At 45.6% G+C, this 1,153,433-nt stretch overlaps 3 protein-coding genes across 4 annotated transcripts; 1 reads left to right on the forward strand and 2 right to left on the reverse strand.

Moving 5' to 3' along the window:
* The first annotated feature begins 444,400 nt into the window (after nt 1-444,400).
* Nucleotides 444,401-920,197, forward strand: LOC147709567 (fucolectin-6-like). Its single transcript, XM_086928089.1, has 2 exons — nt 444,401-444,696; nt 920,023-920,197. Exons 1-2 carry the CDS (start codon nt 444,407-444,409, stop codon nt 920,195-920,197), a joined length of 465 nt encoding a protein of 154 aa, XP_086784215.1. The 5' UTR covers nt 444,401-444,406.
* LOC147709568 (uncharacterized) lies at nt 728,823-751,144 on the reverse strand. The gene is made up of 2 exons (XM_086925205.1): nt 750,188-751,144; nt 728,823-728,837 (listed from the first exon to the last, which is right to left on the reverse strand). The coding sequence occupies exons 1-2, from the start codon at nt 751,142-751,144 to the stop codon at nt 728,823-728,825; spliced, it is 972 nt and encodes a 323-aa protein (XP_086781331.1).
* Nucleotides 920,198-978,181: 57,984 nt separating the features above from the next.
* Nucleotides 978,182-1,059,857, reverse strand: LOC147709569 (interferon-induced very large GTPase 1-like). Of its 2 annotated transcripts, none has more exons than XM_086928087.1 (3): nt 1,059,513-1,059,857; nt 1,021,056-1,021,099; nt 978,182-998,067 (listed from the first exon to the last, which is right to left on the reverse strand). In XM_086928087.1, the coding sequence occupies exons 2-3, from the start codon at nt 1,021,096-1,021,098 to the stop codon at nt 990,755-990,757; spliced, it is 7,356 nt and encodes a 2,451-aa protein (XP_086784213.1). In that variant the 5' UTR covers nt 1,021,099; nt 1,059,513-1,059,857; the 3' UTR covers nt 978,182-990,754. The 2 variants fall into 2 exon arrangements, with proteins under 2 accessions (XP_086784213.1, XP_086784214.1); XM_086928088.1 differs by having other exon boundaries at nt 1,059,496-1,059,815.
* Between the last annotated feature and the right edge of the window lie 93,576 nt (nt 1,059,858-1,153,433).

The raw sequence follows: 1,153,433 nt of genomic DNA on the forward strand, positions 1-1,153,433 counted from the left end.
CGGCTGGTGGCCCAGGAGGAGGAGGAATCTCAGTCGACATCGACAACGGCTGCATCCTCCTCTGCTGTCCCTGGGTAATTAAGTCAGCGCAATCCCCCAGGGGTACATAGCCGCGGTCTGGCAGCCATCCGCTAACGCCAAGCAGCAAAAACAACAGCTGCCCCTCACAGTACTCAATGCAAGTGCAAGGCTTGTGTGCACCGCTTGACCCTCAGAGTGTCCAACCTTGAGCCGGAGGTGGCGAGGATGAAAACCCTGCTCAAAGACCTCCGGAGAGAGCGACGTGACCACCTGGCCAAAGGACACTGCCGGCACAAGTAGAGACACTGTACCTTGCCCCATTTCTAAAGACTCTGGGGGGTAGGAATTGGGGATCGTTGGGGAATTTGAGGGACTTTAAGACATTCTTCTTTGGACATTGTTTGGGGTTAGGGAGAGGGGGTGGGTTGGGTCTTTTCAATTGTTTATTTTTGTTAGGGGAAATATATAATTATTTATTTTACATACTTAAACATAGTAAACGGGTTCTTATTATTTTGTGGGCGGGGGTTACTGTACATTTGGTTTCCTCACAGTTACAAGCATGAATTATCGAAAGGTGAAAAAATGTACAAAAGTGACACTAACAGAGTTGGCAAATTCAATTGTAATGTAATGTAATGTAATTGGTCTTTTATATCGCGCAACTATCGCTCCAAGGAGCATCTAGGTGCCATTTACTGATCCAGAGATATAGGAGATAGGTTGGTTGCTGGTGATAGCTTATCCAACTATTACTCTAGTGCTCTAGCGCAGGTGTCCTGTAACTTAAAGACCCAGGTTTTCAATCCCTTTCTGAAATCCTTTTGCTTTTCTAATGCCCTTAGAAAAGGGGGGAGAGTATTCCAGGCTTTTGCTCCAAGTACTGGAAGTGATTTACCGCCCCTTTTGCTAAGCCTGAAAGTTGGAACCGACAGCAGGTTAGCATTAGAAGAGCGGAGGGTGCGTGTTGGGTGGTATCTGGCAATTCTCCGCTGTAGGTATTTTGGGCCTAAGGCGTGGACGGCTCTTAAGGTAATAATCAATATTTTGAAGAGAACCCTCTTGATTATTGGTAACCAATGTAGTGTGTTTAGTGTCGTGGTTGCTGATGATTTCTTCTGCCATTTAAGGACTAGCCTGGCTGCTGCATTTTGCTGCATCTGGAGTTTATGGGTAACAGCTTTGTTGGTGCCTGCATAAAGCTGTTACAAAAGTCTAACCTTGACGTCACCAGGCAACTGTTACCATTTTTCTGGGCTCCAACTGAAGTAAATCAAAAAACTTCCTGAGTCCTTTGATAATGCCAAAGCACGTTCCTGCTTCTTTCAGAGCCTGCTGCTTAAAAGTCAGATTGCTGTCAAACGTGATCCCCAGATTCCGTGCCGACTCAGTTGTGTGGGGCGGGATTTCTGCCATTTCTGCCTTCTCCGGCCACCATATTTTGGGGACAAAGTTATTGTATGGGCCCATTGGCATGATCTCAGTCTTGCCCGTGTTACATTTTAGGTGATTTGTCCTCATCCAATTGAATGTAGCTGTAAGGCAACATTTGAGATTTTTTTCCCCTTCCTGGGTATCTTTGTCCAGGACTAGGATCAATTGGTTGTCGTCGGCGTATGCCACCACATCAATTCCAAATGATGATATCAGCTTGACCAAAGGAGCTGTGTAAACATTAAACAATGTCGGGCTCAGGCTCAACCCTTGTGGCACTCCCGTCTTTATTTGTTTCTCCTTAGAGCAGAATTCGCCCAGGGTAACCACTTGTCTCCTGCCACTCAGTTCTTAATCCAGTCTAGGACTGTACCGGAGATGCCAGATGTTTTCAGCCTGTCAATCAGGATGGCATGCGAGACCGTGTCAAAGGCCGCCGACAGGTCTAATAAAATCAGGACGGCCTTCTTACCCTGGTCCAGTACCATACGAATGGTATCAGTAGTTAACAGGAGGGCAGATTCGGAAGAGTGCTGTGCCCTAAAGCCTGATTGATTGGGATGCCATGCTTCGCTATCCTCCAAAAACTTGGTGATCTGTTTATTTACACAACCCTCTGTGGTCTTACACAGCACTGGGAGTAATGATATTGGCCGAAGATTCAATAGCGTGGTGGGGTCGGGCAGTTGTTTTTTTTTGCAATGGTTTGACTGCAGCTAATTTCCATTCTGATGGAATGTTAGCTGTGGCTAGGAAGGTGTTTATAATTTCATTAATCACCGGGTTAGCTACCTCAACAATCATGTGTAGGAGCGCAGGGGGAAAGGGTCAAAAGGAGAGCCTGAATTGGCAGCTAATTGCCTGAGATGTCTCCTCCAGACTAATTGAGCGAAAAGTCGCCAGCTGGTTCTTCTAGCTATTTTGTATTTCTTGCGTTCTTCATTGCAATAGTTTTTCCACCATCTACGCTCAGCTCTCCGTACCTCTCCTTCTTTAGTTTTTAACATGTGGTCGAACCATGGAGCTGATTGTTTCTTTTCAGCTGGCCTAATTTTACATCTCCCAGGGTCCGCTTTATCTTTAAGTTCTAGCATCCATTTCCTAAAGATGTCATTATCCACCTCCGGTTGTCCTGACAGCACTGGCTTATATTCCTTAGCCATTTAATCAGTTCAGGGTGTTTCATTACAGCTTTCCAATCTCCCTGACTGCAATAGGTGCTTTTCCCTGGCTGTTTATGCATGGTCTGTCCATATTTGGGCCATGGGTTTTTGGTTTTGAGTTCTTGTAAGTTGGTCGAAATGCAGACAATCGTTTGTCTTGCCTCATGAGTGGGCTGTGTAGTGCATATATTTAGACGTAACACGTCCATTGTGTCCCTAAAGGAGATTTGCTGCCGCATCTATGTGGGACTCAAGATGTATATTGCTGTCACCAAGTAAAGTGAAATTGGAGAATCGAAGTGCCAAGGAGCTCAGCGCCTACCCGATACTTTCAAGGAAGCCTTTGCATGGGCCTGGAGGGCGATAAATCAAAGCCCCTGCAAACGTGAAAGATTCATTAATCTTAATGAGAAAGCCCATCCCTTCCACGTCCTTAAGCTCCTGTAGTTTCATTACAGTGCAGTTGAGTGACTCTCTGTATATAATTGCTACTCCCCCCCCCCGATGTTCCTCCCTATCCGCCCTCTGAATACGATACCCCAGGGGTAAGGCATGCACTCTGTCCGGGGTGGACCATGATTTAAGCCACGTTTCCGTGACAAAAAGACAGTCTAAATTTCCTTCTATTATTACATCATAGATGTGTAATGCGTGTTTCGGTAGTGACCTGGCATTAATCAGAGCCCCTTTTAGTTATTTCTCCTTTGTAGTGTACGCAGCGGTTTGAGTCCAGGGGAAGAATCGATGGCATCCTCTACAACTCACCGGGCCCTTCCATCTTGTGACATCTGTTTGTGACTACAAGTGTGAGAGCTTGCCTGAAATGCCAGGAGCTCCTGTCTATTAAAAGTTATGGGTTGCGCAGAAACGGCATCTCCTGCCCTATGCCCGGCTCGTGAGCGGACGGGCGCAGACGGGCTTACCTTTGGCGCACCTTCGGCGTGCCGTCGGCTCGCCCGCTGCACCCGTCCGCTGCGCTCCCTGGTAGAGGGATCCTACAAGGGCGGGAGGGGCCGAGCACTAGACCGCTCGCCTCCTCACCTCACCTAAGATGGCGGCACCTAAATGCTGTACCCCAGGTAGCACCAAATTGGCTACAATGGGCAGCGCTCGGTCAGAGAGGCTGATAGAGGGGGTAAACGATCTCTTATCTGCCAGGAGCACTGTGCCACAATTTAAAAGCAGTGAATGTAATAAAAATACGGACGCAGTGAATTTTTTTTAAAACGAGTAGGCAAATACTCGGGTTGTACAAGTCAAGTAATCTGCATTTACACACACTCTCACGTCCCGGCTTTCCGCCTCAGGACAACACGAGCACTCAATCAGTCTGGGTTCGCGGGAGAAAATGCAGCTTTTTGTACCTACGAGGGCGGGAGGTTCCGAGCACTAGACCGCTCGCCTACTCCTCACCTCACCTAAGATGCCGGCACCTAAATGCTGTACCCCAGGTAGCACCAAATCAGCTACAATGGGCAGTGCTCGGTCAGAGAGGCTGATAGAGGGGGTAAACGATCCCATATCTGCCAGGAGCACTGTGCCACAATTTAAAAGCAGTGAATGTAATAAAAATACGGACGCAGTGAATTTTTTTTAAAACGAGTAGGCAAATACTCGGGAAGTACAAGTCAAGTAATCTGCATGTACACACACTCTCACGTCCCGGCTTTCCGCCTCAGGACACCACAAGCACTCAATCAGTGTCCTACTAGTACTTTACTAGTACTACTGTCAGTCTCTCCTCTCCTCCGAGTCCTAGCCCATTATTCTACCTCCCCAAAATGCTTATCTTACCAGGGATTCCTGTTTGAGAATAGAGCTAGGTACAGCGCTGGCTGCATGGCAAATGGCGATTACGGTTGACCATGAAATCCATCCCGGACAGAAATTCCATTGTTGTGGTGGTAGTAGGAGTGGTACCACACTAGCAGTAGCAGCATATGAAAAAAAAGGAAATGGACATTGAGTAGCCTGAGAGGAGTATTAGAAGGAACAGTATATTTGTAGCCTAAGCAATGCTGAAGATAAGTATGGGAAAAATAGTTGCATGGATAATTATGGGTATAACAAGAACAGTGACACAGCAGCGTAACCTTTCTTCACGTGTAAGAGGATGCTTTTGACGATGGATCCAATCGATGGTGGGCATGACATTCACAATTGATTTTACTCATTTGTGTTTTTTTAAGCAGAATTACAATATCCTAGGATTCATCTAGTGAAAACCCAATCTTTGCAGACAAACAATCCATAAATCTTTGAAGGGACATAAATGAAATGCATGCATGAAGTGGTTTTCTAACTGGATGGGTTAGGTTAAGGAACTAGTACACTACTTACTAAGAATAATAAGTAGTGCTAAACAATTAGACAGTACAGGGCAGACATAATAATTACGCAATGTAACTTGCCTATCTGCCCTTAGAGAGAAATGAAATGAAATGAAATGAAAAAAGGAATTTCTAAAGCGCACTGCGGCCAAGCGGCTTCCTGGCGCTGAGGAGCACATCAGAATCTACAAAGGAAACCCAAGAAGATTAGCCGGGGAATGCCTGAAGGAAAAGAAAAGTTTTAAGAGCTTTACGAAAATGAGAAAAAATAGAGATAGAGCGAATGGAGAGAGGGAGATTGTTCCAAATCTGGGGGGCCAGCACAGAGGATCGGGTGCCCCCGGTGCGGGATTTGCAGAAGCGGGGGACGTGAAGGAGAGAAAGTGAAGAAGAGTGGATGGTACGGCTGGGGGCGTGAGAAGAGATAAGTGAGTTGATGAAAAGCGGGGCAGAGCGAGCGTGCGCCCGAAAGGCCAAGCAAGCTAGTTTGAAATGAGACCTGAAATGAACCGGGAGCCAATGGAGGGTTTTGAGGGCAGGGGTGATGTGGGAAAATTTGGGGAGACGAAGGATAAGGCGGGCCGCCTGGTTTTGGATGGCCTGGAGACGGCGAGTTTCGTAGGCAGGAATACCTACGTACAAGCCGTTTCCATAATCCAGGCGGGATGTAATGAGGGCCGTGATAATGGTTTTGAGAGCATCCACAGAAAAGAACCGGGAGATCTTACGGATTAAACGGAGGGAAGAAAAACAAGAAGACACGATGGAACGGATTTGGGCATGCATGGACAGATCATTGCTGATCTTGATGCCCAATGTCCGGACAGAGGAGACAGGGGAGGGGGGAGGGTCAAAAGAAAGGGGCCAGTGAGCTGAGGACCAGGGATTAGACGAACCACCGGTGAGGACGAGCTCTGTCTTATCGGGATTGAGCTTCAAGTGATTGAAGCTCGTCCACTGGGAGATGTAAACAAGAGTGGAACAAAACTTAGGGAGAGAGTCAGCTGGGGATGAAAGATCAAAGACGAGCTGGAGGTCGTCTGCGTAGTTGTACACAGAGACCCCCAGCTCGAGAAGAGAGGAGATGAGGGGGCGGATGTAAAGGTTGAAGAGAAGTGGGGAAAGGGAAGAGCCTTGAGGGACCCCACAGGTGACCGGAAGAGGGGAAGCAGAGAAATCAGAGAGGTGAACTGCCTTTGATCTGCCTTGAAGGAAGGACGCGATCCAGGAGAAGGCAGTGCCTTGGATGCCCGCTGCGCTGACACGCTCGAGAAGGATGGCATGATCGACCGTGTCAAATGCAGCGGACAGATCCAAAAGGACCAAGGCCTGGGGGAGATTGCTGTCGGCCTTCCCCTTAAGTTCATCCAGGACCGCGAGGACCACGCCCTCAGTGGAGTGGCCGGGACGAAAGTCTGCCTGGTGGGAGGCCAAGAGATGGTTCTCCTCAATGTAGGTGGAGAGGCAAGATGTCACATGGCATGGAATACAAACATAGTACATTATTTTTTCAAATAGCAAATATACTTATCAAACAGCTGCAGGGATGAATTGGAACTGAAGCAAAGAGCAAACACACACAGTTGGGGTCATTGAATTTAAAAAACAATAACAGTATTTAAGAGATAATGAGATGTGGATACTGTAACTGTCTGTTGTTGTAGTTGTCCTGGTTAAATTGGGAATTTGCATGCCTCCATTCCTCTTATTCTCGGTACTCCTCCATTTAATCGGGTGCTCCGTTGATTGATCTTGGGTGACCGTTGGCACTGTCCAGTCCACTGCCTGGCGGGCGGTTGCGGAATTGCGGATTGCTATGGCAAGTGTGAGTTAATGTTTTCAGAGCACACAGGATAAGTGACGGCCTGTAATTGACAATGGAAAATAAAGGGATCATACCTAGGGTGACCAGAATTTTAAATAAAAAACGAGGACATTTCACGAAAATAGAAGAAGGACTACAGTGTTACTTCAAGCGAGTGCACAGAATGACAGCGCTCCTCAGCAGAGAATTACAGAACAGGCAGCTAGAACATACATCCAATGCAATGTTTAAACCCAGAAGATTGTCTGTTAATTAGATTGCTTTCTTGAAACAACTGCTAACTATCCTTGCTCTGCAAAACATAAAAAACACCTCCTCCAGTTTTCAGTCGACTCTCTCTTAAAACCGGGACAGGAGCCAAATTTCCTGAAATTTGTCTCAACAACAGGTGAAAAACAGGGACCGTCCGGGCAAATCCGGGACGCCTGGTCACCCTAATCATACCCTGGATGAAAAAAATAAGGTACAGTGTGTAGTGCAAAACAAACACTTTCTTGAGAAAACAGTATTACACACATACAAATACATGCATCATGTTGTCACTCAGTCACAGCCTACTCTGAGTCTCTGTTTCCAGGGTACTTAGCACAGAGCAGGCCAAGAAGACCACACAGTTGTGGCAGGCAGCATAGAGTGAACCAAGCTCAATGTAGCTTACCTTCTCTTTCTATAAGACAGACTAAGCAAGCAGATGTCTTATTATTACTATTCGACAGCATAGATAGCACCCCACCAACTTCCCAAATGAAGTGACAAGGTTAATGCAGTGCTGTCACTCATACCACTGCACTAGGTCGACCACTCCATCTCACCACTGCACAGACATGACAACTCTTTGGTCTGCAGTGCACTATGCTGTGGTTGTTGTTGACTTCTTTGTTTACCTGTTTGCCAGCCACTCATGAAACGGGCATTGCCATAGTTGGTTGGCTCTTTCTTCATTCACCCACGTCCATCCAAGTGATTGACTGCGAACATATTCAGTAACAGGGTAAGGTCTGGCCTGTAATTGTAAATGGGAAAACTGAAAGGGATAATTTGATAGACAGTGACACACCAAGGAGGAAACATAAAATATACAGTAGGGTGTGCAGTGCTACAAGAACACTTTCAGAGGTGACACAACCACATACATCCATCATCATTTCTAAAGTGCCTGCCTACTAGGAGTATCTGTTTCCAGGATAATACTTGGCACAGAGCAGGCCAGGGCCATGCAGACGGTCATGGCAGGCACCAGTGGTTGAAGTGAATCAACCTCCATGTGTGTAGCATACCTCTTTTACAGAGACAAACAAAGCAGTTGTATTATACAGCAAGCAACAGAGCAGAATTTTGGGAAATTCGGTGACAAAATGAACTGATGTCTGGCATAACCTTACACTGGCTCGACCACTCCTCCACACCAACACTAGACACTGACAGACAGACATCTCTGTCTGCTGTGGTTGTTGTTGACTTTTTTACCTGTTTGACACTCAGGAAATGGCCAGAGTTCTTACGTTAGTCATCGATGGTGATCCATCACAGTGAAATGCAATGTAGTAGTCCCAGTGGACCCTGCAGTAGAAGTAGAATTTGCATAAAACAAGGTAAACAGAGTAGACTTGAGTAACATTTAGTGTGTAGAAGATTAAATAATAATAGAACACATAAAATTCATTCCAGGCACAACAAACAAACAGCATTTTCTCGGAGCCAGACTGCCAGTGTCCAATGCCTGGCATCTCATCATTCTTTACCTGTTCTACTTCTGTGTCAGCATCGTATTCTTAAGTGAAGGGCCACTGTGCAGCCTCTCATTGTCAATTTCAGCAGTTGTCCTCAGCATAGTCATCATCATCAACCATCCTTTCACACTTCTTTTGTGGGGACTGGAAGAAGCGAACAGTTGAGTTTCTTGATTCTTTGTAATCCTGCCAGCAGCCTGGAAGTAAATTGATCAGGGAGGATGATGGAGGAGCTGGAACATGACTGAGTTGTGAACTTGTGAAGGTCAGGATGCAGACAGCTGAACCTTCAATATGGATGTAAATAACAATAGGTCAAAGACAATGCTGAAGATTGATTTGTTGGGATTAAGGTTTTGGTGTGATTAAAGAGGCAAAACAAAGACACACAGAAATAAAAGTGAATAAGGAAGGGAAAAAAAGTAAGTAAATTAAGAGACTATGTGTCTGGGAAGTTGAGCTCGTCCTCAAACTCTGTGAATCCACCCTGGAGTAGGTCATCTAACACAGAAGAACTTCCGTCACCTAAGTCGGTGTCCTCATCTTATTGCGTTGATTCTGGTATTTTGTAACCTGGTGGTATGAAGTGCTGATTCATCTTGATCATTGTTAACTTCTCCACATTTTTGGGCGAGAGGCGGGTCCTTTTTGAAGTTACAATGGCACGAGCAGCCCTGAAAACACGTTCTGAAGACACACTTGTGACTGGGCAAGCCAAATAATGTATAGCCAGCTTGGTGACCAGTGGCCATTGACACCTTTTCCCATGCCAATACGCCAATGGGTTCTGATCAAAGAAGACCTCTGTTGGGTCATCCAGATAGGCCTGCACCATCCACTCGAGGTCCTCCGTGTTTGCTCCACTTTGCGTAGCATCTGTTGGCTTTGCATCAACAGTGCAATGAGCAAAGCCTTTATGAGATAGCCAGTCCACTTCCGACGATATTAAGGCTGGGCCTGGTGCAGGTGATGATGATGCGGTTGCTGGTGTCGGTAACGGCTCTAAGGGGAAAGTGACTGCCTTCGGCCACAGGAGTGGAACTTGACGCCAGATGGCCTGCTACTTCAGAAGTACTTGTGGTGGTTCCTTCAATTTCCTGCCACTCTTTTTCGAACCGAGTGGCTGACAGAGCTAGCCAATGTTTGTACTTTGAAACATCTGCTTCAGAAAAAGGAATGAAAGTATTGGTGGGCGGTGACTTTTTGTACCGTGGTTCCAGAATAGTGGCACAAATGTAATGTTGTTCTGAATGTATCGCTTTAAGCCTTGCATTGTCAACTAGGCGGCTTAATAAGCTCTCCTCCAACTGATAAGCATCTTGTTTTTCAACATCACCTCTGAACATTGAAGACACACCCTTCACTTGGTGCTCTAGCATGATCAACAATGGGATAGCTCTGCCCAAAGTACAGTTCTCCTTGCTGACTTCACGGGTGAAGAGCTCGAAAGGACGAAGCATGTCTGTCAGGCTTTTAACTAGGTCCCATTCCTCCACCTCCAGCCTCATGTCTTTCATATAAGCACCTCGTGTGTGAAAGACATACTCATTGATTACCAAGTACTGCTCAAACAGACGCTCAAGCATGTGGAAGGTTGAGTTCCAACGTGTTGCCACCTCCTGGATGAGTCCTTTGACTGGCACTCTACAGTCACGTTGAATGATCCGCAGCTGCTTCCGGGCCTTAAAAGAATGGCTGAAATGTGTGCAGATTCTTCGGCAGGTGGTCAGTAACTTGCTGGCTGTGTTTTCTTTTTTCAAGAAATCTTGAACAATAAGGTTAATGCTGTGCGCCAAACACAGCACTCTGAAATAGCCACAATCAGACATGGCCTTAACTATATTACTTCCATTGTCCGTGGAAACATAACCAATCATGCGCCTTCTTGGCTGCAGCCAATTTAACACCTTACTGTTAAACTCATCCAAAATGTTTACTGCAGTATGAGATTTCTCCATAGCAAACATGGCTACTGTTGCATGTTTGCGACTAGCGTCAAAAATTGTGACGTTGTCAACACCTTGAGCTATCTTGTCTTTAACCCCCGCAAAGGGGACCCAGTGTGCAGTGATGCACATGTAATCAACGACTTGTCAACTGGTCCACATGTCTGTTGTCAGGTGGATAGTGTGAACAGCACTCTTCTGCAAAGCTGCCCCAATAACGTCCAGCGCATCTTGATGTAGTGCTGGAACTGCAACTCTGGCAAAATAAGACCGGCTAGGGACCTTCCATTTAGGGCAGACTGTTGCCACAAATTCTCGAAAACCCACCCCATCCACGAAAGAAAAAGGGAGAAGGTCCAGTGCTAGCATTTTAGCCAGCAATGCATTATACGGACGTGCCGTTGGGTGGTTGCATTCCAATGGCTCCTCCGACCAAAACATGCTTCTAAATGTTTTTTTCCCAAATAAAGTGGCGGTCGGCATACCAGTCTCCTTGGTAAATGGCGCCAGTTGCTTCTTCTGGTCCTTCTTACTGGCAGTGGCAACTTTCTTGCTGGAGGAGCTACGGCTACCTTTCTTTCGGCCTATCTTCTTTAGATGTCTGAACAGCAGGACACAGTTGCACAAGTTGCAGACTTGTCTGTGGCCACACGTGACGCCACGTGACATTGTGCACACACCGCAGCAGGACTTCTTCCTGACACTAGAAGTGATGAAGATGAGGATGATCCCTGGTTCTTTATGAATCTAAAAGCAAAGAAGAAAGAGGAATATCAGTTAAATAAATGTTGCATATGTTGTGCTTCAATTAATACTATTGCAAGCAACTAGGCATTTATATAAATTGAGTTAAAACAACACACCCAAAAACGGAAAGACACAAAATAAAAATTGCAATTCGAAGAAAAATGGATGTTTAAATTAATAGAAGAGACACCTCACATAGAGAGTTGGTTCATGCACCCATTCATTACCCTAAGCCTACTGGCCCGCAAGCTTGCCGCCGGCCTATGGTAAACACTGACTGGCCTCAATATATGCCCCCCCACCCACATGGCCACCTAAACCAGGCCACAAAATGGCTGCCCCCACCCACATGCCCAGGCCCCAACAACACCCCAATAGTCGAAATACACACAAAAATCACCTCAAACCAATGCCATCCATGCATTAAATGATGTTTAAATTCAAGAGAACACACAGAAAGACTTGATACATGCATCACTGGGATGTATGACGTTAAAACGCATACTTTTAGCACGCATACCATTACAACGCAATATTTACAACGCAGGATCTTTTACAACGAATACGTTTACAACGCATGACATTAAATCACAGATACTATTACAACGCATGCCATTACAACGTAAGTATAGGTAAGTATATTATTTTTTAATATTATTATATTAATTTTTTTTTTAATGTAATTAATAATTTTATTTATTAAATACATTTTTTATTATTGTCATTGTAATTTTAAAATTATATATATATACTTTTTTTAATAAATATTAAAATACCTAAAATAAATGTATTTAATTTAATTTAAGTATTTTTTATAAAACTGAACCCTAAAAATACCCCTGTACCCCAAAACACAAACCCAGCCCTGTACCCTAAAAATACCCCTGTACCCCAAAACCACAAACCCAGCCCTGAACCCTAAAAATACCCCTGTACCCCAAAACCCAAACCCAGCCCTGAACCCTAAAATACCCCTGTACCCCAAAACCCCAAACCCAGCCCTGAACCCTAAAAATACCCCTGTACCCCAAAACCCAAACCCAACCCTGAACCCTAAAAATACCCCTGTACCCCAAAACCCAAACCCTTCCCTGAACCCTAAAAATACCCATGTACCCCAAAACCCAAACCCAACCCTGAACCCTAAAAATACCCCTGTACCCCAAAACCTAAACCCAGCCCTGAACCCTAAAAATACCCATGTACCCCAAAACACAAACCCAGCCCTGAACCCTAAAAATACCCCTGTACCCCAAAACCCAAACTCAGCCCTGAACCCTAAAAATACCCCTGTACCCCAAAACCCAAACCCAGCCCTGAACCCTAAAAATACCCCTGTACCCCAAACCCCAAACCCAGCCCTGAACCCTAAAAATACCCCTGTACCCCAAACCCCAAACCAGCCCTTAACCCTAAAAATACCCCTGTACCCCTGTACCCCAAAACCCAAACCCTGCCCTGAACCCTGAAAATAACACTGTACCCCAAACCCCAAACCCAACCCTGAACCCTAAAAATACCCCTGTACCCTAAAACCCAAACCCAGCCCTGAACCCTAAAAATACTCCTGTACTCCAAACCCAAAACCAGCCCTGAACCCTAAAAATACCCCTGTACCCCAAAACCCAAACCCAGCCCTGAACCCTAAAAATACCCCTGTACCTCAAAACCCAAACCCTGCCCTGAACCCTAAAAATACCCCTGTACCCCAAAACCCAAACCGAGCCCTGAACCCTAAAATACCCCTGTACCCCAAAACCCAAACCTAGCCCTGAACCTTAAAAATACCCCTGTACCCCAAAACCCAAACTATATATAAAATTACTTTAATTAATTTATTTAATTTATTTTTAATATTTTGGTAATTTAAAAAAGGGTAAATAAAATGATATACTTACCTATACTTACGTTGTAATGGCATGCGTTGTAATAGTATCTGCGATGTAATGTCATGCGTTGTAAAGGTATGCGTTGTAAAGGATCCTGCGTTGTAATGGTGTGCATTGTAATAGTATGCATGGTAAAAGTTGCGTGGTAACGGTTGCATACCGCACCACTGACTACCCCTTGGCATAATGGAAGCAAGCAAGGCCGACTGGGTGCAGGCCTATGGCACAAAGCACACTGCATGGCTTCAAAAAGGCTGCCCCCACCCACATGGCCAGGCCCTGGAGCAGGCCTCAAATGGCTGCCCCCACCCACATGGCCAGGCCTGCCTGGACCAGGCCTCAAGATGGCTGCCCCCACCCACAGGCCCAGACCCCAACAACACCCCCAAAAGTCGAAATATACACAAAATCACCTCAATCCAATGCCATCCATGCACTAAATGATGTTTAAATTCAAGAGACCACACAGAAAGACTTGGTCCATGCACCAATGACTACCCCTGGGCATAATGGATGCAGACAAGGCAGACTGGGTGCAGGCCTATGGCGCAAAGCACACTGCAAGGCTTCAAAGTGGCTGCCACCACCCACATGGCCAGGCCCTGGACCAGGCTCCAACAACACCACAAAAAGTCAAAATGCACACAAAAATCACCTCAATCCAATGCCATCCATGCACTAAATGATGTCTCTTTAAATTCAAGAGACCCCACAAAAAATTGGGCCATGCACCAATGACTACCCCTGGGCCTACTGGATACCCCCACAATATATATTTTTTTAATTTGTGAAAAAGGTTATAAATTAAATTGTAGTTGCAGGCAGCAACTGCAATGCCCCAACAAACAACACCAACTTACTTGTAAAATCTCAAATCCAAAAGTGATCCTAAGAAAAAGTCCTCAAATAGAAATATCCAGCAGCAGCCACAAAGAGTGATCCTTCCAGCTCTAGATCCAAATGAAAAGTGAGCAGTACATGGGGGAAAGCACTGTTAGGAGCCTGCTGGACCGGAACAGGAAGTTGGAGACTCTGGGGCACATTCTTCCTCCCACCCCCCAAAAATTGACTCCTTGCACAAAAAAGTGCAGCCAAATGTCAATCTGTGGAGTTATTCTGATCCAAATCATCAGAAGGTTTATGCTGCCTGCGATAGATTTCTTGTGCAGAAATTCGGAAGCGCGAGCGGGTCAAATCTCCCGCCGGATGTCAGCTGCGCGTCGCATCAACGTAATCACGATCGTTTACTCTCGCAATATGTGATTGTGGGCCCTTATGACGTGTTCGCGATCTCAAAGTCTCGCAATGCAAGATAGCGGGACTCCTGTGACATACTCGCGGCCGAAAAGTCTCGCGAGATCACGCAGCCAGATCCAACATGTCGCCACGCATGCAAACCGGGAGGGAAACAACTTGGCAAACTCAGAATCACAGTAAGTCAACGCCGCGCGTGCAAGATTGTATTTTTGAAGCGCGAACAAGTAAAAATAATTTGCGAACCTGCGAATTGCAAATCTTTTGACAAATTTGCGAGATTCGCGGATCGCGAACTTGCCAAAAATTCACAAATTCCTGCAAGCGGAACAGATTTTTAGCCCATGTGCCCCTGATCCCTTCATGGGATTGTTATTAATCCAAAAGGAATGCCTCAATCTAAATTGTGCATTGAATGGTGTTTTGCAGGGCTACAATAATCTGTCTTTCACAATCACCACTGGTGCATTAATCCAAGTTTACCAATGTCACTCGTGGGTGGGAAAGCACACCTTGTAGAGCTACAAAAAAGTCATAGCTTACTCAACAGTAGACCATTATGAGTCAAATGCTGCTGAAGAGTTTTAAGGGCTCCTATGGTCACCCAGGCCCTTGTCAGAAGCAGGTTGGATTACGGAAATGCACACTCAGCAGGAGCCTCGGCAAAACTCCTAAAAAGGCTCCAATGCATCCAGAATGCCTCTGTATGCCTGATACTTGATATCACTTGTCGCAGCCACATCACACCCCATCTGACAGACCTGCACTGGCTCCCCGTCAGCAAGAGGATAACCTCACCCTCGCCACAGTCCCCAGCATCCGAAGAGCTACCTCCGGCGGCAGATCGTTCTCCCACCTCGTTGCAAAGACCTGAAACACCCTCCCCATAATCCTAAGGCATACCCAAGACCTGCTGACCTTCAGAAGACTCCTCAAGACCTGGCTTTTCGAGCAGTAGCAGCATTCCCCTCCCCCCAACGCCTTGAGACCCTCACGGGTAAGTAGTGCGCTTTACAAATGCAATGATTGATTGATTGATTGATTGATTAAAATGGAAATGGAGAATGAAGTAACCAGTTGTCCCGCTGTGGAAATGTGCACCATCCCTGGAGGTGTGAAAGAACAACCACAGTAGCCATCCTCTTTAAAAAACAATAAAGGTTAAAATCTCTCCTGATCTCTTTCTTGATGGAGAACGTGAGAATGAAGCTGAAGAAAAAGCTGTTACAGGAATGTTTCCAGAAATTTTACCCATAAAATAAAAAGAACCCACCCAAAATAGAACAATAATTGGCCACATCCGTGCTCCCATATAAACACACAAGAAAAAGGGGATTCATGGGCTGAAACCGAATGTATGTTACTGCACACTGGGCAGGGTTCCACTCACTAAGCATGAGCGGAAAGTTTGTTCCGCTCACGGAATTTGCGAATTTTTGGCAAATTTGCGTTCTGCAAATCGCGCAAATTTGCCCAAAAATTTGCAATTTGCAAGTTTGCGATTTATTTTGCGTGTTCGCGTTAAATAAAATGCAATCTCTTGCGTGCGGCAATGACTTACTGTGATTCTGCGTTTACTGATGAGTTTTCCTCCCTGTTTGCGTGCGCTCCAAGACTTTTTTAGCTGCCAGCGGGTCGCCGCGATCGCGAACACGTCAGACGCGCGACGGCGCGATCGCAAACATGTCATTGCGACCTGGCATAGGAAAAAGGTACGAGCATGCTGATTAAGTGGAAGCAACTTTCTCATGACAGTTGTGACCGCATGCGCAAGTTCGCGTTCCCGAACGGGTAAAAAACCAAAGCGAACTGGTAAAAACCGACCCGGACTGGCAAAAAAAAATTTGCAAGCTCGCAGATTTTTGCCGAATTTGGCGAATCGCGATTACGATTTTGTGCGATTTCGCGGACCGCGAATTCGCCAAATTCGCCCATACTTACCACTCATGGTGCAACACTGGGAAATGCAGTTTCACGGGTTACTGCGTATTGCTTCCTAACCTTTACCACAGCTGTCTTACTAATGCCAGCCAACAGGTATTGACGACATCAGCATGGTCAAAATCCGACATTTCTTAACACCTCCTAAAACGGACACTAGAAATGCCAACCACAGGGATCAGCACACTCCATCCTGCTAAGAAATTGCTTTCATATTGCACACAAAACCTCTCAGCGTCCAGCACAAAAAGACGAGTATTAAGATGGGAATTCAAGTCAAGGAGGGATCCCCGGGTCCTCTCAGCCAAAGACAGAAGAGAAATAGCAGGAAGAATGCTGTGTAAGCTGGCCATCTATAGTGTCCAAGTGGTGGGAAGGGTCAGGTAGCAGCCTGCTATGAAGTTCCTTTTTTTCTCCTGTCTTCCAGTTCAGAATATTTCATTAGTAATCATTGGGAAAAATGATTGATGGATGAAGGGATACTTCTTCCTTAGACTTGGGGTATGGACCCTACCACTGAAGGAGAGACAGGCAGGATTTCTTCTGCTCGGCTTTGCCTTCCTCCACACAGGTGATTAGAGCTCCAAGAGCAAATAAAAAAAATGAAAACCATATTATTTGCAGGAATTTGCTTTTGTCTACTTCCAGGAAGAACAAACATAAACTCTGAATCTGATTGATCAGTTCGATGACTACAAAGACATAGGGGCAACCACGAAACTCAATAAACATTTTCCTTTCAGTGCTCAACATCTCTATGGCAACCAGTTTTTGGACAAGATTTTCTCCTGCTTTTACTCAGTTCTTTTCACAGAACACAGGAAAGGGAGGTAGGGCAGGAAGCCGCTCTTCACTGCCAGTAATGTGTATGGTGCCCTTGCTTTTTGATAATTTCTTTGGGCCAGTGTTATTCAAGACAGGTCACACAGTTGTCTGCTAGAACTGGTCTGTCCTTCTCTTTCTTTCAAGGTAGTTATTGGTGCCAGGCTGTGAAATTGGATTAGAAAATCATTCCATAGGGAGGTGAGAACTGACAGAAGCAGTTCGGGGGAGCATGCGTGAATTGGGGAGACAGCACTCTCTCACTGCCAAATCCTGTATTTGTGAAGCACAAACAACTCACTCCTAAGGGTCTAAAGGCCCTGGGGGCAGTTGGGAAGATTAAGTGAGTTATTGCCCAGAGTCACAGGGTGCTGAGCTGAGCTACTGCCGGTGCCAGGGATTGAACCAGGAGCCCAGCGCTCTGGAGTCAGCCGCCCTCGCCGCCTCACCACACCTCTCCCCCTACCACTAACCTTATGGAGCAATCTATAACCCTAGGGGTTCCCTATATAGAGAAAGTTACCCCATTGCACATCCCAACCATCACAGGTTCTCAGGCACTTTTATACATGCTATACATATTTGCTACACAGTTTACCAAAGAGGGCCGGAAAGCTCAGGAAAAAAGGCGTGAACCATATTAGAATCAGTTCTCATCATTCATTATTAGTGCCAATGTCAGGTTATGTGAACCTAGTCACCCACTTTAAAAGCAGTGTCTCTTTGGATAGGCCCTACTCAAGCAACATGGCATAAAGAGGGAGAGCAAATGCCAGGAGACTTGATATAGAGGCCTCCTGAGCAATGCACAAATCTGGACTGCCAGAAAATTGAAAATAAGCATGTGGTTTTATGGACACTGAGCTAATGAATTTCAACCCTGCTTTAGCCATCAAAAACCAGATTTGGCAGTCATGTAGAGTTTGACTCCATTCCGGTATAAAAGCCACACCAGGTCTGGATCTCTATGCTTGATTTTGAGACTTATGAACAGGATGCTGCAACATCTCTCCAGGCTGTAGCTCTTCAGACTCCAGCTCTTCATTCTCCAGATCACCAGAGCCCAGCATTTCACCTGCATTCCTGTAGCACTTCATGATTTTCAGTGTAGAGGTGTTAGGACCCATCAGCTCCAAAGCCTATGATGTCATATTCCTCAAGAAAACCTGGCTCAACCAAACTGAGGCACTTTCAAGACATCCCCTAACCAATACCAACTGCTCCTGACAAAAAACAAAAAAGAACACCCATGCCGACCACATCAAAGCCAGCTCCAACCACAGCAAAGAACTCTTCAACATCTCTAGAGAGTTCTCCAACCCCTCAGCCTCCAAAATTATCATCACCCCCTCCTAGGAACTACACGACACCCTTGTAGATTTCTTCCATGACAAAATTGCCACCATCTACAAAACCGTCGCACCCTAACCCACTGTCGGCAACACTCTCAACCTCCTGGATCCCACAAGCGCAAACCATGACCACCGGCTCACCACCTGGGACAAGCTCACCACACAAAACACCTCTGTCATCATGAAACCCATTCATTCTGGAGCACCCTCAAACCCCTGCCCCCAACATATCTTGAACCTCAGGAGCAAGATAATCAGCAACAAACTCACTGCCATCCTTAACATAGACATCACCATGGCCATATTCCCCAAAGAATGGAAATAGACTGACATCAAGTCCCTTCTCAAGAAACAAACTGCTGACCCAGGCAACCTCAAGAAGTACTGTTTTATTTCTCTACTCCCCTTCCCATCCTTGAAAAGGCTAATAACCGTCAACTCATGGAGAACCTGGAGAACAACAGTCTTCCGGACACCTCTCAATCTGGATTCTGCACCAACCACAGCACTGATACCGCCCTAATCACTGCCATCGATGACATCAAAACCTTCCTTGACCGGGGAGAAACAGCAGGCCTGCTCCTCCTCAGCTGTATCCCACAGCACCGTCATCAAGAGACTCCACTCCATTAGAATCCAAGGAAACGCCCTCAAGTGGATTACTTCCTTCCTCACCAGAAGAACACAGAGCGTTTGCCTCCATCCTTTCACCGCCGAACCCATGAGCATCATCTACGGTGTCCCTCTTGGCTAGTCCTTCAGTTCCACTCTGTTTAACACCTACATGACTCCCTTGGCCAACATCGTCAGAACACACAGACTTAACATCATATCACATGCAAACGACACCCAGCTCATCCTATTTCTGTCATAAGACCCTCCACCACCATTGCCAACTTCCACAGACGCATGACTAATATCCCAAACTGGATGAAAGACAACTGCCTAAAACTCAACACAGACAAAACAGAATTGCTAAATCTTCTGGAATAACTCCACATTGTAGAACAACTTCTGGTGGCCTTCCAAACTAGGACCATCATCAACTCGAACGGGCCACGCCCGCACCTTGGCATCATTCTTGACAGCAAGCCCACCATTAAAAACAATATCTATTCAGTTTCCTTCGACTGCTTCCTCACCCTTCGCATGCTCTGTAAAATCTTCAAATGGCTCCCCATCAAAATAAGAAGAACCGTTACTCATGCCCTAGTCACCAGCTGGCTGGACTACGGCGACGCTCTCCAGGTAGGAATCACAGTGCACTCAACTTTCCCAGACAAAATCACATAATCCCCCACCTAAGGAAGCTATACCAGCTGCCCATTCAGAATAAAAGTAAATTCAAGATGCTGATCCACACCTACAAAGCCCTACAAAACCAAGTACTACCATACATCAACTACTGCCTGAGCTTCCGCCAACCCACCAGACTCCTGTGCTCCACCTCCCTCTCCCTCGCTCACAACCCCCACATCTACAGAAGCAACAGTGGAGGATGCTCCATCTCCTATCAAGCAGTAAATTCCTGTAATGACCTCCACCCTTCACCTCTGAACCACACCCTGGCTGCAGGAATTCAGGAAAGGAGTCAAGACCTAGCTGCTCAACTGAATTCCCCCTCACCTACCCCTCAGCCACATGGTTCACAGCGCCAGGACACCCTCACAGGTGATTAGCTGCACTTTACAAGTCATGTTTCATTGATTGATTGTTATGTTTGTGAGCATCACAATGTGAGAATACCTTTGAAATATTTCCAGGTAAAAGCATTGTTTCCTCCTTTTGTGATCATGAACATTAAAATGTTCACAAATCAGAGCTACAATCAAATGTGCACTATCCATGCAGTCCTCTAACCACCTCCACACTACTGATTCAGTCCTCCAATTACCAAGGTAGTACCCGTGCAGTCCCGTTATCACACTGTCCCTTCCGGTGCACTCCTGCAATCACCCAGCCGGTAGCAGGTACTTATCCAATCACTCCATCAATACACAAGCACTTGCAAATTCATCATGCACTCTTTGCAGCACTCTAATAATCAAGTTAAATAGGCACTACTCATGCAGTCATACAATCACCCATGCACTACCCATGCACTGTTCGAATCAATCAACATCTACAGATATACTCATGCAATCACCCATGCATTAGCATGCAGTTATTTCTCTTCTTTTAACCAGATAAGATAGTTCTGAAAAGAACTCTTTTTTCTTCTTTTTTTTGGTTAAATAATTTTTTTTTATTTTTTAAACTATTTTGTACATATTTTTGGTATTTTTTTCAAAAACCGGAAAAACAAAAGAACTAAGTTTGAACTTTGGTAATTAAACAGTCATTGCAACAACAAAAAAAAGAACAGTGGTGATTTCTTGCTGCAGAAACCACTGCATCTACGGATTGCTCCCCATAGCAAACCACAATGTTGCATTTTATGCAAAGTTGTTAAAGATTGGCAAATTCTGGACGAATGTGCGGGCCTCGAGATGAGGAGCTTGAGGCTCCTGAAGTACTAGGATCAGCTCCCTGGTCATGCTGCTGCATTTGTTCTTGCACATGTCCCAGGTATTCCTTAACCAATGGTTGAGGGTGAATTGTCTGCAGATGTTTGAACATGCTAGATGTTACGCAGGAGTATTTCTTATCACTTCCCCTCGAGAGTACTTTTGGACAAAGAGTACAGCTGACCTTTCACGCACTCACTTTTTTTTCACCAGGTAGAATAGTGTAAATGAAAAATTCCCACACTATGCTTTCCTTCTTCTTCTTCAATGGAATGTCGGACTCTTCTTCTTCCGAAGGAATATCCAGCACAGGATTAGAAGAAGCCATTTCAATGTGAAATGGAAAACACCAGAGAAATATACACGATGATGTATGAAGAATGAGACAAATGGGTGTGGTCCACCAACTTCTAGAATGGAAAACCTTATGAACCAATGAAATGCTTTCTTTTAAAGTCACACGGGAGTCGCGCACCCAGCAGGCACCCAGCAAGCACCCGACGTGTCTTCGCGAAAGTATTTTTGACAGTAATATATCTTTATTGCAATTAGAAATAAATCATTGTCATAATTATTTCACATAATCTCTTGGCCTAGTATTCATATTTAACTAGTATACATATAGTTTTCAATATAATTTCTTTTTTCGCAGGAGTCGGGGACCCAGCGCGACCACACATGTTCTCATTACGTTATGCAGGATATGGAAGTGAGCTTCCGTCACATATGAAATGCGCACACGACGCGATCTCATATGTATAAGATGTTACACGGAGGCCAGGCACTGCGCACCCGTCACTACACAAACGCGGCTCCTTCTTGACTTTTCTAATATGGCGGCTTGAATTTGCGCACCCACTGTGGTAGGTATATGATGGGTACGCGACTCCAATATTTTTTTTTTAAACCATATATTTTAAAAGACATAGGACAGTACATAATTAAATTAAACTAAAAAAAAGAAAACAATTATAGAATATTACAGTTACAAAATATCTACTGAAAACAAAACTTGTAATTTTCTGAAAAAGATAAAAGGTTGTATAAATATTAAATTTAAAAATTAACATTTAAAAAACCCTAGAAATTCCCTGAAAAAACTATATGTTTCAGGTCCTTTATAGATAGAAATTAGCATTTGAAATACCTTAGAAATTCAATGAAAAAACCATAGGTTTCAGGGACGTTATAGTTAGAAATTAGCATTTAAAAAAACCTTAGAAATTCACTGAAAAAACCTTAGGTTTCAGGGACGTTATAGTTAGAAATTAGCATTTAAAAAACCTTTGAAATTCAATGAAAAAAACATAGGTTTCAGGGACGTTATAGTTAGTTGCACATTTCACTCCTACAAAACCAAAGAAATTTCGCTGTTATAGTTAGTTCACCTAACTATAACTCGCGCCCCCGCAATGAACTGCTGATGACGTCACATATTACATCATTCATGACATGGTCAGTGACATCACTGATGACATCCCAAATGACATCACTGATGACATCACTGATGACATCATCCATGTGATTATCTGATGCACCTCCTCACACCCTAATATAACCTTTGATACACCTACTCCAAAATACAGAATACTATTTTTGAAACCATAGACATAACAATACCACTTACTACATATCTACTCACTGGTTGATTTAATTTGATTTGATTTATGCATTTGTAGAGCGCGCGAATGGCCAAACGCGTCTTGGCGCTGTGATTCAGCTCTGACTCTTGAAGATGTTGATTTAGGGATATACTGAGAAAAGCCACGTTTTAACTTCCTTTCTGAATGATTTCAGTGACGGACTGTTTTTTATATCTAGCGGTAGTTTGTTCCAGATTCTTGCCGTGTGTACCAGGAAGCTTCTTCCGCCCCAGTTTGCTCTCTTGAATCTTGGTACCGTGATTGTTTTCTTTTGGCTGGATCTGAGAGGTCTATTTGGCTCATATAGTTTAGTTTTAAATGGGTTTTTAGGAATTGTGATCCAATTCCATTGATTGCTTTATATGCTAGGCATATTGTTTTGAATTGTATCCTCTTTTCGATTGGTAGCCAGTGTAGGTCTCTAAGTTTATGGCTGATTCTTTCAAATTTTGGTATCCCTAGTATCAGCCTGGCTGCTGCATTCTGCAGACGTTGGAGTTTGATTAGGATTTTCTTCCTGGCTCCAGCCTATAGGCCGTTCCCGTAGTCCAAGGCTAATGCTGTCACCACTGTCTTACGTGAGTCATGGGGTAGGTAGGGTAGGATTTTCTTAATCATTTTTAGAATGTACCACAGTGATGATGCCAGTTTATTCGCTTGGGCATCAAAGGAGAGATTAGTATCTAGAGTGATTCCCAGATTTTTTTACCTTTTCTGTTGGTTCAGGACATCCTCCTAGTTCTTTTGGCCACCATGAGTGGGACCATATTTTTTTGTCCCCTCCTAGTATCATGACCTCACTTTTGTCCCCATTTAGTTTTAGACAATTTGTTCTCATCCATTGGCTGATTTGTACCATGCAGATTTGAAATTTTTCTGCTGTGTTCTCTACGTCTTTATTTATTGAAACCACAATTTGGGTATCGTCAGCGTAGGATATTGGGGTGAAGCCACAGTTCCTTATTAGTTGTGCAAGGGGAGTTACATACAAATTAAAAAGAGTGGGGCTCATCGAGGAGCCCTGCGGGACTCCACATGGTAGGTTGAATTGATTAGATTTTGCCTCTCCTGATTCTATTGAGAAAGTTCTATTCTCTAGATAGGAGGCGATGAGTGCACAAGCTGATTCATGTAGTTGTGCTGTTTTCAGGCGTGTTATGAGGATCTCATGGCTAACTGTATCGAAGGCCGCCGATAGGTCAAGTAATATCAGGGCGGCCTTCCTAGGACTACACACACATCTACTCATTCACCCATACAATCACTCAAACATGCAGTCACACATTAATACAACACTATCAGATACACTCATGCACCTACACAGACACTCACACACCAGCACTCATCCAGAATTACTCACACACATAGTCAGTCAAGCAAAGAATCAATCACACTTCCATTTACTGACCTATATAGTTATACACACAGCAGATCACTTATTCAAACAGAAACAAACGTATACTGACTCTCTTATACAATTACTGATACAAGCACATACTCATCTATCCAGCCACTCTCTCAATCACTGACTCTCGCATATAGTCGTTTATATGCTTCAAACTCACATACACTGCCTTTTACATATGTGGTCACTTGGACATGTACATCAACATCTCCTTTGAGACTGCAACCTTCCCTGAGAGTTGGAACTGAGATCAACGGCTTACTAAAAAATACAAGCCGATCCGAGGGACCTCAAGAAATTATGGCCCATCTCCCTGCTCCCGTTCCCCGTGAAGGTCATCGAGAAGACCGTCAACAGACAGCTGACCTGCTACCTCGAGGAGAACAAAATCCTGGACCATCCCAGTCCGGGTTTCGCAGCAACCACTGCACCGAGACTGCCCTACTGGACAACAGCGAAACCGCTGCCCTTGTGTGTATCTGTAAAGTTTAAATATGTATTATATATATGCCAAGGTTTATTGAAGAATGAGGTGGTGTATAAGTGTCTGGATGGAGGATTTAGTAGGTGCATGACTGTCACTGTCAAAGCAATGTTTATTTAGACCTTAGTCTTTAAACAGATATAAAACCAATTTACAAAGAATAAAACCTTCACAGTTTGTACATTCTCAATGTCAAGAAAGTTAATACGTATTCTATGAGTGCTGCAAAATTCGATGCTCATACTCGGGATAACAACACATTACAAAATTATGTAGTAAAATATTCTTTAAAACATCCAGTAGAAAGTTACAATTATTTAAAATCACTACACATTTCAGCTCATTTTCCCACTGCAATCGCTATGTCAAGATTTGGCATTTCTGCTAGTAGTTCTACTGCTTTAATCCCTTTCCGTATACCATATTTTAAAAATATCGGGCGGAGAAACCTTTACGCAGCTCTAATAGTATTACACAATCTAGCAGAATGTGCAATATATCTCCATTAGTACACAAACTACATTTACAATAGCCATCACAGTGTAACATTTTTCTTTTACTAGCCAGGGGATTATTCCTATTCTCAGTCTTAAAATATCTAGTCTATACCAATAGTTAGGTAAGACATCCAGGTAAGGGAACCAATTTTCTTTTCGCCATGACTCCCTCATTTGTTGCACCGATTTTCTTTTCTGTAGGTATACCATACCAGCCCTTCTTGTGGCTTCTTGGCCGTATTTTGTGAGCTCACTCTTAGAGAATTTTATCTGAAGGGAAAAATGGGATATTCTCCCCTTTATATTTTCACAGACCTGTGATGTTTTTTCCTTGCATCTTTAGCCCATTTAAGGCTACTTAGTAGGATCTCTTTCTTACACCATTGTGACACTTTCTGGCATATATCTGTATCCAACCGCTTCCAAAATATAATTAGAAGAATTTGTGCCTGTATGCTCCAAGCGGTTGTACCTATCTCTGTTCTTATCGCTTGTATCATCAATGAGGGTGGTAATGTCAGCAGGGTTTTCAGACACTTTCTTTCCTCTGAGTCCCAACCTTGTTTCCCACTAAGGTAAAGGACCTCTGCTCCATATAGTATTTGCGGGGGGATCATTGCACTAAAGGCCTTCAACACCGGTGTCTGTGACATATCTCCATAATCTCGATTGAATTTCTTCAAACCACAGATCGATGTGAGGGTCTCAGCTTTCTAGGCTTCTAGGTGGGTCTGCCATTTAAACGTCCTGTCAAACCACACCCCCAGGTAACGATATTCCTTCACCATTTCCAATTTGAGATCTCCTAACGCCCAGCTGAAGCTTGTCTCTTTTTTTCCGAAACATAAAATCTTAGTTTTTTCCAAATTTACAGTTAAAAATGTTGCATTATAATAATCTCTAAAAACATTTAATTTCCTTTGTAGGCCAATTTCGGTCTGATCTAAAATCACCAAATCATCTGCATAAAGCAGACATGGAATTTTCTTACCATCCATTCTCGCACTTGTACTTCTTTCAACCTCAAGAGTTGCCGGTAGATCAGCCAAAAATATAGCAAAGAGCAGGAGTCTAGCACACAGCCCTGCCTGAGGCCATTCTCAATTGCTATTTTTGTAGTTAGTGACCCCTCTGTATCCCTAATTACTTGGGCCCAATTACCGCTGTGTAACTTTTTTATTATCCTCAGCAAACCCGCAGGGATCTTTTTATTTTCTAGGGTTTCCCAGAGGCAGTTCCGATCAAATGAGTCGGACGTGTCTCAAACGTCAACAAAACAGCAGCACAGCTTACAATTTTGTTTCATTGACTTGCGTGCCGCGGCCCACAGGGCAAAGCAATGGTCGGCCGTGGAATGGCCTTCCTTGAAGCCCCCCTGTTCAGTTGGTACTATTGCGAACTCCTCTACCCAGTTTTTTAATGTATTCAAAATTGTTTTTGAAAAAAACTTTATCCCCTATATCTAGCAGGTTAACCGCATCGCTGCTGCGGTTATTTTTGCGCTGTGCGGCTGTTTTCAAATAACCGCGATACATGACGAGCTCAGCTCGTCATCCGCACACGTCACCCATGGCTGATGACGAGCTGAGCTCGTCAACAGCATCGAAGGGGTTAATTAACCTATAGTTTTGTGGTACATTAACATCCCCTTTTTGTGTACTGGCCTTAGTACTGCTCCCTTCCAATTCTTAGGTATTTTCCCTCCTTCTAGGATTACCAGAAACATCTGAGATAAGAATTTCGCCCACCACTTCATCTCTGATTTTATTATTATTGCTGGGAGATTGTCTGGGCCTGCGGCTCGTGTTAGTTTTAAATTAGCTATTGTATTTTTTACATTCAATTCTGTAAAGTCTTGCTTTAGATCTTCTACTGACCCTTGCCATGGTTCTGGCCCTCCTACTAAATCTCTCCATTTGCCGTATATTTCCTTCAAATACTTCTCCCAGACTGCATCATCTATCACACAATTCATTGCCCCGACTGGGTGGTCTGCTGCTGTTTTTACTAGTTTCCAAAGTTGTCTTAAATTCTTCGATTCGATAGTTTACAACAGATTTTACTAGCATTTTTGTTCTTTTAGCATTTGCGAGTATCTTTTTATATTCTCTTTTCAATTTTTCCAGGTGCCTTTGTCTCTTCTGATCATATTTCTTTCTAATCATTCTAGTTTCTTTCCTGATTTCTCTTTTTTTCTTCTGACAATCTGCAGAGAACCATTTCGGTCGTCTTGCTGGAATTGACTGTTAATTTATTGCATCTTTTTTTAATACGGTTCGAAGACATTGCACCACTTGTTCTATTTTTCCCTCAAACCATACCAGATTTCGGGCCTCTATTTTCCCTAAAGGTATCTTCTGTTGGAGTCTTTCTAGTTTTTCTATGTACTCTTCTGATAGTCTAGTGGTCACTCTTTTTGGGTACTCGATTTGTTGTGCGATAACTTTAGCACACGGTTTCGGCCTTCCCCCCTGAATCGTCAACTGCAAGGGGTTACGATCACTCTCTTCTACCTGGAGTATCTTAAATTTACTTATAAGAGGGAAATTCCAGGCAAACATAAATATATAATCTATTGGGCAGTTTTGTGTGCCTTTTTTGAATGTTTTCTCTGCTGGGCAATCTGATTTTAATCTACCATTCAAGCAGAACGGACCCTTCATCCCTCTGTAGTTTCCCAGCATTTCATCCTGTCTTTGGGGTTCACAGTCTGGAAAGGTTGCCTCTTTTATCTCGTATGCGTCCAGTATATCCCTATACCAGAGGTCTACCTTCTTTGGGCTCAGTTTATGGTTGAAAACCCCCATTATGAAAAACATATCCGTCTCATACTTCACGCATAGAGAATCTATATCGTCTTTAAAATGCTCCAGCTCACTTTCATACTCATTATTCTCCCATTGCATGTACACAATTATAATAATTACACTTTCATACTTTTTATCTAAAACCTGCAAGGACAATCTACTTACCAAAAGCCATTTACATTTCACATTGAACAGAATCACGTTCTTTGCGATTTTTGTTGACACTATGGGCCAGATGTAGGTAATCCTAATTTACCGATTCTAAAATACCGAATTTTACAGAATCGGTATTTTAGAATCGGTAAATGGGATGTAGATAAAAAAATCGGTACAAAATACCGAATCAGTAAAATTCGGAATCGGACAAACGGTATTTTTCGAATACCGTAGGTATTTACCGATTCAGTATTCCCCATTCATTTAAATGGGCCTTTTGGCCCATAGGAATGAATGGGAAATACCGAATCGGTAAATACCGAATCGGAAAATACCGATTCGGTAAATACCGAAACGGAAAAAAAACAAAAGTGAAACTTAAGTAGGCATCCAATCAGGTGCTACCACTCTCCCCCTCCCTACCAGGAAGTGGCTACACAGGCAGCTGCTACTAATTAGAAGCTTCTGGAGAGGCATTTGGAGCCGAGCTGAGTCCCTGAGCAGCAGAAAGAGTTGTGTGCACTTTTAAAACTGCAAAATGGCAAGCAGCAAAGAGAAAGAGCAGCCAGAGAGGAGGAGGAAAATGAAATTCAGCAGCATGGAGCTGCAGGTCCTTGTTGAGGAGGTGGTGAAGGAGCACCAAAAACTGTTTGGCAGGCAGTCCCTCACTGTGGCAGAATCTGCCACAAGGAAACTCTGGCTGGACATACTTGATAAAGTCAATGCAGTTGGAGTGACAACCAGAGACGCAGAGGACCTGAAAAAGAGATTCTACGACCTCAGGAGCCAAACCAAAAAAAAATGGCTGAAATCCACAAGCAGGCAACCAAAACTGGTGGAGCCAAGAACCCAGCACCCCCCTAACTGACCTTGAGGAGATGATGGCTTCAACCATTGAACCTGACAGCATCTGCGGACTGGGAGATGTAGACAGCTCAGCCAGAGCTGCAAGCAGAAAAGGTAAGACACATGCACAGCATTCCCCCCTTTCATCACCCTTACCTTTAACCTTTGTGGCCAAGTGACCCCCAGTCCAGTACTGCTAGCACTATACAGGAGCAATGCATCATGGTACCTGTAGTTAGGGAATGTAAGAGCATGTCAAACAGCACAGCAACCAGCAAGTCAGGGAAATGATTGCACAGAGAATAAAGCTAAAGTCAGAAATATTTATTGTAGTGACTGTGAGACAGTAGCGCTCAGCTAATGTACGCTCATATGTCCACAGATGACACATCTCGCAGGCGTTCCCAGGAGAGTAAAGGCACGGCACCAGAGAGGGAGGAGAGTCATGAGCCAGGTCCAAGTACACAGGACGTCTCACAGGACACAGGGGCACCAAGTAGCCAGCCTCCTGCACAAGACGCAGAAAGGCTCCAGAGTCCCCTGACAGATCACAATCCCCTCTGCTGCTGTCATCCCCAGAAATGCCAGTATCACAGCATGAGACAACACCTGCATCACAACCAAGCAGGAGGCATGTCGTGGCACCACTTTTAGAAATGGAGTCATCAGCAAGTAACATGGAGGGGTTAGAAACACACACCATGCCTGTGGATGGTAGCTCTGCCACACAGCAGACCAGTGCAGAGGTGGCCCTATACTGGAGCAAGACGCCGCAGAGTCCAAGAGAGCAGTGCATCTGCACGTGTGGAGGGTCCAAGTGTGTTCCGTGGCTTGGAGGGGAGCATGGTAAGAATCCAGAGGATGCAGGGAAAAGCCATCATGTCTTGCCAATGCCAGATGAGGTCCCTGAACAACAACAAGGGAGACATAGGAAAGGGCATGAGGGAACTAGTAGAGGTAAACAAAAACATGGCTGCGGGGATTCACGAAATGACACAAACGGTGCAGCTGCTATGCACCAAACTGGACAACGAAGTAGCATCAAGGCGCAAGGAAAGGCAGCGTGTGCAACAACAAAGCAAAGCAATAAACTGCCTGGCCACAGCCACATCCCTGCTATGCAGGAGAAGCATTAACATGCAGGAGGCTATAACCCAAAACAGCAATTAGGTCACTAGGGGCATGGGCAGGATGAGGAGTGCTCTTGAGGTGCTGTTAAATGCCCAAACTGCACATACTGCTGCCCTGGATGTGCCAGAGAGTGAAGAGAACACAAGCAGGAGCAGCATGGGAAGCACCCTTGTCTAAGAGACCAGGAGGAGCAGCAGGCGCCACGCTGAGGCTATAGGCCAAACAGAAAGTGAGCACAGTGAGCACCATACAACTGGCACTGGGAAGCCAGGACGCAAATGACTATTTACAGTTCATGTTGAAGTTACCCAGGACTCACATAATCCAAGTTAAATAATTTGTGTTGCACATTTGTGCATTGGGAACCCACTTAATCACACAATTAAACTTTGTTGGTTGCATAATCCACCTGTCTGTATGTTTTTACTTACTTAAAAAAAGTTTTGTGTGATATCATCCCGTCTGAGTCTGCCATCAGTTGGTGTTGGTACTCCAGATGTGTGTGGTTCAGGCACTGCTTGCTCATCATCATGGTCCTCATAGTCAGAGATATCCACTCCGGTGCCCCTCTGAACCGCAACGTTTTGCAACATTGCACAGGCTGCAATCATCTTGCAGCAGGTGATTGGTGTGTACTCGCGGGCCTCTCCACTCTTATGTAGGCAGCGAAACCTGGTCTTCCACAGACCAAAGGTGCGCTCCACAATGTTTCGGGTAGATTTGTGTGCCCTATTGTATCTCCTCTGGCTGGGTGTTGAAGGGTTGAGGTAGGGAGTGAGGATGAAGGACCGGAGGGCATATGCACTGTCCCCTATTAGTAACAAGAAAAAACTTTACTTACATGCACACATACACATCCATCTGCAATATGTATCAAGGTAGCTTCACACAGTGTCCTAGCAAGTATCCTTCGCCAAATTCCCCCGCTGTCAGGTGTGCGTAGATCCCACTGTTTTGGAAGATGTAAGAGTCGTGGGTACTCCCAGGAAATGTGGCTACTAGGTCCGTGATTATGTATTTGGCATCAAAGATCACCTGTACATTTATGGTGTGGGTGGACTTCCGGTTCCTATAAATGTACTCAGTGGCAGCAGGTGGACAAATAGGTATGTGGGTACCATCAATACAGCCAATGATGTTGGGGAAATGCGCCATCTGATAAAAGTCAGTCTTTGTCCTGAGCAGTTCTGCACGCGTTGCAGGGAAGCTGATGTAGTGATGCATTCCCTGCAACATAGCGTCTAACAATTTCATGAAGAAACGTGACAGGCAGCTCTGGGACACCCCACGTACCACAGCAACCACACTCAGGTAACTCCCAGATGCAAGCAGGTGTAGGCTGCACAGCACCTGCCCATGGGGTGGGATGGCATGCGCCCTTGGTGTTGGGTGGTCCAACAGTGGGTGGAGGTCCCCGATAAGGTCCAGGATGGTTTGGGGGTCTAACCTGTACCGTTGTAGGATTTCTGGTTCAGTTAGCTGGAATAGGGTGATACTCTGCCTGTACACCTGCTCCTCCCTTCTCCAGACCCTCTCTCCTTCTGCCTGTAGCCGTAACCGCCTCGCAATCACATAGAATGCCGCCATTCTGGTGAAACTGTTGCATTTTGGGCCTTTTTTATAGCCTCCACCTGGTTACCACCTGATTTCAATCCATGGTAAATACAGACTCTTAAATACCGAATTTCAAGCAAATTCGGTATTTAAGAGGTTACCTACATCTCAAAAGTCATTTTTACCAATTCTTAATTTCTGAATCGGTAAATTTACTGATTCTGTAAATTTACCGATTCAGTAAATTTACCGATTCGGTAAATTTACCGATTCAGATGTTTTTGTGTCCCCTACATCTCACAAGCCAAATACAGGACGGTAAAGGCCGAAATTCAGTATTTTGGGCCTTTACCGACCGGTATTTGCTTACCTACATCTGGCTCTAAGGTCATAATTCCCCCCGCCGAGCGTCCGAACATCTGTTTCCTAGCCGGACAGTGGAGCTGGAGGGAGCCATCAAATGTTGGGGTTTTGTCACATTGCCAATACACACATAATTCCCATATTGTTTCCTAGTTCCTGTTTTGCTCTATCACCGAGGCCGTCTTTCCAGGATAAGAAGTTAAGGCTATGCGGCTCCCCCTCTTCCTATTTTACCTCACTTAAACCTCCATCTTCCTACATGCCTTCTTTATACCACTGGGAGGGACCTGCAGGGCTGCTTCTTTGACTCCAATTGTCCTGTGAATTATCAGTTACTGAATTATTCACTACTATATTTAGCATACATCCCCTCTCTTCATTGTTCTCCATAAGCCTCACCTGTCTCTTCCCAAGGCCTGCATGACATTTTCGGAAATCTCTACCTGATTGCACTTATTTTTCCAGATCTTTCTCTGCAATTAGCTGTATCCCTTCCTGTTCTATCTCAGCTTCCGCTTTCCAAATTGCCAATTTTACCAAGTCTGAGTAGACATGGACTCTTGTGATTTCCTCCCCATACGTATTTTCTACGACGTCCACTTGTCTCAGATCTTTTGTACCTATTCCTCTCAGACTTCGGCATTATGAGAATGAGAATAGAATTTGGGACCTATTTAAGGGTTGAATCGTCCATGATTTCTTCCCCTTTTTTCCTGGTTGAACTGGCTCAAAATACATCCATTTAATTCTTCCTATCTCAGTGCCAGCCATCTGGGCTACTACCCCTAGCTGTCTGTTATCTTTCCATCTAACATTCCCCTGGTGGCTTTTTACTGCTGTTTTACCAGGTTGAGGGGCTACTTTTTCTATAGTGCTATTCTTCTGAGTAAATATAGAATGTCCCGCATTTATTAATTTTATTAAGGAATTTATTTCTGATTGCTTTTTGCTTAATCTCTTGCTAAACTTTTTCTTTACTTGGTTCTTTGAAGCCTCCCTCGTGCCCTCCGGTCTTGCTGGCTTATCAGGTACATGTGTAAATGCAGGGCTTGGCTTAATCTCTGCCTCTTTTTCCCACTGCTTTTCTCTTATTTCTGCCTTAGATTCCCCATTTCTGCCTATCCCTCTTCTGTGTTGCCTACTGGTATACCTAGAACTATATCTCAAGTTTTCTCCTCTTCTTCTTATCAGCATCAGGCGTTTTGAAATATATACTGTATGAGGTGTTTCTACTATTGCTACACTCCCTTTCTGTGCTATACTCCCTTTCTGTTCTATAGGCCTTGGGTCTTCTATTGGTCTCATCATATGTGGCATTTGTCCTCTAATTCCTTGCAGCTCCTCCTCAATCTTTTTTAAGTATGTTTTTTGCGTTTTCAAGACCCCATTGTTTAACATTGTAACTTCTAGAATCCCCTGGAGAGTTTTCTGAAGCATCGGCAATAGGTCCATCATTGAAAAGGAGGGAGTAGCAGAGATATCTAAGTCATGTTTGGTGTTCCTCTCTGGATCGTTGTAGTTCAATTGACCATTGGGCTGATGTATTTAATTCCTCAACCCAATCATTTCTCGACCTTTCCGTAATATTTCCCATTTGACCTGAGGTCTCTAGTGCCTGTGTGTGTTGCGAGAATAATTTGGGGGATGAAGACAAACGAGCGCTACCAGCAGTTCATTTTGATCGGCAATCGACTGATTTAACAGGAATGATGCCTCCAATAATTCTTGAACAATTTCTACTGAGCCATTCCAATTCTCACTAGGTACTTCTGTTTCCAAGGGTCTCCTCGGTGAGTCTATTCTTTTGTAGTATTTACCTACAAAGTCTTTTACAGATTTAGAGGCTGCCAGACATTCTTTACTTTCTAGTGCTGTCACTTTTATTTTTCTCTTTTGAGCTGCCACTTTCACATTTGCCATGGGGCTAGCCTGGCTCTCCTGGCATTCTTCTAGGGTTCTTGATTCTCTAGAGACTTCTCTTCTCCCGGGGCTGAGCTCCATATGTGCTTTACGACTTCTTTGCTTGCTTTTTGGCGCCATAGCTCTCTATCCGGAAATATAGTGAGTGTATTCTTATTTTACAAGCTTTAGTATTCCAAATTACCCCGCTTTAACTAGCCCCCTGAGCAATTTAGTTTAACAACTCTTATTTACTTTAAGGGGGCATTAAGGTACTGCGGTCCCGCATACACTTACCTCTGTTGTGCCTTTAACCTGCCTTGACCACCTGTTTGCATTGATCTCAGTACTTTATGTCTTGAGCATCGCCCCCTTACTTCCTTTCTTCTGTGCGTGGGTTCCCTGGGTCAGGCACCAACCTTTTTCACAGTCTTTAGGTGCTCTGACCTCCCCAGGCTATGATTGCACCTTTCTCCTTTCCCCTTTCTCCTTTCTCCAGCTCCTATTTTTTCTGGGGCTTTGGCTGGGCTTATTGGCGGCTTCTGCAGCTACCGCGGTCTTCCACTGTCTTTTTCGCGGTGCCGCAGTTCACCCACTCTTGGCCCAGCCTATAATTGCTCTCTTGGTTCTATTAATCCTGAAACTTTTAGGGGCACGGATTCACGCGAGGCAGCACGACAAGCTGCTCGCGTTCAGTGTGCCACCTCGACTCGGAGTGGGCGGGGCTCTTCTGATGTTGTGCGCTCACGGCAGGCAGGCAGAGCAAAAGGCAGGCAGAACAGCAGGTGGCAGGCGGATCGGTAACAACAGAGCTTCCCCACAGTCAGTAGGGGCCACTTAGTAGCTGTGTGCATGACTGACTGTGTAAGTGAGTGATTAAATCTGTCTTACTGAATGTATGGATTAGTGACTAAACTGTGTGAATGTCTGTATCAGTCTGTCTGTTGTTGTGTAAGCTGCTGCAAGGGTTGGTCAGTAGCTACATGAATTTCAATATGGGTTTTTGATTGGTTGCCTGAATGTTTATATGGGAGATTGAGTGTGTGTGTGGGAGGTTTGTGACTCTGTGCAAAGATGTGTGAGTGGTTGATTTACTGGGTGTATGGGTTCAAGAGTGCATGTGGAAACAGCTGTATGGGTGGGTGAGAGTGTGTATGGGTGTGTTGGTGAGTGAATGGATGTCTCAGTGGTAAATGTCTAAGTAACTACAAATATAAAAGGCAGAGTATGTGAGAGTTGGAGTATATAAATTACTATATGTTAGAGTCTGTGATTGTAGGAGTGGCTGTACAGATGAGTGTGTACTTTTATCAGTGAATGTATAAGAGAGTAAGTATGTGTTATATTTGGGGGTCTCTAGTTGTCACAGGTAGGTTCTTGTGACAAATAGGGATCCCTTCCTCTAGTCAGTGTAAGGGGGTACACTGCTAAAATAACCCCTGCTCACCCCCTTGGTAACGCGGCACGGGCAGACAGGATTATCTCAGAGGCAGTGTGTAAAGCATTTGTGGCCACATACAGTAAGTAATAAAGTGACAACACTACTGATGGACACCACACAAGGTTTTATATAAAAAATAAGTATACTTTATATAGAGTTACCACAAGACCATAAATGACAAAAATACACAATACTATTACTTTAAGATGGTAGTTTTACCTCAATTCAGTTGAGTTCTTAAGATGCGACACTTTGCGTCAATGTACCTTAGGTTGCGTTGCGCTTCCACGACAAGCAATGTCGCAGTGAGGGAAATGCAGCAAAGTTCCGGTGCAAAGAAATAAAGACGTGAAGATCTTCCAGATGCGGCACGCTTCTCCGGGGATGCGAGAAGTTCTCGGTTCGATGCGTGGACTGCAGCAGCGACACCCTTATTCCACGATGCGACAGCAGCAGCTCCAGCAGTGACACTCTTCTCCCTCGATGCATGAAGCTTCCGCTCGATGCGACAACTACAGCGGTGACATCTTCGATGCGACAGCAGCAGCTCCGATAGCAGGCGCTTCTCGGGGATGCGAGGTGCTCTTCTTCGATGCGGTGCAGTGCGACAGTTCCAGTGGCGACACCCTCCTTCGGAGTTGCGACGGCAGGCACAGAGACGGCAACATGCTCCAACCTCTTTGCGGGATTCTTCTCTCGATGAGGTGCAGTGCGACAGTTCCAGCAGCGACATCCTCCTTCAGAGTTGCCACGGCAGGCACAGCGACGGCAACATGCTTTGTTCTCTTTGAGTCGCGCTTCCAGCTCCTTGCGACACGCAGTTCCTCAGAAGGCCCAAAACAGCAGCAGGCACTTCCACAAAAACTCTGGAGAGCTGGGGGTTGAAGTCTGGTGTCCCTGAGACTTCAGCAGGAGGCAAGCTCTTTTCCAAGCCCTTGGTGATCCTTCACAAGTTGAAAGCAAATTACACAAAGTTCCTTTCTACTTTCTTTGGCAGTAAGGCAACCACTGCAGGCCAATCCCCCAAGCAGCACTTCAGGTTGGAAATAGTCTCTCCTCAGTTTCTTCAGGTTCCTCTCCTCAGTAAAGGTTTCTTCTTGTAGTCCAAAAGTGATCTAAATTCTTGGGATCAGGGTCCCACTACTTATACCCTAAAATCATTTGTTCTCTGAGGGGAGAGGGGCCTTTGCCCAGTCCAAACCAGTTCCTGAGCACTCTGTTTACCAGACTTCTCCTTTCCTTTCACAGTGCAGGGCAGAAACATCAGACGGCCCACAGGAGGTGGAGCCAGCATTGTGGAAGGCAAGTACAGTCCTGGAGCACTTTGTTGATAGGACTCCTTCTCTTCTTTCAGTGTGCATGGCAGAGACATCAGCTGCTCCCCGGGAGGTGGAGCCAGCATTGTGGAAGGCAGGCAGGCACAGCTCTATTCAAGGTGCAGGTAAACTCCTCCCTCCCATTTAGATGTAGATCTCTCTATTCACCACTGGGCTGACTCATCATGTCTCTTGGAATCCCCCATCCCTGTCACTCACAGAAACCAGACAAAGGAATACACAACCTAGCAGAGGCAGGCTTGAAAGGTTAGGCAATAAAATAGCTACTTTCTAAAAGTGGTATTTTCAAACACAGAATGTTAAAAACAACTAAAAGATGTATTTTATCATTCTGAGTTCAGGCACACTAAACTCAAATTTCAACCATGTTCTCTGAGTCAGTTAGGATTATAAGATGTAATAATTCTAACAGCCCATTCTGGCCTATGGAGAACAGGTAGCCTTGCAATAGTGAAAAATGAAAATGGCTGTAATTCACTAGTAGAACATGCCAAACATATCAGGGCTTGTCCTACCGTATACTTACAATGCACCCTGCCCTTGGGCAGTACCAGAATGCACGCAGGCCCTGCATTGTCAGACCTTAGACACATTTTACAAGGCTGCTTCTGTGGGTGGCACAACCAGTGCTGCAAGCCCACCAGCAGCATTTGGTTTACAAGCCCTGGTCACTCTCAGTGCACTACACTAGGTTCTGACAAGTAAACTGTTAGACCTGGCACCATTGGAGTGGGTCTCCCTTCCATTTTTTATTGTTGCCTCATGTGTTTTGCTGGTGTTAGCTGCTCAGAGCACTGTGGCACTGCCAATCAGTGCCACAGTGCAAGTGCCCCCTACCTGAAAATGTATGCATGGATTAGATTCCATGTTTGGCCTATTTGGTTTACTGTCAGACCCTAGTACAGTGCACCAGGAGTGCCAGGGATTGTAAATACAAATGCTGCTGGTGGGCTTGCAGCACTGGTTGTGCCACCCACAGACGCAGCCTGGCAAAATGTGTCTAATGTCTTCCATTGCAGAACCTGCATGCAGTCTGGTACTGTCATGCTGGCTTTGCAAGTGCACCTACTTGCCAGTCCCTAAAACCTTCCCTTAACTTCATATTGGTCACCCCTATGGTAGGCCCAAGTGCAGGGTGCATTGTAAGTAAGCATGAGCGGATTTTGCGGATTGGCAATCCGCGAATTTTGCGGATTTGCGGATTCGCAATCCGCAAAATCCGCGAATTCCCGCGAATTTGCGGATTTTTTTTTTTTTTGTGTTCGCCCGTGTTTCTGCCAGTTCGCGAGGGTTTTTACAATTTCGCAATTTGCGAACTTACCTGTCGGGTCGCAAGTTTTGCGAACTTGTTGTTTCTACGTGTCCAGCCTGTTTGGGACACTCTTCTTCATCACTGCCACTCTCTGTCACCACTGCCACTCTCTGACTACTCATGCCACCCTCTGGCCCACCCATGCCACCCTCTGTTTCATCACTACACCCTCTGGTTGTCCAGTGTACATTATTTTCGGCAAAGCAAAGCACACCTTCCCTGCCTCAAGTGACCTGAATTAATTTGGGGCTGATTAATGTGTCACAGAATATTTTTTTAGCTGGCACCTGCTTCCTTAGTGCGCCCTGATTAGTGATCTTTTGCACTTGCTAAGTGCTTTCATTGTTGCAAAATTAGTTACAACACCTGCCCTGCCCCAACTGACAATAATGAATTAGGGGCTGATTAATGGATTTTAACTTCCAGCCTGGCTCCTGCTTGTCTCCCTTAGCTGTAATTCAGGACCTTTGTGGCATATGTGTAACTATTCTGAGGTTCAGAGCAGGGTCACATAATAGTTTCAACTGGCAACTGACCTCTGGAGGGGCCCCTCAGGAAGCCCTACAGGAAATGGCTACTAATGATGTGCCTGAACTTTTGAACCTGGTAAGTAGTTACTTTCAGTTTTGCCAAGATCGTATTTCTGCAATTTCGCACTTATTCGCGGGGCGCGAACTCACGCTAACAGTGCGAGCAGTGCGAGCAAAATCCGCTGCTCGCGGATTTGCGGATTTTGCGGGAAATTCGCAAATCTCGCGGATTGCGGATTTCCCGAAAATCCGCAAAATCCGCGAGCAGAACGGATTTTCCGCCCACGCCTAATTGTAAGTAAGTATGGGTGGAAAATCCGTTCCGCTCGCGGATTTTGCGGATTTTCGGTAAATTCGCAATCCGCGAGATTCGCGAATTTCCCGCAAAATCCGCAAATCCGCGAGCAGCGGATTTTATGGCTTGCTCGCACTGTTCGCGTGAGTTCGCGGCTTCCGAGTACAACTTCGCGCCCGCAAATAAGCGCTAAATTGCAGAAATATGATCTTAGCAAACCTGAAACTACTTACCAGGTTCAAAAGTTCAAGCTCATCATTAGTAGCCATTTCCTGTAGTGCTTCCTGAGGGGCCCCTCCAGAGTTCAGTTGCCTACTTGCAACTATTATGTGACCCTGCTCTGACCCTCAAAATAGTTACACATATGCCACAAAGGTCCTGAATTACAGCTAAGGGAGACAAGCAGGAGCCAGCCTGGAAGTTAAAATCCAGTGACACATTAATCAGCCCCTAATTCATTATTGTCAGTTGGGGCAGGGCAGGTGTTGTAACTAATTTTGCAACAATGAAAGCACTTAGCAAGTGCAAAAGATCACTAATCAGGAAGCACTAAGGAAGCAGGTGCCAGCTAAAAAAATATTCTGTGACACATTAATCAGCCCCAAATTAATTCAGGTCACTTGAGGCAGGGTTGGTGTGCTTTGCTTTGCCACAATAATGTACACTGGACAACTAGAGGGTGCTGTGATGAAACAGAGGGTGGCATGGGTGGGCCAGAGGGTGGCATGAGTAGTCAGAGAGTGGCAGTGGTGACAGAGGGTGGCAGTGATGAAGAAGAGTGTCGCAAACAGGCTGGACATGTAGAAACAACAAGTTCGCAAAACTTGTGACCCGACAGGTAAGTTCGCGTTTGCGAAATTGTACAAAACCCTTGTGAACTGGCAGAAACCCGCGCGAACACACAAAAAAAATCCGCAAATTCGCGAGAATTCGCAGATTTTGCGGATTGCGAGTTCGCAAATCCGCAAAATTCGCGAACGCGAGATTCGCAAAATTCGCCCATGGGCCCTGATGTGTGTGGCATGTCCTAATAGTGAATTGCAGCCAATTTCGTTGTTCACTATTGTAAGGCTACCTGTTCTAATAGGCCAGAAAGGGCTTCTGGAATCATTACACTCTATAATCCTAGCAGACTCAGGGAACATGGTAGAAAGTCAAGTTTAGTATGACTGAACTCAGAATAATAAAATACATCTTTTAGTGAAGGTTATTTTAATATCCTGTGTTTGCAAACACTACTTTTAGAAAGTTTGTATTTGCTTGCCTAACCATTTCAGCCCGCCTCTGCTAGGATGTGTATCTTTTGTCTGGTTTCTGTAAGTGACAGGGCTGGGGAATTCCAGGAGACAGGCTGGGCTGCCAGGTGGTGAATAGAGAGATTACACCAGGATGGGTGGGAGGAGTGCACCTTGACTCTGAATAGGGCTGTGCTCTGCCACCACAATGTTGGCTCCACCCCCCGTGGAGCGTCTGATGTCTCTGCCCTGCACACTGAAAGAAGAGAGCAGCCTCATGTCAACAAAGTACTCCAGAACCGGACTGAGCTAGGCAAAAGCCCCCTGGCCTCAGAGAACAAAAGAAATGCCATATGAATATATGAGCCCTGCTCCTAAGAAATTAGATCCTGCTTGAATCAAGAATAGACCTCTGCCTGAGGGGAATGAACCGGAAAAGCTGAAGGAGGAAGACTGTCCCTATCCTGGGGGACTGGCCTGCAGTTGTTGCCTTGCTGCCAAAGGAGAGGAAGAAACTACAAAGACTTTTATTTGCTTCCAAAAATTCTTCTTCAAAGATCACCAAGGGCTTGCGTGTGAGCCTGCCCCCTAAACTGAGCCCCAGGAGATTCTAAACCCCTTGAAGAAGAATCTGCTGAGTGCGCTGCCTTTCCCCACGGCGCTGACTGAGGAAAGCTGAGTGCGCCGCTAAAATTCATCACGCACTTTGAGAGCCGTGCACCCTTGTCCCGCCAAGCAACGCAACTTCTGCCCGCTGAGCTGCAGCTCGCAAAGTAAGGCCCAGCCCCGCTTCCCCGAGCACCGTGACTGCTGGCGACCCAAGCCGTAGCTCGCATCGCAAGAAAGGACCCGTCCGGTCTAAGCCCCGCGGCTATCTGGCCCGAGCTGTAGCTCGCACTGCAAAGACGGATTTCGCCTGGTGTCCGCTTTCCCCTGAGCCACGTCCTGTTGAGAAGCGCCCCGCTGCTGTTAGTGAACAGCTGCGGCGTGTACTGTGGCTGGGTACGTCTCGTACCTTTGGATTCGTACCGCCGCTCGCATCACACTCAAACGCTTCCCCTCTCCAGGGTCGACACGAACGCTGTGAAGAAGAGCCTGTCCACACAACACATCGCCCCCCTCCACGTACGGGACTACTGAGCCTCGAGGCGTAGCTCGCACCATCAGAGAGAGCACCGCAACGTGGGACGTCTGGATCAGCACCGCACCGTCCGCCTCGAACTCTTGAAGAACAAAGGTACTGTGTATGCTCCGAACTGTGCGCCGCGCCCTGGACTAAAGTGTACGCGAGGCGCGTGAGACTCTAACAAGCATAACTTTTTCAACCGCACGAGTCGCACAAGAGCCCTACGCCTCACACAGCCTTTAAACAAGCTTTTCTAAAGAACCAAGTGTTGCTGAATAGTATGGTGGGACCGTCTTAAACGTTATTGAAACTTGTGATTAAGCTTACATAAAGAACCCTATATTTTTACATAAATCTAGACTGGTGTCCATTTGTAGTATGTCATTTAATCACTGTATGTTGTCACAAATGCTTAGCCATAAAACGCTCTGAGGATTAGCCTTGACTGCTCGCGCCACGCAACCTAGAGGGTGAGCAGGGGTTATTTTGCGGAGTAAGTCCCTTGCCCTGTCTGGAAGAGTGGGTCCCTGCTTGTCACAAGTAATTACCTGTGCCAACCAGGGTCCCCCATTTCTAACATTGGAGGCAGCTGTGAGGATTTCGAATTTGTATTTGTGATATATGTACAGTGTGCCAGGAAATAGCGCTTGTGATATGAACTGAATTGCGCCTACTCAATCGAACTACATGTCCCATGAGGCGCTGGGGCGGAAGTACTGTTATCTAGACACCCGTCGCGCACTCGGTGTGCGTAATTCTGTTTCCTGCATCGACATTGCGGCTTGGCGTTCCCCGAAACGAAGACGCGGATGTACCTTATCTGCTCCTGTTGAACATAACCACGGCTGTGGTGAGTACATTTTGACTAGCCATACGGATTTAGGAAACCGTATGGCCGTCCAAAGGAAGTGGAGGCTTGCAGAGCCGTCTTCCTGGTAACTTTGGCGTATAGACTGAAAAGTCACTTATAAAAAGGAAAACACGGTGACGTAACCGTTTCTCCTGGGGAAGAACCGAGCAAAAGGGCAAGAGCCATAGTAATACCCCCACATATTAGGCAACGGTTGTACCAATACCGTGGAAGCCTGTGTAAGTGGGGAATTACAGGGGTCTACTTTAATTACACATTGGTATCGGTGACGTAACCGAGACCAATATTGAAAGCGTTGTTTGTGTTATATTCTTTTCTGGCAATCAACAAGGAAGGGCGGCGGTATGCTACACCGTGGAAGCCCAGTAGCGTGACATTGTTGGTTTTCTACAAACTAAACATTCTTATTCATAATTTTCTGGGGCCAAAAGTCTGTCTTGTTTTGGGGTACATGCAATCACTTATTATTTGAACCGGTGAGCTCTGTTCTAGATTCCATCATACTATTGCAACTAGCCAATAGAGTTGTGTGTAATAACTTCTGCCTTATTGTGTGTATTAGATTCTAGCGATGGGAGTGCTCTGATTGAGGTGGATATCCCTTTAGAGTACGCTGATCCTGTTGTTAGAAAAGGTACGCCTCATACCATTAGCGAGAATTGAATGAGAGTAGGGCGTGTTGTTTCATGTTCCTTGAACACTCTGTTTTTCTCCCCACAGGTTCACCGTTCGACCCCCGGCCCCGGCTTTCCACCTTTTTTCCCTCACCTGATAACCCTTCAACTCTGTGCTATAATTCAGAGTTTGGGGATGCCTGGAGATGGACCCCTTATTGCATCATCCAGATCCTGAGGAGTGGAGGTTCTGACACAGTGATTGTTGAGCACTGCATAGTGAGTTCAGTCCAATAACGCAGCCACATACTATTGTTGTTTTGCTGAGGGAATCACCATTTTTTTGAGTAATCATGCCTGGTTCAGTCATTGTTGAGAAAGCAGCATCTATAGACTGTGAATTGGAAGAAGAGAGGCTAGAGAGCTACACCAAAAAACAGCTTAAAGGCTTTTGTAAAAGATTCAAAGTTCCCCATGTAGGATGCAAGGTCAAGCCAGACCTACTCAAGGCGATAAGGGTCTCGATTGAGTCAAGGAGAGGTCCTGAGGATGTGGAGGAAATTGAACCAGCAAGAAGCGTAATTGATTTTGGTAGAGGCCTGTCGCCAGAGGAGTTGGCAGAGAGGAAAGAAATCAGTCTGCATGAAATGGAGATGGCAAAACTTAAATTGAATTTGTAACTGGAGCTGGAGAGTAAGAAGCTGGCTCTAGAAGAAAGAAGAATCCAAATGGAACATGATATGGCTTTGTGGGAGCTGGAGCTGAAAGCTAAAAGTTTGGAGCTTACTCCCTCTGGTGGCAGCACACTGCCAGTGCAGACAGAATCAAGGGTGCACATTCTAAGGGATATAGTATAGGATTTTTTTTTTAAAAGGATGACATAGGACAGTGGTTCAGGGCCTACGAAGTAGCCATGTCCTCCCACCGGGTCCCTGAGAGAGATTGGGGAGCGGGGTTATGGGGACGGTTCCTGAGTGAAGGGCGGGACACACTGTTAGATTTGCCTTCAGAAGTTCTCAACTCTTATCCCCATATGAAGGAAGCTTTAATGACTAGGTATGGGTTAACTCCTGAATTATATAGGCAAAGGTTCCCACGGTCCAGGACGAAGCAGACTTTGAGGGGGATGCCCTGGAGCATACAGGGGAACAGATAGCTAAACTGGGGGACCCGCCTAAGCTGACCCATTGGCAGCAAGAAGGAGGCCCCTCCATGGAAGACTTTTGCAAGGCACAGAAAGAATGCCCTTCTCTCGTGGGTGTGCGGCAACAGGCTGCAGACCAGGCCTCAGGTGATCAGTCTGGGACACATTTCATTTACTGGGAGAACGACCTCCTGTATTCAGAGCCTAAGATTGCTGAGCCTGGGTCAGCCCGTGTGCTGGTGGTACCCCAGAGCTTCAGAGCCTTCCTACTGGGGCATTGCTCACGATGTGCCATTGGCTGGGCATTTGGGGCAGGACAAGACCTTTGAAAGGCTTGTCACCCACTTTTATTGGCCTCAAATGCGCAGGAGTTCAGACACTCACTGCAGGACCTGTCAGACTTGCTAGGCAAGTGGAAAGAGTGGGAGGAAGCAGAAGGCTCCTCTCCAGCCATTCCCTGTGGTCAGTACCCCCTTTGAGCGTGTGGGGATTGACATTGTGGGGCCACTGGACCCAAGGCCAGCCATGGGCAACAGGTTTATCCTGGACCTGGTGGACCATGCCACCCGGTACCCGGAAGCCATCCCTCTGAGGACAATGACGGCCCCCGTGGTGGGACGTGCACTGATGGGAATGTTCTCCAGAGTGGCATTCCCTCTAGAGGTGGTGTCTGACCAGGGTACCAACTTCATATCCAAGTATATGAAGTGCTTTTGGCAAGAATGTGGTGTAACCTACAAGTTCACCACTCCTTACCACCCCCAAGAAAATGGGTTGGTTGAGAGATTCAACCGAACCCTGAAGGGAATGATAATGGGTCTTAAGGAACCCATGAGGCATAAGTGGGACATCCTCTTACCATGCCTACTGTTTGCTTACCGTGAGGTGCCACAGAAGTCTCTAGCTTTCAGCCCCTTTGAGTATGGCCACCCAGTAAGAGGACCACTAAGTCTGGTCAAGGAAGGCTGGGAGCAATCTCCCAGGAAACCTCCCCAGAATGTATTTAGCTACATGCTGGCCTTCGGGAACCAGAATAGGCATTACAGAGAACTCGCAGAGGCAAATCTGGAAGCCAGCCAGGAGGTGATGAAGAGGTGGTACGACCAGAATGCCACTCTGGTTGAGCTTCAGCCTGGACAAAAGGTATGGGTCTTGGCCCCAGTGGAGCCTTGTGCGCTCCAGGATAAGTGGACTGGTCCCTTTGATGTTGTGGCGCACAAGAGTCCTGTTACCTATTTGGTGGACTTGCGGTCTCCCAGCAACCCCTTGAGGGTCCTGCATGTCAACCGCATGAAGCCCCACTTGAAGAGGTTCCAAGTGGGCATGCTCTTGGCAGCAGATGCTGGGAGGAGGTGGAGACCGACCCTCTTCCTGACCTCCTGTCAGCCAAGGAGCAAGATGGGTCAGTGGATGGTGTCATCCTCTCTTCCACCCTGACCCCTGAGCAACAGAATGACTGCCGCCAGTCACTGATTGGTGCGTTCAAGAGGTGGACCTTGGGGATAGTACACCTGTGAGGCACAGGGCCTACAGGGTGACTGACAGGAAAAGAGCTTGCATCAAGGAGGAGGTCTCCAAGATGTTCGCCTTCGTGGTAATTGAGTCCTCAAGCAGTCCTTGGGCCAGCCCAGTGGTCTTGGTCCCAAAGGCTGCAGCGCCGGTTGCCATACCCGAACTCCGGTTCTGTGTGGACTACAGGAGACTCAATGCGGTCACCAGGACTGACGCCCACCCCATCCCCGGAGCTGATTAGCTCATAGACCGGCTAGGGGCTGCCAAGTACCTCAGCACGTTTGATTTAACATATGGGTACTGGCAGATCGCCTTGACCGATGGGGCCAAAGAGAGGCCAGCATTTTCCACCCCAGATGGGCACTACCAGTTCTGGATTATGCCCCTTGGGATGAAGAATGCCCCTGCCACTTTCCAGAGGTTGGTCAACCAGGTGTTGGCTGGACTTGATTACTTCAGTGGCGCCTACCTGGATGACATCGGCGTGTTCAGCTCCACGTGGGAGGAACACTTGCGCCACCTCTGGGAAGTGTTGATGCCGCTGTGGAGGGCAAGCCTCACGATCAAGGTGAGTAAGTGCCAGATAGGGCAGGGTTCCGTGGTGTACTTGGGGCACCAGGTTAGGAGCGGCCAGGTGGCGCCCCTTGAACCCAAGATAGAAACCATCCTGAATTGGGAGTCGGCCAAAACCCAAAAAAAGAGGTGAGAGCATTCCTAGGTCTCACTGGGTACTACAGGAGGTTTGTCAAGGGATATGGTAACATTGTTGCCCCCTTGACAGCGCTGACTTCTAAGAAGCAGCCCCAGAAAGTGATCTGGACTGACACCTGTCAGACAGCCTTTGAGGCCCTGAAAGCTGCTATGTGCACGACGCCCGTGCTCCTGGCTCCTAACTTCTCCAAAGAGTTTATCATTCAGACAGACGCTTCAGAGCATGGTGTGGGGCCGTTCTTTCACAGATTATTGAGGAGGGCCTAGATCAACCTGTAGCCTTCATAAGCAGGAGGTTGCTTCCACAGGTACAGAGATGTAGTGCTATTGAGCGTGAGGCATTTGCTGTGGTCTGGGCACTGAAAAAGCTAAGACCCTACCTGTTTGGGTCTCACTTCCGGGTTCAGACAGACCACAGGCCCCTCAGATGGTTAATGCATATGAGGGGTGAAAATCCTAAGCTGTTGAGGTGGTCTATTTCCCTACAGGGGATGGATTTCACGGCGGAACGTCGCCCAGGTACAGATCACGCCAATGCTGATGGTCTGTCCATATTTTTCCGCCTTAGTGATGAGAACTCCCTGGGGAAGGGTAGTTCTCCCCACATTTCAGCTGGAGGGGACACGTGTTAGACCTGGCACCATTGGCGTGGGTCTCCCTTCCATATTTTATTGTTGTCTCTTGTGTTTTTGCTGGTTCTAGCTGCTCAGAGCACTGTGCCACTGCCAATCAGTGCCACAGTGTGAGTGCTCCCTACCTGAAAATGTATGCATTGATTAGATTTCATGATTGGCTTATTTGGTTTACTGTCAGACACTAGTACAGTGCACCAGGAGTGCCAGGGCTTCTAGATGCAAATGCTGCTGGTGGGCTTGCAGCACTGGTTGTGCCACCCACAGACGCAGCCTGGTAAAATGTGTCTAAGGTCTGCCATTGCAGAACCTGCGTGCAGTCTGGTACTGTCATGCTGGCTGCGCAGGTGCACCTACATACCAGTCACTAAAACCTTCCCTTAACTTCATATTAGTCACCCCTATGGTATGCCAAGGGCAGGGTGCATTGTAAGCGTAAGGTAGAAGAAGCCCTGATGTGTGTGGCATGTCCTAATAGTGAATTACAGCCAAATTCGTTTTTCACTATTGTAAGGCTACCTGTTCTCATAGGCCGGAATGGGCTGATGGAATTATTACACTCTATAATCCTAGCAGACTCAGGGAACATGGTAGAAAGTCAAGTTTAGTATGCCTGAACTCAGAATAATAAAATACATCTTTTAGTGAAGTTTATTTTAATATCCTGTGTTTGCAAATACTACTTTTAGAAAGTTAGTATTTGCTAGCCCAACCATTTCAGCTGTCTCTACTAGAATGTGTATCTGTTGTCTGGTTTCTGTGAGTGACAGGGCTGGGGAATTCCAGGAGACAGGCTGGGCTGCCAGGCGGTGAATAGAGAGATTACACCAGGATGGGTGGGAGGAGTGCACCTTGACTCTGAATAGGGCTGTGCTCTGCCACCACAATGCTGGCTCCTCCCCCTGTGGAGCGTCTGATGTCTCTGCCCTGCAAACTGAAGAAGAGAGCAGCCTCATGTCAACAAAGTACTCCAGAACCGAACTGAACTAGGCAAAGGCCCTATGGCCTCAGAGAACAAAAGACATGGCATATAAATATAGGAGCCCTGCTCCTAAGAAACTAGATCCTGCTTGAACTAAGAAGAGACCTCTGCCTGAGGGGAAGGAACCGGGAAAGCTGAAGGAGGAAGACTGTCCCTATCCTGGGGACTGGCCTGTAGTGGTTGCCTTGCTGCCAAAGGAGAGGAAGAAACTACAAAGACCTTTTGTTTGCTACCAAAGCTTGTACTTCAAAGATCTCCAAGGGCTTGCATGTGAGCCTGCCCCCTGAACTGAGCCCCAGGACCATTGGGCTCTAAACCCCCTGAAGAAGAAGCTGCCGAGTGCGCTGCCTTTCCCAGCGGTGCTGACTGAGGAAAGCTGAGTGCGGCATGAAAATTCATCACGCACTCTGAGGAGCCGTGCATCCCTGTCCCGCCGAGCAACGCGACTTCTGCCCACCGAGCCGCAGCTCGCAAAGTAAGGGCCCGAGCACCATGACTGCTGGTGACCCGAGCCGTAGTTCGCAACACAAGAAAGGACCCACCCGGTCCAAGCCCCATGGCTATCTGGCCCGAGCTGTAGCACGCACTGCAAAGACGGACTTCGCCGTGTGTCCGATTTCCTTTGAGCCACATTCTATAGAGAAGCGCCCCTCTGCTGTTAGTGAACAGCTGCAGCGCATACTGCAGCTGGATACGTCCCTTACCTTTGGATTCGTACCGCCGCTCGCATCGCACTCAAAAGCTTCCCATCTCCAGGGTCAGCACGTACGCTGTGAAGAAGAGCCTGTCCACACAACGCATCGCCCCCTCCACGTACGGATCTACTGAGCCTCGAGCCATAGCTCGCACCATCAGAGAGAGCACCATGACGTGGGACGTCTGTATCAGCACCGCACCGTCCGTCACGAACTCTTGAAGAACAAAGGTACTGTGGATTGGCCTTGACTGCTCGCGCCACGCAGCCTAGAGGGTTAGCAGGGGTTATTTTGCGGAGTAAGTCCCTTGCCCTGACTGGAAGAGAGGGTCCCTGCTTGTCACAAGTAATTACCTGTGCCAACCAGGGTCCCCCAATTCTACCATAAACCAAATCAGTCAATCATGTAATCACTAATCAATAAATTCATTTACAGTAGGGAGCACTTGCACTGTGGCACTGGACAGCAGTGGCACAGTGCCCAAATCATCTTACACCAGCAAAAACACATGAGGCAACGGCAAAAATGGAAGGGAGACCCACGCCAATGGTGCCAGGTCTAACAGTATGCATTTGCTTTTGTTTGAATAAGTGACGTGGTGTGTGTTTAACTCTATAGCTCAGTAAATGGAAGTGTGATTGATTTTTTGCATGACTGACTAGGTGTGTGAGTAACTCTGGATGAGAGGTAGTGTGTGAGTGCTTGTATAGGTGTATGAGTGCTTATGATAGTGTTGTATTGATGAGTGACTGTATGTATGAGTGATTGTATGGGCGAATGAGTGGATGTGTGTAGACCTAGGAATCAATGAGTGCATGTGTAGTAACTAGTATTGGTGTGTCAATGGTTTCGAAAATGGTAGTCTGTATTTTACTGGGTATATCAAAGGTTACATAAGTGTGAGGAGGTGCATCAGATTTTCACGTGGAAGTGATATCATCAGTGATGTCATCGGAGTTGTCACTGACCATGTCATAAATGATGTAATATGTGACGTCATCAGAAGTGCACTGCGGTAGCGCGAGTATGGTTAATTGAACTAACTATAACGGGGGAATTGCTATGGTTTTGTACAAGTGAGTAAAATATCCAACTAACTATAACTTCCCTGAAACCTATGGTTTTTTCAGTGAATTTTAAAGTTTTTTTAAATGCTAATTTCTAACTATAACGTGCCTGAAACCTATGTTTTTTTCAGTGAATTTCAATGGTTTTTTAAAAGCTAATTTCTAACTATTACGTCCCTATTAACTCCCCTTGAATCCTGAAGGTCCCTGGTGGCCAAGTAGCCCACCAGGAACCTCCAGTAAGCGCCACAGAGCTGTGTTGCAGAGAGGTGTTCCTAGGCCACGCCCCTTTACACCACACTGCAAACGCAGCTTCCGGCACACTGCTGCTTGGACGATGAAGTCCACTTGTGTTCTGAGGTCCTCCGGACACAAGAGTACCTCATCGCCCCACCAGCAGTGCATCAAAATTTGCGTTTGGGGAGTGGTATAAAAAGGGGCGTGGGCTTGGACAACCTCTGTGCAACGCAGCTCTGTGGCACTTACTGGAGGTACCTGGTGGGCTAGTTAGCCCCCAGGGAACCTCAGGATTCTAGGGAACTTAATCACCCAATTTACAACAAGCCAAGCGATGTGTTTGCACACTTGTCATATCAGGCTCTGCCCCCTCTTTGCACCAATGTGCAAACGTAACCCCTGGCACGTTGTAAGTTGGGGGATTAAGTCCACTTGAATCCCGAGGGTCCCTGGGGGCCAACTAGCCCACCAGTTACATCTTGTAAGCGACACAGAGCTGCATTGCAGAGAGGTGTAACAAGGGGCGTGGCTTCAGACCACCTCACTGCAACGCAGCTCTGTGGTGCATATTGGAGGTACCTGGTCGGTTAGTTGGCCCCCAGGGACCCTCAGAATTCAAGGGGAATTAATTCCCCAACAAACAACAAGCCAGGAGGCGCTTTTGCAGAGTGGTGGAGAAAAGGGAGTGGCCTCCGGCGAGATGCCAGCTTTTTTTTTAATTTATTTTTTTACAAGGGGGCCTTTTTAAAAACAAATTTGGGGTCCTGGGGACCCCATTACCCAGGGCCTGACCCCTTTTTCTAAAAAAGTTCATGAGTGAAGGTACTCAAGCCACATATTGAAAATGCAGATTGTGATTTGCTAAGGACATAAAATGGTATAACCTCTCCTGGCCACTCTATAAAAGATACTTAGAATGAACTAAGCCAGAGGTGCTCATAATATCGCTCTTGCGAAGATGAAAGGGTGAGTGGACCTGCCTGTTTCAGACCTGTGCCAAGCAGTGAAACACAGATACAAGCAGGAGTCCACTGAGTGATCTCACCAGGCTATAGTGAGCTCGTGATGCGGGAGAGCCAAGCCCATCAGCGGCCTATTACTTGCTGAGTTTACATGAAATCTGCCCTGATGCGCTGCCTGACAGCCAGGCCAAGTGACCCAACCCAAGGAAAGGCAGTTTGACAGACAGGCCTGGGTGGGAATGGCCCCATCTGGTGCCAGACCTCCTGCACTGCCTGATAAGGAAAGCAGGGTGGACTACAACCCCACCCAGGCTGGCCCCTCCTGCACTGCATGGACATGTGCAGCTATTGGCATGGAGACATGGACACCGGCTCAGCGCTCAGCCATGGCACCTGCTATTGCTTGCCATCCTGCAAAGGTCATCTACCGAGAGATAGCGCAGGATTGATAGGTCACAGCCCAGGGACAGGGCTGGGTGGCAGCCGCATAGCTAGGGGGGCGGTCCACCCCAGGCGGCACCTTTTTTGAGGCGGCTGAGGCGGCCGCCGCACGGGCGGGTGGCACTCTCACTGTCACTGACTGACTGGAGGAGGCCTGGCCGAGGCCAGTTGGGGCCGCGGGGGGCTATGAACTGTGAGTGACTAGGGCGGCCCGTGGTGAGCCGGCCGTGCGGTGGTGACACCCGTCGGACGGAACGGACAGTCAGTCTTATTTAAGAACAGTAGCAGTAACACATCAATCATGCATTTAATTATAAATGTACACCTGTTGGTTTCCGATTAGCATGAATCACGAGTCACAACGTCCTCAACTCAGGGCCCCCACCTCCCAGCCTCGCTCACTCACAGGGCCGTCAATCAGGTGGGGTGCGCTGTGCGCACAGCCGTAACCAATGACGGCGGCCCTGTAACATTTTGGACCAGCCCTCTTGCAGCCGCGCCAGTGTGACCTGTGATGCGTTACACGCAGCGGCTGCGCGCTCACTGCCCCAGCCCCTCCCGTCGTGTCAAGGAGTGGACTGGAGACCACCACCACCACCATTCTCTTCTTGCCTTGCCTGGCCGGGGCCTGCTGCCCTCAGCCGTGCCCCGTTCAGCTCTTTACAGTACTCACTGTACTGTCTCTCTGTGCTGTCACTGTGGCTGCGGGCGGGCGGCACTCTCTGCGCAACACACACCAAAATAATTAAAGTGAGAGAGAGAGTCGGTCGCAGCGGTGCCCCGGGGGATGGGGGGGGGGAGCTTGGAGTCGAGTCGTGTCCAGAGATGGGGCAGACATACCAGTGTGGTGGGGCATGATTATAGCTGAGTTTGAAATCGCTATGTGTGAGTGTGACTGTGACATCTTCATTAATTTCAGTGTAATTATGAGTGACATTTGAACTACTATGAGTGACACTGTCTTGCAAGCATAGCTGCCAAGGTTTCAGATTGCGATGTGTGACACTGTCATAATTTTGGAGCAATTATGAGTGACATTACGAGGACTATGAGTGACACATTATTGCGAGCAAAATCAAGCAATGAAGACAAGGAAAACATTTAAATATCAGAAATTATCCCCATTTGAACAACAAGAAACTCTATGATCATCTTAAAACTTCTGTAAAACACCAGAAATGGAAGGGCACTAAACAGACACAGACTGTGTGACTACCGTATCAGAGGTCAGGCAGGCCTTAGGCACAGCAGCTGTTAATAAGATGATATCATTGGTCTGCTCATTCATGCCTTGGCTAGCCTAAAAAAGAGAAATTAATAGCATAGAAAGTACAACTAGGTTGGTTATACCATCACTCATTCTCAGGCATTATTGGTTGCTAGTGCAATAAGATCAAAAAGAATGCTGGGAAGTGTCAGTGCATATCCCAGTGGTGTTTTACTCTTAACATGCGATGGTGCCAATAAATAAATGAATAAATACAAATTGCACTATCACAAAGGTGTAAAGTGAAGTCCTAAAAAAGTTATACATTATATTATACTGGTTTTGCACATATTCAAAGAAAGAATGTTTCGATGTATGACACGTTGTGCTCACCTAAGTACTGAGCCCTTTCAAAAGAGAAAATAATTTTTGGGGGGAAAATAAAGATTTGATTAAGATCGGTTATGTAAATCTGTCTGTGTAAACGGACCAGCTGCTACCTACATTATTTAAACAATATATAGATGCAGAGTAGAATGCATGCAAGGCTCGTGGATGGTGAAAGAGTAACTATGCTTTTGTGGTGAAGAACTTCATTCCAGTGTTGCCAGGAGAAAGCTACAATTCTGGAGCTGGACACAGGCTGAGGCAGGAAAAACACCTGTGTTACCGGGCAAACGGAATAAAAACAATTAAGAAATCATCCTGCCTCAGCCAGCCTGCTGTCGACCACCCCCCACGCCCCCACCTGCTCTGGCAATCAATTGGCATGCTGCCTGCAGAGCATTAGTTTGGACTCCAGTGTGCTCTCTGTCCTTGTGGGCACCAGGCCCGGCCAACTCGAGCCTCCCAAAACAGCATGTGATAGGCGGCCCCAACATGGATCTCTTCTGAACTCCACATAAATTAAATAGAGTCAACACATCGCTATGATGCCTCAGCTGACTCAACCCGCCGCAACTACAGCACCGGGCATTCATTTTCAAGGCACTCTGGCGCAGGAGTCTGCGGCACACATATTTTGCAGCCAAGCCTGCCTTTATTATTTAAAAAACACCAGGCTAGTGCAAACTTTACTTTTAACTTTTTGAGTAACTAACCTAAAATGAATTCGTTTTTAAGGCGCTGGCTGAGCCCTTACCGCAGATCACACCGGTCGGACGGTGCAGCCAGCCTGTCACAGAGCTAGGCGGGCTGGCTCTGCTAAAGTCAGGCCTGTACCATAAATTAATCAGTCAGCTGACTCACCGACTCCAGCCGCTGCAATCCGCACATGACATGTGTTACAGCAATGATTGCTGGGCAGGGTTCAGGAGAGGCTGTGAGACACCCAGCTGGCTGTAGTATTTCCAAATGCCACACCAGTATGGTGAGAGGTCCCGGGTCCGGCGCACCACCCCCTACACAGTTAACTTATTTGGACGAGTTAATAAACTATGAGAACTGTATGCACTCTGGAGACATTTTAGATTCAATGTATGCTGCGGGTCGCATAGTGCGCTCAGTAGCTCCAGAAGTTAGTTACAAAGATGGACAGCCCTACAAATGTTTTACTGTTGTTTCTAGATCATTATATTGCACAAAAGACTGCCACAATTAAAAACGGACATCTAGTTTCCATGATGTAAATGCTTGTTCTACTCTCAATCAAGAGTCACTCAAAGTGCGGCTAATTGTACATTAGAAGGCCACACATAAGACACGCATGGACAAGTCACTCACAGATGATACACAGCAGGAAGCGTTCTACTGTGTACATTGTTGTTTTGAGTAGTTGGCAAAGAGCAGCCTCAAAGTGCATAGCTGCCAAGCTTTCAGATTGCTAGGTGTGATATTTTCATAATTTTATTGTAATCATGAGTCTGCCGCCACAGACATTTGCACCAGTTTTTGTCCTTTTTGAGTGTCTCATTGCTGACTGCTGAAATTGTTGTAATTACACACACATTGTTTTTATTAGGTATATCATGAGTGCATGTAAGCCCATTATGAGATTTAACAAACTGGATTTTGCTTTGGGGTTGTGCTAAAAAAGTGGCACAATCCCAATGCAACATCTGGGCCTCAACTAATTTTACATTTTTTTTAAAACCCTGCCAGAAAGAAGTTGGCAACAAGGAGAAGCATGTTAGTAGATCTTTTATGCTTAATTGGTTACAAAGTCTGCATTTCCTAATATTTTTATAGTGTTAAGGCATTAGGCATCTGCTTCAGAGGTGCCCAGTAACTATCAGGGAATAACAATTGGTGAGATAACCCTGGAGGTTAAAGTATTTCTTGGAGAAATATCTGTTTTGTGTAGTCTCAAATCTGACTCGAAGTATCATAGAAGGTTAATGTGCCTGCAAAGCACATCATGTAATATGCAGGTGACATATTTTGTTTTAATCTACCTGGGTAAGGTTACTGTTTTTAACACAGTCAGATCCTTTTGTTACTTGCAGTTTATAAATAGTAAATCTTTTAATATAGCACAGTGAGCTATGTAGGATATGTGACTGCTACTACTTTTAACCCTCACTGACTCATGCAACAACACATCTTGTTCACTGATTTACACGCTTGCATGATGTATTTTCAATGTGTATGTGTTATTAAAATCGCTCTGACACTCTGCATTGGAATGTGTAGCGTTATAAAAGAAAGTAAAATAGTACTATTTAAATTGTGTGTAAATACTGGGACAGATCAACACATCTGAGATATTTTCAGTACATGCACTTACATAAAGGGGCCTAACAAAGTCAAAAGCATGCCTCTTAAGTATCTGTGAAGAGATAACCAGCTGTATGCTTTTGTCTCCGTTGTATTTACATTTAAGTGTGATGTTCCAGGCCACTCGATCAAAAGGAGGCCTAATGGCCCCTTAACTGAGTCGCACTCTGACAGCTGGGACGTGATGCGACGCCCCCCTCTGTATGGTACTCAACGTACAGGCTGTGTCAGATAACAAGACAGTGAGGGTTACAAGGTGTAGAAGTCGCATGCCCTTCTTGTCTCACTTTATTTTATTGCAATTGAAATGGAGCAGACAACAACCTAACATTTTGAAATTGGATGTATTTATCCGTTATTTTTTTTATTATGAATATCTTTTCTTATTCTTTCAAGCTTAAAGATGAAGCGAATAAAAGAAAGCGTTGCAGCCTTTAGAAAAAAGAAAAAGGCTAGAGAGGAAGAATTAAAAAAGTATGAAGGTTCACTACTGAAATACCTCAGTCACGAAACAGAAAGTACTAGTACTACTACTACTACTGTTACTGAAGCAGAAACTACTAGTACTACTACTGTTACAGAAACAGTTTCTGATTTTGAAGTCAATCCATCATCAAAGTCAAGTGATCCTTAAACTTCAACAAGTGATAAGGGGTCTGATGGACAACAAATTCCAGCTTTTGACTTAAAAGATGTTGGTCTTCGGCCAAGTAAGATGATTAAAGATGACACACGTATCTTGCTGGTACAACAAGGGTCGTCTGTGGTTTAACATCTAGATTCTGATTTTGGTGAAACAGAAAGTACTAGTACTACTACTGTTACTAAAGCAGTTTCTGATTTTGAAGTCAATCCATCATCAAAGTCATGCGATCCTTTAACAAGTGATAAGGGGTATGATGGACAACAAATTCCAGCTGTTGACTTAAAAGATGTTGGTCTTTGGCCAAGTAAGATTAAAGATGACACACATATCTTGCTGTTACAACAAGGGGCGTCTGTGGTTAAACATCTAGATTTTGATTTTGGTGAAGTCATTCGTGAGGGTGCTTTGATCAAAGGACAAACCAGAAAACTTACACGCGAGTGTTTTTTACAAACTCTGCCAAATAATGAAAAAATTTTGAGGTCATGGTTGGTGTACTCTCCTTCAAAGAAAGCTCTTTACTCCTTTTGTTGTAGACTATTTGCTGACAGAAGTCATTCAAATTTTGATTCTGCAGATGGATTCAACACGTGGTGGAAACTGAATCCCAGAATTTTCGATCATGAGTCTAGTGTTGCCCATGTTCGATGTTTCACACAATGGAAGGAGTTGGAGATTAGAATCCGATGTGGAGCTACAATTGATAAAAAGGCACAAGAACAAGTTGAAAACGAAGTAAAGAAGTGGAGGGAGATACTTTCAAGATTGTTGGATATCATTAGATTTCTAGCTAAACAAAATTTGGCTTTACGGGGTCACCGAGAAGGAATTCATTGCAAGACTGATGATGAACCTGAATCAACAGGAAATAGAGGAAATTTTCTAGAATTAGTTCATTTGTTGGCAAAATATGATCCAGTGCTACGTGAGCATACTGTAAGAGTTAAGCTTGGTAAAAAAGTATGCTAAGTCATATATGTCGCCTATTATTCAGAATGAGTTTATAGATATTTTGGGAGAAAAAGTAATAAGCAAAGATATCGAGCAAGTGAAAGAAGCAAAGTATTTTTCAATTATGTTCGACAGCACCCCTGATATTTCTCATAAGGATCAGACGAGCCAAGTTTTACGCTACGTTATGATCAATGGAAATAAAGTGATGGTTGTGGAATCATTTGTCGATTTCATTGAAACTAAAGGAAAAAACGCTGAGAATATTTCAAATAAGATTTTGCAGAATTTAGAAAGCAACGGAATTGATATTCAAAATTGTAGAGGACAGGCATATGATAATGCTTCTGTGAAGGCTGGTCAACATACTGGCGTTCAAAGACGCATCAGCGAAATTAATGGAAAAGCAGAATTTGTTGCATGTACAAATCACTTGCTGAATTTGGCTGGTTTACATACAGCTTCTGTTGCTGTGAATTATGTTACCTTTTTTGGAACTGTGGAGGGTTTGTTCACGTTTTTTTCTTCCTCGACCCATCGCTGGGATATTCTGAATTCAGTCACTGGTCAAAGTGTCAAGCGTCTAATAGAAACTCAGTGGAGTGCACGTGGAGATGCTGTGAGTGTTGTAAAAAAGAATTACTCAAAAATCTTAAGTGCTGTAGAACGTTTAACTGGTGAAGAAGAAAATAGAGTTACCAGGTCAGATGCTGGTGTGCTGCTTGTTGCTTTACAATCTTTTTCCTTCCTGTGCTTTCTTGGACTGTGGGAATCTGTCCTTGTAGAAATTAACGACACTCAGGTCTACCTCCAAACCAAAGGAATGAATCAACAATGTGACATAAAGCTCAATGCTTTAAAATCATTTCTAACTGAAAATAGGTGTGAATTAGTTAACAAATCAGTAGCTTACGCCAAAGAAATTTGTGATGATCTTGGGATAGTCAGGGATCGTCGGTGTCGAAAGAAGAAACTAATGGCAGGTGAAGAATCACAAGGTGCTGAATTGTCACACGAAACTGAGTTGAGGAGGGAAATGTTTTCTTCACTGGACAGAGTGTTCCAAGAAATCACCACAAGATTTCAACAACTTCATGTTCTTGCTGAACTGAAAAATATGCTTTCCTTACTCCATCAAATCTTTTGGATGATAAATACGAATGTCAACTAAATCAATGTCATGATGACATTAACGAGGAAGAGTTCCTGGTTGAGAGAAAACGACTTCAGAGTTTTATTTCAGTTGCTGCTACGCAACACGAAACACAGACATGGAAGGACAGTCCCCTTGAACTTTTGCAGTTTATACTAACATACAGTCTTGAGAACTTCGTTCCAAATATTGTAATACTACAGCGAATTTTCCTTACAATTGCTTTAAGTGTTGCTAGTTGTGAAAGGAGTTTTTCTAAATTGAAATTGATTAAGAATTACCTAAGATCTACAATGAGTGCCTTGCGTTTAAGAAATCTTGCCATACTGTCTATAGAACAGCAACCGAGTGATGAACTAGACTTTGATGATGTCATCGATGATTTTGCTAATAGAAAAGCAGGAAAAATAACAGTTTAGAAATTTTGGATTTAAGTTTTACTTGAAAATTCAACTAGGTGTTTTCATTTACTTTCCTATACATCATTTAGAATTTTTGGTTGTAATTTTGATGTGTATTAAGAGGGGCTGCAAACTAAAACAATATTTTTTATATTATTACAAGACCGAAGAATAAAGTCATATTAACCTTATGTGTTCTTTGTGCTGATGCTGCTTGGAAGGAGAGATGCACTATTACAAGCTGGTTTTGTGTCCCAAGAGCACACGTCTTTTTATTCCCAGGGAGATGGTTGCTGCTGCTTAGAAGTAATGACAGGGCGCGACCCCTGGTTGTTGCCTTTGGGCCACCAGAGTGGGCTGTTTATCCAGTCTGTGTTGGCAAGGTGGAGCTGACTGACTCCTTTGTGCTGTGTTTAGTTCTAAGGGCGCACACAGTGAGTCAGTCCCTGTGATAATAATTAATTTGCTGTTTTTGAAAGGTAAAGAAACACAGGCTTCGACACTGTTAAGTTCGTTTTGGGTCTCCAGAGCACATCACGTTTGTGCAGGTCCCAACTGCTTTAATGGGGGGACTATGATGTATGGTCATTTAATGGTCAGCTGTAAATGATGGATCCCTGAACAGTTTCATGTATGTGCATGTTTGCTTTGTGCTGAAGGGTAATTGTTCACACAGCTCTCTGATGGATGTCACATGTGGTTTTTCTGAGTCCCCAGATAGATCATGCAGTCTGTGTGTTCTCTTTTGTGTTGCCAGTCACCGGTGTATTCAACTGTCTAGCCTTTGACCGTGTCATGTATGTGCATTTTTGCACACTTTGAACTATTTTTCCATCATCTCAAGAGTATCCCTAGTTTACAGTATTGTGGCTTTTTATCGTTATTGGTCTTGTGTTAAGTCTATGCATAAAGATACATATTTTTTATAACTACTTGTGTGGTGTCCCTTTGTAGTGTTCTTCACTGTGTTACTGTGTATGATCATAAATGCTTTACACACTGCCTCTGAGATAAGCCTAGCTGCTCGTGCTAGGTTACCACAGGGTTGAGCAGGGATTATCAAAGGGTGTATCCCCCTTACTCTGACTTAGGAAGAAGGTTCCCCACTTGGACAGTGGCCAGCCATTGCCAACTAGAGACCCCATTTCTAACAAACATCCATTGCAATTTTGAGAGGAGTAAACATCTCAATGCCCATTAGATGCCCCATGTTAGACTAATTTTCTGATGTGTTACCTTTGCCTCAAATTGTAAAGCGCTCTGATGTCCTTCGGGTTCAAGTTCGCGATATATAAAACTTTATAAATAACTAAATGTAACTTTCATGATCAAGGTAACTGTTAGCAGCAATACTACGTGTCTCTCCTCGGAGACTCGGACATCTTTGAAGTGCTCACCGTCCTTTTTCCCCAGCCTGCCCCCCACCCCCCAGGGGCGGAAATCTGAGGGGTAGCCCCGGGCGCCACAAGCTCTAGCTACGCCCCTGCTGGGTGGAGAGGAAGAGAGCGAGGAAGGCAGAGGGAGGGTGTAAAAGGAAGGGGAGTTGGTGGGAGGAATGGATGGAAGACTTTGGGAGACAAGAGGGAGGGAGTGGAAGAACCTAAGAGACGAGGAATGGAGCGTGAATAGAAGAAAGGAGGTTTTAATGGAGAGAGGCTGGCAGCGTGATGGGTGAGCGGAGGGATGGAGAAGAGAGAGAGGTAGAGAAGTGGAACAGAAGTGGCAATGACAGGGGATTTTTAAAATAGGGGAGGGTTTACTTCAGGATTTGTGAGTGGCAAAATTAGAAGAGAAGGAGCAAAGCAAATCAGAGAGGGTCTGGGAGAATGGAAGAGCGGAAGGGGAGGGGTAGAGTAAGACATAAAGGGGCCACACAAGAAAAAGGAGGGAGGGATGGTTAAATGGGAGTGGAAGGCAGCAAAATGGAGAAAGACAGAGCAGGAAGGACAATAATGTCGGGAAATGGTAAGATACACAAAAGGATAAGAATTTGTTAACAAAGAGAGAAAAAGCAGAGAAGCGAGGGAGGAAGGGTGAATAACAAATGTATAGTGATGTAATTTAGAATGAATGAATAATTTATTGTTTCAGTTAATAAAAACCATACAATATCTAAAGAACTGGCATTCTCCTTTTCTAAAAATTTTACAAAAGTTTTCCAGAGATTATATAAAATAATTTCATACATAAATTTACAGTGTTAATACCTTTTCAACTAAAACAAAACAACCCTATTAAAAAAACTAATCAATAAAACCGATGTACGATTGCTACTTGTTTTAGTCCCACTATTATAGTCAATGGTACAGTCCCTACTAACAGTTCATATTAATGTTTGCCAAACACTACCCCATCAATGGCATGGTGATTTTGTTATCCTTATTCATCATTATCTGTTCGTATTGTAACAAAAATGTCATAATCTTACAATTTAGAGGAGAATCCATTGCGTCCAAAACCTTCATTATTGCAGTTCTACATGTCCTAATGCCTTTCTCAATAAATATCTTTTTCAAAAGCCAAAACTGGATCTGCCTTAAGCCAGGGCATATACAAATAAGATGAATAAGGTCTTGCTTCTTGGTGCCACATAGTGTGTATGATGTAGACCCGTTATATCTCCATTTGGGCTGATCCGCTAAACTTGGTAATAACCCAAACTGGGTGGCCATGAATTTCCTTTTTAGATAGTATGAGTACGTTGCACTCAAATATTCTGCCGGATGTCATTTTGTATAAGACTGTATTACCATCCAAGCAGGCGACCTCTTTGCAAATTTATTTTTATCCTCTAATAATGCGTGCATTTTCACTGTTTTATTTACCACTTTACAAAAAACGGGAAAGGAAGGTGACTGTGCCGATTTCAAAAACTTGCCATAAATGGAGTGCTGATCTTCTTCCTGGGCTCGCCACAAAGCATTGTGTAAAATGTTTGCTTGACTCAACCAGATTTTATACCAACTCTTGACATATGCATAATTTATTCCAATCCCTTGATGGATAAGCCCAAATTCCAACCTCACCTGGGCTGGTGTCGCATTCTGCGGTAACTTAAGGACCCTTTTGTATGCTTTTACTTGAATCTTATCCAACAGTTCAGCATCTGTTCCTTGTAGAACGATGCTAGCGTACTCTACTGTCGGCATCAATTTGGCGACTATTACATCTAGTAAGGGCTTTAAAGATGGACCCTTTAACTTTTTTGAAAGGGTACAAAATTCGTAAATTAGGCCATTCGCTTTTGCTTCCAAATATTGTTTATGTTTTTTGAAATTTAAACGATCATCAATGTACAGACCTAAATATTTGTAGTTATTAACTACCCCTAATGTTATTTCTCCCAGCCTGACAGGGAATTTGTGTCCTGCCCGTTTTGCGATAGTCATCGACTTAGTTTTCTTTATATTGATTTCCAAGGCGTTGCCCTTCGCGAATGACGCTCGTTTAGTGTTCTTTGTAGGGGTGGGCGGCCAGCTACGCTCCGTGCACGGAGTGTGCGTAGTGCCGCCTACTCCGCATTTTGCGGAGCTGGCGGAGCCAGGCGGCGCTACGCACGCTCCGCAGACGGAGCGTAGCTGGCCGCCACCCGCCTCCCTCCCGCCCTCCCTAAATACTTTAAAATAAAGGAATGCAATAATTTTAATAGCACTTACTTTGCCGCCGCTGGCCGCCGCGTTTCCCGGGGCTCGTTATCTTCCGTCTTCCGTCTTTTTCAGTAATGCGCATGCGCGGGCGGCCGCGCATGCGCATTTTCACGAGAAAATGCACATGCGCGGCCGCCCGCGCATGCGCATTACTGAAGAAGACGGAAGATAGCGAGCCCCGGGGACGCGGCGGGCAGCGGCGGCAAGGTAAGTGCTTTTTAAATTATTGCATTCCTTTATTTTAAAGTATTTAGGGAGGGCGGGAGGGAGGCGGGTGGCGGGGCTGGCGGCCAGTGGTTTTGCGGAGTGGGGCTACGCGGAGTGCGGAGGTGGGCGTAGTTTCTCGCCCACTTCGCCTAGCTCCGCGAAGCCCCACTCCGCCAACTCCGCCCAGGGCTAGTTCTTTGTAAACCAACTTGTGTCTGGCTGAGTAGGACTATGTCATCAGCGTAACAAAGATGTGTTATCGGCAGTGGACCTAGACGAGGGGGATGAGCATTTATCTCATTTAATTTTATTGAAAGGTCTGCCATGAAAAGATTAAATAAATGGGGGGCTACTATGCAGCCTTGCTTTAGCCCTATTGCAGTTAGCTTTTCCTTGACATTCTTGTACCATTTGCAATTTAATTTAGCAGTTTCAGATGTAATTGCTGGTTTTATTTTTATACGAGGATGTCACGAAGGTCCTCGTCAGATTGATTCATTCCTATACTGAGCAGCGACAGGCACATTATCCCTCTCTTGCATACATATGGCACAGATTAGCATGGCATTGCAGCAGTGGTTTGAGGCTAGGGCAGCAGTTCTATCAAGCTGCCACAAGGTGTTGCTTGACCTACCGTCTTGCATTTTCGAAGTCATTCCACGTTATTCCCTGGTCTCCTACCACAGTTGCAGGATCTGAGGTACAAGAGTGCATGGGTAGGTGACAAGAACAATGACCGAACTCCACCTGCCCGTCCTCTCCTGCCCCAGTCAGCTGGTACGGCCACCGCCTGCCCCCGAGCACAAGTGTGAAAGGCTCTGCAGCAGGCAAGCAACAGTGAATGACACTTGAGCAGACTCGAGGACTCACCGGAACCCCTGTAACTGTGTATGTATTTCTCAGAAACACGCAGCTGGCAAACTGCTAAAGCCATCTCTAGCCTAGAATTAAAAACAACAGACCTCTTTGACTGACTCTAGACCATAAGAATCGTAGATGCCAGAAGCGCTTCTGGGAGTAGAAAGGGTACCTCAATCCACTTATACAAATGCACTTTACATATTATAACGTGCAGCTGTTAAGATACCCCATACAGGTAAAGCCCCCAGAAACACCGTCAATCACGACACCCAAGCTTAATGACCTATTATTATTTGCACAATACCCCTGGGACCGGGCCCACCCGGGGGCCTCATTTAAAGGTAGCGTGGGAGACCGCACTTCATTTTTTAAAATAATTAGAATGGGATTTGCGACCCCAGTGCGAATTCTGCCGAAATTATTTTTAATAAGTGCTTTTTTTTGGCCATGCGGGTGCTTGTGGGACGCCCCTGGGCAGGCTTAGGGGGTCAGGGTGTTTCTACCCTGACCCCTTTTCTTGTTTTTCATATTTATTTCACCTTTTTTCATGTGACTCGGTTACTGAGTCACAAGATGGCTGCCAATACTTCTTGGTTTGGAGTGTTGGCAGCCAATCACAGTGAAGCTTGTGCTCGGGAAGGTTCGCGAACCCACCACGCCCATAGATATCGAAACTTTCATTTTTTTAAATTTCTCAGCAACTACTGAACGCATTTACACCATTTAAAAAAAAGGTCACTTTCCGAACCAAGCGCTACCTTTTTGCAAAATTTAGTGTAATTCCGTTCAGCAATTCTGGCTGTAGTCTTGGCTAAAGTTTCCTATGGAAATTAACATAGAGAAAACACTTTTTGGGACCTGCCTTTTTTCTCAGCCCCCGCTTGACGACTCACCCCCAAATTTTCAGGATAGGAGCTAACCTGAATGGACCATTTTTGGGAGAATTTCGCAAACATTTGTCAAACGACGCCAAAGTTATTAGCAAATCAAAAATGGCATTTCCTATGGAAACTAGGTTCTAACTATAATTACCTACTGGTGACCGCCAGTAGGTAATATATATATATATATATATATATATATATGTATATTATAATCATTAAAAGAAAAAAACACAGGTTTCAGGGACGTTATAGTTAGTTGGACATTTTACTCGCACAAAACCAGAGAAATTCAGCCGTTATAGTTAGTTGAGCTAACTATAACTTGAGCCCTGCAATGCACTGATGAGGAGGTCGCATATTACATCATTCATGACATGGTAAGTGACATCACTGATGACATCTCAAATGACATCACTGATGACATCATCCATATGATAATCTGATGCACATCCTCGTACCCAATATAACTTTTGGATCTGAGGTACAAGAGTGCACAAGTAGGTGAATAAGAACAATGCGCGAGCTCCGCCCGCCCTCTCCCGCCCCGGCCAGCTGGCATGGCCACCGCCTGCCCCCGAGCACAAGCGTCCATGAACCACCTGAACCCTCTGCAGCCGGCAAGCAAACAGTAAATGACACCTGAGCAGACTCAAGGACTCAAGGACTCACCGGAACCCCAGTAACTGTGTCTGTATTTCTCAGAAACACGCAGCTGGCAAACTGCTAAAGCTGTCTATAGCCCAGAATTTAGAACAACAGACCTCTTTGACTGACTCCAGTCAATAAGAATCGTAAATGCCAGAAGCGCTTCTGGGAGTAGAAAAGGTACCCGATCCACTTATACAAATGCACTTTACATATTATAACGTGCAGCTGTTAAGATACCTGTAATGGCAGGGTTTTTGGCTCTATTTAGCAGTGATATAGACTTTAATCTTGCTCACATCTAGGATAGGTATTCTTAGCTTGTGTTGGCCCTTTTAAGCCCTTTCTTCCAGACCTAGAAGAGGATAGCTGCTTAATATGATGATAGATCCCTTATTCTTGACTCTAATCTGTCTATTGCCTCTTGGCTTTGACATACTTGCTTATAGTAGACACATTAGTATGGTTTATGTAGGTATTCTGACAGAGCTAAGGGGTATTTCATCCTTCTCAGGCCTACAGGCCTAGAACTAGAGGGACTCCATGTTGATGAAGCTGAGAGGCTTTTTAGAGTAAAGGTAAAGTTTATAGTTAAAGCTGTTGTTCACTTGGAGAGAACCGGTCTGGGCCAGCCCTTATCGGTAGGCTGTATTATTCTCTGTGTGGAAGACACAACAAAAGGCCGGCCGGCTGGGTGTGTGTCCTTGGCGCGGAGTGGTGCAGGGATCTGATGGGCGGCAGGCTGATGGCTGGAACTTTCCATGAGGAAACAGCATTCTATATCAGTGAAGTGCAGAGGCGGAGTCAGGCAGTCGAGTGGAGTTGGCGGAGCGAAGAGGAGTCGAGCTGGAGTGGTAGAAGAGTGAGGAGCTGTTGGAGTAGGAGAGAGAGAGTTCAAGCTAGAGAGAGCTGAGTTGAAATTGGATAAGCAGAGAGTGTTGGTAGAGTTGGAGGAGTGGAATTGCAAGAGGAGAAGAGACAGGACATGCTTGGAACAGAGAGAAGACAAAAAGACAGTCAGTGAGCTGGAACTGAAGGAAGCAGTCAGAAGCAGTTACTTATCAGGAGGAGGTGTGAATAGCTGGAGTCTGAAGTAATGCCTTTTAGAAGAGACGGAGGAGAGATCGTGGATTAACCTGTGGGAGCAGCTGGAGTTAATTGGACATTGGCACAGAAACCTTGAAACAGAGTGAACAAGCTAGTGAAATGAACAGTATCAGAACGGCCAAAACTATTAGACTGAAGTTGGAATGTGGAGAGAGAGTCCGTGGGGGAGAGAAGTCCAGTGCAAAGTGATCAGCGCAGAGGTGTATCCAAGAGTGCAGGAGAGAGAGAGAGCCTGAGATGAGCCAAGACACAGACGCGAGAGGAGCCCAGATGACAGCTAGAACAAGACTTCACACTAATCAGGTGAAAGCGCTCCTGTCATATTAGTTTACTTCACACTTACATCTTAATCTTATCTTTATTCCCTAGGCTTTTGTATTGCTAATCCTTTTCCTTGCAGCGGTGTGTTCTATCTATAGTCTTTGTCAGTTACATGTGGATGTGTCAATTATAATATGTATCTATATTGTTCTAATAAAGAAACCCCCAGTTTTTAGTAAACTGAAATGTGCCTTGTATTCTTGTTTAATCCAGGTAAATGTATCTCCTAGGTGGTTATTGTTTATATGAATTGATGAGTAACCCCAATCAGGTAAGTGGTGATCACATAAATAGGGAGCGAGTGAACCTTTGATGCCAAGAATAAGAGGTACATTATATTAATTGGCTAACTCCTAATATTGTAGTAGCAAGCCCTTAGTGAATAGAGAGAGAGAGACTTCCCAACATATAACTGAAGGTGTTCATAGGAATGTGGTCGTCGTTGAGGAGGGATGTGGTTACGTTCTGGCTGGGTTGGAGGGGCCCCTAGGGGCTGATCCCATCTAATCAGAAAACCCGGCCATAACATCTGGCGTCACGAACTGCTTACTTATCCTGTGTGCCTGGCCATGTGCTTAGAGAGTTTCCCATGTGTTGTGAAGTAGTGCCCTGAGCGCCAGTTCCATCTGGCGTAGTTTGGCAGTTTATGTAGCCTGTGTGACCTATGGGCTTGAACAGTTGCAGCGTGAGGAGATTGCATTACATCATGGCATTTGGCTTATTCAGGGTGGAAGGAATGGTTTTCATCTTGGTGTTTAAACTGTCAGGGTTGAAGGATGGCATTACATGAGGGAGCCAGTTACATCTTTGTGATCGTCCAATTGTATAAATGTGTGTAAAAAATGCTTTTAAATTGCCCATTAACTTGATTGCTGCATCTGCTTATGCTGTGCAATGTGAAATGTGTTCATTGTTATATAATTTGTGGAGTTCTTTGCATATAGCTCCTTGTAAATATGGCTTGTGAATAGCGCCATGTTAATGTGGCTTGTGAGGTTGCATGTTCTCATTTTGACTTGCTGTGTTGCTTGTGAATTGTGCCTTGCATATATTCCTTGTGAGGAGCGTGTCATTTTTTGAATTTGTTGACTTGTCTTGTAAATATGGCTTGTGAATAGCGCCATGTGGTCATGGCTTGGATAGAGCATGTTATTGTTGCATTAGGTAGGAGAGAGCTGGTTCTCTTTCAAATGCTTGGAGAAATTGTTTGTAGATGTCTGTACTTGTTATCTGTAAACGTGGAGAGATGAGTTCATGATTTTCCCATGTATCTGCAGTCATTGGGAAATGATTGTGCTTCAGCTGCCAAAGGGTTAATATCGTGAATTGTGATGGCAGTATTTATTCTAAACATGCTGTTTAACTTGCATGGTTATCTGAACTGACTATAAAAGTCAGTGAATATTTTGATGATTGGTGGTTTGATTTTGACTTTTATTGGTTTCTGGGTCTGCCTACGTGCTTTGTCAGCTTCTTGAAGGAAAGGTAACATCTTGTGCTGAGCGTAGGGCTCTGTTCATTTAACATTCTTTTTGAAATGCGTCTACGAATTTGTGTGGGTTTGCCTTGGAACGGATGACTTCATGTGTCTAACTCTTAGAGGTCGGTAAGTTATAAATCAACCAGTCGGATTGAGATAAGGGTTTGCACGGAGAGAGCTGTGTTCTTTTAAATGTGCTTCTTAATATGTATCCACAGACGTGTGGAGAATTATTTTTGAATGCATGATTTAAAATGAGTGAAATATTAGAAGATGGCCCAGTTGGTGTGCGCGCGCTACGGGGCTGTTTTCATTAATTATTTCCTTGAGGGTTTTCCATCTAGAAAGGAATGTGCTGGCCGGTGTTTTGCGATGATCACAGGTTGAGAATAATCAATCTTGCCCAATAGTGCATGGTAACATGTGCTTTTAATTAGTGAAAGGCAACCGTGTGCTTTTAAAATAAATGTGTTCTCATTATTATTTTCCCAAATGCGAGCTGAACATTTTTTTTTTCTCAATTGTGAATGTTTTGATATGCAGTAAAACCGGCATATATGACTTAACTCACTCAGTTAGAAAATAAATAGCTGTTTTATAATATATGAATGTGGCCCTTTTATTAGGTTTAATTGAAAGGTTTGCGCTCTGCAATGCAAATTTACATGTTGCCCCTGGTTGAACAAAATACAATGGTGAAATGTGTCTGCATTTTATGTTGTTTTAAATTTATTTCTCTTTCAACAGCTGACAGTATATATTTTTATTTTTTGGATGCTAGTGTGTATAGTTAGGGTGGAGCAGAATATATTGGTAAAAATGATAACTATAACACACTACCATCTGTGTGTCCCTTACATTAGTTTAATTTGCATTTAGTTATAAGGCTCGCCTATGTACTTTGACAAGCTGTTGATGGAAAGGTAATACCTTGCACGGTAAACATGCTGCCTGATAGATATATGTGCAGAGAAATATTAAACCCAACAGTCCATGATAATTCGTTTTTTCAAATAATAAATGCATAGTATTGTGTGCAGAAGCAAATTGCCCCTTTCTGTGTGTTGATCTGCATGTTAAATCAATGCCCATGTTTCAAATGTCCCTTGCCCTCTAGTTGACTTAATTAAACAAAAGTTTTTTTTTTTAAAAAAGTGGAGCTTTTAAGTAGCAGTACACTGTACCAGAATTATTTTAAATTGCTTGCATCCACATATGAATTTGTTTTCGTTAGGTAAAGAATCAGGCCTGGGAAAGGCTTACAAAGAATTTGTTTGTCGACCTTGGCAGACCAGCTGGTTTGTGAAGACGGGTTTTTTTTTCCCTTCCCTCTGCAGGCTCCGAACACTACCTGTCTTGTTATGATTGGCTAACAGCCACTTTTGCTCCGAGGACGGTTTGTTTATGTGAAGGGGGGCTAACTCGCTCCTCCTGGCTGTCGGCGCAGACAGCCTCATTGCCCGCTGATAAGGGATGCTTGTCCATGCAGAGTAGTTGGCAGACTCTTGGCCCTTGGAGTTAGTTAGATACAGTAGGCCTGGGTAGGCTTCCCTGATTAGACACTAGAGATGCTTGCATCGAGTGCTTGGCAGTGCCTTCCCCTCGCAGTGAGATCAACCTTTGGCAGTGATTCAAATTACTTCACACTGTAGCCTGGCTCCTGCGTATTCTGAAGGGAGGGGCTGTCCCACAGAGGATTAGGGTACGATTGGGCCCTTCTGGCTGTGTATGTAAAATATAGATTTTGCCCAAACAGATTTAAAAATATATGATTTTAATTATGTCTTGACTTTAGAAGAATGTATTTAATTAATTAAGTTTTTTTTTTTTTCCCGACAATGAAAAGCACTTGGGGTGCTTTTTAATTGGTAAATTTTATCCTGCAAGATTAATGATACTTGTTTTCTTGTCCTAGGGTTGCTGGGTTGTGGTGTTGGTGTGTGGGTCGCCCCCCCACTTCCTTTCTTATTTTAGTTTTTTACTTTTATGTTTTTATGTTAGTTTATTATTTTTGGAAGATGGAACCAGACCAGACCAGACCGGATTGGTGGTGGATCAACGGCGGAGGACGTGCTTCCTTTCTACCGGATGCTGACGCAGGGTGGTGACCTACACTGATATTCCGAAAAATAAAAACATTGACTGCCCAAATTTCCCCTGTGCTGAACACTGACTGAGCTCGTCATGAGCCTGGAAGGGGTTAATTATATTACAAAGCCAATAATATTCTCTTCTCGGATTTTGATTATGTTTCCCGCAAAAGGATTTTGTTATGCAAGCTCTTAGCCTGCATTATTCCCATGTTTTTCTTTGCAATCACTACGAACAGGCCCCACTTTTAAGCAAAAAGAAATGTTTTCTGTTATGCATTTACTTGGCCTGCATTATTGCCATGTTTTTCTTTGCAATCACTACGAACAGGCCTCACTTTTAAACAAAAAGAAATATTTTCATGATTTTGTTGAATTTTTAAATGGTGGTACACACATGTGTTCCACAGTGTGATGATAACTAAGTGCTAACTGTTTTATGATATTGTGCTTTTACATATAGTCCACATTTATATAGATATATGTCACTACTTAGTGCTACACCAGCTATCTTGTAGGAATGGGGTTGTCTTTATTTTTCTGTTATTACACTTTCACTTTGTTTGATCCAAGGGTGGTTACCCTAGACTTTAGGTTGTCCTGGGAGGTGTGTCCTTTAGTTTCATTATTATTAATGTTTGCTCAGACCTTGAGAACAATTTGTCATGTTTATTTCTCAGATTTCACCAAATGTTTCCTTAAGTTGACCAATGTCCGTAGGCCTCATTTAGGCCCATTGTTATTGTTATTCCACAAACAAGGCCCTACACCAATAGATTTCATGAGTTATCATTAGCTTAAGTTGACCATAGTAGGTAGGCCTCATTTAGGCCCTTTTGTTGTTTTATCATTATAAGTTGAAACACATTTAGTTCTTAAGTTGTCCGAAGTAGGTAGGCCCCATTTAGGCCCCTTGCTGTTTTTATTAAACACATAAGTCCCTACATCACTAGACTTCACCAGTTATCACTAGAAGTTGAGGCACATTTAGTTTGAGAATGCGTTGGTTAGTTTCAGATCAAATCTTAGATATGTTTCAGCATTCAAGTCAAGGGTGCTTTGATTTGTTCTCAGTTGGTTGTTAGATTTGTATTCCCTACAATTGAGTTTCAGGTGGAATTTCCTTAAGTTGTCATTCTTTTTAGAGAGTTTTTTAGTTTTTGATTTGTTGATAGATTGTGTTGATGTTTGTTTATATGGATGTTATTGTTTATAGATGCTCACAAGATAAAGTCTAAGGGTGGAATGTAATGGCAGGGTTTTTGGCTCTATTTACCAGTGATATAGACTTTAATCTTGCTCACATCTAGGATAGGTATTCTTAGCTTGTGTTGGCCCTTTTAAGCCCTTTCTTCCAGACCTAGAAGAGGATAGCTGCTTAATATGATGATAGATCCCTTATTCTTGACTCTAATCTGTCTATTGCCTATTGGCTTTGACATACTTGCTTATAGTAGACACATTAGTATGGTTTATGTAGGTATTCTGACAGAGCTAAGGGGTATTTCATCCTTCTCAGGCCTACAGGCCTAGAACTAGAGGGACTCCATGTTGATGAAGCTGAGAGGCTTTTTAGAGTAAAGGTAAAGTTTATAGTTAAAGCTGTTGTTCACTTGGAGAGAACCGGTCTGGGCCAGCCCTTATCGGTAGGCTGTATTATTCTCTGTGTGGAAGACACAACAAAAGGCCGGCCGGCTGGGTGTGTGTCCTTGGCGCGGAGTGGTGCAGGGATCTGATGGGCGGCAGGCTGATGGCTGGAACTTTCCATGAGGAAACAGCATTCTATATCAGTGAAGTGCAGAGGCGGAGTCAGGCAGTCGAGTGGAGTTGGCGGAGCGAAGAGGAGTCGAGCTGGAGTGGTAGAAGAGTGAGGAGCTGTTGGAGTAGGAGAGAGAGAGTTCAAGCTAGAGAGAGCTGAGTTGAAATTGGATAAGCAGAGAGTGTTGGTAGAGTTGGAGGAGTGGAATTGCAAGAGGAGAAGAGACAGGACATGCTTGGAACAGAGAGAAGACAAACAGACAGTCAGTGAGCTGGAACTGAAGGAAGCAGTCAGAAGCAGTTACTTATCAGGAGGAGGTGTGAATAGCTGGAGTCTGAAGTAATGCCTTTTAGAAGAGACGGAGGAGAGATCGTGGATTAACCTGTGGGAGCAGCTGGAGTTAATTGGACATTGGCACAGAAACCTTGAAACAGAGTGAACAAGCTAGTGAAATGAACAGTATCAGAACGGCCGAAACTATTAGACTGAAGTTGGAATGTGGAGAGAGAGTCCGTGGGGGAGAGAAGTCCAGTGCAAAGTGATCAGCGCAGAGGTGTATCCAAGAGTGCAGGAGAGAGAGAGAGCCTGAGATGAGCCAAGACACAGACGCGAGAGGAGCCCAGATGACAGCTAGAACAAGACTTCACACTAATCAGGTGAAAGCGCTCCTGTCATATTAGTTTACTTCACACTTACATCTTAATCTTATCTTTATTCCCTAGGCTTTTGTATTGCTAATCCTTTTCCTTGCAGCGGTGTGTTCTATCTATAGTCTTTGTCAGTTACATGTGGATGTGTCAATTATAATATGTATCTATATTGTTCTAATAAAGAAACCCCCAGTTTTTAGTAAACTGAAATGTGCCTTGTATTCTTGTTTAATCCAGGTAAATGTATCTCCTAGGTGGTTATAGTTTATATGAATGGATGAGTAACCCCAATCAGGTAAGTGGTGATCACATAAATAGGGAGCGAGTGAACCTTTGATGCCAAGAATAAGAGGTACATTATATTAATTGGCTAACTCCTAATATTGTAGTAGCAAGCCCTTAGTGAATAGAGAGAGAGAGACTTCCCAACATATAACTGAAGGTGTTCATAGGAATGTGGTCGTCGTTGATATACGGCGTTAGTGAGAGCGTTGGGGTGGATTACCATCGCGTATACCCACAGGATTGTGGCTTGTGTAAGTGAGAGCGCTGGGGAGGATTACCAGCGTGGAGGTTTGCCGGATTGTAAACCGTTTGGAAAAAGGGAGAGCACTGGGGCTGCAGACCCACGTGTGTAGACACGCCAGATTGTGTGTCATATCTGCCCCAGGGTAGATTAGTCTGAGTGGCCGCGAGACTATAAGGTATGAGTGTGGTGTAGGGCATGGATATCCTTAGTAATCAGTGAGTATTCTTAGTATCCCTATAGATTTAGTGGTGTTTCTGATAATATGAGCTTGTATATTGCGAGTTCCCCATCCTCAGGTAGGTACCCAGGTGCCTGGATAGATGGTCCTGAGGAGGGATGTGGTTACGTTCTGGCTGGGTTGGAGGGGCCCCTAGGGGCTGATCCCATCTAATCAGAAAACCCGGCCATAACAATACCCCAAACAGTTAAAGCCCCCAGAAACACTGTCAATCACGACACACAAGCTTAATAGCCTATTATTATATGCTTCTGTGAAGTCATCAGTGATGTCACTGACCATGTCATGAATGATGTAATTTGTGACGTCATCAGCAGTGCATTGCGGGGGCGCGAGTTATAGTTAACTCAACTAATTTTAATGGCCAAATTTCTCTGGTTTTGTACAAGTGAAATGTCCAACTATAACGTCCCTGAAACCTATGGTTTTTTCAGTGAATTTCAAAGGTTTTTTAAATGATAATTTCTAACTATAATGTCCCTGAAACCTATGGTTTTTTCAGTGAATTTCTAGGGTTTTTTAAATGATAATTTCTAACTATGCCTACAGAGGTAGGACATGTGAAGAAAGAGGAAGAAAGGCACAGAAAGAAACAAGAGAAATACAGAAAAAGGCAATAGAAGTCCTGAAATATGAAGAAAAGTGAAGGAAGAAACAAGAGATATGCAGAAAGAACCAATAGATGTGCAGAAAAAGGCCTTGTTGCAAAGTCATCCTGTGCCCCCAACTTTTTACTGACTGCTACTGATGGTAGCTGACTGACTAAGGAGGCCTGGAGCCAGTGCTATGCTGAAAGACCCTTTGAATACAGTGAAAGCACCTCAATCCACGAGGGCTAACTATGGGTTGGGGTAGCCCTGTGATTGGCATGACCTCCCCTGTAAGGCCCTGGTACATAATTGGGCTGGGGAATTTAAAGTACCTCTAACTCAGAGGTGCAGAAAGAGGCAAGAGAAGTGCATAAACAGGCAGTAAAGGTACAGAAACAGGGAACAGGGGTGCAGAAAGAGGCAAGTGAGGTGCAGAAAGAAGTAAGGTCAGTGCTGAAAGAACAAACAGAGATGCAAAATGAGGTAAGAGGGGTGCAGAAAAAGGTTGGAGGGGTACACAAAGAGGCAAGAGAGGTACAGAAAGAGGCAGAAGGAGTACAGAAAGAAGGAAGAAAAGTGCAGAAAGAGGCAAGAGAATTGCTGAAAGAAGCAACAGAGGTTTAAAAAGAAGCAAGATAAGTGCAGAAAGAGACAAGTGAGGTGCAGAAATGAGCAAGAACTGTGCAGAAAGAACCAACAGAGATGCAAAAAGAGGCAAGAGGGGTAAAGAAAGGTATCCAAAGAGGCAAGAGAGGTACAGTAAGAGGTAGTAGGGGTGCAAAATGAAAGAAAAGAACTGCAGAAGAGGCAAGAGAATTGCTGAAAGAAGAACCAACAGAGGTGCTGAAAGAGGCAACAGAGGTGCAGAAGGAGTCACGAAGGGTGCAGAAAGAAAGAACAGGAGTACAGAAAGAAGCAACAGAGGTGCTGAAATAGTCATGAGGGGTTCAGAAAGAAGGAAGAGAAGTGCAGAAAGTAGCAACTAAGGTACACAAGGAGGCAATAGTGTTGCTGAAAGAGGTAAGAGCAGTGCAGAAAGAACCAACAGAGGTGCTAAAAGAGGCAACAGAGGTGCGGAAGGAGTCCCAAGGGGTGCAGAAAGAAGGAAGAGGAGTGCAGAAAGAAGCAACAGAGTTGCTAAAAGAGGCACAAAGGGTGTAGAAAGAGGCAAGAGAAGTGCAGAACGAAGCAACAGAGGTACAAAAAGAGGCAAGAATGGTGCAGAAAGAGGGAAGAGAGATATAGAAAAGGCTAGACAGTTGTACAAAGAGGGAAGATGGATGCAGAAAGAGGGAAGAGGGGTGCAGAAACAGGTGAGAGAACTTCAGAATGAGGCAAGAGAATTGATGAAAGGAGCAACAGGGGTGTAGAAAAAAGCAAGAAAAGTGCAGAAATAGCCAACTGAGATGCAAAAACAGGCAAGAAAGGTACAGAAGGAGACAACAGGGGTGCAGAAAAAAGCAATACAGGTAGAGAAAGACGCATAGGAAGTGCATAAAGAAGCAACAGGTGTGCAGAAAGAGGCAAGAGACGTATAGAAAGAAGCAACAGAGGTGCAGAAGGAGGCAAGAGAACTCCAGAAAGGGGCAAGAGAGTTGGAGAAACAGGCAAAGAGGTACAGAAAGAGGGAACAGAGGTGCAGACAGAGGCAAGAGAGGTGAAGAAACAGGTAAAAGGGGTACAGAAATACAAGAGGGGAGCAGGAATTTGCAGAATAGGTGCATAAAAAAATCAAGAACAGTGCAGAAAGAACTAAAAGAGGTGCAAAAAGAGGCAAGAGAGGTCCAGAAATAGGTGAGAGAGGTGCACAAAGAGGCAAGACAAGTACAGAAAGAGGCAGGAGGGGAGCAGAAAGAAGGAAGAGGAGTGCAGAAAGAACAGAGGTGCTGAAAGAGGCATGAAGGGTGCACAAAATGCAAGAGAAGTACAAAAAGAAGCAACAGAGGTACAGAAAGAGGCAAGAGAGGTGCAGAAAAGGCAGGAAAGGTGCAGAAAGGAACACAGGTGCAAAAAGAGGCTAGCAAGGTGCAGAAGGAGGCAAGAGAACTGTAGAAAGAGGCAAGAGAGTTGCAGAAACAGGCAAAAGGGGTGCAGAAAGAGGGAATTGGTGTGCAGAGAGGGACAAGAGAGGTGCAGAAAGAGGGATACAGAAAAAAGAGAGTGAGGTTCAGAAAGAGGCAATAGAACTGCAGAAAGAGGCAAGTGAGGTACAGAAGGAGGCAAGAAAACTACAAGCAGAGGCAAGAGAGTTGCAGAAACAGGCAAAAGGGGTGCATAAAGAACCAACAGAGGTGCAAGAAGAAGCAAGAGGGGTGCAGAAAGGGGCAAGAGAAATGCAGAAAGAGGCAAGTGAAGTGCAGAAAGAAGACAGTGAGGTGCAGGAAGAGGAAGAAAGGTGCAGAAAGATGGAAGAGAACTGCATAAAGAGGCAATACAGGTACAGAAAGATGAGACGTTTGTGCACTATTATTACAATTTTAACACCCATATTTAGCAATAAGTAACATGTGACCATTCCAGCTTTGCAAAGGGCCTTCCACCATGCTGTAACACGTGAAGCTGCATTTTTGGGAACATTTGAGCCGTTTGAGATGGAAACAAGGCTTTTTTTTGTTCAAATATGCAGAATATGCAGCAGATGATGGAATATTTGGCAAATATTTAATTATGTGGCAATTGGCGTAGCCGACAAAATGCCTGAATCAATAATGCGTTCATAGGTAGTAGAGTTGTAATGTTACGTAACCAATTAGTGTGCGAAAAGAGCTGTTTAGGGCAAAACATTATGCATGGTGTCAAAATCCACTCTGGTGTTGAAGTAAAGAGATGAATGCAGGAGGGAAGGAGAAATTTAACAGACACGACACGTCCAGTTGACAATAAAGCATTGTCAACCAGCAACAAGGCCCTTTCCGTGCTTGAGCAGCCTAAACCTGAAATACCATTAACAAGATGCATTGGAACAGTAACTATAGTGTGTGTATGCTTCAGAGCAGCGTGACAAAAAGCAAGCATTCTCTCTCGGAATATGTGCATTTTATTTCTATTTCCCTTTGCAGCAATTGGATATTAGCATGACTAGGGTATGTCAGCATTTTGTGACATTAAAGAAAACGGGCCCACACCCTCCGGCTGTGAAGCAAAACACAACTAATTGGAAAGCAGTGAGCTTCTTACACACCGTACCTGCTGCAGTATTTATGGAAAGGGGCGACCAATCGGTCCCCCCGAACGTATGGCAGAGTACCACGATCCCCCCGGGAAGCCATCTTGGGCGGGAGGCGAGTCTCGGCTGGTATGCCCGAAGCGGCGTAGCCGGGGCGCGCCTTTTTCCCGCCCTCGAGTGGGTTGGCCTAGACACTAACGCGGCTGGCCACGCCCTTGGGGCAGGCAGGGGCGGGTTTACGCCCGCCCTGAAGACGGATAAAAGGAGAAACAAGACCAGAAGGCATCCTCTTGTTCCTGTGCTCTGAAGCTGCACCTCCTCGCTGCACGTGAGCTCGAGACGGAACGAAGAGCCAATTTTGAGCGTTGTAATCCTCTTGTTTGTTTTCTAGATACTCTGCTGGAGAATGCCGAAGAAGGCGGGAAAGCGGATGACTACCGACCAGATGCTGCGTGTTCTCATGAAAGAGGTGACCGAACTAAAGAGGCGAATGGATAAAGACGAGGAAGGGGGGCCGAAACGTCCTTTGGAGGGAACAGCCCCGGGAGGAAAAGGCAAGAGGCCCAGGAGGGGAGCAGCTGGGGGAGATATCCCGGGTCCCAGTGTCCCGCTCGAAGCACCCACTCCTGTGCCGGAGGAAGGGAATCCGATTCCCGTTGTGGTCACCCCCGTGTCCGGGGAAGATATGCCGCCCGAGCTGGCGGCACAATTAGCAGCGTGGTTGGGTAAAGGTAGCGAGGGCGCCACGGCTGTCGACGCGCAGGTGTTGATGAAGCAACTGCGTGCAACTCGGGAAGCAGCGAAGGTATCCACGCCGGCTGCGGCCGTAGAGAAGCCACAGGGGACGGTTGTAGTCGCTGAGACGGCGTCCGGTTCAGGTAAGCGGCCATTGCCGATTGCGAGGGAAGAATCGGCACCCTCTAGAAGGGAGAAGTTGGGTCAGGATGTCCCTTTAGCGATTAAAGAAAAGATATGGGCAGGGGAATATGTAAACATCTTCTCGTTGCTTACTGATCATTATGAGATGGAGCATGTTAAAAGTCAGAAGGACCTCATGCACCCGAGTGTTTGGCGCGCAAAGATGGCCGCCTTTAAGGTAAATGAAAACATTGGCAATTGGGGCAAGGCGTAGGGGGTTTTCACATCGATCTTGGGAGAACGAAGGCCCGAATTGCTACCCGAATTGCCGATTTATCAGTCACGGATCATGGGGTACTCGGTATCACACGAGGGTAATCATTGGTTCTGCTATGATAACCTTTTCAGGAAAGCAAAAGAGCATGATAAAAACTTAACTTGGGATTGTTATGATTCTGTGTCCTGGTCCAAAATGAAGGATACTGGTATGTTGAAATTGCCATTAGTAGGGAGTAACGTGGGCGAATCCTCCCGTCAGTATGCGGGGACGCCCTTTCGATCAGGTACGGGTACCGACAATCACTCGAGGCCTACCGGTAATGCAGGTAAAAAGGGGGTTTGTTGGAACTTTAACAGGGGTAAATGTACTAGGCCCCAGGGGTCGTGCAAATTTAGACACGAATGTAGTGGGTGTGGGCAATCATCCCATCCTGAGTCCACGTGCAGAGCCAAAACGGGTGATAACGGGGGTAGAGGAGGTGCCAAACAGGTCTAACATAGTCCGAGGGGCGCCTTTACCTACCCCGATTGATACCTTGGCAATGATTCCCTGGCTCAGTGTATACCCGGATCGTGCTTCCGCTGGGGTGGTGCGGAACGGGTTTTCATATGGTTTCCGCATCCCAGTGGGGGACTTTCAGGGTGTGGAAAAATGCAAAAATCAGATATCGGTCTTGCAGCATACGACCGTGGTACAGGAAAAGATCCGGAAGGAGGTTACTCGAGGTCGAGTCGCCGGTCCGTTTAGTGTGCCCCCGGTTGCTAACTTTGTTTGTTCGCCTTTAGGAGTGGTCCCCAAGAAGGACCCTGGTGAGTTTCGGCTGATACATAATTTGTCAGCCCCACGTGGTCTTTCCGTAAACGAAGCGATAGACCCGGAAATGTGTTCGGTGCGGTACGCATCCTTCGATGAGGCCGTAGCCATTTTGAATCGCCTGGGGCCCGGTGCGCTGATGGCAAAATCTGATATCGAGTCAGCGTTCCGGTTGCTCCCGGTACATCCAGACGATCAGCGTCTCCTGGGTTTCATGTTTCAGGGTCAGTACTACATGGATAAGTGTATGCCGATGGGATGCTCTATTTCTTGTGCCTATTTCGAGAAATTCAGTAGTTTCCTACAATGGGTCTTCACTAAGAAGACGGGTTTCCAACATGTGATGCATTATCTCGATGATTTTTTGTTCCTGGGGGCAGCCGGGGATCCGGAATGTGGGCAAGCTTTGGCTGCATTTTGTGTTTTAATGAATCAGTTTGGCGTGCCATTGGCACCAGGTAAGACGGTGGGTCCTTCGACTTGCCTCGAGTTTCTGGGGATCGAGTTAGACTCCGGAGAAGGTTGTTTCCGTTTACCAAGTGATAAAGTGTTAAAGTTTAGGGCGTCCCTGCAAATGTGTATGAGTGAATCTAAGGTTAAGCTGCATCAATTACAGCAGTTAGTGGGACAGTTGAATTTTGCTCTAAGAGTTATACCAATGGCCCGCCCTTTTTCCCGTTCGATCGCTCAAGCCATGGTCGGACTGAAGGAAGGCCATCATCGCACAAGGCTCTCGGCAGAGGTCCGCCAGGACATGCGCATTTGGTTGGCATTTCTGGCGGATTTCAATGGTCGAGTCGTCTGGAACAAACCGGCCGTGTCCTCTGAGGAGCTGGGGCTGTGGACAGATTCGGCAGGGAGTATAGGTTTTGGTGCCATTTTCGGTACTCGATGGTCTGCACAAAGATGGCCGGCATGGTGGCGCGACAGGGGACTGACAAGTAACATTGCTTTCTTGGAACTCTTCCCCATTTTGGTGGCCCTGAGAACGTGGCCTGAAGGGTTCAGAGATCACTCTGTGGTATTCTGGTCTGATAATATGACCGTGGTTGAGTGTATCAATAGCCAGGCGGCACGATGCAAATGGATTTTGAGACTGCTCAAAGAAATCGTATTACTGTGTATGCAATTGAATGTGCTATTCAAAGCAAGACATGTCCCGGGGATAATGAACCAGGCGGCTGATGCCCTTTCTCGTTTCCGTATGCAGGCCTTCTGGGGTTTTCTTCCCACAGCGGACCCGGAGCCGGCACCCTTTCCCGAAGCTCTCTGGTCTCTCGGTGCTCCGAACTTCGTAACCTCGTGGGAGAGAGTTTAGCACCCAGGACGAGGAAGGCATATGAAGGGGCGTTCCGGTCCTATTTAGCCTTTTTGGGGACTGCTAGTGAGGAGCTTTGGGGCCAGGAGGAATGGGTAGTGAACTTTCTGATGTCTTTACATCTGGCGGGGAAATCGGTGGCCACGGCCCACAGGCATCGGGCGGCCATTTCCTTTGTTGCTAGGGCTCATGGGATCCAGGACCCGACAGCGTCTTTCGTTGTGCAAAAAGCGCTACGTGGGTGGCAACGCCTTGAGGGTCGCAGAGTAGATGACAGGCGCCCGATAGGTTTGGATAGGTTGGCCCAGTTATTATCCAGACTCCCTACAACATGTTCATCTCAGTTTGAGACAGTGCTGTTCCGAGCCGCTTTTACGCTGGCATTTCACGGGGCTATGCGGGTAAGCGAATTAGTGGCGAGGAACAAGCAGGATGTGACGGGAGGGCTGTGCGCAGAGCACGTTCAGATCAGAGGGGAGACAATGACTGTCTCGTTTGTGAGGTCCAAGACCGATCAATGTGGGATGGGTGACTGCATAATTATACGCAGGATTCCCGGGTCATCCATGTGCCCAGTGAAGTGTTTAGAGGATTATTTAACACGAAGGATGGCATCATGGGGGGGGACCTTGTTGAGACACGCGGACGCCACCCCACTGACAAGGTTTCAGTTTCAGCGGGTGCTTGCGATGTCAATTACGGCTGCGGGCTTGAACCCGGGCGAGTTCGGGACCCATTCCTTTCGGATAGGGGCTGCTACAGAGGCTACAGCCAGGGGTCTGAATGTAGAACAGGTTAAACGTGTGGGGCGTTGGTCCTCCAATTGTTATAAAAGGTATGTGCGTTTGCACATGTTGTGAAGCTGTAATGATGTACTCACGCTTCTTGTTTTGTTTGGTTTTCAGTTACGCAAGCCTACGAGGCGGGGCGGACTATGCAGTCGATCCAACACCGGGACAGCGGTCAGACATCACCGGCTGTGAAAAAGGAGGTGTGGGTCGTGGGCCACTCATACGTGAGGCGTGCCACGGACGTATTCAAGGCAGGTGACATGGTGCACGTGGCTGGGGAATACGGGTACAGTGTGTCCTTCTACGGAATGGGCGGTCTCTGTATTGACCAGTTTCAATCATTTTTCGAGGGTTTGCTAGGGAGGGCGAGGTCACCGCCTTCTGTAGTCATAGTACATCTTGGGGGCAATGATTTGGTCACCACTGGTAGACGACTTCTCCTGGAGGCGATGCTTTCCACTGTAAGTTGGTTAGCGAGGAGAGTTCCAGGGTGCACAATTGCGTGGTCCCATATGATCCCACGAAAAGTGTGGCGGGGGCTATTTCTGTTTCTGCTTTAAATCACTCGGTGAGAAAAATTAATAACAAAGTGAGTAGGTTGTTCCGGTCCAATGCACTGCATTCTATTTCGCATGGGTGTATTAATGATGACAGTATGTATTTGGGGGACGGTGTTCATTTGTCTCGGGTGGGGAATGAGTTACTCATAGGAGACTTCATAGCTTGGCTAAAGATGTTAAAACATGACCTTTAGATAGGAGTTTGGTGGGGGGTCCGGATAGCCGGTCAACTATCCGGACCTGTGGCGGTAAGGTCATGATCGGTGAGCACTAATTGGAAGATCCCTATGAGTGGGCGTTACCCATTACGGATGGGGGCGCTCGGGGGAGGTGGCCATTGGCCCCTCAACGGGGAGGCGGTCCCTTCTAAGGATGGGTCGCCGAAAGGAAAGGGAAGGCGGTCAAGGCCCCTTCATGGGTAGGAGGGGTTACAGCCCCCTCCTGGTGAATTTCCCGGGGCCAGGACGTCTGCGACGGCAGATGTGGTAAGTTGTGTGGGGTGTGGGGGGGGGTCTACGCTACCTTCTAGATACCTCACACGAGCCTCGTACGACCTTTAAGTGGCGTCGAGTTTTACTGGGGCCCCCGTCAAGTCAAGGGAAATTGGTAGTTGCACTTGAGGTATGCCTCCGTGCCGCCCCTCACAAGGGAGGGGGATATGTCTGGGTTAGGGATCTTGACACCGGTTACGACCTTGCCGTTGGCCCTTAAACGTTAGGATGTACAATTTCAAAATTTCAAGTAAATGTTTTGTAGGATGTTAGTTCGGCTAGGAGAACCTTTGTATTAGAGGATATGTTAAGGTTAGCCAAACATCGCAATGTGGTAATGAAATTGTACATAATATGAAACTGTTATTTTTAATGTTTTAATTTTGTTTCATATTTTAATAAATACGGCCGGGAAGGGTAACTCCCTTCCCGACTTCCAAAAGTTCAAGAACGGTTTCCGGTTTCCCATCCTTGGGGAGTGTGTTGAGAGGGGGTGGCGGGTATCTCAGCCATATGGAAAGGGGCGACCAATCGGTCCCCCCGAACGTATGGCAGAGTACCACGATCCCCCCGGGAAGCCATCTTGGGCGGGAGGCGAGTCTCGGCTGGTATGCCCGAAGCGGCGTAGCCGGGGCGCGCCTTTTTCCCGCCCTCGAGTGGGTTGGCCTAGACACTAACGCGGCTGGCCATGCCCTTGGGGCAGGCAGGGGCGGGTTTACGCCCACCCTGAAGACGGATAAAAGGAGAAACAAGACCAGAAGGCATCCTCTTGTTCCTGTGCTCTGAAGCTGCACCTCCTCGCTGCACGTGAGCTCGAGACGGAACGAAGAGCCAATTTTGACCCACCCACCAGCCCCTGAAGACAGCGAGTGGTTTTAATAAAGTTTGATGGATAACTGTGATTTTCGTTTACAGGTTGTGGTATTATCGTGAAGATTTTGAGTATGCAATAAAGAATGGTCGATTTGTGTTATGTTTTGCAAATAAAATAAATCTGCTTTAGTGTTCATCAGTACGCATGCGTTTGAATAAAGTTGTTGTTGCTACTGTTGGTTAGATGTAGTCATTTAGTATTTAGTTAGCATTGTCGTATTTATTTTGGTCGGGCGGTAAGGTCATGATCGGTGAGCACTAATTGGAAGATCCCTATGAGTGGGCGTTACCCATTACGGATGGGGGCGCTCGGGGGAGGTGGCCATTGGCCCCTCAACGGGGAGGCGGTCCCTTCTAAGGATGGGTCGCCGAAAGGAAAGGGAAGGCGGTCAAGGCCCCTTCATGGGTAGGAGGGGTTACAGCCCCCTCCTGGTGAATTTCCCGGGGCCAGGACGTCTGCGACGGCAGATGTGGTAAGTTGTGTGGGGTGTGGGGGGGGGTCTACGCTACCTTCTAGATACCTCACACGAGCCTCGTACGACCTTTAAGTGGCGTCGAGTTTTACTGGGGCCCCCGTCAAGTCAAGGCATTATCTGCCCTGATACCTGCTGCCTGCCGCCCTTTCACAGCGCATAGCTGACTGAACAACTATTGGTATCGTTTTGCGTGCGCACTGCTCGTATTAATTACCGCTTTAAGGCTGAGCGCCTGCCATCGTCTATCCTCGCATTGTTTAATCATATTTCACTGCTCATAGCGGCTGATGTAACTGTGGCAGAAGCGTCTTTTTGGGAACTCAGTATTTGTTTTGAGTGAGTGTAATTCCGGCTGTGCCCCAGTTTCGTTTTATCCCCGGGCGTCCATTTGAGATTGTTTGTATTTTCCCCGTGTCTCCTCCCAGACCCCGCCTCCCAGCTGACCCTCCCACACACTGTTCCTCTACACTCGCCCGTCCTCTCTTTCCCTGTGACCGTCTGGATTCCCTCCATTACGGTCGCTCCCACAGCGTTCCTCTCGCAAAATCGAAAGCCTCCTCCTCGCTGCCTGCATTATCTGCCCTGATACCTGCTGCCTGCCGCCCTTTCACAGCGCATAGCTGACTGAACAACTATTGGTATCGTTTTGCGTGCGCACTGCTCGTATTAATTACCGCTTTAAGGCTGAGCGCCTGCCATCGTCTATCCTCGCATTGTTTAATCATATTTCACTGCTCATAGCGGCTGATGTAACTGTGGCAGAAGCGTCTTTTTGGGAACTCAGTATTTGTTTTGAGTGAGTGTAATTCCGGCTGTGCCCCAGTTTCGTTTTATCCCCGGGCGTCCATTTGAGATTGTTTGTATTTTCCCCGTGTCTCCTTCCAGACCCCGCCTCCCAGCTGACCCTCCCACACACTGTTCCTCTACACTCGCCCGTCCTCTCTTTCCCTGTGACCGTCTGGATTCCCTCCATTACGGTCGCTCCCACAGCGTTCCTCTCGCAAAATCGAAAGCCTCCTCCTCGCTGCCTGCATTATCTGCCCTGATACCTGCTGCCTGCCGCCCTTTCACAGCGCATAGCTGACTGAACAACTATTGGTATCGTTTTGCGTGCGCACTGCTCGTATTAATTACCGCTTTAAGGCTGAGCGCCTGCCATCGTCTATCCTCGCATTGTTTAATCATATTTCACTGCTCATAGCGGCTGATGTAACTGTGGCAGAAGCGTCTTTTTGGGAACTCAGTATTTGTTTTGAGTGAGTGTAATTCCGGCTGTGCCCCAGTTTCGTTTTATCCCCGGGCGTCCATTTGAGATTGTTTGTATTTTCCCCGTGTCTCCTCCCAGACCCCGCCTCCCAGCTGACCCTCCCACACACTGTTCCTCTACACTCGCCCGTCCTCTCTTTCCCTGTGACCGTCTGGATTCCCTCCATTACGGTCACTCCCACAGCGTTCCTCTCGCAAAATCGAAAGCCTCCTCCTCGCTGCCTGCATTATCTGCCCTGATACCTGCTGCCTGCCGCCCTTTCACAGCGCATAGCTGACTGAACAACTATTGGTATCGTTTTGCGTGCGCACTGCTCGTATTAATTACCGCTTTAAGGCTGAGCGCCTGCCATCGTCTATCCTCGCATTGTTTAATCATATTTCACTGCTCATAGCGGCTGATGTAACTGTGGCAGAAGCGTCTTTTTGGGAACTCAGTATTTGTTTTGAGTGAGTGTAATTCCGGCTGTGCCCCAGTTTCGTTTTATCCCCGGGCGTCCATTTGAGATTGTTTGTATTTTCCCCGTGTCTCCTCCCAGACCCCGCCTCCCAGCTGACCCTCCCACGCTCCGCCCCCTCCACCATCCACTTATGGCCAATGGCACCACGCGCAGCGTCCACGCGCTTCGTACACGCCGAAGGTGCGCCAAAGGTAAGCCCGTCTACGCCCGTCCGCGCCTGGACCGCGCCCAGCGCCAAACTCCCTGCCCCTCGCGCTGCCCAGCCCCCCCGCGTTACCTATGACGCCGCCACCCTCCTAGCCCTTAACCCCGGCCGCGCCCCCAACTGCGTCCAAGCCGCTCCTGGACGCACCCATGGACCTTTCTCCTGCTACTCCTGCAAATTCAGCGGCACCGACAACATCTCCGCTAAGACCACACCACAGATTCACGACCCCAACCACCTACAATGCATCCTTCTCAACACACGATCAGTCCACAGACACGCCATCGACCTATGGAATCTACTAGACACCATCTCTCCGGACATCGCCTTCCTTACGGAAACATGGATGAATGCTTCCTCAGCACCAGACATCACCATTGCCATCCCTGATGAATATAAGATCACACGCAAGGACCGCACCAGCCACACAGGAGGAGGAATAGCTATAGTCCATAAGAAATCTATCCGCATATCAACCAGCTCTGACGCCAACCTCGCCAATTCCGAACACCTTCACTTCCAGGTCCACATCGACCCCAAGACCACACTCAGAGGCACCCTCCTTTACAGGCCACCAGGACCCCGCGCAAAATTCGATGAAGACATCACGGACTTCATCACTCCACACGCGCTCCCCTCCAAAGAATACATCCTTCTGGGAGACCTCAACTTTCACTTCGATAAGATCAACGACCGCAACACCGCCACCCTCGTGGACAACCTCACCAACCTCGGACTTAAACAACTGGTCACTTCCCCCACCCACATCGCAGGTCACACACTCGACCCCATCTTCACCTCCAGCAACCATGTCTCCTTCAGCCACACTACGGACCTCATCTGGACTGACCACAGATGCGTTCACTTCACCTACAACAAACCTAAACCCAGCATCCACCTCCAACATACCTTGAAAAGGAACTGGAACAAAATCACCACGGACCAAATTTCCGCATCGCTCTTTCAACACACCCCAGCCCCCTCCTCCAACGCTAACGAAGCCGCCGCTAATCTCACCCTATGGTTATCCAACACCGCTGACACCTTAGCACCTCTGAAAAAACATCTAAACAAACCTGGCAGCAAGAAGGCCTCATGGTTCAACGATGATCTCAAGAAGTCCAAGAAACTCTGCCGCTCCCTTGAAAAGGCCTGGAAAAAAGACCCAACCACCAGCACCAAGGACGCCTTCAAAAACGCCACCCGCACTCACCACCAACTAATCCGAAAAGCCAAGAAAGCAGCATTCAAGGATCGACTCGACAACAACGCTCACAACAGCAAGGAACTTTTCAACATCGTCAAGGAATTCTCCAATCCCTCGGCCAACTCCAACGACATCACCCCCTCTCAAACCCTCTGCGACTCCCTAGCCACTTTTTTCCACAACAAGATTGCAGACATCCACAACAGCTTTGACAACCAACCCGGAAACCAACCCACCCTACCGTCTGGTGTCCATCCTCCCCCCGTGAACACCCTTAACGACTGGAAGCCAATCTCCACTGAGGACACCATCCGCCTGATGAACTCCATCCACTCAGGATCCCCCACAGACCCATGCCCTCACCACATCTTCAACAAAGCAGACTCCGTCATAGCACCGCACCTCCGAGACATCATCAACTGCTCCTTCAACTCCGCTACCTTCCCTGAAGACTGGAAACACGCTGAACTCACCGCCCTTCTGAAAAAACCAACAGCGGACCCCACCGAACTCAAAAATTACCGCCCCATTTCGCTTCTTCCATTCCCGGCCAAAGTCATCGAGAAAGCCGTCAACAACCAGCTCGCCGCCTTCCTCGAAGCCAACAAATCCCTCGACCCCTCACAATCTGGCTTCCGAGCAAAACATAGTACCGAGACCGCCCTCATCGCAGCAACAGATGACATTCGAACTCTACTGGACAATGGAGACACAGTCGCCCTCATCCTCCTCGACCTCTCTGCAGCATTCGACACAGTCTGCCACAGCACCCTTCTACAACGCCTCAATAACATCGGAATCCAAGGAAAAGCACTGGAATGGATCACCTCGTTCCTCACCGGTAGAACCCAGAGAGTCCGCCTTCCTCCATTCAAGTCCGAGGCCTCTGAAGTCATCTGCGGCGTACCTCAAGGATCCTCACTCAGTCCCACCCTCTTCAACGTATACATGAGCCCCCTCGCGGCCATCGCACGCCAACACAACCTCAACATCATCTCTTATGCGGACGACACTCAACTGATCCTTTCACTCACCAATGACCCCGGCGCCGCCAAAGCTAACCTGCACGAAGGAATGAAAGAAGTCGCCGAATGGATGAAACAAAGCCGTCTGAAACTGAACTCAGACAAAACAGAAGTCCTCATCCTAGGCACATCCCCCTCTGCTTGGGACGACTCCTGGTGGCCGGAAGCCCTCGGAAAAGCACCCATCCCGACAGACCACGCACGGAACCTTGGCGTCATTCTGGACTCTTCACTCTCAATGAACAAACAAGTCAACGCCGTATCCTCTTCCTGCTTCAACATTCTTCGCATGCTCAGAAAAACATTTCGCTGGATCCCCTCCGAAACTAGGAAAACAGTCACCCACGCCCTGGTCACGAGCCGACTGGACTACGGAAACACCCTCTACGCAGGTACCACCGCCAAACTCCAGAAGAAACTCCAACGAATCCAAAACTCCTCAGCCAGGCTCATACTAGACATCCCACGCAACGAACACATCTCTGGCCACCTTAAAGACCTCCACTGGCTACCCGTCAATAAGAGGATCACTTTCCGACTGCTCACCCACGCACACAAATCACTTTACGACATCGGACCAGACTGCCTCAACTCTCGACTGTCCTTCTACACCCCCTCCCGCCAACTACGCTCTTCCGACCAAGCCCTCGCCACTATACCTCGCATCAACAAGACCACCATGGGAGGCAGATCCTTTTCTTACCTGGCTGCTAAAACATGGAACTCACTCCCCGCTTACCTCCGCCTCACCCAGAACCACCTAGCGTTCAGAAAGCAGCTTAAAACGTGGATATTTGACAAATAATCCTCCTCCTCCTCCTAAGCGCCTTGAAACCCTCTGGGTATGTAGTGCGCTATACAAATTTTATGACTTGACTTGACTTGAAGGGAAATTGGTAGTTGCACTTGAGGTATGCCTCCGTGCCGCCCCTCACAAGGGAGGGGGATATGTCTGGGTTAGGGATCTTGACACCGGTTACGACCTTGCCGTTGGCCCTTAAACGTTAGGATGTACAATTTCAAAATTTCAAGTAAATGTTTTGTAGGATGTTAGTTCGGCTAGGAGAACCTTTGTATTAGAGGATATGTTAAGGTTAGCCAAACATCGCAATGTGGTAATGAAATTGTACATAATATGAAACTGTTATTTTTAATGTTTTAATTTTGTTTCATATTTTAATAAATACGGCCGGGAAGGGTAACTCCCTTCCCGACTTCCAAAAGTTCAAGAACGGTTTCCGGTTTCCCATCCTTGGGGAGTGTGTTGAGAGGGGGTGGCGGGTATCTCAGCCATATGGAAAGGGGCGACCAATCGGTCCCCCCGAACGTATGGCAGAGTACCACGATCCCCCCGGGAAGCCATCTTGGGCGGGAGGCGAGTCTCGGCTGGTATGCCCGAAGCGGCGTAGCCGGGGCGCGCCTTTTTCCCGCCCTCGAGTGGGTTGGCCTAGACACTAACGCGGCTGGCCACGCCCTTGGGGCAGGCAGGGGCGGGTTTACGCCCACCCTGAAGACGGATAAAAGGAGAAACAAGACCAGAAGGCATCCTCTTGTTCCTGTGCTCTGAAGCTGCACCTCCTCGCTGCACGTGAGCTCGAGACGGAACGAAGAGCCAATTTTGACCCACCCACCAGCCCCTGAAGACAGCGAGTGGTTTTAATAAAGTTTGATGGATAACTGTGATTTTCGTTTACAGGTTGTGGTATTATCGTGAAGATTTTGAGTATGCAATAAAGAATGGTCGATTTGTGTTATGTTTTGCAAATAAAATAAATCTGCTTTAGTGTTCATCAGTACGCATGCGTTTGAATAAAGTTGTTGTTGCTACTGTTGGTTAGATGTAGTCATTTAGTATTTAGTTAGCATTGTCGTATTTATTTTGGTCGGGCGGTAAGGTCATGATCGGTGAGCACTAATTGGAAGATCCCTATGAGTGGGCGTTACCCATTACGGATGGGGGCGCTCGGGGGAGGTGGCCATTGGCCCCTCAACGGGGAGGCGGTCCCTTCTAAGGATGGGTCGCCGAAAGGAAAGGGAAGGCGGTCAAGGCCCCTTCATGGGTAGGAGGGGTTACAGCCCCCTCCTGGTGAATTTCCCGGGGCCAGGACGTCTGCGACGGCAGATGTGGTAAGTTGTGTGGGGTGTGGGGGGGGGTCTACGCTACCTTCTAGATACCTCACACGAGCCTCGTACGACCTTTAAGTGGCGTCGAGTTTTACTGGGGCCCCCGTCAAGTCAAGGGAAATTGGTAGTTGCACTTGAGGTATGCCTCCGTGCCGCCCCTCACAAGGGAGGGGGATATGTCTGGGTTAGGGATCTTGACACCGGTTACGACCTTGCCGTTGGCCCTTAAACGTTAGGATGTACAATTTCAAAATTTCAAGTAAATGTTTTGTAGGATGTTAGTTCGGCTAAGAGAACCTTTGTATTAGAGGATATGTTAAGGTTAGCCAAACATCGCAATGTGGTAATGAAATTGTACATAATATGAAACTGTTATTTTTAATGTTTTAATTTTGTTTCATATTTTAATAAATACGGCCGGGAAGGGTAACTCCCTTCCCGACTTCCAAAAGTTCAAGAACGGTTTCCGGTTTCCCATCCTTGGGGAGTGTGTTGAGAGGGGGTGGCGGGTATCTCAGCCATATAGCTACTTTCCTGGCTTCTTCCTCTGACTTTCAATAGACTTTGTAACCAAATCAAATGGAATTTGAAATTTGCTTAAAGTTCTATGTTAAAATAAATAGCTTTAAAAAAATGCTAAAGGCAAGATTAGGGCACATTTCAGGATACCTAACTGTATACTAAATAGTACATGTGAACATTTTTTTCTGTGTGGAATTCTCACCTGTGGATTAGCTGTGACTGGGGAGGTGAGGCAGGAAGGTTACAGCAGAGAACCCCTTCAGCAGGCAGGTTCCTCCTGGCTGCTCTCCTGTAAAAGGAAGGGCTCAATGAAGAGAGACCAGGCACAGCCGGAAGTAAATCAAAACCCCTCATAGTGATTGTGTGTGTGTGCATGTGGGATTTGGTGTTTGGGAAATAGTTTATGTATTTAAGGGGGTGCGAACAGGTTTGTGGGGGTGTGTGCGTGAATGTGTGCTTAGGTGTTTACAGAAAGGTGGTGTGCGTGTAGTTTTCTTAGGTGTCTCTGTGGGGAGTTATGTGTGTTTGGATGTGTATAGGGAGTTTGCATGTGTGTGTTTGAATGCATGTGTATAGATAGGAAGATTGTGTTTGTGTGTTTATATAGGGAGCTTGTGTATGTGTGCCTGAGTTTGTATATAACGAGGTAATATGTGTAAGCGTGCTTTATGTGTCGAAGGCTCTTTGTGTGCATATGTGTGTGCACGTGGGCAAGGGTTGTGTACGGGATATTTGTGTGAGAAGGTTTGTGTGAATGTGTTGGAGACAGTATGTTTGATCTTAATATAGCCCATTCTGAGGGTTCTCAAGGGTTTTTCGTTTTTCTCACCAACTAGTAACATGGTGCCAGGCCTGAGCATGATGCAAATTAATGAATACTGCAAAGTAGCAAGGAGAGTGTGGGCGCTTTTGCCACTCTGGCTTATAGTAAAAGAAAGCGACAATTGGGGTGCAATGGGCTGCTGACACCTCTAGTCTTCGGTTCTACTACTCCTGCTGCAATGTTGTATTGATAGAATTCACTTTTCGATGCCCCATCCATCCCTATATACATATGTGAGTTAGCATCATGTGTCTAACTGATGAAGTATACATACACGTTTATGCATTATTCTTATTCCTTACATAATTATTCATTTATATGTGTGATGATATTAGTTTTCTTAGCTTAGCTTGCGTGCCTCCATTTTGTATATCACTCTGTGCCTGCGAGTCGCACTCGCTCATCCACCCCTCCCGTAGGAATAGGAAAATTCACTAATGCAGCAGTTTTCGTTTCTCGGCTAACTGTGGCCGAAACTAACAAGTCTCTTATCAGTAATGTTCTCATGCACCAGAGACGCTGAGGCTCAGCTTCGCGGCCTTGGGCAAAGATAGCAGATGTATCCCTTGCAGGTGCAGATGCCTCTTGTATGATGCCATTGTTCCTCTGCCTGGGTTTCAGTAATTTCAGTAATTTTCCAGAAGGGGCGTACCCCAATGTACTGTACCACATTATAATGTATTGCTGGGATGATATGAGTTAGTCCTCTCAGCGCACTCTTAGGGGTGAGGTCGGACAGGGCCCTCTCATATGGGAGTTTGTGGCCTAATAAAATTACTCTGTTTATTCTTCTCCATTGTCCGGCTGACTTTTTACTGAGTTACTATAGGTGAGTGTGGTAAGTCACTCGGGTGGATTTGAGCTACGCTTATCAGATGGCGCCCGAATAGGGACCCCGCGATAAAGATCTTTCTGACCCGTAGGGGGGTAGCAAAAGACCGGGGACCCGCTGGTCGGCACGGTGGGTCCGGGTACCCATCTGATACCGAGCTTGGTTCTCGCAGCGCTGCCCCACCCTGCTGATCAGGAGAGGTCCCGGTTCGGATCTTATGCCTGGGGTCCAGAAGGCGGAACCTGGAGCTGACCGTGTTGGTCCTGACAGGCGGAGGTGGAGAACGGTAGAGGTCGGTAACGCGTACGGAAGGTGAGTGGTCCACCTGTGATTGTTTGAGGAGCTGGAGTGCTCTGGGAGACTAGGGTGTCTCCAATGGTTTGAGGAGCCGGTGTGCTCCTGGGGCTAGTGTGCTCCGGGGAACTCAGAGTGCGAGTAGGCGCTCTGACAGACTTAACGAGGTTGGGAGAATATTTGTGTATATTGTTTGTAGTAATCCGACCGGGTGGTACTGTGGTGAAGGCGTGGCTCATTACGGGTAGACTCCGGAACTTACCCTGAACTCCTAGAGTGGTGTTTCAGTGGAGGTGAGTCCTGGGTCTCCTGTGGTAAAGTGCGCAGTGATCCGTAGTGCCGCTCGGGTGGCGGATGCGTTCTCCATCCTCAGAACAGTTAGTGTACTGTTCGGTCTGCGGTAGGGTCCAGGTTCCCCAGGACTTGGTCGACGGGCCTTGTCCCATTTGGTAACACGTGTTTGGAAGGATTTATATGTGTAGGATGTGTATGTGTGTGTATGGTTCCCCGTTGTATATTGTATGTGTGTGAACGAGCTCGGACTAGTGATTAAAGTTGACGAATTTTATGAGTAAGTGTTTTATTTTACACCGGAGTAGAGATGCCGTGTTTCAGTAAGTTACGATGTTTTGGGTGTTGTTGTCGTGTATCAGACTCTAGATTGGCTGAGAGCCAACCTGCACCTCTAGAGGGCACCCCAAACTTTGACATGTATGCCAAACACGGGTTGCCCCCGATCCTGTTTGGCACTTTATGGCACCGATATACCGCTGATAATGTGGATTTGCAATGGCCCTTGACCGGTTCATTCGAGGTAGCTAAATTGGATTATTTGCAAGATAAATTATTTGCTAAGCGAAGTCGTCAAAGTAGGTTCGATTCTTTAAGAGTGTGGCAGAAGGAAGTTAGGGAACGTAAGTTGAGAGAAGAGAAGGCGGCTCTAAAAAAGTCAGCACAGACAATGGCGCAGAAAGCGAGAGAACACACAAAGAATGAGAATGAGCAACGTTTGGAGCGCGCAGATAGGCTTTGCAGGTTGAAAGAAAATAAAAGTTATGTAGTACGTGAGGATGAACAGGATGAGATGGAAGACATTTTGAATACTCGACCCCCTCCTCCCTATGCCCCGCAGTCGCTGTATCCTGCTCTACCAACTCCTGCCTCTACTGGTGGGGTTTCGGGTTCACAAGCGAGTGCCCCGCACCAGCCTGGCGCAGCGATTTCTGCCTCCCCATCATCATTGACACCCCTCGTTTGTTTACTCCCGGCCAGTTCGCCCGCTCCCTCCCAATTCTCTCTGGCACTCCCTACTGTCTCTCCGGACATCAACAGAGCGACTGTAAACAGGTTCTTCAGTCGTTCAGACATATGTTTTCTCTAACACCCAGCCAGACCGATTGGTGCACCCATGAGGTTGACACTGGTGACAGCCTGCCCGTGAAGAGTAAAATCTACAGGCAGCCTGATCACGTTAGAGACTGCATCAAGAGTGAAGTGCAGAAAATGTTGGAGCTGGGAGTCATTGAACCCTCGGATAGCCCTTGGGCTAGTCCCGTAGTTCTAGTGCCGAAACCTCACACCCAGGGTGGTAAGAGAGAGATGAGGTTTTGCGTAGACTACAGGGGTCTCAATGCAGTCACTAAGACTGACGCCCACCCAATACCAAGGGCAGACGAGCTTATCGATAGATTGGCTTCGGCCAACTACCTAAGTACGTTTGACCTGACAGCTGGGTATTGGCAAATCAGGTTAGCTGAGGACGCCAAGACTAAAACCGCATTTTCAACCCCTGGTGGGCATTATCAGTTCGTGGTGATGCCCTTCGGTCTGAAAAATGCACCTGCCACCTTCCAACGGTTGGTGAATCAAGTCCTTACTGGGCTGGATGACTTCTGCGCGGCGTATCTTGACGATATCGCTGTATTTAGCTCCACCTGGGAGGATCACCTGGTCCACCTGCGGAAGACGTTAGAGGCACTGCAAGCGGCAGGTCTCACTATCAAGGCCACCAAGTGCCAGATAGGGCAGACACAGGTTGTATACCTGGGCCACCTTGTAGGTGGAGGTCAGGTTCAGCCACTGGAGAGCAAGATACAGTCAATCAGGGACTGGGCTCCTCCAACCACCCAGACTCAGGTTCGAGCTTTCTTGGGCCTGACTGGTTACTATAGGAAGTTTGTCAGGAACTATGGTTCCATTGTGACACCATTAAACGAACTGACAAGTAAGAAAATGCCAAAAAAGGTTCAGTGGACAGCGAGCTGTCAAAAAGCATTCGATGACCTAAAGCAGGCCATGTGCACGGCGCCTATCCTCAAGAGTCCGGACTACTCCAAACCATTCATTGTCCAAACAGATGCTTCTGAGTTGGGTGTGGGAGCTGTTCTTTCTCAACTGAATTTTGATGGTCAAGACCAGCCCATTGCTTTTATAAGCAGAAGGCTGACCCCTAGAGAGAAGAATTGGTCAGCTATTGAGAGGGAGGCCTTTGCTGTGGTTTGGGCCCTGAAGAAGCTGAGGCCATACTTGTTTGGCACTCACTTCAAGATTCAGACCGACCATAAGCCCCTCTTGTGGCTAAATCAGATGAAGGGTGAAAACCCCAAACTGCTTAGGTGGTCCATTTCCCTACAGGGGATGGACTTTACAGTGGAACATAGACCTGGTACTGATCATGGCAATGCCGATGGGCTCTCCAGATATTTCCACTTAGAACAAGAAGACTCACCTGGTCAAGGTTAGCTTATTGTTCCGACGTTTGGGGGGGGGTCATGTAGGAGAGTAGGGTCTGCAATCCTATGATCACCCAGATTTTTTGCTTTTGTTTCACTGGTTTACGACTTTCTCTGGCTGTGGGCCCGCTAATCAGACCCACAGCCTGGCTGTTCTCTCTCTAAATTACGATATGTACCCTAGGTGCATTTACCAATTGGTACTGGGCCACCTTATCAGACCCCGTAACGCGGGGCATAGGTGTACCCAGGGCCGCCAGGGGCTGAAGCATGTATTATGCCACCCCTGGCTGGCCTCCTAAATTTGACACAACTGGCTGCACGACAGCTGGGGCGAAGACGTGTAACCACCCTTCGCTTTAGGTATAGTAGCTCTATATCTAACCATACAATGGACACCCGAGTCCCTATCAGTCACTCCTATGGCAGGCCTTAACAATCCTGAAGGCAGAGTGCGTGGGCTCGTGTGAGCTAGGTTCAGGCCCGAGCCGAGCCCGGTTGCAGCTTGCGGAATCAAGACCCAATAGCTGTTCCATGATAACGCGTACCATATCGGTAACTCCGGTGTCGCGTTATCAAGGCATGTCGAGTAAGGTGTCATACGAATCGGGGTGCTGCCCTCTCACCAATTCTGGCGATGAGGTTGGCATCCCACCCTTCTAGAGGGACACGACATGTACGTAACTGTGAACCCCGGTTAAAGTTAACTGAAGCCTCAGCTCCACAAAATGGATGCTGCCACCACAGACACGAGTCTGACCTCCTGCTGCTGGGAGTCCTTCCAGCGAGGAGCACTTGGACAAAGGGTTTCCTGTCGAGGGCGCAGTTCGCACCGTCCCAGACAGGGTTTGTGTATTCTGGGTAGGTAGGGCTTTGGCGAGAAGGTGACTGCGGAGTGGCACCCCGGTGCTCACTACGCATCTGCCGGTTAGAACCAGTTCCAGGGGCGACAGCCCTGGCCTGGGGAAAGTCCGGCAGGGGAGAGGGGCGTAACTACCCCCCTTCCTGGTCCCACCCTTAGGGCAGGACCTAGTCATGTACCCACCCCTTTCTTTAGGATAAAGACCGGAGCGGGGACCCTTCCAAATTAGATCATCTTTGAATCAAGAATACTTTCTACGAAAGGACTTCTAGACTCTTCTCAAGATTTCTCCCTTGTGACTAAGGAGTAGTCACCCTGCATCAGCGGGCACCATCTAAGAACTTTGCGGTTTGCTGCAAGTCCTTCCTCAAGGATCCGACGGCCCAGCTCGACGAGAACCGACTTCCCTGGCACCTCTGACCTCTACCCACGTCATCAGCTCAGCTGTGATCTGTGGGTGCGACGAGACCTCGAGGGACCGGCCATCATCAGAACCTGCACGCTCTTAAAAACCAGCACGACCATCGAGGTAACTCTCTGGTGAGTGCTCTGGGGTCCGAGAAGCCCCGACCCTGAGCCGCTCCAGCACCGAAGTGCAGTCTCCCAGCATCTCCACGATCTGCGTGGGGCCCTTCGGCTCGCTGCTCAGCACGTTGTCTGGTCACTCGCCGCTGGCTTGTGCCCTTCTGTGACGACATCCGAGAATCATCACTGCTGGTCTGGTTGCTCCAGACTGGCCCTTGCTTCCCTCTTTGCGAGAAGCACCCCGGACCCTCCTGGTCCACTCAAGACGCCATCTTAGGCCCACCACGTGGCCCTGAGATCTGCCAAGGCTTGTTGCCCCATCCTGGGCCCAGCGACGCCGACAGCATCATCCTTCGTGGGACAGCTCGCACCTCCACCGTGGTCGCCGACAACGCCTCCTGGTCCGAGAGACTGCAGCGCCTAGCGTCGCCCACTCACCTGGTCGAGGTGACGGCCAACCGGTGCCTTCCTGGTACCCTCTGACTACTGGCTAGTAGTACGAACTTGGTCCCCTCTGCTTTCAGGTTTCATCAATCTCCGATCCAGGCTTGGATCTCTACGAACTATTCAGCACTGGTCGCCGGCCAGCAACTCCTTTTCCTTCCGGCTCCTGGCTCGTCAGCGAAGACCCCGACGCCTGTAAGACTTGTGCAGCCGCAGCCCTCGTGGCTAGGTAACTCGGCATTTCGGTGCCTGCATAGCCTCCTTACTCTAGGGTCCTGAGTCCCTCGCTTCCGACTTGCCTTATCGGGTCCGCCCGAGACCTTAACCTTTCCGTGTCCCCGGACACTTGTTTTAATTGTGCACTTGAAGTATTTGCTAAAGAGATTTGGTTTGTGCTTAGTACCCTGTCCTCATAAAGAGTACAGGGCTGTTGTGATTCTTAATAAATATCCTGTTTATTTTCATAACACTTGTGTGGTGTCCTTTCACTGGGTGTTCAAGGGGTACATGTGTGGTAAACAGCTGGCTTAACGCGCCCTCTCGAGTCTTTAGCCTTAGACTGCTCGTATCCACGCTACTAGGATAGCTGGTCTATAGGTTGACTTACAACCAAACACCATAAGGGTCGTTGGAACGATACATAGCGGTCGCTAGAATAGCGAACGTTGCATATCGGGCCAACTTCTCACATTGGTGAGCAGCGGTTGGGATTTGAGCTTGCTGTTGTTTTACCACACGTATCCTAAGAATATCTTGTTGAAAGATCGCACAAGTACTGTTAGTACATATAACTAAAGCTTAGAATACTCTGAGTTCTACTGAACCAGCTGTTGTAGCTCCTCAAGGCTTAGCACACCTTGGCTACAACTCTTAGCAAGGGTACAGTAGGTAAACACGTAGTGTAGGTAGGTGCATCACTTACACCACACTAGAAACAGTATGTCGGACAAAGGAGGAAACTCTGGGTCTCCCCTTGTGTCAGTTGACCCTCCACAGGTCATCCCTTCAGGATATACTGTGCTGAGCTTCAAGGAGTTAAGACGACTGTGTCACTCCAGGAAGATTCAGCAGGGGTCTAACCCCACAACGTCCTTTCTGATTGGTCTCTTGGAGACTTATGATGCCAGAAGAGCTGAGACACTTCGTAGCTCTTCTAATCCAGAAGGAGACATGCCTCCCCTTGAGGGAACCCGGGACGATCCTGACCTCATCCACCTCGCAACTGAGAACGAAGATGTGGAGGAAGATGAGGATGAGGATCTCTCTGGGGATGAGGCAGATAAGGGACAGGTAGAAGTCGTCAGACTAAGCAGGTCCAACTTAAGCAAACATGATAGCGGTACTGGGGGACCCCTGGGGCCACTATCAGGTCAGCTTAACATTGGGAATGGACGAGCCAGATCTCTGTCAAGAGGCTCTGGCAGATCCCTTCAAACCAATGGCTCTCACAACTCGTCTCAGAGAGGGATGACGTCCCCTCAGAGGAGAGTGTACGAAGCTAAGGAAAGGGCAGCCAATCTAAGGATTGAAAGGGAAGAACTTGCCCTGGCCAAAGAGAGGCTTGCCTTTGCTAGAGAGCAACAGTTAAGTGGGGCAGTCCCCACTGGTGGCAGCAATGTACCTAGTAATAGGGAAAAGAGTTTCGATACGAAACACCTTGGTAAGATAGTGCCCCCCTTTAAACAAGGGGACGACATCCACAAATGGATTACTGCTTTGGAGAGGGCCTGCACTGTGCAGGGTGTTCCCCAGAGTCAGTGGGCAGCTATCTTGTGGCTCTCCTTTGAAGGAAAAGGAAGAGACAAGCTCCTCACCACAAGGGTGGAGGATGCTAACAATTACCAAATCTTGAAAAATAGACTCGTTGAAGGGTTCGGCCTAACCACTGAGCAGTACAGGGTGCTGTTCAGGGATACCCAGAAAACGCAGTCTCAAGATTGGTCTGATTTTGTCGATTGTGCCACTAAGGCTTTTGAGGGCTGGTTGCTGGGCAGTAAGGTTGCTGATTATCAAGGATTGTATAATTTGATGATGAGAGAACAAATTTTAAACAATTGTCAGAACCAGTTGTTGCACCAGCATCTTGTCGACTCGGATCTGACCTCTCCCCAAGAATTGGGAAAGAAGGCAGACAGATGGGTTCGTACAAGAGTTAAACAGAACCAGGGCCAGAATCAAGGTGGTCAGAAGAAAGCAGACCAGAAGGGTAAAGATTCTAAAGGGGAACAAAGTGACCAGAAGTCTTCGACAGGTCCCCAACAACCCAAAGAGGGTGGGGGTCAGGCTCCCCAAAAGAAGAAAGAAGGCCAATCCAAAAGATGGTGCCAGTACTGTAAAAGTAAATCTCACTGGTTTAGTGAGTGCACCAAGAAAGGAGGAGGGCAGACTCCTGCCACTGCAGCCCCTAAGGCACCTGTGCCCCCTAGTACAGTCAGCAGTGGTAGTGCGCCTCCCAAGGGTTTAGTAGGGTTAACCCTGGGTTCTGAGGGGCGTGACAACTTAGTTGGCACACTCACTCAGGCTGTCCTTGTCAGTACAGGGGACGCGGACGTATCCCCTGACGTAAGCCCCAATACTTTGGGCAAATACCGACAGACGCCTTTCATAAATGGAAAGATGGCTCAGGCCTATAGGGACACTTGTGCCAGCGTCACCATGGTGACGCCTAACTTTGTGGACCCTGGACAGATCATGCCAGGTACAGAATTCCTGGTGACCAATGCAAGCAATGTCACTACCAATCACAGTATGGCAATTGTAGCTTTCTCCTGGGGAGGGGTAACTGGCCAAAAGAAGGTTGTAGTTAGTCCAGACCTCCCAGTGGATTGTTTGTTGGGCAATGATTTGGAGTCGTCACAATGGTCAGAAGTGGAGCACCGGACTCACATGGAAATGTTAGGATTGCCAGCACATGTGTTCGCTGTGACTAGGTCACAGGTCAGGAAATGCCCCACTGAGCAGGTGCTGGATCCTGGAACAACGGACCAGACACCTCCCAAGAAAAAGAGCAGTAGGGTTAAGGCTGCGCCTTCCCCCTTGCCCCAGGTCGAGGATCAAGTCTCAGAGGAGGCTGACCTACAGGAATTGCGGGAAACTGAGCCTAGGGAATTCGAACTTGATCAAGTTGAATTCTTGGGTTCAGGGGGACCCTCAAGGGAAGACCTGGGGAAGGACCAGTTAGACTGCCCTTCTCTTGAACCCCTCAGACAGCAGGCTGCTGCTGAGGCTGCTGGGAACGCCACAGGTACCCACAAGGTATACTGGGAAGATGGACTCCTGTACACTGAGTCAAGAGACCCCAAGCCTGGCATGACCAGGAGGCTGGTCGTACCCTTGTCTCAGCGTGGTTTCCTACTTACCTTGGCCCACGAGATTCCCTTAGCAGGTCACTTAGGCCAGACGAAAACGTGGGACAGGCTTGTCTCACACTTTCACTGGCCTCACATGAACGAAGATACCAAGGAGTTTTGCCGCTCCTGTGTCACTTGCCAAGCCAGTGGTAAGTCAGGTGGCACGACAAAGGCCCCCCTTATACCAATGCCTGTGGTGGGGGTACCCTTTGAACGGGTGGGGATTGACATCGTCGGTCCCATGGAACCACCTACGGCGTCAGGGCACAAGTTTATACTGGTGGTAGTGGATCATGCCACCAGGTATCCTGAAGCTATTCCCCTTAGGACCACTACAGCACCTGTTGTGGCAAGAGCCCTAGTTGGAGTGTTCTCCAGAGTGGGCTTCCCTAAGGAGGTCATCTCCGACAGAGGTGCAAACTTTATGTCGAGCTACTTAACTGCTATGTGGAAGGAATGTGGTGTTAACTACAAGTTCACTACACCCTATCACCCACAATGCAATGGGCTTGTTGAGAGATTCAACAGGACCCTAAAAGGGATGATTCATGGACTACCGGAAAAGCTTCGGCGTAGATGGGACGTCCTGATCCCCTGCCTCTTGTTCGCCTACAGAGAAGTCCCACAGAAGGGGGTTGGCTACAGCCCTTTTGAACTTTTGTACGGGCATCCTGTAAGGGGACCCCTGTGTTTGGTGAAGGAAGGATGGGAGAGACCTCTCAAAAAGCCTGCCGCCAACATAGTGGACTATGTGCTTGGCCTCCGCTCGCGGATGGCTGAATACATAGAAAAGGCATCTGAAAACCTTAAGGCCAGCCAAGAACTCCAAAAAGCTTGGCATGACCAAAAGGCTGTCTTGACTGTTTACCAGCCCGGACAGAAGGTGTGGGTGTTGGAGCCAGAGGCCCCAGCAGCACTCAAGGACAAATGGTCCGGGCCCTACACCATCCTGGAGAAAAAGGGAGAGGTCACCTACCTGGTCGACCTGGGAACTCCCCGGAGCCCCCACAGGGTGCTTCATGTCAACAGGCTAAAAGCATATGTCGACAGGAAGGACATGAGTTTGCTCATGGCCCTAGATGAGGGACAGGAAGAGGAGAGTGACCCTCTCCCCGACTTGCTCACTCAGAATCCTGACGATGGCTCGGTAGATGGTGTTGTCTTTTGTGGCAGCCTCTCCGGACATCAACAGAGCGACTGTAAACAGGTTCTTCAGTCGTTCAGACATATGTTTTCTCTAACACCCAGCCAGACCGATTGGTGCACCCATGAGGTTGACACTGGTGACAGCCTGCCCGTGAAGAGTAAAATCTACAGGCAGCCTGATCACGTTAGAGACTGCATCAAGAGTGAAGTGCAGAAAATGTTGGAGCTGGGAGTCATTGAACCCTCGGATAGCCCTTGGGCTAGTCCCGTAGTTCTAGTGCCGAAACCTCACACCCAGGGTGGTAAGAGAGAGATGAGGTTTTGCGTAGACTACAGGGGTCTCAATGCAGTCACTAAGACTGACGCCCACCCAATACCAATGGCAGACGAGCTTATCGATAGATTGGCTTCGGCCAACTACCTAAGTACGTTTGACCTGACAGCTGGGTATTGGCAAATCAGGTTAGCTGAGGACGCCAAGCCTAAAACCGCATTTTCAACCCCTGGTGGGCATTATCAGTTCGTGGTGATGCCCTTCGGTCTGAAAAATGCACCTGCCACCTTCCAACGGTTGGTGAATCAAGTCCTTACTGGGCTGGATGACTTCTGCGCGGCGTATCTTGACGATATCGCTGTCTTTAGCTCCACCTGGGAGGATCACCTGGTCCACCTGCCAAAGACGTTAGAGGCACTGCAAGCGGCAGGTCTCACTATCAAGGCCACCAAGTGCCAGATAGGGCAGACACAGGTTGTATACCTGGGCCACCTTGTAGGTGGAGGTCAGGTTCAGCCACTGGAGAGCAAGATACAGTCAATCAGGGACTGGGCTCCTCCAACCACCCAGACTCAGGTTCGAGCTTTCTTGGGCCTGACTGGTTACTATAGGAAGTTTGTCAGGAACTATGGTTCCATTGTGACACCATTAAATGAACTGACAAGTAAGAAAATGCCAAAAAAGGTTCAGTGGACAGCGAGCTGTCAAAAAGCATTCGATGACCTAAAGCAGGCCATGTGCACGGCGCCTATCCTCAAGAGTCCGGACTACTCCAAACCATTCATTGTCCAAACAGATGCTTCTGAGTTGGGTGTGGGAGCTGTTCTTTCTCAACTGAATTTTGATGGTCAAGACCAGCCCATTGCTTTTATAAGCAGAAGGCTGACCCCTAGAGAGAAGAATTGGTCAGCTATTGAGAGGGAGGCCTTTGCTGTGGTTTGGGCCCTGAAGAAGCTGAGGCCATACTTGTTTGGCACTCACTTCAAGATTCAGACCGACCATAAGCCCCTCTTGTGGCTAAATCAGATGAAGGGTGAAAACCCCAAACTGCTTAGGTGGTCCATTTCCCTACAGGGGATGGACTTTACAGTGGAACATAGACCTGGTACTGATCATGGCAATGCCGATGGGCTCTCCAGATATTTCCACTTAGAACAAGAAGACTCACCTGGTCAAGGTTAGCTTATTGTTCCGACGTTTGGGGGGGGGGTCATGTAGGAGAGTAGGGTCTGCAATCCTATGATCACCCAGATTTTTTGCTTTTGTTTCACTGGTTTACGACTTTCTCTGGCTGTGGGCCCGCTAATCAGACCCACAGCCTGGCTGTTCTCTCTCTAAATTACGATATGTACCCTAGGTGCATTTACCAATTGGTACTGGGCCACCTTATCAGACCCCATAACGCGGGGCATAGGTGTACCCAGGGCCGCCAGGGGCTGAAGCATGTATTATGCCACCCCTGGCTGGCCTCCTAAATTTGACACAACTGGCTGCACGACAGCTGGGGCGAAGACGTGTAACCACCCTTCGCTTTAGGTATAGTAGCTCTATATCTAACCATACAATGGACACCCGAGTCCCTATCAGTCACTCCTATGGCAGGCCTTAACAATCCTGAAGGCAGAGTGCGTGGGCTCGTGTGAGCTAGGTTCAGGCCCGAGCCGAGCCCGGTTGCAGCTTGCGGAATCAAGACCCAATAGCTGTTCCATGATAACGCGTACCATATCGGTAACTCCGGTGTCGCGTTATCAAGGCATGTCGAGTAAGGTGTCATACGAATCGGGGTGCTGCCCTCTCACCAATTCTGGCGATGAGGTTGGCATCCCGCCCTTCTAGAGGGACACGACATGTACGTAACTGTGAACCCCGGTTAAAGTTAACTGAAGCCTCAGCTCCACAAAATGGATGCTGCCACCACAGACACGAGTCTGACCTCCTGCTGCTGGGAGTCCTTCCAGCGAGGAGCACTTGGACAAAGGGTTTCCTGTCGAGGGCGCTGTTCGCACCGTCCCAGACAGGGTTTGTGTATTCTGGGTAGGTAGGGCTTTGGCGAGAAGGTGACTGCGGAGTGGCACCCCGGTGCTCACTACGCATCTGCCGGTTAGAACCAGTTCCAGGGGCGACAGCCCTGGCCTGGGGAAAGTCCGGCAGGGGAGAGGGGCGTAACTACCCCCCTTCCTGGTCCCACCCTTAGGGCAGGACCTAGTCATGTACCCACCCCTTTCTTTAGGATAAAGACCGGAGCGGGGACCCTTCCAAATTAGATCATCTTTGAATCAAGAATACTTTCTACGAAAGGACTTCGAGACTCTTCTCAAGATTTCTCCCTTGTGACTAAGGAGTAGTCACCCTGCATCAGCGGGCACCATCTAAGAACTCTGCGGTTTGCTGCAAGTCCTTCCTCAAGGATCCGACGGCCCAGCTCGACGAGAACCGACTTCCCTGGCACCTCTGACCTCTACCCACGTCATCAGCTCAGCTGTGATCTGTGGGTGCGACGAGACCTCGAGGGACCGGCCATCATCAGAACCTGCACGCTCTTAAAAACCAGCACGACCATCGAGGTAACTCTCTGGTGAGTGCTCTGGGGTCCGAGAAGCCCCGACCCTGAGCCGCTCCAGCACCGAAGTGCAGTCTCCCAGCATCTCCACGATCTGCGTGGGGCCCTTCGGCTCGCTGCTCAGCACGTTGTCTGGTCACTCGCCGCTGGCTTGTGCCCTTCTGTGACGACATCCGAGAATCATCACTGCTGGTCTGGTTGCTCCAGACTGGCCCTTGCTTCCCTCTTTGCGAGAAGCACCCCGGACCCTCCTGGTCCACTCAAGACGCCATCTTAGGCCCACCACGTGGCCCTGAGATCTGCCAAGGCTTGTTGCCCCATCCTGGGCCCAGCGACGCCGACAGCATCATCCTTCGTGGGACAGCTCGCACCTCCACCGTGGTCGCCGACAACGCCTCCTGGTCCGAGAGACTGCAGCGCCTAGCGTCGCCCACTCACCTGGTCGAGGTGACGGCCAACCGGTGCCTTCCTGGTACCCTCTGACTACTGGCTAGTAGTACGAACTTGGTCCCCTCTGCTTTCAGGTTTCATCAATCTCCGATCCAGGCTTGGATCTCTACGAACTATTCAGCACTGGTCGCCGGCCAGCAACTCCTTTTCCTTCCGGCTCCTGGCTCGTCAGCGAAGACCCCGACGCCTGTAAGACTTGTGCAGCCGCAGCCCTCGTGGCTAGGTAACTCGGCATTTCGGTTCCTGCATAGCCTCCTTACTCTAGGGTCCTGAGTCCCTCGCTTCCGACTTGCCTTATCGGGTCCGCCCGAGACCTTAACCTTTCCGTGTCCCCGGACACTTGTTTTAATTGTGCACTTGAAGTATTTGCTAAAGAGATTTGGTTTGTGCTTAGTACCCTGTCCTCATAAAGAGTACAGGGCTGTTGTGATTCTTAATAAATATCCTGTTTATTTTCATAACACTTGTGTGGTGTCCTTTCACTGGGTGTTCAAGGGGTACATGTGTGGTAAACAGCTGGCTTAACGCGCCCTCTCGAGTCTTTAGCCTTAGACTGCTCGTATCCACGCTACTAGGATAGCTGGTCTATAGGTTGACTTACAACCAAACACCATAAGGGTCGTTGGAACGATACATAGCGGTCGCTAGAATAGCGAACGTTGCATATCGGGCCAACTTCTCACATTGGTGAGCAGCGGTTGGGATTTGAGCTTGCTGTTGTTTTACCACACGTATCCTAAGAATATCTTGTTGAAAGATCGCACAAGTACTGTTAGTACATATAACTAAAGCTTAGAATACTCTGAGTTCTACTGAACCAGCTGTTGTAGCTCCTCAAGGCTTAGCACACCTTGGCTACAACTCTTAGCAAGGGTACAGTAGGTAAACACGTAGTGTAGGTAGGTGCATCACTTACACCACACTAGAAACAGTATGTCGGACAAAGGAGGAAACTCTGGGTCTCCCCTTGTGTCAGTTGACCCTCCACAGGTCATCCCTTCAGGATATACTGTGCTGAGCTTCAAGGAGTTAAGACGACTGTGTCACTCCAGGAAGATTCAGCAGGGGTCTAACCCCACAACGTCCTTTCTGATTGGTCTCTTGGAGACTTATGATGCCAGAAGAGCTGAGAAACTTCGTAGCTCTTCTAATCCAGAAGGAGACATGCCTCCCCTTGAGGGAACCCGGGACGATCCTGACCTCATCCACCTCGCAACTGAGAACGAAGATGTGGAGGAAGATGAGGATGAGGATCTCTCTGGGGATGAGGCAGATAAGGGACAGGTAGAAGTCGTCAGACTAAGCAGGTCCAACTTAAGCAAACATGATAGCGGTACTGGGGGACCCCTGGGGCCACTATCAGGTCAGCTTAACATTGGGAATGGACGAGCCAGATCTCTGTCAAGAGGCTCTGGCAGATCCCTTCAAACCAATGGCTCTTACAACTCGTCTCAGAGAGGGATGACGTCCCCTCAGAGGAGAGTGTACGAAGCTAAGGAAAGGGCAGCCAATCTAAGGATTGAAAGGGAAGAACTTGCCCTGGCCAAAGAGAGGCTTGCCTTTGCTAGAGAGCAACAGTTAAGTGGGGCAGTCCCCACTGGTGGCAGCAATGTACCTAGTAATAGGGAAAATAGTTTCGATACGAAACACCTTGGTAAGATAGTGCCCCCCTTTAAACAAGGGGACGACATCCACGAATGGATTACTGCTTTGGAGAGGGCCTGCACTGTGCAGGGTGTTCCCCAGAGTCAGTGGGCAGCTATCTTGTGGCTCTCCTTTGAAGGAAAAGGAAGAGACAAGCTCCTCACCACAAGGGTGGAGGATGCTAACAATTACCAAATCTTGAAAAATACACTCGTTGAAGGGTTCGGCCTAACCACTGAGCAGTACAGGGTGCTGTTCAGGGATACCCAGAAAACGCAGTCTCAAGATTGGTCTGATTTTGTCGATTGTGCCACTAAGGCTTTTGAGGGCTGGTTGCTGGGCAGTAAGGTTGCTGATTATCAAGGATTGTATAATTTGATGATGAGAGAACAAATTTTAAACAATTGTCAGAACCAGTTGTTGCACCAGCATCTTGTCGACTCGGATCTGACCTCTCCCCAAGAATTGGGAAAGAAGGCAGACAGATGGGTTCGTACAAGAGTTAAACAGAACCAGGGCCAGAATCAAGGTGGTCAGAAGAAAGCAGACCAGAAGGGTAAAGATTCTAAAGGGGAACAAAGTGACCAGAAGTCTTCGACAGGTCCCCAACAACCCAAAGAGGGTGGGGGTCAGGCTCCCCAAAAGAAGAAAGAAGGCCAATCCAAAAGATGGTGCCAGTACTGTAAAAGTAAATCTCACTGGTTTAGTGAGTGCACCAAGAAAGGAGGAGGGCAGACTCCTGCCACTGCAGCCCCTAAGGCACCTGTGCCCCCTAGTACAGTCAGCAGTGGTAGTGCGCCTCCCAAGGGTTTAGTAGGGTTAACCCTGGGTTCTGAGGGGCGTGACAACTTAGTTGGCACACTCACTCAGGCTGTCCTTGTCAGTACAGGGGACGCGGACGTATCCCCTGACGTAAGCCCCAATACTTTGGGCAAATACCGACAGACGCCTTTCATAAATGGAAAGATGGCTCAGGCCTATAGGGACACTTGTGCCAGCGTCACCATGGTGACGCCTAACTTTGTGGACCCTGGACAGATCATGCCAGGTACAGAATTCCTGGTGACCAATGCAAGCAATGTCACTACCAATCACAGTATGGCAATTGTAGCTTTCTCCTGGGGAGGGGTAACTGGCCAAAAGAAGGTTGTAGTTAGTCCAGACCTCCCAGTGGATTGTTTGTTGGGCAATGATTTGGAGTCGTCACAATGGTCAGAAGTGGAGCACCGGACTCACATGGAAATGTTAGGATTGCCAGCACATGTGTTCGCTGTGACTAGGTCACAGGTCAGGAAATGCCCCACTGAGCAGGTGCTGGATCCTGGAACAACGGACCAGACACCTCCCAAGAAAAAGAGCAGTAGGGTTAAGGCTGCGCCTTCCCCCTTGCCCCAGGTCGAGGATCAAGTCTCAGAGGAGGCTGACCTACAGGAATTGCGGGAAACTGAGCCTAGGGAATTCGAACTTGATCAAGTTGAATTCTTGGGTTCAGGGGGACCCTCAAGGGAAGACCTGGGGAAGGACCAGTTAGACTGCCCTTCTCTTGAACCCCTCAGACAGCAGGCTGCTGCTGAGGCTGCTGGGAACGCCACAGGTACCCACAAGGTATACTGGGAAGATGGACTCCTGTACACTGAGTCAAGAGACCCCAAGCCTGGCATGACCAGGAGGCTGGTCGTACCCTTGTCTCAGCGTGGTTTCCTACTTACCTTGGCCCACGAGATTCCCTTAGCAGGTCACTTAGGCCAGACGAAAACGTGGGACAGGCTTGTCTCACACTTTCACTGGCCTCACATGAACGAAGATACCAAGGAGTTTTGCCGCTCCTGTGTCACTTGCCAAGCCAGTGGTAAGTCAGGTGGCACGACAAAGGCCCCCCTTATACCAATGCCTGTGGTGGGGGTACCCTTTGAACGGGTGGGGATTGACATCGTCGGTCCCATGGAACCACCTACGGCGTCAGGGCACAAGTTTATACTGGTGGTAGTGGATCATGCCACCAGGTATCCTGAAGCTATTCCCCTTAGGACCACTACAGCACCTGTTGTGGCAAGAGCCCTAGTTGGAGTGTTCTCCAGAGTGGGCTTCCCTAAGGAGGTCGTCTCCGACAGAGGTGCAAACTTTATGTCGAGCTACTTAACTGCTATGTGGAAGGAATGTGGTGTTAACTACAAGTTCACTACACCCTATCACCCACAATGCAATGGGCTTGTTGAGAGATTCAACAGGACCCTAAAAGGGATGATTCATGGACTACCGGAAAAGCTTCGGCGTAGATGGGACGTCCTGATCCCCTGCCTCTTGTTCGCCTACAGAGAAGTCCCACAGAAGGGGGTTGGCTACAGCCCTTTTGAACTTTTGTACGGGCATCCTGTAAGGGGACCCCTGTGTTTGGTGAAGGAAGGATGGGAGAGACCTCTCAAAAAGCCTGCCGCCAACATAGTGGACTATGTGCTTGGCCTCCGCTCGCGGATGGCTGAATACATGGAAAAGGCATCTGAAAACCTTAAGGCCAGCCAAGAACTCCAAAAAGCTTGGCATGACCAAAAGGCTGTCTTGACTGTTTACCAGCCCGGACAGAAGGTGTGGGTGTTGGAGCCAGTGGCCCCAGCAGCACTCAAGGACAAATGGTCCGGGCCCTACACCATCCTGGAGAAAAAGGGAGAGGTCACCTACCTGGTCGACCTGGGAACTCCCCGGAGCCCCCACAGGGTGCTTCATGTCAACAGGCTAAAAGCATATGTCGACAGGAAGGACATGAGTTTGCTCATGGCCCTAGATGAGGGACAGGAAGAGGAGAGTGACCCTCTCCCCGACCTGCTCACTCAGAATCCTGACGATGGCTCGGTAGATGGTGTTGTCTTTTGTGGCAGCCTCTCCGGACATCAACAGAGCGACTGTAAACAGGTTCTTCAGTCGTTCAGACATATGTTTTCTCTAACACCCAGCCAGACCGATTGGTGCACCCATGAGGTTGACACTGGTGACAGCCTGCCCGTGAAGAGTAAAATCTACAGGCAGCCTGATCACGTTAGAGACTGCATCAAGAGTGAAGTGCAGAAAATGTTGGAGCTGGGAGTCATTGAACCCTCGGATAGCCCTTGGGCTAGTCCCGTAGTACTAGTGCCGAAACCTCACACCCAGGGTGGTAAGAGAGAGATGAGGTTTTGCGTAGACTACAGGGGTCTCAATGCAGTCACTAAGACTGACGCCCACCCAATACCAAGGGCAGACGAGCTTATCGATAGATTGGCTTCGGCCAACTACCTAAGTACGTTTGACCTGACAGCTGGGTATTGGCAAATCAGGTTAGCTGAGGACGCCAAGCCTAAAACCGCATTTTCAACCCCTGGTGGGCATTATCAGTTCGTGGTGATGCCCTTCGGTCTGAAAAATGCACCTGCCACCTTCCAACGGTTGGTGAATCAAGTCCTTACTGGGCTGGATGACTTCTGCGCGGCGTATCTTGACGATATCGCTGTATTTAGCTCCACCTGGGAGGATCACCTGGTCCACCTGCGGAAGACGTTAGAGGCACTGCAAGCGGCAGGTCTCACTATCAAGGCCACCAAGTGCCAGATAGGGCAGACACAGGTTGTATACCTGGGCCACCTTGTAGGTGGAGGTCAGGTTCAGCCACTGGAGAGCAAGATACAGTCAATCAGGGACTGGGCTCCTCCAACCACCCAGACTCAGGTTCGAGCTTTCTTGGGCCTGACTGGTTACTATAGGAAGTTTGTCAGGAACTATGGTTCCATTGTGACACCATTAAACGAACTGACAAGTAAGAAAATGCCAAAAAAGGTTCAGTGGACAGCGAGCTGTCAAAAAGCATTCGATGACCTAAAGCAGGCCATGTGCACGGCGCCTATCCTCAAGAGTCCGGACTACTCCAAACCATTCATTGTCCAAACAGATGCTTCTGAGTTGGGTGTGGGAGCTGTTCTTTCTCAACTGAATTTTGATGGTCAAGACCAGCCCATTGCTTTTATAAGCAGAAGGCTGACCCCTAGAGAGAAGAATTGGTCAGCTATTGAGAGGGAGGCCTTTGCTGTGGTTTGGGCCCTGAAGAAGCTGAGGCCATACTTGTTTGGCACTCACTTCAAGATTCAGACCGACCATAAGCCCCTCTTGTGGCTAAATCAGATGAAGGGTGAAAACCCCAAACTGCTTAGGTGGTCCATTTCCCTACAGGGGATGGACTTTACAGTGGAACATAGACCTGGTACTGATCATGGCAATGGCGATGGGCTCTCCAGATATTTCCACTTAGAACAAGAAGACTCACCTGGTCAAGGTTAGCTTATTGTTCCGACGTTTGGGGGGGGGTCATGTAGGAGAGTAGGGTCTGCAATCCTATGATCACCCAGATTTTTTGCTTTTGTTTCACTGGTTTACGACTTTCTCTGGCTGTGGGCCCGCTAATCAGACCCACAGCCTGGCTGTTCTCTCTCTAAATTACGATATGTACCCTAGGTGCATTTACCAATTGGTACTGGGCCACCTTATCAGACCCCGTAACGCGGGGCATAGGTGTACCCAGGGCCGCCAGGGGCTGAAGCATGTATTATGCCACCCCTGGCTGGCCTCCTAAATTTGACACAACTGGCTGCACGACAGCTGGGGCGAAGACGTGTAACCACCCTTCGCTTTAGGTATAGTAGCTCTATATCTAACCATACAATGGACACCCGAGTCCCTATCAGTCACTCCTATGGCAGGCCTTAACAATCCTGAAGGCAGAGTGCGTGGGCTCGTGTGAGCTAGGTTCAGGCCCGAGCCGAGCCCGGTTGCAGCTTGCGGAATCAAGACCCAATAGCTGTTCCATGATAACGCGTACCATATCGGTAACTCCGGTGTCGCGTTATCAAGGCATGTCGAGTAAGGTGTCATACGAATCGGGGTGCTGCCCTCTCACCAATTCTGGCGATGAGGTTGGCATCCCACCCTTCTAGAGGGACACGACATGTACGTAACTGTGAACCCCGGTTAAAGTTAACTGAAGCCTCAGCTCCACAAAATGGATGCTGCCACCACAGACACGAGTCTGACCTCCTGCTGCTGGGAGTCCTTCCAGCGAGGAGCACTTGGACAAAGGGTTTCCTGTTGAGGGCGCTGTTCGCACCGTCCCAGACAGGGTTTGTGTATTCTGGGTAGGTAGGGCTTTGGCGAGAAGGTGACTGCGGAGTGGCACCCCGGTGCTCACTACGCATCTGCCGGTTAGAACCAGTTCCAGGGGCGACAGCCCTGGCCTGGGGAAAGTCCGGCAGGGGAGAGGGGCGTAACTACCCCCCTTCCTGGTCCCACCCTTAGGGCAGGACCTAGTCATGTACCCACCCCTTTCTTTAGGATAAAGACCGGAGCGGGACCCTTCCAAATTAGATCATCTTTGAATCAAGAATACTTTCTACGAAAGGACTTCGAGACTCTTCTCAAGATTTCTCCCTTGTGACTAAGGAGTAGTCACCCTGCATCAGCGGGCACCATCTAAGAACTCTGCGGTTTGCTGCAAGTCCTTCCTCAAGGATCCGACGGCCCAGCTCGACGAGAACCGACTTCCCTGGCACCTCTGACCTCTACCCACGTCATCAGCTCAGCTGTGATCTGTGGGTGCGACGAGACCTCGAGGGACCGGCCATCATCAGAACCTGCACGCTCTTAAAAACCAGCACGACCATCGAGGTAACTCTCTGGTGAGTGCTCTGGGGTCCGAGAAGCCCCGACCCTGAGCCGCTCCAGCACCGAAGTGCAGTCTCCCAGCATCTCCACGATCTGCGTGGGGCCCTTCGGCTCGCTGCTCAGCACGTTGTCTGGTCACTCGCCGCTGGCTTGTGCCCTTCTGTGACGACATCCGAGAATCATCACTGCTGGTCTGGTTGCTCCAGACTGGCCCTTGCTTCCCTCTTTGCGAGAAGCACCCCGGACCCTCCTGGTCCACTCAAGACGCCATCTTAGGCCCACCACGTGGCCCTGAGATCTGCCAAGGCTTGTTGCCCCATCCTGGGCCCAGCGACGCCGACAGCATCATCCTTCGTGGGACAGCTCGCACCTCCACCGTGGTCGCCGACAACGCCTCCTGGTCCGAGAGACTGCAGCGCCTAGCGTCGCCCACTCACCTGGTCGAGGTGACGGCCAACCGGTGCCTTCCTGGTACCCTCTGACTACTGGCTAGTAGTACGAACTTGGTCCCCTCTGCTTTCAGGTTTCATCAATCTCCGATCCAGGCTTGGATCTCTACGAACTATTCAGCACTGGTCGCCGGCCAGCAACTCCTTTTCCTTCCGGCTCCTGGCTCGTCAGCGAAGACCCCGACGCCTGTAAGACTTGTGCAGCCGCAGCCCTCGTGGCTAGGTAACTCGGCATTTCGGTGCCTGCATAGCCTCCTTACTCTAGGGTCCTGAGTCCCTCGCTTCCGACTTGCCTTATCGGGTCCGCCCGAAACCTTAACCTTTCCGTGTCCCCGGACACTTGTTTTAATTGTGCACTTGAAGTATTTGCTAAAGAGATTTGGTTTGTGCTTAGTACCCTGTCCTCATAAAGAGTACAGGGCTGTTGTGATTCTTAATAAATATCCTGTTTATTTTCATAACACTTGTGTGGTGTCCTTTCACTGGGTGTTCAAGGGGTACATGTGTGGTAAACAGCTGGCTTAACGCGCCCTCTCGAGTCTTTAGCCTTAGACTGCTCGTATCCACGCTACTAGGATAGCTGGTCTATAGGTTGACTTACAACCAAGCACCATAAGGGTCGTTGGAACGATACATAGCGGTCGCTAGAATAGCGAACGTTGCATATCGGGCCAACTTCTCACAACCTTGCCGTTGGCCCTTAAACGTTAGGATGTACAATTTCAAAATTTCAAGTAAATGTTTTGTAGGATGTTAGTTCGGCTAGGAGAACCTTTGTATTAGAGGATATGTTAAGGTTAGCCAAACATCGCAATGTGGTAATGAAATTGTACATAATATGAAACTGTTATTTTTAATGTTTTAATTTTGTTTCATATTTTAATAAATACGGCCGGGAAGGGTAACTCCCTTCCCGACTTCCAAAAGTTCAAGAACGGTTTCCGGTTTCCCATCCTTGGGGAGTGTGTTGAGAGGGGGTGGCGGGTATCTCAGCCATATAGCTACTTTCCTGGCTTCTTCCTCTGACTTTCAATAGACTTTGTAACCAAATCAAATGGAATTTGAAATTTGCTTAAAGTTCTATGTTAAAATAAATAGCTTTAAAAAAATGCTAAAGGCAAGATTAGGGCACATTTCAGGATACCTAACTGTATACTAAATAGTACATGTGAACATTTTTTTCTGTGTGGAATTCTCACCTGTGGATTAGCTGTGACTGGGGAGGTGAGGCAGGAATGTTACAGCAGAGAACCCCTTCAGCAGGCAGGTTCCTCCTGGCTGCTCTCCTGTAAAAGGAAGGGCTCAATGAAGAGAGACCAGGCACAGCCGGAAGTAAATCAAAACCCCTCATAGTGATTGTGTGTGTGTGCATGTGGGATTTGGTGTTTGGGAAATAGTTTATGTATTTAAGGGGGTGCGAACAGGTTTGTGGGGGTGTGTGCGTGAATGTGTGCTTAGGTGTTTACAGAAAGGTGGTGTGCGTGTAGTTTTCTTAGGTGTCTCTGTGGGGAGTTATGTGTGTTTGGATGTGTATAGGGAGTTTGCATGTGTGTGTTTGAATGCATGTGTATAGATAGGAAGATTGTGTTTGTGTGTTTATATAGGGAGCTTGTGTATGTGTGCCTGAGTTTGTATATAACGAGGTAATATGTGTAAGCGTGCTTGTATGTGTCGAAGGCTCTTTGTGTGCATATGTGTGTGCACTTGGGCAAGGGTTGTGTACGGGATATTTGTGTGAGAAGGTTTGTGTGAATGTGTTGGAGACAGTATGTTTGATCTTAATATAGCCCATTCTGAGGGTTCTCAAGGGTTTTTCGTTTTTCTCACCAACTAGTAACATGGTGCCAGGCCTGAGCATGATGCAAATTAATGAATACTGCAAAGTAGCAAGGAGAGTGTGGGCGCTTTTGCCACTCTGGCTTATAGTAAAAGAAAGCGACAATTGGGGTGCAATGGGCTGCTGACACCTCTAGTCTTCGGTTCTACTACTCCTGCTGCAATGTTGTATTGATAGAATTCACTTTTCGATGCCCCATCCATCCCTATATACATATGTGAGTTAGCATCATGTGTCTAACTGATGAAGTATACATACACGTTTATGCATTATTCTTATTCCTTACATAATTATTCATTTATATGTGTGATGATATTAGTTTTCTTAGCTTAGCTTGTGTGCCTCCATTTTGTATATCACTCTGTGCCTGCGAGTCGCACTCGCTCATCCACCCCTCCCGTAGGAATAGGAAAATTCACTAATGCAGCAGTTTTCGTTTCTCGGCTAACTGTGGCCGAAACTAACAAGTCTCTTATCAGTAATGTTCTCATGCACCAGAGACGCTGAGGCTCAGCTTCGCGGCCTTGGGCAAAGATAGCAGATGTATCCCTTGCAGGTGCAGATGCCTCTTGTATGATGCCATTGTTCCTCTGCCTGGGTTTCAGTAATTTCAGTAATTTTCCAGAAGGGGCGTACCCCAATGTACTGTACCACATTATAATGTATTGCTGGGATGATATGAGTTAGTCCTCTCAGCGCACTCTTAGGGGTGAGGTCGGACAGGGCCCTCTCATATGGGAGTTTGTGGCCTAATAAAATTACTCTGTTTATTCTTCTCCATTGTCCGGCTGACTTTTTACTGAGTTACTATAGGTGAGTGTGGTAAGTCACTCGGGTGGATTTGAGCTACGCTTATCAGATGGCGCCCGAATAGGGACCCCGCGATAAAGATCTTTCTGACCCGTAGGGGGGTAGCAAAAGACCGGGGACCCGCTGGTCGGCACGGTGGGTCCGGGTACCCATCTGATACCGAGCTTGGTTCTCGCAGCGCTGCCCCACCCTGCTGATCAGGAGAGGTCCCGGTTCGGATCTTATGCCTGGGGTCCAGAAGGCGGAACCTGGAGCTGACCGTGTTGGTCCTGACAGGCGGAGGTGGAGAACGGTAGAGGTCGGTAACGCGTACGGAAGGTGAGTGGTCCACCTGTGATTGTTTGAGGAGCTGGAGTGCTCTGGGAGACTAGGGTGTCTCCAATGGTTTGAGGAGCCGGTGTGCTCCTGGGGCTAGTGTGCTCCGGGGAACTCAGAGTGCGAGTAGGCGCTCTGACAGACTTAACGAGGTTGGGAGAATATTTGTGTATATTGTTTGTAGTAATCCGACCGGGTGGTACTGTGGTGAAGGCGTGGCTCATTACGGGTAGACTCCGGAACTTACCCTGAACTCCTAGAGTGGTGTTTCAGTGGAGGTGAGTCCTGGGTCTCCTGTGGTAAAGTGCGCAGTGATCCGTAGTGCCGCTCGGGTGGCGGATGCGTTCTCCATCCTCAGAACAGTTAGTGTACTGTTCGGTCTGCGGTAGGGTCCAGGTTCCCCAGGACTTGGTCGACGGGCCTTGTCCCATTTGGTAACACGTGTTTGGAAGGATTTATATGTGTAGGATGTGTATGTGTGTGTATGGTTCCCCGTTGTATATTGTATGTGTGTAAACGAGCTCGGACTAGTGATTAAAGTTGACGAATTTTATGAGTAAGTGTTTTATTTTACACCGGAGTAGAGATGCCGTGTTTCAGTAAGTTACGATGTTTTGGGTGTTGTTGTCGTGTATCAGACTCTAGATTGGCTGAGAGCCAACCTGCACCTCTAGAGGGCACCCCAAACTTTGACATGTATGCCAAACACGGGTTGCCCCCGATCCTGTTTGGCACTTTATGGCACCGATATACCGCTGATAATGTGGATTTGCAATGGCCCTTGACCGGTTCATTCGAGGTAGCTAAATTGGATTATTTGCAAGATAAATTATTTGCTAAGCGAAGTCGTCAAAGTAGGTTCGATTCTTTAAGAGTGTGGCAGAAGGAAGTTAGGGAACGTAAGTTGAGAGAAGAGAAGGCGGCTCTAAAAAAGTCAGCACAGACAATGGCGCAGAAAGCGAGAGAACACACAAAGAATGAGAATGAGCAACGTTTGGAGCGCGCAGATAGGCTTTGCAGGTTGAAAGAAAATAAAAGTTATGTAGTACGTGAGGATGAACAGGATGAGATGGAAGACATTTTGAATACTCGACCCCCTCCTCCCTATGCCCCGCAGTCGCTGTATCCTGCTCTACCAACTCCTGCCTCTACTGGTGGGGTTTCGGGTTCACAAGCGAGTGCCCCGCACCAGCCTGGCGCAGCGATTTCTGCCTCCCCATCATCATTGACACCCCTCGTTTGTTTACTTCCGGCCAGTTCGCCCGCTCCCTCCCAATTCTCTCTGGCACTCCCTACTGTCTCCGCTAGTACTACCCCTAGTCAGGAGATGTTAACACCGAGTAGAGGCGCGGGTAGCAGACTGTTTTCGCAGGTACGAAAATTGCTTACGCGTTCTACGGTTGGTTTGGATGAGAAGACAGTGGTGGCCAACCAGGCCTGTCAGTGGGCTAGGAATAACATTTATTCATTTGAAGACATTTGGTCCACAATGAAAGATTTTGAGCCTTTGATGCAGCAGCACGCTTTGTGGCACATGTCAAATGTATTAATAACGTTATGGGAGCAGGGGTATGGAGGTGTGGCTCCAGCGACTTTACGAGATATACAAAGTGGAGCCTACAGAACTAACACTGGGGTAAAGGAAGTGATGCGCAGTCTGCGAGCCATATTGCAGTACAGAAATTAATTGCCCTCTGCAGGTACACCCCATTTTCCAGGTATACATCCCATGCGTGAAGTGCACCCTATCTTTCACCCCGAGATCCCCGAGATGGTAGATCCGGTCACGAATGCTGTTACCAGGGACCGAGTAGACACACATTTCCAGGAGCAGTGGGTATATACACCATGGAAGAGAAGTGAGGTACTGGCCTTGAAGGCCCAGTTGCCAGACTCTAGAAAGAACCCGACCGCATATTATAAAGAGCTGACGGAGGCCGCGTCTTCCACAGTGATGACTTTGGCTGATATTGAACTGTTTTTCGGACTTCTGGTCCCAGGCGATGTGTGGCGGCAGGTGAAGGGTACAGATCATACAGAGGAATTGGGTGGTACGTGGTCGGAGTTGCAGGACTTGGACAAAGAACGTAAGCCAGGGGAGAAGCCAAAAGCTGAGATTTTGGCGTTACCGGGGCGAATCATTAAGTATATGCACACCCTTATTCCCCCGAAAAAGGTGGACTGGGACAAGTTGACTGCCTGTAAGCAGAAAAAGGATGAGGCAGTCTCTGATTTATTTACGAGGTTTGAGGAGACGTTTATGGATTTCAGCGGACAGGATGTGTCACAGGACGGAGGGTTGCGACTCTTTGTTAATAGGTTTGTAATGAACTTATTACCAGAGATTTCTGCAAGTTTGCAAGCGTCGGAGAGTACGTGGACGACATCCACTCCCTCCGGCATTCTCAGTATGGCTCAGTATTGTGAACACAGGGAAAATGAAAGTAAGGACAAGCAGGAAAATAAGGCCAAGGATTTGAAGACGAGGGTCCTGTTGCAGCAAGTATCTAGGGGTCGAGGGAGAGGTGCTTCGCCTGGGGCCTCTGGACGAGGAGGTGGCGGCTATGGGAGAGGTGACAATAGAGAGATACTGGGACCGAATCAGTGTGCGAAATGTAAACAAGAGGGGCATTGGTGGAGAGATTGTCCTCTGTTTCAGTCGAACGCTGGTCATGGCCGGGGACGAGGAAGAGGTGATCCCGGGAGACAGACTGTACGGTCATATGGGGGCGGGAGGCCAGGAGGAAACTATTTCGACAATAGTGCAGACAGACAACACTTACAAAGGGGTGGTGGTCAGTATTACAATGATGACTATTCTATGGATGATTTGACAGGATTCTCCCATAACTAGGACAGCGTAGGACAGAGCGAGGGGCCAGTGTCTGTGGAAGTTGATCAAAGGGGACCCTATGTCAAGGCAGACTTATTGGAGTCTCAACAGAAATTTCTAGTAGATACGGGTGCAATGAAAAGTTCAGTGGCTCATTCTCGGGTCCCAGGGGCGGCTCTGTCTAGCAAGAACAATATCTCTGTGGGTTTTTCAGGTACCCCGGTGATTAGCCCCATTTCCAAACCACTTACCCTTACGATTGGCCCTTTCACTGTTGATTCACCCTTTTTGCTGACTTCGAATTGCGGAGAAAATTTACTGGGTTTAGACTTGTAGAAGAGGTTGCATGCTACCATTTATTGTTCTCCAGACGGCGTGTATCTCACGCTGGGCCCTACTGTCGCTCACCCACAGCAATGTTTCTCTAAAGATGACCCACTACCACCCGAATTCAGAGGAATACCCGACAATTTATGGGCTACCAGTGATACAGATGTGGGTAAGATGGACATTGCCCCAGTGACGATAAAGGTTAAGGTGGGAGCGAAATTACCCAGGATACCACAGTATAGAATACCTAGGGGGGGAGAGAAAGCCCTGTTACAAATTATACAAGATTTGATCCAGTCAGGAGTGGTGGAGGAGACAGACTCGAACATATGTAACAGTCCCATACTGCCGATCCTTAAAAGGCGGTTGCCTGATGCTGCAGATAATACTCCTGACGTCTATAGGTTTGTGATTGATTTGCGACATGTAAACAAAGTAGTGGAACCTCAATATCCGGTGGTGTCTGACATCACTACAATATTGACAATGATCCCCCCATCTGCCAGGTATTTTTCAGTTCTGGACTTGAAGAACGCTTTCTTCAGTATTCCAGTACATGAAGACAGCCGTTACCTTTTCGGATTCTCATTGACTGGCCGAAGTTTTAGGTTTAAAAGAATTCCCCAAAGTTATATAGAGAGCCCGAGCATATATAGTCAAGCACTGAAGGCACAATTGGATGAATTGGAACTTCCACCTGGCAATGTTATGTTGCAGTACGTGGATGATATCCTGATAGCATCGGACGATGAGGAAGGTTGTCGGGATGCTACGATCAAATTGTTGCATCATTTGGCCAAGAAGGGGCATAAGGTGTCCCTTCCCAAACTTCAATATTGTCGAACGGAGGTCACCTACTTAGGTCACCTCCTTTCGAAAGTGGGGAGGAGATTGACGCTGGAGCGCATAAAAGCGATAACTAACATGAATGTACCTAACACGCAGCGAGAGGTGCGCGCATTCTTGGGCATAACATCGTATTGTCGCCAGTGGATACCTAAATACGCATTACTAACAAAACCCCTATTGTATTTGACTACTAAAGAAGTGCGCGAACCCCTACCCTGGACCCCTGCATGTCAGGAAGCGTTCGAGTCACTAAAAACTGCTTTATGTTCTGCACCCGTTCTGGGAACACCTGATTACCAGAAGCCTTTTGTGCTTTATGTACACGAGGCGGATGGTTGCGCGTTGTCTGTCCTAACACAGTGTTTCGGAGGGAAGCAGAGACCCTGTGCCTACTTCTCCGCGATGCTCGACAATGTGGCATGAGCGCTGCCGAGCTGTCTGAGGGCCACGGCGGCTGCTGCGGTCTCCTTAAGACAATCGGCGGGGCTCATATTGGGTTCAGATCTCACAGTGATGGTACCGCATGCTGTGGACATTTTGCTAAATAGAACACAGACGCAGCATTTAACAAGTGCTCGTCTCACTGGTTATGAGATGACCCTCTTCGCACCCCATGTAACGATAAAGAGGTGTGCCACTCTGAACCCTGCCACGTTGTTACCTATCCCAACAGACACAAAAGACAATGGCATACATGACTGTTTGTTTCGGACAGAGGAGGAGACGAAAGGGAGAATAGATCTGATGGACAAGCCCTTAGATGATCCGGATGGGGAGTTGTATGTAGATGGGTCTTGTTTTAAGCTTGCAGATGGTACATCGACGGCAGCATATGCAATTACAACATTACAGACAGTAGTGGAGACTTCTAGAATACCTTATCATTCAGCCCAGGCTGCAGAAATTATAGCCTTACTGAGAGCATGTGAACTGAGTGAAGGACTGGACGTGAACATTTATACCGACAGTCAATACGCCTTTGGCGTGGCTCATAATTATGGGCGACTGTGGGCAGAACGGGGATTTTTGACTTCACATGGACAACGTATACAGCATGGTCCATTGATATTACGATTGCTGACAGCATTGACGTTACCCACACGACTGGCTGTGATAAAGTGCAGTGCACATAAGACAATAGTGGACGATGTGGGACGGGGCAATGCCTTCGCAGACCAAACAGCAAAAGAGACTGCGCGGACAAAATTACCACGAATGTTTGTGGCAGGACCAGCTAGATGGGTACCAGATGTTAAAATGTTTGCAGATACGGTACAGAGTGTGAAGAATATATAGGAAAAGGCAACTGAGGAAGAATTGAGGGCTTGGAAAGATGGTGAGGGGAGGCTGGATTCTGATGAATGTTGGACAGATGTGACTGACAAAAGGCAATGGTTACTTCCAAATGCATACATTCTCCCGGTAGTGACGATGGCACATGGTCCGGCACATATCAGTGCCAAGGGTATATGCAAACTGCTGGACCCGGTCTGGAGTAATAAGAATATCTCTAAGATGGCGACACATCTGGTCCAGCAGTGCATGGTTTGTTTGAGACACAATCCAGGGAAGGGAACACCTGTACCAGCAGGGAACTTTGCACCTCCTTCTTTTCCTTTTGAGGATATACAGATGGATTATATAGAAATGGAACGCGTTAACAATCTGAAATATGTCCTGGTGGTCGTATGCTGTTTTAGTAGGTGGGTGGAAGCATATGCCACTAAGGACTGCATAGCCATTTCTACAGCTAAAATGTTGATTAAGGAGTACTTTTCGCACTTCGGATTGCCTAGGGTGATCTGGAGTGATAACGGTACATCATTTAATGCTGAGCTCATCAAAAACATCTGCAAGGGTCTGAAAATAACGCAAAAGTTCCACGCGGCCCTACATCCTCAGGCTGCAGGCTTAGTGGAACGATTCAATGGCATGCTCAAATTGAAAAAATGGCCAAAATACAGGAGAGTACAGGACTCCGTTGGCCAGACGCCCTTCCCTTAGCTTTGCTTTCTACCAGAGTTACTGTTAATTCCAGAATGGGTGTCTCCCCTTATGAAGTTATTTTTGGCCGCCCGGCCAATGTGTGGGGGGTACCCAGGCCAAAATGTTTTTCAAATATCGAGTATCCACTGTTGATAGACTACTTGTATGCTTTGACTAAAGATCTTCGTTCTATTCATCAACAGGTAGCAGACACCCTGAAGCAGTTGCCGGAGGGGCCTAGGCATTCCATCCAACCTGGCGACTACGTTGTAGTCAAGAAGTTTCAACAGAAATCCTGCCTGGAGCCCCGCTGGTCTGAGCCTCGCCTAGTACTGCTGACGACACGTACCGCACTTTGAGTTGAGGGCAGGAAGGCGTGGACGCACGCGTCACATGTTAAGAAGGTCCCCCTGCCGTTACCCTATGATCAATGGGTAAAAGAAGGTGTTGCTGACGAAGAACACGAGCAATTGCCCAGCTACATTCCTTTTTCTGATGCCTCACTGAGGGGAGGGGAGCAAAGTGAAAAGTCAAATGAAAAGTCGCATGCAGAACAAAGTGCACCAAGACGAAGAAGAGAAAAAATTGCAGGCTCCGATACTGCCGTTGATACTAGTGACCAGGCATTAACGGGTCCAGCTCTTGCTACAGATACACCCGTTTTGTTTACCGACCCTGAAGTGCGAGGGAGCACTCGCTATAATCTGCGGCCCCAAAAAGATAAAGGTGTAAAGGACTAAACACTGGAAGAAGGGCTTAGTGGACATTCTGTTGAAAAAGAAGATTTAGTGATAGGGATGGACTTGTAAGAGCCCTGGTGTTTAGCCGAAGATTCTGTTCTATGAGACTATAGAGTGGTGTGGGGGCCCAGATTAAGTGCTTCTCTGTTACAACTGCTGTGTCAAGCGACGTGGGATTAAGGTATGGACGGTACAAGCCTGCCTGTGAGGCTTTAACGGACACAGGGAGAAGATCCCTTTTTAGGGTTGAAGAACCCCTCTGGCCGGTTTTAGGACTGTCTGGGACTATTTTTTTAGTTTATCTTTTCTCCCCCCTTTTCCATTTTTTTATATTTTTGCATTTTTGGTACTATGCATCCTTTTGGTCGTCCCATTCCCGACGAGTAGCAGCCTTTTGCGGCTCCTCGTAGACCTTAGCCCGCTTCCCCCTGGTTGGCCCTTTCCCGAAATGGGAAAATAGTGTTTATCATAATAGTGCTTATTGCCTTCCTTGTGACTCTGGGTATATTGTTTTTTCTGGATAAGGCTTATCCTGTACATGTGTTTGCACCCACACCTTCTGCTATTCCTGAACACAATATGATCACTGTGGATTACGGTGAACGAATTCTTAGAAGAGGTTACAAAGAAAATGTTTTTATTAAGACTCTGCATCACGCCCATGCTACTTATAACATCACTGATTGTTGGGTTTGTGGGCTTTTACCTTCTGCTGCTTACAAGAAGGATAGATTTTTAGCACTTCCTTTGACACCAGTGAATAGTTGCGTGGGGTGGTATACTCTGATAGGTCTTGTCAAATATGTTCAACAGCCAGATTTTCTGACTCCTCGACTGCAAGACAGAGGATCAACAATGACAATGCGAGTTCGCCCTATGCCCCCCTCTTCCCTTGGACGGTTATATACTGATGGACACTTTGATCAGACATTTATAGAGACATGTGAGAAAAAAGTGGGACGGTTTTTGACTCCAAATGACACTGACAAAGTTAGAGAACGTTTTTTACAGTTGAATTCCTCCCTGTCCTACAGACACCCACCAAAAGGAAATGGTACTGTTAAGTCTTTAATACCCTTACCTGTAGTGGGTCCGTCACCATTTTTTTGTATAGAAGGTAGGGGCCCCATTAAGGGCGGTAATAGTTCTTGTAACGTAACAGCATCAATACGTTTACCCCTTAGTCCATCTTTGGTTACTCCCCCCAGCATTTACTTTGTGTGCGGGGATAATGGGTACTTATGGTTGCCTGAAGATGGGGTGGGATATGCTACCTAGCATATATGATTCCACCTGTGTATGTGGCACCTTCTGACTATCACAAGACTCATCGTAGGTTTCCCAGTTCACTAGAACACCGTAAAAGGAGGGAACTCCAGGTTGATGACGTAGACCAGACAGCCACTTCCCTACAACAATGGACTGATTTTTCTAAGGGTCTCTTGCCCTTTTGGGGTCCGATATTTAATAGCAGGGCCATTCGATGACTGTCCAGAGTGAGGGAGAAGGTAGTGATTACTGAAGCAGACATTGCGACAAATATGTCTGTTGAGATTCAGGCTATGAGATTATTCACGATTCAGAACAGGATGGTGCTTGACGTCATCCTTGCAGATAGGGGTGGGGCCTGTCGCGTCATCGGTACATCTTGCTGTGTATATATACCTGACTCCGCCCCGACAGTTAACTTGGCAGTGCAGAAACTCCATAGATTAGCGACTGAACTTCATCAGGATAACGGGACATGGTCACTACAAGGGTGGCTATGGGGTGTTTTCTCCTCTTGGGGTTGGAAAATATTAATGGGTTTAGTTGGTGTGGTGAGTGTACTACTGACTTGTTGCCTATGTGTCTACTGCCTTCCCCCATGTTGCTCAATGTGTGCTACGAGCTTGCGACCTTCTAATAAGGCGTCTGGTCAATATCCTGCCTCCACTGCTATTGAACTCCCTGATGTTCGTTGGATGATGCTCATTGAAGATGATATTTTTGAATAGAACGAGGCCCTGCCCCTAGACTGGATGTAAAGGCGCTACCTTTTGGCAAATAAATGCTACGCTCCAGTTAGCCAATGATGCTAAAAGGAGGGTCTGATAGAATTCACTTTTCGATGCCCCATCCATCCCTATTTACATATGTGAGTTAGCATCATGTGTCTAACTGATGAAGTATACATACACGTTAATGCATTATTCTTATTCCTTACATGATTATTCATTTATATGTGTGATGATATTAGTTTTCTTAGCTTAGCTTGTGTGCCTCCATTTTGTATATCACTCTGTGCCTGTGAGTCGCACTCGCTCATCCACCCCTCCCGTAGGAATAGGAAAATTCACTAATGCAGCAGTTTTTGTTTCTCGGCTAACTGTGGCCGAAACTAACAAGTCTCTTATCAGTAATGTTCTCATGCACCAGAGACGCTGAGGCTCAGCTCCGCGGCCTTGGGCAAAGATAGCAGATGTATCCCTTGCAGGTGCAGATGCCTCTTGTATGATGCCATTGTTCCTCTGCCTGGGTTTCAGTAATTTCAGTAATTTTCCAGAAGGGGCGTACCCCAATGTACTGTACCACATTATAATGTATTGCTGGGATGATATGAGTTAGTCCTCTCGGCGCACTCTTAGGGGTGAGGTCGGACAGGGCCCTCTCATATGGGAGTTTGTGGCCTAATAAAATTACTCTGTTTATTCTTCTCCACTGTCCGGCTGACTTTTTACTGAGTTACTATAGGTGAGTGTGGTAAGTCACTCGGGTGGATTTGAGCCACGCTTATCAGTATGCTAAACCCCTGAACTGATATCATCACATAAGTAAAAATGAAACAGTCCTACCCTAGCATCACTGTGTCCATTGAACACTATGTGTGTGTAGTGACCTTTCCCTAGTGAAATGGTGAAATCAACCGAGCTGCTTAATCGAGAACGGACAAAAATTAAATAAAACAAAATTAGCAGGTTGTGTATTCGTAAAGAATGTTTTTCTTTCACCTCGATAGAATGTGACGGTGATGAATGAGAATGTGTGACATTGTCACTGTTTTTTTTTGTTTGCAGTTTCATATAGCGCAAACTCGACCCGAAGGTAGTGCAGCACTTTGCATGAGCACCAGTTACGTCAATGACACATTTATTTTTTTGGTATGCACAGGGAGGTTAAGTGATTTGCCCAGAATCACAGTTCATCTTCAGCAGGGCTGCTCAGCCCCCTCCCACCTGCCCAGCCCTTTCAGAAGATATATATCGGCCGCCCAGGGTGGCTTACAAGTTGCAGTATAATTGCAGTACGCAGTGTGCTAGCGGGAGTGTACCATGTAAACATGTTGCCTGGAAGCCTGTTTTGTTAAATGGATCAAAGTGTTTCTTGTGAAGAATCTACTGAGAGCTTGGGAGAGGAGGAGCAGCTGGAACATCTGTGTATTAGACACTCCCCCTGAACACAGCGTGATGTGCCCTGGCGGGTGATTTATAATATGTCAAACTGTAAATTTTAAAGCCAGTTCTCGAGTACTTGCTCACACCTCCATTGGTTTCCAGAGCAATATATATTCTAGTGAAACAATTCGCAGTAACTAAAACGTCTCTCAGACTGCTCACAGGCAGCTGCAAGTGTCTCGAGCACAACTTCAATTGATTAATTGCATTTGAACCGCCGTGGAGAAAAATTCTCCTGCTTCTGACCTCTGAGCCCGCTCTGCTGAGCAGCCTCCGTTGTTGCTCCCGGCGTCTTCAGTAAAAGTCGCCTTGGTCCCACGAACCTTAATGCCAGCCCATTGAAGGAGAAGAGGCCACCACAAACACCAGCCGCAGAACGCCAGCCGTGAAGCGGAGAGAAAGACTGCCAGCAGGACCTTCATTTTCGGTGACGCCCCCACTCAGGTATGCCGAAACTCCATAACCGGGGGAGGGGCAGCGTCACCTGTGGCTTCACGAGGCGTGATTCTCTGCAGCCATCCTGGAAAAGTTCCAACCTTCGAATTTAAATTAATATTTTTATTGTTTTTATATTTGGTTGTCAATTAAATAAAATATTTCCTAATTTATGTAATAGCTTGTTGAATGGTTGTTTCTGTATTTTGGTGTTTTGCAGTTCAAATCATTAAAATTGCTTAGGCCAGGGTCTCCGGATTCCAATTCCAATATTCACTCAGTAAGGGTCCCCAGATTTCAATAATTATTTATTAGGGGTCCCCAGAATGCAGTAATGATTAAGTCAGTCTCCTCAGAAGTTAAAAGCTAAAGAACAACTGCCTTAGATAATAACATATTATGTGTCAAAAATATCTCACACACATAGTGTGTCTTACTGTGTACTTGTTCCATTTCAAGATTTTTAAGCTATTTGCTAAATTGAAGCAGAGGCACTAGATGAGATGACAGTGGAGGCAGGTTTCCAAAATTTCATTGTATGAACCAGAAGAGGCTATAAATGATATACGGGCCCATGACACCAGATATAGATAGGAGGCCATTTGACACTTGACCTTCAACCAGAGACAAGCCAGAGCCTAAGACTGAGCCCTGCTCTCAGGTGCTCATATTTCAGCAGGAAGAAAAACCATCCCCAAGTCTGTCCTAAAGATCCCGTCCTCAAAAGGTGTCAGTTGACATTTCAGAAGATTGAGTAGTATTGTTATAAAGCCCCTAAGGTCCGATTCCATTTTATGTAGGCCTGACTCCATCATGGATAATGGAAGTTGCCAACGTCTCAATCTTAGACAATAGAATCCCCCATCATTCCAGATTTATGCAGAATCATTGTCATGTCTGCCATTTAATGCAAATGCAGATGTCATTTGACCCTATCTTTCTAAGAACCTGAAAACATAAAGCCACCTGATTGATGACATAGACAACACTTGATGCAACATTTGTGTGGGCCAAATATCTACTTTCCACTCTGTCAAGGTTAAATAAGAGCATATACAGACATATAACAAAAATAACGTAGTGTGATTTGACATCATTTTACCTTCAATGTTCATAAGGAAACGTCTGTGACACACACCTTGATGCACATAATCTATATCACGCATTGCGTAACTTACATATGAAATGCCAATCTCTGATAAGATTTAATATATAACGACTACCTCTTGTCAGGAGAGGTTCTTAGCCCAGATTTTTGCCCAAGATTCTGCCAGAGAAGGTACTGCCAGCACACTTTGCAGATGCTAAATCTCAGGGTTGCCCTGATACTTCTCGATTTATCAGCGGCATTCGATACCGTGTCCCATAAACTGTTAATTCACATACTTGCCGCAAAAGGAATTCAAGGTAAAGCCCTAAACTGGCTGGAGTCCTTTCTATCAAACAGATCCCAGTCTATTTGTTTAGGCAACTTTACCTCCACCCCCCGTAAGATTAAATATGGAGTCCCCCAAGGAGCCACATTGAGCCCAACATTGTTCAATGTATATGTCTCCTCTTTGGCGTCGATTGGCAAGAAATGGGGAATTAATATCTGCTCCTACGCTGATGATACTCAGCTGATGGTTACCCTAAATGGAGATAACGATGCCAAAAGCAGACTACACAACTGCCTGTCAGAGCTATCCAACTGGATGCAGGGCCATTATTTAAAACTGAACGCTGACAAATCAGAAATTCTACTCTTTGGTGGGGCCAAAAAGCTCTGGGATAACACCTGGTGGCCAACTACTTTAGGTTCTCCACCAATCCCTACATCATCTGCTAGAAATCTAGGAATTCAGATGGACACCACCCTATCAATGAAAAGCCATGTCTCCCTAATATGTGGCAAAGGATTTGCCATACTAAAAAGGTTGAAAAGGGTCTTCCCCTGGATCCCACTTGAATGTAGACAGATCCTAGTCCAGTCGTTACTAGTGAGCAGGCTGGATTATGGCAACTCACTATTTGTAGGTATGTCGGACTACTTATTTAGAAGACTACAGCTGGTCCAGAATGCCGCAGCAAAAGCTGTCTGCAATAAGAAAAAGTACGATTCAGCCACAAGTTGTCTGAGAGCCTTACACTGGCTGCCCATGAGACAAAGAGCCACGTTCAAAATGCTATGTATTGCCTATAAATCAATTCACAATACTGGCCCCTACATTTTACGAAATAGAATTAAGTTCTATGCCCCAGCGCGGAACTTACGTTCACAATCCTCAGCCAAAGCAGCCACCACTCGGATTAAGCTATCCAGAATGGGCGGAAGTGCTTTCTCTAACATTGCTGCGAAATGTTGGAATGAATTACCCATCAACCTCAGACTCACGGATTCCTACCCCACCTTCAAGAAAAAACTAAAAGCCGCACTATTCCCCACATCAGATTAAACAATAGGCTTCCTGTCTACTGCCTGGGTTTTACTGTTATTCTCTCCAGCGCCGTGATATCCTTGCAGGATGAATGTTGCGCTCTACAAATACACCTAACAATAACAATAACAATAACAATAACTTGAAGACAGAAGCCGAGCCTCGAAGGAAGGATGCACAAGTGTTTGTGCCTTCACAGGGAACACTGGCTACACACCTCCACTGATAAAGATAGCCTTTGCTGATAACAAGGCATGCCGTGCATCTCTTCTCCCTTAGGAGCTCTAGACCGCAAGTAGCTCTGCCTTCCATGCGCTCGTAGTGTAGGCCATAGCCCATAGAAGTAGGCATTACAGTGTTAGGCTTAAGATGACATTTTAAAACATGCTAGAAATTTTTGTTTTAATCTCATTAATTATAACATGCCTTCTTGGTGTTTTTATAATATTCTGAGTAGTTGTTTTAGATGTACTGAGAAACAGATTGTTCCTTTAGTGATAAATACGTTTACTTAAATTGTTTATTAATCTTAGTACAGTGTGTGTGTGATACTGTGAATAATGAAAATAAGGTTTGTTGCTGTTTTCACTGTGTCCCTGATCCCTTTATGGGACTGTTATTAATCCAAAAACAATGCCTCTATCTAAATTGCACATTGAATAGTGTTTTGCAGGGCTACAATAATCTGTCTTTTACATTCACCACTGGTGCCTTAATCCAAGTTCACCAATGTCACTCGTGGGTGGGAAAGCACACCTTGTAGAGCTACGCCAAAGTCATAGGTTACACAACAGTAGACCATTATGCCTCAAATGCTCCTGAAGAGTTTTAAGGCCTCCTATGGAAATGGAGCATGAAGTAACCAGTTCTCCTGCTGTGGAAATATGCGCCATGCCTGGAGATGTGAAAGAACAACCACATGAACCTCTTAAAAAAAAAGGCTAAAATCTCTCCTGATCTCTTTCTTGGTGGAGAATGTGAGCATGAAGCTGAAGAAAAAGCTGCAACAGGAATGTTTCCAGAAATGTTACCCATAAAATAAAAAGGACTCTGAAAATAGAACAATCATTGGCCACATCCGTGCTCCCATATATACCCACAAGAAAATAGGGATTAATGGTCTGAAACCGAAAATATGCCCACTTTGCAGTTCTCCACTCAGAGTGCAACACTGGGAGATGCAGTTTCACGGGTTACTGCGTATCAAGTCCTAACTTTTATCACAGCTGTCTTACTAATGCCAGCCAACAGGTAATGAAGCCATCAGCATGGTCAATAACTGACATTTCTTACCATCTCCTAAAACAGACAGTAGAAATGCCAACCACAGGGATCTGCACACCCCATCCTGCTAAGAAATTGCTTTTTAAGTTGCACACAAAAACTATCTGTGTCTAGCACAAAAAGACGAGTATTAAGATGGGAATTTAAGTCAAGGAGGGATCCCCAATTCCTCTCAGCCAAAGACAGAAGAGAAAAAGCAGGAAGAATGCTGGGTAATCTGGCCATCTATAGTGTGCATGTGGTGGAAAGGTGGTACAAAAGGGGGCTGTGATGGACGGAGCATTTGAAACAATCAAACACTCACACCCAGTCAACAGATCTGGGTTTAATCAATCACCGTTTTTTAGCCCACAAATTTACCCAAATGCACATCCCAACCATCACAGGTTCTCAAGCACTTTTATACATGCTATACATATTTGCTACACAGTTTACCAAGAGGGCCAGAAAACTCAGGTAAATAGGCCTGAACCATAGTATAATCAGTTCTTATCAGTCATTATTAGTGCCAAGGTCAGGTCATGTGAACATAGTCACCCACTTTAAAAGGAGTGTCTCTTAGGATGGGCCCCACTTATGCAACATGGCTTAAAGAGGAAGAGCACATGCCAGGAGACTTGATATAGGGGCCTCCTGAGCAATGCACTAATCTGGACTGCCAGAATATTGAAAATAGCAGGTTGTTTTATGGACACTGAGGTAAAGAATTTCAACCCTGCTTTAGCCATGAAAACCCAGATTTGGCAGTCATGTAGAGTTTGACTCCATTCCGGTATAAAGGCAACACCCGGTCTGGATCTCTTTGCTTGCTTTTGAGACTTATGAACAGGATGCTGCAGCATCTCTCTAGGCTGTAGCTCTTCAGACTCCAGCTCTTCGTTCTCCCGATCACCTGAGCCCAGCATTTCACCTGCATTCCTGTAGCACTTCATGATCTTCAATGTTGAGGTGCTAGGACCCATCAGCTCCAAAGCCTCTGATGTCATCTTCCTCACCAAAACCTGGCTCAACCAATCTGAGGCACTTTCAAGACATCCCTCAACAAATACCAAATGCTCCTGAAAAAAACAAAAAAGAACGCCTTCGCCGATCACATTGAAGCCAGATCTAACCACAGCAAAGAACTCTTCAACAACTCTAGAGAGTTCTCCAACCCCTCAGCCTCCTAAAACATCATCACCCCTCCTAGGAACACTGCAACACCTTTGTAGATTTCTTCCATGACAAAATTGCCACCATCTACAAAACCTTCGTACCCTAACCCACTGCCAGCAACACTCTCAACCTCCTGGCTCACACAAACCACGACTACCTGCTCACCACCTGGGACCGGCTCACCACGCAAAACACCACCGCCATCATGAAATCCATACATTCTGGAGCACCCTCAGACCAATGACCCCAACATATCTTCAACCTCAGCAGCAAGATATTCAGCAACAAACTCACAGCCATCCTCAATACTTCCATCACCATGGCCATATTCCCTGAAGAATGGAAACAACTGAGATCAAGCCCCTTCTCAAGAAACAAACTGCCGAACCAGGCAACCTCAAGAAGTACCGTCTCATTTCTCTGCTTCCCTTCCCATCCTTTAAAAGCCATTAACCATCAACTCACGGAGCACCTAGAGAACAACAGTCTTTGGGACACCTCTCAATCAGGATTCTGCACCAACCACAGCACCAAAACCACCCTAATCACTGCCACCTATGACATCAGAACCCTCCTTGACTGGGGTGAAACAGCAGCCCTGATCCTTCTCAGCTGTATCCCACGACACCGTCATCAAGAGACTCCACTAGATTGGAATCCAAGGAAACTCCTTCAAGTGGATTGCCTCCTTCCTCACCAGAAGAACCCAGAGGGTTCACCACCATCCTTTCACCGCCAAACCCAAGAACAGCATCTGCGGTGTCCCTCAAGGCTAGTCCTTCAGCCACACTCTATTTAACAACTACATGACTCTCTTGGCCAACATCATCAAAACACACAGACTTAACATCATATCCCATTCAAACGACACCCAGCTAATCCTCTCGCTGTCGGAAGAACCTTCACCATGATGGCCAACTTCCACAGATGCATGACTAGCATCTCAAACTGGATGAAAGATAACTGCCTAAAACTCAACACAGACAAAACAGAATTGTTAATCTTCTGGAATAACTCCTCATCATGGAACGACTTCTGGTGACCCTCCCAACTAGGACCCTCATCAACTGCGACGGGCCATGCCCGCACCTTGGCATCATTCTGGACAGCAAGCCCACCATTAAAAACCATATCAATGCAGTTTCCTATGACTGCTTCCTTACCCTTCGCATGCTCTGTAAAATCTTCAAATGGCTCTCCATCAAAACAAGAAGAACCGTTACTCAAGCACTATTCACCAGCTAGCTGGACTACGGTGACGCTCTCTATTTAGTAATCAAAGTGCACTCAACCTCGGCAAACGAACCCACATCATCCCCTACCTCAGGAAGCTAGACCAGCTGCACATTCAGAAGAAAAGTAAATTCAAGATGCTGATCCACACCTACAAAGCCCTACACAGCCAAGTACCACCATACATCAACCACTGCCTGAACGTCCGCCAACCCACCAGACTTCTGTACTCTGACTCCCTCTCTCACATCCGCCACATCTGCAGAAGCAACAGTGGAGGATGCACCTTCTCCTATCACGCAGCAAAGTCCTAGAATGACCTCCACCCTTCACCTCTGAACCACACCCTGGCTGCTGGAATTCAGCAAAGGACTAAGGGTAAGCGTAAAATCCGTTTCGCGGGCGAATTTGCGGATTTTCCGCGATTTCGCGATCCGCGAATCTCGCAAAATCGCGGTAAAATCCACGAATCAGCGGGGACGAATTTTCAGGTAAGCAAGGGTTACAGCAGCAGGTGCAAAAATTGAACCTAATTTCTTTGTAACCTTTTACAAAAGGGTTACAAACAAATTAACTTCAACTTGGACTTCTGCTGCTAATTGCTTCCTGGTGCTTCGTTGCCTACTTGCAACTATTCTCTGACCCTGCTCTGACCCTTGAAGCAGGGTCAGAGAATAGTTACAAGTAGGCAACGAGGCACCTGTCCAAGGAATTAAACTTCATCAGGAAGCACTTACAGATATAAAAAACAGGAAGAAGGGAGAGGATGGCAAATACACCCATTTTGAGTTGTCAGGAGGGGTTAAACTAAAAGAGACCTTTACAGCACAATTTTCATATGCATTTTGCTAAAAATAATAAGCTGTATGTTCTGTAGGAGCAACTCAGGAATCTGGCCGTTCAGAGATCCGCCCTCTCTTTCTTTCTCTCATTCTCTCTCTCCCTCTCTCTTTCCCTCTCTTTCTCTCTCTTTCTATCTATCTATTTATCTATCTATCTATCTCTCTCTCCCTCTCCCATAAACGACTGCATGGGTAACTTCGCTCTGCTAGCGGCTCGCAAAGACGCAACAAACCCCACGAACACGCAAAAAACCCTGCGAACACGCAAGAAACCCCGCGAACATGCAAAAAAACAAAAATCCGCAAATTCTCACAAATTCGCGAATTTTGCGGATTGCTAATTTGCAAATCCGCAAATTCGCGGATCGCAAATTCGCAAAATTCGCCCATGCTTACAAAGGACTCAAGACCTGGCTGTTCAACTGAATTTCCCCCCCCCCCCCACCTAGCCCATGGTCACATGGTTCACAGCACCGGGACACCCTCATGAGTGATTAGCAGCGCTTTACAAGCCCTGTTTGATTGATTGATTGAATGTCATGTTTGTGAGCATCACAATGTGACAGAACCTTTGAAACATTTCCAGGTAAAAGCATTGTTTCCTCCTTTTGTGATCATGAACATTCAAATGTTCACAAATCAGAGCTGGATAAACAGGTCATATAAGTTGAAAAGTTGTTTAACCCCTTCCATGCGGCCGCGATTCTGCGCCTGTGCGGCAGAATCGAGAGTGGGTGGGTTTATGACGGCCCCCAGCCTTCATCAGCACACAAGCACAGTAGTGCATGACGGCAGGGGGCCGTCATCAGCATGCGAGGGGTTAAGTCTTCAAAACATACCACTCTGCATTATGCATGAGTGGATGGGCCATAGGTCTACCTACTTTTGCAGATCTTGGAGAGATGACATAAGAAAGAGGCCCTTATCCAAACCCTCCTGTCCTAGCCGTGACGGGGGGATACAAATGCACCAAGGGCTTTCCACAGGTTGAGGTGTAAAGAATAGACTGCCTGGGCCTTGCTAAGTCGTTGGTGAAATGTCCCACAAAATGATATAGGAAAATTAACATTAAGGCAGCTGATGTGGTCCATCATTACCCTAATTCATTTGAGGTTTTATAAAAACAGTGCAACAGCCCGGATGTCTATTTTCCATATTGGCACCTAACGTTAAAAAAAAAGAAATTAGGTGGAATGTTCTAATTATAGCTCTACTGCCTCTGGCTATCCTAGTTGTTAAAGGTCCTCTCCATCGGTATATGATCTTGCCTGAGGCAAGGTCCTATAACTAGGGTGTAGGGCCTTTAACACTATTATAGCTCACAGCAGTACACTGTTATGCCCTATTACATCATGGAGCCATTTAGGCTCATTAATATACTCCTTACAGGTGCTGCCCATTAATGTCTTGTATTGTCAAGGGCGATTCAGGCCCTCAGTGACTGGGCTTATTTTTAATCAGGGTGCGGCGCCATTAATGCCTGAGGTCATTAATGCTTTTTAAAGCATGGGGTCACTAAGGCTCATTCCTAGCTGGCAGACATTGATTCTCATAGAGTCCAGGCTCCATTGGCACTACAGGATGGGAATTGGAGAGACAAAAAGACAATACTATTAATTTAAATAAAAGCTCTAGATAAAGTTTGGTTTAGATTGACATTAAAAGAATATCACATATAGTGAAAATTGCAAAAGACCAGAAATATAACATCTGTGCGCTCGTTGATCCTTTAACCATACCCTGCTGTCAGTTCCCCAGGCCAAATCTTGGAGCACTGCTAGGAGGGGCTTTATTGGCAGGGCCTCACCAAATGAACTTTAGTAATGTCACACATCTCGGAAACAATCTTTTTTTTAATTGGTGGCCTTCCAGCTTTACCACATCATAGCCCCAGCCCCACCATACGTTAACCTGTTTGGGGTATGCTAAATAAATGTAATTTGTGGACATTCATAGAGGGCGTTGACTTTCTGCCTGTCAATGAGAAGCTACGTTGGTGAAACCAGGGGTGGTAGTACCAAAAATGTCCCATTTACAGAACAAGCGTGTCCTCTTTTATGCACCTGAGGCATTTTGCTATTACAGAAGGGACTGCAGATGCTTATATTGTATTGTATTGTAATTGCATTTATATTGTACTTAGTACCCCTGACAACGCTTCAAAGTGCTTTTTCGGCGAGTATCACGCTACTCCAGAACCCATGAAGGATTAGTGGTGAATTAGTATAGTGAAATATGAAAGTAATTTGACGGGCGTGGCTTGACGCATGGCAAGATGGGTGCATCGTAACGCGGTTCCACCGGCCACCGACACAATCCTGTGATTAATCTGCTCTCCCTGCTTCATCCAGCCTGCCCAGCCAGGGCACCTTCTGCGCGGACACAGTGCGATCAGACTGTGGTTTCCAGGTGTGGCGGGGGGCTTGGGTGAAGAGAAAACACCAAGAGATTCTGCACTGTGCCTGGGGCATTGGCTTCCCCCTAAGCCGCAGCGAGGCCCGACGGCGGCTGGGAGTTGAGACGTAGCAGTGGCATCTGGGCCTCTCCTGCAAGAGGGATCTTGTGGATCGCTTTAGCTGTGTCAGCGACGACAGCTGCTTCCCTGTGCCTGTGACCAGATTCGCCAGGTTCTGAACGCCTAACGGACGCTGCATGTACTATTGTGAAGGGTGGAGGACCGTGCTACTGTGGCTGTCCAGGCTCTGGATGCTCTACAAGATCTGCAAGAGGGCCAGAGGTGGTGAGTGTCGCTTCCCTAGAGACGCACATAGCGACGAAGTGAGGAGCGGTGCACAGCGCTTAGATGCGGGCGCGTGGTGCCTGATTCCGTGCTGCTGGGGGTCGCTGCAGAAGTCACCGTCCACCCGCCCATTAAGCTGCCCTAATGGAGCAGTGTGGGACCGTTGCAAAGCTCCTGAGCCGCCTGCGCTTTCACAGACTGGGACCTGGGTGCAGTGAACAGACAGCACGGGTGAGTGACTATCGCTTAGGCCCAGTGGCTGTGATCCCCCCACCCAGCAGCATTGCGAGCTCTAATTGCGTGGCATGTGACCTAGCCCAGTGGTGGCGAGAGACACAATTCATCAGAGACAGGGCAGGGAACTGGTGCCAGGACAATTCTCACATTGAGGTGGCGCACGTGGCAGGGTGCCAGTCCAGTTAGACAGGAAGAAGGGGCTGCTGACTTCCTGCAGTGCCAATGCCAACTTCCATCCTGCTGGAACAGAGTTGAGCCTGTAAACCCCCAATATCGTCCGACTCTGTCTCCCCTCTATTGTGGTTATGCCTTACTCCACGTGGCTCTTGCAGTTCCGTCCAGACACAGATTTCCCACGACTTCTGACAGGGATCATTGACGGAGGAGAACATTTGGGTCACCCCATGCTGTATATTTGCCTTGAATGGAGCTCTGCTGAGTTGAGTGCTAGAGGACAATTGCTACTGCCGCACCCGTGAGTGCTCCTCAGCCTGCTTTCGCTCCTTCTTGACGTAGGGAGGATTGGTCGTGGTGTGACAGCCCTTGGCACTCTCGCTCACCAAAATTCGACCTGACTCTTGAGGTTCCGTGAATTCTGAACCCGTTTTATAAATGTCATGGTTTCGTTACGAATTTGATAGTAGCGAACCGTAACTAGTGAGTTTGGCAAGTACGAGTGATTCGTCATGTTAGACCGATGGATTCACTGTGTATTTAGGGATTTCGTTCCAAACCTGGGTTCCATTTTGTGCATGGCAGCCATTTTGTGGTTGCCCTCACATAGGCTGATAACTGCAGCTGAACGAGTCTTTAGTACACGTACACGTTAGCACGAGTTCGTGCTGACTTCTGGATGAACCGAGTGAACTGAACTTGTTGCCTAAAGCTGACCTTGCTAAGCCAGTTCCTTGCCCGGTAGCTAATCAAGATTGAAGATCAGAGCAAAGGACATTGTAAAGTTTGGTATGCACACACACCCCTTATCCTGCTTCTTATCTGTTTCTGTTTCTTGCTTTATGGCCTCTTTTATGATATGGGTTGTGGTCTTTTATTATGGGTTTGTCCGCTTGTGCAAGAAGGAATGTTGGGCTTTCCTGAGTAATTAATGGTGGACTGGACAACTGAAAAGTGGGTTTGTCGTCATGCGATACCTTTTGGAATAATACCTATGATTGGACAAATTGTAAATAGTGGGTGTTTGTCCGGAATGTGATTTTTGGCATAAAAGAGGATGTCTCGCCTTACAAATTTGAGCAGTCTCCGACGAATATACTGTGTTGTACTTCGTAGACTTCTGTTCCTGGTTGCAGCCAATAGATTCGATCTTTGATGCCACCGAGAAGTATCCTGTGTCTCTGTATTCTAAGACAGGTGAACACGAAGACTTTGGGCGTGCCCCTGGCGCCGCTGGGTTCTAAAACCCGGTTCTTCAGTTGGCGTCCAAAGTGGGGCGACTTCAGCGGTACCGGTCCAAGCCTGAAGATCGTAAGGAGCTTCGTGAGGATATTCTGGAAGAGGGCCCCCACTCCATCAACTCCGGCATGTCGAACGTGGACTGAAGGTTTTTGCCTGAAGCTGACCTTGCTAAGCCAGTTCCTTGCCCGGTAGCTGATCAAGATTGAAGATCATAGCACAGGACATTGTAAAGTTTGGTATGCACACACACCCCTTATCCTGCTTCTTATCTGTTTCTGTCTCTTCCTTTATGGCCTCTTTTATGACATGGGTTGTGGTCTTTTATTATGGGTTTGTCCGGCTTGTGCAAGAAGGAATGTTGGGCTTTCCTGTGTAATTAATGGTGGACTGGACAACTGAAAAGTGGGTTTGTCACCATGCGATACCTTTTGCAATAATACCTATGATTGGACAAATTGTAAATAGTGGGTGTTTGTCCGGAATGTGATTTTTGGCATAAAAGAGGATGTCTCGCCTTACAAATTTGAGCAGTCTCCGACAAATATACTGTGTTGTACTTCGTGGACTTCTGTTCCTGGTTGCAGCCAATAGATTCGATCTTTGATGCCACCGAGAAGTATCCTGTGTCTCTGTATTCTAAGACAGGTGAACCCGAAGACTTTGGGCGTGCCCCTGGCGCCGCTGGGTTCTAAAACCTGGTTCTTCAGTTGGCGCCCAAAGTTGCTGCGAGGCTTCCCGCTTTCCTGATGGCTGCGAAGGACTGCTGCCCTGACTGTAGCCCTGTATTGGACCCCCCCTTTGTGATGACTTGTATGGCGAGATGATAGACGGGTCTTCTGGTGGCGTGATTGATACCTCAGTTAAGTATAAGTGGGTCGCTCCCAGTCCTTTGTTTTGCTTTCCTTCGGATCTTTGATTTGGTTCTTGCAAGCACCAAAGCCGAGGGACTCGTACATTTACGAGACTATAGTTTTTGGTAATCCCTTGAAGTTTGAAGCTAGATTAGTGAGCGAAGATGCCTGGTCTTAGCAAAATTAGGAAGATATTTTGTTGTGGTTGTAATAGGGATTCCCGATTGAAGGACTCGTGTCCGATACCTTCGGTTGGAACTCCGACTTATGAGCTCTATTCTAAACATGGCGTGGGCCCCATTACGTTTAATGAAGTATGGGTCCGCTATACTAGGAAAGATGGTGTCTTACGATGGCCCCATGATACTGAGATTTTAAATAATTTGGAAGCTGTATTATTTAGGAAGAAAGCCCGGCCGGCGATGTTTGACTCTTTCCGCCTTTGGCGTAAGGAAGTCAAACAATGAGAAATTAAACAAGCTAAAAGAGATAGGAGAGAAAAGGATGTATCGATAATGCAAGCTGCTAGGCAGTTTAAAGAGAATGAAGAAGATCAGGCGATTGAGGAGTTGCATAGGCAGCATAATATGGCTATCGATAAGGGGTATCCAGCTTTGCCACCTCTTCTATAAAGTTCAACGAAGGACCCTGAAAAGGATCTTTTGATGTCACATTTGTTGAGATTACCACCCCCTTACGTGCAGAGTGCTACAGCACCTCCGTAACCTCCAGCTGTTCAGCCTCTTGTTGTTGCTCAGCCGCCAGCTCTTCCTCAGCTGGTTCCTTCTCCTACGGCGCAGCCTCCTCTGGGGCCACTGACTTTGCTATCAGTTCTGCCTCAAGCTTCTTTGTCTTCTTCTCCTGTACTTGCGACTTCTCCTGCTACTACTTCTCTGTTTGTTTCATCTCAAAATACTTTGTCTCCTGTCCTTATGACAGCTTCTCCTTCTGTTCGACAAAGAATGACTGATACTGTTACTGGGCTTTTGTCTCCTTTCTTTGGGTCATTGAGCGTGACCCCTGTTTCTGCGCGTAAACAATTACGTAGCCAGCTTCCTAGTCCCGAAGAACGGACAGTGTTAGATCTTTTGGCTCGTAGATGGGGTTTCGAATGCCTTGAGATATAATTTAGAGTCAGTTATGGATGTCTTCCAACAGTGGGAAGCACCAAAGCAAGGGTATGTTTTTGATGTCATGTGTACTTTCCTCCGTGAGGAATGGGAAGACAATGAGTTGGGTCAGATCCCATTGGAGTTACTTACTGTACAGTCCGAGTTTGCGAAAGGGACGATAGTGGGTCCCGGTGTTGAGAAAGCAGTTGCGACGATACTTGCGTTTAGGACCGAGGTTCCTTCTCAGCCATTGTTTGAGTCTGATCCCTCTGTTAGGAGAAAAGTGAGACAGTTTGCAATGAGAGAAGTTCCTCCAGTATGGCGCGAAGCGGTACCTGCGGGTGCAAATAATAATCCCCCAGCTGTAGAAGCACATTTTCAGCGTGTTTGGGTACATGTTCCTTGGAAGAGAGCTTAAGTTTTGGCTCTTAAGCAGACTCTACCTGATCCTCGTAAAAATCCAGCTGGATACTACAAGGAGTTGTCCCAGACAGCTGACGCATGCATCATGAATTTAGCTGTCATAGACATGTTGTTTGGTAACGTGGTTCCTCAACCTCTATGGGCGAAGATTCGTCATGAGGATCATGCAATTGAGTTAGGTGATACATGGGCGAATATTGGTGCTGCAGATGGTAGACAGGTTGGTGGAGCTAAGCCTGAGCCTTTAGTTACAGATTTACCTGGCAGGATTATCAATCTTATAAAGACGATGATGCCTGCTATGCGAGTGAATTGGGATAAGTTAGCAGCATGCAAGCAGAAGAAAGATGAAAGTGTGTCTGATTTCTTCACTAGGTTTGAAGAGACTTTCATAGATCATAGTGGTCAGGATATGAGTACGGAAGGTGGCCAAAGGTTGTTTGTGGATAAGTTTGTCCATAATTTGCTCCCCGAGTTGTTTAATAAGTTGAAGGATTCTGAGAGTTTATGGGCTGTTTCTTCGTCAGCCCAGATATTGGCTACTGCACAGTACTACGAGAAAAGAGATAGAGATGAGAAAGAGAAAGCAGAGAAAAAGACTAAAGATTTAAAGACGAAGGTTCTTTTGCGACAGGTGTATCCGCCTCGTTATAGTCAGCGTGAGTTTCAGCAACCTCAACAGTTTCAGAGGGTGTTGCAGAAGCCCAAGTCTTTTCAGCAGCGAATTCCGGTTGGCCCTAATCAGTGTGCATATTGTAAGGAAGAAGGCCACTTCAAGCATAGTTGTCTGGTTCTGTTACAGCGTGCGAATGGTGCGTCTGGTGTGAGAGGTCGAGGGGTTCAGCAGGTACCTAGGGGTAGAGGAAGTGGTGTGTTCCCCCAGAATGGACGTTCTTTTCCCCCACAGAATTCTATGAATTGTTTTGATCAACAGAATGTTGTGTCTGGTCAGTCGACTCAGTACTATGCTGATATATATTCTGTTGAGAGTGATAATGCTGACTGTAATGATTGTTAGGACAGCCATAGACAAAGAGAGGGAGTAGTGTCAGTTCCAGTAGACCAGAGTTGACCTTATGTTGCAGTAGTTACATTGGGTGTGGTAGAGCCTTTTCTTTTGGATACTGGTGCAGCGAAGAGTTCTATCATGTACTCTAAACTCCCTGGGGCACCTTTGTCTGGCTTAACAAATGTTTCGGTAGGATTCTCTGGCGCCCCAGTTCGTAATCCAGTTTCTAGTCCCTTGTCTCCTTCTATAGGGCCTTGTGAATTGGAAGCACCCCTCATTTTAACGACAGGTTGTGGTGCGAATTTGTTGGCTTTGGATTTGTTGAAGAGGTTACATGCGACATTGCATTGTTCTCCTTCGGGAGTACAGCTTACATTGGGTAAGAAAGTGATCTCTCCAATGTATTTGTCTAAAGATCGGCTTCCACCGGAATTGCGTTCTCTCCCTGATACTCTTTGGGCTACTCGTCCTAATGATGTGGGTCTTTTGGAGATTCCACCTTATGTTGTGACGCTTAAAGCGAATGTTAAATAGCCACGTATTCCCCAATATCGGATTTCTAGCGATGGTGAAAGAGCGCTTTTAGCGATCATCTATGATTTGATTGAGAAAGGTGTGATTGAAGAAACGAGAGGTAATGTGTGTAACAGTCCTGTTTAGCCTGTCCTGAAGCGTACTGACTCTTCTAAGCCACCTGTTTATAGGTTTGTGATCGACCTTCGAGAGGTTAATAAGATTGTTGTGCCACAGTTTCCTGTTGTTCTGGACATTACTGCTTTGCTGACTATGATTCCTGCTTCGGCTGCCTGGTTTTCTGTTATAGATCTGAAGAATTCTTTCTTCAGTATCCCGATTGCCGAGGAGAGCAGGGATATTTTTGGCTTCTCTTTAGGAGGTCGAAGCTTCCGGTTTAAGCGCGCTCCCCGCGGTTATTGTGAAAGTCCCTCCGTTTATAGTCAGGCTTTGAAAACACAGCTTGATGCAATTGTCTTGCCTGCTGGTGCTGCTCTTATTCAGTATGTGGACGGCTTGTTAGTTGCTGCTGATGATGAGGAAACTTGTAAAGAAGCTACTCTTTCTTTGTTGCGACATGTGTCTGAGCTTCATCATAAAGTGTCACCTTGGAAGCTGCAGTATTGTCACCAAGAAGTGACCTACTTAGGTCATCTCTTGTTGAAGGAGGGAAGAAGGTTGACCCCAGAACGTATTCAAGCGATTGCGCAAATGACTGTGCCAACTACACCGAGAGAAGTGCGTGCTTTCTTGGGTATTACCTCGTATTGTAGACAGTGGATTCTGAACTTTTCGTTACTTGCAAAACCTCTGTTAGTACTTACCCTTAAGGATACTCCGAATCCTCTTCCTTGGTCTGACGAATGCCAGAAAAGTTTTTCTGAATTACGTAATGCATTGTGTTCTGCTCCTGTGTTGGGTACTCCCGACTACAGTAAGCCTTTTACACTCTATGTTCACAAGAGAGAGGGTTGTGCATTGTCAGTTTTGACTCAACAGTTCGGTGACAAGCAGCGTCCATGTGCGTATTTCTCGTCGACTTTGGATCCGGTAGCTAGAGCATTGCTGAGTTGCTGGAGAGCTACAGCGGCAGCGGCTGTTTCTATTCGACAGTCTGCTGGTTTGGTCATGGATAATACGTTTGTTGTGATGGTTCCACATGCAGTGGATACTTTATTGAATAGAACAAAGACTCAACACTTGACTAGTGCGCGGTTGTCAGGTTATGAGTTGAAACTTTTGGCGAGTCATCTGCATATAAAGCGATGCAACACGTTGAATCCAGCTACGTTGTTGCCGATTTCTGTAGAGACAGATGTTTAGGAACAGCATGATTGCTTTCTCAGGACAGAGGAAGAAACGAAGGGTAGAATTGATGTGAAAGATACTCCTCTTTTGAAATCTGATGGTACCTTATGGGTAGATGGTTCATGCTTTAAGCTTCCGAATGGCGATACGACTGCAGCGTATGAGGTTACGACTTTACATACGATTGTTGAAGCTTCACGTATTCCACAGAACTCAGCTCAAGCAGCAGAGTTGATTGCACTGACGAGAGCGTGTGTGTTGTTGAAAGGAAAGAGAGTGACTGTGTATACCGATAGTCAGTATGCGTTTGGTGTTGCCCATAGCTTTGGGCGTTTGTGAAAGGAACGTGGATTCCTTACTTCTCATGGTATGAAGATTCAGCATGGACAGTTGGTGAATGAACTTCTTGAGTCACTTACGTTGCCGACGCAAGTTGCGATTGTTAAATGCAGTGCACATAAGAAGGTTACCAATAACGTTGGTCGTGGTAATGCGTTTGCGGATGAAGTTGCGAAAGAAACGGTGAAAGATGTGATAAGTCGAATGTATGTTGCTGGTCCAGCGAGATGGGTTCTGGATAGAGGAATGTGTGAAGATACAATAGAGAGTGTGAAATCAATTCAGGCTGAAGCTACTGAGAAAGAATTGAGTGTATGGATAGAGAGTACGGGAATGTTGGATTCGACTGGTTGTTGGAATGAGTTGTCAGAACATCAGCGATGGTTGTTGCCTGATGCGCATATGTGCTTGCAGTGGTTACGATGGCACATGGAATGGCTCACATTAGTGCGAAAGGGATTTGTAAGTTCTTGGCTCCAGTGTGGGAGAATGCTGGAATTCCTAAGTGTGCGGAGAATTTGGTCAAGAATTGTATGGTTTGTCTGATGTATAATCCTGGCAAGGGAACCCCCAACTCCAGCTGGTCACTTTGCGCCTCCGACGTATCCGTTCGAGGTGTTACAATTGGATTTTATCCACATGGAGAGATGTAACAATTTAAAATACGTCCTTGTGGTTGTCTGTGCCTTTTTGAGATGGGTAGAGGCTTACCCCCTAAAAGATAATACTGCCTTATCCACAGCTAAAGTCTTGCTCAAGGAATTTTTCCCTAGGTTCGGTTTGCCAAGGATGGTGTGGAGTGATAACGGAAGTGAGTTTGTGGGCCAGATTATGAAGAGAGTGTGTGAGGGTTTGGGCATAAGGCAGAAATTTCCTGCTGCGAATCACCACCAATCAGCTGGTTTAGTCGAGTGCTATAATGGAACTCTGAAGCTTAAGTTAGCCAAGATTTAGGCGGGTTCTGGTCTCCAATGGCCCGATGCGTTGCCGTTGGCAATTTTGTCAACTAGAACTACAGTGCATTCCCGAATAGACCTTAGTCCCCATGAGATTGTGTTTGGACGCCCAGCAAACGTGTGGGGAGTGCCGAGGCCAACAAAGTTTAGTGATATTGAATATCCTGTGTTGATTGATTACTTGTATGACCTGACGGCTAAATTGAGTGTCTTACATCAACAGGTTCATGATAACTTCCCACAAGCATCTGAAGATCCAGGTCATACCATTGATCCTGGAGATTGGGTCTAATAACGTAATTTTCAGTGGACCAAGAACGATCAGCCCCGTTGGACAGGACCACATCAAGTGCTTTTATCAACACGAACATCAGTGAGAGTTCACGGCAAGAAGAACTGGATCCACGGCGTACATTGTAAGAGGGTGCCTTCACCTCTGCCGTACGACCAGTGGGTCCGGGAAGGTGTTGGTGAATTAGAGACGGATAAAGTGCCGAAATTTGTGCCGTTTAGTGATGCACGTTTGGTTGGGACAAGGTCTGAGCTAGAGGACGACAATATCTTGCAAGCAGCTGTGCCTCTGTCTTTGAGATTGGACACTACTGAGCCTGAGTTGTTGTTTCGAGATCAGACAGTGCCTGGTAAAGGCCGCTATAATTTGCGACCAAGAAACAATGGACTAATAAAGAAATAATTCCTTTTTGTTTTTGAAAATTGCACTCTCTCACCCAAGAAGCTGTTTTGTTCTATTTTTCTTTTTCGTGCCGCCATCTGGGTTCAGCTGTAGGGTTGCGGTATCAAGACTTGGAGTGTCAAGCCGTGTAGACGCAAGGTCGACGGTTCTGGTTTATTCTAGGGCGTTCCCTGGACTTACAGAAGTACAGCTGAGCAAAGAAAACCAACTGCAGTGAACAGCATGGTTAGAGGATGGAGTTTTTTGAGATTGAGAGAGCTGTTGTAGAAATGAACTTTAAGAAAAAATTGTGTCAATTAATTTGTAGCAAATGTTTTCTAATAACGTGTCTTCTAGTGTTTCTTAGCATGTCTTTGGTGGGTTGGATTGTTTTCTCTACCCAATTGACGTTTGCACCCACCTCACAACCTATGTCTTTTCCTACTACTGTTTCTTTGCATTCTTTTCATACTTTACCTGAACATGAATTAATTAGAAGATCAGAGTTTGTTAATAATTCCTTTGTACAACTTCTGCATCAACACCAGTTAGTAGTGAACACCACTAATTATTGGGTGTGTGGTCTAATGCCACATGCTACGGATAGATGTATTCCCTATTTGGATCTGCCATTCAGTTACAATGGGTCAGTATGGGCATATCGGACGATGTTTATTTATGCCAACGAAGTCTATCCCCTGCGCTCCATGAAAGATAGCCCGAGTAGTAGTGCCCTAGTGAAGGGAATAATGGGTATGATCAGAGATATCGATACATATGAGACTATTCCTGAACCCGAAGACTTTGGCCGTGACACTGGCGCCGCTGGGTTCTAAAACCCGGTTCTTCACTCTTTGAGCACCCATCCCACAGCTGACATGGGAAAGCCCGAAAAACACCAGCAGCGCCTAACTTTCGAACTGCACAATGCAGGTAAATACCAACAGACTGCGGCCTCTGACTCCGAATTAGATAATGCTATCATGGCCCTAACCCCACTGGAGAAAACTCTTGCTGAGATCCAAACGAGCCTGTAATCAATCAATAACAAAATGGCGGACCTGGATAGCATATCGAATAAGCTAGATAGACAGGGGGTGCAAATTGGAGAGGCAGAACAGCGTAACTCGAACGCGGACGGCGGCCTACAGAGAGTGGAGACAAAATCATCGGACATGGAGAAGCTTTTGGCAGTTATTCAAGCCAATAATGAAGATCTCGAAGCGCGCTTACGGAGCAATACCATACGTGCTTTAGGCTTTCCAGAGTCAACCAATGTAGGGAACCTGGAAACATATTTAGAAAACCTGCTTCAGGAACTATGCGGGGATGACAATCTCTCTGGTATGTTCATTGTGGAGCTGGCCCATCGCTTCCTTAGTGCATGCCCACCACAACTGGGAGCAAAGCCCGCCCGATCATTGCCCGGCTGCTCAATTACAAGGATAGAGACACAGTGATCTGAGACTCCAGACAAAAGGGCACTTTGACTTACCAAGGCAACACCCTTTCATTTTACCCTGACTTCACGGCAGCAGTTCAGGCAGCTTGGAAGGAGTTTCAGCCGATTAAAAAGATTCTACTTGCAGAAAACATTCCATACGCCATGCTTTATCCAGCGCGCCTTCAGGATAGGTACCGACGCTACTTCTAAGATCTTTGCCAGCCCCAAACACGCCATGGACTTCACCAAATCCTTCCGCTGCAAAAAGAAGACTACTCCTACCACATTGGACATTGATGACTGATAGTTGCCACAATTCACATACAGGAAAGTACTTTTTGACTACATTATCTGGGTCCTCTCTCTCAGTGTGCCATCGCATCTTCATGCTTCAGGACCCTTGCACTGTCAGACCCTTCGTCTGCGCCTATAGACTGAGGAGCTGAACTAAAGCAAACCACTATCCCTGTATCCTTCTTGAATATTAATATTGCTACTCAAAAGCCGAATTTTATGTGCATTGCAGTGAGATGGTGACATCTCTTATTATATTTATTACAGATATGATGACGCTTGGAGCACACCTCTATATTCGGACACCAGGGAGCTATATGTGTCGTGACGACCCCCCAAATGGGTATACCCCCCGTTTCCATATTTCAGTTTCGTTTTCTGTTGGAGTACTTTCTGTGTACTGGGTATGGCTTTGGCATGAGTGGGTTGCTTAAGTGGGAGAGGGAGGGGGGTTATGTTTGGATGGTTTATAGTTTGTTCACTGTGATTGTATCGGTACACATAATGAGACTGCATCTAATATGACATGTGCAACCATAGTCAGCGATTCCACTTAAAGTAGCTACGCATACCTCAAGTCCACATGGGTGAATGCTACAGATGTTTCACATGGAATGTCCATGGGTTAAATACCCGTAAAACAATTTGTCAAGTCTTTGTGTACTTTGACCGCCACTTTATACAAGTGGCCCTTTTACAAGTGTCAAATGTCACCAAAGATTCCGAAGCTAGAGTTGCACACAAGTGGGCGGGTTTCAAATTAGCAACCTCCTATGCTAGATGAGTTATTATTCTGATCAAGAGGGCGTCCCCATTACACCAATCAAATCTATACAGATGATGGGGGCCGGTGCACCATGGTTCATGGTAAGCGTGGAAATACACTGTTCACGTTTATCAATATGTATGGGCCTATTGCAGATGAACCAGAGGTATTTCAGCGCATGTATGGAGTACTGAGGGACTGGCCTGACGTAGCTACACTGTGGGGAGGGGATCTCGACACGCATCTTGACCCCAAACTGGATAAATCTGCAAGCCTAAAGTGGCCCAGAGAGTTCATGACGCATTATTAGAATTTGGGCTAGTGGATGTCTGGAGATTACATAATAGGACAGTGAGAGAGAGCACAAATGCTACACCAGCATATAGAAAGTTGGTCCAGATTGGACTATTGGCTCATTAGTGAAGGGGTGACTGGGTGGATCACAGATGTCACTACCCTGCCCGCACTCTCTCCGACCACAATCCGGTACAATTGACCTTTACTTTCCCAGACACGTTATGTCACCCATTCACATGGCGCTTTCGTTTCCGAGGCTTTAATTGACACTATTCATGCTGATACCATTCGGAAGGCTGTAGTGCAATATTTTGACATCAATACAGGTACAGTTGATAGTGTCGCCACCATGTGGTAGGCCTTTAAGTTCACGATACGATGGGTATGTATAAGTACAACCGCTGACATATTAAAAGATATCAGAAATCAACTACCAAAAATAGAGTCCACACTATCCGGACTGAAAGCCGAATACTCGGTCCGCCCAGACCAAGACACACTCTTCCGTATCCATAAAACTGGTTCTCGAATATGACACATTGGCAGAATCTGAAATCCGCTACCTATCCCGCAGATATGTAGACAAGGCATACGCAGAGGGCGGCAGACCAAGTAGGAACCTCGCTACAAAACTCAAAACCTGTACCGAACAACATCATATAGACAAAATAATTGACTCACAAGGAGTGGAACATTACACACCGCTGGAACAAGTAGAGCAATTCCGTGACTTCTATACCGTAATCTACAAGTCGCACGGGCCTACGCCCGAAGTAAAAATAGCAAAATATCTGTCCGATATCGCCTGTGTGTGGCTGGCGGATGGTCATCAAGACTATCTGTCCCAACCTATTGGGGAGTCAGAAATCAAAGCAGTTATACGTGATCTACCTAATGGAAAGGCGCCAGGGCCGGACGGCCTTATAGCTAAATTCTATGTGGAATTTGCAGACATAATTACACCGCACTTACTAGAGGTATATGCGGAGGCACATGAATCGGATATTCTGCCGCCATCACTTCGGCAGGCATTAATCATCATTTTACTCAAAAAGGACAAACCATCTGACAGATGTGAAGCATATAGGCCATTATCCCTGATCAACTTAGATGCTAAAATACTTTTTAAAAAATCCAAGCCACAGGGCTTTAACCCCTGATGCCCCTATTGGTCCTCCCAGAACAATCTGGCTTTATCCCAGAAAGATCCAACTCACACAATATCAGAACCATTTTTGCGATGATCCATGTTCTTGATCTGAGCCTACACGCAGCAGCGGTAATGTTGGACGCGGCTAAAGCATTCGACTCTATGGAATGGAGCTATATGTTTTCCATCCTACAGAGAATTGGATTCCCATTGCTTTATTTGGGCTGGGTGCGGCTGCTCTATCATGACCTGTCGGCACGAGTGAGAGTGGAGGGCTTAACATCAGAACCTTTCCCGACTGGGCGAGGAACCAGGCAAGGTTGCCCTTTATCACCCCCACTATTTGCTCTGGCACTTGAGCCTCTGGCTTGTGTGATACGGCAAACACATCAGGAAACAGCACTTAATTTTATTCATCGCCCAGTGGGCATATTCCTCTATGCAGACGACATGGTCTTATTCATTAGGGAGCCCAATCGTAATCCAGCACAAGTAACGAGAGAATACATCAGATTTGGGTTATTCTGTGGTCTTACTATTAATTGGAACAAGTCAGTAATTATTCCTTTGACAGTTATCACTTCCCCGCCACCAAGGGACTACCCTTTGGTATGAACCTCGGATCCCGTAAAATATTTGGGGGTCTGGGTTCAATCTGACCCAACGGTTGTCTTACAAGAAAACTATGGACGAGCATGTGCCGCCCTTGATCAGCAGATCGAAAGGTGGATCACCTTGCCGTTATCTCTAGCTGATCGCATTGCTATTATAAAAATGGTCGTCCTCCCGAGATTTTTATACCTCTTCTCCAATATCCCAATAACATTACTGCTATATTTTTTTTAAAACCATGCGCAGCTTTACTTAAGCTGATCTGGGGAGGCAAGCAGGTGCGCTTGGGATGGGCGACCATCACATTTGACTACGCTAAGGGCAGGTTCGGCGCTCCGGACCTGTACACGTACTATTTAAGCTCTCAAGCACAGTATGCATTTTACTGGTTCAAATCACATGCCTACACTCCACACGCTGCAGTGGAAGATGGAGACGCCCAACTGACCCCCCCTGTCCGGCATCATTACCCACATTCAGAGAAACAACCCGAAAACTGAAATAAACCCAATAGATTCAACAATTGCGGCTTGGCAATCTATAGGCAGGCTCACCTCTAAACTTCCCATATATGCCCCCGCATTGCCCATAGCACACGAAGCCGCTGTCTCGGTGACACAAGAGAGCGCCCTGATGAAAACACTGAGAGAAGTTCGGCTTAGTCACCATGCAAGACATATACCCAAATGGTAAATTTCTCACTGAAGAAGATCTTCAATATATTACCAACCCCACGCCACTATTTCACTTCACTATTCACAGACTTAGGCACGCTATTAAATCCCATTACACTGTGTAACTGCACGAACCACCTACTCTGCAATCGCTACAGATGTTACTAAATGCAACCACACAAATAAGGTTGTTCACTAAACTATATAGGGCAATAAAAGCCAAAATGCCTAGTGCTCTGGACAAGAGTATGGCCCGTTCGAATGACAAACTTCCTAACCCCCTAACACTTCTGGAGTGGGAACGTATATCCTATCTGTCCCAACCTATTGGGGAGTCAGAAATCAAAGCAGTTATACGTGATCTACCTAATGGAAAGGCGCCAGGGCCGGCCGGCCTTATAGCTAAATTCTATATGGAATTTGCAGACATAATTACACCGCACTTACTAGAGGTATATGCGGAGGCACATGAATCGGATATTCTGCCGCCATCACTTCGGCAGGCATTAATCATCATTTTACTCAAAAAGGACAAACCATCTGACAGATGTGAATCATATAGGCCATTATCCCTGATCAACTTAGATGCTAAAATACTTTTAAAAAAATCCAAGCCACAGGGCTTTAACCCCTGATGCCCCTATTGGTCCTCCCAGAACAATCTGGCTTTATCCCAGAGAGATCCAACTCACACAATATCAGAACCATTTTTGCGATGATGCATGTTCTGGAGTGGGAACGTATATGTACTCTTACCAGTCAACTCACACCTAATGGCAACCTTTGTATCATACACTTTAAGTGTTTCCATCAACTATATCATACACCTTCCAGACTATACAAATATGGCCTTCGGGAGTCTGGTAGTTGCACATGCCTTCACCAATTAGATGCAGATTTCTGGCACCTGTCGTGGGAGTGTGAAAGTGTGGCGAGATTCTAGGAGCAAGCGGTGCAACACCTACACAAAATGACCAAGATAGAGTTGCATTGCACACCAGTGATATGCATACTAGGTTTAGTACCACACGTGAAGGGGACACTTGGTAAGTTTATACGAATTTCACTATTAATGGCCAAACAGCGGGTTGCCATAACTTGGGGAGGAACGCAGGTGCCGAGAGTTGCACACTGGCTCAAAGACTTGGGGGCAGATTTATGTTAACTGGCGCATCCCCAGGGATGCGCCAGTTAACATGCGCCACAGTGCGCTACAGCTCCGCCAGCCATGGTGCGCCGCATTTATAATGCGGCGCACCATGGTGCAAAAACGGCACAGATGCGTGACGCATCTGTGCCGGAAATGTGTCGCATTGCTGGAGTTGCGTCGCAAGCGTGACGCAGCTCCAGCAAGGCTCGGGGGTGCCCCATTTTAACAATGCAGCGTCAAGACCTACGCCTGCTTCAAGCAGGCGCAGGCTTTTGACGCAGCATTGGCTTAAAAGTGACTGAGTGAAATCTCATAGATTTCACTCAGCCACTTTTGCGAGGCGCACCTGCCCCGGATCGCCCACCCTGCGCCGGAACGCCCACAAGCGGCGCAGGGCTTTACAACGTGACGTATCTGCCTAGATGCGTCACGTTGTAAATCGTTCGTAGGGATGCGCCACGTTTACGCCGCTTTGCGTGACGCAACAGCGGCGTAAACGTGGCGCAAGGGCCTCATAAATCTGCCCCTTGGTATATTGTAAAGAAAAGCTGGAGTTATATGCAGAGGAATTACCATCGCCGCCCACACCCAAGGACATGTGGGAACAACAGCAAGACATACCTAGATTACCAGATATAGGTACTCAATATACTGTATAAGTTGTAGAGTTTATAGTGGAACTTATTGTATTCACTGACTGATTATATGTAATGGATCGACTATTGTACTGATTAATCACATGTTGTTTAAGTTGGTTGTATTATTGCACTGTCTTGAATGATTAACGTGCTACTTATTATTGTCCCTGAAATGCAATAAACAGAGTTAAAAAAACATATATGATAGTATTTTGAGAGGTGTCCCTTTCTGTAATACGCTGGTGCTAAATGTACACTGCCACGATCTCAAGAGGGTGTTCCCTTCTTTGCATGGGGGGCTCCCCCCCCCATGCGATAATAGAATCGTTTTGCCTTTGTGTCTCTACCTTGTTACAGACAGGCAAAGAGGCCACCAGGTGACGCACAGTGAGTGCGTCTCCTGGGCGTCGGTACAGTCACTCCATGGACCTGCCTGCAGAGGGGTCTCCACCTCCATTTCACACAGGCCGGGTCAGGGTTTGCACAGTGAAAGGTGGATCAGCTGCTTCAAACTTCGCTTTATCTTTTACTAAAATGCGCCTTCCATAGCAGGCATACGTACGCGCCTGTCCTGGGAACAGTACATGTGATTTGATACAGTGCACTGACCCGGTCTGCCCCTGGCTAACAGACTTAAGTGGCTAACGCAGGACAGTGTGGGGCAGTGCACCAAATCTGTAATGTAGCGGGGGCTTACAATAGATGGCCAGTGCCCTGTGACTGTCAACGCGCACGTAACCCTTCATGCGCCACTGACCAAATTTAAAAGGGTACAATCGGTCAGACTAGCGAACTGTCATATTGCTTCATTAACCATTACTAACTGCACTGTGAAGCTAATATTTTTTGCAGTGAATGGTACATCATGCAGTGAATGTGCACCTCTATATGTATAACTCCTGGAGCACATTATTAATACTTGTAAAACTCCCTTAAGACAAACTGAGCTCAGGTCTGTATACCTGTTACCCACTCTGCCTGTATTAACAGCTCTCTTCAGTTTGTGGGCTCCTGGCACTACCTTCTCGCTAGCATACTTGTCCTGACCTGGTCATGGTAATTCATGTAGGGAAGGCTGGTTCTGAATTTTGAGTGCATGAGATGGGTAATTAATCATTGCCTACATGACATCATGTGCCCACTTGCATTCAGTGACAGCTTTTAGACTCACGAGTAGGTGATTGTGTGCCTCGTCATTCATAAGAGGTCTGGCAGTGCAGAGAGGAACAGAGGTGTCAGTGCTGTATGTGTGGCATAGGGGCATGTTGTAAGTGGATGGCACATTGCATGCCTGTGGACTCAGCCTCACTTGTAAATGCTCTATTATTTTACTGTGTCCCTAAATATTCAACATTTACTAGTGTAGATTTCAATCAAAAGTGTGCTTCCCCTTAAAGTTGGTATGTTTTATGATTAATATAAGGCTGAGACAAGTTCAGGTTTCCAAACAGTGCGTTTTCCTTTCTCAGATATGTCAGTTTTATAGATTTTTTTTCATATTTGGCCAATTAATTTAAATTATAATGTGAAATTATGACCGCTCGCTCTTTGTCCTCCGTCTGTTGTGCACTGGTAGGTGAATACAGATTGTCATTTCAGGTATAATTAAGGAAGCTAAGCGTCAGTTGTAACTGGAGATTTGAGACTAGAGATATACGATGTAATGCACTTAAAAAAATATATGTACTTGCTGGAGAAATACAGCAAAGCAGCAGCATCAATATAGCTAACACTAATAAAATGACTTTTTACTGTGGCAGTGCTACCAACAGTTATAGTATGCGCACAACGTGAGATTCACCCTTCTCCATTTCAAACATTTGCTAACCTGCTATTCCCAATAACTCCCTGAGTCAGAGCATGTTCTTCAGGGCGTAGCCTTTTATTCACATCAACCCAGGTAATTCATCCCAGACCAATAGGAGAAAAACATCATGTTTGGATATATACAATTATTCACAGCATCACACTTTAGCCGCATCAACCTGTCAAAGGCATTTAGTAAATCAGGCATGACATTACACTTGAACTTCAGTTTTGGCAGTACACTTTAGGGGCAACAACATGTCAAAGGCAGTAAGAAAAATTAGGCACAATATTACACCTGCACTTGAGCTTGGGCCTTACAATTGAACTTGACCGACTCAGCCCGCCAAGCGCTCCACTCTCTGCAAACTTTGTGCCAACAGGCCCCAGCGCGCTACAGGAAACAGTTGCATTACTTGCAACCCAGGGCACTGCATAACGCACCGGCCCACAGGGGTGCCTGAACACAGGCAGCCTCCCCAAGTTTCTACTCAGTCTAAACGTTACGGGTTAGGGCAGTAGTGTCCTGGACCACCGGCAGGTCAGTCCTCCTTTTCCACCTACCCTCTGCACATCTGGGACCTACCTCTTTCTGGGGTCCATCCAGTCACTGAACCTCCCTTGTTGTTCGTACCCTTATGTTGTTAACTGTCAGTGCTCTGCCACAGGGGGAGAAGCTACCCTGCGCACTCTCCCCCCCCCCCCCCCGCGTTGACAGTGCTCCGTAGTAGCCCTATTACCTAACTGGAGCAAGTTGTGCCAACCAGTGCCTTACGTGGAACCTGCACAATGTATTTAATGAGATTGTTCAGCTACCCAGATGTAATTGTTACCTAAACTGGGGGATCTCCCGCTGCAGCGGCTCGCGGTCTTACTTCCGACCAAATTATAGATGATGCAAGTAGGAATTGTGAACTCCGAAAGAGGCGGCGGTAAACCAGACCTCCCAAAACTGTTACCTCCTTAAATAGCATAATATTATATATTATTCCCACCGGCATCAATGACTAAAATGACCAGATGGGAAACAGCATTTGATTGTATAGCCTGTTCCAGCTAACTACACAGAACTTGCCAGTTATATAGCCCATCCTTACGGCAACCAGGAAATTACGCAAAACACTTCACTTGACTTTTCCGTCACCGTACCCAAGAACTTGAGCATTACCCCTCGACGTCCTACCGACCAGATCTGCTGTGTACCATGTACCAATGGCCCCAACGTAATTGCCACAAACATTTGCCCCACTTAACCTGCAATGGTACACTCCCAATTATAAAGTCAGAAAGGACTTTAGGCAAGCCAATGCTCACAAACTTTGACTTGGCCATACACTAGAACTCGTGTGTTGTCCCTAGGCATCCTTAGGACCTGCTCTGTTGCATACATTGTACCAACAGGCCCCCACGTACTACAACAAACTGTTGTCCTATATAAAACCTGGCCCCCTCGTAGCCCTCTGGGCCCCCGGGGTCACGAACACATGGTGGAATACCCACTGCCTACTGCATGACAATTGTGCCGCACACCGACAGTCCTCACTTACTGTAGATAGTTACAAGAACAAGAGAACTCCATATGTAGGTATTTTGGGCTATTGCATAGAGCCACCAAACTTGTTGATGAAATGTTCGCGAATGCCCTTGCATATGGATAATGGCAGAACTAAATCGCAACCTGATATTGGGATTTGCTTTAAAAATGCAGTCTTTTCCCAAAGCCCAGTCCACGTTAAATGATATTTCGATTTATGTGGATAAGGATCACTTACAGACTACACTTTTCAGGAAACCCACCAAACGAAATTCCTTGTTGCAATATGGGAGTCACCACCCCAGAGGTCTTAAGGATAGTTGGCCGGTGGGGCAGTTTCTCAGGATTAGGAGAAATTGCTCCACTCGAGCAAATTATATCAAGGAATCTGAGACCCTAAATGAGCGCCTCGTTGCCCGTGGATATCCAGCACGAATGGTTAGACGTGCCAGAAAACGGGCCTGGTATAATCCACGCGATAGTCTGCTGAACCCGGAAACCACCAACCAAACTGAGTTTGATCGTATCCTCTGTGTTACTACCTTCTCAACACGAAGCAATGAGATCAAACAAATCATTAATAAGAATTGGTCTCTGGTAGCAGATGAGATTAAGCAATCGGATCTCCCACTACACTCTTTCAAAAGGGCTAAAAATATAAGGGATATGGTGGTCCATTCCTACCTGGAACCGGTGAGTCAACCAACCCTTACAACTTTATGGAACTTACCTCCTCTGGTTGGACATTATAGATATGGTACATGCACTGCATGTGACACCACCATTCAAACAAAGACATTTGCTCATGGTGGACGTGTTTACACCTTAAAACATTATACAAATTGCAATACGACTGGTGTGATTTACATTGTACAATGTCCATGCAATCATGTATATGTTGGACAAACCCAACAAAAGATTAAATCTCGTATCTCCTCCCATTGCAGCAGACTACGATGCAAAGTATTAGGAGCACCTTTGGTAGAACACTGGCAAAAGGCAGGACATATGGTGTCTGATTAAGGATGGTTGGTCATTGAAAAGGTATCCCTAGGGAGAAGAGGGGGTAACCTACTGACAATTCTCAATACACGTGAATCCAAATGGATTTCCCTTCTGGACTCCATAGAAAATGGACTAAATGAACAGGACAGTAGTTTGGCACAATTGGCAGCGCTTGGTTAATATGTCTCATACACTTCTGTCACCCATGAGCTTAGTTTTACCACACCTTAGGTGTCTGAATACATATATCCACATTCCTGTAACAACATCTATGAAATGATAAACTAATGCCAATATTAAACCCTTGTGTATGTACTCGTTTACACTCTCGTGTTGGAGAAGTGCACGAGTTGTTCCAGATTGTCACATGATGTGTGCTTAAGGTCGCTCATTTACACTCTCATGTTGGAGTAGTGCACGAGTGTTGCTAAGGTTTTTAATCGTAGGTTGGACAAGTGCATGGACTTAATTTTATATGGTCACATCATTTAATTTCTTTTTCCATCAATGTAATACTAAGATACCATGCCAACCACTACTTGAACTTGGACTTAATAATATTTTGCGTCTTAATATGACTCGTGTACAACCTCCTGTGTGAGAGTTGCCTGAGCTGAATGTAATTGCTAGATTGTAACGTAATTAACTGGCAAAATTACTGCTTCTATTTACACCTAATCAGATGTACCGAATTTGCCACCTATTTTCCGTGCTCTTGTCGAGCACTGGTTTACTCGGTCTACCTAGTAACTCTTCTTTGTCCTTCCAGTTGGTGAAGTACTAGCCCCGCTCCCAACTTCGCGTAGTAGCTTCGCGGAGTTTGCAGAGACGAGTGTCTGTTTACAATGGCCTCCCCGAGTACGTGTAAGTGGCATCAGACCCCTTCCCCGTATGTTCGTATAAATCAGCAAAATCCATCTGAGACTTCGCGTCTCTAATGTTTTGATTGGCTCACTTCTAAATAGCGGCTTTCTCCCGTTAGGATTCGGTCACCGCGGAAGTCCTTTAACTTTTGGAACAATGGCTCCAGCGCTTGACTCGAGTGCATGTAAGTAGTAGTGCTGTTTCTATCACCTGATTACCTGTGTTAACTGCCATAATCCAACTAAGACCTTGTCTTTTCCATTCTGACTGGTGCCCCCTTTTTCCTTTAGGATTTGATCACCGCGGAAGTTTTTATGATACACGGAATGGTTACTTCGCTCGTATTTCTATAGTATGACTCCACCCAAATAATGGAAGATTGGGCGCTTGATTTTTAATCACCCCAGAGGTATGCCATTTAACCTTGGTGCCTTGGATTAGTTTGGTATATTTTGTAGTATGTTACCTACACGTTCTTAATTTTAATCTTACAGTGATCCATAACGTTGCCATCTATACCAGTAACAACGTCTCAAGTGCCAAGTTGAACAGCGCTTTTCACCCGTGTGTCCAATGTAAGTGATAAGATGATAAGCTAAGATGACCCACCGGCCACATTGTTGGCTTTTGTTGTAAATATCATCTGACCTAATTAGTCTTATACACTTTCTCAATCTATAGACAGCATCCAGCCCCTTTGAGATTTGACAATTGGGATCACAACCCACAACATTTTCCCCGTGGCTGTTTGGTAGAAGCCAATGTGAGTTGAATCCCTAATTATGTATGACAGAATAGCCCCTTGGAGCACCCTTCAAATTGGTTGTTTTCAGCCCATACTGGGTAATCCTCCTCTGTACTATTCAATGCCGTTGAGTTTGACCATGACCACTGGTTTGGTCTTACTCACATTCCACGTTCTGAGGCTTGTATTCGGCCCAGACCCCATGGTAATTTGTAATCATTGGTTGATATTGTCGTATTGTCTAATAGGATGACGACACTACATATATTAGTCTGACTCTTGGTTTTTAATTTTCACAGACAGAATTGCCCCTCCCAATTCCTGTCCCCCCTCCTGCACACGTCCAGATGAAGACCCCGTTTAAGGATTTAACGCAGCCTACGGCTAGGGGTCGAAACGTCGATGGCTCTTTCTCTTCTCCTTGGACCTCCGGCACATGCCCCTGATTACTCTGACCTGTGTATGTGATCGTTGAATGTCCGTAATTTAACAGTTTCTTAATGGATGCCTTAAAAGTTTAGGCCTTTTGTATCAGATTTGTTTTGATTTTCATTTGCAGACTGTTACAATTAGCATTTTTTCATGACTGTGTTTATTTTTCTTGACTTTACATCGCCCTGAGCACATTCTTCCCCCCCCTCCTTTCCTCCCTTCCCCAACTGGGGCTACTTATTAGAGGTGAATGTTTTCTCCATAATGATTGTAATCCGGTATTGTAAAATAAAGGACAATACCTGTAACTAGTCTTTTTGATTAATGTCCCCTGATTAATGGTTGTGTTATTCAGTGTTAGTGTGTGTTGTACATAACACGTTCTCCTTGCGGGGACCCCTCTTTTACACATACCACGTTAAATGAGTTGCACACCACCAAGCCTCACTAAGGCCCGCTAACCCCGACAAAGGAAGGGGAAACTTTGCAATATATAGTGGGATATGTACCATTGTTGGCACGAGTTTTCAAATTTTATTTCCTCCGAAGAGCCCCTCCATGTAGGTTGCATCGCACTGTAATTAGACCACCCACAGACGGCTGACACATAATTGAGAAGGAAAAACCGCACTCTGCCTATAAATACTTGGCAATTTAGAAAAAGTCAACCTACATATGATTGACTTTGGAAATATCGTTGTATGTGGATTATGCGACCAATAAATCGCCACCCGTTAGTCAAAGTCAGTAAGGAATTAAAATTGTCATTACAGTTAAGCATAGCATCAAGTTGTCTATAGTCTTGAACCTTCTGCTGCGCACATTGTGCCGACAGGCCACAACGCGCTACAGCAAACAGTTCCCTTACTTGAAATCCAGGGCACTGCATAGCGCACCGGCCCTCCGAGGTACCTGAACACAGGCAGCCTTCCCAACATTCATCTCAGTCCATAAGTGGCGGGTTAGGGCAGTCAGTCGAGGACCACCAGCAGGCCGGTCCCCCTCCCCGCCAACCCACTGCACACTTCAATCCTACCCCCTCGTGGGGTCCATTGTGCATGGGTCCTTACAAAGGACTGCCGACACCTGTTCCACCATTGCCTGTGTATGATGTTATAAATAAATCGCTACATGTTATCGGGATAAGCCTTAAAATGCATTTCTTGCCCAATGACCACTCCTTGTTAATTGTAGAGTACGCCAACGGCCTCACACAAGGCTGCTGACACCTAAAAGGGAAGAGAACTGTGCATTGAAACATTTGGCAATGAGAAATTGTGATGAGTGTATAAACTGCAGTCCCAAAATGAAATTGAGCAGCACGCCCCATAGAGCAACGCCAGGACAGTGCTTTAGTGTCTAAAACATGTGTGTCCCTTAAATGGCAAGGACAATAGAGAGCTACACACCCCACTCCCTATAGCCACATTCTAAACTAGGTATTCCCCTATGCCCTCACTCCTTGGGTGACTCCACACCATCGGTGACTATAATTAAAGCTATGCATGAATACTATCTCTGTATTCGACAATGCAAACCAACTGCTCCCTTAAGCTGTTAGATACCCTCTGAGGATCACCCCACAACGTCAGACTGTCACTAATCTGAAGGCACAACACATAATAAAGCTATGGGGCACAGTAGCGAATTATGTAGGTCCCTGCATTATACCCCCATAGTAGCCTAAAACGGAATTGCCTACCAGTACTAAAGCAGCAGGATGAAACTACCTCATTGTATGTTATGTTATGTTATGTTATGTTATGTTATGTTATGTTATGTTATGTTATGTTATCAGGCTTATATAGCGCGCAGCTTCCCCAGCAAAGGGCCGTCCCGGCGCTTCCAGCGTCAGAAAACGGACCTAAAAACCATAAAAGATCAATGCTATAGAGGGGAAAAGAGGCCAAGAAAACTAAATTGAAGGAAAAAGAAAGGTTTTGATGGCTTTTCTGAAGTCCAACAGGCACTCCATGCTACGTATCTGAACAGGGAGGGAGTTCCCTAACTTGGCTGCCAAGCAGGGAAAGGACTGACAGCATTTCACTTGGGGAACAGTAACCAGGTGCTACCCCAAGGAGCGCAGCTGGCAGGGGGGCGTAAGGGATGAGCAGGTTACTGAGCAGGCTCGGCGTGGCGAGCTTCAGAATCTTGAAAGAAAGACATAGCGTCTTAAATTGGATGCGTTCTACCATGGAAAACCAGCGAAGTTTCCAAATGGTGCCAGCAACAGGGCATGACCGTGGGAGCCCCAACAAGGCTCTGGCTGCAGCGTTTTGAACACGCTGCATCCGAGTTATTTCTGCCTGATTGGCCCCCAACAGGAGAGACCTAGCATAGTCCAGTCGAGATAAAATGGCCGACTGAATAATCAGCTGGCACGTGGGTGGTTAAAAAAACTTCAACCAAAAGGGGCTTAAGACCCCGCAAGAGGCCAAAGCATGTGCCGACAACTTTTTTGGTATGGTCTTGAAAGATGACAGAGGAATCCAACCATACCCCCTGGTTCTTAACCACTTCCTTCAGGTTAGGAGTGCTACCCAGGGCACTCGGCCACCAGCGCTCACTCCACAGACTTGCGTTCTTCCCTACTAACAAAACCTCGGTTTTGCTAGCATTCAGCTGCAAACAGTTAGTGGTCATCCATTCTGCCACGGCAGCCAGGCCACCTCTAAACCTGGAGGCATTCGGCGTGGAACCCTCAGAGAGGGCCACCACTAGCCGCGCATCATCCGCATAAGAGACCATGGTAAGGTTCCACAGCCTGGCGACCACTGCCAGGGGCTGGACCTACAGCTTGAATAGTGAGGGACTCAGCGCCGAGCCCTGTGGCACTCCCTGGTCAATGGAATGGGGCTGAGAAAGAAACGGGGGGCAGACACTCGGAAGGATCCTTGGGTCAGAAAAGATCTGAACCATTCCAGAGCCAAGCCAGTCACACCTGCCTCTTCCAGCTGCTGTAGCAGAATGCCATGTGAGACCGTGTGAAAGGCGGCACTGAGATCCAGCAGGATCAGTGCCGCCGTCTGACCGGAGTCGAGGATGGTCAGCAGGTGTTCAGTCATAGCCAGAAGAGCTGTCTCAGTGCTGTGGCCTGAGCGGAAACCATTTTGCGATGGATCCAAGATGTTATTGGAGTTCAAAACATTTATTAGTGTGTGTTAACATGCGCCTCTGCTATCTTAGCCACCCAAGGGAGGAGAGACACAGGTCTGAAGTTCTCAAGTTTAGCCGGATCAAGCGATGGTTTCTTGTGAATGAGGGATACCCATGCCTGTTTCCACAGCACCTGAAGAATTTCTGTGAGAAAGGAAGAGTTAACTATCTGGCAAAGCGGGGCCAGAAGAAGAAAGAATGACTCCCTGAACTGAACCAGCTTTAAAGGGTCAGTTGGAGAACCAGATTTAATGTTCCTGCTCAGCCGAATGAACTCATCCTGTGAAATACTAGGGATAGCTGCAAAAGAAGACCGTGGCAGAGGTCTAAGAGGGATGGCAATAGAAGGACTGGTCGCTTGTGAAAAGGACCGATAAATAGTATGAACTTTCTCCACGAAAAAGCTGGCCAGATCAACTTTCAATAAGTGAATCACACCATGCGTCAACCCATGGACGAGAATCCCTGAACCAGTTAACAAAGAATGCTGCACCTCGGGTTTGCAACCAATCAAACCAGCTTCCCAAACAGCAAAGGTGTCATTTCCTGGTCATAGCAGCTTATCCACATGCCTGACACATAAGGGAACTTGTAGTTGCCCCGTGCACTTCCTCCCCCAAAGGGGCATCTTGGCGCAGCATAACAGATGATTATTTACCTGATTGATAGATGCTTATGTTTCTCCCTCAATCACCAGATCCTAGTAGCCCATCCATGTTTCTGATATCTAGCATGACTTGTATTTGCACTGTGCCCCAGATCCCCCCCCCAAAGGGACATCTTGGCATGAATAACAGATGCGTAATTTACTCCACCGAATGGTGCTTTATTTGTCCACTTGCGCCATGAGGAGCGGCCTGTGTACCTGCTGGGACTGAACTTGTGACCAAGAGGTGTAAAACAGGGCCCAGCAATGTATGCGCTAATCCATTAATTCACCCGGCCTGGCTTGGAGACGGAACCACCCCCTAATAAAATAATTGAATAACATGAGGCAACTAATCCGGATCATGTAACATTCCCAATGCATTCAATTGTATCCAAAAGAAATTATATTTTAGCCAATGTGGAGAAGTGTGGCTCAATGGTTAGAGCGGCAGACCCTGATGCAGAGGTCTAGCCCGGGACCAGGGTTGAATTCCCGCCTCGGCGGGTCTTGGGCTCAATTTCCACAGAAATGATAATTCTCGCCAGTTCTTAGTGACATCTTTATTGACGTCATGTCCAAACCTTACATCAAACTCGGCACCTTTCAAGTATAAATATACCAACGTTGCCTTAAGCAAACACACGGTGGTGGTTTTGGAGCAGAGCAGCTATCTACTTCCCCGAGAGCCCAGCTGATGCGAGAGCCCACGGACGCTGCCCCTCCTCTTTGACGCGCTGAGAAAGACGCTGTCTTTTCTCCTGCCGAGAAAATCCAGCTCCGGCATTTCCAGCCTACCCTAGCGGGTTGCTGAAATATCTAATCCTGAGGAAAGAGATACCAGACCTCATACATTCTATTACCAAGGTACAGTGCTGACTAAACCCTTAAAGAGAATTCTTGAATCAGATTCTTGGCAAAACCAACTTAACTTAAACTGCTACTTACGTACTCCTTCCCACGTATTAGGCTTAGGTCAGGTACACCGGGGTAGGCATATTTTAGAAGCACCAGTTGAGTACGTTAGTCAATGTATATATGTATGTATATATTTTATCCATTTTATAGTATCTTATGGCTAAGAAACCATATCAATGCTTTTACAGTATTATTTCATAATACTCCTTTTACTCTACGCACTTTACTTTACATTAAGTATTGCAATTGTGGCAATCCATTTATCTTGCATGAGAAGGAAGACTGCTCAATAAATTATACCTTTTATTGAAAACGCCCGTCTCTCTCTTCTCTGCACTCTGGTGAAACTAAGAACGCACAATTGACTGAGTGAAATAGCTGTCTATTGTTTTCACACGACTCTAGAGATATACTCTTATTCTGAGGGAGCAAAGTTGTCATGTTATATGGTTGTCGGAAGCTAATCCATTCTTGTCTATCCAGGGAGGTTAAACTCCTCCTCGTTTATTCGAGAAAGTTTCTAGTGACCTCTGAGCTAGCTGGCAAACCTTAAGTCTAATATAGTCAGTAGAGACCTAGTCGACCTCAGTCCTACGTCTACACTGCTGAATATATTATTCCAATGCGCAGAGCCTATTGGGAATATAGGAACTACACTACATGGCGCCCAACGTTTGGTAAGGCGATAAAACTAACGCAAGACGTTAGAGTAACTCAGTTGTGCTTTTTCACACAGACTATTTTTTCCCGTAAATACTCCAAAAGACGTCTGGAGTGGGTAAAAGGTTAAAATCCGCCGGAACTTAGTAGGAAGAGATTCCTATGTAGAGTTTTTGGTTTAGTCAATGTTGAAGGATACAGTGTTCCAAAATATTGTGCACCTAATCTTTGTCTCCTTGAAACTAATTCTGCAACTGAAAACTTTTAGTCAGTAAAATTACAGAAAGTGATGATGAAAGGGAGCGAGTAAAACTAGCAGCTCAACTCTTAGAGGAGGACACGAGTCTCCTACAGACAGAACCGAATGCAATACTCATTCCGGTCAATCTAAGAAGAACTATAACTCTAAATCTTATAGAAAATGGCCTGACACCGCGAGGTGGTACAGTCATATTCGTGATAGAGGCACACGTATATCGGCAGACAGAGGTATTCTATTCATGGATACAATTTCCAGCAGCACACGCTACAACAAAAGATTTCCACTATTACAAAATAGAGGAACCTCCGGATGAATACACTCCTTTCGAGGAGATTGAGATCCCATTAAAATACCAAGAGCATCTGCTCTGGTTTAAAGGTGCCCTAAATCATAACAATCACATCACCAGGCTCGGTCCACTAGGTAGACCAGGAGCAACGTGGCCGGTTCTAGCCAGCTACACACCACATCCAGACATTGATAAAATGTCAAGCGAAGAACTCTTAGTTAAAATAAAAGAATTAACAAAGGCATATAGAGAGTTAGTTCAATTGGCAATGGAGGATATAACTTACCTCCAAAAATTGAAAGAAACAGATATAACAGACCAACCAATTGAACTTGCCAGAATCATAGAAAAATCCTATGAAGAACTAGGTAGAGATAGTTTGGGTGTGAAACTGGTAAAACCCCAACTAACTGAAAATCCTGAAAAGATATTTATTAAAAATAATCTAAACACTCCAAAGAAGAGCTGGGATGGAAATAAGCAATCCACTCCCAAATTAAAAAGATTCCAGTCCAGAGGAAGGTCTCCTCGGCGGAGAGAAAGATCTCCGGACCAAAGACACAAGTCTCCCCAAAGTGAGCCCTCTGAAAAAAGATACAACCTTAGAAATAGGGATAATTTGACAAAGCCTGATAGATATCAGGATATTGATACACGTCCCTCTCGATCTTTTCAGACTTCTTCGCAGAAACCGGAAAGAAGAGGACGGTCAGAACACAGGGAAGAGCACGTCAAGTCCAGAGACAAGGAACCTGCTCAAAGTAAAAAATTACAATTTCCAAGAAAGAAGGTAGCAAGTATTAAAATAATCAAACATGCCGAGGATACTGAGGACACAGCTGAAAAACGGAGAGTGGGCCCAGACAATGCTAGACAGCGCAGCAGAAATTACAATAGCTCGCAAGATCCTGATGAATCATCTGGAGACGGTGGACATGAATGAATGCATTCAGGTGGAAACTGCAGATACCAGAGTTAGAAAACCTCATAAAATATACGAAATAACATTGCGTATAGAGGGAGATAAGACTAGGAAGGTAAGGGGTCTGTTTTGGGATAACCTCTCAAAAGGCTATGACATCCTATTAGCTGAGAAAGACTGGCCATCAGAGTTTGTCAGGGAGTGCCCTCATGGCGAAGAAATGATTATGCCTGCCTTCTCAAATCATATTCCAATTCATAGAAAATACACATATGCAAGAAAATGGGCAGTAGCCCAATCTCCTGCATTATATAAGAATCATGTAGGATGGGATGAGGACTCCCCTCCTCACAAAATCCAGTTAAAATGTCAACCAACTGCACAAAGACAGTACCCAACTAAGCAAGAAGCTAAAAAACAAGTCAGGGAGATCCTAGATCAACTTGAATACCAATGGGTGATCGAAACATGCACCTCTCAAATGAACAATCCTTTGTTTCCTGTCTCCAAATCAGACGACTCATATCGTCTAGTCTTGGACTACAGACACCTTAACTCATGTTGCAAAACGTTTGCAGTACAAAACTCACACAGTGCAGCACTAATGAATAACATAATTCGCAAAAAATACAAAACAACATTAAACATCTCTAATGGATTCTTTTGTCAAAATATTGCACCGGAAAGCAGGTATTTAACCGCTTTCTCAATAATGGGGTCACAGAAAAATTTCTGTCGACTCCCACAGGGATTCAAGAATAGCCCAGGATTATTCTCAGCAAGGGTAACAGAGTTACTACAAATATATGATGATGAGGCATTATCTTATGTTGATGACATCTATCTCACAGATGATGACCTGGATACTCACTAGAAAAGAGTGAACACCATATTACTTGGGTTTGCAGCTGAGGGTTACAAATTCAACTTTAAAAAAATCACGAATTGCCCATTTAACAGTCCTATTTTTAGGATATGAAATATCAAGTGAAGGCAAAAGCCTAGCAGACAACTTCTTAGAGAAGTTTGCTGTACTCCAAACACCAAAAACGCTGAAGAACTTGGAATCAATACTAGGTTTCCTGAATTTCGGAAGAACTTACATTCTAAATTATGCAGAGAGGGTTAAACCTCTCTACGAATTAATAAAACCTGATTTTAAACCAATCAATTGGACTCAGAAGCACACAGAAATTTTGAGATCATTGCAAATAGACATGTTAGCTAAAACAAAATTACAAACTCGCGACAACACACGCAACCTTGTAATCCGAGTCATCCCAGGAAGATGCGGATTCACATACCTGACCTCTAATGAGGGAGAAACAGTACCAATAGCTTACAAATCAAATTTGTACACAGAAGCTGAAAAAACATTCAGTCACACAGAAAATATTATAAATGCGGTTCAAACTGCTATAGCAAAAGAAAGAGCCCAAGCCCAAGGCAAAAGAATAACTGTTTTTACAGCAGAATCAGCCCTTGAGGCGTTATTAAGCCCAGTTAATCTAAAAACGGTGGCATTAGATCCAAAATGGATACAGTGGGAAAATTCTCTTGCGGCAGAAGACGTGAAATACTATTTTGACCCGAACATGAAAAAACTGAAAGATTTGAAATATGATGAAGAATATCCTCTGCCAATTGAAATTCTGCCTCTTCAACAGTACTCTTGTATAACCTATACGGACAGATTTACACAACATTATGATGTGGATAATAAATCCAACAATGCAGCATGCGCGATTGTTAAAGGTCGCTGGCGCTGTGGTAAATTCAGACCAAAAATAACAAAAACTGAATCACTGAGAAACTGTTCGGCTCAGCGAGCTGAAATCAGATATTTAAAGATGGCGCTTGAAAATGCCGATCGTGAATTCCCGACACTAATAGTGTGCAATTTGCATTTCTGCGTCAAATCTTACAATAATGACTTGCAGAACTGGGTTCAAAACGATTACAAAAATGACACAGGTGCCACAATAAAGCATAAGAAGCTTTGGGAACAGGTAGTTCTTTTACAGAAAGAACTACAGAAGACTCACATGATGCATACATTGAGTCATCAACGTGATGGCGTTTACGTTGCAGGGAATTCATTGGCTACTACAGCCACAGCGGAAGCAACTCAACCGGCTTCCGTAGCCACAAAAAAGCATTCAGAAAAATACATAGACGGGGAAACCATGCTGGCGGTAAAAACGTCTTCAAAAGGCGACTGTGCAGCACTACCCATGAACTATCCACTCAATTATACATACATAAATGATGCGAACTTATTCCTTTTGCTCGAATCCCTGGAGTGGGGGATAGAGTAATTCCAAACACGAACAGGAGAGTCTTCTTAATAGCAGACGCACACATGGGTGAAGGTCCGAGGCACAAACAGATCAAGGAATCTCTGAAAGAATTACAATCAGAATACTGGTGGTCGGGGATGAGCCTGCAACATTCAAATTTGCAAAGAGCTGTCCAAACTGCAACAGAGATCGCAGTAGCGAACCGACCGGAGTATTGCCATGGCCATTTATGTAATTAGCATAAGTCTATCTATACGTAAATTCCAGCATCGCATTAATTTCCTTTTAAGACTAGATTCACTTAAAAATACAGACACCAGCGCTCGGCTGACGCCAGAACTGTTATAAAAGATTTACGAGTCTTTATCGCACATACACAATTGGCATGCTACATTCTGACCAGGGTCCTGCTTTCAGCTCTCGAGCTTATAAGGAGGCCATGGCCAGCATGGGCATTGCATTGCGGTACTCTTGTCCCTTCCATCCTGAGGGAAATGGGATTGTGGAAAGAAAAAACCGAGACATAAAGCAGTCTATAACGGCAAAGGTATTAGGTTCGGGTGATGGGTGGGTCCAACATTTAACAAGTGTCCAACGTAGTCTTAATAATCTGCCAAGAAATTCTCTGAAAGGTTTCAGCCCGTACGAACTATTGTTCGGAACTAGAATGTATATTCAGGATTTAGATAGTCAGACTTCAGTGGTAGAAGATAAGAAAAAATGCTTTGACATCAAAGATCGTTTGGCTGTTTTACAGGACTTAAATGAAACAAGAAAAGCCCTGAGCAACATAAAGTTAAAACAGCAGCCAACAGCCACTGAAGATAAACCACCTGTCCCAGCAAGGCCTGTCTGGATTCCAAAGATTGGGGATCTGGTCAGAGAGAAGATCGCGGTGAAGAAGGAATTTGGGCCTTCTTACAGAAAAGCAGTACCTGTCTTAGCTGTCAGCGGAACAAGATCAGTTGTACTACCGTCCCTTGCTGGTAAAAAGGAGAACCGAGTTGTATCCATCGACTTGGTAAAACCACAATCATGTGGCCAATAATAAGTAGTAGGCCCAGTGGACTCCCAAGAAATAGCAGAATACCAAAACTTGCTACAATCCAAGAGGTTCAAACTGAGAGACTAATCACATTTGATAAACCTGCAGTGAATAAAAAAGGACTATGCAACAATGCGATGGAACTTGTGCCTCTTGGAACCCAAATTGAAACAGTTCGTCAAGAAACACCAGTCTACAACGATGTAGCCTCAGAATATGCTAATGAAAAAAATTTTTTAAAGCAAAAGAAAATTCGGAAGCAATTCCAACAATTGACAGAACTGCATGTGGCTACTTCATCAATTTTGATAACTTTTCTGAAGATCCAAACAAACCTGAAGAAACGCCAGCAACAAAAACTTTTAAAGACAAAGTAACTAAACTCGTTCATCAACTCAAAGAAACCTATCTGATTTCTCCATGGATTGAATTTTGGATTGTGTTAGGTGTATTTTTCCTCCTGCTTTGGCTCATCATGGTACTTTGTTTGGGAAAAGTCATTGAGGGAAAATACAGTACAATGGACACAGCAAGTCAGAACATCAACTTGGTCCTAAAGCCACACAAGTCATCTCACATTGAGAAAAGAGAACTATCATCAGTGAATGTCACAGCCATTCCAATACTCGGTGGGGTAGCTTGGGACAAAACGGATTACGAAATCTATGGTCCGGTTGAACTCTTGAAATATCCACATCAATTCAAGGTTTCATTAAGTGACTTTGTAAAACCAAGTACATTCTCTAACGATTGGGACTTTGAAAGCATAAATAATATGATGTCAGATTTAGTAATGTCAGCAAAATTTACAGAACATGATTATCTACAGGGTTCATCGAACTATGAACACATATACTGCTATAACCACTTTGCACATCACTATTTGCATAAATCTGCTCAACCTAGAAATGTTTTTAAGTATAATCAATGGGAACATTGTGCAACTCCACCTAAAAGCTGTTCAAAAACATTTTATGAGAAATTCCCATACTTTTCAGGGCTTAACACAAGTGATGCAGAAACATTTTATTATAAACTGTTAGATTAAACAGGGATAAAAACTATGTTGACAAATACTAAATTGATTTATTCTGAAACATTTTATGAAAAAATGATTACATTTGGTTTTGATTTCTGGAAAAACAACATTGAAATAAAAAAAATCTGGGGTACAAAAGAATGGCAGGTCCAAGGTTTAGAAGCATTATTTCGAGCCTGCATGATCCCAGAACAAATAATGTTCTTGAATGACACCATTCAACAGACTACTTGTCTTGGCCTAGCTAAGATTAAAGACTTAAACAAACCGTCTGTTCCAAAGCCAATATCTGATAGTAATACCACTACAGATATTGAGATAGACGTATTCCATATTTTACACCAAAACAGAACACATCCTGATTGGAAAAAGTGGTTGATCTGGCCAACAGACACAAATAACTGTCAAGATAGATTCCTGAACAAAATACAGGGGTTCAAAATGACCAAACCAGACCCTAGATACTCCCAAAAACAACATCCAGGGATAGTAACAACATACAGTGTAGGGAAACTATGTCTTGAATGGCTACAGACATCCACACTGGCTGAAATTAAGCAACACTTTACTTTACTTAAAGACGGTGCTGACTTGCGTGATTTCTTATTTAACACCTTAGCTGCGTGTAAACATCCCTCCCCAGTGCTGCGCTGTCCATTGGAACCAGTGCTGAATGGACGTCCAATGGTCATGCGCAGCACTGGGGAGGTAGCGCTGCTGACGACCGTTGGCCGTCAGCAGCACTTAAGGGGTTAAACCACGCAAACAGCGTCAAAAACATTTCATAGCAGCCGGTATATACGCTGCGTACAACGAAGCTTGGAAAGTAACTCAAATTGAGACAGCAGAGAAAATACGAGAAATTGATTGTATTAATTTGGAAAAATCACTTTCTGTTGTGGACAATGGGTTAATGACTCGGTCCTCCAGAATATATTCACTGGACAGTATTGTATCATCTGCTATCGATATAATAGATCAGGACTTACTAATGTTACAACACGGTCAGTTCCAATTACGTTCTATTGTACAGCTAGGCTGGACGTTGCAAAATCTGCGTTCAGGCTACGTGCCATGGCGTTTAATGAACACAACGTCATTATTCTCTATCTTTAACCTTACTGATAAACAAATCAGTTTGGCACAAAAAGGGCGGACTAAATGATTCTGAGCATTGAAAAACTTGAGAGATTACCACTGACAATGTCAGAAAGACCTGTCATTCAATGGATAATACACAGAATAATCACAATTCCGATAACAACTTTCCAATTTAAAAACTGCCAAGAGTATATACCAGCGGGCCAGTATGAAAGGTTGGGTAAAGGGTACATTAAGTCATCATGGAAATTACCTTACACACACACATGTTATAGTGACAAGAAACAGAATGTATTTCTTAGTGGTAACAATTGTGAACGATCACTAAGCGGTACACTTCTGTGCCAAGGTATTATTTGCATGGGGCCTGTGAGGGGACTTCAAATAACCTTTCATGCCACCAGCACGGCACACATGCAACACAGATAGAGCCATTCTTAAGACAACTTTCTAACGGGAGTCACGTTCTAATAACGGACCACAGCTTTTGTGGCATGGTGCCAGGGAAAGCATATCTCGTAAGCGTTAGTTCCATGGTCACTTGCTCTTTGCAAGTATTGTATCCAAACTGCCCTCCTGATACAGAGGCGACGATTTGGCCTTCTTTGAATATCTCTTCTATACGAATTGATACTTTAAGCAGAATAAAGTCTGTTCTTTTACAGACAACCGTGCCTTTAACGTCATCAAAAGAAACATATGATCTTCAAGTTGCAAGGACAACAGCAGAGATACATACACTTTTATCAACTAATTGCCCCGTGCATTTCGTAGAAATGCTAAGCCAAATTTTAAATATGTCAGATATCAATCAATCAATCAAAATCATTTATATAGCGCACTACTCACCCGGAGGGTCTCAAGGCGCTTGGGGAGGGGGTCCGCTACTGCTCGAACAGCCAGGTCTTGAGCTGCTTCCTGAAGGCGAGGTGGTCTTGGGTCAGGTGGAAGTGGGTCGGGAGGGAGTTACAGGTCTTGGCTGCCAGGTAGGAGAAGGACCTTCCTCCTGTGGCGGCTCTTCGGATGCGGGGGATGGCAGCGAGGGCGTGGCTGGTCGATCGAAGCTGGCGAGTGGGAGTGTAGAAATTGAGGCGGCTGTTGAGGTCTCTTGGGCCTTGGTTGTGTAGGGCTTTGTGTGCGTGGGTGAGGAGACGGAAGGTGATTCTCTTGTTGACCGGGAGCCAGTGCAGGTCTCTCAGGTGTCCGGAGATGTGGCTGTGTCGGGGGATGTCGAGGATGAGTCTTGCTGAGGCGTTCTGGATCCGCTGGAGTCTCTTCTGGAGCTTGGCGGTTGTTCTGGCTTAGAGGGTGTTGCCGTAGTCCAGTCGGCTGGTGAGGAGGGCCTGGGTGACCGTCTTCCTGGTCTCGGTGGGAATCCCCCAGAAGATCTTACGTAGCATGCGTAGGATGTTGAAGCACGACGAGGAGACGGCCTTGACTTGTCTGGTCATGGAGAGGGAGGAGTCCAGGATGAAGCCCAGGTTGCGTGCGTGGTCTGTTGGTTTGGGTGCGCTGCCCAGGGCCACCAGGAGTCGTCCCAGGCGGAGGGGGAGGAGCCCAGGAACTTTCGTCTTGTCTGAGTTCAGTTTCAGGCGGCTGGTCATCATCCACTCGGCTACGTCTTTCATTCCTTCGTGTAGGTTGGCTCTGGCGGTGGCGGGGTTGTTGGTGAGGGAGAGGATCAGCTGGGTGTCGTCGGCGTATGAGATGATCTTGAGGCTGTGTTGGCGTGCGATGGCCGCAAGGGGGCTCATGTAGACATTGAAGAGGGTGGGGCTGAGCGAGGAGCCTTGAGGAACGCCGCAGATGACTTCGTTTGCTTCTGATCTGAACGGGGGTAGGCGGACTTTTTGTGTCCTTCTGGCGAGGAAGGAGATGATCCATTCTAGTGCCTTCCCCTGGATTCCGACGTTGCTGAGGCGCTGCACTAGGGTGCGGTGGAAGACAGTGTCGAACGCTGCGGAGAGGTCCAGGAGGATGAGGGCCGCTGTTTCTCCATTGTCGAGCAGGGCTTGGATGTCATCAGTGGCTGCGATGAGGGCGGTCTCGGTGCTGTGGTTGGCCTGGAAGCCAGACTGCAAGAGGTTGAGGGATCCGTTCGTCTCGAGAAAGGTGGCCAGCTGCTTGTTGACGGTCTTCTCGATGACTTTGGCAGGAAACGGGAGGAGCGAGATGGGGCGGTCGATTTTGAGTTCGGTGGGGTCCGCTGATGGTTTCTTCAGTAGAGCGCTGAGTTCGGCGTGCTTCCAGCTCTCCAGGAAGGTGGCGGTGTCAAAGGAGGTGTTGACGATGTCCCGCAGATGGGGTGCAATGACAGCGTCAGCCTTGTTGAAGACGTGGTGAGGGCAGGGGTCGGTTGGAGATCCGGAGTGGATGGAGTTCATCGTATGGATGGTGTCTTCGGTGGTGATCGGGGTCCATGCGTGGACGGTGGTGGTGGGGGGCGTTGGTGTGGTCGTGGGGAGCGTCAGTTGTGTGCTGAAGTTGTTGTGAATGTCTGCGATCTTGTTGTGGAAGTAGGAGGCGAGCGAGGTGCAGAGGTCTTGAGACGGGGTGATGTCGTTGTTTCCGGCGTTGGGGTTGGAGAGCTCTTTGACGATGTTGAAGAGTTCCTTGCTGTTGTGTGCGTTGTTGTCCAGTCGTGCCTTGAATGCAGTTTTCTTGGTGGCGTGGATCAGTTGGTGGTGTTTTCGAGTGGCAAGCTTGAGGGTGGTCATGTTGTCTGGTTTCGGGTCTCTGCGCCATGCTTTCTCGAGGGCTCGGCAGTTCTTCTTGGAGCTCTTGAGTTCGTTGGTGAACCAGGATGCTTTCTTGCTGCCGGGTCTGCTAGGCGGGGTTCTCAGTGGGGCAAGGTCGTCTACGCAGTCGCTGATCCACTTCGTGAGGTTGTTGGCGGCCTGGCTGGGGTTCGCTGAGCTGGTGGGTGGGTGCTGGCTCAGGGATGCGGCGGGCTGGTCGGCTGTGATCTTGTTCCAGCTTCCGCGTGCAGCCTCTTGCTGGTGGTGGTGGATCGTGGTTCTTTTGAAGCTGAAGTGGACGCAGCTGTGGTCCGTCCAGTGGAGTCCAGTGGCGTGGCTGAAGACGATGTCCTTGCTGGATGAGAAGACGGGGTCGAGTGTGTGTCCGGCGTAGTGGGTGGGGGTGGTCACCAGCTGCTTGAGACCGAGGTTGGCGAGGTTGTCCAGCAGGGTGGTGGTGTTGCGGTCGTTGTTGTTCTCCAGGTGGAAGTTGAGGTCCCCGAGGAGGATTTAGTCAGCGGAGGGGAGGACGTGCGGGCTGATGAAGTAGGCGATGTCTTCGCTGAATTGTGTGCGTGGTCCTGGGGGTCTGTAGATGAGAGTGCCTCTGAGGGTGGTGTTGGGGTCGGTATGGATCTGGAAGTGCAGGTGTTCGGCGGTTGTGAGGGTGTCATCGGTGTTGGTCGTGATGCGGATGGTGTTCCTGTGGATGATGGCAATGCCTCCTCCGGTCTGATTGCCGCGGTCCCTCCGGGTGATCTTGTATCTGTCCGGGATGGCGATGGCGATGACGGGCGCTGAGGAGGCGTTCATCCAGGTTTCCGTGAGGAAGGCGACGTCTGGAGAAGTGGTGTCGAGCAGGTTCCAGAGTTCGATGGCGTGTCTGTGGACGGAGCGGGTGTTGAGCAGGATGCACTTGAGGTGGTTAATGCTGGTGCTCGGCTTGGTGGGTGCTGGTGTAGTGCAGGTCCGGATGCCGGTGAACTTGCAGGAGTGGCAGCTGAAGGGTCCGTGGGAGCATCTCGGGGTGGCTCGGTGGCATCCCGGGGTTCGGCCGGTGTTGAGTACGTTGAGTGCGGTGGAGTCGTAGGTCCGGCGGGTGGGCTGGTGTCTGCGGGGGCCAGGGGTGCGGGCGCTGGGCGCGGTCCAGGCGCGGACGGGCGCAGACGGGCTTACCTTTGGCGCGCCTTCGGCACACAATCGGCGTTTGCCCCTCTGCCATATGTGGAGAGTGGGGGGGGAGCGAGGGAAGAGCAGCTGGGAGGCGGGAGCGGGGAGGCAAATGGGAAGGGAGTGAAAGGGAAGGGGCGGGCCCGCAGGGGGGCAGCAGCGGGCAGGAAACGCGACCGGGGCTGGGCAGGAAAAGGTACAGAGCAAAGATACTACGAGCAGGGGGCAATGCAGAGGGAAAAACGAAGGCAAAACAACGGGGGAACAAAGACGGAAAATACAACGGGGAACAATGAAAGAAAATACAACGCGGAACAATGCAGGCACAAGTGCTAAGAGTTACAACAGCGCAGCAGAGGAACTACCGCTACAGCAGTCCAGGAGCACGGCTGCGGGCAGCGGCGGCACTAGGCAGGAACGGGGGCTCACTCGCAGAGAGTGTGCGCGGTGCATGGGGTGACCGGCCCAGAGGCATTGCACATGTATTTAAGACAATTTTTTCGGGACTGGTAACACCCTTCGAAGCAGTTCTGGGCATCTTTCCCAATTTTGTCCATTCTGTCTTTGGCGGCCTACCACTACTTTTGGGACTCGTAGCAGGAATTTTATTTTTGATCCTTCTGCTCCTATATGGCAAGCCAAATCACAGACAAGACTCCAACAATGATGGAAGAAACGATCCTAGCTATACGCTATCGGGACCGCAAAACTAAAGTCCTTGGATTAGCCCGGCTAAGAGATCTGAATATGACCTGGTTTCTTTCATTCAGACCTATATGGCAAAACTGCATCTTACCTGTGATTCGATGTATGCTATGTGGAGCAGAATGCGCGTTGGACACCTGTCTTACACAACAGTCAGCAGTACCAATGGATATCGATACTTTGCTAAGTCCTGTAACGGCTCATGCATCGTGTTGTCCCCAGCGGTTACCAATCCTGATGACTGCATTTGTTGAGACTTCACCACTACGATTAGGTGGCAGTGAAGTACGGGATGAGAGCAACATCACCCAGGTACGACCTTCTGTGAGCATTGCTGATTTTGACATCGATGATAGCAATCATTCTCATGACTGCACGTTGCGGCATTTTCAAACTTGGTCGAACTTTCATCTGAAGCTGTAGACTGCTTTTTTGCACATCTGTCTGAAATTATGTTCTCCCCTGAACAGAAAGAATAACTTTTTAAGAAACGAGCACACAGCGTTCCCCTGAACTCTGAATTCAGCCTTCAGCTTTGATAAACAAAAGCTACTGAAACCATTTGGATCTACTTTCTCCCCTGAAAACGAATTTTTTTTTTTTAACTTCCAAAATATTTACATTTTTTCTGGCACATGTACTCTGCTTCAAGTAGTACTATTCTTAAAGAACAGAGCTTCTATTTTTAGTAATTCTAGAGACAAAATATTACCTCAGCCTCTAGCACATTTACAAGCAACTGTATTTATATGTGATGGAATAGTCTCGGCCTTCTTTTCTGTATTAAGAGACATTTCATGTGTAATTTTCGCAAATCGTTCAGCTAAATATATATGCATCCTTTTTTACTGAATGAATGAATGATTACACTGCTTAATAAGCGTACAGTACCAATAATCTTTTGTGTATTTCGCATACAACATTTCAAATGCAAAAATTTATTTTGGGGTGGGTTGGAATACACATGCACCTTTAAATGTTTACTATTGCTTAGTTTTAGTAATGATGGACATTAGATAGTGGAGTGGGTATTGTGTTTTTATCTAGGAACCTGAATCAATATTGCTATTTTATGCCCTTGTACGGCTATAATCAATAATATCCCTATAATGGCATAAGAATCAAATCATATTTAAGTAAATAGCTCTTGCAGTCCAAGGCACGGCAGAAGCTACTTCCTTGGATTCCTAGAAAGCACAACGAGTTCTTTCGACACACCAAACCTCCAGCAACCTAGGAAATCCCCATTTGCTTTGTTTCGATTTGTAATAGAACTCCTGCGAGCACTGTAAGTTCTTAGTGACATCTTTATTGACGTCTTATGTCCAAACCTTACGTCAAACTCGGCACCTTTCAGGTATAAATATACCAACATTGCCTTAAGCAAACACACGGTGGTGGTTTTGGAGCAGAGCAGCTATCTACTTGCCCGAGAGCCCAGCTGATGCAAGAGCCCACTGACGCTGCCCCTCCTCTTTGACGCGCTGAGAAAGACGCTGTCTTTTCTCCTGCCGAGAAAATCCAGCTCCGGCGTTTCCAGCCTACCCTTGCGGGTTGCTGGAATATCTAGTCCTGAGGAAAGAGATACCAGACCTCCTACATTCTATTCCCAAGGTACGGTGCTGACTAAACCCTTAAAGAGAATTCTTGAATCAGATTCTTGGCAAAACCAACTTAACTTAAACTGCTACTTACTTACTTCTTCCCACGTATTAGGCTTAGGTCAGGTACACCGGGGTAGGCGTATTTTAGAAGCACCAGTTGAGTACGTTAGTCAATGTATATATTTATGTATATATTTTATCCATTTTAAAGTATCTTATGGCTAAGAAACCATATCAATGCTTTTACAGTATTAGTTCATAATACTCCTTTTACTCTATGCACTTTATTTTACATTAAGTATTGCAATTGTGGCAATTCATTTCTCTTGCATGAGAAGGAAGACTGCTCAATAAATTATACCTTTTATTGAAAACTCCCGTCTCTCTCTTCTCTGCACTCTGGTGAAACTAAGAACGCACAATTGACTGAGTAAAATAGCTGTCTAGTGTTTTCACACGACTCTAGAGATATACTCTTATTCTGAGGGAGCAAAGTTGGCATGTTATATGGTTGTCGGAAGCTAATCCCTTCTTGTCTATCCAGGGAGGTTAAACTCCTCCTTGTTTATTCAAGAAAGTTTCTAGTGACCTCTGAGCTAGCTGGCAAACCTTAAGTCTAATACAGTCAGTAGAGACCTAGTCGACCTCAGTCCTATGTCTACACTGCTGAATATATTATTCCAATGCGCAGAGCCTATTGGGAATATAGGAACTACACTACAAGTTGACAGCATGAAAGCTTGCCTCACGGAGCGAAAATGAGTAGAGTTGGGAGCAGGCTGTTGCAGTAGCCATTTTGCACCGGCTATGACATTAACAGGGAAATCCCAAATCAAACCATCACCAAAGAGGCCCATCTCCGGTACTCCGCATGCATCCCGTTCTTGCTTGCTACATACTGGTTAACTGCCTAACACCCTTCAATTTATACATGGGAATGCTATTGCCTTCGCTATCCTGAACTTTTACCTTACACATGAGTCAGGGCTGTGGGGAGAACAGTATTTGGTGCCTTCCGACGGCCATTTGTCATGGTGATGGCCGCAGTAGAGCACATTTGCCAGGCACACCCACATGGCACGAGGGAAAGGTGATCCGTTTGCCTAACGTGGGCCAGCACCCAAGGAATGGAGAGAATAATCTCTCATTTAAGTACCCATTTCATCCCTGCCATGCTGACAGTAGCCATAACTCTAACCTGCCAGCCTTGCCTTTGAATGTAAGTACTCAAGTGCGGCGCCAAAGTATCATTTATGCGTCCACAGCACATTGGTATTAGCCCCTAGAAATCTCACCAGCCATTTTGCCTTGATTCTAATTGCAGAAATGTGGCACCAAAGCAGCATTTGTGAACCCAATACACATTGGTATAAGCCCGCACAACGCTCCTTTATCTCCTGTGGAATGCTTCTTCAAATGAAATGACGGCCTGCAAAACAGAAAGAGAGACAAGAACAAGCTGTAACCCTGGGCAACCACTTTTGTCAGCATGAATTCTTGCCCATACAAATAATATTGGCAACCCAAACCTATGCGTTGTACAACAAGGGATTGGCGCAATGAGTGCTCATACAACAATTGCCAAGGCCGAACCTCAGCCCCTGCAATGGATGTGTTAATCCACTAATCTACATGTCCCGGCCTGACAATGTAACCAGCCATTTTAAATATTTGATAACATGTGTATCGTTTGACTCGGACATCTGTAAATAATTCCCTTAACATGATACATAATTCACACATATTATAACTAAGAGCCTGCTTTCCATATTATTTAGAAATTCCTGTCTAACGGAAATTGTAGTCTAAAGGACTACATGTTCGGTGCATTTATTGGAAGACATGATAGAATTCAGAAAGGCCAAAACACATTAGAATAACCTGTGATGTCATTTGAGATGTCATCAGTGTCATCAGCGATGTCACTGACCATGTCATGAATGATGTAATATGTGACATCATCAGCAGTGGATTGCGGCAGCGCGAGTTATAGTTAGTAGAACTAACTATAACGGAGGAATTTCAGTGGTTTTGTACGAGTGAAATGTCCTGCTAACTATAACATCCCTGAAACCTATTTTTTTTCAGTGAATTTCTAAGGATTATTTTAAATGCTAATTCCTAACTATAATATGTCTGAAACCTAGGGTTTTTTCAGTGAATTTTAAAGGTTTTGTAAATGACAATTTTTAAATGTAGTAATTGTTATATATTTTTTTTTTATACTGATTTACTTCATTTTTTAAAACTACTTATTTTTAGATATTTAATTTTTTAAATTACATTATAATTACATTATACATCACATTACAAAATATACTTTATCAGAATGAATTACTTTTAAATACTTTGCAAATAGGCAATAGACGTTTAAGTACAGTAGTTACAGTTGCTGAGCTCAATGTGAATTTCTAGTTAAATGCAATTAGTTACTGTTTGGATTACTTTTCAAACCACAGGACTGGATCCTAGATTCAGCCCTGCGACATCTCCTGTAAACAGTTGAGTAAAAGCGTTTTGGTTACAGTAGTGATTTTTAAGGAATATTATTGTATTTTAAAAGTTGACACTTTGAAACTTTTTCACATAGAATCACCAATGTTATCCTATGGTAGGAAATTCACTTATCAGGTAAGTAGTGTTAACGTTACTTTTTCTTACACAGTGGTAGATCCTGGATCCAGCAAGGGTGCATCTCCTGTAAACAGTCGAAAGAATGCGTCTAAGTCATACAGGCAATTTTTAAGGAATATGTTTAGTTTGCGATAATAGACACTTAGAAACTTTTCTGCTAAAAACCAGACAATGGATTCCTATGGAAGGAAATACAAGTTACTGGTAAGTACAGTTAGAATGACTTTTCAGGGTCAGTGCTGGGCTAAAATATGCAGCACTGGGTACTCTTGTGCCAACAGGTGAGTAAATCGCAATTTGAAGTTCGGCTGATTTTAGAGGAATATTTGTACGTTTCAAAAATCGTCACTAAAGGACAGTAGGATCTGCCTCTGATGTTGCCCCACTTTTTTCTGATGCTTACACTGGTTTATGGCTATATTCTGGCTGGGTCCCTGCTAATCAGGGCCCCAGCCTCTCTGTTCTCTCTCTAAATGATTGGTGTGCACTCTAGGTGCACTAGTGATTGGATACTGTGGTGCCTTATGAGTCCCTAGTATATGGTACCTTAGGTACCAACGGCATAGGTACTTCACAGGCCTAACAGGGACTGAAGCATGTATTAGGCCACCCGTGAGAAGAAGACTAAATCTGGCACCACAGGCCTACTACCGCAGCCTGGGTAAGTTGGTGCTAACACCCCTTACTGTGATATTGGTTAACTATATCCCACCGCCCACACATATAAAAACCTATAAGTCACTCCTATGGCAGGCCTTAACAATCCTGTAGGCAGAGTGCATGACTTTTATGTGAGAGGGTGCTCTTGCATGAGCAGAGCTCCGCTGCAGCGTTCGGAGTACCTCCTCTGATGCTGTTTGTGGTGCAGCCAGACCATATACTCTTAAGTGCATTTTAACCTTGCGATTAATGCCAACTTTGGTTTGGCTGCACGGAAACATGTTGTGTTTAGTGTCAAACACTTTGGAATACTACACCCTGCCAATCCGGGTGGCAGGCGTAGCATTCCACCCTTCTAGAGGGAGAAGACATGTTAGACCTGACTTAGACGCAAAAGACTTTCTCGAGCCCTGGCATTACAAAAGGGATGCCTCTACCACAGACACGGGTCTGGCCTCCTGCTGCTGACCAAAACTCCGGCAGGGGAGGCCTGGACAAAGGGTTTTCTGTCACAGGCAGGTGTAAAAAACTTCCCAGAGAGGATTTAGTGTATTGGGGCTGGGTGGGCGCATCCTAGGATGCTTTGAGGTCCTGCACTGGGCGCACACTTGGTGCCCCTGTGCATAGTCCAGTTCAAACCGGTACAGGGGCTACCTGCCCCTGCTCTGGGACGAAACTGGACAAAGGGAATGGGTGTAACCACCCCTCTTCCCGACCCCTCCCATAGGAGGGTCCCTAGAGTTAGTCCAACCCCCTATCCTCCAATAAGATAGGGAACCCAGTCCTCAGGACTTTAAATTACCCCTGGACAAACCTCTGAACCATATATCCCAGAACTTCCACTTTCTGCGCAAACCAGAAGACAGAAGAATCTCCCTTGGAGTCAAGGAGTGACTCCCCTGCTTGGCAGGCACCAAAGAAGCAACTGACCGGTCTGCATTTTCCAAGCTCATGAAGGACGCTGAAGAGACTCCAATGCAAGGCCCAGATTTCCTGACTTCCCAGAGGCTACCTTGAGTCCCCAGCAGAGCTGAGGCCTGTGGCTATCGTGGGAGACGAGGAACTGTGACACCTGGCAACCGTGTTATTTTGCAGGTACACCAACTTCTCGATGACTCTTGAAATTCTACTTTGGGCTCCGAGTAGCCCTGGCCTTGAGCACCCTCTGCACTGAAGATTCCTGGCCTGCACATCCCGAGTGGCCTGTGGGCTGCGATCAAGTGCGACCGCTCTTGGCCCCTTCGCGACTTCCTTGCCCGTTGGCTAGTGGGTCCTTCCGAAGGCGACTCCTTTTCTGCATGGGCTTCCCTGGTTGATCCAGACGTGCCCTGACTTCCCCTCACTGGGTTAGTTCCTCAGACCTTCCTGGTCTGCGTCACAGTCTTCCTGCACTTTCACAGTCACTTGCTGTTGCCAAGGTTTGTTGGGTCCAATCTGGTCGCCGATACCGCAGCATCCATCAGGCTACGTGAGACAGCTCTATTCCAACTCCTGGTCATCATCGATGCCTCCTGGTCATTGTGTCTGAAGCATCAAGACACACAGATCCTCACCCTAAGCACCCGACTTCCGTGGGCCTCAATTCCTGAGCCCCCTGCTCACTGGCTAGTGATCCAGACTCTTTTTACCCTCTGCTTTCAGGTTCTTCTCATCTTCGATCCAGGCTTGGATCTCTTCGGACACTTTCCACTTCCACGGCAGCTGCATTTCTTCTTCCAGCTCCATTGAAAACAATGCTGCGACCCAACACCAAAAGACACCTATGCACCAGGCTTCCCTGGGTGAGGTAACACGAGTGCTCCGGTACTCACTTGGGTGCTGGCCCTAAAGGTCACTAAGTCCAAAGGGGTTAGTTGCTAGTCATTCCTTAAGTGTCCTTAACTTGTAATTTTCTAACCTCGACATTACCCATTGAAGTGAACGGCGATTTGCGCCTGTGTTTCCACACTGCACGCGTCCCCCTTGGGTCCCCTACTTACCTGCCTTGGGTGGTTTTGTGGAGTCCAAGCACTTCTAAAGGGCATAGGCCTAGTCCCTATCACTGTTGTGGGTCTTATACCACTTCTTTAGTACATGGTCTGGTACACCTCTAGGGCAAAGACCTGTATTGTGCTATTTACGACTGACTATTGCAAAGTAACTTAAGTACTTTGAACTCTAGTCTCACAAAGAGACTGGGGGGTGTTTAGTAATAAATACATATATTTTATATATATACCTGGTGTGGATCTATTTCATTTGGGCATTCAAGAGATTATAGACTGGTAAAACAAGCTGCTTTACATTCCTTCAAGACTTAGCCTGAAGGCTGTTCTCCATAGCTACCACTAGGATAGCTTTCAATAAAGGTTGTCTTTAACCTATTCACCATAAGGGTTGTTTGGACTGGTACAAGGTGCCCACTATAACTAGTGGACAGCATATACCTGGCCAACTTCTCACATTGGTGGCAATGGTGGAATTCCAGCTTGCCATTGTTTTACCAGATAATCTCAATTGAATTGATCAAATGAAATTTCACTAAAGGTACCTAGGTACATATATTATCAAGCTTAGTCATAGTAAGTTCTACTGAACTTAGAGTTGTGGGGTAAGGGCCTAGCACACCCTATCCACAGACTCAAGAGAGGTCAGTAGGCAAACAACTAGTGTAGGTAGTGCAATACACCACACCACACTAGCCATGTCTCAGTCGGCAGATCCCAGTGGATCTATGCCAGGAGCCCCTGAGCTCCTCCCTTGTAGGGACCTTAACTTTCAAGGGTTATGGAGCCTCTGCAAAGAGATGAAGCTGAAGACAGGACAGAACCCCACCATAGTTCACCTCTTAGAGGTCACCTGTAAGGATGACACATTAAGATCCCAGGGATCACAAGTGTTATGAAAGAAGGGTGGGTCAACAGTGGGAAAAGGTTCCAGGGGTCCAACACCCCAGGCCCCTGGCTCCACTGTTGACCAGGAGTCTGCTGGAGAGCAGAACCGGCTGAACCCAGCTCCCCCAGTGAGGATGAAGACGAAGAGGATAGGAATTCCCACTTTGTCCCTCATGGGAGAGTTGGTAGTAGGGTTAGTAGGCACTGATCCCCCTCAGGTGGATCTGAGTCCTCTGTAGGCCCCTCAGCTTCCATGTGTGGGAGGGAAACCTCTCAAGACAAGAAGGAGAGGCTGTTGAGATATGAGGAAGCACAGCTTAACCTCAAAAAGCAACAGTTAGCCTTTGACAGGGAATCCCTTGAGCTCTACAGAGCTAAGAAAAAGATGGGACTAGAGTCCCATGGTGGCAGCAACTACCCTAGAGATAGGGAAAGGTCCTATGACCATAGGAACCTGCACAAGGTTGTCCCTCCCTACCAGAGTGGGGATGATATCCGAAAATGGATAAATGCTATGGAGAGGGCCTGTAAAGTACAACAGGTCCCGCAGAGGCAGTGGGCAGCAATCTTTAGGCTCTCCTTTTCAGATAAAGGCGGAGACAAGCTCCTCACTGTCAGAGAAGAGGATGCTGATGAGTATGATGTTCTGAAAAGAGTGCACTGATAGATGGGTTTGGCCTAACCACTGAACAGTACAGGTTGAAGTTCAGAGATACCCAGAAGGCACAGACTCTGGACTGGACAGACTTTGTTGATTGTGCAACCAAGGCTCTAGAAGGTTGGCTGGTTAGCAGTAAGGTCACTGATATCAAAGGGTTATACAATTTACTTATGAGAGAACAGATGCTTAATAATTGCCAGAACCAGTTATTGCATCAGTACATGGTCGACTCAGATCTGACCTCTCCCCAAGAATTGGGAAAGAGGCAGACAAATGGGTTAGGACCAGGGTGAGGCAGAAAACCCAGAACCAAGGTGGTGACACTAAGAAGCAGGATCAGAAGGGCTCTGAGAAAAGTGGGGATAAGTCTTCACAAGGGCCCCAGAATCTGCATCTGGTGGGAAGTCACAGTCCAACAAGGGGAAAGGCCAAAGGAAGCCCTGTCGCAAAATCTGTAAGCAGAATATGCACTGGACTTCCGACTTACCAAGTTCAAAGACCAAACCACCACCACTCCAGCCCCTACGGCAACTGTTCCCCCTAGCTCATCCAATGGTGGAGGTGGTAATCAGAACAATCAGAATAAGGGTGTAGTAGGGTTGACCCTGTGTTCTGAAGTGAACTCTGGCCTAGTCAGAGTACCCACTCAGGCATTGCTGATTTGTGATGGAGACATTGATATGTCTTTCCTAGTGAGTCCCAGTAATCTGAGCAAATACAGAGAGCAGTCTGTGATAAATGGCAAAGAGGCTTTGGCATTTAGGGACACAGATGCTAGTGTCACCATGGTGACAGAGGACCTTGTGGACCCTGGACAGATCATCCCAGGTGAAATGTACTAGGTTACTAACACAAGCAATTTCAGGACCAACCATAGCCTGGCAGTTGTGAACTTCTCCTAGGGAGGGGAAACTGGCCTCAAGAAAGTAGTAGTCAGTGCAGACCTCCCTGTAGAATATCTTTTGGGCAATGATCTAGAGACTTCAGCCTGGTCTAAAGTGGAGTTGTGGACTCATGCTGAGATGTTGGTCATCCCTACTGAGGTAATTGCAGTGACCAGGTCACAAACAAAAATGCACACAACTGAACCAGCTCTGGATCCTGGAACAATGGACTAGATGCTAAACCAGGAAGAGGAGCAGTAGGGAAAAAGGCAGTGCCTTCCCTTCTGTCTCACTTCATAGAGTCACCGCTTGAGGGAGGTGAAGCAGATCCTAAAGAAGGAACTCCCCCTGAAGGACTTGAACCTGATAAGGTTGAGTCCCTGGGGGCAGGGTGCCCTTCTAAGGAAGACCTGAGCAAGGAGCAGCAGTGCTGCCCTTCCCTGGAACCCCTCAGACAGCAAGCTGCTGCTGAGGCTACTGGGAGTGTTAGTGGGTCCCATAAAGTTTATTGGGATGAGGGACTCCTATACTCTGAGGGAAGAGACCCAGCCCCTGGAGCCACCAGGAGGTTGGTGATCCCACAGAAGGTTAGGGGGTTCCTCTTGACCCTAGCACATGACATCCCATTGGCAGGACACTTGGGCCAAAACAAGACATGGGACAGGCTTGTTCCACATTTTCATTGGCCCCATATGTCAGAACATACTAAGGTGTTTTGTCGCTCCGGTGTCACCTGCCAGGCCAGTGGCAAAGCAGGTGGCACAGCAAAGGGCCCCCTGATACCACTACCTGTGGTGGGGGTGCCCTTTGAAAGGGTAGGGATTGACATTGTTGGTCCCCTTGATCCTCAAACTGCATATAGGCACAGATTTATCCTGGTGGTAGTGGATCATACCACCAGGTACCCAGAAACAATTCCCCTGAGGACCACCACAGCACCTGTGGTGGCAAGAGCCCTCATTGGAGTTTTCTCCACAGTGTGTTTTCCAAAGGAGGTCATCCCTGACAGAGGTACTAACTTCATGTCAGGATATCTAAAAGCAATGTGGAAGGAGTGTGGTGTGACTTACAAGTTCACCACCCCCTACCATCCACAATGCAATGGGTTGGTTGAACGTTTTAACAATACCCTAAAGGGTATGATTAAAGGACTCCCAGAGAAGCTTAGGCGAAAATGGGACCTTCTTCTACCCTGCCTTCTGTTTGCATACAAGGAGGTTCCACAGAAGGGGGTTGGCTACAGCCCATTTGAACTTTTGTTTATGCACCCTGTCAGAGGACCATTGTGTTTAGTTAAGGAAGGCTGGGAGTTACCTCTCAGACCCCCTAAACAAGATGTGATGGATTATGTACTAGGCCTCCGCTCCAGGAAGGCTGAGTATATGAAGAAGGCAAACAAAAATTTGGAGGGCAGCCAAGAATTACAAAGAGCTTGGCATGACCAAAAGGCTGCCTCGACTGTGTACGAGCCAGGACAGAAGGTGTGGGTTTTGGAGCCAGTGGCCCCAGCAGCTCTCCAAGATAAGGGAAGTGGCCCTCACACTATTGTTGAGCAAAAGGGAGAAGTCACCTATTTGGTTGATTTTGGAACTCCCAGGAGCCCCCATAGGGTGCACCTTGTCAACAGACATAAGCCATATGTTGACAGGGTGGACATGGGCTTGCTCATGGCCACTGATGAGGACCAGCAGGAGGAGAGTGACCCTCTCTCTGACCTCCTCTCACAGACCCTGATGATGGGTCAGTGGATGGTATTGTATACCTCTGAGGAGGAAGCCGGAGGCTTGTTCACTCGTTTTTAAAATCTGTATTATTTTACGTTTGAAACATTTTAAAATTACCTGCACCTTATACAGAGCTTTACTCTGTCTTGAGCACCTTCCCAGGCTTCCCACTGTCAGCGGATCGAGCGCTGCTCCGTGGGCAAGTTCACAGGGCCGCCATCGCAGCGAACGCGAGTCCACGCCCACACGTCAGGCCACGCCCACCTCCTAAACCTATAAAAAGCGCTGACGGATAGCGCTTACATCAGGATTGTATACCTCTGAGGCGGAAGCCAGAGGCTTGTTCACTCGTTTTTAAAATCTGTAATATTTTACGTTTTAAACATTTTAAAATTACCAGCACCTTATACAGAGCTTTCCTCTGTCTTGAGCACCTTCCCAGGCTTCCCACTGTCAGCGGATCGAGCGCTGCTCTGTGGGCAAGTTCCCAGGGCCGCCATCGCAGCTAACGCGAGGCCATGCCCACACGTCAGGCCACGCCCACCTCCTAAACCTATAAAAAGCGCTGACGGATAGCGCTTACATTAGGATTGTATACCTCTGAGGCGGAAGCCGGAGGGTTGTTCACTCGTTTTTAAAATCTGTATTATTTTACGTTTGAAACATTTTAAAATTACCTGCACCTTATACAGAGCTTTCCTGTATGTAATGTATTGGCATTTATATAGCGCACTACTTACCCATAGGGTCCCAAGGCGCTTCGACCGCTGCGAAACCCTTCCTGGCTTCCCTGAGAGATGGTCCCTTAATGGGTATCTCCAGGGTGAGACCAGGCATCCCCGGCGGTCTGGTGGGGCCGTTAGTGAAGATGAGGCAAGCTAATGCCCAGAGTTGCCGAGTGTGATCGCTGATCAGAGTGGGCACCGAGGCGAGAGAATTATCGAGTCCGCTGACCCTGGTCCAGAAACCTGCCGCGCCGGGAATCGAACCCTGGTCCCGGGCCGTCCTCTGCTCTCGGGTCTGCCGCCTCTAACCAGTGAGCCACACTACTTCACTGTCTTGAGCACCTTCCCAGGCTTCTCACTGTCAGCGGATTGAGCGCTGCTCCGTGGGCAAGTTCCCAGGGCCGCCATCGAAGCGAACGCGAGGCCACGCCCACCTCCTCTCTGCCTAAGTGTGCCTTCCACGCAAGCGCAGCGGACGAGCGCAGCGGGCGCGCCGTCTGCGCGCCAAAGGCGCACCTAAGGCAAGCCCGTCTGCGCCAGTCCGCGACGGGCCGGGACCAGGGGCCACAACCCCTTCATTTCCCGTGACGCAAACTCGGCATTACACCTCCGAGGAACTCCGGACCTTCAACTCCCAGGTAACTCTGACCTGTGCTCATAAATACAGCCCACTCGACCTACCCCCTCAATGCAATGATTGCAAGACCCACCTCAAGCCTAAACCCCACACGTCAAATCAACAAATGCTCAGACTGTTTCTGTTGAATTGCAGGTCTCTTTCAAGACACTGCACAGAGCTTTCTCTGTTAATTGACGAACAAAAACCAGACGCTCTCTTTTTAACTGAGACATGGCTAACCCCTCACTCCGATCCTGAGTTGGTTCAAATCCTGGGGCAGGAATACCAAATCATAAGACAGGACCGGGAAGGTGAAAGAGGGGGTGGTTTAGCCATCATCTTCAGAAACTGTTTTACCTGTCGCTGCACCCCCAACCCTTTTCCGGAATGCGAAAGCATGTCGTTCACCCTGGAATTTTCCCCCAATATAAGTTTCTCCGGAGCACTTATATACCGCCCACCAGGCACCCCCAAACAGTTCTACGAATCTCTTCCCCCATTAGTTGCCGATTTGGCCCTATCGCCCTCCAACTTCACGTTATTGGGTGATCTCAATATACATTTTGATGACCCCAACAACTCCATTGCCAACAAACTAAGCGGGGACCTATCCGCTCTGCAGCTGCTCCAGCTGGTCTCATCTCCTACGCACGCGAAAGGCCACTTGCTGGAACCTGTTTTCAGCAACTGCCCACACTTAAAGGCCTGTCCCCCTATAACGCTTCCTTGGACAGACCACGCTCTAGTCCCGTTGCTTTGGACAACTGAAAAATCTACACCCCCTACACCTATTGTCCAAGAAACCCGAAACTGGTCTAAAATACCGCTGGCCCAGTGGACCCTGGAACTGCAAAGAACGATTCCCCTAATCGGTCAGACCCCCTCACAGGCCAATGAATCCTTCAATGAATGGATACAGAACTCTCTCAACACCACGTTCCCCCTGAAGAAAACAGTTTTCAAAAGATCCAGAATCTCAGCTCCCTGGTACACCACTGGACTACGGGAGAAAAAGCGCTTTTGCAAGAGACTGGAACGCAAATGGCGACTGGAATATGCGGAAGCAGACAAAACTATCTATAGAGACGCCATCAGGTCATACAAAAAAGACATAAAAAGTGCGCAATCTTTATACTATTCAAACCAGATCGCAGAGGCCAGCTCCAGCTCGAAAGAGATCTACAAAATAGTAAAAAGCCTCACCACCCTCCCCACACCCCCTCCTATAACTGAGAATCCTCAGCTACGTTGCGAAGATCTGGCCAACTTCTTTTCCCAGAAAATTAATCTTATTTACTCTTCCTTTCCATCCACAGAACAGACCGCTCTGACTAAAGCAGCGCCATGTCCCCCTCTAGAACATACATCCAACCACCCTTCGGTGCTGGCGGAATTCCCCCAGTTACAGGTGGATCTCCTCACCTCCCTCATGCACCAAGTGAAGTCGGGTTCCCCCAGAGACCCAGCACCCCCACATGTCCTAGTCTCTGCCATTCAAACCATTCTTCCCACACTGCTTAGAGTACTTAATACCTCGATCTCTACCAGCACAGTACCAGTAATGTGGAAGCAGGCCATGGTTAGGGCTCTGGTCAAAAAACCTAACCTTGACACCAAGAACCTCAACAACTTCCGCCCGATCTCCTTGTTGCCTTGGGCAGCCAAAATCTTGGAGAAACACATAAACAGCATATTAACAACCTTTCTCGAGCAACACCATCTGCTCGATCCCTCCCAGACTGGCTTTCGCCCCAAGCATGGGACCGAGACGGCACTGCTGATGTCACAGAGGAGTCCAGGAGAATCTGAGATCGGGGAGGATCGGTGGCAATCATCCTCCTTGATCTGAGCGCAGCGTTTGATACCGTGAACCACGGCATCCTCCTGCAGCGCCTCCTGGACACCGGAATATCTGACAAAGCTCTGGAGTGGTTCAGGTCCTACCTGAGTGACAGATCTTTCCAGGTGTATGAAGGTAATGTCACCTCCTCCAGCAAGCCTCTGAGGTGTGGAGTCCCGCAGGGATCATCGTTAAGCCCGACGTTATTTAACGTCTACATGAGGCCACTGGCTGAAATCGTCCGCCCATTTGGTATTAAGATCGTTACCTACGCGGACGATACCCAGCTGGTGGTCTCCCTGGCACAGGCAGGCGGACCCTCAGCTAATGTAGATCTCGCTGGCTGCATGGAGATGGTCAAGAGCTGGATGACCAAGTCTTGTCTCAAACTTAATGGAGACAAGACTGAGCTCATGCTCCTGGGTCATACCGTACCATCTACCATAGACACTCTTTGTCCTCCCAGCTTAGGTCCTGCCCCTGTTCCCAAAGACGCCATCAAGAGCTTGGGTGTCTGGCTTGACAGGTCCCTGTCGTTCGATCAACAGGCAACAAAACTTTCTGCCACTTGCTTCGGCATCCTGAGAGTTATCAGGAAGATCTTGCCTCTTCTCCCCTTTGAAGCAAGAAAAACCGTGGTTCTGGGCCTGATTCAATCGCGGCTGGACTATGGAAATGCTTTGTATCTTGGAGCCCCTGACTTCACCCTGCGCAAACTGCAATTAACACAGAACTGCGCAGCCAGAACACTCTTACAAATCCCCCACAGATCATCAGCAAAACCCGGACTGAGGACACTGCACTGGCTCCCTATAAAGGAAAGAGTAAACTTTAAATCACTCTGCATTGCCCACCAGACCTTCTGGTCTTTAGGCCCGGCAATCAATCTCCCTCTCATTACACCCTATCTCCCCACAAGACAGTTGCGCTCCACCTCTGCAAATCTAGCCATTGTGCCGCCAATAAAGAAATCAAGGTCAGGAGGCCGCTCCTTCTCTTACAATGTAGCTAAGAGGTGGAACGCTCTGCCCCAGCATCTTAGATCTAATCCTGATATTCTCTCCTTCCGCAAACAGCTGAAAACGCTCCTATTCACTACATAACGGTGGAGCTGAATCTGCCTCTTCCTAACCCAAACCTCAGTTGGTATGCTTAGCGCCTGGACGCCTCAGGGCAGCTACGTGCGCTCTATAAATCGGAGTTCATTCATTCATTCATGGTGTTGCTTTGGAAAGCACCCTCACTGACCATCAACAAACTGAGTGCAGACAAGTACTGCACCAGTTTCGACATATGTTTAGTCTGACTACCTGGTGCACCCATGAGGTTGACACTGGGGACAGTCTGCCTGAAAAGAGTAAAATCTATAGGCAACCTTACCATGTCAAGGACTGCATTAGGACTGAAGTCCAAAAGATGCTGGAATTAGGGGTAATTGAGGCCTCTGATAGCCCTTGGGTGAAAAGAAAGAAATGAGATTTTGTGTTGACTACAGAGGACTCAATGCAGTCACAAGGACTGATGCATACCCAATTCCAAGAGCAGATGAGTTGGATGACACTTTGGCCTCAGCCAAGTACCTCAGTACCTTTGACTTAACTTCTGGCTACTGGCAGACCAGGTTAGCTGATTATGCCTAGGCCAGAACAGCATTTTCAACCGCTGATGGGCACTACAACTTTGTGGTGATGCCCTTTGGTTTGAAGAATGCAACTGCCACTTTTCAGAGGTTGGTGAATAAAGTTCTGACAGGTATGGAAACTTATTGCTCAGCTTATCTAGATGATACAGCTGTCTTTAGTTCCTCCTGGCAGGATCACCTGGTCCACCTCAGAAATGTTTTAGAGGCTTTGCAGAAAGCAAGCCTCACTATCAAGGCCACTAAGTGCCAGATAGGGCAGAGTCAGGTTGTGTACCTGGGCCACTTGTAGGTGGAGGCCAAGTTCAGCCTTTACAGAGCAAGATCCAGGCCATAATGAGATGGGTTGCTCCAACCACCCAGACACAGGTGAGAGCCTTCTTGGGCCTTACTGGGTATTACAGAAGGTTTGTTAAGCGCTATGGATCAATAGTGACACCCTTAAATGATCTAACCCCAAAGAAAAAGCCAAAAAAGTTCAGTGGACAGCTAACTGTCAAAAGACATTTGAAGACCTAAAGCAGGCCATGTGCACTGCTCCCATCTTGCAGACTACACCAAAAGTTCATTCTCTAAACAGATGCTTCTGAGCTGGGTGTGGGAGCTGTACTGTCACAAATTAATGATGAAGGTCAAGACCATCCAGTAGCTTTTATTAGCAGAAGGCTGGCCCCTAGAGAGAAACGTTGGTCTGCTATAGAGAGGGAGGCCTTTGCTGTGGTTTGGGCCCTGAAGAAGCTGAGGCCATACTTGTTTGGCACTCACTTCATAGTTCAGACTGACCACAAGCCCCTCCGATGGCTCAAGCAAATAAAAGGTGAGAACCCTAAACCTTTAAGGTGAACCATTTCCATACAGGGCATGGACTATACAGTGGAACACAGACCTGGGACCCAACATGCCAATGCAGATGGACTCTCTAGGTATTTCCACTTAGAACACAAGGCCTCAACTGGTCGAGCTTAGATTAGTGTTCTGACGTTTTTTTTGGGGGGGGGGTTGTGCAGGAGAGTAGGATCTGCCCCTTATAATGCCCCCACTTTTTTCTGATGCTTACACTGCTTTATGGCTATAGTCTGGCTGGGTCCCTGCTAAACAGGGCCCCAGCCTCTCTGTTCCCTCGCTAAATGATTGGTGTGCACTCTAGGTGCACTAGTGATTGGATACTGTGGTGCCTTATGAGTCCCTAGTATATGGTACCTTAGGTACCAAGGTCATAGATACTTCACAGGTCTACCAGGGGCTGAAGCATGTATTATGCCACCCCTGGGAAGCAGAGTAAAACTGACACCACAGGCCTGCAACTTCAGCCTGGGAAAGGTGGTGCTAACACCCCTTACTGTGATATAGGTTAACTATATCACCACTGCACACACACATAAAAACCTATAAGTCACTCCTATGGCAGGCCTTAACAATCCTGATGGCAGAGTGCATGGCTTTTATGTGAGAGGGTGCTCTTGCATGAGCAGAGCCCCTCTGCAGCGTTCGGAGTACCTCCTCTGATGCTGTTTGTGGTGCAGCCGGACCATATACTCTTAAGATATACTCTGATAGAGCTGTTATTTCTTGCCTGACTTTACCTCCAGCAGCCGATTGGACGCTGCCTGGAGGGTCGCCATCTTGCGTGAGGAGCTGGGACAGGGACACCAGTTGAGCGCTAGGCCCCTCCCACCCTCCCGCCCCCGGCCACTACAAAAAGACTTCTCTCCCTCACCTCAATTGATTGGAATTGTTGTGTAGGTGTGTGTAAAACTCGTCCTGAGGCGGAAAGCCGGGACTTTGTTATAATTGCTGTGCTGTTTTAACCTTCGCCGTATTTTAAAATTGCTTGCACACTCAGTTCGAGTCACTGACTCTTTTGCCCCTGACTTGCTTTCACATCGCCGCAGTTTCAGCGGGTTACTAGCTCCCTAAAAACGGAACTTCTCTAGGTATTCCAGGACTGATAGAGCTGTTATTTCTCGCCTGACTTTACCTCCAGCAGCCGATTGGACGCTGCCTGGAGGGTCGCCATCTTGCGTGAGGAGCTGGGACAGGGACACCAGTTGAGTGCTAGGCCCCTCCCGCCCTCCCGCCCCCGGCCACTACAAAATGGAGCCTACATCCCGGAGGCGCAGCGGACAGTGATTTTGCAGGGCCTCATGCTATGGAGCTTTTTGAAACCCTGACCAGTTTGAACCTTACTCAACACCCTCACCTACCCACTTCAAAGGCCATATTCTTGATCACGTCTGGACCGATAACCTTGCCCTGTCCTGCCCCAACATTTCCCCCTGTCTCTGGTCAGATCATCATCTGATAGAGGTTACCATCACCATTAAAGGGAGCATTAAGGCCCCTACCCTTCCTGGTGGACACTGTCGCAAATGGAACTCCTATGACGCCCAGGGATTTCTCGACTTTGCAGCCAATACCTGCCCTACCATCAATCCAGCATCCGGTACCGACTCTATGGAAGGTGCAATTACCACCTGGCTGCAAGCGGCCAGCGACAAATTCGCCCCTCTCACCAGTTTCGCTCACATGAGGTGTGGCAACTCCCACCGCTGATTCTCTGAGGAACTCAAAGCTCACAAATTGAAGTTACGCCTCCTCGAACGCAAATGGAGACAGGGTTACTCTACGGAGAACCGCGCGGAGTATGTGAAAGCCCGCAATGAATACAAAAGTGCTATCATAAAAGCTAAGGCTTCACATATCTCCGAAAGAATCAACTCAGCATCTAACAAATCCAAAGAAATCTTTAAAATCATGAATGATTTCTCTTCTGACCAAAGAATTCTTCCCTCCCAGGCTCCAACCCAAGACACTTGTAACGCGCTCAATACTTATTTTGTCCAGAAAATCACTGATATCAAGAATGCCATTTTTCCGTCTATTCCCTCTAGTTCCTCAGACTCCTCCCCTCTCAACCCTTTCACCTTCACTCAGTTCCCTGCTATTACTCCCAGTACCCTCACCGAGCTTACAACTGGTATTAAATCAGGTTCTCCCAAGGACTGTTGTCCCCCCCCGGTCCTCAGGGCAGTTTTCTCAGCTTTACCTGACAGTATTCTCCCTCTCCTGAACACCTCCCTGAGTACTGGTACGGTCCCCTCTGTGTTAAAACAGGCCATACTGGTTCCCCTCCTAAAAAAAGCCGGAGCTGACCCTGCCAACCCCGCCAATTACAGGCCCATCTCCCTCTTACCTTATTCTTCTAAACTGCTGGAGGCCCATGTGACAACCTGTCTGTCAGCGTTCATAGAGAGCTCTGGCTTTCTAGTACCTAACCAGGCAGGTTTCAGGCCAGCCCACTCTACCGAGGCAGTTATTCTAAAAGTTTTTGATACTCTTCGGGAGAATGCCGATAGAGGGTCCCCCCAGGCACTAATCCTTCTGGATCTCTCGGCCGCGTTCGACACGGTGGACCATGACATCCTCCTCCACCGTGTCGGACAAGCAGGCATCCAGGGCCCTGCACAGGATTGGATTAAGTCCTTCCTTTCTGGCAGAGTGCAAACAGTCCACCTAGGCCCCTTCACTGCTACCCAGGTACCCACCACCTGTGGGGTCCCCCAGGGATCCTCCCTCTCACCTCTACTTTTAATTTATACCTTCGCCCGCTAATTCACTCACTCAGCAACTGGAACTGCACTGTCCTCAACTATGCAGATGATATGCAGATAATTTTTCCTTTAGACACCCCGGGTGCAGCATCTAATTTCCAGGCAGTAATGCTGCACATCCAACAATGGATGATATCTAATCAGCTCAAACTAAATCCGGAAAAAACGGAACTCATCCTGCCTTGCTCTAGCTCTGCACATTGGGGACCCCAATTCTGGCCAGCCGAACTGGGCCCTGCCCCTACTCCGTCGAGTGCAGTAAAAAGTCTGGGTGTCACCATTGACAAAGACCTCTCCCTGAAAACCCACGTCGGAGCCATCATCTCTGCTAGCATGTTCTAGCTTCGCAAAATTCGGAACATTTTTCACCTGCTTTCCCACGAGGCCTTGGTGCAAATTGTCATTTCCCTCGTTCTCTCCCGCCTCGACTTCTCCAACTCCCTTTACTGGGGCCTACCCAGGTCCCTGCTCCACCGCCTCCAGATGGTGCAGAACCAGGCAGCAAGACTCATTTGTAAAGTCCCCAAATGGCAATCTGCTAGACCCCTCCTGGCCAAGCTGCACTGGCTGCCCATTGAACAAAGGGCTGCCTTCAAAATTGGATGCCTAATCTACAAAGCACGGCATACCAAATGCCCGGCCTTCCTGAAATCCCTCATTAACCCACACTGCCCGACCCGCAACCTCCGCTCTGCCCATCTTCACCTTCTTACCTCCCCAGTGATTAAGTTAAGAAAATTGGGTGGCCGGTAAGCATGGGCGGAAAATCCGTTACGCTCACGGATTTTGTGGATTTTCGGGAAATTCGCAATCCGCGAGATTTGCGAATTTCCCGCAAAATCCGCAAATTCGCACGCAGCGGAATTTTTTTGCGGCGCGCGGCATTGATGATACAATTTTTGCGGCGCGCGGCGTTTATCATCGTTTGCCGAGTTGTTTTTCTCGATAGTTTGCGAGTGCTGCGCCATTTTGGATCTTGCTGTGTGATCCCGCGGGAATTGGCGAGCGCGATTACGTCATCGCGGCTTGCCAGCGATAGTTTTTCAACGCGAGTACGGCGAGATCACGTCTCGCGGTACTTCGCAATTGCGAGATTTGAGATGCGGCGAGCAGCAAGAATCTCGCACAAGCAAAAATATAAAATTTGCAATTCTGCACAAGAAATCCACCAGCAAGCAGCATAAACCTTCTTGAAATGATGATTTTTATCTGAATAACACCTTAGGTTGACATTTGCCTGCACTTTTTTAGCGAGGAGTCCATTTTGGGGAGGGGGGAGGGGGGTGGGAGGAAGGAAGTGCCCCACAGTCTTCAACTTCCTGTTCCTGTTCAGCAGGCTCCTCCCAGTGCTTTGTCCATCTCATGGTCACTTTTCATTTGGATCTGGAGCTGGAAGGATTACTTTTTGTGGATGCTGCTGGATCTTTGGATTTGAGGCCTTTTTGACTTTCTTTGGATCACTGTTGGATTAGAAATTTTACAAGTAAGTTTGTTTGGGGCATTACAGTTGCTGCAACTAAAATTTTGGAATTTGAGATTTTTGGGCTGTTTTGGGGCTTTTTGCCCAGGGGTACTCAGTGGTGGGTGGACTGAGTCTTTCTGTGGGTTGTCTTGAACTTAAACATCATGGAGGGCATGGATGGATTGGGATTGTGCTGATTTTTCAATGATTTTCGTTTTTTTGGGCTGTACTTGTGGCCTTTTCACCAGGGGTATTTGAGTCTAGCATGGGCCTAGTCTTTATGTGGGCTGTCTTGAACTTAAACATCATGGAGGCCATGGATGGAATGGGATTGTGCTGATTTTGCAGTGTTTTTCGATTTTTGGGGGTGTTCATGGGGAGGGACAGGCCATGTGGCTGGTGGCCATTTTGACTGCTGCTACAGGCACTGGCCATGTGCTGGGAGAGGCAAGTGGCCATTTTGAATGCAGGCTTTGTTGTTAGGCCTGCAACCATTTTGCCTACTTTTCAACCTTTATGCCCAGGGGTAGTGAGTCTTGCATGGGCCTAGTCTTTCTGTGGGTTGTCTTGAATTTAAACATCATGGAGGGCATGGATGGATTGGGATTGTGCTGATTTTTCAGTGATTTTCGTTTTTTGGGGCTGTACTTGTGGCCTTTTCACCAGGGGTATTTGAGTCTAGCATGGGCCTAGTCTTTCTGTGGGCTGTCTTGAACTTAAACATCATGGAGGGCATGGATGGATTGGGATTGTGCTGATTTTTCAGTGATTTTCGATTTTTGGGGCTGTACTTGTGGCCTTTTCACCAGGGGTATTTGAGTCTAGCATGGGCCTAGTCTTTATGTGGGCTGTCTTGAACTTAAACATCAAGGGGGGAAAGGATGGATTGGGATTGTGCTGATTTTTCAGTGATTTTCATTTTTTGGGGCTGTACTTGTGGCCTTTTCACCAGGGGTATTTGAGTCTAGCATGGGCCTAGTCTTTCTATGGGCTGTCTTGAACTTAAACATCATGGAGGGCATGGATGGAATGGGATTGTGCTGATTTTTCTGTTTTTTTCCGACTTTTTTTTGTGGTGTATAACTGAACTGATGTTCCTCTGTCTTCCATTGTTTTTAGGTGCACAAGACTCAAGAGAACCACCAGTGCCAGGAAGAAGTCCTGCAGCGGTGTGTGTGTGCAGCATAACGTCACGCGACGTCACGTTTGGCCTCGGACAACTCTACAATTCGTGCAACTGCGGCCTGCTGTCTGACCTGCTCTGAAGAAGATGGCCCCAAAAAAAGTTCTCCGTAGCTCCTCTAGCAAGAAAGTTGCTAGTAAGGAGCAGAAGAAGCAAGTTACCAAGGAGGCTGGTGTGCCAACCGCCACGTTTTTTGGGAGAAAAAAAAAAGTACGCCTGCAGCAGCAGCAGGATCTGCTGGGGACCAAGCTGGGAACAGCACCCCTGCTCCATTGGGTTCAGTGCCTCCACCACCACGCCAACTTAAGTCAAAGCCCTTGAGTGCTTCAGAGGCAGTCAGTGTACTTCTCCAATCACCATCGACCAGTGATGTTGGCTCATCGCAAGAAAGTAGCAGCAATGTCCCTGAATCAACACAGGTTGTTGTAACTCATCTGACAAGTGTTGAACAACCACAGCCGCAACAACAACACCATGTCCAAGTACACGCCCAAGTACATGTGGAAGGAGAGGCAGCAAAAGGAGATGCGCAAGCAGAGGTGCATGGAGGGTCACAAGTCCCCACAATAGTTGTTCCTCCCGAAGTAGGGGCACATCAGGAAATCGACAATGAAGCCGAGGTATCATTGGAAGCCACTCCTCCTGATGATCATTCATTGTCTTTCACATCCCTAGCAAGAAAAAGATCAAGGGGGGTGTCTACATCTTCTTCAAGCCCACCTCCTTCTGATGCAAGTGATCCATCTTGGAAACCAACACTGCGGTCTGACAGTGAGGCACACCATGATCTGACAAAGGTACCTAAGCGTAAAAGGAAGGTCGTCAAAAAACTCATAGCTATGGATTGTGATGAGGCTCAACAAGAAGTGAAAGATACTGCTGGTGATGAAGCCTCTCACGATGACGACGAGCCAGTCATCACAAAGGTCACTGCAGCCCCACCGGGCATGCAGCAAAGAGACATTTTGACCCTATCCCGAGAAGCTGCTGAGCGTGATGATGATGTCGACGAGGAGGCAATGGAAATGGAAACACAACAATCATTAGATTTGGAGTTAAGTAGTACACCAAGACCTACCGCTTCCATATTTCTTCCTCGCAAGAAGGTACCCACCTCAACCTCAATTCGTGGTGGTGAAAGTGCAAAACGTACTGAAGTTCGGCAATCCACATCCTCCACTTCATCTGGCATTAGCAGCAGGACCACCACCACCAGTATCGCCGCCTCCTCCGGTCCCCAAAGACATTTCAAGTCTCCAGTTTGGGACTTCTTTAGTGTTTGCCCAAAAATGGAAAACGTAGCCATTTGTAGCATTTGTAAGCTTCGAGTTAGTCATGGTAAGCTTGGTTCTAACTATGGTACCGGAGGCCAGAGAGGTCATCTTGAGAGAGCGCACCCTGTCCAATGGTTTCCGCACCTAGAGGCGGTCAAGAAAGCTGGAATTGCACGTAATGAAAACGTTGATTTTTCATCTGATGATGACGAGGAGGAAGAAGACGATTCAAACACTTCACTTACACCCAGTACCCCTGTCAGCAGCACACCCCATGTGAGGCACACTAAGAGTGTGGGAGAGAGTGAGACATCAATGCGGAAAAGTTCATCAGCGAGCGTAACTGGGTCGAAGATATCATCATCATCCCGTAAATCCTTGGTCCAGGGCAACATTAAAAAGATGTTGTTTACAGAAGCGCAATATGAACGCAACCACCCACTGACGCGTCTGTATAACACTAAGCTGGCTAAAATGCTAGCTCTGGACCTTCTCCCTTTTTCTTTTGTAGAAGGGGTTGGTTTTCTAGAATTAGTGGCAGCGCTCTGCCCTAAATGGAAGGTTCCTAGCCGGTTCTATTTTGCCCGATTTGCGGTTCCAGCACTACATGAAGATGTTCTGAAGGTGATTGGGGCAGCTTTGCAGAAGAGTGCTGTTCACACTATACATCTGACAACAGACATGTGGACCAGTGGCGCAGGCGCTGATTACATGTGCATCAATGCACACTGGGTCTCTTTTTCAGGGGCTAAAGCAAAGCTAAACGCAGGTGTTGACGCAGACATTGTTTTTAAAGCTGCTCGGAAACATGCAACACTAGCCATGTTTGGTTTGGAGAAACGTCACACAGCAGAAAACATTTTGGATGTCTTTAACACAAAGGTCCTTAACTGGCTGTCCCCACTAAAACGCCAGGTTGGTTATGTTTCCACGGACAATGGCTCCAATATAGTTAAGGCCATGAGGGACGGTCACTATTTCAGAGTGCCGTGTTTGGCGCACTGTATAAACCTGGTTGTCCAAAAATTCTTGGGTAATAAAGGCAGTGCAGCGTACAGTGTATTGGACACCTGCCGAAAAATGTGCAAGCATTTCAGCCATTCTTTTAAGGCCCGGAAGCAGCTGAGGAGCCTGCTATATCAACGTCAAATGCCAGTGAAAGCACTCATCCAGGAGGTGGTAACACGTTGGAACTCAACCTTCTACATGCTTGAGCGTCTGTATGAGCAGTATACGGAACTCGATCAATATTTCCTTACAGAGGGTACAGAGGAGCTGAGGATGGGTGCGGCGCAATGGAACATAGTTCAAAGCCTGACACGCATGCTTCGTCCTTTTGAGTTCTTCACGCGTGCAGTCAGCAAGGAGGACTCTAATTTGGGAAAAGCTATCCCATTGTTGTACATGCTGGAGGACCAACTGAAGGAGGTGTGTTCTGTGTTTGAAAAAGATGAAAAAAACCAAGACTCTTTGCTTCTGGCTGAGAAATTATTAGAGCTCCTACAAGGTGATGAACGTCTTTAAAAGATCCACTCAGAAGAGCATTACATTTGTGCTACTATTCTGGATCCACGCTACAAAAAGGCGCTGGCAGGCCAAGCATTCTTTCCTTTTGATGATGAACATGTTCCAAAGTACAAACATTGGCTAGCCTTGTCAGCCAAGAGGTTTGAAAGAGAACGGCTGAAAATTGAAGGAAATGGCAGTACATCAGCAGGCCATCCCCAGTCAAAACAATCCACTTCTGCAGCTGTGGCTGTGGCACAAGTGACCTCTCAGCCGTTAAAGACACCGGCAACCGGATCATCTGCACGAGACACAACAGAAACATTGGAGGCTGAAGAGGATTGGCTAGCTCTGCGTGGGTTTGGTTCTCAAAAGGTCAGAGGCACAGCAAGAGCTAAGCAAAGTGGAGGAACCTTGGATGAGGACCTTGAGTCGATGGTGAAGGACTATCTGAATGACTCAACAGAGGTCTATGTTAATTCTGACCCATTGGCGTATTGGCATGGGAAAAAAAAATTGTGGCCACAGCTCACCAACCTGGCTTTAACCCCTTTACTGCTAAGGCATTATTTTTAGTTCCATTCACTTTCCATTGAAATCAATGGAAAGTCCATGACGAGTTACCCTTGTCATTAGCGGCGAAGAGGTTAAACTACTTGTCTTGCCCACTCGCAAGCGTGTCTTCTGAACGGGTTTTCAGTGCTGCTGGTGGCATTGTAACTCCCAAACGGACCCGCCTCTCGCCCAAAAATGTGGAGAGGTTAACAATGATCAAGATGAATCAGCACCTCATACCACCAGATTTCAGAGTACGAGAAAGCGTGCCGGATAAAGAGGAGGTGGCCAGCAACATAGATGAGGGAATTTCTACTCTGTCAGGTGACACTGAGCTCACCCTGCCTGAATTCGCAGAGTATGATGACGAAGCCTTATTCTTATTCCTGGACCGTGATACCGAGCCCTGAAAATGAGACAACGAATCAATAACTTTCTTTTTCGTCCTTATTCACTTTTATTCCTGTGTGTCTGTCTTTCTTTGTTGTGCACAGGTAATATATTTCAAACTTTAATCAGATAATCACAAAATCAAGCCCATCAGCAGAACTGTCTTCACTGGTTTGCTAATTGATTTGAAGTTGCCGCAGTCTGCATTCCTCAGGTTCACAAGTTCAGAAGAACATGCTCCTCTATCCTCCTCCTCCAGACTCCTATTTCCATCAAACCAGAGGGCTGGTTTACGCCCAATGAAGAAAGACTCAGCACTTGTGGGGGTGTTGTTGTACCTCTTTGCAGGTGAGTTGACGGCTCTGGGACCATTGTTGGGAAGCTCTAATACCGGATAAAAGTGGTTTGGACCAAATCCCAGGCGGAATTTTTTTTGTGTTTTTGATGACTTGCTTGCCTTTTAGGTGCTCTTAGGGAAGGTTCCGTCTGTTTGTGGGTGAGTTTCGTGGTCTGGGAGCACTGCTGGGACACTCTAATCTTGATTGCATTTGCTTTTCAGGAAATCCGTGGTGGCAACCCCGACTTATGGCCTAGCCACGCAGCGAGTTTGGACCGAAGGCCGAGAAATATTGCAAGTATGAGATTTTGCTTTTGGCCTGTTTAGGGGTGTTATGCTTCTTGGCGGGTGGGTTGGCGGGTCTTGGGGCATTCCTGGGAAGGTCTTATACCGGGTAGAAGTGGTTGGGACAAAATCCAGGCCGATTTTTTTTTGCTATTTCTGACATTTTGCTCAATGTAGCGTTTTCGGGGGCCTGTTTGTGGGGCTTCCTGGTGTTTGTGGGTGGGTTTCGGGGTCTGGGAGCACTGCTGGCTATGGATACTTTACTTTGCAAGAGGTTAGAAGCAAATCCATGGTGGCAGAGGGGAGTTAGGGCCTAGCTGCAGAGCGCGCGCGGAGTGTTTTGGGAAATTGGAAAGACTAAGGGCCTGATGTAGGAGCCCTAATACCGGTCGGAAACGGCCGATTTCGGCCGTTTCCGACCGGTATTAGGGTTTTCTAATGTAGGAGCATGCTTTATAGAATCGGTATTTTACCGAACCTGTATTTACAGATTCGGTAAAATTACCGAATCGGTAAATACAGACTCGGTAAAAATACTTATTCTGTAAAAGCAGATGTAGGTAGCACATCTTTGAGTGCCGCAGGCCTTTCAGATTCGGTATTTTACCACCCAATCCAATTGGGTGGTAAAATACCGAATCCAGGTGTGCATGCACATCTGTGCATGCACACCTGTGCAATGTGACACACAGACATGCCCTTAGGGCATGTCTGTGTTCCACATGGCACACAAGTCGGGAATTGGGGTGCCAGAGGGTGTCAAAGTGACACCCCCTGCACCCTTGCAAAAATCGGAATTTACCGAATCGGTAAATACCGATTCGGTATTCACCATTGATTCCTATGGGCTTCAAGGCCCATAGGAATCAATGGGGGATACCGATTCAGTATTTACCGAATCGGTAAATACCGAATCTTACAGATTCGGTATTTACCGATTCTGAAATACCTACATGGGCCCCCTTCTATTTTACCACTTCTTAAATACCGAATCGGTAAAATTCGGTATTTTAGAAGTGGTAAAATAGAATTACCTACATCTAGCCCTAAGTCCCCATTTTTGTACTTTTGCTTTTTGGCTGTTTGGGGGTCTTTTACTAGTTTTCTCCTGGGTTGACGGCTCTGGGGCCATTCCTGGGAAGGTCAAATACCGGGTAGAAGTGGTTGGGACAAAATCCAGGACGATTTTTTTTTGTTGCTATTTCTGACATTTTGCTCAATGTAGCGTTTTCAGGGGCCTGTTTGGGGGGCTTCCTGGTGTTTGTGGGTGGGTTTCGGGGTCTGGGTGCACTGCTGGCTATATATACTTTATTTTGCAAAAGGTTTGAAGCAAATCCATGGTGGCAGAGGGGAGTTAGGGCCTAGCTGCAGAGCGCGCGCGGAGTGATTTGGGAAATTTGTGAAAAACTGACAAAGTCCCCATTTTTGTACTTTTGCTCTTTGGCTGTTTGGGGGTCTTCTACTCGTTTTCTCCTGGGTTGACGGCTCTGGGGCCATTGCTGGGAAGCTCTAATACCGGATAAAAGTGGTTTGGGCCAAATCCCAGGCGGAATTTTTTTTGTGTTTTTGATGACTTGCTTGCCTTTGAGGTGCTCTTAGGGGTGGTTCCGTCTGTTTGTGGGTGAGTTTCGTGGTCTGGGAGCACTGCTGGGACACTCTAATCTTGATTGCATTTGCTTTTCAGGAAATCCGTCGTGGCAACCCCGACTAATGGCCTAGCTACGCAGCGCGTTTGGACCGAAGGCCGAGAAATATTGCAAGTATGAGATTTTGCTTTTGGCCTGTTTGGGGGTGTTATGCTTCTTGGCGGGTGGGTTGGCGGGTCTTGGGGCATCCCTGGGAAGGTCTAATACCGGGTAGAAGTGGTTGGGACAAAATCCAGGCCGATTTTTTTTTGGCTATTTCTGACATTTTGCTCAATGTAGCGTTTTCGGGGGCCTGTTTGGGGGGCTTCCTGGTATTTGTGGGTGGGTTTCGGGGTCTGGGCGCACTGCTGGGACACTCTAATCTTGATTGCATTTGCTTTTCAGGAAATCCGTCGTGGCAACCCCGACTTATGGCCTAGCTACGCAGCGCGTTTGGACCGAAGGCCGAGAAATATTGCAAGTATGAGATTTTGCTTTTGGCCTGTTTGGGGGTGTTATGCTTCTTGGCGGGTGGGTTGGCGGGTCTTGGGGCATTCCTGGGAAGGTCTAATACCGGGTAGAAGTGGTTGGGACAAAATCCTCGCGGAAAAGCCTTTTGGCACTTTTTGTAACTTAGGGTTCGTTAGGGTTAGCCCTAGCAGCAGGATTGCATGTGTTTCGGGGTGTTCTAGATTTTTGCAACTGAGTTCTGGGGTCTTAGAGCACTCGTGAGAATGTGTAATTTTGGTTGCAAGTCATTTGAAGAAAATCCATGGTGGGAAAGGGGGTATTTGGCATAGTTAAAGAAAGCCTTTGCCACTATTCTTAACTTAGGGTTCGTTAGGGTTAGCAGTATTTCTATTGCATGTGTTTGAGTGGGGGGGATTTCGAGTCTTGGAGCGATGCTGGCTATGGATACTTTTGCTTGGTTGCTTGCAAGTGGTTTGAATGCAATCCACGGTGGGTAAGGGGTAATTAGGAAGGGGGTACTTTGGCCTACTTTTACTTTCAAAGTAAGTTTTGTCACCAGTTTTCTGCTAGGCCTCGTTTTTTGAGATTTGATTGGGGGTCTTCTACATTTTTGCGACTGGCTTTAGTAAGGGTCTGGGTGGGAGCACTGCTGGAAGATCTAATTTTGTTCTAAAACACAGTTTACAGTACACCTAGCTTGAGGGGAAAGATCCGCTACATTAATTTGCCCCTACTTATTTATCCTTCAAAAGGTGACTCAGACAGAGTACGCACTTTCAAAAATATTGTACTGTCTACTAGGAAAATCAAATTGTGACTTTTTGCACTCCACAGCCTACATACCTTATATTTATTTATCAGTGGTGTTGTAATATTATATCACTTCCTGTTTTTCGTTGAATAATTACAGGCCGGGTTTCAGTCTCTGCAATGGGGAAAAAAGGATGGAGTCAGGCTTCACATTAGCGAGCCACAATTCAGCATCAGGCAGGCAGTGGACAGGGTGCCTTCTGGTGACCAACATCGATGGACGAAGCGTCGGCTGCAATGGAGGAGTGCCGCTAATAAGAGGATTTTTTTTCTGCAGGCAACTTACTTACCACTTCCAACAGGACAACTACAACAACATAGATACAGTATCCCTTGCCTTTTTCTCTGACTGTGACTGCATTTCTTGGATCTCTCTCTGCTTCTAAATTGATCCCTTAACACATCACTTAGTCCACTCCACTATCACATCTGCACCACACATAGTCATTTGTAAGTGCTCCTACGTAATTCGCAAGTCGCAGCACGCCCCAGCCCGTAGAGTACTGGGATGGCCACAATGATGAAGCATGTCACCAAGGGGCAACCCAGGTGAGTGAGGGGACACCTAGAAAAAAAGCAATTTCTCCTTTTCTATCTACTATACCTTCCAGACCAACCCCATTGAGTGTTGTTGTGAATGGATTTATAGTGACCAGCAAGGCTCTCTGGTATCTGGCTACAGAGACCTTATGTTGAATATCGTTATGAATAATTCCACACAGGCCCTGTACTGTCGCATTCTTTCTTCCACAGTTGTCGAAAGTACTACTTACTTTTCACTGACATGCATTGCAGTAGTGCATGCACTTTCAAAGATTGATGGATAGGTTTGTACCCAAATAATTGTTTATGTTCAATTGTTTGTCTATGCTGTGCTTTTTTTACAGGGTGTCTTCTGGTGACCAACATCGATGGACGAAGCGTCGGCTGCAATAGAGGAGTGCCGCTAATAAGAGGATTTTTTTTCTGCAGGCAACTTACTTACCACTTCCAACAGGACAACTACAACAACATAGATACAGTATCCCTTGCCTTTTTCTCTGACTGTGACTGCATTTCTTGGATCTCTCTCTGCTTCAAAATTGATCCCTTAACACATCACTTAGTCCACTCCACTATCACATCTGCACCACACATAGTCATTTGTAAGTGCTCCTACGTAATTCGCAAGTCGCAGCACGCCCCAGCCCATAGAGGACTGGGATGGCCCCAATGATGAAGCATGTCACCAAGGGGCAACCCTGGTGAGTGAAGGGACACCTAGAAAAAAAGCAATTTCTCCTTTTCTATCTACTATACCTTCCAGACCAACCCCATTGAGTGTTGTTGTGAATGGATTTATAGTGACCAGCAAGGCTCTCTGGTATCTGGCTACAGAGACCTTATGTTGAATATCGTTATGAATAATTCCACACAGGCCCTGTACTGTCGCATTCTTTCTTCCACAGTTGTCGAAAGTACTACTTACTTTTCACTGACATGCATGCAGTAGTGTATGCACTTTCAAAGATTGATGGATAGGTTTGTACCCAAAGATTTGTTTATGTTCACAATTGTTTGTCCATGCTGTGCTATTTTTTCTTGTCTCCCAAAACCTTTCCCAAAAACCCCCGTACCCATCCATTTTTCGAACCCTAACCCTCTTCCCCCGGGCTGTGTGGTTTTGATTGATGTGTGACTAAATTACAGCAATAAATCCACACACTTGCTGGGGAGGATAAGGTGATAGCAACAGGCTGGTGAAGAAATCCGAGGATATATTCTTACTCTGCTTGACAAAGACCCATGGCTAATGTCAAAGAACTTCAACCGAATTAGTAGTTATACTTTACCATTTGTTAGGCTACAATGTGGCACTGTTCTAGTGTACTTCTGTCACCTGCTATATTCTCTATTGTACCGTTGAATTGCTCAGGAGGACAAACCAGATTTAATTTTCTTTTTTTTCATAGGCATGCAACTGCCACTGTGTCACACCACTAGTACCACCGCTATGAGGAAATTTTATCCGACCAAGATTGCCAACCTTATTCGCTGTTTCCCGTGGAGCCAGCCCTGGGTCTAGCCCTACTTTCAAACACAAATTACAGGTAAGATAAGCGTTTGGTGGTTTGGGGGTATAATGGAGTATTAGTAGGAGAGACGAGAGACTGACGGTAGTACTACTAAAGTCCTAGGACTCTTGGATTCACTTCACTTACTCTGTGAGAGGCACTTAGTGTTGAAAACATTTGGGCATTTTCACTTAAAGGAAGAAAATGGAACTAAACTTTCAGGAAAACAAAGTCACTGTTAAACCCGCACCCACCAGGCAAGCAGTAAGAAACGGGTATGCTCAGATAAAGTTTGAAAAAGTATATTTATATCCCTAACAAAATAATCTCCCGCAAGACCCTCCCTAACCCCAACGATTGTCCTTCAAAAGTCCCCAAAAACCTAACTCCCAATTCCCACCCCCCAAAAGTCTCTAAAAAAGGGGCAAGGGACACTATGGGTGGGTGCTGTCTACTTTTTGGGCCAGGGCATCATGCTCCTGGCGGAGCAAGGCGTGCTCTATGCGGAGCCCCTCCAACTCGTTTGAAAAGTGGTGGAGCTCCTGCTGGAGGCGGGACACCATCAGGGTACTGCGGCGCAGGCGTGCCTTCAATGCCTTGCAGGTGCAACGGCTGTGAGAGGAAGCTGTTGTCCTTGCTACTCGGCGGTGGCGTTTGGCTTTGGCAGCCCGGCTCAGTCTGGGTGGACCACTGTGCTGGGTGGCAGCCCGTGGGGGCACGGAGGCCGATGCAGACGACGTAGTTGTTGTGGTCGATTGCACACTTTCTTCGTCCTCCAGGGCCACCAGCCGCCGATATTCGGCCACAGTGGCATCGATCCTCCGTTGCCGGGCCGCTCTAGCCAGCTCCTTCCTCCTTGTTCGTTTGGAAGGAGAACCTATATGAAGAAAGAAAGACATAGTCTGTAACCAATGCTCTTTAAGATTAACTCAATCATTCAGCAGAAATTTGTGTTGCACTACAACTAGCAACTTGCAAGCGCATTACATAACTATTGAGGCCAGTATCTATCTAACCTCACACTTCTTCATCCTTGCTCTAACATTAGTGGGAGTTTAAGGAACAAATTCTACGAGCACTATGGACTTCCATTGGAGTCGACTATGAAAGTACACCAGTCTTATTCTTCTTCTTGTCTCTTGTTTAGGAAAATTGGTACGTTATCTTCTGCAATCCGGCATAATGCCAGCGCAGTAAACTTGCACCCGAGAAAAAGAGACGCACGCCATGAGGAGTGACCTAGACTTGCGTTGCGTTACTGTACCCGTCCAGTACATGCAGGTGGTGAAGCTCTTACTTTTCTATTACTGGTGGCACTGAGAATACTCTGTTACAACTCAAGGGCTACTGCTTAATTAATTTAACTTTCACCCTACAGTGGAAATGAGTACTAGAAATGGAAAATTGAAGAAGATAAATAATCGGATTATCTATCACTTCACATGGGATGTTTTTGCTTATATATGGGATGACTTTAGGTGCTTTGCTTTTTATTGAGTGACCAGTGATACATCCACACATGAATGACTGAGTACTACTAAACTTATTAAGCGAGGTAGGGAGTGGCCACCCTAATAACCGGATCTATGCTGTGCTTGCAATACAAACTACTGCTACTATTGATGGTAGTATTTGGACAAAATTAAAACTTCTTTTCCTTGCCTTTCCTACACTGGAACGGACGTGCGGGTGCAGTGTTACATGCTCTTCAAAGTTACACTTAGTTCATCCACTGACCGTCTACTCTCTCTAGATCATGGGTACTCACAAACTTTCTCTCAGGGGCTAAATTTACAGTGTAGTTTGTGGCCGAGGGCTGCACTGGTGGGGGCGGAGTCAGAGGGGGTGGGGCTAAAGCAAAACGAAAACTTGTGACCATGAGGTTGCACACAGGTCCCTGCAGCAGATGCCTTCATCCACTGAGCCACCAGACCCAGCATTTACATACATCTCTCTCACTCATGCTCTCCCTCCTGCCCTCCCTCTCCATCTCTCTCTCCCTCCTGCCCTCCCTCTCCCTCCCCCTCTGTCATCTCACTGTGTGTGTGTCTGTCTGTGTCAGCCTTCAGCCCGGGCTGAGACAGCTTCCTCAACGCGCACACACAGACAGCCACACCAAAGTACTTAACAGGTCTTTAAAAGACCATTAACATATTATTGAGGCTTTGTTTGTTGTAGCGCCCCTGCATCTCCACCCTGACAATCACTGCTTGCCCGGCCCCACAGAGCAGAGGCTTTGTTCTATTTCACCTCTTTGTGGCCCTGCATCTCCACTCTGCTCTGTGGGGGCCGGGGGAGCAGTGATTGTCTGCAAGGTCTGCTCACCGCCAAGGAAGGCTTGCCAGGCCGCCACCGGCCCGCGGGCCGTACTATGAGTACCCCTGCTCTAGATACACATATGCTATCTAAGAGTCAGATAGTAGCATGATCCAGGTATATGGACACATACAGTTTCTGTGTCACCCACCCAGGCTGTTGTCCTTCCACCAATCATTGCTTCATCATTCACCCAGCCATGCATCTCATGTTCTTTCCTTCCCAGCCACGTCTTCAATCTCAATAAGTAAGGAATATATAAGAGCTTACCTCTGCCCGCCACCACCACGTCTGAACTCTCACAGCCGGCACTGGAACCGCCGCATCCTCCCCTGAGGAATTGCCCTCCGCCTCCGTGTCGAGCACCACCACCACCTCCGCATTGGCCCCGCCACCAGATGTTCCACCTACAAAGTACATTTAAGAATGTTAGAATAAACCACTCACTAGTATTTGGTCAAGGAATGAAGACATGTGAAAACAATGTAATGCAGCACTTTTTGGCACAGCTGATGAAGGCTGGCTTTTTAACACGCACCATTTTTTTTCCACACAGACAGAAGATGGACTTCTAACAACAAGATCAAGTTGAAACAAGGTGAGAGCTCGGCTCGACCACAAGAAATGTCTTCAATTAATCGTCAGCACTAACCACTTTTACATTCTCAGTTAAACGTTTCGTTTTTTTATTATGACTTCATTTTAATAAATGTGTTTACTTTAATAAAGCTTTTAAACTTAGAGAGACTCTGTGTTTTTTGGTCCAGAGTGACTAGAGTGACTGAGCGAAAGGTTTTGCAATTTTTGCAAGCATGAGTCCGTGCCTCTGACACTTCTTGACTCTGACTCCGTACTCTTCAGCTACGTTGGATAATAATCATCATTGGGGATCAATGATCGATGAATTCGGGAGGTAAATGACTGTGCCACACTATGTAGTAGTCAGTCAGTAAGGACATTGGGGGTTCAAAGTCTGTTATAACAGAGGTATGTGGAAACTCTAACAGCGCCTATTATAATTCATAAGCAATGCACTATTTATTGTCCATAGTTCTGTTTCTGCAGAAGAATTGTCCGCGCCACTGTAGTGGTATGGATTGTTCTCCTATCCAAACCAAAAGGTAGTATCTTATTATTTCTTGGTGGTCATTCACATTTTATAGTTGGGAATTTTCAAAGCAGATAGAACACTTCAAAAGACATTATGGACAATCCCAGAGGACTGCACTAAGTTGATAGAGCTAGTGCTGACTAGAATGGGAGTTTCGCCAACCGTGCAATCTTAGTTAGCTACAAAGACAGACTAATAAGAATAATCTAGTAATACCACAGGGAGTCATAGTAGAGGCAGGATAAGAATTTAGATACAGTCTACAAGAAGATCAAAGACGATTTTGAAAAAATCAAATGAGGAACGCTAGGAAAAATAGGTACTAGTCTAAAATGAAAACTTACTGGGGCCAGCAAAGGAGCCCTCGCCTGCCCGATCCTGGCCCTGTTGAACAGCATCCGCCGCCTGCTGCTCCTGTGTCCTCCCCTCGCCCCTGGGGGGAGCTGACGTACAACATGAAAGAAAGAACAGAAAACATGGATGATTGTTGCTTGTCAATGTCAACCAAATCAAACATTTCAAAAGAACAATAACAAAATATTTCCGCGAAATTATATTGATTAGGGTTAGTTTTCATTTATTTGCGGACCTGTGACTTCAAAAGTCACGTAACTCACTAAACAAAGTACTGAAAGGTTCACCTAGGACTGGCAGGCAGCAGTCCGCAGGCAAGACGCAAAGTGACAGACAAACTCCATTGTGATTTCAGTCAGATCAGTGACAACACTAACAGTTGCCTGCTACATTACCAGTGATTTAAATAGTCAAACTATCAATCCACCGCCACTATTTTTCTTATTGTCAGGGGTACAAAGGAAGGGGCAGATTTAAGCCCCTTGCGGCTCTTTTGCTCCGTTCTTGCGTGACTTTTGTGACGCAGCAGCTAAACAAAAAAGGGCCCCATGGTGCGGCGTATAATATTATAACAACGTGACGCATTTGGGAGATGCATCCCGTTATAAAGCCCTGCGCCATCAGGGGGCGTTCCGGCGCAAGGGAGGGCATTCCTGCGCTGGAACACATCCTAAAAGTGGCTGAGGGAAATCTACAAAATTTCAATCAGTCACCTTTAGGACAATGATGCGTCACACAAACCCTGCACCTGCTTGAAGCAGACGTACGGCTTGACCCAGCATTGGGGAGATAGGGTACCCCAGAGCATTGCTGGAGCTGCGCCATCGTTACGACGCAACTCCAGCAGTAAAGCTTCGGTGACGTTTTGGGCCCATGGTGCACCGCATTGCAAATACGGCGCACCATGTTTGGTGGTGGTAGCGGGCCGCACAATTAATGGCGCATCCCTGCTACTTTGCAGGGATGCGACGGTAATTGCAATTCTGCCCCTTAGGGGCATACTTACTTACGCGTTCTGGCGCATCTCCAGAGATGCGCCAGATCAAATGCGTCACGCAAAACTACCCTTGCGACACGGCAGATGCGCCTCATTTACAATGCGGCGCGCCCTGGCGCAAGGGTAGGCACTTGCGTGACGCATCTCGTCACGTAAGAGCGGCGCATCGCTGGAGTCACGTCGCCAACGCAATGCAACTCCAGTAATGCTCAGGGCCACCCAATACTTAACATGCTGTGTCAGTCCTTTCGCCTGCTTCAAGCAGGCATAAGGAATTGAATTGACGTAGCAGCGTCGCAGAAGTGCCTACGTTAAATCTTGTAGATTTCACGCAGGCAATTTTGCGAGGCGCACAGCCGCCGGACCGCCCACCCTGCGTACTAGGAACGCACCCATTGTGGTGCAGGCCCATGGCTTTATAACGTGACGCATCTCCCTAGATGCGTCATGCTGTAAATGACTCGCAGGGATGCGGCACGTTTACGCCGCTGTTGCGTCACGCAAGGCAACGTAAACGTGGCGCAAGGGGCTTGTAAATGTAATCTGCCCCCTAGTGTCTAGCATTACGCAGTTCTGTAAAGTACACTCATACATAATAGTTACTCAGGCCAATGAGACCACAAAATAGAAAACAAATAAGCATAGTAGCAACACCACTGAGAAGGAGAGCAGTGCATCTGAAATGCACAGAAGATTTTGAAATATAATTTAACTACAATGTAATCGTCATCAGCGGCATTATTGGCTTGCTCCATGTAAAAAACAAATATTTGCAATACAACAACACAGAGCAGGAGAAAACATCATAGTAGTGAGTGATGAAATGGCTACTACTACTCACCAAGCCCGGGGATCTCCAAGCCGAGCTGGTCCAGCAGGTCGCGCTCCCGGTCCAGGAGGTCCGTCCAGCGATGGGTGACCTGGCTGTAGGTGCGCTGGACCCCGTAGAGGTGGGATATGGCCCAGCACACCTTCTCCCACCGCTTCCGGTGCTCCCGCATGTTGTAGCCGCCGGCCGCGATCCTGCCGCCTCCCGCGATGGTCCTGGGCAGGCGGCACTGGACGAAGTAGACCAGCGCGCCCACTTCCTCCGGGCTGAAGATCTCCCGTCGCATCACCTGCTCCCCCCTCAATCGACCGCATGGTGTCCTGGCACGGGGTCCAGGACTCCTCCTCCCCGCCGCCGCTGCCGCCCTCAAGTACCTGGGCAGCTTCACGGCGCCTGGCTTCACCATGGTCTGGGCAGGTAAGGTAGGAAGTAGAAAATTAGGAAGGAATAGGATAGGGAAGAAGAAAAGAAAAGAGTTTAAAAAAGTAGTTTAAAAGTAAAGAAAAATAGCAGAAAAGACAAAAATATACAGCTAGGAAAAGAGAGGGATAGATAAGTAGCAAAATCGTAAAAAAAAACTGAAAACAAGCAAAGGATGGCAAAGATAGCAAGAGGATTAAACACCATGCCCAGACACAGGAAATGAATGAAAAACAAGATGGCCGGCGCCCGTTCACGAGCGCGAAAGTAAGTTCGCGCGAGATTTTCCTCGCGATCTCGTGCGAACCTCTACTCGCAATGCGCTTACTGCGCGAGATTATACATAGCGGGCGGAAACGGAAATACGTCACGCAAACAAAATGGCCGCGCCCGTACTCGACCTTGGGGTAAATTCGCGTGTTGCGCTGCAAGCGGCTCGCGAATACTGCAAAAAAACTCGCGAAACAACAAGCCGCAAAAAAATAAAAAGCTCATTCGCACGAATTGGCGGCTTCCGCGGTCGGTTTCGCACGACGCCGCGCCCCGCGAATAGTGCGAAAAAACCGAAAAACGATTTTTGCAAAAGCAAAAACAATGAGCAGGTGCAAAAGGTCAACCTCATGATTTGTAACGATTCCCTGTAGTGCTTCCTGAGGGGGCCCTCCAGAATTCGGTTGCCTGCTTGCAACTATTGTGTGACCCTGCTCTGACCTTAACTGTATGCCACAAAGGTCCTGATTTACAGCTAAAGGAGCAGACAAGCAGGTGCCAGGCTGGAACTTCAAATTCTTTCAGTGACACATTAATTAGCCCCTAATTCATTATTGTCAGTTGGGGCAGGGCAGGTGTTGTTAATAAACTAACCCCAAATTAATTCATGTCAGTTCAAGCAGGGCAGGTGGGCTTGCTTTTCCCCCCCATCTTCTACAGTGATGATAAACCAGAGGGTGGCATTGATGTAACAGAGGGTGGCATGGGTCAAAGAGAGGGTGCCAGTGGTGAAACAGAGGGTGCTGGGAGGCTGTGATGATGAACCAGACGTAGAAACAACATAGTCGCGACCGTTGCGAGCCGACAAGTAAGTTCGCAATTGCGAACTAGTACCAAATCCTCGCGAACTGGCAGAAACACTTGCGAACACAAAAAAAAAAATCCGCAAATTCGCGAGAATTCGCGGATTTTGCGGATTGCGAATTCGCAAATCCGCAAAATTCGCGAACGCGAGATTCGCAAAATTCGCCCATGCTTAGTGGCCGGAGATTCCACTTCCTGGCACCCAAGCTGTGGAACTCCATCCCCCTACACATCAAAACCTCTGACACCCTGCTGAGTTTCAGAAAAAGCCTAAAGACCTGGCTCTTCTCAAACTCCCATTAGCTCTTTCTCCTACCCCAATTTCAATCTTAGCGCCAGGAAACCTCTGGTGTCAGTGCGCTTTATAAATGCAGCCTAACATTAACATTAACATTAAGTGAATCATTACCTTGCGGTTAATGCCAACTTTGGACTGGCTTCAGGGAAACATGTCGTGTTCGGTGTGAAACACTTTGGAATACTACTCCCCCCCCACCAATCCTGGCGGCGGGGGTAGCATTCCACCCTTCCAGAGGGAGAAGACATGTTAGACCTGACTTAGACGCGAAAGACTTTCTCGAGCCCTGGCATCACAAAATGGATGCCTCTGCCACAGGCACGAGTCTGGCCTCCTGCTGCTGACCAAAACTTCGGCAGGGGAGGCCTGGACAAAGGGTTTCCTGTCACAGGGAGGTGTAACCACCTTCCCAGAGAGAATTTAGTGTATTGGGGCTGGGCGGGAGCATCCTTGGATGCTTTGAAGTCCTGCACTGGGGGCACTCTTGGTTTCCCTGTGCATAGTCCAGTTCAAACCGGTACAGGGGCTACCTGCCCCTGCTCTGGTGTGAAACTGGACAAAAGGAATGGGTGTAACCACCCCTCTTCCCGACCCCTCCCATAGGAGGGTCCCTAGAGTTAGTCCAACCCCCTATCTTCCTATAAGATAGGGAACCCAGTCCTTAGAACTTTAGATTACCCCTGGACGAACCTCTGAACCATATATCCTGGAACTTTAACTTTCTGCACCAACCAGAAGACGGAAGGATCTCCCTTGGAGTCAAGGAGTGACTCCCCTGCTTGGCAGGCACCAAAGAAGCAACTGACCGGTCTGGATTTGCAAAGCTCCTGAAGGACGCCAGAGAGACTGCAATGCAAGGCCTGTATTTTCTGACTTCCTAGAGGCTACCTTGAGTCCCTAGCAGAGCTGAGGCCCATGGCTATCGTGGGAGATGAGGAACCGCGACACCCGGCAACTGTGTTCTTTTGCAGGTACACCTACTTCTCGACAACTCTTGACTTTCTGCTTTGGGCTCTGAGTAGGGCTGGCCTTGAGCACCCTCTGCACCGAAGATCCCTGGCCTGCACGCCCCGAATGGCCCATGGGCTGCGATCAAGTGCGACCGCTCTTGGCCCCTTTGCAACTTACTTGCCCATTGGCTAGTGGGTCCTTCCAAAAGCTGCTGCTTTTCTGCGTGGGCTACCCTGGTTGATCCAGATGTGCCCTGACTTCCCTTCACTGGGGGAGTTCCTCAGACCTTCCTGGTCTGCGTCACAGTCTTCCTGCACTTTCCCCGTGACTTGCTGTTGCCAAGGTTTGTTGGGTCCAATCTGGTCACCGACACCGCAGCTTCCATCAGACTTTGTGGGACAGCTCGATTCATCGTCGACGCCTCCTGGTCCTCGTGGCTGAAGCATCAAGACACATACATCCTGACCTGAAGCACCTGACTTCCGTGGGCCTCAAATGCTGAGCCCCCTGGTCACTGGCTAGTGACCCAGACTCTTTCTCCTCTGCTTTCAGGTTCTTCTCATCTTTGATCCAGGCTTGGATCTCTTCGGACACTTCCCACTTCCACTGCAGCTGCATTTCTTCTTCCAGGTCCATTGAAAACGACGCCGAAACCCGAAACCAAAAGACACCTATGCACCCAGCTTCCCTGGGTGAGGTAACACAAGTGCTCCGGTACTCATGTGGGTGCGGGCCTAGAGGTCTCTAAGTCCAAAGGGGTTAGTTGACAGTCATTCCTTAAGTGTCCTTAACTTGTAATTTTCTAACTGCGACATTCCTCATTGAAGTCAGCGGCGATTCGTGCCTGTGTTTCCACACTGCACGCGTCCCCTGTGGGTCCCCTACTTACCTTCCTTGGGTGGTTTTGTGGGTTCCCAGCACTTCTAAAGGGCATAGGCCTAGTCCCTATCGCTGTTGTGGTTCTTATACCACTTCTTTAGTATATGGTCTGGTACGCCACTAGGGCACAGACGTGTATTGTGCTATTTACGACTGATTATTGCAAAGTAGCTTATGTACTTCGAACTCTAGTCTCATAAAGAGACTGGGGGATGTGTTTAGTAATAAATACATATATTTTATATATACACCTGGTGTGGATTTGTTTCATTTGGTCATTCAAGAGATTATAGACTGGTAAAACAAACTGCTTTACATTCCTTCAAGACTTAACCTGAAGGCTGCTCTTCATAGCTACCACTAGGATAGCTTTCAATAAAGGTTGTCTTTAACCTATTCACCATAAGGGTTGTTTGGACTGGTACAAGGTGCCCACTATAACTAGTGGACAGCATATCCCAGGCCAACTTCTCACAGACAGAAACTTTTCTTTTGAAAACCACCCAATGGATTCCTTTGGAAGGAAATACAAGTTATTGGTAATGTCAGGGTCTAACGGATGTGCCTACCAAGGATAAAGAAGGAATACTACATCTCCCATAATGCCCAGCGGTAGGGGCACGGACCACAAAAGGCATATAGCAGTATGGGAGGCAGAGGTTACCACACGTGATTCGTCCTTGGGAGTCGGCTGGATAGCGGAGGCCCTGTACCCGTGGATCCGCTGCGGAGTTCTTTGTCTACCTTCGTGTAGCCGTTCATGCTTTGTGGCTGTGGAGCAAGTTTGAGTGCTGGTTCAGAGGAGCTAGTACACCTCAGGCAGTTACCGGCTGGTATTGCCATTGATGTCAGTTGTGAGGCGCGAGAGACGCAGGATTTCCCCCTCCACTTCCTCACAGATTTTTTGTCGTATTCAAAAGGGTGAGACGCTAGGAGACGCTGGATTGCCCCATCCGCGTCCCCATAGAAAAACATTTGCAGCTTTACACTCTGCTGAGTGTAAATACCAAAGTGACCTGGTGTTTGGGGCTTTATATTTGAGACTTCGGTCGGGAAGACACAGGATTTCATCCTTCCCGGCCGCATCAAGTTAACTGTATGTATTGGGTTGTGACTATCATCAAGAGTCAGGAGACGCCCGATTTCCCCCTCCTGGAACTCTTATGCTAATGTTTAAATCAGAGAAGGAACCGAGAGCTTTCCTTATTCCCGGGACCAGCCGGTAGGCTATATTTGTTTTCTTGCATTATTGATATTTTGTTTGCTGCTCTTTGGAATTAACTCTTTGATTCGATGGAACTTTATGGGAAAGGAGATTATTATTTTACATGGAGAACTGAGAAGTTGAATTTTCCCGACCTTCTCTTGGGTACTTGTGAGTGCGCTTCTGGTACGTATGATAGTTGTGTGGTGAAGGAGTCCGGGGTCTATGGTGATGTTGCGATTAGAGTAATACAGTTCATGTTTTACCCTCTCTTAGACCAGTTAAAGAGCAGAGGAGAGAAGGATCTCCGAAGAGGAAAGGGGTCTTCTCCTGAGCATTATCAGGTATTGTTTTGAGTCCACATATTAGTACAGGAGCATAGAATGAAGAGAGGTGTGTACTAGTGTGTGTCCTCTTTTGTTACAGGTGTCCCTATCCCTGCTGCTCCCACCCCTACCTTTCCCTCGCTTGACTGCCTTTTTGCTCTGGGTGTTTACAGTTAGTCAGAGTGCAGGGTCGTCAGGAGGTGGACCCCAAGTGAGCATCGTTCCGACCCCGAGGAGCCGGCAGCCGTGACCGGTAAGCACGGTTAGAATTACTTTTCAGGCTCAGTACTGGGCTCAAAGTTGCAGCACTGAGGTCACTCCTGATAACAGGTGAGTAAATCCGAATTCGTAGTTTTGCTGATTTTATAGGATTTTTTTAAAGTTCCAAAACTCCACGCTTGGAAGAATTTCCAAGTGAAACCAGTCAATGTTAGCCTACGGAAGGAAATTCAAGTAACTGGTAAGTACGGTTAGAATTACTTTTCATGATCAGTACTTGGCTGAAAGATGCAGCACTGAGGTCACTCTTGATAACAGGTGAGTAAATCAGAATTTGTAGTTCGGATAATTTTAGAGGTTTATTTTTACGTTTCAAAAATCGACAGCAAAAAGCAGGCAATGATATCCTATCGAAGGGAATTCAAGTTACTGGTAAGTATGGTTAGAATTACATTTAAGGATCAGTACTGGGCTCAAATATGCAGCACTGAGGTCTCTCATGATAACAGGTGATTTTAGAGGAATTTTTGCTCAATGGTGAAGGAAGAGGATGGGGCCTGAGGTGACATGTGTGCAAACACGCCCTGTGGCGCATTTTAAGTTGGGGAATTAATTCCTCCTCAATCCTGAGGTCCCCTGGGGGCCAACTAGTCCACCAGGTAGCTCCAGTATGCGCCAGGAGGCTGCGTTGCAGTGAGGTGTTCAGAAGCCACGCCCCTTTTTACAAAACTCTGCAACGCAGCTCCGTGGCCCTTACTGGAGGTACCTGGTGGGCTAGTTGGCGGCCCCCAGTGACCCTCAGAATTGACAAGGAATTAATTCCCCAACTTAAACCGCCCACAGGGTGTGTTTGCACACATATGAACTCAGACCCCTCCGCCTCCCCGTCTCCACTGTGAAAATGCACCCGTGGTGCTTTTCAATTTGGGGGATTAACTCCCCTTGAATACTGAGAGTCCCTGGAGTCCAACTAGCCCACCAGGTACCTCCACTAAGCACCAGGGAGCTGCTTTACAGAGAGGTGTGAAAAGGGGCGTGGCCTCATTACACCTCTCTGCAAAGCAGCTCCCATGTGAATACTGGACATTCCTGGTGGGCTAGTTGGCCCCCAGGGACCCACAGTATTCAAGGGGACTTACTTCCCCCTCTGCAAATGCACCAGGGGGTGCATTTGCAGAGTGGTGCAATGAGGGGGTGTGGCCTCATCCCTGATCCCATTTTTACATTTTTTTAAAAATCATTTTTGGGGGCCCTGGGGACCCTATCCCCCAGGGCCTGTCCCCTAATTTTTAGGTCTTGCCTAATCCAGCGCATGCGCTGGTCTGGCCGAGACATTTAGTGTACAGGTTTTGAAAGTGCTGCCACATGGCCTAGCGCTTACATTCGAGCAAGCTTGCATGCGTGCAGCTGGCAGCTTTCAGCCCGAGGCGCCATCTGGAGCTTTCACATTTTCAGCACGCATCGCACAGCCAATGCTTGTTTTCCAAGCGTTGGCCGCACGCACACACAACTCCTGCTTCTCCTCCTCGCCCACCACATATGGCGTCTCGCGCGCGCATCCAATGCTTGTTTTGTCAGGGCCGTGTTTATTTCACAAGCATGTTAACGCTGGGATGCATTCCTAAGGTTTGTCGCCCATATAACCCCCACTGCATGTTGATGGTGCGCTTGTGCGTGTCCACTACATTAGTAATATTGGCTTGTTTACGTGTCGTGTTTTGAACTCCATCTGACGAACAGCCAGGCCCTGCATCTGTTTTTTGTTTCGAAAGGCATCGAGAAATGGCTTTGTTCCAGTTTAGTAAAGATGTGTGTGTTGTTTTTTAAATTATATTGCTTGTGGTCTGAATACCTTTTGTTTACTGCTTGTGCTTTGAACTTCGCCTGCTGACAGTTTTTTTGATCTGTATTTAGAAACAGCCCGGCCCTGTATCTGTGTATTGCCCCTTCCTAAATCGCACATAGGTTACATTAAATGCTAATTTTAAAAAAACAAGCTGATGCTATTGATTATGTGTAAACACAAGATATATTTCAAAATTGTAGCAGTTTTAACGAGAGAGACCCGGGCAAAGGGCGGGCCCTCTGTGGCCCTCAGTGACCGAGGTAGGCTGGGCTGGGCCCGGTCCTTTAAATTTTTCTTTTTCTTGTGTCCTTTATTTTTATATATCGCCTCATTGAACTTATGTCCACTTGAATAAGTGTGTGAGTGATTCGAGTACTGCTATAGCTATACTGCACCTCGATCCTACTTGGCCTGTCAGGGGCTGACGTCACTCCAGACTTTTATCCTTTTTATATTGCTACATATCCCGTTTAAGTTCATCATTGTGGAAAATGTCTAAAACCCTACGCTCAGGAAGGGTAGTGGGAGAAAAACATGGCCGAAAATTAACTTCCACCCGCACAAGAAACAAATCAGTGAATAACCCACCGTTGAAAGGTCAGTGCCAATTATCTGAACTTTGGGATCTATCTGGTCTAAAAAAATCCAAACTTGCTACGCCAGAAAAAACAGATATTAAAGCCCTGGAAGTACATTCACCAGCTCCCACAGACCCCCAACCACCCCAGGTACAGCAGGGGGCACCTCAACTATTGGTAGGGGGGTCTCCCTTACGGGACTCCACAGAGGGGAAGTTGACGACCATAGGCGATCCAGTGCATATACCATCGAGCCCTCAGTCACCTATGAATGACAGGCCGGGGGGAGACTTGTCTGCACTATCTATTGACCTGGAACTATGGGGTCGCTACGTAAGCCCAGATAAAGTGGAATCTTTGGAGCAGTTTAAAGCTCCAGGGGGTGCCACCCCTTCTGGGTTACTGCTGTATAGTAGCACCCCTTCGTTAAATGGCCATGAAATATCTGACTTGTTAAACACCTCCAGGAGCCCCGATCTTAATCTCCTGGATAATTGTTGCACTGTGGAAGCACGAGAAAAGCCGATCTCTGAGTCCATGATCGCGCTGGAACAACTCCTAGCCTCAATCTTACTGCTTCTAGGGAAATTTGTAGGCAGCTCGGACTGTATTCTTGAATCAGTCACTCAAATTTTAAAGACATTGCTGCAGAAATCGCCGGATATGAGTAAGGCCTCTCCCCCCAAGTCTGAGCATTACTTGTCTGAGGGGAACACCAGAGATACTAGAGGGGAACTGGATAGGAAGAATGAATTGCCTATTCTGGATCCTCACAAGGATATGCCCCTTACTGCAGCTCCCAACTGTATCAAAAATATAGTCCTGGAGATAGAGGAGGAGGATAAAGCTTTGTCTGGCCCTAAAACGGTTCAGGAGTTATTTCCTATCTTCGTGCCTGAGTGCGGAAAAGAATCCCTGGACGACAAACTAGAGGTAAAAGAAGAAAGGGGAAAAAATGGTAAACAAAAAATTAACAAAGCCAACAAGAGGAAAACAATTCGAAAATACAGAAAGAAGAAGCAGCGGAGGATTATTTTTCAAAAGATCACAGCGGCAAGGGAGAATGATGAAAGGAATGTGGAACCCTCTTCTACTTCCGTAAAGGTGGACATGGACGTGAACGTAACTGCTTTAACCTCTGTAGAGGGGGAAAATGAACAATGTAGTCTGTTTACGCAGGAAGCTACACCGCAAATAGGGGGCTCTCTCCCATGCTCTCCTTCACGGAGCGCACTAGGAGTACCAATCTCTTATCCAGCTGGGGCTCTTAATCCTGTGGCCCCCCCCTTTGCTGTAACACTTGAATCGGAAAATTATTGTCCCCCGGCTCGTTCTGTAAATATTTCTAAGGCCCCGGTGGACGTGCATGTATTAGATTTTGTACCCTTATTTGATACTGACCTTTTGTTAAACAGAGCTTGGCTTCTCAAACGTTTTAGTGAGGTTGAAAATCTCTATCACATTCAATCTAGAGACATAGAATTGGTGTCTCTGCTGGGTGGAAGTAGGGTATTGAGTATACGGGTGAAATTTTATTCGCCTATTATAACAAACTTGATACTTGAACAAGCCGAAAACTTTCAGCGTTTAGGTATTGACATTCTCCCTATCTCCTACCCAGGCAAGCCAAATCTTTTATGTAATCAGGGGTTTGGGGGTGGTGAGCAAAACGGGGTAACCTCTCCCCTGAGAGACCTGAAAATTTGGGTTTCCAGGGGAAAACGTTCTGTTTCGCATGTGAAGCCACTTCCACTAATTGAGAATTCCTCACTTATAGATGATAATAACCGGTGGAATTGGCTCCATAGTGCATTATCAACAAAAACGAAGGATAACCCCAAATTGTTTCACCATCTTTAACACCGCATTAAATATAATTTCCTGGAATGCGGCCGGATTCCACAGCAGCCCAGAGAAACTTGCTTTTTTATCTACTCTGGGGGCTGATATATTGTGCATTCAGGAAACATGGTGCATTGATATGTTAACTCCTTCAAAAGATTTTTACGTTTTGGAAGTTCCAGCTGCGCCCTCTAAGAAAGGGCATGCCAGGGGGGGGATCGCCTGTTTATTGTCAAATAAATTTCAATGGAGATTCTCCCATTACATTGACCCCAGTAGACTTTTCCACACAATAACACTAGAAAATGTGTTCCATGATGGTAAAAAATATTCCATGGTCATTTTTTATGTGTATATACCCCCTGAGGAGTGTTTTAATGATAATTTACAGCAGGTTCTCCAGTATATGGAACAGATAAAAAACTCCCCACCTTTCCCTGTAATTTTGCTTGTAGGTGATCTGAATTGCAAAATCTCAAATGCTAGTCTAAAACTCTTCAGGAATAAAGTTAAGGAAGAGGTACATTTTATCCCCCAGACGCTTTTTCCAGAGAACCTGTCGACAAATAAAAGAGGGAAGATTCTGTTAAAAGAACTAGCGATTGGGGATGGTATTATCTTAAATGGAAGATTTCCATCTGACGTCCCTGCCAATTATACTCACAAATCCCCCTTTGGGTCGTCAATTTTGGACTATGCTATTGCCGACTACGGCCTGTTTCCCCATATTCTGGACCTAAAGATTATACCTACGCCACTCAGCGATCACAGTATATTGTTTTTAACAGTGTCTTTAAATTCTTTGAATACGGCGTCTTGGTCGCTTAATGGCAATGAGGTTACCTTCCATGCCTCTTCTGGAAGGTGCTTCTGGAACTGTGCCGCCATTAATGGGGTGCAGGACCTATTGGCTGACACCCTTATGGTACTAAACGAGTGGAATGGCAGCGAATTAGTTTATTTTGAAGAATTTATGCGAAAGATTTTATTGTATGCAAAAAAAACTGTTCCCCCTAGGAAACGAGAGGTAGTCCCCATCACACTGCGTACTCTGAATAGGGAATTAAATAAACTAATTCGCGAACAGTATGTTGAAAGGGTCCTGGAACGTGGGAAAGAAATAGCCAGGTTAAAAAGAAAGAGAAGCAGACTCAAGCAAAAAATTAAAAAGGATAGGGAGGATGAAGTATGGATTAAACTGAGAGAATCTGCTGTACATGGAAACATTAAAGACTTTTGGGCAATAATTGGGAAAGGATGTGGTACTCGCCTTTCCCCCATTCCCATTTCTATCCCAGAAGAGGTATGGTCCTCTCATATCCGAGAGCTCTATGCAGGGAACGGGACCACAGGTATTGATAACTTCATGTATGCTGCCCCTGAAGACCTGGTCTTCTATCCCTCAGAGAAAGAAATCGAGACGGCTATAAAAAATATGCGACCCTCTGGGGCCATGGGACCGGATGAGCTTCCGATGACGGTCCTTAAACAAGATCCCTTAAGTTGGAGTAAAATCTTGTACCCCTTGTTTAAGGCGTGCCACCTCTCCAAATTTGTTCCTGCTTCCTGGAGAGGAAGTATTTTGGTACCTATCTTTAAAAAAGGTACAAGGGATAGCCCCAGTAATTACCGCCTGATTGCACTCCTCGACTCCATCGGAAAGGTCTTTGCGAAATGTCTCCTTAGTTCTCTTTCTGATTGGGTCGAGGATGGCAATATTCTGCCGTTTGAACAGACTGGTTTCCGAAGGGAGCATGGCACGCTAGACAACATGACTGCCCTTCAGGTGATCACAGATAAATATGTCCAGGTGAGAGGAGGAGTTGTATACGCCGCCTTCATTGATTTCTCCACAGCGTTCGATAAAGTAGATCGTGGAACGCTGTGGAGAAAACTGGCGACGCTCGGTGTCCCTACTCCCCTGTTGGACCTGGTGCGGGCTCTGCACACTGAGACCTGGTGCAGGGTCTTAATGGGAGGCGAAAGGGGACTTTCGGCCAAAATACCATCTTGGAATGGCCTGAAACAAGGCTGCTTACTTGCACCCCTTTTGTTCTCCTTATATACGGCTGACCTCCCTGCTGCCGTGTCTGCCAGTGAGGGGATTGCACCGATGATAGGAGGGACTCCAATATCCTGCCTGATGTATGCCGACGATGTTCTGATGCTTGACCTGACCCCTACTGGTCTTGCAAACCGGCTCCAGGCTCTCCAGGCCTTTGCTGGGGAGCATTACATGAAGATCAATATTAATAAAAGTAAGGTGATGTGTATAGCCGGTAAGAAGAAGTGCCGCTCGACAAACTTCGGTTGGGCTATTGAAGGGCATAGATTGGAGGTCGTAACTTCCTATACCTTTTTGGGAAAAATATTTTCGGCCAATATGAGCGAGAAACTCCATATAGAGCACTGCTCCCGCAAAGCTCTTGCCCATGGCAATGGGTTAAAGTCCCTATACCAGGCAACGGGGAAAAGACATTTTTCTAGCCTTCTAGAAGTGTTCAGAGCAAAAATCCCCGCAACTATCTTGTATGGTATTGAAGTAATAGAGGTGAAAAACTGGGACTTTTGCCACAAGATTGAGGGGAAACTCTTAAGATCCCTCTCGACTCTTAACAATGCTTGCCCACTGGCCGCCTGCAGGCTGGACTTTGGACTCAGGAGTTCCTGGGTTCAGGGTCTATGCGCCCTAATAAGATGGGTGGCCAGTTTGGCTAGAGCGGGAGATGGCACCCTGCGAGTTCTCCTCAAAAACGAACTATTGGGCAATTTTAAGGAGTTCTCTAAACTCGTAAGCAATTTTAGAAGGGCTGTGAAGATACTTAAACTTGATGAAAGTGCTCTCTTCTCCTACTCCCCCACGCAGTTAAAACATGTCCTTAAGGAGGCCTCGTGGGAGTTTTGTTTCCTCTCCGACAAAAAATCAGTTGGGGATAAAAGGAACGTGGAGCCTCTCATCTCCTCCTATAGGTTGAAACAGCCACAACCCTATGCCCTATGGAATCTCCCACATGGGATACGTAGGTTCTGGTTTTTATTACGCTATGATTTAATCCCACTTAACCTATTGTTATCCAAATGGTATGGCACTTCTGCCTTGTGCAATTTATGTAAACTGAACAACCAGGACTGTATGCATGTATTATTGATCTGTCCTATGTTACGTAATTTGCGCAATCGATGGCTAAAAGTAATCTGTCTCCGCCTTAACATTGTCACTTTAAAAGATTTTCTCCATGCACTTTATTGCCCCCCTAACGAAATGTTCTGTTCTTATATTTTTAACTTTTTTAAATGATTTTTAGCTATTTATTAATATTACTGGAGAAACTGTGTCTGTCCGGCCTTGTTGGATTGATTGTTAGTGGTATAGCTATTGCGGATCGAATCTTGTGCTTTTTAAACTCTTGTATTTCCTGTTTGTGTGGCTATGTCTTGCATATGCTTATGTGGCCCTCTTTGAGAGCCAAAACATAATAAATAAATAAATAAATTTGAGAGAGACCACATTTTTTTTTTTTTTGTAAATCGCCAAAATTGTGCGCAAATATAAAGGTGTGGGTCATAATATATTTGCAATGCCCTTTAAGTTATTAGAGATCTGAAACATAAACAAATAAAGCATGGAACCTCGCCTTCCCTCCCCCCCGTCACCGCAGCAGGCGGCAGCACTATTTACCTATCATGTGGGTGTTCAGATCTGCTGGCGTAACTAATGTAAAGTGTGCGTGTGAGAGAGTCATTATTATGTTCAGTGGTAGGCACCACTGTGTGGGTGTAGCTTCATCATTGCCCTGGGTTGTTGCTACAGACACTTCTGTTAGCATTCGTCCCCATTCCATCAAATCGCTCTCTGCATTTTCGTCCATTCTTACCTGCGTGCCCCTTTAAAAAAGAAAAAAGAAAATCTTTAAAGGTGTATCAATTTAAAAATTGTTTATTTTAAATTATATTATTCTTTTGCTTGTTTACCAAACTGTTTGTTTACTGCTTGTGTTTTGTACCACATTTGCTAACTGTTTTTGTTTTTCTCTGTATTTGTCAACTGTCTTTTACAGTATTTACCTTGCTTTCTTTTAACTGCACCAAGGTTCTATTAATGGGAAAATTAATATAAACAAGCCCATATTTGTTGCTAGGTAGAAGCACAATAGAAAGATAGACAGGGGCGAACAAAACCCCATAGCCCAGGCTGAAAGCAACTCACAAGCCTGGGCATTTCAGAGCGTAGCCTTGGAGGGCCTTGTGATTTACAAAACCTACCCAAGTACATATACGCTTGGAGAAACTGCCCATGGAAAGTGCTATGAGCGTGCTTCTTCCAGCTAAGTTTTTGCTCCCACGGGCAGCACAGCTGCAGGGTTTTATGGGCCACCCGCTACTGTGACTGTACTTCATAAGTAAAATGGCGGCCTCCTTGACGCCTAGCCTACTGGCTCAAGCCAGTGGTTTCCATGCCGGTGTTAACGTGGGATGGTCCATCTTTAAAAACCCTGCAATTAAACAAGCTGTTGGCGTTGGAGCTGGTTCAGCAGTGTCCCTTGGACCATTTGTAAAATTCACTTCAGGCAGAGTCGGTTAAGACACCCAGGCCCGGGCTTCCTGCACTGTGACAGAGAAGAACATTGCCAGGGACAATGTGAGCGAGCAGCTCTTCTCTTAGATCTCCACGCCGTGCTGCTGTAGACCTCACAGATGGAAGATGGCTATGCATCCCCTCTGCAGTAATGTTATTGCTGATGCAAGCCCTGACAGTGCAGGCATCAGCAGCCAGAGAGCCCTTCAGCTGCCTGCCCTGTTTCCCTCCAGTTGGCGAGGAGCGCTGAACCAGGCAGTCAGGCTGACTCAGACTGTGACCTCTAGTTGAAAACCCATTGCTCACACACATTTGAGGATCCCATTGGCTTTTTTACGCGATGCTCAGGAGAGCATAAAGTAAAGGCGCATTTCAAAGTGCTGCCAAAGACTTTCCAGGGGGATCGGTGGCACTTACTCGCACAACCACGAGCATCAGGCAATAACCACGCCTCACGCCACAGTGGGGTAAAAGGCCGCTTTATTGGACAGGTAGGCAGTACAATACAATTGCATAATATCAGATATAACATTACCCAAGCTAACATCCCATCCCCTATGCCCTGACCCCCTATCAACTAAATTGCACACCTTGTTCATCCTAAACCTCCTCCCCAAACGCCTATCGCAATCTCCTGCCTACCTCTTGACTCCAACTTCTCTCCCCGCTTCCCTCTGCCCAAACCTATTCCTAATGCCCCCAAACATTTCCTGCCTGTCCTAATTTCCTCCAGATCTGCCACCTGTCCAAGCGACAACAACCAGAACAAAAAGTTGAAACATAAACGACTAAACATGAGTACAATAACTGGAGCAAAAAAGAGAGGGCTGGGAGGGCGGGCCAAAATTCATTCTTCTCCGACGCCCTTTCTCTTCACATAAAGACCCTGGAGCCTAATGCTCGCGTCTCGCGCACCCGTCCAATCCCCGCAGTCCCCGCCCGCACGTGACATCAGGGCGTACCATCGCCCGAAACACGCTGCGAATGTCACCCCCAGGAGCCCACTGGGCAATAACCATGCCTCACGCCAAAGTGGGGTAAAAGGCTGCTTTATTGGACAGGTAGGCAGTACAATACAATTGCATAATATCAGACACAACCTATCCTCCAGATCTGCCACCAGGAAAAACTCCATCACAGGTGTTTTTCCTGTCCCCCCCCTAGGGAATGAACTGGCACCACATGTAGGGCAGTAGAAAAAATGCCGCTGTCGCCAAACAGTAAAACGGTATTCATAACATAGCAAAATAGATTCATAAAACATGCAAAACCGCACTGTACGGTCGCATAACAGCGAAATCGCATTAGGGCAATAAATAAGTACCCAGAATAAAAGTACCCACAAACCCAACTCTAAATTGAAGCTATGCGGATAAAATACTGAGGACGGTCTTAATAAATGGTAAGAGAAAGCAAGAAAAAGAAAGGAGAAATACAGCGAAATTGGGATAGAAAAGGGGGGAGGAAGGGCATAAGGAAAAAATAAGAGGGGGGTAGAAAGGATAACAGTAAGCAAAGGAAAATACATCGTCATTAAAGCTAAGACATGCAGTTATACTGTCGCTATAACAGTAACTTCCTAACACCATGGGTGAATATTCAAAATGGCGGCAATCATTTCTTTAATATTTAGCAAGTAAATCTAATTTTCAATAAACAACAGATGAACCCCATCGTGCCGAAGAAACTGAAAGTCTGCCTTATTAACTTCTTCATGAACCAGCCAAAAAATTCTATTTACAAAACAGAAACGCTGCAAATCCCGATTGACCTTCCTGAGCGCTCTTACATGTACAAACGGCAGGCACCACACGGTGCCTGCCGCTTTGTGCATGTAAATGCAGGGGGGTACCATACGTACCCCCCATGTGCACCACCCACCCCCCCTTCACCCTGGGGGCCCGCAACGGGCCCCCAAAGAAAAGACTGAATGCATTTTTTGTGGCAGCATTGCCGCCGCGGAAAGGCATGTCCCAATGCAAATCCTAATATGGCTGGCGGTGTCGGATAGACACCGCAACCATATTACAGCTTTTCCGCCACGGTCGAACAGCGACTGCGGCCGAAAAGCAGCGGACGGTCTTCCCATCCGCCGATGACCCCCCAGCCATCCTAATCTGGCGGGTGGTCTTTAGAATCACTGCAGCGGTGAATCCGCATCCTCGGGGCCGGCGGTGGCTTCCGCCGGCCCGTAGGATGCGGATTCACCCCAATCCTAATTGGCCCCTTTGTGTGGAAAAGACTCTGCTAATTTTCAATTTTGTGCAAACCTGGTACTCCTTGGGCCTTGATAACCTAACTTGAAGCCTTCTCGAAAACCCCAATAGAGTAACGCAGCGGCCTGAGTGTCTGGATATGACTGCAATCACTTACATAAAATGTCCACCTTGATTGGTGTAAAAGCCCTTGCTACCAAGCTGTGAAGTAAACCCTCTCCCTCTACCTGAAAAGCTGCGTCCTCAATGTGGTTGCTCCCCGAAACATTGTGTGACTGCATGCCTACCCCCACATCTAGAGCATTTGTGCTTTTACTTGCAAAGATTCCTAACGCAGTACCCTTGTTGAAATTCCAGCATGCACCTGAAAACATGGGTCGAGGTCTGCTCCATGCCCTATCCCCCTGGGCGGGCCTATACGGAAAGGGCTGGTAAGCTACCGCCAGACCACTGGCTGTATGCAGGGAAGGGGGCGGTCTCAGGGGGTACATCCTTTGTATCCATAATTTGTTGTCAACCTCCCCTCAAGGCTCGTCCAGCAGTAATGCCAATCTTGCTCTGAACTCTTCTTCATAATGAAGCCATGCGTATCCCCCAAATTCAGTAGCTGCCTTCCGAATGAGATCAATATATTTGAAAAGAGAAACAGATCTTTCTAGAAAACTTTTCACAATACACACTAGCAAATATGAGAAAAGCTCACGTCCATAAATCTATGTTAGTAGGTAACCTCTGCCTTTTGAAAGCTCCCAAGGCTCTTCTTTAGAACCTTCTTTAGCCTGTATCTCCCTGTGAAGTAGCTTGAAAACATCAATGAACTCCCCTTTCCATATCCTTTCTTTCGTCGTTTTGCTCAAATGTGCGTCCAAAGGCATGGCAAAACCCATATGGTAATCTTTTAAAAACGTGGACCATTTTAGTATCAGATTCTAATTTGCCATCAGACCCTTCCCTTATGGATGATGTAAACTTGTCCGAACTTGAACCCTCGTGTTTACCCTCTTGAGCGTCACTAATCAAAGAAAAAGCAGAATGTGACACATCAGTACCGACGCCCCTATCCCCTCTTAAACCTTTCTGAAACCGTAATGAATCCTCACCTGACGTATTCATTGCTGGATATTCTATCAATAGACCTTGCTTCACCCCTCTGTTCCTCTTCTTCGTAAGACTTCCAGCTAGGCATTCTGTAGAAAAGATAAGTTGGAAAAACTCTTTAGCAACCGCCCCACACCTGCCCAGCTGTTATCCAAACCAGTTGTTCTTTCACCAGTATCTGATATTTCCCCTTCCTCTAAAAAAAAAAACGGTGTAGGAAATATCACTGGAATACTCCTGGGGCCTCATTTATGAAAAGTGACGCATCGCTGCGTGTAAACAGCGAAGCGTCACTTTTCACTGCGCTCTCCCTGCGACATTCCTGATGCGTCATATTTAATGTATGACGCATCATGTCGCAAGGAGTTACAGATACGTCAGTATTTCTGATGTATCTGTAAGCGCAAAAGTGACGCATTGCTGGAGTGTGTCACAAAAGTGACGCAACTCCAGCAATGCGTCCTTTCACATGGGGAAAGCCCCATGTGAAAGGGCTTTCATCAGTCTTACGCCTGCTGTGAGGCAGGCGCAAGATTTTGACGCAACAGCATCCTAAAAGTGACGCAGTGAAATCTCATAGATTTCACTGAGTCACTATTACGAGGCTTTTTGCGGGGGAACGCCCCCTCTGCATACATTATACCTGACGCAGGTATAATGTGGCGCAGGAGTTTAAAAAGTGACGCATCTACCTAGATGCGTCACTTTTTAAATATGGCGCAACAAGGCGCATTTTTTACGCCGCTGGTGCGTCACAAAAAGTGAAAAAGCGCAAAACTGACGCAAGGCCTCATAATTAAGGGACCTGATTTTGCAGTCCTACTGCTCCCTTGCAATGACGACAACCTGCTCTGATCTGAAAATGCCCTGCGGAATACACACCCATTTACCCTGGTCACCTAGGCACTGGGAACCATAGCCATGAGTCGCACCCCCTGAAGTGTCACGTCCGGTAAAGATGAAGAAATTGGCATGCTGTTGAAATTACGAGCCTCCTGACTGTTGAGCGTGTTTAAAGACTGGCCACCCGTTGTATTTTGTATTTATTTATTTAATGTGATTTTATATAGCGTGAACTTTAAACAAAGGTGTCAAAGCGCTTTACATAAGAACCAGTTGCAAAATATAAGGACTTAGGATTACATGTGTTACATAAAAGATACACTAGCTTCTTGAAGGAAAGCATTAGGACTCACAAAGTCATCGCCATGCGCAGATGATATCACAGGCGATAAACTCCTATCTATCTTTATTTCGGGCCTCCACTGTATTAGCAGGTAAACTGAGCTCATTCTCAATGAAGCCACCAGATGGCGCCATCTGCACACAATTAGCTTTCTTAGATTTAAGCTAGCTCCTTATTTTGCCTTTTTATAATTGAGCGTCTTTCCACATTAATCATAGGAAATACACTTTTGCCACTTTGCCCCTCCTTCCTTTCCCAGGTTTAGCCTTACCTTTATGGAAGGGGAAAAAAGGAAAGGCTTTAATTTGAGATTGATAGTCAGTCGTCTGCTCTCATGCATTTCTTGGGAAAGAAAGTGCAAATGAGTGCTTAGCTTGTTTTTGCAGCAGGACTGGATTACTGCATCTTTCACTGCTCTGAAGTGGCAGTCAGTCAATACCTTCAGCGCTCTTGTATGTTTATCGTTAGTTGGCTACAAGGCAGGTCCATATCACACTTTCATGATATCCTTACAAGTAATGTAAGTTATTCTAGTTTTCAAAATGGTTATTCAAAAAATCTTTTTTTAATAATTATAGTTCATTAAGATGTACAAGGAGGAGCCTGGGATGTATGTGTAATGCTATAAATTCTGTTGAACATCCTGGTGTTAATGCAAGCCTTTAGGATCATAGGATGTAGTGATTCTGAAATCCTCTTGCCCCGGGACTGGCATTGTGTTGCCCTGAAAATGGGACAAATTACTCTCGCATCCTCTGCATATACACACGTAGAGCACTACATCTACCACAACGACAGGCTCACAAGGATTCATCGTCCCAAGAGGATGGCTTGATCACCCCTATCTTGTGCGATAATCGTTCAAGTGTTACTCTAGACACCATGTATTGCTATTAATGCAATACACAACTATGTCCGGAACAATGATCTCTGCACTTATTATGATTCAATACTATTGGTGCACCATCAAATACTGCAAAGACCTAGATCAGAATAACGTAAACTGGTGATTAATCTATCAATCCCCCTCACTCTATCTATCTCTATATCTTTCACCCTCACTCTATCTGTCGCCCTCACTCTATCTCTCTATCTATCACCCTCACTCTATCTATCTATCGCCCTCACTCTATCTATCTATCTATCTATCTATCTATCTATCTATCTATCTATCTATCTATCTATCTATCTATCTATCTATCTATCTATCTATCTATCTATCTATCTATGTATGTATCTATCTATCTATCTATCTATCTATCTATCTATCTATCTATCTATCTATCTATCTATCTATCTATCTATCTATCTATCTATCTATCTATCTATCTATCTATCTATCTATCTATCTATCTATCTATCTATCTATCTATCTATCTATCTATCTATCTATCTATCTATCTATCTATCTATCTATCTATCTACCTACCTACCTACCTACCTATCTATCTATCTATCTATCTATCTATCTATCTATCTATCTGCCTCACTCTATCTATCTATCACCCTCACTCTATCTATCTGTCTATCTATCTATAGGCCTCACTCCATCGCCCTCACTCTATCTATCTGTCTATCTATCGCCCTCTATTTTATTTATTTTATTTATATTCTTGTATAGCGCCTGAATCGATCCCTGAAGGGATATCTCCTCGCTTGCGCTCCTATCAGATAGACTCAATCACGATCATATGCTGTTAGCAAAAGTGTTTCTTAAGACTGGGTGAATAAGTAGGTTTTAAGATTTTTCCTGAAGGATTCTAGATTAGTGATTTGCTTCAGCATGGGGGTAAGTGAATTCCAAAGGACAGGGCCTTTATAGGAGAGGGCACGACCTCCTTGTCTGGTTCTTCTAAACCTTGGGACCTGAAGTAATTGGTGACTGCTGGAGCGTAGAGTGCGTCCAGGGGTGTATGGCACTAACTTTTCCTTCAGGTATTTGGGTCCCGTGCCAAACAGACATTTGTGTATTGTACAACACATCTTGAATTCTATGTGTTGCCTTATCAGCAACCAATGGAGCTGGTGTAGAAGAGGACGAGAGGGGGTTCTGGGTTGAGCATTAAGGACCAGCCTCGCCGCAGTATTTTGGACCACTTGCAATTTTTTTAGTTGTTCCTCATTGGCCGCGATAAGCAGGCCATTGCAGTAGTCCATCCTACTGATTACTAACGTCTGGACTAGTGTTTTCCATTTTTGGTCTCAAACATGCTGTCTCTGTTGAAAAATCTAGCTCTTTTGAAAGAATCTTGAAAAAGATTTTTGGGATACCCTTCATCTAAAAGTTTAGATTTAAAAACTTCAACAAGCCTCAAAAACTCCTCAACATTAGTGCAATTTCTCTGTGGTGGTAACACTTGACTAAAGGTAATTCACTGTTTTTGACAGCGAGGAAGCAAGCTACTGCTGTGAAGGAGCATATTCCTGGCCGTAGGATTAGTATATCAGGAAACTTGAAGTTGTTGATTACAATATTCTATCCATATGTATAGGAATTTCACCTTCTCTGTGCTAGTTTTCACAGCAAATTTCAGATGGATATCACATATGTTGATCCATTGACAAAATTAGTTTAGATCATCCTCGTTCCCGCACCACGTGAAAAAGATGTCATCAATGAAACTGGACCAGTGGGTATGTTTTCATAAAATGGGAAAATTTCAATACTTGGTCGCAGAGCTATCCATGTATAGATTCGCTATACTAGGGGCACATGCAAGAGGCACATGCTGCTCCCATACTCACTCCCTTGGTATCTCCAAACAAGGCTAGAGGAAGTCATGGTTTGAATTGTTGTTGTCCTTGTGCAGAGTTTTGCAATTAACCTTAAGGGCCTGGGATTGAGGCACATTCGTGTGTAGCGCCTCTATGTCCATAGTTACCAGAAATTCATTCTGGGAATAAAGGGCACGCCTTGTATCTTAGGAATAAGATGACCTGTATATTTGACATAGGATAGAAGTTTATTTAGCCAAAGGTTTAAGTGACACGTCAATGTATTTAGACAAGGGATCTGGGGCTGCTACTGTGGTGGATACAATGGGGCGCAAAGGTAGGTTAATAGTGTCTTTATGTGTTTTAGGAACCCCATAGATGACCGGTATGGGAGTATTGGTTGGTGTAAGGAATTCTGCTTCCTTTTGACAAATAACACCTTCCAGAACTGCCCTTTCCAAAATTGCATGTTTTTTTTCTTGTAGCCTCATTTCAGGATCTCCTCTGATCTTTCTATAGTGTTTAGGCATCCTAAACAGTTCTTTAATTTTGGTTTTATATTCCTGTGTGTTGAAGATAACAATACCCCTGCCTTGGTCACATGGTGTGATAGTAATATTACGTTTGCCTTTCAATAAATTAAGGGGTAGATCTTCCTTTCGTGACATATTGGGTGGGGGGGGGAACATATCTATTTAATTGTAACATTTTAGGAATAACGACCTTTTCAAACATTTCCACTTCCGGTTCTATCTGATCTAAACTTGAAATAAAGCTAGATGGTTGTTTCAGACCGGACTGGTTGACTTAAGTCATGGATTCATGGGTCATTAATTTTTCTTGCCTAATCCGTCGAAAGAAGGCAACACATCTTTTATCAATTCAAATCTATCAATGGAGGTAGATTGGACTAGGCTAATCTCCTTTGTCAAAAGATCCTCTGCTATAAACAGTAAACTTAGGGGTCTAAATCTGAATCCGATATTGATTCGCTTATGTTGTTCCTATGCCATCAAATGTGCTTAGGAATCAAAAAGTTGAATGCCAGACCAAATCGCCAAAATGTGAAACACCTGTAACTGTGAGTCACCCCAGTTTGAGGATTCCCATCAAAGTCTTGTATGGATCAATATTATCATCTGGTAATCCTTATCGGGTATTGTGTCGTCTCTTGATCATTGAGACCCTATGCATACCCTAATGGATGGTTCGGGGTAGCGACCACAATCACTCAGATATACCACATGATGTTGATTCGATGGGAAAGTGCAGTGCAAAAATTAAGAGTGGTGATTAAAATAGGATAGGGAACTAACAAAAATCACTTTTAATGGGCTTTGGCCCCTTCCTGGTTAAAAACAAGAACAGTTTGGCAAAATCGTCGCAGTACAAACAAAATAGCTGCGGAGAGACCAACATGTTTCAGCCGCGGAGGGAGATTCCTCAGGCTTTCGTCAGGGTCTCTGTTCTTTGATAAAGCTACTGCCTATTAATGTGGAATAACGTGTGTGAAAAACTATACAAAAAAACACACAAGTGAAATATAACAGTAAAGGATATGATGTTCCTTCATCTGTACGAACTCCTCTTCGGAACCATGTGTCTTGTTACTGTAGTAAGGGGACAAACGTACAAGTGAGACACTTCCAGCTACTCTGGTCTGTGCCGAACAGTGCAGTAATTTAAAATTGTTGTCAACCTTCAGTACTCACCCAGTGTGTCCGGGGAGTGGACCTCACCTCTTCCTGGACCTGGCTCAGGATATGTGAGACCCCGCTCTTCAAGGACAGAAACCGACCTCATGATTACAAAAACGGAGGGATCATGTGTTGATCTACTCTGATATTGCATGTTTCACGAAGTCATCGGTATTCCGAACGTAGAGTAAACTGTCATATACCATAAAGTTCACAAATTTATCTTACTTTCCGTGATGTCTTAAAGATTAGTTTATAGATACAATTACATTAGTCTAGAGTGACTATGTGTACTTTAAAAATCAGTTTCTTACACAGCATTAATGATAGACTCAAGGAGCTATTGTCCTACCTGTTCGTCGTTGTCTCGAACTGTGACTGAGTCAGGGGGAGGCAAAGGACTGTGTACGTCACTCTTACTTCAATGGTTAGAGTGAAACTCACAACCAATCGGAAGCCACTAAGGGGGAGTTATTCCAATGGGCCGTGATAGGTGACGTTGTCGTACGTATTACCACTCCTGAGAACCTGAAAGACCGGAATTCTTTCATGGGGAATAGAGGCAAACTGTGTCCCAAGGTCTGTCTAAAGTAGAGTCTACCTCTAGCATAGCGTCTCACGGGACAGTTTTGTTAGGAACTACAAAATGATGTAAGACATGGTGAATGAGTAGTTCTTTGCGTCAATCTCGGGAGAGGTGACGTTACTGTGTGATTACGTGTGTTTTAGAGCTACACAAAGATGTGGAGCAGGGGGCTCGTGTAGCGTCTTTGCCCTCGCTAAGAGTTATATGCTGGGGTGTTGTGGGTTCCCTGGACTCTAAAAACCCTTCAATGGTGATAGTTGGAATGACCCCAAACTGCGTGTTCGCGGGAGTTCAACCTGAACTACTGGATAACGTAATGGTGATCGACTTGGTAGTTCAAGCAGAGTGGAAAGGACCCCGCTGTCTCTCAGTAGCTGATCAGCATTGCCTGTTTATGTTCCAAGATAGACTGAATTAAGGTATGTCGTCATTCAGTCCATGTCTGTCCGTGCCCAATTTAAACACCCATTTCTGTTCTTTGCAAAACAAAAAGTTGGACACATCACTCACATGGGGAGGGAGGAAGGGCTTTTCCAGAACATGCCATTTGAAGTCTGTTTCACTATGGTTATGTGTTATGAAATGTTTGGTGAGTTTGGAGATGTCTTTTTTACATCGGAAAGTACTCTTGTGCTCCTGCATCCTCACCCGTACCTTTCTAGTGGTCATGCCCACATATCGTTCGTTGCAAGTACAAGTAAGGAGGTAGATCAAATTGGTACTGTTACAATTGGAAAATTGTCTCAATTCCCAAGGTCGATCAGTCCCAATGTCTACACTAGTGATCTTAGATGTTAGTGGGCAAACAGAGCAGCCTCCACAGGGATGGTGACCTAGCACAGGGGGTAGGTCCCAAAGAGTTCCAACTTCTCTCCTAGGTGCAGCTTTGGGGCGAGTGTGTACCAGGCGGTCCCTAAGATTCCTTGAACGTTTGAAAGCAAAGAGTGGGAACTCGATTCTGTCTTTACCACTGTTTAGAATACGCCAGTGTTTCTTGATTATTTTCTGAACACTGTTGGACTTTGTGTTGTATGTACTCACTAGGATGAGTCGGTCCGTGGGTGGTTTTTCAGGTTTGGGTTCCAATAATGCAGCCCTGTGATTGTTGGCTGCTCTTTTACATGACCGCTGCACCAGTTTTTTAGGGTAATGTCTCGATAAGAGCTGTTTGGTCAGGTCGTCTGCATGCCGTTCAAAAGTTTCCGGAGTGGAGCAGTTTCTACGGACTCGGAGAAACTGCCCAAAGGGTAAATTATCCCTCAAAGACTTAGGGTGCTGGCTCTCGTATAGTAAAAGTGAATTTCTCGCCATGGGTTTGCGGTGAAGTTCACTCTGTAGACCAGTTTCGGTGCTATAAATCCAGAGGTCCAAAAACGGTACTCGCTCTTTGCTGATTTCAATGGTGAAGCGGAGGTAGTCATTCTGGTTATTAAGCCATTGGTGGAATAGTAGGACAGATTCCTTGGTCCCTCTCCACACTACAAGGATATCGTCTATGTACCTTTTCCACCAAATAATAGATGGAAAGTAAGGGTTGCTCGGGTGTAGCACCGTGGTCTGTTCAAATTTGTGAACGTAAAGATTCGCTAGGGACTGGGCAAAAATACTGCCCATGCTGGTCCCCGAGACTTGATGGTATATCTGGTCTTCATACATAAAAAAGTTGTCTTTCATCGCTATTGTCGCCAGAGCCATAATGAAGGGCACAGGGGTGATGGAGTCAAGTTCCGACTCCTCCAGGATGGTTCTGATGGTATCTAGAGTCGCATCCTGGGGAATGGAGGTGTATAATGACTCTACATCAAGGGAGACTAAGTAGTCTGTCTCCTGACGAAAGTCAATATCAGGAATCACTCTCAAGACATCGTTGGTGTCCTTGAGATAGGTGGGCATGGTGTGTACCAGAGGTTTGAGGAAATGATCCGCAAACACAGATAGAGGCTCTAGTATAGAGCCCAGCCCTGATATAATCGGCCTGCCCGGTGGAGGTCTTTGGGGCTTATGCACCTTGGGGAGGGTATAGAAATAGGGCATGGTAGGGTGTTTAGCCTGCAGGAATTGTGCTTCTAGAGTGGTTATCCAACCCTCTGCTAGGGCTTCCTCCACTAAGACCTTGATTTGATTCATCAGTCTGGGAGTCGGGTCATTGGTCAGTGGCCGATAAGCAGTGTTGTTATTCAATTGACGGAGGCATTCCATCCTGTAGGTTTCCACATCTTGGACCACGATGGAGCCCCCTTGTCGGCGGGCTTCACGACTATGGTTCCATCCTGACATAATGTGTTAAGAGCTTTTCTCTCAGCTAATGTCAAGATGCTGTAACTCGAACGGGTAGAGTACTGTATTTGTTCAATGTCGTTCTTCACAGCCATTTCAAAAGTAAGTAACTGGGGTGGTAGGGCATGTGTGGGCGGTAGAAAAGTAGATTTTTTTTCTTAGGCCAGTGTTGGTATCAATTTCAGGTGCTGATTCCTCAATACTTTTCTGTTTAAAGAAGTAGTGTAGCCTTAATTTACGGAAGAACTGGGCAAGCTCAATTTGAAGTACAAATGGGTCCCCCTCATCTGTCGTGACAAACCCTAGTCCTTTATTGAGGACCATTTCCTCAATGTCTGTTAAGGTTCTTTGGCTTAGATTAACTACCAGACTCTCGGCCGGGGTGTTAGTTATTCTTGGGCACCCCTCCTCGTGTGGCTCCTGGTTCCTGCGTGAGGACCTGATGTGTCTTCCCATTGGACCTGAGGTTGTCCCTGTGTCGGTCTTCTTTTGCCCCGTGACCGTCTGGGGCCACGCGCTAAAAAAGGCTGGGTGTTAAAGTTAGGGAAACCTTGGAATGGGCCATTGGTGGTTGGAAGTTGCCTGGATATCCCCAAGGTCCTGGTGGCCACCACGGCTGACTTGGCATATTGTATTGTCCCCTGTAATTTTGGTATCTACCTCCCCCTCTACCTCGGTTCGGTCCGGCATTAGGTGACTGATTGTTGGTGTCAGAGTCACTCCCGGCATCCGAGCTGGATCCAGAGTAGTTGGATCCGTACCTCCTCCCCTGTTTGGTGAAGTCTGGAGCTTTGTAATTGTCACTGGTATAGGGATACACAGTCTCCAATTTGAATTTAGCTAAGTCTTTTTTGAATTTCTCTAGCTTAGTCTGCAGTATGGATTCAGCAAACTCTTTATTTTTAGAGTCCAGGGAACCCACGACACCCCAGCATATAACTCTTAGCGAGGGCAAAGACGCTACACGAGCCCCCTGCTCCACATCTTTGTGTAGCTCTAAAACACACGTAATCACACAGTAACGTCACCTCTCCCGAGATTGACGCAAAGAACTACTCATTCACCATGTCTTACATCATTTTGTAGTTCCTAACAAAACTGTCCTGTGAGACGCTATGCTAGAGGTAGACTCTACTTTAGACAGACCTTGGGACACAGTTTGCCTCTATTCCCCATGAAAGAATTCTGGTCTTTCAGGTTCTCAGGAGTGGTAATACGTACGACAACGTCACCTATCACGGCCCATTGGAATAACTCCCCCTTAGTGGCTTCCGATTGGTTGTGAGTTTCACTCTAACCATTGAAGTGTAGTGTAGTTCCTAGTTTCCCACTAGGCCCTGCGCATTGGAATAACATAAACAGTAGTATCGACGTGGAACTGCGGATATTCCAGGCCTCCACTGACTATGCTAAACTTAATTGGGTTGTGTTACCAACTAGCTCAGAGGTCACTGGAAACTTTCTTCTCTGCATAGGAAGTGATCAGCTTCCTTGGCACAGACAAGAAGGGATTCAGTTTTCCAACAACCGTGCAACATGACAACTTTGCTCCTCAGATCAAGAGTCGATCTCTAGGGTCGTGTGAAACAATAGACATGGATTTCACTCAGTCAGTCTAGTGCAGTTTACTTTCACGAGATGTAGAGAAATAGAGAGACGGGCGTGTATCAATAAAGGTTAACATTTATTGAACAGTCTTTCTACTCGTACAAGAGAAATGTATTGCCAAAATTGCAATATCTGTTATTATAAAAAGTACGTACAGTAAGATAAGTATTGTGAAATAGAACTGTAAAAGCATTGATATGGTTTCTTAGCCATACAATGGTTTAAAAGTAATAAAACATATATACAGTCATATATACATTAGGCTAACATACTCAACTGGTGCTTCTAACTAAGCCTACCCCAGTGTGCCTGACCTAAGCCTAACACGTAAAAAGGGGAGTAAGTAAGTAGCTTAAGTTAAGTTGGTTTTGCCAAGGTTTGTTTCAAGAATTCTCGTCTAAGGGTTTAGTCAACACCATACCTCTGAATAGAATGATGGAGGATTGGTATCTCCTTCAGGGGTCTCTCTCGATATCCCAGTCACCCGCGAGGGTAAACCGGAAGCGCCGGGACTGGATTTCTCTGCACGAGAAAGGCAGCGGCTTCTCTCAGCGCGTCGAGGAAGGAGGTGTGACAGCGTCCGCGGGCAGCTGGGCTGGATGTCTTCGCAGAGAACGGCTGCACGGCTCCTCAAGCGTACTGCACCATAGGTCGCGCTGTAGCGGCGATAATGGTAATCAGCAGCTTCACCACCACAGGATAGCAGGCTGCAGCGACAGAGTGCTAGATTTTACCAACACAGGGTCATGCAGGCAGCTGGCATCAGCAACAGGCAACGAACTCGCAGTTCGTATCTCTCTCTCATTGCTTAAGGCAACGTTGGTAATATTTATACCTGACAGGTGCCGGGTTTGACGCAAGTTTGCTGGACATAAGACGTCAATTAAAGATGTCACTAGGAAGTGACAGTTATCAGTTGCTCATTAGAGTTCCATTACTAATCAAAACATAGCAAGGGGGATTTCCCAGTTTGCTAAGTTTTTATCTTGTTGAAGAACTCGGAGTGTTATCTAGGAATATCAGATAGTGACTGCTGCTCTGTCATTGCACTAATTGGTCGCAAAGGAAGTAGCAGAGAGTCATGCTGGAATGTGGCTCTGTGGCTCTGTTCGTGTGAGGCCAGAGATGACTTTACAGAAAATCGCACTTGAACGGTTATGCCAATATAGGGAATAAAGTGATTTATAGCCGAATAGGGGCATAAGGTCACAGTATCGATCAGGAACCTAGATAAGCACGCAACACCCACTCCACGGGTAATGTCCATCAAAATTACTAAAACTAAGCAATCAGATGCATGTGTAACATTGCCCACCCCAAAATACATAAATGCATTCGAAATAGGCGTACTTGAAATACATGGAATTTAGGTACTGTACGTTTTTTAAAAGCATAGTAATCATTCAAAAATTATTGCATATGAAGTCAATGAACGATTATGCAAAAAAGAATTAAACATGAAGTATCTCTGACAGAAGAAATGCGAGATAAATCATCACATAAAAATGCATTGTAATTACATGTGTGCTAGAGGCTGGTGTTATGTTGTTATGTCTCTAGATGTGTTTAGAAATAGAAGTGTGAAGCTTCTGTTCTCTAAGAATAGTTTTTACGTTAAGCAAAGAATTTGTTCGTGCCAAAAAAGGTCAATATTAGAAAAAATTGTCCAATTCAAAGAAAAATAGATTTCCAAAGCACTTGGCAGTTTTTGTTGATCAAAACTGAAGGCCGAATTCAGAGTTCATGGGAACGCTGTGTGTCGGAAAGCTTCTCAAAAAGTTATTGTTTCTCTGTGGGTGAGAACATCGTATCAGACAGGCTCGCAAAGATTTGGTCTACAAAATCAGGTGATAGTTCAACCAAATTAGATAGCGCTGTAACTTGGCAGGTGTGAGAATGATTGCTGTCATCGAAGGCAGGACCAGCAATGCTCACAGAACGTTGTACCTGGATGATGTTGCTTTTGTCACTCGCTCCACTGATACCACTTGGCTGTAGTACAGGAGTCTCCACAAATGCCGTCATCAGGATTGGTAGCCGCTGGGGACAACACAATGCGTGAGCCGTTATTGGACTGAGCAAAGTATCGACGTCCATTGGTACTGCTGATGGAAGTGAAAGACAGATGTCCAACACGCATTCATCGCCGCAAAGCATACACCGTAGCACAGGTAAAATGCAATTTTGCCATATCGGTCTGAATGAAAGGAACCAGGTCATGTTTAGATCTCTCAGCCTGGCCAATCCGAGGACGTTAGTTATCCTGTCCCTGTAGCGCATTGCTAGGATTGTCTCTTCCATTCCCATGGGAGCTATGTCTGAGCCGAGGCTTGCCATAACGTAGCAGGATGGTCAAAAATAGAATCCCTGCAATGAGTCCCAAAAATAGTGGAATACCACCAAAAATGGAGTGCACAAAATTAGGAAAGATTCCCAAAATTGCCTGGAAGGGTGTTAGCAGTCCCGTAAAGACTGTCTTAAATATGCCTGGGATGCTTGTTGCACTAGACATGTTAAGGAGTTGGCTGAACATTTCTACGAAATGCACGGGGCAATTTGTTGATAAAAGGTCATGGACCTCAGTAGCCGTCCTTGCGACTAGAAGATCATACGTCTCTTTAGATGACGTTATAGGCACTGTTGTCTGTAAAAGCACAGATTTCATTTTGCTTAATGTATCAATTCGTATAGAATAGAGATTCAGACGAGGCCAGAGGGGAGTCACTATGTCTGGAGGCCCGCTCGGGAACAATGCTTGCATACAGCATTTGACCATGGATGTAACTTGTACTAGATAACTTGTCCCTGGCGCGAGGCCACAGCACCTGTGATCCGTTCTAAGAATGTAACTCCCGTTCGAAAGTTGCATAAAGAAGGGCTCTATCTGAGTTGCAGGTGTGACTAGCTGGTGGCATGAAAGGTTGTTTGAATTCCCATCACATGCTCCGTGTAAATTAATACCCTGACACAAAAGTATACCGCTTAGTGAATGTTTACAGTTCTCACCACTAAGAAATACATTTTTGTCGCTGTCACTATAGCAAGAATGAGTGTATGGTAATTTCCATTCGGATTTTACATATCCTTTACCCAATTGTTCATATTGGCCAGCAGGTATGTACTCAAGGCACTTTTTAAATCGGAAAGTTGTTATCGGAATTGTGATAATTCCGTGTATTATCCATTCAATGACAGGACTCTCTGACATTGTCAATGGTAATCTCTCGAGTCTTTCGATGCTCAGGATTGTATAGTCTGCTCCTTTCTGTGCCAAACTGATCTGTTTATCAGTAAGGTTAAAACTGGAAAATAATGACGTTGTGTTGATTAAACGCCAAGGCACATAGCCTGAACGAAGATTTTGCAGCGTCCAGCCTAATTCTATAATAGAGCGCAATTGAGACTGGCCATGTTGTAACATTAGCAAATCTCTGTCTATCACATCAAAGGCAGAGGATACAATCTTGTCCAACGAATATATTCTGGAAGACAGAGTCATTAACCCATTGTCTACTACAGAAAGTGATTTCTCCAAATTAATACGATCAATTTCTCGTATCTTTTCAGCAGTTTCAATTTGCTTTACTTTCCAAGCCTCGTTGTAAGCAGCATAGATACTGGTCGCTATGAAACGCTTTTGACGCTGTTTGCGTGGTCCAAGAATGAAATCGCGCAAATCAGCACCATCTTTTAATAAAGACAAGTGTTGCTTAATTTCAGCCAGTGTGGATGTAGTTAGCCATTCTAGGCAGAGTTTCCCTACACTGTATGTTGTTATAATCCCTGGATGTTGTCTCTGGGAGTATCTAGGGTCTAATCTGGTCATTTTTAACCCCTGTGTTTTATTCAGGAACCTATCTTGACAGCTATTTGTGTCTGTAGGCCAGATTAACCACTTTTTCCAATCAGGATGTGTTCTGTTGAAATGTAAAATTTGTGACACGTCTAACTCAATATCAGCTGTTATATTTTCAGGTATTGGCTTTGGTATAGACGGTGTTTTAAGTTCTTTGTTCTTAGCTAGGCCAAGACAAGATGTTTGGTGTATTGTGTCATTTAAAAACAACATTTGTTCTGGTATCATGCAGGTTCTAAATAGTGCTTCAATGCCTTGCACCTGCCAATCTTTTGTACCCCAAATTGTTTTCGTTTCAATATTATTTTTCCAATAATCAAAACCAAATGTCATCATTTTGTCATAAAATGCTTCTGAATATATCAATTTAGAATTTGTCAGCATTGTTTTCATTCCTGTTTTATCTAACAGTTTATAATAAAACGTTTCTGCATCACTGGTGTTAAACCCTGAAAAATATTTGAATTTCTCAAAAAATGCTTTAGAACTGCTTTTAGGTGGTGTAGAACAATGTTCCCATTGATTATACATTAAAAACATTTCTAGGCTGTGCAGATTTATGCAAGTAATGATCCCCATAGTGGGTGTAACAGAATAACTGCTCATAACTAGATGAACCTTGTAAATAATCATGATCTGTGAATCTAGCTGACATTACTAAATCAGACATCATGTCATTAATACTGTTAAAGTCCCAATCATCAGAGAATGTACTTGGAGTCACAAAGTCACTTAAGGAAACCTTTAGTTGATGAGGATACTTCAGGATTTCGACCGGACCATATACCTCATAGTCTGTTTTCTCCCATACTACCCCACCAGGTATTGGAATTGCTGTGACATTTACTGTTGACAGTTCTCTTTTCTTCACGTGGGATGATCTGTGTGGTTTCAGGACTAGGTTGATGTTCTGACTTGCTGTGTCCATTCAATTGTAATAAACTTCCCTAAAATTAAAACTAAAATTAGGCATAGTAGGAGTATGAATACCCCCGAGATAATCCAATGCTCAATCAACGGTGAATCCAGATATAGTTCTTTGATTTGTTGAAGGAGTCCTGTTGTATTTTCTTTAAAAGTCTTTTTTGTTTCTGGCATCACTTCGGGGTCGTTTTGATCTTCAGAGAAGTTGTCGAAGTTGATGAAATAGCCAGAGGCAGTTCTGTCAATTGATGGGATTGTTCTTTCAATCTGTCTCTCGGTAGCACTTTCTGATGCCACATCATTGTAGACTGGTGCTGTTTCTTGACGAACTGTTTCAATCTGTGTTTCAAGAGGCACGAGTTCCATGGCATTATTGCATAGTCCTTCATTGTGCACTGCAGGCTGATCGAATGTGATTAGTCTTTCAGTTTGAACCTCTTGGATTGTTGCAAGTTTGGGTATTCTGTTGTTTCTTGGGAGTCCACTGGGCCTACTGTTGATTATAGGCCACATGCTTGTGGTTTTACCAGATCGATAGACACGACTCTGTTCTCCTTTTTACCAGCAAGGGGCGGTAGCACAACTGATCTTGTTCCGGTGACTGCCAAGACAGGTACTGCTTTTCTGTAAGAAGGCCCAAATTCCTTCTTAACCGCGATCTTTTCTCTGACTAGATCCCCAATCTTTGGAATCCAGACAGGCCTTGCTGGGGCTGTTGCGGGTGGTGCCTCGTCAGTGGTATTTGGCTGTTGCTTTAACTTTATGTTGCTTAATGATTTTCTTGTTTCATTCAGTTCCTGTAAAACAGCCAAACGATCTTTTACATCAAAGTGCTTTGTTTCTTCTTGTACCACTGACATCTGACTATCGAGGTCCTGAACGTTCATTCTAATTCCGAACAATAGTTCGTATGGGCTGAAACCTTTTAGAGAATTTCTTGGCATGTTGTTAAGACTAGTCTGGACACTTATTAACTGTTTGACCCACCCAGCGCCTGAACCTAATACCTTCGCTGTTATAGATTGCTTTATGTCACGGTTTTTTCTTTCTACCACACTATTCCCTTCGGGATGCGACGGACAAGAATACCGCAACCCAATTCCCATGCTGGCCATGGCCTCCTTATAGGCTCGAGAGCTGAAAGCAGGACCCTGGTCAGAATGGAACGTGGTAATTGCGTATGTGCCGATAAAGACTCGCAAATCTTTTATAACCGTTCTAGCGTCAGCCGAGCGCTGGGGCCACATCCATATGAACCTCGTACAAGAATCCACTGCTACCATGATATATCTATAGTTGCCGTCCCTTTGTAGGGGACCACAGTGGTCCAGGTAAACGCATGCAAATGGTTTATCCGAGATGAGAAGGGGTGTCTGCGCTGGTCGTTTCACTGTTGATACTTTTATCCTTTGGCATATGTCGCATTCTAATACATACTTTTTAGTTTGTATTCTCAAGCGAGGCCACCAATATCTCTGTTTTAATAGTGATACTGTTGCGGAAACGCCAGCGTGTGCAGAAGCAAGCCCTTCGTGTGCCGCTTTGATTAGTCCTAGTCTGTGTTCCCTGTTTGGAATGACTCTATCCCCCACTCCAGGGATTCGAGCAAAAGGAACATTATTTGTATCCGTTAAGTACAAGTACTTTTTAGGAAAGCCTTTTGGGAGTGTTTTCTTATCATTTTTTACTGACGTACTGACAGCTTGTAAAATTTCGCTGTCTATTTTTGTTTGTGACCGAGTTATCGCAGCTACGGAAGCCGTTTGCACAGCTGCCTTCGCGGCTTCATCAGCCAATGAATTCCCTGCAACGTGAACGCCATCACGTTGATGACTCAGTGTATGTATCACGTGAGTGTTTTGTAGTTCTTTCTGTAAAAGAACTACCTGTTCCCAAAGCATTTTATGCTTTATTGTGCCACCTTTTGCATCTTTGAAACCATTTTCCACCCAATTCTGCAAGTATTCATTATAAGATTGTACGCAATAAAAAGAATCGCACACTATTAGTGTGGGGAATTCGCGATCGGTATTTTCTAGCGCAATCTTTAATGCTACTAATTCAGCTCGTTGAGCCGAGCAATCTCCTAGAGATTGTGTTTTAGTGACCAATGGTCTAAATTTTCCTTTGTGCCAGCGACCTTTAACAATCGCGCACGCAGCACTGTAAGCTTGCTTACCCCCAACTGCGGGTTGTGCTGATCTGTCAGTATATATAATACTTCCGTATTCTTCGAGAGGCAGGATTTCAATTGGCAGAGGACATTCATATTCATATTGTAAAAATTCCTGTGTTTTTAGGTTAGGATCAAATTCGTAAACTACGTCTGTTGCAGCAAGAGAATTAACCCACTGAATCCATCTCGGATGCAAAGCTTTAGCATTAGGAATGCTTGCTTTAGTTACCGCTTCTAAAGCCGGTATAGGAGTTACGATTATTATTCGTTTACCTTGTGCTAGGGGCCTTTCTTTCGCTACAGCAGTCTGAACCGCAGTTAGAATTTTCTCCGTTGAACTGAATTTTATTTCAGCCTTTGTGTACAAATGTGATTTGTAAGCTATTGGTACCTTTTCTCCCTCATTAGAGGTTAGGTATGTGAATCCGCATCTTCCTGGGATGACTCGGATTACAAGATCGATCGTGTTGTCACGTGTATCTAATTTTGTTTTTGCTAACATGTCTGTTTGCAGTGATCTCAAAATTTCTGTGTGTTTTTGAGTCCAATTGATTTGTTTTAAATCAGGTTTTATTAGTTCGTAGAGAGGTTTAACCTTCTCTGCGTAATTTAGAATGTAAGTTCTTCCGAAATTCAGAAAACCTAGTATTGATTGTAAATTCTTCAGCGTTTTTGGAGCTTGGAGTACAGCGCACTTCTCTAAGAAGTTGTCCGCTAGGCTTTTCCCTTCACTTGATAATTCGTACCCTAAAAACAGTACTGTCAGATGGGCAATTCGGGACTTTTTAAAGTTGAATTTGTAACCCTCTGCTGCGAACCCAAGTATAATGGTGTTCACTCTTTTCAAGTGAGTATCCAAGTCATCATCTGTGAGATAAATATCATCTACGTAAGATAATGCTTCATCATCATAGATTTGTAGTAACTCTGTTACCCTAGCTGAGAATAGTCCTGGGCTGTTCTTGAACCCCTGCGGGAGTCGACAGAATTTTTCTGCGACCCAAATGCGGAGAAAGCGGTCAAATATCTGCTTTCTGGTGCAATGTTTTGACAAAAGAAACCGTTAGATATGTCTAATGTCGTTTTATATTTTTTCCTAACTATGTTATTCATTAGGGCTGCACTATGCGAGTTTTGTACTGCAAAATTTTTGCAACATGTATTAAGATGTCTGTAGTCCAAAACTAGACGATATGAATTGTCTGGCTTGGAGACAGGAAACAAAGGATTGTTCATTGGAGAGGTGCATGTTTCAATTACCCCCTGGTACTCAAGTTGATCTAAGATCTCCCTGACCTGTTTTTTAGCTTCTTGCTTTATGGGATACTGCCGTTGGGCAGTTGGTTAACTTTTTAATTGGATTTTGTGAGGCGGTGAATCTTCATCCCATCCTACGTGATTTTTATACAATGCAGGTGCCTGGGCTACTGCCCATTTCCTTGCATATGTATATTTTTTATGAATCGGTATGTGATTCGAGAAGGCAGGCATAATCACTTCTTCGCCACGAGGGCACTCCCTGACAAACTCCGGGGGCCAATCTTTTTCAGCTAACAGAATATCATAGCCTTTTGAGAGCTTATCCCAAAATAGACCCTTAATTTTCCTAGTCTTATCACCCTCTATACGCAATGTTATTTCGTATATTTAATGGGGCTCGCTAAGTCTGGCGTCGGCAGTTTCAACCTGAATGTATTCATTCGTGTCCACTGTCTCCAGATGACTCATCAAGATCTTGCGCGCTATACTGATTTCTGCTGCACTGTCCAACATTGTCAATGCCCACTCCCCGTTTTTCAACTGTGTCCTCAGTATTCTCAGCATGGTTGATTACTCTAATGCTGGCTACCTTCTTTTTAGGAAATTGAGATTTTTTACTCTGAGCAGGTTCCTTGTCTTTGGACTTGGTGTGCTCTCCTGGGTCTGACCGTCCTCTTCTTTCCGAATTCTGTGGAAAAGATCGAGAGGGGCGTGTATCAATACTTTGATATCTATCAGGTTTTTTTAGATTATCCCTATTTCTAAGGTTATATCTTTTCTCAGAGGGCTCCCTCTGGGGAGACTGGCGTTCTCGAGTCGGAGTTCTTTCCCTCCGTCGAGGAGACCTTCCTCTGGACTGGAAAACTTTTTCCTTGGGAGTGGTTTGTTTATTTCCATCCCAGCTCTTTTTAGGAGTGTTTAAATTATTTTTAATAAATAATTTTTCAGGACTTTCGAGCAGTTGGGGCTTTACTGGTTTCCCACCCAAGCTGTCTCTACCTAATTCTTCATAGCATTTTTCTATGATTTTTGCAAGCTCAACAGGATCTTTTATATCTGTTTCCCTCAACTTCTGGCGAATCGCCACAGATGCTGCTTCTCCCTTTACGTTGGCTAATAATATAGCCGTGACCTGCTTGAAGTCTTTCAGTAATTTCATACCTAGATTTAAAGCGGGCTCTGGACCGAATTCATTTTGAATCTGTTTTAGCACTTCTGGTATTACCGCCATAGACGGAACACCGTGTGTTTTTGTGTAAATGGAAGCAAAGACTGTACCCCAAGTGTCACAGTCCTCCACGTGTGGTGCGATTCCCATAGGAAGGCAGATGGTCAAGATTCTGTGTTTCTCAATAGGGGTAGTATCAGGAAATACTGCCTCTATTTGAGTGATTTTCTGGGCTAACCAGAAAGGAATTTGTTCCCGTTTTACGGGTGTTTTACCAAGACATGACTGTATGTTCTGTGGTGTAATTTTATTTGTGTTTCCCTGATGAGGGGTCAGCTGGTGTGAATTAACAGCTGGCTGGACTGTTGCAGTCCGCATTACATATTGGACTAATTGCCTATGTATTTTTATTAATGTGTTTAGCTGTACTAACAGCTCTTCTCTTGACATTCTTGCAATGTCAGGATGTGGTGTGTAGCTGGCTAGAACCGGCCACGTTGCTCCTGGTCTACCTAGTGGACCGAGCCTGGTTATGTGATCATTGTGTTTTAGGGCGCCATTAAACCAGAGCAGGTGCTCTTGAAATTTAAGTGGGATTTCAATCTCCTCGAAAGGAGCGTACTCTCCCAGAGGTTCCTCTATTTTGTAATAGTGAAACTCTTGTGTTGCAGCGTTTGCCGCTGGAAAGTTTATCCATGAATAGAATACCTCTGTCTGCCGATACTCGTGAGCCTCTATCACAAAAATTACTGTACCACCCTGAGGTGTCAGTCCATTTTCTATAAGTTTTAAAGTTATAGATCTTCTTAAGTGAACCGGGATGATAATAGCATCCGGGTCTGCTTGTTCGGGACCTTGCTGAGTCGCGTCTACTGCGGCCCCAGAGGTTCCGTTTTCTACTGACATTTTAAAAAATGCAGGTTTGCAGAGTAGGTCTCCAAGGAGACAAAGATTAGATGCACAATATTTTGGAACACTGTATCCTTCAACGTTGAATAAACCAGAGCTTTACATAGGAATCTCTTCCTACTAAGGTCGGGCGGATTTTAACCTTTCACCCACTCCAGACGTCTATTGGAGTTTTTACGGGAGAAAGGGGTGTGAAATATGCACGACTGAGTTACTCTATAAGTCTTGCGTTAGTTTATCGCCTTACCAAAACGTTGGGCGCCATGTAGTGTAGTTCCTAGTTTCCCACTAGGCCCTGCGCATTGGAATAACATAAACAGTAGTATCGACGTGGAACTGCGGATATTCCAGGCCTCCACTGACTATGCTAAACTTAATTGGGTTGTGTTACCAACTAGCTCAGAGGTCACTGGAAACTTTCTTCTCTGCATAGGAAGTGATCAGCTTCCTTGGCACAGACAAGAAGGGATTCAGTTTTCCAACAGCCGTGCAACATGACAACTTTGCTCCTCAGATCAAGAGTCGATCTCTAGGGTCGTGTGAAACAATAGACATGGATTTCACTCAGTCAGTCTAGTGCAGTTTACTTTCACGAGATGTAGAGAAATAGAGAGATGGGCGTGTATCAATAAAGGTTAACATTTATTGAACAGTCTTTCTTCTCGTACAAGAGAAATGTATTGCCACAATTGCAATAACTGTTATTATAAAAAGTACGTACAGTAAGATAAGTATTGCGAAATAGAACTGTAAAAGCATTGATATGGTTTCTTAGCCATACAATGGTTTAAAAGTAATAAAACATATATACAGTCATATATACATTAGGCTAACATACTCAACTGGTGCTTCTAACTAAGCCTACCCCAGTGTGCCTGACCTAAGCCTAACACGTAAAAAGGGGAGTAAGTAAGTAGCTTAAGTTAAGTTGGTTTTGCCAAGGTTTGTTTCAAGAATTCTCGTCTAAGGGTTTAGTCAACACCATACCTCTGAATAGAATGATGGAGGATTGGTATCTCCTTCAGGGGTCTCTCTCGATATCCCAGTCACCCGCGAGGGTAAACCGGAAGCACCGGGACTGGATTTCTCTGCACGAGAAAGGCAGCGGCTTCTCTCAGCGCGTCGAGGAAGGAGGTGTGACAGCGTCCGCGGGCAGCTGGGCTGGATGTCTTCGCAGAGAACGGCTGCACGGCTCCTCAAGCGTACTGCACCATAGGTCGCGCTGTAGCGGCGATAATGGTAATCAGCAGCTTCACCACCACAGGATAGCAGGCTGCAGCGACAGAGTGCTAGATTTTACCAACACAGGGTCATGCAGGCAGCTGGCATCAGCAACAGGCAACGAACTCGCAGTTCGTATCTCTCTCTCATTGCTTAAGGCAACGTTGGTAATATTTATACCTGACAGGTGCCGGGTTTGACGCAAGTTTGCTGGACATAAGACGTCAATTAAAGATGTCACTAGGAAGAGACAGTTATCAGTTGCTCATTAGAGTTCCATTACTAATCAAAACATAGCAAGGGGGATTTCCCAGTTTGCTAAGTTTTTATCTTGTTGAAGAACTCGGAGTGTTATCTAGGAATATCAGATAGTGACTGCTGCTCTGTCATTGCACTAATTGGTCGCAAAGGAAGTAGCAGAGAGTCATGCTGGAATGTGGCTCTGTGGCTCTGTTCGTGTGAGGCCAGAGATGACTTTACAGAAAATCGCACTTGAACGGTTATGCCAATATAGGGAATAAAGTGATTTATAGCCGAATAGGGGCATAAGGTCACAGTATCGATCAGGAACCTAGATAAGCACGCAACAGAAGTAAGAGTGACGTACACAGTCCTTTGCCTCCCCCTGACTCAGTCACAGTTCAAGACAACGACGGACAGGTAGGACGATAGCTCCTTGAGTCTATCATTAATGCTGTGTAAGAAACTGATTTTTAGAGTACAAATAGTCACTCTAGACTAATGTAATTGAATCTATAAACTAATCTTTAAGACATCACGGAAAGTAAGATAAATTTGTGAACTTTATGGTATATGACAGTTTACTCTACGTTCGGAATACCGATGACTTCGTGAAACATGCAATATCAGAGTAGATCAACACATGATCCCTCCGTTTTTGTAATCATGAGGTCGGTTTCTGTCCTTGTAGAGCGGGGTCTCACATATCCTGAGCCAGGTCCAGGAAGAGGTGAGGTCCACTCCCCGGACAAACTGGGTGAGTACTGAAGGTTGACAACAATTTTGAATTACTGCACTGTTCGGCACAGACCAGAGTAGCTGGAAGTGTCTCACTTGTACGTTTGTCCCCTTACTACAGTAACAAGACACCAGGTTCCGAAGAGGAGTTCGTACAGATGAAGGAACATCATATCCTTTACTGTTATATTTCACTTGTGTGTTTTTTTTTATAGTTTTTCACACACGTTATTCCACATTAATAGGCAGTAGCTTTATCAAAGAACAGAGACCCTGACGAAAGCCTGAGGAATCTCCCTCCGCGGCTGAAAAATGTTGGTCTCTCCGCAGCTATTTGTTTGTACTGCGACGATTTTGCCTAACTGTTCTTGTTTTCAACCAGGAAGGGGCCAACGCCCATTAAAAGTGATTTTTGTTAGTTCCCTATCCTATTTTAATCACCACTCTTAATTTTTGCACTGCACATTTCCCATCGAATCAACATCATGTGGTATATCTGAGTGATTGTGGTCGCTACCCCGAACCATCCATTAGGGTATGCATAGGGTCTCAATGATCAAGAGACACAATACCCGATAAGGATTATCAGATGATAATATTGATCCATACAAGACTTTGATGGGAATCCTCAAACTGGGGTGACTCACAGTTACAGGTGTTTCACATTTTGGCGATTTGGTCTGGCATTCAAGTTTTTGATTCCTAAGCACATTTGATGGCATAGGAACAACATAAGCGAATCAATATCGGATTCAGCTTTAGACCCCTAAGTTTACTGTTTATAGTCTAGTCCTATTGGGGGACATTACTTAGGCCCTGGTCTTTAAACGTCCCTCTAGCCCTACGACAACGTTTGGTTTTTTCACATTCAAAAGATCCTCTGCCACAGAATCAATATTTTTTACAGATAGATCATTAAAGACAGGTTTCTCCAACATTGTTGGCTCCTGGTTTGTAGATATTTCTGAGGCAGGTCTGGATCCTGAAGGCGCCCCCTGGGTTGGCTCCCGAAATCTGGGGCAATAGTTCCTCCTTCTGTTCCCTAAAAAAAGATTGTTGTTGTGGACCTATTTTACTGATCCTTCTATTGCCATACAAATCAAACTGATTCGAGGAGCCTTCTCCCTCTGAGTCAGTTGTATCCTAAAAAGTAATAGTCTTTTTACTTGTTTATGTCTGTTGCTATGATTGAATAGGGCCTTCTCTAGGAACACACACAATGGAAAATGTATCTGTATATATACACACATTTTTACAAAGTGACGCATTGACCTACCAGTCCGTTGCACTGTTCCTCTGAATGCCTTCACTCACACATGAGAAAACCAACAGCAGAAGTGGGCTCAACCACAGACACCTGCTGTGTTATATGGTGGGCAGAAGAATCATATGATTGACTGTGCAACTGAACAATGGATGAAAATGGTTGCCTGAACTCTCTGTACATAAGTATGTTAAGGTCTATATATGTTTATTAAAATGAAAGGTTTTTGGCTCACATCAGATCCAATGACTTGTTTACTTCCTGACGTATGCATACACTCTGTAGCACACCTCATTTTAAACATAGACAAGCATTACAAAAGCCTATGGGTCTGGCATCCTTTTGGCTTTGTAGTTTTTTAGGTTTCAACTTTTGGCGAGGGGCAAAGCCCCTCCCAGTCGAAATCTTTTGTTGTTAGTAGTGAGGTTAGGACAGCCTCTGTTTCCAATTGGCTAGCTCCATAAATGGAGGCTAGCCATTGGGAGACAGAGGCTGTCAATCGCGCTTTCTCTCGAAAACGCGATTCGGGGGCGTTTCTGGTGCTTTTTTTAAGCCCCGCCCCTTTGTCCCGGGCCGCGCTGCGATTGGCTGCCGGCCCAGGACACCCCCGTGATGTCATTCCCGGGCCGCGCTGTGATTGGCTGCCGGCCCGGGACCTGACTTGTTGCCGTCTGGAGCTCATCTGCGTTCCGAGAGGGGAAAAAACGACAACAGGAGGATTTGTCGTTGGCCAGGCTTGTTCTAAATAGTTAGGAAGTCCAGGTGAGTGGTTCCCTTCCCGCCCCCCCACCCCTCCCGTTGTCCGTTCCTTTCCCGCCCGCCCGCCCCCCCTCCCGTTGTCCGTTCCTTTGCCGCACCCCCACCCCTCCCGTTGTCCGTTCCTTTCCCGCCCCCCCACCCCTCCCGTTGTCCGTTCCTTTCCCGCCCGCCCCCCCACCCCTCCCGTTGTCCGTTCCTTGTGTTCTCGGTCATTGTGTGTTAATTCAATCAAAGAGCAAACATGTATTTGCATGGCCAAGGAAATGAGCGCAGTACATTCACAAACAGGTCCGGGAGCAGGTAATAGCTCACAGGGCCAAACGTGGAGGACGGGAGCGCTAATGGCTTTTGAAAGAGCTTCTCCGTTGGACACGTGGTCATCCTCCGCGTGCAACCAATTCCATTTACATTCTCCTACAGCTTGCTCGGGCTGTTTCACCTCGTGCTTTCTGCACACCAGGGGCTCGGGTTTCACGCACACATTGCTGTTGAATGGCAATAAATAAAATAATGGAAAACCAAAAGCACTGGGCTTGGGTGAACTGCTCCTTTCTTGGTTTCCAAATGGGCGTTATCACTTCATGATAAGCCCCGGGCTTAGGAGGAGGGTAATCGGCGCCCTTGCTGATGGTAGTGAATTAAGGGGGGCGGGGGTAGTGCCTTTTGAGTTCACTGATCTGCACCTGGCTGAGCCCCTGGACTTGGCTCTGAACACAAGCATCCCGACCTCCCGCAGCTCACCTACATCAACGATAGCTCAGCTGCCTCCGGTTGAGGGTGGTTTGTTGATGTGTGCCAGCAGGGGTCATGTCAAGGGTGATGGGAGGACAAGGAAGGGGGCGGAAGGGGTGTTAAATCGTCGGTCTTATGATAATGTAGGATTAAAACCACTTTAAACAAGCATTTGCACTGCAATAGGTTTCACATTTTAGAAACAATGACCTATTGGTATTGTAACTGACAATGCCTTTTATCATAGCAGGGTTTTAAAGATATAAAAATGCATTGTCATTTACAATGCCAATAGCTGAAAATCTTTAAATTGCGAGACCTATTGCATTGCAAATGCTTGTTTGTAATGTTCCCTAGGCCCATTTTCCTTGCTTGCATTGGGGTATATTACGCTCAGGCTGAGCCACTGTTTAGAAGGATTTCATAGATAGAGCTAAATAAATAATCAATTACTTTTAACATCTGTCTCAATGCTGTGGAGCATTGTTCCTTAAAACGGGACAAAAGAGATTCGTTTCCATAGCAAAATGATGTGCCCAGAACAAAATTCTTTACAGCCAAGGAAAAGGCACCCAAGAGTACTACCTGGTAAATTAGTCCTTTGCGTGTTCCCTCAGAGCAGAGAAGGTGTACAAAGAACTCACACAGGGATCATGGGTCCTTAAGGGAATTACATGGTTTATATTTGTGACCCCTGTTAGTCTTTAAATAACATTCCTGTCATATCCTGGTGCAGATGGACAGTTCTAAATGCCGGTCTCACAAGATAGCGGCTATATTTACTCTAAAATAGAAAAAAAAACATGTCTCAATTAAAGCAACATATTTTGAATCAGTTGGCAATCTATGAGGTGCCACTTACACGTGACATTATATTTAGTAGCTCTAAATCAGGTTCTAAAATGTTACATTTGTTCTGGACAAATGATCTGTTGGAGAACTGCAGTCATCATTACTGCTACCACAATGTAGGTAAGCACTGCCTGATTGACCAAATACTTGGCGAGAAAAAACAAATAAGATAAACTTCACTTTGCCCGAGCACCAAGGTTCTTTCTTGGAAAAAAGCCTAAGGCTTTGCTGTACACAGACCTTGTATTCGTGCTGTGCTTTACTCAGCGCTTTGCTATTAAACTCAGAGTGACGACTGTTTTACAGATTTTATCTTGCACGAAACTAGATTGCACATTTTGTTAGAAGTCTTTAGTCCACATGATAGAGCTGTAATTGTGTTAATTGCAGAATTTAGAAAAAGTTAAGGGACTGGACTCACTGTGCTCGGTTCATTAAGTGAGCCATGAACTCACTGTGCGCACTTCATTACACGAGACATTAACTGACGAGACAATCTTCACGATGAACTCCTGGGCATCCTTCTGGACATGGTAGTATAGTTGGTGATCGAGAACAGTTATGAATATAGGGCCAAATTATTAAATAAATGGTGCAGGGAGATTCTGGCTGGTAATTCCAACCATGCACGGTGCCCTCATTAGATGCTTGTTTATCCCGTTGTGGCTTTGTTCAACATTTAACATCATTACCTCCTAGCACCACGTTAAGATGGCACCCTAGAAACATATTATTTAGCCAGTGTCACCGTAACAATGTTAAGTGGTTTTGAATCAGCGCTGAATTTCCGCAATTTAAACCTACGCGGTTGTTTGCCTTGTCGATTACATTTCTCCAAACCCGGTTGAGCAGACACGTTCTTCCTTCATCTGTTTCCTGGTGAGTGTTTAGAGTTCCCCCGCTGCCCTTTTGCTTTGAGAATACCTGTATTTTAGCAGTAGCGGCATTTCGCTTATTAATTGCGTGTTTCTTTGCCTACTCAGTACATTCACTTTTGGCCGTCCCCCGTCTGGTATTTCACTTCAATTCTGCCTAACAGGACACCAGTTCTTTTGTGCTGCTGGTGAGTGACTTCTCTGTACGCTTTCTGGGTACAGCTTCAAAACGCATGCATAGTGAAGTGTTTATTTACGTGTGGGCTTTTATTTGTGCACTGACATGGTGTCTTTTTTTGTTTTATGCAGTTTCAGATTCCCCTCATCCATTGAGGTATTTCCTACACTTAGGGTGTTTTGATATATATTTTCTTGCGTTTCTCAGCACATTTTGGTTGTTTGTGCTGGTTTCAATTTCCGACTAATGCAGCTCCTCCTAATGACGAATGTCCGCTCGAAGCACTTGCGGATAGTTTCCCGCACTAGTTTCTAGTGTCATTGGCAGAGCCTATTAATGGTAGCGTAACGGCTAGAGCGGACGACTGTGAAGCTAAGGAACCGGTTCCGGTCTCGGCGGGAGGCTCAACATCCTGTAAATCTGGACAAATCTCTCCGTGCCTAAAATGTATGTGTCTGTCTGCAATGCAACTGGTGATCGCATAGAGCGCATCGATATCTTCGGGTCGAGTTCGCGCTACATAAAAAAACTGCAAAAAAAGTATTGTATTTATCGACCAGTATTGCAAATAAAGTTTGAGAGTTCTAAGGAGAAAGGATACTTTTCATGGTTGCAGAGTATTTTCATGTTTTTTAAACTGTGGTGTTTTGTAAGTTTCCCAGAAGGGTTCGAATTCCGGAAGGTTGGTGCAGCTATGCCAGGCTGTAAGTCACAGCACACACGGGGTGACCTGATAGCGCATACTGCCCACAGCACTGTCCATTTTTCTTTGAATTAATCAAAAAGCTCAAATGAGTTCCAAGTGCACTATCGCCCTATACACCCCTCCTCTCCCTAGCGCTCAACGAGGCATCTGCCCGTTTTGTTAATTTATTGAATGCAGTTTTATATAGCGCAAACTTTACCCAAAGGTGTCGGAGCATTTTTACAGTAGAACCAAGTAAGTTACAAAAGGTACACATTATATAATTTTCCTCCAGTAAAGGGTTCTGACGCGTTGCAGAGCCCTTCACAGACAACATTTACTATAGCGGGTGCTTCTAAAAGAAGAGGCTGTATAAATTGTTTGCACAGTAAAGGAGCAGTGCCCCTAAGGAGGGGCTGGCACATCTGTGCCAAGTTCAGCCAGAAAGTTTTCCAAAGGAGGCATTAAAGTCAGAAGGGGGGCTGGGGTGGTGGGGGGAACAGTGACCTATTATCATCTGCTTTATACTCTGCCTGTGCCTCGGAGGTCTGCCCCTCCGCCTGACGCTCCCCTGTCCCCATAAACTAGATGTCAAACTCACTGTTTGTCCCCAAAACTCACTCTCTCTCTCATGCGTATTCCTTTTAAACCCAGCGTCCGTCCGACCTCCCCAAAACTCTGCCCGACTCTCTCTTCTAAAGTTTCTATTCTTTCTCAAGCCCAAAAATCTGCCTCTGCTCGACAAACTCTATTCCTCAAATGCACGCTCCCAACACCTATCCCCCATACAAAACTCTCTCCGTCTTTCTTCTAGTTTCTCCTCTGCCTCACTACAAACTCTCTATGTTGGTCTGTATCTATGCTATCCTACTGCCCCACACTTTATCCCTTCGCAGAACTCTCACCTATCACTCCGTCATTCACTGCAGCTGGTCACCCCATTTCAGGTCCCCACCCTTCCGACCCCCTAGTTTTACATGCCCCCCAGCAGCTCACCCCCCAAACTCATCCCCCGTGGGTGTGTGTTCAAAGCCAAGCTCTTCAGAGCGAAGTCAAATTTTATTTTAAGCACCGTGTGCAAGTAACATTGGTCTCAGCATCACCAGACCCAACCTTTACAATAGATTTGGTGTTCTCCCTGAAGGATTTTTATCAGCCAAACAACACGCTTTGTTGTCTGGCTTGCAGGCATTAGACCTGTTGGCGGTGGCATTTCTGATTCTGGCTTCTTGAACTAACAGTGGCTGATGGTGCACTCTATGGCACACTCTTCCTATTTCCATTAGGGCCCACCTACGTGTGTGTGCAGACGAGCAATGCCCGGGGTGCCTCCACCCTTCAAAGCAGGGTCTCCTTCCCCCTCACGCAGCTCTGTGCAAAGCAGCAGCCATGGTAAGGAGTCGTAAACACACTTGAAGCTGCAGAAACGTTCATCTTACCAGACTGTATGTTTTCAGTCTTAAATCAGCCAGCGATTTTTCTTTGGGGTGAACAAGCTCCAGAACAACAGTTTATGAGGCCAGTGAATAGATCTGACTGGCTATAAATGAGTTACATATCTCTTTTATGGAAAGCCTTGTTCAATGTTCCTTTGGGTAATGTTCGCGCTATATAAAAAGTGCCCTAAATAAAAATAAATAAATACTGCTGTGCTGGTCCTTTCGGATCTCCGACCCTGCTGCCCCTCTAGTACCTGCGGAAGTCGTTCCTGTCCGTTGCAAAGCCATAAGCTGTCTTTGAGCTGGAAGGGTGCAGTGTGCTCTGGGCCAGTGGTTTTGTGTTACCTGTTTTCGTTGCTTTTGGTAGACATGTGTGTGTATTTAGTTTGTATTTGGTGTTTTGCCATACGTGTCTTGTATGCTAAACTGCATTGGTGCGCCTTTGAAAGTTTATAATTGTGTTCAATGTATGTTTTGGGTATGTGCACATGTCGTTTTAATATGTACATGTCTATGTGACATAAGAGTGTTCCGTGTGTGTCGAATGTATGCATTATGTATGAGTGATTGGTTGTGCTTCTATTGCTGTGATTTATGTTACATATGTTTGTAAGTTTTTGTTTGTGTTTTGTGGCTGTGTGCCTACCCCGAATGCACAGGAGTTTGTATTGTTATAGGCGTGCATGGTTTGATTGCTGTATGTGTGTGCTTCAGTGAAGTATTCCTGTAATTGTGTTTTGGGCTCACACGTCCTTTTGAGTGTGTGTACTTTGAGTGTGCGTGTTTGCGTGAATGTTGGGTGTTCATGCTGGTGTTGTGCTGTTTGAGCGCCTTGCTTCTGTGGCCCTGTTTGTGTGTGCGTGTGTGTGTATGTGGCAGAGAAAGTGCTCTAACTTTTACAAAGGCGAAACCGTTGCATTGTAAATGCTTGTTTTGTTTTGTCATGGTTTTTGTAAAAAATATTGTTGTGGGGAGTTGCTAGCCACTCACCACTATTACAAATTTTGGGATAAAAGTAAAACTAATTTTTGTTCTCCAAAAGTATACATTGTCACGGGAGTCCCTGGCACTGGAGGGAACCTCTTTCATGGTGGATGTGCTCCATGGTAAAGAGCAGAGTGCTTGTCCCTCACACTGACGTTAGACAGTAGCTATAATTTCTGTAAAATCAAAAGGTCTTGGCTAGCTTCATCCCAATAAATAAGGGAGACCATATCACCTTTGTTGTTTCTTCTCTAAAATGGCTCCCCTTTGAAGCATGCAGAATGTATAATTGAATGAGTTTTACTTAGAGAGACCTGAAGCTAAAACCTCACCTACTCAGACCAGAAATTAGGCATTATAGGGGGTCCTCGGAATGTGAGAAGCCAAAAGTCTGCCTGATGGGACGCGCATAACTCAGCATGAATTGCACCCCGCACAACCTTTCTAAGAATAACATTCCTGGACTACTTGCTGACAGAGCAGTGGCATACAAAGTGAACATACAGGCACCTTTAATTTCTTTACAAACATATGGGGGACCCGTACCCCTCCACCAATGGTGATTAACAGATAATACTCCACCACATTCTGTTTACATTAAATGTAAATAGTTTTTGTTTCTTATAACTCTGTATTAAATTGAATAATCTTGCTCTTCAAAGTCAATAAAATCCTGTTGACTCCTACGGGGTATATAAGTTGAAAACAAATAAAGGGGAATCATGTTTCAGTTATCTAGGGTTGTCATGTTAAATGGTGGGATATTCAAATGGGTTTCTTGTCATCCGATCTCGACCAGTCCTCTGTTTCAGTAGCCTCTTCAATGGTCATGGTAGCCCTTTGCTTCCTCTCCAGTTTCAATGAAATCGAAATGGCTAAACATTTCTTTTTGTCTTTGCAGAATGAGTGCTGCTCTAGCAACTGCGTTTGTCTACACAGTGCTGATTGGGGTGGACTTATCAGTGATAGGTAATATAAATATCCATTATTAGAAACTATTGAGTTTATGTGCAATGTACAAAGCTGCATTTTCATTATGATCTTCATATTATATTTCCCTTGTCACAAGCCCATTGTCTAAGTCCTGGAGCACTGGCATCTCTGTTGGACTTTCTTCCCACAGTGCTCTCTGGGAAGCACCTGCTTCCTCTGCTAGACACTGGAAGGATAGATTCATGTTGCTCTTTTGAAAATAAGATGATTCTGAAGCATGTTCTGAAAGTATTGTACTAGAGAATATAGAGGCTAGGAATATCGAGATACATTAATATCCTGTAAAGAATATTGAGGGACAAAAAAAGGTAAGTGGTTAAGGAGTAGGTATAGATTAACTATTCCTAACTCCATATCTATAGACCTTAAAGATATATATATCAATAAGGTACATATATGTGGAGTTACCTATAGAAAATCTATACTTACTTACCTTTCAATATTTTGTTCTTCAGTATTGTGTGTGCAACACTTGGTGCCATCGAGATTCCTAAATCGATATTTTGGGGTAAACAACATTTTCATCACAGATTTTACTCCGCGATGCAAACACAACGCGGTCGTTACAACGACCGTGTTGTAACAACACACTACCATCACAACGCAAGTTGTTACAACGACGTGCGCTACATGGCGCTCTAGGATAAGGAATAGTATGATTTACTATTCCAACACTTTCCCTAGAGTTGCACACACTGGATTTGCAATAGTAAATCATACTATTCCCAATTCCAGCGCACCATCCAGCACAAGTCGATGTAACTACTTGCGTTGTAATGGTAGTGTGTTGTGACAGCGCGGTCATTGTAACTACTGTGTTGTGTTTGCATCGCAGATTAAAATCCGCAATGTAAAGAGACATATTCATATTTTGGGTGCCCACCTTCTGAAGGGAAATGTAAAAACATGACCTCACCACTAGAAAACGTTATCAGACACAGAGATAGTAAGCAGGACATGATTTGATGCAAGGACGCATGAGATGGATCTCAGAGAGTGAAGACAAAAAGATTAAGGGCCTGATTTAGGATTCAGCAGAGAGGGTACTCTGTCGCAATGGCAATGGAGTACCCTCTCCACTAAATTAAATTAAACTAATTTAGAGTCAGGCAGAACTTAAGTAGCTCAGCAATTTGATTTGAAAGTTTTATATAGCGCGAACGTGACCCAGGCAGGTATCAGAGCGCTTTACAATTAGGATAGGTATTACATGAATATGCATAAAACAACAAGATACGAGTGCATCACAAATAAGGTAGGGCGGATATAGGCCATGGAGAGGAATATTCGATAATGTTCGATACATAAATGAGAAGGGCAGGTGAATTCTGGGATTCAAAGGTGTCCAACAATCTAGTAGTCAAACAGGGGGCATTCAATAAGCAGTGGGGCAGTGGGGCAGTGGGGCAAGGGGCGTGTTATGGTAAAAACGTAGACATAAGGATGTTTTTTTACTTCCTTTTTGAAGGTAGCAGTGGAAGAAATTCATCGGATTTACGGTGGAAGAGAGTTCCAAATCTTTGGGGCACCACCAGAGAAGGCTCTGTGACTCGTTCTGCTTTTGTGGAAGGTCTGTGGTTTTAGGAGCAATGAACTTGCACTTCTGCAATCTCCAGGTAGTTCTATTTTTTGAGTCAGATAAGTGGGAGTCTTGAGATGTAGGGCTTTGCGTATCATGCAGGCTATCTTTAGCTGTATTCTAGCTTCATGTGACACCCAGTTTAGAGATTTGAGAGCTGGGTAGATGTTCTTGTTTCTTTCATAACTGTGATCAATCTAGATGCTGCATTAATAGAGGCTCTTAGTGGGGCCAAGTTATATTTGGGAAGTCCAAAGAGCGTGTAGCTACCATAGTCTAGCCTAGGCAGTACCAGAGCTTGAACCGCCATCTTGAAGTCCTCCTGTAGAAGGAATGGGTTTAGGTTCCTTAGTGTGTTCGTCTGGTGTGTAGCACCCTTGCTTAAATTGCTAATGTGATTCTGCATGTTCAAGTGCTTAGCAAGTGTGATTCAGAGGGATTTTGCAGAATCGGTAATGTGGTAGAATTGGTAATGTTGAAGGCCGTAAGATGTTTCAGCCAGTGGCCAGATGGCCGTAAGATGTTTCCGCCAGTGGTCGATCTTTGGAGTCTGATTAGGCGAAGTGATGACAAGGAATTCTGTTTTGAAGGTGTTGAGGTGGTTGTCAGTTAGCCAGTTTTGAGTATCCATAAGGGTAGAGTTGAGTGAGATGAAGTCTTCAGGGGAGGTGATTTTCAGATAAAGTTGAGTGTCATCCGCATACATATGCAAGAGAATGTTTGCGGAGTTCAGAGCATTTGCCAAAGGTTCTAGGAATATCTTCAAGAGTATTGGCGATAATGAAAATGCCTGTGGAACCCCCTTAGAAACTGAGAGGTCTGGGATAGGGATTTATTTACCTCTACTTTTTGTGATCTATTATGGGGGAAGGAAGTAAATCAATGCAATACCTTGACCTGAAAAGCCCATCTTGTGTTCAAGGATGGTTAAGAGATTGTCGTGGTTAACAGTGTCAAAAGCTGAAGAAAGGTCAAGGAGAATCAGGAGGCATGCTTCAATTTGGTCTAGCATTTTCAAGATTTCATCCATAATGTGAGTGAGAGCAGATTCCATCTTGTGACCTCTTGAAAATCCGGACTGATGTTAGCCCAGAAGTTGGAAATACTCCATGTGTGCACAAAGTTGCATCTGCATGCATTTTCCCAGCAGTTTAGCCAGAGTGGGGATGTTGGATATAGGCTGGAAATTATTGAGATCAGATCTGACCGCATTAGGTTTTTTTTCGAATTGAGGAGACCTACTCTACTTTTAGGCAGTCAGGGATGGTGCCTTGCAATAGTGAGGCTTTGACAATCTTTGTCCATGAGGGAGGATGGTATCCTTGATGTCTTTGAAGATGGGTGGTGGTAGTGGGCCAATGAAATCATTAGATGGGTTGATCACCCGCAGAGTGTTAAATATGTCTCTTGTGCTGACGGGAGTAAAGGAGATCCAAGAGGTATTGATTGTGGTGCAAATACTAGAGGGAAAGGTCTGCTCATGGTGTGCCGGAGGAGCAGACCTTCCGGATGATGGGACAATAGGCCTCTTTGCTTCCAGGTCGAAACAGATGCTTTTTGGTTTCTCTGTGAAGAAGGCTGCCAAACCGTCGCATGATAGAAGTCCGTCGCCAAGGTCAGAGCTGTAGGGTGTCTTGCCCGATTGTTGTTTAACAATTTCAAACAGTTTCTTTGGGTGATTTTTTAGTTTGATTGAGTTAGGTTCAGATGAATTTAGCCTTAGTAGCTCTGATTTTTTTGTTATAAGTGTTCCTGACAGATCTAAGGTGAACTATTTGTTCAGTGGAGGATTCTGATTCTCCAGGATCTTTCAGCTACCCTTAGGTTACGGTGTTCAGCGTTTAGGTTGTCATTGAACCAAGGCTTGGAGATTTTTAAGGAGGCACTTTTTTGTTGTAGAGGGGTTACTTCATCCAGGACGCCAGCTATGGTGGTATTATAGAAATACGTGAGGCCATGAACATCAGGCAATTCCGATTGAGGAGTCAAGGCCTTTCTACAGTGTGTTGCTAAATCAATAGAGTTTATATTCCTAAGGTTCCTTTTCCTCTGCTTTGTTTTCTTGGGTTGGACCCACTGCAGGGACCCCTCCTTGTTAATTTGGAAGAAGTTGATGTAATGGTCTGGCCAATCACAAGGGATAATGGCATCTATTTAGATGGTTTTTCCTTTGGAGATGATGTGGTCCAGAGTTTCACCCTTGTTATGGGTCGGACTCTTGCAATATTGTGTCAGCTCGTGCTTCAATAGAAAGGATGTTAGACAGTTTGAAGCTTGATCGTTTGGGTTAGACCAGTGAAGGATGAAATCTTCCAGGATTATTTGGGAAACTAGGGTGTTATAATTAGAAGGGATGATTTCCATTAATTGTTCAATGAAGGAAAGATTGTCTCCAGGGCGGTGGTAGAATATGTGTAATTTGCATACTGGGCGGTGATTGCTAGAGATGTTGATGCATAGGTACTCACTGGAGGTTAGAGTGGAGGAATCAAAATGTGAGACCGAGAGTGTATTTCAGTGTATTCAGGCTAATCCTCCACCCTGTTTTAGAGATCTGTCCAACCGAATTATGTCATGGCTAGGTGGGACTAGAAGGTCAAGGATAGGGGTGGACGAGCCATTTAGTCAGGTTGCCGTGAGGATGATATCCAGCTCACTGTTTTGAATGAGGTCAAAGATATTGGCTGCATGTTTACTCGCTGATCTACAGTTAAGTAGTACGCATTTCAATTGGAGAGGTGCATGGACAGTCGGAGTCTGCATGATGCTCACTCGCTTGAGGTTGTCATTGTTTATAACTCTGAGGTTGTGGGAGGGTTCCCTGTTCGGGTTTGGATGTATGGCTCGGATTAAGCCCAGAGGGGCTTTGCATGATGCCAGAGGGGATGTGCCGGTGTTTAATGGGAGGGCATAGGAGAGTAGAAGAACATCAATATCACTGTTCGATAGCTTAGTCTTTATTCTTCTGGGGTGGGAGGGGACATTGAGGAATGGTAACGTTTTCGAGGTAAGTGAGAGGGACTCATGTCTGAGTCAAGGGCTGCGCCCGTGAGGCTCAAGGGCAGGTTCCCTAGTGCACATAGCATTCTGAGCAGTGGGAGATGATCGATAGAGAGGGTTTTCAGTTCATGAAATTCATCCGTGAGTAGGCGCAGGTGGAGAGAGATCTCTTCGAGGCGTGCAGCCAAGTCTGGGTGTTGGATATAGGATAGTGGTAGTGTGGATAGTACTGCCAGAGATGTGATATCTCGAGGGAGATCTGGTGAGTTAAAAGCAGCAATGGAGAGGTCAGGGGGAGCCAGGGATTTAATGATGTCTTGTGTAGTACCAGTGCACACAGAGAGTATAGGGCAGTGGTGGGGTGAGCTACATATAAAGAATAGGAGGTGGGTGAAGGGGGGTGGAACGAAATGGATTGGATAGAAACTGTGGAGGGCAAGAGCCTGGAGCCTGGTTGAAACAGTGGCATGTTTGGCAGTATCATGCAAAGGAGATCACCAGGAAAGAGAAAGGGCAGTGGAGAGTGAGGAGATACCCTGCCACTGGGATCGTGGTGTGACTGCTTAGTGATCAGGGAAGAATATGTCGATGTAGAGCCATTAGCCACCTGAGTCTATGGTCTAGTGGAGCTTCAGGGGTCTGGCAAAACTAACTCAGGGGATTGAGAGGATCCGATATCACATAGGTGGTGAGGAGAGTTATGAGGGGTTGAGGACCTCCCAGTTGCAGTGGTGGGTGTGAGAGTGATATTGTGTGTTGTAGGATATATTAAGCCGGAATGATTGGACTTGGAGATCGCTGCTGTTTGAGAATAGGGAAAATATTATCCATCTTAGCTAAATTGTCATTGGATCCTTTCATTAGTTTAATAACGTTGTTGTAGAGGATGATGGTAGAATACGCATTGAAAAAGGGCGAGGCTGAAAGATTGAGGCCATGAGTGGTTTGCATGGATTGGAAGACAGACCACCAACGAGATCATTTTCTGGAGTAGAAGATGAGGTCATTAGATAGTTTACCCTTGTTGACACAAAAGTAAACATCTGAGAGTAATGTTCCTGGGCAGGTTTTGAGTAACCGGGGTTTGTGTTTTTTGGCCCCATTTTCGGAGAGGAAGGAGTTGGATCCTGTGGATACAAGACTTATAGCCATTATGTGAGAGGTCAAGGTGAGACCTTGTGAGGGCGGGAGCAAAATCCTAGTGGTTTTTTTGGGGGGGTTTAAGGGGTCAGAGAGAGACAATCAGGCCGTTAAGAACAGAGGCTGAGCCCTTTTAAAGTATGGCAGATCATTAGGATGAACCAGATGATAGGACCTGCAAGTTTTCCTCTTAGATGTATTAGATTGCAAATAGGATAGAGACAGAGCCGCTTTATAGTATGGCCGATCCTTGGGATGAGTCAGATGATAAGACCTACAGGTTTTCCTCATAGGAGTATTAGAATGCATATAGAGTAGTCCCACCTTCCTTTTAATGCCAGTGAATGATGAACCAGGTCCTCTTTTAATTTCTATGACCACCGGTGCCGATCCTCATGAGACTGTTCCTATGGGCTGGTAACGTTGGCTATCTTGATGAGTTTTTCAAAGCAAATGGAAAGGAAAGAAGGTAAAATGGACTCCAGGCCAAGACTGAATTCCAGCTGCCGTGATTGAGCTGACTGGAGCAAAGCCTTCCCGCCATTGTCACTGGGCGCTGGTATTTAGTGTGCACAATGACCAAGCATATGTAATATTGGCTCCGGGACTCCGGTGAGCAATAAGGGGAGAGAGATATGAGAAGTCTGGATAGGACCGCCAGCAGCTGGGCTAAGCAAAAGCCACAGACTGTGCTGGCAGACCCAAACGGCGCCTGGCATTGATGAGGTACCTTTTTTTGGTGTGAAGGGGGCAGGTTCCCAACATGGCTGGTCAGGTCGTGAGACCCCTTGATTAGATGTGCATGACAATGATCCCAGAACCAATGCAGTGGTCTCCAAGCAGCCCCTGCAATTGTGAGCCTTTCCGCAGCCGCTTTCAAGGGGGATGGCACAAGAGAAACGTGCTCACCCTCCTTCGGGGGGTAACCGGTCCCGCTAGCTCGCTCCCAGGGGAGCAACGGTCATGTCACTCACAGTGACCCTCATCTCACCTGAAACGAGCACGCCAACAAAACTGAGGTTCCGGTCATAAGGAGAGTCGGGCGGTATGCCAGAACTGCTGCTAAGCTACATCCCGGAGGAGCTGGATCCCTCCAGGCAGGCTGGTGAGTAAGCATGAGCGCAAAATCTGTTCCGCTCACGGATTTTGCGAATTTTCGGCAAATTCGCGATCTGCGAACTCCCGCGAATTTACCGAAAATTCGCAAATTCGTGAGCGGCGGATCCGAGGGGCAAAAGTTCAAGCCTTCAAGCTTGTAACTATTTTAGGATGGCGCCGGCAAGCTGCCAGCACCATCCTAAAGTAGTTACTAAGTTAGCTTCAACAGGAAGCACTTATAGATAAAATAAAGCAGGTGCTTGAGCACCGGCTTTATTTTATCTATTAGTGCTTCCTGTTGAAGCTAATTTAGTAACTATTTTACGATGGCGCTGGCAGCTTGCCGGCGCCATTCTGAAAGAAAGCAGGAGTGGGGGCAGAGTGCAGAAGGGCACAGCAATGAGTGGGGCAGAGGGCAGAAGGGCACAAAAAACGAGTAAGGCAAGGGGCACAAGGGCACAACAACGAGTGGGGCAGAGGGTAGAAGGGCACAAAAAATGAGTGGGGCAGAGGGCAAAAGGGCACAAAAAACGAGAGGGTGGCAGTGATGAACCAGAGGGTGCATTGCGGGCTTGCACTAAAAAACCCAGCGAACACGCAAAGCGCCCCGCGAACATGCAAAGCGCCCTGCGAACGCGCTAAGGGCCCCGCAAACTCGCAAAAACAAAAAAAACGCAAATTCGCGAGAATTCGCGAATTTTGCGAATCGCAAATTCCCAAATTCGCCCATACTTACGTAAGCATGAGTGCAAAATCAGTTCCGCTCGCGGATTTGGCGAATTTTCGGCAAATTCGCGATCCGCGAACTCCCGCGAATGTACCGAAAATTCGCAACTTCGCGAGCGGCGGATACGGGGGGCAAAAGTTCAAGCCTTCAAACTTGTAACTATTTTAGGATGGCGCCGGCAAGCTGCCAGCGCCATCCTAAAGTAGTTACTAAGTTAGCTTCAACAGGAAGCACTTATAGATAAAATAAAGAAGGTGCTCGAGCACTTGCTTTATTTTATCTATTAGTGCTTCCTGTTGAAGCTAATTTAGTAACTATTTTAGGATGGCGCTGGCAGCTTGCCGGCGCCATTCTAAAAGAAAACAGGAGTGGGGGCAGAGTGCAGAAGGGCACAGCAACGAGTGGGGCAGAGGGCAGAAGGGCACAAAAAACGAGTGGGGCAGGGGCACAAGGGCACAACAACGAGTGGGGCAGAGGGTAGAAGGGCACAAAAAATGAGTGGGGCAGAGGGCAAAAGGGCACAAAAAATGAGAGGGTGGCAGTGATGAACCAGAGGGTGCATTGCGGGCTTGCACTAAAAAAACCTGCGAACACGCAAAGCGCCCCGTGAAAACGCAAAGAGCCCCGCGAACACACCAAGCGCCCGGCGAACTTGCAAAAACAAAGAAATCCACAAATTTGTGAGAATTCTCGAATTTTGCGAATCGGGAATTCGCGAATTCGCAAATTCGTGAATTGCGAATTTGCAAAATTCGCCCATGCTTAGTCGGCGGCCATCTTGGAATTCCGCGCGTTAAGCAGGGAACTCTGCCTCATGGTGAACATGTTACCACGTTCTTTCATTCTTTTAAAGGAAATTAGGGCAACTCTGTGTCTGACTCCAGCAGCTGACCGGGTGGGTCTGACAGCAAGAGATGATGGGCATGAACTTTTTGGCACATGAGAGGAACTCTGTTGGACTGGCGATTGGTCTATTTGTCTTTAAAACACACATTTTATGCTGAATAAAGAATGTTATATTTTAATTGTCAGATTTATGTGTCTCCAAAATGTATTTAGTTAATTGTAAATCATGTGTAATTAGTGATGTAAGTATATAGTGATGGTGGTAGGGCATGGCTTGCATGTGGTCCATGGAGTATAAGCACTCTGTTAGGATTTGACATACATTCTTGTGTCTACATTGTCTGGGTCTCAATGTCTAAATTAGTTTTGTCTAGGAGTGTGACATGAAGTCACACATCTTTGCTTTTGAAATTAGACTTCTTCATAGTTTCTGCTTACATATGTCAACATACTGCAAGTGTGGCAAGGTACAAAAGTTTTGGAGAACCATGATGTATAAATGGCCTGGGAGACAACTGTCTCGTCAATACACCTAGATACATATGGACTCTGCCTACATTGTAATGACTTTAAATACACATATTTACACAGAGTAATGGTGCAATTGATGTATGTGACTTGATAGTGATGGAGCGATGTCTGTGCCTTTAATCAATCTGGTTACTGAGTTGCAATGACAACATTGCCACAGGTGGCTTCTACTATAAGGCAACTCCCTTTTGAGGCAGTTGACCCATATGACACATGTCCTGTGCCTATGGTGAATACGAGGTAGGTATTGTTTGAATAGAATCCTGACCCTGTTCCCATCCAGGACTCCTGTTTCTTCAGATATTCCTGTTAGGCAAGGTGTCTGTGGTCTGTATCCTCCATTTAGATGTTAGTCGTTACATCCTGATATTTTGGGGCACTTCATGTGGATAGTGTGTGTGTCCAGGACATGTCTCTGTAAGTAACAGTGTTTATCTGTCCTTACAGAGACAGAATTGTTGTATTTGTTAGTTGCATGTTGACCCAGCGTATGGTACATGAATGGTTGTCACACAATTGGAATGCTAGTGATGACATGCTGTAATTGTAGAGTTGAACAGGATCTAGCATTGTAATGTACCTATCAATCTGGGATTATGTCACAGTTAGAGTGTGAGAGTCTGGGAATTGTCCTACTATGTGAACTGGTCATAGGCCAAATCATGCTTATGTGATGTTCCTTTGGATTCTGTATTGGCGCACACATGGCCCTGCTTTGCTCATACATCCAGAGATATGATGCACCAGAACCAGAGTTTGGTAAGTAGCAGGGTAGGGGATGTATGGCCTATCCAAGAGTAATGTTAGTTGCAATTTCTTGTCCAAGCTTTTCAATGAGTATTTGTGAGGTAAGTGAAGTTGAGTGTGGCTACATGGCCAGAGAGGATGTGTGACATTCTAACTGTGCTACACAGTGCGTAGGACTTCTGGGTTGTGGTTTTGTGGTTTAGTCTACTTATTTATTGCATTGCCACATGCTTTATGTTGTTCCTTAGATGAAACCTATTGTTTATTTTAGTTTGACAAGGGTTTGGTTGTGTGGAATCATAGGCATGTGTATCACAAGTATGTGGCTACCTTTTCCACCCAAATGAGGAACTTGCTAGTGCATTTCACATAAAGGCACAAGTTCTAAATGTTGTCCTTTCAGGCATGTGACGGTTCTGAGATTGGGTATAACACACCTGTGTTGAGTAAGAAGGAGGAAAAGGCAGATATCCTGATTGACTGCGATACCTTTCAGGGTTACTTCCTCGAAAAAGTAGCGACCATCTTGTCCGATATCAAGAAGGACAACCCAGTCTCCTATACCGACCAACCGCCTCCTCCATGCTCTTCATCCCCTGTCTTCACTAGCTTCCCCGAAATTGATTCTACCATTCTGAGACAACTTGTATTATCCACCAAATCAGGCTCCCCAGCCGATCCCTGCCCACCTGACATCCTTCGGCTAGCAATACCGATTCTAGAAGACGAAATCTTAGATCTTCTAAACACCTCATTAGCCACTGGAACATTACCATCTACCTTCAAAGAGGCACGCGTCAGACCCCTGATAAAAAAGCCTGGAGCAGATCCAACTAACCTGAAGAACTACAGGCCAATCTCCCAGCTGCCATTTCTGTCAAAGGTACTAGAACAGCATGTATTAAAATCATTGTCATCCCTCCTGGAATCTCACCACCTCCTCCAGGAGCGGCAAGCTGGTTTTCGTGCCCACCATAGCACAGAACTAGTAATGCTGTCGGTACTGGATGAGCTAAGATGCATGGCTGACGGTAAAAAGCCAAGCGCCCTGATTTTATTAGATCTTTCAGCGGCGTTTGATACCGTCAGCCATGCACTGCTCCTGGACAGACTGGCTGGGTTTGGGATAGGAGAGCAAGCCCTCAAATGGCTAACAGCTTTCTTGACAGGAAGGACGCAGAAGATCCAGTTGGCAGACCAGGTCTCAGACGTGGGCATGTTAGCCTGTGGAGTCCCGCAGGGATCAGCACTCTCTCCGCTCTTATTTAACCTGTACCTACAACCATTGATAGAGTCCCTGGCAAATATGAATTGTAAAGTCTTTAACTATGCCGACGATACTCAGCTGTTGCTGAGTATCGATAATACACCATCGGCTCAGTCCTTGGCCCAAGACATACTACGATTTACAGTGAATTGGATGTCGTCCAATTTGCTGAAAATCAATCCAGATAAAACGGAAGTGCTCGTAGTCTCAACCTCTACTTCCCCCTGGAATGATTTGTTTTGGCCACAAGAATTAGGACCTACCCCAAAACCGTGCCCTAGTGTTAAGAGTCTTGGCATGAAAATTGACCAGGAACTCTCGATGGTCAATCAAGTATCCGCTTTAGTTGGCTCCTGCACCAACTTGATCAGGCAACTACGTAAACTCGCCCCCCTGCTCTCGAGAAACATGCTGCGAACCATCGTCTCAGCCACCATAGTGTCTAGAATAGACTATGGCAACGCGCTGTACCTCGGCCTTCCAAAAAACTCCATCAACCGTCTTCAGGTTATCCTGAATGACGCAGCACGCTTGATCTTTGGATTACCAAGGAGGACTCATGCCTCCCCTCTGCTCTATAGGCTACATTGGCTGCCAATAGCGCAGAGAGTCGAATTTAAGAGTATGTGTATCTGCCACAAAGCAATCCACGGACAGGCGCCAGCCTACATAGCGCGCCCTGCGATCGTCCGGATCTTTTCTGCTATCCTGTCCACGTTTCAAGTTAACAACAAAAGGAGGCAGATCTTTTTCAGTTCAGGCCCCTACCATCTGGAATAAGTTACCGGAGGCGCTTCGCAGAGAACCTAATCTTCTCCATTTTAGGAAGTCCCTGAAAACCTTACTCTTCAAAGACGCTTTTCCATCTCAATAGTCGGCTACTAGATCAGACACCTCTATACTCTTATTCCATCTTTGTTGCTGTACTTGGTCAGTAGCGCTTTGAGACCTGTCGGTGAGTTGGCGCGATACAAAACACAGTTACAAATTACAAATTACAAATTACACCTAATATTGTGCCTAAGATGGCGGACAGTTTGTATTTGGCAAAGGCTCGGATAATCGGTATTACCAAGGTTTATCGCAAATGCGATAAAAATCAGCCGCAATGCATGAATATCGCTGAAAAGTCAGCGATATTCATGCATTACCAAGCTAATGCTCTTAGCCATGTTATCCACTTCCCATTGGATAACATGGCTAAGAACTGCTCAGGGCAGGTGTAAGCTTTTGGAGATATTTGAGCATAGCGCGAATATCTCCAAAAGTTGGTAATAGGAGATAGTGATGTTAGTGACTGTTTCCAGTCGCTAACATCTTGGCACACCCACTTTGCATGTCATTAGTGATAAATATCACTGACATGCAAAGTGGGGCCCAAGATGGTCGCTATCTCCTGCTAGCTGTCGCTAAATGGTGTTAGCGACAGCTAGGTAATAGGGAGATAATTTTATCTCCGCTTTCTTGGCTTTTAAAGCCAAAAAAGCGGAGATAAACCCCCTTGATAATATGCCCCCTAGAACCTATGCAGTGTACCACAGTGAGGCTTCATTGACTTCAAATGCCATGGTTGGTGAAGGAAAATTTATATGTATCATTGCCAGCCATTATCACATGTTATAAAACAAAAGTTCCTGAATAGCTCCCAAGCATATCTTTGCTTACTAAGTGGCAAGCGCTCTAACACGGAGCATGTTGCAGTGCCAAAGTCACTAAATGTGTTGCCCAGTCTACTCTCATGGAGATGTTTCACATCTACACCAATTATGCTGAACACTTTGTAGACAAGGGTGTTATCAGACTCTAGTTTTTTTTTTTATTATGTCCACTACAGTAGTCATGTTTTCCTGTAAAAATATAAGAACGCAGTAGTGTACTGTTTTTCACATCACTATCAATATGCAACCAAAGATCTTCACATTTCTTGCCTTTGGCATCATCACTCAGCACAAATTCTGTTAACAGTTGCCACATGGATAATATAGCATTCACCACCTCTAAAACTGAGAACCACCAGCTAAGTGACACAGTTGGGATGACTCTTTATTTTTTCTTTAATGCCCCACAAAGCACAAAACGAGAAATATTTGCCTTTTAGTTCCCACGCATAACAAAACAGTGCACCAGAATAGACTAAAAAGTCAAAAGCATTCTTCATTCACTCTGAAGATTGTAAAGATGCCTTCAGCATATCATCTAACAAGTTACAGGCGAGCCCTTCAGCTCAGGTTTTGATTTTGACAGGTCAGCACACTTTGTTTCATATACGTAGCTGAATCACTGCAAAGGCAAACAATATCACTCCAATCTTTGATGAACTTGGTAAGACCTTTTTGCACCAGCATTCTATGTGACACTATCCCAGATGCGTGGTGACAGCAATTCTTCTAACATATACCTGTCACTACACCTTGTATTGAATGTTTAAAGCTTGGGGTGTTTGGCAATTCACCTACTATCAATAGTGACTCACTAGAGAAGGGGGCTGATGTATGAAGAGGTTTTACCCATTCTCTGTGAATAAAGGTGATGGTACATACTGGGAAAGATTCTTATGAAACTAGCCATTTTACCTATCAGTGAAGAATCAAACGTAACCAAAATATAGAACATAGTTTTGATATTTCCTGATTCTCTACAGTTTATAAAATAATTAAACAAGACCTAAACCAAGCTTTTAAACCCCGCTTCTTTAGACCAAAGACCACAAAGTTGAAAAAGGAAGAAGAAACACTATTTTAGTGACATCCCTGAACAACAAAACTCATGCAAAATAATGTCAGCCCAGTCTTTATTGCAGATACCTTGCTTGTATAACTGAGTTACATTGTATTGACCCCTTCAGGAAGAAATAAAAATGACTCTTTCACTGTCCTTTACCCTTCATTGAATGACATTTCATTAGTGGTTGTGCAGGTGTTTTTTTCAGTGCTTATATGTTTACACTGGCGAGGGCAATTTCCCGTTCGCTAGGGTTTTATCAGTTATTATAGTTTTAAACCTAAAACAGGCCAGCCTAATTATGAGTGAATGACATTCATCTATGCTTGGTCTTCCAATGCAGCTTCTAGCCCCCTTAGGTGACACAGGGGAAGGTATACCTTTTCAGCATGATAATGCATAGCAACAATCTCCTTCTTGGCTCAGTTCATGCAAGCAGACTGAACCTTTGTCGTTGGTAACAGGAGTGGTGTAGAGTATATTTAGTTCAGTGTGGATGATTTGTGCCAGTCCGGGCTGGTGTTGCCCATGTACAGTTGACAGGGCCTCCCAAATGCTAATGACTACAGGGCCTAGCAACAGAGCACTGTTATGAGCTACAGATGGTCAGCCCCCTCCCTTGTTTTTTTTTTTGTTATATTTCAGCAGGGTGATGCTAATAAATAAACAACACCCCTCACTTGGGTCCATTAGAAATGGGCTGAAATGTCAATATGTTTGTAAAAAGAAAGATTGATGGACAGAATGCGTATCAATGTCAAACATTCACCCCAGTACCGAGATCTGGCCTAAATCCATTGTGTTTTTGCTCCCCCTGCTATTCCAGTTTAAACCCAGCCATATGTATATCAGTCTTGATGCTGTTCCCCATGGGAACAGTCCAGGCTGAACTTCCATGCCAGATCCTCCCTGGACCAGAAACAAGCATCCTGGGACCTGTTTTGGGGCATTACACTTCATCAGCAAGGCTAGCTTGAATCTAGTGGCATGGAGAGCTCGGGAATGGGGGTGAGTGTCTGAAAAGTTGCAGCACTCTGTCCATTATCTCCTTGTGTTTGATATGTTTGACACAAACAGCCTTTCAGTTTACAAACTTGAATGATAATGTTCAATTGAGCTTTTTTTCCCTGCCAGGCTTGCCTTGCTGTCACCCCTGCTGTCACCGCTCACTTGCAAAAAATGCATTGGCATAATGACAGCAAGTAGTCATATCACTTGAGGATGCTATGGATGTGACTGGCACATGCCCCTGCCTATATGAACATTAGGGAATCCTATGGGAAGCCCTCAAACCTTAAGTCTGACAGCCTTTATGCCATTGTAGCCCAATGGGCACTGCTCACCAGGGATGAGGGCAGAGGAAGAAGAGTGAAGAAGGGATGCGTTTTGAGTTTTGTTCACTCTTTTTGACTAACAAATCCTTTGTTTGTACAAGCTATGACTATACAAGTTTACCCACACATCATTTGGAGTTGAGCATATGATAGGTGTGTATGTAGTCCTTTGTGTATTGAAAATAGGGAAAGAGTTTTGAAACATGCTTGATGCTAGCCCAGATCACAAAGAGATGAACTCGGAGGGTTGTTAAGGCTAATGGATTGCCCTGGGCTACATGTGGTCAGTCGAGTGGACTGTGAGTCCCCCAGGAGTGTTGTGGGTCCGTTTGCTGTGCAGGTGCTACAGGAGCCTGTGTTTCACCCATGCACTATATTGACAGACAAAGGAGGAGGTGGGTGTTGAAAATTGAAGCATAGCTGCACATGTTGTTTGAGAGGTTAATTTGGAGGGGCTAAGCTAGTTAAAGAAGGGGTGAGGTGAGAATGATTTGCGTTGACATTTTGTGCATGGAAGGGAGACTCAGATGTAATAGGGCCAGAACAAGTAACATTACAGATAAGAGTGGAAGGAAGGAGTTATGCTCAAAGGAAGTTCTTGGATAGGTCACGTAGAGTATCCTCATTATTACAATGTGAATTGTTGGTAATGCTGGGGTGTGGATATCAGAGTGTCCCACCTTGAAAAACTGGTTAAAGCTTAGTCTGGGCGTTGAACTCCGCTCGTGGAGTTTGCATAGTTTGCCGCAATCCGCGTTACACAGAGTACGCAGAGTTCCGTAAAACTCCACTTCATGGAGCAGAGTTTTTTTCCTCGCTCGTATTCGGCAACGTCAAGTTGGCTAGTGCGAGCATGGAAAATCCAGCTACTGGCAAGATTTTTCCTTGTTCGTGATCATCAACATCAAGTTGGCGAGAACGAGCATGGAAAATCTACCTACCTGCGAGATTTCTCAATGCAGGAGGTGTAACAACCGGATTTTCGGACCAGATTGAATCAACCACCAAGACACTACCAACCCAGCCGAAACGTAACCACCTCCCTCCTCAGGACCTACTTACCAAGGCACCTGGGTACCTACCTGAGGATGGGGAATTAGCAATATACAAGCTTAGATCCTCTAAAACACCACCAAATCTACAGAAATTACTAGAAATACTCACTGATTACCAAGGAATTCCATATTCTATATCACACTCATACCTTCTAGTCTTGCGGCAACGTAGGTCCAGACTAGGCTACCCTGGGGCAGTTCCGATTACCTACCATTACACACTGATCACAATCAGTGCTCACTCAAGCCACAATCCTGTTGGTATAGGCAGTGTGTCCTTCCAGTGCTCTCACTCTCTCACACAAGCCACAATCCTGTGGGTATACACATTGATCACAATCAATGCTCTCACTATTTACTCAAGCCACAATCCTGTGGGTATACACATTGATCACAATCAATGCTCTCACTATTTACTCAAGCCACAATCCTGTGGGTATACACATTGATCACAATCAATGCTCTCACTATTTACTCAAGCCACAATCCTGTGGGTATACACATTGATCACAATCAATGCTCTCACTAACGCCGCTACACAACGACGATCACTGTCCTATTGATACCTTTAACTCTCTCTCTTTCTGATGGGAAGTTTCATCATATACTACTGGGAATATCTCATATAGTTTAATCCTTTCACACAAGAATGGCCGAATTACAATATGCAAAGGTTATTTCCTGATTCAAGTGCTCCCTGCTCCCTTGCTCAGTTACCACTTACCTGGACGGGAAACGCATCCGTCCACATAACAGCATCTGACTAGAAGAAAGGTTAACTTTATAAAGAAACAACAGTTACACAATGGTTCACTAAGAACTGGGGTCCCTTTATTACACAATAACAAATTATAACAACAATATAATACTGCAATGTAACATATAGCCTGAAAAGCAAAGATAGGAATTAGAATGTGTGTGCACGCTAATAAGAAAGAGTCAACGTCACCTTATGAATACGAAGTCTGGACTCAGTTGTCATCTGGGTTCCCTTCTCGTCTGTGCCTTGGCTCATCTTAGGATCACCCCTGCAGTCACGGATACACGTCTGCACCACTATGCTCTGTCTCCTCTGCTCCCCTCCAAGTCACTGGAACCTACCTCTTGTTCTCTGTTTCGTCTGCTGCACTCTCGCTGTTCTGCACTACTCCTCTCTCCTCTCGACCACGGACTATCTTCACCTTCCAACTTCGATCTTATAAATCAGTTTCTGCCTCTCTAGTATTCGTTCTCTCCGCTAACTGCTTCACTCTGCATGCTCTGATCTTAATGTCAAAGCTCACCAGCTGCTCCAACTAAAATAACTTCAATCTTTCTGAGAGATTATCAGCCTTCGGTCTTTTATTCGGACTTCAAAATGGCGACTGTCTGCTTTAAGTTAGTTAACTGCAATGATGCTAACGACTAGCTGCCGTCTACTAACTGACTCAATGAATAACTAACTTGAACTCTCCGTGCTTTCGCTAATATGGAACCTTGTTCATGCATGGAAATTTCCGGCCACCAAATTCTTGTACCACCCTGTGCCAAGGACACGTTCTCAGCCGGCCGGCCTGATGTTATGTCTTCGACACGAAGAAAAATACAGTCTTTCGATAAGGGCCAGCCTGAGCCGGTTCTCTTCCAAGCGAACAACACCTTATAACTAAAACATTACATTTGACCTAAAATTGTCTAAAGCAGCCGAGGCAGAAAGAAAGATGGAGTCTCTCTCGTTCGAGGCCTACAAGGCCCGAAGTGAGCATAACTCTGTCAGAAATATACTAATAGCTTTACAAAAGGACGAAATAATACTGTTTCTAAGGAATCTATCCCCTAACATAAACTTATAGGCCCCAGAATAAAGAAAAGAATAGGGAACTATGTCAAACACCTTGTAAATAGGTCAGGTCTGTGGCTCTAATTCTTCTATTAGAATGATAGCAGGCTAAAGTCACCTTCCATCAGAAAGGGGAACAAAAACCCGGTCAGAACATTTCACCCTTGACTTTAGACTACTAATCATTCGCTAAATGGAACTAACATCTGTTGAAGAATAATATGAAACAAAACTGACAGATCTATTTCTAGTACTGCATCTACAAGTTTGAAGTAAAGAAGGAATACACTGAATAAAACAACAAATAGCAACTAAGATGCAATTAGTAAGCAGGATACCCCCTAATATCTGACGTAAAGAATGTAAGTCTGCTAACCAATTAAAGAGCCAGTCAAACCAGCCCTGGTCAATGTGTTTTCTAACTTCTTTGGTTAAGTCGTGTAATCTGTCAATGTGAGCCTGAATGGACCTAGTGTGGTCTGATAAATTGAAACAACATAGACCTTCAAAGTCAGAACAGTCATGTCCATGTTTAAGTAAAAGATAATCTATAGCGGCTCTGTTTTGTAAAATAGCTCTGCGTTCACCCTGGGCGTCCAGTAGCATGTCAGATAGAATTGTAGAAGTATGATCGATGGATTTAACCATCCAACAGGCCATTTTTCCAATAGATTTAGCATTGTAGACTGCCAGGGCAGGGACGCCCAGAATAGAGAAAGCCAAACTAAGATATTCAGATTCAGAATATAAATGTAGTGTAGAATCACAATTGTCTTTCAAGATAACTGCATCACGGACAACATGGGAATTTGCATTAGGATGTGAAGAAAACATTAGCAAGCTTAATCTAGTAATAGCACAGAGTGCTCCGGTGATATTTGCAGGAATGTAAGGCCAAGAGGTATTGCCACAAGAGAAAACCATCCAGAGGGTAATAGCATTGTGCAATAGTGGCTAGGGGTAACTACAAGACTTTTGCAGGTCATATTATTTTTAACGGAAGTACAAGATTTCGATGATCTCCGGGAACATAAAGTTCTTTCATGATCTGTAAATGAAGTAGCACCTTTTAGTTTCAAATGAACACATTCAGTTATAGCGCTTGGATCACAAGTAAGGAAGAAACATAAATCACCCTGCGTGATATTATATGTAGTAATTTGAGAATGAATCGGTGGCACTGGATCTAATAGCACACTACATAAAGGACAGTATTCGTGGGTCGCGAAATCCCCAAGAATAATAATAGGACGGGCATTCGATATATTGAAAATATGGGCAAGAGTCTCCAAAGAAGCCAGGACGGCAACCAAACAGGTTGCTAGTATGTCAGTCACCGAACACATCGGTGTTAAACAGAAATGTGGGGAGTTTGTTACCCTTCGTGCCAGGGTAGTCCAAAAGTTAGATGATGAATCCCACGCCGCGAAGGAACGTGGCACTCTGATTCTCCAGTCAACCAGAGTCTGGGAGTTCCGTCCTCTCCCGAAGTAGCAGGCCAAAAGGAGTCCAACGCCGGCACATCCTGCAACAGCAGTCCAGAGAATGATCTGAAAGAGAATCAAATACAGGCATCATTCATTCTCGTAAGTAACATTTGTCAGCTGGAACAGTTTCCCAGCTATCTCTCCCTGGTCTCATGACAAGTACTGTATTATCATGACCAGTTGCAATCATTTCAGCTTGTTCAGGGGGATTTTTAGGTGATTGCACCCACACTCTCGCTCCTGGATTATCAGTGGAGCCAAAACCTTTTTGTCCTCAAACAGTTAACAAAGTTGGGGCAGTGCCTTTTTGAATCTCACCACTGAATACAGGCATTATCAACAATTGAGCAACTCGGTCAGTCTTATGAATTGCTAAATCAACCTCACTGCTATTTAACAGCAGTACCTTAATCTCTCCCTGGTAATCACTGTCAATGACACCTCCAAGCACTTGAATGCTTTTTAAGGCCAGGCCCGATCTTGGAGCGATTAGGCCGAAATTTCCAGTTGGTATACAGACAACAAGGCCAGTTTCAATGATAACTCGATCTTTGCCTTTTACAGTAATGTAGTTCATGGCATGCAGGTCCAAGGCTGCAGAACCTGGGGTTGCTCTGCATGGAGCCAGGGCTCCAGGGGAAATTTTCCAATACATTACAGTATTTTTAACTGTGTTCGGTTTAGCATCAACAGCTGGAGGAAATAAACGCATTAATGGGGAATCAGCATTTAAAAAGGGACGATTATTCAAAATCAACAGTGCCTGAAACAAATATTCTCTCCAATTTTTACATTTATTATCAGTTAATTTACGCGATTGATCGTTTATCAAACCATTCATTCTTTCCACAAGGCCTGCTGCCTGTGGGTAGTACGGTATGTGAAACACCCATTCAATGTTATTCTCCACACAAAATTCCTGTACCAATCTTCCTTTGAAGTGGGATGCATTATCAGATTGAATTTGAAATGGGACACCATAATACAACATAATCAATTCCAATGTTTTTATGGTATTTACTTGGGTAGCTCGTTTACAAGGAAAGGCCACTAAAAGACCACTGTACATATCAGCAAATATGTTGACAATTTTTACTCATAAGGAGTGGACCAATATAATCAATCTGCCAAATGTGAGCGGGTAATATACCTCGGTGTAACTGTCCTCTGACAATTTGGGGTACTTTTCGTTGACTAGAATGTTGACAGATAGGACAATGCAATATAGTATCTTTGATCAAACTTAGTGGAATATAAATTCCTCTGTCAGCAGCCCACCTGCTAGTGGCTCTCTCTCCAAAATGTCCTGCTTTCTGGTGGGCTCATTTTGCCAATCCCGCCAAATCAGAATTCTCCATGTCCACCACTGCCTCAGCAATTTTAGATTTCTCATCTGCAATGTTGTAAAAGAATTAGTCAAGGGAGTCTATTGGTTTATGAGCATCCACATGAAAGATTGTAACAGTACTTTGCGGAAGCATTTCCCAAATTTCTTGCCATAATTCTTTACCCCAAAGTTCTTTAGAATGCAATTCCCAATTACAAGCATGCCATGTTGGTAACCAGACCGCCAGTCCATTAGCTGTGGACCAGGAGTCAGTAAAAATGTGACACGTACCAGGTAGTTCCAGTTTTAAAACTTGGTAAACAGCATACAGTTCAGTAAATTGACTACTTTTTCCTTTACCAGTTGTACTCAGCAATTTTTGTGTGATAGGATTATAGGACACTGCCTTCCAATGCCTTTTCTCTCCTATGTACCTCGCTGAACCATCCGTAAACCACACATGGTTTCTGTCCTCCGCGGACAGATCATCAAATGGCTTACCCCACTTAACAGGGGATTCCTGTACTATAGGTACGGAGCAATCACTCCCAGTCTCATTCGATGGCGCTTGCGCCACCTGCTCATGTAATGTCGCAACACCTTTCGGACCCACACGTGCCCTGTCTTGTATGTACCATTTCCACTTAATCACACTCGCCTCTTGAGCATGTCCAATTAGATGAGTTTTTGGCGAACTCAAAACCCAATACATAATAGGAATTTCAGGTCTCAACATCACATCATGTCCCAAAGTCAATTGCTCGTTATCCACCAGAGCCCAATAACATGCAAGTAATTGTCTCTCGAAAGGTATGTAACGGTCACCAGCATCCGGTAACTTTTTAGTCCAGAAACCTAGCGGTACTTTATTTCTGCCTTGTTTTTGCCACAAACTCCAATTTGCATAAGGACCTTGCACAGACACATTCAGATCCACATCACCATCACGCACAGGCCACAGATCCAAAGCATACTGAATCGCTTCTTTCGCCAAATCAAACGCATCTTCCTGCGGTTTACTCCATTCAAACGCATTCTTTTTATGAGTGACTTTGAACAAAGGGGCTAATATCTGACTCAAATGTGGGATGTGTTGACGCCAAAAACCAAAAAAAGACAATAAATCTCTGGGCTTCTTTTCGGTTCGGAGGAACCGCAAAATCAAGAATTTTCTGCTTCACTTGTGGAATCACTTCTCTGTTACCTTTATGCCAATTGATGCCTAAAAATTTTACACTTTGTGACGGACCTTGTAACTTGTCGGATTGATTTCCCAACCCTTTTCTCGTAAATGATTGATAACCTGATCTAACTGAGTCTGAACTTGATCCTGTGTCTCACTTTGATTCAAGATGTCGTCAATATAATGACAAATTTGTATTTGTGGGTTTATGGGTATTTCAGATAAATGTTCTGCCACCAGCCGGTGACAGACGTAGGACTGTGTACATAGCCTTGAGGAAGACTTCTAAACGTCATTTGACGTCCATTCCATGTAAAACTGAATTGTTCCTGACACTCAGGGGCAATTGGGATTGAAAAGAAAGCATTAGCAATGTCAATTGACGCATACCACATTCCTGGATGCTTCTGAATTCTCTCAATTAAAGTAATCATGTCTGGTACTGCAACAGTCAAAGGGGGTGTATGTTTATTCAATTTGCGGTAATCAACAGTCATATGCCAAGAATTATCACTTTTGCGCACAGGCCAAACGGGATTATTGCAAGCAGAAGTAACTGGAGTTATAACTCCTGCATCCACTAGATCCTGAATTGCAGCACTGATTTCTTCATGACCACCTGGAATACGGTACTGTTTTTGGGAAATCACTTTTGTAGCCTGGGGAATTTTTATAGGAGGCATTCTCAAATGGCCAACTCGTACAGGTCTGGATGATATATAACCTCTACTTCCAAATTGATAACAACCATCATGTAAATGCAATGTCATACCTTCTAGGATATCGATTCCAATTATGTATTCCAAAAGTGGCACAACTAAAACAGAATATTCTTTTCGGGGAATTCTACCTATTTTCATCTCAACATTCGTTTGTACTGCTGGGGTCTCTTTTCCACCTAAACCAGTAATTGTAAAAAATTGCCCTTTAAATTTCCTTGATTTTCCATGAATTAGAGTGGCCTCTGCTCCTGTATCTACCAATCCTCGGGCCCTTTGTATATTACGATGTCTCCAAAAAATTTCAATACCTACATAGGGTCTATTGTCTTTCTGAGCCCAATTGCACACTGGAGCTTGACCTATTTCCTAGTCATTTTTATTGCGTTCTGACAACCAAGACAAATCAGGGTAAATACTCTCAAATTTTTGGGACGATGTAATTTCCTGTTCATATCCATCCCCATTACGAAACGGATGTTGTCATCTACATGATATTGTGAATTTCGTTCAGAAAATCTGTATCGACCCTCTCTTCTCCTCATCTCTGGGGACTGATCCCTTTCATCTCTGTATCTGCTTTCAACACGGTCATCTCTCCCTCTCTCTCCTTCCCCCTCTCTCCCCCTCTCTCTTTCACGCCGAGTGGACACATCTCGCTCATTCAGTCGTCTATCACGCCGATCAGAATCATCACAACGTTTATCATCCCCACTGTCATCAGAATATTCATGATCACATTCATTCTTCCGTACACGTCGAGCACCCTCCTTCCGATCCAAACCACGCTTGCAAAACATATCCCACAAGCGATTATTAGGTTCACCATCAATGTCTTCTCTCTTCACACCGTCAGCCAGCAAAGCAAGAAACATATCACGCCTAGAAAACTGATAATTTCCAGCAGTACGACCCTGAGGTCTGGACTGTCTTTCAGGTTTAAGCCATTCGCCCAATTCACCAAGCTGACGTACAGATTCAAGCTCTAAGGACAACGCGATACCAGTCTGATTGATCAACAAGGTCATCATAACTTGTTTATATGCAACAGGGGAAGAACGGATAATGTGGTTTCGCACAGAAGATCTCAACAAACCATCCAACAACCTGTCAGATGTACACAGAAAAATCGCGGTTTTCATCACCTCCTCTTTCAGTCTTTGTGCCGCATCGCGTAACGTATACCATGGCTTGTCATTCAGAGGCCAATCAGATTCAGTAGGATATTTATGATTACAACCATCAGTCGCTAACTGAAGCAAACTAATTTGACCAGCACCATTATAGTTTCGGAAATGATCTTGAACAGTAGAATCAGAACTCAAAGAACAAAATTTCAAAGCATCTCCCGCATCTAACATGAAGCCAGCAGCACCAAGTTCATAGAGACGCACCATCCATGTAAGCAAGGCCTCACGTTGCAAAATGTCACTAACTTCCTGTTGGGTAAAGTCTTCTAAACTATCCAAAGGAATACCATTTGGATTACCAGGAGCCTGCTGTAATTTTCGCCGAAAAACAGGATGCGCAGGAATTTCAGTACGAGCAGCAGAAGAAGCTCGATCAGTAGAATTAGAGGCACATTTAGAGTGAGAAATGTCATCATATTTAGAACACCGACCATGGTCGCCGGAATCATCAAGTTTGTCAAAAGTATTAGATTTACAGTCACGTTCGTTGCGAGAATACTCGCGTCTGTCAGACTTCTCAGCCGAAGAGCCAGAATCATTCGAGTCCCAGATATTACCGTCCCATTCATCAGGATTCCAGTCCAGTCCGGCTTTCACCACAACCAGACGCACTTTCCGTTCGCAAACACGGCCACGACGATTCTTATATTTGTATTTAGCAATACGAACAGCAGCTCGTTCAACAATAGTTTGATAAGTCTCCAGTTTGTCGGCAAGCAATTTATTCTGACATCTCAAAAGAGTGTGAGCATTCTGCACTTCAACAAACTTCTCTTCCATCTCCACATATTGTTTCTGTAATTTCAAAAACTTCTCATGTACAATCCTGTACGCAGATAAAACAATCCAACCTCTGCGTCCCAAAATAGGAAGCTCATCACCCTTCACAACCGGCGCTTTCTGCAAACAAGCAATCACATTAGTCAGATCCGCCAGTTCCAAACAAGAACTCCAGTTTTCACTCAAACCAGTAGAATCGGCCCACTCACGGGCCAAAGCCTCGTAAGGCGTTGATTCCAAGCCGGGAATTTCAACAGGCAATTTAAAAGTAGATTTTGACCTTCTCAAAAACATTGTGCCAAAAGAAAAAGATATATACAACTATAAACAAAAATATGCAAAATGTACTCCCTATGCGCCAAGCGCAAAACAACAAGATAGAAACAACGCCGCGCTACCAGGCTTATGTAAACGGTTCGTGACGCCAGATGTAACGACCGGATTTTCGGACCAGATAGAATCAGCTCACCAAGACACCACCAACTCAGCCGAAACGTAACCACCTCCCTCCTCAGGACCTACTTACCAAGGCACCTGGGTACCTACCTGAGGATGGGGAATTAGCAATATACAAGCTTAGATCCTCTAAAACACCACCAAATCTACAGGGATTACTAGAAATACTCACTGATTACTAAGGAATTCCATATTCTATATCACACTCATACCTTATAGTCTCGCGGCAACGTAGGCCCAGACTAGGCTACCCTGGGGCAGTTCCGATTACTTACCATTACACACTGATCACAATCATTGCTCACTCAAGACACAATCCTGTGGGTATAGGCACAGTGTCCTTCCGGTGCTCTCACTCTCTCACACAAGCCACAATCCTGTGGGTATACACATTGATCACAATCAATGCTCTAACTAACGCCGCTACACAACAACGATCACTGTCCTATTGATACCTTTAACTCTCTCTCTTTCTGTTGGGAAGTTTCATCATATACTACTGGGAATATCTCATATAGTTTAATCCTTTCACACAAGAAAGGCCGAATTACGATATTCAAAGGTTATTTCCTGATTCAAGTGCTCCCTGCTCCCTTGCTCAGTTACCACTTACCCGGACGGGAAACGCATCCGTCCTAAGGGTGGGCGTAAAATCCGTTTCACGGGTGAATTTGCGGATTTTCCGCGATTTCGCGATCCGCGAATCTCTCGAAATTGCGGTAAAATCCGCGAATCAGCGGGGACGAATTTTCAGCCAAGCAAGGGTTACAGCAGCAGGTGCAAAAGTTGAACCTAATTTCTTTGTAACCTTTTACAAAAGGGTTACAAACAAATTAACTTCAACTTGGACACCTGCTGCTAATTGCTTCCTGGGGCCTCGTTGCCTACTTGCAACTATTCTCTGACCCTGCTCTGACCCTTGAAGCAGGGTCAGAGAATAGTTACAAGAAGGCAACGAGGCACCCGTCCAAGGAATTAAACCTCATCAGGAAGCACTTACAGATATAAAAAAAACAGGAAGAAGGGAGAGGATGGCAAATACACCCATTTTGAGTTGTCAGGAGGGGTTAAACTAAAAGAGACCTTTACACCACAATTTTCATATGCATTTTGCTAAAAATAAAAAGCTGTATGTTCTGTAGGGGCAACTCAGGAATCTGGCCCTTCACAGATCCAGCCTCTCTTTCTTTCTCTCATTCTCTCTCTCCCTCTCTCTTTCCCTCTCTTTCTCTCTCTTTCTATCTATCCATCTATCTATCTATCTATCTATCTATCTATCTATCTATCTCTCTCTCCCTCTCCCATAAACGACTGCATGGGTAACTTCGCTATGCAAGTGGCTCGCAAAGATGCAAAAAGCCCCGCGAACACGCAAAAAACCCTGCAAACACGCAAAAAACCCTGCGAACATGCAAAAAAACAAAAATCCTCAAATTCGCACAAACTCGCGAATTTTGCGGATCGCGAATTTGCAAATCCGCAAATTCGCGGATCGCGAATTCGCAAAATTCGCCCATGCTTAATCGGTCTACATAACAGAATTTGACTAGAAGAAAGGTTAACTTTATAAAGAAACAATAGTTACACAATGGTTCACTAAGGACTGGGGTCCCTTCATTACGCAATAACAAATTATAACAACAATATAATACTGCAATATAACATATAGCCTGAAAAGCAAAGAAAGGAATTAGAATGTGTATGCACGCTAATAAGAAAGGGTTGACGTCACCTTATGAGTACGAAGTCTGGACTCAGTTGCCATCTGGGTTCCCTTCTCGTCTGTGCCTTGGCTCATCTTAGGATCACCCCTGCAGGATCGGATACACGTCTGCACCGCTATGCTCTGTCTGCTCTGCTCCCCTCCAAGTCACTGGAACCTTCCTCTTGTTCTCTGTTTCATCTGCTGCACTCTCACTGTTCTGCACTACTCCTCTCTCCTCTCGACCACGGACTATCTTCACCTTCCAACTTCGATCTTATAAATCAGTTTCTGTCGCTCTAGTATTCGTTCGCTCCGCTAACTGCTTCACTCTGCATGCTCTGATCTTAATGTCAAAGCTACCCAGCTGCTCCAACTAAAATACCGTCAATCTTTCTTGAGAGATTATCAGCCTTCGGTCTTTTTTGGACTTCAAAAAGGCGACTCTCTGCTTTAAGTTGATTAACTGCAATGATGCTAACGACTAGCTGCCGTCTACTGACTGACTCAATGAATAACTAACTTGAACTGTCCGTGCTTTCGCTAATATGGAACCTTGTTCATGCATGGAAATTTCCGGCCAGTAACCTGCCGCCCACCAAATTCTTTTGCCACCCCGTGCCAAGGACACGTTCTCAGCCGGCCGGCCTGATGTTATGTCTTCGACACGAAGAAAAATACAATCTTTCGATAAGGGCCAGCCTGAGCCGGTTCTCTTCCAAGCGAACAACACCTTATAACTAAAACATTACATTTGACCTAAAAGCGTCTCAAGCAGCAGAGGCAGAAAGAAAGATGGAGTCTCTCATTCGAGGCCTACAAGGCCCGAAGTAAGCATAACTCTGTCAGAAATATACTTAAAGCTTTACAAAAGGACGAAATAATACTGATACTAAGGAATCTATCCCCTAACATAAACTTATAGGCCCTAGAATAAAGAAAAGAATTGGGAATTATGTCAAACACCTTGTAAATAGGCCAGGTCTGAGGCTCTAATCCTCCTATTACAATGATAGCAAGCTAAAGTCACCTTCACTCAGAAAGGGGAACTAAAACCCGGTCTGGACAGGCGGTCATATTTCTCATTGTGAGTGGTCGCGTATGCTCGCAACCCCTTGCGTTGAGAAACTTCCCATTCGTGTTGAGAAAGCTGCCGCTCGAGTAAAAATCTACTCGAGTGGCAGAAAGGAAGCAGTGCCGACTTGCACTGCACATGGAGTGTTTGCAATGATTGTACAGTGCGGACTAGCACCTGGCACCGAAAATCACAGAGAACTGCATTTATCTAACACACTCTGATGCTCCCTGAGCATTGCGTAGAGCGGTGGAGTTATTTTGCAATCTGCCTAGACTTTGTTAAAGCCTGGGTGAGGAATGCAAGGAATAGGTAGATGTGAAAGAGGTCGAACAGGCTAGACAAGGTTAGAGGCTGGCAGGAGATGAGAGCTGAAGTATGTGGCACTATAATGAATGGTGGCTGTGATAAAGGGAGATTCATTGAGAAAGGTAATTGTTAATATGCAGAAGTTAATAGAGGTATCAAGCTTGGAACTAAGATATGGATGTAAGAGAGACACAGTGAGACAAGGTAAAAGGTTTTTTGGGAAACAGAGTTGATATGTGGATGCCAAGGGGATTCACCAGTTGTGTAAGTTAGGAACCAGGATGTAGAGATGCGACGTGTTGGCCAGTTGATGGGTGGTGTGTTTGAATGTGCAGAGTAGAGTGAGTGAATGGTGAGAGGCTAATGAAAAAGGCCAGATTAATTGAGCAATGTAAATGTCAGAGTCAGAGATGTGGTAAGGTGTAAAGACTGAATGTAAGATATGGGTATATTGGTGCAACTTGGCAAAAATTAGTGTCTCATAGCCAGTGTGAAGGGAAGAGATCGGAATAAGAGGGGTACATTTGCAGTGATACGGTTATCGTCTGCTGAGGAGGTGATGAGTACAGTACATTGTGTGTATAGCATGAATGGGAGAGCTGTTGTGTACATAGAGGTGAATAGAGGTGCAGGGAATGTAGGTGTGGATGTAAGAGGTACAGCACAAGAATGACAATGTGAGAGTCTGGGTGGAATAGTAAGGGTTCAAGTGTAGAAATTAGAGGCAAGAATTGGTGTTAATAATGGCAGTAACAGAGGGTGATTGTAGGGAGCATGTGGATAAAGGATAGATTGAGAGATGAGCATGTACTTTGAGGTGGATGTGAGAGGGGTCAGATCAGCACAAGTAGAGAATATGCAGGCCAAGAGGTAATGTGGAAAGGTACCCATGGAGAGTATCAGTAGATGTCAGTATGCAAAAATAGTTGCCAGATGAAAATTAGGGAGTGTTAGAAATGGAGGTCTCTAGTTGGCAATGGCTGGCCACTGTCCAAGTAGGGACCCTTCTTCCTAAGTCAGAGTAAGGGGGCTATACCCTTTGATAACCCCTGCTCAACCCTGTGCTAATGTAGCACGAGCAGCTACGCTTATCTCAGAGGCAGTGTGTAAAGTATTTATGATCATACACAGTAACACAGTGAAGAACACTACAAAGGGACACCACACAAGTAGTTACAAAAAAAAGTATCTTTATATATAGACTTAAACACAAGACCAATAATGATAAAAAGCCACAGTACTGAAAAATAGGATTAATCTTGAAAGGTGTAAAAATAGGCATTCATTGCAAAGCAGTGGTCTCTGCGACCCTTTTACTCAAAGTACCTGAATTTCGTAGCAAAACAAACAAAATGTTGCAAACCAGCTGTAGCGATGATTTTCCTGACGCGAGACCAGCGATGCATTGAATCCTTGCCGAAAGGGATGATGATGCGCTAAACCTGTTGCGTGTGTGACCCTGTTGCGATTAGAAGAAATGGCGCTCCGCGAGGGAGCGACGATCCGGGTGTGATGCGATGAAAATGGCAGATGCACGGCGCCCGCACTGCGATGTCGTGAAGCGATGATCTCGATGTGATGATTCTTTGGATGTTAGCGAGCACTCGACAGCCCGCAAACGTGCGATGCGATCTTTCTTTGGATGTTAGGGAGCACTTTGTGTCCCGCAAGCGTGAGATGCGACGATTCTCTGTTAGCGAGCACTCGACCGCCCGCAAACGTGCGATGCAATGATTCTTTGGATGTTAGCGAGCACCTTGTGGCCCGCAAACGTGTGATGTGATGATCTTTGGTTTGCGAGCGCTCGGCAGCAGCAGCGCAATGATTTTTCTTGCGCTCTTCAGCTGCAGCGGCTCGCAAACAGGCGTTAGCGTCAATTTTCAGCACTCTCTTCTCTGAAGTAGAGCTAGAGGCCTTGGAGCTTCCAGGAGCCTCGCCTGCAGATAGAAATCCTCGCAAGGAGGAATCAGGAGGCTGGTGGTGGAGTCAGATGTGCCTGAGACTCCAGCAGGAAGCTAGCTCTTTTCTAGCCCTTGGGTGATTGCTTTGCAAGTTGAAAATAAAAAGTCTTTCAAAGCCCTTTTCCCTCTTCTTCCAAGTCCAGGGGGAATTACTGCAGGCCAGTCCAAGAAACAGTACACAAGCACAAGGACAGTCCCCTCCTGCAGATTCCTTCAGTTACATGGACAGAAGTTCTTATTCTTGAGATCAAGGAGCAATACAAATTGAAGGTGTTTGAGCACACATATTTATACCCTAAAATCTTTGTTCTAAAAAGTCACTAGTCACTGAAACCAGCCAAAACCAGTTCTGCTCAGTCCTGGAGCACTTTGTTTACCAGGCTGCATCCTTCCTTTCAGAAAGATGGGGTCTGCCATCAGACGCACAGTAGGAGTTGGAGCCAGCATTCACCTTGCCAGGCACAGCCAGATTCAGGACAAGGAGCCACCCCTCCCCAATACTCAATGCAGATCTCTCTATTCAACGCAGGTCTGACTCAGCCTGTCCTGCCACTCTAAACCCAGACAGCCAATACACATAAAAGCAGAGCACACTGGAAAGCTTAGGCAAGAAAATACCTACTTTCTAAAAGTAGTATTTTCAAACACAGAATGGTAAAACCAACTTCACTAAAATATGCATTTTATCATCCTGAGTTCAGGCATACTAAACTCAAATTTCTACCATGTTCTCTGGGTCAGTTGGGATTATAAAATGTAATAATCAGGCCTGCCCATTCTAGCCTATGGAGAACAGGTAGCCTTGCAGTAGTGAAAAAAACGAAATTGAGTGTAATTCACTAACAGGACATGCTACACATATCAAGCCATGTCCTACCTTACACACTGTAGGACATTAGCATCTACTGCATAGTTGCCCCCAACCTTTTACTGATGTTTTGACTGTTGTATGACTGCTATCCAGGACCCTAGCATATCTGCTTCCTCTCTAAACTAATGTGAGGACCTTAGGTAAATGCCAATTGGATACTGAGGTCACCCTGTGAGCCCCTTGTAGATGGTACCCTAGGTACCCAGGGCATGGGTCCCTCAGAGGCCTACCAGGGGCTGAAGCACTTATTGTGCCACCCCTGGGACAGCCATACAAACTGACACCACCAGACCACCACTGTAGTCTGGGTAAGGTGGTGCTTGCACCCCTTACAGGGATATAGGTGGCCTGTATACCCCTAAGTACAACACATATATTCTCATAAGTTACCCCTAAAGCAGGCCTTGCTAATCCTACAAGGCAGGGTGCTGGGTTATGTGTGAGGGGGACCCTCTGCGTGAGCAGAGCCCCCCTGCAACCTTTGTTACACTAAGTAGGGGGTTGTTTGTAGTGCAGCCATACCATGTACTCTTAAGTGCATTAAAGTCAATTGCGGTAGAATGCTAACTTGAGAACAGCTGCACCAAACCATGTCGTGTTTAGGTGTGAGCGGGAAATCCGTTACACTCGCGGATTTTGCGGATTTTTGGGAAATCCGCAGTCCGCCAATTTTGCGGATTTCCTGCAAAATCCGCAAAAAAAAATCCGCGAACGTAACGGGTTCAAAAGTTGAACCCGCACTCATGCAACTATTTTACAATGGCGCCAGCAAGCTGCCAGCACCGTTGTAAAATAGTTACAAAGTTAGCTTGCACAGGAACCACTAGATAAAACGAAGCAGGTGCTGCTTTATTTTATCTCAGTGCTTCCTGTGCAAGCTAACTTTGTAACTATTTTACAACGGCGCTGGCAGCTTGCTGGCGCCATTGTAAAATAGTTGCATGGCTGGGCACAGGTCTGCAGCTCACTCAAGGGACCCCTGCGCCCTTCGGGGCGATTGCATAGTAACACACACATGGTCGCTCGAACTAGTTGATGCTCATATTCAGTGACTCATTCATTAGCCCAAAAACAATCGTGAGCGTCGTCGAGGCTGGACAGGTGTGCCTTCTTCCCAAATCTACCGTGGAAAAGCAGCTGTGATGCTGGATAGGCTTTGCATCCTTGACTTTCACGAGCGCAATACCCGAGCTTCTTTCTCTTCATCTGCTGAACTGATCTTTCTCTGACCTTTTATTCACACAAGAGGCACATACCCTACTGGGCACATTGTGTTCGCACAGGTTTCTGCAAGTTCGCACGCGTTTTGTACAATTTCGCAATTTGCGAAATTGTACAAAACCCTCGCGAACTTGCAGAAACCCGTGCGAACATACAAAAAAAATCCGCAAATTCGCGGGAATTCGCGGATTTTGCGGATTGCGAGTTCGCAAATCCGCAAAATTCGCGAACACGAGATTCGCAAAATTCGCCCATAGAGTCGTGTTACGTGTCAAACAACTTGGAATACAACCCCCTCGCCAGTCCTGGCAACGGGGTAGCATTCCACCCTTCTAAAGGGTTGACATGTTAAAAGCGGTTGATTTTAGACACCAATTTAAAAGAGCACACGTAGTACAAAATGGAGGCTACCAGCCACCCACACAATTCTGGCTGCCTGTTGCTGGGGGACATTCGGGCCAGGGCATCTGGACAATAGGGATCCTGTTGCAGGGAGGTGCCTTCACCTCCCCAGACAGGCTATCTGAATTGGAACTGTTTGGGTGCACTTAGAATTCCATTCAGGCCTGCACGTAGGCACATTTGGTGTCTACTTCTGCATATGCCACTTCAAACCGGTTCAGGGGCATCCTGTCCCCTACTCGGGCGTGAAACTCAACAAAGGGGAGAGGGTGTAGCCACCCTTTCCTGCCTGAACTTCCATTGGTTGCCCCTGGTTTAGACACTCCCCTAATTCTTGGATAAAGGTGGGTGCAGCGTCCCCAGAGCTTCAGATTAATCTTGGACACAAACTTTGCTTCTGAAACTTGAACCTTCGACGAGCTGCAGCCCAGCTGACGGAAAAAATCTTCCTTGAGGTAAAGGAATTACCTCCTTGCTTGGCAGGCACCTGAAAGACTGCAACTGACCCGGTTGGCACTCCGCTGCTCCTACGGACATCATAGACTTCAGCCTAACCTGACGTGGGTTCTCAAGCATCCCAGAGGACAGTGAGTGTGCACAGCAAGGCTGAGCACCGTGGACCCCGTAGGTGCCAAGACATCCAATACCCCAGGACACCGGCCACCTCTTGTACAGTACACAAACCCGACGAGTGGGGAAGTTGTGCTTTGGCCTATTCTTGGGCCAACCTATCAGCATCATCTGTGCCAGAGAGCGACGCACCAGCCCCCTCCGGCGACCCATGGGCGCATCTTTATGCATGCTATTTTGCTGCCTCCAGCGGTCCCTGGTCTCTCGACTGGTGGACCCTGGCGGAGGTCAATCTTCATTTCAATGAGCTCCCCTGGTTGCTCCAGGCCTGCTCTTCAGTCTCCTCACTGGAGACCTCGCTCAGACCTTGAGGGTCTGCACAGTAGCTTTTTCTTTACCCTTTCATGGGTTGCGGTTGCCAAGGGTTAGTGGATCCATTCCGGACACCAACAACACAGCGGCCTTCATCCTTTGTGGGACAGTCACCCTTCAGCAGCTGGACTTCCTTGACACCTACTGGACTCCGTGGCTGCTGATCTGAGCTGCTCTTCATAGACCAAGAAGCACCCGACAAATAAAGGGCTCTCTCTCCCAAGGCCCCTGGTCACTGGCTAGTGACCCAGACTCCGTCCCCTCTGCTTTCAGGTCCTATTCTTCAAGATCTTCATCTTTCACCTGCACAACATCGACGACTCTTCTCTCCAGCAGCAGTTCTTCACATTTTCCTATTGAAAACGAGTTCTCGACCCGACAACGAAAACGACCTATGCACCCGGCTTCCCTGGGGCAGGTAACAGTGGTACCTCGGTACTATTGTGGGTGTGGGTCCTCCAAGAGCTTAACTTAAAACTCCTGAACTCGAACTCTTGCTTGAAGTGTCTAGATTCCTGAAATTTCCAACCGCGTCATTCCCATAGGGTTTAATGGGGATTCCTGTCCTAGTTTAAATACTGCACATGCTCCCTGTGGGTCCCCTTCCTCACTACCTTGGGTGGTTTTGTAAGGGTACAGCGATCCTAAGTGCCCTAGGCACTGCCTGTAGACTTGTTGTGGTTCTTATACCACTTCATTGATATATGGTTTGGTCCCCCTCTGGGGCCCTGTGATTCCAGTGCAATTTATTGTGACTATAAATGCTTTATTGAACTATATATTTACCTCTAGCCTCATAACTAGACTAGTGGGATTATTCTGAGAATAAGTACATATATTTTTAATATATACCCGTGTGGCCTACTCTTTCATTTGGTTATTCAAGAGGTTATCTATGGTAAAACAATAAGCTTAACACTCCATACAAGACTTAGCCTGAAGGCTGCTCTCCACAGCTACCACTAGGATTGCTTTCTTTAAAGCTTGTCTTTTAACCTATCACCATAAGAGTCTAATTGGACTGGTGCAAGGAGTTCACTACACTAGTGAACAGCATATGCCAGGCCAACTTTTCACATTGGTGTGCAGCGGTTGGATTCAAGCTTGTCATTGTTTTACCAGATAACAAATTGAATTTCTAAAGTGAAAGACACTTTGGTACTAAAGGTACATATACAATCAGCTTAGAATACAATAAGTTCTACTGAACTTAGAGTTGTGTGTAGAGGGCTTAGCACACCTTGACTACAACTGAAGAGAGGGTTTAGTAGGCCACACTTAGTGTAGGTTGATGCAACAGTCCACTACACTAGTGATGTCTTCAGCACCAGGAACCAGTAGTGTCCCTGAAGGACCCCAAAGGGTCCCTCTCAGCAGGTATGACAATCTCTCTTTTGCAGATCTAATAGAGATGTGCCCTTGTAGACATTTGAAGACAACCAAAGGTGCCAAACCTCAACGTCTCAGGAAGATATTGTTAATTGCAGACTTTAAGCAGACGTTAGTGTCTGATGGGGTAGGCAGGTTGGGTGGGCATCCCACAGAAGAGGACACCCCAGTGGTGGACTCAGATGAGGACCAGGAAGAGGAAAATGACCTTGACCTGGATGAACCAGACCACTCATTACATGGAGGGGATGACCCAAGCCCCCCCTCCATCCCTAATGGGAGAGTGGTGGATCCATACAGGATGCCTAGATCCCCCTCAGTGGGGTCTGAATATTTTGTGAGATCCAAAAGGACCTCTGTCTATTCTCAGAGATGGCTATTATAAGTGTTGATCTGAACACTTAAACCCAGCTGCACAGCTATTTGCAACCCAAGGGTTTGCAACGTACTTAACTCTATTTATTGCCAGTTTTAAGTGCTATCTACTATGTTCTCTCTGTCTACTTATCAAATACATAAACAATTTAGAAACGTTACATTGTTTGTCCACTTTTTGCTTTATGCTAACACGTAGCCCATAGACATGATCAAAAACAATTATTTTCAAAATATATAAATATCCATAAAGCTACACAACAGAAATCATAGTGCAAATAGTTATTTGTCCCAATGCATTTCGGGATCCATGATCCCTTCTTCAGGGGGACTGTAAAATAAATATGAAACAGAAATAACTATAACCATTTAAACATTTACACAAAGTGGCGCAGAACATTGTGTTTTTAAAGCCATCGTCAAATAAACTGGAGCAAATGCATGTTCCTGTTTTAACATGCTTCTAATAGAAAAAAGCCTTCACCACCCTGAATGTGCCAAGTGTCTGTAGACCCTAAATCAGGTCCTTGAAATGCTGACTGCGTTCTTAGTGAAAAACTTACCAATAACATAAGTGCCTGTTGTTTAACGGTGAACAAACTGCGGAGGATTCAACAATGAAGAACTAAAGTCTGGTCGATCTGTCAAATAAATACTCTCGTCAGAGAACGTACTGATGAAAACAAACGATCGTACTGAGTGTGCAGATTCCTCATATCAAAAGACAATGATTCACATTCCTAAATCGATGGTGATAATATGCCTGCTAAACGGCGTGTGCCTTTATGGAGGCAACAGGTAAGCAAACAAAGTGATCCTTGCGGTTTAATTGGCGCAGTGCGCCTTAGTTGCAAATCAAGTGTTACCGAACTCTATTAACCACGCTTTACCTTAAAGGTAGAAATTTTATCCAAACTCAATTATCATAATTCACCTGAAAGTCTGTAAAACGTCGTCTGCAATACCGCAGAAAGTGTAGACTCCCAATCTGCAAAAATGTACGCATACAATAGTTGATGCTTCAAGATTCTGAACTTTCTAAACTGTTAACAAGAGAAAAGGCACAAAGCTGAGCATACCTTTATTGTCTCAAACCGCTGTTGGTCGGTGATAAAAATGCAGCAAAGTGCTCTGTAACAATATGAAACAGTGGTGTTACCCGATTGTGAACCATACGACCATACTATGTCTCATGAATGTCGATGCCAGCCGTGCGCGTACCTTTCTATTGGAATAATGTCTTCCACCAAACTGATCAAATCGTCTGAATCAGAATCCCGTTCAATGCGTCTGCAAGATGAATGCCAAGTAAATACAACTATCTGCAATTTACCTAAACTATATCGAAATTCAAAACTCAATGTGCAATACCTTTCCGTGGGGGACTCAGCGAACGCTGAAGTAACAGGTCAACTCTCTTCCGGGTTCAATAACAAGAGAATACGGGCTAACGTATAACAAGCATTTACAATGCAATGGTTTCGCCTTTGGAAAGGTTTGAGCTATTGGCATTGTAATTGACAAAATTTGTATTTATGTGTTGGTTTTGAAAACAAATAAATAAATGGCATTGTCATTTACATTGCCATTAGCTTAATCTCTCGCAAATGTGACACCTATTGTACCCTACGGACGAGCTCAGCAGACAGCAATTACTACCACACACACACACCCAGAGCCACACAAACACACCCAGAGCCAGCCACACACACACACCCAGAGCTAGCCACACACATACACCCAGAGCCACACACACACCCAGAGCCACACACACAAACACCCAGAGCCGCACACACACACCCAGAGCCACACACACACACACACACACACCCACCCAGAGCCACACACACACACACACACCCAGAGCCACACACACACAGAGCCACACACACACACACCCTGAGCCACACACACACACACACAAAGCCACACACACACACACACACAGAGCCACACACACACACACAGAGCCACCCACACCCACACACAGAGTCACACACACACATCTAGAGCAACACACACACACATCCAGAGCCACACACACACACCCAGAGCCACACACAAACACCCAGAGCCACACACACACCCAGAGCCACACACACACCCAGAGCCACACACACTCACCCAGAGCCACACCCACCCACCCAGAGCCACACACACCCACCCAGAGCCACACACACCCACCCAGAGCCACACACACCCACCCAACCGGTGATAAATGTTGTCATTTCTTTCTACCAGCCTGCTTTGCTGACTAGTGCATAAGCGCACAATGCAAAGCACACCTCACCCACCCTGCGTTAAGAAGCTACTTGAAATTCCCCTGGTGACAGGTGTTTTTATAACTACCGACGACCTAGCAGTAAAATGACATCAGTCAGGAAAGTCCCCACCGGCCCACGAAAAGAGGAACTCCCCGCCCTTCGCCTCCTAGGTGTAGCATCTTAGGGTGGAGCAAAACATGCCCTTTCTCTGTGTCATGTCGCTGTAAAGCGAGCAGCTCTCTCCCAGTGCTTTAAATGAGAATATAGAAGTGCAGGTACTCCCACTATCAGGGTGCCTGCTTCAAACCGAGAAGTGCCTGTACTCTCCCATATAAAGAATTGAAAATCTCCTGCGAAAGGATGTTGAAGTGCCATTCCTTTCAAATGAAAGAAGTACAGGTACTCAGTGCCTGCCCATTTAAAGCACTGCTCTCGCCCCACGTGTATGAAGCAGCACACCCTTTTCTTGTGTGCCACGTCATTGTAATGCAGACTACCCCTTTCTGTCCATGTTAGGATTTGTAGTGTAATAGATGACGCATTCCGAGACGAGAGGTGTCTTCATTTGAGTGGACTGAACTAACTAGACTAACACGAGTACTGATGATAGGGATGTGAAGAATGGAAAGCGAAAATCTAAAATAAACATTTCAGGAGAGATGCTGTGGTGCCAGAGTTGCCGAATTTGGAGCTGGGGAACCGAGTTCGAGTCCCCGCATCAGCTCAACATCCTGCGATTCTGAGCAGATCACTTAATGTCCCAGAGTTTACAAAAAAATGTATGGGCTGTAACTGGTTCTCATGTAAAGCGATCCAATACCTTCGTGGAGTTTGCGCCATTTAAACTGCAAAAACATAACGTTGCATTACGCCACACCTACTACCTACGTAATAAAAAGACCCAAGATGCCCCGGGAATGCGAGGCCACCCACCCAAAGTAAGTGACCAGACCCTTACTAAACACTTGCACCTTGATAATAACCACAGTCCTTTGTTCATACTCGCCCCAACCCTGCCTCCCCCACTGTGCAATCTATACCCCCGTACTGCACGCCACCGACCCCATCCACATACATAGCACCTCACTCACCCCCGGTAGGAGGCCGCTCAGCATCAGCAGCACGTGCAGAAGGGTCCGGGCTAGGCGCTGCATGGGGTCTGCCCGGGGCATTTCTACTCAGCCCTCTGAGCGGACAGCTGTTCCCCCACCCTCCTCCTGGCGAGCAGGGCACGGAGAGCCCCCGCCCACACCCTCAAACACCCCGTCCTACAGATAGCGAGCCCCGGGAGTCTCTGACCGCCCACACGGCCACTTGTTATCTGCTGACCAGGCCCAGCGCCAAGTTTCCCTCTCAGAACAACAAGCAAATTCATACACTTGAGGAAACGAAACAAACAAGAAACAACGAGGGGCCTGGAAGAGCTGGAAAAGTGATATGCGAGGGGGGCAGGAACAAAGACAAGGATAGCGGGAGGGGGATGGACAGCGGGAAGGTGGTCAGGATACAGCCACACGGGACAGGGCCAAAGTTAATAATGAAGACAAACATCGGTGTAAAAAAAAAAAAAAAGTACACGCCCAGAGTGGCCATGTCTTCATGACGTTGCGGAGAGGGAAAGAATCTGTGGAACGGACACGAATCGCCTCGGTGAATTACGGACAGATCTCTCTTCCAATGGCTATCCTCCATTTATGGAGCTAGCCAATGGAAGAGAACTAAGACACATACTGTTCTAACATAAGATTTTGCCTGCTCGAAACGCTGCTGCACAGCTGTTCGCCAGGCGAAACCTAAAAAGGCACCCTGTCGACGTCCAAACATGGACAGCGACAACGGACCATATGCTCGACAATGTAGAATCCCAATTGCGGACAAATTTAAATGTTGTACTACTCTGATTCGAATGATATTAAGCTTCAGAAAGCTTAAAAAAGATGGGGTCTAGAGACCCCTGGTGGCAGTAATAATATACCTGGAGTTAGGAAGAAAGTCTCTGACAATAGAAACCTGCATTAGGTTGGGCACCCCTTTCAGACAGGGGATCACTTCCACAAGTGGATCACTGCACTTGCAAGGGCCTGCAAAGTTCAAAATAGAGAAGTGGGCAGCAATCTCATGGCTCTCCTTTGCTGACAAAAGGAGAGACAAGCTCCTCTCTGTTAGAGAAGAGGATGCTGATGACTATTATATCTTGAGGGATGCTTTAATAGATAGGTTTGGCTTAACCACTGATCAATACAGGTTAAAGTTTAGAGACAACCAGAAAGCACCAAAACAAGATTGGGTAGACTTTTTGGATTGTGCTACCAAGGATCTGGAGGGTTGGTTAAATGGCAGTAAAGTAGATGATTATCAAGGATTGTACATTCTTATCATGAGGGAGCAGATCCTTAACAATTGTCAAAATCAGCTATTACATTAGCATCTGGTGGACTCAGATCTGACCTCTCCCCAAAAATTGGGAAAGAGGCAGACAAATGGGTCAGAACCAGAATGAAGCAAAAGGTCCAGCCCTTGGGGGGTGCAACTAAAAAGGAAGATGCCAAGCCTTCTGAGAAGGGGGGGAAAGGGAAAAGACCAGAAGTCTCCAACAGGCCCCGATAAAAGCAGCATCTGATAATTCCCAATCTAACAAGAATAAAGGTCCAAGGAAGCCATAGTGTAAAATCTGTAAGTAGAAAACCCATTGGACTTCAGATTGTAACAAGTCCAAAGTCTCCACAGCTACTACCACCCCTGCCCCTAAGGCACCTGTTCCCCCTAGTCCAGTTACAGGTGGTGGTACACAGAACAAGGGTTTAGTAGGATTGACCCTGGGACCTGGAGAGGACTCTGGCTTTGTCAGAGTATCTACTCAGGCTGTACTAGTTTGTGATGGCGACCTGTCCCTGTTTGTGAGGCCCAGTGGTCTGGGCAAATACAAACAGCCTAGGATAAATGGAAGAGAGTGTCTGGCATACAGGGACACAGGGGCCAGTGTCACCATGGTGACTAAGGACCTTGTGGATCCCAGCCAAATCATACTTGGAGAAACCTACCAAGTGACCACTGCGAGCAATGTCAGTACTAACCATGCTCTGGCAGTTGTTAACTTCTCTTGAGGAGGGGTAACTGTCCTAAAGAAGGTTGTGGTGAGTGCAGACCTACCAGTAGAATGTTTGCTAGGAAATGATTTGGAGACCTCAGCATGGGCTGAGGTGGAGCTGACTACCCATGCAGCAATGCTGGGTATCCCTGCTGAAGTATTTGCCCTGACAAGGTCAAAGGCTAAGCCAACAGAAACTGAACAGGCCTTGGATCCTGGAACAATAGACCAAGGACCTCCCTAGTGGAGGAGCAGCAGGGGTAAGGCAGTGTCTTCCCCCCAGGATCAGTATGAAGAGACTCTTTTAGCAGAAGAGGATCTGACACCTGAAGGAGGAACTGTCCTAGATGAACTTGAACCTGATCAGGTTGATTTTTTGGGGACAGGGGGACCTTCTAGGGCAGACCTGAGCCTGGAGCAGCAAAGCTGTACAACTCTTGAACCCCTCAGACAGCAGGCTGCTGCTGAGGCTGCTGGGAATGCTAGTGGGACCCATAAGGTATATTGGTTTGATGGACTCCTTTACTCTGAGGGTAGAGACCCCAAGCCTGGTGCAGCCAGGAGGTTGGTCATACCTCAGAAGTTTAGGAGCTTCCTACTCACACTAGCCCATGATATTCACTTAGCAGGACACCTAGGCCAAAATAATACTTGGAACAGGCTTGTCCCTCACTTTCATTGGCCTCAAATGAGTGAGGATTGCAAGAGTTTTTGTAGCTCGTGTATTACCTGCCAGGCCAGTGGCAAGGCAGGTAAATCCACAAAGGACCCCCCTGATACCACTACCTTTAGTGGTGGTTCCCTCTGAAAGAGTAGGGATTGACACTGTTGGTCCCCTTGACCCACAAAGCAGCATCTGGGCACAGGTTTATTCTGGTGGTAGTGGATCATGCTACCAGAGACCCAGAAGCTATTCCTCGTAGGACCATCACAGCTTCTATGGTGGCAAGGACCCTCCTGGGAATACTTTCCAGAGTGGGTTTCCCTAAGGAGGTATTGCCTGACAGAGATACAAACTTTATGAGTAGTTACCTCAAGGCAATGTGGAAGGAGCGTGGTATCAACTACAAGTTCACCACCCCTTATCATCCTCAATGCAATGGGCTTGTTGAAAGATTTAACAAGACCCTAAAGGGTATGATCAAAGGGGTCCCAGAAAGGCTTAGGCGAAAATGGGATGTTCTTCTGCCCTACCTTCTCTTTGCATATAGGGAGGTGACACAGAAGGGGGTTGGTTACAGCCCTTTTGAACTTTTGTTTGGCCACCCTGACAGAGGGCCACTCTGTCTAGTGAAGGAGGGATGGGAGTTACCCCTCAAACCTCCTACACAGGATATTGTGGACTATGTACTTGGTCTCCACTCCAGGATGGCTGAGTACATGAAGATGGCAACAAAAAACCTTGAGGCAAGTCAGGAATTGCAGAAAGCCTGGCATGACCAAAAGGCTGTGCTGGTGGTGTACCAACCAGGACAGAAGGTATGGGTGCTAGAGCCAGTGGCCCCAGCAGCTCTCCAAGACAAGTGGAGTGGACCCCATACCATCTTGGAACAAAAGGGAGAGGTCACCTACTTGGTGGACCTGGGAACTCCCAGAAGTCCCCACAGTCAGTCAGTCAAACAAAACTTTATTTGATTTGTTAAAACCTTAAAAGTACATTCCACAGGGTACTTCACGTGAATAGATTGAAACCATATGTGGACAGGGCTGACATGGGCTTGCTCATGGCAACTGATGATGAGGGACCGGAGGAGGAGAGTGAACCTCTCCCAGACCTGCTCTCTCACAACCCTGATGATGGGTCAGTAGATGGTGTTGCCTTTGGCAGGCAACCTAACAGCCCAGCAGCAGTCTGACTGCAGACAAATTCTCCAATCATTCAGACATATGTTTTCACTGACTCTAAGTCAGAGCACTGGTGCACTCATGAAGTGGACACTGGGGATAGTCTGCCTGTGAATAATAAGATCTACAGGCAACCTGATCATGTCAGGGACTGCATAAGGACTGCAGTACAAAAGATGTTGGAACTGGGAGTTATTGAGCCCACAGATAGCCCTTGGGCTAGCCCAGTAGTCTTGGTGCCAGAACCTCACACCCAGGGTGGTAAGAGAGAGATGAGATATTGTGTCGACTACAGGGGACTCAATGCAGTCACTAGGACTGATGCACATCCCATTCCCAGAGCAGATGTGCTCATAGATAAATTGGCCTCAGCCAAATATCTGAGCACATTTGATCTGACAGCTGGCTATTGGCAGATAAGGTTATCTGAATCTGCAAAAGTCAAAACAGCATTTTCAACCCCTGGTAGGCATTATCAATTTATTGTGATGCCCTTTGGTTTGAAAAATGCACCTGCCACTTTTCAAAGGTTGTTGAACCAAGTCCTCACAGGCCTGGATGACTTTAGTGAAGCATATCTAGATGATATTTCTGTCTTTAGCTCGACCTGGTAGTATCACCTGATCCACCTGAGGAAAGTTTTGGAAGCCCTGCAAAAGGCAGGACTCACTATCAAGGCTACTAAGTGCCAGATAGGCCAGAGTCAGGTTGTGTACCTGGGCCACCATGTGGGTGGAGGCCAGGTTCAACCACTACAGAGCAAAATCCAGACCATAATGGACAGGGTCGCTCCAACCACCCAGACTCAGGTCAGAGCTTTCTTAGGCCTGACTAGGTATTACAGAAGATTGGTAAAGGGGTATGGATCCATTGTGACACCCCTAAATGACGTAACCTCTCAGAGGATGTCAAAGAAAGCTCAGTGGACTGTCAGCTGTCAGAAAGCCTTTGATGACCTGAAACAGGCCATGTGCTCTGCTCAGGTGCGCCAGAGCCCCAACTACTCCAAAGAATTCATAGTTCAAACTGATGCTTCTGAAGTGGGGGTAGGTGCTGTATTATCGCAACTGAATGAAGAGGGCCAGGATCAACCAGTAGCTTTCATTAGCAGAAGGTTACCCCCCAGAGAGAAACATTGGTCAGCTGTAGAGAGGGGGGCATTTGCTGTGGTCTGGGCTTTGAAGACGCTGAGGCCATACTTGTTTGGTACTCACTTCCTAGAGTTCAAACCGACCATAAGCCCCTCCTATGGCTAAAACAGATGAAGGGTGAAAACCCCAAACTACTCAGGTGGTCCATTTCCCTACAGGGGATGGACTATACAGTGGAACATAGATCTGGGAGCAACCATGCCAATGCAGATGGCCTCTCCAGATATTTTCACTTAGAACATGAAGACTCAACTTGTCAAGATTAGTTTAGTGTCCCTGCGTTTGGGGTGGGGGGGTTATGTGGGAGATTGGTTTCAACTGCATAGTTGGCCCCAACTTTTTGCTGATGATTTGACTGTTTTATGGCTCTAGCCAGGCTGTGGCCTTGCTATCCAGGACCCCAGCCTATCTGCTTCCTCTCTAAACTAATGTGAGTACCTTAGGTACATGCCAATTGGATACTGAGGTCACCCTGTGAGCCCCTTGTAGATGGTACCCTAGTTGCCAAGGGCATGGGTCCCTCAGAGGCCTACCAGGGGCTAAATCACTTATTGTGCCACCCCTGGGACAGCCATACAAACTGACACCACCAGACCACTACTGTAGTCTGGGTAAGGTGGTGCTTGCACCCCTTGCAGGGATATAGTAAGCCTGTATCCCCCCTAAGGACAACAAATATATACTCATAAGTCACCCCTAAAGCAGGCCTTGCTAATCCTACAAGGCAGGGTGATGGGTTATGTGTGAGGGGGACCCTCTGCATGAGCAGAGCCCCCTGCAACCTTTGTTACGCTAAGTACGGGGTTGTTTGTAGTGCAGCCATACCATATACTCTTAAGTGCATTAAAGTCAATCGCTGTAGAATGCTGAATTGAGAATGGCTGCACCAAACCTTGTTGTTTTCCGTGTCAGACAACTTGAAATACTATCCTCTCGCCAGTCCTGGCGACAGGGGTAGCATTCCACCCTTCTAGAGGGTCGACATCGTAAAAGCAGTTGATTTTAGACACCCATTTAAAAGAGCACACGTAGTACAAAATGGATGCTACCAGTCACCCACACAATACTAGCTGCCTGTTGCTGGGGGAAACTCCAGCCAGGGCAGCTGGACAATAGGGATCCTGTTGCAGGAAGGTGTCCTCCCCTCCCCAGACAGGCTATGTGTATTGTAACTGGGTGGGAGCACTTAGCATTCCTTTCAGGCCTGCACATAGGCACATTTGGTGCCTACTTCTGCATATGCCGCTTCAAACCGGTACAGGGGCATCCTGTCCCCTGCTCTGGCGTGAAACTCAAAAAAAGGGAGAGGGTGTAGCCACCCTTTTTTGCCTGAACTCCCATTGGTGGCCCCTGGTTTAGACACTCCCCTAATTCTTGGATAAAGGTGGTTGCAGGTTCCCCAGAGCTTCAGATTAATCTGGACACAAACTTTGCTTCTGAAGCTTGAACCTTCGACAAGCTGCTGCCCAGCTGACTGAAGAAATCTCTCTTGGGCTAAAGGAGTTACCCCCCCTGCTTGGCAGGCACCTGAAACACTGCAACTGACCCCGTTGGCACTCCGCTGTTCTTATGGACATCAAAGACTTCTGTCTAGCCTGAGGTGGGTTCCCAAGCATCCCAGAGGACAGTGAGTGTGCACGGCAAGGCTGAGCACCGTGGACCCCGTGGGTGCCGAGATACTCATACCCCAGGATACCGGCCACCTCTTGCACAGCACACAAACCCGTTGAGTGGGAAGTTGTGCTTTGGCCTATTGTTGGGCCAACCTATCAGCATCATCTGTGCCAGAGATCGATGCTCCAGCCCGCTCCGGCGACCTGTGGGCGCATCTTTACGCACGCCATTTTGCTGCCTCCGGCGGTCCTGGGTCTCTCGACTGGTGGGCCCTGGCTGAGTTCAATCTTCATTTCAATGAGCTCCCCTGGTTGCTCCAGGCCTGCTCTTTAGTCTCCTCGCTGGAGACCTCGCTCAGACCTTGAGGGTCTGCACAGTGGCTGTTTCTACATCCTCTCATGGGTTTCGGTTGCCAAGACTTAGTGGATCCAATCCGGACACTAACACCGCTGCGGCCTTCAACCTTTGTGGGACAGTTGCCCTCCAGCAGCTGGCCTTCCTTGGCGCCTCCTGGACTCCATGGCTGCTGAACCAAGCTGCTCTTCATCGACCTAGAAGCACCCAACATTAAAGGGCTCTCTCTCCCTAGGCCCCTGGTCAATGGCTAGTGACCCAGACTTTGTCCCCTCTGCTTTCAGGTCCTCTTCTTCAAGATCTTCATCTTTCACCTGCACAACATCGACGACTCTTCTCCACAGCAGCAGTTTTTCACATTTTCCCATTGAAAACGAGATCTCGACCCAATACCGAAACCGGCCTATGCACCCGGCTTCACTGGGGCAGGTAACAGTGGTACCTCGGTACTAAAGTGGGTGTGGGTCCTCCAAGAGCTTAATTTAAAACTCCTGAACTCAAACTCTTTCTTGAAGTGTCTAGATTCCTGCAATTTCCAACCGCAAAATTCCCATAGGGTTTAACGGGGATTCCTATCCTACTTTAAATACTGCACACACTCCCCGTGGGTCCCCTTCCTCATTACCTTGGGTGGTTTCGTAAGGGGCCAGCGATCCTAAGTGCCCTGTAGAACTGTTGTGGTTCTTATACCACTTTTTTGATATATGGTTCGGTCCCCCTCTGGGGCCCTGTGATTCCGGTGCTATTTATTGTGACTATAAATGCTTTATTGAACTGTATCTTTACCTCTAGCCTCATAAAGAGACTAGTGGGATTATTCTGAGAATAAATACATATATTTTTAATATATACCTGTGTGGGCTACTCTTTCATTTGGTTATTCAAGAGGTTATCTATGGTAAAACAATAAGTTTAACACTCCTTCAAGACTTAGCCTGAAGGCTGCTCTCCACAGCTACCACTAGTATAGCTTTCTTTAAAGGTTGTATTTTAACCTATCACATTAAGAGTCGAATTGGACTGGTGCAAGGTGTTCACTACACTAGTGAACATCATTTGCCAGGCCAACTTTTCACACACACACAATGCACCCTACCATAGGGGTGACATATATGATGCCAAGGGAAGTTTCAGGGGCTGGGAAGTGTGGGCACTTTACAGACAAGATGGCAGTTCTGGACTGCACACAGACACTGCAGTGGCAGGTCTGAGGTATACTTTACAAGCTGTTTCTGTTAGTGGGGCAAACCAGCGCTGCAGGCCCACAGCAGCATTTGGGTTACAAGCCCTGGGCACACACAGGCCACAGTAGTTGGTACTAACAGGTAAACCAAATAAACCAATCAGGGATATACCAATTCACAGTCATTTATGCACAGGAAGAGCATATGCACTTTAGCACTGGTCAGCAGTGGTAAAGTGCCCAGGGTCATAAAACCAACAAAAATAGGTCAGGAAAAATACAGGAGGGAGGCAACAAGTTTAGGGATGACCCTGCAAAAAGGGCAATTTCCAACAGGGAGGTAGTTTGTATTATCTGCTGCTTGCTGTCTGCTCTGATTGTTCAATACATATTTTAGAAATGGAAGCTAGGAGTCCACTAGCAATTGCGAAACCTATTGGCATCATAGGACACATTCCCCCCACTCTGCATACCTTGGCTGAGATGTGTTTGAGATAGCTCCTAGGTTTCACTTTGTAAGTTGATGTTGCCACTGGTTGCTCAGTCTTCCCTTTGAATACTGCCCTGGGGTGGAGATATTGAGGGTTTTTGTTTTCTTTCCTGATGCAGATCCGTTGAGGGGCAGGCCATCGATTAGGGCCCATAGCCCCCAAGTAAAAACTCCAGGATGTGTGTTAGTAGCCCATCTGGGGGCAGACTACTCCAGAAACCCCTATCCACACTTCCCAGTACACTACACATGCAAGGGTACTCATGGCATTACGACTTTGAATGTCAGATGTATGGGGACGACAAGGAAGAGACACGCATTATGATTCTTGCAGAGCCATTCTTTTTGCATCCTCTACTTTTGTTTGACAAGGAGAGCCCTTGTTTAGATCCGTACAAGGGTCCCATTTTGTACATTAGACACTGCCATGGAGCCTGAGAGCAATATGTCTTTGTAGAGGGCCTCCTCGATGTTTGCAAATATTATTGGGCAGTGTTTATGTGCCGAATGCGGGCATACCGAACTTTATTCGGCACCTATCCCGCGTCTTCACCAGGTGTACCCATATCCCTTGGCTTGAGGATGGCAATTTCAATTGTGTCCAAGAGCCACAGATTAACCGTGCTCCATCCCCCTGCCATCCTCTCCAGTTCTGGCAGCGTGCCTTACACAAGGGATTGCACACTGGTCCCTCTGACACTGTTGGTGGATCCTACATCCAGTTCTACTTCTACTACTCTGCAGTACAATATGCACATTCTGAATAGGAATATTTGTTATCACCACACACTACAGACTAAGGTGCTAGATGCAGAATACCTGTGAAGACCATTCTCAGAACATAACTCTACACACATAAACATTGGGTGTAGTGTGCAACGACCCCCATTCTACACATGCTACGTTGCTGTTGCCCCATGCATTTTGTGAATTACTGAGAGAATCGATCTCCAATCATTTCACTGACAACTAGGACAAAGCCACTTGTAGTTTATTGGAGTGGAAAGCACTGAAAGCAGTACTGAGTGGCATGGTCTTGGGGTTTTGGTGGGGGCTAGGGCTAATATCCACAAGGCTTTGAAGGAAACAGAGGCACCACTAGGCCGGCAGGAGGCTGCGGTCCAGTTGCAGCCTGGGATGGGATGTTAACCACGCTGACAGATGCTCAAGCACACTACATCTCATTGAGCAACTGCGTTGCTTTTATTTGGAAACATAACAAACTGAGATGCACGCGAAGGAGATCAGTCAGGACAACTCCTGGCCTACTTCCTCCATGGCATAACTACAACCCAGCACATGAAGATAATTTGGGATCCCCTGCACCGTATGTGCTCTATTCAGGGAGTCATCCATGAATCCTTCACGGTGTATTGTTGAGGCCAATACATTCCCCCCATAGTCTGTGCGCAAGGTAGATCTTTCCTAATTGGATTTAATCTGCCTGTATTTAATCCTGCATCACGTGCGGTGATCAACAACCCATTAGCTAGTACAGAAGATACACAGAGTGATTATGCGCACTGCCATGCTGACAACTCCTGGGCCTTCCATCCAAGCTCTACAAGGCCTATGAGCTTTTACTTGCCCCAGGTGACTGTAGCTCTCTCCTGCTACCTTGAGTGATGGGAGACAACCGCAAACCATGCCGAAGTACTTGTTGGGATCATTGGTAAAACCTAACACTGACCCTACCAAACTGAAGTCCTACAATCCAATGTCCATGCTAGCAATGGATTTTGCTACCTTAGTACGGTAGTGGCACCTCGCCTGCGGTACACATGCACCATCTAGTGCATAGGTTCCAAAAGATTCATATCCCTGATTGATTCACAACGCTTAATATTCAAGCGACAAAATAGGGTGCTGCAGCTGGTCCATGGGAGGTGGCCCTACTTAGTCTGCTTAGTGCTGAACTTAGTGAAGGCATTCCATACCGTTGATTGCGAATACCTGTTTACCACGCTGTCAAAACTGCCCATTGCATGGCGGCTGCAACAAGATATTTGTCTTTTTCCTACCGAGCCAACTGTGCAAGTCAGGTTTTGAAAAGACATGTCACCCTCTTTATCTTGCTCAGGGTGAATTTTTAGGGCTATGCCCTTTCCAACTGTTCTTTGCCTTGGCAATGTAGCCGCTAGCTTACCAACTTTGTTAAGGGTTGTAAGCATGGGGAGTTCCACTAGGCTATGAGGTACATGCAGCATCCATTGATGTAGACGACATGCTGCTCTAGATTCAGTAGATCTGCAGGGAAATTCCAGATATTTCTCTGAGACTATTAGATATCCAGAGAGTGTTGAGTCTGGGTGTTAACTGGGCCAAGTGTTGTGTTTTTCCCCTTCTGTGTAGAATATCCTCCACAAGAGCTAATTGCGGCTGAGCAGTAGGCGTGGGCGGAAAATCCGTTCCGCTCGCGGATTTTGCGGATTTTCGGGAAATCCGCAATCCGCGAGATTTGCGAATTTCCCGCAAAATCCGCAAATCCGCGAGCAGCGGATTTTGCTCGCACTGCTCGCACTGTTAGCGTGAGTTCGCGCCCCGCGAATAAGTGCGAAATTGCAGAAATACGATCTTGGCAAAACTGAAAGTAACTACTTACCAGGTTCAAAAGTTCAGGCACATCATTAGTAGCCATTTCCTGTAGGGCTTCCTGAGGGGCCCCTCCAGAGTTCAGTTGCCAGTTGAAACTATTATGTGACCCTGCTCTGAACCTCAGAATAGTTACACATATGCCACAAAGGTCCTGAATTACAGCTAAGGGAGACAAGCAGGAGCCAGGCTGGAAGTTAAAATCCATTAATCAGCCCCTAATTCATTATTGTCAGTTGGGGCAGGGCAGGTGTTGTAACTAATTTTGCAACAATGAAAGCACTTAGCAAGTGCAAAAGATCACTAATCAGGGCGCACTAAGGAAGCAGGTGCCAGCTAAAAAAATATTCTGTGACACATTAATCAGCCCCAAATTAATTCAGGTCACTTGAGGCAGGGAAGGTGTGCTTTGCTTTGCCGAAAATAATGTACACTGGACAACCAGAGGGTGTAGTGATGAAACAGAGGGTGGCATGGGTGGGCCAGAGGGTGGCATGAGTAGTCAGAGAGTGGCAGTGGTGACAGAGAGTGGCAGTGATGAAGAAGAGTGTCCCAAACAGGCTGGACACGTAGAAACAACAAGTTCGCAAAACTTGCGACCCGACAGGTAAGTTCGCAAATTGCGAAATTGTAAAAACCCTCGCGAACTGGCAGAAACACGGGCGAACACAAAAAAAAAAAAAATCCGCAAATTCGCGGGAATTCGCGGATTTTGCGGATTGCGAATCCGCAAATCCGCAAAATTCGCGGATTGCCAATCCGCAAAATCCGCTCATGCTTACTGAGCAGAGGGTGATGTGGGTGCTTCGGGTGTTTAGGTACTTAGGGATCTGTAACTGTCATGATGTAAACAATCTCATTGTTGAAATCTGACCAGGGCCATATCCTCCTTACGTCCACAAATGGATTTTTGTAGCACTCTCCCAGTTACAGACCAAGTATGTATATCACTTTCCAAGATGGTAATGCTCCCCTGCATCTTGTATTTTTCACATCACCTAGCTGTGGCAGTGCCTCGTGCCACCTCCAGGGAGTTGGGCACCATGCTTCGAGGTTTGATCTGCAATAGGGGCAGGATAAGTGTGGCTCTGCAGAGGCTGCAGCTGCCACTGTGAAAGGGTGTCCCGGGTGCGGTTTCTATGAAATTGTACATGGCAGCACCGCTGCAATGGCCAGTGTGATGTTTGGTTTGGAGTCAGTTGTATGAAGTGGGCATGTTCCCAACATGCAGGGCACAGGAGATGGCAAATCAATGTTTATCACTGGAGCGCAGCTCCCCTGTGGAGCTGACAGCCTGGTGAAAGTGACATATTTTTCCTGAGGGTACTGACCGACATGATTTCGTACACTCCGCTTGTTGGTCTGCACTTTCTACTACTGTTCCATACAAGCATTGTTAGGGAAGGACTGACAGCATGACCTCAGTCGGGAACTATTCAGGGTACAGAAGCACATTACCTTTGGCCCATTGCAGGAAGATCCTGACATTCTGGGGGGCCATTTCTTGGCATATGACACAATGATAGCAGAGATAGGATACCTGTCGAGAGTCACAGACACTGAACCGGAGCATCACCCCCTAACCCACTGCCTGCATGTCATGGGTGGAGGTCGAAGACTGGTGACCTTGTTTATTAATGGCTTTGGACACATGATGACTGTCACCCTTTTGCTGGCTATGAGACACTGATATAGTACGAGCATTCACGGCCTTAGAGTAAGGATGCACTAAGTACTACGGATGTACAGTATCTTGTGATGCCAAACTCTACTACATTCAATTCGACATCCAGCACAGGGCATGTCTCACCCTCTCTGTCCTACCTAGTAAGTCTGTGTTCTGCCCTCTGTGTCCACAATGTCATGCACCTAATTTGGATGTGGTACATATGTTCTGGGTATGGCTGTGTGATTTTAACCTGAGGTCCAGAGTCACAGATGTACTTGACACAGTGACGGTTTGAGTCAACCTACTTCCATTGGAGGGGATTCCGCTGGAGATATTCACGCAGGTGAGATTTTAATGGTATCCAATGAAAGAATGGGTTTGTAAATTCTCATATCATGCAAAGCCATTTCCATGCATTGTTAGGCCACTGCACTCACAACACTGCAACACTTGGTAGCAGCAACTCTCTAATGGGGTAGTGCAAAGGCAACTGCGCTGCACAGGAAGTAAGTTGTGTGCCTCCACAGGTTGCAATAGTTAGGCTATAGGACAACTTGTTACCTTACTTACAGTAGAAACTGGATGGGTGAAGGAGTTTGTAGGGCAAAGCACATGTACCCATGATCATGACCTAATGTGGTAGTCCTGACATGGCTGGATGAAGCAGCTGCTCTGTCATGTGAGGCAGACTGGGTGCCTGACATCTCCTCCTTCAATCACGTGGAGGGGGAGGGGTCTCTTAGAATCGACATATGCAAAAATGTCGACTGTTAACAATGGCTTATGTACTAGAGGCCATGGTCTCACCCCCCCATGTCTGGACTGTGAGGTATGTGGGATGCTGACCTTATAAACGCCCAGGATCCCTCTGTACTCATCTGTCTTGTTATGGTTATCGTGTTTTTGAAGTTGTTCAACATTATACCATGTGCTCTTGTTGTGTTATGCACAGCAGATGGGATCTGCATAGCCTGCTTAATGAAAGATGATTTACATCCATACCAGTTTGTTACCAAGACATGATCATGTGATGAAAGTAAGTGATGTTGAAATGTCTTGTGACTCGTGTGCAGCTACATGCAGTGACCCATATGCCACCAAATGCAATTACCTGTATCTTTCTTTTGTATGTGAGACATTGTCTTAGTTTTTAGATGTGGGTCTTCCTTTACCAAGGTTTTGGATCATGAACCAACCTTTATATGCATGTAGAATTGAAGCATGCTCAGTGTGTACTCTTATTACTCTAGACCTTTTTGACAACTGTATTCCAAGTAGGACTTTTTGAGACCATGTCCTGACTGTACAGGTAGGGATCCTACCTCATGCCCTGCGAACTGGCCTCAGTAAACAGTGGTGGGGGATTCCACAGGGCCACCTGGGACATGTAAACAGGCCCTAACAAAGCATACAGGTCCCCAAGATAGTTGTGGCCCAATATATTGAAGTAAGGTGTGTGGGCAAGCATAACTGGGTGCATGATAGGGATAGCATGGAAGGAATTCATTTGTATGAGTCCTGCTCTGGATATGAGCTGGATCCTTCAAATTGTAATAATACTGACACGTACAACATCCCTTGATGGTTGTGACTCCCTATAGTGACCTGTCTACCTGCCCTGGGGTGAGGATGGGATCATGAGGAGCAGAGTGTCAAAGCTGAGTACCTGAACCTTGCTTCTACAGGATCAGAAGAACTTTTCCCAACTCCCCAACTCCACTGCAGCCGATGTAAATCAATTTGCAGTAAAGAGGGGGAAAGGGGAATGGGAGTAAAGAGAGACTGCTACTGCGTTGTCACGTCTGCTGAAATACCTGACTGTGGCTTCCACACATCTGTAAACACAAAGCACAGAAATACTACTACTCACTGCCCCTTCCTATCCTACCCGTTCTTTTAAACTAATGTTCCCTCCCTCTCATCCTTTGATTACTTACAGCTCATTCACCTGTAATAACAGTGGAATTTGCTTCTCTCATATGTGTCTTATTATTGTAATTTATTTGCTTAAGATGCTATGTTAATCTTGTCAGTATTAGTTCAGTCTTGTTGTTTCCCTACTAGATGCTGCCACAGCACACTCCAGGAATCAGAGAGATGGTACAGTTAGTAAGTATAAATATATATATATTTATATCTACTAGTAACTTTCCTGTGCTGGCTAAACTGTTAGTAATATATTGTCCCAACTGCGTGTTGTATGCTCCAAAAGGATAGTCTCTATATTTGATTCTTTCTGCACTCTTGAATGACTCTTGAATACTCAAAACTCACTGCCTGAACAAACGTTGAAGAAGAACTTTAACAAAAGCTCACAATATGTCTGTGTAGAACTGAATTGGGCTCTGCTAACAATTGGTAGTTCACTGAATGCAACAACACACCAGGCAATAGAGGGTCCCAGGGAAAAGTTTAAAGACCTGGGCGGAATCAATCCCCACTTCAATACGATTATAAATATATGAAATCCGCGGGTCTATAATACTCCTACAAGGAGCAATTTGAAAGCACAAATGATACTGACACGAATATAGTGTGAGAACATGGAAGGAGTCCCATTTAAGAGGACGGAATCTCATCACCCAGCGAGGTGGCATGCTTCATCATCTGGGATCTCCTCTTAGTTGCAATTCCTAGTGCAACCAAGGGCTGCAACCCCCTCACTATGAGGGAGGAGCTCACAGATGTTTTCTAGAGGGACAGTTGGTCTGATCTTCTAAGATCTCAGAAGCATGTAAAAAACGTATGTGGGATGAATGGTGTGCATTGCCAACAAGGGTATTAAAGTGACATTACAATTGACTACCAACTGAAAAAATATATTTAATGGTTATCGCTTGGCGTCAAGCAAAAAAAAACAGTGCAAACACGATCTGAATGAAGTTGCGAACGCGTTGGTCTAGAAAGAGGGTCTACATGTTTCAGCCATGACGATTGTACTCCGATCTTGGCCTTCCTCAGGACATAGATGATAATGCTACTGCAAAAAAGTGTGTGAAACAAAATCAAAATACAGTAATAACAAGTAGGTGGAACGTTACAACCTACAATCACCTATGGGCTTCATTACGAAGAATCTACAGGATTTACCTTGCCACCTGGGAAAAAATAAAACAGTGACATTTTATTCCATGTTAATACCTCAATCATATCAGTATGTACTCAAAACAACAACGTATCACTAAAGGATCCATTTCACCATGTATGTTCCTATCATTTCTTATTCATATGTGCAGTCAAGATATTTTTTAAGTAAATTTTCTTACCCGTTCATATACGGGTGAAGTCCTCACCACTCCTGGCAGAAGTTCAGGGTGTGAGGCACCGCTCTGTGGGGAGGAAACAATCTGGATTCATGGAACTGTCTGAATATACCATCAATCAGTTTCCCCCCATTTAAAATTAACTCACAAGACGTCTGAATCTGACAGATAGATGAAGGGTGAAGTTAGTGCATCTGATTCTATAGAAAATGCTCATTTTTCTTAGGGTATTATGCCCTACTGAATGCCCTAGTTGGTTTACATATTGCGGAGACAAACGACCGCTGTAGCAAACTCAAGCAAAAGAGCAAGAGAATAGTAATAATAGAAATGTGGCCATTTTGCCACAAACATCGACCAAGCAATCTAATGAGATACTGGTATCTTCCCACCCATCCATCATGCTGGATACAGATTGTTGGTCTAGGACGGGGCGATCCCTCAAAAACAGTCCTCGTTCTTAACTATGGGCCCGACTGTTTTAGATATTTTTTTGAGATTTTTCCCTGACCTACCTCTCCGTCGGTACCCCGGACCGTCTTCTGGCTGTCCCAAGCGGTATCCTGAAAGAGAGTGCGCGTGCTATTTAAACTCTGTTTAACGATAGAAATGGATACAGCTGGCTTCACTAAATTTGTCGTGTCTTGAACGCATCACCACGCAGTGAGGAATGGTGGGAAATGTAGTCTCACGTACCTCCGTAGACACCGCATCAATAGACTACAAAATTGTGAAGGTCGAGTAAAGTCTGGTGAACTACCCCTTTGACTCTACTAAACTTGTGGCATTCTGAGCGCGTCATTGCGCAGAAAGCGGTGCGACAATGTGGTGTCCTAATACATTATGGACACCATTCATTGCAAAGATACAATTTATCAAACCGGCGTAGACGCCGCATCATCGAACTGCAATAAGGCAAAGACTCATAGGAAATGTAGTTTTCCCTTTCTGAAAGAGTGCAAAACAGCGACTGCGCTGATTTTGTGATCTTTATTAGTGTATCATCGTGCACTTACCAGCTAAAAAACTACAACAGTAGCGCAAAATTTGGTCTCCTAAATCCTTGTCGACAACTATTTGCAAAACTACAATTATTCTGGCAGATTATGGGTAATGTGGTTTTCCTTACCTTTTACCTTCGTTCTGCGAAATGGTTTTGTTTTTACAGTATACATCCAGTCAAAGTGCCTTTATTCATGAATCCATTCAGATGGAGAGCGAGATTGTTAGATCCATAATTGTTCACATATCTGACTCGCACTAGATCTTGGTTGCTGATCCTTGCGGTACATGCTCTGTATGTCCGCAAACGAAACTCACAAGAGAAGTAGACATAGGTACTGCCAAACCTTGGTGGCAAATAAAACAAACTAACTGCAACAGTGAAAAGCAATTTACCTTATCAGTTGCCAATGCCAATTGAAATATGTCAGGATGACGACCCGTCGATAGGGCATAATACCCTAATCAAATGGGCATTTTCTGTAGAATTAGATGCGCTATCTTCACCCTTCATCTACCTGTCATATTCAGACTTCTTGGTAATGATTTTTAATGGGTGGTAAACTGATTCATGTTATATTCAAACAATGATTGAGGTATTAACATGGAATAGAATGTCACTGTGTTTATTTTTTCCCAGGTGACAAGACAAATCCTGAAGATTCTTCGCAATGAAGATCACAGATGATTGTAGGTTGTAACGTTCAACCTACGTGTTATAATTGTATTTTGATTTTGTTAAACACACACTTTTTTGCAGTAGCATTATCATCTAGGTCCTGAGGAAGGCCAAGATCGGAGCACGATCATCATGGCTGAAACACGTAGACCCTCTTTCTAGACCAATGTGTTCGCAAATTTATTCAGATCACGTTTGCACTGTTTTTTATTGCTTGACATCAAGCGATAACCATTAAATATATTTTTTCAGTTGGTAGTTGCTTTTAATTTCACTTCAATACCTTTTTTTGGCACCGCAAACACTTCACCCCACATAATTTTTTACATGCTTCAGAGAACAGATCAACTGTCCCTGTTGAAAACATCCGTGAGCTCCTCCCTCATAGTGCGGGGGTTGCAGCCCTTGGTTGCACTAGGAATTGCAACTAAGAGGAGATTCCGGACCTCGTTGGTTGATGGGATTCCGTCCTCTTAAATAGGACTCCTTCCATCTTCTCACACTATATTCGTGTCAGTATTATTTGTGCTTTCAAATTGCTTCTTGTAGGAGTATTATAGAACCACGGGTTTCATATGTTTATAAAAGCTCCCTGAATGCGGCAGAGAAAATGAGCAACAGAAAATTCCCCAAGAAATACTTGAACTCTCCAGCTAGACGTCGTGGGGAAAAACCTCCTGACTGATGACCTCTCGTAATGATACTAAGTCAGAATCTGAACAAGTGGAACAGAAAAAAAGAATGTGCAGATTCAAAACTCTGTTTCCTCTTCCAGATAGACAGTTGAAGTGCGCAGGGAACTGGGAGCGCGATAGCCGTAATGATTTTCTTCAACAAAAACAACCAGAATGCTAACCTTTAACTCCATAGGCAGCCGCCATATTGGATTTCCGCTAAGAGCGGCTGCAGTAAAATTACCCAATTAATTCTGAAACCTCTTGTCCGCGAGTTGACTCCATGTAAGCGGCAATTTCTTGTGCAAAGTATAATGCCCAGATCTGATACTGGAATGAATTGAGCTAAATTTAAGGTAACATTGCCTAGTCCTGGCACAGAGGCTCTGGTAGATGCCTGCTCCAACACTGCTGTACTCATCAGGACTCAGGATGTGGGACTGCGCGATTAGGCTGATGGGGGAGTGGTGGGCCAGGTTGTACTATATTAGTCAGTTTAGTTTTTAGAATCATGTATAGATCTGCCAACAATTAGTGCATTAGGTTAAGAAACATGTGAGATTGGAAACGAGCCTGGCCTTCCTTTTCCATCCAGTTGGGTGGATGTATTGTATTGACACTTGACAGATCTGCCATATGTTTTGACATCATTTTAATGTGGTGTTTATACATATTGTTGGACAATTTCCAGATATCCACACTAGATAAAGTGCTTCTTGCAAAACTGGTTGATGAATGGCAGGGTAATTATGGTAACTTGATGTCCCTTCCTGCAATGTGACTTCCTATGACATGACATCATATAGTATTTATATGCATTGGATATATATGCAGGTTCTGCTCGGGGAAATATTGTATTTAGGAGCGGCCCAGGTGCCAGTGCATATGTTACTTTTGACATACCTTTGTGAGTGGATAAATGTTCTGTTGCCATGTAATATTGTTTTTTCCTGTAGTGTACTCATCCATACATTTAGCTATACATATATATATATATATATATATATATATATATATATATATATATATATATATATATATATATATATATATATATATATTCACTGAAAAAACCATTGGTTATAGACCATATATAGTTAGGAATTAGCATTTTCAAAACCTTAATTTACTCGCACAAAACCATAGAAATTCGAATATATAGTTAGTTGCAATAACTATATATCGCGCACCCGCAATCCACTGCTGATGATGTCACATATTACATCATTCATGACATGGTCAGTGACATCACTGATGACATCACTGATGACATCACTGATGACATCTCAAATGACATCACTGATGACATCACTGATGACAACATCCAGTGACTGTATGTTTCTGTAAAGTTAAAATATGTCTTACATATTGAAGAATGAGTGGATGTGTAAGTGTCTGGATGAAGGATTTAGTAGGTGCATGACTGAATGTATGAGTGAGTGATAAAATGTGTCTCACTGAGTGCATGGGTTAGTGACTAAACTGTCTTAATTTGTGCATCATTATGTCTGTTGTTCTGTAAACTGCTGCATGTGGTGATCAGTAGCTATATGAGTAACTATATGGGTTATTGATTGGTTGCCCAAGTATTTGTATGGGAGACTGAGTGTGTGTGTGGGTGGCTGGGAAGTGTGTGACTCTGTGCATAGATGTGTGAGTAGTTGATTCACTAGATGTATGGATTCAAAAGTGCATGTGGAAACAGCTGTATGGGCGGTTGACTGTCTGCATGAGTCTATTGGTGATTGAATGGATTTATCAGTGCTACATGTCAAAGTAAGTACATATGTAAAACACAGTACATGTGAGAGTAGACATATGTAAATAACTGTGCATAAGAGTCAGTGAATGTGTGAGTGGCTGTATGGATCATTGTGAACTTGTATCAGGGATTGTATAAGAGAGTAGATATGTGTTAGTATATGTTTGAATAAGTAAGGTGTGTATAACTGTATAGTTGAGGAAATGGAGGTGTGATTGATGCTTTGCATGACCGACTAGGTGTGTGAGTAACTCCATGGATGAGTAACAGTCTGTGAGTGTCTGTTTACACTGATTGCATCTAAGGTTATATTAGAGTCTGAAGAGGTTCATCGTATTATCACATGAATGATATCATCAGTGATGTGATCAGTAATGTCACATGAGATGTCATCAGTGAGGTCATCAGTGATGTCATTTGAGATGTCATCAGTGATGTCATTTGAGATGTCATCAGTGATGTCATGTGAGATGTCATCAGTGATGTCATTTGAGATGTCATCAGTGATGTCATCAGTGATGTCACTGACCATGTCAAATCAAATCAAATCAAATTTAGCTTTATTCGATTTATATGAAAAATCATAAAAGCATACAAGTACATTTTATACAATAAATTTAAAAAGATTTCCACATCGAGAAAATTTGTAAAGAATCTATAAAACATTTTTCCATATATAAAAAGTCAGTAATAAACATATGACCGAAAGGCCTCATGTTAAAGCGTCTAGTGAATTTAAACATGTAAGGCTTACATCATAGAATTTCTGTATTTCATCACAGACATTAAAAAACGAGAAACAACGAAGATAACATACACCTCATCTAACAAGAGTAACTTCAGATAAGCAGTTTTACATGTTCTTATGCCCCAGCGTTTAAGAAGAGGTAAGAGGAACAGTTTCCTCGGGGCAGAGTACAGATTACAGAAGAACATAATATGAATGTTACTTTGTGATGAATGATCATCGCATGGGCAAATAAGATTCGGCGAAGTCCAATCATTCTGTTTTGGGAGGGTGACCATACGGAAGAAGGTGCCTAAACGCAGCCTAGTAAGAAGCATACGAGGGTAAGGTGCAGTTTCAATCCTGAGATACAATTGTAAACCTTCAATAGGGGTAATTTTTTGGTAACTCAGGGTAGTACTTTTGTGTTTCTCAGTGTTCCATCTAACGCTTTCCAGGTGTGTAATTAAAAGTTTTTTGAGAGCTGGCCTAGACAAATTTTCTAGAGACTCTGGGTCATCATAATTTTCGGGATGTCCAATTTTAGAGAACATCAGCTGGACGTATCGTAACCATTTGATTTTGGATGCACCATCCAAGTTCATACAATCCGTGATGAGTTCTCTGTTAAATTGGCATTCCATAGTGGTCCAGATTTTGTGCCAAAGCAAACACGGTGATAGCTTTATAGTGTCGCTAAGGTATTTGAGGCCAGACTCAATGTGAGTAATAAAAGTCGAAGTAGATTTACTCACACCTAGTAAATAGCGGATAAAAAGATTCTCACAAATTTGAAGTGAGGACACATTTTCGAAGCCCCATAGGCCTGCTCCATAAGTGACTGTCGCTACACACTTGGCCTGATAGATCTGTAACATCTCAACAATCGGTTTGCCCCCAATTTTAGCTGCGAAAGTTCTCAGGGCCCCAATGGCACGGGTAAAGGCAGGTTTTCTAGCAGATACTGCATGTTTCCAACCCCCTTTCCTCTCAAAGACAACACCCAGGTAGCAAAAGGTGTCCGTACTCTCGATTCTTTGCTCGTCAAGATATATCGAACATTGTGGCCTTTTGTTTTTTTGGGTGCATGACATGGAGAAAGTTTTAGAGATGTTCACTTTCAGGTTTCTTTTCCCCATGTAGGATGAGAATTCAGTTACGGCTCTCTGCAACCCTACCTTAGTCCTAGACATGATTGCCGCGTCATCGGCATATAAAAGGATGGGTACAGGCCTACCATTGACGGCTGGGTAGTCACTTGGCAGATTTGTTAGGTGCTCTACAATGGAGTTAATATAAAAACTAAATAGAAGGGGCGCAAGTATGCAGCCTTGCCTAACCCCTCTATTTATGGCAAATTTCTGTGTGCATTGCCCCTGGGTCCCGAACCTCACTCTGGCACCGGCATCTCTGTACAGTTCTTTTATGAATATGATGATGATAGGATCCACCCCAATATGTTCCAATGTTGACCAGAGCTGCAGATGATCCACACAATCAAATGCTGAGCTAAGGTCAACAAAGGTGACAAACAGGTCCCCTTTTTTGGCCTCAGTGTATTTGGAGATCAATAAGGACAGGTTTAAACATTGTTCCTGGGTACCCAATCCCTTTCGGAACCCATATCGGAGTTCCGAGATGACCTTTTTCTCTGTCTCCCAGTGCTGGATTCTCTTAAGGACGATCCTTCCTGCGATTTTCATGAGGCCGTCCAATAGCGATATAGGACGGTAGCAAGCAGGATCGTCCCTGTTCCCTTTTTAAAGATGGGCACTACAATTGCGTCAGACCAGGTGTTAATTAAGCCACATTTGTTTCCCATATTTAAAACGTATGTTAACAGGGGAGCCCAGAATTCCAGGTTTGTTTTGTAGACATCCACTGGGGTGTGGTCGGGGCCAGGGGCTTTCCCTGGCGGGCTTTCCCTGATGGCATGTTCCACTTCTAGGGTGGTAAAGACCAGGTCAATTGGATAGGGGGATACTGGGGGGTCACTTGACTGGTAATCCTGAGTTGATTTATTCAAGGATGAGGTTGCCTTTTGTTGATTCTGGGTGTCCCCCTGGCTATTGGTGTAAAGTTTGCCGTAGTGTTCTACCCAGAGCTCTGCCGTGATTGCTACGTCTATGCAATTGTCACTGTCTTTTGTGTTGTATACTGATCTTATAACTTTCCAAAAGAGGTTAGTGTCCTTATTCCTGGCAGCTTCCCCCAAAGCTTCCCAGGCCTCCCTTTTCATTATTGCCTTCCGATGGTTAATTTCCCTCTTATACTCTCGTCTGGCCTGGGAAATTTGAACCCTGTCTTTGGGAATGGTGTTTAAAACTTTCTTCAAATTCTTTAGGGCAGCTGTACACCTGGAGTCAAACCACCCACGTGTTTGTTTCCCATTCTTTTTGTGGTTCCTAGTTAAGATATCTTTTATGTAAAGCTGGATATTAGCGAAGGCTGCCATAATCGCCTTTGGATCAATATCTTCTTCTAAACAGACAAATATGTCTGTAGAGCAAGATGATATGAGGTTGTGAAAGAAAATTGTGGGGTTCAATTTCTCCCACTTTATCACATAGCTGTTTATCTTTGTTAAGGTGACCTCGAGTGGATAAGGAGGCCCGCTAGATTCCTTTGCTTTCCCCTCTGCGAGCCTTACCCCAAAGGTAATAGGATAATGATCGCTCATTGGGTCATCCCCGATCTCCCAAGAAGTTATAACATTGGGTTTAGTGGGTGATATTAGTGCAAAGTCAATTGTAGTTTCACAGCCTCTTCCATTATATGTTGGGGCAAAGGGAACTGGGGGGGTGCATGCCTGGTTAATGAAAGTAAGATCAAAAGAGAATATGATACTGTTGAGGAGAGACCCCAGATTGGTGTGTGAGAAGTGAAAAGGACCATCCTCCTCATGATCTGCAAGGCCGCACAAACCTAACTCAGAAGATGGACAGATGGCACAATTAAAATCTCCCACCCAGAGAACTGTGTGGTCCCCCGTGTTTTGGTCTCTCACTTTAGGAATGTGGTGTGACATTTTGTTCAAAATCAATTCTATTTCATTTGCTGGCATGTTATTATAAACATTCACCAGTATGACTTTTTGTGTGGTGCCCCATTTAAATGAAAGGATTTGGAAATATTGATCAGAATGGAAGTTATATACCTTTATATCCCCTACATTCGATGTGTATATGCACAAACCCCCTTTATTTCGACCCTGTGGAGAGGGAACAGCGGGTGAATGGAATGTTCGGTAGCCCATAATGTGACTTTCCTCTACAAGCCAAGTTTCTTGCAGGCAAAGAATGCCATGCTTCTGCACAATCTCCAACCAAGGTTTGTGGGTGATCTTATTGCCCAGGCCTGCTACATTCCAGGATAGGAGTGAATGCTTTGAGTCGCTATCTTCCTGGTGTGGTTGGCCCACATTCCCCGTTACATCTAACGGAACTTGGTAATGTACCCTCTCTAGATGTTGTGTTGCCCGCTCTAGATGTTGAGTGGCCCGCGCAGCAGGGGGACGCTGGACAGGGCAGGGTTGTTCTACCACCGGAAGGGTCGGATTTTTGTCAATGAGTGGTGATTTATCACTGTTACTGGCATTCATTGGGTGATTTTGGGCACCGACCGGGGTGAGAGATCGACAGTTCCCAGTCAATCCACCTGATCTAGGCATTCAAACCTGTTCATAGTGGGTGCTCCTTCCCACCAGTTGTTAGTGGGTTGCCATCCCTGCCCATGCCCCTTCCATCTGTGATTGTGGGCTATGGTCCAGGCCCCAGGAAGCTCAACTACCTGTTTTGGAGGGTAAAAAAAGGTAAGGTGTTTAGTGACGATGGATTGGTCAGTCGCATATGGATCCCACGTGGTAATGAGATGTGCTGTATGAGGGTCTGCAAATGACACCACAATGCAGTCTCCCGGTATGGATTTGTAGGTGCGACCCACCCATGGGACTCGCCTGACCATTAGGACCCTACTCCTGTTGGTATGAGGGAGCTGCCTATTGACATTTAGCCAGTAGATCACTTTGTTCTTTAAGGACCACTGGGATTCCACAGTGTCCGGGTCAAGCGGAGGTACCCCAGCCAAGATGACAACATAGGGCCCGGCATCAGGAGGGAGGTCAATATAGCCCCCGCGAAAGTTCTGATGATTTTGGTGTTGGTTAAATGTGCACTGTGAAAGAGGGGTGATAGGCTTGCTCGCCTTCTGGTCAGTTCTAGGAAAAGTTTTGGGCTTCACCTGTTTTTTGGGGTGTTTTTTCTTTGGTTTTGGTGAATTAGATGAGGGAGGGGCAGGGACATTTGCAATTGTCCGGGGTTTGGGAATTGGAGTAGGTTTGGGTAATGGGGGGGGGTAAAGGTGAGGGCAGAATTAAAGGGGCAAGGGAGGCCTCATTAGGGGCTAGAGCTGTTTGGATGCCAGTGTTAGGGGCTGGTACAGGTTGGATGCCATCATTACTAACCTGGGGGGCACCCTCAGTAATATGGGGATATGTTGCTTCCAGCTGTTTTAGGCTAAGCGTGGCCAGGGATACTAAGGTTTTAGCCATTTCAAGAAGGTGATTCTCAATGCGTGACAGTCTGAGTTCAAAAGGTGTCAATAGTTGTTTTAAAGTAACCCAGACTGTTTTGAGAAAGTCTTCGTCATCACCCGCCTTGTCCATGTCCCTCCCTAGCTCATTTTGCCCTACCCTTGTTAAGTTGTTGTCAGAGACAGCAAGATTCTCTGGAACAGGGGCAGTAGTGGTGTTAAAATAAGTAAGATTGCTATCACCCCCTGTTGGCCCTGTTGGCTGGGTAGCTGGATGTGGTGTTTGTTTAAGCTCCCCTGTGTTGGGCAGAGTTCTTCTATGATTGAAAAACTGCTGCCTTGCAATTTTTGCTTTCTTACGAGCGTAAGCAGATTTTGCATTATTCTTCTTTTTCAGGGCTTGGCGATCTAAGTTTTTACTTTTTACTACAGAAAAGGAAGGGGCAGGAATGTCCGGCGAAGTGATAGAGTTTCCCTGTTCAGTAGGCACATGACCCTCAATAGATTTGGAGGTCATGGGTGTGAAGATAAAGGAGGAGTCTAATGGGAGTGGAGAGGAAGAAGGGGGAGAATGATGAATGTCGGCGTGGGTTAACAGAGGGAGGGGGCGTGAAGCCTGTTGGGGGGATGCAGCAGACGCAATGTTCCCCAGGGAAGATTTTTTGGAATTAGCAAATGTTTGGGAGAGCCTGCGCGCAGCGTCTAGCTCGATTGAAACCCTCTTCTGCATTTTATTGATTTCCGCATCTATTGCCAAGATTGTTTTTACAAGAAAATAGTCCAAGGTACCATTTGGCTTGGTCAAACCCAGCGCAGTCTTACTGCGACTCCCCCGCGTACACATGATGTGTGACAGTTATAATTTCTGTAGAGTACTCACTAATCTCAAAGTCCAGGCACGATGACAGTGGCACGAACCAAGGGGGGTGGGCCAGGCCAGTCCTCTTAGTCCTCGAACGGCCTCAAACGGTCCCGCCCTTGTCCCGGGCTTCTCCCGGCGCCCTCCCGCGCGCTCCTGCGCAGCGGGGGTGTTGCTTCTCTTTTATGGCTGTGGAATTGGTGAATGAGGGGGTGGAGCCGGCAGGGAGAGCAGCCCAGGAGGTGACGGGCGCGCGGGGGCTCCTGGTCCTTGGAGTCCCCCGCTGCAAGCTCGCAGCCCTGCCGGTCAGTGGAAACGTCCAGCCCCTTGCTGGAATGCAATCTGTGACGGCCGCTGCTAGCCGCGCAGCGGGACCCGCGAAGCGGGTCCGGCCAGAAGTAGCGTTAGCAGCAGGCAGCAGGCAGCAAGGTCGCCAAAGGTCCAGAGGTGAGGTTTGTCCGTATTCAGCCCAGAGGAATCCGCCCGCAGAGTGTTTGCTTCCGATTAAGAAGGTAAATGGGGGTGGAGCCGGCAGGGAGAGCAGCCCAGGAGGTGACGGGCGCGCGGGGGCTCCTGGTCCTTGGAGTCCCCCGCTGCAAGCTCTCAGCCCTGCCGGTCAGTGGAAACGTCCAGCCCCTTGCTGGAATGCAATCTGTGACGGCCGCTGCTAGCCGCGCAGCGGGACCCGTGAAGCGGGTCCGGCCAGAAGTAGCGTTAGCAGCAGGCAGCAGGCAGCAAGGTCGCCAAAGGTCCAGAGGTGAGGTTTGTCCGTATTCAGCCCAGAGGAATGAATTTATTTATTTATTTATTTATTTATTTTATTTTAGTTTCTTGTATAGCGCAGGAATCAATCCCGGAAGGGTATCTCCGCGCTTTGCCAGCTAAGACAGTTTATTAGGTAGAGCAGCATTTTAAGTGGTTTATGTAGGTGGGAATGCTTCTTGGAAAAGGAGGGTTTTTAATGCCTTTCTGAAGGACAGATGATTTATGGTGGTTCTTAGGTCAGTGGGAAGATTGTTCCAAAGGGCAGGACCAACAGCGGAGAAAGCACGGTCACCCTGTCTGGTCTTCTTTGTAATGGGGGGTTTTAACAGGGCTTGGTTGCAGGAGCGCAGGGACCTGCAAGGCTGGTACAATTCAAGAGACTGGGCTAGGTATTTAGGGCTTACTCCATACAGACATTTGTGTACCGTACAACAGATTTTAAAGTGGATGCGTTGTCGTATGGGAAGCCAATGCAGTTCTTTCAGCAAGGGCTTGGAAGGAGTCCTGGCAGGTGCACCCATGACCAGTCTGGCTGCCGTGTTCTGGACCACCTGCAAACGGCCAACTGCATCCGTACTGGCTAATGTCAGCAGGCCGTTACAGTAGTCCAGACGGCTGGTTACCAAGGCCTGTACAAGTGTCTTTCTGCATGTAGCAGGAAGGAGAGGAAAGACACGCCTGAGTAAACCAATGGTGTGAAAGCACAGACCCGCGATGTAGTTGGTGTGTTCTTTCATGGTCAGTTTTTGGTCAAACTTAACTCCAAGATTTTTAACGTGTGTTTTGGGTACCGGTACTGGGCCAAGGTCGAGTGGCCACCAGTCAGGGGTCCAGAGAATATTTGCTTTGCCAAAGAGCAAGACCTCAGTCTTTGTTACATTGCACTGGAGGCAATTCCTTGCCATCCAGTGTGACACCGCTCTCATACCCTCAGCAAAATTCCCCTTGATTTTAGGGTCAAGGGAGCTGAAAGGGTAGAGGAGCTGAGTGTCATCAGCATAGGAAACCGGTATGAACCCATATTTTCGCACAATCTCAGCAAGGGGGGCCACATAGACATTAAACAATGTAGGGCTAAGGCATGAGCCCTGTGGCACCCCCTTCGTGAGCCCCCTTGAGATGGAACGAAAGGGGCCCAGGCTGGTAGATTGTGATCTCCCGGCGAGGAAACTCTCCAACCAAGATAGTGCAACGCCTCCGATTCCTACTCCCTGCAGCCGATTCAGTAGGGTGTTATGAGACACAGTATCGAAGGCTGCGGACAGGTCCAACAGCACTAGAATCATAGAGCCCCCTCTATCTTGTGACATTTTGATCTGATCTGTCACAGAGAGGAGGGCTGATTCAGTGCTGTGGTTGGGCCTGAACCCAGATTGGGATTGGTCCAGGCCCCCTGTCGCTTTGATAAAACTGGAGAGGGTGGTGTTGATGTGCTTCTCTGCCAGTTTGCTGATAAAGGGGAGGAGATGTATAATGAATGATGTAATATGTGACATCATCAGCAGTGGATTGCGGGTGCGCGATATATAGTTATTGCAACTAACTATATATTCGAATTTCTATGGTTTTGTGCGAGTAAATTAAGGTTTTGAAAATGCTAATTCCTAACTATATATGGTCTATAACCAATGGTTTTTTCAGTGAATTTTCTTGGTTTTGTAAATGCTAATCCCTAACTATATATGGTCTATACCCTATGGTTTTTTCAGTGAATTTCATTGGTTTTTTAAAGCTAATAGCTATAGCTGTAACATATATTTTTATTCTAATTCACAAATATATTTTATATATATTTGTATAATATTTTTTTAATTCAATTTATATTATATTTTAAGTTATTTTTTCTTGTTTCGTTGCCGATCCGCGAACCGGTAAACGTTCCGTTAGTGCAAATACCGCGTTAGAAAGGCACATCGTGACGGGTCCCGTAAACGCAACATATCCCGTTAGTATGTAATGCCCCTTATGACGTGCTGCGTTAGCGCACCCGGAAGCATTCTGGAACGCGAACAAAGGCGCGAAACGTAAAGCCTGGGAATCGATCCGAGCCGCGGCGCGGAACGCGGAACGTAAGCATAACAGGTCATGTGACTAGTTAATAAAACTTTTCATTGGTTGATTTTACTTTTAGTTTCCTAATGATGGAACCCTTGATCATATGACGTAAAACAAACACTTTTCATTGGTTTAGAACATTTTCTTTTCTCAAATGATTAAAGTCCCACCTTTTTTCCTCACTCCGACTTTCATTTTTATGAGAGAAAGACCTGTTTTTGCTTGCTAAGACATGGCATTTCTATTAGCTGCAGCTGGTGGATCTCCACCACCTCCACCACCACCAAAGAAGAGAGGACTGACTAGCCAGGTCATCTTCGACCAGGAAGAAGAAGAAGAAGAAGACGAGGAACAGGAGCAAGAGACAAGTGGCTTTCTGAAAGAAATGCCAAGAACGTCCCGTGTAAAAGTGAATTTTATCTGGCAATTTTTTTCTTTTCCTTCTCATGAAAAGAAAGTTAATGCCAGGTATGTTACCTGCCTCATCTGCAAAAAAACACTCTCGAGAGGGACCGAAAAAAAATATAGCTTTGGTAATCATACCATGCATCGGCACATGGAGATTTGGCACCCTCCTAATTATTCCAAAGCGCAATTTCGAGATTTGGTGGATAACCCCCGACCGGCAAAAACATCCACCAATGACTTAGTAATAAGTGAGTCAGAGGCAAGGGAAACGGTTCCAAATCTGCAAAAGAACTTTGGGCAGATGAGATTGACTTGTGTAGAGTGTGGAAAATTAATTTCATGTGGAGAAATGAGTATTACTTTAATAAATAGATCATTTGAAAATCATCAATGTCCAAAACGTCCTAGAAAGTAATTTTATTTTTGTTGTTGCTCCTGTTGAGCCCTTTGAAATAAATCATTTTTGTTTCTCCTTCCTCAAAAAAATTCAAAAAAAATATAAAACATAAAAAATAATTTAAAAAAGTTCTTTTCAGAACTACCTTCCCTTTTAAAAAAAATTGCTAGAATGTTTAGCACTCTAGCATCCTCTATTTCTATTGATACGCTTCCCGGTTAGCGTTCGGGTACGCGAACCGGGAGCGAAGTAAAAAAAAAATATTTTTTAAAAAGGCGAATTAATAAACAGAGAGTAATGTGAAAAGAAAGAAAAATAGAGGGAGTAACACACAGTTACTGTTGAAAGAGGGACTGATAAAAGAAGTGAAAAGAGTAGTATAAATTAGTAATAGAAAAGAAATGAAGGAAGTAGCAAAGACAGGAAACTAAGGGTTAAAAAAAAGAAGCAGAGGAACTAATAAAAGTTAAATCTGATAGACATGTAACGTAAAAAGTAATAAACGCTTACCTTATAATTGTCATTACCGTAGTTTATTATAATTTTCATACTTTTAATCTGTGTAAGAAAGAGCAAAAAAATTTAAATTAATACAAGATGGTAAAAAAAGAGTGAGCATAAGACAAAATGAATGTTAAATGTGGTATACTAGTAAAGCGTACAGCTGACCCAGCAAAGAGGCGTCCCGGCGCTGTATACCGCTGGGGAACCCATCCTGGCTTTCCCTGTGAGATGGTCCCTCCTGAGCATCCCCAAGGTGATGCCAGGCATCCCCGGCGCTGATGGGGCTGTTAGTGGAGATAAAGCAAGCTATTACCCAAAGTTGCTGAGTGGGACCCATGGTTGGAGTATGTACCGAAGCGAGAATTATGGAGTCCGCTGACCAAGGCCCAAGATCCTGCGACGTCAGGAATTGAACCCTGGTCCCAGGCCGACCTCTGCTTCTGGGTCTGCCGCCTCTAATCAGTGAGCCACACCAATCCATATACATATTAGAAATCACAATTCAAAGTAGAAAATTAATTAAACATATTTAATGGTTTATTTTTGCTGTTATCAGAAAAAATCAAATTTCACTGAAAACAGTGAGTTGAAGGTATTCATCATATAACAGCGGGGAAAAAAAAACCACAATCAAAATGATTGTGTTTAAAAAACCCAAATAATATAACTAAGCAGAAATAAGAACTCCTCCAAAGTAACTTACTTTCTATGACGTCAAAGGATATCCTATGAAAAGCTTATACTCAGTTGTGCTGTTACTATTTTCTGCCCGCCACTTTCTGAAAGATAAACTCAATTGTTTTAAGAAAACTGAGACATACAAAGCAATTTGAAACAGCACACTAAGTTACAGCAACACCTAGAATCATTGTAGTCCAATTACCTACCCTAAATTCTGACTTCAAAAATCAAGTTAAAAGGCAACATTGCTTCATACTCAATTAGTAATGTTTGCTGAAAGAATAGCCATTTTTAAAATTTTAAATACGCTGTGTAATATCCAGATGTTGTCAAAGGACCAACATATTATGTAATAACTGCAGTTGCAAATGTTTTTCCTGAAATCGATGACTGTGTAGCAAAAACATTTTTAATTAGACTGGGCAACTTATTTTCTTCCAGTTTATGTAGTTGAAATTGTAAAATGACATTTCATCCATAAGTTTTCAAAAATAATGTGGACAGCATTGCAGACTTACATTTCCTCTACTCCTTATTTTGATCGGCTGCTTGACTTTGCTTATAAAAACAAACAGTTTTCGCTCTGTACTACAATTATCCACAAGGCCATATATAGTAGGAGCCATTAGAACCTCTGCAAATTCCTCTAAACAAATCCCAAGCTTCTTTTCCTAAAATTTTGGTTGTAAGAACACCAGGTAAGAATTTTGAAGGTGGAAAGGCAATCTTTTTTTAAAAGTTAAAACAGAATCATTGCAGAATGACCAACCGTTTCCAGATTTCAAATAAGCTGTGTAATGTCCTGAATTAGTTGAAGGACCGTTATGATATATAATTGCAGTAGTTTTAAAAGTCCTTCCTGATATTGACAACTGCGAAGCCACAAAATTATTAATTAAAGTTGTCAATTTAGTTCCATCAGGCCTACATCGTTGGAACATTAAAATGACATACTGGCCATAACTTCGTAAAATTAACGTGGACAGCATTTCAGACTTACATTGGCTGCACTTCATATTTTGATCGGCTGCCTTTACTAGCTTATTGAAGGATACTGATTTACTGTCAGGCAAAGTTAAATATATAAATCTTTCTGAGTCTACACTATTAGTACTTGATAGCCTACAGTTCTCGCAGTCATGCTGCCATTGATCAGAAAGGCCAAATAGATAATCTACATCTACACCCTCATCTTGCAATACATCAAGCATATACATTAAAAACTCCTGACAATCCTGCTGAATATTTTCAGAGAATTCTGTTTGACCTGAACATTCGTCTAACAGAAAACGAATTTCAGACACACTTTCTACTCTCGTTTTATCAGCACTACATTTCTCTAACACAGAATTCAACAAACAGCATAAACTTTGTTCCGAATTGATCACAATCTGTTCTTTGAAAGTCTTAAGTGAAAAGAGAACATTAACAACTACATTAGCATAGCAGTTGACACCAGAACTATTTTCAAATTTAAAACCAACAACATTTTCAACAGAATTCATTTTATTCCTGCTTCCACTTTTGGGTTCATCGACTTTTGGTCTTTTTGCTACAACCTCCCTACTATTACTGATATTTCTTCGTTTCCGGCCTACCACACGTTTCTCAATCAAAGGATATTGAGGCAAATGTGGAGCATACTCTCTTCTTAACCTATTGTATTCCTTAACACAATCTAGATCTGCACAAATGTTTGTGACATCACAGTCAATCAAGTACAAACCCGATAAAGTTTTGACTCGTGACAATGCTACATAAGCCATACCCTCTTTGAATACAGAACTGCCAATATTCACTAAAGCAGTGTCTACACTTAAACCTTGCAATTTATGAATTGTCACCGCATATGCCAAGCAAACAGGAAACTGCTTACGGCGAACATATAAGTCTTTAACAAGCAAAAACTTAGCAGAGCAACGACCAATTAGCTGTACTTCCTCAATGCCATCAAATTTAATGTTTAAAAATTCAATTCCATCTCTATTTCTGTATTTCTCAAAATCAACAACATTGCCCATTGATCCATTTACCAGACCTCTTTCAACATGTAAATTCCTTCTCAAAATGATTCGGCAATTTAAGCACACATTCAAAGTCTTTTCAAAACCCACAGTTTTAGATATAGTCTTCTCTAATAAATCCAATTTAGATTTCAAATTCTCAGACAAAATAATTGTTGCACCCATATGCTCTATTCTGTCAACAGCTTCCAGTTTCACAATCTCTTGGTTTTCTAAATTCAACATTTTGTTGTTGAAGATGGCACATTCTGCAAGAGTTGGCATCAAACATATTCCAGATTTCTTCACAGTAATTTTCTGAAAAATATTCTCTGGCAAAACGTCTTCTTCTGGATATAAATTTGACAGTAAGCGTGCATGTAAAGCGTCTTTACCACGCTCAGTCATTCTCCCGATTCTAATATCTTGTAGAATGTTCTTGTAATCTTCGTCGTTCGCCTGACGCATATTTTCACGCAGCTCAGCATAACTGAAGTTTAACCATATATTAACGTTGCCAATGCTCCCTAGGCACTTCTTGGTATCTTCATGTGTAAGCAGTTTAAACACTGGGTCTCCTTTCACTGGTGTCAGCTGCAGAAGATCACCAAAAACAATGATGTGTTTGCCACCGAATAACACATCATACTCTGTTTTAAGAACTTCCTGCATTCTTAAATGCACAAAAGCAAGCATGAGATTGGAAACCATGCTTCTTTGTCAATGATAAGAAGTTTCATCTTCTTCAAAACTCGGGATACTTCACAACAAGCATCTCCAGATAACTTGTGGTATTGTAATTTGTTATCATGCTCCACTGGCGGCATCAGTAACCGATGCAAAGTAATCCCTTTATTGTTATGAGCTGCCAGTCCAGTTGGAGCGGTCACAACACAAGACAGCGATGAATCAGTCCTTTTCTGCATATAACATGAAATTGCTTTAATAAGGAAACTTTTTCCAGTTCCTGCTTCGCCACTCACGTACAGTCGGACAGGCTTCAACGACGTACATGAGCACTCTTCCTTCTCATGACTTAATCCATGCTCAATTTGGTTGGTAACTTCGACATATATTTTCCTCTGCTCAACGTTAAGTTGTCTTTCCAATTCTTCTAAGTTAACCGCATCCTTCTGAGCATGTGCCATGGCTCTTTCCACTTCAATCATGGCAGTGGCAGCTTCATTTTCAATAACTGGTTCTCCTAGTGGATCCTGACTCAATGAAACAGAACTCTGACTATCCTGAGAACTGTCTCTAGCAATCTTGGCTGCAATTGTTGCTTCCTGCTCAATTTCTGCATTCAACATTTGTAGATATTTTGGAAAAACAGGGCATTCTAAGGACTCCTTGGCTGCATTGAAAGAGTCTTCGTAACCGAGGAAATCCCCAAGCAGTTCCTCTTCTGCACGCCAAGGCTTGAAAAGTTGCAAAAGAGCTAAATAGAAAAACTCTTTTCTTTCGGGAGATTCGCAATCCAATTTTCGATGATTTATCAATTGACATTTTTTTTGCTTGACCAGACATCCCTCACTTCCAATTACAGCATACACTCCTTTATCAATATCTTCTTTGATGTTCCTCTTGAAAAATTAATTTTGAAGAACTTCATACAGACAAGCATTCTCCAGGTGACTGCTTCTATTTGGATAATATGTATCCAACATGTTGCTCTTCAAAATATCTGTACTGTTTGGCTCCTTCTCCGCCAAATACTCATTTTCCCGTACAGGTTTCAGAACTCGATTACGCGTTGCAGCAAGACCAAGACTCGCCCAAATGATACTCCTAGATTTGGCATAGAGACTTGCTGAAGATAACCGGTCAGAACATTCGTAAGCTCCAATTTCTTGATGCGACAACATCTTCAGACTGAAACTGTACAACTTCTTACTGAGGCTCTTTTCATGGGAAATATCCTCCCACATATCCTTCAGTTCTGTCTTTTCTTTTTTAGTGATGTAAGACATCACATACAGAGCCACAGCCATACAGTTGTCAGCCACAAACTGTATATCCATGTTAGCATTCCACATGGACAAAATCACTGGGTTGTAGTCGGTGATGTACTTGGACTCTTCGTTTCTTTTCAAATTGTATGTGTTTTTGGGTGATTTCCTCGTCATATTATGTTGCAGCGATGACATCAAATTATTAACTCTTCCTTTTGATAACACCGACCGTGGAAATGCAAAACGACATTTGGTGTAGTATTTGTCCTTGTTTCTGAATTTACGACGACAGTACTTTCCACAACGATGGCTTTGAAACCGTAAAACTTGTTCTCTTAGACTTTTGCTTTCGTTTGTCTTTGGAACAGCACATGTAGCATACTGTTCTATGAAACTCATCCTTAAGTCATCCGGATCTGTTCCAAATTTGGGTGCATCTTTGATCCATAGCAGCATATGTATATGAGGAGCACCTCTTGCTTGATACTCCTTTCTCCAGAAGAAATCCAACACCTCTCCAAGAGGTGGATTTTTCTTGTTCGTGATGAAAGACATCGTAGCTTCAAATCTATGATTGAAGTACCTGCAAACATTCACAGGATCCAAAGAGCACAGTTCTCCGGGTGTCTTAAATTCAATATTTTCAATGTTTCCATTTACCTCTCGTAGAAATTCAAGTAAGTCTTCCCAGCCATACTCAGCACAGCTGAGAGTGAGGAACTATGTGGGAGTTCCTAAGTTCCTCAGCATACATTTTAAGTCACCATGATGGCGGTACCAATACTCATTAGAACCACGCTGACAAGCCATGAGATTAATCAGGTGAGAATCCAAAATTCTGTCTTGCACATTGACTTTATCCATAAAGTCCCTTGCCGAGATATTTCGCAGTTGTATACCACTTTTCAAGATGTGGTTCACTGCATAAGACAATCCAGAGAGATCACTTTCAAACAATAGATGAAATAAATAGGGAATGCATTGTCGAAACCTAGGATCTTCTGTATACAATCGTAAAGTCCGGTATTCTGAAGCAGGAATTTGAACAGGTCGCTCATCATAACGTCCTCCTCGACCTGTGGGAAATAACTGTGGGAAATACAGAGCTTCCAAACTTTCCTCCCAAACACTAATAGGACTCCCTTTGGCTTGTTTCATTTGAAACAACTCAATAGCATTCCCCATGACTTCCTTGGAATGCAAAGGATGAACACTATAATGTTCATATATTTCTTCCTTTTTAGAGGCTTCTACTTTCTCAATTTGACCAGGACACAAATCGCTGTCCTTTTCTTCACTTACTTCCTCTTCTGCAACACTTAGTACTTATTTTTTTTATCAAATACAATGTTGCCTTTTTAACTTTCCTAACATCCACTAAATCTTGCCAGATTTTCTTACTCTTTGTCGGAACACCATTAACTATGATAACCAGAGGTTCCTCTTCCACTTTCTCTACTCCAATTGTATTAATGTTTTTCTTCAAATCCAAAGGCAAATAAACAACCCTTCCCTTTAATCCTCTCTGTAAATCTGATGGAGGCAACTTCCCTGTCTTTGGCTCCATTCGTACAATAGCCTGGAAGGGATGGACACTTTGAATCAAAATGGATTCATAAGTATTTAAATCCTTCAATTCATAAGGAATGTCATCTAATTCCAGATTATTATAAACCGCTCTAGCAAGCATCTGGTTTTGGTTTAATTTGTTATAGCAATAAGTACACATATGTTGGTCTGCTCCCAAATCAAAACAATTTTCTACCATCAAGTATGTGGCAAAATCCTTCCATTCACTATTGTTTTCCATATCACTCTTTGCATATATATCCACTAACTTAGTCTGATTCTTATAATAAGTCCGTCGACAACACACACAAGTGAAATTAGGCCTCTCACTTGATTTCACTATAAACGTGGAAATTTCCATGTGAAACTTATCTGTACTGAAAATCTGTTCACTGTCTTCCACATTACCATCTTCTAGTGGTTAAATATCAATATTGTTCTCTTTACCAGCAAAATAACAGAACTCAATTTCTTCACAAATATTCTTCACATCTACTTCAGAACCATGCAAAAGAGCTTTGCTTACTTTTGTAAGCATAATTGCTGGACTCTTAGCATAATACAACATTCTAACTAATTTCCTCACTTTATTATGATGCACTGCTTGCATCCTGAAATGATGAAATACACTCTGGCATACTCTCCTAGAAAGACAAGCCAGTGAATGACCACGCAAACCTGTCACTTGTCTCACTCTGAAAGGATCTAATTCTTGCAACAACTTTATTTTTTGCTTTACACTTTTCCTATGAAATGTCCGTATAAAATCACAAAGCAAATTGATAGAATCCTGTCGCACACTGCAAATAGAACTACACTTCCAGGTGTACACTGGTCCCTTAGGACGTCTCCCTAAAACCTCATCACTTAGCGCCTCTTCTGCATCTGCAGACACAAGTATTTCTTTTTCAAACGGATGACAATCTTTTACCTCATATGCTCGACCACTGCTGTCAACTGCATGCACCAAAACATTGTCCTGAAAATAACTCTCCTCATTAAAAAATGCCTCACTATTTGAACTATGCATCCATTCTCCTAAGAAAACTTCACAAAAATTACTCCGATTAACGTCTCTCTTCCATCTACTATTAGATTTGAAAACATAGATTACCTTGTTTAGTTTCCTAATTCTATTAATTACCAAAATAAATAACTTTCGCTTGATTTCGAAAGCCTGATCAATACTTTTCTCTACATTTTTCTTTTTCTTATAAAATGACACTTTCTGTTGACCTTTTTTAAATTGTTTTACCAAATTGACAATTACCCTGTTGCGGAACATTCGCTTACGAATGTCCCTGAAAATATTTGCCCTTCTACTGCCATGCACAGAGTTATCTCCTGCTCTAGCACAAACTTTTTTCCCGGGCCTTTCCTTTCCATTTAAATTGGCTCTCTTTTTCTCGACTAAAACTTGTTCTGTAGTTTTACTTTTGTTTCTACAAATGTTTTTAAGGAATGATTTCGGTCTCTTACCCGGTATTCTCTTCGTCTGTTGAGGTAATATTAATGTAGAGGACTGCTGCAAAATATTAGGTAACTGCTATCTTTGACGTTTCGTAGCCTTTCGAATTCTATCCTTAGACGGCATTGTCTAATTCCCAAATAATCTGCAGTTGAATCTGTGGTGAAATATAATAAAAAATGGTATTAACCACTATTGCCAAACAGTAAATCAATAACAGTAAGAACTAGATTCAACAATGCTATAAAAAAAAAAGTATTCACAAGGGTGCAGGGGGTATCACTTTGACACCCTCTGTTACCCTCAAAACAGGCACAGGTGCCATGTGGCAAGCAAACCAGCCCTAAGGGCAGGTCTGCCTTTCACATAACATAGATGTGCGAGCACACATGTGCATGCACACCGGAATCGGTATTTTACCATGAACTTTGATTTCATGCTAAAATACCGATTCGTTAAGGCCTTTGGGACTCAGAAGACTCCCCCCTACAAAGCAAATTTACAGAATCGGTAAAATTACCGATTCGGTATTTTACCGAACAAATAATTTTTCCGATTCTGTAAATGTAGATTTACCTACATGTGGCCTTGGATTTAAGCCACTACATACCGATTTGCCATTTAACGGTCGGAAACGGCCGAAATCGGCCATAACCAGTCGGTAAATGGCCTGAAACGACCACCTACATCTGGCCCTAAGTGTGCATGCATTTGATTTCAAACAAAGTTTTAAAACATTTTATGGAAAACAATAATACACCTACATTCAAGGGGAACAGACTTAAAATGCCCTAATACACATGAAAACGTTTTTTTAAGGAACTTGCACCTTTTTTTCAATAACTTTTAACATGGCTATGTAACTCAAACAATCAAAATAAAAATTTGCCAAGCACACATGGGGGCGTATTTACAAGGGCCTTGCACTACGAGGAAAGTGACTTCAAATGACCAGACTCACATGGGGACGTATTTACAAGGCCCTTGAACCCGGGGGAAGTGACTTGAAATTGCTAAACACACATAGGAGGGTATTTACAATGCCCGTGCAACACTTATGCATCATTTTTTACATATACACCGAAACATTAACAACACAATTGCATCATATATCTGTTCGGCAAAAGCGACGCATTGCAAGAGTCACATCATTTTACCATCAAAAACAATTTCACCGATTCTGTAAATGTAGATTTACCTACATGTGACCCTGGATTTAGGCCACCAACATACCGATTGGCCATTTACCGGTCGGAAACGGTCGAAATCGGCCGTAACCGGTCGGTAAATGACATGGAACGACCACCTACATCGGGCCCTAAGTGTGCATGCATTTAATTTCAAAAAAAGTTTTTAAACTTTTTATGTAAAACAATAATACACCTAGGGCCAGATGTAGGTAAATCACTTTAACCGATTTTGAAATACTGAATATTACCGAATTTTACCGATTCGGTATTTCAAAATCGGTAAATGGGATGTAGGTACCAACATCTGATTTATTACCGATTCCTTAAAAATTCGGTATTTACCGATTCGGTAAATACCGAATCGGTATTTGCTATTGAATCCTATGGGCCTTGAAGCCCATAGGATTCAATTCAAATACCGATTCGGTCTTTACCGAATCGGTAAATACCGAATTTGTCAAGGGTGCAGGGGGTATCGCTTTGACACCCTCTAGCACCCCCAAAACGGGCATGTGTGCAATGTGGCACACAGACATGCCCTAAGGGCACGTCTGTCTGTCACATGGCACATGTGTACATGCACAGATGTGCATGTACACAGGAATCGGTATTTTACCATGGATTTGTATTCCATGGTAAAATACCGATTCTGAAAGCCATGTGCCAATGGAAAATTGGCTACCCACATTTCAATCTTGCATTTTCGGTAAAATTACAGAATCTGTAAAATTACCGAATCGGTAAAATTACCGAATCGGTAAAATTACCGATTCGATAAAATTACCGAAAATGCAACATTTAAGGGCCCCTACATGTCAATGGCCATTTACCGGTCGGTAACGGCCGAATTCGGCCGTTACCGATTGGTAAATGGCTATTTTGGGACACCTACATCTGGCCCCTACATTCATGGGGAACAGACTTAAAATACCCTAATACACATGAAAACATTTTTTAAGGAACTTGCACCTTTTTTTCAATAACTTTTAACATGGCTATGTAACTCAAACAATCAAAATGAAAATTTGCCAGGCACACATGGGGGCGTATTTACAAGGGCCTTACACTACGAGGAAAGTGACTTCAAATGACCAGACACACATGGGGACGTATTTACAAGGCCCTTGAACCCGGGGGAAGTGACTTGAAATTGCTAAGCACACATAGGAGAGTATCTACAATGCCCGTGCAACACTTATGCATCATTTTTTACATGTACACCGTAACATTAACAACACAATTACATCATATATCTGTTCCGCAAAAGCGACGCATTGCAGGAGTCACATCATTTTACCATCAAAAACAATTTAACCGATTCTGTAAATGTAGATTTACCTACATGTGGCCCTGGATTTAGGCGCCTACATACCTTTTCGCCATTTACAGGTCGGAAACGACCGAAATCGGCCGTAACCGGTCGGTAAATGGCCTAAACGACCACCTACATCGGGCCCTAAGTGTGCATGCATTTGATTTCAAACAAAGTTTGAAAACCTTTTATGTAAAACAATAATACACCTACATTCATGTAAGGGCAGGTCTGCCTATCACATGACATACGTGTGCATGCACAAATGTGCATGCACTCCGGAATCGGTATTTTACCATGAAGTTTGATTTCATGTTAAAATACCGATTCGTTAAGTAATTTGAGACTCAGAAGACTCACCCCTACATAGCAAATTTACAGAATCGGTAAAATTACCGATTCCATATTTTACCGAACAAATAATTTTTCCGATTCTGTAAATGAAGAATGCAAAATCGCCTTTGAAAGCAGAATGCAAACACTTGACGCAAAACATCATTTTAAATACACAGCTGACTTTCTTATTTACACAAAAAAGCATACTACTCTTTAACTAAAATATATAAACGATAACTCACCTTTACAAATTCTTTTTGAAATTGAAAACAGTCTCAGAAACACACCAATTACTCTGTACCAGCATTAAAGGTATGCACTCCAGAGGCTGGAACCAACAAAGGCACCGAAACGCTGATATTCAACACACATATCTCTCATGTCAGCCAATAAAAACTCTTCCCTCACTTTTTTCAAATCAACACCCTTCCCCCCTCTGCCCTTTCTACCTCTTTTCCATAGCAACTACCGCCTGCCTGACCTGTCATGGTCACAATTTCACACAACAATGTTTCAAATGAACTCTGAACTCTCAGTACACCTGCTAATCCACTGCAATCTTTCATAACAAAATTTTTAAATAACCATTCAAAATACATCTTTCAAAGAACACATCCATGCACCCTAACTTTCTGTTTTCAGCAATGGAAATACACCAATCACTGCTAATGAATCATTTGCACTTAAACTCCACAGTTTTTTACATTACAAACATCACTATTTCAACTGCCATTTCATTCCCACACTTCATCTGACTGCAGCAAAAACTCCTCTAGCTATGTTTTCAGTCTGGATTCTTGGACATAGCTACATCCACTGGGCTCACAGGTATGCTGATAACAGAAATTTACACAACCTCGATTTACAAAATGTGGAAAATAAATGGATTGGTCGAAGAGGATTGAAATGTCACCAATTGATACCATTGGTGAAAACCTTTTTACATTTGCCAACCCCTGACCTCATAATAGTGCACTGTGGAGGAAACGATTTGGGCACTTTGACTGGGGTAGGTCTGGAAATGCTTTTAAAGGACACCTTTGAGCAATTGATGACACTTTTTCCTCAAACTGCCTTGGTATATTCTAATATATGCCAAAGACAAAAATGGAGGTGGTCCAATCAATTTTGTCCACAAATTGAGAAATCGAGGAAGCATGTAAATAAGTCTGTTTCAGCTTACATGAGGGACCATGGAATGGGCTGCATCTACAACAATAACTTGCGTTACTACATGCAAGATATCTACAGAGGAGATGGCGTGCATTTCTCAGATGAGGGAAACAGAGTTTTCATACTAAATTTAAGAATGTGTATTGGTTCCTACTTATAAGTTTCTAGAACATTCACAGAACCCAAAAGCTCTTTTCAGAGCTACCTTAACTTAGTGTACTCTTTTGAAATTTCAAATGTACCTTTTTTTCACTTATTTTCACCTATATTCGCTTCCCGGTACGCTACCCAGTTCGCGTACCTGCAGCTAACGACGCGAAAAAAACCAATTTCTTTTATCGACATATATGAGCCTCCTCAGCCACCCTCAGAAAACTTAGGGAAACAGCATACGTCTAAAGTACCCCAATCTACCCATTCTGAACATTATTTACCCTCCATCTTATATCTCAATTCTACCGAAACACAAAATGGAGGACTCCCGTACCACTGCAAGTTTGCGTACCGGGAAACGCACTGACAAGCACTCGTTTAAAAAAGGTCGGAAAGTAATTTACAGAAAAACCACTGGAGACACTTTCACCAATTAAACAGTAGCTCATACTACATACCAATCCCTACCATTTTCACAAATTTAGTTGGAATACCATTTAGCCATTTAGCATGTAGAACTCTCTAAAATCCCTGAGGTAAATTACTTCACAAAACATATCGGAAGTGTGGGAAATGACAACCAATTAAAATATTACTTTCAATTTCTACTATTATATAATGACATTTGATTGGTTATGTACCTTAATATATATAAACAAAGAGAGAGAAACACAGCCATTTTGACTACTACTTCGTGAAGTGCAGAACAACAAAAAATCAACTGATAACTTCAAGTTATATTTAAAAGGTAAGATATAATTTTTAAAACTGAAGTATGTTCTGTACTGAAAGCTAATTAGAAAAACATTTCCAGACAGTTTTATTCTTTCACTCTGTAATACTTATAGAATAAAATAGACTTCTCTGTTTTAGTTATAGCAGGGCCAGTCCAAGGATTTGCGAGGCCCTGGGCTAAAAGGGAACGTGCGCAAGGCCCCCTCCAAATTACATAAGTGGCCACTTACAAGGAAAAACATGGACAGACACTGTGGGGGCCCCATTGTCCAGCATTTTGATGCCCCCACAGTTTTAACTTTTAATCCACACGCATTTCTCACACCTTCATAGGTGTGAGAATTGATTGTGGTCTAAAAGTTAAAACTGTGGGTGCGCCAAAATGCTGGACAATGGGCCCCCCACAGTATCTGTGAATGGTCTCCTTGCAATTGAGGGAGCATCTCCTTCTTCCTCCCCTATACCTCCTGACACCATCCATGAGAGGCCCAAGGAGGGGGCCCCCGCCAATGGACCTTAATTGCAGGCGACACCTTTCTTTGTGATAGATCTCCAGGAAAACAAAAGGACACATCACCAGTGCGTGGCCCCATGCTGGTGGGAGGCCCTGAGCGGCAGCCCACGCTGCGCATGCCTAGCGCCGGCCCTGAGATAAGGATAGAGTTAGACTTCTCTAGTATAATTCAAAATTGACTAAGAGTTTATTTGATAATTTTCTTCATATTTCTACTTCCAATTTGATACCATACACTGCCCAAAGAAAAAACACTGTTTAAATAACCAAACTGCCTGTCTATACTGAAACCCAACAGTGCCCTATCTGTACTGATATATTTATGTTTTATGCAATTTACAGCAAGAAAATGGAAGGACAACAAAATGAAATTAATATTTCATTTGAAATTAATATGGAAAACAATCCTAAGGAAGACAAAGAGGAAATAGACTTTATGGATCACTCTCTGGACCAAGACTTAATTAATTGTGTAGAAGAATTTGAAGCATGGAATGAAAAGGATGACATACCTGATGAATTATTGTTGGAAATTCTTTTAGATTTTGAAAAATCACAACAATAAATTTTTATTTAAACATTAAAAATAGTTTGAGACATTGTTCTTTTTTATATGTAAATTATGAAATAGTACCAAAATAGATATAATATACAGTGAGACTTAAAATATACTGTGCAACTTTTTAGTGTTACATACTAACTTTGTTCATAGTTACTTCCTTTCTCCCACTATATAATCCCCAATGTGTATTTAACATCTCTTTATCATCTCCTGCCACCATATTGTTTCGGCTTTCCTGACAGACTATGGTATGAATTCCATATACCACAATAACTTCTTTAACAACAAGCAAGATATCTACAAAGGAGACGGCGTTTATTAAATTATAGACTCTACATTGATACCTACATGTAGCTCCGTAAATAAAAAAAACAAAAAAAACAAAACGAACAATCAATAAACATACAATAAGTTAAAAGTCAATCATTCTTGTTTCCTTATAGTACGCTCCCCAGACCGGGCGCACCCCACAAAAAAAACAATTTTTTTGGCCCCGCGGGGCACTTTAATATCCCCCTCATCAATCCTAGGGGGTCAGAAGGGGTCTACCTTGCCCCCTTTCCTTCATTTCCCCCTTCGTTTTGGCCTCCTCTTGTCTCTCGATCCTAACGAGAGACAAGATGGCGTCCGCTACGGACTGTTTAGAATGTTGACAGACACCGGAAAGCCAATCAGCTTCGCTTCGCAAAGCTCCGTTACGCGAAAAGTACGCGAACTAGTACGGTATCTAGGACGCTGTCACAGATATATCTGTTTTTTTAAACGTTAATTTCTCAAAATCCACTAGAGCACATATATTGAGACCCAGCAAAGGCACATCGGGCTAACAGTCCCTACAATTTTGCCAAGTTTCGTGTCAATCCATTCAGCCGTTCGAGCTAAAAGTGAGGCCAAACGCCCTATGGAAAAATGAATGGGAAAACGCGTTTTGGGACCCCCATTTTTTCTTGGCCCCCCCCTTGACGAAACCCCCCCAAATTATCAGGAGCGGCTCAGAAACAAAATGTGCCATTTTCCTGAAAATTTCAGCCGATTCCGTCCACAAACGCTAAAGGTATTAGACATAGAATTTTCATATGGCTGAGATACCCGCCACCCCCTCTCAACACAATCCCCAAGAATTGGGAAACCGGAAACCGTTCTTGAACTTTTGGAAGGCGGGAAGGGAGTCACCCTTCCCGGCCGTATTTATTAAAATATGAAACAAAATTAAAACATTAAAATAACAGTTTCATATTATGTACAATTTCATTTCCACATTACGATGTTTGGCTAACCTTAACAGATCTCTAACACAAAGGTTCTCCTAGCCGAACTAACATCCTACAAAACATTTGACTTGAAATTGTACATCCTAACGTTAAGGGCCAACGGCAAGGTCGTAACCGGTGTCAGATCCCTAAACCAGAAATACCCCCCTCACTTGTGAGAGGAGTGACCGCACAGAGGCGTACCTCAAGTGCATCTACCAATTTCCCTTTGTACTTGACGGGGGCCCCAATAAACTCGACGCCATTTAACGGTCGTTCGAGTACTCGTGTGAGGTGTCTAAAACGTAGCGTAAACCCCCTCCCGCACCCCACACAACTTACCCATCTGCCGTCGCAGATGTCCTGGCCCCGGGAAATTCCCCAGGAGGGGCCGTAGCCCCTCCTATCCAGGAAGGGGCCTTGACCACCTTTCCTTTCCTTCCGGCGGCCTCTCCTTAGACAGGACCGCCTCCCCGTTGAGGGGCCAATTGGCCACCTCCCCCGCGCGCTCCCATCCGTAATGGGTGACGCCCCCTCATAGGGATCTTCGAATTACTGCTCACCGATCATGACCTTACCGCCCGACCAAAAATAAATACGACAAGTCTAACTAAGTTACTAAGATTATAAAGCAAACATCACTTATTACCAAGCGTGAATACTGTTCAATCCTTGTTCCAAAACTTTATTTGCAAAACATACTAAAAATAACCAATCTTTATTGTATTTAAGAAATTTCACGATATCATCACCACCTGTAAGAAAACAGAGAAAACAAACAAAATACTATATCAACTGTATTCACAATGAATCGCTGTCCTCAGGGGCTGGTGGGTGGGTCAAAATTGGCTCTTCGTTCCGTCTCGAGCTCACGTGCAGCGGGGAGGTGCAGCTTCAGAGCACAGGAACAAGAGGATGCTTTCTTGGGCTTCCGCTCCTTTTATCCGTCTTCAGGGTGGGCGTGAACCCGCCCCCGCCTGCCTCCGAGGGCGTGGCCGGCCGCGTCGGTGTCTAGGCCAGCCCACTCTAGGGCGGGAAAAAGGCGCGCCCCGGCTACGCCGCTTCGGGCATACCAGCCGAGACTCGCCTCCCGCCCAAGATGGCTTCCCGGGGGGATCGAGGTACTCCACCATACGTTCGGGGGGACCGAATGGTCGCCCCTTTCCATATGGCTGAGATACCCGCCACCCCCTCTCAACACAATCCCCAAGAATTGGGAAACCGGAAACCGTTCTTGAACTTTTGGAAGGCGGGAAGGGAGTCACCCTTCCCGGCCGTATTTATTAAAATATGAAACAAAATTAAAACATTAAAATAACAGTTTCATATTATGTACAATTTCATTTCCACATTACGATGTTTGGCTAACCTTAACAGATCTCTAATACAAAGGTTCTCCTAGCCGAACTAACATCCTACAAAACATTTGACTTGAAATTGTACATCTTAACGTTAAGGGCCAACGGCAAGGTCGTAACCGGTGTCAGATCCCTAAACCAGAAATACCCCCCTCACTTGTGAGAGGAGTGACCGCACAGAGGCGTACCTCAAGTGCATCTACCAATTTCCCTTTGTACTTGACGGGGGCCCCAATAAACTCGACGCCATTTAACGGTCGTTCGAGTACTCGTGTGAGGTGTCTAAAAGGTAGCGTAAACCCCCTCCCGCACCCCACACAACTTACCCATCTGCCGTCGCAGATGTCCTGGCCCCGGGAAATTCCCCAGGAGGGGCCGTAGCCCCTCCTATCCAGGAAGGGGCTTTGACCACCTTTCCTTTCCTTCCGGCGGCCTCTCCTTAGACAGGACCGCCTCCCCGTTGAGGGGCCAATTGGCCACCTCCCCCGCGCGCTCCCATCCGTAATGGGTGACGCCCCCTCATAGGGATCTTCGAATTACTGCTCACCGATCATGACCTTACCGCCACAGGCCGGATAGTTGACCGGCTATCCGGACCCCCCACAACACTCCTGCCTAAAGGTCATGTCATAAAGTCTTTAGCCAGGCTATCAGGTCTCCTATGAGTAACTCGTTCCCCACCCGGGACAAATGAACACCATCCCCCAAATACATACTGTCCCCTTTAATACAACCATGCGAAATAGAATGCAGTGTACTTGAACGGAACAATCTACTCACTTTATTATTAATCTTCCTTACTGATTGATTCAGAGCAGAAACAGAAATAGCCCCCCGCCACACTTTCCGTGGGATCATATGGGACCATGCAATTGTGCACCCTGGAACTCTTCTCGCCAACCAACTTACCGTGGAAAGCATCGCCTCAAGAAGAAGTCGTCTACCAGTGGTCACCAAATCATTGCCCCCAAGATGTACTATGACTACAGACGGCGGTGACCTCGTCCGCCCTAACAAACCCTCAATAAATGATTGAAACTGGTCAATACAGAGCCCGCCCTTTCCGTAGAAGGACACACTGTACCCGTATTCCCCAGCCACGTGAATCTTGTCACCTGCTTTGAATACGTCCGCGGCACGCCTCACGTATGAGTGGCCCACGACCCACACCTCTTTTTTCACAGCCGGTGATGTCTGACCGCTGGCCCCCCGGTGTCGGGTCGACTGCACAGTCCGCCCCACCTCGTAGGCTTGCGCAACTGAAAACCAAACAAAAACAAGAAGCGTGAGTACATCATTACAGCTTCACAACATGTGCAACCGCACATACCTCTTATAACAGTTCGAGGACCAACGCCCCACACGTTTTACTTGTTCAACATTCAGACCCCTGGCTGTAGCCTCTGTAGCAGCCCCTATCCGAAAGGAATGGGTCCCAAAGTCGCCGGGGTTCAAGCCCGCGGCCGAAATCGACATCGCAAGCACCCGCTGAAACTGAAACCTCGTCAGTGGGGTGGCGTCAGCGTGTCTCAACAAGGTCCCCCCCCATGCTGCCACCCTCTGTGCTAAATATTCCTCTACGCACACAACAGGGCACATGGAAGACCCGGGGATCCTCTGAATGATTGTACAGTCCCCGATTGCACCCTGATCGGATTTGGACCTGACGAACGAGACCGTCATCGTCTCCTTTCTGACCTGAATGTGTTCCCGGCACAGTCCCCCCATCGTATCCCGCTTGTTCTTTGCCACTAATTTGCTTACCCGCATAGCCCCATGGAATGCTAATGCAAACGCGGCTCGGAACAACACTGCTTCGTACTGGGATGAACATGTTACCGGTAGCACGGATAATAACAGGGTCAACCTATCCAGACCTATCGGGTGCCTATCGTCCACCCTGCGACCCTCAAGGCGTTGCCACCCACGTAGCGCTTTCTGCATAACGAAAGACGCTGTCGGGTCCTGGATCCCATGAGCCCTTGCCATAAAGGAAATGGCGGCCCGATGCCTCTGGGCCGTAGCTACTGACTTGCCTGCCTGATGTAAAGAGAGCAGGAATCTCACTACAAACTCTTCCTGACCCCAAAGCTCCCCCCCAGCAGTACCCAAAAAGGCCCAATAGGAACGGAACGCCCCTTCATATGCTTTCCTCGTCCTGGGTGCTAAACTCTCTCCCACGAGGTTTTGTAGTTCGGGGCACCGAGAGACCAGAGAGCTTCGGGAAAGGGTGCCGCCACCGGGTCCGCTGTGGGCAGAAAACCCCAGAAGGCCTACATACGGAAATGAGAAAGCGCATCAGCCGCTTGGTTCATCACCACCGGCACGTGTCGCGCCCTAAACAGTACATTCAGTTGCATGCATAACAACACAATTTCCTTGAGCAATCTCAGAATCAATTTGCATCGTGCTGCCTGACTATTGATACACTCAACCACGGTCATGTTATCAGACCAGAACACCACAGAGTGATCCCTAAACCCTTCTGGCCATGTTTTCAAAGCCACCAGAATAGGGAACAGTTCGAGAAAAGCAATGTTGCTCGTCAACCCGCACTCATGCCACCGTGATGACGGCCATTTTTGAGCCGACCATTGTGTACCCAATATGGCGCCTAAACCCATACTCCCCGCCGAGTCTGTCCAAAGCCCCAACTCCTCGGAAGACACCGCTGGTTTGTTCCAGACAATTCGACCATTGAAATCCGCCAGGAATGCAATCCAAATGCGCATGTCCTGGCGAACCTCTGCCGAGAGTCTCGTGCGATGATGTCCTTCCTTCAAGCCGACCATGGATTGTGCAATCGAGCGGGAAAAAGGGCGTGCCATCGGCATTATTCTTAGGGCAAAATTCAACTGACCCACCACCTGTTGCAATTGATGCAGGTTAACTTTCGTTGCACGAATACATTTCTCAAGGGAAAACCTGAATTTTAACACTTTTTCCTTGGATAATCGAAAACAACCTTCCACCGAGTCGAGCTCGATCCCCAGAAACTCGATCAAGGTCGAGGGACCCACAGTCTTACCTGGCGCCAATGGCACACCGAATTGATTCATTAGGACACAAAATTCATGTAAAGCCTGTCGACACTCAGAATCCCCGGCTGCCCCCAAAAACAGAAAGTCATCGAGATAATGCATAACATGTTGAAAACCTGTCTTCCTCGTGAATACCCACTGCAGAAAACAACTGAACTTCTCGAAATAGGCACATGAAATCGAGCATCCCATTGGCATACATCTGTCCATGTAAAAGCGACCCTGAAACTGAAAACCAAGGAGACGCTGATCGTCTGGGTGTACCGGGAGCAACCGGAACGCTGACTCGATGTCCGATTTGGCCATCAGCGTCCCGGGCCCCAGGCGATTCAACATGGCAACGGCCTCATCGAAAGATGCGTACCGCACCGAACATACTTCCGGGTCTATCGCGTCATTCACGGAAAGACCACGTGGGGCTGACAAATTATGTATCAGCCGAAACTCACCCGGGTCCTTCTTGAGGACCACCCCTAGAGGGGAACACACAAAGTTAGCAACCGGTGGCAAATCGAATGGACCGGCGACACGACCTCGAGTCACCTCTTTCTCAATCTTTACCTGCACCACCGCCGTGTGCTGTAAGACCGACATTTGATTCTTACAGTTTGGTACCCCCTGAAAATCCCCCACTGGGATGCGGAAACCATATGAAAACCCGTTCCGTAACACCCCAGCGGAAGCATGATCCGGGTATTCGCTGAGCCAAGGAATCATTGCCATGGTATCAATCGGGGTCGGTAAAGGCGCCCCTCGGACTATATTAGACCTGTTTGGCGCCTCCCTTACCACCGTTATCACCCGTTTTGGCTCTGCACATGGACTCAGGATGGGATGGCTGCCCGCACCCCCCACACTCATGTCTGAATTTGCATGACCCCTGGGGCCTGGTACATTTGCCTCTGTTAAAATTCCAACAGATCCCCCTTTTACCTGTGTTGCCACTCGGCTTCGAGTGGTACTCGTTACCTGCACCCGACCGAAAGGGTGTCCCAGAGTTTTTGCGGGAGGATTCCCCCCGTTACTCCCTACCAATGGAACCTTCAACATCCCTGTACTCTCCATTTTCTGCCAAGACACGGAGTCGTAACAATCCCAAGACAACAATGGGTCGTGCTCTTTAGCTTTTCTAAACAGATTGTCATAGCAGAACCACTGGTTGCCCCCATATGCCACAGAATACTCCATAATACGTGACTGATAAATGGGTAACTCGGTCAACAACTCGGGCCTGCGCTCACCCATGATGGAAGTAAAAATACCCCACGCTCTGCCCCAAGTACCAATGGTCTCGTCGACCTTAAAGGCGGCCATTTTTGCGCGCCAAACACTCGGATGCATGAGCTCCTTCTGACTCTTCACATGCTCGATCTCGTAATGATCGGTAAGCAATGAAAACATGTTTACATATTTATCCGCCCAGATCAATTCCTTGATTTCTTGTGGGACGTGCTGGGCAATCTTCTCCTTTCGAGAAGGTACAGACCCCTCCCCCGCAATCGACAATGGCCTCTTACCTGAAGTAGACCCCGCGCTTGTCGCCGAACTTGGGCCTGGTGTACTTCCAGCCGCCGGGACCTGTGGGGGAATAGAAGATGGCGCCTTCGCAGCCTCCCTAGATTCCCGCAGTTGCCTCATTACTGCCCGGGCGTCGTCAGCCGTGGCGCCCTCGCTATCGTTTCCCAACCACGCTGCCAATTGCGCCGCTAACTCGGGGGGCATATCCTCCCTGTTCACGGGGGTGACCACCACAGGGATTGGATTCCCCTCTTTCGGCACCGGGGTTGGCTCCTCTCGTAGAGTTTCGGGAACCGGGGTCTCTCCCCCAAGTGCTCCCCTTCTGGGCCTCTTGCTTTTTCCACCGGGGGTTGTTCCCTGCAAAGGCCGCTTCGATCCTCCCTCCCCGTCCTTAGCCTCAACCTTTTTCTTCAGATCGGCTATCTCCTTCATGAGCATGCGGAGCATCTCCTCGGTACCGACCCGCTTTCCGACTTTCTTGGGCATTCTCAGACGGGATATCTGTAAGACAAAAGAAAGATTACAACGCTCAAAATTGGCTCTTCGTTCTGTCTCGAGCTCACGTGCAGCGGGGAGGTGCAGCTTCAGAGCACAGGAACAAGAGGATGCTTTCTTGGGCTTCCGCTCCTTTTATCCGTCTTCAGGGTGGGCGTGAACCCGCCCCCGCCTGCCTCCGAGGGCGTGGCCGGCCGAGTCGGTGTCTAGGCCAGCCCACTCTAGGGCGGGAAAAAGGCGCGCCCCGGCTACGCCGCTTCGGGCATACCAGCCGAGACTTGCCTCCCGCCCAAGATGGCTTCCCGGGGGGATCGAGGTACTCCACCATACGTTCGGGGGGACCGAATGGTCGCCCCTTTCCAAAAGTTCCATAGAGAAAAAATCCTAACTATATATACCTACTGGCGACCGCCAGTAGGTAATATATATATATATATATATATATATATATATATATATATATATATATATATATATATATATATATATATATATATATATATATATATATATTCACTGAAAAAACCATAGGTTTGACACATGTTATAGTTAGCTGGAAATTTTACTGACATAAAACCAATGAAATTCCACGTTATAGTTAGTTGGACTGACTATAACTTGCGCGTGCAATGCACTGCTGATGACGTCACATATTACATCACTCATGACATGGTCAGTGACATCACTGATGACACCATCCTTGTGACATAGTGACAGACCTCCTTTCACTGTAATGTAATCCTTGAGACACATATTCAAAAATAGAAACTGAAATTTAAAAAAAAATGGAGATACCTATATCAGTTACAACAAGCAATTCAGTAATTCCACTATCTATATACACATCCACTCATTCACCAACAGTTCTATATAGTCACTCATACATATACTCACTCATCATATGAAGTGATACACCTATACATCCTGTTACACACCGACAGTCATCCAAAAGTTACTCACACACATATTCACACGTGCAAATAAACTATTGAACATCCATTTATTTGAATATATACACACACTTCCACCTTACTTCTATTGAAAATTACACATATTTATTCTCTTAAACAATCACTTATAGAAACACATACTTATTTAAACAGGAACTCTTACAATCTCTTACTCTCACATATACTCACTTATATACATCAATATTCATATATACTAGATTAAAACATATGTAGTTACTGATAAAGACACTAGTGAGACAGTCATTCACTCACTAACAAACACATATAGACACTCATCCACCCATATAGTCCTGTACATATGCTGTCTTCAAAACACATACAAACAGAGAGTCAGTCACTCATGCATCTATGTGCTAAGTAATACCCCCACCAAACCATATAGACACTCATACTGATACTAATAAAAATATCTAATAACCCATATACATACGCATGTAGCTACTTACCAACACATGTAGCCACTTATACACAAAGTGAAACACTAATATATATATTTAAATATTTAAACATAACTCACTAATATTTATTTTTCAGAAAGACACATATTCACTGGATGGTGTCATCAGTGATGTCATGAGTGATGTCACTGACCATGTCATGAGTGATGTAATATGTGACGTCATCAGCAGTGCATTGCACGCGCAAGTTATAGTGAGTCCAACTAACTATAACGTGGAATTTCATTGGTTTTATGTCAGTAAAATTTCCAGCTAACTATAACATGTGTCAAACCTATGGTTTTTTCATTGAATTTCATAGGTTTTTTTAAATGCTACTTCCTAACTATAACGTGTGTAAAACCTATGGTTTTTTCTGTGAATTTCATTGGTTTTTAAAATGCTAATTCAGAAAAATGTCGTGTATGCAACCTATACTTTTGGCAATAAAGTTCTGGCAATATTTTTTTCGAAAACAAGCCGTCTTCTTCACTGTTCAAGTTGCATAGAGACTCCTTGTAAAGCGATACAGAATTCGAAAGTCTGTACCTTGCCTTTTGTTAAACACATTAAAATTTGTCTGTAAATAAAAATAGCCTTACTAAACTTTCGTGCGCGACCCGGTGTGCGCACTCTCGGCAACAGTTGTCAATAAAATGGATATCGCATTTCCAGGCTTTCGTGCGCGACCGAGTGCGCGCACCTGCCTATATATTTCATGAAAACTTTGCAATTTGAACTTTCCAAAAACAGCTCCAGGAGCATATTATAAAGGGCGTTTATCGGCTTTCGATCGTGCGCGACCGTGTGCGCGCACCCGCCTATATATATATATATATATATATATATATTTCGGGAAAAGTTCACGATTGCAACTTATTAAATTTCTTCATACACCCACCATAGAACTTATACTACCCAGAAGATATATTAAATCCGGATATGTTTCGATTTACTCCTTTTCACGTTTTGAAATTGGACCGCTACTTCCAACCAGATACTATCACCGCGTACACGTCCTGAGACGCGCATGTGAAGTCATGTGACTTGAAAACAACACTTCCAATTGGTTCCTAGTAGTTTCTATGCTGCGTCAATACCTACGCCTGCTTCAAACACATGCACAGTTTTGAAACAGCACGGGCCTGAAAGTCACTGAGTGAAATATCATACATTACAGTCAGCCACTTTCAAGACGCATTCCTTCAGAGGAACACTTACCGTTTATTAGAGGTAGATCGTCCGACTCCACCGGAAAACACCCCTAATAAAAAAGACATATATATAAAATGCGGACTAGCCGCTGTATCGTACTAGCAAACTTTAACTTAAAAATCGTTAGAGAAAACAAAAGGAATCGAACAAAATCAATAGGCCACTGATAGGATCTCTTTTTGACCTTGCTAAAATAGAAACATTGGGAACAACCCCTCATGAGAAATATGAAACTAGTGAAACTAGTGAGAGAAACCGAGCTCGACGCCATCTTGCCCCCTTTTAGGCCCCATCACGAACATAGATAGCCCTACATAGCAAAACGTGATCTTATCGCCTGCCCAACTTCAGATCTGACCCCCCCCCTTTTGCTCTCATGTCCTGTCGGAATGTCCGGCTGTAGATTACAATCACATGTTCCATTTGGGAGGGGAAACGACATCAGAGCGACAAATATTAGAAATATACCACACGACAGCAAAATAACAGATTAAAACGTTTTTATTCTTGAACAAAAATATATTAAAACAACTATGGAGAACCATTACGCGAATAGTCCGGAGGCGACACCATGCGCCAAGGCCTGTCCCCAGAATGAACCAAGAAATCCGTTCCTGGGACCGTGGCAAAGAGCAGCCGGTCGCCATTGGCCAGAGAAGGCATGGGCCCGACCCGAAATGTAGTTGTCTTCCCATTCTCTTCCTCTTTCGGCGCCTTGCAGGCCACGAGGGGGGGATGTCTTGCATATGCCTCCGACCCCCCCCCCTCTCTTCATCGCCTGGTCCGGCCATAACAAATGTCAGCAAAACGCCGTGGGGTACACTGGGAGGGAGAGACGGCGCGGACGATAATCTTTCGGCGCCTTGCAGGCCACGAGGGGGGATGTCTTGCATATGCCTCCGACCCCCCCCTCTCTTCATCGCCTGGTCCGGCCATAACAAATGTCAGCAAGACGCCGTGGGGTGCACTGGGAGGGACAGGCGGCGCGGACGAGCCTCTCCCACCTCCCCACGTGCAGGCCCCTCACCTGCACCCCCAACGCTCCACGCACCCGTCAAAGGACTCGTCCACTCTTGCGGTGCAGCGACGCTCCATGCACCTGGCAAAGGACTCGTCCACTGTGGCGGTGCAACGATGCTTCGCCCGACAAGCTTGAGTCCATCAGCTCCTGCAACCCAGTGACTGTCGGTGGTTGCAGATCTTTCCTTTCAAAACGCTGCCAACAATATTTTCTGAATGGCGTAGCCACGAGACGTTGGCGCTCTCATGCTGACGCCAGCCTCAGTTTGAATGACCAACAATCCGGGGCGTGGCGCGGAGCGCGTAACGTAAGCATAACAGGTCATGTGACTTGTTAAGGCTTTTCATAGGTTTAGAAATATTTTTATGAGCATATTTGACTATTTTATTAAAGACACTACACATAACCTGTTTTTCAAGTTATGTTTAATTTTAAATGAAACGGTTTACATTTTCACTTTTTATTTCCAGTAAATTTGAAAAATAAATGTTTATAGTTCCATATGCTGAAGCACGTCAGCTTCCCACCCTATGTCATACAATTCTGACAAATCGGTATCCTCATCATGTTCTTCATCATCCTCAGGATTTAAATCATCTAAGGGTTCCACTTCCACTGACGTTTCAATGACATGTTCAACAATAAGATCGAGACCAACGGATTGCTCATTATCACTCATGGTTAATGTCCTTATCTTTAAAGAAAGAGAACAACAATGAGATGTTGCAGAGTAAGAGACAAATCTCAGACACTATAATAGTAAAATTGTTTAACAACAGTAACATTTTGCAGCTATTATTTAGCCATGTCCAGCGATGCTGAGGAGGTGACTCCTATGTCCAAGTTTTCAGTGAACAGGACTCATCTCTTTTTAACCTTCGATAAGCTTCACCAACTCTGTGTCCCCTGCTCATACTTAAATGTAAAGGAGCAGATTTATGTTAACTGGCGCATCCCCAGAGATGCACCAGTTAATGTGCACCGCTGCTCTGCCACCCATGGTGTGCCGCATTTACAATGTGGAGCACCATTTACTAGCAGTGACAAAATGGTGGTCAACACTTCCTGATTTCCTTCGAATCGAACGTTAACAGACGTCACGCAGCAAAAAAAAATTCCGCTCGCGCGCAGCCCCTCCTTCCCCAAAGTAGCAATGTTGGGCTACTTTTGGGCTGCTTTCTAGTAGGATTTTTGAGCGTCAGAAAGTCTACAAAAGCCGTCGGCAAAGGCCTGGGGTGGAGAACCATTACGCGAATAGCCCGGAGGAGACACCACACGCCAAGGCCTGTCCCCAGGATGAACCAAGGGATCCGTTCCTGGGGCCGTGGCAAAGAGCGGCCGGCCGCCATCGGCCAGAGAAGGCATGGGCCCGACCCGAGATGTAGTTGTCTTCCCATTCTCTTCTTTTTTCGGTGCCTTGCAGGCCACAAGGGGGATGTGACATACCTAATAGTATAACTCATATATATCCGACCTCCCCCTCTCTTCATCGCCTGGTCCGGCCATAACAAATGTCAGCAAGATGCCGTGGGGTCCACTGGGAGGGAGAGGTGGCACGGACGAGCCTCCCCAGATGGAGGCCCCTCGCTGCACCCCCAACGATCCATGCACCCGGCAAAGGGTTTGTACTCTGTGGCGATATAGGGACACTCCACGAGCCCAGCAAAGCGTTCGCATACTGTGGCGGTATAGGGACGCTCCACGAGCCCAGCAAAGGACTCGCCCACTGTTGCGGTACAGCGACGCTCCACTCACCCAGCAGGGTCTCGTCCACTGTGGCGGTGCAACGATGCTTCGCCCGACAGGCTTGAGTCCATCTGCTCCTGCAACCCAGTGACTGCCGGTGGTTGCAGATCTCCTAAAAATGGCGGTCGACTTTGCAGGAATGGGCCTGGCGTGAAAAGTTGGCCTGGTCACCTGTTAACCAGAAAATGGGCCCCTGTCTTTCCTTTCAAAATGCTGCCAACAATATTATATCAAACTCTGCATCGTTACTTACTTATAAATGCAGAAACAACTCAATTAACACAAGGGCTCTTTTCAGAGCCACCTTATATCAAAGCACTCAAACTTCTGATTTATCTCCATTTTCACACTTTTGTAAATAGGTGTGCGCGCCCGAGTGCGCGTACCCTGCAACTTTTTCGAGAAAAAAATATATATATTTTCGCTTTTAAGGACCTTACTGCACACCCTGAGAAAACCTACGCAGCAAAACAATCTCTACCTTCTCCCCTTTCCATGTTCCAACGCTTTGAAATGACAATATATTTACTCGCAGTGACAAAATGGCGGTCAACACTTCCTGATTTCCTTCGAATCGAACGTTAACAGACGTCACGCAGCAAAAAAAAATTCCGCTCACGCGCAGCCACTTGGATGCGCGCACGCATGCGCGCCTATAGATATATAATTGACTTTAAAACTTCCCTGAAAGTTTGGGGGGGATTGGTCAAGTGGGGGCTGAGATATAAGGGGGGGTCCCAAAACGTGTTTTCTCAATGTTATTTTCCATAGGACATTTAGATTTGGCTACAGTTCGAACGGGTGAATGAATTTATAAGAAATTTGCCAAAACTGTAGAGTCCTGTTCGCAGATTACGCTTTTTTTGGAATGGTGTAAATCCGTTCAGTAGTTGTTGAGAAAATTAAAGTTAAAGTCAATTATATATCTATAGGCGCGCACACGTGCGCGCACCCAAGCGGCTGCGCGCGCGAGCGGAATTTTGCTGCGTGACGTCTGTTTATGGCTGAGATACCCGCCACCCCCTCTCAACACAATCCCCAAAGGAGGGAAACAGGAAACAGTTCTTGAAGTTTTTGGAAGAGGGAGGGAGTGACCCTCCCGGCCGTATTTATTAAAACAAAATAAAACATTAAATCAACAGTTTCATATTAATGTACAATTTCATTACCACATTGCGATGTTTGGCTAACCTTAATAGATTCTCTAATACAGAGGTTCTCCTAGCCGAACTAACATCCTACAAAACATTTACTTGAAATTTTGAAATTGTACATCCTAACGTTTAAGGGCCAACGGCAAGGTCGTAACCGGTGTCAAGATCCCTAACCAGAAATACCCCCCCCACTTGTGAGGGGCGACAGCACAGAGGCGTACCTCAAGTGCAACTACCAATTTCCCTTGACTTGACGGGGGCACCAATAAAACTCGACGCCACTTAAAGGTCGTTCGAGGACTCGTGTGAGGTATCTAGAAGGTAGCGTAGACCCCCCCCCAAACCCCACACAACTTACCACATCTGCCGTCGCAGACGTCACTGGCCCCGGGAAATTCCCCAGGAGGGGGCTGTAACCCCTCCTACACAGGAAGGGGCCTTGACCGCCTTTCCTTTTCTTTCGGCGACCCATCCTTAGAAGGGACCGCCTCCCCGTTGAGGGGCCAATGGCCACCTCTCCCGAGCGCTCCCATCCGTGTTGGGTGATGCCCACTCATAGGGATCTTCCAATTAGTGCTCACCGATCATGACCTTACCGCCCGACCAAAATAAATACGACAGTGCTAACTAACCTACTAAACTAAAAAGACATTGGCTACTACGACCGTATTAAAAGCATGCTTATAAATGAACACTAAAGTCGAATTTCTTTAATCACAAAACATAAATGAAATAGACCATTCTTTATTACACACTCAAAGTCAACACGAATATTCCACAACCTGCAAACGAAATTAGAATTTATCCATCAACTTTTATTCAAAACAACTGGCTGTCTTCAGGGGCTGGTGGGTGGGTCAAAATTGGCTCTTCGTTCCGTCTCCAGCTCACGTGCAGCGAGGAGGTGCAGCTTCAGAGCACAGGAACAAGAGGATGCCTTCTGGTCTTGCGTCCTCTTTTATCCGTCTTCAGGGCGGGCGTAAACCCGCCCCTGCCTGCCCCAAGGGCGTGGCCAGCCGCGTCAGTGTCTAGGCCAGCCCACTCTAGGGCGGGAAAAAGCGCGCCCCGGCTACGCCGCTTCGGGCATACCAGCCGAGACTCGCTTCCCGCCCAAGATGGCTTCCCGGGGGGATCGTGGTACTCTGCCATACGTTCGGGGGGACCGAGTGGTCGCCCCTTTCCATATGGCTGAGATACCCGCCACCCCCTCTCAACACAATCCCCAAAGGAGGGAAACAGGAAACAGTTCTTGAAGTTTTTGGAAGAGGGAGGGAGTGACCCTCCCGGCCGTATTTATTAAAACAAAATAAAACATTAAATCAACAGTTTCATATTAATGTACAATTTCATTACCACATTGCGATGTTTGGCTAACCTTAACAGATTCTCTAATACAGAGGTTCTCCTAGCCGAACTAACATCCTACAAAACATTTACTTGAAATTTTGAAATTGTACATCCTAACGTTTAAGGGCCAACGGCAAGGTCGTAACCGGTGTCAAGATCCCTAACCAGAAATACCCCCCCCACTTGTGAGGGGCGACAGCACAGAGGCGTACCTCAAGTGCAACTACCAATTTCCCTTGACTTGACGGGGGCACCAATAAAACTCGACGCCACTTAAAGGTCGTTCGAGGACTCGTGTGAGGTATCTAGAAGGTAGCGTAGACCCCCCCCCAAACCCCACACAACTTACCACATCTGCCGTCGCAGACGTCACTGGCCCCGGGAAATTCCCCAGGAGGGGGCTGTAACCCCTCCTACACAGGAAGGGGCCTTGACCGCCTTTCCTTTTCTTTCGGCGACCCATCCTTAGAAGGGACCGCCTCCCCGTTGAGGGGCCAATGGCCACCTCTCCCGAGCGCTCCCATCCGTGTTGGGTGACGCCCACTCATAGGGATCTTCCAATTAGTGCTCACCGATCATGACCTTACCGCCACAGGCCGGATAGTTGACCGGCTATCCGGACCCCCCACAAAGCTCCTACCTAAAGGTCATGTTATAACGTTGTTAACCATGCTAAGAAGTCTCCTATGAGTAACTCATTCCCCACCCGAGACAAATGCACACCATCCCCCAAATACATACTGTCATCATTAATACAGCCATGCGAAATAGAATGCAATGTCCCGGAACGGAACAACCTACTCACTTTGTTATTAAGCTTTCTAACAGAATGATTCAAAGCAGGAACAGAAATAGCCCCCCGCCACACCTTTCGTGGGATCATATGGGACCACGCAATTGTGCACCCCGGAACTCTCCTCGCCAACCAACTTACAGTGGAAAGCATTGCCTCCAGGAGAAGTCGTCTACCGGTGGTGACCAAATCATTGCCCCCTAGATGTACTATGACTATAGACGGCGGTGACCTCGTCCGCCCTAACAAACCCTCGAAAAATGCTTGAAACTGGTCAATACAGAGACCGCCTCTTCCGTAGAAGGACACACTGTACCCGTATTCCCCAGCTACGTGAATCATGTCACCTGCTTTGAATACGTCTGCGGCACGCCTCACACATGAGTGGCCCACGACCCACACCTCCTTTTTCACAGCCGGTGATGTCTGACCGCTGGCCCGGTGTTGGGTCGACTGCATAGTCCGCCCCGCCTCGTAGGCTTGCGTAACTGAAAACCAAACAAAAACAAGAAGCGTGAGTACATCATTACAGCTTCACAACATGTGCAACCGCACATACCTTTTATAACAATTGGAGGACCAACGCCCCACTCGTTTCACTTGTTCAATATTAAGACCCCTAGCTGTAGCTTCTGTAGCAGCCCCTATCCGAAAGGAATGGGTCCCAAACTCGCCCGGGTTCAAGCCCGCAGCAGCAATTGACATCGCAAGCACCCGCTGAAACTGAAATTTTGTCAGTGGGGTGGCGTCCGCGTGTCTCAACAAGGTCCCCCCCCATGATGCCACCCTTCGTGCTAGGTAGTCCTCTAAACACTTTACCGGACACATGGAGGACCCGGGAATCCTGCGTATGATTATGCAGTCACCCATCCCACCTTGATCGGTCTTGGACCTGACAAAGGAGACAGTCATTGTTTCTCCTCTGATCTGAACGTGTTCTTGGCACAAACCCCCTGTCACATCCTGTTTGCTCCTTGCCACCAGTTCGCTTACCCGCATCGCCCCATGAAATGCCAGCGTAAAAGCGGCTCGGAACAACACTGTCTCAAACTGAGATGAACACGTGGCAGGGAGTGTGGCCAACAACTGGGCCAACCTATCCAAACCTATCGGGCGCCTCTCATCTACTCTGCGACCCTCCAGGCGTTGCCACCCACGCAGCGCTTTCTGTACCACGAAAGACGCTGTTGGGTCCTGGATACCATGAGCCCTGGCAACAAAGGAAATGGCAGCACGATGCCTCTGGGCCGTAGCCACCGATTTCCCAGCCCTACGTAAAGACATCAGAAAATTCACTACCCATTCCTCGTGGCCCCAAAGCCCCTCTCTACCAGTCCCCAAAAAGGCTAAATAGGACCGGAACGCCCCTTCATATGCCTTCCTCGTCCTTGGTGCTAAACTCTCTCCCACGAGGTGACGAAGTTCGGGGCACCGAGAGACCAGAGAGCTTCGGGAAAGGGTGCCGGCTCCGGGTCCGCTGTGGGAAGGAAACCCGAGAAAGCCTGCATATGAAAACGAGACAGTGCATCAGCCGCCTGATTCATTACCCCTGGGATATGTTTTGCTCTGAATAGCACATTCAGTTGCATACACAGTAAAACAATTTCTTTGAGCAGTCTCAAAAGCAGTTTACATCGTGCTGCCTGGCTATTGATACGCTCGACCACGGTCATATTGTCAGACCAAAATACCACAGAGTGATCTTTGAAGCCTTCGGGCCAGGTTCTCAGGGCCACCAAGATGGGGAAAAGTTCCAGGAAAGCAATATTACTTGTCAGTCCATTGTCATGCCACCATGCTGGCCACCTTTGTGCCGACCATTTTGTGCCGAAGATGGCACCAAAACCCATGCTACCTGCCGAATCTGTCCATAGCCCCAGCTCTCCAGAGGACACGGCCGGTTTGTTCCAGACGACTCGACTATTAAAATCCGCCAGAAATGCTAACCAAATGCGCATGTCCTGGCGGACCTCAGCCGATAGTCTCGTGCGATGATGACCCTCCTTTAGGCCGACCATAGCTTGGGCAATTGAACGAGAAAAGGGGCGGGCCATTGGTATAACCCTCAGGGCAAAATTCAACTGTCCCACTAACTGCTGTAATTGATGCAGCGTAACTTTAGATCCACTTATACACATTTGCAGGGCTGCCCTGAACTTCAACACTTTGTCGGCTGGTAAACGAAAACAACCCTCACTGGAGTCTAACTCGATCCCCAGAAACTCGAGGCAAGTCGTAGGACCCACCGTCTTACCTGGCGCCAATGGCACACCAAACTGCTTCATTAAGACACAAAACTCGGCCAAGGCCTGGCCACATTCGAGATCCCCGGCTGCCCCAAGGAACAAAAAATCATCGAGGTAATGCATTACATGTTGGAAACCCGTCTTCTTTGTGAAGACCCATTGTAGAAAACCACTGAATCTCTCGAAATAGGCACAAGATATAGAGCACCCCATCGGTATACACCTATCCATGTAATAATGACCCTGAAACATGAAACCCAGGAGACGCTGGTCGTCTGGGTGTACCGGGAGCAACCGGAACGCTGACTCGATATCTGACTTCGCCATCAGCGCCCCGGGCCCCAGGCGATTCAAAATGGCTACGGCCTCATCGAAGGATGCGTACCGCACCGAACACACTTCCGGGTCTATTGCTTCGTTTACAGAAAGACCACGTGGAGCTGATAAGTTATGAATCAGTCGAAACTCACCCGGGTCCTTCTTGGGGACCACCCCTAAAGGAGAACAAACAAAATTCTGTACCGGGGGTACACTAAACGGGCCGGCGACCCGACCTCGAGTAACCTCTTTCCGGATCTTATCCTGTACCACGGTCGTATGCTGCAGGACCGAAAGTTGATTTTTACACTTCTCCACACCCTGAAAGTCCCCTACTGGGATGCGGAAACCATACGAAAACCCGTTCCGCAGCACCCCAGCAGAAGTACGATCCGGGTATTCACTGAGCCAGGGAATCATTGCCAAGGTATCAACCGGGGTGGGTAAAGGCGCCCCTCGGACTATGTTAGACCTGTTTGGCGCCTCCTCTCCCCCCGTTATCACCCGTTTTGGCTCTGCACGTGGACTCAGGATGACACGACCCGCACCCACTACATTCGTGTTTAAATTTACACGATCCCTGGGGCCTAGTACATTTACCTCTGTTGAAATTCCAGCAGAACCCTCTTTTCCCTGCATTGCCGGCAGGTCTCGAGTAATCGTCCGTACCCGTACCTGATCGAAAGGGCGTCCCCGCATATTGGCGGGAGGATTCGGCAACATTACTCCCTACCAATGGTATTTTCAACATACCTGTCTCCTTCATTTTATCCCATGTCAAAGAATCATAACAGTCCCAGGTTAAGCTTTTATTATGCTCTTTAGCCTTTCTAAAAAGATTATCGTAGCAGAACCAATGGTTACCCTGGTGTGATGTCGAGTACCCCATGATTCGCGACTGATAGGTCGGCAACTCGGAAAGCAACTCGGGCCTTCGTTCCCCCAAGATCGACGTAAAAATCCCCCATGCCTTGCCCCAATGGCCAATATTTTCATTCACTTTAAAGGCGGCCATTTTTGCTCGCCAAACACTCGGATGCATGAGGTCTTTCTGGCCTTTAACATGCTCCACCTCATAATGATCAACAAGTAACGAGAAGATGTTCACATATTCCCCCGCCCAAATCTTCTCCTTAATAGCCAAAGGCACATGTTGACCCAACCTTTCTCTACGAGAGGGCGCTGAATCGTCCCTCGCAATCGGCAATGGCCGCTTACCTGCACCGGACGCTGCCTCTGCGGTCATAACCGTCCCTTGTGGCTTGTCGACTACTGCAGCCGGCGCGGACACCTTGGCTGCATCCCGTTTCTCACGCAGTTGCTTCATCAGTGCCTGCGCGTCGACAGCCGTGGCGCCCTCACTACCTTCGCCCAACCACGCTGCAAGTTGTGCAGCCAGCTCGGGCGGCATATCTTCATTGGACACCGGGGTGACCACCACGGGAATCGGATTCCCCTCCACGGGTACTGGGGTTGGCGCTTCGAGCGGGGTACAGGGAACCGGGACGTCTCCCCCAGCCGGTCCCCTCCTTGGCCTCTTGGCTCTTCCTCCTGGAGCTGCTCCGGCCGAAGGACGTTCCGGCCCCCCTTCCCCCTCTCTCTCCGCCACCCGCTTCTTCAACTCGGTCATCTCCTTCATGAGGACCCGAAGCATCTGTTCAGTCGTCATTCTCTTCCCGCCTTTCTTGGGCATTTCTCCGACAGCGTATCTGTAAGACAAAAGAAAGATTACAACGCTCAAAATTGGCTCTTCGTTCCGTCTCGAGCTCACGTGCAGCGAGGAGGTGCAGCTTCAGAGCACAGGAACAAGAGGATGCCTTCTGGTCTTGCGTCCTCTTTTATCCGTCTTCAGGGTGGGCGTAAACCCGCCCCTGCCTGCCCCAAGGGCGTGGCCAGCCGCGTCAGTGTCTAGGCCAGCCCACTCTAGGGCGGGAAAAAGCGCGCCCCGGCTACGCCGCTTCGGGCATACCAGCCGAGACTCGCTTCCCGCCCAAGATGGCTTCCCGGGGGGATCGTGGTACTCTGCCATACGTTCGGGGGGACCGAGTGGTCGCCCCTTTCCAAACGTTCGATTCGAAGGAAATCAGGAAGTTTTGTCCGCCATTTTGTCACTGCGAGTAAATATATTGTTCATTTCAAAGCGTTGAAACATGGAAAGGGGAGAAGGTAGAGATTGTCTTCCTGCGTAGGTTTTCTCGGGGTGTGCGGTAAGGCCCTTAAACGCAAAAAGATATAATTTTTCCCCGGAAAAAAAATACGGGGTGCGCGCACTCGGTCGCGCACACCTATTTACAAGAGTGTGGAAAAGGAGGTAAATCAGAAGTTTGAGTGCTTTGATATAAGGTGGCTCTGAAAAGAGCCCTTGTGTTAATTGAGTGTTTTCTGCATTTATAAGTAAGTACCGATGCAGAGCCTGATGTTGCAGAGGAAGATTCTGTTTCCCTCATTCGTGAAATGAACACCGTCTCTCCTATAGACGTCTTGCATGTGGTAGCGCAAGTTGTTGTGGTAAATAGAACCCATGCTATAATCTCTGAGGAACGCAGAAACAGATTTATTTACATGTCTCCTTGCTTTCTCAAATTGTGCACAATGGTGATTGGACCAATTCCATTTCTGTCTTTGGCATATATTGGAATATACCAAGGCAGATCGAGGAAAAAGTGTCATCAATTGTCGAAAGGTGTCTTTTAGAAGCATTTCCAGACCTACCCCAGTGATTGTGCCTAGATCGTTCCCACCACAGTTCACAATTATAAGGTCTGGTTCTGGGAGATGCATAAAAGTTTTCACCAATGGAATCAATTGGTGACATTTCAATCCTCTTTTGGAAATCCATGTTATGTGTACATTTGGTAAGCTGAGGTTGGAAATTCGTCTGCTTACTGCATATTTTTCACTCCAGTGAATGTAACTGTGTCCTATTAGCCAGACCTTCATTTTCAAGGGATTTGTAGTCGTCCTCCGATCGGTTCTGGAAGTGGAATGGTAGTTAGAAGTTGAAATTTTAAATAAAGAAAAAGGAAGAGGCTGGGTGTGGTTAAAAAAATAAAAATGATTGGTTGATTGTAACAAGTGGAGAGTGAACAGGTCAATGTTTATGTTAAACGAAAAGTACTATTGGGTGTGAAAAAACAAGACATGTAACAGAGTTGTGGATTGGCAGGTGTTTCTGGAGGGAAAATAGTGTTCTTAGTTTGTTGTAGAACGTTGAGACATGAACTTTTGACCTGTGCCTTCAGGAAGGTGCAGAATGAGGTGTAACCATGGAAACAGCCGGAGATGGCAGTTGGTGATGGGTTCACTCTTTGGTGCCTCTGCATCTGAGTCTGTTCTCTGGAGGCTGGCGGACAACTGTTTGTTATTGTGGAGATGAAAGGGTGATATGGAGAGAAATACGACATAGCGTCTGGCCTGTAGAAGCGTGGGAGCAGTGATTAACTCTGAGTGAAGCGGAACTGTGTCGGTGCTTAGTAACAGTAAAATAAAAATGTTAACAGTGGTATAACTGTCTTTACTGTGCGCGACCTACTAAGAAAGAGTTCACGGGCCGTAATTGGTTTGCAGGTTCTAGTATCAGTAAGTGAGGTCGAGAAAAGAAAACATTCAGTACTTTATTTATGAAGGCCTTGCGCCACCGGTGCGTTACTTTTTCCCATTTTAAGAAATGAGGCACTGGCGGCGGAAGGTCTTCATAAATAAGGTCCTCAGTGACTACAGTTAAGGTTATGTGGAACCCATGAATAGTTTTTCAATATGAAATCATTTCAGTTGAGATTATGGATTAAAAGAGAAACCGTGAATATTTGAAATGTTTATTTAGAAATGTACTGTTTTAAAGGCAAATCATTATGTAATATGAGTACAGAAATTGCAAAAAACACAGTAATTGGTATTGTCAGTAGTACATGGAATACAAACGCTATAGTTTGTGACTAGTGACATGCCTAATTAAATTGGCATTTCCGAAGCTGTATTTTTTTAGAGGATTGCCTCTGGATAAAATACTGCCACATATTTTACAGCTTACTTTACCAGCATTAACTTTTTTTTGTCCTTCAGGGATCTCATAAAATTTCCAGATGAAGTGGTTCTTTGTTTTCTGTTGAGGAGGGTCCTCTTGCACAAATCCATCTGACTCACTGCTGGATGACTCCCTTGCAGCCATTGCTGTAGATCAGGAAATTAATGAGTAGACAATTCACAAAACACCTCTTGCTCTCTCCAAGTGCAAATCAATAGTGAGAGAAATGGGTGGGTTTCTCTAAATTTAGAAAAAAATAATTATTGAACCAATGAAAAGTGTTATTTACAGGTCACATGACCATGAGCTTCATCATTATGAAACTAAAACTGTTATGAACCAATGAAAAGTGTTATTTTCTGGTCACATGAACCGACGCGCTTACGCGACGCGCCTCGGGGCGCGGCCAGAGGCGCGCCGCGTAAGCGTGTCAGACGCCTTCGTTGCACGATCGTATTCGCTCGAGTGCTTCCGGGTGCGCTTACGCCGTGCGTATTACGCGGTCGCGGCTACGCGATACGTCACGATCATGTTTTCGTTTGCGATATTGGCACTCACGGGACGCTCCCCGAAGCGCGCCCCGGGGCGCTTTTCAGAAATACGCTTTTCGGGGCGCTCCCCGAGGCGCGCTCCGGGAGCGCTCCCCCCAAAAATTAAAAAAAAAAAAATGGGATAATTGTAGGGACAGGTAGCCCTATTCTGAAGTGGTTTGTAAAAAAATTAACTTTAGAAAAATATGTATTGTGCTACATTGGGCTTAATATATGTTAGAGCCAAAATGTAGCCCAAATGTAGCCCAAAGTAGCCCAATGTAGCCCAAAGATGGCCACCAGAGACCAAAAATTGTAAATGTAGCCCAAATTTCAACTAGATGTAGCCCAACTGTAGCCCAATGACAGAATGTACCAGAGTGTTAAAAAGAACAACTAGAGTGCTAACAGTCTTATTTATAAAGTGAAACTTATAGTTAGGAATTAGCATTAACAAAACCTATGAAATTCACTGAAAAAAACATAGGTTTCACACCAGTTATAGTTAGGAATTAGCATTTAAAAAACCTATGAAATTCACTGAAAAAACCATAGGTTTCACACCGGTTATAGTTAGGAATTAGCATTTAAAAAACCTATGAAATTCACTGAAAAAACCATAGGTTTCACACCAGTTATAGTTAGGAATTAGCATTTAAAAAACCTATTAAATTCACTGAAAAAACCATAGGTTTCACACCAGTTATAGTTAGCTGGAAATTTTACTGATATAAAACCATTGAAATTCCCACGTTATAGTTAGTCGGACTCACTATAACTTGCGCGTGCAATGCACTGCTGATGACATCACATATTACATCACTCATGACATGGTCAGTGACATCACTCATGACATCACTGATGACACCATCCTTGTGACACAGTGACAGACCTCCTCTCAGTGTAAAGTAACCCTTGAGACACATATTCAAAAATAGAAACTGAAATTTTTAAAAAATGGACATACCTATATCAGTTACAACAAGCAATTCTGTACTTCCACTATCTATATACTCATCCACTCATTCACCAACAGTTCTATATAGTCACTCATACATATACTCACTCATCATATGAAGAGATACACCTATACATTCTGTTACACACCGACATTCATCCAAAAGTTACTCACACACATATTCACACGTGCAAATAAACTATTGAACAACCATTTATTTGAATATAGAGTTATACACACACTTCCACCTTACTTATATTGAAAATTACACATATTTATTCTCTTAAACAATCACTTATAGAAACACATACTTATTTAAACAGGAAATCTTACAATCTCTTACTCTCACATATACTCACTTATATACATCAATATTCATATATACTAGATTAAAACATATGTAGTTAATGATAAAGACACTAGTGAGACAGTCATTCACTCACTAACAAACACATATAGACACTCATCCACCCATACAGTCCTGTACATATGCTGACTTCAAAACACATACAAACAAAGAGTCAGTCACTCATGCATCTATGTGCTAAGTAATACCTCCACCAAACCATATAGACACTCATACTAAAACTAATAAAAATATCAAATAACCCATATACATACGCATGTAGCTACTTATCAACACATGTAGCCACTTATACACAAAGTGAAACACTAATATATGTATTTAAATATTTAAACATAACTCACTAATATTTATTTTTCAGAAAGACACATATTCACTGGATGGTGTCATCAGTGATGTCATGAGTGATGTCACTGACCATGTCATGAGTGATGTAATATGTGATGTCATCAGCAGTGCATTGCACGCGCAAGTTATAGTGAGTCCGACTAACTATAACGTGGGAATTTCAATGGTTTTATATCAGTAAAATTTCCAGCTAACTATAACTGGTGTGAAACCTATGGTTTTTTCAGTGAATGTATATATATATATATATATATATATATATATATATATATATATATATATATATATATATATATATATATATATATATATATATATATATATATATATATATATATACATTCACTGAAAAAAACATAGGTTTCACACCAGTTATAGTTACCTTGAAATGACATAAAACCATTGAAATTCCCACGTTATAGTTAGTTGGACTCACTATAACTTGCGCGTGTAATGCACTGCTGATGACATCACATATTACATCACTCATGACATGGTCAATGACATCACTCATGACATCACTGATGACACCATCCTTTCTAAGCTATAGATATTTGCGAAAAAATAATCTTAGAAATTCACTAAAAACACATAGGTATGAGGCCCTATAAAAAGTTAAGAATTAGCAGTTAAAAAACCTATGAAATTCACAGAAAAAACCATAGGTTTAACACCAGTTATAGTTAGGAATAAGCATTTAAAAAACCTATGAAATTCACTGAAATAACCATAGGTTTCACACCAGTTATAGTTAGGAATTACTCACTTAAGATATATGAGTATTTTTTACTATGAGATCCACTTACAGTACCTATATTAGATAAATAATTTTAAACATTAGACTAACTAACTAACTTTTATTAACTACTCCCGTCTTCAAAGGCCAATTACCTTTACTAAAACTTTGGTTTTAAAAACACTAGGTAAGAATTTTTAAAGTCATAAGGCAAACGTTGTTTATAAGTCAAATGAGAATCATTGCAGTAACTCCAACCTTTTTGACATTTTAAGTATCATGTATAATGTCCTGATGTTGTCGAAGGACCGTCATGATAAATAATAGCTACAGTTGTAAAGGTTCTTCCTGAAATTGATAACTGAGAAGCCACAACATTTTTGATACAAGTTGTCAATTTAGTTGCATCAGGTCTACATCATTGGAAAACTAAAATGATATACTTACCATAACTTTGTATAAATAATGTGGATAGCATTGGGCACTTACATTGGGTACACACCATATTATGATCTGCTGCTTTAACTAGATTTTTAAATGACACTGATTTACAGTCTGGTAAAGTCAAATATATAAATCTTTCAGTGTCTATTCTAGTAGTACTTGATGAACTACAGTTGTGGCAGTCATGCTGCCATTGATAAGAAAGGCTAAAAAGATTATCTACATCTACACCTTTTTCTTCTTCCAAAGCACCAAACATATACATTAAAAATTCTTGACAATCCTGCTGAATGTCTTTTTGCTACTACCTCACTGCAATTATTCTCATTTCTTCTTTTTCAGCCTACCACACGTTTTTCAAACAGAGGATATTGAGGCAAATGTGGAGCATACTCTCTTCTTAACCTATTGTATTCTTTAACACAATCTAGATCTGCACAAATCTTTGTCTCATCACACTCAATCAAGTACAATCCTGATAAAGTTCTGACTAGTGATAATGCCACATATGCCATAACCTCTTTAAACACAGATCTTCCAATGTTCACCAAAGCACTATCTACACTTAAACCTTGAGATTTATGAATTGTCACCGCATATGCCAAACAAACAGGAAACTGTTTTCAGCAAACATATAAGTCTTTTACAAGCAAAAATCTAGCAGAACAACGACTGATTTGTTGTACTTGCTCAATGCCATAAAATTTTATTTTTTAAAACTTCAATTCCATCTCTATTTCTATAATTCACAAAATCAAACATATAACCGATTGCTCCATTTACCAGACCTCTTTCAACATTTAAATTCCTTCTCAAAATGATACGACAATTTAAACACACATTCAGAGTCTTTTCAAAACCTGTTTTAGAAATACTTTTCTCTAATGAATCCAATTTTGTTTTAAAATTTTCTGACAAAACAATTGTTGCACCCATATGCTCTATTTTATCTATTGCTTCCAGTTTCACAATTTCTTTATTTTCTAACTTTAACATTTGGTTGTTGAAGATGGAACATTCTTGCAGAGTTGGCATCAAACATATCCCAGATTTCTTCTCAGTCATTTTTAAAAAAATATTCTCTGGAAGAATGTTTTCATTTAGATACAAATTTGAAATTAATCGAGCATGTAAAGCTTCTTTCCCAAGCTCACTTACTTTTCCGATTCTTACATCTTGTAGAATATTTTTATAATCTTCATCCTTTGCCTGTCGGCTATTTTGAAGCAGTTCAGCATATTTAAAATGTAACCATATATTAACGTTTCCAATGCTTCCAAGGGACTTCCTGGTATCTTCATGCGTAAGCATTTTAAACACTGGTTGTCCTTTTACTGGAGTCAACTGCAGTAGATCTCCAAAAACAATAATGTGTTTTCCTCGAAATAACACATCATACTCTGTTCTAAGAATTTCTTGCATTCTCAAATGCACAAAAGCAAGCATTAGATTTGAGACCATGTTTACTTTATCAATGATAAGAAGTTTCATTTTCTTCTAGACTCTGGAAACTTCAGAACACGCATCTCCAGATAGCTTGTTGTAATGCAATTTATTATCATGCTCAACTGGCAGCATCAGTAAACGATGTAGAGTAATCCCTTTAATGTTATGTGCTGCCAGTCCAGTTGGAGCAGTTACAACACAAGACAGCGGTGATTCAGTCCTTTTCTGCAAATAAGTTGCAATGGCTTTAATCAGAAAACTTTTTCCTGTTCCCGCTTCTCCACTTACGTACAGTCGAACAGGCTTAAATGATGTACATGAGCACACTTTTTTCTCATGTCTGAATCTATGTTCAATCTGTTCTGTAACTTCGTCGTATATCTTTTTCTGCTCAACGTGTAGTTGCTTTACCAAATCTTTTAAGTTAACTACATCCTCTTGAGCTTGTTCCATAGCTCTTTCCACCTCATCCATGGCAGTTGCAGCTTCATTTTGGATAATTGGTCCTCCTAGTGGATCCTGACTCAATGAAGTAGAACTCTGACTGTCTTGAGAACGAGAACTGTCTCTAGCAATCTCTTCAGCAATTGTGGTTTCTTGCTCTATTTCTTTGTTCGTCTATCACTGGAAGGGTTTTGTCCTACGGGTCCTGGCTGGACAACATACGTTAATCAAGAAACAAAAGTGCCAGGGCTCGGTTTCAAATCACAACAGCTTATTTCTTTGTTCAACATTTGCAGATAATTTGGAAAAACAGGACATTCAATGGTATCCTTAGTCGCATTAAAAGAGTCTTCATAACAGAGAAAATCTCCAAGTAGTTCCTCTTCTGTACGCCACGGCTTAAAGAGTTGCAAAAGAGCTATATAGTAAAATTCTCTTTTGTCTGGAGCTTCGCAACTCAATTTTCGATGATTAATAAAATGGCCTTTTCTCTGCTTCACTAGACATCCTTCATACCCAATGACAGCATATTTTCCATTATTGATATCTTCTGTGATGTTCCTCTTATAACTGTAGTTTTGCAGAACTTCATACAAACAAGTGTTCTCAAGGTGAGTACTTCTATTTGGATAGTATGTATCCAACATGTTTGTCTTCAAAATATCTGTACTGTTTGGTTCTTTCTCCGCCAAATATTCAATTTCTTGTACAGATTTCAAAACTCGGTTTCGTGTTGCAGCAACACCTAGACTCACCCAAATGATTGTTCTTGATTTGGCATAGAGACTTGCTGATGATAACCGATCAGAACATTCATATGCTCCAATTTCTCGATGCAACAGCATCTTCAGACTGAAACTGTATAATTTCTTGCTTAGACTCTTTTCATGTGAAATGTCCTCCCACATTTCCTTCAGTTCTGTCTTTTGTTTTTTTGTGATGTAAGATGTCACATATCGAGCCACAGCAATAGAGTTGTCGGCAACGAACTGAATATCCATGTTAGCATTCCACATGGACAAAATCACTGGGTTGTAGTCGTGGATGTACTTGGACTCTTCGTTTCTTTTTAAATTATATGTATTTTTGGGTGATTTCCTCGTCACAGTATGTCATAGAGATGACATCAAATGATTTACTCTTCCCTTAGAAATCACTGTTCGTGGAAATGCAAAACGACATTTCGTGCAGTACTTTTCCTTGTTTTTGAATTTTCGACAACAGTACTTTCCACAACGATGAGATTGAAAATATAGAACTTGTTGCCTTAAACTGTTTTCTTCAGTAGTTTTCGGAACAGCACATGTTGAATACTCTTCAATGAAACTCATCACTGTTTCATCCGAATCTGATCCAAATTTGGGTGCATCTTTAATCCATAACAACATATGTATATGAGGAGCACCTCTCGCTTGATATTCCTTCCTCCAAAAGAAATCCAAAACCTCTCCAAGGGGAGGATTTTTTTTGTTGGTAATAAAAGACATCATAGCTTCAAATCTATGATTAAAATATCTGCAAACATTCACTGGATCCAAAGAAAACAGTTCTCCAGGTGTTTTCAATTCTATATTTTGTATGTTTCCATTTGCCTCTCCTAAAAATTGAAGTAAGTCGTCCCATGCATACTCAGCACAGCTAAGAGTGAGGAACCATGTAGGAGTTCCTAAGTTTCTTAGCATACATTTCAATCCCCTATGACGACGGAACCAATACTCGTTTGTTCCACGCTGACATGCCATGGGATTGATTAGCTGAGATTCCAAAATACTGTCTTGCAGATTGACTTTCTCCATAAAGTCCCTCGCCGAAACATTTTGCAGATGAGCTCCACTTTTCAGTATATGATTAACTGCATAAGAAAGCCCAGACAAATCACTTTCATACAGTAGATGAAACAAATATGGAATGCATTGACGAAACCTTGGATCTTCAGCATATAATCTTAAAGTCTGGTATTCAGCTGCAGGAATTTGAACTGGTCGATCGTCATATCGTCCACCTCGACCTGTTGGAAATAACTGTGGAAAACAACGAGCTTCCAAACTTTCTTTACATACACTAATAGGACTTCCTTTTGCTGCTTTCATTTGAAACAAGTCAATTGCATTCCCCATTACTTCTTTGGAATGCAAAGGATAAACAGTATAATGTTCATATATTTCTTCACTTCTAGACACATCAACTTTTTCAATTTGGCCAACTGAACAATCACTGTTTTCTTCTGTAGCTGTTTCCTCTGCTCCAACACTTACATCTTTATAGTACTCATTGTGTTTGACCAAATACAACATTGTCTTTTTGACTTTCCTAACATCCACTAAATCTTGCCAGATTTTCTTACTCTTTGTCGGAACCCCATTAACTAGAGTAACCAGAGGTTCCTCTTCTACTCTTTCTACACCAATTGTATCAATATTTTTCTTGACATCTAGAGACAAATAAACAACTCTTCCCTTTAATCCTCTTTGTAAATCTGTAGGAAGTAATTTCCCTATCTTAAGCTCCATGCGAACAATAACTTGAAAAGGATGGACACATTGAATCAAAAGTGATTCATAAGTATTTAAATCTATCTTTTTTTTTTTTTTTTAAATATTTTTATTGGTAAATTTGTTCCCCTCATTTTATTTTCCCTCCCCTCCCCCCTAGATTTACATGGACAAGGCACAATAAGATTCATAAGGCAACCATATAGACAAAGGAAAAGGGAACAAATATTACACTATACATATTACATACAGATCCTATCATGAGATATACATACAAAAACGTATATGTTAGCTTTCAATAATACATATATTCTTCACATTACCATATTCAGTTCCAAACTTCCACTGAATCAGGGGGCCCAAAATTTGCATACCCAGCTTTTTACCCTTTCTCCCTTTCCTAGAATAAATAGCTGTTTCCAATTTTTGTATTGATAGGGTTTTACCAAGCCATTGATGATACGTGGGAGGATTTGGATCTAACCAAGTTGAGGCTACTAGTAATCTAAAAATCGCCATTGCTACAAACACAAAGTATTTACAATTTATTTGCCCGTTGGGGGAAACTCCCAGCAAGATGGTTGCTGAATCTAACTCTATTGGTATGTCTAAGGCACTCCGGAAAAAATTCCCAATATCATGTTTTATCTTATCTAAATGTGGACAGGTAGAAAAAATATGTAACAAATTAGCCTCCATACTGCCACATCTAAAACACGTAGAGCATTGAGCAATTTTCCATGGCGTGTAATACAAATGATACAGAGTCTTGTAATGCTGGGCCTGGAGGGACGATGAGCACAATAGTTTACTTCCCATCTCAAGTGATTCAGAAAAAACATCTCTTTCTCTAACTATATCTAAATCTAAAGACCATTTAACTATCCATTTCTCGAGATCGTCCTTTTTTAACTTTGTCATTTCAGAATAAAATCTCTTTATAGTGCAATCATGACCTTTTTGTATAAGATCCATCATTGTACTCTTCCCAAAACCTAGTGCTCCCCCTCTTTTATTTAGTATGCAGCTCCTTATTTGAAGATATTTAAAAAAGTGATTTGTATTTAACATATACTTATTTTTCAAATCTATAAATTGTAACATACCATTATCATCCAACATGTCTATACCTCGGCTTTCCCATTCTTGATATACCATTCCTGAGAACACTGCCCTAGGTAGTGAAGGGTTATTTTTAAATCTAGTATATGCGTTGTATTTCCCTATTCCAACCTTTTTGGAAAATCCTTTCCATATATTATAGGCCGCCATAATTATCTTAAAATGTGTTCTTTTAAAGTAACTTCCATCAGTAAATCTCAAAAAAATATTTTCAGCATTTGTGCCCAAAACTAAACCATATATAGCAAGCGAACCTGTCTTATCCCATCCATCCTTCTCAGCCCCTCCAATTAATCCCACCATTCCTTGCAATGCTGCAGCCCAATAATATACCTTTAGATCCGGTAATGACCACCCCCCTTTCTCCCTTTGAAGTGACATATACCTCAATGCCCTCCGAGTTTTACCTCTTGCCCAGATAAACCGATTAATCATGAGTTCGCAAGTTTTAAACCACTTATTTTCAATTAGAAGTGGTATTGCCCTAAAGAGATATAGTAGTTTTGGTAAAATCAACATTTTTATAATATTGACTCGTCCAACTAATGACAAATGTAGATTCTCATATCGATCCAGATCTTTTCTTGCTTTATCAATTACTGGAGCAATATTATTCTCCACCAAACTATCTAAATTAGACATAATATTGATTCCCAAATACTTCCCTGCCGATACTACTCTTCTATCATCACAGAGTGTCAGCGAGTTTTTAATAATCTGAGTTTTTGACGCGTTCAATGAGTGCCCCGAGACTTGACCAAATCTTAAGGCCTCGGCCTCTACAAATGTAGTTGTTTCCGTAGGGCAAGGTGTTATCACCGCAACGTCATCAGCATAGGCTAATATCTTACATGGCCCAAGAGCTGTACAAAATGGGGTAATCTCTGGTGCTGATTCTATCTTACGTATTAATGGGTCCATATACATGGCGAATAGCAGGGGAGAGCATGGACAGCCCTGGCGAGTTCCTCTCTTAATTTTAAATTGACCTGTGATACCCCCGTTTATCCTTAATGCAGCAACCGGATGCTTATATAGAGTCTGGATTGCTTTCAAATAACCTCCCCTAATCCTAACTCTGACTAAAATCTGCCACAAATAGTACCAGGAGACCCGATCGAATGCCTTTTCCGCGTCTAAAAGCATTACTGCCATCGGGTCTCCTGCTACCTCCGCCGCATCAAATAGAGTTATCACTTTTCTGATATGGTGAGTTGTCCCTCTACCGGGAATAAAACCATGTTGAATATCACTAACCAGGGTACTTATTAATCTAGCAAATCTTACAGCCAGTGCCTTTGAATAAATTTTGGTGTCGTTATTCATCAATGTTGGGCGGTACGACCCTGGTTCACTCGGGGATTTCTCTTTTTTTTAAATTAGCACTATATCCGCCCCGCTCCAGGATTTAGGAACAGACACCCCACTCTGTGCAGCTTGAAATGTTTGAGTTAAATCACGACCTAAGCATCCCCAGAAAGTTTTATAAAACTCAATCGGTAGCTGATCAGGTCCAGCGGCCTTACCCGAGGGTAGAGCAGTCATAGCTTCTTTAATCTCTATAGCATCCAACACAGTCTCTAATTCATCTGCATCTTCAGGAGGGATAGTTTTAACCTCAATATTCTGGAGATATTCGTTTATTCTTTCAATACTGCTGGGATTTTTCTCATCATATAAAGACTGGTAAAACTTCCTAAATACCTCCCGAATTTCTTCTGGGTCTGACTGCAGTTGTCCCTTTTCATCCTTTATTTCCTTAATCATCCCTACCGCCGCTATCTGCCTAGTCCGTATAGCGAGTACCCGACCTACTTTCTCACTAAACTCATAACATCTCTCCCTTCTGACTGTATATTGCCTTGCTGCCCTATTTGCAAGTTCTTCCTCTGCTTCACTTTTCACTTTCATTAGATCTATTACAAATTGTTCAGTCGGCTCTCCCCTTATTACACATTTGATAAGTTGTTCTTCTGCCTCCAGTACTTTTTCCTCTCTCTCCCTATATCGCAATCGTTCTGTTTTCCTCTTATAAGCACTATAGCTACATGTTTCACCGCGTGCTCCTGCCTTAAAGGCATCCCATACTATGCCAACCGCTGCGCTTCCTCTATTATGTTCAAATAATTCGTTGATCCATTTAGACATATGTTTTATGTAGTCATCATCTAAAAGCAGTCTCCTTTCAAATGTCCACTCCCTCCTTGTTGTTGTTCTCCCACCCTGCTTTATCGTTAGAATAAGGGGGTTGTGGTCGCTAAGTATCCGGGAGAGTCTGTCAATTTCTACTATGCTAATTAAATCATTGGATACCAGGAAGTAATCCAGCCTAACCCATATCTCGTGCGGTGCAGAATAATATGTATAGCCCAATTGCTCTGGTCTAATTGACCCCCAGACATCTCGCAATGTGTTGTTTTCTAGAAGGTCAATGAGGGCCTTATAAACCTTTTTCTTCCTACCATTATACTGCCTTATTGTGCCCGATCCCAGACCTTCCGCTCCGTTAATATTTAGATCTCCTCCTATGATGACTCGAGGGGCCCAATCTGCCAACTCAGAATCCAGAAACTGTAAAATTTCCGGATCATCCTGGGTAGAGCCGTACACTGCAACCAAGTATTTAAATCTATCAATTCAAAAGGAATATCTCTCAACTGAAGATTATTATGAGCAGCTCTAGCAGGCATTCTATTTTCATTTAATTTTTTCAAACAATAATTACAAATACGCTGATCAAAACTCAAATCAAAAGAATTCTCCACCAACAAATAACTTACAGAATCCTTCCATTCACTATTATTTTCCAATTCACATTTTGCATATAAATCAACTAACCTAGTCTGAATCTTATAATGAGTCCGTCGACAACACACACAAGTTAAATTAGGCCTTTCACTTGATTTCACCTTAAACTTGGTAATTTCCTCGTCAAACTTTTCTGTACTTGAAATCTGTACATTGTTTTCCACATTACCATCCATTACTATATCCATTTCTACACTGTCCTCTTTGTTCCCAAAATAACAAAACTCAATTTCTTCACAAATAGTCTTCACATCTACTTCAGGTCCATGCAAAAGAGCACTGTTTAACTGTTTAAGCTTAAGTGCTGGACTTTTTGCATAATACAACCTTCTCACTAATTTCCTCACCTTATTATGATGCACTGCTAACATCCTAAAATGATGAAAAACACTCTGACATACTTTTCTAGAAAGACAAGCCAGTGAATGCCCATGCAAACCTGTGTTTTCTCTCACTCTGCAAGGATCTAACTCTTGCAAGATCTTCATTTTTTGTTTTAGACTTTTCTCACTATATGTACGTAAGAAATTTCGAAGCAAATCGATTGAATCCTGTCGCACACTACAAATACGACTGCACTTCCATGTGTACACTGGACCCTTAGTACGTCTCCCTAAAACTTCATCAGCTAACACCTCTTTTGCATCTCTAGACACAAGTTTCTCCTTTTCCATCACACAACCATCTTTCACCTCATATGCTCGACCACTGGTGTCAACTGCATGCACCAAATAATTTTCCTGAAAGTAACTCTCCTCATTAAAAAATGGCTCAGAACTTGAACTATGCATCCATTCTCCAGAAAATACTTCTCAAAAATTAGTCTGATTAATTATTCTTTTCCATCTACTGATCGATTTGAAAACATCAATTGCCTTATTAAGTATCCTAATTATATTGATTACTAAAATAAATAATTTTTTCTTAACTTCAAAAGCCTGATCAACAATCTTCTCTACACTTTTCTTTTTTTTGTAAAAAGCAGCTCTCTGTTTACCTTTCTTTTCATTTTTTAGCAAATTTAAAACTACCCTATTGCGAAACATTCGTCTACAAATGTCCCTAAATTGATTTAACCTTCTATTGCTATCCATATTCTTCTCTCCTGCTCCAATAAAGACATTTTTTGAGGGCCTCTCCTTCCTTTTCAAATTTGATCTCTCCTTCTGGATCTTCACATTACCGTTAACGTTTGTTTTTGTTTTACATATGTTGCGGAAAAAAGACTTAGTTGTCTTACCAGGACCTTTATGGGTGTTTTTTGAAGTACTTGTTGTAGAGAATTCCTTTACTTCCGTTGCTAATTTTGCAATTTTCCATATGGTATTTTTTTTTCTCCTTTGCCTTGACGGCATTTTTGCTTACTTTGTAAATGTTGATTTCAATCTGTGGTAAAGAAAAAAATAACACATTATAGACCACTGTTAGCAAACAACAAAGCAATCACAATAAGCAAACAATATAAACACTAATTTGCAACATATCTAAGTTTATACCACAGCAACTATATAACTAGGAGTAAGACACAAACCAACAGCAAATAAACTCAGGGCCTTATTTATTAAGGCCTTCCGCCACCGGTGCATCACTTTTTTCCCATGTTAAAAGTGACGCGCCAGCGCCACAAGGCAATCATAAATAAGGCCCAAATGTAAATACCATTAATTGGCCACCAAAATCGTTTTTGGAATAACATTTAAAAAACACAGCGCAGGACCTATGTACAAGCATTCAATTTCACTACTGAAACCTCACTGTTTCACAAAATACAAATCCCCTATCTTACAAATGTTAATAGCAAGCATTATCAAAAAGCAAGACACAAACCAATAGCAAAGAAACTCAGGGCCTTATATATGGAGGCCTTGCGCCACCGGTGCATCACTTTTGTCCCATGTTAAAAGTGACGCACTGGCACCACAAGGCAATCATAAATAACACCCAAATGTAAATACCATTGATTTGCCCCCAAAATCGTTTTTTGAATAACATTTTAGAAACACAGCGCAGGACATATGTACAAGCATTCAATTTCACTACTGAAACCTCACTGTTTCACAAAATACAAATCCTCTATCTTGCAAATGTTCATAGCAAGCATTATCAAAAAACAAGACAGAAATCAACAGCAAAGAAACTCAGGGCCTTATTTATGAAGGCCTTCCGCCACCGGTGCATCACTTTTTTCCCATGTTAAAAGTGACGCTCCAGCGCCACAACGCAATCATAAATAAGGCCCAACTGTAAATACCATTCATTTGCCACCAAAATCGTTTTTGGAATAACATTTAAAAAACACAGCGCAGGACCTATGTACAAGCATTCAATTTCACTACTGAAACCTCACTGTTTCACAAAATACAAATCCCCTTTCTTACAAATGTTCATAGCAAGCATTATCAAAAAGCAAGACACAAACCAACAGCAAAGAAACTCAGGGCCTTATTTATGAAGGCCTTCCGCCACCGGTGCGTCACTTTTTTCCCATGTTAAAAGTGACGCACCGGCGCCACAAGGCAATCTTAAATAATGCCCAAATGTAAATACCATTAATTGGCCACCAAAATTGTTTTTGGAATAACATTTAAAAAACACAGCGCAGGACCTATGTACAAGCATTCATTTCACTACTGAAACCTCACTGTTTCACAAAATACAAATCCCCTATCTTACAAATGTTCATAGCAAGCATTATCAAAAAGCAAGACACAAACCAACAGCAAAGAAACTCGGGGCCTTATTTATGGAGGCCTTGCGCAACCGGTGCGTTACTTTTGTCCCATGTTAAAAGTGACACACCGGTGCCACAAGGCAATCATAAATAATACCCAAATGTAAATAGCATTGATTTGCCCCCAAAATAGTTTTTTGAATAACATTTTAGAAACACAGCGCAAGACCTATGTACAAGCATTCAATTTCACTACTGAAACCTCACTGTTTCACAAAATACAAATCCCCTATCTTGCAAATATACATAGCAAGCATTATCAAAAAGCAAGATAGAAACCAATAGCAAAGAAACTCAGGGCCTTATTTATGAAGGCCTTGCGCCACCGGTGCGTCACTTTTTTCCCATGTTAAAAGTGACGCACTGGCGCCACAAGGCAATCATAAATAAGGCCCAAATGTAAATACCATTGATTTGCCCCCAAAATCGTTTTTTGAATAACATTTTAGAAACACAGCGCAGGACCTATGTACAAGCATTCAATTTCACTACTGAAACCTCACTGTTTCACAAAATACAAATCCTCTATCTTGCAAATGTTCATAGCAAGCATTATCAAAAAGCAAGACAGAAATCAACCACAAAGAAACTCAGGACCTTATTTATGAAGGCCTTCCACCACCGGTGAATCACTTTTTTCCCATGTTAAAAGTGACGCTCCAGCGCCACAACGCAATCATAAATAAGGCCCAAATGTAAATACCATTGATTTGCCACCAACATCGTTTTTGGAATAACATTTAAAAAACACGGCGCAGGTCCTATGTACAAGCATTCAATTTCACTACTGAAACCTCACTGTTTCACAAAATACAAATCCCCTATCTTACATATGTTCATAGCAAGCATTATCAAAAAGCAAGACACAAACCAACAGCAAAGAAACTCAGGGCCTTATTTATGAAGGCCTTGCCCCACCGGTGCGTCACTTTTTTCCCATGTTAAAAGTGACGCACCGGCGCCACAAGGCAATCATAAATAACACCCAAATGTAAATACCATTGATTTGCCCCCAAAATCGTTTTTTGAATAACATTTTACCAACACAGCGCAGGTCTTATGTACAAGCATTTCATTTCACTACTGAAACCTACCTCACTGTTTCACAAAAGACAATTCCTCTATCTTGCATATTTTAATATCAAGCATTTCCAAAAAACATGCCACAAACCAACAAGAAAAATCTCAATCTGCTTCCTAATTTGAGGTAACGCAGGTGACATAATTCTAAAACATTCAAATATATTTCTTTACAGAGGCAGACGTAATTAATTGCTTCTCAAAAAAATAAAAGCCATTCTTATACCTCAAAATCGTTTTTTAAATAACCTTTTACAAACACAGCACAAGTCCTATGTACAAGCATTCAATTTTACTACTGAAACTTCACTATCTGCTTCCAAATCTTCTCCATAGAGCAAATAAGTCCCTATCTAAATTAAATGAATCATTACTTACCTTTACAAATGCTTTGGGAGATTAAGAACAGTGTCAGACACACACACCAATTTTTCTTTAGCAGAGCAAAAGGTGTGCACTCAATACACTGAAACCAAGACTAATTTGCAACATATCTAAGTTTATACCACAGCAACTATATAACTAGGAGTAAGACACAAACCAACAGCAAATAAACTCAGGGCCTTATTTATTAAGGCCTTCCGCCACCGGTGCATCACTTTTTTCCCATGTTAAAAGTGACGCGCCAGCGCCACAAGGCAATCATAAATAAGGCCCAAATGTAAATACCATTAATTGGCCACCAAAATCGTTTTTGGAATAACATTTAAAAAACACAGCGCAGGACCTATGTACAAGCATTCAATTTCACTACTGAAACCTCACTGTTTCACAAAATACAAATCCCCTATCTTACAAATGTTAATAGCAAGCATTATCAAAAAGCAAGACACAAACCAATAGCAAAGAAACTCAGGGCCTTATATATGGAGGCCTTGCGCCACCGGTGCATCACTTTTGTCCCATGTTAAAAGTGACGCACTGGCACCACAAGGCAATCATAAATAACACCCAAATGTAAATACCATTGATTTGCCCCCAAAATCGTTTTTTGAATAACATTTTAGAAACACAGCGCAGGACATATGTACAAGCATTCAATTTCACTACTGAAACCTCACTGTTTCACAAAATACAAATCCTCTATCTTGCAAATGTTCATAGCAAGCATTATCAAAAAACAAGACAGAAATCAACAGCAAAGAAACTCAGGGCCTTATTTATGAAGGCCTTCCGCCACCGGTGCATCACTTTTTTCCCATGTTAAAAGTGACGCTCCAGCGCCACAACGCAATCATAAATAAGGCCCAACTGTAAATACCATTCATTTGCCACCAAAATCGTTTTTGGAATAACATTTAAAAAACACAGCGCAGGACCTATGTACAAGCATTCAATTTCACTACTGAAACCTCACTGTTTCACAAAATACAAATCCCCTTTCTTACAAATGTTCATAGCAAGCATTATCAAAAAGCAAGACACAAACCAACAGCAAAGAAACTCAGGGCCTTATTTATGAAGGCCTTCCGCCACCGGTGCGTCACTTTTTTCCCATGTTAAAAGTGACGCACCGGCGCCACAAGGCAATCTTAAATAATGCCCAAATGTAAATACCATTAATTGGCCACCAAAATTGTTTTTGGAATAACATTTAAAAAACACAGCGCAGGACCTATGTACAAGCATTCATTTCACTACTGAAACCTCACTGTTTCACAAAATACAAATCCCCTATCTTACAAATGTTCATAGCAAGCATTATCAAAAAGCAAGACACAAACCAACAGCAAAGAAACTCGGGGCCTTATTTATGGAGGCCTTGCGCAACCGGTGCGTTACTTTTGTCCCATGTTAAAAGTGACACACCGGTGCCACAAGGCAATCATAAATAATACCCAAATGTAAATAGCATTGATTTGCCCCCAAAATAGTTTTTTGAATAACATTTTAGAAACACAGCGCAAGACCTATGTACAAGCATTCAATTTCACTACTGAAACCTCACTGTTTCACAAAATACAAATCCCCTATCTTGCAAATATACATAGCAAGCATTATCAAAAAGCAAGATAGAAACCAATAGCAAAGAAACTCAGGGCCTTATTTATGAAGGCCTTGCGCCACCGGTGCGTCACTTTTTTCCCATGTTAAAAGTGACGCACTGGCGCCACAAGGCAATCATAAATAAGGCCCAAATGTAAATACCATTGATTTGCCCCCAAAATCGTTTTTTGAATAACATTTTAGAAACACAGCGCAGGACCTATGTACAAGCATTCAATTTCACTACTGAAACCTCACTGTTTCACAAAATACAAATCCTCTATCTTGCAAATGTTCATAGCAAGCATTATCAAAAAGCAAGACAGAAATCAACCACAAAGAAACTCAGGACCTTATTTATGAAGGCCTTCCACCACCGGTGAATCACTTTTTTCCCATGTTAAAAGTGACGCTCCAGCGCCACAACGCAATCATAAATAAGGCCCAAATGTAAATACCATTGATTTGCCACCAACATCGTTTTTGGAATAACATTTAAAAAACACGGCGCAGGTCCTATGTACAAGCATTCAATTTCACTACTGAAACCTCACTGTTTCACAAAATACAAATCCCCTATCTTACATATGTTCATAGCAAGCATTATCAAAAAGCAAGACACAAACCAACAGCAAAGAAACTCAGGGCCTTATTTATGAAGGCCTTGCCCCACCGGTGCGTCACTTTTTTCCCATGTTAAAAGTGACGCACCGGCGCCACAAGGCAATCATAAATAACACCCAAATGTAAATACCATTGATTTGCCCCCAAAATCGTTTTTTGAATAACATTTTACCAACACAGCGCAGGTCTTATGTACAAGCATTTCATTTCACTACTGAAACCTACCTCACTGTTTCACAAAAGACAATTCCTCTATCTTGCATATTTTAATATCAAGCATTTCCAAAAAACATGCCACAAACCAACAAGAAAAATCTCAATCTGCTTCCTAATTTGAGGTAACGCAGGTGACATAATTCTAAAACATTCAAATATATTTCTTTACAGAGGCAGACGTAATTAATTGCTTCTCAAAAAAATAAAAGCCATTCTTATACCTCAAAATCGTTTTTTAAATAACCTTTTACAAACACAGCACAAGTCCTATGTACAAGCATTCAATTTTACTACTGAAACTTCACTATCTGCTTCCAAATCTTCTCCATAGAGCAAATAAGTCCCTATCTAAATTAAATGAATCATTACTTACCTTTACAAATGCTTTGGGAGATTAAGAACAGTGTCAGACACACACACCAATTTTTCTTTAGCAGAGCAAAAGGTGTGCACTCAATACACTGAAACCAAGACTGGCAGAGAAAACCTCTAATTCTACACACATATCCCTTATTTCAACCAATCAAAACTCTTCCCTCACTGTTTTTAAACCAACACCCTTCCCCCTCTCAGACTTTTCTATCTGTTACCATAGCAACTCCCTTCTAACTGAACTCTTAGGTTCAAAAGTTTATTCTACAATGTTGCAAATTAAGTCAGCAAGGATGTTTGACCTCTCAATACACCAGCTTATCCAGGGCATTATTGATTTTAGTAACTTTTTCTTGACCATTCAAATTGCTTCTTTCACACAACACAACCATGCAATCTAACTTTCAGTTTTCAACTATCTGAATCCACCATTTATTGCTTGAGATTCAAGAGCAGAGAAACTCCACAATTATTTTTCTGTGAAACTCCTACTGTTCCAACTGCCATTTCATTCCCACACTTCATCTGACTGCACCAGAACCTTCCCTCATCATTAATTCTGTGTGGATTATTGGACATAGCTACATCCACTGGGCTCAAAGGTATGCAGCTGGCACACAATTTCACAACCTTGATTTATCAAATGTGGAAATGAAATGGATTGGCCAGAGAGGATTGAGATGTCACCAATTGATACCATTGGTGAAAACCTTTTTGCATCTGCCAAACCCTGACCTCTTAATAGTGCACTGTGGTGGAAATGACTTGGGCACTATGACTGGGGTTGGTCTGGAAATGCTTTTAAAGGACACCTTTGATCAATTGATGACACTTTTTCCACAAATTGCCTTGGTATATTCTAATATATGCCAAAGACAGAAATGGAACTGGTCCAACCAAATTTGTCCACAATTTGAGAAAGCACGGAAACATGTGAATACATCTGTTTCTGCTTACATGAGAGACTATGGAATGGGTTCAATATACAACAATAACTTGCATTACAACATGCAAGACATCTACAGAGGAGATGGTGTGCACTTCTCGAATGAGGGGAATAGAATATTCCTCCTGAATTTAAGACTGTGCATTGGAACCTACTTGTAGGTACTTAAATCAGCCACAGAACCCAAAAGCTCTTTTCAGGGCTACCCTACCTCTGATCACTCGTAATGATTTTCTTTTTCTAACTTTTTTCACTATTTTTCACCAAAGTATGCTCCCCGGTACGCTTCCCGGTACGTGTACCGGGCGCTCCCCCCGCGAATTCTACCGTGCCCCCTTCTACCCATTCCCAACGTTGTTTGTCTTCCATCTTGTGTCTCGATTGTACCGAAACACAAAATTGAGGACTCCCGTAACGCTGCCTGTGCGTGTACCGGGGCGCGCACCGGTTAGCGCTCCCTAAAAAAAGGTGGGAAAGTAATTTACAGAAAATCCACTGGAGACACTTTCATCAAATATAGAATAGGCCCTACTACATAGCAGTCCCTACCATTTACCCAAATTTGGTGGAATTCCATTGAGACATTTAGGCTCTAGGCCTGTCTAAATATCCTGAGGTAAATTACATGACAAAAACACATATGAAGTGTTAGAATTTACAACCAATTAAAAAGTTACTTTCATTTTCAACGATTATTTCCTGACATTTGATTGGTTATGTACATGAATATATATATAGAACTTCAACTGCTTTCTCAAAGGTAAGTTGTTATTTTGGAAAGTGAAGTATGTTGTGCACTTTAAGTTAAATTGAGAAAAAATAATCTGATAGTTATATACTATCCCTCTGTAATAGTTATAGATTGAGATAGGCTTCTCTGTTATAGTTATGCATTGAGTTAGACTTCTCTTGTATAATTAAAAATGTACTTAGGCTTTATCACATACACTTTTTTATATTTCTAATTCCAGCCAGATACCATACACTGCCCAAAGATAACTTCACTGTTAAAAAATCAAAACTACCTGTCTGAACTTAAACCCAACAATGCCGTATCTCTACTGATATATTTATGTTGTATGCAATTTACAGCAACAAAATGGAAAGAGAACAGAATATTTCTTTTGAAATTATTTTGGACAACAACCCTGAAGAAAAAATTGCTGAGAATGATAACTTTGATTTTATGGATGAGTCTCTGGACCATTAATTAGTTCAGTGTGTGGAATCAATAGAATCACAGAATGAAAATGAGGACATCCCAGACAATATATTGTTAGAAGTTTTATTAAATTATGTAATAGAATCAGAAGAATACATTTATATTTAATAATAAAAAATTGTTCGAGACATTTTTCATTTTTATATGTAATTCATCACCAAAATGTTTATAATATGAAGTGAGACTTATAGTATACAGTGCAACTTTTTTGTGTTACATGGTAAGTTTGCTCATAGTTACTTCCTTTCTCCCACTATATTATCTCCAATGTGTATTTAACATCTATTTATCATTTCCTGCCTCCATGTTGTTTCTGCTTTCCTGACAGACTATGGTATGAATTCCATATACCACAATAACTTCTGTAACAACATGCAAGATATCTACAAAGGAGACGGTGTATATTACATTTTAGACTCTGCATTGGTACCTGCATGTTGGTACTTAATTAAAAAAAAAACAACAAAAAGAACAATTAATAAACATACAATTTTTTAAAAGTCTGTCATTCTTTTTTCCCCATGGTATGCTCCCCGGTTCGCTCCCCAGTCCGCTCCCCGGTGTGAGTACCGGGCGCTCCCCCCGTGCAAAACGGAAAAAAAAAATGTTTCGCCCCACGGGGCCCTTTTATAGCCCCCACATCAAACCTAGGGGGCCAAGGGGGTCTATCCCTGCCCCCTTATGGTCATTTCCCCCTTTGTTTTGGCCACCTCTTGTGTCTCGATCCTACCGAGACACAAGATGGCGGCCGCTCCGGACTGTTTCGAATGTTTACAGACACCCGAGAGCCAATCATCTTTCCGCGCGCAAGTCCCGTGGCGCGCCCAGTGCGCTCCCCGGTGCGCGTACCAGGGCGCTGCCATAGATATATATATTTTTTTGAACCTAAATTACTCAAAATCCACTGGAGCACATATCTTGAGACATAGCAAAGGCACATCGGGCTACCATTTCCTACAATTTTGCCAAGTTTGGTGGAAATCCATTCAGCCGTTCGGGCTAAAAGTGAGTTCGACCGCCCCATGGAAATTAACATGGGGAAAACACGTTTTGGGACCCCCCTTTTATCTCGGACCCCTCTTGACCGGAGCTTGACGAGGCAAATTTGAGGAAATTTTCAGGCAGATTCACCAACCGGCACCAAAGTTATTCCAAATAGAATTTTGAGATTTTGCATTGAAAAAAATCCTAATTATAACTACCTACTGGTTTACCGCCAGTAGGTAATAATATATATATATATATATATATATATATATATATATATATATATATATATATATATATATATATATATATTCACTGAAAAAAACATAGGTTATAGACCATATATAGTTAGGAATTAGCATTTACAAAACCTTGAAAATTCACTGAAAAAACCATAGGTTATAGACCATATATAGTTAGGAATTCGCATTTACAAAACCTTATTTTACTCACACAAAACCATTGAAATTCCATATATAGTTAGTTGCACTAACTATATATCGCGCACCCGCAATCCACTGCTGATGATGTCACATATTACATCATTCATGACATGGTCAGTGACATCACTGATGACATCACTGATGACATCTCAAATGACATCACTGATGACATCTCAAATGACATCACTGATGACATCATTGATGACATCTCATTTGACATTACTGATCACATCACTGATGATATCATTCATGTGATAATACGATGAACCTCTTCAGACTCTAATATAACCTTAGATACAATCAGTGTAAACAGACACTCACAGACTGTCACTCATCCATGGCGTTACTCACACACCTAGTCAGTCATGCAAAGAATCAATCACACCTCCATTTCCTCAACTATACAGTTATACAAACTTTACTTATTCAAACATATACTAACACATATTTACTCTCTTATACAATCCCTGATACAAGTTCACAATGATCCATACAGCCACTCACACATTCACTGGCTCTTATGCACAGTTATTTATATATGTCAACTCTCACATGTACTGTGTTTTACATATGTACTTACTTTGACATGTAGCACTGAGATATCCATTCACTCACCAATACACTCATGCACACAGTCAACCGCCCATACAGCTGTTTCCACATGCACTTTTGAAACCATACATCTAGTGAATCAACTGCTCACACATCTATGCACAGAGTCATACACCTCCCAGCCACCCACACACACACTCAGTCTCCCATACAAATACTTGGGCAACCAATCAATAACCCATATAGTTACTCATATAGCTACTTATCAACACATGCAACAGTTTACAGAACAACAGACATAATGATGCACAAATTAAGACAGTTTAGTCACTAACCCATGCACTCAGTGAGACACATTTAATCACTCACTCATACAGTCAGTCATGCACCTACTAAATCCTTCATCCAGACACTTATACATCCACTCATTCTTCAATATGTAAGACATATTTTAACTTTACAGAAACATACAGTCACTGGATGTTGTCATCAGTGATGTCATCAGTGATGTCATTTGAGATGTCATCAGTGATGTCATCAGTGATGTCACTGACCATGTCATGAATGATGTAATATGTGACATCACCAGCAGTGGATTGCGGGTGCGCGATATATAGTTAGTGCAACTAACTATATATGGAATTTCAATGGTTTTGTGTGAGTAAAATAAGGTTTTGTAAATGCGAATTCCTAACTATATATGGTCTATAACCTATGGTTTTTTCAGTGAATTTTCATGGTTTTGTAAATGCTAACTCCTAACTATATATGGTCTATAACCTATGGTTTTTTCAGTGAATTTTCAAGGTTTTGTAAATGCTAATTCCAAACTATATATGGTCTATAACCTATGGTTTTTTCAGTGAATATATATATATACATACATATATAAACATATATCATCTGTATATCTATATAAATACAAACATAAATGCATGCATACATATACTTATATGCATACAGATGCATGTTATTTACATGAAAGTTGAAAAAACACTAATAAAAGCAAAGCTAAAAAGCCACCTCATTACAAACAGAATGGCTTTAACTTAAACGAGGGCGAGATCTATTGCATTTTCAATGCTTGTTTTCTTTGGTTCCATCAAGAAGGCATTCAGATGTGTCACACATTTGCCATAAATTCTGAATGTTAGCACTCTAGTTGCACATTAGATCACTGTAGTAAAGCTACTGCTCACCAGGGACGTCTGCTGCTGGTATTCAAAGTGCATGTTTCAGTCTGCATGTCAGAATTTTTTTAATGAAATAGAAGAGGATTTGAGAAGTCACTCAAAATGATCCCTAATTTTTCTTTCTGAAGCACTAATCATACTTTCTATGGCAAAATTAACCCCCTCATGTTGTTCCTTTTTAAATTGAGTGTTTTCAGACTTACCACTTCATTCCAATCAAGATGGCTTCTGGTGTGCCATACTTTTGTCATAAGTAAGACTGTTAGCGCTCTAGTTGTTCTTTAGAACACTATGGGACATTCTGTCATTGGGCTATACTTGGGGTACATCTGGGTGATATTTGGGCTACATTTAGGCTCTTTTGTCTCTGGTGGCCATCTTGGGAGACTGTATGTCAGAATGTTTTAATGAAATTGAAGAGGGTTTGAGAAGTCACTCAAAATGTGCCCTAATTTTTCTTTCTGCAGCACTAATCATAATTCATATGGCAAAATATACCCCCTCATTTTGTTCCTTTTTAAATTAAATGTTTTAAGAGTTACCACTTTATTACAATCAAGATGGCTTCAGGTGTGCCATACCTTTGTAATAAGTAGGACTGTTAGCGCTCTAGTTGTTCTTTAGAACACTCTGGGACATTCTGTCATTGGGCTATACTTGGGCTACATCTGGGTGATATTTGGGCTACATTTGGGCTCTTTTGTCTCTGGTGGCCATTTTGGGAGACTGCATGTCAGAATTTTTTTAATGAAATAGAAGAGGATTTGAAAAGTCACTCAAAATGTGCCCTAATTTTTCTTTCTGCATCACTAATAATATCTTCTATTGCATAATATACCCCCTCATTTTGTTCCTTTTTAAATTAAATGTTTTAAGAGTTACCACTTTATTCCCATCACGATGGCTCCAGGTGTGCTATACCTTTGTAATAAGTAGGACTGTTAGCGCTCTAGTTGTTCTTTAGAACACTCTGGGACATTCTGTCATTGGGCTATACTTGGGCTACATCTGGGTGATATTTGGGCTACATTTGGGCTCTTTTGTCTCTGGTGGCCATTTTGGGAGACTGCATGTCAGAATGTTTTAATGAAATAGAAAAGGATTTGAGAAGTCACTCAAAATGTGCCCCAATTTTACATTCTGCAGCACTAATCATACTTTCTATGGCAAAATATACCCCCTCATGTTGTTTCTTTTTAAATTAAATGTTTTAAGAGTTACCACTTTATTCCAATCAAGATGGGTTCAGGTGTGCCATACCTTTGTAATAAGTAGGACTGTTAGCGCTCTAGTTGTTCTTTAGAACACTCTAGGAGGCTGCAGTAGAACACAAAGGAATCAACTGACAGTCTCTGTCCTTGTTGGATGTACATGTTTTACTGAGAATGTCATACTTCATTTTCACATGACTGAGAAAGATAATGTGAATTTACAGAAAATATGCTTTCCGTTTAGCTTATAGATCCTCTTCCAAACCACTGTGGGAAAATCATGAGATATTAGTTTTCTTTCGAACAATATTCATGATATCACAGCAGAAGGTTTTTTCACATGGTATAATCACCTTAGAACCCACCACAATTCCTAAAACGAGTATGGTACCATCAACAAATGATTTATAATGTAACTAAAGTCCTAAAACCCTCTATTAACTACAATGCTTTTTAATGAGGTGCTATCATGTATATTGGTCCCAAGATGGCTGCCAACACTTCTTGGATGAAGTGCTGACAGCAAATCAGATCAGATGTGTGGTTAGGCTCCGCCCAGATATATATCTTTTTTTGAACCTAAATTACTCAAAATCCACTGGAGCACATATATTGAGACCTAGCAAAGGCACATCGGGCTAACAGTCCCTACAATTTTGCCAAGTTTTGTGCAAATCCATTCAGCCGTTCGAGCTAAAAGTGAGGCCAACCGCCCTATGGAAATTAACATGGGAAAAACGCGTTTTGGGACCCCCTTTTTTCTCGGCCCCCCCTTGATGAAAACCCCCCAAATTGTCAGGGGCTGCTCAGAAACAAAATGTTCCATTTTCCTGAAAATTTCTGCCAATTCCGTCCACAAACGCCAAAGTTATTAGACATAGAATTTTCAAAAATCCCATAGAGAAAAAATCCTAACTATATATACCTACTGGCGACCGCCAGTAGGTAATATATATATATATATATATATATATATATATATATATATATATATATATATATATATATATATATATATATATATATATATATATGTATATATATATATATATATATATATATATATATATATATATATATATACATATACATATACGTGTGTAGCTATAGCCATCCCTGTTCAAACCTTAAATTTGTGGTTCTCGCAGTATTTCCCAGTCAGACTGTAGATATCTGATGATGACATTCCTTGATTTGCCATGCTCAATATGATAAACTCTATTCACTTTCGCATGGTAGTTACGTTAATATGTAGGGGAAGGTGTCTTACTTACCGGCAGCGACGTACGCGTCGGTTCAGATTCTCATAATCACCGATGATGTATAGTAGAGGGATGACATGGGTGATGAGCTACATAGCGTAGGAAGCATGTTGTGCCAATTTTTGGACTTGAAAAATTCCCCTTCCGCCTGCTCTGATGAGTTGGTTGGACAAAAAGAGAAGGCGTGGCAGAAATACTCATCTCAGTAGGGCGGATGATTCCAGGGTCTATATGGCTCCGATCGGCTCTATTCAGCCTATCCGAGAGCTTTACGGTCAGAATTTCCAGTCGGAGTTGGAGGAACTGCATTGGTAGGTAAGTAATGGGTATTTGAGCATCATTATACTGTGGTCAGAGCAACCGCATACAAAGCGAGTTCAGTCGATCTGACATCCCTGACAGGGCCTTGGAGGCACTTTCACCCGACATCTTAATCGGCCCCTTATTGTGAAAGTGGTGGACAATTGGTGTTGAGGTAGGCGTTCCACAGCAACACCCATTGATTTTGACTGTGTCCCATATTAACAAGGCTGGCGTGAATAAGGCACAGTGCCAACATTGAGACCAGGGAAAACCTTCCTGCACATACACAATTATTCCCCATAACGCAGGCACCCATGCACTATGGTGAAAAAGTGCCTGTTTTGGTGCTAGGCTGCTAAATTTAGCACCAGCGCAGTGGGAAATGCAGGGCTGCACCGTATTTTTTTAAATACTGAGCAGCCCTTCATTTCAGAAGTGGCAGACTGCAGTGTTAAGCCAAGATGGTTAATGCAGTGCTCCATCACTGTTTTGTAAAAATGCCCCATGCCCCTATGTTCCTTTGTAACACAAGCTGAACACTCAATGGACTTACAGAAGCACTGCCACCCAAAACCATTGTGCTATTCTGCACAAACAAGTCATATGAATAAAATACCCATCCTCTGTTTCACATTTAGGACATTGATTCAGTCTGTCCAGGTTAATTTTGTGTAGTATTTTAGGAGTTAAATAATCCAAAATAGGTATTCAAATTGGATCATTTTAAAGATAGTGTTACACGAAACCATCCTGATTTGGCTGCAAACATGTTTCTACTCCAGATCCGATAACAGCATCTTCTTTCCTCTTCCCAATTCTGTTTCACAGGGATCGGGGTATGCATAGAGTCTGCAACCTGCACCATATATATGGCAGAGATTTCATGTTTGCTGTCAGTCAAATGCAGAATTGTTTCCTGAATTTTTAGGTTCAACACTACCATGATGAACTGTAGTTAGTTCAACTTTTTTTAGACATCCAACCAGATGTCTCCACAGCACTTGCTATATGGCTGAGATACCCGCCACCCCCTCTCAACACAATCCCCAAGAATTGGGAAACCGGAAACAGTTCTTGAACTTTTGGAAGGCGGGAAGGGAGTTACCCTTCCCGGCCGTATTTATTAAAATATGAAACAAAAATAAAACATTAAAATAACAGTTTCATATTATGTACAATTTCATTTCCACATTACGATGTTTGGCTAACCTTAACAGATCTCTAATACAAAGGTTCTCCTAGCCGAACTAACATCCTACAAAACATTTGACTTGAAATTGTACATCCTAACGTTAAGGGCCAACGGCAAGGTCGTAACCGGTGTCAGATCCCTAAACCAGAAATACCCCCCTCACTTGTGAGAGGAGCGACCGCACAGAGGCGTACCTCAAGTGCATCTACTAATTTCCCTTTGTACTTGACGGGGGCCCCAATAAACTCGACGCCATTTAACGGTCGTTCGAGGACTCGTGTGAGGTGTCTAAAAGGTAGTGTAAACCCCCTCCCGCACCCCACACAACTTACCCATCTGCCGTCGCAGATGTCCTGGCCCCGGGAAATTCCCCAGGAGGGGCAGTAGCCCCTCCTATCCAGGAAGGGGCCTTGACCACCTTTCCTTTCCTTCCGGCGGCCTCTCCTTAGACAGGACCGCCTCCCCATTGAGGGGCCAATTGGCCACCTCCCCCGAGCGCTCCCATCCGTAATGGGTGACGCCCCCTCATAGGGATCTTCGAATTACTGCTCACCGATCATGACCTTACCGCCCGACCAAAATAAATACGACAATTCTACCTAAGTTACTAAGATTACAAAGCAAACATCACTTATTACCAAGCTTAAATACTGATCAATCCTTGTTCCAAATTACTTTATTTGCAAAACATACTGAAAATAACCAATCTTTATTGCATCTTAAGAAATTTCACGACAATCATCACAACCTGTAAGAAAACAGAGAAAACAAAAAAGATACTATATCAACTGTATTCACAACGAATCGCTGTCCTCAGGGGCTGGTGGGTGGGTCAAAATTGCTCTTCGTTCCGTCTCGAGCTCACGTGCAGCGGGGAGGTGCAGCTTCAGAGCACAGGAACAAGAGGATGCATTCTTGGCTTCCGCTCCTTTTATCTGTCTTCGGGGTGGGCGTAAACCCGCCCCCGCCTGCCTCTGAGGGCGTGGCCGGCCGCGTCGGTGTCTAGGCCAGCCCACTCTAGGGCGGGAAAAGGCGCGCCCCGGCTACGCCGCTTCGGGCATACCAGCCGAGACTCGCCTCCCGCCCAAGATGGCTTCCCGGGGGGATCGTGGTACTCCACCATACGTTCGGGGGGACCGAATGGTCGCCCCTTTCCATATGGCTGAGATACCCGCCACCCCCTCTCAACACAATCCCCAAGAATTGGGAAACCGGAAACAGTTCTTGAACTTTTGGAAGGCGGGAAGGGAGTTACCCTTCCCGGCCGTATTTATTAAAATATGAAACAAAAATAAAACATTAAAATAACAGTTTCATATTATGTACAATTTCATTTCCACATTACGATGTTTGGCTAACCTTAACAGATCTCTAATACAAAGGTTCTCCTAGCCGAACTAACATCCTACAAAACATTTGACTTGAAATTGTACATCCTAACGTTAAGGGCCAACGGCAAGGTCGTAACCGGTGTCAGATCCCTAAACCAGAAATACCCCCCTCACTTGTGAGAGGAGCGACCGCACAGAGGCGTACCTCAAGTGCATCTACCAATTTCCCTTTGTACTTGACGGGGGCCCCAATAAACTCGACGCCATTTAACGGTCGTTCGAGGACTCGTGTGAGGTGTCTAAAAGGTAGCGTAAACCCCCTCCCGCACCCCACACAACTTACCCATCTGCCGTCGCAGATGTCCTGGCCCCGGGAAATTCCCCAGGAGGGGCAGTAGCCCCTCCTATCCAGGAAGGGGCCTTGACCACCTTTCCTTTCCTTCCGGCGGCCTCTCCTTAGACAGGACCGCCTCCCCGTTGAGGGGCCAATTGGCCACCTCCCCTGAGCGCTCCCATCCGTAATGGGTGACGCCCCCTCATAGGGATCTTCGAATTACTGCTCACCGATCATGACCTTACCGCCACAGGCCGGATAGTTGACCGGCTATCCGGACCCCCCACAAAACACTCCTACCTAAAGGTCATGCTGTAAACCCCTTAACCAAGCTATGAAGTCTCCTATGAGTAACTCGTTCCCCACCCGGGACAAATGAACACCGTCCCCCAAATACATACTGTCCCCTTTGATACAACCATGCGAAACAGAATGCAGTGTATTTGAACGAAACAATCTACTCACTTTGTTATTTATCTTTCTTACTGAATGATTCAGTGCAGTAACCGAAATAGCCCCCCGCCACACTTTCCGTGGGATCATATGGGACCATGCAATCGTGCACCCTGGAACTCTTCTTGCCAACCAACTTACTGTGGAAAGCATTGCCTCGAGAAGAAGTCGTCTACCAGTGGCCACCAGATCGTTACCCCCAAGATGGACTATGATTATAGACGGCGGTGACCTCGTCCGCTCTAACAAACCCTCAAAAAAGATTTGAAACTGGTCAATACAGAGCCCGCCCTTTCCGTAGAAGGACACCCTGTACCCGTATTCCCCAGCCATGTGACTCATATCACCTGCTTTGAATACGTCCGCGGCACGCCTCACATATGAGTGGCCCACGACCCACACCTCCTTATTCACAGACGGTGATTTCTGACCGCTGGTCCCCAGGAGTCGGGTCGACTGTACAGTCCGCCCCGCTTCGTAAGCTTGCGTAACTGAAAATCAAACAGAGACAAGAAGCGTGAGTATATCATTACAGCTTCACAACATGTGCAACCGCACATACCTTTTATAACAATTAGAGGACCAACGCCCCACACGTTTTACTTGCTCCACACTCAGACCCCTGGCTGTAGCCTCAGTAGCAGCCCCTATCCGAAAGGAATGGGTCCCGAACTCACCGGGGTTCAAGCCCGCGGCCGAAATAGACATCGCAAGCACCCTCCGGAACTGAAACCTCGTCAGTGGGGTGGCGTCAGCGTGTCTCAACAAGGTCCCCCCCCATGCTGCCACCCTCTGCGCTAAATATTCCTCTACGCACACAACAGGGCACATGGAAGACCCGGGGATCCTCTGAATGATTACGCAGTCCCCGATTGCACCCTGATCGGATTTGGACCTAACAAACGAGACCGTCATCGTCTCCTCCCTGACCTGAATGTGTTCCCGGCACAGTCCCCCCATCGTATCTCGCTTGTTCTTTGCCACTAATTCGCTTACCCGCATAGCCCCATGGAATGCTAGTGCAAATGCGGCTCGGAACAACACTGCTTCGTACTGGGATGAACACGTTGCCGGTAGTACGGACAATAACAGGGTCAGCCTATCCAGACCTATCGGGTGCCTATCGTCTACTCTGCGACCCTCAAGGCGTTGCCACCCACGTAGCGCTTTCTGCACAACGAAAGACGCTGTCGGGTCCTGGATCCCATGAGCCTTTGCCATAAAGGAAATGGCGGCCCGATGCCTCTGGGCCGTAGCTACTGACTTGCCTGCCTGATGTAAAGAGAGCAGGAATCTCACTACAAACTCTTCCTGACCCCAAAGCTCCCCCCCGGCAGTACCCAAAAAGGCCCAATAGGAACGGAACGCCCCTTCATATGCCTTCCTCGTCCTGGGTGCTAAACTCTCTCCCACGAGGTTTTGTAGTTCGGGGCACCGAGAGACCAGAGAGCTTCGGGAAAGGGTGCCGCCACCGGGTCCGCTGTGGGCAGAAAACCCCAGAAGGCCTGCATACGGAAACGAGAAAGCGCATCAGCCGCTTGGTTCATCACCCCCGGCACGTGCCGCGCCCTAAACAGTACATTCAGTTGCATGCATAACAACACAATTTCATTGAGCAGTCTCAGAATCAATTTGCATCGTGCTGCCTGACTATTGACACACTCAACCACGGTCATGTTATCAGACCAGAACACCACAGAGTGATCCCTAAACCCCTCAGGCCATGTTTTCAAAGCCACCAGAATAGGGAACAGTTCGAGAAAAGCAATGTTACTCGTCAACCCGCACTCATGCCACCATGACGGCCATTTTTGAGCCGACCATTGTGTACCCAATATGGCGCCAAAACCCATACTCCCCGCCGAATCTGTCCAGAGCCCCAACTCCTCGGAAGACACCGCTGGTTTGTTCCAGACAATTCGACCATTGAAATCCGCCAGAAATGCCATCCAAATGCGCATGTCCTGGCGAACCTCTGCCGAGAGTCTCGTGCGGTGATGTCCTTCCTTCAATCCGACCATGGATTGTGCAATCGAGCGGGAAAAGGGGCGCGCCATCGGTATCACTCTTAGGGCAAAATTCAACTGACCCACCACCTGTTGCAATTGATGCAGGTTTACTTTCGTTGCACGAATACATGTCTCAAGGGATAACCTGAATTTTAACACTTTTTCCTTGGGTAATCGAAAACAACCTTCCACCGAGTCGAGCTCGATCCCCAGAAACTCGATCAAGGTCGAGGGACCCACAGTCTTACCTGGCGCCAATGGCACCCCGAATTGATTCATTAGGACACAAAATTCATGTAAAGCCTGTCCACACTCAGAATCCCCGGCTGCCCCCAAAAACAGAAAGTCATCGAGATAGTGCATAACATGTTGAAACCCTGTCTTCCTTGTGAATACCCACTGCAGAAAACAACTGAACTTCTCGAAATAGGCACATGAAATCGAGCATCCCATTGGCATACATCTATCCATGTAATAGCGACCCTGAAACTGAAAACCAAGGAGACGCTGATCGTCTGGGTGTACCGGGAGCAATCGGAACGCTGACTCGATGTCCGATTTTGCCATCAGCGTCCCGGGCCCCAGGCGATTCAACATGGCAACGGCCTCATCGAAAGATGCGTACCGCACCGAACACACTTCCGGGTCTATCGCGTCATTCACGGAAAGACCACGTGGGGCTGACAAATTATGTATCAGCCGAAACTCACCGGGTCCTTCTTGGGGACCACCCCTAGAGGAGAACAAACAAAGTTAGCAACCGGTGGCAAATCGAATGGACCAGCGACACGACCTCGAGTCACCTCTTTCCCAATCTTTACCTGCACCACCGCCGTGTGCTGCAAGACCGACAGTTGGTTCTTACAGTTTGGTACACCCTGAAAATCCCCCACTGGGATGCGGAAACCATATGAAAACCCGTTTCGTAACACCCCAGCGGAAGCATGATCCGGGTATTCGCTGAGCCAAGGAATCATTGCCATGGTATCAATCGGGGTAGGTAAAGGCGCCCCTCGGACTGTATTAGACCTGTTTGGCGCCTCCCTTACCACCGTTATCACCCGTTTTGGCTCTGCACATGGACTCAGGATGGGATGGCTGCCCACACCCTCCACACTCATGTCTGAATTTGCATGACCCCTGGGGCCTCGTACATTTCCCTCTGTTAAAATTCCAACAGATCCCCCTTTTACCTGTGTTGCCACTCGGCTTCGAGTGGTACTCGTTACCTGCACCCGTCCGAAAGGGTGTCCCAGAGTTTTGGCGGGAAGATTCCCCCCCGTTACTCCCTACCAATGGTACCTTCAACATTCCTGTACTCTCCATTTTTTGCCATGACACGGAGTCGTAACAATCCCAAGTCAACAATGGGTTGTGTTCTTTAGCTTTTCTAAACAGATTGTCATAGCAGAACCACTGATTGCCCCCATATGCCACAGAATACTCCATAATACGCGACTGATAAATGGGTAACTCGGTCAGCAACTCGGGCCTGCGCTCGCCCATGATGGAGGTAAAAATGCCCCACGCTCTGCCCCAAGTACCAATGGTCTCGTCGACCTTAAAGGCGGCCATTTTCGCGCGCCAAACACTCGGATGCATGAGCTCCTTTTGACTCTTCACATGCTCTATCTCGTAATGGTCGGTAAGCAATGAAAACATGTTTACATACTTATCCGCCCAAATCAATTCCTTAATTTCTAGTGGGACGTGCTGGGCAATCTTCTCCCTTCGAGAAGGTACAGACCCCTCCCCCGCAATCGGCAATGGCCGCTTACCTGAAGTAGACCCCGCGCTTGTCGCCGAACTTGGGCCTGCTGCACTTCCAGCCGCCGGAACCTGTGGGGGAACAGAAGATGTTGCCTTCGCAGCCTCCCTAGATTCCCGCAGTTGCCTCATTACTGCCCGGGCGTCGTCAGCCGTGGCGCCCTCGCTATCGTTTCCCAACCACGCTGCCAATTGTGCCGCTAACTCGGGGGGCATATCCTCCCTGTTCACGGGGGTGACCACCACAGGGATTGGATTCCCCTCTTTCTGCACCGGGATTGGCTCCTCACGTGGGGTTTCGGGAACCGGGGTGTCTCCCCCAAGCGCTTCCCTTCTGGGCCTCTTGCTTTTTCCACCGGGGACTGTTCCCTGCAAAGGCCGTTTCAGTCCTCCCTCCCCGTCCTTAGCCTCCACCTTTTTCTTCAGATCGGCTATCTCCTTCATGAGCATGCGGAGCATCTGCTCGGTACCGACCCGCTTTACGACTTTCTTGGGCATTCTCAGACGGGATATCTGTAAGACAAAAGAAAGATTACAACGCTCAAAATTGCTCTTCGTTCCGTCTCGAGCTCACGTGCAGCGGGGAGGTGCAGCTTCAGAGCACAGGAACAAGAGGATGCTTTCTTGGCTTCCGCTCCTTTTATCCGTCTTCGGGGTGGGTGTAAACCCGCCCCCGCCTGCCTCCGAGGGCGTGGCCGCACGCGTCGGTGTCTAGGCCAGCCCACTCTAGGGCGGGAAAAGGCGCGCCCCGGCTACGCCGCTTCGGGCATACCAGCCGAGACTCGCCTCCCGCCCAAGATGGCTTCCCGGGGGGATCGTGGTACTCCACCATACGTTCGGGGGGACCGAATGGTCGCCCCTTTCCATATAACAATTTCTATCAAGATCAAAAACAAAAAAGAAAATGAAACTCCAAAAATCAACAAACATTTTATGTAAAATAATAATACAACTATTCTTTTCTTCTTTTTTTCCAGGTAATGATTAAAATTAAAAAATGAAAAAAAACATTTTTTTTTTAAACTTTGTTTATTGATTTTGAGGCCAGCAGGAATAGAAAGAGAACAGAGCAATCAATATCAAAAGAGATGGTGAGCTCCCTCAGCCACCCCCCACCCTCACTACAACCTTCCCCAAAGCCTCACACGAAGCCATTTCTTTTTACAGTAGGTGACGTTTTTGCTCCCCAACACTGCGCTACCGCCCGTTTGTCAAGTAGGGTGGAGATTGCCACAATACGCCTGCTACTAGGTTTGAGGCGCTTAACATAGAACAACAGACGTAGCACAGGGGAGCAGCGCACAGGTTCCAGGACAACATCAGTGAGAATGGCCGCAACTGCATTCCAGAAAGCGAAACCACCCGGACACATCCATGCAACATGGGAAAAGTCTGCATCTGCCGCCCCACATCTCACACAATTCGCAGTGTCTCTCAAACCATATCTATAAAGCTGCGAAGGGGAGTAGTAAATCTGGTGTAAAAACTTGAAGTGAATAATTCTGAGATTGCAGTTAGCAGTGAGATGCCCCCTGAGCTGGCAACATGCCATCCAGACCTCAGGAGCAATAGGGGTGTCCAGTTCCGACTGCCAGTGTAAACAAGCGGGAGAAACACCCAGGTCGCGCTCTCGCAAGGAAGCGTCATAAAGTCGTGTGATTAGCTTCTTCTGACTCGCTCCCGCCAGCATCACCTGCAGCGCACGCAGAGTGGTGGGCTCAGAGGTGAAGTCCGGGTACACTGCGCGCATGGCCTTTCGAACCAGCACGAATGTGAAAGTGAACATGAAGCTGCGTCCCGTGCCACCCTGCGCCTCCTGCAGCATTTTAAACCATCCCACCTTGTATAAGTCCCCAACCGGGAGATGCTGGCGGCGGACAGCTCGGGTAAGGCAAGCTCCTCACGCGCTGCTGCAATGTCAGGATGAGATGCAACTGGCAGAGATGGTGCATACAAATATGGTAATTGTGCCTGTGCCGCAAGCATGCGCCAGGCCCACGCCGTACACTGCGTGGGATTAACCTCCGTTCGTGGGCCTCCCGATCCACCAGAGAGTGTCACAGCCTTCAATGGGACTGGAAGAACAGCATCCGCCTCAATAGCCAAGTGGGGATGGTAGGGCTGTGGGAAGTGCCAGTAATGCGCAAACTGCGCCTGTGCACACAGATAGTAAAGGCGAAGATCCAGATCCCCAAAGCCCCTCCCCCGTTCAAAGGGTTGCACCAACACATCCCAGCAAGACCTGGGCTTCTTCCCCCCATACAAATGTAAACAGCATGGACTGGAGTGAGCTGAACATTTAATTTTATAGGGATATTGGCGAAGAAATACAACAGTTGAGGTAGGAACTCCATTTTCACTAATGCTATCCTGTCCGCAAGAGACAAGGGAAGGTGTGTCCATCTCGCGGCGTGCTCTGAGATGCGGGTAGCCGCCTGGCCATAATTCTTGGAAATGATCAAGGCAGGGTCCCTGTGCACCCAGACCCCGAGATACTTTACCGGGTCAGCCATCCAGGTCAGGGGGAAGTCTATTTCCACCTCCCTTGTGAGCGCCTTCAGCGGGAACACCACAGATTTGGACCAATTGAATCCCAGTCCGGATAACCCCTCAAACTTCACGTACTCCTGGAGGAGGCCAGAGAGATGGACCGCAGGCTCGCGGACATACAGCAGCATGTCGTCCGCATATAGGGAGATATAGGGAACCGCAGAGCCGCTGCTGTGTGTTTTTGGCACAGTTTACAGGTGAGGGGCTTCAGAGCCAAAGCAAAAAGCATGGGTGACAACGGGCACCCCTGCCTCGTGCCTCTCTCTATAGGGAACAGCTCAGAAACCCACCCATTTACCCGTACCCGAGCAACAGGTTCACTGTACAATACCCGGAGCCACTGCAGAAAGAAAGGGGGGAAGCCCATCCGGCTCAAGACGGCAAACAGAAAGGGCCATTGCAGAGAATCAAAAGCCTTGGCCGCATCCAGGAGCACAGCCACGGCCTGAAACTGAGGCTCAAAATAGTGCAAGTTAAAAAGAGTGTGCGTAGGTTGTGCGCGGTTGAGCGATCCATGACGAATCCCGATTGGTCGGGCAGGACCAAGAGAGGGATCAAAGGTTGCATTCTAATGGCAATCATTTTGGCCAAGATTTTAGCGTCCGCGTTTATAATAGAAAGTTGGCGGTACGATCCGCATTGATTCGGTGGCTTAACCGGCATCAATAGCGTGACCAGCAAGGCCTCCTGGAGTGAGGGCGGCAGAATACCGGTCTCATAGGCCTCTGCGAATACCACTAGGAGCCGAGGGGTAAGGTCCGCCGAGTATGCCTTATAAAATTTGCTGGGTAGGCCGTCAGGACCAGCAGATTTGCAGGTCGGGAGAGACATGATGGCCTCCTTCACATCTTCCTCCATTAACGGCTGTATAAGGTTCTTACGATGATCATTGGATAACCAACCTAGTGCCACATCGTCAAAGTACTTCAGGATTTCCGACGCCGGCGGTGACTCAGTGGAGGCATTGAGGTGGGCATAGAAGTACAAGACGAAATCACAGAGGTCGGAGGTCAAGTGACGGGTCACCCCATCCCCATCAAGAAGCTCGGTTATGTGCTCCTGACATCGCGGATCGGAGAGTCGCTGCACAAATGAGCGGCCAGGATGTCCAATCTCCCCATAATAATGCACCGTCGATGCCGGGAGGACTAATTCCCGGATGGAGGCCAGTTTAGCCGCAGTGGGGTCAGAGTCAAAGTCTCGCTCCAATTTAGCAATAACACAGGCTAATCTAGTTATACGCCACCAGATGTCGCGCAGGACTCCAGACTGAGCCCCAATGCATACCCCCCCTTATGGTGACTTTGAACGCTTCCCAAAGTACACCAGCACTTTCGACTGTTCACTCATTCTCCCTAAAATATTCCCTAATGGCATCGGAGACAGTCTGCTTAAAGACAGGATCCTTAAGTTCCGATGGCTGCAGACGCCATGCGAATGGCGGTTTCCGGTACTTAGGGAGTTGTAACTCAAGGACATCCGGAGAGTGGTCCGACACTGTGCGAGCTTTGTGTGTTACCGTAGCAATCCAAGGAGAGACCGAATCCGAAACCAGCCAGAAATCAATCCGGGACCACGACCCATGCACAGCAGAGGCAAAGGTGCTTTCCCGGGATGCGGGGTGCCGCACGCGCCAGGCATCCTGAAGGTAGCCGGCGTCCAGGAGACCCCGCACCACATCTGCAATGTGTTTGGGACGGGCCTCGATACTACTGGTTCTGTCCAGAGCAGCTTTTAAGCAGGGGTTGAAATCCACCCCGCAAATAACGGACATTGTGGGGAACATAGAGATTCAGCACCACACATCGGAAAAGAGGGGTCATCGACATTGGGGCCATAGACATTAACAAGCAGCACAAACTCCCAAGCCAAGTTTCCATGCAGTATCACAGTCCGGCCATTCTCATCCGTGTTGAAATCAATCACTGGAAAGGGACCCCCTTCTTAATTAGAGTGAGCATGCCCCTGGAGTGGGTGGAAAAGGAGGAAGAGACTTTTGTGCCAGCCCATCTGGCTCACACCTTACATACTGAGTTCCTAGGCAGGTGAGTTTCCTGTAGCAGGGCGACCTGCACCCCCAGGCGATCCAGGTGAGCAACCATCGACCTGATCTTCCTTGGCGAATTGAGACAACGGACGCTCCATGTCAGGAACTTAAGTGAGCTACTCATGACACTAGACAATACAAGGTATAGCTGTCAGGCAATATGTCGAGTGGGTAGCAGCCATAAGACAACTGAGCGTACACACGCTGCTTGAACTGGAAAAAACAACAATCATTCTGCCTACCCAGAAAAACCGCCCCCCAACCCCCCACCCACTTCAGCAGCCCCAACCTGCTAAAGCCATCCCGATAGCCTACCCCACCCCCACCCAAACACCCAACAACTGCAGAAACAAAGTGTGGTACCTCCATTTGCAGGGGGTACAGAGTGCAAAACCCCTCCCAGGAAAGGGAGGTGGTCGAACAACATAGCTACAGGAAGTTGCATACAACACCGGGCTTCAAAGCACCCAACCTGGTTATAAGGCGGCAACAAGCGATGGAGCAGGGCGGACAAGACCCCAGTCTCGGCCCCAACAGCAGACAACATAGTAAAAGAAAACAGCTAGGCCACCCATAAGCATGCATTAGCAGAAACAGAGAGGGAGCAAAGTGATATCAAAAGTCGTTAGCTAGCGATAGTGGCATGGATAACTGTAGTTTGTGATCCCTGACAGGATGAAATACTGACGCAGTGCCCAGAACACAGGCGCCAGGCGGCGCAAGATGAGGGCCCAGGCAGTCGCATCCATCCAACAGCGGGCACTGCGGCCAGCTACTCCCCCTCTTCGTCCGGGGCATCAGTGGCTGCGCGTCTTCTGCGCTTCAGCTGCTTAGTGTGCTCCAGCGCAGCTTTGGGTGACGAGAATATCTTGCTATCGTCGCCCACCCCTATGTGGAGTCGGGCAGGGTATAGCATTGCATAGTTGACCCCTTCATTTTGTAAGAACTTCTTTACAGCACCAAATTCACGTTGGGCCGCCTGGACGGTGACAGTGAAATCGGGGAAGAAGGCTAAGGTGTTGCCCTGATGGGAGATGGTGCCCCTCTCACGAGCCAACCGCAGGATAGTGTCGCAGTCCCTGTAATTTAGAATTCTGGCAATGACAGGGCAAGGGGGCGCCCTGGGGGCCGGGCGGACTACTGAGGAACAGTGGGCCCACTCCATGATGAGCATGGGGGATAGCTGCTCCATGCCAAGGATCTCAGAGATGAGGCGCTCCATGTAGATCTCTATCTTGCCCATATTCGTCAACTCCGGAAGCCCAGTAACGCGGATGTTGTTGCGCCGGGACTGTGCCTCCAGGTCCTCATTCTTGGCCTCGATGAGGGCGAGCCCCTTTTCCATGCTTGATGTTTTGCCAGCCACTGAGCTCAGCCCATCCTCCGCCGCCGCCACCCTCTGCTCCACCTCCCCTATGCGCGCACTCTGTTTTTCAAACTGGGCAGCCATATGGTCCAGGCGAGTATTTACTGTAGCCATTGAGCCCTCTATGGACTGAAGGGTGCGCTGCATGGCCAACAAAGTAGACTCTAGCTTGGGGGGCCTTCTGCCAGAGAATCGGCCTCGGAGTCAGATGCAGCCTTTTGGTTAGTAATGTTACTCTTGCGCGCTTCAAAGATGAGACGCGTCTGCGTCTTGTCAGTTCTTCCCATGGTCCAGGGAAGGTGTACCCAGAGAAGGAGGAAAAGCTCGATACTAGGGCACAACCAAACCAGCAAGACGTCAGGGGGTGCCGGAGAACAGAGGACCGGGGGGAACAGGAAAAGCCCCCAATGGTCAGAGGACCCACACTGATGCCGCGCCTCAAACCAGGGACCGCAGGGCCAGAACACTGGGCAAGACAAGCAGCAGTCCTTACTTCATCTCTGGGCCCGTGAAGCACTGCAACAGGAGTGAAATAACCAGCAGCACCCCCCTGGGCTGAACAGACTGCATCCAGCGCCCCCTAATGTCCGCCGAGAGCCCACAGAGTCCAGGAGCAGCAACTGAGGAAGCGAGCCGCCTCAAGTGATCCAGGCACCCCCCTCAAGTGGCACACTGTGATGCTGGGCACAATAAAACAGGAGCATGAGGAGTAACTTGCAGCGGCGGTGGATCCCAGCAGAGAACCCCACCGCAGTAAGGGCAGCAGGAGCAGCAATGAGGCCAGGAAGGCTGGCACAGCACCCTCAACCCCCGGTCTAAAGGAACACCAGCAGTGGTTATGGCAGCAGCAGGAAGCAGTTATCAGCGAGCTCCCCGGGCAGCACCCCCAGCCCCGCGCAGAGCCGCCCACACCACCCACCTACCGGCCACAACAAGCAGGCCGCAGCTCTAGCGGTAAGCCCAAACCCGCCTCCGCAGCCTGGAAACCACAAGGCCATGACCCCACTCACTGCAGCCGGCGCCGACTGGTGGCCGGGAGAAGCACATACGCAGGAGCGGTAGTCACGGGCAGGGTAGGCTGCGCCACCTCAGAGATCCAAGACCAGAAGCCTGCGCAGGTACCACAGGCCACACCAGTCCGGTGGCGGCTCCACAGCAGGCAGCACATAGCACAACAGGTCGCGGCAGGACTGGCAGCAGCAGCGACGATACCCCAACACCAGGGCGGCGGTCCAAGCAGCACAAGTGGACAGGCCAAACACAGGTGACCCGCTACAGGGCGGCAAGTCCAGCCTCGGCGGCCGCCATGTTCATCGCCACAGTCTGACGGCAACTTCTCAGCCGGCAGCACGCAACTCTGCAGGTAAAAGCGGGACAGGCAGCAGTGGCACAATACCCCAACACCGGGGCGGCAGACCAAGCAGCACCAGCGGGCAGGCTAGACACCGGACGACCCACTACAAAATGGCAGGCCTACCCGCGGCGGCCACCATGCTCCTCCCCACAAGGCACCGGGCCCCTATCCTCTGGGTGCAAAGGCGGATCAGGGCTGCAAAGATCACCCATGGCACCAACAGCAGGTCAGAAGCACCGTCAGCAGTACGGCAGGTAATTTTCAGGCGAGATGCAGCAGATATTTGGAGGATGGTTGCTCAGCCGGGCAGAGCCTCACAGCAGTGCGGCCAACTTGCCAGGCGCCATCTAGCACCCCCCCCCAAAAACGTTTTTAAAAGTTTTTTTTAATCAGCTCTTTTGGATCACTTTATACAGTTTATAACCTAAAACTCATTTCTTTAGCTGGATTCTTTTGCAAAGTCCTGACTAATGTCACCACTGTTTTCGAAAGTTCAAGGTGGTTCTTCTTATTTTAACTCATTTTCAAAAATTAATTGGCAACAGTGTATTGGACTTCAATTCTCTGTATCTGCCTCTTCTTCTTCATACATAGATGCTAGGTACACCCATACTCACATTTCACACCAATTAACACTTCATGGGGTGGGAGGAATAGCATCTGGCCTTTTCAAAGGATCTATGACAGTATATCGACAGTCAAAATATTGACCTACAGAAACATCGAGGCTGGAATATCGAAGGCAAGTATATCGACATCCTATCTACAACATGGAAAGTACAAAAATATCGAAACAAAAATATCGATGTTAAAAATATCGTAATTAAAAATATTGTTTTCTATCTGTTAAAATATAATGTGTAAAAAAAAGTAAATAATACTTATAAATAAAATAAACACTGTTAAAAATATTTAGCAATGTTTAAAATGAATAAATAATAGATATATAATAATATAACATTAATTAAACACATATGTACAATATTTATTATATATTTACTTAATAATACATTTTAATAATTACTATAATTACTTATAAATTTTTAAAAAATACTATAAATTACAAATAGATCTCCACAAATAAAATAATTACATAAAAAAGTAAATAAATATTTTTAATAAATTGAAAACATTAAATATACTTTCAATATTTTTAAAATTAATAACATAATACTTTCTCTAAATTCATTCTAAATAATAAATAAAACTACTATTGAAAGTCCCAAAAAATCTACTGTATTAAAAGCATTGGATAGAGTAAAATGTAAAATTACTATTCCCACTCCAGAAAATGCTAAATTAGGGAAAACATTGCATAGCATAGAGATAAAAATTACTATTACCACTCCAGAGAGTCAAACAGTAAAGAAAGCGCTGCATTGCATAGGAATAAAAATTACTATTCCCCCTCCAGAGAATGCAAACGTAGGGAAAGCGTTGGATAGCGTAGGGGTAAAAATTACTATTCCAACTCCAGTGAGTGCAACAGTAGGGAAGCCGTTGGATAGCATAGGGGTAAAAATTACTATTCAAATTCCAGAGAGTGAATCAGTAGGGAAAGCGCTGGATAGCTTAGGGGTAAAAATTACTATTCCAATTTCAGAGAGTGAAACAGTAGGGAAAACGTTGGATAGTGTAGGGGTAAAAATTACTATTCAAACTCCAGAGAGTGAAACAGTAGGGAAAGTGCTGGATAGCGTAGGGTTAAAAATTACTATTCATACTCAAGAGAGTGCAACTGTAGAGAAAGCCTTGGATGGCGGGTGGGTAAAAATTACTATTTCCACTCCAGAGAGTGCAATAGTAGGGAAAGCGTTGGATGGCGTAGGGGTAAAAATTATAAATTCAACTCCAGAGAGTGCAACAGTAGGGAAAGCGTTGGATAGCGTACGGGTAAAAATTACTATTCCCACTCCAGAGGGTGCAACAGTAGGGAAATAGCATGGGTAACTAACATCGATATATTTGATATCGATATTACTGACTTCGATATTATAATTTTTTTATTGAAATGTATTAAAGTTTTAATTTTTAAATAACTAAACATCATTTAAAAATACCTATTAATATTAAAGAAAACAGTAGATTTGAATAAATATTTAACAATACATTAACAATAAATATCAATTAATAAATATTAGTTACCAAATAATAAATATTAAATAATAAAATAATGTAAAAAGAAAACAAATATTATTAATAATTATTTACCAATTAAAAAACACTAAACAATATTATTATTTGTATCCCAAAAAATACTTTTAATAACACATTCATTACAAATTATTTACATATATTTTCCATTAAAAAATATTTTAATTACCAATTAAATAAATTAATTACCAATTACAAAAATTTATCACACATTAAATACATTAATTACCAATTACAAACATTAACTACCAATTACAAACATTAACTACCAATTACAAAACATTAATTACCAATTAAATTAATTAATTACCAATTACAAAAATTATTTACACATTAAATACAATAATTACCAATTACAAACATTAACTATCAATTACAAACATTAACTACCAATTACAAACATTAACTTCCAATTACAAACATGAATTACAAAATAAAAAAATTAATTACCTATTGCTAATATTAATTACCAATTAAAACAATTAATTACCAATTAAAATATTAATTGCCAATTAATAATTAATTAAAAATACATAAATTATCAATACCAATAAATAAAAATAATTCATTACTTAATTACAATTAAAATACTTCCCACACAATTCCCCTATAAACCCACTACCCGATACAAAACTTAAACGCAAAAATTAACTAAAATTAATGTATAATTCCTAAAAAGTAATAATTATTGAATATAATTAAATTACTTCCCACCCTATTCCCCTATAAACCCACAACCCGCTCCGGTACTAAGACATAAAATTGACTTAAAAATAACATTATAAATATATTAAAATAGTTCACATTTACCTTAAAACAAGTAAAATACTTAACAAAAAACATATAACACATACATATTAAATACATACTAAAAAACATAGCAATAGTACAAATATTGATATTAGTAACATCGAAATTACTAACATCGATATATTTGATATCGATATTACTGACTTCGATATTATATTTTTTTATTAAACTTTTAATTTTTAAATAACTAAACATCATTTCAAAATAATACCCAAAAATATTAAAGAAAAAAGTAGATTTGAATAAATAATTATCAATAAATTAACAATAAATATCAATTAATAATAGTTACCAAGTAATAAATATTAAGCAATAAAGTAATGTAAAAAGAAAACAAATATTATTAATACTTATTTACCAATTAAAAAACATTAAACAATAATATTATTTCCAACCCAAAAAATACTTTTTAATAACACATTAATTGCAAATTATTTACAAATATTTTCCATTACAAAATAGTTTAATTACCAATGAAATAAATTAATTACCAATTTCAAAAATTAATCACACATTAAATACATTAATAACCAATTACAAACATTAACTACCAATTACAAACATTAACTATCAATTACAAAAATTAATTACCAATTAAATAAATCAATTACCAATTACAAACATTATTTACACATTAAATACAATAATTACCAATTACAAACATTAACTACCAATTAAAAACATTAACTACCAATTACAAACATTTACTACCAATTACGAACATTAATTACCAATTAACATTTCTTATTACCAATTACTAATATTAATTACCAATTAAAACAATTAATTACCAATTAAAATTATTAATTGCCAATTAGTAACTAATTAAAAATACATAAATTATCAATACCAATAAATAAAAATAAGTCATTACTTAATTACAATTAAAATACTTCCCACACAATTCCCCTATAAACCCACTACCAGCTACAAAACCTAAACGCTAAAATTAACTAAAATTAATTTATAATTCCTAAAAAGTAATTATTATTGAATATAATTAAATTACTTCCCACCCTATTCCCCTATAAACCCACAACCCACTCCGGTACTAAGACATAAAATTGACTTAAAAATAACATTATAAATATATTAAAATAGTTCACATATAACTTAAAACAAGTAAAATACTTAACAAAAAACATATAACACATACATATTAAATACATACTAAAAACATAGCAATAGTACAAATATCGATATTAGTAACATTGAAATTACTAACATCGATATTACTGACTTCGATATTACTTACATTGATATAAAAAAATCGATATTACTTACCTTAGAGTCGATATTCTGTCTAGCGATATTCTTGACATCTATATTCTTTACCTTCGATATTTCTAACTCAATATTTGTGTAGGTCAATATTTACAACTCGATATTTTGACTGTGTACCCTTTTCAAACTAGTTGATGCTTACACTTTGGACAGCCTGTTTTTGATGGTCCCATTAACCGCTTCACAATACCAGATGATTGACGATTATAACTACAATGGAACCATTGATCAACCTTGGGCAGCTATACAAATCAATTTGAAAGTTTCATTTATAAAATGGGAGCCACGATTTGTCTCCATAGAAGTCAGAAGGCCAAAATTAATTCCCTCAACAAAAGCTTAGTAAACATAAGATGATGGCTAGAGAGCTGATACTTTCAAACACTCTCTCCCCGTCAAGAGATCTGGGATAAATCCATTGTTCAGCATTCTGTACATCATTTGCTTGTGCAGCATTTTTCACCATAAGCGGGATGGGTATGCCGAGGCATGGGTCCTGTGCCTGTTATGCCAATGGATTAAAGCTAGCCTGGCTGATGAGGGGTGATACCGTTACCAGGAAGCTTGTTTCCGCTCAAGAGAGTAACTGACTTGGCAGTTTGGGCCGGACTGTTCCCATGCGGAGCAGGACCAAGACTGATTTGCATATGGCTGGGTCCAAACTGGGGTGGCATGGTGAGCCAAAGAATGATGGAGTTAACCCAGAGCTCTTGAATGGGGGTGAATGCTTGATTTCTTCAGCATTCCGTCCATCAGTTGTTTGCACAGAACTCAAGAAAAGCTTGGCAAATGTCATGCTATCTGATCTCTGGGTGGGTTAGGCCTCAACCAATTTAGAGAATAGGAAGATAAATCTTCTACAATACTTCTGAATTTTAAATGTGATCAATACTTATTGAATGTCTTACAGTCCTGTCATTTATCCCTTGATGTGAAGGATTACATAAATACCTAGCCATGCATTTTAACATTGAATCAGGAAAAATATATTTATACTCAAGAGTAATTCAAACATCTTGATAATTCTTCTTGTATCTCATTCTCTGGGACTTTCTCTTGGAGGTCCCTCAATTCACTCAAGGAAGTCTGTGTTGGATTTCAACAAGAAACTACGATCTTTCAGCCCCCTGACCATCCACCGGCAATCCTAATGTGGCAGTTGGAATAGTGTTGGACGGTCTTTCAGCCCCCGACCATCCGCCTGCCACATTGGGATTGTCGGTGGATGGTCAGGGGGCTGAAAGATCGAAGTCTTTGTTGGATTTAAACAAGAAACTACGATCTTTCAGCCCCCTGACCAGCCATCGACAATCCTAATGAGGCAGACGGATGGTCGGGGGCTGAAAGACCGTCCAACACTAATCCGACGGGCTCAAGGAGCCCTTCGGATTGTGGGATGGTCTGTAATGCCTACAAAGGTGGCAGTGCCTGCTCAGTCACCACCCCAACTCGTGTCGCTATCTAACACTTTGACTTCCTCAGGGCTGCAAATAAAACAGATCTGGCTCCCAATTGTTATCCTCTCAGTATCGATCCTCCATTCAATTCTGGAACAATAATCACCAACAACAATTACATATTCATATTTGAATATGTTAATCCTCAAATTCAATCTGTATCTATAGTAAAGTTAAGGGAATAATAGCTCCAGACAGTAGAGGATCGATACTGAGAGGATAACAATTGGGACCCAGATCTAATACTTACAGGTGATTTTTGATTATGTTTGTAGTGCACGAATAGATATGCTGTTCTTCTACAGTTCTTACTATCTGGCTTGAGGTTATCACTAATTCCACCAACAATTGGTGTGATGTGAATGGGATATGGTTTACTATTTTTCCTACTTTTCTCTATATAGTCCAACATCTTACGGCTACACACAATTTTTCACTACAGTGTGTGTGTACCTCTTTACACTCCTAAAGTGTGGGATATTTGGAGAGTACAATTACTCATGGGTACTGTTTTATTTGCAGCCCTGAGGAAGTCAAAGTGTTAGATAGCGACACGACGAAACACGTGTTGGCTGATGTACAGATAATCCATGATGTATGAAGAAAACTGAAAATAAAGACAGATGAACTCTGAACCCAAGGATTTGGATTTGTGAATTACGGATTTGGACAGTGACACTTGCCAATTGATTGAAGTCACCTAATTGAACGTTAACAGGATTTGAATTAAGATAATTTTGAGTGCTCTGAGAGATTTTTGATTTGTTATAGTTTCTACCTCAGTGGAACATAGTAGGTGTTGGATCCACACCTCTTTCCGTGTAGCACCCATTTGGACACTCAATTTAGATTCATCCCTAAAAACTGGATGATGAGGCATTATCCTATGTCGATGACATCTATCTCACAGATGAGAATCACTTAAAAAGAGTGAACACCATAATACTTGGGTTCTCATCAGAGGGTTACAAATTCAACTTTAAAAAGTCACGAATTGCCCATCTAACTGTCCTATTTTTAGGATATGAATTATCAAGTGAAGGCAAAAGCCTGGCAGACAATTTCTTAGAGATATGTGCTGTCCTCCAAGCACCAAAAATGCTGAAGAATTTACAATCAATACTAGGTTTCCGGAACTTCGGAAGAACATACATTCTACATTATGCAGAGAGGGTTAAACCTCTCTATGAATTGATAAGACCAGATTTCAAACAAATCAATTGGACTCAGAAACACACAGAGATTTTGAGATCATTGCAAATAGACATGTTAACTAACACAAAATTACAAACTAGCGAAAACATACGCAACCTTGTAATCCGAGTCATCCCAGGAAGATGCGGATTCACATACCTGACCTCTAAAGAGGGAGAAACTGTACCTATAGCTTACAAATCACATTTGTACACTCAAGCTGAAATGAAATTCAGCTCTACAGAAAAAATTCTGACATCGGTTCAAACTGCTGTAGAAAAAGAAAGAGCCCTAGCCCAAGGCAAAAGAATATCTGATTATACAGCAGAATCAGCCCTTGAGGCATTAACAAGTCCACGTAACCTGAATACAGTGGCCTTAGATCCAAAACGGATAGAATGGGAAAATTATTTTGCTACAGAAGACGTGAAATACTATTTTGACCTGAAACTGAAAAAACTAGATGATCTAGAATATGAACGAGAATATCCTCTGCCAATCGAAATTCTGACTCTGGAACAATACACCTGCGTAATCTATATGGACAGATTCGCACAACACTACGATGTAGATAACAAATCCTACAATGCAGCGTGCGCGATTGTTAAAGGTCGCTAGCGCTCTGGTAAATTCAAACCGATGATCACCAAAACTGAATCACTCAGAAACTGTTCAGCTCAGCGAGCTGAAATAAGATCTTTAAAGATGGCGCTTGAAAATGCAGATAGCGAATTCCCCACACTAATAGTGTGTGATTCGTATTTCTGCGTCAAGTCATACAACAGTGACATGCAGACATGGAGTAAAAACGGTTACAAAGATGACACAGGTGCCACAATAAAGCATAAAACGCTTTAGGAACAAGTAGTTATTTTAAGGAAAGAACTACAAAAGACTCACGTGATACACGCACTGAGTCATCAACGTGATGGCGTTCACGTTGCAGGGAATTCATTGGCTAACACAGCCACAGCGGAAGCGGTTCAACCGGCTTCCGTAGCGACTGAAAAGCGTTCAGAAAAACACATAGAAGGGGAAAACATGCTGGCGGTAAAAGCCATATTAAAAGGCGATTATGCAGCATTATCTCTCAACTATCCACTCAGTAATACATACATAATCGATGCAAACTCCGTTCCTTTTGCTCAAATCCCTGGAGTGGGGGATGGATTATTTCCAAACACGAACCGGAAAATCTTCTTGACACAAGAAGTACACATGGATTGGGTCTGAGGCACCAAGAGATCCTGAAATCTCTGATAGAATTACAATCAAATTACTGGTGGCCAGGAATGAGCGTAGATATCTACTATTTTGCAAGAAATTTTGAGGTCTGCAACAGAGATCGCAGTTGTGAACCGGACCAGCCAACAGCCCAGATACCACTATTAGAGAGCATCAGGCTATCTATAGCGCAGAAATTCAGCCTGAGAAATGCGTCCCCATAAATATTAAGACTGAATACACTTATAAATGTAGACCCCAGCACTCGGCTGACGCCAGAACTGTTATAAAAGATTTGCGAGTCTTTATCGGCACATACGCAATTGGCATGCTACATTCTGATCAGGGTCCTGCGTTTAGCTCTCGAGCTTACAAAGAGGCCGTGAACAGCATGGGCATTGCTTTGCGGTTCTCTTCTCCCTTCCATCCTGAGGGAAATGTGGTAGTGGAAAGAAAAAAACGGGACATCAAGCAATCTATAATGGCGAGGGTATTAGGTTCAGGTGATGGGTGGGTCAAACATTTAACATTTGTCCAACGTAGTCTTAAAAATCTGCCAAGAAATTCTCTAAAAGGTCTCACTCCATACGAACTATTCTTTGGCACTAGAATGCACATTCAGGATCTTGATTGTCACACTTCAGTGGTAGAAGAAAAATCCTTTGATATCAAAGACCGTTTGGCTGTTTTACAGGATTTAAAGGAAACAAGAAAAAACCTGAGTAACATAAAGTTGAAACAACAGCCGACAGCCACTGAAGAAAAACCACCTGTCCCAGCAAGACCTGCCTGGATTACAAAGATTAGGGATCTGGTCAGAGAGAAGATCGCGGTTAAGAAGGAATGTGGGCCTTCAAGTTCTTACAGAAAAGCAGTACATGTCTTAGCTATCAGCGGAACAAGATCAGTTGTACTACCGCCCCTTGCTGGTAACAAGGAGAACAGAGTTGTATCCATCGACCTCGTAAAACCAAAATCATGTGGCCAATACTAAGTAGTAGGCCCAGTGGACTCCCAAGAAATAGCAGAATACCGAAATTTGCTACAATCCAAGAGGCTCATACTGAGAGACTAATCACATTTGATAAATCTGCAGTGAATAACAAAGGACTATGCAATAATGCCATGGATCTTGTGCCTCTTGAAACCCAAATTGCAACAGTTTGTCAAGAAACGCCAATCTACAATGATGTAGCCTCTGACTATGCTAATGAAACAAAGAAAAATGCAAAAGCAAATCAAAATCCGGAAATAATTCCAACAATTGACAGAACTGCATCTGGCTACTTCATCAACTTCGACGACTTCTCTGAAGATCCAAGTGAGCATGAAGAAACGCCTCCAACAAAAACATTTAAAGACAAAGTAATTTAACTTTTTCACCAACTAAAAGAAACATATCTGATTTCACCATGGATTGAATTTTGGATTGTGTTAGGTGTACTTACTCTCCTGCTTTGGCTCATCATGGTTCTATGTTTGGGAAAATTCATAGATGGAAAATATAGTACAATGGACACAGTAAGTCAGAACATCAACTTGGTCCTAAAGCCTCACACATCCTCCCACATCGAGAAAAGAGAACTGTCATCAGTAAACATCTCAGCCAATCCAATACCCGGTGGGGTAGCATGGGACAGAACTGATTATGATATTTTTGGCCCGGTTGAGCTCTTGAAATATCCACACCAGTTTAAGGTTTCATTAAGTGACTTTGTGACACCAAGTACCTTCTCTGATGATTGGGACTTTGAAGACATTAATAATATGATGTCAGATTTAGTAATGTCAGCCAAATTTACAGAACATGATTACTTACAGGGTTCATCGAATTATGAAGAGTTATACTGTTATAATCATTATGGTGATCACTATTTGCATAAAACTGCTCAGCCTACAAATGTTTTATCTCATAAACAATGGGAACACTGTCCAACTCCACTAAAAGGCATCTCGAAAACATTTTATGAGAAATTCCAGTACTTCTCAGGGTTTAATAACAGTGATCCAGAAACGTTTTATTTTAAAATGTTATTTAGGACAGGAATGAAAACATTGTTGACAAATACTAAATTAATATTGTCTCAAAAAATTTATGACAAAATGTCTACATTTGGTTTCAAATTTTGGAAAAACACCATTGAAACAAAAATGATCTGGGGTTCCAAAGATTGGCAAGTACAAGGCCTAGAAGCAATATTCAGGCCCTGCATGATCCCAGAACAAATGATATTCTTGAATAACACAATTCAACAAACTACTTGTCTTGACCTAGCTAAGATAAAAGACTTAAATACACCGTCTATTCCGAAACCCATAACTGATAGTGATAGCACTACAGATATGGAGATAGACGTATCCCATATTTTACACCAAAACAGAACACATCCGGATTGGAAAAAGTGGTTGATCTGGCCAACAGACACGAATAACTGTCAAGATAGATTCCTGAACAAAACATGGGGGTTCAACATGACCAGACCAGACCCTAGATACTCCCAGAGACAACATCCAGGGATAGTTACAACATACAGTGTAGGGAAACTATGCCATGAGTGGCTAGAGAAATCCACACTGGCTGAAATTAAGCAACACTTGACTTTACTTGAAGACGGTGCTGACTTGCGTGATTTCATATCGGGACCACGCAAACAGTGTCAAAAACCTTTCATAGCGACCGGTATATACGCTGCGTACAACGAAGCTTGGAAAGTAATGCAAATTGAAACAGCAAAAAAAATAGGAGAAATTGATCGTATAAATTTGGAAAAATCACTTTCTGTAGTGGACAATGGGTTAACGACTCTGTCCTCCAGAATATATTCACTGGACAGCATTGTATCATCTGCTTTTGATATAATAGAGCAGGACTTACTAATGTTACAACATGGTCAGTCTCAATTACGTTCTATTGTGCAGCTTGGTTGGACGTTGCAAAATCTGCGTTCAGGCTATGTACCATGGCGTTTAATCAACACAACGTCATTATTCGGTATCTTTAACCTTACTGATAAACAAATCAGTTTGGCACAAAAAGTAGCAGACTATACGATTCTGAGCATTGAAAAACTTGAGATATTACCATTGACAATGTCAGAGAGACCTGTCATTGAATGGATAATACAAGGAATGATTACAATTCCGATAACAACTGTCCAGTTTAAATACTGCCAAGAGTATATACCTGCGGGCCAGTATGAAAGGTTGGGTGAAGAATACATCAAATCAACCTGGGATTTACCTTATACACACAGATGGTATAGTGGAGGGAAAAAGGAGGTATTCCTTAGTGGTAACAATTGTAAAAAATCACTAAGCGGTGCACTTCTGTGTCAAGGTATTAACTTGCATGGAGCCTGCGAAGGGTCTTTGAATAACCTTTCATGTCACCTGCATGGCACGCCTGCAAAACAGACAGAGCCATTTTTTAGACCACTTTCTAACGGCAGTTATGTTTTAATAAGTGACCACAGCTGTTGTGGCATGCTGCCAGGAAAAGCCTATCTGACGACCGTAACTTTCAGGGCCGTTTGCTGTATGCAAGTATTGTATCCACACAGCTATCCAGATATGGGGGCTGCGTTATGGCCTTCCTTGAATATCTCTTCTATTCGAATTGATACTTTAAGCAGAATGAAGTCTATTCTTTTACAGACAACTGTGCCTTTAACGTCATCCAAAGAAATGTATGATCTACAAGTGGCAAGGACATCGGCAGAGATATATTCCCTTTTATCGACAAATTGCCCCGTGCATTTCGTAGAAACACTAAGCCAAATCTTAAACATGTCTGATACCAGTGGCATTGCACATGTATTTAAGACAGTTTTTTCGGGACAGTTAGCACACTTTGAAACTGTTCTGGGCATCTTCCCGAATTTGGTCCATTCTGTCTTTGGTGGCCTACCCTTAATCTTGGGACTCGTGGCAGGAATTTTATTTTTGTTACTTCTGCTCCGATATGGCAAGCCAATCCACAGACAAGACTCCAGCAACAATGGAAGAGACGATCCTAGCAATACGATACCGAGACCGTATCACTAAGGTCCTCGGATTGGCCGGGCTAAGAGATCTGAGTACAACCTGGTTTTCTTTCATTCAGACCGATCTGGCAGGATTGCGTCTTACCTGTGCTTCGATGTCTGCTATGAGGAGAAGAATGCGTGTTGGACGTCTGTCTTACATTACCATCAGCAGTACCAATTGATATCAATACTTTGCTAGGTCCTACAACGACTCATGCATCGTGTTGTCCCCAGCGGCTACCCATTCTGATGACGGCATTCGTTGAGACTTCACCACTACGAGTAGGTGGCGGTGAGGTACGAGAGGAAAGCAGCACCAAACAGGTACAACCTTCTGTGAGCATTGCTGATCCTAACATCAATGATAGCAATCACGCAGAGAACTACACAGTTGCAGTATTTTCGAACTTGGTCGAACTTTCACCTGATGTTGTAGACCAATTTTTTGCGAATCTGTCTGAAATTATGTTCTCTCCAGTCAACAAGAATAACTCTTGAATGAATGAATGAATTCAGATTTCTAGAGCGCACGTAGCTGCCCTGAGGCGTCCAAGCACTAAGCATACCAACTGAAGTTCGAGTTAGGAAAAGGCAGATTCCACTCCATAGTTATGTAGTAAACAGGAGCGTTTTTAGCTGTTTGCGGAAGGAGAGAATATCGGGATTAGATCTAAGATGCTGAGGCAGGGCGTTCCACCTCTTAGCCACATTGTAGGAGAAGGAACGGCCTCCGGACCTTGCTTTCTTTATTTGCAGCACAATGGCTAGATTTGCAGAGGTGGAGCGCAGCTGTCTTGTGGGGAGATAGGGTGTGATGAGAGGGAAATTAATTGCCGGGCCTAGAGACCAGAAGGTCTGGTGTGCAATACAGAGTGATTTGAAGTTTACTCTTTCCTTTACGGGGAGCCAGTGCAGTTTCCTTAGTCCGGGCTTTACTGAGGATCTGAGGGGAATTTGTAAAAGCATTCTGGCTGCTCAGTTCTGTATTAGTTGCAGTTTGCGTAAGGTGAAGTCAGGGGCTCCGAGATACAATGCATTCCCATAGTCCAGCCGCGATTGGATCAGGCCCAGAACCACGGTTTTTCTTGCTTCGAAGGGGAGTAGAGGCAGGATCTTCCTGATGACTCTCAGGATACCGAAGCAAGTGGCAGAGAGTTTTGTTGCCTGTTGATCGAAAGACAGGGACCTGTCGAGCCAGACACCAAGGCTCTTAATGGCGTCTTTGGGAACTGGGGCAGGACCTAAGCTGGGGGGCCAGAGAGTGTCTATGGTAGATGGTACGGTGTGACCCAGGAGCATGAGCTCGGTCTTGTCTCCATTAAGTTTGAGACAAGACTTGGTCATCCAGCTCTTGACCGTCTCCAGGCAACCTGCGAGATCTACATTCGCAAAAGGACCGCCTGCCTGTGCCAAGGAGACCACCAGCTGGGTATCGTCCGCGTAGGTAATGATCTTAATACCATACGGGCGGACGATCTCAGCCAGTGGCCTCATGTAGACGTTAAATAACGTCGGGCTTAATGATGATCCCTGCGGGACTCCGCACCCCAGAGGCTTGCTAGAGGAGGTGACATTGCCCTCATACACCTGGAAAGATCTGTCACTCAGGTAGGACTTGAACCACTCCAGTGCTCTGTCAGATATTCCGGTGTCCAGGAGACGCTGCAGGAGGATACCGTGGTTGACGGTATCGAAAGCCGCGCTCAGATCGAGGAGGATGATAGCCACCGATCCTCCCCGATCTAAGATTCTCCTGGACTCCTCTGTGACTGCCAGCAGTGCCGTCTCGGTCCCATGCTTGGGGCGGAAGCCAGTCTGGGAGGGATCGAGCAGTTGGTTTTGCTCGAGAAAGGTTGTTAGTATACTGTTTATGTGTTTCTCCAGGATTTTGGCTGCCCAAGGCAGCAAGGAGATCGGTCGGAAGTTGTTGAGGTTCTTGGTGTCAAGGTTAGGTTTTTTGACCAGAGCCCTCACCATAGCCTGCTTCCACGCTACTGGTACTGTGCTGGTGGAGATCGAGGTGTTAAGTATTCCAAGCAGTGTGGGAAGAATGGTTTGAATAGCAGAGACTAGAACATATGGGGGTGCTGGGTCTCTAGGGGAGCCTGACTTCACTTGGTGCATGAGGGAGGTGAGGTGATCCACCTGCAACTGGGGGAATTCCGCCAGCACCGGAGGGTGGTTGGATGTATGTTCTTGAGGGGGGCATGATGCTGCTTTAGTCAAAACAGTCTGTTCTGTTGATGGAAAGGAGGAGTAGATAAGGTTAATTTTCTGGGAAAAGAAGTTACCCAAATCTTCGCAACGGAGCTGAGGATTCTCCGTTATAGGGGAGGGGGTGTAGGGAGGATGGTCAGGCTTTTTACTATTTTGTAGATCTCTTTCGAGCTGGAGCTGGCCTCTGCGATCTGGTTTGAGTAGTATAAGCATTGCGCACTTTTTATGTCTTTTTTGTAAGTCCTGATGGCGTCTCTATAGATAGTTTTGTCTGCTTCCGCGTATCCCAATCGCCATTTACGTTCCAGTCTCTTACAAAAACGCTTTTTCTCCCTTAGTACCAGGGAGCTGAGATTCTGGATCTTTTGAAAACTGTTTTCTTCAGGGGGAGCGTGGCGTTTAGCGAATTCTGTATCCATTCATTAAATGTTTCGTTGGCCTGTGCAGGAATCTGACCGACTAGGGGAATAGATTTTTGTAATTCCTGGGTCCACTGGGCCAGCGGTAACTCTTAAAAAAACAATGAGCACACAGCGTTCCCTGAACTCTGAATACAGCCTTCAGTTTTGATAAACAAAGCTACAAAAAATATTTGGAAATATTTTTCTCCTGAAAGCGAAATTATTTTTGTCCATTTTCCAAAATATTTACCTTTTTTTTGGCACATGGTACTCTGCTTAAAGTAGAACTAGCTTCTATTTTTGGGATACTAGAGACAATATTTTACCTCAGCTTCTAGCACATACACAACATTTTGTATAAATATGTGATGGAATGGTCTTGACCTTCTTTTCTTTATTCAGAGCCATTTCATGTGTAATTTTCGCAATTTATTCAGCTGCTATATATATGCATTTATCTGAATGATGACACTGCTTGAAAAGCGTACAGTAATAACACTCATTTTCATCTATTTACCATATACCATTTCAAATGCGAAATATGTATTTTGGGGTGGGTTGGAAAACACACATGCATCGTTATATGATTACTATTGCTTAGTTTTTTAGTAATGATGGACATTAATCCGTGGAGTGGGTGTTGTGTTTCTATCTAGGACCCTAATTCGATATTCCCGATTCATGCCCTTATGTGGTTATAATCAATAATATCCTTGTAAAGGCATAAGAATCATATCCATATTCAGTAATAGCCCATGCAGTCCAAAGCACAGCACGGCTACTCCCATCGACTCCTAGAAAGCACAACGCGTTCTTTAAACAAACCAAGCCTCCAGCAGCCTGGGAAATCCCCCCGTGCTTTTGTTTTGATTTGAACAAGAACTCCTGGAGTCCAGAAAGAACTGTTAGTTCTTAGTGACGTCTTATGTCCAACCTTACGTCAAACTCGGCACCTTTCAGGTATAAATATACCAACAGTTGCCTTAAGCAAACACACAGTGGTTTGGAGCAGAGCGGCTATCTATTTGTCCGAGAGCCCAGCTGATGCGAGAGCCCATGGAAGCCGCCCCTCCCGTTTGACGCACTGAGAGAGACGCTGTCTTTTTCTCCAGCCGAGAAAATCCAGCTTCCTTGCGGGTTGCTGGGGGACTGAAGAAAGAGATACTAGACCTCCCACATTCTATTACCAAGGTAAGGAGCTGACTAAACCCTTAGGAGAATTCTTGATGCAGATTCTTGGCAAAACTATCTTAACCAACTTAACTTAAACTGCTACTTACTTACTCCTTCCTAAGTATTAGACTTAGGTCAATAACACCGGGGTAGGCGTAGTTAGAAGCACCAGTTGAGTATCTTAGTCAATGTTTTTATCTATGTATATATTTTATCCATTTTAAAGTACCATATGACTAAGAAACCATATCAATGCTTTTACAGTATTATTTCATAATACTACTTTTACTGTACGCACTTTACTTTATGATAAGTATTGCAATTGTGGCAAATCATTTCTCTTGCATGAGAAAGAAGACTGCTCAATAAATAACACCTTTTATTGAAAACGCCTGTCTCTCTATTTCTCTGCACTCTGGTGAATTATGCACGGTTTACTGAATGAAATAGCTGCCTATTGTTTTCACACAACTCTAGAGATACTCTTATTCTGAGGGAGCAAAGTTGTCATGTTTATGCGGTTGTCAGAAACTGAATCCCTTCTTGTCTGAATCAGGGAAGTTCCTCCCTCCCTATTCATTCAGGAAAGTTTCTAGTGACGTCCGAGCTAGCTGGCGCAAACCTAAATTAAGTCAAACATAGTCAGTAGAGACCTAGATGACCTCAGTCCTACGTCTATACTGCTGTTTATGTTATTCCAATGTGCAGAGCCTATTGGGAAAATAGGAACTACACTACAGAAGGTAGCTGCAAAGCCCTTTGTTGAAATTCATTAGGAACATCACGCCTATGATGTCCGCCACGCCTCCTGCGATCTGTTGAGATATCCGCTCCAGATCTCTGTGAAAACCAGCAGACGTGAAATGACCCCTTCCCCCATTCCCAACTCCTGACTGACCAAGCCAGAAGCCGTATCTTGAAACAAAATTTCAACATTGGTATCAACATTTTCTTTATCATACCCATCATATTCATCACTTTGCCCCAATTTGAAATGTTTCTATCAAAAATTGTACTTGGCATTTTGCCATCACCAATGCCACCATCATAATTCCGGTCAAGTAAACAACGAGGACTGGCCCACTGTGTTGGGGTGTTGGAATCTAGTTAGTGTTCCATGTCACCTGTAAGCGTAGCTGTATCAGCTGGGCACAAGCAGTCTGCGGTGACGCGCAGCGGTAGCGCCGAATACGCGCCGAAGAGGCGCCAAAGAGTAGCCAGTCTGCGCCAGTCCGCGGCACGGAGGCGGACGGGGCCGGACGGCTTACGCATATTTTCGCTCTTTGTGCTAGTGACACTATGTGTCGCGGTTCACTTACGTATTCCAGCCCCCAGCTTCGCTCCCTACGCCCCCCGTGTAGTCGCTGCCATCATGTTTTTCCGGGAGGGCGGGCTCTGAGGAAAGGCTGTAGTACTTGTGGCTGGCGCCTTCCTGATCGGAAATCTTTCATACAGGTCAGCCCACCCTTTCAGCATAACTGCTTATTATTGAACACCAGATCCCTACCCGGCCACTCTTTAGACATTTGGAATATGTTACAGGATTCCAACATATCCTGTCTGTTCCTTACGGAAACTTGGCTGTCCGATTCATCCTCTCCTGATTTGGCCAATGCCGTACCTTCCGCCTATAACATTTATAGGAAAGATAGGTCATCCGGTAGAGGTGGTGGAGTGGCTATTATAGTTAAGAAGAATATTGTATGCCATACGTTCTCAGTAGATAATATACAGGGATGCGAAGCATTAGGCTTTACTCTCCAGCTCTCATCTTCTCAGGCCTGTACTGGTATCCTGGTCTACAGATCACCAGGATCGGTGAGGCTGTTTTTGGAAGAACTACAGGCAGCTCTATTAATACCATGCCTTAGGTCTAATCACTGCATTTTTTTAGGTGACTTAAATATCCATATGGATAATAGTGCAGATCCGGACACTTTAAAACTGCTAGATATTACTTCCGTGTTTGGCCTATCTCCTTATGTGGCAGGACCGTCTCATAATAAAGGCCACACGCTTGACCAGATATTTTCCACCGTTCCTATCTGTGTCGACCCTCCCATGCCAGTTCTGTGGTCAGATCATTTTCTCATCACTTTTTCCATCTCTGTCATGGCTCCATCACGGTCCCAACCAGTAGGGTCGCTAAAGCCTCTCTCCAAACCTTTCCATCTTCTTACCAGAGAGATGCTTTCAAATGTTTTAACTAGCCTCCCGTGTCCCACCTCTAACAATGTAGAGGTGTACATCGATCTCTTCCATAATTGGTTCACAGACCGTCTAGAGAGCTTGATTCCAGCAAAGAAACATACTTCTGCAGACAAGAGAACATCTGCTCCTTGGTTTACCCCTCACCTGAAAAAAGCACGACAAGATCTCAAGAAAGCAGAAAGAGCATGGAGGCGATCCTATGATCTTTCTGAGAGATTAAATTTTAAGACGCAGACTCGGGCCTACCATAAATTAATTTGGGAAGGTAAAAAGTCCTATCTTGAATCCAGAATCAACGAAGCGGAGCATTCTAGCAAGGAAATTTTTAGGGTGGTTAAAGACTTCACCTCTCCCTCTGCTTATACTCCGACCCATGTTCACTTCGAAACTTGGTTGAAGGAATTAGCTGTCTATTTTGTACAGAAAATTACCTTTATTCAATCTTCCCTCCAGGCCACTTTCCAGCAGCATACGACAAGTCTGGGATGTCCCCTGCCAGATCATGGCCCCTTTCTGTCCAATTTTCCCCCATTAGATCCAGAGAGTTCTCTTGCTATTCTGACAAGTCTCAAATCTCGATCTCCTCAGGATCCTTGCCCTGCCAAGTGTCTAGCAAACATGGCACCTGTTCTTAATGACTTGATAAACCCCATCTTGAATCTGTCACTCTCTTCCGGGATAGTTCCCAAAGCATGGAAGAGTGCCATGATCTTACCACTTATAAAAAAAACGGCGCTCGACCCTGCAGTTCATGCAAACTACAGACCCATCTCCTTACTCCCTGCTCTGGCGAAAGTGACAGAAAGGTTTGCTCACAGATCTATTTCCAATTTTATCGAAGAAAGGGGTCTGTTGCATGGCACTCAATCCGGCTTCCGTGCAAATTTTAGCACGGAGACCGCGCTCCTTGAAGTCACAGATGCCATCAGGGAGGAGTTGGATGCTGGTAAAAAAGTGGTATTGATTATGCTGGATCTGTCGGCGGCGTTCGACACCGTTCCCCACGCATTTCTTCTCTCCAGACTTTGGGACTTTGGTCTGCGGGGAACGGTGTGGAACTGGCTCAAGTCCTTCCTAGCCGACCGCCGGCAGACAATCTGGGCGCCACCTTTCTCTGCTGAGATGTCACCGCTTGAAGTGGGGGTCCCGCAAGGTTCCATCTTAAGCCCCCTCCTGTTTAACATCTTTATGGCCCCCCTGGCGGTGACGGCGGAGTCTTTTGGCGCCCGGATTGTCAGCTATGCTGATGACACCCAGCTCCTCTTTGTAAGTAACAGGGATGGTCAGTTTCATGGTGTCCAGGTCAACGGATGTTTGAGTGCTATTTTTGAGTGGTTTGGATGCCATGGGCTGAAGTGCAACGCCGACAAGTCGGAGTTGCTCTTCTTTGGCTGTACATCTGAACCCGATTGGAAAACCTGGTGGCCGAAAGACATGTCTCCTCCCACTAGCTCGTCTGCGAAAGCCAAAAATCTGGGAGTGGTGATTGACAACAAGCTATCTTTCGGACCACATATTTCATCTCTCACTGGGAAATGTTTCGGCATCCGGCGGATGCTTCGCAAATTTCTCCCCCTAGTCTCTATCCAGCACAGACAAATTATTGTCCAGGCACTGATTTGCTCCAGGCTGGATTATGCAAACATTCTGTATTTGGGACTTCCCAAATATCTGGTCAGGCGTTTGCAAATCGCCCAGAATTCTGCAGCCCGAGCCATTTTTGGCCTTCCAAGGAAAGCCAGAGCTACGGATCTTCTCGCCACATTGCATTGGCTACCAGTTGCAAAAAGGATTTTATTCAAAACACTGACCACGACTTTCAAGGCCTTGCATGGCATAGGCCCCAAATATATCTCCAAACGACTGTCTTGGTATACCCCTCTCAGATCTCTTAGATCCTCGTCCTTATCAAAAATGAGTGTTCCCACTATCAAACGGGCAAGAGTAGGAGGACGGTCTTTTCGGCACTTAGCCCCTCATGCATGGAATGATCTTCCAATCTCTTTAAGACAGACTTCTAGTCTTCTGTCTTTCCGCAAGGCCCTTAAGACTTGGCTCTTCCCGTAATCTTTGAGGCTGTTTTTATGTCTGTATGCCCTTTTGGTGTTATGTTTTTTTTTTTCCCCATCTTCGGTTGGGAGTCTTCGTCAAAGCGCCGGGATACTCCAGTGGAGTGGCCGTGCGCTATAGAAGTGTACAAATAACATAACATAACATAACATAATTCCCCCAAGAGGTCACGGGACTCTGCTGAGAGCGCCCGGCCGATGTCCCTAAATCCGCAAAAGATATGCCTCGGGTATACTTTACTTGCCAAAAGCCGCACTTGCTTTTCCTTGGCTGAAACAGAAATCTGAGACACAGAAAGCATCCCAGGGGCGGTGAACAATTCCTTGCCGCTCCAGCCAGGAACCGCCATAAAACATACCAATTACCTGATCCCTATTTAAACGATGCGGTTCCTTACTGGACAACTCCGAGTGTTTTCAACCCAAACCCAAGGGCCCTGCTGGAGACCCAAAGAAGAGTCAAAATCCATTTGCGGGTGTCGTGGTGGCTGCCTAGGGTCTGGTAAAACCGCCACAAATTCTATGTCTTTAGTACTATCTATGCGTGGACGCTCACTAACAACCCCTATCGACCGTGTCTCGAGCCCTTGAATGCAAAAGAAAGCCCTCCTCCGTCATAGCCTCTGGAAAAACAAATCATCCGGAAATTGCACCTGTGGTTGGTCAGCAACATGTTTTGGTATTGGGGGGCCTCTGGCTTTGGCATCAAAAACAGCCTGAAAAATGGTACCCCCTTGTTGGCACTCCTTGCTACCAAGTAAAAACTGGCTCTGCGCCAGTGAAAAATGTCTAATGAGTCCTCCACATGCCGTCCCTCCTCTTCCTCGCTGTCTGAAGGATAATCCACTAAAGCACCAACTTGGCTACCCTCCCACACCTCTGGAGTTATCTCAATCATGTCAGTAGCTCCACGCAATGAATATACCTGAGGTGGTGTCAATGCCTGAAAACGCTGCCTTCTTCTGTAATAATAAAGCTCCTGCCGGCCTGTCACGAACACTATCTCTGTCCATACGGCCACTATGAAATGCGTTCACATTTACAGAAACATGCTGAGAGCTGAGCAGAGCTCTGGCGCTATACTTGTCCCCTCTTACGTGCCCTCTTCAAAATTCAAGCTCCGTAAAAAACAAACATCTCAGCTTGACAGGAAAAAATGGGGGGGGGGGGCGAAAGCAGCACAAACGAAACTGCGCCACTGCTCCTCCAGACGTGAATGACGTCACGCCCTCGTGCGCTACCCCAGAACCCACTAAACCCTCCCCTTCCTTCACCCTGCCCTATTGCGTCGTGTGGACCTCTCCATCGCTCAAATTTTCCCAGGGGGACATCGGCTCGTGCCAAGTCACCCTGGGACCCATTCGGTCAAAAAGGACGGTAAAACAGCCGCCATCTTTAAATACTGAAAAGGTCCGTGTTAGTGGTGTTATATTCCTTGTCCCAACTAAAGCAATAGAGATATGGCATCATAGTCGCATCCGGATTGTGCCTAGAGTTATTTAATCAATATTGTTTATCATTTCGTTTACTCTTTAATTCCCTAACGATCCTGAAAAAGGGTATATGTGAAGCACATCCTCTTCTTGCGATATAATATTTATCGAAACCATATTCAAGCGAATACTAATATATTCTCATGCTACAGTTGAATGATATCCACACTCCACAAACATTATAAATAAGGAAAACAGCAATTCAATCCCAATGGACTTGTCAGATGAGTGAGCATTCACGTTCTAACGTGCATTTGCGAGACATAATTGCCATCACTAGCAAATTATGCTCGCATGGACAAATGCTCTAAAATCCAAAAGCAGCTAAGTTTCAAGTTCGAAAGGTGCATACCTGTCTGTATTACACAGTAAATATATATATATATGACTCCCAAGATCTCAAAAAATGCGCATATAGGTTCTTGACATGCATTAGTGGGACACAGTGGCTTTCGCCTACAGGTAATGCCCGCATGTACTTCATGTGAATACATTCTATCAAACAGACAAATGGATAGTCTGAAGAACATTTAATCACCATAGATGTTGTAAAACGTACCCTTACAATCTTATCATAGCATGCACATATTGCTTAATATCTTGTATTCGTCTTAATGGGAGGAGAGACAAAGGAGGTTTTCTTTACTTCTCCAGTAATGGATTACTTCAAAACCCCAAAGTATTTGGGGACGACAATTTTTGACCCAATAAATATGTGGCACAGATGTTATATTCCGTTAGTGTACAGCGGTGCATTCCATTTCTGGTCATTTCAGAACAAAGCATGATGTATAAAAGATCAATAAATCAAACTTAGGTCTATGACCTTTCATGGTGACCTATCTTTCAGTTCTTCGAACATCAAATCAAAAAATAATAATAGTTTTTGTCATTACTTTTGTAGGAAATTACAATAGGATGCTGTGAGAATAAAGCATTACCCTGGACCGGAAGCGGAGCAGATCGGACAGTGACACTCTGGGTGGACCGGAAGACTCCTGTGGTCTAGTGGCGCTGGGGGAAGTTGACGCTCCGACTATGTCACCAGGGGGCGGACATAAAGGCAAGGAGGTAAACATGGTTCCCCCGGGCTGAGCAGCGGAGGAGCAGCGGAGGTGAGCCTGGAGGAAGAAAAGACAGAGGAGAGGAGGACGGAGAACAGCGGAGAAGCAGATGAATCATCGGAGCCCAGGAGTGCGGGAGAGGAACCAGCGAAGCCCAGGAGAACGGGAGAGGAACCAGCGGAGCCCAGGAGTGCAGGAGAGGAACCAGCGGAGGCCAGGAGTGCGGGAGAGGAACCAGCGGAACACAGCAGTGTGAGAGCCTGGAGCCAGGGGCACCCTGCAACAACCTACACTGCCACCCAGCCCGGCAGCCCAGGAAAGGGAGAGAATGCCCTGGGTTCCAACGCCCAAGGCAAGTGTCATTAAAGGGGTGGTTTTGGTGGGGGGGTCGGGATCATCGGGGCACTAACAAACACGCCCAGTCTGTTTTTTGTGGTGTTGTGTCCCTCACCTTCCACCCTCACATCTCCTACATCCATTCCTTTTTCCTTTTTTTCCTACCTCCCGTCCCCCTCACAAAGCCGGTGGTGGTGGCACACAGTCCTTTACGGCATAGCGGTCTCACAGCTAATCCCGGTATTATTCTCTCCTTTCCTTCGGTATTTCGGGAGAACAACACGGAAGAGTCCGGAGGGACCACAGCCGCCCGAAGACTGCCAGACAAGAGAGAAGACGGATCCCAATTCTTTCTGTTTGTTTTACTTTGTTCCACAACACTGGATGTATGGGACTAGCCAAAGGGCATTTGCTTAAGAACTTAAGAGATAATAAAAGACAATATGGTATACCCAAAAGCAGTGTACGGTCTGTGCTCCCTTTGACCCGCAGCACCCCTGAGTCGCTAACAAAGTGGTGTCAGAAGTGGGATACAGTTGGGTGCCGCAGCATGGCACAACCCGTGCCTATGGAGGATGTCCTCAAACAGTTGGCCGAAGGACAGAGACACCTGTAGCTGGTGTATCGAGCAACAATGGCAGGCAGCTCAGATAGAAAGGGAAGCCTTACAAGGAGCACTAAAGGAGCAAGCCAATCTCCTTACTACCAACCAACAGGTCCAGGATACAGCCATCCTGTGCTTTACGGACACAGTTGTGAGTACCCGCATCAGACCAAACGTCCCCGGGACTGTCCTCCAGAAGTACCAGGAAAGGGACGATCCTGATTATTTCTTTCTTAACTTTGAACGGGTGGCATCCACGGCAGCGTGGCCGCAGGAGAGATGGGGCCAATACAGCGCCCCTCTTCTATCCGGGGAATTGCAAGCAGCCTATCAGGCAGCATACCCAGCAGGGACTACTGCATATGACAACGTCAAAAAGGCTATATTAGAATGGTTGGGGTTCAACAGAGAACATTATCGAAACAAATTCAGGAAGGAGAAGTGGTCTGTTGGGGATAACCCACGGGCCTTATACTACCGTATAAAGGACATGGGTAACAGGTGGTTGACCCCTCACTTGTCTACAATGGAGGAGGTCGTCGGCAAAATATACCTGGAACAATTCCTTGACGCCCTTCCTCCCAGTACCTAGTCATGGGTGAAACAGCACACGCATCTCAACCCATCAGCCGTGGAAATAACCTGTGCCTTCCACCAGGCCCCTGATTTTAGAGCCTGCTCCATAAAGCCCCAATATTCCCTTTCCACAACCTGGTCCCAGCCATACCAATCCCTGAGAAATCCAGTTAAAAGCAATACCAAAAACCTGTTAACCCCCCGTCTGGCCCCCAGGCCCCTTTTCTCACATCCAGGCCCAAGAGGACAAGGGCCCCAGTGTTATAACTGTGCTGAGTGGGGCCATATAGCCCGGCAATGCCCTCACCGCACCCCAGCAGTAGAGCCCATGGAGGTGTGATACACCAGGGGCAGGGTATTAGTAGCAGGTACCGGTCCTCACACATATAGGAACGAGGTATTCCTCAATGGAAAGAGAAGGCAGGCTCTGTTAGACACAGGATGTCATGTCACTGTGGTGGATGGGTAGTTAATCACTACACCCAAGATCAAGGAGGCTGAACACATACAGGTGACCTGAGTACACGGAGACACCAAGACGTACCCCGTGGCGGAAGTACTGTTAGAGGTGGATAGCGACACACACTTGAGGAGGCTGGGGGTGATACCTTCTCTGCCAAAAGCCGTAATCATAGGGTTAGGATCACCCCAGGTTTGAGACGTACCTAGAAGGAACAAAAAGGGGTACTCAGGGTTGGTTACAAGAAGCCCCTTTCTGTGGGGTTGACCTAGATGTACCGAGCACAAAGGCGAAAAAAGCAGGCAGGAGAGACGCAGAGACAAGCAGGGTTATATCGATGCACAGTTACCCCGTATGGCTTTTCCTCTTTCCTTTTCAGACCCGGACAGAACGAAACCCTGCAGCTTCCGGACAGCACAACTATAAGACAATACTCTTGTACATGCATGGGAGCAGGTCCGTGACGATATTCCAGATCAGGTAGGACCCTATTTTTTTGTCAAAAAGGGGTTATTCAATAGAATTGTAAAGGGGGACCAGGAGAACAGAGCCCAACTGATAGTACCAACCTCCTTTCGTGAACATGTACTACTCCTAGCCCACAACAAACCCAGGGAGGGCACTATGGCAAATAGAACACCCTAAAATATCTCCTAGAACAATTTTATTGGCCGGGGTATACAGGGATGCTGCAAAACACTGTGCCTCTTGCACGCGATGCCAGTACACCAGTCCTGGGGTAGTCACAAAGGCCCCGCTGTATCCTCTGCCCATTATTGACATCCCATTCAAGCATATCGGGATAGACCTGGTTGGTCCTCTTTCTCCCTCAGCCAAAGGACACCAGTATATCCTAGTAATCATTGATTACACCAGTCGCTATCCAGAAGCGTTCCCTTTGACCAGCATGACTACACCAGCGATCGCACAGGCCATGGTATCCCTGTTTTCGCAAGTTGGTTTTCCGTCCGAGATCCTGACGGATCGAGGAACCCCTTTAATGTCCAGGTTAATGGGGCAGATATGTACGAAACTAGAGATAGACAGGATAAAGACCTCAGTCTACCACCCACAGACGGACGGCCTGGTGGAACGTTTTAACAAACGATTAAGAACCTACTCGGCAAAGTCGTCTCTGATACAGGAAGAGACTGGCACCAGAAACTACCACTGGTCCTCTTCGCCCTGCGAACACACAAGCAGAGGTCCACTAGGTTTTCCCAATTCGAGCTGCTTTTCGGGCGAAAACCCCGAACCCTTTTGCATATGGCGGCCGAACAGTGGGAGGAGGAAGAGGAGGAGGGAAAACCCCTACTCCACTATGCCTCTGACCTGAAATCCTCTTTAACCCAGCTATGGGAAATGGCACACGATCACATGAAGGAAGCCCAGGCAACACAGAAATGGTATTACGACCAGAATAGCCTTTTACGTGAGTTACAACCAGGCGAGAAGGTCCTTCTGTTTCTTCCCTCTTCTACCGACAAACTATTGACAAAGTGGCAAGGGCCATACATAATAGAAAAGAGAGTGACGCCCGTCACCTATAGCGTTCTGCTACCTCATCGCAGTGGGGGTAGAAAGATATACCATGTCAACCTCTTGAAAAAATGGGAAGAACAGGTACCGGCCTATTTGTCTTGTATAAATAAACCACTGGACATTACTCTTATATCCGAATCCTGATGGTGGAATACCGACTGTGCCCACTGGGGGAGAGCCTATCGTTACAACAAAGACATCAGCTGGGGACCGTTCTGGGCTCCTACCCTGGCCTGTTCTCCGTGATCCCTGGGCACACCTCCTTAGTTCATCATGAGATCATGTCACTAAAGAAGAAAGTCATACAACAAAGACCGTACCGCATTCCAGCCTCCCGTAGGGAAGCAGTGGAAAAAGAGGTGTATGACATGCTTCAATCTGGGATTATTGAACCCTCCCAGAGCAACTGGTGTTCCCCGGTGGTCCTTGTTCCAAAGCCGGACGGCAGTCTGCGTTTCTGCATCGACTTCCGACAGGTAATTGCTATTACTAAGTTTGACACATATCCTATGCCCCGAATAGATGAGATGATCGAGCACCTGGACAAAGCCCGGTACATGTCTACCCTTGACCTCGCGAAGAGGTTTTGGCAGATCCCTTTGGCCCCTAGTTCTAAAGAGAAAACAGCCTTTGCAACACCCTCAGGCCTGTATCACTTTCAGGTGCTCCCTTTTGGGTTACATGGGGCACCGGCAACATTCCAGAGACTGATGGAGCAAGTCCTAAGACCCCATCAACAATATGCAGCAACCTATCTCGACAATATTGTTATTTTCAGCCAGACCTGGAAGGAACATATCACACACCTAGGGGCCATATTCACAACACTCCAAACCGCCGGTCTGTCCATCAATCCAAAAAAATCAATTCTAGGGACCAACACCATACGATACTTAGGTTACACCATCCAAGGCGGACACATCATGCCTCAAGTGAACAAAATGGAAGCCATCAAGGCTATTCCCAGACCCACCACGAAATGAGAGATACTGTAATTTCTCGGCTTTATAGGCTATTATTGTAGATTCATACCACAGTTTTCCTCGGTAGCCAGTCCCTTGACCGAGCTCAACACACCCCACACGCTTACGCACCTGGACCCCCACCCACGAAAACAGCTTCGAAGCCCTGAAACAGGCCATCTGTACAGCCCCTGTGTTGCGTTGTCCAGAGTTTGACCGTACATTTATCCTCCAAACCGATGCTTCTGGCTACAGTTTGGGTGCTGTTTTGTTCCTACCAGACCCCAATGATGAACTCAAACCTCTCTTGTACCTCAGTAGAAAACTGTTCCCCCGAGAAACCCACTACTCGACAATCGAATAGGAATGTCTAGCTATCAAGTGGGCCGTGGAGTCAATACAGTACTACCTGCTGGGGAGACAGTTTCTTGTCCTTACGGACCATGCCCCCTTAACCTGGCTAGCAAAGAACAAAGACACAAACTCTTGTATACTCAGGTGGTTTCTTGCTCTCCAACCTTTTTCGTTCCAGACTATACATATCCCGGGCACGAAACAAATATGTGCTGATTTCCTGTCCCGCTACCCTTCTTCTGAATGGCCCCATCATCCAATCCTGAGGGGGAATATGTGTGAGAATGAAGCAGTTACCCTGGACCGGAAGCGGAGCAGATCGGGCAGTGACACTTCGGGTGGACCGGAAGACTCCTGCGGTCTAGAGGCGCTGGGGGAATTTGTTGCTCCGACTATGTCACCAGGGGTCGGACATAAAGGCAAGGAGGTAAACATGGTACCCCGTGGGGTGAGCAGCGGAGGAGCAGCGGAGGAGCAGCGGAGGTGAGCCTGGAGGAAGAAAAGACAGAAGAGCGGAGGACGGAGTACAGCGGAGAAGCAGAGGAATCATCGGAGCCCAGGAGTGCGGGAGAGGAACCAGCGGATCCCAGGAGTGCGGGAGAGGATTCAGCGGAGCCCAGGAGTGCGGGAGAGGAACCAGCGGAGCCTAGCAGTGTGAGAGCCTGGAGCCAGGGTCACCCTGCAACAACCTACTCTGCCACCCATCCCAGCAGCCCAGGAAAGGGAGAGGATGCCCCGGGTCCCAACGCCACGGCCCTTGACGGGGGTTGTGGCCCAAGGCAAGTGTCATTAAAGGGGTCATTTTGGTGGGGGTGGTGGGGATCGTCAGGTCACTAACAAACACGCCCAGTCTGTTTTTTGTGGTGTTGTGTCCCTCACCTTCCACCCTCACATCTCCTACATCCGTTCCCTTTTCCTTTTTTTCCTACCTCCCGTCCCCCTCACAAAGCCGGTGGTGGTGGCACCCAGTACTTTACGGCATAGCGGTCTCAGAGCTAATCCCGGTATTATTCTCTCCTTTCCTTCGGTATGTCGGGAGAACAACGCAGAAGAGTCCGGAGGGACCACAGCCGCCCGAAGCCTGCCAGACAAGGGAGAAGATGGATCCCAATTCTTTCTGTTTTGTTTTACTTTGTTCCACAACACTGGATGTATGGGACTAGCCAAAGGGGATTTGCGTAAGAACTTGAGAGATAATAAAAGACAACACGGTATACCCAAAAGCAGTGTACGGTCTGTGCTCCCTTTCACCCGCCGCACCTCTGAGTCGCCAACAGATGCAAAGACACAAACTATCCCTAAACAGCATCAGATCTTAATAACAACCTCAAACAACCTCTTTCAGAGGAAATAGGGCAGCTCAGAATTACTGCTGAGTCCGTACTGTACACTTCGCAGCTTGCATATCCACTTTGCCTCTTTCTGGTGAAGAGTAAGTTCCCTATTTCCCCCTCTCTCTTTAATATCCACACGTTCAATGGCATGGAACCAGATATTGCTATCATCTGGGTGTTTCTCCTTAATATGCATGGCTATGGCGTATCTTTCATCTGAATTTCTTATTGCACGTACATGTTCCTGAATTTGCGTCTTGAGACAGGGAATACTGCTGCCCACATAGATTTTTCCGCATGTACATCTGATCACATAGATCGTATATGTGGTGTTACAATTCATAAATGAAACAATTGTATGCATCTTACTGGTGTTATATTTGAATTCAGAGATTTTGTTCCTACCAAGGTGACATAGAACAATTACCACAGACAAAGAAGCACAGTGGATTCACTGAATGCCAAGTAGGCCCTCGTAGAGCTTCGTTTGATGTTTTGACATAGCTAGGACAGAGGTTCTTTTTGATGGTATTACCTCTACGGTACACCACCTTTGGTCCAATGGAAATAATACCAGATAAGTTTGCATCATTACTCAAAACATGCCAGTTTTTTCTTAGCACATTGTATATCTGGTTGTTATGTTGATTATATTGCGTAATGAACAACAAATCAGTCGTGTCTCACTTGTCATTTTTCTTTTAAGTTTTGTTTGACAAGATTTTCCTTTTGTACTGCTGTTTAGCTCTAGCCTCCGCTTTGTCAAGACAGATTTGATTGTATCCTCGATCCTTAAAGTTACTTTTTATGCCCTGAATGTTCTGATGGAAGGCCTCATCTTCGCTACAATTTCTTTGGGCCCGAACCATCTCCCCATAAGGTACAGCATTTGAGGGTGAAAGCTCGCAGCATGCAATACACTATTGCATGCTGTCGGTTTTTTAAAAATTCAGTGTCGAATGCACATTTAACTAAGAAGTAATAACACAGTTGAAATATTCTCCCTTGAATAATGTTTAATATATCATAAGATGTTCAATGGAATAATGAATGATATTTCAATGAAAAGTATCAACTTTGAAGACTAATTAGAGGTCTTTGTGTAACTTATGAATTTTTGATTCGTCCAAGTATGTGACCCGTATAGAATGAGCAGTGATCATGACACATCTAAAAATTATTATCTTGTTTAGTGAGAATAATTATAATTATTGTGATGATATAATGATTTGCTGTAATTGTGGAATTTTCCTTTTCTTTTTTATTTTGGTCTCCCAAAATGAACAAGGTCCAAGTGATATCTATAATGTAGTAATTCCTATAGGACAATTCTCTAAAATCATAGAGTTCACCTTACCCCACCAGATTAGGATTACATTTGTGTTGAGTGTAATAATTTTGTAAAAAATCTTTCTTTCAATATACATAAGTGTCTTTGGATTAAATTCAGGACCATGGTCTCTTGAAGTATTGTTTTGTTTAAAAATGTATATATGTAAATATAAGAGTGTAATTTTAAGTTTTGGGGTTTTAAATACGAACATTTTATATTTGTTTTTGTAGCCCTGAAGAAGTCTTTTAAAAAGACGAAACGCGTTGGCTACTGCAGGAATAAGGAAATAAAGATTGAAGAAACACAGACTAGTGTGATTCATCATTGAAGTAATGGACTCATTTGCTCTGTGTGTGCGGGATACTAATATTTATAAGAGTGTCATTCGTGGAAGGGTTTCCACGATTTAGAGAACCAAAAGGATCTGTTTCTCTGTTGGCCAACGCACCACTTGTTAATACAATTCCCAGAATTTTTGGAATAAGTGCGGTATTGCTTCTTAGATCCTTGTTTGTGAATCAATATGAATGTGCTGTAGTCATTGTCTATATGATTACTACAGTGATTGGCGTATTGTCCATGTTTGCAGCGACATTCAGAGACTTTGTGCATGCTGTGCCTGTAGGGAAATAAGCTTAGTCGGTTGAATGCGAACGTGCGTTAGTTAGGGATGTAGTAGTGTGGTCTAGTCCTAGCCAGAGGCTACAACTACAGGGGTTCCTAACCCACGGGACCCGCGGAGGATAGTGCTGGCACCCTGTGGAGCCTGTAGGCTATGTTTACTGTTGCACAGTGTCGTGTGTGGGGGCCACTAGGAGGAAGTGCCAAGTGATCCACAGTCAACTGTGCGTGGCGATCACGGCTATCAGGAAACTAATCATGCAATCATGTGATATTGTGCTCATAAGATAGATTTCAGATGTGAATTAAGTTAAAAAGTTAAAAACATGCACAGATTTTGTTTGGTCATACTTACAATATTTAGGGATAATTGGCAGATTATCGAGGCTTGGGAGGTAGGATACTCTTCCAAGGTTCCAATCTGCAAGTCAAAAGTGCCGTTGTGAGCACGATAGTCTATGCAGGCTCGAAAGGATGGCAACATTGTAGCACACATTGTCTTACTTGGTCTTGGAGAGTCATCCGCTGCAAAGCTTATTTGGTCCTCCGTAGTCTCGGCTGGTGCTGGGTACCGTGAGGGAAGCTGCTTTTGTAGAAGGAGGGCAAGACCCGGTACATACAGGAATGCATGTCCGGGGTCGGCAGTGACTCAGCAATCTCTTTGGCGCGCATGCACATGCATGCGTGGTCATTGTAAAGGTGATAGGCTGGATGTCCGACTATGGGCGTCCAGTTTGGTGTCCATCTTGGATTGGGGTTATTCAAGAATTTGAGTGTTTATCCTCTCGAAATAGTTGTTGTTGAGAAAACGTGTGTTTTTATCTCTTGGGGTGTGGATTAGTCACGGACTTAAAGCGTTTAATTGATGAATGTATATTTTAGAGTCTGCATGCTCTCGAATGTGTGGTGATGATAAAACTCATGTTTTCTTCATGGTGTTGAGTTATTCATGGAATTCTTTCTTGGATGAGTTATGTGGAACGTCATCTGTTCATCTCAAAGTAGTTCACTTGCGGGTTATTGCGGATATAGCGATGGGGGAATGTCAACTCTAGGCTGTCTATGGGCACAGCAGGTAAATGGTGCGTCGCGCATGGTGGCATGAGTACTTGCGTCCCTGTTCCTTGTGTTTACGTTGGTGGGCTTCTGGCCACTGACAGGTGAACATGTTTGTAATCTAAAGAGGTGTCTGATGAAGGTGGTAGTTACTGTCTATTGAGGCTATTCCAATGAATATTATCTTTGAGGCCTGTCTTATGGCTGGATAGGCGATAGATCCATCTCTGTTCTTTCTGTAGTAATTGGTGTTGTATATTTGGCATGTTTCGATTCAGAGCCTCTATGATGACCCAGAGCATGTCGTTTGTCGTATGTCCTGCCTCAAGAAAATTACTGGTTATTTTTGTGGTGTTTTTCTTGGATCTTATGGTGCTCCGATGTTCGCAAATTCTTGTCTTTACCTTTCTGTTCGTCATCCAAATGTAGGTGGGATTGCAAGGGCACACGATACGGTATATAACATGTGAGGTGTGTTGCAATTAGTGTGTTGTCGCAGTTCCCAAGTCTTGCCTGGTTCTAGGTGGAGTTTCTTGGTGGTTTCAGTCAGGTGGCATACACTGCAATTGCCACACGCAAAATGGCCAGTGATTTTGGGGAGCCCCCAAGCATTTAAGAAAGTGTTCCCTGGATTTTGCTGTTTGACCGGTCTTGTTGATACAAGGGCATCTTTTATAGATTTTGCTTTTTTGAGAGATAGGAAGGGAGGGTCCCAATTGAGTTTCCCTGTCTTAAGGATTTTCCAATTTTTTTTATGATGTTGGAGACTTTGTTGGACACTGTGTTGAAGGTTGTGACACATGTCAGCGGTATTGGTGTGGCTTCACGTGGATGTTTCTCAATTAGACCCTCAAGGTTTTGATTTCGGGCTCGTTTTCAGGTTTTTTCAGTGATGTGTTTACGGTACCCTTGGTCTAGAAGTTTTTACTCAAGTCCTTTGCTTGGTCCATGAAGTCTGCCACACTGCTGCAGTTTCTTTGCAGCCATAGGTACTGGCCGTTGTGGAGATGCTCCAGCAGGGACCTCGATTGAAGCTGGAAAAGTTTAGGAGTGAGTTTTGGGCAGTAGGTTTGAAGTGTGTTTTGCTTTTAAGGTGACCGTCATCAGCTTTGATGTCCAGATCTAGGAATGTGGTTTTGTGAAGATCAAAGTTGTATGTAAATTTGAGGATCTGGTCTCAGGTATTGAGCCATCGGCAGAATGTATTGAGTGACTCTGTGTCTCCTTCCCATATGAGTAAGATATTGTCTATGTATCATTTACAGAATTTTAATTCAGGGATTCCGTGACACATTGTTGGGAAATATGTACTTCAATCAATCAATCAAAGACATTTATAAAGCGCACTACTTACCCGGAGGATCTCAAGGCGCTTGGGGGTTGGGGGGTGCTGCTACTGCTCGAACAGCCAGGTCTTGAGCTTCTTCCTGAAGGAGAGGTGGTCTTGGGTCAGGCGCAGGTCGGTCGGGAGGGAGTTCCAGGTCTTGGCGGCCAGGTAGGAGAAGGACCTTCCTCCTGTTGTCGTTCTTCGGATGCGGGGGACGGTGGCGAGGGCGTGACTGGTTGATCGGAGATGGCGTTTGGGTGCGTAGAAGCTGAGGCGGTTGTTGAGGTAGCTCGGGCCTTGATCGTGTAGGGCTTTGTGTGCGTGGGTGAGGAGACGGAAGGTGATTCTCTTGTTGACGGGGAGCCAATGCAGGTCTCTCAGATGTCCGGAGATGTGGCTGTGTCGTGGGATGTCGAGGATGAGTCTGGCTGAGGTGTTCTGGATCCGCTGGAGTCTCTTCTGGAGCTTGGCGGTGGTTCCGGCGTAGAGGGCATTGCCGTAGTCCAGTCGGCTCGTGACGAGGGCCTGGGTGACCGTCTTCCTGGTCTCGGTGGGGATCCACCGGAAGATCTTCCGTAGCATGCGCAGGATGTTGAAGCACAACGAGGAGACGGCGTTGACTTGTCTGGTCATGGAGAGGGAGGAGTCCAGGATGAAGCCCAGGTTGCGTGCGTGGTCTGTCGGTTTGGGTGCGGTGCCCAGGGCGGGGGGCCACCAGGAGTCGTCCCAGGCGGAGGGCGAGGAGCCCAGGATGAGGACTTCCGTCTTGTCTGAGTTCAGTTTCAGGCTGCTGGTCGTCATCCACTCGGCTACGTCTTTCATCCCTTTGTGAAGGTTGGCTCTGGCGGGGTCGTTGGTCAGGGAGAGGATCAGCTAGGTGTCGTCAGCGTAGGACTTGGTCTCAAAGTCGTGTACAGAGAGGCCCGCCACACTGGGGGCGAAATCGCTGCCCATGGATGTGTTGTATTTCTGAAGATAGAGATGGCCTTCAAATTCGAAAAAGTTTTCTTGGAGCGCAAGTTTGGCGCATTCACAGATTAATCTTTTGGGGGTCTGGTATTGCCAATCTGTTTTATCCAGGGCCGTCTCTAAGACTCCTAGGGTGTCGTCTTGCGGGAGACTGGTGTAGAGACTCTACGTCGGGACTCACTAAGAATGAGGTCACTGGGTTGTAGGCCAAGTTGTTAAGCTCGCATTCAACTGCCTATGCTTACTTCCCTACAGGCGCAGCATGCAGAGTCTCTGCATGTCACTGCCAGCATGGACAACACGCCATTCACTGTAGTAATCATGTAGACAATGACTACAGCAGATTCATATTGCCATTAAGATTGCATTTTATGTTGCAATATATTATATGTCTTGTCATGTCTTCTTCTTTCCCCAACAGGTATTTTTTCAAGTGTCAGTGAGTACGCAGACACTTACACAACACACTTTAGCGCGTGTGTAGGTACTACACAGGTTTCATGTGGCATCCTTCACCTTTGCCACTCACTAACCACTCACCTGGTCCTGAAGAAAGCCCTTTCACTTTTTTAACGGGCTGAAACATGTACACACCACACATAGTCAACTAACGGTAATAACTCCTAAATAGTTGCACTACACATATTGCTTTTAGCCATATCCTGAGCCGCCAACTTTAAAATTTTAGGCAAGAATTCTCTGAGATATTTTTAACTTTAGTAATTCACCTTTTGCATCACATATGCACAACACCAGCTTCGCTGTAATCAGGTGTCGTATCACATCCGGGGGCACTCGGCCGCCCGGCTGGGACCCCAATGATGATGAATGACACCAAACAGGTTGGTGTGTGAGGGGGCTTTTGAGAACACCTAATGGGTCCATGTTCATACTACATACAGTAATTATATTACATACACATAGTGGGTCCGTCCATATTGTTTAAGTTTAATATCCATTTTGGGAAACGGGACGTACCCCTACCCCTATCCCTTGCTCTCCCCCTGATTTTTTCTAGGGTTTTTTTGCAGAGCGACTCTGACAGCAATAAACCAACAACAGCATGTTTCTGTGGTGACATCTCACAAATCCCAGCACAATTCCTCAGCTAACTAGCCGTGAATTAGAAAACAATTGCACAGGCCATGTCAATGAACACAAATGAAGGAAATAAAAATGTAAATAAGAAAAAATCATTAAGTTAAAAGAAAACAAATCTTGCAAACAATAAAAATAAAACCAGTATCTCTGTGGCACTTGTTACATTCAATTCACACTAAAGCAGACTCCTGTCCAGTGGCAATACACTTTTGGCTAGTGAATTTACTCTAAAGGGCAAGTGTCCCCAACAATTAGGCACACAAACCCCTGAACAGGAAAACTTGTTAATTCAAATAAAGGCCCTATCTGTATGTATGTGGTGTCTTAAAAGTCACAGTATCTTTTTGTTGATAAGTTCAACAATAGTGTCTTGAGATTTTGAATTTCTGCGAATTCGATAATCGAACCAACACATTAATTAACCAAAACGTCTCTAACGCAAATCAAAAATAGGAATAGTACATCAAAATCTCAGTAATCAAACCTAAAATTGAACCCAGAATCAACATTGCATAATCAAATACCTCACTCACAGCATAAAAATCGATCACTTAGCACAGACCACCATATTCAGTACCACACCTCAATCCCTAATATATTACCAGAATCATGTGACTCTATACATACTTACAATCCGACTTGTTCAGGAGCAGCAACACAAACCAAGAACACAGCAAAATCCACTAGGAAAATCCACTATGACTAGGGATAGGGCAAAAAGAGAAATTTCTAAAGCAGAAAGGACGTGTTCTTAACTCGCAACACTCCTCTGCTACCACAAATTTGTAGGTGCAGGGTACCCTGCAATGTTGACAGCCCAAAATTGTACCTTCACAGAACAGCAACAATTCGATGAATTGGAAACACTGTTAAACCTCAATTTCAAGAGTTAATGTGTCCCAGAGGTAAGGATCCTCCCAACAGAGCACAAATATCTGAATTACAGTCAATACATGAAAACACCCTGCTCAAAAACGTCTAGTTCTAGATCAGCTGAATAGTTGAGATGAATAATTACAAAAATTCTAAAATGCAGAACAGAATAATCGCCATGAAGGCTCTCAGAAAATATGGCATTACAGAGAAGTGTGCAATCAAAAATATTCAAAGCTCCAAGTGGGCAGCAACATCAGGGGGGAAACAGACAGTATCCCTAGTAGCATTAAGGAAAGCTCTCTCAGCCCCCCAAAACCTAGTTTTTTTATATATTATCTTCAAATTGGAAATCAGTAAAACTGCTGAATCATCATGGTATGATCAAATGTGTTGCTTTCTCTGCAAATCAGAGCACAACTTTACTAAGTGTCATATTGTCATAGCACCTAAGCGCTATCCCGCTACATGAATATTGATCTTAAAAACTCTATACTAATGCCATCCGGAGATGGTGAGACAAACTAGATCCGTGAACAGCAAGTTATTATGAATGAATAGTATACAATGAGCTAATGGAACAACTTTGAAGTAAAGTTACGGTTTGGAGACTAGGGCCAGGAGAGTTCATTGAGATCAGGAAGAAAAATACCCATGGAAATAAACAAAACATGATTCTGCATGACTGTGTACTGCAGAAATGACAGATAGTGAAATGTGCAGGGAAAAGGCATCCATTTTGCACAATATGACTGCTAGGCCCAAATTGAGGCCTATATAACAAAGGTCTAGAAAACACTCTTCTATATGTCATGGGAAATTAGTTTTAAAGACAATAGTACAATATTTGTGCGTACTTATGTCATTGAGTGTAAAACCACATTCCATATGCTGTTAATGCTGCACAAAAATATTAATGCATGACATTTCTAACAATAGATAGGAGATAATTACTCATAGACTAAAAGATGTATACTTAAATCCATTGTATAGAGGTTGTGGGAAATGTATCACGAGTTCAGGGTAATTTTAAATATCCTGGGATTTCGAATGTGTTGGCAAAATGAAGCAGTCCCACAGCATGGCCAGTTTGGATGGAGTTCAATGCACTGTTACTTGAGACCACTGGAGCTGGTGCAGGTATCTGTGGCAAGTGTTGTGTGCAAAGCCTTTAAAGTGTTTCAAGTCTTTCAAGTAAATATTTCCTTGTGAATGGTCACGTTGGTCAATTATGCATGTCTTGCATGCCTTTCATTGTTTGCAGTATTTATGATGCAAAAACCTCTAGCATAGGGGCACTGATTTCTATACACCCTTGTGTATCGGGTAGATGTATCAATGAACAACTATGCTATTAGATAAACATGTTTTAGCGCTGGGTATTATACTAGTGACGTAACCCCTTCAGGCCTCTTCTAACCTAAAGGGCTTGTCTACTTTCAGGTGAGAATGTGGCCATGCGTGGTCGAGCCACCCAGTCAAGTCTTCTTGGTGGAGCATGGTCTAACCAAGGTCATCTGGGGCAAGCAATCAACGCAATAGATGGAAATCAGAATACAGATTATCAGCTCGGATCCTGCACCCATACAGGATTTGACTTTCGCCCCTGGTGGAGGGTGGATTTATTGAGAAAATATAAAGTGTCTTCCATTACTGTCACCACCAGAGATGGGGCACCGGAAAGGCTGAAAGGAGCAGAAGTTCTCATTGGGAATTCATTGTCGAACAATGGAAATAACAATGATAGGTAAAGTTAAAAGTTTGTTCACTTTAAGTTGCCATGTACACATAACAGCTGCTTGTTAGTTAGATCGGTGTCCTGATATTTGTATTCCAATGTTTGCAGCTTCAATCCTACCTTGGATGAGAGTAATTCTTGCAGTTTCTAACTTGAAATTGAGTATTTACTATCCCAGATATATAATTTAAATGAATATTATGTAAAAAAAAAAAGCAGATCTCATATATTAGGCACATTTAATTTTCAGGCCATCTGTACTGGTTTATGAGCTGTAACCTTACTTTTCTAGAGTTCAGCTAATTAGTTCCTTTATTACATTTTTTTTGTTCCATTGAGATCTAGGCTTTCTCACTAGATAGGAAGTGGGCTGCTTTATGCCACTCCACTCACGGAGTGTAATGTTGCCCTTTGGGGATCAGCCCACCTCATAGAGATTGTGAGGGGGGTAACCCCAGGAGACCCCGCAAGGTCACCACGGTAGGCTGGTCCAGCATAGGCTCGGCTAGCACATAGGGGAAGTCAATAAAGAGCCCAGGTACCTGGGTGTGGACCAGTGTGAGTCTGGCCACCAAAGACAACACTATGGCGTTGATTCCGATTCGGTAAAATGCGCTCCGAATCGTCGTACGGAGCAATTTTCCCCGTACGAATCGTACCCGTACACGTCCCCGTACATACGACGAAGTACGATTCGTACCAGGAGCCAAAGACCGTACGAATCGTACAGGACTCCGTACGACTAAAATATACGTACGAGTCTCACTCGGAACCCGCTGTACGTGACATCGCTACGGTTCGCGGCTGGTTTTTACGACCCAGCAAGTACGAATCGTGTCGGGTACGCACCGTACGACCCTTTTTTTTACGGGAGCTGGAAACAGCCGTAAACGCATAGTTCGCGCCGAAACAAGTACGTAACGCCCCCCCCCCCCCCGGGACCCCCTATGATCGCCGGGGTACGTGACGTACCCCTGCGATCATGAAGGGTACGCGCCGTACACCCAGCGTACATGGGGTACGCACCGTACCCCATGTACGGTGGGTGTACGGTGCGCACCCAATGTATGCTGGGTGTACGGCGCGTACACGGCGCGTGTACGGCGCATACCCCCCATGATAGCAGGGGTACGTCACATACCCCAGCGATCATGGGGGGTACACGCCGTACAGTGTGTATGTGATTGAGCGCTGTACGAATGGCGTCCTGATCACCCGGTCCGGATCGTACTCGCCGGGTCGTACGGTGTGTTTACGGGTCGTACGGAAATGGCTACGAATACGATTCGTACGGGGGATTTTTTTTACCGGATCGGAATCGGCGCCTATGTGTCTGTGTCCGCCATTAGTAGGTACCGACCACAGGACACTACACGGAGTATATCTTTAGCACTTACGACTGGTGCACTTCTAGATCCGATGCAATTCAGGGAACTGGGGCATATTTTGACAGTTCAATTTCCGTCCAAACAAACATATAAGATTTAGTCACCACTAAGTGATGCTGTGGCACCTTTACTTGTGCTAAGAGTAAACCTGACTGAATCTGGCCCCCTTTAAACCTATTGATCGGATCAGATCATATTTTATTGTTCCAGTTACTTAAAACATTTAACAATATATGACACATTTATAAAAAAAGAAAAAATAATTAAATACAGACAATCCGCCCAAATTGAAAAATATATACAAAAAAGCATAAAAATGAATTCCTTTTGTTTTAATTGTACCCATATTTAAGTCATCAAAGAATTACATGCCCACCTCCTAATTGCTAAAGTTACAAAATGTTCCTGCCTGTCCCACTTGTTTTGGTGAAGTGACTCGCATATTTTTTTCTTATCCCTTTCGTATTAAAAGTCTGTTTCAGTAGGTTGTATGACGTAACCACGCATACTATTACCACGCCTGCCTTTACATTTATTTATTTATTTATAGGCTTGTAGCGCGCCGGCATCACACCCGAAGGTGTATCTCCGCGCGGAGCTGTGAGGTAAACAGGTCGAGCAAAGCACCTCCTAGAATAGTACTGTCTTTAGGTGTTTCCTGAAAGCTGAGTGACTCGAGCATTCTCTAAGGGAGAGGGGGAGGTTGTTCCAAAGACGTGGGCCCATGATGGAGAGGGCACGGCCTCCCTGTCTGGTCTTGTAATGTCTGGGAACCTGAAGTAACAGTTGGTTACTGGACCTAAGATTGCGGGAAGGACGATGGTACACAAATTTATCTGCCAAGTAGTGGGGTCCCAGATTGTGTAGACTCTTGTGTATCACACAGCAGATCTTAACCTCTTCGCCGCTAATGACAAGGGTAACTCGTCATGGACTTTCCATTGATTTCAATGGAAATTAATGCAGAGGAGTAATTGTACCTTAGCAGCCAAGTGGTTAAATTCCACCCGTTTCCGGATGGGAAGCCAGTGAAGGGCCTTAAGGAGGGGGAGGGACGGCGTTCTAGGGGGGGGTGTTAGTTACCAGCCGTGCCGCGGTGTTCTGCACCACCTGCAGTTTATTGAGCACTCCTTCATTGGCTGCTAAGAATAGGCCATTGCAATAGTCCAGGCGACTCAGAACGAGGGCCTGGACCAGGGTCTTCCGTGTATTATCTGGTAGAAGGGGGAACACTTTCCGAAGGAGGCTGATAATGTGGAAGCAGGACCCTGCCGTAGTGCTGGCATGATGGAAAAGGGTAAGGTCATGATCTATACGAACCCCCAGGTTTTTTACTACCTGTTTCGGGAGCGGGGCCTGACCCAGGCTGGAGGGCCACCAGTCGGGGGTCCACAGGATTCTTGCCTCTCCGAATAGCATGACCTCAGACTTTCCCACATTGCACTGGAGAAAGTTCTTGGCCATCCAGCTGGCGATTGCAGTCATGCCGTTGGAGAACGATTGTCTTATCTCCGGGGTAAAGGTCTTAAAAGTGAACAGCAGCTGCGTATCGTCAGCGTAGGAGATAGGTGTAAACCCGAAGGACCTCGTCATGTTGGCCAAAGAGGAGACATATACGTTAAACAACGTAGGGCTAAGACAGGAGCCCTGCGGGACTCCTCTGATGATACTGGCAGAAGTGGAGCTAAAAGAGCCCATATTCACCTTCTGAGTACACTCTGAGAGAAAGCTGGTGAACCACGCCAAGGCAGAACTGTCAATGCCTATCTCCTTTAATCTGGTGAGGAGAATGGCGTGGGATATGGTGTCGAATGCTGCGGATAAGTCCAACAGCACCAACACCACTGACAGCCCTCTGTCCAGGGACAGGCGTATGGCATCCGTGACGGAGAGAAGGGCAGTCTCGGTACTGTGCCTAGGCCTGAACCCGGACTGAGAATGGTCTAGACTGCCGGTCTGCTCAATGAAGCTGGAGAGGTGGTGATTAACGTGCTTCTCCGTTAATTTGCCGATGAACGGCAGAAGGGAGATTGGCCTCAGGTTGGTCATGTCCGACCAGGGGATGGTGGTGTTTTTCCTGATAGGCTTGACCATGGCCTCCTTCCACTCCCGGGGGACCAATCCCTCCGACAGGGAGCGGTTGATCACCGTCAGAATGGAGGGGCTGAGGACACTCCCAATAAGGTGCATGACACGGGCAGGTACAGGATCCACTAGGCTACCTGATTTAATAGTCCCAATCAGGGAGTTGACTTGGTCCAAGGTTATCTCGGGGATGAAAGATAGCGTAGCTGGAGCAGCGCAGGCTTTTCCAGATTGGAGACTGGAAGAGGAGTCGTATTCATCCGCGGATAGGCTTGATTGGGAAATATTCCGATAAATGGCATCAATTTTATCGGAAAAAAACCCAGCAGTGTCATCGGACAGTTTTTGGGTCAGCACTTCTGGGCTGTCGCAAGCGACGGGCTTGGTGAATGTGCAGAGAACCTGGTACAGCAGTTTGGAGTCGTTGCCAGCCTCAGAGAGTTGGAAGATAATATGGGACTTACGGGCAGCTCTGATGTTTTTATGATAGAGTCTCATTGCTGAGCTATACCTGTCTCTATCGACAGTGCTGCGCGAGAGTCTCCAGGATTTCTCCAACTTCCTACAGGCCTTTTTCTCCGCACGCAGTATGTCCGAGTACCATGGTTCCTGCTTGCGGCCCGAACGCCGATTGCAGCGTCTTAAAGGGGCAATAAGGTTGACCGCAGTACTCAAGGCATCGTTGAATTTGGACAGGGCTGAACTGGCTGACATTTCTGCCCGTACAACACGTGCGTCATTACCACGCTTGCATTTTGCACAATAATTTTTACAGCGTACATACCTATACCACGCATGCCTTTACCACGATAATATCATCATACAGGCATGCTTGGTAAGGGCCTGTAGGTTCTCAATTGACATGCATGGTAAAGGCATTACCTTTGTAATGGCATGAGTGCTGTTGCAACACACTAGCATGAACGTACCAGATTTTTTGTTGTTTCTCCCCACGTGATCCGTTCACAGTTCTAAATAGACACTGTGAACGGACTTACATTTTCTGACATGATATAGAAAGCAGAACCAGGGAAAACCTTCTCCTGCTGCTGCCCCCTGCCCATTCTTGAACCTTAAGCCTGCCAGTCTACCCAGATGGCTCCTGAGAATCAGAGGTGAGTTGAACGCTGCGTTATGTGCCTGTACCTGGCCCTGACCCCTAAAACCACCCCATTCCTCAGTCCCCTAGCCCTCTACCCTGAACCCTAAGTCTGTCTCTTTTCTTGGCCCCAAGTCCTAAAACTTCCACCCCAGCCGCAGACCCCTTGCTCAGCCCTGGACCCTAAGTCTATCCGTTTTCGTGGCCCTGATTCCTAAAGCCACCACTCCCAAAGCAGTCCCCTGCCCGGCCCTGAGTTCCTAAGCCATGACAATTACCATTCATTACAACGAACATGCCTTTACCACGGCATATTTGTGGTAAAAGCTTTGTAGTTATGGACATGCATGGTAAAGGAATGTTTGTTGTAAAGTATGCCCGGTAATGGTCATGCGTGGTTAAGACCGCGTAATAATGGTTGTTTCACATTTCAGTAGATTCTTATGAATGTCCAATAACTCAGGACTTAAACAGATAATGTGTTCCAGTGTTTGCCTGCCAGCTGCAAAGACGGTTAAAACTTCAAAGTGGCTTAGGTCATTTTGTGCAATTTAGGATCGGCGGATAGTAGGCATATCACGAGCGATTCGCCCCACAAATCTTTTCCCCCCTTTCTCACCAGAAAAGACACCATACCAGTGGTTGGTCTTCACTGCATAGTCTTTATTAATTCTCATAAAACCATCTTCATTTGTTGATGCACTGTCAACATTCAACCAACTTTTAATACCAAAACAACACAAATTGATAAACATTGTGTTAATTTTCAAAGTGCGGCACTTCCCTCAGGAGTGTCGTCTCCTCAGCGCACTCCAAATACAATTTCACGTAGGTGGAATAATAAATGTCTTAAGTGGTATTTGTTGTAATTTCGATTTATTTTCCTGAGTTCATTTTATTCCTTCATAAAATGTTTCAAAAACGTACGTTTTGCCCAATGCATTTCGGGCGTTAGCCCTTCGTCAAGGGGACTTAAGGTCCTGCAAAATAATACAAAAGCATGTGGTTCCCAGTTTTCAATGTAAACATACAACGTAATTTATCATGTCATACAGTAATGCAAATTTGTTTGGTATAACAACAGGTGCATTCAGGGAGTGATTCTAGAAAGACAGAGGGTTTTTTCGCGTACGAAAGATCTAAAAATATCAAAGAACTATTGAAACCGAGAACAACAACACCCCCTAAAGAATTTAAAGGCACATTGCCGTGCCACAACTGCGGAAATTGTAATGCTATCATCAAAGGGAACAAAATAAATCATCCAACAAGAGGAACCAAAATCAAACTCAGAGTAAATGGGACATGTGACAGTTCTAACCTCATTTACAGGTTAAAATGTCCATGTGGCTTGTCCTACGTGGGTCAAACATCCAGAAAAATTAAAACAAGACTCACAGAGCACAAAAGCAACATACGCACTAAAACCAGTAAATCAACAGTGTCCGTATATTTTAACGAATTGAACCACAATCCAAGCCAATTGAAATTTTGCATCCTAGAGACAATCCCAGCATTACCAGGCAGAGACAATACCCAATACCTGCTCAGACGTGAATTACATTGGATAGATCGTTTGTGTATGGTCCAAACCAAGGGTCTCAATGAACGTTTAGAATTTAGTTGTTACCTGTAAGGAAATCATGCATGTATATTCACATTTTTTGTGCCATAATCATGACCATCTAATTCATTTACCCTTTAAGTAGTCCATTAACTTCGCTTTATTTTGAAAATGACTGAACTCTTCCAAACATTCACATTAGTGTCACTTTTTTAATTAACTTTGCCAAGGCTTGGCTATGATATTGCCCGAATTTCCATACACATCATTTTCACATGAAGTCTCATTTTTATTTTTATTTTTCATCTACGCTCTGTTCGAATCACATGCGGAATTTCATTTTCAGTTTTTGTTGCCGCCCGTTGCTTAGCGACATCCTATCTCCCTCGACACCAAGAGATACAGAACCCGCAAATCGGGTGTCACGTTATTTACAACAGCACACACGTGATTATGCACCAATCCGGAACAGATATACACAGGCCCTGCGGGAATCACTTTCACCGACCGCGAGACTCGGATATCAATTCCTTACCGACCTCAAGAGAGTTTTTGAAATTGAAGTGATCGTTTACACGATTTATGGTAAGCTCTAACAGACCGTCTGACGGTACTAGAAGAGTTAGATTACACAGAACGTAAAACTTGTTAGACTATCACCTTTTAACAACGTTATATTTATATTTTTGTCTTCGTACAGTTTCACCCTAAAATATGGAGTCCATGACTTTCAGGTTAGAAACCAACATCATTTACCACGTTTCTCTCGCATGTTGCTCTTTTTTAAAGAAGCGGTAATTCACCCAAATGCACGGCACATCGATTCACTTTAGTTACGTATTCACAGAAACTCACACATTTTTGTACCTCGAACCATAATTCATGAACCCGCGTTATTCACGAGTCATTTTCATTAAACCCTCTGTCTTTCTAAAATCACGCCCTGAATGCACTGGTTGTTATCCGAAACAAATTTGCATTACTGTATGACATGATAAATTATGTCGTATGTTTACATTGAAAACTGGGAACCACATGCTTTTGTATTATTTTGCAGGACCTTAAGTCCCCTGATGAAGGGCTAACGCCCGAAATGCATTGGACAAAACATACGTTTTTGAAACATTTTATGCAGGAATAAAATGAACTCAGGAAAATAAATCTAAATTACAACAAATACCACTTAAGACATTTATTATTCCACCTACGTGAAATTGTATTTGGAGTGCGCCGAGGAGACGACACTCCTGAGGGAAGTGCCGCACTTTGACCGTTACTAAGCTCAGAGCACAGAGAGCTTTACCCCGACTGCAACACCCACCTGAATGAATTGTGTTTAACCCAATTACACACAGTGTGCGATTGCGACCATCACAACCAAAACATTGTGTTAAGCAATACTCATTTGAACCTCAGGTTACAATTGTATTTACAATTCCGGATCTCCAGAGCCCCACGGGATACGGATTGTACCAGCAGACCACAACCCACCTCCATTGCTTCCAATTGAAGCAACTACCCGTCGTCTACCCCCTAGACGCGGACTCGGCCACCAGGGCACTGCTTTGCGCCTTTTACTGCGCCTCAGCTCTCACAAAGTTGCTTTCTCCAATCACCGGCATCTCGGGTAGGGCTGGAGAGTGCAGGACCACCAGCAGGATGGCCCCCTCTCTAAAATTAAGGAGCAACCCAGCATGTCTGTGACTGTCGACAAAAGTACAGCTACGCTAATATTGAATTTGTCAGCCATTCCACACATTGCCTGTGTGTTATGCCACAAAACTCCGCCACATGTTATTGGGACGAGCCTTTCAAATGCCTTACCCACTCCATAATAATTGTGCTGTGCACCCCCAGTCCTTATTCAAGACTTTGCCACCTGTTATTGGGACGTCCATGTTAATTGTTCTGCGCCCCTCAGTCCTCACCCAGGACTTTGCCACCTGTTATTGGGACGACCCTTTGAAATGCTTTACCCACTCCATGTTAATTGTGCTGCGCACCCTCAGTCCTCACCGAGGGCTTCACCACCTGTAAATGGGACAAGCCTTTCAAATGCCTTACCCACTCCATGTAAATTGTGCTCTGCACCCTCAGTCTTCACCCAGGACTGCTGACGCTTAATGGAAAAGAGCAGGCCAGCATATATGTAACTGGTCATTTAAGTACAGCTATCATAATATTGATTTTGTTAGCAACTCCACTCATGGCCTGTGGATTATGTCATCCATAAATCCCTACTTATTAGTATGCTTCTGATATTCATACATACCTGGATTTCCTGATGAATCCCTCCCTGGCGCGACATGTTTCCCTACTGTTTGACCATTGGCCAAGTCCCCCCCATCCTAATTGAGCCAAAATAGCTGACATCCATAACCTCAGACATCTCTTCCAGATATGAGCACTTCCCTCCCTAAGAGAGATGTTAGCAAGCTTTATAGTTGTACAACTATTCTTACATAACCAGGGCGATAATTTTTGTTTCCTTCCAATCTGGTTTTAGGCAATGCCACTGCATTGAAAAGGCTCCTGCGCAATTGTGGATGGTTCTACTCCTTCCCGGCTCAGTTAATTAATGCCTGCTCGAGCTTTAAACCTCGCTGTTGATGCAAAAATCCTCTGTGCTACTTACATTTGACTTCCTCTAATTCACATCCTGAAGGAATGAATGAACATCAATGGTGCCCTTCTAAACTGCCCCCATTCCTATGTGTCTAACATATTACAAATAGTTAGAATAGGACGCTATCTGTCTATCAAGACTGTCCTAAAACCAGGGTTCCTACCGACACTCATGTTCCTGTTCCCAGTCTTGTTTAATGTATCATTGAAACCACTTTGGAGCAACTTCTGAGTAGCTTAAGAATTCTTTATTACCGAGATGGAGACGATTATCCAGTCTTACCTTAAGTTTCCTTTCATACTGAAATCCTCTCCAACACCCTTAGCAAGATTTGAAAGCGACTCGCTGCCTGCTACCATTGACTAAACCTACCAAAGCAAAATCCACCCTGGGCCATCAGCACCTGCCTCCAACTTAGACTGCTATGGTAACTTAGGCAGTTCCTTTTGAGCAGGACCTTAAACTGTAGTCCAGTTGCTGGTACTCTCCAGACCGGACTAAGGAGCTACCTTATATCTGATGCCCCCCAAACATACTTGCCTCACCAGAGTGCAGTGACCAGTTCAACGCCCTACCCTGGCTTCCCACTGAAGCCAAAGGCCAATTCAAGTGTGCAGACATTACTCATAACACCCCCATGATGCTATGCCCTCCTACTTGGTCGAAAACTGAAAACATCTGGCATTAAATAGTGATCAGGAAATGCCAAAATAATCCTGCTGAATCCTTCCGACCGTAAAACTTTATACGACAAGCATACTGGCGCAGTGCCCAAGGGATCTGAAACACCATTCCCATAGCAATTCACACCCCGAGTCTTGCTGCTTTCCACCTGGTAATGGGTTCTAAAGTCTCACGCCCCTGACCTGTGTAGCTGCGAGCCCACATCCACCAGGCTGTTCATTGTTCCAGCTGCCTCTTTGTGGCAGTCAATGTGAAGCTATAGCGATGAATCCGTAGTGCTGTGCTGCCTTAAGGCCCCTTCTCTGTGGAACACTCTGCCCCATAAAATGGGAACATTGCTGGAGCCCCTCGTCCTCTCACTGTACATTGAACAACGCTCCGCCTAAGCGGAGGCGCTATCCTGCCATACGCAAGCATCTTTCATTTTACATGAAACATGGACATAATCCCATGAGTGGAAGCAAGTGGCCATGATTGTTATGTGTCTCACAGGGAGTCAGCCCAATAAATTACTGTCAAACCTGTCAAACCAGTTTCGGCTCCATTTTTCGCGTGCACTACACCCTGCCATGCAGCTCATTAAAACCCCTTTATGTAGCACCCTGAAAACCTCCCTCACTCGGTCAAACATCTACCTCATATTTGTTGTCTGTATAACTGTTTGATATATATGTCTTTCTTCCACGCCTCATATGTTATTCGTGCCGATGCCCGTATAACTGTCTGATATATATTGTCTTTCGCATACGCCTATATGTTAAGCGCTCTGATACCCACGGGTCTTGTTCGCGCTATACAAAACTTTCTAATAAATAAATAAATAAATAAATTGTTTGAAAAATAAGAAGACTCTGCCATAACTGCCCCCTCTCCCGGTCTGTGTTGACAAACGTCACGCCGGCCTGTCAGCAAGAACTAAAATCACTCCGACCCACTTAGACAATGCGAGTTCAAATAGCCCTAACTTACGAAGCGGTTATCTCCACTAGCTAGCTGTATACATTTAATAACTCCGGGCCCCATGGAAACTCCTGCTGTAACATTGAAGGATCCACAGGAAAACGTAGAGTAGTTGAAGTTAGGTTTATTCCATATGATTGTAAACTTCACCCGATGGGCGATGCTTCCATCCAGAGGTAAATCTCAACGGTGACTGACCACACGTTGAAGGCAACCACCGAGCGGACACATCGCGGGTGGATGCATAATCAAATGATAACACATTGCATGCGACCACATCGCGTGTGGACGCATAATCAGAACATAACATATTGAATGCGTGCACATAGCGCGACACACCGTGCGATGAGCACGAGTAAGTAGGCAACCACTACACCACCTTCCCCCTTACAACAATAAATAGAAAAACAAAAGAAATATAAATATAAATACAAATGATTTACATCAGAAAGGACCATCAAACCTCAATATCTGACAAAACCATCGAACTTCCTAGGTGCTCTGATGGCTCTGCCATGAGAAGAAATAACCTGTGAAGAGGAAGCATTGGAAGATTGAACACAAACATCAGAAGGTTGAATATGTGTATTAACAGTTTTGTTCACATTAACAGGAGTATGTAACAAATGGCTCCAATCAAGATCTTCAACAGGTTCATTTCTCTTGTCTCTAATGATGTTCGCTTGATGATGAGAAACTTTAACAAGATGACGTTTGTTCCACCAACCCTTACCATTGATGAAAGCAGCACCCTTACTAACTTTAAGAACCCTTAAAGGTTGAAAGAACTTAGACTCCCCTTTTTTAACCTTGACAGGCTTTTTGATCAAAACCCAGTCATCCAAGGAAATATCAACAGGAACAGCATTACACTTTGAATCAAAACACTTTCTCATATGAATTTGTTTGGCATCCACTCTTTTGCGAATAGCGCCCAGATCAATGTCCTTGTCCCCGGATAAATCCCGAAGCCAGGAAGGAAACAAATTAGAATGAGAACGTCTGTTCCTCAACAAAGTAAAAGGAGAGACTCCTCTAGTACAGTGTGGAGAAGTGTTGTAATGCCATACCTTTTCTCTAATGAAATTAATCACATTCATTCCACAAGACAACGCCGTCTGAATGCCCTCCTTAATCACTTTATTCCCTCTTTCTACTAAACCATTAGAAGATGGGGAATATAAAGCAACCTTAAGTTGTGTAATGTCTAAATCACTAAGAAACTTCCACATCTTATCAGAAACAAAATGAGTGCCATTGTTGCTAACAAGCACCTTAGGAGCACCTTCTACATCAAAAATTATTTTCAAAAATGAAATAGTAGAGTCGGAATCGGGTGTTTTAACAAATTCATGATACATCCACTTAGAATAATAATCAACCAATAAAATAACATATTTGTACTCCTGGTCTAAAACAGAATAAGGACCTGAAAAATCAATACTGACTTTTTCCCACGCTACATGTGTAAATTCAGTTGGAGATAAAGGGACTTTCATTGAAAGCCAATGTTTATCAGAGACAAGGCATTCTGGACAAGAATCAATTAATTTCCTGACCTGTACATCCAAAGAGGGCCACCAGTAGTGTTCCTTAATCCTCATAATGGTTTTGGTAATCCCTAAATGACCTTTGTGGGCTTCACCTATGATCAGAGAGGGTAACTTGAATGGAGGAATAAATTTGTAACATCTGCGAACAATATTATTCTCAACCGAAAGCTCAACAGAAACCTGCGAAAACCAACGTAATTCACCCTCCAAACACCTAGGCTCCGGCCTTCTAAGTGTTGAATAGTGGATAACCTTTTGAAGCACTGGATCACCCTCACATGCAGACTTCCAATCATTCTCAGATAGAGCAGGGGTTAACTCACTAACAGCATCCACCATGGTGACACATTCGATATCCTCAGCAGAGATATCCTCATCCTCAACCTTCACCATGGAAAGTCTTGAAAGACAGTAGGCCCTAAAATATTTACCACCACTAATGTGTTTGACATCAAAATGAAATTCCTGCAACTTAGAAACCAACCTCATCAATCTAGCCGACATACATGAAGAATTGACCTTATTAAAAATATAGATAAGGGGCTTATGGTCGGTAACTAACTCAAATTTCCGATCCCAAATATACATTCTAAATTTCTGAACTGCCCATACACAAGCCAACGCCTCCCTTTCAATGGTGCTATATCTAGTCTCGAACGTCTTTAGTGAACGCGAAGCAAAAGCCACTGTCTGTTCGTTGCCTTCTACTTTCTGAGTTAATACTGCACCCAAGCCAGTAAGACTTGCATCAACTGTAATGACAGAAAGACAATCATCCTTGAAAGCGTGAAGAGATTTAGCGGATACGATCAATTTTTTAACTTCACTAAAAACTTTATCTAATTCAGGGGACCAAGCAAAGCTGCAACCTTTCCTCAATAAGCCGTGAAGGGGTTCAACTAATTGAGAATAAGCAGGAACGAATCTAGCATAGTACCTTGCCAGACCGAGAAAAGATCTGATAGAATCCTTATCAGATGGAGGTTTGGCATCTTCTATGGCTCTAATCACCGAGAACTTTGGTTTAATACCCTCATGGGATACGGTATGGCCCAAATAATCTAGCTCTTTAACAGCAAATTTACACTTGTCCACGCGTACAGTCATCTTTTTAGACATTAAAATGGTGAGAACACGTCTGAAAATAGTATTATGCTCTTCTTAAGACTTAGCATAAATCAAAATGTCATCCAGGTAAGCCTGAACTCCGATCACCTCACTACAAAGGGAATCCATAAGCTTCTGGAAGACACTTCCAGCCGAAGCTAAACCAAAAGGAAGGCGTAAACATGTAAACGCTCCGAACGGGGTGATAAAAGTAGTCAACTCCTGAGATTCTTTTGATAACGCGACCTAATGATTAGCCAATTTTAAGTCGATCAATGAGAACCACCTAGCCCCACCAAGATTAGCAAGTAGTTCATGGATCTTTGGTAGAGGGTGGCAATCGACAATAATATTTTTGTTTAAACCCCGTAAATCCGCACAGAGCCTAATTTCGCCGGTCTTTTTGCGAGCGACCACGATTGGAGCCACCCACTGTGAAGAATCAACTGGCTGAATGATTCCTTGCTCACACAAATCTTTTAAAGAACTTTCCAATTCTGCATGAACACTCAAAGGGACAGATCAAACCTTATGAGCTACAGGTTGAGCTCCAGTAACCAATTTTATCCTATGCTCAAAACACTCTACACTGCCTACATTGTCACTGAACACAGGTTTAAACTCCTCCATAATCTGTTTTGAATCAAAAGTTTGACCATCAGACATGCACTTTACACTTGACACAGGAAGATCCCCAACCTTAACTGGATTGTCATCCCCGGGAACCAAATATAAACCCATACGGGCAAGATCCTTCCAGCCAACTATATTTTTGCCTTTCTCAGCAACATAAATTTTGGTAACAGTTTCTCTACCCAAACATTGTACTAAACCCTTAAAATACCCAATCATGTTGATGTCCTTTTTCCCAAAGGCTTTCGGGTTTACATCTGAATGCAACAATTCTACTTTTCTTTTCCATAAATCATAGAAGGTAGAATCTCTCAAAATAGTGAAAGGAGAACCAGAGTCCGCCATTACCTGTAAAGGAATGCCATCAATTATAGCAGAGCATAAAGGACCTTTTATGTCACTAACTTGACCATCATAATCTAATGTGACAACAATATTACTAAAAGAGTTTGTACAATAATCAATATCATCAGATTCAACATAGTTAACTGTAGGTGTTTTCTTCAAATTTCTACAAACACCTTGAAAATGGCCCATCTTTTTGCAAATGACACAACGCCTGTTAATAGCAGGACACCCCTGAAAGTTCCCAAAGTGGTTCTTTGATGCACATCTGTAACAAAAATTAGATTGTTTCTTCCGAACAAATTTCACATTTTTGTTTTTAACATTCACAGAACACACAGAACTGTCTTGACATGAGTCAGTAATGTTAACTGAATTGACTTCACCTTTTGAAGCATCAGCCATCAATTTAATCGTAAGTGCAGAACGCTCAATGCTTAATGAAAGATCGATTACTTCATTCAGGGATGGATTTTTGCAACCAAGGATCCTCTCTTTAATCTTCCGTGAAGAACAGTTGAAAACAAACTGGTCCCTGATATAGTTATCGCAAAGAGGACCAAACTCACATGTGGTTGCCAAAACTCTAAGGGCAGAAATGTATTCTTCGAACTTTTCACCTTCTCGGTGTTTCATAGCATACAAATTATGTCTTTCTAACATAATATTCGGCTCTTCAGCAAATTGTTTTTTTAAACGAACCACTGCCTCAAGATATACGCTCCAATGACGGTCACCACTTTGAGTAGGCGGAGGAATTGGGGGAATACTTTTAAAAATACGTTGTGCTGCTTGGCCAAGACACCCAAAAAGAAATGCAAATTTGCGTTCAGAGGAAAAATACATAGCATCTATAGCAATAAGATGGTTTTCAAACAAGGCAAACCATTCTTTCCAAATTATTTCAGGGCTTCCAGGTTTACTCAAAAAAGGAGGGGGTTGAGTGATTTGCTGTAAATGTAAATTAGACATAGTAAAATAAACAGTACAGAGTACACTCTCTGTGTTAAAAACACCCCCTTTAAATGTAGTAATAAACACCAATACAAACAGTAATAAATATTGGGTGAGCAAAACAAAAAAATAATTTATACGTGGAAATAAACTCAAGATAAAAGAATGTGTCACTGTATTAGTGTGCTGGTAAGCGTGTGTGTCACTGTAGCAACGCACTGATAATCACAATAATGAATTCACATCCGCTGGGTTAAGTGTGGGCATAGCTGTGCGAATGCGCTGTAATAAGGAAATCCATAAAGCGTGCGTGTACCTGAGACGACGCGGTGACAAATTCAATTTCAAAATTTACCAAGGATACAAATGAGAAAGCGTGTGCGTCGCTGTAGCAACGCACTGATGTCCATCAAATTGACATCTGAAACAATGCTTGGGACGCCCAGAAAACCTTCGTGAAGAACACGGACCCAATAAAAATGGAATATATCCAACGTGCAAATCACAGCTGAGTCACAGGCAGAAAGCAGACCAATAGACGATCTCCGTCTCAGTCTTTTATGGCCAATCCTCACGCTTGTGAGATAAAGCTTTAAGCCAATCAAGCATATTGAAGAAAGTTATTCGACATACCTTGTTCCTCGGTGAAAATTATTGAAAGTCTCACCGGAATGTTTCACGGAGTGAAACCAACAATGGAACTGGTCAGGTACGTCCTTAATTACACATCAAGGATTTGGAGAAAAATTCTTGCGTGGGTATGGGTAAAGTTTAAATCCCGATCGTCGCCAAATGTAACATTGAAGGATCCACAGGAAAATATAGAGTAGTTGAAGTTAGGTTTATTCCATATGATTGTAAACTTCACCCGATGCGCGATGCTTCCATCCAGAGGTAAACCTCAACGGTGACTGACCACACGTTGAAGGCAACCACCGAGCGGACACATCTCGCTTGGATGCATAATCAAATGATAACACATTGCATGCGACCACATCGCGCGTGGACGCCTAATCAGAACATAACATAGTGAATGCGTGCGCATCACGCGACACACCGCGCGATGAGCACGAATAAGTAAGCAACCACTACACCTGCGCAGAGTTTTACATGAGCACCATCAATGCGTAATATGTAAACCTAGAGTGCCAGGGCCCTCATGAGCAGGCCACCCCAGCTTGCACCTTCCATTTCCACTGCCTTAGCTGCCAATCACAGTACTTACAAACTACTAACCGTCACACTGCTACAAGTGCACCACCTCAGCGTGTTTGAGGCCCCCAAACACTGTAGGAATGGTTTGGGGGGCAGGAATTAGTGTTTTAAGGTCTATTGCTTAACAAACAGCTGTTGTTGTGGTCCTTCCTATATTACACCAACAGCGCCACCATGTGGTAACTGTCATACTAAAAGGTCTATAACGCGTGACTGTCTTGGTGATTCGTTCACGCACTGACGGTGACAGAGCCCCCTCCCACCCCGCTGCTCTGGGGTCCTCACTCCGTGCCCCCCAGAGCTCGTGACTCGGCCTCCTCGGGCTTCTGAGGGGGATTCAAAGCGAAGGGAACACGATCCGAGAGACCCATCGGAGTCAAGCTCTGCACTCCGCAGCTGGGACTCAGCCCGGGCTCGGCGTTTGTAGTGCCCGGATCTCGGCTGTGCAGCCTCAGGGCGATGGAATCATGAATGGTCCATCAGCCCCACACCCCCAGCATGCACCTGCCGCCCTGCTGACTCGGAGCCAAGTTGGCTCCGAAACTGTGCGTTGCACAAGCCACAGCGGAAAGGTAGTTTTTCCCTAAAAAGTCTGACTTTAATTTTTACGAAGGAAGGGGCCTATTAAGAGATTTACAGAACAATGATCACAAAGGGAGACTGGATGAATGAAGCTATTAATACATTTTGGATATAATTTCTGAAGCCGCCTTAGGAAAGAGGCCCCCCCAAGCTAGACCTGGCCTTCATGTGATACCACCTAAGGGTAACTACGCTGTACAGCCCATCCCCCACCCGAGGACGGGTTTCCTTATTCCAGATTTTCCAAAAGGCAGAAATCTGTATTTCCTCTTCCGCTATCTGTACCAGTTCACCTTGGGCGTACTTATGCTTAGCTCAATTCCCTGTGTGCTGCCTTCCAAGCCGCCCATATCACCTTGCAGCTACAGAACCTGCCCCATGCTTAGCTTCACCACACTAGCCTTTGTTCACCCAGCCCTCTGTGGCATCAGCCCGGCCATACCAATCCCCACACCGACTATGCTAGACGCTTTGCAGCGCTCCGAAGCAGGCTCTATGTTGCTATTGGGCTACCTGCTCCGCCAAACGGGCTAACCTGCCCTGAGCCAATCTGCATTCCGCCTACATTTTAGTTATACGGAGCAAAGCAGCCTTCGCAAGTTACAGCCAGTCGCAGCAGCCTTTGCCAACGTCTGCTGCCATCGAGTCCTTGCCCATCTGCCAGTTCCTGCCAGTCGCAGACTTGAGACCCCGTTGTCGCATTGTTCACGTAATGCGACTCCCGCCCACATAAAAGAGAAAAATTCCAGCAATTAAACTGCTGTGTGCTCCCCCCCTCCTTTTTACCGCATTTATCTCTGCGCAGTGATTAAGAAACTAAGGAGGCTCCCCCGTGACCATATACATGTTAAGCAAGGCTCGGAAAAAGTAATCTAGTCGCCCAGTCTGAGTGTGTGTGCATGAATATGTGTGTTTAACCATGTATGTATGGAGTGCTTTAAATTGGAAAAATAAGTGCAGGTCCTCATTAAAATGAACAAGAGGTGTAGCGAGTGGGCGGGGCTAGGGGCGGGGCTAAGGGCAGGACATGATGATACTTAATGACTTCTATAATAGTTGCAGCACACACCAAAACACATGATAAATGTGTTTATATAAACAAAGCAGGTTAACTCATTACACAAAATGAAAGAGAAATGCAATAATATGTTAACATTTCCTTTTTTTTTCAATAGTTGCACCTTCTTAATGCCATACTGTTAATTGCTGTTGTTTAGCACAATACTATATATTTTTGAGCAAGTGAGTAGGAAGAAACTGAAAATATCCCCATTTCGAACAAAAGCTCTTATGGCACCAAGCAAATCATCATGACCCTCTCCAGAAGATATCTCTTGTCTCTTCCATCGATCTATCCATTCATCCTTTCATCCAACCATTTACCTGCTGATGTTCACCATTTACCGTTTACATTCTGTTGTCTATTCAGTTTTTCATCCATCATTCAGTTGATTTTCACCATTTTGGCTGTCCACCCTTCATATCCAAACCTATCCATCCTTCCTTAAACCTATCCATTAATCTTTTCACTCATCCATCAACCCTTTCACTCCTTAATACCATACGCCCTTTCATTCCATCCACCCTTTCACTCAATCCCTCCTTTCACTCATCCATCATCCACCCTTTCATCCACCCGCTCTACCTTTCATTCATCCATCCAATATTTAACTTATCCACCCATCATCGGCCCTTATATCCAATCATCCACCCTCTTTCACCCATCCATTCACTCATCCATCCATTCATCTGGACATCCACCCTGGCTCACTCATCCACCCATCCACCCACTCACTCACTCACCAACCCTCCCTACTACGTTATTTATGAACCTTTGTCGCCGAGCAGACATGTACAGACAAAGGACCACCTATTTTCTTTAAAATACCTCCTGAGAGTTTCTTGATTCTTTCTCTCTCACTTTTTTCTTTAAAAAAACAGGCTTACAAATGCAGGCAAACAGACAAACATAAGCAGACACACAAAAGATTGTGGTATGTTAAAAGCCATGTTATACTCTTCAGTATGGCTTTTTTAATTGCCACTGCCAGGGGATTGCCAGGATTTCTGTGTTATTACAAATGCAGAGAATAGTGTGAATGTGTTGACAGCACAGGGCCAGAATGGACCCCAGTGCTGCAAAGGTTTCAGATTGCAATGTGTGACATTTTCATATTTTCATTGTAATTATGAGTGACATTTCAACGATATGAGTGACAATTTCTCACTAGCAAGATGAGGGAATTGCATAAATATAAAAAAATGACACATTTGAGTCGAGATGCTAATGTTTCAGATTGTGTATGTGTGACATTTTCATAGATTCAGTGGATTTACGAGAGTCCGGCAACAACTAGATGTGTAACACTTAGAGGGGCACATTTTTGCGAGCATAACCATGGTATGAAGACAATGGAAGTAGACAAATATCGGAAATTGCACTCATTTGAACAACAAGGCAGTCAAACTCTGCAGCAGGTGCTTTTGAAGCTATTATTTAATTTCAATAAAAATCAGCACACTCCACCCCAGCCTCAGCTTCAGGTGTGGCCAAACCACATATAACAAAGGGATCTCTGTGACAAAAACAGCAACTCACAGAGCTATCTACATACAATACAGTACCATACAATATGCCTTTTTGAAGGCACATTAACCATCTACGCTACTCAATGGTCATAGTGCAAACTGTCAGTAGAGAAAACTCTGACTTCTCGACAGCGGCAACAATAATCCCATGAGTTATTTCTGATTTAGCAAATCTAACTGTGCTGAGAAAATAAAGGACGCTGCTTTGTAGTGTCACTGTCAAGCAGGGATGCTAAACACTTTGCACTACTAATAAATCAGCAAAACTGCTGGTTTAGACAAAACGTAGCGCATATTCAGGCCAGACAGACAACTCTAGTGTGCCCATTTGCAAGGCCCCCTGCCCTGCTGGAGACCCATAATCATTTTCTTAACAAACATTTTAAATGTCAGCAGAAGGAGAATATTAAATTATCTCTTTACAGCTGTCAGAACGATCCAACGAGGAGCGGCTGGCCTGGCACCGCGTGGATCTCTAGCCTGTCTCTACTTCAGACAGCGAGCCCTGCTGCGGTGTCTCTGCCTGTGCCCTCTGCTCCCACCATGAGACTCAGTCTTGGGTAGAAGTCAGGAGGAGGTGTGCAGGTGATGGATTCTCGAACACCAGCCTCCTCCTTCAACTCCATGCAGCAGGGGAATTTCACGGGTGCACTGGGGCCGGCTGGCAGGCAGGAAAGGCAACATCCTGCCACAGCCTGGGCATATAAGAAACAGACCTTGAGGCATTTGCTGTTAGGAAGGTGGGCGCCTCAGTGCAGAAAACAGTTAGATTAGCCCTCCAGGGGCCTCTTCGATCGCATTGTCTGGGCATTAACCCTCAGATCAAGAGAAAGGACGTGTGAAATTCTGCCGCCCTTTTGTCTGATAACATTTCTTATGTTCAAAGTGTTAGCCTGCACTGACTTTTCACTTTTCACTACCTGATGTGCTGTGCTTTGAAAATCACACGCGCGCACACTAGCAGGTAAAATTAATCTCCACCCAGCTCTGTCATGCACAGTATGATGGCGAGCATCGGACATTATTTAAAAGAGCCTTGCTGAATAGCTCAGCTGGGGTTCTGAAGGGCGGGAGGGGGCTGCAGAAGCGGCGACTCGGCTGCCAGTGACATGTCCCACTCCGGCTCACCAGCACACCCAGGAGCATACCTTTTCATGAGTACCGGTACTCTCCACGGGCAGTAGAGAAGTGCTGGTACTCAAAGTGATACATTTAGGAAGTGCTGGTACTCAGTACCGGTGAGTACTGGCCCATTTAAAGCACTGTATGTATGACTATGACATAGTCGCTGCACAGCTCAGAATCTTCACTCTTGCCAGCTAGACATGCTTGCAGGGTGACATATTTAAAGTAGTGATGCAATTTGCATACGGGTATTACAAAGTGCGACAGCGCCTGCTTCGCTGCGAGCTTGACAGCGTGACATTCCAGAGTGTCGGGAGGGTTTAAGGGCAGATTTCATTAATATAATATCCATATTCCCCGCATACGCGAGCCCCCCTTTTAACTACATTTGATTTTGCCGTAGGGCTATGCCAGAAAATCCCAACCTACCTGTGCATACGCCACCCTGCGGACACGCCACCAAGCGCGCGTGCAATAGGCACGACCAAGCTTCATCGGCACACTCTTCTTTACTACGCTGTGAGGGTTTGGAAAGAGGGGTGGTTACACCCATTTCCTTTGTCCAGTTTTGCGCCACAGCAGGGGCAGGTAGCCCCTGAACCGGTTTGAGCTGGACTATGCACCGGGACACCAAATGTGCCCCCAGTGCAGGACTTCAAAGCACAAGAGAGTGCTCCCGCCCAGCCCCAATATACTAAATCCTGTCTGGAGAGGTGGTGACACCTCCCTGTGACAGGAAACCTTTTGTCCAGGCCTTCCCGTGCCAGAGATTTGGTCAGCATCAGGAGGCCAGGCCCGTTTCTGTGGCAGCGGCATCCATTTTGTGATGCCAGGGCTCAAGAAAGTCTTTACCGGGTAGGACAGGGTTAACATGTCATTCCCTCTAGAAGGGTGAACTGCTACCCGCGCCGCCAGAACTGGCGGTGGGGGTAGGATTCCAAAGTGTTTGACACCAAACACGACATGTTTCTGTGCAGCCATCCCAAAGTTAGCATTTACCGCGAGGTTATAATGCACTTAAGAGTATATGGTCAGGATGCACCACAAACAGCATCAGAGGAGATACTCTGAAAGCTGCAGAGGGGGTCTGTTCATGCAGGAGCACCGTCTCACATAAAAGCCACGCACTCTGCCTTCAGGATTGTCAAGGCCTGCCGTAGGAGTAACTTATAGGTTTTTATATGTGTGTGTGTGGTAGTGATATAGTTAGCCTACACCACTGTAAGGGGTGCTAGCACCACCTTACACAGGATCAGTAGCAGACCTGTTGTGTCATTTTGGAGTGCTTCCCATGGGTGGCATAATACATGCTTCTGCCCCTGGTAGGCCTCTGAGGTACCTATGCCCTTGGTACATAGTATACCATATACTAAGGACTTATAAGGCACTCCAGAATTCAATTAGATATGGGCCTAATGTACATGGAAACAATTTTAGAGAGGAAACAGCTAGGCTGGGGTTCTGGATAGCAGGGCCCCAGCCAGACTAAAGTCTAGAATCAGTGAAACACCAGCAAAAAGTGGGGGTACCCATGTGAAGCAGATCCTACTTTCCTACAATAATTATAAAGAAAGGCGGCCCTACATTGCTCACAAGTTTGCCGAACCTTATAATATGTGAAGACTTGTCCAAATATATCAATAAAAACATGCAGAGTGAATCCCCAATGACATTTGTGTTGATGAACAATGTAGGGTACTGTTTGGTTTGCTAATGGTCCTAGGTCACTGCACATTTCTTCTTCTAAACAAATTTTGCAATGGGAATCCCACTATATTTATGCACCATAACAGAACTTGGCCAAGTGCAACCCAAATTAAAAAGGAGACCTTACGCTATTGGCATTGTAAATGATTATGCCTTTTATTTTTGTTTAAAAAGCCAAAACAAGTAAAAGGCATTAACATTTACAATGCCAATAGCTCAAACTCGAGTAAAAGCGAGACCTATTGCATTGCAAATGCTTGTTTTGTACTGCTTCTCAGTGCAAAGTGACCCATTAAATTCAATGCTTTCACATATTAGAGAAACTGAATTTTTAGAATTTTAAAGAGACTTGATCATATTTTACGTGATGTTTGCTGTATGATTACATAGTCAATATTTGCAGGGCTTGGCTCGTACAGGGGCTCCAAGGACCGAGCTAGAACCTTGGCTCGGCTCTCCATGTTAATTTGTTGGTGCGCGCACCGCTAGCCCTTCGTTCCCATTCCACTCGCCCCACATTTCTAAGCCCATACAGGCTGTGTGCACAGGTCAAAGGCGAAAACTGCTTACATTATAATGAGCGGGCTCCGATTCAGCAGAGCCACGAGCTCGGAATTACAACCGATCATTAAAAGCAATAGGTGGACAGTCATTCAAATTAGAAAACACGTCAGGGTGAGGATTATGGCAAGCCCCTCCTCGGCAACATTAGCAGTGAGTGGTAGCTCGCACTTACCTTTGCTTCAGATAAGTCAGTCTCCTGCAAACAGAGGAGGAATGTGACACGCTTAAACTCTGGGATGCATTTGTCAATCGTCTCCGCAACCCGCCCTCTACACTAGAAAAAATAAAGACAAACAAAGGTATAACACATGGCTTGTGACAATAGAGTTTAACTTTGAGGAGATGGAAAGGGAAGGAGGCTGTGGAAAAACGCACTGTACAGACAGCTGCAGTCCTGCTCGAGCTCTTGAGTCACAAATGGCAGTACTGCCATTAGTTATTTAATGAACACTCTTTCATGACATTGGTCCAACACGAGCAAACCTATTTTTAGGTTGAGCGGAGAGTCAGCGCGCATGCGCTGCTCTGCGAGGCTTGGTGTATTCCATCTGTGGAGTTTGGCCATACCCACTGCCTTTCATAGGTTCCTTCCTGTGCCGTTCGAGGTGTCTTTCGTGTGGTGCATTGATGACATTTGTCCCTCCTTTTGCTGTGTTTACTACGCCCATGGCAACTGGCCTGTTAAGAGGGTCATTACCTCCTCAGCAGATGTCCCAGTCACAGTCCTTAACGCATGAGCAGTAGCTCCTCCACAGAACTTCCAAGCCAAAAACTCCCTTAGTCAATCCCCACCCTCCAGGCCACTCCCACATCCTGTGGCTTATAACCCCTGACCTACCGTAGCACATCCTGTTATTTTTTTCTACGAACAACTCCTTGCAAGACTCTCTTCTGTTTCCAGGTGAGTGTGTGGCAGTCTGCTCTAGAGGCCGTTGTGTGGGTTTTAGGGGTCAAGTCTCCGCTATAGCGGGACTGTGCTGTCTTGCGGCTTGCTGCCTCTTGCCCGTGTAGTTCTTTTTGGTTTCCTGGGGTTGTCCTGCATGGGTGGCGTCTGGTGCTCTAGCCTTGTGCCTTCGCCAAAAATGAACAGACCAACACATTATCAGAGTAGCAAAAAAGGTCACTTTATTTATATCAGGTAAACTCTCTAAAACTAGAAATACTCTTTATCTCATTATGTATACACAATTTGGTAAAATCGGCCAAAACCTTCCAATTCTTACTTAAATGTTGAACTTTCTGACCAAAACCATCAACATATATATAGATTTTTGTACCTTTTTCAAAACCTTGTTTTATTACCTTCCCTTCAGCTTGTATCCAAAAGGATGGGTAAGCCCGCTCCAGACTTACCCACACTCCCTAAAATTTGCTGTTCAGGCCCGTCTCCCAGAGTCACCTGTCTAATAGTGGCATGAAAAACGTGTTTTTTTTTTTGGGTGGGCGGGTGGGATTTTGCCGCCTCAAAACCTCTCCCGCCCTCCAGCCTGCCTCGTCACGAAGTAGCTGGCGCCTAATGCGCAGCTACCAACGTTTCTTCGCCTCGCACGCCATCACCCGCCATCCGCCAATCCGCTGTTCCATTTCGGCGAAAACCACAGGGGGAGACTGCTCCCGCTACGCTCCCCCTGGAGCCCCCATCGCCCAAAATGAACAGACCAACACATTATCAAAGTAGCAAAAAATGCCACTTTATTTAGATCAGGTAAACTCTCTAAAACTAGAAATACTCTTTATTTCATTATGTATACACAATTTGGTAAAATGGGCCAAAACCGTACAATTCTTATTTAAATGTTGTACTTTCTGACCAAAACTGTCAACATATATATTGTACCTTTTTCAAAACCTTGTTTTATTACCTTTCCTTCAGCTTGTATCCAAAAGGATGGGTAAGCCCGCTCTAGACTTACCCCCCCCCAAAAAAATTTGCCACCCAGGAAAACCAACGAGTTTTGCTGGTCCCCACCCTGCCTCTGAAACAAATATGTGCGAGATTATACGTGTGGTACGCTACACCACAGATTCACATGCAACTCTTGAAATAAGAAATCACGCAGTTCCAATAAATAGTAGGCAAGGCCCAAGTGTGATAGGTGCACCCCGTCGTTCCTGAATAAGTGGCCTTCTTTGCTAGTGATATTCTCATGTGAGATATAACTGATCCCCATTGCTGCACATAAAACTTTCATTGGCCTGTTGAGCTTTCTACGCGCTTTGTCCATTGCTGACTGATCTCTTGCCTGACTCCGCCGCTGCCTGTAAATAAATTCCTTCCATGCAATGCGGGTGCCCAACCAATTATTCTTTATGACTGTGCTTTATCAATGTTAAACCTGAAAGTGGCATTAAATCATTTTCACCAAGGTGTATTATCAAGAGTTCTGGTGACCTTCTGTCATACCTCATTCTATCAATGGTCGGAAATAGATCGTCCCACCTCATTCCTCCTTTGCCACACCCCCTCAGTTCATGCTGTGCACTGGGTACACCAATGGTTTGTCCATAAATCTGCTTCTCAGCAAAGAGGGCAGCCCACTTGACTAAAGAATGACCCACTATCCACACCTGCTGTTTCTCAAAGCAATTAGCACAAATGTCACCTAAATTGGAAAAAACTATTAGCAACAATATACAGCTTAAAAGAAAAACACAAACATTATTTGCGCACATATCGAGCACAACAACTTGATTTCCACCTTCCTATTCTTTGAATAGCATCCCAACCCATCCCCAATCTAGCTGCCTCTGTGGCTGCCCCAATTCTAAAGGAATAAGTCGCAAAAGCTGAAGGATTTTCCCCAATCAAAAGTAATGCCTTTCTTGAAACGGATAGCAACTGGGAGCTGATAATCTTATGGCCTGACTCAGGCACAAATATGGCACCTTGTTTAAGGTTGGACGCTGACTGGAAATGCACCCACTCTAAAACTGGGCAGCAATTCTGTATACCACTACTGTTAAGCACCACCCAAACACCTCTCCGCAACTGGTCTGTTTTGGATCGTTTTAACCAGATCCTAACTTTGTTTTCCAATATGAAAACATCCTCCTAACAAAGACCCACTTTGTCCTGCAAACCCAGAACTTCAGGGATCCGAAATGCTCCAAAAAACAGCCATATCATGCATAATCTGAAGCTGGCCACCTCCGCTTCACTGTAACAAAAAACTGGCAGCTGAAGTAAAATTCTTTGTAAAAGCTGGAAAGTGATAGGAGCACGGGGCTGCACCACCGGGGCCTGTTCCCTGCCCAAACCCTTCAACATTTTCCTGACAAGAATACTGTTAACCGGGTCAAACCCCCAAAATAGCTGGCCATAAAAAGACACCCCCGACAGCTTCCCCCGTATTATGGTATAAGACAAGCCCTTGTTAGCCGAAAACAGGGAAAAATCTAAAATAAGGGGGGTGAGGTTTTGTGTATTTCTGTTGGCTTGAAAAACCTGCTCATAACTTAAACATTCCAACCATGCTTGTCTGTACGTCCGCCTGGTGGATTCAGCTAAAGAATTCTCTATGAGCTGCGCAATTCACAGTCCCCCGGGGCCCAAACGCTCGACGGAACTGGAGTCTTGGTGGCTTCTGCCCCAGGCGCCAACTCCTGGAAATGCTGCCAATGGAAACATGAGAGTGCGTCAGCAATACAATTGTTCACCCCTGGGATATGCTTTGCTTGAAAGACAATGTTGAACTTCAAACTTAACAACATGAACTCGCGAAGCAATCTCAAAACTTTCAAATCCCTAGCTTTCTGGTGATTGATCAAGTTCACTACTGTCATGTTGTCGACATTAAAACAAACTGTCCTGTTCAGAAATTCCTTGCCCCACATCGTCGGTGCCACGATCAAGGGAAACAGTTCTAGGAAAGCAATACTCCGCCTTTGTATCAACCAAGAATCCAGCCAGCTTTCCGCGCACCAGCGGCCATCCCAAAATACTCAAAACCCTTGGAACCTGCCGCGTCAGAATATAGCTGCACCTGCCACACTAAAGGTTCTTCTACAAAGTGCAAATGGACTCCATGGAAATCTTTCAAAAAAATGAGCCATACTTTCAGATCCTCTTTTACCTGCTTAGACATGCACACTCTGTGGTGAGGCAAACTAGCCCCACACATCGCCATGCCTAATGATCTACAAAATGTACGACCCGCTCTAATGACTCTGTACGCACAGTTGAGCTATCCAAGTAACGCTGCACTTGGCGTAGTTCAAGTTTCACTTTGCCCAAAGCCTCCCCAACACAGTCTTGAATCTCCTGTAACTTATCCTGTGGCAGTCGGGCCATCATGATGCTGGTATCAATTTCAATGCCCCAAAAGACTATCTGAGAGCAGGGACCTACCGTTTTTTCGGGCGCCAACGGCACACCAAAATCTTGAGCCAGCTTCTGAAATGTAATCAACGCCTGCTGGCATTGCTGTGTCCAGGATTGCCCCATGAACAAAAAATCATCCAAATAGTGACAGGCCATAGCTGGCGTGCAAACTTGAGAAAAAACCCAATGCAAAAAAGAGCTAAACATCTCGAATAGACACCGCACATCCCATGGGGAGTACTCTGTCTACATAGTAGGCTCCCTCAAAAAACATGCCCAAAAGTTCAAAATCCATCGGGTGAATTGGCAAAAGCCTGAATGCCGACTTTATGTCGCATTTAGCCAACTCTGTGCCCTCGCCTAGAAAATGTATCATTCGTAATGCCTCATCGACAGACGTGTATGACACTGCTGTGTCTGTTGGAGAAATGAAGTCGTTGACTGAGCTGCCTGCCGGCCAGGACAAATGCTGGATCATCCTGAAATCGCCAGGTGTCTTTTTTGGAATGACTCCCAACGGGGAGCCAATCAAGTTAGGCAAAGGGCAATGCAAAAAGGGAACTATCGTTCTACCCAAAGCTATCTCTTCCGCCAATTTTGCCCTTACAATCTGAGGTAGTTCCTTGGCAGATCGGAGATTATCTGTCTAACGCCTATCTCGGGGACCCTTATAAATGATCTTCAACCCTTCCTTAAATCCCCAAACCAATTTACTTGCCGCTTGCCGGTCAAAGTAGTTTTCAAACCAGTGGGCTAATGCCTCCAACTTAACTGGGGTATGCGCTTTTTGCCATAAAAGGGAATGCCGCCACCCGTCCTCTGGCAATAAAGCCGTGCTCTTGAGGTCTCTGTCCCCCTGCCCCTGATCCCCCTGCAAAACATTGTGTAATGGCATGTCGCCCGCCACATTGTGAACATTCATGTCGAAAACGACACGCCGGTCTATCACAGAATCCCAGTTTAAAATTCCAGCACGCACCCCATCCCGCTGCCTCGCCTCTACCTGTCCCACCTGCCCCTTGCTGGGCGGGGCGCTGCAGAAAGGGCCGATATGCGACGGGCAGGCCACTAGCTGTGTGCGTTGTCGCCGGAGGATGTGCAGACGACATCCATTGCAGCCACAATTCTGCATCAACTTCACCCCAGGGTTTCTCATTACATATGCTCATCCTGGCTCTAAACTCTTCGTCATAGTTAAGCCAAGAATACCCCCCAAAGTGCATCTGTGCCTTCCTGACTATGTCCATGTACTTGAAAAGAGCCACCACCCTATCCGGGTATCTTTCAGCATATATACTCGCAAAAATGAGAAAGGCTGATGTCCAATTATCAATGTTACGGGGGACTCTTGGGCGCCCCGCCTATTCCCACTTTTCCTCTTTCGACCCTTCCCTTGGCTGCACTTCCCTATGTAATAACCTAAAAACATCCACGTACTCGTGATCCCAAATTCTTCTCTTTGTTACTGCTGATAAATGAGTACCCAATGGAGCCGTTTATTAGAACCTGACCTCACACTTCCTTGGTTATCTGGGTTGCTAGGCTTAACCTGTTTCACCTTCTCACCTTTGTTTTCAATGTATGTGTCAACTACCTCAGTCTCAGTGACCAAAGAATCCTCCCGCCGAACTCTCTTGTTTAAATGCCTGTGAGACAATTCACCCTCGTCCCCATCGTTACCCAAAATTCTATCATTAGAGTCCCATACTCCCCACCACTGCTGCTTACCACATGTCAGCTGATCTGTTCTCTCTGGAAATTCTGAACGAGCTTTCTACGCGGGTTCTCTGTAATGAGGCCTCTTCCTTGTAACTGCTGGGTCCACTCTTGACTTCTGTAACGAGTTAACAAAGGAGGATGCCCTTGTCCCACCCCCCAACAACCGTTCCCCTCCCAATTCAACATAACGTGTTCCTTTTGGCAACCTTTCGTAAATGTCACCCTCTTCAAGATCACTAAAACCCTCTTCCCCACCTACATCAGAGCCCACAACACCCTTTCCAGCATTACTGCTACCTGGACACTCCCCATCTCCCACTCCTCCATCAAAATACCGCCAAAGTGACAGACCCACGCTCTACAGGCCTGCCCGCAATCCTAGAATCCGGATAAAGACCCATCAGAAACTGAAATGAAATTTGTGGCAATTGCTACTGGTGCCGCCACACAAACATTATAAAATCCGTTAGCAGCGTCTTGAACTGTACCAAGTTGCATCTTCTGGTCGCTCGAACCTGAAGAGCCGTGCAACTGCTTTGAATCTTCCCTCTTCCCTCTTCCTCATACACTTCCGGCTCTTCCCCTCCTGTTCACAACCAACTTTGCTTGCAGAAGCCATCCACACCCATTGAAGCCCTTCTTCGCTCCCACCATGGACCAAGGGGGGGGAGGGCGCTGCCCTGGAGGGGGGCAGGCGCGCGGGAAAATATACTCCGTATGTAAGCGTCTTGGCATCCTGTCACGGGCCACTGCCTGCTCACCAGCGATCAGTCTCACCTGGTGTGGAGCACCCACCTCTTCCAAATCTAAATCAAGCTCAATACAGCCTTCCACGGGGGGGGCGTGGCCGAGCGCGAAGCGAGATGGCCGCTTAGTCTGTGAGCTCCGCTCGCCATGGCATTAATCCTTTCACTATCCTGCCTTTCCCCGCTTGCACAAGCTCGGGCCGACCTGCTGCGGCGTCGGAAGACTTGAGGATTGGTTGGCTGCAACTCCGGAGTTTAGATGTGTCCGGCAACCCTCCTTCCTGATCCTCTCCGCCCGGACCGAGACTGAGCCCGTCCGCTGTCCAAGGGGCCGGAGGTTGATGCCGGTGGCTGAGTTCACTCGAGGACGCGGCTCTGCAGGCCGGGACACCCGTCGCTCGGAATCGCGGGAGGCAGCATCTGAACTGCTCAGGCGGCTGTGCTTGACTAGCGCTGCCAAGGATACGGCAGCATTTGGAGATTCCGCATCATCGGCCAGTAAGACTGTTCCTTTGTTCTTGGGCTGCTTGTTTGGGCCGGCTGGACGGGCGGAGGGTCGCCATTTTGGATCGGGTGTAACGCTGCAAACACTCGTGGACTTGGGGTAGACCTGTGTTTCTTTTGCGGACCCCAGTGACATGGAGATCGGCAATCTGGTATGCGGCTGGCAGGACTGTCCATGGTGATGTGACCTCAGACAGCACAGCGCGACCACTGCATGCACTTCCTATCAGGCGCCCACGGACAGAGTGACCTGATTGCGGCCACTGCGGAATGGCGGATCGCTAGTGATAGCTTAGTGTGGTGGCGACCCGTTTGGTGATTCTATTACTAGCTCCTTGACCAGGTGCAACTGTGTGGGCTGCTGGCGCCGGCTGGGGCAGACACTATACTGATTGCAAGAGAGTCTGTGCCGGCCATGCGCGATGGAACCCACGGTTCGGGACCTTATTGTTGCCCTGGGCTCCCTCCACCTTGCCTGGGTAAGGGAGGTCAGGAAACCCGGGCGGAAACTGGACGCCATTCTTGCTCCACCGACTGATGAGGGCTTCGACGGTCCGAGGGAGAGTGCTGCCGCTAGTGACTCCCCACTGGCACTGGATGTAACTGTCGTATACCTACAGATGGCTCCGCGGGGGCCCTGCCTAGTGTTGGGGACGAGTTAAAGTCGACTGACCGTGTGCATGCGACATTGGGGCCTGACACTGGCAAGCAGACGGATTGCCTTCTTGACACTGTTCCTTTGCCCATCCAATCCAAGCTGATTGTACTGTGTCGCGATTTGGGAGATTGGCCCGGTATCTTCCTGCTGCGCCTACGTGTCTGGAACTGCTGTCTTCTCGGCCCCCTGCTGTTGGAGTTTCCCATGAAGTTGGTTCTGATTTGTTTGCCTGGCTACTCTGACTGTCTGAGGTTCTTCTGCGTTGCTAACTATCAGTGGCCGCGTATTGATGGCAGGGTCAAAATGGGCCAGGGGTGAGCTTTTCTTCCTTGGTTTGCAGGATGGATACCCGGTTTGCTATTGAGCTGAGGACACTTTTCTGATCTGTGATATGACGCCTTTATTGTTTGTTGGTTTGTGGGTCTATTTGTGCTTGAACCTGAGCTACTGGGTGTGAGTGGGGGGAGGGTGGGGATTTGGTATTAATGACTTTCCCCCGTTTCTTCCCTTTCATTGGGACATTTTTGGGGTGACGGGCACGTTAGTTGGGGGGTGGGCCGTAGCCTCTTCGACGTGCAGGGTGGGGGGTTGGTGGGGTGGGGATCTTGGGTTTATCTATTCTTTGCTCTATGGCCTTATCTTGCCTACGTCTTTCTTTCTACATTTCGGGTTTTCGTTTTGAGGGCGACAGGCACGCTGCTAGGGGGGGTTAGGCCGTAGCCTCTGCAGGGGTGCAGGATGGGGGTTGGGGGTTGGGGTTCTTGTTTTGTTTTCCCTTAGTTACTACGGGCCTTTTTTCTTCTTTTCTCTCTCTTGTGTCTTCTTTTCTTTGTCTTTCTCTTTCTTATTTCCTTCGGATCGATATGCTGGGTTAGTTGGATGCCCCTCGCTGTTCTCCGCTTCTTGCGGTCCTGTGGGAGGTATCAGGGTTGTCTTACGTGCCGGGATGGGCGATGGCTGGTGTGTTGCTTGCATGGTTTATGCTTACCTAATGATAGCCTTTGCACCGATATTCTGAAAATGCTCGCTGTTCAACTGCTCTGTTGTATGCATTGCCCACTCAGTACTCCCTGCTAGACTATGCAGCTTTTGATCCTTTATATTCTATACATTTTAAAAATGAACCTTAATTCCTCCTGATACTCAGTGGACGCTCTGGTTATAGTGTAACTTGCCATGCTTGCTATTTCTATCGGTGTGCTATTGAGTTACCGTAAATTTGCTAATGTGCTCTATGTCGTAGCAGAGGCCGGCCAGGTGGTTGTAGGCCCGTAACTGTTTGCCGAAATTGCACAATAAAGGTTTAAAAAAAAAAAAATACAGCCTTCCACATTCCCTCGACCTCCAACAAGGTGAGGTTGGCTCTCCAAACCGCTAGGCCTGGTGACCTTAGCGGTAGTGGTTGACTCGAGGACCACCCCCTGGTCTTGTTCGCTGGCAGGGGCATCATTGACCACAATGCCCTCAATATGTTGACGGGGGAGGGGGGGACAATTGGGAAAAACTAACTTCACCATCACTGTCGCTAGGACACTTGACCAGCTGGGGGGCGGCTGGTGCACCACTCGCACCAGCCTTCTGTCCTGGCTGCTCAAAAATGGGCCATCATGTGAAACCTGGCACAACCCAATCCTCTGCGGACCTGTTGCCTCCTCATTTAATAACAGCATGGCCCTGTCAACCACCAGGCCCCTCCCACCACGGGACCTGAACCTAGCAGGTGGCGCGTTGCACTTCCCCAAAACACTCTCACCTCCTCTTTCGGGCACGCCCATACCCTGCACAGCCTCAAAATCACCAAGAACTTGGGGGGCATGGGGAGGTGCCCTCAAAGGGGTAGCGGGGGACAAGGCATACACCCTCCTCCTCACCGCCTGCCGCACCTCACCAGTGCCGGCACCAACGCTGTGCGTTCTAATCGGCTGAAGGCGCGCCTGGCTGCAGCCCCGTCACGCATTCTGGGCTAAGCATGCTTCTACCGCACGCTGGACTCCTCTAGCAGCTAGGCGCTTGGGTAACTTTTGGGGGGCCTCTGCCACCGACCGGGCTTCTAATGACAGCAAGTCTTCTCTGCCCGCCTCCTGAATTACTCTCAAAGCCTCCAGCAACTCAGCCTTGAGCGCCAGGCCGACGGTGAAGGCGGCACACCCTTCAAATATATAAATAAGCTGGGGGATTTCGCCTCCTGGACAACTCTCCCTCCCTTCCGCTTGGCTCCTCCACTGGAAATCACAATGAATGCGCAGGTGCGCGTGTTACGCCACACGCGCTGTTGCACCGCGTAGCGCTCCCGAGGGGCCCCCACCCTGCTACAACCTCAAATACAAGCTCTGCCCATTACAGAAAAATCAACCCGAGGAAAAAGGAAAAGCCAGGGGCATGTTGTACTGGCAGCAATGTCTTATGGCTTCTGCATGCCCTGCTAAGTATGGTATCCACAAGCAATTGCGGCAGGGCGTCTGATACGTACAAGAAATCACCCAATAGGACAAATATCACCACGCAGCCCCAGAAGGGAATTCGAAAGTGACAACTTATACCGTTAAAACTGCAGGCTGGGCACAAAGGGCATACCTCCACACAATATCCTAGCAGGGGGCCCAAAGCGCTGAGGGAAGACACCCACCTCGCCTGCTGAGCTACCAAATTAACTCCAACTTGGGCGGCGCAGAGGAACAGCAGTATTTAGCACCTCACAGGGACCCGGGCAGGGCCACCACAAACGACAACACTCTGTGCCTCAGCACCCCATAATGCGAGGGAAGCCTACCTGGCAATGCAGAACACACCGCAAACAGGCCCACCTTCCTCCGGTCTTCAGAACAGCACCAGAACCTGTGGAGCCCAGAAAACACCGAGGCGCAGCAACAACAAGGGGCGGGGGCCCTGGGCAAAAGGAGCCATCGCGTCGGAAAAACCCTTCACACTTCCTGAACAATCAAACAGGCCTCTCCGGCAGCGTCTCCGGCCGATTTTGCCGCCTCAAAACTTCTCCCGCCCTCCAGCCTGCCTCCTTACGAAGTAGCTCGCGCCTAATGCGCAGCTACCCACGTTTCTTCGCCTCGCGCGACGTCATCCGCCATATGCCAATCCCGTTTCATTTGGGCGAAAACCCCAGGGGGAGACTGCTCCCGCTACGCTCCCCCTGGGGCCCATATTGGAGCCTGGGCCTCATTAGGTCTTGGGTTTTTATGTGTTGGGTGCTCTTGTTTGGTTGGCTCCTGTGTCAGCATTTATATATGTCTGCGTGTGCTGCTCTGGCCGTTATTCATCATGGATGGGAAATGGTTGGAGCTGAGTGGTGTCTCGGCGGCACTATATGTGTATATTGATGGTCTGTGCTCCTTTGGCCATGGCTCATCATGGGTGGGTGCAGGTCAGGGTGGGTAAGACCCTGGAGGAGGGGATGCTGAGCCTTCCACTGCGTCTGCCTCGTCTGTTGTGCTGCTTATTTGTTTGTAACCGTGGTGGATGGAGCTTTTCTGGTTGGGCGTCTGACGGCCTAAACGGCAGGGCACAAAAGAAGTGGGGGGTCTCTCCAAGTTAGGTGGTGTCACAGGAAGTGACATCACGGCCGGAAGTGATGTTGTCACGACAGGAAGTGACGTCATGACATGCTTTGTGTTACTCTCTTCCCCCTTCTGAATTACCTAGCTGGCCAAGACTACTGATTGTTTGTGGAGATATTAATCTCACTGCTTGTTAAACTGGTACTAATGAGTTGAAATATTTGCCCAGATCGTGTTTACGAATAAAACTATTAAAAATTACCACATTATGCGCATAATTTGCCTTTTATTGCCGCATAATTTAGTCTACCGTGCAGCATATATCCAGTTGCCCTGACTGTGAACCCAGTTCTCCTGTTTTCTCCAGTTCTACTGGAGTGTGGCCCATGCACGCCCCAAACTTGAGATGCTTTAACAATTGTACTGCCACTCCGGAGCTTTTGCGGCAGCCCTGTATCTGGGCCCACAGTTGGAGAAGTCATTTTCTGCTGAAGGAAGCCCCCGTGCTATGTAGGCCCAGGGATTGGCTAACCAAACCCTGCCTTGATGTCATCTTCTGAGAGCCTCAAACATTCTCTGTGGGGCATAGTGGGACTTTCATCCTGTAAGTGCCGTGCTGGGAAATGATTTGTGTCTTCTGGTGTTAATCCCCTCCCCAGCTCTGCTGGGCATGTCACCAGCATAACAGTTCCTCTCCAAGTAGGGGCTTTAGATGCTGTTTGGGCATAAAATGTGACATTTCTTTGCTTTACATATATATATATATATATTTTAATACAACACAAAGAAAAGCAGCAATTGGTTACAACGTTACAAAGCCAATGACTGGGTACAAAAGCCAGCAGGATTAAATTAAAAGGGAACGAAAAACTCACTCCTATTGGTAAAATATTCGCAAAGCTGTACTCCTGAGCACATCACAGCTCAGCCTTTCATCGATATTTCTCAGTGGGTTGAGCTCGTGCAGTACAGATCTACGCATGTAGCATGCAGGCAGCCTCTCATCCCTGCCGGACCTCTCCCCTCCATCCTTCCGGTCAAGATAAACTAAGTACCGTAAATTGGGAAATTATGGCATTTCATCAGTCAAGCGTCAAGCAACATATAAGTTTATAGTGAGCGCTACAACATTATAAGGGGTTAGTGTAGAAATGCCTCCTCTATATATTGGACTACCTTGAGCCCCGGAGGACAGACGTCCCCTTACACTGGGACATGACACAGACCTGGGCTCAGTCACCACGCTGCTGGAAGACGGAGAAATGACCGGAAATTAACAAACTACAGCGGCCCAGTGATCCCTCCCAGAACAAGCGGATACGGCGCCAATAAAAGCTACATATCTAATAAAAAGAAACGGGAAAAGGGTATAATGCAAAACACGTTTACTTAGCGTACATTCTCAGAGGTTGGTGCTCATGAGGAAATATTCATTTGTCATTTTTAGTGATGATCCAAATATTTTTACTGTAAAGACTTGATAGCGCGCGCAGGTCACCAGACATACTCACCTGGGCCCTTATGAGTCTAACTAGGCAACCCGCGCTTATAACCGCTTACCATCAGTAAATAACCTTAACCATTGGACCTATACCGTAACTTACCAATCCTTGTCACCGGTACCTAGAGTCCTACAGGATCAGAGTGTAAGTTGTAAAGATAGATAGAAAATAACATTTGCAAGGAAATAATAACCTTTTGCCCTCATGCAATAATCACAGACTCAAGAAGAATTTGAAAACCTTTATCTAAGATAACATTTTGAATAATTGAAACCATAATACATTTAATAGACTCCGCTCAAGTAAGAAGATGCAAATCAGAATAACAATAGTGATGAACTGCAAGGGAAAGTCATTAGTCATTGGGAAACGGTCAGACAAGCAGAGTTTCAGCCCGATCTATATATTTACCTAATGAGTGCAAGGGAAATCCAACCCGGACCATGGGCGAAAATAGGGACCGAACCCCCAGGAAGACCCCAGCTATGCAAGTAGGTGCAGACCAGAAGGAAAAGCGGGACAGGTACAACCAAATTGGACCAGGACAGGACCCCAAGGACAACAATCAGCCCCCGCAGTTAAAGTTGCAACACCAGCATTACACCTCTCTGCAGCTACCAGCCGGGACCCCAGGAAACTAGGACCACTGACAAAGTGCTTCGCCAGCACTTCAATCTCCAAACCCCGATATGGGTTTCGAAATCCTCCGACAGAGTGCTCCGCCAGCACTTTTGCCCTCAAACCTATTGAGTTGTTGGATCTGTGACAGGTCAGCTATTCGGACAAGTCGGACAATCTAACTATCTAAACCCACCCTAGTTATACTATTTTTCAGGGTATGTATCAACCCCCCAATGTTGCAAATATCAGAATTCGCAAATTTCATTGGACAATAAGGATGAGAAGATGTAATTTCATTGTCAAAGTTTGCTAGATGTCATATTAATATTCAAATATTGAGTCCTCCCTTCTTCTCAAGAGTTCTGATGACGTTTTGGCTCTAGTGCAGAATTGTATCTAGTCTAATCCTTGAAGATCAGGTCAGAGTGCACGGTCCCCCGAGCATCTTCTAGCACATTGTCCTTTGGCAAACGTCCAAAAGTCAAGTGTACAGCGACAGTGGCTCGGGCATAGCCATGGTACATTAGAAGATGGAGTCATCAGTACAGCATGTCACTGTGAGTTTGGATACATGAAAGAATAGAAAAGAACAGGTTTTAGAACAAAGAATAAATGTATGCAATGTACACCTCTTATCACTATACTAATCCCTTTTAACCCCATTAACTATTTATTTAGTTGGTTAAGCAAGACAGACAATCTTAGCGTAAGCAGCTGTGCAAGCTTCCTAAGGTTAAGGACAGAAGCAAGAGTGCGCAGGCGCGGACATTTTCCCTCCAAAAAGATTAATATGTAAAGTCACATGAGTATAATAGACGCATGCGCAGAGGGATTTCAGCATGGCAGCAGCCATTTTAGGGCAAGCGTTGTTAGTTTTAGTAAAGCACATAGACAAGCGTCACATAGATACTAAATATGTTGAGTGGTGCAATTATTAGTACACAAAACATGTTAAATTAATACATTAATGATTATTTTGAGGAATTTGATCAAGCAAGTCACAATACGTACACAATCTTGCTTCATCAATCCCCTCTTTGATGATTTTATATCATCACCAATTAATGAAAACAGATGCCAACTTGTCACAATTCACCCAATTCAATTTCTTCAAACTTTTTATTAGGTTTATTTTTATTTTTCTGGTGGAAGTTTTTTATTTTCTTGTAAATATTTCCATTCATCTCTTCTAATTCGACTTCATCAAGGTTCCTCTTTTTCCCTTTCTTATTTAATGCGATACTTCTTTTGTGCTTGCAGCATTTGCAGCAGAGCATTATCCCAAGAACTAGGAGAGCTACTCCTGCCATTGGCATCAGTATTTTCCTTACGAAAGTCTTACCTCCATTAGTAATCCAACTACCTTTTGAGGAGAGACCATCTACCAGTCTCTTCCATGCACTATCAACCTCGAGTGGTTTTAGTTCCTTTTCCAAATTAGTAATGTTCTTTACATAACCCTTCAGTCCCACACTTTTGTCTGGTATGTAAGTGCAACAATGTTGCGCTTTCAGCATTCTGCAGACTCCGCCCTCTTTTGCCAATAATGTGTCAAGAGCAAGTCGATTTTGTAAAACCATTGATCTGATCGCAACCAATTCAGTATTAATCATCGGGAATGCTCCCGCAGTGTTGGTCGATAAGCGATCCACCACTGTTGACAATTTGCAAATTTGATGTGTGTTCAGAACCACTCCCACTCCAGGTATCAGTGCACTAAAAATATCACCTACAACTTCAGCAATACTTTCTCGTTTATATTGTGTTAGTCCTTCAGGTTCTTCATTGTTTCCAGTGATTTTATTGACATGATATACCTTCGGGAATAATATTCCGAAATAGGAAATCCCAAACCAGTGATCAGGCAACTTATAATAGGCTTTGTTTCCGCATATAAAATATATGCCAGGAAATACAGGTTCAGTTCCATCTTTGAAACCCCAACCTCCAATTACTTTATAATTGTGTTCACATTCACTAGAACCAATGAATATATTGTTATAATAGTTCGTTTTCTCTCTATGGAGACAAAGTTTCCCTTTCTTTTCAAAATCCAGCACATAGCAGCATGGGTCTTGCCATTTGAGGTGTACCCCATATTTTCGGTCCACTTGGGAACAGTATTTTTGTGTTCTTTAGCTTTCTTTTGAAACTTCTGTCTCCTTCGCTCAACTAAATTCAGAAATATCTTTTCTTTATTACGAAAAATGCAGGTTAAATTGTTTTTGTGAGCTTCAGCTAAATCTATTGTACCTTCAGTTAGAAAATATTCACCCATATAACGTGTCACATCACTCTTAGTATGTACAGGATTTAGGTTACCCCTAATGGGTAATTCAGAAAATATCACATATGAATTAGAATAGTAATATTGCAAAGGTCCTCTTTTATAGAACAAGCTAGCTAAAACACTACAGGACATAGCATAGGTTAAGGGTAAATGGTGGTAAGTTACCCCTTCAGCTACTGACGTGGGTAATTTCATACAGACATAACAGTCACTAATTTCCATAGCTTCTACATAGTGCACTAAAAGATTAGCGAATACGTTTAAATCGGTTCTATTCTTTACTCTACTATAGTGTAATTCCTCCTCATCTGATGCTTCTAAATCTAACTTATGTTGTTTAATACTAAGTGCGGTCTCATGTGTGTCTTTCTTCTCATGTGTGTCTAACTTTCTAATGTCATTGGACAGGTTTTGATTCAGTAAATAGGGAATAGCTACTGTTAATCCCATCCATACTATGACTACTATTGCTATACTACATAAACATATTCTGCAACATGTTTTAAGACAGTTTTGTTTCGGTCTTCGAGTAGCACTCCAATCAGCCATTATAAGCTTTTATGGAGTTTTAACCTCTCTTTGTGTCTTGCACCCAATTAATTTCTCTTGCACTTCTCAAGTTTGCCTTACTTCGCCGTCAGTTTCATCAATAATCAAATTGTCATCACTTTCGTCACTTATGTCTAGTTTTTCAAAATCTTCCAAGATGATATAGGTCCACTCTGGGCCTTCGAACTTATTATTCAACTTCTTTAGTCGTAGACTTCTTTTTAGTGGAGCATTGGCCACTCCGGTTTGACTCACTATTTCATTTACTTGCTCAGGTTCTTCGTTTATTGGCTTAAGGCGAAGTTTCAGTCTTTTAACAAATCTTGGCCACTTATCTCCTTTTCTGAGTCGTTTTGCTGGCACTGTGTTTTGTTCTTCCTCTAATGCTCTTTTGTTTTCATTCAGTTGAGACACATGCGTTTTGCTGCTTTCTCTAACTTCCCTCTCTGTCTGACTTGTTCCAGGTGTTATTTCAGTTTCTTCTGCCTAGTTTCTTATCTGGCCTTGTTCAGGTAACTGCTGAGTTTGGCTTTGGCTTGATTCACCTTCTTCCTGAACACGACTTTTTAACCCTATCTGTACCTGTTCAGGCTCTTCGTGCTCATGATTTTCTTCTCCCTGAACTTCCCCCCTTATCTCTCCCTTCTCAGACTTAGGAAATTCAGTTGTCTGAGTACCTTTGTCTTTCCCTGTTTGTTCCTCCTCAAGATTACTATTGACTTTGATTGGCGTAATCCGAGTACCTTCTTCTATTTCTAACTTATCCTCACTTTCTGTCTGCCTAAATATGTTTGACTTCTTGTTCTGATGATCTCTTCAGGTATTTCAACTACTGGAATCCATTCATCTTGACTGGTGCTCGGTTGCTCATCATCAACTACTTCGAGAACAACGTCTTGAGACCTCTCAGCTGCACAATCTTGAGCCTCAATCTCTTCAGGTTCTGTCCCTCGTTTTGTGTGGCTGGCATGGATCCAGTGTGGTACTCCTGCACACTTTACAGCTGCGGTAGTAACCAGGATCACTTGTCGTGGTCTTCCCCACCTCGGTGCTAGGCAAGATTTTTGTGTGTGTTTCTTTAACACTACCCAATCACCAGGATTCAGATCATGTGCAGGTATGGCTTGTCTGGCGACTGCGTCTTCCCCATACTGGTGAGAGATAGAATGCACTTGATCAGCCAGTTCTTTGCAGTACTCCAGGACTAAATCATCAGATATATTAATCAGCTTGTGTCCTGGTACCCAAGCCTGCCTCATTGCGCTTACCATCAGTATTTCATGTGGACTCAATCCTGTCTTCCTGTCTGGAATACTTCTGAGTCCCATTAATACAAGAGGCAAAGCATCAGGCCACTCTAGTGGGGTAGATTTACACATCTTTCCCAACCTCAACTTGATTGTGCCATTCAGTTGCTCCACCACTTTAGAAGCCTCTAGGTGATATGCATGGTGCAGCTCTTGTTTGACCTTGAAGGCTTCACAGATTGAGCCAATGATTTCATTATTAAAATGCAGGCCTCATTCTGATTCAATCGATACTGGAAAACCAAAACGTGGTACCAGCTCTCTAATTAGGAGTTTTGCTACTGTGATGCTGTCATTACTACGTACAGGATAGGCTTCCACCCATTTTGAAAACAGGCAAACAATGACTAGAACATGTTTTAGTCCTCTGCAAGGGGGCAATTGAATAAAATCAATTTGTAACCTGATGAAAGCGCCTTCTCCTTTTCAAATTTTCCCTGGCAGCACAATTGTTTTCTTGCCAGGATTCATTTGTTGACAAATTAAACATCTACGGCAAAGAGCCTCTGCTATGTTCCTGAATTTTGCATTGAACTAGGTCTGTCTAAAAAGCCTAATCATAGCATCTCGCCCCAAATGTGAATCACCATGGTACATCCTAGCCGTAGGAGAAAGCATATAGTCGGGTAACACAGGCCTATCATCAAGATAAACAATTACACCATCTTCAGCCCTTCTTCTACAGCCTATTTTCACCCAATTTTCACTTTCTTCTGGTTCTGCCTCATCCTGCAATTCTCTTACTTCCTCCCACGTACTCACACCTTCAAGCACCATAAGTTGGCAGCTGTTTCCACATGCTTCGACTTTCTTGTTTATTGCCATGTTATACTTGGTACAATGGTGGGCTAACTGGTCAGCATATCGGTTACCTGCTGTCACTTTATCATTGCCCGATTGGTGAGCAGCACACTTGACCACAGCCACTTCTTTTGGTAACTAGATTGCTTCCAGTAAATCTTTCACAAAATGACCATTTTTGATTGGAGTACCTGAAGAAGTCAAAAACTCCCTTTGCCTCCATATTTGGCCAAAGTCATGCACAACCCCGTAACCATACTGGCTTTCGGTGTAAATGGTTACTCTCCAATTTTTCCCAAATTTGCAAGCTTTTGTCAATGCAATTAATTCGGCTACTTGTGCAGACTTGACACCGGGTAAATTTGATGCTTCAACTGGACCTTCCAGAGTACATACTGCATAAGCAGCACTTAAACCTCCTTCCTTGTGTCTCATGCAGGAGCCATCTACAAACAGCTCAAATTGTGCATTTATTAACGGGTCCTCTCTAATGTCTGAACGTGGTTTAGTACTGTATTCTGTCAAGTCAATACAATCATGATCGACTTCTACCACTTTTGAAAAATGTGAACTAGGCAGCAGGGTTGCCGGGTTCAAAACATTACACCTGGTTATAGTCAAATTCTCTGCTCCCATTAGAATTCTTTCGTACCTAGTCAGCCGACTAGGAGTCAAATAGTGTGTCTTAGTTCGAGTCAAGAGGATTACCACTGCATGTGGGATAAATACAGTTACAGGATGTCCCATTATAATGGACTCACTTTGTCCAAGACTTGCACAGGTAGCAGCTACTGCTTTCAGACACCCTGGCAAGGCTGATTCCACTGGGTCTAATGTGGACGAAAAATATGCCACAGGTCGTCTCATCAAGCCATGAATCTGCGTTAAAACTGAAAGTGCACAATTATCTCGTGTGTCACAAAACAGTGCAATTTTTTTAGAGCAGTCAGGCATTCCCAATGCTGGAGCTTAACACAGACATTCTGGCAATATCAAAAAGGCAGTCATGCTTTCGTCATCCCACTCTACTGGGTCTTTTGCTTTCTTCTTTGTCATCTGTATTAATGGTTTGGCTAGCACTGCAAATCCCACAATCCATTGTCTGCAATACCCTACAACTCCCAGGAACATTCTGACATCTTTTTGAGTTTGAGGTAGATTCATGTTTTTGATTATTCTGATTCTTTCTGAGGTAAGTCTTCTGAACCCTCTTTCTATCTGGTGTCCCAGATATTTCACTGAGGTAGTACAGAACTGCAATTTTTCAGGGGAGACCTTATGTCCTTCTTTACCTAAATGATTCAGCAGGGCAATAGTATCAACCATACAGTCACTTTGAGTTTTCGATGCTATAAAAATATCATCAATGTACTGCACTAGGACTAACTTTCCGGGCAATACCAGAGATTCAAGACATTTCTTTAATATCTGATTAAAGATTGAGGGGCTTTCAGTGTACCCTTGAGGGACACGGTTCGAAATGGAAAACACGGTCATCGAACTTGAAAGCAAAAAGATATTTGCTATCAGGATGTAATGGGATGGAAAAGAAGGCATGACATAGGTCAATTACGGTATACCATCCAACTCCCCACAGTATCTGGTATAGAATCACTGCAGGGTTTGGCACAACTGGACAGCATGGGACAACAATTTTATTAATTTTTCGGAGGTCTTGTACGACCCTTTACTTCCCATTAGGTTTGTTGATGCCAATTATTGGTGAATTACATGGACTGCTCATTATTTCTTGAATAATTCCTGTCTCAGTCAACCTTTTTATTTCTGTCGCAACTCCAGCTTTTATTTCTGGGCTCATTCTGTACGGTCGAATATTCGGGTATTCTGCACCTTCCTTACCCATTTTCTTTATCGGGTCTACATTTGCCATTAGACCTACATCCTTTCCTGTAAAATCCCACACCACAGGATCCACAGTATGTTCTAGTTCATATGGTATGTGCTCTTCAGTCAACTTTTTATTTTCTGTCTCTGGTATTGCTAACATTAATTTATAGATTCCATCCTCATCAGGAGTTTGAATTTCCACACCACTTGGGGTACAGAAAATGGTGCAATTCATTTTCCACAACAAATCTCTTCCCAGTAGGTTAACTGGGCTAGAGTCGCACCCGACAAATTTGTGCATTTCTTTAAAATTACCTATTCTGACTTCCATCGGTTCAGTCACTGGGGTACTAATTTGTTTATTAGAAACACCCACTACTTGGATCGCTTCTCCTGAGAGGAGTAGGTTACGAACATCTGCTGTTCTCACAGTAGACCAGGTAGCGTCTGTGTCCAATAAAAAGGTGATATCATTTCCCTCAACACTCCCTTCAATATATGGACCAGACTGATCTACCGGCAAGGAGGCACCAAGTATGCATTCCTCGTCCTCCCCTCTCAGGCACCGTCAATCTGAATCGTCAGCAAAGAAGGTGTCACTCAAAAGAAACTGTGACGACACTGGATCTATATCATTACCTCCCTCCCAATCTGTGGTTTCCACACTCTATCCTGTTTTGCTCCTAGAATTTTGCATGGGTGCACAGGGCAACTGGTTTTGTATTACCTGCCGCTGCGGTTTTATTTGCACCTCATTCTGCATCTGTGGATTTAAGGAATCATTTGGAACACTGTTATTATTCAACACCTCTTTACACTCGTTCCGCCAGTGTCCCAACTTTCCACATCCATGACAGGGAAATTTCTTTTTCGCTTCCTTTCTATTAAACTTCCCTTTGTATTTTCCCCAACTTCCATCTCCTTGTCCACCTGATGTCCCAGCATTATTGGTCATTTTACTTAACTGGAGTTCCTGCTGTTCTGCCAATTTTACCTGTGCCCACATTACCTTTTCTTCCAATTTCTTTCTTTTATTGTCTAATTCATCTTCACAGTATTTAGCATATTTCAGGATTTCATCTATGGGTTTTGCCTGCCAGCATATTTTGTGATCCTTAATCCATTGAGAAATTTCTGGTCTCAGGCCCAGCACAAACCGATAAATTAAATGGGTCATGTCTTTCGTGTCAATGTTTTCTAGCCAACTATACTGCTTGAAAATCTGCATATACTGATTCAGCCTTATTCTGAATAGTTCTATCAATTTTGGTCCAATCCGTTTCTTTTGGGGGAACTTTCCCTTTCAGGTAAATGATTACTTGATTGTATTTCTTCATAACCTCATCAGACGGGGCTCCTGCTTTCGGGTCTCTAGGATACACATCACTAGGCCAATCTATGGCTATTTTGCATTCTGTCCACAAATCTACTGGTACAACAATGTCGAATAACACATCCAGGTCTTTCGGTAAAACTTTTGACACTTTCACAAATCTTTCGACCTGCCTGTACCACTCCACAGTTTTCTCTCGCAGCTTTGGAAAATCATTTGTAAATGATAATATATATTCCGTCTGGACCACGGAACATGTACATATCCTCCCCCTGGTACCTCTCTAATGGGATATAATTTTTCTACCTTTTCGGATTCTTTTAGCAAATATTCTGAAGTAGACGGTTTTTGTTTTTAATATGCCTCTTCCTTCTTCTTAGCCCATCTGGCTTTCCACCTTTCTAAATCACCCCATTTCTGTTAACATTCATTAATTCTTTAATTTGTACTTTTCTGCCAGATACATTCATGTTTTCTAAATCTTTGTCAGTGAATTCAGCTCGGTAAGGTTTCTGCAAAGCTTTTGATTTACCAATGTCGACTCCCATGTTCATGGCTGCATTCATTAATTTCTCCTGAAACACTCTCATATTTCTAGTGATGCTTTTACAAATAAATAACAATTCTTCATCTGTAAATGAATTTAACCTTTCCAACCCCACATTTCCTCCTACCATTATTTCTCCCAACTCAATCCTTAATTTGTATATGTCCAATATTTTGGGTGGTGTTGGTTTGCTTTTGTCTATTTCTTGGGTCCATCTCTCTATTTCCTCAGGAGTAACAACTGTTGCATTTATTGTACCTGAGGATGCTTCCATCCGTACCTCACTAGAACTCCCAGGTGTACTTTTTCTAACTGACCTTCGTTCTGGCTCTCTGATGGGTAGATCCATAAGAGATATGACTGGCTCACATTCACTTTCTTGATCGTCCACTATTAAAGTTTCTTTTCTAGGCTGGACTACAGGCGTTGTCATGACAGGTGGTTTTAGACTAGACTGTTTGTCCCCATATAAAGGAACAACAGGTCCAATAGTAACTGGTATCATTAGAGCTTCAGGACTTGGAAATTCTCTGAATTAATTCTGTTTGTTGTTTCTCTATTGCTTCCTTCTCTTTCTTTTAACACTGTTTCTAATGGTTTCTCATGCAGGATCTGCGGAACTAAGGGTGGACCAAAATATGGAGCACTAGGACTAACTGTACGTGGTTCCTCATGGTAAGATGCTGGATTCTTCATGAACAAATCCTCCATATAATCATCATCTGAATCACCACTGGTGATTAGGTGTCGAGTTTTCTCTACACATTTAATTACAGGGCTTTTCTCTAATTCTCTTACAGGATATAACCCTTCCACTAACATGGATTGTCTCCATTGCTTCATCATGTTATCTCGGTTTTCTTTTGGATGATGAGGGTAAAACTTACTCCAATTTCTATAACTCCTGGGCCTATCTCGCTCAAAAGCCTCAGTCTCCCATTCTTCTAATGCCTCACACTGAGTTAATCTAGGTCTGGGATCAAGTTCATTCATTCGAGTTTTCAGGTTATACAAAACTCGACCATTGAAACTACCTTTTTCGGGAAAAGCTAACACACCATCATCTTTTGTGTATTCTATCCAATTTTCTAGCCATACACAGGTGTGATAACCCCTTTCAACCATCATGTGAGAGGCAGGCGTATTAGGTGGTGGAATAATAATTCCTTCTCTAGTTTTGATCACTTTATCCTTTTTAAAGAAATTCTTAATTCTTTTGATAAATGGCATTTTTCTCTTTACTCCTTACATTATAAAAGGTCTGCCTCTGAAGATTTGCACTTGTACTTTCTGTCAGGTCCTTCACAACTACTATCTCGCTACACACCCGCTGTCCTAACCAATACCAGCGCGGCTCTGAGTGACATCAGTGCAGATCCGTAACTGACTCCCTCCTTTGCAAGACAATACGAGAGATTTATAAAAATGCGATTTTCATTCATTCACAACGTAAAAACATTCGCCACTGTACCCGAGTGTCTAATTAAAGAACAGATAGGTTTCATACACTGCGAGTAAATCTCTTCTGCTCACTCTTCATATACTGCGATTAGGTCCCTTCCGCTCACCCTTCATAAAAGCTTTAAAGAACCTGCTACTTCCCTGGTCTAACCCTTTCCCGGGTTATGTACAAGACCAAAGTTTCACCAGCCAACTCCGCTGCTGTCAATCAAGCTCAGGAGAACCTGCTACTACTTCCGTTTGACCCTTTCTAGGTGATATCACAACAAAAAAGTTTTGCCAGCGAACCCTTTGCTTTCAGTTATTCACACATTCATTCAGAAAACCCTAATCAGTGCTTCTAGTTTTACCTAACCATGCACTGAATTCCTACAGGTAAGTGACCTCACTACAGTGTGGCTTCCAGTTACCATCTGCTTATTCTGCCCCCGGGGATTTCAAAACAAACATAAAACAAATTCGAACGATTTTGGTAAAAACATATAATAATTTCAATAATATATTTCAATAATACGTCTCAATCACAGTTTTAAAAATACATTTCAAATACAGTTTTATTGATCAATAATACTAATTAACTTTCTAACTACCTACCTATCTTAACTAAACCCTAACCATCATACTGCTACCAGAAAAGTATACTGATAGCGCGCGCAGGTCACCAGACATACTCACCTGGGCCCTTATGAGTTTAACTAGGCAACCCACGCTTATAACCGCTTACCATCAGTAAATAACCTTAACCATTGGACCTATACCGTAACTTACCAATCCTTGTCACCGGTACCTAGAGTCCTACAGGATCAGAGTGTTAGTTGTAAAGATAGATAGAAAATAACACTTGCAAGGAAATAATAACCTTTTGCCCTCATGCAATAATGACAGACTCAAGAAGTTTTGAAAACCTTTATCTAAGGTAAAATTTTGAATAATTGAAACCATAATACATTTAATAGACTCCGCTCAAGTAAGAAGATGCAAATCAGAATAACGATAGTGATGAACTGCAAGGGAAAGTCATTAGTCATTGGGAAACGGTCAGACGAGCAGAGTTTCAGCCCTATCTATATATTTACCTAATGAGTGCAAGGGAAATCCAACCCGGACCATGGACGGAAACAGGGACCGAACCCCAAGGAAGACGCCTGCTATGCAAGTAGGTGCAGACCAGAAGGAAAAACGGGACAGGTACAGCCAAATTGGACCAGGACAGGACCCCAAGGACGACGATCAGCACCCGCAGTTAAAGTTGCATCGCCAGCATTACACAGTTACCAGCCGGGACCCCAGGAAATTAGGACCACTGACAAAGTGCTTCGCCAGCACTTCAGTCTCCAAACCCCGATATGGGTTTCGAAATCCTCCGACAGAGTGCTCCGCCAGCACTTCTGCCCTTTAACCTATTGAGTCATTGGGTCAGTGACAGGTCAGCTATTCGGACAAGTCGGACAATCTAACTGTCTAAACCCACCCTAGTTATACTATATTTCAGGGTATGTACCAACCCCCCAATGTTGCAAATATCGGAATTCCCAAATTTCATTAGACAATAAGGATGAGGAGATGTCATTTCATTGTCAAAGTTTGCTTCATGTCTTATTAATATTCAAATATTGAGTCCTCCCATCTTTTCGAGAGTTCTGATGACGTTTTGGCTTTAGCGCAGAATTGTATCTAGTCCATTCATTGCAGTTCAGATCAGAGTGCACGTTCCCACAAGCATCTTCTAGCACATTGTCCTTTGGAAAGCATCCAAAAGTCGAGTGTTCAGGGACAGTGGCTCGGGCACAGCCATGGTGCATTAGAAGATGAAGTCGTCAGTACAGCATGTCACCGTGAGTTTGGATACATGAAAGAATAGAAAAGAACAGGTTTTAAAACAAAGAATAAATGTATGCAATGTATACCACTTATCACTATACTTATCCCTTTTAACCCCATTAACTATTTGCCTTAGTTGGTTAAGCAAGACAGACAATCTAAGCGTAAGCAGCTGTGCAAGCTTCCTAAGGTTAAAGACAGAGGCAAGAGTGTGCAGGCACGGACATTTTTCCCTCCAGAAAGATTAATATGTAAAGTCACATGAGTATAATAGACGCATGCGCAGAAGGATTTCAGCATGGCAACAGCCATTTTAGGGCAAGCGTTGTTAGTTTTAGTAAAGCACATAGACAAGCGTCACATAGATGCTAAAAATGTTGTGTGCTGCAAATATTAGTACACAAAAAATGTTAAATGAATACATTAATAATTATTTTGAGGAATTTGATCAAGTAAGTCGCAATACGTGCGCAAACTAGCTTTATCAGACTCTTAACATGTACCATTTCTGATAAGTGTTAGCGAAGTGGCTAGAAGTGAGTAGTGCAGGCACTACCCTTCTATGTCTACGTATGTAGTGACCATGGGGAGGGGGCTCTTGTCCATTCGTAACAGGAAATAAATGGTAACTTAGGCGTGAAACTTTGTCACCAGACAAAACGTATCTAGAATTTGCACGCATCTTAGAAAGTCCAGCTTTTGAGCAGGGGGCATGGCACCCCCACCCCAGTAAAATAAGTGGGGGACGCCGTCCACCCCCGTGGTACCCCAACTTGTGCCCTGCCTAACGGGACCTTAATTCTATGCCCCAACAGTCCCTGCTGATGTCGAGGGTGGTGTAGGGTCATTTTGGCCATGGGCTGCCCTTCATAGTATGGTTTATGTTCAGCATGTGCGGGACAATTTTGGACTCCCTGAACCGTCTGTTGGTGTTGGGTTGTGGAATTCTTTGCCTGTTGTCAGCGAAGAGAGCATGAGTTACTTCCTCTTCATTGGCCAGTGAGATGTGTGCTGTAGGGGAAATGGACGGCTGTTGTCATGCATACCTTACCCTGGTATTTGGCTCATTGATGTGCTTTGCAGGGTTTCTCGGTGGAGTTTCCTTCTCTGGTGTAAGTGAATTCCCAGCTGACGTGGATGGCGTCTCGGTGCCTGGTGGTTGCCAGGGTTGCGGTTCTCTCTGGTGCTGGAAACATGCGCGTTGAGCGGTCTCTGCTGGGGGCTGTCAGGATGTTCTGAGAGGCTGTTTCAGATGGGGGGGGTCCGTCTCAGTCTTTGTCAATATTGGCACAGCTGTTGCGTTTCCGAACTAACTTCTACTTTGTGTCACTTGGTGCCGCAGTGGCTGCTTCCTTGGTGGCGACTGGGAGACAGTTGTGGCTTGCTCCTTGGTAACCAGTAGCTGCACAGCAGGTTGCTCTCCTGAAGACTTTTTGCAGTTGGGGTCTTTGGTTCAATGGACGGCTGTGGCCTTTAGGTTTTTGACTCCGGCCTGTTCCACGCAGACTAGGATGTTTGCTGGTTGTCTTTGGGCTTTGGCAGGCATTTCAATCGAAGGTGGCCACCCTGCCCTTTTGTGGTGGGGGTCATATCCGGAGGTCCCTTCCTTCCACGAATCCCAGAGTCCTGTTCTTCAGGTCCTTCCTTTTGTGGCTGTGTGAGAGGTGTTTGGGGGGTGCTCCGATTGGGGGTCGCTTCGGGTCTTTTTTCGGTCTGGGAGGTGTTTGGCAGGGGTTGATGGGCCCTCCGTATTGTCCCCTAGGTTTTAGGATGGATTTTGGTGTGCCACCGGGCACCTGGTTCGGGCTTCTCCTGTTCCCGGATGTCCAGTCCAGTGTTGGGCTCTTTTGGAGATAGTTCAGTTCCTGGTTTGTAATGGGCCTATGGTTTTGGTACCTGTGGGTTGGGGGGGGGTATTGCTCGATCCGTTTTCTGATACAATACCCCTATGGGGGCTTTGGTCCTGTTCAGGAGGCTGTGTGTTAGTGCATCCCTCCTTCGGATGGTTGTCTCTTCGGGTGGTTCTGCCCTTCCTGTCCGTAGGGAATTTCCTGGCTTCTCTGTCGCTCAAGGGCACCTACTTCATATACCGGTGTTCGTGGCGTCCCAGGGGTTTCTGCGGTTTTGTGTGGGCGGCGCTCTTTCCCAGTTCCTGGTTTTTCCCTTTGATCTCTCGTCCTCACCTAGGTTGTTTGCTACGGTTTAGCTTCCTGCTTGGGGTTGTTGCATGCTCAGCGGCTCCGGGTGTTCCTTCCTTGGATGGCTGGTTGACCTCTTCCTCTTTTTCTTTGAAGTTCGTTTACATTCCCTGGAGGTCTGTCCTCCCGTGGCTGTTCGGGTGGACTCTGACCTTGGTGAAGTCCCATCTGTGCCCCTCTCGGGAACTGATGTCCATTGGGGGGGGGGGGCTTCGTAACCTGGCTGGTTTGGTTTCCTGTGGGAGCCTCACTGTCTATCCCGGGTGCGCAAGCTGGGGTGGGGGGTGTTGGTCACTCCTTCTTCCATGGCTCGGAGGTGGTGGCGGAGAGATTCCCTGTGGCCTAGTGGGTAAGGTCTTACTCTCTTATTCTCAGGGTTCCTTCTTTGACTACTTGTATTTCGATGGTGTTGTGGTTTTTAATAAACTGTTGCACTTGTGCCCTCTGGTGTCTCATGTTCTGGTGCTTTGGTGTCATACACCCTGTTGTTTACGGGGGTGTGGAGATTTCCAGGGACTTGTCTTGTTGGCTTGATGTTGGTTCCCTCTTGCTGAGCTCTCCCTTTGGGTCCCAGGAGCAGTTGGTGCTTTGTGGTGCCTGCGTGCTGGGTTGGAGGGCTATGTTGCCCCAGGAGTTTGTTTGCGGGATCTGGTTGTTCCGGGAGGCAGAGTTGTCTTCCGCTTGGAGGGGATTGTTGGCGGATCTGTTGTCCTGGACTCTTTCTCCCTTTGGTCCTAGAGCAGGATTTTCTGGTGTGGTCGGACGGCACAGTGGTTGCGTGTCAGGCCGACCACCGGGGGAGTGCTAACATGGCCTCTCTTGTATCGTTGGGTTTCTGCTTTGCTGGTGGGTAGAGTTGGACTTGTTGTCTCTGTGGCCACTGCTTCTGCCTGAGGTTTTGGTGCCGGCGACGGGTCGCCTGTCCTGGGTTTTTTCCCTTCCTGTTGGTCATGTGCTTCTCTGGTTCAGTCAGACTCAGGTTTGTGAGTGGGTGCGCTATCCTTTAGGTTGCAGGGGGTTTGCTGTGTGACTTCCCCCGATTGCCTTGGCTACATGGGTCCTGCTGGAGGTCTAGTTGGGCCCGGCTTCTGTTTTCCTGGTGGTGCTTGCTTGGAGCCGTAGGCCTTGGTCCCCTCTGTTGTTGAGGTTGGGGGGGCGGGCCTGGCTGACTGTTGAACGTGGTTCCATGTCCCTTGTTGTGCCCTCCTCTGTCCAGGGATTGTCTAGACAACTTGCGTCTGGCAAGTTGACTGTTAGGAGGATGAACCTCGTGGCTGGGGTGTGTTCTCCGGATGGGCTCTGTTCTCCAGCAGTCCCGGCTCCCTCTGACTTTGGTGTCCTGTGCTCGGCATTGGGTGTCTTTCAGGGTTGGGGTATGGATCGGGGCTGGTCTGATGTGGTGGTGGATCCTGTGCGCATCTTAGATTCCTCAGGGTTAGCTTCCACTTGGGTCTCGCTGTGTACTCCTTGCGGGCTCTGTGTGCAGCGGTGTGGGCCATTCAGGGTCTGGCCTGTGAGCCTGTTGTTCTGTGGGGGTCCTGTTTGTTGTGGTGTTGTTTCCTCTTTGAGCCCTCAGGTTAGGTCCTTTTTGCCCGATTGGGATCTTCCTCTGGTGCTGTGGCCTTTGCGGTCTGCTCCCTTTGGGCCTCTGGCAGCGGGGCCTCTGTTTTCTGCCAATCTAGGTGGTTTTTCGGGTCGCTATTGCCTCAACCCAGTGGGTTGAGGTGTTGGGCTTCTTGCTTGTTCTATGCCTTTCTTGGCATTCCTTTTGAATCAGGTCGTTCGCCGGTCTGATCCTTCCTTTGTTCCTAGGGTCCCTCATTTGTCTGGTCGGAGGTTTTGGTTCTGCCAGTGTTTTCTCCTAATCCTCTTTCAGGGGTTCTGGTGCAAGTCTCAGTCGGTGGGTGCTGGTGGCAACATGTGTGGCTCGTGGGGTGCTGGTGCCAGGGTCGGTGCAGAGACTCCTTCCTGGGCGCATTTTCAGGGGGCGTCTCTGGCTGAAACCTACCGGGCTGCTGCTTGCAGTTCTCCTAGAGTTGTTATTTATTAAGGATGTATTTGACCAGTACATGCCCTGTTGTGCTGTGTAAGGCCAGTTCCTGGGTGGACCAAAGGCTGATTCAGAACACTGAGGGAAAAAAAGTGTGGGGGCAAGAACGCACCCCTGTCGCAGCCCTGGAGTGACTTGTATGCAATCACTAAGCTCACCCCCAGACCTCCATCCTATTTGGGCATAGCTTCTTTCATGAAGCCTGATAAGGACATCCATTCCAGGGCTTTCCACAATTTGTTTCTTGGAACTGGGCTTAAGGCGTCTCTCCGATCAACAAATATTGCATAAAGATGATCGTAAGAAAGCCCCAGGTATTTCCGGACTATAAAATGTAAGCGAAAGAACTGGTAAATTGTGATTATTTTAGGACGAAACCCTGCCTAAAATGGGTGAGAACCTTATGTTTTCCAACCAGTCGTGTAAGTGGTCAAGCAATTGATTGCAGAAAGCTTTCTGAAAGTTGTCAATCAAGCGGATTGGCCTATAGTTGCTAGGGAGGGTCCTGTCGACTATTTTATAGATGGCGATGACTTCAACCTGTAGGAAGCTGGCTCTCTATATAGTGTACTAAAAAGAAGTACACTGTGAAGAGAGTCCAGTGGGTCCCCAATTGGCAAACAGAGGCAAAAGTAGATAATACTAATGCTCTCTTTTGTTGTAGAGTGGGTGAGCAGTTATGCTTATCAGTTGGTAGTGCTAAGCATTTGTTATACTCATAAAGGCAATAAATGAGACACACTCAAGGAATAAATCCGAGACCGAATTAGAAAAATAACACTTCTTTTTATATATGTTTTAAAAATAAGAACTTCGTTCAAAGGTAAGTACTCTTTTCTATATCAATTTTCACAAATGAGCAAACAGTTCAAACTGGGAGCAGAATGCTGATGAGGTTGGTAGCTGGGTGCTGCAAAGATGGGAGGCCATCTAAAAACAGGCTGTATAGGGGGACTTGGGAAGAAGTCTAAAAGCTGCCAAATGGGTGCGTAGTTCACAAGGGCTTTTGGAGCAAGGAGGCACAGCCAGTTTGTCAGTCCCACGGCAGGGCGGTTCGGGTGCAGATGTGTTTGGTCGGTTGGGCTAGATGCCCAAAGGTGATCCTAGCAATTAGTGACAAACAACTGGCAGGGGCAAAACCAGGACGGCTGAGCCTCTCTAGAAGGGGTCTCAGTGATGCTGACGTCCCTTGATGGCTGCTCTGTTGTGGTGTAGTGGGAATCCGGACTGGATTCTCACTGTTTATGTTTGGTGCAGAGTGGCTCCGGTTGGTTCTAGTGTCTTCACACTGGGTGGGGGGATAGATCTGACCTTCCAGAGCAAGAGTAGCAGGCCTGGTCGTTTGGGGCTTCGGTTGAGCTTGGGGGCTGAAAAGTGGTGGACCGGACACTGGTTGTCAGTGCCTGTGAACTGCTGGGGAGTAGCTCCTCTACTCCAAGGGAGACTGTAGGTGTTGGGCTGACAGGCTACCCAAGGTTTCAGTGGTTCTCCAACTTGCAGGACGAGTCACTCTGTCGCAATTGTCGAGAGATGCGAGCAACCTGGGTTTTGTGCCAAATGTTCACTGGTCTTCTGCAGCTCTGGCCAGGTAGTGAGTCTTCTTCATCCATCTTCTCTTGATATGTCGAATCCGAGTTCTTTAGTTCAGGGGTGCCACCTAAGTATTTAATTTATGGGTGTTTATGGGTGGCAGGAAGTAGCATATGGGGTGCATACCTTTAGACCACTCCCTATGGCACGTGGGCATAACCCTGACCCTAGATGGCTAATTCCACCCAAAACAATATGGAGGAATCCTAAAAGCTGTGTTGACATCATCTAGTCCCCTTAGGGGTGGTGCTGGCTGAATGTGTGCACACCTTCTAAACTTACTAATTTTGCCACCTGTCTTTTCCGTTGAGCAGTGAATACTGGTTTGGTCTTAAATGCGCTGGGATGCCTCCGTTTGGCCACGCGCTATACAAATACATATTCATTCATTCATTCATTCATTCTTGCTGCCAAAAAGTGGGGTCTGGACAGGTGGGTGGGCACCTTCACTATTTGAAGAGTCCTGGGTCGCATAACAAAGCCAGAAGGGCCTTTGAAGTTTACTGTGCTGGAATGCACACACTACAGGAAGCAAGTGTAAACACCTCTGCCTAGAGCAGGCTTTGTTCCTGGCCTCTGAGAGTGAAGGCTCTCATCGGAGGAGGTCAGAAAATTGTCTAATGTGATTGGTTGGTCGAGACCAGTCGGAAAAAGCACTAGTAGTTGGTAGGTTTTAAAGGGGCATCTCTAGGATGCCTTCTCGGTGCATTTATTAATACATTGAACACTAGCATCATTGTGGGTTTCTTAAGACCAGATGTTTGGTACCAAACATCTGTGGGTAAAGCTGAGTCATCATGGAGCTTGGGAACTCATGATCATGAGTGTCCAGCCAATGTACTTATGGCTTCCCTGTGCACTGGGGATATTGAAAGTGAAGCTTAGATACTACATGGACATATCCACTCACACGGATATGCCCACACATGGGGTTTAGTGCAAACTACCCTAGGACTGTAAGGCCTTTTGTAGGGGTTGCTTACCTATACCACATGCAAAGCTGTGCTGGAATGTCACACAGAGGTCTGTGCCATGTCTGCTCTTCAGTCTTCTCTCCACCAAGACATTCCGTCTGCGATGGCAGTTTGCATGAGCTTAGAGAAATGCCCCTTAGGGTGGCACAATAATTGATGCAGCCCTTAGGGGCCCCTCTCTAGCTCAGAGGCCCTAGGTACCAGGGGTACCACTTACTAGGGACTTACATGGAGGCTAAAGCGGTACCAATTGTGGAGCAATGGTGCAGCTTACGGAAAGAAAACTGGTACTGGGGACCTGGTTAGCATGAATCCAGCACACTTTCAGTCAATGTGGGTGGGTACTACAACAAAAACCCAGATTCCTACACCAGTCCTCCCCCCCCCCCCCCCACCTAGCTTTTTGGACAGGAGGTCAGACCAGCGTGCCAAGGACAGTGCAGCTATAAAGGCTAACACCCAGAAGAGGCCACTGACTGCTGTCAGTGCCCAGATCTCTACCCTTATTTCTTCCCTGACAGGCAAAGGGGGTAACTTGCAGGCTTCTTAGGGTTCAGATTGTCTGTGTGAAACTTAAGAATGGGGGGTTACTACATCCTGTAGCAAACACCCTCCTTCCACTCTCTCTTCTGTTAGCTGAGGAGCCACCTTCTCATGCTTAACAGATTCATGACTTGACAGGACTTCTTGTGGGGCTGGTAGGGCTACACCAGTGCCACCAAGGAAGCCCCCCCCCTCTGGAGCAGGAGCTCCTTGGTTTACTGAAGCTTGGCTAAAGGTTGCCCACCTTCTGTACCCTGCCTTCCTTTTCTCTGCTTCTGGGGCACACTTGCACTAGCTGCAGGTTCAGCACCTCCAGAATCATTGGGAGAGTACTGGCACTGCGCCAATACCTCTTTTGGGCTCAGACCAGCCTCTAGGTTCATCATTTTCAAGGAGACAATCAAGGGTGGAGGTCTGTACTGACTACCACCCTTCTCCATCTAAGGGGCCGGCTATTTCTAGGGGTACTAAAGCCACAGGCCTAACAGTAACCTACTCTGGGTTAGCCCCGACTCTTCTAGTCTCACCTGGGATACACTGGTTTAAGAGTAACAACCTGTCATGCACCATAATGTGACTGGTCCATGTATATCTCAGGGCAATGGCTGGGATTCCATTCACCAGTGGGTGGTGGAAGTGTCTGGTTCCCTCTGGAATCACCAACTCTCCTTTTGGTCCCATTTTCCAGCTGAAAGCTATAAGGACTTTCTCATCTGAGGATTCATCCTCAATGCCTACAATGGCATCCCCTGGAGGTGTACCAGTGGTTTTTTTTTAGGATAGGAAGGGTCCTTGTCTTGGTGCCCTGTGTATTTACAGTTAAGGCACTAAGGGCCTGATTCACAAATGTAAACTGAGACGAAAGTCTAACTATATGACTTTCAATATTCACAAAGGGCATTTACGAGTGTTAAAGTTGGCTTTTGTCTCAGTTAAACTTAAGTTTTGGTCTTAAGTTTAACTGCGACCAAAATTAGAGTTTATGGGTTCCCAGTTATTATTACACTGGTACGCAGTCTTAGTAAGTGAGGTATCTCGGGCACCACCCTACGGGTCAGGTTTTTGGGGGCCTGCAGAGGACACGTCTCTTGGTTTTTAGAATGGTACAACTTTTTCTCTTGAGAGGGCTTAGCAATCCCTTTTTTTGGTCACCCGTGATTAGTTTTGGACACTTGTTTTGAGCCAATGGTCAGCCTTCCTTCCTAACTCCTGGGGAGAGACTGAACTTGGGTGGTCCACCAGATATTAATGCAATTTTCAGAAGCACAGTTACTCAACTGATGTTCTTTCATAATCACATTATACAGCCCATCATAGTCTTGCACTTAGCTTTCTGTCAACCAACCAACTAGTGTTTTTAATGACAAATCTACAAAATCAACCCAGGACTGACTCAAGGTTTTATTTTTAGTCGTGAGTCCAAAGCCCTCAAGCATAGTACCCTACCAGTAATCATAAGCCTCTACCTAGTTAAGTGTCAGGACTCTATCCCGGCACTAACCAGAGAACAGTTCCCATAAGAGAGAGCCCCAATACTTCTGGCTGACCTTCCTCATTCTACAAGCTATCTCCAAAGCTGTGGACCATTTTGTGATTTCATCACCTTCTGTATATTTAGGGACAATCTCTTTGGGGTTTTTAGGGTCAAAAGCTTATTCTTTCTACCTATTTATACTTGGCTACCACCAGAGATGGGCCCTGGGCCAAACTCAATTCTTTCTTTCACCATAGTCAATATTTAGGCTTCTAAACTGCCCTCTTGGCTAGCTGTGACGGAGTAACCTGTCCGTCAGGATCTAAATCAGGCCTAATGTTTATGTCAGTTGTAAACAAATTCTGTTGCAGTGTCAACCTTATGGCATTATGATCACTATCTGTACAGGTATGAGACATTGTGGCAGAGGGTTCGCTCTAAGATAATATTGCAAATTTGTCTCTTACTATCTCCTCTTATAAAGTAAGAGCAAGTTGGTAGTCGAACCTGAATTGACCATTGCAAAAACGCAAACCATGAGTCAGGGTAAGGGACAGTAACAGAATGGCAGCTGCCGACCCATTTTTAAGTGGTTTTGCCTCCACACTCTGGATGTCCCTTGCCTCATCCTTCCTTTCTGTGATAAATGTTAACACTTCCAGGACCCAGCAATGCTTATTATTAGTGAGTCAGTATTCCTAAGTGTAGTGTGGTTATAGATATTGTACATATTTTCCATGCGGCTATTTTTGCCACTATTACGCAGGCTCAGTATATCATTGCTACCAAGCTCTTTGTTGTTTTTTTTTAATTGGGCATGTTTTTACTCTGATAAATAGCCCACTGACAGTTGTCCCGCCCTCAATGGGACTGCCTCAAGGCTATAGTTAGTACACTGCTGCATAAAGAATTATTCTAAAGCCCATGTCTCTTGTAATAGAAACACATCAAATTTATAACAACAAAAAAAGACCCCAATCTGCAAGTTTCCCTCGAAGGCCTTCTATGTTCCCACCTTTGAAAGGTAACATGCTACTTTTGTCTGGGTATTGAGGTGTATTAGTAATAACATGTTCTTGACTTGTCTCAACAAATTCTTTGGAATGCTCATCAGCATCTGCTTGGTAAGCAGATAGCCCTGATATTATGATAGACTGCTGTTGCTGAGCAAATTTGTCTGTTACTTACAGTGTTCTCACAGATAGATAGAATGTGTACATCACTATAGGCTGCTATTACATGGTCACGGACAGATGGACATGTGGGAATACTCAAATTAGTTAACCTAGTGGTTAATAATGGGCCTATCGGTCAATCAACCATTCTCAGTGGAGATGTCTCGGAACCACTAGGAATAATTACCTTCCCAATGTCAGCTTCAACTCTTTCCTTTCCACCTTGGGCCTGTTTTCTGTGGAACATGCAAAGGTGGAAAGTGGGAGGTTGTGTTTGATTGAAGGCCCACATAGCATTTGAATTAAATCATGGAACCTGCTGGGGGACATGAACGAGCTTCTAAATCTAATAGACCATCAGCTAATGATGCATTCCTCTTGTAGCTTGACTGTGTTTCAAAAGTAGTTAACAAAAGGCATGGGTTGTGTTCTAATCTAATGTGTTACTTTGTTTACCAAAGAGTCTGTAGGATTCGTTGGGTTTAAGTCTTGGGACGTTAGTCATATACATACAGAGCATTGGCTTCTGTATCCACCTAAGGTTGAAGTCAACCGATTATCAACTGGAAAAACATTGTCCCAGTTCCTTCCTGACTATTAAATCTACCGTAGTTAGTGTTAGCCATGGCATTTAAAGTAACAAGTTTACTCGTACCTGGCGACAGGAGGAGAAATGATTTATCACGTTTGTAGCCTTGCTGTGTAGTAAAAGGGTTAGGAAGCTTTGGCCCATTTCTAGCAGTACGATGCGCTAGATAAGTTGCACAGTCTAGAACGTTGGCTGGCTGGGGGCTTCAGGTGGGTTGTCTCCTCCCATCTTCTTAGAATGGGGCTGACAACCCTTCTAACACTGGCAAGCCTCAGATTTTTCTGTTGGTTGTTCTGCAAGTTCTCTTTTGAGGTCTGAGTCCAGCTTGTACAGATGACATATATTCTGCTAAGTTATCTGCACAATGGGTTTAGGTGGTTTTCTTTCTTAGATTCTTAATGAGAAGACATTTACTTTGAGTGCATTTTGAGGATGACAGCAAATCTAGAGTAGGAGGTGGTGGCAGATCATTTGTTAGGTCAACCGGAGAGGCAAAGCGATTGCTGCACGTAATGTTGGGGGTTTGAGCAATTTATTTGTCTTCCGTTTCTGGTAGAAGTAGTGGTTCATTACTATTGCATGGTGAGTTTATATATGATTTATTTGGCAGTCAGACTCTACTGTTTCCAAAGCTGTCAATTTTATTAAAGTCGATGTTATTAACAATAGTAGTTGTAATTGGTGGGCAGGACATAAGCCAATTTTTGACAGAGAATCCCATCCGCCAAACTCCAAATAAGGAGTCTGTCAGTGAACATTACTCTGTATGGACATTTTGATAACCTTCCGAAAAAGGCCCATAGAGGTCATTGCTAAGCATGGGCGAATTTTGTGAATTTGCGATCCGCGAATTTGCGGATTTGCGATCCGCAAAATTCGCGAATTTGTGCGAATTTGCGGATTTTTGTTTTTTTGCGTGTTCGCGGGGTTTTTTGAGTGTTCGCGGGGTTTTTTGCGTGTTCGCTTGGATTTTTGCGTCTTCGCGAGCCGCTTGCATAGCAAAGTTACCCATGCAGTCGTTTATGGGAGAGGGAGAGAGAGATAGATAGATAGATAGATAGATAGATAGATAGATAGATAGATAGATAGATAGATAGATAGATAGATAGATAGATAGATAGATAGATAAAGAGAGGGAAAGAGAGAGGGAGAGAGAGAACGAGAGAAAGAAAGAGAGGCCGGATCTCTGAAGGGCCAGATTCCTGAGTTGCCCCTACAGAACATACAGCTTTTTATTTTTAGCAAAATGCATATGAAAATTGTGCTGTAAAGGTCTCTTTTAGTTTAACCCCTCCTGACAACTCAAAATGGGTGTATTTGCCATCCTCTCCCTTCTTCCTGTTTTTTATATCTGTAAGTGCTTCCTGATGAGGTTTAATTCCTTGGACAGGTGCCTCGTTGCCTACTTGTAACTATTCTCTGACCCTGCTTCAAGGGTCAGAGAATAGTTGCAAGTAGGCAACGAGGCGCCAGGAAGCAATTAGCAGCAGGTGTCCAAGTTGAAGTTAATTTGTTTGTAACCCTTTTGTAAAAGGTTACAAAGAAATTAGGTTCAACTTTTGCACCTGCTGCTGTAACCCTTGCTTGGCTGAAAATTCGTCCCCGCTGATTCGCGGATTTTACCGCGATTTCGCGAGATTCGCGGATCGCGAAATCGCGGAAAATCCACAAATTCGCCCGCGAAACGGATTTTACGCCCACCCTTAGTCATTGCGATGAAAATAGGACTAAGATGATAACCAGGAATATATCGGTGTTCAAAAGATTTCAAGGCACTGAGATTAAGTCAAGCTGAACCTCGCACCCCAAGTCAAGAGTATTTGACTGGTAGTGGATCCGCAAACCATTCCCTGCACCAAGTCTATCAGCAAGTCCACGAGAACCTCAGGTTGAAGCAAAGCCAACGTGCGACTTAACTCAATCGCGGACATCTTCAAGAACTGAGGAGCAACCTCCTCTCAAGATATGACCTGAGGCCAACTTCAATGGCCAGTCACAGACACTAAGACTATGGCTCTAATTAAAAGTTGTATGGTACTAGGACGATTTGTGATTTTACAGTTCCAGTGCAGTAAAATCAGCCAGTACCATCCTCTCATGATTGCAACTCCATGCAATAGGGCCATAAAGCCAATCAGAATGCCCTGTTCCATGTGGTTTTAGTGCATTTACATTTACACCTGCTCTTAGAAGGTGGTAAATGTATGCAGGGCCAGTGCTTGGAATCTGGTGTGCGGGAGTAGGAGAGGGAAGGTTAGTTTTCTTTTTAGCAAAGGAATGCACTGTCTGCTTCCCCCTCTTAGAAAAAAGAAACATGAGGATTGGCTGCTGCTGTAGCCAAAGTCTCATCTGATTTTGTTCATCAGTGTTTTTCTTGCCAGAAAAATTTGGTTAGATTCTTTCACACTGGTAAATCCGGACCAGAGCCAGTAAAATTGGAAGTACCTAGGGGCATATTATCAAGGAAAGGCGTTATAATTATCGCCGCTTTAGCGGCAGAAAACTGCTGCTAAAGTGGCGATAATATGCTTGATAATATGCCCTTGTGAATTCCCCTAGAAGCCCATGTTCTGTGTGAACCTGGGCTTCTATGAGAATTCTCCATGCCATATGATCAAGCCCATTATCGCCGCTTTACCAGCAGTTTTCTGCCGCTAAAGCGGCGATAATTATAACGCCACACTTGATAATATGCCCCCTGGTTCCCAAAAACACGAAAACTCACAGATTAAGTTTAAACCATGCATAAATATGGAAAACCTGCATGTGTAAATGAGGGAAATTTAAACGAAAGGGTATCCCCTACTAAGAAATCGATTTCTAGTTGCTACCTTCAAGCAACTCTTGTGGACACTCATTCACTCACTGTTCTCAAAACACTGAACTCATAGTGGGGGGCTGGCCAAGATGGTGTCTTGGTAGGACGCATACTCGGAGCTCTCCGCTCCCTCCTGTCCCATTCTGCACCTTCAGTGGAACTGGAGCGACTGTGCTGGCCAGGGAAACACTCGGCGCTGTTCGCCTCACCGAGAGACCGAGGTGGTGACTTCTATGCTGCGGTGCTGATCGCGCGCCACTGGGGCAACACTGGTTGCGCCGATGAGGGAGCTATGCGTGGCAGGGCGGCCACGCACCTGGGGGAACTCACTAAGCTTTTCGAGCCCATAGCGGACTGCTGGTAAGCTGCGGTGGCCCACGTGACTCTCTGGGGCTGCCGCAACATGTTTTCCGGTAACCCGATCCTCCAGGTCACAGAGGAAGAGCCTGCATGGTGCCTGCAGTGGGGCATGGGCGGTGCCACCTACATGAGGCCCCGGCGCGGCTGCAGGGTGAAAGCTCCATCCTTTCGGGCTAGCTGGGGGCGGCGACCCACGCGCCTGATACCCTTGCGGGTTCCGGCACCCAAGTGGACAGTGGACATGCTTGGTGCCCACGAGAGGAGCAGCTGGAGGACCCTGAGTGCTGTGGCACATCCTGGTGGGTGGCAGCGGAAAGAGGGAAGGCACTCTCTACCTTTGCATGCTTGGAGGGCCCCTGTGTTCCGGATTTGGCATCTACGGCTATTGGAGGTGAGCGCACGCGGTGAATGTGTCACGTTGGGGCCCCCGCTCGCTGGTCAGCACGAACTCGCTGAGGGGGGGAGTAGGGCAGCGCCCTGTGATCCTGTGGACCAGCGCTTGCCAGCCAGATTTGCTCATGGTGTCCTGGTGCAGCCGGTGGTGTGGCCTGACCCATTTGCCGTGCCGCCCAACTCCGCTCCAGGGGTTCCTGGCTGGAAGCGGCAACTCGCATCTCCACCCGGGGGTCATCTGCCCACCCATACTGAGAGACTGGTGCAAGCGTCAAGGCCTCCAATGCCAACTTCAGAATGCTCCTGCCTGCTTCTCCGCACCTGGGGCGCCAAAGGCCAGTGGGGGCCAATGCAAGACTGCATGTAGAACTGTACAGCCCTGCTCCTACGGACTGTAGCCAACCGCTGGCATTTCCCTGCGGTCCCCTGTGTGTACTCCATTCCCATCCATGCGGCGGGCCCAGAAAGTGCACCCGCTATGGCTAACCCTAATGGCAGAAAGGATCCCTCTGTGGGGGACCTCCTGTTCAAGTCCATCCCACAGCCCGGAAGCCAGGCGGACCCAGGACGCACGGATGACCCTGCGGAGAATGAGGGCCCTGGGGATCCGGTTAGCCACTCATTCCTGGAATCCCTCTTTTCCTCTCTCTGCAAAGACTTGGCTGCAATGAAGCACGATCTCCAGGCGGACCTAAAGGATGTCCGCCTCGACGTGGATTCCCTGGGGGAGCGGGTTCATACCCTGGAGGAACACGCGACAGGACGAGATGAAGAAATTGAGCACCTTCAATAGGAGGTAGTCTGCTTGCAGGAGCACAACCTGGACTTGCAGGCCCATACCGAAGACCTAGAAAACAGGTCTCGTCAGAATAATGTTTGCATTCGAGGCATGGCGCACGGAGAGGGCAATGAAGACATCGAGGCCCTTGTAGTGGGCCTTTTCCGGTCTATCCTCGGAGAACCTCTGGAATTTCAGATCAAGCTAGATTGCACCCGCAGGGTGGTCCCACGGTGCATGGCAACCGCGCCTCTGGCGGAAATCCTGACATGTGTTCACGATTACCAACTAACGGAGAGGATCCTCCGGGAGGCTCAACGCCGTCCTGACTTCACATTCCAGTGACAGAAGCCTGTGCTCTTTCAGGATCTGGCTGCCTCTACCCTCCTTAAACGCAAGTCCTTCCGGCTGATCACGCTTTATCTCCGGCAGGCTGGTTTAAGATTCTCAAGGGACCACCCGTTCAGACTGATTTTTGTCTAAAAAGGAGAACTAAAGCAAATCTGCTCACTTTCTGTGGCCTACAAACTCCTGGACATCTCTGAGCCAGCTCCGGACCAACCTAGCCAGCACCCGCACCCTCGCAGGCGCTGCAGCGGTCATGGCTGGACCACCATCATGTTTTTGGGCCCGGGGTAACAACCTGATCCCAGCACGATGGGTAAATTACGACAGGTGGTGCAGTCATCTCTCACTGGGTCCTCTTCAGAGTAAGACGGCGCCACCAACTGCGACACTTTCCAAGACCTTCCCCTAGAAGGAAATGCTGATGAAACTTGCATGGGCCCTCTCTGGTGGGAGCAGGGGGCTTTGGGCCATGAATCCCATTCTTCCCTATTACCAAGGGTACAACGCTCTGGACATTGACTTTGTTTCATGTACAATTTCTTCTTCTTTTTCAAAAACTGTTGTATGTTGCGGGGTCTTCATTTTTTTCATTGTTGGGACCCCCTCCCCCTGGTAATACTCCTCATAATGCACACACAAGGTTGCACTGTATATGCGATTTTGAGCTCTCACTCGGTCTGCATCTCACATGGGGATTCTAGGTATCGACCAGCTCCTGCACGCTTCCCACGCATCGCTTTCTCCCCACTTCACTTGTAACGCAGAAGAGGGTCAAGCTCCTTACGCTTAATGTAAAAGGGCTCAACAACTCTGTTAAGCACTGAGCCATACTATCCTACTTGGAGAACTCTGGGGCCCATATTTGCTTGCTTCAAGATATCCACCTACTGCCAGCGATACACATAGGATGCGCTATAGAGCCTTTCCGCTCCAGTACTTCTCCTCCCTCCCTGTCAAGAAGGCCGGAGTGGCTATCCTGGTTGCGTGCACATTCCCCAGGACTCTGGGGGTTAAGGTTTTGGAGATCAAGGGGAGACTTTTAGCGAACTCCGTGACCTTGGGAGGGAATATACTGACACTCGCCACGATATACTACGCCAATGAGGGACAGGAGCTTTTGCTGCATAGAGCCATACTAGGCCCGACCTCTACATCTGACCGCCAGGTCCTTATAGGGGGTGACCTGAATATAGTATTTGACGGGCAGCTGGATCGCTCTACACAACGACTGAGACAGACTGAGGCTCTCTCTGCTACGCACTGCCAGTGGCTGCAGGACTTGGGGATGGTAGACCTGTGGCGACACCTTCACCCTCGCACCCTTGACTTTACCTTTTACTCACACGCCCGGGGAACCTATGCATGCCTTGACTATTTTCTAGTGAAGCACTCCCTCCTCTCGCTCACCAGGGATTTGACGATCGCACCCCATACACTCTCAGACCACGTGGCACTCACTGCGATGCTGCAATTTCCCCCCACTCTTAAGCCATCATATTCCTGGAGACTAAGGTACTCACTTCTTCATCTCCCTGATGTGGTTACACGTCTCACAAACGTTAGAGGACTTCTTAGCTACTAATGACACACCAGAAACCTCCATCATCTCCCTCTGGAAAACTTTCAAATTGGTAGCTAGGGGGGACGTTATAGCTACCTCAGCTTCTGATAACAAGGCGTGTAAAGAAAAGAGGGACAATCTCTCCACGCAGATGCTTTAACTGGAAGGGATTCACAAACAGACGGGGGCACCCCGTATCTAGCGAAAGCTGAAGGCAGCTAGGGCGCAGCTGGCTAGCCTCGATCTCGACCGGGCAGAACATGCGGCCCTCTGCTTGAAGCATACCTTCTATGTCGGAGGGGACAAATGTGGATGGCTATTAGCCCATAAACTGGCCGCTCAGAGACAGGCTGCGACAGTCCCTCTCATCTTAACTGATACAGGCGTCAAGCACACGTGTGGTGAGGCATTTGCAAACTCGTTTCGGGACTTTTATGCAGATATGTACACTGCACAGTCTCTCTCTGCACAGAACTCCTTCAAGTACTGCCAAGGCGTGACCCATTCTAAATTCCACACCGATCAGCCATCAACTCTAGATAGTCCCATCAAAATAGAGGAGGTTATCTCGGCCATAGCCCGACTAAAGTTACTCCAGTCCCCTGGCCCGGACGGGTTCACCGCCCTTTTCTTTAGAACCTCATACTCCCCGCTGCTGACCAGACTCTTTAATGCCATAGATGATGCTACTGAGCTGCCCCCTACCATGTTCTTAGCCTCAGTGACCGTGCTACCCAAACCCGGCAAGGACGCCAGACGTTGCGCCTCGTGTAGGCCGATATATCTTCTTAATATCGATTTCAAGATTTTTACAGGCATGTCTTTTTTTTCTTCTTTTTTTGGGGGGGAAAAGATCTTTATTGACAATCAAGCTACACGACACAGCCAGGTGCCTACATCCCCGCGGGCCAGCACAGTGAGCATCCATGTTCTGCATAGGATATAATTCACAGTAACTACACAGCGGTATGCCAACAACCCAACGGGCCGGATGCGTCAGGGCAAGCAATGATGAGGATGGTGTCAATGCAGATCTTCACTTTTCAAAAAGAACCAAGTCCAATATGAAAAACCTAAACCCCCATAATAAAGAAAAAAAGAGTTGTGTGGCTAGGAAGTCCAGTCTTTCATGTCGGGGCACCCTAATGTTGGCATGCATGAGAGATCACACCAATCCTCCTCCACCCTCCACTTCTCCCGCCCTATCATCATATGTCTGAGGGGCAGGGGACCCCTTCATTTCCGTCAGTGTATCCCCGGCTCCTCCCCGATCGTCCTTGGCCATGCAGGTCAATAAATATGCCTTAAGTGGACCCCATATGTCACATGGCCGGGAAGAAGGAGTCATGAGATCAGCGTATATATCCAGATTTTCCTGGCAATAAACCAGATCCACGATCAACTCCTTAAATTTAGGAGCCTGTCCACGCCCCCATCTACAAGCAATCCTTTGTTTTGCCATCAGGAGAGACAGGGACATGAATCTCTGAACCCGGGCAGGAATTCTTTCCGTGTATCCTAAAAGGCCAATCAATGGGTCTGTCGAGATAGGTGTACCGGTCATTACTCCCAGGGCCTGAAATACCATTTCCCAGAAGCCCCGCACTGTTGAGCAGTCCCACGCCAGATGACCAAAGTCCGTCCCAAGTGAGCTGCATCTATCACATCGGTCAGAATCGCGCAGTCGCAACCGGTGCAGCCGCGCCAGCGTATAATATAGGTGGTGTAGATACTTATAATGTATTAGTCGGAGCTGACTGCTAGCTAAAATGAGGCCCACCTGTCGGGCGCAATAGGTCCATTGCTCTTCACTGACGGTAATCCCCAGCTCCGCCTCCCACTTGACCCTAGCAGGGACAGGTTTTCTGTCCCACTCCCCCTGTGTCACACGATAGAGTTGAGATACAACATGCTCCGGAGGGGACTGCTGCAATAAATTATGTAGAGGAATCACTATGAGGGGCTCCTCAGGAAAGTCCCGGGTTAAGGACCTCATGTCTTGCCGAAGCCGTACATAATAAAAGCATTCTAAGGGAGTGGTAGTGGGGGCGCACTGGTCAAAAAACTCCTCGCTTGTTTTAAACAGTCTGTTCTTATACTGCTTACCCCAGGTCGTACAGGACAGTCGTCGCAACATACGACAGTATCCCCCCTCTGTTATAACGGGGATATCCCGCCGACCCAACAAGGGCGAGTAAAGTAGAGGGCATTGGAGACGATGTACCAAATCATTCCAAGCGCTGACTGTGCACTGAACTTCAGTCTCCGCCAAGTGTCTGGGCACCGGGGCCTCGCTCAGAAATGCCGCAGTGGAGTGGGCGCCATAGTACCCCCCTCAACAGCAAGATGTGGCATGAACTGGGGAGGGTGGAACCAGTATGCCACAAAATGGGCCTGCGCACAAGCATAGTAAAGTTCCATATCCGGAACCTCGAAGCCCCCCAGTTCGAAGGGTAGCGTCAAAATATCCCACGCCAATCTTGGCTGCTTACCACCCCATACGAGTGGGATCAGCTGTGTCTTAAGGCAGGTGATGAAGAATCTCCTGGGAGCATAGGGCAGTGGTCTTCAAACTTTGTTATGCTAAGCCCCCCCTGAGCAAAATGTTTGGGGGTCGGGCCCCCCTCAAACATGTAAAAGGGTAGATCGAGACAAGGGTAAGATGGCTAAATATATTGCCAGTACATAGGGATTTCCTCTAGGCAAAAGCTCCACCCAGGTCCTTTTACTAAAGACACATTCAGATCTTCTCTGCAAAGCACCATCCTGATCTGTACTTAAAATGCCTTATCCTGAGAGCCCTGGAAATTTACATCCAGACCATAGCTGCTAAGTTTTCTGAATACTTGTGTCACATTTCTATGGTTTCAGTGTGCTTAGGAGTGACATTCAACAACCAAATGTGCAACACTTAAAGTAAGACTTTCCCATGAACAAAAACAAGCAATGAAGTGCATGGAAAGAGCTAGATCTCGGAAATTGCATCCTTTTAAGAAATGAGAAGCATTAAAAAGTTCTAGAAACTGTTGAAAAACATCTGCAATGGAAGGTCACTAACCTACTGCCTCTTAATGACTCGACCATCACAAAAAATGACTGACTAATGCATTTTAGCGCTGTGATGTGGACACTAGCACTAAAATGCTAGTCTAACCACCAATGCGTGGTACTTGACAAGGCAACCAGACTCATTCTCCAGAGTGCTCAACAAGACATCCTCTTTTCTTGAAATGGAGAAATAAAAGTGCAGATACTCTGTATCAGAGTACCTGCATGTTTCTGAGAAGTGCTGGTACTCTGCAATTAAAAATATTATGTTTTTCTTGAGAAGTGCAGGTACTCTCCTTCTCAAAATAAAAAAATTGCCAGTACCAGCCAGTACCAGCCCATTTAAAGCACTGGATATCCTCTAGGAAGCTCACCATGGACCCTCTCTGCAAAACCATACCTCGACTTTCTATGAAAAGCACCACACAGATCCCACCTGTAAATCCGTTCTGAGATGGTCAGACCCCTCTCTAGAAAGCACAGTTCAGACATCCTTTACCAAGCCCCACGCAGAACCCACTTTGTAAGACACCATTCACTACCCCTTTTCATAGCACCATCAAGCCTGCTAAAAAAATACCCCAATCTAAAACTCCTCTCTAAAAAGACCCATCCAAAACACTTCTGCAAACTCCCACTGGGGTGTATTTTTTAAAACCACATCAGCCCCCATCTTCTGACTCCCATCCAGACAGTACAAATTTTAGAGTGTGCAATGCTCAGTCTCCCTGTTCACCCTTCGGTACTTACGAGTTTCCAAAGCTGCTCCTGCCCTTCCTTACACGAATTTGAGCCACTCTCAGTAGAAGCCCAACTGCCTTTAAAAATAAGGCCAAAAATGCACAATGACATAAATCGGCTACAAAATGTTCTATTCGAAACCACTCGTGAGTGTGTTCTGGGGCTTCTGCTTGCCACTGGGGAAGGTGGACTGGCGCCCCCCTTGAGATGACTCTACGCCCCCCCCAGGGGGGCGCACCCCACAGTTTGGAGACCACTGGCATAGGGAATGTTCGTAAAGAGGGAAAGACATTGCGGTAACCCAACCATTTTAATTAGCGACGTCTGAGCCGCCATGGAAAGGGGCATAGATATCCAACCTCCCAACCTAGCCTCAAGCGAGTCCAAGAGACGCTAATAGTTGTCCCGCATTAGTTCCTCCCGGTATCGAGATATGCAGATGCCCAGAGAGACCACAGTGTCATCACAACAATGCAGCGGATTCTCGGGCTCAAAACATTTCGTAGCGGCTGTGAGAGGAAAAATCTGGGACTTCTCCCAGTTCACCCGACTCCAGAAAGCTGCCTAAATAGAATAAACAGGCCCAGGATGAGACTGAAGCTTACCGCAGTATCTCGCAGATAGAGAGTAATATCATCTGCGTAAAGCGAGATGAAAATTTGGCGTTCGGGGTAAATCAGAGCGTGCTCATGATAGTGTTGCTTCACCTTAGCGGCCAGGGGTTCCACTGCCAGAGCAAATAGTAGTGGTGATAAGGGGCAACCCTGTTGGGTGCCCCGTGTAATGGTGAAGGACTCAGATTGAAGGGCATTGATCACCACTCTAGCTCGGACTCCCGAGTATAACAGATTAATCCACTGCAACAACGGCTCTGGAAATCCCATGCGACGAAGAACGAAAGCTAAGTAGCCCCACTCCAGGGAGTCAAATGCTTTTGTGGTGTCTAAAAAGATTGCGTTCTCCTCTGGGTCAATATCGTGGAGGAGGGCGAAAAGCGTCCTTAACCTATGGGACGTGCCACGAGTGGGCACAAATCCAGACTGGTCAGGCAGGACCAAAATCGGCATCAGAGGACTTATCCGGTTAGCGATGAGTTTAGCCAGGATTTTGGCGTCAACATTAAGTATTGTTAGCGGCCTATAGGAGTTGCAATGTCGTGGAGACTTACCCTTGGAAAGGGAGATATCCGAGCCTCCCTCATGGTGGGCATAAGAATGCCACTCTCCCGAGCTTCCTCAAAGACCTGTCGAAGTACGGGCATGAGATGAGAATAAAAAAGCCTTATGAAATTCGGCCGGGAGGCCATCCGGCCCAGAGCCATTCCGGACTCTAACTGCATGATAGCAGCAAGGATTTCCTCATCTTCATGGTGGCATAGAAGGAACTCTGTCTGCCCATCCCCTAGCCACGCGATGGTGGTATCGTCAAAAAAGGGGTTAAAATCGATGTCATGAGTACGCCACGTTTTGTATAATTGCTTATAAAAACAAATGAAAATTGCTAGGATCTCCTTCGATTCAGAATGCACGCCGCCATCTTCATCTTCTATCTCCAGTACTACATTAGAGAAACGTGGAGGACGAGTGAGAGCCGCCAGCACTTTTCCCGGTCGATCCCACTCCCCATATTGCTGCGCTCTCAAAAATTTGCTCCTGTATTTCGCCTCCCTCGGAGCCGTCTCCTGGTAGTCGGTGAGGACATTGCAGAATTTATCCTGCAGGTCCGGTGGTGGCTGGCTTTGCATCTCCACCTCTATGTGCCCCAGCTCCGCCTCCAGGCACGACAGCGTGGAACGTATATCACGCAGAACCTCCCGCTCTTCGCAATGCAGATACCACGCACCGTTGCCATGAACGCGTCCCAAAGTGTTGCATAGCTCGAAACAGTGCCATCAATTCTGATGAAGAAATCCTCTATCTCCTGTTCCAGCTCATGCTTAAATACAGGGTCTTGTAGGGAAAGCAGATCAAAGCGCCAGAACTGGACCTGTGAGTCTGCCCATGGGAGAGTCAGAGTAAGCAGGACCGGGGAGTGATCGGAGTATGTCCTGGGAAGGAGAGCGGAATGGTCCACCCATGGGGCTAACCCCCTCGAGGCCAGCCAAAAATCTATTCGAGACCAGGACGCCTGGGCGGTAGTATAGCACATTCCTGATCGTTCAGTGGGGTGCTGATATCGCCAGATATCGATCAAATCATACTCGCGTAGCAGGGATTGGAGGGTACTTTGCTCACAGGAATAGTGTTGAGGCTGCGGATGGGAGCGATCCACATCAGGAGAGAGAGTGACATTAAAGTCGCCCCCCCACAACAGGTGAGTGGAGCCTATTTCCAGTATTTTCCCCCAGAGTATATGGAAGAAGTCAGGGTCATCAATGTTCGGGCCATAACAGGAAACCAAAGTGAAGGTCTGAGCAGCTATCCTCCCCCACAGTATCGAATATCGACCCTGATCGTCTGTGACAGTCCCCAGTGGGACTTAGGGAAGGGACTTGCGGACCAATATGCAGCTGCCTCGGGCATAAGTCGAGTACGAAGAGAAACATGTGTGTCCTACCCACCTAGATGCAAAGGTCGGAGGGACCTTGGGATTAAAGTGTGTCTCTTGGAACATGGCACAATGTATGTTGCGACGGTCCAGATAGGAAATAATATATCTACGTTTTGTGGCGTCGCCCAGCCCCCGCACACTCCAGGTAAGGAATCGGTAAGTGGGAGGTTTCAAACACTCATCCATTGAAATTCAAACCAGTGGCATCGTCCCCACAGTACCCACCCGCAGTCTCAAGACCAGTAGGGGCAACCTCCCAAGCTTGGACAAAAGCAGTATATGACATGGCCTGTGTAACAGAAACAATAAGAAGAAAACTACCATACATCCCCATCACACCCCGCCGCCCACACCAGCAGCCAAATCCTGCCGTAAGTCCCTCACTTCTCCCCCCTCTTCCCCACAAAACCCATCATTATCAAATAGAAAACACAACATCAGAAGCAGCCGCAGCTGCAATACCCACATCTCAACAACAAGAGGGATCGCCTGCTAGAAGGCATCTAGAGGGCAGCCAGGTACCCTCCTCGCAGTAGCGAGGGGGCTCGGGAGACCATATGTAGCCATCCACCTTATGCAGGGTTCAGACAATCAGGAGAGAGCCGATGTGTTTACATTCCAGGCCCACAGAGGAGAATTTGTGGATCGGGCCCATCAAGGGGCCGCCAGGGTAGGCATACAGTTCAATGCCCATCAAATAGAGCAAACAGTCTCCATGGAGGCAGAGTCCCCAGTCCAAATCAAAGCACATTGTCCACAGGTTCTTCATGGAGGCTCCCACCCCCGTAAACAGACCTCAGTGTCCCCATGCACAACCAGCCCTCCTGCATCGTCGTCATTACCTGCGCCTCAAATCCCGAGAAGAGAAGCGAAATGTAGGCAATCAGGAGTACCTTCCACCGAGACGTCATTCCACATCTGAGGTGTTGCCCCCGCCCGTGGCATCTCCTCCAGCCGCCGGGTGGTGCGAAGGAGAACTGTGTCTCGACACCATCCCAGACACTGTTTTCAGAAAATCTTGAGCCAATTGCGGAGTGGTGAAAAAATGCTGTTTGTCCTGGTATGTCACCTTGAGCTTCAGCGGGAAAATCATAGGGAATGTTCAGCTGTTGAAGTTTCTTTTTTACTGGCAAGAATATGCGTCTCTGGTCGTGCACTGCCACGGTTAAATCAGGGAAGATGGAAATGGTCATCCCTTCGTGAGTTAGGCGTCCTTTATCTCTACAAAGGCGTAGAGCAGCATCGCGGTCTCGGTAATTGAAAAAGCGTGCAATTATAGGGAGGGGGGCGCCCCAGGTATCGGCCGTGCCATCAATGCCCTGTGTGCCCGCTCCACAACCAAAACCGGAGAGAACGCCTCACGCCCAAACAGACCAATGAGAAGTCGCTCAACATAGTCCTCCATCTGCCCAGTTGCCGTTGTTTCCACAACACCCAAAATGCGGAGGTTGTTTCTCAGAGAACGAGATCCGAGGTCTTCGTTCTTGGCCGCAATTATCCGTAAGACTCTATCCATATCCAAGAAGCGCGACGTCCCTGCAGCCATTCCATCCTCATAATCCGAGATTCTCTGTTCCGCTTCTCCTAAGAGCTCTTCATGTTGGTCCACCCTGTGGGGCGCTCCATCTAAGCGGGCCGTCATAGCATCCATTTTAGATTCGATCGAGCTCAGACTAGACTGCATGGCCAGCAGTAGTTCCTTGAGATCGGCCTTTAAAGGTGCTGGGGGCTCCGTCTGCTCTCCGTCCTGCTCCATATTTGAGCGCGTGGTTTTGCGAGCTTCGAACTGCAGCTTAGGCTGTCGGCCATCAGTTTTCCCCATATTGAGCAAGGGTCCACACGATTCGCGATGCCTGTCCGGAACAACTATGATGGGGGCCCCCCCAGTGACCTTCCGAGGCCATCTTAGTGATGCAAGAATCCAGGGTCAGGATATAGCTAGCAGGTTCCGGCCGTCTTCCGGGAAACAGTGGCCGTCAAAGAAGGAGGGCCGATAGCACCCCCAATGGGCCCTCACAATGCGCGTAAGGATTCCTGGAGCGAGTTATCGCAGCAGAGAATGTCCCACAGTTAGCAACAGGTAGATGTCAGCACCCGGGACTCAGGGTGCCAACAGCGCAGGGCCACTCCAAAGGCCCACAGGGAAGGAGCGCAGCAGCCAATCTTGTGGGGCCCACCGACAATAAACACTCACTGCGGCCCAGGCCGATCAAGCAAAGTCCTCTCTCGCCCTCAAACAGGAGATCTTCAGATACGGTGCCAAAGATAGGGCCAGCTCAGTTTCAGGCGGGGATCCGTAGCCTCGCCGTATCTATATTGCGAGAGGGGAAAACCCCCGACATCCACTATCCCTCCGGCCAGGAGAGATCATTGCCGGCTCAATTCCACCATTGTATAGGCCCCCAGCTGCACCAGTCCGCAATCCTCAAGGCAGTCCGCTCCACTCCCCAGCTCCAACCGCATCCTGCCCACAGGCGTCAGTTCATTTTCTCCGTGCCCTGTTCCGCTGCCGCTAATCAGGGCCACGCTGCCGCAAAGGCGCCTCCGGGCCTCACCCCCAGCCGCGCAGCTCACCACTTCACCAGGGGAGACCCAGCAGCCACCCATAGCTCATCTGCCAGTCGGGCGGTGGGACCAAGCGGCCAAGATCCCACAGGCGCCGCAAGTTGTTTCCTTGGTTCCCGGGCCTCCACACCAGCAGCACACGGGCAGGATCTCCCCCTCCTCCTACCTCTGTCAAGCGGGGGAAGCGCCACAGGCCCCTGTCGGAATCCGGCGCTCCGTCCCGCAAACCCACACAGTCTCTCACCGGTTGAGGCCAACTCCTCAGTGTAGGGCTGCCCCCGACAGCGCCGCAGTTATCCAGGGCCGGGCGGGCCAAAATCTTCAGGTGCCGCTCAGCCGTGGCCGCAGCTCCACCAAATCCACCGTGATGCCGAGGACCTCGATCAGAGTCCGCGCTCAGGATTTGCGCTCTCTGTCCCCGGAGCCTCCGAAACCCAGGCATTTCACATTAATTCGGGATCTGCGATGTAAGGTGAGCAGGTTTACCAAGTTTCCGCTTTAGATGGCTAGGATAAATGACGGATAGATTCCCAAGCCGGCCATCTTGCTTGGCGCCCTCTAGCACCCCCCATTTTTATGGGCATTCCTGCGTCCCGGTTGGGGCCCATGATGCCGAGACTGATAGACCCCGACCTTGCTGGATTTGTGGCAATTAGACAATGTAGCAATAACACCAGGCGGCTGCTGCACCTGCTGGACAAATCCCACCTGCAGCAAGAGGAACAGGTCTTTCTGTCCATAGATGCTGTGAAGGTATTTGACAGAGTCCACTGGCCCTTCCTAGACCCTATCCTGGAGAGGTTTGACCTTGGACGTCGCTTTCGACAATGGGTCTTCAGTGGCTATCGTCGCCCCTCGGCCACTGTCCAGGTGAATGGCTTCACCTCCGACCTCGTTCCTATCTTCAGGTGCACGCACCAGGGCTGTCCGCTCTCCCCACTGTTGTTTGCCTTCTATATTGAACAGCTCGCTCAACGAGTACGTGATAATCCATGGATCCACGGGGTTCTCTTCGGGGGAGAGTGGCATACTATAAGCCTATATGCTAACAATGTTGTAGCCACACTTGAGTTCCCCCCCCATACCTCTGTCCTGGCGTTTATTAGCCAAATTGGAGAAGTCCTCAGTGGCCTCCGGATTCAGAGTTAATGTCACCAATTCTCAGGCACTGGGCTTCTCCCTGTCACAGGCCACTATCACGGCCCTTGCCCATGCTTGTCCTATTCCAAGGGATAAAAAGACCATGCCCTACCTGGGTATCACTCTCTCTACCTCTATTGCTGAGACGCCCTCTCTGAACTACTCCTGCCAGCTTCAACAAACCAGACGGGAACTCAGGCGTTGGCGGCCGTTTAATCTTTCGTGGCTGGGCAGACTGGCAGCACTTAAAATGAACATACTTCCCAAGGTCCTCTACCTTTTTCAGGCCCATCCGATTGAGCGACCAAGGGGGATCCTAAAACAACCCAAATCTGAGTTTATTGCTATGTTTGGGTGGATAAGAAGCTGCAGATTGCCAGGACTCTGGGCTTTCGTCCGCACGAATAAGGGGGATTAGGGATTCCCGACTTAGATCGCTACTATAAGGTGGCCCAGTTACGCTCACTTTTTGAATGGTCTCAACCCGAATCGGAGAAGAGCTGGCTTTACATGGAGCGAACCCTAGCACGTATAGCTCTCTCGAAGGTCCCCTTCCTACGTAAGGCTTCCAGGCCACCCTGGCTGTATGGCTCTCCAGTGGCCCGGGCCATGCTCAATGCCTGGGATGCCACCGCTACTTGGCATGGCCTTTCAACTTTCCCATCGCACCTTACGCCCATCACCGACAATCTGGACTTCTCCCCCAGTCTTGACTGGAGCACTTTCTGGCTCTGGGATCTGCTCGGATGCTGGTCATTGGGTTGCTTCTTTGACGAGGGGGGCCCTCGTCCCTTTGAGGACTTTAAAACCGACTATGACATACCTGAATCTGAACGTTACCTCTACATCCAAATAGGACATTAGGCCCTTCACCCCCACACTTGCACTGGCACGGATAGACCCCTCACGCAGTACCAGCGTTGGCTGCTTACAAAACGCCCTCCAAAATGTCTTATCATAGAACTCTACCATATCCTCCGTCTCCCGGAACCGGCGGTTAAATCCACTGGCCAAAAACGGTGGGAAGCCGAGCTTGGCTGGACCCTGACACCTAAGGACTGGTCAGACGTTTACTATAGAGCACGACACATAGCACGTAATACCTCTAGCATTGAGACGGCCACGAAGATCATGACGTATTGGTACCTCACCCCCTCCCAACTGCAAACCTATGACCCAGACCACTCCCCTACCTGCTGGAGGGGCTGTGATGTCAACGGCACACTCCTGCAGAACTGCCCACTCCTTGCCTCCTCTGGACGCAAGTGCTGGACGAGATAGATAAACACTTTGGCACCCCGCTCTTCCACTTCCCCACCTATGTGGTCCTAGGTGTGTGCTTAATTTACCCTCAAATCATATAAAGGGAAACAAATTGGCATCTCCTTAGGGGCTGCACTACAACATATTCTCTCACACTGGGGCACGGATCGGATTCCCATCTTGCAGGGATGGTTGCACCGTCTGTGGTTTGTGCTTGGTATGGAACGCATTTCTTCTGCACTACAGGGGGATGGGACTTCCTTTGCAGAGACTTGGAAGTCATTTATTTTTGTGCTTTGCACTGATTTTCGTGAACTGTCTTGCCCTCGATACCTACCGCTTTTACGCCTTCCTGGGCTGCTTCACACTGCGAGCTAAGTCCTATGGCCTTGTGCTATGCAATATGAGCTCTGCGTTCACCCCTTGCCTTTTGTTGCATAGCTATTCCCCTGGGGGAGGAGGTGGGGCATGAGGGGGAAGGGTGGTGTGAGGGGTGTTTGTTCTAGGGCTACCTTGATGCTCTGCAAAGCGCCATGAGGGATGCCAGCTTGTGTGAGGGGCCTTGTTCTTGCTGCTTCATGCTCGCTCACTGTTCAATAAAAAGATTTCAAACTAAAACACTGAACTCATATATGTGTAAAAAATAGTCCACAATTTATTATGTTGATTCCCAATGCATGTACAAAAAGACTTACAAACAGTTAAACAGGATAAATGCTGTACCATAAGTGCACATATTCTCATCTTTCCATTTTCCTTATTTTGCTATACTGGTTCAATATGACCTAAAACATATCAACCAGATATACTTTGTTATAATGAGATTTTCACAACGTAAAAGACATTAACTACCTCCTATGGACACCACAACACCAGAAGCCATACTCAATTTCGAGTTAGATTTCTAGAGTGCGCTATCATCCATAGGGTTAGTTGGTGCTATCCTGCAGCAAATACGATGGTGTTATGACCATGGCGAAAGAAACAGGTCAAAAGGATATCAAAAAACCAATGTCTTAGAACTACCCTAAACTGTAGCAAATTAGTCATAGTTTGGATCTTGCCTAGTAGGAAGATGTAAATGTGAGGGACATGGATTGAAATGCCCTCCCATCAGGGCAATACCTCCCACTACAAGGTATAGTTAAGAGAACCACCTGAAGAAGCAGAAGGAAGATGTCTGAATAGAGTGTATTTTTTTTAAAGTTTGATTTATTGAAGAAAATAAAGAGGGAGGAGAGGAGGGGGAAATGGGGAGTAAGAGTTACAGTAAGTAGATATATAAAATAAGCAATACATTAACAATTCTCATGTAAAGTAAGCATAACAAGCATGAGGAATTGTGAACAATAGCATGTGGGTATAAATGAAAGGTAAAAAACAATATATTGAAATTTATTAGTTACAGCAATCGGATAATAAGAAAATCATGGGGGTTTACGTACTTCAACTGTGGTGAGATCAGGAGAAGGATGTGCAGGAGCAGTGGAGGAAAGGTATGTTACCAAGGGAAGCCAAATCAGGTCCCGTTTAATAGCCAAAGATATGGGGGAAACATAGTTGGTATCCAGACGATAATGAAAACAGACCGCGTTACACCAAGATTGGTAGGAAATATTTGCAGCTTGTTTCCAGTTTGAAGTGAAGGTATGGAAAGCTACAGCTATAAAGAGGTCGAGTAAAAGATAATAGCTGGGAGAAAGAGGAAGTTCCGGTGAGAGGGAACCTAGAAAAACTAGTGTAGGGGAAAAGAGAACCTGGAAGTGAATTTTTTTTTGTCTTTGCTTCCAAACTAGTTGCCAGAACTGGGCAGTAGGAGGGCAGTCAAAAAGCATATGTTTGAGATCTGCAGAGAAATGAGGATATGACCAACAAGTAGAGGGAGTGTCTGAAGAAAAATGGGAGAGCCAGTGGGGAGAATAAAGTTCTGTTATAAATGAAATATAAAGTTTGGGTGGTATTAGCAGCTCTAAAGGTTTTATGAAGTTTAGTCCATATTTTGTCCCAAAAAGGTACAGGCCAATTCTGAGAAAAATCTGATTCCCAGGCAGTCTCGATACGAGATTTCAATCTATCATTAACAAAGCGGAAAGAATTATACAGAGCAGATGCAGAAGAAGCTTCCAATAAGAGGGAAGTGGATCTACATTCTAAAGGAACATCGCTGGAAGGTGATAGGGAGCGAAGATAAGAGATCAAGACTGGAAGAAGGGCGTGCGTGTTGTGCTCGGGCAGAAGTGGGTAGTGAAAAGAGGGATTGAAGTTCCTGAAAGGAGAGAGGAGTACCCTGAGAGAGTAATTGAGAAATCCAACATGTTCCTCGAGAATGCCAAGTTTTCCAGAAGATGGAGCGGTTACGGATTTTGAGAAGTGAATTGTTCCAGATCGGTTGTTCGTGGATGGAAAGAAGGGAGGGGTAAGATGAAGATAGAAATGGTAGAAGTAGATTCCGAGAATGAGAAATGACAGGCGTGCGAAGCCGGGTTAAGGAAGATGTAAAGGACATGAATTCACGAAAGGTAAATGGAGAAATGAAGGAGGATTCTATACTCAACCAGAGAGGAGGATAATGAGGAGGATCAGAAGAAAACCAGCGAATTGATTGTTTCAAGGAAAAGGCTCAATGATATTCCTTAAAATTAGGAAACCGTACTCCAGAGTGAGCCTTGTGCTTTCGTAAGGAAGCAAGAGCTATCCGAGGACGTTTGCCATTCCACAGAAATTTAAGTAATAAAGAGTCAATCTTTTTGAAGAAAGAAATTGGGATGTGCAAAGGGAGCATGGAGGTAGTATAAAGAAGAAGGGGGGATAACATCATCTTTATAGAGTTGAGCCAGCCCCACCAGGACAAAAAGAGCGGATGCCAACGGGTAATAGCTGTGTCAATTTTCTTGGAAATATAATCAAAGTTTAGTTTAAGAGTGTCGGATAAAAGGGGGGCAAACCAAACTCCCAGATATTTCAATTTTTTTTTCAATTTGTAAAGCTTTATTCGACAATTGTCATAAAAGCATCCTTCCTAACCCTAATACAATGAATACTATATTTAAAAATAATTTTAAAACACATATTAAACATTTTGACAGCCGAATAATACATAGTAAATAATTAAAAGTTAAAATTCAATTAGTTTCTATATAAAAAGAACAATTCATGCAATGCAATAGGATAATTTGGTAACAACACTAATTCATATTCACATTAGACTTTAAAGTGCGTGTGCGTATTGACCATGCCCAGGCAAGAAATTTAGCTACGGCAACTACAAGAGGCGTGGAGCAATCCGTTTCAAGTATTCTCAAGGCTGTTGATTCACTACGTGTGCCAATATTTTGGCACACAGGCTTCAGCCATTTACGTCTAGGGGTAGCATATAGTGGACAACAAAACAGCAGATGGGAAATATGTTCAATTTGGTCCTTGCAGAAATAACAATGATCATCCCACATGGGAGACCAATGTTTTTTAAATGCATTTACTGGTAAGGTTCCAATGCGGAATTGGAAATACAATTTCCTATCGTAAGGGCGTTCTATAATATCCCAGTATGCCTCACAGGACGGATACATTTTAATGTCCCAGAAGCGAGTTGTCAATACTGATTGGGAACCTTTACAAAACATTACTGCGTACACCATTTCCCAGTACAGTTCTTTCAATTTTGCTTTCGATGGAAAGCTAGCCACATCATGGTTGCCCCATAAATTATCCAATTTTAACAATACAAGAAGCCCCTTGAGTTCCTTTAACCATTCGATACAATGGAAGCGGTCAAACTCGACGACATCCTTCAAGGCTTCAGCGTAATGGCCCAGCTCTGGGGTCACCATCAAGCGCCTCCAGTATAGGAGTGGCCGTAGTCTAGCTATATCCTCAATATTTTTCTTGCCAAGGTCCAATTTCAGAGGAAGCATGGGTGTGCTTTGTGGGACCATAACAAGCCCTCGCAAAAACCTATTTTCTGCACGTCCCAGTTCTCTCAGGTTTGAAAACCCCCACAGTTCAGACCCATACAAGCAGGCACCTAATACTTTCATATTGTATATCTCAAGTGCAGGTTTGACTGGTTTTGTTAGTGATTTACGATGTTTCAGTGCTACTGCACCAGCAAGCTGGTTAAACTTTAATAGAGTATTATCAATATGCGATTGCCACTTCATGTTTCCTTGCATGGTGATGCCTAGATAGGTAAAAGCGTCCACCTTCTCTAGAGGAGTACCTTTATATTTGATTATACCTTTGAAGGAGGACTGATAGTTTAGGCACATGAATTTAGTTTTAGTGGTGTTCAATTCAAGTCCTCTACTATCACAAAATTCCCCAAAGGCATCAACCACTTTTTGCAGACCGCTCGGAGTTCGTGAAAGTAGGAGCGTATCGTCCGCAAACATTAAAACTGGGACGTGGCGACCTGCTATAATTGGTGCGTCACTTGGGGATTTCATTAAATGGTCAACAATTCCGTTGATGTAAATCGAAAATAGTGTTGGAGCTAGCACACAGCCTTGCCTAACTCCTCGTTCTACTGGGAAGGGATCTGTGGCTTCACCTTGCTTGCCCCATCTAATTTTGGCAAAGTTATTGTCATGGAGGCGGACAAGGAGGGTAATGAGTTCCTGGCTTAAGCCTACATCAGCCAGGGTCTGCCACAATTTTTCTCTGGGTACTAGGTCGAAGGCTGCTTTTAGGTCTACAAAGACGGCGTACAACGATCCCTTTTTGAGTGTGACATTTCTCCAGTAGATGGTTAGGAAATAGAGAACTTGGTCAACACTACTAGTCAGCGGGCGAAACCCTGCCTGAAATGGGGATAGTATATTGTTGTCGTCAATCCATTGTTGTAACTTATTCTGGACTAGTCGACCCATCAATTTTTGCGCTGTGTCTATAAGACTAATTGGTCTGTAATTTTGGGCTAGTGTTTTGTCTCCTTTTTTATATATGGGGATTATTTCTGCTCCCTTCCAAGAGTGGGGCACTTCCCCCCCCATTGCCACAGCATTAGCCAGCATTTTAAAATATGAACACCACGCATTCCGGTCTGACAAAAATACGTCGGCCGGGATGCCATCCATGCCTGGCGCTTTTCCTCCTGCTATGCCATCCAATGCTTTAGTTACTTCATTCTCATCAAATATTTGTTTTTTAAAGAATATAGATGGCGGAGGTGGAATAGAAGCATGGACCGGGTTGCGGGCATACTGTGGTTTAAAAAACTCAGTCCATTTATTGATGGGAACATTATTTTGTGGTTGGGCAGCTATTCCTCCCCTCTCCCATTTTACTATAGCCCAAAAGCGCTTGGAGTCCTTGGCAGCGCAAGCTTCCTTCAATTCCTGCCACCCTTCTTCATCCCATCGTTTCTTGGCCCTTTTTTGGGCTTGTCTGTATGCATCTCTTGCTCTCCTAATTGCTATTGCATTGCCTGTTTTTAGCTCTAAACTCAAATTAAGTCGTGCCAATCTGCAACTTTTGTCATACCAACCTTGTCTCTGTTGGGTTTTACCCTCTTTGCTAGGATCTACTCTTTTGGTAAAAAAACTTTGCAATTTAGAAAAAAGTTTGTCGTGGGCCTTCATCATGTAGTCTTGAAAGCTAGGCATCCCTTGTTTGGACTTGATATTGTTTAGTTCATTTACTACTAACATTTTAAGTGCCTCTAATTTTACATTATCTTTTATCATCATTCTCCATTTGAGGTGGCGCTGGTTGTTGGAACAAACTACATCCTGCGTCACCATTCCATTGTCATTAGAATGTGGTGAGGACTTGCAATGGGAAAAAAAGGTTAGTTTTAGGGGATTATGGTCGCTTTCTAGTCTAGGTTCTACAACCATGTCTAGCATTTTGCTCCAGAATGTTACATCTATTAATATATAATCAATTCTACTTGATGAACGCCCGTTGTCAAACGTGTTATTACCTATTAAGTCGGATCGCGAGCGTCCATTTGCCGCTCTCAAACCTCTGGCTAGGCAGAGACTTTTTAGCTGGATTGCCACATTACTCCATTTTTTAATGGCAGGCAAATCCAACTGGGGGATTCCCCACTTGGCATCCTCTTCCTCAGACAAAATCCTGTCCTCCTCGCCCAGGGGCTCATAAGTTACATTGAAGTCACCACCTACTATTATTTGATTTTGTGGAGGTAATAATTCAATGTTCTGTTCTAAAACTGCTAAAGTATTAGAAGATTGACCCCTAGCCACTCCCCTGGCATAAACGTTAAAAATGCTGAGCTCTTGTCCATTATCCCATCTGACAGTAAGGGCCATAACGTCATTAGATGGTATTGATACTTGTGTTATGATGACTTTTAGGGATTGTCGTACCCATATTAACAAGCCACCGGAAGGACGTCCGAGGCGGTTTCTAGTTGCCGGGATGTGATAATTTAGATATCCCATTTTGAATGTAGGGGTAAGAGACCAGGTTTCTTGCAGCATAACAATATCGTGCTGATTAATATATTCAGCCCATTCCAGAGTGTTTATCTTGCTTGCTATGCCTGCAATGTTCCATGATACAAGGGATAGTATATTAGTTTTACATTGGTCTAATAACTGGTCTTCTTTCTGATCACTTGCGTTTGTTGGCACTTCTAATAGAGATGTTTTTCCCTCCCTTGAGATAATCTTGGTCTCTTTCGCCCCAGTAACACACATATAAACATCGGTTGCCAACTTTGGCTCATTTGAAGCGGAGTTATCGCATGCCAAATGAGGTATATTCTGTTTCTCTGTATTCGGATTGACCAGATTAAAGCAGTTTATGTTTCCTTCTCCTACCTGTTTTTGCTGCATCGGCCTAAAATGAGAGACTAGATCGTGGCTTTCGAGTCAATCACATTCGTTTAAATCAGATAGAGCCGAAAAGCGATTTTCCAAATTTAACCCCCAGTCATCGCTAGGGCCACCCCTGGCCCTTCTAGATCCAACCACTGACCACTTGGTTCTAAGAATACTTGGTTTTGCTAGTAAGCCTCTTCTACTGTAGAAGAAGTCTAGCGTTAACGGGACTATTTCTGCCGTTCTGCGTTGGGGTGGAAGAATATTTTGTAGGATGTCTGGCAACACATCTGGACCCTTCAGATTTAGTACCACACAATCCCCGGCAAATTTCTTGGGTTTTGACCCTATCCACTTTACTCTTCTTGCTGTTAACAAATCTTCAGACAACTTTTCTATACCCCATGGAGTTGCTTGGATATTGTTGCCTAACCACTGTAATGATTTATTTAGAAGGGATTCTGGAGTCTCAGTCTGATCTTTCCTCAAGAGTGGGACATTGGCAAGTACTAAAACTAGAGGCGACGCTTCCACTATCAGCTCCACAGGATTTGATTCAGGGTGGGAGTCAGATATAGAACCATTCTCTTGTGTCGGTGGGGGAACTACAACAGTGGGGATGGTAAAATCACTTTTGGCACTAGTTGCACCAGTCTGCATGGGTGCAGTTGAAGCTTTTACATTCTCAATCATATTTTCCTGAAGCTCGTCTATTTTATTTATGATCGAGTTCGGAATGTCCCCCATGTTATCATTTGCTGTTTTTAATAAAGACTCCAGTTTATGTACTTTATCGGACAAGTGATCTATTTTGGATATAAGTGGTTTAATGATTTGTACAATCCTAGATTCTAACATGCCCATAAATTTATTCGATAACAAATCATCCCAATCTATAGTGCTACTCCCTTCCTCTCTTATGTCATCAATTACATTTTTGTGTTTAGTATTAGGCGGAGTTGATGGTTTTTTACTATTCGAACGTAGCCCTGGTCTTTTAGAGGGAACTTTAGTGGACCTCTTAACTGCTCTAGGGGCAGGGACTGGCGTTGGCGGGGTAATACTGCCATCAACTAACACTAAGTCATTACAGTGCAAGTTGGATACATCTCCCGTTAACGATTCAGTATTTGCAACAAGTTGTAAAACATTTGTAGAAACATTTAGTGCTGGACACACAACATTTTCCACATTTTCAGCATCACTTAGATTCGTGGTTTCTATGTCCAGATCGATTAAACAAGAGACTTCTGCTTGAGCACAGGGAGGAGAATCATTAAGCCCTAGGGAGGACCTCCGATCATTAATTATTTTTGTCACCCTGTGTACTAGATAGTTCTCCATGGTATTGGCAGGGGTGATAGGTGTTTTCAGCTTTGACATGGTTAAACAGGAAGGCAGAGTAAGGGTAGCTAATTAGCCCCTGAGAATATAAACAGTCTGTAGCAAGTAAACACTGCGACGAATAACTCACGGTGCAGCAGATGTTAGTGTCCTGGGCCAGTCCAGTCGTGGCCAGTCTTAGACTGTCCGCCCTTTGTCCGGGCTTCGTCCGGGCGTCCCGCGATGCGGAGGACGGCGGGAATTTCTAGCGCCTCCGGGCGCGGTGACCCCAGGGAAGGTGTTCCGGGTCAGAATGCAGGCTGGGAAATGTGGTTCCCTTCACCCAGCGGCCGCGAGGGAGACTCGAGCGGCGGCGGGGAGGAAACAAAAATGCGCCAAAGCTGGTAGCAGGTAGGTGTGGAAGACTTTCGGCACCCCCAGGCAGGTTGTAGATAGTTGCTGGCAAGACACCCGCTCCACCGAGGACGGTGGGAATTTCTAGCGCCTCCGGGCGCGGTGACCCCAGGGAAGGTGTTCCGGGTCAGAATGCAGGCTGGGAAATGTGGTTCCCTTCACCCAGCGGCCGCGAGGGAGACTCGAGCGGCGGCGGGGAGGAAACAAAAATGCGCCAAAGCTGGTAGCAGGTAGGTGTGGAAGACTTTCGGCACCCCCAGGCAGGTTGTAGATAGTTGCTGGCAAGACACCCGCTCCACCGAGGACGGCGGGAATTTCTAGCGCCTCCGGGCGCGGTGACCCCAGGGAAGGTGTTCCGGGTCAGAATGCAGGCTGGGAAATGTGGTTCCCTTCACCCAGCGGCCGCGAGGGAGACTCGAGCGGCGGCGGGGAGGAAACAAAAATGCGCCAAAGCTGGTAGCAGGTAGGTGTGGAAGACTTTCAGCACCCCCAGGCAGGTTGTAGATAGTTGCTGGCAAGACACCCGCTCCACCGAAGACGGCGGGAATTTCTAGCGCCTCCGGGCGCGGTGACCCCAGGGAAGGTGTTCCGGGTCAGAATGCAGGCTGGGAAATGTGGTTCCCTTCACCCAGCGGCCGCGAGGGAGACTCGAGCGGCGGCGGGGAGGAAACAAAAATGCGCCAAAGCTGGTAGCAGGTAGGTGTGGAAGACTTTCGGCACCCCCAGGCAGGTTGTAGATAGTTGCTGGCAAGACAGATATTTAATTTTAGAAGGTTGCCATGAGAAACCTGTTTGAGAAAAAAGATGTTTCTGGCAGAGAGGATTCAAAGGCAAGATTTCACACTTATCGGCGTTTAAGCGATAACCATAAAATGAAGAGAAGGAAGAGACTTGCTAAAGAAAGGCGGGAATAGAGGTAATAGGATCGGAGCAGTAAAAAAGAATATCATCAGCATAAACCGAGAGCTTAAACTGATGAGAACCAAATTGAAAACCAGAGATACCGTTGTCCAGACGGATATTAGTAAGGAAAGGTTCTAAAGCTAACACAAAAAGTAAAGGGGAGAGGGGACAACCCTGCCCAACACCCCTATGTAAAGAAAAATAGTCTGAGGATATCCCGTTGACAAAGATAGAGGCCTGAGTATTGGAATAAAGTAAAGACACAATAGAAATAAATTTGGAAGGGATGCCAATCCAATGTAAAGCCTGAAACATAAAGTCCCATCCAATCCTGTCAAAGGCTTTTTCCGCATCTAAAGAGATAGCTGCGAAAGGAAGAGCCAAAGAGGAAGCTTTGCTAAGTATATTAAGGAAGACATGGGAATTATCAGAGGAGAGACGCCCTTTGACAAAACCCGACTGCTCAGGACCAATGAGATCTGGTAAGAGGGGATCCATGCGTAACGCTAGTATCTTGGCTAGAATTTCATAATCAGTGTTGACCAAGGATATTGGTCTGTAATTCTTGCATAAAGAGTGATCTTTATCTTCCTTGGGGATCAAACAAATTAAAGCCTGTTGAAAAGAACCGCTTGAGGAACCCGCTCCAAGGAAGGTTTGGAACAAGAGTAGGAGTTTAGGAAGAAGAAGAGAGGCAAAGTGCTTATAGAATTCAATAGTAAATCCGTCAGGACCTGGAGATTTACCGTGACGTAATTTGGAAACAGCATTGGAGACTTCGGAGAGTGAAATGTCTTGTTCCAGGGAAAGGAAATCGACATGGGAAACCGGAGGAGAGGGAAGAGAATGAAATTAAGAAAGGAGATCAGCAGGCGTCGGTACCTGTTCTGCAGTATAAAGATTATCGTAAAATTTGACAAACTCGGTGAAGATGTCCTTATCCTTAAATGCAGATTCTCCAGAAGAAGTCTTGATAGATTCAATCTTTGTACGTTCCTTTCGTATCTTTCCCCATTTTATTCTTACCTCCATAATATCTGGAGTTGCATTTTAACAAGATATTAGAAGCAGCGTCGGTTGTGAATTTATTAAATGAGATTTTTGCATCAATAAGTGATTTAAGGGAAGATTCAGATTTAGAAGCGTAATAGGCAAGTTCTAAAGATTTAATATCAGCTAAGATTTTCTCCGACTTAGCTCTCGGAGTTTCTTCCGCCTAGCCACAAAATTGATAATAAAACCCCTAGAGGCTGCTTTAAATGAGTCCCAAACCATAACAAAAGAGGAATCAGGGGTGTGGTTTAAGAGAAAAAATTCCTTGGCAAAGGCGGTAAATTCGGTACAAAAAGTGGGTTCTTGAAGCAAAGCATTATTGAAACGCCACCTGCCAGAGTGGGGAGAAAAAGGTAGTAAGTTAAGATCCACAAAAACTGGAGCATGGTCGGAGAGCAGGATGGAGCCAATTTGAGAGCAACAGCATGCTGGGACAGGGATTTCCTAAGGAAAATATGATCAATGCGGGATTGGGATTGATGAGGAGGGGAGAAAAAACTGTATTCTCTAATATCTGGGTTACACAGTCTCCAAATATCTACTAAAGCATTATTTTGAAAAGAATCTAGAAATTGAGTGTGCATCCTGGAAGGGACAAATTTGACTTTGGACTGTCGGTCAAGGAAGGGGTCAACAACCTGATTACAATCTCCTCCGAGAAGGATGTAGTCCCCAGATATGGAGGACAGCTTGGTAGAGATAGAGGGCCAAAAGGACCTGTTGATCCCAGTAGGAGCATACACATTGAAAAGGGTAAGAGGAATATTATCTATGAGTAATGTAACAATAACCCAACGGCCATCAACATCACATTTATGAGCAATGGAAGAAACGTTTAACTTTTTATGCAACAAAATTACAACACCATTTTTCTAGTTGCCGTAGGAGAGCAAATAACATGACCCACCCAACAACGCTTGAGTTTTAGAGCCTCTACCTCAGCAAGATGAGTCTCCTGAAGGAGGGCAATATCAGTCTTAAGTCTTGATAAATGTGGAAGAACCCTTTGCCTTTTAATGGGATTATTTAATCCCTTAACGTTCCATGTCATTACACGGAATGGAATATTTGAGAAAAACAACTAACAGCAACATGCTTATTCATGCATAAGAAATAAATTAATAGAGTTGAGAAAAGTGAAAATCTAGTAATAAAGAGAATAACATGTTCATGGAAAGCCAAAAATCTTAGAAGAGATAGAAGATGTGAAGAAAAGGGTAAAAGTGGAAGTACTAGGATGATAAAAAGAGAAGAAAAATATAGAGGAACAAAAGTAAAGATGTTACAGCATCGTGAAAAGATGAGAAACATGCAAAGAAGAAAAAGAAAAAGAAGAGAGAGAAGAGAAAGAGAAAAGAAAGAAGAGAATAAATGAGAAGAGTTCAAGAGTAGAAAAGAGAGAGGAAGAAAAAGGACAGAAACAAAAACGAACAAGAAGACAGTACATGTCCAAAACGAACGACTGAGCAACATACGTACGAAAACAGAAAACGCAAACAAGGATGGGGGTGGTGACGCCGAGAGATGACAGCGAGAGCAACCAGAACGAACACCAGACCTCCACAACCAAAAATCCAAAGGCAGCACTTGGAGACAGTATGGCATAACAGAATGAGGAAGGGAGGGGGAACATCTGCAAAATAGGAAAGACATAAGAATAAATACAAGTATCAAAGAAAAATATGAAATGCCACTAATTTTGAACAGTATGGAAACATGAAAATAAATGACATTTATAATGAGATACAAGGATAAGTCACAACAGGAGCACCAGAAAGAGAAACATCAGAATCACATTATCACCTTGGCTGCTAAGCGGTTTTCCCGCTGGGTGCTGCAGATCATTGTTTCCCATTGTTCATGACAAGGTCAACTCGTCATAAGCACAGGGCAGGTAAAACCCATGACGAGTTGACCTTGTCATTAGCAGGGAAGTGGTTAAAATGAGATCAAAAAATTAAGACATCCTATCAGCCGGATGTATGACATTACAACGCATGCTTTTAACACGCATGCCTTTCCCACGCAGTTTTTACAACGCATGCCTTTACAAAGCATAGTGCTTCGGGCGCTGGATAGTGAATAGTTTAATTTACTATTCCAACTCCAGTCCCCATGGATAGTAGGGAAGGTGTTGGATAGTAAATTAAACCTATTCCCTATCCTAGAGCGCCGCCCAGCGCAATGCGTTGTAATGGTTTGCGTTGTAAAAACCGCGTTGTATAGGCACTGCGTGGTAAAAGTTGTGTTGTAAAGGATGTTTCCCTATCAGCCAGGTCTGGATAAATCCATAGCATCTGGGCCAAGCTGTTGAAGAAAATCTTGTAGGGCTGCAGGATCTTCGTACGTGGTCGTTCGGTCTTTATATGTAACCTTGAAAAGGCAGGGATGCAGGAGGCCATATCTAGCATTAATGGCTCGAAGCTGCGGTCTCATGTCCAAGAATTTCTTCCTCCGGTAAGCGGTGGCTTTGGAGACATCTTGAGAAAGATACTAATGATGACCTTCCCAAATGATTTGTTTCTTGAGCTTAGCAGCTGAGAGAACCTGAAGAAGGTCAGTGTATTGCAGAAACAACATAATGACACCTCAAGGCTTAGTAGCAACCTTAGGTCCAAGACGATGAGCTCTTTGGATGTTGATTGAAGATAAGGCAGGGGCATCCAAGATCTTGGCAAGAAAGGACTGGAAGAAGATGGTGGGATTAGACCCTTCTGAAAGTTCCGGAAGGCCGTAGAGGCGTCGGTTGTTTCTACGATTTCTGTTTTCCAAATCCTCTGTGTGACGCTTAAGTAACAATATCTCCGCCTCCAATGACGGAATGTGGGAACAAGAGGACCGCAGAGAGTCAGTGGATTGTTCCAGGGATGAAACTCTTGAATCCAAAGATGTCCATTTCTCCTGCATAGCCTGCATATTTTTAGTGGTGGCTTCCATAAAGGGCTTAAAAGCACGCAACTCCTCTAAAATAAGATCCATGGAAGATGAGGGGGAGGTGCTCCCCGGAGAAGGCGGATCTTTTTTCAGACGTTTAGAGGAAGTTAAGGAGGACGGCAACTTGCCCCCGGCTTGAGTTTTAGGAATTGCTCCGTGTGTTGATTCAGATTTTGAAGGAGCGCCGTCCGCCATGTCGTGGGAAGGAGAGTCGGAGTCTGAGCCAACAGGTATTTTAGGTGTAGTTGTGAGCTTCAAATTACTGAGTTTCCCCATGAAAACCTCAGCAAAGTGGCTGAGAGGAAGTAATAGGTCAAAGAAGAGGAAACAGCAAGCGCTCCTAAAAAAGGAGGTAAAGTTCAGCAAACAACAATGACCAAAAGGAAGAAAAACAGGGTCTGCAAAGTCAAATGATGTTCAAAGGACGATGTCAAAATATCCCATGAAGACAGAGCTGAATGCGTTGATGAACAAATGCGAAGAATCTGCATGCATGCCCCGAGAAGGAACTGTAGAGAAGCAACAATTGGTAGCGAGCCAGTAGGAGCTAGCAGGAGTTAGTATCCCCTGGTGAGGTCATGCTGAAGGAGATAATAGGAGAAGCGTGGAAAGAAAGAAGCCATGAGTGTCAGGAGCATCGTCCTGAAGAAAAAATTCCAGCCAATGGTGAGTAGCATATTGGAGTATAAGAAGCGTGAGAAAGCAGGCTTGAAGATATGCCAACTATAACATTTGCCAAAGTCCATAGCCACATAAGTAAGGAGGGTAAAATAAGAGGCTTTATAGTAAGGAATTTAGTCAGTAAGGAAAACAAAATGGAGCCTGTTAAAGCAGATAGGTGACATCTGAGGAGAAAATCCAGAAGAAAAATCACCAACATTCGTTGGGGGCTCACCAGCTGCAGTAGATGTAAGCTAAGAGCTCTGGGAGTCGAGCATGGGTTCTCCGAGTAGTACAGGCTGGTCAGGGTCAATCATTTCAAAAGACTCGGTCAGCGCAGAAAATGGCGTCCGCGAGCATCAGAATTGGCATCCGCGAATGACTTCGCCAAATGTAAACAAAACCGAGAAACAATGAGGGCACTAGGCTCTCCTCATGTTCCGGTCTGCGAGGAAATGTTCATAGCCCGGCAAAACTTGAGAAGGCTGCCGGAATTTGCCGAAGTATGGAGATCGGCGCCAGAGCTTCCGGGCTACGCCGCTATCTTGGTCGGCGTCCAAGCCACGCCCCCGAATAGAGTGTATTTAGAAGCCTTCACAAGATGAAAACAGGAGCTTTACCACATAGCGAATGGAGTATTGTGTAAAGAGTATGGAAGCTCCCACAATTCTAACTTGATAGTCAATGTGACTTATGTAGAAGAGGAGAAGCATGGCCGTTACAAACGGCACTGGATTATGAATTAACTAAAGTCTCAAGAAAGAGATTCCTCCGTACCTCTTTTATAACCTTCTCATTGGTGTAATTGGGCCCCATAGAGGCTGATATGCATGGTTGCTTGCAACCTTGGGTTGGTAGTAGAAGTAAAGCACAAATACGCCATAATCGATATTTCTTTGATTTTTTGGTTTACAATGGCGCCTTGCAAGTATTGAGCAAAGAAGTGCAATACATCTCTTGTAAGAGATGCACCTGGTGATGAGGACAGGCAGATATGCATTGACAAGGTGTAATGGCTGGATTTTCTGAGTAGGTGGGATCAGCCCCCAGGGGCCCCTCCAACCCAGCCAGAACGTAATCACCTTCCCTCCTCAGGACCACCTATCCAGGCACCTGGTACCTACCTGAAGATGGGGAACTCGCAATATACAAGCTCATATTATCAAAAACACCACTAAATCTATAGGGATACTAAGAATACTCACTGATTACTAGGGATATCCATACCCTACACCACACTTATTCACATCAGTTGGTCTCGCGGCCACTCTGACCCAGACCGTTCTACCCTAGGGCAGATCTGACACACAATCTGGTGCGTCTACACACGGGCCTGCAGAACCCAATGCTCCCTTTTCCAAACTGTTCGCGATCCTGCGAAACTTACACACTAGTTCAACCACCTAGTGCTCTCATTTACTCAAGCCACAATCCTGTGGGTATCCACACTGGTTCGACCCCCCAGTGCTCTCATTAACGCCGCATATCAACGACGACCACATTCCTATGAACACCTATACATATATATATACATATATTGGGATATTATCTCAGCTGTCTACTCGGGATGAAACTACAATAATAACTTTGAATGTGGTTCCAGATTATATAATGTACTCTCTGCTCTTGGCATCAAAGGTTCACTCACTCCCTATTTATGTGATCACCACTTACCTGATTGGGATTACTCATCCATTCACGTGCCTAGTATTCACCTAGGAGCTACATTTACCTTCAGTGAACAAGAATAGGGGCTACACACCAGTTGACTGAGTTGTCTCTTGATTTAAGCGCTCCTACCCCCCTTTTTGATCCATCAGTGGCTCAACAGCAACTGGCTTGAAGCCAGGATAACTTTATCATCAAAGAACTCAAGCACTGTAGTTATGGGGATGTTTATTATTACACTAATAAAATACACATATACAAATATGTAACTGACAAAGACTATAGGTAGAACACACCGCTTGAAAGAGAAGGATTACACATAACAGGAACACTCCGCTGAAAGGGAAAAGATTAGACATAGAGTGTAAGTGTAACTAATTCAGACTACCTCACCTATTAGAAGGAAGATTTCTCTCTCTGCCTCTGGTGGGATTAGGGCTCTCTCTCTGCCTCTGGTGGGATTAGGGCTCTCTCTGTCTCTCCCTCCTTCACCACATCACCACGCCTCTGGTCCAATTGCTCCAGCTGACAGCCTTCACTGCTTTCTCTCTCCTCATCTTCAGCAATCGTCTGCCTTCTTTCTCCATTCAAGAACTGCACTCTATTCTGCAGCTCCCAGCAGACATCCTCTCTCTCTCTCTGCAAGCTATTCGGAGCTCCAAGTTGTTCTGGGCTCCCAGCAGTCCTGTGCTCCAAGCTGTTCTGAGCACCACGCTGAACTGCACACCACGCTGCACTGACTTCCAAAACTGAACTGACCTGCACACAAGCTGGAATGAACACTCCTCCTCTCCTGTAGCTCGCTAATATGGATTCCTCTCCCCTCATGGAAATTTCCACAGGAGGGCTGTCTCCTACCGAATTCCTGTGCCAGCTCCCAGGCTTCCACGCAATCGCAGTGCGCCTCTGCATGTTACGTCTGGGCCCAAGAGAAAAACACATTTCTCGGATAAGAAGCAGTCCTAACTGGATTTTCCCTCTAGCACAACAGCCTTAACTGAAAACATTGCCTTTGCCCTAAAAAGCCTCTCTGCTTCCATCAAGATGGAGTCTCTCTAGCTTTAGGCCTGAAAGGGGTGAAATGCTCCTTAGCTCTGTCAGAATACCTACATAAACCATACCAATATGTCTAATATGTCAAAGCCAATAGGCAATAGACAGGTTAAAGTCAAAAATAAAGGCATATTAAGCAGCTATCCTCTTCTAGGTCTGGAAAAAGGGCTTAAAAGGGCCAACATAGGCTAAGAATACCTATACTAGATGCGAGCAAGAATAATGATCTATATCACTGCTAAATAAAGCCAAAAACTCTGCCATTACACAAGGTTGTCGAACCTGCAGTACAGTTAAATCGAAGACATTCCCAAAGGAAAATACATACAGGCTGCAGAAAGGGATCACACGAGGAAACATATTAAAACACTTTTAGAATTTCAGTAAAAAAGATCCAGTTCGGAAGAAGCAACCCTAGTATCCGGCAATTGAAAAGATAATGCTAAAAGCCTGGTCAAAAATCGATAAGACTGGTTTCCTTTCATACTGTCTCTGTGTTACTCTTTAAAGATTTGTTAAAAGTGGCTTTACACATATCATTAAAGTAAATGTTTTGCTTGCAATTGTGATGCTCAAATTATCAGTGGTGCCCGATGAATTTCAACCTGGCAATCAGGTAATCAGTAATTTTTTAATGTTTGATGAATTAAATCATTACATGTCTAGAACTACACGTTACAGTCTCACATAAAAATGATAATTAATACGACTGGTACATTATTAGCAGGGCTTTTAAAATAATGTAATCCATATGGTCAGGGCACCATCTGAGCAGAGTTAATATTTATTAAAACGAGATCAAAATTAGTTCAGATGGTTTTAGCAGCTTCAAGCATTAGGAAAACGTCAAGATTTATGGGAGGCGGGTGGAGGGATAAAGTGGAAAGTGACCACCAGTAAGGCCAAGTGATGTTTGGGGCTCGGGCTGTTTAGCAATGGACACATTAGGATGTTGTAATCTAGACTGGTTAGTGGCCCAGCCCCCTTTAGTGAGGGTCACCATGATTGTGCCTGGGTCAGGTAAGTGCAAAACTTACAACCTGCATATTGCAAGGCCTCATGCCCATGGGGCACGTTGGGTCTAGCCCTTGCAGATGCCAATGCTGGTTGCCTGCGTCTCCTGAAATCTGGATGCTGAACATGTGGTATACAACAAAGAGCTAATATCATCCAGTGGGGTCATTGGTAAGTCAAACAGAGGGGCTCATGACGATGGCAGAACGATCACCACCATGCTGGCGATCGTTCCGCCATCACAATGAGATTTACCCACCTCCATATTAGGATGGCGGGGAGTATTGCAGCGGACGCAAAGTCTGTCTGCCACTTTTCCGCCGGTGGCAATCGTAACAATTGCCTGGCGGGCGGAGCGGGCCACTGATATAGTGGCGGTGCCTAGCAGGCACTGTCACCGGATCACTGAAAGAATATCGAAGAAACAAATATAAACTTACCAAAATATCGAGTAAAAAATATAGAATGCAAAAATATCGAATCCCTATCTCCAAACAAGTAAGTACAAAAATATCGAATCAAAAATATTGTTGTAAAAAATATAGTCAACATCTCGAATTTTTTAAATGTCTTAAAAGTAATTTAAAATTAATGAAATAATTAATATAACTAACTTAAAAAAATTTGTAAATACTTAAATAACCCTAAAATTAATAAATAATAATGTTAATTACATTTTGTTTACTTTTTTAATATATATATATATATATAAACATAGTATTAATAAAAAATATACAATATATTTACTGTAGGATAGCGAGAGGGTTAAATTTACTATTACCACTCCAGTGAGTGCAACAGTAGAGAAAACATTGGATAGCGTAGCAGTAAAAATTACTATTCCCACTCCAGTGAGTGCACAGTAGGGAAAGCGTTGGATAGCGGGAGGGTAAAAATTACTATTCCCACTCCAGAGAGTGCAACAGTAGGGAAAGAGTTGGATAGCGTAGGGGTAAAAATTACTATTCCCTCTCCAGTGAGTGCAACAGTGGGGAAAGCATTGGATAGAGTAGGGGTAAAAATTACTATTCCCACTCCAGTGAGTGCAACAGTAGGGAAAGCGTTGGATAGCAGGAGGGTAAAAATTACTATTCCCACTCCAGAGAGTGCAACAGTAGGGAAAGCGTTGGATAGCGTAGGGCTAAAAATTACTATTCCCACTCCTGTGAGTGCAACAGTAGAAAAAGCGTTGGATAGCGGGAGGGTAAAAATTACTATTCCCACTCCAGAGAGTGTAACAGTAGGGAAAGCGTTGGATAGCATAGGGGTGAAAATGACTATTCCCACTCCAGAGAGTGCAACAGTGGGGAAAGCGTTGAATAGAGTAGGGGTAAAAATTATTATTCCCACTCCAGAGAGTGCAACAGTAGAGAAAGCGTTGGATAGCGCAGGCATAAAATGTACTATTCCCACTCCAGTGAGTGCAACAGTAGGGAAAGCATTGGATATCAGGACGGTAAAAATTACTATTCCCACTCCAGAGAGTGCAACAGTAGGGAAAGTGTTGGATAGCGTAGGGGTAAAAATTACTACTCCCACTCCAGTGAGTGCAACAGTAGGGAAAGCGTTGGATAGCGTAGGCATAAAACTTACTATTTCCACTCCAGTGAGTGCAACAGTAAGGAAAGCATTGGATAGCGGAGGGTAAAAATTACTATTCCCACTCCAGAGAGTGCAACAGTAGGGAAAGCGTTGGATAACAGGAGGGTAAAAATTACAATTACCACTCCAGAGAGTGCAACAGTAGGGAAAGCGTTGGCTAGCGTAGAGGTAAAAATTACTATTCCAGCTCCAGTGAGTGCAACAGTAGGGAAAGCATTGGATGGCGTAGGGGTAAAAATTACTATTCCCACTCCAGTGAGTGCAACAGTAGGGAAAGCATTGGATAGAGTAGGGGTAAAAATTACTATTCCCACTCCAGAGAGTGCAACGGTAGGGTAAGTGTTGGATAGCATATGCATAGAATTTACTATTCCCACTCCAGTGAGTGCAACAGTAAGGAAAGCGTTGGATAGCGGGAGGGTAAAAATTGCTATTCCCACTCCAGAGATTGCAACAGTAGGGAAAGCGTTGGATAGCGTAGAGGTAAAAAATACTATTCGCACTCCAGTGAGTGCAACAGTAGGGAAAGCGTTGGATAGCGTAGGGGCAAAAATGACTATTTCCACTCCAATGAGTTCAACAGTAGGGAAAGCGCTGGATAGCAGGAGGGTAAAAATTACTATTGCCACTCCAGAGAGTGCAACAGTAGGCAAAGCGTTGGATAGCGTAGAGGTAAAAATTACTATTCCCACTCCAGAGAGTGCAACAGTAGGGAAAGCGTTGGATAGCGTAGGGGTAAAAATTACTATTTCCACTCCAGTGAGTGCAACAGTAGGGAAAGCGTTGGATAGCGTAGGGGTAAAACTTACTATTCCCACTCCAGTGAGTGCAACAGTAGGGAAAGAGTTGGATACCGTAAGGGTAAAAACTACTATTCCCACTCCAGAGAGTGCAACAGTAGGGAAAGCGTTGGATAGCGTAGAGGTAAAAATTACTATTCCCACTCCAGTGAGTGCAACAGTAGGGAAAGCGTTTGATAGCTTAGGGGTAAAAATTACTATTCCCACTCCAATGAGTGCAACAGTAGGGAAAGGGTTGGATAGCGAAGGGTAAAAATTACTATTCCCACTCCAGTGAGTGCAACAGTAGGGAAAGCGTTGTGTAGCGTAGGGGTAAACATTACGATTCCCACTCCAGTGAGTGCAACAGTAGGGAAAGCGCTGGATAGCGGGAGGGTAAAAATTACTATTCCCACTCCAGAGAGTGCAACAGTAGGGAAAGCGTTGGATAGCGTAGAGGTCTAAATTACTATTCCCACTACAGAGAGTGCAACAGTAGGGAAAGCGATGGATAGCGTAGGGGTAAAAATTACTATTCCTACTCCAGTGATTGCAACAGTAGGGAAAGCGTTGGATAGCGTAGGGGTAAAACTTACTATTCCCGCTCCAGTGAGTGCAACCTTAGGGAAAGCGTTGGATAGCGTATGGGTAAAAATGACTATTCCCACTCCAGAGAGTGCAACAGTAAGGAAAGTAAATACTTCATATATGAATAAAAATAAATTAAATATTAATACCAATTACAAATTAATTAAAATAATTAACAATTTTATATAATATCATAATTAATCAATTAAAAATACAAATACAAATAAATTAATAAAAATAATTATCTACTAATACAAAATATTTACCAAATAACAATAAATTAATTAACAATCAAAAAATAATTAAAAATTACAACAAAAAAACAATAAATAAATTTAAATATTTAATTAATTACAATTAAATTACTTCCCACCCTATTCCCATATAAACACACACCCGCAACAGAAAATAAATTAATACAATTAACATAATTATCAATTAATGAAAATTAATTACCAATTATATTTTATTTAATTACCAATTACATTTTATAATAATTAATTACCAATAAATAAATTAAAACATTTAAATAATTAAAATTAAATTACTTCCCACCCTATTCTCCTATAAACCCACAACCTGCAACAGAAAAGACATTAATACAATTACCATCATTATCAATTAATCAATTAATAAAAATTAATTACCAATTATATTTTACTTAATTACCAATTAAAAATGTAAATAACAATTAATTCAAAATAAATACCTATAAATAAATTAAAAAAATTAATTAATTAAAATTAAATTACTTCCCACCCTATTCCCCTATAAACCCACAACCCACTACAGAAAATAAATTAATAAAAGTAACATAATTATCAATTAATCAATTAATTAAAATTAATTACCAATTATATTTTAATTAATTATCAATTAATAATTAATTATTATTTAATTCAAAATAAATACCAATAAATAAATTAACATATTTAATTAATTATAATTAAATTACTTCCCACCCTTTACCCCTATAAACCCACAACCCGCGACAGAATTATATTACGCAAAAATTAAATGCCATACAATTAATTTATTAAAATTAATTATAAAATAAATATACACTTTTCACACATATACTAACATAAAAAACACTTTAAAAAATTGGATATTATTAGAAAATTGATATTAATTTACTTACCTCAAATTCGATATTTTTGTTGTCTATATTCTGTCCATTCAATATTTTTGTTGTCTATATTCTGGTTATTCTATATTTTTGTTGTCTATATTCTGTCCATTCGATATTTTGTCCATTCTATATTTTGGTTCGATATTAATGCTATTCTATTCGATATTTTTGTAGTCTATATTCTGTCCATTCGTTATTGTGTCCATTCTATATTTTTTATTCGATATTAATGCAAATCGATATTTAAAACTCGATATTTTGAGTGTATACCACTGTCGCCATATTAGGATGTGGGTATTGCAGGGGCCTTTCCATGGTGGCGATGCCGCCATGGAAAGGCTGGCATGGATAGTGTTTGGGGGCCCGTTGAGGGCCCCCCTTGTTTGGGGGGGTGTCGCTGCACTCCCCCTGCAATTCCAAGCACTGCATGGCAGGCACGCGTGGTGCCTGTCACGCGGTGCAGGGAAATGCAATGCAAGCACTTTCAACATTGCGGACAGCGCTGCAGTCAGCAGCCCCGCCTGCAATGTTGAAAGCCCAGTATGCACCTGCCAGTATGGCAGGCACATCCTAATTGGCCTGGTGGGACCACCGCACGTCTGGCGGGCGGTCCCATTACTGTTATGATGGCGGGCAGACTAATGTCTGCCCGCCATCATAATGAGCCTCAGAGTTCATAAATGTCCCCAATCTGGCTAAGGTACTTGATGTGTTTTCATAGAAGCAAAGATACAAGGCCTCCCTACAGCACCTGAAGCCGTTGGACCGAAAGAAAGGGAGAAGCAGACGACAGTGCTCGTCGGGCAGTTTGGGGTAGCAGCACTGCAGGAAAAGCCACAATACTTTCCAATAGTTGCATAGCCTGAGATTGCCTATGCTCGACTGGCCCAGACGGTATGAAAATTAGAGATTTTGCAGAGCAAGGAGCCTCATGTAGATAATTTTCCTGCATGCCTTGGGCTGAAAGCGCTTGTTGAAAATGTGACTGTGCAGGGGTGTCGTTCAAAGGAGGTTATTATCACCTGCCTGTTCACAGATTGTTGCCAGGCTGAGAATGACATCTCTTTAGAGTGCAGGCTGTCCGCCATGATCTTCAATCTGCAAGCTGCTATTGCAAGCCTTGTGTGCCAAGTAGAGCCATCTTCAAAGATCATTTTCAGGTAGAACAATCAGGAAGATAAGAAGCTCAAAGGTGCTCTTAAGAGATGGTATTTAGTATTCAATTTCAATCTGCATGTATCCATCTGAGCTGTACATTCTAAACAGATCCTACTTAAAGATTTCTAGGCCTTGGTTCATATATTTCATGAGGGTGATGATGGTCTTCAGGCCATTATTGACATGAAAAAATAGTCTGAGTTTGTCAGATCTCATGTTTGACAATATTTGTTCAGCAATATGTGTGGCAGGGGTGGCTGAATGTCATACGTGCTTTCAACCTTGGAAGAAAGATAATGCTAAAAAAAATCTGATTATGTATTTTCCTTTCACTGGTCGGTATCTGTTTGGAGGAGATGGTGAATGAAGCAATGGAGTGCCGAAAGATGCTAATATCGTTCCATAGTGGACACTTCTTTACATCTTTGCAGGTTCATTCCATATCAGGTCTCAGTCCTGACTCTCCTTCTGAGGAAAGGCTTGAGGTCAGGGGGCCATATTCTTATACAAGTCTGACTGCAGCTGCCAGATTCATTCACAATCACCCAGCTCATCTCAGCAGGAGGCCGATTGAAATAATTCATTCAGTAGTGACAGGCGACAATAAGAGATAAGTGGGTTCCACAAATACTGGAAAGGGGTTACTCATTTGACTTTTCAGAAGTCTCACAGAAAGATGTCTTAAACAAACTCCTTTCCCCAAAATAAAGAGAAACAAGTAGCACTGCTGACAGGATTGCACACCAGGATACAGAAATGTTCAGTGGAAGACGTTCCTTTGGGAGAACAATTCAAGGCTTTCTGATAGTGTTGTTTCTCCTATCAAAGCCATTAAGGGACTTCTGACCAATATCAATTCTGTGAAGTGGTAGCTGGTGACCTTTAACAGTGGTGGGGCATAAGTCGTGGCTCGAATTCCAGTGAAGGAGCCTGACTTCTCTAAGCGTTCGCTCATACTCAGTTGCACTCAGTCTTATCTCTCTAATTAATTCTCACTCATTTTCCTTACTTATTCTTATTTGCTCTTGCACTCACTTCTATTTACTCTGACTCAGTCTGACTGTCTCACGCAGTCTCATGCAGTCTCATGCAGCCTAATGCAGTCTCACTCATTCTCAATCATTCTCACTCATTCTCACTCTGACTCACCTAGTCTCACTAATTCTCACACTGTCCTATTCTTTCTGATTCACTTAATCTCACTGTGACTCTCATTCTCTTGGTTTCACTGATTTATGCAGTCCCACTCATTCTGATTCATCAATATCACTCTGACTCACCCATATTCACACAGTCACATTCATTCTCACTCATTCTCACTCACTTCGACCCACTCATTCTGAGTCAATCCTACCTATTCAGTCTCTCCTACTTTGTCTCACTCAGTCTCACTCACACCAACTCCATCAATGTCACTGATTTTCCCTTTGACTCACTCAGGATCACTCTGATTCACTCAGTATATCACACAGTGGCACTCATTTACACTCACTGTCACTCTTGTTCACACACACTTGTTCATTCTTACTCGTAAGCACTCTTCCTATGATCTATTCCAACTCACTTGATTCATTCCTTCACTGATTCCCTCACCTTCACTCACACACATCAATGTGCTCACACATACAAATCTTCTCTCTCACAGAAACACATGAACACAATATTTAAAAGCTTTTTTACTTACCTTGCATGAGCGCTTATTCTTTTACAAATTGGGTGCCTGATTTAGATCTCGTGGACGTGCTACTTTGTCACAGCGGTGACGGACAACCCGTCTGCCGAAATATAAATTCCATGCAATATAATATATCACCGCTGTGACTGAGTAACCCATCCGCTGACACCAAATCAGGCCCTAGTCAATGAATCCGTCATGTAGGAAGCCCCAAAATAAGCCTCAAGCCCAGGACCTCAAACATTCTTAAGATGGCTCTTAAGATGTGGCACCCCAGCATTACATACCTGGAGTTACCTGAAGACAACTGTATGAATTTGAGAGTTATGGAATTTATTAGCTACAATTAAGCCTTCCAGAGAATGTTTACATCACAGCAGGTATTGAATCTAATTATTAGATTGTGTGCTTTGAAATTATTATCCTCTTGCAATATCCAACATGTGGATAACCTCTGTAAATCAAGTAACATGTGTTTCGAAAAATATTTAGATATACCAGAGTTCATTTTCTATGAAGTGGTATGTTATCAGCTGTATTTGGGCACAAATATTAAATACATCGACCGATTCATACAGCTCAGCTTGTCACCCATTAGGGTATCCAGGCACTGGCATGGACCATGAGGTCAGTTGAACAGCCAGGTCTCCAGCGTTCTTCAGAAATCCTGAAGGGTTAGGGAGGTCCTCAGTTGCAGGGAGAGTTCATTCCGTTCCAGTTCTTGGCTGTGAGGTTGGAGAAGGCATGTCCTCCCTTTATGCTCAAGGGGATGTGGTGGGTGTCGGTCAGCGTAAGGGGGGAGGAGCAGAGTTCTCTGGTGGGCATGTGGAATTTCAGCCAGTGGTTGATGTAGGTGGGACCGAAGTCATGAAGGGCCTTGAATGGCAGTGGAGTTCTCTGAGTTGGGGGATGATGTGTGATGCAGGAGGTCTAAGATGAGTTTTGCAGTGGCGTTCTGGATGGTCTGGAGTCTATAATGAGGACTTTGGAGATGGTGCATCTGGTGCTTTGGGGAGACACTTGAAGCAGGCAGAGGCTACAGCTCTGACTTGAGATTTCATGAGTTTGTTGTCCAAGATGATGCAGAGGTTCCTACTGTGTTCGGTTGTGGTTGGGGCGGATCTGAGCCACCATGAGGCGTTCCACTGGGATTCTTTTGTGCAGAAGATGACAACTTCAGTCGTGTCCATGTTTAGTTTGGGGCAACTAGTTCTTATCCAGTCAGTAATGCCCGTCATACAGTTGAAGAAGATTGATCTTGTAGAGGTCCCTTGGAGCGACCCTTGACCCTGCCAAGTAGGTGGCTCCCCCTCCACACAGCACCGCTGGTGTCTCCCTGCCCCAGCTGCCACTGCTGAGGAAGTTCGAGGCCCTCCAACAGCCGCAGGCTACGACCTGCATCTCATCGCTGGTGGCCAGTGGTAGGCCGTCGGTAGGTTTTTTCATCCTTCGCTTTATTGCTTTTATTATATTGCATGTATTTTCATTGTTGTGTTTGTGACTGCTGTTGTCTCTTCCCCTGCTGCCTGCACATGGTCCGTGACCCTTTTTCTTTCCTCTGTTCCCCTTGCTGTCCCTGTGCTCTCTCTGCCCAGTCTTTCCTTCTGTTCTTAGCTGCCCCAGTATTTCTGTATTCTGTATTTTGCCTCTGTGCCACTCATCTTTCCGTTATTTCTGTGCCCTTTTTGCCTCTGTGCCACTCGTTTTTCACTTGTTTTGTGCCCCTTTTGCCTCCTGTTCTACTTGTTTTTTGTGCCCTTCTGCCCTTTGTGCCACTTGTTTTTCCCTCGTTTTTGTGCCCCTTTTGCCTTCTGTCCCACTCGTTTTTTGTGCTGTTCCACTCGTTTTTGTGCCCTTCTGCCATCTGTGCGATTAATTTTTCCCTTGTTTTTGTGCCTTTCTGCCCTCTGTTCCACTCGTTTTTTGTGCCCGTCTGCCCTCTGTGCCACTCGTGTTTCCCTCGATTTTGTGCCCCTTTTTCCTTCTGTTACCTTCGTTGTGCCTCGCCCCTGTGGCCCCACCCCCCTGACTGCCCACTTCCCATTCGGTGCCCCCGCCTCCTAACTGCTCCTCCCTCCCACCTCCCCATATATGCCAGCCGCTGCGCGCCTAAGGCAAGCCCATCTGCTCCTGGACCACGCCCAGCGCCAGAACCCCTGAGCCTCGACGATCGCCGTCACTATGACGCCAGCACTCTGCATGCTCTCAACTCTGGATAGAGCCACACCTGCTTCACTGCTTCAAGGCCGCCCCGAAACGTACACACGGCCCCTTCACCTGCCGGAACTGCAGCTACACCAGCCTCTGAGCCATCGAACCACCTGCCAAGAAAGACCCCAACCACCTCCGATGCATACTACTGAACACCCACTCCGCACGCAAGCATGCCGCCGAGCTCTGGGTCCTGCTCGACATAACATCCCCAGACTTCGCCTTCCTGACAGAGACCTGGTTTAACGACTCCTTTGCATCCATCGCCATTGACATCCCAGATGGCTACAAGATCACCCGCAGAGACCGCACCAATGAAGTCGGAGGAGGAATCGCCATCGTCCACAAGAAAAGCATCACGGTCTCGACTAACACCGACAACGCGCTCAGCACCACCAAACACATGCCTTTCCAGATCCACACAGACCCTAAATCCACCCTCATCTACCGCCCCCGCCCCCAGTTCAGCGACTCCATCGCCGACGTGATCAGCGCGCACGCCCTGACCTCCACCGACTAAATCCTCCTTGGAGACCTGAACTTTCACCTTCAGAACAACAACTCCACAACCCTGATCGATAACCTTGCCAACCTCAGACTGATACAACTCGTCACAACGCCCACCCACTCCGCCGGCCACACGCTCAACTCCATCTTCTCCTCAAGCCTGCACGTCTCCGTCAGCTGCACCACCGAACTCCTCTGGACCCACCACCTCTGCATCCACATCGCCTTCCAGAAACCCACCACACAGCACTGCACCCAACAGATCCCCCTCCACAGAAGACCAACTAAACTCAAACATTGCTCTCAGCCCACCCACCGAACCCTCCAACACCAACGCTTCCCACAGCCTCAGACGCAGGATCGAGGACTGCGCCAACACCCTCACCCTGCTGAAGAAACCCCCCCACAGAGACACCAGCAAGAGGGCCAGTTGTTTCACCCCAGAACTCCTAGCCTCCAAGCAAGCCTTCCGGAAACTAGAGAAGAAATGGCACAGTGAACAAACTCCAGACAGCCACGCTGCACACAAGGACGTCATCCGCAACCATCACCATCTCATCAGGGCAGCCAAGAGGACCTCCTTCAAAGACCGTCTCAACAACAACGCACACAATAGCAAGGAGCTCTTCAACATCGTGAAGGAACTCTCCAACCCCAGCTCCAACACCAAACGACATCCCCCCATCGCAAGCCCTGTGCGACTCCCTCGCGACCTTTTTCCACCGCAAGGTAGCAGACATCCACGACAGCTTAAACACCCAGACACACCCAACAGACAGCAGCACACCCTCCGCACACCATCGACCACGCCCCTTGCTAGCCTGGGCCAGCGTGAGCATCGATGACACAATCAAGACCATGTGCACAATCCATTCCGATTCTCTGTCAGACCCATTCCCGTACCACATCTTCAACAGAGCAAGCAGCTCCATCGCACCCCACCTGCGCAACGTCATCAATCTCTCCCTCGAGACCGCAACCTTCCCAGAGATCTGGAAACACGCCAAGATCAACGCCCTACTCAAAAAACCTAAAGCAGACCCAAGAGACCTCAAGAACTTCCGGTCCATCTCTCTGCTCCCCTTCCAGGCCAAGGTCATCGAGAAAACCATCAACAGACAGCTAACCCGATACCTCAAAGAAAACAGAATCCTGGACCCTTCCCAGTCAGGGTTCCGCAGCAGCTACAGCACCGAGATTTCCCTCATCGCCACGACCGATGACATCAGACAACGGCGAGACCACAGCACTCATCCTCCTAGACCTCTCTGCCACCTTCGACACCGTCTGCCACTGCACACTACGCGCACGCCTCCAAGGCTCTGGATTGGACCACCTCCTTCCTCACTGGCACCCCCCATTCCGTTCCAAAGCCTCCGAGATCATCTGCATTGTACCCCAGTGTAACAACCGGATTCTCGGACCAAGCAGCCTACCAATCGTAACTAACCCAGCGTCACGCAACCACAGCCTTCTCAGGATTTATAACACATAATATCTAGAAGACCCACCTGAGAATGGGGAAAAGAGCTATTTACAAGCCTGTATAGTCAAAAATACAGCTAACATCTAAGGGATTCCATATCACATCCTACAGTCACCTCACTGAATAACTGACTCTTTAACATCACCCGACGATTCTTTAACATCACCCGATGATTCTTAAACGTCACCCGACGATGTCTTTAACGTCACGTCACCCGACGATTCTTCAACGTCACCCGACGATTATTTAACGTCACCCGACGATTCTTTAACATCACCTGATGATTCTTTAACGTCACCTGACGATTTGTACTTAGCCTCCTAACTACTGTATCTACACTAATAAGAGTTCACCTTTAAAAGTTATTAGTAAGCTCACACTCTGCCCCCATCATCAGTTACCTTCCCAGAAGGGAATATCCCATCCTTCTGTACATCAGCACCTGGTTAAAAGGAAAGGTTAATCTCATTCATAAAAACAACATTCAAAGATATTTATTACTAAGATCTCTTTATTCTTCAATTAAGCATGTCAGAATGAACAAAAGAAACATAATTTAGCTTAGTCACTACCTATGACCTAAAAGGGGAGCAAATAGATGATTATATATATATATATATATACTACACTGGCTTAGAACGCCTCACCTTAGGCTTGCGTCTTTCCATCTTGGCAGTTGAGTCGGTCCCTCTCTCTCGCTCTGTCTTCAATCTGTTCAGGACTCTGCTCTGCACTCACAAATGCACGTCTGCACCGCTATGCCTCGTCTAGACTGCCACGGCTCCAAAATACTCGAACCCTCTTCTGGTTTCAGTCTCTGCAACTCCTGTACGATGTCACTACAGGACCTTCAATCACTTTCCTTCTCCATCTCAGGATTTCAATTAGGGGTGGGCGGGCAGCTACGCTCCATGCACGGAGTGTGCGTAGTGCCGGCTTCTATGCATTTTGTGTAGCAGGCGTAGAATTCGGCACTACGCACGCTCCGCAGACGGAGCGTAGCTGGCCGCCGCCCGCCTCCCTCCCGCCCTCCCTAAATACTTTAATTTCAATGTGTAAAAGAATTAAAAGGCACTTACCTTGCCCGCCGCTGCCCGCCGCGTCCCCTGGGCTCGCTCTCTTCATCGCTGCCATCTTGGGTACTAATGCGCATGCGCGGGCGGCCACGCATGCGCATTTCTCACGAGAAAAGCGCATGCGCGGCCGCCCGCGCATGCGCATTAGTACCCAAGACGGCGGCGATGAAGAGAGGGTGCCCCGGAGACGCGGCGGGCAGTGGCAGGCAAGGTAAGTGCCTTTTAATTCTTTTACACATTTAATTTAAAGTATTTAGGGAGGGCGGGAGGGAGGCCTGCGGTGCGTAGTGGGGCTACGCGGAGTGCGGAGGTGGGTGTAGTTTCTCGCCCACTTCACGTAGCTCCGCGAAGCCCCATTACGCCCACTATGCCCAGGGTTAATTTCAATTAGCTGATGACACCACACTCTCTGCAGCAGCCGTCTGACAAACTTCTTCTATCCACTCCGCACGTCTCCTTCCGTCTTCTGCCCTCTCGCTCCTTGATAACATAGAGCTCTCTCTCCTCATGGAAATTTCCAGTAACAGGCCGACTCCCACCAAATTCCTGTACCAGTCCCCAGGCTCCCTGCGCATCCACAGTGGCCACCTGCGTATTGCGTCTAGAGCCAGGGAGACAAGCACATTCCTTCGATAAGGGCCAGTCTTGACCGGTTCCTCTCTAGCGAATAACAGGCTAAACTCTAAACATTACCTCTACCCTACAAGCGCCTCAGACAGCCGAGGCAGAATCAAAGATGGCTTCTCTCTAGCTTTTAGGCCTTTAGGCCCGAAAAGAGGTAAGAAGGTACTAAACCCTGTCAAAGTACATAGGTAAACCCTACGAACAGGCGCAAATGCGACTAAGACTAAGATGGCAGTGGATCATAGTCACCACCAGTCTAAAATAGAACAAATTATCCTGTCGCTACATTCCACTCCTGACTATGTTCACTAACATCGAAAGTAAAAAAACCAAAAAAAACAAGGGGGAACTTAAACAGGACGTAAATCAGTAGAAGAATAATAGGAGACAGAACTAAAAGATCTGGACATAACTCGTGGATGGAACATAAGGAAAAAGGATGGTATACACTGAATACAACAACAAATAGCAATCAAAAAACTAACTGCTAGGAAAACACCACCTAACACCTGGCGTAATGAATGTAAATCTGGTAACCAATTAAAAAAACAATCAAACCACCCCTCATCTAAATGTTCCCTCACTTCTTGTGTCAACTCATGTAATTTATTAAGGTGGGACCTAATAGATTTAGAATGATCTGACAAATTGAAACAACAAAGGCCCTCAAAATCTGAACAACCATGGTCATGTTTTAGTAACAAATAATCTATTGCAGCTCTATTCTGTAAAATAGCACAGCGCTCACCTTGAGCATCTAATAATAGATCAGATAGAATTGCATAAATGCTATTAAGCGATTTCACCATCCAACAAGCAAGTTTACCTATAGTTTTAGCATTATAAACAGATAGTGCAGGAACACCAATAATAGGAGCAGATAAACTAAGATATTCAGATTTAGAAAGCAAATGCAATGAGGAGTCACAATTCCTTGCAACCAATGGGGCATCGCGCACTATGCGAGATGGTGCATCTTCTTTAGAGGAAAACATTAACAGGCTCAGTCGTGTTAAGGCACATGGGCCTCCGGAAATGTTTGCTGGAATATAGGACCGGGACATGTTGCCACAAGAAAAGAGCCATCCAGACGGCAGCAACACATCATGATAATGGCTTGCAGTCACTATAAGACGTTGGCAACTCATGTTATTTTGAACTGAAGCACAAACTATGGGAGTCCTGGTAACACAAAGAAGTTTTTCGTGAACAGAAAATGAACTAAGATTATCTAACCAGAGTTAAGCACATTTACCTATATGTCTAGGGTTACAAGTTATATTATGGCAAACTTCACCCTCTGTGATATTGTATGTTGAAATTTCGAAATCCAATGGGGTTTCCCCGCACAGGTTTGAATCCTGTTTGTGACGCCAAATGTAACAACCGGATTCTCAGACCAAGCAGCCTACCAATCGTAGCTAACCCAGTCGTCACGCAACCACACCCTTCTCAGGATTTATAACACATAATATCTAGAATACCCACCTGAGAATGCGGAAAATAGCTATTTACAAGCCTGTATAGTCAAAAATACCACTAACATCTAAGGGATTCCATATCACATCCTATAGTCACCTCACTGAATAACTGACTCTTTAACGTCACCCGACGATTCTTTAACGTCAACCGACGATCCTTTAACGTCACCCGACGATGTCTTTAACGTCACCCGATGATTCTTTAACGTCACCCGCGATTCTTTAACGTCACCCGACGATTCTTTGGCATCACCCGACGATTCTTTAACCTCACCCGACGATGTCTTTAACGTCACCCGACGATTCTTTAACGTCACCCGACGATTTGTACTTAGCCTCCTAACTACTGTATCTACACTAATAAGAGTTCACCTTTAAAAGTTATTCTTCAAATGAAGCTCACACTCTCCCCCCATCATCAGTTACCTTCTCAGAAGGGAATATCTCATACTTCTGTACGTCAGCACCTGGTTAAAAGGAAAGTTTAATCTCATTCATAAAAACAACATTCAAAGATATTTATTACTAAGATCTCTTTATTCTTCAATTAAGCATGGCAGAATGAACAAAAGAAACATAATTCAGCTTAGTCACTACCTATGACCTAAAAGGGGAGAAAATAGATGATTTTATATATATATATATATATATACTCCACTAGCTTAGAACGCCTCACCTAAGGCGTGCGTCTTTCCATCTTGGCCGTTGAGTCGGTCCCTCCCTCTCGCTCTGTCTTCAATCTGTTCAGGACTCTGCTCTGCACTCACGAATGCACGTCCGCACCGCTATGCCTCTTCTAGACTGCCACGGTTCCAAAATACTTGAACCCTCTTCTGGTTTCAGTCTCTGCAACTCCTGTACGATGTCACTACAGGACCTTCAATCACTTTCCTTCTCCATCTCAGGATTTCAATTAGCTGATGACACCACACTCTCTGCACCAGCCTTCTGACCAACTTCTTCTATCAACTCCGCACGTCTCCTTCCGTCTTCTGCCCTCTCGCTCCTTGATAATATAGAGCTCTCTCTCCTCATGGAAATTTCCAGTAACAGGCCGCCTCCCACCGAATTCCTGTACCAGTCCCCAGGCTCCCTGCGCATCCACAGTGGCCACCTGCGTATTGAAGGCTTCTCTCTAGCTTTTAGGCCTTTAGGCCAGAAAAGAGGTAAGAAGGCACTAAACCCTGTCAAAGTACATAGGTAAACCCTACGAAGAAGCGCAAATGCGAGTAAGACTAAGATGGCAGTGGATCTAAGTCACCACCAGTCTAAAATAGAAAAAATTATCCTGTCGCTACACCCAGGGATCCTCCCTCAACCCGGCACTGTTCTACATTTACATGGCCCCGCTCGCACATGTAGCTCGACAGCACAACCGCAACATAATCTCCTACGCCAACAACACTCAGCTGATCCTCTCCCTCCCCAAGGACCCCATCACCGCCAAAGCCAACCTCCACGAAAGAATGAAGGCCGTCGCCAACTGTATGCAGACCTGCCGTCTGAAGCTGAACTCTGACAAGACGGAGGTCCCCATCCTCGGCTCCAACCCTTCAGACTGGGACGACTCCTGGTGGCCAACGGCACTGGGGGCAGCCCTGACACCCACCGACCACGCACGCAACCTGGGAATCCTCCCAACGCTCTCAATGACCAAGCAAGTCAACGCTGTCTCCTCCTCCTGCTTCAACATCCTCTGCATAATCTACATATGGATCCTGACAGATACAAGAAAGATTGTCACCCAGGCCCTCGTCAGCATCAGACTTGACTACGGAAACGGCCTCTAAGCGGGAGCCCCAACCAAGCTCATCAAACGACTACAACACATCCAAAACGCCTCGGCACAACTGATCCTTGACGTACCACCCCACGGCCACATCACCCCCACCTGAGAAACCTGCACTGGCTCCCCAATCAACAAGAGGATATCCTTCAAGCTCCTCATCCACGCACACAAGGCACTCCACAAGACCGGCCCAGCCTACCTCAACAGCCGGCTCTCCTTCTACATCCCCAACCGCCAGCTACGCTCCGCCGACCTCTCACTTGCCACCGTCCCACATATCTGAGGAACAACCACCTGCAGGAGATCCTTCTACCTCGCCGCCAAGACATGGAACAACCTCCCACTGAGCCTACGACATACCCAAGACCTGCTGACCTTCAGGAGGATACTCAGGACCTGGCTGTTCAATCAGTAGCGCTCCCCCTCCCCCAACGCCTTGAGACCCTCACGGGTATATAGTGAGCTTTACAAATGATTCATTGATTGACCGAGGTGAAATGGCGGAGAGGGAGAGTATGATATGCGTGCCATTGGCATATGAGATGGTCTTGAGTCCGTGGGATCTGACAAGGTCTGCCAGGGCTATCATGTAGACATTGAATAGCGTGGGGCCGAGAGATAATCCTTGCAAGATGTTGCAGATCGTAGATCTGGGATCCAAGGTTTGGGTTGGGAGGAGGATTCATTGTGTTCTCTTGGTGAGGAAGGATGCAATCTATTCTAGGGTCAGTCTTTGGATGCCTATGTTGTTCAGTATTGCTATTTGCATATGGTAGGAGTTGGTGTCAAAGGCTTCTGAGATGTCCAGGAGGATGAGGGCCACTGTCTCCCTTTGGTCAGGGAGTTTGCGATCAGTGCTGTCTCTGTGCTGTGTCTGCTGGGAAGCTAGACTGGGAGCCATCCAGGAGGTGGTGCTGTTCAAGGTGGCTAGATAGTTGTTGGTTTATTGCTTCCTCAAGGACTGTGGTTAGGAAGGGGAGCAGTGAGATGAGTCTGTAGTTGCTCAGTTCACTGGGGTTGGCTGTGGGATTCTTGATTAAGGGCTTGACTTCTGTGTGTTTCCATTCTTTCGGGAAAGGTGCTGTGTCCATCGAGGTGTTGAGTAGGGTGGCAAGTTGGCCGATCAGGGTTGCTCTTAGGTTGAAGATATGGTGGGGGCAGAGGTATAAGGGGGGCCCTTAGTAGATTGATTTCATGATAGTGATGGTTTCCTGAGTGGAGACTTTGCTCCAGGTGGTCATATGAGGGTAGGCTGGAGGGGGCTTGTTTGTGTGTGTGAGTGTAGTTCTTTTCATCGAGGAAGTCCTTGAGATTGTGTTGGGTGTCAAATGTGCTGTAGGTTTTGGCAATCTTGTCATGGAAGAAGTTTGCGAGGTTGTCACAGAGGTTCTGAGATGGGATTATGTCGGTGGTTTGGCTGCTGGGTTTCTGAATTACTTGACGATGCAAAAGAGTTCTTTATGGTTTTTGGACCTTGCTTCTAAGCATGATATCAGGGCTATCTTTTTAATCTTACGTATTTGTAGAAGGTCAAGTTTATGTGCTGAGTAGTGTCTTTAGTGGTACAGCATCTTCCTTCGAGGAGTTTGCTGTGGCGCTTGGTGGTTCTGATGTCCTCAGTGTTCCAGCTAGTCTGTTGTGGGGATCTTCTTTGTGTTGTTTTCTTGATGGGAGTGATAATATTTGTGCAGTATGTGATCCAGAAATTGAAGCTTTTGATATCTTAATTCACATTGTGGTGGTGCTTATGTGGGTAGAGTGCAAGGGCATTAGTCAAATTACTTTTGGATGTTTTGTCCAACTGCCGCTTGCGGAGTTGGGTCAGATGGCAGGTGGAGGCTTGGAGTGGTGTTGGTGAGGGGGACAGTGGAGTGGGCAGTCCAGGTGAGTTCCATGGTGTGGCTGTAGTCTACTCTGTCACTGAAAGTGAACATGGGGTTGAGAGTGTTTCCTGCACTGTGGGTTGGGTTCTTGACAATCTGGGTGAGCCCAGTGCTCTTGAGACTGTTGATGAGGTTGTTGGAGTTAGGGTCATATTCAGAATCGTAGTGGAAGTTGTGGTTACCTAGGAGGATGTAGTCCTTGGAGCCAATGGTGAGAGTTGCGATAAAGTTGGTGATGAAACCACAGAAGATGTTGTGGGGTCCTGGCCGGCGGTAGGGTAGGGTGGTCCTGATGGTGTTTTTATTGTCTGTTTTGATTCTGAAGATGAGGTGTTTCATGAAAGGTATGGTGTGGTAATATGTTTTCGTGAATCTGAGGGCATCCCTGTTAAGGATGGCAATTCCACCACTAGAGTCTTAACTCGATTTCAATGGGTGAGCTTGCATCCTTCTGGTATGGTGGTGGAATTGTCGGGCGGCTCTTGGGTTGAGCCAGGTCTCGTGAGGAAGTTTTGTCGGGTGCAAGAGAGCTGATCAAGTCCCAGACTTCGGTGGCATGTTTGCACAGCAAGTGGGTGTTGAGGAGGGTCCATGTAAATTGGTTGTGGGAGAGAAATGTGGTAGTGTGGGAGTGGTGTCACAGGTGAGGCAGCAGCTAGTGCAGGTGTAGGGGGAATGGTGTGGAAGCAATGTTCTGTTCTTTGAGGGCACGCAGGCTGGTAGCTATGTAACTGCGGGGAGAGGTGAAAGGACTAGGATTCCGGACTTTGGGTGCTGTCCAGGCTAGGGCGTGCATAGACGGGTTTGCCTTTGGTGCGACAACTGCATGCCTGCTGTGCATGTCCTCTGTGTAGCCACACTATGCAGATGTCTGTGACTGACCTCCAACTTTGTGTTTCTGTGATGCCTGAAGTGGGACCACAACTCCATGGCCAGCCCTACGTTCAAGGCAATGAACCTCAAAGTCATCCACTAGTGGGCCATGAAGCTATTGGACGCTCATCACATGACTCTGCACGACTCCAGGTCCTGTTCGTGAGGGTGGTCTTGGTACTGCTCCGGGAGCTACTCACATCAAAGGTTTCTGGACCAGGGTCAGCGGACTCGATAATTCTCTCGCCTCAGTGCCCACTCTGATCAGCGATCACACTCGGCAACTCTGGGCATTAGCTTGCCTCATCTTCACTAACGGCCCCACCAGACCGCCGGGGATGCCTGGTCTCACCCTGGAGATACCCATTAAGGGACCATCTCTGAGGGAAGCCAGGAAGGGTTTTGCAGCGGTCGAAGCGCCTTGGGACCCTACGGGTAAGTAGTGCGCTATATAAATGCCTATACATTTACATTTACATTTACATCTTCGACACAAAAAAAACGGAATTCTTCAGGTGAGTCCCACAACAAGAAGTCCAAAAAGTCAAAGAGCTCTTCAACTGCTCCGTATCGCTCCCATTCTTCAATTAACTCAAAGGAATGATGACACAGATCAAGGCCCTGCTCCCAGGTTGTTCCTGTGGAGCAGGCATCTGACAATGGGTATGTTCCGCTTTCTTTCTGGGTTTCCAATAGCTGGAGCGACCTCCACCCAACTAATAGAATTTTATGAGGCCACGAGCCTCATTTTTGGCCGTTGAATCCTTCTGGAGTGCCCTAGGGCCCCATGGGTTCAGTAGGGTCTCCGACTGGGCTCAGCTGGCGGGTCAGCCCTTGGTGCTAGTCAGATCATCAAGATCCATTGGTAGGTCTGAATCAGCACAAGGCACAACTGTGAAAACTCCTCTTGGGACCATTCCAGAAGCATTCTGATGCCTGACTGATACGGAGCCAGAATGGTGTCCTCTGACATTAACTCCGGGGCAGATCAGATCAGGCCAGCACAGCCTGAACTGGAGATGGAGCCCTATTTTCCTTACGGTCCCTCTGAGGAACAATAATATAGGGGATATGAGGATCCCCAAATTAGACACCTAGCAGAGTCCATGTTCTATGACACCTAGTATGAGGACCTGGCTGATGGCAGTAGTCTGGGCACCTCAGTTCATGCTGACCTTATCTCTCTTCCCACAGTGGCTATGGAGAAAGAGTCTCCTTTTGCAATGGTAGTCTACATGGTGGCTGAGGTCATGTAGCTAAACCTGTCCATGGTCAAGGTCATGACCACCGTCTTGACAGAGGTGCTTCTGCCTGGGATATTCTCAACAGAACCCTCGCTCTCCTTTATGAATCCCTCACAGGTTTCCTGTTCATGACCTGGGTCAAGCCCTTCACAGGCAATCCAATGTAGAGGACCATCTCCCGCCCCTATCGCCCTGCTCCAGGGATCCAGCCTTTCTCTGTCTGCAGGCCACCTCTGAGAGCCTAATGATCCAGGCCTTACCTCCAGGATAAATCCTGAAGCATTTCCTCCCACAACACTGCATATAGAACCCAAGAGGCTGGATACGTTCGGTAAGAGAAGTTTCTCTTCCACCAGCTTTGCTGCAGTCTGTGAACACCACATGCTTAGTGAGCCATTATACCCACACTGTGTTGGATAAAGTTGTGCAAGTGCTGTCCATGGTCCCGGAGGAGTCGTAGACCATACTCTCCGAAACTATTGCTAATGGGAGAGATGCAACAAAGTTCATCATCAGATGTGGATTGGATACAACCAACTCTCTGGATAGAGTTGTTGCTTCCATGGTAGTGCTTCAATGTCATGCCTGCTGAACACAACTGGCTTCTTGGAGGATGTCTAGGCATTCCTTGGATGGGACCTACCTTTTCGGTGCCAAGGCGTATTTGGCTCTTGACGATTTAAGGATAGTAGGGGCCACCACCTAAAGGCCAGAGGAGACAAACTCAGCTGTCGATGCCTGATGGATAATGAATGACATCCAAATCCTGAGCTGGTTCAAGGTCTCTTTAAGGATTAGAGAGAACTTTGGTTAGATCTGTTTGTTACCACTGAGAGTGCAATGTTAGCACTTCTGCGTGCTGGAGTTTCCAAGGTGGCTCTTGCTCGGAGATGCATTCTGTCTTGATTGGACCTCAGGACACCTATACGTCTTTCCGCCGATACCACTCCTATATAGAACTCTCAAGAAGATTAAAAATGACCGGGCCCAAATCATCTTAGTGGCCCTGGATCGGACAAGCAGAGTCTGATATCCTGAACTCCTCTAATCAAGCTGCCCTTTCGGCAGGATCTCCTTTTGCAGGAGTTCAGTGACCGAATATCAACCTCAAAAACATGTAATAGAGGTAAAAATATAGGATATAAAAATATCGATAGTCTATACTTAAAAAGGTAAGCACAAAAGACCTATAAAAATTATTTACAAAAATATAGTTTTAAGTATCGCTTTTTAAATATATATAATATAAAATATTGAAATAAACATATATTAAATACTAACATTAATTTAACAGAATAAAATATATTTAAAAGTATATTTTAACACATATAATAAATAAACTTACGTTTAAAAATGTAAATGCACATATATAATACATATATTATCCAAACAGTCCTTTCGACGAGAAAAGAAGGCAGCACACCAATATTCTAACCAGAAGGTTTTATTGTGCAGAAAAAGAACGACGCGTTTCAGCCTATCGGCCTTCGTCAAGTTCAAAGGTCATGACTCAGCATCACTGTTAACTACGCTCTACGTCGACAATAGACATTGAAAACATACTGGTTCAAATCTCACTTTTCAGTAAAAAAGAATACATAATTGTAATCATAAATAACAGATTAGCAACGATTATAGGAGAATACGTAAATCCAGCAATTTTCGTTCAACATGACACGTGACCAAAATCATACTCGTAATTTCATCCGACTTTGATCAACACAATCAATAGCAATATATGCACAGAATATATGTAATATATACAACTAAATGAAACTCAATCACAGTAATGTACTAGAAGCAGCATTTAACCAACAGGCAATAAAGCATATTGAAAATATTACAACTGTGGCAAATATTCAAACAGAGTTCAAACGCATGTATATATTTGAGTGTGAACTGTCATTATTTGGTCCAACTAACATAGCATCAATCATTATAGATAAGGTCATGTGTAAAGGTAGATCAAATGTCATTAAATCAGTGAATGCAGCAGCGAGCATGGCCAGATATTCCAGGTGTATACAACATTAAGGTGCATGTTTAAAAACCACTAAAAATTGCATGAGTGGAGTGTAAAGTGTGCTAGTACCGAAAGGTAAACAAGCATTTGCAATGCAAAAGGTCTCACATTAGGAAAGTTTGAGCTATTGGTCTTGTAAATGACATTTTCTTTATTTATGTGTTGGTTTTGAAAATAGCTAAATTAATAGCTTTGTCATTTACAATTCCAATAGTTATAACTTTCGCAAATGTGACACCTATAGCATTTGTAATGCAACATATGTTGTATTTACGTGACTTAGATGTATTGATATTACAAATAACAATGGCTTTTAATTTTTTAAAATAATTAATACTTAAATAAAAGTGATTGTAATTTATAATGGCAATAGCTTAAACTTTTGTAAATAACTTTTGTGAAGATTATGTTCAGTGTATTTTATTGTGACGAAAATCCAAGAACAGAAGTGAAATATTAACATCTTTTTGTGACATTTGTAATAAAGCTTTAAACATTGAGAGAACATATTTGAACCATTTGTTGTTGAATGGTTGCGCAGATTGATACTGGGGTGGCGCTGAGTGATGCCGTGGTGGTGCTGAGTAATAATGTGGTGGTGCTGAGTGATAATGTGGTGGTGCTGAGTGATAATGTGGTGGTGCTGAGTGATGCTGTGGTGGTGCTGAGTGATGCTGTGGTGGTGCAGAATGGTGTTGTGGTGGTGCTGAGTGGTGCTGAGTGATGCTGGGGTGGCGATGAGTGATAATGTGGTGGTGCTGAGTGGTGCTGAGTGGTGCTGTGGTGCTGTGGTGGTGCTGAGTGGTGCTGTGGTGGTGCTAAGTGATAATGTGGTGGTGCTGAGTGATAATGTGGTGGTGCTGAGTGATAATGTGGTGGTGCTGAGTTATGCTTGGGTAGCGCCGAGTGATGATGTGGCGATGCAGAGGGTAGTAAGTCACAAAAAGTGAGTCTAACAGTGGGCAGAAGGGCAGAAAAACAAGGGAAAAACGAGTCTGACAGAGGGCAGAAGGGCACAAAAAACGAGTCTAACAAAGGGCATAAGGGCAGAAAGACAAGGGAAAAACGAGTCTAACAGAGGGCAGAAGGGCACAAAAAACGAGTCTAACAGGGGGCAGAAGGGCAGAAAAACAAGGGAAAAATGAGTCTAACAGAGGGCAGAAGGGCACAAAAAACGAGTCTAACAGGGGGCAGAAAGGCACAAAAAACGAGTCTAACAGAGGGCAGAAGGGCACAAAAAACGAGTCGATTCGATTCAATAAACTTTATTTCGATTAAAAAAAAAAGAATCATAAAAGTATACACAAATTCAAAGGAACATTACACATTACACAAAAAATTTAAAAAGGCCGTACAATTATATTAGCATTCCTAGACATATTATACATCCAGATTAAATTTACAATACATTCAGAATATAAAATAAAAATAAATCACATATATGAACTGACATTAACTATAAAATACATGTGCAGTCCATGAAAATACCAATCTATACACTAATCTGCTAAATGCAACTCAAAAAATAATCAATGGTTACACATAATGCTGATCAATATCGATTTCTAATAGTGAGCGCCAGTCTAATGAAACTGAGCACAGCACTACATATAGCTGGAGTTGATAAGGACTCTAAATATTCAAATCCCTCTTTGTAGTAACGAGATCCAAGAGTTAACAGAACAGGCTCAATGAATTGATTTCTTGGATCTTTATACAAGTTACAGAAAAGAATAAGATGCAGAGTATTTTGTGAGATTTTATTGTTACAAGGGCAAGGAGGTAGTCTCTCACACCACCCCACTTGCTTAGGGAAGGCAAAAAGAAAATGCAGTTTGTTAAGGCAAAACCTGTTCAGGTAAAAACGCCATTGGGTATGTATAATGTATAATAGGTAAGGCTGCTGCTGCAGCCTACCACTGTCATACATCACACTCTCACTATTTCTCAACATACCCGATCTGGTGCGATAAGCTTCCTTTATTATTAGTTTGGTCTCTTTGCCAACTGCTTCGGGGTTTAAGTAAATGTCTCCCAGGCCTATCTTGTGGAAAGTATCCCTAACAAATAATAACCATGGGATCTTCGCAGAATGATTAAGCTTAAGGCAATCTTGCAGAATTTCCTTTGTGAGTTTCAGATCTTCGGAACTCCAAACCTTTCTCCAAAGCAGCAAAGGGAAGACACAAATGGTGTCGCTCACAAATTCAAGGCCCACCTCAGTTTGACAAAAGATGTTAGAGGTGCCGGGTGGGACAGATAGGAGGCGCTTTATGAATTTATTTTCCATAATTTGGATTTTATTACAGTTTTCTATCCCCCAAACACCCGCACCGTATGTTGCAACAGGGAGGCATTTTGCTTTATATATAGTTTTTAATTCTGCAACCGGCTTCTGACCCAATTTACTTGAGAAACGAAAAAGGGCCTCTATAGACTGCGTAGCCTTTTAAACGTGAGCTGATATTAGGTTATCCCAACTCAAGGTTTTACTGAATAGGTTCCCCAGATAATTAAAACTATCAACTTTCACAATAATGGAGTCCTTCACCATGAGCCTGCGAGATTTTACTCCTTTTGGTCCGCAGACTATTGCAAAGGACTTTGTGAAATTGACCCTTAGATCTAATCCTTGCAAAAAAGCTTCAAAAGCATTCAAACAAGTTTGCATACTATTAGCAGTTAGGGCCATTAGCACCGTGTCGTCTGCATAAGATAACACCGGTATCCGTTTACCGTTAACCTGGGGAAAGTCTGCACCACTTTCCAACAAAAAAACTTCAAGGCCGTTGGTGTACACCAGAAACAAAAAAGGCGCCAAAATACACCCCTGGCGGATACCTTCGGTCGATGGAATGGGCTTTGTCTTCTCCCCTCCTGGGCCGAATCGGATCCTCACTGATGTGGCCACATGCAGTCTACGGAGAAGGGTAACCAACGGTTCTTCAAACCCCATGGACTCCATCATCTGCCACAGTTTGTCTCTACATACAGTGTCGACGGCACTGGATAAGTCCATGAAGGCCAAGTGGATACAACCATGCTTTGCCCTCAGGTACTTACCCATGATTAGTGCCAAATTAAGGCACTGCTCAGTTGTACCTTTTTCCCCTCCTAAACCCGTACTGGAAATCCACAATGATACCTGTTGACTCTGCCCAGGTTTCCAGGCGTGCCAATATCACCCTTCCCATCAACTTACAAGACGCATCTATTAACGATATTGGTCTGTAACAACAGGGGTCGCCTTTATCTCCCTTTTTAAATATCGGTACCACTACTGCCTCTTGCCAGGAAAATGGGATGCACCCTACCATGACAGCTCTAAATAGATTTAATAAGAGTGGTGCCCAGACCTCAATATTATGTTTAAAAAGATCCAGAGGGACAGAATCTGGCCCTTGGACCTTTAATGGAGTGCCTTTCCTTAAGGCAGCCTCTACCTCTGAGAGGGTCAGTGAAAGACTAAGCATGAGGGCTGATTCCAAATTAAAATCGCTAGCCCCCTCATTGGCACTTGACAAGATCGCCCCTTTTGGGTTAAAAATGTTTCGATAATGTACTTCCCAGGTATCCCGTGGTATATGCACCAACATGTTATCCTTTTCATCGCATCTTATTAATGGGCGGTTTATTACCTCCCAAAAAAGCCAACTATCCTTAAGTTCTGAAGCTTTCCCTAAGTCGTCCAATGCCTTTTTCTTTAAATATTTTTTTCTCTCGATAATAGCATCTCTATACATTTTCCTAGATTTTTTGACCAGCTCTCTATCCCTTGGTACTTGATATAGTGCCTTTGTTAATCTGGTTTGTGCTCTGGAGCATTCTGCATCAAACCATTTGCAATCATTTCCTTTTTTTCACCCACAGTTTTTAAAAAGTGGGATGCCACATTGCCTAGAAGAGCCTCAAAGTTCTTAATTATTACATCTGGCTCGTTAATGGGGGTTAAGCAAGCATCTATCCCTGCTTTATTTGCTTTAAAAATCTCCACCTCAAGTTGGCTTGCGTTTATCTTATCCCACTTTAGGGTGACCGCCTGATTCTTGCTAAAATTAATTGGCTGTTCAAGGGACTGTACTCTCTTAAGAGCAGGGCTCAGATTTAAGATTAAAGGATTATGGTCGCTTATAGGGTTTGCTTCGATCTGAAAATCGTTGACAAAATGAATATACCTTCTGGAAACCATAGCGAAGTCAATGACACTCATCTGACCCCCTATACCCTGAAAAGTGGGTATGGCCAAAGTTCTAGAAAAATTAGATATATCCAGGACACAGACAGCATTAATCGTAATAATAATATTTAAGACATCCCCTTGTTTTGAATGCTTAAAGTGCGCCAATGGGTTGTCACTTGGATCTACCACACCACAAACTCTGGTGCCACTAAATTTGCACAAGATACAGTTAAAATCTCCTACCCACATAATAAAAAGAGGGAATATGGTATTGGTCACCTTTGCAATCTCATCCTGTAATTTTTCCATGACCGATGTGACATGGGTATCAAATATATTGTAATACCAATTAATTAAAAGAAGGGGTACTGGAAATAACTAATTAATCATAAACATTTGGTACCACGGGGATTCCACCAGTATGACAGTGTTAATCATATTATATTTCACAGAGATAGCAGTGATAAGACCACCCTTAGCTCTTCCAGCATTTGAGGGTTCGGCATGAACATTAAAAGTTTGATATCCATCCAAGCCGTGGTTCCCTCTACACCAAGTCTCCTGCGACAAATTATGTCAAAAGATTCAACATATTTTGTCCATAACGGGTCCTCTAGCCTCCAAGATAGACCAGCAATATTCCATGAGATCAGGCGGAAAGGACAACCCTCGGTCAGACTATCGACTTCCCCCAGGATTGTTGTTACTTTCAGCTGAGTCACATCACTCTCGCTCAGGGGTGCTGCTAGTAACCTAGTGTCTACAGTCAAGGGGGCAATCTCTACCTGTCTTGTATTAACTATCCCACCCTGGGTTACTATAATATTGGTATTATCTGGGTCCGAAAATGCCTTTACTGTTTGTTCAGCAGCATCTCTCCCTCCCCTGGCCGCTACTGAGGGAACAATCAACAAATTAGGATAGAGATGTTTATTACTGCCCATCTCCACCCCAGTTCCATCTACTTCATCTCGGTTTATCCTTGTTGGGCTAACAACCCTATCCCTAACCCTATCTTCAACCCCGCTATCAAGAGAACAGGTATTCCGGAGTCAGTCCACCCCCTCCAATCCCATGAGTGGGTCAAATCTATTTCTTAACGGTAACCAGTCCAGGCTGCTGATGTCGATATGTCTACCCCTACTGAAGTTCTGTGATGATTGTGGCAAGTGGGAAATCGCATGGGGGTAGAAATAATCTAAACCCAAAGATTGAATGTCACCTAATCTACCAAATCTTGGTTCCCTACGTATGTAATCTACAACCCAAGTATCTCTCAGATTGACAATTATGCAATCTTCCTTGAGATCCTTAGCATTATGGCCCAACCATGCCACTCTCCTAACCCCTAGAATCTCTGAATTTAAACCCAGGGGTAATCTCCTGTTCTTGCTGAGCCAAAAAATAACTTTATTCTCTATCTGACTCTTGGTATTCTGGGTTAATTTCTGGTACCCCTGTTAGAATAATGGTCAATGGCATAGATTCTGGGGGAAGATTTACACGCGGGAGCCTCTTTCTTGGGATATCTTTGCCCTGAGGTGCAATAGTCGAAGACTGTTTAACCCCGTGTTTTGGATTTGGACCCTGTTTATGATCATCCACCCTATCTGCCTCAATAGCTTGGGTCTTTCTACCTACTACACCTTTTTCTCCAGTGGCTGGTTGAATGTTCTGAGCCACTGTAGTTACGTTTGTCACAGGGTGAGCAGCTTTAGGGGGCTTATAATTTCTGAAGGTATGGTTGGAGTGCGTCTGTCATCTTTTCTTTTTATGTTCTTAGTTAAAGCATCCAATTTTAAAGTGTTCCCTTTCATCATTAACTCTATCTGATCTAATTTTTCTTTGATTAGTTTTGTTCGATTGATCAGGGTTAATATTAGGGATCTTACTAATATTTCCATTTTACCAAGAAGATCCTCATTAGGAATCTGTTGGATCAGTGATGGAACAGTGTTAGTTAATGTATCGATTAGGATAGGAGACTGGGCTACAGCCTGTGCGACATCCCTGGAACTTTGGATTTTCGTGGATCTTTTACCGCCGCCCAACTTCTTGCCACCCCCTTTCTTGTTATTTCCCTGCTTAGGGGTTACAATATGTTTCATGTTTGATCCCCTCAGCACCAGATCATGTTCTTGTTCTGTCCGGGGAGCAGGGGGTGGAGGAGTTGGTGTGAATGTTCTATGACTCAGGTCACTGGAAGGTTGAGTGAGCAGAGTAGAGCCCGGGGTAGAGCCAATAGGAGAACCCTCCAACCCCACCTCCAAGGAACAGGGGATTAGACTAGTATCTGCCAGAACAACCAAGCGATTACGCTGAGTCGGTGTTAAGGCAGATCCAATCGCACCCAAAGAAGATCGCTTACCCGTTAAGATGTCTATTGACATGCGCTTTTCTGCAAAGGCTATTTCTTTCTCTAAAATACCAGTAGCCCGTTTAAAAAACTGGTCCAATGTCCCCGTGACCGTACCAGCATTAGTGTTCAAGCTAACGATTCTACTTTTCCTTAATCGTAATGCCATGACAGCAAATCAACAATTACCAATGAGCACTGATATTAATAAGTTCTCACAATATATGAACGACACTGACACAGAAAGGACAGAAACCTGAGGTCAAATGATAGGGCCCAGCCTGGCCTCGACCGTCCTCGAATGGGCACAGATGGCCCGCCCTTTGCCCGGGCTTAGCCCCGTGCTTGGTCCCACGCGCGTCCCGCGGTAGCGTAAAGGGCATTCCTTAAGTAGGAGGAGGAGGGGCGGGAAGAGGCACCAGGTGCGTGAAGTTGACAGAGCGCAAAGACCTCTGGGCCTCGCAGTCCCGCACCCCCGTATCGCCCAGATGGAAATCAAAGAGTAGGCAAACCAGCAGCAGCTCCAAGAGTCAAGGTGAGGTTTGGCTTGTAATTCAGCAACAGTCCCGGTCAGTACAGGAGCGAAGACTTTAAAAGGCACCAGTTAAAATAAAAGCAAGTTCCACGACTACGAGCGGCACGAGTCTAACAGAGTGCAGAAGGGCACAAAAAACGGGTCTAACAGAGGGTAGAATAATGAATAATGAAAAGCGGCCGGAAAATGCAAGCGGCCGGGAAATGCGCATTCCTTGATCCACGCTGTGCACCATCTACTCAGAAGGTACTAATGTGTATCCCTTAATGTTCTCAAAACGGCAACCATAAAGTAAATAATAACTAACCTCAATTTACAGCAGGTATATACTGGACAGGCAAAAATATCTTCGAATTCAATTGTATCTGTTCCTAATACTCAGTTCTGTATTCATAGTAGACCGTTCTGTAAAGGTCACATGAATGTGTTAAAAATCTGTTTCTAAAAACCACCGCATCACAGTTTACTATATCGAGCATTAATTGTCCACTCACCTCCCTTTCAGTTGCTGGCCATTAATCACCCCGAGGTGTACACATCAATGGTTTCCAAACATTGTGAAGACAACAAGGACCCCCTGGGTAGTATATAGACTCCTAGGGCAGGGTAACAGCTAGTGTGAGGAAAATCCCAGGACGTCTAATGTACACTGTGAACACTTGGGATGGATCAGTAATCAAGTAGGAAAATCAAACAATTTAACACTATCTATATAAAATATAATTCTTTAATGAATATTTGTTTAAAAACAACATGTAAAATGTGACCACGAGGTCAAACCACATAATAAGAGTAAAAAATAATTCAATGACATATAGTTCTAATAATCAAACAACATAAAATTCATAATCAGTACATGAAAATTGGACACAAAAATGCATGTAGTACGTCAAATATTAAAAAGGAGCATAAGAACTCGACGCGCGTTTCGGCAGTAACCCGCCTTCTTCAGGAGACATAGAATAAATCCTGAAAATACATATATGAGAAAAAAATGTCTGTTAAAATACAATCCACATATTAACACATCAAAACATGACATTCCTTACTATCACACTGACCCTCCATAACAATTTGTTCACTCAGTGGCAATGATTAGCTAAAAGATGTCTATCGATTGTACAGTACCTAAACTAGCTTGAACTATTCATAATTTGATCCATCATATCAGGTCTCAGCCTGACTCCAAAAGAGACATAACTAGTAGCCTCTTTTTAGACTGCTATATATTAGCTATATTTAAATGTTATATTATTTCACCCCCATGGTGGTGGTTGGATTTATAAAGTAGATCGATTCATCATGTGTTATACACAGATTGTGGATATAAAATTATGTTTACAATACATGAAAAATTACTTACAAACATAGGACGCTCTATCCGTGCAGTAACAATATTGAAAGGTGACACCTTCATAGTTTGGATGGAATAGGTTTAATTTCAAGGAGAGGATAGTCCTAATGATGTAAGAGGAGACATGATTTAAATAGTATAACACCTAAGATAAAGCCTGCGATTGAATGGGTCAGACGTACTGCACAAGACATGTGGGTAGTTACAAACTGATAAAGTCTATAGTCGATGGCATAGAATATCGCTGGCTAATCTTATAGACTGTCGAGGATGTATAATTATATAATCACTGCGTTAGTGCGTGGCAATCAAAATACATTCTAGACCAGATGTGGTTTAAAATAATTTTCAAGTACCGTCATATAACTGGTGGACAAGTCGATACGACCAATATTAGAAAAAATGTATATAAGGGGAAAGGGGATATCAAAGGTAGCCATACAAAATTATAGTTACGTTCATATCCACAATAGATAGTGTGTATTACTGAAACCCTAATATAGCTCTACAGTTACATACAAGTGCGTCACATAAATACCTTAGTACTTTCAGTGAAGTAGGCGATGTACGTAGCGCGGATATAGGCGGTTCTAAAAGCGATGATCACAATGATACTGGTGGGACAGAGAATGGAAGCGTGTGTAAAAGGCCAATATTTTTTGTAATGCTTACAAAAGATTGATAATTACTGTAGTTGGGATGGGTCTTGGGGACTTTATCTGTTAGTTGAACTTATTTGACATTCGAAACTATAGAGCGTCTAAATTACCTTTGGTATTTATACAATGTACCAGAATTATGATCCGGTGATTCTTGGTCGGTATTCGTAGACTCGAAGATACATACAGGTAGTTTCTATGAATAAAATCATGGATGCGGGTTAAATCTCGGTTACAACCGCATTCCGTGTTGAAGCATAATATTAACAAAAATGTTTAGAGTGCCTGGTAAGTCTAAATTCATACCTTAAATAAATAAGCAATGTACGGACAGCAATGTAGTGCTGTTCCGACGCTCGAGGTGTATGGGTCCTACTTCCACATAACAAATCGCTCAGCTGTCTCTGTAAAAAGAGTCACAGTTGGGCATCAGTGAGGTTTGCATCTTAGTCCATAATAACAGCCAAGGTGATAGAATAATAGTGATTACAGAGTGCCCTGAATTCTTACCTTAAAAACATGAACAATACGCTGGCAGCAGGGTGGTGCTGTTCCAACGCTCGTTTAGTGGGGATCCAACCTCCACACAGACGCAGTGATTATATAATATGCATCCTCGACAGTCTATAAGATTAGCCAGCGATATTCTATGCCATCGACTATAGACTTTATCATTGAAACTATATGTCATTGAATTATTTTTTACTCTTATTATGTGGTTTGACCTCGTGGTCACATTTTACATGTTGTTTTTAAACAAATATTCATTAAAGAATTATATTTTATATAGATAGTGTTAAATTGTTTGATTTTCCTACTTGATTACTGATCCATCCCAAGTGTTCACAGTGTACATTAGACGTCCTGGGATTTTCCTCACACTACTTCCAAACATTGTGCACATGAAGAGGAGGTCTGTAAACAAACGCAAAAGCTGCTGTGAGTCCTATACAAAATTAGCAACTAGACTCCCCTACGGTATCAAGAAATAGCCTTGTGCTACATACCTTAATGTTAAGTACTCGGGACGCTCAAAGTAACGGCTGCAATTAGTGCCTATTCCCTGAGAAAAGCAGAAAAAAATTGCTGTGGTTCACTACTGCGGAAGGATACCATTATACACGCCCAAAACCGCAATTAAAAACATCCATTATGCTGCGAAATGTAGGCTAACACTATTCCTAATGGTACAACAAAACCGAAACAGACCTGCTCTGTTGAAACTAGAGGCTCAAGCTTGAACGCACGAATTTCGTCGCACCCATTCCGATAACCCGACCAGAAATGAGGAGGATGCAGCAGAGTGCATGCTCCAAACCATGGACCGGAACAACTGCAAAATGATTTGGAAAATACAAACATTATGGAAACAATAAAAACGAACACACAAGTAAATGTGCAAATGAGGATCCACACGCAACATCCACGAATTACACTATGTTGGAAACTATGCTTCATGCTATACATGAAAACCTATTTGGAAGTATCATGGAATATATGCTGGTGATTTATTTTATTTATTTATTTATTTTAAGAATTTGTAAAGCGCAAACTGTCGCCATTGCAGGCATCCTGGCGCTGACAGAGTCTGAGGAGGATTGGGGGGTGGAACAGAGGGGACTTGGGCTAGCCCGGGAAGAGCCAAGTTTTAACCTTTTTTTCTGAAAGGTAGGATTTCATCGGTATGTCTAATCTCGGTGGGAAGGGCGTTCCATAGAATAGCGGCGGTAACCTCAAAAGATCTACCTCCAGATCTGACCTTCTTGAATCTGGGGGTGACTACCAGTTTGGCATCCGAGGAGCAGAGTTGTCTGGTAGGGGCGTACCACACAAACTTGGATTGTAAAGGGGCTGGGCCGGAACCGTGGAGGGCCCTAAAAACAATACAGAGGGCCTTAAATTGCACTCTCTGTCTAAGAGGGAGCCAATGCAATTGTGCCAAGGCGGATGGTCGATGGGATCTCCTTGGGAGCCCCAAGGCCAGTTTTGCAGCCGCAGATTTGACTCTTTGGAGCCTGTCTAATAGATACTCCGGGGCCCCGAGCAGGAGGGCATTGCAGTAGTCCAGCCTGCTCAGGATAGTGCATCTAACTACTTGGGCGCGAGCCTGGGTGGGTAGGAGGGGCAGAACTTTCCTTAAAGAGCGCAGAATGGCATAGCAGCAGGCAGAGGTTTTCTGAACATGGGTCTCCATGCTGAGCTTGTGGTCAAGCATGACCCCTAAGTTGCGGACAGAGTCTGCAGGCTGTACATTAGAAGCTGTTTCCGGGGGCCAGAAGTTGCTGCTAGGGAACGGACGGGGGATCCTCGAGCCACTGTTAAAAAGCACCTCGGTTTTCCCTGCATTGAATTTGAGTGAACTATTCTTCAGCCACCTTGATGTCTCCCGCAGGCAATTGTGTAGGATCTCTATGGAGATAGAGTCCTCTCCTTCCAAGGAGAGGATCATCTGCGTGTCATCAGCGTAATTAATGGTTTTGATGCCGAAGCTTTTGATCAGAAGAATAAGTGGCCTAAGGTAAATATTAAAAAGTATTAGGCTAATGGCAGAGCCCTGTGGGACTTCGTGCGTTACCGGGGAGAAAGCAGATTGGAAAGGAGGTAGAGATACTGCGTGTTGCCTGTCCTGCAAAAAAGAGTGGAACCAGTGCAGTGCCGTATCCCTGATGACACATCTTGGCATGTGGAACCAATAAAAGTGGGCGAGATGGAGCGTACGAGTGTACAGTTTATAAGAACACTGAGTAAGTATTGCTCATGGTAACAGGAAAGGCGGTGTAATACAGCGCTCTAACCACTACGTAAACAGATAGTGGATAGTAACATAGTTGACATAGTATAAAACAAGTTAACACAAGCTGTTGTACATAATACATGTGCAACCAATACATCTGAATTTCTTTCATGGATATGTTAGTGAAACTTGCATTTCAACTGAAACAAGGGAAAAAAATGAGTCTAACAGAGGGCAGAATAATGAATAATGAAAAGCGGCCGGTAAATGTGCATTCCTTTGTGCTGTGACGCAGGGGGCGGGGGAGCGGATCACTTTGAAGTGAAGCTCACGGCCTCACGGCCATGAAAGTGAAAGTAGAGTTGTATTTAGGGGGGGGAGAAGTGAGGCCGAGCGTGCACTGCGCACGCTGGGGAAGCAACAGATGCCTATGGGAGGGAGGTTGATGGCTTTGATGTGGACGCGCTTTCCGCACGAGTGCTCCACACGAACTGTCTGAAATCCGCTATGGTTTCAGAACTTGGATTGTCCACAATACTCTTGTCTATTTATTCCTTGCGGTATATAATAGTCGATACCTAAAAACCAATAACCAGTTCCAGTATTGCGTGGAAGACCAGCCGCCCCCCCCCCCCATTTGGCAATGCAAATGGCAAAGAAATAATATCAGCCCCAAATGGGAACACTCTCTTAATTCATAATGGTCCAGTGCCCTCATTTCAGCCAAATGCTGCAGATTCTTCTGGACTGGAAAGTGTATATGGAAACACCTTACTTAAATCCCCGAATAACCAAATAAAGTAAACATATAACTAATGTATATACATAGATGCTACTGTGAAGAGAGAAATACAGCTTGAAAAAGAGGCAAAGAGGGTTATACCCCAATATGTGTTGCCAATTCTTCTCTATTCATACCGAGAGGTGCCCTAGTGTTCAGGTCTATAATGTTTCTTGATTCTAGGATGTGCAGTTGTTTTTCTCGGTCACCACCTCTGATATTCTTTATAATATGATTGAGTCCAATGTAACTCAAGAGCTGACTGTTGCTATTGTGGACATTATAAAAATGTCTAGCAACCGGATAGTTAAAATCATGATTGGTTATAGCTCTTAAGTGCTCTAAAACATGTTGTTTATGATATTCGGTGTGCCGCCGCCTTTTCTCATCGCAAGGATTGTTTGGAATTTTGTGTTTTTTGCTGCCACAGCAGGCACCGACAGGCACACGCAGGTGTACTGCGTTGGGCAAGATCCTTTGAACGCATACAGATTTACGCCGTCCCACCCGCTCCGACCCATTGGATGTTACCCGGAAAAGTGACGCAGAGCAAAACGACGTTTTGAGTGTTTGTTTCAGGATCCGTGCATGAGATCCTGAGGGGCCGACTGGCTCCGGGCTTCAAATTGCAATGTGTTCCCTGTACCCCGCCCACTACCACTTGTTACTCTGCTGAAAAGTCACAAGTTTGGAGTACTGTCATGCGGCTTTGATGAATGTCATCGCCGAGTCAAAGTCATACCTAGGAGGTGTTGTGCTTGTATGGATATGAATGCCTGGGAGACAGAAAGACAGGTGAAGGCATTATCTCTATTCAACGAAAATATCGATATCAGTCGCGTTGACAACACAGCAGTATTGGTGGGCGGAGCTGATTTGACCGTCAAACAAAATCTGAATTTACTGGAAAAATTGACTAGGAGAGAACTCAATAAATGGTGGGAAGTTACATCTCTCACGAATTACATTGAAGTGGGACGTATTCCAAGAGGATTACGAATAGCCATCATACCCACCTATGAGAACCCAAACCCTGAACTTCTTAAGGAATGGGCATTATTTATGGCAAAAACATGCAGAGGAATGCTCAATTCTTGTAAAATATTCCAAAATAGACCTTGAAAAAATGAGAAGATCTAGGCATTGTGAGAGCCAAACTCTAACTACACAAAGAGGAGCAAGTGGTGGTAGAATTTCTCAAAGCTTTGGAGACTCGTTTGAAGTCATATGAGAACACTATCAAAGCTAAAAAACAGCGTAAATTTCCGCATGACAAAATGAACTACGCAGAGGGAAGAATTTTGACCTATACAAAAAAGATTTGACTGGGTGCAACGTGATCATCAGGGAATTGAACAGCAAAAGGAAGGAAAGATAAATTCCACAGGCTCAAGCTCAGATGTAAGCACAGATTCTGAGACCTTAACCACAGCGGTCCCTTTAGGACTACGCCTACTCACCTTCCTACACGAATTTCAGCTGCTGAAACAGCAAAAAGAAAAAAATGAACAAACTCCATCAAAAGAAGGAGTAGGAAGAGTAAGGGGCTGAGGAGGACCACGGGGAAGGGGAGCAAACAAAATGAAAAACAAAGATTAACCAGGAGAGGAGGCCGCATAAAGCTCTGGCATGCTAGAGACATGAGCACTAATGTTGATACAGACCTTGTGGATGAATCTATTATTAATCTATCCGCACGCACACTGATCTCGAAGGAGGATTCTCTTCTCAAATTGAGATTGTCATTTTGCCCAGTGGTTGATTGGAATTATGTTGATGTGAGAATAGATCTTTTTCTCTTTATTAGGAAAATTAAACTCCTGAAATTACATCTGATGCCGGAACGCCGAATAAAAGAGGCTGGATTGTTAACAGCACAATCTCCTTCTAATATTTCTAATCAATTCATGCTGGACGAGTTGGATGCTATAATGGACATAAATGATTTGGATACTAACTCAAAAAGCTCCACAGAGAGAAATGTGGGAGATATACTCAATACTCTTTGCTTTACAAGTGACTCTTGTGGTAAAAGTGATTTAAAAATTAAATCTAAGTACAACCCCAATGTCCCATATGACATTGTTGAAGACTTTCACTCAGTAATAATTGATGAACTGAGGATAATGAGGAATGATGAAAAATATTGCATTAAGGGCAATCTATCTCAAGATCAAAGAAAAGCACATTAGCATCTACTAACTGACCCGACGCTAGTGATCTAACCATCTGACAAAAGGGGGAATGTCGTAGTGATGTACACTATTTCCTATAAAGCAGAGGCTATGCGGCAACTTAATGACTCTACTAGCTATGAGGAAATTTCCTGGGTTATATATGAAAATACTATCAAAAGGTATTATGAAATGCTACAAAATTGGTGGCAAGCTGGCCTCATTGATGATGACTAACTGAAATTTCTCAGAAACGACAATCCTGGCATTCCTAGTTTGTACCTATTGCCTAAGGTACACAAGCATGCCACTAGACCTCCAGAGAGGCCCATTGTTTCCTCCAATGGTGGACTCGTGGAAAATACATCAATCTATCTGTTTCACTTTCTGGCCCCCTTTGTCAAGGTTTTGAGGTTGTACTGTAGATATAGCACTGACTTTCTGAAGAAAATACATGATATCAAATGGGACAAGGGTTTCCTTCTTATCTCTTTAGATCAGTGGTCTTTCAATTTTTTGATGCCAAGACCCCCCTCAAAATTTTTTAGGCATAAGGACCCCCTCCCGACAAAAAATTCTAGAACCTGGTACTTCTTATCATTGACAACCATAAATGTTCTCCAGAGAATGGGCAATCTGTGGTTCCACCTCATAAGTACCAGTTTAACCGCTAAATATTGCAATAAGCAACAGAAAGTTTAGCAGTACAGCTTCACAAAAGGCCTTTTACAGAGCAGCAACACCTGTTGCTCCTTTTAGTAACATTTAAATCTTTTGAGTAAAAAATTTTGTTTTTTTTAAATCAGCAAATTATGCGGCAGATGATGGATTATGTGGCAAATGAGGCAAATCTATAATTATGCCAAAATCGATGCGGCTGCACAATCACATAATTCCAATGGTCCTTGGTCAATTTCATGGGATGCTGACAGTTGGCATTTACAACTGCATGTAACCGAGGTAGCTGAACATCATTCATCATTCATCATAATTTAAACATACATATGTTTTTTACGTCTTTCACCAGCAGGTAGCTACATATACAATAACGGGCAGCTTCAATGAATAATAAATACATTTAAAAAGTTGTTACTCAGTGGGAAATGCACTATAATAAATTATGAAACCTCTATCAGTTAATGCACTGCAGAAGTCTGTGTGAAACCAGAGAACCACAGAAATAAATTCTGGTTGGTGCAGTAGAGAATAGTGACCTGTGTATTTTTAGTGTAATGAGGTCACAGCCCGGGACAGAAAACACTGTGAATATGTAAGTCTTTATTTTATACTTGCATTACACGCAGCAAAAGATAGACCGCTACAAAATGTGCAAAATGTTTTACTATAAAATGGTGCTCCCAAAATATATAGGCTGCTTCCAAAATATAGAGGCTTATTTATAAACTGCTTGCCCTGCCGGTGCGTACTCTTTTTATAATGCTCTGGTTGCGCTGAGTGCAGACCCGTATCTATGAGGCCAGGCAAAGTCACTTAGCATGGCTTTTCATGGCCTCCTAGATATGATGTAAGGCAACGCAGCGAAAGTTGATGCGTTGTCTTACACTGCATGGGGGGTTCCATGGGCATTGTGGGGGGTTTTCCTTTTTATTTTGACACATTCCCAGATTTACAAGGATCTATAAATCTAAGGATGCGTCAAAACTGTAATCTGGCCCAGGGGATGCGTAACGAGGAGAAATATCTTTATTTCGCCTCAATTGTTTCCTCTTTCTATGTGTAGCACACATAGGAATAGGAAAACGCCTCCATGGGTTGTGTTTGCGCAGGAAGCCATGCCTTCTTGCACAAAAATAATCTTGCCAACAATGCAGACGCCCTTGTACCATAGTGCAAAGGCGCCTGCATTGGCGCTAGGCACCAAATTGTGCGCCGGCAGAAAGGACAGGAGTGCACTGTATCTTATAAATACAGTCCATTCCTGCTCTTTTGAATTGGCATAGGGCAGCGCTGCAAAAATACTTGCAGAGCTACCCTACACCATTTCATTGTAAATATCGCCCATACATTTTAGTAATATCCAGACCTGATGGGATGCAATTTTTTACAGAACTGTCCCTTCAACACATTCTCAGATATAGTAAGCACTATGGTAATACAAAGACAATTAAAAGCAAGCACTTCACAGATTAGTTAACTCTATGTGTGCACTGTCACCTAAAAAGCATCAAGTGGTTTGATCAAGTAACTTCAACAGCGCTCTCCAGTCCAGAGAAATTAAAGCCAGACAGGCAGCTAAACTCACCTTTCTGCCAGTATGCTGCTGGCCTGAAAGAAAAACAAATGTGCACAATGAGTTAATGTGCAAATTCTTTACAGATTAACTCATTGTGCACAAATGCAGTTCTTTCAGGCCAGCAACGCACTGGTAGAAATGCATGTTTAGCGGCCTGCCTGGCCTTGATTTCCCAGCACAGGAAAGCAATTTAACTAACCGTCTGGACCGTTTTCTTTTAGAAACTGAAGTGCGCGATCCCCTTCACATGCCTTCACGGCCCCCCTGGGGGTTGCGCCCCATAGATTGAAGACCTCTGCTTTACATGTATGCTCACTGTACACCTGCATTAGTCAGGACAAAGAGGTGGAAGCATGTCTGTATTATTTACAATGCAGATCTATTGATTTATATGAACATACTGTAATGCTAAAACCAATGATGCTGTACTGCCTCAATGAGAATATTTTCTCTTTGACAAGAGACTGTATCGCCAGAAGTCTGGTACAGCAATGGGAACCTGCTTCACCCTCAGCCTAGCTAATTTGTTCCTGGGCTGGTGGGAGGAGCAGGTGATATGGACTCATATCAATGAATCATTCACCAGTAATGTGCCATTATGGCTATGCTATATTGATGACCATTTTATCATCTGGGACGATATCAAGGAGCTAGCCTTAAGATTTATAAAAGTCTATCATGCAATGATTTAAATCTTACTTTCACTCATGTGATCAGTGAAGCAGAATGAGATTTTCTTGATGTGCACGTAGCTGTTCAGAATAATAGGCTGGTGATGAATATTTTCAGAAAAGAAACCACTGGTAACAGTATGGTACATGCCTGCAGTCACCACCCCAAGTCTTTGCTAAATAGCATACCATATGTGGGGGCTACTGCGGGCACGTAAAAACTGCAGTGCAGACACTAGTTCAACAATGAACAAAATCTACTGCTATGTAGATTTAAGGCCAGGGGCTATCCCGAAAAGGTTTTGACAAGGTAAGCTTCAAAATTGAAAAATACAAAACAGGAAGATGTCCTATTTAAATCTAGGACTATCATGGATAGGGGGAAATCTTCCACCATCCCAAGAATTATCATCATGTATAATGCTAGATCCAACAAATTGATATCTATCATGAGAAAATATTGGGGCTTGATACAATCAGATCCCATATTTGGTCATGTAGTTGGTCATTCTCCCACGGTAACATATAAAAGAGCACTCTCCCTTAGGGACAACTTATTTAACAGTTACTATTAAACGGAGGTCCCACCAACCTGGCTTAAAAGCAGTCAAAGATTTTTTTAAGTGCAATGCCTTTAAGGCGTGCACCAATAGCAGGAGTTGTAAAAGCTTTAGGACGTCTAATGGTAAAGAGATCTATATCCAAATGTATCACCTGTACAACTGATTTTGTCGTATACGGCCTGGAGTGCCCATGTGGCCTTCGATACATAGGCAGCATGAAGCTGCCTGTAAAAAAAATGTGTTTTAGAGCACTTAAGAGATATAACCAATCAGTACTTACTATCCGGTTGCTAGACATTTTTATAATGTCCACAATAACAACAGTCAGCTCTTGAGTTACATGGGACTCGGTCGTATTATGAAGAATATCAGAGGTGTTGACCGAGAAAAACTGTGCATCCTAAAATCAAGAAACACTAGGGCACCTTTCGGTATGAATAGAGAAGAAGAATTGGCAACAAATATAGGGGTATAACCCTCTTTGCCTCTATCCAAGCTGTATTTCTATCTTCACAGCAGCATCTATGTATATACATTAGTTAGTTAGTTGATTGTTTTCTTTATTTGGTTATTTGGGGATTTAAGTAAGGTGTTTCCATATACACTTTTCAGTCCAGCAAAATCTGCAGCATTTGGCTGAAATTAGCGCACTTATTTGGGGCTAATATTATTTCTATGACATTCGCATTACCATATGGGGAGGGGGGCCAGCTCATCTTCCACGCAATACTGGAACTGGTAATTGGTTTTTTACCTTTGGGTACTAGCACACTTTACACTCCAATCATGCTCTTTTTAGTGGTTTTTAAACATGCACCTTAATGTTGTATTCATGGAATATATGGCCATGCTCACTGCTGCATTCACTGCTTTAATGACATTTTCTCTAAGTTTACATGTGACCTTATCTATAATGATTGATGCTGTTAGTTGGACCAAATAATGACAGTTCACACTCAAATATATACTTACGATTGAATGCTTTTTTGAATATTTGCCACAGTTTAATATTTTCAATAGGCTTTATTGACAAAACATTATGCCTACAATAGCCCGTTACGTAAACCATTTGCCTGTTGGTTAAATGCTGCTTCGAGTACATTACTGTGATTGAGTTGCATATAGTTGTATATATTACATATATTCTGTGCATATATCACTATTGATTGTGTTGATCAAACTAAGATGAAATTACGAGTGAATTTGCTCACTTGACATGTTGACCGAATATTGCTGGATTTACATATTCTCCCATAATCGTTGCTAATCTGTTAGTTATGATTACAATTATTTATTCTTTTTTACTGAGGATTGATTGAATTATTTGCAGACGATGTGAGATTCAAACCAGTATGTTTTCAATGTCTATTGTCGACGTGGTGCGTATTTAATAGTGATGCTGAGTCATGACCTTTGAACTTGAGAAGTCTGACAGGCTGAAACGCGTCGTTCTTTTTCTGCACATTAAAACCTTCTGGTTATGCTATTGGTGTGCTGCCTTCATTTCTCATCGAAAGGAATGTTTGGAATTTTGTGTTTTTTGTCGCCACAGCAGGCAACGGCAGTCACAGGCATGTGTACAGCGTTGGGCCAGATCCTTTGAACGAATACATATATTATATATATATATATTCCGTGAAAAAACCAGAGGTTTCAAAATCGTTATAGTTAGAATTTACCACTTAAAAACCTTTGAAATTCACTGATAAAACCATAGGTTTAACATCAGTTATAGTTAGCTGGACATTTCTCTCATAAAAAACCATTGAAATTCCCACGTTATAGTTAGTTGGACTCACTATAACTCGCGTGCCCGCAATCCACTGTTGATGAAGTCACATATTACATCATTCATGACATGGTCAGTGACATCACTGATGACATCACTGATGACATCTCAAATAACATCACTGATGACATCACTGAAGTATTTATCATCCAGTGTCTGTATGATTCTGTAAAATTAAAATGCAATTAAGCTATCAAGACTGACGCAAGTCCTTTCACATGAGGCTGGCCCCATGTGAAAGGATGCATTGCTGGAGTTCCGTCACTTTTGTGACACACTCCAGCAATGCATCACTTTTGCGCTTACAGATACGTCAGAAATACTGACGTATCTGTAACTCCTTGCAACATAATGCGTCATACATTAAATATGACGCATGAGTAGAAGACTGAAGGCATCATTTATGAGGCCATCCGTCACATTCACACCACTGGTGTGTCAGTTTTTGTGATGCACCAGTGGTGTAAAAAATGCACCTTGTTGAGTCATATTTACAAAGTGACGCATCTAGGTAAATGCGTCACTTCGTAAACCCATGCGCCACATTATACCTGCGCCAGGTGTAATGTATGCAAAGGGGGTGTATTGACGCAAGAAAGGGTCGTAGAAGTGATGCAGTGAAATCTATGAAATTTACTGCGTCACTTTTAGGACACCGTTGCGTCAAAATCTTGCGCCTGCTTCACAGCAGGCGTAAGACTGACCCAAGCCCTGTCACATGACGCTGGTCCCATGTGAAAAGATGCATTGCTGGAGTTGCGTATATGGACAGAGTCACACACCTCCCAGCCACCTACACACTCACTCACCCTCACATACAAATACTTGAACAACAAATCAATAACCCATATAGCCACTCATATAGCTACTGATCAACACATGCAGCAGCTTACACAGCAACAGGCATACTGAAGCACATATTCAGACAGTTTAGTCACTAACCAATGCATTCAGTAAGACACATTTAATCACTCACTTATACAGTCAGTCACGCACCTACTAAATCCTTCATCCAGACACTCATACAACCACTCATTCTTCAATATGTAAATTATTAACTTTAATTTAATTGTATTTTAACTTTACAGAAACACACAGACACTGGATGATGTCATCAGTGATGTCATTTGAGATGTCATCAGTGATGTCATCAGTGATGTCACTGAGCATGTCATGAATGATGTAATATGTTACATCATCAGCAGTGGATTGCGGGCGCACGAGTTATAGTGAGTCCAACTAACTATAACGTGGGAATTTCAATGGTTTTGTATGAGTAAAATGTCCAGCTAACTATAACTGGTGTTAAACCTATGGTTTTTTCAGTGAATTTCAAAGGTTTTTTAAATGCTAATTCCTAACTATAACGATTGTGAAACCTCTGGTTTTTTCACTGAATTTCAAAGGTTTTTTAAAAGCTAATTCCTTTCTATATCGAGTTTGCAACCTCCGATTTTTTATTTTTTTATTTGCTGTTTTGTGTAAATATTAATTATTAAGAATTTGTTTTATAATAAAAAATGTTAAATGGTTTTTTTTTTCATTTTTTCTTGGGGGGGGGGTGGGTGAGCGCACCCAGAGCGCTATTTCTGCGGTCATGTAAAAAAATATGTATGAAAAGTAAATAATAACGCAAGACATTTAGTACCATACTTATAAAAGCAATAGTTTTGATTTACGAAATGAAAATAATTTTGCATTTCAGTGAAACTATCGAAACCTCACTTAGGCGCACCGCGTAAGTGCCCCCGGAAGCGCCTACGTTCACGGCGCGTATGTGCCCCTGGAAGCGCCTTCGTTCGTGCCGCGTAAGCGCCCCCGGAAGCGCTTTGGTGCGTGCAGCGTAAGCGCCTCAAGTCATATGACCTTAAAATAACTCTTTTAAATTGGTTGCTAACAGTTTTTTTACAAAGAATGAAATCCCCACCCATTTCCTTCACTTCTTCTTTCACTTTTGTGACAGCAAGACCTGCCTTTTTGCTGTCGGTTCTTTGTTGCAATAATATCTTGGATTATCATGGCTGCCAGACCATCCAGCAGTGAAGATGACTCCAATGAATTCCTTGATGAAGAGGTTCCTCAGCCGAAAGTAAAAGAACATTTTATTTGGAAGTTTTTTTCAATTCCTGATGACCAGAAGAAAGTAAATGCTCCAAAAGTGGAGTGCAGGATTTGTCACACTGTCCTGCCATGGGGTGACCCCACTAAGAAATATTCTTTTGGGAACTCCACAATGATTCGCCATGTGGAGAGGAAGCACCCCCAGATTTTTGCCCGGGAAAGTGTCAGGGCTCTGGCACGAGAGGTTCCCAGTGATGGGGCCTCTACTTCAACTGGAGTAGCAACTACTTCAGTGAGGGGGCGATCGCAAGAGCTGTTTCCGAACATTCAGCCTGTTTTTAACAAAGGCGTTCTTAAATGCAGAGACTGTGATCAGCTACTTTGCTATGGGGAACCAAGTGCTCTGCTCATGGTTCGAGCATTGGAGAACCATCGCTGCCGTTCCCAGCCCTAAATTTTTTTTTTTTGCTCCTGTTGAGCAATTTCCCTTCCCTGTTTTTGTTTTTGTTCTAAAAAAAAGAAAAAAGAAGTTAAAAAAAGTTCTTTTCAGAACTACCTCCAATTCTCACCAAAGAGCTATGTTCTTAAAAAAATGTAAAAGAGTAAGTGAAGTGGAGTGCATTGATAAAGGAGAGGAAAATGAGTAAGAAAGCACAGAAAGGGATGAAAGGAGAAAGGAAGTGAAGTAGGGGGACTGAAAGAAGGTGAGTGTGGGGAAGGAGAGTGAGGAGAAGGAGAGTGAACATGGGGAATGTGGATATTCGAAGAAAATGTAGTAAAGGAACGGGGGTGTGGAAGGGTAAGAAAAGAGCAGTGATGTTTTAGAAAGAGTGGAGATACAGAATGGATAAAGATAAGTAAGTGTGAGACCAGGTAAGTAAGGCAGCGAAGAAACAGAGAAAGTGAAATAAGAGTAGAAGACTGAAGGCCTCATTTTTGCACCTGCCTCACAGCAGGCGTAACACTGACACAGGTCCTTTAACATGGGCCTGGCCCCATGTGAAAGGATGCATTGCTGGAGTTGTGTCACTTTTGTGACACACTCTAGCAATGCATCACTTTTGCGCTTACAGATACGTCTGAAATACTGACGTATCTGTAAGTACTTGCAACATAATGCGTCATATATTAAATATGACACATGAGTAGAAGACTGAAGGCCTCATTTATGAGGCAATGCATCACTTTTACGCCACTGGTGCGTCACTTTTTGTGACGCACCAGTGCTGTAAAAAATGCACCTTATTGAGTCATATTTACAAAGTGACGAATCTAGGTAGATGCGTCACTTTGTAAACCCCGCCACATTATACCTAAGTCATGTGTAATGTATGCAAAAGGGGCGTATTGACGCAAGAAAGGGTCATAGAGGTGACGCAGTGAAATCTATGAGATTTCACTGCTTCACTTTTAGGACGCCGTTGTGTCAAAATCTTGGGCCTGCCTCACAGCAGGCATAAGACTGATGCAGGCCCTTTCACATGGGACTTGCCCCATGTGAAAGGATGCATTGCTGGAGTTGCATCATTTTTGTGACACACTCCAGCAATGCATCACTTTTGCGCTTACAGATATGTCTGAAATACTGACGTATCTGTAAGTACTTGCGACATAATGTGTCATATATTAAATATGACGCATGAGTAGAAGACTGAAGGCCTCATCTATGAGGCCATGCGTCACTTTTACGCCACCGGTGCGTCACTTTTTGTGACGCACCAGTGCTGTAAAAAATGCACTTTATTCAGTCATAGTTACAAAGTGACGCATCTAGGTAGATGCGTCACTTTGTAAACCCCTGCACCACATTATACCTACGTCAGGTGTAATATATGCAAAAGAGGCGTATTGATGCAAGAAAGGGTCGTAGAGGTGATGCAGTGAAATCTATGAGATTTCACTCCGTCACTTTTAGGACGCCGTTGTGTCAAAATCTTGCGCCTGTATCACAGCAGGCGTAAGACTGATGCAGGCCCTTTCACATGGGCCGGGCCCCATGTGAAAGGATGCATTGCTGGAGTTGCATAATTTTTTTGCACACTCCAGCATTGCATCACTTTCCTCTAAACACTCAACATTTTTTTTTTACTCTATTTTTTTACACTCTTTTTCCCCGTGGTGCACTCAGGGTGCGCGTACCGGAGAGCGTACCGGGGAGCGCCACCAGCACTCACCCCGCGAAAATTAAAAAAACAAAAAAGTTTTTTAGCCCTTCATGGTCCTTCTAGGCCCCCCTCATAAAACCTAGGGGGTCAGGGGGTGTCTACTCTGCCCCCTTTTAATTATATCCCCCTTTCTTTTTTCACCTCTTGTGTCTCGATTCTACTGAGACACAAGATGGCGGACTCTCCAGACTGTTTAGAATGTTGACAGACACCCGACAGCCAATCAGCTTTCACTCGCGCACTCCCGTAGCGCGCCGGGTGCGCTCCCCCGGTACGCGCACAGGGGAGCGCCGGCAGCGCGCCTATAGCTATATATGTGTTTTCGAACTAAATTTTCATAAAAACCACTGGAGTAATTTTCACAAAACATAGCAAAGGCACATCTGCGTACCAGTCCCTAAAATTTTGCCAAGTTTAGCGTAATTCCATTCAGCTGTAGACTTGTCAGACCGTCCTATGGAAATTAACATGGAGAAAACACGTTTTGGGACCCCCCTTTTTTCTCAGCCCCCACTTCACGAATTCACAAAAAGTGACGTACCGGTGGCGTAAAATTGATGCATGGCCTCATAAATGAGGCATTCAGTCTTCTACTCATGCGTCATATTAAATATATGACGCATTATGTCGCAAGTACTTACAGGTACGTCAGTATTTGAGACGTATCTGTAAGCGCAAAAGTGATGCATTGCTAGAGTGTGTCACAAAAATGATGCAACTCCAGCAATGCATCCTTTCACATGCGGCAAGTCCCATGTGAAAGGGCCTGCATCAGTCTTACGCCTGCTGTGAGGCAGGCCCAATATTTTGACACAACGGCGTCCTAAAAGTGACGCAGTGAAATCTCATAGATTTCACTGTGTCACCTCTACGACCATTTCTTGCGTCAATACGCTCCTTTTGCATACATTTCACCTGATGTAGGTATAATGTGGTGCAGGGGTTTACAAAGTGACGCATCTACCTAGATGCGTCACTTTGTAAATTTGACTGAATAAGGTGCATTTTTTACAGCACTGGTGCATCACAAAAAGTGACGCACCGGTGGCGTAAAAGTGACGCATGGCCTCATAAATGAGGCCTTCAGTCTTCTATTCATGCGTCATATTTAATATATGACGCATTAAGTCGCAAGTACTTACAGATACGTCAGTATTTCAGACGTATTTGTAAGCGCAAAAGTGATGCATTGCTGGAGTGTGTCACAAAAATGATGCAACTCCAGCAATGCATCCTTTCACATGGGGCAAGTCCCATGTGAAAGGGCCTGCATCAGTCTTACACCTACTGCGAGGCAGGCCCAAGATTTTGAAACAACGGCGTCCTAAAAGTGACGTAGTGAAATCTCATAGATTTCACTGCGTCACCTCTACGACCCTTTCTTGCGTCAATACTCCCCTTTTGCATACATTACACCTGACGTAGGTATAATGTGGCGCATGGGGTTTACAAAGTGATGCATCTACCTAGATGCGTCACTTTGTAAATATGCCTGAATAAGGTGCATTTTTTACAGCACTGGTAAGTCACAAAAAGTGACGCACCGGTGGCGTAAAAGTGACGCATGGCCTCATAAATGAGGCCTTCACTCTTCTACTCATGCGTCATTTTTAATATATGATGCAATATGTTGCAAGTACTTACAGATACGTCAGTATTTCAGACGTATCTGTAAGCGCAGAAGTGATGCATTGCTGGAGTGTGTCACAAAAATGATGCAACTCCAGCAATTCATCCTTTCACATGGGGCAAGTCCCATGTGAAAGGGCCTGCATCAGTCTTACGCCTGCTGTGAGGCAGGCCCAAGATTTTGACGCAACGGTGTCGTAAAAGTGACTGCGTCACTTCTACGACCCTTTCTTGCGTCAATAAGCCCCCTTTGCATACATTACACCTGGCGCAGGTATAATGTGGCGCAGAGGTTTACAAAGTGACGCATTTACATAGATGCGTCACTTTGTAAATATGACTCAACAAGGTGCATTTTTTACATCACAGGTGCATCACAAAAACTGACGCACCGGTGGCATGAAAGTGACGGATGGCCTCATAAATGATGCCTTCAGTCTTCTACTCAGGCGTCAAATTTAATGTATGACGTATTATGTCGCAAGGAGTTACAGATGCGCCAGTATTTCTGACGTATCTGTAAGCGCAAAAGTGATGCATTGCTGGAGTGTGTCACAAAAGTGACGCAACTCCAGCAATGCATCCTTTCACATGGGGCCAGCCTCATGTGAAAGGGCTTGCATCAGTCTTGATAACTTAATTGTATTTTAACTTTACAGAAACACACAGACACTGGATGATGTCATCAGTGATGTCATCAGTGATGTCATTTGAGATGTCATCAGTGATGTCATCAGTGATGTCATCAGTGATGTCACTGACCATGTCATGAATGATGTAATATGTGACATCATCAGCAGTGGATTGGGGGTGCGCGAGTTATAGTGAGTCCAACTAACTATAACGTGGTAATTTCAATGGTTTTGTATGAGTAAAATGTCCAGCTAACTATAACTGGTGTTAAACCTATGGTTTTTGCAGTAAATTTCAAAGGTTTTTTAAATGCTAATTCTTAACTATAACGATTGTGAAACCTCTGGTTTTTTTCACTGAATATATATATATATATGAACATACATAGAAAAGTATAAATAAACTAATATTTTAAATATTCATATAATTAAAAAAACATAAATTACATATTATCAAATACATGTATACATATTTAACTTTTTTTTTAACTATACCCAAAACAGATTATATTAAAAAAGGAAACCAATTTAATTTAAAATGAAAAGTAAACACATTTTTTACAAATAATTTACATACGAAAAATATTGACATTTTAAAATATTATTATAATAAATCAGTTATATAAATTACAACATAAAATAAATGACTAAAACAAAAAAATACATATACATTTCCCACTACATTAAAAAAACAATTTTGTACTAAATAAATATAGAAATAAGTACTCCCCCACAACACACCAATAAATATTATAATTAACAAAAAAATAATAATAGTCCCACTCCAGCCAGTGCAACAGTAGGGAAAGTGTTGGATTGCGGAGGGAAACATTTAATATTCCCACTCCAGTCAGTGCAATAGAAGAGGACTGTTGGATTATGAAGGGTTAAACTTACAATTCCCACTCCAGTCAGTAGAACATTAAAAACAAATAAAATATCTTAAACAAAATGAAAATATTAAAAAATAAAATGCATGTTGAATAAAAAATACTAATATACTTAATATAAAATGTTAAATAAATTTACTTCCCACCCATCCCCCTACAAAACCCAGAACCCACATCAAAATTAAAAAGACTTCCTTACACAATTAAAATAAACAATATTTGTTTAATTGCCAAATATTTAAGACATATTAAATATAAATTCATTAAAATGAATGAACTTCCCACCCTTTTCCCATATTATCCTCACATACCCTACATAAAATGTAACTAAAAAACAATTAACACAATTAAATTTATTAATTTACAATTGAATAATTATTATTATTTAACAAGTAATTAACAAATGAAATAAAATGATTTATTCCCTATCCTATAAAACCCAGAACCCTAACCTAAAAACATGTAAACAATTAACATCGATTAATACTAATTAACAATTATTAAAAAATAAATTACTTATTAGTCTTTATTCCTATAAACCCCCACCTAAAATAATTAATTATACAATTAGCATAATTGTCAATTAATCAATTCATGTCATTACCTAAATAGTAATAAATAAAAAATACATTCCTTCCCAAACTTTAACCCTATAACCCCACAGCCCGCACTTAAAAATAAACAAAATTAGACAATTAACAATAAATGATCAATTAATAATTACTATTAATTGACAACTAATTAATTAAAAATAAATTACTTTCCACCCTTCAACCGTATAAACACCACAACCCTTCAAAGTTTACATGAAAAAATTAACAAAAGTAACAAACTTAAATATCAACAAAATAATAATAATTAAAAAATAATCATGAATTTAATATAATTAAATTACTTCCCACCCTATACCCTTATATACCCACAGCCCACTTCCGAACTAAAAAACACATTTAAATTAAATAAAATGTAATAACTACTAAAAATTCAACTAATATAGTAAGAAACAAACAATAATTAAACAAAAATATGATGTCATACATTTAAAATATATACTAAAACAATAATTAAAAAACTGTATTTTAAACAACTATATTTTCACAAATGATATTAATGACTCTTATATTTTAATAATCAATATTACTTACCCTAAAATCGATATCTTGACAACGATATTCTTGTACTCAATATTTCCATACCACAATATTTTTCACTAAATATTATGGTTCATTATACATTTTTGACTTGATATTCTGTCCCACCACCTTTGACAGGAACAGGGCAGGGCCTTGCACCTGAACCTGCACACTCTTCACCTACATGCATGAAGACTGAGCAGCAACAGCTGAGGGTATTTGATCTCTCTTCTGAAGTGTTTGATATTATCTTGGCAGCCTTCAGTTCCCCCATGGAAAATGATTTACACCTGCTGATGGTACAAATTTGGAGCTTGTGGTGTGGTACCATACCTGTTGATCCTCGGTCTACACCCTTGTCTGAAGTCCTTTTGTTTGCTTTATCTTTTGCCTTGCAAGGCCTTTATCTGAGCACAGTTAAAGGGTACCTTTTGCCATTTCAGCCTTCCTGTGGTTGCTGGAAAAGCCTTTCCTGTTCAGGTCCCCTGTTGCGAATCTTTACCTAAAAGGTTTACAACACGCTTCCTCCTACGTCCTTTATTCTGCCCATTGTGAACTAAATTTAGTTCTCACCTTTCTCATGTGTTCACCAGTTGAGCCTATGCACAGCTTCCTTCTCATACTGGTGACCATCAAAACACTTTTTCTAGTGGCAATAACATCTGACTGCAGGATTAATGAGTTGCAGGCTCTTTTAGTTCATCCTGGTTCACAACCTTTTTCTCAGACAATTTGGTCCTTAGGACCCGTACCACTTGTTTAATAAAGGTGATTACCCCTTTTTATATCTGGCAGACCATCACATTTCCTACCTTTTTTGATTATACCAAGGACTTACAGGTGGACGATCAATTCTTTGTTGGCTTTTCAGGTATGAAGAAAGGCAAGGCAGTTCACAAAGGAGCCATCTCTAGATGGATCATCTTCTCTACACCATGGCCAAGAAGCAACACCATGAGGGCACGCAGGCTCATTCAACAAGATCTAAGGCTGCAACCACTGTGTTAGCAAGAGGAGTCCCTGTTCTGAACGTCTGTCAAGCAGCCATGTAGGCATCAAAGCACACTTTTGTCAAACATTACAGCTTAGACAGTCAGGTCCAGCGAGATGGGTATTTTGCCCGTTCGGTCCTCCAGGAATTTTTCATAAAACAGTCAGCAGACCCACCTCTGGGGAGAGATTGCCTTGGTATCTCTTCTATTGTAAGGAATCTGTGGCTAGAAGTCTTTATCAGATAAACTAGTCACTTACCTTCAGTAATGCCTTTCTGGTAGAGAATATCTAGCTGCAGATTCCTTGCAGGTTCTCCCATCCTCCCTGTTCTGTGAACTGTGTATCTAACTCTTAAGAGATCCTTTTGGACCGCATACTGGCACACTAGTCATTTCTTTTCAGTTTGGTCTGTGCTTGTGGTGCGGAAAAACAGTCAAGAACTGAGGCCAGCATGCTAGAGTGGGATTATTTAGTCACCGCGCATGTCACTTCCCTCCGATGATGGTGTCGATTCCACGCAAAGCGAACAACACCACCTACAGGTGCGCATGGGGACTGCTAAAGTTTTTCAGGATTCAGTCTGACACCTGGGGAATATTTTAATGTAAGGAATCTGCAGCTAGTTAGAGTCTCTACTTGGTAAGGCATTACCGAGGCTAAGTTACTTGTTCAACAGTTTGTATCTAAATTTTACATCACAATTCAAGCCCAATACATTTTCACCAGGAGCTTCTACAGCACAATGCATCACATCATTCAGTGCTCCTCTGATGCACAAAACCCAGTGATCCCTATATGAAGTTTAGTGACCTTTGATGCACAGCACCTGACATGCCCATGTGGCACAAAATAGTTACAGTGCTCCCCTGAGGCACATCGCTGCATGCTACTCTAGATCACACCACCTAGTTCTCCTCTCAGTTGCCTCTCAAGCAAAGCTTTGCTGTACATCCCCCTCTGCTCACCTGCTGTGACCTTCTGCTGCACAGCTGCACATCCCATGACTCCTCTGATATATCTTACTTTGTCTCCAATGCCCATCATGCAATGCTTTGCTGATGCACTTCTTTAGCTGCATAGTTATGTAGGTTTATGGGATTACTTAAGGCTATTGGTCTCTTTGCATTGACCCCAGTAAATGTACTCGTGTGAGTGTAATTTCGAATGTATGTCAGTCAGGGTTGTATTGACCTATAGGGCAACCAGGGAATGCCCAATGGGTTGGTCTGACATGTCAGTGTGTGGGCTGGGTATTATGGTCTGGTGTGACACCGCTGCTGTCAACAGACAATTATGTGAGAGTTACTAGAGAGGGGCTTTGGCTCCTCCCATGTTTTGGGAGCCAGGAGTGCATGTTTTGGTTGGACAGAAGTTGTGTGCTTGAACAAAAAAGTGCTTGCCCTCAAGATAGCTGTGATCATTTTGTTGATTTATCCATAAGGCTCAATTGGACTTTCAGTGGCCCACGCAACATTGTAATGCTAATAAAGTGTCTTAGATAACTAGATAATTGATGTTGTTGTATTCTGGCAGCAACACAGATGGGAGGAGAGCGGTCTTTAACCTACATGGATGTTTAGATCTCGTTTGACAATGCAACTTTCACAGGACCTTTTAACCAAACCCTTGACTTATTTCACTGTCCTTTGCTTCTACACAAATACATGTTAATTGACATGCTATTTACTTGTAATACTTCACATTACCATACAGCATTCTATTAAGACAGACATTTTGACATTTCCAATGCTTGTTTTGTTGATTGTGGACCTGTTTTGTGGTCTGCTGGGCCGGTTTTTACTGTTGATTTCTCTGATGATAAAAGAAACATTGCCTGTAGTGAGCTCAAATCCATGCAATCTTGCACACCTTGCGAAACACTTACACAGCGTGTCTTTACAAGTTCAAAACAGCTCCAATTTACACAAACCTGGGCCACATTCTTTACCTAACTATTTTTTTAATGGTGGGGGTCAATTTTATTTTGGGGCCAGTGCCTCTTTAGTTCTCAGTTTGACCCTGATGTCACTTGAAGTTGAAGAAAATAATTTACATATGTTAGTCTATGGGCGTGTGCCTACTCTATGTGTGCATGTATGTCATGAGTCTCTCTGTATGAACAATTCAAAAATCAAACAGAATCTCTTTGTCAATGCTTGTCCTCAAACAGCTTTTGGATAAATTAATGAAACAGAGGAAGGAAGATTGTTTCAAACATCAATGAGTTAATTCAGATTTGCCTTTTTATTGCTTCCTCAGGTGCGGAATAATTTCCGCTATCGCAACTGGGACTTCCCATACCTTTCAATGCAATGGAATAGAGGGCCGTTATGTGAACGTTGTTGTACGAAACCGAAAGGAGTACCTCACGCTTTGTGAAGTACAGGTCTTTGCTGACCAGAACCCAGAAGAGATGGCCAATAAAGGGTTTTCATGAAATCCCTATTAGCTATATTCAATGAAACTTACACAGAAAATTGCATATTAGTGAATTATTGAATCAATGTATTGAATACACATGAGTTGTTCTGCAATTGTTGAAACAAACTGCTAATTCAAGTTACCTCATTAAAATATTTGCTATTCATTTCTATATTCTTCATTTTTCTTAATTTGATTCAAAAATATGTTGAAATGTTTCTTTCAGTTTAATTCAATTAATATATAGCTGTAAAGGGTTTTTCATTGTATTAGATGTATTCTGTAATGCATGTATTCGTAATATAACCACAAACTGAATAAGGAAATTGTTAGAAAACTGAGACACTGAAACACCACTTTTTCAGTGGCTATACTAGATGGTAATAAATGTTAACACAATCCAACCTAATTGTCTTGTCCTGTGTATGAGAAACAACCCCTTTTAGTGTGCCAATCCCATTTCTAGTGTTTTATTTTAATGGTTGTTTTTAGACTCTGCACACTGGGATACTGCTGTCCAGAGCTTATGGTCTGACCCACAAAAAGTGTCAAATTGGCAAAGCCCTCATTGGCATATTATTAACTCTCCTGAAAGGCAATAGTTTGTGTAGCCCACAATTTTCCCATGGCATGGAAAGTAAAATCGAATGCAGGACTACTTTATCATTCAGTATAGTGATCATGCAAACATGACTTCAGGCTTACCACTGTAGCCTGGCTACTGAAATTTAAAAAACTGCAGCCCATCCCATCAAAATATCCTTTTGGACAGGAGAAACCCTTCTTTTTTAGTATTAATAAGTCGCCTTTATGTAGGCCATGTAGCCCACCAGGCAGGTTACATGGTAATTAAATGAAGAACAGGTACAGATGTTACATTATCATGGCCTTACTGTGACTAGCACCCTAAAGCTATTTTCACTGTTTGGAGGCTGGCAGCCACATAGGGAAACACTAAGAAAATATTAAATATTCATTCTCCTATCTCCAGTTAGGGACCAGCTAAATAAATGATAGAACAACTTTTTTATATTTATTAAAAGTTCACTTAATCGTGACATTTTATTCCCCCATTCCTACATTTCAGAGATTAAATCCAAAGGAGAGACCAAGGTACCAGTCCACAGTGACCACAGATCATTGGTGCTTTGTGCCTCTTGGCACTATTTTTACTTAAATCTTCTACAATTCATAAGTCTGGTTCACCTGATTGGATTTTTGGCATTTTGATCATAAAATATTACACTATTTTTCTTATGTTCTGTTTTTACTTTTTAACTGTTTTGGAATTCCTAAATGCTTTACATATTTTATCTAAGTAGAACATGCCTGCTCTGTGTTAATGCCACCATGGATTGAGTTCAGGTTTAAAGTACTGAAATCCTTTAACTTGACCTAACGAGATGGAGATAATATTACTTGTGGTGGACTACCATCAGCCTCAATTAATAAGTCCCTTTCTTACTTTTTACACTTTCTTACACTTTATATGTATGCATTTGTGTGGGTGTGTGTATAACATATACTGACTTATTTATTTATGTGACTTATATAGCGCCTGAATCACCTTATGCGGGGTATCTCTGCACTGAGACTGCTTGTGGCCATACCGAGGAGGACTAGAACAATTCCGTTTTCAGAAGTTTCCTGAAGGCTAGGAAATTTGTGCACTGGCGCATCTGTATAGGGAGTTGATTCCAGTACCGGGGGCCTAGGTGGGAGAAAGCTTAGCCTCCCATGCATGCCAGTTTGACACAGAGAAGTGCTTGATGGCTAGACCTAAGGGTCCTGGCTGGTGTGTATCTGACCAACATTTGGGCTAGATAGCTGGGGCCCATGTTGTGTAATGATTTGCACACCATGCAGCAGATTTTGAACTTGATTCTCTTTTTTATTGGGAGCCAGTGGAGTCTGCGGAGAGGTGGAGCAGAGGGTGTTCTGGGAGTGGCGTTGCTCACTAGACGGGCAGCAGTGTTCTGAACTGTCTGAAGTTTATTTAGGGATTTTTCATTAGAAGAGATCAGCAGGGCATTGCAGTAATCCATGTAACTGATAATCAGTGCCTGGATTAATGTTGTTCGGGTAACTGATGGCAGTAAGGGAAGAACCCTTCGGAGAATGCCAAGAGTATGAAAGCAAGTCCTGGCTGTGATGTTTACATGTTCCTCTAGCGTTAAATCCTAATCAATTCACACTCCTAGGTTTTTCACTGTCTGCTATGGGGGGCGGGACAGTCCTAATTTCAAACAAATATCCTGCCAGAGACTTCAACATATAATGCAACTTATATTTTCCAAGCTCTAGTAACAGTCCAGATGGATTGGCCTAACATGAGTAATCTGCACAGACCCTTATATTGTCTTCATACCCAACTAAGCCCCTGCTCACGGTGACTAATATTAAGGAAAAGTAACTTTTATAAAGTTTTATAAACTTTTATAAAGTTACCCTGTCCTGATGCTCCTGGAGGGTAATTTTCATTCGCAATCCAGCTGTAGCCCAGTGTGAAAACTGCTCCCACAACAGAGACAAAGGCTTGAGTGGTGAGAGGTGTTGTGTGCCTAAGGCAGGAAGACCAGTTGGGGCAGCTACCAGCAATTCAGAGGGATTGGCCTGACACGGGTAATCCTGCACCAACTCGCCCTCTGGTGCCACATATATTGTCTTCATACCTGGCTAAGTCCACCTCCCTCATGGGGACTCTGCCCCAGCCCCACAGGACAGATTGGGACATTTACTCAACATCTGCATAACTCCCCATTTGTATAGTTGCTCTTTCTTTTTGCTGACATGCCTCTCGCAAATGCATGTGTGACTGCCTGAGACCTACTAGTTTGCATAGACACTCATCTTAAATGACTGATTGCACCTAGCCAGCAAGTATTCGAGAAGGAAGAGAACAGACCAATGTCTCTTTCTCCAACCCACCCTCTCATCACATGGCCTAATATTTTCCTCAAACATTGATCACACAGAAGACCCAAGTATTCAAGAGGGGTGCTGTTAATTGTACGTGGGGATTACATACATTGCATACTTTTGGAGACTTGCACAACATGCATAAAACCAATAAAGCTTGCTACGGGTATTTTACTTAGAAAAAAGTTCACAACTTTGTATGTGCTACTGATTAGAGATCCATACCTCAGAGAATACAGTCACCCTAATATTCATTTTAATTGTAATATTTGCCAATAATATTATTACTATTTAAAAAAGGTGGCAGCCACTCAAAAAAAAAGGCCAGTTCACATGACAGCATTCATCATTGAGCTGTAATGAACCTATATAATGGCATTCATCTGGTCAGGTCTTCCCACAGCCTGCAGCAGAGGCCTGTTTTCAAAGTCCACAGACAGTGATATTGAAGTTATAGCTCATTAAGATAGGGAGTGTATTATGAGCTTATCAGGTTAAGAGGAAAGACATAGAAGTGGAAAGAAGAACAATTACATACAAACTTACCCACCAATAACCATTTAGAAATCTTTATGCATAGTAATGCATAAATGTGTGGAGCACCTTCACATTTCTCTGGGTTTTGGTGAACTTGCTTTCATTGTTGGACTCACATGCTTGGGAGGAAATATTATTGGCCTGGTTTAAAGCTTGAAGGACAGTGCTCGGTTAATGGAGTGCATTACCTCTGCAATCCTGACAGTCTGTTGTCTCCCAAATTTAGAGATGGCCGTCCACTAATCAGTCACCTCTGTACATTGAAAGGGACCATCTTCAATGTACAAATAGTTTGGTGAATGTCCGCCATCGCTTTTGATGCCATCCACCAGACTTTAAAAAAAATGTTGTCTTTTTGAAACAAACTCCCAAAGCAGGAGTTTGTTTAAAAAAAACTAATAATCCCCATACCTTGAGAGTTTGTATTTATTTCCAGGTGTCAATTAGGGGGCAACCCTAAAGAAATATCACCCATGATAGCGAATCAAGGGAGCCTCTCTGAAGAGCTCTGATAAGAGAAAAACACGTCAAGTTCAAAGGTTACCCTATCCTATTTTTAGTCCACTTGTTCCTGTTCGAAGGATTCATTAATCAGGGGTAAGAGAAACATCAATTCACTCCCTGAGAAGAAAACAACAAATGATAACAACTGAGTCCATTAATAATTATCTGTCTTCTGTGATGTGGGCTATTAACACTGAATTCAGCTGGAGGAGGTTAGGGTACACACTGTTAAAAAAACAATTGTATCAACTGTCTGTCGAGTCACAGGTTATATTCACAAGAAAAAACACGGAGTCCATAGGGATACCAGAAGATCCAGACATTGATATAGGAAACTCCAGGAATGAAGAAGGAGGAGTCAGGAAAGATCTCAAATAATTAACAGATGGAACCCTTGTGTAATACTTGACCCTCCAACAGATATTTCAGCAGCAACCACCACACTACCCAACTCACTCCCACTTAAAAAGAAAAGACTCTCTGTACTTCCATGGTGCCAAAACTCAGAAATGTTGTAGGCCGATACCGGAAATTGTGGCAAGATGCAAGTTAGAAACTAGGGGAACTTTACTTCAATGGATTTGGCAGCCTTGGAGTCTAGAGTAAAAGAATACTGTTCCAAATGTTTTGAAAAGTGAGAGGAATCCCTCAAAGGGTTTTGCACTGTACTCCTCGATACTTTAAAATTTATGGACAATAAATTGAAAAATGAAACTAAAGTACTTGGCTGTGATACTAGTATGCCCCACTAGGGCAGCCCTATTCAGCCCGTGCACCCAGAGAACTGGGCACCAACTGTGCAAATTGCACACGAAGCACAAGGTGTAAATGCCATGAATTTGTCATCGCCAGGATGAAATTAACAGGTTGTTATGAGGGCTTGTACTGCACTTGATCAGTTTTTAAAATCCAGTTACGGGTGCCTATCTCTAGCTCCCCCCAAAAATGTACCCCTTATGTTATTGTCTTGGACGATGTTCCCATGCTGGCACAATTACAGAGGAAAGACCATTTTGCTTTAAAAATTAACTGCTTACTGTCTAAAAAAGAACTCGCAGTGGATATATGATTTATCTGCAGAAATCCTCTCCATTAGAAGAAACCCTTGGATTGACAATCGTGCAAAGAAATCCCCAGGGGGCCTTGTGATAATAAACTTTAAAAATACTATTGCTGTGAGAATTTTACTTCAGGCATTGGCATCAAGGCTTGCCAGAGTAATCCACAAAATAGTCAGCAGTTCTCAACATGGTTTTATACCGGGGAGAGGGACCACTCACCATATACGTAAAGTAATAACCTTATTTGATGTTACATCAGTCACAGGAGACCCGATGGCAGTAATGTTACTTGATGCAGAAAAAGCATTTGATCGGGTCTCCTGGGGCTATCTTTGGTATGCTTTAGAAAGAACAGGCATTAAACAAGGATATATTAAAGCATTACAGACTCTATACTTAAATCCGGTAGCAACTCTACGTGTGAATGGTGGGAATACGGGTCAATTTCGAATAAAAAGAGGTACTAGACAGGGGTGCCCTTGCTCACCGCTATTGTTTGCTATATACATGGATCCATTAATCCGTAGAATAGAGGCATCTGGGATGATTATACCCCTAACAACACTCATCGGGCATTGTAAAATCTTAGCCTATGCAGATGATATTGCTGTAATCACTCCAAATCCTACTGAATCCATAGAATATCTGGAAACTGAGGCGATGAAATTTGGAAAGATATCTGGGTATAAATTAAATACATCCAAAACGCAGATAATAAAAAACTCTTTTACTCCCTGTATAGATAATCGAGTGACGCAGGAAGGCATATATTTAGGGGTTATTATCTTGTCAGATTTGGACGTGTTAGTAGAAAAGAATATTATCCCTTTAATTAAGAAAGTAGAGAAAGACCTGGACAGGTGGGATAACTTGCACATGTCAATTGTGGGGCGGACAAATATAATAAAAATGCTGGTTCTCCCAACATTTTTATATTTATTTAGAGCAATACCTTTGTTATTTGAAGTCAAAATATTTAAAAAACTAGAGTGCATAATTAATAGATTTATTTGGGCAAAGGGGAAAACGAGAAGAGCCCTTAGATTTATGACACTCCCGAGAGAGAGGGGAGGCTGGGGAGTACCAGAATTAAAACTTTATTATTGGGCAGCTGCTCTCCAAAATATGATTGGCATGCTGGGAGGGGCAGAATCAGAAGGTTGGAGTAAATTTGGATCACTGGCAATTTATGGACTAACTTTGGGAATGGAAGTGCAGAATGTGTTGTTGAAATTTACAGAGGCTAGTTACTACAAGAGGACAAAGTTTAAGACGCTCATAGCAGCATATACAATTTGGAAAAGTTTTTCTAAAAGAATAGGTTTGGGGAAATATAAAGTGTATACCAGACTCTCACATAACCCAAATCTTCCACAAGATATTTTCTCGGGTCCCACATTTATTGAGTGGCAAAACAAGGGAATTAGAACCATAGGGGATGTAATGGGGGATCAGGGGATTTTTCAATTCTCAGAATTACAGGCTGGATTTAAGTTAGATACCAGGCAATTCTTTAAATACCTACAAATTAGGAGTTTCCTTTTGAACAAAAAGGGAGGTTTTTTGGGTTTTAGGCACGATCCAATTATGGAAGTAGTTCAAAGAGGGGAAGATTGCACAATTAAGAGGTTCTATGCTGAATTGATAAAATCAAAACAGGATGATTACGAAAAATGGAACGAAAAATGGAAGGATAATCTTAATATAAGCGGGGAAAGTTTTGGTATCTCTCTAGAAAAGGGATACTCTTTGTTATGCTCAGCACCCTTGCAGGCGCAACATTATAAAACGTTGTATCATTTATACTATACCCCTGCAAAAATAGCACAATGGGGAGGCACCGTGGGTATTAAGTGTTATAGGTGTGGAAGTTTTGATGCTGATCTAAAACATGAATTTGCAACGTGTCCTCATCTAGATTCACTAAAAAAAGATATTGAAGGTTTCATAAATAATATTTTAGGAACCGAAATTGTGTTAACTCCCGGAACTATATTATTAGGAGTAAATCTGGAGGACGAACAATTATCTAGCGGGAGGGAATTTTTTTTCCAAGCATTATCTGTTATGAGATTATGCATAGCCTCGGCATGGATTGACCCTATACCACCTACTTTCCATAAATGGTTGGCCAAATTAATAACAACATACAATGTGGAGAAAGAGATCTATGCACGGAAAGGAAAAAGGTGAAGGAAGCTGGGTAAGCTAATATGGGATCCTATTACGCGATGGAAGGAGGGTGTAATAGAATAAAACCTAGATGTGAGTAAAATCCGGGTGAGTTAGGACTACATATAAGGTATTAATTGCTATGTTGGTAATATTGTGAGAGATATAAGTGACTTTATGGAAACATTATAGAATGGAAACTTTGCGTGATTAGTTTTATGTTGTAGAACTTGGATTGATATTTTTGATCAAATTATTTTATTTCTTTGCTCTAACTGGATGTAGCTCCTTTTATTATTTTTGTTGTTGCTTTATCTGCTTTTTCTCTCAATGTGATGTATTTTGTTAGTAACATTGCCCTGCCCTGTATGTAATAGTAAAATCTTTCAATAAAAAAAAAAAAGTGAATTTTACTTCAACTCCAGTCTACATTAGCCTACAAACTGGACTTCAACAAAGCTCTGCCATTAGGGTATTTTTAAAAGAAAATTAGTATACCCACTGAATCTCTTCTTGTTGCTGGTGTTAACAATGAACCCAGTACCCCAATTATATACAAAATACAAACAAGGATCAAATACAAAGTTCTTGCTTCAACCCGGTAAAAAGATTGACTGATTTATACTGGTATCCCTAATGCTATGCACCATATGGGAATCCAAGGTGTTTTGCTCGCAGAGTCCAATCCAAGTCCTGATTGTCAATTGCTTCTCCACCCTTAATTAGTGGTCCTTTACAACACAGCATTAGTGTGCTTTCATGGGCTGTTGCTGGTATCTGCTCAAAACTGTTAAACCTAGATTGACTGTTCTTTGTGAATGACTATGATATCATTTGCTGTCAAGACACATGGGACATAGATCATTTGTACCTAAATGGATTCTAATCATTGTGCAGTACAGGAACTCTTTGAAATGCTGGCAGAACACAGGGAAGGTTTGGGCACGTTGATTTCAGTTAAGTTGACCAAACTTGTTAATCAAGTCCACTGCACCCCTTTTATTAACTGCTGCTATCAAGGATTCCTGAAACGTCTGATTTTATGCGGATTCATTTTTATTATAATATTTTTAATGTCAGATCTATCTAAGTAATTGATGATCTTGATGTTCACCTGGCTAAATTCCAGAAACAAAAATAGAGGTCTTTTTTTATGAGTAGGAGATTTTAACATTTGCTTATGTAATCAAGGTAACACCTTGGCTTGTGGTTTTTTGGACAAAGAGGGGCAGAGATGATGCATTTTAAGCATGTCCCATATGGGGAGATGTTAAATTTCAATGCCTAAGAACTTGCTTTTGAATACAATCCTTCAAATACAAAACCAACCCTGCATATAAAGGAAATAGTAATTGCAGTACCATTGATTATATGTTATTGGCTTTGAACATTATACATTTGCTCTTCAAAGTTCAACGTAATTTCTAGCTGTACTAGCGACCGATTTGATTACCACATTTTTCAGGCTAAATTTAACCAGTGGTAGTACCAAAGCTGAGGGTCACGAAATAAAATACACATGGAATAAGGGGGCCACAATTAAGTGTTAGTCAATGAGCAATTCATGTCTGAACTCAAAAGAGCCAATCAGCACGCAGTCACACCAAGCACAAATCAAGATGAAGATCCTTGTACTGTTGTGGAAGCATTTAATTCATTGTGCTCCTCCATTTCCTAGTTAGTTGTAAACAAACTGCTTAGGAGCAAGGAGCCACGTGGTTTATTTTTTCATGGGTGCACAGCTGCTCATAAAAATCTCAAATTAGCGCTTAGTAAATGCCCACTCTCTTAGGACAAAATTCTTACTACTAGATGGGTTTATACGTGTTAGAAATGGGATCTCTAGTTGGTAAAGGGTTGCACCCTGTCCAAGTCGGGACCACCACTCTAGTCAGGGTAAGTCAGATACCCATCCTAAATTAACCTGAGCTCACCCTGTGGTAGCTTGGCACAGATCAGTCAAGCTTAACTTAGGAGGCAATGTTTAAAACATTTTTGCAACAATTAAATTACAGTAACACAGAGAAAACACAAAAAGACTCCACACCAGGTTAGAATATTTATCTTATTGATACAATACCAAAACAACAAAAATCCAATAAGTAGAAGTCAAGATATAAATGTTTTAAGATTAAATGCAAAAACAGTGCATAGAAGTTACTAGCGGTGAAAAGGTTACTTGAGGTCACAAGGGATTTGTGCAAATCCAAAGTTCAGGCTGACCGCGATCAATGGGAGGCTTGCTGCAGGACCCAGACAGGTCCCGGTGACAAAGTACCTTGGTTGGAGCAAAGCGTCAATGTCGAAGAGTTGAGGCAAGTAGTCAGGAGGTGCCACTTAGTCATTGATCCAAGGATGGAGGTGAGCATCTGGGCCAACCTGTGCCTGCAATGGAAACTTCAGTGCCAAGCCACTTGTTGATACAGATGCTGCATCAATGTCGAGCCACGCTATCGTTGTCAAGCGACTTCAGTGGTTGGGTCGGTACCGTCGATCTGATTCTGCGCTGGAAAAGCTGTTGCTGAGCAGCCGCTGCATCGGTGCTGCATCAACATCAAGGGTTATAACAGTTGCAAAACCCACTTCTGAGACCCGGAATGGAGGGGACACCTCGGGCATAGGTAAGACTCCCAGATCGCAGAAGGCAAACACAGCAGAGCAAGTTGAGAAGTGGCAGTTCGTCCTGTAGCACAGTAATCAGCAGGCCAACAAAGCAGAGCAAGTAGCAAAGTGGCAGTCCCTCCTACAGCACAACAGCTCTTCCTCAAGGCAGAATACCCTTGGTTTCTAGTAGAGTTCTGATTTTGTGGTGTCAGGGGTCCTGTACGTATACCCAAATGTTCCTTTGAAATGGGGGAGATATGGAAAAGGCTTTGAAGATCACAAGGTCCCTGCCTTTCCTGCCCCAGCTCCACACATTCTACAGGGGGTATGCATCTCTTTGTATGGAGACAGGCACAGCCATATTCAGGTGCAACTGACTGGTCCTTTCTCCTAATCTATCTCAAGAAGCCCATCAGCCTGGTGATGGGCCATTAGGAGGCAAATATCACACCCCAGCTCCCTCAATGTGACTGTCTATAGGGAATGCACAAAGCCCAGCTGTTATCCTAACCCAGACATGTATTCAGAGATAGGCAGAGGCATGGAATGCTTAAAGTAAGAAAATGCCAACTTTCCACAAGTGGCATTTTCAGACTTGCAACTTAAAAATCAACTTCACCGTGAGTTGTGTTTTATTGTGAGTCCAGAGAGACCACACTCCAACTCTCTATCTGCTCCCAATGGGAGATTACACTTACCTGCTCAGGTGTGTTAGTCAATGTTGGCGATCCAGTGATCCAGTGAAGAGTGGAGCAAGGCGCGAGTGGAGAGCAGATTGTGAGCTGCAGCATTTAGCCCCTTACATTCTGCTTCTCTGCCACCTCAGCCGTCAGCTATTCATTGCAATCTGAAAATATCCTCCCCACTTCTCAGCAGAGCTGCTACAGTTTGCCAGTGGTCGTCAGGGATTATCATACCATTATCATATGATACCATTTCATAGCTCCGCAGCTACAACACTAGATTTGTAGATTGCTGACTCACGCCACCCACACAGGTCCACAGCGGCAGAACAGCTTTCCTTTTTTTCCCTTTCCTCTTGGTTTATGACCCATGTAGCAAACATTTGATTTACAGCACAACAGGAAGGCTGTGATCTCCTTTTGCTAATTGACGTTGCCATTGTTACACGGGGCGGAAAGGCGCTGTGAGGCAGTCTGAAGAATCAAGGAGCTACAGTGTCATGTGTTTCTGCCCTCTGCCCTGGCTTCTCTACCGAATTGGAGGCTTTTGCTGAATGAAACACTAGCCACGAGACCATGAGGCAAGATAGCTGTTCAATAGGCATAGTGCAGCAGGGTCTAGGATCACAGTGTGCTGAAGCGGCTAGCCTAGACTCTGGTGTTGGCTTGCTCACCGTTGTTCGTCCATTCCACTGTGAAATCCATCTTCTGTAGGAAAATGGGCCACCTCACCAATTTTGTATTCTCTCCCCTCATTTGCATGAGCCATCTTCGAGGTCTATGGTCAGTTTGAACTTTGAAGGGAGCACCAAACAGGTATGGTTTCCACTTCGGTGAACAAAAGACAGCAAAGGCTTCCCTCTCAATGCCACTCCATATTTGTTCTCTGGGGAGAAGTTATTTGCTAATAAAGGCACCTGGCTGATCTAGTCCCCCTTCATTTACTTGTGCAAAACCTGCCCCAATCCCTTGTTCTGAATCATCTGTCTGAACCACAAATTCCTTTGTGTAGTCAGGGGCAGTAACACTGGTGCTGAACACATAAACTTTCAAAGTGTCAACACCCTTCTAACACTCTGGGGTCCAATTTACTTTATTGGGCTGCTTTCAGAGTGAGTTCTGGCCGGTCGAGTCACAGTGGCACCATAGTTTTGAACACATTTCCTATAGTACCCAGTTAGACCAAGGAATGCCCTGACCTGTGTCTGGGTTGTTGGGGCTACCCAATCCATAATAGTTTCTATTTTGGTTTAGACAGGTTGTACATGGCTTCAACCTACAAGGTGACCCAAGTAAACCTGTGCACTCTGCCCTATCTGGCACTTACTGGCCTTGATAGTTTGGCCTGCCTGTTGAAGGGGACTGAATCACTCCCTTCAGGTGATCCTCCCAGGTGGACCTGTACACAGCTATATCTTCCAGATAAACTGCACTGTACTGTTCCAGTCCAGACAGGACCCTGTTCACCAACCTTTGGAAGGTGGCGGGCATTGTTTGAACCAAAAGGCATTACTTTAAACTGGTAATGTCACTCTGGTGTGGAGAATGCTGATCTCTCCTTTGCTCCTTGACTGAGGAAAATCTGCCAGTAGCCTGAGGTCAACATTAGGCATGGGTTGAAAATATCCCATCTCCTGAGTTTGTCAGACAAACCCATCATGATCAAGCCCTTCAGGGTCCTATTGAACCTTTCCACAAGATCATTATTCTGGGAATATGGGGTGATGAACTTTCTACATAACACCACATTCATCCCACATAGCATTCAGACATGCAGACATGAATTAGTGCCTCTATCCAAAACCACGCCCTTTGGGAAACCCACTTGGGTGAATATAGCTGGGCCCAAGCCACTGAAGGAGTAATGACTGTTCTGAGGGGTATGGCCTCACGATACCTTGTGGCATGGTCCTATACCACCAAAATATGTTTCCTGAAGCTATGGGTGGGTCTAGGTGACCAATCATGCCCACCCCCACCCTCTCAAAGGGAGTCCCAGGGTGTAGAATGGTCGCAACCTCACCAGGGGGTGATCAAAAAGAAAATAAAGGCAGACAGATCCCCTCCCAGGGGAAAGCGCTGGACAAACACGATTAAAAAAGAAAGAGTCCTCAAAAGACCCACACAAACCTGCACAAGAAGGGTGGGGGGCCAGAGCCACTCCATCTTAAAGGGGATGATGTATCAGGGAAAGTCTTTCGACCCTGCAAAGGCAGGAAAGTTCTTTGACCCCTCAAAGGTGGGGAGGTGTTTAAGGATGTCCGCAATGGGATTTTCTCATATGGGAGTAAGATTCTGCCTCCGTCCCTTCGAGGGTCAGGAGTTTATCCCTCCCAACTACTGAATTACCTCAAACAGGAGTGAAACCCAGTATTTGGAGAGGACCCTTCTCATCTTAAGGGCCAATTGAAATTATGTCAGCTGTGAGAAAGTCATCCCTTTTACGATGATCACCTCCATTTTTTGAGTGATACTGGTGGTTACTGACTCTGTTTGTGCCCTGGGCTCTGCTAACCAGGCCCAGGGCCCATGCTCTCATTAAAAGGTAGATGGCAATTAGGTGTAATTACAATTGGTCCCTAGAATATGCTAGGGCATGTAGGTTTAGAGGCCCAGCAGATTTAATGCAAATAAGTTTGGACTACTGTGTTGCCTGCTGTCATTTGAAAAGCCAGGGAAAAAAGACAATCTAATACAGGGCTAGAGGGATGTTTACCGACCGGGCCTAAGTATTATCCCCCGTAGGAATCAAACAAACAACTACAAACTTAGGGGTCCAAATGAGGATTCAATCGTAATCCTCTCCTCGTCAACGCCCTATCAATAGTACAAGGGTACGAACACAATAATAATACTAACAAACCAGATCACAAGATGTGAAGAACCAGTAACGTGAGTCACCCCTGGTGTAGGATTCCCATCAACAGTCTTGTAATGATCAATATTATCATTTGGAGGTCCTTATCGGGTATTGTGTCTCTAGATCATTGAGACCGGCATACCCCGATAACCAGATGCGGGGTAGCGACCCACAATCACTTGGTACTGCCACATAGTGTTGATGTGATGGGAAGTGCAGTGTAAGCAAAACAAAGGTAAGTGGTGATCTTAAAAAAGGATAGGGAACTCAACCCAGAAAACTTTAATAGTTGTTGGCCCCTTCCTTAATAAAAACCAGAACAGTATAATATCGTCATCGCAGTCCAAACAAATAGCTGCGAGGAGACCAACATGTTTCAGCCACTAAGGGATAACGCCTTCGGCTTTCGTCAGGGTCTCTGTTCTCAAGTGATACTACTGCATAGATTGTGAATAAAGTGTGAAAAATAAGAAAAAAACACACAAGTGAAAACCAGTAAAGGATATAATGTTCCTTCGATTGTGTCACATCCCCTCTTCGGAACCTGGTTGAGTATTTACTGTTTAGGGAGGACAAACATACAGGAAAATCACAATCCGCTACACTGGTCTGCAGAAAACATATTAAATTGTTTCACAAAGAATGTAAGTGCTTGCTTACTCACCCAGAGTGTCCGGGGAGTGGACCTCACCTCTTCCTGGACCTGGCTCAGGATATATGAGACCCCGCTCTACAATAACAAAACCAACTGCGTAAAAAACAAGGACCAGAAGCCCAGACAAGATACTGCTCTGGCGATGTATAAATCTACGTAGTCCACGGTGTTCTGTACTTGGAGCTAATTAACACCCATCAACAGGTTCACACACAACCTCTATCCACCTCCCTGTCCACTATAGGCTAAACAGAACCTGCTCACTGCGCAGCTTCTTATATACCACATATGTCTGGCACAATGCAACCCTCTAGTGATAGGCTAGCAACACAGGTAATCATACCTGTCCGTCGGTATCTCCGGCTGTGACTGAGTCAGGGGGAGGCACAGTCACCTGTGAGTTCTGGCTACTTGACTTCTGGCTAAGCATCACACAGCCAACTGCTATCTGCGGGGGCGTGGCCGGCCCGATCGCCATAACCCCAATGATCACTAACATACCTGAACATTAGTATCCACCTGCTGCTTGACTGCTTCGTAATACACGATGGTGGTATAGGGAGCTGGTAATGCCCCACTCTTGGCAATGCCCTGTCTCCCAAACAATCCCGGCCGCGCGCGCGTATTCTCGCGTGTCTTCCCGGTCTCGAACTACCGAATGACGTCACGTCATTCATAATTGTAGTTCTGTCTGCGGAAAGTCCTTCCGTATTGCTGGTGGAGCGAAGCAAGGCGCGATCACATGCCACACACCCCGCTCATAACAGACTGATTATACTCCCGCTCACTCGAGGAGTAGAGACATGCAAACTCGGCCGTTTTTGCAAGTGCTGACTTTCTAACTCATCCATGGCCGCCTGCAAAGCCCGTCCTTCGGTGTTAGCGGTAAAGAACTACAAGATGACGTCAAGTCATTAGTAAATGTAGTTTGTAAGGTTTTATAAGTATTTTATGGCCGAACAGTCTAACACACAAACAATAAGTCCACAGCAGGACGCAATTGCTATCAACCACCATCACATGTGTTTATGGATATAACAAAATGCCATGTAAGCGTGACAGAACACACTCACTGTCAGATGGTGCACTACTGGGTTAAGCATAAGTAATAGCGCGCGTATGGGCATACGGCCAGGCTGCATAGAAGATATAAGGCGTAGACAGAGAGTGTTAGTGAAATAGCGGCCCCCTGTCCTATCGAGGGTTTTTAAGGGATACGGTCGCTATAAACAGCTAAATAGGTCATCAAACCTACCCTACCATGCACGAGACGCTGGAAAAGGATATAGCCGGTAAAGAGCATCAGACCCCAAACAAAATATGTATGAAAGAGTCGATAAGTAGTGGAATAAGCTCAAAAGAAGAATCATGTTATGTACAAAGACAGATCCTAATGACCAGGTCACCGGTCTGCCCAACGCACAACCCTGAATAAATACATGGGTGGAATGAACAGGTGCTCAGGACAAAGCGAACCACGGAATGTCATCGTTCAGCCCTTGTCTGCCTGTCCCCAATTTGAACACCCATTTTTGTTCCCGAATGAAAAGATATCTGGACACATCACTCACATGTGGTGGAATGTATGGTTTTTCAAGAACATGCCATTTAAAATCTGTCTCGGCATGATTGCATGTGATAAAGTGCTTGGTAAGTTTGGAGATGTCTTTCTTACAGCGGAAAGTGCTTTTGTGTTCCTGCATCCTCACACGCACCTTTCTCGTGGTCATACCCACGTATCTTTCATTACACATGCAGGTAATCAGATAAATCAAGTGCGTGCTGTTGCAGTTTGTAAACTGCCGCAGCTCCCAAGGCTTATCCGTCCCAATGTCCACGCTCATGATCTTAGTTGTTAAAGGGCAAATGGAACAGCCCCCGCAGGGGTGGTGCCCTACCACCGGCGGGAGATCCCATAGTGTGCCTAGCTCTCTCCTAGGTGTGGCTTTGGGTCGTGTGTGTACCAAACGGTCCCTCAGATTAGTTGAGCGTTTAAAGGCAAAAAGCGGAAATGGAATCTTCTCTTTGCCACTGTTCAAAATTCTCCAGTGCTTTCTAATCACTTTTTGAACATAGTTCGATTTAGTGTTGAACGTGCTCACTAGAGTCAGACGATCCAGTGGTGGTTTGTCTGTGCGTGGTTCCAACAACGCTTCACTATGATTGTTGGCTGCTCTTTTAAATGAGCGTTGGACCAATTTCTTAGGGTAGTGTCTCTCTCGCAACTGTTTTGAAAGCTCTTCTGCATGGCGTTTGAAAGTTTCTGGGGTAGAGCAGTTCCGATGGACTCGAAGGAACTGTCCAAAGGGCAGATTATCCCTCAGAGACTTGGGATGTTGACTTTCATAAAGGAGCAGTGAGTTCCTTGCCATTGGCTTTTTATACAGTTCACTCTCCAAACCCCTCGAGGTGCTGTAGATTGAGAGATCCAAGAAGGGGAGTCTATCTTTGCTCATTTCTATCGTGAACCGGAGGTAGTTGTTCTTACTGTTAAGCCATTGATGGAACTGTATGACTGATTCACTTGTCCCTCTCCACACCATCAGAATGTCATCAATATATCTTTTCCACCAAATAATGTGTGGAAAAAACGGGTTGGTGGGATGCAGTACTGTGGACTGCTCAAATTGATGGACATATAGATTCGCCAGCGAAGGGGCAAAAATACTGCCCATGCTGGTCCCAGAGACTTGGTGGTAAATCTGGTCCTCAAACATAAAGAAGTTTTCTTTCATGGCTATGGTAGCCAAAGCCATAATAAACGGTACTGGAGTGATCGAGTCCAATTCCGATTCCCCCAGGATGGACCTGATGGTATCCAGGGTCGCATCCTGGGGAATGGAGGTATACAGGGACTCAACGTCCAGAGAGACAAGATAGTCTGTCTCTCGGTCAAATACAATCTCGGGGATCACTCGTAGGACATCCGCAGTGTCTTTAAGAAAAGTGGGCATCTTGCTGACCAGAGGTTTAAGAAAGTAGTCAGCAAACGCTGAGAGCGGTTCCAATAGCGAGCCCTGGCCTGAAATTATAGGCCTACCTGGAGGCGGTCTCTGTGGCTTGTGCACCTTAGGTAAGGTGTAAAAATAGGGCATGATGGGATGCTTGGCCTGCAGGAATGATGCCTCCGTGGGGGTGATCCAGCCTTCTGCTAAGGCTTCCTCAACCAAGATTTTGATCTCACTTGTCAGTCTAGGAGTGGGGTCAGTAGTCAAAGGATGATAAGCATCGGTGTTGCTCAACTGACGGAGACACTCTGCTCTATAGGTGTTGACATCTTGGACCACAATGGAGCCCCCTTTATCGGCGGGCTTCACAATTATGGTGCCGTCTTGAGTCAATGTTTTCAGACCCTGTCTCTCGCCAGTGGTGAGATTATTATACCGTGATCTCGTACTGTACTGTATGAGATCTAAATCATTCTTCACGGCTAGTTCGAAAGTAAGGACTTGAGATGGTATGGCATGTGAGGGAGGTGAAAAAGTAGATTTATTCCTCAAGCCTGTGTTAGTATCCTGCTCTTCCTCTGATTCCTCAGAGTTTTTGTTCTTGAAGAAGTAATGGAGCCTCAGTTTGCGGAAAAACTGTGCTAATTCTATTTGTAAAACAAATGGATCACCCTCATCAGTAGTCACAAAGCCTAAGCCCTTATTTAGCACAGCTTCCTCTGTGTCTGATAAAGATCTAGAACTGAGATTGACCACCAAGCTCTGTTTGGGTTCAATTATTATTCTTGAGCTGTCCTTCTCGTATGGCTCCGAGTTCCTGCATGGGGGCCTGTTGTGTCCTCCCATTGGACCTGAGGTTGTCCCTGTGCCGGTCTTCTTTTGCCCCGTGACCGTCTGGGGCCACGCGCTAAAAAAGGCTGGCTACTATAGTTTTGGAAGCCTGGAAAATGGCCCATCGGTGGCGCGAAATTACCTGGATAGCCCCAGGGTCCTGGAGGCCACCACGATTGTCCGGGCATATTGTACTGGCCCCTGAAGTTCTGCGATCTTCCTCCTCTGCCACGGTTGTTCCCGGCATAGGCAGGTTGATTGCTGCCCTCTGAATCACTTCCTGTCTCTGAACTTGATCCTGAGTAGTTGGATCCATACGCTCTCCCTTTCCTATTGAAATCAGGAGCTTTATAGTTGTCGCTAGTGTAGGGATACACAGTTTCCAAATTAAACTTGGCCAGGTCTTTCTTAAACTCTCCAACTCCAACTACTCAGGATCAAGTTCAGAGACAGGAAGTGATTCAGAGGGCAGCAATCAACCTGCCTATGCCGGGAACAACCGTGGCAGAGGAGGAAGATCGCAGAACTTCAGGGGCCAGTACAATATGCCCGGACAATCGTGGTGGCCTCCAGGACCCTGGGGCTATCCAGGTAATTTCGCACCACCGATGGGCCCTTTTCCAGGCTTCCAAAACTTTAGTAGCCAGCCTTTTTTAGCGCGTGGCCCCAGACGGTCACGGGGCAAAAGAAGACCGGCACAGGGACAACCTCAGGTCCAATGGGAGGACACAACAGGCCCCCATGCAGGAACTCGGAGCCATACGAGAAGGACAGCTCAAGAATAATAATTGAACCCAAACAGAGCTTGGTGGTCAATCTCAGTTCTAGATCTTTATCAGACACAGAGGAAGCTGTGCTAAATAAGGGCTTAGGCTTTGTGACTACTGATGAGGGTGATCCATTTGTTTTACAAATAGAATTAGCACAGTTTTTCCGCAAACTGAGGCTCCATTACTTCTTCAAGAACAAAAACTCTGAGGAATCAGAGGAAGAGCAGGATACTAACACAGGCTTGAGGAATAAATCTACTTTTTCACCTCCCTCACATGCCATACCATCTCAAGTCCTTACTTTCGAACTAGCCGTGAAGAATGATTTAGATCTCATACAGTACAGTACGAGATCACGGTATAATAATCTCACCACTGGCGAGAGACAGGGTCTGAAAACATTGACTCAAGACGGCACCATAATTGTGAAGCCCGCCGATAAAGGGGGCTCCATTGTGGTCCAAGATGTCGACACCTATAGAGCAGAGTGTCTCCGTCAGTTGAGCAACACCGATGCTTATCATCCTTTGACTACTGACCCCACTCCTAGACTGACAAGTGAGATCAAAATCTTGGTTGAGGAAGCCTTAGCAGAAGGCTGGATCACCCCCGCGGAGGCATCATTCCTGCAGGCCAAGCATCCCATCATGCCCTATTTTTACACCTTACCTAAGGTGCACAAGCCACAGAGACCGCCTCCAGGTAGGCCTATAATTTCAGGCCAGGGCTCGCTATTAGAACCGCTCTCAGCGTTTGCTGACTACTTTCTTAAACCTCTGGTCAGCAAGATGCCCACTTTTCTTAAAGACACTGCGGATGTCCTACGAGTGATCCCCGAGATTGTATTTGACCGAGAGACAGACTATCTTGTCTCTCTGGACGTTGAGTCCCTGTATACCTCCATTCCCCAGGATGCGACCCTGGATACCATCAGGTCCATCCTGGGGGAATCGGAATTGGACTCGATCACTCCAGTACCGTTTATTATGGCTTTGGCTACCATAGCCATGAAAGAAAACTTCTTTATGTTTGAGGACCAGATTTACCACCAAGTCTCTGGGCCCAGCATGGGCAGTATTTTTGCCCCTTCGCTGGCGAATCTATATGTCCATCAATTTGAGCAGTCCACAGTACTGCATCCCACCAACCCGTTTTTTCCACACATTATTTGGTGGAAAAGATATATTGATGACATTCTGATGGTGTGGAGAGGGACAAGTGAATCAGTCATACAGTTCCATCAATGGCTTAACAGTAAGAACAACTACCTCCGGTTCACGATATAAATGAGCAAAGATAGACTCCCCTTCTTGGATCTCTCAATCTACAGCACCTCGAGGGGTTTGGAGAGTGAACTGTATAAAAAGCCAATGGCAAGGAACTCACTGCTCCTTTATGAAAGTCAACATCCCAAGTCTCTGAGGGATAATCTGCCCTTTGGACAGTTCCTTCGAGTCCATCGGAACTGCTCTACCCCAGAAACTTTCAAACGCCATGCAGAAGAGCTTTCAAAACAGTTGCGAGAGAGACACTACCCTAAGAAATTGGTCCAACGCTCATTTAAAAGAGCAGCCAACAATCATCGTGAAGCGTTGTTGGAACCACGCACAGACAAACCACCACTGGATCGTCTGACTCTAGTGAGCACGTTCAACACTAAATCGAACTATGTTCAAAAAGTGATTAGAAAGCACTGGAGAATTTTGAACAGTGGCAAAGAGAAGATTCCATTTCCGCTTTTTGCCTTTAAACGCTCAACTAATCTGAGGGACCGTTTGGTACACACACGACCCAAAGCCACACCTAGGAGAGAGCTAGGCACACTATGGGATCTCCCGCCGGTGGTAGGGCACCACCCCTGCGGGGGCTGTTCCATTTGCCCTTTAACAACTAAGATCATGAGCGTGGACTTTGGGACGGATAAGCCTTGGGAGCTGCGGCAGTTTACAAACTGCAACAGCACGCACTTGATTTATCTGATTACCTGCACGTGTAATGAAAGATACGTGGGTATGACCACGAGAAAGGTGCGTGTGAGGATGCAGGAACACAAAAGCACTTTCCGCTGTAAGAAAGACATCTCCAAACTTACCAAGCACTTTATCACATGCAATCATGCCGAGACAGATTTTAAATGGCATGTTCTTGAAAAACCATACATTCCACCACATGTGAGTGATGTGTCCAGATATCTTTTCATTCGGGAACAAAAATGGGTGTTCAAATTGGGGACAGACAGACAAGGGCTGAACGATGACATTCCGTGGTTCACTTTGTCCTGAGCACCTGTTCATTCCACCCATGTATTTATTCAGGGTTGTGCGTTGGGCAGACCGGTGACCTGGTCATTAGGATCTGTCTTTGTACATAACATGATTCTTCTTTTGAGCTTATTCCACTACTTATCGACTCTTTCATACATATTTTGTTTGGGGTCTGATGCTCTTTACCGGCTATATCCTTTTCCAGCGTCTCGTGCATGGTAGGGTAGGTTTGATGACCTATTTAGCTGTTTATAGCGACCGTATCCCTTAAAAACCCTCGATAGGACAGGGGGCCGCTATTTCACTAACACTCTCTGTCTACGCCTTATATCTTCTATGCAGCCTGGCCGTATGCCCATACGCGCGCTATTACTTATGCTTAACCCAGTAGTGCACCATCTGACAGTGAGTGTGTTCTGTCACGCTTACATGGCATTTTGTTATATCCATAAACACATGTGATGGTGGTTGATAGCAATTGCGTCCTGCTGTGGACTTATTGTTTGTGTGTTAGACTGTTCGGCCACAAAATACTTATAAAACCTTACAAACTACATTTACTAATGACTTGACATCATCTTGTAGTTCTTTACCGCTAACACCGAAGGACGGGCTTTGCAGGCGGCCATGGATGAGTTAGAAAGTCAGCACTTGCAAAAACGGCCGAGTTTGCATGTCTCTACTCCTCGAGTGAGCGGGAGTATAATCGGTCTGTTATGAGCGGGGTGTGTGGCATGTGATCGCGCCTTGCTTCGCTCCACCAGCAATACGGAAGGACTTTCCGCAGACAGAACTACAATTATGAATGACGTGACGTCATTCGGTAGTTCGAGACCGGGAAGACACGCGAGAATACGCGCGCGCGGCCGGGATTGTTTGGGAGACAGGGCATTGCCAAGAGTGGGGCATTACCAGCTCCCTATACCACCATCGTGTATTACGAAGCAGTCAAGCAGCAGGTGGATACTAATGTTCAGGTATGTTAGTGATCATTGGGGTTATGGCGATCGGGCCGGCCACGCCCCCGCAGATAGCGGTTGGCTGTGTGATGCTTAGCCAGAAGTCAAGTAGCCAGAACTCACAGGTGACTGTGCCTCCCCCTGACTCAGTCACAGCCGGAGATACCGACGGACAGGTATGATTACCTGTGTTGCTAGCCTATCACTAGAGGGTTGCATTGTGCCAGACATATGTGGTATATAAGAAACTGCGCAGTGAGCAGGTTCTGTTTAGCCTATAGTGGACAGGGAGGTGGATAGAGGTTGTGTGTGAACCTGTTGATGGGTGTTAATTAGCTCCAAGTACAGAACACCGTGGACTACGTAGATTTATACATCGCCAGAGCAGTATCTTGTCTGGGCTTCTGGTCCTTGTTTTTTACGCAGTTGGTTTTGTTATTGTAGAGCGGGGTCTCATATATCCTGAGCCAGGTCCAGGAAGAGGTGAGGTCCACTCCCCGGACACTCTGGGTGAGTAAGCAAGCACTTACATTCTTTGTGAAACAATTTAATATGTTTTCTGCAGACCAGTGTAGCGGATTGTGATTTTCCTGTATGTTTGTCCTCCCTAAACAGTAAATACTCAACCAGGTTCCGAAGAGGGGATGTGACACAGTCGAAGGAACATTATATCCTTTACTGGTTTTCACTTGTGTGTTTTTTTCTTATTTTTCACACTTTATTCACAATCTATGCAGTAGTATCACTTGAGAACAGAGACCCTGACGAAAGCCGAAGGCGTTATCCCTTAGTGGCTGAAACATGTTGGTCTCCTCGCAGCTATTTGTTTGGACTGCGATGACGATATTATACTGTTCTGGTTTTTATTAAGGAAGGGGCCAACAACTATTAAAGTTTTCTGGGTTGAGTTCCCTATCCTTTTTTAAGATCACCACTTACCTTTGTTTTGCTTACACTGCACTTCCCATCACATCAACACTATGTGGCAGTACCAAGTGATTGTGGGTCGCTACCCCGCATCTGGTTATCGGGGTATGCCGGTCTCAATGATCTAGAGACACAATACCCGATAAGGACTTCCAAATGATAATATTGATCATTACAAGACTGTTGATGGGAATCCTCACGTTACTGGTTCTTCACATCTTGTGATCTGGTTTGTTAGTATTATTATTGTGTTCGTACCCTTGTACTATTGATAGGGCGTTGACGAGCAGAGGATTACGATTGAATCCTCATTTGGACCCCTAAGTTTGTAGTTGTTTATTTGAAAAGCCAGACCTGGATTGCAGACTGCTTTTAAATTAAAGTTATTTGCAAATTCGACTTTGGAATTAAACGTACTTCAAAAGTCTTACACTACCTTATTTTTACATATAAGTCACCCATAAGGTCTCCACTAGGTGGCCTGGAGATAGGGCACCTTGTAACTGAAAGCAGGTACATTACAAAAGATGTTTTACATGCCATGGTGAAGGAAAACTGCCAGTTTCGTTTTTCCCAATTGTAGTGCTTTAGCTGTATAGGCTAACATGGGAGGACTTTATTTACCTTTAATAAAGTCTAACTAATGACAGGAGAGAACTAAAATAATATTTCAAAGTGCCTAAATATTTGTTTAAACAAATCTAACAGCTTGCCAAAGTTAGACATTATAAGCATGACAGAAAAGAAGTTACAGAACTTGCTTTTCTAATGTGACTAAATCTAGTTCTAGCGTAGTCTCTCCTGATTGGCCAGCCTTTGTCAGGCTGAGCCAAGCTGCTTGAAGAGGTGTGAATTGGCCTGAAAGAAAATAATGAGACAGCCGGTAGGAGGAGATCTGCTGTTGCCAAGCACAGGGCAGTAAGAGGGCTTGGTAGCCAAACTGATCTTCAAAGAGAGAATGACAGTAAGGACACAAACCAGGCCCACCCAAACTTCCTGCACCCTCAGCCAGATGGGATCCCCTGTAATTGAATTAGCAGAGGGACTGGAAGGGGAGTTTTAGGGAATATTAGCAACAGCTGCAGGTTGGGTTAGCCAGATCCAATGCTCCAGGAGGCATTGTCTCCATTTTCGACGTATGAGAACAGTGCTTTCTGGGACAAGAATTTGCCACACTTCACAGGAAGAGGTAATCACAGAGGGTGGTAACCGGACCTCATTGGTCAGGGGTACCTCCCGCCTTGCCAGTCCAGAAGCTCACGTAAATGTCGGAGAGCTGCCAAGCAACTCAGATCCCTGCCTGAAGAAGCAAGAAAAAGAATGAATGCCCAGCTGGAACCCTGGCCTGCACCAAGAGGATTGCACTTTGAATGACTGCACCTGCAACACTCTTTGGAACTACAGCAAAAGAAGAACTTTGCTTTGCACAAAGAGTTTAAGGAGTGGACTCTGTCAAAGCAACAGTTTAAAAGAGCTCCAGTTGTATTATATCCACCAAGACGAAAGCAGCTGACCACCTTTAGTTGTAATTTAAAGGATTTAGCCTGGTGCATTGTGGGAACTATAGTCCCAACTCTCCAAGCGGGAACTCAGAGCTTCTGGAACCGTGGCTGGTATGTGGACCCATCAAAAACCCAAAATACCTACTAGAGGCATCCCTGGAGGTTTGAGATCATTTGGAGCAGTCTGACCAAAAAACTCCATAAGTTGATCGACCTGCCATCAAGAGTCAAGCCAGTGACGCTGAACCGTGACCCAGACTGAAATTCAGGTTTGCCCCGCTGAAGCTCTACAGCTTTTTGTCATGGAGGAGATTTCGCTTCCAGAAATTGACCTGGGAATCCTGCTGAAGGAAGCCACCATATTCAAACCCAAAGCCGTCCTCCCGAAGAGACCTCCTCGACATTGAGACAAAAAGAACCAAAACAATGATTAAGTGCAAAGGTATAATTTTGACTGGGCCCTACTGATAATTGTTCTGAGCTGCGCTCCATAGCAGTAGGTCTGTAACTTTGTCCCGATCAGGCATGACCAGATGTCACAAGGTGGCACTTTTTGCTTTCAGAAACTAAAATGCAAATTTTTATATTTAATCTTTAAGAAATTCATATCTCCAGTTCCCTACATTGGATTTTGATTGTTTTAATGTCATGTTAATTAGAAAATTAGGTTCTACGTTAATAAACTGGTGGTGGTATTTTGTATTAGCTTGTGTCTCACTTATGTAATGGATTGGTGTTTTTGAATGCTTTACACACTTGTCTCCTAAGTTAACCCCCGGTGCTCATGATGAGCTGAGCTCGTCACGGATCGTGGAACGCTCACACGCTGGGATAATTCCCCTGCTGTGCTGAGCGTTCCATGGGAACGGGTGTGGCCATGACTGAGCTCGTCATGAGCACCGGAGCGCCATGGCTCATGACGAGCTGACCTCGTCATGAGCACCAGGGCGCTGTGCGGATTCCCTCCCCCCAGCACAGCGGAGGAATAACCCCAGCATGCAAGGGGTTAAGCCTGCCCGCTATCAACAAGGTACCAAGGATTTGAGCAAGGGAATAATTTATTGAGAACTTGACTGTGCCTTCTATTGTGACTGTGGTCATATTATTAGTGGTAGGTATCTAACTACACCTACTAATAAATCACCTTCCAACAGTTCTTAAATTTAAAAAGGGAAATAGAAAGGACCCCACCTGCTATCGACCTATTTCTTTGGAAGATATTATGATTAAATTCATAGGTTGGGTGTTACCTGATAACTTACTACGTGGTAAAAAGAACAGAAGGTTTTATCTGAGATTCAATATGGCTTTAGGCCTGGGTGGGAAACTATTGAACAGAATGTAAATCTACATTTGAAAATCTCTAAATATACAAGGGTGCAATTTACATGGCCTTTATGGACCTCAGCTCGGCATTTGATAGGGTTGATGGAGCTAAGCTCTGGACTGTGCTGGGTACTATGGGGGTTGAGCCCATTCTTGCTGCCGTCATGCGTGATTTACCTGATGTCCTTACTGCTTCAGTTTGATATGGTGTAATGAAGGATGTACTCAGCACTTTAGTTTGAAGATAGGGCTCCGCCAGGGCTGTATCCTGGCTCCTTACTTTTTCTTCTTTATAAAAATTGTCTGGAGTGAGTTTTAACTGAACAAAGGAAGGATGTACTAAGTACAGGTGGCTGCTTGCTGCCTACCTTTTTATTTGCGGATGACTCAATCCTTGTCAAACGCAATGCCAAGGGTCTGCAGCAACTCCTTGACCAGTTTCATGGATGGTGTCAACCTCACAACAGACTAAAACAAATCCCATGTTATGCTGGATGGCCCTAAAAACACCAGATCTAAAATATTTCCAGTCAAGGGTCAACTTATCAGTAGCGTTGAGCATTTTATGTATCTGAGCATCTGACTTCATTCTCATTTTAATTGGAAAACATTGCTCAATAAAAATTGAATGACTTCTAAGAGGACCACTTATAGTATAAATTAATTTTTTAGAAGGCCCACGCATACACAGATTAAGGCAGTGCTTAATGTTTACAATCTCAAATGAATTCCCATAGCAAGTTTTGGATGTAAAATTTGGTGATATGTGCCCTGTGCTTCGCTCCAGATAATTGACAAAATGTTTATGAGAGGCTTTCTAAATGTCCCACAAGGTATTCCCAGTGAGACAGTTCATAAAGAAATGTGAATGATATTACCTACTGACGGTCGCCAGTCGGTAGTTATAGTTAGAATCTAGTTTCCATAGGAAACGCATTTTTTGATTTGCTAAAAAACTGTGGCGTCGTTCGACGAATGTTCACAAAATTCTACCAAAAAAAGGTCTATCCAGGTCAGCTCCTATCCTGAAAGTTTGGGGTGATTCGTCAAGTGGGAGCTGAGAAAAAATGGGGGTACAACAAAGTGTTTCAATTGGAAATTTTATTACAGTCTACAGCCCGAACTGCTGAACGGAATTACACCAAATTTGGCAAAAAGGTAGAGCTTGGTTCAGAAAGCTACCTTTTTTTATTTGTGTAAATTTGTTGAGAAATTCAAAAAATCAGTCAAAAAATCTATTTCTCATAGGAAAATTTAGCCAAGGCTACAGCCCAAACTGCTGAGCAGAATTACAACAAAATTTGGGGAAAAGGTAATGCTTGATTCAGAAAGTGGCTTTTTTTAAATGGTGTAAATACGTTCAGTAGTTGCTGAGAAATTCCAAAAATAAAATGTTGATGTTTGGGTCAGTGGTGGGTTTACGTACCCTCCCGACTTCGAGCTTCACTGTGATTGGCTGCAACGACCACAAGCTTCACTGTCATTGGCTGCCAACGCGCCAAACCAGGAAGTGTTGGCAGCCATCTTGTGACTCAGTAGAACTGAGTCACAAGAAAACAGTCAATAAATAATTTAAAAAAGAAGAAAAGGGGGCAGGGTAGAAACACACTGACCCCCTAGCCCTGCTCAGGAGTTCCCACAAGGACCCCCAGGTTCAAGTTTCTTTACATTTTCTTTTTTTTAAACGTCCAAATGCACGCTGGGTGCGCGAACCTGGATAAACATTTTTTACAAAAATGAAGCGGGGCTCCCCCACTTGATTTAATTGAGCCCCCGTGGGCCAAGTTCCGGGGGCAATCATATAATTATATTGTGGAGGCATGCGGGGCCTCCACAGCCCCGGGTACTGCCACCTCCCCGGGGCTATGTAAATTAGGTGTAGGAGGGTAAATGGCCCTCCCGCAGCCCCGGGGACCGCCACCTCCCCTGTGCTTGTTTTGTGATTATTGGGGGCCTTCCAGGCTCCGCCAGGCTACGGTGACTACCACACCTGGGGTTTTAAGTAAATATGCAGGGGGGCCTCGTGGGCCCTCTGGGGACCACCACCTCCGGGGAGCTTTGAAAATAGAGGGAGGAGGCCATGCAACCCTCTCTTGTAGCCCTTGATGGCCCTGGGGATCGCCTCCCCCAAGGGCCGGCTCATGCTATGTCCCGGGGTACCCTCCCCCAGGACATTGCTGTTTCCTATGGCAGGGTGGGAGCATGGCTCCCTTACTGTCATAGCAAACTCTGCTTTGCTTCATTGAAGCAAGAGCAGGAAAACCTGCTTTCGCTTCAACGAAGCAAAGCAGGATTGCTTTTGGGCAAGGGGAGCTGCTTGTTAGCTGCTCCCCTTGCCCAAAAGCAATGCTGGTTCCCGCAGGAGGCGGGGAGCTGGCGGGACCGTGGGGGTATTGGGGCTCCCCCCACGGTCCCCAATGAAGAGGCCAGGCCCCGGGGGATGGGGTCCCCGGGGCCAGAAGTGAACAAGGGAAGGGGGACCATGCGGCCCCCCTTCCTAATGATTAATAAAAACATTCAAGAATTGGGCATGCCCTGGGGGATGGGGTCCTCGGGCGAATATAAATTAATGGAAGTGGACCTTTTTTTTGTGTGAAAAGTTTGAAGTGGCGACCCTAATGTGGCGCTCAGCACGGCCCCCTAGTGTGAAAGCGATGGGTGTGCTGCTCTCAGCGCGGCCCCCTAGTGTGAACGGGCTGGGTGCGCAGCTCTCAGTGTGGCACCTTAGTACTTCACAGGTCTTTAAAAGACCATTTACCTGTTAATGAAGCTTTGTTGTGTTTTCACCCCTAATTAGAGCCCGTGCATCTCCACTCTGCCTATGACTGTAAGAATTAGCCCTCCCCCGAAATTTGGCTCTAGTTGCACCCCTGACTGGCGTACGCAGGCTCTGCCCACTACGCTTAAGCTTACATAATTCCGTAGATTCTATCTGCCGTATGTCAATGATCCAGCTGTGGGGCTGGGAATATCTTGCAGACAGGATTCTGGGCCTTTTATGACAGGTGTTCCACGGACCCAGCAGCTCGATTTAGGGGATCCAGTAGAAGGAACTCCGGGGATCCAACAGTCAGACTTCCTTGATCCAGAGATCAAGGACCTGGGAGGGTATCCACTGAATGAGAATGCAGTATACCAGAATGAGAATTCTAAACTCCTGCACTCAGTTTTCCAGGCATCTGTGCGGTATTCCCGCTAGCCAGTGGTCCAGATTTTAGTGGGCGGGAACCCAGGATACTAGAGAAAAGGCAGTGGGAATCCCGTAGCAAAGAAGACGGGTGCCTCTGGAATCGGCGCAGTGCCTACTCACGCTCCGTGCATAGGGTTGGCTCTCCCGAGGCTTGGTTTGCAATCCTGATGCTCCGCTGGGATTGCCACTGGTTGGCAGCCAATTAGAGCCAAGCTTGTGCTCGTGGGTTAGGCTCCGCCAACATATGTACTTATCCAATCACTCCACCAATCCCCAAGCACTTATAAATTCACCATACACTCTCCTTGCAGTACACTAATCACCCAGTCTCTACCCATGTACTCAAAGAATGACCCAGACAAAGTTACATAACCAAAGGTCTTCCCCACTGCCAGAGGTAACATGGTTGCGTGTGCAGTCAACAGCACAATGTAATGTGGTAGGACCCAAGGCCATCATGCATACATAATGAAAAAACAGACAGTTCTGATAGTGGAACTGTCTACGGGCACGTGCGCCCGGCCCCTTTTTATGACCAGGGTCACATGTCGAGTGACGCCTGTGCTGGATACGTATGCGGTGAGTGTAAGCCAGCCCTCAGGGAATGGTTGGTGCTGGCAACAACTACAACAGTGATCATCGGATCACACACAGAGATTCAATCATAAAGGGTCCATGACTTGTGGTGCACTAGGTAGGGGCACCAGATCTTAAATCACACACAAAAGATTGTATCATAAATGGTCCATGACTTGTGGTGCACTGAGGTAGGGGCACCAGAGATGAGCGTGCTCATGTGAAGAAATTGTTAATGTCCCTTCGGGATATTCCTTCTGCCTAAGGTGACGTTGCGTACGGTGTCTACAGCACGAAAGTCAAACATAAAGGGTCCATGAGTTGTGATGCACAGAGTCAGTGGCACCTGAAGAGCTCAGCCTGTGCGCAGCCAGTGATGACGACGTGTCCTTGCAGGAAAGGATTGGATTGGATATGTGTGAGACCTGCTGACCGCAGTGTAGGCCGGGGGAAGCGGTCAGCAAGGGCCCATTACCACGTGGTGGTGCACTGAGTTAGTGGCAATAGTGGTGCCAGAGATGATACATGGTTCGTGCAGGCTGCACTGGGAGCAATGTCTTTTGCCTAATGAATTCTGTCTCAATAAGGCCACGTGGCAATGACTTGTGGTGCACTGAGTTAGGGGTATCAGAAGCATTCAGTGTGTGCACAGCCAGTGATGATGCATAGTGTGGACGGCCCGCACTGGGAGCAATGTCTGTTGCCTACTGGACTGTGTCACCTGCAATTGGGACTCTATCTGAATTGTGAGCCCTGCTGTCCGCAGTGTAGATGGAAGGCAGTACTCAGCACAGACATCAAGGAATGCTTTTTGTCACTTCCTCTTGGCAAAATCCAAGGACATAGAGTACAATTCACTCTGCAATTAATAAATTAGGACTGAATTTTGAATTGTGTTCGCTGCTGACCGCTGTGTAGGCATATGGAACAGAAGATGAAATATGTATGGAATACATTGTCGAAATATGTATGTTTCAGGGACTTTATAGTTAGTTGCCTACTGGACTCTGAAATTAATGAATCAAGACTGAATTTGAATTGTGAGCCCTGCTGACCGCATTGTCGGCCAGAGGCAGCGGTCAGCAAGGGCTCACAGGCACGTGGCATTGAGTTGAGCTGCACAGGTAGTGGCACCTGAAGCACTCTGGGTGTGCACAGCCAGCGATGATGCGTCGTCCGGGCGGGCCGCCCTGGGAGCAATGTCTGTTGCCTACTGGACTCTGTAATTGATGAATCAAGACTCCATTTTAATTGTGAGCCCTGATGAAAGCAGTGTAGGCCGGAGGCAGCAGTCAGCAAGGGCGCACAACCACGTGACGTTGACTTGAGCTGCACAGAGTTAGTGGCACCTGAAGCACTCAGCGTGTGCGGAGCCGACGATAATCCGTCGTCCGGGCGGGCCGCACTGGATGCAATGTCTGTTGCCTACTTGACTGCGTCATCTACAATAGCGATTCGATCTGTATTATTAGCCCAGCTGTCTGCACTGTAGGCCGGAGGCAGCGGTCAGCAAGGGCCCATAGCCATGTGGTGTTGAGTTGAGCTGCACAGTTAGTGGCACCAGAAGCATTCAGCGTGTGCGCAGCCTGCGATGATGCGTACCCAGGGCGGGCCGCACTGGTAGCAATGTCTTTTGGGTACTGAACTGCATCAACTGCAATCGCCGTCCGCAGTCTACATCGAAGGCAGTAGTCTGTACAAACATAACTCTGTAGTGCTGTGCTGCTGGTTTCACAGGGGGTCGGTGTCAAGGAGGCCGGCGGTCACAGCGGCAGCCTTGCGGCAGGGTGAGAGCCACCACTCTGGTAGACGCGTTGGCCTTCCCAGAAGTGAACCACTCCCAGAGCCGCTGCCTATTTATTCACACTCCTACGCTGGAGTAGCGTACGTTGGACCAGCCCACTCTGCTTCCCCTTACAGGGGGGTGCTGACACAGCTACATGACTGAGATCTTCCCCACTGCCAGAGGTAACATGGTTATGTTCACTGTCCACAACACTACAAGCACCAGCAGTATATGTACACATGGGGAGGTCTGTGCTCTGCATAGTGAGGTCTGTGCAGCACCTCACTGCCACACTTGGCATTGTGTGCATTGTTATTGATGAGTGATTTGCCGCCTTCACACGTACTTGGTTCCAACCTCTCCCAACATTCAGCTATTCTGTGGGTATGGGGCAATGCCATTTTGGTAAGATCCCCTGTCCTGTTCTGCACTGCCTGGTGGTAGTAGGAGGGGTGGTCCGGGAGGGGCGGTCCTGGGGGGGGGGGGGGCGGTGGGTGTTGTGGCCTTCTCGGATGTCGGAGCTGCATGATTAGTAGCTCTATGACATTTGTTGGTCTTCAGATGTGGCTCTGGGCTGGGCTCTCTTTCATACTGGAGGTAGTCGTCCTGCTTTACACCAGTAAAAGGCAGATTTTAAATTCTTATCGCTAATGCGGCTTATCACCTGTTTTTGAATCGCATCACAGATTTGACTGGACGTTATCAGGAAGTTGTGTTTTCGTGTGTTTTTTGCATAAGAACGCCTACTCTACATATCATTAGCATTAGTTGTCACTCTCATTCGTGGCGAAGTTTTCTGCGGAAGCTATTGCTGGAAAACTGGGGATATCAGCAGTTTTCACCAGGTTGATGCGATGATAATTCTTTCGCTCCTTTTGCTGCGCTAAAGTGCGATAACTCGGCAATAAGTCCTTGAGAATACGCCCCATCGTTCTTTTTTATTAGTCTGCATTCGTGCACCCAGCCGCATTAAAAAAAAATAGTAATAATTTTTGGGCCCATCGGGCTTTTTGTGGGATCCCCTGAGCAGGCCTAGGGGGTCAGGTTGTTTGTACCCTGCCCTCTTTTCTTGTTTTTTCATCTTTTTTTTGTGATTCTCAAGTAGCTACACCAAAGTCCTAATAAACACAAGGGCTCGTTTTAGAGTCACCCTATAGCCCAACATTGGGGACTTATCGCCGAGTTGTCAGCACTTTAGCACAGCAAAAGTGGCGAAAGAATTATCGCCCCATTCTCAATTTGGTGCACACTGCCACATTGCCCACAGGCTGATGGTACCAACACAGCGGACAATCAACATCCTTCTGCAGACAAAGCTGCTGGCTGTGCTGCACCTGTTGGCCTCTGGTACCTTCCAACTAACAACTATGAGAGTCGGAGGAGTCTCACAGCCGGCCTATTAAACTTCCTCACACCTTTTGGATGCATGTCTACAAAAGCAACGTAGGGCCCCTGTATCTGCATCACCCTCTCGTCCCAATTTGTAGTATTCCTACACAACCAACCCCAGCTGTTGCTTGATGCCTCTGTGCTCCAGATCCGAGATTGTAGTCACTGAAATGGGTGTGCGCCAGGTCATGAAGTCTAGTAGTCAAGAGTAGTGGAAAAACAGTACTTAATTTGAAAAACATAAATTAACAACACAAAAACATCAAACAATGAGTGACATTCCCAATGGGGAACATCAACTTGTGGATCGAAATAACTGTAGATCGTCCTGGAAATCCCAAAACTCTGTATTCAGAAACCAGTTGGATAAATGAAGACAATGGTCAAGTGTTAGTATGGTCACAAAAGAAATATGAAACAATGTATTGTACTTGGACAAACTCGAATGCTTACAGGTATGATCAATCCTGCACAAAATGACCGTACAGAAGTTTGTGTGGCCGTAACCTTCGTAGGAGAGAAAAGGAACGTTACAACCACACAAACTTCTGTTACAGTCTCATTATGCAGAATTTATCATACCTGTAAGCATCACGGTTTGTTTCAGCTTGATACACCTGCATGCCAACACCCTCCCCCTCAGAAACGGTGAAGAACCTCAGTGTCTTCTTGGACTCCAGCCTATCCTATGGACAGCACATTGGAAGGCTAGTGGGCAAATGCTATGGAGTCCTTAAAAACATACGTAAAGTACTCGACTATTTGCCCATTGACACCAGGAAATCTGTCATACATGCACTAGTCACCCCCATCTGGATTATGGAAACTCCCTGTTTATTGGCCTGAGTAAGAAAGGGTTACAGCAGCTGCAACATGTACAAAACTCGGCTGCAAGATTGGTCCTTAATTTGTCCAGAAGAGCCTCAGGGAATCAGGCTCTTAAGACCCTCCATTGGCTACCCATGCAGGAACGCATCCTGTTCAAATCACTATGTATTACACATCGTGTAGCCCAGGGAAAAGGGCTAAGCTATCTTCAAAAGCTTCTTACGATCCATCGCCCAAAACACAATTTGAGATCATCTGGGAGCATGCTGCTTCAGGTTCCTCGCATCTTCAAAGCACGAATGGGAGGTCGCTCGTTCAGATACTTAGCTTGTAAGAGATGGAATGAGCTCCCTATCGAACTCCGTATGGAACCATCCGAGGCAAGATTCCAACTTAAATTGAAAACATACCTATTCCCTCAAACCTAAGCCTAGTATTTTTACCTCTTCCCCCCCCTTGTGGTGCCAAGTGCAGAAGGTCTTGCTCGCTGGACGCTTTCTCTCCATAGCGCGGGGACACACTTTTATAGTGTAACCATGCGCTCTACAAATGGTTTTAATATTATTATGTTCACTTCACCCACACTGCTCAGGAACAGCTGGAGACCAAGCAAGGGAACCATGCCATAGCAGGCTTACTGCATGTGTTGGGGGCAATTGACTGCACACATGTACTACTTGTGCCCCCTGCCTACACTGCACACAATCACCGCAACAGAAATCACAAGCATTCCAACAATGTGCAGGCAGAACTGGACCACCGGGGCCTGTACACAAATGTCATCGCAAACTTCTCAGACAGTGTGCATGATTCCTACATCTTTTGCAAGCATCCCAGCCCTGGTCCCCAGACCAGTCCGCCGCCCACGATGACTGCCCGACCCTGCGCACCCAGACCTCAATGCTCACCTGCTGCCACCGTCGTGTCTCCAAGAGCGCCCACCACGTGCCGGAGCAACCTCCACAGTCATCGCTGGATTTCGTGGCACAGGCCCCCAGCACATCCTGCTGCACCACGCCGAGGAGTCATGTCTGTACAACCAGCAGCCTTTAGCGTACATGCGGTCCAGCCGAGCTCAAAATTCAAATCAGGTATTGATGTATCAAGGCATATGCATCAACGCAGGCTGCACACCTGCTCAGCTCTGGTGGTACTAATTTAGTGCAGCTCAAGTCATCGCCACGTGGCGGGAGGCCCGTGTCGGGCACAAATCCTTGGCTGCCAGCAACTCTGTGAACGTCAAGTCATTGCACGTGGCAGGAGTGCTTCGACTGCCACCAACTCTGTGCACCTCATGTCGTCGCCGTGTTGCGGGAGACCCGTGTCGGTCAAAGTGCCTCGGCTGCCACCAACATATTAAGCACACAAATACACCCAGATAGAGAGTGGAAATGGCATCCAGCACATGCGCCCGCCCTTTTTATCGGCAAGGTCACATGTCCTTTGACCCCTGTGCCGCATGGGTGTGGTGTGGGAGTAAACCAGCCGTGAGGAGTGACTGTGGCATGCTGACAACTAGACGTGTGATCAGCAGATCACTACAGGGAAGACCTGGGACATGTAGCGTTGTAGTTCCCTCCCTGTAAGCGGAGTTGGCTGGCTGAAACGCGCATCCTTCACGACTTTACCAATATGGCGGTTTGAATCTGCACACCCACCGAGATAGGTACACAATGGGTGTGCAACTTCACTTTTTTCTCCCCAAAAAATAATATATATGTATAAATATTCAAGAAAACAGAAGACATTATAATATTTTAATAAAAAACAAAAACAATTACAAAAACTGTTTTTAGGATATTAAAGTTACAAAATATCACCAATTCTTTTTTCAAAATTACTGAAAAAACCATAGGTTTAATGAACATTAAAATTCTAAACTAGCCTTTAAAAAACCTTTGAAATTCACTGAAAAAAACCATAGGTTTCAGGCACATTATAGTTCGAAATTAGCATTTAAAAAACCTTAGGAATTCACTGAAAAAAACAAAGGTTTCAGGGACGTTACAGTTAGTTGGACATTTCTCTCGTACAAAACCCATGCATTCAGTGAGACGCATGTAATCACTCACTTAAACAGTCAGTCAAACACCTACTAAATCCTCCATCCAGACACTTATACATACACTCATTCTTCAATACACCTTGGCATATATTTAATACATATTTAAACTTTAAAGAAAAACACAGTCACTGGATGAAGTTATCAGTGATGTCATTTGAGATGTCATCAGTGATGTCACTGACCATGTCATGAATGTTATAATATGTGACGTCATCAACAGTGCATTGCGGGTGCACAAGTTATAGTTAGCTGCACTAATTATAACAGGGAAATATCTATCGTTTTGTACGAGAGAAATGTCCAACTAACTATAAAGTCTCTGAAACCTATGGTTTTTTCAGTGAATTTCTAAGGTTTTTTAAATGCTAATTTCTAACTATAACGTGCCTGAAACCTATGGATTCAGTTATATATATATATATATATATATATATATATATATATATATATATATATATATATATATATATATATATATATATATATATATATTAATTCGTTTGCAGACCCAACTTCGGAAAGATCCACACGGAGAAAAATTCAAAGCTTCAGTATCTTTAATGACGGTTTGCCGGCAGAGAATGCATTCAGGACAGGCAGTTCATTTCTATTCGCCAGACGCGTTTCAGGAATCATCTTCCTTTCATCAGTGGCTTTGGGAAAGACTCGGCACAGCGTTCTCCTCGTGCACTTTACTTGTCTCCTGCCCTTATGGGCGTGGCTTAACAGCATTCTGGGAGATGAAGTGCACTTTCATTATTGCCTCAGTGGGTGCTTGTTTTCGGTCTTTTTAGTCCATTCAAATAAAACTTACACATTTTCATGAAGCTCTCTGCCCCGCTTTGTAGCCGTCATCCCTGCTTAAGAAAACTCCAACCTGCCAATGGAGCCTTCTTCGTTCCGTTCCGATTCCGGCAGCATCAGATAATGCCGCCGCGGACCCGCTGTTACCAGTGGTGGGTTCTTTCCCCGACCCGGGAAGGCCGTCAAAAATTAATTCGTTTGCAGACCCAACTTCGGAAAGATCCACACGGAGAAAAATTCAAAGCTTCAGTATCTTTAATGACGGTTTGCCGGCAGAGAATGCATTCAGGACAGGCAGTTCATTTCAAATCGCCAGACGCGTTTCAGGAATCATCTTCCTTTCATCAGTGGCTTTGGGAAAGACTCGGCACAGCGTTCTCCTCGTGCACTTTACTTGTCTCCTGCCCTTATGGGCGTGGCTTAACAGCATTCTGGGAGATGAAGTGCACTTTCATTATTGCCTCAGTGGGTGCTTGTTTTCGGTCTTTTTAGTCCATTCAAATAAAACTTGCACATTTTCATGAAGCTCTCTGCCCCGCTTTGTAGCCGTCATCCCTGCTTAAGAAAACTCCAACCTGCCAATGGAGCCTTCTTCGTTCCGTTCCGATTCCGGCAGCATCAGATAATGCCGCCGCGGACCCGCTGTTACCAGTGGTGGGTTCTTTCCCCGACCCGGGAAGGCCGTCAAAAATTAATTCGTTTGCAGACCCAACTTCGGAAAGATCCACACGGAGAAAAATTCAAAGCTTCAGTATCTTTAATGACGGTTTGCCGGCAGAGAATGCATTCAGGACAGGCAGTTCATTTCTATTCGCCAGACGCGTTTCAGGAATCATCTTCCTTTCATCAGTGGCTTTGGGAAAGACTCGGCACAGCGTTCTCCTCGTGCACTTTACTTGTCTCCTGCCCTTATGGGCGTGGCTTAACAGCATTCTGGGAGATGAAGTGCACTTTCATTATTGCCTCAGTGGGTGCTTGTTTTCGGTCTTTTTAGTCCATTCAAATAAAACTTGCACATTTTCATGAAGCTCTCTGCCCCGCTTTGTAGCCATCATCCCTGCTTAAGAAAACTCCAACCTGCCAATGGAGCCTTCTTCGTTCCGTTCCGATTCCGGCAGCATCAGATAATGCCGCCGCGGACCCGCTGTTACCAGTGGTGTGTTCTTTCCCCGACCCGGGAAGGCCGTCAAAAATTAATTCATTTGCAGACCCAACTTCGGAAAGATCCATACGGAGAAAAATTCAAAGCTTCAGTATCTTTAATGACGGTTTGCCGGCAGAGAATGCATTCAGGACAGGCAATTCATTTCTATTCGCCAGACGCGTTTCAGGAATCATCTTCCTTTCATCAGTGGCTTTGGGAAAGACTCGGCACAGCGTTCTCCTCGTGCACTTTACTTGTCTCCTGCCCTTATGGGCGTGGCTTAACAGCATTCTGGGAGATGAAGTACACTTTCATTATTGCCTCAGTGGGTGCTTGTTTTCGGTCTTTTTAGTCCATTCAAATAAAACTTGCACATTTTCATGAAGCTCTCTGCCCCGCTTTGTAGCCGTCATCCCTGCTTAAGAAAACTCCAACCTGCCAATGGAGCCTTCTTCGTTCCGTTCCGATTCCGGCAGCATCAGATAATGCCGCCGCGGACCCGCTGTTACCAGTGGTGGGTTCTTTCCCCGACCCGGGAAGGCCGTCAAAAATTAATTCGTTTGCAGACCCAACTTCGGAAAGATCCACACGGAGAAAAATTCAAAGCTTCAGTATCTTTAATGACGGTTTGCCGGCAGAGAATGCATTCAGGACAGGCAGTTCATTTCTATTCGCCAGACGCGTTTCAGGAATCATCTTCCTTTCATCAGTGGCTTTGGGAAAGACTCGGCACAGCGTTCTCCTCGTGCACTTTACTTGTCTCCTGCCCTTATGGGCGTGGCTTAACAGCATTCTGGGAGATGAAGTGCACTTTCATTATTGCCTCAGTGGGTGCTTGTTTTCGGTCTTTTTAGTCCATTCAAATAAAACTTGCACATTTTCATGAAGCTCTCTGCCCCGCTTTGTAGCCGTCATCCCTGCTTAAGAAAACTCCAACCTGCCAATGGAGCCTTCTTCGTTCCGTTCCGATTCCGGCAGCATCAGATAATGCCGCCGCGGACCCGCTGTTACCAGTGGTGGGTTCTTTCCCCGACCCGGGAAGGCCGTCAAAAATTAATTTGTTTGCAGACCCAACTTCGGAAAGATCCACACGGAGAAAAATTCAAAGCTTCAGTATCTTTAATGACGGTTTGCCGGCAGAGAATGCATTCAGGACAGGCAGTTCATTTCTATTCGCCAGACGCGTTTCAGGAATCATCTTCCTTTCATCAGTGGCTTTGGGAAAGACTCAGCACAGCGTTCTCCTCGTGCACTTTACTTGTCTCCTGCCCAAAGATACTGAAGCTTTGAAGAAGGCTCCATTGGCAGGTTGGAGTTTTCTTAAGCAGGGATGACGGCTACAAAGCGGGGCAGAGAGCTTCATGAAAATGTGCAAGTTTTATTTGAATGGACTAAAAAGACCGAAAACAAGCACCCACTGAGGCAATAATGAAAGTGCACTTCATCTCCCAGAATGCTGTTAAGCCACGCCCATAAGGGCAGGAGACAAGTAAAGTGCACGAGGAGAACGCTGTGCCGAGTCTTTCCCAAAGCCACTGATGAAAGGAAGATGATTCCTGAAACACGTCTGGCGAATAGAAATGAACTGCCTATCCTGAATGCATTCTCTGCCGGCAAACCGTCATTAAAGATACTGAAGCTTTGAATTTTTCTCCGTGTGGATCTTTCCGAAGTTGGGTCTGCAAACGAATTAATTTTTGACGGCCTTCCCGGGTCGGGGAAAGAACCCACCACTGGTAACAGCGGGTCCGCGGCGGCATTATCTGATGCTGCCGGAATCGGAACGGAACGAAGAAGGCTCCATTGGCAGGTTGGAGTTTTCTTAAGCAGGGATGACGGCTACAAAGCGGGGCAGAGAGCTTCATGAAAATGTGCAAGTTTTATTTGAATGGACTAAAAAGACCGAAAACAAGCACCCACTGAGGCAATAATGAAAGTGCACTTCATCTCCCAGAATGCTGTTAAGCCACGCCCATAAGGGCAGGAGACAAGTAAAGTGCACGAGGAGAACGCTGTGCCGAGTCTTTCCCAAAGCCACTGATGAAAGGAAGATGATTCCTGAAACGCGTCTGGCGAATAGAAATGAACTGCCTGTCCTGAATGCATTCTCTGCCGGCAAACCGTCATTAAAGATACTGAAGCTTTGAATTTTTCTCCGTGTGGATCTTTCCGAAGTTGGGTCTGCAAACGAATTAATTTTTGACGGCCTTCCCGGGTCGGGGAAAGAACCCACCACTGGTAACAGCGGGTCCGCGGCGGCATTATCTGATGCTGCCGGAATCGGAACGGAACGAAGAAGGCTCCATTGGCAGGTTGGAGTTTTCTTAAGCAGGGATGACGGCTACAAAGCGGGGCAGAGAGCTTCATGAAAATGTGCAAGTTTTATTTGAATGGACTAAAAAGACCGAAAACAAGCACCCACTGAGGCAATAATGAAAGTGCACTTCATCTCCCAGAATGCTGTTAAGCCACGCCCATAAGGGCAGGAGACAAGTAAAGTGCACGAGGAGAACGCTGTGCCGAGTCTTTCCCAAAGCCACTGATGAAAGGAAGATGATTCCTGAAACGCGTCTGGCGAATAGAAATGAACTGCCTGTCCTGAATGCATTCTCTGCCGGCAAACCGTCATTAAAGATACTGAAGCTTTGAATTTTTCTCCGTGTGGATCTTTCCGAAGTTGGGTCTGCAAACGAATTAATTTTTGACGGCCTTCCCGGGTCGGGGAAAGAACCCACCACTGGTAACAGCGGGTCCGCGGCGGCATTATCTGATGCTGCCGGAATCGGAACGGAACGAAGAAGGCTCCATTGGCAGGTTGGAGTTTTCTTAAGCAGGGATGACGGCTACAAAGCGGGGCAGAGAGCTTCATGAAAATGTGCAAGTTTTATTTGAATGGACTAAAAAGACCGAAAACAAGCACCCACTGAGGCAATAATGAAAGTGCACTTCATCTCCCAGAATGCTGTTAAGCCACGCCCATAAGGGCAGGAGACAAGTAAAGTGCACGAGGAGAACGCTGTGCCGAGTCTTTCCCAAAGCCACTGATGAAAGGAAGATGATTCCTGAAACGCGTCTGGCGAATAGAAATGAACTGCCTGTCCTGAATGCATTCTCTGCCGGCAAACCGTCATTAAAGATACTGAAGCTTTGAATTTTTCTCCGTGTGGATCTTGATGTAAATAATTAATTTACTCTCTTAATTTCTATGCAGATAAGTACTTAATCAATAATAACTCAATCGAAATGAAGGGAAACAGAGTCCGTGGTGTAAGAGTTTCTAAGGGTTTTATTCCTCATAAAGGAATCAGGATATCATGTTCTGACCACCACACAGGATGTCAGAAGGGATAGATGAGCGCGCTGTCGTTTATTGACAATACATAGCTTATATACTTGATTTACATCATAATGTTCAATGTAAGAGGCGTAACAGCTGAGAGAAGACAAGATAACAGTATACACGTGGTGCTAGTACATCATCAAGAGGCGTAAACTAGGCGTGAACTAGGGTGTGTGCTAGAACGTCACTGATAGGTGACGCAAGTGGGTGGCACCAAGGGGTGGTGCTAACAGAATGTTGCAATGTCAGCAGAAATCGGAAGCTTGGATGCGCGCGCAGCTGCATGACGTGTGATAGACGGGGTGCAGGGGACTTGACATTTACACTGGCGGAAAGAGACAGAAGTCTGGCATGTCAGATCAACTTGTGCTTCTATCATATCTGATATCTGATGTTTAGGAACTAAGCTATCTGGGCAGAAAGGTCTCTAGAGCAGAAGCTATTCTATACTTGCTGTGAGTGCGTGTATAAGCGCCTGAGTGTCTGTATGAGAAGCGTGGGGGCATGGGGCCTTCCATGGAAGCATGGCAACAGAGGCTATGAATTACTTGCATAAAGACAGGTCGGCCCTTTAGCCCTGTAGCTGAGGAAGGATGTTTACTGAAGCTAGCAGGCTGGAATGTATCTTCGGGGAGGAAAACAGATAACTCGAAGATTATAGTCAATCTTGGCAGGCAGCAGGCTGAGCTGAGCACGGAGGGCCGCGCTAGAAGTAAGTCAGAGTTCACGGGTACGGGGGCTGCTTGGGCAGAGGCCCTCGCAGTCAGAAGCCAGAAAAGAGGCTCGGTGGCAGAGATTCAGGGCCTACTTTCAGCCAGGCTGAAAAACGTAGGAGTACACTTCAAAAAGACGTTGGCATAGCATACTTAGGAACGGACCATCAAACCCATTCATGGTGGGTCTGAAAGAGGACAAGTTAACGTTGGACGCAAATGTATTTGCGTCTTCATAGCTGGTACAGGAGGGAAGTTACATGCACTTTTAACTCGTACATGGAGTCGGTGGGGTACTCGCTAGGGAACACAACATGACCATAAAATTTATATTACCTCATTCCCTCCTTGTTCCCTACGGACCCTTCATGATATATCGATCCTCATAAATCGATCAGTTTGTTCTTGTAACATTATATGTTCGTCTTTCTTTCTTTGACTGTTTGAGAGGCAACTGGAATGCTCAATGCAGGATGTGGCACACAGTCCACATATCGCTGGCCCACACTGCAGGCACAGGCAACAACTGAATACTATAACAAGGCCAATGCCTAGGAAGGATAAGATCTTCCATCCCCAAGCTGTTAACGTAGTCCAGAACCAACCGGACCAAGTCCAGGTGCCTGGATTCTGATGTATCTGATTTGCAATTTTATGTAAACGGGTGATAGCTTGATAGACAGATGGTGCGTTTTGTGGAATGAAAACACAGCAACTTGACCCGATGACCTTACAGGCTCCACCTCTATCTGCCAAGATGACGTCAATCACAAGGCGATTTTGAAGGACAACAGTCCGTATAGCAGACTGCTCCTCTGTTAAGTTACCTAGAGCGGAGGCAGTTTCGTTCACTACTGCTTCGAGTGTTCTCGTTAATCTGCGTATTAATTTACTGTTTTGGACAGGCCCTAGGAAGAAAAAGAATCCTTTATTGAAATCAGTGTACTGTTCCCATGCCGTTTCTGTGTAGTCGACAAGGGGAATATCTCTTTTGGGTCTATTCGGTGCTAGATTCGTATTTCTATGGTAATCAGGGGGAGCTAGAAAAACAGGTGGCAGGAGGAAGGCAATGTAACAGGTACCATCCCAATCTGGAGGCAAACGTATGTATGCGGTATGACCACAAACAAAGTAGGAATGACTGATAGCTTTAAAGGACGATTTACCATGGTCACTGAACTCGACCACAGTAGTGCATTTACTATGACCTACGTGTACTGAACCTTTCTTGCTAACACATAATTCACCTGTGACTGGTAGTACTAACATATGGGGCAGAACTGGAGCAGTTTCAGATTCAACAGTGAGGATCATAAGGCTAATTGTGTAATTACCTAATCCATATACTTCATTTTCTAGATCAGTTCCTATTCGAGTGGGAAGTCCCTCTTTATCAGGATAACAGACGTTGAGCAGGACTAAGTTCAAGTTTCCCCAAACCCAGCCCCCATCGAAAACAGCAATATCAGGATCTAAAGAATTAATTATTTTAAACCATGCTCCACAGGAGCCATTGTGAGTGAATGGGTACGGAAAGAGAGGCAGAGCTCCCTTGTAATTCTGGTAGGGAGGGAGTCGGCCACATATCCAACAGTCTGTAGCATTATTTGTCTGATGGGAATGGTGTAACATACTAATGAATGTATTGTTGCGCAGCGCAAGTCTGTAAGAGAGTTCATGTGCGGGAAGTTCACTAAAAGTGTGTTCAGCAGAGACATTGTAAGCAGATTGTTCACGCCTGAAAATAGGCCAGTACATAGGAAGCAGAATGCTGGCAATAATAATTAGAATACTCAGAATAAACATGATTATTAGTGTCACTATGCAGTGACTACGAAGTGATTTGCAATATGTTCTTCTCTTTTCCTCTCTCTCTCTAACTCGATCTAGGGGATACATGTCAGAAACTATTTAACCGATTCACCTAGGGGAGGACTTAAACAATTAAACTGTCTGACTTGCTAGATCGAAGCTTCATACGGTAAAGTTCTTGAGGAGTCTTTTCTCTTTTAGGCACAGTAACGTCTTGTGCTTCAACACAGTCTTTGGTGGGGGTGGACGAGTCAGAGTCCTGTTTCAGTCCGTTTTTTAGTTCATTGCATAGTTTGATGTGACTCGTGTGGACCCACCCCTTTCTCCCCTCGATTTTCACGGCGGTCCTGGTGGTAAGCAGAACGGTCTTTGGAGACTTCCAGCGGGGCTCCAGCGGACTTTTCCGGTCGAAATTCCGGACGAGTACCAGGTCCCCTGGACGGACCTCATGCGCCTTTACATCGGTGTTGTCAGGGAAGGCTGCGGCAACCTGTGAACGACATGATTGGAGTGCAGACATCAAGGAGGCAAGGTAATCTGTCAACATGTTACAATCAATATCAGTGATCTTTTTCGGAACGGGCGTCCCCCACATATTCGGCGGTCTGCCAAAGACCGTTCTGCTTACCACCAGGACCGCCGTGAAAATCGGGCGCCAAAATGATGTAAATAATTAATTTACTCTCTTAATTTCTATGCAGATAAGTACTTAATCAATAATAACTCAATCGAAATGAAGGGAAACAGAGTCCGTGGTGTAAGAGTTTCTAAGGGTTTTATTCCTCATAAAGGAATCAGGATATCATGTTCTGACCACCACACAGGATGTCAGAAGGGATAGATGAGCGCGCTGTCGTTTATTGACAATACATAGCTTATATACTTGATTTACATCATAATGTTCAATGTAAGAGGCGTAACAGCTGAGAGAAGACAAGATAACAGTATACACGTGGTGCTAGTACATCATCAAGAGGCGTAAACTAGGCGTGAACTAGGGTGTGTGCTAGAACGTCACTGATAGGTGACGCAAGTGGGTGGCACCAAGGGGTGGTGCTAACAGAATGTTGCAATGTCAGCAGAAATCGGAAGCTTGGATGCGCGCGCAGCTGCATGACGTGTGATAGACGGGGTGCAGGGGACTTGACATTTACACTGGCGGAAAGAGACAGAAGTCTGGCATGTCAGATCAACTTGTGCTTCTATCATATCTGATATCTGATGTTTAGGAACTAAGCTATCTGGGCAGAAAGGTCTCTAGAGCAGAAGCTATTCTATACTTGCTGTGAGTGCGTGTATAAGCGCCTGAGTGTCTGTATGAGAAGCGTGGGGGCATGGGGCCTTCCATGGAAGCATGGCAACAGAGGCTATGAATTACTTGCATAAAGACAGGTCGGCCCTTTAGCCCTGTAGCTGAGGAAGGATGTTTACTGAAGCTAGCAGGCTGGAATGTATCTTCGGGGAGGAAAACAGATAACTCGAAGATTATAGTCAATCTTGGCAGGCAGCAGGCTGAGCTGAGCACGGAGGGCCGCGCTAGAAGTAAGTCAGAGTTCACGGGTACGGGGGCTGCTTGGGCAGAGGCCCTCGCAGTCAGAAGCCAGAAAAGAGGCTCGGTGGCAGAGATTCAGGGCCTACTTTCAGCCAGGCTGAAAAACGTAGGAGTACACTTCAAAAAGACGTTGGCATAGCATACTTAGGAACGGACCATCAAACCCATTCATGGTGGGTCTGAAAGAGGACAAGTTAACGTTGGACGCAAATGTATTTGCGTCTTCATAGCTGGTACAGGAGGGAAGTTACATGCACTTTTAACTCGTACATGGAGTCGGTGGGGTACTCGCTAGGGAACACAACATGACCATAAAATTTATATTACCTCAATCTTTCCGAAGTTGGGTCTGCAAACGAATTAATTTTTGACGGCCTTCCCGGGTCGGGGAAAGAACCCACCACTGGTAACAGCGGGTCCGCGGCGGCATTATCTGATGCTGCCGGAATCGGAACGGAACGAAGAAGGCTCCATTGGCAGGTTGGAGTTTTCTTAAGCAGGGATGACGGCTACAAAGCGGGGCAGAGAGCTTCATTAAAATGTGCAAGTTTTATTTGAATGGACTAAAAAGACCGAAAACAAGCACCCACTGAGGCAATAATGAAAGTGCACTTCATCTCCCAGAATGCTGTTAAGCCACGCCCATAAGGGCAGGAGACAAGTAAAGTGCACGAGGAGAACGCTGTGCCGAGTCTTTCCCAAAGCCACTGATGAAAGGAAGATGATTCCTGAAACGCGTCTGGCGAATAGAAATGAACTGCCTGTCCTGAATGCATTCTCTGCCGGCAAACCGTCATTAAAGATACTGAAGCTTTGAATTTTTCTCCGTGTGGATCTTTCCGAAGTTGGGTCTGCAAACGAATTAATATATATATATATATATATATATATTAATATATTAATATATATATATATATATATTCACTGAAAAAACCATAGGTTTCACACCAGTTATAGTTAGGAATTAGCATTTAAAAAACCTATTAAATTCACTGAAAAAAACATAGGTTTCACACCAGTTATAGTTAGCTGGAAATTTTACTGACATAAAACCATTGAAATTCCCACATTATAGTTAGTTGGACTCACTATAACTTGCGCGCCTGCAATGCACTGCTGATGACGTCACATATTACATCACTCATGACATGGTCAGTGACATCACTCATGACATCACTGATGACACCATCCAGTAAATGTGTGTCTTTCTGCAATATCAATATGTTTTATATAAGTATTTGTAAAGGTCGATGGACGAATAAATGTTTAAATAAGTGTGTAAATGGATGTTTATTTTTAATAAAATATTGATTGGTTAACTGGCTTATAAAGTGTTTCTTAGTGAATACATATATTAGCGAGTAATTTTTAAATATTTTAAATATATGTATCAATGTTTCACTTTGTGTATAAGTGGCTGCATGGGTTGGTGACTGACTCACTGTGTGTATGTGTTTTTAAGACAGCGTATGTGCAGGACTGTATGGGTGGATGAGTGTGAATATGTGTGTGTTAGTGAGTGAATGCCTAACTCACTAGTGTTTTTATGAGTAACTACATATGTTTTAATCTAGTATATGTGAGTATTGATGTATATAAGTGAGTATATGTGAGAGTGAGAGATTGAAAGAGTTCCTGTTTAAATAAGTATGTGTTTCTATAAGTGATTGTTTAAGAGAGTAAGTATGTGTAAGTTTCCTTAGAAGTAATGTACTAGTGTGTGTATAGCTGTATATGCAAATAAATGGATGTTCAATAGTTTATTTGCATGTGTGAGTATGTGTGTGAGTAACTTTTGGATGACTGTCGGTGTGTAACAGGATGTAAATGTGTATCACTACATATGATGAGTGAGTATATGCATGAGTGACTATATAGAACTGTTTCTAAATGAGAGGATGTGTATATAGATGGAGGAATTACTGAATTGGTTGTTGTAACTGGTATGGGTATCTCAATTTTTTGAAAATGTTAGTTTCTATTTTTGAATATGTGTTTCAAGGGTTACATTACACCCAAAGGAGGTCTGTCAGTCTGTCACAATGATGGTGTCATTAGTGATGTCATGAGTGATGTCACTGACCATGTCATGAGTGATGTTATAAGTGACGTCATCAGCAGTGCATTGCAGGCGCGCAAGTTATAGTGAGTCCAACTAACTATAACGTGGGAATTTCAATGGTTTTATATCAGTAAAATTTCCAGCTAACTATAACTGGTGTGAAACCTATGTTTTTTCAGTGAATTTAATAGGTTTTTTAAATGCTAATTCCTAACTATAACTGGTGTGAAACCTATGGTTTTTTCAGTGAATATATATATATATATTCAATGAAAAAACCATAGGTTATAGTCCATATATAGTTAGAAATTTGCATTTACAAAACCTTGAAAATTCAATGAAAAAACCATTGGTTATAGAACATATATAGTTAGGAATTTGCATTTACAAAACCTTATTTTACTCGCATAAAACCATTGAAATTCCATATATAGTTAGATGCGCTAACTATATATCGCGCACCCGCAATCCACTGCTGATGATGTCACATATTACATCATTCATGGGATGGTCAGTGACATCACTGATGACATCACTGATGACATCTCAAATGACATCACTGATGACATCACTGATGACATATCAAATGACATCACTGATGACATCACTGATGACATCTCAAATGACATCACTGGTGACATCACTCATGATATCATTCATGTGATAATACAATGAACCTCTTCTGACTCTAATATAACCTTAGATACAATCAGTGTAAACAGACACTCACAGACTGTCACTCATCCATGGAGTTACTCACACAACTAGTCAGTCATGCAAACAATCAATCACACCTCCATTTCCTCAACTATACAGTTATACAAACTTTACTTATTCAAACATATACTAACACATATTATCTCTCTTACACAATCCCTGATACAAGTTCACAATGATCCATACAGCCACTCACACATTCACTGGCTCTTATGCACAGTTATTTATATATGTCAACTCTCACATGTACTGTGTTTTACATATGTACTTACTTTGACATGTAGCACTGAGATATCCATTCACTCACCAATACACTCATGCACACAGTCAACCACCAATACAGCTGTATCCACATGCAGTTTTGAACCCATACATCTAGTGAATCAACTGCTCACACATCTATGCACAAAGTCACACACCTCCCAGCCACTCACACACATACTCAGTCTCCCATACAAATACTTGGGCAACCAATCAATAACCCATATAGTTACTCATATAGCTACTGATCAACACATGCAGCAGTTTACAGAACAACAGATATAATGATGCACAAATTAATACAGTTTAATCACTAACCCATGCACTCAGTGAGACACATTTAATCACTCCCTCATACAATCAGTCATGCACCTACTAAATCCTTCATCCAGACATTTATACATCCACTCATTCTTCAATATGTAAGACATATTTTAACTTTACAGAAACATACAGTCACTGGATGTTGTCATCAGTGATGTCATCAGTGATGTCACTGACCATGTCATGAATGATGTAATATGTGACATCATCAGCAGTGGATTGCGGGTGCGCAATATATAGTTAGCGCATCTAACTATATATGGAATTTCAATGGTTTTATGCGAGTAAAATAAGGTTTTGTAAATGCAAATTCCTAACTATATATGTTCTATAACCAATGGTTTTTTCATTGAATTTTCAAGGTTTTGTAAATGCAAATTCCTAACTATATATGGACTATAACCTATGGTTTTTTCATTGAATTTCAATGGTTTTTTAATAGCAAATATCAAAAGCTGTCAAATGTCAAGTACGTGATAGGTAAAAACGTTTTCGTGTTTATGCACGCTGATGTGCTTTGAACGCTGCCCCCCCCTCCCCTCTTTTCTCTTAGTAGTACTCTCTCTTTGCAGATAGTGAACGGTAGTTAACGCAGACCTTTACCCCTGTTGTAATCCGTCGTACCTGCTTGTCTCTCCATTTGATTGATTGTTATCCAAGCATTTACTGTTTTAGAATTGGTTCTCTTTGGATCATTCTCTATTTACAAACAAGCACAAAGTCGCAATACTCTGTTTAGTCTTTGCAGATAGTGAAAAATCGTGTAAAAAAATAAAAGTAATCGAGCAAAATCAGTAGACCACTAATTCGATCTCTTTTTGACCTCGGTAAAATACAAACATTAGGAACAACCTTTCATGAGAAATACGAAAATAGTGAAATGAACTGAGCTCCACACCATGAGGGCTGAAAGACAGCTCGACTCCGCCACCCACCCCGCCCAAAATAACGACAAACCCTATGCAAATATTATAAATATAGACAACACACCAGCAAAGAAACAGGGAAAAACATTTTATTAAATAACTATTTACATAACTATTTTATACTTTTTATTGCCCGATCCGGCTAGCTCAATCGATCGAGCATGAAACTCATGCACTGATAGCAAGCGTTGAGAGTTTGTAGAACGATGGCTTCAGATTTTCCACATACGGTGTAGTGGCGCGAACTGGGAGGGGGCGTTTGGATCCTGCCCCTTCCCCAAATAAGATTTTCATACGTGAATGTTCGTTCATGCTTTTTGTCCCCGAGTTGCTTCGATGTCACTGCCTTACACAAATGGCATAAGTCCTGGATGTTGAGTGCCATACTTCAGAGTTCTAAGCAGCGCTTGTAACACTGTTTAAACCTTACTTGCACCTGCTGCAGCTTCACTATTCAAAGTAAGTGGGGTCCGTTTGTGGACCTGACTGCATTGGAAAACAATGTGATACGGTGCCTCCCTAAACCGCTTGACGGAGGCCCCCGAGGGGCGGTGAGATGGCGCGGACTGAAAGGGGGCGCTTGGCTCCTGCCCCCTCCCCAAGTCGTGTTGCCCTGGTGTGGCCTGAGATCGCCCCCGACATAGGCGGCCGGCTCCCGGGGTCCGGCGGAATTTTTTCCCTTTTGATGACTCTTCCATTCTGGACCTTGTCCCACAATCCGTTTGACCTGAAGACACGCTGTAGTGGGGCGCCCCTTTACCGTTTTAATTGCCATTCCGCCCACTTTTGGTACTCTGTGCCTCTTCCGCCATTCAGCTGTTTACCGCCCGCTCTTGCGACTACAGCGTCTCGCTCACCATGTAGTTGAGTTGCTCCCGCTCTTAAGATTTAACCGAACTTTTTGGACTGCTGAAAGCGGTTGTATTCCGACCGCTGGTTGGTGGAGACATTTTGACTATATTCTGGACCTGCGTTGTCGCGTAATGCGTCATATGACGCGCCGCGTTAGCGCACCCGGAAGTGCTCCGGTGCGCAAGGCGCAGCTTCCCGGAAACGATCCAGAGCGCGCCGCGCAGCGCGTAACGTAAGCATAACAGGTCATGTGACTTGTTAATAAAACTTTTCATTGGTTCATTTTCCTTTTGTTTTCCTAATGATGTAAGACTAGGTCATGTGACCTAAAAATAACACTTTTCATTGGATTAAAACATTTTTTTTCCCAAACGATGAAAGCCCCACCTTGTTTCTGGATGTTTCAGACTGAAGCTGGCGTCACCATGAGAGCACCACCATCTCGTTGCTCCGTCGTGGCCATTCCGCAAGCAATCATGGCAGCCGCTCCCCACCGGAAGCCTGCGGGAGACGAGGGCCCCCAAGACTTTTGTATAATCTTCAAGGCTGAGGGGACGCTTTCGAGAATGGAACCCAAGCCCTGGCAGACAAGCGTCCGAGTTCCAAGGTGTCCCAGGGCCATTTTACTGGACCAGGCCCAAATCCGAAGAGCCGGCCGCCATTTTAAGAGTCCTGTGGCAGCCGCCTATCGCTGCACCGCAAGAGTGGGAGCAACTCAACTACATAGTGAGCGAGACGCTGTAGCCGTAAGAGCGGGCGGTAAACAGCTGAATGGCGGAAAAGGCACAGTGTAGCAAAAGCGGGCGGAATGGCGCCTGAAACGATAAAGGGGCGCCCCACTACAGCAGACGAGCCTCTGCCATGTGCTTCAAAACTGCATACGTATCTCGTGATATCAAGGTTGGGCAACCAGTACACAACAAGCAGTTACGAGTCCCATTTACACCGGCGCCATTTTGGGCGCGGCCGGGCAGGTCCAGGATCTAGTCAAACATAACAAATGAGGCTGACGTCTCTGAAGCAGTTGACGCACAGCAGGACATAGCAAATAAACATGAAGTCTCTAAAGCTGTTAACTCACTGCAGGACAAAACAAGTGAACCTGAAACCTCTGGAATAATTGTCGCTCAAAAGAACAACACACAAAACTCTGTAGAGCCTGAAGAAAGAAAAACAGAAGGGCACTGTAGTTTCAGACACACTTAACACTAATGACTAAACAAAGATATCGTCTGTTTATGAAGCAGTTATCATGTTCACAGAATTGACAAAGAAGTGTGCAGACACCAATGCTATTAAGAAACACAAGGAAATCCCTAACGCATCAGCATTCTCGGAAGAGGTTGACACAGATAACATCTTAAGGAACAAAGAAAGACAAAATAAGGATGAGGAAGTTATCACTTTAGTTTTTTCATCAGCTAGCGACAGCAAGAAACATATTGTAATGGAGATTAGAGAGGCTACGGATGGATAAATAAATTATCAAAAGAAATGGCTACTCCCCCCTTTAGCAGATTAGCTAAATCTTTGCGTAATTTGGGCATAAAAGTTATATTATTGTTGTTGTTGTTGTTATCGTTATAGTTTCCGGAGAAGTATAATTCACCAATAGTTTTCTTTGTTTTTTGTTTTTCCATTAACAATCCCAGTTCCATCACCCGCCCAGGATATCACCACTGTTCCCCATGTCATAAAACCTTTGGATGTTCAATAACTGAAACAGCTAATATGGGTTTACTTACAGGGGACATCTTTTGTTCTGTTTTGTAAAGTAAAACTATTGTGAACGCAAGTATTATACATAGTAAGTGTTTAATATAGCATTTGTCAGTCATTGGTTAAGCAGCTAGGACCTGTTCACTCTTGACACCCCAGGTGCTGTGTATGTTGCACTATAGTGCTGCATCGGGAATACGGACAACCCTATTGATGTTGATTTTTCATTATTGATTATTGTAAAGAAATGGCGACTCCACCCTTTAGCAGATTAGCTAAATGTTTGCGTAATTTAGGCATAAAAGTTATATTATTGTTGTTGTTGTTGTTATCGTTATAGTTCTGGTTAATTTCCATTCAGAGTGTCCTACACAGCACCACTCTAGGTAAACACTACTTTATGTAAAACCTGGGACATAGCACTCATTGAAACTATAGTTGGTCACCATGGGGTTTAAAGAAGGGATGGTTCTTCACCTGGGTGCCTTCCACAACTCAGCACGTTGTGCTGCCTTGGGACTATTCGCACAAAATACAGCTTCTGACCATTGTTGTTTTTTTTTATCAAAAAATGTTTAAATATATTTACAGTTTTTGTTGCGTTCGTTATATTTAAAAGTTAATAAAGTTTTATAATCCAACTTTCTTGGAGTACTATATTTTTTAAAAAAATCGGGTGAATGGGGCCTTGAATCGGGTTATTGTCATGTGTGGGCTTTGCAAGTGTACTGCTACAGGATCGGACATTTCAAACTCGAATGCATGTTCTTTTTCTTACCTTTCCGAAGCATGGAGCGCAATAGCAGGCAGAGAAAGAGTGATGCACATGTTGAACACTGCCTGGCCTGGCAAGTTGCTGGCAGTGCCCCCCCCGCCCGCTCCTGAAAGAGGGCACACACACACCGCCGCCCCGAGTACTTCACAAATCTTTAAAAGACCATGCGCTTGTTCATGAGGCTTAAATGGTTTATCACCCCTTCTAGAACCCCTGCATCGACCCTCTGACGTTTCCTGGAAGAATTAGCACGTAACACAATACCAAGCCCTGTCAGCTGAAACCCCCGAGGAATCGTGGGGCATATTATCAAGGGGGTTTATTTCCGCTTTTTTGGCTTTAAAAGCCAAAAAAAAGGAGATAAAATGATCTCCCTATTACCAAGCTGTCGCTAACACCAGTTAGTGACAGCTAAAAGGAGATAGCGACCATCTTGGGCCCCGCTTTGCATGTCAGTGATATTTATCACTAATGACATGCAAAGTGGGCGTGCCAAGATGTTAGCGACTGGAAACAGTCCCTAACCATCGCTATCTCCTATTACCAACTTTTGGAGATATTCACGCTAAGCGCGAATATCTCCAAAAGCTAACACCTGCCCTGAGCAGTTTTTAGCCATGTTATCCAATGGAAGGTGGATAACATGGCTAAGAGCATTTGCTGGATAATGCATGAATATCGCTGACTTTTCAGCGATATTCATGCATTGCGGCCGTTTTTTATCGCATTTGCGATAAACCTTGCTAATAGCAAGGTTTATCTGCGATAAAATTCGCCGATGTGCGGCGATAATTTTTGTCTCTAAACAAGTTAGAGACAAAAATTATCGCTAGTTGTTGGTAATATGCCCCCGGGTTTTTCCTTGCAGGAATCGGGAGGCGGAAGACTAGCACTGAAATCAGTAGTCTCACGCCTGATTCGGGAGGATTGGTATGTCTGGATTCTCTACAGCTGGGGCCATAAACTACATCCGCAGGGCTAGGTGATAGCCTGGGTCCGGCCTGGACAATTGGACACAGAGGAAGAGGAGTGTCAGAGGGTGCGGTAGTGAATAGGGTGAAAGGGAGGTGTCGGGCGGGCACAGGGTGTGATTCTCAGGGAAGAGCAGCGCAGATGGGGGGAAGTATATGGCCCATGCATGAGAGAGAGAGCGGGGGTGACCAGTGCGTGGGGGAGATGCTTGCGAGGGTGGGGAGCCGTGCTGAGAATCGACGGCGTGCAGAGAGTGGGTCTGGTCAAGGCATCTAAAATGGCTGCCGTGCACGACAAAATTGTGGCATTGGACAAAAAGGCAAGATGGCGCAGACAATGTTTATCAATAAGGATTCATTGGGCCCCGCTTTGCATGTCAGTGATATTTATCACTAATAACATGCAAAGTGGGCGTGCCAAGATGTTAGCGACTGGAAACAGTCCCTAACCATCGCTATCTCCTATTACCAACTTTTGGAGATATTCGCACTAAGCGCGAATATCTCCAAAAGCTAACACCTGCCCTGAGCAGTTTTTAGCCATGTTATCCAATGGAAGGTGGATAACATGGCTAAGAGCATTTGCTGGATAATGCATGAATATCGCTGACTTTTCAGCGATATTCATGCATTGCGGCCGTTTTTTATCGCATTTGCGATAAACCTTGCTAATAGCAAGGTTTATCTGCGATAAAATTCGCCGATGTGCGGCGATAATTTTTGTCTCTAAACAAGTTAGAGACAAAAATTATCGCTAGTTGTTGGTAATATGCCCCCGGGTTTTTCCTTGCAGGAATCGGGAGGCGGAAGACTAGCACTGAAATCAGTAGTCTCACGCCTGAATCGGGAGGATTGGTATGTCTGGATTCTCTACAGCTGGGGCCATAAAGTACATCCGCAGGGCTAGGTGATAGCCTGGGTCCGGCCTGGACAATCGGACACAGAGGAAGAGGAGTGTCAGAGGGTGCGGTAGTGAATAGGGTGAAAGGGAGGTGTCGGGCGGGCACAGGGTGTGATTCTCAGGGAAGAGCAGCGCAGATGGGGGGAAGTATATGGCCCATGCATGAGAGAGAGAGCGGGGGTGACCAGTGCGTGGGGGAGATGCTTGCGAGGGTGGGGAGCCGTGCTGAGAATCGACGGCGTGCAGAGAGTGGGTCTGGTCAAGGCATCTAAAATGGCTGCCGTGCACGACAAAATTGTGGCATTGGACAAGAAGGCAAAATGGCGCAGACAATGTTTATCAATAAGGATTCATTTATAACAAAATATTTACTCGCAGTGACAAAATGACGGTCAACACTTCCTGATTTCCATCGAATCGAACGTTAACAGACGTCACGCAGCAAAAAAAAAAAAAAAAGCTCACGCACAGCCGCTGGAAGACATGTATCAACATATATGAGCCTCCTCAGCCACCCTCAGAAAACATAAGGGGTCAGGATACGTCTCCCGCACCCCCCTATACCTAGTCATTTAATTAAAACAAAACACAAAATGGCGAATTCCCGTTTCGCTACCATTTTGCGGCCCAGTTCGCGGCCCGGGAAGCGCTTCTACCGTGAAAAATATATATTTTTTTATTTTCCCCACGGGACCCTTTAATAACCCCAACATCATTCCTAGAGGGTCAAGAGAGGTATACCTTGCCCCCTTTCATTAAATTCCCCCTTCGTTTTTCACCTCTTCTTCTCTCTCGATCCTACCGAGAGATAAGATGGCGGCCGCTCCGGACTGTTTAGAATGTTGACAGACACCGGAGAGCCAATCAGCTTTCTGCGCGCAAAGTTCCGTTTCGCGAAAAGTAAGCGGACCGGAGCGCAGCCCGGAGCGCTGTTACAGATATATATCTTGTTTTGAACGTTAATTTCTCAAAATCCACTGGAGCACATATATTGAGACCTAGCAAAGGCACATTGGGCTAACAGTCCCTACAATTTTGCCAAGTTTCGTGCAAATCCATTCAGCCGTTCGAGCTAAAAGTGAGGCCAAAGGCCCTAAGAAAATTAACATGGGAAAAACGCGTTTTGGGACCCCCCTTTTTTCTCGGCCCCCCCCTTGACGAAACCCCCCCAAATTTTCGGGGGCTGCTCAGAAACAAAATGTGGACGGTAGTGAATAGGGTGAAAGGGAGGTGTCGGGCGGGCACAGGGTGTGATTCTCAGGGAAGAGCAGCGCAGATGGGGGGAAGTATATGGCCCATGCATGAGAGAGAGAGCGGGGGTGACCAGTGCGTGGGGGAGATGCTTGCGAGGGTGGGGAGCCGTGCTGAGAATCGACGGCGTGCAGAGAGTGGGTCTGGTCAAGGCATCTAAAATGGCTGCCGTGCACGACAAAATTGTGGCATTGGACAAAAAGGCAAGATGGCGCAGACAATGTTTATCAATAAGGATTCATTGGGCCCCGCTTTGCATGTCAGTGATATTTATCACTAATAACATGCAAAGTGGGCGTGCCAAGATGTTAGCGACTGGAAACAGTCCCTAACCATCGCTATCTCCTATTACCAACTTTTGGAGATATTCGCACTAAGCGCGAATATCTCCAAAAGCTAACACCTGCCCTGAGCAGTTTTTAGCCATGTTATCCAATGGAAGGTGGATAACATGGCTAAGAGCATTTGCTGGATAATGCATGAATATCGCTGACTTTTCAGCGATATTCATGCATTGCGGCCGTTTTTTATCGCATTTGCGATAAACCTTGCTAATAGCAAGGTTTATCTGCGATAAAATTCGCCGATGTGCGGCGATAATTTTTGTCTCTAAACAAGTTAGAGACAAAAATTATCGCTAGTTGTTGGTAATATGCCCCCGGGTTTTTCCTTGCAGGAATCGGGAGGCGGAAGACTAGCACTGAAATCAGTAGTCTCACGCCTGAATCGGGAGGATTGGTATGTCTGGATTCTCTACAGCTGGGGCCATAAAGTACATCCGCAGGGCTAGGTGATAGCCTGGGTCCGGCCTGGACAATCGGACACAGAGGAAGAGGAGTGTCAGAGGGTGCGGTAGTGAATAGGGTGAAAGGGAGGTGTCGGGCGGGCACAGGGTGTGATTCTCAGGGAAGAGCAGCGCAGATGGGGGGAAGTATATGGCCCATGCATGAGAGAGAGAGCGGGGGTGACCAGTGCGTGGGGGAGATGCTTGCGAAAGTGGGGAGCCGTGCTGAGAATCGACGGCGTGCAGAGAGTGGGTCTGGTCAAGGCATCTAAAATGGCTGCCGTGCACGACAAAATTGTGGCATTGGACAAAAAGGCAAAATGGCGCAGACAATGTTTATCAATAAGGATTCATTTATAACAAAATATTTACTCGCAGTGACAAAATGACGGTCAACACTTCCTGATTTCCATCGAATCGAACGTTAACAGACGTCACGCAGCAAAAAAAAAAAAAAAAGCTCACGCTCAGCCGCTGGAAGACATGTATCAACATATATGAGCCTCCTCAGCCACCCTCAGAAAACATAAGGGGTCAGGATACGTCTCCCGCACCCCCTTATACCTAGTCATTTAATTAAAACAAAACACAAAATGGCGAATTCCCGTTTCGCTACCATTTTGCGGCCCAGTTCGCGGCCCGGGAAGCGCTTCTACCGTGAAAAATATATATTTTTTTATTTTCCCCACGGGACCCTTTAATAACCCCAACATCATTCCTAGAGGGTCAAGAGAGGTATACCTTGCCCCCTTTCATTAAATTCCCCCTTCGTTTTTCACCTCTTCTTCTCTCTCGATCCTACCGAGAGATAAGATGGCGGCCGCTCCGGACTGTTTAGAATGTTGACAGACACCGGAGAGCCAATCAGCTTTCTGCGCGCAAAGTTCCGTTTCGCGAAAAGTAAGCGGACCGGAGCGCAGCCCGGAGCGCTGTTACAGATATATATCTTGTTTTGAACGTTAATTTCTCAAAATCCACTGGAGCACATATATTGAGACCTAGCAAAGGCACATCGGGCTAACAGTCCCTACAATTTTGCCAAGTTTCGTGCAAATCCATTCAGCCGTTCGAGCTAAAAGTGAGGCCAAAGGCCCTATGGAAATTAACATGGGAAAAACGCGTTTTGGGACCCCCCTTTTTTCTCGGCCCCCCTCTTGACGAAACCCCCCCAAATTTTCGGGGGCTGCTCAGAAACAAAATGTGCCATTTTCCTGAAAATTTCAGCCGATTCCGTCCACAAACGCCAAAGTTATTAGACATAGAATTTTCAAAAGTTCCATAGACAAATAATCCTAACTATATATATATATATATATATTCAATGAAAAAACCATAGGTTATAGTCCATATATAGTTAGGAATTAGCATTTACAAAACCTTATTTTACTCGCATAAAACCATTGAAATTCCATATATAGTTAGATGCGCTAACTATATATCGCGCACCCGCAATCCACTGCTGATGATGTCACATATTACATCATTCATGACATGGTCAGTGACATCACTGATGACATCACTGATGACATCTCAAATGACATCACTGATGACATCACTGATGACATCTCAAATGACATCACTGATGACGTCTCAAATGACATCACGGATGACATCTCAAATGGGATCACTGATGACATCTCATTTGACATTACTGATCACATCACTGATAATATTATTCATGTGATAATACGATGAACCTCTTCAGACTCTAATATAACCTTAGATACAATCAGTGTAAACAGACACTCACAGACTGTCACTCGTCCATGGAGTTACTCACATACCTAGTCAGTCATGCAAAGAATCAATCACACCTCCATTTCCTCAACTATACAGTTATACACACCTTACTTATTCAAACATATACTAACACATATTTACTCTCTTATACAATCCCTGATACAAGTTCACAATGATCCATACAGCCACTCACACATTCACTGGCTCTTATGCACAGTTATTTATATATGTCAACTCTCACATGTACTGTGTTTTACATATGTACTTACTTTGACATGTAGCACTGAGATATCCATTCACTCACCAATACACTCATGCACACAGTCAACCGCCCATACAGCTGTTTCCACATGCACTTTTGAAATCATACATCTAGTGAATCAACTGCTCACACATCTATGCACAGAGTCATACACCTCCCAGCCACCCACACACACACTCAGTCTCCCATACAAATACTTGGGCAACCAATCAATAACCCATATAGTTACTCATATAGCTACTTATCAACACATGCAACAGTTTACAGAACAACAGACATAATGATGCACAAATTAAGACAGTTTAGTCACTAACCCATGCACTCAGTGAGACACATTTAATCACTCACTCATACAGTCAGTCATGCACCTACTAAATCCTTCATCCAGACACTTATACATCCACTCATTCTTCAATATGTAAGACATATTTTAACTTCACAGAAACATACAGTCACTGGATGTTGTCATCAGTGATGTCATCAGTGATGTCACTGACCATGTCATGAATGATGTAATATGTGACATCATCAGCAGTGGATTGCGGGTGCGCGATATATAGTTAGCGCATCTAACTATATATGGAATTTCAATGGTTTTATGCGAGTAAAATAAGGTTTTGTAAATGCTAATTCCTAACTATATATGGACTATAACCTATGGTTTTTTCATTGAATTTCAATGGTTTTTTGAAAGCTAATATTTCTATCTGTAAAATGTATTCTTCTTTAAATCATAAAATATATTGTACATGTTTTTTATACATTTAAAAAAAAAAAAAAATGTGTTCCGCTCCTAGTCCGCGAACTGGTCAGCTTCCCGTTAGCTGAATTCAAAGCCGCGACTTGGTGCGCGAGACGGTAATCGTCCCTTAAGCGTAACTGTTACGTTATCATGACGTTTTGCGTTGTCGCGTAATACGTTATCCGACGCGCCAAGTTAGCGGACTCGGAAGCGGATTGGATAGCGGCGCAAAGCGCGAAACGTAAAGACAGCAGGTCATGTGACTCGATAATAACACTTTTCATTAGTTCATTTCACTTTTGGTTTCCTAATGATGTAATACTAGGTCATGTGATCTAAAATTAACACTTTTCATTGGTTTAGAACTTTGGCTTTTCCCAAATGATGAAAACCCCTCCTTCTTTCCTCACTCTGACTTTCATCTTGGTGAGAGAAAGACCTTTGTACAATCCAGAGAAATGGCTTCTGTTGTTGCTTCTGGTAGTGTTCCCCTACCACCACCTCCACCTCCTCATGGAAAGAAAGGACCACCAACTCAACCAATCTTTCAAGTAGAGGAAGAGCAGGAAGAGGAGGAAGAGCCTGAATATTTGCCTGAGGAGCCCAGGAGGTTCAACAGGAAGGAAAATTTCATTTGGCAATTTTTTAAATTTGCACCAGGGCAAAAGAAAGTGAACGCCAGGTATGTCTTTTGCCGAATCTGTGATGATCGTCTTTCTAGAGGCACGGACAAAAAATATAGTTATGGGAATTTCACTATGCACAGACACATGAGCAGGTGGCACCCAAATAACTATAGTGCAGCTCAGCTTCGAGATGAACAACAGAATTCACCAGCAATAGCCAGAAGATCGATTGTGCCAGAAGTTACGGGACCTGAAGCAAGGGAGCTGATCCCAAATATTCAAATGGACATGGGGGAAGTGAAACAAGTTTGTGTGAGGTGCAATCAAATATTATGCTACCGCGAAAGTAGCATAACTCTTATAATTAGAGCCATCCAAAATCATGTATGTCCAAAACGCCCCCAAAAATAAATTCTTCTTTTTTTTGTTGCTCCTGTTGAGCCCTCTTCGATGAATCATTTTTGTTTCCCCCCTCCCCCCCAAAAATAAAAAAAAATACAAAATGTTCAGAAAAAAACAAAAAAATATAAAAAATGTTCAGAAAACGAATAAAAAAAATTTAAAACAACAAAAAGAAAAAAAAAGTTCTTTTCAGAACTACCTCCCTATTATTAAAAAAAATTGGTAGAATTCTTTGAACTCTGCCAAGCTCTATTTCTATTAGTTCGCTCCCAGTTCGCACTCCGGTACGCGAACTTTGAGCGCACCCAAAAAATTTTTTTAAAAAAAGGAACAGTAAGTATAAGGAAAGAAAACAGACAGTTATGTTACAAAAAAGACAGCTATAGGGAGTAAAGAAAAGATACTGTGACCCGCAATTCACTTCTGATCATGTCATATATTACATTATTTTTGACATGGTCAGTGACATCATCAGCAGTGGATTGCGAGTAACAGTTTTTTTTGTTTACGTCCTATAGTTGTCTTTTTTGTAACATAACTGTCTGTTTCCTATCCTTAAACTTACTGTTCCTTTTTTTAACGAGATAACAGATATGCCCACTTATTACATCATTCATAACATAGTCAGTGACATCATCAGTAGTGGAATGCAGGTTAAAAAAGTAGAAAACATTTACCTTATAATTCTTGTTAATTTTTAAAGAAAATTTTTCATACATTCAATCTGTAAAAGAGAGAACAAACATTTCCAAAAATATTAAAACATGTATTTAAAAATTAGAAAAAAGAAGGGAAAAGGTTCAAGAAGAAACACTTTTTAAACAACTTTGACACTTATAGAAACCTCTACTTCTCTACGACCCCTACACAATCCTAAATATATTTATTTTCAACAAACAGTATCTTCATGCTGATGAAATGAGGCCTATTTTGAAATATGATGCTTCTTTTGCATTGCTTATGTCTCACAATAGTGATGCCATAACAGCGCAAAAGAGATGTAAAACCATCATAAAATTGTGTCTAACATTTAAAATGATTGTTTTAGGATGCAAATAAGATGTGTGCTTTCAAGAGCTTTCTTTGAGGTGAGGCCTCTTTTCTTTTTTTTAAAAAAAACAGTACCCAGAAGTACAGCACTGTAAGCATTAAAATTGACACTTACAGAAGACTCAGCTTACCCATATGTACCTCACATTTCTAAATGTATATCATAAGTACAAAAAGCATAACATTAATTATACATGTTAAATGGTTTATTTTTGCTGTTCTCAGAATGTATCAAATTTCACTTAAATCAGTGACTTGAAGGTATTCATCATGTAACAGCGGGGAAAAAAAAACACAATCAAAATGACTGTGTTTAAAAAACCCATACAACCTAAGAAATCTGATTTCAAAACTCCTTAAAATTAACTTACTTTCAATGACGTCGAAGGATCTCCTATAAACAGCATCCACTCTGTTGTGCTATAAATATTTTCAGCCCGCCACTTTCTGAAAGAAAACCTCCATCGATACGTAAAATATGTTACATAGAAAAAAAAACTTCTCTCATTCTATCACATGTTTCCACTAGGCCAAATCATGTTGCCGCGATTCGCAAGTCTTGTAATTCTTCCAATCAAATCCCGACATTTTCTATTTTCGCAACTTTCAAAAATAAAATATTTGAGATTATTTTCACAATCCTGGACTACTAATATCTTACTCTTCTTTGTCATTCATGTTCTCCTTTTCCTATGACACTGATACTGCTTACTATGAAGCAGACTTACTTGCATCAGGTTTATATAGTTGGATTTTTAATCTAGACAGCATTGCAGACTTACATTCCCTCTACTTAAAATTTAGGTTTTAAAAACACCAGGTAAGAATTTTTAAGGTCAAACGGCAATTTTTTTTTGAAAGTTACTACGGAATCATTACAGAATGACCAGCCGTTTCCAGACTTTAAGTAAGCTGTATAATGTCCTGATGTTGTTGATGGACCATCGGGATAGATAATTGCTACAGTTACAAAAGTCCTCCCTGATATTGACAGCTGAGAAGCCACAACATTTTTTATTAAAGTTGACAATTTTGATCCATCAGGCCTACATCGTTGGATCATTAAAATGACATACTGGCTATATCTACGTATAAATAATGTTGACATCATATCACATTTATATTGGCTACACTCCATGTTGTGATCCGCTGCATTTACTAGCTTATTAAAGGACACTGATTTACTGTCTGGCAAAGTTAAATATATAAATCTTTCTGAGTCTACACTAGTAGTACTTGATACCATACAGTTCTCACAGTCATGCTGCCAATGATAAGAAAGCCCAAACAGGTGATCTACATCTACACCCTCATCTTGCAATACATCAAGCATATACATTAAAAACTCCTGACAATCTTGCTGATTATTTTCAGAGAAGTCTGTTTGACCTGAACATTCATCTAACAGATAACGAACTTCAGACACACTTTCTACTTTTGTTCGATCAGTGCTACATTTCTCTAACACAGAATTCAACAAGCAGCATAAACTTTGTTCCGAATTGAACACAATCTGTTCTTTTAAACTCTCTAGTGAAAAGAGAACATTAACCACTACATTTGCATAGCAGTTGACACCAGAACTGTTTTCAAATTGAAAACCGACAACATCTTCAACAGAATCCACTTTCTTTCTGCTAACAACTTTCGGTTCATTGACTTTTAGTCTTTTTGCAACAACCTCCCTACTATTACTGATATTTCTACGTTTCTGGCCTACCACACGTTTCTCAAACAAAGGATATTGAGGCAAATGTGGCGCATACTCTCTTCTTAACCTATTGTATTCCTTAACACAATCTAGATCCGCACAAATGTTTGTGACATCACAGTCAATCAAGTACAATCCCGATAAAGTTCTAACTCGTGACAATGCCACATATGCCATACCCTCCTTGAACACAGAACTGCCAATATTCACCAATGCACAGTCTACACTTAAACCTTGCGATTTATGGATTGTCACCGCATATGCCAAGCAAACAGGAAACTGTTTACGGCGAACATATAAGTCTTTAACAAGCAAAAACCTAGCAGAACAACGACCAATTTGCTGTACTTCCTCAATGCCATCAAATTTAATTCTTAAAAATTCAATACCATCTCTACTTCTGTATTTCTCAAAATCAACAACATTACCCATTGATCCATTTACCAGACCTCTTTCTACATGTAAATTCCTTCTCAAAATGATTCGGCAATTTAAACACACATTCAAAGTCTTTTCAAAACCCGCTGTTTTAGATATAGTCTTCTCTAATGAATCCAATTTTGATTTCAAATTGTCTGACAAAATAATTGTTGATCCCATATGCTCTAATTTGTCGATAGCTTCAAGTTTCACAATCTCTTGCTTTTCTAAATTCAACATTTTGTTGTTGAAAATGGCACATTCTGCAAGAGTTGGCATGAGACATATCCCGGATTTCTTTTCAGTAATTTTCTGAAAAATATTCTCAGGCACAATCTCTTGTTTGGGATATAAATTTGACAGTAATCGTGCATTTAAAGCTTCTCTCCCATGCTCGGTCACTTTTCCAATTCTAATTTCTTGTAGAATATTCTTGTAATCTTCATCCTTTGCCTGACGCATATTTTCATGCAGTTCTGCATAATTGAAGTTTAACTATATATTGACGTTGCCAATGCTCCCTAGGCACTTCCTGGTATCTTCATGTGTGAGTATTTTGAACACAGGTTGACCTTTTACTGGTGTTAGCTGCAGAAGATCTCCGAAAACAATGATGTGTTTGCCACCAAATAACACATCATATTCAGTTTTAAGTACTTCTTGCATTCTCAAATGCACAAAGGCAAGCATGACATTGGAAACCATGCTTACTTCGTCAATGATAAGTAGTTTCATTTTCCTCAAGACTCTTGAAACTTCACAGCAAGCATCTCCAGATAACTTGTTGTATTGTAATTTGTTGTCATGCTCCACCGGCAGCATCAGTAGACGATGCAAAGTAATACCTTTAATGTTATGTGCTGCCAGTCCAGTAGGAGCGGTGACAACACAAGACAGCGATGACTCAGTCCTTTCCTGCAAATAACAAGAAATTGCTTTAATGAGGAAACTCTTTCCAGTTCCCGCTTCTCCACTCACGTACAGTCGGACAGGCTTCAACGACGTACATGAGCACTCTTTCTTCTCATGACTTAATCCGTGCTCAATTTCCTTGGTAACTTCATCATACATTTTCCTCTGCTCAACGTTGAGTTGTTTTTCCAAGTCTTCTAAGTTAACTGAATCCTCCTGAGCATGTGCCATGGCTCTTTCCACTTCATTCATAGCAGTGGCAGCTTCATTTTCGATAATAGGTCCTCCAAGTGGATCTTGACTCAATGAAACAGAACTCTGACTGTCCTGAGAACTGTCTCTGGCAATCTCGGCTGCAATCGTTGCTTCCTGCTCAATTTCCAAAGTTAGCATTTCTTGATATTTAGGAAAAGCAGGACATTCTATGGACTCCTTGGCTGCATTAAAAGAGTCTTCGTAACAGAGGAAATCTCCAAGCAGTTCCTCTTCTGCACGCCAAGGCTTGAAAAGTTGCAAAAGTGCTAAATAGAAAAACTCCTTTTTTTCTGGAGTTTCACCACTCAATTTTCGATGGTTTACTAATTGGCATTTTCTTTGCTTGACCAGGCATCCCTCACTTCCAATTACAGCATACACTCCTTTCTCAATATCTTCTTTGATGTTCCTCTTGAATATATAATTTTGGAGAACCTCATATAGACAAACATTCTCAAGGTGACTGCTTCGATTTGGATAATATGTATCCAACATGTTGGTCTTCAAAATGTCGGTACTGTTTGGCTCCTTTTCCGCCAAATACTCAATTTCCCGGACAGGTTTTAGAACTCGATTTCGCGTTGCAGCAAGACCAAGACTCGCCCAAACGATACTCCTAGATTTGGCATAGAGACTTGCTGAAGACAATCGATCTGAACATTCGTAAGCTCCGATTTCTCGATGCGACAACATCTTCAGACTGAAACTGTACAACTTCTTGCTGAGGCTCTTTTCATGGGATATGTCCTCCCACATATCCTTCAGTTCTGTCTTTTCTTTTTTGGTGATGTAAGATGTCACATACCGAGCCACAGCCATGCAGTTGTCACCCACAAACTGTATATCCATGTTAGCATTCCACATGGACAAAATCACTGGGTTGTAGTCGTTGATGTACTTGGACTCTTCGTTCCTTTTCAAATTGTATGTATTTTTGGGTGATTTCCTCGTCACATTATGTCGTAGTGAAGACATCAAACTGTTCACTTTTCCTTTAGAAATCACCGGCCGTGGAAAGTTGAAACGACATTTGGTGTAGAACTTGTCCTTGTTTCTGAATTTACGACGACAGTACTTTCCACAACGATGGCTTTGGAAACGTAGAACTTGTTCTCTTAGGCTTTTCTTCTCCGTTGCATTTGGAACAGCACACGTAGAATACTGTTCTATGAAATTCATCACTAAGTGATCGGGATCTGTTCCAAATTTAGGTGCATCCTTGATCCACAACAACATATGTATATGAGGAGCACCTCTTGCTTGGTACTCTTTTCTCCAGAAGAAATCCAACACCTCTCCAAGAGGTGGATTCTTCTTATTTGTGATGAAAGACATCATAGCTTCAAATTTATGATTGAAGTACCTGCATACATTCACAGGATCCAAAGAACACAGTTCTCCAGGTGTCTTGAATTCAATGTTTTCAATATTTCCATTTGCTTCTCGTAGAAATTCAAGTAAGTCTTCCCAGCCATACTCGGCACAGCTCAGAGTGAGGAACCATGTCGGAGTTCCTAAGTTCCTCAGCATACATTTTAAATCACCATGACGACGATACCAGTACTCATTAGTACCACGCTGACACGCCATGAGATTAATTAAGTGAGAATCCAAAATACTATCTTGGACATTAACTTTATGCATAAAGTCTCTTGCCGAGATATTTCGCATCTGTATACCACTTTTTAAGATGTGGTTCACTGCATATGACAGTCCAGACAGATCGCTTTCAAACAGGAGATGAAACAAATAGGGAATGCATTGACAAAACCTAGGATCTTCTCCATACAATCGTAAAGTCCGGTATTCAGACGCAGGAATTTGATGAGATCGCTCATCATATCTTCCTCCTCGACCTGTGGGAAATAGCTGTGGGAAACACCGAGCTTCCAAACTTTCCTCCCAAACACTAATGGGACTCCCTTTGGCTTGTTTCATTTGAAACAACTCAATGGCATTCCCCATGACTTCCTTGGAATGCAAAGGATGAACACTATAATGTTCATATATTTCTTCACTTTTAGAGGCCTCTACTTTCTCAATTTGCCCAGCACACAAATCGCTATCCTCTTCATCACTTACTTCCTCTTCTGCAACATACACATTCTTATAATACTTATTATTTTTCTTCAAATACACTGTTGCCTTTTTGACTTTCCTAACATCCACTAAATCTTGCCATATTTTCTTATTCTTTGTCGGAACCCCATTAACCAAGATAACCAGAGGTTCCTCTTCCACTTCTTCTACTCCAATTGTGTTAATGTTTTTATTCAAATCTAAAGGCAAATAAACAACTCTTCCCTTTAATCCTCTCTGTAAATCTGCTGGAGGCAACTTCCCTGTCTTTGGCTCCATTCTTACAATAGCCTGAAAGGGATGGATACTTTGAATCAAAATAGATTCATAAGTATTTAAATCCTTCAATTCAGAAGGAATCTCAACCAATTCAAGATTATTATGAACTGCCCTAGCAGGCATCTGGTTTTGGTTTAATTTATTACAACAATAAGTACACACACGTTGATCCGATCCCAAATCAAAATAATTTTCTACCATCAAGTATGTGGCAAAATCCTTCCATTCAGTATTATTTTCCCTTTCACTTTTTGCATATAAATCCACTACCTTAGTCTGATTCTTATAATAAGTGCGTCGACAACAAACACAAGTGAAATTAGGCCTCTCACTTGATTTCATCTGAAACGTGGCAATTTCCTTCTGAAAAATATCTGTACTGTAAACCTGTACATTATCTTCCACATTACTCTCTACTTCAGGGTCAATTTGAACATTCTCATCTTTACTACTAAAGTAACAAAACTCAATTTCTTCACAAATATTCTTCACATCTATTTCAGAACCATGCAAAAGAGCAGCACATAATTGTTTAAGCATAATTGCTGGACTCTTTGCATAATACAACATTCTCACTAATTTTCTCACTTTATTATGATGCACTGCTAGCATCCTGAAATGATGAAAAACACTCTGGCATACTCTCCTGGAAAGACAAGCCAGTGAATGACCATGCAAACCTGTTATTTGTCTCACTCTGCAAGGATCTAAATCTTGCAACAACTTCATTTTCTGCTTCAAACTTTGCTTATTAAATGTCCGTATAAAATCACAAAGCAAATTGATGGAAACCTGTCGCACACTGCAAATAGAACTACACTTCCAAATGTACACAGGAGCCTTAGGACGTCTTCCTAAAACCTCATCACTTAGCGCCTCTTCTGTCTCTGTTGTCACAAGTTTTTCTTTTTCAACTGGACAACCATCCTTCACTTCATAAGCTCGACCACTGATGTCAACTGCATGCACCAAATCATTATCCTGAAAATAACTCTCCTCATTAAAAAATGCCTCAGAACTTGAACTATGCATCCATTCTCCGGAAAAAACTTCACAAAAGTTGCTACGATTTACTACTCTCTTCCATCTACTGTTTGTTTTAAAATCAGAAATTACCTTGCTTAGTTTCCTAATTCTATTGATTACCAAAATAAACAACTTTCGCTTAATTTCAAAAGCATGATCAATAATTTTCTCGACATTTTTCTTCTTCTTATAAAATGCCGCTTTCTGTTTGCATTTCTTAATATTTTTTATTAAATTAACTATTATCCGATTACGGAACATTCGTTGTCGAATGTCCCTAAACTGTTCTTTCCTTCTACTATCATGCACAGAGTTATCTCTTCCTCTACCAGTAACATTTTTCATGGGTCTTTCCTTTCCATTTAAATTACTCTTCTTTTTCTGAACTGAAACATTTTGGCGAGAAATACTTTTTTTACTACAAATATTTTTTAAGAAAGACTTTGTGCTTTTACCCGGAGCTTTCTTGGTGTTTTGATAAGTATTTAGGGAAGAGGACTGCTGCAATAAAACATCACCGTGCTGTCTTTGACGTTTTCGAGCCTTTCTAATTCTATTTTTTGTAGGCATTTTCCAAACTATGAAAGAATCTGCAGTTGAATCTGTTGAAAAATATAATAAAAAATGTTAATAACCACTATTACCAAACAGTAAATGAATAACAGTCATCAAAAACTTAATGCCCTTCTTATTATTTAACATAGCAAATCAAGGCATATGACTGTGTATGATGTTATTTTTCTTTTTTAAATGGAAAGCGTTCTTCATGGTGCAAGTTTCTTGTAAATACGCTCCCACCTGCGAAAAGGAATTTTGCAATGCAAAGCTGCTTGGGTCAGAGTGTCTGTCAACATTCTAAACAGTCCGGAGCGGCCGCCATCTTATCTCTCGGTAGGATCGAGAGAGAAGAAGAGGTGAAAAACGAAGGGGAAATTTAATGAAATGGGGCAAAGTATACCCCAGTTGACCCCCTAGGAATGTTGTTGGAATTTTTTAAAGGGTCCCCTAGGGAAAATAAAAAAATATATATTTTTCACGATAGAACCGCTTCCCAAACACCGAACTGGGCCGCAAACTGCACGAGAATACGCCATTTTGTGCTTCGTTTTAATTAAATTACTAGGAATAAGGAGGTGCGGAGACGTATCCTAATCCCTTATATTTTCTGAGAGTGGCTGAGGAGTCTCATATATGTTGATACATGTGTTCCAGCGGCTGTGCGTGAGCTTTTTTTAATTTTTGCTGCGTGACGTCTGTTAACGTTCGATTCGAAGGAAATCAGGAAGTGTTGACCACCAATTTCTCAGTGCGATAAAATATTTTGAGGCATATTATCAAGCCTGTGCGCTAAAATTATCGCCGATAAAGCGGCAACAATGGGCTTGATAATATGCTCTGTGGAATTCCAATCGAAGCCCTTTTTAGATGTCTTCACATCTAGCATGTGCTTCGATTGGAAATCCATAGAGCATATTATCAAGCCCATTATCGCCGCTTTATCGGTCGTTTTCGGCCGATAAAGCGGCGATAATTGAAGCGCACAGGCTTGATAAAATACCACATTGTTATAAATGAATCCTTATTGAGACACAATGTCTGCGCCAACTTGCCTTTTTTACAATGCCACAATTTTGTCGTGCACGGCAGCCATTTTACATGCCAGGCTGGTCTCAGCCTATCACCTAGCCCTGCGAATGTAGGGAAATATTATCAAACCTGTACACTGAAATTATCGTCGCATTATCGGCCGAAAACGGCTGATAAAGCGGCGATAATGGGCTTCATAATATGCTCTGTGGAAATCCAATCGAAGCCCATGTTGGATAACATGGCTAAAAACTACTCAGCACCATTGTTTGGACATTATTAACATGGCTATGTAACTCCCATAATCAAAATTTAAATTTGCCAAGCACACTTGTGTCACTGCATGCCAGAATGCTACACCGAATATGCAATTACAATTTCGCAAAGTAACAAAATCTATTTCTATATCACTACAGACAAAGCCACAATTTAAAAACACAGCTTTCTTCATCATTTTCTCCTTAGCGATAAAAAGCGGTAGCAATGCATGAATATCACGCTGAAAAGTCAGCGATATTCATGCATTATCCTGCAAATGCTCTTAGCCATGTTATCCACCTCCCATTGGATAACATGGCTAAGAACTGCTCGCAAATGCGAAAAAAAACGGCCGCAATGCATGAATAACGCTGAAAAGTCAACGATATTCATGCATTATTCAGCAAATGCTCTTAGCCATGTTATCCACCACCCATTGGATAACATGACTAAGAACTGCTCAGAGCCCCATGAGGAACGCTTTCCATTTAAAAGAGAAAAAATATCATCATAGAAAAGAATCGTTTTTAAACACAGCATATAAATCAATTGTATACCTGCATTCAAGAGGAAATGACTGAAAATGTCCTTGAGACACACGAAAGCGTTTTCTGGAATGCCCTAGCACCATTTTTCCGACATTATTAACATGGCTATGTAACTCCCATAATCAAAATCTAAATTTGCCAAGCGCAGGTGAGAGCGTATTTACAAGACACTTGCCCCATGAGGAATGCTTTCCATTTAAAAATGAAAAAATAACATCAAAGACACTCAAATGCCTTATAAATATGACCCAAAACAACCTATGAAGCTCTAACAGTACATATCCAAAATTTAATTGATTTCAAAATGGTTTTTAAAAACAACATATCTGTTTCAGCTTACATAAAAGACCATGGAATGCGCTTCATATACAACAATACCTTGAGTTACTACATGCCAGAATCCTACACCGAATATGCAAATACAATTTCTCAAAGTAACAAAATCTATTTCTATATCACTATAGACAAAGCCACAGTTTTAAAGCACAGCTTTCTTCATCATTTTCTCCTTAAATCATTCTATTCTATATCTAAAATAAATAAATCTTTTCTCACCTTAGCAAATACTTTTTGGATTTTAAAAACAGTCTCAGAAATACACCAAATTGTCTTCAGCAGAAGAAAAAGGATGCACTCCAGAGGCTGCAGCTATTGAAAGCACAGAAATACAGATATTCATTTCACATATCTCTCATATTAGCCAATCATAACTCTTCCCTCACTTTTTTCAAATCAAAACCCTTCCCCCCTCTGCCCTCTCTGCCTTTTTTCCATAGCAACGACCTCCTGGAAGACCTCTCATGTTTGCAAATTCACACAACAATGTTTCAATTGAACTCTGAACTCTCAGTGCACCTGCGTATCCAGTGCAATCTTTCATTAAAAGTTTCTTCCTTGACCTTTGAAATTACATGTTTCAAGAACACATCCATGCACCCTAACTTTCTGTTTTCAGAAATGGAAATGCGCCAATCACTGCTAATGAATCATTAGCATTGGAAATCCACAGTTTTTTTTCTTTACAAACTCCTACTGTTTCAACTGCCCTTTCATTACCACACTTCATCTGACTGCAGCACAACCTTCTCCCACCATGTTTAACGTCTGGATTGTTGGACATAGTTACATCCACTGGGCTCAAAGGTATGCTGACAACAGAAATTTACACAACCTCAATTTACAAGATGTGGAAATTAAATGGTTGGGCCAAAGAGGATTAAAATGTCACCAATTGATACCATTGGTGAAAACCTTTATGCATTTGCCAAAACCTGACCTGTTAATAGTGCATTGTGGAGGTAATGATTTGGGCACTTTAACAGGAGTAGGTCTGGAAATGCTTTTAAAGGACACCTTTGAGCAATTAATGGCACTTTTTCCTCAAACTGCCTTGGTATATTCCAATATATGCCAAAGACAGAAATGGAGGTGGTCCAACCAATTTGGTCCACAAATTGAGAAAGCGAGGAAGCATGTAAACAAATCTGTTTCAGCTTTCATGAGAGACCATGGAATGGGCTCCCTGTACAATAATAACCTGCGTTACTACATGCAAGATATCTACAGAGGAGATGGAGTTCACTTCTCAGATGAGGGCAACAGAATTTTCATTCTGAATTTAAGACTGTGCATTGGTACCTACTTATAAGTACCTAAATGGAACATAAACCCAAAAGCTCTTCTCAGAGCTACCCTTCATCTGATCACGCACAATTAATACTTTTCTCTAACTTATTTCTGTAATTTTCAACAAACTACGCTCAAAGAGCGCTACCCGGTACGCGAACTGGAAGCTAACCGCCCAAAATTATTTTAAAAATGTTTTTTCTCCGCACATATGGTCCTCCTCAGCCACCCTCAGAAAACCTGGGGGGTCAAAATACTTGTACCGTGTCCCCTTCTACCCTTTCTGAACATTATTTAACCTCCATTTTATATGTTAATTCGACCGAAACACAAAATGGTGGACTCCCGTTACGCTTCTAGTTCGCGGACTAAACTGCTTCCCGGGAAGCGGCCCAAAGAAAAGGTGGGAAAGTAATTCAAAGAAAAAGGACTGGAGACACTCTCACCAAATATAGATTAACTCATACTACATAACAATCCCTTTCATTTTCACAAATTTGATTGAAATTCCATTTAGCCATTAAGCCTGTAAACCTCTCTAAATACCTTGAGGTAAATTACTTCACAAAACACATCTGAAGTGTTGGAATTGACAACCAATAAAAATCTTACTTTCATTTTCTACTTTTATTACCTGATATTTGATTGGTTATATACCTGAATATATATAAAGGAAGAGAAGAAAACACAGCCATTTTGACTGCTACTTCTTGTTGTACATCACATTTCAATACTTACCTAAGACTTCAACTTGTTTCTGAAGGTAAGTTGTTATTTTTAAAAATGAAGTATATTGTACACTATAACTTGATATGGTAGACTTTTTCTGATACATATACACTATCCCTCTGTAGTAGTTATGGATTTAGATAGACTTCTCTGTTATAGTTAGGAATGGAGTTAGGCTTCTCTTCGTTAAATTACATACACTTTTTTATAGCCATATTTCCACTCTGATACTATACACTGCCAAAAGAAAAATTCACTGATAAAAACTACCTATCTAAAATTAATCCCAACAGTGCCCAATCTCTACTAATATATATTTTTTTATTCAAAATTTCAGGCAAAATGGAAGGCGAACAACAAGTTACATTTTCAATTGAACTGAAGGAGAGCAGCCAAGACAAAATTGATGACTTTATGGATGACAGTAGAGACCACGAACTTCTACAATGTGTTGAAGCAGTGGACAACCTGCTTCAAAATGAAAAAAAATTACACCCTATAATAAATTATGACATTTCTGACAATGAAATGTTAGAAAATTTAATAAAGTATGAAACACAATCATAATAATAAAAAAAAAAAATAAAGAAAACAAAAAAAACCAACAAAAACAACAAATAATTAACATACAGTATTAGAAAAATCTATCATTCTTTTATCCTTATAGTACGCTGCCCAGAGCGCTACCCGGTTCGCGTACTAGGAGCTCACCACGAATAAATATTTTTTATTTTTTTTTGCCCTGCAGAAACCTTTTACAACCTCCACATAAAACCTAGGGGGTCAGGGAGGATCTACTATGCCCCCTTATCGAAATTTCCCCCTTTGTTTTGGCCTCCTCTTATCTCTCGATCCTACCGAGAGACAAGATGGCGGCCGCACCGGACTGTTTAGAATGTTGACAGACACCGGAGAGCCAATCAGCTTTGCTTCGCATAGTTCCGATAAGCGAAAAGTACGCGAACCGGATCGCTGCCCGGAGCGCTGTTACAGATATATATCTTGATTTAAACGTTAATTTCTCAAAATCCACTGAAGCACATATATTGAGACCTAGCAAAGGCACATCGGGCTAACAGTCCCTACAATTTTGCCAAGTTTCGTGGAAATCCATTCAGCCATTCGAGCTAAAAGTGAGTCCAACCGCCCTATGGAAAACTCAATGTAAAAAACGCGTTTTGGGACCCCCCTTTTTTCTCAGCCCCCCCTTGACGAAACCCCGCCAAATTTCCAGGAGCTGCTCAGAAACAAAATGTGCCATTTTCCTGAAAATTTCAGCCGATTCCGTCCACAAACGCCAAAGTTATTAGACATAGAATTTTCAGAAATCCCATAGGGAAAAAATCCTAACTATATATACCTACTGGCGACCGCCAGTAGGTAATATATATATATATATATATATATATATATATATATATATATATATATATATATATATATATATATATTACCTACTGGCGATAGCCAGTAGGTATATATAGTTAGGATTTTTTCCCTATGGGATTTCTGAAAATTCTATGTCTAATAACTTTGGCGTTTGTGGACGGAATCGGCTGAAATTTTCAGGAAAATGGCACATTTTGTTTCTGAGCAGCTCCTGGAAATTTGGCGGGGTTTCGTCAAGGGGGGGCTGAGAAAAAAGGGGGGTCCCAAAACGCGTTTTTCCCATGTTAATTTCCATAGGGCGGTTGGACTCACTTTTAGCCCGAACGGCTGAATGGATTTCCACGAAACTTGGCAAAATTGTAGGGACTGTTAGCCCGATGTGCCTTTGCTAGGTCTCAATATATGTGCTTCAGTGGATTTTGAGAAATTAACGTTTAAAACAAGATATATATCTGTAACAGCGCTCCGGGCAGCGCTCCGGTTCGCGTACTTTTCGCGTATCGGAACTTTGCGAAGCGAAGCTGATTGGCTCTCCGGTGTCTGTCAACATTCTAAACAGTCCGGAGCGGCCGCCATCTTGTCTCTCGGTAGGATCGAGAGACAAGAGGAGGCCAAAACAAAGGGGGAAATGAAGGAAAGGGGGCGAGGTAGACCCCTTCTGACCCCCTAGGATTGATGAGGGGGATATTATAGAGTCACGCGGGGCCCAAAAAAAAAAAAAAAAATCCGATTTTTTCGCCGTAGAGACGCGTCCCGGTACGCGAACCGGGCAGCTAACCGGGCAGCTAACCGGGAAGCTAACCGGCAGTGTAACGGGAGTCTGAGGAGTAGCTGATTGGCTGTCAACATTGTAAACAGTCCGGAGCGGCCGCCATCTTGTCTCTATATAGTTAGGATTTTTTCTCTATGGAACTTTTGAAAATTCTATGTCTAATAACTTTGGCGTTTGTGGACGGAATTGGCTGAAATTTTCAGGAAAATGGCACATTTTGTTTCTGAGCAGCCCCTGAAAATTTGGGGGGGGGTCGTCAAGGGGGGGCCGAGAAAAAAGGAGGGTCCCAAAACGCGTTTTTCCCATTCATTTTTCCATAGGGCGGTTGGCCTCACTTTTAGCTCAAACGGCTGAATGGATTTGCACGAAACTTGGCAAAATTGTAGGGACTGTTAGCCCGATGTGCCTTTGCTAGGTCTCAATATATGTGCTCCCGTGTATTTTGAGTAATTTAGGTTCAAAAAAAGATATATATCTGGGCGGAGCCTAACCACACATCTGATCTGATTGGCTGTAAGCACTTCATCCAAGAAGTGTTGGCAGCCATCTTGGGACCAATATACATGATAGCACCTCATTAAAAAGCATTGTAGTTAATAGAGGGTTTTAGGACTTTAGTTACATTATAAAACGTTTGTGATATGTGCACGTGTGGATTTTGTCTCATTAAGGTTAAAAAAATATATATATATCTTTAAGCGTGTTCTGGTGCGCTTACGTTTTGGGTTTGGTTTGCGCTGCAGAGACGATACGTCACGGTTATGCGATGCATCATGAGGCGTCTCACGGGCTACGTGATACGTCACTTAATAAAGAATATATTTTACAGCTATAGATATTAGCTTTTAAAAAACCAATGAAATTCACAGAAAAAACCATAGGTTATAGACCATATATAGTTAGGAATTTGCATTTACAAAACCTTGAAAATTCACTGAAAAAACCATAGGTTATAGACCATATATAGTTAGGGATTAGCATTTAAAAAACCTTATTTTATTTGCACAAAACCATTGAAATTCCATATATAGTTAGTTGCACTAACTATATATCGCGGACCCGCAATCCACTGCTAATGATGTCACATATTACATCATTCATGACATGGTTAGTGACATCACTGATGACATCACTGATGACATCTCAAATGACATCACTGATGACATCACTGAAAACATCTCATTTGACATGACTGATAACATCACTGATGATATCATTCATGTGATAATACGATGAACCTCTTCAGACTCTAATATAACCTTAGATACAATCAGTGTAAACAGACACTCACAGACTGTCACTCATCCATGGAGTTACTCACACACCTAGTCAGTCATGCAAAGAATCAATCACACCTCCATTTCCTCAAATATACAGTTATACAAACTTTACTTATTCAAACATATACTAACACATATTTACTCTCTTATACAATCCGTGATACAAGTTCACAATGATCCATACAGCCACTCACACATTCACTGGCTCTTATGCACAGTTATTTATATATGTCACCTCTCACATGTACTGTGTTTTACATATGTACTTACTTTGACATGTAGCACTGAGATATCCATTCACTCACCAATACACTCATGCACACAGTCAACCGCCCATACAGCTGTTTCCACATGCACTTTTGAAACCATACATCTAGTGAATCAACTGCTTACAGATCTATGCACAGAGTCACACACCTCCCAGCCACCCACACACACACTCAGTATCCCATACAAATACTTGGGCAACCAATCAATAACCCATATAGTTACTCATATAGCTACTTATCAACACATGCAACAGTTTACAGAACAACAGAAATAATGATGCACAAATTAAGACAGTTTAGTCACTAACCCATGCACTCAGTGAGACACATTTAATCACTCACTCATACAGTCAGTCATGCACCTACTAAATCCTTCATCCAGACACTTATATATCCACTCATTCTTCAATATGTAAGAGATATTTTAACTTTACAGAAACATACAGTCACTGGATGATGTCATCAGTGATGTCATCAGTGATGTCATTTGAGATGTCACCAGTGATGTCATCAGTGATGTCACTAACCATGTCATGAATGATGTAATATGTGACATCATCAGCAGTGGATTGCGGGTCCGCGATATATAGTTAGTGCAACTAACTATATATGGAATTTCAATGGTTTTGTGCGAGTAAAATAAGGTTTTTTAAATGCTAATCCCTAACTATATATGGTCTATAACCTATGGTTTTTTCAGTGAATTTTCAAGGTTTTGTAAATGCAAATTCCTAACTATATATGGTCTATAACCTATGGTTTTTTCTGTGAATTTCATTGGTTTTTTAAAAGCTAATATCTATAGCTGTAAAATATATTCTTTATTAAGTGACGTATCACGTAGCCCGTGAGACGCCTCATGATGCATCGCATAACCGTGACGTATCGTCTCTGCAGCGCAAACCAAACCCAAAACGTAAGCGCGCCAGAACACGCTTAAAGATATATATATATTTTTTTAACCTTAATTAGACAAAATCCACACGTGCACATATCACAAACGTTCAAAAAACACAATATGTCGGACTCCCGTTACGCTGCCGCTTAGCTGCCCGGTTAACGTACCAGGAAGCACCTTTACCGCGAAAAATCGCAATTTTTTTTTTCTTTTGCCCCGCAGGGAACTTTAATAGCCCCCTCATCAATCCTAGGGGTTCAGGAGGGGTCTGCCTTACCCCTTTCATTCATTTACACCTTTTTTTTTTCCACCTCTTGTCTCTCGATCCTACCGAGAGACAAGATGGCGGCCGCTCTGGACTGTTTACAATGTTGACAGCCAATCAGCTACTCCTCAGGATTTTTTTTTTTTTGGGCCCCGCGTGGTTTTATAATATCCCCCTCATCAATCCTATGGGGTCAGAAGGGGTCTACCTTGCCCTCTTTCCTTCATTTCCCCCTTTGTTTGGTCTCCTCTTGTCTCTTGATCCTACCGAGAGACAAGATGGCGGCCGCTCCGGACTGTTTACAATGGTGACAGCCAATCAGCTACTCCTCAGACTCCCGTCACACTGCCAGTTAGCTTCCCGGTTAGCTGCCCGGTTAGCTGCCCGGTTCGCTTACCAAGACGCGTCTCTACGGCGAAAAAATCGGATTTTTTTTTTTTTTTTTGGGGCCCCGCGTGGCTCTATAATATCCCCCTCATCAATCCTAGGGGGTCAGAAGGGGTCTACCTTGCCCCCTTTCCTTCATTTCCCCCTTTGTTTTGGCCTCCTCTTGTCTCTCGATCCTACCGACTGTTTAGAATGTTGACAGACACCGGTGGGCCAATCAGCTTCGCATCGCAAAGTTCCGATACGCGAAAAGTTTGCTAACCGGATCGCTGCCCGGAGCGCTGTTACAGATATATATCTTGATTTAAACGTTAATTTCTCAAAATCCACTGAAGCACATATATTGAGACCTAGCAAAGGCACATCGGGCTAACAGTCCCTACAATTTTGCCAAGTTTCGTGAAAATCCATTCAGCCGTTCGGGCTAAAAGTGAGTCCAACCGCCCTATGGAAATTAACATGGGAAAAACGCGTTTTGGGACCCCCCTTTTTTCTCGGCCCCCCCTTGACGACCCCCCCCCAAATTTCCAGGAGCTGCTCAGAAACAAAATGTGCCATTTTCCTGAAAATTTCAGCCGATTCCGTCCACGAACGCCAAAGTTATTAGACATAGAATTTTCAGAAATGCCATAGGGAAAAAATCCTAACTATATATACCTACTGGCGACCGCCAGTAGGTAATATATTACCTACTGGCGATAGCCAGTAGGTATATATAGTTAGGATTTTTTCTCTATGGAACTTTTGAAAATTCTATGCCTAATAACTTTGGCGTTTGTGAACGGAATCGGCTGAAATTTTCAGGAAAATGGCACATTTTGTTTCTGAGCAGCCCCTGAAAATTTGGTGGGGTTTCGTCAAGGGGGGGCTGAGAAAAAAGGGGGGTCCCAAAACGCGTTTTTTGCATTGAGTTTTCCATAGGGCGGTTGGACTCACTTTTAGCTCGAACGGCTGAATGGATTTGCACGAAACTTGGCAAAATTGTAGGGACTGTTAGCCCGATGTGCCTTTGCTAGGTCTCAATATATGTGCTTCAGTGGATTTTGAGAAATTAACGTTTAAAACAAGATATATATCTGTAACAGCGCTCCGGGCAGCGCTCCGGTTCGCGAACTTTTCGCGTATCGGAACTTTCTGAAGCGAAGCTGATTGGCTCTCCGGTGTCTGTCAACATTCTAAACAGTCCGGAGCGGCCGCCATCTTGTCTCTCGGTAGGATCGAGAGACAAGAGGAGGCCAAAACAAAGGGGGAAATGAAGGAAAGGGGGCAAGGTAGACCCCTTCTGACCCCCTAGGATTGATGAGGGGGATATTATAGAGCCACGCCGGGCCCAAAATAATAAATTCCGATTTTTTCGCCGTAGAGACGCGTCTTGGTTCGCGAACCGGGCAGCTAACCGGGCAGCTAACCGGGAAGCTAACCGGCAGTGTAACCCAAAAAAAAAAAAATACGATTTTTTTGCTGTAGAGACGCGTCTTGGTACGCGAACCGGGCAGCTAACCGGGCAGCTAACCGGGAAGCTAACCGGCAGTGTAACCCAAAAAAAAAAAAAAAATCAGATTTTTTCGCCGTAGAGACGCGTCTTGGTACGCGAACCGGGCAGCTAACCGGGCAGCTAACCGGGAAGCTAACCGGCAGTGTAACGGGAGTCTGAGGAGTAGCTGATTGGCTGTCAATATTGTAAACAGTCCGGAGCGGCCGCCATCTTGTCTCTCGGTAGGATCGAGAGACAAGAGGAGGCCAAAACAAAGGGGGAAATGAAGGAAAGAGGGCAAGGTAGACCCCTTCTGACCCCCTAGGATTGATGAGGGGGATATTATAAAGCCACGTGGGGCCAAAAAAAAAACAAACAAAAAAATCCGATTTTTTTGCCGTAGAGACGCGTCTTGGTACGCGAACTGGGCAGCTAACCGGGCAGCTACCGGGAAGCTAATCGGCAGTGTAACGGGAGTCTGAGGAGAAGCTGATTGGCTGTTATCATTGTAAACAGTCTGGAGCGGCCGACATCTTGTCTCTCTGTGGGATCGAGAGACAAGAGGTGGAAAAAAAAAAGGTGTAAATGAATGAAAGGGGTAAGGCAGACCCCTCCTGAACCCCTAGGATTGATGAGGGGGCTATTAAAGTTCCCTGGGGGGTGAAAAAAAAAAATTTGCGATTTTTCGCGGTAAAGGTGCTTCCTGGTACGTTAACCGGGCAGCTAACCGGCAGCGTAACGGGAGTCCGACATATTGTGTTTTTTGAACGTTTGTGATATGTGCACGTGTGGATTTTGTCTAATTAAGGTTAAAAAAATATATATATATCTTTAAGCGTGTTCTGGCGCGCTTACGTTTTGGGTTTGGTTTGCGCTGCAGAGACGATACGTCACGGTCATGCGATGCATCATGAGGCGTCTCACGGGCTACGTGATACGTCACTTAATAAAGAATATATTTTACAGCTATAGATATTAGCTTTTAAAAAACCAATGAAATTCACAGAAAAAACCATAGGTTATAGACCATATATAGTTAGGAATTTGCATTTACAAAACCTTGAAAATTCACTGAAAAAACCATAGGTTATAGACCATATATAGTTAGGGATTAGCATTTAAAAAACCTTATTTTATTTGCACAAAACCATTGAAATTCCATATATAGTTAGTTGCACTAACTATATATCGCGGACCCGCAATCCACTGCTAATGATGTCACATATTACATCATTCATGACATGGTCAGTGACATCACTGATGACATCACTGATGACATCTCAAATGACATCACTGATGACATCACTGATGACAACACCCAGTGACTGTATGTTTCTGTAAAGTTAAAATATGTCTTACATATTGAAGAATGAGTGGATGTATAAGTGTCTGGATGAAGGATTTAGTAGGTGCATGACTGACTGTATGAGAGAATGATTAAATGTGTCTCACTGAGTGCATGGGTTAGTGATTAAAGTGTCTTAATTTGGCAATCAATATTTATGTTCTTCTGTAAACTGCTGCATGTTTAAATCAGTAGCTATATCAGTAACTATATGGGTTATTGAATGGTTGCCCAAGTATTTGTATGGGAGACTGAGTGTGTGTGTGGGTGGCTGGGAGGTGTATAACTCTGTGCATAGATGTGTGAGCGGTTGATTCCCTAGGTGTATGGGTTCAAAAGTGCATGTAGAAACAGCTGTATGGACAGTTGACTGTGTGCATGAGTATATTGGTGAGTGAATGGATATCTCAGTTCTACATGTCAAAGTAAGTACATATGTAAAACACACTCCATGTGAGAGTTGACATATATAAATAACTGAACATAAGAGTCAGTGAATGTGAGAGTGGCTGTATGAATCATTGTGAACTTGTATCAAGGATTGTATAAGAGAGTAAATATGTGTTAGTATATGTTTGAATAAGTAAGGTGTGTATAACTGTATAGTTAAGGAAATGGAGATGTGATTGATTCTTTGCATGACTGAATAGGTGTGTGAGTAACTCCATGGATGTGTGACAGTCTGTGAGTGCCTGTTTACACTGAGTGTATCAAAGGTTATATTAGAGTCTGAAGATGTATTATCACATAAATGATATCATCAGTGATGTAATCAGTAATGTCAAATGAGATGTCAGTGATGTCATCAGTGATGTCATTTGAGATGTCATCAGTGATGTCATCAGTGATGTCATTTGAGATGTCATCAGTGATGTCATCAGTGATGTCACTGACCATGTCATGAATGATGTAATATGTGACATCATTAGCAGTGGATTGCGGGTCCGCGATATATAGTTAGTGCAACTAACTATATATGGAATTTCAATGGTTTTGTGCAAATAAAATAAGGTTTTTTAAATGCTAATCCCTAACTATATATGGTCTATAACCTATGGTTTTTTCAGTGAATATATATATATATGTATATATATATATATATATATATATATATATATATATATATATATATATATATATATATATATATATATATATATATATATATATATATGTATGTATGTATGTATGTATGTATGTATGTATGTATGTATATATATATATATATATATATATATATATATATATATATATATATATATATATATATATATATATATATATATATGTCAAGAAATACATCTTGCAGTTATCAAAACTACCAGTACCAGCATGCTTGACAGTAACACACCTGGCTCACTCGATTCACCTGTCAGGCCCACTGGGGCGAAATGCACGCATGCTTTTAATGGCGCCTGGGCGAGCAGTCAGTCTTCACAGCGTCACCCTCTGAGGAAGAAGCCTTCTGGCTTTGAAACGCGTCAGGGAATTTAACGATGTGAAGTGCATTGCCGGTTCTGAAATAAACAGCTTTTTGAGGCACTCATCCGTGTGGGCTTCCTTGCATCAGGGCAAATTTTGACATTGTTTATTTCGGCAGCCTTGCCGAAAAGGATGCCCCACCAAGGACTGTAATTTGGAGCCAAAAGATCTCGGAATATGGGACCTGGCGGCGCAGATGAGCGGAATGAAAGGGAGCTGGCACCTGCACTTCAGCCCACTTGGGTAATACTTCATTTTATTTTGACACTGAGCTATGACTGAACCCACCAGGGAAATATATCTTGCAGTTATCAAAACTACCAGTACCAGCATGCTTGACAGTAACTCACCTGACTCACTTGATTCACCTGTGAGGCCCACTGGGGCAAAATGCACGCATGCTTTTAATGGTGCCTGGGCGAGCAGTGTCACTCTCTGAGGAAGAAGCCTTCTGGCTTTGAAACGCGTCAGGGAATTTAACGATGTGAAGTGCATTGCCGGTTCTTAAATAAACAGCTTTTCGAGGCACTCATCCGTGTGGGCTTACTTGCATCAGGGCAAATTTTGACATTATATATATTTATATATATATATATATATATATATATATATGTTTATATATATATATATATATATATATATATATATATATATATATATATATATATATATATATATATATATATATATATATATATATATATAAATATATATAATGTCAAAATATATATATATATATATATATATATATATATATATACATATATATACATATATATATATATTCACTGAAAAAACCATAGGTTTCACACCAGTTATAGTTAGGAATTAGCATTTAAAAAACCTATTAAATTCACTGACAAAACCAGTTATAGTTAGCTGGAAATTTTACTGACATAAAACCATTGAAATTCCCACGTTATAGTTAGTTGGACTCACTATAACTTGCGCGCCTGCAATGCACTGCTGATGACGTCACATATTACATCACTCATGACATGGTCAGTGACATCACTCATGACATCACTGATGACACCATCCTTGTGACAGAGTGACAGACCTAATTTCAGTGTAATGTAACGCTTGAAACAAATATTCAAAAATAGAAACAAACATTTTCAAAAAAATGGAGATACCCAAACCAGTAACAACAACCAATTCAGTAATTCCACCATCTATATACTCATCCACTCATTCACCAACAGTTCTATATAGTCACTCATATATATACTCACTCATCATATGTAGTGATACACCTATACATCCTGTTACACATCAGCAGTCATCCAAAAGTTACTCACACACATACTCACACATGCACATAAACTATTGAACATCCATTTATTTGCATATACATTTATACACACACTACCACCTTACTTCTAAGGAAACTTACACATACTTACTCTCTTAAACAATCACTTATAGAAACACATACTTATTTAAACAGGAACTCCTACAATCTCTCACTATATATACTATACTCACTTATATACATCAATACTCACATATACAAGATTAAAACATATGTCGTTAGTAATGAAGACACTAGTGAGACAGTCATTCACTCACTAACACACACATATACACACTCGTCCACCCATACAGTCCTGCACATATTCTGTCTTCAAAACACATACAAACAGTGAGTCAGTCACCAACCCCTGCAGCCACTTATACACAAAGAGAAACACTGATACAAACATTTAAATATTTAAACAATACTCGCTAATATATGTATTCACTAAGATACACTTAATAAGCCAGTTAACCAACCAATTTTTGTTAAAAAAAACATCCATTTACACACTTATTTAAACATTTATTCTTCCATCGACCTTTACAAATACATATATAAAACAAATTTATTTTTCAGAAAGACACACATTCACTGGATGGTGTCATCAGTGATGTCATGAGTGATGTCACTGACCATGTCATGAGTGATGTAATATGTGACGTCATCAGCAGTGCATTGCAGGCGCGCAAGTTATAGTGAGTCCAACTAACTATAACGTGGGAATTTCAATGGTTTTATGTCAGTAAAATTTCCAGCTAACTATAACTGGTTTTGTCAGTGAATTTAATAGGTTTTTTAAATGCTAATTCCTAACTATAACTGGTGTGAAACCTATGGTTTTTTCAGTGAATTTCAAAGGTTTTTTAAATGCTAATTCCTAACTATAACTGGTGTGAAACCTTTGGTTTTTTCAGTGAATTTCAAAGGTTTTTTTAATGCTAATTCCTAACTATATAAGACCTGAAAGCCCACCAGGAATCTCCAGTATGCGCCAGGGGACTGCATTGCAGAGAGGTGTAATGAAGCCACAACCCTTTTTACACCTCTCTGCAACGCAGCCCCCGTGCATGTTTGTAGAGGGGGGACTAATTCCCCTTGCATACTGGGGGTCCCTGGATCATATCTGCCCAAACACCGATATTCCGAACGATTGTAAATGACTTTTCTTGAGAAACATTTGGATTTGGATTATCATGTCCTATACTTTGGAATTTTTGAAAGACTGACTTTGAGGATGCTATAAATTACTCAAGTCTGCCCGAATTGTGTGGGTAAAATTGATACCTAGTCACTTTTAATAAGAATATACTTATGTCTCGTCTAACATTTGGAAGAAATATCTAGTTATATGACAACGGGATACCGACATAACTTGAAGGAAATAAGAACGCCCTGAAGAAGTTCTGTTGTACAGAACGAAACGTTTCGGCTGGCGGTGGTACATAAACTTAAGGAAAATAAAAGCATTTGAATATACACCAAGATTCAGCGCTTCAATAAGTACTCTAAGTGATATGATTTGATTGGACTCATTGTGAAAGTGGTGCTGTGCCAAACTTTGGAATATTCTCCACTACTCTCTACTACTTACTCTCTCCTACTCTCTACTACTCACTCTACTATTCACTCTACTGCTCTCTACTACTCACTCTACTACTTACTCTCTACTACTCTCTACTACTCACTCTCTACTACTCTCTACTACTCACTCTACTATTCACTCTACTACTCTCTACTACTCACTCTGCTACTCTCTCTACTGCTCTCTACTACTCTCTACTACTCACTCTCTACTCTCTATTACTCACTCTCTACTCTCTACCTCTCTACCTCTCTCTTCTTCTCTCTCTACTAATCTCGACCTCTCTACCGCTACCTCTCTACCTCTCTACCTCTACACCTCTACCTCTCTACCTCTCTCTACACGCACACATATAGACATATATGCATATATATATGTGCATATGCATTTATATATATGTATGTGTATGTATAAAAAAAACAACTAAACATTTTTTTTTCTAAACAGCTACTTTTAAAACTGTCATTCTTTTTTCCCATGGTACGCTTCCGGGTACGCGCACCCGTGCGCGTACCGGGCGCTCCCCCCGCGAAAATCAAAAAAAAAAAAATTTTTTTTTTTGCCTTGCGGGGCCCTTTTATGGCCCCCACATCAAACCTAGGGGGTCAGGGGGGGTCTACTCTGCCCCCTTATGTTCATTTCCCTCTTTGTTTTGGCCACCTCTTGTGTCTCGATTTTACCGAGACACAAGATGGCGGCCGCTCCGGACTGTTTAGAATGTTTACAGACACCCGAGAGCCAATCAGCTTTCCTCGCGCAAGTCGCGTGGCGCGCACGGTACGCGCACCCGTGCGCGTACCCGTGCGCTGCTATAGATATATATATTTTTTTGAACCTTAATTACTCAAAATCCACTGGAGCACATATCTTGAGACATAGCAAAGGCACATCGGGCTACCAGTCCCTACAATTTTGCCAAGTTTGGTGGAAATCCATTCAGCCGTTCGGGCTAAAAGTGAAATCGACCGCCCTATGGAAATTAACATGGGGAAAACGCGTTTTGGGACCCCCCTTTTATCTCGGCCCCCGCTTGACGAATCCCCCCCAAACTTTCAGGGAAGGACCGGACCGCCATGAGACCATTTTCCTGAAAATTTCAGGCAGATTCGTCAACCGGCGCCAAAGTTATTCAAAATAGAATGTTGAGATTTAACATTGAAAATTATCCTAACTATAACTACCTACTGGCGACCGCCAGTAGGTAATATATATATATATATATATATATATATATATATATATATATATATATATATATATATATATATATATATATATATTCACTGAAAAAACCATAGGTTATAGACCATATATAGTTAGGAATTCGCATTTACAAAACCTTATTTTACTCACACAAAACCATTGAAATTCCATATATAGTTAGTTGCACTAACTATATATCGCGCACCCGCAATCCACTGCTGATGATGTCACATATTACATCATTCATGACATGGTCAGTGACATCACTGATGACATCACTGATGACATCTCAAATGACATCACTGATGACATCTCAAATGACATCACTGATGACATCACTGATGACATCTCATTTGACATTACTGATCACATCACTGATGATATCATTCATGTGATAATACGATGAACCTCTTCAGACTCTAATATAACCTTAGATACAATCAGTGTAAACAGACACTCACAGACTGTCACTCATCCATGGAGTTACTCACACACCTAGTCAGTCATGCAAAGAATCAATCACACCTCCATTTCCTCAACTATACAGTTATACAAACTTTACTTATTCAAACATATACTAACACATATTTACTCTCTTATACAATCCCTGATACAAGTTCACAATGATCCATACAGCCACTCACACATTCACTGGCTCTTATGCACAGTTATTTATATATGTCAACTCTCACATGTACTGTGTTTTACATATGTACTTACTTTGACATGTAGCACTGAGATATCCATTCACTCACCAATACACTCATGCACACAGTCAACCGCCCATACAGCTGTTTCCACATGCACTTTTGAAACCATACATCTAGTGAATCAACTGCTCACACATCTATGCACAGAGTCATACACCTCCCAGCCACCCACACACACACTCAGTCTCCCATACAAATACTTGGGCAACCAATCAATAACCCATATAGTTACTCATATAGCTACTTATCAACACATGCAACAGTTTACAGAACAACAGACATAATGATGCACAAATTAAGACAGTTTAGTCACTAACCCATGCACTCAGTGAGACACATTTAATCACTCACTCATACAGTCAGTCATGCACCTACTAAATCCTTCATCCAGACACTTATACATCCACTCATTCTTCAATATGTAAGACATATTTTAACTTTACAGAAACATACAGTCACTGGATGTTGTCATCAGTGATGTCATCAGTGATGTCATTTGAGATGTCATCAGTGATGTCATCAGTGATGTCACTGACCATGTCATGAATGATATAATATGTGACATCATCAGCAGTGGATTGCGGGTGCGCGATATATAGTTAGTGCAACTAACTATATATGGAATTTCAATGGTTTTGTGTGAGTAAAATAAGGTTTTGTAAATGCGAATTCCTAACTATATATGGTCTATAACCTATGGTTTTTTCAGTGAATTTCCAAGGTTTTGTAAATGCTAATTCCTAACTATATATGGTCTATAACCTATGGTTTTTTCAGTGAATTTTCAAGGTTTTGTAAATGCGAATTCCTAACTATATATGGTCTATAGCCTATGGTTTTTTCAGTGAATATATATATATATACATACATATATAAACATATATCATCTGTATATCTATATAAATACAAACATAAATGCATGCATACATATACTTATATGCATACAGATGCATGTTATTTACATGAAAGTTGAAAAAACACTAATAAAAGCAAAGCTAAAAAGCCACCTCATTACAAACAGAATGGCTTTAACTTAAACGAGGGCGAGATCTATTGCATTTTCAATGCTTGTTTACTTTGGTTCCATCAAGAAGGCATTCAGATGTGTCACACATTTGCCATAAATTCTGAATGTTAGCACTCTAGTTTCACATTAGATCACTGTAGTAAAGCTACTGCTCACCAGGGACGTCTGCTGCTGGTATTCAAAGTGCATGTTTCAGTCTGCATGTCAGAATTTTTTTAATGAAATAGAAGAGGATTTGAGAAGTCACTCAAAATGATCCCTAATTTTTCTTTCTGAAGCACTAATCATACTTTCTATGGCAAAATTAACCCCCTCATGTTGTTCCTTTTTAAATTGAGTGTTTTCAGACTTACCACTTCATTCCATTCAAGATGGCTTCTGGTGTGCCATACTTTTGTCATAAGTAAGACTGTTAGCGCTCTAGTTGTTCTTTAGAACACTCTGGGACATTCTGTCATTGGGCTATACTTGGGGTACATCTGGGTGATATTTGGGCTACATTTAGGCTCTTTTGTCTCTGGTGGCCATCTTGGGAGACTGTATGTCAGAATTGTTTAATGAAATTGAAGAGGGTTTGAGAAGTCACTCAAAATGTGCCCTAATTTTTCTTTCTGCAGCACTAATCATAATTCATATGGCAAAATATACCCCCTCATTTTGTTCCTTTTTAAATTAAATGTTTTAAGAGTTACCACTTTATTCCAATCAAGATGGCTTCAGGTGTGCCATACCTTTGTAATAAGTAGGACTGTTAGCGCTCTAGTTGTTCTTTAGAACACTCTGGGACATTCTGTCATTGGGCTATACTTGGGCTACATCTGTGTGATATTTGGGCTACATTTGGGCTCTTTTGTCTCTGGTGGCCATTTTGGGAGACTGCATGTCAGAATTTTTTAATGAAATAGAAGAGGATTTGAAAAGTCACTCAAAATGTGCCCTAATTTTTCTTTCTGCAGCACTAATAATACCTTCTATTGCATAATATACCCCCTCATTTTGTTTCTTTTTAAATTAAATGTTTTAAGAGTTACCACTTTATTCCCATCACGATGGCTCCAGGTGTGCTATACCTTTGTAATAAGTAGGACTGTTAGCGCTCTAGTTGTTCTTTAGAACACTCTTGGACATTCTGTCATTGGGCTATACTTGGGCTACATCTGGGTGATATTTGGGCTACATTTGGGCTCTTTTGTCTCTGGTGGCCATTTTGGGAGACTGCATGTCAGAATGTTTTAATGAAATAGAAAAGGATTTGAGAAGTCACTCAAAATGTGCCCTAATTTTTCATTCTGCAGCACTAATCATACTTTCTATGGCAAAATATACCCCCTCATGTTGTTTCATTTTAAATTAAATGTTTTAAGAGTTACCACTTTATTCCAATCAAGATGGCTTCAGGTGTGCCATACCTTTGTAATAAGTAGGACTGTTAGCGCTCTAGTTGTTCTTTAGAACACTCTGGGACATTCTGTCATTGGGCTATACTTGGGCTACATCTGGGTGATATTTGGGCTACATTTGGGCTCTTTTGTCTCTGGTTGCCATTTTGGGAGACTGCATGTCAGAATGTTATAATGAAATAGAAAAGGATTTGAGAAGTCACTCAAAATGTGCCCTAATTTTTCATTCTGCAGCACTAATCATACTTTCTATGGCAAAATATACCCCCTCATGTTGTTTCTTTTTAAATTAAATGTTTTAAGAGTTACCACTTTATTCCAATCAAGATGGCTTCAGGTGTGCCATACCTTTGTAATAAGTAGGACTGTTAGCGCCTAGGAGGCTGCAGTAGAACAGAAAGGAATCAACTGACAGTCTCTGTCCTTGTTGGATGTACATGTTTTACTGAGAATGTCAGACTTCATTTTCACATGACTGAGAAAGATAATGTGAATTTACAGAAAATATGCTTTCAGTTTAGCTTATAGATTCCCTTCCAAACCACTGTGGGAAAATCATGAGATATTAGTTTTCTTTCAAACAATATTCATGATATCACAGCAGAAGGTTTTTTCACATGGTAAAATCACCTTAGAACCCACCACAATTCCTAAAACGAGTATGGTACCATCAACAAATGATTTATAATGTAACTAAAGTTCTAAAACCCTCTATTAACTACAATGCTTTTTAATGAGGTGCTATCATGTATATTGGTCCCAAGATGGCTGCCAACACTTCTTGGATGAAGTGCTGACAGCCAATCAGATCAGATGTGTGGTTAGGCTCCGCCCAGATATATATCTTTTTTTGAACCTAAATTACTCAAAATCCACTGGAGCACATATATTGAGACCTAGCAAAGGCACATCGGGCTAACAGTCCCTACAATTTTGCCAAGTTTCGTGCAAATCCATTCAGCCGTTCGAGCTAAAAGTGAGGCCAACCGCCCTATGGAAATTAACATGGGAAAAAAGCGTTTTGGGACCCCCCTTTTTTCTCGGCCCCCCCTTGATGAAACCCCCCCAAAGTGTCAGGGGCTGCTCAGAAACAAAATGTTCCATTTTCCTGAAAATTTCAGCCAATTCCGTCCACAAACGCCAAAGTTATTAGACATAGAATTTTCAAAAATCCCATAGAGAAAAAATCCTAACTATATATACCTACTGGCGAGCGCCAGTAGGTAATATATATATATATATATATATATATATATATATATATATATATATATGTCAAGAAATACATCTTGCAGTTATTAAAACTACCAGTACCAGCATGCTTGACAGTAACACACCTGGCTCACTCGATTCACCTGTCAGGCCCACTGGGGCGAAATGCACGCATGCTTTTAATGGCGCCTGGGCGAGCAGTCAGTCTTCACAGCGTCACCCTCTGAGGAAGAAGCCTTCTGGCTTTGAAACGCGTCAGGGAATTTAACGATGTGAAGTGCATTGCCGGTTCTGAAATAAACAGCTTTTTGAGGCACTCATCCGTGTGGGCTTCCTTGCATCAGGGCAAATTTTGACATTGTTTATTTCGACAGCCTTGCCGAAAAGGATGCCCCACCAAGGACTGTAATTTGGAGCCAAAAGATCTCGGAATATGGGACCTGACGGCGCAGATGAGCAGAATGAAAGGGAGCTGGCACCTGCACTTCAGCCCACTTGGGTAATACTTCATTTTATTTTGACACTGAGCTATGACTGAACCCACCAGGGAAATATATCTTGCAGTTATCAAAACTACCAGTACCAGCATGCTTGACAGTAACTCACCTGACTCACTTGATTCAACTGTGAGGCCCACTGGGGCGAAATGCACGCATGCTTTTAATGGTGCCTGGGCGAGCAGTGTCACTCTCTGAGGAAGAAGCCTTCTGGCTTTGAAACGCGTCAGGGAATTTAACGATGTGAAGTGCATTGCCGGTTCTTAAATAAACAGCTTTTCGAGGCACTCATCCGTGTGGGCTTACTTGCATCAGGGCAAATTTTGACATTCTATATATATATATATATATTTATATATATATATGTTTATATATATATATATATATATATATATATATATATATATATATATATATATATATATATATATATATATATATATATATATATATATATATATATATATATATATATATTACCTACTGGCGATAGCCAGTAGGTATATATAGTAAGGATTTTCTCTCTATGGAACTTTTGAAAATTCTATGCCTAATAACTTTTCAGGAAAATGGCACATTTTGTTTCTGAGCAGCTCCTGGAAATTTGGGGGGGGTTCGTCAAGGGGGGGCCGAGAAAAAAGGGGGGTCCCAAAACGCGTTTTTCCCATGTTAATTTCCATAGGGCGGTTGGCCTCACTTTTAGCCCGAACGGCTGAATGGATTTCCACGAAACTTGGCAAAATTGTAGGGACTGTTAGCCCGATGTGCCTTTGCTAGGTCTCAATATATGTGCTTCAGTGAATTTTGAGAAATGAACCTTTAAAACAAGATATATATCTGTAACAGCGCTCCGGGCAGCGCTCTGGTTCGCGAACTTTTCGCGTATCGGAACTTTGCGAAGCGAAGCTGATTGGCTCTCCGGTGTCTGTCAACATTCTAAACAGTCCGGAGCGGCCGCCATCTTGTCGCCGCCATTTTTTCGCCGTAGAGACGCGTCTTGGTACGCGAACCGGGCAGCTAACCGGGCAGCTAACCGGGAAGCTAACCGTCAGTGTAACGGGAGTCTGAGGAGTAGCTGATTGGCTGTCAACATTGTAAACAGTCCAGAGCGGCCGCCATCTTGTCTCTCGGTAGGATCGAGAGACAAGAGGAGGCCAAAACAAAGGGGGAAATGAAGGAAAGAGGGCAAGGTAGACCCCTTCTGACCCCCTAGGATTGATGAGGGGGATATTATAAAGCCACGCGGGGCCAAAACAAAAAAAACAAAAAAATCCGATTTTTTCGCCGTAGAGACGCGTCTTGGTACGCGAACCGGGCAGCTAACCGGGAAGCTAACCGGCAGTGTAACGGGAGTCTGAGGAGAAGCTGATTGGCTGTTATCATTGTAAACAGTCTGGAGCGGCCGCCATCTTGTCTCTCTGTGGGATCGAGAGACAAGAGGTGGGAAAAAAAAAAGGTGTAAATGAATGAAAGGGGTAAGGCAGACCCCTCCTGAACCCCTAGGATTGATGAGGGGGCTATTAAAGTTCCCTGGGGGGGGTGAAAAAAGAAAATTGCGATTTTTTGCGGTAAAGGTGCTTCCTGGTACGTTAACCGGGCAGCTAACCGGCAGCGTAACGGGAGTCCGACATATTGTGTTTTTTGAACGTTTGTGATATGTGCACGTGTGGATTTTGTCTAATTAAGGTTAAAAAAAAATATATATATCTTTAAGCGTGTTCTGGCGCGCTTACGTTTTGGGTTTGGTTTGCGCTGCAGAGACGATACGTCACGGTTATGCGATGCATCATGAGGCGTCTCACGGGCTACGTGATACGTCACTTAATAAAGAATATATTTTACAGCTATAGATATTAGCTTTTAAAAAACCAATGAAATTCACAGAAAAAAACATAGGTTATAGACCATATATAGTTAGGAATTTGCATTTACAAAACCTTGAAAATTCACTGAAAAAACCATAGGTTATAGACCATATATAGTTAGGGATTAGCATTTAAAAAACCTTATTTTATTTGCACAAAACCATTGAAATTCCATATATAGTTAGTTGCACTAACTATATATCGCGGACCCGCAATCCACTGCTAATGATGTCACATATTACATCATTCATGACATGGTCAGTGACATCACTGATGACATCACTGATGACATCTCAAATGACATCACTGATGACATCACTGATGACATCTCAAATGACATCACTGATGACATCACTGACATCTCATTTGACATTACTGATTACATCACTGATGATATCATTTATGTGATAATACATCTTCAGACTCTAATATAACCATAGATACACTCAGTGTAAACAGGCACTCACAGACTGTCACACATCCATGGAGTTACTCACACACCTAGTCAGTCATGCAAAGAATCAATCACATCTCCATTTCCTCAACTATACAGTTATACACACCTTACTTATTCAAACATATACTAACACATATTTACTCTCTTATACAATCCTTGATACAAGTTCACAATGATTCATACAGCCACTCTCACATTCACTGGCTCTTATGTTCATTTATTTATATATGTCAACTCTCACATGGAGTGTGTTTTACATATGTACTTACTTTGACATGTAGCACTGAGATATCCATTCACTCACCAATATACTCATGCACACAGTCAACTGTCCATACAGCTGTTTCTACATGCACTTTTGAACCCATACACCTAGGGAATCAACTGCTCACACATCTATGCACAGAGTTATACACCTCCCAGCCACCTACACACATACTCAGTCTCCCATACAAATACTTGGGCAACCATTCAATAACCCATATAGTTTCTGATATAGCTACTGATTTAAACATGCAGCAGTTTACAGAACAACATAAATAATGATTGCCAAATTAAGACACTTTAATCACTAACCCAAGAACTCAGTGAGACACATTTAATCATTCTCTCATACAGTCAGTCATGCACCTACTAAATCCTTCATCCAGACACTTATACATCCACTCATTCGTCAATATGTAAGACATATTTTAACTTTACAGAAACATACAGTCACTGGGTGTTGTCATCAGTGATGTCATTTGAGATGTCATCAGTGATGTCATCAGTGATGTCACTGACCATGTCATGAATGATGTAATATGTGACATCATTAGCAGTGGATTGCGGGTCCGCGATATATAGTTAGTGCAACTAACTATATATGGAATTTCAATGGTTTTGTGCAAATAAAATAAGGTTTTCTAAATGCTAATCCCTAACTATATATGGTCTATAACCTATGGTTTTTTCAGTGAATTTTCAAGGTTTTGTAAATGCAAATTCCTAACTATATATGGTCTATAACCTATGGTTTTTTCTGTGAATATATATATATATTCTCTGAAAAAACCATAGGTTATAGACCATATTTAGTTAGGAATTCGCATTTAGTGATGTCATCAGTGATGTCACTGACCATGTCATGAATAAGCATGGGCGGAAAATCCGTTACGCTAGCGCAATCCGCGAGATTTGCGAATTTCTCGCAAAATCCGAAAATTCGCAAGCAGCGGATTTTTTTTGCGGCGCGCGGCGTTGGTGATACAATTTTTGCGGCGCGCGGCGTTTATCATCGTTTGCCGGGTTGTTTTTCTCGATAGTTTGCGAGTGCTGCGCCATTTTGGATCTTGCTGTGTGATCCCGCGGGATTTTGCGAGCGCGATTACGTCATCGCGGCTTGCGAGCGAGAGTTTGTCAACGCGAGTACAGCGAGATCACGTCTCGCGGTACTTCGCAATTGCGAGATTTGAGATGCGGCGAGCAGCAAGAATCTCGCACAAACGAAAATATAAAATGTGCAATTCTGCACAAGAAATCAACCAGCAAGCAGCATAAACCTTCTTGAAATGATGATTTTTATCGGAATGGGTTGACATTTGCCTGCACTTTTTTAGCGAGGAGTCCATTTTGGGGAGGGGGGGGGGTGGGAGGAAGGAAGTGCCCCACAGTCTTCAACTTCCTGTTCCTGTCCAGCAGGCTCCTCCCAGTGCTTTGTCCATCTCCTGGTCACTTTTCATTTGGATCTGGAGCTGGAAGGAATACTTTTTGTGGATGCTGCTGGATATTTGGATTTGAGGCCTTTTTGACTTTCTTTGGATCATTGTTGGATTAGAAATTTTACAAGTAAGTTTGTTTGGGGCATTACAGTTGCTGCAACTAAAATATTTTGGAATTTTCGATTTTTGGGCTGTTTTGGGGCCTTTTGCCCAGGGGTACTCTGTGGTGGGTGGACTGAGTCTTTCTGAGGGGTCTCTTTAATGTGAACATCATGGAGGGCATGGATGGCATGGGATTGTGCTGATTTTAGTGTGTTTTTCGATTTTTTTGGCTGCTGTTGGGGCCTTTTGCCCAGGGGTAGTGAGTGGTGCATGGACTGAGTCTTTCTGTGGGGTCTCTTTAATGTAAACATCATGGAGGGCATGGATGGCATTGGATTGTGGTGATGTTTCAGTGATTTTCGTTTTTTGGGGCTGTACTTGTGGCCTTTTCACCAGGGGTATTTGAGTCTAGCATGGGCCTAGTCTTTCTGTGGGCTGTCTTGAACTTAAACATCATGGAGGGCATGGATGGAATGGGATTGTGCTGATTTTGCAGTGTTTTTCGATTTTTGGGGGTGTTCATGGGGAGGGACAGGCCATGTGGCTGGTGGCCATTTTGAGTGCAGCTACAGGCACTGGCCATGTGCTGGCAGGCAAGTGGCCATTTTGAATGCAGGCTTTGTTGTTAGGCCTGCAACCATTTTGCCTACTTTTCAACCTTTATTTATGCCCAGGGGTAGTGAGTCTTGCATGGGCCTAGTCTTTCTGTGGGTTGTCTTGAATTTAAACATCATGGAGGGCATGGATGGATTGGGATTGTGCTGATTTTGCAGTGTTTTTCGATTTTTGGGGGTGTTCATGGGGAGGGACAGGCCATGTGGCTGGTGGCCATTTTGAGTGCAGCTACAGGCACTGGCCATGTGCTGGCAGGCAAGTGGCCATTTTGAATGCAGGCTTTGTTGTTAGGCCTCCAACCATTTTGCCTACTTTTCAACCTTTATTTATGTCCAGGGGTAGTGAGTCTTGCATGGGCCCAGTCTTTCTGCGGGTTGTCTTGAATTTAAACATCATGGAGGGCATGGATGGAATGGGATTGTGCTGATTTTGCAGTGTTTTTCGATTTTTGGGGGTGTTCATGGGGAGGGACAGGCCATGTGGCTGGTGGCCATTTTGAGTGCAGCTACAGGCACTGGCCATGTGCTGGGAGGCAAGTGGCCATTTTGAATGCCGGCTTTGTTGTTAGGCCTCCAACCATTTTGCCTACTTTTCAACCTTTATTTATGCCCAGGGGTAGTGAGTCTTGCATGGGCCTAGTCTTTCTGTGGGTTGTCTTGAACTTAAACATCATGGAGGGCATGGATGGAATGGGATTGTGCTGATTTTGCAGTGTTTTTCGATTTTTGGGGGTGTTCATGGGGAGGGACAGGCCATGTGGCTGGTGGCCATTTTGAGTGCAGCTACAGGCACTGGCCATGTGCTGGCAGGCAAGTGGCCATTTTGAATGCAGGCTTTGTTGTTAGGCCTCCAACCATTTTGCCTACTTTTCAACCTTTATTTATGCCCAGGGGTAGTGAGTCTTGCATGGGCCTAGTCTTTCTGTGGGTTGTCTTGAACTTAAACATCATGGAGGGCATGGATGGAATGGGAGTGTGCTGATTTTGCAGTGTTTTCCGATTTTTGGGGGTTTTCATGGGGAGGGACAGGCCATGTGGCTGGTGGCCATTTTGAGTGCAGCTACAGGCACTGGCCATGTGCTGGCAGGCAAGTGGCCATTTTGAATGCAGGCTTTGTTGTTAGGCCTCCAACCATTTTGCCTACTTTTCAACCTTTATTTATGCCCAGGGGTAGTGAGTCTTGCATGGGCCTAGTCTTTCTGTGGGTTGTCTTGAATTTAAACATCATGGAGGGCATGGATGGATTGGGATTGTGCTGATTTTGCAGTGTTTTTCGATTTTTGGGGGTGTTCATGGGGAGGGACAGGCCATGTGGCTGGTTGCCATTTTGGGTGCAGCTGCAGGCACTGGCCATGTGCTGGCAGGCAAGTGGCCATTTTGAATGCAGGCTTTGTTGTTAGGCCTGCAACCATTTTGCCTACTTTTCAACCTTTATTTATGCCCAGGGGTAGTGAGTCTTGCATGGTCCTAGTCTTTCTGTGGGTTGTCTTGAATTTAAACATTATGGAGGGCATGGATGGATTGGGATTGTGCTGATTTTGCAGTGTTTTTCGATTTTTTTGTGCTGTATAACTGAACTGATGTTCCTCTGTCTTCCATTTTTTTTAGGTGCACAAGACTCAAGAGAACCACCAGTGCCAGGAAGAAGTCCTGCAGCGGTGTGTGTGTGCAGCATAACGTCACGCGACGTCACGTCTGGCCTCAGACAACTCTACAATTCGTGCAACTGCGGCCTGCTGTCTGACCTGCTCTGAAGAAGATGGCCCCAAAGAAAGGTCTCCGTAGCTCCTCTAGCAAGAAAGTTGCTAGTAAGGAGCAGAAGAAGCAAGTTACCAAGGAGGCTGGTGTGCCACCCGCCACGTTTTTTGGGAGAAAAAAAAAAGTACGCCTGCAGCAGCAGGATCTGCTGGGGACCAAGTTGGGAGCAGCACCCCTGCTCCATTGGGTTCAGTGCCTCCACCACCACGCCAACTTAAGTCAAAGCCCTTGAGTGCTTCAGAGGCAGTCAGTGTACTTCTCCAATCACCATCGACCAGTGATGTTGGCTCATCGCAAGAAAGTAGCAGCAATGTCCCTGAATCAACACAGGTTGTTGTAACTCATCTGACAAGTGTTGAACAATCACAGCCGCAACAACAACACCATGTGCAAGTACACGCCCAAGTACATGTGGAAGGAGAGGCAGCAAAAGAGATGCGCAAGCAAAGGTGCATGTAGGTTCACAAGTGCCCACAATAGTTGTTCCTCCCGAAGTAGGGGCACATCAGGAAATCGACAATGAAGCCGAGGTATCATTGGAAGCCACTCCTCCTGATGATCATTCATTGTCTTCCACATCCCTAGCAAGGAAAAGATCAAGGGGGGTGTCTACATCTTCTTCAAGCCCACCTCGTTCTGATGCAAGTGATCTGTCTTGGGAACCACAACTGTGGTCTGACAGTGAGGCACACCATGATCTGACACAGGTACCTAAGCGTAAAAGGAAGGTCGTCCAAAAACTCATAGCTATGGAGTGTGATGAGGCTCAACAAGAAGTGACAGATACGGCTGGTGATGAAGCCTCTCACGATGACGACGAGCCAGTCATCACAAAGGTCACTGCAGCCCCACCGGGCATGCAGCAAAGAGACATTTTGACCCTATCCCGAGAAGCTGCTGAGCGTGATGATGATGTCGACGAGGAGGCAATGGAAATGGAATCATTAGATTTGGAGTTAAGTAGTACACCAAAACCTACCGCTTCCATATTTCTTCCTCGCAAGAAGGTACCCACCTCAACCTCAATTCGTGGTGGTGAAAGTGCAAAACGTACTGAAGTTCGGCAATCCACATCCTCCACTTCATCTGGCATTAGCAGCAGGACCACCACCACCAGTATCGCCGCCTCCTCCGGCCCCCAAAGACATTTCAAGTCTCCAGTTTGGGACTTCTTTAGTGTTTGCCCAAAAAAGGAAAACGTAGCCATTTGTAGCATTTGTAAGCTTCGAGTTAGTCGTGGTAAGTTTGGTACCAACTATGGTACCGGAGGCCAGAGAGGTCATCTTAGGAGAACGCACGATGTCCAATGGTTTGCGCACCTACACGCGATCAAGGAAGCCCGAATTGCACGCAATGAAAACGTTGATTTTTCATCTGATGATGACGAGGAGGAAGAAGACGATTCAAACACTTCACTTACACCCAGTACCCCTGTCAGCAGCACACCCCATGTGAGCCACACTAAGAGTGTGGGAGAGAGTGAGACATCAATGCGGAAAAGTTCATCAGCGAGCGTAACTGGGTCGAAGATATCATCATCATCCCGTAAATCCTTGGTCCAGGGCAACATTAAAAAGATGTTGTTTACAGAAGCGCAATATGAACGCAACCACCCAATGACGCGTCTGTATAACACTAAGCTGGCTAAAATGCTAGCTCTGGACCTTCTCCCTTTTTCTTTTGTAGAAGGGGTTGGTTTTCTAGAATTAGTGGCAGCACTCTGCCCTAAATGGAAGGTTCCTAGCCGGTTCTATTTTGCCCGAGTTGCGGTTCCAGCACTACATGAAGATGTTCTGAAGGTGATTGGGGCAGCTTTGCAGAAGAGTGCTGTTCACACTATACATCTGACAACAGACATGTGGACCAGTGGCGCAGGCGCTGATTACACGTGCATCACTGCACACTGGGTCTCTTTTTCAGGGGCTAAAGCAAAGCAAAACACAGGTGTTGACACGAACATTGTTTTTAAAGCTGCTCGGAAACATGCAACACTAGCCATGTTTGGTTTGGAGAAACGTCACACAGCAGAAAACATTTTGGATGTCTTTAACACAAAGGTCCTTAACTGGCTGTCCCCACTAAAACGCCGGGTTGGTTATGTTTCCACGGACAATGGCGCCAATATAGTTAAGGCCATGAGGGACGGTGACTATTTCAGAGTGCCGTGTTTGGCGCACTGTATAAACCTGGTTGTTTAAAAATTCTTGGCTAATAAAGCCAGTGCAGCGTACAGTGTATTGGACAACTGCCGAAAAATGTGCAAGCATTTCAGCCATTCTTTTAAGGCCCGGAAGCAGCTGAGGAGCCTGCTATATCAACGTAAAATGCCAGTGAAAGCACTCATCCAGGAGGTGGTAACACGTTGGAACTCAACCTTCTACATGCTTGAGCGTCTGTATGAGCAGTATACGGAACTCGATCAATATTTCCTTACAGAGGGTACAGAGGAGCTGAGGATGGGTGGGCCGCAATGGAACATAGTTCAAGGCCTGACACGCATGCTTCGTCCTTTTGAGTTCTTCACGCGTGCAGTCAGCAAGGAGGACTCTAATTTGGGAAAAGCTATCCCATTGTTGTACATGCTGGAGGACCAACTGAAGGAGGTGTGTTCTGTGTTTGAAAAAGATGACAAAAACCAAGACTCTTTGCTTCTGGCTGAGCAATTATTAGAGCTCCTACAAGGTGATGAACGTCTTAAAAAGATCCACTCAGAACAGCATTACATTTGTGCTACTATTCTGGATCCACGCTACAAAAAGGCGCTGGCAGGCCAAGCATTCTTTCCTTTTGATGATGAACATGTTCCAAAGTACAAACGTTGGCTAGCCTTGTCAGCCAAGAGGTTTGAAAGAGAACGGCTGGAAATTGAAGGAAATGGCAGTACATCAGCAGGCCATCCCCAGTCAAAACAATCCACTTCTGCACCTGTGGCTGTGGCACAAGTGACCTCTCAGCCGTTAAAGACACCGGCAACCGGATCATCTGCACGAAACACAACAGAAACATTGGAGGCTGAAGAGGATTGGCTAGCTCTGCGTGGGTTTGGTTCTCAAAAGGTCAGAGGCACAGCAAGAGCTAAGCAAAGTGAAGGAACCTTGGATGAGGACCTTGAGTCGATGGTGAAGGACTATCTGAATGACTCAACAGAGGTATATGTTAATTCTGACCCATTGGCGTATTGGCATGGGAAAAAAGAATTGTGGCCACAGCTCACCAACCTGGCTTTAAACTACTTGTCTTGCCCACTCGCAAGCGTGTCTTCTGAACGGGTTTTCAGTGCTGCTGGTGGCATTGTAACTCCCAAACGGAGCCACCTCTCACCCAAAAATGTGGAGAGGTTAACAATGATCAAGATGAATCAGCACCTCATACCACCAGATTTCAGAGTACGAGAGAGCGTGCCGGATGAAGAGGAGGTGGCCTGCAACATAGATGAGGGAATTTCTACTCTGTCAGGTGACACTGAGCTCACCCTGCCTGAATTCGCAGAGTATGATGACGAAGCCTTATTCTCATTCCTGGACCGTGATACCGAGCCCTGAAAATGAGACAATGAATCAATAACTTTCTTTTTCGTCCCTATTCACTTTTATTCCTGTGTGTCTGTCTTTCTTTGTTGTGCACAGTTAATATATTTCAAACTTTAATCAGATAATCACAAAATCAAGCCCATCAGCAGAACTGTCTTCGCTGGTTTGCTAATTGATTTGAAGTTGCCGCAGTCTGCATTCCTCAGGTTCACAAGTTCAGAAGAACATGCTCCTCTATCCTCCTCCTCCAGACTCCTATTTCCATCAAACCAGAGGGCTGGTTTACGCCCAATGAAGAAAGACTCAGCACTTGTGGGGGTGTTGTTGTACCTCTTTGCAGGTGAGTTGACGGCTCTGGGACCAGTGTTGGGAAGCTCTAATACCTGATAAAAGTGTTTTGGACCAAATCCCAGGCGGAAATTTTTTTGTGTTTTTGATGACTTGCTTGCCTTTGAGGTGCTCTTAGGGGGGGTTCCGTCTGTTTGTGGGTGAGTTTCATGGTCTGGGAGCACTGCTGGGACACTCTAATCTTGATTGCATTTGCTTTTCAGGAAATCCGTCGTGGCAACCCCGACTTATGGCCTAGCTACGCAGTGCGTTTGGACCGAAGGCCGAGAAATATTGCAAGTATGAGATTTTACTTTTGGCCTGTTTGGGGGTGTTATGCTTCTTGGCGGGTGGGTTGGCGTGTCTTGGGGCATTCCTGGGAAGGTCTAATACCGGGTAGAAGTGGTTGGGACAAAATCCAGGCCGATTTTTTTTGGGCTATTTCTGACATTTTGCTCAATGTAGCGTTTTCGGGGGCCTGTTTGGGGGGCTTCCTGGTGTTTGTGGGTGACTTTCGTGGTCTGGGAGCACTGCTGGGACACTCTAATCTTGATTGCATTTGCTTTTCAGGAAATCCGTCGTGGCAACCCCGACTTATGGCCTAGCTACGCAGTGCGTTTGGACCGAAGGCCGAGAAATATTACAAGTATGAGATTTTGCTTTTGGCCTGTTTGGGGGTGTTATGCTTCTTGGCGGGTGGGTTAGCGTGTCTTGGGGCATTCCTGGGAAGGTCTAATACCGGGTAGAAGTGGTTGGGACAAAATCCAGGCCGATTTTTTTTGGGCTATTTCTGACATTTTGCTCAATGTAGCGTTTTCGGGGGCCTGTTTGGGGGGCTTCCTGGTGTTTGTGGGTGACTTTCGTGGTCTGGGAGCACTGCTGGGACACTCTAATCTTGATTGCATTTGCTTTTCAGGAAATCCGTCGTGGCAACCCCGACTTATGGCCTAGCTACGCAGTGCGTTTGGACCGAAGGCCGAGAAATATTACAAGTATGAGATTTTGCTTTTGGCCTGTTTGGGGGTGTTATGCTTCTTGGCGGGTGGGTTAGCGTGTCTTGGGGCATTCCTGGGAAGGTCTAATACCGGGTAGAAGTGGTTGGGACAAAATCCAGGCCGATTTTTCTTTGGCTATTTCTGACATTTTGCTCAATGTAGCGTTTTCGGGGGCCTGTTTGGGGGGCTTCCTGGTGTTTGTGGGTGGGTTTCGGGGTCTGGGCGCACTGCTGGCTATATATACTTTACTTTGCAAGAGGTTTGAAGCAAATCCATGGTGGCAGAGGGGAGTTAGGGCCTAGCTGCAGAGCGCGCGCGGAGTGATTTGTGAAATTTGTGAAAAATTTACTAAGTCCCCATTTTTGTACTTTTGCTCTTTGGCTGTTTGGGGGTCTTCTACTCGTTTTCTCCTGGGTTGACGGCTCTGGGGCCATTGCTGGGAAGCTCTAATACCGGATAAAAGTGTTTTGGACCAAATCCCAGGCGGAACATTTTTTGTGTTTTTGATGACTTGCTTGCCTTTGAGGTGCTCTTAGGGGGGGTTCCGTTTTTTTGTGGGTGAGTTTCGTGGTCTGGGAGCACTGCTGGGACACTCTAATCTTGATTGCATTTGCTTTTCAGGAAATCCGTCGTGGCAACCCCGACTTATGGCCTAGCTACGCAGTGCGTTTGGACCGAAGGCCGAGAAATATTGCAAGTATGAGATTTTGCTTTTGGCCTGTTTGGGGGTGTTATGCTTCTTGGCGGGTGGGTTGGCGTGTCTTGGGGCATTCCTGGGAAGGTCTAATACCGGGTAGAAGTGGTTGGGACAAAATCCAGGCCGATTTTTTTTGTGGCTATTTCTGACATTTTGCTCAATGTAGCGTTTTCGGGGGCCTGTTTGGGGGCTTCCTGGTGTTTGTGGGTGACTTTCGTGGTCTGGGAGCACTGCTGGGACACTCTAATCTTGATTGCATTTGCTTTTCAGGAAATCCGTCGTGGCAACCCCGACTTATGGCCTAGCTACGCAGTGCGTTTGGACCGAAGGCCGAGAAATATTACAAGTATGAGATTTTGCTTTTGGCCTGTTTGGGGGTGTTATGCTTCTTGGCGGGTGGGTTGGCGTGTCTTGGGGCATTCCTGGGAAGGTCTAATACCGGGTAGAAGTGGTTGGGACAAAATCCAGGCCGATTTTTTTTGGGCTATTTCTGACATTTTGCTCAATGTAGCGTTTTCGGGGGCCTGTTTGGGGGGCTTCCTGGTGTTTGTGGGTGACTTTCGTGGTCTGGGAGCACTGCTGGGACACTCTAATCTTGATTGCATTTGCTTTTCAGGAAATCCGTCGTGGCAACCCCGACTTATGGCCTAGCTATGCAGCGCGTTTGGACCGAAGGCCGAGAAATATTGCAAGTATGAGATTATGCTTTTGGCCTGTTTGGGGGTGTTATGCTTCTTGGCGGGTGGGTTGGCGTGTCTTGGGGCATTCCTGGGAAGGTCTAATACCGGGTAGAAGTGGTTGGGACAAAATCCTCGCGGAAAAGCCTTTTGGCACTTTTTGTAACTTAGGGTTCGTTAGGGTTAGCCCTAGCAGCAGGATTGCATGTGTTTCCGGGTGTTCTAGATTTTTGCAACTGAGTTCTGGGGTCTTAGAGCACTTGTGAGAATGTGTAATTTTGGTTGCAAGTAATTTGAAGAAAATCCATGGTGGGAAAGGGGGGATTTGGCATAGTTAAAGAAAGCCTTTGCCACTATTCTTAACTTAGGGTTCGTTAGGGTTAGCAGTATTTCTATTGCATGTGTTTGAGTGGGGGGGATTTCGAGTCTTGGAGCGATGCTGGCTATGGCTACTTTTGCTTGGTTGCTTGCAAGTGGTTTGAATGCAATCCACGGTGGGTAAGGGGTAATTAGGAAGGGGGTACTTCGGCCTACTTTTACTTTCAAAGTAAGTTTTGTCACCAGTTTTCTGCTAGGCCTCGTTTTTTGAGATTTGATTGGGGGTCTTCTACATTTTTGCGACTGGCTTTAGTAAGGGTCTGGGTGGGAGCACTGCTAGGAAGATCTAATTTTGTTCTAAAACACAGTTTACAGTACACCTAGCTTGAGGGGCAAGATCCGCTACATTAATTTGCCCATACTTATTTATCCTTCAAAAGGTGACTCAGAGTACGCACTTTCAAAAATATTGTACTGTCTACTAGGAAAATCAAATTGTGACTTTTTGCACTCCACAGCCTACATACCTTATATTTATTTATCAGTGGTGTTGTAATATTATATCACTTCCTGTTTTTCGTTGAATAATTACAGGCCGGGTTTCAGTCTCTGCAATGGGGAAAAAAGGATGGAGTCAGGCTTCACAGTAGCGAGCCACAATTCAGCATCAGGCAGGCAGTGGGCAGGGTGTCTTCTGGTGACCAACATCGATGGACGAAGCGTCGGCTGCAATGGAGGAGTGCCGCTAATAGGAGGATTTTTTTTCTGCAGGCAACTTACTTACCACTTCCAACAGGACCACTACAACCACAAAGATACAGTATCCCTTGCCTTTTTCTCTGACTGTGACTGCATTTCTTGGATCTCTCTCTGCTTCTAAATTGATCCCTTAACACATCACTTAGTCCACTCCACTATCACATCTGCACCACACATAGTCATTTGTAAGTGCTCCTACGTAATTCGCAAGTCGCAGCACGCCCCAGGCCGTAGAGGACTGGGATGGCCCCAATGATGAAGCATGTCACCAAGGGGCAACCCTGGTGAGTGAGGGGACACCTAGAAAATAAGCAATTTCTCCTTTTCTATCTACTATACCTTCCAGACCAACCCCACTGAGTGTTGTTGTGAATGGATTTATAGTGACCAGCAAGGCTCTCGGGTATCTGGCTAAGTACAGAGACCTTATGTTGAATATCGTTATCAATAATTCCACACAGGCCCTGTACTGTCGCAATCTTTCTTCCACAGTTGTCGAATGTACTACTTACTTTTCACTGACATGCATGCAGTAGTGCATGCACTTTCAAAGATTGATGGATAGGTTTGTACCCAAAGAATTGTTTATGTTCCATTGTTTGTCTATGCTGTGCTTTTTTTTACAGGGTATCTTCTGGTGACCAACATCGATGGACGAAGCGTCGGCTGCAATGGAGGAGTGCCGCTAAAAGGAGGATTTTTTTTCTGCAGGCAACTTACTTACCACTTCCAACAGGACCACTACAACCACATAGATACAGTATCCCTTGCCTTTTTCTCTGACTGTGACTGCATTTCTTGGATCTCTCTCTGCTTCTAAATTGATCCCTTAACACATCACTTAGTCCACTCCACTATCACATCTGCACCACACATAGTCATTTGTAAGTGCTCCTACGTAATTCGCAAGTCGCAGCACGCCCCAGGCCGTAGAGGACTGGGATGGCCCCAATGATGAAGCATGTCACCAAGGGGCAACCCTGGTGAGTGAGGGGACACCTAGAAAACAAGCAATTTCTCCTTTTCTATCTACTATACCTTCCAGACCAACCCCACTGAGTGTTGTTGTGAATGGATTTATAGTGACCAGCAAGGCTCTCGGGTATCTGGCTAAGTACAGAGACCTTATGTTGAATATCGTTATCAATAATTCCACACAGGCCCTGTACTGTCGCATTCTTTCTTCCACAGTTGTCGAATGTACTACTTACTTTTCACTGACATGCATGCAGTAGTGCATGCACTTTCAAAGATTGATGGATAGGTTTGTACCCAAAGAATTGTTTATGTTCCATTGTTTGTCTATGCTGTGCTTTTTTTTACAGGGTGTCTTCTGGTGACCAACATCGATGGACGAAGCGTCGGCTGCAATGGAGGAGTGCCGCTAAAAGGAGGATTTTTTTTCTGCAGGCAACTTACTTACCACTTCCAACAGGACCACTACAACCACATAGATACAGTATCCCTTGCCTTTTTCTCTGACTGTGACTGCATTTCTTGGATCTCTCTCTGCTTCTAAATTGATCCCTTAACACATCACTTAGTCCACTCCACTATCACATCTGCACCACACATAGTCATTTGTAAGTGCTCCTACGTAATTCGCAAGTCGCAGCACGCCCCAGGCCGTAGAGGACTGGGATGGCCCCAATGATGAAGCATGTCACCAAGGGGCAACCCTGGTGAGTGAGGGGACACCTAGAAAACAAGCAATTTCTCCTTTTCTATCTACTATACCTTCCAGACCAACCCCACTGAGTGTTGTTGTGAATGGATTTATAGTGACCAGCAAGGCTCTCGGGTATCTGGCTAAGTACAGAGACCTTATGTTGAATATCGTTATCAATAATTCCACACAGGCCCTGTACTGTCGCATTCTTTCTTCCACAGTTGTCGAATGTACTACTTACTTTTCACTGACATGCATGCAGTAGTGCATGCACTTTCAAAGATTGATGGATAGGTTTGTACCCAAAGAATTGTTTATGTTCCATTGTTTGTCTATGCTGTGCTTTTTTTTACAGGGTGTCTTCTGGTGACCAACATCGATGGACGAAGCGTCGGCTGCAATGGAGGAGTGCCGCTAAAAGGAGGATTTTTTTTCTGCAGGCAACTTACTTACCACTTCCAACAGGACCACTACAACCACATAGATACAGTATCCCTTGCCTTTTTCTCTGACTGTGACTGCATTTCTTGGATCTCTCTCTGCTTCTAAATTGATCCCTTAACACATCACTTAGTCCACTCCACTATCACATCTGCACCACACATAGTCATTTGTAAGTGCTCCTACGTAATTCGCAAGTCGCAGCACGCCCCAGGCCGTAGAGGACTGGGATGGCCCCAATGGTGAAGCATGTCACCAAGGGGCAACCCTGGTGAGTGAGGGGACACCTAGAAAAAAAGCAATTTCTCCTTTTCTATCTACTATACCTTCCAGACCAACCCCATTGAGTGTTGTTGTGAATGGATTTATAGTGACCAGCAAGGCTCTCGGGTATCTGGCTAAGTACAGAGACCTTATGTTGAATATCGTTATCAATAATTCCACACAGGCCCTGTACTGTCGCATTCTTTCTTCCACAGTTGTCGAATGTACTACTTACTTTTCACTGACATGTATGCAGTAGTGCATGCACTTTCAAAGATTGATGGATAGGTTTGTACCCAAAGATTTTTTTATGTTCACAATTGTTTGTCTATGCTGTGCTATTTTTTCTTGTCTCCCAAAACCTTTCCCAAAAACCCCCGTACCCATCCATTTTTCAAACCCTAACCCTCTTCCCCCGGGCTGTGTGGTTTTGATTGATGTGTGACTAAATGACAGCAATAAATCCACACACTTGCTGGGGAGGATAAGGTGATAGCAACAGGCTGGTGAAGAAATCCGAGGATATATTCTTACTCTGCTTGACAAAGAACCATTGCTAAGGTGAAAGAACTTCAACCGAATTAGTAGTTATACTTTACCATTTGTTAGGCTACAAAGTGGCACTGTTCTACTGTACTTCTGTCACCTGCTATATTCTCAGTTGTACCGTTGAATTGCTCAGGAGGACAAACCAGATTTCATTTTCTTTTTTTTCATAGGCATGCAACTGCCACTGTGTCACACCACTAGTACCACCGCTATGAGGAAATTTTATCCGACCAAGATTGCCAACCATATTCGCTGTTTCCTGTGGAGCCAGCCCTGGGTCTAGCCCTACTTTCAAACACAAATTACAGGTAAGATAAACGTTTGGTGGTTTGGGGGTATAATGGAGTATTAGTACGAGAGACGAGAGACTGAAGGTAGTACTACTAAAGTCCTAGGACTCTTGGATTCACTTCGTCTGTGAGAGGCACTTAGTGTTGAAAACATTTGGGCATTTACACTTAAAGGAAGAAAATGGAACTAAACTTTCAGGAAAACAAAGTCAACGTTAAACCCCCACCCATCAGGCAAGCAGTAAGAAACGGGTATGCTCAGATAAAGTTTGAAAAAGTATATTTATATCCCTAACAAAATAATCTCCCGCAAGACCCTCCCTAACCCCAATGATTGTCCTTCAAAAGTCCCCAAAAACCCAACTCCCAATTCCCACCCCCCAAAAGTCTCTAAAAAAGGGGCAAGGGACACTATGGGCGGATGCTGTCAACTTTTTGGGCCAGGGCATCATGCTCCTGGCGGAGCAAGGCGTGCTCTACGCGGAGCCCCTCCAACTGGTTGGAAAAGTGGTGGCGCTCCTGCTGGAGGCGGGACACCATCAGGGTACTGCGGCGCAGGCGTGCCTTCAATGCCTTGTAGGTGCAACGGCTGTGAGAGGAAGCTGTAGCTGTTGTCCTTGCTACTCGGCGGTGGCGTTTGGCTTTGGCAGCCCGGCTCAGTCTGGGTGGACCACTGTGCTGGGTGGAACTGGCAGCCCGTGGGGGAACGGAGGCCGATGCAGACGACGTAGTTGTTGTGGTCGACTGCACACTTTCTTCGTCCTCCAGGGCCACCAGCCGCCGATATTCGGCCACAGTGGCATCGATCCTCCGTTGCCGGGCCGCTCTAGCCAGCTCCTTCCTCCTTGTTCGTTTGGAAGGAGAACCTATATGAAGAAAGAAAGACATAGTCTGTAACCAATGCTCCTTAAGATTAACTCATTCATTCAGCAGAAATTTGTGTTGCACTACAACTAGCAACTTGCAAACGCATTACATAACTATTGAGGCCAGTATCTATCTAACCTCACACTTCTTCATCCTTGCTCTAACATTAGTGGGAGTTTAAGGAACAAATTCTACGAGCACTATGGACTTCCATTGGAGTCGACTATGAAAGTACACCAGACTTATTCTTCTTCTTGTCTCTTGTTTTGGAAAATTGGTGCGTTATCTTCTGCAAGCCGGCATAATGCCAGCGCAGTAAACTTGCACCCGAGAAAAAGAGACGCACGCCATGAGGAGTGACCTAGACTTGCGTTGCGTTACTGTACCCGTCCAGTACATGCAGGTGGTGAAGCTCTTACTTTTCTATTACGGGTGGCACTGAGAATACTCTGTTACAACTCAAGGGCTACTGCTTAATTAATTTAACTTTCACCCTACAGTGGAAATGAGTTCTAGAAATGGAAAATTGAAGAAGATAAATAATCTGATTATCTATCACTTCACATGGGATGTTTTTGCTTATATATGGGATGACTTTAGGTGCTTTGCTTTTTATTGAGTGACCAGTGATACATCCACACATGAATGACTGAGTACTACTAAACTTATTAAGAGAGGTAGGGAGTGGCCACCGTAATAACCGGATCTATGCAGTGCTTGCAATACAAACTACTGCTACTATTGATGGTAGTATTTGGACAAAATTAAAAGTTCTTTTCCTTGCCTTTCCTACACTGGAACGGACGTGCGGGTGCAGTGTTACATGCTCTTCAAAGTTACACTTAGTTCATCCACTGACCGTCTACTCTCTCTAGATCATGGGTACTCATAAACTTTCTCTCAGGGGCTACATTTACAGTGTAGTTTGGGGCCGAGGGCCGCACTGGTGGGGGCGAGTCAGAGGGGGCGGGGCTAAAGCAAAACGATAACTTGTGACCATGAGGTTGCACACAGGTCCCTGCAGCAGATGCCCTCACCCACTGAGCCACCAGACCCAACATTTACATACATCTCTCTTCCTCCTGCTCTCCCTCCTGCCCTCCCTCTCCATCTCTCTCTCCCTCCTGCCCTCCCTCTACCTCCCCCTCTGTCATCTCACTGTGTGTGTGTCTATCTGTGTCAGCCTTCAGCCCGGGTTGAGACCGCTTCCTCAACGCGCACATACAGACAACAACACCAAAGTACTTAACAGGTCTTTAAAAGACCATTAACATATTATTGAGGCTTTGTTTGTTGTAGCGCCCCTGCTTCTCCACCCTGACAATCACTGCTTGCCCGGCCCCACAGAGGCTTTTTTCTATTTCACCTCTTTGTGGCCTTGCATCTCCACTCTGCTCTGTGGGGGCCGGGGGAGCAGTGATTGTCTGCAAGGTCTGCGCACTGCCAAGGAAGGCTTGCCGGGCCACCACCGGCCCGCGGGCCGTACTATGAGTACCCCTGCTCTAGATACACATATGCTATCTAAGAGTCAGATAGTAGCATGATCCAGGTATATGGACACATACAGTTTCTGTGTCACCCACCCAGGCTGTTGTCCTTCCACCCATCATTGCTTCATCATTCACCCAGCCATGCATCTCATATTCTTGCCTTCCCAGCTAGTCTTCAATCTCAATAAGTAAGGAATATATAAGAGCTTACCTCTGGCCGCCACCACCACCGTCTCAACTCTCACAGCCGCCGCCTCCTCCCCTGAAGAATCGCCCTCCGCCTCCGTGTCGAGCACCACCACCTCCACACTGGCCCCGCCACCAGATGTTCCACCTACAAAGTACATTTAAGAATGTTAGAATAAAGCACTCACTAGTCTTTGGTCTAGGAATGAAGACATGTGAAAACAATGTAATTTGTGACTGTCTACGTTAAAGTTAAAAAAAATGTCCCTTTTTCCAGGGAAGGTTGTCTTGCTGCACTTTTTGGCACAACTGATGAAGGCTGTTTTTTTAACACGCACCATTTTTCTCCACACAGACAGAAGATGGACTTCTAACAACAAGATCAAGTTGAAACCAGGTGAGAGCTCGGCTCGACCACAAGAAATGTCTTCAATTAATCGTCAGCACTAACCACTTTTCCATTATCAGTTAAACGTTTAGTTTTATTATGACTTCATTTTAATAAATGTGTTTACTTTTAATAAAGCTTTTAAACTTAAATACAATCTGTGTATTTTGGTCCAGACTAGAGTGACTGAGCGAAAGGTTTTGCAATTTTTGCAAGCATGAGTCCAGATAGAACACTTCAAAAGACATTATGGACAATCCCAGAGGACTGCACTAAGTTCATAGAGCTATTGCTGACTAGAATCATGGGAGTTTCGCCAACCGTGCAATCTTAGTTAGCTACACAGACAGACTAATAAGAATAATCTAGTAATACCACAGGGAGTCATAGTAGAGGCAGGATAAGAATTTAGATACAGTCTACAAGAAGAGCAAAGACAATTTTGAAAAAAGTCAAATGAGGAACGCTAGGAAAAATAGGTACTAGTCTAAAATGAAAACTTACTGGGGCCAGCAGAGGAGCCCTCGCCTGCCCGATCCTGGCCCTGTTGAACAGCATCCGCCGCCTGCTGCTCCTGTGTCCTCCTCTCGCCCCTGGGGGGAGCTGACGTACAACATGAAAGAAAGAACAGAAAACATGGATGATTGTTGCTTGTCAATGTCAACCAAATCAAACATTTCAAAAGAACAATAACAAAATATTTCCGCGAAATTATATTGATTAGGGTTAGTTTTCATTTATTTGCGGACCTGTGACTTCGAAAGTCACGTAACTCACTAAACAAAGTACTGAAACGTTCACCTAGGACTGGCAGGCAGCAGTCCGCAGGCAAGACGCAAAGTGACAGACAAACTCCATTGTGATTTCAGTCAGATCAGTGACAACACTAACAGTTGCCTGCTACATTACCAGTCATTTAAATAGTCAAACTATCAATCCACCGCCACTATTTTTCTTATTGTCAGGGGTACAAAGGAAGGGGCAGATTTAAGCCCCTTGCGGCTCTTTTGCACCGTTCTTGCGTGACTTTTGTGACGCAGCAGCTAAACAAAAAAGGGCGCCATGGTGCGGCGTATAATATTATAACAACCTGACGCATTTGGGAGATGCATCCCGTTATAAAGCCCTGCGCCATCAGGGGGCGTTCCGGCGCAAGGGAGGGCATTCCTGCGCTGGAACACATCCTAATAGTGGCTGAGGGAAATCTACAAAATTTCAATCAGTCACCTTTAGGACAATGATGCGTCACACAAACCCTGCACCTGCTTGAAGCAGACGTACGGCTTGACCCAGCATTGGGGAGATAGGGTACCCCAGAGCATTGCTGGAGCTGCGCCATCGTTGCGAAGCAACTCCAGCAGTAAAGCTTCGGTGACGTTTTGGGCCCATGGTGCGCCGCATTGCAAATACGGCGCACCATGTTTGGTGGTGGTAGCGGGCCGCACAATTAATGGCGCATCCCTGCTACTTTGCAGGGATGCGACGGTAATTGCAATTCTGCCCCTTAGGGGCATACTTACTTACGCGTTCTGGCGCATCTCCAGAGATGCACCAGATCAAATGCGTCACGCAAAACTACCCTTGCGACATGGCAGATGCGCCTCATTTACAATGCGGCGCACCCTGGCGCAAGGGTAGGCACTTGCGTGACGCATCTCGTCACGTAAGAGCGGCGCATCGCTGGAGTCACGTCGCCAACGCAATGCAACTCCAGTAATGCTCAGGGCCACCCAATACTTAACATGCTGTGTCAGTCCTTTCGCCTGCTTCGAGCAGACATAAGGAATTGAATTGACGTAGCAGCGTCGCAGAAGTGCCTGCGTTAAATCTTTTTCACACAGGCAATTTTGCGAGGCGCACAGCCGCCGGACCGCCCACCCTGCGTACTAGGAACGCACCCATTGTGGTGCAGGCCCATGGCTTTATAACGTGACGCATCTCCCTAGATGCGTCATGTCGTAAATGACTCACAGGGATGCGGCACGTTTACGCCGCTGTTGCATCACGCAAGGCAACGTAAACGTGGCGCAAGGGGCTTGTAAATGTAATCTGCCCCCTAGTGTCTAGCATTACGCAGTTCTGTAAAGTACACTCATACATAATAGTTACTCAGGCCAATGAGACCACGAAATAGAAAACAAATAAGCATAGTAGCAACGCCACTGAGAAGGAGAGCAGTGCACCTGAAATGCACAGAAAATTTTGAAATATAATTTAACTACAATGTATCGTCATCAGCGGCATTATTGGCTTGCTCCATGTAAAAAACAAATATTTGCAATACAACAACACAGAGCAGGAGAAAACATCATAGTAGTGAGTGATTAAATGGCTACTACTACTCACCAAGCCCGGGGATCTCCAAGCCGAGCTGGTCCAGCAGGTTGCGCTCGCGGTCCAGGAGGTCCGTCCAGCGATGGGTGACCTGGCTGTAGGTGCGCTGGACCCCGTAGAGGTGGGATATGGCCCAGCACACCTTCTCCCACCGCTTCCGGCGCTCCCGCATGTTGTAGCCGCCGGCCGCGATACTGCCGCCTCCCGCGATGGTCCTGGGCAGGCGGCGCTGGACGAAGTAGACCAGCGCGCCCACTTCCTCCGGGCTGAATATCTCCCGTCGCGTCACCTGCTCCCCCCTCAATCTCCCGCATGCTGTCCTGGCACTGGGTCCAGCACTACTCCCCGCCGCCGCTGCGACCCTCAAGTGCCTGGGCTGCTTCACGGCGCCTGGCTTGACCATGGTCCGGGCAGGTAAGGTAGGAAGAAGTAGAAAATTAAGAAAGAATAGGATAGGGAAGAAGAAAAGAAAAGAGTTTAAAAAAGTAGTTTAAAATTAAAGAAAAATAGCAGAAAAGACAAAAATATACAGCTAGGAAAAGAGAGGGATAGATAAGAAGCAAAATCGTAAAAAAAAACTGAAAACAAGCAAAGGATGGCAAAGATACCAAGAGGATTAAACACCATGCCCAGACACAGGAAATGAATGAAAAACAAGATGGCCGGCGCCCGTTCACGAGCGCGAAAGTAAGTTCGCGCGAGATTTTCCTCGCGATCTCGTGCGAACCTCTAGATTTCCCGCGCGATCTCATGCGAACCTCTACTCGCAATGCGCTTACTGCGCGAGATTATACATAGCGGGCGGAAACGGAAATACGTCACGCAAACAAAATGGCCGCGCCCGTACTTGACCTTGGGGTAAATTTGCGTGTTGCGCTGCAAGCGGCTCGCGAATACTGCAAAAAAACTCGCGAAACAACAAGCCGCAAAAAAATAAAATGCTCATTCGCACGAATTGGCGGCTTCCGCGGTCGGTTTCGCACGACGCCGCGCCCCGCGAATAGCGCGAAAAAAACGAAAAACGATTTCAGCAAAAGCAAAAGCAATGAGCAGGTGCAAAAGGTCAACCTCATGATTTGTAACGATTCTCTGTAGTGCTTCCTGAGGGGGCCCTCCAGAATTCGGTTGCCTGCTTGCAACTATTGTGTGACCCTGCTCTGACCTTAACTGTATGCCACAAAGGTCCTGATTTACAGCTAAAGGAGCAGACAAGCAGGTGCCAGGGTGGAACTTGAAATTCTTTCAGTGACACATTAACTAGCCCCTAATTCATTATTGTCAGTTGGGGCAGGGCAGGTGTTGTTAATAAACTAACCCCAAATTAATTCATGTCAGTTCAAGCAGGGCAGGTGGGCTTGCTTTTCCGCCCCCCATCTTCTACAGTGATGATGAACCAGAGGGTGGCATTGATGTAACAGAGGGTGGCATGGGTCAAAGAGAGGGTGCCAGTGGTGAAACAGAGGGTGCTGGGAGGCTGTGATGATGAACCAGACGTAGAAACAACATAGTCGCGACCGTTGCGAGCCGACAAGTAAGTTCGCAATTGCGAACTAGTACCAAATCCTCGCGAACTGGTAGAAACACTTGCGAACACAAAAAAAAAATCCGCAAATTCGCAAGAATTCGCGGATTTTGCGGATTGCCAATTCGCAAATCCGCAAAATTCGCGAACGCGAGATTCGCAAAATTCGCCCATGCTTAGTCATGAATTATGTAATATGTGACATCATCAGCAGTGGATTGCCGGTGCGCGATATATAGTTAGTGCAACTAACTATATATGGAATTTCAATGGTTTTGTGTGAGTAAAATAAGGTTTTGTAAATGCAAATTCCTAACTAAATCTGGTCTATAACCTATGGTTTTTTCAGTGAATTTTCAAGGTTTTGTAAATGCTAATTCCTAACTATATATGGTCTATAACCTATGGTTTTTTCAGTGAATTTTCAAGGTTTTGTAAATGCTAATTCCTAACTATATATGGTCTATAGCCTATGGTTTTTTCAGTGAATATATATATATACATACATATATAAACATATATCATTTGTATATCTATATATATACAAACATAAATGCATGCATACATATACTTATATGCATACAGATGCATGTTATTTACATGAAAGTTGAAAAAACACTAATAAAAGCAAAGCTAAAAAGCCACCTCATTACAAACAGAATGGCTTTAACTTAAACGAGGGCGAGATCTATTGCATTTTCAATGCTTGTTTACTTTGGTTCCATCAAGAAGGCATTCAGATGTGTCACACATTTGCCATAAATTCTGAATGTTAGCACTCTAGTTGCACATTAGATCACTGTAGTAAAGCTACTGCTCACCAGGGACGTCTGCTGCTGGTATTCAAAGTGCATGTTTCAGTCTGCATGTCAGAATTTTTTTAATGAAATAGAAGAGGATTTGAGAAGTCACTCAAAATGATCCCTAATTTTTCTTTCTGAAGCACTAATCATACTTTCTATGGCAAAATTAACCCCCTCATGTTGTTCCTTTTTAAATTGAGTGTTTTCAGACTTACCACTTCATTCCAATCAAGATGGCTTCTGGTGTGCCACACTTTTGTCATAAGTAAGACTGTTAGCGCTCTAGTTGTTCTTTAGAACACTCTGGGACATTCTGTCATTGGGCTATACTTGGGGTACATCTGGGTGATATTTGGGCTACATTTAGGCTCTTTTGTCTCTGGTGGCCATCTTGGGAGACTGTATGTCAGAATTTTTTAATAAAATCGAAGAGGGTTTGAGAAGTCACTCAAAATGTGCCCTCATTTTTCTTTCTGCAGCACTAATCATAATTCATATGGCAAAATATACCCCCTCATTTTGTTCCTTTTTAAATTAAATGTTTTAAGAGTTACCACTTTATTCCAATCAAGATGGCTTCAGGTGTGCCATACCTTTGTAATAAGTAGGACTGTTAGCGCTCTAGTTGTTCTTTAGAACACTCTGGGACATTCTGTCATTGGGCTATACTTAGGCTACATCTGGGTGATATTTGGGCTACATTTGGGCTCTTTTGTCTCTGGTGGCCATTTTGGGAGACTGCATGTCAGAATTTTTTAATGAAATAGAAGAGGATTTGAAAAGTCACTCAAAATGTGCCCTAATTTTTCTTTCTGCAGCACTAATAATACCTTCTATTGCATAATATACCCCCTCATTTTGTTCCTTTTTAAATTAAATGTTTTAAGAGTTACCACTTTATTCCCATCACGATGGCTCCAGGTGTGCTATACCTTTGTAATAAGTAGGACTGTTAGCGCTCTAGTTGTTCTTTAGAACACTCTGGGACATTCTGTCATTGGGCTATACTTGGGCTACATCTGGGTGATATTTGGGCTACATTTGGGCTCTTTTGTCTCTGGTGGCCATTTTGGGAGACTGCATGTCAGAATGTTTTAATGAAATAGAAAAGGATTTGAGAAGTCACTCAAAATGTGCCCTAATTTTTCATTCTGCAGCACTAATCATACTTTCTATGGCAAAATATACCCCCTCATGTTGTTTCTTTTTAAATTAAATGTTTTAAGAGTTACCACTTTATTCCAATCAAGATGGCTTCAGGTGTGCCATACCTTTGTAATAAGTAGGACTGTTAGCGCTCTAGTTGTTCTTTAGAACACTCTGGGACATTCTGTCATTGGGCTATACTTGGGCTACATCTGGGTGATATTTGGGCTACAGTTGGGCTCTTTTGTCTCTGGTGGCCATTTTGGGAGACTGCATGTCAGAATGTTTTAATGAAATAGAAAAGGATTTGAGAAGTCACTCAAAATGTGCCCTAATTTTTCATTCTGCAGCACTAATCATACTTTCTATGGCAAAATATACCCCCTCATGTTGTTTCTTTTTAAATTAAATGTTTTAAGAGTTACCAATTTATTCCAATCAAGATGGCTTCAGGTGTGCCATACCTTTGTAATAAGTAGGACTGTTAGCGCTCTAGTTGTTCTTTAGAACACTCTAGGAGGCTGCAGTAGAACACAAAGGAATCAACTGACAGTCTCTGTCCTTGTTGGATGTACATGTTTTACTGAGAATGTCAGACTTCATTTTCACATGACTGAGAAAGATAATGTGAATTTACAGAAAATATGCTTTCAGTTTAGCTTATAGATCCCCTTCCAAACCACTGTGGGAAAATCATGAGATATTAGTTTTCTTTCAAACAATATTCATGATATCACAGCAGAAGGTTTTTTCACATGGTAAAATCACCTTAGAACCCACCACAATTCCTAAAACGAGTATGGTACCATCAACAAATGATTTATAATGTAACTAAAGTCCTAAAACCCTCTATTAACTACAATGCTTTTTAATGAGGTGATATCATGTATATTGGTCCCAAGATGGCTGCCAACACTTCTTGGATGAAGTGCTGACAGCCAATCAGATCAGATGTGTGGTTAGGCTCCGCCCAGATATATATCTTTTTTTGAACCTAAATTACTCAAAATCCACTGGAGCACATATATTGAGACCTAGCAAAGGCACATCGGGCTAACAGTCCCTACAATTTTGCCAAGTTTCGTGCAAATCCATTCAGCCGTTCGATCTAAAAGTGAGGCCAACCGCCCTATGGAAATTAACATGGGAAAAACGTGTTTTGGGACCCCCCTTTTTTCTAGGCCCCCCCTTGATGAAACCCCCCCGAAATTGTCAGGGGCTGCTCGGAAACAAAATGTTCCATTTTCCTGAAAATTTCAGCCAATTCCGTCCACAAACACCAAAATTATTAGGCATAGAATTTTCAAAAATCCCATAGAGAAAAAATCCTAACTATATATACCTACTGGCGACTGCCAGTAGGTAATATATATCTAAACATATATATATATATATATATATATATATACGCATATATGATTTTATTAATCTCTGCCAACTTCTTTTATGGTTTTCCTTCTGTCTGAAGGACAAATGTGTAGCGATTGTGGTGCCCGGGGGTCGAGGAATGATTCTACTATCGAGATCTAGGAGATGGTATGCCTGCGGGGATGTGTGTAGAAGGAGTCGAGCGAACCACAGTGACCAGCATCCCAAGGGGCAAGCAGGAAGTGCCACGAGACCAAAGGCATATTAGCACCTCCCATCTGCTAGGACGGTGCTTGTCAATGTGATTCCCAAGTCGATCGGAGTGGCGGATGGTGTTCCCCGCCGGATCCCAGCGAGAAGAAAGAAGTTTCCTGGCGAAAAACCCGTGATTCCCCCTGCGCTTGGCTGATGACTGAGCTCTGTGGCTAAGTACTCTTGTAACGAAAGTGGGCTCACTTTCGTTTTCTTCCTTCGTGTTTATTCGTCTCTAGTTAGTTAGCTTAGGGAGGTTCTGGGACATAACTTTTGTTTTGTACTTTATGATCAGTGAGCGTTCTGCTGGAAGACGCGCTGCGCTGATAATCTGTGCTTGATCTCCCCAAGAGAAGGATTCTGGGAGATGTAGTCCCAAGTTGTTTTTGTTTTTGATTCAAGGACAATATTGCCATTGAGAGACAGAGACCTTTTTCCTGTGGAGTTTGTTTAGCTGTTTCTTGTCTTCACTTTGTGGCAAAACTCTGAAGGCGGTTTGTGCTTTTAAACAAACCGCGACAATTTCCTTTCTTTGCGATTACTGCCTGCTGCAGTCCTGAACACTTGGCAGAACTCTTATTGATCAAGCAGGATTGCTTGGGGGCTTTTCTTACAAGGCCTGGGTTGTGCATGATTCTGGTAAGTGAGGTGCCTAGGTATTGTTTAGGATGCGACCCGAGACACCTGAACTATAGTATTAATGGTGTTCATTACTTTCCCTAATTAGATGGGCCCTTCCATGCTGTCTTCCGCATCTTGGTGACCAGACTCCCGGGGGAACCCAAAGAATCATCGCTACCCATTTATTATTTTTTCCACTTCCCCTTTCCCGGCTAGGTACGAGGGCACACAGTGTGTTTTGTTTCCACTGTGGGTTTCGTGGTTGGCTGGGGGAAGAGAGCTTAGCATCCGAAGTCGTTTCTGCCGGACACCCTGTATAAGGTTAGTGGCGTGTGTAAGCCTGCGCTGCTGCCTGTCCCTGACAGATTGACAAGCCCAAGTTTACACACCGGCCCGAACGATGAATGTTGAGGCTGTCTTGACTTCCCTGGTGGAAGGCATGGCCGCTTTGCAACAGGAAGTAGCCACTTCTAGAGCCGAAAACCAGACCCTGTACAAAGAAGTTGGTACCTTAAGAAGGGAAGTCGCAGGACTAGTCCAAAAAGGAGCGGGAGGTAGTCCTTATATTAAACCAGCTACATTACCTCCCCCTGGTGCAAAAAAATCTGTGGAAGCAGAAGGGGGTGGGTTCTCTGTACCCCCTCAATTAGCCACCTCTAGTGCCTCATCGGCTGAAGCTGCTCATACTGTACATGTGGTACAGACCGTAGGCATTCCGTTAGCTTCCCCTGAACGTTTTTACGGGGACCCCCGTAAATTTGAAACATTCTTGAATCAGTGCAGGTTACATTTTTTATGTAAACCCGGGGTTTTCCAAGATGATTCGGCGAAGACCGCATTTATGATGTCTTATATGGGGGGTAATGCTGCCAGTTGGAATATCCCATTGCTGGAGAAGAATGACCCAGTGTTGCACGATTTTTCTGCTTTTTGTGTTGAGTTGCGCAAGCTTTTTGATCGTAAATCCCATATGCTGACCTTGGATAGAGAACTACTCACCATACGTCAAGGTTCTCAGGACTTATTGTCTTATATCACATCATTCAACCGGTTGGTGGTAGAGACTGATTGGCCCTCTGCAAAACGCATCTCATTGTTTTATCAAGGCCTTCGTGGAGAACTAAAGGACGTCCTTGCACAGGTGGTACAGTTGCCCGATACCTGTGAAGAGTTCATCGATTTAACAGTACAATTGGATCACCGGCTCCTAGAGAGAAGAGGGGATAGATCAAGAGGAGACTCTCGCCCTTTCTACCCTCGCTTTAGGGGTCCTACGGAAGACCGTGCTAAACCCTCCGAAGGCCCTGAACCCATGCAGATCGGTGGTATCCGTGGTCCACTGACACTGGAAGAGAAGGAGAAAAGACGTCGTTTGAAGCAATGTCTTTATTGCGGAAAAGGGGGCCACTTCATAAAGGACTGTAGAGCCAGGAATACGCTCCCAGCCAGAAACCCCGTTTCAAAGGTGCAAGCCCTAGTAGAGTCCGATCAACCGACGGAAAACTGAAGAACCCAAACCAGGAAGAGGTCTCTGTCTTGGGTTGTTTGCCGCAAATGATCTCCCCCTGTCTTGCGAATACCTTGCATCCTGCAGTGGCGCATATGAACCTCCAAATCATCCTCTGGGTCACCCCTCAGAAATCGTTGAATATTGACGCCTTAGTGGATTCAGGGGCCACCGGAAACTACATTGATCAGGAATACGCCCTGAAAATAGGGATTGCTTGTGAGAAAAAAGAAAAACCGGAGTTGGTGAAAGCTGTGGATGGTACGGTCTTATCATCGGGTCCTGTGGCCTATCACACCTGTCCTATGCTCATGCAAACTGGAAAAGATCATCAGGAGTATATCCAGTTTGATCTCATTGATGCACCCCAATTCCAGCTCATCTTGGGGATGCCCTGGTTAACTCTCCATGATCCAAAGGTATGTTGGGCAGCGCGCACTATCACCTTGTCGTCTGCATACTGTCAGGAGCATTGTACTCAGGTTTCTGCTGTTCCCTGCATTCCAGAACTCTCGTCTTCTCTCTGTCTGGCGGCTTCATGCTCCCCAGAAAAATACTGTTGTGCCACCATACTTCCCTCGGAGTATCAGGCGTTCTCCCCTGTGTTTGATAAACAACAGGCTACTCATTTGCCTCCACACAGGGCATACGACTGCAGAATCGATCTCATACCAGGAGCCGATATTCCCTGTAGCAGGGTCTATGCCATGACCGAGAAAGAGACAGAATATTTGAAAACGTACATAGAAGAGAACCTCGCATCGGGATTCATCAGGCATTCTACATCTCCTGCCTCATCCCCTATGTTTTTCATTCCGAAGAAGGACTGCGCAGAACTAAGACCCTGTATTGACTATAGAGCCATTAACCGAGTGACCATCAAAAACCGGTACCCTCTCCCCTTAATACCGGTGCTCATGGACCAGCTCAAAGGAGCCAAATACTTCACTAAACTCGATCTTCGTGGAGCATATCATTTGGTGCGTGTCAAAAGAGGGGATGAGTGGAAGACGGCGTTTCGAACGAAGCTGGGCCTGTTCGAATACAGGGTAATGCCCTTTGGGTTATGCAACGCCCCCGCTGCATTTCAGTTTTTTATGGATGAGGTTCTGCGGGGATGCCTGGAAACCTACTGCATCGTGTACATCGACGACATCCTGGTGTATTCCTCCACTCTTTCGGAACATGTCGGACATGTGAAGTCCGTGCTGGACCGTTTACAACGAAACTCTCTATACGCCAAGTTGGAGAAATGCTTATTCCACGTCCAGGAAGTGTCTTTCCTTGGGTACGTCATTAACGAGAAGGGTTTTCAAATGGATTCGAACAAAGTGGAAGCGATACTCACATGGACTACACCGAAGACTGTGAAAGCTGTGCAAAGCTTTCTCGGCTTTGCAAACTACTATCGTAGGTTTATCAAGGATTTCTCCAAAATCATTCATCCAATTTCTTGTTTGTTACGGAAAAATATGCCTTTTGTATGGAGTAAAGAGGCTGATACATCATTTCAATACCTGAAGAAGCAGTTTACTCAAGCTCCCATTCTTCGTCACCCTGACCCGCAATTGCCATTCATATTAGAGACCGACGCTTCACAATATGCTGTGGGAGGAGTGCTTTCCCAAAGACACCCTAGTACAGGCGAAGTGCATCCTGTTGCCTTCTTCTCCAAGAAGCTCACGCCCTGCGAGGTGAATTATGCCATAACGGATAAGGAACTCTTGGCCATCAAAAGGGCATGTGAGGAATGGCGTCACTATCTACTAGGAGCGGTCCATACTGTGGAGATCTACACGGATCACCGAAATTTGTTATTCTTGAAGACAGCGAAGGCCCTCACTCCCCGACAATTACGGTGGTCTCTTTTCTTTTCCGACTACGATTTCATAATCAAATACAAACCTGGAACCCAAAATGGGAAGGCAGACGCTCTATCACGTTTGGAGGATGGCGAACAGAGAAAGACCGAAGAGGTAGAAACACCTTTGATCCTTCAGGAGACAACTGCCAGTGTAGGGGCTGTAGGTCTCCTGTCATCAGACAACTTTCTTGAAGACGTGAAAATAGCCCTTGCAGATATGAACATACCTGAGTGGATACAAGAAGATCCGGAACATCGCACTATAAAGGATGATCTAGCCTATCAGGATACTGCGTTATTCATTCCCACTGAAGCCCTACGGCAACAAGTATTGATTTGGTCTCATGATTCGGTCCTGGGAGGTCATATGGGAATGTACAAAACTATTGCCATCGTGGAACGTTCCTTCTGGTGGCCCCAGCTAAGAGAAGAAGTCCGGTCTTATGTGAGGAATTGTGCCATCTGTACGCAAGGAAAATCTGTGCATGCTCGCCCGGTGGGTCTACTGAGACCTTTGCCCATACCTCCACAACCTTGGCATACTCTCGCCATGGATTTTATCGTTGAGATGCCCCCGTGTAATGGAATGACAGTGATATTGGTTGTCGTCGATCACTTGACGAAAATGGGCCATTTCATACCTCTGAAGGAGGTACCCACGTCAGTGGAATTGGCAGAAGTGTTCCTTCAACATATCGTCAGGGCTCATGGTCTTCCTTGTGTATTGATCACCGACAGGGGTTCTCAGTTCACTTCCCGGTTCTGGAAGGCGTTATGTACAACCTTGAACATTGATGCCCGTCTATCCTCCAGCTACCACCCGCAGACGGATGGCAAGACGGAACGCCTGAACCAAACCTTGGAGCAATATCTTCGTTGTTTCTCGTTGCGGAATGATATGGAATGGACTGTGTTACTCTGGATGGCCGAATTCGCATATAATAATGCTGTGCACTCAACACTGGGTTGTTCATTATTTTTTTGCCTCCATGGGTATCATCCGAACATACTCCCCTTTGAGTGGCCTGTCTATTCCCCTGTTCCTAGCATCCACGAACACCACGCACATCTGAGAGCGGTGTTGTTGGATGCGCGTAACAGCCTGGCCGATGCCCAGTCCACGCAGAAACACTTCGCAGATAGGAAAAGGAGGGCTGAACCATCGTATGGAGTGGGTGACAAGGTGTGGCTCTCCACCAAGAATCTCCACATTAAGGGGCATACTAAATTGACACCTAAATATGTAGGTCCCTACAGTATAGTGGAAGTGATTAACCCTGTTGCTGTGAAACTGCTGCTCCCGGTGGGTTGGAAGATCCATCCTGTGTTCCACGTTTTCCTCCTAGTTCCTTGCCCTCCCACGATGAGAGTCCCGGTAGCTCCGCTCCCGATTGATGTGGATGGTCAGGAGGAGTTTGAGGTGCAGGCCATTCTAGATTCCCGTATGGTGCGGGGCAGAATCCAGTACTTGGTGGAGTGGAAAGGGTTTGGCCCTGAGGACCGATCTTGGGAACCTCTGAGGAATCTGCACTGTCCAGAGCTAGTTGACCGGTTCCATGCCCTGCATCCGGGTAAGCCGGGTCGACCGCCGAGTCGGCAGTCCTCGAGAGGGGGTTCTGTAGCGATTGTGGTGCCCAGGGGTCGAGGAATGATTCTACTATCGAGATCTAGGAGATGGTATGCCTGCGGGGATGTGTGTAGAAGGAGTCGAGCGAACTACAGTGACCAGCATCCCAAGGGGCAAGCAGGAAGTGCCACGAGACCAAAGGCATATTAGCACCTCCCATCTGCTAGGACGGTGCTTGTCAATGTGATTCCCAAGTCGATCGGAGTGGCGGATGGTGTTCCCCGCCGGATCCCAGCGAGAAGAAAGAAGTTTCCTGGCGAAAAACCCGTGATTCCCCCTGCGCTTGGCTGATGACTGAGCTCTGTGGCTAAGTACTCTTGTAACGAAAGTGGGCTCACTTTCGTTTTCTTCCTTCGTGTTTATTCGTCTCTAGTTAGTTAGCTTAGGGAGGTTCTGGGACATAACTTTTGTTTTGTACTTTATGATCAGTGAGCGTTCTGCTGGAAGACGCGCTGCGCTGATAATCTGTGCTTGATCTCCCCAAGAGAAGGATTCTGGGAGATGTAGTCCCAAGTTGTTTTTGTTTTTGATTCAAGGACAATATTGCCATTGAGAGACAGAGACCTTTTTCCTGTGGAGTTTGTTTAGCTGTTTCTTGTCTTCACTTCGTGGCAAAACTCTGAAGGCGGTTTGTGCTTTTAAACAAACCGCGACAATTTCCTTTCTTTGCGATTACTGCCTGCTGCAGTCCTGAACACTTGGCAGAACTCTTATTGATCAAGCAGGATTGCTTGGGGGCTTTTCTTACAAGGCCTGGGTTGTGCATGATTCTGGTAAGTGAGGTGCCTAGGTATTGTTTAGGATACGACCCGAGACACCTGAACTATAGTATTAATGGTGTTCATTACTTTTCCCTAATTAGATGGGCCCTTCCATGCTGTCTTCCGCATCTTGGTGACCAGACTCCCGGGGGAACCCAAAGAATCATCGCTACCCATTTATTATTTTTTCCACTTCCCCTTTCCCGGCTAGGTACGAGGGCACACAGTGTGTTTTGTTTCCACTGTGGGTTTCGTGGTTGGCTGGGGGAAGAGAGCTTAGCATCCGAAGTCGTTTCTGCCGGACACCCTGTATAAGGTTAGTGGCGTGTGTAAGCCTGCGCTGCTGCCTGTCCCTGACAGATTGACAAGCCCAAGTTTACACACCGGCCCGAACGATGAATGTTGAGGCTGTCTTGACTTCCCTGGTGGAAGGCATGGCCGCTTTGCAACAGGAAGTAGCCACTTCTAGAGCCGAAAACCAGACCCTGTACAAAGAAGTTGGTACCTTAAGAAGGGAAGTCGCAGGACTAGTCCAAAAAGGAGCGGGAGGTAGTCCTTATATTAAACCAGCTACATTACCTCCCCCTGGTGCAAAAAAATCTGTGGAAGCAGAAGGGGGTGGGTTCTCTGTACCCCCTCAATTAGCCACCTCTAGTGCCTCATCGGCTGAAGCTGCTCATACTGTACATGTGGTACAGACCGTAGGCATTCCGTTAGCTTCCCCTGAACGTTTTTACGGGGACCCCCGTAAATTTGAAACATTCTTGAATCAGTGCAGGTTACATTTTTTATGTAAACCCGGGGTTTTCCAAGATGATTCGGCGAAGACCGCATTTATGATGTCTTATATGGGGGGTAATGCTGCCAGTTGGAATATCCCATTGCTGGAGAAGAATGACCCAGTGTTGCACGATTTTTCTGCTTTTTGTGTTGAGTTGCGCAAGCTTTTTGATCGTAAATCCCATATGCTGACCTTGGATAGAGAACTACTCACCATACGTCAAGGTTCTCAGGACTTATTGTCTTATATCACATCATTCAACCGGTTGGTGGTAGAGACTGATTGGCCCTCTGCAAAACGCATCTCATTGTTTTATCAAGGCCTTCGTGGAGAACTAAAGGACGTCCTTGCACAGGTGGTACAGTTGCCCGATACCTGTGAAGAGTTCATCGATTTAACAGTACAATTGGATCACCGGCTCCTAGAGAGAAGAGGGGATAGATCAAGAGGAGACTCTCGCCCTTTCTACCCTCGCTTTAGGGGTCCTACGGAAGACCGTGCTAAACCCTCCGAAGGCCCTGAACCCATGCAGATCGGTGGTATCCGTGGTCCACTGACACTGGAAGAGAAGGAGAAAAGACGTCGTTTGAAGCAATGTCTTTATTGCGGAAAAGGGGGCCACTTCATAAAGGACTGTAGAGCCAGGAATACGCTCCCAGCCAGAAACCCCGTTTCAAAGGTGCAAGCCCTAGTAGAGTCCGATCAACCGACGGAAAACTGAAGAACCCAAACCAGGAAGAGGTCTCTGTCTTGGGTTGTTTGCCGCAAATGATCTCCCCCTGTCTTGCGAATACCTTGCATCCTGCAGTGGCGCATATGAACCTCCAAATCATCCTCTGGGTCACCCCTCAGAAATCGTTGAATATTGACGCCTTAGTGGATTCAGGGGCCACCGGAAACTACATTGATCAGGAATACGCCCTGAAAATAGGGATTGCTTGTGAGAAAAAAGAAAAACCGGAGTTGGTGAAAGCTGTGGATGGTACGGTCTTATCATCGGGTCCTGTGGCCTATCACACCTGTCCTATGCTCATGCAAACTGGAAAAGATCATCAGGAGTATATCCAGTTTGATCTCATTGATGCACCCCAATTCCAGCTCATCTTGGGGATGCCCTGGTTAACTCTCCATGATCCAAAGGTATGTTGGGCAGCGCGCACTATCACCTTGTCGTCTGCATACTGTCAGGAGCATTGTACTCAGGTTTCTGCTGTTCCCTGCATTCCAGAACTCTCGTCTTCTCTCTGTCTGGCGGCTTCATGCTCCCCAGAAAAATACTGTTGTGCCACCATACTTCCCTCGGAGTATCAGGCGTTCTCCCCTGTGTTTGATAAACAACAGGCTACTCATTTGCCTCCACACAGGGCATACGACTGCAGAATCGATCTCATACCAGGAGCCGATATTCCCTGTAGCAGGGTCTATGCCATGACCGAGAAAGAGACAGAATATTTGAAAACGTACATAGAAGAGAACCTCGCATCGGGATTCATCAGGCATTCTACATCTCCTGCCTCATCCCCTATGTTTTTCATTCCGAAGAAGGACTGCGCAGAACTAAGACCCTGTATTGACTATAGAGCCATTAACCGAGTGACCATCAAAAACCGGTACCCTCTCCCCTTAATACCGGTGCTCATGGACCAGCTCAAAGGAGCCAAATACTTCACTAAACTCGATCTTCGTGGAGCATATCATTTGGTGCGTGTCAAAAGAGGGGATGAGTGGAAGACGGCGTTTCGAACGAAGCTGGGCCTGTTCGAATACAGGGTAATGCCCTTTGGGTTATGCAACGCCCCCGCTGCATTTCAGTTTTTTATGGATGAGGTTCTGCGGGGATGCCTGGAAACCTACTGCATCGTGTACATCGACGACATCCTGGTGTATTCCTCCACTCTTTCGGAACATGTCGGACATGTGAAGTCCGTGCTGGACCGTTTACAACGAAACTCTCTATACGCCAAGTTGGAGAAATGCTTATTCCACGTCCAGGAAGTGTCTTTCCTTGGGTACGTCATTAACGAGAAGGGTTTTCAAATGGATTCGAACAAAGTGGAAGCGATACTCACATGGACTACACCGAAGACTGTGAAAGCTGTGCAAAGCTTTCTCGGCTTTGCAAACTACTATCGTAGGTTTATCAAGGATTTCTCCAAAATCATTCATCCAATTTCTTGTTTGTTACGGAAAAATATGCCTTTTGTATGGAGTAAAGAGGCTGATACATCATTTCAATACCTGAAGAAGCAGTTTACTCAAGCTCCCATTCTTCGTCACCCTGACCCGCAATTGCCATTCATATTAGAGACCGACGCTTCACAATATGCTGTGGGAGGAGTGCTTTCCCAAAGACACCCTAGTACAGGCGAAGTGCATCCTGTTGCCTTCTTCTCCAAGAAGCTCACGCCCTGCGAGGTGAATTATGCCATAACGGATAAGGAACTCTTGGCCATCAAAAGGGCATGTGAGGAATGGCGTCACTATCTACTAGGAGCGGTCCATACTGTGGAGATCTACACGGATCACCGAAATTTGTTATTCTTGAAGACAGCGAAGGCCCTCACTCCCCGACAATTACGGTGGTCTCTTTTCTTTTCCGACTACGATTTCATAATCAAATACAAACCTGGAACCCAAAATGGGAAGGCAGACGCTCTATCACGTTTGGAGGATGGCGAACAGAGAAAGACCGAAGAGGTAGAAACACCTTTGATCCTTCAGGAGACAACTGCCAGTGTAGGGGCTGTAGGTCTCCTGTCATCAGACAACTTTCTTGAAGACGTGAAAATAGCCCTTGCAGATATGAACATACCTGAGTGGATACAAGAAGATCCGGAACATCGCACTATAAAGGATGATCTAGCCTATCAGGATACTGCGTTATTCATTCCCACTGAAGCCCTACGGCAACAAGTATTGATTTGGTCTCATGATTCGGTCCTGGGAGGTCATATGGGAATGTACAAAACTATTGCCATCGTGGAACGTTCCTTCTGGTGGCCCCAGCTAAGAGAAGAAGTCCGGTCTTATGTGAGGAATTGTGCCATCTGTACGCAAGGAAAATCTGTGCATGCTCGCCCGGTGGGTCTACTGAGACCTTTGCCCATACCTCCACAACCTTGGCATACTCTCGCCATGGATTTTATCGTTGAGATGCCCCCGTGTAATGGAATGACAGTGATATTGGTTGTCGTCGATCACTTGACGAAAATGGGCCATTTCATACCTCTGAAGGAGGTACCCACGTCAGTGGAATTGGCAGAAGTGTTCCTTCAACATATCGTCAGGGCTCATGGTCTTCCTTGTGTATTGATCACCGACAGGGGTTCTCAGTTCACTTCCCGGTTCTGGAAGGCGTTATGTACAACCTTGAACATTGATGCCCGTCTATCCTCCAGCTACCACCCGCAGACGGATGGCAAGACGGAACGCCTGAACCAAACCTTGGAGCAATATCTTCGTTGTTTCTCGTTGCGGAATGATATGGAATGGACTGTGTTACTCTGGATGGCCGAATTCGCATATAATAATGCTGTGCACTCAACACTGGGTTGTTCATTATTTTTTTGCCTCCATGGGTATCATCCGAACATACTCCCCTTTGAGTGGCCTGTCTATTCCCCTGTTCCTAGCATCCACGAACACCACGCACATCTGAGAGCGGTGTTGTTGGATGCGCGTAACAGCCTGGCCGATGCCCAGTCCACGCAGAAACACTTCGCAGATAGGAAAAGGAGGGCTGAACCATCGTATGGAGTGGGTGACAAGGTGTGGCTCTCCACCAAGAATCTCCACATTAAGGGGCATACTAAATTGACACCTAAATATGTAGGTCCCTACAGTATAGTGGAAGTGATTAACCCTGTTGCTGTGAAACTGCTGCTCCCGGTGGGTTGGAAGATCCATCCTGTGTTCCACGTTTTCCTCCTAGTTCCTTGCCCTCCCACGATGAGAGTCCCGGTAGCTCCGCTCCCGATTGATGTGGATGGTCAGGAGGAGTTTGAGGTGCAGGCCATTCTAGATTCCCGTATGGTGCGGGGCAGAATCCAGTACTTGGTGGAGTGGAAAGGGTTTGGCCCTGAGGACCGATCTTGGGAACCTCTGAGGAATCTGCACTGTCCAGAGCTAGTTGACCGGTTCCATGCCCTGCATCCGGGTAAGCCGGGTCGACCGCCGAGTCGGCAGTCCTCGAGAGGGGGTTCTGTAGCGATTGTGGTGCCCAGGGGTCGAGGAATGATTCTACTATCGAGATCTAGGAGATGGTATGCCTGCGGGGATGTGTGTAGAAGGAGTCGAGCGAACTACAGTGACCAGCATCCCAAGGGGCAAGCAGGAAGTGCCACGAGACCAAAGGCATATTAGCACCTCCCATCTGCTAGGACGGTGCTTGTCAATGTGATTCCCAAGTCGATCGGAGTGGCGGATGGTGTTCCCCGCCGGATCCCAGCGAGAAGAAAGAAGTTTCCTGGCGAAAAACCCGTGATTCCCCCTGCGCTTGGCTGATGACTGAGCTCTGTGGCTAAGTACTCTTGTAACGAAAGTGGGCTCACTTTCGTTTTCTTCCTTCGTGTTTATTCGTCTCTAGTTAGTTAGCTTAGGGAGGTTCTGGGACATAACTTTTGTTTTGTACTTTATGATCAGTGAGCGTTCTGCTGGAAGACGCGCTGCGCTGATAATCTGTGCTTGATCTCCCCAAGAGAAGGATTCTGGGAGATGTAGTCCCAAGTTGTTTTTGTTTTTGATTCAAGGACAATATTGCCATTGAGAGACAGAGACCTTTTTCCTGTGGAGTTTGTTTAGCTGTTTCTTGTCTTCACTTCGTGGCAAAACTCTGAAGGCGGTTTGTGCTTTTAAACAAACCGCGACAATTTCCTTTCTTTGCGATTACTGCCTGCTGCAGTCCTGAACACTTGGCAGAACTCTTATTGATCAAGCAGGATTGCTTGGGGGCTTTTCTTACAAGGCCTGGGTTGTGCATGATTCTGGTAAGTGAGGTGCCTAGGTATTGTTTAGGATACGACCCGAGACACCTGAACTATAGTATTAATGGTGTTCATTACTTTTCCCTAATTAGATGGGCCCTTCCATGCTGTCTTCCGCATCTTGGTGACCAGACTCCCGGGGGAACCCAAAGAATCATCGCTACCCATTTATTATTTTATCCACTTCCCCTTTCCCGGCTAGGTACGAGGGCACACAGTGTGTTTTGTTTCCACTGTGGGTTTCGTGGTTGGCTGGGGGAAGAGAGCTTAGCATCCGAAGTCGTTTCTGCCGGACACCCTGTATAAGGTTAGTGGCGTGTGTAAGCCTGCGCTGCTGCCTGTCCCTGACAAAATGAAATCTTAATAAACTAACTGGGCAGGACTTCTTGAGTCGGTACAATATGTTCTATATTCCATGGCTGAAATACATCAGCATTTTTCTCTAGAGTGACAGCGTAGCGAGAGGCTTCTGCTATGACTGAGCACTCGATGCTCCAATTTATCTTGGTAAAATGAGTACGTGGAATGGAACCATATTTGAACTTGGCCATGTCTAGTTATCACAGGTTGCTGACCTATTTTAGGTTAAATTTGTTCCATCATTTGATGTTTTTCAAGGGGGTTTGGATAAAGGGATCAGAACTAAAATCATGTTCCTATGACCACATCTCCATCCGTGATACCCTGCATATTGTGATGATCTGTACCAGATTACCATACACCATCAATATATTCACCTGCTGCCTTTACCTATGAACTTTAGACAGGTGAGACATGCATGTTTGTTTTTACAACTTTTACCCACACATAATGTCTGTTTTTTTGTCAAGTTATTAATCTGGGATATTACTCTGGCAATGAGCATGTTCATCTTGATTTATATTTTTGCTTTGAGTGTTCTTTTGAGTCTTAAGTTTATCCTAAGATATGATTTTGCCTATGCAGTTTATTTTTTTTTGGTACATTTTTTTTTATTCATTATCATCAAACATAAAACATTTCATTATTCACATTGTTTCCGCCAATTTATAGATCACAATCTTGTATATGTGTAAAAAAGGATACATACAATTTATCTCTTCATAATAAAACGACATACTAAGCAAATTATCCATTTGCTATTAGGCTACAGAAAAGAAGAGAGAGAGAAGAGAGGGAGAATTATAGTCTTCTTCTAATCATTTTCTAGCCTTTGTTTCCAATCAGTTATAGGAGCCCATATCCTTTTCCCCAGTTGCTTTGTCTTCCTCCCCTTTTTATCATACATCGCTTTTTCTAATACATATATCGCTAACAACCGTGATAACCATTGTTGGAATGTTGGCGGATTTTGATCTTTCCACATTGTTGCGACACATAACCAGCTTAGAGTCATTGCTAAGTATACAAATTCATATTCAGGTATTTCTACATCGTCCCTGGTAACCCCTAGAACCATAACTTCGTTTGTTATACTGATTGTAATTCCTAATTCTCTATCAAGAAATTTCTCTATTGAGTTTTTAAATAAGTCCAGGGCTGGACATGCCGCAAACATATGTATAGTGTCTGCCTGCGATGCTTGGCATCTAGGGCAGACAACCCCCGTTGTTCCGCCCCATTGAGCGATTCTGTGTGGTGTATAATAGAGCTCAAACAGGGTCTTGTATTGCTGAGCTTGTAAATTGGTTACTCTTAGCACTGAATTTAATAGCTGAACTGATTGTTCTACCTCGTTGCCGGATAAGTTTAACTTATTATTCCATTTTAGTACGGCCCTTCCGCAATCATCATCCTTAAACTGACTCAATTCCCCGTAGATCTGGGATATCGAACAGCCCTTCTTATCTCTTAAAAATTCCATGATTTCCTCTCTCTTGTAATTGATATCCCCTCCCTGTTTTTTTTCAATACTGATCTAATTTGTAAGTACTTGAAAAAGTCTCTGCGATCTAAGTTATGTAGCCGCTGTAGATGCTCAAATGTCATAAGGCCTGTCGTATCTGTGAGGTCCCCTATGATTTTTACTCCCAATATGTCTGATTTTTTCATTACTTGGACATGAAATATCGCCGGTAAGAGTTGGTTCTTGAATAAAGGCGTATAATAATTAATTCTCCCCATTTTTATTTTCTTCCTAAGGGCGGACCAGATTGATATTGCTGGTCTGAGGGTCTTGAACTTGACTTTTTTGTAATAACTGGCTTTGTTAAATGTAAGGAGCCACTTGGTAGAGCCCTTGATTAGTAACTCATATGTGTCAGGGACACTTTCCCCCCCTCTCCATTGGTCCTCCATACTCCCGCCCACTAACCCTCTGATATACTGCAGGACAGTCGCCCAGTAGTAGGCCTTGAAGTCAGGAACCGCAAGGCCTCCTCGTTCCCTTGGTAGTGACAGGAATTTTAGTGCTCGCCGTGTTCTTCCCTTGGCCCAAATAAAGCGATTTGCAGCTCCCTCTATTTCACCAAACCAATTGTTATTACATTTCAGCGGAATGGTTCGGAACAGATATAGTATCTTAGGCAGAAATGTCATTTTTATTAAGTTGCAACGGCCAATTATTGTTAAGTGCAAATTGTTTAATCTGTCTAGATCCTTTTTGGCCTTTTTAATCAACGGTCCCAAGTTTATTTCGACTACCTTAGAGAGATATGAGGTTATCTTTATGCCAAGATAAACTGCAGAATCCGTTATTCTTTGATCTGCCATAGGTATCTTTTTAGTAATTACAATTTGAGTTTTACTTTGGTTTAATTTATAGCCCGACAACGCCCCATATAAGTTTGCTTCTCTTTCTATTTCCGATAGCGCCGTTGCCGGATCAGCAGATGTTACAGCTAGATCATCGGCATAGCCTAGGATTTTAGTTTCGAATCCATTCAACACGATTGGTATAATATTCTCGTTTAACTCTATCTTTCTTATAAAGGCATCTATATAAAAGGCAAAGAGCAGTGGGGAGCAGGGGCACCCTTGCCTAGTTCCTCGTCCAATGTTTATGGTCCCACTCCGATCTCCCATTATCCTAAGTCTTATCGTCGGATTTTTATATAAGGCACTTAGAGCCTTGATACAAACATCGCCAATATTTACTTTAGCTAATGCCACCAAGAGGAAACCCCACAAGACCCTATCAAATGCCATAGGGTCTTGTGAGGCTGCCGTCCCATCAAACAACGTGCACACTCTTCTAATGTGGTCTGCCGTGCCCCTGCCCGGGATGAACCCATGTTGTCTGGGGGATATAATTTTGCCTATGACTGAGCTTAATCTATTGGCTAAGATCTTAGAATAAACCTTCGTATCGCTGTTCATCAGGCTTATAGGCCTATAGGACCCAGGTTCAGTTGGAGGTTTATTTTTTTTCAGGAATACCACCATAGTGGCCTACCCCCAAGACTCTGGAGGTGCTGCTCCTTTCTGTATCGACCCCATAAGCTGATAGAGATCCTCTGCTAAGCTGGGCAAGAAAATGTTGTAAAATTCCAGCGGGATAAGATCGGGGCCCACAGCTTTTCCAGCAGGTAGATGTTTGATTGCTGTTTGTATTTCTTCTATCGTGAAGCCCATTTCCAACCCTGCTTTATCCACTGCTGTCAACTTCTCAACTTGTGCACTTTCTAAATAGCTTTCTATCTCCCCGCTATCAGTGTCATTGTCAGAGTTATATAAGTTCTGATAAAAATCTTGAAAGATTGAGCAAATCCCCTTTGGTGTTGTGGCTGAAAGCCCTCCCTCTGAGACAATTTGTGAGATTTCCCCTTTAGTAGCCGCCTGACGGGTTCTGAAAGCTAATATACGACCAATCTTTTCACTGTACTTGTATTGGTCCTGCTTCCATGCCATATATTTTCCTGCTGCTTTAACTGCGAGTGCCTCACCTACAAACTATGCAGTTTAAATATCGCTCCCCGTGAGGATGTTCATAAGTTAGATGTTAAGCCATGTTGGCTATATGAACTATTGCTCAGCGTTTGTAGAACAGTAAGGTTTCCATGCACATATCATATTTTTGTGGAGGCAGTGCTTGTAGCACCTCCTGAAAGTGGTGCAAGTTTCCTCTCAACTAGAACTGTAGACAGCAGTGTGGTGAAGGTATAACAGAGATACAAACTGTCCTGGCAACTGGAGGCATTCTCTCTGTAGATCTAGGGTCAAGGGAGGGGAGAAGATCTGTCAAAATGATCAAAAGTACCTGCGAATCTACAGAGGCAGGATGATGCTAGATTCCCAAAGCCCATTCACCAGTAGCGTCCCTAAGTAGAACTAGTAACGCCTACCAGCAAGGGGGAAAGGGGAGTGGGACAGAGAAGAAACTGCTTCAGGATGTGAGAACCCTCTGGAGTAGGAACCCTCGCTGGTGAACTTCTTTTATGTTGCCACCAGTAACGCTCCAGTAAGAGGATTTACCTAATGCACCAAGGGGATAGAATGCAATAAAGCAACTACACAAACAGTTTCTAGTAATTTCAAAACGTGGCTAAACTCCTACCCAGAACTCCTGAAGACTGAGCCTCTCTTCTTACATAACAATGTACAACAACTTGAATAGTTTTCAAACGCTGAAGAAAAAGTACATTATAGATGAAGTTCAGATCTTTCATGAACTTCTGCGAGTGTTGCGGAAGTGTTTACTTATTAGCAGATCCAAATGCCTCTGAGGAAAGTGCGTAATAAGGATACAGGGAAGGGAAAAAACAGGGAGGAAAAGATAGGATAGCACGCTTGAGGGAGGTCGAGGCTTGAATCTATGACAAAATACCGAAAACAATAAAATCGACCTACAAAATTATCGAGTACTAAATATCGATAACAAATAAATCGACCTCCTATATTTAACTAACAAACCACATAAATATCGAGTTAACAATATCGTTAAACACAAATATCGAACACAAAAAAATCGTTAGCACATATGTCGAAATCAATTATATCGACAGTCTTAAATAAATATAGCACATATCTAAAATATCGTAAACAAAAATATAGACATCAATATTATCGACTATACATAAATATCGACAGCTAAAAAATACAAATAAATTCTTTATTTACACTCTATAATTAGAAATAATAAAATACACACTCATAAAAAATGTTATATACATAACAAACTCAACTAAAACGAGAAATTCTCAATAAAAATAAATAATCATACTAAATAAACTAAACATTTTTTAATAAACTCACTTAATTTATAAAGCAATTCTAAACAATATAATACCTTTTCAAAATCAACATACCTTACAAAGACCTCTCCTAAAATGAGAAAAAAACAGCAAAATTTGACGTTACAAAATCACATACTAATCAAATGATTACCAAAATGAAAAAAATATAAACTAACCAATAGAAACACGTTTAAATATAGGTAATCAATCAAAATGAACAACTAATTAAATACTCACTATATAAAGAACTAAACTGAAAACTCTCACACCTTCAAGGAAAGGAACAAGGAGAAACTCTACCAGATCTGCTACAACTTTAAGACTAATTTGAAAACGACACAACAACAAATATCATAAAGTAAGTAAATCAAATCTTAAAAAATAAACTAACAATTTACTTGTAACCTGCCTGTCATCATCAAAACATAAATAGTAATTTATATTTTTCTCTCTCTATATTGCCACAACATACCCAACTACAAAAAACTGAAGAACATTGTCTACCTACAAAAACAACTAATCTTAAAAGTAAGTATACTCTGCCTTAAACAATAAATAAAAGACAACTAAACAGCTAAAATGTTCCAAGAATGAAACAAATGCCATTCAGACTTTTAATATTTCCTATAAATGTTAAAAGAAAATTTAAATATAAATAAAATAAATGTAGTATTTAAAAAATGCTTAATGTATATCAAAATGAAATTCAACACATAAAATACATATGACTTTCTTTCAACAGCCAACCAAATAATATAATCAGAAAAATCTTACAAGAACATCAACATTGAAGTGCAAAGAAACAACACTTGGTAAGTATATATTAAAAAGCACAAGTACTACTAATAATGCTTAATATTTAACAAACTCTAAAGTTAACTTAATGAAAGACCTTGTCCATTTTCTTAAATACTTTTATTAAATGCTTAAAAAGAAATGTTATATGCTCGTCATAAAACATTAAATCCTACAAAATGCTAAAACCAATATAACATTTAAGCATTAACTAAAATATAATTCACTTTTTTTCAACAGATCACTAACATACAAAAGAGCATCAACCAAAGAAGAACAAAACTACATGCAAAGTGTACTAAAATATAATCGGTAAGTATATATTAAAAATGCATATACTATTACTAATGCCTACAAATTTAAACATTTACCTATAATAAGAAATCCACAATGACTGAAGATGCAAAATGTATTACATCTCAAAAAGGCACATTTCTGTTATGCTATATGGGGTATATTTATACTCAAGAGAAACAAAAAGGCCTTAAAGTAAATTGGAAATGTACAAAGTATTACAGTAATAAATGTTATGGTCGTGCTACAACTAGGGAAACAAGTGTGATACATACTACTGAACACAATCATCCCCCTAACCTAACAGAAATAGAAGTTAGATCTACTATGGAAAATATTAAAGAATTAAGCAGCACCTCAGAACTACCAACAAGTGTAGTACTTAAAGAAATACTTCCTAAAGTACCTAGAGAAGCTAGAGGTCAACTACCAACAATAGCTTCTATAAAAAGAACTAGAACTAGAACTAAAAAATCTACAAGACCAACAATACCAACACCTAAAACTTTTGAAGAGATAATAATTCCCCCTGATCTTACCATAACTCATAATGACGAACCTTTTATCTTTTATGATAACAACAATAAAGATAAAAGAATAATTATCAAATCAATTATCTTTATTTAGATATAACACATATATCTTTAAAAGAAGGTTACAAAATTCACATTGTGTATCAATAAATAAGATTAAAAAATCTTGAAGAATAAAAACATGGTCAGTTGACAGTCATTATAAAAATGGAAATTGTCTTCTCTTAAGCCTCTTTAAATAAAATAGGGTAGCTTGAAGCATGATGTATAGGGAAAAAAGTTGTCTCTTCCTCCCTTTTATATTATACTCGGCATCAATGGTATCCTACTTTTAGGAAGTAGCCGACATTCCTGAGGTTACTGGTCATTTTATTTTAACCTCCCTAAGGGTTGGAAAGTGGGAGGGGCACTTTAGCAGGGCCTCTTTTGATTGAAATTACGGTATGCTTGCAGAATGAAGGTTATGAGTCTTATGTTTAGGGATGTGTTTTCCGGATTTAAAGCTACCATGATAGCTTGCCTGCAAGTCCTGGCACCCAGCCTATTCCATTCTGGTTTTAGTCTCCGCCTGCGTTCTGAATTAAAAGCTGGGCAGAGGCAGATCACATGCGACATAGTTTCAGCTGTTTTGCCACACCCTCTACAAGTTAAATCTTCAGCGGTGCGTCGCCAGGAGGGTAAATCTTTCAGGAATCGCCAGTCGCCCATTCTAATGGCGATAAGGCTGCGCTTTAGATGGAGTGAATATGTACAGGCCAGATAGGAGGCGGGGGCTAGCCGTCTATAAGAGTTTACAAGAGCCCAGGCGTGACTGCGTTTCAAAAAGAGTGCTTTATCCATGATACTTGATCTCATTCTCACACCCTTTTTATCCCTATTTTGAATGCTGTCTGACTAGGATTCAGGGCCCACAAATCACTTGCTGACATTTGCTGAATGGCGTCTTTAAAGAGACGGCCGTATGTTCCACCTGGATTTTTCTGGGTTATTTCTTCCCAGACTAGGGATTCTAATGTATTGGGGTCCGCTTGTCTTAGTTTGTGACAGAGATTAAGATATGCCCCGATGTTGGAGGCATCGTAGTTTATCAGTCCCATCTCCAGTCTTATCTGTGCAGCAGATGCGGATTTTGGCAGCTGGAGAACCTTTTTATAAATTTTGGTTGTGTGCTGGTTCAAGGCTGTATTCATTTTCCCCCCAAATAACTCTATGCCATACGATAGAGTAGGGCCAATTTTTGCTCTCATCACCTCCAAAAGAGGTGATAGGGTTGGGCCTGAGAGATTTTTTGCAAGCTTGCCTAGTGATACCGCAAGGGTTATTGCTTTGACTGCGATCTTGTTACGCTGCTTTCTAAAATTGTATTTAGAATCCAGGTGGACGCCTAGATATTTATATGACTGGCCTGTTACGAGGCTTATGTTGTTGAATGACCAACCACCACCTGTGTGTCGTTTCTTACCAAAAGGAACGACTTGCGTTTTTTTTTAAGTTGACCTCTAATTGGTTAATAGTCGTATAGTCATGCAGTTTATCAAGGAGCCTTTGTAGGCCAACCCTGGTGAGGCTAAAAAGGACAAGGTCATCGGCGTACAAAAGGTTGCTTAGACCCATTAGAATAATTATGTTTTCTATAATAAACATTATAAACAAATTAAAACAAAGCCAAACATGGTTGATGGATGGCACCTTTAGTATATGTCCCAAACCATTCTACCAATTATATACAATACATGGACAATACCATAACACCTGCATTCCATTTATCTATTGTTTGTTGCCAAACAAACAAACTTCAACATACACACAAATGTTGAACAAAATAAAAGAAGAAACATCAGACTTCTTTCCCCTAAAAATAATCATTGACTTTGAACAAGCTATGATAAATACCATCCTTAAAATATACCCTCACACATCCATACAGGGATGTTGCTTCCACTTCAATCAATGTCTATGGAGACATTTACAAAAATCAACACTTAGGGCCCTATTATGATGGCGGACGGACTTGCGTCCGTCCGCCACCCCTAAGTAAGAGGGACCGTCCACATGGGCAGCGGCGGTCCCTCCATGGCAATTAGGATGTGACCGCCACCCTGGCGGTCACATCCTGTATTTTTTATATTGCAGCGGGTGCTGCTTGAAGCAGCACCCGCCTCGATGTAAAAAATGAAAACAGTGCATTTCCATGCACAAAGCGTCAGGCACCGCGCGGTGCCTGCCGCTTCGTGCACGCAAAGGCAAGGGGGTACCATAGGTACCCCCCATGTGCACCCCCATGCCCTCTTCACCCAGGGGGCCCGCAACGGGCCCCCAAAGTGAATGTCCGTATGCTTTTCCACGGCGGAAAAGCCGCCGCGGAAAAGCATGTGATTCCCTCCATCCTAATATGGCTGGCGGTGTATTATAGACACCGCCAGCCATGTTAGTGCTTTTCCGCCGCGGTCGGAAGGCGACCGCGGCGGAAAAGCTGCGGACGGAATTCAAGACCCACCAGCCATCCTAATTTGGTGGTGGGTCTGTGGAGGCTCCGCAGCGGTTTTCCCGCATCCTCCGGGCCGGCAGTGGATTCCGCTGGCCCAGAGGTTGCGGGAAAACCACGATCATCATCGGCCCCCAAGTGTTGATTATGCAACCAACATGACATTTGCATACCAAATAAAACACCTAATAGCCCTAGCATACGTTCCAGTCACAGACGTAGCTGAACACTACAACATACTAATAGAAAGTCCATTCTACACCAAAAATGAACAAAAACTAGCTCCCCTTTTAGACTATTTTGAGGACACCTGGGTGGGGAGACTACACAGATCAGGCCATAGACGACAACCAAAGTTCCAAATCCCTTGATGGAATGTATATCTATCAACCCTAAACCAAGAAGCAAAAACTAACAACGCAGTTGACGGTTGTCATAATGCCTTCCTATCTTCAACAGGCCGAACTACTCCTACCCTACACAAACTCCTAATAGCAATCCAAAAAGAACAAAGCTTTCAAGAACTAAGAATGGAGCAATCTGTCTTACAAATAAAACCCAAACTATCACGACAAACTGCTCAAATGTACCAATATTTACAACAACAAGTCCAACTTTATCCAACAACAAAAGGACTAGAATACGTAAGAATGATTGCCAAAACCCTAATCTAAAATATAAAACTTCTTAAACTAAAAACAAACCAAAATATCTCTAAAATATTAACAAACACTTTTCATTTAAAAAAATGAATAATTATTTCGTCTAAAATATATATCATTTTTCTTAAATATATAGACAAAATAATTATATAACTAAACACCAACAATCAAAAATAACACTTTTACCCACCCACAATAAAATATATTTAAAATAACTTACCTTTACCAAAGATGTAAATCGACAATCCAACTTCTCCAAAACAATCCAGATAGTTATAAATCCATGGAAAAAATAATATACCCCAACAAAATGGAAAAATGCAACTGTGCCAAAGCCATCGAATATCCATGAAAAATCGATAATCCTCAATCCGTGAAAACCCCGAAAACGTTGAAAAAGTCGAAAACTGCTCCAGGAAGCCCGAATAATAAAGGAAGTGTTAAAAAATCATTAGTTGAAACCACTAAAATACACTTCCTTTTAAAAAAAACGCAAAACTTCAAATAACGAAAACGCTTTCTCCAAAAACCTAGAATAGAAACACAAACATTCCCACCCACATAAAACGTTAAATAACACATTTTAAAACACAATAACATGCATCATAGACACAAAAACTAACTAAGTACATACAAACACAATAAGACTAAGGGCTCTATTAGGATGTCGGGCGGATTTCCTCCGCCAGGGTAGCGGTGGCCACAGCGGAGGCAATCCGCCCGACATCCTTCCCTGCATTCCCCCCGCCATATTAAGATGGTGGAGGGGACCGCAGCGGTGGGAAACACCGCCCGCTTGTTTTCCGCCCCGGTCACCTTGCGGCCGGGGCGGAAAAAAGATAACATGGTGGCGGTGTCTATCAGACACCGCCAGCCATATTAGAATAGGCATTTTTCAATGCCTGTCCGTGGCAGCAATGCCGCCACGGAAAGGCATGCGGTGTTCACTCTGGGAGGCCCCTGTGGGCCCTCAGAGTGACGGCCAAAGGGGGGTGGCACACGGGGGGTACCTGTGGTACCACCCTGCATTTGCATATTCGCAGCGGCAGGCACCACGCGGTGCCTGCCGCTTCGATAATGCAAATGCATGCATTTGTTATTAACATTGTGAAGGGCGTTGCAGTGAGCACCGCCCGCCACTGTGGCGGGCGCATCCTAATGCCAATGTCGGGACCCCCGCCCTTTAGGCGGGCGGTCGTGATTTACGATGGGATGACGGGCAAGCAAAGTCCGCCCGTCATCCTAATGAAGCCCTAAGTATGCCGTAAATTCGAAAAACGCCACTAAAATTTAAAACCTAAATAAACGACTACAATCATCACAACATCGAAAACAGAACTCCACACACCCTAAATATGAAACTACTACCTTCAAAACACACTTAAAATAGTTAAAAAATAAAGAAAATATCTCTTACCTTCTCAAACGTGAAGCAGCTTCCAGCCGCAAGCTTGAATCTTCCCAAATGACCCAAAAAGACCAAGAGCGGTTACAAAATAAAACACCCAAATAATATATCAATACAATAATAGTTAAATAAATGACTAAAATATGTATTTAACAAAAAATGTATATTAGAAAATATATACAAATATTGTTCCGATTTTATAAAATTGTATATAATGTATTACAAAATGTTTAATTTTTTTCATATATTGTAAAATTATAAAATTAAATATTATCACATTATAATATTTAATATTATAATTTAATAAAATGTATGTTTAAAAAAAATTGCAAATTAACATATACATTTATTTTCTATCAAATAATACATTTCCTAACTTTTGAAATGTATTAATATTAATAAAAACATATTAATATTATTAAAATTCATTCATTTATTTCATACAGAAATACTCAAATGTTGATATAGAAAAATTGTTTAGTATAAAATGTACTAGATATAATGTAATCTATTTACTTTACATTTATATTAACATATATATCATATTTGTTTGATAAAAATAATATGCAAAATGTATAAAAAAGGATATAGTTATACAAACTTTGTAATAGCAAAATGAAAAATTCATCCAAATATATGTACAAAATATATTCAAATGTATAATGTATTCACATTAACTATACTGTTTCTATAGCCCTATAATGTACTTCTCTCAAAAACTATACAAATGAAAAACAATTTGTATTAAATTGAAAAATCCAAATACTTATATATTTGTTAAAAATGCATACTATTATTTATAATACAAATTTGCTTTAATTTATTTACTTTTGGAATAATGTAATATTTTTTTTTTGAAATGTGTAATTTATTTTAATACCCAAAAATAACTAACACTAGCATTGTACAAAAATGTGTATTTTTTTAGAATATTAACATATATGTACTTCAGGCTACATTTAATTGTGGTAGGTGCTGGATATTAAACCTAATTAATTTACTATTCCCACTCCAATCTACATTTAATTGGGGTAGGTGATGGACACTGAACCTAATTAATTTTTTATTCCCACTCCAGTCTATATTTAATTTGTTGAGGTTATGGACACTGAACCTAATTAATGTACTATTCCCACTCCAGTCTACATTTAATTGGGGTAGGTGCTGGACACTGAACCTAATTAATTTAATATTCCCACTCCAGTCTACATTTAATTGGAGTAGGTGCTGGATAATAAAACGAATTAATTTACTATTCCCACTCCAATCTACATTGTATTGGGGTAGGTGCTGGACACTGAACTTAATTAATTTACTATTCCCACTCCAGTCTACATTTAATTGGGGTAGGTGCTGGATAATACATCTAATTAATTTACTATTCCCACTCCAATCTACATTTAATTAGGGTAGGTGCTGGATAATAAACCTATTTTATTTACTATTCCCACTCCAGTCTACATGTAATTGGGGTAGGTGCTGGACACTGAACCTAATTAATTTACTATTCCAACTCCAGTATACATTTAGGGGGTCATTATGATGGCGGACGGAAGTGCGACCGCAGCCCTGGAGTATCCGGAAAAAGCCTTTTCTGTGTCTGCCTGCCGCGGTCACTCCGTCCGCCATATCAGGATAGGAAAGAGGGTCAAAATTCCGTCCGCGATGGTAGAGCTCGCACCGCCGCCCAACTACAGCCGACCACGCGGCGGACGTAACCAATCCAGAGACTCTGCCGTACGGACTGACGTCTACGACCGTACCCCAAATCAAGATGGCGGAAAATACACATAAAACCGCTGCAGAAAAACAACCTGCCTGAACAGGGAGGATTCCCCGCAGCGAAGATACCATACATAGCAGAGATACCCACCACAAGCTGCTTGCCGTCATGGACCCAGCACTACATGCTTACCCGATACTCTTCGCGATCCACCACGTTCAAGTCATGGCCCACTATCGACGACGATGCAGGTATGCTACAAACCATTCACTGTCTGGAGGGGAATACCTGCAAGGGTCATGACATTGGGAAGGGGAGTGTCATGTTCCGATACCACTGATTTGTAGCAAATACAAATACACAAACTGTAGCACACAAGCAGGATAGACTACGACAAACCACGACACATGATTGATTAGCTTTATTACACATAATAGGGGTATAACCACAGTGTATGCTTGAGCATGGGCATTGTAGGCACCAGAGCAGGTCCATCAGAGGCAGCACATGAGAGGGCAGGCAGCAGTATCAGAACAGCAACAGGGCATTGTGGCCAACAGAGCAGGTACATCAGAGGCAGCACATGAGAGGGCAGACAGCAGTATCAGAACAGCAACAGAGCATTGTGGCCAACAGAGCAGGTATATCAGAGGCAGCACATGAGAGGGCACACAGCAGTATCAGAACAGCAACAGGGCATTGTGGCCAACAGAGCAGGTACATCAGAGGCAGCACATGAGAGAGCAGACAGCAGTATCAGAACAGCAACAGTGCATTGTGGCCAACAGAGCAGGTACATCAGAGGCAGAAGTGAGTGGGCAGACAGCAGTATCAGAACAGCAATAGGGCATTGTGGCCAACAGAGCAGGTACATCAGAGGCAGCACATGAGAGGGCAGACAGCAGTATCAGAACAGCAACAGGGCATTGTGGCCAACAGAGCAGGTACATTAGAGGCACCACATGAGAGGGGCTAAGTGCATCAATAGTCCATTGCACTGAACAGGTACATCAGAGGCAGAATATGAGAGGGGCTAAGTGCATCAACAGTCCATGGCATCTAACAGGCACATCAGAGGCAGCACATGAGAGGGGCTAAGTGCATCAACAGTCCATTGCACTGAACAGGTACATTAGAGGCAGCACATGAGAGGGGCCAAGTGCATCAACAGTCCATGGCATCTAACAGGTACATCAGAGACAGCACATGAGAGGGGCTAAGTGCATCAACAGTCCATGGCATCTAACAGGTACATCAGACGCAGCACATGTGAGGGGCTAAGTGCATCAACAGTCCATTGCACTGAACAGGTACATCAGAGGCAGCACGTGAGAGGGCAGACTGCAGTATCAGAACAGCAACAGGGCATTGTGGCCAACAGAGCAGGTACATCAGAGGCAGCACATGAGAGGGGCTAAGTGCATCCACAGTCTATTGCACTGAACAGGTACATCAGAGGCAGCACATTAGAGGGGCTAAGTGCATCAACAGTCCATGGCATCTAGCAGGTCCATCAGAGGCAGCACATGAGAGGGGCTACGTGCATCAACAGACCATTGCACTGAACAGGTACATTAGAGGCAGCACATGAGAGGGGCTAAGTGCATCAACAGTCCATGGCATCTAACAGGTACATCAGACGCAGCACATGTGAGGGGCTAAGTGCATCAACAGTCCATTGCACTGAACAGGTACATCGGAGGCAGCATGTGAGAGGGCAGACTGCAATATCAGAACAGCAACAGGGCATTGTGGCCAACAGAGCAGGTACATCAGAGGCAGCACATGAGAGGGCAGACAGCAGTATCAAAACAGCAACAGGGCATTGTGGCCAACAGAGCAGGTACATCAGAGGCAGCACATGAGAGGGCAGACAGCAGTATCAGAACAGCAACAGGGCATTGTGGCCAACAGAGCAAGTACATCAGAGGCAGCACATGAGTGGGGCTAAGTGAATCAACAGTCCATGGCATCTAACAGGTACATCAGAGGCAGCACATGAGAGGGGCTAAGTGCATCAACACTCCATTGCACTGAACAGGTATATCAGAGGCAGCACGTGAGAGGGCAGACTGCAGTATCAGAACAGCAACAGGGCATTGTGGCCAACAGAGCAGGTACATCAGAGGCAGCACATGAGAGGCAGACAGCAGTATCAGAACAGCAACAGAGCATTGTGGCCAACAGAGCAGGTACATCAGAGGCAGCACATGAGAGGGCAGACAGCAGTATCAAAACAGCAACAGGGCATTGTGGCCAACAGAGCAGGTACATCAGAGGCAGCACATGAGAGGGCAGACAGCAGTATCAGAACAGCAACAGGGCATTGTGGCCAACAGAGTAGGTACATCAGAGACAGCACGTGAGAGGGCAGACAGCAGTATCAGAACAGCAACAGGGCATTGTGGCCAACAGAGCAGGTACATCAGAGGCAGCACATGAGAGGGGCTAAGTGCATCAACAGTCCATTGCACTGACAGGTACATCAGAGGCAGCACATGAGAGGGGACAAGTGCATCAATAGTCCATTGCACTGAACAGGTACATCAGAGACAGCACGTGAGAGGGCAGATTGCAGTATCAGAACAGCTACAGGGCATTGTGGCCAACAGAGCAGGTACATTAGAGGCAGAACATGAGAGGGGCTAAGTGCATCAACAGTCCATTGCACTGAACAGGTACATCAGAGGCAGCACAAGAGAGGGGCTAAGTGCATCAACAGTCCATGGCATCTAACAGTTACATCAGAGGCAGCACAAGTACAGAAGGTGCAAGGAACCCCACACAAGGACAAGAACAATGCTAATGTCTTTTACATGCACAATATACACACCAACTCCAAATAGATGTGAGTGAAGGGAAACACACCGCACATCACGGAGCACTTGGACTGCCTGAAGTACCTGCCCCTGACACACTGGTAGCACCAGAAAATGGAGTCTGAGACACAGCCACATCCCTAGTGACTGACACATGAGCCATAGACCCAGACACACTGCCAGCACCAGACATAGGAGTGTGACACACAGATGTAGTGACTGACACATGAGCCATAGACCCAGACACACTGCCAGCACCAGACATAGGAGTGTGCGGCACAGCCACAGCTCTAGTGACTGACACATGAGCCATAGACCCAGACACACTGCCAGCACCAGACATAGGAGTGTGACACACAGCCACAGCTCTAGTGACTGTGAGGTTTCGTGACAATTGTAAGTGGTGTTTTCGACTCGCCCGAATATGGTCGAGTCTGGTATCTATGAACCGCAAATGACGAGTTTAGTGGGTGTACGCGTTTTCGCTGTGCTAGCCTAAACTGTTCGTCTGTTTCGTGGGTTTCTTCATCTGAACCCACGGGTTCCATTTTAGATACGGCATCCATTTTGTTTCTTGCCCTCAAGTAGCCAGCGAACGGACACTGTCCACTTCGTGACCCTGGGATTCCCAAGCCCTTGCGGAAGACACGTGTTCCTTTGAGGGTGCCTTTATGATGAGGGGGATGACACTGTAAGGCAGATGGCCCCGTTTGAGGCTCATCTTGCCGTGCCGATCTATTGTCTCAGTTGCGCATTCATTAGGCATGTCTCCTTTGATCCCTGCAATCGTGTTTCCTGATACCACCCCCTTTACACTCTTTTCGATCTGTTCGCTATCCTCGTCTTCCTCTGCACCTGTTTCTGTCCCTTCCTTGAGTCTTTTACAGCCAAACGGAATGCACTAATGGTGGGAAGATGTACTTTTACAGTTGGGACCCGACCAATGCTACTGTAATTATGTTCCGGGCCCTGAATACATGAAAGCGACCCCCTATGAAATTTATTATGGGAACTAGGTTGTAACCTTTTGTTTGCTGTGTTATCTTATGATGAAAAACTGTATAAAAGGAGCGATCCACAGATACAATTTGAAGCAGTCTCCGTGAACATACATGTTATGTACTTCTCATGACTTCTGTGTTCCCTGCAGTAAATAAACCTCGAATCTTTGACGCCGAAGGAAGTGTCCCGTGTCTCTGTCATTTGTACGCCGGAACAGGTAACCCACAAAGGTTTCAGGTGTTATCCCTGGCACCGCTGGGTCTTAAGAAAACCCAGTCCTTCAGTTGGCGCCCACATGGGGCTGCATCAGTGGTACCGGTCCAAAGCCCGACGATCGTGAGGAACTTCGTGTGAAATCTCCGAGGGAAGGTGCACCCCGCTTCATCGATCCTGTTGTCGGAACAAGTGGCCCGAAGACTTTTCCCGCGAAGATCCCCGCCTCCTGACGGCTGCGACGGACTGCTGCCCTGACTGTAGACCTGTTTTGGCGCCTGGCGTAGACCTTGGTACAGCGAGACGATTGACGGGCCTTCCTGGTGACGCCATTGTTCTTTGAGTTAAGTATTTGTAGGTCGCTCCCAAAATCCTTAGTTGTTGTGGGTGCTTAGTTGTTGCATGGTTCCATTGCATTTGTGGTTCTTTGTATTTTGTTCTTAGTTGTTCTATTTTACGTCTGCAGTCGCCAAAAACCGAGGGTTTTGCACATTTGCGGGGACATTGTAATCCAATAACCCGTGACGTTTGTGAAACTCGGTTGGTGTGCACGATGCCTGGCCGTAGTACTTTGTTCAGTTGCTTTAGAGGTTGTGGTGCGGATTCCCGATTGGAGGACTCGTGTCCGATACCTTCGGTTGGAACTCCAATTTACGAATTATATAGTCGTCATGGTATGGGTCCTATCACATTCAATGATTGTTGGGTTCGTTACACTAAGAATGACGGTGTCCTTAGTTGGCCACCTCATGGTAGTTTTGAGACCCCGATTTTAGATAATCTTGAAGCTAAATTGTTTCAAAAGAAAGCAAGGCCGGCCATGTTTGATTCCTTTCGGTTATGGCGTAAAGAAGCCAAGCAGAAAGAAATCAAGCAGCTTAAACGTAATAAGAGAGAAGGTATCGTTACAACGATGAGAAATGCAGAGCAGTTTCAGCGAGACAAAGAAGAGAAGGAAAAGTACATTTTTGATAGATTACAACGTATGACAGGGGATAAATGCTACCCCGCTTTACCGACGGGTACGGAAAAGAAGGGAGAGGAAGCAGTAGAGGATCCTTTGCTGTCCTATCTACTGAAGTCGCCACCTCCATATGCACAGGATACCACAGGTCCCGTGGTTCCTCCTGTTCCTCAACCTGCTGTTCCGGCAGCTGTTAATCAGCCTGTCGTTGGTCCTGCTATTGCGAATCCTCTTGTTCCCATTCCTCTACCTGCTCCTACTGCTCCACCGTCTATACCTTCTCAAACTGTTGTTCCTGCTATTTCTGCTCTTGTGACTACTCCCAAAGCTCCTGCTGCTCCTGTCTTTAGCCCTCATGTAGTTGCTCCTGTACTTTACGCCTCTTCTCCGTCTTTTCGAAGACGCATTCCTAACACTGTTGCTAATCTTTATTCTCCTTTTGGACCGCTTCTTGGGTCTGATGATTCTGATGTTCCCCAACGACGAAGCCAGCTTCCTGGTGGTAGGGAACGTGATACATTAATCAAAATGGCGCGGCATTGGATTAGGTACCCCCTTAAAAATCCCCCGCGCATAGTCGTTGAGACTTTCTCTCAATTCAATGAACCGACACAGAGATTTGTGTTTGACGAAATGTGCAAATTCTTACGTGAAGCAGTATCTAATGATGAGGTCAACGAAGTACCGGTTGACGTAACTGAACTTCAGCTTCAATTTGCGAGTGGTATACTTGTGGGTAGCAATGTTCGACGTGCTCTTGAGCATCTTCTATCTTTTCGTCCCACTGTGATACCCCGAGCATTGTTTAAAGATGAAACTGAGGAGTGGATGGCAACGCCTGGTCAGTATCCCATGCGTGAAGTTCCACCAGTGTATATGCCAGGTAACCCTGGTGCTAACCCTCCGATCCTGCCGCACTTCCAGAGGGTGTGGATACACCTTCCATGGAAACGATCAGAAGTTTTGCAGGTTAAGCAGACTTTGCCCGACCCTCGCAAAAATCCGGCAGGGTACTATAAAGAATTGTCTCAGCTAGTGGATGCTACGATAATGAATCTTGCCGACATCGATATGTTGTTCGGTAATGTCGTGCCGCAGCCAGTATGGGCGAAAATACGTCACGAAGATCATGCAGCTGAATTAGGTGGTGATTGGGCTGCACTTACAGCCGCGGACGGTTTGCAGGTTGGTGGGGCTAAGCCTGAATAGCTCATTACCGATCTTCCTCAGAGAATAATTACCCTCATGAAAAAGCTTATGCCAGCTATGAAAGTCAACTGGGACAAATTGTCTGCTTGTAAGCAAAAGAAGGACGAGAGTGTCTCCGATTTCTTTACGAGATTTGAGGAGGCATTCATCAATCATAGTGGTCAAGATATGGGCACTGAGAGAGGCCAGAGATTGTTTGTGGATAAGTTTGTGTCGAATCTGTTGCCTGAACTTAGCAACAAATTAAAAAATTCAGAGAGTGCGTGGGCTGTTTCTACTTCTGCTCAGATATTGGCCACGGCTCAATATTATGAAAATAGAGAGAAAGAAGAAAAAGATCGTGCAGATAAAAAGACGAAAGAGCTCAAAACGAAAGTTCTGTTGCAACAAGCGTATCCTCCGCGCTCGAATCAAAATGATTCTCAGCAGCGGAATAGATCGCAATCACAGCCCGCTAGGTCACAGTCGCAAAATGACTCTCCTTCGCAGAGATCTATGCTTGGGTACAATCAGTGTGCTTATTGTAGAGGTGAGGGTCATTTGAAATTTGATTGTCCGGTTTTGCGCGATCGAAATAGTGGTAATTCATCTAGAGGAGGCCGTAGTGGTCCTCAACAGGCTTCACGAGGTAGAGGTCGTGGTGTTACTCAGAATCAAAATGAACGTTCTAATAATTCCTCTGATTCCAATAATTGTTTTGATCAGCGTGGATCATCGTCAGGTAGATCTGCACAGTACAATGTGGACGATTATTACGTCAATCAGGGTACTGACGACGGAAATTACTAGGACAGCCATGGACAAGGAGAGGGAGTAGTATCAGTTCCGGTCGATCAGAGAGGGCCTTACGTCGCAGTTGCCACCTCGGGCGTAGTTAAGCCTTTTCTGTTGGACACTGGTGCAGCGAAAAGTTCCATCATGCATTCGAAACTCCCTGGCGCACCTTTGTCTGGCTTAACAAATGTTTTCGTTGGATTCTCCGGTGCCCCTGTTAACAATCCGGTTTCTCGCCCTTTGCCCCTCACAATTGGGCCTCGTGAGCTGCAAGCTCCTTTGATTTTGACTACTGGTTGTGGTGAAAATCTTTTGGGTCTGGATTTGCTGAAACGTCTGTATGCGACTTTGTATTGTTCTCCTGCGGGAGTCAAGCTTACGTTGGGTGAGAGAGTAATCTCTCCTATGTATTTGTCCATTGATAAGCTCCCACCGGAATTGAGTTCTCTTCCTGCATCTTTGTGGGCAACAGGTCCCAATGACGTGGGTCTGCTTGACATCTCTCCTTATGTTGTCCACTTGAAATCGAATGTGCGATTACCACGTATTCCCCAGTATCGTATCTCCCTTGATGGTGAGCGAGCGTTGTTAGCGATTATCTATGATTTGATCGAGAAAGATGTTATCGAGGAGACTTGGGGAAACGTGTGTAATAGTCCTGTGTTACCCATTTTGAAACGCACTGATCCATCTAAGCCTCCTGTTTATCATTTTGTCATTGATTTACGGGAGGTGAACAAAATTGTGGTTCCTCAGTTCCCTGTGGTGCCTGATATTATGGCTTTACTGACTCTGATTCCAGCATCTGCGTCCTGGTTCTCAGTGATCGATTTGAAGAATGCTTTCTTTAGCATTCCGATTGCTGAAGAGAGCAGGGACTTGTTAGGTTTTTCTTTAGGTGGCCGCAGCTTTTGGTTTAAACGTGCTCCTCAGGGCTACTGTGAGAGTCCATCGATATACAGCCAAGCCCTGAAGACTCAACTTGATGCGTTTGTGTTACCGGCTGGTGCGGCCTTGATTCAATATGTCGATGACTTATTGGTGGCTGCGGACACACGAGACATTTGCAAAACTGCTACGGTTTCTTTATTGCAACATCTCTGTGACTTACATCACAAGGTGTCACCTTCTAAAGTGCAATATTGTTGCCAAGAAGGCACCGATCTAGGTCACTTATTATCAAAGGAGGGAAGAAGGTTGACCCTAGGGAGAATTGCAGCGATCGCTCGGATGACTGTGCCAACAACTCAGAGAGATGTGGGTGCCTTTCTAGGTATCACGTCATACTGCAGGCAATGGATTCCAAATTTTTCATTGCTAGCAAAACCATTGGTAGCCCTTACGTGTAAGGATGTTCCAACTCCTTTGCCATGGACGGAAGAGTGTCAGAAAAGTTTTTCTGAACTGCGTGATGCGTTGTGTTCGGCCCCTGTGTTAGGTACTCCTGACTACAGTAAGCCGATTACACTATACGTTCACGAGAGGGAAGGTTGTGCGTTGAGTGTTTTGACGCAACAATTTGGCGGTAAGCAACGTCCATGTGCATATTTTTCCTCGACCTTGGACCCGGTAGCTAGAGCATTGCCGAGCTGTTTAAGAGCGACAGCGGCAGCTGCGGTGTCCATCCGACAATCTGCAGGATTGGTCATGGATAATATGCTTACGGTGATGGTTCCGCATGCAGTTGACACTCTCTTGAATCGTACGAAAACCCAACACTTGACGAGCGCAAGGTTGTCTGGTTATGAGCTGACGCTTTTGGCAAGTCACATTCAAATAAAGCGCTGCAATGTCCTAAACCCGGCGACTTTGTTGCCAACCAATATGGAATCAGACGAGGTACCACCGCACGATTGTTATTTGCGAACTGAGGAAGAAACGAAGGGTCATGTTGACCTAAAAAACACTCCATTGGAAGAACCCGATGGTACCTTGTATGTGGATGGTTCGTGTTTTAAGTTGCCGAATGGTGATCTGACGACTGCGTATGCTGTGGTAACGTTGAGTACGGTTGTGGAAACTGCAAGACTGAATCAGAACTCTGCACAGGCGGCAGAGCTAATTGCCTTAACTAGAGCGTGTGTTTTGTCCAAAGGAAAGAGGGTAGAATGTGTTTACTGACAGCCAGTATGCTTTTGGCGTCGCCCATAGCTTCGGACGATTGTGGAGAGAGAGAGGTTTTATGACATCGCATGGTACGAAAATCCAGCATGGACAGCTTGTGAATGATGTTTTAGATGCACTTACATTGCCCAAGCAGGTGGCGATTATTAAATGTAGTGCGCACCGTAAGGTGACGGATGATGTTGGTCGTGGCAATGCGTTCGCTGATGAGATTGCTAAGGAGACTGCGCGAAACCTTACAACTAGAATGTTTGTGACGAGTTCGGTAAGGTGGCCTGCAGAAACGGGTATGTGTGAGGACACTATTGAAAGTGTGAAAGCGATTCAGAATGAGGCTACCGAGACTGAAAAGACCAAGTGGAAGGACAGTACAGGAAAGTTGGATGCGAATGGTTGTTGGATTGATTTGTCGGAGAATAAAAGGTGGATGTTGCCGGATACATATGTGCTAGCTGTTGTGACCATGGCACACGGTTTGTCACATATCAGTGCGAAAGGTATCTGTAAGTTGTTGTCCCCTGTATGGAAGAATGATGGTATCGCTAAGTGTGCTGAGAGATTGGTCAAGAATTGTATTATATGTATGATGTACAATCCTGGCAAGGGAACTCCTACACCCCCCGGCCACTTTGCTCCTCCTACATGTCCCTTTGAGGTAATCCAGTTGGACTTCAACCATATGGAGCGATGCAATAACCTAAAATACGTTTTAGTTGTGGTTTGCGCATTCTCCCGATGGATCGAAGCTTACCCTCTCAAAGACAATACTGCCTTGTCCACCGCGAAAGTCCTACTGAAGGAATACTTTCCTCGGTGTGGAATGCCACGGATTGTATGGTCTGATAACGGAAGACAGTTTGTGGGGAGTGTGATGAAGAGTGTGTGTAAGGGCCTTGGAATTACACAGAAATTCCATAGCGCCAACCATCCCCAGTCAGCAGGTTTGGTTGAGGGGTACAATGGGACTCTAAAACTAAAACTCGCAAAGATTCAGGCTACGACTGGTCTCTCGTGGCCTGACGCTTTGCCTTTGGCTCTTCTGTCAACTAGGGCGACTGTGCACTCTCGAGTAGGGCTCAGCCCATATGAGATTGTGTTCGGCCGTCCTGAAAATATTTGGGGGGTTCCTAGACCCAGTGTATTCACCAATCTTGAATATCCAATGCTGATTGATTATCTTCATGATCTGACTGCTAAACTGAGGTTAATTCATCAACAGGTTTTTGAAGCACTGCCGATGCAGACGGAGGGTCCAGGCCAACAGCTCCAACCCGGAGACTGGTTGGTTACAAGGAACTTTGGCCAAAAGCGAAACCTTGAGCCGAGGTTCATTGGACCCTTCCAAGTGCTCCTTGCAATGAGAACTGCTGTTCGTTTGGAGGGCCGCAAGCATTGGGTGCACGCCACCCACACCAACAAGGTACCGATACCTTTACCAGCGGACTCGTGGGTGAGGACAGGCATCGCCGCATCTGAAACTGAGGCTTTGCCGAACTTTGTGCCGTTTAGCGACGCTCAGCCTGTGGGAGATACTTCAGTTCAGCCAGACAACGCTGTTGAACCTTTGTCATTGGAGAATTCAAGATCTGAACTATCGTCTGACCGACAGGACTCTGTTTCATCATCTGACCAATTGTTTGAAGAGCAGACTCGTCCTGGAAGAAGCAGATATTTTCTTCATTCCAATACTAGAGACTAATAAAATTCTTTTTGCTTTTTCCTTTTGAAATCCACGTTACCCCATTATCAATCTGAACATTTTGAATAACTGTGGTTTTCTGTTTGAATTCTGAGTTCTTTTCCACACATGTATGGTTATTTCCACAGCTAGCAGACTTTGTATATATCTTAATTAAAAGAACCTTACATCCGGGTGGACCGTAGGGCTGTGTGGGTACTTCCTTCTGTTTAGTAGGTCCTGACACTAGGTTGGAGGCCGTCGATTTCTAGGAACTCCTGGGGATTGACTATTGCTACTCAGAACGAAGTGCGTCAAGAACGTTGCGGACGGTTTTAGAGGATGGCTTTTTCAAAGCTGTCGGAAGTGGAGAAGACTCAAGCACAAAGATTCGAATTGCATAGGATTGTACGTACTAAATGCTTTATTTTTCAGGTGTTCCTACTGTTCATTACTGTTTCTTCGTTACTGGTGGGTGGAGTGTATTATGCGATACAGTCATTATTGCCTTCTGCTACACCTACCCCTTCTTCTGAACTTTAACCTACTTCCACTGCTTCTCCTCATTCCTTCCATATTTTACCCCAACACGAGCAGGTTAGACGTGCGGAATTTATGAACAACTCCTTCGTTCAGCTCCTTCATCAGCATCAGTTGGTGATGAACACTACCAACTGTTGGGTGTGTGGGTTAGTGCCACATACCACCGATAGGGGAATTCCGTACGACTTGGTTCTTCCTTACAGTTCCCAGGGTTCAGCGCGAGCATTTCAAACAATGTTTCGTAGCGCACTAGATTCCTACCCCCATCGAGAGCCACGAACTGCAGATCATGGTCCTGGCCCATACCACAAGCCTTTGGCAAGAGCGATTGCCGATTTAGATAGGGATATCTTCGACGCATCGCTTATCCAAGAGGAAGAGGTGCGAGCATACAGAGATCTGAGTGAGGCTTAGTATAGCATGTCAGTGGGTGATCGGCAGCTTATAAGCTCGTCTCCGATCTGGATCGTACCCCATCTCGGTAATTTCTGTCTGAAAGGTCTTGGCCGAAGCCCGCGAGCTCAGCTTGGGAGGAGTGCCTGTACTGAAACGTATGTTTTACCGATGCTCTCTTCCCCGATTCTTCTGACTGCCAAGGGTACTTATTTTGTCTGCTATGACCGCGCATATACATGGTTGCCTCGTGATTTCTCAGGCACATGTTATATTGCGAATTTGTTGCCGCCGACCTTTACTGTTGGGTCGGATTATCACAAGACCAGAGTTGTGAGAGGCGTGATTAGCGAAGAGGACACTGCCGGTCAAGAAGCAGTAGACTTCTTTAAGGGTTTCTTGCCATTTTGGGGACCTATGATCAATAGTAGGAACCTGAGACAGCTGACTCGAGTGGTGGAATTGACTGCTAATATCACTGCAAGTGCCCTTGGCAACATCACAGCAGAGCTTCAGGCGGACAGGCTTATGACGTTACAAAATCGTATGGTTTTAGATGTTGTCCTTGCAGATAGAGGTGGAGTATGTAAGGTGATCCATTCGAGTTGCTGCATTTTCATTCCTGACAACGCTCCAACTGTCTATCAAGCCATCTCGAAGTTGCATAAGATCTCCGAGTCCATACACGTGGACGTAGGGGATTGGACGTTACTAGAGTGGTTTTGGGGCCTGATGTCGACGTGGGGTTGGAAGACCCAGACACACTGCCAGCACCAGACATAGGAGTGTGACACACAGCCACAGCTCTAGTGACTGACACCTGAGCCATAGACCCAGACACAGTTCCAGCACCAGACATAGGAGCGTGACATACAGCCACAGCTCTAGTGACTGACACCTGAGCCATAGACCCAGACACAGTGCCAGCACCAGACATAGGAGCGTGCGACACAGCCACAGCTCTAGTGACTGACACATGTGCCATAGACCCAGACACACTGCCAGCACCAGAAACAGGAGAGGGCACAACTGAGACAGTGCCACAACATGATGCATGACAGCAGACAACAGACACAGTGCCACTATCTGACAACTGAGAGTGATCCTCTGATGCGCCACTGAGAACACCTGATTGATGAGGCACAGGGCTGTATGGGCCAGGTGGCAGGGTGGCTCTGGGAGCTGGGGATAGCTGTACTTGAGCCACATCGGTGTGGTCAGGTGTCAATGGTGTGTGTCTACATTTTTTTGGGATATGTGAGGGCACCCTGGACATGACAGGACTGGCAAGTGGTGCAGAATCAAATGAAACATCACCCAGCAAAGGTGGAGCATCTGCTGCTGGGGCTCTGCCATCTGGGGACGTGCTGGACCCTGCTTGTCGTTTGCTGTGTGGCTGCCGCCTGTACTCAGCATCATGTGTAATGGGGGATGCAACAACAGGGGACTCCTTCCCCTGCTTCTGATGGGCCAGGATGGGAGTGGAGGTATGGGGGTACTCCGCCGCGGAGACATCTGTTTTCCGTTCCTTCAACAACATCAGCCTCAGTGCAGCCAGGGGTGATGTATGTCTGTCCTTGATTGCGCCAGTGTCTATGGGAGAAGCCTTGTCCCTTGGATGTGCCTTGTCCGTAGGAGTGTTGTCTCTGGACCTTCCCTGTTCCCTGGACGGTGCCCTGTTCCTGGCAGCAGACTTGTCGTCTGTGGTGTATCTGTCTCCAGAAGACACCTTCACCCTGTGTGTGTCCCTGCCCTTGGGAGTGGCCCCTTCCTTAGTAGTGTCCCTGTCCTTGGGAGTGTCCCTGCTCCTCTGAGGTGCCTTTGTCTTTTGACTGTCCTTGTCCCTGCCCTTGGGAATGGCCCCTTCCTTAGTAGTGTCCCTGTCCTTGGGAGTGTCCCTGCTCTTTTGAGGTGCCTTAGTCTTTTGACTGTCCTTGCCCCTGCCCTTGGGAGTGGCCCCTTCCTTCGTAGTGTCCCTGTCCTTGGGAGTGTCCCTGCTCTTTTGAGGTGCCTTAGTCTTTTGACTGTCCTTGCCCCTGCCCTTGGGAGTGGCCCCTTCCTTCGTAGTGTCCCTGTCCTTGGGAGTGTCCCTGCTCTTTTGAGGTGCCTTAGTCTTTTGACTGTCCTTGTCCCTGCCCTTGGGAGTGGCCCCTTCCTTCATAGTGTCCCTGTCCTTGGGAGTGTCCCTACTCTTCTGAGGTGCCTTTGTCTTTTGACTGTCCTTGTCCCTGCCCTTGGGAGTGGCCCCTTCATTCGTAGTGTCCCTGTCCTTGGGAGAGTCCCTGCTCTGAAGAGGTGTCTTTGGACTGTCCTTGTCCAAGGGAGTGTCCATGGACTCGGGAGTATCCCTTGCCTTGGGAGTACCTTTTGTGTGAGATGCCTGTGTAGCATGTGAAGGCATTTCCCCCAACACCACTTGTGGATCCTGTGTGTGAACTCCAGTGTGTCTAACGTTGTCTTTGTGAGCAGATTTTGCTGACCTAGGGGATGGTGTCAGTGCCCTCCGTGGCCTGACGTGCTGTCTGTGGCTGCTTCTAGTGCAATAACCTGTATTAGAGTCATGGTCAGAATATTCACTCCCCCCTGAGACATCCAGTGTTGTAGATGGGGGAACAGAAGTAGCACCCTGTCCATGCGACTGTACAATGGCAGACGACACACTGCTTGCCAATGACTGAACTGTCCTCTGTAGACCAGCAAGATCGCCATGCATCCATTCCATGAATGCCACCACCTGCCCCAACTTCCTATCGTGGTCTTGAAATGCATTTGTCATATTGGTCTGCCCCACACACAGCTGTCGCAGCAGATCTACAGCCTCAGCACAAAGTGCATTTTGGGTCACCAGTGCAGGGGCAGCGGTGCCTGCACCGAACACCACTCTGCTCCCCCTACTCCTGCGTGCACGAACAGTACATGGTGCAGTTGGCGGCAGTGTGGGCCCTATGTGCTGTGTCCCGACCGAAGGTGTTGATTGCCCAATCCCAGTCTGTGACAACAGTGCTGACTCACCAACACTGTCGGAAGATGAGGACGATGGTGTCTCGACATGCGAGTCCTCAGGGACGGTCCTGTCCCCCTCTCCGGGGCTGCCCTCTTCTGTGTCAGTCTGCGTGTGTGTGAAGTCTGATCCGGATGGATTGCCACCACTCATCTCTGCCGTCTGTGGCTGAGTGCCCTCTGCCAAAGCTGAAATGCACAGAAAAGAGGTGTAAGTCATGGGCACACTCACGTACAGAAGGACAAGGAATCCCTTATTCCATTGCTGACAATGAACACTTAGCCCCCATCCTGCACACGGCCCACCCCTACCAGTCATCTTCACATGAATTAACCGGTGGTGGCTGTGAAACATGTGCAGCATGCGGACAGGGCAAGAGCATGTAGATCTGCACACATGTCATGCCATGGGGCCACAGACCTCTACGGCATGTGCATCAACACTCAACTACTAAGCAAGTGGCGTGTCAACATGCCGGACCTGGATGTCAAATTACACTCCGCCAATGTCACCAACATGGCATTGCTGCGATACATATGCACCACGGAAGTCACTACTGTGTCTGCGCACCAATACATTCATTGCACTCCCAAGTATTATACACAGACAATCAGCTTACCGCTAGTTTGCTATTGATCCACACTCAGCTGGTCTGGCAGGTCAAGATGCGTCACAGCAATGATACGGTGCATGAGAGGGGTCATGGAGCATCGGGCCAGACGTGGCGTTATTGGAATCATCCCCAGCGTCATCTCCGCTACATTCTTGCTCAGCCTGGAAATGTCGTCCCAGCGTTTGTGGCAGTGTGTATGTCGTCTATTGCACACCCCCACTGCCCGTACCTCACGTGCTATGCTCCTCCACACGGCCTTGCGAAGGTGCAGCTTGACCTACCATGATGGGAGACAAAAGGGGCCAAGTCAGTGGACAGTTGGCCAGTCACACAGATAGGGGCAACACGTATCTGTCAGCAGCCATGCACATTCCGACATATGTGTTGGGCCCACAGCACACAGCCAAGATTGCAAAAGCCAGGAGTCATTGACCACCTCATGCACACCAACATGTCCCCCACTGAACTTACCACCTGTCCGGGGGTGCCGTAGAGCCATCCAAAGTTACGAAGCACACCGTCCATGAGGACATCCAGCTCCGCTGCGGTGAAGGGACGAGACCGGATCTCTTTGACTCTTGACATGGCAAGATCACGGAGTATGGCACTAGAGCAGCAATCATGGTCAGCTCAGCAGCAGCAGGTTAAGGTGATGGTCACAGGCAGCAGTTGGTGGTCAGCTTAGCAGCAGCAGGTCGAGGTGATGGTCACAGGCAGCAGTCGGTGGTCAGCTCAGCAGCAGCAGGTCAAGGTGATGGTCACAGGCAGCAGTCGGTGGTCTGCTCAGCAGCAGCAGGTCAAGAGGATGGTCACAGGCAGCAGTTGGTGGTCAGCTCAGCAGCAGCAGGTTGAGGTGATAGTCACAGGCAGCAGTCGGTGGTCAGCTCAGCAGCAGCAGGTCAAGGTGATGGTCACAGGCAGCACTGGGTCCCAGCGTTGAATGCGTGCTTTTGGAAATCACACATATATAGGGCCCTGAGCCCATGTCAGTGGCATACGTCGCCAGCAATTGGTCAACCCTGGATGCGTGTTTCTAAAAGGGCCAATGACTGGCCCTGGTGTTGCGGTGCACTTCTTTATCTACTTCCGATTGGGCATACGCGGCCCGCGTTCCCTCTTCCCATTGGCTGCATGTGCACGGACCGTCACGGTCACACATCGGCAACCGCATGTACAAGCTTCCGAGACGGATGCTTCTTTTGCAACAATGTTCAATCACTGGTGCCACCATGGCGGTGCACGTATTCTGCGGGGGAGGTGCAGGCCAACACATCCTTCAGATGATGTCAATGGACATGGCAGTTCATGACCCCCCTTACAGTCACATTGCATCATCCACCGTACACCGGCCGGCCCAGCCCGGCCCAGGATCGCCGTGCCAGGCCCGGCCCAGGACCGCCGTGCCAGGCATGTCACCCACAGCCAACACAGCCCCGTCCACAACCGCCGCGCCAGGCCCAGCCCAGGACCGCTGTGCCAGGCATGTCACCCATGGCCAGCAAAGCCCACCCACCACCACTGCCCTCCCTGTGGACATGGGGGCCTGTTGGGAGTTGTAGTAGTGCTATCCTCCCACACACCCCACCCACCACCACCACCCTCCCTGTGGACATGGGGGCCTGTTGGGAGTTGTAGTGCTATCCTCTCACACCCCACCCACCACTACCACCACCCTCCCTGTGGGCATGGGGGCCTGTTGGGAGTTGTAGTGCTATCCTCTCGCACACCCCACCCACCACCACCGCCCTCCCTGTGGACATGGGGGCCTGTTGGGAGTCGTTTACATTTTGGTGAGTATGTGGACCACATGCATGGGTTGGGGCCTGGGAGATGTGTCTTCTGAGTTGTGTGAGGCACACCATGTCGTTGTGCTCGTGGTGCTTGGTTTGTACTTACCAGCCTCTTCTCCTTCCTCAATTCCTTCCAGGCTCTCTGGGTGCAGTATGCCCAGCACCTCTTCCTCCCAATCTGTGTAGGGTATGGGCTCCGGGGGTGTGCCGCCGCCAGTGTGATGTGCTCGTAGGTGGTTTTTGGCACGGATGCCTTTCACCCTGGTTTTCAGGTCATGCCACCGCCTCTGTATCTCGTGCTTTGTCCTTGGCACGGTCCCTGACGCATTCACCCTACTAACGATCCTGTCCCACATGTGATTTTTTTGAGCCACGGTGGTCTGCTGGACTAGAGCCCCGAATATCTAGGGTTCAACACGGATGATTTCATCCACCATTACCTTCAACTCGGTCTCCGTGAATTTTGGTTTTTTTTTGGGTGCCATGGTGTGTGGTGCTTAGGGTGTGGGTTGAGTGAGTTGGGAGGTGCAGGTGTGTGGTGTGTAGGAATGGTGTGGTGGGTGTTTGTGTGGTGGGTGTGTTTGTGTGGTGGTTGTGTGTCTTCAATAGGTGTGTGCTGTCGGTAGTCTTGGGCCTCTTGCTAGCAGCTATGCTGTGATGCAAAGGATTTTGGTAGTGGGTGGGAGTCATTTTATAGTCTGTGTCGTGGTCGTGTCTCAATGGTTGTTGGCAGTCAGGTGCTAGGTGGATGTGTTGACTAGAGTGCATTATTAGGTACTTGGGGGAGGGTCATTGTGGCTTTTGATTGGTGTTGGTGTTTCAGGTGGGTGGTAGGCATGTTTCGTGTGTTTGCTATTTACTTCCGTCACACTTTTTGTCATTGGTTTGATGGTAGGGATGTTGTTCGTGTTGGCCTTCCGCTGAGATGCACGGTTTCTTGTTGCATTGTTTCTGCAGAGGCCGTGGTTTGCGGTGCGTACCGGGGTACAGGCGGCGTTATCCTAATTGCGGACACGAAGCCTCCGCAGGTATAGCGGTAGATGTGGATGTTCCCGCGGTCATGTGCGTCCACGGCGGGTGGTGTTAATAGGTTCTGACCTCTTGCGGCGGTCTTAGGTGTACCCCGACCCCCGCGGATGGAATTTGGTGTGCTCCGTCTGCCGCGGTCGGAGTTTCGTTCCAATATTATCCTAATCGCTACGGCAGTTTATCCGCGGAGCGGTCCGGAGTATCTTGGCCGCTTCCTTGGCGGATGGAACACGTTTCCGTCCGCGATCCTAATCGACCCCTAAATTTGGGTAGGTGCTGGATAATAAATATAATTAATTTACTTTTCCCACTTCAATCTACATTTAATTGGGGTAGGTGCTAGACACTGAACCTAATGAATTTACTTTTCCCACTCCAATCTACATTTAATTTGGGTAGGTGCTGGATAATAAACCTAATTAATTTACTATTCCCACTCCAGTCTACATGTAATTGGTGTAGGTGCTGGACACTGAACCTAATTAATTTACTATTCCCACTCCAGTCTACATTTAATTGGGGTAGGTGCTGGATAATAAACCTATTTAATTTACTATTCCCACTCCAGCCTACATTTAATTGGGGTAGGTGCTGGACACTGAACCTAATTAATTTACTAGTCCCACTCCAGTCTACATTTAATTGGGGTAGGTGCTGGACACTGAACCTAATTAATTTACTATTCCAATTCCAGTCTACATTTAATTGGGGTAGTTGCTGGATAATAAACCTATTTAATTTACTATTCCCACTCCAGTCTACATTTATTTGGGGTAGGTGCTGGATAATAAACCTAAGTAATTTACTATTACCACTCCAGTCTACATTTACTTGGGGTAGGTGCTGGATAGTAAACCTAATTAATTTACTATTCCCACTCCAGTCTACATTTAATTGAGGTAGGTGCTGCATAATAAACCTAATTAATTTACTATTCCCACTCCAGTCTACATTTAATTGGGGTAGGTGCTGGACACTGAACCTAATTAATTTACTTTTCCTACTCCAATCTACATTTAATTGGGATAGGTGCTGGATAATAAACCATTTTAATTTACTATTCCCACCCCAGTCTACATTTAATTGGGGTAGGTGCTGGATAATAAACCTATTTAATTTACTATTCCCACTCCAGTCTACATGTAATTGGGGTAGCTGCTGGACACTGAACCTAATTAATTTACTATTCACACTCCTGTCTACATTTAAGTAAAGAAGGTGCTGGATAATAAAACTAATTAATTTACTATTCCCACTTCAGTCTACATTTAATTGGGGTAGGTGCTGGACACTGAACCTAATTATTAGTTTCTACTTCCTAATTACAAAAATCATATTTCAATTAAAATTATTAAAAATATATATATATTTAAAACACTCACCACCTTTATCCCCTATAAACCCAAAATTCCAATCCTAAAATTTGAAAATAATTTATAAATTTTAAATTTCAATTTCCTATTTCCAAAAATGTTTTAAATACATTTTTAATTTTTAAAACAATCCCCACCATTATCCCCTATAAACCCAACATCCTAGTCAAAAATTTTAAAAATATATTTCAAAATTCTAAATCTTAATTTCGTAATTGCAATTTTTTATTTTTTATTATATATTTTTAAATCACTCCCCACCCTTATCCCCTATAAACCCAACATCCCGCTCCTAAAATTTTAAAATTGATTTCTACATTATAAATTTAAATTTCATAATTCAATTTTTTTTTATTATATATTTTTTAAACACTCCCCACCCTTATCCTCTATAAACCCAACATCCCACTCGTAAAACTTTAACATTTCTTTCTAAATTCAAAATTTTAATTTCGTAATTCTAATTTTTTTTATAATTATATATTTTTAAAACACTCCCCACCCTTATCCCCTATAAACCCAACATCCCACTCCTAAAATGTAAAAATGTATTTCTACATTCTAAATTTTTATTTCGTTATTCAATTTTTTTTTAATTATATATTTTTAAAACACTCCCCACCCTTATCCCCTATAAACCCAATATCCTGCTCCTAAAATTGTAAAATGTATTTCGACATTATAAATGTTATTTTCCTATTTCAATAAATCTAAAATATATATATATACTTTTTAAAACACTTCCCACCCTTATCCCCTATAAACCCTACATCCCGCTCCTAAAATATTTCTAAAATTAAAAATTTCTTTAATATTTCTTTGAAAATAAACGTACATAAAATATAAACAATTACAATGTACAATACTTAAAACTACGATATTTTTACTTTTCGATATTTTGTACATCGACATTACCTACATCGATATTAAAAACACTAATCAAAAAACGATATTTAATACATTGATATTAATATAATCGAAATTTCTTACCTGCGATATTTAGGTGTCGATATTACTGCATGTCGACATCATTGACTCAATATTTTGACTGTGCACCAGAGGCTTTTATCCCCGTTAGGTTATTGACAGCTCTTACTGACTTTTGTAGATAGCGCTGTACACCTTCTACAACGTTTGTAGGATTAATGCAGAGCTCACCAACAGCACCCACGTATGCAGACTACATACGTGCTGACAGAAGTCCAGAAGAAACTGCTTGTCAAGAGCAGAGACCCAAAGAATTTGCAGAGTCAAATTACATCTCCGCCAACGTCCCTTTGAACTAGGAGGCCTTTAAACTTCAGGGGGTAACTTAATTATGCTAGGGAAACTTCATTCACAGACCGCTTCCTACTCTGAGAAGAGGAGCAGTCGGAACGAACTTCTCCGTGAGCTTTCAAAATTGAAGTGCGCAGTGCAAAGCGCGCACTCCTCTTCAACCTGTCATTTCAGGTCCTGTGAAAACTAAAGCTAATACAGTGGCCATCTTGAAAGGGTGCAATCTACGTGAATGTCTACAAATCACACCATAGATTTACCAGTTGCGGCTTAACTCAAATCTTTCCTCTTCTTATGTTTGGTCTTCTTAACTCACCCTGAATTACAGAGACTACATTAGCCAATTTACTGACAGTACCCCATCTCCAAGGCCGATCCATCGGCCCTGGCCTGAAAGGATGCTGTGCATTAAATCTCTGCAAAAGTCGGGGTGCGTGTACATCTACTCCTAGTTCCCAGGATCTATTCTCAGGTCCATAGCCCTTCCAGTACACCAAATGGTAGAGGTTTTCCTTAGCTCTTTTAGAGTCAAGAATATATTTTACTTCATACTCTGTCTGTCCCGCTACCAATAGAGGTGTTGGAGGCTTGATTAATCTAGTGTTTGGCGAACCTTTCATTAATAAATAGACGTGGAAGACGGGATGAATGCCTGAATTAGTGGGCAGTTTTAACCTCACTGTGACCGGACCCAAAATCTTTTCAATCTCATAAGGTCCCACAAAACGTGGTTGGAATTTTCGGTTACCCTTTAAATGAAGGTGACGTGTGGACAAGCGAACCAAATCTCCCACCCTGTACTTTGGTGCAAGTTTTCGATGTTTATCTGCCTGTTTCTTGCAACTCGCTTTGGCCTTAGCTAAATTAAAATCTGCGGACTTACGAATCTGGATAAAGTCTTGTATTAAATCTTTTACTGCTGGAACTCTCATATCTCCTGGACAAATAAAATGGTTAGGATGCCTACCATAATTTAAAAAGAAGGGAGAGTAGCTTGTGGAAACATTTTTTGGCATTTTTAAATGCAAATTCATCCATCCCTAATAACTTGGACCATTCACCCTCCTGATCCGGAATGAACATCCTCAGATATTGCTCCAACCCTTTCAGTTTGACCATCTGTCTCAGGATGATAACTGATCGAGTATCTGGCTTCCACCCCAAGGCCTACCATAAAGACTTTCCAGAAGTGGGACATAAACTGAGAGCCCCAATCTGAAATCACAATTTTTGGGACCCCATGGATCTTGACTATGTTCTCACTAAACTGTTTAGCTAACTCTTTAGCTGTAGGAACTCCCTTGAGTGTTATGAAATGACTCATTTTCGTGAAAGTGTCTTCAAAAACTAACCTAGTGTTAAACTCATGACTAAGGGGCATGTCTATAATCAAGTCCATAGTGATAGTATGCCATGGTTGGGAAGGGGTTTGCCCATGATGTAGAAGCCCTTGGGGAGCTTGGCTCAGGGCCTTACCTCGGGCACAGATTCCGCAAGTATCCACGTATTGTTTAACTTGAGTCTGCATTTCAGGCTACCAAAAGTAACGTTGGATTAAGTCAAGAGTCTTTAACATTCTTTTGAGGCCCACTAAAGGTTGATCATGACACACTTGTAAGGCTTGCTCATGAAGCTCAATTGTTGGCAAATACAAGGCTCCACTGAAATAGGGCAATTCTTGGAGTACTTCTCTTCTTGAATCCTGTAGAGACCAATTTAAAATTTCTTCCGGAGACAAACTTTTCTTGACCTCTTCTTAAGATTCCACCAAAGAAATGGTACAGATGATCTTATCCTCAGGAATGATGGTTTGTGGAATTACTGGATGTTCTTGATTCTCTGTTTGGATCCTGGATAAGGCAGCTGCCTTTCCATTCTTGCTTCCAGGTCGGAAAGTATTAAAAAAATCGAAATCTTCAAAGTAACGAGACCATCGCAACTGTCAGGGGGTCAAAGACTTGACGGATTTTAAAAACTGCTAATTTTGTATGATCTGAATACACTGTTACTGTGTGCTTGGCACCCAATAAGTAGTGCCTCAATTCTTCAAAAGCATCTTTAACAGCCAGTAATTATTTCTCTGCAATTGTATAATTTATTTCTCCAGGGGTCAATTTTCTAGATCTGAAGGCCACTTGATGAAGTTGCCCCGTATCTTTATGGCGTTGAGATAACACCCCTCCAATTGCCAAATCTGAAGCATCAGCTTCCACAAAGAAGGGTTCTGTGGGATCCGCATGTAGTAAGATGGGGGCAGAGGTAAAACTCTTCTTAAGAAACTTGAAAGCCTGTTCTGCTTCTTCAGTCAACAGGAACTTCACTCCTTTTTTTAACAACTTGGTGATGGAAACAATCTTCTGTGAGAAGCCCTGAATGCAGCGTCGATAAAAATGGGCAAATCCTAAAAATCGTTGAACCCTAACATCCTTTGGAGAAGGCCAATTAATCACAGATTGTTAATTTTTCTGATCCATAGTCACACCTTCTGGGGAGAGAACAAAGTCCAAAAATTCCACTGTTTGCAAGCTAAAAGCAAATTTTTCAAGCTTTACATACAACTGATGGTGACGTAATCTTTCCAAAACCTTCTTGACATGTGGAGTGTGCTCTTAGGGAACCTTGGAAAATATCAAGATATCATCCAAATAGGCGATAGCTATCTTATCAATTAAATCTTCCATGATGTCGTTAATGAAGTGTTGAAAGGCTGCTGGGGCATTGCAACGACCAAATGGCATAACTTGATATTCGAACATCCCATATTTTGTCCGAAATGCGGTCTTCCATTCGTGTCCCTCTTTTCCCCGAATGAGATGGTACGCTTCTCGTAGGTTCAATTTTGTGAAAATTCGTGCTTTCTTAATCTGATCGAGAAGTACGGAAATCAAAGGCAGAGGGTAACGGTTCTTTATGGTCACTCGATTCAATGTGCGGTAATCAAGGCAAGTCCTAAGAGATCCTTCCTTCTTAGGGATGAAAAATAAAGGAGAGGATACTGGGGACTGGGAAGGTCTGATTAACCCATTGGCCAAGTAACGACCCAAGTATTCCTTGATATAACCATTCTCATCTTCAGTCAAGGCATAGATTCTTGAGCAGGGAAGGACTGCACCAGGTTCCAATTCAATAGTGCAGTCATAAGAACAACGTGGAGGTAATTTCTCCCCCTCTTGTTCGCAGAAGACCTCTTGAAATTCTTGATATTCAGAAGGAATTTCAGTGGAATTGATGACACAAATGGATTCTCCTCCAAACGAAAGTAAAGCAGCTTGGGAAGGTTCAGAACATACAGTCTGCTCATGGTAACAATGTTCAGAACAATATTTGGAACTCATCTGTACAGTTCAGTTCTCTAAATCAATATCATCTGAAACTGTCAATTAGGTTGAATTGAATGATCTCACGATGTCCATCAGCTTGAATCAAAGGTTCAGTATGCTGAGTAATTGGACCGGATGAAAGATTGGTTCCATCAACAGCCCAAACTAACTCACTCTTTTCCTTCAAAAGGGCTCTCAATCCGATCTTTTGTGCATATTTAATATCACAGAGATTTCCTGTAGCTCCAGAATCGATCATAATTGCCACTCCAGTGGATCTTGTTCTTGATCTTGAAATTCAATAGTCATCCACAAAATCAAGTGAAGCGAAAGCGTTTGCAAGGTATTCATAATGTGATGAGAGTTTTGGGCTGTTTTATTCTCTGGCACCATCAGCGACCCCGTCTACTGTCTACTGATGGTTTTGCTTGTTTCCCTTCACCGGAAACTACAGAGACTACATTAGCCAATTTCCTGACAGGCTCACACCCTCCACTGATCCAGCCATCTCCTTGGAAGAAAAGAGGCCGGGAGAGGTTCACTCGCCTCTTCTATTCTGTCATCAGTAACCAAGCGCATGGTAAGCATATTCCTGTCACAGTGGGGCTTGAGGCGATTGACATAAACAACCCTTTAATGGTTTCTGGGAGTCTTGAGGTCCACCAAGTAGGTGGCATCACTCTAGCGCTTCTTGACCTCATAAGGCCCAAACCAACAGTATTGCAGGGCCCGGGGCTCTACAGCTCCATTACCACACTTTTAGGCTAGGCTGAAGCTCAGCCCTAGTGGCATTCTGGTCATACTAGTGTTTCATGTTCTCCTGGCTAGATTCCATATTCTCCAGTGTGAATTTCCAGAAGCAGACTGTCTGGTTGTGAAACGCTAGCATGTAGCTAATTACATCCTGGGGTCACTTCTGTGAGCTTGCTCCCACTCTTCCTTATCCAAATGGAGAGGACCTCTCACAGGATGCCCATACAAAAGTTCAAAAGGGCTGAAGCCAACCTCTTCTCAGGGACGTCCCACTTATGCCTCATGGGTTAGACCCATAATCATGCCTTTGAGAGTAGGGTTGAATCTTTCAACCAGCCCATTGGTCAGGAGTGGAGAACGTGTAGGTTATCCCACACCTTTGTGTACCCAGACATGAAGCTGGTACCCCGGTCAGATACCACCAACTATGCAAAACCCATGTGAGTAAAGATCCCCATTAGTGCTCTGGCCATGGCAGGCACAGTTACTGTCTTCAGAGGCATAGTTTATGAGTACAGGGTGGCACAGCCCATCAAGACCAGAACAAATCTGTTGCACATGGATATCTTGGGACTCAAGGCCCCACTATGTCAATGTCAACCCTGTCAAAATAGGTACTAATGACCGGGAAATGTTGCAGGGGGCATTGCACTTCCCCACTGACTTGCCACTTGCCTGGCAGGTCTGAAAGTACCTTGTCATGCCCCAATGACTTGCAGAGGCACATCTTGAGCCAGACCCAGTCAGAAGAACCTGAAGCACTGGGGTATCCCCAACACACGTGTTGCACCAGGCTCAGGAGCCTTAGGTTCACCTTACAAGAGATCATTCTCCCAGTAAATCAGATGTTTGCCGGAGACATCACCAGCTGCCTGGGTCACAGCCTGCTGCCGAAGATCTACAAGAGTAGGGCAGTCTTTCTGTACCTTGCATACCTCCCTGGTGGGACCTCCTTCCTGCTGCTGGTTGGACAGCTCAGGCAAGTTCCCCTGTTTGACCACATCCTACCCTGTCATCCCCCTCAAAGTCCCCTTTCTCCCAGAGAATGGGAGTTTCAGGAGTGTGTTTTCTATGCCCCTTGCATTTCCTCTTCGTGGCAGACATCTTCCCAGGCTCCAAGCCCTTCTAACCACCCTCTCGAGCTGCCATGGAATGTGTGGTCAGGCACACCCACTCAGGCAGCTCCAATATCTCCAAGTGTGATCTGATCTCCACCTCCTTCCAGGCGGTGTGCTTCAGGTCATTGCCTAGCAGACAATCCACAGGAATGGATGGACCCACAGCTACCGTCCAGGACCTGAGGCCTTTCCCCCATTCAAAGGGAACTAGAGCCACTGAGAAGTGTCTCTCTATCATGGCTCTCAGCAGCAACAACTTGGCGGAACACATTAGGGACTACCTGCTCTGCAGTCGCCGGATGACATCGGATGATTGTCATACAGGCTCTTGCTACTCTCAGAGCCTCTACCCACTGCCAATATTAATGATGACCCACTGCCTATACTTTCTAGTAATAAAAGGCACGTAAGTTCTCTACACCATATCTGCATCACAAAGAGATGCTAGGGTAACCTCAACTCTGTCCCCACCACTAGCTGGGACACACTCCTCCCCAAGCGCCACACTAGCCAGCCACAGAGACTGCCCACCAGTGGGGGCTGTGCCTGCTTGGGACACTTGGCATCCCCCTTGTAGTACCCTTCCTGATGACACTCATTACACTTAAGCAATGCCTTCCCCCGGAGACTTACTGTCAGGGAACCTCTTTTTTTTATTCCCAGCAGAGGGATGGGAGTCCTGACCTCCAGAGCTAGTTTAGGGCCCTTAAGAGAATCCTTGTTTTTGCCCCTCTACTTTCTAGTAATAAAAGGCACGTAAGTTCTCTACACCATATCTGCATCACAAAGAGATGCTAGGGTAACCTCAACTCTGTCCCCACCACTAGCTGGGACACACTCCTCCCCAAGCGCCACACTAGCCAGCCACAGAGACTGCCCACCAGTGGGGGCTGTGCCTGCTTGGGACACTTGGCATCCCCCTTGTAGTACCCTTCCTGATGACACTCATTACACTTAAGCAATGCCTTCCCCCGGAGACTTACTGTCAGGGAACCTCTTTTTTTTATTCCCAGCAGAGGGATGGGAGTCCTGACCTCCAGAGCTAGTTTAGGGCCCTTAAGAGAATCCTTGTTTTTGCCCCTCCTCCATCTTCTGGTCAGGACCCTGACCAATCTGGGGGGGATTTCTCTCCAGATACCTTCTTATGGACCCCGGTGATGACCCAGTGGTACTCCGCCCTAGCAAGCTCTCTGGCGTCAGAGAGCTTACTATTAATCAAGCGATGGTGCAGGTCTGTGAGTAGCATGCCCCTCCGATCAGTGAAGATATGCTAAACAAGCCCCCCAATTATCCTCACGGATCTTGTGCATCTGCAAAGCAATCTCATAAGCCCCAAACCATCTGTCTATGTCATCTCTTAGTCCATAATCAGGCACCAGCCCCTAGGGTATGTGTACTCTCTTGGCAGAGGACATGGTTGATGAAATGATGATTAAACACACAAAAGCTCTTAGGTCTAGGGGTGAAGTCTAGCTTAAATACAGAAACACCAGATCAAAAGGGGTGTTCTTTTGAAAAGTCGGTTTCCCTCACCCACCAAAGGTGGCTTGCTTCATCATTGGGGAACCTCTTCGCACAATGAAACCTAATCATTGTGCGGGCTACAACCCCCTCTCGGAGAGGGAGGAGCTCAGAGATGTTTGTACGCTAGGGGGTAGTTAATAAATACCCAGTGAGAGCTTGTTGGCATGGTGAATAACACAGTGCAGGTGGTGAAGTGATAAAGTGAGTTAAAAATAGCTTCAGGGTTTGCCATATGACTTTATTCTGTCTGCCCAGTGCTAGGATTAAAAACATAAAGCACTTTGGGAAGCAGTAGACCCCGTTGTGTCGTTCAAAGATCAACATGTTTTGGCCGATGACCTTGTCACTGTTGTGGCCTTCTTCAGGAAATGCTTTGTGTTACTGCTGTGAGAGTGAAAAGTACAAAAAATGTATAGGAGAAAGTATTTTTTATCTTTATATATAAAACCAGTGATCCATGGATTTTTTAGCGTGGTGGATTCACTGGCAGTACATACAGATTAAAGGTACGAGAAAGAAAAAAGGTTATCCAATTTAGTCTATATTTCAAAATTGGGAGATAATTGGGTCATCACAAATTATATCTACATACATCCCAGTGGAGCTTAAGATTTGTGGACACCCCAACGGGTAGAACCCAATGGTCAAAGTTTCATACTAAGTATCTGGAATAGACACTTATCCGCTGCAGTTGGGTATAATGTCTTAGCTGTCCTTGGCGTAAATGCTTTGGGGCAGTCACGTCTCCAACCTGTATAATAGTCAAAAGGAAGAGGTACAATAAACCACAATTGAGGGGTATGTCAGCAAACAAGGCTCCAGTGAGGATCAAATCACTGTATTGACAGAAGATTAATAAAATCATTCAGAATAGAGAAACCTAGTCAGTAGATGGGACATTTCAATATGTTTCATAATTTCTTTTAGTATAATACAAAAAGACCTATGTAAATTCCTTGTTCTATAGATATACATTGATTGCACCATACGTACCATCTCGAGCCTATGATGTTAATGTTAAGCTAGATGGAACAATGTGCCAATAAAATAAGGAAAGTATAAGCCTCAAATGCAAAAACCAAGATGTTTTATTACCTTCGCAGTGTTCAATAAGCAGCAGACCCTTCTAAGCCGTTTGAAATCCCATATTATGATGAGAACGGCAGGCCGGTCTCTATAAATTAAGTTAAGGTAAAGTAACCCAGAATTGTTGTATTATTGTTGTAATAAACTGTCAGGGACCTAGGTGTCGGTCGCTCATAGAAATGCGAATCAAGCATGTTTAAAACAAACACTTGTCCTCTACAATGTCTGTTGGAAAAGCAAGCTCACGTTTGTGAAATAATTCACACTGGTATTGAATTAGATGTCTAATTAAACAAAGGGTGGGGTGGCCCAAGTATGTTATACTAAACTATCAGGGAATTGAATGACACTTGCTTGTAGAAAAGCGAGTTACGCATGTTTTTGTGATAACTAGGCCTGAGCTGACTGTTTCCGCTACTTCACACTACGCGAACAGCACGTAGCACAGTGCAAACACGCGTAGCATAGCGAAGTGCATCGGTCATTTTTTGCTTCCTCGCGGTCCTCAATGTCATGTTGGCGACCACGAGCAAGTAAAATGACATCCCGGCGAGATTTTTTCCTCCTTCGCGATCAGCAACATCAAGTTACCGATTGCGGGGGTGGAAAATAAACCTCCCGGCGAGATTCTCAAAGCGGGGAGGTCAGGTTTCTCATTGCAAGTGGTTGTGTATGCTCGCGACCGCTCGTGATGAGAAACTACCAATCTGCGTTGAGAAAGCTGCCACTCGAGTAAAAATCTACTAGAGCGGCAGAAAACGACAGCTCGCACTGTGGGAGATGCTGTTTTCAATGATTGCAGCTTAGCGTAGCGCTACTTCGCGAACTACACCCAGGCTTAGTGATAACCCACTCATCCAAGAAATTCTATTTTTTGTTTTTAAAAGGGCAGACTCCGTGTGTGAGATGATTCATACTACTGTTGAATTTGATGGAAGAGGAGTGACAAGTGTATTATCAAAACAACACTAATGTTATCAGGTCTACGGCTACAGAGAAACAAACTCTCACCTTGATTAGACTGAAAAAGCCGCAAGCGTAAAATAAGTACATTACTCGTGTGGTTCTAACTGCTTGTGAACCAACATAACAGATACACTTACCCAGGGCACAAGTCCTATGAAAAGAAGTGGGGGGACTGACCAACTTAGGCAGTATGCAAGTGACAACAATATCTGTGCCATCACAGCACATTACCTCATCACTCGTGACATTCCAAATGGCATCACAGTAAGTGACCTCCAAGCTGAAGAGGGCCCCCTCAGCACAGTTCTCTAGTCCGAGAGGTCCTGATAAAATCCGGAGCCGGGGCCCCTCCATGCACCTTGCACGGGGGCCATCTCAAATTTTGTTATGCCACTGGTGACCTTACTCGAAGTGACATCACAAGAAGTTACGTCAGATACTAAGATCTCACACATATGTTTATCCGGAGTATCATGAGTAAATTTGAGTGCATTATGATATTTAACAAATGAGATTTAGAGTGGGTTGTGCCTAAAAAGTGGCGCAAACCCGACGCAAAATATGGGTCTTGATCCAGCGCTGCAACTAAAATGCTTTATAAATGATGTCACAATCCACTATCACACTTACCAATCAATACCAGGCCCATAGGAAACATTAGAGCAGCTGAATCATGAGGTGAATGGATCAATATGTTGTTTATTTGTAAGCTATAAACTATCTACAATAAACAAGACCAGCTTGTCATTTTAAAAAGTTTATTTTTAAAATTCATAATTGAATAATCTTTATTAACTCTCTTTATTAAAATCAAACATTTAGTTTTATTGATTCAGTTAAATGCAATAACATTGGCACAATGTTTACTGTCAAATCAGCATTGATCAAAATAATGAACTTAAGAAAACATAAATCATATTCTCTAAGTTAGTTTTCTGACCTGTAAGGGAAACAAATAATAAACAGTAGAATGCTTACAATCCCAAGGTAATCGGACAGCACTTCGCCCCACTGGAACAGACAGCCCCAAACCCTTCAAGAGAGCCAATTTTATATCATTTTTGCTCTCAAATTTAACTAAATGTTATATTTTAGAAAAGTTCAGCACTGTGATTGGTTGATGGCTGTCCGGCCACCACAACTACCACGTCCAGGGAATAAACGCGTTACCATGCCATTGTCCACTGACATAGAGTGACATCAGCTTCCGAGCTTTGCAACATTAAAAGTTGCCAATCTGACTTCCACCAAAAGGGCAGAAATATGCCTGTCACTTCCTCGGCCTTGTAAAAGAACATCCAGAGCAGTCCATGAAAACAAGCTCCATTGTTAGAGCCATAGTTTTTTCAAAAGTCAGAGCCACTATCCTTTCAAGAAGAAGGTTAAACAAACTCCGCATGGAAGATTTCCAAACGTGTACACTTGGCTCCAGCTTCTGCTCAGTTCAGGCCGACCAACTTTTCTTCAGAAACAGAGACTAGGCCTCATCTCACTCTTGAGCTAATATTTAAACAAACACAAAAAGAGTGATTAATTCAGGTAAAGCAAACCTTTCTGTACCACCCAATCCCTTGCGAATTATTAATTAACCCACTAACAAAAAGACATTTAGCAAAAGCAAACATTTAAAGCAGCACATAAAATATCTACCATTCTTCATGTAATCCAGCTTTGTGTTTCTGAAAGAGTAAAAAGATGATTAAATGATACACAGACAGACAAACACAACACAGGACATACATGTAAGCACATATAAAAAGCACATGCCATGAATGATCAGCCGCATATTAATAGTGACAAAGACAATAGGACAGACATAACAAACATGACAATATTAATCATGTGTTAAAAAAACAGACTTGCAAATGCAACAAGAGCCCATGTAATTAGTGTCCCGCGTGTATATGTGTGGGGCAAACTTAATCTAGGTTGTGTTAATTAAACAAATCATGCAACAGCTCATTAATTGATTAGTTCATGTTATGGGGAATTGAATCCGCGAGTCAGAATAAAATATTTTCTGAAGCCCGCTTCATCAGTCTCAACTAATGATTTTTTTAAAAACCTGTCACAAAGAAATTGGCAACAAGGAAAACATGGTAGTAGATCTGTTCTACTAAATTGGTTGCAAAGTCTGCATTTTTAAATATTGTATTTAGTTAAGTCATCTGCTAAAGAGGTGCCCAGTAAATCTCAGGTAATAATAATAATGGTGATATATCTTTGGAGGTTAACTCATTTGTTGGAGCGATCTTTGTTATGTGTAGTCCCTAATTTGAATCAAAGTAGTATAGAATATTAAGTTGTCTCTTGCAAAACATAATCACCCAAGCTGGCTTTAGGCCTGCCCACTCGACGAGGCAGTCCTTGTAACGGTCATGGACGAGGTACGCATGGGGGCGGACCTCAACTCCCCCCAGGCCCTGATCTCTCGGCCGCGTTCAATACGGTCGATCATAACATCCTGATCGACCGTGTCCACAGCGCTGGGGTTGGAGGGCAGGCCCTGAGGTGGATACGATCCTTCCTGACAAACAGACTTCAATCTGTCAGACTGGGCAATTTCTGCTCAAAAAAAGGACGGCTCTCCTGCGGAGTCCCACAGGGCTCCTCATTATCCCCCCTTTTATTCAACCTATACATGCAACCTTTAATATCAGCCCTGAGGGAAATGGGAGCCCTGGTCTATAACTATGCAGACAACTTGCAACTCATCTTTAACATTCAACCTACGAGACTCTCTGAAATCAATCTACAGTCGATCATGACTTACATCAGCTCTAGGATGAACACCAACCAATTGAAGCTTAACCCTGACAAGACAGAGTTGGTCTTGACACTCACGCCCTCTAACCCCTGGAATACCAGCTTCTGGCCTCCCGCTCTGGGCCCCCAGCCCACCCCAGTTCTTTCCGCAAAAAGCCTAGGCATAAAAATCAGTAGTGATCTTTCAATGACTCCACAGATTAGTTCTGTGGTATCAGCCTGCTTTCTTATGTTACGGAAAATAAAAAAAATAAAAAGATTTTTGTCTATAGAAGCCCTCACTCTGGTCGTCCTTGCACTCATTGTCTCTTGGCTGGATTATGCCAACGCACTGTATGCTGGTATTCCAGCTTACCAGATACACAGGCTGCAATTGATACAGAATCAGGCGGCCAGACTGATCTTCCAATTCCCGGCCCGCCATCATACAAAACCTTTGTTAAAAAATTTGCATTGGCTTCCCGTGGAACAGCGAAGCACTTTCAAGCTCTGCTGTATTACACATAGAGCCCTATCAGACAAAGGCCCTAGGTTCCTCTCAAATCGGATCAAAAAATACTCTTCCTCTCGTACCCTTCATTCCGCTGGACAACACTTACTTATCACCACCAGATTCAAACGCCTAAAATATGGCGGCACCCGCTTCTCCACGCTTTCCCCTCAAATATGGAATTCCCTCTCGTTCTACTGCTTCGCATCTCCATTTCAGAAAGCTGCTTAAAACGTGGCTATTCCAGCAAGCCTACTCCTCCTGAGCCTCCACTCCATAGAGCCCCATCCCAGAAGCGCCAAGAAACCAATTCCGTTGTACGTTGTGCTATATAAATATTTTAACATTATCATTTAACATTAACCCACTGTTCTTGGGGGGGGCTGGGCTCTTGGGGATTGTTGAACCTCTATTTTGTTGCTACCTTTTTTGGGTTTGATATTCATGACTTCGCAACACACAAGGTGTGCATCTTATACAATGTTTTGTGCATAAATGTACCACATAATTATGTAATAGTGTTCTGATATGTGTGTGATATAACATTTGCCAACTGAAAATAGTATAAAATATGTTTAAAAAAAAGTTGTCTTGCGCAAACCAATGCACATTATGTAACATGCAGATCACAGATTATTATTTTATGTAGATAGGAAAGTGGATTACTGCTTTTAACACAGAAATCCATTTGTTACTTGCAATTCAGACATTGTAATCTTTCTAGTAGACCACAGTGAGCTATGAAGGGCATTTAACTCCTACACCTTGTAACCCTGACGGTCTCATGTAAAACATCTTGTACATTGATTTGCACACTTATGTGATTTATTTTGAATGGATAATGTGTATGTTATGTAAAGTGCTCTAACACTCTGCATTAGGATGAGTTGTGCTATAAAAGAAATAACATAGTGCTATTTAAATTATTATTTGTGTAAATACTGGGACAGACAATCCCATCTGACAATTTTAAAGTGCATGCACGTATAGACAGGGACTGAACAAAGTAAAAAGCATGCCTCTCTTACATACCTGTGAAGAGATAACAACCGGTGTCCTTTTGTTTCCTCCTCGTTGCATTTGCATGGAAGTGTGGGGTTCCAGGCCACCTCCAGCCCGATCCCCTATCAAAAGAAAGCCTGATGGACCCTTAACTTCCGCCTTAATATTTGGCACAAGACACACAAATGTGTTTGGCACAGCTGGAGGTAAAAATAAAAACCCCTCTATGCCTGCACGTTGCTGCTGAGAATGAAAAGCAGACAACGTGCAGGAGCTTCTGAATGTGTCCTGGTGTCTGAAAATTACACTGGGGCAAGTTCAACATATTTCTGTGGGATCCAACATTTTGGCAAGGTGGACGGTGTCTACCCTGTGAAAATAGTAGGTGGACACCATGCACCAACGTGTACCCCCGCCTCATGCCCTACACTCACCATACGAGGCAGACACAACATGCTACAAGCCATGCCGGGAACCCAAACACAATGGGAGACCGGCCGGTTCTCACGGATATTCTGTAGTGGGGGGTCACCTAAACAGCAAGTACTTCCTGTTTATAACATGGGCATGCTGGGAGTTGTAGTTTTAACAAATTTGTTTAACTACCAAAAACAATCAAAGAAAAGAATGGCAATCCTATTTTTGATCATGAAAAGTATTTAAAAATATATAGAGTGTACCCTCAATCAGTGCATCAATACAGTCATGTGGTTACTTAACCATATAAACAAGTATTTGCAATGCAATCAGTCTTGCCTTTGGGACATTATAAGTGTTTAGCTAGAGCCATTGGCTCTGCCAATGTGTTTAAGTTATGGTGTGAAAGAAAATGCATATTGTGAAAGCTTCCACTTTCGCCATGGCCATGGTAACAGTCCTGTTTGTGTAAGAGCTCTCCTGTTATTTGGCAGATTCTCGGATTGGGCATGGCAAAATGAGGGAGTATGTTGGGATGGTCAAGGTGCGATTTGGCTTAGAAAGAGTTCCCTTTATAATGCAGTTTAGAGTGGCAGCTCCCATTGGGCACAGGGTCAAGACTGATTCGCATATGACTGGGTTTAAACTGGACTGGCATTGGGAGCAAAAAAACGATGGATTTACCCCGGTTCACTGTACTAGGTTGAATGTATGACATTGTTCTGCATTCTGTTCATCAATTGTTCTTTTTGCATCTCTCTATGCAGCATCTAGTACACATCCACAAATGTCCCCTCTCCATATCCTTTCTTGCACATACGGTGTGGCTAAGGGCCATGGACTGGTCCCCAAAAATAGAGGAACATATTTAATTCCACCTAATACCTGAATACATATAATAAACTATGGGGCTTTTGTTGGACAATTTTCAATTGAAGACAGCATAAGGGCCTCTGGGTTGTTTATAGTTCTCTATCAAGGACAGTATCTTACATAGGCAAAAGACTAGCTAAATGACACTGGTCAAAACATATCAATTGCACCCATCAGCTGTAAACCTGTTTTTCTTCTCACTGTGTGCAAAAATCAATAAAAAGAATTATATGTTTAAGAAAACAAGGGGCCTTAGAATTCTATTAGAAACCACTCCCGGTAAATGCTTTGAGCTCTCCGGTGTGACAGCTGCTAAAACTTTGCTGAATGGTTCTCAGTACAGGTGTAATTAGGGCACTCATAAAATGATAAAGATGTGCAATTTAAAGATTGCAATCCTTGAAAATGAACCTGTTTGCTACATCTCGAGACCCCTTTGCTTGCTTCTGCACGATCCATTTAATCTTCAGACACTCATGCTGTCAACTTGCTCATAATTCCGATGCAATCAGAATTTACTCAAGAAAAAGAATAATAAAAAGGGGAGGTGAAGACAACCTTTAAATACATCTTCCTTCCCTCATCTCATGGATCCACTTTTTAAGTGACATTAGAAGGGAATCAAAAAAATGAGCAAATATTACACTGAAGGTGAAAGGGCATGTAGCTCTCAGATTTTCTGTCACTCTGATGGGCCTCTTTTCCCAAGTAATGGAAATGTCAAGAATTTAAGGTGGAAACTACACACTTCATCAAACAAATGTCTAAGAAGGAGAAGCCTCCCAGAATGGGACTCAGTTCTCTCAATGAGCAGCCATTACTGTAGCAATAGTCACTCTTTAGCTTTATTTTATTTTCCTTCTTGAAAATTGAGACCTTATCAGCCAAGCTCAGTAGATCTGTTTGCTCTTTTCTTCTTTATTCCTTCCTCTCTTTTGTCGAAACCTTCACTGTGTGGTCCATGAAGGCAAAAACCATCTGGGTACATGCCCAACAAAAGGCCACAGCATCTTACCCCACAACCAGAACCCAAAAATGGGAAGCCGATGGCCTCACCAAGCGAATGAAGCTTGAGGAGGAATTGCTGCATGAGCTGTTGGCAGGCCTTTTATTCTTATGATAGGAGTGACCGTAAGAGAATAACTTTGCCAGTAGGTAGTTATAGTTAGGAAGTAGTTTCCATAAAAAGAGGGTTTATTCATTTGCAAATAACTTTGGCTTTATTTGATTAATCCTGGCAATTTATTCACAACTAACTTGCCAATCACTTCAGCTACTGTCTTGAAAGTTTCAGGGTGATCAGTCAAGCGGGGGCTGAGAAAACAGGAGGGTCCCAAAACACGTTTTACCCATGTTGATTTCTATAGGAAACCTTAGACACGGCTACAGCCCGAACTGCTGAACGGAATTATACCAAATTTGGAAGAAAGGTAGATATTGACCAAGGGAAGTGCTTTTGATTTTGGGCTAATCCGATTGCGGATTAATTTAAAGATATTTTCAGCTGTATATATAGGGAAGCGAAGAATCCGCAACATCTTCTGATCTCATGTTGAGATCTGATTGGCTGTCAACACTTCAAACCAGGAAGCAAAAATAAATAGGGGTAGGTGGGATTTGTGGAGTTGCCTTACACAAAATTCCGCGAAACAGCAAGAAATCTCTGCGAGCACGCGGAATTTTGCGCGCTCGCAGAGATTTCTTGTTTCGCCCATTGTTATCTATGCAGGTTCTAGGGGCAGACGAGCATCATGCCAGAATGAATCCTGCCTTGCATATTTATCCAAGAAGATGCCACCGTTTTGGGCAATTCCTCTACTCAGCTGGAGTACTTTCTACTGGCTAGTAATCAGTAAGTGAAAAAAATAAGAACCAGCGAGAGGAGCAGAGTTTTGAGAGAAGGTGGACGGAGGAGAAGACAGGTGTGTGAATAAAGACTGCAAGGTGTGAGAGCTCAAAGCTTGTGACAAGCAAGGATGAGAAGAGGGGCTGTTGTGCGAGAGGAGAGAGGGGAGAGAGTGGAGGGACAGAGGCTCAGAAGTGGTAAAGGGGACAAGGGAGTGATCTCAGACAGAAGGAGGGAAGGGGGAGCAGAGGGACAAAGGTGTGAGAAAAGGTGTGGCATGGGGAGAGTAAATGTGTCTCACGTGGAGTGACGAAAGAGAGAAAGTGAAACTAGGCGAGAGAAGAGAAGAAAATGACAGGCGGTGTGCCTTGAAGTTTCGGTGCAGGCGGTGGGAGGGTCACTGAGGGGAGAGAAACAGGCTGCAAGGGGCAGATATGAGGAGAGTGAGGGAGAGGGTTAAGATAGCAGCCCACCCACACACACACACCAATAGTGCAACAGTGTAGTGGCTCGGCGGCTGTTGTCATCCGCGCTGGTCCTGGCCCACACACCCCCATGCACACATGCACACATGCACTCATACACACCTCATGCACACGTGTTCACCCCCTGCCTCCCCAGCCACACATTCTCCAAGGGTCTGTGCCTTGAGCATGGTTTCTCCCCAGAGCCCCCTCGTACTGTCCAGACTCTGCTTCTGTGAGCACCGTGCATGTGTGTCTGCAGCTGGGGGTACCTGCACACTCACCCCTCAGTGCTAAGTGACAGACACCCTTGGAGGGGGGGTGCGGGCCAAACGGCCAGGACTTCTATGCGAGTTCACATTGCTCTTGTTTGAAAGGTCAGTGACCGATCAGAGCAGCAGATGAGGAGGAAGAGCCTCCAGGTCACAGGAGGAGCTACACGGGTATTGCGCTCAAGAAACTCATGGATGCAAAAACCTCCCACACCTGCCCAGCCTTGACCGAGCTCACGAGGTTTTGCTGGGCTGGTGTGCTTTCTCCCCATATCTAATGCGGTACAGAATTTGAGCTTCAATTCAGGCTCCTGCTTTATTTATATGTGTAAGCGCTTCTTGATTTGGTTTAATTAATACCTCATGCCCCCGAAATCCCTTCTGTCGTGGATGGCGGAAGTTATTGCAGAAATTTCACAAGTTCTGAGAGCGGAATGTTATTTGCCGCCCACCCTTAAAAAAAAACTAAAAAGTGTGCAGGCCTCTTGGGGAAAATGTTAAAAAAGAAAAAGTGTAGGGTCCCCCGCTTCATTAATAATCAGCAATGGGTGGGCCAGGTCCTGAGGGCATTTGCATAAAACATGGAGGGGGTGCAGGCCTCTGCATCTGAGGCCTATTAATGCCTCAGGGACCACCAACTCCAAGGGGGTTATTTTTTTTTTTTATTTAAAAAAAACATTTTATTAATATTATGAATCTTGGAATTGTCACATATATAAAGCCCAAACATTACATTGATAATAATTACACACCAGGGGGTTATTTATTAAAAAATGGGGAGCCTCTTTGATCCCCTATTTCCCAGGGATAACCACCTCCCCAGGGCCCCATGCCAAAATAAAAGTGGCAGGGCCCCGTAGACCACCCCGTGTCCCAGGCACCTCCACCTCTTCGGGGCTTATAAATTGCTATGCGGGCCTTACAGACCTCCCTGGCCCATGCAGACCACCACCTCTCTCCACCCCGTGCAGGTAAGAGCAGTGGGGTAGTGGAGCGGGTGGGGGATTTTGACAGATGCAGAAGAGGGAAAATTAAATAAATATTAATTTGTCCCTAGTTGTCTGTAGATATCCCCACTTACCTGCACGGCCCATGGCTGCCTCCCCGGGGCCATCTTCTTTTTAACTAATTAGGAGGAGGACCTTTCTCTGTCCTGGGGACTGCACCTCCCCGGGGCAGGCCCTAAAAATTAGAAAGGAGGGGCCATAGATGACCCTGGGGCCCTCCATCCCCCAGGGCTGGCTCCTGCTATGTCACGGAGTGCCCACCTCCGGGACATAGGTGTTTGCTGTGGCTTAGCGGGAACTTTACCGCTCCCACCAAGCCATAGCAAACGCTCTATTTCCAGCAAGCAAGAACATTTTCAATGCCCTTGCTTACTGGAAGTGGAGAAAAATTGCTTTCACAGAGAGGGAGCTGCATGTTTAACAGCTTCCTCTCTGTGGAAGCAATGCCGTCTTCCGCAAGAGGTAGGACCGGACAGAGACCACTGGGGCCTTCAGGCTTGCCCTACGGTCCCCAAAAGATGTGGGTGGGTGTGCTTAGAGCAGCCACAATAGAGGCCAGGACCCTGGGAATGGGGTGAGCTCCAAAATTGATCTTTGGAAGGGGGCTGGCCAGCCCCCCTACACAATTTCAGAAAGGTCGGGAACTGGGGGATGGGGTCTCTGGGGCTGAAATCAGCCTGTGGAGGGTGACCACACACCCCATTAAAAGAATAAAAAGGCCAGGTTTCAGGGGATGGTGTCCCTGGGGCCGTAATCAGCCCAGGGAGGGGGGCTGCACTGCCCCCTCCCTATAACATGTAGGCCTGGGAAGAGGGCACATAGCCCCCCTTACCTAATTTTAAAAAAGCTGGCCGCAAGTCACCAGAGGCCCCGGCCCCTTTCACCACCACTCTGCAAAAGAGCCTCCTGGCACACTACTAGGTGGGGAATGAAGTCCCCTTGACTCCAGAGGGTCCTTGGGGGTAAACTCCCCTTTCTCTTACCTCCAGTAAGACCCACACAGCAGGATTGTTAAGAGGTTGCATACTCTGCGGCTGGACGGCCGCATGTGAATGATCACTCCAAGGTTGTCCACCTTTGAGTAGCACACGAGCAGCAGCTTAATTTATGTATAGGTGAGGACGGGAATCCACTTGCAGATGCCGCTCCGTGATGGATCTGCCCGACGCGTTTCAAAGCTCCATATGCTTCTCTTCTGGGGCTTTAACGCAAGTGGCATGCGTGACCGCTAACCCACTTCTCCATTTTCCATATGACACACCCACCAATGGGAGGCTCGAATGAGACTGTGCATTATGGGAAGTGTGGTGCGGAAAGCACAAATCAAGTCCTGTATGGACCCCGCAAGAGTGCCCATCCTCGATTCCATGTACGGCTGCTGCTTCACTGCCGTGACCCCCAAGGATAGCGGGGTGGTGCATACTCTGCGGCTCAGTGATGTCATTTGAGATGTCATCAGTGATGTCATGAGTGATTTTACTGACCATGTCATAGTGATGTAATATGTGACGTCATCAGCAGTGCATTGCGGGCGCGCGAGTTATAGTTAGCAGAACTAACTATAACAGGGGAATTTCAATGGTTTTATATGAGTGAAATGTCCAGCTAACTATAACATGTGTCAAACCTATGTTTTTTTCAGTGAATTTCAGAGGTTTTGTAAATGCTACTTCCTGACTATAACGTGTGTAAAACCTATGGTTTTTTCAGTGAATTTCCAAGGTTTTTAAAATGCTAATTCCTAACTATAACATGTGTTAAACCTATGTTTTTTTCAGTGAATTTGCAAGGTTTTTTAAATGCTAATTCCTAACTGTAACGTTTTTCGAAACCTATGTTTTTTTTAGTGAATTTGCAAGATTTTTTTAATGTAACCCCTAAATAAAATATGTGTGTAAATCTTTGTTTTTAAAAAAAAAAAAAAAATTGCGAGGTGCGCGACTGGGTGCGCGCACCCCACAAATTTTTCAAAAAAAAAAGAAAGGTTTTTTGCCCGTCGGAGTTGTTTAGGAACCCCCTGAGAAACTCTAGGGAGTCAGGGAGTGTCTACCTTGCCTCCTTTTCATGTTTTGAAACTTTTATGTGAATTAGGCAAAACGCCCTTTTAAACCGACGTGCGCGACCGGGTGCGCACACCCTGCTATTTTTTCTACAAAAAAAAGGTTTTTTTGCCCCGTCGAGATTCTTCTGGAACCCCCTAAGAAACTCTAGGGGGTCAGGTACTGTCTACCTTGCCTCCTTTTCATGTTTTGAAACTTTTATGTAAATCAGGCAAAATGCCCTTTTCAAGCGACGTGCGCGACCTGCTGCTCGCACGTCAAGTCATGTGACTCGAAAACAATACTTTTTATTGGTTCATAGTAGTTTCTGTTCTAGAATTTTCAAAAACCCCACCCACTTCCGTCACTATCGGTTTTACTCTCATGGGAGAAAGAGCCTTTACAACTTTCCAGAGAATTTTCTGAAATGCCTGTAAGACAGGATTCATCTTCTGATTCTGGGGAAGATTATTGGCTACCTCAAAGAAAAGGGAAGGAATCTTTCATATGGACATTTTTTACTTTTCCTGAAGGACTAAAAAAAGTGAATGCCCCGAAAGTCACTTGCACTATATGTGACTGTGTTCTATCAAGAGGAAATCCTTCAAAAAAGTACTCCTTTTCAATTCATACAATGATAAGGAATGTCAGACAAGTGCACCCTGTGCAATTTTCACAGGCATCTACAAGAGCTCTTGCCACACAAATACCACCAGCTGCGGCCAGCACATCATCTGGAGGACCACCTGCATCTCCATCCACTGCAGAGATGGACTTAAGACCATTCTTGTCAAAAGTGCACATGAGATGCAACAAATGTTTTGAAATTATTGTGTACGGGGAGCAGAGCCTCACTCTAATTGAGCGAAGAATTAATGAACATCAATTCTCCCAGGGAAGATGAATTTTTTTCAATTTTCAAAGTTTGGATTTATTTTGTTCCTGTTGAACAGTTTTGAAGTTGAAGATTTCTGTTCCTGTTTGAAAAATCAAAAAATATATAAAACTATAAAAAAAGAAAAAAATATATAAAAGAACAAAACAAAAAACAAGTTATTTTCAGAACTAACTCATTTTACCAAAAAGAGCTCTATTTGTTATGCACTGTGTCATTTTTTCTTTTGAATGAATGTGTAGTGTATAAATGACTAAATGAAATAAATGAAAAAAATGGAGTAAGGGACTGAGGAAATGAGTGAGGAAAAGGAAGTATAGTGACTGAAGAAAGTGAAGTAAAAGAGTGACTAAAACAAGGGGGCTGATGTACATTACATGGCGCATCTCTGCAAATCATCAAGGATGCGCCAAGTAACCTACGATAAGAAAAGCCACCCGTGCGCCACCATTGATGTGTCCCATTTACAATGTGGTGCACCATGAGGCAAAAACAGCACACATGCATGACGCATCTGTGCCGTAAAGGTGTTGCATTGTTGAAGGTGCGTCGCATGCGCGAAGCATCTCCAGCAATGCTCCGGGGGGGCCCATTCAACTAATGCTGCTTCAAGCCTTACGCCTGCTTCAAGCAGGCACAGGGTTTTGACATAGCATTGGCCTAAAAGTGATTGAGTGAAATCTTGTAGATTTCACTCAGCCACTTTTAGCAGACGTTCCTGCGCAGGAACGCCCCCTCCTCCACCAGAACGCCTCCTTAAGGCGCAGGGCTTTACAACGTGACACATCTCCCAGATGCGTCACGTTGTAAATATCCTGCACCATGGTGCATCTTTTGCACCGCTGCTGCGTCACAAAAATGACGTAACTGCAGTGCAAAAGAGGCGTAAAGGGCTTGTAAATCTGCCCCAAGATGTCTAAAGATAGGGTAGTGAGTTAAGGGAAATTAAAAATCATGAGAAGAGCAGTATGGAAAAGAAAGTAAAGGTGAAGGAATCACAGAAGGGGAGTGAGGATGGACATATGGAAGGAGAGTAAGGGACTACGAGAGATACATAGAGTAGGGTTAGGGGAGTGAAGGTAAAAGAAATGGAAAGATGATGAAGGAAGGGGATTTGAGGATGATAAAAAGGAGGTAAGTGAAAGTGAGAAGTTGGAAATAAGTGATAAAAAATTGAGTAAGGGAATGAAGGCACTTAGGAAAGTGTAGAGAGGGAATGCAACAGAGAGACAGATTTATATTACCCAACACATCTCTGCAAAATAGCAGAGATGCGCCAGGAGAGATGCGACACACAAGTTAATCCTTGCACCAGTCATGATGCATCGCATTTGCAATGCGGTGCACTGTGGCGCAGGAATAAATAGATGTGTGTCACATCTAGGGCTGAAAGTTGGCACAGTGTTGAAATTGTGTTCCATGCACGACGCAACTCCAGCACTTTTCAAACTTGCTGTATCTGTAACGTGGTACGTCAACCTTCACAGTTGCTTCAATAGGTGCAATGTTTTGACACATCAGCGTTAGTGAAGTGACTCAGTAAAATCTTGTAGATTTCACTGACTCACTTTTCAAGGGGGTTACTGTGACAGAACGGACACTCCTGCGTGGAAATGCCCAAATGAAACCTGACACTGGTTTCATGTGCTGCAGCATGGTTAATCACAAACTTTCTCTCGGGGGCCAAATTTACAGTGTGGTGTGTGGCCGAGGGCCGCACTGGTGAGGGTGGGATCAGAGGGAGAGTGGGCGGGGCTAAAGCAAAACAAAAACTTGTGACCCTGAGGTTGCACACAGGTCCCTGCAGCAGATGCCTTCATCCACTGAGCTACCAGACCCAGCATACATACATCTCTCTCCCTCCTGCCCTCCTTCTCCATCTCTCTCTTCCTCCTGCCCTCCCTCTCCATCTCTCTCTCTCTTGCCCTCCCTCTCCATCTCTCTCCATCCTGCCCTCCCTCTCCATCTTGCCCACCCTCTCCCTCCTACCCTCCCTCCTGCCCTCCCTCTAAATCCTGCCCTTGCTGTCCCTGCCTCCCTCTTCCTCTTGCCATCCCTCTCTCTCCTGCCCTCCCTCTCCCTCTCCCTCCTGCCCTTCCTCTCCCTCCTGCCCTCTCTCTCCCTCCTACCCTTTCCCTCCCTCTCCTTCTCCATCTCTCTCTCCCTCCTGCCCTCCCTCTCTCTCCTGCCCTCTCTCTCCCTCCTGTCCTCTTTCTCCCTCTCCATCTCTCTCTCTCACTCCTGCCCTCCTTCTACATCTCTCTGTCCCTCCTGCCCTCTCTCTCCCTCCTGCCCTCTCTCTCCATCCTGCCCTCTCTCTCCATCCTGCCCTCTTTTTCCCTCCTGCCCACTCTCTCCATGTCTCTCTCCCTCCTGCTGTCCCTCCCCCTCCCCCTCTGTTATCTCACTGTGTATGTGTCTGTCTGTGTCAGCCTTCAGCCCGGGCTGAGACAGCTTTCTCAGCGCGCACACACAGACAGCCGCACCAAAATACTTGGCATGTCTTTAAAAGACCATGAACATGTTTTTGAGGCTTCATTGAAGCACCCGTGAATCCACTCTGAAAATCACAGCTCGCTCGGCCCCACAGAGCAGAGGGTTTGTCGTATTTTACCTCTTAGCGCCCCTGCATCTGCACTCTGCTCTGTGTTAGCCGGTGGAGAAGTGATTGTCAGAGTGGAGATGCAGGGGCGCTAAGAGGTGAAATACAACAAATCCTCTGCTCTGTGGGGGACGCGGGAGCAGTGATTATCAGTCTAAGACAAGCGCTGCTGCGGCGGTGTTTGCTAACACTAATAAATTATTTTTTTAGCACAGGTACGATTGTCTGCAAGGTCCGCGGGCCGCCAAGGAAGGCTTGCAGGGCCGCCACCAGCCTGTGGACTGTACTATGAGTACCCCTGTACTGCAGGGTTTTAGAATGTGATGCATCTCCCTGCACTATGGTGCTTCTTTTGCGCTGCCACTGCGTAACAAAAGTGATGCACAGGCGGTATAAAAGAGGCGCAATGGCCTTCTAAATCTGCCCCTGAGGAATTAAAGTAAGTAAGGGACTGAGAGAGAAAAAGGTAGTTAGAGAAGGTGAGTGAGGCTGAAAAAACAGTATTAATAATGACAGAAAGACTGTAAAGAAGAAAGAAGGGAAATCATGGAAATAAGTAAAGGAAACTAAAAGAAAGTAAAATGAGTTAAGGAAGGTGAATAAGAGATAGATTTAACAATGACTAAGACAGAAAGAGAAGTAAGAGAGTGATGAAAAAGTATTTTTGTTTGTCATACTTACCTTACAAATAGTAACAAACTAATAGTACATTTCTTTTAAAAACATACTATCTGTGGAAGAAAATAAAAAATAGAGTTATAATCTACATTTCATAAAACAAAAGAAAGGAGGAGTGCAGGAAACAGAAAGTGAAAGAAAGGAAGAGTGAGTGAGAGAGAGACAGAATGTGTAGTAATAAATCAATGACTAAGATGACTGAGTGAAGGAGAGGAAGGCACTGAAAGAATGACTGTGGAAAATAAAGTATGGTGAGGGAGGAAAGGAGAGTGTGATGAGTGATGGAAGGCGAAAGACACAGTCTCTAAAACAAAGAGACTAAGGGTAGGGGAGTGAGTTAAGGAGATTGAAAAAATAAGGGAAGGACACTAAGAGAAACAGAGTGAGGAAGGGTGAGTGAGAGAAGGTGAACGGGGCAGAAACAGGGAAGGAGTGTAAGGGACGTATAAAGAGAAATAAGTAGGCTAAGGGGACTGAAGTATGAATTGAAGTATGGGAAATGAGGATAATTGATGGAAGCGGAGTAAGGGAACACGGATAAAGGTACGGTAAGAGAAGGGCATTGAGGTTGAGGAAACAGGGGTGATAGAGGGTGGATGAAGATGAGTAAGTATGAGATAGGAGAGTGAGAAAGTCAAGAGACAGAGGGAGTAAAGGAAACAGTGACAGAAGAGGACTCAGGGAAGGAGCAAAGAAAGGTAAATGACTAAATGTGGATGAGTTAAAGGGAGTGAGCGTGAGAGGAGGGGACTGACAAAGAAAGGGGATGAAAGGAGTAAGGGTAAGAGAGAGGGAGTGAGGGAAGGATAGGGGGAAAGAGAAATTGATTTTCACTATAAACAGTGAGTTCAATACTACTCATCATATGACAAGGGCAAAAAAAACCACAATCAAAATGATTGTGTTTAAAAAACCCATACAACAATTGAATGCATAATGTAAATATTTGAAAAAAACATGTCTTAAATGTTTTTCTCTAAGGCGCAATTTCTTGTGTAAGGACGCTACATCTTCAACAATCATTAAGTAATAAAACAATATCACTTATTTTTAAATACCTCTCAATAAACTTCCATACAAGCATGTTCTAACAACATTCATCTGAAGTAGTCATTTTGTTCTGTCATACTTTTCCGCGTGGCCAAATAGTATGACTAAAGTCCTTATTTTGCAAATTACTTAAATGTACTCTTAACCATTCTTTTCCCGACCTTTAGCATCAAAAGTTCCAACGTGTTCTGTACCATCAAACATTACTTAAACATGTACCTGATACTATCACTATGCCAAATACAAGTTTAATTTTTAAATTTGGTCACCCTCACTCACACGATACTTCTGAACAACAGAGTATCTTTTCTTAACAGCAGTAATCTTCCTACACCAAGTAATTCTACTGAAATTTGTGTTGCAAAAACACCAGATAAGAATTTGGTAAGTCAAAAGGCAAACATTTTTTAAAAGTCAATTGACTATCATTGCAGTTTGTCCAGCCTGTTGGAGATTTCAAATAAGCTGTGTAATGTCCTGATGTTGTTGAAGGACCAACATGGAAGATAATTGCTACAGTTACAAAAGTTCTTCTAGAAATTGATATTTGAGAAGCCACAAAGCCACAAAATTTTTAATTGAAGTTGTCAATTTTGTTCCATCAGCTCTGCATCGTTGGAGCATTAAAATTACATACTGTCCATATCTTCGGATAAATAATGTTGATAACATTTCTGAGTTACATTGAGAACAGACCATGTTTTGATGCGCATCTCCCACTAGATTATTGAAAGACACTGCTTTACAGTCTGGTAATGTTAAATATATAAATCTTTCAGTGTGTATGTCCGTACTACTTGAAAATGAACAATTGTCGCAGTTATGTTGCCATTTATAAGAAAGGCCAAAAAGACTATCAATATCTACAGCTTCATCTTGTAAAACTGTAAGCATATACATAACAAATTGCTGACAATCTTGCTGAATATTCTGAGAAAATTGATTTAGTCCAGCACATATGTCTAAAACATTTCGAAGTTCTGAAACATTTGCTATTTCACTATTATCACTGCTACATTTCTCAAACACAGAATTTAATGAACAACACAAAGTTTGGTCCCGATTTTCTACAATCTGTTGCTGTAAAGTTTTTAGAAAAAAAAACAACATTAACCACTACATTTGCATAGCAGTTGACACAGATCTGTTTTCAAATTTAAATCCAACAATCTCTTCAGTAGTAACCTTTTTCTTTTTGCTACCAATCACAGGTTCATCTATTTTTTTTCGTTTCTCTGCTACTTCACTAAATTTTTCCTCATATCTCCTTTTTCGACCTACCACACACTTTTCAATTAAAGGATATTGAGGTAAACTTGGAGCATATTCTCTTTTTAACCTGTTATACTCCTTCACACAAGTTAGATCTGCACTAATCTTTGTCTCATCAAAATCAATTAGATACAATCCAGATAAAGTTCTAACTCGAGATAAAGCAAAATAGGCCATACCCTCTTTGAACACAGTACTTCCAATATTTACCAAAGCACTATCTACACTTAAACCTTGAGATTTATGAATAGTCACTGCATATGCCAAACAAATAGGAAATTGTTTTCGACGGACATATAAGTCTTTCACAAGCAAAAATCGAGTTGAACAACGACTGAATTGTTGAACTTCCTCAATTCCATCAAATTTGATTTTTAAAAATTCAATCTCATCTCTATTTGGGTAATTCACAAAACCAACAACATTACCCATTGCTCCATTCACCAAACCTCTTTCGACATGTAAATTTCTTCATAAAATAATCCGACAATTTAAACATACATACAGATTCTTTTCTAAGCCAGCAGTTTTAGATATAGATTTCTATAGAGAATACAATTTTAACTTCAACCTTTCTGACAAAATAATAGTACTTCCTTCATGCTCTATTCTATCTTTAGCTTCCAGTTTCTTAATTTCTTGATTTTCTTACTTCAACATTTTTTCATTGAACATTGAACATTCTTGTAGAGTTGGCATCAAGCATATAACTGACTTATCTTCTGCCTCTTTAGAATATGTTTTCTCTGACACATTATTTTCATTTAGAAACAAATTGGAAAGTAATCGTGTTTGTAAACTTTCTTTGGCATGTTCACTTAGTTTTCCAATTCTTTTATCTTGAAGAATATTTCCATATTTAGCATCCTTTGCCTGTCGCATATTTTGAATGAGTTCAGTATATTTGAAATGTGACCATATAGTAACATTTCCAATACTTCCCAGGCACTTTCCTGTGTCTTCATGTGTAACAGTTTTAAATACAGGTCGTCCTTTTACAGGAGTTAGCTGCAGTAGATCTCCAAAAACTATGACGTGTTTGCCTCCAAATAACACATCATACTCTGTTTTAAGAATCTGTTGCATTCTTAAATGAACAAAAGCAAGCATTAAATTTGATACCATGCTTACCTCATCAATAATGAGAAGTTTCATTTTTTTAAGGACTCTAGAAACTTCACACAAGCTTCTCCAGATAGCTTGTGGTATTGTAATGTATTTTCATGTTCAACTGGCAGCATCAATAAACAATATAAAGTAATCCCTTTAATGTTGTGTGCTGCCAACCCAGTTGGAGCAGTAACAACACTAGAGAGTAATGACTCAGTTCTTTGCTGTAGATATGTGGCAATTCCTTTAATTAGAAACCTTTTACCAGTTCCAGCTTCTCTACTCACATATAGTCGGACAGGTTGAAATGACATACATGAGCATTATTTTTTCTCATGACGAAAACCATGCTCAATCTGCCCTGTCACTTCATCATATATTTGTTTTTGCTCAAGATTAGGTTGTTTTTCCAATTCTTCTAAGTTTATTACATCCTCTTGAGCTTGTTCCATTGCTCTTTCCACCACATCCATGGCATTGGCTGCTTCATTTTGGATAATTGGTTGTCCTAGTGGATCTTGACTCAATGAAGCAGAACATTGACTATCTTGAGAACTGTCTCTAGCAATCTCCTTTGCATTTGTTGCTTCTTGCTGTATTTCGTCGTTCAACATTTGCAGATAATTACTAAAACAGGACATTCTATACTATTTTTAGATGCATTGAATGAATCTTCATAACTGTCAAAGTCACCAAGTAGTACCTCTTCTGTACGCCATGGTTTAAATAGTTGCAAAAGAGCTAAATAGTAAAATTCTCTTTTGTCAGGAGTTTCGTAACTGAGTTTTCGGTGATTAGTCAAATGTCCTTTTCTTTGTTTCACCAGACATCCTTCATAACCAATCACAGCATATACACCTTTATCCATATTCTCTCTAATATTCCTTTTAAAAGTGTAGTTTTGTGGTATTTCATATAGACAAATGTTTTCAAGCAGATTACTTCTATTTGGATAGTATGTGCCCAACATGTTTGTCTTCAGAATGTCTATACTGTTTGGTTCTTTCTCTGCTAAATATTCAATTTCTTGAACAGGTTTCAAAACTCAGTTTCGTGTTCCTGCAAGACCTAAACTCACCCACAGGATTGTTCTAGATTTCGCATAAAGACTTGCTGATGATAAACGATCACAACATTCATATGCTCCAATTTCTCGATGAGATAACATCTTCAAACTATAGGTATACAATTTCTTACTTAGGCTCTTTTCATGAGAAATGTCTTCCCACATATCCTTTAGTTCCGTATTTTCAGATTTGGTGATGTAAGATGTTACATATCGAGCCACAGCAATAGAGTTGTCTGCAATATATTGAATATCCATGTTAGCATTCCACATGGACAAAATGACTGGGTTATAGTCATTTATGTATTTGGACTCTTCACTTCTTCTTAAATTGTAGGTATTTTTTGGTGAAATTCTTGTGATAGTATGTCGCAAAGATGACATCAAATTGTTCACTCTTCCTTTTGAAATTACTGGTCATGGAAATCCAAAACCACATTTAGTATAGAATTTATCCTTTGATTTGAATTTTTGCCGACAATATTTGCCACAACGATGGCTTTGAAATCGTAACACTTTCCCTCTTAAGTCCTTATCAGTTGTACTTTTGGGTACATCACACGTTGCATATTCTTCAATGAAAGACAGTACAGTGTCATCTAAGTCTGTTCCAAATTTGGGAGCTTCTTTGATCCATAATAACATATGAATATGAGGAGCATCTCTCGCTTGATACTCTTTTCTCCAAAAGAAATTGTTGCGTTCTAATCTAGGACCCTGATCGATACTGTGACCTTATGCCCCTATACGGCTATAAATCCATTTATTCCCTAAATTGGCATAACCGATCAAATGCAATATTCAGAAACTCGTCTCTGGCCTCACACGAACAGAGCCACATTTCAGAATCGCTACCTCTGCAACTTCCTTTGCAGCTCATTAGTGCAATGACATAGCAGAAGTTACTATCTAAGATTCCTAGATTAACACTCCGAGTTGTTCAACAAGATAAAAACTCAGCAACCTGGGAAAGCTCCGCTTGCTATGTTTTGATTAGTAATAGAACTCTAATGAGCACTGATAGACGATCACTTCCTAGTGACATCTTTATTGACGTCTTATGTCCAAAAACTTACGTCAAACAAGGCACCTTTCAGGTATAAATATTACCAACGTTGCCTTAAGCTAGCTGCTGTCTCGCTGAAGCTGAAGCTATCGCTAGCTAGCTGCCTCATAGACATCGCTGCCGTTATCGCTGCTGATGCTATCGCTGCGAACGAGCGAACGATGGTGTGGTGAACACAGGAGCTGAACAGCCGTCCCCTGCAAGAGCCCAGCAGATGCAAGCTGCCCACGGATGCTGCCCCTCCTCCTCTTCCTCGACGCGCTGAGAGAGACGCTGTCTTTTCTCCTGCAGAGAAATCCAGCTCCGGCGTTTCCAGCCTACTCTTGCGAGTGACTGGGATATCGAGTTCCCTGAAGGAGATACCAGACCTCCACCATTCTATTCCAGAGGTATGGTGTTGACTGAACCCTTAGAGAGAATTCTTGAAGCAAACCTTGGCAAAACCAGCTTAACTAAAGCTACTTACTTACTCCCCTCCCAAGTATTAGGCTTAGGTCAAGTACACTGGGGTAGGTCGTAGTTAGAAGCACCAGTTGAGTATTTTAGCCTAATGTGTATATGAATGTATATATGTTTTATTCATTTTAAACCATTGTATGGCTAAGAAACCATATCAATGCTTTTACCGTATTATTTCGCAATACTCATCTTACTGTACGTACTTTTTATAATAACAAGTCTTGCAATTGTGGCAATTAATTTCTCTTGTATGAGAAGAAAGACTGTTCAATAAATAACACTTTTATTGAAAACGCCCGTCTCTCTATTCTCTACATATTGTGAAAGTAATCTGCACAACAACTGACTGAGTAAAATAACTGTCTATTGTTTCACACGACTCTAGAGATTGACTCTTATCTGAGGAGCAAAGTTGTCATGTTGCACGGTTGTTGGAAAACTGAATCCCTTCTTGTCTGTACCAGGAAAGATGATCACTTCCTATTCAGTCAAGAAAGTTTCCAGTGACCTCTGAGCTAGTTGGTAACAAACCCAATTAAGTTTAGCATAGTCAGTAGAGGCCTGGAAGATCCGTACTTCTACGTCAATACTACTGTTTATGTTATTCCAATGCAATTTAAATGCACATTCCGATTCACAAAAAATATATTTATGCAAGGAAATGGACAGTAGCCCAGGCACCGGCATTATATAAAAGTCATGTAGGATGGGATGAGGACTCTCCTCCTCACAAAATCCGGTTAAAAAATCAACCAACTGCACAAAGGCAGTTTCCCATTAAGCAAGAAGCTATAAAACAAGTCAGCGAGATTTTAGATCAACTTGAATACCAGGGGGTGATTGAAACATGCACCTCTCAAATGAACAATCCTTTGTTTCCTGTCTCCAAACCAGACAAGTCATATCGTCTAGTTTTGGACTACAGACACCTTAACGCATGTTGCAAAACTTTTGCAGTACAAAATTTGCTTAGTGCTGCACTAATTAAAATTCATAGTTAGGAAAAAATATAAAACGACATTAGACATATGTAATGGTTTCTTTTGTAAAAAGTTGCACCAGAAAGCAGATATTTGACCGCTTTCTCAGTAATGGGGTCTCAGAAATATTTCTGTAGGCTCCCACAGGGGTTCAAGAACAGCCCAGGACTATTCTCAGCTAGGGTAACAGAGTTACTACAAATGTATGATGATGAGGCATTATCTTACGTAGATGATATCTATCTCACAGACGACGACTTGGAGACTCACTTGAAAAGAGTGAACACCATAATACTTGGGTTCGCAGCAGAGGGTTACAAATTCAACTTTAAAAAGTCTCGAATTGCCCATCTGATAGTATTATTGTTAGGATACGAATTATCAAGTGAAGGGAAAAGCCTAGCGGACAACTTCTTAGAGAAAGTGCGCTGTACTCCAATCTCCAAAAACGCTGAAGAACTTACAATCGATTCTAGGCTTTCTGAATTTCGGTAGAACTTACATTCTAAATTACGCAGAGAGGGTTAAACCTCTCTACGAACTAATCAAACCTGATTTTAAACAAATCACCTGGACTCAAAAACACACAGAAATTTTGAGATCACTGCAAACAGACATGTTAGCAAAAACAAAATTAGATACACGTGACAACACACGCGATCTTGTAATCCGAGTCATCCCAGGAAGATGCGGATTCACGTACTTGACCTCTAATGAGGGAGAAAAGGTACCAATAGCTTACAAATCACATTTGTACACAAAGGCTGAAATTAAGCATGGGCGGAAAATCCGTTACGCTCGCGGATTTTGCGGATTTTCTGTAAATTCGCAATCCGTGAATGCTCGCGAATTTACCGAAAGTCCGCAAATTCGCACGCAGCGGATTTTGTTTTCTTTGCGGTGTAAGTTCGCAATTGCGAACATGTAGGTGCGGCAGGCAGCAACAATCTCGCACTCGCGAAATTACAAAAATTGCAATTCTGCAGAAGAAATCTACTAGCAAGCAGCATAGACCTTCTGAAAATGATGATTTTTATCAGAATAACTCCTCAGGTTGACATTTGCCTGTACTTTTTTGGATTTGAGGCCTTTTGATTTTCTTTGGATAACTTTTGGATTAGAAATCAACTTTCTCATATAAGCTTGGTGGGGCATTACAGTTGCTGTAATGCTGTTCTGCAGAAAACGAGTTTTGCAAAAGTGAAAGCAGGTTCAAAAGTTCAAACTCATCATTAGTAACCGTTCCCTGTAGTGCTTCCTGACAAGGGCCCCTCCAGAGTTCAGTTGCTAGTTGCAACAATTGTATGACCCTGCTCTGACCCTCACAGCAGGCTCCTAGAATAGCTACAAGTAGGCCACAAAGGTCCTGGAAAAAAAATTGCACTGCAACAGAAAGCATATTACAGATAAGGAAGCAGGTGCCAGATTGGAATTTTAAAACAGTGACACATTAATAAATCAACCCCAAATTAATTCATGTCAGTTGAAGCAGGCAGGTGTGCTTGCTTTTTCCCCCCATAATCTACAGTGATGATGAACCAGAGGGTTGCAAACAAAACAGGTGATGGACCGAATGTGGATCAATGTCACACATTCATCCCAGTCCAAAGATCTGGGCCCAAATCCATCGTTTTTTTGCACTCCACACCACCCTGGGTTAGACAATGGCGATATGCAAATCAGCTCTGACCCTGTGCCCCATGGGAACAGTCCAGTCCGAACTACAAAAGCCATGTCCTTCCCAGAACGGAATCAAGCATCCGAGGACCGGACCGGTTTCGAGGTAACACCTCTCATCAGCCCGGCTAGCTTGACTCCAGTGGTGTGGAGTGCCTGGGACCCACGTCTGGGCATCCCCAGCGCACTTATGACGGCAATTGCAAACAAAACAGGTGATGGACCGAATGTGGATCAATGTCACACATTCATCCCAGTCCAAAGATCTGGGCCCAAATCCATCGTTTTTTTGCACTCCACACCACCCTGGGTTAGACAATGGCGATATGCAAATCAGCTCTGACCCTGTGCCCCATGGGAACAGTCCAGTCCGAACTACAAAAGCCATGTCCTTCCCAGAACGGAATCAAGCATCCGAGGACCGGACCGGTTTCGAGGTAACACCTCTCATCAGCCCGGCTAGCTTGACTCCAGTGGTGTGGAGTGCCTGGGACCCACGTCTGGGCATCCCCAGCACACTTATGGCGGCAATTGCAAACAAAACAGGTGATGGACCAAATGTGGATCAATGTCACACATTCATCCCAGTCCAAAGATCTGGGCCAAAATCCATCGTTTATTTGCACTCCACACCACCCTGGGTTAGACAATGGCGTTATGCAAATCAGCTCTGACCCTGTGCCCCATGGGAACAGTCCAGTCCGAACTACAAAAGCCATGTCCTTCCCAGAACGGAATCAAGCATCCGAGGACCGGACCGGTTTCGAGGTAACACCTCTCATCAGCCGGGTAGCTTGACTCCAGTGGTGTGGAGTGCCTGGGACCCACGTCTGGGCATCCCCAGCGAACATATGGCGGCAATTGCAAACAAAACAGGTGATGGACCGAATGTGGATCAATGTCACACATTCATCCCAGTCCAAAGATCTGGGCCCAAATCCATCGTTTTTTTGCACTCCACACCACCCTGGGTTAGACAATGGCGATATGCAAATCAGCTCTGACCCTGTGCCCCATGGGAACAGTCCAGTCCGAACTACAAAAGCCATGTCCTGAGGGTGGCATTGATGTACCAGAGGAGGGTGGCATGGGTGAAACAGAGGGTGGCAGGGGTGAAACAGAGGGAGCTGGGAACCTGTGAGGATGAACCAGACGTAGAAACAACATAATCGTGACCGTTTCGAGCCGACATGTAAGTTCGCAATTGCGAACTGTTACAAAACCCTCGCAAACTGTCAGAAATCCTTGCGAACTGGCAGAAATCCTTGCGAACACAAAAAAAAATCCGCAAATTCACGAGAATTCGCGGATTTTGCGGATTGCGAGTTCGCAAATTCGCAAAATTCGCGAATGACAGATTCGCAAAATTCGCCCATACTTAGCTGAACTAAAATTCAGTTCAACAGAGAAAATTCTAACTGCGGTTCAGACTGCTGTAGCAAAAGAAAGGCCCCTAGCACAAGGTAAACGAAAAATAATCGTAACACCGATACCGGCTTTAGAAGCGGTAACTAAAGCAAGCATTCCTAATGCTAAAGCTTTGCATCCGAGATGGATTCAGTGGGTTAATTCTCTTGCTGCAACAGACGTAGTTTACGGATTTGATCCTAACTTAAAGACACAGGAATTTTTGCAATATGAATATGAATGTCCTCTGCCAATTGAAATCCTGCCTCTCGAAGAATACGGAAGTATTATATATACTGACGGATCAGCACAACCCGCAGTTGGGGGCAAACAAGCTTATAGTGCTGCGTGCGCGATTGTTAAAGGTCGTTGGCACAAATGAAAATTTAGACCAATGGTCACTAAAACACAATCTCTAGGAGATTGCTCAGCTCAACGAGCTGAATTGGTAGCATTTAAGATGGCGCTAGAAAATACCGATCGCGAATTCCCCACACTAATAGTGTGCGATTCTTATTATTGCGTACAATCTTATAATGAATACTTGCAGAATTGGGTGGAAAATGGTTTCAAAGATGCAAAAGGTGGCACAATAAAGCATAAAATGCTTTGGGAACAGGTAGTTCTTTTACAGAAAGAACTACAAAAGACTCACGTGATACACACTCTGAGTCATCAACTTGATGGCGTTCACGTTGCAGGGAATTCATTAGCTTATGAAGCCGCGAAGGCAGCTGTGCGAACGGCTTCCTTAGCTGCGATTACTCAGTCACAAACAAAAATAGACAGCGACATTCTACAAGCTGTCAGTGCGTGAGTAAAAAATGATAAGAAAACACTCCCAAAAGGCTTTCCAGAAAAGTACTTATATTTAACAGATACAAATAATGTTCCTTTTGCTCGAATATTTGGAGTGGGGGATAGAGTAATTCCACTCTTGGAACACAGGTTAGGACTAATCAAAGCGGCTCACAAAGGGCTTGCCTCTGCACACGCTGGCGTTTCCGCAACAATATCACTATTAAAACAGAGATATTGGTGGCCAGGCATGAGAATACAAACTAAGAAGTATGTATTAGAATGCGAAATATGCCAAAGAATGAAAGTATCAACAGTAAAACGACCAGCGCAGACACCCCTTCTCATCTCAGACAAACCATTTGCATGTGTTTACCTGGACCTCTGTGGTCCCCTACAAAGGGACGGCAAATATAAATATATCATGGTCGCAGTGTATTCCTGACCGCCTGGACCTCGTCCTGAACGGCAGCTCCCCCACGCTCCCTCACGCTCCCTGACTCCTGCTAACTGCAGCGCCCAGAGCCCACAGCTGAAGCTGCTCTCGAAGCATGACTCACCTGCACTGCTAACTCTAGATTGGTATCGTAGCTCCGCTTCAGGAATTGCGCGCTGAGCATTATTAACTATTCAGTTTGCAGCGAGTTCTAACTGTGTATTGTTGTCTGTGTTAACGCTCTGTGACCGCAGCATTATTAAACTGTTAGTGCTATCACCTGGTGCCCTTAGAGAGCGCGCTGCTGATTCTGGCTGTGCTTGAAAGAATTGCTGGTATTGTTTTCTAAGTTTCGATTTGAGGCTCCACCACCATCTTGTGTGTTGTGCTTTCCCCTGACACGCCTCCCCGAGACCGCCTCCCAGCTGCCCCTCCCACGCTCCGCCCCCCTCCACTGTCCATTAATGTCAGATGCACCCACGCGCTACGGCCGCGCCGAAGGTGCGCCAAAGGTAAGCCCGTCTACGCCCGTCCACGCCTGGACCGCGCCCAGCGCCAGACCCCCTGGTCCTCGTAATGCCCACCCCTCCCGCATTACTTACGATGCCACCACCCTCCTAGCCCTTAACCCCGGCCGTTCCCCCAACTGCGTCCAAGCCGCTCCTGGACACACCCATGGACCCTTCTCCTGCAACTCCTGCAAGTTCGACGGCACCAAGAACAACTCCTCATCTACGAACACACAACAGATATCCGACCCCAACCACCTACAATGCATCCTGCTCAACACCCGCTCGGTCCACAGGCACGCCATCGACCTCTGGAATCTACTAGACACCATCTCTCCGGACGTCGCCTTCCTAACAGAAACGTGGATGAATGCCACATCAGCCCCAGACATCACCATTGCCATCCCGGAAGGCTATAAGATCATTCGCAAGGACCGTACCGGCCACACAGGAGGAGGCATCGCTATCGTCCATAAGAAATCCATCCGCATCTCAACCAGCTCAGACGTCAATCTCCCCAACACTGAACACCTTTCACTTCCAGATCCACATCGACCCCAAGACCACACTAAGAGGCACCCTCCTTTACAGGCCACCAGGACCCCGCGCACAATTTAGTGAAGACATCACGGACTTCATCACTCCCTCCACACGCGCTCCCCTCCGAGGATTACATCCTTTTGGGATATCTCAACTTTCACCTCGAAAAGAACAACGACCGCAACACCACCACCCTTTTGGACAACCTCGCCAACCTCGGACTTAAACAACTTGTCACTACCCCCACTCACATCGCAGGTCACACACTCCACCCTATCTTCACCTCCAGCAAACATGTCTCCTTCAGCCACACCACAGCTCTACTTTGGACTGACCACAGCTGCGTTCACTTTACCTACAACAAGCCCACATCCAACAACCACCCCCAACCCACTCTGCAAAGAAACTGGAACAAAATCACCATCGACCAGATCTCCTCATCGCTTCTTCAAAATCCCCCAGCCCACTCCTCAAACCCCGACCAAGCAGCCACCAACCTCACCCGATGGTTATCCAACAGCGCCGACATCCTAGCACCACTGAAAAAACGACAAATCAAACTAGGCAGCAAGAAGGCCTCCTGGTTCAACGATGATCTTAAGAAATCCAAGAAACTCTGTCGCTCCCTTGAGAAGGCCTGGAAAAAAGACCCAACTACCATCACCAAGGACGCCTCCAAAAACGCCACCCGCATACACCACCATTGATCCAAAATGCCAAGAAAGCCGCTTTCAAGGACCGACTAGATAACAACACCCACAACAGCAAGGAACTATTCAACATCGTCAAGGAATTTACCAACCCCTCAGCCAACTCCAACGACATCACCCCCTCTCAAGCCCTCTGCGACTCCCTAGCCTCATTCTTCCACAACAAAATTGCAGACATCCACAACAGCTTCGACAACCAACCCGAAGACCAACCCACCCAACCCCCTGCAGGACCCCCACCCCCCCTGAACATCCTCAATGACTGGAAGCCAATCTCCACTGAGGACACCATCCGTCTGATGAACTCTATCCACTCAGGATCCCCCACAGACCCATGCCCTCACCACATCTTTAACAAAGCAGACTCCATTATAGCACCGCACCTCCGAGACGTCATCAACTGCTCCCTCAACTCCGCAACCTTCCCGGAAAGCTGGAAACATGCCGAACTCAGCGCCCTCCTGAAGAAACCCACAGCTGACCCCACCGAACTCAAAAACTACCGCCCTATCCTACTCCTTCCATTCCCAGCCAAAGTCATTGAGAAAGCGGTCAACAACCAGCTCTCCGCATTCCTCGAAACCAACAAATCCCTCGACTCCTCACAGTCCGGCTTCTGAGCCAAGCACAGCACTGAAACCGCCCTCATCGCAGCAACAGACGACATTAGAACTCTACTGGACAATGGAGACACAGTCGCCCTCATCCTCCTCGACCTCTCCGCAGCCTTCGACACGGTCTGTCATAGCACCCTTTTACAATGCCTCAGAAACGTCGGAATCCAAGGAAAAGCACTGGAATGGATCACCTCGTTCCTCACCGGAAGAACCCAGAGAGTCCGCCTTCCACCATTCAAGTCAGAGGCCACTGAAGTTATCTGCGGCGTACCACAAGGATCTTCACTCAGCCCCACCCTCTTCAACATATACATGAGCCCCCTCGCGGTCATCGCACGCCAACACAACCTTAACATCATCTCCTACGCCGACGACACTCAACTGATCCTCTCACTCACCAAAGACCCGAACACTGCCAAAACCAACCTGCATGAAGGAATGAAAGAAGTAGCCGAATGGATGAAGCACAGCCGTCTGAAACTGAACTCAGACAAAACAGAAGTCCTCATCCTAGGCACCTCCCCCTCCACCTGGGACGACTCTTGGTGGCCAGAGGCCCTTGGAAAAGCACCCATCCCGACGGACCACGCACGGAACCTGGGCGTCATCCTGTATTCCTCGCTCTCGATGAACAGGCAAGTCAACGCCGTTTCTTCATCTTGCTTCAACATTCTTCGCATGCTCAAAAAAACATTTCGCTGGATCCCCACCGAAACTAGAAAAACGGTCACCCACGCTCTGGTCAAGAGCCGACTGGACTACGGAAACACCCTTTACGCCGGAACGACCGCAAAACTCCAGAAAAAACTCCAACGCATCCAGAACGCTTCAGCCAGGCTCGTTTTAGACATCCCGCGTAAAGAACACATCTCTGGTCACCTGAAAAACCTCCACTGGCTCCCCGTCAATAAGAGGATTACTTTCCGGCTCCTAACCCACGCACACAAAGCACTCTACGAAATCGGACCCGAATGCCTCAACACACGACTGTCCTTCTACACCCCCTCCCGCCAGCTACGATCCTCCAACCAAGCCCTTGCCACTGTACCCCGCATCAACAAAACCACCATGGGAGGTAGATCCTTCTCCTACCTGGCAGCTAAAACCTGGAACTCACTTCCCACTCACCTTCACCTTACTCAGAACGACCTAGCATTCAGAAAGCAACTTAAAACGTGGATATTCGACAAGTAATTCCCCACCCTTCTTCAAGCGCCTTGAGACCCTCTGGGTATGTAGCGCGCTATATAAATTTATTGACTTGACTTGACTTGTACGAGGTTCATATGGATGTGGCCCCAGCGCTCGGCTGACGCCAGAACGGGTATAAAAGATCTGCGAGTCTTTATCGGCACATACGCAATTGCCATGTTCCATTCTGACCAGGGTCCTGCTTTTAGCTCTCGAGCTTATAAGGAGGCCATGGCCAGCATGGGAGTTGGGTTGTGGTATTCTTGTCCGTCACACCCCGAAGGGAACAGTGTGGTAAAAAGAAAAAAACGGGACATAAAGCAATCTATAACAGCGAAGGTATTAGGTTCAGGCGCTGGGTGGGTCAAACATTTAATAAGTGTCCAGATCAGTCTTAATAATTTGCCAAGAAATTCTCTAAAAGGTTTCAGCCCATACGAACTATTGTTCGGAACTAGAATGCGAATTCAGGACTTAGATAGTCAGGTATCAGTGGTACAAGAAAAAAAACAGACTTTGACATCAAAGATCGTTTGGCTGTTTTACAGGACTTGAATGAAACAAGAAAATCCTTAAGCAACATAAAGTTAAAGCAACAGCCAGCTACCTCTGACGAGGCACCACCAGCAACAGCCCCAGCAAGGCCTGTCTGGATTCCAAAGATTGGGGATCTAGTCAGAGAAAAAATAGCGGTGAAGAAGGAATTGGGCCTTCTTACAGAAAAGCAGTACCTGTCTTAGCAGTCAACGGAACAAGATCAGTAGTACTACCGCCCCTTGCTGGTAAAAAGGAGAACAGAGTTGTATCAATCGACTTGGTAAAACCACAAGCAGGAGGCCTATAATCAACAGTAGGCCCAGTGGACTCCCAAGAAACAACAGAATACCCAAACTTGCAACAATCCAAGAGGTTCAAACTGAAAGACTAATCACATTCGATCAGCCTGCAGTGCACAGAGAGGGACTATGCAATAATGCCATGGAACTCGTGCCTCTTGAAACACAGATGGAAACAGTTCGTCAAGAAACACCAGTCTACAATGATGTGGCATCAGAATGTGCTACCGAAAGACAAATTGAAAGAACAATTCCAACAATTGACAGAACTGGCTCTGGTTATTTCATCAACTTCGATAACTTTTCTGAAGATCAAAGCAACCCCGAAGTGATGCCAGAAATAAAAAAGTCTTTTAAAGAAAAAGCAACAGAACTCTTTCAACAAGTCAAAGAGGTACATCTGGAAGCACCATTGATTGAGCATTGGACTATTTCGGGGGTATTTATACTCCTACTATGCCTAATTTTAGTTTTAATTTTAGGAAAGTTTATTACAATACAATGGACACAGCAAGTCAGAACATCAACTTAGTCCTCAAACCACACAGATCATCCCACGTGAAGAAAAGAGAACTGTCAACAGTAAATGTCACAGCCATTCCAATACCTGGTGGGGTAGTATGGGAGAAAACTGACTATGAAATCTATGGTCCGGTCGAGATCCTGAAGTATCCTCATCAATTCAAGGTTTCCTTAAATGACTTTGTAAAACTGATGGCACCCCTCTCCAAAAAGAGGAGAACAAGTTCCTAAGAAAAGTGCTATGTGTTCCCCACTCCGCCTCCATTCAATTAATTCATGACGAGGTTGGGGTCGAGTTTATCTCGGACTTAGCAGCCGTTCGTCCACTCTTATTGTGGCGTTCTATTTGGGCTAAGCCTGAAACTCGATTCACTCAAGAAATTATTCTTGACTGTATAGGCCTGGACTTTTCTTTACGTATTCTTTGGCTGAAATACATTAGTTTTTGGTTTAAGACTCTGTTTGATATTGATGTTCTCACTGACCCCGAACTCGCGGTAGAAATACCCAAAAAAGAGATTAAAAAAACTTTCTTGATGTACAAAAAGAAAGGGCGAGATGAGGCATATGGCAAGTTAACTACCGTAAAGTTCTATAGAGAACTTAACTTACCATCGGGGTTCCAAGCATATCTCCTACATGTCAGCCGCCCATCTCATCAATATGTTTTAACTCGCGTCAGGTTGGGCATTGTACACCATCTTGTTGCGTTCCCAGTACAGAAACAGAAATCTGAAACCCCCTGCCCTTGTGACAATGTTTCACGCCAGAGTTGCTGCCATTTCCTACTTTTTTGTAAATTTTATCATTTTCTAAGATTAAGGTACTTAAAACCTATATTTATTAAATACAATATACGGTCTTTTAAGAATGCCCTTGTGTTATTATCAGCTTTAGAAAATGTGGACATATGTTTTTTTGTTGCCATTTATATTTTGAAATGTACAGCTGCCAGGAAAAGTATTGTATTGCCATGATCTCCATATTCCTGTCTGTACTTCTCAAAACGTACAGCTGCCAGGGTGAGCACTTTTTTAGCAGTGCTCAATTTACCTTTAACCCTGTCTGTACATGTTTTCTTTTTCTTGATTCTTTTATACTTTTACCATACAGCTGCCAGGATATATTTAATGCTGCTATATTTCTATACTTCCTGTCTGTGGGCTTGTTGTTCAACGTACAGCTGCCAGGATAAACATTTTGTGCCAATTTATTTACTCCTGTCTGTACGATTTTAACTGTTAACTTCTATTCCTTTTTGCCATTTTTATGTGTTTCTTAATCACGATCCAATGTAAACGCTTGTCAGTATGTGTCCTATCCTCACATGAATTATCTTGGATTCCCCTGTATAAATTTCGTATTTTATAACAATTTTTAATGTAATGGATTGATTTCATGTTTTGCTTGTATGATTTTTTTATAAATCGAATAAAAGCTTTGAAATTGAAATTGACTTTGTAAAACCTAGTACATTCTCTGATGATTGGGACTTTGAAAGTATTAACAATATGATGTCTGATTTGGTAATGTCAGCTAGATTCACAGATCATGATTATTTACAAGGTTCGTCTAGTTATGAACAGATGTTCTGCTTCACACATTATGGTGATCATTACTTGCATAAATCTGCACAGCCTAGAAATGTTTTTAAGTATAATCAGTGGGAACATTGTGCTACACCACCTAAAAGCAGTTCTAAAACATTCTATGAGAAATTCAAGTCCTTCTCAGGGTTTAACACCAGGGATGCAGAAACGTTTCATTATAAACTGTTAGATAAAACAGGATTGAAAACAATGCTGACAAATACTAAATTGATATATTCAGAAACATTTTATGAAAAAATGATGACATTTGGTTTTGATTATTGGAAAAATAACATTGAAACAAAAACCATCTGGGGTACAAAAGAGTGGCAGGTACAAGGCCTTGAAGCACTATTCAGAACCTGCATGATCCCAGAACAAATTATGTTTTTAAATGAAACAATTCATCAAACAACCTGTCTTGGCCTAGCTAATATCAAAGACCTTAACAAACTGTCTATTCCAAAGCCAATACCTGAGAATGCAACAACAGAGATTGAGATAGATGTATCCAAAATTTTACATTTAAACAGAACACATCCTGATTGGAAAAAGTGGTTAATCTGGCCTACTGACACAAACAACTGTCAAGATAGATTCCTGAATAAAGCACAGGGGTTAAAAATGACCAGAAAAGACCCTAGATACTCCCAGAGACAACATCCAGGGATAGTAACAACATACAGTGTAGGGAAACTCTACCTTGAATGGCTAGGATCATCCACACTGGCTGAAATTAAGCAACACTTGTCTTTACTTAAAGAGGATGCTGATTTGCGCAATTTCATTATGGGACCACGCAAACAGCGTCAAAAGCGTTTCATAGCGACCACTATCTATGCTGCATACAACGACGCTTGGAAAGTCACACAAATTGAAACAGCAGAAAAAATACGAGAAATTGATTGTATTAATTTGGAAAAATCACTTTCTGTAGTGGACAATGGGTTAATGACTCTGTCCTCCAGAATATATTCATTGGACAATATTGTATCCTCTGCCTTTGATATAATAGACAGAGACTTGCTAATGTTACAGCATGGCCAGTCGCAATTACGTTCTATTGTACAATTAGGCTGGACGCTGCAAAATCTTCGTTCAGGCTATGTGCCTTGGCGTTTAATAAACACAACATCATTGTTTTCCATCTTTAACCTTACTGATAAACAAATCAGCTTGGCACAGAAAGGAGCAGACTATACAATCCTGAGCATCGAAAAACTTGAGAGATTACCATTGACAATGTCAGAAAGTCCTGTCATTGAATGGATAATACACGGGATTATCACAATTCCGATAACAACTTTCCAATTTAAAAATTGCCTTGAATACATACCTACTGGCCAGTATGAACGAATGGGTAAAGGGTACATTAAATCAGCATGGAAATTACCATACACACACACATGCTATAGTGAAAGCAACAAAAATGTATTTCTTAGTGGTGAAAATTGTAAACATTCACTAAGCGGTATACTTTTGTGCCAGGGTATTAATTTACACGGAGCCTGTAAAGGTAATTCTAACAACCTTTCATGCCACCAGCTTGTCACCCCTGCAACGCAGATAGAGCCTTTCTTTATGCAACTCGCAAACTGGAGTTCCATTCTAAGGACGGATCACAGATGTTGTGGCCTTTTGCCAGGGAAAGCGAATCTCGTAAGCGTAACTTCCATGGTCAAATGCTGTATGCAAGCATGGTTTCCGAGCGGCCCTGGAGACATAGAGACTCCCATCTGGCCTCGTCTGAATTTCTCTTCTATATGAATTGATACTTTAAGCAAAATGAAGTCTGTGCTTTTGCAGACAACAGTGCCCATCACGTCATCAAAAGAGACGTATGATCTCCTAGTTGCAAGGACAGCTACGGAGGTTCATAACCTTTTATCAACAAATTGCCTCGTGCATTTCGTAGAAATGCTGAGCCAACTTCTTAACATGTCTAGTGCCATAGGCATCCCAGGCATATTTAAGACGATTTTTACGGGACTGCTAACACCATTTCAAGCAATTCTGGGAATCGTTCCCAATTTTGTCCATTCAGTCTTCGGCGGCATACCCCTATTTTTGGGACTTGTAGCAGGGATTTTATTTTTGACCCTCCTGCTCCGATATGGCAAGCCACAGCTCAGACATGACTCCTATGGGAATGGAAGAAACGATCCTAGCAATCCGCTACCGGGACAGAATAACTAGAGTCCTTGGATTGGCAAGGCTGAGAGATCTAAACATGACCTGGTTCCTTTCATTCAGACCTATATGGCAATCCTGCATCTTACCTGTACTACGATGTATGCTATGCGGAGATGAATGCTTGTTGGACACCTGTCTTGCACTTCCATCAGCAGTACCAATGGATATCGATACTTTGCTCAGTCCGATAACGGCTCACGCATTGTGTTGTCCCCAGCGGCTACCAATCCTGATGACGGCATTCGTTGAGACTCCTGTACTACGACTAGGTGGTAACAGTGGAGCGAGTGACAAAAGCAACATCACCCAGGTACGACCTTCTGTGAGCATTGCTGATCCCGACTTTGATGACAGCAATCATTCTCACACCTGCCAAGTTATAGCACTATCGAATTTGGTCTAACTGTCACCTGATTTTGTAGACCAATTCTTTGAGAGCCTGTCTGATATGATGTTCTCACCCGAACAGAAACAATAACTTTAGAGAAGCATTCCGACACACAGTGTTCCCATGAACTCTGAATTCGGCCTTCAGTTTTGATCAACAAAATCTGCTAAAAGCGTTGGAACTCTATTCCCCCGTTCACAAGAAAATATTTTTGGGATTGAACTATTTTTCATAATATTTTCCCCTTTTTTCTGGCACAAAAAATTCTTTGCTTAAAGTAGACCTATTCATAAAGAACAGAAGCTTCGACTTCTAATTTTAGGTAAATCTAGAGACATAATAACTTTCAACCAGCCTCTAGCACATTTTACTGAAATGCATTTATATGTGATGAAATTATCTCGCCCTTCTTTTCTGTATTCAGAGATATTTCATGTGTAATTCTTTTTGCAAAATCGTTCATTGATTGCATATGCTATAATTTGAATGGTTTCTATGCTTCAAAGACGCACAGTACCTATATTTTCACGTATTACAAATACGCCTATTTCAAATGCATATATGTATTTTGGGGTGGGCAATGTTACACATGCATCTTATTGCTCTAGTTTTAGTAATTTGATGGACATAAATTCGTGGAGTGGGTGTCGCGTTCTAATCTAGGACCCTGATCGCTACTGTGACCTTATGCCCCTATACGGCTATAAATCCATTTATTCCCTATATTGGCATAACCGATCAAATGCAATTTTCAGAAACTCGTCTCTAGCCTCACACGAACAGAGCCACATTTCAGAATTGCTTCCTCTGCAACTTCCTTTGCAGCTCATTAGTGCAATGACATAGCAGAAGTTTCAATCTAAGATTCCTAGATTAACACTCCGAGTTCTTCAAAAAGATAAAAACTCAGCAACCTGGGAAAGCCCCGCTTGCTATGTTTTGATTAGTAATAGAACTTTAATGAGCACTGATAGACGATCACTTCCTAGTGACATCTTTATTGACGTCTTATGTCCAAAAACTTACGTCAAACAAGGCACCTTTCAGGTATAAATATTACCAACGTTGCCTTAAGCTAGCTGCTGTCTTGCTGAAGCTGAAGCTATCGCTAGCTAGCTGCCTCATAGACATCGCTGCCGTTATCGCTGCTGATGCTATCGCTGCGAACGAGCGAACGATGGTGTGGTGAACACAGGAGCTGAACAGCCATCCCCTGCAAGAGCCCAGCAGATGCAAGCTGCCCGCGGACGCTGCCCCTCCTCCTCTTCCTCGACGCGCTGAGAGAGACGCTGTCTTTTCTCCTGCAGAGAAATCCAGCTCCGGCGTTTCCAGCCTACTCTTGCGAGTGACTGGGATATAGAGTTCCCTAAAGGAGATACCAGACCTCCAACATTCTATTCCAGAGGTATGTTGTTGACTAAACCCTTAGAGAGAATTCTTGAAGCAAACCTTGGCAAAACCAACTTAACTAAAGCTACTTACTTACTCCCCTCCCAAGTATTAGGCTTAGGTCAGGTACACTGGGGTGGCGTAGTTAGAAGCACCAGTTGAGTATTTTAGCCTAATGTATATATGAATGTATATATGTTTTATTCATTTTAAACCATTGTATGGCTAGGAAACCATATCAATGCTTTTACCGTATTATTTCGCAATACTCATCTTACTGTAAATACTTTTTATAATAGCAAGTCTTGCAATTGTGGCAATTCATTTCTCTTGTATGAGAAGAAAGACTGTTCAATAAATAACACTTCTATTAAAAACGCCCGTCTCTCTATTCTCTACATATTGTGAAAGTAATCTGCACAACAACTGACTGAGTAAAATAACTGTCTATTGTTTCACATGACTCTAGAGATTGACTCTTATCTGAGGAGCAAAGTTGTCATGTTGCACGGTTGTAGGAAAACTGAATCCCTTCTTGTCTGTACCAGGGAAGCTGATCACTTCCTATTCAGTCAAGAAAGTTTCCAGTGACCTCTGAGCTAGTTGGTAACAAACCCAATTAAGTTTAGCATAGTCAGTAGAGGCCTGGAAGATCCGCACTTCTACGTCAATACTACTGTTTATGTTATTCCAATGCGCAGGGCCTATTGAGAAAATAGGAACTACATTACAAAATCGAGAACTTCGCCAAGATGAGGTTTTTTGTTTGTTTGTAATAAAAGACATCATAGCTTCAAATCTATGATTAAAATACCTGCAAACATTAACTGGATCCAAAGAGCACAGTTCTCCAGGTGTCTTGTACTCTATATTTTCTATGTTTGCATTTGCCTCCTGAAGAAATTCAAGTAAATCTTCCCAAGCTTACTCAGCACAGTTTACAATTAGAAACCATGTAGTTGCTCCTAAGTTTCTTAGCATTCATTTCAAATCCCCATGACGACGGTACCAATACTCATTAGTACCACGCTGACATGCCATTAGATTAATTAGGTGAGAATCGAAAACAGTGTCTTTCTGTTGGACTTTATCCATAAATTTCTTTGCTGAAACATTTTGCAGATGTACTCCACTTTTTAGTATATGGTTCACTGCAAAAGAAAGTCCAGATAAGTCACTCTCAAAGAGAAGATATGGAATACATTGACGAAATCTCAGATCTTCTGCATATAATCTTGTTGTCCGGTATTCAGATGCAGGAATCTACATAGGTCGGTCATCATATCGTGCACCTTGACCTGTTGGAAATAACTGAGGAAAACAACGAGCTTCCAAGCTTTCTTCCCATACACTAATGGGACATTCTTTCGCTTTTTTCATCTGAAATAATTCAATAGCATTTCCCATTACTTCTTTGGAATGCAGTGGATGAACACTGTAATGTTCATAAATTTCTTCACTTCTGGACACATCCACTTTTTCAATTTGTCCAGCAGACAAATCATTATCCTCTTCTTCATTTATTTCCTCTTCTCCTAAGTATACATTTTTATAGTATTTATTGTTTTTGACCAAATACAACGTTGCCTTTTTGACTTTTCTAACATCCACTAAATCTTGCCAGATTTTCTTGCTCTGTGTAGGCACACCATTAACTAGAATACCTAGAGGTTCCTCTTCTACATTTTCAACACCAATTGTCTCAATGTTTTTCTTTAAATCAAGAGGCAAATATACAACTCTTCCCTTTAATCCTCTTTGTAAATCTGAAGGATTTAATTTCCCTGTCTTAGGCTCCATACGAACAATACCCTGAAATGGATGCACACATTGAATCAGAATAGTCTCATAGGTATTTAAATCCTTCAGTTCAGATGGAATATTCCCCAACTCAAGATTATTATGTGCAGCTCTAGCAGGCATTCTATTTTCATTTAATTTATTATAACACTATTTACAAATACGTTGATCAAAACCCAAATCAAAACAATTTACTACCAACAAATAAGTTGCAAAATCTTTCCACTCACTATTAATTTCCGCTTCACTTTTTAAATATAAATCAACTAACCTGGTTTGATTTTTGTAATGAATGCGTCGACAACACACACAAGGAAAATTTGGTTTTTCACCTGCAATTACCTTAAACTTTTTTATTTCCTGTTCAAAATTTTCAGTATTAAAATTCCAGACATTTTCTACCACATTTCCTTCTATTACTGTATCAGTTTCTGCATTGTCTTCTTCTGGACCAAAGTAACTAACCTCAATTTTTTCACAGATCTTCTTAACATCTAATTCAGATGAATGCAAAAGAGCACTATTCAACTGTTTAAGTTTAAGTGCTGGACTTTTTGCATAATACAACTTTCTCACTAAATTCCTCACTTTGGCATGATGCACTGCTAACATCCTGAAATGATGAAAAACACTCTGGCATATTTTTTTAGAAAGACAAGCCAGAGAATTCCCTTGCAGACCTGTTTTTTCTCTCACTCTGCAACGGTCTAATTCTTGCAACATTCTAATCTTTTTTTTAGACTTTCCTTAGCATACTTACGTAAGAAATTGTGAAAGAAATCAATTGAATCCTGTCGTACACTGCAAATACTACTACAATTCCAAGTGTACACAGGAACCTTAGGACGTCTCTCTAAAACTTCATCAGCTATCACCTCTTCTGCATTTCTAAGCACAATTTTCTCTTTTTCAATAGGACAACCGTCCTTCACCTCATATGCTCGACCACTGGTGTCAACTGCATGCAACAATTCATTACTTTGAAAGTAACTCTCTTCATTAAAAAATGGCTCAGAACTTGAAGTATGCATCCATTTTCCAGAAAAAACTTTACAAAAATTACTTCTATTTATTAGTCTTTTCCATTTACTCTTAGCTTTTAAAACTTTGATTGCCTTATTCACTGTATTTATTCTATTAATTACTAAAATAAATAACTTCTTTTTTGTCTCAAACACGCGTTCAACAATATCCTCAATATATATTTTTTTTCTTATAAAAAGCTACCTTTACCAATTTTATAAGTACATACATTACCATACTTTTAAACACATTAACTACACAAATTAATCTACCACCTTCCTCTTTTTTGAAAACAGACTCACACTGTGATCCTATACACATACCACTATCCCTTGCAATTTATTTAAATAATTACTGCAGTCAAAGGGGGTCTTACTGTCAGTTTTGTTTAAGGGTTTTCTGGACTGTAGAACTGTGGAAAGACTTTATAATTTATTTCTATGGATGGATTTTCTGAGTTTAACACAATAAACTGGTATCCAAACTGTGTACAGACTGAAGGTGGTACTCACAATGTACAAATGAAAATTCACTCAAAAGATTACTACTTGCCACAGAGACAGTTGCTTTTGCCTTTCAACAGCACACTCAACATCTAAATTGCACAGCATGTACAACATTTCATGCTAAGCATGAGCAACAATATCATAATAGAACTCTGCAAATGCATATAAAAGGGTGCAGACAGATGGTACAGACACAGATATAGAGAGATGGTGCAGATGAAAAAATAAAATAACGCAGGTAGACAGTAAACTGTTACAGTCAGAGAATAGATGATGCTCTGCTGCAAGTAAAAGAACAGATGGAGCAGTTACAAAAAAACAAGGTGAAGAGACACAGTGAGATGATATGAGGAGAGAGACACATAGTACAGGCAGAGACAGACATGGTAGATTGCATGTAACATGCTGGTCATGTGTCTAAGATCACACTGTTAGTCAAGTTTGATTTTAAATTAATCTGGGTAAATAATTTGCTTAGTTGATGTGTTTTAAAATCATGTTTGGAAGACAATTACGCTTCAGGATATCTACTGTTAGAGAATCTTAGGCAGCATGTCTGTTAGGCCTCTTTGTTGCCAAAAAGGCTCTATGCTGTGCAATAAAAATCCAGGATGTGCTGTTGAAATGAAAAAGTAATGTTATTTCTTGCTTATATCTATATGGTCTGTTTTTGCCAGTAGAGACGGTGAGCTGGTATGAGCACAGACACAGATAGTGCAAGCAGACTCAGACATGGTGCAGACAGATGATAAAATGGTACAACAGAGAAAAAATGCTAGAAACAGACACTGAAATGTTACATCCAGAGGCTACATTAAGCACACAGAGATGCATTTTGTTACCCGAGTGGGATGGGTATGCTCAGACGTGAGTCCCATGCTCTCCACACCACTGGAGTCAAGCTATCCTCGCTGCAGACCGCTGATAGCCAGAAACCGGTCCTAGGATGCTTGATTCCAGTCCAGGAAAGACATGGCTTGGCAGTTCGGGCTGGACTGTTCCCATGAGGCACAGGGTCAAGGCTGATTTGCATATGGCCATGTCTGAACTGGGTGTTGTGGAGTGCAAAAAACTGATGGATTTAGGCCCAGATCCCTGTACTGGGGTGAATGTATGACATTGTTCTGCATTCTGTCCATCAACTGTTGTTTTGCATTTTGTAACCCCGAGTGGGATGGGTATGCTCTGACGTGAGTCCCATGCTCTCCACACCACTGGAGTCAAGCTATCCTGGCTTAAGACTGCTGGACTGCCAGAAACCGGTCCTCGGAAGCTTGTTTCTGGTCCAGGGAAGGCATGGCTTGGCAGTTCGGGCTGGACTGTTCCCATGAGGCACAGGGTCAGACTGATTTGCATATGGCCATGTCTGAACTGGGGTGGTGTGGAGTGCAAAAAAACGATGGATTTAGGCCCAGATCTCTGTACTGGGGTGAATGTATGACATTGTTCTGCATTCTGTCCATCAACTGTGGTTTTTGCATTTGTCACCCTAGTGGGATGGGTATGCTCAGACGTGAGTCCCATGCTCTCCACACCACTGGATTCAAGCAAGCTGGGCTGAAGACGGCTGGAATGCCAGAAACCGGTCCTCTGAAGCTTGTTTCCGGTCCAGGGAAGGCATGGCTTGGCAGTTCGGGCTGGACTGTTCCCATGAGGCACAGGGTCAGACTGATTTGCATATGGCCATGTCTGAACTGGGGTGGTGTGGAGTGCAAAAAAACGATGGATTTAGGCCCAGATCTCTGTACTGGGGTGAATGTATGAAATTGTTCTGCATTCTGTCCATCTACTGTGGTTTTTGCATTTGTCACCCCGAGTGGGATGGGTATGCTCAGACGTGAGTCCCATGCTCTCCACACCACTGGATTCAAGCAAGCCGGGCTGAAGACGGCTGGAATGCCAGAAACTGGTCCTCGGAAGCTTGTTTCCGGTCTAGGGAAGGCATGGCTTGGCTGTTCGGGCTGGACTGTTCCCATGAGGCACAGTTTCAGACTGATTTGCATATGGCCATGTCTGAACTGGGGTGGTGTGGAGTGCAAAAAAACGATGGATTTAGGCCCAGATCTCTGTACTGGGGTGAATGTATGACATTGTTCTGCATTCTCTCCATCAACTGTGGTTTTTGCATTTGTCACCCCGAGTGGGATGGGTATGCTCAGACGTGAGTCCCATGCTCTTCACACCACTGGATTCAAGCAAGCTGGGCTGAAGACGGCTGGAATGCCAGAAACCGGTCCTTGGAAGCTTGTTTCCGGTCCAGGGAAGGCATGGCTTGGCAGCTCGGGCTGGACTGTTCCCATGAGGCACAGGGTCAGACTGATTTGCATATGGCCATGTCTGAACTGGCGTGGTGTGGAGGCCCAGATCTCTGTACTGGGGTGAATGTATGACATTGTTCTGCATTCTGTCCATCAACTGTGGTTTTTGCCTAAGATTCTCTAGCAGTACATATCCTAAAGCGTAACTAACTTCAAGAAATGATTTTTAAACACATCAAGTAAGCAAATTATTTACCCAGATTCATTTAAAATCAAGCTTCACTTACAGTGTGTTCTTAGACACATGACCAGGATGCTACATGCAATCTTTATGATATGTACTGCTAGAGAATCTTACGCAGCATGTCTTAGGCCTCTTAGTTGCCAAAAGCAATTACCATGGATCACCAAGATCACACTGTGAGTTAAGTTTGTTTTCAAATAAATGTGAGTGATAAATTTGCTTTCTAGATTTATATTTAGATTCTGCTAATTATGGTGATTTGTTTTGTTTCCAACATTTCGGCAATCACTACTTGAACAAAACTAATTATAGGAGGAATACTGTGAATTATACCCACTGGGAACATTGTCCTGCTCCTTTAAGAGGCAGCTTAGACACATTTTTGAAAAAGTATACATATTTTACTGATTTTAATCAGCCAATCCCGCTTCATTTTATTTTAAAATGACAGACAAATCCAATTCCAAAGTTAGACTTACCAATAGTAAGTTATTGTATTCGAAGTCCTTTCTAGACCAGGTAGCTGTTGGTGGCTACGAGTTGTGGAAGGAAACTATTGACCTTAAATCAGTTTGGGGTTCTAAAAGTTGGCAGGTATAAGGTGCTGACGCTTTGCACCGTGCATGTCTCATCCCAAATCATATGTTGTTTTTGATTCCTACTATCTCACAGACAACATGCTTTGGAGTGGCTACTTCTAAAAAAATAAATTCTTCTTCCTTCCCAGATTTGGAAGAATATTCGGGCTGGGAAAACTCAACTAAATTTTCGATTAGAAAATTATAAACCCTTTTCCTAAATTCATCCTTTAACATTTCCAGTTTGGATCCCAAGGGTTGGTTAATGTGGCACCGAAGTGCAGACTCGTGCCAGCATCGTTTTTGTGGGCCTAGCTGAGGGTTTTACCCAAGTCAGAGTAGATCCCTGTTTTGAGTGTGATCATTCTGTTACCACTTCTTCTGTAGGCAAACTATGTCAGAATTGGCTCAAGCACTCTACATTGGAGTCAGTTAAATTGCATTTATCTAAACCAGGGGTACTCATACTACGACCCGCGGGCCGGTGTGTGGCCCGGCAAGCCTTCCTTGACGGCCCGCGGACCTTGCAGACAATCGTACCTGTGCTAAAAAAAATATTTATTAGTGTTAGCAAACACCATCGCAGCAGCGCTTGACTCAGACTGATAATGACTACTCCCCGGGCCCCCACAGAGCAGAGGCTTTGTTGTATTTCACCTCTTAGCGCCCCTGCATCTCCACTCTCACAATCACTTCTCCCCCGGCCACCACAGAGCAGAGTGCAGGTGCAGGTGCGCTAAGAAGTGAAATACGACCAACCCTCTGGTCTTGCGGGCCGAGCGAGCGGTGATTTTCAGAGTGGAGATTCACTGGCGCTTCAACAAAGCCTCAAAAACATGTTAATGGTCTTTTAAAAACCTACCAAGTACTTTGGTGCGGTTGTCTGTGTGTGCACGCTGAGGAAGCTGTCTCAGCCCGGGCTGAAGGCTGACACAGACAGACACACACACAGTGAGATAACAGAGGGGGAGGGAGAGGGACGGCAGGAGGGAGAGAGAGATGGAGAGAGAGGGCAGGAGGGAGAATGAGGGCAGGAGGAAGAGAGAGGGTAGGAGGGAGAGAGAGGGCAGGAGGGACAGAGAGATGCAGAGGGAGGGCAGGAGTGAGAGAGAGAGATGGAGAGGGAGAAAGAGGACAGGAGGGAGAGAAAGGGCAGGAGAGAGGGAGGGCAGGAGGGAGAGAGAGATGGAGATGGAGAGGGAGGGAGAGGGTAGGAGGGAGATAGAGGGCAGGAGGGAGAGGGAGGGCAGGAGGGAGAGGGAGGGCGGGAGGGAGAGGCAGAGGGAGGGCAGGAGGGAGAGGGAGGGCAGGAGGAAGAGGGAGGGAGAGCGAGGGCAAGATGGAGAGGGTGGGCAGGATGGAGAGGGAAGGCAGGATGGGCAGAGATGGAGAGGCAGGAGAGAGAGAGATGGAGAGGGAGGGCAGCAGGAAGAGAGAGATGGAGAGGGAGGGCAGGAGGGAGAGAGATGTATGTATGCTGGGTCTGATAGCTCAGTGGATGAAGGCATCTGCTGCAGGGACCTGTGTGCAACCTCATGGTAACAAGTTTTCATTTTGCTTTAGCCCCGCCCCCTCTCCCTCTGACCCCGCCCCCACCAGTGCGGCCCTCGGCCACAAACCACACTGTTAATTTGTCCCCCGAGAGAAAGTTTGTGATTACCCATGGTCTAACCATTGAGAGTTTATGATGATCAATGAGGCACTGATTGCTAGTCTGGTAGGGGATTTTTGGGTACTAAGGTGAGTTTTGGGACATCGTAATTCACTAAGGTTCCATGCCTCTATGCACAGTTCTGTCTGAGCACGGAATCCCTGTGACAGTCTGTTAGGCCTCTTAGTTGCCAAAAGGAATCACCATGTATCTTTTGGCAACTAAGAGGCCTAACAGACATGCTGCCTAAGATTCTCAAGCAGTACATATCATATAGCCTAACTAACTTCAAGAAATGATTTTTTAACACATCAAGTAAGCAAATTATTCACCCAGATTTATTTAAAATCAAGCTTGACTCACAGTGTGATCTAACACACATGACCAGGATGTTACATGCAATCTACCATGTCTGTCTCTGCCTACACTATGTGTATCTCTGCTCATACAATCTCACTGTCTCTAGTAGCAAAAAATAGACCATATATATGTAAGCAAGAAATAACATTCCTTTTTAATTTCAACTGCACACCCTGGATCTTTTGGTAACTAAGACACCTAACAGACATGCTGCCTAAGATTCTCTAACAGTGCACATCATGAAGCCTAACTAACTTCAAGAAATGAGTTTTTTAACACATCGAGTAAGCTAATTATTCACCCAGATTCATTTAAAAATAAGCTTGACTCACAGTGTGATCTTAGACCCATCACCACGATGTTACATGTAATCTACCTTATCTGTCTCTGCCTGCACTATGTGTATCTCTGCTCATACCATCTCTCCATCTCTGCACCATCTTTACAGATTACAGAAAAACGCTTGCAAATCAGTGAAGTAATTACTGTCTGCTCTAAACACATTTCATATACCATTTATTCAGTATACCAAAAATGGTTGCAAAATTACAAAGTGGCAGTTGAAGAAAAGAAAGTGAGGAAGGAGAATAAGGAAAAAGAACTGACAGTGAATAAAAAGAACTAACAGTGAGGGATTACATACCAGGATGAGTGAAGAGCACTGAGGATAATGAAACATATTAAGAGAAATTTAAAAGTAGTAAGTGAGAGCAAATAATTTATAGAAGGAGTGAGGAAACGAAAAGGAAGAGTAGTAGAAAGAAAACAAAACAGTGCCAGAGAGAAAAATGAGGACAGTCAGAGACTGTGAGGGAGTGAAACAGTTATAGTGACTAAAGCATAATTTAAGGTGAAACACAGTGAAAAAGAATTAGAGACTCACCTTTAACAATGCTTTATTAGATGTAGAGCAGTGGCAGTCACACACCAGATTTTCGTATGCAGAATCTCTGAATAATGCTTCTGTCACTGCAGCCTCAGAATAATGGCACAGATTTCCAGACTCATATTTGTCTATTTAACCAATCATATTTGTTCCCACACAAATTCAAAATCAAATTAACATTTCAGTTGGTTGTCCCTTTCAGTATTTTCAATGTTAGGGAGCTCGAGTCATATAGACCGATTAGGCTTATTAACGGATACGCCAAAATATATTCTAAAATCTTAGCCTCTCGTTTGTCCCCTGTTATTATTAAAGTAGTAAGTGGATGGCAACATGGATTTATACCTGGGAAAAGCACTACCACCAACATTAGGTGGGTAATACATTTGTTTGATGCCGCCAAGGTAGCAGGAGACCCTATGGCCTTAATTTTGTTAGATGCCAAGAAGGCTTTTGATAGGGTCTCCTAGGGCTACCTGTGAAAAGCGCTCGAGCGAATAAATATGGGGCCCAAATCATTATAAGCCTGAGGCCAGGTTGTTTGTGGCTGGGGAACTCTCAGAATCATTCTCAATTCTAAGAGGGACGAGGCAAGGCGGTTCCTGTTCCCCATTGCTGTTTTCGCTTTATATTGATCCGTTTATCCACAGGCTAGAAGCTAATGTAAAGATCTTCCAGATGGTGGGATACTAAAACACTTGCTTAGCTGATGACATCGCTGTAGTTATGCCCGAGCCTGCTACTGCAATGATGGAAATTTAGAAAGAAGCAGTGGAATTTGGGCATATCTCGGGTTACTCGTTAAATAGGGATAAACCCGTAATTTTGGTAGATAGCACGCTATCTTGGAAGGACTCACGGGTGGCTATAAGAGCGACATACTTGGGTGTTGCTATCACGTCTGATGTGGATTGTATTATCAGGATAATATAATTTTGTGCCTTTAATTGAAAAATATAAGAAAGATCTGCAAAGGCTAAATAACTTGCATTTATCCCTGGCAGGACGATGCAATGTCATAAAAATATTTTTTTTTCGTAAGTTTTTTTTTTAGGGCCATTCCGTTAGGAATGGTATACAGTCGAAATATTGAGTTTTTATTATCTATTTGCATTAATATCGATTAAAAAATATAGAATGGACACAATATCGACTGGACAGAATATAGACTACAAAAATATCGAATAGGATAGCATTAATATTGAATTAAAAAATATAGAATGGACATAATATGGAATGGACAGAATATAGACTACAAAAATATAGAATAGTCAGAATATAGACTACAAAAATATAGAATGGACAGAATATTGACTACAAAAATATAGAATGGAAAGAATATAGACTACAAAAATATTTTTGATTAACTTTATTCAGTAAAAAATTTCACCATAAAAGTATACGTTTTATACAATACGTTTTTGAAATTAAAAACTCGTTAGTAAGTACCATAATTCAATAACATTTCATCAAAAAGTGTGCAATTTATACAGTACACATAAGTATACTAAGGCCCAGCAGCCCTATATGCATGTAACCTCACATAACTGCACTAATACATAATGGTAAAATTCAATTTAAAACCAATACAAAAGACCACCGAAACATCCTATCAGAGAACCGGCTAGCTATTAGGCGGAGTGGGGCGGGGCTTCATCCTCCTCATACGTGTCAACCATGCACTACCCAAAAAGGTAGCTACCCCGCATATCATAGCAGTGGAGGACGTGTAAAGAACTCGTAGGGCCATTTTGTGGCATCTGAGACCCACCCCCTTACATAATGGTTTTAACCAAACCTTCCTGGCAACTTTATATGCGGGACAAGCAAAGAGGAAGTGCGCCACGGACTCCTTCGGGGCAGCGCATCCGGGGCAGGGGTTCGGTGGGCCACTAGCATTAGACCACCCCGAGATGAAGTCATGCACCAGGAGGGTCCCATACCTGAGTTTTAAATAAAGTGCTCTATCCAGGGGCTTTGATATAAGGTCAAGAAAAGGTTCCAATTTTCTTGACCATTTAAACTCTAAGAACCACTCCGTGAGCAAGCCCCCTGCGCCACTACGTATAGTCTCTACCTGAACCCAATCCCAGTACAGTTTCTTAATCACTAGTTTAGGGGGTGGCGTTTGACTCGCCCATGCCTCGCTCAGGCCCAGTTGCACAACCAGCTGCCTCAGGTTGCTCAACCACCTGATCTTATTGCTGATATTGAGCAAAATAAGTTTGTATAAAACAGCAGCATAGTTAGTGAGCTCCCTGGTCCTTCTCAGCCGGACCCAAAATAGTAGTGGGCACAGCCGCACTAAGAGGTCCATTAGGATGGCGGGCGGAAACAGTCCACCCGCCACCCTAACGGAGATCGGGAACGCCGGCCTAAAGGGCGGGGGTCCCGACATTGGCATTAGGATGCGCCCGCCACTGTGGCGGGCGCATACCTCAAAGTAACATTGTGGCGGGCGGTGCTCACTGCACCGCCCACCACAATGTTAAAAACAAATGCACGCATTTGCATACTCAAAGCGGCAGGCACCGCGCGGTGCCTGCCGCTGTGATTATGCAAATGCAGGGGGGTACCACAGGTACCACCCCATGTGCCACCCCCCTTTGCCCATCACTCTGGGGGCCCACAGTGGCCCCCCAGAGTGAACACCGCATGCCTTTCCGTGGCGGCAAGGCATTGAGAAATGCCTATTCTAATATGGCTGGCGGTGTCTGATAGACACCGCCACCATGTTATCCCTTTTCCGCCCCGGCCGCTATGCGACCGGGGCGGAAAACAGGCGGGCGGTCTTTCCGACCGCTGCGGTCTCCTCCGCCATTGTAATATGGCGGGGGGGAATGCAGGGAAGGATATCGGGCGGATTGCCTCCGCCAGGGTGGCGGTGGCCACCGCTACCCTGGCAGAGGCAATCCGCCCGACATCCTAATGGGCCCCTAAGTCTTTAACCCCTTCGATGCTCATGACGAGCTCAGCTTGTCATGAGGCACGGTTGAGCTGTGCTGATGACGAGCTGAGCTCGTCATGAACAATGGGAACTCTCAGAGTTCAGCACCGGGGGGGAAAACCTCTAGCAGCCAAGGTGTTAAAGGAACGCCTGCCCAAATCTAGCCGTAAGGGGATTAGTGGAGTAGAGACTGGGAGAGCCACCAGGTCCCTCAAAAACTTATTTTCGGCTGAGACTAACTCCGAAACATTCTCAAACCCCCACAGCTCAGAGCCATATTGGGCGGCCGGTAAAATCTGTCCCTCATAGATTGCCAGAGCCGGTGCCACAGGTTTCCTCACCGACTCCCGGTGTTTTCTCAAGGTCACCCCTGACACTCTTTTGTGACTGAGTAACATTTTGGCCAGGTGATCCTTCCAATTCATCAGACTATTTACTCGAACCCCCAAATAGTCGAAGGAATCTACCAGCTCCAGAGGTGCCCCATTGAGCGTGAAATTGTTCCTGAATCTTTTGGAGGGTGAGAGGGCCTTAAGCTTAGTTTTAGAGGTGTTAATGGTAAGTCCTCTATGTTAATGTTAATGTTAATGGGTGTCTTATATAGCGCTCGGATACTCCAAGGAGTGTCCCGGCGCTTTCTGACCCATAGCTGAAAACAGAAAGGGGAAAATGGATAGGAAGCGGACCCATCATTGACTATAGAGCCAAGTTTTCAAACCTTTTCTAAAAGACAGCAGGTTCGAACCACAACGGAGTGCCAGGGGGAGGGTGTTCCACAACTTGGGAGTGAGATGTTGGAAAGAGCGTCCGCCTACCCTAGCTTTCCTAATAATAGGGACCGTTGCCAGACCAAGGGATTCTGATCTGAGGGATCTTGTCGGCTTGTAAAAGGTAAGGCGTTTCTGGATATACTTGGCACCTACAGCATGGAGTGCCTTGTGCGCCAATGTAAGTGCCTTAAAAACAATCTGTTTTCTGAGAGGAAGCCAGTGAAGGGAGAGTAACAAATCTGAGGCTCTAGCATGGCGGGGAAGGCCAAAGATGGCCCTCGCCGCCGAGTTTTAGACCACCTGTAGTTTTTGCAATAGGTAGTCCGGAAGACCCAAATATAATACATTTGAGTAATCGAGCCTGGAACAGATTAAGGCCTGAACCGTTGTCTTCCTATGGACCAGAGGGAGAAACTTGCGTAGCATTTTAAGAAGACCAAAACAGGTGCCAGTTAAGCCTATGATCTGGGACTTCAGTGACCCCAAGGTTCTTAGCGACCTATGAGGAAGATAAGGGAGGGAACATATTCACAGGCCACCAATCCTGCCATGGCGGGTCAGCCTGACACCTGAAGAAAAGCACCTCCGATTTGTCAGGGTTGCACTTGAGGCTGTTTTGCTGAAACCAGTCGAAGACAGCCCCAAGACACCCACGGATGCTCTCTCCATTGAACTCGGCACCCTTTTTTCAGGTGATGAGAAGCTGGGTGTCATCAGCGTATGATATAAACTGGGCCCTAAAAGACTCCACCAGCACCGCCAAGGGAGTCATAAAGATGTTAAAAAGGGTCGGGCTAAGCACCGACCCTTGAGGAACTCCGACCTCCAGAGGCAGCACTTCAGCAGAGTACGGGGGGCCCAGACCACCTGTCGACGACCCGCTAGATAAGATCTAAGCCAGATCAACACCGTCCCTCTCAGACCGATCTCATATAGTCTGCTGAGGAGACCCTCATGAGGGACGGTGTCAAAGGCCGCTGACAGATCTAACATCACCAGCATAGCTCTTCCACCCGAGTCAAGTACTTCCTTGATGGCTTCATTTACCTCTAGGAGAGCGGACTCGGTACTAAGATTGGAGCGAAAGCCTGACTGGGTGGGATGGAGCAAACCATGAGTTTCAAGAAAAGTAGAGAGCACAGAGTGGACATGCTTTTCCACGATCTTTGCCAAGCCCGGTAAAAGAGAAATTGGCCTATAGTTTCCATGATTCTTAGGATCAAGGCCACGTTTTTTAAGAAGTGGAACAACCATTGCCTGTTTCCACACCAGAGGGAAAATGCCACTCGCCAGCTATAGATTGAGAACTGGATTGATCAAAGGATTCAGAATCTTAGCGGCACTGGCCAAAAAGGTAGCGGGACACGGGTCCAAAGGGGAGCCTGACTTGATCTTAAGAAGGAGGTCAAGAGAGGTGGAAACAGACATAGCTGGAAACACAGAGAGAACAGGACTGGGCTCAGTTAATAAACTTGATTGGTTACTAGAGTTGGAAACTGCGCTAAGGCCAGAGGAGGGAAAGGAGTCTTGGATCTGTTTAATTTTAGTTGTAAAGAAGTTTGCCAGCGAGATAACCCATGGCTCAGAGAACTCATGATGGACTGCACTAGCCTTGGGGGAGACAAACTCCTTGACAATAGTAAAAATTTCCCTACAAGAGTTGGACGCCGACTCAACTCTGGCGGCAAAATAGCTCTTTTTAGCAGCCAGAATGTCAGCATGACAGATCTTAATGGAGGCCTTATAGGCGGCCTTGGCTTCCGAATCATATTGCTTATGCCAAAGCCTCTCAGCTACCTTACAGTTGCGCCGGGATAGAGCAAAAGACTCCGAAAACCATGGCGCCGAGCTCCGCTTAGTAGATGAGCGGGGCGTGGAAAGTGGAGCAAGTTCATCTAGCTGCTCAACCAGCCACTTCTGCAGCGTGTCTAGGTCGCTATCTAAGTCACCTGATAAAATGCAGGGATGTTCCAGGCAGGCCTTAGCCAAACTTTCAGGAGTGACCCGATGGTATGCCCGACTGGGGTGTCTAAGATGATTAGAGTTTACACAAGGTAATTTGCTCGTTCCCTGAATTTGAAAACAGATCAAAAAATGGTCCGACCAAAGAACAGGGGCGGGCCAAGCCATGACAAGAGGAATGGTGGAAAACCCTTCATCAAGAGTGTGGCCCTTATCATGGGTCGAACCCGACAGATAGGGGATAAGACCTAGAGGGGCGGTGATGTCATTGATTTTAATTGCATCGCCGTCCTTCTCAACGTCCATATGAATATTAAAATCCCCTAGCACTATGCAATGTTCTGTCTTAAGGCAAAGTGTTGTAATTACAGTCTGTAACTCATCAAAAAAGGGGCCCGCAAGCCAGGAGGTCTATATATTAAAAGCCCTGAAAAAGATTGATGGAGGGACAGGACAATGGAAAAAACTAGGGACTCACAACCTGAAATGGACGTCGACGGCATGACCACACAAGTGGCAGATCTTTGCACCACTATTGCGACCCCTCCACCTCTACCTGTAGATCTATCCTGTCTATAAAGTACATAGTCAGGCAGGATAGCTGTAGCAATATCCGGATTAGAAGACTCACCTAACCAAGTTTCAGTGAGCATTAAACATAAGGGTTTTTCCGTCGTTAACAGCTCAAAGATGTCCAGAGCATGTCTGCACAAGGAGCGGGTATTAAGTAGCAGGCACTTATAGTTGGCAGTGGGGATAGGGCGAGATGCCCCGGGCACCGAAAAAATATTAGGATGCCACCCACAGCCGGGACAACGGCATTTACGTTTATACCGCCCAGGAAAGACCGGCCGACACATGGCTATACTTTTCCTATGACACAACAGATCAGCTGCGGTATATGTGAGCCTGAAGCCAGCACCTCCCGCCGCGCCGTCCGCTTCTGAGACGCGGACGAGCACAGACGGGCAGGACTCTGGCACGACTCCGGAGCAGGTCCGGCACGTCCGCTGTACGCGTCCGCTGCCCTCGGCGTCAATACTCAGCCGAGAGCTGGTCCGGAGGCAAAGGGAGGGGGGAGAATGAACACAGAGTGCCAGGGAGCACAAAGGAAGTCTCAGCACACTTATTAAAATCAAGCCTGCAAAACGCTATGACAGAGGACTAAAAAATGCTATTAGCACAAAGTAAAGAGGGAGACCTCCCGGCTTCCGCCTCAGGAAGGAAAAGCAGCTATAATCAGAGTATCACTCGCTCTAACCTGACAATCCCTTTTAAAGCACTGCTAGAGTGCGTCACCAGCCCGGCCCACACCCAATATGGCGGCCGAAACCGAAGAGCACAGCCCTCGGCGTCAATACTCAGCCGAGAGCCTGTCCGTACAAAAAGTGCTAAAACGGTGCAAGAGCTTTTGAAGGCCCACGGGGGATTTAGAGATCAGTATGGTATCATCCGCGAAGAGTAGAGTGGGAGTTTTCTCCCCCGCCAGGGATGGAGTGTCTGCCTCTTCCTCTCTCAGATGGTTCACCACTCCATTCACAAAGAGAGAGAAGAGGGTCGGCGCCATGACTCATCCCCGGCAGACTCCACTCCTGACGGGCACCCTGTCTGTCAGTTGCCCCTGGGTGCCTGGGTGCCCCATCTAATCCTTGCGTAGTTCCCCTCGTGTAGCCTTACAATGAAACCCAAAAGAGGCCCAGGAAAGCCCATCTTTTCCAGAGCGTCCCACAGCCTTGCTCGGGGGGACCAGGTCAAATGCCGTCTTGAGATCTATGAAAGCCAGGTAGAGACTACCCTTATTGATGGTCACAGACTTCCAATAGATGGCAAAAAAGCGAAAGACCTGGTCCATCGTGCCCACCTTTTGGCGGAATCCTGCTTGGAAATGGGAGAGGACATGTTCCTCTTCCATCCAGATTACTACCCTCGAGATAATGGCCCTGCCAACCACCTTCTGAATCACGTCTATCAGACTGATGGCTCTATAATTGGCAGGGTCATCTCTGGCCCCCTTTTTGAACAAGGTGACCACATCTGCCCCCTTCCAGGAGTCTGGCACGGGATGTCCCTTGGCAATCAAATTCATTATGAAGGCGATAAGTTTGGCCCAAGCAGTAGGGTCTTCTAACAGGAGGTCCCTTGGGATCCCGTCCGGACCCGCCGCCTTCCCCGGGGTCAGATGTCTAATTGCCGATACTACCTCCGAGGGTGAGAATGGATCCTCAAACACTAGTGGGAGTTGATCCCTTTTAACTGGGGCTGGAAAGGGGCGAGAGGGCGCTTCAGCTCCACCGTACAGTGCAGAAAAGTGGGAGAACCATTGTTGGCTTGTTATGTGATTAGCTAATAGTTGTGAGCTCTGCTGCCTAGCTTTGTTAATGAGCTCCCAAAACAACATTGCATTCCTCTTACTCACTGTAGAATTAAGATCCTGCCAATATTGTTCTTCCCACTCTCGTTTGGCCAATGCCATTACCCTTGCATAGTCCTTCCTAGCCGCTCTAACTAGTGAGGGATCTTTTTTGAGCAGGGCAACTGTTAACTCTTTCCTTATCGATTTGCATTAATATTGATTAAAAAATATAGAATGGACACAATATCGACTGGACAGAATATAGACTACAAAAATATCGAATAGGATAGCATTAATATTGAATTAAAAAATATAGAATGGACATAATATCGAATGGACAGAATATAGACTACAAAAATATAGAATAGTCAGAATATAGACTACAAAAATATAGAATGGACAGAATATTGACTACAAAAATATGGAATGGACAGAATATAGACTACAAAAATATCGAATTTGAGGTAAGTAACTTTATTTCAATTTTAAAAGTGTTTTTTATGTTAGTATATGTTTGAAAAGTGTATATTATTTTATTATTTATAATAATTAATTATTTTAATGGTATTTAATTTTTGTGTAATATAATTCTGTAGTGGGTTGTGGGTTTATAGGGGAATAGGGTGGGAAGTAATTTAATGATAATTAATTAAATATGTTAATTTATTTATTGGTATTTATTTTGAATTAATTGTTAATTAATTATTAATTGGTAATTATTAAAATATAATTGGTAATTATTTTTAATTAATTGATTAATTGATAATTATGGTAATTTTAGTAATTTATTTTTTGTAGGGGGTTGTGGGTTTATAGGGGAATAGGGTGGGAAGTAATTTAATTATAATTAATTAAATATGTTAATTTATTTATTGAAATTTATTTTGAATTCATTATTAATTAGTTATTAATTGGTAATTAATTAAAATATAATTGGTAATTAATTAAAATTAATAGATTATTTGATAAATATGTTATTTTTAGTAATTTATTTTCAGTAGGGGGTTGTGGGTTTATAGGGGAATAGGGTGGGAAGTTATTTAATTATAAATAATTAAATATGTAAATTTATTTTTTTGTATTTATTGTGAAATTATTGTTAATTAATTATTATTTGGTAAATAATTAAAATATAATGGGTAATTGATTTTAATTAATTTGTTAATTGATAATTATGTTAATTGTATTAATTTAGTTTCTGTAGTGGGTTGTGGGTTTATAGGGGAATAGGGTGGGGAGTAATTGAATTGCAAGTAATTCTAATTTTAAGTTTTTTTTTTATTTTATCAAATTTTTAATTATTTTCTAATTGTTAATTAATGTATTGTTAATTGGTAAATAATTTGTATTAGTAGGTAATCATTTTAATTACCTAATTTGTATTTGCATTTTTAATTGATTAATTAATATATTATATAAAAGTGTCAAGTATTTTAATTAATTTGTAATTGGTATTATTTTTTTATTTTTATTTTTTTATATATATGAAGTATTTACTTTCCCTACGGTTGCACTCACTGGAGTGGGAATAGTAATTTTTATCTCTACGCTATCCAACACTTTCCCTATTGTTGCACTGTGTGGAGTGGGAATAGTAATGTTTACCCCTACGCTATCCAGCGCTTTCCCTACTGTTGCACTCTCTGGAGTTGGAATAGTAATTTTTTCCCCTACGCTATCCAACGCTTTCCCTACTGTTGCACTCTCTGGAGTGGGAATAGTAATTTTTACCTCTACACTATCCAACGCTTTCCCTACTGTTGCACTCTGTGGAGTGGGAATAGTAATTTTTACCCCTACGCTATCCAGCGCTTTCCCTACTGTTGCACTCTCTGGAGTTGGAATAGTAATTTTTACTCCTACGCTATCCAACGCTATCCCTACTGTTGCACTCTCTGGAGTGGGAATAGTAATTTTTACCTCTACACTATCCAACGCTTTCCCTACTGTTGCACTCTCTGGAGTGGGAATAGTAATTTTTACCCCTACTGTTGCACTCTCTGGAGTTGGAATAGTAATTTTTACCCCAACGATATCCAACGCTTTCCCTACTGTTGCACTCTCTGGAGTTGGAATAGCAATTTTTACCCCAACGATATCTTTTTTTTATTTTTATTTTTTTATTTATTTATTTTCCACACTTGCAGAGCATGATAACTTTCATACATGGTTTTATCGAGCTGAGCCTTTTCAATAAAATTGATCAAGAAAATATGCAGCACAAAACATAAATACAAATAAGCTACTACAAAAAAAATGAATTTGCCTTATCTTTGAAATATCCCCATTTGTGATTTAACTAAACAAACGTAGTTATCTTGTTGCATTTTCAGCAACTCTTAGTCTTATACCTTACATGATTCTTTGGAATTTACAAATTAATTGACTCAATTGTCCATTTGAGCCAAGAATTGTTCCCAAATCATTAGACCCAATTTCCGTTTCTTTACCCCCTTTATCGAATAAAGAATAAATTCCAGGCTTGAAATTCTGTATACCTTAGCCCTCCACATCTCAAAACTTGGAGGCTCCGAGCGTAGCCAATTCCCTGCTATATATAATCAGGCTATAGTCATTGCAACAAATTAAAAATATCTGTACTTATACAGGCTTCCCCCCTTTGAAACATCTTGCCCCATCCCTAGTAGCATCAAGGCAGGGGTTTTGCAAACAGGTGTCTCTAATATGACAGATAAGAATCGTTCCATGGCTTGTATGAAAGGAGACAATTTAGCACAGGAATAAAAAATATGATCTATATCCGCATCGGGTGAAGTACATTGAAAACATTTGCCATCGTATTTACTACCCCATTTTTTCATCTGCGCAGGCGTATAATATAGCCTAAATAAAGTTTTAAAAAATTGCACTTGTAAGTTTGCTGACATAAGAACTTCCCTAGCTCTTGCAATCGCTTCCTCCATTGAGATTTCTATTTAATTTTCGCCAAGAATTTCTACCTAGTATGTCATATGTTTTTCCAAGTCATCCTTCTTTCTTAGTTTAAGATTTTATATAGCCCACCAATTCTACTTTGAGCCTTTAGGGCCTCCATCAAAGGGTTAGATAACAGTTTCAGATTTGTTTTAACTAAAAAGTCTCTGATTTATAAAAAAATTTAAAACTGTGTTTGTGATATCCCATAAGCTTGTGAAAGTAATGAAAACTGTTTGAGGGTACCACATTGATTATACAAGTCGCCTAACGTCTTAATCCCTTTAGCCTGCCAGTCCCTCGCAACACTATCACCACAAATAGATGGGAGTAATTTTATCGCATTTAATGGGGTATAGTATGTTAAAGTTCCTAAGTTAATTAATTTGCGTACTTTTTTCCAAATAATAATGACTGCTGCTATTGTCTTGAACTAAGTTCTTTTGTAGTAGCTCCATTCTATCTCCCTTAACAAACTCCGATTTGCTGCCCTTCCCAGGGTTAAATGATATATGGAAGTATTGTAGCTTGATGTTATTAAATTACCTCCGTCTTCACCTCCCATCAATAAGATATGCATATTTTGAAGAAAACAGACATAATAGAATAATAAAAAATCAGGGACTGATAGTCCTCCCCTGTCTTTTGGTAACGTCATAAACCGCATAGCTCTGCGCGGTTTACCAAGAGTCTATATGAATCTAGCACACAGTGCCTGTAATTGCTGTATTTGGGCGGGTACTATTTCTAATGGTAGTGATCTAAAAAGATACAATACCTTAGGCAATACATTCATTTTTAATACGTTGGTTCGGCCAATCAAGGTAAAGTGTAGCTTCCCCCTCTTCTCTAAGGATTCCGCTATATTTCTATATAGTGAAGCCCAATTAGCAGAGACTACTTCCGACATTGCTGCCCATATCTTAACCCCCAAGTAGGTTGCTTCTACAATTACTCTAGGATCATTTACCCTCACTGCTTGAGAGCCAACCAGCTGTGTTTTTGTAGCATTTAGCTTGTAGCCAGATGGTTGACCAAAAATCTTAGCTAAGCGTTCAATTTCTACTAACGCAAGAGTCGGGTCCTCTGTAGTCACTGCAATATCATCAGCGAAAGCGAAAACTATATGAGGGATATTACGTACCCAGAACGGTTTAATAGCGTCACTACTAGAAAGCATACCAATAAAGGGGTTTATATATAATGCGAAAAGGAGAGGAGAGAAGGGGCACCCCTGCCTTGCACCTCTAGTTATCTGCACTACATCTGAAGTTGCACCCATGGACGCTATCCTGGCAGTTGGTGCCTTGTATAGGATTTGAAATGCCATCATAAATTTCTGAGGGAATCCCATATTTTCCATTAATGTCCATAAATATTGCCATTCCACACGATCAAATGCTTTTCCTGCATCAAGCAATATCAACCCTAAGCTGCGTTTCTCTACCTCGGCAATGTCAAACAAAGTAATAACTTTGTTGATATGTGTCACTGTTCCTCTACCTGGAATGAAGCCATGTTAATCGTCAGAAACTAATGAAGTGATGACACCCTCTGCTTTACTACCCACACTAAGAGAGTGGCGGCATGCTGTTTTGGTGTCCTGCATGGGCTAAGGCCGGTGCTCAAATTTTTTGATGCTCCGACACGACAGTTGGTCATCCAAGCGACGATTATCTCCCGGCTGGACTATGCCAGCTCGCTCCTGCTGGGAGTTAACCAATCTGAGATCGTTCGCCTGCAGCGCGTACAGAACGCGGCTGCGAGAGCAGTGGTGGGTCTGCCAAAGTCCTGTCCCACTTCCAATACTCTGCGGTCCCTACATTGGTTACCGATCAAAAGTCTAATCCATTTTAAGGCCCTTAGCCTTGCTTTCAAAATTTTAAAAGGGTCGGCACCTGAGATTCTCAATAATCTCTTATCCGCCTATGTCCCGACTCGCTCTCTTAGATCTCTCGGGCAATCCCTTGCGGTTGTCCCGCGTTTCAGGCTTAGCCGGATGGGCGGTCGCTCTTTTCATGTGAGAGCTGCGGCTCTCTGGAATTCCCTCCCTTTAGAAATCCGCCTGTTAGAGGATCTATTAGCATTCCGTAGGGCCGCGAAAACTCACCTGTTTTAATTCATTTTTCACTCACTTTTCTGTTTCCTTTTGCGTTGTGTTATGTTCACCTTTTCCTTGCGCCAGGACGCTCCTTAGCTGGAGCATCTGTGCGCAAAATAAATGATATTAACATAACATAACATAACTTTAGATATCCGATTTGCTAACATTTTTGAGTAAATCTTCCCTTCACAATTTAAGAGTGATATGGGACGATATGACCCCGGAAGATCAGTCTCTTTTCCCTTTTTACTAAATACAACTATAATAGCTTCGTCCCATGATTTTGGTGCAACCCCAATTTGAGCAGCCCTAAATGTATCAAGCATAATCTCTTTAAGTTCTTCAAAAAACAGTTTGTATATTTCCCCTGGTAACTGGTCAGGACCTGCTGCTTTCTCAATTGCTAACGTTTTAACTGCAATAGCTAGCTCCTCATTTGATATAGGTGTCTCCAATAAATCTACCATCGATGGATCTATCTTGACAAGTGTTCATAGTACGGTGAGGTCTACCTCCTCCAAGTTGATTTGTTCCGTCTTATACAATTCTGAGTAGAAGTCGTGAAAAATAGCCTATATATCTTGAGGTCCAGTCTTTATAGTTCCTGCCTTGTCTTTCATAGACGATATATTGCGACTAGCATCCTTCATATGCAACTTTAAGGCTAGGGGGCGCCCTATTGTTTCACCATACTCGTGGAATATCTTACGTTGTACCAAATATTTTCTTGCGTTTTCACTATCCCATATTCCCAATATTTTTGCCCTTTTCTTTGTGACCTCAACTTCTAATGCTTTCACATCGCCCTGAGAAGCTATCCCCCTTGTTAAGTTCCCTTCTGCCTGTTGTAATTCCTGATATAGCCTATCCATCTCTGTTTTTAACTTTCTTTGCCGAGCAATCCCAAAGCTTAAAACCTTTCCCCTAGAACACGCTTTTAATGTATCCCAGACAATATTAATTAGGGCAGAATTTCTGTTATTACTAAAAAATTCTCTTATCCACATCTTCATATAGTCTGTAAACTCTTTATTAAAACATAATTTTCGATCAACAGTAAATTTTCTACTTGTGGCCAATACCCCCCAACCCACAATTGACAAAACAATAGGTGTATGATCGGATGAAATATTGGGAAAAATCAGCATTTTCACTTTGGCTAGGTGGGGTATTTCTACAAAGAAGTAATCCAACCTAACCTTCTTTTGATGGGGATGCGAATAAAAGGTAAACCCAGGATCCGTCGGAAACAGGGTGCTCCAAACATCAACCAATTCATAATCTTTTAACAAGTTGAAAAGGGATCTACAGACCTGTGGTTTCCGGCCTTTATAAACCTTCACACCCCAACGATATCTTACGTTGTTAAATTAATATTCATGTCCCCACTAATAATCAAGGGGGTAGCCCAAGCTGCTAGCTCAGCATGTATTTGCTCATCTATATTAGAGCCTTAGATGTTACATATTGTGAAGTTCCCGTGCTGTCCTCCACAATCAAGTATCGCCCACCCACCATTTATATCTGTTAATTTCCTTCGTACCGTGACCATATTCTTTTTTGCTACCCCCCCCCGCCCCGAGTCATACCAGATTGCTGAGTTGCAGCTAAAATAGTGAACCTCAATTCTGTTAGTAGTTGATGTTTATTCCAAGGGAGATGGGTTTCTTGTAAACAGATCACATCAGAGGTGACATGGCGCAATTCTGCTGCTACTCTTTTACGTTTATTAAAGTTGTTTAGCCCTGAGACATTCAACGAACATATTGGAAAATCTCTAACAATAGACATTTGGCTCAGCTACAAGTCCTCAAAAAATTACCCCATTTGACCTTGAAAAGACCATATAGTATTCTTTTGTCAAATAGTCCACCGTGTTTTTTATTTTTTTGTCTTTCCTTTTCCATATCATTTTCAAATGCAAGAGTGGATTTTTTACCCCCTTTTTGGCCCACCCACACCCCTCCACCTACCCATCCCTCCCTGTGCCCGCCTACCCCCTTGCCCACCGCCTCCCTTCCCAAAAACGAGGCGTTTGGACTTATGGTCCTAGAGATGCAACTGGCCATCCCCAGCACCCCCCTCAAAACCTCAACTATACAATTCTTACATTGCAGTAAATAGGAAAAAATATTTCCTTTTTGCTTAAAGAGACCTTATCCTGAACAGAATTTATATTCCCAATACATGGTCCCAAAGAAAAGGAAACATGTAACAACTTAGTGTCTAATAGCAAAACGTAAGAGTGTTTGATTAGGACACATTGCCATCTCATTTACTTCTGAGATTATCTCCCCCTCAAAATTCCTTCTTTCTACCCCTCTGTATAGTTTTTAGCTGGTTGGATTACCAATCTTACTTAGAAATTCCTTAGCCTGTCCCACATTTGTAAAAAATTGTGTTTTCTCTTTGTAAATAATCTTCAGTTTTGCGGGGTTCAGGAGAAAAACTGAGCTTCCTTAGCCTGTAGTGGAGTGATTAACTGCCTAAGTTGCCATCGGTTATCTACCGTATATTTACAGAAATCGGGGGTTACAAAGAACTGAAAACCTAAGCCCAGACGTTTTCTATCAGGTCTTGCAAGTTTAAATACATCTTCTCGAGTGAGAAAAACTATTAAAAGAGCTTAAAAGAGCCCTAGGCCTGCCCTTATTTCTCTCTCCCATTTTCTCTATTCCTTGACCAGCAGTCCCCTTCAAGTTGAATGGAAAACGATGTGCTCTTTCAATCTCCCTATCCCAGTCCCACTTTGTAAGTTCCGGGAAGGCTTCTTTAAACAGGTTGACTATAAAATTGTGAGAGTCCTGGCCTTCTTTGCCTTCAGGGACTTGGAGGACCCTCAGAATATTGCGGCGTGCCCTATTTTCAAAATCCGCAAGTTTCCACAGAGTGTCTTCCTTTAACCCCTGTAGCGCCTCTGCAGCTCCTTTCTGCTGTTCTACTGCATCTTCCAAACTGGAAATACGAGTCTCAGCCTCATTAAGCCTGTTGGCAGAATCTACCTGTGACTTTGCGAGCCTTCGAACTGAGTTTTGAAGCTTGCAACACATATTTTGCACTCTATGGCTCTCCTCTCTAGTCTCATCGCGCAATGCCATTATAGATTCGTATATCAATGCTAGTGAGATATCAGCATTCCCTCCAGCAGCTGACTCCTCTGGGAGTCGATCTGACATTACGTCTTTCCTTATATGGTCTGAGGCTTCAATGTTTAAGTCTCAAACAGTAGAAGGGCTATCGTCTGTAATATGAATAGAGTCTTCCTGGTACAAACTACTTGCCGGGCTCCCTCCTTCCAGACTCATATGCAGAGCATATTGTGATACTAAATCCTCACAGGATGAAGGCAACGATGTTTCAGACATAGAGTAAAAATCTTCAGACTCGCCATCCTGTTGAACCTGCTCGTGTTTCTGCTCCTTTCCTCCAGAGACATCAAGGACAACGTGCTTATCACCCCCTTCCAAGGGGGTGATAAGCACGTTGAGTTTCCACAATCTTGAGTTTCCACAATATTAATACTAGTTTTAGAGGAGGAGCCCTCGTTACAGCCTTTCCAATAGCCCCTTTAGCTCTGTCCTTCTCTAACGCAGCCGACACTGCAAAAATAGAGGGAATTGCCACACTCTTGTCTGTCCCCCCCGTTGTATTAATATTAGCATTTGGCTGTGCTGCCTTTAGTTTCCCTACTTCCACTGGTGTTTTAGGCTGATTTTTCTTAGCCATGTCTGTTTTACCCAGTTCTTTGGGAGCACCGTTTTCCCCCTGGTCCTCCGCGGTTTTCTGTTTCCCCCTTGTACCTTTGGGAGCCATGCCTTCTCCTTTTAGTAATTTTTAGTTGCTTATTGTTCAGTTAGTAGCAATAGCCTTGCGCTGCAACTGTTTGTATTTTATACCTTGCAATGCCACTCACTGTCACATTCAAAGTCCTCGGGGTTTTAGACACTCCACACTGATTTTTGAAGCAGTCGAGTCTTTTACCCCACTGTTGCAAGTTGCAAGGATTGAACACACGAAAAAAACCCTTCCGGTGTCTTTCTCCCTCGCTTCGTTGTTGCTTCGCCACGAAGCCTGCAAAACCTGAAGAACAACGCTGAGCCCGAGTCATTCAGCCACAGTTGGGTTTGCAGTCAGCCGCCCAGGTGTTAAACGCCAGGAGTCTTGCGAATGCTGCCATATCGGTGTTATTGGGTTTCTCCGACTCTGGCTCGGACTCGCAGGTGCCACAACCGCTCTAGCCAACTGACGGCATCTCTCTCTCCACCGATCCACAGCGCTCGGAACACTGCAACGCCGCTCCGAGGCCGAATCGACCAAGGCAGTCACAGGTGTGTCGAAGCCAGGCAACCCAGGCGGAAACCACCTGGAGTCCAATAGACACCACCGCTCAGCCACTGGTAGGTCTCTTCGTTCTAATTCAATGGCACCGCATACTCAGCTGTGCAGACGCTGAAACCAGTACATCAAATACCGCAAAGCAGCGCTGATTTTTCCCGTCAGGTCCTGTCCTTATGGAGGATTGCGGGGACGCGAGGAGTAGCCAGCCTAAACGTCCACTCGCGCAGGCGCCATCTTGCCTCTCCGTATTGAAGTCCCCCCTACGATATCTAACGCTTTCCCTACTGTTGCACTCTCTGGAGTGGGAATAGTAATTTTTACCTCTACGCTATCCAACGCTTTCCCCACTGTTGCACTCTCTGGAGTGGGAATAGTAATTTTTAACCCTACACTATCCAACGCTTTCCCTACTGTTCCACTCTGTGGAGTGGGAAAAGTAATTTTTACCCCTACGCTATCCAGCGCTTTCCCTACTGTTGCACTCTCTGGAGTGGGAATAGTAATTTTTACCTCTACGCTATCCAACGCTTTCCCTACTGTTGCACTCTCTGGAGTAGGAATAGTAATTTTTAACCCTACACTATCCAACGCTTTCCCTACTGTTCCACTCTGTGGAGTGGGAATAGTAATTTTTACCCCTACGCTATCCAGCGCTTTCCCTACTGTTGCACTCTCTGGTTTTGGAATAGTAATTTTTACACCTACGCTATCCAAAGCTTTCCCTACTGTTGCACTCTCTGGAGTGGGAATAGTAATTTTTACCTCTACCCTATCCAACACTTTCCCTACTATTGCACTCTCTAGAGTGGGAATAGTAATTTTTACCCCTATGCTATCCAGCGCTTTCCCTACTGTTGCACTCCCTGGAGATGGAATAGTAATTTTTACACCAACGCTATCCAACGCTTTCCCTACTGTTGCACTCTCTGGAGTTGGAATAGTAATTTTTACCCCTACGCTATCCAACGCTTTCCCTACTGTTGCACTTTCTGGAGTGGGAATAGTAATTTGTACCTCTACACTATCCAACGCTTTCCCTACTGTTGCACTCTCTGGAGTGGGAATAGTAAATGTTACCCTTTCCGCTATCCTACGGTAAAAATATTGTAATTTTTTTATTAATATTATGTTCATATATATATATATATATATATATATATATATATATATATATATATATATATATATATATATATATATATATATATATATATATACACATATATATATATGTATTAACAAATCAATTTGTATGTTGTTTTACTTACATTAATTATTTATTAATTTTAAGGTTATTTAATTATTTTAAGTATGTCTAAGTTCATTATATTTATTATTTCATTAATTTTTAATTAATTTAAAGCATTTAAAAAAATTTGATACTTTGACTAACTATATTTTTTAGATCGATATTTTTGATTCGATATTTTAGTACTTACCTGTTTGGAGATAGGAGGTCGATATTTTGGCATTCTATGTTTTTACCTCGATATTTTGGCATTCTATATTATGTCAGTGATCCTTTAGGAATAAGCAATTTATGGTTCAAAAGCAAAATTATATAATTTCACGATTCGTGTGGGCCTATTCCAAATCCAATCATGACATGACATTTCTTACCCTCTCTAAAGATCGTGGAGGGTGGGGGCTCCCTAACCTAAAGCTGTGTTACTAGGCTACGGTGCTACAGAATCTTGGCCCTCTATTACAAGAGAAAACTCTGTGGCCTGCAGGTGCTGTTTATTTTCCCTCTTCATTTGAGTTATTGATAGGTGAAGGGGCATGGGGGAATTTATGGAGGCAAATTGAACTAAGCTATTTCAAGCGCATTCATTTTAAGACCTTGCGGAACGCGTTTGAGATTTGGTCCACAGTTTGTAAACTGGTGGTCTAAGCCGACTTATTTTCTGCACCCCTCTGAAGTATAATCTATTTCTCCCAGGAATCCTTCCAGACCAATATATGTTACGGTGGGTTAACATTGGCTTAAAAAAGGTGGGCCTGTTTTTCTCCTGTAGAGGGATAAGATAATCTCAAGAAATTAGAGAAGAATTTGGTCTTAGCCATATGGATTTTTTATAATTTTTAAAAGTAAGGGATTTTCTTTTTCGCAAAACCGGAGTGGCAATAGGATTTCAACAGTGTAATTTGGTGGATGCCTTGGTAGCTGAACATAGGGAAGGTAGCACACAGGCACTCCCGCTGTCATACCCCACTGCTGCATTGCCTCATTGCTATTTGCAAATTTTCCTGCACTTTTCTCTGTTAACTGCACTAATAGTTTTTTAAACATTTTAAATGTTCTAGCTATAGGCCAGGCACCATTGGAACCAGCATGCAACGGCCGCCATTTGAGGTTGGTTGCCGCTCTAGTCATTCCAGGGCCTGACAGGAAGACTACTTAAACCACCAGGGAGGCGGACGAGCAGCGAACGCACTGCCGGCGCGCCAAAGGCAAGCCCGTCAGGGCCCGTCCACGCTCGCATTCGCTCAGCACCAGCCATACTGCGGGTTTTCGGACAGAATGGTACCCACAATATCATACACCAGAGGCGAGCTCCTGGCACTTTTGTGTAGATCTCCAGTATGTCCTGGCCCAATCTTAGGAGGCACAAAGAAGAATACGAGGAAGCAGATTTGTCAATACAGCAACCTCAGGCTCTCAGACACCAAATGTAAGCTCTATGCTGAGCAGGCCCCTTCCAATATATATAAGGGTTCTTCTGTAGAAACAGGGATTAAGTACACTACCCCTAAGATTTCAAAATCGACCCACGGATTGTTATGTGCACTAGTAAATGCACAGTCATTAATTAAACATCAGTTCGAATTCAGTCACTTTATTGACTCCCATGCTCTGGACTTGATATTTGTCACGGAAACCTAGGCAGATGAAGCATCAGGTCCCGATTTGGTGACAGCAGTTCCTCTAGGGTTCGCAATAACCAGAATGGATTGCCTGGGTAAAAAAGGAGGAGGGCTGGCAATAATTTACAGAAACCACCTAAGAGCATCATTTAAAGACACCACAATAGACAAGAAAGCCGAGGTGCTTCTGTTTAAGATATCAGTTAGTCATGTTTGCTCATTTAATGGGATGCTAGTTTACCGACCACCAGGTTCCAGAACAAACTTTTTACACACCATGAGCCAACTCTTTGAACATGAAGTAATAATGTATTTCTATCTAGGACCCTAATTCGATATTCCCGATTCATGCCCTTGTGCGGTTATAATTAATAATATCCTTATAAAGGCATAAGAATCATATCCATATTCAGTAATAGCCCATGCAGTCCAAAGCACAGCACGGCTACTCCCATCGACTCCTAGAAAGCACAACGCGTTCTTTAAGCAAACCAAGCCTCCAGTAGCCCGGGAAATTCCCCCTGCTTTTGTTTTGATTTGAACAAGAACTCCTGGAGTCCAGAAAGAACTGTTAGTTCTTAGTGACGTCTTATGTCCAACCTTACGTCAAACCCGGCACCTTTCAGGTATATAACACCAACAGTTGCCTTAAGCAAACACACAGTGGTTTGGAGCAGAGCGGCTATCTACTTGCCCGAGAGCCCAGCTGATGCGAGAGCCCACAGAAGCCACCCCTCCCCTTTGACTCGCTGGAGAAGCTACTTTTCTCACGCGGAGAAAATCCAGCTCCGGTGTTCCCGAGTCACCCTTGCGGGTTGCTGGGAGATCGAGTCCTGAAGAAAGAGATACCAGACCTCCCACATTCTATTACCAAGGTACAGAGCTGACTAAACCCTTAAAGAGAATTCTTGATTCAGATTCTTGGCAAAACCAACTTAACCAACTTAACTTAAACTGCTACTTACTTACTCCTTCCCAAGTATTAGGCTTAGGTCAGGTACACCGGGGTAGGCGTAGTTAGAAGCACCAGTTGAGTACGTTAGTCAATGTTTTTATGTATGTATATATTTTATCTATTTTAAAGTATCATATGGCTAAGAAACCATATCCATGCTTTTACAGTATTATTTCATAATACTACTTTTACTGTACGCACTTTACTTCATAATAAGTATTGCAATTGTGGCAATTCATTTCTTTTGCATGAGAAAGAAGACTGCTCAATAAAAAAACACCTTCTATTGAAAAACGCCCGTCTCTCTATTTCTCTGCACTCTGGTGAAACTAAGTATGCACGATTGACTGAGTGAAATAGCTGCCTATTGTTTTCACACGACTCTAGAGATACACTCTATTCTGAGGGAGCAAAGTTGTCATGTTTGTATGGTTGTCAGAAGCTAATCCCTTCTTGTCTAATCCGGAGAGTGAACTCTTTCCTGAACATTCGAGAAAGTTTCTAGTGACCTCTGAGCTAGCTGGCGAAACTAATTAAGTCTAATATAGTCAGTAGAGACCTAGTCGACCTCAGTCCTACGTCTACACTGCTGTTTATATTGTTCCAATGCGCAGAGCCTATTGGGAATATAGGAACTACACTACATGGCGCCCAACGTTTGGTAAGGCGATAATCTAACGCATGACACTAGAGTAACTCAGTCGTGCTTTTTCACACAGAACCCTTTTTCCGTAAAAACTCCAAAAGACGTCTGGAGTGGGTGAAAGGTTAATATCCACCGGAACTTAGTAGGAAGAGATTCCTATGTATTAGTTTTTGGTATAGTCAACGTTGAAGGATACAGTGTTCCAAAATATTGTGCACCTAATCTTTGTTTCCTTGAAACTTGATCTACAACAAAAAGCTTTCTGTCAGTAAAAATGGTGGAAAGTGAAGATGAAGCAGAGAGAGCTAGAATATGACCCGAGTGTTATACTCATTCCGGTCAACGTAAGAAGAACTATAACTATTAAACTTATAGAAAATGGACTGACATCACGAGGTGGTACAGTCATATTCGTGGTAGATGCCCATGAATATCGGCAGACAGAGGTATTCTATTCATGGATACACTTTCCAGCAGCAAATGCTATAACAAAAGAATTCCACTATTACAAAATAGAGGAACCTCCGGATACATACACTCCTTTCGAGGACGTTGAAATCCCACTAAATTACCAAGAGCATCTGCTCTGGTTTAATGGCGCCCTAAAACATCAAAATCACATCACCAGACACGGTCCACTAGGTAGGCCAGCAGTCACAGGACCGGTTCTAGCGAGTTTCGCAACACACCCAGACATTGAAATAATGTCAAGCGAAGAACTCCTAGTTAAACTAAAAGAATTAACAAAGGCATATAGAGAATTAGTTCAATTGGCAATGGACGACGTAACGATCCGCCAGAAATTGAAGGAGACAGATATAGTAGACCAACCATTTGAACTTGCCAGAATCCTAGAAAAATTCTATGAAGAACTAGGAAGATATAGTTTGGGTGGGAAACCAGTAAAACCCCAACTAACTGAAAATCCTGAAAAAACCTTTATTAAAAATAATCTGAATACTCCAAAAAAGAGTTGGGATGGTAATAAACAGTCCACTCTCAGGGAAAAACGATTCCAGTCCAGAGGAAGGTCTCCTCAACGGAGAGAAAAATCTCTAGACCGAGGAAACAAGTCTCCCCAAAGGGAGCCCTCTGAAAAAAGATTCAACCTTAGAGATAGGGATAAATTAGGAAAACCTGATAGATATCAAGATATTGATACACGCCCCTCTCGATCCCTCTCACTCAATCTTTCTCGATCTTCCTCACAGAAATCGGAAAGAAGAGGATGGTCAGAACACAGAGAAGAGCACGTCAAGTCCAAAGAAAAGGAACCTGCTCATCAAAGTAATAAATCACAATATCCCAGAAAGAAGGTACAAGTATTAAAATTAAACATGCCGAGGATTCTGAGGACACAACTGAAAAATGGAGAGTGGGCCCAGACAATGTTAGACAGCGCAGCAGAAGTGACCATAGCTCGTAAGATCCTGATGAGTCATCTGGAGACAGTGGACACGAATCAATACATTCAGGTGGAAACTGCAGATACCAGGGTTAGCAAACCCCATAAAATATATGAAATAACATTACGTATAGAGGGGGACAAGACAAGGAAATTAAGGGGTCTCTGTTGGGATAACCTTTCGAAAGGCTATGACATCCTGTTAGCTGAAAAAGACTGGCCACTAGAATTTGTCAGGGAGTGCCCTCATGGCGAAGAAATAATTATGCCTGCCTTCTCTAATCATATACCAATTCATAAAAAATATACACTTGCAAGAAAATGGGCAGTAGCCCAAGCTCCTGCATTATATAAAAATCATGTAGGATGGGATGAGGATTCGCCTCACCACAAAATCCAGTTAAAAAATCAACCCACTGCACAAAGACAGTACCCAGTTAAACAAGAAGCTAAAAAGCAAGTCAAGGAGATTTTAGATCAACTTGAATATCAAGGGGTGATTGAAACATGCATCTCACAAATGAACAATCCTTTGTTTCCTGTCTCCAAGCCAGACGATTCGTATCGTCTGGTTTTGGACTACAGACACCTTAACTCCTTTTGTAAAACATTTGCAGTACAAAACTCACATAGTGCAGCACTAATGAATAACGTGTGCGCAAAAAATATAAAACGACATTAGATATCTCTAATGGATTCTTTTGTCAAAACATTGCACCTGAAAGCAGGTATTTGAGCGTTTTCTCAATAATGGGGTCACAAAAACACTTCTGTAGACTCCCACAGGGATTCAAGAATAGCCCCGGATTATTTTCAGCAAGGGTAACAGAGTTACTACAAATATACGGCGATGAGGCATTATCCTATGTCGATGACATCTATCTCACAGATGATGACCTGGAGACTCACTTGAAAAGAGTGAACACCATAATACCTGTGCTCGAGTCAGAGGGTTACAAATTCAACTTTAAAAAGTCCTGAATTGCCCATCTAACTGTCCGGTTTTTAGGATATGATTTATCAAGTGAAAGCAAGAGCCTAGCTGACAATTTCTTAGAGAAATGTGCTGTACTCCAAGCACCAAAAACACTGAAGAATTTACAATCAATACTAGGTTTCCTGAATTTTGGAAGAACATACATACTCAATTATGCAGAAAGAGTTAAACCTCTCTATGAATTAATAAGACCTGATTTCAAAGCAATAAATTGGACTCAGAAAGATACAGAAATTTTAAGATCACTACAAACAGACATGTTAACCAAAACAAAATTGCAAACACGCAAAAACACCTGCAATCTTGTAATCCGAGTCATCCCAGGAAGATGCGGATTCACATACCTAACCTCTAATGAGGGAGAAACGGTACCTATAGCTTACAAATCACATTTGTACACTAAAACTGAAAAGAAATTCAGTTCAACTGAAAACATTCTAATAGCGGTTCAAACTGCTGTAGCAAAAGAAAGAGCCCAATCCCAAGGCAGAAGGATAACTGTTTTAACAGCAGAATCAGCCCTTGATGCATTAACAAGCCCACACAATTTAAATGCTGTAGCATTAGATCCAAAATGGATACAATGGGAAAATTCTCTTGCTGCAGAAGACGTGAAATACTATTTTGACCCGAAACTGAAGGAACTAGATGATCTAGAATACAAACAAGAATATCCTCTGCCATTCGAAATTCTGCCTCTTGTACAGTACACATGTGTAATCTATATGGACAGATTTGCACAACACTACGATGTAGAGGAAAAATCCTACAATGCAGCGTGCGCGATTGTTAAAGGTTGCCCGCGCTCTGGTAAATTCAAACCAATGATTACCAAAACTGAATCACTCAGAAACTGTTCAGCACAGCGAGCTGAAATAAGATCTTCAAAGATGGCGCTTGAAAATGCCGATCGTGAATTCCCTAAGCACCAAACATTATTCCTAAATTGTCGAATTGATCACTATTGAGACTTTAATCTGTCTCATTAATGTCGATCCTTGCAGTTATGACTGAGTAGAGGTATGTAGATAATATCCTAACAAAGTTTGGTTCGGGTATGAGATCGAGTCTCGGATCACTTCCGGGTTATTGTCTTTAAAACTCTCTACAATCAGTCCTATCAGTCCAACAGATGAACGAGTCACGATACACTGCTTCGCCGACCGACCCTTTTTCTACAAGTAAGTGCCAGTAGCCGCCTGCATTCTCAAACTTCATAGTCTTGGAGTTTCCTTAGGTTCGCTGTTTTTTCAACTAACATTGCGACCCATTTAACTTTATATTGACTCTCCCATTCGCATTAGAAATGCAGCGAACACAGACTGTTAACATTCTTTTTAAGCCCCTAAGTGGTTTTTTGAGTTCTCTAGCACTATCGGTAAAAAGTCAACCTTATCTGGTCATTGAAACGCATTCTTTAATCGCAGCCAGTGCATTATGCGGACATGAACTTGAAATTAATAGTCCGGTTCGTACAAACAAGATTTCTTGACTATTGTTTGACCATTTATTCAGGTTGGCAACTAGAAATTGGCAGCATTTTTTACATCTCCACCAACTGATGCTGAATTGTTATTTTTCGGTCACTCAAAATCATTTATTAATTTTTCCTAGAACGTTCAGATTCGAACTGCGCTCCAAATACATGGTGTTTCACCTCACCTTGAACGACCAACTGAGGCGGTCTTCATCTCCTTACTGTTAAGGTATGCACGATTTTCAGAGTGACTATGTCCTAGACCGCACTTTAAGTGATCTAATATAACGTGGCCCCTCCTTCCATTTTCTCCTTAGAATTCAATTGAAGTTATCCAGATTTTCACAGACCAACAAAGGAGGTCAAATCTTTCAACCCTAAGGTATCAACCCTGTTTTTATGGGTTTATTTACCATAGTCACAGCATGAAAAACAGTTACACTAGGTTTCCTTGGGTGACAATAATACTGAGCGACTAGCTTTTCCCATAAGCTTCTCAAAGGTTATTCATGATGACAAGTCGAACATATCAACTGAAAATGTTCATTTATGTGTTTTTCCTGTGTCATTATACCTGAACTCAAAGTATAAGTTTAATCTCTTAGAGATTGATGCTGTCTGGATCACGTGAAATGCTTTGTTAGGACAACTTTTTTTGCAAATTAGATGTTTCAAGTAGATAATCCTGCATTATTCTTTTGTGAACTGAATGTTAATCCAAACAACTGATTATGCATATATATGATTGATTTCAGCTCCTCAATGATTCATAAAAGATATATTGGTTCTAACTTTTTAAATAGAACTTCATCCGGTACTATATCATGAAAATGTGATTATACTCTTTGAAAGATTCACAGAGTCATTTGACTTCATTAGTACATTCTTTTTAATTTCTCGCGGGAAATACCTGGAAGGTGTATGATCCTGTGAACATTCATTGTTTTTAAATAATCTCAGAGCTTTTATGTATGTAACAAACATAGCAATATATTTTATTTATTATATTGATTTATTGTTTTATATAGGGAGTCTTTTCTTCAGCAATTGAATAGACATCGTCCTGATGATGGTCTTCTTGACATCTGCAACCAAGACCTAAACGTCGACATTCCATCAACTCCTCTAAATGTTGTTTTATAACACGAATTTACAACCACATTTAATTGACTAATTTGGGTTGTCTTTTTCTACTAAATAGGAGCTGATGTGTTTAGTCATGAACTATAGATAAAACTTTGCTAATCTTTGTTCATGATTTTTTGCTCAAATTAATTTGTGTATCTATCTCCCAAAACTTGTTTTCAGTAAAGACTTTTTGAAATATAAATCCCTCTGCTCTGTTTTACTTTTCACCTTCCATCAATTAATTTATCTATATACAACAAGATCGTAATCCTGTGGATACTATTGAGTGTGTTACTGTGGTACAACTCATAACTCAGACTGAATAATTTAAAAATAAATCCCTTGTAGCATCCTTTGTTTTGAATTGATCGTGAATTCCCGACACTAATAGTGAGCGATTCGCATTTCTGCGTCAAGTCTTACAACAATGACATGCAGACATGGAGTAAAAACGGTTACAAAGATGACACAGGTGCCACAATAAAACATAAAAAACTTTGGGAACAAGTAGTTCTTTTAAAGAAAGAACTACAGAAGACTCGCGTGATACACGCACTGAGTCATCAACGTGATGGCGTTCACGTTGCAGGGAATTCATTGGCTAATAGAGCCACAGCGGAATCGGTTCAACCGGCCTCCGTAGCCACAAAAAAGCGTTCTAAAAAACACATAGACGGAGAAACCATGCTGGCAGTAAAGGCCTCATTAAAAGGCGATTATGCAGCATTACCTCTGAACTATCCACTCAGTAATACATACATAATTGATGCAAACTCCGTTCCTTTTGCTCAAATCCCTGGAGTGGGGGATAGAGTAATTCCAAACATGAACAGGAGAGTCTTCTTGATTGAAGACGCACACATGGGACTGGGTCTGAGGCACCAACAGATCTTGAAATCTTTAATAGAATTAAAATCAGAGTACTAGTGTCCGGGAATGAGTGTTCAAATTTACAAAGAATTATCCAAACTGCAACAGAGATCGCAGCTGTAAACCGGACCAGATTATTGCCCGGACACCTTTGTTAGAAAGCTTCAGGCTATCTATAATACAGAAATCTAACCAGAGAAATGCGTCCCAATAATTATTAAGACAAATTAGCTTGAAAATGTAGACCAACAGCACTCGGCTGACGCCAGAACTGTTATAAAAAGATTTGCGAGTCTTTATCGGCACATACGCAATTGGCATGCTACATTCTGATCAGGGTCCTGCGTTTAGCTCTCGAGCTTACAAAGAGGCCATGAACAGCATGGGCATTGCATTGTGGTACTCTTCTCCCTTCCATCCTGAGGGAAATGTGGTAGTGGAAAGAAAAAAACGGGACATTAAGCAATCTATAACGGCGAGGGTATTAGGTTCGGGTGATGGGTGGGTCAAACATTTAACAAGTGTCCAACGTAGTCTTAATAATCTGCCAATAAATTCTCTAAAAGGTCTCACGCCATACGAACTATTGTTCGGTACTAGAATGCACATTCAGGATCTTGATAATCAAACTTCAGTGGTAGAAGAAAAAGCCTCTGATATCAAAGACCGTTTGGCTATTTTACAGGATTTAAATGAAACAAGAAAAAGCCTGAGTAACATAAAGTTGAAACAACAGCCGACAACCACTGAAGAAAAACCACCTGTCCCAGCAAGACCTGTCTGGATTCCAAAGATTGGGGATCTGGTCAGAGAGAAGATCGCGGTGAAGAAGGAATTTGGGCATTCTTACAGAAAAGCAGTACCTGTCTTAGCTGTCAGCGGAACAAGATCAGTTGTACTACCGCCCCTTGCTGGTAAAAAGGAGAACAGGTTGTATCCATCGACCTGGTAAAACCACAATCATGTGGCCAATAATAAGTATAGGCCCAGTGGACTCCCAAGAAATAGCAGAATACCGAAATTTGCTACAATCCAAGAGGCTCATACTGAGAGACTAATCACATTTGATAAACCTGCGGTGAATAAAAAAAGATTTTGCAATAATGCCATGGAACTTGTGCCTCTTGAAACCCAAATTGCAACAGTTCGTCAAGAAACACCAATCTACAATGATGTAGCCTCTGACTATTCTAATGAAATAAAGAAAAATGCAAAAACAAATTAAAATCCGGAAACGATTCCAACAATTGACAGAACTGCATCTGGTTACTTCATCAACTTCGACAACTTTTCAGAAGATCCAAGTGAGCATGAAGAAACGCAGGCAACAAAAACTTTCAAAGACAAAATAATTGAACTTTCTCTCCAACTAAAAGAAACATATCTGATTTCACCGTGGATTGAATTTTGGATTGTGTTAGGTGTACTTACTCTCCTACTTTGGCTCATCGTGGTTCTATGTTTGGGAAAGTTCATTGATGGAAAATATAGTACAATGGACACAGCAAGTCAGAACATCAACTTGGTCCTAAAGCCTCACACATCCTCTCACATCGAGAAAAGAGAACTGTCATCAGTGAATATCACAGCCAATCCAGTACCCGGTGGGGTAGCATGGGACAGAACTGAGTATGAAATTTTTGGCCCGGTTGAGCTCTTGAAATATCCACACCAGTTCAAGGTTTCATTAAGTGACTTTGTGACACCAAGTACTTTCTCTGATGATTGGGACTTTGAAAACATTAATAATATGATGTCAGATTTAGTAATGTCAGCCAAATTTACTGAACATGATTACTTACAGGGTTCATCGAATTATGAAGAGTTATACTGTTATAACCACTTTGGTGATCACTATTTGCATAAAACTGCACACCCTAGAAATGTTTTATCTTATAACCAATGAGAACACTGTCTAACACCGCCAAAAGGCAGCTCGAAAACATTTTATGAGAAATTCCAGTACTTCTCAGGGTTTAACAACAGTGATCCAGAAACGTTTTATTTTAAAATGTTACCTAGGACAGGAATGAAAACAATGTTGACAAATACTAAAATGATTTATTCTGAAAAATTTTATGACAAAATGTCTACATTTGGTTTCGAATTTTGGAAAAACAACATTGAAACAAAAACGTTCTGGGGTACAAAAGATTGGCAAGTACAAGGCCTAGAAGCATTATTTAGGGCCTGCATGATCCCAGAACAAATGATATTTTTGAGTGACACTATTCAGCAAACTACTTGTCTTGGCTTAGCTAAGATAAAAGACTTAAATAATCTGTCGATTCCGAAACCCATTACTGATAGTGATAGCCCTACGGATGTGGAGATAGACGTATCCCATATTTTACACAAAAATAGAACACATCCTGATTGGAAAAAGTGGTTGATCTGGCCCACAGTTACAAATAACTGTTAAGATAGATTAGTGAACAAAACACAGGGGTTCAAAATGACCAGGCCAGACCCAAGATACTCCCAGGGACAACATCCAGGGATAATTACACATACAGTGTAGGGAAACTATGCCTTGAGTGGCTACAGAAATCCACACTGGCTGAAATTAAGCAACACTTGACTTTACTTAAAGACGGTGCTGACTTGCGTGATTTCATATTGGGACCACGCAAACAGCGTCAAAAACGTTTCATAGCGGCCGGTATATACTCTGCGTACAACAAAGCTTGGAAAGTAATGCAAATTGAAACAGCAGAAAAAATACGAGAAATTGATCGTATTAATTTGGAAAAATCATTTCTGTGGTGGACAATGGGTTAACGACTCCAGAATATATTCATTGGACAGCATTGTATCATCTGCTATTGATATCATAGAGCAGGACTTACTAATGTTACAACATGGTCAGTCCCAATTACGTTCTATTGTACAGCTTGGCTGGATGTTGAAAAACCTACGTTCAGGCTACGTACCATGGCGTTTAATCAACACAACGTCATTATTCGGTATCTTTAACCTTACTGATAAACAGATCAGTTTGGCACAAAAAGGAGCAGGTTATACGATTCTGAGCATTGAAAAACTTGAAAGATTACCATTGACAATGTCAGAGAGACCTATCATTGAATGGATAATACACGGAACAATTTCAATTCCGATAACAACTTTCCAGTTTAAATACTGCCAAGAGTATATACCTGCAGGCCTTTATGAAAGGTTGGGTAAAGAATACATCAAATGACCATGGGATTTACCCTATACACACAGATGTTATAGTGAAGGGAAAAAGGATGTATTCCTTAGTGGTAACAAATGTAAAAAAAATCACTAAGCGGTACACTTCTGTGTCAAGGTATTAACTTGAATGGAGCCTGCGAAGGGTCTTCAAATAACCTTTCATGTCACCTGCATGGCACGCCTGCAAAAGAGATAGAGCCATTTTTTAGACAGCCTAGTAACGGGAGTTACATTTTAATAAGTGACCACAGCTGTTGTGGGATGGTGCCAGGGAAAGCTTATCTCGTGACCGTAACTTCCAGAGTCGTTTGCTGTATGCAAGTATTTTATCCACACCGCAACCCAGATATGGGGGCTGCGTTATGGCCTTTGTTGAATATCTCTTCTATTCGAATTGATACTTTAAGCAGAATGAAGTCTATTCTTTTACAGACAACTGTGCCTCTAATGTCATCCAAAGAAACGTATGATCTGCAAGTGGCAAGGACATCGGCAGATATACATTCTCTTTTATCGACAAATTGCCCCGTGCATTTCGTAGAAATGTTAAGCCAAATCTTAAACATGTCTGATACCAGTGGCATCGCACATGTATTTAAGACAGTTTTTCGGGACTGTTAGCACCCTTTTAAACAGTTCTGGGCATCTTCCCGAATTTTGTCCATTTTGTCTTTGGCGGCCTACCCTTAATCTTGGGACTCGTGGCCGGAATTTTATTTTTGTTCCTTCTGCTCTGATTTGGCAAGCCAATCCACTGACAAGACTCTAGCAACGATGGAAGCAACGATCCTAGCAATACGATACTGAGATTGTATCACTAAGGTCCTCGGATTGGCCGGGCTAAGAGATCTAAGTACAACCTGGTTTCTTTCATTCAGACCAATCTGGCAGGATTGCATCTTACCTGTGCTTCGATGTCTGCTATGCGGAGAAGAATGAGTGTTGGACGTCTGTCTTACACTATCATCAGCAAGACCAATGAATATCGATACTTTGCTAGGTCCTGGAATGACTCATGCATCGTGTTGTCCCCAGCTGCTACCTATTCTGATGACGGCATTCGTTGAGACTTCACCACTACGAGTAGGTGATGGTGAGGTACGAGAGGAAAGCAGCACCAAACAGGTACAACCTTCTGTGAGCATTGCTGATCCAAACATCGATGATAGCAATCACGCACAGAATTGTACAGTTGCAGTATTTTCAAACTTGGTCGAACTTTCACCTGATGTTGTAGACCACTTTTTTGCGAGTCTGTCTGATAGGATGTTCTCTCCAGTCAACGAGAATAACTCTTAAAAAACAATGATCACACAGCGTTCCCTGAACTCTGAATTCGGCCTTCAGTTTTTAATAAACAAAGCTACTGAAAACATTTGGAACTATTTTTTCCCCTGACACGAAATTATTTTTTCCATTTTCAAAATATTTACCCTTTTTTGGTACATGATACTCTGCTTAAAGTAGAACTATTCTTAGAGAACAGAGCTTCTATTTTAAGGATACTAGAGACAATATTTTACCCCAGCCTCTAGCACATATACAGCATTTTTGTATAAATATGTGATGGAATGGTCTCGACCTTCTTTTCTATATTCAGAGCAATTTCATGTGTAATTTTCGCAAATCATTCAGCTGATATATATGCATTTAAATGAATGATGACACTGCTTGAAAAGCGTACAGTACCAATACTCATTTTCGTGTATTTACCATATACCATTTCAAATGCGAAATATGTATTTTGGGGTGGGTTGGAAAACACACATGCATTGTTATATGTTTATTATTGCCTAGTTTTTTAGTAATGATGGACATTAATCCGTGGAGTGGGTGTTGTATTTCTATCTAGGACCCGAATTCGATATTCCCGATTCATGCCCTTGTGCGGTTATAATTAATAATATCCTTATAAAGGCATAAGAATCATATCCATATTCAGTAATAGCCCATGCAGTCCAAAGCACAGCACGGCTACTCCCATCGACTCCTAGAAAGCACAACGCGTTCTTTAAACAAACCAAGCCTCCAGCAGCCCGGGAAATTCCCCTCTGCTTTTGTTTTGATTTGAACAAGAACTCCTGGAGTCCAGAAAGAACTGTTAGTTCTTAGTGACGTCTTATGTCCAACCTTACGTCAAACCCGGCACCTTTCAGAAATAAAATACCAACAGTTGCCTTAAGCAAACACACAGTGGTTTGGAGCAGAGCGGCTATCTACTTGCCCGAGAGCCCAGCTGGTGCGAGAGCCCACGGAAGCCGCCCCTCCCCTTTGACTCGCTGGAGAAGCTACTTTTCTCACGCCGAGAAAATCCAGCTCCGGTGTTCCCGAGTCACCCTTGCGGGTTGCTGGGAGATCGGATCCTGAAGAAAGAGATACCAGACCTCCCCCATTCTATTACCAAGGTACGGAGCTGACTAAACCCTTAAAGAGAATTCTTGATTCAGATTCTTGGCAAAACCAACTTAACCAACTTAACTTAAACTGCTACTTACTTACTCCTTCCCAAGTATTAGGCTTAGGTCAGGTACACCGGGGTAGGCGTAGTTAGAAGCACCAGTTGAGTACGTTAGTCAATGTTTTTATGTATGTATATATTTTATCTAATTTAAAGTATCATATGGCTAAGAAACCATATCTATGCTTTTACAGTATTATTTCATAATACTACTTTTACTGTACGCACTTTACTTCATAATAAGTATTGCAATTGTGGCAATTCATTTCTCTTGCATGAGAAAGAAGACTGCTCAATAAAATAACACCTTTTATTGAAAAACGCCCGTCTCTCTATTTCTCTGCACTCTGGTGAAACTAAGTATGCACGATTGACAGAGTGAAATAGCTGCCTATTGTTTTCACACGACTCTAGAGATACACTCTATTCTGAGGGAGCAAAGTTGTCATGTTTGTATGGTTGTCAGAAGCTAATCCCTTCTTGTCTAATCCAGAGAGTTAACTTTTTCCTGAACATTCGAGAAAGTTTCTAGTGACCTCTGAGCTAGCTGGCGAAACTAATTAAGTCTAATATAGTCAGTTGAGACCTAGTCGACCTCAGTCCTATGTCTACACTGCTGTTTATATTATTCCAATGCGCAGAGCCTATTGGGAATATAGGAACTACACTACAGTAGCATCTCAGAATTTTACCATTTTGGGCGATTTAAATTTTTACTTAGACAACCCCCTCGATAACGACTCCAAGGCCCTCCTTGACTTAATGACAAGCACAGGACTAGAGCAAATTGTGACCGGCCCAACCCACACAGCAGGTCACCTCCTAGACACCATATTTACAGACTGCCCATTGTTGAAATATAAGGTCAATCGCAAGCATCGGTGACGGTCGAGAAAGTGAAGCAGACTTGATTATTGGCGTTCTACCAACACATTGAATTAAAGATTACTGCCTAAGTGCAACTGGGATATACCGGACAGTCAAGGCCGTGTTATCTTTGAACATCAATCAATAGACCATTAGAATACCATCCGCAGAGGTTTCGCATCACCACTATTCATTGTGCTTATTCAGGTACTGGCGGACGAACAAAGGTTAACCCCAATAGATTCCACCTTGGAATTAGATTGGACACACGACTCAGGACACCGCCCCTGATGAAGGGAAATTCTATTCCCGAAATGCATTGGGCTCCGGACTGCTTGACACTGGAATATTTTATGATATGTATAATTTGGTTTTGATGCATATGTAATTCGCTGTTCTTGAATGTATTTGGACAGATTTTTAGATAGCTATTAGTTAGTAAGTATCAATTCACAGAAGTGATTATGTCTATTTCTTTATCATGACGATGATGTAATTGTCTATTATACGATTTGTTTGAATGATTTCATGAAAATAATAATAGTAAAAAAATGAGTTTTGATTAAATCAATTTGGTTTACACAATAAGTATTTGATAATCGTGTTAATTGACATTATTAGCAGGAATTTAATATTCTACAGGCTACCCTGCATCTGTTTTTGAAATATAATAATACCATACAACTTCAGTGGACTGATCATAAGGCCGTGATGTTTACTCTTACTCCTCCCTCCCCTATGGTTTTGCAGCATGCTCCAGTGAGCAGCGAATCAAGCCATCAATGGAATAGGCTAGATAGTAACGATTTTTCCACCTAGCTGAATAAAAACAAGCTGTGCTTCACAAAAAACCATGATGTTGCCTCAACACAATACCATCACTGGATAGCTGTATCAGCCAGCACTTCTGTCACTCTTAGAACAGGGAAAACCAGTAGGACAGCACCAACTGAACCTTGGTTCTATGAAGAACTAAAGATCTCAAGAAGACTGTGTCGCAGTCATGAAAGACGCCAGAGAAAACATTAGGATCCCAAAGAAAAGGAAATTGTTAGAACCGGGGTCTCTAGTTGGCAGGGGTATGCACCCTCGTCCTAGTAGGGACCATTGCTTCCGACCTGGTAGCTTGGCGCAGAGCAGCAAAGGCGTAACTCCAGAGGCAATGTGTAAAGTATTTGTGCAACACACAACGGCAATGACACAGTAAAAACACTCACAAAAGGAACACCACACCAGTTTTGTATAAGAATAAGAATTTCTTTATCTAAAAGATATGCGAGAACCATAAGCAGGTAAATCCAGCTCCAGGCAAGATCAATAATAAAAAAAGGATTCCAGTTTCAAGCAAGATCAATAACCAATAAGAATGAATCCAGTTCCCAGGCCTGATCAAATCACCAAAAGCTCAGGTATGCCAAGGGCTCCTGCTGGTAATGTATTTCTCACAGTGTCCTTGGATGACAAAAGTTCACTTGAGGTAGGTTCTTATGGTCAAAATTCACTGCGGAAAGGTTCTTAGGCCAAAGTTCCTTTGTAGCGTAATAAGTGTACCTCTCATAGAAATGATGCTCCCAGCGTAGGAAGTGCGGCTGCCTAGGCGCTGCTGGTAATGCTAAAAAATGCCCCAGTGTCAATTACCAAGTAATTATGCCCCCGTAGGTCAGTCAGTGAAGGACGGTTCCCAGCCAAGCACAAAGCCCACACTCCAGGTACCCGGCCAACCCGCCCTCGCCCCCTCGCAGCAGCCTGGTTGCACTGAGGCGTTACCTGGGGTGGTGGTTGCGGGTGCGGGTGCGAGTCTCCTCTCCCCCTGGGGCCTCGGGCTCAGCAGGCGCTGCACGGGTGGGGGTCACGGCCACACAGCGCTCCTTTAGCCCAGCGCTTAACAGTGCCTCCAAGTCCGGGGCAACGACGGAGCCTCCTGCCACACAGCGCTTTGCTTCTCAGCGCTACACAGCGCGCTCTGGTCCCAGTGGCGGTGACCTCAGGGCCAGTTTCAGTCGGCTTGCACCAGAAGAAGAGGCAATCACAGAGCTCTCGGGAGGATCACGGGGAAAGCAGTGCTGAGGGCAGGCACAGCGTTGCAGGGCAAATCTTGAGAGTGTTGTTGCTGTGCCAAAGGGCAGTCTTTAAAACGCTGTGGTCCAAGGACAGGTAGTTTCCTTTAGCTTAAAAAGGGTGCAGTCCCAAAAAGGCAATCTTTAAAACGTTGAAGACTCTTTAAAATGTGGTTCAAAGAAAAGTAGTTCATTTGGGATGTTGTGGAGACACTTGAAGGTGGCAGGAGCGTTTTTCAGTCCAAACGGCATCACTCTAAACTGGTAGTGGCCCTGTGGGGTGGAAAAGGCAGACCTCTCTTTAGCTCCATCTGTTAGGGCGATCTGCCAGTACCCTGACATGAGCTCAAAGAAGTGAGAAGTGTGGCTCAGGGGTTAGAGGCGGCAGACCCGGAAGCTGAGATCGGCCCTGGACCAGGGTTCAATCCCCCGCCTCGGCGGGTCTTGGGCTAAAAATTCCACGGACTCGATAATTCTCGCTCCGGTGCCTTCTCGACTCACGGGTTCACACTCTGCGCAATAGCTTGCTTAATCTCCACAATGGCCCCTTGCGGCGGGATGCCTGGCTTTCACCTTGTGGATACCCTGCCGGGGTTATCTCACAGGGGAATACCAGGACGGGTTCCCTAAGCAAGCGCCGGGAAACCCACTGCGGGTAGCTGTGCGCTATATAAGCTCAAATACATACATACATACAAAGGTACTCAGGTATCGGGCAGCCCCCAGTTGGTCAATGAGCTCCACCAGAACCAGGATATACCTGTGACCGGAAGAAGTCGGTGGATCCATAGGCCCAACAATGTCGATGCCCACCCTCTCAAGGGGGTGCTAACGACAGGTAGTGGTTCCAGGGGAGCCTTCAGCTTAGCCCCTGTTTTCCCACTAGCTTGGCAGGTCAGACATGTCCTGCAGAATGTATCTGAGGAGATCCTCATCTGCGGCCAATAAAAATGTGGGGCAAGCCTAGCAAAGGTCTTGTCTTGGCCCAAGAGTCCTGCCAATGAGATCTCATGAGCCAATTCCAAAAGAAAGGCCCTGTAGCACTGGGGGACCACTAAGGCCCTTGATGAACCATGCACAGGAGCCTTGGGCTCACTGTAAAGGAGCCCATCCTCCCAGTAAATATGATACTTCGCGGAGGCATTGCCTGCTGCTTGGGCTTCGGCCTGTCGCCTCATGCCCTCAAGGGTAGGACACTCCTTCTGTGCCCGGCAAAACTCCTCCCTGGTGGGCCCTCCTTCTACCTGCCACTCTGCAGGGGTAGGTAGGTCCCCCATGGGAGCAAAATCCCCCTCCGTGGTCTCCGGTGCAACCTCCTCAGGTGCCCCATCCATCTCACGGGGTTACTGCCCCGGGGCGGGCTTTCCACGCCCTCGGGCTCCTCCCTTCTTAGCAGCTGGCTGGGCCATTTTTCCAGGCTCCAGCCCTGGTTGACTCCCTTTCCTGTCAGCCATAGACCGTGTGGTAGCACAAATCCACTCCGGTAACCCCAGCATCTCCACATGCACTTTGAGCTCTACCTCCTTCTAGGCAGTATGCTCTAGGTCATTCCCTAACAGACAGTCCACTGGCATGGCAGGGCTCACAGCAACTCTCAAAAGGCCCGAAACCCCTCCCCACTCAAATGGAACCTGTACTATGGGATAGTGACCCCCCCTGTTGTCAGCCATAACAACTGGGTGGAACGCATCAGGAATTATTTTCTCTGGGGACACCAGATACCTCCTTACCATAGTCATGCTGGCAGCTGTGTCCCTCAGGGCCTCCACCCCCGACCATTGAGGGTGACCCACTGCCTATAATTGGTAGTATTTGAGGGCACATGGACCTTAGGAACCATGTCACTATCTCCCAGAGACACTAGGACAAGCCCTGACCCCTCACTCCTATCATCTAGAGACAGCTCCTTCCCAAGCACTACACTAGCCACCCCAGGGTTTTTACCTCCAGTGGCCTGTGGTGCTCTCTTGCGACACTTGGGATCCCCCTTGTAGTGTCCAAGTTCACCACACTCATAGCACTGAACAGTTCTGGGCTGCTGACCTTTGTAAGGATAAGTGGGCTTCTGGTGGCCAGATTGGGGCTGGGACCCAGACACTTTCCCTTATGAATTATTTTGGGGGCCTTTGGAGAAATTTTTCTTTTTATCTCCCCCCTCTTTCTTCTGGTGGGAACCCTGACCACCCCTTTGGAAGTCCCCCCAGAACCCTTGTTGGACACCCTGGTACTGACCCAGATGTCCGCCTCCTCCGTAAGCTTTCTAGGATTGGTCAACTTGCGGTCAACCAGGTGTTGGCGCAGCTCTGGAAAACATTTCTCTAGAAGGTGCTCTCTTAAAAACAAGTTATACAATCCTTCATAGTCATACACATTGCTGCCACGCACCCAGCCCTCTAAAGCTTTACTAGCGTAGTCCAGGAAATGTACCCAGTTCTGTGTGGGAAGTTTGTGGCTATTCCTAAACCTCTGCCTATACCTCTCAGGGGTAAGACCGAACCTCTTAAGCAATGCTTCTTTCATAACAGAATAGTTGGTCTGGTCTTCCTTTTCTAGGCTAAGGAGTGTGTCCCTAACATCCGGAGGTATGTACTTGTACAGACCACCCCCCCAGTGACTCTCTGGGACCCCATGGGCTCCTATCGACACCTCATAGGCAGCTAACCACTTATCAATATTATCCCCCACCTTAAAACTGGCCATCACATCTTTAGGCATAAAGACCCTGGACTCACGTGAAGCTTCCGTCGGTATGCTGCCACCACTCTTGATGCTGTTCGTCCCTGCTTGTAGGGCTCGAATTTCCAGTTCCTTCAAGTTGAGCTCATGGGTAAGTTTCTTCTCCTCCATGGCCCACCTTTCATCCTCACACTCCCTTTCCAATTTGGCGAGTTCCAATTTAAACTGTTTCTCCTCTCTCCTGTCCTCCAATTCCTCTGAGGACAGGGTCCTTACTGACACACTACTGCCTGCCCTGGAAGGTACCCTTGTAACTGGTAACAAGTTGCCATTTTCCACCAAGGGCAGTAGGTCAAGTTCACTTGTGGCACTGTGCTCCGCTTCCTGCCCGTCCCCTTCTCCTTCTCTTTCTGGGTGGGCAGTTACCCATGCCCTCAAAGCTTTCTGAAGCTCTGTCTTCTTAGCGCCTCGCTTGAAGGGCACCCTTTTCTCCTCGAAGAATTCCTTGAGCTGCGCCGCCGTGTAAGTTTCCAGGTTAGCCAGCTCAAATTCCATCTTGCCAGGTAGGACCTTAGACGTTCGTAGAGAAAATCAAATGGGACTTAGGCAAAAGGACTTTTAAAAAGACAGCCAGTCAGGGAGAATTTAAAAAAAATTCAAAATGCCAATTGGAGAGGGTAGAAAAAAAAAATTCAGTGGAGTCAGGTGTAGGGTTGTGGTGTACACTGAGTCACTACGTGGTGTTACACAAGCACAAGTCCTATCCTACCGCTCGATCACCAATGTTAGAAACGGGGTCTCTAGTTGGCAGGGGTATGCACCCTCGTCCAAGTAGGGACCACCGCTTCCGACCTGGTAGCTTGGCGCAGAGCAGCAAAGGCGTAACTTCAGAGGCAATGTGTAAAGCATTTGTGCAACACACAATGGCGATGACACAGTAAAAACACTCACAAAAGGAACACCACACCAGTTTAGTATAAGAATAAGAATTTCTTTATCTAAAAGATATGCGAGAACCAAAAGCAGGTAAATCCAGCTTCAGGCAAGATCAATAATTAAAAGGATTCCAGTTTCCATGCAAGATCAATAACCAATAAGAATGAATCCAGTTCCCAGGCCTGATCAAATCACCAAAAGCTCAGGTGTGCCAAGGGCTCCTGCTGGTAATGTCTTTCTCACAGTGTCCTTGGATGGCAAACGTTCACTTGAGGTAGGTTCTTATGGTCAAAATTCACTGGGGGAAGGTTCTTAGGCCAAAGTTCCCTTGTAGTGTAAAAATTGTGCCTCTCATAGAAATGATGCTCCCAGCGTAGGAAGTGCAGCTGCCTAGGCACTGCTGGTAATGCTAAAAAATGCCCCAGTGTCAATTACCAAGTAATTATGCCCCCGTAGGTCGGTCAGTGAAGGATGGTTCCCAGCCAAGCACAAAGCCCACACTCCAGGTACCCGACCAACCCACACCCCGCCCCCTCGCAGCAGCCTGGTTGCACTGAGGCGTTACCTGGGGTGGTGGATGCGACCGCAGGTGCGAGGCTCCTCTCCCCCTGGGGCCTCAGGCTTAGCAGGCGCTGCACGGGTGGGAGTCATGGACACACAGCGCTCCTTTAGCCCAGCGCTTAACAGTGCCTCCAAGTCCGGGGCAACGACGGAGCCTCCTGCCACACAGCGCTTCGCTTCTCAGCGCTACACAGCGCTCTCCGGTCCCAGTGGCGGTGACCTCAGGGTCAGTTTCAGTTGGCTTGCGCCAGAAGCAGAGGCAATCACAGAGCCCTCGGGAGGATCACGGGGCACGCAGTGCTGAGGGCAAGCACAGCGTTGCAGGGCAAATCTTTAGAGTGTTGTTGCTGTTCCAAAGGGCAGTCTTTAAAACGCTGTGGTCCAAGGACAGGTAGTTTCCTTTAGCTTAAAAAGGGTGCAGTCCCAAAAAGGCAATCTTTAAAATGTTGAAGACTCTTTAAAATGTGGTTGAAAGAAAAGTAGTTCCTTTGGGATGTTGTGAAGGCACTCTGGTGGTGATGTTGCAGTCTCCCATGCAGGGCAGGATCAGAAGACAGTAGGGCAGATCAGCAGGTTGTGGGGCAGTAGTTCCTTGGAGCAGTCAGCCTCCTTCCCAATGGCAATCCTCTTGCGCAGCAGTCCTCAGTCCAGCAGGGATTCTTCCAGGTCCAGCAGTGTAACAAGAATGTGAGGCCAGGAGCTAGAAAGTGGTGGAAGTCTCTGGAAGGGTCTGGGGGCAGGGGCTTCTGGAAGAGTCCAGGGAGTTCTGGTATGTTCCCTGCCTTCCCAGACCTAGCTGTCACAGTGACGAGAGACAGGCCGTTAAGGCAACAGGGGCAGCCCATCACAGCTCATCCCAGGGAAGAAGGTGTGAATCACCACTCCCAACACAGGCAGGCTATCAGTATGCAGAGGAGAGGGGGGAGTCTGCAGAGCCTAATCTAAGTGTAGGCAGAAAAAGCTCCACTTTATAAAAGTGGGATCCCTAGTGTAGTAATGCCCAAAACCCTATATATAATTGGATAGGGTTCCCCACCCCGAGTCCAACAAGACCAAACATGACAGACTTATTAGGTCCCTGTCAGAAGTTGTGCCATAAGGGGAGGTTCCCAATATCAGCCTATGGAGGATTAGCCTTACTGCGGTAGCAGTGGCTTGTGGCAGATATGCCAGCCTCACAAGGTTTTAGGGGAGAGCACCCGCACCTCAGCACTGTTTAGCAGTGGTGAGGCCCCCAGAGTCCTAAGTCCAACAAAATGTAAGGTAAAAATGGGAGGCAAAAAAGGCAAAAATGTAGGGGAGACCACCCTAAGCCTGACAGGTCTAACAGAAATATACAAGTCAATTCTGGCACAGCACAAAGAGTTGATTAAAAAAACAAATCAGCTATTTTTCTGAAAAAATTGAGGGAGAAAAAATATCTTGAAGGAGCTTTTTGCAACAGTGCTGAAACTCAGTCAAATACAAGACACCAATCATGGCACAATAGACCAAACGTTCTGTGACACAATACAATACAATACAGTACAGATGCATTTGTAAAGCGCACTACATACCCGTGAGGGTCTCAAGGCGCTGGGGGGAGGGGGCTGCTACTGATCGAAGAGCCAGGTCTTGAGGAGTCTTCCGAAGGCCAGCAGGTCTTGGGTCTGTCCTTGGTTTGTAGGGAGAGTGTTCCAGGTCTTGGTGGCGAGGTAGGAGAAGGATCTGCCGCCGGCGGTGGTTATCCGGGTGCGAGGTACTGTGGCGAGGGTGAGGTTAGCAGAGCGGAGGCTGCGGGTGGGGGTGTGGAAGTTGAGTCGGTGGTTGAGGTATACTGGTCCGGCGTTATGGAGGGCCTTGTGTGCGTGGATGAGGAGTTTGAAGGTGATCCTCTTGTTGACGGGGAGCCAGTGCAGGTCTCTCAGGTGGGGTGTGATGTGGTTGCGTTGTGGGATGTCGAGGATCAGCCGTGCCGCGGCATTCTGGATGCGTTGCAGCCGATTCAGGAGCTTGGTTGTTGTTCCTGCGTAGAGGGCGTTCCCATAGTCCAGTTGTCTGGTGACGAGGGCATGGGTGATGGTCTTTCTAGTGTCGGGGGTATCCATTTGAAGATTCTGCGGAGCATTCGGAGGGTGTTGAAGCAGGATGCGGCGATTGCGTTGACTTGCTTGGTCATGGAGAGGGCGGAGTCCAGGATGATCCCTCGGTTGCGTACGTGGTCGGTGGGTTCTGGGGCTGTTCCTAGCGATGTTGGCCACCAGGAGTCGTCCCAAGATGAGGGGGTGGAGCCGAGGATGAGGACCTCCGTCTTGTCAGAGTTCAGCTTCAGTCTGCTGTGCTTCATCCATTCGCCGACGGCCTTCATTCCTCTGTGGAGGTTGGCTTTGGCGGTGTGGGGGTCTCCGGTGAGGGATATGATCAGCTGGGTGTCGTCTTCGTAGGAGATGATGTTGAGGCTATGTTGTCGTGCGACGTGGGTGAGTGGTGCCATGTAGATGTTGAACAGCGTTGGGCTGAGGGAGGATCCCCGTGGGACGCCGCAGATGATTTTGGTGGTAATGGAGCGAAAGGGTGGGAGGCGGACGCTCTAGGTTCTGCCGGTGAGGAAGGATGTGGTCCAGGCCAGGGCCTTCTCTTGGATTCTGGCGTCATGGAGGCGTGCTGTTAGAGTGCGGTGGCAGACCGTGTTGAAGGCTGCTGATAGGTCTAGAAGGATGAGGGAGGCTGTTTCTCCTTTGTCCATCAGGATCCTGATGTCGTCGGTGGCGGTGATGAGGGTGATGTTGGTGCTGTGGTTGCTGCGGAATCCTGACTGAGATGGGTCCAGGATGTTGTTGTCTTCAAGGTAGCGGGTCAGCTGTCTGTTGACAATTATCTCCATGACTGTCGCCGGGAAGGGTAGCAGAGAAATGGGCTGGAAGTTCTTGAGGTCCTTTGGGTCCGCTTTGGGTTTCTTCAGTAGCTTCCAGCTCTCCGGGAAGGTTGCTGTCTCAAAGGAGGAGTTGATTGTTTTCCAGAGATGGGGTGCGATGGTTGCGCTGGCTTTGTTAATAACGTGGTGAGGGCATGGATCAGATGTGGATCCAGAGTGTATGGAGTTCATGGTCTTGATGGTGTCTTCGTCGCTGACGTTGGTCCAGGCGGTCAGGCAGCTAGTGCGGGTGGAAGTCGAAGGGCTGGTTGTCTCAGCGGTGGATGTGAGGGTGTTGGAGTTGAAGCTGTCATGGATGTCGGTGATCTTGCGGTGAACGAAGGTGGTCAGTGAGTCCCACAGTTCCTGTGAGGGTGGGATGTCGTTGGTGTTGGAGCTGGGGTTGGAGAGTTCTGTCACGATGCTGAAGAGCTCTTTGGAGTTGTGTGCTATGTTGTCTAGGCGGTCCTTGAAGGCGGCCCTACTGGCGGTCCTGATGAGTTGGTGGTGTTTGCGGGTGGCGTTCTTGTGGGCTGTGTAGCTGTCTGGTGCACAGTCGCAGAGCCATTTCTTCTCCAGCTTCCGACAGGTGTGCTTGGAGGTCCGGAGGTAAACCACGCGGCTTTCTTGTTGGTGTTATTGGTTGCAGAGGTCTTGAGTGGGGCGAGGGTGTCGGCGCAGTTGTTGATCCACTGTTTCTGGTTGGTAGAGGGGGTGTCTGGGTCGGTGGGGTCGGCGGGTGGTCTCAGGGTGAGGGTGGTGGTCAGTTGGTCCTTGGTGACTATGCCCCAGCAGCAGCGTGGCAACTGTTGGGTGCAGTGGTGCGTGGTGGGTTTCCTGAAGGTGAAGTGAACGCATCTGTGGTCGGTCCAGTGGGGTTCGGTGGTGTGGTTGAAGGAGACGTGGGGACTTGCGGAGAAGATGGGGTCCAATGTGTGTCCGGTGGCGTGGGTGGGTGTCGTCACGAGCTGTTTGAGTCCGAGGTTGGCGAGGTTGGCGATCAAGGCGTTGGAGTTGGCGGCGTTGTTGTTCTCGAGGTGGAAGTTTAGGTCTCTGAGGAGAATGTAGTCTGTGGAGGCGATGGCGTGGGTGCTGATATGGTCGGTGATGGTGTCGCTGAAATGTGGTCGGGGTCCGGGTGGTCTGTAGACGAGTGTTCTTCTGAGGGTGGTGTTGGGGTCGGTGTGGATCTGTGGATCTGGAAGTGCATGTGCTCTGCGGTGGTGAGGGTGTCGTCTGTGTTTTGGTTGTGACTCTGAGGGTGTCCTTGTGGATGATGGCGATTCCCCCTCTCACTCCATTGGTGCAGTCTCTGCGGGAGATCTTGTAGCCCTCTGGGATGGCTATGTCGATGTCTGGTGCCGAGGTGGCGTTCAGCCAGGTCTCTGTCAGGAAAGCGACGTCCGAGGTGGTTGAGTCTAGGAGGTCCCAGAGTTCGATGGCATTCTTGCGGGCGGATCGGGTGTTGAGGAGGATGCATCGGAGGTGGTTGGGTTCTCTGGTTGATGGTTTCGCGGGCCGGATGCTGGTGAAGCTGCAGTTCCGGCAGGTGAAGGGCCCTTGGGTGTGCTTCCGGGTGGCCCGGTAGCTGGAGTGGTCACATCCGGTGTTGAGTGCTTGGAGGGTGCTGGAGTCGTAGTGCAGTCTGGTCTTGTGGCGGTTATGAGGCCCAGGCCTTCTGGCGCTGGGCGTGGTCCAGGCACGGACGGGCGCAGACGGGCTTGCCTTAGGCGTGTCTTTGGCGTGTCAGCGGTGCATCCGCTGGGACCGTCCGCTACACTTCCGCGCGGCGACCTCCATAAGAGTTGAAGTGGGAGGGAGGAGCATCTGGGAGGCGAGAGCGGCGTGGCCAATAGGTGAGGGGAAGGGACACGGAAGGCAAAAGGGGGTGGGGCCACAGGGGAGCTGCGGCGGGAAGCGTGGAGCAGGGGGCACAGAGGACAAGGGGCGCAAGGGGATGCCAACAGAAACAGAAGTGAAGAAATAAACAGGAAACAATAAACAGGAAAGAATGTCAATGTGAAATACAACTTACTACGGAAATGCGAGACAGTCAACAGGGGCACACCAGCGGCAAACTCCAGGCAGTGGCAGCAGAGGGGAGAGTCACAGGTGCACAGGGGGAGCCGTGCGGCATGTGGGGCGACGAGAGGTCAGGTCACTAGTCTCCTCATTCCACAATAAAGTTTCCACTATCTATGAAACCTTTGTCTTAAAACCAGTCAATCCCCAGGGTATCCAATCATGTTCTACCCCTGCCCAGTCTACTTCAGTAACCAATATCACTGAATCCCGTCTTTCTAATTTTACACCACTCTCTCATGAACAAACATAAAAGCTTCTATTAGCAACAAAATCCGGCTCCCCCTTCGATACCTGCCCTCCGTGAATAACACATCTATTAGTGGAGTCAATTGCCCCGCCACTTATGGAAGTCCTCAATTCAACCCTAGAAACAGGGACCTTCTCCTCAATGTGGAAGAAAACATAAATATTACCTCTGTTAAAGAAATCAAACCTGGATAAAACAGAAGAAGGAAACTATCACCCTATTTCCCGGCTACCCTTACCGGCAAAAGTATTAGAGAAACATATGAATCAGGAACTGACGGATTTCATTGAGAACAATCACATTTTGGATCCTAGTAAATATGGCTTTAGAGCCCGACACAGCACTGAACAGGCCTTGATCACAGCAAAGGAGGAAGTCAGATGGGCGGTTGATAACGGAGGATTGGCAGTCCTAGTACTATTAGACCTATCGGCCGCCTTCGATACAGTGGTCCACAGCATTCTGATTCAGCGGCTTAAGGAAGCTGGAGTAGAAAACTTAGCGTTAGCACTGCTGAGATCCTTCCTGCTCAACCAAGATCAATTTGTTGCAATAGGCGGTTACAAATCCAAATGTTTCCAGCTTCCTTGCCGGGTGCCACAGGGCTCATAATTGAGCCCCACCCTTTTCAATTTACACGTTGCTCCTCTGGCACGTTTGATCAAATCCCACGGGTTTGATTTGGTGTCATATGCAGATGACACCCAGGTTATTGTATCAATCTCTAGCGACAATCCTAAAATAGTGTATGAGATGTGTTAGCGTGTGGATGGCTGAGAACTGTCTTAAGCTAAACTCTGATAAAACTGAGGTATTTCTCTTTGGAAAAAGTTACCTCCTTTTGGCCCTCAGAATGGTGGCCAGCAGAGCTGGGGACCCTCCCAACACCAGTTAGTAAGGCAAAACATCTCAGAGTCACTATAGACACTACCCTTTCTGCCCTTTGTACCAACAGGATTGCTGAAAACAGTGGTGGCAGCCTTAGTGTTGTCTAAACTTGATTATTGTAATGGAATACTAGTTGGAGCAAATAATTCAGTGATAACAAAACTACAGGTTCTCCAGATTTCCACTGCTAGACTGCTCTTCGGTCTGTCCAAATATTCATCTGCCAAACATCCCCTCAATGCACTGCACTGGCTACCGATCGAGAAGCGAATCAGGTTTAAAGCATTGTGTGTCGCTTTTAAGGCCCTACAGAACTCAGGTCCAGCTTACAAAATTAAACACTTCCAATTGTATATGCTAGTCCGCGCACTCCGCCCGGCCTCCCTGAAGCTGGTGAGGGTACCCTACTAGATTTTAAGTGAAGTGACCCTTAGATATAGTAAACCTATATCTTTACTAAGTGGTGTATGCACCAACTTTGAACTTACACAGGCTGCAATGGTCTCTCATGGTGGCATAATACATGCTGCAGCCCATGGGAGACCTCTGGGGTACCTATGTCCTGGGTACCTTGGTACAATATACTAGGGACTGACAAGGGTACCCCAGTATCCAATCTCAGGTGTACCTAAGTACATAATATAACAGTTTAAGCAGAAAGTAAATAGACCAGGGTCCTGATTAGCAGGATCCCAATCAGACTCGTCTAAAACAGCATCACAGCAAGCAAAAAGTGGGGGTAACCATCAGAAGCAGATCATCCTTACCTACACCAACCATAAATAATACCATGTGTAATTCATTGACATTGGGGGTGTGGCCAGGAGCCGATGTAGACAGACGCGGACTGCAGAGCTCCTGCCCGACAATCCTCCTGATGCTCAACACCCCAATATCACTTGTGGGAATATAGGAAGACAACTCCTGTACCCCTAGGCCAGCTGACAGTCTGGAGACTGCAGCAGATGCAGTGCTAGCGACAAGAAGAGCACCTTGCGTCTGCTCACCCAAGATGGCGGCTACCGGAGATCCTGTAAAAGCTAAATAACAGGGCAGTGAAAGAAATCCTGGCTCCAGTCTCCTGAGGGAAATATAGGATAGCCAAGAATAAACCGCAATGGACCCTGATTAGCGATCAGCCCTGCAACGGAGTGCTGGGAGGGCTACTGTCTGAGGTGAGGCCGGGTCAGTCTGTGGCCGACACCGCCTACGCTGCTGGGCTGCGAACTAGGGCCCAGCTGAAGCACATATTGCACTGGGGATCCCAGTGGGGATTTGCTGGCTGTTCTTCCCAGTCCTGCCAAGCGTCACGCATCAGGTGTGACACTCACGCAATTTAGTGCTGTGATCCACATCACCGCACTGAAATGTAATTGTCACGCATTTTGGCACTTGCCAGGCGTGCCACCAGCGGCGCCCAGTGCCCAGGCTCTCTGCTGCTAGAGAGGTGCTGTTTGCTGAGCCAGCCAAGTTCCTAAATAGTTTACCGATGATCGATCTGCCTGAGTGCTCTCAGCTCTGTGGAGTGGCTGAGAGCGCTACAAATGTAGCTCTTCCCAGGCATGTTGCCCTGGAAACACAATAAATGCTGCAATTGCGGCGCAGGGCGCGGCGCGCGGCTTTACACACTGACACAGTAATCACACTGGGGGGGAGCCGAGGGGTGCCTGCCCTCTCGATACTGTGTGCTGTCAATCACCATAGGTAGCACCAATGGGCTGGGATTGCCCTTTATCGGAGCTGGAGCTGTTGCGATTCAGCCGGGTGTTACTCTTTCTTGTGAAGGCGCTTTACAGGCCCAAGCTTTGTATACGGGTGCTCAGTTCAGGGTCAGATTTAGGCATGGGTTAGTTGGGCAAATATCTAGGGTGCCTAAGTTAAGAGGGGCACACTGACTTACCTACAAAATTTAATAATTCATTTTTGTTCCATGCCGCTGGTGCCTGTTGTTTTTATTCTCATGCGCTGCACGAGTCCAGGCCCGCCTGGCTCAGAAGACTCCCTGAAAGGCATGCGTCAATCCATAATTGTTGTGGCTCAAGCTCGAGTTACTGAAAGAAAAGTAAGTGAGAGAGAGCGAGAGCAGTGCTGCAATGCACTCCTCCCCCACTGCATCCTTGTGTGAATAATTATTCCTTCAGGCAGCGCGCGCTCGGTAACTGCCAGTCAGTGGGTGTCATGTACACAACTCACTGTAACTCACAGAAGTTCTGTAGTCATGGGCATCCGCAGGGGGGGCAAGGAGGGGCGCTTGCCCCCCCTGGAGCACCCCTCCTTGCCCACCCTGCGCACGCCCATGTGTAGGCTGCAGATTTTTGTTTTTTAAACCCGTCTTTTGTGATTATAATTATGATGAAATAGGCCCGCAGGGAGGCCTGGCGCCGGGGCTCATCCTCAGGTAGGACATCAAGGAGACCCCTCCAGGTGCTGATGGTTTGGGGGGGTGTGGGGGCTGATCTTCACGTTCAGATGAACCCGATGATATGACACAGAGGGGGCAAGTGCAGGCACCCTGCAGCCCACTTACCACCACCACATGAAGGAAGAGGCCAGTGCTCGGAAAAGAACTCGGTCAGCTCGTGGAGTTGGGAGAAATCTACTTTGACAGACTCGCAGGAGGCTGATAACAATTTCAGGGGGAAAGGGGGGCTAAATTATCCAGCCAAAGCCATATGCAGAGTGGAGATGAAGGGGCTCTAAGTAGGGGGGAAAACAAAACAAAGTCTCATTACCAAGTAAATGGTCTTTTAAAGACCTGTGCGAAGTACTCAGTGTGTGCGCCAGGGAAGCTGTCTCAGCCGGGCACACACATTCTTATAACATTCACACCCCTCAGAATAACAAATACCACTTCTAGCTGCCTCCTCATGGGGTGGGAGTGGGAAGATGTGCACAGCAGGGGGAAAGGGATGGTCAATGAAGGTGACACTTTTCTTTTGTAGAGGAATTTCTGCTGGCATCATAGCCCAGGGTTTGCTGTCTGTGCACTTGTATAGATGTGTATTCCATACAGGCGCACAGACAGCAAACCCTGGGCTATGACACAAGCAGGAATTACTTTAGAAAGGAAAAGTGTCACATGCACTGCCTTTCCTTTCCCCCTGCTGTCTGTGCACTTGTATGGAATACACATCCACGGCGCTGCTCACCATATAAATGGTGAACAGGGCCAGGGATCTATATCTTTTTGCCTCCAAGGGCACCCACAAAGAAGCAGAGGACGCCCAGGAAAGGAGAAACCAGGAGACATTTGACCCACATCGATTTACACAGTGAGACCTTCGGGAGGGTCTGGATGCCAGTACGACAGTGCTGCTGATCAGCCCGACTCCACCGAATAGTATCAGAAGAGCAGGCAGCAGTTCCAGTAACTTTTCAGGGTGGGTATGGGTTTTGGGGTGCCAGGGGTAATGTTAGGGTTCAGGGTGGATATGGATGTTGGGGTGCAAGGGGTAATTTTTGGGTTCAGGGTGGATATGAGTTTTGGTGTGCCAGGGGTAATTTTAGGGTTCAGGGCGGGTATGTGTTTTGGGGTGCCAGGAGTAATTTTAGGGTTCAGGGTGGATATGGGTTTTGGGGTGCCAGGGGTAATTTTAGGATTCAGGGCTTGTATGGGTAATGGGGTGCCAGTGGGTAATGTTAGGGTTCAGGGTGGATATGGGTTTTGGGGTGCCAGGGGTAATTTTAAGGTTCAGGGTGGATATGGATTTTGGTGTGCCAGGGATAATTTTAGGGTTCAGGGTGAGTATGGGTTTTAGGGTGCCAGGAGTAATTTTTGGGTTCAGGGTGGGGATGGGTTTTGGGGTGCCTGGGGTAATGTTAGGGTTCAGGGTGGAAATGGATTTTGGGGTGCAAGGGGTAATTTTAGGGTTCAGGGTGGATATGAGTTTTGGTGTGCCAGGGGTAATTTTAGGGTTCAGGGCGGGTATGGGTTTAGGGGTGCCACGAGTAATTTTAGGGTTCAGGGTGGATATGGGTTTTGGGGTTCCAGGGGTAATATTAGGATTCAGGGCTGGTATGGGTAATGGGGTGCCAGTGGGTAATGTTAGGGTTCAGGGTAGATATGGGTTTTGGGGTACCGGGGTAATTTTAAGGTTCAGGGTGGATATGGGTTTTGGTGTGCCAGGGGTAATTTTAGGGTTCAGGGTGGGTATGGGTTTTGGGGTACCAGGAGTCATTTTAGGGTTCAGGGTGGATATGGGGTTTGGGGTGCCAGGGGGTAATTTTAGGGTTCAGGGCTGGTATGGGTAATGGGGTGGTGCCAGGGGGTAATTTTAGGGTTCAGGGTGGTAATGAGTTTTGGTATGCAAGGGGTAATTTTAGGGTTCAGGGCGGGTATGGGTTTTGGGGTGCCAGGGGTACTTTTAGGGTTCAGGTGGATGTGGGTTTTGGGGTGCCATGGGTAATTGTAGGATTCAGGGCTGGTATGGGTAATGGGGTGTCAGGGGGTAATGTTAGGGTTCAGGGTGGATAAGGGTTTTGGGGTGCCAGGGGTAATTTTAGGGTTCAGGGTGAATATAGGTCTTGGTGTGCCTGGGGTAATTTTAGGGTTCAGGGTAGGTATGGGTTTTTGGGATGCAGGGGGTAATTTTAGGGTTCAGGGTGGTAATGAGTTTTGGTGTGCCTGGGGTAATTTTAGGGTTCAGGGCGGGAATGGGTTTTGGGGTGCCAGGGGTAATTTTAGGGTTCCGGGTGGGTATGGGTTTTGGGGTCCTATCAAATTGGAGCTCAGAGGGATTGTAAGGATCCAGGTATCCTCCACACATACCATATTACTCAACATAACCTGATCCTGATTGTTATAAGCTCTGTATTTCTTAACATCATCTGTTGAAGAGTGTGTGTGGATTTGCTTGCCCCTAACACTCACTGTGCTACTTTCAACAGAGTGTGCCTATCTCTTCACTCTCCTCATAAAATCTGTGTATCTCCTAGTGTGTGTCTCTGCGCTACTCTCTCTCAGGCAATTTTTCTGTGTATCCGAAAGCCAAGAGTGAGAAACAAGGTGTGGGCGGAAGGAAGGAACCTCACAGGAGCAACCACCAGGGAACTGCTGACTGGAACTCGTCAGTATGTTGCACTTCTAATCATTGGCTCCTTCCACCAAAACGAAACAGAATTTCAAAAAAGGAAAAAGGAAAAAATGCAAATGGGACAAAAATAATAAATAACTCAAAAGTGTGTATACCTCATTACATTCATGTGCAACTTACTGGTACGGTTAGAGCCGAAAATCTTCCTTGAGGACAAGCGGTTCCGAGTGGACTGGAGTTACATTGCTAACAAGTGCACTCGGGACTGGCTTGTCCGCATTATCAACACGGCCAAGCGATTGAGCGAAGAGCTCCTTATGGAGATCCTGGACCTGGAAGAGACCATCAAGGCAGATACTACTTTAGAGGGCACCAAAGAGCATCTTGCTAAAATCCAGAGTGATCTAGGGGAATACAAAATATATATGGTATATGGTAAACCAGAAAATCAAAGGCCTTAAAAGGAATTTAGACAAGTTCACACACGAGTGGGCCTTCCCTTACACTGAAGAAGCTTATTATTTACCTCAGGCAGGCCCTATGTTCCAAAGACAGGTAACAGAGGCGGGCGACGTCAGGGTAGGAGGACACCACAAAACTGGATGTTTGATAATACGAGCAGCGAAGACGACGATACGAGCGGTCAGCCCTCCACATCCAACCAAGGTCGGGTTAGGTTTAATCCCCAAGGGAGGAGTGACGAAGAACTGGGAGCATTATTCAGGTCTTTTTTAGGACAGCAACAGACAGATCGAGGGAGAGGGCCAGGTCAGGCACAGAGGGGGAGGGGCCGGCCCAGGCAAAACCCCACAAGGCAAACTTACTCCCCTCTGGTCACCCGGAGCAGAGGGTACAAGCAGCCACACAGTTTTAGCGACACATGACAACAACATTGTGGTGAATCTGTCTGACTATGTCTTAACTGAAGAGGAACACAAAGTACTCAACAAGGGATAAGGATTCGTCCCTACCCCCAAACACAACAGTTTTAAGTGTCGGAGTGAAATCTGCGAAATCTTGAGAAAATTTAAACTAAAGAAATTTTTTGCTGACAAACCACAGGACCCCCCTTCAGTGTACAATACAAATCTCCATCGTCCTTCCACCTTTTGTCCCCCAATGAATGCTGTGGGACCTGAAGTAGCGGTCTTCGAGGAGAATCCTACTCGACATTAACCAACTTGAACAGACAGAATATACACGGAGACATTCTAACATGAGCAAAACAGAATGGAAATCTCTTGAAAACAACACCTCAATTACCATCAAGCCAGCCGATAAAGGCGGGCGGTCGTCGTAATGAACACTACTGACTATGAGAGAGAAATCAAGCGTCTATTGGGAGCACAACAGAATTACCAGCCACTAATGCGTGACCCTACTGCCGAACTACTATCCATAATTACAGCAATGGTAACGGATGCCAAAGAAAAGAAGTGGATCACGGCAAAGGAAATGGATTTCTTGATCAATCCCAAACCCAGGACACCTGCATTTTACATAGTGCCTAAGATCCATAAAACCCAGTCTCCACCTCCGAACCGACCGATAGTGTCGTGGATCCAGCCGATACTGGAACCACTATCCTAATTTGCTGATTTCTTCCTACGGGAATGTGTCATTACCCAAACATCGTATGTACAGGATACAACTGATATATTCAATATATTGGCAACTTTGGAATATGAACCAGACCGACAATTTCTGGTTACAATCGACATTGAGTCCTTATATACCAGCATACCCCAGGAAGCCACGCTGGTGGCAGCAGCGCGGGCACTGGGGCAAAGTGAATGGTTTTATGACACACCGCAATCATTCGTTCTTCAATGTATTGAGACAGCACTCACTCGTAACTATTTTCAATACAAGGACCAGCTGTATTTGCAGACATCAGGTACTTCGATGGGGGCTACATTTGCCCCCCGTCTAGCATGTATCTATGTGGGACAATTTGAGACACACCATATTGACCACCCATCGAACCCGTACCAGAAGAAGATCTGTCTCTGGCAAAGATTTATCAACAACGTCCTGTGTGTGTTGGAAGGCACAGAGGCAGAGATGCAGCAGTTTCTCACGTGGCTCAACAGCCTGGATCCATGCCTGTAATTTACCTGGCATTACAGCAGGAAGACAGCAGTGTACCTGGACCTTGACATTGTCGCCTATAACTACCAACTTACCACACAGGTTCACAAGAAGCCCACTGAAAAAAACTCATTGCTTCATTATGAATCATTCCATCCCCGAGCTCTCTGCGACAATCTGCCGGTAGGACAATTCCTCCGGTACCGGAGGAGTTGCAGCACCAGTGACAAATACGTGGAAGAGGCAAGTGATTTGATGGGCACGTTGGAGAAACGCGCCTACCCTAAGAAAATAGTGAAATCAGCATGGCAGCGAGCGCTCAGCACTCCAAGGGAAGCCCGTCTTGAAAGAACACCAAATGAGAGGGGAGAATGATTAACAGTGGTCACTACGTTTGACCCACTATCATCCAAGATCCGCCAGATCTTGAGGAAACACTGGCACCTTCTGAGCACCAGCAGTTTCAAAATGCCTCCGCCCTGGTTCTCTTTTAAAAGGGCCCAAAACTTGAAGGATAGATTGGTACACTCGTGCCCCAGACAGGAGGCACCAGCACCGGACGCACTTACGGAACATCACCCCTGCAGATGTTGTTCTGTGTGTGGGTTAACAGAGAAAACGAAAAGCGTCCAACTGGTGAATGGCAGAACCTGGCATTTGAATAGTCTAACAAACTGTAACAAAGCAAATGTGATTTATCGCTTAACCTGTCCGTGCAGGTTACACTACATAGGCCTAACAACAAGAAAGGTCAAATCCGCATACAAGAACATTTGACTACTCTGAAAGCCAGGCGACTGACCACGAAAATGGTTGAGCACTTCCAACAGTTAAAACACCAACCTAAAGAGATACGATGGGTGGCCCTAGAAAGAATCACGGGTGATCCGACTACCATAGAAACCAGGTTACTAACCAAGGAAGCGCAATGGATCTACCAAGAAGCTGCAGATAAAAGGGATCTGAATGACCTCATTGAATGGAACAAGGTGTCCACGCGATGAAGGGACCACGTCAGGAGGGCTCTCCTAGACAATGAATACAGAAGGAACAAGACCTGGGAATATCGAGACCTTAAACACTCCCATAGGTCACTCATATAAACATTTAGGACAGCCTCTGTAGCTGTGCCAAAGTATAATGAGGCAATGAGGGAAAGAGTCACACTACAATGCGATGAATCACTATCCCATATCACGCTAAGCTGGCCGCCTCAGTAAACTGGGTTACGTAATGCAGAGCCGAGTGTATCGCTGGCCTCGATACATCTAGTGCGGATACAGTCTTTGATCTACACCTAGGCAAACTTTTGAGGCCATGCCGAATAAATGGAATTTATTATAGTAATGTGTGGCAAAATTCCAGTGCATCTGTTAATTTAATTATGTATACATAGCCCACAAGTTGAACACCACAATGACATAAGGAAAAAGTTACATCACAATGCGAATGCTCGCTATTTCATACCATTCTATGATGGCGGCCACAAGAGACCTGGTCTTGTGACGCAAAACCAAGCGTAATGACGAAATGCGTGATAAACGCTGGCCTTTAAACACTCACAGGGGAGACAGGCTCTGGTAACGGGAACGGGAGCCATTTAACGACACCAATGACGGTAAGGAGTAGGGAACCTGGGGCGACGTCAGGAGATCGGCTCAAGAGTAGAGGGGGCACTTTAGGAATGGATAAGCTATGAGCGCAGCATTCACGCCAGTACTCACATGCGGAGAAGTGCAATGGAGAGGCGTACCAATTCAATGGTTGGGAGGCGCCACTAAGGCTTGTCTATAACTACGGGCCCGGGGCAATTAGTACTAGGGGTAACCATATCATTGCTAGTTAGGGGCGCCAGCGACAGGAGGAAGCAAACAAACATTAACCACCCGCGTACTTTCAGGTTGACACAAAGCGACCGCAATACGCAGAGGGAGACCAATAGAGCATACGGGTACGCGAAGAACCCCAGGTATGCCGGCAGGCACCTTCATGAAGGTAAAATATGCCGCATGTCCCTGTAACAGTTGACTGGTAGAAACTCACTAGTAATATGGGCAACATATTTACCAGTGTCACTCTATGTTTTTTATCTTTGTCTGTATTGTGTGTCTAAGTGTCTGCAGATTTAAAACACTGGCAGTGTCCAGCACTGTGTGGCAAAGGAAACACCCAGCCCTGAAGAAGTTGCCGACAAACACAGATAGGCAACGAAACATGTTGGCTTCTTATATTTCAAAACGAATTTTAACTGGGGAGTGTAGGTTTTAACAGGAGTAGACACCCAGCACAGAATAAAGCATATCACAGAGCTAGGGTGATCTAACTCCTTTTTTAGACAGGGTACCATACCGATTAGCGGTTTGTGGCACCCAGGGGTTAGATGCACATGAATGCAATGAGGTATACACACTTTTGAGTTATTTATTATTCTTTTCCCATTTGCATTTTTTCCTTTTTTAAGTATGGGCGGAAAATCCGTTCCGCTCACGGATTTTGCGGATTTTCGGTAAATTCGCAATCCGCGAGATTCGCGAATTTCCCACAAAATCCGCAAATCCGCGAGCAGCGGATTTTATGGCTTGCTCGCACTGTTCGCGTGAGTTCGCGGCTTCCCAGTTCAACTTCGCGCCCCGCGAATAAGCGCTAAATTTCAGAAATACGATCTTAGCAAAACTGAAACTACTTACCAGGTTCAAAAGTTCAAGCTCATCATTAGTAGCCATTTCCTGTAGTGCTTCCTGAGGGGCCCCTCCAGAGTTCAGTTGCCTACTTGCAACTATTATGTGACCCTGCTCTGACCCTCAGAATAGTTACACATATGCCACAAAGGTCCTGAATTACAGCTAAGGGAGACAAGCAGGAGCCAGGCTGGAAGTTCAAATCCAGTGACACATTAATCAGCCCCTAATTCATTATTGTCAGTTGGGGCAGGGCAGGTGTTGTAACTAATTTTGCAACAATGAAAGCACTTAGCAAGTGCAAAAGATCACTAATCAGGAAGCACTAAGGAAGCAGGTGGCAGCTAAAAAAATATTCTGTGACACATTAATCAGCCCCAAATTAATTCAGGTCACTTGAGGCAGGGAAGGTGTGCTTTGCTTTACCACAATAATGTACACTGGACAACCAGAGGGTGCTGTTATGAAACAGAGGGTGGCATGGGTGAGCCAGAGGGTGGCATGTGGTGACAGAGGGTGGCAGTGATGAAGAAGAGTGTCCCAAACAGGCTGGACACGTAGAAACAACAAGTTCGCAAAACTTGCGACCCGACAGGTAAGTTCGCGTTTGCGAAATTGTACAAAAACCCTCGCGACCTGGCAGAAACCCGCGCGAACACAAAAAAAAATCCGCAAATTCGCGAGAATTCGCGGATTTTGCGGATTGCGAGTTCGCAAATCCGCAAAATTCGCGAACGCGAGATTCGCAAAATTCGCCCATGCTTATCCTTTTTCCTTTTTTGAAATTCTGTTTCGTTTTGGTGGGAAGGAGCCATTGATGAGAAGTGGAACATACTGACGAGTACCAGTCAGCAGTTCCATGGTTGTTGCTCCCGTGAGGTTCCTTCCTTCCGCCCACACCTTTTTTCTCACTCTTGGTTTTCGGATACACAGAAAAATTGCCTGAGAGAGAGTAGCGCAGAGACACACACTAGGAGACACACTGATTTTATGAGAACAGTGAAGAGATAGGCACACTCTGTTGAAAGAAGCACAGTGAGTGTTAGGGGCAAGCGAATCCACACACACTATTCAACAGATGATGTTAAGAAATACGGAGCTTATAGCAATCAGGATCAGGTTATGTTGAGTAACATGGGTTTTGGGGTGCCAGGAGTTATTTTCGGGTTCAGGATGTATATGGGTTTTGGTGTGCCAGGGGGTAATTTTAGGGTTCAGAGTGGTAATGAGTTTTGGTGTGCAAGGTGTAATGTTAGGGTTCAGGGTGGATATGGGTTTTGGGGTGCCAGGGGTAATGTTAGGGTTCAGGGTGGATATGGGTTTTGGTGTGCCAGGGGTAGCATTACGGATTCACGGTGGATATGGGTTTTGGGGTGCCAGGGGTAATGTTAGGGTTCAGGGTGGATATGGGTTTTTGGGTGCAAGGGGTAATTTTAGGGTTCAGGGTGGATATGGGTTTTGGGGTGACAGGGGTAATTTTAGGGTTCAGGGTGGATATGGGTTTTGGGGTGCCAGGAGATAATTTTAGGGTTCAGAGTAGGTATGGGTTTTGGGGTGCCGGGGGTAATATTAGGGTTCAGGGTGGATATGGGTTATGGGGTGCCAGGGATAATTTTAGGGTTCAGGGTGGATATAGGTTTTGGTGTGCCAGGGGTAATTTTAGGGTTCAAGGTGGCTATGGGTTTTGGGGTGCCAGGAATAATTTTAGAGTTCAGTGCTAGAATGGGCAATGGATGCCAGGGGGCTAATTTTAGGAATCAGGGCGAGTATGGGTTTTGGGGTGTCACGGGGTAAATGGGTGTTGGGGTGCCAGGGGGTCATTTTAGGATTCAGGGAATGTATGAGTGTAAGGGGCCAGGGGCCATCTACAACTCACATTACTCAATGCAGCCAGCCTGGTGATGAGCAGAGTATTTAATGATCCCCATTTCTTTTTAGGAATGGACATCCAAAACTTTTTTTCAAAACGAAAATTGGATGATGAAGAATCTGATATTCAGAAGCAAGAAAAAAATCTAGACATGGTGAACAGGAGGAGGCAGAAGAACTAAGCACAAGCAGTTCTGCAGGTCCACTTTCAGCTGCAGCAGAATCTAGCCATGATTTTGATGCTTCTGTAAATGATATTGGATTGTAATTTAATTTAGCAAAAAACCAGACAATGTCAAATGCAATCTTCTAATAAATACGTATTCTTCAACAGAAATGCATGACTTCAAGAAAGATTTAGGTGGAATACGCTGTTTCCGTCATGTGTCGATTAATCAATATTCACCATTGCTTAGCTACTCTCCACAACTGAAAGTTGCAATTTGCAAGTTTTGCACAGTTTTTCTACAGCCCGTTCATCCTGGGATACAAGGAGCATTCATAACTACGCCTTTCACTAAATATAAAGACTTCCATTAAAGTGCACGAAAGCATGTTTTATCGTCTTGGCATAAAAACGCACACGTGGATGCAACTCACTTTTTGTGATCAGAAAGAAACCGGAAACAAGTATTGTTTGCCAAATAGACAACGCTGTGAAAAGGCATGTTGAAGAAAATCGTAAAAAGTTATTTCCAATTTTGTCATCCATCTTATTTTGTGGCACACATGAAGTTGCATTACGTGGGGAAAAAAAAGTACATCCGGAAATGTGCAAAGTCTGTACCAATTTCACATTGAAGCAGGAGATGTCACCTTAAAGAACCTCCTGGAAAATGCACCAGTTAATGCATGTTATACATCTGTTCGAGTTGAACATGAATTGATATAGTATCCTTAGTCAATATGTCAAATGGATTTTCCGTCATTGCTGATGAAAGTGCTTACATAGCTGACAAAGAACAGATGTCACTTGGCGTAAGTTTTGTAGACACGACAAGTAGTACTGTAGCTGTCATAAGAGAAGAATTCCTTGGATTTGCAATCTTAAAAGAAATAGATGCTATCTCAATTGCAAATATGAATATGGATACATGTTCTAAATTTTGATTAAACTTAGAAAAACTCCATGGCCAAGGATATGATGGATGCTCTACAATGGCAGGAAAGGAAGGTGGCGTTCAAGCCATAATAAAGAGAAAATATCCTAAAGCTGCTTTTGCTCACTGTGCTGCACATAAAATTAATTTGGTTGTTAATGACCTGAATATGGTTCCTGATATACGGAATTCTATTGGCACAGTGAAAGCCATCATCAAGTTTTTCCATGAGAGTCCAAAAAAAAGATCTCTTATTCCTCATCTGCCATTGCTGAGTGAAACACGATGGACAGCAAAATACAAGAGCATTCGAATTTTTAGCTCACACTTTGAAGAGATTTTTAATGAATTATGCTTACTGGTCACAACAGCATCAGGGAAAACACGTTGGAATGCATATCAATTGCAATGTTCCTCCAGCACAGTGAGCTTTCTCTTTTGCCTGTCCATAATTTCAGATTACTCATCAAGATTGGAATCTGTAAGCCAGGCTCTCCAAGCTGTTCAGCTTGATATCCTCAAGGTGTGTAATCATGTGCAAGACCTTCTGACTGTGTTCTGTCATCACAGACAAAAAGCAGAAGAGCAAATAAAGGACATTTTTACAAACGTTCAAACACTGGCAGAAAAACTGAACATCGAACTTAGTCTTCCCGAACAGTGTGGCCGGCAAGTATTTAGTTCTAATTTTTGTTCCTCTTCTGTGGAAGAATACTATTGCCAGTCTATCTATGTGCCATACATGGACTCTATCATCGCATCATTAGAAAGTCGGTTTGGCAATCAAATCAATAACAATTTGTGTTTGTTTTCACTTTACCCAAAACATATGGAAAAATGACACTTGAGCAATATAAATGCCATATTGCAAACATCAGAGAAATGTACGCCATTGAAAACCTGGAAGCCGAAGCAGTCACATGGTTTCAGATCTGGTCAACGAAGGATGAGCAGTTAGACAATGGATTTCTGGATTTGCTAAACCACACCGGTTTATTTCCAGCAGTCCAGCAAGCAATTCTCATTGCTCTCATATTACCAGTGACCACTTGCACAGTGGAAAGGTACTTCAGGACAATGAGAAGGGTGAAAACCTGGTTGAGGTCGACAATGGCAGATGATCGCTTATCGGGTTTGTGCATGATGTGCATACATCGAGCAAAAATTGATGGAAAAAAACAGCTGATTGATAAAGTAATTGATAAATTTTCACAAGACTACAGTCATTTAGAGTTCCTTTTTCGAGATCAGTACACTAACCAGTGAACAAAAACTGTATAAAACTACTTCTCATTGAAAAATGTGACTGTTACATTTCAGCAAGACTCTACATGTTTGCAGTTCCTGTAACAGTTATCCAGGTTACGTTTATATGGTTTTTGTGACCAATTTGGAAGAGAACAGCTGTTATTTTATTTATGGTAATATATTTGATTGTATTTATTTTAATGTATTTAAGTTATACATTTTCAAAATAAATACACTTGTCATATATTTTAATTCTCATTTGTTTGTGCATGTTAACACCAAATGCAGACTGACTTTACATGTTTTTTATAATCCAGTTATAGCGCCTTCACTGCCTTGATCATGTGTGTATGAATAATGTGGTATATTCAATAGTGGTGACATAAAAATAGATTAGAAATTGCTAATCAGACAATGGCAGCTTGATCCTTCCATTAATATTTTGCATCAGGTTTCTAAACCCTTTGCATGCCTGTGCTTTTTCACTTTTGGCCAAGAGCCGCTCCTGTCGGCAGCTGAGCTCTGCTTTTTTCTTTGCCAGCTGCTAGAAGATGTGAATGATATCTGTCCACAAAAGAAAGAGATGGCTGTGGCACAACAACCCTATGGTGTATGAGATCATATGCAGCCTGCTTCCTGTCCCCCATGGCACCTCCTACGCCCCAGTGTTTTTGTGCCCCACCTGGCACACATCATGTCAGAGGATGGTGATGACGTTAACATTTTGACCCCCGCCCCCCTGAAAACATTTCTGCAGATGCCCATGTCAGTAGTATCCTGGCATGACTGCACAGCATGTTCCACTATTGCTAATTTATTTAGCATATATTTACCATGTTTGAAACTGTTCTTTTCATCGTGTGCCTAATTGGGGTAAAAGGCAAAGTGGGCCTCTTTCGGTTACAAGCGTGAGAGTAAAATATGAAATGCGCGTTGATGATAGGGCAATGATGTTGACACCCTATGTAAATAGCCTCATTTTACTCTGCTCCATGGCTGAAAATGCCCCACTGTATTCACACCCGCTCGTTGCATTCTCTCCTGAAGACATTCCCTACTCACTAGCATTCCCATGCCCAGGGGGGGCTCAGTACCTTCCGACCCGGCCCGAGCCCTCCTCCTGTGCTCCACGCCCCTCCAGTCTGCTTCGCAGGCACAGAGCCGATCAGGCTGCACTCTGCTCGCAGAGATGCCTGCCACAGGCCTAGATGTGCCAGAAGCTGCACTGGAAGCCTCCCTCCCGTCCGTCTGCCTTCTGTTCAAAAATATAATAACCGGAGAAACAGAGACTCTGGGTTCAGTCTGAGGGTGTGTGTCTGCAGAGGCGAGCCAACCGATGTCTGCACGATGCCCACCTGTAACACTGCTACTACCCACTGCAGCCCCCACAGGGCTACGGAAGTCTTTTTAATCCATGCAGCATGCTTTTCGAAAGAATCGGCATTCTGTGATCTGGTGACCTTGGATTTGTCTCTCATAAGCTGGAAGAGCTCAGTACAAGAGCAAATTCCACCGGCTCGAAGGAGAAGAGTCTGAAACTCAGACCCCCCACTGTCTCTTTAAATGTGGAGCACAAAGCAAACATATTAAGGATTACTTGTCACACCTGAACCATTACTGCTCACTACTCCCTGGCAACCTCAATGTGCAGAAGCATTTCGTTTATCCTAGCACACGTGTACTAGTTTAGCATGCACAGTGGAACCTGTGGGGCACAGAAAGACGGGGATCCTCAGCAAAGATGGAACACGTGTTGCATGACTTACATTTGGGGGCCCACTGACACTACTTATCACTGTACTCAGAAGGTGCAGGGCGCTCGCCAGCAACAGGACAGTCATTCACAGCAGAGCACTTCAGTGTTCCATTCCTTAGCAGAGATCTTGGCTCTAATTCAACTGAGCTGTCCAGCGCACGTCTGGCTATATTTACTTGCTCATGCCATGTCAAGTGCCTCACATTTGCATTCCCCCTTCCATTTCTGCTTTTAGCCATCTCTCTCTCTCTCCCTCTCCTCCAGTCTCACTGATACCCCTTCTTTTTATCTCTTTCCCTCTTTCCTCCTTTGGTCTACCTCCTCCCTCTCCCTACTCCCATTGTATCCCTCCTTGTCTCTCTCTCCTCTCCCTCCTTCAGTTTTTTTTCTCCTTCCTTCTCATCCTTTTACCTCCACCTTTTAGAAATGTATACATACATAGTCTGCAGTGAATGTCATGTGATGTCTTAATGAACAGGCTGTATTCTACAGCATGTTAAAAACTGGACATGTTCAAAACAGCATGTATGCCGTATACACTATGGTATGTACTGCCACTGTCCCTGTGACTTTAGTGCTACAAAGAATGATCATAGCTGTGACCAAGTGTGTGTTTCTGTACCTTCCCTTACGTTTGTGGTTTATTTCTCGAAACTGCCGGGGGTCATTTAAAACAGGTTTCTGACAGCCATAAGCTATCATCTATGTTGTATGGGAGATTATTGCGCCGGCCTCAGCCTGTGAAGATAATGCAGAATGGTGCTAGACAGTCTGTCTGTGCACGTGTAAGCTGAGACAGTGTGACACTTAGGCAACTGAGATGGCTCAGTGGGTAACTTGTTCATGTTGGTGCCTCACACATCCTTCCTGTTGGAGCAGTTCCATGTGCCCAGAGACCATTTCTGGTGCTTTGCAGCACTTTTAATATGTTCTTAGAGTTTCTTGTTGCTCAAATGGGTGTACTTTCTGATATTTACATGTTTCCCTCATCTTCATTGCTTGATTTTGCTTGGGAGAAAGTGTCACTCCTAGTCATTGAAATGTCACTCATAATTACACGTACTAGATGATGCTAAGTTGAGATGTGCACAAAGAGAGAGAAAGGATTTACTAACTCAAGCTCCAAAAAAGAAAACACAAGGATTGTTGTTGTGTCGAAATATTCAACTAAGAGTAAAGCTTTTAAGAACATCATCAAAAAACGCTGGGCGATACTATCCCAAGAAACAGAATTCAATAACATCTTTAAAGAAATGCCTCTGTTTGCATACCAAAGGGGAACAAACTTAGGCAACATGATTAAATCTAGAACAGAGAATAATAATTACGTTTTTTCATGGTACGTTGCCTTGTCACAACTGCAGTCACTGCAATAATATCATCAGAGGGAATACTATCACACATCCGAGCCAAGGATTCAAGATCAAATTACGTGTGTCAGCAACTTGCGATTCTATGAATGTTATATACCTTTTGAAATGTCCCTGTGGGCAAGGATATGTGGGAAAGACTGAGAGAAAGATGAAAGTAAGACTAAACGAGCATAAGTCGAACATTCGTAACAAGTACACCAAATCTACAGTTGCAACACATTTCTGTGAAGCTTCACACAACATCAGTCAGCTCAGGTTTACTGTTCTAGAAATTGTAAAAAAATGTGAAGGTATTGACAACCATAAGAACCTGCTGCAAAGAGAAAACCTTTTGGATTTTCAAATTGGAAACCCTTAAACCAACTGGAATGAATGATCGGACTGAATTCAGTTGTTATCTATGAACTATATCATGATACGTTTAAATCCCAATGGACTGTGCATGGTTTCTGATAATTGCCTTTTTCACAATGTTTGTGACTAATTTCGTTTAATTTTGAAACTGTTTATTTTTAGTCCATTTTACTTGATTTTCTAGTTTTTTAATTTGTTCATTTAGCCAGTGTTCACTGTCTATGAATATGATACAGTTGCATTTTTTCATTTATATATGATAATACTTGCAATATTGTCATTTAGAGTTTTTGTAAACATGAGGAACACACCCTTTGCTTCTTACTTCACCTTTGTTCACACGTTCTCACCCCTGTCTATCATGGCCGCTTGAACTAATTGTTCACACACTTTCGTCGTTTTTTACTACATTGGTTGATTTAATTGCATGACTAGGGACTAATGTCCGTTTTCTATATTTACTACGGACTAGGGTCCGCCTTCTATACTACGTTGATTGCTTTCTCTGCTTGACTAGGGACTTAGTCCACTTTCTATATTCACTATCAGCGTGGTGATTTAACCGGTGCCTCGCAACTGTTTCGGAAATCTACTTCCGCAAATGGCGTGTAGGAGTTTTCTTTCAGTCTAACCGGTAAGCGGGTGTATACTTTTTTCTGCGGGTGTATACTTTACTCTTTATGGTTTAGAACTAAATTTATGCAAGGGGTTTCTCTTGTAACTACGCTCGGACCGTCTTTTTCTACTATGTGTGCATGGCTTATTCTCGCTATAATATCTGGTGGAGGTGTCTTAACACAACTTGCTTTGAGTTTTTAACTTAACCCCAATTGTATTTTTTGTATTTTTTGTATTAGTTTTCTCTTCGATCCAATGGGTGACATTTATGAGTTAACATTATGTACCGTTTTTGAGACTTTACCAATTTAACAGTTGTGAATTTGACATTTGAGTCCCTGCTATATCCTTACATGTGATTATTTAATTTGTAGAATCCAGTCCCTGATGAAGGCTATTGCATAGCCGAAATGCATTGGACGCCCTAATAATTTTCCAGAAGGCTGGATTATTCGTTTTGAAAAAATTACTTTGGAAACAATGAAAATAAAGATGTTTGAAGAAATGTAAGCTTTTTTTGAAAACTTTTGTGGAACTTTACAACCCAATTCATGGGCATTACGCTGTGACCAGGGGACGTCACTCAATTAAGGGTCACGCATTTGATTTACTCATAATTACACTGACATTTTGAAAATGTCACACATAGCAATCTGAAACCTTGGCAGCTATGAATACGCTACTCAGCACAAACTTTTAAAAAGAAAATATAATTAGAAAGCAAGCAGAGACTGCCTCACTCCACCAGGCACTTACTCTTTGCAAGGCAGGCGAACCCGGCAATTCGGAACAGGCCGCTCATGGATGCAACAAGGAGTACGACTCGGATTCTCCTGCAGCAGCGCATTGCCGGCCTTGATTCAGGGAGGCTCAGCTGCACAGGCTGGACTGTGGTGCTCTTGTGGTTCCTAGGTTGAGGAACCACTCTCCGACCGGTGAAATCAGCGCGGTCTGTGGTTCACTCTCCGCTGGCTGCCGGTGGGGTGACAATTGGTTGGGTCCGGTCACCCGGATGATTATATTTTACCCGACCAGCGGAGAGCTGCCTGCGCTGCTGCAACCAAAACAAATTTTGCGCCTGCCCGAGGCCACGCAGTGGCCATAAGGAGGGCGGGCTCCTAGTCATGGAGGGCTGTCCCGCCCCTGTATGACTCAGCAGTTTCCTCACCCGTGGCAGTCTCCCCTGGTTGGTGGAGGCTGGTATGTGATGCACTTCCGGGGCGGCTGGGAGGAGCCTTCTGGCGTACTTCAGACCTCTGCCCCTTCGGGGAGGCCTCTTTGCCGCTCCGGACGTCGCAATACAATGTTGGGACACTCTTTTGGTCACGTCGGGACACTCTTTCCCTCTCCTCGGGTCGCCGTCCTGAGGTCCGGTGTTGCATCGATGTTATAGATCCGACGTGCTGCTGTTGCTTTGTTTACGGTGAGTGGGGATGTGAGGTGTCCACTGGTTTCCTTGTCCCTCGGTGTTTGTTTTGGTTGTCTCGCGGTCTAGGAAATGGCAAAGTGATATCTATGAAATGACCGGGCACTCTCAGCGGTCAAAGCTTAAAGGTTGGGCACATTTCTTGTAACCCTTAAGTGTGACGGGAGCAACTATTCCTCCACGGTCCTGTTGCCTGCCCCCAGCGTCTCATGTTCGTGAGCACATGCGAGGCGCTTGTGTCGGGGCCTCGCGCCTGAGTTATTGCGCGGATGTCAGTTTCATCGAGCAGAGTCTTTTCGGTCAGGCCAGGTCCCCGGCATGACCCGAAGTATCAGGGAGACTTGTGAGGGGATTGGGGGACTGTGGCGTATGGTATCGGTCATGGCGCCCATCCCGGGCCTCCGAGGGTGGGTTGTTGTGAGTGCTGAGCGGTCCCCCCACCCCCAGCGAGCGCGTGTAGGGTTGCTCAGTTGTAGGACTGAATCTTCCGGTGTGTCTCCGGATGTATGGCCTTGGTCGGCTGTGTTTGTTCTTCCGCGGGCGATATAGCTCAGTTGGTAGAGCGTTAAAACGAAAATCCAAAGGTCCCTGGTTCGATCCCGGGTTTCGGCAGATGTTTTGTGTTGACTCAAACATCAATCATTACAAGTTAAGAAACTTGGGGAAGGAAACGTTGAATGAACAACATTAACCTTTTCCGCATGCTCCGGTCGGGCAGGGTCTGGCTGGTTTTGTGTCGCCTGGTTCCACGTCCGGAGGCTGGACGGTGGCCTCTCCCTAGCTGCTTGTCGCCATTTTGGTTTACGATCGCGAGTGAGGTGTGATTTCTGTGCATGGTGAAATTCTATTGAGCGGGATTGCCTTGTGTCCTTCGCCTATTTGGCTGATCTGTAGTTTTGATTTGTGGGCTCCTGCTCCGGGGGCATTTAGCTGTGGGCCCATGGGTGGTTCACCGTGCGCGATGCAGGGCGTGGTGCTTGCCACGAGTCGTGGTGCGATTCCCGACGGGGCCTCGTGCGGCGTGGGGGGTTTTCGTGGTGTGTTTGGAGTGCAGCGGGGTTGTGCGAGTTGCGGAGCTCTGCTCGAGCCCACTGCGCACAGATTGCTGCGGCTGCGCTCTGGCCGAGCCTGGCTTGTCCCGGGCTGTCCACCTTGTCTTCAGGTGGCCTCTGCTTCCTGGGACCTCACAGCCACATTGTGGGTTGGCAGTCTTGCCCCCTCCGCCGAGGGGCATGGGTGTTTTTCAGCCTCTCACACGTCGCGTGTTGGTGTTGCGTGTCTTGCGTTTCTGCAATGCGCGTTCGGTTTGCAGATCGGTTTCCAGGCCCATCCCTGGCGCGCACGCCCTGGTGTCCGTCTTTCCACCCCCCCCCAGCAGTGCCAGTGTGTTTTGAGTATGTCTATGCGGCACAGTGCCATCATCGTGCTATGGGGCGCGGTTTTGCGGGGTGCTTCTCATACCCTGCTTGGGTGGCCCGTTCCAGGCCTCGTCAGGTTTTGCGCGTAGCATCCGTGCTAATTGTGAGTGGCACTAGGTGTCGGGGGGCATGGGGTGGCCTCATGGCGGTACAGGGGTAGGGTGCTCTCAATTTGTCTCGTAGCAACAGTTTGAGTTGAATGTTTAGTTCTCGGCGCAATTCATTTCAGCTATGCTTCTGCGAGGGGGCCTTAGGCTCAAGATTGATGGTCCTTAGCACATCCGTTGTTCCAGGTTTGTGCTGCAGTTTGCCCCCCCGTGTGCAAGCGACGGTATTCCTTTTCCCCGCAGTACATGGCTCTTTGCATATCTGTTGCGGCCCAATCGGGTAATTGATCGGAGGCAGGGGGTGGCGCATATAGGGGGGCCGATGCAATAGGTTTTGAGGTCTCGCGGTCTCACCGGGTAGTCGCTTGGCCCGGGCTCAACTGGGCCCCTGTTTCTTCGGGCCCCCCCCCGGGGTGGATACGTTGCGCCTTCCCCATATCGCTAGGTTGTTTTAGTGTGCATATGCATAATTTTCATATTTCCCCGTGGGACAGCACTCTGGCCACGATTTCACATTGTGTACACTGCCCAGCGATCTAAGTTTTAAGGCTGGCACTCTTCCCCCAGCCTTTTCCCTCTAGGTGTTGCAATCTGCCGCGGCAAGCATCCCGAGGGTGGTGCGATATGCGATAATTTGCTCCTCTTGCAGATGTATGCCCTCACGATTTTGTCGGCTTTGTCCAAATACCCAGGTTTCCACATGATTAGACAGTAATCTGCTGGTGCGTCGGCGAATGGCGATGTGTACACTTCAGCCTGCTGGTCCACAGCGAGTCAATTTAGTCGGCGTTGCGCTCGTGAATTGCACACAAGAGATCCTTCGCATATCAGGGGTACTTCAGTGTTAGAAGGTCCCTTCTGTGTTCGCATTCTTTGACGTTGGTTAGGCTATCTGTGGCCAGGCCATACAGTATATTCTACATGTGAGATGTTGCCAGCCGCATATTTGTGAGATCTGTTGACACGTTCGTGAAACCACTTTAGCGTATGCCCAGCTTGTGTACATTTAATCGGTAATATCCGTGTGCTTGCGGCGCTGCTTTAAGACCAGAATATATTTAAGGGTTGGAAAAATGCAGCATGGTGTCTGACTCGCCAGCTTTGGCTCTGGTTGGTGTGAGTCTGCAGGAGCTACGGTATAGTACATTGCGGGGTGGGGGGGTCTCGGCCCAGGTCTGTCTCAGCCCGGGGATGCTTCTACCCGGGACCCACGCGGGGAATTCTGGGACCCGGGCTTGAGCCTCGGCGAGGACACCGAACATCCTGTAGTACAGGTTATAGGTTTGAGGCCTTATGTTTTCCCCCAGCCTTTTCTTTTCCCTGACGTTCCTAAAATGGGTCAGCATGGATAGGAATGCATTCTTTTAATTATGCCAATTCCAATCACTGTGGTATGTTTGGAGTCCAGAGTTGGTGCTTTGCCATACCAAACACTCTTAAATATACTGCCTACTGGTAGGGATGCATTTCTATCCCACACCTTGTTATCTTTTTGTCTTGTGATATCTCCTATAGACTGAGTCAACATGTATGGTTCTCGTCTTTGTATAATGTGTGCGGATGATGTTAAGTGCTCTGACTCCCTACACTGGATGAGTAGTGCTTAAAACAAATGAAATGCATGTGAGATACGTGCCCCATGCTGTATACTTCAGCATCGCGAGTTGACTTACTCCTTGGAGCTCTCCATTCACCCTTATATCTCAGCCGCTCTAGTGTACCATGTTTGGATTGCGTGGCTTACACATCATGCCCCCCCGTTAGGCACTACAATGCGCCCCACCCATCCGAGGCCCTGGGTCTCTGGCTCACTTCCAGGGAAATAATCCTATTCACGTTGTTATCCCTAGCTGATGAAACACGCTTTGCCCTGATTTAACGTGCAGGCACGCGCTATTTGATGCCCTGGGTTAGCCACTGGTTGTGGCGGTCGGTGAGTATTGTTGTGATCTTTAGTCTACACTCAGTCCTTTGTTAGAAGGCGAACGACCAGACCCCTGGTCGTGAGTGTTAATCTTTTAGGACTGCCCTTTAGGCCATCTATCCTACAATGTGCTCTTCTCTCCACGGCTCCCCCGCTCAAACCCTAGTCTGGCCGCCGATCATACCTATCTTTGTAGACTTGCAACTTGCACGCGGTGTAAAAGGGCAGGGTGTTTCGACACCAGGGTGTCGGTTCAGAGGTGATACTTACGTGGTGGTGCTGGACTATCGCCGGTCTTATTCTTGTAGTAGGGAAAGTGTTCCCTACGGCAGCAATGTGCAAAGTCTGGATTATACCTTCGCTAGGAAAATACTCTAGTGCCCTTATCATCCCAGTGTATCACTCTGGTATCTAATAACACTAAGTCCGGAGACATTAACGGTACCTGTCTTTCCATTCTATTGATAATTTGTCTAGAAGTCGCTGGTGCCTCCTTTAAGTTGTCTGTGGTACAGAAATGACTGGACGGCCAGGGGGGGTTTACAATCTTGGCGGGGGCTCCGCTATGCTTCCATCACTATCTTAAACCTTCAGTGCAGTGCCTTCCTCCTTTCCATAGCCCTTCCCTCAAAGGTTTTATTTGTTTGGGGGTTCTTCTCTTACATAGGTAGGGTGACGGGGCTCTGTATTCCACAGGTGGGGGTAGACACTACCTATCGGTGCATCCTGTACAGTCACTGGAGTATTAGGATACCCTGTACCCCCTATTCTAAAGTCCACCAGTTTGGGCCGCTGTGTCGAGCTAGGGCCAGACCTGTTTCCCAGAGTTACATCAGGGTGAGTTTATGGGACCTTACAAGTGGAAAGGGTCTGGTATGCATGCTACAAGAGTATATTATGTGCAGGTAGTGGGGTGTTTTAAGAGTGAAGTGCGCGCTTTCAGTAGTGGCCCAAGCTCAGAGAGAATGTAACTTGCTGCTTAACATGTTGTGGGGGGCAGACTTGCATCCCATCTGTACTCCTTGGGAGGACCTCCGGAGCCAGGGGAAGTTATTATCCTACATGCGATGCTCCTTTCAGTCCAGAGCAGGGGCATGTTAATTCGGAAGAAAAGTAACAATGCAGCAGTCTTCCTGTCCTACGCTTAGAACATGTAATTTAGTTTCCTCCTGCCCCTCTTTTGCGAATGTGGTGGTCGACCTGCTTTTAGTCACTGTCATCAGACTTGACCTTGTTATGTGTGGCATTTAGGGCCTTGTCCCACCACAGGATCGCATACTTATATTTGGGGGGGATTGGCCATTGGGAGCGTTGTCGGGACTCCACTTATCGTTATCCCAAATAAGATAGTGTTGCGACGGGCAGAACAGCAGGTATGTAAATCTCTACAGTGGGGAATCAGTGTGCAATAGGTGCTGATTCTTAGTCACCTGGCATGTATTCTACGTATTCTGGTCTGTCAAACACGGTAGAATAGGCACTGCATAGATTCTCACGTCCTGTGTGCTATGGGGGATGCCCCGAGCCACGTCATGTGAACCTTTATTGGCTGTGTGGTAATTTGTGTTGGCACCTTAATTTCATTCACATTACAGTTTTGCTGCTGTTCTTTCTTCTGTGACGCTCAATTGGGTAAGACCCTCACACTTGGGGTTTTATCTGACTGTCTGGCTAGGTTTGGCTACACGGAAGACAGTCGTGGATGTGCCAAATTAGGATTGTTAGCAAGCTCCAGGCCCAGCCCTAAACTATGGGATTATCCCCTGGCGCATTTCATCTCCTGGGGCCTCAACCAAGAGGTACAGCTAGTCCTGTTACCTGTCCACCCCTGGGACCGGTACATGGGTTAATCTACCTAGGAGTAGGGAAGGTCACATGTCAATAGTCATTTCTCCCCTTCCTTTATGGTCTTGTGGTCTGTCTGTTCATCCAAGGCTCAGGTATCCAAAGGCAGCCCACCGCGGTCTGCAGCCTGCAGTGTAACACTCAATTCAGGTGTCAGTAGAGCAACTGTGGCACCCACAGCTTGAGCCTGGACTGCCAATAATCCCTAAGAGGTGGGCCCCTAGAAACCTTATATAGAACTATCTATCTGGTATCTTTCCCCCCTCCCCCTTTTTGCTCGTTTCTCTTCTGGGGTGGTGGTTTTGCACGTTGGGCTCCTTTTCTGGGTGGACACACGGCCTCTATCATGGTTTTTTTGGGTGGCTCCCTTGGCCAGCATTGAACAGCCGCGTGAAGGAACCTGAGTGGTTAGGTCCCTACCAAAGTGAGAAGCTGGCCTGGCGCTTGATGTCGCCAACCTTGGTCCCCCCCCCCCGCCCGGTTCAGTTTTCATATCCCTTAGGGGGGTCCTAAGTTAACCTTAAAGACAAGCTATCCCTGTGGTAGCATAGACTTGCAGTCTACTGGCTAAACTAGGGGGCATGTGATTCCGGCTGGCACCGTGGCATTCCGGTATTTTCATGTAAGTCCACGTCGCAAGTTTCCACCAATATATGCATTTGCGCCCTGTAGTAGACTTCTGTATCCTTTGGGGGTTTAGTTGCACGAGCGTAAACTTGCAGTTAGATTGGAATTTTGTGAACTGCGCTTGTATGTGTAGGGAGGGGTATCAGCAGGGGAGGTCCTCCTCATCACCTGGTCCCTTGCCTGGGATAGTCTACACTATTGCTGTAGAGGAATTGTACCCGGGTGGTTATGCCGATTGGTGTCGGAGTGGCGTTAGTTTCTACAGGCGAGTCTCTGCGCAGGTCAGGAGCTTAGGGGGCTCTTAGTTGCAGTCTCAGCTGTCCCTTGGAGGTGGTCGTAAGTCGTCTTACAGACTAGCTAACTTAATGGTAGCATGGCCTAAGCCGCTTCCAGCCTAAATCCCAAGAGGGCAGGTGATGCCGGCTGTAATTCCTGTAGACCCGGTATTTAGCATAATCTGGGACTCGCTATATGTATTGTGCCCCCCCCTATTCCCCGGTCCTCTTTTGCGGTTAGCAGCACAAGCGTCATGTAAGCACACTTTCTTGAGGATTGTGCAGAAGACGGCGTTGCAGCAGTAGCTGTGACTTCACCTTGGTGTAGTTTTCTGATGCTCAGTGTGAAGGTTTAGGTTGGTGTTCCAGAGGCATGTGCTGGACAGCCTACTTCATGATGCAAAGGGCATTCAGTAGTAGGGGCCCCTCCTATCCCTTTGGTTTCTCAGATTTGGTGAAAGGACCCGGGGGGACCTGCAGATTAGTGGCAGGGGGGCCTTCTTTCCTTCCGGCATGTAAGGTCATGTCAGGAGACATGGTCTCTTCGAGGTGGATAGGGTCCCCGCACCTGGCGCTTGGTCTTGTTCCCGGACTGACGAGGAGCTCGGCCGAGCTAATTTTGTAGGTCAGGGTTAATGGTGGCAGATGGTGTCATCCCACGCCTATGGGCGTTGTCCTGTTCCTCCTCTATCTGAAAGAAGCAATTCTAGGTGAAGGTTGCAGGTAAAGAGCAGTAGCAGTGGTGGGGGGCCCGTGCGGCAGCGGGAGCCACCGCACGGGCTGTGGCGGAGTTACTGGGCGATCCGGAAGAAGAGAGGTGCAAACGCTGGACGTCAGCGGGCACATAGGGGAGCCAGAGCATAACCTCAGAGCCTAACCTGTAACCTCATGGGAGGTGCAGGAATTTGTGTCTGCGCCCCAGTAGTCCTTCGGCGGTTGTGGGCCTGTGCAACCGGGCGTTTGCCAAGTCACGCCCCGCAATGGGCGTGTCAGTATGATTAGGGTAATTGTGCAACAGTTGGGTGGTTCGCCACTGTGTTGTTTGGCTCAACAGGCGGGCAGGTGGCGAGAATGCGGCCTGCCCTAGGATCGCCCGTAAGTTAACCCACCGCCATTACATATGTTGTATGTAATAAACCTGCAGCAATTTTTTCCCAAACCTAACACTTGTGTCTTTGTGTTATTTGCGGGTTTGGGCATTGTGGGGCGGGGGTTCATGTGGCCCTGATGTGACTATGCGCCTGCCCGAGGCCACGCAGCGGCCATAAGGTGGGCGGGCTCCTAGTCACGGAGGGCTGTCCCGCCCCTGTATGACTCAGCAGTTTCCTCACCCGTGGCAGTCTCCCCTGGTTGGTGGAGGTTGGTATGTGATGCACGTCCGGGGCGGCTGGGAGGAGCCTTCTGGCGTACTTCAGACCTCTGCCCCTTCGGGGAGGCCTCTTTGCCGCTCCGGACGTCGCGATACAATGTTGGGACACTCTTTTCCCGCCCTTCCTCGAACCCAGAGTGTCTGCTTGAGGGGGCTCCGGGGGGAGCTTTAATGTGTTCCTTTTTTCGTTGCAGGCGGAGTTACTGGGCGATCCGAAAGAAGAGAGGTGCAAACGCTGGACGTCAGCGGGCACATAGGGGTGCCAGAGCATAACCTCAGAGCCTAACCTGTAACCTCATGGGAGGTGCACGAATTCGTGTCGGCGCCCCAGTAGTCCTTCGGGCAGTTGTGGGCCTGTGCAACCGGGGGTTTGCCTAGTCACGCCCCGCAATGGGCGTGTCAGTATAATTATGGTAATTGTGCAACAGTTGGGTGGTTCGCCACTGTGTTGTTTGGCTCAACAGGCGGGCAGGTGGCGAGAATGCGGCCTGCCCTAGGATCGCCCGTAAGTTAACCCACCGTCATTACATATGTTGTATGTAATAAACCTGCAGCAATTTTTTCCCAAACCTAACACTTGTGTCTTTGTGTTATTTGCGGGTTTGGGCATTGTGGGGCGGGGGTTCATGTGGCCCTGATGTGACTATATTGAACTGCCACTCACTCGGCTCCCGCTGCGGGTAGCAAGACATTCCAGTCCCACTGACTAAAGAGTGTCCGACAAAACTTGTCCTGACCCAGTGCTTTAAATGGAAAAAATAAGTGGAGGTACTCACCAAATTGAGATGTGGGCAGGGGATGGGGTTAGCGGCGGGCAGGGCTATGGGGGTGGAGCTATGCTGGTGGGGCTACGGATAGTGCTAAGGGCCATTAATTAAAATCATTGATAAAACCTCATGACCAAATGCAACTCTTCATTTAAGATTTTGTTTCATTGGCGCTTTATGTTAGAAACTGTTTCAAAGGCACTAAGAAAAAAGTTTACTAACAAATATTTTCTAATGTCATAAATATTTTACCTTTAATTAAATGTAAACCCCTTCTTAAATTGTTTCCAGTGTAATAGCGCCTTGGACCTCGCAAGCATTGGTAAAGTGCTATAGGAATCAAACATACATAACACAATATCACTAACTTTCTTGTTCAATTACATTTTAAAGGAAAGGTATGTATATTATTTCTCCTTTTTAAAAGTTAAGCTCTGACAAGGTACGGCTGAAGTGTGTTTATCAGTAGAGAGAGGGGCGAGATTGTGCCTTTCCTCTGTCCCCCACCAAGTCTTTTACGCCTTGCAAATGGGTTGAAGAGAGCTCAACTGCACGGGGCACATGAAGAAATGTGGGGAAAAAACACAGAGCTTCCTCCACTTTTCGAATGTGTTTGGATGGCCAACAAAGCACAATAGCCCAGCGTGCAGGTCTGCTGAAAGAATCCTCTGTTTCCAGGTTGCTGCAGCAGCCCGGGCTGGAGAGGACGACTGGGGGGAGGGGCGTTGCTAAATTAGGAGATGTTAAGGGGAGATCAACACTCGAGTGCTTCACAAAAATGGAAAGAGTCGTCAGCTGTGTGTCACGCTTCTTTTTTTTAATTCCAAATTGCACTAAGTTGGCATGCTGCCCCATGAGTACCAGTCCTCTCTTTGGATAAGAAGAAGTTCCGGTACTCAAGCGCACTGTCCTGACCTCAACCTCACCGACTGTCTCGGTACTAGCCACAGGGCGAACTGACTCCTGATGTCAGTCATGATGTACAGTACGCCACAGCAGGTGTCTCAGGCAGTGGGTTAAATGGAAAAAAAGAAGTGCAGGTACTCACCAAAAGGAGTGGTGGACTGGTCGGTGGAGTGTGGGGAGGGACTAGAGGCGGAGCCAGGGGCGGGGCTAGGTTTTCAACCTCTCCAAACTTTATATGCAAGAAATCTGAGAGCATTGTAAGAAAATCGGAACTATCTGTCCAATGGTTATGGCTCTAATAATCATTTATAAAGTATTTACTAACAAGGGCATGTTCAAAACCATCTCTGAATTTTGCCGTCAAAGCTTTTCATGCTGGAATTTTTAGAAACTCTTACTTAAAAAGGGGAACTACGACTTCTAGCATGCAAAAGCATTACCAGCTTAAATCTAGAACTGTCTGAAAGTCTAAGGCATTCCATGGAGCTGCCTGTCACATTTAGATTATGCATGGTTTCCCAGATGAAACAAGCGGTTTATATGCACCAAACCAAAAAGAATTCTGTTGCCTTTAAGGTGTTTTTTGGTTGAGGGTAATCATAAAATTGGCGGCAAGGGTAGGGATTTACATTCAAGTAAAAATGCCTAATTTAAATTGCTGATGAACTAGCATGTTCAATCATTTAAAACAATGGCATGCTAAAAAGCTGTCCTGAAGAAGGCCTCCAAACTCTCGTCCATTAGGTTTTATGGTGTACTCTCAACCCCTACTGTGCAGCATCAAAGGGTCGCCTCACTCCTGCTGGAAGAGTTGCAGAGAGGTACGACAAGATTGCTGTGTCCAGGTGACAAGAGCTTCTGTTCTGGCGCTCCTGTGCGATCTCAGCTCAGGATTGCAGAATCAGAGTGGGTAGTATGGAAAGGGCAGCCGAGGCCCGAGAAAATAGGAGGAGCACAACCTGTGTCTAGGCAAGGCCCCCATGAGTACCGGTACTCGCCTTGTCCTAGGAGAAGTTCCAGGACTGAAGGGGAGAACATTAAAAAGTGCTGGTGCTCTGTACCGTTAAATACCAGCACATTCAAAGCACTGGTCTAAGGTGAATGAATGCTTATATGTTACATTGTTACCAGAGCACCTAGAGCTGACTGTGAGCAGATGAACCAGTCCCAAGCCTGAGGGGAGCAGCGCACACTGCCCGCTGCCTCTCCAGCTTTCAGTAATGGTGCATTAGCAGTGCTCAGGCTCGACAGCTGAGGAGGCTCTATAAAGCATGACTTTGCATTTCAGTGTGGGGTTGCGGACCACCACACTGAAATGAGTTAGTGCAACGCCTGATGCGTGGTACTTGGCAGGCCTGTATACGCAATCATGGCGGCAGACAGAGCTGCTCTAGTCACTGGCCCAATAGAAAAAGAAATGTGCCATTTTAGAACAGAATCCCAAATAGGTTTTGACAGAAAATTAACTTTGTAGCTGTCAGGGCTTTTATTAGATAAGTTAAACGCATGACTGCTGCTACCAGCAATGAGCGTCTGGGCCAAAATCGCCTCAGGAAAATTTCTTTCAATAACTTAGATAATAGAATATTTGGAGGAATTGTCAGCCATTGAAACAGAATATCTGAGGAATTGTTTAAGATTAATTTGAAAAAAATTCTCATTGGTATCCTTTTCCTTCTCATCAACATGTCCTGTCAAAGTAGAATTAAAAAAAAAATTGTTTGGTCAGTACCTTGCAGCAGAGGAAGCGGAATTAACTGAGAAGTTTAGGAAATTGGCCTTGCACCAGTGCAGCAAACGCTAGGGGGTCGCGGGGATAAACCCGAACCAAGAATTATCCGGCGGGAATCAGAGAAAGAGACCGGTAAGCGCAAGAGCGACATGAGGAGGCCGCCCTGAGCAATGTAGCTCTGAGACGTGCTCAGCAGGTGAGGACGCCCGAGCAGAACAGAGGCCCCGGGGCAGCAATCATCACAAGGATGGCGCGCACTGATGCTCCGGGACTTATTTACAAGCCCCTTGCGCCGCCAGTGTGTCACTTTTATTAAGGAGCGCATGACGGTACCAGCACAACCTAACAACCGCTGGACCCGGAAAGGTTGGCCGCTTGCAAATGAAAGTTAAAACAGGTGGTAGTGGGCAATACATTTTTTATGCTTTCTCAATACCTTAGTTATTAAATGTGATTTTTGTATGCAATGTCATTGTATTTAATATGAGTTTTATGCTATATGTTTATTTCTATTATAATTGTGTGTAATTGATGAATTTTTATTCTTATCATGTGGTCTGACCTCTTGGTCATTTACTATATGATTTTTAATATACTGATTAAAAATACGCGTTTTATATAAAACTGCCATTTTTTCGATTATTCCTTTGACCACTGGTTTGGCTTCATTGTTCACTTAAGTCCTTTTGATGGCCTAGGAATTTTTCTCACACCAATACATTGCCATAAACAGTAAAGACAGACAAAACATTAAGTGACTTATCTGAGTGGCTGACAGCAGCAAGAAAGAAGAAACACATGGATTTCAGAGACTATTTATTGGAAACTAATGTAACACCTGTGGATTCTGTTGGTAGTTTGTTACTCCGGGTTGCTGGGATATGTAGTTTTTTCTTCTGTTTTATCTGTTACCACTAAGATGTGGCTGCTCTCCAATTAAAAATAAGAAAAGAAAACAGAATTAAAGCCTTCAGTATCTCATGAAAGGAGCCCTTTTAACATTGGTTCCATCTGCCACCTAGTGGACAATCAGAGGTAGCGTTCTGCAGTGAAACGCTTACACACAAATGTACAAAGTATCAATAATTTTTTAACGACTTGCTTTTACGGCACTTTTTATTTACATCGTATATCCATTTACTAAACATGTGAAGTAAATGCATGTGTTGTAAATGACTATACCATGTAAAAATGTTTTGTAAAAGAAGTCGTTGAAAATGATCAGTAGTGAATGTAACATATCCTATGCCCACAATCGTTTATATCTCTGTTGATTCTTGTCTTCATCTGTGGATCAATATTTTGCCTACTTGGCTATGTCTCCTTCTATTTTGTAATTTTAGCCTTTATCTTTGTCATTGCCCCCAGTCCTTTCGGCCACCTGGTCTATTGTTTTTTGCCCCCAGGTTGGTAACAGTGCATTCCTTGCCCCATCTTTGGTCTATGGCTCTGTCATTGCCACCTGGCTCATCTCTGGCTCGATTAACAAGCCTGGCAACGTGGTTCGTCAAACGCAGATCTTCCAAAGGGGGTGATCCTCATGTAAGGTTAGTGGTTTGCAGGTCTTCTGAAGTACAGAAATAATGCAGGACCACAAGCCCTACAATGCCTGGAAACCTCGTGGCTCACCACTTCCGCCACCCAAGAGATTTTTGTGAAATGAAACATGCAATCGAAAGTTCTCTTTAGTTGGAAGTAATACAACAGGTGTGGCTTATTACTGAAAGTTCCTGTTCATTGATTGGTGAGTTTGTGTTTGTGTAGTAATGTGGGTGGATGGCTGAGTTAATGAAAGAGTATGCCAATGGGTAGATGAAAGAATGAATGAGTGCAAGAGTGAGTGATTGAGTGAATGGATAATTGAAGGCAACGGATAGATAACTAAATGCACTGAGGGGCACTTTCAATTACAATCCAGACCAATTACCTTTGCCAGTGCTTGATTAAAACATACATTAGCAAAGCTAAAATGCCTGGCGTTTTGGTGTTTGGTAATAGTTAGGTGACTCTGTGTGTTGCTCGCAACTGTCCTAGAAAGAAAATACTATAATGAACCAGCCTCTTGGGCAACAACATATGTATGTGATCCCCCTCCCGGGCCAATTTGGACCCCAGGGACCCCATACCCTTGGGCCTGGCACTTTAGTAATGGGGGAGTGGGGAATATGGTCCCCCTCCCCGGGCCGATTTAGGCCTCGGGGACCCCACCACCCAGGGCACTCACCATATTCTGCTTGGGGGCCACTGGGGAGCCTCAAGGCCCTCTTGGTCCCAGGCAGGACCCTGCATCCAGCGGGAGCCGGTATTGCTCCAGTGTGCAGGTAGCAGCTAATAATACTGCTCTCTGTGAGTGGGAGCAATATTTAGATCTGCTTCCCTGCCTGCGTCAGTGTGGGCAGGGAAAGAGATCTAAAGTAAGCTCCCAGCGGGCCAGAGCATTTATGAAGCTCCTGTCAGCTGGGAACAGACTTGTTGTCTTCTGACTCTTGGCAGGAGATTTAAGAATGCTCCCGCAAAGCAAGCGCACTTGCAGATTTGCTGCGGGTAGGGAAACGGCCATGTACCATGATTGTGCACTCCAGGACATTGCTGCTGAGCGTGGTGGTCTCCTCATGCCGTTAGTGACTTAGGAAGGGGGGCAGCGTGGTCCTTATCCCTTAGAGATATCTCCCCGAGGGAGGGCTCCCCAGCGCCTTTTCAGGGGCGTCCCCACTTTGCATAAAAATGTGTGTCATCCCCGTGGGTCGGCTCCCCAGGGCCTCTTGGGGCATGGGGAGGGGTGTTGCATAACCCCCATCACCATAAATTATAAGTTCGACCTCAGGGTCGGTTCCCCAGGGCCTCTAATGGCTCAGGGAGGGGGGGCATTTGTCACCCCTCCCCATAAAAATACTTTTGGGCTCAGAGAACAGGCTCCCCCAGGGCTTATATTAAAAAAATGCAGCCTGGCTACCATTTTTTTCTGTTATCTTTTTTAGATCCCGCGACTCTCACGGGATCATGGCAATTTTTGATGTTTTTTTCTTTTGTGGCCCCCCAATGGGACTAAGGGGTCAGGGTATCCCTACCCTGCCCCCATATATCTTTCTTTTCACATAATTCAGGACTGGGGACTAAGTCCCCGAGTCCTGTGACAGTTGCAGCAACACTTTTCTCTTGTTGTTGGTAGCCAATCAGAGCACTCTCTCCTGTGAGAGTCTGACTCCCATGAGAGCAAGATGGCACAAGGAAAATAAAGCTCCCTTGACCAATCAGAATACTTTACTTTAAATTGGCACTCCCGCAGGAGTCTCAGAGGCTCTCGAAAGCCCAACTGAAAAAATATACGATTATTTATTAATAGCTCAAAAACTATCGAACAGATTTACACCAAATCAGAAAATGCACAATCTGGGGACCAAGATCTAGTTTCCAGGCGAATTTAGTGTAATTCTCTGAAGCAGTTTTTGCTTTAGTCTTATCTAAAGAAGTCTAAGGAAAATGCATGGGGATTTTGCATTTTCAGACCCCCCTTTTTAGGTCTCGGACCAGCATCGCACTACGCAGCAGTGGGTGGAGTCCGAGATTTTTTGTTTTGGCTGTAAGGGGGCTTGAACCCGCCCCTCTTCTCCATTGGCTGGTTTCCTAAATGGAAGCCAGCCATTGGAGGAGAGGGGCTTCACTCAGTTCAAGCCCCGTCTTTTTGCGATTCGGGGGCGTGTTTTTTGCAGTTTTTCAGCCGTGACGTCATCCGTCACTCAACTGCTAAAAACACGCCCCCAAATTGCGAAAATGGCAGCGCTTTTGTTATGCCATTTTGCCCCGGCTGCCGCCGCAAGAAGTCGCCGAGTCCTCCGCCTCAGCCGGTGAGTGCGTTTTAAAGACCTGGCAACTAGACAGCTACAACGAAAATCAGCCATTTCAAAAGGGGCACGTGCTAACACTTACTGCAGTCTTTGCATATTCGTCATACGACTACGCCTCCATTTCCTGGGTTTTATAATCTTTGAACAGAACCACGCCCCTCGTGCCTGGCGTCGGCCATCTTGAAACGGGAAGAAACGCCATGAATCATACTATATTGAACGTCTTCGGGCGGATTTCTATTGTCTTCAACAACAAAAAGGTGAAGTCAGAGTTAAGGAGGCCCTGCTGCCTATTTTTTTCGGCGTTGATCTGTTTTAAGGACAATTGTATGGCCTTCTCTTTCTGTTATTGCAGTGTTGAGGTCTTTCGAAGATAGCTATAGCAACGCCTTGTATTACAGGGCATGAGTTCACAACATGTCCTCTTTCTGTTTCGTGAATTTTTAAAAAAATTTCCTCCTTCGTCCACAAGAAAAAAACTTTAATCTCCATAGTGCTTAGCGTCGCGCCTGTGCGGCGTCTGGTGCCCGAAGCTCCCATTGAGCGAGCGACGGAGAAAGGTTGGAAGAGGCCCACGGAAGGGAGAGGTGGATAGAAGTGTCTGAGTGAGGAGGGAGGGTGGGCGATGAGAGGGAACTGGCGATCCGGTGAATACAGGAGTGCAAAGTTAGGGAAGCGTGGAAGAGAGTGAGTATAAGAAATTGGACTGGTGGAGGGAAGTGAAAAGGAGGAGTGTGGGCTGGTAAGGAGTTAGGCTGAGGAAAGGTGATTGTAGAGAATGGATAATGAAGCAGGAGGCAGATGATTCCTTTCACTCGACACAGACTCTTAGTGATGGTGAGATTGTTGCAGTGTACACTGAAGTTCAGTCTCTCTGCGCTATAACTGACTCTCGAGAAGGGTACCTTGGGACTCTGATGGTGAGTGGGTGAGCAGGAGACTGAGTGGAGGCAGCCACTTTAGGAGGCTAGGTCCTGGGAAGATGTGCAGGAGTCTGAAGGGATAGAGAGGGGCATTGGTGAAATCAGAAGGAAAGCATTAGCCTGCAGGACGGGACTTCTGAAAGGTGTACTTTGGGACGGGAGCCCGAGAGGGAGAGTAGGGTCTTCTACAATTCGAACTATGGATTCATAATCGTCTGGAACAGGTGAGTTTATTACCTCTGGAAATGCTTATATTGGGAAGGGGGAACAATACTGTATGGTCCTCTGATGAGAAACAATGCCGGTATCTTCACTGGGAGACACGCTGGTATTTTTTCTGTGGTGTTTGGAGGTGGAGCAACCCCTAGGGCTATCAGCTGAAAGATGTAAGAAAAGGGTGGGAGACCCTCTAGAGGTTTTTAGGGTTCTCAGGTTAGTGACATCTAGATGCTCTTTCCTGATGGTAGTTTTGATAGAGCCACTTCTGGATTTCGAATGTTGCAGTATCCCTTAATGACCTCAATCCTTAATTTCTATAGATCTCGGAGGTGCTTTGACCCTGGATGGGAGAATGGAGCTGGAGCCACATTGGTGGAAAGGACAGTTGGCTTCAGACATCCACCAGGCTTTACGAATAAAGGTTAGTATCAGAGACTTACTTTGCACAGGTGTAAGAGCCAATGGCAGTGTCTCAGGATGAAGGGGGACCCAGCAATATTCATAGGGGATAGGGAGTTGTCAGGTTGCTGCAACATGGAATGGGATAGGTCTTAAAACTGTTGTATGCTTGCATAATACATAATTTCAACTCTGACTACCTTGCCTGCATACAAAACCCTTGGTATAAGTGGTGCTCTGCATTTGTTTCGTAGAAGACCCATGTCATGCCCCTAATAAGTGTTATGCATCCCGGGATGCAAGTAGTGTTTCCCAAATGAAGCTAGCCAGTATCCTGAGTGGCCAAACGAGAAATTAGCATGGTAAGTTGCCACATTTTCCCCAAAGCAATAGTTGAAGTAAAATAGTTTCCAGAAGTGTGCCTGAATGGTAAATTACCACTTAGAATCGAGTGACTTTGTCTGCTTTAGTAAGAATGACACCGACAGTTCCTTAAAATAACACACACTTTGAAAAAAAACATTATTTTGAGCGTAACCGTTTTCGAGCCCAGTGCAGGTAGGTGGATATTTAATTTTAAACAAAAATTAATTTTCACTGTATTGTATCAAAATACTATTGCACAAAAGTAAGGGTGTCAAGAAACACATTTTTGCACTCCTATGAATTCCCTAAGAACCATGCGCAGAGGGTGGCTAGAAATCCTTCAGCAAGATTAGACAATGCTGAGTTGAGGATTGTGATATCTGTGGTCAACTGAACTCCTGACTGTTCTGCCTGCTTGTACAGACGTATTGCTAATAACGCATGGCTTCTTCCAAGCTAGTGTATTTGAGAAAAAGTCGTGCAGTTTGTTGGGGACGCCTTCGTTTGCAAGTTATTATTGTTTGAGAGCAATATTCCCTGTCATTGTGCAAATATACATTTTTCACAGTTTTCCTGAATGAAAGATGGGAATGGTTTATTTCTGGAATTATTCTCTGTATGTTTGTGAAACTTTATATTGACATTCATAAGCGTGCTGTTTGAGAAGTAGCAGAGTGGGAACGATTCAAGATCATGTACAAAAGCGTTGCTCTATAGGGCAGAAGTGTGAGAAGTTGGCCTGGTATATGATACTCACTAGTTCTAGTGATCACATTGTACCATGCCAAGCAACCCTTATGATGATTGGTTGTAAGTCAACCGTATAGACCAGCTATCCTAGAGGTAGCATGGACAAAGCAGTCGTAGGCTAAACTCTGTAAAGGCATGTGAAGCAAGCTGTTTTACCATATACAATCCCTTGAATACCAAATGAAAGGACACCACACAGATATATATTGAAAATATATATATATATTTATTTACTACAAATATCCCCTATACTCTTTATGAGCACAGAAGCAAAAAAAACACAGTTTAAATACACAAAAGTTGCACAATATGGATGAGCCCTAGGGGCCACCTAAACCATATACTAAAATAGTGGTATAAGAGTCACTATTGGGAAAGGAAATAGGCCTAGGGCCTGGGGAATCGCTGGAGCTGTTCGGGACTAACAGTGAAGAAGTCGGGAAAGGCCCGCGGGACTCGGGTACAGCACTTAAAGCACACGCATGCACCAATGCAATGTCAATGGTGCGTAAAAGTTACAAAGTTAGTGTTTAAGGAACCTTCCGATGGACCTACTTTAGACCTAGGCACTAGAGGTGTATACTAGTGTGCGAACACCGGCGTTGCTGAATTACCTCACCCACAGGAAGCGGGTGCACAGGTGCGAAGTAGTGTCGGGTTTCATCACGCAGGTCGATGGTGCCTGAGGATGGAGATGCTGCAGGCAGGTCGTCGAGGAGGGTTCCGGGGGATCCAAGGGTGGATCTGAAGAGGTGAAGACCTGAAAGCAGAGGGGACAAGGTTCACAGTCACTTGCCAGTGACTGGCGTGGAACCAGGACGGAACCAGGCGATGTCGGGTGCAAACAGGTGATGAGGTGAAGATTGTCTCTGCAGCCACGTGGACACGACAAGGTCGAGGACATCCAGGCATTGGTCACGAGCTGTACCACAAAGGTTCTAGCTGATGGCGGTGTAGGCTTCTTGATCGGAGCAAACAGGCCTTGGCTAATGCAATCCATGCAGGAATAAATGCAAGCTTCTCACTCGGACCAGCAAGGTCAGAGCGGGTGCTCCTTTTCAGGGGAGCGAGGGCCAGTCTGAAGCAACCACTCCAGTGGTGTAGATCGTAGATTGCGTTGCCAAGATGGCCACCAGCCAACAGGCTAGCGACCAGGATGACGCGTCGAGTGGCAAAGTGCAAAAGGGCCCCACGCAGATCGTGGAGATGCTGAGAGGCTGATCTTCATTGCAAAGACTGCTCGGTAGTGAGGCTTGTCAAACCCCAAAGCACAGCATCGAGGGTGCCTCGGGTGCTTCGCAGTCAGCTTCTCGGGGGTCTTTCAAGATGGCCAGTCCCACATGTCTCAGTGCCTCCACGGGTCTCTTCTTTTCAGGGACTGTGGATCGGGCTGTGAGAGGTCTGGGAATCCAGGTCTTGTTGGGCTTTGGGCTCGGGCCCTGGCGGGAGGCGGCGGCAAAGCAGATGTCGAGTTGCTGGTTGGTACCTGTATTCCCAGGGTGGCCACTCCTTGACCACAAGGGAGATTCTCTTCAGTCTTCTTTGCAGCAGAATGTCGAAGTCCAGTATTCTTCTTAGTTTCAAGTCGAGTTCAGGATGATCTGAAGTCTTGGGACACAGCTCCTACTCTTATTCCAAATCTAATGGCCGGATTACCTGCTAGGTCCCTCCTCTGGGTGGGACCAGGAAGGGGGTGGTTACACCCCCTTTCCTTTGTCCAGCTTCGCACCAGGGCTGGGGCTGGCAAGCCCCAGCACCGGTTTGAACTGGCTTATGCACAGGGACACCTTGTGTGCCCCAGGCATGTCTGATTCTATTCAGCCCTGTCCTACCCAATACACAAAATCCTGTCTGGGGTGGTGCTAGCACCTCCCAAGGCAGGAAACCCTTTGTCCAAGCCTCCCTCGCTGGAAGGACTCCCAGCAGCAGGAGGTCAGACTTGTGTCTGTCTTGTGTCTGTGGTGGCAGCGTCCATTTTGTGATGCTGAGGCTCGAGTTAACTTTAACCGGGGTTCAGGTTAGGTGCATGTCGTGTCCCTCTAGGAGGGTGGAATGCTACCTCCGTTGCCAGAACTGGCGAGGGGGTAGTATCCCAATTCGTATGACACCTTACTCGACATGTTTTGATAAAGCCAAACCAAAGTTAGCAAGTAACCGCGAGGATTATAATGCACTTAAGAGTATATGTTATGTTATGTTATGTTATGTTAGAGGTGTTTGTATAGCGCACGGCTGCCCCAGCCAAGGGGCGTCCCGGCGCTAGCTGCCCATGTCCAGGGGACAGCAAGATGGAATTATGGGAGGTCCAGACGTATACATAACATAACTAGTTAAAAAGGTGGGTTTTTATGGCTTTGCGAAAGGATAGCAGGTCATTCATTGCGCGGATTTGGGCTGGGAGTCCATTCCAAAGTTTGGCAGTTAGGTATCCAAACGAGCGGCCGCCCATTCTGCTTAACTTAATGCGGGGGATAGTGACCAAGTTCTGACCTTCTGACCGAAGGGAGCGCCGAGGGACGTAGGGTGAGAGCAGTGAACATAGCATTGGTGGGGAGGAAAGTTTCAGAATATTAAAAGCAAGACAAAGAGCTTTGAAATGGTTCCTCTTTTCAACAGGTAGCCAGTGTAGGTTCCTGAGGGTGGAGGAACCCGCTTTGTGCCGGGGTAGACCTGTAAGGGCTCTTGCAGCGGCGTTTTGGACTCTTTGTAATCTAACTTTCTCGGCTACGTTAGTTCCCAACAGTAGTGAGCTAGCGTAGTCCAGCCGTGATAAAATAGCCGATTGTATTATCACTTGGCGGGTTTGGTGGTCGAAAAATTTTAGAATGGGCCGAAGGTTTCGAAGGATCCCGACACATGTGGCAGCAACTTTTTTTGTGTGGTGGGTAAAGTTCAAAGCAGAGTCCACCCAGACTCCTAGGTTTTTTACCACATTCTTGGGGACAGGCGGTTGGTCTAGGGTTTCAGGCCACCAATTGTTGCCCCAGGCCATTGTGTCTTTGCTCAGAAGCAGAACCTCCATTTTGCCGGCGTTTAATTGGAGGTAGTTTGCTGACATCCAGCTGGTGATGTCACTGAGGGTTTGTCTGAAGTTCGTGGCACTCAGGCCATTATCGTCTTTTAGAGCCACCACCAGCTGGGTGTCGTCAGCATAGGACACCAATGTGAGTCCATGTTTCCTGGCTACCTCAGCCAGTGGGAGGACATAAACATTGAACAGGGTCGGGCTAAGAGCCGACCCTTGGGGGACTCCTTGTTCAACGGGACATTCCTTCGAAATGAAGGGTGGAGTGGAGACCCTGAAGGATCTGTCGGCGAGTAAAGCCCTGAACCAGTTGAGGGCCTGGTCAACAACTCCTACTTCCTCAAGTCTGGACAACAGTACCTTGTGGGAAACTGTATCGAAGGCAGCACTGAGATCTAAAAGAATCAGTGCTGCCTTTCCTCCTGCGTCCAGTATGGTTCGAAGATGTTCAGTGACGCTTAGGAGTGCAGTTTCGGTACTGTGTCCAGCTCGAAATCCATGTTGAGACCTGTCTAGAATGGAATTAGACACTAGGAAGTTGGTCAGAATGGAATTGACATGGGCTTCTGCCACCTTGGCAGGCCAGGGGAGCAGAGAAATGGGCCTGAAATTCTCTGGGAGGCTGGGGTCAAGTGAGGGTTTTTTTTATAATTGGTGAAACCCATGCTTGTTTCCAGGTGGTAGGGATATTGGCCGTGAGGAAGGACGAGTTGGTAATGTCTCTGAGTGGGCCCAGGACGAGCTCACCGGCTTCTCTGAAGAGTTCAGGTTTTAAAGGATCGGTGGGAGAGCCGGATTTAATTTTGGCACAGATTTTAAGGTAATTGTCATGGCTAATAGCTGGAATAGCGGAGAGTTTAGGACCATGAGAATCCGCTATGGGTAAATAATGGGGCACTGTTGTGAACGTATTGTAGATTTTTTAAATTTTGTCCATAAAGAAGCTAGCCAGGTTTTCGCAAAGGTCGGGGGAGGTATTGAGGTCTTTTACAGTTTTTTTAGTACTGAGTTCTTTCAGAATGCGAAAGATAGTTTTTGAGGCGTTATGGCTGTTCTGAATTTCTGATGCATAGTATGCCGCCCTAGTCCTGCATATGTTACGATGATAGCTTTTTTGAAGCTGAGAATATATGCTTTTTAATGTGGGGTCATAGTTCTTTCTCCATTTGCGTTCTGCTTTTTTTAGCTCTTTTCTAAGCAAAGTGAGCTCATTATTAAACCAGGGGCTAGATTCATGGGTTCGTGGTTTGGTTAGTTTAGCTGGAATTAGTGAGTCTAGAGCTTTTGTTATCCGGTTACAGAGACAGTCATAGTCTAGGTGCGGATCGTTGCAGGAGATGGAGGGGTCTGCAGTGAGGAGGGTGTGAAGATCTTCCATGCGAAGTTTTTTCCATGGTCTTTTCAAGACCTGGTGGGTGGGATTGATGAAAGGGTCACTATAAACGGGTAAGTCCATGGTTACTAGGTAGTGGTCTGTCCAGGTCATGGGGATGGGAGGATGGACTTTCAAGTTATCCAAGTTAGAGAAAACTGGGTCAAGAAGGTGCAAACCACTATGTGTGGGACCCTTCACGAGTTGGCAGAGCTGTAAGGCAGCAAGGTCAGCAGTAAGGGAGTTGATCTTATTGTCTGTAGTAGAGTCAAAATGGATGTTTAGGTCTCCAATGATGGAGAAATTGGCAGTTTTAATGACTAAGGAACAGACATTCTCCAAGAGAGACTTTATAAAATTAGCGTCCGCGCCCGGGGGTCTGTAGATCAGAAGACCCGTAAGGGTGAGTTGGGGGTTAGCTTTAATGTGAAATCGAGCACTTTCGCAGTCCTCTATCACTAAATTAGTAAAGGTGCAGGTAAGATAGGTACGGCAGTATCATGGAACAGCTACAGGAAATGGTTCCGAAAGCTGCAGACAGGCTCAGCTCATGCTAGAGCACCATATCACATATTTCCAAGCACTCTGCCTCCAGGATTGATGAGGCCTTCCATAGGAGTGTCTGATAGGAACATATGTGTCCATTTTAGGTTAGGCACAGGCATACTGTACCTTAGCAAGGGGTGATTACACCGACTTGCCCCAGCTGAGTGATCAGCCAGTTGTGTCAAATATGGAGGCCAGGTCAGGGGTGGCATAATACATGCTGCAGCCCCTGGTAGGCCTTGGAAACACCTATGCCCTGGGTACCTGGGGTACACTGTTACAGGGGCCAATAAGGTGAACCAGTTCCAATTGTGTATGCACCTAAGGTACATGGAGTCCATTTTAAGGAGAGAGCAATCAGCCTAGGGCACTGAATAGCAGGATCCAAGGCCAACTAAGTCAAAAAACAGCTAAACACTAGGCAAAAAGTTTGGGGGTAACCATAGTCAAATATCCACCTTCCTACAAAAAGGAGATGAGGTTCTATGTCATTGGCAAGAGATGCTCTTTGAAGAGTTAACTTTTCAGCGCTGCTTTGCTTGCTGATACCTGTGTTGGGCTAAATATTCTTACTATAGCTTAATGACCATTTCCTCTTGATAAAAATTTCTTCCTGTATTAGTCCTGTTCCATGTCACGACTAGCACTAGATTCGTTTTCTTTTACTTACATTTTGTTAGTCTTTTTTATTAATAACGCATAGTCGGGTACATGAATAAAAAAGTATTATTCGTACATATTAACTGTAATGCATTTACATTTTTAAGTGGATCAAAACTATAGTAGTTAATTTCAAAACATCGTTTAGTTTTAACACATCTACACCTTGACATCAGTGATGTTTGTATTTATGTTTTAGAACTTCTGTGGTGTGAACCAAGCTAACAAGTGATTGAGTGGTGTAAACAGCCCAGTACTCACACACAACCCTCTTTAGTTTGATGGCCCGTGTTTTGGTTCTTCATTTCCCCGTTTACCTCTTATGACACTCCTATTTTTAAGCACATCCCCCGCACCCACCCCGTAACCCTGTATCCTTTTTTAGGTCTCGGACTAGCGTTGCACTGCGCAGCACTGTCGCGCAGCCGAGAATTAATGTCTCTTAGTAGGGGGCTTGAACCCGCCCCTCTTCTCCATTGGCTGGCTTCCTAAACGGAGGCCAGCCATTGGAGGAGAGGGGCGTCACTCGGTTCAAGCCCCGTCTTTTCCAGATTCGGAGCGTGTTTTTTTCTCTTCTTTCTTGTTTTCGTTCTCTCTGTTGTAAGCAAACCTCAGCTAGGCCTACTTAGTGCTAGGGGTTCGCCCTTCTCTGCACGGAGTCCTCAGACCATAGGAAGAAGTTGGCGATGAAACTGGAAAATACAAAAGCAAAGTTTATTAAACCTTTAAAGGTGGTACTACAGTCCACACAACACCCTTCAGTATTGTATAGAGTAGCACACCGAACTAAAGCACATGGCCCCTTTCATACACAATGAGGGGGCTGAAAAGAAGGCGGTACAGAACACAAGAGCAGTTTCATGACCATACAAGGACATATTGGAAGGCACAATCGATAAGTGGGCGGAGTTAACAGTCTTCGGAAACTAGTAAACACATTCCTATCTGGAACTAATTAGTAACGGCCGTAGACCCTACTGCGCATGTCTGGACATGCTGGAAGCGAAGTATGCTAAATATAGCCTGTTGCCGGGCAGACTTCAGGCGCAGTTAACAAGGAGGTAGGACAAAGCACATGATGAGCACATGGCGATGTATGGCATACAAAATGCCTGCTACAAATACAAAATGGAGTCAGTACGTTTGCTACGATAATGGTCAAACACAGTATGTCTTCTGCTAATGCTTAACCCAATCGCCGTTGATTTACAACACTCTCCTTTTCCCATTGGCTGGAATTTTACCTTCCAGCCAATGGGAAGAGGAGAGAAAGAAAACCACGCCCCCGAATCAGATAAAGACGCTGCTTTCTCCGAGGCATTTCTGCCTCGCCTTGGAGAAGGATGGTTGGTGTTATGGCGTGGTCCGCTTTCCTGCCGGAGCTACGGAGGGTAAGTGCTTGTGCTCGGTTTTTGTGCCTCTGTTCTCAGTTTTCGTGCCTCTGTTACCGGTTTTTGTGCCTCTGTTCCCGGTTTTCGTGCCTCTGTTGCGCTCCATGCCTGCAGCTAGGCTATGTGTGCTCCTCTCGTCGCCTTCTCTCTCCCTCACCCCCCTTCTCCCCTCCTCGTGGCTCTCCCCATCCCGGACCCGTGCTCCATGCCTGCCGCTGGGCTCTGTGTGCTCCTCTCGTCGCCTCCTCTCCCCCCCATCCCTCTTCACTTCACAGGTAAGTTTCTGTTTTTTAAAGAATAAACTATTCTGTATTTTGTGGATCTCTATGGAATGGGAGGGGAGACTCCAAGGTGGAAGAAGCTATAAGCAAAGAGAATTATCTTCCCTGCAGAAGATTTAGAGAGTGAGGTTGTTTTCGAAGGAAGGTCGCGATCATTATGTTTGTGTGTAGTCTGATCCGTGATCTCTGTGCACCTGCCATTGGTAACTGAACCAGTTTGTTTCTTCCCTTGTGAAAAGAGCACAGCCCGAGTTTGTAAATAATGCGTCCTTGTAGGTTCGTGGATGCTGAGCATTTGAATTGAGTCATTAATTGATATGCTACGTTTGTGAATGTTTATAATCTATGCACACAGATTCATGAACCTAGGTGAACAAATGACCCTGATTTAAAATGTGTTCTAAAGCGGTCCTTGAAATCCCTTTCCTTGCATTAACGTGGTAAGACTGGAGCTCTGGAAGATCGAAGGGGGGATTTAATTGACAAATGATTTGACCTTTCGGTAAATACGCTTGTTTCTTTGGCAGTTTTCCAACTCCAGTGATCGGCAGTGAAAAGTTTGGATGTTTTGGAAATTCTTCAAAGAAGCCCTCTTTTGCAGAGGTCACCCCTCCCCGCGCCACGCTTTGCCTGTCCTAAGATTGCCCCCATCTATTGCTTTCACCAGCCCAGGGAGTTCATACAAATGTTATGCAGGAATTAGGTTGTTGCTCATCTGGCACCTTCTTGTTCATAGTATTGACAGCACCACTGAACTGCTCGAGGCAGATAGAATCTCGGCGATCGCTGTGCTCTGTCAGCTTTCCACTGCTGACAACATCAGAAGTGTTTTAACAGGGCTTTAATGGGTGGGCTCGGTGGCTCCTTGGAGGGTTGCAAATAGCTGCCGCGAAAAGCCTCTTCTGCGGCTTTCAGCCAACATGCCCTCCTTCTCCCACACAGCTGCTGCATTCCATGAGTGGCTTCGGCACGAGTGACAACGGCATTTACTGCTGGCTTCTGGACACACAGGAAGGGCCCCAGTGTGAGGCCAAGCCGCTTGAGCTGGTCTGCAAGGCAGGTGTTCTCAACTATTCATGCAAGCAAAAAGTGGACGCCCTCATCGTACTGTTCATTGGTCATTAGATGCACTAGGAACATACAGTACAGCACCTGCATATTCTTAGCAGCAAAAGAAATGTAAGTGCAGAAAATAGAAGCAAACCAGCAGATGCCTTATTTAGAGGAGGGTGTGTAGTAACCACGCTACGCTGGTATGATGTAAACCAAGTAGGTTTATTTACAAGTAAGTTAACAGGTGGTAAAAGTCTTGTAGATGGTAATTCACAGCCCCACCAGGAGCAGCCTGCTAGCTGCTCAGCCCCTCTCATCAACTGTCACACCACATTCAGTCACCCAGACATTCTAGTGAAGGTCCACTCACCAACATTCCATACAGAGTAGACACACACAGGCTGAGCAGCTAAAGTGAAGAAACATAGGGAATGAAACATCATGTGAGGATACTACATACCTCTTCCCTAATGAACAGAAGAAATAGCGAATGCATAATTAAGAACATACAATTAACTATAAGCATGAATGTACATCATACAATAATAGTCCACATCCCAAAAATGAAGAGAACATCATGAGGAAGAAATGAACCATTTAAAACAAAGTCAAAAGCCCAGACCCAGGGATGACGGAACACCGCACCACGAGAGGGAAAGGAACCCAAGACAAGAAGGAAAAATGGCTACCCAATACTATATAACCATCCCCCTCCTCAAATACAGAAAATAAATATAAACCAAAATGTAATGTGAGAATCAAGTCATGTGGACAAAAAGGACTAAAAACCCAGTGTCCTGCCTCAAACTAAAATAAGAGACAACAATGTAAAATCATGTGTCCTCCCATGTAGAAAGACAAGTAATGTGAACAAAGGGGCTAAAACTCTAAGTCCTGCCCCAAACTATTCACTAAGGGACAACAAAAATGTAAAGTGCTCTCCATGTGGGGAGGCACATAGGGAATATAACCCTGCATCAAACTATTGTGCGGCACAAGGTGTCTTACACACGCAGGGACCCACCCCTGCAACCTGTCAAAAAATGACCACCCTCACGTAAGGGTAAAAACGTAATGAATACTGTAATGTAAACTGTAAAAATTGGGTAAGAAAAATCCAAAAGCTTACCCAGACATACATTCACCCTGTGTACGGGTTACTCCAATTTGTTCCTGTTAAATGTCCATGTAGAGCTCTTTGCAAAAAAAAAACTAAGCATTTACAATGCAATAGGTCTCGCATTTGCGAGAGTTTGAGCTATTGGCATTGTAAATGACAATGCCTTTTATTTATGTGTTTTGAAAAGCTGCAAGCGGTTCGTAAACACGCACTTTGTATTTCTAGTCCTGCTTACGAGAAGCAAGGCTGGCAGAAAAGAGGCGCAGTTATTACCAGTCTTGCATCTCGTAAGCAAGGACTATATGTACAAAGTGCGCTCTAGCATGTTTTCAAAACACACAAATAAAATGCAGTTATTTGCAAAGCCAATAGCTCAAACTCTCGCAAATGCGAGACCTATTGCATTGTAAATGCTTGTTTTAATTTACATACCAAGAAGACACTGCACAGGCATAAGATGGCTCATTTTATTATCACAGGTAAAACAGTAATAATTTTTTGGCATTGAAAATCTCAGCATGGTTATGTAGGTCTATCGATAGCACAGTGTCACACGTTTTTGCTTTAAAGTTGATGTAATATTTATAAGTTCAAATCATAACAACAGTAAGCAGAGGTAACATCAATTCTAATACTAATACATGAAGCACTGTGTATCTTACAATTTATAGTCCTTGTCAGCAGTGGCAACTTTAAAATTTGGTTCAAAAGTTGCACCTGGATGTTTTACACATGCAATTTATGCCATGTCAGAAAGCAAGAACTTTATTATGGGTAAAGTGCATCCAAATAGGTAATCTGTGTTATTTACATAAATTTGGAGTACGGAATTTGCACTCGCTGCGTGGTTTGTTTAAGAATGCATTTTCCAGGAAGGAGCCAGCTCTGACATTGGGAAGCACTAAATGGAGTTACAGATGATGGATGAATGATGCTACGGGGCAGAAATTATTGCGGGAGGTGCAAGACTCCTTCGTGCTCCTTCAGAGCAAAACAAGCACTATTGATTGTAAGCTCCAGAACCCTGCTGCACAAAGGAAACACAATTACACAGAACTTTAAATATTACACACATATTAAACCCGAAAAACCTCCTACATAGACACCCTAAATGTTATGTACATGGAGCCCTGAATGTTTTGCAAAGCAGCCCCAAATACCGTGGCCATAAAACCCCTGGGATTTCCAGAGGCCTTAATAGTCCCCATACAGAGTACACTTAACACACTAGCCCCAAAGCTTGCACGCAGACCACAAAATACTGTGAATATGTGACCTTAGAAAATACACACAAACCCAATATTTTACAAACGGAACCACAAGTTGATGCAGACACCAGAACCCTGAATACCGGGAGCACAGAACTCAAAGGCTGCACATGACATGACCTTAACACATGGGGTGGCGGATATTCCAAAAAGTGTGCAAGTGCACAGCATGTAAGCAATGAGGACTGTAAATACATGTGTGAAAAAGTCAAAGCATGCTACAACCAGGCGCACTGTTTGTGAAACATTCCTTCCCATTGCTAATAGTGGATGTTCAGTTCTCCGTAGTCCTGCGTAGTTGAAGGCGAGACCTTTGGCAAAGATTAATTTACCACTGTTCGCTCTTACTTTAATTTTAGTGTATTCGAGTGCCAAACAGCTACGAAGTGTGTGTGTTGGGGAGATGGTGAGGGGGCAGAGAAATGTATACCGCATTATTAGTTGTTAGAATATCAAAAAAATGTTTACAGACTGCATTTTCTTGCTGCACACGTTTGCCAACCCTGATTAATAATTGGATCCACTGGTGCGGCATAATTTCAGTTTGCCTTGGAGATGTAAAGCCACAACAGTAAACATTACATTTATCTAGTACACACTTTGTTACTGATGGTTTACAGACTAAATAGAGTAATTGTCCCTAAAAACAATGATCATGCATTTTTAGGGCTCGCGTGGCAGCGCATGCGCTGCTCCCAGTAATGTTGCTATGCCTGCTTTCCCCGGAGCTCAGAGAGGACAACAGGTTGTTGTTGTTGTTGGAAGGCCCCAGCTGCGGGCAGAGACACAGCGCTCCGGGCACCTGAAGTGTAAGGGATACGTGCCCTCCTGGATGGGCGCGCAGCCTGGGTGCACGTCTGTGTGCAGTGGCAGCCGGCGCGAGCACCTCGGCTGTCTGCTGGAGCAGGAGAGCGCGGTAAGGGGATCTGCGCGCGACCAGCTTCGGCATGTGCCTAGTGTGACTGGAATTAACATAAGCACTTCTGGGGCACTGAGCTGTTGACTGGAGAGTGTTCCTCCAGAATTTATAAATGCAGAATATAAACGTGCAGTCACAACGCATTAGTGGAGATAGGCGCCAGTTACAGCAAAGCGTAGAACGTTGCCTCAGCAGCAGATGCTTCTTTGCACTTTAATTTATATTGCAATGACCAAATCAAGAAACTTTCAAAAAAGGCGTCAAAAAGTATGAGTCGGCATTAGTGTAGCAGCCGGCCCCTGATGGTTTCAGTTTTGAACATGACAGTTAAAGCCTAACTGGGCATGGTGTGCATTGAAAGAATGTGCAGTGAACCAGCCGCGAGGGAATGGAGTGAGTGTGCATTTTGTTATAAATTACTGGCAGGTGTGTTTTTGTGCGGAAGTGCAAACTGCTGGGACTGAACAACAACCCCAGCCGGCAGCTCTCCTATGATGAGTCAGCGTTTCTTATTTAAGCCACGCTCGAAATTGCCGCCTCCCAAACCAACGCTTCTAATCAACTCAAGTTTACACCACATTCTCATAGAAAACACCCGAGCTGCTCCTCTCCAAACAATCGGTTGCCGAATAGCGTGAAACGCGTTCTATTTAACTTCCTGTTCTACCCAAACTACTAAGCCATCCTATTTGCGGTTCAAACGCGATTTTAACCAATCAATGCCCGACTTCCAGAAACCGCGTTCATTCTCCGTTCGTTGCTATGACACCCTGGTGACTCCAAACTACCTCTTGCAATAAAACTTTATCCGAGCTAACAAACCATGGTCAAACAGAATGTTAATGTCAAATGCGCATCGATAAATGAAAACTAGAAACATTTGGAATTAATCAAAGTTCTTATACCATTCACGCGATTGCCCAACTGAGTTTAAGATACCGGAAGTCAGGTACTTTTGGCCGAGATGGGGGCGGGGCCTGCAATCCGGCAGGAAGTCCGGCCCGCCGCCGCCGAGGAAGAAGTGAAGCCGGCCAACTGATGGCCTCTCTGCAGCCCGGGGCTGCCAACAGCAAAACAGCCAGAGTGTTGCAGGGCTCCCAGGTGCTGGAGGGAGCCCCGGAAGTGAAGTCCTGCCCCCTGGTGCCGCGACAAGACGAGACTGCCGTAGAGAGGAGCCCGATCCCCAGCAACAGCCCGGTGAGTGCCCGACCAGCGCTGCAGAGGAGACACGGAACACGCCGAAAGAGCCCGGTGAGTGGGAGGGGAGGGGGTGTACGAGCGTGTGTCTGTGTGTGTTCGAATGTGTGTGTGTGTGTACACGTGGGTCTGCGTGTGTGTATGCAGTGTGTGTGTGGCTGTGTATGTGTGCATGCGTGAGTGTGGAGTGTGTTTGCGCAAGGGAATGAGGCACGAGAGGGGCACGGCGACGTGCGCGCCCGCGAGGTGAAATCTGCGCTCTGCGCTTGTGCACCCTCTCGTGTCCACATTCCCAAATACGGGCAACATTAGTTGTCTTGCTGACCGCTTTCAATGCTTTCGCATTGAAAGCTAGGTCAGCTCGACCTAATGAGACGTCCGTGTGAGATCCTGTCAGCCTGAATCTTGTCATCGTCGCGCGCCGCCAATAAAGGACAATGCGAAAATAAAAAAAAACGTGGTCGGCAAATAGAAATAGTCAGGCTGGCAGGCAAGGAGAAACTGCTAAAAGCACAACGCTGCCAACTCCATGATGGCGCCACGTTATCTGACGCCGTGCCGGATGGTTCAAGTCAATTCTTTGCATCCAAATAATCAAAGGTGCAGCGCTTCACAAAATGGTTCTTAGAGAAGATTTTCGAGTGGATGAAGAAATCACCAGAGACTGCGTGGGACCTTAGAACAGCCCAAAGGTAAGCGTGAGCAATGTTTCTTTTAAATTTTAAAGTGGCAGTTGAACAGGACGGCAAAATGAAGGCTAAACAAGCATCAAAAAGTCAAAACATGTTCCCCCTAACTCGTGAATAATGACTCTGTTCCAGATGCTTCTGTCTCTTCAAACTTGCAAAATATGCTTGAGTGAATTGGTTTATACACCAGATGTGTGAGTGACAACTTTTGTGTGAATAATCCACTGCTAGAGAACGATCCATGTTAATTTGAGCAAACTCCACTTGAACACACAATATCCATAGGCCGCAGCTGTGTGCCCCCAAATCCATCTTGTCACCTGGCTTCGCTCTTCCAGGCACGACTACAGATCAGATGAGGGAAGCGGACATTAATCAAGCAGCCTTTTTCTTCTATAGTCAAGGTCTGTTTCAAGGCAGACAGTCAACTGGCAAACACTCTGCGCAACACAAGTCAAACAAAATAATTGGCTTACTGTACATGAAGAGTAACTCTGCGCAGCATCCATGACGCACGTAGAAGTAGTTTGCTTAGACAGTGAACAGCACGCTTTGGCTGGCGCAGAATCTCTTCTTAAAAAAAAAATGTCTTATCGCAGATTTCATTATATTTACAAGAGCCAAGTACAAGTAAAAAAAAAATCATGCTTACTTCTGATGAATGCGCAATTGATGTCCATATGTACAAGGTTAACCACACACAGCACGCTCGGCCAGGGACTGTCCAGTGTGATGGACACTGTTGGGGCTGCTTGGCGTGCACTTTATGTTACTTATGTGGCTCCTTACTTTGTGGCTCCTTATGTTTCTTAGTTTCTTCTTTTGGCTGGTGTCTCTTTTGTCTTGTACCTTTTGTGGCTCCTGTTTCTTTTGTCTTGTACCTCTTGGTTGCGCCTGTTGTTTTCTCTCTGCTGTAGGCTTTTTCAAACTTGTTGTGGAAGACATCTACAGGTTTCTTCATGCTTTATTTACCACTTTTAGTGCGTGGGAAGGTCTCCAACTCGTCGCCAAAATTTATGTAGTAACCACGCTACGCTGGTATGATGTAAACCAAGTAGGTTTATTTACAAGTAAGTTAACTGGTGGTAAAAGTCTTGTAGATGGTAATTCACAGCCCCACCAGGAGCAGCCTGCTAGCTGCTCAGCCCCTCTCATCAACTGTCACACCACATTCAGTCACCCAGGCATTCTAGTGAAGGTCCACTCACCAACATTCCATACAGAGTAGACACACACAGGCTGAGCAGCTAGAGTGAAGAAACATAGGGAATGAAACAGGGAAACATCCTGTACAACGCAACTTTTACCACGCAGTGCCTTTACAACGCAACTTTTACAACGCATGCCATTACAACGCATTGCACTGGGGGGCGCTCTAGGATAGGGAATAGATTTAATTTACTCTCCAAAACCTTCCCTACTATCCACAGGGACAGGAATTGGAATAGTAAATTAAACTATTCACTATCCAGCACCCCTCAACACTATGCGTTGTAACAGCATGTGTTGTAAAACCTGCGATGTAAAGGTATGCGTGGTAAAAGCATGCGTTGTAATGTCATACATCCAATGAAACATCATGTGAGGATACTACAGGGTGGTATTGGGATATCTTCCAAAAATGACAGGTGTCCCCATGGTCATCTTCTGCTTCCCTATCATATGCAGTGCAGGGATTGTGTTTTTCGATCTTTAAGTGACAGCAACTTTTCCATCTAGGAAAAACCCTGCAGCAGCCCAGATGCCGTGATACAGTGGGGGGGAAATGACATATTTTCTAATTCGGATAACACCGCGTAGACCATGGAGGACAGAAAAGGTCCTGGAGTGCCTCCAAGTTCTGAGGTCCATAAGTTATGTTGTTTTTAAACATGACCAGCTAGGCTCTGTGTGCTCCTCTCATTGCCTCCTCTCTCCCCACCCCTCTCCTCACCTCCTCATGGTTCTCCCCAGTCCCGGACTGTGCACTCCATGCCTGCCGCTGGGCACTGTGTGCTCCTCTCATCACCTCTTCTCCCCCCCACCCCTCTTCTCACCTCTCTTCTCCTCGTGGCTCTCCCTGCCCCGGACCATGCGCTCCATGCCTGCCGCTGGGCTCTGTGTGCTCCTCTCGTCGCCTCCTCTCCCCCCACCCCTATTCTCAACTCTCTCCTCCTCGTGGCTCTCCCCGTCCCGGACTGTGCTCTCCATGCCTGCCGCTGGGCTCTGTCTGTGTGTGGCTCTGTCTGTGTGTGTGGCTCTGTCTGTGTGTGTGTGTGGCTCTGTCCGTGTGTGTGGCTCTGTCTGTGTGTGTGTGTGGCTCTGTCTGTCTGTGTGGCTCTGTGTGTGGCTCTGTGTGTGTGTGTGGCTCTGTGTCCGCTAATACTCTCTATTACTCTCTAATGCTCACCTATTGCCATTGTAAATGACAATACCATTTATTTATGTTTTAAATAAACAAAAAAAGTAAAAAATGCCATTTGCAATGCCAATAGCTCTAACTTTAACAAAGCTGAGACCATTGCATTGTAAATGCTTGTTTTTTCTGCCCTCGCTTGATGGATCAACCCTGAAGGTTTCCCAGAAGGAGCTGAGATGGATGAACTTTATTTTGGAAAGTTTCATGAAGATTCGTCAAACGGGGTCAAAGTTAAGTTATTAGCAAACCAAAAACCGCCCTTTCTATAGAAGAGGTGACCTAACTCTGACCACCTAGTGGTGACCCCACTATGTTTTATATATATATATATATATACAGCGTATATGGATTAAAGCAAGAGATGGAACTGCCAATGCTACCCCCTTGTCGGTGTCGGATTCTTTAGGGGAATACGCAGGTTGTATTTGATTACATATACCATAGTATGTTTTCTTTGTCTACACATCAGTCAGGTGGGAAGGACTTTATAAATGAGATGTGAAAGTATTCCAAACTAGATTGACAAAGGCCTCTTGAAGGCCGTAACGCATCTCTCCTGACGCTTGGGATCGAGGGTGACAACTTCCAATAAAGTGATGCCGAATCCTGAACCACTTCGCATCCGTTCTTCCTTCCATGGCGTCACTGTGGGAGGTAAATTGTTTGGTTCATTGAATACAGCGTGAGCAGTCGTCGCACCTACACGGAACACCAGTTGCTTGTGGCCCTCCCTTCAGACCGGTCTTTTGGAGGAGTATTGGAGTGCTATTGGGGGAGCCCCCATTTGTTTGGCAGGAAGAGGAACGAAGATGACTGCGGTTGAGGATGCGGGTCTCGCAACGGGCGGTTTTTATAACTGCCAGCATGGGACCTGTGTTTTTCACCAGCAAGAAATGCCTTGCCCGGATTACTGACACCAGCTGGTAATTGGGCACCGCAGGCGCCAACACCAATGCTGTGAAGCTGTTTTGGCGCTATCTATTTTGCTGATGGATCCCCCAACCCCAAGGTTGTACCGAATTGAAATCAATTTCAGCTGTCTGGTACTGCGGTGAATTGGCATTTGCCTTTGCCTCGGAGTGAAATATCTTTGACTCTGACCCTGCATTACATAACTTTAAGCTATCGTTCAACAGCGTTATGGGATCTGGAGTCTTGATGGGGTTTTGAGCATGCGCTCGAGGGACTTTGAGGTGCAAGTATACTCATCGTCTAAATCAGTAACTCCGCAATTATACTCTATTTGTCCGGTCCCGGTGCTTTGAGAACTTTAGAATTGAGACATTCCGCCTGATTCATGAAAAACGGGATTTGCGAATCTGTAATAGCGAAAAAATGCAAATCGCTATTGAGAAATCGCAAATCTGAATTCATGAAGATTAGCGATTAAAAAAAGCGAATTGCAAGCGGGCGCAAATTCTGTTTGCAATTACCGATAATCGCAGAAAAATCGCTATTTCCGGCTACCCGCGCCGGGATTGCGAACACGCAAATAGCGATATCGCTATTTGCAATATCGCTATTTGCGAGATCGCAAACTCGCGAGATAGGGAAAACGAGAAGTCGCATTTCGAGCCCAGTGATGACATCACAACCAGGAAGCAGCCAGTTCCCACCCCTATTCACCACAGTGAGGCAGACCTCGAAGGAGCAAGTGGGAGAGCTGCTGCAATTCTGGTGATTTGTACACATCTACTACATTGCTGCCATGTCAGAGGAACCTGTTCCTGGCCCCAGCAACACCTCAGGGCGCAAAAGGAAGCTCAGATTTTCCGAGCAGGAGCTCGAACATTTGATTGATGGGGTGGTGGCCAACCACGACAAACTCTTTGGAAAAGACTCCAGGAGGGTCCCGGAGCAAGAAAAACTGAGGATCTGGCAGGGGATTGCCTCCACTGCCAACTCCGTGGGAGTGGCCGATAGGTCCCTAGAGGAGCTGAAGAAACGATGGTACGACCTCCGAGGTCGTGCCAAAGAGAAGGTGGCGGAGCGCCTTGGAGAGTCGTCGGGCACTGGAGGTGGCGGACCTACAGTCCCTCCCAACACACCCATGGAGGACCAGGTGGAGGAAACGCTTGAGAGGGAGACCTGCATAGGCTTCACACGTCTCGACTCATCCCCCACCACCCAAGACACCCAAGGTAAGTGGCATGCGACTGCGACCCTGCCCCCTATGAATGTCCATGACCAAATAGGCTCCCCTAATGTCCCATAGGCATGCCATAGTTGCACATCAGGGAATGCCCTGAAGCAGTGTGGGAGATGTAGTGTGGCCACAATGTAGTAGTACCACAATGCATCCAGACAGGTTCCAAAGTACGCAAAGCCACAGCCATTCAGGGAATGTCACCCAGCATGCATGTAGCAACTGCACGTCTGCCAGATACATGCAACTAATGATCCTCCATTTACCCTCACAGGTGGCGGCGAAAGCAGCAACAGTGAAAGGCTGCAAATTGATGAGGAGGTCCAGGAGGAGGAGGTGCCACCACCAACCCAGGCACCAGCCCCTGCCGCTGCTACAACACCAGCAGCCAGGTCCACCAGCAGTGTTCCCCCTGCGACTGGTTCAGCACCTACAGCCGCAGCCAGGCCAGCTACTATTGTGCCCCCTGCAACAGCCGCACCACCTAGAGCCGCAGCCAGGCCAGCTACTATTGTGCCCCCTGCAACAGCCGCACTACCTAGAGCTGCAGCCAGGCCAGCGACTATTGAGCCCCCTGCATCTGGCGCACCAGCAACGCCAGCTGTCACACCACCAGCAGCTGTCGCTACAACATCTGGGCCCGCGGCAGTTGCGACACAGCGGCCAGCCACAGTGTCAGGCCAGCAGGGCAGGCGTGGCAGGTCTCGCCAGCACACCACTCCAGCAAGCAGGAGGGGCAATGGACAGGGGCTGGCGCGTTTGAGCGTCGAAAGACACATGTTGAGAATACATCAGCGCCAGGCACGACAGCAAGGTGCCATTCAGCTCCAGCTTCACAAGATAGGGCGCAATGTGGCCGGAGTCGCTGACCGCATGGACCGCATGACGGCGGCCATGGCAGGTATGGGGGAGCGCATGGACAACATGACTGCAGCCATGGCAGGTGTGGGTGAGGGAATGGCCCGCATGACTGCAGCCATGGAGGCCAACACTGCTGCGATGACCACACAGCGCAGTGCAGCACGCCGCCGCCACCATCAACTCATGAACCGGCTGGCCTCCAACAGCAGGTCGAATTATGTTGCTGCCAATGCAACTTCACAGTTGTCGCGGCGGTCATTAGCACAGCAGCACCAACTTGTCCAGTGCTGTGAGGACATGACCAGGGTCCTGGAGCACCTGACAACGGCGGTTACGGCACTACACCCTCCAGCAATACCAGCCACTGTGGGGGGTGATGATGTTAGTGAGGGGGCATCAAGCATCAGCAGCCACTCAGCCTCACAAGTCCCGCCACTCAGCCACAGCACCAGGCCCACGCCAGGTCCAGAAGCCTCGGAAGAGAATGCGCCTCAGAGGCGTTTGGGCGGAACGTGCAGGAGGCGCACTTGAGTACATTAGACAATAACAGGCACAGGCTGACTTTAAGCCTGCCCTGTCCTATGACACTGCAGTATGCTGTAATACTGTTAGTGGGAGATAGTTGAACTGATACCTTTTTTGTGATTTGAACAAATACATTTATTTTGCTACACACATTAGCGTTGTGTCATCATTACATTTTGCATGCATTATTGATTTGTGGGGTGATGGAAGAGGGTGCACTAGAAACTGTTCACTGTGATGTGGTTGCGACGTCTGTGGCCTTCAGCTGGGTTCTCCCCGCGTGCATGGCGCGCATGTGCTGGTGGCCGGTTGTCCCTTTCAGATTCACTGCCTGAGATGTTGACAGGTATCCGGCGCTTGGTTGCTATGTTATGTAGTATTGCGCAGACAGCCACAATGCGGCAGCACACTGCAGGACTGTAATACATGGCCCCACCTGTCTTGTGCAGTATGCGGAACCTGCTCTTGAGCAGGCCAAATGTCCTTTCTATGCAATTCCTTGTCCGTATGTGTGCAATATTGTAGCGCCGTTGCTGGGGTACAGCAGGGTTGAGGTATGGGGTCAGGAGGTATTCACGGAGGGCGTAGCCACTGTCACCTGAATGAGAGGAGCAGATGGTGATTGCCTGTGCTGCGCTGTTACATCTTAGCAATGTGACATTGTCGACAAAGTGTACTTACCAAGTAGGTGTCCTTCCCCAAACTCTCCCCTGACCAGTCGTGTGTGGAGGCCGCTGTGCCGGAATATGAAGGAGTCATGGCTACTCCCTGGGTACTGTGCGACAATGTCAGTGATGTATGTCTTAGCATTGCAGACCATCTGGATGTTGAGGGAGCGGTAGGACTTTCTATTGCGGAACATATACTCCATGGCAGCTGGTGGGCAGATGGCGACGTGGGTACAGTCTATGCATTCGAGCACATGTGGAAAATGGGCTACATTGTAGAATTGTAGCTTGGTCATGTCCAATTCCTGTTGGCTGGCGGGGAATTTGATGTGACGGTGTAGCTCGGTGAGCATGGCGTCAACAAAAGTGTGGAGGCAGCGTGACATGGTGGGCTGGGATATCCCCCCAGCAGCCGCTACTATCCCCTGGAAACTCCCGGAGGCCAGGAGGTGCAGGCTACACAATACCTGCACATGTGTAGGCACCGCATTGGTACGGCTTGTTGGGTGCTGCATCAGGGGGTCAAGGTCCTGTATTAGCTGCATTATCATTTCCCCATTCAGCCTGTATTTTGCATATATCTGCTCTCTGGTTTGGCCCAGCAAGGTGACCCGCTGGCGTAATATCCTGTCCTGGATCCTGCGTCTCCTCCGTGCTAATCGCTGTAGCCTTCAACGCCTCACCACCATGTACATTCCTGGCATTGTGGAACTCCTAATGCTGCTGATGATGATTGTAATTCCATCCACTCTGGATCCCCCACAGACCCATGCCCCCACCACATCTTCAACAAAGCAGACTCCGTCATAGCTCCGCACCTCCGAGACGTCATCAACTGCTCCTTCAACTCCGCTACCTTCCCAGAAGATTGGAAACACGCTGAACTCACCGCCCTTCTGAAAAAACCAACAGCAGACCCCACCGAACTCAAAAACTACCGCCCCATCTCGCTTCTTCCATTCCCGGCCAAAGTCATCGAGAAAGCTGTCAACAACCAGCTCGCCGCCTTCCTCGAAGCCAACAAATCACTCGACCCCTCACAATCTGGCTTCCGAGCCAAACACAGCACTGAGACCGCCCTCATCGCAGCAACAGACGACATTCGAACTCTACTGGACAATGGAGACACAGTCGCCCTCATCCTCCTCGACCTCTCTGCAGCCTTCGACACAGTCTGCCACAGCACCCTTTTACAACGCCTCAGAAACATCGGAATCCAAGGTAAGGCACTGGAATGGATCACCTCGTTCCTCACCGGAAGAACCCAGAGAGTCCGCCTCCCACCATTCAAGTCCGAGGCCTCCGAAATCATCTGCGGCGTACCACAAGGATCCTCACTCAGTCCCACCCTCTTCAACGTATACATGAGCCCCCTCGCGGCCATCGCCCGCCAACACAACCTCAACATCATCTCTTACGCGGATGACACTCAACTGATCCTATCTCTCACCAAGGACCCCAGCACCGCTAAAACTAACCTACACGAAGGAATGAAAGAAGTCGCCGAATGGATGAAACAAAGCCGTCTGAAACTGAACTCAGACAAAACAGAAGTCCTCATCTTAGGTAAATCCCCCTCTGCATGGGACGACTCCTGGTGGCCGGAAGCCCTCGGAAATGCACCCATCCCGACAGACCACGCACGGAACCTTGGCGTCATCCTGGATTCTTCACTCTCAATGAACAGACAAGTCAGCGCCGTATCCTCTTCCTGCTTTAACATTCTTCGCATGCTCAGAAAAACATTTCGCTGGATCCCCCCCGAAACAAGGAAAACAGTCACCCACGCTCTAGTCACGAGCCGACTGGACTACGGAAACACCCTCTACGCAGGTACCACCGCTAAACTCCAGAAGAAACTACAACGAATCCAAAACGCCTCAGCCAGGCTCATATTAGACATCCCACGCAACGAACACATCTCCGGTCACCTTAAAGACCTCCACTGGCTACCCGTCAATAAGAGGATCACTTTCCAACTGCTTACCCACGCACACAAATCACTCTACGACATCGGACCAGATTGCCTCAACTCTCGACTGTCCTTCTACACCCCCTCCCGCCAACTCCGCTCTTCCAGCCAAGCCTTCGCCACTGTACCTCGCATCAACAAGACCACCATGGGAGGCAGATCCTTCTCATACCTGGCTGCCAAAACATGGAACTCACTCCCCGCTTACCTTCGCCTCACCCAGAATCACCTAGCGTTCAGAAAGCAGCTTAAAACGTGGATATTTGACAAATAATCCACCTCCCCTTCCTAAGCGCCTTGAAACCCTCTGGGTATGTAGTGCGCTATATAAATGTTTTGACTTGACTTGACTTGACATGTGTGATTGGTCAGGCCTGAACCTGTTGGTGATTGGACAACGGTTTTTTAAATGTAATTTTTGCATGGCTTTTATGGTTACCACCTGCTTTGAGTTGTCCTTAATTTGCGCAGCGCAAAAAGCGATTTTTGGGTTTTTCGCTATTAGCGATTGTTCTTGAATACCGATTGCGATTGTATAGCGAATTCGCTATTTATTTAGCAGAATCCGTGGTTTCTCGCTTTTTCCGATTCGCTAATGCTCTCCTGCCGGGATTGTGCGAATATAATAGCGAATTCGCTATTATGTGTTTGCGACTTCGCTTTTTTGATGTTGAATGCCGATTACGGAAATTGCGCCCGCAATTGCATTTTCGCAGCGATTGCGGGCGCAATTTTACTTCATGAATCAGGCTGTTAGAAACCATGGAAAGAATTTTTTTTTACTTTGCTGTTGAGGTCGGAGGTCATGTTTTTCCAGACTTGACATTAGTCTGGGTGAACTCTCCACAGCTTGGGCGGTTAATTTGGGACATGAATCTTAATGGCAGACAGCTTTTTAACTGTTTATTTTTTGTGACGTTAATAATGACAACACATGATTATAAGTTTAGTGATAAAGTTTCATGCTTTAAGTGAATCCCATCATGACTAATGCTTTATGCGATGTCCCTCAACAATTATTTATGCTGTCCACAGTTACAGTGTTGCGAGCAAATTCAATTGCAAGTATTGTACTCAATTATTCATTTTTGTTACGCCTTACCTGTAGTAGGGCTGTTGTTTGGCAGTGGGCAGCATATATATGGCGCATTTGGGCCGTAAGTTGATTACATATACCATAGTATGTTTTCTTTGTCTACACATCAGTCAGGTGGGAAATGCTTTATAAATGAGATGTGAAAGTATTCCAAACTAGAATAACAAAGGCCTCTTGAAGGCTGAAACGCGTCTCTCCTGACGCTTGGGATCGAGGGTGACAACTTCCAATAAAGTGATACCGAATCCTGAACCATTTTGTGTACGTGCTTCCTTCCATTGTGTCAATGTGAGAGGTAGATTGTTTGGTTCCCCATCCCAGTAGGGCTCGGGGCCTGCACCGCAGGGGCTACTGGAGCCTATGTGACACCACTGTTCTGTGTGTACTATGCACTGCACAAATAATAGTGCACAATACATGTAACATATTCCTTTTTACAGAAACAGTGAACAATAGATTTATGATAAGCACCAACACAAGTAAACTCTTTTAAGTGAGCCCTGTTTTTTTCCACAGGTGTTACACAATTCCAAACATCCTGGCAGGAGCAACAACGTCTTTTGAGTGCAATGGAATGGTCGGCTGCTTTGTGAACATCATTGTGCCTGGCAGATGCGAATATTTCACACCATGCGAAGTTCAAGTCTTTGCGTACCCTGTGGGGAAGCTGAGCTGCCTGGCCAGTGCCTAATTTGAGCTGGAGGATTCCGGTGCTCTGCACTAGCACTTCATTCTCAACTCCAGCACTAACCACAATCTACCACATATAGTTACATAGTTTCTATTAGAAACTTTATCGTTCTGCAGTTTATACTTTTTAGGTCTCGTGGCATTAACCGCGTGAAAGCGCGGTCTCTCCACAGACCTTTTGGCAGCGACACAGCTTTCCAGGAGACAGGAGCTGGCCGCGCGCATATGCTCTCCGAGAAGGGGATCGGAGAGGGCCACGAGCACACCAACGCGCTCGCTGTGGCCAGCTCCTGTCTCCTGGGAAGCTCCAACACCACACATGCATGCGCACACACACACGAAAGCCCACCCATGCACACATACATACAGAGAACCCCGCCGTCGCACACATACACACACGCGCGCACACGCACTGTACACACAGACACACACAAGTGCACCGAGACACCCCCCACCGTCGCACACATGCACACACGCGTGCACACACACACACACACACAAGTGCACCGAGACCCTGCCCTCCCCCCTATCCCCCCCTCTCCTCCCCCCTCTCCCCTCTACAACTAAGGCCCACTTACTGCCACTCCAGACTTCAGCCGCCACCGCGGGGCTCTCCCTCGGGCATGGGAGCCCCGCGTCACCACTGCTCCTCTCCTGGCTAGCCACCCCATGGGAGCGAGCTTCCAGCAAGAAACGGAAGTCTCGCCACACGGTAGTTTGTCACCGCGCACGTCTTCAGTAACACACAGCTTGTCTTAGAAACCAGTGCCAAACCCACTGTGATCCCGGAAAGCAATGCATTTACGAAAAGTAGGCAAACGTCAGAAATAAGGAAGGTGTCATTTGCGTAGATTACTGATGGTTTTCTTAAACAAATTATTGAGATGAAACAAAGTAAGAAAAAAGTAGCAATTGGTAAGTGTTTTTAATTTAATTTTTTTTACCCTGATTGCAGATTACCAAAAGTAATATACAGTTATGGCTGTCACACTCTTCTGGTCTCAGGAAATCATTTGATAATAATAAATGTTCTACCATTCTATAGTCCTACACGTTTTATAGTTCTAGTACACCACATGGTACGGGGTGGTCTGGGGGGCCGCTCCACCAGGCATGGCTAGGGGTGGTAAATACTGGGGTTGGTTGATGCAGGGTAAAAAGGAGGAGTTAGGCCAGGCCGGCGATGATCATACACAGTGTACAAGAAGCCCCCTATATATAAGCCCCCTCCGTGCCCGTTACCAACGCCCACAAAATTAAGAGCTTCTATTTTGCAACACACAGACCACATAATTAATATTTTTCATGCACGAAGTACCTTACTGATGCTCGTTTTTGTTAATTGTTGGACTTAGTTTAGCGCCGTAGTTTGTTTTTGCTGTACGTGCATTCTGTCTAGTTTGTTGCTATGCATGTATCATTGTTTTGACTTGCAGCACAGCCAGTCACATTGCATTGTTGTATTAAGTAAGGTCGCAATTAATGCACGTTTAAATTAGAGTTTGTTAATGGCATTGCTTGTGCGAAGAGGCTGGCGTTGGTTTGGTGTTTTGGCGCGTTTGCAGGTCAGTTATTTTGAAGCATAAGGGATAGATGTAAAACAAAATGTTAAGAGAGTGAATTAAAAGTGAACGGATCCCACCACAAAACACACATTTCCTGTGATTTTGCAGTATTAGTACATGCCTGAGTAAAAGATGTTTCTTCAATTGACTGGACTGCACACAGTTGTTTGCGATCACATTGCAGTGTTTGAGGAAAGTAGTGCGAAAAACTGGTCATAGGCCCCTGTATGCCTTAGCACTTCTGCTTTAGCTGGGGGGCTGGAGACGGGAGAAAAGTGTTGGTCTGGTGGATGGCTACGTGGACAGAGTCTTGGCTACGTACCACTGGAGATTGTTACACGAACAGCGAGCTGCAAATCTAAGCAGATCTCCTAGTTTCAGACATATAGGTGTCTGTGACACATGGCGTTGGATATGAGACATATGGAGGAACGAAGGTGTAGAACACACGTAGCAGGACACTTTACAAACATTCCTCACATGGGAAGTAGCTGGAAGCTGGTGTCCTGGCTCTATAAGACTAACCCCTTAATGTGAATAGCACTGATAGACTGGGTGAAAAAGCAATGGGAAAGGAATGGACAGCCACAGAGTGGGTAAAGGTGCTACAGTTTACGCAAGCATGTTGAAACACGAGATTTTAATATACCCAGCTTAACTCCCTCTATACACCTCACAGGCTAAACATAATGGGCACTATAGAGCTGGCATGCCTCCTAAGCTCCTTTGGCGCGTGTAATAATGTTTTTTTTGTTAATGGTTGGAGTTGTTATTTGTAATATCAATACATCTAAGTCACGTAAATACAACTCATATTGCATTACAAATGCTATAGGTGTCACATTTGCAAAAGTTTTAACTATTGGCATTATCATACACAATGCCAATAACTCTAACTTTAATGGTGCGAGACCTATTGCTTTGTAAATGCTTGTTATTTTTGCCTCAGACACGGGGTTGCGCTTCCGGTTTGCCTTCACTTCTATACAGGAGTGGGGTCAACGTTCCAGTTTCATACAAACCGCATGGAACCTATCTTTACATAACGCATGCGCACAACTCTCAATTCGCGCACAGAAACTTTTGCCATGACCGAGGACGCCAGAGAAAATTTAGGGCAGACAGTCAGGTAGGTGCATTGAATGCACGTTTTGTTGTTACGCAGTGCTTGATTTCGGGCCTATATACTCATGATAGTTTACTTTTCAACTACAGGCTAATACGGAGGAGCCTTAATATTACGGATTGGACCACTTTGAATTAAGAAGTCATTGAACTAATGTAAGGGCTACAATAGATTCCTATATGATTACCCTGCCACTGTGAGTTTTGATTTAGAAACATATTCTTAAACGAAAAAAATTCCTATCTTACTTTAGTGTTACGAGTTATTTCCCCATGGTCTGCCTTGAACTAGATTTCGGCGATACAGTTTCTTAGCACACCGCATCAGGTGAGCTTGGTTCTTTAACAGCCTCATTACTGCCACTCGCCTTGTAAATCATGGGTATACATAAATAGGACAGATTTATTGGTGAATAAGTATAGGTTGGGCAGCATAGTTTAATTACAATATCTCAGTTAATTAATAACGGGTCTTTTTTTGAACGTTTCAAAGTAGGCCAATCTGTAGTAACGTGACATAATAACAGGCTTAAAATAGGGATAGTAATATGGTACCCACTTGTATATAGGAATGCAGGTTAATTTTTACAATTGATGCCATAATGAGACCATGCCTATTAATCAATTACGGAGGAACACGCCACTGTCAGGTTCTTGGTATTCACTAGATACATGTGTATCACTAAGATTGTGCCTAACTGGAGTTTTTTGTTTCCATGATCTCTTGGATCGTGGCTCAAAGCGGATATATGCTTTCATTCGTCATCTTCAACTTGACAATCTTGTCACATGTATGACTGCAGATGTGTATTAACCCCTTCCATGCTCATGGCCGAACCGTTCCGTCATGAGCCGATAGGCTCATTAGAACCTTCAGATAAAATTCACGCCGCGCTGAAGGGGTTAATCAGCTGATATTTACCATAGCAAAAATTAGAGCCAATGTTTCAGAGAAATGGTGGTCATTCCTGTTTGGTCAAACATGGGAGATTTTTTTGTTTCACTTGATGTTCTGTTTTTCAAACTTGGGGTATGACCGTCATATTCTGCTTGACTTCCTAAGCCAGTCGTGTGACAGATTCCAGCTGTGACTACATTTCTTCCCCGGAAGTCAGTTCTACCACCTGATACCATATCCACCTTGCTCTGGATTCTTATTTGTGCAGCTTTATATAGTAAAAACCTGACTCAAAGTATTGGAGTGATTTACATGAGCATGCACATGAGTACATTACACAAGGTCACATGCATATGTTGTAGGCACCGAGAGAGTAAGTGATTTGAACAGAATCACAGGATGCTGAGCCGATGCTGAGAATCAAATCTAGTTCCCCAGTTACAAAGTCAGCAGCTCTGGTACTAAACCCACACCCTCTCTCTTCAGAGTCATAGGTACTGGGTTGCAACATTGAACACCCGGGGCCTCATTTACGAGACGTATTGCTTCGCTGCATGAAAGCAGCAATGCGCCACTTCTCAGTGCACCCTCCTTGCGACACCAATGATGCGTCATATTTACAATATGACGCATCATGTCGCAAGAAAGGACAGATAGATCAGTATAACTGACGTATCTGTCAGTGCAAAAAGTGGCGCATTGCTGGAGTTGTGTCGGAAGCCTGACGCAACTCCAGCAATGTTTCTTTCTCATGGGGCAAGCCCCATGTCAAAGGGCCTACATCACCCTTACACCTGCCATGAGGCAGGCGTAACGTTTTGACGCATTGGCGTCCTCGAAGTGCACAGCAAAATCTCATTGATTTTTCTGCGCCACTCCTACGTCCCTTTCTTGCGGGGGTATGCCCACCCTGAATACATTATACCTGGCCCAGGTATAATGTAGCGCAGGGGTTTACGAAGTGACGCATCTACCTAGATGCGTCTCTTCGTAAATATGGCATAACATGGCGCATGTTTTATACCAGTGGTGCTTCACGACGGGTGATGCACCGGTGGCGCAAAAGTGGCGCACCCAGCTCTTTATTGATTGGATGGAGGGGGACGCTAGTTCTCTAGGTTGAAAAGTGCTCGTGGGCACCTGTTGCATCTACAACCTCAGGAATCCAGTCGGGAGTAGCTACTATCGCTCGCTGCATTTTTAAAACTTGTTAATTTTTAAATATATCACCCACCTAGCTCTCCTTGCACACGATTACTGTTTGCAAGCACTCCTTCCCCAGCGGATTCAGCGCTGAGAGGGAGATCTCCTGGGGCCAATTCCAGCCGCCATTCCCACGCTGAGACTAGGGACACGCCCACCTTGAGGCCACGCCCCCTGCAATGAGCACAAAAGCGCGCTGAATCGCAAGCGCCTTAGATAATCTTGGACCCTCCTGAGGCACATCCGGGAGTAGCTACGATCGCTCACTGCATTTTTAAAACTTGTTAGTTGTTTTTAAATATATCACCCACCTAGCTCTCCTTGCACACGATTACTGTTTGCAAGCACTCCTTCCCCAGCGGATTCAGCACTGAGAGGGAGATCTTGTGGGGCCAATTCCAGCCGCCATTCCCACGCTGAGACTAGGGACACGCCCACCTTGAGGCCACGCCCCCTCCCCCTCCCCCTGTCCCATAAACATGTGCATCTACTGGAAGCGCAGCGGACGAGCGCAGCGGGCGCGACGATTGCGCGCCGAAGGGGCGCTTAAGGCAAGCTCGTCTGCGCTCGTCCGCGCCGAGTTCGGGCCTAGGGCAATACTCCCTGTGTCACAGTCACCAGAGTCTAGACACTATGGGCCGGATGTAGGTCGGTCGGTAATGGCCGAAAATCGGTATTTTCGGCCGTTACCGACCGAGATTCACAAAATGGTATGTAGGGCCACATATTTTACAGATTCGGTAAATTTACTGATCGGTAAATTTACCGAATATGTAAAATACCGAATCAGTATTTTTACCGATTCGGTAACAATGAGATGTAGGTGGGACTCTTCTGAGTCCCACAAGCCTTACAGAATCGGTATTTTACCATGAAATCCAACTTCATGGTAAAATACCGATTCCGGTGTGCATGCACATGTGTGCATGCACACCTGTGCCATGTGACAGGCAGACTTGCCCTTAGGGCAGGTATGCCTGCCACATGGCCCCTGAATCTTTTTTGGGGGTGCTAGAGGGTGTCAAAGTGACACCCCCTGCACCCTTGTCAAAATCTGTATTTACCGATTCGGTAAATACCGACCGGTAATGCCCCATTCATTCCTACAGATATTTACCGATTCGGTAAAAGGAACATCTGGATGTTGCTACATATCCACCCCTAAGATTTACCGATTTTTAATTACCGAATCGGTAGAATTCGGTAATTAAAAATCGGTAAATCTATTTTACCTACATCTGGGCCTATAGTGCTGAAACCCTCTATAGCCTCAGGCCCCCCGCCACCTTATGCACTCGGCATTTCTACCACGCTGACCTCATGCCACTAGCCTGTCCCAAATGCAAGTCTGCCCTGAAACCCAAACCCCCCGCAGAACTCACTTACGATTTTCGTATGTTCTTATTGAACTGCTGCTCCCTGCACAAACACAGGGCCAAAATTGCACTTTTAATCGAGGAATACACACCAGACATACTGTTCATGACGGAAACTTGGCTCACTCCCGAGTCCGACCCTGCCCTAGTTGACGCCCTTCCTCCAGGCTTCCAAATCATTCGGCAAGATCGACCTAAAGGAAGAGGAGGAGGCCTGGCAATTATCCATAAGGAGCAGTTCTACTGCCGAGTTACCCCCGAAACAATCCCCGACTGCGGGAGCCTCGCTTTCAACATCGATCTCTCACCTAATAGTTGCTTCTCAGGTACTCCTATTTATCGCCCCCCTGGTCCCTCGAAGCAGTTCTATGAGTGCCTACCTTCGAGCGTGGCTGAACGCGTCAGCTCCACATCGAATTTCACCTTACTAGGTGATTTTAATCTTCACTTTGATTCTTTATTAGATCACACAGCCACCACCTTGGCAGACGACCTAGCAGCCCTGCAACTCATCCAACATGTTAAGACTTCCACACATGTCAAGGGACACTTGCTGGACTCTGTATTCAGCAACTGTGCAGACCTTGTAGCTGGTCCACCAATTCCACTGCCATGGACAGATCATTCACTGGTTCCCATCAGTTGGACATCACTCAAACCCCCGCCTACTAGACCCACTACCAGGTTTATGCGAGCTTGGTCCCGCCTCTCAGTTGACGACTGGTCTATTAAACTTGCCAGCAATCAACCCCTCGATAACGAGGACCCTGGACTAGCCAACCAGGCTTATGTTGATTGGATTACTCAGACCCTCGATGCCACACTTCCAAAAAGAAAAATCACGCTGAAGCGTCCCCACAAAACTGCCCCTTGGTATACGGAGGCCCTCAGAGACAAGAAACGCCAATGTAGGAAAACGGAAAGACGTTGGCGTTCGGACTACTCAGCAGAAAATAAAACTCTTTACCGAGAATCAATCAGCGAATATAAAGCTCAGGTCAAAGCTGCCCAACATACATACCTTTCCAACAGAATTCTGCTTGCCAAGTCAAAACCTAAAGAAATTTTTCAAATTGTGAAAAAACTAACAAAACCTCCCCCCAGCCTGCAGGTCACAAAATCCACCACCAACTGTAATAATGTTGCTGAGTTCTTCCACCAAAAAGTGAACACCATCTACTCAACTTTCCCCCCTAGGGATATCTCTTCCTCAGCCCAACTCAATCAAATCACAGCTCCCCCTCCCCCTCAGCCCCAACCCATTCTGACTCACTTTCCCCCCCTAGACCTGGCAACCCTTGAATCTGTAGCTCGGAAAGTAAAATCCGGTTCCCCTGACGACCCAGCCCGCCACACATTATAATGGCAGCCTCCCAGATCACTCTGCCCATTATTAGGGATGTATTAAACGCATCCATCAACTCCGGCACTGTCCCGACTGTCTGGAAGCAGGCCATGGTCAGATCATTACTGAAGAAACCCAATTTAGATCCGACTAACCTTGGTAATTACCGACCCATCTCCCTGCTCCCATGGGTGAGCAAGATTCTGGAAAAATATATAAACCTTCAACTGGTAAACTTCTTAGAAGATCACCATTTACTAGACCCCACCCAGACGGGCTTTAGACCTAAACACAGGACCGAGACCGCCCTCCTCATGGTTACTGAGGAATCCAGAAAAATCCTGGATCAAGGAGGATCAGTGGCAGTGATCCTCCTTGACCTCAGCGCGGCATTTGACACGGTCAGCCACGACACCTTGCTGTACCGTATGTCTAGCGCTGGGATCAAGGACAAAGCCTGGCTATAGTTTAAATCCTTTCTAGAGGACAGATCCTTTCGAGTCTTCGAGGGTGAGTCCGTGTCCACCAGCAGACCTTTAAAGTGCGGAGTCCCACGGGGCTCCTCCCTAAGCCCCGCATTCCTAAATTGGTATATGAGGCCACTGGCCGAGGTCGTCCGCCCTTTTGGGGTCAAGATCATCTCTTATGTGGACGACACGCAGCTGGTGGTCTCACTGGCGCAGAAGGCCAACATGCCTGCGTCAGGCGGGCTTAGAGAATGCCTAGCAGAAGTAAAGAGCTGGATGTCATCGTCATCCCTCAAACTGAATGGGGACAAAACGGAGCTGATGCTCCTAGGCCCCCCCGATCTCTGCCTCCCTAACTCTCTGTGGCCCCCTTGTCTAGGCCCACCTCCAACCCCTAAAAACAACATCAAAAGTCTCGGGGTTTGGCTGGATAGATCCCTCTCGTTCAATGTCCAGGCCACTAAACTCTCAGCCACCTGTTTTGGCCTCATGAGGATGCTAAAGAAAATCTTCCCTCTCCTTCCCATGGAAGCCAAACAGGTGGCTATACAGGGGCTAATTCATTCACGCCTAGACTTTAACAACGTGCTCTACCTCTGTGCCCCAGAGTACACTCTACGCTGTTTTCAGACAGTGCAGAACTGCGCAGCCCGCTTACTGCTCGAGATCCCCCGTAGACAATCATTGACTGCCAGTGCGCCAGAGAATTCTTTTCAAGGCCATGTGTATTGCCGATCAGGCCTTCTGGGACACAGGCCCCAGGATTACCCGTGACCTAGTTACCCACTACTGTCCCAGTAGAAACCTCCGCTCTAACCAGACTTTTCTGGCGACGACCCCAAGGATAAAAAGGACCAGAACTGGCGGCAGAACATTCGCCTACAATGCATCTACGACCTGGAACTCTCTTCCCCTGCATCTCAGAGCGAACCCCAACCTCTCTGCATTTCGCAAACAGCTAAAAACCTTCCTTTTTTAATCCGTATCATTAACCTCAGCTTGCCTCTGCAGTAGGTTCCTGGTTGTTTTAGCGCTTGGACGCCTCCAGGCAGCAATTCGTGCTTTACAAATCTACATCTATTTCCATTTCCATTTCCATTTAAACAGAGATGAGCGAATATAGTGCAATGACAATGTGCTGAGCACTAAAGCGTGAACTATACATGACACACCACACCCCTCAGCTCACTCTCATTCCTCCTTCCCCAGTGACGAGTAAGAGTCATACTCACAGTGTGTGTTTCTACCAAGACATAGTGAAGACCAACACACTCTGACTCGCCTCCCTGGGCATCCAAAAGTACATCCCTTCCAAAACGTTGTTCATCTTCAGATCCTTAACTAATCTCTTTCTCAGGAATGGTATGAATTGTATCTTTTTTGGATTGACACACTTTAGCAAAATGTCCCAATTATCCCACAAACTTTACAATTGACATTTTTTGCAGGACAGGGACGGCCACATTCTTCTGCATAAAAGAATGGATTTTTCCCTTCTTGTTCTCGGTATTTCTCTTACCAGTATCCTGTTTGTAACCCCAAGACTCTCTCACTAGAGCAACACCACATTGGTCTTTGCGTGTCAACTCCATGTACGACTTTTGTAACAGCTCAATACGTTTTACAATATCAATGGTCTCTGAAAGAGTGGGATTGTGTGTAGCATTAACAATTTTTCCTGTACTTTCTTATCCCATCAGCTTACAACAATTTCATCCCGTATCACTTGCGTAGTACAATTTTCAAACTTGCAATCAGCCGCAAGTATGCGCAGTGCTGCCACAAAACTATCAATAGACTCACCCTGAGGCTGTTCTCGCGTGACACATTTATGTCGAATGACTATCAAGCTAGGCTGAGCATTACAATGTTTTTCTAGCTTCATGACAGCTAGCTGAAACTCATCAACATCTTCTGTATCCTGCCCTAACCCAAATGGTGGTAAGTGTTCATGGATGGATTGACCTTCAAACCCAAAATTATGTTGTAGAAGAAACCTCTTCCTCTCGGACAATATCTATTTCCTCCGTTGGCGTCAATGTATTTTGCAACGCCCTGAACCATGACTTCCAATATATGGGCAGATCTCCAGGTGTTTGAAGAAAAGGAGGTCGAGCATTAATGCTCTGCATATTTAGATGATGGATAGTGGGCACAGAAGTGTGTGCCTTTCACAGCTGACACTATGTGGTGTGCAATTGTGTATGCACAACCACAAAATTGCTTTTACCTCAACAGTTTTCTTGTATGTGACACTTAGTAAATTTGCACGTTTTACAACTGACAATATGTTGTGTATATATGTTGTGTGTGCATCACAGTAAAAACCTTCTCAAGACAGTTTTCTTGATTGTGATATGCAGTATTTGTGTGTATAGTACAGTAATGATTCCTCCAATAGAATGTTGTAGAATGCGACACACAGTCTATGTGTGCGTATCACAGACAAAACCGCTGCAGTGGGGTCAGGGTTGTGGTTACATCACTCTTGTCGCCAAATTTGTAGTAGCTCCTCTCAAGTAAACACCATCAAATTATGATGAAGTAAGGAGCTTTATTTTTGTCAACCACAACCCCCGGCAGCATCAGGACAACTGCCCACAATGGAACATCAGTAATCAATTGCCTCCAAAAATCTAAGGGGCATATTTACAAGGGCTTTATCTCCGCCTTTTTGGCTTAAAAAGCGGACATAAAACGATCACCCTATTTACAAGAGGGTGCTAACATGCATAATTGCATGTTACCACCCTTTTTCCCAACGCCTCCCTTTGCATCTCTAATGAGATGCAGAGTGGGTGTCAATGCTAAAATGCAGACTAACCTATCCCCAACATTGGGTTGGCAAGGGTATCTCCGTTTTGCAGTGAACATCACTGGAAAAAAAGACGAGGTCTCATTCTAATTCATATCGGAGACTGCTAGTGGGTCCCAGGATGAGTGGGCCCTGTGCTCCACATAGCAGGAAAAGAAGACGAGGCCAAGCGGAGGGGCAGCGGACTGTCGGAGCCACAGGCATTGGAGCCCCCCTGATGTCACTTTCATTTTATTTAAAACATCCATAACTTTTTTTTACTCCTGGCATAGAAATCAGAATCTTGCTTTTTTCTCCAAGTTGAGAAAGGATCGGCTCGCAAAAGACGTGTGATGGGTTAAAGGTGAAGTGGGAAATAGGAGGTAGGAGGTTTGGAGAAGGATTTTGCAAATGTTGGTAAAACATGCTGATATTTGAGAGGGTGTGGAGACCTGCGTGTTATCCGTCTGTTTTAGGGATCTCTCAGATACTTTTAAAGTGATTTCTTTCAGTTTGGACTAATTTGGCTTTGCATTTCAACGGGGAAAAATACCGGATTTCACTGCTTCTCATAACTTTTTTTTTTACCATCATAGACATAAGCATATAGTCCAGGCCAGTAAAATACCAACTAGTTTGAAGCCCTAGGTCCACTGCGACATGAGCTGCACTTTCAACGTGAAATGTTGCCCTGGACTATACTTTGAAAAAACTCTCCCAATGCACGTCTATCCAGACCTGCCCCATTCAAATCTATCCTACTCATTGACATGCACCAAGGTCCTGCCCTGCCAAGTATCACACATAATGGTTAGACTATAGCCTTATAGCACGTCTTAGCGAGCTAAACTGGTCATTAATGGCCCACTCCAGTGTTAAGGGCCAGGGCATTTAGTATCTGGCATAGTCATCTACTGTTGGTGTTAAAACGACAGCCCAAAGGCAATGGCGACTGTGGTATAGGATGTGGTAAACTCTGAAGGGGAATTAAAGTTCCTTTTCTTAGTCAGGGTCTTGGCAAGCTGGCCATGAGGTTCACTGCTATAGCTGGCTCACATCTACATTGTTGCTCTTGCACCCAGGGTGTTTTCACCTACAGATTCTCCGCTGCTCAACTTGTAGGCAGCTCCAAGTGGGTGGACGTCTGCTTGGCATGCACTGCTGCACTGGTGCACTAGTATTGAATGTTGAGTTCCAAGATTACATGGTGGACATGTTGGCTGGGCATGCACTGCTGGGCTTGTCTTCCTGTATATGATGGGCAGCTCCAACATTATATTGTAATCAAATCTGCTGAGCATGCAATGCTGGACTGGTATACTAGTCTGGAATTGGAAGCTCCAAGGTTACATGGTGGACACATCAGCTGGGCATGCACTGCTGGGCTGGTGTATCAGTGTGCAATGGGCAGTTCTAGGGGTACATGGTAGCAGTGGCAGTTGGTAACATTAAAAAATGGTGTGACACACAGACAGGCTCACAAAAACCCACACATACAGTCATAAATATAAACACACCCACACAAACACACACAATTAATCACAGCGAGTCAGGAAGATAAAATGAATACATTTCACTTACCTTGCAGCACATCCTCATGCTCTCCAGTCATTTGCTCTGACTCCACCGAGGACGAGGTGGCGTAGCAAAGCAAACTGCATCTTATCCAATTCAGACGCTGCTCAGAGCAGCGTCTGGGAGATTGGCTGGAGCAGACTGCCTCAGAGCTCTAAAAGGCACTGAAGCCCTGTGCCTGCTTTGCAACTAAGCTGTCTAATACAGATGGGTTAGAGAGTTTGTATATTGAGCATGTCGGTTTGGCAGTAGCATGATAGCCGTCCAAACCAACATGCGCAAGTTACACTTAAGGGCCACTCCTCATTGCTGCCAATCACTTGGCAAAAATGTTGCAACGCCCCAGCCGCCACACTCAATTTGGAAGGAAGCTGAAAAAGTAAAATGGTAATAAAACCATTGTATTTTTCCAGCTTTCTATCAGCAGTGTGTGTGTGTGTGGGGTGGGGGGGGGGGGGGGTTGACGCTTCTCTGCTATCATGGAGGCACAGCCATTAAATGGTAGACACGTCTGCTAAAAATGCACTGCTGAGATGGTGTACTAGTGTGGAATGTGCAATTCCAAGGTTACAGGGTGAACACATCAGTTGGGTATGCACTGCTGGGTCGGTGTAGTGTGGAGTGGGCATCTCCACGGTTACATGGTAGACATGTTTATTTATTTATTTTTGACATTTTTAAAGCGCACTGTTACCCGAAGGTGTGCAGGCGCTGACTGATTGCTAGTGGGCGTAGACAGGGGAGTTAGCGTGTAAAGAGCCAAGTCTTAAGGGCATTCCTGAATATGAGCAAATTGGGGATCTGTCTGAGGCTCAAAGGCAGCGCATTCCATGCCTTGGCAGCTCCCAGGGATAGACTTCTACTTCCCCAATGGACTTTCCTTACCCTTGGGACTACAGCCAGCCCCTGCTCAGCTGACCTTAGAGCTCGCACTGGCTTGTACCACTGGAAGAGAGGGATCATGCATTGGGGGCCCAGGCCATGCAAAGCCTTGAAAATCACACAGAGTGACTTAAAAACAATTCTTTTGCGAACTGGCAGCCAGTGTAACTTTACAAGGTCCTGAGCTACTGAGGCGAACTTGAGGGTGCCCGTAATCAGACGTGCTGCTGCATTCTGCAGGATTTGAAGTTGATCTAAAAGCCCCTGCTGGGCATTCAGTAGCAGACCGCTGCAGTAATCTAGCCGGGACATCACCAGTCCAGTCACTACTGTCTTCTTGTGTTCCACCGGAAGAAATGGCAGGACTTTCCGGATAGTTTTAAGCACATAGTGGGTATCTGAGGACAGTGCATTAATTTGTGGACAGAGAGTCATCCATCAGTACGCCCAGATTTTTTACCTTCGAAACCGGAGAGGGGGGAGACCCCATTTCCTCTGGCAACCAACAAGGGGATCAGAAGTTGTCTCTTGACCCAAACAGCAACACTTCTGTTTTTGCAGAATTGAGCTTAAGGCAGTTTCCTGTCATCCAGTTGCTCACCTCCCGCATGCAGCATCTAAACCGATCTGCTGTGCTGTCCAATTCTCCCAGATGCAGCAACACCACAATCTGCGTGTCGTCGGCGTAGGATGTAAGATTGAATCCGAATCCATGTCAGTTGGGCATGCATTGCTGGGCTTGTTTACCAGTTCGCTATGGTTAGCTCCAAGGTTACAGGGTAGGCATGTCTTTTAGGCATGCACTGCTGGGCTCATGTACTAGTTTGGAATGAGAAGCTCCAAGGTTCCATGGTGGATGCACTAGCTGAGCATCCACTGCTAGACTGGTGTACCAGTGTGCGATGGGCAGCTCCAAGGTTACATGATATTTATTTATAAGATTTCTATAGCGCACAAATACCTTCCGGTGTCTCTGCGCTGGAGTTCACAGATTGCAGGGGAGTCCTATTTAAGATTTACTCATTAAAAAGCCAGGTTTTAAGATGTTTTCGGAATATTAGTAGAGATGGGCTAAATTTGATATGGAAAGGAAGCTGGTTCCATAATTTCGAAGCAGCAACCACAAAGCGTTTGTCTCCCCATGTTGCTTTCTTTGTACGTGGGATTTGGAGCAGTTGGGATGCAGATGAGCGTAGAGATCGATTAGGTTTGTAGACACTGATGGATTTTAAAAAAAAATCGGGTCCGGTATTGTTCAATGCCTTATATATAATGCACAAGCCCTTAAACTTTGTGCGGCTTCTAACCGGCAACCAATGTAGTTGACGAATGATGGGAGAAATGGATGAGTATTTAGGTGCGCCGGTTAGGATCCTTGCAGCAGTATTTTGAACAAGCTGTAATTTGTTCAAAACTTGCTCCTGCGCGTTCAACAATAGGCCGTTGCAATAGTCCACCTTAGATAATACCAAGGTGGACATTAAGGTTTTGCCTGCATTTGGGGGAAGAAAAGGGAGTAGTTTCTTTACCATTCTTAGGGTAAAGAAGGACGCTGAGGCCACTGCATTAGCGTGGCTGACAAAAGCTAGCCTGCTATCAAATAGAACTCCCAGATTTCGGACTTTTGATACTGGTGAGGGTGGAACTCCTAGCTCTGAAGGCCACCAGACTGGGGACCAAGACGGGGTCAGCTCACCAAATACCATAACCTCCGTCTTGTCAGAATTTAGCTTTAAACAATTCTGATCCATCCAGGTACTGATGGCTCTCATGCCCTCCTGGAAGTTAGCGGCCACTTCTGCTCCATTTTTGTGGATCGCCAGGACTAGCTGGGTGTCATCGGCATATGAGGTTAATCCAATACCAAATGACTTGATCACCCTCGCCTAGTCCGACACATAGATGTTGAACAGTGTCGGACTTAGCGAGGAGCCCTGAGGAACTCCACAAGGCAAGGTGAAATCAGGAGAGTAATAACTCCCCATTTTCACAGACTGCTCTCTGTCAGCTAAAAAGGATGCCAGGAGTGCCTTGGCTTTGCCCTGAATGCCAATTGCAGCGACACGGTCGATCAAGATGTTATGATCGACCGTGTCGAAAGCTGCTGACAAATCCAAGAGTATTAAGACCGCTGCACCACCTTGGTCCATAATTATCCTGACCTCCTCTGCTGCCTTTATCAGAGCAGTCTCGGTCCCGTGGCCCTTTCTGAACCCAAACTGGGTATCATCCAGCAGCTCATTTTGGTCAATATAGTTCGACAGTTGTAGGTTCATTGCCTTTTCAAATATTTTTGATGGATAGGGGAGCGAGGCAATAGGGCGATAACTTTTGGGCTCTAACGGGTTTAGTGTTGGTATTTTCAAAAAAGGTTTTACCGTGGCTTTTTTCCAGATTGAAGGGTAGTCACCTGTCCGAAACATGGCATTGCCGATGCTGGTGAGCACCGGGGCTATCAGATTGGATATTGGTTTAAGAATAAGTGGAGGACATGGGTCCAAAGGTGAGCCTGACTTAACAGAGTTCATAAGCTCTTCCATGGACAGCTGGGATAGTGGGGAGAAGACCTCCAAGGTTGGCTTTGGTGACATAGGAGGGATCTCCAAACTAGCTGAGTCGGTAGTAGTTTTTTTGGTAAAATTATAAAAAATGTCTTTGACCTTTGCTTTGAAAAATTCCGCAACCTCATTACAGAAAATTTGAGATGGCTCTATGGAGGCGGGGGCCGGTGGATTAGCTAATTTTTTGACCACCTGATATAGCTGTTTGCTTGAATTTTGAGCTGATTCTATTTGTGTGCTATAAAAATAGCATTTTTCTGTAATTATGAGTTTTTTATAGCTCGACAAAGCTTTCTTATATGTGTCTCTGTCATTGTTATCGTAGTTCCTACGCCAGCGCCTCTTTAGATTTCGGCATCGTTGTCTCTCAAGCCGTAGTGGTTCTGAGAACCACGGTGCAGATGGTTTAGTGCGGTTTGGCTGCATTTTTTTATTAGGTGCTACGCGGTCCAAGGCATTATTCAACCAGTGTCCATAATTATTAGATGCTTCATGTGGATCGGCCGTGTCTTCAGGTCTCGTAGATTCGAGGATATTATTTAAGACGGTGGAATCAATGTTTTTCCAGTCGCGACATTTAATCTGAGGGCGTGAGGCAGGAGAAGAGTTTTTATGGTTCCTAATTAAGATGGAAAATTTAAGTGGCAAGTGATCCGTCCATATAAGCGGGAGCACTGTAGGGTGAGTCATATAGGAGTTATTAGTAAATAAACCATCTACGGTATGACCTGCTTGATGAGTGGCTGAGGAGACCCGTTGTTCTAAGCCAGCAGCCAAGAAATCTGAGATAAGCGTGTACGAGTCTTTATCTGCAAGGTTTTCTAAGTGGAAATTAAAATCTCCCAATATTGTATAATCGACGTTGGCGGCTACTGGTTTTAATAAAAAATTGAGGGATTTCAGAAAGGGTATTCGTGAGATAGGTGGTCAATACAACAGAGTTCCCTTAAAGGTTTGTATTGGAGAGAGAGTAATAGTGAAACCTAAAGCTTCAGCAGAATCATGGTCTAATGGTTCCGTTTTTAAAGCTAAATTTGCTCGGTGTATAATAGCTAGACCGCCTCCCCTTTTTCCAGAAGATCTGTCTAGTCTAATCACATGATAGCCATCCGGGGTGGCTATACTGAAATCTGGGCCGGATGCTGGATCTGCCCAGGTCTCAGTTATAAACATAATGTCTATGTTTTGGTTAGCTATGAGTTCGGCCACGTCTTCCCTATGTTTTATAAGAGAGCGTGCATTTATAAGTGCACAGTTTATGTATTTATCTTCGTTTTCAGTGACCAGGAGGGATACTTGTTGTGTGTGAGGTGACATAATCTTGAAGGCGCAGTTTGGGCACACGTTGGTAGGTAGGTTACAAAAGGAATCCAAAACAAAATGACTACAGCTCTTATGATTTAATGTGTTTCCTATGCTTAGAAGCTGTGCTCTAGAATAAGTGGTTACCTTCATTGTGTGGTGGGAACTACGGGGGCCAGGGGGTCTAGCGCACAGCGCGATCCCAGCGCGGACTGGCGCAGACTGGCACCCCTTTGGCACGGCTTCGGCGCGGTGACGGCGCTCCCGCTGCGCTCGACCGCTGCACTTCCGGGTAGCCATTTATATGTTCTAAGCCCCGCCCCCAGCTGGAACGCTAACTCCGTTCTGGTCGGGGAGCCGGCCCTGAGGCACAATGGAGCTTACCCTGCCCTCCACACAAACGGCACGAAGCCGCGATGGAACGGGGCTAAGGGTGCAAGAAAGCTGAAATACTAGTGAGTTTAAAACTTTAAAATTTACAATTTGTACTTCAATTGCATCCGATTTTAAAGTGCATTTAGTAAAGCAAACGTTTTAAAAATTAGCGTTTTACAATGGGCTTAACAGCATGCAGAGGAGGATCCCCTTGCAATCTGCACGAGCTCTTCCAGCAAAAACACACAAGGAGCTGCCACCACCTTGCTAGTCATGGTAGACATGTCTGCTGGGCATGCACTGCCAGGATGGTGCTCTAGTGTGGAATGAGAAGCTCCAAGGTTGCATGATGGATGTTTCAGGTGCATGCAATGCTGGGCTGGTGTACTACTGTGGAATTTGCGGCTTCAAGATTCTAGGATGAACACGTCAACTACACATGCACTGCTGGGCTGGTGTACCACTGTGGAATTTGCAGCTCCAAGGTTCCATGGTGGACATGTCTGCTGGGCATACACTGCTGGGCTGGTGCACTAGTGTGTAAGGTGCAGCTCCAAGGTTCCATGGTGGGCATGTCTGTTGGGCATACACTGCTGGGCTGGTGCAGTAGTGTGGAGTGAATATTCTTTGTATACAAATGTATCTTTTTTCATTTTATAACTTGATTCATAGTAAGACTGTTTTATAATTCATAGAACTGTGCATTAAACACCATTAGCAAACAAACATAGAACACAACAAGTGATTTATGCAATACAGCTGGGTAATTACTATAGACCTTTACCAAACTGTTTAGTTTCCCTATGTATAGCAAGTGTATCACTATTTGTATATAGGGGTCCCCTTCTTTCCAAATTGCAGTAGTGTGGAGTGGACAGCTCCAAGGTTCCATCGTAGACATGTCTACTGGGCATACACTGCTGGGCTGGTGAACTAGAGTGCAATAGGTAGCTCCAAGGTTACATGGTGGACATGTCATGTGCATACTCTGCTGGGCTTGTGCACTAGTGTGGATTGGGGAGCTGCGAGGTTCCGCGGTGGATGTCAGCTGGACATGCACTGGGCGCTGTGTACTAGTGTGGAATGGGCAGCTCTTAGTAATCATGCCAGCGTCTGTAGATAATCCAGGCATAACTAGTCCCTTTAAGGCTTGGTCCTGTCTTTGAAGTGTGGGGCCAGCTACTTATTTATTTTTTTTAAACTGTTTTTTTAGCTTTTCAATTTGAAAACACGATAGAGTTTAGGAGATATTAATTGTCTTCAGTAATATCCTGGACTTTAAGCCTTACAAACGACCAAAAGACAAATAAATGGCAGGCATTGTAACAATCCAGTGCTGATGAATAGATAATTGTGACAATGAAATCGAGTTATTAACATAAAAGGTTCATACGAAAAGCAAGAAGACCAAATAAAAATGGTATAGAAATTGGCAGCATCAAAATATCAATCCACTCCATCCAGTTGAGAGTCCACCCCACCAAAGGAATTCAATATGGATATTTACCCTTCCTCAACATTCTGGGCTGACCAGCAGAACTTCAGCTGGCTAGGTAGGTGCTACGGTCTGATTTTTGGGGCTGCACAAGTCGATCTAGGCCCCCCTTTTAGAGATAAAGAGCACTCCGACTTCCTCCATTCACAAATCCCTGATTGAGGTACGTTCAAGGGCAGTCTAACAGGTCTAGGGCTATTGGCCCCCGGCCCTTCCAATACTTGCAATGTGCCAATGCCCTTTCAAGCTTCGCCATTTTAGCTCATATTAACTTAAGGCAATGAATTTCTCCATAGCTTTATAGACCAGAGCATTGTTCACCACACTGCTTAAATAGGGGTTTTTGTTGCTTTTAAGAACAGTGCAATAGTTAGTCATTTGGCCTGGGGTGGTGACTCCATTAGGGTGGTGGGGTGTTGCCCTGCTTATATGTTGCCCCCTCTGGCAGTTAAATGTGAGTTGTACTGTCAGTGTAATTTCTACTAATTCTGCCGCGGCCAGCCCAGCCAGTTGCAGTATCCCTGAGGGCGGGTCCTGACTCCTGGAGAGGGGGGTGGGGCTTACAATATTAGTGACACTCAGACTGACACTGTCAGAGTTGGGACCCAAGGGCATATATCGAGATGGACGGCTGTCTCTCTCCGTTCTACCGGACATGCGCACAAGAGACAGCTCTGAGTCTCTCCACCTACACATACTTGAGTCGGAGTGACTCCTAGCCACAGCCCCCGGGCTCAGTAATGAGTGTCAAGTTTGTCTGCCTCAGCCAATCCAGGCTCTGCTGTAACAGGAGGAGCCTTGAACAAAGAAGGGTTTGGCTTAAGTGCAGTAAGGCTACGCCACATTCATAAACAACAAAACAATCGCCAATACTGCTCAATTATTATCTCAAAGAACAAAAAAGCTGAGCAACTCGTTCTCAACTTCATGGACCACTCTTTCAGTCTTGGAATGTATCTCAAAAGATCTTTTATTTCTTTGAAGGAATTTTATGTTTTTCCTTTTTACTTTTAAACATCCGACATTGATGTGTTACAAACTAAATTGATCATACTTATTTATATTATACAATAGAGAAGTGGAGAGAAATCCAATAGTTAGGAGAAATCAGTGGATATGTACATAGGGGTGTTAGAAAAGTCTGTGAAAACAATTCAAAAATAAACAACCTACACGGGTAGGTTCAAAGACTCATTCATTGATCTAAATAAAATGAGCTGTTTCAGTGTTTCGTGATTGTTATGCTTCCTTCCACACAGGTAAATCGTTTAACTTTGGAAATTAAACAAGCAACAGGTGATTTGCTGAGATGTAAGCTGTGTCGATCTGATTTACTTAAGGGCCAATTACGATGAGTGTCGGAAAGCCTCCGACTTCAGGTTGGAGGCTTTCCAACACTCCTTGTCGGTTTAAATTCAGACCAACTGATTATGTTACAGCCGGTTGGAATTGAAACCACAAAGTCATTCCAGCTGGCTTCCGATGGGCTCATGGAAACCCTGTTGAAAAGCTTGTTTGAGGGCCCCTAGCAGAGCCCCTTTCCCTTGCAGCCTCCGGTTAAGGGCCGAGGGAACACCTATGGTGCCCCCCTGCACCTTGTGGCAGGCACCTAGAGGTGCCTGCCATGGGTTGCAAGGATTAACACAACTTCCCATTTCTATATGAGAGCATGTACTATGGCTGACTTAAGGCTGTAACACATGCTCCCAAAGGGAAATGTGGGAATGCAAACAAACAGTGTTCGGTTGCATCATATTCAGGCAGTGGGGACCGCCGACAGTGTCATGAGTTGACAGACCCCCCAACATCATAATGGGTCCAAAAATGTGACACGAGCAGGCCCCCTTGCACAAGGCATGCAGGAGACCTCCAACGCTCCGGACCCATTTAGAAGCTCTCATGCCAGGGACCTTCCGGTGCCAGAGGGTGTCCCTGGAGCTCAGGGGCACCCTCTCCAGCAGGGGCTTTGGGGGATCTTGCTACATCACTGACTTCGTTCCAAGTTTTGCCCTTTTTTTTTTCAGAACAAAATTTATTGTTTTCTTAAGAGAGATTGCATGTAAACCACAGCACTCCAAACCGGAGGAGCTGTGAGCATAAAATCAAAATGCACAGGGTAGCAAGCAATACAGTAGTCAAAATGAAGCGTAATTATTATAGTTCTCCCAATCTCCCTACCCCTCAGTAACCCCCCCCCCCCGGATCCCACCCTAACCCCTTGCACGATGACCTCACCGGTCCAAGAAATAGAATCATTATGAAACTGGTAATGCATACTTTCCCGCACCCCGGTTCTCAAAGTGTCTGTTCAGTATCCACATCTCGCTGTGCTGGCGGCTCCAGCCACAATCCTCTGTATTCCGCCCATCTCTTCCATATTTTGTAGTGCTTCCTGGGGCAGCCTTGGACCTCAAACACCAGACGCTCCAGTCCGAAACAGTAATCTAATCCCTTTTCCCACACTCCCACCGGGGGGGCCCTAGGGTCCTTCCAGGTGCGGGCCACATCCCTCTTGGCCAGGGTAAGGCCGAGAAGCAGTAAGTGTCGTTTGTAGATATTGCCACCCACTTGTTCCATTTTGTGGAGAAGGCCTAATTGCGGTGTACGAGGGAGCCTCCAGCCCAATACTTCATCTAGGCAGTCCCATACACCTTTCTAGAATCTCTCCAGTGCTCCACAAGACCATACTGTATGCAGGAAGGTGCCCTCCTCCCGGCCACATCGCAGACATTCGGGGGACACAATGAAACCCGCTCGCCACAGTCTCTCTGTAGTGTAATAAGCTCTATGTAGATATTTAAATTGGATGAATCGTAAACGTACGGCAACCGCCGCACCCCTAGGAGCAGCGAGTGCCTCCCTCCAATCTTCCTCCTCCAGCTCTCCCACATCTCCCTCCCAGGTGGTCCGCAGTTTGTCAAGAGAGGCGGAGCAATGTGTAACCAACGATTGATAGATGCGGGATATTTTCTTGTCTTCCAATTCTCCCATAAATAGTTTAGCTTCCAGAGGGCTGAACTCAGGTAGGGAATCTAGGCCCTCCAGGGCAGGGGAGATGGCATTTCGGAACTGCAAGTATTTGAAGAACTGGGTTTGGGGCATTTTATATTCGTCCCTCAGTTCTTGGAATGATTTTAGGGTAGTGCCGTTCAGTACATGGCCCAGCGTCAAGATCCCTATTGCGTCCCAGCCGGGGAACCCCTACAGGGACGCCAGAGCCGGTAAGCGACCATTCTGCCACAACGGGGTCTCCTCGGTCAGCCTGTTCCACCATCCCATGCGGTGAAGCGCTCACCGCCAGATCTGAAAGACCACCTGTGTGACCACTGGGAGCCTCCTCCACTTCCTAGCCGAGTACAGCAGTATATGTAGGGTATCCGGCTCCATCAAATACCTCTCCAAGGCATATGCCGGGTCGCCCCGGTCTCCATACCACCACTCATTCAATACCAGCAAGTGAGACGCCTGATAATAGGACAGGACATCTGAAGATGCTATGCCACCGCAATATGTAGAGAGGAAACAGGTGCGGAGCGCCACTCTCACTGCAACCCCGGCCCAGAGAAACTGGCCCAGCGCTGAATTCACCTGGCGAAACCACTGCGGTGATATAGGGTAGGGGTGGTTCTGTAGTTGATAGAGCAAACAAGGGAGGGCCACCATCTTGAAAATGGCCGAGCGGCCATAGAGATTCAAGGGCATACGGGACCATGTTTTCATGTCCGACCGAATCCGGTCCCAGACAGGAATGACATTGCTCTCCCACGATACTCCAGGTATGTCCGTCAGGAACACTCCAAGATACTTAAGGCCTCCGATCACCCTCTGTAGAGCTGATGCCCAGATATCCAGCTCCGTACCGTCCCCCAGAGTCCACAGTGTGGATTTCCGCACGTTCAGATGGAGCCCTGATACCTCCCCAAACACCCGCATAATTTCGAGGACCCTCGGTCCTGACCTATTTAGGACCGTGAGGAAGAGAAGCACGTCATCTGTGCAGAGCGCGATCCTGTCCGATGGCCCGGCCTCCCATTCGAAGCCCCTCATCTGTGCGTCTATGCGCACCCATGCCGCCAAAGGTTCCATGGCAAGGGCAAACAGGTACGGCGAGAGGGGACACCCCTGCCGGGTGCCCCGTCTGATAGGAAAGACGCCGGACACAGCCCCAGCCAGTCCCACAGACGCCGTCAAGTCAGTATACAGCAGCTGTATGTATGATAGAAACTGGGGTCCAAGATTCAGGTGGTGTAGGAGTGCACGTAAATAAAACCCAACTCAGCGAGTCAAAGGCTCTATCTATATCCGCCAGTAGAAGTGCTGCCGGGGTTCCCGTTGCCCGCATCATCTCCAATGCCACCTGAGCCCGCCTAATATTGTGTCTCGTTGCTCTATGCGGCATAAATCCTGCCTGGTCCGGATGGACCAAGTTAGTGATTAGCGGAAGGAGGCGGTTGGCGAGGGCCATAGGGAATATCTTCGCCTCAATATTTAGAAGAGAAATCGGTCTATAAGATTCATGCCGTTCGGGGGCCTTCTTGGTTTACAAAAAACAACTATTTCAGCATGTCTCCAATCCGCCGATAGGCGGCCAGACTCCCTGGCTGCATCTAAAGCTTTCTTATATCGTGCCCCTAATTGGAGGTGGTATTTCCTAAAGAACTTGCACGGGAACCCGTTAGGTCCTGGGGCTTTCCCTGCATTCAATTCTCAGAGGGCCTTTCCTAATTCTTCTGCGGACAGCAGGAGCTCAAGGCGATCTCGTTCCTCCTCTGATATCACCTGCGGCGGGAGATCCGCAAGAAATTTATCGACTGCATCCGCCGGGAGGGATTCCCTAGGGGCATATTGCGCCGCATAATAGCGCGCAAAGCTATCCGCAATTTCTTCGGGGGCTGACAAGGGATCCCCGGCCTCGTTTTGAAGAGCTGGCAGTGTCTGTGCCTGGAAGGTGCCCTGGCAGAGTCTATACAGCATTGTGCTGGACTTATCTCCCCATTCTGCTCTGCGTAGCAAGCCACACCTGGCACGACTCTTCAAGGTGTAGAGAGGCAGAATCCTGCTGCGCCTGCAGCAGCCTTCGCACGTCTCCATCATCTCCGGTCGTCGTACACCGCTCTTCCAGGTCGCAGACCCTATCCTCCGCCCTATCCAGGCCCTCCCCACGCGTCAAACGAGCTGCCGCACACCAGGCTATATCCACTCCCCGGAGTGTGGGCTTCAAAGCCTCCCAGAGGGTCACATCGTCCGTCCCCGATCCATCATTATCTTCCCAGTAGTGGGCTATGGCCTCGCGCATGTGAGACTGGTAGTCATCCTGTTGCAGGTGCCAAGTAGAGAGGCGCCATCGAAATGGCTGCCGCCTCTTATCTAGAAGGATGTTAATAATAATGGGGGAATGGTCAGAGAGACCGCGCAGCAGTATATCTGTCGAGACCACCCTCCCAATCCGAGTGCGGGGGACAAACAGGTAACCCAACCTTGAAAAGGATTTATGTACTGCAGAAACATATGTGTATTCCCGACTATGTGTATGTTGATAGCGCCATGCATCAATCCAGCCCATTCCCCTCACCATGTCATTCAACCTAGTGTTGGCGCACACCACCTGCCCACCCCCGGGTCTGCAGCGATCCATCTGACAATTCATTACATCATTCCAGTCACCCCCAATGACAGCCATCACGTCTGGGATCTCGGCCCAGATAGCGAACAGTTTCTCCACCAGTGACCATTGCAATGGGGGAGGGCCATACACACTTCCAAAAACCACTGGTTCACCTCCAATCATTCCCTTGACAAATACGTATCTGTCCTGAGCATCCACCCACTGTGTCAAGTGGACATAATCTGAAAATGAGTAGAGCCGGGCACAGCTTTTAGTGATGTTTATAAAAAAGGTAAAGAGTTCATAGGTGCTCTCAGGTGTCGCCCATCACTCTGGGCGAGTATAGATAAATCAGAATGAGTGTAGCCAATGGATCATTGGAAACATCCCTGAGGCACTTAATGTTATGTTTTGTTCAAAACAATTTAGCTAGACGATCATTGCTGTTTATCCATGTGGTTCTTTTTATTTTGTTTTTATTCCATCATTGATATTGATTTCATATCCATATGACGAAGTGTTTCCAAATAGGTTTTCAACATTCACAAATGAAACATTTATAGTCCGCTCCAATGCATTTCGGGCCACCGCCCTTCATCGGGGAGCATCTACAACAAAACGGTATATGAGTGTAATCCTTATTCCAAAACGAATATATAATGTTAAAGTGTGAGCAAATGAGCCAATTAAATAAAGTGCCCGATGTTTTTTACTATCACCGATATAGTGCTCTAGTGTGATAGGTATAACACTGGCTTGTGCCTAGTAAATGGGAGAATAGTATATGTGATCCAAAAAACGTCTGTGCGTTAAGCGATGTGCTAGTAAGTGCATGCTGATCTAGTGGAGGCTGGTGGCACTTAAACGCGGTAAAACGATCAGATTCAAAGAAAGTTCAAAGCCTCTAAGTTAACGATCCCGTGTGGAACTTAACAAGGTGACTGCGCACGAAATGCGGTGCTACGGGCTTGAGGATACTTACAGTGGGTGAAGTTTCAAAGCATTCCGGACGCCGAAGACGGCTTAGATGACCGGTTGGGTTTTCGGCGAATGAATATAAACGCCGGTGTTTGTATGGGTCATGTGATCGCCAGGGGTAGACATAGAGAGTGGACTGTGTGTTAAAAAATAAAGCTGAATGAAAGACTGCGCTGCTTACAGATGCATGCAGTGAGATTGAAATATAGTAATGAAAAATAATAAAAGATAGTAGAGGTTAGGCGGTGACTGGATGAAAAACAAGCTGAATTAAAAAATACAATAAAGTATAAAGTATATACAATAAGGAATAAGGTCAATTATACATTCACGAGCTGGGTTCAGAACAGAACAGATGGCATAGTAGTGCCCTAGTTATAGTCTTATAAATAACATGCAAATTCCACACGTTCATTTAAGCCTGCGGGCTTGGTCGCATTCAATTTGTAAATCCAGTAATTTTCCCGTTGTAACAGCATTCTATTATTGTCTCTACCTTCTTTTTTTTGGATAATTTCCAATGCCATGAATCTCAATTGAGATATGTTGTGGTTCCGTCATCTCCAATCCATTGTTCAATCTTTACCAAGCTATATCCGTGACACAACAGATTTTCTGAAGAAATTAGAGGCAATTACCATAGACCCAAATGAAGAACTGTGGCTATGCACCGCTGACGTTAATTCGTTGTACACGACCATTCCACATCAAGAGGGCATTGAAGCCATGGAACAGGCCATCTTGAAACTTGAAGTAGACGAACCCATGAAAATATTTCTAATGGAGTTAGTCATGTTTACGCTGTATCACAGTTATTTTGCGTATAAAGACAATTGGTTTCTGCAACTAGTGGGCACCAGCATGGGAAACAGCGCTGCCCCAGTCTACGCGAATATCTTTATGGGAGAATTCGAACAGTCTCACATTTGGACAAACCCAAAATGGAAGGATAACCTCAGAATGTACGGCAGGTATATTGATGACCTATTCATCCTTTGGAAAGACACACGTCAGAATTTGGAACAGGCGTTATTAACCCTCAATGTAGCCAACCCACGAATACAGTTTACCTGGACAATAGACCCCAAAACCATCACATTTTTGGATGTACAAGTCACCATACAAAACAACAAAATAACAACGGATATTTTTCGCAAACCCACCGACCGTAACAACATGTTACACTATAACAGTTTCCATCAACCTTCACTAAAAAAACATTTACCGAAATCTCAATTAATGAGAGTTAAACGTATCACGTCAGATCCGAATCTATCAAAAATAAGAATGGAGGAAATGAAAGATCGATTCAGAGATAGAAAATACCCAGAGGAACTTCTAGTACAAGCTACTAAAGAAGTGGAGAAATTGAATCGACAAACCCTACTATATCAGACAACAAGCAAACAGAAGAGTGACCGGATGGTCATAGTATCAAAATATTCTAATGTAACCACTGAGTACAAAAACATAATACTTAACCCTTTCGATGCTGATGACGAGCTCAGCTCGTCATGATGCACGGTTGAGCTGTGCTGATGACGAGCTGAGCTCGTCATGACACCAGCAAAATGGCAATTTCCAGCACAGGACGGGAAAACTGCCAGCAGCCAAGGTGTTAAACATTGGCCAATGTTAGTATTAGAACCGGACTTTAAAGACATGTTTAAAAACAGACCAATATTTGCCCACACCAGGAGTAAAAATTTGGGCGAAATCTTGAAACAACCTACAGAACTCACATCTACCGCAAAAGGAACGAGACCATGCAACAATTGCAATAATTGTCACAATATCATACCAGGAAACACGATAACCCATCCAATGAAAGGAAACAACAATAAATTACAAGTGACAGCAACGTGTGACTCTAACAATCTGATATACCTTCTCAAATGTCCGTGCGGAAAAGTTTATGTCGGAAAGACTGAACGCAAATTGAAGACTAGGCTGAACGAACATAAATCTAATATTCGCACTCACAATTTAAAATCATCAGTCGCAAATGAACCACAACATATCTCAATTGAGATTCATGGCATTGGAAATTATCCAAAAAAAAGAAGGTAGAGACAATAATAGAATGCTGTTACAACGGGAAAATTACTGGATTTACAAATTGAATGCGACCAAGCCTGCAGGCTTAAATGAACGTGTGGAATTTGCGTGTTATTTATAAGACTATAACTAGGGCACCACTATGCCATCTGTTCTGTTCTGAACCCAGCTCGTGAATGTATAATTGACCTTATTCCTTATTGTATATACTTTATACTTTATTGTATTTTTTAATTCAGCTTGTTTTTCATCCAGTCACCGCCTAACCTCTACTATCTTTTATTATTTTTCATTACTATATTTCAATCTCACTGCATGCATCTGTAAGCCGCGCAGTCTTTCATTCAGCTTTATTTTTGAACACACAGTCCACTCTCTATGTCTACCCCTGGCGATCACATGACCCATACAAACACCGGCGTTTATATTCATTCGCCGAAAACCCAACCGGTCATCTAAGCCGTCTTCGGCGTCCGGAATGCTTTGAAACTTCACCCACTGTAAGTATCCTCAAGCCCGTAGCACCGCATTTCGCGCGCAGTCACCTTGTTAAGTTCCACACGGGATCGTTAACTTAGAGGCTTTGAACTTTCTTTGAATCTGATAGTTTTACCGCGTTTAAGCGCCACCAGCCTCCACTAGATCAGCATGCACTTACTAGCACATCGCTTAACGCACAGACGTTTTTTGGATCACATATACTATTCTCCCATTTACTAGGCACAAACCAGTGTTATACCTATCACACTAGAGCACTGTATCGGTGATAGTAAAAAACATCGGGCACTTTATTTAATCGGCTCATTTGCTCACACTTTAACATTATATATTCGTTTTGGAATAAGGATTACACTCATATACCGTTTTGTTGTAGATGCTCCCCGATGAAGGGCGGTGGCCCGAAATGCATTGGAGCGGACTATAAATGTTTCATTTGTGAATGTTGAAAACCTATTTGGAAACACTTCGTTATATGGATATGAAATCAATATCAATGATGGAATAAAAACAAAATAAAAAGAACCACATGGATAAACAGCAATGATCGTCTAGCTAAATTGTTTTGAACAAAACATAACATTGAGTGCCTCAGGGATGTTTCCAATGATCCATTGGCTACACTCATTCTCAAGTGGACATAAGACACCCTGCGGTGGATCAATATCGCTACTCCCCGGGAGCCCCTAGCAAAGCCGGTGTGGAACACCTGTTGATATCCATAGCGCTGCAAACTAAGGGTTTTGGTGCCCAGGAGATGTGTCTCTTGCAGCAACAGGACATCTGCCTTCTCTTTTTTCCCCTGTCGCAGCACAGCGCCTCTCTTGATTTTATCTAGCATACCCCTTACATTCCAGCTCACTAATCGTAACGATGTCCTGGGGAGCTCTGGTTCGGGACCTCTAGCCGCCATCTATCGGCTGGAACTCTAATTGCCCGGGCGTCGGGAATTGTAACTGCATACATACCCACAATAGAGCCTGGTGAATCATCGTGCTGTGAAGAACTACCCTAACCCCCCCAGACACTTACTTCCCCTGCCCTCCCACCCCCCTCCAATCCCCAGCCCAACAACTCCCCAACTTCCAGCCTCCCCCCACCCCTATACCTCAGCAACATTGAAGTACCTGTCGCGGTGCAGGAGCGCTCCGACCTCCAACGGGAGTCCGGAAGCCACCCACTCCAATGGATCCCCATAAACTACACACACAACCCCAACCTACCCCTAAAGAGGCAATAAACGTCTCTGAACTCGAGGAGCGTGTCTGCCAGCCAAATCGCTGCCACCCCCCCACCCATCCCCACCAAATCTCAGGTTATCTGGAAATGTGCAGCTTCAGATGTGGCTAGTCCCCCAGCCCACCACTGTCACCAGCAGGAGCCAGGAAGTGCCACTCGCTCACCACATATGAATAACTGCAGATAATGTCCGCAGGTCCATGTGGGTAGTTCAAGGATCTGGCTTCGGAATGTTTGGTGTATCCGGTCCCTCATTGAGCCCCTCATGAGAGGGAGGACTTTTCTTGGACCGGGACCTCCAGTTGCTAACACTCCGCAATCTCCGGGAGGACTGCCGCGGCGCCACCGTCAAGGATGAATCCAAGTCGTGACCAGGTGGTGTGTGTGCTCGGACCCTAACAGTTTCGTCGGTCAAGTTAAACACCTCCTCTGGTGTGTTGAAGATAAGGGTACGAGACCGATAACCACCCGTAAGCGGGCCGGGAAGAGCAGGGCATATTGAATCTTCAGGTCTCGCAGACGCGCCTTGGCCGCCGTAAAGGACTGCCGCTGCTGTTGGACTTGTTTAGTGTAGTCCGGAAATATAAGGATCATCTGATTGTTATACATGAGAGGCTCTTTTGTACGTGCTTGCCGCAGGATAGTGTCCCGGTCATGGTAGTTGAGAAGTCGAGCTATCACAGGTCTGGGGGGGGCGCCCACCGGGGGTTTCTTGAGTAGCGCTCGGTGTGCTCGCTCGACTATGAAGCAACGGGAGAGGGAGTCTGCCGGCATCCACCCCTCCAACCACTGGGTCAGGAAGGCCTCCATGATGTCCTTCTCGCAGCCTTCCGGAAAGCCAACAAAACGCAAGTTGTTGCGCCGAGCCCGTCCTTCTGCATCTTCGGCTCGGAGCACCAGGCCCTTTTGAATCCCTTCCATGGTGCCCACTTTTTTCTTTAGGGTCGCCATGCCACCTTCTACCTCCGAGAGTCTGGACTCGGCTTCAGTAATGCGGGTCACAGCATTCCGTAGGTCTTGGCGCAGGAGGGTGACGTCGGCCCCCACTGCTCCAATCTTTGCGTCCAGCATGTCCCTGGACTGCATGATTGCCGCCATAAGGGCCGCATTATCTGGCCCCGATGTCTGGGGTCCCCCGGAGGCTCCCGATCCCCCGCTCGGGCCTGCAAACTTGTCCATAGGCCCCTGTTTTAAGGTCCCACCACTATTTTCTCCTCTGGTCATGGTGGTCTCGGTCCCTTCAGGTATGTCACTCGGCCTCTGCTGTGTCACCGGAGGGGGGCCCCGTCCCAGGATTGTCGTGATGGTCGTGTGCTCCAGGGGTAGCCACAGTCCGACGTCCAGGTCACATCCACAACTCACTGCCTCTAAGAGTCCCCTGCCGATGCCACCCAGTCACTCTTTTAGTGCCACGCAATTACTCTGCAGCAGTCACAGAATGTCTTGTCCCAGTAGTCTAGTGCCAACACGGCCTGCCTCCACTGATGTTTAATGTGAAGCTTACAATCTCCAAGGCTGTAGCTCACCGCCCGGTCCGGCGCTCTTCTTCTGGCAGTCGCCTCCATAATGTCCCGGTCGGCCAGCGGGGACTGGACCGCCCCTGTGGGAGAGAGGGCCCCTTGCTCGTTTCAATTACCTCCGCGGCCCGATCCGGCTGCCGGGAGGAGGGGGGAGGGGGACCGCCGACACTCAGGACCCCCTCACCACGCAGACCTCCACTGTCTCTATCAGGAAATGGCCGCCAACACCCGAATCCCGCAGCCATGAAGGATGTCAGAGTCTGCGCTCCCGGCTATGGGCCATCTGCACCCCCGCTTAGAGGTTCCTATAGCCGCCAATCTTGTAGGGAACGCCCAGCTCTATATCCAGCTTGTGCGCCAGGAACCCACGTAGCTCCTCAGCCAACGCAGCTCGGTATAGCCGCCGACTCAGGTGCGTCTCCCTCTAAACCTCGGGCGACCCGCAGATAACAAAGTGTACCGTGGTCAAGGGCCCCACAGACGTCCCACTCCCCTCGCCCCAGCCTGGAGCATGTTTATGGCAGTCCGCAGTCCAAAGGGGTCCACACGCCCCACTGCTGGTAAATTGCCACGCCCCACAAGTATTGCCCTTTTTAAGGTTCTTTTCTTCAAACTTACAAAATGTCTTAACTTCTGTACGGTTTATCCTTGTGCATTAAATCTCAATCCACACTAAAATGGACTTTTGAGGCAACAAAATCTGGCACTGTACCGTGAATGACAGCTTCACACATTATTATTTCTTCTCAAATCGATTCTGCAAATGTATTGGCCTGCAAACGCTTAAATATTAAGAAAAGATTTGGAACAGCGCCTTGAGACCCTCCCAGGTGAGTAGTTGCCTTTAACAAGTATTGATTGATTGAACATGGCTGCATCAATTGAAGTGATAGTCTGTGCAGGCGCGGCACTTAATGGCAAAACACATATATGCCGTCAGCGGCCAGAAAACATCCCATGTGTCTGTTTCAGTGGCTGCGCCCTGAAATTATACACTTAGGGGCTGATAAGGATGGCGGTCGAACTTTTGTCCGAACACCATCCTTTCATAAATGTGATCGCCCGACAAGCTGTCGGTCGTCTAACCATAGGCATTAGGATGCGACCGCCACCACAGCGGTTCCAATGCCTATATTTTGTATTTCGGCAGGTGCTGCTGGCTGGAGCACACACCGCAGTTCAAAAAGAGGACACTACACATATCCCTGCACAACATGGCAGGCACCATGCGGTGCCTGCCACATGGTGCAGGGATATGCAGGGGGCCAACATAGGTTCCCCCGAAAACCCTGAGGGATAGGGGGAAAGAGAGGCCTGATACAGGCTCCAAAGTCCCTTTCCCCATGCCTTTTCATGGAGGGTTAACATCCATGAAACGGAAGGTGGAAAGGGATATTCCTATGGTGCTGCCTGGCAGGCACCGCCACCACTGTAGGGAATACAACTCCCTCCGAAGGGCTCCTTAAGCCTGTTGGATCTGGGGAGGTTTGTCTCTCCGATCGCCACCCATCCACCCGCCATCCTAATGTGGCGGGTGGGAATCCTCATTGCGATGGGCCCTCCGTAGACGGGCTGTCGGTGGCGGTCCCACAGTCATCATAATCAAGCCCTTAGTCCTCTTATATGATATTTCCAAATAAACGCATAAGGGAGCGGTCAGATGTCAGGAGTGGCACCGAAAACAGTATGAATGAGTCACACTGGCACGGAAGGCCCGTAAACAGGAGCCGTGCCCTGGAAGGCCCATTCACCTCTTAATCCAAATGAATAATTAATGATAATTCTCATGCTGCAGTTATTATCTGTGATGGCAAAGTATTGGTCAAGTGAATAAATTCAATCCTCTCCTCCAGCAGAAACTCATAATAACTTATAGAAATGCAGATTTAATTATTATCATGAACGTTGAGGAAGAAAAGGGTGAATGTTTCATACGTGGATTGCAAAGAGTGGCTGCATAGAAGTCTGAAGTAAATGGCAGCTTTCCATGGCTGCTCATACTTTTTTCTGTCATTTCTGTGGCATTCGATTTCAATTTCTGAATCACTTGTTCTTAAATTTATCTCGCAATGCTGTAGCATCCGACCTTTGTTATCCGCCCATCAAAGCAGCCTGTTTTAAATTTATTTCCACTTTTATACAACGTGAACTCGACCCGAAGGTATCAAAGCGCTTTACATGAGCAACAGTTGCATTACAGATGGTCACATACATTTTTAGGCATGGGATATTAAGTGATTTGCCAAGAATCACAGGATGCTTGAGCCTCTCGCCAGACTAGAGCCTGGTTCACCAGCTTCAAAGTCAGCCACTCTAGCCGTTAAGCCACTCTCAGCAAGTGGTAAAAGAGAACTATTGCACGTGTTTTAGTTAAATTCACAAGTCCACTAACTTGCTTGTTCCATACCCTTGAAATGATATTGATAATTTCCACAGGATGACAATGGCACTGAGGCCCTGTCTTGAGAGGGCTTATCATCCAGCCTATGCGGCTTGTAGAGTGGCACTGTACACTGATTGGGAGGAAGAAGAGCTATTGCCTTCTGCTTCTAAATGGCTTACAGGAGTATTTATTTTCAGCTGGAGTTTCACCCAGTGGCGTAGTAAGGGTGGGGCAGCCTATCCCCACCCCGCTCCTACCTGCGGCAGTCGCGGGCTGCAAACGCAGGGACCGCCACGGGCGGCTGAAGGTCTAGCTGTGCCACTGGTTTGACTGTTTTTAAGGCTGCCCTTAGGTGTACAAAAGCCACACACAGAGGGTCATTTTGCAGAAGAATGTATGTCCATACAACCAGCGAAAATTGGAAACTTTGATCAAGCATGCTCATTCTAGACCTAACAGGAGACATGCTTTCATATCTCCCTGCTTTTCTGACATTGCAAGTGTGCTGCACTGTGCAGCACATGTTCAAAGAAGGGAAAAGCTTTGCATCATGCCTAGCAGAGTTGTTGTACAGGAAAGGTAACCTTCCTGTAAAAAACCTATTCTACCCTCATGCACACACCCTAGTGTTGGAGCTAGGCGCTCAGCAGCTGAAATCGGTGCCGGCACAAGGAAAGGGGAGGAGAGAGCCATATGTCTGAAGATATGGCACTCTCGTGCTCCCTCCCTGTCGTGCAACGCAGAGTAGCCTCGTGTGGGCTGCACTGCGTTGCTTGACTTTTTAAAAAAAATCTCCCCCACAGTATAAATCTGTGAAGTGTTTTCCCACTCACTAGGCTGCACAACACATTCCAGTGGGCTGATAGCTGAGTGACTGCCATGTGAGATTATCTGCCGAAACCCTGCTGCGTCCTTCTTCTTTGTGGTCTCGTGTACGTCTAGCCAGTTTACGTCCTGACAGTTCTGTTTACTTGTCCTCAATAATCTTTGGGAGGTTTCCTAGCATCCCTAATTACCTCAGTGCAGTGTGATTTTATAGCTGCTATCATTGTGGCAGTCTTTTGAGAACCAAGGTGTTGATTTATCAGTAATGTGTTCTGCTGGTTTATGGGCTTGTAGTGTAGATGGTGCCTGGTTCCTGAAACATTGTATTATGCAGGCCCCCAATTAGTACCTCACCTTTGCATACGGGTCCAGTATATCATTAAGAGCAAGATGTACAAAGCAATTTTCTGCCCCAAACAGGCTGAATCGCAGAATCGGGTCATTTGCGACCAGACAAATGCTTTTTCAAGGGTTGCTTTCTAAGCTCGACCTAAAAAGGTACGTATATTGTGTGTGGGGGAGAAATACATTGAGCAATCAGTGAGTGGAAAGAGATAATGTCAGAAATATAAAAGATGTATGTGGTTTAAATATGGAAACATTAAAAGTGACGTAACTCGAATTTGGTCATGCAATAAGCCTAGAATAAAATATGAATGCTGCATGCCAGCATGTGACATAAAGCGATCAGTACCATAGGGAACTTGGAAATATAAACATTTACAGTATACCTAGCTTAGGCAGCATCCCTGGGGGCAGCAGTGAGCTTCACTCTCAACTCACACCACAGAAGTGAGCTGATCCAGTTTAGTAGAAATGAGAACCATAATTGTTGAAAATGGTGAAGTTTGCTTTATAAATGTAACGTAGCTGGCGACAGAAGTTAATTAACTTCGTTTAGCAATTAGGATTCATAATAAAACAGTAAATAGGCAGCAGCTGTTAATGTAATTTGACAGTCCAGGTGGTTAGTCACTTGTAACAATTGGCAGAAGCTTTCTCATGGGTCAAGCAGGAATATGAATAAAAATGGAATTCAGCATAGGACAGGGACTTCATTTTCATTGGACAGAACGGGATGCAATGCATGGTGGCTTGAGTAGCACATTTCTACCATCAGTATGGCCCTGTAGTGCTCATCTTTTGGAGTGCCTTGCCTTGAGATGCCAGGGAGATTTTAAAAAGTAGGATCTTCTCTGAAAAGTGTGTGTAACTGCTCCCATGCCACAAAACATATCACTTTTTGTCACTATCAGCCTGATTCATAAAAGACCCGTTTTGCGAGTCTAAAATAGCGATTCATAAGGAATCGCTATTACAGACTCGCAAAACGGGATTCATGTTGGAATCGCAAAAAGATTTGCGATTCCTACACAATCCTTATTTGCGATTTGTGGCAGCTCTGATCCTCACCAGTGGTCCCCGACCAGCCCCGGAGCGCGCATCAGTCAGCTGACTCAAAGTACTGCGGGCAGCTCTGATCCTCACCAGTGGTACCCGACCAGCCCTAGAGCGCGCATCAGTCAGCTGACTCAAAGTACTGGGAGCAGCTCTGATCCTTACCAGTGGTCCCCGATCAGCCCTGGAGTGCGCATCAGTCAGCTGACACAAAGTACTGGGGGCAGCTCTGATCCTCACCAGTGGTACCCGACCAGCCCTAGAGCGCGCATCAGTCAGCTGACTCAAAGTACTGGGAGCAGCTCTGATCCTTACCAGTGGTCCCCGATCAGCCCTGGAGTGCGCATCAGTCAGCTGACACAAAGTACTGGGGGCAGCTCTGATCCTTACCAGTGGTACCCGACCAGCCCAAGAGCGCATATCAGTCAGCTGACACAAAGTACTGGTGGCAGCTCTGATCCTCACCAGTGGTACCCGACCAGCCCAAGAGCATGCATCAGTCAGCTTACACAAAGTCCTGGGGGCAGCTCTGATCCTCACCAGTGGTACCCGACGAGCCCTAGAGCGCGCATCAGTCAGCTGACTCAAAGTACTGCGGGCAGCTCTGATCCTTACCAGTGGTCCCCGATCAGCCCTGGAGTGTGCATCAGTCAGCTGACACAAAGTACTGGGGGCAGCTCTGATCCTTACCAGTGGTACCCGACCAGCCCAAGAGCGCGCATCAGTCAGCTGACACAAAGTACTGGGGGCAGCTCTGATCCTCACCAGTGGTACCCGACCAGCCCAAGAGCGCGCATCAGTCATCTGACACAAAGTACTGGGGGCAGCTCTGATCCTTACCAGTGGTCCCCGATCAGCCCTGGAGTGCGCATCAGTCAGCTGACACAAAGTACTGGGGGCAGCTCTGATCCTTACCAGTGGTACCCGACCAGACCAAGAGCGCGCATCAGTCAGGTGACACAAAGTACTGGGGGCAGCTCTGATCCTCACCAGTGGTACCCGACCAGCCCAAGAGCGTGCATCAGTCAGCTGACACAAAGTACCCAGGGCCGTTCTGATCCTCACCAGTGGTCCCCTACCAGACCCGGAGCGCGCATCAGTCAGCTGACTCAAAGTACTGGGGGCAGCTCTGATCCTCACCAGTGGTACCCGACCAGCCCAAGAGCGTGCATCAGTCAGCTGACACAAAGTACTGGGGGCAGCTCTGATCCTTACCAGTGGTCCCCGATCAGCCCTGGAGTGCGCATCAGTCAGCTGACACAAAGTACTGGGGGCAGCTCTGATCCTTACCAGTGGTACCCGACCAGCCCAAGAGCGCGTATCAGTCAGCTGACACAAAGTACTGGGGGCAGCTCTGATCCTCACCAGTGGTACCCGACCAGCCCAAGAGCGCGCATCAGTCAGCTGACACAAAGTACTGGGGGCAGCTCTGATCCTTACCAGTGGTCCCCGATCAGCCCTGGAGTGTGCATCAGTCAGCTGACACAAATTACTGGGGATAGCTCTACAGTTTCTCACATTTCCCCGGATTTCCCATAGGCAGACGAGAGTAGGGTGGCTTCAGGTGATTTGCCCAAAGGTAGAGCAGATGGCCAAAAACCATAAAGAGCCCTTACAAAATATAAAATATCTAAAGACTCCTTGGAATACTACAGCACTCGAAGCACTAGATCAAAGCCTGAAAGAGAGGACCTGCATACTAGGTCCTGAATCACCACCAGTACAAAAGTACAGTGTATAAATAGAACACATCACAAGCAGCTACGTCAAAGACATGGTAAAATGGTGTGTGTTAGAATTGGGGGTCTCTGGTTGGCGCAAGTATTCACTTGTGACAAGTAGGGACCCTCTCCTCTAAGTCAGGGCGAAGGATGACCCCTTAGAATTACCCTTGCTCACCCTCTAGGTGCGTGGCGTGAGCAGCCAAGGCTATTCTTCAGGCGTTTAGTTAGTTAAGCATTTGTAAGAACACACACAGTAACATGTACCAATCCCCCCACAAATGGACACCAGGCTGTGAATATATGTAAAAATACGATTCTTTATATAAAAGTATATATATATATATGTTGTTCAGACTTATCACAAGACCAAATATAACGTTTTTTTTAGGTAAGCCACAAGATTGTAAATAGGCAAGCTTTTCTTCTTGGTTTTAGTTCACAAAAGGTTTCTTGTCAATTCACTTCCAACACAGTTCTCTCAGTTCCAGTTACTTTACAAAGAAAGGATAATGCCCCAGTTCTTTGTTGGCAAGGTTGGCAGTCCGTTAAAAATACTTCTTGGGCAGTTTCTAGGACATCAGGCCAGTCTTAGGCCTTCTGGGTGCTTCGTAGCGCTTCTGTGCGCTCTGAACGGGAGAAATCGCGGCACCCTACCAAATCACACGCATCTCGCGTGAGTCGCGTACCTACGGCCCTACCAACTCTCACGCATCACGCGTGAGAACGGGTACGCGACGTACAGTGTTGAAATGAAGAAACGAAGCGTACTGCTTCAAGCAATGCAAAACAAGTGTACGAGCCGTACTCAGCTTGTGCGGCTCGTACTGCGGGGGGGGGGGGATTGCAACGTACTGGGTGGTAATGCGCTTCCAGTTTCAAATGCGCTGCAGATTGGCAATGTGCTTCCAGTTTCAACTAACGATCCTCAGCATAGAGTTCCTCTTACTGAAATCAGCACACAGTTAGCACTACGGGGAAAACAAACGTTGCGGGCCCCGAGCCCGTGGTGTGAAATTCGTCCTGGGAAGTGCGCGACGTCTGCCCCTTGGCCGGGCAGGCGGACGCGTTGCAGAGCGCTTCTCAGGGCAGACGTACCTTGGGGTCTCTTCAATCAGGAGCGGGGAAACAACGCGTTGCGGGCCCCGAGCCCAGTGGTGATTGATAGACACTGCTTCTTCTTGGCGAGAGTCGGCACAGGTTTAGTACGACTCAGGCGGTGGGGGCACCTCGGGATCCTGACGTCAGCGGGCGTGGGCAATCAGGCAGGCGCGGCCCGCGACCCTTGGCACGACGGTGCGGGGGTGTCCTCAGCGGGGGCGGCGCGGCCTGACGAGTCTCTGGGATGCGAAGCGGGGTCACAGGGCACGGCCTGTGCAGCTGTGGACCTGGCGTGGATCACGATCGGCAGAGGGAATTCCGGCGGGAGGGGGGAGAGCGTCTCAGGGCACTCCAGTAGCAGGCAAGGGGCAGAGGAGCAGAAAGCCAAGCCGGGGGGCAGAGAGTGACTCCGGTCGGAGCGAGGCTCTCACAGGACAAAGGCAGGCAAGCGCCCGAGTGCCACAGCCCTAGGAGGGGCGATGAGGGGCGCAGTCTGGCTCCAGCGGGATGCACACACGGCTCGTATATCAGGACGAGCCAAAGCACCAAGGACCCACTAGTCCTGGGGTCCAGATCAGGGGGCAAGCTCAGTCAAGCCCTTGGAGAATGTTTAGAGCACAAAGCAGCAAAGTCTTTTAAAGCAAGTCTTCTTCCTCTCCTTTCTCAGCAAGGCAAGCAGCAGGCCAGTCCTTCCAGCGTCTCTTCTCCTTCTAGTCGGGCAGAGGTCCTTTGTGGTAAAACAGGATTCTGATTTCTTAGGAGCAAGGCTCCTACCTTTATACTGCATTTCCTTTGTTCTTGAAGGCCAGGGGGGCCTCTGCATAACTTCATTCAGTCTCTGAGTACTTTGTTGGTGTGTTCTGGCTTCTTCTTTCAGTGTGAGGGGTAGGCACATCAGACGCTCCACAGGAGGTGGAGCCAGCATTGTGTGGACAGGGGCAGCCAGGAGTACCTTGATGATGGGGCTTCGCCCTTCCTGGGCCAGGTGCAGGCTGAGTCATCAGTCGCTCCCCAGGGGGGCGGAGCCAGCATTGTGGTGGCAGAGGCAGCCAGGAGTACCTTGTTGATGGGGCTTCGCCCTTCCTGGGCCAGGTGCCGGCTGAGTCATCAGTCGCTCCCCAGGGGGGCGGAGCCAGCATTGTGGTGGCAGAGCACCGCCTGATTAAGAGCCCAGGGCCACTCCTACCTCCCACTAAGGTGTAATCCTTGCATTCACCACCCGTCATCCCCCAGCCCTGTCACTCACACAACCCAGACAGTCAGATACACATGCTGCAGAGGCGGGCTGAAATGGTTAGACAAGCAAATGCTAGCTTTCTAAAAATAGCATTTGCAAACACAGGATATTAAAATAAACTTTACTAAAAGAAGTATTTTATCATTCTGAGTTCAGGCATACTAAACATTATTTTCTACCATGTTCCCTGAGCCTGCTGGGATTATAGAGTGTAATAATTCCAGCAGCCCATCTGGCCTAAAAGGGAGCAGGTAGCCTTACAATAGTGAAAAACGAATTTGGCTGTAATTCACTATTAGGACATGCCACACACATCAGGGCATGTCCTACCTTACACTTACAATGCACCCTGCCCTAGGGCCTACCATAGGGGTGACTAATATGAAGTTAAGGGAAGGTTTAGGGGCTGGCAAGTGTGTGCACTTGCCCAGCCAGCATGACAGTACCAGACTGCACGCAGGTTCTGCAATGGCAGACCCTAGACACATTTTAAAAGCCTGCTTCTGTGGGTGGCGCAACCAGCGCTGCAGGCCCACTAGCAGTATTAGCATTTACAAGCTCTGGCACTCCTGGTTCACTTTACTGGGGACTGACAGTAAATCCAATGAACCAATCAGGTCATCAATCACAGTTACACTTTTACATTGGGAGAGCATATGCACTTTAGCACTGGTCAGCAGTGGTAAAGTGCCCAGAGTCATTAAACCAACAAAAACAGGTCAGAGAGAGTATTGGAGGAAGGCAAAAAGTTTAGGGATGACCCTGCCAAGAGGGCCAGGTCCAACACAACCCCCTTCCAGCCAAAACGCAGGGTAGACCAATCACCACTGTGATGGGCTTCCCTGCTTTGGGCGATAGAACCTGGACCTGGCCCGCAACAGCAGGGGCACATTCCAGTTCTACGCCAATCTGAACCTATTTCAAATCCTCTGTCCATACTCTCAGGGTTCACCCAGCTAATCCATGGGGCACACTTCTCTTTCTCTGTGGACACCACCTGAGCAGCCTCTAACCTTAACTGGCTCACAGGTGTGTCCCAACAGACAATCATCAAATCACAGTGGCCACTGACAGTAGTCAGGGTGGAGACCCCGGCCTTCATGCATCTCAGGGCTCCCAAACCTCTGTGGCCTCAGAGAGCGGGGGGCAGTAGCCCCAGGTGCTTGGCACCTTTTGTCCATTCTCTCTACTGTCAGTCCAGGTATGATATCCTGGCACTGACCCACCAGCCCCAGGCCTGTACCTGGCAACTGGACCAAAGACTGGGGTGGGCTCTCCCACACCCGGTCCTCCTCCTTGGGGCTCTGTACTCTCCCACCTAGAGTGGTACCCCCTTCCAGAATTGTCACGGCACCTGTGGCAGGTGACCTGCACAATTCGCCCACCAGTTCAGGGGTGCTATCCTGCAACTGGGGCACCAGGTCAGGGGGGACACCCTGCACCTGGCCCTCTATCCTAGGGTCTAAACCCTCAAACTGCACCGGGGTCAGAGGCAAGGACTCCCTCCCTCTGTACCCCCTTCCAGAGTACTGCACACTCCCCACTGGAGTGGTACCCCTAGAAGTGACATGGGTCAGGACACTGATTACAGTGGTCCCACCCTCCAGGTCAGACAACACCTGAACCTGGCTCTCCAACTCAGGGACCCAACCCTGCAGTTGAACCCTTGCCTGGCGCACCAGGACTTCCCAGGGAGCACACATGCCCCCCCTGAGGGTGGCACATAGCTCATGTGTCGTGCGACAGTCTGCCTGGCGCAGATCTCCCAGCCTCTGTCCCTCTGACAGTGCGGGAAGATCTCCCAGGACAGAAGTGGTGTCCCCATGGTCATTCACTGGGGACGCAGCCCTGCTGGCTGGCCCCTGACCCACTGGTTCTTCCACTGGGGACTCTTTCCCCCTCTCGCCCCTCCATCTGGACCTCTGCACCCTCCCAACTGGAGTGGTACTGCCAGATACCAGAACTACTGGACCTCTGTTTACAGAGCCTCCACGTTCTCTAGCCACTGGGGGATCTCCCTCAGAGGGTGACTCATCCGGACAGCCTAGGCTCCCCACCTGGTGTTCCCTTAAAGAACCATCCAGGCTCTGAGACTGAGGTTGGGCACTACCGGGACAAAACCCATTCTCACTCCTTCCCCTCAAGGACAGGACGTGAGGCCCTACACCCTTCTCACTACTACAGGACCTAGCTGGGCTACTCTGCGCCACTTCCACCACTCTGGGCTGGAAGATACCTGAGCCACTCCCCACAGGATCACACCCCAATGCCTCTCCAGACCCTCTGGAATCCACCACAAGGTCTGCCTCCAATGTGAGCTCCCTGGGGTCAGAGAACTCACTCTCAAACAGGTGTTGGCATAGCTCTGGAAAACTGGGACTTAAAGTATGCTCTCCCACAATTGGATTACATAGCCCCTTAGCAGGGTTAACCAAACTATCCTTCACCTCACCATCCAGCGCCTTACACACATACTCCACACCATTCTTCTGAGACTGGCCAGACAGTAGCGGACTGTCTCTGTCACACAACCCACACTCTTCTGGGCGGTCCTTACACTCACCCGCCAGGACCTCAACCATGGGGGAATCCCTACCACCACTAGGACCATGAACTCCTACGCCAGCTACCCTATTCCCTTCAGGGACGCTGCGCACTACTGGAGCTACCTCATGCCCTTGAACCTCCTGGCGTAAGTTAACCCCCTCCAAGTCAGGTGCCATATCTCTAGGTGTGCGCACTATGCTGTCAGCACTAGGTACCTGAATGTTGCTGCCACCATCTGAGCTGGACTCCACCTCCAACTCAGCAAAGCTCCATCTGTGAGCTACACACATCTCTGGATGTTGGGCTGAAGCCCTCCTGGCTTCAAGCTCCAAATCAAGTTCTCTCATCCTCAAGTAGTGAGCTCTTTGGCGTTTTTGTGCTTCCATTGCCAATTTCTGCTTCTCCATTTCCAATTGTCCTTTTAATCTCGCCATCTCCATTACATGTGCCCTGGTTGCTGCCCTGTCTGCCAACTCCTCTGGCGACAGGCATCTGGTTGCTGCCTTTTCCATCCTCACTGAACCAGGCATGACGTTTCACCAGCACATGGAGATCTCCCAGCAAAATTTAAAAAAATGGATATCTGTGGCTGCGTTATAGGTCTGCTCTCACTATGTGGTGATCAGCAATTCACTGTATGTCAACTACAAATGCAAATTCACAAATCCTCACCGCTGCGTCCAATATTAGAATTGGGGGTCTCTGGTTGGCGCAAGTATTCACTTGTGACAAGTAGGGACCCTCTCCTCTAAGTCAGGGCGAAGGATGACCCCTTAGAATTACCCTTGCTCACCCTCTAGGTGTGTGGCGTGAGCAGCCAAGGCTATTCTTCAGGCGTTTAGTTAGTTAAGCATTTGTAAGAACACACACAGTAACATGTACCAATCCCCCACAAATGGACACCAGGCTGTGAATATATGTAAAAATACGATTCTTTATATAAAAGTATATATATATATGTTGTTCAGACTTATCACAAGACCAAATATAACGTTTTTTTAGGTAAGCCACAAGATTGTAAATAGGCAAGCTTTTCTTCTTGGTTTTAGTTCACAAAAGGTTTCTTGTCAATTCACTTCCAACACAGTTCTCTCAGTTCCAGTTACTTTACAAAGAAAGGATAATGCCCCAGTTCTTTGTTGGCAAGGTTGGCAGTCCGTTAAAAATACTTCTTGGGCAGTTTCTAGGACATCAGGCCAGTCTTAGGCCTTCTGGGTGCTTCGTAGCGCTTCTGTGCGCTCTGAACGGGAGAAATCGCGGCACCCTACCAAATCACACGCATCTCGCGTGAGTCGCGTACCTACGGCCCTACCAACTCTCACGCATCACGCGTGAGAACGGGTACGCGACGTACAGTGTTGAAATGAAGAAACGAAGCGTACTGCTTCAAGCAATGCAAAACAAGTGTACGAGCCGTATTCAGCTTGTGCGGCTCGTACTGCGGGGGGGGATTGCAACGTACTGGGTGGTAATGCGCTTCCAGTTTCAAATGCGCTGCAGATTGGCAATGTGCTTCCAGTTTCAACTAACGATCCTCAGCATAGAGTTCCTCTTACTGAAATCAGCACACAGTTAGCACTACGGGGAAAACCAACGTTGCGGGCCCCGAGCCCGTGGTGTGAAATTCGTCCTGGGAAGTGCGCGACGTCTGCCCCTTGGCCGGGCAGGCGGACGCGTTGCAGAGCGCTTCTCAGGGCAGACGTTATGTTATGTTATGTAAATGGGTGTTTTGTAGAGCGCTCAGCTGCTCAAAGAGCGTCCCGGCGCTATAAGACGTACCTTGGGGTCTCTTCAATCAGGAGCGGGGAAACAACGCGTTGCGGGCCCCGAGCCCGATGGTGATTGATAGACACTTCTTCTTCTTGGCGAGAGTCGGCACAGGTTTAGTGCGACTCAGGCGGTGGGGGCACCTCGGGATCCTGACGTCAGCGGGCGTGGGCAATCAGGCAGGCGCGGCCCGCGACCCTTGGCACGACGGTGCGGGGGTCTCCTCAGCGGGGGCGGCGCGGCCTGACGAGTCTCTGGGATGCGAAGCGGGGTCACAGGGCACGGCCTGTGCAGCTGTGGACCCGGCGTGGATCACCATCGGCAGAGGGAATTCCGGCGGAAGGGGGGAGAGCGTCTCAGGGCACTCCAGTAGCAGGCAAGGGGCAGAGGAGCAGGAAGCCAAGCCTGGGGGCAGAGAGCGACTCCGGTCAGAGCGAGGCTCTCACAGGACAAAGGCAGGCAAGCTCCCGAGTGCCACAGCCCTAGGAGGGGCGATGAGGGGCGCAGTCTGGCTCCAGCGGGATGCACACACGGCTCGAATATCAAGACGAGCCAAAGCACCAAGGACCCACTAGTCCGGGGGTCCAGATCAGGGGGCAAGCTCAGTCAAGCCCTTGGAGAATGTTTAGAGCACAAAGCAGCAAAGTCTTTTAAAGCAAGTCTTCTTCCTCTCCTTTCTCAGCAAGGCAAGCAGCAGGCCAGTCCTTCCAGCGTCTCTTCTCCTTCTAGTCGGGCAGAGGTCCTTTGTGGTAAAACAGGATTCTGATTTCTTAGGAGCAAGGCTCCTACCTTTATACTGCATTTCCTTTGTTCTTGCAGGCCAGGGGGGCCTCTGCATAACTTCATTCAGTCTCTGAGTACTTTGTTGGTGTGTTCTGGCTTCTTCTTTCAGTGTGAGGGGCAGGCACATCAGACGCTCCACAGGAGGTGGAGCCAGCATTGTGTGGACAGGGGCAGCCAGGAGTACCTTGATGATGGGGCTTCGCCCTTCCTGGGCCAGGTGCAGGCTGAGTCATCAGTCGCTCCCCAGGGGGGCGGAGCCAGCATTGTGATGGCAGAGGCAGCCAGGAGTACCTTGTTGATGGGGCTTCGCCCTTCCTGGGCCAGGTGCCGGCTGAGTCATCAGTCGCTCCCCAGGGGGGCGGAGCCAGCATTGTGGTGGCAGAGCACAGCCTGATTAAGAGCCCAGGGCCACTCCTACCTCCCACTAAGGTGTAATCCTTGCATTCACCACCTGCCATCCCCCAGCCCTGTCACTCACACAACCCAGACAGTCAGATACACATACTGCAGAGGCGGGCTGAAATGGTTAGACAAGCAAATGCTAGCTTTCTAAAAGTAGCATTTGCAAACACAGGATATTAAAATAAACTTTACTAAAAGAAGTATTTTATCATTCTGAGTTCAGGCATACTAAACATTATTTTCTACCATGTTCCCTGAGCCTGCTGGGATTATAGAGTGTAATAATTCCAGCAGCCCATCTGGCCTAAAAGGGAGCAGGTAGCCTTACAATAGTGAAAAACGAATTTGGCTGTAATTCACTATTAGGACATGCCACACACATCAGGGCATGTCCTACCTTACACTTACAATGCACCCTGCCCTAGGGCCTACCATAGGGGTGACTAATATGAAGTTAAGGGAAGGTTTAGGGGCTGGCAAGTGTGTGCACTTGCCCAGCCAGCATGACAGTACCAGACTGCATGCAGGTTCTGCAATGGCAGACCCTAGACACATTTTAAAAGGCTGCTTCTGTGGGTGGTGCAACCAGCGCTGCAGGCCCACTAGCAGTATTGGCATTTACAAGCCCTGGCACTCCTGGTGCACTTTACTGGGGACTGACAGTAAATCCAATGAACCAATCAGGTCATCAATCACAGTTACACTTTTACATTGGGAGAGCATATGCACTTTAGCACTGGTCAGCAGTGGTAAAGTGCCCAGAGTCATTAAACCAACAAAAACAGGTCAGAGAGAGTATTGGAGGAAGGCAAAAAGTTTAGGGATGACCCTGCCAAGAGGGCCAGGTCCAACAGTGTGACTAATAACAGGCCGCTTGCAATAAACTGCTCCATTTGCATGTATTAAATGGGGGAGCAATTACGGCACATGCATGATTCTATAGTTAACCGCTTGCTTGCGGCAGGAATTCCAGCCCTGTGCTGGACATTCCAATCGTGGGCGTGGTCGTGACGGAACCATTCCGTCATCAGCACAGCCCAACCGTGACTGATGATGGAATGGTTCCATCACAAGCATCAAAGGGGTTAAAAAATACCTGACGAGTGGTCTGATAATGTGCTAGCAGTATGTTCAGTGGAAAACTACTGTAACATTGCTAGTAAGACAGAAGCCAGAGATCATCTCTGCTCAAGGCGTAAATCAGAGTAACTGTTGTGTGAACTTGTAATGAGTGATCAACTGAAAACAGCGAGTAATTATGTCTTCACCATAGAACGGTAAGAAACGGACAGTTGGGCCTTTCAGTTCAACACAAAAATGTCAGGGTTTACCCACATTCAAAGGGTGGGCATACAGAATTTAAAGTCCCCAACACCTACTTCCAGGTGTGCTGTCCATCTGCAGCCGCCCCTCCCATCTTCGCATTAAGTGGCATATTATCAAGAAAGGCTTTAAAATTATCGCTGGTTTAGTGGCGGAAAACTGCAGGAAAAGCGGAGTTAATGTGCTTGATAATATGCCCTGGAGAATTCCAATAGAAGCCCCTGTTCACACCAGAATATGGACTTCTATTGGGATTCTCAAGGGCCTATTATCGAGCCCATTATCGCCGTTTTAGCGGCAGTTTTCTGCCGCTAAACCAGCGATAATTTTAACTCCGTTTCATCATGATATGCCCCAAAGTCAATATGCACCTGCACCTGCTAAGGTAAGCTTACTGCCATGGGAGGCAGCAATCTCACTTACACTCGGCTGTGTTTACGCCTCACAGGCAAGGACAAGATAGATGCTGAATACTTAGCAGGGCAGTATTTAATAATAAAATAATGGGTTGACAAAGAATGGATAGAATCCAATGCTAAGAAGATTGAAATAAGGCTTTTGGACTCAAAGATGTGACTAGCTTCCCCTAGAGCACTAACATTCTCCTAAGAGATGGCTGAGTTTTGCCACACTTTAGATTAAAACCCTTGGCCCTGGTTCACTTATGCCACACCAGATACTCCATCTTAAGAAAAGCTGCAATTCTAGATTCTTGGACTACAACCAGTAGATCAGGAACATGTCTAGCGCCATTGAAACTTTTTGATCATATTTGTAACCTTCGATATTTAGATATACAATAGATTCTTTATATAGACCATAGAAACAATGTAACACTGCTGCCTGGATGGTAGTCACGCATTCATATTTAATCTACATGATGTACACTGGTTAGTTTATTGCGCTATTTGGGGGCAGTTTAAAGCAACAGGCATGACCTTTTGGTGCCTTTGGACTTTCGACTGAATTCACTTTAAGAAGCTTCACACTCTGAGCCGGGTGGAGAGGATTGTTTACAAAATTTACAGACCTGCAAGAGCTGGTATGTATTTGCAAGAGAGGAGAAAAGTTTAGAAATGGCCTATGATTGGATTTTTGAAAAAAACTATCTGCCTGATTCATGAAAACCGGATTCTGCGATTCTCAATTAGCGATTAACTGCGAATCACAATTTAGAAATCGCAGAACGGTTTTCATGATGTTTTGCGATAAAAAAAAGCGATTCGCACGCGGCCGCAAAAGCCGTTTGCGATTATCGATAATCGCAGAAAAATCGATATTTCCGGCTACATCCGTGTCGGATTTGCGAGATCGCAAAAAGCGAGATGGCAAAATCGCGAGATCGGGAAAACGGGAAGTCGCATTTCAAGCACAGTGATGACATCACAACCAGGAAGCAGCCAGTTCCCACCCCCATTCACCACAGTGAGGCAGACCTCGAGTCAGCAACTGAGAGAGCTCCTGCAATTCACCTTGGATTACCACTTTCCAACTACACTGCAGCTATGTCTGAGGAGGCAGTACCTGGGCCCAGCAACACCACAGGGCGCAAGAGAAAGCTAAAGTTCTCCGAGCAGGAGTTGGAGCACTTAATTGAAGGGGTGGTGGAGAACCACTCCAAACTGTTCGGGAAGGACTTAAGGAGGGTGCCCGAGCAGGAGAAACGCAGGATCTGGGTGGGCATAGCGGCCGCTGTGAACTCTGTGGGTGCGGCCGACAGGTCACTCGATGAACTTAAGAAATGTTGGTACGACCTCCGAGGTCGTGCCAAAGAGAAGGTAGCTGAGAGGCTTGGAGAGTCCCTGGGCACTGGAGGGGGAGGACCTACAGTCCCTCCAAACACCCCCATGGAGGATCGAGTAGAAGACACGCTGGAGGTGGAGGCGTGCATCGGAGTCACCCGTTTGGACTCATCCCGCCCCACCCAAGACATCCAAGGTAAGTAGCATGCGACTGCAACCCTGTCCCCTATGAATGGCCATGACCATATAGCCTCCCATAATGTCCCATTGTCATGCCATCGGTGCACATCAGGTAATGCCCTAAAGCATTGTGGGACATTTAGTGTGGCCACAATGTAGAAGTACCCCAATGCAGCCAGACAGGTCCAAAAGTACGCAAAGCCTTAGGCAGTCAGGGAATGTCACCCAGCATGCATGTAGCGACTGCACGTGTGACAGATACATGCAACTAATGAACGTCCACTTCCCCTCACAGGTGGCGCAGACAGCAGCGACAGCGAGAGGCTGCAAATAGATGAGGAAGCACAGGATGACAAGGAGGTGCCGTCACATACACAGCCTCCTGCATCTGCCGCAGCCACAACCCCTGCAGCCAGGTCCACCACCAGTGTGCCTCCAGCCCCTGCCGCAGCAACAACCACTGCAGCCAGGTCCACCACCAGTGTGCCTCCAGCCCCTGCCGCAGCAACAACCCCTGCAGCCAGGTCCACTACCAGTGTGCCTCCAGCCCCTGCTGCAGCAACAACCCCTGCAGCCAGGTCGACCACCAGTGTGCCTCCAGCCCCTGCCGCACCGGCAATGCCTAGCTTGACTCCACCATCAGCTGGAGCAACAACATCAGGTCCTGCGACAGCGGCGACACAGCGGCCACCCACTGTGTCAGTCCAGCAGAGCAGGCGTGGCAGGTCTCACCTGCAGGCCAATGCTCCCAGCACCAGGAGGGGGCATGGACAGCAGCTGCCGAGCATGAGTGTGGAAAGTCCCATGCTCAGCATTCACCAGATGCAGGCACGCCGGCAAGGGGCCATACAGCTTCAGCTTTACAACATTGGCTGCAATGTGGCAGGTGTGGGGGACTGGATGGACCGCATGACGGCAGCCATGGCAGGTGTGGGGGAGGGGATGGCCCGCATGACTGCAGCCATGGAGGCCAACACAGCTGCAATGATTGCGCAGCGAGACACAGCCCGCCGCCGCCACCGTCAGCTACTGACCCGGCTGACGGCGTACACACGGTCTAACTATGTTGTGGGCAATGCCACCTCGCAGCTATCGCGCCGGTCCCTGGCGCAGCAGCAGTAGCTCATACACTGCTGCGAGGATGTGGCCAGGGTACTTGAGCACCTGACCACTGCGTGACCGCACTTCACCCTGCTCTACCTGCCACTGTTGGGGGTGATGATGCCAGTGAGGGGACATCAAGTGTGAGCAGCCACTCTGCCTCACACGTAGGGGTGCTAAGATGCAGCACCAGGCCCACTGCAGGGACACGTGCGGAGGCTGAGGTGGAGCCAGAGAGGCGCGCGGGTGCTTCGCGCCGGAGGCGCACCTGACTGAATAGCACTTGTACAGGCACAGGCTGAACATAAGCCTGCCCTGTGTATTGGACGCAGCAGTATGCTGAAATACTGTTTGCATTTAAAGGATGGAAACTGGAACCTTTTTTGTGATTCAAACAATTATATTTAATTTAGCATCCCACATTGGCGTTGTGTCATCATTAAATTTTGCATGCAATTGTGATTTGTTGGGTGAGGGGAGAGGGTGCACTAGAAACTGTTCATTGTGATAAAGTTGCGTCGTCTGTGGCCTTCAGCTGGGTTCTCCCTGCGTGCATGGCGCGCATGTGCAGGTGGCCGGTCGTCCCCTTCCGATTCACTGCCAGAGATGTCGACAGGTATCCGGCGCTTGGTAGCAATGTTGTGTAGTATAGCACACACAGCCACAATGCGGCAGCAAACTTCAGGACTGTAGTACATGGCCCCACCTGTCTTGTGTAGTATGCGGAATCTGCTCTTCAGTAGCCCAAATGTTCTCTCAATGCAATTCCTTGTGCGTATGTGTGCTACGTTGTAACGCCGTTGCTGTGGTGTAGCAGGGTTGATGTATGGGGTGAGGAGGTATTCACGCAGGGCGTAGCCACTGTCACCTGAATGAGAGGAGCAGAGGGTGAGTGCCTGTGCAGCGCAGCTACTTCATCGCAGTGTGACATTGTGGGCAAAGTGTACTTACCAAGTAGGTGTCCTTCCCCGAAGTCTCCCCTGGCCAGTCGTGTGTGGAGGCCGCTGCGCCGGAATATGAATGAATCGTGTTTACTCCCCGGGTACTGTGCCACTATGTCCGTGATGTATGTCTTAGCATTACAGACCATCTGGATGTTGAGGGAGTGGTAGGACTTGCGATTGCGGTACATGTACTCCGTTGCAGCTGGTGGGCAGATGTGGATGTGGGTACAGTCAATGCATCCTATCACGTGTGGGAAATGCGCAACATTGTAGAATTGAAGTTTGGTCTCATCCAATTCCTGTCGGCTTGTTGGAAATTTGATGTGCTGGTGTTGCTGGGTCAGCATTGCGTCAAGGAAACTCCCTAGGCAGCGGGACATGGTGGGCTGGGATATCCCCCCAGCAGCCGCAACTATCCCCTGGAAGCTACCGGAGGCCAGGAGGTGCAGGCTACACAATACCTGGACATGTGTTGGCACGGCATTGGTCCGCCTTGTTGGGTGCTGCATCAGGGGGTCAAGGTCCTGAATTAGCTTGATGATCATTGCCCCATTCAGGCGGTACTTTGTGTAAATTTGCTCTCTGGTTTGGCCCAGCAGGGTGACCCGCTGGTGGAAGATCCTGGCCTGGATTCTGCGTCTCCTCCGTGCTGCTTGCTGTAGCCTTCGTCGCCTGACCACCATGTACATTCCTGGCATTGTGACGCTCCTTATGCTGATGCTGCTTCTCCTGAAGTGTGTTTGGTCAGGCCAGCACCATTTGCTGATAGGCCAACGGTTTTTCAAAAAAAAATTCACTATGGGTTTGATGGTTACCACCTGCTTTGAGTTGTCCTTAAATTGCGCCTCGCAAAAAGCGATTTTGGGGTTTTTTGCTAATTGCGATTTTTCATGAATCCCGATTGCGAGGAAATTGCGAATTCACTATTATTTTCGCAGAATCCGTGATTTCTCGCTATTTCCGATTCGCAAATGGTCTACTGCCGGGATTCTGCGAATATTTTAGCGATTTCGCAATTCTGTGTTTGCGATTTCGCTATTTTCATGGTGAATTCCGATTATGGAAATAGCGCCCGCAATAGCATTTTCGCAGCTATTGCGAGCTCAATTTTGCTTCATGAATCAGGCTGTATGTATCATAAATTAAAAAAAATAAATGTAAGAAATGTCGCCAGCAGAGAGGAGCTGGAATGGAATGGCATTCTTCAGTATGATGTATGAGGTCTTGAATACCATTGTTATAGGTGTTAGAGCAAGATGAATCAGAAATACAACAAACTTAATAAATGCCAAACACTGATACTGAAAATGAAAATTTCTGTACTCTAATTGTAAGTTATTTTTTAAAAGACATTGATTTACTTGCTCAGAACTGTAGGGTTATAGTGACATGCAGCCAACATAACATGGATGGCTCCTTGGGTTAAGTTCGCTGCTAAGACACGAGATAGCCTGTGCCAGGGAAGGCGCAGTTGGACCTATTGGGGGCCCGGTGCAAATGCTGCCAGGAGCCAGGAAGTCCTTCGCCCCATTGCAGTGAAGCCCGAGAAAGGAGGGGCGACCAAGATTGGTCAACACAAGGTAGCCAACTCCCCCAATCAGGGGGCAAGTTGTCAAGCAGCTGGGGGGTGTTTAAAAAAGAGCGCAAGGCCCAAAGATAGCGAAAAAAAACACCCACCCCCTGCAAGGAGAAGAAGGAATCCCACCCACAACTAAGTAAGCGGGCTTCGCAGCTGCAGCGCAGAGGTGAGACGGAAGAAACCCAGGGAAGATATACAAAAGAGAGAAAATTTACCAGAGGTAGATGAAAGGCTCACACAGTCTCCATGGGATGCCTCATGGCAGCGGAACTGAGTGAGCTAATGACAGCACACAGCCACAGGCAAAGTAGATGTGACGCTCCCACAGGGCCCTTCAGATGCCTCACGGCAGGGGTACTGAGGGAGCTAAATTACAGGACACAGGCTGAGTACATGAGAGGCTCACACAGGGTCCTTGGGATGCCACACGGCAGGGGCCCTTCAGGAGCAGGCGAGGGGCAAACAAAGGGTCCAGGGCAAGTGGAACGGCACTTGCAGCCAGGGCAGGTTCTGACAGGCACCCACCAAACTTGGTAGCAAGTTGAAGCCTGGAACTGCAGACACAGAGGCCTGGCCAAAGGGGCACCTCGCAAAGCTATACTGAACAGTCAAACTACTGATTCAGTATCAAACTTTTGTTTTGTTCACGTTTTTCATGTTTTTTCACGCATTTACACTTTATTTCCGCAGTAGCTGAACAAACTGACCCTGAAGAATGTCGCAACACTATTTAGATCATTCTGGCCGAAAAATGTTGGTCTAGCTACACATTTTTCTCTAATGTCGGCACTTGTGTCATCAGCTCCTCACTGTTTTTAATCCTGACACCGGGTAGTTGAATAAAGTTACAATATAGCTAACCCAGTAGCCAGCTTTAACCTCACATATTACAGCACTGCATCCTTTTTTCACACACACACACCAAGCTCAAATAGGGGTTTAGTACGCCCTGTATGATTCAATAAAAACATGCATGAGCTCCTCCCTCGTAGAGAGGGGGTTGTAGCCCACACGAAGACTAGGTCTTTCGTGTGAAGAGGCACCCCCATGATGAAGCATGACACCTCTGGTGTGTGAAGGGAACCTTCCTGAAAAGGGAATCCTCCCATCCTGCTTGACATACCTTATCTAAAGAGTTAACTAACCTCCTCCCAATCCAGACCTGTTGGTCTTTTTCTGGTGTGATTATAGTGGCACGCAGCCAACATAACATGGATGGCTCCTTGGGTTAAGTTTGCTGCTAAGACATGAGGAAGCCCCGGCTTGGGAAGGCGCAGCTGAACCCATATGAGGCCTAGGGCAAATGCCGCCAGGAGACGGGAAGTACTTCCCCCATCGCGGTGAAGCCCGCGAAAGGAGGGGCGACCAGGATTGGTCACCCCAAGGTAGCCAATGCCACCCAATCAGGGGGCAAGTTGTCAAGCAGCTGGGGGGTGTTTAAAAAAGGGCATGAGGCCCAAAGATAGCACAAACTCCCCACCCCCTGCAAGGATAGGAATGGAATCCCACCCACCCGCACCTAAGTAAGCGGGCGTCGCAGCCGCAGGGCAGAGGTGAGGCAGAAGAAACCCAGGGAAGATATAGAAAAGAGAGAAAATTTACTAGAGGTAGATGAAAGGCTCACACAGTGTCCTTGGGATGCCTCGCGGCAGCGGCACTGAGGGAGCTAATGACGGGCCACAGTCAGAGTAGATGTGACGCTCTCACAGGGCCCTTGGGATGCCTCGCGGTAGGGCTACTGAGGGAGCTAAATTACAGAACACAGGCTGAGTACATGAGATGCTCACACAGGGTCCTTGGGATGCCACACGGCAGGGGCCCTTCAGGAGCAGGCGAGGGGCCAACAAAGGGTCTAGGGCAAGCGGAATTGCACGTGCAGCCAGGTCAGGTCCTGATGGGCACCCACCAAATTCGATAGCAAGTTGAAGCCTGGAACCGCAGACACAGAGGCCCAGCCAAAGGGGCACCTCGCAAAGCTATACTGTTTGGGAGCAAATAACAACAACAAATGTACAAGGACAATAGAAGTATTCAATAAAATGGATGTTATGAACGACTGATAAAAGTGCGAAATGTACAACCATTTTATGTCTAGATAAACTGCAACCTTTTAAGGAACCAAATCACATTGTCAGTGGTGTAATGTAAAGGTAAAAGGGACGCAGTTAAGTGTGCAAAGGGGGGAGAAGGATTCTCCCATGGGAGGGGTTTTGATCTGCCGGTCACAAGTTCCAGCCACATCAAGGACCACCTAGGCGTCTTAGTTCCATAAATGGGAGAACAATTAAATTTGGTAATGGCACCACGTTATTAACAGCACTTAAAACGGTAATAAAGCAGTATGAAGCTGTTGGACTTGGCCCTTTTTGCAGGGTCATCCCTAAACTTTTTGCCTTTCTCCTAGCCTTTTTTCTGATATGGTGTAAGTAGTTTTAGGACTCTGGGCCCTTTAGCACTGTCACAGTGTAAAGTGCGTGTTCTCTCTGTGATAAACATGGTACGATTTGTCTACACCTGTTAGTCCCTTGTATAGTGGTATCCCATATACCCAGGGCTGGTAAATTAAATGCTACTGGTGGGCTTGAAGCGCTGATTGGGCCACCACCAAAGTAGCATTTCAAACCTATCCCAGGCCTCTGCCATTGCAGTGCCTGTGTGTGCAGAGCTACTGCCGCTGTGACGTAGCACCTAAAGTGTGTGCTATGTCTGTGATCCCCCTTTTACTGCATGTCAGTCACCCCTAAGGTAGGCCCTAGCTAGCCGTATGGGCAGGTGCATTGTAGGTAAAAGGTAGGACATGTACCTTAAGTGTGTGACATGTCCTGGTAGTGACAAACAGCCATTTAGGTTTCTCACTGCTGTGAGGCTGCCCTCCAAAAGAAATGCATTTAGGAATCCCTGATAAGTGTTTCAGTGGTAATTCCTGATATGAGAGGAGCATATGGTTGGAATAGTAATAATAAATGCTATGCAATGGTGCGTGCAGATTTATTATAACTTTTTTAGAGATTCAACTTTTAGAAGTTGGCATTTCTGTGTGCTATGTGTCTGCCTGGCTGATGTGGATTGCATGTCTGGCTTTGGAGTGACAGGGGTTGGTGAGGTGTGTGTGGCTCCAGGAGGGGCAGGGTGAGTCAGCGCTAGGCTGAATAGGGCATTTGCATTTAGAGTAGTGGGGGGAGTAGTCCCCTGACCCTGAATAAGTCTGTGCCTGCCTATGTGAATGCTGGCTCCGACCCCCTGTGGTGTGTCTGATGATGAGCCCCCACCTGACAAAGGGGAAGAGGAGCCTTGTCAACAAAGTGCTCCACACTCCCCAGAATCAGTTAGAACTGGTTCCCCCAAGCCCTGTGCCAGAGCAGACAAAGAAGATGTTAGTATAAATATTGGGGCTGGGACCCCAAGAAAATGTTAATGTGCTTCCCTGTGATGGAGGGGCTTGTTCCTGCTGCTGGGCCCCAGGAGAAACCCCCACAAGACACTGCCTCCCTGCTGGAGGGCCCTATGAACTGGCCTGCTTGGGCCCAGTCTTGTGCCCCCCTGAAACTTGGGAGAATTGGGCACCTTGTGAACTCTGGGTCATTCTCCCAGGACAGGGAGAGTGCTAGGACCCTGCAGCACTAAGCTGTGACCTACTTGGTGGGAATCCCGGCATGAGGATTCCCCCGCAGTGATACCTTCGAGGTGGGAGCCCACCCTGCATTGGTGTTTATTACGAGCGGGAGCCAACTCTATGTTTATGCCAGAGAAGCAGGTGCCCACCCCGCATTTGTGTGGTTCTGCTGGAGCCTACCCTGCTGTGGATGCCTCCATCTTAGCGGGTGCCCACCCCACCGTTGTGAAATTTTTTTGTTACGGCGGGAGCCCACCCCGCACTTCGCCGCAAGTAGATTACCGCTGCGGCCCAAGACGAAGGAGATGAGCCGACACCTCCACAAGCGACCCGGAAGTCAGGCGGCCTTGCCTGGTTTTTGTGATGGGGCCAAAGAGGAGGCAGTACGGCGTAGGCTAAGTTGTGCCTACCGGAGGGGGGGAGCCTACCCCGCCTCCATGACTGAGAGCAAGAGGAAGTCAGCACCAGCCCGTGCAGGGCTCCAGTGTGCCGGTGGAAGCCCTGCATGTTGTCCAGGAAGTGCCAGACAGTGTGCAGCTGCAACGTGGGGGCCAGTTTGAGTTAAGAGCACTGGTGGAGTACTCAAAAGGCACAGTGGTGCCAGGGCTCATTTTCACAGCTGCCCCGCGTAGGGGCATTTTGTTGGTGATGAGACAGGGGGTGAGTTGCACCCCACGCCCCAGCGCATTTGCGTAGAAGTCTCACTGCATTGGCAGCTACTCCCTGACCTTATGAACAGAGGGCATTGGGGGCCCCCTAGAGAGGCCAGTTGGCCTGGGGTCCTACTGTGTTTTAGGCTAATGTGATTTATGCCCAGGGTGTGTAGGCTTCTGATGTTTAGGATAATGTGCATGCTAGTGGTTTATTGCATAATGGGTTTATACTTAGGAGGTTTTATGCCTACTGTGATGCCTATGACAAATGTGATGTATGCACCATACTTATTGCATAATGTGCTTATGCTGGTAAGGCCTAATGCGTGATGTGTTTATGCTAAAGAGGTTTGGGCCTAATGTGTTTATGCCTAATGTCATACTATGATATTTTAGGATGGTGTCTAATGCTAATGTGATAACGCTGGTCATTATGGTACCAGTGATTACTGGTTGTGTTTTATATTTACTACCTGCATTCTGATGGTTCTGACTGTGGCCTGATTGGCCTGATCCTGTATATAATCCCCTGTGAATATTGCCTATTGCCAGTTGGCACAGTGTGATTATGATTCTAATGTGTTTATGATAATACAAAGGCTATTTTTGACATAACCTTGTGTGGAGTTTCATGTAAGGTATGCCTAGTCTGTCACTGCTGTGTGTGTGTGCTGCGCAAGCACTTTACACATTGCCTCTGGGATAAGCCTGACTGCTCGTGCCAAGCTACCAAGGGGGTGAGCAGGGGTTATCTTCAGCGTGTTTCTCCCTTGCCCTGACTAGAGTGGTGGTTTCTGCCTGGCGTAGGTGCATTCTCCAGCCAACCAGATATCCCATTTCTAACACAAGCGCTGTATGAAAAACAAGTTAACATTAAATATATCTTAAGGATATCTTGCCACAAAAGAAGGTAGTGCCCAGTTTATATAAATAATGTTACTTTTGTTTGTTTATCAGACTGACGTTTGCCAGGTGTAACTTCACATCTCGCAGAAAGTCAGTTCACTCGTCGCTGTCCACTGCATGGTGTCTCTGATCAGGAGGCACGGTAACCGAAGCCCAACAATATTCAATACTTGTTGGAACAGAGCAGCAGCCCCATTATAATTTCTTGGCAAAACCAGGTAGGCATCTCATCCCACTGCTTGAAAGTAGAAGGCTTCTCTGGATTTCGACCACCTGACTGAATGTTGAACCAAGGAGTTATGAGAAGCAAGGCTGGCAGTAAAAGAGGTGCAGTTACTGCCAGTCTTGCTTCTCGTAAGCAAAGACTAGAAGTACAAAGTGCATGTATACACACTATTTGCAGGTTTTCAAAATACATAAATAAAAGGCATTGTCTTTTACAATGCCAATAGATCAAACTCTCGCAAATGCGAGACCTATTGCATTGCTAATGCTTGTTGATCTCTGAGACGGACGTGACAGCAACCATAGGAAGGCAGGGACCGTGACGCCAGGCAGTGCATTTCAAAAGCAGGAGGAGGTGGAGGCAGCAGCTGTAGCCAAAACAGATCTTGGTCTTTGAATGCACAGCAAATGGGGCAAGAATAGAGCAGGATTTATAGCCTGGTTTACAACAGTGGTCCGTAAACCACGGGCACTGGTCTTGACTGCTCCAACGTAAAGAAAGAAATAGTGCTCACAAGTTCTGAGTAACGACACATGTAACAGGGGCAGTCCTTGAAAATGTGAGGACGTTTTACAGCCCATATCCTGTAGAAAAGCAGATTTTCTCTAGTTATCATCAAACACTGCTTGGCTTTAGTAGCCTCTAATTCTCTTAGTTACCCGTTAAACAAATAAAGAGGCAGGCGCTGGAAGCTGAAAAGCAAATAACAGATTTATTTGCTCCAGAGGAGAGCACGTCGCTTCGGACACACAGAATGTCGTCAGGAGGCGTTGTAACAATTTCTCTGCTGCCCTCCCTTTTATACCATTTTCAGTAACTTTATTAGTGGTCAACCATCCTAGGAATTCCTGCCTCCAGCCGGTTCCCACACGGACCCACCAGCTGTCATTCCCCCTCTCAAATCTAACAGATGATTGTCATCTTCGAGCTGGACATTCCAACAGGACCTAAAAGTGTGTGGGATCGGTCAGATCTAAATGTTATGTAAGTGATAAGATCAAGCATTTCTGTTCGTGTAACAAGTCCTGCTATGTGGGGGCAATAAAGTACGTCCACAAGGCTTGGTTTACAGCCTGGGACCAGATCAAGTGTCCAGGTGCAGTTGGGGGTTATCAGAAGGCCTTGCTCATGTGCAGAGGATGAAAGAACAAATGTGTTTTAGGGTGGGAAGTGGCTCCGGGGCTTTATCAGTCTGACAAGGTTTTATGACCTTAGTGCATTTGGTCATGCTGAATCAGGGCACCGGGGATGGTTGCAGGGTCAGGGTGAATCATAGGTGACTTACAAAGTGCGAGATGGCCGCGGCACCTAAAATGGATGCCGTTTACGTGTGGTCGATGGCTTCTTGTTAGGCAAGATGGCGCCGGTGATGTTCATGCTTGTCGATTATTTTCTAACAGTCACCCCTTTGAACATTCCCAAGACATCTTGCTTGTCTATTTTGGTCAGTGTCTACAGTATTAGGTGCACAAAGGGTTTAGACATAGGGAACACAAGGGCGGTGTGCAATTGGGTTGTCTATTGCGGTCTTTGGTGGCCTATTTGTATTACGGGCAGATGAAAACAATCCTGCTACCAATGCTGACAGAATGGGAAACAACCATATGTAGTCAATGTAATAGACCAGGAGGCAGTGCATACAAAATTACATTTGTCGTATCATACCTTTAGACCTGGAGATGGGCATATTTCTTAGATGATGCAGAGAGTTCATTCAAATACAAACATGATATCGGACAAAATGTTCTGGCAGGATAAGGACTATTAAGTACATTACTTGAAGTCTAGACTCCATGGGGATCCAAACTAGAGAGCATATTCATGCGGACAACTGGTGTTCTATAATTATTATTTTACAGAGTTAACACTTTCTTGGTTATTCATATACAGTAAAAGTGACCAATGCAAGATTTCAAAGGAAAATCTTTTTCTTGTCCAATTGGGGCATAATCAATACAAAGTGGTTGGGAGAGAAATTCAACCTAATATAAGTGATGGTCAGGTGGGTGGAAATGGTCAAAAAGGCTCTTCTTTCCAGTGTCTTTTTACAACGCGCCATCACTGGTAGGCTCTCATTGTTCTTCTTCTGTCGTTGGCGCTGTTCAGCACCGGCGGTGGAGCTATGCTTTCAGCTCTTATCCAGATTTCACGTTGCAGGGCATGGCCGTTCTTGCTTTTGGACCACAGTTCTTTCTGCCCTGATCCCTAACTAATCTATCATAGGTACCTTAGACAGGGTACCCGCACTCTATTCTTTATCCGTGAAGTCCATCCCTACTAACCCTATTCTGTCTGTGTGCTGTGTTTCTTGGTCAAGTCAATTAAAAAAAACTCCATATGAAAAAGGTGGTGTGCTTTGGAAGGTCAAAGGAATAGAGGGCGGAGTGGGGTCATATCTGATATGGACCAATGGGGGCAAAAATTTCACGCAAGTGGGCCCATCAATCAGGCTCAATGGGCTGGGACTTTCGGAAAGGGCTGATCAATAAGCTGGGGGCTCCTGGACAGCCCTTCTTTCTTTCATTTTCCTTGTTGGGAGTTGTGCCTCGTCCAGCACCTCTTTGCTCTGCGGCTCCGCCTTTGGTCCATGTCATAGGTGTTCCATGATCTGCAGCCAGGCTGTGCGTCACATCCGGCCCCTCTCCTCCGACAACTGCATGATATCTTCAAATAAGTACAAAACAATTTTTAGAGAACTGGCAGGGGAAGACGTTTACACAAGTCAATTTCTCTCTCCCAACCCCAGGTAACTGGGGAAACATTTATCGGTTGCTCAAAATGACGATAGCGTGGATACTTTTTAATCCTTACATCGGGGTATGCTATTAACTCACAAATCATTGCTGTGGTGCAGGTCTGCAAGCATTTCTATGAATTTCCACCATAATTTTTCTCTTTGGTGTTCATTCCTTTTACATTCGTGATTGTGGAAAGAAATCTAATATCTATCAATTACATGGTCTATCAAATTCAAACCGGCTCCTCGGCAGAGACTCGTCGTTCTAAACTAAGTTCTGTAGAGCTATATTTTTCTTCAGGGTCAGCTAACTAAGAAAAGTGTGATGTGCTATTATCATGGGCTTATAGGTACTCTTCCTAGCTATTGTTTACCATAAAGTACACAGGCTAAGCATTGTTCCATCCTGTCAATGTTTCCTACTTTTTAGCTAAACATTTTGGTTTCAGTACTCCTTCAGCAGGGTTTGCTACAACATTTCTTTTGCTTTGGTTCGAATCAATTTTTATAAACATTCTAATTTCTGCATCATCCTTTATATCCTAGCTACTTCATTAGTTAATGAGGGACTTGCGATATCCATACAACGTATATCTAGGGTGACCGGAATCTTAAAGTAAAAACAACTAGGGACATTTCACAAAATTGGGAGAAGGACTACGATCTTACTTCAAGCTACGAGTGCGTTCCTTAGCAGAGAGCTACAGAACACACAGTAAGAACTTACATAAATTGTGAATTTTAAACCTGGTGGCTTGCTTGTCAATTAAATCTTTTCGGGAAACAACGGCTAACTTCTATCAGTTTTAGTCAATTTATCTTTAAAAACCGGTACATGAGCTACATTTCTTAAAATTTTCTGGGACAGCTGGTACAAAACTGTGGCCAATCTGGAAAAACGGGGACGTTTTGGTCACTCTATTTATGTGCAATGGGCGTGGGAACGATGAAGGTTGTGTCACTAAGGCACTAAAACAAAAAGCCACTGACATATAGTTCCCTTTTAAGGGCAAGATTAGGGGACATCAGTCGTCTTACCTGTCTTTTCTTTCTCAGCCAATTTAGTTCCATCATTTTACAGAAAGGAGAGGTAGTAATATGGCAAAATGTGATATTTTGTTTCTGTCAATTTAAAGCCAATTAGATGTGTACCAGTGAGGTACAGTGTCGTCATTTATTCAAAAGTGAGCTCTCAGAGAGAGAGCGTTGTGCACAACAATAGGCTATTCAGTACACGCATAACATAGAGAGAGAGAGAGAGAGAGAGAGAGAGAGAGAGAGAGAGAGAGAGACAGAGAGAGAGTGTTTACAATAATAGGCTATTCAGTACATATACAACATAGAACAGTACAGGTCGGTTTACATATAAAACACACAAGCTGAGGGAAAACATAAATGCATAGTTTACATACACAGAAATATCGAATAGGGCGTGACAGTGCATGCATCAAGTACAAAAACCGAAGACACAACACAGAGTTGTTTTGGACAAAAAGGACTTTTTCATGCAAATTGTGTATTCTCAGTACTCTACTTAATTTATTCTGGGGTCAGGCTCCTTCTTTTCTTCTTTCCCAATAGTCGACAATTTTTAGCTGGTGGCCTATTTTAAAAATACTTACTCCCTTTTAATTGGTCGGACACTAGCCGAATCGTACTTATACTCACAGTGGGGTGCCCCAACATCTAGCAACGATGGTCCAGGCTGAGGTAAAGGAGGGATGTCAGTCGGACGTGTGACTGTACAATTCTTATTTTTCTATATGGATGGAAGAAGAAGGGGTAAATCTGAAACATGACAATATCTCTAACTTCTGAGTGGAGGAGGATTTGGATGAGCCCCAAACAGGGGGACTCTTCATTTCTCTATTTGGTCAGCTCACAGGTGCGCATTACTTTGGTCGCACACTTGTGATATCGGTTGGAGCCAGGCTCTATGTATTGCAATAATCCTTCAAGCTCTTGATGTAGGCTACCTTCCCATTCACTAGATTTAGAGAGAGACTCGTTTCTAAGTAAAGAACGTGCTATATTTAAAAAAACTTTAATCGTCTTTTGCATGTAGGTACCATGTTCAGGCCTATTTTTCTCATCCCATTAACCGTTCGATCAACACTTCAGTCATACCAAAAAGCATTCTCTTATCAACCCAGGCGTACATGACACATACGCATTCATACCATACAGTTTTTCACGCTCCCAGAGATAGCCTCTGCATACAACGTACCATCTCACAGTACTAGCCTACTTTTCGCGTGGAATACGGTGCGTTTAGCCCACTCCATTCTTCAGCTGAAACTTCGATGTAACCTAAAGAAAAAGAAAAGAGGGGGAGGGGGCAGCATTCAAAGCACATCAGCGCGCATTATAACAAAAATATTTTCACTTCCCATGTACCTGACTTATCTCTTGGGATGCAGTCCTTGGCATCTCGGCATTGAAGCCCAAAAGAACTGTTAGTGCGGCAAAGATAACCAATGGTAGGATGCTCACCACATAGATAGTCTGAGTGCGATATTACAGACCGCGTGTAGGAAAGGGTCAGTGGCTAGAGGTACTCAGTATAAGGTGAGGGGAGGGTGATGGATCAATGTTCTCATTGAAAAAAACGATCTACAGTGGCTTGGGGCCGTTCCTATTCGTGGAGCAGAGAAACTATAGGTGGTAGCAAGTTTTGATGGGTGCATTCGCGCTTTCAATGGTATGCATTTTTGCTACACGGTACAACCACTAACAGACTTGTCTAATGTCTGCATGGAGATCAGTTTTGCGAGCGGGTGGAGGACACAGCGCAGTTCTAGACCGATAACGCAGGAGCACAGTTGTGCCAGAAAATCGCAGATTCGTAATCGCCGAGGCTGGCAGATCTATTCATGGGGTCCATTAAACACGGACTAGGCCATGCCTGAAATGTTTGTGCAAGGCATACCAATCCATAACACACAAAAGAAACTGTGCCTTTCGAAAAAACGATATTATGCATTTGTGTCCGACTGCTAAAATACAGTGCCTAGAAATTACTTTCATATATAATCTAAACAGATGACCGCTGTGTTAGAAGGTTACGAGAGGTTAAAACAGAGCAGGACTTTCCTAAAAATGTTAATTCTAATCATATGACGTGTGCAAGGACATCAAACGCTAACATTTAAAACAAGCTTTCTTGCAATATTCTTTTTCGAGCCCTGGCTTTGGCCATGCAGGCAAATATATTCTAGAGAAGATTTTTCTCTCCTTTTTACTTAATACATTTATAACTTACTCCTGCCTAATGTTAGACCGGATGGCATTCTTTTGGTGAGGCTTAGGAGCATTTGAAAAACTCCTCGGAAACACGTGGTGTGTAAAACAAAGATTACAATGTTTAGGACTCCAATGACCAGAATGCACTTGGGGTTCATAGCTAACACATTTCAGGCTAATGTACTTCTTTGGGAACCTTACAAATGTAATGTAAAGGAAGATTCCTAGTTTGAAAAAGGCTCGCTTTTGCTCCTTCGAGGGAGCTGCTAAATAAAAGAGGTTCGATCTACTGTCCCCTTCATTGATCTTTACCAATTGCTTACGTTGTAGGGGCGTAAAATACAACAGATCTTGACTATTCTTTCGACATTGTTTCTGCGTACTGCATCTTTTTAACTTTTTATAATCGAGTTACTTCATTTTACTTGCCCTTTTAAATTAGAGTTCCTTCTTTACGTATTTGTCCCTCAATGAGTCATACATTATGGGACAAATACCATACTTTTTGTTCAACAAACAATTCAAGCTAAAACAACCATTTTCCAATAACTTCAGAAAAGACAGGCATGATGGATATCGGTCAAAATAATCTCTCATTTAATCCTAAATTCAGACAAGGAGTCTGCATTTCCTGTCCTTTACTATTTGCAAATAGTAACCATTATTCAAAAAACTACCAATCAATCAATATTCATGTTGCTAATTCCATATTTCTCGTGAAGGGCTATTCCTAGCGTTTCCATTTTAGCGGGGTCAAAAGATCCCATCAGTGGCCTACTGATTTACTCTATTTTATGCTATAGTTTGCTAAAAGCTACAGCGACTAATCCATATTTCATATTCATGTCCTTTTTATTAGGGGGCCCTCCGGAGGAACCGGATGACTGACCTCTAATAAACGGTCCGGTCCAAAACAATCAAACAATTTTGAGAAGACAGGCATGACGTACAAGCGGTCAATATGAATATCTCAATATGTCGTGGACAAAGGTCCGCACTACCTGTCCTTCGCTGCCGCCAAAGAGGGAATATTCCTATTCTATGCTTGTTTGCAAGCAGGGAATATCTCAAAAAGAACCAAATATCCTAAGAACCAAATAACCAAAGAACCAATTAGCAATCAGTGGGGAGAAGATAGGCATGACGTATAATCGGACAAATGAAGATCTCAAATAATTATGGACAAAGGTCCGCACTAGCTATCCTTCGCTGTTTGCAAAGAGAGAATATCTCAAAGAGAACCAATATATCGAGTAGCAAACGAGGCTAAACAAACCAATCAATGCGTAATACTAGTATTTTCCGAACCACACAATCAATCAATCAAACAATTCAATAGTCGTGTACCACAACCTTACCCGAACCACGTGGACAGTTCTTCGCCTTCCCCTTCCAGTGCCTGATCGTCCTCTTACTTCAATTTTACCGCAGCACTCCTGTGGGATCCCAGTCAGGACCGCAGGTCACTCGAGAGAGGTGCGTTCGGAACCGGTGAAGTTTGGAGGATCGGCTGCCAGACGAGGGTCTTTCGGGCAGGTGCACTTTTTCCGATCGTTGCAGTCGTTCACTCAGTCGTTAGGACCTCTCGACTGGACCCGCATGTCTCTGATGGGCGCCACGTTGGGATGCCAATTGTAGAAAAGCAGATTTTCTCTTGTTATCATCAAACACTGCTTGGCTTTAGTAGCTTCTAATTCTCTTAGTTACCCCTTAAACAAATAAAGAGGCGGGCGCTGGAAGCAGAGAAGCTAAGAACAGAATTATTTGCTCCAGAGGAGAGCACATCGCTTCGGACAAACAGAATGTCTTCAGGAGGCGTTGTAACAATTTCTCTGCTGCCCTCCCTTTTATACCATTTTCAGTAACTTTATTAGTGGTCAAACATCCTAGGAATTCCTGCCTCCAGCCGGTTCCCACACAGACCCACCAGCTGTTGTTCCCCCTCCCAAATCTAACAGATAATTGTCATCTTGCAGCTGGACATTCCAACAGGACATAGAAGTGTGTGGGATCGGTAAGATCTAAAGGTTATGTAAGTGATAAGATCAAGCATTTCTGTTTGTGTAACAAGTCCTGCTGTGTGGGGGCAATAAAGTATGTCCACAAGGCTTGTTTTACAGCCTGGGACCTGATCAAGTGGCCAGGTGCAGTTGGGGATTATCAGAAGACCTTGCTCATGTGCAGAGGATGAAAGGATAAATGTGTTTTAGGGTGGGAAGTGGCTCTGGGGCTTTGTCAGGCTGACAAGGTTTTATGACCTTAGTGCATTTGGTCATGCTGAATCAGGGCACCGGGGATGGTTGCAGGGTCAGGGTGAATCATAGGTGACTTGCAAAGCACGAGATGGCTGCGGCACCTAAACGGATGCCGTTTACGTGTGGTCGATGGCTTCTTGTTAGGCAATATGGCGCCGGTGATGTTCCTGCTTGTCGATTATTTTCTAACAATCCTGAATAAAGAATATCTTGCAGAGGCAGCGCAAGCGGTTCCTAGGCAAGAGCTAAAAGCAGCTGGACTGAGGAACAGTGAGAACTTCAGGCACTCCTGGGTGCCTCCTTTGACGTTTGGCTACACCGCGGTGCTGAGCAACAGTCACACGAGGTGCAGAGTCCTGTAAAAGTACCCAGTGACAATGCAGTCCCTCTTGAGTCACACCTCTGTGGTCCCCGAGGAGAGAACATGCTGAATGAGCTTACAAGTGGCTGAAGAGTCCACAAATGAAGTTATATCCATGGCAACCTCACTACTCCTAGATCCCCAGGCAGAGGCTCTTGACTGCAGTCTGACAACTTACCTCCTAGAGCACCGGAGCAATCAGGACCAACTTGCAAAGCATGACACTTGGTGAATCTGATTAAGGTCCATGTGCATGGGCATCAGTGTATCTGTTGTCCTGCTTGTTTGATGACTGCATGTTTCATCGTCTGTCTGCATATAGTTGTAACTCCATTGTGCCTGTGTGTCGGAATATCGTTAGAAAAAATACTAACAAAAAAATCTTGCCCTAAATATTGTTTACAAAAATATTGCTCCATTCAGTGTAGATTTTCTATTATTAACTTAAATACCGCAATATTTATTGTGAGCAATAATTCGGACACAATATTCTGATAGCTAGTGGCTTGCCTGTGTAACCGCCTTGAGGCGTGTTGATCTGTGTGTGCAGGGATATGTGAAGATGTACATCTGGTTTGCATATGCACATGTATATTGTGTGTGTCCATGTGCATGCTCTATCCACAAGCCAAACCTACCCATTGACGTTGCCAACGCTTCTCTTGTTTATATACTTCAGTATATTTGTGCAGGTTTTAGCACCTACATGTAATATTGTGATCTGCTCTGTAAGGTCAGAGTAATTGTATGGCACAGACACAAAAAGAAGAACAAAATCAGAAAACATTAAAAAGCAGAGCTGAAAATGGGGCAAATGTGTTGCATAACTTTATTTCAATAATTATCGAAAGCAGTGCATAAACACATTCAAGTGTCCAGATCAATATCGGCTTCACACCTGCACAACATAATCAAGCTAAAATGGTTTACTATTTGACATTCTTTTCATTTCTATATGATTTTATTAAATTGAAACCATTAGTACCTACACCAAGGCTACCCACACAGGGAACATTTAAGGCATGTGTTCCAATACATGCATGTTGGTGATTGCAATTGAAATTGGTATTAATGTAGTGCTTACTGCCACTGGTTAAGCGCTGAAATCCTTTCATAATGTGGAGAACAATGTTCCATGGGCTCTGCCTGTTAGTGATTTAGTCGAGCATAATGGTCACAGTTAAGAATGAAGTTTCCTTTCAGCGTTGTGCGATTTGTAGTCATTCTTTTCAAACAAACTGTGATATTGGTGTACAAGTTCTATATGTGGTTGTTAATTTCATGCATTTAAAATGCCACTCTATTTCACTGTAGTAGTAACATTGGCATGCATATGTATTTTGTTGTCTGTTTAGGTCTGGCCTACAGACAGCTTTAGCAGTCTTGTCAGCCTCATGTTTACAAACACAATCAATATAAAAATACATAAATTTACACATACACAGAAGGGCTTTCAGCCGGCCATCATCATCCATTGGGCTTTTCAAATGTCATTCCCAGTTTGCTTCCGCCCCCCACTGCATACATTAATGGGGTACTGGGCCAGGCCGCTACAGCCACTGGCTGCCCTTCATTGTGAGTAACACGATTCAAAATGGCCTCTGTACTCTCTCCTCTACCCTGTGCAAGACTATACGGCCAATCACAGGATCTAATAAAAGTGCTTTGAGGCGTGAGTCAAAGCCTTAATATGGATGCTCGCTCACCCTTTCATTTATGCATAGTTTATTCTATTTATAATTAGTCATCCCTTTCATCTCCATAGCAGCAGGTCCTTGCCATGCTCGCCACCTCCTGTGCGCCCTTCTGATAACCATCAATGGACGAGTGGTATCTCGTGAGGCTATTAAGGGCTTCTTTATGTGACTTTGGCATAGAGCAGCACATCAAGTCACCCTGCTGCGCTGCCCTACGCCAAAGTGAAAGAGCAGGAATGCACAGTATTTAAGCTATACAACGCATTCCGGTCCTTTCTTCCTATGCTGGTGACGTTTCGGCAGCCTAGCACCAACACAGGCACCCATGCCCCATGGTGCAAGGGTGCCTCCGTTGTATTCAGGATTGTTTTTGTGCAGGAAGGGGCACCTTCCTGCACAAAAACAATCCTAAGAGGTGTTTTCCTCTTTCTATGTGTGCTGCAGAATGACGAGGAGAGATAAACATATTTCTACTTGTTACGCCGCACCTCGGGAGGCCTATGGATTTGGCATTTTCCCAGGTTTACATCACTTTGTAAATCTGGGGTGGTGTCAAATTCCATGGAAGTTGCGGGTAAGACCCACCGTAGCACAGAAGAAACACTTCCCGGGCGCCAAGTGAGGCAACGCAGTGATTTGTGCTGCGCAGCCTTACTCAAGATTCCTGAGGCCACGCATGTGCCACTTGACGAGGTGAAAGAGTGACGCAGGGCTCTCAAAACTGAGCCCTTCTCAGTTTATCAAGAAATACTTGCCAACCTAATGATAAAATCCTCCTTTCGTTTTTAAGAGCTGCAAAGAATCGTCCTCTCACAGGCACCATGTCGATAAATGAAGAATGACTGGAGTTGTGGTTTGTTCGGTAGGAGCTTTTCTAGTTTCCTTTCATCCCCTTCTAGCCTTTATTGTTCATCCATTTTATCTCTTTTTTTCACTTTCCTCGATGCTACTTTCCTTTTTAGGTCGTTGAACTCTTTCTCCATTCTAATTTTGTATTTCTTCATTTGCAATTTCTCTTTTCCTATCTATATTATTTCCTTCTCATTTAATCCCATGGCTTCCGAAGGTTCAGGTACAACCTTTTGCAGTGCTGGCTTTATTATTTTGTACCACTGTACAGCTCCATTTTGTTGCCTTAGCCCACCTGTCTTCTAAATATTTTCGGGAAGTGGACATTAAGGTTTCCAGTTACAGCTTCAAGTCTTGTTATGGATGTTAAAACTAAAAAGTAGGAAGCCATCCATTTCATCTTGTAAGCACATATCTGTGAAGAGACCTGAGTCAAGCTGGAGACTCTCGATCTTTAAAGACTAAAAAGGGTTTACCTGTTTTCCACCTAAAATCTCCTCAGCTTTAATGTAAGTCAGTAGGGAAAATAAATTCACCAGATTTTTTTCAAAATATTAGGCAGTGCTTAATTTGAGCCGGTGGTTTCCGGTTTTCAGCACCAGCACTTAATTGTCAACACTGGCACTCGTGACAGTCTGCCACAAGGTTGCGCTGTCTGTCTTCTTTAGAGATTAGTACAACAGTTAATTATTAATGACATATACATTAAAAATAACTATTGTCTTCCGCCCAAGCTATTCGTATAGCTTTGGGGGGCAGAAATAGTGCACAATGTCACACTTGTAGGAGTGTGATGGTTAATGTTTGTGTCATTGGCATCATGGCAGTGGCAATGTGTGGTGCAAGGTGCAGTGGCCTCGCGACGAGAGCCCTGGCACTTATTCTTTTTACAAATTAAGCACTGCTAAAATATTAGCATGTATGTAAGTGCTTCGTGCCCTTCTGCCTGCTGAGCTCATCGTATTATTTATCGGAGTGATACTATAGGGGATAAAATACAGCCTTGGCTGCACCCTGTGTATATTAACAATCTGGGGAATGGTGTGAAAAGCTGGCCTGGGTTCCATCACACTTAATTTGGGACTCTCTGCAGCTGGCGCTGAAGCTGCTACTGTATTTTGACAGCCTTCGTTCATGGCAGGCGCGTTCGAAACATCTACATTTGCACACATTCCTTTCTAAACAAAGCTTGCTTCCAACCTTAATAATTTGCACAAAGCATCTCCTTTGAACAAACAATTTTCACTCTTGACTTGCTATTATAACTGGGGCTTTGGCTCATTTCTAATCACTCCTAAAAGGTCTGGTAGGAGCACTGGTGCGCAAGAAGAATTTCTCAGGATCACACAGTGCAATCCAGTTAAAGTTGAGACTAAAATCCAGGTCTCTTTGCTCTGCAGTCAACAAATAAATAGTATCCCACATTGCCTATTGCAGTGCTCTGGCTCAGTATTAAATTATATATATTTTTTTGTAATCATATGCCCATCATGCAACATTTTTTCTTTTATTTATTTGTATTCTTTTTACTTATCTTGTAAATGCTTGCAAAAAAGACAATAAAATGTTGCACAATGTACGTCAAAGGCAAGCCCTATATGTGTTGTATTTTAATACAAACATATTTTTGCCACTTTGTATAGCACAAATGTGTCCCAGAGGCACCGCAGTGCTATACATGAGCACTAAATTAAGTTGGACAAGGACATTTTTAAAACATTTTTATTTGGACACAGAGGTGCATATTTACAAGCCCCTTGCACCACTTTTGCGTCACATTTCCCATGTTAAAAGTGACGCAAAAGTGCCGCAAGGTGCTTGTAAATCTGTCCCAGGGAGTTTAGGAATCATAGGAGGTTAGGCGAGGCTGGAACCTGCACCTGGTTTCACACTTACAAAGTCAGCAGCTCTGGATGTTAGGCCACATCTCCTCCCTCTCATTGTGCTCTAGTTAGCATAACACTTGTGCACCGTTCTACATGCCATTATTTGCGATGATAAATTGTGGTCTACAGAAACAGTCAGTGTACCCTGTTAAAGCAGCAGGAGCATTAGATGCAGTGGGACTGACTGAGAAGCTGCTCAGGGGTGACAATGGCGCCGCCCACTGGAGGAACAGCAGAGCTACATCTGTTTCCTTAACTCTTCAATGACAGATTCTTTTGTAATGCTTTGCCACTCAGACGGGATTTCTCCCTTTTCTGAAAATTTTAGACCAAAGTGTGTTTCTAGATTGGACCTGAAATGGGACACAAACCATCTCCAGTATAACTGCGTTGAGGCATCTGGAGTGATGCTCCAGCACGCATACTCAGGCCCTGCATCTCGGTATCTCTTGTAAGGACATGTTCTCCCCTCACTTAGTACAAATTCCAAATCACTAGATACTAAAGACGTGCAGATATCAATAACAAAGTTTTCAGTGTTATTCCATCTCCAACCAGCTAGACCTTCAGGGCGATGGAACTGTACACTGTGGTCTCCACCATGGCCTGGGATTGTGTTTGTACAGACAGCAGTGCACATGGGACACTTTACCCAGCAACCAGAGAACTGATCAAAAAACACGTCATGAGGTTTCTTTTCAAACTCCTCAAAGCCATCAGCCTTTTCAAACCCCTCCCTCAGACCTTTAACAAGAGTCGTCAAAGCCTTAGTCATGGCTTCTTGTAGGATCTGAACGTCTGGTACCTCAAGTGCGTCAAAAGCAGTGAGATCACTTCTATCAAAAATGAGAAAACGTCTAATTTGTGCGCAGAATTCATCTGACCAGGTGGATCCTTTCCTACATTTACCTTTAACCTTTTCAGTGACATCGCCAATAATTTTAAGAACGCTCCTTTCAAAGGAATCAAGAGTTATGTTTAAGTTATTATTTACCATGTTCTTGTTTTCAACAAAACAATAACTGTAAACTTTTTTTTTTATAAAACGCTGAAACGCTTCTTTGGGCTGACTGATGTAGCTCATATAGTTCTCAAAGTTTTCTTCTTCTGCTAAAGACTGAAGGAAATGATATTCAAGTTTTGATCTGTTACCATTGAAGGCTGCACAGTTTGCGCGCATATCCCCTGCTATGTCTATCGCAGTCTTGTTATAGACTGCCTTAAGGATCGCCGTTTTCAGTATTTTACATACAAAATCAACAAATGTCACGATGCGAATTGTTCCTTCACAGGACAGTTTGAACCTGAGAAAGAAATGCTCCTTCTTGCTTTCAAAATGTGCTTTTGGGTCATTTGCTTTCTGAAATGATTCAGACATCTTATCAAATCGTTTTGCTGCCAATTGGCACAAATATAAGGAGACATAAACTTTGTAGTCATCTTGGAATCTAAACTTTGAGCCATCAAATGCAGACTTCACTTTTCCTTCTATGATGTTCAGAATGTCGTAAAAGTAAGAAAGACGATAATTCTCATGTTTCTGCTCTTTCTCTTTGATGTATTCTGATACATCTTGTTTTAGGGACTCTGTCACATTGGTAATTTTGTTTAGCTCGAACATTTCTAAACGTTCCTTCCATAAGACTTTACATTTTCGTTTAGATGAAATGTGGTTAGAAAACTCCTGGGTTAAGTCGACCCATGTTGCAGACTCTTCGAATTTGTTAACTAGATTAGAGTGGCTTTTAAACTGCTCTAGAAGGGTGTTTTGCATATCCACCTTAACATTCGGCTTCTCTGCAGGGGGGATTGAAGAAATAACATTTTGAAGCCAAGACTGCCAGATGCTATCAAATATATTTTTTAGCTCCTCTTCCCCCAGTTCCTTACCTTTAAAGCCCAAGGCTGTTTTTTTGCTTTCATCAAGCAGTTGCTTTTCATAAATTAAATTAATTTGGCCTAATTTGCTTTTATTGTTTTTAACTCTGATTTGCTCTTCTGCCATTTTGATTGTTCTTTCGATGAGATCATACTTAATATTTGTTAACCTGTTTTCAGTATTTCCTTTCCACTGAATTAACATCTTACTGTCTTTGTCTTCCCTGAAGAACGTTTCCATGCTCTTCATGATGGAATCACATTTTTCCTGAACCCCCCTCTCCATGTAAGTTCTGTCTACTCTCTCGAGTTCATCGTTTCCTATATCAATATTCAGCTTGTTTTGTAGATTGAGAAAAACCTCCCTCAACTCCCATGCCCATGAATTATACATGTTTTCTAACTTCTTGTAAGTTGCAATCTCCAAGGAATTCCTAAAACTGAAGACAAAATTTTCATTCAACAAAGCGGCCCATAGATCCTTTATACGCAATTTGAGATCTGACATCTTCAACATGGTGCACTGAGCATCTCTTTTTGCAATCGTGAGAATAAGGCTTTTCAACTCCTGCACATTTTGACTGTAGCTGGGATTAGGAGGCGCCATTGGCCCATCTCCTTCCCAAAGATGGGCAAAGTACTGAACATGAGAGTTTACATCAAATCTGATGACGTCATTAAAGCCTGTCAGGTCACAGCTCTCTTGTTCTGCTGCAATCCGTGTCATTTTATCCAGCTGTTCCTGAAGGACTCTTCTTCCTTCCATGTTTTTTTCTTTTGCTGTAATATCTCCAACATTTTGGTGCACAAACAGACAGCTTGGAGAAATGTTTACCCGCTTCATTCGCAGAAAGGCGTGGACTGCGATTTGGAGAAAATGTTCCATTTCATTAGGATTCTCTCCATAGATGTTGATGAGAGTCATGTTTCCAAGTCCTATGACAAAGGTGGCCAGCTCATTGTCATAGCTGCTACCTGACTGAAGATTTGCCTTCCCAGAACCCTTCAGCCCCTCTGTGTCGATGACAAGCATATAGTCAAACTGCAGGTCAGACCTGAGCTTGTCGTCCACCTTGATCAGTTGCATAAAGGCTCCTCGCGTACATCTGCCTGCACTAACAGCAAACTGGAGGCCAAACATGGCATTCAGCAAGGTGGACTTTCCACTGCTCTGAATGCCAAGAATTGAAAGAACAAACACTTTAACATCTCCAAGCCTCACAATTAATTGATAAAGGACTGCATCAATCCATTTTAATGGTACGTGCGAAGCATCCCCATCCATCAGCTCAATGGGATGTCCTGATAGCATCAGATCTGCTGCAGTTTGTGACAAGACATTCAAAAGATTTTCCTTTGTAGGCTTTGTATCCAAAGCCTCGTAAACCTGACCCACTTCCCTGAGAACGTGTTCAAGGCCGAACGTGGAATCTTCAATATTAATGGAGAGTTTATTCAAGCGGCTTTCATAGGTTTCCTCTGAGTCCTTGTTTCCTGGTTTATCTTTATCTCTGCTCTTCAACCATAAACTGTGATATTGTTGATACAAACTCTCAAGAACAGGGGATATCTCTCTGTCAAGGAAGAGGCTAAACCACTTCAGGAAGTACATCTTTTTTGAATGGGATCCTGAATTTAAATACTCAAGAAAGGCCTTCATGAATGCATTTAGGGGGAACGCCATTTTGAGCTGCTTGTTCCTGATGTGATGATTTTCTGACTCAATGGTACTTTTCTGCTGCTCAATGCTCTTTTCCATTTTGCCCTGGAGGCGTCTCATTCCCTTATCATTCTTACACCAGGTGTGCCAAAGTTCTCCCTGGAGAGGAAGAAATGTCTTTTTCATGTCTAATATATTTTTCTCTTTCAATATCTTAAGTACGTCTTGTGCCATGTGCTTGCCTCCTCTGCATTCTTCTGCACTTTCATCTACAACAATCCCATGCTTTTGGGCGATTTGTTCGCACTCCTCAAGACTGCGAGTGTTGGTTGGATTCTTCAGTAGGCGTTTTATTGTAGCTGTCAGCTCACTGATAAAAGCTGCTTCGTTTCTGTTCTTTGCAGCTATTTTTACTTTAGTTTTAGAGTTATCAAGTTGAATATTTTCTTTATCAGCAAAGAGACAGATCAAAGGAGTTGGCGACTGAAAACATTTTTTCAGGATAGATTTGCTTTTTTCATTCTGGTCATTTTCTGATAATAGAATTACATTGACAGCTGCTATTTCATTCAAAAAATCTAATTGCATCTCATGGTCCCTCGCATCTCCGTGAAGATTCGTGAAAGCGACACAGTCATCAAAGCTGTCGTCATCTTTTCCGCTGGGGCAATACCAGGCTATGTCCACCACACCGTCCATCAGAAGGCAGTCTGTGCTGGCACCTTTGCAATGGCGGTGGAAGAATATGCCATGCTGCTGTTTGCTCAAGAGCTTTGACAAGATTTGAGATTTAGAAGAAAGAGAAGGACCAAACCTCATGAACGACACCAGCGGCAACCTGGCTTCTGTAATGGGCTTCTCTTTACATGCATTTGTTTCTGTGTCTTTTGTATTGTTTGATTGGCTCACCCATTTCTTATTCACCTGGCGAAAGGACCACAATGGGAATTCAATCTGTGATTTGCTGGGATTTGGTACTAAAAATGGCAGAGCGAACTGGCAAAAGGCTAGTTTTGTTGAAATATATTGTCGCATAAAATCATCCGCACAATGAAAAATTGCCATCTGGACGTCCATGGGGTGCACCAGAGTCTTTTCCTGTGGTGCAGTATCAGAAGGTTCATTGCTACAAAAACAGATAAAATCATCAAGTGTATCACCAGGTTCATCTGTTCGATCAATACCACTGGTGGCACTCTCACAGTCCATGCCTTCTTCACCTTTATCTTTGCATACCAAATACTTTGCCTGGTAGTCCAACATCATCAACTTTTGCAAAAAATAAAAAGGAAGTTCTCTCTCTGTTACCGGCTGGCTTTCAGAGAGATATGACTGACAAATAACGTGGAAGTCTGACTTTTTCAATTTTCTTGGATAATAATTTTCAAGATTAAGGCGCTTAATCAGATCAGAAAAACCTTGTTTTGTGATTGTTTCATGGTTTTGAGGATTACTTTGGGGCACATTTCCAGATTTTAAAATAACTTCCTGACATACTGATTCCAGATCTTGCCTCACTTGTTCAGCTTTTACATCATCCAGAGTTTTGTCATTATTACCGCATATTAGCGCATTCAGATCTTTTTCCAGAGTGGTCCAGTCACCAAACTTATCATGTGTGTTGAGGACATGAACAACTTTGGGGAAAAGAGTTCCTGCCATTTGGTCTTTAAAGAAGAGCAGTCGGTCTTGCTTCTGTTCTGGAGACACTACCTTGTTTTCCACTGTTACTGTCAAGGCTTTTAGAAGGGAAAAGGCTTGTGCCTGTAAAATAGTTTTTTCTCTTAGGGCCAGATACTTTGTGTTTGCTGCTGTCATTTCTTCAATTATGAAATCAATTTCTGGCTTGCCAAGAGGATGCTGAAAAGTGCTACTTTGTGCACAGTATCCTATGCACTTAACAACTGACAGAAAAATACATTCTTTCTCTACTTGTTTGGTATTTCTTAGAGTCTTTAGGAAAGAGGACAGTGAAGACCTCACCTTCTCAGTAGCAGCTATCTTTGAATCATGCTTTTCTGATTGACTGCCTTCCTTAGAGTCATGTATTCTTTCCTTTATGTCATTCTTTGATGCCTGTAGAACTTCCACCAACTGATCAAATCCATTGATACTGATGTCTTGATGTTGCTCGCTTTCAGACTCATCTAACCACTCCCTAATGATGGAAGATCCAGGAAAGTCTTCAACTGAATCCATATGAGGTTCAACAAGGCAGCACATCAGCGATTTAATATTTGCTGTTTCTTTCCCAGATGAATCTTTGTGTTTCTTGACAATATTAATCAAGAAATCCTGAAGCACTGGATCTGAGAGACAGATACCAACCCAAATGCTGTCGTTTTTTACCTTTTCATTCAATTTTAGTTTGAAATCATCTAATTTCTTTAACTTCTCCTCAGCACTAGACACTGGCCAGGATTTCATATCAAGCAAAAGGTGTTTAGCTTCATCTGCAGCACAAAGTAGATTTTGTCCAGGTAACAAAACTGCGTTTTGGTTTGTTAGGCGGTTGTAGGAATCCAGAAGACACGTGGACAATTCCTCAATATCTTTAAAATCAGCTTTGTGGTTGTGAAGTATAATGTCCCACACTGGTACAAACTGAGACCCTCTGTCAATCACATGCCAGGTTTTGTTATTGCAGACAAGACCAGCTTTCCACTGCTGAAGTGAATCTACTTCTTCTGGACCACCTGTTTTGGAAACCAACATCTGAATCTGTTTCTGGAATGTTTCCTTCTGCGTTCCAGTGAAAGATGCTGCTGCGCTTTGATTTTCTCCATTGACGGCCACCCCCACATTTAGGCCATAACTGGCACCTACATGTGTGTTCAGCGCTTCATTTGTCATTTTTCTAACTTCATCAAGATGTTCTGCTTTGAAGCCTTCGGATGTGGCTTTCCACCAGTAGATCCCACCAAAATGAAGAGGGCCCTTGTTTGCATGGGAACCAAACTGATGAAAAAAGTTAGCAACTTGACTGTCCCCTATATTCTTATCACCATCTTTGTTAAGACTCAGAAACTGTTCAGTTTGTTTTAACTGTGTTAGGGCAGCATCAGAAAGTCGAAGATGATTCATTTCAAAGTATCCCGAGGCTAGGGGGATGTAATTAAACTTGGTTGTACAAATGTAACTGTGTTCAGAATGGGATTTATGGTCTGTTTCAGATTCTGAAGATGTTTGGTAATTGTTACCGGTTTCCATCTGAAAATCCCAAAAGCCCACTTGTGCTGAACAACTCAGGCTAAATCCACATTTTTCCACTCTGCGTGTGAACATTAACTCAGCTGAAGAAGAGGAAAATTCTTTCTGCTGAAATACAGGACTTTGTACTGGACCTTGCAGCCTGAATTCTTCCGGAATAGTAATTAGATGTTCTCGCTTCTCCAGAGAATCTTCAGGTCTTGTGGTCTTGTAAACACCCTCAAGCGCAAGGCCTCCTGATGCATTTCTCAGTACTTCTTTATCAGACAGACAGATGTGCTTCTTGTCAAATTCCCCATCCATAATGGTTAGTTTATTGTGTAGGTCTTCCATCATGTCCTTTAAAGTTTTCCCAGATGACACCCAATATTCCCTGGGTATGTCCATAGCTTTTCTTAGCTCTTCTTCTTTTGTCGTAACAAAAGTGTCCTGATGCGTTTTACTATCAGATTGCATTTGTTTTAGCTCTTCCAACAATGATTTTTCATAGTTCTTTCGTTTTTGCTGATTTGCTAAATGTTTCTCTTGCCACTGTTGTCTTTTTAGGGGGGCTCCAGGAATATCAATTAGTTTTTGAAGTGCTTGCTTTTCCCATTCATGCTGCACATTACCTTCTAGCTTTTTGTAATCGTTTAGTTCAGCATATTGCAAAGTGTCCACATTAGTTATGCCAAGCTTGGATTCTAATATAGGTAACAAATATTCTGGATTTAGCCCCACTTCACCAAGCGTCATTTCAAGTTCCTTCTTTCCAAGGTCTTCTGCAATTGGCTCTTGAGGAAGCTCAATGTCTTTGGACATTTCTAGAAAAAGAGAAGATCAATTTTTTTTTTTTTACATTTGTATTGAGAACTGTCACATAATTCACTTAAATCACTGTTATCAAGAGATACAGACAAAACGAACATTGACAAAGCCAAGGTAATTTTTCATTATTTAATGTCGCATTAATTTTCGCTTATTATGAGTACATTTTCTTTTTTTCACCTGGGGCTACACTCCAATGAGACTTCTCAATGGTGTTTAAATGCTCCTACATTTCAATCTGACTTGCAGCTGACATCTTTTTTTATTAAATAAGAAATTGAATGCCCTGTATACCCTGTTTACACTCATACACAAGTTGGACCTAGAGAGGGGGACTGGACAACCAGGTTGACTAGAGACCTGCAGAACTCAGAAGAAATGTGTGGTTGGGGGCCCTGATCCACTCTGCAACATGGATCGAGGCACATATCTAGAAATCTAAGATGGTTTTAGATCATAGCAGATGCAAACCAAAAGGGCAGAAATAAAGGACAACTTTACCATTAACTAATTAATTTACTGCACTCATCGAACCTAGGTCTAAAATTAGAAGAACACTACTAGGCCGATTACGATGTCAGGCAAAAAGCCTCCTCCTGACAGTCGGAATCTACAAGACCGTGTCAGAACCCTTCCGACCGACTAGGTCAGTTTACGAACCGATTACAATGTTCGGGCTTGGTTTGTAAATCATACGGTCTTTCTGAATCGTTCCGATCAACTCTCGTAGAATTTGTGTTGGTCTGACCTGCATCGTACAGCTCTACGGACTGCGCTTTCGGCTGAGGGATCATGTTGTCGGTTTCCAACAGCCTTTCCTAGTAGGTTTGTCCGACACGAAAAGGCAGTTGGAAAATGACTTTTGGGGCCCCTAGCAGTCCCTCCTTCATCCTGCAGTATCCAGTTGGGGATCGATCTGGTACCTAAAGGACACCCCAGTAAAACTGTGCACTGTGTGCCAGTCACCATGGAGTGCCTGCGACAGGGTGCAGTGTTTTCTGCACATCTCCCATTTCCCCATAGGAGCCTCTGTTGTCAGGCGAAACACAGGCTCCAATAGGAGTCAGGTGGAATCCGACTGAACAGTGTTCGGTCGCATCGTAATCGGTTGGGAGGAACCGTCGACCATGAGTCGATCAGTCCTGATTCTGAGTCAGTGTTGGGAGGAGGAAACTCCGACTGACATCGTAATGAGGCTTAAAGTTGAACTACAAGAGCTTACAGAATGTTATGATATGGAACCAGATATATTAGAGGAAAAGCTAACAGGATCTCACAAATCTGTAGAAAAATACGAAGAACAAGAAGGGCTATCTCGAACTGTTTAAATTAACTGTAAATGATGGTTAAAAAACACACATTTCAAAAGAATACTTTAAGAAAGAGCTTAGCTGTATTTAAATACACTTAGGTGGGGAAACAACCTTTACAACGCAACCATTATATCGCACTACATTTACAATGCAGTCATTACATCTCAACATACTTCACAACGCATGTCACTACAACGCATCCATTACATTGCATGTCGCTACAAGGCATGACACTAAATCGCATGTCACTACAACGCAGGCATTACATTGCATGTCATTACAACGCATACCATTACAACACATAAAACCCCTACACTATCCAACACTTACCCTACTGTTGCACATCCCTGGAGCTAGAATAGTAATTTTTACATATTACACTATCCAACACTTACCTTAAATGCAATGTAATGGTATGCGCTGTAATGGCATACGTTATAAAGGTATACTGCGATGTAATGAAATGCGTTGTAAATGTAGTTTTGAAAAGTTTGTTGTAGTGTTATGAGATGTAAATGTATGCATTGTAAAGGATGTTGCGATGTAAAAACTGGGTTGTAAAGGCATGCGCTGTAAATGTATGTGTTGTAAAGTCATACATTCCTCTTGGGTGAAATAAACCAACAACTAAAGTCAATGTCTCAGAAAGTGGTGACAGTGGTAGAGGTGCCGACAAATGCTGAAACAAACTTTGGAGGAAGTAAGATAAATAAAGACATAGCCCAGTCTCGCTGTGTCCCATCCTGTGCAGTGTGGTTCTGGGGTAGTAAACACTGTGCAGGATCTTTAGCTGAATCAACCGAAATCTAGCCCAAATTGCTACCCTCCTCGGACCTTGCATTGCCTCCACCCAATCCTCTTCCTTTAGTAGGCCAAGGTCTTGTTCTCATTGGGCTCTCAGGCCCTTTAAAGGATCCGGCGAATTATTAATTAACTTATAATATATTGTTGAAATGGCTTTGGAGCGTAATGGTTCTGTCAGTAACCTATCCTCTAGGGGGGATGCATCCGGAAGGGAGGTTCCCTCCCGAATGTAGCCTTTGAGGGTATGGCCCAATTGTAGGTATCTCAGCCATTCTCCAGGTTCCAGTTCATACTCCTGCTGCAGGGTTGCAAACGTGATGTAGGCATGGCCTCGCCAGATGTCCCCCAGTTTCTCTAACCTCAGCAATTCCCACTTGTTTAGGCTGTGCATTGAGCCCACCCTTTGCAATTGTTTGCTGTCCCGCAAATGCATCATTCCTGTTCATTTCCCCCCCCAGCCCATGTGCTTGGTGACGGCATACCATGTTCTTACTACTGCTTGCATGTGCATTGGGAGATTTTTTAACCTATCTTTATCATATAGGACAGATAGGTATCCTCTTGGCCCCATGGCCTCTTGGTCTGCACTGTAGGCTGGTTCCTCCCTGTCAAAGAAGACTTTCCATGCCTTTGCTACATCACGTTTTACCAGTTTAAGGCCTAGGAATAGTAAGTCACGCTTGTATATGTTGCCCCCGTACGGGATGTCTCACCCCAAAACTTCTCACATACATGTAATTACACCCCGCCAGAACTTCGAGAGTGCCGTACACTGCCACATTGTATGTAGAAGGGTACCATCAGTGGTTCGACAATGCAAAGAGAGGGGAGTCTATTAGAACAGCATGTCAGAGCCTGTATCTGGTGTAGTAAAACCTTAAACCCTATGAAGGTATTTAAGTTGTATGAGTTGTAATCATGCCACAATGGCTGCGCCACGTGGGGACTCCAGTGCCTCTGCTCAATCTTCATAATCTAGTGGGCACAGATCTTCCTGCCGGACCTCTCGCATTTTGTTGAGTGTAGTGGGGCTGTTTGTCACAAGTGTTCAATATACCTAAGTGATCTTATGCTCTCTGAGTTCCCCCATAACATCCCCCATAACTACTTTAGCCTCGATAGGATTAAAGTCCGGTATAACTTCCTGGTACACGAGGTAGGGGGAGAAGGAATGGCGGAATTTAAGGTATTTATAAAATTGCGAGCTGGCATATCATATTCTTGCTGTAGTTCCTAGAAAGACTTTAAGGTCTGCCCATGGAGAACATATTCCACTGTAGATATACCAATAGCCTCCCAGCCCCAACAGCCAGACAGCACTGTTAGCTTCCCTCGTTACCCCATTTGATGCAGCAATTGTTTCCAGATCATAAATACAGTCGCAGTTGCCGGAGGCAGCAATTTGAGTGTTGGACCTCTATAGCGGATCGTGTGTAGTAACATATTGCCCATCAACCAGCGTTCAACCACATATGCTGGATCGCGTCCATCTCCGTACCACCAATCGTTCAGGATAAGAAGGTGCGAGGCCGCATAGTATTCCTGCATGTCTGGCGTTGCCAAGCTCCCAAAATATGTAGGCTGGAAGCATGTTCCCAGTGCTACCCGAGCTGTGCACCGCCACCGAAAAAGTGTCTACGAGTTGCATTTAGTTGTCTAAACCAGAGGGGTGGTATTGGGTACTGGTGGTTTTGAAGTTGGTATAACAGGTGATGCAGGGAGACCATCTTGAAAATGACAGATCTGACAAACAGGGAGAGTGGTAAATGTGACCAGGAGCGGGTCTGCGCCCTAATCTGCACCCACAACAAGGCCAAATTCCTTTCCCAGGATGTGAGCTGGGAAGGCAACAGAAAGGCCCCAAGATACCTAAACCCGTCCTGAACCACCATCACTTCACATGCCCATTTGGCATGGTCCCCGCAAGGGCAACAAGAAGGATTTCTGGGCATTCATATACAGCCCAGAGGTCTCCAAACATTTGCATCATCCTAAGCAGTCTTGGGCTCGACCTGTCAGGTTGCGTCAGGAAGAACAAAACATCATCCGCATATAGGGTAATGCGATCGGAGACTTCTCTGGACAATTCAAAACCGTGGATTTGTGCGTCCATCCTCACCCAGGCTGTGAGCTGCTATATGGCCAGCGCAAAGATATATGGAGAGAGAGGACAACCCTGGCGAGTACCCTGCCCACTGGAGAAGGTCAGTGATATTGAGTCCGCGATGCGGACAGAGGTGGTGTTGTCGCTATATAGAAAATGAATGTACATAGGAAGGCGGGCTGAAATTTAGTCGACACAGTAGTGCCAAAAAGGTAGGTCCAGCTAAGGGAGTCAAACTCCCTGTTGATGTCGGCCAGGAGGAGCGCCGCTGGTTATTCAAGGTGATCTACTGTCGCAATGGCATTGTGTACATGGCGGATATTATGTTGGGTAGCGCAGCCTGACATAAAGCCGGCTTGGTCGTAGTGAACTAGATCTGTAATATATGGTACTATGCAATTGGCGATAACCTTAGCAAGGAGTTTGGCCTCCACATTAAGAAGCGATATTAGGCGATATGAGGCATGGCGGACAGAGGGTCGACCTGGCTTTAAAAAAAACACTATTTCTCCATGGCGTTAGTCTCGTGGAAGGCACTGGTTATCCAGAGCAGCATTGAGTGCTGCTAGATATGGGGTCGTCATTAAGTACTGGTATTTTTTGCGAAATTTGCACAGGAAGCCAATTGTGCCTAGTGCCTTTCCCTCTAGAGTTCCTCATCGGTTAATTGAATATTCAATTCCTCTCACCGAGTCAGCCAGGGCTTGTGGAGGCATATCATCTATGAATTTGTAGAAAAGAGATGGCGAAAGGGTCACTTTAGGAGCATATAAATGTGCCTAATAACCTGCAAAGCTTGCTGCAATTTGTAAAGGATCGGTAAGTAACTCCCCAGCAGGACTACAGATACTTGGGATAGATAAGGGGCAGAGCGGCCACTGACAAAGGCGAAGTAACAGTGTGCTGTCATTGTTCCCCCCACTGAAATATCCTGCTGCGGGTAGCCAACCATGTCATTGTAGCCTCTTGCATCAATTTGCTGGCACATACTTGCTGCGCATGAAGTAATTGTCGGTGTGTAGTGCTTCCACCCCCACCCCGCCTATGCGCTCTAGATCTATAAGCTGGGCTTCTGTCCGTGTCGTGAAGTGCAGTATGCAATGTCCACCCCATAGTGTTGGTTTCATTGCATCCCACAAGGTCACAGGTGACTCCACTGTCCCAGCAATATGAGAAAAATAGTCTGTGATGGTAACATGCATGTTTATTTTGTATTGCTCACCTTGTAGATGCCATGGCAACAATCGCCAACGGAAGGAGAGACGTCTAATGTCTAGCTGCAAATCTAACTGTATGGGAAGTGATCAGAGAGGCCTCTAGGCAGAATCTCTGCCGTCTCGAGTCTATGGATATGGGTTGCAGATATAAAGGCATAGTCTATTCAGGAGAAAGACCGGTGTAAGCTAGAGAAATTTGTGAATAATTGGTCGGTTGGGTGGAGTCTCCGCCAGGTATCCACCCAATCCATCCCCTGCATTAAGGACTGCAACTTCGACTCCTGCGTTTCTGCTGGCCTCCCTGCGCTGTGCCATCTATCAGTATGAGGGCACACAACGTTGTTTCAGTCCCCCCAACTATTGTCAGACCGGGGGGATTTCTGTCCACAATATCATCAGGCATTCTATTAGATTTCATACTAATGGAGGAAGGGCATATATACTTCCCAGAACGAGCAGCTCGCCATAAAGTGTGCCCTTGACCATGATGTATCTACCCTGAGCATCAGACCATGTCTTGTCATGAATGAAAGGGGACTGTGGTGAATCATTATTGCCACACCCGAGAGCCTCTAGTAAATCTGGAGTGAAAACATCTGGTCATATCCAAATTGTGCCAAGCACGGTGTCTTATTGCCCAATGTAAAAGCAAGACGTGGGCTTCATACCATTTAGCCTGATGTAGTACGGCCCCCCTTTTCATTTTATCTAAATGGCCACGGACATTCCAGCTGAAAATGTGAAGTCGCCTATCATAAAGCTTAGTCATACCTAGTGGTGAGAGTGACGGTGATAAATGTGAATGGGAGATGATGCATAGATGGCATTTTTAAATGAGATGTTGCATGTATGGTGTGAAGATACTGCACTAAAACAAACAGTAACTTTCCCAAACCCCACTTCTCCTCCCTCCTCCCCAATACCTCATGAACATTGAAGCATCTGTTGCGGCATGATAGGAATCCCGACTTCAATGGGGGTCAGGAACTACCTTCTGCCAATGGACCACAAAAGAACTTCCCTTGTACATACAAGTGTCTTCAAAGTCAAGGGAATACACCAATAAAAGTAGCCCAAGTGGCAATGCCGTTGGTGTTATGAACAGTGTATTTTGCAATGGAAAATTATTAGGATGCTGTCTTTCATGTTATATCCTCTGCCAAACGTATACAGGACTTGCTACGGGTCTTCGAGCGTCTCTTGGAGCGCGACCTGCGACAATGTTTATCATTAGCCGGAGAGATCTTGGGGCCAGACAACGAGTCCGAATCTATTCTAGGTGGAGTATGTGGCTCAAGTTTAGCGATATCTTCTGACCAGTTGAACACCTCCTCTGGTGATTCGAAGAAGTGTGTCTGTGACTTGTAGGACACCTGCAATCTGGCCGGGAACAGCAGGGAGTACTGGATTTTTAAGCTACGCAATCGAGCTTTGGTCTCCACAAAAGATTGCCGGCGTAGATAAACTAGCCTCGAATAGTCCAGAAATATCATTATAGGATATGAGGTATAGTCACGGGTCTCCCTAGGCCTGGCTTGTTGTAAGATAACATCCCTGTCTTTACAGGTTAGCAATCTGGCAATGATAGGCTTGATTATGATGAAGCAGGAGGACAGCGCACCAGAAGGAAGCCAGTTAACTAATTGACAAGGACGCCCTCCATATTGTCACCTTCGCAGCCTTCAGGGAACCCCACTTATTAGAGGTTATTTCTGCATGCCCGCCCGTCTGGATCCTCAGCACGTCTTGCCAGACCCTTTGTGAGTGTCTCCAGGGTGGACACTTTTTTTTGAAGAGTGGTCACTGTATCCTCCACCGTTGATATTCTGGTTTCTGATTCCATTACTCGTTGCACTGCATTGGGAAGATCCTGTCTGAGTAGCACAACATCTGAGCCAACTGCTCCAATTTTGGCATCTAACATCATCGGATCTCCTGGATTTGGTGTATGGGCTACAGCGCCTGTGTTCTTGTCCATGGTGCTTTGCTATCACGCTAGGGAGGTTATCCTTAGTTATTGTTGTGAATGCTGGTGAATCTATAACCCTTTCTCTCTCTTTTATATATCTCCCACTATACCCATACTTCCACTAACCTGTAAAGGAAAATAACAGCGCCAGCTGACAGGGGTGGTGAGCGTGCAACCTCTTATCATCAATCAAAATGCTGGAAAACAGAAAGGTTTGTAACATCACAACCTATTCTAATGTTGTAGCCCTTGTAACACCCAATACTTAGATATTTCTAGCTGAGAATAAAGAGGTAAATGTAGTTGCACAATACATCAGTCAATAGCACCCCTGTGGAAGATAAAGTCAGAAAACAAAAAATGTAGAGATGATATTCTCCTTATGAATATAACATGAATCACATCTTATCCAATACTGAGTGATACTCATACAACGAAGAGCAAATTAGTTCAGAAAAGACTCAAAGTTAGGTAGAGTAACTTCACTCTCCTTCATGAGGCAGTATACAAGAGAAAAGGTTTCTCTAATCAATCATGTACTTAGTCAATATTTCCCTGGCAAGAACCCTGAAGTATATGAGCAAATCAGAGTTCACCAACGTAGGGAATATACACAATGCCCCTTTTGAATAATATCAAGCAATGTCTCTGAATTTCCCTCGCATGAACCCAGTAATAGAATTAGTCAACTGGAGTTCGCCAACGCAGGGAATATACAGAAGGGAATACCCTTATCACCAAAAAGTACTAGTATGCGACAAATAACTTTAGAGAGCATCCACCCTCGAAAAAGCTCTCTGAACATGGAAGGACTATAGACCTTTTCCCACGAAGGTCAACAGGTAGCAGCAAGACAATATCCAGTGCGGGTAATGCAAGGAACCAATGGTGCCACTGGCACCCTTACCTGATTGTGGAATCCACAACAACGGCCTTTGGAACATCCGGATACAGTGAATAATCGGCAGCGCCTCTCCCGCTGCCTCGCCTCTTCTCAGACTTCCGCGTCACGTGGTGCGTGACGTTGGACGTCCCCAGGTGGCTGCCGGGAAGTGTAGTCTTTCCCGCGCCTCAGTGACTGCCGGTGTGACTCGAGCCGTTGTGACCCCTGACACAGGGACCCGGTGGGAAGACATGGCTACCTCATAGGCTGTGAACCACTGCCCAATATCATCATTCTTAAAAAATTCCTTTAGCACATCTTTGGGGATGTACACTCTACTGTCCACACAGGCACTGACGGTGTGCTGGCACCAGAGGGAGTAATCTCTAGGCTCCTGGCTTTCAGATCCAGCTCCCTCAAAACTTTGTCGTGCTTCATCTGTAATCTCTTTTCCTCTAGAGCCATCTTCTTGCTTTCTAGCTCCAGTTGCCCATTCAATTTGAGCTTGGCCATCTCCATTTCATGCATTCTGTTTTCTTTCCTGTCCACCAACTCTTCTGAGGACAGACCTCAGGCAGAAATACTGCTATCCACTGGGGAGGGCGCGCTCCTCTCAAGAACCAGTGGCTCATCAATCCGCTGTTCTGCCTCCTCAAACTCCACTAAATCACCAGTGGCATTCTTTGCCTCAATCCAGGCCCTTAGTGCCTTGTGGAATTAGTCTTTCCTGGAGATTCCTGATGTGGAAATGTTAAACTTTTTGCAGAAGCTCTTGAGCTGGGCGTTGGTGTAGCTTTCTAATTTCTCTTCCTCCCAATCACAGTCAGCAGATGCAATGGATGCTGCCTTTTCTATTCTGACTGAACCAGGCATGATTTAAAAATGGAGATCCCTGGCAAAAGCAAGTATCAAAAGTACAAGGTTGCATTATGGTCTGCACTCACTACGTAGTGTTCACCAATAACTGTATATGAGTTACAAATGCAAATTCGGATCCTTTCGCTGCCACCAATGTTAGAATCGGGGATCTCTGGTTGGCACAGGTAGGTACTTGTGACAAGCAGGGACCTCCTCCTCTAGTCAGGGCAAGGGAATTACCCTCTTAAAATAATCCCTGCTCACCCTCTAGGTTGCGTGGCACGAGCAGTCAAGGCTTATTTCAGAGGCGATGTAAGTTAAGCAGTTGTGACCACATACAGTAACCCAGTGACAACACTACAAATGGACACCACACAAGGTTTTATATCAAAAATACGTATACTTTATATAGAGTTACCACAAGACCAATAAAAGACAAAAAGAATCCACAGTACTGTTAAATTTCAAGAGTTCTGGTTAAAAAGGTGTAAATCAAAGTTCTGTGCGAGTCGGTAGCCTCGTCCGCCTACAGCGTGCTGAAAGAACAGAGTCTAACAAATCCAGCGGACTGTGGCGGTCCGGGCCCACTCAAATGTCAACAGACTCAAACACAATACCTTTTCCTTGGGGCGGCCGGCATGGATGTGCGAGACGGTTCCGGGGATCGTTGCGATGTACAAAAAGAAAGTGTTGCAGGTCACAGTGTCCCTTCAGTCGCGTGCAGACTACGGCTCGTTGACGGCGTCGGTGAGCTCTGAGCTTGCGTTGTTCGGGCGGGCGTTGTTCGTTGCAGTGCTTCTAGCTTTACGGTGCGGCATTCAAGCCGGAGTTCGGGAGCTGGCTTCGAACAGTCCGGACAGCGGTGCGAGTCGGGCGGTGCGTCGCAAAGTGTGCAAGGCGGTGCCCAACTCCGGTGCGGTCCCAGGGCTCGAAGTCAGCAGCAGTGACCGCGTCGGTCAGACCAGTCCAATTCGGTGTAGCGAGGCGATTCACGTTGCGGTGTCCTTCCAGTCGCGGTGCAGGCTACGGCTCGTTGACGGCTTCGGCGAGCGCAGAGCGTGCGTTGTTCGAGGCGGACGTTGCTGGGTGCGGTGCCAACAGGACACCGGGCCAGTCGGGAGAGTCGGTCACAGCTCCCTACCTCTGTAGCCACTTGTTTCCAGCTGCACTTCACAAAGGCTGGTGTAGTCCACTGGTCCTGGGACTTCGGTCAGGGGGCAAGCTCTCTTCCAAGCCCTTGGAGATCTTTTGCACAAGTTGAAAATAAAGGTAACGTCCACAAAGTCTTTCCTCCTCTTTAGGCAGTTCAGGCAGCCTCTGCAGGCCAATCCCCCAAGCAGCACTTCAGCTTGGGAATAGTCTCTCCTCAGTTTCTTCAGGTTCCATCTCCTCAGCAGAGGTTTTGTCTTGTCAGTTCCAGGAGTGATCTAATTTCATGGGAGCAGAGTCCCAATACTTATAATCCAAAATCTTTTGTTCTCTCAGGGGAGAGGGGCCTGTGCCCAGTTGAAACCAGTCATGAGCACTCTGTTTATCAGACTGCTCCTTTCCTTTCACCATGCAAGGCAGGGACATCAGACGCCCCACAGGAGGTGGAGCCAGCATTGTGGAAGGCAAGTACAGTCCAGGAGCACTCTGTTGACAGTCTTCCATCGCTTCTTTCAGTGTGCAGGGCAGAGACATCAGACACACCACAGGGGATGGAGCCGACATTGTAGAGGGAAGGCCCAGCCCTATTCAGGTCCCAGGTGCAACTCTTCCCTCCCATCTGGATGCTGATCTCGCTATTCACCTGTCTCCTGGAATCCCCCAGCCCTGTCACTTCACAAAACCAGACAAAGGAATACACAGCATAGCAGAGGCGGGCTGAAATGGTTAGGCAAGCAAAGACCTACTTTCTAAAAGTGGTATTTGCAAACACAGAATATTAAAATAAACTTTACTAAAAGAGGCATACTAAACTCGAATTTCTACCATGTTCTCAGAGTCTGCTAGGATTATAGAATGTAATATTTCTAGCAGCCCATTCTGGCCTATGGAGAACAGGTAGCTTTGTAATAGTGAAAAACGAAAATGACTGTAATTCACTATTAGGACATGCCACACACATCAGTGCTTGTCCTACCTTCTACTTACAATGCACCCTGCCCTTGGGCCTACCATAGGGGTGACTGATATAAAGAAAAGAGAAGATTCAGGGACTGGCAAGTGAGTGCACTTGCCCAGTCAGCATGACAGTACCAGACTGCACGCAGGCTCTGCAATGGCAGACCTTAGACACATTTTACAAGGCTGCTTCTGTGGGTGGCACAACCAGTGCTGCAAGCCCACTAGCAGCATTTGGATGTACACGCCCCGGGCACACTCCGTGCACTGTACTAGGGTCTGACAAGTAAATCAAATATCCAATAATGGAACCACTAATCAATACATCAATTTACAGTAGGGAGCACTCGCACTGTGGCACTGGACAGCAGTGGCACAGTGCCCAAAGCATCTAACACCAGAAAAACACATGAGGCAACAGCAAAAATGGAAGGGAGACCCACGCCAATGGTGCCAGGTCTAACAAATTCCCACTCCAATTTATAAAAATGGAGACTTGTTTGGGGACAAACATTACACCAAAAGGATAAAAACTTGATAAGGGAAACCAGAAATAGGATTTTTTAAATTTGAAATAAAATTAGTGCCAAAAAGCGCTAAGCTGCAATATGAGTCAACTGGTTACGGTACACTGGAATGCCTACGTCATTTGAGTCCAACCACGATAGAGCACAGGTCAGATACACCATCCAGGTTCCACCCGGTCAAAGGTTTTACCTTGATACTTAGAGCCTGATTTAGGGTTAGGTGTGCAAGTTAATCCATCACAAACTTGACGCATATCCTGTCCATTTTATCACAAGTGCCATTGGATTAAATCTCTTGTAATACAGGAGGCGGAATATCTGTCACATTTGTGATGGAGTAACCCATCTGCTGAACTCTAAACCAGACCCTAAGTATCAAATATAGAAGTCAACATTGTTCAGCTGGGCAAGGCAACAGACTGTGCTCAAGTAGGTCACCATTACATAAGATAACCATTAGATGAGGTCCTGTTGACACCATTAGTAAAGCTCAGAGTAGGAAAGTTCAAATTTTGCACCCAGGGAAGTCCTCTTGCGGGTCGGACATTTATGGCGCCTTTGTCTGTCAAGATTAATAATTTTTTGATTGTTTTTCTTTGTAGAGGCCTCCACAAGGCGAATACCTTATCTGTGAAGTACCACTGAACTGGATTTGCTGCTGTGGAAAAGCTCAGAGCAGGAGTAACCTGTTTCTTCAGCTCAGCTGCAACACACCTTGGGCAGATCGGCTTGGTAGATTCTGTTTTCGTCCTCAAGAGGTCTCAACCAGATGCAGCCCTTCATGTCTTCCCACGTGTCTCAAACAGCATGTGCAGTTCTTCTGTTGTTCTTCCACAGGGCTCAGAGTGTGCTATGTAGAAGGAGCCCAGGGGCTCCACTTTTATGCCTGGTACTAACCTGTGGGTGTAGATTAATTCTGGCCCCTCCCTAACAAACAGGCTAAACGTTCCTTTTGTACCCTACTGCAATCAATCCCACAGTACCCCTCACTCCAAGATGGACAAACCATTCTTCCCTTGTACAGAGCCTATGTCCCCACCCAGGGGAGTGGTCATGGTAAAAAGCAGTAACCCCTTCTTACCCTGAGATAGAAGGAAGATGGCGGACTGACGCCGCCGCTGGGAAGTTGCTGCAGAGGTGTCCTGTGAAACTTACCGGTTAAAGGCATGTAGACGGTGGCAATGACAGCTGTGAATGGAAAATGCTACTTACCAGTAGTATGCATCTGTTCTTGGCATGTAGAGCTGCAGAGTAGTACACTGTGCATAGATCATTATCTGGTGTTGGGCTTGGATGTTTGCATGTTGTTTTTGACTTCGAAGAAGTCTTTCTAGTCACGAGGTTGGTGACTCCTCCTTCGGTCGACATTGCGCATGGGCATCAACTCCATCCTTAGATTGTTTTTGCCACGTAGGGTTAGATGGAGTAGTGAGATAAAGAAGGATGTCCATGTGTAAGTTATCTAATTAAGATAACACTGGAACAGATAAAGGCATCCGGGGAGGTGGCTGGGTGTATACAACTCTGAAGCTTTATATGCCAAGAACAGATGTATACTGGTAAGTAGCATTTTCTGTTTGAGGCATATGAACTGCAGATTGTACACTTTGCATAGACTATACAGCAGTTTCCTCCTTAGCTGTGGCTACCCGTATCTGTTGCAGTAGTTTGAAATAGTGTTCTTAATACAGCCTGTCCAACAATAGCTTGTTGTTTTGCCTGCACATCTAGACAATATTGTTTTGGGAAGGTGTGTGGTGTAATCCAAGTTGCTGCTTTGCATATGTCATCTAAGGGAATGTTACCCAAGAGTGCCATAGAAGCCCCTAGTTTGAGTGTAGAATGAGCTCTAGGGGGAATGGTTAATGTGTGTTTGGCTTTGATGTAGCATATTTGAATGCATTTTACAATCCACCTTGCAATCCCTGATTTCGATATAGGGTTGACTTTATGAGGTCGGGAGAAAGCCACAAAACGTTGCTTAGTTTTCCTAAAAGATTTGGTTCTTTCAATCAATCAATCAATCAATCAATCAATCAATCACGGCATTTATATAGCGTGCTACTCACCCGGAGGGTCTCAAGGCGCTTGGGGAGGGGGGGCTGCTACTGCTCGAACAGCCAGGTCTTGAGTTGCTTCCTGAAGGAGAGGTGATCTTGGGTCAGGCGGAGGTGGATGGGGAGGGTGTTCCACGTCTTAGCTGCCAGGTAGGAGAAGGATCTTCCTCCCATGGTGGTTCTTCGGATGCGTAGGACGGCGGCGAGGGCGTGGCTGGTTGATCGTAGCTGGCGGATGGGAGTGTAGAAGGTCAGGCGGGGTTTGAGGTGCTTGGGGCCCTGGTCGTGGAGGGCCTTGTGTGCGTGGGTGAGGAGTCTGAACGTGATTCTCTTGCTGACGGGGAGCCAGTGTAGGTCTCTCAGATGTCCGGAGATGTGGCTTTGTCGAGGGAAGTCCAAGGTGAGTAGTGGGGAGGCGTTTTGGATGCGTTGGAGTCTTTTCTGTAGTTTGGCTGTGGTTCCGGTGTAGAGGGTGTTTCCGTAGTCCAGTCGACTGGTGACGAGTGCCTGGGTCACCGTCTTCCTGGTGTCGGTGGGGATCCAACGGAAGATCTTACGGAGCATGCGTAGGATGTTGAAACATGAAGATGAGACGGCGTTGACTTGTCTGGTCATCGAGAGGGAGGAGTCCAGGATGAAGCCCAAGTTTCGTGCGTGGTCCGTTGGTTTGGGTGCGCTGCCCAGGGCGGGGGGCCACCAGGAGTCGTCCCAGGCAGAGGGTGATGATCCGAGGATGAGGACTTCCGTCTTGTCTGAGTTCAGTTTCAGGCGGCTGTTCATCATCCACTCGGCTACGTCTTTCATCCCTTCGTGTAGGTTGGTTCTGGCGGTGGCTGAGTCGTTGGTGAGGGAGAGGATCAGCTGGGTGTCGTCGGCGTAGGAGATGATGTTGAGGTTGTGTTGGCGTGCGATGGCTGCGAGGGGGCGCATGTAGACGTTGAAGAGGGTGGGGCTGAGTGATGATCCTTGAGGTACTCCGCAGATGACTTCGGTGGCCTCGGATCTGAACGGGGGAGGCGGACTCTCTGGGTTCTACCGGCGAGGAACGAGATGATCCACTGTAGTGCCTTATCTTGGATTCCGGTGTTGCTGAGGCGCTGTACTAGGGTGCGGTGGCAGACGGTGTTGAACGCTGCGGAGACGTCAAGGAGGATGAGGGCCGCTGTTTCCCCGTTGTCGAGCAGGGACCTGATGTCGTCAGTGGCTGCGATGAGGGCGGTCTCGGTGCTGTGGTTGGCTCGGAAGCCAGACTGCGAGTGGTCGAGGGATCCATTTGTCTTGAGGAAGGCGGCGAGCTGTCTTTTGACGGTCTTCTCGATGACTTTGGCAGGAAAAGGGAGGAGCGAGATGGGGCGGTAGTTCTTGAGGTCGGAGGGGTCTGCTGATGGTTTCTTCAGGAAGGCGCTGAGTTTGGCATGCTTCCAGCTCTCCGTGAAGGTGGCGGTGTCGAAGGAGCAGTTGATGATGTCCCGGAGCTGGGGTGCGATGGCAGAGTCGGCCTTGTTGAAGATGTGGTGGGGGCATGGGTCGGTTGGTGATCCGGAGTGAATGGTGTTCATCGTGTGGATGGTGTCTTCAGTGCTGACCGGGGTCCAGGTGCGGAGGGTGGGGGAGGTAGGCGTCGGTTCGGTGGTTGGGTGCGTGGTCTGTGCTCCGAAGCTGTTGTGTATGTCGGCGATCTTGCTTTCGAAGAATGAGGCGAGAGAGTCGCAGAGGTCTTGTGAGGGAGTGATGTCGTTGTTTCCTGCGCTGGGGTTGGAGAGCTCTTTGACGATGCTGAAGAGTTCCTTGCTGTTGTGTGCGTTGCGGTCTAGTCGTTCCCTGAATGCTGTGTTCTTGGTGGTGTGAATCAGCTGGTGGTGTATGCGGGAGGCATGCTTGAGGGCGATCATGTTGTCTGTGGTCGGGTCTTTGCGCCAGGCTTTCTCGAGGGTGCGGCAGTTCTTCTTGGATTTCTTGAGGTCGTCGTTGAACCAGGAGGCTTTCTTGCTGCCGGGTCTGCTGGGGTTGTTTTTCAGGGGTGCGAGGTCGTCAGCGCAGTTGGCGATCCACTGTGCGAGGTTGTTGGCTGCTTGGTTGGGGTCCGTTGAGCTGGCGGGGGGGTTCTGGTTCAGAGATGTGGTGAGCTGGTCGGCGGTGATCTTGTTCCAGTTCCTGCGGGGAACCTGTTGTGGGTGGTGGTGAGTCGTGGTTCTTCTGAAGCTGAAGTGGACGCAGCTGTGGTCTGTCCAGTGGAGTACGGTGGAGTGGCTGAAGGAGATGTACTTGCTGGAGGAGAAGATTGGGTCCAGCGTGTGTCCTGCGTAGTGGGTGGGGGTGTTCACCAGTTACTTGAGCCAGAGGTTGGCGAGGTTGTCCAGCAGGGTGGTGGTGTTGTTGTCGTTGTTGTTCTCCAGGTGGAAGTTGAGGTCCCCTAGGAGGATGTAGTCGGGGGAGGCGAGGGTGTGCGGGCTGATGAAGTCGGCGATGTCTTCGCTGAATCGTGTGCGAGGTCCTGGGGGTCAGTAGATGAGGGTGCCTTTGAGTGTGGTCTTGGGGTCGGTGTGTATCTGAAAGTGAAGATGTTCGGCGGCTGGGAGGGTGTCGTCGGAGTTGGTTGTGATGCGGATGGTGTTCTTGTGGACGATGGCGATGCTTCCTCCTGTCTGGTTGACTCGGTCCCTCCGGGTGATCTTGTTTCCGTCCGGGATGGCGATGGCGATGTCGGGCGCTGAGGAGGCGTTCATCCATGTTTCCGTGATGAAGGCGACGTCTGGAGATGTGGTGTCGAGCAGGTTCCAGAGTTCTACGGCGTGTCTGTGGACGAATCGAGCGCTGAGCAGGATGCACTTCAGGTGGTTGTTGCTGGTGCTCGGCATGGCGGGTGTGGTACAGGTCTGGATGCAGGAGAATTTGCAGGATTGGCAGGTGAAGGGTCCGTGGGTGCGTCTTGGGGTGGCTCCGTAGCAGCCGGGGATCCGGACGGTGTTGAGTGCGTTGAGTGTGGCAGCGTTGCAAGTGTGGCGGGTGGGCTGGCATCTGCGGGGGCCAGGGGTTCTGGCATTGGGCACGGTTCAGGTGCAGACGGGCGCAGACGGGCTTGCATTTGGCGCGCAAAGGGCGCGCCCACTGCGCGTGAACGCTGCACGTACGCGTGGACTCCGCCATAAACGGCATAGTGGGAGGGGCGGAGTGGGAGGGAGGAGCAGCTGGGAGGCGGGAGCCGGGTGGCGTGGGGAGGGGATCAGGTAGAGAAGGTAAAAGGGGGGGCGGGGCTGCAGGGGAGCAGCGGCAGGGAGTGGGGAGGGCGAGAAGACGGCGAAAACCAGGAACAAGAAAAGAGAAAGCAACAAGCACTGGAAGCGGGCAGAAACGGCAGGCAGGGACACCGGGCACACTCAAGGAGAGCTGCGGGCAGAAACGGCAGGCAGGGACACCGGGCACACTCAAGGAGAGCTGCGCGGCGGGTGGAGCGACCGTCACCGACCAGAGTCAGGTCAGGTCACAGCTCCCCATCGCGCTCCCAGTCCTTAAGTGTCCGGAGGGAGGGAGGAGCAGCTGGGAGGCGGGAGCGGGGTGGCGCGGAAGGGGATCAGGTAGAGAAGGCAAAAGGGGGGCAGGCCGCAGGGGAGCAGCGGCAGGGAGTGGGGAGGGCGAGAAGACGGCGAAAACCAGGAACAAGAAAAGAGAAAGCAACAAGCACTGGAAGCGGGCAGAAACGGCAGGCAGGGACACTAGGCACACTCAAGGAGAGCTGCAGGCTGCAGGCAGAAACGGCAGGCAGGGACACCGGGCATACTCAAGGAGAGCTGCGCGGCGGGTGGAGCGACCGTCACCGACCAGAGTCAATATAGTAGAGTATTGCTCTTTTAACATCTAAGGTGTGTAGAGCATGTTCTGCCACTGAGTCTGGTTGAGGGAAAACACTGGGAGTTCAACAGACTAGTTTAGATGGAAGGCAGACAATACTTTGGGTAAAAACTTTGGGTTAGTCTGAAGAACCACTTTGTTATGATGGATTTGTAAAAATGGTTCTTGTATGATTAATTCCTGGAGTTCACTTACTCTTCTGAGAGATGTGATAACAATCAGAAAGGCTACTTTCCAAGTGAGAAACTGAAGCTCACATTTGTGGAGGGGTTCAAAAGGGGGACCCGTTAGCCTGGTAAGGACTATATTAAGGTTCCACACCGGAGAGGGTGGAGCTCTTGTTGGAATTATCATTTTAAGTCCTTCCATGAAAGCTTTGATAGCTGGAACTCTAAACAAGGACAAATGTTGTCTGTTTTGTAGGTAGGCTGCTATGGCGGCTAGATGTAACCCTATAGATGTGTATTCTAAGTAACATTGTTGTAGATGCAGTAGATAACAGATGATGCCTTAATGGAAGCATCTAGTGGACTGATCTTATTGTGCGTGCAATAAATGACAAATCTTTTCCATTTTGCTGCATAGCTTGCCCTTGTTGTAGGGCATCTTGCTTCTTTGATAACATTCATACAATCTGGCAGGAGATTGAGGTAGTCAAACTCTAGGATTTCAGGAGCCAGGACGCAAGATTGAGTTGATTGGGGTCCGGGTGTCTTATCTCTCCATGGTTCTGTGTGAGAAGCTCGAGTGAGAGGTGTGGGTTTTGATGCGGCACTATTGATAGTTCCAGTAGAGTTGTAAACCATGGTTGCCTTGCCCATGCTGGAGCAATTAGGATCAGTGTGAAAGAATCTTGTTTGAGTTTACGCACCACCAACGGAATAAGTGGGAGAGGAGGAAAAGCATGAGCAAATTTGTTTGACCAATTCATCCATAGCGCATTGCCTTTTGACAATGGGTGTGGATACCTGGATGCGAAGTCTGGGCATTTAGCCCTTTGGTGTCCCCACAGCTGAAAGAATGGGAGAAGAACTTGAGGATGGAGTTCCCATTCGTGGATCTAGTGTGCTTGACGGCTGAGCAGATCCGCAATCTGATTGTGTACCCCTGGTAGGTGTTCTGCCAGGAGGTATAGGTTTTGTGGAATGGCCCATCTTCATAGGCTTTGCACTAAGCGCGATAGCTGTAGGGAGTGTGTCCCCCTGGCTTCTGTATCTAATACATTGCTGTCATGTTGTCTGTACGGATCAGGACAGCTTTGCCTAGAAGGTGCAATTGAAAAGGTTTCAATGCTAAGATATTGCTAACAATTCCAGGTAGTTGATGTGGAATTGTTTTTGCTGAGGGTTCCAAATGCCTTGAATGGTATGTGTTTGAAGGTGAGCACCCCAGCTAGTGAGCGATGCGTCTGTTGTTAGTACGATCTGTGGAATTGGCTCGAGGAATTACCACAGTTGCAGAGAGCGGTGGGTGCGGTCGTCCACCGATACCAGTTCTGTTAGCTGGCCTTGAGCCTGGTTCCACAGACGTGCTAGGCACTCTTGTAATGGGTGCATCTGTAGTCTTGCATGAGGAACGTGAAAGATGCAAGAAGCCATCATACCTATTAGTTGCATGAACACTCGTGCTGGTAGTGAGTGTTGTGGCTGAAATGTTTTAATTAACATCTGTAAAGGAGTTATCCTGACTGCATTGGGATATGCAGGGCCTTGGAGGTATTTATTGTAACCCCTAGATACTGTTTTGTCCTGGACGGTTGGAGATGGAATTTGCACTAATTTACTGTGAATTCCAGACTGTGAAGCAGTTGTATGGTACGGAGTTTGTGCTGTACACAACTGTTGTGGGATTTTGCTTTCATGAGCCAGTCGTCCAGATAAGGGAAGGCATGAATGTGTTATCTGCTCAAATGGGCTGCAACCACTGTGAGGCACTTGGTGAAAATGAGAAAGTATAGGGAATAGACCCCTGTGCCCTGATGGTGCAAGGGAACTGATTCTATTGCATGTTTTTGTAACAGTGCAAGAACCTCCTGTTTGAGAAGCGTGAGGTGTTCTGATGACATTGTACGTTGTTTGGGAGGAATGTTGGGAGGGGTAGAAGTGAGTTCCGGCTATAGCCATACTGGATAATCTGTCTTACCCACCTGTCTGTAGTGATGGACTCCCAGACAGGTAGGAACTGTGAGAGGCGTCCCCCGACAGGAATAGAAAGGTCGGGGAGGAGCGCTTGAAAGTAATTATTTGGTATTAGGGGAGTTGCGAGTGTTATTACCCCTGCCTCTACCCTTTTTGTGGTTTCCTCTGTACCCTCCCTGGAGTATCCCCTAGAGAAAGTACCTGGATTGGGACTTTTGTAGGATGAGGATTGTTGCACTGGTGTGTTTGATATGGAGCCTGCTCTATAGAAGGAGCGCCGAAAGGAGCCTCTGTTAGAAGGTGACTGCAACGCTCCTACAGACTTGGCAGTCTCCGTGTCCTTTTCTATTTTTTCCTGCAGTGGACACATCCTTTTTCCAAGGACGTGTCCACTGCGGGTCCAAAGAGGTGCTGTTGGTCAAAAGGCAGATTAAGGATGGTATTTTGCACCTCTTGTTTAAATCCAGGCACCCTAAGCCAGGCATGTCTGCATAGCAAGACACTAGTATTTATTACGCAGGACACGGTGTCTGCTGCCTCGAGCACGCATTTTATGGAAGTATTAGTAATTAACTTGCCTTCCTGTATAAGGTCATTGGCTTTGTCCTTACATTGCTGAGGGAGGTGTTGACTGAGTGTTTCCAGCTCATCATAGTGGTAGAAGTGTGTTTGCTATCTTCCAGGAGTTGGAAGTTTGAGATGACATGTGCTTGCCCGATGCGTCTAATAACTTAGATTCCTTGTCAGGGGGTGGTGCTTCACCTGATGCTTGAGCATTTGCTCGCTTTTGTGCATTGGCTACAACTATGGAATCTAAAGGGAGCTGACCCTTATTGTAGATGGGGTTGTAAGGGGCTGCCTTGTACTTCTTATCTACCATGGGGTTAAGAACTCTAGCTCTAACTGGGTCTTTGAACACCTCAGGAGCATGTCTTAGAAGGCCTTTAAGCATTGGCAATGCGTGGGTAGATTTCTTTGGTTGATCAAAGGTCTCCAAAAGAAAATCCTCTTCTACAGGGTCTGAATGGAATTTGACTCCATGGTATGTTGCAGCACTATTAATTGACTAGGCGAAACCCACATTGTCATCTGGTGGATATGGTTTGGAGGGATAGCAGTCTGGATCATTATTAAGATCCGGATCAGTGTTGTAATCATGCCAGGGGTCTGGTTCTTGTGGTGGATCATCAAGATCCTCATCGTCAATTTGCACTACATCTTCGTCATCTTGCCCATCCCCATGTTCCTTGTCACTAACCTGTGATAGTGGAGAGTGTGGTGGAGAAATTATTAAAATAGGATTAACTGCTGGGGGAAGGTGGTGGTGAAGTGTTAGTAGCTGTATGTGTCTTCTTGAGAGGTACTAGTGCAGGTGGTAATTGGTCCAGTTTCCTCTTTGTAGCATTGAAACGTACGGATACATATGAAGCCCAAATAAGATCTATTTAGATGTAGGTTGAAGATTTTGAAAATCAATAATGACACAATAATCTGCAAGTGTTTGGGGTGCCAGAAGGAACGGAAGTTTCCAGCGATGATCCTACAGTGTCCTTACAAAAGTCTGATCTGACAAACATTGAAAAAAAACTCTGTATGTACTGGAGTAGTAGGCCTGGCTTTGATGGAAATCGCTTGCCGTAGTAAGAAATTACCTAGACAGATTAGAATGGGTCTATGAAAGTGGCCAGGGGGTTTGTTAGTAATCAAACGTAATCTATGAACCCGTTGAATTTGACTATCCCAATCCCAATCACCCAGATCTAGAAAAAGTTTCTGAAATAGATTAACCATGTAACCTCGGCAGTTTGTTCCTTCCGTTCCAAGACAGATGGTTTAACTGAATGAACAAATCAAACAATTGAGCAGTATTTACGTTGCATTTTAGGTACCTGTGAAAAGAATGGTCAGACATATTATGGGCTATGAAATTCACATATAATAACATGGACCATTCTTCTATAGGAATGTCTCCTTTCTTTTGTTCTCATGGATTTCATCCTAGGGCAATTTTCGAACAAGGGGATACTTCTTTAACAAATCCAACAGTAAATGATTATATAAAAAACTTGGTATCCATTCAGCAGGCACAATATCATTTAGCTCAAGCAAAGCAAGTCCAAAAAAGGACTGTTGATAAACACCGAACCATACCACCATTATATGTAGAAGGAGACAAGGTTTGTTTATCAACCAAGAATTTAAACATTAAAAGTTGTAAGAAATTTTGTCCACGATTTATTGGACCTTTTGTTATTGAAAAGGTGTTTAACCCTGTTTGTGTACGATTAACACTTCCATGTTTCTTTGGTAAAACCTTTTCATCCTCAAACACGAATCGCTTAACCTCCCTATGCCATCGATGTAGATGGCGTTCCAAAATTTTAAGTAAAAACAACACTTGACTCAAAGAGAATTTGAGGTAAATTATACTATCTGGTGGACAGGAAAGGCTATGGTCCAGAAGAACGATCATGGGAACCACTTGCTGATTTACAGAATGCCCCATTACTGGTTAAGATTTTCCATTTGCGGTACCCCGGTAAGCCAAAACCCATACCAATGGTCTTAGGGGGGATTCTGCGGGGGGGGTACTATCATGATTCTACGTCTAGACTGTAAATAAAACCCTTAAAATAACTAGTACTACATCAGACCCTCAAAGGCCCTACATGACAACACAGACGTAAAGTCTGTAAAGTCTGTATCTTTTATAATCCAATTAAAAAACCCACCCCTATCCCATGCATCCAGCACTCCAACGAATGTGAATTGGTGTAATGTATATCATAATGTGATTGCTTGTTTAGTCACATATGTATTGTCTTGTTTATCATTGCTTGGTTTATCGTGGTTTGTTTCCCTAGGGAGATATTGTAACATTTCAAGTGTTTGTAAAAATATTGAAAGACTTGTTCCCTTCTTAAGACTCAAGCGGGATTTGTTTGCTTTTTATTTAAAATGGAAGAAAAGCATTGCGCTGCACGCGCAAAGGAAGACTGAGACTCAGAACATTTGCACGTCGCCCCGCATATGAACATGAGTGACCTAAATGATTGCTTGGGTGCGGTTCAGGTGGGCAGGAATATAAATTCCACCCCCGAGTTTCTAGAAGGCGCTTAGCCTTCAGAGTGCGGTCACGCTAGCATCGTATCGGCTTACCTGAATCCTTCCGGTTTCCCAGAGATTTCGATGCCAGCTGCATCCTGAAAGAAAGAAGAGAAAGCTACATTATTTCTTGATTCTTATTTTCTCAAGGCGCCCACCGCAAGACAGAACAGTCTAACAACGCGCAAAAGAAGGACAATTTTTGGAAACACTTTTTGACTTTCAAAAATACATTTTGCAAAGCACAATTGCATGTTATTGATAGAACTGTAAATTCTAGATATTCTGTAGCTTATTTTAGGGGAATGTTTTCTACCTTTTGGTGCATTTTCTGTTATTTCTAAGGAACAAAAGCGAGTGATGGAGGAGCTGAACACTGAAGCGGAATAATATTAAGTAAGCTAGCAAAGGCAAGAGTGTTATGCAAATTAGCACAAAAAATGTGATTGCAGCTTTTGAATGTAAGAATTGAAAAAACTAATATTTAACTTTCTTTATAAATACAACTTCATACAAGTCCACTCATCCGGACCCTACTTACGATGACAACCTCCATCACATGACGACACCAGAACGCTAGGACCATTCCTGTAGATTCACAGGTAGGACACTTACACTACTCCATTTTTCAGAATATACAATAGGGACTGTAGAGCTCAATAGACTTCACCATAGAAAAACACACTCAAAATATTTCTTGTTGACTCTCAGGTCGACAACAAGAATTCATCAGCTTCCGAATCTTGCCCTCCTCCCTAAGTTTCTATTCTGTAGCCATAGTTTTTGGCACAAATCTCTGGTTATACTTTAGGGGTTCTGGGAGGTTGGCCCATAGTGTCTCTGCAAAACCTGTCAAGCACTTTACAGGTAAGAGAACCAGCATCTTCCAGTTAAGGGTGACTTGGTAACCTTACATAAGGGGGGTGACTCCTTTCTCAAGACATGGGGTGGGTGAGAAGGGAGGGTTGGGGGAGGTTTGTTCATGGTAGGGTAAAAGCAAGGGATTTAAACAACACATGCTTTTTTTCAGGGGAGTGGTTATTGAACGGGAGTTAAGAAAATTTGTACTAAATGAGGTAATTGTTGTGATAAAATTGCAGTGAGTTTTATGTTGTAATGTATCTGGGCTGAATGCCACTCGTAAACGCCAACTTGTCCGTGAGGAGTTAAAGATGTATCTCCCTCATTTTGTTTTGGTAACGGAAACTCACATAACGTTCAAAGATCGGGCATTATTTAACCAATTAGGGTACAAAACTGTTGTCTGTTCATTTCAAACTGTTTCAATAAGGGGGGGTAGCTATACTAGCTAGAACATTTCTGGGGTATAAAATTGATCAGGTTATGGCTGATGTGAGGGGAAGATGGGCTATTGACCAATTAGGGATTCATGGATCCAAATATGTTCTATGGGCTAAATATCGATGATCCTGCGGTCTTCAATACGCTTATGTTCAATTTGCTTGAATTCCAGGGAACTCTAATAGTTATGAGAGACTTTAATTGCATTATGAATCTAACTTTAGACTCTACTTCCTGACGCTTTTCTGTAAGGATTTTGAAAGTAAGGAATTCAATATTGGAACTTGCAAGGATGCATGATATACAAGATGCTTGGCGAGTTTTATATCCAGATTCCACAGGCTTTGCTTTTTATTCTTGTCCACATGGGCTATACTCGAGGATGGAAATGGCTTGGGTTGGCAATGCAGTCCTGAATACAGCAAATATAGAGATCTGTCCGAAGATCACTTCAGATCATAACCCAATTTTATTATTAATCCAACTGATAATCGCTGTTAAGAAAGGCCGGCCTTTTACTTTTTGCTGTTATTTACTGGATCACTGACATAATATAGAATGACAAAATATAGACTTACCAAAATATAGTCACCAAAATATAGAATGCCAAAATATCGAATTCCTATCCACAAACAGGTAAGTACAAAAATATCGAATCCAAAATATAGTCTGTAAAAAATAAAGTCAGTCAAAATATCGATTTATTTTTAAATGTCTTAAAAGTAATTTAAAATTAATGAAATAATAAATATAATTAACTAAAACATACTTAAAAATACTCAAATAACCTTAAAATTAAGATATAATTAATTTAAGTTATTAATAAAAAATGTACAATATTTTACCGTAGGATAGCAGGAGAGTAACATTTAATATTACCACTCCAGTGAGTGCAACAGTAGGGAAAGCGTTGGATAGCGTAGGGGTAAAAATACTATTCCCACTCCAGTGAGTGCAACAGTAGGGAAAGCGTTGGATAGCGTAGGGGTAAAAATACTATTCCCACTCCAGAGAGTGCAACAGTAGGGAAAGCGTTGGATAGCGTAGGGGTAAAAAATACTATTCCCACTCCAGTGAGGGCAACAGTAGGGAAAGCGTTGGATAGCGTAAGGGTAAAAATTACTATTCCCACTCCAGAGAGTGCAACAGTAGGGAAAGCGTTGCATAGCAGGAGGGTAGAAAATACTATTCCCACTCCAGTGAGTGCAACAGTAGGGAAAGCGTTGGATAGCGTAGGTGTAAAAAATACTATTCACACTCCAGAAAGTGCAACAGTAGGGAAAGCGTTGGATAGCGTAGGGGTAAAAAATACTATTCCCACTCCAGTGAGTGAAACAGTAGGGAAAGCGTTGGATAGCATAAGGGTAAAAATTACTATTCCCACTCCAGAGAGTGCAACAGTAGGGAAAGCGTTGGATAGCGGGAGGGTAAAAATTACTATTCCAACTCCAGAGCGTGCAACAGTAGGGAAAGCGTTGGATAGTGTAGGGGTAAAAATTACTATTCCCACTCCAGAGAGTGCAACAGTAGGGAAAGTGTTGAATATTCGAAGGGTAAAAATTACTATTTCCACTCCAGAGAGTACAACAGTAGGGAAAGCATTGGATAGCGTAGGGGTAAAAATTACTATTCCCACTCCAGAGAGTGCAACAGTAGGGAAAGTGTTGGATAGCGTACGGGTAAAAAATACTATTCCCACTCCAGAGAGTGCAGCAGTAGGGAAAGCGTTGGATAGCGGGAGTGTGAAAATTACTATTCCCACTCCAGATAGTGCAACATTAGGTAAAACTTTGGATAGCGTAGGGGTAAAAATTACTATTCCCACTCCAGAGAGTGCAACAGTAGGGAAAGCGTTGGATAGCGTAGGGGTAAAAAATACTATTCCCACTCCAGAGAGTGCAACAGTAGGGAAAGCGTTGGATAGCGGGACGGTGAAAATTACTATTCCCACTCCAGTGAGTTTAACAGTAGGGAAAGTAATGATTTAATATATTATTAAAAATAAATTAAATATCAATCCCAATAAAACATTAATTGAAATTAATAACCAATTTAATATTATGTAATAATTAATTAGAAATATGACTACATATTAGTTATTAAAAATTAATAACCTATTCATAATTATTTAACAACTAATTAATTTTCAATAACAAAAAATAATTAATAATACAAATTAATACCAATTAAAAACTAACAGTAAATTAATTATCAATACACAAAAAGTATTTTTAACATGTAATTAATTACAATTACATTACTTCCCACCCTATTCCCCTAAAAACCCACATCCCACTACAGAAAATACATTAATACAATTATCATAATTATCAAAAATTTAATTAATACAAAATAATTACCAATTAATACAAATGAATTGCTAATTAATAGAAATTAATTACCAATTAAAAATTAATTAACAATAAATTTATAATCAATACCAATGAATGAAAAAAAATATTTACTTAATTACAATTAAATTACTTCCCACCCTATTCCCCTATAAACCCACAGCCCGCTACAGAAAATAAATTTAGAAAATTAACATAATTAACAATTAATCAATTAATACAAATTAATTGGCAATTAATACAAATTAATTACCAATTAAAAAATAACAGTAAATTCAAAATGAATACCAATAAATACAAATATTTAATTAATTACAATTAAATTACTTCCCACCCTATTCCCCTATAAACCCGCAACCCGCTACAGAACTAAAAAGCAAAATGTAATTAAAAATTAATAATAATTGCTAAAAATGTATATTTAATTTAATATAATTAAATTACTTCCCACCCTATTCCCCTATAAACCCACAACCCGCTACAGAAATAAACTACGCAAAAATTAAATAACATAAAATTCATTACTTAAAATACATTAAACATACATTACAAAAATTAATTTACACTTTTCACACATATACTAACATACAAAACACTTTAAAAAAATTAATATTATTAAAAAATCGATATATTTAATGCCTATATTGTATACTTCGATATTTTGACTTCTATATTTTGAAAATCGATATAACTTACCTTAAATTCGATATTTTTAACCACTATATTGTGTCAGTTCGATATTTTGTCCATTCTATATTTTTACTTCGATATTATGTCCCATTCTATATTTTGGAATCAATATTATGACTGTTTACCGTTATTTACTATCCGATGAGGAGTATACTCTGCATATGGGAAAACCTTTGGTTACATTTTTGAGTTTGAATATTGGTACTGCCACTCCCTATATGATCTGGGATTCTATGAAGGCATTTGTCAGAGGTATTACTCTAAGAACAAAGTTAAGGAGACTGTCATAAAGATGGCTCTCAGGACTTTAACAGGTTTGGAGCTCTCTCATGCACAATCTGTTAGAAGACAGGATGAGGATCATTTACCAATTTATTTTAAACTAGTAGAAGTGTAGGAGAAGGCATTAGGTATTATTAATGAAAGAGTGGCAGTTGCTTTCAATAAATTTCGTTCAGAACAGTGTGAATACAGTGAACAAGTGGGGAGAGTGTTAGCCTATAAAATTGCTGATAAAAGGTCTAAAAACAAGATCGGTGAGATTAAAGGAGCAGATCATATATTTTTTTTATAAGGTTTATATACATAAAAAACATACAATCATTATGTGGGTTAGCCCTCTTTGGCATTGATACAATAGTCCATTAAATTTTTGCACGGGTACAGAAAAGTTAGGACTAAGCGGAGGAGGAGGATAGGACAGGGACAGCTAAATATACTGGTCTGACATGGCAATATATGGCCCTAGTGTCTGATATGGTAGCTGCTGGTAGGTACTGCAGTATACGGCACAACAAACAAGTTCGATTTGCTTTCCTATGGGGGCTGGTGCGGGACCAGGGCTTTGTCCAGGACTTCCCACGGGCCCCTGGATGACGGTATCCAGGGTCAGTATTGCAGCGCAAGTTGGTCCTCCCCCCTGAGGTGGGTGACCCAGCCTTTGTAGGTAGCTTTAGGGTTGTCCTTCCATTTTGTTGGTATTATTTTGACCACAGCTGTCAGGAGTAGGTCCATTCGTTCTCTCTCTCCATTGGGGGAGAGGTCAATTCAAATGAAAGCCGTGGTGAGCGAGCCAAAGTCTCTTATAAGTTTGCATTTAAAAGCATTGTCTATGAAGTCAAACACCTTTTCCCAGAACCTCTTCAGTGTTGGGCAACAAAAGATAAGGTGCTCTAAGTCCTCTTTCCCTGAATCGCAGTTCCAACAGAGTGGACTATCTCTGAGGCCTAGTGAGTGTAAACGATATGGGGTCCAGAATGTTTTGTGTAGAAGCCAAAGTTTTGTTTGGACTAAGACTGGGGAGATCTTTCTTGTGGCAGAGGACCACAGGGTATTCCACTTGTGCTTGTTTAGTGGAGGTTGTACATGTTTATCCCAGTATTCCTTTGTTTTGGTGTTGAGTTTTGTGTTTTTTGGGCGGAGTAGTTTGTATCGTTGCAAGACTTGGTGGCCTATTTTTTTCATGTTTGCTACACTTTGGAAGATCGATGGTTGGGAGTCTTTTAGCTTTGCTTTTGTTAAGGCTGCATTTAACTTTAGGAACCTGTAAAGGTCTAATTTCTCTAGTTGTTGGGCTGCTTTCAGGTCGGAGAATGTGATCTGTGATGTCTGTTTTTCCAATTGGTGTGGGTGTGAGATGCCCTTTGCTATCCATGTGTCGAATTTAAGATTCTTCCCTTTATATTTGACATTGTTATTTGACCATAGTGATTCTGATTTGGTTCGTTTAATGCTGATCTCCATTTTTTTGTCCAGTTTTAGGAGTGTGACTTTAGTGTCCCAGATTCCGTGCAGGACTCATAGCCGTGGCAAATTGGATGCGAACTAACTGCTTGCAGTTAAATGCTAAAAAAAACGAAGTCCTGATTTTAGGAAAGCAGGCGGAGCTTTGGGGAGACCAGTGGTGGCCTCCAGAACTGGGGGTGACTCCCATCCCAGCTGCCGAAGTTAAGAACTTGGGGGTCTGGCTGGATCCTACACTCTCCTTCACCAGCCACACGAAGAAGGTTGCAGCTACCTGCTATGGTATTTTGCGAGGGCTGAGACCGGTCCTCAAATTCTTCGACCCCCCTACTCGGCAACTGGTGGTCCAAGCCTCCATTCTCTCTCGGCTGGACTATGGGAGTGCGCTGCTGCTCGGAGTGAATCAGGCGGAGGCTACTAGACTGCAAAGGGTGCAGAATGCCGCGGCGCGTGCCACCGTCGGCCTTCCTAGACAGTGCTCTGTCTCTGCAGTTTTGACCTCGCTCCACTGGCTGCCGGTCAGACAGAGAATTAAATTTAAGGCTCTCTGCCTGACATTTAAAATCTTGAAGCTCTCTTCTCCCCCTGCCCTTGCTAAGCTTGTTACCTCCTATGTTCCTACGCGGTCTCTTAGATCGGAATTTCTCCATCTGGCGGTCAGTACACGGTTTAGACTGAGTAGGATGGGAGGTCGCTCCTTTCAAGTACTAGTGGCAGGACTATGGAACTCTCTTCCTGTCCAAATTCGAGCCTTGAACAGCCTCACTTCCTTTAGGCGTGCCATAAAAACTTATCTGTTCCCAATTGCTGAATGATTCCACTTCTCCTTCCCAGCATCGATCTGTTGTGTTGTGGTACCTGATCAGGCGCCGGGACGCCCCTTGGCTGGGGCAGCTGCGCGCCTTAGAAATACTACTAACATAACATAACATAAAGATTGGGTTGTTCGAGTGTGGGTATGTGCCTGCAGTTAGTAGTGCTAGTGGGTTCAGGTTGTTCAGAATTGCTTTTTCTACTTGAAACCACATTGGTGTGCATTCTGGCGCTTGTTTAATCCATTGTATCCCTTGTTTAGCCAGGAAGGCTATTTGGAAGATCTTGAAGTCTGCTAGATTCCCCCCTCCTTGTGATTTAGGGAGTCTAAGTTTCTTGATGCTAATCCTCGCTTCCGAACTTATTGAACATTTTATCTAGCTTGTGATGGAAGTCCTGTGAAAGGAGGACTGGGAGCATGCCCTCCAGGTAGTTTATCAAAGGTGTGAGCATCATTATTATTGTTTTATTTCGTCCCCACCATGTCATTAATTTAGGTGACCAATCTTCTAATTGTTTCTTAATTTTCTCTAGTAGGATTTTCTCATTGTGGCGTAAGGTTCTTATAAGGTCTTGCCGAAGAATATTCCCAAGTATTTGATAAGCCCTGTGTGCCACGTCAGGCCTGACTCTCCTAGCATGTCCCTGGAGCAGTAGATGTTCAATGGTTTGCATTCTGATTTCTCATTATTAAGTTTATACCCGGAAAGTTCTGAGTATTCAGCTATTGTGGCCATTAGGGCCTTTATTGAGGGTTTTGGTCGTTCTGTCATTATCAGAATGTCGTCCGCGTAGGCGGAAAATTTTACCCCTGTCCCGTTAATATCGACCCCTTTTATGTTGTCATTGAGTTTTATGTCCTGAATGAGGGGTTCGAGGGCCAGTAGGAAGAGTGAGGGGGAGAGTTAGCACCCCTATCTATTTCCTTGTTTTAGGTGGAAGGGGTCAGAGAGTGTTCCATTTATCATGATACATGCTGAGGGGGACTGGTAGAGGACCATTGTCTTTCTAATGGAGTCCTCCCCTAGGTTAAAGTTATGCATGCAGTGTTCTAGGAAGGCCCAGGGAAGTTTGTCGAAGGCTTTCTCTGCATCTAGTATAATTGCAACTGCTGGTGTCGGTCCTGTAGCGCCTTGTTGTAAAACATTGTAGGGAGTAGGAAACCCAATATACCCTTGGAGGCTTGGGGAGTTAAACAATAACAAGTAGAAAGCGCCTACAAGGGATTTTATTTCAGGAAAACTCGATGAGCGACTGTTCTTAAATTTTCCTAAAGGCGAGTCTCATAAGAACATCCACCTATGTGTCCTATGACAACAACAGTGAATTCAATTCAAGAGCACAAAAGCATGGGAATATCTTACTTGTTTGGAAATATACGTTTTTTTATATATCAATTATTCATTAAAAAAGGAGTACAAAATAGAAATTTAAATCAGCCACAAATCATGAAAAGAGGTAAAATCAAATTAATTCAACAATTCATGAAGAACATCTATTCCAACGAGATTGATAATGACATATTGCCTGATAAAAATAATGGTCAATAAAGATCAACAAATATTTCAGAAATAGATGATAAAGTCGACGTTTCGGTCTTGTGGCGTCAATCCGTCAGACCATCTTCAGGACAGTAGATATTGCAAATATGTATGACCCTTCTAGAATCAATAGTTCCACGATAAATCCTTATCGTGAGTATAGAGTCAAATCCACACGCAGTAACAGCGAGAATAACACTGATCAAAATATCTAGATAGTCACGTGTGATGTCCTGCCTGATTGCAGCTCATGTCTTGTTAAATAGAAATAATTCCTAGAAGTGGTGATTGGAATATTGAATCGCTTTCCCCCGAAATTGATGCCACGGACTGGTTCATTAAAATATCGTCATTTATCTGACTATCTTGATCTTTTGATCATTGTTATTCTCGCCGTTACTGCGTGTGGATTTGACTTCACAATGCATATGCACTTCTATGAAATAATATGGATGCCATTTTTTAATTATTTATTTACTGAAAGTCATAGGTAAATAATTCCACTGGAGCGAGTTGCTGCCTGGCCAGTCAAAAAAGAATATTAATGTGGCACAGGGTACATAGGAGGTTGTGTTTCATTCTCCTATGGAAAGTGAGGTTATTAAACTGATAGAGGCTGTTAAATTAGGATCACCATTGGATCCGGTTCCTCCAAAAATGTTGCAGCTGGGAAAGAGAGTTATTGCCCCGGTCCTTACCACACTTATTAATATGTCCTTCAGTAAGGGGCAGGTTCCCAGTAATTGGAAACACGCAATGGTGGTTCCATTGCTGAAGTAACCGTCTGTAGATCCCGCTCTCCCTGAAAACCTGAGACCTATCTCTTTGCTCCCCTATATTGCGAATTTGCAAAGAAACATCTAAATGGCCAACTTTCTATGTTCCTGGAAGAGAGATAAGCTCTTCATGATACTCAGTCTGGCTTCAGGCCCCGTCATAGTATGGAGTCTGCCCTTGTCCTGGCAAAGTCAAAGTCAAAGTCAAAAATTTTATTTGTATTGGTACTCAACAGAGGACCACAAAAGAAATTATTTACATTTTACATGTATAAAAATGCAACAGTATTAATACAAGGATAAAAATTGTTTTAAGAATTTGTACAAATTGTAGCAAACGAATTCATTCAAAGGTTGACTACACATAACTAAAAGTTCTCTCCCCTTAGTAATTCTGCAGGAGCGGAATATAGGATTGAGGTATCTTGTACGAGCTAAGGTTACTTTATAATTAGGACACACGAGTAATAAATGCTCTATAGTTTGGTCACCCCCTGCACACAAAGTGCACAAAGGAGATCCTTCTGGAAGCCATCTGGAGGTATATGCTAACAGTGGTAAGATGCCCAACCGGTACATAGTAATCGCTCTCCTTACACCATGTGTCAGGGTAAACCCAATATAAGGCCGAGTTTGCTTGTATTCAAGTATTTCCACAAACGGCTTGTAGGTGGTTAATTTGTTGCAGTGTAAACAGTCCAATTCGTAGCTCAGTTTAGGGGTAAAAGTTTTTAAGAACAATTTTAATTGTGCTGGAGGCCAAGTACTCAACATTTCTATATTAATTTGTGCCATCTGAAATGCTACAGCCAAATTTTCCAAAAAGATTTGCTTTTTAGACTCTACCCCAAAAGACTCTTTTTTCAACGCTGACCTTAGAGTGTTCTCCTTCGCGTGTATCAGGTTGTAGGCCCACCTTATTACATTGGCAATAGCTATGGCATAAGAGCTTATAATTGATAGTTCTAGTCTCAGTGCCTGAACAGGTACAGCATCAGAAACTTTCATGATCCTTCTTAAGATTTTCCCCTCTTTTTGATCCATGAAAGCCCATTGCTTTATGGGGATATACTCCGTTGCATAAGATAGTACAGGTGGTATTTTTACTCTGTATGTGCCTAACAGTGCAGAGAAGTGTCTATTCCCTGTTGCACTGTAAAGTCTCAAGAGAGCAGAGGCATGTATATCAGCTTTCCTTTGTAAGTTTGATACCTGTGTTGAGTTTGTCAAATTTTTGGAGAGAATCCTTCCGAGATAAGGATAATTGTCTACCTCTTCTATTTTTTCTTCACCCATCTTCCAGGTATACTTGGCGCTTTGTTTTCTTCCCAAAAAAGCTATCACTTTAGTTTTCTGTATATTTGGTACTAGATAATTTTCCTTCGAATATTGATACAGAATGTCCAATGATGCCTGCAGTCCAAAAGGGGTTAGATCTAATAGTACTATGTCATCAGCATAGAGTAATGAAATTATGCTTTGCTGGGCTATCTTCGGCGGTAAATTAGAACCAACTTGCAATTGGTGAGGCAAGTCACTTAAGTAGAGGGAAAAAAGGAGCGGGGCTAAAAGGCACCCTTGTTTTAGTCCATTCTCTGTTTGGATTCTTTTTGTGAGTCCTTTTTCTCCCCCCATCTGGACTTGGCACCAGGTATTGGTGTGGAGGCTTATTATTACTTGTAGCAGTTGTTCTTGGATTCCAAGCCTCCTTAGTTTTTTCCATGAGGTTGATCGATCAACCCGATCGAATGCCGTTGAATAATCAATGAATGCGGCATAAACTACCTGGGCTTTTTGAGTAATGTATTTGTCGAAGATAACCTGAATAACTGCTATGTTATCTGTTACCGAGTGCTTAGGCCTAAAGCCTGCTTGACACATGGGTATCAGACCTGACGAAAAGGCCCATTCTTTCAGGCGATCTAGTACCTCTGCCGCGAACACTTTGCCTACTGCATCCATGAGTGCGATCTGTCGGTAATTTCCAGCTTGGATTCTGCTTCCCTTCTTATGGATAGGGATAATAATGCTCCCCTGCCAAGATTTTGGCACATGTCCACTCTCAAAGATGTGATTAAAGAGAGGGCATAACAACTTGCTCCATTCCTTCGGTGCGACTTGTAACGCCTTAATAGGAATTTGATCTGGTCCAGAGGCTCCTGTAGTCCTTGTCCTGGCAAAAGAAATGTTGAGAATTGCAGCCGATAACGGAAGGACAACTGCTATGATCCTTCTAGACTTAAGTGCTGCATTCAACATGGTCTCCCATGGCCTTCTGTTGCAGAGGCTGCGGGAGGCCATGGTTGATGGTGGCACTTGGGAATGGATGAAAAACTTTCTGCAGAACAGATCTTTTCAGGTTCTGTAACATCCATTTTCTTACAGAGTTTGTCCTCTGTCTCAGGGCGTGCCACAGGGTTCAGCTCTCAGCCCAACCCTGTTTAATATCTATATGCGCCCTCTGGCAGATATTGTATAAAGGCATGACATAAAGCTGGTGTCATATGCTGATGACAACCAGCTGATTCTTATGCTGGAGCAAAAGGAGTCCGGCATGGCATCTGTTTTTAAAATCTGCATGGGAGAGCTTGCGGACTGGATGAAATACAGCTGCGTCCAGCTGAATGCAGGGAAGACGCAGGTGATGATTGTTGGTAAACAGCCCTCCCTTTGTTCACAGCAATGGTGGCCTGAGGTACTGGGGCCCATGCCGGTGCCAAAAGCAAAGGTGAAAAATCTGGGCGTTTGGTTAGATGAAAATATGTCTTTCCCTGAACAAATAACGGAGGTGGCCGAAGCCTGCTTTGGTATTCTTAAAATGCTCTGTAAGATTCTGGACCTACTCCCCCCTGACACCAAAAGAACTAAAGTTCAGGCGCTTGTTACCTCACTCCTTAATTACTGTAACGTACTGTATTTAAGGGTGACCGCCAGAAATGTTAACCTCTTGCAGAAGGTTCAAAATGCTGCAGTTCGCCTGATCTTGAATATCCCTAGGCAGGTCTCGGTAGGGGAAGCTTTGAAAAAGAAACTTCACTGGCTTCCTATTCAGGCCAGAGTTACCTTTAAAGCCCTGTGTTTTGGTCACCGGATCTTTAATCAGAATGGGCCGCGATTTCTGCTCCCCCTTCTTACCGCTTACCAACCAACATGGGATCTGAGGTCGTTGGGCTCAGCCAAGGTGACTGTGCCTAGGGTGCGGAAGGCGCGAGCTGGAGGGATGTACTTTGGCTTCCTGGCAGCTAAGGCATGGAACGATCTACCTGCGGACCTTAGGACCTGCCTGTCGGAGACCTGTTCCGTAAAAATTTAGAAACCTGGCTATTCCGACACCCTCTTGGTAGCAGGTATTAACACTCTTTGACCTACTGGTCTTCTAGTTTATACGCAGGGTGGCGCAGAACAGTGGCTGGGGAATGATGATGTTTCAGCGCGGGGAAACTCTGTTGGAGTAACCAAGCGTTTTATAAGCTTAATAATAATAGGAGTCTGAGATGGGAACGTAAAATTACACTTACCACCCCACTGTGGGATACGGAACAGCTGGGCTCACTATGGAAGACAAGAGGTTTCGATAAGTGGAACACCATAGGAATATCTAGGGTGGGCGACCTTTGTAACAAGCATTGGCATAGCCAATAGGTATCGCCTTTGGGACCTTATAATGCAACAGTTGATGTCGTAGCACCAAGGATATTGTGTTGCATAACTAAATACTCATAAGGTCCCATAAGCGAGACCTATTGGCTATGCCAATGCTTGTTTGATTGGCAGCAGCAATTTGTATCAGACATCAAGTGAGTGTTTGCACACTCTGCTGCATTGCACACATCACAGGGGTGATTCGGTGGTCAGGGTTCACGTGATTAGGTGTACAGAGCCATAGTTTGCATGTTTCTCCTGGGACTTCCAGGGAAATCTACTTCACACGTTTCAATATCACTAGCTTTGGCTCATCTAGGGCAATATTTTCATGATTTCCCATTGATGAACTTGTGTCATTTCGTTCATGGACCTATGTCACATGGCTGGGGTGCTCCTCCTTGTATAATATAATCATATGTTTATACAGAGTCTTGTTTCCTTGTATTAACTGAGGCCCCTGAAATAGGGATTCACTATCATTGGGCATCTTCATCATCAGAATGTTTATGAAACTGGTGTTTTTAAGCATACCACAAGAAACGTTGTTCGCCATCCTTTGTGAGAAATCGGATGACGTATTTATATGTTTTCATTTTGTGCTTGTTTAAGCTTATACAAACTACGAAGTTGAATTTTGATTGAATAAACAACAAAATGACATTTGTGAATTCTACGATTGTGTAATGTAACAATTCATGATCAGGAGTTGAATTTCACTTTTAGCTGTGCAGCTAGGCATCAAGTGACGTGTCACTTGTTTAGGTTTCAGTCATCCTAGACTATACCACATTAATATGCATGCATCACAAATCAGGGCAGTATATATTTGATTTCAACTTTATCAACTAAAGGTCATCATGTACTTTAATGTCAAGCAGAAGTCTCTGATCGTACCTCCTCTCCCACTTAGCTTGCATTAAATAAACTTCCCTTTTTCATCCTTACAAGTTGCTGGGTGGCTGCATAAAATATTGAAAGCTCCAGCACCATAGATATCAGTTAACTTTCAGATCATCTAACTTCTTGCCCTAGTCCTTGCATTAGTGGTGAAAGTCTACCTCCAAGGCCTACACTTCATTCTTAAAAATACTTTTTTTCCCATACACCAATAAAAGGGCAACTGCCCCTCCAATACTGTACTGCCTAGCTTCTAGAAGACGCTTTGCCATTTAATATGGGAAGTTGCTTGGAGATTAGGCCAGATAGGTTTCAGGGAACCAATCCAGTGCTCTCAAGTTGTCCCATTTTAAGGCCTAGTAGTTAAAATTAATCTGTACACAGCACATTGGAAAACATGATCCTGGGATACCAATGTTGCAGTGGTACTATGTGTATGTGCATAATTGGGCTTACTAAAGGGGAAGGAGAGAGAGAGACCATGTTATTTGGAGTAAGTGTGTTATTAATTAACATTGTAGAAGGAGGTGAGAGGATACTTGAGCAATGAAAGCTTTGCCGGAGTGGGGTGGTGGGTGGTGTGTGTGTCTCTCTCTCTCTCGATACCAGAGTAATATGATACAATTTGGCCATGAAGGATTTATTGTGACATCATAAACTACAAGGGCGAACTTCAAGGATTTTGTAAATGTCAATAGAAATCCAAAATAATGCAGGTGCATATTACACTTTACCAGTTCTGTACTTTAATAATATATTTTTAATTTGAGGTATTTAGAATGAAAAGCTGTTTTCTTCAAAGTGCAACTAACATTGGTCACTGAGTGTAATTAGAATGTTCGGATACTATTTATCTTTCATGGACAATTGCTGCTAAAATAAGGGACAAGGATGGCAGTGGATCTGCCACATTTGCAAAATAATTTTAAAGATTACAGAAAAAAATAGTTTTAGCTAAAATGGATGAAAATAATACTGCCAGAAAACATTCTGCATAATTTGCAATTTTTGTTGCATAATCTAGATACCATTTGCCGCATAATTCGGTCCTTCATGCCACAAGTCTTAGGAACCCCTATAATAGTAAACCCTTGAAAAGTGGTTTGGGGTTGTCATTATAATGATGAAATCGATATGTCAAAGGAAATCTTAAAATATTTCCATATTGCATGGTAGCTTGTAAAATATACGCGTTTATACCCCTGAATTGTGTGCAATAAAAGTACCTGAACTTTATATATGTGAGCTCTTTTTATAACAAATACGTATTTACAGCTACAACTACAAGAGTTTCATTGTTTTACTTTCCTTGCTAACTTACTTAACCCTTACTCCAAAGAAAGCAATCAACCGACAGCTAAGAAGGATTTATTGAGCATGAGCATTTTATGTTGTCTACCTGAAAAAGTAGACATAACATCACTGAAAACCTGCCATCAGAGCTATCAAAAGGAACTCATTCCACTTCACGCAGCAGGGCGCATGTATTATCACGCACATTACATTTCTCCAACAGCGAGGACCTACAATTAGAGCACCCACTTCGTCTCACCCCAAAATGATGTACCCTACTTACCCTACGCTTGCTTTGACATCTGACCAGTTACGTTTCCCAGATACAGCGTTTCTAAATCAGGTAACTGTTTACATACTTTAACAACCTGCATCAACTAGACTTGTGGTGTACGTAAGTAACCACAGCAACCTTTTCCAGCTAAACAGGACGGCGGTCCAGGTGGGACATATTAGTTCATTTCATTTAGTAATAGACTTTGAAATCAATGACGGAAACACTTTCAGTCAGTCTAGTGGATATTCAGGCAGATTAACCGCTGCCTTCCCATAACTGACGGAATATTTCCATTCCTAACAGGCTAAGCTTCTCCCTAGGAAGGCCATTTTGAGTGGGAAACGGAAACTGGCTCCCTTGGGATTATGTAGGTCACTGGTTGGAATAGTAAATGTGGCAAGGAAAACTAAAACAAGCGTGCGCCTCGCATGGCAGCAGGGGAGGGGGAGGAGAGAGGAGGGGGCCTGTGAGATTCCCTTGCAGGAGCCAGAACCAAGACGCGATAAGTCCTAGCAAATGGCGCTGCTACCTGCTCCCGCCAGGGAATCGCCAAACGTGCACTCATTGCTATTCAAAGCAATGCAACACATAAATTTCCCTAATTTACTCAAAGCTAATTACCCATACGCCTGATCGTCTCCCAAAGCTCCATGAAAAGTGGGAAAGTGACTTGTCAGCGCTGGAGGATAAAGACTGGTCGGACGCACTGGCATTGCCCAGAGGTTGCCATTTCCTCCAAACTAAAATTGGTACAGTTGAAAGTATTGCACAGAATATATTTTACAGGGCCATCATTAATCAAGACGGGATTATAGAGAAGACTCTAGCTGCAGATGACAGTGCGGCCTGGAAGGCACGTTTATGCATACAATATGGGAGTGCCCCCACATTAGTATGTTTTGGAGGGACGTAATCCGGCGTACGGAGGAGGTGCTGGGAGAGGGATTGAGGATGGGATTCGCATATCTCATGCATGCGTCTGTCTTTACTGCTGGCGTTCACTTTGCTGCTGGTGATTGCATGTGGGCAAAGAATTCGCTGTGCTGGCGGAGTTCATGGAGTTTTGGCCCTTCTGCGTTCCACACAGAGTGCTATAAAAAATCGATAAAGTGGCACAAAGTGGAGTTTGTCTTCTCCCACAGCTCAGCCACATATAGGGGCCGATTATGATTGCGGTGTTTCCGCATCCTCCGGGCCGGCGGAAGTGTCCGCCAGCCCGGAGGATGCGGAAAAACCGCTGCGGAGCCTTCAAAGACCCCCGCCAGATTAGGATGGCTGGGGGCTCAGGAAGACCGTCCGCAGCTTTTCCGCCGCGGTCGCCTTCGGACCGCGGCGGAAAAGCTCTAACATGTCTGGCGGTGTCTATCAGACACCGCCAGGCATATTAGGATGTCTGGAGTACTATGCCTTTCCACAGCGGCATTTCCTCCGTGGAAAGGCATACAGACTTTTGTTTGGGGGCCCATTGCGGGCCCCCAGGGGTGAAGGGGAGATGGGGGTGCACATTGGGGTACCTATGGTACCTCCCTGCCTTTGCGTGCACAAAGCGGCAGGCACCGTGCGGTGCCTGCCGCTTTGTGCATGCAAAGGCACTGCTTACATTTTTAACATTGCGCGGGTGCTGCTTCAACCAGCACCCGCCTCAATGTTAATATTACAGGATGTGACCAGGGTGGCGGTCACATCCTAATTTGCATGGAGGGACCGCCGCTGCCCCTGCGGACGGTCCCTCCTACTCTGGGGTGGCGTACGGACCTGCGTCCGTCCGCCATCATAATCGACCCCAAAGTAAGCAAACGTGAGTGAGAAAAACCATACCCTAGGTTACCTCCTTGCACGATTTCTCAACATGGGGGGTCACTACTGCTCCAGTTGAGAAACCTGCTACTTATGTTGAGGAAGCTGGCTCTCTAATAGAACAGCTACTCGAGCTGAGGAAAGAAGCAGTGCCCTCTTGCATTACCCATGGTGCAGTTCATGCCGGACAAACTCCTGGTGCTAAAAAATCAGCAAGAGCAGCGTGACTTACCTCACTCTGTCACTCACAGAACACTAAGGAGTAAGCACTTCACAGAGTTTCGTGCAGCAGAACTCCGCAAACTCCACCCAAGCTTAGTGCTCACCCCAGACCACTTTTGTTCCACCTGCTTCATTACAGTGATCGCTACACTATCCAAATGAGGCACATAAGCTTCAGGTCATCAAGGTCCACAATTCTCCTTTCATGCTCTTTCCTGAATATATTATGACAGTGCAGCAGCAGAGGATCTCCTTCTTGTCTGTTAAACGCCTCCTCCAGGATCTGGAACTTCGATACTCACTCTTGTTACCCGCCATTCTTCACATTCTTGCTGAGAGTACTGCACATTTTTTCCATTCTCAGGAGGACGCATGAGATGAGTGAAATCGACCGGGCTTACCAGTTCACGCTCCCCACCATCTGGAACGACGCTGCCTCGAGGTACTGCTGGTGGCCATCATCGTGGGTATCTTTTCCCGTCGCACCACTCTCCGCAGCCTAACGCCGCTCTGAACCTGGAACAAGAGATATTGGAAAGACACCAAGCACTGCAGATAGCAGCCACGATCCGTGAGCTCACTGAGAGCCCGGAACGAGATGACGCCTCCTCAAAGTCCCTCAGCGATGACAGCTTCTCCAATACATGGTCCTACAGAGGTCCCTCACTAGTGACCTCACATACAACGGATGACATTATTTGAAATGCCCAATTGAATCTCTTGGGGATCCGCTCAACACATTTCTGGCTGTTGTAGTCACATGTTGTTTTGTCCATGCATATCCTAACCTTTATCTTTGCTCGGTTGAAGAGCGCTGTCAGGGGGTTGCTCCTTCAATGCAATTGGTATCTGTGCATTATTTATTAATGAGATTCCCCATCTCTGGATGATGCACCTTCCCTCCACGTTTCCTTCTATTGTATTGTATTGCCGTTTTTGCCTTCTGTAGTTCAGCAGTGTGGGCAGATACCTGTTGTCCCTCCACTTTGATAATATTTCCTGTTCTACTTTTTCAGTTATGATTTGTTGCCAAATGATGACTGCCCCCCCAGCTTGCTCATACATGACACCACCACTATTCACCCTCTGAGGGTTGAGTTAGCTACACTTGCCAAATGACCCACACTAATTTGATCACCTGGAAACTGCAGGAAATGCACACCCCCTCACGCTGCTATGCTGTATACTCATATTTCAAGCAGCACTCCACTCACTTAGCACTACTACCGGAAACACATTTGACACTGGCCAAGGCAACAAAACTCCAAAGGCAATGGCAAAGCCAAGTCTTTGCCACTAACTACTCCTCCTATGCCAATGGTTTGTTGAAATGGGTGAAGCTGAGAAATCAATAGCAGTTGATGTTGTGGACACAGAGGGATGCTATTTGTTTATAGGGGCTGTTTAGATGGTCACCACCTCCTCCTGGGCACTGTCTATGCCCCTAACTTGTATCTGACCTCATTCCTGCATGCTCTGTCTGGAACGTTGTCCTGCTGGAATGGGGTCCTGTGCATTACAGAGGGTGACTTTAATTTTACCCTGAGTACCAACCTTGACCGCTCTTTCCCTCCCGTGCCTAGCACACTTGTCATGTCCAGTGCCCGGGTGCTCTGTCACTGGCTTCAACAGTGGCAGCTCATAGAGATCTGGCGTACACTTAATGCTAATACACAAGTGTTCTCTTTCTACTCTTCACCGCACCACTTGCATGTCAGAATTTACCAGTTTGTTGGAACACCCAGCCTGCTTCCCAATATCACACAAACAGATGACTTGGGTCATACACACTCTGATCACAATCCCCACTATCCACAGCTCGCATGAGATGCAAATCTGCCAGCCATCCCCACTTAATGTCTCCAGCCCACAGCACTTGAGGACGCCTATTTTCGCGCCTCTCTGGGCACTACTATTGGGGAGGATTTTAAGCTCAAAAGCAATACAGCCACCACTAGACTGGCAGCATGGGACGCTTTTAAGGTGACCATCAGAGGTCACAGTTGGGGGATAAATTGAAATATACGTATACAACTTGACAGTGATGTGTCCTGTATCAAACGCACATTCCTACGGCACAAGACCCATTCAGGCATAGGACTCAGCCTATGCCTATCTTTTACAAGATAGGCAACAACTGTTCACCTCCTCTACATTCAACATGACATATACACTGTCGGTAACGGACAGTCACCAGCATGACATTTATGCCTTCTTCTCCACTGTAACCCTGACCTGTATCACACCTGATCAATGGGCAGTGCTTGATGACACCATTACCCTTACTGACATCCAGGAGCCCATCATGGCCCTTGCCACAGGCACCTGGATCTGATGGCCTGCCAGCTAAGTACTATAAATAAAGCTTATGCCGAGTATTTGCTCCTCACCTACATACACTATATGGTGAGGCCCTGTCAGCCTCCTGCCTTCCTGTATTTCTTCGTGAGCCACTGCTCATCTCCTTACCCAAGCAGGATAGAGCTCCCACTGCTTTGGGCTCCTACAGACCCCTGGCCATGTTTAACACTGACTACAAAGTGCTGGCCAAAATCCTTGTAGCTGCTTCATCACCCTCCGCATCCTTTGCAAGACCTTCAAGTTGATCCTCCCTGAGTCAAGGAAGACAGTCACCCATCCACTCATCACCAGTAGTCTGGACTATGAACCCGCACTCTACGCCGGCATCAACAAGTCCTTACTCTGCAAACTCCAGACAATACAGAACGCTGCCGTCAGACTCGTTCTCGGCATCCCCTGACCCAAACACATCAGCCAACACCTATGAAGTCTCCACTGGCTCCCCATGGAGAAAAGAGTCACTTTCAAAATCCTCACTCACACCTACAAATGCCTACACAACAACGGACCCAAATACCACAACGACAGAATCAACTTCCACGTACCCAAAAGAAACCTCCAATCTTCCAACCGCGCACTGGACGAAACCTCGTGCATCCACAGAGCCAGAGCAGGCGGAAGATCCTTCTCTCACATTGCAGCCAAGACCTGGAACGAGCTACCGGCAGACATCAGACGCGCCCCCTCCCTGAACACCTTCAGGAAGACCCTCAAGACCTGGCTCTTCAGCTAAACAGATCTGAGGACCCCCCCTCAGTGCCTTGAGACCCTCATGGGTGAGTAGCACACTTACAATTCCCTGATTGATTGATTGAACACAGGTCCATTTGGATAAGAACTGGTGTGTCCCAGCTCGCATTACTTCCATAAACCTACGGCGTTTCTTTTGTGTCTTAAAACATTCCCCACACCAGTGGCCTCACTCCAGGTGTCTGGCACTCGATCTTGAGAAGACCTCTAATTCCCTGGAATGGTCCTTTTTTTATTTGCTGCTCTGCCTCGTTATGGTATCGGGAATCGCTTCCTCCGCCTAGTCCCACCGCTCTACACCCAACCACTCATTATAGTCAAAACTGTCTCCTTTATATTTGAGCCAATTCAATTAGACAGAGGCACCCATCAAGGTTGCCCACTCTCCCTGCTACTCGTCTTCTTAGCAGTAGAACCGCTCGCCATCACCATCCAGACTCAGGGTGGGACTGGAGCATTCCCTTGGGAGAAGATATTCACTCCATTTCTCTTTACGCTGATGATCTCCTCCTGTACATTGAGACGTGCATGCAATACCCACTACGATAGCCCAGATGCTTAATGGCTCTGCTGCTCTCTCTGGTTTACAGGTTAATTGGACCAAGTCCTGCCTGTTCCCATGTACCCCCGTGCTCCCCAACCCAAACGTTGTCCTCAACGGACTGTGAGAAAGCAGAATGGTATGCGTGGTTGGGGGCGGGCGGATGGGCGGGTTCAGGTCGGGGAGCAGTGGCTTGTCCAATGCTGTGGGCCCTGACTGTTTGGTCTGCCCTCTTGAGCCGATCAAACCAGTCATGCACACTCTGCATTTTCTCTATGTAGGCTGCAAGCAGCCTACATAGAGGAAATAGCCTCCCTACAGGTGCCCGGCTGGGCGCTGTCCACACCAATCACAACGCTGCCATTGTAGTATTGTGATTGGCTTAAGGGAGGCAGGATGCCTGCTTCCTGTTCCTGCCGGAGGGAGGAGGGCAGGAAATCAGCAGGAAAACACGGTCGTGGGTGGATCAGCCAGGAGCGGAGGCTGCGCAGAATCCGGTAAAGTAAGATTTTTTTTTAATCCCACCGCTAACGCCAGCGCGGACACCCACGCGACCCTAACCCCACCCTCCACCCGTGAGTCATGCGAGCTGCGACTGGCAAGACGGATTGTGGTGAGGGCAGGTATTTGGTGGCAGAAGAAGCATGCAATAGAGAGCTGGAAGACACATGCACTCTCATGGAGTGTCTAGCCAAAAGAAACAAGCATTGGCATAGCCAATAGGTCTCGCCTTTGGGATCTTATAAGTGTTTTGTCAGAGATATTTGGAAATAAATTTTATGTGTGTGTGTGTGTGTGTGCTTGAGCGAGAGATAGAGGAAGCGAGAGAGAAAAGGAGTGAAACTGAGAGAGGGAAACAGATAGTGCATGGTAAAAAGATAGTGACCACAGGAGGGATGAAAAGAAATAGAGGATGAGCTGGTAGTTAGTGTTTTTGTGGTTCGCTGAAGTTGTGTTGGGCGTGTAGGAATTTGGGTCCGGATTTAAAGGAACATGTCTATTTATTAAAACAGAGGCAGACGTGCCTGTCAGGAAATGGAAACGGTCAGTCACGAACGTGTGTATCCCTTTCTGATGTCTGCCGGGCACTGTTTTAATCATCAGGAATGCCAGAAGCAGTCTCATTGGCTTGCTCGACGCTTTGAATGGCGAGAGGTAGCTCAGTGAGCTGTGCACTTGCGCCTGATATCTGTGAGGAGCGTGAAGAGACTCCACCTTTCATTTGTCTGAGGCCGATGAAAGCAATGAGATTGGCTAATAATTTTTTCAATTACAGCGCATAAAGTTTGAATTGTAAAGCGCAATGTGGTGACTATCTGATTTTTAAAGCGATCAGTAAGGGCTTTAAACCGTCCAGGGGTGGTTCATCAAGAGTGCATCTTCCCATAACGTTTTGGTTTTATGTTCAGAACCCTCCCCCATCCTTTGAAATAATCAAAACAGAAACTGCAACATGAACTAATCCCCGAAAATATGAAAATTGGGGGCGCTTTCACGGTGGCAAAGAGCACATGTTCCAGACGGCTGCCTGAAATCAGACCGGGATGGGGGGCGAGAGTGCTTGAGGGGCAGTGGGATCCACCGGGTTTTACTGTTCATTCCTGGAATGCCTTCGTTTCGTGAGGCGCTATATTTAGGCACTGGGGCAGAGAAGGCAAGGAGACTCAACAGAGGGTGGGGCTAGCTCTGTAAACCAGCGGCCTGTCTTGGAGCAGCTCCCAGAAGAAGTGCGCGCACAGCTATGCGGCAGGCCCTGCACCAGGTGCGCGAGCCTGTAAGGAATTGTTTGCAGCAAACTTTGGAAAGATCAACGCAGCGTTCTGCAATTGTGTTTGTAGGCAAGATTTAGATAGCAGAAAACAACTTTTGTGCTTCTCTGCAGGGCCACTGCATAAAACTCTGCCGAGAGGAGTAAACATTTAAGTTTGCCTTTGTGCATAGACACATTTAAACAAGACATATTTGCTTTGTCAATGCTTGTTATACTGGTTAACACTGTGTGGGAATGGGTTGCACCTTATTGGTACCAGTTTAACACCTACATATGGCAATAAGCAACAGAATGATGACAAGTACCTTTCCAAAGAGCCTTTCATTACGCTGCAATACGTCTCGCTGCTTTTAGTTTCTTTTGAACCGTTTGTGCTAGAAATAATTGTAATTCAAAACTGCAAATTATGCTGCAGAGGATGGATTATGTGCCAAATCCATAATTATTAAAAAAACGCCGCTGTTGTGTAACTCTAGTGGCCCTGATTATTTCCCCATCATCTCGCACTAGTCACTGTTCGGTTATCATACGCCCCACTCCACGCCCCCTCTATTGAATGTTTGTAGAGCACTATTATACATAAGAGAAGTACGCTAAATAATCGCAAATTAAATGCTTCATCTCTCAGACGCATTACAACCAGAAAGCAATTTGCTTTGTTCTTCATAGCAGCAATCTTTTAAAATGTTTTAGTAATGATTCAAAACGGAAAACATATGGGTTGCGCAATGAACGCTATTTGAAAGGAAAATGCTTTCTTTCTGGTTCTGCATGGTCAGACTCAGACTATCACTTCCTGCAGGGTGCAATGTGCATGCAGTTCTCGTGAGCTTTGTTTGGCACAGGCTGTGGTGCAGCTCTGAGGGGGGCATCCGCAGCTGTGGGAGACGTAGCAAGGGTGGAGTGGCGCTTGCCAGTTTTTCAACATCAATTTCTTTTCCAGGATTGCTTGCAATGGCCGCGGACTGAGAGCTAGATTCCCTCAGGAGTGCGACAACGTCTCCCTCCGCCAGGACACCCATGGAATGAACCCGCCCCACAGCCGTGAGCCCTACTCTGAGGAGAGTCCGAGGAGGGGCAGCGTCAGGGATCGCCTCTCCGAATGACGGTAAGTGCCGAGCAACACCCATTTGTCCCGGCTGCCATGCTCCGAGGGCTACCACTTAGCTACTGACTGCACCGCCTGGCAACAAACGTGGCTAGCCCAGAAGAAGTTCCGGGAAGCATGTTCAACAAAACTGGAGATTCGGATGTGGTACGTTTTGCAGTCTCACGTGAGATCTCAGCCGCGGATATGCTAATTAACGCAAGAAAGAGGAAACATTGAAAATCATTACAAGCATCATTGCGCTGTTAGTGAACTCGGACTTATCTTGTTTCTAATTGCACCAAAGAACAAAGAAAACAAGCAATTTGAGAAAGATACGGCCCGCAGCAAATTGAAGCTGCCTAGCCCCAATAAACAAGCACAAACGCGAGAGCCTCGTGGCTGGGGGAGCCTGATTCACTTGAGGGAGTGATAATTGCTGCCAGATGGCGGTGCGCGCTCCCGCAAGTGAATCTCCTGACGTGCACGCATTGCAATTGAAGTCAATGGAACATGTGCACGTGCTTGGCTGAAAAGCCAAAGCGATCGGAAAAGGTCTTTTTGCCTTGCAGCGCATGCGCGCTGCGAAGACGAGACCTAAAAAGTAGATCTATATAATAGAGGAGTGGGAATGATTCAACTAAGCCAATCAAAAGAACAGCAAAGAGGGTATGCTGCATGGGACAAAGAAACACAAGAACAACAAGGCATCAAATAATAAGTAAGTAGTGAGAGTGACAAAAAACCAACTAATGGTAACTAATGGGTAGGCTCTATCAATCAATTAATCAATCAATCATAGCATTTGTATATCACCCGGAAGGGTCTCAAGGCGCTGGGGGAGAGGGGTCCATTACTGCTCGAACAGCCAGGTCTTGAGTTGCTTCCTGAAGGAGAGATGGTCCTGGGTCAGCCGAAGGTGGATGGGGAGGGAGTTCCAGGTCTTGGCTGCCAGGTAGGAGAAGGATCTTCCTCCGGCGGTGGCTCTGCGGATGCGTGGTACGGTGGCTAGGGCGTGGCTGGTCGATCGTAGCTGGCGGGTGGGCGTGTAGAAGCTCTAAGCCCAATGTATGTTTTTGGGAAGCCCACAACAGGTCTTTCACAACCAGACTGCTTGTGCTGTCTGTAAGCAAGACCCAAAAAACGGAGTCTTCAGAGATGAGTTTCTGTCTCCTCACTTTGGGACCTAGATGCTTCATTACAAGTTCTGCAGTCTCGAGACCGCCAAACCCGTGGTTGCGGTCCAACCTCCTTGACCTCGGCGGTCTGACTGCGTATTACGAGTACGGTGGTCAGACTGCAACCAGCCCGTAACACGGCCGCCTGCATCGCCAGGATCTTGTATCTCACGGTGTTAGCGGACTGGGGAGGAATGGAGGCAGTGCCGAGTCTGTCAGACCGCCAAAGTCAGAATAAGGACAATTAGACAGAGTTTGGAGTGCCATGGGGACATGGGAAGCAGAAATATGGTGCTGTACTATCTGTTAACTCTTTGAGGCGCTGTTGTGTCTTCATTGCTTGTTCTATGGCCCTGGTAGGTGTGTGCTAGTCTACAGAGGTCGAAGTGCATGAAAAACTGATCCTGAGTACGGTACGCAAGAGATCAGTGAGTGTGGGCGAAGAGTCAGAGACAAAGCTAAAAAGAATAAACTAAACTGTAATTAATGTATTGGCCTTTCAACTACAAACATGATGCACACTCCTTAAAAAACTTAAACTAATCTGTGGAAGATGCCCTGATCTGTCAGGAAAACTTCCTTTCTTATTATTAGTTTAGATGTCTGTGTGTGTAACCAGAGGGGCACTGGTTTGAATACTGTCTGGCACACTGGGGAATAGCGCCTCGAGGTCTCAGCTTGTAATACAAAGGACTGTGAATACATAAGCATTAGTTTAAAAAATGTATGACACACAATATAAGATTTGAGGCCACAGTTTAAAAAAAAATCCATTACAGAATAAGATAGGCTTCCTTAAAATGTACTAAAAGATCCAATGTTGTAATGCTGGCAGTGCTTTCTGATGGTAAAGTTTTAAAAATACACATTTAGACTAAACCTACTAGGAACGGTTTTTAGGTCTCGCCTACGCAGCGTGCATGCGCTGCTTAGGAAAAAGACCTTTAGCAATGGATTCTGTTTTTCAGTCAAACACGTGCACGCATTGCATTGCTTTGAATGCAACGCGTGCACTTTTGGCGATTCCCTTGCGGGAGTGAGATTTAACATATGGTTCCTGCTCGCTCTGCAGGGGAAACAGCCGCAGGGCCCCTCTTCTCTCCCCTCCCCCTGCTGCCTCCTCCTCTCCCATCTCTTTTTTTTTTTTACTTTCAGCGCGAGGTGTGAGCTGGTTCTTTTTTGGATCCATTCCATAGGGAAGCAACTAAATGAAAGAAGGAAAGAGATGTTGTGAACCGTTTCTTCAAGTGGCGGTTTTCAGTAAGTGAGGAGCGAGCACCCGCAGGTTTGTTCTTGCCAAACTGTTTGTTTCTTTCTATTACGGGGCTTTAGAAGTAAAAAAATCCACATTTAGCTAAAAGAAACCATAAGGAGCTCTAGAATTAAGAGACTGGTACTGGATTAACGCGCCAATCAAAGAAATAGATGAGGTTTATCTTTAGCTAGCACGCGGCAAGCCCTTTGCACAATAATCAGGTAGTTGGAGTGCTAAACTAAACCAAGGTTGGGGAAAGTGGCACTTTGGTGCGAGCGGTGCTTGATACAAACTTGATGGTTCATTAATTAAAGTTGATGTCCTTTTGGGAGACTCCAGGATACTCGTCTTGCTGGCCTGGTCTACAAATTTGTAGGGCTATACCGTCCATGTCGGTGGGTCTTTTTATGAATAAAGTGGACATTAAGAGCTTTTTCAACTATTCATGGACAGTGGTTGTTTAGAGATCATATGTGAGTGTCTAAGCAAGGTAGAGAGGTGACAGGTCATAGACCACCTTTACGACTATAAAGAGGAAAGGAAGAGGGTTTCATTCTGAGTGTTAACAGACGGCATGATGGTGACTTAAGTTGGTAATATTTTGGGGGGTGTGCACAGGTGAATAAATAAAAAAAATTGTCAAGACCATCAAGTACATCATGCATATTATGAATCTACAGAACTATTTTGATAAGAATACTGGGGTCACTCAGACACCGCTGACTGATAGATCCCACTCAATCTGATAGAGATCTGTTTCCCAAAAGTGCATCTACCTACATGGCGCAAACATTTTCTGCACAGCAGAATGTAGAGACGAGAACCATGTTCTTTTGACCTGCTCGATAGTTTGTTATTTTTCAGAGACAAAACCGCAAAGTGAAATTTTGTTTTGTTTTTTAATAAAGAGAAACTTGTGACGCACAAGGAACTTTCAATATAATTTCATTTTTCATCAGATAATTTCCGTACACAATTCTCCTACCTCTAGTTACAGGTTCCCAATTAACGCTGGCGCTGCCTTTGTTATAATTATAGAAAAATATATACTTCGAGCAAAAAGTGGCGAGTACCACACTGAAGCATTTGCATTCTGCCAAATTCTGATTCTGAGGTAACCATATCTAATGCAAAAATGAAACAAGAATGCAAGGAGATTCTTCCGGTTAAAGTGTAGAGGGAAGAAACATGATCCCTTAAACACACAGAAAGCCGTTCTGTTAAAAAGACCCTATTCTGTGCCCTACCAAGTCCCTCAGTTCAAGAGAAATATATGCTGTTCACTGTACACATTGCACCGAGTAGAATAAGAGGCAGTTCAAATTCTGCGCGGCCATTACTTAGGTAATAGTTTCAAGCTGTAAGTCACAGCTGGACAGGTCTCGCCAGACAAGCTATAACAGCGCTGCTTTGATAGCAGTGGGACCTTATGTGTCGGGATAAAGAGAAGGCAGCAGGCCCTGGCTGTGAAAACACTTCGGGCAGATTTACAAGCCCCTTGCGCCTCTTTTACGCCACCGTTGCATCACTTTTGTGACACAGCGGCGGCGCAAAAGAGGCGCCATGGTGCGGGGTATTTACAACGTGACGCATCTAGGAGATGCGTCACATTGTAAAGCCCTGTGCCAGAAGTAGGAGTCTGGCACAGGGGAGGCGGCATTCCAGCACAGCAACCCCTCCTAAAAGTGGCTGAGTGAAATCCACAAGATTTCACTCAGTCACTTTTTAGACCATGCTGCGTCACAACCCTGCGCCTGCTTGAAGGAGGTGTAAGGATTGACGTAACATTGTACAGATAGGGCACCCCAGAACCTTGCTGGAGCTGCGTCGCACTTGCGACGCAACTGCAGCAATGCGCCGACTTTACGGCACAGATGCGTCACACATCTGTCCCTTTTCGCCCCATGATTCGCTGCATTGTAAATGCAGCGCATCCATGGTGGCGGAGCCCTGACGCACAATAGCTGGCTCATCCCTGCTGATATGCAGGGATGCGCCAGTTATTGTAAATCTGCCCCTCTGAGCCGAACCAGTTGGGGACCAACTGAATGGGCAGCACACAAAAAAACATTTGGACATTCAACAAAGTCAGGCCTCTGCCCCAGAGACTCTCAAGAAGATAATAACATTCAACCAGAGCCGATGAAAACATGAACCAGCGAAGTTGCTGCGCTTATAGAACTTTTTTTTTTTAAACAATGCTAAAAATAAATATATATAAAGGCTGATGTGTTCCTATATATACTCGCTGCGGTCTATTTTAGGGTTCCTTTTCGAAACTATAACTGCTTGCTTTGTGTGCGCTAAAGTAGCCGACAACAGAAAGGTAAGCAGGAAGAGAGAGAGATGTGGAGTGAAAGACAATCTCTCATAAGTCATGCTATGCGCACTCGTATAAAGCGAATTTTAGGCTTCTAGTGCCTTGAAGCTTTCTCGTCAGCCTGGCGGACCCTGTCTGCATTACTTTTTTTTTTTATATAACACTCTCATGTTGGCAACACACTGTACGAGGTCTGCGTGATGACACATATGTTCAGATATGTATGTTATAAGGATTCCACCTGGTTTGTGATCCAAGATGGAGTCCTTGAGGAGTGTTTTTGAGTCTGGGTAAGAGTACCCTAGGGCTTTGAAGACCACTTCATTTAACGCGGGTAAACGGGTGTTGCTAGCCTCTTGCGTCGTGTTGTGAGGAGGCCTATCAAGGTCCTAGATGCGGTATTTATGCTGTGAGGTGTTTGCGGTCTCACTAATGTGGTGCATAGAGTCTGTGAGGGATGAGTGCAAGAGGAGTAAATTGTCCATGGGAGCAAAGGCGCTTTACCAACTTAATAGGCTTGACCAGGGGTGTAACAAACAACCCTGCAGCCCCCGCGGCGCAGGGCACCCCACTCTTTTCAGTAAATGAAGGGGGCCCCCTCAGCTCCCTCTTCTGAGAGCTGTGAGAGAGGCTTGCGCTAAAGCAAGCCCCTCTCTCCCTCTAAAGCAGGTGCAGGCTGTCTGCAGCCTGCTCTGAGCTCCGGGATGACTGAAGAGAAACAATGAAACAAGTTACATTGTTTCTCTTCAGTCAGAGCGCGGGAGGCCCGGAAAGAGGAGGGGGCGGGGGACCCAGAGAGCACGAGGCAGCACAGAGCACTGCTCAGGACCAGGACAAGGGTGGGAGTGGGGGCCCCCAGAGAGAGCATTCTCCAGGGCAAAGCTCATATGAGAAGGGATGAGGCAGCAAAATGGTGCCCTCAGGTAAGCACTCTTGTTAGAACGCACCACCATGGGCTTCCGCAGGGGGTGGGGGCAAGGGGTGGCGAGAAGGGTGCAAGGCAGAGAGGAGAAGGGTGCAAGGTAGAGAGAAGAAGGGTGCAAGGTAGAAAGGAAAAAGGTGCAAGGTAGAGAGGAGATGGGTTCAAGGCAGAGAGGAGATGTGTGTAAGGTAGAGAGGAGAAGGGTGCTAGGTAGAGAGAAGAAGGGTGCAAGGTAGAGAGGAGAAGGGTGCAAGGTAGAGAGGAGATGGGTGCAAGGCAGAGAGGAGATGGGTGCAAGGTAGAGAGGAGAAGGGTGCAAGGTAGAGAGGAGAAGGGTGCAAGGTAGATAAGGGTGCAAGGCAGAGAGGAGAAGGGTGCAAGGTAGAGAAGGGTGCAAGGCGGAGGGTGAGAAGGGTGCAAGGCGGAGGGTGAGAAGGGTGCAAGGCAGAGAGGAGAAGGGTGCAAGGTGGAGGGGAGAAGGGTGCAAGGCAGGGGGGAGAAGGGTGCAAGAGCGGAGGGGAGAAGGGTGCAAGGCAGAGGGGAGAAGGGTGCAAGGTAGAGAGGAGAAGGGTGCAAGGCAGAGGGGAGAAGGGTGCAAGGCGGGGCCGGTCGCTCCACGCACTGCGCACACTCCCCATGAGTGAGCCCAAGCAGCCCCCGCTCTGCCGAGTTCACCGCTGCCCTGCAGCTGAGTTCTGTAGTGTGCCCCTGCATTTTGCTGTCTGTATTTCGTAATTTGTTCTCTGTCTCTGCATTTTGTATTTTGTTTTCCTGCCTCTGTGTCTTAACTTCCTGTGCTTGTTTTCCCCCTGTTTGCGCCGCTTCTGTGCCCTGCCCCTGCCGTGTTTCCCACCCTTCTCCCCGCTCCCCGCCGCTGCGCCCCTTTTCTTTTTGTATCCCTTCCCATTCGCCGCCCCGCTCCCGCCTCCCGCCTCCCAGCTGCTCCTCCCTCCCACTTCGCCATTTATGGCGGAGTGCACGCGTACGGGCAGAGAGCGCGTGCAGCGGGCGCGCCGACTGTGCGCCGAAGGAGTGCGAAAGGCACGCCCGTCTATGCCGGTCCACACCTGGACCGCGCCCAGCGCCAGAACCCCTGGCCCCCGCCGATGCCATCCCACTCGCTGGACCTACGACGCCGCCACCCTCTACGCACTCAACACCGGCCGGATCTCCGGATGCTACCGAGCCACCCCGAGACGCACCCACGGACCCTTCACCTGCAATTCCTGCAAATTCGCCTGCATCCGGACCTGTACCGCACCCGCCAAGCCGAGCACCAGCAGCAACCACCTGAAGTGCATCCTGCTCAACACCCGCTCCGTCCACAGACACGCCGTGGAACTCTGGAACCTGCTCGACACCACATCTCCAGACGTCACCTTCCTCACGGAAACATGGATGAACGCCTCTTCAGCGCCCGACATAGCCATCGCCATCCCGGACGGATACAAGATCACCCGGAGGGACCGCGTCAACCAGACAGGAGGAGGCATCGCTATCGTCCACAAGAACACCATCCGCATCACGACCAACTCCGACAACACCCTTACAGCCGCCGAACAGATTCACACCGATCCCAAGACCACCCTCAGAGGCACCCTCATCTACAGACCCCCGGGACCTCGCACACAATTCAGCGAAGACATTGCAGACTTCATCAGCCCACACGCCCTCTCCTCCGCTGACTACATCCTCCTAGGGGACCTCAACTTCCACCTGGAGAACAACAATGACAGCAACACCACCACCCTGCTGGACAACCTCGCCAACCTCGGACTCAAGCAACTGGTGAACACCCCCACCCAATACGCCGGCCACACGCTTGACCCAGTCTTCTCCTCCAGCAAGTTCATCTCCTTCAGCCACTCCACCGGACTCCACTGGACAGATCACAGCTGCGTCCACTTCAGCTTCAGAAGGACCACGACTCAACACCACCCACAACAGGTTCCCCGCAGGAGCTGGAACAAGATCACCACCGACCAGCTCACCACTTCCCTGAACCAGAATCCTCCTGCCAGCTCAACGGACCCCAACCAAGCAGCCAACAACCTCACAGAGTGGATCACCAACTGCGCTGACGACCTCGCACCCCTGAAACACCATCCCTGCAGGCCCGGCAACAAGAAAGCTTCCTGGTTCAACGACGATCTCATTAACTCCAAGAAGAACTGCCTCACCCTTGAGAAAGCCTGGCGCAAAGACCCGACTACAGACAACATGACTGCCCTCAAGCACGCCACCCGCAAACACCACCAACTGATCCACGCCACCAAGAAGACAGCATTCAAGTAACGGCTGGACAACAACTCACACAACACCAAGGAACTCTTCAGCATTGTCAAAGAGCTCTCCAACCCCAGCGCCAGAACCAACTACATCACCCTCTCGCAAGAACTCTGTGACTCACTCGCCTCGTTCTTCCACAGCAAGATCGCCGCCATACATAACAGCTTCGGCGCACAGACCACGCACTCAACCACCGAACTGACGCCCCCCACCACCACCCTCCTCGCCTGGACCCCGGTCAGCATCGAAGACACCATCCACACGATGAACACCATCCACTCCGGATTACCAACTGACCCATGCACCCACCACGTCTTCAACAAGGGCGACACCGTCATCGCACCCCAACTCCGGGACATCATCAACTGCTCCTTCAACACCCGGAGAGCTGGAAGCATGCGGAACTCAGCGCCCTCCTGAAGAAACCACCAGCAGACCCCACCGACCTCAAGAACTACCGCCCCATCTCGCTCCTCCCTTTTCCTGCCAAAGTCATCGAGAAGACCGTCAACAGACAGCTAGCCGCCTTCCTCGAGACGATCGGATCCCTCGACCACTCGCAGTCCGGCTTCCGAGCCAACCACAGCACCGACACCGCCCTCATCGCAGCCACTGATGACATCCGAGCCCTGCTCGACAACGGGGAAACAGCGGCCCTCATCCTCCTAGACCTCTCCGCAGCTTTCGACACTGTCTGCCACCGCTCCCTAGTGCAGCGCCTCAGCAACATCGGAATCCAAGAGAAGGCACTAGAATGGATCATCTCGTTCCTCGCAGGAAGAACCCAGAGAGTCCGCCTCCCCCGTTCAGATCCGAGGCCACCGAAGTCAAATGCGGCGTACCGCAAGGATCATCACTCAGCCACACCCTCTTCAACATCTACATGAGCCCCCTCGCGGCCATCGCACGCCAACACAACCTCAACATCACCTCCTACGCCGACGACACCCAGCTGATCCTCTCCCTCACCAACGACCCAGCCACCGCCAGAACCAACCTTCACGAAGGGATGAAAGACGTAGCCGAGTGGATGATGAACAGTTGCCTGAAACTGAACTCCGACAAGACGGAAGTCCTCATCCTTGGATCATCACCCTCTGCCTGGGACGACTCCTGGTGGCCCTGGGCAACGCACTCAAACCAACGGACCATGCACGCAACCTGGGCTTCATCCTGGACTCCTCCCTCTCGATGACCAGACAAGTCAACGCCGTCTCATCATCATGCTTCAACATCCTACGCATGCTCCGAAAGATCTTCCGATGGATCCCCACCGAAACCAGGAAGACGGTCACACAGCCGACTGGACTACGGAAACACCCTCTACACCGGAACCACAGCCAAACTACAGAAAAGACTCCAACGCATCCAGAACGCCTCCGCACAACTCATCCTGGACATCCCCCATCACAGCCACATCTCCGGACACCTGAGAGACCTGCACTGGCTCCCCGTCAACAAGAGAATCACGTTCCGACTCCTCACTCATGCACACAAGGCTCTCCACGACCTGGGCTCCAGGTACCTCAACGACCGCCTGATATTCTACACTCCCACCCGCCAGCTACGATCGACCAGCCACGCCCTCGCCGCCGTTCCACGCATCTGAAGAGCCACCATGGGAGGAAGATCCTTCTCCTACCTGGCAGCCAAGACGTGGAACTTCCTCCCCATCCACCTCCGTCAGACCCAAGACCACTTCTCCTTCAGGAAGCAACTCAAGACCTGGCTTTTCGAGCAGTAGCGGACCCCCCTCCCCCAAGCGCCTTCAGCCCCTCCGGGTGAGTAGCGCGCTATACAAATTTCTTGATTGATTGATTGATGGATTGATTGAGGGGAGAAGGGTGCAAGGTAGAGAGGAGAAGGGTGCATGGCAGGGGAGAGAAGGGTGCAAGGGGAGGGGAGAAGGGTGCAAGGCAGAGGGGAGAAGGGTGCAAGGCAGAGGGGAGAAAGGTGCAAGGCAGAGGGGAGAATGGTGCAAGGTAGAAAAGGGTGCAATGCGGAGGGGGGAAGGGTGCAAGGGGAGGGGGAGAAGGGTGCAAGGCAGAGGGGAAAAGGGAGCAAGGGGAATGGTGAAGAAGTTAAAAATTGCCCCCCATGGAAACATTTCTGCGGACGCCCATGGCAGCGCACACTACTTTGTGAGAGAGAGTGGGAGAGAGTGGAGAGAGAGTGGAGTTGGAGTGGAGTTGGAGAGAGGGGAAGTGTAGAGAGAGACAGTGGAGAGAGAGAGAGAGCGTAGAGAGAGAGGGTGGAGAGAGTGGAGAGAGAGACAGTGGAGAGAGAGTGGAGAGGGAGAGTAGAGGGAGACAGTGGAGATAGTAGAGAGAGAGAGTGGAGAGAGTAGAGAGAGAGTGGAGAGAGAGAGAATGGAGAGAGAGTAGAGGGAGAGTAGAGCGAGAGTGGAGAGAGAGTAGAGAGAGACAGTGGAGAGAGAGAGTGGAGAGAGAGGAGAAAGAGTAGAGAGAGTGGAGAGACGGTGGCGAGAGACAGTGGAGAGAGAGAGAGTGGAGAGAGAGTAGAGAGAGTGAAGAAAGAGTGGAGATAGACAGTGGAGAGAGAGAGAGTGGAGAGAGCATGGGGCGACAGTGGAGGGAGTGAGCGAGAGAGAGTGGAGGGAAAGAGAGTGGAGGGAGTGAGCGAGAGAGAGTGGAGGGAAAGAGAGTGGAGAGAGAGTGGAGAGAGAGAGTGGTGAGAGTGAAGAGAGAGTGGAGAGAGAGAGAGTGGAGAGATTGGAGAGAGAGAGAGTGGAGAGAGAGTAGAGAGAGAGAGAAGAGAGAGAGCGAGAGAGAGAGAGAGGAGAGAGAGAGAGGATGGAGAGAGAGAGAGAGACAGAGAGAGAGAGAGTGGAGAGAGCATGGGGCGACAGTGGAGGGAGTGAGCGAGAGAGAGTGGAGGGAAAGAGAGTGGAGGGAGTGAGCGAGAGAGAGTGGAGGGAAAGAGAGTGGAGAGAGAGTGGAGAGAGAGAGTGGTGAGAGTGAAGAGAGAGTGGAGAGAGAGAGTGGAGAGATTGGAGAGAGAGAGAGTGGAGAGAGAGTAGAGAGAGTGAAGAAAGAGTGGAGATAGACAGTGAGCGAGAGAGAGTGGAGGGAAAGAGAGTGGAGGGAGTGAGCGAGAGAGAGTGGAGGGAAAGAGAGTGGAGAGAGAGTGGAGAGAGAGAGTGGTGAGAGTGAAGAGAGAGTGGAGAGAGAGAGAGTGGAGAGATTGGAGAGAGAGAGAGTGGAGAGAGAGTAGAGAGAGAGAGAAGAGAGAGAGCGAGAGAGAGAGAGAGGAGAGAGAGAGAGGATGGAGAGAGAGAGAGAGACAGAGAGAGAGAGAGTGGAGAGAGAGAGAGTGGATAGAGAGTGGAGGGAGACAGTGGAGGGAGACAGTGGAGAGAGAGTGGAGATAGAGTGGAGGGAGAGTAGAGAGAGAAAGTGGAGAGAGAGAGAGTGGAGAGGGAGACAGTGGAGAGACATTGGAGAAAGAGTGGAGAGAGAGACAGTGGAGAGAGAGTGGAGAGAGAGACAGTGGCGATAGAGTGGACAGAGTTGAGAGAGAGAATGGAGAGAGAGAGAAAAAGTGGAGAGAGAGTAGAGACTGACTGACTCAGAGACTCAGTGGAGAAGTGTGGCTCACTGGTTAGAGGAGGCAGACCCGGACGCTGAGATCAGACCCGGGACCAGGGTTCAATTCCCGACGCGGCAGAGTCTTGAGCCCAAAATGTCCACGGACTCGGTAATTCTCGCTTCGGTGCCTACTCGAATCACAGGTTCACACTCTGCAACTCTGGGCAATAGCTTGCTTAATCTCCACTACGGCCCCCCGTGGCGGGATGCCTGGCTTTCACCTTGGGGATACCCAGTAGGGACTATCTCACAGGGAAAAACCAGGACGGGTTCCCAATGCAAAGCGCTTTGAGACCTGGCGGTGATATTGCGCTATATAAAAACCCATCCATCCATCCAAAGACTGAATACTGACTGACCGAGAGACTGACTGGCTGAGAAACTGACTGAGAGAGAGAGACTGACAGACTGACAGAAAGAGAGAGACTGACAGAGAGAGACCGACTGACTGACTGAAAGAGACTGAATGACAGAGACAGAGAGACTGACTGACTGACTGAGAGAGAGACTGACTGACTGAGAGAGAGAGAGACTGTGATGGAATTGGGGTCACAGTGTGTATGAAGCTATGCAATGCCTCTTAAGATTGCTATTGTCTACTAATAAAAATGTATTATCAAAATTTGCTCTTTGTAGTTACATCTGCTTTGAAATACTGCATTGTCGCTTTGTCTAATGTTTTAAAACGGAAACGAGAAGGAGCAGTGGATGCACTTTTGTCAAAACTGAAGGATGAGTGGGCCCGATGTTGTATATCATGACAGGAGTCTGCATCAGAAAGCCCACCTAAAATTGGGCAAACTTCCCTGGCGTACTGATGGCAGGGACCCTGTAATGAATGGACCGCCACCTATGATAGCCTGCTGGCAGACTAAGCCCAACCTTTAACTCCACCATCGAGTGTTACTTATAACGGCTGTATTGGTGATAGTGGCGTAACAATCGCCCGCATCCCCTGCAGTATGGCGGGTCGCTGGCCTGAGAGATCAAGACTGGCACGGAGGATGGGAGGGGGGCCCCCTCCATGTAGTTTGCAAGGGGGCCCCCTCAAGTTTCGTTACGCCACTGGGCTTGACGAACAATGTTTTTTGAAAATCTGGAACTTTAAATAGTAGTGACAAGCTGGTTCTTTAGAGCCCATATTTTGTAGAGCAAAATAGGGCTGAAGCAGGGGAAGCACACACACAGGCGCTCAAGAGAACAACCAAGTGATCAGTTGCATACATTTGCATTTCTTTCAGGTGGCAGTGCACCCCGGAAAGAATGTGTGCAGCTTAGGTCACTTAACTTTAAGTCCACCTGACACAGGAAACAGACACTCGACCATGCCCTTGCCAGAAGGGACCATGATGACACAGGCCAGGTGTATAATATATTCACCCCCTCCCCTACACGGGGGATATTTTTAAAGGGGGGTTTATAGCGTGACACCTCAAATAATCTCTCAGCCTGGTGACGGTCCACCACTGACTGTCTGCTACAGATGTTAATTACGTTCATGTTACATCTGGAGAGTCAGTGCGTCCTAGGGAAGAAACACAGACAGCAGGGCTTTAAGTGGGTCAGATAGAAACCAACTTTGAAACGGGCCCCTACATTCATGGGACCTTTGCACCCTGATCGATTTCTCTAGAATGAGTGTAAAACCCTTAATGTGCAGTAGTATCACGGATGCAGTCCTTTTTTAGGTTTCCCGTGTCTAGTTCATCTTGTATTCTCATTTTGCAAGACTATTCGCCTTATCCAGATGGTGTGTTTCTGACCTTTAATGCAACATAGCACCTAGTTTGAAACGAGTCGCATATAGGTATCTGGCTAGATGGTTATGACATGGCATGATTAAGAGCTTTGGCGCGGAGCTAATGCAGTGCTATGTTCTGACAGTGTATCATGAAGGCATTCACACTACATGCACATCCAGTCCTTGGCCTCTCTAAGGGGTACATCGCTATCGGGTACTGCATTTTGTAGTACTTCTGAGGTACTACTTTACCAACTACAAAATGGAATTTGCGAACTGAGCCCAACGTCTCCACACAACAGAACCTTGTTTGATGCCCATTCATGTGTAGCCTCTCGTGGTGAACTCGATACTCGTTGCTATGGGCAGGGTGGTGTGTGGGGGGAGCTCCTGGAATCATGCTGGGGTTTAGGCTGGTCAGGGGGGGGGGGGTGGCCACTCAGTTTCCCCAATAAGGCGACACACTTCCGAAATACAAAGCGATGAATAGGTTCTTTCCTCTGTAACTTTTTGGACAGTTTCAGAGACGTACTTTGAGTCCGTAGTGCAAGGAGGGGGCTGGCGAGAGGGAACCCAGCTAACTCACCCTCTTGGGCGTTGCGTCCACCTTTTTATTATCTTGTTGCGGAGTTCTCCCAACAAATGCATCAACTTAAGACAGAACATCCCAGAGGCAGAGAGAGCCATCCTCTGCTCAGTTTTTGTCTTGTTCGGTTTAAAGTTCATGCTGGGAGAAACTGCGAGTACTGTGTACGAATTGTGGACACATCGCACGAAGAGCAGGGGCTCAGGTCGGCGCTGCGCCAGGGTAGAAGATCACACTCTTGTCCTAAGACGCGATAATGAGCAGAGATAGAAGAAGGGATTCATAAAGCCACCTGCGCTCCCGAGGCTTGGAGGTAGTGCTCTGTGTTACACAAGTGCATTTTAGGAAGGGGGGGAGGCGAGGGGGCGAGCCAACACATTAACAGGGAGAGCCTCGTCAACAGTCACGAGCCGAGCCCTTTAATATCTACTATGTTAAACATACGACAAACATCACGTAAGATAGAGGAAAGTCAATTCAAAATGTAAAAAGTGCATTCCAGTGACATATGGAAACTTTGACATGTATCGGGCATATATATTATAGCACTGCGCTCAGTCTGCACTGAGAAGTACAAATTGAAAATGATCGTTTTGTACAACGTAAAAACGAAACCTTCCTACTAAACGCAAGAAATAATAAGGAGGGAAAAATAAAGTGCAGAGAGAGAGAGACGTAGTACAGGAGAGAAGGAGTCTGGCGTGTGTGGGTCGAATAATAAAAGGAAGAAGGGGACACCTGGAGTGGGGTCTGACCTCTGGCTCCGGTCGCTGCTGTGTCCGCGCCTGACCACCGGCTCCGGTACCCGCGGCACGCACGGGAGTCTGACCACCGGCTCCGGTACCCGCAGCACCCACGGGAGTCTGACCACCGGCTCCGGTACCCGCAGCACCACGGGAGTCTGACCACCGGCTCCGGTACCCGCGGCACCCACGGGAGTCTGACCACCGGCTCCGGTACCCGCAGCACCCACGGGAGTCTGACCACCGGCTCCGGTACCCGCTGCACCCACGGGAGTCTGACCACCGACAGCTGCAGTTGCTTCTCGCGGACACAGACCTCTCCCCTTTTATACCCCGCAGTTGCCACATTTTACTTTCACTTTCGCCCGGTACCGTTAGGTTTCGCTATGACTCGTGCTCTCCTTCGCTCTGGAACATTCTAATTTCTTGGCATAACCTTCACATGGAAATAACCCTGCAGCTGACCTGGTCCACAGTGCCAGCGGGCGCGAGCCTCCTCTTCACTGCTCAGGGGGAAAGGTCTCTCCCTCCCTAGAGGGAGATGGGAATTGATTCAAGGATCCTAGAGTGAAACCACCACCCCCTCCCAGCATTTTACCGCCTTTGAGTTCCAGGGGCTCGTTAAACCTTCAACGAAAACGAAGCTCAGCTTGTTTCATTCACTTGCAAAGATGCATTTTATGACTTCCGCCAGGTACACCACGGGGCACCCGCTGGCACCCATGACACCCAACTGGACACCCGCTGGCACCCAAGACACCCAACTGGACACCCGCTGGCACCTATGACACCCAACTGGACACCCGCTGGCAGCCAAGACACCCAACTGGACACCCGCTGGCACCCAAGACACCCAAATGGACACCCGCTGGCACCTATGACACCCAACTGGACACCCGCTGGAACCCAAGACACCCAACTGAGCTCCTGCTGCAATCAAGCTGCTCAAGCTGAACTTGTGGGACACCCCCGCGCCGCACGGCCACCAGCTGCTGCGTGTGCCCCTTGCCTGCCCTCTGCCTCGCTGCTGCCTCGTTTGCCGATCGCCGGCTGCCGCCGCTGCGGTTGTTTTTGCCCTTTGTTTTTACGTTAATTTGTGCCTGCTTTGTTTTCCCTCTTTTTGCCCTTGTTTTTGCGTTTTTTTGTGCCTGTTTTGTTTAAATTTGTATTTTCCCCGTGTTCTTGCTTTCTTCCTTGTTGTCCGCCTACCCCGCCGCCCTCCGCCCTCCCTTCCCGCCACCGCCGCTTGTCCCCGCCCCTTTTTTCTCTTCTGTAACCCTCCCCGCTCCCGCCTCCCAGCTGCTCCGCCCACCCGCGCACTTGGCCTTAAATGGCGACCGTGCGAACGCGCAGCGGTCACGCGCAGCGGGCGCGCCGATTGTGCGCCGAAGGCGCGCCAAAGGTAAGCCCGTCTGCGCCCGTCCGCGACCGGATCGCGACCAGCGCCAGGACCCCTGGCCCACGAAGACCCCGACCTACCCGCCTGACGTACTCAGCCGCCACCCTCATCGCTCTCAACACCGGCCGACTCCCAGAATGCCATCAAGCCACTCCAAGACGTACCCACGGACCTTTCAGCTGCCACGCCTGCAAGTTCTCCTGCATCCGGACCAGCCCCGCACCAGCACCCGCCAAGTCGAACACCAGCAGCACCCACCTCAAGTGCATCCTGCTCAACACCCGCTCCGTCCACAGACACGCCATCGAACTCTGGAACCTCCTAGACGCCACAGCCCCTGACGTTGCCTTCCTCACGGAGACCTGGATGAACGCCTCTTCAGCTCCCGACATCGCCATCGCTATCCCAGAGGGCTACAAGATCGTCCGGAGGGACCGAAACGCCAACCAGATGGGAGGAGGCATCGCCATCATCCACAGGAACACCATCCGTCTCACGACCAGCACCGACAACACCCTGACCAGCGCCGAACACCTGCATTTCCAGATCCACACCAACCCGAACACCACCCTCAGAGGCACCCTGATCTACCGACCCCCTGGACCACGCACACAATTCAGCGAGGACATCGCCGACTTCGTCAGCCCACATGCCCTCCCCTCCGCTGACTACATCCTCCTGGGAGACCTCAACTTCCATCTGGAGAACAACAACGACCGCAACACCAGCACCCTGCTCGACAACCTCGCCAACCTGGGACTCAAGCAACTGGTGTCCACCCCCACCCACCTCGCCGGACACACACTCGACGCCGTCTTCTCATCCAGCACAGACATCGACTTCAGCCACGCCACAGAGCTTCAATGGACGGACCACAGCTGCGTCCACTTCACCTTCAAGAGACCGACGACCCACCATCACCAGCAACAGGCCGCTCGCAGAAGCTGGAACAAGATCACAGCAGACCAGCTCGCCACCTCCCTGAGCCAGCACCCTCCTGCCAGCTCAGCGAACCCCACCCAGGCCGCCGACAACCTCACGAAGTGGATCAGCAACTGCGCGGACGAACTCGCCCCGCTGAGGACCCCGCCTAGCAGACCCGGCAGCAAGAAGGCCCCATGGTTCACCGACGAACTCAAGAGCTCCAAGAAGAACTGCCGAGCCCTCGAGAAAGTCTGGAAAAGGGAACCGACACCGGACAACAGGACCTCCTTCAAACTTGCCACCCGGAAACACCACCAGCTGATCCGCGCCGCCAAGAAAACAGCATTCAAGGACCGGTTGGACAACAACGCACACAACTGCAAGGAACTCTTCAACATCGTGAAAGAGCTTTCCAACCCCAGCGCAGGAAACAACGACGTCACCCCATCGCAAGACCTCTGCAACTCCCTCGCTTCATACTTCCACAACAAGATCACGGACATACACAGCAGCTTCAACAACCAACCAACGCACACCACGACCGAACAACCACCCCCCACCACCACCCTCCACGCCTGGACCCCGATCAGCACCGAAGACACCATCCGCACGATGAACTCCATCCACTCCGGATCACCGACCGACCCCTGCCCTCACCACGTCTTCAACAAGGCCGACGCTGTCATCGCACCCCACCTGCGAGACATCATCAACACATCCTTCGACACCACCATCTTCCCTGAGAGCTGGAAACACGCCGAACTCAGCGCTCTACTCAAGAAACCAAAAGCGGACCCCACCGACCTCAAGAATTACCGCCCCATCTCGCTTCTCCCGTTTCCAGCCAAAGTCATCGAGAAGACCGTCAACAAGCAGATGGCCGCCTTCCTCGAGACAAACGGATCCCTCGACCCCTCACAGTCCGGCTTCCGAGCCAAACACAGCACCGAGACCGCCCTCATCGCCGCCACCGATGACATCCGAGCCCTGATGGACAACGGAGAAACAGCGGCCCTCATCCTCCTAGACCTCTCCGCGGCATTCGACACGGTCTGCCACCGCACCCTAGTACGGCGCCTCAGCAACATCGGAATCCAGGACAAGGCGCTGGAATGGATCATCTCCTTCCTCGACGGAAGAACACAGAGAGTCCGCCTACCACCGTACAAGTCAGAGGCCTCCGAAGTCATCTGCGGCGTCCCCCAAGGATCATCTCTGAGCCCCACCCTCTTCAACGCCTACATGAGCCCCCTCGCGGCCATCGTACGCAAACACAACCTCAGCATAATCTCCACCAGCTGATCCTCTCCCTGACCAACGACCCCGCCGCCGCCAGAGCCAACCTGCACGAAGGGATGAAAGAGGTAGCCGAGTGGATGACGACCAGCCGCCTGAAACTGAACTCGGACAAGACGGAGGTCCTCATCCTGGGCTCCTCACCCTCCGCCTGGGACGACTCCTGGTGGCCTCCCGCCCTGGGCACCGCACCCAAACCGACAGACCATGCACGAAACCTGGGCTTCATCCTGGACTCCTCCCTCTCCATGACCAGGCAAGTCAACAACGTCTCCTCGGCGTGCTTCAACATCCTACGCATGCTACGGAAGATCTTCCGGTGGATCCCCACAGAGACCAGGAAGACCGTCACCCAGGCCCTCGTCACCAGCCGACTGGACTACGGCAACGCCCTCTACGCCGGTACCACCGCCAAGCTCCAGAAGAGACTCCAGCGGATCCAAAACGCCTCAGCCAGACTCATCCTCGACATCCCACGAACCAGCCACATCTCCGGACATCTGAGAGACCTTCACTGGCTCCCCGTCAACAAGAGAATCACCTTCCGCCTCCTCACCCACGCACACAAAGCCCTACACGACCAAGGCCCGAGCTACCTCAACAGCCGAGTCAACTTCTACGCTCCCAAATGCCACCTCCGATCAGCCAACCACGCCCTCGCCGCCGTCCCCCGCATCCGAAGAGCGACTACAGGAGGAAGGTCCTTCTCCTACCTGGCCGCCAAGACCTGGAACTCCCTCCCTCCCGACCTGCGCCTGACCCAAGACCACCTCTCCTTCAGGAAGAAGCTGAAGACCTGGCTGTTCGAGCAGTAGCGGCACCCCCCCCCCCCCCCCCCCCCCAGCGCCTTGAGACCCTACGGGTATGTAGCGCGCTCTATAAGTGTCACTGATTGATTGATTGATTGATCATGACACCCAACTGAGCTCCTGCTGGCAACCAGAGGCGCAACTAGAGCCAAATTTCGGGGGAGGGCTAAGAAAAAATTCGGGGGGGGGCTGAACCTTTGATCAGTAGGCTGAGTGGAGCTGCAGGGCCTCCAACAAGGGGTGAAACTACAGCAAGGCCTAATTAACATTGAAATGGTCTTTTAAAGACCTGTTAAACGTTCGGGTGTGGCTCTGTGTGTGCCCGGGATCTGTCTCATCCCGGGCTGCCACACACGACAGGGGGGGGGGCTGAAGCCCGGTGAGTTCAATGGGTGTTTCGCGCCTGCTGGCAACCATGACACCCAACTGAGCCCATGACACCAAACTGAGCCCATGACACCCAACTGAGCTCCTGCTGGCAACCATTACACTCAACTGAGCCCATGATACCCAACAGAGCTTCTGCTGGCACCCATGACACCCAACTGAGCTCCGGCTGGCAACCATGACACCCAACTGAGCTTCTGCTGGCACCCATGACACCCAACTGAGCTCCGGCTGGCAACCATGACACCCAACTGAGCTCTTGTTGGCATCCATGACACCCAACTGAGCTTCTGCTGGCATCCATGACACCCATCTGAGCCTTCGCTGGCAACCATGACACCCAACTGAGCTCCGGCTGGCAACCATGACACCCAACTGAGCTCTTGTTGGCATCCATGACACCCAACTGAGCTCCTGCTGCAACCATGACACCCAACTGAGCCCATGACATCCAACTGAGCTCCTGCTGGCAACCATTACACCCAACTGAGCCCATGATACCCAACTGAGCTCCTGCTGGCACCCATGACACCCAACTGAGCTCCGGCTGGCATCCATGACACCCAACTGAGCTTCTGCTGGCATCCATGACACCCAACTGAGCTTCTGCTGGCAACCATGACACCCAACTGAGCCCATGATACCCAACTGAGCTCCTGCTGGCACCCATGACACCCAACTGAGCTCCGGCTGGCATCCATGACACCCAACTGAGCTCCTGCTGGCAACCATGACACCCAACTGAGCTCCGGCTGGCAACCATGACACCCAACTGAGCCCATGATACCCAACTGAGCTCCTGCTGGCATCCATGACACCCAACTGAGCTCCTGCTGGCAACCATGACACCCAACTGAGCTCCGGCTGGCAACCATGACACCCAACTGAGCTTCTGCTGGCATCCATGACACCCAACTGAGCTCCTGCTGGCAACCATTACACCCAACTGAGCCCATGATACCCAACTGAGCTCCTGCTGGCATCCATGACACCCAACTGAGCTCCTGCTGGCATCCATGACACCCAACTGAGCTCCTGCTGCAACCATGACACCCAACTGAGCTCCTGCTGTCAACCATGACACCCAACTGAGCTCCTGCTGGCAACCATTACACCCAACTGAGCCCATGATACCCAACTGAGCTCCGGCTGGCATCCATGACACCCAACTGAGCTCCTGCTGGCAACCATGACACCCAACTGAGCTCCGGCTGGCAACCATGACACCCAACTGAGCTCCTGCTGGCAACCATGACACCCAACTGAGCCCATGACATCCAACTGAGCTCCTGCTGGCAACCATTTCACCCAACTGAGCCCATGATACCCAACTGAGCTCCTGCTGGCACCCATGACACCCAACTGAGCTCCGGCTGGCATCCATGACACCCAACTGAGCTTCCGCTGGCATCCATGACACCCAACTGAGCTTCTGCTGGCAACCATGACACCCAACTGAGCCCATGATACCCAACTGAGCTCCTGCTGGCACCCATGACACCCAACTGAGCTCCGGCTGGCATCCATGACACCCAACTGAGCTCCTGCTGGCAACCATGACACCCAACTGAGCTCCGGCTGGCAACCATGACACCCAACTGAGCTTCTGCTGGCATCCATGACACCCAACTGAGCTCCTGCTGGCAACCATTACACCCAACTGAGCCCATGATACCCAACTGAGCTCCTGCTGGCATCCATGACACCCAACTGAGCTTCTGCTGGCAACCATGACACCCAACTGAGCCCATGATACCCAACTGAGCTCCTGCTGGCACCCATGACACCCAACTGAGCTCCGGCTGGCATCCATGACACCCAACTGAGCTCCTGCTGGCAACCATGACACCCAACTGAGCTCCGGCTGGCAACCATGACACCCAACTGAGCTTCTGCTGGCATCCATGACACCCAACTGAGCTCCTGCTGGCAACCATTACACCCAACTGAGCCCATGATACCCAACTGAGCTCCTGCTGGCATCCATGACACCCAACTGAGCTTCTGCTGGCAACCATGACACCCAACTGAGCCCATGATACCCAACTGAGCTCCTGCTGGCACCCATGACACCCAACTGAGCTCCGGCTGGCATCCATGACACCCAACTGAGCTCCTGCTGGCAACCATGACACCCAACTGAGCTCCGGCTGGCAACCATGACACCCAACTGAGCTTCTGCTGGCATCCATGACACCCAACTGAGCTCCTGCTAGCAACCATTACACCCAACTGAGCCCATGATACCCAACTGAGCTCCTGCTGGCATCCATGACACCCAACTGAGCTTCTGCTGGCATCCATGACACCCATCTGAGCTCCTGCTGGCAACCATGGCACCCAACTGAGCCCATGACACCCAACTGAGCTCCTGCTGGCAACCATTACACCCAACTGAGCTCCGGCTGGCATCCATGACACCCAACTGAGCTCCTGCTGGCAACCATGACACCCAACTGAGCTCCGGCTGGCAACCATGACACCCAACTGAGCTTCTGCTGGCATCCATGACACCCAACTGAGCTCCTGCTGGCAACCATGACACCCAACTGAGCTCCTGCTGGCAACCATGACACCCAACTGAGCTCCGGCTGGCAACCATGACACCCAACTGAGCTTCTGCTGGCATCCATGACACCCAACTGAGCTCCTGCTGGCATCCATGACACCCAACTGAGCTTCTGCTGGCATCCATGACACCCATCTGAGCTCCTGCTGGCAACCATGGCACCCAACTGAGCCCATGACACCCAACTGAGCTCCTGCTGGCAACCATGACACCCAACTGAGCTCCGGCTGGCAACCATGACACCCAACTGAGCTTCTGCTGGCATCCATGACACCCAACTGAGCTCCTGCTGGCAACCATTACACCCAACTGAGCCCATGATACCCAACTGAGCTCCTGCTGGCATCCATGACACCCAACTGAGCTTCTGCTGGCAACCATGACACCCAACTGAGCCCATGATACCCAACTGAGCTCCTGCTGGCACCCATGACACCCAACTGAGCTCCGGCTGGCATCCATGACACCCAACTGAGCTCCTGCTGGCAACCATGACACCCAACTGAGCTCCGGCTGGCAACCATGACACCCAACTGAGCTTCTGCTGGCATCCATGACACCCAACTGAGCTCCTGCTGGCAACCATTACACCCAACTGAGCCCATGATACCCAACTGAGCTCCTGCTGGCATCCATGACACCCAACTGAGCTTCTGCTGGCATCCATGACACCCAGCTGAGCTCCTGCTGGCAACCATGGCACCCAACTGAGCCCATGACACCCAACTGAGCTCCTGCTGGCAACCATTACACCCAACTGAGCCCATGACACCCAACTGAGCTCCGGCTGGCATCCATGACACCCAACTGAGCTTCTGCTGGCATCCATGACACCCATCTGAGCTTCCGCTGGCAACCATGACACCCAACTGAGCTCCTGCTGGCACCCGGTCTTGTCTCCCACAACCCGCCAATTTTGAATACAGGTGGGCGGACCACCAAGATGGTGGCTGGGAAGACCGCAGAAGAAGCGACTGTAGGACAAGTCACAACAAGATTTAAATCAAGGCTTAAGGCTTATTTTTTGTAATAAGATTTTGACCAGAACAAGAGAGAGAATAGCAGAACAGGAGGAAAGAAGGAAGGCCCAAATGATAGGTTAACAGTAGCAAAGGGATAAAGGAGAGATGAAAAAGACCTGTATGAGTGAGATAACAAGCGAATGTGCAGTGTAGTGGATGGAAGAGACATGAGACAAAACCAAGAATTGGGTGCCTTGTGATTGAAAGGCCCCACAATCGGCAAAGCCAACCACGATTGAATGAATCTCATGATCTTGTTATTCATTCACCATATATTGAAATAAATTTAGTATGATAGGAGAAGGAGAGTGTAATACTTAGTCCACTGACCGGTGTGTCAACCTATTGTTTCTTTGTAACACAAGTAAACATGTAAGATATTCTTGGCATGTGAGGGGAGATATGAAATCCATTTCCAGATGTTTTTTATATTCAATTGCTCTAATTTTGTTTTAGGTTTCACCTGCACAGCGCTTGCGCTGTGCTTGTGAAATCTATTGTTTTTAATATAAACTTAAAAGGAGATTACACACAGCCTCCTCTCTTTCCTCGCTTTTCATTGGTTCCTGTGCTTGCCACTTACTTTTCCTCCATTTCTATTTGGCAGTTGCATATTTTGCTGCATTTACCAATTCTTGTCCCAGTTTGTTTCTCTTATTAGTTTCCCTTATCAAAAATACGGTTAACATTCGCTTTGGTCAAACTATTTTTTCAAACAGTTTTGCCTCTTTCTGCTTTTTCGTCCTGAAGCAGATTTATATAGCACAACCTATCACCTTGAGAGATTAAGGGCCCAATTTCGATGTTGGGCGACAGACTGTCAGAGACTTTCTTCCCGACATCCAGGGTTTCTCTCCGACCACTGTATTACAATGAGAGTGTTCGATAGAAAGCCATGGGGGAATTCCGCTCCTCTTCAGACGGTCTCAGGGGGCCCATAGGAAGAGGAGTGGAATTGTAGTCCCTTGAATCACGACAGAGCCAGCTTCGGTTCTGCCGTACGTACTAAAATATTGGCTTCCAACTACTTTCCAAGTCGGCTTTTCTGACATGCAAAGGCTGTAGGAATGTGGCTTTGGGGGCCCCTAGCAGGGCCCCCTTCCCTCTTGGCCCTTCACTATGGGACCTGGGGGGCACTTATGGTGCCCCCTAAACATTCCTGCACACGTGGCAGGCAGGTGCCTGCCACACGCTGCAGGTATGTTTACAAACATCCATTTTCCAATGGCAGCTTGTGCTGCGGGCCATTTCCACGCACTGCAGAAGCTGCCATTGGAAAATGGATGTTACTGACCTCCCATAGGGCGATCGCATCCAAATTGTGTTATGTTATGTTATGTTATACAGATTTATAGAGCGCATGGCTGCCCCAGCAATAGGGCGTCCCGGCGCTATCAGAGCGAAAGGTAGGAAGGCGAGAAACTAGATGGATGTAAAAAGCCAGCTTTTAATCAGCTTCCTAAATATCCAGTAGTCGGAGGTTCTGTGCACAGTCAGGGGGATGGAATTCTAGAGTGCAGGTGCCTGAGCTTTAAATGAACGGCCTCGGGCTCTACAGCGGCGGACTCGTGGAATGCACAGCAGATGTAGATCGGCAGAGCGCAGCGCCCGCCTGGGGACATAAGCTGTGCAAAGTTCCTGTAGAATTCAGGGACTTTGATTATGCATGATCCTGTGAGCTATACAAAGGGTCTTAAATTGAATTCTTTGTCTTATGGGCAGCCAATGGAGGCGATGAAGAAGATTGGAGGTGCAACATAACCTGGGTACAGCAAAGAGAATGCGCGCCACAGCATTTTGCACACGCTGGAGTCTGGCCGTGACAGTTTTATTAGTGTCCAGCAGTAGACCATTGCAATAGTCCAGACAAGAAAGCACCACCGACTGCACTATCAGTTGACAGGTGGAGGCGTCAAAGAAGCCTAGAATAGTTTTGAGGCCGCGCAGGAGGCCAAAGCAAGTGCCCGCCACCTTCTTAGCATGAGGCTCAAAAGTAAGGGCAATGTCTATCACGACCCCAAGATCTTTAACAGTGTCATTTGGTTGTTGGGGGAGCCTAGTGCCGTGGGCCACCATTGGGGATCCCATTTATGGGTGTCGCAGCCTACCAGGAGCAATTCTGTTTTAGCAGAATTCAGCTGCAGGTAGTTCATAGTCATCCAATCAGAGATGGCCATGATGTCCTCACCGAATTTCAGTTGGTCAGTAACCAGGTTGTTAGTAAAAGTGAACACCAACTGGGTGTCGTACGCATAAGATGTCATTTTGATGTTATGTTCTTTAGCTAACAAGGCCAGAGGGCAGATGTGCACTATTAGACCTGTCAGCCCTTTGGGTGGTCCTTCCTAATTAATTTTTTTATTTTTTTCCCTTTTAGCCTCTGTATTTCTTTTTTGGGTGTCCACTACATATTTTTTTTTCTGGTGTTGACCCTAGGACTCTGGGCGCCTTATTAACACCTTTTGGTAGTGAGGTGCAGGTGCTCCTATAAAATGGAGGTAGAACCGGTACCCTCACAAAATGGTGGCGGTAAACTGTCAAGATTTTACCTCAGAGCTTGGCCCATAGCTTAGTGTAGAGGGATCTAGAACCTTCTGGCCCATTCTAGTGAACTGGACCCAGGGTATATAAGGTCAGAACCTGGGCGGCCATTTTGTTCATCAAAGAGCTGGTTGGAGTACAGGCTGTGGCATCAGGGGGATAGGGCACTGGAGGGGCTGACTACTCCTTAGGGTTGCTTCCCTTCTGCTGTCTTTGCCCCTCTACATATAGACCTGACCCTGCCAAGTTGTCATCTAGATGGACCTTGTTCTGGTGTTTTTTTTCCCTATACAAAGGAAGGAATTAACACTCTCCTCAGATTGACCCAGAATAACTGTGGGGCCGCACTGCCTATCCCGTACTGCATCGCTGTCCTGGGGGAGTGAGAACTGTTCTGAGGGTCTGGGAAGCCCTCCTCCCCTGTTTCCTACCTAGCAACATCGCTCCCGGGAGGGTGGTAGTGCGTGAATACTGTCCGACTAACTGGTGCTGAGGAGTGTTGAGGTGGGACGATCCCTTTGACTCCCTCTCCCAGACGGATCTACTGAGGCTCTGTTGTGGCGTGGGGGAGTAGCGTGGTCGGCAACATCAGGCTGGGGCCCTGTGATTAGGTATACCCTTCAGTAAGTGGCGCGACTCCCTCCCAAGGTGAGAAGTCGGGAGTCGAGCTGAGGCCAGTGCGGTCGCCCCTCGCTGCGAAGGCTTCCCTGAGGGGGCGGCGCTGCACGAAGGTGTTCTTCCTCTGGCGCAGCCCAGAGGAGGTCCCGTCGGCTTTCCTGAGTGGGCGGCGCCGATACATAGACACTCCTCTCCTGCGCAGGCCCATCGGATCGCGGCTGACCTGAGGAGCGGGACTAATCCATCGAAGGTCTCAGCGGGGCCTTTCATCGGAAGCGTCTCTTTCCCAGCGCAGGCCCAGTGTGATATTCGGCCTTGCCTGGGAGGTAGCAGGCGCTTTACCAAAAGGCTGCAGGCGATGGCCTAGCTTCTTTCGGCTGCCCGTGACGGATGATTCCGAACTTAACAACTTCCAGCCACAAGTAAGCCAGGTCCTGGGGGCTGGTGCCTAACGGATGGCCGGCTCTCCTGAATTCTGATAACTGATGTGTAAGCGAGGGGAGTCTAAACTTATGGAACTTCCCTACTGGAGCTAGGAAATCGCCATTCATTAAGCTACTGTTGGCCTATATAAACGTTAAACAGAAGCCAGGGTATCATAAGTTCTCAGATCAAATGTCGGTTATTGACTGAATTCAATGCTCATCCTAGTTTGACCAGGAGTAAATGATTCTGACACCTGCTTTAGCAACGCATAATCCAACTTTATTTAAGGACATGTGCAAAACGATTTCCATGCTGTGATAATGCTTAATTTTGCTTTGCTGGGTATTTTTTACTGTGTTTTCTCTCTGCTAAACCTTATTTAAACTACAAAAGTACGTCCTGAAACTTAGAGTAATAAGTGCAATTATTGGACTCATGTCCTCTAGGGAACAAGGATCTTGAACTGAATGTAATGTTTAATTCTCATGGATGCAGGTAATCAAATGTGGAAGTGCTTGATGTGTGTAACCAATACATGACTAACGGAATAAGATAACTCAAAGAATTTTTATAAAGCATTCCATATTTTTCTAATCTGGTGTAGTGTCATTTTTAGTGGATGGGCGCTGGGTTGCTGTGAAGAGTGTGACGCAAACATAACACAATTGCCTTTGAGATTGGTCCTTGCCACTTGTTCCAGGCTACCCTAGGTGGACGGGTGACCCCGGGTTCAACATATTGGTGTTCAGCGGGGGGATAAGGGCTTGTGCTTGCGTCCACTTGACAGTGGCTTAGTGTGCACCATGTATCCTACACCTGGAGTTTTCTCCTAGTGGTCTCCCTAATTGTATGTTTTGTTTTTCCAAAATCTTTTCTGGTGGTGGGGTGAGGTAGCCCTATTTGACGCCTCTTTCTTGTATACTCCAAGTAAATGTCTGAGGTCCCACCTGGTAAAATGGAGTTGGAGTTGGATGAGTTGGAGACCTAAACAGCGGCCCAACTTAGGGAGTTTTGCCAGGAAAAGGGGTGTTCTTCAAGCGTGGTGCAAAGAAAGTGGAGAGCATGGGTGGAAGCTCACCCAGATGGGAAAAAGGAGGAGGAAGAGGAGGATCGTGGCACTGTCATTGAAGCAGAAATGCTGTACCAAACCGAAGGGGGAAATCTGTTACCCGGTCCCAGGACACCTTCGAGGGCTGGAAGTAGTGTATCTGGTAGGAGCCTGAGTGCTGTGGAGTTAGCTGACAGAAGGGAGGAAAGACAATTAAAATGGGAGTTAGCTAGGTTGGAAAAAGAGAGGGAGGAGACGAGGCTCGCTCATGAGCTTAGCTTAAAGGAGTTAGACCTCAAAGCCCTACAGGTAGGGACCTCCAGTAATCCTAATGGTGGCAGCATACCTAAGGAGGTTACCAGGGAACCCAGACCCTACTTGCCCAAGGAGGTAGTCGCCAGTTTTAGTGTGGGAGTAGACATTGCCAAATGGTTGGCTGCCTATGAGGGCTCATTAAGAGCCCATGGGATCTCAGAGAGTCATTGGGGGGGTGGCCTGTACAAGTATATGCCTCCGGTAGGGAGGGATACAAAAGGGGATGGTGATGGACGGAGCATCTGAATCAATCAAACACTCACACCCAGTCAAAAGATCTGGGTTTAATCCATCACTAATCTTTAGCCCACTCTGCCACCACAGTTCAGACATGGCTATATGCAAATCAGTCTGACCCTGTGCCTCATGGGAACAGTCCAGCCCGAACTGCCAAGCCATGTCTTCCCTGGACCGGAAACAAGCTTCCGAGGACCAGTTTCTGGCATTCCAGCCGTCTTCAGCCCGGCTTGCTTGAATCCAGTGGCAAAGTGAGTCTGAGGTCCCACCTGGTAAAATGGAGTTGGAGTTGGATGAGTTGGAGACCTACACAGCGGCCCAACTTAGGGAGTTTTGCCAGGAAAAGGGGTGTTCTTCAAGCGTGGTGCGAAGAAAGTGGAACTTCAAACCAGCTTGAGAGCACGGGTGGAAGCTCACCCAGATGGAAAAAAGGAGGAGGAAGAGGAGGATCGTGGCACTGTCATTGAAGCAGCAAGGGACTCACGTCTGAGCATGACCTGCCACACTTATGGCGGCCAAAAGCGGTACAAAAGGGGGTGGTGATGGACGGAGCATCTGAATCAATCAAACACTCACACCCAGTCAAAAGATCTGGGTTTAATCCATCACCGTTCTTTAGCCCACTCTGCCACCCCAGTTCAGACATGGCTATATTCAAATCAGTATGACCCTGTACCTCATGGGAACAGTCCAGCCCGAACTGCCAAGCCATGTCTTCCCTGGACCAGAAACAAGCTTCCGAGGACCGGTTTCTGGCATTCCAGCCGTCTTCAGCCCGGCTTGCTTGAATCCAGTGGCAAAGTGAGCAAGGGACTCACGTCTGAACATAACCTGCCACACTTATGGCGGCCAAAAGCGTTACAAAAGGGGGTGGTGATGGACGGAGCATCTGAATCAATCAAACACTCACACCCAGTCAAAAGATCAGGGTTTAATCCATCACCGTTCTTTAGCCCACTCTGCCACCCCAGTTCAGACATGGCTATATGCAAATCAGTCTGACCCTGTGCCTCATGGGAACAGTCCAGCCCGAACTGCCAAGCCATGTCTTCCCTGGACCGGAAACAAGCTTCCGAGGACCGGCTTCTGGCATTCCAGCCATCTTCAGCCCGGCTTGCTTGAATCCAGTGGCAAAGTGAGCAAGGGACTCACGTCTGAGCATAACCTGCCACACTTATGGCGGCCAAAAACGGTATAAAAGGGGGTGGTGATGGACGGAGCATCTGAATCAATCAAACACTCATACCCAGTCAAAAGATCTGGGTTTAATCCATCACCGTTCTTTAGCCCACTCTGCCACCCCAGTTCAGACATGGCTATATGCAAATCAGTATGACCCTGTACCTCATGGGAACAGTCCAGCCCGAACTGCCAAGCCATGACTTCCCTGGACCAGAAACAAGCTTCCGAGGACCGGTTTCTGGCATTCCAGCCGTCTTCAGCCCGGCTTGCTTGAATCCAGTGGCAAAGTGAGCAAGGAACTCACGTCTGAGCATAACCTGCCACACTTATGGCGGCCAAAAGCGTTACAAAAGGGGGTGGTGATGGACGGAGCATCTGAATCAATCAAACACTCACACCCAGTCAAAAGATCTGGGTTTAATCCATCACCGTTCTTTAGCCCACTCTGCCACCCCAGTTCAGACATGGCTATATGCAAATCAGTCTGACCCTGTGCCTCATGGGAACAGTCCAGCCCGAACTGCCAAGCCATGTCTTCCCTGGACCAGAAACAAGCTTCCGAGGACCGGTTTCTGGCATTCCAGCCATCTTCAGCCCGGCTTGCTTGAATCCAGTGGCAAAGTGAGCAAGGGACTCACATCTGAGCATAACCTGCCACACTTATGGCGGCCAAAAACGGTATAAAAGGGGGTGGTGATGGACGGAGCATCTGAATCAATCAAACACTCACACCCAGTCAAAAGCTCTGGGTTTAATCCATCACCGTTCTATAGCCCACTCTGCCGCACAAGTTCAGACATGGCTATATGCAAATCAGTCTGACCCTATGCCTCATGGGAACAGTCCAGCCCGAACTGCCAAGCCATGTCTTCCCTGGACTGGAAACAAGCTTCCGAAGACCGGTTTCTGGCATTCCAGCCGTCTTCAGCCCGGCTTGCTTGAATCCAGTGGCAAAGTGAGCAAGGGACTCACGTCTGAGCATAACCTGCCACACTTACGGAGGCCAAAAGCGGTACAAAAGGGGGTGGTGATGGACGGAGCATCTGAATCAATCAAACACTTACACCCAGTCAAAAGATCTGGGTTTAATCCATCACTGTTCTGTAGCCCACTCTGCCACCCCAGTTCAGACATGGCTATATGCAAATCAGTCTGACCCTGTGCCTCATATGAACAGTCCAGCCCGAACTGCCAAGCCATGTCTTCCCTGGACCGGAAACAAGCTTCCGAGGACCGGTTTCTGGCATTCCAGCCGTCCTCAGATCGGCTTGCTTGAATCCTGTGGCAAAGTGAGCAAGGGACTCACGTCTGAGCATAACCTGCCACACTTATGGTGGCCAAAAGGGGTACAAAAGGGGGTGGTGATGGACGGAGCATCTGAATCAATCAAACACACCCAGTCAAAAGATATGGGTTTAATCCATCACCGTTCTTTAGCCCACTCTGCCACCCCAGTTCAGACATGGCTATATGCAAATCAGTCTGACCCTATGCCTCATGGGAACAGTCCAGCCCGAAATGCCAAGCCATGTCTTCCCTGGACCGGAAACAAGTTTCCGAGGACCGGTTTCTGGCATTCCAGCCATCTTCAGCCCGGCTTGCTTGAATCCGGTGGCAAAGTGAACAAGGGACTCACGTCTGAGCATAACCTGCCACACTTATGGCGGCCAAAAGCGGTACAAAAGGGGGTGGTGATGGACGGAGCATCTGAATCAATCAAACACTCACACCCAGTCAAAAGATCTGGGTTTAATCCATCACCGTTCTTTAGCCCACTCTGCCACTCCAGTTCAGACATGGCTATATGCAAATCAGTCTGACCCTGAGCCTCATGGGAACAGTCCAGGCGAACTGCCAAGCCATGTCTTCCCTGGACCAGAAACAAGCTTCCGAGGACCGGTTTCTGGCATTCCAGCCGTCTTCAGCCCGGCTTGCTTGAATCCAGTGGCAAAGTGAGCAAGGGACTCACGTCTGAGCATAACCTGCCACACATATGGTGGCCAAAAGCGTTACAAAAGGGGGTGGTGATGGACGGAGCATCTGAATCAATCAAACACTCACACCAAGTCAAAAGATCTGGGTTTAATCCATCACCGTTCTTTAGCCCACTCTGCCACCCCAGTTCAGACATGGCTATATGCAAATCAGTCTGACCCTGTGCCTCATGGGAACAGTCCAGCCCGAACTGCCAAGCCATGTCTTCCCTGGACCGGAAACAAGCTTCTGAGCACCGGTTTCTGGCATTCCAGCCATCTTCAGCCCGGCTTGCTTGAATCCAGTGACAAAGTGAGCAAGGGACTCACGTCTGAGCATAACCTGCCACACTTATGGCGGCCAAAAACGGTATAAAAGGGGGTGGTGATGGACGGAGCATCTGAATCAATCAAACACTCACAGCCAGTCAAAAGCTCTGGGTTTAATCCATCACCGTTCTATAGCCCACTCTGCCGCACCAGTTCAGACATGGCTATATGCAAATCAGTCTGACCCTGTGCCTCATGGGAACAGGCCAGCCCGAACTGCCAAGCCATGTCTTCCCTGGACCGGAAACAAGCTTCCGAAGACCGGTTTCTGGCATTCCAGCCGTCTTCAGCCCGGCTTGCTTGAATCCAGTGGCAAAGTGAGCAAGGGACTCACGTCTGAGCATAACCTGCCACACTTATGGCGGCCAAAAACGGTATAAAAGGGGGTGGTGATGGACGGAGCATCTGAATCAATCAAACACTTACACCCAGTCAAAAGATCTGGGTTTAATCCATCACTGTTCTATAGCCCACTCTGCCACCCCAGTTCAGACATGGCTATATGCAAATCAGTCTGACCCTGTGCCTCATATGAACAGTCCAGCCCGAACTGCCAAGCCATGTCTTCCCTGGACCGGAAACAAGCTTCCGAGGACCGGTTTCTGGCATTCCTGCCGTCCTCAGATCGGCTTGCTTGAATCCTGTGGCAAAGTGAGCAAGGGACTCACGTCTGAGCATAACCTGCCACACTTATGGTGGCCAAAAGCGGTACAAAAGGGGGTGGTGATGGACGGAGCATCTGAATCAATCAAACACACCCAGTCAAAAGATATGGGTTTAATCCATCACCGTTCTTTAGCCCACTCTGCCACCCCAGTTCAGACATGGCTATATGCAAATCAGTCTGACCCTATGCCTCATGGGAACAGTCCAGCCCGAACTGCCAAGCCATGTCTTCCCTGGACCGGAAACAAGTTTCCGAGGACCGGTTTCTGGCATTCCAGCCGTCTTCAGCCCGGCTTGCTTGAATCCAGTGGCAAAGTGAACAAGGGACTCACTTCTGAGCATAACCTGCCACACTTATGGCGGCCAAAAGCGGTACAAAAGGGGGTGGTGATGTACGGAGCATCTGAATCAATCAAACACTCACACCCAGTCAAAAGATCTGGGTTTAATCCATCACCGTTCTTTAGCCCACTCTGCCACCCCAGTTCAGACATGGCTATATGCAAATCATTCTGACCCTGAGCCTCATGGGAACAGTCCAGCCCGAACTGCCAAGCCATGTCTTCCCTGGACCAGAAACAAGCTTCTGAGGACCGGTTTCTGGCATTCCAGCCGTCTTCAGCCCGGCTTGCTTGAATCCAGTGGCAAAGTGAGCAAGGGACTCACGTCTGAGCATAACCTGCCACACTTATGGCGGCCAAAAGCGTTACAAAAGGGGGTGGTGATGGACGGAGCATCTGAATCAATCAAACACTCACACCCAGTCAAAAGATCTGGGTTTAATCCATCACCGTTCTTTAGCCCACTCTGCCACCCCAATTCAGACATGGCTATATGCAAATCAGTCTGACCCTGTGCCTCATGGGAACAGTCCAGCCCGAACTGCCAAGCCATGTCTTCCCTGGACCGGAAACAAGCTTCCGAGGACCGGTTTCTGGCATTCCAGCCATCTTCAGCCCGGCTTGCTTGAATCCAGTGGCAAAGTGAGCAAGGGACTCACGTCTGAGCATAACCTGCCACACTTATGGGGGCCAAAAACGGTATAAAAGGGGGTGGTGATGGACGGAGCATCTGAATCAATCAAACACTCACACCCAGTCAAAAGCTCTGGGTTTAATCCATCACCGTTCTATAGCCCACTCTGCCGCACCAGTTCAGACATGGCTATATGCAAATCAGTCTGACCCTGTGCCTCATGGGAACAGTCAAGCCCGAACTGCCAAGCCATGTCTTCCCTGGACCGGAAACAAGCTTCCGAAGACCGGTTTCTGGCATTCCAGCCGTCTTCAGCCCGGCTTGCTTGAATCCAGTGGCAAAGTGAGCAAGGGACTCAAGTCTGAGCATAACCTGCCACACTTACGGCGGCCAAAAGCAGTACGAAAGGGGGTGGTGATGGACGGAGCATCTGAATCAATCAAACACTTACACCCAGTCAAAAGATCTGGGTTTAATCCATCACTGTTCTTTAGCCCACTCTGCCACCCCAGTTCAGACATGGCTATATGCAAATCAGTCTGACCCTGTGCCTCATATGAACAGTCCAGCCCGAACTGCCAAGCCATGTCTTCCCTGGACCGGAAACAAGCTTCCGAGGACCGGTTTCTGGCATTCCAGCCGTCCTCAGATCGGCTTGCTTGAATCCTGTGGCAAAGTGAGCAAGGGACTCACGTCTGAGCATAACCTGCCACACTTATGGCGGCCAAAAGCGGTACAAAAGGGGGTGGTGATTGACGGAGCATCTGAATCAATCAAACACACCCAGTCAAAAGATCTGGGTTTAATCCATCACCGTTCTTTAGCCCACTCTGCCACCCCAGTTCAGACATGGCTATATGCAAATCAGTCTGACCCTATGCCTCATGGGAACAGTCCAGCCCGAACTGCCAAGCCATGTCTTCCCTGGACCGGAAACAAGTTTCCGAGGACCGGTTTCTGGCATTCCAGCCGTCTTCAGCCCGGCTTGCTTGAATCCAGTGGCAAAGTGAACAAGGGACTCACGTCTGAGCATAACCTGCCACACTTATGGCGGCCAAAAGCGGTACAGAAGGGGGTGGTGATGGACGGAGCATCTGAATCAATCAAACACTCACACCCAGTCAAAAGATCTGGGTTTAATCCATCACCGTTCTTTAGCCCACTCTGCCACCCCAGTTCAGACATGGCTATATGCAAATCAGTCTGACCCAGAGCCTCATGGGAACAGTCCAGCCCGAACTGCCAAGCCATGTCTTCCCTGGACGGGAAACAAGCCTCCGAGGACCGGTTTCTGGCATTCCAGCCGTCTTCAGCCCGGCTTGCTTGAATCCAGTGGCAAAGTGCGCAAGGGACTCACGTCTGAGCATAACCTGCCACACTTACGGCGGCCAAAAGCGGTACAAAAGGGGGTGGTGATGGACGGAGCATCTGAATCAATCAAACACTCACACCCAGTCAAAAGATCTGGGTTTAATCCATCACCGTTCTTTATTCCACTCTGCCACCCCAGTTCAGACATGGCTATATGCAAATCAGTCTGACCCTGTGCCTCATGGGAACAGTCCAGCCCGAACTGCCAAGCCATGTCTTCCCTGGACCGGAAACAAGCTTCCGAGGACCGGTTTCTGGCATTCCAGCCGTCTTCAGCCCGGCTTGCTTGAATCCAGTGGCAAAGTGAGCAAGGGACTCACCACTGAGCATAACCTGCCACACTTATGGCGGCCAAAAGCGGTACAAAAGGGGGTGGTGATGGACGGAGCATCTGAATCAATCAAACACTCACACCCAGTCAAAAGATCTGGGTTTAATCCATCACTGTTCTTTAGCCCACTCTGCCACCCCAGTTCAGATATGGCTATATGCAAATCAGTCTGACCCTGTGCTTCATGGGAACAGTCCAGCCCGAACTGCCAAGCCATGTCTTCCCTGGACCGGAAACAAGCTTCTGAGGACCGGTTTCTGGCATTCCAGCCGTCTTCAGCCCGGCTTGCTTGAATCCCGTGGCAAAGTGAGCAAGGGACTCACATCTGAGCATAACCTGCCACACTTATGGCGGCCAAAAGCGGTACAAAAGGAGGTGGTGATGGACGGAGCATCTGAATCAATCAAACACTCACACCCAGTCAAAAGATCTGGGTTTAATCCATCACCGTTCTTTAGCCCACTCTGCCACCCCAGTTCAGACATAGCTTTATGCAAATCAGTCTGACCCTGTGCCTCATGGGAACAGTCCAGCCCGAACTGCCAAGCCATGTCTTTCCTGGACCGGAACAATCTTCCGAGGACCGGTTTCTGGCATTCCAGCCGTTGTCAGCCCGGCTTGCTTGAATCCAGTGGCAAAGTGAGCAAGGGACTCACGTCTGAGCATAACCTGCCACTCTTATGGCGGCCAAAAGCGGTAGGGAGGGATGCGCTTCTAGCCTCAGAGCAGGAGGAACAGACTAATTACCCCACCATGAATGTGGCGTTGATCAGAAAGTTTGGGCTGACCCCTGAAAAATATAGGCAGAAATTCGAAACAGCCACAAACTAGCTACACAAAACTGGGTAGATTTTCTAGACTACGCTAAGAAGGCCCTAGAGGATTGGGTGCAAGGCAGTGAGGTGACTGACTACGAGGGGTTGTATGACCTGTTATTGAAGAAGCACCTACTTGAGAAATGTTTTCCAGAGCTGCGTCAACACCTGGTGGACAGCAAGCTGACTAGCCCTAGGAAGCTTGCGGAGGAGGCGGACAACTGGGCTAGTACCCAGGTGTCCTCAAAGGGGACTGAAGGGGATTCCCAAAGGACTGGTCAGGGCGCTCCCCAGAAGAAAGTTTGGGGAGACAAAAAGAGGGAGTTTTCGAAAGGCTCCCATAACAGTTTCCAAGGAAGGGGATCAGGTTTCACTCCTAGGGTTAACCCACAAACCCCCCCCATCCTGACTATAGTCAGCAGCCAAAGGTTGTCCACTGTTATGTATGTGGTGGGGTTGGGCACTATAAAGGAGATGCCAAGTGCCCAAAGAGACCACCCCCTCCAACTGGAGGAAAACCCCCAGGAGTGGGCAGTGTAGTGCTCGGGGAGGAGTTGCCTCTAGATAAGGGAGGTGAGTGGGCGGGAATAACCTTAGTGTCCCTGGGGGACAGCAAGATGGTTCCTAAGATCCAGGTGCCCCCAAATACCAGTATGGGCAGTCGGTCACCATCAATGGCCAGAGAGGGGAAGCTCTGAGGGACACAGGTGGGAGTATGACTATGGTAAGGAGTCAGCTGGTGTCCCCAGAGCAGGTGATCCCAAACGTACTCCAACCTGCCACGATGGCCGACGGCAGAATAGGTCACTATCCTGTGGCTGAGGTTCCCTTCGAGTGGGGAGGGGTCGCAGGTCTCCTTCGAGTTGCGGTGAGCCCTGCCGTGCCAGTCGATTGTCTGTTGGGGAATGACTTGGAGCACAATGCTTGGAGGGAGGTGGAATTCCGGACTCATTCTGAGATGCTGGGTACACCTGATTGGACCTGTGCAAGCACAGGTCCGCGACTGCCCGGAGGGGGTGTTTGCAAGGGCTGGAGCCTGGAACAAAGGCACAGCCGGCTGCCAAAAAGGGGAAGATCCGGGGACAGTAGAAACCTGCCTCGGCATCCACACCCCGTGAGATGGATGGGACACCTGAGGTGGTGGACCTGGAGTCCACGGAGGGGGATGTTGTCTCCCTGGAGGACCTACCTATCCCTGCGGAATGGCATGTGGAGGGAGGGCCTACCAGGGAAGAGTTTTGTCAGGGGCAGAAGGAGTGCCCTACCCTTGAGGGTCTGAGGTGACAGGCCGAAGCCCAGGCAGCAGGTAACATTGCAGGGAACTTCCACATTTACTGGGAGGATGGTCTTCTCTTCAGTGAATCCAAGGCTCCAGTGCACGGTTCGTCACGGGCCTTGGTAGTACCCCAACGTTACTGAGCCTTCCTCTTGGAATTGGCTCACAAGATTCCCTTGGCAGGACACTTGGGTCAGGACAAGACCTTTGCCTGGCTTGTCCCCCATTTCTATTGGCCTCAGATGAGGATTGCGTACAACACTTTCTGTAGGACGTGTGTGTCTTGTCAAGCTAGTGGGAAAACAGGGGTTAAGCTGAAGGCTCCCCTGGAACCACTACCTGTCGTTAGCACCCCCTTTGAAAGGGTGGGCATCGACATTGTGGGGCCATTGGATTCACCCACTTCAGCAGGTCACAGGTTTATCCTGGTTCGGGTGGATCACGCCACGCGGTACCCAGAGGCAATTCCTTTGAGGACCGTTACGGCACCTGCGGTGGCTCGGGCCCTGATGGGGATATTTACCCGAGTGGGTTTCCCCAAGGAAGTTGTGTGTGACAGGGGGGCCAACTTCATGTCAGCCTACATGCGGGCCATGTGGAAGAAATGTGGGGTTACCTACCGGTTCTCCACCCCTTACAATCCCCGGACTAATGGTCTAGTGGGAAGGTTTAATAAAACCTTGAAGGGCATGATCAGAAGTCTGCCTGAGAGCCTGAGGAGGAAATGGGACGTCCTCCTACCCTGTCTGTTGTTCTCATAGAGGGAAGTGCCACAGAAAGGAGTAGGCTTCAGTCCCTTCAAACTTCTGTATGGACACCCTGTCAGAGGACCTCTCAGCCTGGTGAAAGATGGATGGGAAAAGACTCCCAGGAAGCTTCCCCAGGATGTGGCGAGCTACATGCTGGCCTTCCGAAGCCAAATGGCTAAGTTGTGGAAGCAAGCTTCTGACAACCTGGAAGCCAGCCAGGCAGTTATGAAAGAGTGGTATGACCACCATGCTCAACCTGTGGAGTTGGAGCCTGGCCAAAACGTGTGGGTCATGGAGCCTAGAGAGCTTAATGCCCTCCAGGATCGCTGGACAGGCCCCTTTGAGGTGGCTGAGAAGAAAGGCAAGGTCACTTACTTAGTGGACCTTAAGACCCCCAGGCAGCCCCATCGGGTGCTCCATGTCAACCACCTCAAACCCCACCATGAGAGGCCCGAAGTCATCTTGATGATGGTGACTGATGGAGCAGAGGAAGAGGAAAGTGAGCCTCTCCCTGATCTATTTTAGTCCCAAGAGAAGGATGGGTCGGTGGAGGGGGTGATTCTCTAACCATCCCTAACTCCTGAACAGCGGAGGGACTGCCGTCAAGTCCTGGAGCAGTATTCCTCGCTGTTCTCCCTTATCCCGGGAAGGACCCACCTGTGTACCCATGATGTGGACACAGGGGACAGCCCACCTGTGAAGTCTAAGACCTACTAGCTGTCAGATAAGGTGAATGCCAGCATTCACAGTGAAGTCACCAAGATGCTGGAGCTGGTAGTGATTGAACCTTCAAGCAGCCCCTGGTCCAGTCCGGTGGTTCTGGTACCAAAAGCTGCCCCGCCGGGCACCACTCCAGAACTCAGGTTCTGTGTGGATTACAGGGGTCTGAATTCCGTGACAAAGACTGATGCTCATCCAATCCCTAGGGCGGATGAGCTCATTGACCGGCTGGGAGCTGCCCAATATCTGAGTACTTTTAACCTCACATCAGGGTACTGGCAGATCTCCCTTACAGATGGAACAAGGGAAAGGTCAGCCTTCTCCACGCTTGAGGGCCACTACCAGTTCTGTGTGATGCCCTTTGGGCTCAAGAACGCCCCTGCCACGTTTCAGCGACTGGTGAACCAGGTCCTCTACGGAATGGAGGCTTTCTCTGCTGCTTATCTAGATGACATCGCTGTCTTCAGCAGCACCTGGGAGGACCACTTGTGTCACTTACAGGCTGTTCTCCAAGCCCTGAAACAGGCTGGCTTGACGATCAAGGCCAGCAAATGCCAGATTGGGCAGGGGTCGCTAGGCCACTTGGTAGGCAGGGGAAGGTGCAGCCCCTCCAGGCTAAGATTGAGGCTATCATGGCCTGGGAACCTTCCAAGACCCAAACCGAGGTCCGAGCTTTTCTGGGCCTAACAGGATACTACCGTCGCTTTGTCAAGGGTTATGGCACAAATGTGGCACCCTTGACTGAGCTCACCTCCAAGAAACAACCTCGACGGGTAGTCTGGATGGAGGCATGTCAACGAGTCTTTGACACCCTAAAGCAAGCAATATGTGGGGCTCCGGTCCTAAAGGCCCCTGATTTTTCCAAGGAGTTTATTGTCCAAACGGATGCATCAGAGCATGGCATTGGGGCAGTGTTATCGCAACTCAATGAAGAGGGTCTGGATCAACCTGTTGTTTTCCTATCAAGGAGAGTGCTCCCCCGGGAACAGAAGTGGAGTGCGATTGAGCCGGAGGCCTTTGAGGTGGTATGGGCTCTGAAGAAGCTGCGGCCATACCTGTTTGGCTCGCACTTCCTTGTACAGACTGACCACCGGCCCCTTCGTTGGCTGATGCAAATGAAGGGCGAGAATCCCAAGTTGCTGAGATGGTTCATTTCCCTACAAGGAATGGATTTCAGGGTGGAACACAGACCAGGAGTGGAACATGCGAACGCTGTCGGTCTCTCCAGGTACTTCCGCCTTAGTGATGAGAACGCCCAAGGGGTTGGGTAGCTCTCCCCACTTTCAGCTGGGGGGGACCTGTGTTAGACCTGTCAGCCCTTTGGATGGTCCCTCCTAATTAATTATTTATTTTTTTCCCTTTTAGCCTCTGTATTTTTTTTTTGGGTGTCCACTACATATTTCTTTTCTGGTGTTGACCCTAGGACTCTGGGCACCTTATTAACACCTTTTGGTAGTGAGGTGCAGGTGCTCCTATAAAATGGAAGTAGAGCCGGTACCCTCACAAAATGGTGGCCGGTAAACTGTCAAGATTTTACCTCAGAGCTTGGCCCATAGATTAGTGTAGAGGGATCTAGAACCTTCTGGCCCATTCTAGTGAACTGGACCCAGGGTATATAAGGTCAGAACCTGGGCGGCCATTTTGTTCATCAAAGAGCTGGTTGGAGTACAGGCTGTGGCATCAGGGGGATAGGGCACTGGAGGAGCTCACTACTCCCTAGGGTTGCTTCCCTTCTGCTGTCTTTGCCCCTCTACATATAGACCTGACCCTGCCAAGTTGTCATCTAGATGGACCTTGTTCTGGTGTTTTTTTTCCCTATACAAAGGAAGGAATTACCACTCTCCTCAGATTGACCCAGAGTAACTGTGAGGCCCACACTGCCTATCCCGTACTGCATCGCAGCCCTGGGGGCGTGAGAACTGTTCTGAGGGTCTGGGGAACCCTCCTCCCCTGTTTCCTACCTAGCGACATCGCTCCCGGGAGGGTGGTAGTGCGTGAATACTGTCCGACTTACTGGTGCTGAAGAGTGTTGAGGTGGGACGCTCCCTTTGACTCCCTCTCCCGGACGGATCTACTGAGGCTCTGTTGTGGTGTGGGGGAGTAGCGTGGCAGGCGACATCAGGCTGGGGCCCTGTGATTAGGTGTACCCTTCAGTAAGTGGCGCGACTCCCTCCCGAGGTGAGAAGCCGGGAGTCGAGCTGAGGCCAGTGCGGCCGCCCCTTGCTGCGAAGGCTTCCCTGAGGGGGCGGCGCTGCGCGAAGGTGTTCCTCCCCTGGTGCAGGCCCAGAGGCGGTCCTCTCGACTTTCCTGAGTGGGCGGCGGCGATACATAGACACTCCTCTCCTGCGCAGGCCCATCGGATCGTGGCTGTCCTGAGGAGCGGGACTAATCCACCGAAGGTCTCACCGGGGCCTTTCATCGGAAGCGTCTCTTTCCCAGCCCAGGCCCAGTGTGATATTCGGCCTTGCCTGGGAGGTAGCAGGCGCTTTACCAAAAGGCTGCCGGCGATGGCCTAGCTTCTTTCGGCTGCCCGTGACGGATGATTCCGAACTTAACAACTTCCAGCCACAAGTAAGCCAGGTCCTGGGGGCTGGTGCCTAACGGATGGCCGGCTCTCCTGAATTCTGATAACTGATGTGTAAGCGAGGGGAGTCTAAACTTATGGAACTTCCCTACTGGAGCTAGGAAATCGCCATTCATTAAGCTACTGTTGGCCTATATAAACGTTAAACAGAAGCCAGGGTATCATAAGTTCTCAGATCAAATGCCGGTTATTGACTGAATTCAATGCTCATCCTAGTTTGACCAGGAGTAAATGATTCTGACACCTGCTTTAGCAACGCATAATCCAACTTTATTTAAGGACATGTGCAAAACTATTTCCATGCTGTTATAATGCTTAATTTTGCTTTGCTGGGTATATTTACTGTGTTTTCTCTCTGCTAAACCTTATTTAAACTACAAAACTACAGCCTGAAACTTAGAGTAATAAGTGCAATTATTGGACTCATTTCCTCTAGGGAACAAGGATCTTGAACTGAATGTAATGTTGAATTCTCATGGATGCAGGTAATCAAATATGGAAGTGCTTGATGTGTGTAACCAATACATGACTAACGCAATAAGATAACTCAAAGAATTTTTTATAAAGCATTCCATATTTTTCTAATCTGGTGTAGTGTCATTTTTAGTGGATGGGCGCTGGGTTTCTGTGAAGAGTGTGACGCAAACATAACACAATTGCCTTTGAGATTGGTCCTTGCCACTTGTGCCAGGCTACCCTAGGTGGACCGGTGACCCCGGGTCCAACATGCACATTGAACAGCGCAGGGCTCAAGGCCGAGCCCTGGGGGACGCCGCACTTTAGAGGGTAGATATTGGAAAAATGAGGGGGAGGCGTGAACTTGGAAAGAGCGTTCCGAAAAGAATGCTGTGAACCAGGCCAGAGCCCCGCCTTTGACTCCGATCTCTTCCAGACGTTGGAGGAGAATGTTATGGGAGACCGTATCAAAGGCGGCACTAAGGTCAAGTAAAACCAGTGCCGATGTACTACCCTCATCTTGTGCTGCCCGGAGCTGCTCATTAACAGCTGAAAGCGTTGATTCCGTGCTGTGTTTTGAGCAGAACACGTTCTGAGAGCTGTCCAGAACAGAATTGGACTCTAGATATTTAGTCAGGATGGTATTGACATGGGATTTCATGATCTTGGGCAAATATGGAAGTAGAGATATGGGTCTAAAGTTCTCTGGTAAGGATGAATCGAGAGTAGGCTTCTTAAGTAGCGGTACAATTTTTGCATGCTTCCAAGACTTGGGAATCACAGCTGATTGGAGGGAGTTGTTGATAAATATCCTACCCTCCGATAGCAAGCAGTTGTGAAGTGTTCTAAAGATCTCAGGTTTTACAGGGTCGTCAGGTGAGCCGGATTTGACTTTCGCTGTTAAAATGACTAAGTCTTCAGAGGACACAGATGACAAAGTCTCTAAAGAGTCAGAGGCTACCCAGGAATTTGCTGTTGGTTTGGACGTGCATTGCTTAGTGTTTAAGGCGCTGTAAATAAGGTCCACCTTATTAATAAAGAATTTTGCCAGGGAGTCGCATTGGGTATTGGAGGAGATGGTATCATTAGAGCCTCTTGCAGTTTGCAGCATATCTTTCACGACGGAGAAAATGGTTTTAGAAAGATTAGCACTGGAGGCAATGGATGCAGCATAAAAGGAGGCTTTCGTTTTCTGAACTAAATTGTGATAGATTTTTATGGCCTTTCTGTACTTGTGTTTGGCAACGTCGTCATATGACTACCTCCATGCCCGTTCTAAGATTTTACACTTTTTCCTTTCAACTCGAAGAGTCTCATTATACCAGGCGTGAGTTAACACACCCCTGGATTCAGACAGTTTCTTCGGGATATGTTGATCGAGAGATTTATTAATCCAGCCCCTAAACACTCTGTCGGCTGCCTCAGGATCAGAGGGCCAAACTGGCTGGTAAGCTATTAGCGTAGCTTGGAGGATGGTTTCGTCAAATTTGTGCCAAGGACGTTTCCACAACGATTGGCGGGGGGCTTTCAGTGTGGTTTCTTCTAAATCCAGGTACATAGAGATAAGGTAATGGTCAGTCCATATCAGGGGAAGTGGGGGAAGTACAATTAGTTTTTGAAGATTCGAGAAGACTGGGTCAAGTAAATGACCAGCTTGATGTGTGGGGCCCACAACCAATTGAACCAGTTGACAGGCTTCCAAGTCATCCAAAAAATTGGAGATCTCCTGGGAATTGTAACAATCAAGATGGAGATTGAGATCCCCTATAATATTTAAATTGGCTGACTCTAAAACGAGGGAAGAGGCCATATGGACTAGAGCCTCTTGAAAGGTCCTGGCAGGGCCAGGAGGGCGAGAAATGAGAAGCCCGGTGTAGGTAAAGTTGTGGGAGAGAGAGATTTTGCACAATGTACTTTCGCACTCAGGAATAGACAGAGGGGATAATGAACAATGAAAGACAGATGTAAATATCACTGCTAAACCTCCCCCTCTGCCTTTAAGCCTGTTCTGGGTAATAAGCCTATAGCCTGCCGGTAAAGCCAGATTAGTGGAGACCATAGAGTCAGTGGTAAGCCAGGTTTCCGTCAAAAATAATATATCAGGGCCAGAGTCTAGAAGAAGATCTAATATATCAGCATGGTGTTTAACTAATGACCTACAATTAAGGCTAAGTATAGTGACTCATGTAGAGCGGTAACTATTAGGAGGATTACATGGTGGAGAAGTGTGGCTCAATGGTTAGAGCGGCAGACCCTGATGCAGAGGTCTGGCCCGGGACCAGGGTTCAATTCCTGCCTCGGCGGGTCTTGGGCTCAATTTCCTAGGACCTGATAATTCTCGCCTCGGTGCCTATTCTAATCATGAGTCCCACTCTGCAACTGTGGGCAATAGCTTGCTTAATCTCCACAATGTCCCCAACTACGCTAGGATGCCTGGCTTCACCTTGGGGATACCCAGGAGCGGGCACTTTACAGGGAAAGGCCAGGAAGGGTTCCTCAGCGGTATTCGTACAAGCGCCGAGAGGCCTCCGGGTAGTCGTGTGCTATACAAGTACCTCAACATACATTCACATTTACATTACTAGAATTTGATGTGCCGCTGAACCCACAGTTTTTACAGTCTTTCCGAGGGGCATTAGGGTGCCATATGTATAACTCGCAGGGTACTTAATGCTGAAAGGCAAACAAATTGTCCCGTGAATATGACAGTCTTTGACTTGGGCCAGGGGGCGGGGCGGCGAACTGGCACGGACGGGCGCAGACAGGCTTGCCTTTGGCGCGCCCACTGCGCACTTCCGCTGCTCGTTCGTGAACCCATCTGGAATAAATAATGTGGAGCGGGGAAGACCTCCCGCTTCCTCCACAGCCCGGAAGTGCATCACTAGCTCAGGGGCAGGGCAGTCTGTCCGGTACCCGCACTCCACACAAACGGCAGAAGCTGCAGTGGACCTTGGCCGGTAAGTACAGTGCCAAAAATATATAAAAAGTGAATAAACAGAGTAGAACATTCAGCAATTAAAAATCATTGATAGCAGAGTCAATCGCATAAAGTGCAGATCACGTTCAATCAATGCGGGCAGCCAAAAACACAGCGACTGAACCTCTAAATATCCGCTCTCGCTGACCCACTTGGGAGTTAGGAAAACCTGTTCACATATTTTCTTGGAGCCCATTCTTTAATTTGCACGATGAGTAAATGGAAGCCTTGATAAAGTCCATTATTGTCCCTTCTCTATAGTGAAAAGGTTTTTACCAAGTGAAACTAGCACACAAGACAGGTACAAGACTAGCTTCCATAACACAGTGAATAGGTACACAGCAGGTGGCACCAGCAGTTTAAAAGGTTCTATCACCCCCAGACACACACACATGCCTGGGATGGTTACTTCTTATGCCTGTTGTCACCAGTGCAAGTATTGAACGAACATATTTACATTTGCACCGGTGAAAACACAGCTGAAGCAGGGGCCCTGCAGATGACGTCAGTGCAAGAAGCCATGTGCAGGACTGTATACCAAAATGAATGGGTCGATGATTTAAAGATACGATTTCACCATTTCATACATTTTCAGCAAGGTTGTACATTGTAGGGATGCTTAAAAAACCTGGACATCGTGTTGCTGCTTTGGTTTCCTATATGTTGAATATTTACTTATTCAGTTGTGAGCCTATTTACCGATTTAGATCCGCCTAGAAACCAGTAACTAGACTCACGTCAGGCAGACACTTGCCAGCCTCTTTGAAAAGGTCTTGTGTGCGCGCACGTGCCACGCGCCATGAACTTCCGGCTCGGTGCAGCACCTGTTCAGCTTCTAGAGAGGCCCCGGTCTCATATGTCTGTGAAGGCCAAATCTGGCGGCCTCGCTGCCGCTGTACTTTCACTTTCACTGCTCCCCGGCCGAGCGCCAAGGTTCGTTTTCACTCAGTTGTTTCCCAGAAATCACGGGATTAAAAGGAAAGTCGACGACAAATGGAATGTGGCTTCGGGCCTAAAACAGACCCGGCTATAATTGACAAGGGCGTTTTAGGATTTTGGAGGTCCTGGGTCAAACGTATTTTGGGGCCTCTGCTACTGAACAGGTTTGAATTTATCATCCAATTTCAGCTCTTTGATGTCCTCTTTGTCCAAGTAAGTCGCTGACAGCCACAAGCGCACTTCTCCAACTTCTAAATTTGTTTACATCTAATATTCAGTGTCAGTGATGTGTGTTTTCACTAATATTACTGCAAACAATCTCTGTGACACTTCCCATTTCTCATATGTGGTCCTGCTGTGATGTAAAAGGAACTTTGTTTATGGGTGTTGCATGAAAACAAAACACAACATTTCTCTGCAAAATGTGTGTAATAGACTCTCACACATCACCCACATAAAAAATAAATTAAGGTATTTAAACCAATCTGTTTAAGAATTAGCGAAGGTCGTCAGGGCAAGGCTCTCTGCAGGACAAAGCTGGCTCTATCATGGGGGCCCCTGATAAGCTGGGGCCCTGGGCCAAATTTTGGCATGTGGATGTTCACTTTATCTTGATTCTATGTGGGCTGAATATCAATCACAGTAACAAACATGCTTTCTTCTGAACACCCATTCAGGGGCATAATGCTGACACCTACATCTCTTGCAGCCCCTGCTGTGCCGGGGGCCCCAAACCTTCCAGGGGACCCATTCAGCCAAGGGTCAAAGATATCTGTGAAATATGGGGGACTAGGAAGCACCTAACCACATTCTGCATAGGGGCTCCACCTTTTTATGTTACGTCTCTGCACAAACTTTTTGCGCCACTCGTCTTGTGGTGCACTCTTACCTCTAAGGAAGTCGCAGATACATATGATTATGGAAACAATCTCATTGAATAGAGCAAAATAGAGCAAAACAGCAAACTCTCAGGACTCAGAGAGACCTGGCAGAGACCAGTCTATGCTGTGTTCAGCCCAGGCCAGAAAATGGTTTACCCGTCCACCTGGAAAACATCAATGAAGGTTTGTTAACTTTCTTCATTTGGAAATAACTCGCAAACACAATCAAGCTCTGATAAAACTAATAGGTTTGACATTTTAATAGTGCATGTAGAGGGTTTTTTGGAAAAGGAATTTTGTCCTAAAGCTGCCTTCTGTACAGTATTTTGACCCGGGCGGCACATAACATTTTTTTCAATACCTGTCCTATAATCAGCAATTTGATGTTGCACATGTACACTCAGACTTCATACGTACATATATAAAATGTATACAGACAACAGACCTACAGGCAATGGTGCTCCCACACATCAATCACACAGGCACTGATACACACAAATCAACAGACATAAAGACACCCATCTGTCACACAAGCACCAATATACACAATTCAGCACACATAAAAACACCCATGCATGCAGACAACAGACCTACAGGCATTGGTGCTTGTAGGAAAGTGCCCCTTTTTGCATGGTTACGCCCCACTTCTTGCCTGACATCCGATGCAACCTGACTTGATGTGCCTTAGGTCCCTGGCAATCAGGTTCCCAGGGCCTGTGTTCTTACCCAAGACTGTACCTTTGAACCACAATTGGCACCTCCCTGACCACAGGTAAGCCCATGGTAAAAGGCACCAAGGGTACCAAGGGCACTGTGACCAGGGAAGGCGTCCAAGGGCTGCAGCGCCTATTGTGCCACCCTCAGGGGACCTAAACCTTAACACACACACACACTGCCATTGCAGGCTGCATGTTTTGGTGCAGAGAAAAGTGAAGAGTCGACATGGCACGCATCTATGTGTGCCATGCCTGCCATCCACTGTTTAAGGCCTGGGTAAGTCACCCCTCTAGCAGGGTGCACTAGACCTAAGGTGAGGGTACAGAGGCATGAGCCATGTACCCCTACAGTGTCTAAGACCATTCGTAGACATTGTAAGCGTAATAAAGTCATAAAGAGTAAATGGTCTGGGAGTGGTCACTACAAACTCCACAGCCCCATAATGGCTTAACTAAAAACTGGGAAGTTTGGTAACACACTTCACAGCATATTAAACCCACATTGATTTAAAGAAGCACTCAGAGGGCTTCTTAGAGGTGCCCCCTAGAAATTGACAAGCCCTGGTGTGGTTCCTGAATGGCTGCCCACCATTTGCCACCTCCAGACAGATTTCAGGAACCCTGGGTCTAGAAACAGAGCCCATCCTGGGCAGAGGTGTCATGCCTCCTCCCCCAGAAAGGACTGGGTCCACGAAAGAGGAAGCTTCAAAGGCCTGCCACCTTTAGACACTGTCCCAGCCGTTTGCTGCCCCCAGCAACTGGCTCCAACCGGTTCTGACCCCCACTTTAGGTGGGAGAATGGGCAGGAATTCCAAGTTAGGAAGAGAGATTTTCCCACCTATGCGAAAACCACCCTTCAGGTGGGGGAGGCGAGGTGAAGCACACATCTCAGTCCTCTCCATCTTGAAGATGAAGGGGACTCAGCCAATTAGGGAGAGGCTCATGATCCCTCCCACTGGAGAGTGGATAATAACTGGTGTACCCGCCTAAAGGAAGGGACCTATTGGTCCCGACCTCCACATCCCTTTAATGCCCCTAATTCTAGTATTTTGGGGTGACTCTGAACTTTGCCTCCTCAGATTTAAGGACTAAAAAAGAAGGACTGAAGAGCCATACTGACCCAGGATGAAGAAGAGGTCACCAACTGCCTTGGCTACAGCCAGATGATGTCAGTGCAACAAATCTTGTGCCTTGTCCCCAGCCCTATCAACCTGTCTTGTCTACAGCCTGCCTACGGCAAGAACCCCGGTGAGTCCAGCAGCCAGCAACCTCCAGAACCCGGAGGACCCTGCCCTGCGACCTTCCCACAAACTCTGTCTCTCGTGAGCAACAGATTTGTTAAATCCAAGTCTCTCCTCCAGAATCCGGATTCCGTTGACTCCGTGATTCTGCACCACTCTTTACCTGATGTCCACAGCTTGAGTGGCTCAGCATCTCAAGGAGATCTCCCCAGCGATCCTGACCTGGGATCTGGTGATCCCCGACCTCCCTCAAGACTCCCAATTACGCCTGCAGCCTCAACTTGAAGGGTCCTACCGATTGCCACCGGAGCTGGTAATAAAAACCTGATGCCAGAAGACCCCTCTGCATTGGGCCATCCATGGCCTTGGATGGCCCAACTGATGATGTGTAGGCATCCTCTAAGATGCCAACTTACCTCTCCAGCTGGTGGTCGCTTTCAAGATGTTTCCCTGCCCGAGCCTGCAGCAACTTTCCGAAATCCAAAGGTCTCAATTTGAAACCAAAGTGTTCCCGATTACAGACCTATATCCTGCACCTGGTCGCCCTAGTGCCACTGGTGGTGCAGCTCCTGTGCTTGTCATTGGCCCCTGCGATGTTGACCTTCACTCCAGGAGCTTGCCTCCCACAACTGAGCGGCCTGCTCATCAGCAGACCCTAACCGAAGACCCCCTTAGCCACATTGGCTAACATTGGACTCCTGCACTCTGCACCTGGCTGTCCCAGTGCCGCTGGTGGTGCAACTTGAGTGCCCCCCCTAGACCTTGGAGAACCTTGGTCCTAACCCCCAAATCTCACCCTTGTGAGTCAAGTACTTACCTCCAAAACCAAATTACCATTTTTCTCCCATAGGAACCCATGTTATAAGATTTTGGGCCTAAAATTGTTTTAAGTGTGGACTTTCTAATGTATGGGGAAAAATGAATTAAATTGCTAAGTTCAGAAAGTCGTACTTTCCTTATATTGTTGTGTAGTTCCTATAGTACACATGCAGGACCTGCGCGTTTGTATAACGTAAACCGTAGGATTGGTGGCAGGCTGGTTCCTACCGAGAATGTTAACCTATTTTGCATTAGCTAGCTCACAGTGCCACTAGAATCTCCTCTTATCGGGAAGAGAATAGTTTCTGGCAACCTCAGAAAATGACAACACTGATCCCTCAGGATCGTGGAAACAATATACTACTTTTCGCGCAGTCACTCGTGCTCACTTATCAGGTCTCAGAGAGTTACACAGAAGAAACAGTTGGGAGTGTTATAATGAGAATTTATTGCATAGTTGGTCTTCTGGTGTAAAGAATATGTGCTGCAACAAACATTTGACAGTAGCACATATATATGATTAGCAGTACAGTGAATATAAAAGGATAGTACAGTTCTAACATCTTGCAATAAGCATGAATAAATACATGGATATAAAATGCAGGATAATGGTGCGCATACTCCTACGATGCCTATCTAGATGTACCTAAGTGTACCTAGCATGTGAGTAGGTGTATAGCCAGGAATCCCTTTAGGATTTAGTCGAACCCCATTACCTGAAGTGAGAGAATGCAGGACCCTGTCCTGATCTCGAGTTGGACACCCTGCAAGGGAAATGTTAGACCGCTGTCAGCTGGAGCATATGCATGCAGGAGCCTCAGCGTCTCTGGTCAGCGTGTCGGCCTGGAAGTTTCAGTTTTCTCTAACAACCCTAGCAAGATGTGCTGTATTTATACAGAAAGGATCTAGGGTTTGTTTGTCCCATTTCTCATGTATTCACCATTGTTGGATTTGAGGATGATGTATGGGATGATCCTTATGCGTAGATATGGGGGGGGTAGGTGGTGTAGCCCATGTCTCATTTCCAAGAACCCTCATGAATATTCATTCATTTTGTATGAGTCCATTGAAAAAGTTATAGGATGCTATTGTTCAGTAGAAACCCTCCTTATGCACCCAGGACTAGCACTAGGTAAAGGTTTAATCCTCAAAGCTTGTTACTATGTAATATTCGGAAGGTAATGTAGGTGAAGGTGTATGAAGTTACCCGGGCCTATATTTGGGTACCTATATGAAACATAACACCCACTCCTCTTCTGAATAGTCAACAACGACAAAAAATGCTAGTTAACTTGTTCTTTTCAATTTGGTAGTAGCGCATGAAGTATAAAAGAGTTATCTTTAAAAACCCATTTAAAAACAGTCTAATAGGGGGAGTCTAAAAATTGGGAAAAAAAGTCACTTTGAGCCAAAGTCCTAATTGAGGTCGTTTATATAAGTTGAACTACTGTAAGCGATAGAAGGCCATGCATTCTTAGTGCAAGTGTCAATTTAAGGAAATTTTCCAAATGTAGACGAATTTTGAAATGAAAAAGGAAAAATGCTGAATTCTGTCCCAACACACGATGAGCCAATTAGAGATTAAGTGGTCTATTAGTATGGTGGGCGGAGGCACTAACGCGGTGCTGGCGGAAAATGCCCTTTTCCGCATGCCTCACGCCCGCCATATTAGTATGGTCAAACATAGCCCATTTCCCATCCGCCGCAGTGTGATGCAAACCACCATCAAAAAGCGCCCACCACCGTGGCGGTGTGAACCAATGGAGACTCACAGCCATGCGGAATGACGTCCCGTCCGCCGTACAAATCAGGATGCTCCAAACAGCCAGTTGCACCGCAGCGGAGAAACCGCCCAACCAGAGACAGCGGAAGCACCAAAGCGGAGAGAGCGCAACCAGATTCTCGGTCCCAACCGCAATGGATTCAGCTCTACATGTCTTCCCGGTGCTGTACATGATACATTACCAGGAAGTTATGGACCATAGCGGACGATGCCATAGGTACGCAAACACACAATTCCGCACACAAACACAACACACAACTCAACGGCTGATGTAGAGTTACTGTTCACACCAGACACCCTGGTGGGGACAAGAACACATCCACAAGTGTTCCCACACATGTCCTACCTGGCACTGAATCACCCCTCCACATCCAGGTCACCCACCAACCACGAAATTGATGCAATCTCCCATTCACATGACCGCAGCGGTGAAGACGCTGGAAAATATGCGCATAATGCAGAAGGCAGGGCCAGCGCTAGGCATGGGCAGTGCACAAAGATCATAGGGCCACACCTCCATCCTCCACACACTAGCCTCCCCCCAAACATGAAGGGCCATGCCATGTGTCACCTGCAACACCCAACACCAGTGTCCAACACACAGAAGGGTTCCAATAATGTCCAGTCAATACACTGACAAGCAATCACACTCCCTGGAGGGCATCCACAAACAGCACACACACACATTCAGGGATGCCTGAAACAATGCTTGCACAAATAACAACAGCCACATACAAAATTCACTAACAACATACACAGAACTACAACAAAACCAGACCTGACCTGTGCAGCAAAACTGTGGAAAGGCAATGGGAGCCCGGACAGAACAGGAGTACACAACCTCAGCAGTCAGGAGCAATGCATAGACAACATACCCCAACACAGACAAGAAGTGCATCCTCACAAAACAATCCTAGACACAAACTGGGAGAAATGGGCCTACAATGACACACAGACAGACATACCACAACACCCATTAAGTCAACATGGTGTCATAGTGTACAAAATGCCTGCACATGCACATTAATAAGTGACAGCTCAGATATGAGATGAGAAAAAACTAAGGATGCACCAAAAACAAGCCCATGAACAAGAACAGCCCGAAGTGCATGTGACAGACACACAAGTAAGGCACACTACACTGGCAACACACTTCTGAATGAAACACAACACACCAACAAAACACACACACACTGACATGCATATAGACCACACACAGTGCATCTGTCAGCTGCAAGAGACAACAAAGCCCAAGCACTGCACACATCAGCATCAAACATGTGAGAAGTTGGCCTGGTATATGCTGTCCACTAGTTCTAGTGGGCACCTTGCACCAGTCCAAACGACCCTTATTGATGATAGGTTAAAGACAACTTTTATTGAAAGCTATCCTAGTGGTAGCTATGGAGAGCAGCCTTCACGCTAAGTCTTAAAGGAATATAAAGCAGCTTGTTTTACCAGTCTATAATCTCTTGAATGACCAAATGAAAAGAGAACCACAACAGGTATATATAAGAAATCTATGTATTTATTTCTAAACACTCCCTACTAATCTCATTATGCGATTAGAGGTCAAAGCACATATGTTACAATCAAAATATCACAGTAAATTATCACAATATACGATAGGCCCCAGGGGTGGACCGAACCATATACTAAGAAAGTGATAGAAGAACCACGACTTGACTAAACACAGTGCCTAGAGCACCTAGAATCCTGGGACCCCAAGGAACCACCTAAGGCAGTGACACAGGAGACTCACAGGTGAAGTGTGCAGTGTAAGAACACAGCCGCGAGCCCAGTACAATTCAATAGGAAAGTCGTGGTTGGAAATTGAAAAAATATGGACACTTAGGAGAGGACTTTGAGAAAACCCCTTTAGACTTAGGGGGTTCTAGGGCCAAAACCCATGGGAGCACCGGAGTACTCGAGTTAGCTCACCCTGGTAAGCCGGGTGCATAGGTGTCAAATGGTGTCAGGCATCGTCGTTGATTTCAATGCTGATGTGCTGCAAAGTGCTGCTGCCAGGAAGAGAAGTGTCCAGAGTGATCCAAGCCTGGATTAAAGATGTGAAGAACATGAAAGCAGAGGGGACGGAGTCTGGGTCACTAGGCAGTGACCTGGGGCACGATAGACGAATGACCACCGATGTCGAGTGATTCAGGGGGGAAGAGGTGAAGCTTAAGTCTGCAGCCACGCGGACCAGGAGGTGTCGACGAACCAGGAGCTGGATTCAAGCTGTCCCACGAGGGATGACGAGTGCTGCGGTGTCGGTGCCCGGATTGGACCCAACAAACCTTGGCAACAGCTACCCACTCAGTAAGGGGGAAGATGCCTCCTACAGACCAGCAAGGTCCTGGGGACTCCCCAAGCGATGGAGAGTCAGGGCATGTCTGGAGCCACCAGGAAAGCCCAATTAGAAGTAAATTTACCTTCGCAGAGACCCACCAGTTGACGGACTAGGGATCGCGAAGGGACCTCGAGAGAAAACACAAAGGGCCAGATCACAGAACATTCATGGAGTGTAGGCGGGCAATCTTCGGTGCAAATGCTACTTGGAGTCAGGGCCACAAGTATTCCAAAGCTCAGCTGCAGGAGTCATTGGAAATCTGATGCTTCTGCAAAGTGACGCGGTGTCCAGAGGTTCGGGTTGCGCGATCACCACGAGGGATACATGCCTCAGACTTTCTGTGGGCACTGATCGACCTCTCTAAGATCATGGACACCCTCCTCCTCGGTTGCAAAATTCTGTGGAGTACGTCGGGAGCCTCAGAGATGCAAACCTATCAGATGCATCTTTGGTGCCAGCCTTGCAGGGGAGTGTCTGCTTTAATTCAAGAGAAATTCTTCAGTCATCTAGTTCAATGTAGATCGTCGAAGTTCCAGGATTCAGTATCAGGATTTTGTCCAGGTGTAACCTAAAGTCCTGTAGCCAGGTGTTCCTATCTTATACTCAAGGAAGGGGTGGGGAAAACTCTAGGGACCCACCTATGGAAGGGTCAGAAAAGATGGGCGGCTACACCCATTTCCTTTGTCCAGTTTCATGCCAGAGCAACCGGTTTGAACTGGACTATGCACAGGGACACCAAATGTGCCCCCAGTGCAGACTTGAAAGCACTCTTGGAGTGCACCTACCCAGCCCCAATACACAAATGCCTGTCTGGGAGGTACTAACACCTCCCTGTGACAGGAAACCTATTGTCCAGGCCTCCCCAGCCGGACTTTCAGCCAGCAGCAGGAGGTCAGACTTGTGTCTGTGGTTGGCAGCATCCATTTTGTGATGAGGTGTGGCGCCGCGGCCAGGGTGACTGACTCCGGTATCTGGGGATCATGGTTCGATCCCCGGGGCCGGAGGCAGATTAGCCTAGCACCATGTGACTCTGGGCAATAGCTTGCTTAATCTTCCACACGGCCCCCAGCGCCTAGAGACCCTAACGGGTGATTGTTCGCGCTTTACAAATGTGGATTACAAATGTGGATTATGCCAGGGCTCTGTTAGCTGGTACCGGGTATACAATGCTGTCATGTCTCTCCCTCTAGAAGGGTGAGCTCATACTCCCACACCAGTTACTGGCGTGGGGGTATGATTCCAAGGTGTTTGACAGCAAACATGACGTGTTTCTGTGCAGCCATCCCAAAGTTAGGGCCATATGCCCTAACTATGTCAGATTTTCCATAGACACAGAATGGGCAAAACACTTTAATGCATCTGGCCCTTAGCATTTACCGTTTGGTTATAATGAACTTAAGTGTATATGGTTTGCTGCATTACATACAAACACGGAGAATAGATTCTGAAGGCTTCAGAGGGGCTCTGCTCATGCATGGGCACCTTCTCACATCAAAACCTAGCCCCCTCCGTTCAGGATTGTTAAGGCCTGCCACAGGGGTGACTGATATGTTTATATGTGTGTGATATGGGGAGATATAGGTAACCTATATCTCAGTAACGGGTGCATGCACCACCTTACCCAGGCTGTAGTAGCAGAGCTGTGGTGTCATTTTGGAACGCTGCCCTGGGGTGGCATGATACATGCTGCAGCTCCTGATAGACCTCTGGGGTACCTATGCCCTTGTTACAAAGTGTACCATATACTAGGGACTCATAAGGGTACCCCAGTATCCAATCTCTAGTGTACCTAAAGTACATGTAGTCAATTTAGAGTTAAAGCAGATAGGATAGGGTCCTGATCAGCAGGATCCCAGCCAAACTAAGTCAAAAACCATCAAAACACCAGGAAAAAAGTAGGGGCAACCATGTAGTCAGATTCCACCTTCCTACATATCCCCCCCAAACCGAAAGGAGATACGGCTAACCTTGCCCAGTTGAGCCTTTATTGACTAAGTGGCCATATAAGGAAGTACCTGCACTAGCATGGTTACCCCCTGTCTTTTGGTCCACTAGGCAACTCTTCACCCTAAGGGTATGCGAGGGTCTCCACCATGGATAAATTACCACCTGTGGTGTGTTTTGGTAAAGTAAAAGGCCGGTGAGGTGTCTGAGTAGGGAAGTGACTCCCTAATAAAGTTGGCCTCAGCTTCGTCAGATCACTGGTCACCATGAATGTCTTTCTTTCCATGACTGAGTTGCAGCTTGCTCAAAGGGTCAACCTTTGGCTGCCTACAGCTGGGGGTTGAGTCCCTTTGGGAGGAACACTGGATGGACATGGTAGGTTTGGAACCTTTTGGTCCCAGGTTTTCCCTTGCCCAACAGGTTCCTCCGGGGAGAGGTCCCTACCCAAAGGTAAGAAGGATCCCTCAGGATGTTGAGGAATTTTCACCTGTCTAGGGCTACTAGCCTGGGTGCCCATTATCTGCTGATGGGGCGGGGTTTCTCTGGACAGTGGACCCTGTAGGGTCCACTGACCTCCCTGACCTCTGGAGCCCTGGGCTGACTGAGGGAGGGTATAGTGGGGCATGTTACCTGCTCCAGACTGGGTACCACCTTGGAAGGGTCCCCTGCCAGCATGGGTGCTGTCAGGCCAGGCCTGACATACTCTGGGGCAGTTTCTTCAAACGGGTAGACTCAGTTCCCTGAGGAGGCTGACACTTACCTACAGTCTGGGGGGAACAAGACTTTTCTTATACCTTGTGCTCTCTTGTGGAGGAGAGTGGGCCATTCTTTCAGGTTCCATCACTCCAAAATTTTAGGCTTGGGGTTGGGCTGTGGCCCTCACAGCCCGACTAACAATCTCAGGGAGGCCCAACATTCTCAGATGGATCTGGATTTCAACCTCAGCCCAGGCTGAAGCCTCTTGATCATTGCCCAACAAGTAATCCACAGGCAAGTTTGGGGACACTGCTACTCTCTTTTGACCAATGACCCCTCCACAGCTGAGATTGAGTATGGCCATGGGGTTATCCGTTCTGATACCATCAATATTGGCCACCTGGTATTTAAACTCAGGTAAAAGCTGTTGAGGGGGGACTCGTTTCCCTGTCACCATGGTGACACTAACCCCTGTGTCCCTGAATGCCACAGCCTCCTTCCCATTGATTAAGGGCTCCTGTCTGTACTTGCCCAAAGTATTGGGACTCTTAGTAAAAGTGGCAGATCCCTTGGCTTCATCAAAGACTAAGGAGGCCTGTGAGGGGGACCTTTCCAAACCAGGACCCACCTCAGTTCCCTGTGAGAATGCACCTAACGTTTTGGGTATATTACTAGCCCCTGGGGGATTACTATTAGTAGTACCTGGAGGAAGTAGTATTAGTTGGAGGAACATTTTCTTTATGGCTGACCTTAGGGCAAATGGAGTCATTTTTCTGGTGGCCAGGTTCCTTGCACGCATGGCAATAGGGTTTCCTTTCAGGGGAGGAAGGAGTTTGAGACCCACCCACAGAAGAGGATTTTTGGAGCCCTGTAGGGACTTGTCGTTTGATTGATCCCCACCTTTCTCTTGGGACTTGGTAGAAACTTTCCTCTGGTCACCACCCTCATTCTTAGGCCTTACCCTGGTTCTGACCCATTTGTCTGCCTTCTTTCCCAATTCTTGGGGAGAGGTCAGATCAGAGTCCACCAGGTACGGGTGTAAGAGCTGGTTTTGACAATTACTAAGGACCTGCTCCCTCGTAATCAATTTGTACAATCCTAAAAAGTCATGCACCTTGCTGCCATGTATCCAACCTTCCAGAGCCTTGGTAGCACAATCTACAAAGTCCACCCAGTCTTGAGTATGTGCCTTTTGGGTATCTCTGAATTTTAACCTGTACTGTTCAGTGGTTCAGCCATACCCATCAATCAGAGCACTCTTCAAGACTTTATATTTATCAACATCCTCTTCTCTAACAGTGAGGAGTTTTTCTCTACCTTGGTCTGCAAAGGAGAGCCACGAGATTGCTTCTCACTGCTCCTGAGGGACCATCTGTACCTTACAGGCCATCTCAAGCACAGTTATCCATTTTCTGGATGTCCTCCCCACTCTGGTAGGGAGGGACAATCTTGCTCAGGTTTCTATGGTCATGAGTATTCTCTATGTCTCTAGGGACACTGTTGCTGCCACCATGAGGCTCTAGCCCCAATCTTCTTGAAGCTTTTTGAAGCTCCAGGGATTCCCTATCCAATGCAAACTGCTCTCTATTATTCTTAAGCTTAGCGTCCTCATCCTGGAGCAGTCTGCATTTTCTGTCATAGGAGGACTCCCTCCTCTTGGAGGTTGAGCTCCTATGAGAGACAGAGGTCCCTACAGAGGTATCTGAATGATTAGATTCCTGTGAAGGAGTTCTGGATCTTCTTAGTACCCTGTTAACCCTTCCAGGTGCGGTAAAGAGAGGACCACTGAGGCCTTCTCCCTCATCTTCACCTTCGGGAAGGATTGGATTCTCCAGGTTGGAATCATCTCGATCTTCCTGGCCAGCATCAAATTCAGGGTCATAGTAGTGTTCACTACCTTACCTGTCTTCTTCTGCTGCCCCACCTACCTTACCTGTCTCATCAGACCCTGGGGTCTTCCTAAGGTAATCTGCAATTAACATCTGTATGGGATGTTGGGCGGTTGGGCTTTTCCCAGTCTTCAATTTCCTTGAGGAACACATGGTCCTCAACACTTGATATGTCATATGATCATACTTAAAGGGGAGAGGCCCAGTGGGCCTCTACCCTTGAAGACATGACTAGTGTGGGGTGGTGTATGCACCTACCTACTCTAGTGGGGCCTACTAAACTCCCTTTAGTTGTAGAAAGGGTATGCTAAGCCTTTGACACACAAGTCTAAGTTCAGTAGAACTTGCTGTATTCAAATCTTGATTTATATGTACCTCAAGTACCTATAGTGGTTTTCAGTTAGTCACTCAATTGAAATGATCTGGTAAAACTATAGCAAGCTTGAATCCCACCGCTGCCACCAATGTGAGAAGTTGGCCTGGTAAATGTTGTCCAGTAGTTCTAGTGGGCACCTTGCACCAGTCCAAACGACCCTTATTGATGATAGTTTAAAGAAAACCTTTATTGAAAGCTATCCTAGTGGTAGCTATGGAGAGCAGCCTTTAAGCTAAGTCTTGAAGAAATGTAAAGCAGCTTGTTTTACTAGTCTATAATCCCTTGAATGACCAAATGAAAAGAGAACCACACCAAGTATACATATAAAATATATGTATTTATTTCTAAACACTCCCTACTAATCTCTGTATCAGAGTAGAGGTCAAAGCACATATGTTACAATAAAAATATCACAGTAAATTAGCACAATATACGATAAGCCCCGGGGGGGGACCGAACCACATACTAAGAAAGTGGTATAAGAACCACTACTTGACCAAATTCAGTGCCTAGAGCACGTAGAATCGCTGGGACCCCAAGGAACCACCCGAGGCAGTGACACAGGAGACCCACGGGGGATGTGTGCAGTGTAGGAACACAGCTGCGAGCCCTGTACAATTCAATAGGAAAGTTGTGGTTGGAAATTTAAAGAATAAGGTCACTTAGGATAGGATTTTGAGCAAAAGCCCTTTAGACTTGGGTGGTTCTAGGGCCAACACCCACGGGAGCACCGGAGTACTCGAGTTACCTCACCCAAGCAAGCCAGGAGCATAGGTGTCAAATGGTGTTGGGAATCGTCGATGATTTCAATGGCGATCTGCTGCAAAGTGCTGCTGCTGGGAAGAGGAGAAGTGTCCGGAGTGATCCAAGCCTGGACCGAAGATGTGAAGGACTTGAAAGCAGAGGGGACAGAGTCTGGGTCACTAGCCAGTGACCAGAGGCACGATAGATGAATGCCCACCGATGTCGAGTGATTCAGGCGCAAAAAGGTGAAGCTTGACTCTGCAGCTACAAGGACCAGGAGGCATCATCAATGACCTGGAGCTGGATTTGAGCTGTCCCATGTAGGATGTCGAGTGCTTCGGTGTCAGTACCTGGATTGGCCCCAACAAACCTTGGCAACAGCAACCCATGCAGGAACGGGAAAGATGCTTCGGTGTGGAACAGCAAGGTCCTGGGGACTCCCCCAGTGATGGAGAGTCAGGGCACGTATGGAGCAACCAGGTAAGCCCAATTAGAAGTAAAGTTACCTTCCCAGAGACCCAGTCGACGGTCTAGGGATCACGAAGGGACCTCAAGAGAAAACACAAAGGGCCAGCTCACGGAACACTCATGGAGTGTAGGCGGGCAATCTTCAGTGCAAATACTGCTTGGGGTCAAGGCTACAAGTAACCTAAAGCTCAGCTGCATGAATCGTTGGAAAACTGATTCTTCTGCAAAGTGACGCTGTGTCCAGGGGTTCGGTTGCGCGGTCGCCACCAGGGATACAGGCCTCAGACTTTCTGTGGGTACTTATCGACCTCTAAGACCACGGAAACTGTTGGACCCGGCCTCGTGGAGTGGTTCCCCCCCGTGACTCAGCTCCCCATTAGCCCAGCTCCATACCTAGAAACCCCTAGCTGCCCTGCCCATGTCTGACCCATCACCCATGGCCCGCATCGGCCTGTCCCCGGCCACCCTTCCAGCCCGCGCGCCCCAAACCCGCAAGGCCCCATAGGCCCATCGGCAGCCATTTTCCCTTCCTGAGATCCCTGATGCCGTGGGCCTAGCATGACCCCAGCCCCAGCGCAGCGTAGGCTCCAGACGTGCCAGCCCCCCGTTGGGAGGGTGACGGCTACCCTAGTGAGAGAAGGCGAGGAGTTTCGATGGCACCTCCGGCCTCCCCTGAGAGACTGGTTTTGATCACACCTCTGGTCTTCCCCTGAAGGCCAGTTTCGATTGCACCTCTGGCCTCCCCGAGTGCTGGCTCCAGACCTGCTGGGCGTCTGGGAATTCCTGGACGCATCCTCAAAGGGATCAAAGGACCAACCGCCAGACCTCACACACGGACCGCCCCCACAGCCTCGGACCTCCGCCTGCGCGAGTCCGGACATCAAAGGGCCCCTGGACTATATCAAGGGCCGCCCCTGAACTAGCGGGCAGTTGTATCTTGGACAAGGAAGCCCTGCCGATCTGATCACGGCTGAACTCTTTGAGCCCTGCTGACGTGTAGTACTGAAAATTCTGGACCCTGCTATGATGTGGTACCGAAGCTCTACACTCGTGTCAGAAAATATCATCATACCATGACGAATTTGGTATCGGCAGACCGATAATGATGAGGACATTATACCTATGCATTTGCGTCATGATCGAGTGATGCAATCACCTTAAAATCGTAGTTTCTGTCTTGAACCCTCGGGTTCCATTTTGTGAGCGGCATCCATCTTGTGGTTGCCCTTACATAGTCAATTGACCAAGGCTGAATTCGATCCGAAAGGACACGCACCCCTTCACTGACTCCTCTGTGACCTGGGTGAGCTGACTCCACTGCCTCCAGCCAAAACCTGTTCAGGCAGTCCCCATCCCAATGGCCGAGCGAGATTAGCATCAAGGCACAACATGTCATAAACCGTTTACCGCATACAAACCACGCTTTATCATACACACACCTGTCCCTGTTTCTTCTTTATGGCTAGTTTTACAAGGAGGAGGTGCCCGATTTTATTGGGGGTTCATCGATATCTGATGGAAGTTCTGGGCCTTGCTGGGTAATCTATCACAAACTGGACAAACTGAAATGTGGGATTGTCATCATGACTTTGCTTTCTCTTTGTAATAGAAATATTTATATGACCGAACTGTAAAACTAGGAATTCTTGCCTGAAGCTAATATTTTTGTATAAAAGGAGAAGGCTGGTTCTTTAAAAATGAACAGTCTCCTGAGAATATACACACGTGCTGTTGTACTTCTAGGACGCTTGTTACTTGGTTGCAGCCAATAAAACTCGATCCTTGACATCACCTAGAAGACTCTGTGTTTCTGTGGTCCAAAACAGGAGGAACTCAAGAGGTCTCTGGGTGTTTCCCCTGGCACCGCCGGGTCCCTAAAAACCCGGTACCTCAGTTGGCGCCCAACATGGGGGCGGTATAAAGCGGTATCGGTCCAAGCCAGATGTTCGTGAGGAGCTTCGTGTGAAAATTCCAGAGGACGGCCAGCCACTTCAGCGACCCCTGCATTTCGACGTGGTTCCGAAGGTCTTTGCTGCGAGGTTCCCCGCGATCCGACGGCTACGAAGGACTGCTGCCCTGACTATCGCCCTGTTTTGGACCCATTGATGCTTGGTAGAGCGAAACGATAGGCGAGTCTTCTAGTGACGTCATCGATCTTCAATACTTCAGTTAAGTATAAGTGGAGAGTCTCCCAGTCCTTAGTTTGATTCTTAGTTTTTGTATCCTTGAGATACGCTTTGTTTGGAACTTGCAAGCGCCAAAACCAAGGGACTCGTGTATTCACGAGACTATCGTATTCGATAATCCTTTGAAGTTTGAAGCTAGACTAGTGAGCAAAGATGCCTGGTCTTAGCAGACTTGGAAACTTGTTTTGTCTTGGTTGTAGTAGGGACTCCCGATTAGAGGATTTGTGTCCGGTTCCTCCGATTGGAACTCTAACATATGAGCTCTATGTGAAGCACGGCGTAGGCCCGATTGCATATAATGAAGTGTGGATCTGATACACCAGAAATGATGGTGTTTTAAAATGGCCTCAATATGGTAGCTTTGACACAGAGATTTTAGACAATCTAGAGGTGAAACTTTTCAAGAAGAAAGCCCGGCCGGCGATGTTTGACTCTTTTCGCCTATGGCGCAAGGAAGCCAAACAGAAAGAAATGAAATTAGCAAAGAAAAATAAAAGAGGTATGTCCATGGTACAAGCTGCCGTTGCATTCAGGGATAACGAGGAAGAACAAGAGAGTGAACAAACACTTAGAAGTAAGAAGCTAGCAGTAGATAAATGCTACCCAGTCCTGCCAAATAGAGGACAGGAATCAAAAGAGACAGTTGAGAAGGATCCTTTAATGTCCCACTTACTGAGTTCACCACCCCCCTATGCACAAAATGCTACTGTACCCCCGCAACGCTTTGTTATACCGCGCCCCGCCGCACAAACACCAGTTCCTCCACAAGCACCAGCTCCTCTTCAGCTGGTTTCTACCTCTCCGGCGCAGCCCTCTCAAGGGCCGCCGCCTTCTACTCCATCTGCTTTCTCTATGACTTCGCCTACTGCTCCAACTGCTTATCCTGATACTACTTCTGCTACTGCCTCGACTTCTACTTTACATCAGCCTGTCTTTTCTGGCGTTTCTGCCTTTCCACCAGCTTCTCCTTCTGTTCGACAGAGAGTGGCAAACACTGTCACTGGTCTTTTCTCACCTTTCCTTGGGTCGCCTAAGAAGACCCCTAACACAGAACGTAGACAGTTGCGGAGTCGACAGCTTGACTATCGCGAGAGAGAAGTAATGAATGAGTTAGCACGTAAGTGGGTTACTGATACTGTAAAGTATGACGTTAAGTCTGTTATGGAAGTCTTCCGTCAGTGGGAAGCATCTGCACAGAGATATGTATTTGAAGAGATGTGCATATATCTCTGTGATGATTTGAGGGGAAATGATCCTGAGTACGACCTGCGCGAATTATTCCGTGTGCGGTTCAAGTTCGCAGAAGGCATGATTGTGGGTGCCGATGTTGAACAAGCAATAGAAATGTTGTTGTCTTATAGGAGTAAGGGAAGCAATTCTGGACCACTATTTGATCATGACAGGCCAGGTAGGAAAAAGGCGCGACAGTATCCCATGAGAGAGGTTCCTCCAGTTTGGAGGGAAGGTGATGCAAATGCGAATCCAGCAATTCCCCCCGCATTTCCAGCGTGTATGGGTACATGTCCCTTGGAAAAGATCTGAAGTTTTAGCGCTCAAGCAGACACTGCCTGATCCCCGCAAAAATCCTGCAGGGTATTATAAGGAGTTATCACAAACTGCCAGTTCATGTATCATGAATTTAGCAGATGTAGACATGTTGTTTGGGAATGTTGTTCCACAGCCTTTATGGGGAAAGATTTGTCATGCAGATCATGATCAAGAGTTAGGTGACACATGGTTTAATATTGCTGCTGCCGATGCTAGACAAGTTGGTGGCTCTAAGCTCGAGCCTTTAGTAGCAGAACTTCCTGGTAGAATTATTGCATACATGAAGACTTTAATGCCCGAATTGCATGTGAATTGGGACAAGTTGTCTGCGTGCAAACAGAAAAAAGATGAGAATGTGTCTGACTTCTTCACGCGGTTTGAAGAGACTTTCGTCGATCATAGTGGTCAGGATATGGCTACTGAGGGTGGCCAAAGATTGTTTGTTGACAAATTTGTACATAATTTGCTTCCTGAACTATGTAATAAGTTGAAGGATTCAGAGAGTGCTTGGGCTGTTTCCACGTCAGCGCAGATTCTAGCTACGGCCCAGTACTATGAGAATAGACGTAAAGATGAGCTAGAGAAGGCAGATAAAAAGACTAAAGAATTGAAAACTAAAGTCCTTCTGCAGCAAGCTTATCCACCTCGTAATAATAGTCAGCGCGATTATAAGCAACTACAGCAGTATTCGAGGGACTCACAAAGAAATGAGTCTTCTCAACGGCGTTTACCATATGGTCCGGATCAGTGTGCGTATTGCAAGGAAGAGGGTCATTTCAAGAATAATTGTCCGGCTTTGTTACGACGTTTGAATGGTGTTTCTGGTGCAAGAGGTAGAGGTGTTCAGCAGGCCCCTAGAGGTAGGGGTCGTGGAAATTTCCCCTAGAATGCTCCTTCTTTCCCGCCTCAGAATTCCATGAACAGCTTTGACCAACAGACTAATGCGTCTTCTAGGACAGCACAGTACTATGCTGATGACTACTATGCAGAGAACGAGAATGAGGGTAATGATTGCTAGGACAGCCATGGACAAAGAAGGAGTTGTTTCAGTTCCAGTAGATCAGAACAAACCTTATGTTGAGGTGACTACATCAGGTGTGTCAGAGCCTTTTCTGCTGGATACTGGTGCTACAAAGAGTTCTATGATGCACTCAAAACTTCCTGGCGCACCTTTGTCTGGCGAAATGAATGTTTCAGTAGGTTTTTCTGGCGCCCCTGTTAGGAACCCGATCTCTAGTCCTATGTCCCTTTCTGTGGGGCCATGTGAATTAGAAGCACCCCTCATTCTTACAACAGGTTGTGGTGAAAACTTGTTGGGATTGGATCTGTTAAAGAGATTATATGCGACTTTGTACTGTTCTCCCTCGGGAGTACAACTTACACTGGGTTAGAAAGTGGTTTCTCCAATTTATTTGTCAAGGGAAAAACTTCCAACAGAATTGTCCTCTCTTCCAGATGCACTCTGGGCCACTGGCTCTAATGATGTGGGTCTTTTGGAAATAGCGCCATATGTTATAACATTGAAAGCCAATGTTAGAATGCCACGTATTCCCCAATACAAGATCTCTAGCGAAGGTGAAAAGGCGTTGTTAGCGATCATTTACGACCTGATTGAGAAAGATGTCATTGAAGAGACAACAGGGAACATTTGTAACAGTCCTATTCTGCCGCTTTTAAAGCGTACTGATCCTTCCCAACCACCTGTCTATAGGTTCGTGATTGATCTTAGAGAAGTGAACAAGATTGTTGTGCCACAATTTCCAAATGTTCCTGATATCACTGCCCTATTGACTATGGTTCCAGCTTCAGCCACTTGGTTCACAGTGATTGACTTGAAGAACGCTTTCTTCAGCATCCCTATTGCAGAGGAGAGCAGAGATATTTTTGGCTTCAATTTAGGAGGCCGAAGCTTCCGCTTCAAACGCGCTCCTCAGGGCTACTGTGAAAGTCCATCTATATTCAGTCAGGCTCTGAAATCACAACTTGACACGATTGTTCTACCTGATGGCGCGACTCTTATTCAGTACGTTGATGATTTGCTGGTCGCTGCAGATACAGAGGAGATTTGCAAGCAAGCCTCTTTGTCATTGTTGCGTCATTTATGTGATATGAAGCACAAAGTCTCTCTTTCAAAACTGCAATTTTGTCGACAAGAAGTGACCTACTTAGGTCACATCTTATCGAAGGAGGGAAGGAAGCTGACCCCAGAGAGAATACAGGCAATTGCAAAATTGAGTGTCCCAAGGACACAGAGAGAAGTGCGTGCTTTCCTGGGCATTACATCATATTGCAGGCAATGGATACCGAACTTCTCCTTGTTGTTCAAACCTTTGGTGGCATTAACTTGCAAGGATACACCGAAACCCATTCCATGGTCTGAAGAGTGTCAGAAAAGCTTTCACGAATTGCGTGATGCATTGTGTTCGGCTCCTGTGTTGGGTACCCCCGACTACAGTAAGCCTTTTACATTATATGTCCACGAGAAGGAAGGTTGTGCATTATCAGTCCTGACACAGTCTTTTGGGGGCAAACAGCGTCCATGCGCATATTTTTCAGCAACTTTAGATCCAGTAGCTAAGGCATTGCCAAGTTGCTTGAGAGCCACTGCGGCAGCAGCTGTCTGTATTCGACAGTCTGCTGGGATAGTAATGAATAATACACTGATTGTTATGGTCCCACATGCAGTAGACATTTTGCTGAACAGAACGAAGACACAGCACTTAACTAGTGCTCGATTGTCAAGCTATGAGCTGACACTGTTAGCAAGCCAGGTACACATAAAGAGGTGTGACACATTAAACCCAGACACGTTATTGCCCATTCTGGTAGAGACAGATGAGGTTGAACAACATGACTGCTGTTTTAGGACAGAAGAAGAGACAAAAGGGAGAGTGGATCTACAGGATACTCCTCTTCCTGAGTGTGATGATGCTTTATGGGTTGATGGTTCATGTTTCAAGTTGCCAAATGGTGATACGACTGCAGCATATGCTGTGACAACATTGCACACGATTGTTGAAGCTGCACGTATCCCACACAATTCTGCGCAAGCAGCAGAGTTGATTGCACTTACAAGAGCATGTGTGTTGGCAAAAGGAAAGCGAGTGAATGTGTACATGGACAGCCAATACGCCTTTGGCGTGGCTCACAGTTTTGGACGATTGTGGCGTGAACGTGGGTTCCTGACATCGCATGGGACAAAGATCCAGCATGGTCAGTTAGTGAATGAGCTTCTCGAGTCACTGACCTTGCCACTACAAGTTGCGATTGTGAAATGCAGTGCACACAAAAAGATTCAAGATGATGTTGGTCGTGCGAATGCGTTTGCGGATGAAGTTGCAAAAGAAACTGCAAGGAATGTAATGAGTCCAATGTATGTTGCAGGCCCTGCGAGATGGATTGGTGATGTGGGTATGTGCGAGGACACAATTGAGAGTGTGAAGTCTATTCAATCCGAAGCCACAGAGAAAGAGGTGAATGAATGGAGAGAAAGTAAGGGTAGATTTGATGCGAATGGTTGTTGGGTTGAATTGTCAGAGCATCAGAGATGGCTGCTACCCGATGCGTATGTGCTTGCAGTGGTGACAATGGCTCACGGAATGGCTCACATCAGTGTGAAAGGGATCTGTAAGTTGTTGGCTCCAGTATGGCAGAATAGTGGAATCCCTAAATGTGCAGAGAATGTGGTCAAGAACTGTATGGTGTGTCTGAAGTACAATCCTGGTAGGGGAACCCCAACTCCAGCTGGTCATTTTGCGCCTCCAACGTATCCGTTCGAGGTTTTGCAGCTAGATTTCATCCACATGGAAAGGTGCAACAATCTGAAATACGTACTCGTTGTTGTTTGTGCCTTTTCCAGGTGGGTGGAGGCATATCTCCTTAAGGACAATACTGCCTTATCCACAGCCAAAGCCCTTGTCAAAGAGTTCTTCCCCAGATTCGGAATGCCTAGAATGGTCTGGAGTGATAATGGGAGTGAATTCGTGGGACGAGTGATGAAGAGAGTGTGTGAGGGGCTAGGCATTCAACAGAAGTTCCACGCTGCAAACCACCCCCAATCAGCTGGACTAGTAGAGTGCTATAATGGTACTCTAAAATTGAAACTGGCCAAGATTCAAGCAAGCACCGGTCTTAAATGGCCTTACGCCCTGCCTTTGGCACTCTTATCGACAAGAATGACTGTCCACTCTAGAGTGGGACTTAGTCCACATGAGATCGTGTTCGGCTGCCCGGCCAACATATGGGGAGTGCCAAGGCCCACAAGATTCAGTGAGATAGAGCATCCTGTACTGCTTGACTATTTGCATGAATTGACGACTAAATTGCGTGTTTTACACCAACAGGTCCACGACAGTCTACCTCAGGCCTCTGAAGCTCCAGGGCATCCTATCGATCCTGGATCTTACGTGCTGATCAAAAACTTCCAGCGAACAAAGAATGACCAGCCCCGGTGGACGGGCCCTCATCTAGTTCTTCTCTCGACCAGATCTGCCATCCGAGTGGACGGAAAGAAAACTGGATCCACGGGACCCATTGCAAGAGGGTCCCGTTACCTCTGCCTTGTGACCGGTGGGTCCAGGAGGGAATTGCTGACTCTGAGGCAGAGACTGTGCCTCTCTTCTTACCCTTCAGTGATGCACGTTTGAAAGGAACTACTTCAGAAAAGGAAAGCGACAACATTCTGCAAGGATCTGTGCCACCGTCAATGCAGTTGGACACTACTGAGCCTGAACTCCTGTTTCTGGACCACACAGCTCCTGGTCGGAACCGCTATAACTTGAGGCCAAGACCTATGACTATGGACTAATAAAAAGTTTTTTTTTTTTGATTGTGCAGCTCTCTCATCTAGGATACTTGCTCATTTTTGATTTTCGAACCGCCATCCGGTTCTGCTGCTAGGGTCGCGGTTGCCACAGTCTTTGGAGTGCAGCTGGAGACGGTTAGGTCGACAGTTCTGATTGGTCTAAGGGAGTTACCCTGGACTGAACAGAAGCACTCCTTAGCAGAATCAATCTCCCACCGCGGGCAGCAACTTAGAGGATGGAGTTTCCCAAGATGGAGAGACCTGCCAGTTCCACGAACTTTAAAACGAGAATATGCACTGTGATGGCGAAAAAACAATTTTTAATAATATGCATCCTTATGTTGTGCAGTATAATGATGTTTTTGATTGGCTATGCTTTATTCACCTTTCGAGTTTCATTTGCACACGACACTCAGCCCACACCTCCTCCTACTGTTTCCCCACACTCCTTCCACCCTCTACCTGAACACGAGTCTGCCAGAAGGTTAGAATTTATAAATAACTCATTCGTTCAGCTCCTACACCAGCACCAGTCTGTAATGAACACAACAAATTGTTGGGTGTGTGGACTTATACCACACACGACAGATAAGGGTATCCCGTATCTTGTCCTGCCATTCAGCTACTATGGTTCTCTGTGGGCATTTCAAACCATGTTCCTATTCGCCATCGAACCATATCCCCCGCGTCCCACAGGAAGAAATTCAAGCAACAAGGCACTAGTGGCAGGAATCAGAAATATGAGCAGGGATATTGACACTTATAGGACGATTCCCAGAGATGAATTGGAGCCTTACAGTAGATGGAATATAACTAAATATGGAATTTTCTTGAGTGAGAGCCAGCGAGCAAAGAAATCCTCCCCAATCTGGATAGTACCCTATCAAGGTCACCTATGTCTGCAGGGAAATGGCAACAACCCTGGAGCTCAGTTAGGGAAGAGTGTCTGTACCGAAACTTATGTTTTCCCGTCTCAGACCTCCCCTTCATTCTTAGTGGCTAAGGGTACCTACTTCGTCTGCCATGATAGAGCATATACATGGTTGCCCCCTGACTTCTCGGGCACATGTTTTATCTTGTTCCTGTTGCCACCCACCTACACGGCTGAGGCAGATTACCATCGGACAAGGACAGTTAGGGGTGTCGTGAGTAAAGACGACACCGCGGAACAGGAGTTTGGAGATTTCGCAAAAGGTTTTCTGCCGTATTGGGGGCCTATGGTGAACAGCAGGAACATTCGCCAATTGACAAGGGTAGTTGAATCCGCCGTGATTGAAACGGCTGGTGCCCTTACTAACCTGACTGCGGAGCTCCAGTCGGACCGCCTTATGACTCTTCAGAACAGGGTTGCCCTAGATGTCATACTTGCAGACCGTGGTGGGGTATGTAAAGTGATTCAATCCAGTTGCTGCATTTTCATCCCTGACAATGCTCCGACAGTATACAAGGCCATCTCCAAACTGCATAAGATCTCTGAGTCCATTCATGTGAACAAAGGAGACTGGTCCTTGCTGGGGTGGTTCTGGGAACTGATATCTGCCTGGGGATGGAAAACTCTGATATTCATTGGGATGGTCTTAGCCATTCTGTTTATGTTCTGCCTATGTGTACAGTGCGCTCCTGCAATATGTGGCCTCTGTGCTACATCATGTGTAAAGAAGCCTGTGTCAAGGGACGAACTGAGTAACAGGATGATGCTACAGCAGCATCTCCATGACTTTATGAATACAGATTTGGACTCAGATTAGCATGAGTTATTGCCTATATAAGGGCAACAGGAGGGTCTGTAGTACTGAAAATTCTGGACCCTGCTATGATGTGGTACCGAAGCTCTACACTCGTGTCAGAAAATATCATCATACCATGACGAATTTGGTATCGGCAGACCGATAATGATGAGGACAATATACCTATGCATTTGCGTCATGATCGAGTGATGCAATCACCTTAAAATCGTAGTTTCTGTATTGAACCCTCGAGTTCCATTTTGTGAGCGGCATCCATCTTGTGGTTGCCCTTACATAGTCAATTGACCAAGGCCGAATTCGATCTGAAAGGACACGCACCCCTTCACTGACTCCTCTGTGACCTGGGCGAGCTGACTCCACTGCCTCCAGCCAAACCTGTTCAGGCAGTCCCCATCCCAATGGCCGTGCGAGATTAGCATCAAGGCATAACATGTCATAAACCGTTTACCGCATACAAACCACGCTTTATCATACACACACCTGTCCCTGTTTCTTCTTTATGGCTAGTTTTACAAGGAGGAGGTGCCCGATTTTATTGGGGGTTCATCGATATCTGATGGAAGTTCTGGGCCTTGCTGGGTAGTCTATCACGAACTGGACAAACTGAAATGTGGGATTGTCATCATGACTTTGCTTTCTCTTTGTAATAGAAATATTTATATGACCGAACTGTAAAACTAGGAATTCTTGCCTGAAGCTAATATTTTTGTATAAAAGGAGAAGGCTGGTTCTTTAAAGTCTCCTGAGAATATGCACACAGTGCTGTTGTACTTCTAGGACGCTTGTTACTTGGTTGCAGCCAATAAAACTCGATCCTTGACATCACCTAGAAGACTCTGTGTTTCTGTGGTCCAAAACTGGAAGAACTCAAGAGGTCTCTGGGTGTTCCCCCTGGCACCGCCGGGTCCCTAAAAACCCGGTACCTCAGACTCTGTCGCGGCTCGTCTTGGAACTGAACCATCGGAGCCCTGCTGACCTCGTCGCGGCTCGAGCTTGAATCTTGAAGACCTCTACCGAACCTTCTGAGCCCTGCTGACGTGGTCGCGGCTCCTCCTGAACTTCCTCCAGAGCGAGCCCCGCTGACGCTGTCGCGGCTCGAGGAACATTCTAGTCCGGCTGGACTATCGAAGTTACCAACCCAAGAGAACCATCCTCAAGTGGGCAGGATCACCAGTGCGACTATCACCTTCCGTAACCCCCCGGCTCGAGGATTGAGAGCTGTGCGCAAGGTACGCTACGTACTGGCCTACGAGATTAAGACTAAATGATCGCCAAAAGTGCTCTTTCACCATCGCTAGAGATTCGATACTGTGGAATACGTGGCAATCTAACATTCGCTTTCAATGTCACAACATATGGCGGAATCTCCAAAAGACCCACATCATTAGGACCAGTAGCCCAAAGAGAATCAGGGAGGGAAGACAATTCAGGTGGAAGTCGATCTTTAGATAAATACATTGGAGAGATCACTCTCTTACCTGATGTAAGCTGTACTCCTGAAGGGGAACAATAAAGTGTTGCATACAATCTTTTCAACAAGTCCAATCCCAACAAATTCTCGCCGCAACCTGTCGTCAAAATGAGGGGTGCTTCGAATTCACAAGGTCCAACAGAAATAGACAACGGACTAGAAATCGGATTCGTAACCGGGGCGCCAGAAAAACCTACTGAAACATTCTTTAAGCCAGACAAAGGTGCGCCAGGGAGTTTAGAGTGGATGATAGAACTCTTCGCAGCACCAGTATCCAACAGAAAAGGATCTGACACACCTGATGCAATCACTTCAACATAGGGTCCACTCTGATCTACTGGAACTGAAACAACTCCCTCTCTTTGTCTATGGCTGTCCTAGCAATCATTACCATCCATATTCTCACCTTCAACGTAATAATTGTCCGCATAGTACTGCGGCGTCCTACCAGACGCACCATTCTGTTGATCAAAGCTATTCATAGAATTCTGTGGAGGCAAAGAACGCGCATTCTGAGGAAACACACCACATCCTCTACCTCTAGGAGCTTGCTGAACACCTCGACCTCTCACACCAAAAGCACCATTCGTGCGCTGTAACAGAACCGGACAGCTGTTCTTGAAATGACCCTCTTCTTTGCAATACGCACACTGATTAGGCCCATGCGGAAAATGCTGTTGAGAAGGCTCGAACCTTTGCGAGTTTCTCTGATATTGCTGAGGTTCAATCAATCAATCAATCAAAGACATTTATAGAGCGCACTACCTACCCATAGGGTCTCGAGGCGCTTGGGGGGGGGTGCCGTTACTGCTCGAACAGGCAGGTCTTGAGCTTCTTCCTGAAGGAGAGGTGGTCTTGGGTCAGGCGCAGGTCGGCCGGGAGGGAGTTCCAGGTCTTGGCGGCCAGGTAGGAGAAGGACCTTCCTCCTGAGGTTGCTCTGCGGATGCGTGGGACGGCGGCGAGGGCGTGGCTGGCGGATCGGAGGTGGCGTTTGGGAGCGTAGAAGTTGATGCGGTTGTTGAGGTAGCTCGGGCCTTGGTCGTGGAGAGCTTTGTGTGCGTGGGTAAGGAGGCGGAAGGTGATTCTCTTGTTGACCGGGAGCCAGTGCAGGTCTCTTAGGTGTCCGGAGATGTGGCTGTGTCGTGGGATGTCGAGGATGAGTCTGGCTGAGGCGTTCTGGATGCGCTGGAGTCTCTTCTGGATCTTGCCGGTGGTTCCGGCGTAGAGTGCGTTGCCGTAGTCCAGTCGGCTGGTGACGAGGGCCTGGGTGACGGTCTTCCTGGTCTCTGTGGGGATCCACCAGAAGATCTTCCGAAGCATGCGCAGGATGTTGAAGCATGACGAGGAGACGGCGTTGACTTGCCTGGTCATGGAGAGGGAGGAGTCCAGGATGAAGCCCAGGTTGCGTGCGTGGTTTGTCGGTTTGGGTGCGGTGCCCAGGGCGGGGGGCCACCAGGAGTCGTCCCAGGCGGAGGGCGAGGAGCCCAGGATGAGGACTTCCGTCTTGTCCGAGTTCAGCTTCAGGCGGCTCGTCGTCATCCACTCGGCTACCTCTCTTATCCCTTCGTGCAGGTTGGCTCTGGCGGCGGCGGGGTCGTTGGTCAGGGATAGGATCAGCTGGGTGTCGTCGGCGTAGGAGATTATGTTGAGGTTGTGTTGGCGTGCGATGGCCGCGAGGGGGCTCATGTAGACGTTGAAGAGAGTCGGGCTCAGTGAGGATCCTTGAGGGACGCCGCAGATGACTTTGGTGGCCTCTGACTTGTACGGTGGTAGGCGGACTCTTTGAGTTCTTCCGTCGAGAAAGGAGACGATCCATTCCAGCGCCTTCTCCTGGATTCCGACGTTGCTGAGGCGCTGCACTAGGGTGCGGTGGCAGACCATGTCGAAAGCCGCGGAGAGGTCTAGGAGGATGAGGGCCGCTGTTTCCCCGTTGTCCATCAGGGCTCGGATATCGTCAGTGGCGGCGATGAGGGCGGTCTCGGTGCTGTGGTTGGCACGGAATCCGGACTGCGATGGGTCGAGGGATCCATTCGTCTCGAGGAAGGTGGCCAGCTGTTTGTTGACGGTCTTCTCGATGACTTTGGCTGGAAACGGGAGTAGAGAGATGGGGCGGTAATTCTTGAGTTCGGTGGGGTCTGCTGTAGGTTTCTTCAGTAGAGCGCTGAGTTCGGCGTGCTTCCAGCTCTCGGGGAAGGTGGCGGTGTCGAATGAGGTGTTGATGATGTCCCGCAGATGGGGTGCGATGACAGCGTCGGCTTTGTTGAAGACGTGGTGAGGGCAGGGGTCGGTCGGAGATCCGGAGTGGACGGAGTTCATCATGTGGACGGTGTCTTCGGTGTTGACCGGGGTCCAGGCGCGGAGGGTGGTGGTGGGTGGTGTTGCTGCGGTCGTGGCGTGCGTCGGTTGAGTGCTGAAGCTGTTGTGTATGTCCGCGATCTTGTTGTGGAAGTAGGAGGCGAGGGAGTTGCAGAGGTCTTGCGAAGGGGTGATGTCTTTGTTTCCGGCGTTGGGGTTGGAGAGCTCTTTCACGATGTTGAAGAGTTCCTTGCAGTTGTGTGCGTTGTTGTCCAGTCGGTTCTTGAAAGCCGTTTTCTTGGCGATGCGGATCAGTTGGTGGTGTTTCCGGGTGGCGAGCTTGAGGGTGGTCCTGTTGTCCGGCGTGGGTTCCTTTCTCCAGGCTTTTTCGAGGGCTCGGCAGTTCTTCTTGGAGCTCTTGAGTTCGTCGGTGAACCATGGGGCTCTCTTACTGCCGGGTCTGCTGGGCGGGGTCCTCAGTGGGGCGAGTTCGTCCGCGCATTTGCTGATCCACTTCGTGAGGTTGTCGGCGGCCTGGCTGGGGTTCGCTGAGCTGGCCGGAGGGTGCTGGCTCAGGGAGGTGGCGAGCTGGTCGGCTGTGATCTTGTTCCAGTTTCTTCGGGCAACCTGTTGCTGGTGGTGGTGGGTCGTCGTTCTTCTGAAGGTGAAGTGGATGCATCTGTGATCCGTCCAGTGGAGTTCTGTGGCGTGGCTGAAGGCGATGTCTTTGCTGGATGAGAAGATGGTGTCGAGTGTGTGTCCGGCGAGGTGGGTGGGGGTGGACACCAGCTGCTTGAGTCCAAGGTTGGCGAGGTTGTCGAGCAGGGTGCCGGTGTTGCAGTCGTTGTTGTTCTCCAGGTGGAAGTTGAAGTCCCCCAGGAGGATGTAGTCAGCGGAGGGGAGGGCGTGCGGGCTGACGAAGTCGGCGATGTCCTGGCTGAATTGAGTGCGTGGTCCCGGAGGTCGGTAGATCAGGGTGCCTCTGAGGGTGGTCTTCGGGTCGGTGTGGATCTGGAAGTGCAGGTGTTCGGCGGAGGGTGGGGTGTTGTCGGTGCTGGTCGTGATGCGGATGGTGTTCTTGTGGATGATGGCGATGCCTCCTCCCACCTGGTTGGCGTTGCGGTCCCTCCGGGTGATCTTGTAGCCCTCTGGGATGGCGATGGCGATGTCGGGAGCTGAAGAGGCGTTCATCCAGGTCTCCATGAGGAAGGCAACGTCAGGGGCTGTGGTGTCGAGGAGGTTCCAGAGTTCGATGGCGTGTCTGTGGACGGAGCGGGTGTTGAGCAGGATGCACTTGAGGTGGTTGCTGCTGGTGTTCGGCTTGGCGGGTGCTGGTGCGAGGCAGGTCCGGATGCAGGTGAACTTGCAGGTGTTGCAGCTGAAGGGTCTGTGGACGCGTCGTGGGGTGGCTCTGCTGCATCCTGGGACTCGGCCGGTGTTGAGGGCGATGAGGGTTGCGGCGGTGTACGTCAGGCGGGTCGGTCGGGGTCCTCGAGGGCCAGGGGTCCTGGCACTGGGCGCAGTCCAGATGCGGACGGGCGTAGACGGGCTTACCTTTGGCGCGCCTTCGCCGCACAATCGGCGCGGCCGCTGCGTGTGACCGCTGCGCGTTCGCACGGTCGCCATATAAGGCGAAGTGCGCGGGTGGGCGGGGCAGCTGGGAGGCGGGAGCGGGGAGGGTACAGAAGGGAAAAGGGGCGTGGTAAGCGGCGGTGGCGGGAAGCGGGGAGGGAGAGCGGAGGTCGGCGAGGTAGGCGGGCAAACAGGAAGGAAAACGCAAAAACGGGCACAAAATTACATTAACAACAGGCACAAAGGGGAGAAAAACAAGACCAAGGCAGAAATAAACAAACAGTAAGCGCAACACCGGCAGGCAAGCACGGACCACGCCGCTCGGCGGAGGGGGCGTGGTCAGCGGCAGCGAGGCAGGCAGCGAGGCAGTTAGGCAGGGCAGAGGGGCACACGCAGCAGCTGGTGGCCGTGCGGCGCGGGGGTGCTGATAATCGCGCTGATTACTACGAGGCGGATAGGCTTGCTGCAACAGAATCTTAGTCTTCAATTCATTAGTCTTTTTGTCCTCTTTCTCTTTCTCATCTTTATATCTATTTCGTAGTAATGGGCAGTAGCCAAAATCTGCGCTGACGTAGAAACAGCCCAAGCACTCTCAGAATCTTTCAACTTATTACACAACTCAGGAAGCAAATTATGAACAAATTTGTCAACGAACAATCTCTGGCCACCCTCAGTAGTCATATCCTGACCACTATGATCTACAAAGGTCTCTTCAAACCGCGTGAAAAAGTCAGACACCGTCTCATCTTTATTCTGCTTACACGCGGACAACTTGTCCCAATTGACACGCACTTCAGGCATCAAAGTCTTCATATAATCAATAATTCTACCAGGGAGTTGAGAAATGATATCCTCAGGCTTAGCACCTCCAACTTGTCTATCATTCGCAGCACGGAGATCAACCCATGTAGCACCCAATTCTTGGTCATGATCCGCATGTCGAATCTTACTCCAAATAGGTTGTGGGACAACATTTCCAAACAACATATCTATATCTGCCAGATTCATAATGCAAGAACCCACAGTCTGAGTGAGCTCTTTATAATATCCTGCTGGATTTTTGCGCGGATCAGGCAAAGACTGCTTAATTGCCAAAACTTCAACACGCTTCCAAGGAACATGTACCCTAACACGCTGAAAATGGGTCGGTATAGCTGGCGGATTATTTCCTGGACCAGCAGCCACTGCTTCTTTCCACACTGGAGGAACCTCTCTCATTGGATATTGACGCGCTTTTCTCTTAACTGATGAACCAGACTCAAACAATCACTTAGAAGGAGCATTATTACGAAACGACAATATAGTCGTAACTGCTCTCCCAACATCACGAGGACCCACAACGGTCCCTTTTGCAAACTCTGAACGCACTCGATATAATTCTTCAGGTGCATTACCCACTTCGTCCATCCACTGTTCATGGAGGAATACACACATCATTTCAAAAACGTACCGTTGTTTTGGTTCTTCCCATTGAAGGAAGACATCCATAACACCCTCTAGATCATACTGAGAAGCATACATAATCCATTTACGCGCCAAATGATCCAAAACTGTACGTTCATAAGTATCAGGCAACTGACTTCGTGATTGTCTACGCTCACTAACTGGAGACATACCCAATTGTCCCAGCAAAGGAGAAAGAAAACCTGAAAAAGCAGCAGTCATTTTCTGTCTAACAGAAGGAGAAGGTGAAAGAATAAGAGAAGACGGAGCAATAGTAGAAGAATCCAAGGTCGAAACAGAAGGAGTAGTATAAAGAGGCGCAGTAGCCAACGGCAGAGGAGCTGGCTGTGGAGGAATCACAGGTGGCACAACAACCGGGTGTTGTGCAGCTAAAGGTGGCGGTGGAACCGTAGCATTCTGTGCATAAGGGGGTGGCGAACTCAATAAATGCGACATTAGAGGATCTATCTCAAGACCTTTCTTCACTTCTTGCTCTTTAGATGGCAAAACTGGGTAGCACTTGTCTACCGCTAACTTCCTGACCCTAAGCATCTGTTCGTTCTCTTGCTCTTTCTCATTATCCCTAAACGCTATAGCAGCTTGCACCATTGTCAAACCTCGCTCTCGTTTATTCTTCTTCGCTAACTTAATTTCTTTCTGTTTGGCTTCCTTTCACCATAGGTGGAAAGAGTCAAACATTGCCGTCCGGGCTTTCTTCTTGAACAGTCTAACTTCGAGATTATCTAAAATCTCTGTTTCAAAGCTACCATAACGGGGCCACTGTAGGACGCCGTCTTTCCTGGTGTATTTTACCCAGATGTCATTATAACCAATGGGGCCTACTCCGTGTTTCACATATAACTCATAGGTCGGAGTTCCAGTTGGAGGAACCGGACATGAGTCCTCCAATCGGGAATCCCTATTACAACCAAGGCAAAACAAATTTCCAAGTCTGCTAAGACCAGGCATCTTCGCTCACTAGTCTAGCTTCAAACTTCAAAGGATTATCGAATACGATAGACTCGTGAAAACACGAGTCGCTCGGTTTTGGGGCCTGCAGGTACCAAACAAAACGATCCCGCAGGATACCAAACTAAGAACAAAACTAAGGACTGGGAGACGCTCCACTCATACTTAACTGAGGTATCAATGACGTCACCAGAAGACCCGTCTATCGTCTCGCTTTACAAATCATCAAAAGGCTCCAAGACAGGGCGACAGTCAGGGCAGCAATCCTTCGTAGCCGTTGGAAAGCGGGGAACTTCGCAGCAAAGACTTTCGGACCACGACGACATACAGGGGTCGATGAAGTGGCAGGCCTTCCTCCAGAATTTTCACACGAAGCTCTCCACGATCTTCAGGCTTGGACCAGTACCGCTGAAGTCGGCCCCTGAGTTGGGCGCCAACTGAAGAACCGGGTATTCTAAACCCAGCGGCGCCAGGGGAAACGCCCTTAGTCTTGCTGGGTTCACCTGTCTTAGAGTACAGAGACACGGGATACTTCTTGATGACGTCAAAGATCAAATTTATTGGCTGCAGCCAGTAACAGAGGTCCTAGAAGTACAACAGCATGTAGGTTCTCAGGAGACTGCTCAAACTTACAAAGCCAGCCTTCCCTTTTTATATGAAATATTATGCTTCAGGCAAACATTCCTTATTTTACAGTTGACCATTCACATATTTTTACCACAAAGAAAAAGCAGAGTCATGATGACAAGCCCATATTTCAGTTTGTCCAACCCACAATCAATTACCCGGCAAGGTCCAGTATTTCCATCAGATATCGACAGACCCCCAATAAAAACGGGCACCTCCTCATCGTAAAGCTAGTCATAAAGAAAGAAACGGAGACAGGTGTGTGTAAGATTCGGCATGGTATGCGTGCGATGAAAGGTTTATGACATGTTGTGCCTTGATACTAATCTTCTTCGGCCACTGGGAAAGGAACTGGCCGAACAGGTTTGGCCTCAGGCAGTGGAGTCAGCTTGCCCAGGTCACAGAGGAGTCAGCAAAGGTGTACGTGTCCCAAGGATTTGCACGGCCATAGTCATCCTGCAGTCATCAGTCTAATGTGAGGGCAACCACAAAATGGCTGCCGTACACAAAATGGAACCCAAGGGTTCATGACGAAATCGTCAAATACATAGTGAATCCATCGGTGTAATATGACAAAAACACTCATCCATACCGTATTCGTCATTTGCGGTTCACTGATACCAAAATCGTCTATTTCCGACAACCTTTATTGTACGGGTTCGGAACACTGAACCACAGACCCTCGAACTACGGAACTACATGCCTTCATGCCCGTTCTAAGATTTTACACATTTTCCTTTCAACTCGAAGAGTCTCATTAGACCAGGCGTGAGTTAACACATCCCTGGTTTCAGACAGTTTCTTCGGGATATGTTGATCGAGAGATTTATTAATCCAGCCCCTAAACACTCTGTCGGCTGCCTCAGGATCAGAGGGCCAAACTGGCTGGTAAGCTATTAGCGTAGCTTGGAGGATGGTTTCGTCAATTTGTGCCAAGGACTTTTCCACAACGATTGGCGGGGGGCTTTCAGTGTGGTTTCTTCTAAATCCAGGTACATAGAGATAAGGTAATGGTCAGTCCATATCAGGGGAAGTGGGGGAAGTACAATTAGTTTTTGAAGATTCGAGAAGACTGGGTCAAGTAAATGACCAGCTTGATGTGTGGGTCCCACAACCAATTGAACCAGTTGACAGGCTTCCAAGTTATGCAAAAAATTGGAGATCTCCTGGGAATTGTAACAATCCAGATGGAGATTGAGATCCCCTATAATATTTAAATTGGCTGACTCTAAAACGAGGGAAGAGGCCATATGGACTAGAGCCTCTTGAAAGGTCCTGGCAGGGCCAGGAGGGCGATAAATGCATTCCGGGAATCGGCGGAATGCCCCGCTGTTCCTACCGTCCGATAACGATCCTGTATTATGATTGAGGAGGGGATTCTCACTGTAACGGTGTGTGGGAAAGGGCCTGAAGCGGAAGATTCCGGGGATGTCTTTCATACTTTAAAGTACTTTTATTGTAATAAAGAATGTCTTCCTGCCATAAATGCGTGTATAAGAGGCCAGGCCTCAGAGATGCAGTTAGAGCACCTCGAGAAGATTCCCTGTTGGTCTGATCTGATGTGTTCTCCTCCGGAGAGAATAAACCCTTGTTTCCTGCCTTCCAGTCTCCAGCGCCTGCCTCTTCATTGATTAATACTTTGTGGGTTAAGAGGCGACATCGCCGGGCAATACTTAAGGTTATTTCGTTCGTTGATTGCCTTCCTGTTTAACAATTGGCGTCCCAAGCGTGGGGCCCATCAGCGACACATGGATCCAGTGGGAGAGGTCCTGACGACAGAGTGAACGACTGCAACAATCGGGAAAGAGATCCTGCCCAATAGACTCTCGTCTGGCAGCCGATCATCCGAACTTCACTGGTTCTGAATCGACCTCTCTCGAGTGATCTACGGTCCTGACTGGGAACCATCAGGAGTGCCGCAGCAATATCGGAGATTGGAAGACGATCGGGCGCTGGAAGCGGAAGACGAGAAACAGCCCATGCGGTCCGGGTAAGGTCGTGTAAAAACAACAAATTGCGAAACGATGATGGTTCTTTGAGACATTCGCTGCTTACAAACGAGGAAGAGTACAAATACTCTATCTTCCTTTGTGGACAGTGAAGGGTGGGTAACGCGGACTTTTGTCCCCCTTTTGTAATCTGTCGTGCCTATCTTTTCTCCCCACTGTTTGTTTGATTGATTGATTGTGAGGGTAGCTCCCTTTTTGATTGTTAGAGTAGCTCCTTTTTGAGATATTCACTGTTTGCAAACAACGTAGAATAGCAATATTCTGTCTAGTCTTTGCAGATAGTGAAGGATAGGTAGTGCGGACCTTTGTTCCCCTTTGTAATCTGTCATGCCTATCTTCTCCCCACTGATTGGTAATTGGTTCCACCCGGACCATTTATTAGAGGTACATCATCCGGCTCCACCGGAGGGCACCCCTAATAAAAAGGACATATATAAAATACGGATTAGTCGTTGTATCTTTTTAGCTAACTATGGCATAAAAATCACTAGAAAAGGAAAGAAAAGAAATCGAGTAAAATCAGTAGGCCACTGATAGGATCTTTTTGACCCTGCTAAAATAGAAACACTAGGAAATAGCCCTTCGCGAGAAATATGAAACTAGGGGGAGGAGCCAAGCTCGTGGTCGAGATGGCCACGAGGTAGCTCGGCTCCGCCGCCCTCGCTGCCTAAGCATGTCTGTCCTACCACCCACCCCGCCCAGTAACGGCAACATGAGATAGATAAAAGTCAGCAGGGACCTACCCTCCATTCCAGAAGCTCTGGAGTTTAGCAGGTCCGCGGCTACGCCCATCCGGAAGGTGAGGCCTCCGACACGTGGAAGCCGGGACCTTGCCGCAGCCATCGACCGGTGAATCGTCCAGATGTGATGCCCAACCAGTTGCGGGCAGGGGATGCCTTACTGACGGCTCCCCCCTTTTTGTTGCCTGGTCCGGCCATCCTATAATGCTGCGCCAAGAGACGGCGTGGGGTGCCATGGGGGGAGGCGACGCGAACGGGCCTCCCCCACCTCCCCAGGTGGAGGTTCCTCAGCTGCAGCAGGGCGACCCTTAGCGTTTCACTCGCCGGTCAGCTGCAGCAGGATGACCCTTAGCGTTTCACTCGCCGGTCAGCTGCAGCAGGACAGCCATTAGCGTTTCACCTGCCGGACAGCTGCACCAGGACTGCCATTGTGGATGGCCGGGGACCCGCTCTGGCGGCCGGGGTGAAGAGCGGCTGCTGCTGCGGAACGCTCAAAATGGCGGCCGGCTCCCCGGATTTGGGCCCGGTCCACTAGAACGGCTCTGGACTACCCTGGAACTCGAATGCTTGCCTGCTCGAGCATGAGCCACACTCTTGAAGACATTGTCCAAGCTCTAAAGATCCCCCGGGAGTCATGGGCATTCAACGTCCGCGGGCTTCCGGTGGGGGCGACCGCCACTGTTGCTCGATCACCCTCCATTGATGTGCCCCTGCTCCGGGCAACTACCGCCTTATCCCCATCTGGTGCTGCGAGAGAGGCTGATCCAGTGCGTCGCGGAGGGATACGCCTACTGTCCCGCTCTCCGGAGTGGCCACGACGTTGCCGCGAGATGGTGGTGCTCCCATACTGACGCCAGCTTTTGTCCGAATTACCAAGGAACACTGTAGACTACCAACTCGATCAGTTCCGGTGGAACCTCAACGTGACCTGGTAGGGAAGATTTTGCCTTTCCCCGCCTTAGAGTAACGGTCCATGCTGCCTGTCCTTTCTGTTGGTGTTGACAAACTTTTTGAACTGCCGAAAGGGGTTCTGGTCCGGCCGCGGGTTATTAGAAGGATTTGAACTAAAACTTTGGACCTGCCCGGCCTCGGCCAAAATGGCGCTAATATAGGTGGGATCTGTAAATCCTTACGGTGCCCTGGCTGCTTAGCCTTGATGTTACGGGATATGTACTTGGTCTTTGGACACATATCGGAAGGGGAAGGATACTGACTGGGCATGCAGACAGCCCTGTTGATGTTGGTTTTGATCGATTATTGATTATTGTATTATCGTAGCTTCAAAGCAGTGTTGCTCGTGGTACTCGCCCATGGTGTGCATCTGGATGATTTTTATCGTAACTGATCCTGTTATACTTTTGATTATTAAATTAACATTCATTGATCCTGCAACTATTAGACACAATCAGTTTTGCAATTAATGGCTCGACTGCTACGTATTTTTTTATATACTACAGCGTAATGTCCCCTTACCTTATACGTTTCTAACCTGCTCTGTGGCCGGCCTATATGGTTGTAGACCCGTATTTGTATGTTGACGTTTTTTCGCAATAAAGGTAAAAGTACAGATAATACAGACTCCTTGCGTGAATATTAGGATTGATTGAGATATTTTTATCCACCATGCCTGTCTTTCTTAAGGTTATGAGAGAAAGGTTGCTTTAACTTGAACTGATTGTCGAATATGAGGTATGGTATTCTGTCCCATAATGTACGACTAATCGAGGAACACACGCACGTGGAAGAAAACTCGAATTTAAAAGACAAGTAAAAACGAGGCAACTTGTTCCTAAAAACTGCTCCGAAGAGAATGTCATCTAGTCTGACCTTAGGCAAGATACGTACTATTGAAAACTCAAAAGCCCTCAGTGAAACCTGCCGCCCCCTATAGTTTCCATGCTCTACGGATAGGGATGGCCCCATACCATTGTAGACCGTATCTTTTCTTCAAAGGAAAACATGAACCCATCACCTCCTTCACCTTATACTGAGTACTTCTAGCTTTTGACCCTTTCCTACACGCGGTCTGCAATACCACACTCAAACGACCTATGCAGTGAACCGCCGATAAGTCGGGTACGTGGTAAGTAAAAGGTTTTTGTATTCATGCGTGTTAATGTACTTTGAATGCTGCCCCCCTCTTTTTTCTTCCTTCCTCTCCAGGCTACAAACGGAATTCTCGACCCAAGAACAAAAGAAGACCTACGCACCGTGTTCCGCACAACAGGAGGACTAGTACAATTGGGTGGTATGCTGAGTGCAGAGGCTATCTCTGGTAGCGAAGAGTGATTCGTATGATATGGATGCATACGTGGCATGATTTGTACAATATGAATGCATATGTGGCATAACTTGTGCAGTATGAAGACGCATGTATCATGATCCGTGTAGTAAGTACGTCTGCATCATGTATGCTTAGGTTGATCCGGGAATGTTTTTGTGTGACAAGAATACTAACTGAGCGGCCTGTGGGAGGAAGAAAACAGGCCTGGACGTCGTACTTGTATATGACAAATAAATAGACACGTAGGAGGGTAGCTTACCACAGGGTCCTAGAGGGTTATCGCGGTAACGTCGAACAAATACCGAAGAGAAATGCCCAAACGTATGATCATTCCTGACGCTTAGGCCAAAATAAAACGCATCAATGGGTTGACATGTGAGTTAATAAAATAACGAGACGAAGAGTCCCCCAGGCTGGGGACGACCCTAAATACTCCTCCGCCAAAGAACTAGAGATTGTTATGTTCTAGATTTACCCCTTCTTCTTCCACCCACTTAGAAAAAATGAGATTTGCACCATTTCGTATCCGACCGACACTCTTCCTTTGCATCAGCCCGGATCGCTATTGCAGGATATTGGAGAACTCCACCGTGAGTACAAACACGACTGGACTAGCGTCCGACCAATAAAAGGGGAGTAAGTATTTTCAAGACAGACCACCAACCGCAATGATCAACCACTGAGAGATATGGGAAAAGGAATGCGCCTGATCCTGATTTTAATTAAGCAAAGGGCAGAGAGTACGACATTGATGTAAAATAGTCCGTCTGTCCTTTTTGTACTTGATGTATGTCCTGTTCTAATACTCGTACGTCCCAAACCGCATGCTTTATATGTAAAACAGACCCGTAATGTTCTATGTTGTGTATTGCACTGAATAGTCTAATATTGTACACGATTACTCTCTCCCTCTCTTACCACTCTCTTCCTTACCGCTTTTCAATGTTGCACATGTACTGAATAGCCTATTGTTGCGCATTACTCTCTCTCTCTCTCTCTCTCTCTCTCTCTCTCTCTCTCTCTCTTTCTCACCCTGAGGACTCGCTCCTAACCGACCGACCACTATACCCCCCCCTGACCCCTGGTACACGACTCAATTGGCTCCAAATACAACAGTATTTGCACAAATTGACTGAAACAAAATATCGTGTTGTGCCATGTTACTACCTCTCCTTTCTGTTAACACTGATGAAACTTAAATTGTCCAAGAAGGAAAAGACAGGTAAGACGACTGATGTTCCCTAATCTGACCCTTGAAAGGGGAGCTATATGTCAGCGTTTTTTTTTAAATGTCTTAGGTAACACAACCCTCACTGTCCAGATTGTCTCAATGCCCAAATTAGAGTGATCCGGATGTTCCTGTTTTCCCGGGATGGCCCCAGTTTTTGTATCAGCTGCCCCCGGACCAGAGCTTGAAAAATATGGCTCGCGCCCCGGTTGTAAGAGACGGGTTGACTAACAACTGACACAGGCCAGCCGTTGTTCCCAGAAATGATTTAATTAACAAGCAAGCCACCGAGTTTAGAATACGAAAAATGTCCCTGAATCCTGCTGACTGAACTGTAGCCTTCGGCTAGATAAGGCGCTTATGACCCAAAGTAAGATGGTAACCCCTCACCCCAGTAGAAATTAGAATGATGCTTATGAAGTTGAATTAGATCGAAATAGAGAATTGTTGCAGTAGACCCCGCTGAAAGTAAAATGTTTAGCTGAAGGATAGGATATACCGACATAATGGAAAATTGCTTAGCCCATGTTCCTTTCTCAGAAAGATACCTATCAGCCCATGATGATAGTACTTCGCACTTTTTCGTGAATTACAAAGCCCTGAAGGACGGTATAGCTTTGCAGGATTTGTACTAGAAGAATAGGTCTCTGCCAGAGGAGCTGACCTGAATGTGATAAACAATTGTAAAGAATAGGTCTCAGACTTCATATCACGATCATAAATGTAACGAAAACGAACGCCAACGACAAAGTTATGATAGAAGGTTGTGGAAATACTTGCAACCCTACACACCAGAAGTGGTTTATATATTAGTAGCAAACACCAATGTGACGGATGTTTCCCCAGTTGCTTGGGGTTGGGAGAAAAATAGACTTGTATAATTACCTTCCCCTGCCAGTTCACTAAAAAATTGTTTTTCGAACTTATTTAAGGATGCCGTACAGTTGCCGGAGGAGAGGGGCCGGACGTGATGATGCACAGCCTGGCAACAGATCGTGGAACCTCTACAACCTCGACCACGGTGGAGCCACAAGGTAAAGAGTCGCAGGACGAGGCACTATTTCCGACAAGGAGGAAAGAAAGGGCTGGCCAGAAGCCCCTGCTCAATGATCAACATGTGCCGGAAAGTCCCAGCCCTCTGAGCCCGACCAATGGGCCCACCTGCATAGAATTTCTTGCCCCCCTGGTCTGTTCCCAATCTGACCCCACTCCGCCCTCTCTTCCCTTTTCGAAAAGATTGCCCTCACACCCCCCTTTTTCCACATGGATTTCGTGACAATTGACTTAAAGAAGAAACACAGCATTCAGATAGAATAGGGCATGTTACGAAAAGGAATGGAATATGGACACCCTGTCTAAGGTACCCATGAAAGAGTAGTCAGGGTACAGGGCAGAAAAGGACCTTTGGCCAGGGAACAAGGAATGGCCACGCCCTGCAACGCGAGATCTGGAATAGAGCTGGACGCATAGCTCCACCGCCGGTGCTCAACAGTGCCAACGGAAGACAAAGAAGAACACTGAGGGCCTCATTTATGAAAAGTGACGCATCGCTGCCTGAAAACAGCGATGCGTCACTTTTCACTGCGCACTCCTTACGACATTCCTGATCCTCATATTTAATGTATGACGCATCATGTCGCAAGGAGTTACAGATACGTCAGTATTTCTGACGTATCTGTAAGCGCAAAAGTGACGCATTGCCGGAGTGTGTCACAAAAGTGACGCAACTCCAGCAATGCGTCCTTTCACATGGGGAAGCCCCATGTGAAATGGCTTGGTCCAGTCTTACGCCTGCTGTGAAGCAGGCGCAAGATTTTGACGCAACAGCGTCCTAAAAGTGACGCAGTGAAATCTCATAGATTTCACTGCGTCACTATTACAAGGCTTTTTGCGGGGGAACGCCCCCTCTGCATACATTATACCTGACGCAGGTATAATGTGGCGCAGGGGTTTCAAAAGTGACGCATCTACCTAGATGCGTCACTTTTTAAATATGGCGCAACGAGGCGCATTTTTTACACCGCTGGTGCGTCACAAAAAGTGACGCACCGGCGGCGCAAAACTGACGCAAGGCCTTCATAAATAAGGCCCTGTGTACCTACCAGTAATGACCCGCTGTAATACGACGCTGGAAAGAGCGACACCTTTTTTGAACATTATACCCCCCGACTGTCACTTATATTAAAGTTGCATTTCTCTCCCAAACCACTTTGTATTGAGTATGCTCCAATTGGATGTAAAAAGGACCTATCTGTTGAGACACTACCTCAGTCACCTTCACCTGTATATGTGTAACGACGAAAACGTTAAACTTTATATGGTAAAGAATCGTAGAAACGACAGTTATACATATGGATATACCCACTAGTTTGTATTCCCAATAATTGTAGGCCTCAGTGAAATGTACCCAATGCACTCTCACTGCAAGAGCGTTTTTGTCCGATATGGTGGTATTACGATCTTCCCGCATCATCGTAGTAATGTACCAACCTCTAGATCTGAACATGCGCGACCCCACAAATGTAATTGTTATGCACTGTTCCCTCACCTAAACTCCCATTATTTACTGCCTGTGGTTATTACTAAAGACAAGGATAGAAAATTGGCCAGCAATATTTATTGGGAATGTTAAAGGGAGGACTGTGGAAAATTAATTCGTATTGATAAACATTATCTGCGCCATCTTGCCTTTTTCCCAATGCCACACTTTTGTCGTACCCGGCAGCCATTTTAGATGCCTTGATCAGACCCACTCTCTGCACGCCGCCGATCCCCAGCGCAGCTCCCCACCCTCGCAAGCATCTCCCCCACGCACTTATCACCCCCGCTCTCTCTCTCTCATGCATGGGCCATAAACCCCCTCCATCTGCGCTGCTCTTCCCTGAGAATCACACCCCATGCCTGCCCGACACCTCCCTTTCATCCTATTCACTATTGCACCCTCTGACACTCCTCTTCCTCCGTCTCCGATTGTCCAGGCCGGTCCCAGGCTATCACCTAGCCCTGCGGATGCAGTTTATGGCCCCAACTGTAAAGAATCACCCCTCTTCAAAGGAGTTACAGTAGATCAAGGCCCCCACCCCATGAGATCCGTCGCACCACACGCATTCCGGAAATCGGCGGAATGCCCCGCTGTTCCTACCGTCCGATAACGATCCTGTATTATTATTGGGGAGGGGATTCTCACTGTAAGGGTGTGTGGGAACGGGCCTGAAGCGGAAGATTCCGGGGATGTCTTTCATACTTCAAAGTACTTTTATTGTAATAAAGAATGTCTTCCTGCCATAAATGCCTGTATAAGAGGCCTGGCCTCAGAGATGCAGTTAGAGCACCTCGAGAAGATTCCCTGTTGGTCTGATCTGATGTGTTCTCCTCCGGAGAGAATAAACCCTTGTTTCCTGCCTTCCAGTCTCCAGCGCCTGCCTCTTCATTGATTAATACTTTGTGGGTTAAGAGGCGACATCGCCGGGCAATACTTAAGGTTATTTCGTTCATTGATTGCCTTCCTGTTTAACAGCACTTCACAGGGAAAGGCCAGGAAGGGTTCCTCAGTGGTATTCGTACAAGCGTCGAGAGGCCTCCGGGGAGTCGTGCGCTATAGAAGTACCTCTACATACATTCACATTTACATTACTAGAATTTGATGTGCCGCTGAACCCACAGTTTTTACAGTCTTTCCGAGGGGCATTAGGGTGCCATATGTAATACTCGCAGGGTACTTAATGCTGAAAGGCAAACAAATTGTCCCGTGAATATGACAGTCTTTGACTTGGGCCAGGGGGCGGGGCGGCGAACTGGCACGGACGGGCGCAGACAGGCTTGCCTTTGGCGCGCCCGCTGCGCACTTCCGCTGCTCGTTCGTGAACCCATCTGGAATAAATAATGTGGAGCGGGGAAGACCTCCCGCTTCCTCCACAGCCCGGAAGTGCATCACTAGCTCTGGGGCAGGGCAGTCTGTCCGGTACCCGCACTCCACACAAACGGCAGAAGCCGCGGTGGACCTTGGCCGGTAAGTACAGTGCCAAAAATATATAAAAAGTGAATAAACAGAGTAGAACATTCAGCAATTAAAAATCATTGATAGCAGAGTCAATCGCATAAAGTGCAGATCACGTTCAATCAATGCGGGCAGCCAAAAACACAGCGACTGAACCTCTAAATATCCGCTCTCACTGACCCACTTGGGAGTTAGGAAAACCTGTTCACATATTTTCTTGGAGCCCATTCTTTAATTTGCACGATGAGTAAATGGAAGCCTTGATAAAGTCCATTATTGTCCCTTCTCTATAGTGAAAAGGTTTTTACCAAGTGAAACTAGCACACAAGACAGGTACAAGACTAGCTTCCATAACACAGTGAATAGGTACACAGCAGGTGGCACCAGCAGTTTAAAAGGTTCTATCACCCCCAGACACACACACATGCCTGGGATGGTTACTTCTTATGCCTGTTGTCACCAGTGCAAGTATTGAACGAACATATTTACATTTGCACCGGTGAAAACACAGCTGAAGCAGGGGCCCTGCAGATGACGTCAGTGCAAGAAGCCATGTGCAGGACTGTATACCAAAATGAATGGGTCGATGATTTAAAGATACGATTTCACCATTTCATACATTTTCAGCAAGGTTGTACATTGTAGGGATGCTTAAAAAACCTGGACATCGTGTTGCTGCTTTGGTTTCCTATATGTTGAATATTTACTTATTCAGTTGTGAGCCTATTTACCGATTTACATCCGCCTAGAAACCAGTAACTAGACTCACGTCAGGCAGACACTTGCCAGCCTCTTTGAAAAGGTCGTGTGTGCGCGCACGTGTCACGCGCCATGAACTTCCGGCTCGGTGCAGCACCTGTTCAGCTTCTAGAGAGGCCCCGGTCTCATATGTCTGTGAAGGCCAAATCTGGCGGCCTCGCTGCCGCTGTACTTTCACTTTCACTGCTCCCCGGCCGAGCGCCAAGGTTCGTTTTCACTCAGTTGTTTCCCAGAAATAACGGGATTAAAAGGAAAGTCGACGACAAATGGAATGTGGCTTCGGGCCTAAAACAGACCCGGCTATAATTGACAAGGGCGTTTTAGGATTTTGGAGGTCCTGGGTCAAACGTATTTTGGGGCCTCTGCTACTGAACAGGTTTGAATTTATCATCCAATTTCAGCTCTTTGATGTCCTCTTTGTCCAAGTAAGTCCCTGACAGCCACAAGCGCACTTCTCCAACTTCTAAATTTGTTTACATCTAATATTCAGTGTCAGTGATGTGTGTTTTTTACTAATATTACTGCAAACAATCTCTGTGACACTTCCCATTTCTCATATGTGGTCCTGCTGTGATGTAAAAGGAACTTTGTTTATGGGTGTTGCATGAAAACAAAACACAACATTTCTCTGCAAAATGTGTGTAATAGACTCTCACACATCACCCACATAAAAAATATATTAAGGTATTTAAAACAATCTGTTTAAGAATTAGCGAAGGTCGTCAGGGCAAGGCTCTCTGCAGGACAAAGCTGGCTCTATCATGGGGGCCCCTGATAAGCTGGGGCCCTGGGCCAAATTTTGGCATGTGGATGTTCACTTTATCTTGATTCTATGTGGGCTGAATATCAATCACAGTAACAAACATGCTTTCTTCTGAACACCCATTCAGGGGCATAATGCTGACACCTACATCTCTTGCAGCCCCTGCTGTGCCGGGGGCCCCAAACCTTCCAGGGGACCCATTCAGCCAAGGGTCAATGATATCTGTGAAATATGGGGGACTAGGTAGCACCTAACCACATTCTGCATAGGGGCTCCACCTTTTTATGTTACGTCTCTGCACAAACTTTTTGCGCCACTCGTCTTGTGGTGCACTCTTACCTCTAAGGAAGTCGCAGATACATATGATTATGGAAACAATCTCATTGAATAGAGCAAAATAGAGCAAAACAGCAAACTCTCAGGACTCAGAGAGACCTGGCAGAGACCAGTCTATGCTGTGTTCAGCCCAGGCCAGAAAATGGTTTACCCGTCCACCTGGAAAACATCAATGAAGGTTTGTTAACTTTCTTCATTTGGAAATAACTCGCAAACACAATCAAGCTCTGATAAAACTAATAGGTTTGACATTTTAATAGTGCATGTAGAGGGTTTTTTGGAAAAGGAATTTTGTCCTAAAGCTGCCTTCTGTACAGTATATTGACCCGGGCGGCACATAACATTTTTTTCAATACCTGTCCTATAATCAGCAATTTGATGTTGCACATGTACACTCAGACTTCATACGTACATATATAAAGTGTATACAGACAACAGACCTACAGGCAATGGTGCTCCCACACATCAATCACACAGGCACTGATACACACAAATCAACAGACATAAAGACACCCATCTGTCACACAAGCACCAATATACACTATTCAGCAGACATAAAGGCACCCATGCATGCAGACAACAGACCTACAGGCATTGGTGCTTGTAGGAAAGTGCCCCTTTTTGCATGGTTACGCCCCACTTCTTGCCTGACATCCGATGCAACCTGACTTGATGTGCCTTAGGTCCCTGGCAATCAGGTTCCCAGGGCCTGTGTTCTTACCCAAGACTGTACCTTTGAACCACAATTGGCACCTCCCTGACCACAGGTAAGCCCACGGTAAAAGGCACCAAGGGTACCAAGGGCACTGTGACCAGGGAAGGCTTCCAAGGGCTGCAGCGCCTATTGTGCCACCCTCAGGGGACCTAAACCTTAACACACACACACACTGCCATTGCAGGCTGCATGTTTTGGTGCAGAGAAAAGTGAAGAGTCGACATGGCACGCAACTATGTGTGCCATGCCTTCAATCCACTGTTTAAGGCCTGGGTAAGTCACCCCTCTAGCAGGGTGCACTAGACCTAAGGTGAGGGTACAGAGGCATGAGCCATGTACCCCTACAGTGTCTAAGACCATTCTTAGACATTGTAAGCGTAATAAAGTCATAAAGAGTATATGGTCTGGGAGTGGTCACTACAAACTCCACAGCCCCATAATGGCTTTACTAAAAACTGGGAAGTTTGGTAACACACTTCACAGCATATTAAACCCACACTGATTTAAAAAAGCACTCAGAGGGCTTCTTAGAGGTGCCCCCTAGAAATTGACAAGCCCTGGTGTGGTTCCTGAATGGCTGCCCACCATTTGCCACCGCCAGACAGATTTCAGGAACCCTGGGTCTAGAAACAGAGCCCATCCTGGGCAGAGGTGTCATGCCTCCTCCCCCAGGAAGGACTGGGTCCACGAAAGAGGAAGCTTCAAAGGCCTGCCACCTTTAGGCACTGTCCCAGCCGTTTGCTGCCCCCAGCAACTGGCTCCAACCGGTTCTGAACCCCACTTTAGGTGGGAGAATGGGCAGGAATTCCAAGTTAGGAAGAGAGATTTGCCCACCTATGCGAAAACCACCCTTCAGGTGGGGGAGGCGAGGTGAAGCACACATCTCAGTCCTCTCCATCTTGAAGATGAAGGGGACTCAGCCAATTAGGGAGAGGCTCATGACCCCTCCCACTGGAGAGTGGATAATAACTGGTGTACCAGCCTAAAGGAAGGGACCTATTGGTCCCGACCTGCACACCCCTTTAATGCCCCTAATTCTAGTATTTTGGGGTGACTCTGAACCTTGCCTCCGGAGATTCAAGGACTAAAGAAGAAGGACTGAAGAGCCATACTGACCCAGGATGAAGAAGAGGTCACCAACTGCCTTGGCTACAGCCAGATGATGTCAGTGCAACAAATCTTGTGCCTTGTCCCCAGCCCTATCAACCTGTCTTGTCTACAGCCTGCCTACGGCAAGAACCCCGGTGAGTCCAGCAGCCAGCAACCTCCAGAACCCGGAGGACCCTGCCCTGCGACCTTCCCACAAACTCTGTCTCTCGTGAGCAACGGATTTGTTAAATCCAAGTCTCTCCTCCAGAATCCGGATTCCGTTGACTCCGTGATTCTGCACCACTCTGCACCTGATGTCCACAGCCTGAGTGGCTCAGCATCTCAAGGAGGTCTCCCCAGCGATCTTGACCTGGGATCTGGTGATCCCCAACCTCCCTCAAGACTCCCAATTACGCCTGCAGCCTCAACTTGAAGGGTCCTACCGATTGCCAGCGGAGCTGGTAATAAAAACCTGATGCCAGAAGACCCCTCTGCATTGGGCCATCCATGGCCTTGGATGGCCCAACTGATGGTGTGTAGGCATCCCCCAAGATGCCAACTTACCTCTCCAGCTGGTGGTCGCCTACAAGATGTTTCCCTGCCCGAGCCTGCAGCAACTTTCCGAAATCCAAAGGTCTCATTTTGAAACCAAAGTGTTCCCGATTACAGACTTATATCCTGCACCTGGCCGCCCTAGTGCCACTGGTGGTGCAGCTCCTGTGCTTGTCATTGGCCCCTGCGATGTTGACCTTAACTCCAGGAGCTTGCCTCCCACAACTGAGCGGCCTGCTCATCAGCAGACCCTAACCGAAGACCCCCTTAGCCCCATTGGCTTACATTGGACTCCTGCACTCTGCACCTGGCTGTCCCAGTGCCGCTGGTGGTGCAACTTGAGTGCCCCCCTAGACCTTGGAGAACCTTGGTCCTAACCCCCAAATCTCACCCTCGTGAGTCAAGTACTTACCTCCAAAACCCAAATTACCATTTTTCTCCCATAGGAACCCATGTTATAAGATTTTGGGCCTAAAATTGTTTTAAGTGTGGACTTTCTAATGTATGGGGAAAAATGAATTCAATTGCTAAGTTCAGAAAGTCGTACTTTCCTTGTATTGTTGTGTAGTTACTATAGTAAACATGCAGGACCTGCGCGTTTGTATAACCTAAACCGTGGGATTGGTGGCAGGCTGGTTCCGTGCACCCCTAAAGAGAATGTTAACCTATTTTGCATTAGCTAGCTCACAGTGCCACTAGAATCTCCTCTTATCGGGAAGAGAATAGTTTCTGGCAACCTCAGAAAATGACAACCCTGATCCCTCAGGATCGTGGAAACAATATACTACTTTTTCGCGCAGTCACTCGTGCTCACTTATAAGGTCTCCGAGAGTTACACAGAAGAAACAGTTGGGAGTGTTATAATGAGAATTTATTGCATAGTTGGTCTTCTGGTGTAAAGAATATGTGCTGCAACAAACATTTGACAGTAGCACATATATATGATTAGCAGTACAGTGGATATAAAAGGATAGTACAGTTCTAACATCTTGCAATAAGCATGAATAAATACATGGATATAAAATGCTGGATAATGGTGGGCGTACTCCTACGATACCTATCTAGATGTACCTAAGTGTACCTATCATGTGAGTAGGTGTATAGCCAAGAATCCCTTTAGGATTTAGTCGAACCCCATTACCTGAAGTGAGAGAATGCAGGACCCTGTCCTGATCTCGAGTTGGACACCCTGCAAGGGAAATGTTAGACCGCTGTCAGCTGGAGCATCTGCATGCAGGAGCCTCAGCGTCTCTGGTCAGCGTGTCGGCCTGGAAGTCTCAGTTTTCTCTAACAACCCTAGCAAGATGTGCTGTATTTATACAGAAAGGATCTAGGGTTTGTTTGTCCCATTTCTCATGTATTCACCATTGTTGGATTTGAGGATGATGTATGGGATGAACCTTATGCGTAGATATGGGGGGGTAGGTGGTGTAGCCCATGTCTCATTTCCAAGAACTCTCATGAATATTCATTCATTTTGTATGAGTCCATTGAAAAAGTTATAGGATGCTATTGTTCAGTAGAAACCCTCCTTATGCACCCAGGACTAGCACTAGGTAAAGGTTTAATCCTCAAAGCTTGTTACTATGTAATATTCGGAAGGTAATGTAGGTAAAGGAGTATGAAGTTACCCGGGCCTATATTTGGGTACCTATATGAAACATAACACCCACTCCTCTTCTGAATAGTCAACAACGACAAAAAATGCTAGTTAACTTGTTCTTTTCAATTTGGTAGTAGCACATGAAGTATAAAAGAGTTATCTTTAAAATCCAATTTAAAAACAGTCTAATAGGGGGAGTCTAAAAATTGGGAAAAAAAGTCACTTTGAGCCAAAGTCCTAATTGAGGTCGTTTATATAAGTTGAACTACTGTAAGCGATAGAAGGCCATGCATTCTTAGTGCAAGTGTCAATTTAAGGAAATTTTCCAAATGTAGACGAACTATGAAATGAAAAAGGAAAAATACTGAATTCTGTCCCAACACAAGATGAGCCAATTAGAGATTAAGTGGTCTATTAGTATGGTAGGCGGAGGCACTTTACGCGGTGCTGGCGGGAAATGCCCTTTTCCGCATGCCAGCAGCAATCCTCACGCCCGCCATATTAGTATGTTCAAACATAGCCCATTTCCCATCCGCCGCAGTGTGATGCGAACCACCATCAAAAAGCGCCCACCACCGTGGCGGTGTGAACCAATAGAGACTCACAGCCATGCGGAATGACGTCCCGTCCGCCGTACAAATCAGGATGCTCCAAACAGCCAGTTGCACCGCAGCGGAGAAACCGCCCAACCAGAGACAGCGGAAGCACCACAGCGGAGAGAGCGCAACCAGATTCTCGGTCCCAACCGCAATGGATTCAGCTCTGCACGTCTTCCTGGTGCTATACGTGATACATTACCAGGAAGTTATGGACCATAGCGGACGATGCCATAGGTACGCAAACACACAATTCCGCACACAAACACAACACACAACTCAAAGGCTGATATAGAGTTACTGTCCACACCAGACACCCTGGTGGGGACAGGAACACATCCACAAGTGTTGCCATACATGTCCTAACTGGCACTGAATCACCCCTTCACATCCAGGTCACCCACCATCCACGAAATTGATGCAATCTCCCATTCACATGACTGCAGCAGTGAAGACGCTGGAAAATATGCGCATAATGCCGAAGGCAGGGCCAGCGCTAGGCATGGGCAGTGCACAAAGATCATAGGGCCACACCTCCACCCTCCACACACTAGCCTCCCCCCAAACATGAAGGGCCATGCCATGTGTCACCTGCAACACCCAACACCAGTGTCAAACACACAGAAGGGTTCCAATAATGTCCAGTCAATACACTGACAAGCAATCACACTCCCTGGAGGGCATCCACAAACAGCACACACGCACATTCAGGGATGCCTGAAACAATGCTTGCACGAAAAACAAAAGCCACATACAAAAGTCACTAACAACATACACAGAACTACAACAAGACCAGACCTGACCTGTGCAGCAAAACTGTGGAAAGGCAATGGGAGCCCAGACAGAACAGGAGTACACAACCTCAGCAGTCAGGAACAATGCATAGACAACATACCCCAACACAGACAAGAAGTGCATCCTCACAAAACAATCCTGGACACAAACTGGGAGAAATGGGCCTACAATGACACACAGACAGACATACCACAACACCCATTAAGTCAACATGGTGTCATAGTGTACAAAATGCCTGCACATGCACATTAATAAGTGACAGCTCAAATATGAGATGAGAAAACACTAAGGATGCACCAAAAACAAGCCCATGAACAAGAACAGCCCGAAGTGCATGTGACAGACACACAAGTAAGGCACACTACACTGGCAACACACTTCTGAATGAAACACAACACACCAACAAAACACACACACACTGACTTGCATATAGACCACACACAGGGCATCTGTCAGCTGCAAGAGACAACAAAGCCCAAGCACTGCACACATCAGCATCAAACATGTGAGAAGTTGGCCTGGTATATGCTGTCCACTAGTTCTAGTGGGCACCTTGCACCAGTCCAAACGACCCTTATTGATGATAGGTTAAAGACAACTTTGATTGAAAGCTATCCTAGTGGTAGCTATGGAGAGCAGCCTTCAGGCTAAGTCTTAAAGGAATAATAAGCAGCTTGTTTTACCAGTCTATAATCTCTTAAATGACCAAATGAAAAGAGAACCACAACAGGTATATATAAGAAATCTATGTATTTATTTCTAAACACTCCCTACTAATCTCATTATGCGATTAGAGGTCAAAGCACATATGTTACAATCAAAATATCACAGTAAATTAGCACAATATACGAAAGGCCCCAGGGGTGGACCAAACCATATACTAAGAAAGTGGTAGAAGAACCACGACTTGACTAAACACAGTGCCTAGAGCACCTAGAATCCTGGGACACCAGGGAACCACCTAAGGCAGTGACACAGGAGACTCACAGGTGAAGTGTGCAGTGTAAGAACACAGCCGCGAGCCCAGTACAATTCAATAGGAAAGTCGTGGTTGGAAATTGAAAAAATAAGGACACTTAGGAGAGGACTTTGAGAAAACCCCTTTAGACTTAGGGGGTTCTAGGGCCAAAACCCATGGGAGCACCGGAGTACTCGAGTTAGCTCACCCTGGTAAGCCGGGTGCATAGGTGTCAAATGGTGTCAGGCATCGTCGTTGATTTCAATGCCGATCTGCTGCAAAGTGCTGCTGCCAGGAAGAGAAGTGTCCAGAGTGATCCAAGCCTGGATTAAAGATGTGAAGAACATGAAAGCAGAGGGGACGGAGTCTGGGTCACTAGGCAGTGACCAGGGGCACGATAGATGAATGACCACCGATGTCGAGTGATTCAGGCGGGAAGAGGTGACGCTTAAGTCTGAGCCACGAGGACCAGGAGGTGTCGAGGATGACCAGGAGCTGGATTCAAGCTGTCCCACGAGGGATGACGAGTGCTGCGGTGTCGGTGCCCGGATTGGACCCAACAGACCTTGGCAACAGCTACCCACTCAGTAAGGGGGAAGATGCCTCCTGCAGACCAGCAAGGTCCTGGGGACTCCCCAAGCGATGGAGAGTCAGGGCATGTCTGGAGCCACCAGGTAAGCCCAATTAGAAGTAAAGTTACCTTCGCAGGGACCCACCAGTTGACGGACTAGGGATCGCGAAGGGACCTCGAGAGAAAACACAAAGGGCCAGATCACGGAACATTCGTGGAGTGTAGGCGGGCAATCATCGGTGCAAATGCTACTTGGAGTCAGGGCCACAAGTATTCCAAAGCTCAGCTGCAGGAGTCATTGGAAATCTGATGCTTCTGCAAAGTGACGCGGTGTCCAGAGGTTCGGGTTGCGCGATCACCACGAGGGATGCATGCCTCAGACTTTCTGTGGGCACTGATCGACCTCTCTAAGATCATGGACACCCACCTCCTCGGTTGCAAAATTCTGCGGAGTAAGTCGGGAGCCTCAGAGATGCAAACCTATCAGATGCATCTTTGGTGCCAGCCTTGCAGGGGAGTGTCTGCTTTAATTCAAGGGAAATTCTTCAGTCATTTAGTTCAATGTAGATCGTCGAAGTTCCAGGATTCAGTATCAGGATTTTGTCCAGGTGTAACCTAAATTCCTGTAGCCAGGTGTTCCTATCTTATACTCAAGGAAGGGGTGGGAAAAACTCTAGGGACCCACCTATGGAAGGGTCAGAAAAGATGGGCGGCTACACCCATTTCCTTTGTCCAGTTTCATGCCAGAGCAACCGGTTTGAACTGGACTATGCACAGGGACACCAAATGTGCCCCCAGTGCAGACTTGAAAGCACTCTTGGAGTGCACCTACCCAGCCCCAATACACGAATGCCTGTCTGGGAGGTACTAACACCTCCCTGTGACAGGAAACCTATTGTCCAGGCCTCCCCAGCCGGATTTTCAGCCAGCAGCAGGAGGTCAGACTCGTGTCTGTGGTTGGCAGCATCCATTTTGTGATGCCAGGGCTCTGTTAGCTGGTACCGGGTATACAATGCTGTCATGTCTCTCCCTCTAGAAGGGTGGGCTCATACTCCCACACCAGTTACTGGTGTGGGGGTATGATTCCAAGGTGTTTGACACCAAACACGACGTGTTTCTGTGCAGCCATCCCAAGGTTAGGGCCATATGCCCTAACTATGTCAGATTTTCCATAGACACAGAATGGGCAAAACCCTTTAATGCATCTGGCCCTTAGCATTTACCGTTTGGTTATAATGAACTTAAGTGTATATGGTTTGGCTGCATCACATACAAACACGGAGAATAGATTCTGAAGGCTTCAGAGGGGCTCTGCTCATGCATGGGCACCTTCTCACATTAAAACCTAGCCCCCTGCCTTCAGGATTGTTAAGGCCTGCCACAGGGGTGACTGATATGTTTATATGTGTGTGATATGGGGAGGTATAGGTAACCTATATCTCAGTAACGGGTGCATGCACCACCTTACCCAGGCTGTAGTAGCAGAGCTATGGTGTCATTTTGGAACGCTGCCCAGGGGTGGCATGATACATGCTGCAGCTCCTGATAGACCTCTGGGGTACCTATGCCCTTGTTAAAAAGTGTACCATATACTAGGGACTCATAAGGGTACCCCAGTATCCAATCTCTAGTGTACCTAAAGTACATGCAATCAATTTAGAGTTAAAGCAGATAGCATGGGGTCCTGATCAGGAGGATCCCAGCCAAACTAAGTCAAAAACCATCGAAACACCAGGAAAAAAGTACGGGCAACCATGTATTCAGATTCCACCTTCCTACATACCCCCCAAACCGAAAGGAGATACGGCTAACCTTGCCCAGTTGAGCCTTCATTGACTAAGTGGCCATATAAGGAAGTACCTGCACTAGCATGGTTACCCCCTGTCTTTTGGTCCACTAGGCAACTCTTCACCCTAAGGGTATGCGAGGGTCTCCACCATGGAGAATTACCACCTGTGGTGTGTTTTGGTGAAGTAAAAGGCCGGTGAGGTGTCTGAGTAGGGAAGTGAGTCCCTAATAAAGTTGGCCTCAGCTTCCTCAGATCACTGGTCACCATGAATGTCTTTCTTTCCATGACTGAGTTGCAGCTTGCTCTAAGGGTCAACCTTTGGCTGCCTACAGCTAGGGGTTGGGTCCCTTTGGGAGGAACACTGAATGGACATGGTAGGTTTGGAACCATTTGGTCCCAGGTTTTCCCTTGCCCAACAGGTTCCTCCGGGGAGAGGTCCCTACCCAAAGGTAAGGGGGATCCCTCAGGATGTTGAGGAATTTTCACCTGTCTAGGGCTACTAGCCTGGGTGCCCATTATCTGCTGGTGGGGCGGGGTTTCTCTGGACAGTGGACCCTGTGGGGTCCACTGACCTCCCTGACCTCTGGAGCCCTGGGCTGACTGAGGGAGGGTATAGTGGGGCATGTTACCCGCTCCAGACTGGGTACCACCTTGGAAGGGTCCCCTGCCAGCATGGGTGCTGTCAGGCCAGGCCTGACATACTCTGGGGCAGTTTCTTCAAAAGGGGTAGACTCAGTTCCCTGAGGAGGCTGACACTTACCTATTGACGGGGGGGGGAACAAGACTTTTCTTTTACCTTGTGCTCTCTTGTAGAGGAGAGTGGGCCATTCTTTCAGGTTCCATCACTCCAAAATTTTAGGCTTGGGGTTGGGCTGTGGCCCTCAGAGGCCGACTAACAATCTCAGGGAGGCCCAACATTCTCAGATGGACCTGGATTTCAACCTCAGCCCAGGCTGAAGCCTCTCGATCATTGCCCAACAAGTAATCCACAGGCAAGTTTGGGGACACTGCTACTCTCTTTGGACCAATGACCCCTCCACAGCTGAGATTGAATATGGCCATGGGGTTATCCGTTCTGATACCATCAATATTGGCCACCTGGTATTTAAACTCAGGTAAAAGCTGTTGAGGGGGGACTCGTTTCCCTGTCACCATGGTGACACTAACCCCTGTGTCCCTGAATGCCACAGCCTCCTTCCCATTGATTAAGGGCTCCTGTCTGTACTTGCCCAAAGTATTGGGACTCTTAGTAAAAGTGGCAGATCCCTTGGCATCATCAAAGACTAAGGAGGCCTGTGAGGGGGGCCTTTCCAAACCAGGACCCACCTCAGTTCCCTGTGAGAATGCACCTAACGTTTTGGGTATATTACTAGCACCTGGGGGATTACTATTAGTAGTACCAGGAGGAACGATAGTATTAGTTGGAGGAACATTTTCTTTATGGCTGACCTTAGGGCAAATGGAGTCATTTTTCTGGTGGCCAGGTTCCTTGCACACATGGCAATAGGGTTTCTTTTCAGGGGAGGAAGGAGTTTGGGACCCACCCACAGAAGAGGATTTTTGGAGCCCTGTAGGGACTTGTCTTTTGATTGATCCCCACCTTTCTCTTGGGACTTGGTAGAAACTTTCCTCTGGTCACCACCCTCATTCCTAGGCCTTACCCTGGTTCTGACCCATTTGTCTGCCTTCTTTCCCAATTCTTGGGGAGAGGTCAGATCAGAGTCCACCAGGTACGGGTGTAAGAGCTGGTTTTGACAATTACTAAGGTCCTGCTCCCTCGTAATCAATTTGTACAATCCTAAAAAGTCATGCACCTTGCTGCCATGTATCCAACCTTCCAGGGCCTTGGTAGCACAATCTACAAAGTCCACCCAGTCTTGAGTATGTGCCTTTTGGGTATCTCTGAATTTTAACCTGTACTGTTCAGTGGTTCAGCCATACCCATCAATCAGAGCACTCTTCAAGACTTTATATTTATCAACATCCTCTTCTCTAACAGTGAGGAGTTTATCTCTACCTTGGTCTGCAAAGGAGAGCCACAAGCTTGCTGCCCACTGCTCCTGAGGGACCATCTGTACCTTACAGGCCATCTCAAGCACAGTTATCCATTTGTGGATGTCCTCCCCACTCTGGTAGGGAGGGACAATCTTGCTCAGGTTTCTATGGTCATGAGTATTCTCTATATCTCTAGGGACACTGTTGCTGCCACCATGAGGCTCTAGCCCTAATCTTCCTGAAGCTTTCTGAAGCTCCAGGGATTCCCTATCTGATGCAAACTGCTCTCTCTTATTCTTAAGCTTAGCTTCCTCATCCTGGAGCAGTCTGCATTTTCTGTCATAGGAGGACTCCCTCCTCTTGGAGGTTGAGCTCCTATGAGAGACAGAGGTCCCTACAGAGGTATCTGAATGATTAGATTCCTGTGAAGGAGATCTTGATCTTCTTAGTACCCTGTTAACCCTTCCAGGTGCGGTAAAGAGAGGACCACTGAGGCCTTCTCCCTCATCTTCACCTTCGGGAAGGATTGGATTCTCCAGGTTGGAATCATCTCGATCTTCCTGGCCAGCATCAAATTCAGGGTCATAGTAGTGTTCACTACCTTACCTGTCTTCTTCTGCTGTCCCACCCACCTTACCTCTCTCATCAGACCCTGGGGTCTTCCTAAGGTAATCTGCAATTAACATCTGTATGGGATGTTGGGCGGTTGGGCTTTTCCCAGTCTTCAATTTCCTTGAGGAACACATGGTCCTCAACACTTGATATGTCATATGATCATACTTAGAGGGGAGAGGCCCAGTGGGCCTCTACCCTTGAAGACATGACTAGTGTGGGGTGGTGTATGCACCTACCTACTCTAGTGGGGCCTACTAAACTCCCTTTAGTTATATAAAGGGTATGCTAAGCCTTTGACACACAAGTCTAAGTTCAGTAGAACTTGCTGTATTCAAATCTTGATTTATATGTACCTCAAGTACCTATAGTGGTTTTCAGTTGGTCACTCAATTGAAATGATCTGGTAAAACAATAGCAAGCTTGAATCCCACCGCTGCCACCAATGTGAGAAGTTGGCCTGGTATATGTTGTCCAGTAGTTCTAGTGGGCACATTGCACCAGTCCAAACGACCCTTATTGATGATAGTTTAAAGAAAACCTTTATTGAAAGCTATCCTAGTGGTAGCTATGGAGAGCAGCCTTTAGGCTAAGTCTTGAAGAAATGAAAGCAGCTTGTTTTACCAGTCTATAATCCCTTGAATGACCAAATGTAAAGAGAACCACACCAAGTATACATAGAAAATATATGTATTTATTTCTAAACACTCCCTCCTAATCTCTGTATGAGAGTAGAGGTCAAAGCACATATGTTACAATAAAAATATCACAGTAAATTAGCACAATATACGATAAGCCCAAGGGGGGGACCGAACCACATACTAAGAAAGTGGTATAAGAACCACTACTTGACCAAATACAGTGCCTGGAGCATGTAGAATCGCTGGGACCCCAAGGAACCACCCGAGGCAGTGACACAGGGGACCCACAGGGGATGTGTGCAGTGTAGGAACACAGCTGCGAGCCCTGTACAATTCAATAGGAAAGTTGTGGTTGGAAATTTAAAGAATAAGGACACTTAGGATAGGATTTTGAGCAAATCCCTTTAGACTTGGGTGGTTCTAGGGCCAACACCCACGGGAGCACCGGAGTACTCGAGTTACCTCACCCAGGCAAGCCAGGTGCATAGGTGTCAAATGGTGTTGGGAATCGTCGATGATCTCAATGGCGATCTGCTGCAAAGTGCTGCTGCTGGGAAGAGGAGAAGTGTCCGGAGTGATCCAAGCCTGGACCGAAGATGTGAAGGACTTAAAAGCAGAGGGGACAGAGTCTGGGTCACTAGCCAGTGACCAGGGGCACGATAGATGAATGCCCACCGATTTCGAGTGCTTCAGGCGCAAAAAGGTGAAGCTTGACTCTGCAGCTACAAGGACCAGGAGGCGTCATCGATGACTTGGAGCTGGATTTGAGCTGTCCCACATAGGATGTCGAGTGCTTCGGTGCCAGTACCTGGATTGGCCCCAACAAACCTTGGCAACAGCAACCCATGCAGGAAGGAGAATGATGCTTCGGTGTGGACCAGCAAGGTCCTGGGGACTCTCCCAGTGATGGAGAGTCAGGGCACGTATGGAGCAACCAGGTAAGCCCAATTAGAAGTAAAGTTACCTTCCCAGAGACCCAGTCGATGGTCTAGGGATCACGAAGGGACCTCAAGAGAAAACACAAAGGGCCAGCTCACAGAACACTCATGGAGTGCAGGCGGGCAATATTCAGTGCAAATGCTGCTTGGGGTCAAGGCTACAAGTAACCTAAAGCTCAGCTGCATGAATCGTTGGAAAGCTGATGCTTCTGCAAAGTGACGCTGTGTCCAGGGGTTCGGTTGCGCGGTCGCCACCAGGGATACAGGCCTCAGACTTTCTATGGGCACTAATCGACCTCTAAGACCACGGAAACTGTTGGACCCGGCCTCGTGGCGTGGTTTCCCCCGTGACTCAGCTCCCCATTAGCCCAGCTCCATACCTAGAAACCCCTAGCTGCCCTGCCCATGTCCGACCCAACACCCATGGCCCGCATCGGCCTGTCCCCGGCCACCCTTCCAGCCCGCAAGCCCCAAACCCGCAAGGCCCCAGCAGCCCATCGGCAGCCATTTTCCCTTCCCGAGATCCCTGATGCCTTGGGCCTAGCATGACCCCAGCGCAGCGTAGGCTCCAGACGCGCCAGCCCCCGTTGGGAGGGTGACGGCTACCCTAGTGAGAGAAGGTGAGGAGTTTCGATGGCACCTCCGGCCTCCCCTGAGAGACTGGTTTCGATCACACCTCTGGTCTTCCCCTGAGGGCCAGTTTCGATTGCACCTCTGGCCTCCCCAAGTGCTGGCTCCAGACCTGCTGGGCGTCTGGGAATTCCCAGACGCATCCTCAAAGGGATCAAAGGACCAACCGCCGGACCTCACCAATGGACCGCCCCCACAGCCTCGGACCTCCGCCTGCGCGAGTCCGGACATCAAAGGGTCCCTGGACTCTATCAAGGGCCGCCCCTGAACTAGCGGGCAGTTGTATCTTGGACAAGGAAGCCCTGCTGATCTGATCGCGGCTGAACTGAACCTCGTGAACTCTTTGAGCCCTGCTGACACTGTCGCAGCTCGTTCTTGGAACTGAACCATCGGAGCCCTGCTGACCTCGTCGCGGCTCAAGCTTGAATCTTGAAGACCTCTACCGAACCTTCTGAGCCCTGCTGACGTGGTCGCGGCTCCTCCTGAACTTCCTCCAGAGCAAGCCCCGCTGACGCTGTCGCGGCTCGAGGAACATTCTAGTCCGGCTGGACTATCGAAGTTACTAACCCGAGAGAACCATCCTCAAGTGAGTAGGATCACCAGTGCGACTATCACCTTCCGTAACCCCCCGGCTCAAGGATTGAGAGCTGTGCGCAGGGTACGCTACGTACTGGCCTACGAGACTAAGACTGTCCCGCTACCCCTCCCTAAAGACTTGAGACTCTCTGCGATCCCTCGATCGTTGTACATAAGTGTGATATTACTTTTCTTCGTGATTATAAAGAAGTTGATAACTCATCCTTCGGTGTTGTGTCTGTTCATAAATGTGGTGTGGTCCTCGTGTGTACGATTCACTACCTGAGGTCTTCCCCGGTGGAGATCTCTCAAAAGGCTCGGCATTATTGGTGGGAAAGGTGGGTCACGGAGGAGTCGGGTAGACATAACCTGGCCTCTGGGATCGCCCCTTCTAACATTGGTGGCAAGCAACGGGATAAGAGCATACGCCTAGAATCGTACAGTAAAGCGACTGACACACCACCCGAACAAGACCAACCATGAGTCTCATCGGAACCAACGAAAAAAACGCATTTCAGAAAGAAAAGCTGGAAGATTATACCCACAAAGAATTAAAACAATTCTGTAAAGATTTCCGCATCGCTACCACTGGGTTGAGCAGCAAAGACGACTTCCAGAAAGCCCTGACGGCCTGGGTAGAAGCCGGGGCCCCTCTCCCCACGACTGAAGGAAACGGTGGAGAGGAAGAGCCGCCGACCGAAACTGACGGCGCGAGGGAAGAGGGAGCCGACTCCCTGCCACGAAATGCCAGCACGGAGAGAAGAAATGGCAGACCGAGAGCGCAACCGAAACCACGAGATAGAACTTGCCCAACTTAAAATCGAAGGAGAACTAAAGCTGGCAGAACAGAAACTAGCCATCGAGCAGTTACGGCTGCAAGGGGAATTGGAAGACAAAAAGCTCCAGCGAGAGCTAGAAAAAAAAAGCTCCAGCGGGAGCTAGAGGAAAAGAAGCTCCAGCGAGAGCACGAGGGGAAAAAGCTCCAACTCGAACATGAGCGCAGCTTGAAGGAGCTTGAAATTAAAGCCCGGAACGAAGAGACCCGACCCCCGGGGAACAGAGACCCTGGACCCCTGGTCGAACCGAATGTCCACATCCCCAAGGATGTGGTGAAGGAGTATTATAAGTATGACGATATCCAGCAGTGGTTCAAACCATACGAGGTCGCCTTGACCGCTCACCAAGTACCTGAGAAGGATTGGGGGCCGGATTATGGGGCCGCTTCCTCAGCGAAGGGAGAGACACCCTGCTGGATCTGCCCTCCGCCGTCGTGAACTCCTACACCCATATGAAGGACACCCTCATGGCCCGCTATGGGCTCACTCCGGAAATGTACCGACAGAGATTTCAAGACTGCAAAAAGATACCCGGCACCACATGGGTAGAATATGTGAATTTCTACAGCCGGGCGCTGGACGGGTGGTTCAAGGGCAGCAAAGTGACCACCTTCGAGGGACTTGTAGACCTCATCGCCTATGAACATCTATCCAACAATTGCTTTGTAGAACTGAGGCAGCACCTTCTCGATAACAAGTTGGCAGACCCCCGGAAGTTGGCGGTCGAGGCTGATCGATGGGTGAACACCAGAGTCCCACGAAGCCCAGTGGGAGACTATAACAGAACCGAGCAAGAAAAGCCATGTCAGAGGGGCGGGGGGAATCAGAATAGACAGAGGGGTCCCCAGGCAGGGCCTCCTCACAGTCCCCCTAGGAACCAGCCAGGGACCTCCCCGCCAGACGCCAGGGCCGGATTCCCTCCTGTTAGATCAGGGCCCAGAATAGCCACAGCCTGCTACCGATGTAACCAAACAGGGCACTACACCAATGACCCCAACTGCCCCCTGCTCAAGAAGACCCCTGCTGCAGGCCCCCCTGCGCGCCACCTCGCCAATGTAGCTCTAGAAGAAGAAGAGGAGATAGAGGACCTCGAGGGATGGGAACCAGCAGCCATGACCTTAGTTTCCCTGGGGGATAGAGATATGGTCCCCGGAACCTTCCTACCAGACAACACAGAGAAATACAGACAGCAGGTGACTGTCATTGTGTTCCGCATAGGAGCTCTCCGAGATACCGGAGCCAGTATCACTGCTGTGAAAGAGCACCTCATCACCCCAGACCAAATAGTACCCCGTGCCTCCTGCAGAGTGATCTCCGCTGACAATTCCGTCCGCACCTGTAGGATAGCTCAGGTCCCATTCGAGTGGGAGGGCATCTCTGGAGAGTTACGAGTTGCAGTCCGCCCGACATGCCCGTGGACTGTCTCCTCGGTAACGACCTGGAGAGCTCCCCCTGGAAGCAAGTAGAGCGAAATACGCACCTCGAGATGGTGGGCCTACCCGAGTGGGCCAGCGTGACCACCCGATCCATGTCGGCCCGGGTGGCCGCCCCCGATGAGGTGACCACTGACAACCCTTGCCCCGTTCCCACCGAGCCGGAGGGCAGCGGGCAGACCGAAGGCCTTGACCTCTTTCCCAGCAAAAGCAGCTACCCCAACCCTGGTCTCCTGGACCAAGCTGGTGAGCCAGCCCTGAGCACGGCTCCTGCCTGGAGCAGGCTTCTTGTCCCTCTCTAGTGGGGCCGCGGCAGCAGGCCGCCGCCCAGGCCGCCGGCGACCAGTCCGGATCCCACCACATCTATTGGGAAAATGGCCCGCTATATAGCGAACAGAAGTCCGCCGAACTAGGGTCAGCCCGAGTGCTGGTGGTACCCCTATGTTTCCGCGGATTCCTACTGAACCTGGCCCACGATGTGCCCTTGGCGGGACACTTGGGCCAAGACAAAACGTACCACCGGTTGGTCACCCATTTCTACTGGCCACACATGCGCTCCGATGTGGAGGCCCACTGCAGGTCCTGCCCCACGTGTCAGGCCAGCGGAAAGAGCGGAGGGCGATGCAAGGCTCCCCTCCAACCCTTCCCTGTGGTTAGTACCCCCTTTGAACGGGTGGGAATCGATATCATGGGGCCCCTTGACCCCAGAACGTCCTTAGGACACCGGTTCATTCTGATCCTGGTGGATCACGCCACCCGATATCCCGAAGCCATCCCCCTCCGAACGGTGACGGCCCCCGTGGTGGGGCGGGCCCTCATGGGGATCTTCTCCCGGGTGGGATTCCCGCTGGAAGTAGTGAGCGACAGAGGAACGAACTTCATCTCCAAGTACATGAAGTCTCTCTGGCAACAGTGCAGGGTGACGTATAAGTTCACCACCCCGTACCATCCCCGAGGGAACGGCCTGGTCGAGCGGTTCAACCGCACCCTTAAGGGGATGAACATGGGCCTTGAGGAATCCCTGAGACGCAAGTGGGACGTCATCCTCCCCTGCCTCCTGTTCGCATACCGCAAAGTCCTCCAGAAGTCCCTGGGGTTCAGCCCCTTCGAGCTGCTCTACGGGCACCCCGTCCGAGGACCCCTCAGTCTGGTCAAGGAAGGGTGGGAGATGACGTCTCTGGAGCCCCCACCAGATGTGTTTCGATACATTCTGGCTCTTCGGAACCAGACTCGGAAGTTCCGAGAGCTGGCCGAGGCAAACCTCGAAGCCAGTCAAGAGGAAATGAAAAGGTGGTATGACCAGAATGCCACTCTGGTCGAGTTTCAACCCGGACAGCAGGTCTGGGTGATGGCCCCTGTGGAACCCTGTGCCCTGCAGGACAAGTCCCTTCAGAGTGGTGGAGCAAAAGAGTCAGGTTACCTACCTCGTTGATGTACAGTCCCCAAGGAACACCTTCCGGGTTCTCCATGTGAACCGCCTGAAACCCCACTTCGTGCGGTCCGAGTTGAGTTTACTCCTCACCACCGATGACGGAGCAGAAGAGACGGATCTTCTCCCCGATCTCTTGTGTGTGAAGGAAAAAGATGGCTCCGTAGAGGGAGTAAGCCTCGCCCCCTCCCTCACCCCCAAGCAGTGCGAAGACTGTCGCCAGTTATTGGGACAGTTCTCTGACCTATTCTCCCTCATCCCCGGAGTCACCAGTTGGTGCGTCCACGATGTGGACACCGGGGACAGCCCTTCGGTACGGCACAGGGCCTACCGCGTTCCCGACAGAGTCTGAGCCTGCATCAAGGCCTAAGTCTCCAAGATGTTAGCCCTGGGAGTGGCCTAGGCCTCTGACAGCCCATGGGCCAGTCCTGTGGTCCTGGTTCCGAAGGCGGCCGCCCCCGGCGCTGTTCCCGAGCTGAGGTTCTGTGTAGACTACCGCAGGTTCAACGCCGTCACCAGAACCGACGCTCACCCCATTCCCCGAGCAGACGATC

Source organism: Lissotriton vulgaris, chromosome 6, assembly GCF_964263255.1.
Source record: "Lissotriton vulgaris chromosome 6, aLisVul1.2, whole genome shotgun sequence".
Lineage (NCBI taxonomy): Eukaryota > Metazoa > Chordata > Amphibia > Caudata > Salamandridae > Lissotriton > Lissotriton vulgaris.

Excerpts from the sequence above, each read along its gene's own strand:
- LOC147709568 (XM_086925205.1), bottom strand. The coding sequence starts at position 751,144 with ATGACAAATGCATTTCAAGACCACGATAGGAAGTTGGGGCAGGTGGTG.
- LOC147709569 (XM_086928087.1), bottom strand. The coding sequence starts at position 1,021,098 with ATGCAGCTGGCATCGAAATCTCTGGGAAACCGGAAGGATTCAG. Across the intron at positions 998,068-1,021,055 it reads GGGAAACCGGAAGGATTCAG|AAATGTCCAAAGACATTGAG; the intron begins GTAAGCCGATAC and ends CTCTTTTTCTAG.
- LOC147709567 (XM_086928089.1), top strand. The coding sequence starts at position 444,407 with ATGCGTGGTCGAGCCACCCAGTCAAGTCTTCTTGGTGGAGCATGGTCT. Across the intron at positions 444,697-920,022 it reads AATGGAAATAACAATGATAG|GTGTTACACAATTCCAAACA; the intron begins GTAAAGTTAAAA and ends TTTTTTCCACAG.